The 923667-nt window shown below is 39.7% G+C and overlaps 5 protein-coding genes, 3 long non-coding RNA genes, 1 other non-coding gene and 1 pseudogene across 20 annotated transcripts; 6 read left to right on the top strand and 4 right to left on the bottom strand.

The window, feature by feature from the left end:
- Positions 1 to 1439: 1439 nt before the first annotated feature.
- On the top strand, positions 1440 to 71167 carry ZNF143 (zinc finger protein 143). 4 transcript variants are annotated; one of them, XM_049890344.1, is made up of 16 exons: positions 1440 to 1521; positions 14190 to 14308; positions 14634 to 14726; positions 15565 to 15648; positions 16182 to 16265; positions 17817 to 18013; positions 18604 to 18678; positions 41331 to 41450; positions 42906 to 42981; positions 43555 to 43680; positions 46794 to 46973; positions 53010 to 53237; positions 55832 to 55980; positions 60453 to 60614; positions 68505 to 68651; positions 70183 to 71167. In XM_049890344.1, exons 2-16 carry the CDS (start codon positions 14197 to 14199, stop codon positions 70264 to 70266), a joined length of 1917 nt encoding a protein of 638 aa, XP_049746301.1. In that variant the 5' UTR covers positions 1440 to 1521; positions 14190 to 14196; the 3' UTR covers positions 70267 to 71167. The 4 variants fall into 4 exon arrangements, with proteins under 4 accessions (XP_049746301.1, XP_049746298.1, XP_049746300.1 ...); XM_049890341.1 differs by having other exon boundaries at positions 1441 to 1521; positions 14194 to 14308; XM_049890343.1 differs by having other exon boundaries at positions 1441 to 1521; positions 14194 to 14308; positions 16185 to 16265.
- Positions 71168 to 72598: 1431 nt separating this feature from the next.
- LOC126079376 (uncharacterized) lies at positions 72599 to 88075 on the bottom strand. Its single transcript, XR_007518204.1, has 3 exons — positions 87888 to 88075; positions 86735 to 86866; positions 72599 to 72828 (listed from the first exon to the last, which is right to left on the bottom strand). It is a non-coding gene; the product is annotated as an uncharacterized LOC126079376 (long non-coding RNA).
- Positions 88076 to 90408: 2333 nt separating this feature from the next.
- WEE1 (WEE1 G2 checkpoint kinase) lies at positions 90409 to 105061 on the top strand. The gene is made up of 11 exons (XM_049890346.1): positions 90409 to 91320; positions 92722 to 92927; positions 93403 to 93466; positions 93652 to 93824; positions 94278 to 94399; positions 98120 to 98266; positions 100641 to 100736; positions 100826 to 100911; positions 101787 to 101957; positions 102055 to 102200; positions 103691 to 105061. Exons 1-11 carry the CDS (start codon positions 90745 to 90747, stop codon positions 103842 to 103844), a joined length of 1941 nt encoding a protein of 646 aa, XP_049746303.1. The 5' UTR covers positions 90409 to 90744; the 3' UTR covers positions 103845 to 105061.
- Positions 102041 to 132821, bottom strand: LOC126079374 (uncharacterized). Its single transcript, XR_007518203.1, has 3 exons — positions 132473 to 132821; positions 131598 to 131694; positions 102041 to 102130 (listed from the first exon to the last, which is right to left on the bottom strand). It is a non-coding gene; the product is annotated as an uncharacterized LOC126079374 (long non-coding RNA).
- Positions 132822 to 165894: 33073 nt separating this feature from the next.
- On the top strand, positions 165895 to 250848 carry SWAP70 (switching B cell complex subunit SWAP70). Of its 2 annotated transcripts, XM_049890347.1 has the most exons (12): positions 165895 to 166074; positions 188967 to 189107; positions 216076 to 216249; positions 226066 to 226293; positions 229239 to 229385; positions 230694 to 230802; positions 233101 to 233282; positions 235017 to 235124; positions 236815 to 236981; positions 245747 to 245945; positions 247658 to 247754; positions 248116 to 250848. In XM_049890347.1, exons 1-12 carry the CDS (start codon positions 165976 to 165978, stop codon positions 248220 to 248222), a joined length of 1758 nt encoding a protein of 585 aa, XP_049746304.1. In that variant the 5' UTR covers positions 165895 to 165975; the 3' UTR covers positions 248223 to 250848. The 2 variants fall into 2 exon arrangements, with proteins under 2 accessions (XP_049746304.1, XP_049746305.1); XM_049890348.1 differs by lacking the exons at positions 165895 to 166074; positions 188967 to 189107 and adding an exon at positions 206858 to 215845.
- Positions 250849 to 265958: 15110 nt separating this feature from the next.
- Positions 265959 to 785614, bottom strand: SBF2 (SET binding factor 2). 7 transcript variants are annotated; one of them, XM_049890355.1, is made up of 45 exons: positions 785070 to 785614; positions 734936 to 735295; positions 732560 to 732640; positions 729043 to 729188; positions 686790 to 686875; positions 549593 to 549711; positions 548529 to 548666; positions 531538 to 531660; positions 530252 to 530362; positions 527937 to 528042; positions 512658 to 512790; positions 511246 to 511354; positions 508990 to 509103; positions 505573 to 505650; positions 504338 to 504451; positions 503740 to 503868; positions 500042 to 500140; positions 480737 to 480941; positions 474106 to 474215; positions 472595 to 472744; positions 422147 to 422215; positions 361195 to 361365; positions 358812 to 359074; positions 356244 to 356416; positions 355949 to 356022; positions 353884 to 354079; positions 349127 to 349254; positions 347519 to 347694; positions 339726 to 339871; positions 337160 to 337358; positions 323223 to 323419; positions 321003 to 321143; positions 320005 to 320100; positions 313185 to 313369; positions 308095 to 308271; positions 304677 to 304778; positions 302982 to 303167; positions 288439 to 288565; positions 282811 to 282938; positions 280738 to 280971; positions 279563 to 279667; positions 277976 to 278169; positions 277150 to 277237; positions 272383 to 272514; positions 265959 to 271127 (listed from the first exon to the last, which is right to left on the bottom strand). In XM_049890355.1, exons 6-45 carry the CDS (start codon positions 549650 to 549652, stop codon positions 271029 to 271031), a joined length of 5565 nt encoding a protein of 1854 aa, XP_049746312.1. In that variant the 5' UTR covers positions 549653 to 549711; positions 686790 to 686875; positions 729043 to 729188; positions 732560 to 732640; positions 734936 to 735295; positions 785070 to 785614; the 3' UTR covers positions 265959 to 271028. The 7 variants fall into 7 exon arrangements, with proteins under 7 accessions (XP_049746312.1, XP_049746313.1, XP_049746314.1 ...); XM_049890356.1 differs by lacking the exons at positions 729043 to 729188; positions 732560 to 732640; XM_049890357.1 differs by lacking the exons at positions 729043 to 729188; positions 732560 to 732640; positions 734936 to 735295 and adding an exon at positions 776129 to 776239.
- LOC126081302 (U6 spliceosomal RNA) lies at positions 471807 to 471913 on the bottom strand. Its single transcript, XR_007518349.1, has one exon. It is a non-coding gene; the product is annotated as a U6 spliceosomal RNA (small nuclear RNA).
- A 23197-nt stretch (positions 785615 to 808811) lies between the features above and the next one.
- ADM (adrenomedullin) lies at positions 808812 to 811082 on the top strand. The gene is made up of 4 exons (XM_049890908.1): positions 808812 to 808954; positions 809374 to 809492; positions 809688 to 809837; positions 810044 to 811082. Exons 2-4 carry the CDS (start codon positions 809395 to 809397, stop codon positions 810360 to 810362), a joined length of 567 nt encoding a protein of 188 aa, XP_049746865.1. The 5' UTR covers positions 808812 to 808954; positions 809374 to 809394; the 3' UTR covers positions 810363 to 811082.
- Positions 811083 to 835466: 24384 nt separating this feature from the next.
- LOC126079385 (uncharacterized) lies at positions 835467 to 906082 on the top strand. Of its 2 annotated transcripts, none has more exons than XR_007518205.1 (3): positions 835467 to 835696; positions 894605 to 894795; positions 904539 to 906082. It is a non-coding gene; the product is annotated as an uncharacterized LOC126079385 (long non-coding RNA). The 2 variants fall into 2 exon arrangements; XR_007518206.1 differs by lacking the exon at positions 835467 to 835696 and adding an exon at positions 865257 to 865458.
- On the top strand, positions 842628 to 842728 carry LOC126081334 (uncharacterized; annotated as a pseudogene).
- Positions 906083 to 923667: the final 17585 nt, after the last annotated feature.

Consider the following 923667-nt stretch of genomic DNA (forward strand, 5'->3'; position numbering starts at 1 on the left):
AAATGGCGTTTAGGCACCAACTATGAAACCACACCTTGGTTAATGTCGCTAGCTCCCTCCACCTCCACCCCAAAAAGGCAGCGTTGTAATGTCCCACTAGACTCAAGAGTAAATCAAAACATTTTAATTATCCTCACTTAGAGGGGTATCTTTAAAAAAAAATCCTGGGACAGTCCATAATCACCTGAAATGCCAAAGATACTACATCAAACATCATCAAGCTCTGTACTGTTTTTAAAAGTACACAAATCTGTTACAGCCGACCTTCTTCCTCATTCTTTTGGTTAGCTCCTCAATTCTACACCTTAAATTTCCGATTTGACAAACCATGAGTGTGGCAACCTTATCTCATCTTTACTACTCATCCTGGGTGCCAATGCAAATTAATATATTCTAAATTCCTCCTGAGAATGACTAGTATCTCCGATAGTTTAGAAAAGGTTTGGGTTGAGAGGTGCAACAACATTCACCTAAACCACAATTAATTTGCACCTATTCTTAATGGGTTAGAGGGAGCTCGATTCAAAGCGATTTCCACCTTTTGACTTTCCTTTAATTCGAAATAAACAAAAGGGAACGCTTTCAAAAGTTAACAGCTCAAAGAACATAGCGACAACATTTCAGACAACTTCAAAATTTGAACAGAAACTACACGAAAGCACGAAAGCGTCCGCAGTGTCTCCCAGCTGCGTCCAAGACCACCAACCAGTCGCCAAGCTCCGCTGGGGCTTCAGCAGGAGCGGGAGGCCCATCCTCCCACCGTATGGTGATGCCCCGGTGAACGGAGAAGCGCAGGCGGGGGCTTGCTAGCCAGCGACAAGCATACAGCTACTCTCAGGAAGGAAGAGCCCTCCTCGCCCAAGACCAAGACCAAGGGCCTCAGCCGGCCCCGACAGCCCCCAGGGAGCGGTCGGGCTTCCCATCTCTTGCTAGTTCTCCCTTCCACTTCCTTCGCATCGGGACGACCCTCGGCAAGCGCTAGACAAGGCTCATCAAGTCTCCAAAACGCGATCCAGCAAGCCCACTAAGAGAGGAAAAGCCGCCTCCTCGCCCCTGTGGGGAAAATGGCGCCCGTCACCCCTTCTCCCTCCCGGGTAATCACAAGGACCAGCCTCCCTCCCCTGCTACAAAATGGCGCCTCACGCTGGGGCCCCTGAATCAGCATAATTCACTCGCCAGTGAGGCGGTCTCGGACTGGGATGAACAGCTCTACCAACCAGTCAAACACAGGAGCTTTGATGCCGTACTTTCCATGAGCCACTCAGGCACGAGCTGTAAGTCTAGGCGACGCTGACATCACGAGAAGGGGGCGTGGCTAAAGCGGTTTCCTTTCGCGTCGGCTAAATTTGGGCCAATGGCAAGCAGGAAGCCGCTGGTAAGTGGCGTAGTGCCAGTCCAATGGAGGCTGGGGGCGGGCCTCAGACAGTCTATGCGGGTTGCGGGGCCCGGGTGCCGGGCGGCTGTTTCCTGTCCTGGTGCATGGTGGTCGGACGAAGGAATTGTTGGAAAATTTTCTCGGAGGTTCGTATATAAATGTGTTTTTACCCAGTGTGCATTATTCTCCGCCCGGCCGCCGCCCTCAGCGCGGCGGCGCGGGCCCAGTTGGGCCCGGGCTCCGGCCGTGGCTGCTCAGTCTTCGCTGCAGGCCCTGCCTATCCTACGGCCGGCCGCGGTAGAGGCGGCTGGGCAGAAGCGGAGTTTATTAATAACCCGCGGCCGCCACTCTGGGGCGGCGGAGCTTTTCTTGCTGAGGACGCAACCCCCGCCCCCCCGGTTTCTGCCCGCTGTTCCCCGCCTGTTCCCCTCAGGGGACCGCTGAGGGGAGGGAGGAACAAAGGGGAGGGTGGAGCCCTCGGGAGCCCGGCGGCGCTTCTCGGTTTGACCTCCGCGCGGAGCGAGTCCCCAGGCGCCAGGCGGCTGCCTAGGCAAGCTCCTCCGGCGAGGACGCCGGGCCCACGGTCCGCCCCAGTCCCCAGCTGGGGCGCTGGCGGCAGGGCTGGACAAGGGCCCGCTCGGGACCCCAGTCTGCAGATCGCACCCAGAATTTTCTCCTCCCCGGATCGTGCACAGATTTGTTTCCCTGACTTGCCTTTTTTTAGGCCCTTGAGACCCGACACTGAATATTAATAATTGGCAGTTTTATCATTTTGGCTAAATAGTGAATGAATACTTATAGATGTTTTGTAACATTTCATTGTGGAATGTAAACCAATTTTTATTCTCCTTTTGCTTTTTAGCATTAATTTTTTTTCCCCCACATTAACAAGTCAGAAATGTAAGAAAGGAGTACCATAGCTAAATGTATTATTTGTTTAAAATCAACTTAAGGCTTTGTTTTGGAAGTGTCTGACGAGCTGGTATAATTAAAAGGTGTAAAATAAGGGATGTGGTGAGAAATTGTAGGTTTGAGGTTGTGGTCAGCTTTGTCCTGAATCTTACTAGAAGATACTTGTGTTGTGCTATGGTTGACAAAAACCTATGCAATATTTAGTATTTCTTACTGAGTGCTATCTTAAGTTTATCTTTTTTTTTTTTCCTTTTTTATACTTATATAAAGGTTCACAGAGCAAATTAGTTTGTTATTAAACAATACACATATTGTTTCCTGACACTGGTTGCCAACCCCATGACATGTCAACACTCTCCCCACCCTCCCCTTCTTGACCTTGGGTTCCCGATTACCAGCTTTCCTGTCCCCTCCTGCCTTCTTGTCCTTGCCCCTGGGCTGGTGTGTGCATTTAGTCTCTAGTCTCATTTTGTGTGCCTGCCTGTCCAGTCTTTGGCTGAAGGGTGAACCTCGGGATCTTCAGTTTAAGTGTTTAGGAAAAGAATATGTGATGAGGAGATCACCCAAAAGCCGCGTAATATGCATAATTTTATCCTGGGATATTTTAACTAATTTGGAAATTACTTAAATAGTTCAGGTATGAGTGGCTATTTTGCCCGTAGCCTTTTTTAAAGAAAATAAGAGTTTTATTGCGATACAATTCACATACCTTATAATTCATGCATCTAAAGTATAGAATTAGATGGTCTCTAATATATTCACAGAGTTGTACAACTCTCAGCACAATTTTAGAACGTTTTCGTCACCCCCAAAAGGAACCCTGTACCCATTAGCAGTCACTCCTGGTATCCCCTCAGCCCCCCACACCACTCCCAGCCCTTGGCAATGACTCATCTACTTTCTCACTAAATGGATTTGTCTATTGTGGACATTACTTATACATGAGATCATACTTTATGTGGTCTTTTGTGACTTTTTTCACTCAGCATAACGTTTTCAAGATTCAGTTATGTTGCATATATCAGTATTTCATTTCTTTTTATTTCATGATATTTGTTTCAAGTAATATTTCATTGTAGGGATATACCACATTTTATTTCTCCAACAGTTGATGGACATTTGAATTGTTTTCTCTTTTTGGCTATTATAAATAGTGTCGCTGTGAACATTTGTGTACAAGTTTTTGTGTAGATGTAAGTTTGCTAGGTCGTATGGTAACTCTTCTTGGGGAAACACCGAACTGTTTTCCAAAGCAGCTGCACAATTTTATATTCCCATCAGCAGTGCACACAGCTTCCAATTTCTCCACATTTTTGCCAGCACTTGTTATCACTCTTTTTGATTATATCATCTAGGTGGGTGTGACATGGTATCTCTTGTGGATTGGTTGTTTTTTTCCCCCTCTTAATTGGGTAAATATATAGGTACCAAAACATTTGCCATTTCAACAGTTTTCATTTGTACTCTTCGGTGACGTTACTTAGGTTCACCGTGTTGTTCAACCATCACCGTGAAACCATTCCCAAATTTTTCCATCACCCTTAAGAGCAGCTCATTTCCACAAAGTGTTGTTTAACGTTTTCAAGGTTATCCACGTTGTAGCGTGTATCAGGACTTCGTTTCTCTTTATGGCTGAGTAACATATTCTATTGTGTATATACGTGTATACACACACAGACGCCACACGTTTTGTTTATCCATTCATCTGTTGATGGACGGAAATCCTGGTGGCGTAGTGGTTAAGTGCTACAGCTGTTAACCAAAGGGTCGGCAGTTCGAATCTTCCAGGTGCTCCTTGGAAACTCTACGGGGCAGTTCTACTCTCTCCTATAGAGTCGCTATGAGTCGGAATCGACTCGACGGCACTGGGTTTGGGTTTGGGTTTTTGTCAATGGACAATTAGGCTGTTCATACCTTTCGGCTATTGTAAACAGTGCTGCAGTGAACATTGGTGTACAAGTATCTGCGTTCTTGCTTTTAATTCTTTTGGGTATATACCTAGGAGTGGAATAGCTTGATCATATGGTAATCGTGTTTAACCTCTTGAGAAATTTTCAAACTGTTTTCCACAGCAGCTGTACCATTTTACAATCCAGTCAGCAATGGATGAGAGTTTCTGTTATCCACATCCTGGCCAGCACCTGTTGTTTTCGTTTTTTTTAATCGTAGTCTTCCTAGTGGATGTGAAGTTTTGATTGTAGTTTTGATTTGCATTTCCCTGATGGCTAATGATGTTGAGCATTTTTCATGTATGTATTGGCCATTTGTATATCTTTTTTGGAGAGATGTCTAATCAGAGATCCTTCGTGTATTTTTTTATTGGATTATTTGTCATTTTATTATTAAGTTGAAGAGTTCTTTATATGTTCTAGACACATGTCCTCTATCAGATATATGATTTGCAAAATGTCCATACCCCGTACTTTGCACTGGGATACTGCTTTGAAGTCAGGATTCATCATATTCTTCAAGTAAAGATGACCTAGCTTCATTGGGGAATTGTGCCTCTACTGTTTAGCTGTTATTGTTTATAATGCACATGTAGTTTATGGTGAAGTGAGGAGAATTTTTCTGAGTATTGAGGTGTTCATAATTTCTTAGTTTTATGGTTTTTATCTAAACTTTAAAATCTGAGTTTTTATTTAGGTCTGAGTCTATGAGCTCTTGACTTTATTTCAGGACATAATGATTTTTGAAAGATGTGTTGCTCCCTTCTGTGCTTAATGTGCATTTTAAGGGTTGGCCTTCATAAAATAACATTTTAAGCTTTATCGTACTGTCAATCAAGATGATTTTGTTTTTAGGTGGATTTAGACTGGGAGATCCACTCTCATAGAAAACAATGATATGCTTTTCTCCACCTTTTTCCATACTTATTATCCTGTCTTAAAACTCTGCTGCAATGGGAGCTCCTCACCTTGTAGAAGTATTTGTACATTAATATGTAGACACAGGCATTTAACTCCAGACTACATTTTTTGTATTTAAAATTCCACTCCCATTTACCCGAATTTAACTCTGGCTAAGCACTGAGTGGAAACCCTGGTAGCGTAGTGGTTAAGAGGTACAGCTGCTAACCAAAAGGCTAGCAGTTCGAATCCACCAGGCACTCCTTGGAAACCCTAATGGGGCAGTTCTGCTCTGTCCTGTAGGGTCGCTAGGAGTCGAAACCAACTCAATGGCAATGTTTTTTTTTGTTTGTTTGTTTGTTTTTTAAGGCACTGAGTTATGACCCCTGTTGGTGGAGTGGTTAAGTGTTTGGCTACTAACCAAAAGGTCCACGGTTCAAACCCACCAGCCATTCCACAGGAGAAAGATGTGTGGTGGTCTGTTTCCGTAAAGATTTACAGTCTTGGTTTAAAAACAAGAAGAAAAAAACACTGCTGTTGAGTCGATTCCAACTCATAGTGACCCTATAGGACAGAGTAGAACTATAAGTCGGAATTGACTCAACAGCAATAGGTTTTGTTGGTTTTAGAGGCACTGAGTTAAATAGTTTGTTGAGTGCTTTACATATATACATAAATTCATAATTCTCACTAGAAACCTAAGGCAAGTACTATTGTTATTTTGCAGATGTGTCAACTAAAGTATAGAGTAACTTGTCCAACTATCCTGTGACAAAGCTGGGCTTGAACCTATGACTGACTCAAAAGCCCAGTCTCTTAATCTACTCAGCAACATACAAAGTACCCTCTTTATTTTCATTGTGCTTTCAGTGAAAGTTTACAGCTCAAGTTAATTTCTCGTACAAAAATTTATACACATACTGTTTTGTGACATTAGTTGCAATCCCCACAATGTGACAGCACAATTTCCCTTTCCACCTTGGGTTCCCTGAGCCTGTTCAACTAGTCCTGTCCCCTCCTGCCTTTTCATCCTGCCTCCGGACAGGAACCACCCATTTGGTCTTGTGTACCTGATTGAGCTAAGAAGCACACTCCTCATGTGTACTGTTTTTTGTTTTATAGTCCTGTCTAATCTTTGTCTGAAGAGCGGGCTTCGGGAATTGTTTTAGTTCTAGGCTAACAGAGCATCTGGGGGCCAGAATTTCGGGGGTTCCTGCAGTCCCTGTCAGACCATTAAGTCTGATCTTTTTACTTTTGAGTTCTGTCCTGCACTTAGTACCCTCCTCTTTAACTTTAAAAAAGTGAGACGTCTGTAGTTCTTAGAATGATGTAGTGTTTTGAATAAAAAATATATATATAAAATGCTATTGCGTGCGTGTTATCATGTTGTTTATATACATCTTTGAGTTAAATAATGATGAATGCATTTGACCTTGTATTGAAAGTACAGAAATTTATATAGTATGGAGGTAATGGTTACAAGAAGTTACAGTCATTTAAGTTAGTGGCAGTTAATACGTGATATATACCCACATACAGCAACGTATTGTAAAAACTAAGGCACGGTGAAAAGAGCGTTAGAATAAAAGAAAGTCTAATATTTAATCCTATCTCAAGGAATTAACTAGTCACACTCTGGTACCAATTGGTTATCAAATATTTAGTAAGCATCTACCATATGCAAAAAAAAAAAAAAAAAAACCCATTACTGTGAAGTCAATTCCCAATCACGGTAACCCTATAGGACAGCTTAGGGCTGCCCTGCCAGACTCTTAACCACTGCGCCCCCAGGGCTCCTACTTTGAGCCAGGAATTCTTATGTTGTTGTTAAATGCCCTCGAGTTGGTTCTGACTCATAGCAGCCCTATGTACAACAGAACAAAACAATGCCCGGTCCTGTACCATCCTTGGAATTGTTGCTGTGTTTGAGCCCATTGTTGCAGCCACTGTATCAGTCCATCTCCTTAAGGATCTCCCTCTTTTTCACTCAACTTTACCAAGCACGATGTCCTTCACCAGGAACTGGTCCCTCTTGAGAACATGTCAAAGTACATGACGTGAAGTCTCGCCATCCTCGTCTCTAAGTAGCATTCTGGCTGTACCTCTTCCAAGACAGACTTATTCATTCTTCTGGCAGGTCATGTTATGTTCAGTATTCTTCACCAACACTATACTTCAAAGGCATTAATTCTTCTTCGTCCTTCCTTTCTTCTTAAGTCTTCCTTTTTCATTGTGCAGTTGTCATATGCGTATGAGGTGATTGAAAACACCACGGCTTGGATCTGGTGAACCTTAGTCCTCAAAGTGACGTCTTTGTTTTTTATCCCTATAAAGAGGTCTTTTACAACAGATTTGCAATATCTCATTTGATTTCTTGACTGCTGCCTCTGTGAGCATTGTTTATGGATCCAAGTAAAATGAAATCCTTAGACAACTTCAATATTTTCTCCATTTATCATGGTGTTGCTTATTGGTTCAGCTGTGAGGATTTTTGTTTTATGTTGAGGTGTAATCCATACTGAAGGTTGTAGCCTTGAGTCATCATCAGTAAGTGCTTCAGGTCCCTTTGGCTTTCAGCAAGCAAGGTTGTGTCATCTGCATATCACAGGTTGTTAATAAGTCTTCCACCAATTCTGATGCCACATTCTTCTTCATATAGTCCAGCTTCTTGGATTATTTGGTCAGCATACAGATTGAATAAGTATAGTGAAAGGATACAACCCTGACGCAAACCTTTCTTGATTTTAAACCACACAGTATGCCCTTGCCCTGTTCAAACGACTGCGTCTTGGTCTATCTATAGGTTCCTCATGAGTACAATTAAGTGTTCTGGAATTTCCATTTTTCGCAGTGTTATCCATAATTTGTCGTGATCCACACAGTCGAATGCCATTGCATAGTCAATGAAACACAGGTAAACATCTTTCTGGTATTCTCTGCATTTCAGCCAAGATCCATCTGACGTCAGCAGTGATATCCCTTCATAGACACTGAGAACTCAGTGGTGAACAGGAAAGACAGGGCCTCTGCCATCATGGATCTTAGAATTCACTTACGAATTCTGATAAGTGCTATGAAGAAGATATAGAAAGTGCTGTGATAGAGAATAGGATAATGGTAGAATGGGACTGGGGCCCTGGTGGCACAGTGGTTAAAGTGCGTGGTTGCTAACTGAAGGGTCAGTGGTTCAAACTCACCAGCCGCTCCATGGGAGAAAGATGTGGCAGTTGGCCTCTGTAAAGATGACAGCCTTGGAAACCCTATGGGGCAGTTCTCTGTCCTGTAGGGTTGCTGAGTTGAATCAACTTGACAGCAGCGAGTTTGGTTTGGTTGGTAGAATGGGATAGGACCTATTTTAGATAGAAGGTGATACCTGACTCTGCTGCTGTTGTTGTTAGGTGCTGTTGAGTCAATTCCAACTCACAGCGATCCTAAAGGACAGAGTAAAGCTGCCCAATAGGGTTTCCAAGGCCGTAATCTTTACGGAAGCAGAGTGCCACGTCTTTCTCTTGTGGAGCAACTGGTGGTTTCGAACTGCCAACCTTTCAGTTAGCAACTAAGCTCTTCAACGGTGCACCACCAGGGCTCCTTGGCTCTCTGCTAGAGAGGGAAATAGTATTCCCGTCAGAATAAACTATGTGCAGAAGCCCTGAGGCAGGAAAAGTTAAGTGTGTTCTAGGAACTAAAAGATCAGTATTGCTGGATATATGTAATGAAGGAGAGCAATTGTAAAGCACTCTGCAAACATGAGTTGTGTTAAACTCATTAGGTATTTATGAAACATGTAATCATGGGTGTCAAAAATCCAAATCTGCGTAAGATGCTGTACCTACTTTTGAAGGCTTAAAGTCTAATTCGGCAGACTGGAAGCAAGTGTTTAAGGACTGATAAAAGGAGAGAAAAGCACTAAATTTCAGGAGCCAGAAGCCTTGTAGCTGAAAACAAGGTTCTGTAAGCTTCACTTTCCAAACCTGAAAAAAAAAAAAAGAAACGTGTTGAGTACTTCCTGAGTGTTAGGGACTTTCTATACATTATTTCCCTTAATCCTTACCAACAGCCCTATCAGGTTCGTAAGGAGCCCTGGTGGTGCAACAGTTAAGGTGGTGGTTTGAACTCACCCAGCAGCTCCAAGGGAGAAGACTGGCGATCTGCTAACGTAAAGATTACAGCCTAGAAAACCCTACTCTGTCATATGGGGTCTCTGTGAGTCAGCATCAGCGCACTGGCATCTGACAACAACAACATCACGTGTGTGCTTTCCCATTTTTTAAAGAGGAAACTGAATGAAGCTCTGCAGCAGGTAAACTGCCCAGGAGCCAAGCAGGATTCAAATACATAGCTGTCCCACAAATTATACAACCATGTACAGATGAAAGCTATGATGATCAAAACATGACTAGCAATTCAGAGTGGCCTGAGCTACAAGCCAAATGCTGTAGGATTCAGATAATAACTGAAATCTGGATAGTGCGGGAGAGGCACCTCGAGTCAGGCTCTTCCCTGTGCCTGGACTGCCCTTGCTGCTTCTCCGCACCTAGGAATTGTTATCTTTTTAGGTCCACATTCACGTTATTTTTGTTGTATCTGTGAGGCAAAGGTAATGCTTCTGGTGTAAAAAAAGTTACTAGTTTTATTTTAAAAACTGTGAAAATAATACCTGGCTAAAATTTATTTTTTTAACTTATAAAATGTATATGATCTGGAGGGGAGATGAGAGGGCAGAGGGGATTAGAAGCTGGCGGCATGGACATGAGAGTAGAGGGAAGGAGCGGGCCGTCTCATTAGGGGGAGAGCAGCTAGGAGTATATACACCCACCCAGAGCCATCTGGAGTATATAGCAAGGTGTATATAAATTTTTATATGAGAGACTGACTTGATTTGTAAACTTTCACTTAAAGCACAATTAAAAAAAAAAAAAGTATATGTCCCTGGAACCTCCTTGATAAACCTCCTGGTAAATGAAGACAGTTGTTCATTCTACTAAAGGAATTAGTAGAGTTCAGATCGTGAAATTTGGACTGTACTGGGAAAATGGAAAACTTAAAGATTTTGTAATAGAGGCATGCTGTGGATTTTGGAGCACTTGAACTGTGCTGTGGAGATTAGATGGGAGGAGAGTAGGAGTGGATTTTCAGAAATTGATAGAATCAAGTAGATAATGGTCTGTCCCATTGCTATTGAGTCGATTCCCACTCATGGCGACCCTGTGCGTTACAGAGTATACTACTCCATAGGGTTTTCTCTGCTGTAATCTTTGTGGAAGCAGATTGCCAGGCCTCTCTTCATGGTGCCACAGGGTGGGTTTGAACCACCCACCAACCTTTAGGCTAGCAACCGATTGAACAGTTGTGCCACCCGTGAATGATGGTACTCTGAATTAAGACAGTCTGAGAGAATTGAATGGATTTGAAAGATAATTAGGTCTTAACAATATATAGCATTATTTACTTGATTTTAAATTTCGTATGATGGTATATGTTGTTATTTTCTACCTCTTTTAGAAATTATTTAAGTTAAACACATACTTTATTTCAGTACATATTCACTGTAAGGAAATAATTGCAGAAGCGGTATCCTTAAGAAGACAAGAGGAGACATATAAAAAAAAATTAACCTTGACCTAAGTTTCCCCCTTATACAAAAATTAACTTAAAATGGATCAAAGGCTTAAATGTAAAGCAAACTATAAAACTTTTAGGTAAAAACATAGTACTAGAGTTTGCAAAATGTTATCATGGAGGAAACTGAGCAACGGTCACAAGGAATCTGCGTTATTTCTTATAACTGCATGTGAATATATAATTACCACAAAATAAAAAGTTTAATTAAAAAATTCTTAAGTAGACAGGCGAAGATAGAGTCTAGTACACAAGTAGGTAAACCAACGAGTCATCAAAGGTACCTTCCCTTCTTTTGCTTATTCCCGGGAGACATGTGAAGAATTCAGTGAAGCAACGTAAGAATTATTTAGTCTGAGTTACAATCCATTTTCAATTCCATTTAACATTTTAGCCCCAGTTGCTTAGCAGTCTGTTTGCTAAATATTTCATGTTTGCCTGCTGCAAAATCATATAGCACTTGCCACGTTTCTGTAGAGTTTCTTTTTTTTTTCCTTATGCTGACACACACCGTCATCTTCCAAAAGGGCAAGAGCTTTATCATACGCATCATTTCTACCTTGGTGACTCCGACAGTGCTCCATGACAGCCAGCTCTGTGTGTGATTGTGGCCCATAAGTTCATTATTAAAGGAAATGAAATTGACTACCTTTCATAAGGTGACCCTTCCCGAAGATGTCAAGTTCATCTTATACAGTCATTTCCACACCACCTGAGAATGTTGGTGACGGAAGTGATCAAGACTTGCTGATGGATGTGGTATGAGCGACTGTAGGGTGATCTTTGGCTTGTTGGGACCTTTTCTTCACCATCATATTTTCATCTTGTAATTGTTTTCTTAACAAAGGGCAGTAACTGTATCACAGAGTCTTTTGAAAACTTTGAAAATAAAATGAGCTGTACACCTGCCATCATTTATCACCTCTGGTAATTACAGTTTTCATCTGAGCTCTTCTGAGTTCTTTCTCCCATCACTACACCATGTATTTGCTGGAAGTTTGTGTCTAGTAAACAGTCATCTGTGGATCTTTCAGTTCCATTGGATTTTTTTCATCAGGATGAGAACCATAGTTATTGAAACTTTCCTAAAGAAATTTAACCATTATCAGCTTTCAAAAAAGGGAATTTTTACTTAACTGCAGTTATCATGTCAGTTACCTGTTAATGCTTCATGTTGTTCTAGTTATTTGGAGATTTAGGAGTATTCAAATGAAAAAGACAAATGCTATTTAGCCTGAGTTAAAGTTAAACCACAGACATTTCTTAACATTATGACGCCAGTGACTTTGTAATCTGCCTTTTCAGAGTTCATCTCCTGGATAAATACTGCACAGATCACACAGCCTTTCCCCCTTGCGTTTCCTTACCTTATTTCTGTAATGTAGTGATGACACTTGCTCTGAAATCAGTCTGTCCCAATCCTATCCTTATCAGAGGTGTTAAGAGCCGGGTACCAGTGTTACTTTGAGGCTTCTGTGGCCGTCTTTGGAGGTGGCAAGCAAGTGTTAATCCTCTTCATTAGTTTGTAGATGTTTCATCGTGCTCTGCCAGCTGTTAGAGAATGTGGACCTTTCAGGAATCCCTGAAAAGTCAGCCTCTGACTGACTTACCGCAGCACTGATAACCTTTCCGTGAGTCTGAACTACAGTCCCTCAGTACAGCTTTGGTCCAAAGAGGGTACAGCTTACAGTATTTCTAAAACAAAAATCTTTAAACGGTCTTAAATATAATTGCAAATTATTACTACTGTCTGCATATTGGAGTCCTGGTGGCGTAGAGGTTAAGAGTTTGGCTGCTAACCGAAAGGTTGACAGTTCGAATCTACCAGCCACTCCTTGGAAACCCTATGGGGCAGTTCTACTCTGTCCTATAGGGTCGCTATGAATCAACTCAATGGCATTGGGTTTGGTTTTGGGTTTTTGGTATCTGCCTGTTGCTATTTAAAATATTGACACTAAAATCAGATATTTTATAGGCACTAGAGTCAGCAGTGAGCAAACAAAAACCTGTGTCCATTCTAGAGGATGGGGAAACATAATTAACAAACAAAATAAGTAAATATATGTGACATGTCAAATAATAAGGACTATGCAAAAATATAAAGAGGGGAAGGGGAAGAGGGGCAGGGCATGCCATAGTTGAGAGGGTTAGGAGGTGCAGTTTGAAGGAGGTACAGGGTTGGGTAGATAGGGAAGCACTCGTTGAGGTGACATTTGAACAAAGACCTGAAGGTAAAGGGATGGACCATGAAGATACGCGAGAAGTCCATTTCAGGTGGAAGGATCAACAAGTGTAAAGGTCCTGAGGCAACAAAATGCCTAGCATGTTTAAGGAAAAGCAAGGATGTCAGTGTGGCTGAAGTGGAATAAATGAAACAGAATGATAGGAAATGAGAGGCAAGATCATTGACGTTAAAGGCCAATGTAAGGACTATTAGCCTTTGTTCTGAGGAGAAGTCATCGAGGGCATTGAGGACATGAGAGATATAACTTTTTTCTTCCAAAGGGCACTCTGCTGTGTTGAGAGGATATTGTCGGGAGGCCAGTGTAGAAGCAGGGAGACCAGTTAGGATGCTTTTGCAGTAACGGAGGTGACAGATGGTGGCTTGGATCAGGGAAGTAATGGGGAAGGTTGTAAGAAGTGGCCAGGATAAGGATAAATTTATGAAGATTGAGTCAACATGATCTGCTGATGGATAGTATGTTTTCAGTCACATCATATGCATGCGAAAGCTGGACAGTGAATAAGGAAGACCGAAGAGGAATTGACGCCTTTGAATTGTGGTGTTGGCAAGGAATATTGAATATACCATGGACTGCCAAAAGAATGAACAGATCTGTCTTAGAAGTACAACCAGAATGCTCCTTAGAAGCAAGCATGGCGAGACTGTGTCTTACATACTTTGGACATGTTGTCAGGAGGGATCAGTCCTTGGAGAAGGACATCACGCTTGGCAGAGTGCAGGGTCAGCGGAAAAGAGGAAGACCATTAACGAGGTGGATCGACACAGTGGCTGCAACGATGAGTTCAGGCATAACAACAATTCTAAGAATGGTGCAGGACCGGGCAGTGTTTCGTTCTGTTGTGATAGGGTCGCTATGAGTCAGAACCAGCTCAATGGCATCTAACAACAACAACAACAGTATGTGGAGATCTTAAACCATGTTAAACCCAAAGAACTGTAATTGTGGGAATTTTAGACAAAACTGATAGGCAAGATTTATCAGTGTGCACAGTAGTTTCCTACTGAATTATGAAAAGCAGGCCTTGGAGTTTAAATTAATACTGTTAACTTTGTATACTAAGTGAAATTTTGGTTAATTTCAGGTACTGCTTACTTCCCTAGCAGTTTTTTGTGGTTCATAAATATTCTTTATTGCTTTTATTTCCTATGCGTTATTCTTTGTCCTCAAGCACATATATTTTTCTTCAAGGTAGAAAATGTTGTTAGCCCAGATAAATCGAGATTCTCAGGGAATGACAGAGTTTCCTGGAGGAGGAATGGAGGCTCAACACGTTACCCTGTGCCTGACAGAGGCAGTAACCGTGGCAGGTGAGCAATCTTGCTTAAAGTGATCGTATGGGTCTGGAAATACCACTTATCTCAAGGGAAAAATGATACGTTACAACACTGTCTTTATTTCACAGTTCCTAATTTAACATAAACCTAAGCATTTCTGTGAGCATTTTTACCTTGCTGTGGATGCTGAGTACAATAGGGCAGGGAAATATATGTTTTTTAATACTAAAATTCCATTTGCTTCTAAGTTAGGCTCTATGCCTTTTTGTCTAGTTCTCATTTTAAAAAATGTATTTAAAATAGTTTAATCAGCACGCACGTATAATGGCTATCTAAAGGAAATAATTTTTTTTAATAGATGGTGACAATTTAGAAAATATGGAAGGTGTAAGCTTGCAAGCAGTAACACTTGCAGATGGTTCTACCGCTTACATACAACACAATTCTAAAGGTATGTGCCTCATATACAGCTGATTGGTTAATACCAGTGATTTATAACCTCAGAGTTGGAGTACCTATCAAGTATATCCCCCTTCCAATCCCTTCTAAAAATGCTTTATAGCATGGTAATTTTAAATCATTTCGATTTAACGTAAATTTTGTTTCAATAATTTGGAGACACCCTTTGAGATATTTGAAGAGTATCAAAATTAACTGGGGTCCAGGTTTGGGCGGAGGGGTGTCCCTAACCTACTTCTGCTAGGGCCTTTCTTGCTTCTTTACTTCAGGTTATTATTTATAAAAACATATAAAATATGCCTGAATAAAGACCTTTGATTTTGCTTTTATAACATTATCTGTGAGTCAGTGTTTACTTTGCTCCAAGAAACAGCCCAGTTTTCAAACTTTTTGATTTTTCTGAAAACCTACTGAGCACATGTGTACACAGACAAGGGTGTTGTACCCCCAGGGGGTGAGAATGACAGTTGGCCTCCATATCTGTCTATCTTCCCAGCTTCTGCTTCCCCATGGTCAGGGTCACTGTTCCTCAGGGACTTTGAAAATTATGTAGCGTTTCCACTCATATAGCCTGCTGTGGTGAGCCACTCTTCCTCTTGAACTCATCTAAGAGAAAACTGGAAGGGAGGAAGGATGGCTGAGGGAGGATTTTCTGCTTTCTGTAGGATCACTGGATGTGTTATTGAATTGCCTCAGAACATTGAGGGAAGAATCAAGATGAACATGATCTTAAGTAGTGTATGTTTTTATAGTTGATATCATTTTGAAATTGTATAAAGTTTAAAATTTTTTGTTTGTGTTTATTTATTGGTTTGAATCTTGTGTTTCAGATGGAAAACTCATAGATGGCCAAGTCATTCAGTTGGAGGATGGCTCTGCTGCCTATGTTCAACACGTACCTATACCGAAAAGTAGTAAGTATTTAAGATACAGCACAGGAAACCATCCTTATTGTCATACTTCGGTATCTGCTGTCTCCAATTCTTTTGTCCTATTTAAACTTGGTTCTGATTGCTAATCCTCCTTCTGAAAGAATAGATCAATGGATGTCAAAGAGAGGCGCTAAAGACCGTCTTAACACAATCAAAATTTCCTCTCGAAGATAATGGAAAAGAAGTTACTGGATTGCACTCTGGAGATAAATGGGCAAGAGTCCTTAGCAAGTTTTCCTAATATTTGAGCCAAATCCTGCATTTCTTTCATTTTCTTCTTCTTTCAACTCTCATTACCCCCTGTTATATATTCCTAAAATAAGCATTCTAGTATTTTTTTTTAACCTTTAAACACTCAGATCAGTTTTATTGAAAATATTTAAATATCCGAGAACCAGTAAGAGTCAGTATAAGTTGTTAAAATGTGTTTAATGATTTATTGACTCTGTTGTTAAGTGAATTCATTAGAGTATGCTTAGAAAACATGGGATCTAAATGTAAGCATTCTTTTTGAGCAGGGGACAGTTTGCGGCTAGAGGATGGTCAAGCAGTGCAGTTAGAAGATGGAACTACTGCATTTATTCACCATACCTCCAAAGGTAAAAATGACTTTGGAAATAGGAAATAAAAACTAAAGGAGAAGTAGAAGTGTGGGAGAAATGAGACCTACCTTTAGCTGCTGAAGTGCTGTCATGTAAAAGAACAACTGTACTTATTCTCTGAAGTACAAGGTGGCAGATTTTGGCACGGTTTAAGGAAAAACTTTTAACAATTTGAGCTGTCCGATAAGAGGCTGGAACAGAAAACCTCTGATTCCTGGAAGACTTCAAGTAGAGGCTGCTTTCAAAACATGAAATTAGACATTTAAGAATTAAATTATTAAAAAAAAAAGAATTTGAAAATCGAGATTACAGTTGCTGAAATAAGTTAAATGGTATTTTTCTTCCAGCCCCGTCTCCAAAAAAGAAAAAGTTAAATTGTTGATTTTTTTTCTTCCTCTTAATTATCATTTCTTTAGTAAGGTCCTTTGCCTGCTGTGTTTGTCTTTACTTTAAATTAAATCTTAAAAAAATCTGAAGCAAATATAGCAAAATGTTAATGTTTATTAACCTTGTGTGGGGAGAATCAGGGATTTGAGGTGGATTGCATAGGAATGGGAAGCCTAGCTCTGTAGCCAAGTCACCTGGGGTCAAATTCTGGGTCAGCCACTTGTTAGCTGTGTGACCTTGAGCAAGTTACTTAACCTCCGTGTACTTTAGTTTCATCATCTATAAATGAGGATTATAATAAGTATCTACATCAGAGGGTTGTTGTGAGGACAGAACATGAAACACATGTGAAGCCCTTACAACAGCTTGTCACATAGTAAATGCTCAGTAAATGTTAGCTAGCATTACTTTTGGCATCTACTTGATGGCAACAGGTTTGGTTTTTTGGGGTCGGGTTATTATTTTTAAAATATTTTATTATAGAATGACTTAACAAGTTTTAGAAACATTTTATGTAAACCATGAACTTTTTTTTTTTTTTGTAGTTAGAATTAATCATAAAAATTAATCATACTCATTGTAATTGGCTAGATTTATTACTTCACAGTGCTGTTTTATAGCATTTATACTCATACAGAAACCCTGGTGGCGTAGTGGTTAAGTGCTATGGCTGCTAACCAAGAGGTCGGCAGTTCAAAATCCGCCAGGCTCTCCTTGGAAACTCTGTGGGGCAGTTCTGCTCTGTCCTATAGGATTGCTATGAGTTGGAATCGACTCGACGGCAGTGGATTATACTATTATACTATAACTATTGGTATAGTTATTTAGAGGAAATAAAACCCTGAATTTTGGAGTCATTGACCTGAGTTGAAACCCTGGTTTCTGTACATACTGATTCTAATTGTTAATTGTTAGCTTTTTAAATTTCTTGTTACTAAGGAAAATGACTTAACTTCTGCAAACCTTAGTGTCTCTATTTGTACAATCGGGGTAAATATACCCACCTCACAGAATTGTTGTGTGGTTTAAATGAAATAATAGCATAAAGCATGTCGCCCAATGCTCATAGTAAGTGTTCTGTAAAATTTATTCACCTCTTCCTTTAAATATGTAGTCATTTATCAGACTTTAACTTAATGCCCATCTCTTTCATTCCCTCAGATAGTTATGACCAGAGCGCATTACAAGCGGTTCAGCTGGAAGATGGCACCACAGCTTACATTCACCACGCAGTGCAAGTCCCACAGTCTGACACCATCTTGGCAATTCAGGCTGATGGGACAGTGGCAGGTCTGCACACTGGGGATGCAACAATTGACCCTGATACCATCAGTGCTTTGGAACAGTATGCAGCAAAGGTAAGGTATTTTATGAAGTCAAGAATGTCCCAAATGCACCTTCTTTATTTTTCATTAAGAGAAAAGAAAAGAAAAAAAAAAAGCCCACTTTAACAAATAAGAAACTAGCAATTCAAGGTCAAAACCAGACAGCGTCAAGGAGTGGATCAGCATTTCTGTTAAAAAAACTGAAATGTAGAAAAAAAATTTGGAAGAAAAGCAAGGGAATGGGGTAGGGGCTTACATCCAATAAATGAATGGCGTAACCCACAAAAAGAAATATTCAGTGAGTGCCATAAACGGACGGGTGAAGTATAGATGGAACTGCTTATGAATTAAGAAGTAGAAATTAGAGACTGGAAAAGGTAAAGTCTCAATTAAGTTTTACATCCCAAGGGCTGATTTTTTTTTTTTTTCTTTTCTGCTTTGAACGTGTATCTTATATAATTTAAAAGGATTTTTTTGTTTTTATTTTTACTTTTTTTTATAGGAATTTTCTAATGTGCACAAAAATAAGATGGTAATGATAGTCCATGTACTCATCACTCAGCCTAAACAGTTATCAAAATGTAAAACTTTTTTTAAGCTTTATTTTATTCCCATGTTTCTAGGTGTCCATTGATGGAAGTGAAAGTGTAACAGGCACTGGAATGATAGGAGAAAATGAGCAAGAGAAAAAAATGCAGGTATATAAAGCTAATTTTTTATATAATAACTCCTTTCTGTTACCATTTCTAGGCCCTTCTGTGGATGAAAGCAAGAATAGGGAATCACTGCCACTCTAGGAAAATCTCAATTCAGAAAAAAACGTGTATGTGTTAGGCAGCAGCCTTCTCAGACTGTCTCATATCACAGGGTTTGTTATATGGATGAAAGTGGCACTAAAGGGAATAGAAATATCACGGAGATCCAGGAATAGCCTGGTTTCTGGAATCCAAGGCAGCTTTGGAGACCAAGTAATCTTTTTCCGACCACCCCAACCCATGGCAGTTCGTGGGTTCTTTTTCTGGGGCTCTGCCATTACTGGGATTAACCCCTCTCCTGCTACTTCATCTCTCTTTTTTTTTTTTTTTTTTATTGCTACTTCTCTTTTTCTGTCTTTTTATTTCTTCTGTTTCTAATTGCCTCTGTATTTTCCTGTTTAAATGCTATAGAGCAGATCCAGCCTAGCTAATTATCGTTGTTCCTACTGGGCAAAGCTTTTTGTACTTTTTGTACCAGGATGCTTCCTGGGCTGCAGATGGCCTATGAGGTAGCTGCCCTTGATTCAAATGCTCACCCTGGAACCAGTCATTGGCTACCCCTTATCCAGGTGACAGTCTAGAGCAGCAGTGGTTCTAAATGTTGTGCAGTAGTTACAAAGAAGTCACAAATGGATCCTTGGAGATGTCCCATACTTCAAAAATTCAAAACTTGCATAATTTAAGACAAATTTCAGTGGTGCTCTTTATTTTCTTCTCAGCAATTATCTTTAATATTTTGCTGAGTGCTTGCTCATTCTTCACAGAGTTTTATCATATTTAACTCCCATTCTTAAGTTAATGCTTTGGACACATTTTTCAACTTGGTCATTAGTAACACCACTTAATGATATTGAGTCACACTATTATTTATCAAGATGATAATAATAATAGTAAATGATAAAATAACAAGAATCACCAAAATCAGTGGTAGTTTGATGCTTATCAACACTGCTAAATAGCCAATATTTCTCTTCACGAGTTGAAGTGGTGCCATGAAGTGGCAATAGTATAAACACTATTTGCAATTCACTAACCCCATCGGCTTTGAAATTATATGATTCTTGGCAAAATTTTCAATTCTTTGGCTTCACATTACTTCACATTTTGTGAATAAAGTGAAACTAATATTTTTTACAGTGCACTGTAGGGTTGCTATGAGCCGGAATTGACGGCAACGGGTTTGGTTTTTTTTTTTAATGTCAAATTCACCTAAGTCACACGCTAATAAAATGCAAACACAGTGTAAATACATGCAAGAGATGTAGGTCAGTGGCTTGAGGTGGCCCATTAAAAGTTCTCTGTTTCTAATTAGTGACTAAAAATGAGAATTATTTAAAAAGAATATTTTTAAAGAAAGGCAGTTGTAACTACACTTGGAATAAACTAATATAGAATGGGTCTTACCAAAAAAATGAATGAATTTACCACTGGGCCATGCAATGTTATAATATACTATTATGATAAAACCCAATTCACATGCAAAAATTAATTTCTGAGCCCCAAAACAACTAGAAATTCCCAGAAGTGCTGAGGCAAAATGTTGTAAAAAGTTCTATTACTGTTCATCTACAGACATGTAGTCATTTGGTGTTGGTGTCAATAGACAAGAAATAGGAAACAGTTAAATAGGACTCATTGTTGACTGTAGCTTTTTCACCTTTGCCCTTTGTACTCGTGATGGTTAAGGTTGTGTGTCAGCTTGGCTGGTTTGGCAGTTATGTAATGATGTAATCACCTCCATGATAAGATCTGATATAATGTGGTCACCTCCAAGATGACATCTGCTGTGAGCAGCTAATCAGCTGAAAGGGAGTTTCCATGGGGTGTGGCCTACATCCAATATATATGGACTTTCTGGCAAAGCTTGCTGACCTCCAGTTCTTGAGACTTGAGCCAGTAGCTTTTCATGTTGCCTGCTGATCTTGGAATTGACTGGCCTCCACAGCAAGTGACAGGTATCCTGCTGTCTGACCTGCCAGTCTTGGGTTTGTCAGCCCCCGTGGCTATGTAAGTCAGGAGAAGCCTCCAGCCCGATGCCTGACTCACAGACTTTGGACTTTTCAGCCTCTACAACCATGTAAGCCATTTCCTTGATACAAATATCTTTCTCTCTCTCTATATATGTGTATACATACATATACACACTTAACTGGCTTTGTTTCTCTAGAGCACCCAGACTAAGACATTTGGTACTGAGAGTGGCTCTAGAGAAACAAAGTTGTTAAGGGTGAGCTTTCTAAATTGGTTATGAAGTCTGGTAAGTCTTAAAGATATTGATGTCTCTGCTTCCATTAGTAAAGGGGGCACTGCTAATCCATGGTTTGAGGTGGCAGTAGAACTCACTGCCATTGAGTCAATTCCAACTCATAGTGACCATATAGGACAGAGTAGAATTGCCCCATAGGGTTTCTAAGGCTATAAACCATTACAGAAGCAGACTATCAAATCTTTCTCCTGTGGAGTGGTTAGTTCAAACCACTGACCTTTCGGTTAGCAGCCAAGCACTTTAACCACCGTGCCGCCAGGGCCCCTTGAGTTGGCAATAGAAATACTCAAAATATCACCACCAATCGATAAAATGAGACTAATATTTTTTTATACTGCACTGTGTCACACCCGCCTAAGTCAATCTCTAACAAAATGCAACCACAGTTTAAATATGTGCGAGTATTGGTGAAAGATGAGTCTCCAGGTAATCGCACATTTGATACTTTTCTACAATTTTGTCAATGAGAAGTATAAAGAAGCTAGTTGGTTTGGCCCCACTTTCCCTAGACAAACTGATGAAAGAAAGAGATGAACTCAGAGCTTCAAAGTCACAGCTCCAGCACCACATGAATGACCTCAAAGTTGCCACTTGTGCCTTTAAAGAAAGTCTTATTTCTTATAATAACAGAGCTGATATTGCTGAAAACAAAACCAAAAGTCTTATTGTGAGAGTGGCTGAATTACAATGCCAGTTGAATTCCCAACCTCAAATGGTATCTGAAGTAAAAGTGAGGGTGCTGATTGAGAATAAATGGGATCCTGAAACTTGGGATGGGGACGTATGGGCAGATAATCAGGAAGCTGGGGACACTGAGCCCCTAAATTCTGTTGAATCACTCCTACCAACAAAACCATTAGGCCCTTCACCCCCATCTGTTGAGTTTAACCCAGCTGTGTCTTTGAAGAGCCTTTGTCTGAGTCATCACCTGGGGAGATGCCTTAAAGGCATTGCTGAACGTTCTCAAAACACATCTCCAGTACCCATGTTTGCTTCTAGATCTATAACCAGACTTAAGTCTCTGCAAGCCTGAAAAGGTGAAGTACAAAATGTGATCCAGGAGGAGGTATACTACATTCCAAAAGAACTGCTTGAGTTTTCTAATATGGAGAAACAGAAACCTGGGGAATTTTTGTAGAAATGACTGTTAAGGGTGTGGGGTAATGGTGCAAGGAACATAAAGTTGAATCAGTCTGAGTTTATTGATGTGGGTCCACTAAGCACAGATTCTTCATTCAGTGTTTCACCTCAGGAGGTTAGGAAAGGATGTAATAGTTCATTTGCTTGGGTTGTCAAAATGTAGTTTACACAGTGGCCTACACTAAATCTAATTGAAGTACCAGAACTGCTTTGATATACTGTAGAAGAAGGTATCCAAAGGCTTAGGGAAATTGGCATGTTGGAGTAGATTTATCAGGTTAGACCCACAGACCCACACATGGAGTGCCTAGATGACACTACTTTTACCACAACGGTAAGGAACAAAGTTGTGAAGGTAGCCCCAGCATCCTTGAAGACTGCTGTGATTGCTTTTTTATATAAGTCAGATTTGACAGTGGGAACTGCTGTAACTAAATTTAGATACCTAACTACAGTGGGGCTGATTGGAGCCCGTAGTGGTAGGGGCCAAGTGGCAGCACTCAGTTGACAGAGACCAGGTGGATGTGGTTACCATAATGGACAGTGGAGTCAAAGCAGTCTGACGTGTATGGATTTATGGCATTGGCTCCTTAGGGTGTTCCTAGGGGTGAACTAGATGAGAAATTTGCAAAATATTTACTTGAGCTGTACAAGTGGAAGAATTCTAGGTCAAGGGAACAGCAGTCTAACTGAAATTGCCAGAACAGAGAATCCGGACCCTCAATTCCCAGACTTGTGCCAGTTTACACACCCACAACTCATTGAATGAAGGGGAGGCTGGGTCTCCTTGAGGAAAAACCCCACTACACTACCAAAAATTTGTACTGTTAATCTTTTTCCCAACTTCCCCAAAGGGATCTATAGCCTTCTATGAGAGTGACTGTTTATTGGGGAACAGGAAATAATCAGACTATTCAGGGATTACTGGACACTGGCTCTGAACTGACACTAATTCCAGGAGACCCAAAAGGTCGCTGTGGCCCACCAGTCAGAGTGGGAGCATATGAAGGCCAGGTTAATGGAGTCTTAGCTCAGGTTTGGCTCACAGTAAGACCCTGAACCCATTATGTAGTGATTTCTCCAGTTCCAGAATGCATAATTGGAATAGATATACTCAGCAACTGGCAGAATGCCTATATTGGATCCCTGACAAGTGGAGTAAGGGCTATTATGTTAGGAAAAACCAAGAGGAAGCCATTAGAACTGCCCCTATGTAGGAAAATAGTAAACCAAAAGTAATACTGCATTCCAGAGGGATTGCAGAGGTTACTGCCACCACCAAGGACTTGAAGGATGCAGTGGCATTGATTCCCACCACAGCCCCCGTTCAACTTGCCTATTTGGCCTGTGCAAAAAAAAGACAGTTGGATTTTGAAGAAAGACAGTGGATTATTGTAAACCTAACCGGGTGGTGACTCCAGTTGCAGCTGCTCTTGCAGATGTGGTTTTATTGCTTGAACAAATTAATTTATCTTCTGGTACCTCATTTACATCTATTGACCTGACCAGTGCCTTTTTCTCAAGGCTAGCAATACACCTTCAGTATCCTACCTCAGAGCTACATGAATTCTTCAGCCATATGTCATAAGTTAGTCTGCAGGGACCTTGATCACCTTTCCCTTCCACAAGATGTCACACTGCTCAATTACATTGATAACATTATGCTGATTGGACCTAGTAAGGAAGACGTGTCAATGAGTCTGGACTTACTGGTAAAACATTTGTGCGCTAGAGGGTGGGAAATTAATCCAGCAAAAATTCAGGTGCCTTCCATCTCAGTGAAATTTCTAGGCATCCAGTGATATGGGACATGTCGAGATATTCCTTCTAAAGTGAAGGATAAGTTATTTCATCTGGTGCCTCCCACAACTAAAAAGGAGAAACAATGCTGGTGGGCCTTTTTGGATTTTGGAAGCTACATATCCCTCATTTGGATTTGCTACTCCAGCCTATTTATCTAGTGACTCGAAAAGCTGTTAGTTTTGAATGGGGCCCAGAACAAGAGAAAACTGCAACAGATTCAGGCTGCCATGCAAGTCACTCAGCTACTTGAACCATATGATCTAGCTGATCCAATGGTGCTTGAAGTATCAGTGGCAGATAGAAATGCTGTTTGGAGTCTTTGGCAGACCCCTATTGATGAATCACAGCACAGACATAGGATTTTGGAGCAAAGTCCTGCTATTCTCTGCAAATAACTCTTCTTTTGAAAAACAGCTTTTGGCTTGTTACTGGACCTTAGTAGACACTGAATGCTTAACCATGGGCCACCACATCACCATGCAGCCTAAGCTGCCCATCATGAACTAGTTGTCTGACCCACAGAGCCATAAAGTTGAATGTGCATAGCAGCAATTTGTCATTAAATGGAAGTGGTGTGTACGAGATTGGGCCCAAGCAGGACCTAAAGGCACAAGTAAGTTACATGAGAAACTGGCCCAAAATCCCATGGTCTCCGCTCCTGTCACATTACCTTTTTGTCTTCCAGTCTGCACCTATGGGGCTCATGGGTAGTTCCTTATGATCAATTGACTGTGGAAGAGAAAGCTTGTGCCTAGTTTACAGATGGTTCTGCACAATATGCAGGCACCACTCAGAAGTGGCCAGTGACAGCACTGTAACTCCTTTCTGGGACCTCCTTGAAGGACAGTGGAGAAGGAAGACCCTCCCAATGAGCAGAACTTAGAGCAGTGTATCTGGTTCTTCACTTTGCTTGGAAGAAGAAATGGCCAGATTGTGATTATATACTGATTCATGGGCGGTAGCCAGTGATTTGCCTGAAGGGTCAGGGACTTGGAAGGAACATGATTGGAAAATTGTGGACAAGGAGGTATGGGGAAGTGGTATGTGGATAGACCTCTCTGAATGAGCCAAAGAAGTGAAGATATTTGTGTCTCATGTGAATGCTAACAAAGGTTGACCTTGGCAGAGGAGGAATTTAACCATCAAGTGGATAGAATAATGTTTTCTGTGGAAACCAGTCATCCTCTTTCTCCAGCCACACCCATCACTGCCCAATGGGCTCATGGGCTCATAAACTAACAGGCCATGATGGTAGGGATGGAGGTTATGGATGGCTCAGCAACATGGAATTCCACTCACCAAGGCCAACTTTGCTACAGCCACTGCTGAGTGCCCAATCTGCCAGCAGCACAGAACAACACTGAATCAGTCCCCAATATCACACCATTCCTTGGAGTGATCAGCCAGCAATCTGGTGGCAGGTTGATTACATTGGACCGCTTCCATCATGGAAAGGGCAGGGTTTTATTCTTACTGGGCAGAAACTTACTCTGGATGTGGATTTGGCTTGCTGCATGCAATATTTCTGCCACAACTACCATCCCCGGACTCGCAGAATGTCTTATCCGTGGTCATTGTATCCCGCACTGCATTGTTTCGAATCACGAGACTCACTTGACAGCAAATGAAGTGTGACAGTGGGCTCATGCTCATGGAATTCACTGGTCTTACCATAGTCTCCAGTGAGCAACATCATGATAAATAGAAAAGATTGAAGTTGTCAAGGGTTTCATTTTACTTGGATCCACAATCAATGCCCATGGAAGCAGCAGTCAAGAAATCAAATGACGCATTGCATTGGGCATATTTGCTGCAAAAGACCTCTTTTTAAAGTGTTAAAAAGTAAAGATGGCACTTTAAGGACTAAGGTGCGCCTGACCTAAGCCGTGGTGTTTTCAATTGCTTCATATGTTTGCGAAAGCTAGGCAATGAATATAGAAGAGAGAAGAAGAGCTGATGCCTTTGAATTAGGGTATTGGTGAAGAATATTGGATATACCATGGACAGCCAGAAGAACAAACAAATCTGTGTTGGAAGAAGTACAGCCAGGAATGCTCCTTAGAAGAAGGATGGGGAGACTTTGTCTCACATACTTTGGACATGTTATCAGGAGGGCCCAGTTCCTTAAAAAGGATATCAAGCTTGGTAAAGTAGAGAGTAAGTGATAAAGAGGAAGACGCTCAATGAGATGGATCAACACAGTAGCTTTCGATCCATGGGTTCAATGGGTTCAAGCCTAACAACAATTGTGAGGATGGCACAGGACTGGGCAGTGTTTCATTCTGTTGTATATACGGTCAGTATGAGTCAGAACCCACTCCACGGCACCTAACAACAACGACCGTGTTCCACATCATCCTGAAACAGCTGGCTTGATAGAACATCAGAATGGCCTTCTAAAGACACAATTATGTTGCCATCTTGGTAGCCATACCTTGCAGGATTGGGGCAGTGTTCCCCAGGAGGCTGTTTATGCTGTAAACTAGCATCCAGTATATGGTGCTGTTTCTGCCATAGCCAAGATTCATAGGTCCCAAAATCAAGGGGTAGTATTAGGAGTAGTACCACTCACTGTTTCCCTAGCAACCCACTCACAAATTTTTGCTTCCTTTCCCAGTGAGCCTATGCTCTGCTGGTCTAGAGATCTTAGTTCCAGTGTGAGGAATACATTGATTCCATCGAATTGGAAGTGAAGAATGTGACCCAGCCACTTTGGGCTCCGCATGCCTTTGGATCAACAGGCAAAGAAGGGAGTTACTGTATTAGCTAGTATGATTGATCCAGATTACCAAGAGGAAATCACATTGATATTATATAATAGAGTGTCATGGATTGAATTATGTCCCCCCAAAAATGTGTTTATCAACTTGGTTAGGCCATGATTCCCAGTATTGTGTGGTTGTCCTCCATTTTGTGATTGTAATTTTATGTTGAGAGAGTTAGGGTGGGATTATACCACCACCCTTACTCAGGCCATCTTCCTGATCCAAGGTAAAGGGATTTTCCCTGAGGTGGGGCCTGCACCACCTTTTATCGCTCAAGAGATGAAAGAGAAGCAAGCAGAGAGTTGGGGACCTCATAGCACCAAGAAAGCAGCACTGGGAGCAGAGCACGTCCTTTACACCTGGTGTCCCTGTGTCTGAGAAGCTCCTCGAACATGGGAAGATTGAGGACAAGGACCTTCCTCCAAAGCCAACAAAGAGAGAAAGCCTTCCCTTGGAGCTGACACCCTGAATTTGGACTTGTAACCTAGTAGACTGTGAGAGAATGAATTTCTCTTTGTTAAAGCCATCTACTTGTGGTATTTCTGTTATAGCAGTACTAGATGACTATGACACAGAGGTAAAGAAGACTATGTCTGGAACACAGGAGATCCATTAGAACGTCTCTTAGTACTACTGTGGCACCATGCCCTGTGATTAAAGTCAGTGGAAAATTACAACAGCACAATTCTGACATGACTACTATTGGCTCAGATTCTTCAAGAATGAAGGTCTGGGTCACCCCACCAGCAAAAGACTATGACCAGCTGAGGCAAAGGGAATATGGAATGGGTGATGCAAGAAGGTAGTTCTGAATACTAGCTACAACCACGTGATCAGTTGTAGAAACTGTTATGAGTATCTCTTCCTCATATGTATGCATCAAATATTTTTGTTTTCTCATAAAACTTAAAATGTAAACAGGGCTGGTGCGTTTTCAGTTGTACATATTGTTGTATCATGTTAGGTGCAAGTATGACCTTATAGTTGTCTTTATTTAGAGATTACGTATGGCTTAAGGAGATCTGTACAGGTGCCAGGTTGACAAGGGATGAACTCTGGTGGTTAAGGTTATGTGTCAACTTGGTGGGCCATGATTCTCTGATTTGGCAGTTAATGTGTAGTCTGGCAGTTAAGTAATGATGTAATCACCTCCATGATGAGATCTGCCATGAACAGCCAGTCAGCTGAAAGGGAATTTCCTTGGGAGTGTGGCCTGCATCCAGTGTATATGGACTTTATAGCAAAACTCGCTGGCTTTTGCTTGCCTTGGATCCTGCATCCAGCTCCTCATCATCTGACCTCTGGTTGGTAGGACTTGAGCCAGCAGCTTGCCATGTTGCCTGCCGATCTTGGGATTCATTGGCCTCTGCAGCCTGTGAGCTAGCAGCCTGATGTCCTATCTGCTGACCTTGGGTTCATCAGCTCCTGTGGCTACTTTAAGTCAGGAGAAGCCTCCAGCTTGACACCTGACCCACAGTAGCCACATATGAAATATGGCTTTTTAAAAAAATTTTTATTGTGCTTTAAGTGAAAGTTTACAAATCAAGTCAGTCTCTCATACAAAAACTTATATATACCTTGCTATATACTCCTAGTTGCCCTCTCCGTAATGAGACAGCACACTCCTCTACACCCTGTATTTCTCTGTCCATTCAACCAGCTTCTGTCCTCCTTGGCCTTCACATCTCCCCTCCAGACAGGAGCAGCCCACATACTCTCATGTGCCTGCTTGATCCAAGAGGCTGACTCCTTACCAGTATCATTTTCTATCTTATACTCCAGTCCACTCCCTGTCCGAAGACTTGGCTTTGGGAATGGTTCCTGTCTTGGGCTAACAGAAGGTCTGGGACCATGACCTCTGGGGTCCTTCTAGTTTCAGTCAGGCCATTAAGTCTGGTCTTTTTAGGAAAATTTGAGGTCTGCCTCCCACTGTTCTCCTGCTCCTTCAGGGATTCTCTGTTATGTTCCCTGTCATGACAGTCATTGGTTATAGCCAGGCACCATCTAGTTCTTCTGGTCTCAGGCTGATGTACTTTCTGATTTATGTGGCTGTTTCTGTCTGTTGGACTAATAATTACCTTGTGTCTTTGGTGCTCTTCATTATCCTTTGAGACTAACTGATGCATCTTAGATGGCTGCTTGCTAGCATCTAAGACCTCAGATGCCACTCTCCAAAATGGGATGCGGAATGTTTTCTTAATAGATTTTATTATGCCAGTTGACCCAGATGTCCCCTAAAATCATCGTCCCCAAACCCCCACCCCTGCTACACTGGCCTTCGAAGTGTTCACTTTATTCAGGAAACTGCTTTGCTTTTGGTTTAGTCCAGTTGTGCTGACCTCTCCTGTATTGTGGTGTGTTGTCTTTCCCTTCACCTAAATTAGTTCTTGTCTCCTATCTAATTAGTGAACCCCCCTCCTCTCCTTCCCCCCCATCTCGTAACCATCAAAAAAATATTTTCTTCTCTGTTTAAACTATTTCTTGAGTTCTTATAATAGTGGTCTCATACAATATTTGTCTTTTTGCAACTGACTAATTTTAGTTGAGTTAATTTCACTCAGGTTAATGCCTTCCAGATTCCTCCATGTTATGAAATGTTTCACAGATTCATTGTTGTTCTTTTCGATGCATAGTATTCCATTGTGTGAATATACCATAATTTTATTTATCCACTCATCCGTTAATGGGCACCTTGCTTGCTTCCGTCTTTTTGCTATTGTAAACAGTGCTACAGTGAACATGGGTGTGCATATATCTGTTCATGTAAAGGCTCTTATTTCTCTAGGATATATTCCAAGGAGTGGGATTGCTGGATTGTATGGTAGTTCTATTTCTGGCTTCTTAAGGAAGGCCCAAATCGATTTCCAAAGTGGTTGTACCATTTTACATTCCCACCAGCAGTGTATAAGTGTTCCAGTCTCTCCACAACCTCTCCGACATTTATTATTTTGTGTTTTTTAGTTTAATGCCACCTTGTTGGAGTGAGATGGAATCTCATTGTGGTTTGTTTTTTTTTTTTGTGTGTGTGTGCTTTAAGTGATAGTTTACAAATCAAGTCAATCTCTCACACAAAAACTTATATACACACCTTGCTACATCCTGCCGCTTGCTCTCCCCCTAATGAGACACATCCTTCCCTCCACTCTCTTTTCATGTCCATTTCGCCATTTACTAACCCCCTCTACCCTCTCATCTCTCCTCCAGGGAGGAGATGCCAACGTAGTCTCAAGTGTCCACCAGATCCAAGAAGCTCACTCCTCACCAGCATCCCTCTCCAACCCATTGTCCAGTCCAATCCCTGTCTGAAGAGTTGGCTTTGGGAATGGTTGCTGTCCTGGGCCAACAGAAGGTCTGGGGGCTGTGACCACCGGGGTCCTTCTAGTCTCAGTCACACCGTTAAGTCTGGTCTTTTTATGAGAATTTGGGGGGTCTGCATCCTGCTGCTCTCCTGCCCCCTCAGGGTTTCTCTGTTGTGTTCCCTCTCAAGGCAGTCATCAGTTATAGCCGGGCACCATCTAGCTCTTCTGGTCTCAGGATGCTGTAGTCTCTGGTTTATGTGGTCCTTTCTGTCTCTTGGGCTTGTAATTACCTTGTGTCCTTGGTGTTCTTCGTTCTTCTTTGATTCAGGTGGGTTGAGACCAATTGATGCATCTTAGATGGCCACTTGCTAACATTTAAGACCCCAGACACCTCTCTCCAAGGTGGGATGCAGAATGTTTTCTTAATAGATTTTGTTATGCCAATTGACTTAGATGTCCCCTGAAACCATGGTCCCCAAACCCCCGCCCCTGCTACACTGCCCTTCGAAGCATTCAGTTTATTCCGGAAACTTCTTTGCTTTTCTTTTAGTCTAGTTGTGCTGACCTCACCTGTATTGTGTGTTATCTTTCCCGTCACCTAAAGTAGTTCTTACCTACTGTCTAATTAGTGAATACCCTTCTCCCACTCTCCTTCCCTCCCCCGTCTCGTAACCATCAAAGAATATTTTCTTCTCTGTTTAAACTATTTCTTGAGTTCTTATAATAGTGGTCTTATACAATATTTGTCCTTTTGCAGCTGACTAATTTCACTCAGCATAATGCCTTCCAGATTCCTCCATGTTATGAAATGTTTCACAGATTCATGACTCTTCTTTATCGATGTGTAGTATTCCATTGTGTGAATATACCATGATTTATTTATCCATTCATCCATTGATGGGCACCTTGGTTGCTTCCATCTTTTCGCTATTGTAAACAGTGCTGCAGTGAACATGGGTGTGCATGTATCTGTTCATGTAAAGGCTCTTATTTCTCTAGGATATATTCCAAGGAGTGGGATTGCTGGATTGTATGGTAGTTCTATTTCTAGTTTTTCAAGGAAGCACCAAATCGATTTCCAAAGTGGTTGTACCATTTTACATTCCCACCAGCAGTGTATAAGTGTTCCAGTCTCTCCACAGCCTCTCCAACATTTAATGTTTTGTGTTTTTTGGATTAATGCCAGCCTCGTTGGAGTGAGATGAAATCTCATTGTAGTTTTGATTTGCATTTCTCTAATGGCTAATGATTGTGAGCATTTCCTCATGTATCTTATTAGCTACCTGAATGTCTTCTTCAGTGAAGTGTCTGTTCATATCTTTTGCCCATTTTTTAATTGGGTTATTTGTCTTTTTGCAGTTGAGTTTTTGTAGTATCATGTAGATTTTAGAGATCAGGTGCCAACCGGAAATGTCATAGCTAAAAACTTTTTCCCAGTCTGTAGTAGTCTTTTTACTCTTTTGGTGAAGTCTTTGGATGACCGTAGGTATTTGATTTTTAGGAGCTCCCAGTTATCTAGTTTTTCTTCTGCATTTTTAGTAATGTTTTACATACTGTTTATGCCATGTATTAGGGCTCCTAATGTTGTCCCTATTTTTTCTTCCATGATCTTTATCATTTTAGATTTTATATTTGGGGCTTTGATCCATTTTGAGTTAGTTTTTGTGCATGGTGTGAGGTACGGGTCTTGTTTTATTTTTTTTGCAGATGGATATCCAGTTATGCCAGCACCATTTGTTAAAGCGACTTTCTTTTCCCCACTTAACAGGCTTTAGGCCTTTGTCAAATATTAGCTGCTCATATGTGGATGGATTTATGTCTGGATTCTCAATTCTGTTCCATTGGTCTATGTATCTGTTGTTGTACCAGTTCCAGGCTGTTTTGACTACTGTGGTGGTATAATATGTTCTAAAATCAGGTAGTGTGAGGCCTCCCACTTTGTTTTTCTTTTTCAGTAATGCTTTACTTATCTAGGCCCTCTTTCCCTTCCATATGAAGTTGGTGATTTGTTCCTCTGTTGCATTAAAAAAATGTCACTGGTATTTGGATCAGGATTGCATTGTATCTATAGATTGCTTTGGGCAGAATAGACATTTTTACAATGTTGAATCTTCCTGTCCACGAGCAAGGTATGTTTTTCCACTTACGTAGGTCTCTTTTGGTTTCTTGCAGTAGTGTCTTATAGTTTTCTTTGTGTAGGTCTTCTACGTCTCTGGTTGCAAATATTGCTTTTGAGTACTTGGAATGTGGCTAGTCTGAATTGCGATGTGTTGTAAGTTTAAAACACACACTGGATTTTGATAATTTAGTATGGAAGAAATAATGTAAAATACATCAAGTATAATTTTTACATTATTACAAGTTTAAATGGTAGTATTTTGGGCATATTTGTTTAAAAATATATTATTAATTTCACCTGTTCACTTTTTAAATGTGCCTAACAAAAAAACCAAACCCCTTGCCATTGAGTCAACTGTGACTCATAGCGACCCTGTAGGACAGAGTACAGCTGCCCCATACAGTTTCCAAGGAGCACCTGGTGGCTTTGAACTGCCAACCTTTCGGATAGCAGCCATAGCTCTTAACCACTACACCACCAGGCTTTCTATGTGGCTAATGGAAAACTTTTAATTACATATGTGGCTCACATTTGTGACACATTGTATTTCTCTTCAGTAGTGCTGTACAAGAACATAATGAATTCTCCATCCTCTAAAACAATTAATTACCGTATTTGAGGTTGAGGTCCCAATACATGTTATTGAAAGGTTAGAATAACCCAAAAGAAATATGACAAATAAGCAGAATCTGTAACTTCTGGGCTTGTCTCTTGGTGCTGTTAAACAGCCTGTAATGCACAGGACAGTCCCCCACAATAAAAAATTATCCGGCTAAAAATGTCAGTAGTGCCAGATTTGAGAAACCTTGATCTAAAAGTGATCTTTTTTAAAATTTGAGAAACCTTGATCTAAAAGTGATCTTTTTTAAAGTGTTTTTTTTTTTTTAAAGTTCAGTTGTAAGAACTATAAGGATATGATGGTGTGTTTGTGTTTGAGGGAGACTATGACTACTGTCATTGCCTTCTTGCAACACTACCCTTAATTACATTAAAAAAACAGCATCATACTAAAGTTGCATGTAATTTGTAATCAGAAGATCTGGGTTGCATCTCTACTTTGCTATATATAAACCAAAAAACCAAACCCAGTGCCATCGAGTCAATTCCGACTCATAGCGACCCTATAGGACAGAGTAAAACTGCTCCATAGAGTTTCCAGGGAGCGCCTGGCAGATTTGAATTGCTGACCTTTTGTTTAGCAGCCGTAGCACTAAACCACTGCACCACCAGGGTTTCCCTGCTATATATAGTAGGTGTGTAGCTTTGGGTAAGTTATGTAATTTCTCTGAATCTGAGAGTTCTCATCTGTTAAATGAGAATAATAATAATCTTTGCCTTACCCACCTATGGGGTCATATAAACCAAATGAAATTTTCATTTTATGTAATATTTTAGGTCATACATGAGAACATAAGTTGTAAATTAGTACACACCATACAGATTTCAATCATCGTTGATGCTTTACGTGCTGTGCTCTGTTGGTATACCAGGTCTTTCATCGTGGTTTTCCAAGACTTGACTAATTTCAAAACTAATTGCATTTACATTGGAGATCAAAGTTATTTGGTTTGGTATAGGTTTAATCAGGGCTCTAATAGTTGGAAGGCACAGAAAGTTAGTCAAGCTAAGTTTAAGAAAAGAGATATAAGGATACAGCAGAGCTTACCAGAACCCAAGAGTAGGAACTGCTGAACAGCTGGGCTTGACAGGAACTAGAATTGCAAAAGAGTCAGGAATGGAAGTTGATCTCCTTTTTTCCCCCTTCTACCCCTTCAGGGAGCCATGGTGGTTAAGAGTACAGCTGCTAACCAAAAAGTCAGCAGCTCGCATCCACCAGCTGCTCCTTGGCAACTCTGTGGGGCAGTTCTACTGTCCTTTTATAGGGTCACTAGGAGTTAAATCGACATGACGGCAACTGGTTTATTTTACCCCCTCAGGGGCTGCAATGGGTCTCTTCCACCTCTGTTGCTTCTTTTCTTTGCAGACAGGCTTCCTCTGCATCTTCATTGAGTTTGTACGTGCTTTTTTCAGTTTTACCACCCACGACCATGTCATGATTTTCCTGTATGTCTTAGGTCAAATTCCAGAGAAGAATTTGTGGATTCAGCTTGAATTTTTAAGCCAGGCCACAAAAGCCATAGGTCACTGGCCAGCCTATAGATGTACCACCTTGTTTGGTCAGCAGGATCCAAGGCTGGGGTGGCAGATTCTCTGAGAACATGGGTTGGACAGTTACCCCAAAATCTGTTTAGTATAGGCAGTTTGAATATAAATCATACTTTATCTTCTGTACTTCCATCTAGCTTTGTGATCTTGAGCAAGTGAACTTTGCTTTTTAAGCCTCATTTTTTCATCTGTAAAAGAAAAGTATTAGATCAGTGTTTGTTAATCAGGGACAAAGAAGAGATTGAGCTATGGAGTTTTTAAAAAATACCCATGACTGAGATCCACTTCCAGAGATTCCGATATACTAGGGATGGAGCCCAGGAATTTTTTTTAATAGTATTTTTTTAGTGGGGTTTATATTTTTGTTTTTAATCTTCCTGGTGATGCTTATATGCCGATGGTTCCCAAAAAGTCCCTTTGGTGCCACACTTCTATAATTAATTCCTTTCTTCAAAGAGAACATATTTTTTAAAATTCTTCAGGTTGCTTTCATTTTCTGCTGCCCCAAGAATATAAATCATTTAAATTATAATATACACGTTTATACACATCAGATAACAAAAATTATATCTATCATGTGCTTTATCATGTGCATCAGACCATTGTAATAAGTAGAATTTTAAGTACTTAACTGGTAAAAAGCAGCGGTCATCCTCAAGCCTGCCGGGTCTCTCACGGTATTGTTGTTAGGTGCTGTCGAGTCAATTCTGACTCATAGCAACCCCATGTACAGTAGAACAAAACTCTGCCCAATCCTGCACCATCCTCACGATTATTATGCCTTGGCCCATTGTTGCAGCTACTGTGTCAATCCATCTCGTTGAGGGTCTTCCTCTTTTTTGCTGACCCTGTACTTTACCAAGCATGATGTTCTTCTCCAGAGACTGGCCTCTCCTGATAACATGTCCAAAATATGTGAGATGAAGTCTTACCATCCTTGCTTCTAAGGAGCACCCTGGTTGTACTTCTTCTAAGACAGATTTGTTCGTTCTTCTGGCAGTCCATGGTATATTCCGTATTCTTCACCAACACCATAATTCAAAGCACCAATTCTTCTTTGATCCTCCTTGTTCATTGTCCAGCTTTTGGATGCATATGAGGCAATTCAAACACCATGGGTTGGGTCAGGCACAATTTAGTACTCAAAATGCCATCTTTGTTTTTTAACACTTCAAAGAGGTCTTTTGCAGAGATCTGCTCAGTGCAGTACATCGTTGAATTTTTTGACTGCTGCTTCCATGAGTGTTGATTCTGAATCTAAGTAAAATGAAATCCTTGACAATTTCAATCTTTTTCCATTTATTATGATGTTGCTTATTGTTCCATTTGTGAGGGTTTTTGTTTTCTTTTTGTTGAGGTATAATGCATACTGAAGGCTGTGGTCTTTGATCTTCATCAGTAAGTGCTTCAAGTCCGCTTCACTTTCAGCAAGCAAGGTTCTGTCGTCTGCATATTGCAGGTTGTTAATGAGTCTTCCTCCAATCCTGATGCCCTGTTCTTCATATAGTCCAACTTCTCCAATTATTTGCTCGGTATTATCGAATACTGTTCAGCTGCTGTTCACAAGGTTTTTACTGGCAAATTTTTTTTCAGAAGTAGACTGTCAGGTCCTTCTTCCTAGTCTGTCTCGGTCTACAGCACTTTCGCAGTAGAGTGCTGTGTGAGATTTCATCTGGCAAGGGAGTGTGACTCCTAAAAAAGAGGCTTAAAAAAAAAAAAAACCCACTGATTAGTACAATATGTTCATTGTATAGATGGGCACAGGGTCCGTATGACTTGCACAAGGTCACATGGTGAATTTACGGCAGAGAAAGGGCTCCTTCTTTCTTTTCAGAAGATACATTAAGCATAAATAATAATAAAGTGTCTTTCTGTAATGGCGAGCCCTGGTTGTACAGTGGTTAAAAGTGCTCAACTGCTAACTAAAAGGTCAGCAATTATGGAACTCAACACTTCTCTGGGAGAGAAAGTTGTGGCAGTCTGCTTGGTTTTGGAATCTGATGATTATCTCACTGATGTTATCTTCTATATTGTCCCTGAGACTTTTTCTTTGTGATATTATATCAGGTTGCTTTTGCAAAGACTGCATATATCTGGCACTTCGCCATCTAAATTACCTGTTATAACATTAGCCTGTTAATTTAGCTTTTGAATTTTGGGTTTTGTCCATTTTCGCCACTAAATTGTCCTTAGAATCATCTGTTGCCTTCTATTCCGTAGTCATTGTCCTAGGCTGATTTTCATTGCTTCTTTCCTGCATAGTTATGATTATGTAAACTTTTGGTTTCCCTTTCTCTACTGTCTTTTTATTCTGCTCTATACCATCACCAGGGTTCTCTTTCTAAAACACAGAGGCCTTGACCAACCCCTACTTTAAAATTTTAATGGCTTCCTTTTGCTTTTAGTATCAAGGCTCACGCATCAGATTGGCACCTAAAGGTCCTTCCAAATGCAGTCTTAAACTTTCTTTTCATTTTCATGTTATTCGTTCTATTATGTAGACACAGTACTCTCATATTAAGTCTTCATTTCTTCCAGACACACTTCTGTATCTTTGGTCATGCTATTCCTTCTGCCTCACCCCTCTTCTTCAGCCTTCAAATTTCACCTCTAGGCAGCTTGCCATTTCCCACAGCTCCTCCCACTTTCTCATTTTGTCTCCAATAGAACTTTGCACGGGCCCTGTGACAGCACCTGTCACATTCTACTATAATCCTTCATTAATATGACGGTTCCGATAGCTAGAATGAGAGCCTAACTAAGGCAGGGACTGTATTTATCATTACATGAAGTGGGTACTTAACCAATCATTTGGCAAACATTTATTATTTCAAAATGTCTGCTGTGATGGGGCAGAGGGAGAAGGAGAGGTTAAGTTAAAAGTGGGATAAAAGGAAGGTAGTAGACACAGAGTATATTCTAAGTAGAATAAAACAGGTTATTTGGGAACTGAGAAGAAGAGAGATTGGGAGATAAAGGGCTCCATAAGGAAATACTTTCAGTACTAGGGGGAGAGGATCCCATTCTCTCAAACATTTTATGTATTGAAATAAAAGCCAAATTGGCTTTTTGACTTTGTCTCCCTTGGCGTCCTCGAGATTTTCCCAGGTACTGTATGCTATAGGGTATTAGTGTTGCAGTGGTTTTCTTTCAAGAGGTTTCTTTTGCTAGTTGAATGTTGCTACAGGTACTCATCCTACTATGAGTTATGAGAGCACCTTTACGTTAAGTCCATTTTGGGTAATTAGAACCTTAGGGGAAACAGTTCTGTTGCAAACATCGCATACTAATAATTCTCACGGGCATGCCAAATGCTAAGGACTTCACCTGTTGTTACCACCCCACCTTCCCACAGACACACCTGTGGAGGCCTCAATAGTGCTTACTAGACTGGAACTTCTGACCCTTACGTTACCAGCATGAGCTCTTGAAGCCTTCACTGTAGACATTAGAATGAGAGCAGAAACAAGTACATTAAAAAAGTTTTTTTTCAATCCTTGTCACAGGTTAGGAATTCAATATTGTCTTGCTTAATTAAATTAAATGCCCAAACTCTTGATATATATTTCATACCAGAATTGAAGTTTCTGATACATTGATCGGAGCCCTGGTGGTACAGTGGTTAAGAGCTACATTGAGCTACGGTTGCTCACCAAAAGGTCAGCAGTTAAAATGCACCACCTGCTCCTTGGAAACCCTATGGGGCAGTTCACTCTGTTCTGTAGGGTCACCATGAGCCGGAATCGACTTAACAGCAATGGGTTTTGGGTGGGTGGGTGGATAAATTGATACATTGAAAGCCTAAACAACCAACCAACCAGCCAACCAACCAACCCATTGCTGTCGAGTCTATTCCAACTCATTGCGACCCTGAAGGGCAGAGTAGAACTGCTTCATAAGGTTTCCAAGGAGCGCCTGGCAGATTTGAACTGTCGAGCTTTTGGTTAGCAGCCGTAGCTCTTAACTACTGTACCACCAGGCTTTCCAATTGAGTGCCTAGGAGGTAGTAACACAGCAACAGAAAAGATTCAGGTGTGGGCCGTCCCAGGATAATTTGCTATTACCTGATCTGAAAGCAGCCTTGCTGACACAGTGGTTAAGCACTAAAGACCTGGCAGTTTGTCCCTGTAAAGATTCACAAAACCTATCGTAGTGACTCCAACTCATAGTGACCCTATAGGACAGAGTAGAACTGTCCCATTGGATTTCCAAGGCTGTAATCATTATGGAAGCAGACTGCCATATCTTTCTCCTGCTGAGCGGCTGGTGAATTCAAACCGCCAACCTTTCAGTTAGCAGCTGAGCGCTTAACCACTGTCCCACCAAGGCTCGTTCCCGTAAAGTTTACAGCCTAGGAAATTCTATGGGGCAGTTCTACTTTTTCTTATAGGGTTGCCAGGAGTCAGAATTGACTCAAGGGCACACAACAACACCACCTGGTCTGAAGGGTTTAATTATCAGACTTGTGGAGGTGGTAAGCACACTAACTTCCATAGTGCTTGTAGAGAAGATGAAAGACTAAGAAGAGGAACTTTTTTCTCTTGATCTGAGACTCATTATCACTTATAATCTCCCTTTAGAGTTTATATAAAGCCTAATTCCAATTTTGCTAAATTAAATTCTATGCATTAAATTAAAATATGTACATTTTAAAATATTGAAGAGAAACACATCAAGATGTTAACAGTGCTTTTCTCTGGATGTGGAATTACAGCTGATGAACTTTTTCTTGTGTTCTTCGCTATGGGATCCAGATTCTTCTAATGCTCATATATTACTTTTATAACACTATTATAGAATATTGCTGTTATATAAACTTTGCTATTATGAAATGTAATTTATAATACTATTGCAAAATCAGTCATAATTTTCTTAATAATAGTTAATTTTTCCAGGATTCATAAAGCTTCTGACTCTTAAGAAATAAAAACTTTCTTATTCCAATTATTTTTATAGCTTTCTTGAAATGTATTTCACATACCAAAAAATTGACCCATTTGAAGTGTACGTTCAGTGGTTTTTATTTTAATTTTAGAGTTTTTTTCATCAGCCCAAAAAGTCTTTTATCTCATTTTAATACTGTTCATATATTTTTAGTGCGTTAATTTATAAATCTTGCAGCATTTTTGGTGTATATCTAGCACCGTGAGGCATGAAGGCTTAATAAGACACAGTCCTTGACTTCAGTGAGTTGTTAGACTAATAGAGGAGAGAAGAAAATACAGGTATCTTTAATACAGTTGGTTGAAGGGCTGTGCCAGTGACATAAGCTAGACATTACAGGGTTGCTGAGGAATTGAAGAATTAGCTCTGTTTGGACTGATGAGAGCTGGACTCCAGGAGGTAGGGAGAAGAAAGAGAATTATGTCTTTCTTTGTATACATTTCTCAGTCTGTAAGCATTTCCCTGTTTCCACTGGAATTGTTCAGGTTTTTATTTAAATATTTTATCGACATAAGCTTACCTTTATTCAGAAAATTGCATCTGCAACACTTGATGGGTACCACCGCAGTACATGAACATGACTAAATTAATAGCTTGTAATTTAGTGGTTACATTGAGATGTGCTACTTGTTTTTAAGTTTATTTAACAATTAGGGAAGAAAAGCCTAAGGCAGATTCTGTACAGCTGTTAGTGTTCCTGTTGAGCACGCTGAACCATCATCTTCAGTATTGTTAGCATCTACTGCAGGGTGCCTCTCAATTCCCTCACCCTCATTGTAGCCTCTGTAACTCCTTCACTCCCTCCCCTCACTGTTTAAACAGGTGTTTTACTGTAGTGGATCATTACCTAGAGTGGTGAGGACCTGACCCATCCGTTTAGGTAACTTTCTTATAAAAGAGCAAAATGATTTTTAAAAAGATGTTTTGTCACATGCAGAATGGTAAGTAAGAAATTTTTAAGGTGTATCTACCCTAAATCATTTTTATTTTATATAAATATGTCATATAAATAAATTAAATGTATTAAGTCATAATTTTGTGCAGATTGAAAATATCCAGGCTTACTGAAAGTGAGGGGGACGCACATTATTTAAAAACCTATAATAATTAAAAATCAAATTTTCCATATCAATCTCACAGCAGCAATCAGATTCTGCAAAGCGCAGATTCATTTCCGTAAGAATGGGCGATAAAAAGCATCAGGCAATTAAAGATATGTTTGTGAAATTTTTATTTACCAGGAAATTCTTATTGATCCTCAAGTTGTGGAGTGGGCGGAATCTTTTTAACAGAAACCAGAGAGATTTTAACATCTCCTCAGAAAAGAGCCATCAGCGTCATCTGCTTAATTACGTTACACCTTTTTAGATTTCTCTTTAGTAAGGATCTTCTCGGTTACAATGATCTTTGCTTCATTAGTTCAAAATTTTTACAATTTAAAAATCCTCCCACAGATTGATTTTTGAGGTATCTGATAATCTGCACAGATTGCAACACTATCACCTCACGGCTCACAGAATAGAAAGTCGTTCTTCAGTGTTTATGGGATCTTAATTTCTAAAATAGGTGGTCATCTTTAAAAAGGTGTTAACATCAGTGCTGTTGTTTAAATGTTTGTGGTGTTAGATCCCAGAAAAATTATCTTCAACTGAACACAGATTAGTGTCATATGGATGGCATTGTCTTCTGCAAGTGACTCAAATGACCACCACCCCTTGTGTTTGCCTGATGGGAAAAAAGCTTTCGACATTGTTTTTAGGACACGTGTCCTAAAACATATTCTTTGAGTATGTCAAGGAGTACCCATATCAGTAGAGATGTGACTAGGTTTGGTTTTTCTGGAATGAGGCTAGATCTGTGGGCTCCAGCTGTGCACACTCTCTTGGATCTCCTTTTGCTGACTTCCAGAGCCGCCGGCCTCAGCCTTGGAACAGACTTAAGCCAACTGACTCAGTGATAGAATCTTAGTAAAGTGATGGACGGAGCCTGAAAAACCACATTGCAGCCTTATCCCTTTTTATTCTGAAAATAGTAATTTCATCTATTTTATTTCTATGTCAGTAAGTCTTAATAGTACTTTTTGTTTTGTCTAGATTGTCTTACAAGGACATGCAACAAGAGTAACTGCTAAATCTCAACAAAGTGGAGAGAAAGCATTTCGATGTGAATATGATGGATGTGGAAAATTATATACAACAGCTCATCATCTTAAGGTATATATAAAAGAAGTGCTGTATCTAGTTATGAGAATACCTAGGGCATAAAATATTAACATGATACACTTGTGTCGTTCAAAGTCCACTGCAAAATCTCCATAATTAAAAACCTTAAATGGTCCGTTTTTTCACACTTAACAAGATACAGCACACATGCTCACACAGAAGCCTGTACAGACTTTGTGTTGTCGTGTGCTATCAAGTCAGTTCCAACTCATAGCAACCCTATACGACAGTTTAGGCTTTCCTAAACTGTAATCTTTACAGGAGCAAATTGCCAGGTCTTTTCCCCTGCAGAGCCACGGGTAGGTTCGAACCGCTCATCTTTCTGTTAGTAGCCCAGTGCTTAACTCAACCATTGTACCACCAGGGCTCTTTATACAGACTTTAGAAACTGTCAGCCTTTGAGAGCTTGGACTATGTTTTCTTTATCTCTGTATCCCCAGTGTCTAACATACTACCTGACATAGGGTAGTAGGTACTTTATATATTTGAACTCTTTTTTTAGTCAAATGTAAAATTTATGTAATCACAATGACGTGTGTGTGAAACCACTCTGTTAACAGCGATTCATTAGAACCCAGCAAAAGTTGGTGTTAATTTGTCTTGTCTTTCGAATATTTGGGTATTTTTATTTTGATTACAGCTAAACATGGCATACCATGAATCATAGTTATAACAGATAACATTTATTAACTTCAGAACTTACAGTGTGTCAGGAAGTGTGCATTTACCCTATTTGGAGTCATGGTCCCAGAGCTCATCTCTACTACTTCCTATTGTGTTCCTTAATGTGTTCCTTGACCTCTTTGACCTCATTTTCATCATCTATAAAATGGATGATAAAAGTACCTCCTTCATAGGATTGTTGTAAGGATTGAATAAGTTAATGCTGTACGTGTGAAGTACTGACGAGTAGCCTGTTACATGGGAAGGGGTCAGTAGGTGTTGTCCATTGTCATTATTAATTTCTCACAGCAACCCTCTAAGGTAGATACTCTTAAGTCCCCGCTTTACAGAAAGGACTTGGAGGCTTAGAGAAGGTAAGTTCCTGTGGCCACACTGCAAGTCAGTAGTTAAGCCATGGCTCAAATCTAGGCCCCTCTCACGGCAGCCTCCACACTCTTAGCCCATACTGTAGCCTCTGCCTATGCTCTGCTCCTGCTTCTCATCATGCCAATATTTCATACCAACACCTTTGACCACTTCAGAAAAACTTAAACTTCAGATGTTCCTGTTCCTTATTTAAAGTGATATTTCTTCATATATAACATTTAGATCTATATTGAGCATTGCTGGGTTGTAGGTTTTGTGAAAAGCTAATTCTTGTGTTTTAAAGATACAAACAACAAAATAACTCAGCAGTGAGAGGGAAAAAAAAAGGTCTGTGCTGAAACACGTACCCGAGGGATACGTAAAGAAACTACAGTCATGTCTCTGTTTTAACAACAGGTCCATGAGAGGTCACACACAGGGGACCGGCCTTATCAGTGTGAGCATTCTGGCTGTGGGAAAGCATTTGCAACAGGTAAAAACATGAATTGTCTTTGTTTCTTGGTTCTGCTTAGGGTCTGAGTGGAGACGGGCCAGAGGCAGGAACTAACTAACCCTTGCTTTGTCTGACTCAGAAACACATGATCAGTTTTTCAGTCTCTCCATTACCTGCCTTGTCCTGCTTTGCTCTAATCCTCTCTCTCTATTCTCATTTTTCTCCTGAGACCTATTTCCGCCTACTTTGTTGCTTTTCACTCCACACTCTGCCTTCTTAGGGACAGATTTTAGGGAACCATGGGAACCTGGGACTTAGCATGGGATGGGCTTGTCCAAATACACATCCAGCAGAGCCAGGACTGGTACCAGGCCTCCTGACTTCTGTCCCATTCCTTATTCTATGTCTTGATTCTACTTTAAGCTTTTTCAAGTCTTCCATGAGTTGTAAACAATGTCTATAGTAGTTATTCCGTTGTATGCCTAGTGTTATATCCTTGGTGTTTACTATATTTTTCAAAATATTGTTATATAGTAAATACCTTAGTTAAAATGTGCATGTTTAGAGGGATAAATTAAATGGAATTAAATTTCTTTTAAAATTTTCTTAAAGGTTATGGATTAAAAAGTCATGTCAGAACTCATACAGGAGAAAAGCCATATCGGTGTTCAGAAGATAATTGTACTAAATCTTTCAAAACTTCAGGAGATCTACAGAAACATATCAGAACTCATACAGGTACTGGTGTAAACAGAGGACCACGTGAAGGCCAGGAGCTCTTAATTTGAAGGAAGAGGATTGGGGAGGTAGTCTCTGGAAAAGTTTTCGGGGGTCACAATCAGCGTGTCTCTTAAACTCCTGAAAATGTCTTGCACTTGGCTGTGTGTGCATACATGCTTCTTTGCAGGGCAAGGGTCTGGTTTTGTTAGATTCTCAAAAGGGTCCACATCCCAGAAAAGATTAGGAACAATGACTCTAGGCTGTCAACTCTCAGTTTTTAGGAATTGTTTGAGCAACAAGGTTATTTACCTAGGATTACACATCTAATTAGGAGCTGAACTAAGACCACAATGTGTAAGGCACCGAATTCCTTCCCAGTTTAGTATTGCTTCTTCTGTGTCAGGCAGCTGCTAAAGAAAGTATCTGAACCCCTAACAGCCCCACAGAAAGAAAGATTTGTTGTTTCTTTGTGATCACCTCTTCTCCCCTTTAAATTGCCTTGTCTCCCTCTCCATCTCTTCCTTCCCTTTCTCTTCCCCTCTCCCCCTAATATTTGATTATTTGTGGGATTGATATTAGAAAGGTAATTATTTGCTTTGGATCAAACTTTGGAGAATTTCAGAAAATTTTGATAAGATGTGCTATTATACATTGTTGACTGAGTAATATAGCATAAGATAATATAGTTTGGGGTTTTGATACAGATGTTTTTAAACATGGTATGTTAACTTTGCCCTCAAATGCTGTACTGATAAGTATTCTGAAATAGTTTAGCAAATTTCCGTGGGAGGTTCTTTCCGCCATTTTAACCGTTAGTTCAGATGTGATCCCAAATTGGCTTTGCTTTACAGTGTTCAGGAACAAAATTGTCTCTGCCTCCATTTCACCCACATACATATTTTTTTCCATCTTATCAGCAACAGATGTTTTCAGACGCCTTTGAATTCTATTTGGATCTGTTACATAAAGCCAACTTGTTATATAAAATCTATATAAAACCAATAATCTTAGTATCATTAATATTTTATCAAAAATGTTAGAATTGTGATTTGTTTGATGGCACTCACTCAGCAAACCACATGTTCATATATCAATTTTTAAATCATGGGTATTTTCTTTGGTGTAATGTTGGATTGAGTAAAGGGTTTCTATTACAAACACAGGTGATTTCAGTGTAAAAACAAAGCAAAGTGCTACAGTCAGATTAGTACAATTTATAGTACAATGAAAATTGTTAGAATTATTGATTCCTTGTAGTATGTCAGGGCTGGGAAGACTAGAACTCATCTAGACCCAGAGAGGAGATGAGACTTTTCTTAGGTTGGCCTATTGACCAATGTTCTGACAAGGAAAGCATCAAAGATTCCTGCTCATTTTTTAATGATTTTATACCTGAGGGCAGAAATCTTTCAGAATGGTTTCCACCAACAGGAAAATAATAACGTCACTTGGCCAAAAGAAAAAATAACAAACCTCAAACTTATTTGTAGGTAAATATATCTGTTGAGAGAGAGATTTTTTTTTTCTGTCCCAGAAATTTTTTGTAAATTTAAGCACATTTTAGAAAAGTGCACATGGAAAAAAAAAGCAGAGGCCACTTCCTTCCAGTTTAACAGCCTCTTGGGTCCTGAGGTTATGTGAAGCAAATATAAAGGAAGGACTGTGGTAGGCACAGTAGACTTTTTCATAAGCTTAGGTTATAAGAAAGGTAATATATTCAGCAAGTATTTTTGATGTACATTATAGCCTAGACACTAGATTAAAAAAAGGCCAAAAATTATTTTTCTTCAAGGTATTATAGAGTAAATAAGTAGGAGATAAGCTTTTAGGGGATTCTGGGGTTGTTCTAAAAAGGTCCTTGGGTGGTGCAAATGGTGTGTGCTTGCCTGTTAACCAAAAGATTGGCAATTCTAACCCACCCAGTGGTGCTACAGAAGAAAGACCTGGTGATCTGCTTCCGTAAAGATTATTGCCAAGAAAACCCTGTGGAGCAGTTCTGCTCTAACACATGGGGTGGCCATGAGTTGAAGTCAACTTAATGGCAATGGGTTTGGTTTTAGTTAGAGTTGTTCTAACTTAATTCTTATTCTTTACTCTATTTTTAATTTATATTCCTTTCATGTATATTTTTTCAATTTTATTTATTTTATTGTTGAAATATACACAGAAAAACATACACCAGTTCAAGGGTTTCTACATGTACCATTTAGTGACATTGATTACATTCTTCAAGTTGCATAACCATTCTCACCCCCCTTTTCTGAGTTGTTCATCCCACGTTAACATAAATTCACTTGCCCTCTATAGGGTCGCAGTGAGTTGGTGGACTAGATGGAAGTGGGTTTGGTTTGGTTTTAAGGTTCTTATCCAATCTTTTGAGTTGCTGTTGTCAGTTTGATCCCATAATAGATAGTTCTTAAAAGAGCATAATGCTCAAGGCATTTTTACTAGTTAAGTTAAACTGTTATTTGGTTTTAAGAAGACTTCAGGGGATATTTTTGGTTTAAGTTTTAAAGATTATCTCAGGGAAATATTTGCAGAGATTGATTCAACCTTCATGGCTCTAGGAAGTCTGGAGTCCAAGAGAATTTGAAATTCTGTTTTGTATTTTCCCCCTTTTGATCACGATTCTTCTGTGGAATCTTTGATCAAAATGTTCAGTAATGGTAGCTGGGCACCATCCAGTTCTTCTGGTCTCCTGGCAAAGGAAGCAGCTGTTCATGGAGGCAGTTAGCCACACATCCCGTGTCCTCCTCCTATTGTTGACTCTCCTTCTTCCTCTGTTTTTCCAGGCAAAAAGAGATCAGTTGTTGTGCTTGGATGGCTGCTTGAAAGCTTTTTTTCCCTATATTTCTTTCTCTGCTTTTCTCAGCTCATTTTTTTATATGCCCATCTGGATAATTCCATCTTTAAGATTCATATAATCAAGCGATGACTTTTGAGTACCATTTAGGTTTTCCTATGTCAATTTTAAGTTTGGAATGGAGGATGCTGTTTATGGGGGAGGAGGAGAACATCTTGAAAGGGAAGCTAGAGTCTTGAGCATAATCCTAGGGAGAATTGAAGGATAAGACATTTTAATTTTCAGTGTATTTTTGTACAGTCTAATTTATTTCCCTTTGTGTTTTCAGGAGAAAGGCCCTTTAAATGTCCCTTTGAAGGCTGTGGTCGATCCTTTACAACATCAAATATCAGGAAAGTGCATATTAGGACACATACAGGAGAAAGACCTTATTACTGCACAGAGCCAGGATGTGGGAGAGCATTTGCCAGTGCAACCAATTATAAAAACCATGTGCGAATACACACAGGTAATAGTCCCTGATTTCTGATGTTCGTCTTCTGTCTGTCATGGTTTAGTTTAACTCTTGCCTCTTTCTCTAACTTTTTCCTGCTAATCTCTTTCCTCTTCCTATCACTTGGCATGGTGGAGAAGAACCAAACAACTTAAAAAATTTTACCTTAGTATTCATGCATCGTTTTCTCCCCAAACAGTTATTGACCATCTACTGCCAGGAATCAGAGATATAGAGATGGATAAGACATTGTCAAGGGCATTGTAACTGGGGAGAGAGATAGCAGACACACAGTTGCTGCAGAGTATCCCCCGTTACATGAACAAGCTGCTGTGGGAGCAGAGAGGGGAGCAGCCATCTCTAGGGAATGGAAGAAGCATTCAGGGAAGACTCTACAAAGGAATTTGACTTTTAGATTGAGTTCTGAAGATTGCTAGGTAGACGGAAGGGATTATTTGGCAGGGGGAATGTTACAGTTAAAAGCACAAAGGTATGAAAAACATGACTTATGAGGAGAACAGTGGGTGGTTCCATGTGACTGGAGCGTGGAACACAGGTCGAAGGGTGGTATGAAGTGAAGTTGGAGGATTAGGCAGGGGCCATGTTGGTGCACTAAGGATGTTTCATAAACCAGGTGCTGTGGAGCCTGTTGGGCAGAGTGGGAGGAGTGGTCTGTGGATGTAGAAAGGGGGATGGTGGAAGGGTAGGGCAGAATGTACATGAGTTTTACAATAATTTTTTTTTAATTTATTTATTGTGCCTTAGGTGAAAGTTTACAAATCAAGTCAGTCTCTCATACAAAAAGCCGTACCCGCCCCACCATGCACTCCCAGCTGCTCTCCCCTTAATGAGACAGCACATTCCTCCTCTCCAACCTGCATTCCTCGTGTCCATTCACCCAGCTCCTGTACCCCTCTTCCTTCTCGTCTCGCCACCAGGCAGGAGTCGCCCACATAGTCTCATGTGTCTACTTGAGCCACGAAGTTACAAGCATTTTTTTTAATATATTGTTTTTCTTACTGGTGTTAAGAGTGGTGATAGTTCACAAATGAATGACATTTTCCCAGAATGGGACTTCAGCTACTTAAGTCAGTGTTTCGCAGGCTGCATTCCACAACAGACCCCTGGGGGAATCTTTGGAATATTTTCAGAGACCTGCAACAATCCCTTTCTTTTGAAAAGAGTACATTAACAAGTTTGAGATCTGCTGTGGCCAGAGGAGAAGCTTTAAGAGGATTTAAAGCAAATTTGTAGTTTTAGAAAATCACTCAGCCAATAAGAACATAGAAAGGTTAAAGAGACCAGTTACAGGTTGTTAGAATATTTAAGGGGAGTGAGATGGAGAAGAATACAAATGAAAGGCATTAAAGAGGTATTGACAAGGATCTTGTGACCAAGTTAATCATTGGGAATAAAGAGGAGGGATTCTAGCTTGAATGATAGGTTGGGTGATAGTGGTCAGTTGGGGATAAGCAGGTTGGAAAGGGAAGATACAGATGTCCGGGCATCACCTCACCATCTGAACTATTATTATCTGTGTGTTTGCTATAATGATTTGGGAAATTTTTACTCAATATTTGTGATGCAAATTGAAAGCCCACTATAATGAATTCACATGTGCATGCATTTTTCCATGCAAGGAAAAAATGGTAAGTTATTTGTAAGTCTGAGCGAAAGGACATAGAAGGCACCAAAGTCATATTTGTGATACAGCTATATCGTGCTTACATTGTATAAGTGTATTACACATTATCGTTAACGTCTTCCCTATATTATTAAGTTAAAGTGTCTTCTAAGAAAGTGGAAAAGGCTTTGAAAACCTAAGAGGGCTAGAAAAGACCATAGATTAGAAGAAAAAATTATATTTTGCTATTAAAACTTGTATTCATTTTGTATCTTTAAGATATTTCATTTTTTAATTATAGTATGTTTGGAGTGTAGAAAGAAAACAATTCCTATTCAATACTCTACAGTATCACTGTGTATTGCATACAAACATATAGCCACTAATGAGTTAATTGGATATTAAATAATTAGGTAATTGTGTTTGAAGTGGTTTGTATTATACAGACAAACTTGGATCATAACACTGGTGCTTAAGAGCCTTTTTGTGATATTTGGAGAAATTGGCTGGGGTTTTTAGATGGACTAGGGAAATATTATTTTTCTCACTTAAAGTAATGGAATTAGGTTCATTATCTGAGAGTTTACCATTCAACATGTTGTACAGGGCAAATTAGAGTCCAGTAAGAAGGATGCCTACATTAAGTTTGGCCATACTGATGTCTGTGGGACATCCAGGTAGAGCAGTGTTCTCAAATATGACTGCATATTTTAAAATACACCAACTCCCAAGAATCTGCAAAGATTCTGACATAATTGGCCTGGAGTAAGGCTTGGGAATAGTATATATTAAAAATTCCCCAGGTATTTTATATATAGATGTGGTTGAGAATCATTGATATTGGGACAGTAAACCTGTTGCTGTCAAGTCAATTCCAACTCATGGTGACCCTGTAGAACAGAGTAGAATTGCCCCATAGGGTTTCCAAGGCTGTAATTTTTATGGAAGCAGACTTCCACATCTTTCTCCCCTAGAGCAGCTGGTGGAATCAAACTGCTGACCTTTGGGTTAGCAGCCAAGCATTTAACCACTGTACCACCAGGGCTCCTTATAGAGAGACAGCCGGTAGTTATAAATGTTGGTCTGACCCAAGAAGTAGATCTTGTTGTTGTTAGGTGCCATCGAGTCAGTTCTGAATCATAGTGACCCTGTGTACAATAGAACGAAACACTGCCAGGTCCTGCGCCATCCTCACAATAGTTGTTATGCTTAAGTCCATCGTTGCAGCCACTGTGTCAATCCACCTCATTGAGGGTCTTCCTCTTTTCTGCTGACCCTCTATTTTACCAAGTATGATGTCCTTCTCCAGGGACTGATTCCTCCTGACAACATGTCCAAGGTTTGTGAGACAGTCTCGCCATCCTTGCTTCTCAGGAGCATTCTGGTTGTACTTCTCCCAAGACAGATTTGTTCATTATTTTGGCAGTCCATGGTATATTCAGTATTCTTCTGTAACACCACAGTTCAAAGGCGTCAATTCTTCGATCTTTATTCATCATCAATAGGAGGCAATTGAAAACAACATGGATTGGGTCAGGTGCACCTTAGTCTTCAAGGTGACATCTTTGCTTTTCAACGCTTTAAAGAGGTCTTTGCAGCAGATTTGCCCAATGCAATGCGTCTTTTGATTTCTTTTTTTTAATTTTTATTGCGCTTTAAGTGAAAGTTTACAACTCAGTCTCTCATACAAAAAGTTATATACACCTTGCTATGTACTCCTAGTTGCTCTCACCTCTTTTGATTTCTTGACTGCTGCTTCCATGCGTGTTGATTACGGTTCCAAGTAAAATGAAATCTTTGACAACTTCGATCTTTTCCCGTAGATCTTGGCTAGAAGAAAAGACTGGTTAATGATCATCAAGTAGATGATACAGTAAATGCCCACTGTAATGCTATAGGTGGTGTCCAAAGATTCAGCAATGTAAAATACAGTCCATTCTTGTGAGGTTAATCAAACGCCCCGGGTAAGGCTATGCAGCTAGCCAGCAGGCAGCTCAAAAGCACAATCCAAATCCATTCATGTATTGACGGTGGTTTGGTGCCACCTGGTGGTGGTTGTCTGCCCTGGCCTAAATATCAATGGAGACGATTTTCTGAGTTAACATTGCCTGACAACCCTGCCTGGACTTGCCCTCACCACATCTCCCCTAGAACCATCCACATTATCCTGCCCTGCTCCGAGCGAGAATGGGAACTAGGCAGCGGTAGCGTCACTAGGGTTGATGTCACCCAGCGCAGTAACTCATGGTGTCACCCCCCATGGTAATTACAATATTGTAGCTAAAAACACCAGAATATTTGACAAAATCAGTAACTGCAAACCGGCAGCAGTGAAAACAACAATGTGCTTGTAGCACGTGCAGACAAAACCATGTGATTCAAAGCATCATTGCAATTGGGTAGTAATGACAGCTCTGACCAGACCACCGATAAAAAAAACCCAAACCCATTGCTGATGAGTCGATTCCGACTCATAGCGACCCTGTAGGACAACGTAGAACTGCCCCACAGGGTTTCCAAGGTGTGTCTGCTGGATTCGAACTGGCGACTCTTAACGACCGCACCGCCAGTTTTCCCAGACCACATTAGAAGGTTCAAAAAGTAAAATTAGCGTAGAGTTTTAGCCTTGTAGGTATATTGATACATGTAAACTGGGCTTATGAAAAATTTTTTGGTTGTGAAAACTACCTACAAGGATATTTTTATAGAAAATAATTTATGCTGAAACACTGTACAAAAATTTTCTAGGCAATCATTTTGGTGTCAGCCGCTCTGACAGTGTCATCAGGTGTGGTCCACACCCCCTGCACTTCACTAGTGACGCCACTGCTGGCAGGGGAACAAGAAGCAATCTCCAATTACTGTATATACAAATATGTACATTTCAGGTTACATTAGCAGGACGTTTTGCTTTTTGTCAGTGGTTTTACTGTGTTTGGAACCATGAGAAAAGATGGAATTACCCAAGGAAGGCTTAGAATGAGAATAAACTAAGACATAAAATGCATACACATATTTTAGAAATCATGACTTCACACAATACCTCTAATTCCAGGCCATCCCCACAGGGTTCTTTGTTTCTTCCCCCATTCCATGTTTGTATTATCTCATCTTCCACATTGAGACTTCTGACTTCTAACAGCATTGACATATTTACTCATTTGCTCAATCTTTTATTACATCTAAAATAGTTTTCAGAATTGCTTCACTCATATTACTTCAATAAACAAACCTACTAAAAAGAATTGAAGACTTGTTTTTAATTCTTCACCCCACACACCTCTCACCTTGGCCAAGACTTGAGGACATTATTCAGGTACTGTGTACATGAGTCACTTGTTCTTTCTCCCCACTCCATCCCCATGTGGTTAACAGTATTCATTTAAACTACAGTTACGTTCATTCTTTCCAGGTTCATTCTTTCCAGGTTCATTCTTTCCAGTTCATATTCGGGTCTAGGTCCCCCTCCTCCCTCAACACACTTATTAACATTTTGTCTAGATATTTCGTGATATTAAGTCCTTATTGTTAATTTTGTTTACATTCTGTTTTTTAAAAATCCATCTTTCAGATATACAATCTGAAATATTTACAGATAAAATGGAATGCTGTCTGGAGCTGTTTCAGAATAGGCCAGGGTAGGGGGACGGGAGAAATGTGTAGTTAAGAAATGAAACAAGATTGCCTATGAATCGATCTTTGTTGAAGTTTGGTGATTGGAACATGAGAGTGTATTACATTATTTCTCTACACTTCCATATGTGTTTGAAATTTTCAATAATAAAAAGTTCTAAAAAAATGTATGTACTGCCTATATTGTTTCTCAAGTTGTTTCATGGAAAGAAAGAGTTTTCACTTCCCTCTGTATTGCCCAGTCGTTTTTAGTGGATACTCAATAGCTTTTGATTGGATGCAAGAAGTGAGGTTAATATGAAACGTGTATATCCTTTTAGATATATCAAAGTGTCCAGTTATATCTGATAGGCTTTTTAGAAAAGTCTTTTATTATACTTCTAAAATCCTTAGGTTAAGTTACATTAGTTATAGTAATAATCGCATGTATTATTGTCCTTATTAGCATAATATCATTAATGATATCTTAATTATATAGTTACAGGAAACAAGAAATTATAGACTCATCAAAGCTTACACTGTGCAACATCTCTGTCCTTAAACTTTTCTCATCCCTTGAAATTAAGGGAAAAGTGATAACTTGGATCACAGGGACAACCGTCAGGATACAGACTACCTTTTGAGCCAAGTCAAAATCATAGTTAGGAAGTCTTTTCTTGTGTGCTACCTCATGCCGGAGGGAAGGGATTTGGCAACTATTTACTTTTACCATTAGAAGGGGGCAGGGGTGTATATGGAATGATTATGGCCTTCATATTAAAAGTTGATTTTTGTGGGTGCTGTTCTTTACTTAGGGGAAAAGCCATATGTTTGCACAGTCCCTGGGTGTGACAAAAGGTTTACAGAATATTCCAGTCTGTACAAACACCACGTTGTCCACACTCACTCCAAACCATACAACTGTAACCACTGCGGGAAGACGTACAAGCAGATCTCCACGCTGGCTATGCACAAGCGGACGGCCCACAACGACACCGAGCCCATTGAGGAGGAGCAGGAAGCCTTCTTTGAGCCTCCCCCAGGTGAGGGTTCTGCCCAGTGTCTGTCTCTCTGTTTTTGTGAGTCAGCAGTTATGAACACATTTTATGATTCATGGCATTTTCTCAAGTCATAAAGTTTTACTTTAAGAATATTTTGAACTGATGCTTTCAGATACTGCTTTTTGCCCCACCCCCCATTTTTTTTAATATGGTAATAAAACATTTGACATTTCACATGTACAGTTCAGTAACAGTTAATGTTCATCATGTTGTTCAGCCATCACCCTTACCCAGTCCCATATTATACCGTCATCCCTAACAGAAGGTCGGTGTGTAGCCCCTTCTAGCTGACTCTTCATTCCCCCTTTCTCCGTCTTTCCTTCCCTCCTATTCTTCCTTTCCCTTCCTCTCTCTTTCTTCCTTTTTTTTTTTTTTTCTTTTTCTCTCTCTTTCACTCTCATTCATTCACTTACAAATATGTATTTAGCACCTTTGTTCCAGGCATGAGTAAAGCAGACTTTGTCTCTCCCCTCAAGGAGTTTATGGTAATCACATAATCAGGCAAACGTGTTATTTACATCTGGGGTAAATGCTGTCAAGGAAAGGTATGGGTCCTCTGGGATGCAGAAGAAGTAACCTTAATTTACACTGGGAAGTCAGAGGAGGCTTTGCTGAGGAAGTGATTTTTGAACAGAAATCTAGAGGGTGAATGGGGTTAACTAGGTGAAGAAACAGGTGACAGGCGTGGGGGGTCAGGAACAGGGAACAAAGACAAGAGAACATTCCAAACAGAGGGAATGGCACATGCAAAAAGCCTGAGGGTGGAGAGAGCAAAGTAATTTGGAGGGACTGAAAGAAACCTAGCCAATGGCCATGGGACTGCCAGTAAGAGTGGTGTGAAATGTGGCTAGAGAGCAAGGCAGGGGCCAGCCAGACTATTCAGGGCCTCAGAGCTGGGTTAAGCGGATTGGTCTTAAATCACGAGAGCTGCGAAGTACTCTCAAATATGCTTTGTTGATTCAGGTGCTATCAGTAGTGTCGTAGGAGTTAAAAGCATTCATTTCAATGGAAATAAACACTTCGAAAAATATTTAGGGAATTACATTCTGTGATTTCAGTAAAATAACTCAGCATCTTGAACAGAAAATCAATAGCTAAAGTAAAAAGATTTTTCTTAAAAAACAGAAAACGACATGCTGTCTTATAGTTTCATTGAGTACTTCCATAATGAAGTAATTTTAACAATTAAAAGAAAACATCTTTTCTCATTTTTAACAACTGATATTGAAGCTTTGAAAATCATTTAGGGGAAAAAGTTGGTTGGAGAAGAATGGAAAGAACAGATCACTACCTGCTCAAATGATTCCCTATACAATAGTCCTAATTTGTCTTTTCAGGAGTTGGTCATGTGATAGTAAGAAAATAGGAATTCCTTCAGCCTTGAGTGCTATATTATTTTCTAGCCAAAACACTGGAAACGTATTGTTAAAACTGCTGAATCTTTTCAGTTAGAATGTAGGCTTTATCGATGTCAAACGTAAGTGGTAAGTCTTTTCCCTTTTTAAGCTTCCCCAGCCTCTTTCTTAAATGTTGTTTTTTTGTCAGAATTTTTTATATTTTAGAAAATACACATTTAAAAAAAAAAAAGCTAAACTAAGTAGGGAAAATAGGGATGGATTTGTGTTCTTTTTCTCTCATATGATCCCCTGCCTTTTGTAATCTATTAGAATAATGGTACATAAATAGCTGTGGAACAGAACAAAAAGAAATGAAGTAATGACCATTGTGGAAATTACACCATGAGGACCATAGCCATATGAGTGCATGTTTCAGCCACTGGCTTTGAGAAATACTCGAATTAGCATATTAAGTCCTTTGGTGGGGGGGGAAATTACCCTCTTCTGGCTTCATAGGAGGTAGAAAGTGATGAAAGAAAGGAAGGACCATAATCTTCCTGGTTGTCAAATGTAGCAGTAATAGACCATGAAATTGCTGTTTACTTGCTGGTTCTTTATAAAATAAAGAAGCGGATGGAAGTTTCTGTTCTGTTGCTTGTTAAATGATTAACCTTGCTCCAGATAACATGCCATTACATTGTCTTTGCACAGTGGTGTCACTGTGAACTGACGACTTGCTATTGCTTGTGTGAAAGACTAAGTATTTTAGTATCCATAGGTTGTGTTTACAAACCATTCAGGTTTTGTGGTTAATGTTTATAAAGAATATCACTTTTAGCATCTCCTTAAATAAATGCAAGACCTTAGTACATACTTATCTTTTGGGGTAGGCTATTTGCCAGTCAGTCTTCTGGTATAGTTCCTCCCCTCCCTGGCTGCAACACACATCACAGTATCGCCCAGTCACTCCAACTGAGAGGACAAAAGAGGTGCGCCAAAATTAGAACACTTTAATTTGATGGTGGAAAGGTTTGGTTTGGTCTGCTTGGATTTGATTTGGCTTTGCAAAAGTAGAGATGGGGGAACTGGAAAGAAGTGCTGGGAGCCATTTTCATGATTTAGAATATAATATGAATACCTTTTAGTTTCTATAGTTTTGTCTTTAATATTAAAAATGCCATCTGTTTTCTAAACAGCTTAGTTGATTGATCAAATAAATGATTCATTTGTTTTAAACAGGTCAAGGCGAAGACGTCCTTAAAGGGCCCCAGATTACCTATGTTACAGGTGTAGAAGGAGAGGATGTTGTGTCTGCACAAGTAGCCACAGTAACCCAATCTGGGTTGAGTCAACAAGTTACACTCATATCCCAGGATGGGACTCAGCATGTAAGTATCCACCCAAAGCCAAACAAGTTAAAAGAACCTGGACTTGAAAGACAGGTTGGGTCCCAATTTAAGAAAAGCCTTGAATGTCAGATCATCACACAGTTTGATTTCAGCCTGCAGGCAGTGGCAGGTCCCCTGACGGTTTTTCAGTAGTGTGCTAAAGAGACCACAAGCAGCGAGATTAGTCAAGAGAGAATATATATGGCTCTTTTTTTGTAGAAGTTAGATGGTATCATTGGTGTAGCTCAGGTGTGAGGTGCTGAAGATCAGAACCACAGTGTGACTGAGGATTTGAAAAGTAATGGATCTATATGAGACATATTCCAAGAAGGGGTAGGATTTGGTGGCTAATTAGATCCAGGAGGTAAGATTAGAAATCAGGGCCTTGGCTGACATGGTGCGAATACGGCAGCATCATTAAAAGATCCTGGGACATTGGTGGTGGGTAAGCCTGTAAAGTTTCCAAAATGTGGCTCTCACACTTCCAGGAGCTGTGAGAGCTCACTTATTGGGCTTCACGGTGTTGGTGGAACAGGTATTTTGATTTCTCTAAGGAAACCACTCTCTGATAGTCAAATTTGTTGTTTTTCTAGATGCCACTAGCCTAAAATAATTCAGACTTGATTCCATTGTTAAACTCTATCCATGTTTGTCTTAGTACCTGGTGGAGATAGGCACGTGGGGTGTGTGCTTCTTTACCCTCGGATATCAGCCTCTTTCACAGAGAACTTTCTCCTTACCTGCCTCACTTAGAGCTTGACCTTTCATGATTAATCTGCCCTTTATTTTGGTAACTGTCAACATGCCGATGTTATATAGGAGGCAGAACATCTTCAGGATTAGAAAATACAATGCACCTGCACCATCCCATTCATTCCTCCCCAGCCCACTTTTTACTTCACTAATTGTACACAGTGCTCTTTGTCCATTGACTGGCATACAAGATCAAACATATTTATTAATCAAGTTTTAATTCAGCATTAGCCCTTAATGCTTTTTCTTGAATTAGATCATCATAGGCACATTCCCTCTAGGGGTCATTTGGTCTGACCTCCCTCCCTCCCTATGCAGGCGTTCCTTGTATAGCAGCCCTGAAACAACCTCTGCTGAGATACCCCAGACAGTGAGGCCATTTCTCTCTTAAGAGGCAGCCTGTTTCATTGTTGGATAATTCTGCTGTTTACCAGACTAGAACCTACCTCTATATCATTCACTTATGGTTTCTCCCTGACCATACAGAAAGAGCCTGATTCCTCTTCATGTATTCCAAAACAGCTGTCTTCCCCATCTCAATGTTATAGTTTCTCTAAACTTAACCTTCTCATTTCCTTCAGGAATTAAATTTCCATTCCAATCATTTAAGCAGTTAAACCAACAAACATTTATTGACGCATCCACCTCATGCCAGACATTTGATTGATAAGACTGGGGAGAGTACAGGGAGGGGGAATCTCACAGTCTAATAGAGAGACATTTCTAAATGATAATTTTTCATAATGAGAGGTATAAAATTGAGGGGTATATAAAGTACTGTGGCAGCCCAGGGGAGGGAGTAAATGATTCTTACTGAAGGAGTCTTGGAGGCTGTCATAGAAAATGGGTCTTGACGGATTTTCATGGGGTAACCTGGCAGAGAGTGAACAGAAGGGCAAAGTCATTGTTATGGATTGAATTGTGTCCCCCAAACACATGACTTGGAAATTCTAACCTCTGTGCCTGTGGTTATAATCTTAATTGGGAATGGATTGTCTTTGTTATATTAATGAGGCAGGATTGCCGTATTGTTACACAAACAATTCACACCTTTCTAAGTTTGTTTGCCAACTGCTCCCTCTCCCCGGAGGTATTTTTGTAATCACAGTATGCTAATTTTTTTTACAGCAGCATGTAAAAAAAAAAATTGGCATATTCTGCTTACTTGGGGGTGGGAGGAAGTGGTTGGCAAACAAACTGGAGAAGATGCATGTTATTTGCTTGAAAATACAGTAGTGTAGTGTGTATCTCAAGTCGATCTTTTCTGAGATATAAAAGAGATTAAACAAACAAACATAGTAGAGGTGGGGTAAAAGAGATGCCAAGACACATGGAGATCTCCAAGGAATCAGGAAGCAGAAGCTAAAGGGACAAGGACCTTCCTCCAGAGCCAACAGAGAGAGAGAAAGCCTTTCCCTAAAGCTGGTGCTCTGAATTCAAACTTCTAATCTCCTAAACTTAAAATGAACTGTGCAAAATAAAAATGGAACTTAAAGATTTGGAAAATTTTGTTGTACAAATTAAGGATATGTGTCCTAAAATCTCACCAAGGATGTGGCTGTACAATCTTTTGTTAAAGAGATTAAGCCTGTGACTTATGGATCTAACCAGTTACCACAGCAGAAAACCCATCACCTTAGACTGAAGGAGATAGAGGAAAAATCAAAGGAAAGAACAGTGGAATTCTATAGGCAGGAAACAGGTCAAAGTAGCAACATCTGTTATTCTCCAAGAAAAGAAAAGGACTATCCCTGGAACAGCTCAGAGATCAGCAGAACTGTTGAAAGGAGCACAGGAAGCAAGGCTTTCTCAGTTTCAATGGGTGGGGCCATGGTCTCCTGGATCTCAAAGGGTAGGGCCAGAGCCTCCTAGATCTTTGCCAACTTGGTTCCAGAGTGTGGGACTGCCATTAAAGTGTGCCAGGGGATTGGGGTTGCCATGCCCAAGGGCCAGAAGAACGGGGCCTCCTGAAGCTGAAGGGATGGGGTCGCCACTCAGATGGATTAGAAGAATGGGGCCACCTAAAGCCAAGGGAGCAGAGTTGCTGTCCAGAGGGCCTGGAAGGTGGAGCTGGAGCTCAGGGCTGAGGGGCCTCCACCCAGGACCCAAAGGGCGTGGCCAACACCCAGAGTCTGGAGGGCAAGGCCATTCTCTGGTCTCAGAGAACAGAGGATTATTTTCAAGTCTTGAGAACTAAGGTAATTTGTTCTGCTGGATTTTGAACTTGCTTGGCACCTGTTATCCCTTCTTTTCCTCTAATTTCTTCCATTTGTAATGGAAATATTTGTCTTGTGCCCGTTCCACCGTTGTACTTTGGAAACAGATAACTTGTAGTGTAAATTTCACAGGTTCACAGATGAAAAGGAATTTTGCCCCAGGGTTGAATATACTTAAAGTCTCACCCATATTTGATTAATGATTCAGAAGATGAGACTTTGGACTTGGAGTTGATTTAAGACTTTTGGTATGATGTGATGGGGTGAATTGTTCTGCATGTGGCAAAGATATGGTTTTGAGGGGCCAAAGGGAGAAATGTTATGGATTGAATTGCAATAAAATTTTGTTTGAAATAAAACAAATTAAAAAAAAACCCAAACCACTGCTGTCGAGTCAATTCTGACTCATAGTGACCCTGTAGGACAGAGCAGAACTACCCATAGGGTTTCCAAAGCTGTAATCTTTACCAAAGCAGACTACTGCATCTTTCTCCCACAGAACAGCTGGTGGGTTCAAACTACCGACCTTTCAGTTAGCAGCTGAGTGCTTTTAACCACTATGCCACCAGTGCACCTTTCCCAAAAAATATGTGTTGTAAATCCTAACCTCTATGCCTGTGCTTATAATTATAATCCCTTTTGGGAATGGGTTGTCTTTGTTATGTTAATGAGTCAGGATTAGTGTAGGGTATGTCTTGAGTCAATCGCTTGAGAGATAAAACAGATTAAATGCAAGCTAGAAGCAGAGAAGGGGGAAGACAGAAGCCAAGCCACATGAAGATTGCCCAGGAGCAGAAGCTCAAAAGAGACAAGGACCTTTCTCCAGAGCTGAGAGAGAGAGAAAGCCTTCCCCTAGAGCCAAGGCTCTGAATTTGGACTTCCAGCCTCCTAAACTGTTAGAAAATAAAGCCATCTACTTGTGGTATTTCTGTTATAGCAGCACCAGGTAACTGAGACAGTCATGAAGCTGTAACAGGATATGACACTCTCTGGGACTGCAAGAGACTGGTTGTGGCTGGAGTGCCAAATGCTGGTTTGGAAACAGTGGAAGATGAGTCTAGAGAAATTGGTAGAGGCCAGATCATGAAAAAAATAATAATATGTAAGAAGTCTGAACTCTAGGTGATAGGGTGCCAATGGAAATTTAGCCAGGGAACATAATGGGATTTGTTTGGTTGTGTGTGTGTACGTATTTAAGACAGTTGGCAAGGTAGAGTGATGGTAAGGGAGGGGGTAGACTGGATAACTGGAGAGCAGTTGGATTACTGCAGAAATTCAGGTGACAGAAAAATAAAGGCCTAAGTTAGCAGTAAGGACGGAAAGGAGGAGATGCATTTAAGAAATATCCAATTTTTCTGAGGATCTGAAAGAGTTTATGCCATTCTGAAAGACTTATTTGTTCCTACAGAGTAAACATATACAAGGATTAGGCCCAGTCCTTAATAAAGATTGCCAAGTATAACAAGAGACATTGACAGACTTGTAAAATGCATTATATTGCAGGTCAACATATCTCAAGCAGACATGCAAGCCATTGGCAATACCATCACAATGGTAACGCAGGATGGCACACCCATCACAGTCCCTGCTCATGATGCAGTCATCTCCTCAGCAGGAACACATTCTGTTGCCATGGTTACCGCCGAGGGTACGGAAGGGCAGCAGGTAACTGCATTTTTCCATTATATCAATCAATGCATACATCAGTATCAAAACTGTTACGTAGATATACCGTGTGGCATAGTGGTTAAGTACATGACTGTCAGATTATATTCCAGTTTTGCAACTTCTTAGTTACTAATCCCTCTGAGCCTGCATTTTTCCTCATCTATAAATTAGGAGTGATAATTGCATCCACCCCATAAGGTTGATATAAGGATTGAATGAGATAACGCATATGAAATACTTAGCCTAGGTACATATTAAGTGTTCAGTAATAGTAGCCATTCCTGTCATCATCATCATCATCATCATCATCCTCCTCAGATACTTAGGAAATAAATTCATTTGCAAAACTTACTTTATTTAATTTTTGAATATGTAATACATTCACATGGTATGTAGTGAAAAGTCTTCATCCCACTCCTACTCCACCAACCTGCTTCTTATCCCCGTAAACATATACAAGCAAATAAAGTACATAGTCATCTTATTCACCCCCTATTTTAATAGTAGCGAACTATACTCTTCTACACCTTATCTGTTTGTTCTTTTGACCTTAACAATACAGTAGAAAATCTTTCAATGTCAATATATAAAGAGCTTCCTCATTCTTTTTTAAAGCTGCATCATATTCCACTGTATGGATGTGACATAATTTATTCAAACAGTTTTTTGCTGCTTCAAATAATGTATAGCCTTGTGCACATGCGATTTGGCATGAGTCTCTATATATCTGCCAGTTAAATCCCTAGAGTAGGATTGCTGGGTAAAAAGATACATGCATTTGTAATTTTGATAAATGTTGCCAGACTTCCCTCTTAGGGTTGTGCCAGTCTACATTCCCACCTGCAGTGTTTGAGGGTGTCTCTTCCCTTCAGCATAGCCAGCCTAGTGGCGTCAAACTTTTGGATGTTTGCCAATCTGATGTATCTCTTTGTAGTTTTCATTTTCATTTCCTTTAAAATGGTGTTGATTAATACATTTAAAACTGTTCTTGTACTGTGCTGAAGGCAGGGTTGAGTCTCACTGTACCTCACCTGATTCAATGAAAGAATCTATCAAAATTAGTAGTTCTCATTCTTTCTAATTTCATTTATAGATTCAATACTATCACAGTCACAATTCCAGCAAGCTTTTTTGAAGCCATAGATAAGCTGACTGTAAAATCTATGTGGAAATGCAAAGGACCTAGAATAGATAAACCAGTGTTGAAAAAAGAATGAAGATGGACATCTTCTACACCTCGAAATGTAGAATTTCACAAAACTTCAAAGAAAACGGAAGAGAATATTTTTCAACCTTAGGGTAAAGATATCTTGGACAAGATATAAAATGCACTAACAATGAAAGAAAAAAATTCATAACTTAGACTTCATGAAAATTAATTCTGCTCAGCAAAAAACACAATTAAGAGAAAGATTAGACAAGCCCAGACTGGGAAAAGATATTCACATTGTGTATACCTGACAAAGGACTTGTATTGAGAATATATAACAAACTTCTACAAATCAACAATAAAAAGACGGACAGCCCAATTTAAAAATGAGCAAAAATATTTTTTATAATGAGCATATCATTTGACTTTGCTCATTTGAACAAAGCTCTCACAAAAGAAGATCCATGAAGAAGCCAATAACACATGAAAGGTATTCAACATCTTTAGTTGTAAAAGAAATGCAAATTAAAATCAGGGTGAGACACCATTTGCTGTTGACCTTAGATGCCATTGAATTGGTTCTGACTCATAGCCACCCTGCACCATCCTCACAATCGTTAGACTTCAGCCCATCATTGCAGCCACTGTGTCAGTCCATCTCATTGAGGGTCTTGCTCTCTTTTGCGGACCCTCTACTTTACCCAGCATGATGTCCTTTTTCAAGGACTGATCCCTCCTGGTAACATGTCCAAAGTACTTAAGAAGTCTCACCATCTTCCCTTCTAAGGAACACTCTGGCTGTACTTCCTCCAAGACAGATTTGTTCATTCTTCTGGCAATTCATTGTATATTCAATATTCTTCACCAACACCATAATTCAAAGGTGTCTGTTCTTCTTTGGTCTTCTTTATTCATCGTCCAGCTTTCGCATACATTTGAGGCAATTGGAAATACAATGACTTTGGTCAGGTACACCTTATTCCTTAGTGACATCTTTGTTTTTTTAACACTTTAAAGGGGTCTTTTGTAGCAGATTTCCCAATGCAATATGTTGTTTGATTTCTCGACTGCTGTTTCCATGGGTGTTGATTGCGGATCCAAATAAAATAAAATCCTTGACAACTGCAGTCCTTTCTCCATTATCATGATGTTACTTATTGGTCCAGGGTTGTGAGGATTTTTGTTTTCCTTATGTTGAAGCATAATCCATACTGGAAGCTGTAGTCTTTGACCTTCATTATTCATTAGTAAGTGCTTCAAGTCCTTTTCGCTTTCTACAAGCAAGGTTGTGCCATCTGCATATCACAGGTTGTTAATGAGTCTTCCTCCAATCCTGATGCCACACTGTTCTTCATATAGCCAGCTTCTTTGATTATTTGCTTAGCAGAGAGACTGAATACGTAGGTGAGTGGATACAACCCTGAGTGCACACCTTTCCTGATTTTAAACCACACAGTATACCCTCGCTCTGAACGACTGCCTCTTGATCTAGGTTCCATAGGAGCACGATTAAGTGTTCTGGAATTCTCATTCTTTGTAATGTTATCCATAATTTGTTATAATCCACACAGTAGAATGCCTTTGCATAGTCAATAAAACACAGGTTAAGCATCTTTCTGGTATTTTCTGCTTTTAGCCAAGATCCTTGTGACATCAGCAATGATGTCCCTCATCCCACATCCTCTTCTGAATCTTGCTTGAATTTCTGGCAGTTGCCTGTCAATGTAGTGCTGTAACCGTTTTTTAATTATCTTTAGCAAAATTATACTTGCATGTGATATTAATAATATTATTCAAAAAATTTCCTCATTCTGTTGGATCACCCTTCTTTGGAATGGGCACAAATATGTATCTCTTCCAGTTGGTTGGCCAGGTAGCTGTCTTCCAAATTTCTTGGCATAGATGAGTAAGCGCCTCCAGTGCTGCATCCGTTTGTTGAAACATCTTAATTGGTATTCCATCAATTCTTGGAGCCTTGTTTTTTGCCAGTGTCTTTGGTGCAGCTTGAACTTCTTCCTTCAGTACCATTAATTCTTGATTATATGCTACCTCCTGAAATGGTTGAACGTCAACTAATTCTTTTTGGTATAATGACTCTGTGTATTCCTTCCACCTTCTTTTGATGATGCTTTTGTCATTCACTATTTTGCCCGTAGAATTCTTCAGTATTGCAACTTGAGGCTTTAATTTTTTCTTCAATTTTTTCATTTTGAGAAATGCCAAGCGTGTTCTTCCTTTTCGGTTTTCTAACTCCAGTTCGTTGCACATGTCATTATAATACTTTGTCTTCTTGAGCTGCCCTTTGAGATCTTCTATTCAGCTCTTTTACTTCATCATTTCTTCATTTGCTTTAGTTTCTCTACATTCATGATCGAGATACGATTTAGATCTAGGAAGACAACTAAAATTTAAAAAAATGAAAATGTTGGCAAGGATGTGAAGCAACTGGAACATTTATATACTGCTGGTAGGAGTGTAAAATGATAAAACCAGTTTGGAGAATTGTTTCTTATAAAGTCAAACGTGCCTCTACCATGTGATCCAACAAATCCACTAAAGTACATACTATATGATTCCATTTATATGAAGTCCAAGGACAGAAAAAGCTAATTCATGCTGTTAGAAATTAGGAAGTGCTGCTTGGCAGAGTGAGAGAGATTGACCAGGATGAAATATGAGGGAACTTTTGGCATGATGGAGATGTTCTAGATCTTGTTTTGGGTTGTGGTTTCCAAGATGTATACAACTGTTAAAACTCAACACCTATGATTCATTCATTCGCTTTTATTGTATGCTAATTATATCTTAATTTTTTTATAAAAGTATAAAAAATGAAAAAGAAACCAATCCTTCCAGCTTTCAGGCTGTCTTATGAAATGATCCCACCTAATTAGTTTGCAGACATTTCCATGGCTCTAGGATTCCAGGATTTAGCCTATTTAGTCCAGCCTGGGTAAATAGGCCTTGAAACAGTTGTAGTTGCAGACCTGGATGGATAGTGACCCCAGAGCAGGCATTTTTATGTAGCTTGTCTGTAGCTTCTGGACCAGGAATATTCTCAGTAGATAAGGCTTTGAGGTTGGGAATAAAGCCAGGTAGTTTCTAGCAACTGGGGCTGTCAGAACAGGAATAGGGGTTTCACTTGAGGACCAGCTACTCCTGCTCCTTCTGCCCCTGTAGGCCATTGGGCCTTAACTGCAGTTCACAAATTTTGATAATATTATAATTTTTTCTTAATTTGAAATATTAGTTCTAATTTCTCTTGTCATCTTTTCTTTGACCCATGGATTATTTAGACAGATGTTGCTTAATTTCTGAGATATTTTTAGATATCTCATTGTTACCATTTCTAATTTAATTTTGTTGTGGTCAGAGAGTATTCTGCGATTGTGGATTTGTATCATTTCTGTTTTTTAGTTCTGTTAGCTTTTGCTTCAGGTCTTTTAAAGCTCTGTTATTAGGTACATACACATAAGATTCTTATGTCTGCCTGATAAATCGATCCTTTTATCATGAAATGTCCTTTATCTCTGGTAATATTCCTTATCTTGAAGTCTACTCTGTCTTTTATCCCCACTTCCCTTCCTTTTTCTGGGTTAATAAAATATTTTATTTACTTTTAATTCCTCTAATGACTTTTGTGTTATTTTTTAGTAGTTGCTCTAGGGATTATGTATCTTGAAGTTATCACTGTTTAATTAGATTTAATATTGTACTATATTACATAAAGTCTAAGAACCTTGAAACAGTATATTTTCATTTATGTCCCCATTCTTAATGCTGTTGTCATATATTTTATACCTATGTTATAACTCTCGCAATACAGTATTATATTTTTGCATTATATAGTTTAAGTTAAGCTAGAAGAAAGAAAACATAATATTTTGTATTTGTGCACTAATTTATCATTTTCATTACCTTTCATTCCTTCCTGTAGATTCAGGTTTCAATCTGGAATCATATCCCTTTGGCCTGGAGAATATGCTTTATTATTATTTATAGTGTAAACTTAAACTAAAACCCCCAAACTCATTGCAGTCAAGTTGATTTCAACTCATAGCAACCCTATAGGACAAAGTAGAACTGCTCCATAGGGTCTCCAAGGCTATAAATCTTGACAAAAGCAGATTGCCACATCTTTCTTCTCCAAAGGAGTGGCTGGTGGGTTCGAACTGTGGACCTTTTGGTTAGCAGCCAAGCACTTAACTACTGCGCCACCAGGGTTCCTCCCTAGCATAGGCATACAGATGACAGATTCTCTATCTTTATTGATCTGAAAATATATTTTAAGTGAAAACATATTATTTCACCTTTGTATTGAAAAATTTTTTTTATTGTCTTTAAGTGGAAGTTTACAGTTCGTTAGTTTCTCATACAAAAATTTATACACATTATTATATGATCCTGTTGCTCTCCCTTTAATGTAACAGCACACTCCTCCTTTCCACCCCAGATTTCCCATGTCCATTCACCCAGCTCCTGTCCCTTTTCACCTTCTCATCTTGCCTCCAGACAGGAGCTGCCCGTTTAGTCTCACGTATCTACTTGAGCTAAGAAGCATTCTATTCATGAGTATTATTTCATGTTCTATAGTCCAGTCTAGTCTTTGTCTGAAGAGTTGGCTTCAGGAATGGTTTCAGTTCTGGGCTAACAGAGAGATGGGGCGGGGGTGAGGGAGAGGAGGACATGTCTCTCTCCAGTCTCAGTCAGACCATTAAGTCTGGTCTTTTTACTAGAATTTGAGTTCTGTACCCCATTTTTCTTCTGTTCCTGAAGAATATTTTTGTTTATCTTTTTTTCTGTCTGTTCTTCAAATGGATAATTTATACTAACCTGTCTTTGAGTTCACTGACACATTCTTTTACCATCATCAGTCTTCTGTTATGCCGATTCAAATAATTTTTAATTTCAGATATTGTAATTTTCAGTTGCAGAATTTTCATTTTTTAAGTAGTTTTTACTTGTCTGCTGAGAGTCCCCATGAGTGCATTCATTGTGACCATGTTTTCCTTTAAGCCCTTTGGATGTATTTATAATAGCTGCTTTAAAGCCCTTGTCTACTAATTCTAACATTTTGGTCATCTCAAGGTCTGTTTCTGTTGACTACATTTTCTCTTGACTACGGGTCACATTTTCTTCTCATGTCTCTCTCTTTTTTTTAATATTCTGGACATAGTGGATAATACATTGTAGAGATTCTGCATTCTATTATCTTCCTCTGAAGAATATTGAGTTTTGTTCTATCAGTCTGTTAAATTGCTTGTGGATGTTGGGTTTTATATTTTGTTAAGGCAGATTTGTTTCAGTTGTTGCCATTTAGCCTTAGGGTGGATCTTTTAATCCTAGGACATAATTTTTACTCCTAATGCATGGCCTTTTCAATGGAAAATCTGAGGTATTTACCAAACCCCTCTAACTTGGTGGAATTCAAACTCTAAATTCTGTATCTCTTGTATCTCTTGTGGTGAGTGAAAAAAAAAAAGGGGGGTGAGTAGCAGCTAAAATCTCTGCTCAGCTTCTTAGCCTTGTAGTTGTTGCTTTCTGCCAGGCTCTGGAACCTCCCACACACATTTGCAGTTCAGAGGTCCTAAGTATTTGGGAGTTTCCTTCACTGTGGTTCTCTCCTCTTTTGGATATCCCTCTCAATTTACAGCCATTCTGGTAGCCCTAGACTCCATTATCTGACACCTTAAGTTGCCTTGGGCTGCTCAGACTGAGAGTGTCCTCAGTTGAAGAGCTATTTAAATATAGATATAAACCAATGTGGTTCCCTTCTCTCAGTAATTCCCTCCAGTTCTTTCTTGCTTTTGGTTACTCTCCAGTGCCTTCAAATAGTTGATTTTTCATATTTTTGTCCAGAGTTTATCATTGTTTGGTACAGGAGGGTTACTCTAATATAAGCTACTCCACCATTGCTATATTGAAATATATCTTTGTTATTAGATTATGGAACATAACTGAGATTGGCTCACATTAAATATCTATTAACTTAAAAATCTAGCATTTTTAGTGAATTAATGGCCAAGGAAAGCAGCAACTTTAGTTTTTAACCTATCCTTCCTGTGAGTTTGGGTAAATAAAATCTTAAAATGTCATAAAGTAGTTGATACCATTTCATATTAGAAAAAGGAACATTTGTGGCTTACGAACCATAAAAGCTCTTTTCACCACTCTGGGTAGATGCTTCAGAAAGACTATGGGAAGATTTCACGGAATCTAAACTGAGTATTAGTATAAGAGATGTTGCTTTGTCAGTAATGCTACTTAATGGTCTTTTCCATTTTCTAGTTAATAGGAGATCCAGCCTTAAATGCAACAGGTTTATACAGGAGAAAATAGTATATTATCCACCACTGGGAATAAATAGACAGTTAAGATGTGAGTTAGTTCACATGTTTAACTGCCCACCCAGACACTTAGAGGTACTGGAACCTAGGTACAGCCAAGTGTCCCCTGGCTAATGGAGCCTGGTGTAGCACATTTACTTCCCCAGTGACCTCTTCCGTGTCCCTTTTCTCTGAACTTCAGTTGCCATCAAATAAGAGTCCAGACTAGACATTATACATGGTCTCGTCTGACTTTGAGCTTCTACTATTCTATAGTCAGAAAAGAGTTCTTGTTGTTTGTGTATTCTTTTTAATTTGAATACAATTCCCTTGCATTTCATGGATTTTAATCTATTTAAATTGTATACTTAATTCTTCATGTGTGTTTTTTGTTGTTTTGTTTTGCCTAAGGTTGCAATTGTGGCTCAGGACTTGGCAGCATTCCATACTGCCTCCTCAGAAATAGGACACCAGCAGCACAGCCATCACTTAGTAACCACAGAAACCAGACCTCTGACCTTAGTGGCAACATCCAATGGCACCCAGATTGCAGTACAGGTGAGTACAAGGGCAGTGTCCTCAGTTGACTCCAGTGCTACTCGTAGTTTTCAGCCTCATACAGCATGTTTTATGTACTACCTGTACAGGCAGCGGGACACAGAATAATAATCTGTGTCACCTAGCCTGCATTAAGGAAATTACTGTATTTGAGGTTTGACTCAAAGAGACCAGGACTAAAAGAGACCAACAATTTTTTTGTACATTCTAGGGGAATTTACAGCAAGAGAAAAAAGCTTCAGGTATGCATTCTGTGTGTACCCCGTCAGCCATATTTACTCTTAAAAGTCTAATGATGGCAGGATTTGATAAAGCACTTCAGAGCCAACTCTTTGGGAAAAAAACTAGTGTAAACATAAAACCAAACCTGTTGCCATCAAGTTGATTCCGACTCATGGTGACCCTATAGGACAGAGTAGAACTGCCCCATAGGGTTGCCAAGGCTGTAAATCTTTAGGGAAGCAGACTGCCACATCTTTGTCCTGGAGAGCAGCTGGTAGGTTCGAACCGCCAACCTTTTGGTCAGCAGCCGAGCGCTTAACCATTGCACCACCAGGGCTCCTTTCAGTGTAAACATAGACCCTAAATTAGTCCTCTGAAAATCTGTGAACAGCCCAGTTTTACAGTAGGGAATGTCAGGACACTAGAAGGAGCCATTCTCTGGGAAGAGTCCATGAAGTCAAGCAGAAACTCAGAATTCCAGATGCTAGGTCCAGATTACTTATAGGCACTTAAGATTACCTGTCCTTGGGGTGATCTGTTTTTTCGTGTGTTTACTTGAAAAGGGGGTTAAAATATACTCAGGAAAATGCCAGCTGTTGGTTTTATTTAGTTTATGAGTATAGATGCTAAACGCTCAGGAAGCGCTCCAAATATCTATCACCATTGGCCAAAGTGAGTGTTATGGATTGATTGTGTCCCCCAGAAATATGTGTTGTAATTCCTAACCTCTATGCCTGTGGTTATAATCCCATTTGGGAATGGGTTTTCTTTGTTACATTAATGAGGTAGGATTAGTGTAGGGTGTGTCTTGAGTCAATCTCTTGAGATACAAAAGATATTAAATGCAAGCTAGAAGCAGAGAAGGGGGAAGAGAGATGCCAAGCCACATGAAGATTGCCCAGGAACAGAAGCTCAGATGAGACAAGGAGCTTCCTCCAGAGCTGACAGAAAGCCTTCCCCTAGACCTAGCACCCTGCATTCAGACTTCTAACCTCCTGAACTGTGAGAAAATAAATTTCTGTTTGTTAAAGCCACCCATTTGTGGTATTTCTTTTATAGCAGCACTAGGTAACTAAAGACAGTGAGTATCATTTGTCTCTTGCATGTATGAAGAGTTTATCAAAATCCTCTTACTCTCCTCTGCAGGAATTTGTTTTTGTGCTCCTAATGATTTTATCAGTAGTAGCGTTTTAACAAACCCAAGTGTCAGAATTACTGGGAGAAATCACCAGAAGCTTACCGAGAATATTTCTTTGGCACCATCTTCACTGTGGCTTTTGTGTTTGACTTGTTTCTGTTCCTGTTTCAGCTTGGAGAACAGCCATCTCTGGAAGAAGCCATCAGAATAGCATCCAGGATCCAACAAGGAGAAACGCCAGGGCTGGATGATTAATCCTCAGAATAACAGAGCAATAAAGCAGGAGGAGCCTGTCATCTTCTGGCAGCAGGGACCCATGAAGCCCGGGCCCAGGAAAATCAGAAGTTTTCCATTCCCTGATACACTGTACACACTTTTATGCAAGAGTGGAGAACATTTTATTCTTGACACTTTTGTGTATATAACCCTTTGACTAGATTCCCAAACTGATTAATTGTGTACGGGAAGTATGAAATTAGGGCACTACAGTAGATGTTCATGTTTCTTCTATCAGATCGCAGACTCCTGGAGTCTACATGCAAGACCACTGATGTCTTAGGGAGTCATATGATGGATTTTTAACTTACTGTGAAAAAAAAAATAAAGGCTGTATCTAAAATGTCAAAGGTTATTATATGCCAAACAATCATAACTCCAAAAGCCATCATGGATAATAACGAATGTAAAGCCTTCACATATTTCCCCCAGTTAGTAGAGTGTCTACAGGTTTTGTTCTACTGTATACTTGTCCATTTTTATTTGTATCTCATGGTTTGAAGACTATGCATTTATAGTTTCCCATTCCTGTTAAATACCAACTTTTCAAGATGAAATGCTAATTATATTAGCATTACATTGGATTATGTATAAAATTACAAGGTTTGTTAATTTAAAATTAAAAAGTTAAATCCAGTGCTTTGGTTTTGTTAAAGATTTTACTTAGTGTTCAGTTTTTTTGTTACTGTTTTTTAAAATAATGAACTATCAAAGTTCGACTACAGGCTGGTGCCCTGGATAACAGTGCTGTAATTGGAAATGGCTTTACTCTTAAATTAGGTTAGCGGGTTGGTGTAAATTATTTATTTTTGCCTATGTACTTTTGTTTTAAAGCTTATTTACCCTAAAGTTTATTATTAATTTTGAATACAGCAATTTTTTAAATGTTACCTTTATATTTGTTTTATTACGTTGGTGTGGGGTGGGGGAAATGGTGCAGAAATACCACAAAAGTAATACAGATTATAACCCAGCACACGTATATTGAGAGTATATTATGTTTCAAGCACAAAGTACTTTTGCATACATTTTTATGTAGACCTCAGAACAATTTTGTGAGATATATGGATTTACTATCCCCATTTTATACATAAGGAAATTGAGGGTTCAGAGAGGTTCAGTGTCTTACCCAGGCCTCACAGCTACGAAAAGCAAAGACGAGAAACCAGACTCTCTGACTCCAAGTCTGGTGTGTTTTTTCACTGCTCCGCTCCACAGCTACCTGCGCAGATGATGGTTTGTGGCAGAGATTATCAAGATGAGCTTTGGCGATTTCTGACTGCCCGATGAGCTGAGCACTTGAAAGACCATCCTCTAAGGTCCCAAGTTTAGAGTAGGGGCCACCAAGGTGGTTCAGATGAAGGGCTCTCCAACAGCAGTCACCCCACCCTGTTATTCCCCGTGCTTGGTTTACATAACCAGCTGAAGTCTGGCTGTTTTTCTTTCAAGCTTTACGGTAAAAAGGAAAGAAACATTGTCCTGTCTTATTTAATATTATCTTTGATCAGGTTCTTTGAAGTCTTGCTGAAAAGGAATATGACTTAGTCATTTGCAATGGACACCCTTCAGGGTTGGTCAGGGATTGGTTGTTTTTCCTTCAAAGCCTTTCGTAGATATCTAACATCAGAAAGAGGCTTTGTCACCCCACAGATCGGGTCTTCATTCTTGACAGAGCCATTTAAACAGGGAGAACTCCCAGCTGAGGCCCGCCGAGAGTCAGAAAGGGGCTGGCAAGGTGGGTGGAGCAAGAGCAGAATCTGCTCCAGCCTCCTGATCCAGGTCTGGGCTGCCACAGGGAGCTCCTCACACAGGCCCAGCCTCCAGTGGGCTCAGCCAGGTCTGCTGTGCTTTCCAGGACCCAAATCCAAGCTATCCTCTGCCCTTGACCGTTTTTATTTGCTCATTTCCAGGGTTTTTCTTCCTTCTCTCCCCCACTTTACAGACTGGGTTGGATGGAGCTCAGCTGGACCCTTCTGGTGGGCCTAATTATCCCTTAGCCAAAAGAAAATGCCTTCTTCTTGGCACCCAGAGAATAGGGCACAGGGGCACTCCAGGTGTCCTCTACCTGTTGTCCTAGGAATGGGACCGCAGGAGATAGGGAGGTGGTGTATCGTGCTAGAGGAGACTGCAGCCAGTATGCTGATGGTGGCCATAATAGCACTGGGCTAGTAAAGCTGGTTTGGGATCTCGCAGTACAGGATCAGGTAGGAGCCCGCCAAAGTTGCAAAGTCCCCAAAAGTTGCCAACTCCTGTTGATGAAACAGGAGTGCACTTTAGCAAATGGAGCCATTTGGAGCACAGTCCTCTGCAATATGGTCCAGACAATGCTCAAGGCAAACCTTTCAGTCCAAGAAAAAGATCTTTACTCTATCCCAGGCACAACCTGAGGCCACGACAAAGAAAAAAAAGTGCATTGCCTACAGTCTGTGCTCCTTACAAGAACTTACGAAATGAAGAGAACTTGGCGTCCTTAATTCTCGACAGCTGCCAGACATCCCACGCTCACCCCAGGCCATCAGGGGCATTTGGACAGTCTGACATCTAGGCAAATAACATGGGAAACCATGAACACAACACTGAGATTGACTGGATTCCATTTATCAGCCCAAGGAACTTACAATTCAGTATTTCCTGGCTCAGATAAGACTGCAGATCAGTCAACTATTAGCAGACCCAACAGTGAGCTGGCAGAAGGAGGACGAAAGGGAAAGGGGCACAGCTGAAGTCTATGGCCAGGGAGGGGAAGGGAGCACATGGGTACCAGGAACGCTGCCTCAGCCTCCTCCTTCTATACTTAGGTTTCCTTTGGGGATGGGGGTCTGTCTACCAAAATACATCTCATCTCAGCCAAATAACCTTTTTTCTTTTGCCTGAGGAACAGGGTCATCTTCAAGGGCAAGTGACCAATGCAGTTGCATAGGGCCCTGCATTCAGAAGGGCCTTGCGTGTGAGATTTAATTCTTAAATTTGTCTTAATTCTGTGTTGTGCAAGTGAAGTCCAATGGAACGATGGAGCAGGCTCTGGGATTTGGAACCTCAGTTCATGCAGTCCCACTACTTGCTGCCTCCCTGGATGGGTTCTCGATGGTACTCTCCTGCTCTCCCCCTGCAGCCCCAGGCCCCACCTGGCCTCTCACTCTTCTCCCATCACTGCTGCTGCTGCCCTCTGCCTTTGTGCAGGGAGGGCTGGTGTCGGGTTGCATGTGCCCTGTGGCATCTTGGGGCAGGGCATGGTGGTGGCCATCCCTGACCTGGGCTGGTGGCACCACAGTGCCCCTGGTGGTCAGCCAGCTTTAGCCCCGTCTTGGTCTTGCAAGCCCCCGTCCATTCCAGTACTGAACACATCCCAGTGCTGAGTTTTAAAGATACTTGGGGGTCTCCCATTTGCTGTGGGCTGGGGTGGAAGGCCTGTGGAAGGGGAGGAGCCTGGTTTTGCCTCCCTGGACTGGTGGCAGGAAGAACCTTACAGCTGTAGACCCAAGAGAGCCCCTGCCACCCAGCTTCAAAGGCGGGACCCCCACGCACCTATGAAAGTCTGCACTAATTCTGGGAGTATCCTAGCCCTGAAGGGCTCTGTCAACAGACTCTGTGCCTGAGAGCACCTGCTTTTCTTCCTTCCAAACTTCCTGAGTCTGACTAGTTTGTCTCTTCTGGCCAGCTCCAGGGACCCTACTGGTATGAGCCCTGACATCCAAGTTGTGCAATTTCAGTGATTCTGCTTATGAAGTACATGCTGTGATATTTATTTTTAAAATTGCCATTGTATAATATAACGATGAACAGTAAAATTCATGGGAATCCTTTAAAATTTTGTTTTTAGAATGACATTAAATAGCAAATAAAAAACACAAGTCAAGAGACAGTCCTTGAAAGAAATCTTATGGGTACCTTTAACGGCATTTTCCCATTTTTTTGACCAAAGGGCTGTGTGTTTTCACTTCGCTCTGAGCCCTGCAGATTGTGTAGCTGGCCCGGCTGAGGAAATCTCTTCGATTATCCCTTCTCTTTTTCTGTAGAACAGTGTTTGTGTTTGGGAAATATATTATCTGCTTCTCCTTTTAGATTACAGGCCGGGGCCTCTTAGGACCACTGGGAGCTTAACTTCCCTGTAACTCTGGAGGCCAGAGCAGCAGGTCACCTCTAGCTGTTCCCTCCAACTCAAACTCTCCTGGCTTGAGGTGAACAGGGAGGCTGCTCAGTTCTCTGTGCAGGAATTTCATTTTGTTTCCAGGGCATCGCTAAAATTGAAGGATAGAGTGAAGAATGGTCAAAATTCAGGATCATTGCATTAATAGTTAAAATGACAACTGGCACAAGCTCTTGCTGCTCACTTTTCTGTGTGCAGGTGAAAGAAAACGGGAGTCCTGCTCTCATGTCAACTAAAGAACCTGACTCATAAACCAAACCCATTGCCATCAAGCCGATTCCAACTGACAGCAACCCTAAAGGACAGAGTAAAACTGCCCCATAGGTTTTCCAAGGCTGTCATTTTTATGGAAGCAGACTGCCACATCCTTCTCCTCTGGAGCCCCTGGTGGGTTCGAACCACCGACCTTCTAGTTTGCAGCTGAGCGGAGCACTTAACAACTGTGCCACCAAACCAAACCAAACCCATTGCTGTCCAGTCAATTTTGACTCATAGTGACCCTACAGGACAGAGTAGAATTGCCCCATAGGGCTTCTAAGGAGTGGCTGGTGGATCCAAACTGCCAACCTTTTGGTTAGCTGCTGAGCTCTTAACACTGCACCACCAGGGCTCCTTAATGTCAACTTAACAAAGTTTAATTAAACAATAAATTATGGGCATAAGGGAACTTTGTGGGGGTGATGGAAATGTTCTAAAACTGGAAACCATTGAATTGTATATGTACAATAGGTGAATTTTATGGTATATAAATTTAATAAAGCTGTTTAAAAAGAAACATTTAAAAAAAAAAAGTATGGTTCATCCAGCCAGTGAAATATTATGCAGCCTTTAAAAATAATGAGGCAGTTCTATATGCATTAATATGAAACAATCTCCAAGAAATATTAAGTAAAAAGCAAGGTGCAGAACAATATGTAGAGTATGCTATAATTTCTTATAAAGTATTTACATGACTACATACATTTCGATAGACTATTTCTGAAAGGATATAAAAAGAAATCAGCAGTGTTTTCTGTCTTTGGGGACTAGACTGGAAGCTGGGATGAGAGGGAGATCTCACTGTACATGTTTTTGTGCTTTTCAAATTTTGTATTATAAGCTCTTATTATCTATTTAAAAATAAATAAAATTGTTATTAATTTTAAAGAAAGAATCTCAGTGATAAGCCCTTCACCTCAAGCAAACAGTACTTTGTAAAAAGATTTTCTATCTTTAGTTAACAAACTTTCTCGAAAGTCACTGAGCTATAGGCCTTAAATATAAAGCGGACTTGTCTGCCTTGAGCATTATGCTCTTTTAAGATCTATCTATATGAGATCGAATTGATCGTAGCAACTTGAAAAATTAGATAGGAGCTTTAAGGGGCAGTGAGTTTATGTTACTGGGGGAGGAACAACTCAGAAAAGGAGGGTAAGACTGGTTGCACAACTCAAAGAAAGTAATCAATGTCACTGAATTGGACATGTAGAAACTGTTGAATTGATCTATGTTCTGCTGTGTATATTCTCAACAACAAAAAAATATAATGAATTACAAAAAATAATATAAAGCTGACTGATGCAAATTAACTAGTATAGTTCGAATTTAGGCTCTGCAGTGCTACTACGTGTGCTGCTGAAGGGACAGTGTTGGCAAAGCCCACCTTCATCACTAACTGCATGGTAAGAATCAGTGTGAATCCAATTCCCAGCTGGACATGGATCCAGGCTTCACCTTCCCACATTTCCCTATCTCCTCGCCAGCCACTTCAGCGGCGATTCTTGATTCTTTTCTCTCCGACCCTAACCACCCAGAGTTAGATCAGTCTTCATTCCCAGCCACCCTCAGCCAGGTCAGAACATCCCCGCCGTCCTGGGCCAGGTCATTAAGGACCAGCTGCAGGCTCAGGAGTCTACACAATTCCTGGCACATCACATCGGCTGATCTCTCTCTTAGTCCCTTGGAACAAGGTCACAGGCTAGAAGGACTGTATCCTTCTTCATGGACTTTCTGTGCTGTCTTTCCCTTTCACCCAGCACCCAGAGCTGGTTCCCATGAGTTAGGACTCTGCCTTATGACTGCCTGCACAGCCCTTCTCTGAATTAGCCAATCGAAGCTAAGTCAGAGTCTGAGGTTTAAAACGTAAAAGCATGATTGGCTTTTAGCAATGTATTCTTTAAGGATAGGTGGGATACCTGTTTGGGCTGCCCATTCCCTGAACACTTAACCATTCTTAATGTCAGGACTATACCCAGCTGCTCCATAAATGGAAAGGGCCCACTGGTCACTCCTCCAGGATAACCTGAGGTAATAGACACAGACAAGGACCTCGCCCCTGTTAAGATCCACTGATTAGAAATGTTTCATCTCCCTGACATGACAAAAAAAGAACCCAATTTCCCCCCAGTTTCCTTGGGAACTCACGGGCTGACAAAACAACTTCAGTCCCTTTGTCTAATCAGCATACGTTACTACTCCTTGCCTGTTGTTATTAGGTGATGTTTGAGTCGATTCTGACTCATATTGGCCCGTTAGAACAAAGTAGAACTGTCCCATGGGCTTTCTAGGGCTGTAATCTTTACAGAAGCAAACTGCTACATCTTTTGCCTACAGAGCAGCTGGTGGCTTTGAACTGCAGACCTTTTGGTTAGCAGCCAAGCACTTAACCATTGTGTCACCAGGGCTGGTTTCTATGAGTAAAGACCTACTCATTCAGAGGAAAAAGAACCTGCCTCTACCTCCACCTCTGGAACAAGGAAGTTAGCCTTTAGTCAGCCTAAAGCACTCAACCAACTGGAAAAAAATTTCAATTTCTCCTAAACAACTCTTCAATCAGTGACAAAACCGAAGCTGAAATATAGACTATTTTTAACTAGATAGCAATGACAATGTATGATCGTCAACTACACGTTAAAGTGTGCATGAACCTCGTAATGTTGAGCAAAAGAAGTCAAACACAAAACAGTAGAGGCAAAACTATTCTCTGCTATTTGAAATCAGGTTAGTGGTTACCCTTGGGGAGCTAGGGGTAGAGGTTAGAATGGAAAAGAGCATGAACGGGGCATCTGGAGAGTTGGCAGGGTCAGTTTCATGGGTGTGCAAACTGTGCAGTCACACAGGGCTCTGTACTTAGGAAGACCCTGCACTGGGCTTACTGTTCTGCTGTCATCATCTAAAAGGTTCTTAATAAAATTTCCACAAGGAGCCATGCATTTCCATTTTGCCCTGGGCCATCCCCTTAGGTAGCTGGCTCTGGCTGTTGGTAACATTCTGTTTCTTAACCTGGGTGCTGAACTTGTGAATATTCACCAAACTATACACTTTTTTTAGTATGTTTGCTCTTTCGTATGTGTTTTATACCTCATTAAAAAGTTTTTAAAAACAGAATTATAGACTATTCGAAAAACAACTCAGTGAAACACTGCTTATAGAATGCAGCCAAAGCAGTACTCCAGAAAATGCATGTCCTTAAACACTTTTACTACTGAAAGAGAAAAAATAAAAGTTCATTAACAAGGCAGACAGCACAAGAAATTAGAAGAAAAGTCACAGCAAAGCAAAATCTAGAGAGAACAAAAGGAAGAAATTAATAAAGATAAAAGCAAAATGAATTATTTCAAAATCAGAAAAACAATACAGTTGACTAGTAAGTCTAAGATCTGGTTCTCTTGGGTGGGAGGAAGCAAATAATAAAGCTGATAGATAAATCATTATTGAACATAATTAAAAGAGAAAGAAAAAACTTAAGTACTATACGAAATTAGGAATGAGAGTTTATATTTATGGCACGAGAATTACAAGGGAATACTTTGCCCAATTTTATGCTAACCACATTTAAAATTTGAATGAAACAGATAATACTCAAGGAAATATAAATATAAATTACCAATACAGACTCAAAAGAGTTAGAAAACCTAAACAGATAAATAATCACAGAAGAAAGTTGTGGGACAAAGAACTAAATTTGGCTTTTTGTCTGTTTTTTTTTTTTTTTTTTTTAATATTGTCGTTAGATGCCATGGAGTCATCCCCGATTCACAGAGACCCTATGTATAACAGAATGACACACTGCCCTGTCTTGTGGTATCCTCACAGTCATTGCTATGTTTGAGCCCATTATTGAAGCCACTGTGTCAATCCATCTTGTTGAGGGTCTTCCTCTTTTTTGGTGACCCTCTATTTTACCAACCCCGGGAAACCCTGGTGGCATAGTGGATAAGTGTTACGGCTGCTAACCAAGAGGTCGGCAGTTCGAATCTGCCAGGCACTCCGTGGAAAGTCTATGTGGCAGTTCTACTCTGTCCTATAGGGTTGCTGTGAGTCAGAATCGATTCAAGGGCAGTGGCTTTGGTTTGTTTTTTTTTTTACCAAACATGATGTCCTTCTCCAAGGATTGGTCTCTCCTGATAGCATGTCCACAGTAAGCAAGACTTCTAAGGAGCATTGTGGCTGTACTTCCTCCAAGACAGATTTGTTTGCTCTTTTGTCAGTCTGTGGTATATTCGATATTCTTCCCCAACACCATGATTCAAATATGTCAATTCTTCTTCGGTCCTCCTTTCTCATTGTCCAGCTTTTGCATGCAGACAGGCAATTGAAAAGACCAAGGCTTGGTCTTTTTGAAAATAGCCTGAGCAATTAAGGTGCTCTTTGTCTTTCTAAAATAGCCAGTCCACACTTATACATTTGTAAATTAGTGTGGGGCGATGACCGGCTCCACCCCGGCACTAGGCCTCAGGAAGGGAGGGGCATGATGCAGTCAATCATGCATATTTATTGAGGCCACAAGAACTAAATGGCTCTTTCCGGGCTTTCAGGACTGGCGAGAACACACGTGCCTGGAGAGGATACCACACATCCCTGGGAAAAACCAAAGTCTTGTGGTGCAGGGACCGCTTCCAGAGCTTGCCGGATGCACTCTTTGATTGTCTCCTTTCTGATTGTAAGAAACGGGTAACTATAAGTACAGGTAATGGTCTCCATGAGTTCTATGAGTCATTCTAGGTAGTTATCAAACCCACTGCTGGTAGTGAGAACCAGCAGAGAGGCTGGCGTTTGCCTAATTGGCAGGGGCCGGAAGGACAGAGTCCTAACTTGTGGAGACCCAACTCTGGGTGGTAAAGGTCAGAGAAACAAAGTGCCATGTGGGTAGCTGGTGTCAGAATGATGAAGTGCGAAAGTGAGGATATGAGTTATATTCACATTTGGGAAATTAGCTTTATGTAGGCTATTATTCATATGGAAACCCCCGTGGTGTAGTGGTTAAGTGTTATGCCTGCTAACCAAAAGGTCAGCAGTTCAAATCCACCAGGTGCTTCTTGGAAACTCTATGGGGCTGTTCTAGTCTGTCCTATAGGGCTATGAGTTGGGATTGACTGGATGCCAACAGGTATTATTCATACAGCTGTCAAAAGCTATTGTTAGGTGCTGCAGAAAATCCCTGAGGGAGCAGGAGATCAGGGGGATGCAGACCCCAAATTCTCATAAAAAGACCAGACTTAATGGTCTGACTGAGACTAGAGGAATCCCGGCGGTCATGGTCCCCAAACCTTCTGTTGGCCCACGACAGGAACCATTCCCGAAGACAACTCATCAGACATGGAAGGGACTGGACAATGAGTAGGAGAGAGATGATGATGAAGAGTGAGCTACTTGTATCAGGTGGACACTTGAGACTGTGTTGGCATCTCCTGTCTGGAGGGGAGATAGGAGGGTAGAGAGGATTAGAAACTGGCAAAATTGTCACGAAAGGAGAGACTGGAAGGGCTGACTCATTAGGGGGAGAGTAAGTGGGAGTATGGAGTAAGGTGTATATAAGCTTATATGTGACAGACTGAATTTGATTTGTAAACGTTCACTTAAAGCTCAATAAAAATTATTATATATATTAAAAAAAAGCTATTGTTAGGTGCTGGCAAGTTGGCTCTGTCTTACAGCAACGCTGTAACAGAACAAAACGATGCCCAGTCTTGAGCCATTCTCACAATCAATAGGTATGTTTGAACCCAGTGTCGCAGACACTGTCAATCCAACTAATTGAGAGTCTTCTTTTTCACCAACCCTCTACTTTATGACCTACTACATCATGAACGGAAACCCTGGTGGCATAGTGCTTAAAAGCTACAGCTGCTAACCAAGAGGTTGGCAGTTCGAATCCACCAGGTGCTCCTTGGAAACCGTACAGGGCAGTCCTGTGGGGTAGCTATGAGTCAGAATAGACTTGATGACAATGGATTTGGGTTTTTTTTTGTTTGTTTACATCATGAACAGAAATAGGTTAAAGAGCAATTTCCTTCAAAATTTGGGGGCATTAATCATTCTTATGCCATTAAAACTATCCCAAAGGAGAGAGAAAGAAGAAAACATCCTAGTATTTCACGAAGCCAAAACCTTATAAAGACTATACAATAAAAAAACTACAGTCTTATTTATGAATGAGATGTAAAACACCTAAACAAAATATACAAGCATAATTGCAGTATATTTTGAAGACAACTTGAATAAGTATAGTTTATTTCAGGAAAAGAAGAGTGGTAAAATAGTAGGAAATCCATTGATCTAATTCACCATATAAATAAGGAAAAACAGTAATCAAAAGAAATGCTAAAAATTTTTATATAATTTTAATATTCCTGATAAATATTCTGAAAGATAAAAAGAATAGAATGCTTCTTTAAAAGAGTAATACAAGTACATATCCCATGCATGTACACACATACACATATACACACACACTTACACATACACATATATACACACACATATACACATCACTAAAATCAAGAGCAAGATAAGGAAGATCCTCCCTCTCCTATTACTACTGTTCTGGAATTGTTAATGAAATTAGACAACAGAACAAAATTACAGTCATAAAGAGGAGAAAATTATTATGAACTATGATTTTCTAACTAGAAATCCAAAATAACCAAACAAATAATTGTTTGAAACAAGAGCATGGATTTTTTTTTTTTTTTTTTGGTATATTTATTTTACATGCATTTATTTTTGGCTGGTCATTTTTCTGTGCTCTTGTGTTGTTTCTAACAATTGGTTGACAAGCAGGGAAGGGATACACAGGGCTCCGGATGGAAGTCAGGGGAGCTTGTAAGGCTTGTCTGCTTCAACAACCTGGAAGGGAAGGCAGCTGATCTGCTCAGCATTGGGAGGAGTGTGTGTGAACAATCATGAGCCCCAAACTGAGCTTCAGGCTTAGATCACATTCTGAAGGTGGTAACCAGCGAGCGACAAAGCCTTTTATTCTGCACTTCGCAGTGTGGCTGTAATAAACCAGAGGGATCCGGAAGTCCTCTTATCAGCTCCTTTCCAGACTGCAGCCTGAGTACAAATCTTTAAGTTGGCTGATGGTCTGAGACTGGCAGGAAGGCCAGTCCCCTTGGAGTATCCAGGCTGAGGAAACATAAGCACAGGCTCCTTTCCCAAGAGAAAAGCCGGAGGAGGGAAATAGGAGTGCGGGGAAGCAAGAAAAGGGGAGAAAGGCTCAGGCAGAAGCCACCTCAAAGAGGAGAGCTCCAAGAACTTTGGAAAAGGTGAGGCTACAGGTCTCTAGGGCTTGTGTCACAATTCTGTCAGCCCCATCCCATTTCAGAGACAGACAAAGCTCTCTCCTGGCTCTCGCTTTAGTAGGCACCTAGGCACTCTGACTTATTGTTCTCTCATTCAGTCCACGCAACAACCCTTAGAAGTTAGATTTTTTGACAGTTTTGTGTATTTCTCCAGATGTTTTTCCTGTGGTGAATGTATTCTTAAAAAACGGACTCATTGTACAGCTTTGAAACTTTTTCATTATGTCTTAGACATCTTCTCATTGTGTACATACAGCTCTAGCTTATTATCTTGCAAAGTCTCATTAATTTGTATTTGGTGGACATTTGGGAAGTTTCCAATGTTTAATATTATAAACAATACATAGATTATATCTCCCTGAAATCTCTATTTGGCTGATTTCTTCACTTCATTCAGGTTCCTGCTCGAATGCCACCTCCTCAGAGGGTCCCTCCTTAATAACACTATTTAAAACAGCACTTCCCTCTTAATAAAAAACATTTTTTTTTGGTCTGTGGAATTGATTCTGACTCATGGCAACCCCACGTATGTCAGAGTAGAACTGTGCTCCGCAGGGTTTTCAATGGCTGATTTTTCAGAAGTAGACTGCCAGGCCTTTCTTCTGAGGTGCCTCCGGGTAGTCTGTAACTGCCAACCTTTTTGTTAGCGAGTGCATTAACCTTTTGCACCAGGGGCAGTCCTCCAACCCTCTACCACTTCCTAATCCTTTAACCCCCCCCTTTTTTTTTTGCACATATCACGACTTGACATTTATTGCACATGTATTTGCTTGTTTATGTATTGTCTGTCCCCATCATAGGCTTCAAGTTTCATGAAAGCAAGGACTTTGTTTTGTTTCTCTGCTGTGTTCCCAGTTCCCAGAAGAGTGCCAGGCCCACAGAGGATTCTCAATAAGTATTTACTGAGTGAAGTAATACAGCAATAAGCATTGTTTCATACATTTTTGTACATCTGTATAAATGTTTCAGTAGGATTGTTCGGTCAAAGAGTATGAATATTTGAATTGTAACACAAATCATCAATATAATCTTTTAAAAATGGTACCAATTTACTCCTATCCCAATTGTGAATAAGAAAGCGTTTCTCCACACCTGCCGCAATGCTGGGTAATATCAATCTTTGTAACCTTTCCACTTGATTTTAGAATTTAAAATACAAGTGGGTTTTATGATAAAACAAAAAAGCAAAGGTGCAAGTCTGCCTCTGGATCCTACTTCCCTCATTCACATCATACAAGCGGAGATGCCTGCTGTGTGCCCTGATGTCCAGATGACTCTAGACATCATATTGCTCAGTGAGTCTGCCCACCGGTGGGATCCATTGTCTCCCCCACCTCCTCAGTTCCAGCCTTTAACAAGTCTCCCAATTAGTTCTCACTCTTCACCTTACCCCCTTTCTTGCTGGAGTAGAGTCAGTCTTTGAACTCAGAGCTAATAGTAACACTAGCTCTATGACTGTATGACATGATTGCTTTTAAAACTCTGGGTTTCATTTAAGGAGCCCTTGGTGGCTCAGTGGTTAAGCACTTGGGGGCCAACGAAAGGCTGGAGGTTTGAACCCACCAGCTGCTCCACAGGAGAAAGATGTGGCAGTTTGCTTCCATAAGGATTACAGCCTTGGAAACCCTATGGGACAGTTCTACTCTGTCCTATAGGGTCACTATGGGTCAGAATCCACAGCAGTGAGTTTCCTTTGTTTGTTTTGATCTCTAAAACGTGAATGAGAATACCTCTGTTAGAGGGTTCCTGTGAAGATGAAGTAAGATAAAAATACATAAAGCATCTGGATCAGTGCCTTCCATATAAAAAACCCAAACCATTGCTGTCCAGTTGATTCAGACTCATAGTGACCCTATAGGACACAGGAGAACTGTTCCACAGGGTTTTCAAGGAGTGGCTGGTGGATTCAAACTGCTGACCTTTTGGTTAGCAGCTGTAGCTCTTAACCACTGGGACACCTCACCAGGGCTCCGCCTCCCATATAGCTGACACTTAAACCTTACTTCCCTTTCCCGGCTCCCTCAAAACCACCTCAGCTCTTTGTAGCTCTTGGAATATTTCTCATATTCTGACCTGTTTTAAGGTAACCTGGGCACTTGGTAGGACAAGGATGATGCTTGAACACGGTAGTCAGGCAATAGATAACCGCCACATAGTTGATTTCTGCATTTAGGAGCTAGTTCATTCTTGCAGGTATGTTGCTTTGTGTGCACCACCAATCAGCTGATGGTATTACACACTACGGGCTCCTTTCTGCCCAACCAGCTACTGGATGAGTTCAGCTCTCAGTCCTGTCTGAGCTGAATCAGGCCTTTTACAGAACTTTAAAATTGACTCACTCCTGAGTCATCAAAATAGCAAGACCCAAACACACTCTTGTTGCTACACAAAAGACCAGCATGGGATGTCTGCCCTATCTCCTTTCCTTCCCCTGATGAGACAGGGCGACTCACTGCAGAAGAGTCATCAGTTCTTTAGTGCTGCAGTAATCTGAAGACAGCTGGTTTAAATAATCACAATGTGGCCAGCAAACCACTAGCCATCCTCATGGTCATCCAGGTCATTTCCTGTGTATGCCACTAACCCAAGAGGAGAGAGGCAATTACCCAAATGTTTCTTGAGTGTCTGCATTCTGTTGGGCAGTCACTTATGGTTTCTCCTGTTTATGACATTTCTGTGAAGTGGCCTTTTCAGTTATTGAAACTCATTAAAAACCAGAGCTTTGAGCCCATTTGTTCCAGTTCAGACCCCTGCTGAGAATTAACATTTCTACCCACAGACATACTGAATCAGAATCTTCATTTCAACAAGATCCCCCAGCTGATTCTTAAGTATAACTTCTTCAGAATTTGTTAGAAATATATACAGGTTAAAAATATATACAGGTTATACAGGTTCTGATTGTCGTGTTGCTAAGCAACTTTTGCAGAACTACACACTTGTGGTAATGTTTTAATAAATGAGTAAAAATCTTGCCTCTAGCTGTTGGGAGGACAAACCAAAACCTGTTTATCCCCTTTAGACAATGACTTATCAAGTAAAAGACTTTTAATTCCACAATTGTCAGACCATTCACCTTCCTTAGCAGCAAGGCAAGCAAGAGTTCTGCTGTGAAGATTTATACTTGAGATTCCTAAGTTACCCTCTCAAAATACTTTTTATATACACAGCACGTGAATACATGTGCATGTTCTTATTAATACAAGGCTTGCACTTTTGGATGAAAGATCCTTCAGAACGAAGAACTGTTTTTTCTCAGTGATGCAGATCCTGTTGAAAGTATATACAGGTTGTTCCCAGTTTACGAGGGAATGAGATCCATTCATAAATCTCTTTAAGTCGAATTTGTAGGTAAGTCGGAACAGGTACATACAGTTCTTACGTCTCATTTAGCGTCAGTCAAATGATTGTAGCGGACAGCAAATATTTTACCTTTCTATGCATAAAAAGGAAACCCTGGTGGCATAATGGTTAAGTGCTACGGCTGCTAACCAAAAGGTGGGTAGTTTGAATCTACCAGGCGCTCCTTGGAAACTCTATGGGGTAGTTCTACCTTGTCCTATAGGGCTGCTATGAGTCGGAATCGACTCAACGGCAATGGGTTTGGTTTTGGTTTTTGGTCCTTAAGTACAAGTTGTCCATAAGTCTGACATTTGTAACCCAGGACTGCGTATAGAAAAAAGCAGCCCTTTCTGCCTCAGTCAAGAAAAAAAAAAAAAATGGAGAAAATAGGATTACTCAGTTCCATGCCAGTAGAAAGGAGTTATAAAATAGCAAATTGGAAGCATGATGTTTTGGCAAAGTGATTCAGAGAGCTCTAGTTTTAAATATGTTTGTTGAGAACAGCTCTCTTATCTAGGAACTATGGTCAGTGGTCATTATTTTCTCTTAAGCAAAGTCTTGCAGTTAGTATCATTGCCACAGGCCTGAGTGATTACAGTGGTAAAGCAAGTCTGACAAGACCAGGGGCCTGTGTAAAAGCTGAAGGCAGCTGAGATGACCTGGAGAAGACCTGAGGGCACCTTTCACTAAGAAGGCTGGGGACAGTCAAGGTTTTGTGCATGCACAGACATAACTTCTAAGTACCCTAGCCAGGTCTCTCAGAGCTGAAGACCCTGGGCAAAAACTGAATGAGAATCTTAAATCTTCAAATATTTTGTACATAATTTGTGCAACTGGTATATGCATACCAAAAGGGGGTAATGAAATTTGCCCTTGATCTACCTTACATAAATGTTAGAAGGATAAATGGAAATATTATATTAGTTGTCATTAAAGACTAACTAGTCATGACAAAAATTATGTTTATTTCATAAAAATACACATTCTTAACTGGTAACTTCTGGAGTTACCCTTCTCAAGTTCTTACTCCATTGATACTACCCCTGCTCTGATTTGATTATCCTAGCTGATTGTACACAAACCCATACTAAGCAATCTTACTCTTGGGGCATCAGGAGTCACATGTTGACTTATTGACTATAAAGCCGTTAACAAATGTGGATTAGTCTTCAACAACATTGCTATAACTAAAAGCACACGTACAACATTTATTGAACACTGAGTATTTGCAAGGGACGGTGCTAGGCTCATATTTAAACCGGTGAATAGGAAAGAATTGGACTTGATAATACTGTTCTCTCGGGGTGAGCTGATAAACTTTGGTGAAACGGTCAAATAACCATACCCATCAGGGGGTGTTAAGGCAAGAGACAGAGTAGAAAAATCTAAACTATACCTGAGAAGTCAAATAGGAGCAGTGCCAGCAGTTACCACATTCTAGACTGAGATCTGGATTCCTGGAGCCAACTGGCAGTTGCTAACAGTTAGAGCTGGGTTGAAGTGAGGTGAGATTTGCTGAGAGAACAAGCTGAAGGGGAAAGGGAATGGTATCAGTGAAGATGAAGAAAGACAGTTCAAGTTTTTGAGCATATTATTTGGTTTTTAACTAGGAAATAGATTTGACTAACATGGCTTTCCTTTTTTTTTTCTTTTTGAGAAATCAGAGTAGGCTCTTGTTTAGAGAAAAGTGCTTATTTCTCCAGAATCAAAAGTGTAAAGCTGGCTAGTCTTAGGAAACATTCCTATAGACTCTACCATCACTGAGAAAAAATAGTTCTTTGTTCTAAAGGATCTTTCATCCAAAAGTGCAAGCCTCGTGTTAATAAGAATATGCACATGTATTCACGTGCTGTATATATAAAAAGTATTTTGAGAGGGTAACTTAGGAATCTCAAGTGTAAATCTTCAGGGCAGAAATCCTTGTTGCTCTGCTGCTAAGGAAGGTGAATGGTCTGACAATTGTGGAATTAAAAGTCTTTTACTTGATAAGTCATTGTCTAAAGGGGATAAACAGTTTTGGTTTGTCCTCCCAACAGCTAGAGGCAAGATTTTTACTCAGTTATTATTACCACAACTGTGTGGATTCTGCAAAAGTTGCTTAGCAACATTACAGGCAGAAACAACAGTGGGTGGGGAAAGGAACTGGAAATTTGAATTAGAGATGCTCTGGGGGAGGTGGGTGTAACCCATCTCCCCACTACAGTGTGTGTTGTCCTTGAGCCTGACCTTTAAAAAATCAGGACAGTCATTTAAAGGTTTCAGTTAGAACACTGCTGCAGTTAAATCATAACATTGTGTGCCATTTTCTCAGTTACAGAAGGCGGGGCCTGGGTTTCTTACTCATTCTGGTCACTAGATTTTCATTCAATTATTCTAGAAACATTAAGCACCTTCTCAGGGACCAAGGCACAGGGCTAGTGGCAGGAGCTCTAGGCAAAACTTGGTCCCAACCCTGGGCGGGAGGAAAGCAAGACAAGTAAACAAAGAAAGGGTGTTAAGTAGCACATATCGGGTATGGTGGAAAGTCTGGAGCAGAATATATATTTTACCTGGAAGTGGAGAAAGTCAAGGAAAGCCTGTATAGAGGAAGTAGCTTTAGCACTGGGTCTTTTTTCTTCTTTTCTTTTATTCGTTCTTTCTCCCAGTCATTCCATACACTTGCTGAGAATTTACCTCTCCCATTCTGTGTGAGGACCTGGGTGCCAAGAATTCAAAGTTCTGGGGCTGCAGACCTGACTCGTCCCTTCCCATCCAGAACCCAGGCCCTTTTGCTCTAGTCTACCTTAAGGACTTTCCAGTTTAGGGAAGCACACAGGTGGCAAAGTTAAAGTTGAACCAAAAAAAAAAAAAAAAGGCTGTGGAGAGTGTTTACCTCAGGGGAAAGGAATTTGGACTGGGCGGTGAGGAGGGGGAGGGGGAGGGGGATGTGGGAAACTGGTACCATTTGAATTGAGAGAAAAAGATAATTTTAAAAAGACTGTGGAGGAAAAAAGTGATAATGTGTGCTAATCTCTACAAACTTTTGTTGAATAGCATGGTCATTTTCTGTTCAAAATCTTAAACAGGCAAATTTATCTGCAAACGTGTCAATTTAGGAAGCAAATAAATCAATATTCAAGTAGGGACTCTATTCACCATTCAACAGATACTGAACACCTAAGACTCCTCAGAATACCGTAATAACAAGATAGAAATGTTCCCTACCCTCAGGGACCTTGTTTCCTAAAAAGGGGTAATAATAAGTAAACAATGGACATATTTTTACACATAAGCCTGTTGAAGAAATAAAGCAGGTTGTTGTGAAAGAGTGAATGGGGGAGGAAACTATGTGAGATTGCGGGGTTAGTAATAGAGGATCCAGAATTTCTACACAGCAGCAATCTAGTTGGGGCGAGGTGACTAAGGGACCATAAAAAGTCCAGGTTTACCTAGGAAGCATACTAGTTGTACATACCACTCATGTTACAGATCAATAAAAAAATAAGTCTCCTAAAGTTATTTTTCTTTACACCTCACATAAAATTGAGAAAATGTCAACTCTCCTTATCAAAGAATAATATTTGTCATCAGGACTAACAGAAAGGGAGGTGTTGGAGGGAGAGTGCTAAAAGCCACTCCCTGGTTTTGGCCACTGTGCTGTGGATGAGAGAAATTCTTTTCTTGAAACAAAAGTGCAGAGTTCTTGTCCTCCAACAGCTAAAAATCAATTTGGAATAATACACAAAAAGGACACAATTATAAACCAGCAAATGATAAGACAGCTGTCAATGGTTCACCATGTCTTCAGTGAAGAATTCCCCATGTGAGAAATGTTAAGTACTGAGCTGTGTTCCCTTGAAAAAATCAAGTTTGAGTTAAGCCTTTGAACAATGCTAGTACAACATACATGACAAAGTTAACATCTATAAAGTACTACAATTAGAAAAAGAGACAACAGAAATAAAGGTAAATGGTCATTAAGCCCATTAATACTGTCCAATAATATAAATCAGAATTATATTAATAAACATTAAAAAAAATACCCACTAATGTCCAGAATTCACCAAGAACACAGTCTAATCCACTGGCTGGTGAGACGTAATTTTTTATTTCTGAAGGGCAGTTTGACAGTTTATATCCTTTGACCAAATAATTCGCACTTCTAGGAATTTATTTTAAAGGTCAAAAAAAAAGGGAGAAAATATGCAGAAGGAAGAATGTTCATCATGGTGTTAATTATAATTGAAAAACTGGAAGAAAACTGCGACAATAGGGATTGATTAAATCATAGTTTGATGGGAGTACTAGAGGGATTTTCTCCAGTTGCGTTTAAATTTGCAGTGAGCTGTGCCAATCGGTTTTGCCAACACTTGCCCACGTGCTGACAAACAAATATAAACACTGTGGTCGCGTGGTGGGCACTTGGCTTTGTGTCAGGGCCGACAGTGGTGTTTATATTTACTGTGGACACGCCTGGAGTGGGCCGCAGAGGCGAAGACAGACTGGGGGAGCTCACCTATCTGCACACACACTGGACCGAAACAGCCAACCTGGGGGGAAACTGAGGCTCAGAAGCCGCCCCTATGGCCCGTGTCCCTGCCTTGATAAACTGGGTGTCCTCACTCTTGTTGATTTCGGCTAACCATACCAGTTCACACAGTTTAGAAAAGCCCTGAGTCACCATTCCCGGCTCGGACCTCGACCCCGGAGCGTGACTGCCTGTGGCCACGCCCACAACGCCCCTCCGTCCGCATTGAGGAGCCGGACACAACGCTGGTCTGCCAGGAGCAGCGCCGCCTGCCCCTCCTCAGCCTCATAGGCCCCGGCGGAGCGGCAAGGAAGCCACATCTAGTCCCACGCTCGGCCCGTCCAGGGCAAGCGAGACTCTCTCTGCCCCTCCTAGAAGGCTGTCTCCACTCCACGCCCGACCCGGCCCCCGGCCACCTGGGCTCGTTCATAGGCCAGCGGCGCCGCGGCCTGCCCGCGCCTCGCCCCGCGGCGGGAGGGGGCGGAGCCAGCAGATTCGCGCCAAAATCGCGTAGCTAGTCCCGCCCCCGCGCGCTACGTCGCGCCCTCCTTTTTTTTCAAACTCGGGACTGGGCGGGGATTGGTGGGCTGGGCACTCACGTGGTTAACGGTCGCGGGAAGCCGCGGAGCCCGAACCTGAGACTGGACCTGCGGAGACCCCAGCCTTGGCGCCTGGGCCGCCCCGCCTCTGCTGGACAGTCCGCGCCGCCACCACCACCACCACCGCCGCCGCCCGCAGCCCCGAGCGCCCCGGAGCCGCAGCCCGCCGCAGCCTAGGCCCGCAGCCGCGGCGGCCGGGCGCGCCCAGTCGCACGTGGCGGACCCGCCCCCTGTGCTGACCGTGTCCTGGACTCCGTGGGCCCCGGCTCTCCGACCCGCAGCCCCGGCCCCGAGGCCAACATGAGCTTTCTGAGCCGGCAGCAGCCGCCGCCGCCCCGCCGCGCCGGGGCCTCCTGCACGTTGCGGCAGAAGCTGATCTTCTCTCCCTGCAGCGACTGTGAGGAAGAGGAGGAAGAGGAGGAGGAGGAGGGCAGCGGCCACAGCACCGGGGAGGACTCGGCCTTTCAGGAGCCCGACTCGCCGCTGCCGCCCGCACGGAGCCCCACGGAGCCCGGGCCCGAGTGTCGCCGCTCGCCCGGCCCTGCCCCGGGCAGCCCTGGGGAGCTGGAGGACGACATTCTGTTGCGGGGCGCCTGCCCGGGCGCCAACGGGGCTGGCGGCGGGGCCGAGGGCGACTCGTGGGAGGAGGAGGGCTTCGGCTCCTCGTCGCCGGTCAAGTCGCCGGCCGCAGCCTACTTTCTGGGCAGCTCGTTCTCGCCCGTGCGTTGCGGCGGCCCGGGGGACGCTTCCCCGCGGGGCTGCGGGGCGCGCCGGGCCGGCGAGGGCGCCTGCTCGCCGCTCCCCGACTACCCGGGCACCCCGCCGCACAAGACCTTCCGTAAGCTGCGGCTTTTCGACACGCCGCACACCCCTAAGGTGAGAGGACGTGCGGGCAGGTGCTGGCGTCCCCCGGGTCTCGCTCCTTGGGCCCCGAGCCCGCGCCGGCCGAGCCTTTTAAAAAGGCCGCGGTGCCCGGAGCCGAGCGAGCCCCCGCTGCCCGGGTTCGGTTACATAACCGCCGGGCCGCACCCCCGCTCGCTTTCCTGCGCCGCAACCCGGAGTTGGCAGTCCCTCTTTTTGGCCCTGCCCAGAGGTTGTCCGTTAAGATTATGTAACTGAACAGTGAGCCTCGTCTAGAACTTCTTCATCTTTCCAAGGGGCTGATCGGCGCCGTCCAGGTGGCCGGTGATTTCACACCCTTTGAGTCGGGGCCTCCCCGAGTGTGGCACCGAGAACCTGGTTTGGAAGGATGCTGGAGTGGGGCTGGCCTCGCCACCTGACACTCCCAGGCGCCGCAGCCATATGGTGCCTTTTAAACGCAGTGGTCGGTCTTGTAACTTGGGCGGTGCACGCAGAAGGGATTCGGTTTGAAAAAATAATGCGCTGATAGTTTTATGTTGTATGGTGATATAGGGGAAGTTTTGCCCCTTAGGAGAAAAGGCCGACCTTCTAAGCACTTGCAGTTCTAAAGGCTCATAGATAGCCCCAAGGAGCGTTTAAGCTTCTTTCTGGACCTAGTATTGGGTAAGCGTTTGTTGATCCCCTTGGGTAGTGCCCAAGTTTGGTCGTCATAAGCGTAATGATTAACATGCAAGCACTAAAAGCCCACGTTAGTATTGTTGCTTGGATCCTTTATCCTTTTGTATTACTGAGGGTGTATCTTGTAGGTGTTGAGCACCCATTTGCTGAATGGCGAGGGAGTATGCAGATTACCGTTTCTAGAACTTTAGAAGTAATAGGTCTTAAAACCGAAATAAAGACGAGAATCGAATTAATAGGAAAATGTACCATTTATTGTCGATGTACCGTTATTCATAAACCTCAGGAATACGTTTACTTTTGAGCTTTACTGTTCATCAGAGGATTTGGCCAAGGCAAAACCCTCTAGAGGTGGAGAGAGTCCAGTGGAGGTGGTTTTCAAAGCCTTATTTAGATGGATGGGGGAGGGGCACTCTTATGGGCCTTGCTGACTGCTTTCTATTTTTAGATGTATTTAAAGGATGGGGTTTGTTAACTGTTAGCCACTATAAAGAATTTATTAAAAATAATTTTTTTTTTAGGGTTGGAAACCGATTTTACTTGGCTATCCTCTTCAGAAAAGGTGGTTAGTGTATAATTTCAGACTCCTTAGCCATTTATTTTCCTTGAAATACAACAGAGACTTGTGTATTGCTTTAACCTAGCATTTAGCCACGTGAAAGGCTTGTTGAATGTTAGGTTGAGAAGACTGAGTGTCTGTAGGACTTGGATCCTAAAAAAACTCTTTTTCTTCCCTAGAGTTTGCTTTCCAAAGCTCGAGGAATCGATTCCAGCTCTGTTAAACTCCGGGGTGGTTCTCTATTCATGAATTCAGAAAAATCGGGAAAAAGGGAATTTGACATGCGACAGACGCCACAAGTAAATATTAATCCTTTCACTCCGGATTCTGTGTTGCTTCATTCCTCAGGACAGTGTCGTCGAAGAAAAAGAACTTATTGGAATGAGTAAGTCATTATTCAACAATTTGGATCCCTGAATCACTCAAGATTGGTTTCATAGACTTAAAAAAATTTAGTTTTGTCTGAACAGCATGGAAGTTTGTGCTCTGAAAGTTTTTCTGCTACTAGCTCCTAATTCTCAGGAGATAGGTGGGGAGTAATCAGCTTTGGAAAAAAAGGAATAAAAAGTCTAGACAGCTTGCGGGAAATCTGTCAAAAATGAGGAGGCGATGAGAGTGTGTGCCTAGAAAGGCTTTAACTGTGGTGTGTGTGATGCTGTTGGTTAGTGGACTTATCTCAACAGTGACATTTTCATCAGCTCGACTTAATTTTGTGATTGCAAATTTAACAATGCTTTTTTGTTTTTATCTCATTGCTAATCCATTTTGCTGCACATTTATCAGACAAAGTTTTGCATGCTTACTTGATAAATATGTCAGATACGTTGATGGAAAAGTACTTTTTTTTTTTTTTCCCTCAGTTCCTGTGGTGAAGACATGGAAGCCAGTGATTATGAGTTCGAAGATGAAACAAGACCTGCTAAAGTAAATGGCTAGTTTTTTTCCTTAAATTTGATTTTCTACCTCTTAACAAGTTACTATGTAGAAGCCTTAAATAAGCATTAGAACATGAGGTGCAGTTTTTTTTTTATTTCACATGTAATCCTACCATAGCAAAAAATGATTTTCATATCTTTATAATATGTATATGGATACACTTTTTGTTACAGAGAATTACAATTACTGAAAGCAACATGAAGTCTCGGTATACAACAGAATTTCATGAGCTAGAGAAAATTGGCTCTGGAGAATTTGGTTCTGTGTTTAAGTGTGTAAAGAGACTGGATGGATGCATTTATGCCATTAAACGGTCAAAGAAGCCATTGGCCGGCTCTGTCGATGAGTATGTATTAAAAATTTTATTTTTTGCTCTTTTGTCCTTTTTGGTGTTACAAAAATTAAAGTTTTAGGTGAACAAACACTGAATTTAATTCTCTTTAACTTTTGAGAAATGGTAATGATTTAATCATATCCTTTTCATTTTGTACCAGTGGTTCTTACTAAACTGGATAAAATAATTAGTCTGATTTTAGAGCCTAACTTCAGTGATTTCTAATCAGCATCCATGAATTCACAGTAAAAAGGATCGAATCTTTTCTGAGTTCTGTAGCCAGCAAGACTCCTTCATTCTAACATTCAGCCTTTGGGAAGGTCTCGTTGAGTCCCTCCTTCCCTCTGAAGCAAGTTGTTATTCAGCGTAACTTCTACAGAAGTCACATTTATTTTACAGAGTTTCAGATAAATTCAGTTTATGTAAAAATGATTTACTATTGTATTAATCTCAGATTTCTCTCAGGCAGAACGCTTTGAGAGAAGTATATGCTCATGCAGTGCTTGGACAGCATTTTCATGTGGTTCGCTATTTCTCTGCATGGGCAGAAGATGATCATATGCTCATACAGAATGAATATTGTAATGGTAAGTAATGTAATGAAACCGGCCTCTGGTAAACTTGTGAGCTTGAGAAAATGGACACCGAGGAAGTATGCATTGTTATCTAAAGTCTTGTTCTTTTTTCTCTTAAATTCAAGAGATCAGATGACTAATATGATTTTAGATACAAATAATACCTACCTGTATGTTTAAAGATTGAAAACCCTGTCCCTCCTGAAGCACCTTGTATATACCTTGGTAGACGACGCATATCATTTGTGTGCCTGTCACTCAAATTAAATCGGATTTTTGAGAGGACAGGGCCTAAGTATCCTCTATGAAGTAAGTTATGCTCTTTAGTAACCCTGCCCAGTCTGTCCCCCAAAATCAAATAAAACAAGCATGTTACAAGTTTAGCTTTCCAGCTCTGTCTGGCTTTCAATTTCAACAAGCCCTTAGAGTGCCAACTCATGTCCCCTCTTTTCCATTAAACCTTTACCAAAATCCCAGTCCAAATTCTGATACTTTCAGAGATCTGTTGTTACAATCGTATACACAGATCTTTGCTTTATATATAATGGATTTTTATTTCTGTATACCTTCTGTAAATATTAGAGAATTTAGAATTTAATGAACCCTTGAGAAGAGACAGCAAAGGTTTAATTTTATTGTGTCTCATATTTTCCTTAGATAAACAAAACCAACCAACTCATACCATGTGAATAAATAAGGGGTGTAGGTAGTAGATTTCAAGTTTTCCATATTTAAAAAAAAAATGAACGAAGCAGAAGTAAAAGATCCATTTCTTAAACCTGACTCCTTATTAAGTTGTCATTTTATTAGTTCTCTGCACTTGAAAGAACGTCAGTATACAGCATTGCTGCTAGTTTGTTTCATACAGGTCTTGAAATGTTTCCATTCATACCATCACAATATTTATGTAGCTATCTTCCGTGACCTTGTGGACTAGTCTGTTTCTTAACCTTCATTTTTAGGTTAATATAAAACAATTTGACCATATAATGTCTTCTCCATTCCATATTTGCTAAAAACCTCTGGCAGTTGAGTTGATTCCGACTCATAGTGACCGTATAGGGCAGAGTAGAACTGCCCTTAGGGTCTCCAAGGAGTGGCTGGTGGATTCGAACTGCCCGCCTTTTGGTTAGCAGCCAAGCACTTAACCACCGCGCCACCAGGGCTCCCATATCTACTTGTAGTTGCATTCTCTCTCTCTCTCTCACTTTGTTGATTTGGCTGTTAACTATCAGTATTTCAGTAGGTGTCCAGGGATCACAAGTTTGTAATGACCTACCAAATACATGACTGTGTGATTCAGATAATTTTGAGAAACTGCCCTTGGGCGTAGCAGGTGGGGAGGAGTGAATGGTCTTTGTACCGTCTCACATTACAAAGACTTTGTCCTGTAGTATAGATTACAAAAATAATCCTTTGGAAATAACTTATTAATTCGGAGCAGTAGAAAACAAAACAAAAAAAAAATCCCATAAAGATAACTTTAATATGTTAAAGGTATTCTCATAATATGTGATTAGAAGTTTTTTTATATATAATTTTTATTGTGCTTAAGTGAAAGTTTACAAATCAAGTCAGTCTCTCACATAAAAACTTATATACACCTTGCTACATACTCCCAATTACTCTCCCCCTAATGAGGCAGCCCGCTCTCTCCCTCCACTCTCTTTTCGTATCCATTTCACAAGCTTGTGATTAGAAGTTTTTAAAGAATCCTCTAGAAAAAAAGCTTCTTTATGAGGAAATTGGTCTTCAAAAAACAAAAAGATGTGTTCGAAACAGGGCAATTGCTTGCTTTGTTCCTGCTTATTAGATAAAGGAAAATAAGGCTATCTAGACAGTCCTGAGATAGTCCTTATCTTATGTTTTGTTTTCCTTTTCCACCATTCCTCTATTTCCCTGAGTTCTTTTCCACAGTATCATAGGGAAAGGGTTCTGTTATCAATGATTTGTACTGTGGATTAACTGATTAACCTTTATTGCAACTAAATTTCTTTATTCAAACAGTTACCTGTATTTTAAGCCTTTTATCTTGGTTTGGTGAAATTTCTGTATTTCTAGCCTGGATAAAGAAGTGTAGAAAAATGATGATGGGGGAAGAGAATCTGAAATGTCAGATAAGTGTTTTGCTTTTCCCACCCCTCCTCCGTTCCAGCAACTCATAGAAGGAATTGACTTAGCTATAGTTGTTGGACCCACTAAAAAGGGAAAGTAGCCATATCCTTTCATACCAAACTAGATCTAAGACTTGATCTAAGCCTGCATCGTTTAAGGATAGGCTTTTTGTCCTGCTCCCATCTAGGGCCCTCTTTTCTTCCAGTTCAAGGTTTGTATAAGTTATGTATGGAGAACATACTTAAGCTTAAGATAGTCAGGAGTGTGTTTTTATTTTTTAAACATAATTGAAGTTTTGATATTCGTTCTTGCTCAAATTCTAGAAGCTCTTCCTAATTTAATATCATTGATCTTCTTGATTTTATTACCCTGCTGACTCTGATTTTATTATTCTTAAGCTTTAAGCAGAACTTTTTTGTTTTCCAGTAAAAATTCATTACTTCTGAGATAAAGTATAAAGCTTTATAATGTGTAAACAGGTTAGCTGATTGGTTTGGCTATTTCTATAAGAGCAGGTTGATGTTCTCACTCATGGTACCCAAAAACCAAGTTTTTATAAAGCTTTATAATGTGTAAACAAGTTAGCTGATTGGTTTGGCTAATTCTATAAGAGCAGGTTGATGTTCTCACTCATGGTACCCAAAAACCAACCAAACCCAATGCCGTCGAGTCAATTCCGACTCATAGTGACCCTGTGGGACAGAGTAGAACTGCCCCAAAGAGTTTCCAAGGAGCACCTGGCGGATTCAAACTGCCGACCCTTTGGTTAGCAGCCATAGCACTTAACCACTACAGCACCAGGGTTTCCCACTTGTGGAAAAAAAAAAAAAAGAGTAGTATAAATTACAACTACTACGATACTAGTTTTTAGCTCTAAAATTTGTAGGTTGTTGTCAAGGGGGTGGGGAAGCAGGTATTCTCATACACTGATGGTACAAGTATAAATTGGTATAGCTTTCTCTGGGAGACAGTGCGTATGTGTACACACACATACGTATGCAGATATTACAAGTACTCCTGCCCCTTTGTCCGGCACTTCCATGTCTAGCGGATACTAAATGTCTGAAATGACCAATGTATAAGGTTATTCATTAGACCATAATATATACTAAGCAAACGATTGAAAATAATTTTAAAATGTCCATCTTTAGGGGATTGATTAATGTGTGTTATCATCCAATTATATAGTGGAGTTCTATGGAGACACAAGAAAGAAGGGTAGTTTTTATATATTGGTACAGAATTATCTACAAGATAATGAAAATATACTATCATTTGTGTAAAACGGAGTTGAAAAGAATATCTAAGACATAGACAACATAGGTTTACTGTGGTTCTCTTTCCCAGAGTAAGCCTGTGTTGTCAGTGGTCTTAGATCTTTTCACCTCCTTTTTTACACAAATGAAAGAGACTTTAAATTGTATCTTGTACCATCTGAGTTTATTAATCCAGTGAAAGAAGAAATAAAATTTTGATTTCACAAGTAGGTTGAAGGGGGAAGGTCCTATAAAATGTGACTTTCTTAGCTGAATCTATGGTTATTCACTAAAGGTGGAAGGAAGAAAAATAAGAATATTTCAAAAAGAAGAAAAGGCTAACCTTTTCTGTCTTTGTAAGGCGGAAGTTTGGCTGATGCCATAAGTGAAAACTACAGAAGCATGAGTTACTTTAAAGAAGCAGAGTTGAAGGATCTCCTTTTGCAAGTTGGTCGAGGCTTGAAGTATATTCATTCAATGTCTTTGGTTCACATGGATATAAAACCTAGTAAGTATTACAGATCCTCTGACCTATTTTGGGGGGTTATAGAAAATAAATTACTTTATTAGAACAATATGAAAACATTTATATATCCTGTTATGTTTTTCATTTTTAGCTTTAAAAGGCCTTTGAACCACTTACTAGTATTGTTTTATGATCTCTATTTACCTTTTCCATCGTTCCCCCAAAAGATTTGAGGTAATAAACTAATTTTTATTAAAAGCTGGAAAAAATTTGTTGCATCCTATAAGAACCCATTCTCAGGGGGACTCAATGGGGAGACTAAGAACCTGTACTTAAAGCCTCACTCTTCTGCTCTGCTATAGAAGCATAATTATAAAATTAACGCTGGTGTTGCTAACAGGATTACTGTGATAAAATGAGAGATGTGAAAATGTTTTGAAAACTTAAGTGCTATACATATGTAGATTTCTAGTCCATAAAAGAAATATTGATGTTGTTATTGTAGGACTCAGAAAATGAAATGGCACATGTGTTACCATTATAACTGCATAAACAAGATTGGAAGTGAATTAGGGCTACAGAGTATAGGAATATAGTCGTTTTTTTTTTTTCCTTTACTGTTCATATATCATTTTTCGGCTAAAAAATTACTGATTGGTTTTTATATATAAATACATAAGTAGTGTCAGTAGACTGACCATACAGTGGCTCAGAACAACCTCAGAGTATTCTTTCTTAAGCCTTATAAAGAGCTTAGGACACAAAGGAACAGTGGTACTATCAAGGTGTAGGCCTATGTAATTTTAGGTTAAGTGGAAACAAAAATTTGTTACAGAAGCAGTTAAAAAAAATAATTAAATCCCCATTTTCTATTAAACTTTGGAACTACGATTATAAAATAATGCCCGTGCTGCCAACAGGGTTACTAGACCATCCTGAAATGCGAAAATGCTTTGAAAATGTAAATGTTGTACAAACATAGTGGTTTATCAAACCTATAAAAGGTAGTAAAAATGTTCCTGTATTATTCATAAAACAAAATGGCACATACATTTATAATTATAACTGCATTTTTAAAAGGATGTGGGTGAATTCTACAGTAATATTTTAGTGAAAATCGTTTTCATTTTATCAGAATGATGTACATACTATCTTACTACCTCTTTTTTTTAGTCAGCTATCTCTATCTTCCCTTTTCAGTACATTTTCATCTCATCTAATAACCAGAGCATAGCAAAATTTTTTCCAGTTGACCCACATTCTTGACAGTCAATTTGTCCAAACTAGTATCCAGTTTAGCACTGTGCATTGCATCCGGTTATATCTATTTTTCTTTTTTAGGTTTCACCCTTCATCTGCTTTTTTAAAATGGTAAAGACTTGTCTTGTATAATGTCCTTTCTTCTGAATTTGACTGGTTGCTTCCTTGCTTGTTCCTTTCTTCCCTATTTTTTCCAATAAATAACAAGTTATGACTGAAAGGTTGACAGACTCAAATATGGGGCTAGATGTTTGTAGGCTGAACTTAAGGAGTTTTTTTTAAATCTATCAAAATGTGTGTTGATCCATAGGATTTTAAGTCATTTTACTCAATTTATCTTAATTTTATGGTTTATGTAAAGAATTTCTTATCTGTATGTACCTTAACAACTCACTAAAATTTTTATTTTCAAAAAGGAAAAGATTTGAACTGATGATAGTAAATGTGAATGTACTCAGATCTTGTATTAAGTGTCAGCAAATATAGTAGACCCTTCCTTGTAAGATATAAAATTTAAAAATATTAAGAGATACGAAGTTTCAAAGTCTTCAAATTTATAAATGTCACCATAAAATAAATTGCTCCGTAAGTACAGTATAAGCAGAAGTAGGACTTCCATAAATGTAAATTTAGTACTATATTGATAAAACTATTAAAATGAATCTGCCAGTAAAACTTAACGTTAATCATGAGCTTGTCTGAGTTTGAAAGAAAAAGATGGTGTATGTAGTATGTGTACAGTAGGAACCACAAAGCCCTATCAGGATGTAATGCAGTATGGCCAGCTAAACCACTAGTTAAATGCCTGGTTCTTTTTCACATCAGTCTTGCAGCATTAGATTAAAATTTGTGCTTTAGCAGCATCACAAATTACTGTATTTGTGGCCTTTTTATCGTTCATAAGTAATTAAAACTGCTGAAGATCAGTATGCGAATGATAAGGGTCTAATTCAGTGGGCTCTAAGTGTTCAGGTATCAGAGCTACTCTAGAAAATGTATTCCTAGAAAATATAGCCCTGGTCCCCAGTTGGGCTTGGGGTAGAACAGGAGAACCTGTATTTTTAAAACCTTTGCAGATGATTCCGATGTATAGTCTTGTTTGTGAACTCTGGTTATGCTATCGTTAGTGTGACTTACATAATTAACTGTTTGATAGGTAACATCTTCATATCTCGAACCTCAATCCCAAATGCTGCCTCTGAAGAAGGAGATGAAGATGACTGGGCATCCAACAAGGTTATGTTTAAAATAGGTAGGAAAGATAACTAGAGTATTACCTTACAATAAAAAGAGAAGGTTGTTTTGTTTTTAACTTGTCCATAATTTTTTCAACACTTATAGGTGATCTTGGGCATGTAACAAGAATATCTAGTCCACAAGTCGAAGAGGGTGATAGTCGTTTTCTTGCAAATGAAGTTTTGCAGGAGGTAATTTTTCTCTTTCAGTAATACCATTTTTTGATAGAAGAATATCGATTCAGATATATTAAAGTTTTAAGTTAATAACTGGTAGAATGGTGACAGAAAATATAAACAATCAGAGCTGAGGGTATTTAGCAAGAGTCAAGAACGACAAAGATTTATAGTATTCCGAAGTGGTAGAGTTGTGGTAAAATAGATGCTTTCATACACTACAGGTGGAAATTTAAAATGGCATAACATTTTTGGAGATCAAAGAGTATCAAGATTTTAAAATCACATACTCTTGACTCAATTTCCACTTCTAGGTTTCTCTCCTACAAAAATGTTTATATACTCACACAAACTGAAAACGGTAAATAAGAATTTACTAACAAGGGATAGATTAATTTAAAAAAGAGTGACACGTCATCTCAAGATAGAGTTTTGACTGAAAATGGAACTAGTAGAACAATCTAAATGGTATGCCCTCGTTGCTGTTTTGATATGTATATTTGCCTGTTTTATTATGTATATGTATATTTGTTACTTGTTAGCATGCATATGTTTTGTGTTTGCATGTGACTATCCCTAGAGGGATAGCAGTTTCTTCTGAGAATTGGATTGGGCTAGTGAGAGAATAAAAGGCTTTCACTTTTAGATACATTTTTAAATCCTCCCCCCACCCCCAGGGTGCATATTACTTAGTAATTAAAATATAAACCTCCCCCAAAATGTGTTACTTTGAAACCTTTGAATAGATGTTAAATCTAGATAGACATGGCCTTGGAATGTTTTAATTTGATCTTATTTCTCAACTAAATTCTCATCGAAGTGTGATACAACTTTATTTTGATCATCTTTACGTTCTCTTAAAAAAAGAAATTTTTTTTTTTTTCCCACAGAACTATACCCATCTACCAAAAGCGGATATTTTTGCCCTTGCCCTCACGGTAGTATGTGCTGCTGGTGCTGAACCTCTTCCCAGAAATGGAGACCAGTGGCATGAAATCAGACAGGGTAGATTACCTCGGATACCACAAGTGCTTTCCCAAGAATTTACAGAATTGCTAAAAGTGAGCATTTTATTAGGAAGCATTTTACTTAACGAGATTTAATATTTTATTTCATTAAATTGCATGTTTTTACCTTAATTTTACTTCTTTTTATAAGGTTATGATTCACCCAGATCCAGAGAGAAGACCTTCAGCAATGGCACTGGTGAAGCATTCGGTATTGCTGTCTGCTTCTAGAAAGAGTGCAGAACAATTACGGATAGAATTAAATGCTGAAAAGTTCAAAAATTCACTTTTGCAGAAGTAAGTGAGGGTTGATTTGTTTTGCTTTTACTTTCTCATTCTCTGATTTTATTGAGAGACAGGCTTTCTTTCAGCTAAGGATGTAGTGGTTTGGCATGTTATACAGTGAAAGTTGAGGGATTCTTAAGTTTTGACCTATTTGTGTTTTTTCTAAGTTTTGAAATTTTAAACTTAAAAAAGTTTTAAGACTAGCTTATGTTTGCAAGTGGTGATAGTCCCCAAGCCCTAAATCATACCAGAAACTAAGTGAGCCTTTACCAGCCGCCCCCATCAGCACAAATTAACATTTTTCTTGCAACATTCTATTCTACTTGTTTTTATGAAAGGGTGAAATTAATATCAATTAAAAAAAAAAAAAAAACCAAACCCGTTGCCGCTGAGTTATGAAAGGGTGAAATTAATATCAATTAAAAAAAACCCCGTTGCCGCTGAGTCAATTCTGACCCAGAGTGATCCTATAGCACTGAGCAGGGTTTCCAGGGAGTGGCTGGTGGATTCGAACTGCCAGCCTTTTGGTTAGCAGCCAAATGCTTAACCACTACGCCACCAGGGCCCCAGTGTCAGTTTGATTAGATGATTCTCGTATTTGATCTGAATAACCTTTGACATTAGGGGGAAGCTGGTTTGGAATGATAAAGTTTATCAAAAGGGGAATAATATTGGAGGGTATTAAGTAACCACAGATGACATTTCTAATTCTTTTGCTTTATTGTTACCATTTTGATTCTAACCTAATGAAACTGACTTGAAATATTAAAAGGTAAAATTGACACTAATGTGACATCCATCTTGTTCATACAAATAAATAAATTTTTCCTTTTTTTTAATATAATCTAACCCTGGTGGTGTAGTGGTTAAGTACTTACTACAGCTGCTTACCAAGAGGTCAGCAGCTTGAATCTGCCAGGCGCTCCTTGGAAACTGTATGGGGCAGTTCTGCTCTGTCCTATAGGGTCGCTATGAGTCAGAATCAACTCGGCGGTAGTGGGTTTGGTTTTTGGTTTTGGTTTATTTTATTTTAGTTTTTTTTGTTGTTGAGAATATATACAGCACAATATACACCAATTTACCAGTTTCTACACATACAATTCAGTGACATTGATTACATTCTTCAAGTTGTATAACCATCATCTCTATTATATAAAGACAAATTGACAGTATGAATTGGAGTTTAATTTGAAATTTTTTTTATTAAGACTCATAGTCAGTACTTGATTCTTTATTACATGTGTCGTTGTACTCAAGTATATTTTAATCCTAAAAGCACAAAGTAAAATAATTTCATAAAGTAAAATAATTTCATAAATTTAAGTTGTTTGAACAGAAGCTAATATTTCCTGTTATGTTTTCCTTTCCTCATTTGCATTTTAGAGTAGTGATGGCATACGAAGATATCCTGTGTGGTAATTCAATCTGTTGGCCTCTTAGGATTCTTTCTTAGGATTAATACAATAAGTGAAAAGTCTTATTTCCTGTTTTTATGTTCTTAGAGAACTCAAGAAAGCCCAGATGGCAAAAGCTGCAGCTGAGGAAAGAGCACTCTTCACTGACCGAATGGCCACTAGGTCCACCACCCAGAGTAATAGAACATCTCGACTTATTGGAAAGAAAATGAATCGCTCTGTCAGCCTTACTATATACTGAACTACTCATTTCCCACCTCCCCCTCCAGAAAACTGTGATGAGAGGAAGCTAGGTTGAAATCACTGCTAGAATCCAGCGGGCGATTAACTTACTGAATTGGTGTCGTTAGTTTTACTGAAATGCCTTTGAGGACTTTTATTTGTGAATTACAGTTGAAAGCTATATTTTGACCATTGTTTATCAGGCTTTCTCCTAGTCTTATCAGTCTGTCTTCTGTAGGTTGTCAGTCACTGTTGGATGTTACACCGGCCTTCCCAGGGTTAACCACTGTGGTGGTGTGCTGCTTATAGTTCGCTGTTGCGTTGTAATAAAAGGTATCTTTCCCTGTAGTGACCTGTAAAAAGGACTCAAGGGCTTTATTACAAATATATTCTCCCTTTGAAAAGGGAAATGCTAAGAGACCCAGTACTATTCAGCCTTCAGTGTACCTATGTGTCAGTCTTACATTTCATTTCTTTTTTTTACTTGTGAATTTTACTTGTATATCCAACTGGGAGCACTTTGTAGGCATTGCATGAACCATGGAATAATTCCGTGGAAGTATGCCTTGTGAATTTGCTGCTATTTTAGTTTTGTCTTTGCTGTAAAATTGTAGCATTAAACAATCATTGTTGTTAATAGGCTTTCTTTTGGAACAATTATGTGAAATATATAAGCTGCTCTTGATGAAAAGCAGCAATTTCCCTTTTTTTTTCCTTTGAACTTTGAAGCTAGTGCATTGGAAAAATGCACCTTCCCCCCCCTTTGGAACGCTGTATTAATGTAGTATAATTATTACTGGTTTTGTAATTTTTTCCTGGTAATGTCCTTCCCTGACTTTTTAAAAATGTCTCCTCCCTTTCCCCAGGTTTTGTACTTGATTGTATTATTACTCTGTTTTTAAATGTTTTGCTTGGTTTCTCTTCAATATTTGTGTACATAAACTAGTACTGTATATAGCTGTTTGAAGTGCCAGAATGACTTCTGACTATTCCAAGTTTTTCGCAAAATATATTTTATCTGTGATTAGCCATTTGACTAATAAATACTGGCTAACAGATGTTGAAAAAAAAAATAGAATTTGACTATTGCTTGTTTCCTTGTTAATTTTGGTTCAAGACATCTTTGCCACTTGTCTGTTTGACTTGCGTTTTAATTAACATTAATTGGCATATTAAAAGTCACTCTGTGCTTACCTTAATTGTCTTGATCTTTGTGGTGCCTGTTATGATTTTTTCCTCCATTATTGCTACATTATAAAATGTAGGGTATAATGTATATAAAGTGCTGAGAGCAGTGGGCACTTTTTTGATACATGTGAAACTTACTGACTGTGAAGGATGGGCTTTAGTCCACCTTAGTTACATTTTGGCACTCAAGAAAAATTTTTCCAGCAAACTCAGAGTGTTTTTTATTTGCCATTATAAACATTTAATATTTTTATATCTCATTGCATATTATGCATCTGACTTGCTAGAAATGTGGTATAATTTAAAATAGCTTTAAATTAAGAGTGAATATAATAGAAGGACCCTTTATAATTTGGACTGACCCACAGAAGAGATCTTTAGATTCAGGAGAGTTTTAACTCTTGATAAACTAGACTGGGTTTGAAGAATTAGGGTGCAGGTTGAAGAGATACAGTGCCAATTCTTCCGTGACATCTTTACAGAGAGTGAACAGTAAAGGCCTTAGAGCATAAAACATGAATGCCACAAGATTCTTGTGCTTTGATCATGGCTACTTCATTGGCTTGTGATTGGAATCTTATTTTTTCCTGCTATAAACATTTTTAACAAACTCGATCATTTTAGCCTTTAAGTCTGTGGCATCTTAAGACAATTTAGAGGAATGAGAGGAATTGGCATAGATGCATAAATTAGATATAAAAGCTGGTGGGTGTAGGTGATAAAAAACCTCAAAAGCTGCATGGACTGGAGCAGGTAAGTCTTACACATTTTAGTAGCCACTGGAGACAGCTATAAAAAGATTATTATAATTGACACTTATTATGATCACCCCAGGTTATTAATTTGCATTTTTCAGTTCACTAGCTTCAAAGAAAAGTTCAGGTGTTTTTTATCAAAATTTGCAGTAAATTTGTCACATACTGGCTAAGAATAGTTCCTGGTGTTCAAAGAGGGAATTCTTAAAGCTATCTGAAAGCTGATTTTTAAGAGTTCAGCTCATAATCAACACAGCATACTTAACCATCAATGCCTTCTATGTGGTAGACCAAAGACCAGCAACAAGTAGTCTTTGCCTGCTAGGGACTTTGATAAAAAAGAAGAGACCTATGTAAACAAATAACTATAAAATGATAAGTTGGAGAGATTGTATAAAGTAGAATGATGGCTCAAAGAATAATTACATGTTTTGAGAAGATACTGGTAGATGGGAGAAAGCATCCAGTGAATTTTGTCGAGACTTGTTTTAAGGCCGTTGTAATAGTTCAGCTTAAGAGTAAGGAGGCCCTGAACTAGGACCCTGCTGTGGGTGGAAACAAGGGATCTTGAGAACACTGCGTGGTTTCTGTTTGTATTTATAAAGAAGAATGAGAACACATTGTAAGAATAACAATAGCGGAGGGACTACAAGTGCTAATACTGAGGCATTGAAAATTTTTCCAGAAAGTTTAAAATGTAGAGACCTGTTTGAGGCAGGTATTTTAATATTGATAAAATTACTTTTTTTTGAAAGCTGATTTTGTTAGGAAGAAAAATTTTAAATATCGACTATGTGGTTGGGAAGTGGGGATCACACATTACAGCTGACTGCAAATCGAAATTTCCTTAGTTTTATACCACCAAGAATCCAAGAGCAGCCCCTTTTACCTAATGAACTAATGTTTATTGAAGAGGAAGTTCTCAGGCTTTGATTTTTACTCATTTTGTTTCAGAGGTCAAGAAATGATGTTATTTAAAAAATTCATAACAGCCAGGTTGGGTAATGTTCCAGGCTACTCCCAGTTCTTCAGCAGAGGCATCCTGACATTACGCTAGTTTTTCTTTCTCCCCAATTCATCTGCACAAAGCATCTCCTTGACTAGTCAACACATCGAATAAGTTATTGCATCCCTTAAGGTCTTTTTATTTGTGAAAATTTCAAAAACCAATTAAAGCAATCAACAAGGAAGGTAGATCAACAGAGAATTTTGGAACTGTTTTGGATATTGTGAAAATCATCACTGAAGCCTGGAACTAAGAATTTGGAGGAAACAGCCTCATTTAGCATTTCAAAGGCATTTATATAACTAAAGAGCATCACTGAAACTGACACTGCAGAGTGAGTGAATCTAGAAGATTCTTCTGCAAATTTAGTTGCATCGTTACAATTTCTCAAGGTAAAGCAAAGTAGATCTTTATAAATATGGAAGAGTGAGACATCTCGAAACTGTCCTTCTTCCAACATTTATCTTTCAAAAACTGAGAGGCATCCATCAGAACATTTTTGAGTGAGTGCATGTGTGTGTGCGAGTGTGTGTGTGATGACCCTAATTTTCAATGGAGTTCAAAGGTTTCTGGAGTAAGGAAAAATATCTATGTATGCTGTATACTCCAGGAAGATTTATCAGGAAAAGACGGCACGTTCTATCCAAACTTCATTAAATGATGAAACAGAAAAACACCTCAAAGGAATATTTATGTCATAGTTCATATTGTTTTATATAGTTAATAAATATTTTGAAGAACATGTATTTGTTTTGAATTTTGACATTTTATGGTATGAAATGAGTTTCTAGGCCTGAAGTTCCAATTTCTGCATAATCCATTACGCCTATGGGAAATAGATATACAATGACTGAATTTAGGAGGATTATCCATGAGGGGAGCCACCTCTCCATAAGTGAGAATATGGAGGGTTAAATAAAGAACTCAGTATGTAGCATAGCCAGGATTCCAACTCAGATCTCATGACAAAGAACCATACTTTTTCCAGACACATGAAAGTGGAGGATGAATACTATAATTAAAGGACAGACAGAGTGCAGGCAGCAAAGGAAAGAGCAGCCAGAGAATTGGGACAATTTGGAAGAGTCTGGTATCATTGAAACCAAGAGAAAAACGTGAAGGAGGATCTGATTAACAGTGACCAACACAGAAAAGAGTAAGAAATAAAGTTCTGTGAAGGCATCTAGTGTTTATTAGGAGATCTTTGCTGAGCAGTGTCAGTAGAGAGAGGACAAAAGCCAGGTTACATTGGGTGGGGCTGTAAATGGGAGATGAGGAAATAGAGGCAGCAAGTATAAATAATTTTCAAGAAACATGACTGAAAAAGGGAAAGGAGGAGAGAGCTATTGCTAGTGGGGAATCTTCATCATGTTTTGTTTTTGCTGTCACTTATTAGTCACCTATTATGTGTTGTGGTAGTTAAGGTTGTATGTCAGCTTGGCTAGGCTATGAGTCTCAGTGGTTTGGCAGTTATGATATGGTTTGGCAGCTATGTAATAGATGTAATTACCACCATGATGAGATCTGCTATGAGCAGCCAATCAGTTGAAAGGGAGTCTCCTTGGGAGTGTGGTCTGCTTGCTAGCTTTTGGTCACTCTGGATCCTCATGTGACCTCCAGTTCTCGGGACTTGAGCTAGCAGCTCACCTACCATTTCATGTTTTGTGAGCCTCTGCAGCCTGTGAGCCACTGGCCTCTCAATTTACCTGCCAATCTTGGGGTTCGCTGGCCTCTGCAGGCAGTGAGCCAGAGGTCCGCTGTCTGATCTTGGGTTTGCCAGCTCCTGCAGCTATGTGAGTCAGGAGAAGCCTCTAGTCTGACCCACAGACTTGGGACTTTCCAGCCTCTACAACCGTGTGAGCCATTTCCTTGATATAAATTGCTCTTTTTCTCTCTCTCTACATATATATATGCATATATATATATGCTTCACTGGTTTTGCTTCTCTAGAGAACCCAGCCTAAGACATGTGCTGTTTCACAAAGCATAAAGGTATTTAATCTTCCTAAGAATTCTATGATAAAAATCCCCATTTAACACATGTTATTTAGAAAGATAAAACAAGTTGCCCAGGTTAAACAACTACAATGTGTCAGAATTCAAACCTGAAGTGTTTGGCTGAACTACTAGTCAAATTTGAAAGGCCTGAGCCAGTTCACTGAGCCTGCAGCAGAACAGGGGAAAAGGAGTATAGAGGAGACAAGTTTGTAGGTGTTTTGGCGGATGCAGAAAATGGGTCCGGGAGCAGGGAATTGCAGTCTGATGGCCTCTTCTCTGAAGTTGGAACTGAGTCCTGTGAACTGAAAGCGCTGCAGAGGCTGGAGAACAGATGCACATGTATGGGAAAAACTGCTCTCTCCTGCTGAATGAGGTGGTAAAAAAATCTTTAGAGTATACTATATAGCCATCTAAAACAATATTTCGACGAGTTTTTTTTTTATGATTTGGAGAAATGCATGTATTATAATGTGAAAATGAAAAAATCAGGAAGTAAAATTATATACATGGGATTTGTTTTTAAAGTAGTAAACAAAAGAATGGAAGGCTGACAATGATTGTCATTTGAGGGGTGGGCTACAGGAGATACTCCCCTTTTTTCTTTCTGAGCCCTCTATGTTTTCTCTAAGGTGTCTTTATTTTGTCATCAGAGAAAATAAACTTTTAAAATATTTGAAGTTACTAACATATGAGTCAAAACAAATTGGGCAAGTCACATGACTTGCAAAGGTTTTTCCAGTGATCGTGCCTGTGCTCTCCCACAAATTTCCAATAACTCCGCCCCTTGAATACAGGGGCACCTGTATGACATGAGCTGGGCCAAATGGAGTTTTTCCTGGAACCCTGTGGACGCTCTAATCCCTAAGATGGCAAAGGTAAAGAAGCCAGTCTTCCCACTGCTTGGAATCAAGCCCATTTGCAGGAGAAGAGAATAAACCAATAAAAAAAAAAAAAATTGAGAAACGAAGAGAGCAAGATCTGAAAGTGTCTCAGTTCCCGAAGTCACCCTCAGCTCCGTCACATGAGCCTATATATAGTCCTCTATTTGGCCTAAGCTATTTTGAGGTGTATTTCTGTCACTTGCAATTAAAAGAACTTGACATCCAATATATTTATCTAAACTGGCAGCCATGAATTAAATATTCCAGATACTGTTTAAGGAGCCCTGGAGGCACAGTGGTCAAGTGCTTGGCTGTCAGCCCACCAGCCACTCGGCAGGAGAAAAGACCTGGTGATCTGCTCCCATAAAGATTACCCATTGCTGTCTAGTTGATTCCAACTCATAGCAACCCTGTAAAACAAAATAGAACTGCCTCATAAAGTTTCCTAGGCTGTCATCTTTACACGAGCAGATGGGCCAGGTCTTTCTCTCTTTGAGTGGCTGGGGGGTTCAAACCATTGACCTTTCAGTTAGTGGCCAAGTGCTTAACCACTGCTCCACCAAGACTCTTTCCATAAAAGATGAGGGCTCCTGGATGAATCCCTTTGGTGAGACTTGTCTTAGGCTGAGTTCTCTGGAGAAACAAAACCAGTAAAACGTATAAAAATATATATACAGAGATTTATATCAAGGAAGTGGCTCACATGGTTGTAGGGGCTGGAATGTCCCCAGTCCATGGGTCAGGCTGGAGGCTTCCCCTGATTCATGTAGCCAAAGAGTCTGGCAAACCCAAGATTGCCAGGTGAGACAGCAGGGCTCTTGCTCACAGGCTATGAAGACCGAAGAATTCCAAGATCAGCAGGCAAGACAGAAGGTAACCTGCTAGCTCACATCCTAAGGACTGGAGGTCAGATGAACAGGAGCCAGCTGCAAGATCCATAGAAAGCAAAATCCTGGAAGCCTTGCAAGAAAGTCCACTTATATTTTATGCAGGCCACCCCCCCCCAAGGAAATTCCCTTTCAACTGATTATCTACTCACAGCAGATTACATCATGAAGGTGATCAGATTATATCAAATCTCATCATGGAAGTGATCATATCATCATATGACTGCCAAACTACATCATAACTGCCAAACCACTGAGAATCATGGCCCAGCCAAGTTGACACAAAACCATAACAATCATAGTCCACCCCTTGTCAACTTGGCACCCGTACACATATCCTTAAACCATATGTAATCTCTGAATGAAAACAATTATGAAGTCATACTTGCACCTAATATGATACAACTAACACACATACAACTGAAAATGCACTAGCCCTGTTTACATCTTATAATTTTTAAGTGAAGAAAACAAAAATATGCACACACACAAGGCAGAAATACTCATAAAAATTACAGTTCTTATTTCTGCAAACTTGTCATGTGGTCATAACTGGTATTTAGAACTACCTCCTTATACCACCCATCCAGTATTCCCTTTGCCCTCAGCAAGCACCTCAGATGGTCATGGTTCTTTGCTTGGTGGAATGACCCAAACGTTCGTTCCTGAAGGGTCTGGGCCATTAGTAGTCATGTTATAGTTGGGTTGCTATAGTTTTCCATTGACTTTAATCACAGGGCATGGTAGTACTAAGAGACACCCTAAGGGATCGCCTGCATTCCAGACATACTCTTCTTTACTGCCATTATGTAATATCAGTCCAATTCCCTCTTGGTAATCAGGATCAATCACGCCAGCCAATACGGTAAGTCCCTTCTTTGTTGATCCAGAGGCATAAGGAGCCTAAAATGGCCAGGTGGCATTCTTAGTTTCCAGTTCAATGGAATCAGTGATGTGTCTCCAGGTGGATGCATTTCTGCCTTTGGAACCAAGGCCTCTAAATCTGCAGAGCATAAGGTCCAGGGACCGGAGCAAAAATTTTGCCTGTGGGCCACTAAGGGTAATAATGAGTAGTGCCACTCACATTTCTACCCCTCAATTCCTGGACCCATGAATCCCAGCTATGGGAAAAAGAGCACCATACACTGGATGCTGGTTTAGAGCGTATACAGTCTCCTGGAGAACATTGCCCCAACCCTGTAAGGTATTGCCAGGTAGTTGGTGCCATAATTGTGTCTTTAGAAGGCCGTTCCATCATTCTATCAAGACAGTTGCTTCAGGATGATGGGGAACATGGGAAGACCAGTGAATTCCATGAGCATGGGCCCACTGCTGCACCTCATTTGCTGTGAAGTGAGTCCCTGGATCTGAGGCGATGCTGTGTGGAATACCAGGATCTAGAATAAGGCATTCTGTAAGTCCATGGATGATGGTTTTGGCAGAAGCATTGTGTGCAGGGAAGGCAAATCTGTATCTAGAGTCAGTGCCTATTCCAGTAAGACCAAAACACTGTCCTTTCCATGATGGAAGTGGTCCAATGTAATCAACTTCCACCAGGTTGCTGACTGGTCACCTTGAGGGATGGTGCCATACTGGGGATTCAGTGATGGTCTCTGCTGCTGGCAGATTGAGCACTGAGCAGTAGCTGTGGCCAAGTCTGCCTTGGTGAGTGGAAGTTCATGTTGCTGAGGCCATGCATAACCTCCATCCATGCCACCATGGCCACTTTGTTGATGAACCCATTCAGCAATGATGGGAGTGGCTGGAGAAAGAAGATGACTGGTTTCCAGAGAATGTGTCATCCTATCCACTTGATTGTTAAAATCCTCCTATGCTGAAATCACCTCTTGGTGAGCATTCACATGGGATACAAGTATCTTCACTTCTTTGGCCCATTCCGAGAGGTCTAGCCACATACCTCTTCCCCATACAGCTGTGTCCTCCACTTTCCAATCACGTTCCTTCCAAGTTTCTGACCATTCAGCAAAACCATTGGCCACAGCCCATGAACCAGTATACAACTGCACATCTAGCCATTTCTCCTTCCAAGCAAAGTGAACAGCCAGGTGCACTGCTCAAATTTCTGCTCATTGGGAGGATTTCCCTTCACCATTGTCCTTGAAGGAGGTCCCAGAAAAGGGCTGTAGTGCTGCCGCTGTCCACTTTCAAGTGGTACCTGCATATCGTGCAGAGCCATCTGTAAACCAAGCAGGAGCTTTCTCTTCCTCAGTCAACTGATCATAAGGAACTCCCCATGAGGCTATTGATTAAGACTGGGAGATGGACGGTAATGTGACAGGAGTGGAGGCCATGGGAATTTGGGCCACTTCCTCATGCAACTTATTTGTGCCTTCAGGTCCTGCTGGGCCCAATCTTGTATATATCAGTTCCATTTAATGATGGAGTGCTGCTGTGCACATCCAACTCTATGGCTCTGTGGGTCAGACAACCCCTAGTTCATCATGGGCAGCTCAGGACCTATGGTGACTTGGTTGCCCATGGTTAAGCGTTCAGTGTCTACTAAGACCCAATAACAAGCCAAAAGTTATTCCTTAGAAGAAGAGTAGTCATCTGCAGAGGATGGAAGGGCTTTACCCCAAAATCCTAAGGGTCAGTACTGTGATTCACCATAGGGGCCTACCAAAGACTCCACACAGGATCTCTATCTGCCACTGACATTTGAAGCACCATTGAATCAGCCAAATCATATGACCCAAGTGCCAGAACCACTTGCAAGGCAGCCTGAACCTGTTGCATAGCCTTCTCTTGTTCTGGGCCCCACTCAAAACTAACAGCTTTTTTTTTTTATTCTTTTTTTATTAACTTTTATTAAGCTTCAAGTGAATGTTTACAAATCAAGTCAAACTGTCACATATAAGTTTATATACACCTTACTCCGTTCTCCCACTTGCTCTCCCCCTAATGAGTCAGCCCTTCTAGTCTCTCCTTTCGTGACAATTTTGCCAGCTTCCAACTCTCTCTATCCTCCCATCCCCCCTCCAGACAGGAGATGCCAACACAGTCTCAAGTGTCCACCTGATACAAATAGCTCACTCTTCATCAGCATCTCTCCTCTACCCACTGTCCAGTCCCTTCCATGTCTGATGAGTTGTCTTCAGGAATGGTTCCTGTCCTGGGCCAACAGAAGGTTTGGGGACCATGACTGCCAGGATTCCTCTAGTCTCAGTCAGACCATTAAGCATGGTCCTTTTGTGAGAATTTGGGGTCTGCACTGATCTCCTGCTCCCTCAGAGGTTCTCTGTTGTGCTCCCTGTCAGGGCAGTCATCGGTTGTGGCTGGGCACCATCTAGTTCTTCTGGTCTCAGGATGATGTAAGTCTCTGGTTCATGTGGCCCTTTCTGTCTCTTGGGCTCTTAGTTATCGTGTGACCTTGGTGTTCTTCATTCTCCTTTGATCCAGGTGGGTTGAGACCAATTGATGCATCTTAGATGGCTGCTTGTTAGCATTTAAGACCCCAGACGCCACATTTCAAAGTAGGATGCAGAATGTTTTCATAATAGAATTATTTTGCCAATTGACTTAGAAGTCCCCTTAAACCATGGTCCCCAAACCCCCGCCCTTGCTCCGCTGACCTTTGAAGCATTCAGTTTATCCCGGAAACTTCTTTGCTTTTGGTCCAGTCCAACTGAGCTGACCTTCCATGTATTGAGTGTTGTCCTTCCCTTCACCTAGAGCAGTTCTTATCTACTAACTAATCAGTAAAAAACCCTCTCCCACCCTCCCTCCCTCCCCGCCTCGTAACCACAAAAGTATGTGTCCTTCTCAGTTTATACTATTTCTCAAGATCTTATAATAGTGGTCTTATACAATATTTGTCCTTTTGCCTCTAATTTCACTCAGCATAATGCCTTCCAGGTTCCTCCATATTATGAAATGTTTCACAGATTTGTCACTGTTCTTTAGCGATGCGTACTATTCCATTGTGTGAATATACCACAATTTATTTATCCATTCGTCCATTGATGGACACCTTGGTTGCTTCCAGCTTTTTGCTATTGTAAACAGAGCTGCAATAAACATGGGTGTGCATATATCTGTTTGTGTGAAGGCTCTTATTTCTCTAGGGTATATTCCGAGGAGTGGGATTTCTGGGTTGTATGGTAGTTCTATTTCTAACTGTTTAAGATAACACCAGATAGATTTCCAAAGTGGTTGTACCATTTTACATTCCCACCAGCAGTGTATAAGAGCTTCAATCTCTCCGCAGCCGCTCCAACATTTATTATTTTGTGTTTTTTGGATTAATGCCAGCCTTGTTGGAGTGAGATGGAATCTCATTGTAGTTTTAATTTGCATTTCTCTAATGGCTAATGATCGTGAACATTTCCTCACGTATCTGTTAGCTGCCTGAATATCTTCTTTAGTGAAGTGTGTGTTCACATCCTTTGCCCACTTCTTGATTGGGTTGTTTGTCTTTTTGTGGCTGAGTTTTGACAGAATCATATAGATTTTAGAGATCAGGCACTGGTCGGAGATGTCATAGCTGAAAATTCTTTCCCAGTCTGTAGGTGGTCTTTTTACTCTTTTGGTGAAGTCTTTAGATGAGCATAGGTGTTTGATTTTTAGGAGCTCCCAGTTATCTGGTTTCTCTTCGTCATTTTTGGTAATGTTTTGTATTCTGTTTATGCCTTGTATTAGGGCTCCTAAGGTTGTCCCTATTTTTTCTTCCATGATCTTTATCGTTTTAGTCTTTATGTTTAGGTCTTTGATCCACTTGGAGTTAGTTTTTGTGCATGGTGTGAGGTATGGGTCCTGTTTCATTTTTTTGCAAATGGATATCCAGTTATGCCAGCACCATTTGTTAAAAAGACTATCTTTTCCCCAATTAACTGACACTGGGCCTTTGTCAAATATCAGCTGCTCATATGTGGATGGATTTATATCTGGGTTCTCAATTCTGTTCCATTGGTCTATGTGTCTGTTGTTGTACCAGTACAAGATTGTTTTGACTACTGTGGCTGTATAACAGGTTCCGAAATCAGGTAAAGTGAGGCCTCCCACTTTCTTCTTCTTTTTCAGTAATGCTTTGCTTATCCGAGGCTTCTTTCCCTTCCATATGAAGTTGGTGATTTGTTTCTCTATCACATTAAAAAATGACATTGGAATTTGGATCGGAAGTGCATTGTATGTATAGATGGCTTTTGGTAGAATAGACATTTTTGCTGTGTTAAGTCTTCCTATCCATGAGCAAGGTATGTTTTTCCACTTAAGTATGTCCTTTTGAATTTCTTGTAGTAGTACTTTGTAGTTTTCTTTGTGTAGGTCTTTTACATCTTTGGTAAGATTTATTCCTAAGTATTTTATCTTCTTGGGGGCTACTGTGAATGGTATTGATTTGGTTATTTCCTCTTCGATGTTCTTTTTGTTGATGTAGAGGAATCCAAGTGATTTTTGTGTGTTTATCTTGTAACCTGAGACTCTGCCAAACTCTTGTATTAGTTTCAGTAGTTTTCTGGAGGATTCCTTAGGGTTTTCTGTGTATAAGATCATGTCATCTGCAAATAGAGATAATTTTACTTCCTTCTTGCCAATCCGGTTGCCCTTTATTTCTTTGTCTAGCCTAATTTCTCTGGCTAGGAATTCTAGCACAATGTTGAATAAGAGTGGTGATAAAGGCCATCCTTGTCTGGTTCCCGTTCTCAAGGGAAATGCTTTCAGGCTCTCTCCATTTAGAGTGATGTTGGCTGTTAGCTTTGTATAAAAAAAACAATATTATGTTGAGGAATTTTCCTTCAATTCCTATTTTGGTGAGAGTTTTTATCAATGGGTGCTGGACTTTGTCAAATGCCTTTTCTGCATCAATTGATAAGATCATGTGGTTTTTGTCTTTTGTTTTATTTATATGGTGGATTACATTAATGGTTTTTCTTATATTAAACCAGCCTTGCATACCTGGTATAAATCCCACTTGATCAGGGTGGATTAATTTTTTGATATGTTGTTGAATTCTATTGGCTAGAATTTTATTGAGGATTTTTGCATCTATGTTCATGAGAGATATAGGTCTGTAATTTTCTTTTTTGGTGGTGTCTTTACCTGGTTTTGGTATCAGGGAGATGGTGGCTTCATAGAATGAGTTAGGTAGTATTCCGTCATTTTCAATACTTTGAAATACCTTTAGTAGTAGTGGTGTTAACTCTTCTCTGAAAGTTTGGTAGAACTCTGCAGTAAAGCTATCCGGGCCAGGGCTTTTTTTTGTTGGGAGTTTTTTGATTACCATTTCAATCTCTTTTTTTGTTATGGGTCTATTTAGTTGTTCTACTTCTGATTGTGTTAGTTTAGGTAGGTAGTGTTTTTCCAGGAATTCATCCATTTCTTCTAGGTTTGCAAATTTGTTAAGAGTACAATTTTTCATAATAATCTGATATGATTCTTTTAATTTCAGTTGGGTCTGTTGTGATGTGGCCCATCTCGTTTCTTATTTGGGTTTATTTGTTTCCTTTCCTGTATATCTTTAGTCAGTCTGGCCAATGGTTTATCAATTTTGTTAATTTTTTTGAAGAACCAGCTTTTGGCTTTGTTAATTCTTTCAATTGTTTTTCTGTTCTCTAATTGATTTAATTCAGCTCTAATTTTTATTATTTGTTTTCTTCTGGTGCCTGATGGATTCTTTTTTTGCTCACTTTCTATTTGTTCAAGTTGTAGGGACAGTTCTCTGATTTTGGCTCTTTCTTCTTTTTGTATGTGTGCATTTATCAATATAAATTGGCCTCTGTGCACTGCTTTTGCTATGTCCCAGAGGTTTTGATAGGAAGTATTTTCATTCTCCTTGCATTCTATGAATTTCCTTATTCCCTCCTTAATGTCTACTATAAAAAAAAAAAAAAAATTTTTATATACTATAACCCAGTCTTTTTTCCAGAGGGTTTTGTTCAGTTTCCAAGTATTTGATTTCTTTTCCCTAATTTTTCTGTTATTGATTTCCACTTTTATGGCCTTGTGGTCTGAGAAGATGCTTTGTAATATTTTGATGTTTTGGATTCTGCAAAGGTTTGTTTTATGACCTAATATGTGGTCTATTCTAGAGAATGTTCCATGTGCGCTAGACTAACAGCTTTTTGAGTCACCTAATAAATAGGCTGGAGTAGTACACCCAAATGAGGAATAGGTTGCCTCCAAAATCCAAACAGGCCCACTAGGCATTGTGCCTCCTTTTCAGTTGTGAGAGGGGCGAGATGCCATAACTTATTTTTCACTTTAGAAGGGATATCTCTACATGGCCCACATCACTGAGCCCCTAGAAATTTCTCTGAAGTCGAGGTCACCTGAATTTTTGTAGGATTAATTTCCTACCCTCTAACATGCAAATGTTTCACCAGTAAGTTCAGAGTCATTGACATTTTTTCCTTAGTAGGTTCAATCAGCATAATGTCATCAATGTAACGGGCCAGTGTGACCTCTTGTGGAAGGGAAAGGCAATCAAGGTTCCTATGGACTAAATTATGACATAGGGCTGGACAGTTGATACACCCCTGCGGAAGGACCGTGAAGGTGTACTGTTTCAGCTGAAGGCAAACAGCTTCTGGCGGTCCTTTAAAACAGGTCTGGAGAAAAAGGCATTAGCCAGATCAATAGCTGCATTCCAAGTACGAGGAGAGGTATTAATTTGCTCAAGCCATGAAACCACATCTGTAACAGTAACTGCAGTTGGAGTCACCACCTGGTTAAGTTTTTGATAATCCACTGTCATTCTCCAAGATCCATCCTTTTTTTGCACAGGCCAAATAGGAGAGTTGAATGGGGGTGTGATTGGAATCACCACCCCCGCATCCTTCAAGTCCTTAATGGTGGCAGTAATCTCTGCAAATCCCTCCAGGAATGCCGTATTGCTTTTGGTTAACTATTTTCCTAGGTACTGGCAGTTCTAATGGCTTCCACTAGGCTTTTCCTACTAAAATAGCCCTTACTTCATTTTTCAGGGATCCAATGTGGGGGTTCTGCCAATTGTTGAGTATGTCTATTCCAATTATGCATTCTGCAGCTGGGGAAATCACTACAGGATGGGTTTGGAGACTCACTGGACCTAATGTGAGATGGACATGAGCTAAGACTCCATTAATAACCTGACCTCCATATGCCCACACTCTGCCTGGTGGGACACAGTGACATTTTGGGTCTCCTGGAATTAGTGTCGGTTCAGAGGCATTATCCAGTAACCCCCAAAAGTCTGATTATTTCTTTTTCCCCAATGAGCTATCACACTCATAAAAGACTGTAGATCCCTTTGGGGAAGACTGGGAGAAAGATTAGCAATCTAAATTTTTGACAATGTAGTAAAATCCTTCCTCAAGGGGACTCAGCTTCCCCTTCATTCAAGGAATTGTGGTTCTTTAAACTTGCTCAAGTCTGGGAATTGATTAAGGGGCCAGACTCTCTATTCTGGTGATTTGAGTTAGACTGCTGTTCGCTTTCCCCATATGTCTGTCAGTTTGTCATACTATGGGGGCTTGCGTGTTGCTGCGATGCTGGATGCTATGCCACTGGTATTCAAATACCAGCAGGGTCGCCCATGAAGGACAGGTTTCAGCTGAGCTTCCAGACTAAGACTAGGAAGAAGGACTCAGCAGTCTACTTCTGAAAAGCACTAGCCAGTGAAAACCTTATGAATAGCAGCAGAAGATTGTCTGATATAGTACTGGAAGTTGAGCCCCCCAGGTTGGAAGGCACTCAGAAGATGACCGGGGAAGAGCTACCTTCTCAAAGTAGAGTCGACCTTAATGACGTGGATGGAGTAAAGCTTTCGGGACCTTCATTTGCTGATGTGGCATGACCCAAAATGAGAAGAAACAGCTGCAAACATCCATTAATAATTGTAACCTGGAATGTATGAAGTATGAATCTAGGAAAACTGGAAATTGTCAAAAATGAAATGGAACACATAAACATCGATATCCTAGGCATTAGTGAGCTGAAATGGACTGGTATTGGCCATTTTGGATTGGACAATCATATAGTCTACTATGCTGGGAATGACAACTTGAAGAGGAATGGTGTTGCATTCATCGTCAAAAAGAACTTTTCAAGATCTATCCTGAAGTACTATGCTGTCAGTGATAAGATAACATTCATACGTCTAAAAGGAAGACCAGTTAATACGACCATTATTCGAATTTATGTACCAACCAATAGGGCCAAAGATGAAGAAATAGAAGATTTTCATCAGCTGCTGCAGTCTGAAATTGATCGAACATGCAATCAAGTTGCATTGATAATTACTGGCGATTGGAATGCGAAAGTTGGGAACAGAGAAGAAGGATCAGTAGTTGGAAAATATGGCCTTGGTGATAGAAACAATGCCAGAGATTGAAAGAAGAATTTTGCAAGACCAGCGACTTCTTCATTGCAAATACCTTCTTTCACCAACATAAACGATGACTATACACATGGACCTTGCCAGATGGAACACACAGAAATCAAATTGACTACATCTGTGGAAAGAGATGATGGAAAAGCTCAATATCATCAGTCAGAACAAGGCCAAGGGCCGACTGTGGAACAGACCATCAATTGCTCATATGCAAGTTCAAGCTGAAACTGAAGAAAATCAGAGCAAGTCCATGAGAGCTAAAATATGACCTTGAGTATACCCCACCTGAATTTAGAGACCATCTCAAGAATAGATTTGACACATTGAACACTAGTGACCGAAGACCAGACGAGTTGTGGAATGACATCAAGGACATCCTCCATGAAGAAAGCAAGAGGTCACTGAAAAGACAGGAAAGAAAGAAAAGACCAAGATGGATGTCAGAGGAGACTCTGAAACTTGCTCTCGAACATCGAGCAGCTAAAGCAAAAGGAAGAAATGATGAAGTCAAAGAACTGAACAGAAGATTTCAAAGGGCATCTTGAGAAGACAAAGTAAAGTATTATAATGACATGTACAAAGAGCTGGAGATGGAAAACCAAAAGGGAAGAACACACTTGGCGTTTCTCAAGCTGAAAGAACTGAAGAAAAAATTCAAGCCCTGAGTTGTAATAGTGAAGGATTCTATGGGGAAAATATTAAATCATGCAGGAACCATCAAAAGTAGATGGAAGGAATACACAGAGTCATTATATCAAAAAGAATTAGTCGATGTTCAACCATTTCAAGAGGGGGCATAGGATCAGGAACCGATGGTACTGAAGGAAGAAGTCCAAGCTGCTCTGAAGGCATTGGTGAAAAACAAGGCTCCAGGAATTGATGGAATATCAATTGAGATGTTTCAACAGACAGATGCAGCGCTGGAGGTGCTCACTCGTCTGTGCCAAGAAATATGGAAGACAGCTTCCTGGCCAACTGACTGGAAAAGATCCATATTTATGCCTATTCCCAAGAAAGGTGATCCAACTGAATGTGCAAATTATAGAACAATATCATTAATATCACACACAAGCATACTTCTGCTGAAGATCATTCAAAAATGGCTGCAGCAGTATATTGACAGGGAACTGCCAGAAATTCAGGCAGGTTTCAGAAGAGGACATGGAACCAAGGATATCATTGCTGATGTCAGATGGATCCTGGCTGAAAGCAGAGAATACCAGAAGGATGTTTACCTGTGTTTTATTGATTATGCAAAGGCATTCGACTGTCTGGATCATAACAAATTATGGATAACACTGCGAAGAATAAGAATTCCAGAACACTTAATTGTGGTCATGAGGAAACTTTACATAGATCAAGAGGTGGTCGTTCGGACAGAACAAGGGGATACTGATTGGTTGAAAGTCAGGAAAGGTGTGCATCAGAGTTGTATTCTTTCACCATACCTATTCAATCTGCATGCTGAGCAAATAATCCGAGAAGCTGGACTATATGAAGAAGAACGGGGCATCAGGATTGGAGGAAGACTCATTAACAATCTGCGTTATGCAGATGACACAACCTTGCTTGCTGGAAGTGAAGAGGACTTGAAGCACTTACTAATGAAGATCAGAGACCACAGCCTTCAGTATGGATTGCATCTCAACATTAAAAAAAAACAAAAATCCTCACAACTGGACCAATGAGCAACATCATGATAAAGGGAGAAAAGATTGAAGTTGTCAAGGATTTCATTTTACTTGGATCTGAGATCAACACCCATGGAAGCAGGAGTGAAGAAATCAAGAGTTGCATTGCATTGGGTAAATCTTCTGCAAAGGACCCCTTTAAAGTGTTGAAGAGCAAAGATGTCCCCTTGAAGACTAAGGTGCGCCTGATCCAAGCCATGGTATTTTCAATCGCATCATATGCATGTGAAAGCTGGACAATGAATAAGGAAGACCAAAGAAGAATTGATGCCTTTGAATTGTGGTTAAATATTGAATATACCATGGACTGCCAAAAGAATGAACAAATCTGTCTTCGAAGAAGTACAGCCAGAATTCTCCTTAGAGGCAAGGATGGCGAGACAGCGTCTTTCATGCTTTGGACACGTTGTCAGGAGGGATCAGTCCCTGAAGAAGGACGTCATGCTTGGCAGAGTACAGGGTCAGCGGAAAAGAGGAAGACCCTCAACGAGGTGGATTGACACAGTGGCTGCAACAATGAGCTCAAGCATAACAACGATTGTAAGGATGGCTCAGGACCGGGCAGTGTTCTGTTCTGTTGTGCATAGGGTCGCTATGAGTCGGAACGAACTTGACGGCACCTAACAACAACAAGAACAACAACAGCTGTTCGCTTGACCTGTAGTTCTTCCAATTATACAGATGAAGTAAATATTTAGTAGGTTTTTTGTCTATTTCACTCCTAGGGACACAATGACTAAGTAACCAATGCTGTAAGTCTGTGGGAGTCAGTTACTGCTTTGACTTCACTGTTCTTTATTAACCAGACTCACCAGGTCTTTATCTATCGAGTGCGGCTACTTGGCCTCTACCTCCATGGAGTCCAGTCAGCTCCATTTGTAGTTAGGTGTCTTAACTCAGTTAGGGCAGTTCCCACTGTCAACTTTGACTTACATAAAATAGCAATCACAGTAGTCTTCAAAGATGCTGAGGCTCCCTTCACAAATTTGTTCCTCACCATTGTGGTAAAAGGTGTGTCTTCTGGGCACACCTGAGAAATCCACTCTAACATGGCAATTTCCCTAAGCCCTTGGATACCTTCTTCTACAGAACACTAAGACAGGTCTGATACTTCACCTTGATTTAGTGTAGGCTGCAGCATAGTCCATGCTTCAGTGACCCAAGCAAATGAACTATTAGATCCTTACCTAATCTCTTGAGCTGAAACATTGAATGAAGAATCTGTGTTTAGTGGCCCCATATCAATAAACTCAGACTGATCCATCTTTATGTTCTTTGTACCATTATCCCACACCCTTAATAGCCATCCCCACACGTATTTCCCAGGTTTCTATTTGTATATGTTAGAAATTTCAAGCAGTTCTTTTGCAATGTAGTATACCTCCTCCTGGGTCACACTTTGTATTTTACCTTTTGGTGCTCACTGGGACTTAAGTCTAGTTATAGGTCTGGAAGCCAAAATTGATGGTTGGGGTGTGTTTTTGAACTTTCAGCATGATCTTTATGGCATCTGCCTCCGGTGATGCCCCAGGCAATGACTCAGACAAAGGCTCTTCAAACACAGCTAGGTTAATCTCATCAGATGGGGGTGGAAAAGCTAATGGTTTTGCTGGGGAGTATGGCTTAGCAGACAAAGATGGAGTAATCCCTTCAGATGGGTGTGAGAGCACTGGTTCTGTTCACAGGAGTGACTGAAAGGAATTTAGTGGCTCAATGTCCCCAGCTTCCTGATTATCTGTTTCTATGTCCTCATTCCAAGTTTTAGGGTCCCATTCCTTCCCAATTAAAGCCCTCACTTTAACTTCAGACACACTTGAGGTTGGGAATTGAGTTAGTGTTGTAATTCAGCCGCTCTCACGACAATATTTTGGGTTTGGTTTTTGGCCATATAAGCTCTGTTACTAGAAGAAATAAGGCTTTCTTTCAAGGCACAAATGGAAACTTTGAGGTTGTTTATGTGACATTTGAGCTTTGACTCTGAGACCCTGAGCTTATCTCTTTCTTTCACCACTTTGTCTAGTGAAATTAGGACCAATCAAAAAGCTTCCTTATACTTCTCATTAAGACAAAATTGTAGAAAGATACCAAACATGTAATCTCCCTGAGCCTTGCTTCTCACCAACACCTGATCTACTGGTGGTGATATTTTGCATATATGTATTGCCAGCTCACACCATGGATTACCAGTGCCCTCTTTACTGCTGGAAGTAGAGTCATCAACATCTTTAAGACTAACCACATTCAAGAACCAATATAGAAAACTCAGCCTTTCAATTTTGTTTCTCTAGAACCACTCTCTGTACCAAACGCCTTAGGCTAGGTTCTCTAGAGAAGCAAAACCGGTAAAGGGTATAAATATATAGAGAGAGAGATTTAAATCAAGGGAATGGCTCACATAATTGTAGAGGCTGGAACATCCCCAGTCTGTGGATCAGGCTGGAGACTTCTGATTCATGTAGCCACAGGGGCTGGCGAACCCAAGATTGGCAGGTCAGAGAGCAGGGCTCTTTCTCACAGGCTGTGAAGACCGACAAACCCCAAGATTGGCAGGCAAGACAGCAGGTAAGCTGCTAGCTCAAGTCCCAAAAACGAGGTCAAATAAACAGGAGCCAGCTGCAGGATCCATAGCAAGAAAAAGCCCATGAACCTTGTAAGAAAGTCCACTTATATTTGATGCAGGCCATACCCCCAAGGAAACTCCCTTTCAACTATTGGCTACTCACAGCAGATCCCATCATGGAGGTAATCACATTATATCAAATCTCATCACGGAAGTGATCATATCATCATACCACTGCCAAACTACATCATAACTGTCAAACCACTGAGAATCATGCCTTAATGATCACAAGGCACCTGCTGTGTTAAGACTGGTGTGTCATAGCAGCTGACTCCACAACATCATTTTCCTGGTTACATGTGTTACAGCATCGATTTTTCAGTGGCAACTCTGTGCCACACAGCAGTTCCAGAAAGAATTCTACCAATAGACCTTGAGCTCTGATGAGCAGGATTAGGCACACGCAGTTCCACTAACAGCTAAATTTAGAGACTTACACAGTCAGGTGATTTGGACAATAAAATATACAATTTGTTTTCTTGTCTGCCCCATATTACTGCTATGAGTATCAAAGATGCTATACTTGAAGAAAGAAGCTGGAGATAAAAACCGGTGAGTATTCTTGAATTTGTACTTAACATATGAATTTGGAGAAAGGTAGTATTTCAAGCCTTCTCACTCTGAGGGATGGAGCAAATACTGAAATTGGGGAAGACAGAGGCTCTACCACATGCTTCCCAAACAGATTCCTGGCCCCAGCAGTGAATGGACTGAATTACAGAGTGGAAGTGTATCCATATTTACTTTTTTGATTGCATTCTTTGGTTCATTTTCAATCATTTATTTTGAGTACTTGCACTGTCCTCGGTATTTAGGTGTGAAGAAATGATGAAGGAAAAGAACTGAACAGAAATTTTCAGTGTGGCTTAAAAAGACAAAGTAAAATATTATAATGAAATGTGCAAAAACCTGATGCTTAGCATTTCTTAAGCTGAAAGAACTGAAAAAAAAATTCAAGACTTGAGTTGCAATATTGAGAGATTCCATGGGAAAAATAGTGAATGACTCAGGAAACATAAAAGGAGATGAACGGAATGCAGGGTCACTGTACCAAAAAGAATTGGTTGATGTTCAACAATTTCAGGAGGTAGTGTATGTTCAAGAACTGTTGGTATTGAAGGAAAAAGTCCAAGCTGCACTGAAGGCATTGGCAAAAAACAAGGCTCCAGGAACTGATGAAATACCAACTGAGAAGTTTCAATAAACGAATGCAACTCTGGAAGGGCTCACTTTCTACGCCAAGAAATTTGGAAGACAGCCACCTGACCAACCTACTGGAAGAGATCCATATTTGAGCCCATTCCACAGAAAGGTGATCCAACAGAATGCAGAAATTATCAAGCAATATTATACACAAGTAAAATTTTGCTGAAGATAATTCAAAAGCTGTTGCAGCAGTACATTGACAGGGAACTGCCAGAAATTCAAGTGGAATTCTGAAGAGGATTTGGAGCATCGTCGCTGATGTCAGATAGATCCTGGCTGAAAGCAGAGAATACCAGAAAGATGTTTACCTGTGTTTTATTGGCTATGCAAAGGCATTCAACTCTGTGGATTGTAACAAATTATGGATAACATTGTGAAGAATGGGAATTCAAGTACACTTAGTTGTGTCCATGAGGAACCTGTAACATTGACCAAGAGGCAGTCATTTGAACAGAACAAGGGAACAGTGCATGGTTTAAAATCAGGGAAGGTGTGCATCAGGGTTACATCCTTTCACTATACTTATTCAATCTGTATGCGGAACAAATAATCAGAGAAGCTGGACTATATGAAGAAGGACATGGCATCAGGATTGGTGGAAGACTCATTAACAACCTGCAATATGCAGATGACACAACCTTTCTTGCTGAAGAGGTCTGGAAGCACTCACTGATGAAGACCAAAGACTACAGCCTTCAGTACGGATTACACCACAACATAAAGAAAACAAAAATCCTCACAACTGGACCAATAAGCAACATCATGATAAATGGAAAAAATATTGAAGTTGTCAAGGATTTCATTTTACTTGGATCTACAGTCAACGCCCATGGAAGCAGCAGTCAAGAGATCAAAGGAGGTATTGCATTGGGGAAATCTGCTGCAAAAGACCTCTTTAAAGTGTTAAAAAGCAAAGATACCACTTTGAGGACTAAGGTGTGCCTGACTCAAGTCATGGTATTTTTGGTCACCCCCTATGCATGCGAAAACTAGCCAATGAATAAGGAGGATCAAGGAAGAATTGATGCATTTGAATTATGGGGTTGGTAAGAATACTGAATATACCATGGACTTCTGGAAGAGTGAACAAATCTGTCTTCGAAGAAGTACAGCCAGAATGCTTCCTAGAAGCGAAGATGGCAAGACTTTGTCTCACATACTTTGGACATGCTGTCAGGAGGGACCAGTCCCTGGAGAAAGACATCATGCTTGGTAAAGCAAAGGGTCAGCGAAAAAGAGGAAGACCCTCAACAAGATGGATTGACACAGTGGCTGCAAGACTGAGCTCAAACAAAGCAAAAATTGTGAGGATGGTGCAGGACTGGGCAGTGTTTCATTCTGTTGTACATAGGGTTGCTATAAGTCGGAACCATCTGGACGGCACCTAACAACAACAAGGTATTATACAAGGCACTGAGATACAAATGTAAACATGATAATCCTCCCACCTTCTCCATTGTACACAGTTTGGTGGAGGTACTGAACAGAAACAATTAACTATAATACAGTAAAATAAGTGCCCTTATGTGGTCACTATTGAGATGAAATGATAATTAATGCAGTAGATAGAGGGAGGTTCCCAGAAGAGGAGACGTTTCTTCTGGATCTTGAAAGATGAGTAGAACTGGTCAAGAGGATAAGGTAGAAGGGTTTCTTATGTAGAGGGATCAGCATGAACACGGCACAGAGGAATGAAGCTGCATGGGGTATCAGCATGGCAAAACACAAGGTGTGGGGTAAAGAGGAGGGAAGCAAGCTGGTTTTTCCAGCCTCACTTTGCCTAATTCATGTTTTCCATTTCTGGGTTTCAATCCTGCAGTAACTAAAAACTGATGAGAAATACAAATTTTTGTTTATTCTTGTTCAGAGAAAAGTTGAAAATAATGAATGAGCAAATGAAAGAAACATATACAAGAGGGCCTCAGCCTTTTCAGTCAAGAAACATAAGTCACAGCCATCCTGGGAGGAAAAGGAGAGAAGAGCTTCTATCATTATTGCAACCTCAGTTCTTCCGAGTCCCATCTTCTCCTGGGCAGGGGCCCGGGGACACTGCTTCTGCTATAGCATCCGTCCCTCTGTCTGCTCCCTCAGCAGCCCAGTTCCAAGCACTGTCCCCTGTACCCTCCTCTTTCCCCAGTAGTGGCCAGTGTTCCTGGTGCTGCCGCCTCTGTGCCCAGGCCCCTGTGTCTGAGCCTTGGGTGCTGACACCACCCTGCCACATCCTAGCTCCTGGTCCCTGGACCCTTAGCAGCCCCAGCAGAGGCAGGGCTGGGGGGCTGTACTTTGGTGCTAAACATCTCTTCCCCTTTTGCAGGAGCAGCTGCTTCTCTACCTTTCTCACTCTTTGGTGCCCATAAAGGACCCAGAAGAATCTAGCGCCTCCACCATGAAAAGTAATACGCATACCTGGTGTTGAGCTCAGAAAGTAATATGCATATCTGCTGTTGAGCTGAGATTGCATGGCAGTCCTGAGCTTGGCTGGAGGGCTTGCTCAGCAGGCTGGGTTTAGGTTTCAATGTGAAGGTGGAAATTAGCCTGAATGATCCTGACCAAAGTGGCCAGAGGGTGAGTAAGAATTAATGTCTTAGAGAGCAACAAGGGCCAGGGCAGGAAAGTAAATTCGGTTGAAAGCCAGAGGCAGAGAAAAAGGCTTGGATCACGGCTTGGATGGGGAATGAGTGAAAGAGGCTGAGACAGTCACCCTCATTTGCCCTCAGCTGCTTCACTAGTTGTCAGTTGTGTGCCATTGGTGTGTCATATTGGCTCACACATGAAGCGCTGGTCCTCCCCCTTCTCGGGGGAGCCAGAGACTGCCCTGACTTTGCCCAAGGAGAGACCCATTTAGTGAGACACAAATGCTCCTTCCCTTCCCTTCGCCCTTTCCTCAGCACCAGGTCTTACAAGGAAAACCTTCCTCAACCAAGAGGCTCCTAGTGTGAAACAGAAGCTTTTGCAATTTACATCTGTATTTTACCCTCCCTTAGCCCTTAGCCAGGAGATGTGACTTCAAGCCTGCTGTGAGTAGACAGTTTCACAGGCAACTTGGGAGAGATGAGAGGGGTTGAGGCCTTAGCAGAGGAAGAGAGTAGAGGGGGCTGAGAGGGAGGAACGGAGCTAGGAGAGAGAAGTCAGCTTTGGCACATGAACTTAGAATGGACATCATGCTAAGGCTATTTCACCGTGTTTTGGGGCAGTATTGAAAAAATATTTACTTAGCTATGATGTAGTCGTCTCCACTAGGGGTGGTTTTAATACTTCCTCCTATATTGGAAATTGCCCTTGTTACACTGGGGTAGGGTCCCAATGGCCAGGTCTGTACTATGTGACTCTGTCCCCATGGCTGTAGCCATTCTTGGTCTATGGCAGACACCTGACTCAAGAGGGCTAATTAAATCTCTTCACAGCTCAACCACCAGTGATTGGTATAGGAATCAGCCTCTGACCCAAGCCAGGCCAGAGCCCCTGCTCAGAGCAGAGAGAAATATGCCAATCCCTCTCTGTGGTGGCAGGTGGGTCGTGAGTGAGGCCAGGAAGCTATGTTTTCAGCCACAACAAGTAGTCCAGTCTGCAGTGGGGAAAGTTGACGCCAGCATGCAGAAAGAGCCAGAGAAGCAGACACTGAATCCTGGTTTCAGCTGTAGCCGACTGAGGCCCATTCTCAGGGTTTCCCTCCCATTCTTCCAGGTTAGTTTTTTTTTGAAATACTCAATTATACTTCTAATTAACTTCCCCCTCCTGCTTTTCTTTCTTGAAGTAATTGGTTTGTTTTCTGTTTCTTGCACCATGTACTAAGCCTTCTCACTTACACAGATGACCAACTGAGTAGGTTAAATTAATGTGATCCAAAGCTTTGTTCATCCTGAGGCCTCCAATTACTCTGAAACCTTGCATCACAGTGGTACCCAAGAGAAGTCGTGTCAATAGGGACTGTTTTGCCCCCAGCCCCGAAGGGAAGCTCCTTTACCAAAACCGGAATCTCCTTTTCCAGGGAAATCTCAGTCCATTTATGCAAAACTCAGTATGTGTCTCTAGGAATCCATCGTTCAAGGGAGCGTATGAGACCCAGAATCCTAGGCATTTTCCTGGAGTGTCTTTGGAGAACATCTATTTTTAGATTCTGCACATGACCTAGTGTCTTCCTGTAGTAATCTTAATACCTGCAATAAAGCAAAACCCACTTCTAAACATGCAGACAAGGACACTGCAGCCGCCTACCTAGACTACTCCATACTCCTTGACTCATGTCAACTCTTCCAAGATGGGCAGCTGGCCAGGGCTCAGCATTTCCTCCTGAAATCCTCTTTGTAGGAGGAGAACTCATGGTTAAGCAACTATGGACATTAAAGGGAAAATAGGATTATAAATGCTTTTACTTTTGCCAACTTGTTGAATAAAAGGAATGTTTGGAACATTTTAATGCATCTTTTAATAATAATGAGTGCCGTTCAAGTTTCTTTTTCTATCCAGGGGAGAGGCAGCATCTGCTGGACTTAATATAGATGCTGCCATTTCACATAGGGTATGGTGCTTTAGTGAAGGGAGAGCGCAGGTTAGGGTATAGGAAGTTCAATTTTGGACGTGCTGTGGTTAAAGGTCCCTGGGGTCACACTGGTGGCAATACTCAGTGGGCAATCAGCTGTACGTCAAACAAATTTGACATTTGGGTGTTTGTTGAAACCTGGGGTGTGAATGAGAATTTGTAAAATAAGAGAAGTAAGCTCAGTATAGAACCCTGGGAGAGATGGAGGAAAAGGAAGTAGTGAGGCAGAGGGAGAAAGAGCATCCAAGGAGATAGAAGAAAATGAGGGCTGCCTGGTGTCTTGGCAGCCCCAGAAGTTAATTTCAAGAATGAGGAAGTGGTCAACGTAGAGAAAAGGACTAATAAGGACTGAAGTGCCTCCCTAGTTTAGCAACAAGGAAGTCTCTGGAGACATTGGCAAGAGTATTTTAGGCATAGTTACATAGTGTTGCTCTAACACAAATACAGCACACTGTGAGAAAATAAGTTTTCTTACAGTTTGTTGTATGTGTTACAGCAGCAGAAGTCTAAATTTAAGGAGTGACTCTGGGGGAGGTCCGTCTTTGTCTATTTCAGCTTCTAGTAGCTGCCAGAAATCCTTGACATTCCTGGGTTTGTCTATTCATCTGCCACCGTCATGGTCAGATAGAGCCTGTCTTCAATCCTGTGTCTAATCTGCACTTTTATACCTCAGAAGTGATTATGTTTAGGACATACCCTACACTAATATGCCCTTATTAACACAACAAAGAAAATCCTATTTCCAAACAGGATGACATCCACAGGTATAGGAGTTAAGATTCCAACACATATTTTGGGGGGACACAATTCAATCCATAACAAGCGATGTAACAGAGAAAGACTCCAGATGCCAAGAGGTTGAAGTTGGAGACCTTGGTGCCAGTTCACAGAGGAATGGGATCCCCTATTTCCCTGACTCCCTGCACCAACTGCTCACTGGCATGTGATGAAAAGAAGGTGGAAGGATAATGGGGCAAAGGACCATGGAGATATAAAAGGGAGAGCTGCAAGAACAGGGGTACATTTGGAGAATGGATTTTGTTAGAGTGGAGCAGTTCTATGTGGAGACACGGCCCAGAGTGTGGCCAACGGGATGGGGGACCAAGTGGTGAGAAAGGTAAAGGTCATTGGAGACAATGGGGGTCAAGAGTTGTCAAATGTGTTATCCACAGGGACATTAATTCACTCAGAATGGTGGAAATATTTCCCCTGGGACGCCTGTGAGTCAGGGGCCAAAGTCTTCAGTGAATCTTGGGGAGGTGGGAAGACAGCGGTACCAAAGAGCTTAAAAGAAGAATGATGGTCCAGAAGAAGTAGTGGCAGGTGGAAGGGTGCTGACCACCCTCCTTGTGGAAGGTGGTCTATGGGAATGAGTTGGCTTCGCTCAAGAGGTCAGCAATTGAAGCAATGCCTTCAGCTAGATTTCAGTCAAGCTAGAAGGTGGAGAAGGAGCCTTGGTGGGGCAATGGTTAAGTGCTAGGCTGTTAACCTTAAGGGTTGGTGGTCTGAACTCAGCAGCAGCTCTGCGGGAGAAAAGACCTGGTGATCCGCTCCTATAAAGATTACAGCCTAAAAAGGGGCTGTTTTACTGTGTCATAACTATGGTGCTATGAGTCAGAACTGACTGGAAGGCAGTGTTCTTTTTGGGACATATATATATATATATACTCACACGCAGTGGTTAAGAACTTCCACGGCTAACCAAAGGGTGGGCAGTCCGAATCCATGAGCTGCTCCTTGGAAGCCCTGTGGGGCAGTTCTCCTCTGTCCTGTAGGGTCGCAATGAGTCAGAATCAACTCGAGGGCAACTTTAAAAAATATATATATATGTACATTCAGAGGGAAAAAGAGAGTGGGGAGAGGGGAGGGAGACAGAAGGAGAGTTAGCTCTGTTCAGTCTCATTTCCTTTTGATGATCTCAGTTTTTATTTTTGGCTCCGGTCTAAGCCCCAGCCCAACAGTGAGCACTGAACAGCTTGACCCCTGCAGGCGGCCGCCGTTTCTCGGGACCAGGGAAGCCTCCAGCAGGGCTGCGGGTCCTCGCCCACCGTGGCACGGTGGACTTGCCCCTCTGCCAGCAGTGCCGGACGGGAAAGCTGGGGATTCGGGCCCCCCTCTGCCCGGCCTCCTTCTGTTCAGGTCTCCAGCTTCCTGGGCCCCACGTCGCTAGCACCCGGTAGAGCCTGGCCTGTACTCTGCCAAGGAATGGGGTCTGCCCCATCCGGCTCTGCCTTTCACCAGCCGGGTCCCGGGGCAGCGGCCCCACCACGCTGCCTGTCCAGCGCTGCTGCCTCAGCGGCCCTCGGTTCCGGACATCTGAGCGCAATTCCGCTGATAGGCTCTGAGCGCTGATTTTCCAACTAAGCCAGAAACTGTCTCTGGGCCCGCATATTTTTCCCTGCACCCCCCGCACCTGTTCCCTGCCCTCTCAGCACGTCACTCCACTGTATCCCCTCCGAACAAGGGGCTCACTGTTGAATGTGCCTTTAAAGCAGACAGGGTTCAAACAAGAAAAATATTTTGTTTATTCAACAGATATTCACATACCTACTGTGTGCCAGATACTGTTGTCTGATGAGTCGCGGACTGAGCCAGCCTGGGCGCTAGAACTGGGTCTGGTTGCCCAAGTCGTTATCAGGTTAAGAGCATCTTGGGGTGGGGGAGAGGAGAGGGCAGAGGGTACCGTTCCGGAGACGTCAGTGCTGGGGGCCAAATCGGCTGGGCTATGCGCCCCTCCCCTCGCTATCTCCCCATTAATCTGCGGGCCATGGGGCCGAAGTTACCCAGGGGCGCACAGCCTTGTGTCCGGCCCGGCCACGGCGGCCCGGCACTGCGCGCCCCTCAGGCTCAGGAAGCCGGTGACTTTCCCCCAGGCAGAGCCATGCACACTGGTGGGGCCCGGCGCGCCCAGGAGAGGGAGCTCACGGGCAGGGCATTTCGCGGGGGTTGCCGCCGAGGGTGACCCGGCCACCACGCCTGGGCCTCTCCGGGCCCCACCCAGGGGCGCTTACCCGGAGCGACCTCAATGGGTGCGCCTCGCACTACAGCACACGCTCTTGGCTTTTTGGAAACGCTTTGTGAATTTGCGTCTGGAAAACCCCGACAAAATTAGAGACTAAAACTTAAATACACGTGAGGCAAGCAGCGGCTGCAGCGTTTCCGTGAAAAAACCCCGAAAAGCCGGGGCTCCGGCGGGGTCTCGGAGAGTCAGAAGTCGCAATCCGAAGTCGCGCTCCCTCTAGTGGCTGGATCCTCGGGCAGGGCGCTGTCCACTGGGGCAGTTAGTGGCTCAGGCGGCCCTGTGCCTCCTGCTGGCCTCCCGCGGGGCTGAGGACCCTGCGCAGCAGAAGCCGACAGGGCCCAGCCTCGGGCACTTGGAAGACAGCCTCACCCAGCATGGAAGAGAAAGCCACAGGCATAGAGGACCCCAGGGAGATTAAAAACAAGAACTAATGCCGTCGAGTCGATTCCGACTCATAGCGACCCTATGGGACAGAGTAGAACTGCCCCATAGAGTTTCCAAGGAGCGCTTTAGACCCCTTTTAATACTATCCTTGGACCTCTACAGGTATTTTCTATCCCTCTAGGGAGACATACGTAACGGCAACAAAAAAGTCTGTGAATTCTGTATTCTTTCAAACGATTTGTACTTATTTACCACAATTCTATCAACCCGTTGACCCGTTGCCGTCAAGTCGATCCCAACTCATAGCGACCCTATAGGGCAGGGTAGAACTGCCCCATAGGGTTTCCAAGGAGCGCCTGGTGGGTTCAAACTGCTGTCTTTTGGTTAGCAACTGTAGCTCTTAAACTCTACACCGCCGGGGTCTCCAGCCTATCAACACACTTGAAAAATTACGTACACATCGTCTACACGTTATGCAAGGCGTATTTTTTTCAGGCCCAGCAGGGATTCTTACTTAATAGGGGTTAGCTGCACAACTGGGAGTGGGTAGGATTACGGAGTTCCATGAAACTTAAGACAATTTTTCAAATTTTGGGGCTTATATGAATTTGGGGGGAAGTTCTGTAGCTTTTATGATTACCAAAGAGTTCATAACCTTAGTGTGATTAAGAAATGCTGGTCTAAAGACAACATTGAGTGGTGTGTTTATAGATTCAGAACCCATTGCACTAACACTGAGGCCCCCTGAAGACCCAAAGCCCACGGATCTGGACCCCTGCCGGAGAGTATGGCTCTCCAGTGAGGGCGACTAGAGTCTAGGCTTGACTCTCCCTCTTTACAGAAGATTCCCACCACCCCACCAGAACTCCAGGAGCACTGACTGGTTTCGTTTTAGAGTCAAGTTAGGTTCAAGTAGGTTTACTTCTGCATTTCTCTTTGAGCTTAAATAGAAATAACTCTGGTGGGTTTTCCCCCCAGGTTAGTCATGCAAGCTCTCTATGCTTCAGGTACCACTGGGTTTCAGCCTCTGGGGCAGCCCTTCTGCACAGGCCTGGCCCGGGACCCCTCAGCCATCCGTTTGGAGTCTTTGGGGAAATTTGGGTGCTGACTTCAAGGGCTGGGATTTTCCTCGGCCACTGTGCCCAGGGAATTAAAAAGTGTTCCTTTTAAGGGGAAACCCTGATGGCATGGTGGTTAAGGGCTAGGTCGCTAGCCAAAAGGACGGCAGTTTGAATCCACCAGGTGCTCCTTGGAAACTCTGGGGCAGCTCTACTCTAGGGTCACTCTAGGGTCCTCTAGGGTCACTGTGAGTCTGAATAGACTCGAAGGGTTTGGGTTTTTGGGTTTCCCTTTTAAGGTGGGGGCGGGGGGGGAGTGGGAAGAACACAAGATTTTTTTTAATTGTGAAGAAAATTTTTTAAAAAGACTACAAATTCTTTGATCTCATTGATAGGCCTAAACGAATGAATTTTGCTCTTAATACCAGCTCTCCTATGTTTATGTATTTTGCATTGTAGCAGTACAGTAATTATATAATAAAAACTGTTCTATTTTACAATCTACTACTTTTCCTTAACATATCATAAGCATTTTACTGTCTTTTTAATGAGTGTTTTTAATGGAGCATACTTTCTACCCTACAGGCAGGCTTCATCATTTCTCTTTGTTGGACGTTTGCATGGTTGTCAGGTGATTGTTGTATGTGTGTGTTGTTGTGCCTTGAGCATTGTGTTCAGAGAGTTCCACGCTGAGGTCTCTTTGCTCCAGCCACTTCCTGGTGTCATAATGAACCCTTAAGCTCTAGAGAAGCTACACTTCATTCGTTCAGCAAATGTTTAATGGATGCCTATTCTTTATTTATTTTTTTAATTACATGCTAGCCACTTGCCTGGGCAGTGAAGATACAGAGTAAACAAAGCAAGATATCCGCTACCATGGAGCTTATATTCTAGTTGAGGAAGACAATGAGCAAACAAATATCTGTTATAACGTCAGGTAATGATAAATACAATGGAGAGAAATAAGGCAATGTATGGGAGATTGCGTGTACTATTTTTTGTAGTGTGGTCAGGGAAGACATTTTTCGATAAGGAGGTATTTGAGCAGAGACATGAAGGAAGTGAAGGAGCAATCCTTTTGCAAATCTGGGGAAAGGGATTTCTAGGCGGAGGAAACACAAACGCATAGGCCCTTTGGCAGGAGTGGGCTTGGCACATTAAAAACCCAGTGCCGTTGAGTCGATTCCGACTCATAGCGACCCTATAGAACAGAGTAGAACTGCCTCATAGAGTTTCCAAGGAGCGCCTGGCGGATTTGAACTGTGGACCCCTCGGTTTTGGCACTTGGAGGAGACTAATGTGATGCGAGTGGAATGGCTAAGAGGAATGAAAGAAGATGCAAATAGAGAGGTGAGTTGTGCATGGTGAGGATCATGTCCCATGGGGCCTGCAGACTTCTACTCTGAGATGGGGAGCCATTAGAGAATTTTGAGCAGAGGAGTAAGCTAGTCTGACTTAACTTTTAAAAGATTCAATTTGGTTGTTGTGGAGAACAGACTTATAGAGTTAGGAGGCTGTTACAACAATCCAGGCAAGAGCTGACATGTGCCTTGGACCAGGGTGCAGTGGGGAAGGTGGAGAGGATAGGCTGAGAGTGGACCCAACAGGATTTGTTGATGGACTGAATGTGAAGTTTGAAAGGGAAGAATCAAAGATGACTTACAGGTTTGGAAAGAATGGAATTGCTGTTGAAATTTTTTTTGTTTGTTCATTTGTTTGTGTTTTATGGAGGGAGGCAAAGAATTAGGAATTTAGTTTTGGACATGTTAAATTTGAGATATCTAAAAAAAAAAGTTTTTTTTTTTTTTTTTTTAATTAAAAACTAGGAGCCCTGGTGGCACAATGGTTAAGCATTCGGCTGCTAACCGAAAGGTTGGCAGTTCGAATCCACCAGCCACTCCTTGGAAACCGAACGGGGCAGTTCTAATCTGACTCTACTATGACTCAAAATCAATTTGATGGCAACAGGCTTCGTTAGAAACTAAGCGGACAAGTTAAAGTAAGCAATTGAATATAACAGCTTGCAGTTTAGAGGAGAAATTGGAGTTGATTTTGAAGATAAAATGAACAGATGGTATTTAAAGCACTATCTGGGATCCAGCCGAGACCTTTCTCTCTAATCACTTACACAGGTGTCTACTTGATATCTCCACTTGGATGTCTAAAAGACAACCCAAGGTCAACATGTCCAAAACCCAACATGCGGTCTTACTCCCCCAGCTACTCCACCCACAACCTCCCCCACCTCAGTTGGCAGCGCCTTTCTTCCATTGCTCAGACTAAAACCTGAGAGTCGAAATATTTTTCCTCTCACCTACCACATCCAATCTGTCAGAAAATCCTGTTGGCTCTGCCTTCAAAATATACCCTGAATCTAATCCAAACACTTCTCACCTCCTCTACTCTGAGTGTGTGAACAACTTTCACATTACTTTAGACCTTCAGGGCAAGCAAAGATCTGATCTAGGCCAGGGTGACACAGGAGCCTAGCCCCCACCTTTTGACCCATCTCCATTCTAGCTACCCTCTGCCCTCTCACATTTGGGAGGTCTGGTATCATAAAAGATCATCCCATTTTTTAACTATGGTTGAAGCAGGGAAATGAGATGGGTGGGACAAGGAGGCTAACTTTTCACTTTTTACACTTTGATATTATCTGAATTTTTAAGATGAGCAGGAGTTATTCTTGTTGTTAAAGAATTGGTGGTGGATGGGGAGTGGAATAAAACCACTCTGTTTCAAGGAGGCCCTGCCTTCAGTATATAGACTTCAGAGACTTTCAGCAAGTTCATCTTATTTTTTAAAAAGAAACGTGGGATAAAAGCACAGACGTACATATAAAGCCAGCAGGAGGCAACATTGCTGGCATCTGTCTCCTCATTCTCACCCCAATACTACTGCCTGGGTTTAGGCTTCATGACCTTTCTCCAGGCCTGTAAACTCCATGAAGCCAGGGTCATGGTCACTATTTTGTCTTTGGTACATGGCACAGTTCTTGACGCGGAGTGGTCAGTCCACCAGTAAATACTAAAACATGAATGGACTATGGTAACAACCTCCTATTGGTCTCTCTGCCTCTAGTTTTATACTTGTTGCTAATTGAATTCAGAAAAAATTCATTGATGCACCTACTATAAGCCAGGATTTCTGGCTATCGTCTTTAAGCAACAGTCTTCAAACTTTTATGCTCTTGTACCCCCCAAAATAATTTTAAAATTTTGTATTATAAATTTAAATAATTGCAAAGAATGTAATTTCTGGCTTGTTGCATATATTGCCATTTAAAACTGTTGCAACATCTTTTTTTTAACATTTAAAAAATAGTGGAAAATACATATAATATAAAATTTGTCATTTTAACCCTTTTCAAGTGTATAATTCAGTGAGATTAATTATATTCATAATTTTGTGTAACCATCACCACTATTCGTTTCTAAAAATTTTTTTTTACAGTGTTTTTTTAAATTGTATTTTAGATGAAGGTTTACAGAGCAAACAAGTTTTTCATTAAACAATTAATACACATATTGTTTTGTGACATGGATCGCCAATCCTACGACACGTCAACACTCTCCCTGTCTCAACTGTGGGTTCCCCATGACCAGCTTTCCTGTCCCCTCCTGCCTTTCCGAAACTTTTATATCACTCCAAAGAGAAACTGAACCCATTAAGCATTTACTCCCCTTCTCCTCTTCCCCTCTCACCCCCAGCCCATAGTGACCACTAATCTACTTTCTGTCTCTGTGCATTTGCCTATTCTAGATATTTCATGTAAGTGGGATCATACAGTATTTGTCCTTTTGCATCTGGCTTATTTCACTTAGCCTAATGTTTTCAGAGTTCATCCATGTCATAGGAAGTATTAGAACTTTATTCCCTTTTATGGTTGAATAATACTCCATTGTATGGATATGCCACATTTTGTGGATCCATTCATCTGTTGATGGGCACTTGGGTTGTGTCCATCTTTTGGCTACGGTGAATAATGCTACAACGAACTCTGATATACAAGTATCTGTTTGAGCCCCTGCTTTCAAATACAATATGCTTTCAGAATCCACTTGACCACAGCTAACAACAATAGCATCTAAACACCATGGCAATTTGTTACCCACCATCATCCATTAAAAAAAAAAAAAGAGAGACAAATGAGCTCTTCTTTAAAACTGGAATTTTGTCTTGTTCTTTTTCTTCTTGAATTTGTAAAATCTGTTGCATTGCTCCCCTTAGAGCCTTATCCCGATGTAATATATTTTTATTTTTGAAAGTCTTTTATTGATGACTTAGTCTTTTCTGCAACAAAAATAGGGAAATGAATTGAAATTTAGAAATTTAATTCCTATGTTTACCAGATTATAGGTCTTAAATTTCTTCTGGGCTGAATCGTCATTATAATGATTATTAGTACACAACTGATGAAAACAGTATAAAAACATTTTAGATTATGACAATTTAAAAAAATTTTTTATTGTGCTTTAGTGAAAGTTTACAAATCAAGTCAGTCTGTCACACAAAAACTTATATACACCTTGCTAAAAATGCTCCTAATTGCTCTCCCCCTAATGAGACAGTCTGCTCTCTCCCTCTACTCTCTCTTTTTGAGTCCACTTCACCAGCTTCTAACCCCCTCTACCCTCTCATCTCCCCTCCAGGCAGGAGATGCCAACATAGTCTCGAGCGTCCACCTGATCCAAGAAGCTCACTCCTCACCAGCATCCCTCTCCAACCCAATGTCCAGTACAATCCCCGTCTGAAGAGTTGGCTTTGGGAATGGTTCCTGTCCTGGGCAACAGAAGGTCTGGGGGCCATGACCACCGGGGTCCTTCTAGTCTCAGCCAGACCATTAAGTCTGGTCTTTTTATGAGAATTTGAGGTCTGCATCCCACTGCTCTCCTGCTCCCTCAGGGGTTCTCTGTTGTGTTCCCTGTCAGGGCAGTCATCAGTTGTAGCCAGGCGCCATCTAGTTCTTCTGGTCTCAGGCTGATGTAGTCTCTGGTTTATGTGGCTGTTTCTGTCTCTTGGGCTCCTAATTGCCTTGTGTCCTTGGTGTTCTTCATTCTCCTTTCATCCAGATGGGTTGAGACTCATTGATGCACCTTATATGGCCACTTCCTAGCATTTAAGACCCCAGATGCCACTCACCAAATAGGGATGCAGAATATTTTCTTAATAAGTTTTATTATGCCAATTGACTTAGATGTCCCCTGAAACCATGGTCCCCAAACTCCCACCTCTGCTACACTGGCCTTTGAAGCATTCAGTTTATTCTGGAAACTTCTTTGCTTTTGGTTTAGTCTAGTTGTGCTGACCTCCCCTGTATTGTGTGTTGTCTTTTCCGTCACCTAAAGTAGTTCTTATGTGCTATCTAATTAGTGAATACCCCCTCCAGCACTCCCTCCCACATCTCGTAACCATGAAAGAATATTCTCTTCCCTGTTTAAACTATTTCTCAATTTCTTATAATAGTTGTCTTATACAATATTTGTCCTTTTGCAACTAACTCCACTCAGCATAATGCCTTCCAGATTCCTCCATGTTATGAAATGTTTCACAGATTTATCACTGTTCTTTATCGATCCGTAGTATTCCATCGTGTGAATATACCGTAATTTATCCATTCATCTGTTGATGGGCACCTTGGTTGCTTCCATCTTTTTGCTATTGTAAACAGTGCTGCAATGAACATGGATGTGCATATATCTGTTCATGTAAAGGCTCTTATTTCTCTAGGATATATTCCAAGGAGTGGGATTGCTGGATTGTATGGTAGTTCTATTTTCAGCTTTTGAAGGAAGCGCCAAATTGATTTCCAAAGGGCTTGTACCATTTTACATTTCCACCAGCAGTGTAGAAGTGTTCCAATCTCTCCACAGTCTCTCCAGCATTTACTGTTTTGTGTTTTTTGGATTAATGCCAGCCTTGTTGGAGTGAGATGAAATCTCATTGTAGTTTTGATTTGCATTTCTCTAATGGCTAATGATCGTGAGCATTTCCTCATGTATCTGTTAGCTACCTGAATGTCTTCTTTAGTCAAGTGTCTGTTCATATCTTTTGCCCATTTTTTAACTGGGTTATTTGCCTTTTTGCAGTTGAGTTTTTGCAGTATCACGTAGGTTTTAGAGATCAGACGCTGATCAGAAATGTCATAGCTAAAACTTTTTCCCAGTCTGTAGGTAGTCTTTTTACTCTTTTGGTGAAGTCTTTGAATGAGCATAGGTGTTTGATTTTTGGGAGCTCCCAGTTATCTAGTTTTTCTTCTGCATTTTTAGTAATATTTTGTATACTGTTTATGCCATGTATTAGGGCTCCTAATGTTGTCGCTATTTGTTCTTCCATGATCTTTATCGTTTTAGATTTTATATTTAGGTCTTTGATCCATTTTGAGCTCATTTTTGTGCACAGAGTGAGGTATGGGTCTTGTTTCATTTTTTTGCAGATGGATATCCAGTTATGCCAGCACCATTTATTAAAAAAGACTATCTTTTCCCCCATTTAACTGTTCTGGGGACTTTATCAAATATCAGCTGCTCATATGTGGATAGATTTATGTCTGGATTCTCGATTCTGTTCCATTGGTCTATGTCTCTGTCGTTGTACCAGTACCAGGCTGTTTTGACTCCTGTGGCGATATAATAGGTTCTAAAATCAGGTGAAGTAAGGCCTCCCAGTTTGTTCCTCTTTTTCAGTAATGCTTTACTTATCTGGGGCCTTTTTCTTTTCTATATGAAGTTGGTGATTTGTTTCTCCATCTCATTAAAGAATGTCCTTGGAATTTGGATCGGAATTGCATTAAATGTATAGATCGCTTTCGGTAGAATAGACATTTTTATAATGTTAAGTCTTCCTATCTATGAGCAAGGCATGTTTTTCCACTTATGTACGTCTCTTTTGGTTTCTTGCAGAAATGTTTTGTAGTTTTCTTTGTATAAGTCTTTTACATCTCTGGTAAGATTTATTCCGAAGTATTTTATCTTCTTGAGGATGACTGTAAACGGTATTAATTTGGTGATTTCCTCTTTGATGTTCTTTTTATTGGTGTAGAGGAATCCAACTGATTTTTGTATATTTATCTTGTATCCCAATACTCTGCTGAACTCTTCTATTAGTTTCAGTAGTTTTCTTGAAGATTCCTCAGGGTGATTATGATAGTTTTTAAATATGAAAAATAAAATCGTATTAGAAATGCCTCTCTTAATGAGATGGATGGGTGTGTGTTTTTACTCTTCTATGCATTAGTGGATAAATATTATCTTGCTCATAGAAATGAAGATGAGAACAGAAGGACTATTGTTATTGCAGACTTTCTCAATTATTTGAACCCCAAAATCACATAGCGATCTATTATAAAAAAATTACTTTAAATAACCTATCAGCTGACTGTTCATTTTCAGTTTTGTGGAAAGCAAAAGAATTGGAAACCACCTGACTTTCAAAGGGATTTATTACTCAGTCTTTAGACTCATTCGCTTTTCAAATTCTGGGGCCCCCATGCAGCTAAAAACAATATAGGCGAAAAGCCTAGGTGTAGAGGTGGTTTCAGGCATGGGTGAGTTCAAGGCTCAAATGCTATCATCAGGGCTCTATATCTCTCCTTTTATTAGCTCTGTCGCCTCAGGCTCAGGTTCAAAGAGTGGCAAGATGACTGACAGCAGGTCCAGTCTTTCTGTTTCAAGTTCAGTAGACAAACTTGAGACCCTTTTTCTTAGAATTCCCAACTAAATTCTCGCTGGCTCTCGTTAGGTTACGTGCCTGTCCATGAGGGAGCCACTATGGCCAGAAGAATTTGATGCATGCATTGGCTGGGACCCAGAGCTGAAATGTACTCCTGGTGGTACCACCTGGGCTAAGAGTAGGTGGGGTTGTCCAGGGAGAAGTTAGGGTCATTTACCAGAATAATAAAAAGATGCTGAGAGAAAATAACTGCAGATGGCCACCAGGAGCATGCTGAGGATCAAATGAGATAATATGAACAAAATGACCTCACAAAGTCCTATTTAAATATAAGTGATGATGATTATTGTTTATATTTCTCTTGTGGCAATTAGCACTTTCTTCCTTGTATCCGTAGTTATTTAGTTCATATTGTAATCTCCCCTACTAGACCCTGGGATGCCCTGGGTGGCACAAATGGCTAAGTGCTTGGCTACTAACCAAAAGGTTAGTGGTTTGAATACACCCAGAGGTACCTCAGAAAGAAGGCCTGGTGATCCAAGTTCAAAAAATCAGCCACTGAAAACCTTATGGAGCACGGTTCTACCCTGACACACATGGGGTCTCAGTGAGTCAGAATTGACTTGCTGGCAACTGTTTTTTTTTTTTTTTTTTTGTAGATCCTGAGGTCCTTGAGAGAAGACTCTGTGTTCGAGTTAATCTTGGAGCTCCATCATTTCTAACTCAGCACCTAGAAAATAGAAGATACACAATAAATGATTGTGGAACAACTAAACGAATTTTAAATCTAGAGATTTCCTAGGGTTTCCCCTTCTAATAAAAGTCCAGAGTTCTGTTAATCCCCAGACTGAAGTCTCAGAGGGCCTCAGAGAATTTTAACCTTTCAATGGAGTCTTCAGTAAGTCAGCTCTGACTTTTTTCATAGTGGTTGGAAGTGGGAGTGCGATAAATAATGCAGGAAGAGAGTCCTTGCATTGTTTTGTTGAACTGGTCAAGTTAAGGCCATACAGAGAAAGAAAAGTCCTTCTGTTTTGTTTGTTTGCTCATTTATGTATTTATTCTTAATTTCTGGTTTATTTTTCAACACTTCCTCTCCTCGGTATGGGAGATGGGCTTCAGGAAAGCTAACAACAACAACAACAAAAAACCCAAAAAACCCAGTTCTATCGAAAGCTAAGGCAGAATGAAATAACTTACTAAAGGCCCTAACCTGCAAAGCAGGATTGGGGATCACTCGTGTTCCTTGAGGCCTAAGCTTCCAGGAAGCTTTGAGTTTAGGTAAAGGTGGTAGACGTGGGTTCTAATCAAACAGCTGGGAAGCCCAGTTCAGTGAGTCTGTTCTGTGTCTCTGTGGTTGTGTTTATTTTCTTAGATTTCGTATCAGAACACAGAGTCTGGAGCTGAGTGAGCTAGCTGATGGAGTGTGGGAAATAGAGTTGTTAAAGTTACCCAAGGGGAAGGAGAGAGTGCATGACCCAGATCACCTCTCCAAATAGTCTAAATGTGGCCCCTGGTGCAGATGTGCCCTGAGCTGCTTTATGGCTTATTTGCAATAGAATCACTAACTTTTTGGCCAGAAGTGTTAAGTAGGAAAGACAATGTGGCTACATTTGTAATATACGGGTGGTTGGGACCTGCTAGTTTTCAACCTGTTCTGTTTTATGTCCCAGCGATCATGCTGCTCCACAAACCTGGGCCCAACTAGTTGCGTCCAGTCAATTCTAATTCGTGGTGATCCCATGTGTGTCAGAGTAGAACTGTGCTCCATAGGGTTTTCGACAGCTGATTTTTCGGAAGTAGATCACACTTACTGTTTGCACCACCCAAGCACTCCACCTGGGCCCAACCAGGGCAGAAACAAGGGGGCCCCTTTTTTAGAAAAGGAAAGTCACATGTTTACAGGTACAGTATTCTGAAGGCGGACTGTGTCTTTTAAGCACATAACTAAATTGCAGAGTCACTGTTGGAAACAGTGTTTCAGTTCTTAAACAGCAAAAGCAATTGCTGGTGGTGGGGGAGTGGAAATTAGAACTGTTCAAGGCCATCGTTAGCAGGTCAGAGGTCAACAAAGGGAAAACGGAGCTGGGCGGGTCAGCAGTACCCAGGCTGTAAAAGGAGCTTTCTCTCTTCACCGATGTCACTTCCTGGACTGCCCAAGTCACTCCAAACTCATTTCTGGAAGGATATTCCTTGACTTCCAGGTTCTGTGCTTGCATCCCTTCATGTCTCTGTCTCTTCCCTAGCTGGCATCTCATCTGTCTTCCTGACACTGGCTTCCTCCTTGGGTCTCCGTGAGGCTTTCACAAACTTCTTTGGGTAATGTTCCCCTTGTCTGACCCTAGCCCTTTGGTCTCTTTTCCCTACATTCAGCTATAGGTGCTTCGCCCAGAGAAAGAGCCTGGACTTGGAAGCTTCACAGATGTGGGCTCTAATCCTGACCCCACCATTTATTAACAGGGTAAACTTGGAACATTATCCCATCTTTGAGGTTCGATTTCCTCATCTGTAAAATGGGAATAGTTTATCTTACTGGGTTTCTATGAGAATTTGATAAGATAAGGCTCCTAGGACAGGGAGCATGTTGACCCTTTGTAAATGGTGGCTGTTATTAAGAGTGAAGAGCAGGCTGGGGCAGACATATCACACAAACACCACCTTCCCACCTTACCAGTGAAAGCATCTGCGTAGACGGGGGCTTCACTTCCTCATTTGTAACCTGCTGTAATGTTTCACAATCTGTAGAGTCAGGAAATTGTTCTTAATATCTAACCTAAGTTCCTCCCGCTACCATGTGTCATAGCATACTTCTTTTAAAATAATGTGCAACTCAACGCATGAAAATGAGCAGATTTTTCTGTGAGTCAGAGGCATTCACTTGCCCTGGGTTTGCTCATTTATTTCCAATCCATTACTCTTACTTCTATGCTTATCCAATAAAGAAACCAGTGAATATTTGTTCTGTGACTACTGCCGCCCAGGGCTGTGCTGGGCTATACTGGATATCTCCAGAGAAGTGTGAGCAGATTCCAGCTTTCCTGGGATTATGTGCTGTTAGGACTAGCAGTCGAAGTCTCTGTCTTAATTTTTACTTTCAAATGAATGATCGATCCTAATTTATGAAGCCTAGGAATACAGCAAAGGAGTTTAGTGGGGCTGACCACATTGGTGGCTAATCACTGACCAGAAAGATAATGTGGCTCCAGCAAGAATTAAAAGGAAAATTGTTTCAGTCCTTAACATTTAAGCAGAGAACACTAAACAGCTCCACGCAACAGGTCATTTCATTCAGCACGTTGGTGCATTTTGCCACTAATTCTTCCTGCTAGCCAATTAGTATGAACCACTTCTAAGCCATGGGCCCCCAGAATCTAGGCACCTGAGAAAGCTCTTGCAGGAAGGAAATGTTTGCCCTGTCTGGCAGCACAGGGCAGATCTTTCAACTTTCACAAATATCCACTCTGACCCCAACTCTATCTATGCCAATGGGCTGAGGTTGCAAACTGGCAGCCTGTGGACCACAAATAGCCGAGGGATATTTTGTTTGACCCCACAGTAGGCTTTTTATTTTTTTTGAGTTGAATTGGTTGCCCAAATCTAAAAATTGATAGATTCACATAATCCAGGTCTCTGGCTTTTCTTGAAAAATGGGAAGATCTGGCAATGCTGAGGAGCCCTGGTGGTACAGTGTTGACAGCTTGGCGGCTAACCAAAAGGTCAGCAGTTCCAATCCACCAGCTGCTCCTTGGAAACCCTATGGGGCAGTTCTACTCTGTCCTATAGGGTAACTATGAGTCGGAATTGACTCAACAGTGATGGGTTTGGTTTGGTTTTGGAAACACTGAAGCTTCATTTCCTCACGGTAATGGTAGCTGATCTGCGTGGAGACGCTCTCTTCAGGTAGGACCAGTATTTCCAGTGATTCACTTCCAGCCATCTTCACTCCTGTGTGGAACCTGCCTGGCTCCTGAAGGCATTTGAATTTGGGACTCTTGCCCTTTGAAGTCCCCTTTGTTCGTTGATAGAGAGCATGGCTGTTAGTGGTCTGTTCCTCTGGGTTCTCTGACCTCTCCTTCACAGGAAACAACATCAACAGAAATCAGTGTTTGTGAATCCTGCAGATAAGTCTTCCCTGAGTTTATATTTAATGCCACAGTTAAAAATATTTTGCCACAGTGGAAGACATTTCTCCTGCTACCAGTAGGTCCACGTACGAGGATCCAGGGGATGAGTTCTTTTTTGAAATTTGTCTTTCCACACTGTTTCTAGGTTCTTTAAAGACCAAGGAGCTTCTGATTGTGCAAAGGAACACCCTCTACAACGTCCAGTGTGATTAATACTTAAATTGTCAAATCCACATGCCAATAAATAAAACTTACAAAGTGAAATTTTCTTTTTTTATGTTTAAAATTATTTGTGATTCCATAAGCTTCAATGAGCCAGTGTTTCCAGAAGCCTGAAGAACAGTCCAATCATTTGCTTTAAGCAGATGTGAATTAGCTTTATGCAGTAAAAATTACATTGACCAAATTTAAAAGTTAACTAAATCCTTAGATGAGTACCCTTTGTGGCCCAATATGTGAAAGTGGGATGCTATCTGAGAAAATAAAATTTTCTTAAACTAAGTTTTAACATTTAAAACCTGATTACAAATTGTATTTCTTTTGGGTTAAAGTAATAGAAAACTCTGACTCAACCTGGTTTAAACAATAAGGAAATTTATTCTCTCAAATAACTTGAAGCCCAGCGGTGGGGTGGGCCAGCACGTCTGCGCTCCCGCTTTACTTCCTTGTGATTCTCTTGGTTCTGCCCTTCTCCACGTACTGGCATCATCCTCAGGCAGGGGCTATGTGGCTACCGTAGTGCCAACATCATATCCAGGCACAACAATTCAGAGAAGGAAGTGGGACTCTTAGCCTGTCCCTTTCTTGGGATAGTGGGAAATTTTCCCAGTCGCTCCACAGCAGGCTTTTTCTCACACCTCATCGGCCAAATCACTGATAAGGAGAATGGGATTGCCAGTTGACTTTTATTAATTATCCCAGAGCGAAATGAGTGTTGGAAATCCATCATAGATCACTACACAAACTTAATTGGATTCCCTTAAACAATCCAAATTACAGCCATAAATCCAATAAAATTGATTCTGTAAACATTTCAAATATCCTAACATATCAGATAGTAGACAAAAATATAGTAAATATGAAAGTTATAACTACACTATAAGTTCGAAATGTCAAAATCATGGGTTTAATTCATTTTTCATTACTGCTATACTTATAAGTAATATTTGTTTTGATACTTTTCTAGGGTAACAGTAAGGTTACAAAAAAAAATCTCAAACCCATTGCTGTCAATTCGATTCCGACTCACAGTGACCCTATAGGACAGAGTAGAACTGCCCCGTAGGGTTTCCAAGGGGCACCTGGTGGATTCGAACTGCTGATCTTTTGGTTAGCAGCCGTAGCTCTTAAACACCATGCCACCAGGGTTTCCCCAGTAAGATTACTAGAACCTCAAATTAAAGTAACAATCATCTCCTATTTTATTGGCCAAATTTGTAGGCTTGGTGTTATTTATGCCTGAATCTTGGCTACAGCAGGAAACTTGGTGGCACCTTCCAAATGTGAGCTGGTATGCATCAGTCTGGCCTCCTTTTTTTAAAATAATAGTTTTATTAAGATACAAGTCATATACCATACAATTCACTCAAAATACACATTCAGTGGTTTTTAGTATATTCACAGGGTTGTGCAGCCATTATCACTATCAATTTTAAACCAGGCTCATCACTACAAAAAGAAACCCTGAGCCTATTAGCAGTCACTCCTCATTCCTCCCTCCTCCCAGCCTCTGATAACCACTTTCTGTCTCTATGAATTTGCCTATTTTGGATATTTCATACAAATGGAATCATACAATATGGAGGCTAGGTTTCTTTAAAGCATCAAACTTTACTTACTCCACCAATGGTACTTGTCATGTCTATGCTTTTAATAGGAAATTTCCTGAAATTGTGTATTGTTAAAGTTTTGCTTACTTAAACAAAAACCAAACCCATTGCTGTTGAGTTGATTCCAACTCATAGCACCCTATGGAACAAAGTAGAACTGCCCCATAAGATTTTCAAGGCTGTAAATCTCCAAAACAAAATTTTTTTATTGTGCTTTAGGTGAAAGTTTAGAGAGCAAACTAGTTTCTCATTAAACAATTAATACACATATTGCTTTGCGACATTGGTTGCCACCCCTGCAATTTGTCAGCATTTTCCCCTTCTCCACCTCGGGTTCCCCATTTCCATTTGTCCAGTTTTCCTATCCCTTTCTGCCTTCTCGTCTTTGCTTTTGGACTGCTGTAGCCATTTAATCTCTTATACATGACTGAGCTATGTAGCACGTTCCTCGCATGTGTTATTGTTTGTTTTATAGACCCATCTACTCTTTGGCTGAAGGGTGAACTTCAGGAGCAACTTCAGTACTAGGTTAAAAGAGTGCCTGGGAGCCATACTCTCAGGGTTTCTCGAGTCTCTGTCAGACCAGTAATTCTGGTTTATTTATTTATTTTGTGAATTTGAATTTTGTTCTACATTTTTCTCTTGCTCTGTTGGGGACCCTCTATCATGATTCCTGTCAGAGCAGTCAGTAGTGATGGCTGAGAACTATCTAGTTGTTCTGGGCTTAGTCTGGTGGAGGCTGTGGTAGTTGTGGTCCATTAGTCCTTTGAAGTAATCTTTACCTTGTATCTTTGGTTTTCTTCATTCTCTTATGCTCCAGATGGGGTGGGACTAGGAGATGCATCTTAGGTGGTTGCTCGCAGGCTTTTAAGACTCCAGATGCTACTCACCACAGTGGAATGTAGAACATTTTCTCTATAAACCATGTTATGCCATTTAGAGCTAGATGTCCCCTGAGACTGTGGTCCCCAGCCCTCAGCTCAATAACTTGGTCCCTCAGGGTGTTTGTGAAGCTTCTATGGCTTTGGCCTGGTCAAGTTGTACTGAATTCCCCAGTATTGTGTACTATCTTATCCGTCACCAAAGTTACTACTTATCCACTATCTAGTTAGTATTTTTCCCTCTCCGCCCCTCCTCTCCCTTATAACCATCAAAGGTTGTTTCTTTCTGTGTGTAAACCTTTTCTTGTATTTTTTACAATAGTGACCTCATACAGTATTTATCCTTTTGCGATTGACTTACTTCACTTAGCATAATGCCCTCCAGGTTCATCCATGTTGTGAGATGTTTCACAGATTCATCTTTGTTCTTTATCTTTGCATAGTATTCCATCGTGTGCATGTACCATAGTTTGTTTATCCATTCATCTGTTGATGGGCATCTAGGTTGTTTCCATCTTTCTGCTGCTATTGTGAACAATGCTGCAATGAACATGGGTGTGCATATGTCTGTTTACGTGACAGCTCTTATTTCTCTAGGATATATTCCAGGAGCGGAATTGCTGGATCGTATGGTATTTCTATTTCTAATTTTTTAAAGGAAGCACCATATCATTTTCCAAAGTGGTTGTACCGTTTTGCATTCTCACCAGCAGTGCATAAGAGTTCCAATCTCCCCACAGCTTCCCCAACATTTGTTATTTTCTTTTTTTTGGATTTGTACCAGTAGTGCCAGGGTGAGATGGCATCTCACTGTAGCTCTGATTTGCATTTCCCGAGCAGTTCATCATGCCTGTTAGCTGCCTGAAGGTCTCTTTTGATAAAGTGTCTGTTCATATCCTTTGCCCATTTTTTTATTGGATTATTTGTCTTTTTACTATAGAGGTGCTAGATTTTCTTATAAGCTTTAGAAATTAGGCTTTGTCAGATATGTCACAGCCAAAATTTTTTTCCCTAGTCTGTAGGTTCTCTTTTCACTCTTTTGGTGAAAGTCTTTTGATGAGCAAAAGTGTTTAATTTTTAGAAGATTCCATTTATCTAGTTTATCTTCTGGTATTTGTGTATTGTTTGTATTCTATTTATGCCATATATTAGGGTCCCTACCGTCAACCCTATTTTTTCTTCCATGATCTTTATAGTTTTTGGTCTTATGTTTAGATCTTTGATCCATTTTCCGTTAGTTTTTGTGTATGGTGTGAGGTATGGGTTCTGTTTCATTTTTTTATGGATGGTCATCCAGTTTTGCCAGCATCATTTGTTGAAAAGACTGTCTTTTCCCCATTTAATGGACTTTGGGCCTTTGTCAAAGATCAGTGACCCTAGGTGGATGGATTTACATTTGAGTTCTCGATTCTGTTCCATTGGTTGATGTGCCTGTCATTGTATCAGTACCAGGCTGTTTTGACTACCATAGTTGTATAGTAGGTTCTGTGGTCAGGTAGTGTGAGTCGTCCTACTCAAAGCTGTCAATCTTTACAGAAGTAGACTGCCAGGTTCAAGGAGCCAAACTTTTGATTAGCAGCTAAGCACTTAACCACTGAGCCTCCAGAGCTCCTCTTTACTTGTTTAACATTATGTAATTGTGTGTTCTGCCTTTGTTATATATTGACCCAATTGGTTGGAATGGTTGCAAACATATCTTATATATTAGGCATTCACTCCCTTCCTTTCTTCATTCTTTCCTTTCTTCTTTTCCTCCTTCCACAAATATGTATTGGGCATCTTCTCTGTATTAGGTATTGTGCCAGGCATTGGGAATCCGACTATGAACATGCAGGCATGTCTCTTCCCTCATGAAATTACTGTTTGGTGGAGGTTCAGTCCAGGAGCAGATTAACCAGTAAGCATGATATGCACTGGCTTGCACTGAGCTAGGTACACACTGGCTTAATTGTATTTACTTGCTAATCTGTGGTGAATAATTTCACCTGGGTTTTACCACATTTCGACGTGGTGGGGGCGGGTGAAATTGTGCACTGCAATTGATGGGAAGGTATATTTTGGGCCTGTGCATACCTTGTTTATTGGGTAATCTGGCCCTGTTCCAGTCCCTTTTGTTGATGATTTGAGAAGGCCATGCACACGGATCCTGCTTTGTTGCCATTCCAGAATCACTCAAAAGGCCCTCAGAGTAGCTTCCTCCTCCTTCCTACGTTTCCCATCTTTCCCACCATCTAACCCTTGATATACTATCTTTAACTCAACAACTCATGAAATATGTGTTAGATTTGTTATCAAGTTTCATTTGATTACAACCCTAAACTGTTCATTTATTTGGTACTTATTCTTATATTCCTCTGAAGAAAAGATTAAAATTAAAGAAGAACACAAGTCATTTATAAATAGCAAGAAATAGATGTTAACAGCTAATTGAAAGAATCTACTTTCTTAAAGTTGAACACTAAATTTATTTTGACCAAAAAAAAAAAAAAAAAAGCAAATTTGCCTCAATGAAGAGACTTCAGGATGGTGATGGATGATTCAAATAAAGATTATAAAAGAGGTTATGATCATAGATTTGGTGAGGGGTTAAAAATTGAGGAAGTATGCTGTGAAGACTACTTCAATTTTTATATTAGAACAAAAATAGTACAGAGCTGAATAAAAATATAAAGCTTGAATGCAAACTAATGGCCTTAAAAAGAAAAATATTTGCAGGTCTATTACCTGGAGACAATGACTTTCTATTTACTACCAAATTGATTTGCACACCCAACATACAGATTTTGGCTTCTACTAAGTTTCTTCAAAAAAAAAAAACCTCACATGAAGCAAAAGGTCATTAAAAAGACAGAAAAGTTGTTTTTTTAAAAAAAAGATCAAAATGGATGTCAGAAGAGACTTTGAAACTTTCTCTTGCTCGTACAGTAGCTCAAGTGAATGGAAAAAATGACGAAGTAAAAGAGTTGAGCAGATTTCAAAGGGCAGCTCAAGAAGACAAAGTAAAGTATTATAATGAAATGTACAAAGACCTGGAGTTAGAAAATCAAAAGGGAAGAACACATTTGGCATTTCTCAAGATGAAAGAACTGAAAAGAAAATTCAAGCCTCGACTTGCAATTTTGAAGGATTTTAAGGGCAAAATATCGAACAATGCAGGAAGAATCAGAAGAAGACAGAATTAATTCAGAGTCACTGCACCAAAAAGAATTGGTCAACGTTCAAACATTTCAGGAGGCAGTATAGGATCAAGAACCTATGGTATTGAAGGAACAATGCAAGCTGCATTGGACACATTGATTAAAAAAACAGGGCTCCAGGAATTGACAGAATACCAATTGAGAGGTTTCAACAAATGGATGCAACTCTGGAAGCGCTCATGCGTTTACTGCCGACCTTTCGGTTAGCAGTCCATTGCTTTAAACACTGTACCACCAGGGCTTCCCAAAAGGTCCATTAGTCAAAGCAAAAAGTTTTTAAAAAGCACATAAAAGATAATTATAATACAAAAGAAGGAAACTAGAATATATTAAATTCTCAATAATTTTAAAAGTAGGTGCTAATATTTTTAATTTTTCTCTCCTGTTAAGAATGTTTTATCTACAAAGTATGGCTATATATTTGTCTCTGTGTAATGAGGGAGAGAGTGTATATAGGGAACTATGAGTAAACCAAAGAGTTGTGTTAAAAGCAGGAATTATACCAAGAACAGGAAAAACTGATTAACCCTGACAGTCTCATACAACAGCCAGGTAAAAAGAAGGTCTCATAATGTATTAAAAGATGATATACTGATCAAATATAAAAAAAGCGAGCTGACTCTGCAGACTTAACCCTTTTCTCCCTGAAAGATAAAACCTTTGGCTGCCTTTACTAATATATTAACGGTTAGATAGTAGGAGAGATAGGGAGGAGCAGGAAGCTACTCTGAGGGTCCCCTGAATAATTCTGGAATGGCCACTCAGCAAGATCCACAAGCACAATCTCCTCAAGTCATCAGCAGAAGAGACAGGACCTCCACCAAACAGTAAATCCTCTAGGGAAGGGCTGTATCTATATGTTCATTGTTGGATCCCCAGTGCCTGGCACAATACCTAATACGGAGAAGATGCTCAATACGTACCTACGGAAGGAGGGAAGGAAGGAAGGAAGAAAAGAAGGGAGTAACAAATGGTAGAAAAGATGTTTGATGCTTCTTCTAGAGGGAGAAGATGGATGGAAAGAGATGACCTCTTTTCTTCTCTCTCCCATCAGTGTCCTGTGTGAAGTCTTTGAGGCCTGTGTTTTCCTCTTGTTGTTGAGAGTCAGTAAAGGGGAAGGAGGATATTCAGTCTGAAGCTAAGCTGAACCTAGGACATCAGCATTTGCCCTGTCATAGATCCCCGTAGCTCTAGCCTGTCAGAGGCTTTCCGTAGATTTAAACCATGGGAGACCCCCTTAGAGTAAGGTGGTGGGAGAGAGGAACCTCTGAATTAAGACTTCAGAGGAACTTTTTAGCTACTTCCAACTCTCCTCTGCTTTCTAAGCTGTCAATATCAATGGGCAGGGTAAGCCAAGGTAAGCCTTCCATACCATCCCCAGGTCAAATAGCCTGAAATTTCATCCATCAGAGGTTAGTTTCCAATTATAGGTTAATACCATTGGAATGGTTCAAGTAAGCATTTGTTATTCAAACCTGAAAGTGGATTGCTTTAACTCAGATGGCTTTCCTACTCTTAGGAGAATGGGAGTTATGACAGAGTGGGTGGAGGGGAAGCATCAAGAATTACTCAGAAATAAGAGGTACTTTGAAGTGGAGTGGGGCTCAGAAGCCAGCAGCTGGAGAGATGTTGGGTCTCTCTGGCTGTACTTTCTTAGTCTCTTTCATGGGTTTCTCTTTAATCCACTCCTTAAATATTGATGTTGCCTGGGATTCTGTTCTAGATCCTTGTCTCATCTTACTTTCTACTCTGTTTGGCTGATCTCATCCACTCATCTATTTGTTTGACACACCTGGGCTGAACATTACCCAGAAGCCCTCAGGTCACACCCTTGCCTTTGACCACAGGAACCATGCACAAATCTTGGGCACTTCTTCAGGCTCTGCCTCCCACTCTTGGCTTTGGTTTGGTCTCCCTGATTTCTGTGATACTCATTTTATACCCGATTCTCTTCCTCTCTCTCTAGTCCTTCCAGATTTCACCACTCGTTTGGAGGGCCTTACTGGCTTTTGGATTTAGCTTCTCCTAGAGGTACTGTCTCTTGGATCAGCTTTCTGGCTGCAAAAGCCAAAGAGTCTTAGCCAAAACACCATTCTCCATTCCTTCTTCTCCTTCCTTTCCCATACGCTTTTTTTTTTTTTTTTTTTTAACTTCCATACTTCTGCACAGGCAGCTACCCCTTTCTGGAGTGCCTGTCCTTCCCCTCTACAGCTGCCTGTGAGCTCTTATTAATTCTCAAGACTCAACTTGCACCTCTGAGAAGTGTCTTCTGACTCTGTTCTCACCCCTGTCCCTAATGGGTCAGGCAGTCATGGATTTTCATGGTATCCATGAGGCACTTGTTTTTAATGGCAGATCATTAAAATCAAGATTTTCCACAGAACGCTGGGCTCAGCCTAAATGCCAGCTAGTGATACCTGAGAAGTTTTTCAGAATTAGTCCTGTCACATAGTTCTTTTAATTAAAAGATCAGATCATGCTGCTTTTGCTTCTTGGGCAAACCACCCAACCCTAAGACCTCAGAGGTCTTTGTCCTTGTTGGCATCAGAACTCTATTGTTATACTCTTTCCTATTTGCACTATTACCCCTCCCATTTGGTTGGGCGTTAGCGATTACACAGTGCTTTCACAGTTGTTATTTTACTTGTTCCTCATAATAACCCATGAAGCAAACAGGCTGTTGTTTCCCTCCAGCTGAGGAAACTGCAAGTTCACCTGACTTTCTAAGGCTCCCCCCCAAATCCCGGGTCAGGCTTATGAAACTTCCCACAGAACCAGAAGCCTCGTCTCCTCCAGGAAAGTTGTGGGATAATAGCAGTAATGAAGATGCCATCAGCTGCCGTCCAGTGGCCAGGAGATAGACACTAACTTCAGTCATAGTCTTTCAGCATTTCTAGCTTCCTCCTGCCAGATTGTGTCCACTGATTACAGGGCATTTGGGGCCTTTGGGGAAGATAAGAGCTCTACAGAGCTAACGGACAGGGCTGGTCTCCTGGCCTATTCAACCTCAGATGCCAACCTCTCCAATTTCTCCTCTCATCTCGGTGCTCTCCCCACTGTTTTCCATAATTCACTCACACGGGCCTCCACTCAGGGGCATGACTAAAGCTCCTTCCAGACTTTTCTTTCTATCTGAAAGGCTCATTCCCCACTTTTTGTCCAGTTAACTGCAACCCCTCCTTTGGGTCTCAGATTCATTGTAACTTCTCATTGAAACCTTCCCTGTTCCCAGCAGATCAGTATTCTCACCTGTAAACACTTTCATATCAACCCATACTTTTCCTATGTAGCATTTAGCTGGAAAAGTAGGGTGGTCTGGAACCCAGCCCAAGGGGGGGGAATGCTCATTTATATATAACACTTAAAAAGCCATGAGTAAGTGGTAGCCATCACTAAGCTAGTCCTGAAGAAAAGAAAGTAGTCCATGTGGTCAAAATTAATTTCAAAATATTGAATATAATTTATTTGTACTTTTCAAACACTATGGGGATACATAGTCTCCCCATGATACTGCTGGGTCTCCTCCTTTTCTGGGTCTCCTTTCCCATTCACTGTCTTCACACACTGCAGCTGCTTCTCCTTTCTTCTCAAGAACTGCTTCCCCACAAAAACACTTACATTGTAGTCTTCCCTTCTTCCTTCCTTCCTAAATCTCTGTTATAAAAAACAGCTGAAGACCTGGCCTGGGAAGGTAGGAGCTTCCTTGGAAGGCAGGAGAACGGAACGGTCTGAGTTGGCCAAACCAGAATCCTCTTCGTTGGGTAGGGGGAAGAAATTTGTCACTGTTGTTCTGGTTATCCAATGGTATGTATTATGGATTAAATTATGCCCCCCCCCAAATATGTGGTGGAATCCTAATCCCTATACCTGTGGATATAATCCTGTTTGGAAATAAGGTTTTCTTATGTTAATTAAATCATACCCAAGTAGAATTGGTTCTAAATTATTTTTGAGTTATAAAAAGAGCAGATTAAACAAAGAGATATGCACACACAGGGGAAGACAAATGTCATGTGAGGATTGCCAAGGACCTAAGGAATACCCAGGGCTACTGACAAGCAAGGAATCGACATAGCTGAGACCTTGATTTGGACTTCTAGCCTCCAGAACTGTGAGAAAATAAACTTCTGTTCTTTAAAGTCACCCACTTGTGGTGTTTTTTTGTTTTTTGTTTTTTTACAGCAGCACTAGGAAACAAAGATGGCATATAGCAAACCACTCCAAAACTTAGCAATGCAGAACAATAACCATTTTAGTATGCTCACGATTCAGTGGATCAGAAGTTTGGGCAGGGCACAGCGGGGACGGCTTGTCTTTGTTTTCCAATGTCTGGGGTCTCAGGTAGGCTGGCTCAAATGGATGGTGATGGTTAGAATAGCTTGACTGGGACCATATGTCTAGGTCTTTGGTTTTTCTTCCTGTACTGTCTTCTAGGACTATAATGTCCAAGATGGCAGCTTCAATCATATGCCTGGTGCCTGGGCTGGTGTGCTTGAAACAGCTGGAAGCTGGCCAGCATTGTTCTCGTGTGATTTTAGCTTCTTTCAGCATGGCGGTGATGTTCTGAGATGGTGAGTGAGAATTCTAAGAAATCTGGGCATGAGCTGTAAGGCTTTTTATGACTAGCCTCAGAAATCTCAAGCTGTCACTTCTGCCACATCCTATTAGGCAAAGTTCAGATCTAAGAGGGGGAGAATTAGACTTTACCTCCTGATATGAGGAGCAGTGTGCATCTATAGGGAAGGGCAGAATTAATGACAGCCATCTTGGAGACCACTCGTCACAGTCCCCGTCATCCCTCAGCCACCACAATCCATGTTCCTTTCATGGAATCAGCTTGAAGTCCATAATCTCATCTAAATTTGATTCAGGTGTGGATGGCATTCCTTGATCTCTTCTTGATCTGAAGAATTGTGAACCAAAGAGCCAAGTTATTTGCCTCATCCCTGCTTTTGTTGGGAACCCCCAAGACTACCCCCAGGTTTGATGATTTGTTAGGAGGACCTCACAGGACTCGGCATATAGTTGTACTTGTAGCTAAGATTTATTACATTGAAAGAATATGCAGCAAAATTAGTATAGGGAAAATGTACATGGGGCAAATCCCAAAGGAAACCAAGCACAAGCTTCCAGAGTCCTCTCCCAGTGGAGTTACACACACACAAAAAAACCCAAACCCGTTGCCAACGAGTTGATTCAGACTCATAGCGACCATATAGGACAGAGTAGAACTGCCCAGTAGAGTTTCCAAGGAGCACCTGGTAGATTTGAACAGCTGTGGCTCTTAACCACTATGCCACCAGTGTCCCCCAGCAATGAGTTGTGACAACATATGTAAAATGTTGCCAACAAGGGAGGCTCATTTCAGTGCCTAGCCTTTTCTGTGGGGGGAAAGAGCCCTGGTGGCACAGTGGTTAAGTGCTTGGCTGCTAACTGAAAGATGAGTGGTTTGAACTCAACCACTCTGTGGGAGCAAGATGTGGCAGTCTGCTTTGGTAAAGATTTACAGCCTTGAGAACCCTGTGGGGCAGTTCTACTCTGTTCTGTAGGATTGCTATGAGTCAGAATCGACTCAATGGCAATGAATTTTAGTCATGTAGGAGGAGTCCTTGGGTGGTACAAATGGTTAAGCACTTGACTGTAGCTGAAAAGTTGACGATTTGAAACCACCCAGAGTCACCTTGCAAGACAGACCTGGCGATCTCCTTCTGAAAGGTCATTGTCTTGAAAACCCTATGGAGCAGTTCTACTCTGCACACATGGGGTCACCATGAGTTGGAATTGACTCAATGGTAACTAACAACACCAGTGCATTACACTGGGCACATCTGCTGCAAAAGACTTCTTTCAAGTGTTGAAAAGCAAAGATGTCACTTTGAGGACTAAGGTGTGCCTGACCCAAGCCATGATGTTTTCGATTGCCTCATGCATGCAAAAGCTGGACAATGAATAAGGAAGACTGAAAAAGAATTGGTGCCTTGGAAGTATGGTGTTGGCAAAGAATATTGAATCTACCATAGACTGCTAGAACAGATAGGTCTGTCTTGGGAAGAAGTACAGGCAGAGTGCTCCTTGGAAGCAAGGATGGTGAGGCTTTGTACTTTGGACATATTATCTGGAGTGATCCGTTGCTGGAGAAGGACATCATGCTCGGTAGTGTGGATGGTCAGCAAAAAAGAGAAAGACTCTCAATGAGATGATTGATAATACAGTGTTTGCAACAATGGGTTAAAAACCAGGAATGATTGTGAGGATGCACAGGACTGGGCAGTGTTTTGTTCTGTTGTACATAGGTTTGCTACGAGTTGGAACTGACTCGATGGCATCTAACAACAACAGCAATAGTCACGTAGATAGCTTCTGCCTGGCACATACCCAAATTCCAGAATCCCAGATGAAAGTAGGTATTCAGCATAGCATAAGCAGGCCTTTCTAAAGAGAAGTCATGGGCCTGCTTCGTTAACTCTTTTTCTGTACACCATCTAACATGTAATGGTGATATAGGGACAGGATAACTACAATAAACACGTCCATTCAAAGAGGTGGGATGAGAGACATGTAACAGTCACTGGTCCATATAAATTCTGAAACCTAGCCAGGCACATGTTTCCAGCTCTTTAATTAAGGCCCAGACCTCTCCATGGGAGTGATTCTCCGTGATTCTTGCCTCTGCCTTCTGGGCTCTTGGTTCTGCGCTTAGTTGTTTTTCCTTTTCCATAAGAAATAGCCTGTGACTGCTGATGAGTTACTTTCTCAGCCTGCATTCTGTCCACGTAAAGTTGGAGGGCCCCAAGGCCTCTTTTCATTTTGAACTATCTCTGGATTTTCTATTGTGTTGAGGTTCACTCTATTAGACAAAAGCCACATTCTAAAATTTCTTCCTGACACTTCCTTTTCTGCCTTGGGCTGAGAATTCAGAATTCAGGTACTCTGAGATAATGCTGATAAAATTCTTAGAGTGTTTGTCTAGAAGGAATTGTCTATGAAGTATGTCCTTCAATCTTACAGCTGTTCTCTTGAGATGGTTTTTTTACCCAGAGGCTAGACTTTCCTTGGAGTGTGCTAGATTTAGTCTTTTTTATGAGGCCCTTGGTTGTTTTGAGAGTCTTTTGCTGAAAGAGACTGGGGATTAGAAACAGCTTTATTCTTGAAACTAGCAAGTTTTGGCTCCTCTACATTTCTTCTAAATTCTGCTTGAAAATTAAACAATTCCTTCTTTAGTTCAACTTTCTCCTTGCATTTGTCATCGACAAATAGAAGAAGCCAGTTGACAGTTAAAACTTTCTGCCTGGATATCTCCTTAGACAAATCCACAAGGTCATTAAGTAACTTTTCTGTTTTCCACCTTACCTCAGGCAACAGTGTTGCTAAACTATCTGCCACAAGGTAGCAGCGGTCATCATTTTTTCCAAACCTCTAAAATGATTCCTCACTATCTTTTAAACCTTCACTTAAGGCCATTTTAGCTTCTGCCCACCCCCTGTCCAAAGGCAGTGTCACCTTTTAGGTTTCTTGTTACAATGTCAGCATCAGGGTTTGATCAGGGAAACAGCACCACCATGGAATTCAGAATTTATTGTAGGGATTAGACATAACACAATTGTGGGACAAGCTAGGGAAGAAAGGGTCTAAAAGGAGACGGTTGGAGGATCAGAGAGAAGTCACGAACCAGGGACCACAAAGGGAAGCTGGTGAATCAGCCCATGGAAGGCTGTTGCCTCTGCATCTGGTAATGAGTCTCAAGTTGTTAGGTCAGCAGGCCTAGCAGTCAGGAAGAAAAGTTGATGTGAAGTGGAGGAGAGTGAGAACAATCTAGAACCCATGAGGATAAAATGGAACCCACAACTATCTCTCACCTTGATGTGCCTTACCCAGGGCTCAAAGAATTTGAAATAGGAGATCTGGAGGGAGCTGGAGGAGCTGTGGGCTGGCTTCTGCGCTGCACCAACGAAGTGTGCCAATAGGTGAATAAGTATATGATTTGCAGCAGCGCCTAACACCCTACATCATTCTCCAGAGCAATGACTGCTACTTCACTTCTTCCAATTCTTACACAAATTTTTCTTGTGGCCAATCCTAAGCTGGAACTATACTGGCAAGGGAAATTTGGGGAACTAAATTCCAGCTTAGCTAATTTGGCACAGTATAAAACTACCACATGAGCCAAACATCAACAGTTGCAAGATACATGATACTGGGTCTCATACAGACTAGTCTCTCCTTTAAGCCTAACACCAGTCTCGTAAGATAAATATTAGCATCTCCATTTACTCATAGGTAATAAGCAAATAGGGGTGTAGTTTCTGCCCCATATCTGTGTGGTAGCCAGTTTCCAAGATGGCCCCCAGTGATTCTTGTCTCCTGGTATTCATGCCCTTGAGTAGTTATTCTTTCACATTAAGTAAGTCTGACCTGAGTAATCAATAGATTATTGCAGAAATGAAGGTGAGTGACTTTTTTTTGGTATAGTAAATATACTGCATATATGTTTTCTTGTTGTAAATATATATGTAACAAAACATTTGTCATTTCAATATTCTTCACATGTACAGTTTAGTGACTAGTTTATTATGTTTTTCAACTATCTCCGTTATCTGTTTCCAAATTTTCCATCACCTTTAACAGAAAATCAGTGTCCCCTAAGCAGTGAGTCCTCCTATAAAAGTGGCATGGGGTGGGGGTGGGGCAGCATCTGACCTCCTCTAACTTCACAAGGGGGGAGGGGAATCAAGATCAACAGCCCAAGGCTGATTCCTCTGAGGTGGAGGTCAGACATGCGTCCTCTCTCTGCCATCTTTTCCAATTCTGACACCAACCATTCATCCCAAGGCACTCTCTATTTCTCTGCTGGGTTCAATAATTTGTTACAATGGCCGCACAGAACTCACAGACAATACTCACAATTACAGAGTTTATTACGGAAGTGTCTTATTTATCTAGTGCACTGTAATAGAAATATCACAAGTAGATGGCTTTAACAAAGAGAAATTTATTCTCTCACAGTTTGGGAGGCTAGAAGTCCAAATTCAGGGTGCCAGCTCTAGGGGAAGGCTTTCTCTCTTTGTCGACTCTGGAGGAAGGTCCTTGTCATCATCAATCTTCCCCAGCTGAGGAGCTTCTCAGCATAGGAACCCCAGGTCCAAAGGATGTGCTCTTCACCTGGCTCCTGTTTCTTGGTGGTATGAGGTCCCCATGCACATCTGCTTGCTTCTCTCTTTTATATCTCAAAAGAGATTGACTTAAAACACAATCTAATTTTGTAGATTGAGTCCTGCTTCATTACATAACTGCCTTGAATCCTGCCTCATTGATAGCACAGAGGTAGGATTTATAACACATACGAAAATCACATCAGATGACAAAATGGTGGACAATCACACAACACTGGGAATCATGGCCTAGCCAAGTTGACACACATTTTTGGGGGGACACAATTCAATCCATAACAGGAAGTCAGAGGTTACAATTCAGGTTGAGGAATACTCAGGATACAGTTTTTCCATCAGGACAACCTCTTCTCAGCCACACTCACAGGCATGCCTCTCTCTGGCCCCTTGGTCTCTGCCCTGCTCAGGCAAGTGTTATAAGTCTCTTTTAGCTCTACCAATAAGTACCCTGAGGGACCCCACTCTGCCAGTAATTCTTAGCCCTAAGGTACTCAGCTCTAGCTCTGTGGGCAGGCAAACCTAGCTCCACCAAGTGCCATGAGGCATCCTACTCTGCCAGCAAGCCTCCTGCTGGAAGATACTCGGCTTTCTTGCTCCCTGGGCCAGGAAGCCCACTGTGCCATCTCCTGCTGGTATCTCCTGTCACTGCTTCTCACCATCTTCAGTGTTACAGCTCTCTCTTTCTCTAGGAGCTTCTCAGCACAGGGATCCTGTGTCTAAAGACATGTTCTGCCCTTCTTCCTTGGTGCTGGTGAGATCCTCTCTTTCCTGCCTCTGGAATGGCTCATTTTAAACCTACTGGGATGGCAAACCTGACCAACCTCTTGTTAGGGTTCCATTTTTTGGGGGATGGCAAACCTGACCAACCCCTTGTTAGGGTTCCATATACCTTATTAGCATGGTCCCATCTAATTATTTGGTGGGAGTTACAAAGACTATGGTTAGCAGGGCCGTACTGAGTAATTCATTGCACTGCACTACCTCTTCCCCTCCCTTCCACCTGCCCCTGGCAACTACCGATAAACTTTGGTCTCTATACATTTGTCTATCCTAGATAGTTCATATAAGTGGAATCATGCAGTATTTGTTTTTTTAGGACTGACTCGCTTTACTCCACATAATGTTTTCAAGGTTCAACCATGTTGTAGCATGTATCAGGACTTCATTTTTCTTTATGGCTGAGTAATGATCCATCATATATATGTACATTTCGTTTATCTATTCATCTTGCTGATGGACGCTTAGGCTGTTTCAATGCTGGTGAGTGATTTTTGAGGCTAGATTATAAAAGATGTTGCAGTGTCTACCTTTCTCTTTCTTGGATCAATTGCTGTGGGTAAAGCCATTTACCGTGTTGCTGAGGACACTCAAGCAGCCTGTGGGTAGGATCATGTGGGGAGGAGCTGAGACCTTTTGTGAATAACCAGTACTATGCTGTTGAACCACCTTGGAAGTGAATCCTCCAGCCCCAGCCAAGCCATAGATGACTACTGCCCTACAACTTGACTGCAAGCTCTTGAGAGGCCTGAAGGCAGAACTATATAGCTAAGCAGCTTCTAAATTCCTGACCCACATAAAATAAAAGGTAATGTTTATCATTGTTTTAAGCTGCTAAATTTTGGGGTTATTGGCTACACTGCAACAGAGAACTAATAAAATTTGTTAGATCTCAAAGCACAGCTCTTTTCTATGACATCATGATGCTTTAAAATTTGTTTGAATTGTAAGAGTGGGAATGTGGAAGAGTGGAAATTTGGAAGCCTGGGATATCATTCTGTTCATGTCCTTAAAAAAAAAAAAAAGAAAAAAAAAAAAGGGCTTTGAATCTGTTTGGTGCTTCCAGATCAGATACATTGAGAGAAGGAGTGTTATCTGGTGGTTAAGCTGAACCTTGAGAGTTAGGGGGGTTTTGTTTTTGTCACTACCCAGGGAAAGCTGAGTTGGCATGAAAAAATTAGAGGTTCAAATTACGCATTTTTGCTGACTGGCAAGGTGGATTCTGGCAGAGCAAGAGAAGTCCTGAGAAATGGTGGTGAAGTGGAGTGGAGCCTCCAAAGCCCTCATGGTGAGGGACTGACATGACAGTCCCTTTCTTATGCCCTTTCCCTTCAGGCAGGCCGTCCTCTCCTCTGCCCCCAAATCCTCTGCCCCAAGCAGGTTCCTATTTGACCTCATGCTCATTGAAGCAGCTTTCCTTTTTCTGCTCTTTCCAAATTCCTCTTCCATATCATGATTTTTTCCTTCCTTAATAAGGTACATCTGTGTGCATTAAAGAACATAAAAGGTACATAAAACCAAACTTTTTCTGAAAGCCATCTCGTTTTGAAAATTCCTGGCATTTGTTCTCTAAATATTGTCCAGATTCAGTCTTGGGCTGGAGAGGCAAGGCACTGTGCCTGATGACTTAATCAGATTAGAGTGTGCCAACGATAATTATTATCCTAGAATGCCAGCACTGGAAGAATCTTTCTAGAATATCTGGTTCAGTCGTGCTCATTTTATATGCGGAGTATTTAAGGTCCAAAGAGCTCAAGTGACCAGTTAAGCTCCAGAGATTAACTGGACATATACAATGTGGAGGATGCTGTTCTAGGTTTGGATAAGTGTGTTTAACAGTCCACCCATTCTTATGAGTAAGATGGGTGGAGTGATATAATGGGGTCCTTGGGGATCTCTGGTTATGCAAGCTCAGAAACAACAGCATTGCCCGGGTCAAACCCTTCATAAGGTGTGAACTGACCCTCAAAAGTTGGAGGTTAGAGAGAAAAGGTTACCTGGTTACCTGAACCTCTGCTTTCTACAACCACCTTGTCCCTGACAGATATTTTTGGGGGACACAATTCAATCCATGACATTCCACCCTTTGGCCCCCCAAAATTCATGTTCTTGCCACATGTAAAACATATTCACCCCATCATATCGTAGCAGAAGTCTTAAATCAATTCCAAGTCCCAAATCCAAAAATTCTTCTTCATCTGTGAAATCTAGAATACATGTCACCTGCTTCCAAAGCACAATGGCAGAACAGGCACAAACTAGACATTTCCATTATAAATGGGAGAAATTGGAGGGAAAGAAGGTATAACAGGCACCAAGCAAGTCAGCAGAACACATTACATTAGCCCCCAAGGTTTGAAAATAATTCTCTGTTCTCTGAGCCTATTCACATAATGGCCCTGCCCTCCAGACTGTAGGTATTTCCCACAATCTCTAGATTCTGAGTGGAGACCCCTAGGTTCTGGGCTTCAGCTTTGCCTTCAGGCCCACTGGGATGGCAACTCTGCTCACTCGGCTTTAGATGCACCAATCTCCTCATCCATCTGAGTGGCAACTCCACCCTTCGAAACACCAGAGGCCATGGTTCCACCCTTTGAAACCCCAGAGGTCCTGGCCATACCTTTTGAGACTCAGGCTTCCTGGTTCCTTGGCCTCTCTGCCCTCGGGGCTCACACCTGCATCTGCCCTGCTGGGTCAAGCATTCCAAAGCTCAGTAGCTTCACCAAAAAGTTCCTGGAGGCACCCCAGTGTAACAAATTCTTAGTCATCTAGTGCTGCTATAACAGAAAGACCACAAGTGGATGGCTTCAACAAAGAGACATTTATTCTCTTCTGGTCTAGTAGGCTAGAAGGACAAATTCAGGGCATCGGCTCCAGGGGAAGGCTTTCTCTTCTCGGCTCTGGAAGAAGTTCCTTGTCACCAATCTTCCCTGGTTAAGGAGCTTCTCAGTCAGTGCAGGGACCCTGGGTACAAAGGACGTGAACTCTTGCTCTTCATTCTTGGTGGTAGGAGGTCCCCATGTCTCTCTGCTTGCCCCTCTCTTTTATAAAAAGAGATTGGCTTAAGACACTATCTAATCTTCCAAATCTCATCAACATAACTGCCACTAATCCATCTCTTTACATCATAGTGATAGGATTTACAACACATAGGGAAATCACATCAGATGACAAAATGGTAGACAATCACACAATACTGGGAATCATGACCTAGCCAAGTTGACAGGTATTTTGGGGGACACAATTCAATTAATGACCCCAAATCCCCAGTGCCGTCGAATGACACATCTTAAATCTTGATTCTTGCCCTCACAGCACACTACAGAGTAAACCAAAAAAAAAGGCACCAATAAACGTTTGCTGAATGAATGAAGCGCCTCCCCAGAGGCCCTTTCACGCCTTCCGTCACCCTCCACATTCTCTCCTACTTGGGGGACTGCTCTAGCATTTGAGACTCTGCCCAGGGACTTTTCGGGGTTTTCACTACTCTCCTCAGACAGCGACTCAGTCTCCGGCACAGGGCCTGGGTTCCCTTTCTTACGGTGGGGCATCCACCGGAGCCAGGCAGGCAGCTCACCCAGTCTGGGATGGGGGCGCTTATTTGGGGTGTAAGCGGGCACGGAAAATGGTCCGAGCTTGTCTGGGGAACATTCGGAGGATTGGGGTGGTATCTGCCGTCCTAGCCGGGGCAGAAGGCCGGGCATTCCTACCGGCAGGGGTGGGCCGCCCCCAAAACCCCAAGCTGCCGGTGCGCCGTGCTCTGGCCCCGGGCGAGCGTCGAGTGGGCGGGTCCAGGCGGGACCTGGTCCGGGGAGGCCGGGTCCAGGCGGGGGCGGGGCCTGCCGCGGTCAGGTGACCGCGCGGCGGGCGGTGTCCGCCGAGGCCACCAAGCGGCAGAGGCGCCGAGGGGCTGCGGGACAGGCGGGCCAGCAAAGCCGCGGCCATGGGGGGCTTGAAGGAAGAGCTGCTCAAGGCCATCTGGCACGCTTTCACCGCGCTGGACCTGGACCACAGCGGCAAGGTCTCCAAGTCCCAGCTCAAGGTGGGCGTCCCCGGCTCCCGCTCCACTTCGCCCGGGTGCAAACCCGACCGGGCCGGCGGGGGAGGGGGCCGGAATGCGGCCCGGCTGCCTGCTCGGGGCGGAGGGCCAGAGACCGGGATTTGGCATTTTTTGCCTTCCCCTTGCCTGCAGGCGGTGCCGTCGGGCCAGAGTTTTCGTTCCTCGGGGCCTGCCTTGAGGGGGAAAGTTGAGAGGTGGGGGTCTGTGAGGGGCCAGCCGGGCTCCCTCTTGGCGCGGGGGCCCAGGATCTTTTGCACTCGGAGAGGTAGGTGGGAAGCTCCCTTACGGAACCTCCAGTAGAGTTTCCTCCTTACGCAGAGGGAGAGGAAGGCACGTGCCCAAGGAAGGTCACAGGGCAGAACCTTCTATAGTCCACAGTCCCACATCAAGACCTCAAAACGGCCAGCCGCCCCCTGAGCACGGGGGGATTCAGTGTAGAGAGAAATGCCCCAGAGCTCGGATTTCAGTGGACTCCTCCTGTGGAGACTTTTGGCTGTGGGGAAAGCTTTCTGGCTTGAGAAAACCTCCGCCTGGCGTCTTCAAGGTATGGAACTGGAGGTTGAACTGTGTCCCGCCAGGCACCTTAGTTACGGGTGAGAAGCACTGCTTTTCTAAAAAAAAAAAAAAATTCTAGCACCCTGCAAAATGCACCGTCTATATCGTCGCCGCCAAAGACTCCACCGCTAAGTGAGCGTATAAAAAAAATAAAACAAAAACCAAACCCAGTGCCGTCGAGTCGAAAAGTTTTGACTGTAAATTAACCCCAAACAGGGATAGTGGCGCTCAGCCAGGAGAAATTGGCAGCTTCTTGAAAGTATAAAATATGGAAACAGACAAGAGGAGCCCTTCATAGGCATTTTAAAATACACACGTTTTGAATCTGAATGACTGATTTTCTTAGCCTCTTCTGGAAAAGAATTTTTAAAGATTGGGTTGCTTTATATGTTTTGTGCAGTAATCAAGGGGCTCTTGTGAGCACTGGTTTTTATGCTGGTAGGACTTAGAACTCCCTCTGGTCTTCCTTTCCTCCCCTCTCTTTTTTTCATAGTCTGGAAGGGTCCACAGAGATCATCCCTTTACGTTTTATTATACTTTATTTTTTAAATTAACATAGAGTAAAATAGACTTTTTGGAGCCCTGGTGGCACAGTGATTAAGACTTGGCTGCTAACCTTTTGGTTATCAGTTTGAATCCACCAGCTACTCCTTGGAAACCCTATGGGGCAGTTCCACTCTGCCTTATATGGTCGTTATGAGTTGGAGTTGACTAGGAGGCAGTGGGGTTTTTTTTTGGTTTAAAATAGACTTTTTAGGTGTACAAAACCAGAAGAAAAAAAAAACCAAACCCAGTGCCGTTGAGTCGATTCTGACTCATAGCAACCCTATGGGACAGGGTAGAACTGCCCCACAGAGTTTCCAAGGAGTGCCTGGCGGACTCGAACTGCCGACCTTAGCACTTAACCACTACACCACCAGGGTTTCCTTTTAGGTGTACAGTTCTGAGTTTTAGCTTATGACCCATGTATACCAAAAACAAAAAACAAACAAACAAAAAAACCCCAAAACAAACAAAAAACCCAAAACTCCCCACGTACACCAGAGTAGAACTGCACTTCGTAGGTTTTTCAAGGCTGTGACCTCTTGGAAGCAGATTGCCAGGGCTTTCTTCCTAGGTTCCTCTGGGTGGATTCAAACCACTAACCTTTTGTTATAGTGCAGGTGCTTAACTGTGCCTTACTCATGTATAGATTCATGTAACTGCCACATGTTCAGGGTATGGAAAGTTTCCATCACCCCAGAAAGCTCTGTCATGCTGTCCTTTGTAGTAACATTCCACCCTCCACTCCTAATCACTGGCAACCACTTATCCGTTCTTAATCCCTATACTTTAGCCTTTTCCAGAATGTCATATAAATGGAATTATACAGTATATAGCCTTTTGAGATTGGCTTTACTGAGCATGATGTCTTAGAGATTCATCTGTGTTGTGTATCAATAATTCTTTCCTTTTTAATGCTAAGCAACAATCCATTGTATGGATATACAATAGTTTATCCATCACCTTCAAAGAATGTGTTATTTCCAGTTTTTGGTGATTTTGAGTGGAGTTGCAATACTTTTAACTTACCTATATGAGTATATTTAAAGTGTGTTTCTTGCAGACAACATGTCTTTTTTTTTAGACCATTTACATTTAATGTAATTATTGATGTTGTTGGATATAGGGCTACCACTTTATTATTTCATTTGCTTGTTTTCTCTGGTTTTTTTGTTCCTTTTTCTCTTTTCTTGCTGTCTTGTGGATTATTGAATATATTTCATATTCTACTTTAATATTGAGTTCTGAGCTGTATTTCTGTAATAGTTGTTTCAGTGGTTGCTCTATATAATATAGAAAGCTAATTTTTTACAGTCTACTTAGAATTAATATTTTACTACTTTAAGAGGAATGTAGAAACCGTATCACCACACAGGTCCTTTCTTTCTTTTTGTTTTAGTTGTCATATTTCTTAATTTACCACATACCTTGAAAACCCCATGAGACAGGTAAAATCTTGTTTTCAACCATCATGCATATTTTAGAGGTCTTAAGAGAAGAATAGTTTATTCTATATTCAGATATTTACTCCTTAATTTTATAGGCGAGACAGATGAGTTTTTTGAAATTTTAGTGATTTACCCAACCTCACAGTTGTAAGCCGTAGCTAAGTCTAGTACTAAGATTTTAAAACTTTAGAGCCAATGCTTTCTTCATTTCCTTTCTTCCAATTGGTGGTGTGAATGAGATGTTCCCCTATTACTTTTGTCGCATTCCATTAAAAACTTTTTTTTTTTTTTTGATAACATACTCAAGTGGCTGCTTATAGGAAAAGTGTCCAGAGGATTTTTGACAGCAGGCTTGGCAAGAAGTATTAAATGCCAGTTCATAGTTTTCACCCTTGAGATGTTAATAATGCAACTGTGCAATTATATTTTGTCTCTCCTTTTTCTACTTAAGTGAAAAACTTTGGGCTTGATTCAGTTCTGTTCCTCCTGCTAGTGGAAAATATTTTAAAATTTCTATTTAGTTCTTTTCTTTTCAGTATTTGACTCTGAAGTTTGATGTTTATTGATCCGTTGGCCAGGAGTAGAATTTTTTCCCATAATTTACTATTTATTCATTAGTTCATACAATATCCTTTTGTTTGTGTACTGTGTGTAAGGTACTGTGCTAATTTCATAAAAAGGTTAGTATTTTTAGGATCTTAGAGGTTAATATCTCCTTGACAGAAATGTCATATAATTGGTTTATTAAATAACAAACTAAAAATTACATCTCCAAAATAAGGGCTAAAAATGATTGTTGCAGAAGTGTATATGTGTATTCTAAAATATTTTTGCATTTGTCTTTTTGAATTCACAACTTTTGACACAGTGAACTTTTGACACATGCATTAAATATGTAATGAATACTTCATATGTTATACACTGTGCCGTATGCAAATAGGCATGGATATGGCAATGAAAATGAAAAAGAAACAAATATGAAATCTTTGTCTTCAAAGAGTTTAAATTTTGGTGAGCAAATGAGAATAAGCAACCATTAGAGAAGGCATTCTATATATAGATTATATTAAGCAGACAATTATCCTATTCTTAAAAAATGAAAAGTCTGGAGGTAGAGATAAGAACTTTAGACATATGGAAATATTGGGTAAAGATGTTGAATGTGATAAAAGATAAGAAGCCATGAGATTTTAGAGGAAGAGGCGATTATGTCCTACTGGTAAGATTACTTCATGAAAAAAGTTTCTTCAAAATGAACTCTGAAGGAAGCTAGGGTGTCATTAGGTAGAAATAAGTGAAGATTAAGCCAATTCCATTCATTCATTTGTTATTTATTGACTGCTGTTAGCTGTAGGGAATCCTGCGAGCTGTTGCAGGAGACAGAAATTAATCAGGCATTTATCAGGACTTCTATATAACTTATTTTGATTGGAGCATGGAACATTTTTGTGCATGGAGAGAGAGGGGTATTGCTGGTGATAAAGCTGTAGAAATAGGTTGGGGTCAATGCATAGAATGCTTTGAGTGCCAGGCTAGTTATGTAGATGCCAGGAGGTCTCAAAGATTTCTGAGAGGTAATGGGCCCTGATCGGTATTGCACGTTAGGAAGTCCCTTGGACAGTAGTGTATGTGCTGGGCCAGAGTGGATTGGGCAGATTGGAGTTAGGAAATGATTGCAATAGCTCAGATGTGAGATAACGGGGGCCAGAGGCAGTAGGATGGACAAGGAGGGTGATGCGTAGAGAGACTTTGCTGTTCAAAGGTCTTGACCCATGATTGATGAGGGGGAAAAAGAAAAGAACAGTTAAAAAAGTCTCATACTTCAACCATCGTTGACCAAATGGATAGCAGTGACTTTGAACAGAAATGAGAAAGTTATGAGAAGCAGGTGTTTAGAGGAGAAATGATGGTCAGTTTTGAACATGTAGAATTTTTGTAGTTTTTCTTTTAGGTCTTTGGTGGGTGGATATTCAGCTGGAGATGATGTCCTTGGAAAGTATGGGGCTGTTGGTACAGGATCTGATAGTTGAAGCTCAGAGAGAAGAGAGCTATAGACAGACAGCCTTGGGGAATGGCTAGAATAGGTGTTGAAAGGGAGAAGCCAGGGAATTAGAAATCAGAGATAAGAACCACTTTGAGGCAGCATTGGAGCTGAAGGGAGGACATGATCTCTTATTTTGAGTGTTATTTTTATTATTGTTACTATTACTATTATATACACATTTTTGAAATTATGAAGTAATGAGATTGATTCTTCCCTCCCATAGCTCATGAACTGTATATTTCTTCTCTAAAGAAGTAAATACATGTATTTACTTCTTAAGGAGTTTACAGTGCAGGACTCATTTAGATAAATGTATTTGCATCACTGCTATAATTAGTAAATATTGGCCCTGAGGGCCCCCAGTACAATACACAAAAAAGCCTATTTTTAATACATAATTTTCATTATTAACTAATAAATGGGTAAAACAAAAATTGCTTTATAAATAAATTTTGAAACTTAAAACCCAAAGCTTGGATTGACAACATAATAAAGATAGTATTTTGTCATTGCAAACTTAGACATTCATCAAACTTATGAATAAAGTAAAAATATAGAACACAGATTTTAAAAACCACTTGTGACTTACATAAGCTACCACAGAAGCAGATGTTCTACGGTTGTCTAGTCACAGTGAAGTTTGCTTGTTAAAACAAGTAGGCATAAGGTCATTGTAGGTCAATATCTTCTTGAATCTCACCCTACTCCCACAGAACCAGCTCTGCTTCACTTTCCTTACCTTGCCTATCTCTCATTCTTCCTCCTGTTATCTCTCTGTTCTCTGCTTGGGCCTTTTCTGGGCAATCTGTGCACCTGCTGCAGGGGCCAACTGTCTCCATCTGTGACATTTCTGGCTCTGCACCTGAGTTGAAATTGCTCAGGTCTTCACCCTCCTCCCCAGCCTTTGCTCCACTACAGAATTCATCAACACTTTCAGCTTAATTTGGACTTGGAGTGTCGGATGGCAATTCATTATTTTATTGCCATGTTGATTTGGTGTTAATCTGTTTTTCAGGCTGGAATACAGAGGGGCACTATACCAAGTGATTTGTTAAGTTAAGCCTTTTCTGAATTGGTAGGTCTACTTTCAGTTGCTAAAGTAGATATGAATAGGCTAATAGCGGGGAAGGAAACCTCCAGAAACGTATCTCTGCTTGTTTTTAAACTTCTATTTGTGAATAGTCCTTTCTTAGACAAACTGTATCATTTAAGTGTTTACCTCTTAAATATAGCAAAATCTAGTGATATTTTTGCAACCTCTATGATAACTTAAAAAAATTTTTTTTTTTTTATGATAACTTTACTTTGCAATTATGCTTGTGGTGTGAATTATAGTCAGTGTTGGAAATGTCCTTAAGTAAATTTAGTGGCTCTACATGTTTATCCTGTTGTTTTTAGAAACACAGTTTGTTTTAATTTTGCCTTTTTGAAGTAAAAGAGCTTACAACTCTAGTGAGGGTCTAAATGAAAAAAAAAATTGAGGACCAAGATGTAGGATAGTTTGAATCCTTATTATTTTCTCAGTGATAGATTTTTAACTAAACACTTTCTGCTCTTTGCAGTGCAGTTGGTTGGAGTATCTTGTGAATGATAACCTGTTGCCATTGAGTTGATACTGACTCCTAGTGACCTTTTAAGAGAGAGTAGAACTGCCCTCTAGAGTTTCCAAGGAGCGGCTGGCGGATTCAAACTGCTGACCTTTTGGTTAGCAGCCGAGCTCTTAACCACTGAGCCACCAGGTCTTCTATGAATAATAGTGTGTTTTATTCCCATGCAGGCATTTAGCCTTAAAAAATTTTAACTTTGATAGCTACAAGAGAGGAGCCCTGATGGCACAGTGGTTAAGCACTTGGCTGCTAAACAAAAGATTGGCAGTTCAAACCCACCTAGTGGCTTTGGGGAAGAAAAGACCTGGTGATCTGCTCCTGTAAAGATACCAAACCAAAAAATCCACTGCTGTTCAGTCAATTCTGACTCACAGCAACCCTGTAGGACAGAGTAGAACTGCCCTGTAGGGTTTCCAAGGCTATAAATCTTTACAGAAGCAGATTGCCCCTTCTTTCTCCCACAGAGCAGCTGGTGGGTTTGAACTGCCAACCTTTCGGTTAACAGCTGAGTACTTTAATCTCCATGCCACCAGCGTTCCTTCCTGTAAGGGTTACAGCCTAGGAAAGCATATGGGGCAGTTCTGCTCTGTCCTATGGGGTCGCTATGAGTTGGAATCTACTCAATGGCACACGACAGATTACAAGAGTAGTTAAGCCAGGTCAAGTAGCAGATATAAAGGACCCAAGTTGCAGTAAAAGACTTTTATTGTGTGAAACACAATGTACAAAGATATGATTAATTTTTTTCAGTTTGTTACATACAGTATTCTTTGCCTAATCTTTAGGGTTATGTTTCTGATAACCCCTGTGGTAAAAGTTGTTTCTGTTAAGGAACTAAAAGTGTAATTTAAAAAAGTAGGATTAGGGGATCAAAGTCATGAGTGACCCTATAAAAGTCTTTATAAATATTTTTTATATTTCACCAAAATAAAACAACAGAGACAGCTCTTTAAATAAAGAGAATATCAGACATTTTTTAAATCACTAAATGGTGAGAATGAGTTCTGGATTATTTCTGTTTTCCATTCCTTACTTGCTAGAAACTTTTTAGTGAGATAATTAGGAAATTTTTGTTTTTTGGAATATCTATAAACTTGCTTTATTGAAGGTAATATGCAAGCCGTGAGGCACTTTTTTTTTTTTTTTTTTTTTGCTTCTGGCCCTCCTCGTTAATGGCTAGTACATTTCTGGTCTTATGACTCAGAGCCCTTAACCTTCCTGATCCCCATTACATATTTCCTTTGGGATCTCACCACAATCCCAGAGGTGCATAGCAACTGGAAGCTTTTCTTGTGTACTCAGTTTGCCATCACTCAGTAGGTATTTTTCATTCCCTCCCAACAAAAGGACTTTTTATTGAACCGTGGCCTCTCTCCCCGCCACATCAGTGATAACTAGCCTCCCGCCAGTGTACATCAGCACTTGATAGAGCACTCCTGGCTTGCCTCCTCAGTCCCTCTTTCTCTTGTCCCTGCTCCCTTCCGCCAACGTAAGCCCAAGATTCATTTATCTTCCCCAAGGCTATATTTCATAAAACACTTTTCCTGCTCTACCCTCTGTTTTATTTCCTTCTCCTCGCCCCACTTCCAAGTTCCTTTTTTTTTTTTAACTCAAAGTCTGTGTCTACTGGAAACTGCAGTTTTTAGCAATTGAGGGAAGGGATTTAGGAATAAATCCACACATAGTTGATATGCATATAAAAAGATCTGTAATTAGGGAGGGATTTCCATAATATTGAAAAAACTAAAATTTTCATCTTAGGAGTCTTCTGTGCTTTATCCTATCTTTTCGTCCCTCATCTCCTGATACCCGCCCGTCTCCCCATGCTTCCCTTTCCACAGCATGGAAATTCTGTGCTGTCGAAATGGAAACAGCACCTACTGCTTTGTTTTATCCTGTTTAGGAATAATTATCATTACAACTAAGTCTGATTTGGACCAGGAGAGTGGTATATTTGGTCATGGTATTCTAGCCAGAATAAGAGATGCTAGTTAGGATAAAGAGGGTATTGGTTGTTCAGTGGTGGATTCTCTCCTTCCATGTGGGAGGCCAGGGCCCAATTCCTGGCCAGTGCACCTCATGTGCAGCCCTATCTGTCAGTGGAGGTTTGCATATCGCTATGCTGCTGCACAGGTTTAGGGAAACTTCCGGACTAAAATGGACTAGGAAGAAAGGCCTGGCAATGTACTTCTGAAAATCAGGCAATGAAAACCCTATGGATCCTAACCGTCCAATCCAAAACCCATCACCCACAGCCTAGCATGGGGATGGTGCAGCACCAGGCAGCATTTCATTCCGTCCTGCAGGGGGTTGCCACGAGTTGGGGAACCGACTTGATGGCAGCTAAGAACAACAGTTAGGATAAAGCTTTTTCGGAGGTATTGTATTTTACTGGGTAGGCAGCTCTGGGAAGATGGGGCACTACCTGCCTTGTCAGACCCTACAGCCCGTCAGTTCTTCCTGGCCACAGGGTGATGATGTCAGCAGATTGCTATCATGCTGAAGTTGAGCAGGAAATGTGGCAGTCGACTCAAGTCCCAGTGACCTTCTTGGTCATCACAGGCGATGATTTGAGAAACACTGTCATGTAATGAGCCACCTGACTGGAGTAGATTGGACTAGATTAGAATTCTGAGGTTTCTTACTTGGGTTACTTTGGGAACTTTGCTTTGCTTCTCGTACTTTAAGATTATTTGTTAAATGGGAATAATAAGACATAACAACATGCATGCTTGAATAGAGGGAGTGCACAACCTTTATGTATGACTACAGAAACATCTACTAGCTACTCATTCATTCATTCATTCTTTGCTTTTTTTCTCTGTGAAGGTATTTTCTTTCTTTTATGTAATTCTTTTTTCCTTTTTTATTGTGCTTTAAATGAAGGTTTACAGAGCAAATTAGTTTCTCATTAAACAGTTAATACACATACTGTTTTGTGACATTGGTTGCCAACCCCATGACGTGTCAACAGTCTCCCCTTCCCTACCTTGGGTTCCCTATTACCAGCCTTCCTGTCCCCTCCTGCCTTCTCATTCTTGCCACTGGGCTGGTGTGCCCAGTTAGTCTCATTTTGTTTTATGGGCCTGTCTAATCTTTGGCTGAAGGGTGAACCTCAGGTATGACTTCAGTACTGAGTTAAAATGGTGTCTGGGGGCTCTTTCTTTTTTTTAATGAGCACTAGGATTTATTGTGTGTTCTGCCTGCACGTCCCCTTGAAGCTCTTCACGTGCAGTCTCATTTCATCTTTGCCATGACACCCTGAGAGTCTACAGGTGCCACTCAATTACAGAAAAGGTAGCTCTGGTCCAGAGAGATGGGAGACTTGACCAGTATCCCACAATTGTCAGTGTTGGAGCCAGGATTTGAATCCAGGAGTCTCATGAACATTTTACAATATTTCCCTCCTCTGTTAGATACAAATCTCGGTCATTAAGACAGACCAAAACTTTAAAAACAAGACATAACAAAAGCCACAAGTGCATGCTAGCCATTTCTTCCACTTGAGAATGGGAATGACCACGCTGACTCTTGCTGTAGAGATGATAACCTAGTAAAGCACCTGGCCTGTTGTCTTAGGTCCTGAATTCCTCCACCAAACAGGGCCTCTTTTAATAGTTTACTTCAAAATGGCTCCTGTTTCAAAGGTACGCTCATGTTCTTTCACCTGTACATATGTAACCTTTAGTTTGTGCTTACGGGATAAAACTAAAAAACCAAACCTGTTGCTGTCGAGTCGTCTCTGACCCATAGTGACCCTGTAGGACAGAGCTAGAACTATCCCACAGGGTTTCTAAGGTTGTAGTTGTGGGGCAGGGACTAAACGCTCCAATACCAACTGAAAGGTCAGTGGTTTAAATCCACCAGCCACTGTGTGTAAAAAAGATGTGGCAGTCTGCCTCCATAAAAATTATAGCCCTGGAAACCCTATGGGCAGTTCCACTCTGTCCCATAGGGTTGGCATGAGTTTGAATTGACTCCATTGCCATGGATTTGTAAAATTATTTCTTAATCTTTTTTTAAATAATACTTTATTGTGTTTTAAGTGAAAGTTTACGTAGAAATTAGGTTTCCGTTTAACAATTTTTACAAATTGTTCGTGCCATTGGTTATGATTTTTACAATGTGTAAGCATTCTCATTATTTCCTTTCTGTTCTGTTTCCATTGATTTAGAGAGCTTCCCTTCCCATCCTTGCCTTCTCATCTTTGCTTTTCAGTAAATGTTGACCATTTGGCCTCATATAGTTAATTGTTTGAGGGAGCACGTTACTCATGGGTGATATTGTTTATCTTACAAGCCAATCTATTATTTGGCTGAAATGTGACCTGCAGAAATAGCGTAAAATACAGGTTCAAAGATCTTCTTAGGGCAATACTCTCGGGAGTTCCTCTAGTCTCTAAAAGTCCAGTAGGCCTGGCCTTTTTTAGGAATTTGAATTTTGTTCTACATTTTTCTCCCATTTTATCTGGGACTAGCCACTTATTTCTTAACAGACTCTGATGTTAAAGAAAATTAATCTAAAAACATTATATGAATTTGACGGTTTTAATTCAGTGTCTACTGAATACCTTTGTTAGGCACTCTGAGAAAGAAAAAATAACTTTGTCCCTTACCTTGAAGAGTGTATGTTTTAGTAAAGAATACATAATACATGAAATGACTACAAAAGGCAACATATACCCAAGTTCTAGAGAGTGTGTAAAATGAGTGCTCTAGACCTGTGTTATCCAATATGGTAGCCATTTGTCACTTGTGGATGTTGAGCTCTTGAAGAGTGACCAGTCCAAACTGAGATGCTCTTTAAATATACACACTGGATTTCAGAGTCTTAGTATGAAAGAAAGAATGTAAGGTGTCTGCTCAGTAATTTCTACACATTGATTACATATTGAAATGATAATATTTTGGATACATTATTAAAATTAATTTCATTAAAAAATTTTTTTAACATGGCTATTAGAAATTTAAAATTCCATGTGTGGTTCACATTATGTTTCTAATGGACAGAGCTACTGTAAAAGTTCAAAGGAAATAGAAAGAAAGGAGTCAGACAGTGGTAGAAAAGGAAACTTTGATGGGGCAGGAGAACTTCAGCTGCTTCCTGAAGGAATGGGACAGATCTTGTCCAGTATAATCACAGAAAGGTAGCAAGTAAGGTAGTAACATTTTAGGTGAGATCAAGAGCCTGAACTTGGAGTATTGGTGAGCAGTAAGAAAATACTCTGGATTTAGTAGAATGTTTGTTTTGAGGTATAGTGGAAATTTAGAATTTAAAGGGTGGTGGAGCTAAATTTTAGATGTCTTTGAATGTCCTTGTACAGAATAGGTGGTTAATATATATATTGGCTGATTGACCGATTAGTTCAGAACTGATCCTGTAAAGAGTGGGAAATCATTAAAAGTTTTTGGGTAGGTATCTGACAAAGGCATGGTTTTAAGATTATTCAGATGATGTGGTGTGATAAGCTAGAGGGGAGAGGCTGGAGATGAGGAAACCATGTAGAGGGCTGCAATGAAATCTGTGTAAGTTGGTGAGTGCTCGACTGGGGTGGTGACAGTGGGAATCAAAACAGATACAGTCCCTACTTTTACAGAGCTTAAAGTCGTATGAGTGATACGAGAAATTCAAATACAGTGAGATAAGGGAAGTACACAGTGCTGTGGGAGCATAGAGGAGGGGAACCTACCTAATCTGAGGTGAAGATTGGGAGAGTTAGGTCAGAGAACACTTCCTAGAGGAAGAGATATTTGTACTGACCTGAAAGGATTTGTGAAATCTCTCTGTAGCAACAATGTGAAAAATTTGGAAAGTAAGACCCTTGCCGGAACAGGAAAAAAGTGTCAGGAGAGAGAGAGAGGAGACAGAGCACTGGCTCGGGAGCCCGGAGACCTGTCTCTGCTCCGTTACTTGTGTGGCCATGGGAAGCCACTGGAGCTTCGGTTTCCTCATTGTAAAATGTGGGGGTAGCGGCTGAGATTCTTTGAGGTTTAGCCTTCTAGCTTAACCTAGTTAGCTTGATATTTTTACCAAAGTCATGTAATGGGGAGTGGTTGCTGTGTAGCAACCTTTTGTTAGGGCCTCGGAAGGGAGAATGGGACCTACTACTGAGGGCAAGGAGCTCTTGTGTCCCTCAGCCTCACACTTTCTGATTAGATTTAAGCTGACAGAACAGCTTACTCAGGAGAGTTGGCATTGGCTTGGGCTGAATTAAGATCCAGAAAGAGGACAAACTATAAGAAAAAGGGACACACACACACAAAAAAGTTGACTTCATAGTTTTGTTGTTAAGCAAATGGTGGTACCAAAATCAAAATCAAAGTGGAAAACCTATATTTGGTGAGAAAGGTGACAAGTCTTCCTTTGGATCTTAGGCAACTTTCAAGTTAGTGATATAAACCAGAACTCAGCAGAGAGGTCAAGATCGAACTCAGCGGAGAGGTCAAGATGACAGCGAGCTCTGAAAATCGTTAGAATAGAAGTGACTTGAAGTTGTCAGAACAGGAGGAGAATATTAAGAGAGAAAAGAACTCAGGGCTGAGAATTGGGCTTTGGGAAATGCCAGGGTTGGAAGAATGGAGAAATGGGGAGGTGAGAGAGAGGTCACCTCATAAAGGCACCTTCCTAGAGGAGGGAGAAGAACTTAGAAAATAGCGTGTTAATATGGGATGAAAAAAGTCCAAGAGGAGGGGTGATATGAAGTGCCAAGTGCCAAAGACTTGGGTAAGTGACTTAGAGGAAGGTATCTGTCCCAGGTTGAGTTCTCCAGGAAGCAGACACCTGGACAGAGCTAGGAGTACAAAAGGTTTACTGGGGAGAAACAAACGTCTGTGAAAAGAAAAGGACAGTAAGCAAAGCTGTCAAACCATCATATAGAATGACAAAACTGGGAGCTCTGGAGCAAAGATTGCCTGGTAGAGGACTCTTGGTTGGGCAGAAATGGTACCATCGCCTTTCTTAGCCATCGTTCTGGGAACTGGCCTGAGAAGAGAGTGACTATGGCTGCTGCTACCACCTTGCTCAGTCATTGGTTGAGGTGGACCTTGAAAGTGTTAACAGTTGGAGACTGTCAGCTAACCACAATTCCTTGTAGCTGGGCAGCAATTCTTTTCTTCAGGAAGAATCTGAGGGGTGCATCTCTGTGTCTGCCTCAGAATCCACCTAAAAAATAATTTCAGGAGATAAGTATAGAAGGCATATTATAGGGACAATAAGCGGGCCAGGATGGTTTGAAGACAGAGCAGCAGAGGTAAACCTCAGATTTGTGAACCTTATCATCACCTTTCTGCAATCACTCCCAGCATTCCTTACGTATGCCCTGTGGCTCCAGAGCTTTTCTTAGAGAAAAATGTACTAAATTAAGTTACCTTAACTTCTCTTTCTCCTGCTATAGATTTCTCATCCCACTTGTTGAATTCTTACTGAGCCCTTTCCTCAGAAGTTTGTACTTGAATTCTGAGGAACTGGCTTGCTTTGTTAGATCTCAGGCCGCATGAGCCATGCCTGACTAGTTCTAGTGGGGTTAAAAACTAATGGAGGCATTGTTTTTGACCCTGAAAGTGGTCTGAATTAGAGATTCCAGTTAAACCAAAATGCTTTCCAGGAATATGGCAGCATAGGGAAATAAATTCAAAGGGTCAGACCTAGATAAAGATGACAGAGAAGAAGCAAACTAAACTAAATGAAGAAAATCAATACATAAATGAAATGGGAATTCTAGAGAACTCCTAAGTGGACCTCATTTAGTGAACATTTATTGAAAAGCTGTCTTGTCAGGTACGTTATTAGGTTTTGTCATTACATAGATGGCTAAAATACAGATCCTACCTTTAAAGATCTTATAGGGTAACAGGAGAACAGGGTAACAGGGTAACGCAGAAGCTACTGGAGATGAATCTTCTTCAAAATGATTTGTCTTCATGAAGACATTTTTTTGTGCTATATTCCAGTGGGAGGCTGGCATCTAAGGAGGCTGTCCCAGATTGGAGGACTTTGTTGCTCATAGCATGACTTCTGCAAAAGGCATGGCAAAGCATAGTTCTCTGTGGATGAATCAAATAATTAATTTCATCAACTTTATAGTCCTACAAGGATCTGCTCACATTTTGTAAGTTCGTTAGTGTTCTCTAGCTGGAATCTCCAACTCTATTTTACTTTGTTTTTATTTTTCAGAACCATAAAATATATGTTTTTTTTCCAGTTATAAAGATAATACATAGACTATTCAAACAGTACATTGAACTATAAAGGCAAAAGTAAAAACACCCGAAATTCCACCACCAAAGGCAGATGCGGTTAACTTTGCAGTGAATATCTTTTCTGACATCTCTCCACACACAATATGCACATACTTGCACATATTGCCTATGCACACATACATGTATATCCTTTTGTATAGAGGCATATTTCCTATGCTTTTGTAACTTACTTTCCTAAACATTGTTATTAGGGTCATCTTTCAATATCAGTGTGTATAGAATGCAGACACTATGAACTATCATCTCACTGTGTTGCTTCGTCGTGCTTTATTTAACCACTTTCCTATTCATGAATATTTGAGACGTTTTCAGCTTTATTAACTCTGTAGTGAATATCATTGAACATACATCTTTGTATACCTGATTTATTATCTTCTTGGGATAAATTCCTGGGAGTGTCACTGATGGGTCAAAGAGTATGCATATTTAAAAGTTTGACACATATTGCCAGGTTGCCCTCACAAAAGGTCATGTCAGTTTATGCCAGTGATTGTCTCTCTATACCAGTGGCTCCCCAACCTGAGGTGATTTTGCTTTTAAGGGGACATTCGGCAAGGTCAGGAGCCTTGGGGCTTGTGGTTATGAGCTATGGCTGCTAACCAAAAGGTGGGCAGTTCAAATCCACCAGCTGCTCCTTGGAAACCCTATGGGGCAGTTCTACTTTGTCCTATAAAGCCGCTTTGAGTCGAAATCAACTCGACAGCAATGAGTTTTTTTTTTTATTAACTTTTATTGAGCTTCAAGTGAACGTTTACAAATCAAGTCAGACTGTCACATATAAGTTTATATACATCTTACTCCGTACTCCCACTTGCTCTCCCCCTAATGAGTCAGCCCTTCCAGTCTCTCCTTTTGTGACAATTTTGCCAGCTTCCAACTCTCTCTATCCTCCCATCCCCCCTCCAGACAGGGGATGCCAACACAGTCTCAAGTGTCCACCTGATATAATTAGCTCACTCTTCATCAGCATCTCTTTCCTACCCACTGTCCAGTCCCTTTCATGTCTGATGAGTTGTCTTCGGGGATGGTTCCTGTCCTGTGCCAACAGAAGGTTTGGGGACCATGACTGCCAGGATTCCTCCAGTCTCAGTCAGACCATTAAGTATGGTCTTTTTATGAGAATTTGGGGTCTGCATCCCACTGAAGCAATGAGTTTTTTAACGAGAGACATTTTTAGTTGCAAATGAAGAGACACTACTGGCATCTAGTATGTAGAGGCCAGGGATGCTCTGAAACACCCTATAATGCACAGGACCCCCTTCACCTCTAACCGCCACAACGAAGAATGGACCAGTTCTAGAAAACCTACTCTGTACCCTTCCTAGGTTGAGTACTGGCAATCTTAACTCTCCCATATCTACTCAAACACCAGGTACTGTTATTCAGACAAAAAGTAATAGGCCTTTTAATTTGCATTCTTTTGGTTACTAGTGAGGTTGGGCATATTTTCCGATATTTATTAGTCACTAGTTTTGTTGTGTCAGTTTTCTATTCATGTTGCCTATTTTTCTACTGGGTGTTCCTCTTTTTTTCTTATTTATTTCTAAGAGTGATTTGAATGTTGAAGCCTTTTTTTTTTTTGTTTGCAGTGTTCCTTTTTAAAGAGAAATTTTTTATGTGGTCATATTTATCAATATTTTCTGTTTGGTTTCTGAAGAGGGCTAAATTGATGAATTACCCAAAACAACTTATTAAAGGTGGTTAAGTTAGCATGAGATGCAGTGATGTGTATTCTATGGATGGCATCACAACAGGTGAGTTTTGAGCTAGATATCCTGCGTTAATAAGTCTGTAGGTATTATGTTCCTCCTCAGCCACCCCCCCGCCCCCAGCCTACACTAGTCACTGTGAAGGATACAGAAGAAATATTTGGCAGTTTCCTCCCTTATAAAGGTGCATTAGGTAATTGGAGATATCACTAACATGTGAATAGGAGTTCAGCAGACAGGGAGGCCAGTGACGACTTCCTCGAGTTTATGAAGAATGACCCAGTCTTGTAGGATGTGATTAGGCAGAAGAGGATGTTTCCAGCACAAGGGATCATTGTGGGACAGGTAATTGGGAGACTTGGATTCTAGTCTGTGTTTTGTTACTAATCAGTCTATGACTTAGGCCAAGTCCCGGGCCCCTGTCATTTTATCTGTGAAATGAAGAGATAGGACTAGGATATTCTCTAAGATTATGTCAGTATTAAAGTATTATAGGACTACTGTTAAAAGAGAAATTTTAGAAAGTCTTCTGAATTCCAGACAGCATGCTACGTGTTATGGGGATTCAAGGATGGATAAGACATGGGCCTTTCCTTCAAAAATTTAGTCTTGTGGGAGAGAAAAATCACACCTGATAGTGTAAGAGAAGAGGTCCAGGGTGCTCAGGAAATGCAGAGACCATCTTGAGTTAGGGCTGGTGAAGGCTTCAGAAATATATGGCATTTACGTTAGTTGTAAATGGAGGTAGATGGCTTGAGCTAAGCCCTGGAGGAGGAAGAAGGGTGGTGCAGGGCTTGTTTCGGGGTATAGTGAGTAAGCTTGTTTGGCCGGATTTGTATAGTTTATGCAAAAGAGTAGGAAAAAATAAGGCTAGAAAGGCAAGTGGGGCTGGCAAGTGGCAGCATTTTAAGATAAATTTGTCTTAATCGTTGACAGAAGTGTCTGTGATGGTGATCGATTGCACTCAGGGCCTAATAGAGAGGGCACTGTCAATGATGACTTTGAGATTTTTTAGATTGAGCAGAACAAGGATAATTTAAGAGAAAGCAAGCGAGACTTAAGCAGTGACCAGCAGAATGAAAGCATATTGTCAGGAAGGGGAAAATGACTCCAAGTGGTAAGGGCAGGACCTCGAGCAAGACAATACTCTTAAGGCAGGGCATAGCTGTGGTAGGAAACTGGTCATTCTGGTTCATTGTTAGAAAGAATTTTCTGGTAATTTGCCATCAACTTGAGAATTTATATATCAGACTTAGAGATTTTCATGCATTAAAAAAAAAAGATTGCTCATTATGAGTTATAATTCTATAATTGTGTAGGTTCAGATAAGTCTGTTGGAAGAGAGATCCCCACCCACCCCCTTTTTTTTCAGTGTTGAATGTTTCCCATTACGCACATCCTGTAGAGGGAAGCAGTGTGTGATGGGGGCGGAGCATGTTTCAGAGAACCGTTTAGAATCTCTGCATCTTTGGGAGGGAGGTGGGTGAACATTATGCACTTGTGTGTTAAAACACGGTTTAGTCGTTTATCATCCTTGATTTAACTTTCGTGATAAAAATGCTTAAAAAGCTACTGAACAGGAACAGACTATACTGGCAAGGCCTTGTGCCATTAATTAGTCATCTCTCAGCAGCCAAGGTCCTGCAGACACAATAGCAGACAGGAATGAAAGAACTGGAGAGTTGGGTTTCTGGCATGGGTATGGATCTTTGATTGTGGCGACAATAGTTTATTCTTCAAATCGGGAGTGGGAACAAAGTTGCTTAGCAATCATGTGAACGCTAACAGAATAGCCTTTGGGACAGTAGGCATTTGAAGTGGGATAAATTCACATTTTCTAAGAAACTTGCAAACACCCTGATTAGAGTGATCTGGGGGCGGTCCTTTTATAAATCAAGAATAATAGTCCTCTTTCCTCCTGTCCTCAATCTGCTCTTCAGCTTCCTCACCTGGAGAGGTGGCTGATGCCTCTTGGAATAGTTCCCCCACAGGCGGGTGCTGGGAAATGGAAGCTCCAAAGAGAATGGTCCCAGATTTCTAGGTGAGGTTCTTTGCCACTGGATCTAGCTTGGCTCTGCTAACTAGAGCCAGCCATCTTGCTGGGTCCTGGGGAACTGACTGAGAGAGTGGGGCTGCAGTAGCACTGGGCCACCCCTGACCTTAGAAACAACGTGCATGTCCACAGAGTCATCTTTGCACAGGCAGGGCTGTTTGCCTTTCCAGAAAGAGAGGGAAGGCAGCACAGTGTGGAAAGGACTCCAGAGTGAAAGGCTTAGATTCTGGTCCCTGCCTAACTTTACCCATAAAGCTCTGTGATTGGGGCACATCTAATCCTTCTCTGATTTAGCCTCTTCATCTGTAAAATAGCAATAATATCTACTCTCCCCAGGGAGAGACTCAGACAAATTAATGGATGATGTGAGTGTCCTCTAAAAAGCATAAATTGCTATATAAGCATGTGGAGCTATATAAGCATATATTTACTAGTTTATAGTCTGTCAATCAAAATTTTGATTTCTGTATTCATTTTATTTTCTATTTAAAAAAAAACTTGTAGATACTCTTAGCCTTTTGAAAAAAATTGCTGATAATAAAAATTTTAAAGATGTAGAACACAGCTTCTTTTCCTTCTTTTAATGACAAAAGTTTTTCATGTATTATTTGTTGTTGTTAGATGCTGTCTAGTCAGTTCCGACCCATAGCGGCCCTGTGTACAACAGAAATGAAACACTGCCTGGTCCTGTGCCATCCTCACAGTGGTTGTTACGCTTGAGTTCATTGTTGCAGCCACCGTGTCAATCCATCTTGTTGAAGGTCTTCCTCTTTTTCACTGACCCTCTACTTTACCAAGCATGATGTCCTTCTCCAGGGACTGTCCCCTCCTGATAACATGTCCAAAGTATGTGAGACGTAATCTTGCCATCCTTGCCTCTAAGGAGCATTCTGGCTGTATTATTTATTTAGTTATTTGTTCTTTTGTTTGAAGACTTTCCTTTTCTAGGCCTTGATGTTGTTAGGTGGCCTTGAGTTGATTTTTGACTCACAGTGACCCAATGTGACAGAGTAGAACTGCTCCACAGGGTTTTCTAAGCTGTAAACTTCAGTTTAGGAGCAGATAGCCAGATTTTTCTCCGGTGGAGCTGCTGAGTAGGTTTGAATTGCTAACCTTTCCGTTAGCAGCCCAAACGCTTAACCGCTGAGCCACCAATGATCCTTTTTTAGGCCTTACTAATGATGAAAATAGCTACAGCAAAGCTGAATTTCTCATTAAATTATAGTTCTCTTTGCTGAATTCATGAAATGAATTCATGTTAAAGGGTTGGGTTTCATGTTAACTCTTAGTAAGGGTTTTTTTTTTTTTTATTATTTTAGAAACAAGTCTACCTTTTTATTTTACAGTTGAGGTTACTGAAGTCAGGTGAGTAAGTAGCAGAACCAGGACTGGAACTCGGATCTCCTCATACAGAGTCTTTGTCGCTATAATGTGCTGCCTCCCTCACAGTTTGCTTAACTAAGAAAATTATCACTGAATTCAGCTATCCTTGTATTTAACAAAAGTGTCATCTGATTGTCCGAGGCTGAAGGCTAGAGTGGAAATCCAAATCTTCTACAGTGGGATCACTACCAAGCACTTATATATACAAAGAGCATTGTTGATGACTTTAGAGAACCGAAAACACAATGCTTCTTATACCTAGAGAGTTTTGGAGCAGGGATTACAAAACCTGAGTTCTGGTCTCAGTTTTGCTCAGTGACCTTAGTCTAGAAAGACAAAGTTAATCTCTTTGAGTCAGTACGCTCCATCTATAAAATGAGAGGGATGACAATGTGGTTGGTGGCGAAGGCTCCTGCCAGGGTTTTAGTTAGAGGAGCCTTAGGAAACCCAAAGGTGGAGGTTGGGAGAGATTGGTCTTTTTTTTTTTGTGCTCTGAGGACTTTACAGTAATCAACTAACTTTTCTCATGTTATTCCTCTGTCTGAAGAGTCTTCCTTTTGCCTCTATTCCTATCCAAAAATCTATCCTTGTTTTAAGGCCTAGGTCACATTTTGCTTCCTCTCTGAAGTCACTAGGACCCTGAGTGGTGCAAACAGTTTGCGCTTGACTACTAACCTAAAGGTTGGTGGTTCGAGCCCATCCAGAGGTGCTGCAGAAGAAAAGCCTGAAGATCTTCTGTAAAGATCACACCCAAAAAACCCTATGAAGGAGTTCTACTCTGTAGCACATGGGGTCGCCAAGAGCTGGCATAGACTTGACGGCAACAGGTTTGGGGATTTTGGTTTACGAAGTCACTGTAATACACACCAAGAAAACCAAACCTGTTGCGATGGAGTGAATTCCAACTCATAGTGACCCTATAGGACAGAGTAGAACTGCCCCATAAGGTTTCCAAGGTTGAAAATCTTTATGGAAGCAGACTGCCACATCTTTGTCCCAAGGAGCGGCTGGTGGGTTTGAATTGCCGACTTTTTGGTTAGCAGCCCAGTGCTTAACCACTGTACCACCAGGGCTCCTCATGAAGTCATTATGGCACATACTATTTCTCCTTTTCTGAACACACTTTGCCCTTACATTTCACTCATCCATGAAGCGTGGCACGTTGCTTTAGAACATGTCTTCCTTTTATACCTCATCTCTAGGGAGTAGGTTAATGTAGAAGAAAAAGGACTGACTTTGAAGATAAATAGACCTACCTGTGTGATCTGAGGCTGGGCACTATTTTTTTTTTTTAACATTTGATTTTTTAAATAGGTAGTGCATTTTTGAATAGGTAATTAAAAAAAAAATGAAAAGGAAGTACAGTAAAGAGTCTTCTACTTTTGTCTCTTATCAAACTAGTCTTCCCCCACTGTTAATAGTTTCTTATATATCCTTCCAGAGTTTATTTTTTCCTCTTTTTTTAACATAAAAGATAGCGTACTATACATGCTTAAAGGCATCTTATTTTTTTCACTTATCTTGGAAATCTTTTGGTATTAGCACGTAGCGATCTTCCTCATTGTTCTTAACATTTTATGGATGTACCATAATTTAGCCAGTGGTTGGGAGTTTTTACTTGGGTAAAGTCCCAAATGGTTTTTAAATTTAAATGACCTTTTTGAGCTATGTGTGAGAAATATGGCTTTTGTTTTTTCTAAAATTTATATGTCCATTGTACTTTACAGTTTATAAGCTCTTTCACATACATTCTTGAATTTAATACTCACAAAACCTCTTTGGAGTAGGTAGGTTTTGCTACGTAAATAGAGAAAGGAAATATCTCTTTAGGATTTTGCTGAAGTGTGGTGCAACATTCTTCAATAACAGCTCCGCCGTGCTCTTTTCATGAGCCCTACTGGTAAATAGAGGGTTTGCTTGAGAAACACAGCCTGCTTTGTAGGGGCTGATAAAGGTCTTCATTACTGTGTTTATAACCATTTGTGAATTTACTTCCTTTACTTACTTCCTTAAAACCAGCAGAGCGTGTAGAAAAGGATCTCCACATAAATGAAGCTTTGAGAAATAAAAGTAGAGAGAAGATGTGTAAATGCTCTTTGTATAGATTACAATTTTTAAATCTTAAAATAATCCTAACTGAAAATATGTTTATGTAGAAAAAAAAAAACAAAAAACAAATGACCTGTTTAATGGAATTCAAAGTGTTCTTTGGGATGCATGTGACTCCTTAAATGGTTCAGTGGTTAGGGCTCAGAAGAACAGGGACTATTTTAACCTGGGATTTGATATCTAAGATTCTCTGTTAAACGAAGTACAGCCTTTTTTAGCTCTGTTAAATTACAGCACAGCCTAGCATTTGACCCGTTCGGAATGTACGAATGAAATGGAAGGGATTTAAGGATTTATTTGTTAAGTTTCACTTAATGTCAGACAAGGTTACTAGCACCGAGATAGCCCAAATTGTTCAACTACCTGAATATTAAAGTGTGTACTTAGGCTATTGCAAGAGCAGCAGCAGCCTTTTGCATACATGCTATGGAATGCATACATTTTCTACAAAATATTTTTAACCATTTGGTGACTCCTGAGATGTTTTTGCTATTGATTTTTCTTCTATTTTAAATCGGGCTCTTTCTTTTTTTTTTTTTTATACTTTGACTCTTCATACCTTTGCTGAAAACTTAGCATAAGAGTCATAGAATTTTAGAGTTGACTGGACTCTTAGAGATGACCTAATTAATATTTGGCAAATGTATATACCAATTTGGTCTTTTCTATTGAACAGATGAGAAAACTGAAGCCCAGAAAGGTTGTGATTTTGCCTAGGTCAACCACCGTTTCCGGAACGCTGGGCTCCAGCTGCCTAGTACCAGGCTCTTTCTCTGACAGCTCTAATTAGCTGACCCTGCTCCACTGGGGAGTTTAATTTTGAACACATTCTCTTGCTCTTTTCCCTTTTCTTTTTTTCCTAATGTGGGCCAATTAATAAAAGACAACAAGGAGCATTATGTTCACAGGTCTTGTATGGAGCTTGGCTCATAGTATGCTTGTGTTAGAGACTTGTTTGAAGTGAACTAGAACTGGGGAGGGAATGAGAGCGAATTGGGGGTAACAAGTAGGGAGCTGTCAGCTGAGCAACACCCACCCTGTGTTTGCTAGTTTATTCTCCATCTTTTTATAATTAGGGCAAGGAGTAGTGGGTTGGGTTCAGACAGTGATGCTGTCGTGTGTTGGTTAGTGGGTACCTTTAAACGACTCTCTTCCTTCCCCATAGGTCCTTTCCCATAACCTGTGCACGGTGCTGAAGGTTCCACATGACCCTGTTGCCCTTGAAGAGCACTTCAGGGATGATGATGAGGGGCCTGTCTCCAATCAGGGCTACATGCCGTATTTAAACAAGTTCATTTTGGAAAAGGTATGATTCTGACCTTTTCTCGCTTCCAGTGTTGCCTGATTTGTCCAGCATTTCTCCATGGGCGGCAGAGCCCCTTGTTGGTGAGTTGACGAGGCAGTTCAGGTGTGAGGCATCAAAAGACCGATCAGAACGGAAAGAGTGAGAGACACTGATTGTGCTTCTTATTCCTTCTTCTCCTCCACTCTCCTCGAAAAGTTGGTTTGATGTTTTTCCAAGTTGGTTCATTCTTTGAAATTAAGAACTGTGTTTTGTATTAATCTGTATATATCCTCTTTCACAGTGTTTTTTTTTTTTTTTTTAAATTCTAGTTTCGTATGTGCAGGTGACCGTGGTCTAAGGATGGGTGTGATGGAGTAAAATGTGAATATTAATTATTGTTGTTTTTGAGTATTAATTATTTTAAAGATATTATATAGCATACTTTTTTCATCCTAGACTTTTCAGGGTACCTCTTGGCTGCTTTTCTCTGGGGTATGTTCTGAGTAAGGATGTTACAAAAACCTGTCACTTGTTTGGAAGCCAAATATAACCTATTGGTATTCCCTGCCATGTTGAGATTCCTCCTTGATTTGGATAATTAAAAATCAGCACAAGAAAGTACTGACATTAAATGCACGGAAAGAAGAAAATAATCTAAACTGATGAGTAAGCACAGTTAACAGTTTGGTGAAAATCTTTATAGACCTTTTTTAACATACATGTAAATACACACACATACCCTCACACACCCACCCCTACTATCTCTACGCAATACGTTGAGTTTTGTTTCTATACAAATAGGATCCAAGTATACATGCAGTTGTGCAATTTACTGTGTTTTTTTTTTTTTACTGAATAATGTATTCATTTAATCCTTTCATATCATGTGTGTTTAGATAGGAAAGTAATCATGCATTCACATCAGAAGTTTGGGAGGGCTTTTGCCTATTTATAGCAGCAAGCTTGAAATTTTTAGATCTATTTCAAAAACGCCTCTCAAAAAGTGATAATACTGATACTATTAAAAATAAAATACATTTAAAAACTGTATTTTAATCACCTGAATACCACAATGATTTGCATATTTTCTCTGGCTTCTGATTTTTATTACTGTTTGTATGTATAAATTTTTTATATCGTAGAGCTTTTTTTTTTAATTGCAACATACAGTAATTAACATTTTTAATAATCGCTTGAGGTAGTAGTTTGGAAAAAGCCAAAATGTGATTTCAAAATTCATAGGCAGGTACATTATATTTTTTAGAAAATTTGCAGCAAAGATTGTCAAACTTAGTGTGGTGTTGTTTAAGTGGATAAGCCTGAATCACCTGGAGAATTCACTTCTCTGTCACTAGCCTTCTTGTGACAATGGCTCTGAGTTGTCACTTCTCAAAGTGTGTGTCAAGACCACCAGCATCAGCTTTTAAAAGTGTAGACTCTCAGGCCCTAGCCCATACCTGCCGAATCAGAACCTGCATTTAGAGGATCCTCAGGTGATTCATGTACACGGCAAAGTTTGAGAAGCACTGGTCTAGATTATTTGTTTAAACACCATTGGCTAGATGACCAATTTACCTAAAAGCCAGTTCTCACTTAAAAAAAAAAAAAAAAAAAAGCTTATATTTGTATTACATACTTGAAAATTCAAAGAGTACTAAAGGGCTTACACAAAAGTAGTAGCTTCTGCCTTCATTCCTACCCCTTTCCATTTTCCCAAAGCAACCACTTTGAACTCTTGGTTATTTCTTCTAGTGTTTATCATCATATTGTAGATAATGTGGCTATACTACCATGTCTTGATTCTCCAATTTCATGGATTACTTATTGACTTTTTATTTTGGCAGATGCGTACTTACATCTACCCAATAAACTTATTTCACAATTTTTATTAATGTTCAAGGTTTATATTTGTATAAGTATATAAAAACCAAATCAAACCCACTGCCGTCGAATCGATTCCAACTCATAGCGACCCTATAGAACAGAGTAGTACCATCCCATAGAGTTTCCAAGGAGTGCCTGGCGGATATGAACTGCTGACCTTTTGCTTAGCAGCTGTAGCACTTAACCACTACGCCACCAGGGTTTCCGGGTATAAGTATATATGTGTTTTAAATGGAGTTAATTGTTGCCTTGTTTTTACTTCATTTGCATAGTATTTTTCGAGCCTGTATCTGTTACTCCATTATCAGTCTCACAATCCAATTTTCTCATCTTTGTGTGTGTGTGTGTATACATATATAGCATTGCCTTAATCATGCTTTAATTAGGAAAAAAGAGAGAAACCACACCCTTCTTTCATGATAATAAAATGTAAGATTTAATCAAACTAATAAAGGACCACATATTGTATGATTTTATTTATAGGAAATGTCCAAAATAGGCAAATTCATGGAGATACAAAGTAGATTAGTCGTTGCCAGGGGCTAGGGGAGATGGGAATGGTGAGTGATTGCTAAGGGATATGGGTTTCTTTTCTTAAGGTGATGAAAATATTCTGAATTAGATAGAGATGATCATTGCACAATCTTGTAAATATACTAAAAACCACTGAATTGTACACATTAAACTGGTGAATTTTATGCTACGTGAATTGTATCTCAATAAAAAGGATTTAATAAAACTAAAGAAACAGATCTCAAAAAAATTTAAAACAATTTTCATATAATTTTATTTATTTTGTTAAGAATATACACAGCAAAACATACACCAATTCAACAGTTTCTGTATGTACCATTTAGTGACATTGATTACATTCTTCGAGTTGTGTGACCATTCTTACCCTCCTTTCTGAGTTGTTTCTCCTCCATTAACATAAATTCACTGCCCCCCTAAGGTTCCTATCTGATCTTTTGAGTTGCTGTTGTCACATTGATCTTATATAGATAGTTCTTAAAAGGGCATAATGGTCAAGGCCGGCATTTTTTCCCAGCTAAGCTAAACTATTGTTTGATTTTAAGAAGACTTCTGGGAATATTTTTGGTTTAAGGTTTAAAGATTATCCCAGGGCAGTTGTTTCAGGGGTTCATTCAGTCTTCATGGCTCTGGAAGTCTGCAGTCCGTGAGAATTTGAAATTCTGTTCTGCATTTTCCCACTTTTGATCAGGATTCTTCTCTGGTTCTTGGATCAAAATGTTCAGGAATGGTAGCTGGGCATCATTCAGTTTTTCTGGTCTCATGGTAAAGGAGGCAGTTGTTCATGGAGGCAATCAGCCACACAGTCCATATCTTCCTCCTACTCCTGACTCTTCTTGTGCCTTGGATGGCCACTTGCAAGCTTTTAAGACCCCAGGCACTACGCATCAAACTAGGAGGTAGAACAGAGGCACTAACCAGGTTATTAGGCCAATAAACTGGGATGTCCCGTGAAACCACGACCCTAAACCTCCAAACCAAGAAACCAAATCCCATGAGGTGTTTGGTTGTACATAAACAGCCTCAGCAGCTACTCTTTTGTTTGTCATTGTTGTAAATATAACTGTCACACAACTTTTGCCAGTTTAGCTTTTTAGAGGGGTACAACTTATTGACAGCCATTGCAATAATCGGCTGGGTAATATACGCTTAATCAACGTAATATTTCCATCACTGTTAACCTCCTCTTTCCCCGTACCTGCCACCCCTGGTAGTCACTAATAAACTTTGTTCTCTATACAGTTGCCTTTTCTTGTCTTTTTATATAAGTGAGGTCATACAATATTTGTTCTTTTGTGATTAGCTTATTTCACTCAGCGTAATGTCTCCACCTTCATCCATATTATAGCATGTATCGTTTTTCCTACTGGCAGAGTAGTATTCCATTGTATGTATGTGCCATATTTTATTTATCCATTCATCTGTCGATGGGCATTTAGGTTGTTTCCACCTTTCGGCTATAGTGAATAGTGCTGCAAAGATCTCAAAACCTCACAGTATGATATTATTACTATTTTCTGGAACACTTTGCTGCCATTCTGGTCAGGTAGCTCATTTGTGTTCTATATCAAAAGTTGCATTGCATTGGGCAAATCAGCTGCAAAAGACCTCTTTAAAGTGTTGAAAAGCAGAGATGTCACCTTGAGGACTAAGGTGCACTTGACCCAAGCCATGGTGTTTTCAGTCGCCTCATGTGCATGCAAAAGCTGGACAAAGAATAAGGAAGACGGAAGAATTGGCACCTTTGAATTGTGGTGTTGGCAAAGAATATTGAATAGACCATGAACTGCCAAAAGAACAAACAAATCTGTCTTGGAAGAAGTACGGCCAGAATGCTCCTTAGAAGCAAGGATGGCGAGACTGCATCTCACATACTTTGGACATGTTATCAGGAGGGATCAGTCCCTGGAGGAGGACATCATGCTTGGTAAAGTAGAGGGCCAGCAAAAAAGAGGAAGACCCTCAACGAGATGGATTGACACAGTGGCTGCAACAGTGGGCTCGAGCATGGCAACAATTGTGAGGATGGCACAGGATTGGGCAATATTTCATTCAGTTGTGCATAGGGTCACTATGAGTTGGAATTGACTTGACAGCACTTAACAATAGTTGTATTATAAGTTGAATATATCTTATATTCGGCAAACATTTGACAACCTACTGTGTGCATGTGACTGTGTTTAATCTTTTTTTTTTTAAGTTTTTATTGTGCTTTAAGTGAAAGTTTGCAAATTTGTATACACCTTGCTATATACTGCTAGTTGCTCTCCCCCTAATGAGACAGCGCATTTCTTCTCTCTACCCGCTATTTCCATGTCCATTCAACCAGCTTCTGTGCCCCTCTGCCTTCTTATCTTCCTTCCAGACAGGAGCTGTCCACATAGTCTCGTGTGTCTACTTGAGCCAGGAAGCTTACTCCTCACCAGTATCATTTTATATCTTATTGTCCAGTCCAATCCCCATCTGAAGAGTTGGCTTTGGGAATGGTTCCTGTCTCAGGCTAACAGAAGGTCTGGGGACCATGACCTCTGGGGTCCTGGTCTCAGTCAGACCATTAAGTCTGGTCTTTTTATGAGAATTTGAGGTCTGCATCTCACTGCTCTTCTGTTCCTCAGGGGTTCTCTGTTATGTTCCCTGTCAGGTCAGTCATCGGTTATACCTGGGCACCATCTAGTTCTTTTGGTCTCAGGCTGATGTATGTGTTTAATCTTAAGGTTATTAAAGATACATATTATATACTCAAGGTTTGTTGGAAGTTAGCTACTTTGGTAAATAATGGAAGTTGACTTTTTCTCTCTCTCCTCCATTTTTAACAGAAAAAATCTTTCTTTGGCCCCAAGTGGTAAAGTAAGAGCTGTGGGAAGAGAGTCTGACTCTGGGCAAGTCATACAGGGCATGCTTTAGGTTTGGGGTGAGGTAGAGGAAGAACAGTGTCTTTAATTCAGATTTTGCCTCCTACTTTCTCCTTTTTGGCATTCTTCACATCAGGGACATGGCTGCTGCTGCCCAGAATCACCTGGGATAATGTCCCTATCTCTTTAAAGGTCTTTTTTCCTTTAGAAGCTGATGAATAAATTAAAGTTAAAGTTTTAGCTTAGAAAACATGCTCATAAAATAAATGTGGGCACACTGCCATGATGACATTTCCTAAATGACCACATTTGGATGTTGTCTGACAATGGGTTTTTAAAATTACCTCTGGGAGTGAGATACAGTCAGGGTGATGGAGTTTAGATGCTGCAGTATTAGAATTCATGGGCCATCTTGTAGATTTACTAGGGCAGCAGGGTTGGATGCTTGAACTTAGTACTGCCCTAGAAAATTCAAGGAATATATACAAAGAAACTGTGGCAATTATATTTTTATTTAAATGTTATAAACAGAATTATGTCTATTATTAAAATATTATAGAGCATACTGAGAAATTCTCAGAAATCTGGAAATTGCTTCCTTTGTCAGTGCTAGAATTTGGGTGGACTGGGCCAGTGGATAGAGAAATATGGTTTTATATCTTGAAGTGCTGTATCCTAAGGCTGCATTTTCTTCTCCTTGGTGTAAGGCTCTTTTGCCATATTGAATTTCAAGTTTTAAAGTGTCGTTTTATTATTTAGATATTTTAGAGTTTCGTAACTGGTGGAGAAAATATAACAGTATTTAAGAAATCCAAAATTAGTCACCAAATTTGGAGAAAAACTTATTCACAGAAGGAGTGAGGATGTTATGAAACAGCCCTTGTTTATTATTGCTTAGCCACCTGGAGTGGAATTTTGCCAACCCTGCAATCCAAGTAAAGCGGCCAGGGTTTCCATGGTGTGGGTTTAAATTGAGCAAAGATTAGTGCCTTGTTTTGAAACTTGGTTAAAAAAAAATGCCAATAGTTACTGAAGATGTTAACACAAAACCTAAGGTTGTCAGTTATTCAAAGAAAATATGAAGTAATGACTGAACATTTGCAAGGTGTACTTGTGTACATACACCCTATCTCATTTGATCCTCGTGTTAATCGTGTGAGTTAGGCAGACCTGGAATTATTATCCCCATTTTACTCAGGAGGAACCAAAACCTAAGGTCACTCGCTGTTGTTGCTGTTATGTGCCGTCAAGTTGATTCCTACTCACAGTGACTTTATAGGACAGAGTAGAACTGTCCCTAGGGTTTGCTAGGCTGTAATCTTTATGTGAGCAGATTGCCAGATCTTTTTTCCCATGGAGCTACTGGGTAGGTTTGAGCTGGTGAAAATAGATTTTGAACCTAAGCTGTTTAAATTCTAGACCAATGTTCTATTAACTGTACTATCGAGGTATTAATCACTCCCTTTTAGAATTATTATGTTTATCTTTCAATGATTTGAATGCATGGGGGAAATATTGGTCAAAGGCAGGGGTAGGGTGACTTAAAAGCCATAATGATCATCTCAAACTATCCCTTGGGTTCTTAAGTGCTTTAGGAAGTTCTCCTCTTTATTAGTGTCTGATGTTCCTTAGTGTTCTTTCTGGTCAGTTTTTACCAAGGCTGTTTTAGAGATTTTCTGCCTTTACCTGGGAGAATTATTCTGGGGTTTGGATCAAGAGAGAAATTATATTGAAACTTGCTTTTCAAAAAGTGGTTTTTCCGTTTGGTTTCTATATTTGCTTCTTTATAGGTAATAATTCCTATTGTTCTTTATATTCATAGAATTTATTTTTAGCTTTCATGGGACTTCAAATGATTAACATGTCTGTTGTTTTTGTAACAAATATTTTGCCTCTCCTGAGTTTTGGCTTCTGTTTTATTAAATTTCTTCTTTAGTAAAAAAAAATGAAATTTTGTAAGAATCCAGGAGGAAGACTTTGTGGACTTTTTCTCTTTTTTGGCAGAGAGACCCTATATTTGGATTATCTGACAGTAAATAGTTGAAGAAAGTGGTAATGTTGTTAACTTTTGAAGATTTAGTCCCAATAAACTGCCTCAAAAACTAGTTCTGCCTCAGCATGTTTATGAAGCAGTCTTAATTCTCCCATAAAATTTAATGGCCGATTAGACTTTTGATCCGAACCATTGTCAGTTCTGTTCTCTAATTCTACGTGTTATAGCTTGGTCCAAGCTATGTGATTAAAGCCAACAACCTGTTGGCAATATGCCGGGTCCTACTTGGGGAATCTGCTGCTTTCCAACATAATCCTTTTTGTTTGTTTATTTTTGTTTTTGGAAACATGCACACTCAAAAAAGAAAAAAAACACAGAGAAACATTGCAGCTCAATATGTTGTCCCTTCTCTAGAGGCTAGCAGCCTCTGCGTGCTATTTTTTCAGTCTGACATTTATGCTTTTTTCCCTGGCGTGCTTTCTTCCCAGATGTTTGCTGTTTATGTGACAGTTCTTGCATAAAATGTGGTTTCCACTTTCTTCTTCTGTAGTTGAATAAATATACCTTTAGCACTCAAAATGTCTTCAAATGTGTCTCTAATGACCATCATTTAATAGAAGTGATTCCTCTCTTAAATACCGAAATCCATGCTTTTGCATGGTTCTTTCTTTTTTCCAAAAGAAACTTTATCCTTTAAAGGGCGAAAGACAGATGAAACGTTGTGAACTGTTGACTTAGACACGTGGGAAGATGTTCTTTGTGTTGCTCTGAATGCCAGAAGTAGGACCCACCTAGGTGGGAAGCTCAGAATAAGAGGGAGCTTTCTAAACTTTTTTTTTTTTTTTTTAAAAAGCTTTCCCTTGGTACCTCACTTAGGCATCTCATGTAATCTTTTTTTTATTATGCTTTAAATGAAAGTTTACAAATCAAGTCAGTCCCTCATACAAAAACTTATACACACATTGCTATGTTCTCGTAGCTGCTCTCCCCATAATAAGACAGCACTCTCCTTCTTTCCACCCTGTATTCCCCGTGTCCATTCAACCAGCTTCCGTACCCCTCTGGCCTTCCATCTCACTTCCAGACAGGAGCTGCCCACATAGTCTCATGCGTGTACTTGAGCCAAGAAGCTCACTCCTCACCAGTATCGTTTTCTGTCTTATAGTCCAGTCCAGTCCAGTCCAGTCCAGTCCAGTCCAGTCTCTGTCAGTAGAGCTGGCTTCAGGAATGGTTCTAGTCCTAGGCTAACAGAGGGTTAGGGGGTCCACGGACCATGAACCCTGGGGTCCCTCTAGTCTCATTCAGACCACCAAGTCTGGTCTCTTTATGGAAATTTGAGATCTGCATCCCACTGTTCTGCTCCATCAGGGATTCACTGTTGTGTTCCCTTTCAGGGCAGTCATTGGTGGTAGCGAGGCACCATCTAGTTCTTCCAGTCTCAGCCTGATGTAATCTCTGGTTTGTGCAACATTTTCTGTCTTTTGGGGTCATCTTTGCCTATGCCTTTGGTGTTCTTCATTCTCCTGTGCTCCAGGTGAGTTGAGACCAATTGATGCGTCTTAGATGGCCGCTTGCTAGCGTCAAAGACCCCAGATGCCACTCACCAAAGTGGGATGCAGAATGTTTTCTTAATACATTTTCTTATGCCAGTTGACCTAGATGTCCCTGAAACCATGGTCCCCAGACCCCTGTCCCTGCTACTCTGGCCTTCGAAGTGTTCAGTTGTATTCAGGAAGCTTCTTGGCATTTGGTCTAGTCCAGTTGTGCTGACCTTTCCTGTATTGTGTGTTGTCTTTCCCTTCACCTAAAATATATTTTGTCTACTATCTAGTTAGTATGCACGGTTCTTTCTTACTGCCCTTTAGCTTATGTTTCAAAGTTACATCATTTTAATTTGGCACAATGGCCAAGTTGGACTCTACATTGTCAACATGTTTTCGTCATATAAACTTCTGAGTAAATAAAGAGGCTTCATGCCAAGAATTGTGGATAACTTTATGCTGCTGAACACTTTGGCCATCCATATAAATGTAAGAGGGATGTAGTATAAAGAAATGTATATTTTTAATAACAGCTTTGATAAGATATAATTCACATACCATGCAATTCACCTGTTTAAATTGTACAATTCAGTAGTTTTTAGTATATTCACAGAATTGTGCAACCATCACCACAATCAATTGTAGAACATTTTTACCACCCCCTGCAAAAAACAAAACAAAATAAAACCAAAAACCATACCCATTAGCAGTCACTCCCCCTCCCCCTAGTCCTGGGCAACCAGTAATCTACTTTCTGTCTCTAGGGATTTGCCTTTTCTGGATATTTCATATAAATGGAATCACACAATATGTGGCCTTTCGTGACTGACTTTTTTCACTTCGCATGTGTTCAAGGTTCGTCGTAGCATGTAACAGTATTTTATTCTTTCTTATTACTGAATAATAGTCCATTGTATGGCTATACTACATTTTGTTTATCCATTTATCTGTTGATTGACACTGGGATGTTGTCCACTTTTTGGCTGTTATGAATAATGCTGTGTGGACCTGTGTTTTCAGTTCTCTTGGGTATCTAGGAGCGGAATTGCTGGATCATATGGTAACTCTGTTTATTTTATTTTATTTTTTTTTGAGGAAATGCCAAATAGTTTTCCAAAGCAGCCGCACTATTTACATTTTTACCTGTAGCGTATGAGGGTTCCAATCTTTCCATATCCCTGCTAACACTTGTTATTATCTGTCTTTTTCATTGTAGCCATCCTAGTGGGTGCACAGTAGTATCTTACTGTGTTCCGATTTGCATTTCCCTGATGGCTAGTGAAAACTACTATTTTTCAAGTTTTTTTTATTATTATAAAAGTAATAAAGCTCATTGTTGGAAATTAAGAAAATGAAAGAACTTGAACTAAAAAGTGTGTATATCACCCATAACCTTGCCATCTAGAGGCAGCCACTGTTAATATTTTAGTTTGTTTCCTTTGGGTATTTTAAAAAATATATATATCTTTATGTATTATTTTTTAAGTTTGGATCCTATGGATCACATTTAACATTAGTATTATTTCTCATGTCATTAAATTTTTTTCAAAAGCATAAATATAAAGATAAAAATGGTAATATATATTTAGAGTCTACTGTGTACCAGACACTATGCCAAGTGCTTTAAGCAAGTGATCTAATTAAGTCTTTATATGAACTCGATGAGTTAAGTACCATTCTTACCACCATTTTATGGATGAAGAGACTGAGCCTTGGGTAAATGGCTTGCCTAAGGCCTCTCAGCTACTAAGTGGTGTTCAGTGACCATATAATCATAGTTTTGTACCATGACTTTTATAACCATTCCCTTTTTGGTGGACTTATATCTTATTTTTATTTTTTTCTACTCTTATAAATAATAGTGACTATCCAGGTAAATTATCTGACTCTAATTCTCTTCTTAGGATAGATTCTTTGAAGTAGAATTATTGGACAAAGAACATGCATTTCTTAAAAAAACCTAGATACTTCTAAAATTTCCTGAAAAATGAATTCTACAACCAATTTCTAAAGCATCAAATTGCTGATTTTGCTGTCCGCTGAGAACTGTCTCTGCCACGATAAGTCTTCAGCTGGTTTGAATGAAATTTCTAGTTTAGAGAACATGTGAGTTTAGTTTTGCAAATATTTTTAGTGCTTTGATTGAGTCAGAATTGAGGTCTATAAATAGCATTACTACCTTAGTCTTCATATTCGTGGATTTGAGTGAAAAGCAAATACAGGTTAAAATGGGAACAACTTTAAACACTTCTTTCTAGGAGATTCTCTTTCATTTGGACACCTTGAAACCACTGGCAGCTGTTGTTAGCTTTCTTAAAGATGTGAGATTATTGATTTAATATGTGTGACACAAATTGGGATTTTATAGCACAGTTTGTAATCTTAAATGATACGGAGTATGAGATCATAGATTTCTAGCCCTTTAAGAGTTAGAAGACATCTTAGGCAGTCTCAATTTAAAGATTGCTTTTAATATAGCAAACATTAAATACTGAACACATTTCAATGATTTGCCATTGTTTTCAGGAAAAGTCCAAAATCCTTATTATGGCATACAGGGCCATATTCATCTTGACTCCTGTTGACCTCCCTCCAGCCTCCTCTTCTTCTACCCCCACCCCCGCCTTGTTCTCTTTAGCACAACCGCATTGGCAGTCTCTCTGTTCCTCAAATTACCAGGTCCCTTCCTCCCTCAGAGCCTTCAGACATGCTGCTTCCTCTGCTGTAAGGCCTCTTTCACCCCAAAATGCAGCCAATTCTTGTTCATCCTTTAGATCTCAGCTTGATTGTCACTTCCTCAGGGAGATTTCTCAGGCACCACCCCTCCTGCCAGTGGGGTTAAAAAAAAAATTAGTTCTCCTATAATGTGTTCTCGCAGTGTCTTGTGTTTTTCCATCATAGCACTTACAACAGTTTTAATCTAGTGGTTGTGTTATTCTGTATTTGTTTATGTCTGCTCTCTCCTCTAGGCCATAAGTTCTGTGATAATGAGGACCCCGCCACCATTGTCCAGCTCTTAACACTTTAAGCAACTATTAACTCTTACAACAATTTGAGTGAATGAATGAACAAAAGAACACTACATACTAGGCAATGGATGCAAAGATGGGTAAAATATGGCCTTTGATTTCAAAGAGTTGATGGTTTTGTGTGAGCCATGAAGTACTGGACTGGGACTTAGTAAAGAAGCTTGAGGTTAAAAATGTACATGTGGGCATAGAAGAGCCCACTCCTTTTCTTTTCTCCATTTTCTTGGCTCTTGTGCTTTTGTTCTGGTTTAAATGGTTTTATGAAACTGTGAATTGTTTTTATTGAGATAAAATTCACATAACATACAATTTACCATTTTAAAGTGTACAATTAAGTGGTTTTAGTGTGTTCACTATGTTGTATAAGTGTCATCAGTATCTAATTTCATTACCCCCAAAAGAACCCCCATACCTATTAGCAGTTGATCTCAATTTCCCCTTCCCCCCATCCTCTGGCAACCAGTAATCTACTTTGTGTCTTTGTGGATTTACCTATTCTGCACATTTCAAGTAAGTGGAATTATAGAATATGTTGCCTTTTGTGTCTGGGTTCTTTCACTTAGCAGAATGTATTCAGGGTTCATCTATGTTACAGCATGTGACAGTACTTCATTCCTTTTTATGGCTACATAATATTCTATTGTATGACTATACCACATTTTGTTTATCCATTCATCAGTTGGTGGACTTAAGGGTTACTTCCACTTTTTGGCTATTATGAATAATACTGCTATGAACATTCATGTACAAGTTTTTATGTGAACATATATTTTCAATTCTCTTGGGTGTATGTCTAGAAATAGAATTCCTGGGTCAAATGGTAATTGTGTGTTTAACATTTTGAGGAACTGCCAGACTGTTTTCCACGGCTGCAGCCCCATTTTACAATCCCACCAGCAGTCTATGAAGGTTTCGGTTTCTCCACATCCTGGCCAACACTACCGGAGTTAAACATGAACTGTACTCAGTCTCCATCCCCACAATCTGCGTTAGGTTCCATAGCACCTGTACTCCCCATTATTGTTGTGTTTGTATATAACATTGACTTCTTTCTCTTTGTACCAGATTTCTAGAGACTAGAAATTCCTTGAAGTAGAGACCATGTCTTATTTGATGTGGGACCTCCAATACCAAGTGTACTGACTAGCCTATAGTGTGTCGTTAGGTGTCATTAGGTCGGTTCTGACTCACAGCAACCGTGTGTACAACAGAACGAAACACTGCCTGGTCCTGCACCATCCTCACAATTGTTGCTATGCTTGAGCCTGTTGTTGCAGCCACTGTGTCAGTCCATCTCATTGAGGGTCTTCCTCTTTTTTGTTGACCCTCTGCTTTACCAAGCATGATGTCCTTCTCTAGGGACTGATCCCTCCTGATAACATGTCCAAAGTATGTGAGATGTAATCTTGCCATCCTTGCTTCTAAGGAGCATTCTGGTTGTACTTCTTCCAAGACAGATTTGTTCATGGGGGAAACCTATAGTATATATATAATAAATATTTGCATATCTTCAGTTATACCATAAAAGACAGTATCTAGAATAAGGGTCTTAAGCCGTAGTTCAGCTCAAAGGCAGATTTTTTTTTTATTGTGTTTTAGGTCAAAGTTTACAGAGCAAATCAGTTTCTCATTAAACAGTTAAAGCATAAATTGTTTTTGTGACATTGGTTGCCAACCCTGCAATGTATCAATGCTCTCCCCTTCTCCACCCTGGGTTCCCTGTTTCCATTTGCCCAGTTTTCCTATCCCGTCGTGCCTTCTCATCTTCGCTTCTGGGCTGGTGTGCTCATTAGTCTTGTATGGAGGCCGTACTCTCAGGATTTTTCCAGTCTCTCTCAGACCAGCAAGCCTGGTCTTTGTGTGTATGTGTGAATTTGAATTTTTTTCTACATTTTTCTCCTGCTCTGTGTGGGATCTTCTGTTGTGACCCCTACCAGAGAATTGGTGGTTGTAAGCAGGCACCATCTAGTTGTTCTGGGCTTAGTCTGGTAGAGGTTGTGATAGTTGTGGTCCATTAATGCTTTGGATTAATCCTTCCACTGTGTCTTTGGTTTTCTTCATTTTCCTTTGCTCCGGCTGGGATGGGATGGGATATTTTATAAGGCCACTCGGAGGCTTCTAAGACCTCAGCCGCTATTCACCACAGTCAGATGTAGAAAATTTTCTTTATAGACTATGTTATGCCACTTGAGCTAGATATCCCCCAGAGACCATGGTCCCCAGCCCTCAGCCTAGTAGTTCGGTCCTCAGGGTGTTTGGATGTGTCCGTGAAGCTTCTTTGACTTTGCCCTGGTCAAGTTGTGCTGACTTCCCCAGTATTGTGTACTGTCTTACCCTTCACCAAAGTTACCACGTATCTGTTGTCTATTTAGTGTTTATCCATCCCCACCCTTCTCCTCCTGTCATGAATTGTGTCCCCTGCAAAATGTCCATCAACTTGGGTAGGTCATGATTCCCAGTATTGTTTGATTGTCTACCATTTTGTCATCTGATGTGATTTCCCTGTGTGGTATAAATCTTATCACTCTGATATAATTAGATGGATTAGTGGCAGTTATATTGATGAGATCTACAAGATTAGATAGTGTCTTAAGCCAATCTCTTCTGAGATGTAAAAGAGAGAAGTGAGCAGAGGCATGGAGACCTCATACCACCAAAAAAGTACAGAGTGCATACTTTGGACCTGAGGTTCCTACGTAGAGAAGTTCCTCGACCAGGGTAAGACAGATGACAAGGACCTTCCTCTAGAGCTGACAAAGAGAGAAAACTTTTTCCTGGAGCTGATGCCCTGAATTTGGACTTGTAGCTGACTAGACTGAGAGAGAATAAATTTCTCTTTGTTAAAGCCATCCACTTGTGGTATTTCTGTTGTAGCAGCACTATATGACCAAGATACTTCCCTCATAACCACCAAAGGTTGTTTCTTTTTGTGCGTAAACCTTTTCATGAGTTTCTATAGTAGTGGCCTCATATAATATTTGTCGTGTTGTGCTTGACTTATTTCACTCAGCATAATGCCCTCCAGATTCATCCATGGTGTGAGATGCTTCTCAGATTCATCTTTGTCCTGTATTATTGCATTGTGTGTATGTACCATAGTTTGTTTATCCATTCATCTGTTGTTGGGCATCTAAGGTTGTTCCCATCTTTTTGCTATTGTGAACAATGCTACAGTGAACATGGGTGTGCATATGTCTAGTCATGTGATGGCTCTTATTTCTCTAGGATATATTCCTGGGAGTGGGATTGCTGGATCACATGGTATTTCTATTTCTGGCTTTCTAAGGAAGTGCTGTATCATTTTCCAAAGTTGTTGTACTATTTTGCATTCCCACCAGCAGTGCATAAGAGTTCCAATCTCCCCACAGCCTCTCCAACATTTGTTATTTTCTATTTTTTTGATTTGTGCCAATAACATTGGGGTGAGATGGTATCTTACTGTAGTTGTGATTTGCATTTCTTTAACGGCTGGTGATTGGGAGCATTTCATCACGTGTTTGTTAACTGCCTAAATGTCTTCTTTGGTAAAGTGTCTATTCATATCCTTTGCCTATTTTTTAATTGGATTATTTGTCTTTTTATTGTAGGGCTGTTGGATTTTTCTATAGATTTTAGAGATTAGACCTTTGTCGGGTATGTCGTAACCAAAAATTTTTTCCGAGTCTGAAGTTTCTCTTTTTACTCTTTTGGTGAAGTCTTTTGATGAGCATAAGTGTTTAATTTCCAGAAGATCCAATTTATCTAGCTTATCTTCTGGTGTTTGTATATTGTTATGGTTTGTATGCTGTTTATGCTGTATATTAAGGCCTCTAGTGTTTTCTTCCATGATCTTTATAGTTTTTTTGTTTTATATTTAGGTCTCCAATCCATTTTGAATTAATTTTTGTGTATGGTGTGAGGCATAGGTTTTGTTTCATTTTTTTGCAGATGGACACCCAGTTTTACAAGAACTATTTGTTAAAAAGACTGTCTTTTCCCTACTTAATGGACTTTGGGTCTTTGTCAAACATCAGGTGGCTGTAGGTAGATGGGTTTACATCTGGGTCCTCGATTCTGCTCCATTGGTCAGTGTGTCTTCTGTTGTACGAGTACCAGGTGTTTTGACTACTGTAGCTGTATACTGGGTTCTGAGGTCAAAGACAGGTATTGATATCAATAGATAGTGCTATACTTTATACAAGCAGCAAAGATTCTCTCTTCTTCCTCTCTTTCTATACAAATGATAGCATTCTATATACACTCTGATCAGACCTTGATTTTTTCTTTTCCTTTATTTTTGGAATATGGTAAGTACAAAAATATGTAAAATGTATGTAAATTGTAAAGCATAAGAATGAAGTGAACATCTGTTAATCCACCACTCATCTCGGGAACTAGAATATTGTTAATATTGTTCCATCTACCTCTGTGCTCTTCCCTTGTCTCATCTCCCTGCCTCCCCCCAAGAGGATGCCACTATCCTGAATTTTATGTGTATTTCTCCTTACATTAAAAAATTTTTTTATCATATATGTACATCTTAATGTATGATTAATTTTAAATGGAATTGCACCATATTTATTTTTTTGGAACTTGCTTTTTTCACTGGATGTTGTAAAATTCATCAGTGTTCTACTTTGCTTAATGTTTTTATATCTTGTGATTGTTTTATATTAGTACATAAAGAACTTGTTCTGTCTTTTTCCTGTTATAGTTCTGTATATGCTCATTATCATATAATTTAATAATGTCTTTCGTAACATTTTTTTTTTTATTTAGAAAGATTCTTTTACATATATTTCTTTATTCCTGTTCTTTAACCTTGAAAACCATCCATTTTTGTATGTGGCATATGAAATTCTGGAACTCCAAAATTGACTTTCCTTAGCTTGTTTGGCATTCTACCTCGTGTGAAAACACTTGAATACTCATGCTTTATGTACTATGTACACACTTTATGTTGAAAACATAGGAATATTGTACTTTGAAAAGGTGTAAATACACCCACTCCTCACTTATCAATATGGTTTGGTTCCAAAGACCAGGTCGTTATGCGAAAATTGGCATTATGTGAAAAAGGAGGATGATCACATCAGATTGCAAAAATGGAAGATGGCTGTCATTACATAACTGCCCAATTACATCATTATATAACTACCAAACCACTGAGAATCATGGCCCAGCTAAGTTGACACATAATCTTTACCATCATGGCCAGTGCTACCCTTGCGTCTCACCTTAGCGTTCGTTTTTGCCAGATCTACATCGTTACTGTGCAAAATAGTTGGATAGTAGATTTTTTTGCTGTTATCATGAATGTGAAATGTTGGATAAGGAGACAGTTGATAAATGAGGAGTGAGCGTACTATCATTTAATACACTTGTACCTTTAAACGTGATTAAACTAAAGCAGTGGATTAGATTTCAGAGAAGGAATGAGCCAATCAGACAACTTATTAAAATTAAGTAAGATACAGTGAACTTGGATCAAAAAGCTACTACTTATTTCCTGGGTAAACTAATTCATAGGAAATTTGCTTGGTGTCTGACCCTGTTGCAATCTTTTACCTAAACTTTTCGGGTGTCTTTAAGGTAACTAGTGACCACTGATATGTAAAACCCAGTCATCTTTTCTATCTACCATCTTCTTGAACTTCCTATAGCATTTGGCACTATTGATCAAACCTTCTTCATAACTGTTTCCTTGCTCAGTTTCCATGTCTTTGTGGTTCTCCTACCACTTCGACTGCTCTTTCAGTTATCATAATTCCTCTCCCTCCTCCTGCCTTGTAAATGTGGATACCCCCTCAGGTCCTGTTTTTGGTCCTATCTCTTTTCTCCTTTTATGTTCTCTCTCAGTGATCTCATTCTGTCATCAGTGGTATGCAGTTGATTCACAAATCTACTTCTCTCTTAGGTTGTAGCTCCATTTCTTTGATTGTCTTTGGACACTTTCATCTAAAAGTCTTTGGACAAATTGAAGATGCCTTTATAGCTCAACACGTTACTTTCCCTTCTGTCTTGTTTATGCCCCCCATTTATCCTGTGAATACAGTGATCCAAGCATTTAGTCCCAGATATCTCGTCTGTTTTGTATATATCACTTCTATTCATTCTTACCAAGATGACCACTTGGCTTTGGCCCTTAATACCTTTTGTCTGGTATTATTGCCATAATCTTTTGGTCTCCTTCTGCCCATCCCCCTCCTATCTATTGAAACCTACCTTAGATAATTCTGTGAGTATAATTTTCCAAAAACACAGTCCTAATTGTTGCTCCTTACTCGAAAAGCTTTGCTGGTTTCCACTGCTATTCAGAATAGAATCAATTCCCAAGTATAGCATAATCTGACTTCGGCTTCCCTCTTGGCATTTGATCTGTACCCATATATCAGCCAAACTTGGCTGTTCACCATTCCTCAGACATGGTTGGTGGGGTGCTGCCTCCATGCCTTTGCTCATGCCATTTCTTTTCCTGTCCCTTGGTGCAATCTTCATTGTACCTCAAGGTCACCTCAGATACCATCTTTTCTACTCTGTAGAAAGAGTACTAATCAGTACTGACCTGCTTGTTTCTGTGCTGTAAAAAAAAAAAAAATTTTTTTTTTTTAAAACCCTTCAATTGAGGTTTGCCTACAGACTGTTCCTTAAAATTATCTCTTTGTGCTTTACTTCCTTTTCTAGGCATATATCTAGCCACCCCCCATCAGGAGCCCTGTGATTCACTACACAGCCCACATAGAATCACTTGTTCCTCAGAACAGGCTATATGCTTTTGTGCACATGTCATTTCCCCCATGTGGCATATCTTCCACTTACTTTTTTGGGGGGCGCAGGTAGATAGAGTTGGTGGTGGTGGCCTTTGAAACCTAGTCCTCAAGTACATAGAAGTCCTCTATCACATAGACATCCTCCGTCACATAGATATCCGACAGCTACTGAGTTCCACAAGCAGCTTGGTATAGTGGAAAGAGTCAGCATTTAGACTTTGGTTTTAAACTCTGGTTTTGATGTTTACTAGTTATGTGAATTTGGTAAAAGTACTTGATTTTTATAAACTTATATTTCCTGATCTGTAAATAGGGGCAATATTTAACCTTACAGGGTTAATACGAGGTTTAAGTGAGAAACTGCATATAAAATGCCAAGCATCTAGTAGGTCCTTGTTATGGATTGAATTGTGTCCCCCAAAATATGTATTGTAAATCCTAACCTCTATGCCTGTGTTTAGAATCCCATTTGGGAATGCGTTGCCTTTGTTATGTGAATGAGATAGAATTAGTGTAGGGTATGTCATAAGTGAATTTCTTTTGAGATATAAAAGAGAAAGCAAAAGAAGCAGAGATGGGGGAAGAGAGATGCCAAGCCACATGAAGACTGTACAGGAGCAGAAGCTCAGAAGAGGCAAGGACCTTCCTCCAGAGCCAACAGAGAGAGAAAGCCTTCCCTTAGAGCTGGCACCCTGAATTTGAGCTCCTAGCCTCCTAGAAATGAGACTAAGATGAAACAGCTGTAAACATCCATTAATAATTGGAATGTGAAATGTACAAAGTGTGAATGTAGGAAAATTGGAAATTGTCAAAAATGAAATTGAAAGCATAAAGATAGATCATCCTAGGCATTAAGTGAGCAGAAATGGACTGATACTGATCATTTTGAAATGGACAGTCATGGTCTAGTATGCCGGGAATGACAAACTGAAGAGGAATAATGTTGCATTCATCATCAAAAAGAACATCTCAAGATCCATCCTCAAGTGCAATGCTTTCAGTGATAGGATAATATCCATACCACCATAACTATAGTTAATATGACTATTATTCAAATTTACACATCAAACACTAATGCCAAAGATGAAGAAATTGAAGATTTTACCAACTTCTGCAGTCTAAAATTGATCAAACATGCAATTAAGATGCATTGATAATTACTGGTGATTGGAAGACAGAAGTTGGAAGCAGAGAAGAAAGATTGGTAGTTGGAAAATAAGATTTTGGTGATAGAAATGACACTGGAGATTGCATGATAGAATTTTGCAAGGCCAATAACTTATTCATTGCAAATACATTTTTCAGCAGCAAAAATGGTGGTTATACATGTGGACCTTACCAGATGGAATACACAGGAATCAAATTGACTACATCTGTGGAAAGAGACAATGGAAAAACTCAGAGTCAGAATAAGGCCAGGGCTGACTATGGAACAGACCATCAATTGCTCATATTTATTCATCAATTGCTCATCAGTTGCTTTGAGTTGAAGCTGAAGAAAATGAAAAGTGCAAGCTAAAGTATGACCTTAAGTTATTTCACCGGAATTTAGAGACCACCTCAAGAATACATTTCACGCATTGAACACCAATGACTGAAGACTAGACAAGTTATGGAAAGACATCAAGAACATCATAAATGAAGGAAGCAGAAGGTCATTAAAAAAAAGACAGGAAAGAAAGAAAAGACCAAAATCAATGTCAGAAGAGACTGTGAAACTTGCTTTTGAACATAGAATAGCTTAAGCGAGTGGAAGAAATGACGTAAAAGAGTGGAACAGGATATTTCAAAGGGCAGCTGCAGAATACTAGGTAAAGTATTATAAAGAAATGTGCAAAGACCTGGAGTTAGAAAACCAAAAGGGAAGAACATGCTCATTTCTCAACCTGAAAGAACTGAAGAAAAAATTCAAGCCCCAAGTTGCAGTATTGAAGGATTCAACGGGGGAAATACTGAACGACGCAGGAAGCATCAAAAGAAGATGGAAGGAATACACATAGTCACTGTACCAAAAAGAATTGGTTGTGTTCAACCATTTCCGGAGGTAAATATAATGAAGAATTAATGGTATTGAAGGAAGGTGTCTAAGTTGCACTGAAGGCATTGGTGAAAAACAAAGCTCAAGGAACTGATGAAATACCAACGGAGAAATTTGGAAGATAGCTACCTGGCCAGCCAACTGAAAGAGATCCATATTTGTGCCCATTCCAAAGAAAGGTGATCCAACAGAATGTGGAAATTATCAAACAATATCATTAATATTGTATACAAGTAAAATTTTGCTGAATTTTTGCAGCAGTACATCGACAGTGAACTGCCAGAAATTCAACCTGGATTCAGAAGAGGATGTGGAATGAGGGATATCATTGCTGTTGTCATATGGATCTTGGCTGAAAGCAGAGAACACCAGAAAGATGCTTACCTGTGTTTTATTGACTATGCAAAGGCATTCGACTATGTGGATCATAACAAATTATGGATAACATTGTGAAAAATGGAAATTCCAGAACACTTAATTGTGCTCATGGGGAACCTGTACATATACCAAGAGACAGTTGTTAGAGCAGAACAAGGGGATACTGCATGGTTTAAAATCAGGAGAGGTATGCATCAGGATTGTATTCTTTCGCCATATTTATTCAATCCGTATGCTGAACAAATAATTGGAGAGCTGGACTATATGAAGAGCGTGGCACCAGGATTGGAGGAAGACTCATTAACAATCTGTGACATGCAGATGACTCAACCTTGCTTGTTGAAAGTGAAGAGGACTTAAACTTACTGATGAAGATCAAAGACTACAGCCTTCAGTGTGGACTACACCTCCACATAAAGAAAACAAAAATCCTCATAACTGGACCAATAAGCAACATCATGATAAACAGAGAAAATATTGAAGTTGTCAAGGATTTCATTTTACTTGGATCCACAGTCAACACCTATGGAAGCAGGAGGCAAGAAATCAAATGACATATTGCATCAGACAAATCTGCAAAAAACATCTTTAAAGTGTTAAAAAGCAAAGATGTCATTTTGAAGACTAAGGTGCACCTGACCCAAAGACCCACTGCCATTGAGTCAATTCCAAGTCATAGCAATGCTATAGGACAGAGTAGAACTACTCCATAGAATTTCCAAGGCTGTAAAACCTTATGGAAGCAGACTGCCACACCTTTCTCCTGCGGAGTGGCTGGTGGGTTCCAACCACCAACTTTTCAGTTTGCGGCCCATCACTTAATCACTGCACCACCAGGGCCCTTAAGGTGTGCCTGACCCAAGCCATGGGTCAGTCTTGGAAGAAGCACAGCCTTCTTTTGAAGCGAGGATGGCAAGACTTTGTCTCACGTACTTTGGACATGTTATCAGGAGGGACTGGTCCCTGGAGAAAGACATCATGCTTGGTAAAGCAGAGGGTCATCAAAAAAGAGGAAGACCCTCTACGAGGTGGATTGACACAATGCCTTCAACAGTGGGCTCAAAAATAGCAACGATTGTGAAGATGGTATAGGAACGGATAGTGTTTTTGTTCTTTTGTACACAGGGTCACTGTGAGACGGCACCGACTTGATGGCACTTAACAGCAACAGCAGCCTTCTAAGCTGTGAGCAAATAAATTTAAGTTTGTTAAAACTATCCACTTGGAGTATTTCTGTTCTAGTAGCACTAGATAAGTCCTCAATAAATAGTTGTTGTTAGCTGCCGTCAAGTCAGTTCCGACTCATAGCGACCCTATGCACAATAGAACGAAACATTGCCCGGTCCTGCGCCATCCTTATGGTCATTGTTATGCATGAGCTCATTGTTGCAGCCACTGTGTCAATCCACCTCATTGAGGGTCTGCCTCTTTTCCACTGACCCTGTACTCTACCAAGCATAATGTCCTTCTCTAGGGGCTGATCCCTCCTGACAACATGTCCAAAGTATGTAAGACGCGGTCTCACTATCCTTGCCTCTAAGGAGCATTCTGGCCGCACTTCTTCTAAGACAGATTTGTTAGTTCTTTTGGCAGTCCATGGCATATTCAATATTCTTCGCCAACACCACAATTCAAAGGCGTCAACCCTTCTTCGGTCTTCCTTATTCATTGCCCAGCTTTCACATGCATATGATGTGATTGAAAATACCATGGCTTGGAGAGGTCTTTTGCAGCAGATTTGCCCAATGCAATGTGTCTTTTGATTTCTTGACTCCTGCTTCCATGGCTGTTGATTGTGGATCCAAGTAAAATGAAATCCTTGACAACTTTAATCTTTTCTCCCTTTATCATGATGTTGCTCATTGGTCCAGTTGTGAAGACTTTTGTTTTCTTTATGTTGAGGTGTAATCCATACTGAAGGCTGTAGTCTTTGATCTTCATTAGTAAGTGCTTCAAGTTCTCTTCACTTTCAGCAGGCAAGGTTGTGTCATCTGCATAACACACGTTGTTAATGAGTCTTCCTCCAATCCTGATGCCCTGTTCTTCATATAGTCCAGCTTCTCGGATTATTTGTTCAGCATACAGATTGAATAGGTATGGTGAAAGAATACAACCCTGATGCACATCTTTCCTGACTTTAAACCAATCAGTATCCCCTTGTTCTGTCTGAACAACTGCCTCTTGATCTATGTAAAGGTTCCTCATGAGCACAATTAAGTGTTCTGGAATTCCCATTCTTCGCAGTGTTATCCGTAATTTGTTATGATCCACACAGTCGAATGCCTTTGCATAGTCAATAAAACACAGGTAAACATCCTTCTGGTATTCTCTGCTTTCAGCCAGGATCCATCTGACAGCAGCAATGATATCCCTGGTTCCACGTCCTCTTCTGAATCTGGCCTGAATTTCTGGCAGTTCCCTGTCAATATACTGCTGCAGCCGTTTTTGAATGATCTTCAGCAGAATTTTGCTTGTGTGTGATATTAATGATACTGTTGTATAATTTCCACATTTGGTTGGATCACCTTTCTTGGGAATAGGCGTAAATATGGATCTCTTCCAGTCAGTTGGCCAGGAAGCTGTCTTCCATATTTCTTGGCATAGACGAGTGAGCACCTCCAGTGCTGCATGTGTTTGTTGAAACATCTCAATTGATATTCCATCAATTCCTGGAGCCTTGTTTTTCGCCAGTGCCTTCAGAGCAGCTTGGACGTCTTCCTTCAGTACCATCGGTTCCTGATCATATGCTACCTCTTAAAATGGTTGAATATTGACTAATTCCTTTTGGTATAGTGACTCTGTGTATTCCTTCCATCTTCTTTTAATGCTTCCTGTGTCGTTTAATATTTTCCCCATGGAATCCTTCACTGTTGCAACTTGAGGCTTGAATTTTTTCTTCAGTTCTTTCAGCTTGAGAAATGCCGAGCATGTTCTTCCCTTTTGGTTTTCCATCTCCGGCTCTTTGCACGTGTCATTATAATACTTTACTTTGTCTTCTTGAGAGGCCCTTTGAAATCTTCTGTTCAGTTCCTTTGCTTCATCAATTCTTCCTTTTGCTTTAGCTGCTCGATGCTCAAGAGCGAGTTTCAGAGTCTCCTCTGACATCCATCTTCGTCTTTTCTTTCTTTCCTGTCTTTTCAGTGACCTCTTGCTTTCTTCATGGATGATGTCCTTGATGTCATTCCACAACTTGTCTGTTCTTCGGTCACTAGTGTTCAGTGCGTCAAATCTATTCTTGAGATGGTCTGTAAATTCAGGTGGGATATACTCAGGGTCATGTTTTGGCTCTCGTGCACTTGCTCTGATTTTCTTCAGTTTCAGCTTGAACTTGCATATGAGCAATTGATGGTCTGTTCCACAGTTGGCCCCTGGCCTTGTTCTGAGTGATGACATTGAGCTTTTCCATTGTCTCTTTCCCCAGGTGTAGTCAATTTGATTTCTGTGTGTTCCATCTGGCGAAGTCCATGTGTATAGTCGCCGTTTATGTTGGTGAAAGAAGGTATTTGCAATGAAGAAGTTGTTGATCTTGCAAAATTCTATCATTAAATAGTATCAATAAATAGTTTTAAAGTGAAAAAAAAAAAAAGAAAAAATTTTCCCTCCATGGGAGTAATTATATGTGATGGGGGCATGGACAGTGGTGACAGACTAAACCAGGGTGCTGAAAGCAGAGGTTCCTAGTCCTAAAGACTGGCTTTCCAGGCATAAATTCTAGTTAGAGATCAGGAGACACTTCTTCCTGCAGTTAGCTGGTGACTTCTTCCTTACAGTACACATGTCACTTTGTTCATACCTCTCCAAAAAGAAATGCTTTTTTCATACTGTTTTTCTGCCTTCCCGAGTCATGTTTCATGTAGTTCCAGGATATAGCTTCTAAAATGCAGATTGGATATGTTGTTCTCTTCAGCTCTTTCAGTACAGGTTAAGTCCGGTTCCTTAACATGAATTGTAAGGTTTTTCATGATCTGGTCTTCACCTAACTTTCTAGCCTCATCTTTCCCCGTGCCTCATGCAGTGGATTTTTGTCATTTTTCTGTGTGCCCAGTATCTGAACTCTTTTCTTATGTTTGGGAAATTCCACAGGGTCTTGGTGCAGGATGAGACCAGTCTCATACCTCTGAAACTAAAAAGTTGGGATACTCCTGGCCTTCCTGGAAGCTAGCGCATGGAAGTGTGTCCCAGGCTCAGCCAGTGGGACTGTGAATCTGTAATGAGTGAAACAAAAGGTCAAGGACAGGGTCAGTGGTAGCAGTGATACTAGTGGTAGTGCCCTTGTGTTTCATTAGCAGTGGTGTCTCCACCAGACTGTTCCTGTAAGTGGCTTTGGCGGTGGTACTGACTTGCTAGCCTGCTTGGTACCTGCCCATTTTCAGAGCCTAGATTCTCCAGACCTTCTGTTGAATCTGTGAGGTTACCCAGTGTTGTTTCTTTTTTGTTTGAAGGAACCCAGGGAGGTTGCTGTTACTTGCAGAATCCTAACTCATACCACCTAGTGCCTCATTTGCATTAAACTTTATATAGTTCTCCCAAACTGACCGCGGTTGTCTCCACCTCTGGGCTTTCTCACATGCTCTTCTATCTGGAACACCCTTTACTCCATTCTTCATCTGTTGGTCTCTTGATGGTTCTTCATGACTCAGCTCTGTTGTCATGTTACTTTTTCTATAAATCTCAAGGTCAGGCTTGCTTCTCAGTGTTCCAGCAGAATCCTCTGCTTACCTCATACTGTATTATAATTGTCTCTATGTTATGTATCTTTGCATAGTCCCTGGCAGTTAATAATTACCATCTAAATTTTATTTGTTGAATGAGTGAGAAACTCTGTTGAATTAGTGTTATATAAAAATCCATCTATTTGCATATCTGTTTTCCCGCATTAAGCTGTGAGTTTTCTAAGAGCAGAGACCAAGTTCTTCTTCATCTTTATAATCTTAATTTATAGCTCAGACTCATAGTACATGCTGAGGGAATTCTGAGTGAATGAACAAGTGAGTGAATGGCAGGACTGTCTTTTTAGAATTTCAGGTAAACAGATTCTACGCCAAAGAAAGTATCTTTTTGACCTTATGGGTGAAGACGAGGTATCTACATATGCGTCATATTGAGTAACTGACATCCTCAGCTCCTTCTTTGTACCAGGAGTCGGTAGTCTATTTGGAAAGATGATGTATACACATAAAAAAAAAAAAAAACAAAAAACTAGGTTACAAGCCAGTATTTTATGTGCCAGTTGAGTGACATGGACAGATGCAGCTTAAATGTCAGGCTAAGTATAACATTATTACTTGAGCCATTGAAAGTGTGGTACTGTCATGGATTGGATTGTGTCCCCCAAAAATATTTGTCAACTTGGCAAGGCCATGATTCCCAGTATTGTGTGGTTGTCTTCCATTTTGTGATCTGATGTAATTGTCCTACCCAGACCCTTGTCCTGTGTGTTGGAAATCTGATATAAAGGGAGTTTCCCTGTGGTGTGGCCTGCATTGCCTTTTATCTTACAAGAAATTAAAGGAGAGAGAAGCCAGCAGAGAGAGAGGGACCTACTATCACCAAGAAAGAATAGCTGGGAGTGGAGCATGTCCTTTGGACTTGGAGTTGCTGTGCTGAGAATCTCCTAGACCCAGGGGAAGATTGATGCCAAGCCACATGGAGATTCCCAAGGAATGGTGGGCCCATAGATGTTGAAAGGAGACAAGGACCTTAGAGAGAGAGAGCCTTCTCCTAGAGCTGGTGCTCTGAGTTTGAACTTCTGTCCTCCTAAACGGTGAGAAAATAAATTTCTGTTTATTAAAGCCAACCACTGGTGGTATTTCTGTTATAGCAGCACTAGATAGCTAAGACAGGTACCTAGAGCACATACTTTGGAAATGGTTCTTGATTAATTGGATTGATTAAAATGGAAGCCTCTAGTAGCCTTTGTTTTTGTTTTGTTTCGCTTATATACAGCTTATTTTGGACTAGTTCATTGTGTTTTTCCCTCATTGTTTTTTTTAGGTCCAAGACAACTTTGACAAAATTGAATTCAACAGGATGTGTTGGACCCTCTGTGTCAAAAAAAACCTCACAAAGAGCCCCCTGCTTATTACCGAAGAAGATGCATTTAAAGTATGGGTTATTTTCAACTTTTTATCTGAGGACAAGTATCCATTAATTATTGTGCCGGAAGAGGTAAGGTGTGGCTTCGGGAAGTTTTTAAATGGCTATTTTAACATTTTCTAGACCCTAGTTTGGAAGTATTTGTGCTGATTCAGTATAGACATGGAAGGAAATCCTGGACTAGTGTTTTTTGAATCAGAGGCAAAACAGCCTGAATCCAAAAAAGTCTAAAACTTAGTAATTTTGAGGCATGTAATGGCCTTGAAGATTTTCAGGTTGGGTGGAACTCTTCCTCTCTGAATTGCTATAATTATAGATGAATCCATCTTCATGTCCAAAGAGTCTTTTTTCATAAAAGTCACAACATAATTTCCTGTCTCCTTGTATCTTGTCAAAACCGTAATAATTGGCCAAGTGATGCTATATGGGAAATACAGGATCCAGAATGTAATTCCCAAGGCTGTTTTATGCGAGTGAATACCACTCTTGTTTCAGAGTCTAGGCTGATGACTTCTTACTGTACTTTTCTAAGTAAATGAAAAAGGACATGTGCTTGGTTTATTCTGGATTATTTTTCCTGAGCCTTCCAAAGGCGGGGGAAGCCCACAGGAGTAAGGTTTTCCATTCTATCGTATAGGCATGCCTCATTAAAGCAGAAAGGAGCTCTTGTGTATCAGTGGTTAAGTGCTTTGCTGCTAACCGAAAGGTCAGTGGTTTGAACCCACCAGCAGCTCTGTGGGAGAAAGATGTGGCAGCCTGCTTTCATAAAGAGTACAGCCTTGGAAACCCTATAGGGCAGCTCTATTCTGTCCTGTAGTGTTGCTATGAGTTGGAATCGACTCGACGGCAACGGGTTTGGGTTTTTTGGTATTATGGTAGAACATTTAAAAAAGACTAATAATATGCAAAATTAAAATCAGCCATAGTCCTTCCATTTAAAAAAGTCATCTGTAATCCATTAACCGTGGACAAATTATATAACCTCTTTAATTCTTAATTTTCATGCTTATAAAATAGGGCTAATAATAGTGCTTACTCTGAGGATTATGAGGTCGTTTGCTTAGTTCAGTGCCTGACACGGAATATGCACTTAGTGTGTTAACTCCTACCAGTACTGTTAGCGCACACATTTTTTGCACACTAGTCTGCTTATTCCCTTAGGATAAATTTCCAGCTGCGGAATTCTGAGTCTTAAGAAATGTACACTATCAAGATGTTTGATGAACAAGGCAAACTTGCCTTTCAGAAAGGCTGTACCAGTCTATGTGTCTGCCAGTAGTGGTTAAGGGTGCCCGTTCTTATCCATCCTACCAATACTGAGTCTAGTCTCTGATTTTCTGGCTCATATTCATGTTAGGAGAATGCCTGACATCTGTTTAAAAGTTCACACTACAATATTTTGTTTAAAATCAGCAGGCATTTATTGACTCAATGGCAGCAGGCTTTTTTTTTTCTTTCTTTTTTTGGTATCCTTGTAGTGCTGTCCTGTAGTCACCTAGAAGTGTACATCTGGAGCTTGTGAGAGGCCAGGGCTGGGGACAGAGGGGAAGCCATGGGAATATGTTGCTCAGGGAGGACGAGAATGTAGTGGGAGAAGAGAGGGCTAAGGACAGAACCTCGAGACTGTTTCAGCAGCAGAAGGAGGAAGTAGGTTTGGTTAAAGGAAGCTGAATTGAACAGTCTATGAGGTTGAAAAAGAACCCAGGAGAGTCATGGGCCCCAAAGAAAGAAAAAGTTCTAAGAAACAGAAAAAATAGTTACTGTGGCATTAGATGTTGCAGAAAATTGAGAGGGTGGTGAGTGAGAAGTTGCCTTTGGATTTAGCAGTTAGGTGGCCATCAGTTATCAGGGAGAGAGCAGCTTCATAATAGAGGTGGGAACAGTATCTTACTGATTAATAACAACGATGATGCAATTAATAACGATGATATCATTGTGCATGTGTGGGAAATGAGAACTTAAATGTGCTATAGAATTTTTGTCTAAGAAAACTGCCTAGCTTAATACAGAGACATGTAGAAAGGAATGGAATGTCAGTAGGTGTAGAAAAGGTCCACCAATGGTATTTTTAAAACCCAGAGGCTGCTGGGAAGAATTATGCTAAATAAAATCTCTGGTATTTCTTTTATGACGCTTCATGGTTACACTCAGCGTTCCAAATTTATTTGTGCTTTCTTTGGAACTGGGGATGTGGGAGTGGATCTCTTACCCTTGAAATTTTAGTTCTTTTCCATGATGGACTTGAAAAAGTAACCTTATCCTCATTTCAGAATTAGAAATTTAGTGAGTAAGGAGATTGATCTTATTCCCTGAGGCAGCACTTGCTCGATGTGAAAGACTTGTCGTTGGCTTTGCATTATCACTGAACTACAGGCTGTGAAGAGGGCCAGTCAGCCTCAGCTTTGTGACTGCTCTGCCTAAGAAACTCAAAAGATTATTGCTCCAGGTTGACTGAAGAACTGGGACCCACGTTAAGCCTCGATTGTGTGCCATAACTCTATCCTTTCTGCAGCCTGGAACCCAGCTAAGACTCCTCAGCATACTTAATTTCATTTTTGCAGACTGACAGGGATGTCTTGGTGCTCTTTCAAAGAAGTCAGTCTCATTTGAAAAGAGAACATCTCTCTTAGGCTTGTTGGAATAGTCAGGCAGCATACTTCATCATGCTGTTGTCTGGGCTTCCTCTATGTCTTTCACCCCCTTAGCATTTGTTCTTGTTAGAAGCAGAATTAGATCTAGGGTTTTTTTTTTTTTTAATTATTTTTTATTGTGGTAAAATATACATAACATGAAATTTGCCATTTTAACTATTTTTGAGTGTACAATTCAGTAGAGTTAAGTACATTCACAACGTTGTGCAGCTATCACTACTGTGTTTCCAGAACTTTTTTTTCTCATTCCAAACAGAAACTTAATAAACCATTAAACAATGACTTCCCATTTACCCTATTCCCCCCAGCCCTTGGTAACCTCTATTATCTGTCTCTATGAATTTGCCTTTTCTAAGTACCTTGTATAACTGGAATCATACAGTATTTGTCCTTTTATGTTTGATTTTTTTACTGCATAATGTTTTCAAGGTTCATCCACATTGTAGCATGTATCAGAACTTCATTCCCTTTTATGACTGCGTAATGTTCTATTTTACATATATACCACATGTTGTTTGTCCATACATCTCTTGATGGACATCTGGGCTTTCATCTTTTTGGCTATTGTGAGTAAGATTTAGTTTTACCGATTATCCCTCAGTGGCCAGGAGCACTTGTGTGGGAAAAGAAGGGACCATTTGAGATAGACTTATATGCAGTTGCATTGTCTGGATGCTGAACCAACCTCTTGAGGTTTAAGACATGGGCATTTTTTGTCCTGTATTTATTAAGCTCTTAACATATATCCTGACCTTTGACCAAGTACTGTAAACTCAAGGTCACTCTATATTAAGGGAAACATCAGTCATAATATTTCTCAAGGTAGCCATTCTCTGTTAGAATTTGCTTCCCTCTTAAACATTTTAACAACACTCTAAAAACTTCATTTGAAATAATTTTAGCCTTACAGATTTTCATAAAATTTAACATGAAAACAGATACATTTTAGAGATAAATTTTAAAGCATAATATCTTAATTTGTCATGGGTGTAGACCTGAGTTTAATTTGCAATCTTACTGACCGCTTATAGGCTTTATAAATTTAAAGTAATTTTTATGGTGTCAATAATCTACCTATCATAATGATCATTTGCATTTTAAGTTCAGAGTGTATTTTAAGAAAGTCTCTCCCCCGCCAGCTTCTATCAATACTGTGCGAGATAGAAATAATAATGGCAGTTGAATGAGTAACATAACTGGTATAAATAACAAGTTTGCTTTTGACTCAGTTTTCCATCACCCAGAAAGTAGTCTCAAGAATGTTAAACATGTAAGTGACTTACATGGTAAGGTTAAGGTGTTTCTACCACACAGAACTAAAAATAATAGTGTATCTCCATTTGAGATGGTGCCATAATTTTTATCAAATGATATTCCTGGAAATGTGTGCCTGTAAAGTGTAGTTTTTACATTAGTATTCATTTCCCACTGAGCCAAGAACAAAACAGGATGTGTCTGCTATGAGCTTATTAGGAAGAATTGCCTTGACGTGATTAAAAATCAAATCTGAAATAGTTTTAAGAGACCCTAAATGCAATAAAAACTGAATTGTCATTAAGCTGATAAATGCCCCTTTTAATGATGACAGGGAAAGAACTTGTAACAAAATAAATTTTAGAGCTGGGGGCCTCGAAAATCACATGCAGCTTTAAAGTTTATTCTTTGTTATTTTTGGTGAAACTTGCCTGGGAGGAGGAAGTAAGCTGCTTCCTGAAACTGAATGAGCTCTTAGAATTGATGCAGGCCACTAACATGACAGCACGTGATTTATTGTTTAGTGTAATTGAATAGTAGAGAATAGGAATGTTTGTCTCTCCTTGGACCAGTGTAATGAATCCAAAGGTCCTCGAGTTATTTGGTTATGATAAGTATATGATTGTGTTTGGAGTTAACAGAAAATGAAGCTAGCTTAGTTGTCTGGTGCCGTCCCTGGGAATGCTGAGCAGATGCTAGGCGCTGATGACCGCTTCTGAAGGGCTTGGGAGGGCGCTTTCAGAAAGGTTCAGGGTGACTGGAAGGCTGCCTCTAGAGTTGAGTTTGCTACTCACAGGCACTTCCTGAGTTACAAATATTATAAAAGATTAGCCAGTACGCGAGAGGAAACAACCTCAGGGACTCTTGAGTGTGAGGGGCTTGGATTCACTCACACTGCTGGTGAGAAAGTGCTCAGGAGGGTTTCCTACCTTGTGGTACAAATGGTCAGCAGGCTATACCATCTTGTCACGCCCACTGTTAACCATCCTGCACATGTACATGGCTGTACATGCATGCTTCCTTTGGCTTTCCTGCTGAAACTTCTAGTTGTACCTGCACTGCCTTTACCCCAAGTTGTAGTCAGGCAGCCTGGGTCCTTCTTTTTGTTTAGAGATATTGAGCATGTGAAAGAGAGAGATGAACTTAGGGCTTTAGAGTCATAGCTCAAGCACCACATAAAAGATCTCAAAGTTGCCACTTGTGCCTTGAAAGAAAGCCTTATTTATTGTATAATAGAGCTGATATTGCCGAAAACCAAACCTAGAGCCTTATCGGAAGAGTGGCTAATTATCAATGCCATCTGAATTCCCAATCTTGAATGGTGTCTCAAGTTAAAGTGAGGGCACCGAATGGGAAGAAATGGGATCCTGAAACTTGGGATGGGGACATATGGGCAGATGGTCAGGAAGCTATAGGGACATTGAGCTCCTAAATTCCATTGATTCACTCCTGCCAACAGAACTCTTAGTCTTCATCTGAAGAGATTACTCCATCTTTGTCTAAGCCACACCCTGCCCCCAGTAAAACCATTATACTTTCCACCCCCACCTGATAAGATTAACCTAGCTGTGTATGAAGAGCTTTTGTCTGAGATATTGTCTGGGGGAGCCTTTGAGTCATTGCCTGGGGCATCACCTGGGGCAAATGCCTTACAAGAGATTGCCAAATGTCCCCAGGACTCACCCCTACCATCTGTTTTTGCTTCTAGACCTATTTATTATTACATTATTAGACACCATTAGGTCGGTTCCGACTATATCGACCAGAATGAAACATTGCCTGGTTCTGCGCCATCCTGACAATTGTTGGCTATGTTTGAGCCCATTGTTGTAGCCACTGCATCAGTTCTATCTTGTTGAGGGTCTTCCTCTTTTTTGCTGACTCTCTGCTTTACCAAGCATAATATCCTTCTCCAGGGACTGTTCCCTCTTGATAACATGTCCAAAGTATGTGAGATGAAGTCTCGCCATGTTCACTTCTGAGGTGCATTCTATCTATACATCTTCCAAGACATATTTGTTCGTCTTTCTGGCAGTCCATGGTATGTTCAGTATTCTTTGCCAACACCATAGTTCAAATAAATTAATTTTCCTCTGGCTGTCTTTACTCATTGTCCAGCTTTTGCACACATATGAGTTGATTGAAAACACAATGGCTTGGATCAGGCACACCTTGGTCCTCAAAGTGACGTCTTTGCTTTTGAACACTTTAAAGACGTCTTTTTCTGCAAATTTGCCCAGTTCAATAAGTCATTTAATTTCTTGACTGCTGCTTCCATTCGTGTTGATTGAGGATCCAAGTAAAATGAAATCCTTGACAGCTTTGCTATTTTCTCCATTTATTATGATGTTACTTATTGGCCTAGCTGTGAGGCTTGTAACTAGACTTAAGTCCCAGTGAGCCCGAGAAGATGAAGTACATACAAAGTGTGACCCAGGAGGAGGTATACTACACTCCAAAAGAACTGCTTGACTTTTTTAATATATACAGACAAAAACCTGGGGAATATGTGTATGAATGGCTATTAAAGGTGTGGGATAATGGTGCAAAGAACGTAAGGTTGGATCAATCTGAGTTTATTGATATGGGCCCACTAACCACAGACCCTTCATTCAGTGTTTCAGTTCAAGAAGTTAGAAAAGGATCTAATAGTTTATTTGGTTGGTTCACTGAATCATGGATTAAGCCTATACTAAATCCTGTTGAAGTACCAGACCTGCCTTGGTGTACTATAGAAGAAAGTATCCAAAACATAGGGACATTGGCATGCTAGAGTAGATTTATCAGGTTAGACCCACAGATCACACATGGAATGCCCAGAGGACACACCTTTTACCACAATAGTGAGAAACATATTTGTGAAGGGAGCGCCAGCATCCTTGAAGACTGCTGTGGTTGCTTTTTCACATAAGTCAGATTCAACAGTGGGAACTGCCCTAACTGAATTAAGACACCTAACTGCAGTGGGGCTGATTGGACCCTGTGGTGGTAGTGGCCCAGTGGTGGTGCTCAATTGACAAAGACAAGATGGGTGTAGTTACCATAATGGACAGCGGAGTCAAAGCAGTAATCAGAATAGCACGACTCCTGTGGACTTACGGCGTTGGCTACTTAGTCATGGTATCCCTAGGAGTGAAATAGATGGGAAATCTACTAAATATTGGCTTTATCTGTACAAGTGGAAGAATTCTGTTTTTGGGTCTCTGGTGGGTTCTAAGGGTCTTACTTCTAACAAGATCCTAGGTGATGCCAGTGCTGCTGGTCCACATACCTCACTTTGAGTAGGAAGATCCTAGAGGATGTAAGACTTGAGCAAATACCAGTTAGGCAGGTAGAGAGGTGGGGAAAGATATTCTAGACGGAGGGGACGGTATAAGGAAAGGCACAGAAACATGAAAAAAATATAAGTGAGTGTCTCAGTCATCTAGTGCTGCTATAACAGAAATACCACAAGTGGATGACTTTAACAAAGAGAAATTTATTCTCTCACAGTCTAGTAGGTTACAAGTCCAAATTCAGGGCATGAGCTCCAGAGGAAGTCTTTCTCTCTCTGTTTGCTCTGGAGGAAGGTCCCTGTCATCCGTCTTCCCTCGGTCTGGGAGCATCTCAGCGCAGGAACCTCAAGTCCAAAGGACGCGCTCTGCTCCCAGCTCTGCTTTCTTGGTGGTATGAGGTCCCCAACTCTCTGCTTGCTTCTCTTTCCTTTTATCTCTTGAGAGATAAAAGGTGGTGCAGGCCACACCCCAGGAAAAATCCCTTTACTTTGGATCAGGGATGTGGCCTGAGCAAGGATGTTACATCCCACCCTAATCCTCTATAACCACAGGCAAAAATTATGATTTATAACACATAGGAAAATCACAAAATGGAGGACAACCACACATGGCCTAACCAAGTTGACACATATTTTTGGGGGACACAATTCAATCCATTACAGTGAGTAAACTACTTATAATCTATGGCAAGGGTTGGCAAACTATAGCTTGTCTGCGAAGCCCAGCCTGAGGCCTGCTTTGGTGCAGCCCATGTGCTAAGAGTAGTTTTTACATTTTTAAAGGGCTGTAAAGAAAATAAAGGAGCCCTGGTGATGCAGTGGTTAAGCTCTCAGCTGCTAACTGAAAGGTTGGCAGTTCAAATTTACCAGCTGCTCCGTGGGAGAAAGACCTGGCACTCTGCTCCTGTAAAGATTAAAGCCTAAAAAAACCCTGTGGGGCAGTTCTCCTCCTTCCTATCAGGTTGCTATGAGTTGGAATCGACTCGACTGCACACAACAACAACAACAAACAGCACAAGAAAACGAAGAACAAGTATCATAGATACACAAACCCTAAAATATCTACTATCCAGCTTTTACGGAAAAAGTTTGCCAACCACCGAACCATGGTATTGGTGGTGTTGATGGAGTATAAGATCCAAGGTGGGATATAATGGCAGACGTATTAGAGAAGGTGGGCAGGGGTATGATCACAAAGGGTGCAGAGGAGCTTGGCCTTTATCTTTGAGGTGAAAGGGAGCCATGGAAGTGTTTAAACAGGGGAGTGAGATGCTCAGGTTTTTGTTTTGGAAAAATCCCTCTGGTAGAATATAAATACAAGGAGCATCACTGGAGGCAAGGATACTGACAAGGAGGCCAGAGTGAAGGCAAATGTAGAAGGAAGGGATGGATTCAAGAACTGTCTGGGACAGAGTTTTTCATTCTCTTTTGACTGCAACCCATAGGAAGATATGCATTTCATATCATGACCCAGCACACACAGATATACACATGCAGCAGAACATTTCACCAAATAATACTTGTCCTTATTGTAGGTGAACTCAAGCAATTTTCATTTCATTCAAAAATTGTTGGCTCCAAAAAACCAAACCCATTACTACCCATGAATTGATCTCATAGTGGGTCATAACTCACAGTTTGAAAAACACTGATCTGGGGATGTAAAACTAGAATTTTGTGACTGATTTGATGTGAGGGGGTGGAGAACAAGGATCCTGGCATGGGTGAATGTGTGAATGGTGTTGCTCCTAACTGAAACTGATGATAGTGGGGGGAAGCTATTTGGAAGGTAGAGATGATTAGTTCGTTTTTGGACATGTTGAGTTTGAGAGCACTATAGGATACCCAGAAACCCTGGTGGTGCAGTGGTTAAAAGTTTGGCTGTTAACCAAAACGTCAGCAGTTCGAATCCACCACATGCTCCTTGGAAACCCTGTGGGGTAGTTCTCCTCTGTCTTATAGGGTCGCTATGAGTCAGAATCAACTTGATGGCAGTGGGTTTGGTTTTTTTGATAGGATACCCAGGCTTTCCAGAAGATAAGAGATATCAATTTCTATTCAGTATTACTACCTCACTGTTTTGTTTAACTGGTGCTATTTCAAAGCAGCATTTTCTATTTTTCTACACAAAACTGTGATGTTTCAGGATTTAGTAAGCTTTTCCAGCCCAGGTTGGGAGTTCAGCCACCATTTACAACATCGTCAGTGTTCTAATGGGAGGAAGCTGCATGAATTTCAAATAACTGACATACATGGAAAATTTGTAAATTGGAGACAAGTACATACTAATTTGAGATGCTTATTCAGTTTAGTGCTTGTATGTTAGTTCAGTAAGGTTAATGTAATGACATACTAAAATACACAACGGAAAGTATGTAATCAGGTCAGATTAATTAGTGTATAGTGGTGTGTGTGCAATTTACTTTAGTTTTGTATGCAAATATACTACTAGAGGGTTATCAATTTTTTTAATTCCCTTACTTACTTACCCTAGGCTAATACAGAACCCGTAGCATTTTCTTCATACCCTTCTCCCCATAGTACCACGATTCTTTAAAGACACACACATTTGGTCTCTAAAAGAATTTTTACTGAGAAGGATTTTTCCTAAATTGGTTATATTAGTGTAAACAACATAGATACATACCTGTGTTAAAAAAGTTATTTATTTTAAACTAGGAAATAACATTTTTTTTATTCTTTATGTAGATTGAATACCTGCTTAAGAAACTTACAGAAGCTATGGGAGGAGGTTGGCAGCAAGAACAATTTGAGGATTATAAACTCAACTTTGATGACAGTAAGGACGGGCTTTCAGCGTGGGAACTAATTGAACTTATTGGGAATGGACACTTTAGCAAAGGCATGGATCGGCAGACGGTGTCTATGGCGATTAGCGAAGTCTTTAGTGAGCTTATATTAGATGTGTTGAAACAGGTAAGAGTCCTATAACACTGTATTTTCCCTCCTCTTTAGAATTTGACATGTTTCAAATAAATAAAATTTTCATCACAAAAATGATTATAAGTCACTTATGCTCTTACATACATTTAGAGTAGGAGTAAAATCTCTTCTTTTCCCAGTCTTGTATTAGGCTTTGTTTTAAAGAATTACGGATTCAACTTTGAAGTACAGTTAAGAATTTGGAAATTACTATTTTGAAAAAAACTTAAAAAAAATCATGTTTTCAAACTTTTTAGAGTGTCTTTAGATCATGTTTCTCTCTATACACATTGATCTGAAAAGATTCCGTGATGTTATTGCTCAGTGCACAAAGCAGGTTGCTGGACAGCAGGTGTCTTGTGATACCTTTCATCCAATGTGGTCTACGTGTGTACAGCCATCTGGAAGGATGCTCACCAAAATGATTTAACAGCGGTCACCTCTGCATTGTGGGATTTTGGTGAATTTTATTTTTACCTTTATTTCTTTTTGTATTATTGGACTTTATACATGATTATGTATTATTTTTATAAAATGAAAAAAAAAAACAAAACCCTTCCTTTTGGGGGAAAAAACTTTTATATAGTAGAGTTACTACATAATAACAAATAGTCTTATTACACTATTGTCTTTGGCTTCTCATCACCCAGCATTATATCTGATATACATGTGGGAAGCTTGAGATTTGTTAAAATAGAATTTATATTTTTTTGGTGGATCTTTCAAACTTTTTATTACATAGAATAATAACGCCAGTTTGGGATTCCTTGCCATACTCCTTTCTTTGCTCAGTAGGTGATACTGTTATTGTACCTCTTTTTTCCTAATGGAAACATCAATAAACATTTAAAAAAAAATGAGGCTTAATTTATATAGGTTTCTGGTGCTAAAAAGTGGTATGAGACATTGTTTCTGTCTATAGAGGACTTCTAGACCCATTAAAAAACAAAAAAAAACTTGTTGCTGTCAAGTCGATTCTTACCGATTCTAATTCATAGTGACTCTATGGGACAGAGTAAAACTGCCCCATAGGGTTTCCAAGGAGCAGGAGGTGGATTCTAACTGCTGATATTTTGGTTAGCAGCTGAGCTCTTAACCACTGTGCCACCAAAGCTCCTCTAGACCCATTAGGGTAGCAGAAAATATGACTACAGTTGAATTGCAGTACAGATAGCTTTTGGTAAATGTCTGTTGGTTAGGAAGCTAAACAAGCAATCTGATTGGAATTCAATGTAGTAATCAAATGAAACTTATAGCCAAGTTAATATCATATATTTAATGGTATGTGTAGTCTTAACCGTAGGCTGTCAGTGCCTGTGAATTTAATGTTAAAAACTTCAGTTATTCTTGAACAGTTTGTAGGACTTTGGTCCATCATAATGTGTAATTTTGCTGAAGTAAAAATTTTAAATTACACATCTTTGAGGCTGATTTGTGGGAAGGAAGCACAGGGCTAGTCAGTATGAGTTCGGAAGCCAGTATCCTAACTCCTGGTCTAGTGCTTTTTTTCTGCTCATCTGGAACAGAATTTGAGAAGCCCTGATGGTGTAGTGGTTAAAGCGCTCAGCTGCTAACTGAAAGGTCGGCGGTTCAAACTCCTCGAGAGAAAGATGTGGCAGCCTGCTTCCGTAAAGATTACAGCCTTGGAAACTCTGTGCGGCAGTTCTACCCTGTCCTATGTGGTCGCTATGAGTCGGAATTGACTTGACAGCAGTGGGTTTTGGTTTTGGCTTTGGACAGAATTAATCTTCTAAGATAGTGACAGGTCAGGTGGAAAGGTAAGTTGGTACAAAAAAAAAAAAAACCAAACCCGTTGCCATCAAGTCGATTCCAACTTACAGTGACCTTATAAGACAGAGTAGGACTGCCTCATAGGGCTTCCAAGGAGCAGTTGGTGGATTCAAACTGCCAGCCTTTTGGTTGGCAGCGGAGTTCTTAAGCACTGTGCCAACAGGGCTCCAAGTTAGTGGAAATTCTCAAACATATGGTTGAGAAGATAATACTTGGCCAAGTTGACACCTTTGAGCATTTCCATCGATCAAGGTCAATTTACTGAGAATCACTGTTAGGATTTTTTTGCTGTTAAAATTTTTTTTTAATTGGGAGAATATTGAGCATACACAGAAGGAGAGAGAATAAACAGGCTAGTATAATGAACTTCCACAAATCCATCACCCAGCCCCAACAACCACCAACACATGGTTAATCCTACTCCATCTACCCACCCACCCCCACTTACTCCTGTATTTTGAAGCAAATCCCAGACATTTAATTCCATCTATAAATATTTCAATGTTGTTAAGTGTCTTCGAGTGGGTTCCAAATCATAGCAACCCTATCTACGTACAACAGAATGAAACACTGCCCTGTTTTGTACTATCCTCACCATTTTTGTTATGTTTCAGCCCATTATTGCAGCCACTGTTGTCAACCCATCCAATTGAGGGTCTTCCTCTTTTTTGATGATTCTCTGCTTTACCAAGCATGATGTCCCTCTCCAGAGACTGGTCCCTCCCGATAACATGTCCAAAGTACATGAGATGGAGCCTCGTCTTCCTCACTTTTAAGGAACATTCTGGCTGTACTTCTTCCAAGACAAATTGGAAGATATTTCAGTAGATGTCTCTAAAAGATAAAGACTTAAAAAAAATACTGTTAACTTAGGAGTTCTTAATCTATGATCTTACAGAGCTGGGGCGGGGGGAGAGGGAGAATCTCTGGAGTGTCTGAAATTATATGCGAACTTTTGCCTGCATGTGCTTGCATGAATTTTAACTTGACCTTCATAGATTGTCAAAAGGCCCATACTCTACAAAGGAGATATTCCGGACCATGTATTAGATCATGGAGTAGGCAAGATTGTCTTATAAATAAAAGGATAATTAAAAGCTATTGTAAATACATGAATAAGCGTTTATATCAGATTTGATCTTTTATAGGGTTACATGATGAAAAAAGGCCATAGACGGAAAAACTGGACCGAACGCTGGTTTGTGCTAAAACCCAACATAATCTCTTATTATGTGAGTGAGGATCTGAAGGACAAGAAAGGAGATATTCTCTTGGATGAAAATTGCTGTGTAGAGGTAATTCTCCTGTTACTTCTTTGCATGATTTACTTGGTGCTGCCCCCTGCTGCTGAAGTAGTTTCTCATCTTCCATCTTCTAGACCTGTAGCTGTGCAATCCCGACTCATAGCAGCACTATAGGGCAGAGTAAGACTACCCCGTAGGGCTTCCAAGGCTGTAATCTTTACAGAAGCTGACTGCCACACCTTTTCTCACTGAACAACTGGTGAATTTGAACCACCGAATTTTCAGTTAGCGGCCGAGTGCTCAACCACTGTGCCACCAGGGCTCCTTTTTCTAGACCCTGGAGCCTTAAAATAATCCCAAGTTTTACATTTCTAAAACAATAAAGGTATACAGTATCATATTCTGAACCAAAATTAGATAGTTGACAAAAATTTTTTTTCTCATGTGACGATCTCCTATCTTTTACTCACGAAGTATAGGGATTAAATCTCATTTGTACTTTTAATAAATCATTTAGTAAACAAAATGGAGTCATAAAAAAGAAATGAATAAAAAACCCCAACTGTTTATGAGGACAGTGCTTGAAATCATGAATATATCAGATAATCTGGGACATTTTGAGTGCAATAAATAAAACAGAAGAAGATGTAAGCATTACCTTTGAATACTTTGGGGGACTCAGGATACTTCATTCATAGTTACTAATTCTATAAAGAAGTGAAGTCCTCAAGATCATAATTTTTTGAGTTTTACTTTATGTGCAAACTGTCACCCTGCTTGTTTCTGTCAAAGAATACTTAAAATATCTAGGATCTCACTATAATCTACTTTGATGAATGAAATGGTATAGATATGTTAATGACTTGAGGTGTGCAATGCCCACTAAGCGGTCTTCTTAGATTCAACAAAATGTGGAGACTCCCAAGACTATCATAGGCCACACAACCCTACTGATAAGGACATAGGGCAGAGTAAGTTTGCCAGCAACAACAGCCCAGGTGCGAGGAGAGGAGAGCCACATCAGGCGGGTGTGGGAGTCATCCTGGCTTTAAAAGCCAGTACCTTTTGTAACGCCTTCATGGGTATACTTTCCTGGGCCTCTGCAGGGGACATGCTCTGGTACAAGAGTGGCTGCGCTCAAAAGAGCCCAGAGCATGACATTCCCATCAGATGGTTATAGTTCTTTCACCCTAGATGTAGTACAGCAGTCAGGGGTCATAAGTATTTGTAAATCAGTAATAGGCATTTATTGCTATTTTTCATTGACATTGAGTTTTGGCCAGATTAGTAAAATAATTTAAGATTAAATTAAATGCTTAAACATTAACTTTAAATCACCAATTTTACTTGCTGTTTTAGTCCTTGCCTGACAAAGATGGAAAGAAATGTCTTTTTCTCATTAAATGTTTTGATAAGACCTTTGAAATCAGTGCCTCGGATAAGAAGAAGAAACAGGAGTGGATTCAAGGTAAGGTAATTTTTATTATCTCCCATGACTTAACTTGAGAGTTTCCATTTTTGACTCTCATTAAAAAGCCTAAGGCACTACTGTTTTCTCATTGTCTGTAGTAATTTCTGTATATGACATAGTAGTTGAACTAAAAACAAGATAAGCTGACAAATTTTTATCAATATCATCTTAATAATGGCCTTAGTGGCAAATTATAAACTGGAGAGAAGTTTTTAACTATTTAAAGAGTATGGGATTTCCCCCTTTGAGGACTATGAAGAATTTTAAAGTGGTCATCTTGAGTTTTTGGTAATATGTAAAGCAGAAGAGGAATTATGCAATAGGTTTTGACTATGCTTTTAAGGTCTATTATTTTGACAAGAAATCACTAGTTTCAAATAATAATTTTAAGATTACAAACTTTTAAACCCCAGAAGACACGGCCCCTGGACTCTCTAGGAGAGCCTCTAAGAACGAAAACCATTCCCGAAGCCAACTCTTCAGACATAGACTGGACTATAAACTGTAAAATAATACCCCTGAAGGGTGTGCTTCTTAGTTCAAGTAGATACATGAGAGTAGATGGCCAGCTCCCGTCCAGAGGTGGGATGGCAAGGCAGAAAGGGATAGGAGTTGGTTGAACGGACATGGGAAACCCGGGGTGGAAAGGGGGATGGTGCTGTCATATGATAGGGATTGCAACTAGGGTCACCTAACAGTATGTGTATAAATTTTTATATGAGAAATTAACTTGAACTGTAAACTTTCACCTAAAGCACAATTAAAAAAAAAAAAAAAATTACCCAAGCTCCAATGGGAAACCCTGGTGGCATAGTGGTTAAGTGCTATGGCTGCTAATCACAATGTCAGCAGTTCGAGTCCGCCAGGTGTTCCTTGGAAACTCTGTGGGGCAGTTCTACTCTGTCCTGTGGGGTCGTTATGAGTCGAAATCGACTCGACGGCAGTGGGTTTGGTTTTTTTTAAGCTCCAATGACAAGAAAAAAAAGAGTACAAACTTTTTAAATTAATATCTTTTCAAACCAAAGTATTACATTATTCCAGAATTGTAACGAATGAAACATGAAGGGGGATTCTGAATATCACGCTCTTGGATATAGGTAAAATATTGTTTTATCGAAAACTGTGGTCATTTTTGTAGGAGTTTAAGAGTTAGAGGAAAGTACACCTGGGTTTGAATCCTCTTTCCTGTGTCCTCGGGTTGAGTTATTAATTCTGTAGGTGCTTACCTCTTCTGTAAGACGGGGATAATGATAGTACCTTTCTCTCAGGGTTGTTGTGAAGATTAAACATTAGATAATGACAGATACACTTGTACATTTTCAAAATGATGTAAATCATTGCGGCAATGTTTGTGCTAGAAAGGATCGCGAACAATCTAAATGTTAGTTGGGAAACGGTGGAATAAATTGTGGTACAACTACACAATGGAGTACTGTGCAGTAGTAAAAATAACGGGGAAGCTAGGTACTGATATGGAAAACTCTGAGATAAATTTATATGAAAAAAGCAAAGGCCAGAAGAGTGTGTTACACTACTGCTTGTGTCAGCAGAAGGTGAGGACATATATACATATCTATTCGTAGATGCTGAAAATATTTTAGGAGAGATGCACAAAAAACTGTTAGCATTGGAGCCCAATGTTTGAGGAATAGACATAAGAGGGAGATTTTCCTGTATGTCCTTTTATGCTTTTTGAGTTTGAATAATGTGACGGTATTAGCTATTCAAAAATTAAATTTAAATAATTAAAACAATGAGGGAAAAATCAAATTTCATATAAAAATGAGATAATGCATATACAGGGCATCTGTAGTAAGTATTCAATAAATGGTGGCTACTATTATCATTGTAGAAAGGGAGTGTATAGGGAGATGGTTTCATGAGGCAAAGATAAGGGACAGACAGAACACACCAGGTAGCAAAATAGATCATCAGGAACTTTGAATCTCAGCCCTTGCTGTGTCTTATTTGGCTTTTTGAGAAGTATAGAGAAGGGAGTTGAAAGTGTTGTCGTAAATTCCCAAATCGCGTATCTCCTTAAGCCCGGATATACAGTTATGGAATTTTGGAGCTGGGAGGGACTTTACACATTCTCTCCCTCAGTTTAGAAATGAGGAAACTAATGCTGCAATTGGTTACGTGACTGCTAAAGGTTACACCACCCCTCAGTGGCAGAATCAGAATCCATGGTGGGTCTTCTAACTCCACATGGTTTTCTTCCCACTGTACCATTCACATGTCAGACTTACAAAGAGTAAAGAGTGTCTTCCCTTTTTTCTCCTACACCTTTTACAGCCATTCATTCTACTATTCATCTGTTGAAGCTTGGCAGCCCCCCACCACACAAAGAAGCCCGCCAGCGTCGGAAAGAACTCCGGAAGAAGCTGCTGGCTGAGCAGGAGGAGCTGGAGCGACAGATGAAGGAGCTCCAGGCTGCCAACGAAAACAAGCAGCAGGAGCTGGAGACTGTGAGAAAGGTGGGACTAGGTGCTGGAGCTGGGTGACGGGGCTGGGGGAGGGAGTGCCTCTACATTTCATTGCAGAAGCCTCGGCAACCTTATTTACGAACTTTGGTTCTACCAAGACTAGGTTATTGCAGTTTTAGGGAGGTGTTTTTGATGAACCGTGTTCTCAGGAAGTGTATCCAGACCATTGAACTGAGACTTCTTGGCTTTGCCAGCCTGAAAGTCTTGGGGTCTCGGGGCAGCAAAACCACTTAAATGACTGGAAAGGCGTATTATAAGAATAATGAACACAGGTGAATTTTGTCAGACATGGAAAATTTCATTCCTCTGAGGATGTCAAGGAAACCCTGGTGGCATAGTGGTTAAGAGCTATGGCTGCTAACCAAAAGGTCGGCAGTTCGAATCCACCAGGCGCTCCTTGGAAATGGTATGGGCAGTTCTACTCTGTCCTATAGGGTCGTTATGAGTTGGAATCAACTTGATGGCAATGATTTGGGTTTTGGAGGATGTCAAGGCCATTTCTGGGCAGCAACTGTTGCTTTAAGAAAAATTTCCCCTTAACTTCAGTCTTCATTCATGAGTACCTTAAAGACCCTAGCAGTAGAATTCTGGGTTTTACATTTACTATTTAGTGTCAAAGGTACAGCCTTATCCTGACAGGGGATACAACAGAGAATCCCTGATGGAGTAGGAGAACAGTGGGATGCGGACCTCAAATTCTAGTAAAAAGACTAGACTTAATGGTCTGACTGAGACTAGAAGGACCCCAGAGGTCATGGTCCCCGGACCTTCTGTTAGCCCAAGACTGGAACCATTCCCAAAGCCAACTCTTTAGACAAGGATTGGACTGGACTATGGGATAGAAAATGATACTGGTAAGGAGTGAGCTTCTTGGCTCCAGGAGAACACATGGAGACTATGTGGGCAGCTCCTGTCTGGAGGGGAGATGAGAAGGCAGAGGGGGTCAGAAGCTGGCTGAATAGACACAGGGAATACAGGGTGAGGAGGAGGAGTGTGCTGTCTCATTAGGAGGAGAGCAACTAGGAGTACATAGCAAGGTGTATGTAAATTTTTATATGAGAGACTGACTGGATTTGTAAACTTTCACTTAAAGCACAATTAAAAAAAAAAAAAAAAGATACAGCCTGGTGGTGGTGGGTGGGGGGAGGGGTACATTTTGGCTCAAATGCCATAGACTCTGTACTTAACTGAGATTTTTAATAGATTTTGTTGAATTAATGTTTTTCTATTTGTTGTATGCTCTTTGGAGTATTTCCAGAGATTTTAATTTTTTTTGTAATAGTTTTCACTGGTTATGATTGTTTCACTGGGGCAAGCGTCTGCAGGGCTGTTCGTGCCTTCATTACCGAAGTCGAGAATTTGAGCTCTGATACAGTCTTAAGGAATAACATGTAAGATGACAAGACTGTACAGAAGGGGCTCAAGAAATACATCTTAAATCTCATGAATGCATTTGCGGGTGAATTTAACTCAATGACTGTACCTTTTTTTTTTTCCGCATAATGTTGTTCAGACTTATCAATAGTCATTCATTTACCCAATACGCTTTGAATGCTGACAAGGGAAAATTGTCAAAATGGAATTCCAGTGGCTCTAAAAGCTTTTATTCGATCTTATTGAATGTTAAGAATGGTTGGCCTTTCCCGTGTTTAAGTGTGACATCTCTCTCCAAACGCACTCCCACTGTAACAACTCCTGCTTTCCTGTGGATGGGTCTTTGGGTAGAAACTGGAAGAAGCAGCATCTCGTGCAGCAGAAGAAGAAAAGAAACGCCTTCAGACTCAAGTGGAACTGCAGGCCAGGTTCAGCACAGAACTGGAGCGGGAGAAGCATGTGAGTGCCATGTGGCTGGGGAAGCTGCTGTGTTAGTGGACAGAGCCAGCTTGGGATGGTGGAAATGGGAGGGCTGCGAGGCTGGAGCTGAGGCTCTCTCATTAGCTTGGCTCTGCTACTGACTTGCAGTGGGAGATTGGGGGAAGTTATATGTTTATTCATTCATCTACTCTCCATTTATCGAGCACCTTCTGTATGCTAGGTACTGGTGCAGTGGTTACAGACCTGCTGCCACCAGCCGCTCCTTGGAAACCATATGGTGCAGTTCTACTCTGTCCTATAGGGTTGCTATGAGTCGGAATCGACTCCATGGCAATGGGTTTGGTTTTCTTTCTTTCTTTTTTTTGGTGCCAAGGATACAAAGATAGAAAGCCATGTGCCTTGCTTCCAAGACACCTAAGTAGAAATTTATGGACTGGAATGATGAATGCTGTGGGTATGTCCTGGTTTGCCTGGGACAATCTGTCATCCCGGTATAAGTGTTAATAGCATCCCTTTTCATTCTCGAAAGGGTCCTGGTTTGGATAACAAAAAGCTGTGGAAAAAGTAAGCATAGGTTCTGTGACATTTCTTCTCTGTAGTGAGCAAAGTGGGGGCTTCAGAAATCATGAGACTATCTGAATTCTGATCTGCTGCTGTTGGCCACTCTAATTATTCCTGGAGCCTCCCATTCCCCAGAGACTTAAGAGACAGGCTGCTTTAAGTTGTTAGCTGGTCGATTAGAACACAGGCCTTCTCACAGTGAGTTGTAATGGGTGGGATGTTGCTGAGTCAAGTGCCTGAATAGATGCTCATTACATTCACTTTAGCAAATTTTTGTTGCTTAGAGTTGAACGAGATGGTGATCATGTTTGTGTTATGAGAGGAACGTATGCAGAGGAACACAGGTGTGACGTAACAGAAAGTGCCACACTCACAGCCAGAAGATGTGGATTTGTTTCCTCTCTGCCTTTTCTCACTGAGCATTAGTATTTCTCTTTAAATTAGGAGATTATCTTATGATCTCTCAAGACAGCTGTGAGTATGAAGTGAGCTAATACAGGTGAAAATATTTTATAAATTGCAGAGACATCTGCCAATAGGTATAGTACTGTATTTAGGATGTCCTTGTCTTTCATCTTTTAACGTAGAGAGATTCAAAACTCTTAAATCCAGAAGGGAAAAACCATAGATCTGCTGAGGCACTCTTTTAACTGCTTGAGTTCCAAGGTGGAGTGTGAGGTAACCGGTGAGCACAGAAGTTGGTACTGATTAATTTTTCCTTTCCCCTTTATTTCAACACTTTTGGCTTCTCTGGCTGGGAAAGACTCATTGCTTTTAGAATAAACCATTCGCCAAGAGGTTGCAGCCTTAAGACAAAGGAATTTCAAGATAAATTATATAGGGAAACTTTTTTTTTTCTTGGTTTGGTTCTTAAAATGTGGATTGGAAGAGGTGAAAAATATATCAGGGTAAGAAAACAGCATTTGGGTTGTAGCTGGTTTTCCTGGGACTCTTTTAATGTTGCTATTGGGTGTGTTGCTCCCATCTCCTCCATCTTTAGTTCAAGGACTGAAGGACAGGGCCCTGCCCACCCTGATGGGCTGCAGCTGTGGACTGTGAGCAATCCCTGAGGGTGGAGGTGGAGTAGGGGGCTTTCTCTGAGGGAAAAGTTAATCTGCTTTTAAACATGACCCGTTCATACCACCAGATCAGACAGCAGATGGAAGAAGAGGTTGCCCAAAAATCCTCGGAACTGGAACAGTATTTGCAGCGAGTACGGGAGCTGGAAGACATGTACCTAAAGCTGCAGGAGGCTCTTGAGGATGAGAGACAGGCCCGGCAAGATGAAGAGACTGTGAGGAAGCTTCAGGCCAGGTGCCAGATCACCTTGTGTACTTTGCCTTTATGTGCTTTGCTTGGGCTAATACAGTTTCTAGGAAATGTCTGACGCCCTGGTGGAGAGGGAGGGATATCTCTGCTCTGGATAACTGAGCTTGAGGTGCAGGTCCAGATTGGAGAGACTGCAGGAGACATGGCTGGCTGGGTTATTCTCAATCTGGGGCAGCGGAAGACCTTGCTTCTGGGGCCTAAGAAGGGCCTTATCACTATTTTAGAGCAGTCTGGTGGGGTACCTTTATAGTCATATTCTAGAATGATCCCAGGATCAGCTCTAATGAGAACCTGGCTTTTTAGATATGTCCCAGGCCAGAAAGGGCCCGGTGCTGCCTTAGTGTGGTGGCTGGGGTCTGCTTCAGGCCAGACCTACAGCTGCTTTTGGGGGAGAAGGACGAAATAGGCAGTTTTCATTGGGTCATTCAGGATTAGTGACATTCCTTAAATAATTACTTCTTGAAATCCTAGTTTTAAAAGTTCTTGAAAACTAAATTTTTCACCCCTTAGAGGTTTAAGGTCAGGTTTGCTATTTATGATAGTCCTGTTCTCAGATGACAACTCTAAATTTTGTGCTTTCGTAGTAGCAGGGAGGAGAAGGTACAATGAAGATCCCAAAGGGGAAAAAATCGAGCTATCTATACTCTTTTCTTCCAGTTTCTAACTTGCTGCCCCATTTGCATTCTTTAAGATGTCTTGTCAGGGAGTGTAAATATTACTGAAAAATATTTCTGAAAAATGTGACTGAAACCTATTTATCCTAGGAGCAGCCACTGGTCAGTGAGGTGTGCCTTAGGCTTTGAGCCGCGAGTGCTCTGTTTCTGGAAGCAGCTGCGAGATGAATTGGGGTTGATTTTCCATGGCTGTCATCCCACACATGGAGTAGTAAAGATGTTCATTTAATCTCTAGATAGGAAGAGAGAAAAAAAGGAAGTTCGTTGTTGTATGCTTTGCCAAAAATAACTTCAACCCTTAATCAGATTTTGAAAATCTTGATTCTACTAAAGGAAAAATTATTTTCTAAATAGAAAATTAAATGCTTAGCATATTACCTGGCATTTATGGGCCCACAAGTGTGTGTTCACTGTACTGTGGGATTAAGCTAGATTCTTAGAACCACCTTCTAGTTGCCACTGGGTAGTAATGTTAGAAGGTCCACTGCATGGGAAGGCTTGAGCCCCCTGTGGCTTCCAAATAGAGGCATTCTAACTTTCTCTGATATTTTTTGAGCCACTTCATAATTCATGCTGCCCTGGAAGTTTATAGATCTTCTGCAGAGAGTTCACAGATAAGATAGGCTGTATGTATTACGCACTTAACGGGAGTTTTGACAGAGGTTGCTTATGACACAATAGGGATTAGATCACAAAGGGAATCATATAACTCTAGGGATTTAGTACAATATTAATTGCTTAGTGTTTATGGAATGAATGATGCTTTGAGTAAGGGACCAAAACCAACCCAAACCCAGTGCCGTCGAGTCGATTCTGACTCATAGTGACCCCATAGGACAGAGTAGAACTGCCTCATAGAGTTTCCAAGGAGCACCTGGCAGATTTGAACTGCTTTGGTTAGCAGTCGTAGCACTTAACCACTACGCCACCAGGGTTTCCGGACAGTTGTGAATAATTGAAGCTAGTGGTTGGTGGTATGTATAACACACTCTGCTGCTAACCGAAAGATTGGAGGCTCAGAATCAGCCAATGGAACCGTATGGAGCACAGTTCTACTCTGACACATACGGGGTTGTCATGAGTAGAAATCAACTTCATGGTAGCTGGCATGGTGGTGGTAGGTATCAGAATCACGTATAGAGCTTTCTGAAACACATAGATATGGGGCCTGTGACAAGTTTAATGAATCAGAGTATCTGTGGATAAGAGCTGGGCATGAGGGGTTTTCTTAAATTATGATAAATATATATGTAACAGAACATTTGCCGTTTCAACATTCTTCACGTGTTAAATTCAGTGACATTATATTTGTCATGTTGTTCAACCATCCCCGTTATCCGTTTCCAATTTTTTTCATTACCCTTAATAGGAGCTTGCTATTGCCATCCAGTTGATTTCAGCTCATAGTGATCCTTTAGGACAGTGTAGAACTGCTCCATAGGGTTTCCAAGGAGTGGCTGGTGGATTTGAACTGCCATTGTTAGCAGCCAGAGCTCTTAACCATTGTGCCATCAGGGCTCCAACTAAGTTAACAGGAGCTTGTTGTTGTTAGGCGCCATCGAGTTGGCTCCAACTCATAGCGACCCTCCCCTAAAGCATTTTTTTTTTTAAGTTTTGACTTGCCTCCTCACCCCCCCCCCAAAAAAAGTTCTGGCGAATTCTTTTGCACGCTTTGATTTAAGCAATTTGCCAAATGGTTTCATCTTTCTGGATGCAAATATAACTATGATGTAACTGCTGTGCTCAATTAGCTAAAAGTACTGCACAAAATTGAGCTTTTTCTTGGTGTGCAAAGGCCATTTTATGAATCTAATTATTGTACTATTCTAAATTATTTTTCTTCCAGCTAAGTTTTTGAAATTTGAAATGAACGGCTCTGCCCCCTCTAGTGGTCATTTTTATTTTCCCCAGTGGTCATTTTGAAGTAAGGTGATCCTCTGTCTTTTCCGATGTTACTGAAAGCTGAGCCTAATTCACAGACACATTCTGTCAGAGGGGTTTTCTCCTTGCTTCCATGCCTCAGGATAGGCCTTTCTGGGCAGAACAAGCAAGGGAGTCACCACAGGGTTGGGTTAGAAATATTTATGTGTGGCACTAATTGAAATGAAGCAGAATCTTAGGCCAGGGTGGACAGAAAGGGCTTTTTAGTTAGTCCTCCCTTGTCCTTTCTTTCTTTAATTGTACCTTAGATGAAGGTTTACAGAACAAACTAGCTTCTCGTTAAACAGTTAGTACACATATTGTTTTGTGACATTGGTTGCCAACCCCACGACATGTCAACACTCTTCCCTTCTCAACCTTGGGTTCCCTATTACCAGCTTTCCTGTCCCCTCTTGCCTTCTCGTCCTTGCCCCTGGGCTGGTGTGCCCATTTAGTCTTGTTTTGTTTTATGGGCCTGTCTAATTTTTGCTGAAGGGTGAGACGCAGGAGTGACTTCATGAGCTAAAAGGGTGTCTGGGGGCCATATTCTCAGGGTCTCTCCAGTCTCTGTAAGACCAGTAAGTCCGGTGGGTTTTTTTGTGTGTGTGTGTGTGAGTTTGAATTTTGTTCTACATTTTTATTCAGCTCTGTCCAGGACCCTCTGTTACGATCCCTGTCAGAGCAGTTGGTGGTGGCAACCAGGTACCATCTAGTTGCGCTGGACTCAGTCTGGTGGAGGCTGTAGTACTTGTGGTTCATCAGTCATTTGAACTAATGTTTTCCTTGTGTCTTTGGTTTTCTTCATTCTCCCTTGCTCCAGGTGGGGTGAGACCAGTGGTGTATCTTAGATGGCCACTCATAAGCTTTTAAGACCCCAAGTGCTCCCCTGTCCTTTCTTAAAGCGATAGCAGACTGGTTATTCTTGGAATATTTGGCATCTCATTGTTGTGATGGATGCCCCTTTCTCTGTCGGTGCCATAAGTTTCCTCAGAGATTACTTAAACACAAAAACTTTGGCTTGAGCCATTTGAGTCTTGTAGTTATTATTATTTTACTTATTTAATAACATTTTAGTGTGTTTTTGGTGAAGGTTTACACAGCAGTTAGGTTCCCATTCAACAATTTCTACACAAGTTGTTCAGTGACATTGGCTACATTCTTCACAATGCATGAGCATTCTCGTTATTTCTGTTCTGGTTGTTCATTTCCGTTAATCTAGTTTCCCAGCACCCTTAAATTCTCATCTTTATTTTAAAGTCATTGTTGACCGTTTGGTTTCATATAGGTGATTTTTTAAAGGAGCACAGTACTTATGGGTGATATTCATTATTTTTTGAGCCAATTTGTTATTTAGCTACAAGATAACCTCAGGAGTTATTTTCAGTTCAAGGTTCGATGAGTATCTCAGGGCAGTAGTCTCAGGGAGTTCTCCAGTCTCAACGAGTTGAGTAGGTCTGTTTTTTTTAGTAATTTTAGGCTGTATTTCACATTTTTCTGTCATTCTATCAGGGTCCATCTATTGTGGCCCTGTTTGGAATGGTTGGTAGTGATAGTGGGCACCATCTAGTTCCTCTGGTCTCAGTTAGATGAAGCTCTGGTTCATGTAGACTACTTGTCCTGTAGACTAGTTTCTTGTTTGAGTCTTTGGTTTCCTTCTTTGTCTTTTTTTCTGGATGAGTGGAGACCAATAGTTGTATTTTAGATGGCCACTCACAAGCTTTTAAGACCCCACACACTACTCGCCGAACTAGGATGTAGAACATATATTATTATTTTCTTTAAAATTGAAGCTCATTTCTTGATGTATAATACTGAAGGGAGGTTATCTAGCCTCTTCATAATGGAAACTCAGAAAGCTGCTAATTTGACATTTGCACAACTCAAGTTACTGAAAATTTCTTGATACTGAGCCATAACTTGTCCCTTCATAATAGTCATTGCTAAATTTTTGGATCCGTAACGTCTAGGAGCATATCTTAGTCACGTCTGTATTCCTAACAACTAGAGCAGTACCTGGTATACAATAAGTGCCTAAGGAACATTTTTCGAATGAATGAATGGATCCAAGTTCTATCCATAGGGCCATGTAGAACACCAGCAGTCTCTCTTCCATATGATAATACTTTTTATGTATTTAAAGGCAGTTTGGGATAGTGGGGAAAACATGGGCTCTGGAGTGAGGTCTGAGTTTGAATCCCAGCTCTGGTTCTTTCCAGCTGTGTAATTTTGGAGACGTTACTTCACTACTTTGAGCCTCAATTCCTCATTCTATAAAATAAGGATAATTACTAGCTGTCATGGATTGAATGGGTCCACCTAAAATATCTGTCAACTTCGCTAGGTCATGATTCCCAGTATTGTATGATTGTCTATCATTTTATCATCTGATGTGATTTCCCTATGTGTTGTAAATTCTATGACTATAATGAGATGAATTAGTGACACTTATATTGATCAAATCTCCAAGATGAGATAGTGTTTTAAGCCAGTATCTTCTGAGATGTAAAAGAAGTGAGCAGAGAGATTTAGGGACCTCATACCATCAAGACAGCAGCATTGGGAGTGGAGTGCCTCCTTTGGTTCCTGTGCAGAGAGGCTCCTAGTCCACGGGAAGACTGATGACAAGGACCTTCCTCCAGAGTCGACAGAGAGTTAAAGCCTTCCCCAGGAGCTGGCGCCCTGAATTTGGACTTCCAGCCTACTGGACTGTGAGAGAATAAACATCTGTTTATTAAGGCATCTACTTGTGGTGTTTCTGTTATAGCAGCACTAGATGACTAGTAGACACCAGCCACGTAGGGCTGTCATGAAGATTAAATGAGGTAATGCATGAAGTGTTTAGTGTAATGTCTGGCATTTGGTAGTCATACAGTGTGTTCTTGTTCCTTTATAACATTTGCAGGTGGAAAAGATATATAATGTATAGAATGTCAAAATAAACCTTTAAAAAAGAAGTTGACAGGCCAGAATGGTGGTTTTAGACCAAGAAAATAGTTCAAAATATCAACAGAACAAGTATAGAATCCAGTAGACTTGGGGTAATGGCAATTCATTTGAAAAGATTTAGGGTTTTAATTCCCTGTGATGTGGTTGCTAAAACCTCATGTACTCTTATGAAACCTCAATGAACATGAAGTGTGCACAGCAAATAAGAGAGTTAGTCCCATTGTAATAATATGAGCTAATATTTAATCAGCACTTACCACGTGGTAGACAGTGTTCTAAGTACTTTGCATACGTTACCACATTTAATACATCAATAAACCTTTGATGGTAGATATTGTTTCTGTTTCCTTGTTATAAATGAGGAAGCTGAGGCACAGAAAAGTTTAAGTCTCTAGTCAGGGCTCTTGTTTGCAGATCACAGAAACCAACTCAAGTTAGCTGAAAGGAATATATTGGAAGGATCTTGAATGGCTTACTAATTCCATGGGAAGCCAGATGACCAGGCCTTGAGCACAAGCAGGAACCAAAGGAAGCTGAGCAGCCAAAACCACAGCCCAACCTAGGCCATGGGAAGAGTCCAGTGAGGTTGCCATTCACACCAACATTGGTGTTAAGTGTCGGAAGTCACCATTGCTCCTTCTGTCACTTGACATTGGATGTTGCTGCCACCAGCAAGATAAATTTTTCACTGTCTGCTTTTTTGTGTCAGTTGCTTCAGAGGCAAAGTTCCAGAAGGGGCATATGATTAGTTAAGCACAGCTCATGCTTCCACTGTGCCCTGGCTTCCAAGGGGCAGGAGGGCAGGGGTCTGGCCTTAGACTTTATTGTGGCAGGTGGGGCCTGCCTTCCACGAGGACTCACACTGTGGCACATTCCCCTAGACATGAAGGGGGTTCAGATGCAGGGCAGCCTGAACAACTGCAAATACCCATTCCCTGTATTTTCACTACCAGGACGAAAAAATGGGGCCTCTCTGTCTTGTTCACTGTTGTATCCCTAGTGCCTAGAAAAGCATATTGTTGTTGTTAGTTGCTGTCGAGTTGATTCTGACTCATGGCGACCCCATGTGTGCAGAGTAGAACTGCTCCACAGGGTTTTTAAGACTGTTCCTTTGGAAACAGATTGTCCAGCCTGACTTCCAAGACACCTCTGGGTGGGTTCGAAAGCATATACCAAACCCAAATCCATTGCCGTCCAGTTGATTCTGACTCATAGCGACCCTCTAGGACAAAGTAGAACTGCCCCATAGGGTTTCCAAGGAGTACCTTGTGGATTTGAACTCCTGACCTTTTTCGTTAGCAGCCAAACTCTTAACCACTACACCACAAGGGTTTCCTCAAAGCATATAGAAGGTGCTTAATAAATACTTGCTAAATGAGTGAATAAACCCTGCGCTGGTCAGAGCACATTTCCAGCATTGTGTTCAGTTGTGGAATGTCACACTCCAAGAGACACTAAAGAGCTGGAGTGCATCTCAAGAAGGATCTTGAGCCTGGAAACTGTGCCCCAACAGCTAAAGCTAGGACGGTCCACGTGGAGAAGGGCATTCTTAGCAGGAAGCCAGAGCTGCCTTCCAGTTGCTGAAGGGCTGTAACAGGGCGAGGGAGCAGATTGGTTCTTTGTGGAACTAGAGATAGTGGATGGGAGAGCTCATTGTAGTCTAAGAAAGAATTTTCTAAGGATTGAGGCTGCCCATAAGTAAACTGGCCTTGTTTGTGAGGCAGTGAGTGGCTTATCACCCAGAGTATTGAGCAGAGATAGACAACGGCCTTGTGGGATGTTGGAGAGGGAATTCTTCAGAGTTGGCGTAGGTGGGGGCTGAGGGTTGGAGTTAGGAGATTAGCATAGCCTGTTACTTTGTTTCTTTTATTGTTGATTTCAGAAGAGCAAGCGCTCTTCCATAGTGGTAACTGGTCTGCCATGTGACTTGGCTTTGTGTGGCTCCTTACCATAATACTGATGGTCAAGACACTAGAGATGTGTCCCATGCTTAGGGTGGCAGCTAACCACATTGTCCGTACTGGCAACACAGATTTGGGCTGTTCATTAACTTATTTATTATTTATTTAAACACCTACAGAGCTGGATGTTCTCGGGTGGATTGTCTGGCATATTGAAAAACGACATTTTAGAGTCACACAGACCTAGGTTGAAATCCCATTATTACCTTGCACAACATACTTTTAAACCCCTTGATCTTCAATTGCTTCATCTGTAATGCAGGGACAGCAGTACTTTGCAGAATTGTTGGGGGATTAGCAATAATGAATGTAAAGTTCCTGGCAGGTAGGAGTTGCTCAGTAAATGGTGTCTATTATCATTCTCAGTTTTCTTAGCTTCTTCTTTCTTCACCTCCTCATTAGTTTAATTATCAGATTTTTCCTTGGTAATATATTTTCACTAGACAAAAAATGTTTTCATGCTATAGTAACCAGGCAAAAAAAAAAAAAAATTTTTTTTTATTGTGCTATAAGTGAATGTTTACAAATCAAGTCAGTCTCTCATACAAAAATTTATATACACCTTGCTATATGCTCCTAATTGCTTTCCCCCAATGAGGCAGCCCGCTCCTTCCCTCCGCTCTCTTCGTGTTCATTCCACCAGCTTCTGACCCCCTCTGCCCTCTCATCTCCCCTCCAGATAGGAGATGCCAACATAATCTCAAGTATCTACTTAATCCAAGAAGCTCTTTCTTCACCAGCATCTTTTTCTATCCCATAGTCCAGTCCAATCCTTGTCTGAAGAGTTGGCTTTGGGAATGGTTCCTGTCCTGGGCTAACAGAAGGTCTGGGGGCCATGACCACGGCGGTCCTTCTAGTCTTAGACCATTAAGTCGCAACCAGGCAAATTTTAAAACTTGTGGTGGATGACCTAGTACAGGGCACTTACCTTTGTGCCTCACTGTCTTTATCTCTAAAGTGTAAATAACAATAGCACCCAAGTTTACTCTGAGGATTAATTGAGATAATAGATTTAACTCCTAGCTCAGTTCCTGGCACACATTACATCCTCAGTAAATGTTAATCTTTTTCAAAAAAGAGTAAAGCTGTGAGAGCTTGGAGCAGGACACCTGGCAGCTTTGTGAATATGGGCCTCTTGGGCCCCCAGTTTCCTCCTTGTAAAATGGAGATGATCTCAGAACCTCTCTTCTGCTGAGTCGTGTGTGTGACCGTGGTGGGGTTTGACCTGAGCTCTTTCTCCACGTTGTAGGTTGCTGGAAGAAGAGTCTTCCAAAAGGGCTGAACTAGAAAAGTGGCACCTGGAGCAGCAGCAGACCATTCAGACGACTGAAGCAGAGAAGCAGGAACTGGAGAACCAGCGCATTATGAAAGAGCAAGCCCTGCAGGAAGCCATGAAGCAGCTGGAACAGCTCGAGTTAGAGCGGAAACAAGCACTTGAGCAGTATGAGGTAATTAGACTCGTCCCTGCAAACTTTAGTTTATTTAAATTTCTAAAAGTGAACATTTTTCAGTAATGGAATTTGTGTTTAGTGCTAAATTTGAATCGACTTGATGGCATCGGGTTTGGTTTTTGCTAAGTATGGGCAGCTAAGAAGAAGAAAGAGAGGAAGCCTTTACAGGAGATAAGGCGTATCAGTCAGAGTCTAATCAGAAACCATATAGTTATTTGAACAAGGAAAGTTTAGCATAAAAATTATGAATTATAACAGGGCATTACCTACTGGAGGGTAAAGAAAGCTCTTAAGAATATGGGAATGGCAGATACAAGGAGCAGCACTGCCTCTAGTACTGAGGCGGAATACCCAGGGAAGGAGCAGATTGCCTCTCCCTCCCCTCCCAGTGCTGGATCTGCCTGCTTGGAGAGGGCGTGGCCTTGACCCAATGGGTGGCAGAAACATTTGCTGTGGTGCTGTGCCAATAAAACTCACTGGGAGCTGCCCACAGGCAGGGGCCACTAAAACCCACGGGAGGGAAGTACTATGGGTGTCCCGTGTACCACAGAGGCAGACCAGGAAGAGCACAGTGGAACCTGGAAGAAATGCCCTGTCCTATTCTAGAAGGCCCTCAGCATCCTCTACTGCCAACGCTTAAATGGTGCCCACTGACGAGGGAGAGTTGTTCAGGCATCACAAGGAGGACAATGAAGGGTGGATCTGGATCTGAGAAAAGGCCAGATGAAGGCATGTGAGGGCCCTAAGCATTGATAATCTGTGGTGCCCCCTCCTCTGCTTACTGACACATTCAAACAGGATATGCCCGTTATATTTATACGTGTATATATATATATTATATTATATTTATATTTATATATTGCTAGCTCTTGGAGTTGCTGGATCAGTGGACATGGATAAACAAGACGGTTCTCTTGAAGTAGATCAGAGGCCTGTTATCTATTGATATAATCTGTCCCTGCCCAGGACTCACGGCGGATCCAGTTGCATATTGGGTGACGGTAGTAAGAGTTAGACTCGACAGCCCACCTCTACCTCTTGTTTATTAGAAAGAAATAGTATACTCCCAAGAGACCCATCAAGATAAGGAATTTCAGCTACAGAAGAGGGGACTGTAAGAGACAGATGTCAACGAAGTGGTAGGGACCTCACAGCTTAAACAACCTTGTATGTGGACACCCTTGTGACCCTGTGTGAACCTTATTTCCAGCGAGCACATTCTCACGCACTGGAGCTGGTATCAGTTTAATTCAGTGCCACTTCCCTTCCTTCACTGTGGCGCTCGCTTTTCCTTGTGTCCTATCTGCTTGGCATCTATAGGTCTTTGCTTTGGAAAACTGGTGCCCCTGTCTTGTTGATGCCCTAAGCACGTACTTACCTTGCTTATCGGATAGTCTGTCCTGATCTGAGAGGCAAGGATCTTATATATTCATCTATCACTAGTGTGAATATAGTGGAAGGAGCATAGGGCTTTTGAATCAGGCAGCCTGGCTCTACTGCTTCATCTGTGTGACTCCAGGCAGGCTACTTAACCTTTCTGAACTCTAGTTCCTCATCTGTAAAATCAGGTAATAATAGTTCCTACTTCTCAGAGAGGCTGTGAGGATTTAATGAGATAACCCACGAGCATATATTAAGTGCCCAGGCATTGTTATTTTGTTCTTATATTACCTGTGTGTCCACACAGTCCAAAATCTACTTTGTTCCAGGGAGTTAAAAAGAAGCTGGAGATGGCAACGAGTAAGACCAAGAGCTGGAAGGACAAAGTGGCCCAACATGAAGGATTAATTCGGTTGATAGAACCAGGTAACAGACTCTTTGAAATAATCATATATTTATTTGATTAATTTTTCTGGTTTGTGTATTTGAATTGTGCTCATCCCCCCCCCCCCAATTTTTTTTGCCCAAATGTACAGAAACCAAGCTATTAAGGGTCAATTTCTCTTGAATAACTTGCCCTTTAATAGGTAAGAGGGCCCAGTTAATCCCCTTTGTATGTATCTCCCAGTCGTTTTGGCTGGTATAGCATACCATCCGTACACATTTATGGATGTTTCTTAGAGAGGAAATAAAGCAGAAAAGGTACTGTTTTTGTCTGTGGGGAAGCGTGATAATGTGCATTGAAGACCATAATGTTTCAGGTATTTATAGCATGTTTGTCTCCTAGGTTCAAAAAACCCTCACCTGATCACTAACTGGGGACCTGCAGCTTTCACCCAGGCAGAACTTGAAGAGAGAGAGAAGAACTGGAAAGAAAAAAAGACCACCGACTAACTGAGCACGGCAGGAGGAGCATCAGTCGTGTAGATGCCAAGTGTAGCTGGAAAGCTTTATGCTAAACGCAAAAAAAGAAATGGCTTTGCTGCTTTTAGCTTTTCTTCCTTCAGTGCCTCCAACTGGGTGAATATACTAAGGAAGCCTTCTTATTTATCTTCTTGCAAAAAGGACCTTATGTGGGGGGCAGGGGAGTCAATATTGTCAAGCTCTTTACTCTTTCTTTGAAAACTCAGCTTCTGAAAATTACCTTTCAGACAGCTCTCACCGATTCTTTTTGGAATGAGGCAGCATGGGAACCCCACAGCCCACTCCCATTCTGTGCTCTGTGGAGGGGCTGGGGGATAAGTTCTCCATATCGCTGACTAATGGGAACCTCTTTAGACGGGATGTCAGTTATTTCCTTTGGCAGCATGTTTCCTTCTCCAAATGTGTGTTTTTAAACTGGAGTGTCTGCCATTCCATGCCATTTGCCGGACTGCTGTTGGCATTGGTGCTCTGGAAGAGAAGTCACGGAGTCACTACCATTTCCTGGCTTCCCTTCTGGGATGTGATCTGGTTAGTGAAGGTTTTCTAGCTCTTACGACATTTCTTTTGTAAGCCATCATACATGTAGCGGGTATCATTTCCATCTCCTTTCCTTTCACCTCAAAGAAAAACGTCCATTTGGCTCATACTTTCAACCTAATTCTCTCTCTTTAGTGTGAGAGGCATGTACCGTCGTTGCCTAAGTACATGCTGGTAGTGAGAGGATTATGTTGAGTAGTTGTTGTCAGCTAGTTAGTGGCCTATCATCATATTAGCCAAGTTATGATGTTAGCTTTTGTTAGGTGGGCAGCTTTTCTGCTTTTTCTATCTTCTATGGGTGGTGGTGGAGGAAATAGCTAGTAAAAACAAGTTTAACAGGGAGTTTGGGACAGGGCTTCGAACTGGTTCATTCTGGGATGAACAAGTTCAGAGCCGTGGTATGTGATCATAGTTTCTACGCATCTGACTTGAAAGGCATCTTGGGGGAGGTTTTTCTGGTCTGTCTTGGGATTGAAAATAATTTTTATGAAATCAAGCCTTCCAACAGTGATTATAATTTATAAACAGCAGTAACTGCATGGGTTCTGATGCAGTGATGCTTAAAATTGTAAATAAATATGGTGATGATTCAGTTGTTGCAAAAAGGAAAGAATTCAGTGGGAGGGTTGACGTCCCTCTCTCTCTACAAGTATCAAATGAGGACAGAAGAACCTCCTGCGTTCTTACTGTAATGCTTGCAGTGATCTCAAGAAGATGTACACATCTAGAATAATACTGTTTTGGAAATTTCAGTGTATGTATTTATTTACAAGAGAGGAAGTTACAACATAATACCATAAATTATCACCTTTTATGATGGGAAAATATTTGCCAATGAAATGACCTTTAGGAATTTGTCTTAAGGTTTTTGGCTTTTTAATAAAAATGTAATTTTTATTTAATGATCTCTTAGAGGTACCTTTATAAAATGTAGGTTATTATTACCTGAAATATCTTTGTATCATGTGCCTTGGAAATTTCTCAGCTAATTTAGAGGTTAGCCACTTAGCAGCATTATCCTTCTATTCAGTAGCTGTCAGTAGACCAGTGAGACCTTGATGAGGAATGGAACCCTCCCTGTGTTGGTTATGCATCACAGCGGGGACTCCAGTATCCCTCATAAAGAATGAGGAGAGGATACTTTACAAAGATGGAGCTGAAACAGTGTGGGCTGGGGAGCCCAAGCACCGGTGTCTGGGGGAAGAGTGGTGTCTGGGGGAACAGCCATGGTGGGATATGTGTATTTCTTCTTGTGGGAAGTGGTATAGTAGGCCATGCGCCTTTGCAGATTCCCCTCCTTAAACCTGGCATGTCCTACAGCTACATCTGAAAACAGGAGCTGGGCTTAGCTGTTCCACCCTCGGCTCCACGGACCACTCTGCCTGGGCTGGGGCTGCCAGCCTGAGGACGACCTGCTTTCCAGCCACATTTGGACCTTGACCAAGTACATACAATATATGGATGTGGTTGTGTAGAAGATTTCTGTGTAATGCAGAGCATTACCAATTTATATCCTGGCTTCAGTAGCACAAACTCAAGGAGGCAAAAATCCTTTCAAACAATGTTCTGGTTCGGATAGATACTTACCATCAAAGACAGCACAGACATCCGATTTGGAATGATGTTTTGATACTAACTGAATTCTCCTAATGTTTGAAATAGTTTCAGCTGGTATCAGCTGTCAAAATGCTGACAGAGCCCTCGGTTTTGCTTTTGTAATTACTGTACAGGAATGTGTGAACATCCTAATCGGGCTTTTTCCTTCATAAGTAGGGATATGATCATTTATAGGAATTATACATAAAAAAAAGTTGGAAATGTATTTTTGTGATGTGCTGTGTTGAGAAGAAACAATGTATTTATAAGCTTCAAACCTACTTATCTAAACATTGTACAATGTAATATGCTCAACTTTAATTTTTTGCTAATTTTTCTAAGACATATTAAAAATGTTTTGTATTTTTTTTTTTTTTAAGTAAAACGCACCTAGTAAGAAAATAAAAAATACCAGAACAACATACATTTTAAACTGTCTGGTTTAATAAAGCAACGAGGTAAAGTTGTGTGTCTTTATGTGTATTTGCATATAATGCAGTGGGCTCTGGGTTAGGGATACTTCCTGAAAACACTGGGTTGGAGTTTGAACCCCTAAACCAATGCTGTCAAAAAGTGAGCTGTGGCCTTCTGTTTGGTGTTTGAGTCATGAATGTGGGGAAACCCTGGCGGATGTGTCAGCTCGCAAACGGGAACTTAGAAAAATGTTTTCTTCCTCGTTGTTGCTCCTACCTCCAAACCCTCCTACCTCTGCTTTCCCGAGCTTTCTTTTTATGCCTTTCCGTTTCTCTTTCACTAGAGTAAACAGTGTGGTTTTACATGATTGCCAAGATCAAAATGCCTATTGTGGGCTAGGCAGGCCCACTAAATCCAGCGTGATTTTGTCTTGGGAAGCTGATCTTTCTCTTTTACAGGGAGAGAGAGAACACATGGTGGGGTTTTTCAAGGATTCTTTCTCTATGGTACTGGGGTAGTGGTTCTCAACTGGGGAAGATTTTGCTCCCCCACCTCAAGGGACATTTGGCAATGTCTGGAGACATTTTTGGTTGTCACCACTGGAGGAGGTGTTACTGGCATCTAGTAGGTAGAGACCAGGGATGCTGCTAAATATCCTGCCATGCACAGAACAGCCCCCATCACAAAGAATTATCTGGTCCAAAATGACAGTCGTGCCAAGGTTGAGAAAGACTGCTCTACAGAAAGGTCCAGAACACAGCAGGCTCTTAGAGTCAGGGTTTTACTTCAAACAGCTGACCTCTTTGGTGTAAATGGTGCCCAGTGGAAGCGAGAGTCTGTCTGCTCTGGGAGTTGGAGAAGAGCAGAGGGCCGGGGCTCTGGCACACCCAGTGCAGAGCATTGGGCTTCGGAAACTCACTTTTCCACATAGGTCCAGAGGGAATTGCTTTGGCTATGTTTTAAAGTCTGTCTGTGATTCAGGTTGCTGGGCCGTGAAATGTAAAAGCTGCCTTACCTTGCTTTCCTCCCCTGAGTGGGAACACAGGGTGGGTGTGTCAGAACCACTCGACAGCTGGTGAAGAATGAGCTTTCAGACTTAACGCCCAGGTGGTGATGTGTCCTGTGCAGCACTGGTGCTTGTCCCAACTGGCAAAGCCATAATCATACCTGGGGGGTAGTGCCAGCAAGGCACGGGAACCCCAGTGAAGCGAGGGCCTTTGAGGATCAGGTTAGGAAGTGGGGCCACGTGGTATGACGAGCAGGACTTGCAGTGTGGAAGAGGAGCCCCTACCTTTACCAGCTCAGAGTAGGTGCTCAGAATTGATTGAAAGAATGTCTTGGGACTAGTTTAAGGAGTATCTGTCTACTTTCTTTGCTCTCTTTACCCCTCTACTTCTTTATACATTCATTTTGATACTTGTGAAAATTGCCCCTCAGCTTTGGAAAATTTATTTGGCATTACCTACAAAAGCTAAAGACAACACCCACCCTATGGCCCAGCAGTTCACCTCCCCAGGGAAGTGAAACCTGTGTCCACCAAAAGACTTATACAAGAAAGCTTTGTTCTTACTGATCCCAGACTGGAAACAACCCACATAACCATCGATGGCGACTAGATCAATGAACTATTGATCTATTGGAACGCTCAACAAAGGAATACTACGATAAAAAAACAAAAAGAGGTTATCAAGAGATGCGACAACATGGATGAACCTCACAGACATCATGTTGCACAAAGAAGCCAAACGTAAAAAGTGCATAGAGTATGATTCCATTTACAGTAATTTCCAGAACAGGCAACGCTAATCTATGGTTTAGAAGTCAGGATGGTGGTTATCTGGGGGTGGGAGGGAGTGGTTATTGGCTGGGAAGGGGCACAAGTGGACCTTCTGTGATGCTGGAAATGGGTGGTGGTTACATATGTAAGCATTTACTAACTTTACACTCAAGATTTGTGCAGCTTACTGTTTGTGGAATATCAAAATTGAAAAATAAAACAGATACCCCTCAACCACTGCCTCTAGAATGCTAGAACAGGCTATTCCCTAGAGATCAGCTGGTCTGAACCCCTCACTTTGTAGAGAAGGGCCTGGAGGATATGCCAAATCCATAAGGGAACTCTTGACCCTCTTCCCGAATGCTGTCAGTTACACTACCTGGTTCATCTGGAGTCCTTTAGATAGATTTTGGTGTCAAACATTTTATTTCTCCGCATGTGTCTATCCCCCATCACCCAGCTAGTTGCCATGTCCACGCTTCCCCCCTACCCTTCTAGTCCGGTGTTTCGCTCCCATCGCCCTTTCTGAGGTTGCTGAGTCTTTCGCCCTGGGTAGTGGGTAAATCTGTGGTGGACACTAAACTCCAACTGGGGGTAGACTCAGATTCCTCTTCCTGACCTTACCACAACAAACCGCAGTGACACGGTCACTGTTGTGCACCACAAGAATGCAGGCCTTCAACCAGTGGACTTTAGGAGTGGGTAGAGGAAAGCTTTGTCTAGTAACCCTGTTTTCTTCACCAAGCCCAGCAGCCTACCCCTCCTCCCTGATCCTGAGAAGCCCTCATTTCCTGTCCTGTTTCACCCTGCCTCTCTTAGTCAAGCAGCAACTTCTGCTTTGACCAGCACCCCCTCGGGCAGGGGCAGATTATCTAATAAGCAAGGTAAGCACGGTGCTTACCTTGCTTACCAGATATCTGTAGTGACCAATTTCACATGTTTTCACCAAAACAAAGATTCTGCTTCTAGGTGTGGGTGGCATCTATCTCTCTCCCAACCCCACAGCACCTTCCTACAGCATCAGAGCCTCCTCAAATTTACCATCTCTGAAAGGGGCAGATGACTCAGTAAGCAGGGTAAGCACGGGCTTATTTGTGCCTACTTACTAATCTGTAATGAGCAATTTCACAAGGGTTTGATGTGAAACCCATGTGAAATTGTTCACTACAGATTAGTAAGTAAGCACAAGTATGCCTGTGGGCCCGACTTTCTACATTCTTCCTCCTCTGTTCTCAGGTTTCCTGTTCTTCTCCCAACAGGTCAGCCCTCACCGTCCAGGGCCGGCTCCCCCTGGAAGACGTACTGCTGCCCCTCCAACTTGTCCTCCCACTCCCCGTGGGAGCCCGGGCACAGTCCTCCTCCCCTGCAACATTGGTGAGCAGCGTCACTGAACTCTGCCAACTGGGCTCTCTGTGTTCTCACTCAGAGGGCATTTGCTTACGAAATGTTGGTTTACAAGGAACACGCAGGCTATCCTAAAAAGGGCAGAGATGGAAGATCATCCCAGAGGCCCAAGGCCCTCTGCTTGTCACTGCACAGATCCGGAAGATGGAAAGAAACAGTGAATGGGTTTCTTTCTAGAGTGGCTGCCCTCTAGACTGGTCAGTGCTTGAAACACCCCCACCCCCAATCCAGCCTTCAGAAGTACTGAGTTGGAAGAGCGTGGGCTTTAGACTCAAACAGACCTGGGTTCTACTCGTGGTTCTATTCCCTGTGTCCCCCTGGGTGAGTTAGACTCAGGTTGTGCAATTCTCAGATGGACTAATGCACAGGTGATGGGTCCTTCTCGGGGTCATGCCTGGAGGGCTGTTGCCCCAAAACACCCCCACTTCCCCAGTCACACCAACCCTTTGGAGGACCCCAAAAGGCTGTGGGCTGGATCTCAATGGCCTGTGACTGCCACCTCCCACTAGATCCCCAAGGACAACCCCCTCTGCTTTCCCCTCAGGGATCCCATGGAGTCCTTGGTGGCTATTACAGCCTTTCTCCTGCTAGTGGCTAAGCTTTTCTCCACTCCCCCTCCCAGGGCCTCAAACAGCAGCTGAGGCTTCCACGGCCACCTTGGACGTTCTTCATTCTGTCTCAGCATCAGTGGGGTGAGGCTCCTCACTGGTGCTTCAGCTCTGATCAAAGACAGGCCCAGTGCTGCTGAGAGGCAAGGAAGGCATTCTTATCCCTGTATCTCCAGCACACCACATGGCACTTAGAAGGTTCTTAGTAAATGCTTGGCTTTTTTAATGACTCCTTCTGAAATAAATCCCTTGACCTCAAATGTCTGAATATAGGCCCCTCATCAGAGTCCTGAGTGGTGTACACTGTTAACCCACTTGGCTGCTAACTGAAAGATTAGAGGTTCAAGTCTACCCAGAGAACTCAAAAGAAAGGCCTGGCAACCTACTACCAAAAAATCAGCCATTGAAAACTCTATGGGGCACACAGTTCAACGCTGACACACGTGGGGTCGCCATGAATTGGAGTTGACTCCATGACAACTTTTTTGGGGGGGGGTGGGGGGACAGATTAGAGCTTGAATGAGACAACAGTGATTGACCAGCACTTCCACTCTCCTCTAAGTTTCTGGTCTATATGAAGCATCTACCCCTATCAGGCAAACCCTGGTGGTGTAGTGGTTAAGTGCCATGGCTGCTAACCAAAGGGTCGACAGTTGGAATCCACCAGGCGCTTCTTGGAAACTCTGTGGGGCAGTTCTACTCTGTCCTATAGGGTCGCTGTAAGTCAGAACCGACTCAACAGCACTGGATTACCCCTATCGGAGTCCTGGTGGCACAAGGGTTAAGAACTCGGCTGCTAACCAAAAGGTCGGCAGTTAAATCCACCAGCTGCTCCTTGGAAACCCTATGGGGCAGTTCTACTCTGTCTTATACGGTCATTATGAGTCAGACTCGATGGCAACAGGCACCACACCCTGTTCTGAGATGAGGGGACACTTTTTTCTTTCTTTCTTCTAAAGAAAGTGTTATGGATTGAATTGTGTCCCCCCAAAATATGTATTGTAAATCCCAACTTCTATGCCTGTAGTTATAATCCCACTTGGGAATGGGTTGTCTTTGTTACATTAATGAGACGGAATTAGTGTAGGGCGTGTCTTATATCAATCTTTTTGAGACATAAAAGAGATTAAACAAGCAAGCAAGAGAAGCAGAAATGGGGAAAGAGAGGTGCCAAATCACATGAAGATTGCCCAGGAGCAGATGCTCAGGAGAGGCAAGGACTTTCCTCCAGAGCTGACAGAGATAAAGACTTCCCCTGGAGCTGGCACCCTGAATTTGGACTTACAGCCTCCTAGACTGTGAGAAAATAAATTTCTGTTTGCTAAAGCCATCCACTTGTGGTATTTCTGTTAAATAGCAGCACTAGATAACTAAGGAAATTAATCCCAGCACATGGGAAGGATGGACCATCAACCCCAGTGCCTCAAGCGCTACTCTCCCTTCTCAGGGAGCTTGGGAATTTTCATTTAAATATAGATACTAGACCACAAAAACTTCCAGAATTCCCTTGATGGACAAGCTGATTAGGCCCTTTTGTTATTTAGGCTAATCAAAGAAAAACAGCAATTTCACAAAATTTACTTAATGTCTGAATAATACTTTCCTAATTGATCTCTCTTTTTTAAACTCACCCAGGTACATAATTTTTCTGATTAAATTCTAACTCTGCAGCTCTATCTGGTGATCCAGATAGTTGAGGAATTGGATACCCAAAACAAACCCACTGACATCGAGTTAAATTAACTATGTGACTATTACACCCTGGTGGCGCAGTAGCTAAGAGGGCTCAAATGCTAATCAAAAGGTTTTGGTTTTTGGTTCTCCCTCTCCATATGAATTTTCTTTTAAAAGTAACTTTTTTTTTGTCCTCTGTTCACAAAGTAATACGTGCCCAATGGGGAAAACTGAGAAAAAGCAGATAGGTGAATAGAATAAAATAATATACTCTTACCCTCCGGAGACCATCTATTAGAATTTCGGTGGGCAGCTTTCCAGGCCACCATTTAGGCTTGTCTGAAATGTCGTATGACTGGCTTGTCTTCTAGCCTGTTCCTCACCTGTCCTCGCACCCACATGGGACAATCCCATCATTCAGACCCTCCCTGGCAGATTCTGAAATGGCCCCAGACCCAAGGACAGTGAAATGTTGACGTGTTTGGGGAGTAAATGACCTTGTGCCCCAGCCGCGCGTGGCCGATATCGAGCTCACGAGGTGGGGCTCCCAGGGACTCCTAGGCTTTCCGAGGCCCCTTGGTGGGGAGTCCTGCGCACGCGCACGACGGGGCTGTCCCGCTGCGAACCGCCGAGGTAAGGGTGGGCAGGCCCGTGCGCCCGCGGGGTGGGCCGGCGGTGAGGCCGCCGGCAGCCACCAGGTGGCAGGCGTGCGCCGCGGCGCAGCGAGGCTACGGGAGGCCGCCAGGTGGCAGGCGTGCGCCGCGCGGCCGCTCCCGATCCGGGCGAGGCACCGCGAGCGTGCGCAGCGCCCCCGACTCTCCTGCGCGGGTCGGGCATCTTGGTCGGGGTCGAGCGGCGATCAAAGCCGCTCTCTCTTCAGGAAGGAGGGCCGGTGGTGGGAGGCCTGGAGGGAGGCGGGTCGCAGCCTTCTGCTCCCCCATGGCGCAGCCCGGTCGTCTGTGGAGGTCCTGCGGAGGGGGAAGGTCACCTAGAGGGGCTAAGCATCTTCTGGAACCAGCTATGACGGGGTCTCATTTTATCTTCCACCGGCCCAGGAAGCGGGCGCTATTTTCCTATTTTACAGATGGGGAAAGCGAGGCTCAGAGAGTTAGGCAATTGCCCAGGAGACACAGGTAACGAAGGATCTGGGGCAAAACCAAGGTGCCCTGACTACAGGCTGTCTCCCAGCCATTCCTCCCGGGTACTGTGGGTAGGCTAGTGCAAGGCTTCCTGAGAGCTAAGGAGGGGAGACGGTGGCGGTAGCGTCCCTGGTTTCCCCTTCCCCCCAGGCCTGTGAGGGGTTCCCCTTGGGAAACTGAGGAGGGCCCTGCTAGCACGTGAGACATCTTTGGTCATGATTCAAATGCCGCTCCTTCCCCTCATTTCCCCCTCCCCACCCCCAACCTCGTGCCTTGTTTCTGGAAATTTAGGAAAGGGACAGCCTTCTCCCCTCAGAGTCTTCTACAGATGGGGGTTGGAGGCTGGAGGCAGGCGGGGTTGGGATGAGAGTGGGTGAGGAGGGAGGGAGGAGCAGCCAACAAGCAGGGGCCTGTTTCCTGACTGGTTTGACCCTGGCTGTCCCTGACAGGCCTGAGCAAACCGAGCAAGGTCATCTAGGGCGAAATTCCAGCCTGAGCCCTGAGCAGCAACTTCAGTTTTCTGATAAGACTGGAGAAGGGACACGGAGTGTCCTCCCCACACCCACACTCTGTCAGCACCTCCACTCTTCTGAAGCCTCTGCTGCAGACAGCGTGGCTCTGAGAAGAGACAAAGATAGACACTTGGACAGATAAGGACAGAGACAGCCAGGGGAAGAGAGAGAAAGAAGCACAGAGGTAGAAGATGGGGCAGAGATGGATGGGGAGGGACAGGCAGGGTCAGTGCCTGCAGTTGAGGCAGTAGGTGTGGAGGCCCAGAAGAGTCAGAACTGTTCCTGGATTGTGCTTGCCAAGGCCAGGACTGGGGCTCCGATGTTAGAGAAAGACTCAATCATGAGGCTGAAACAAAAGGGCTTTTTGGTGTGGTAGAAAAGTGGATTGGGCTGGCAGCATGAAGACCACAGTTCTGTCCCTCTAGGGCTGCTTCCTTATGATCTGGGACTGGTGGGTGAGGGGTGATGGTGGAGGCAATATAGAGTATGGCTTTGGAGCCCCCAGGAAGGCATGACAGGAGATGCTGAGAGAGGCAGCGTGGGGCCCCCTGGAGGGTTATGCCTGTGATGAGTTGGCAGGCAGGGTCCTAAACTTCTGAATCTCTTGGCTCAGTGTGCATTTCGTGCACACTCTATGATAGAATATTTGCACCCAACAATGGCTGTTTGGCTTGGCAAGTGAGCAAGGCCATAAAGCCACAGCTGGCCTGTGGGCTCCTAGTCACCATGTGCAGCTGAGTCACAACCACTTCCCCACCCCCTGGGAAGCAAAAGCCTGTGCTTGTGTTTGCACACACAGACATATATTCACACAGGTACGTACAGACGCCTTGTGCAGCTGAGTCATAGCTACCTCCTCAGCACGTGCCTGCACAAACATACACACGGATACCCACAGACGCCACATACACCTGATGCTGAGTCACAGTCACCATGGAACCCTGAGGGAGGGCACCAGCCTGTTTAGACACAGATACCCATATATACACACAGATATGTACGTGCCCAGCATACATCTTATTGTGCCTGGCACATCATACTAGGCAATTGCTAAATATTTGCGGAAGGATTAAATGAGTGGACAAAAGAAAGAACGAATAAACAAATGAAAATGTGAATGACGGCCACGCTGCTTGGAAACTTGGTAAAATTGATTGGGGCAGAGTTGCAGGGTGGGTCCCAAGCTCTGTGTCTGTAGGGAGTTGTCTTGCTCCAAATATAGCCTCCGTAGGCGGGCAGGGAGCCAGGGCTGCCTCCCAGACCGTGACTTCACTGGGCCTGAGGCCCAGCCTCTGAGGAATTGAAGAAAATTAACAGAGAAGAGGCCCCAGCTTTCTGTAGCCAGGGCTAAGCTGTAGGACTGGAGTTGGTGGGTTACTAAATGTCCTTTGCTCAGGGGCTTGAGCTATAGAACAGAAGGGTCTGCAAATGGACCCATGAAGGACTAGCTCTGAGCTGGGTCTCCTGGAAACTCCCTGCCCTGGACGTCTTGGGCCAAATGTGCAGAAGGCATGGCCCCACTTAGGAGCTAGGGCAGACACAGTGGCTTAGCCGGCCCTTTGGTTACACAACCAGAACCCTTGTTAGACACCTGAGCAGGGCCCTTCCTTGTGGCCTGGGCTTGCTCCCAGGGCTGCTTCTCTATGCATTCCTTAAATCCTCTTTTCTCTAGCCCTGGAGCCTCTGCCTTAATTCATCATCTGGCTTATTGCAATATTAGCCCAACTTGTCTTCCTGCCTTTAGACCTACACCCCCTCTAATCCATCTTGGTCACAGCTGCCAGTTAATTTTCTAAAATACAGATCTGATTGTCATTTTTCTGTTCAGAATCCTTCAGTAGCTCCCCACTGCCTAGAGGATAAAGGGGAATTGTTTTCATCTGATAGACAAGACTCTTGGTAATCTGGCTCCACTCTACTTGGAGGTTTTGAAGGGCTGGTGTAGTTGTTTGGTTATATGAATTGACAGGTGGAATCTAGGATGGTGGATGCTTTCAATGATGAATGGATTAGTGAATTGTTTGATTTGTAGACTGCCGACTAGGTGCATAAACGATTGGGAAACTAACGCTGGGGTAGAGAGATGGGTGGATGGATGGATGGATGGTGTTCAAGTCAAGGGTATTTTGGTTGCAAAACCAAAAAAACCAAACCCCCTGCAGTCGAGACAATTCTAACTCCGAGCGACCCTATAGGACAGAGTAGAACTGCCCCACAGGATTTCCAAGGAGCTCCTGGGGGATTCGAACTGCCGACCTTTTGGTTAGCAGCCGTAGCTCTTAACCACTATGCCACCAGGGTTTCCATTTTGGTTACAAGGAACAACAACAACAACAAAAAACCAAGTATTTTCAGGAAAGGGGGGGTTGTGAAAACATGGTGGGTAATCTTGAAGACAGCACTGACACTAATGCCTCGGAAGGACTGGAACTGGAAGGTCGGGCACTGCAGCTATTTTCTCCATCTCATAAGAACCTCACGGTCTCATCTCTGCTTTTCTGTGTGTATGCTCTTTTCCTCTCTCGACTGGCTTCCTCTGCTTAGTTTTCCTCCTCATAAATGTAGCCCACCTCTTAGCCCCTCTTGTGCAAGGCTCCACAGCCTCCCAGTCTCCGTGCCCAGGAAACTGCTGGAAGCCACTGTTACCTTTTTTAATCTCAGCATCTCAGAGAAGTTCCTCCTCTCAGGCTAGAACAGGATGGAGTGACTCTTGGGGCTGGTCCCTGCTCCTTTGGGGGTGGCAATGAGGTGCAGTGACTATCTCATGGAGCTTGTAGGCTGTGGAGCCTCCCTCTAGCCTCAGCTACTGACTGCTGCTGAGTGGTCGTGAAGCCCTGGGTGGATCTCCGGGTTTCAGCAGCTCCCAAGCTCCAGCGAGGGAGGAAGTGGGCAGGCTCTCCATTTTGCCTGCATCCTGAATTTCTCCGGGGACACCTCTTCGAGTTCCCTTGCCTGACTTGGTGAAGGCATGGAGAGGTTGGAAAAGTTGGAGCACCATTCACCAAGGATTTCCTATTTCAATGAATTTCCCATTTGAATTGGCTTCTAATCTTTTTTTTTTTTTTAATATCATCCGGTGATGGTTGCGGGACCTCTGTGGCCACTTCTTAAATTCTGTGTCAAGCAGCTCTTCTCAGGTCCTCCTGCCATCTCAGAAACATTTTTCTATAGCTATCCCTGCGTTCTCACATATCCTCCACCTCTTTTCTCAGCTGTATCCTTCTCATAACATTTAAACAGACTCAAGTCTCACAAACACACACACACACACACACACATACACACATACACACCCTTCCTTCAACTCCACATCGCCCGTCCACTGCTGCCTCACATCTTTCCTCAGATTCACAGTAAAATTGCTCCAGCGGGTTCGTGGACTCTATGCCTTGTTTCTACTTGCTCAACTCTCACCTGCCTCTCACGCCACTACAGTCTGGCTTCCCCCCTCCATGTTCCACTAAAGCAGCACCCCTAAAGTTACTGGTGACCTTCAGGTGACTAAGTCCAAAGTACATTTCCCAGTCCTCCTCTTTCTGGATTCAACATTCAACATTACTGAACACACCCTTGCTTCTCAAAACGCTCTTCTCCACTGCTTCTATGACACAGCATTCTTCTGGTTCTTTCTACGCCTCTGGCTCCTCCTCTATCTCCTTCATGCCACCTCTACCTCCTCTACCTGGCCATTAAACATTAGTGTCCTTAAGGTGCAGGCTGGGCTCTGTTTTTACATCACTCTCTCTCCCTTGGAAATTTTATCCAGGTCCTCAGCTTTAATTACAGTCTCTACTTTGTATGCTCCTTAGAAGCAAGGATGGTGAGACTGTGTCTCACATACTTTGGACGTGTTGTCAAGAGGGATCAGTCCCTGGAGAAGGACATCATGCTTGGTAAAGTAGAGGGTCAGCGGAAAAGAGGAAGACCCTCAACGAGATGGATTGACACAGTGGCTGCAATGATGGGCTCAAGCATAGCAACAATTAGGAGGATGGTGCAGTGTGTCGCTCTGTTGTGCACAGGGTCGCTATGAGTCAGAACTGACTCCATGGCACCTAACAACAACAACACTTTTGTGTATCTTCAGTTCATTGCTCTCTGGAAACTCAAATACTCAGCCTCTTCACTAGGGCATCTGTAAGGCAGCTCAGACTCTATGTGTCCAGGACAAAACTTATGCTCTCTTCCCCTTCCCCACGCCAGCCCTGGTCATCCTTGGTGTTCACCATCTCAGAGGAAGGCACCACCGTCCATCCAGGTGTGCAGCACAGGAAACCAGGAGGCCCCCTTGACACCTCTCTACCTCAGCCCCTGTGGCCAAACCATCACCAGTCTCCATTTTATTTCCTAAACATTTCCATTTATTTTCTAAATAATCTTTGGACTCTGTACACGTCTCCACATCTTCACTGTCCCATTCTAGTCCAAACTACCCATCTCCTTCTTGGACTATTGCAATATCTCTTAAGAGGTCTCTCCACCTCCCCTCTTGGGTCCCTCCAGCCCATTTTCCAAGTTGCAGCTGCTCTGCACATGGGTTCAGCCTTGCAGCTCAGAGAAGAGGAGACTAATGGGCCGAAGAGGGGTAGGACCTGCTTAAGGTCACAGCGGGGGCAGGAACCCAGGCTTCCCAGTTCCAGTCTCTGCTGGAGTCCTTTCCAGGGCAGGAAAGCAGACCTGCACGTAGGCTGGAGGCCCCTTTAGACACAGCGCTCAGCCAGGCCTCCTTGGGAATGGAGAAGAGGCTCTGAAATTTGCAGTGTCAAGTTTCGAAAAACACAGGGTCAGGGTCAGCAGAGCAGCTGGTAATGGGGAAGGCCAGGCCCGGCTAATTTCCTGTCAGAATGGCCCAGAGGCCCCAGCCACTCTCCGGGCTGGCCACAGGGGAGGAGATGCCGGGAATGGCTCACATTCCTCTGGCTGAGGCTGCTGAACCTCGGGGGACCTGCGAGGAGTGAGGAGGTGGATCTGCTGAGGCCAGAGTGGGAAGCTCTCCACAGGAACCAGGCGTCTGCTGTCCAACCCTTAGGCTGGGATGGGGCCAGGAGTGCAGAGAAGACCCAGAAAGCCCATCACAGCTGCTGCAACTTTAGGATAAATAAGCCTAACTTCTCATCTTACAGACGTGGAAACAGGCTCAGACAGAGCAAGGGCCTCACCAGGATCGCACAGCGTCCTGGTCTTAAGCCCTGAGTTCTGTGTTTCTTCTTGCCCAGGCCTGGGTTTCCTGGAAGGTCCAGCTTTGTCCTGAGCTGTGTTCTGGTGGGGGACAGGCTGGGCCAGGTGAGGCCTGCTCTTCTTGGAAAGGAGGCAAGAACACTCCCCTCCAGACTAGGTTAATCTCTCTCTGCGGGGTGGGTGGCCACAGTGTGAAGAAGGTGTGAGAGGGACAAGTCAGCTGTGGGGCCCCTCTGCCCTCTCTCTGGAGGGTGCAAGCTTGTTCCACCCCTAGGAGGGTGAGGCCATGGATGTATGCTCCTGGCCTTGAATGGCCCCTGTAAGTGGCCTGGGCAGACTGGAGGTGAGGCAGAGGCCGCAGGTCCCCTTACATATGATCCTCTGCAGTCAAGCCTGGCCGGCCTGATGGATCATGGCTGGGGAGGAGAGTACACAGGATGCAAACAGAGAAGCCTGGGTGCAATCCCAGCCCCATCAGTGTGACCTTGGACAGGTTCATTTAACCTCTGAACTGTGGATTCTGCATCTCTAACGTGGGGAGAGGCTGCTTCATTTTGTTTTTTCCACCAAGATGTATGATGGGTCTGTGACGTGGGCAGGGGTCTCCTGCCTGACACTGTGGCACAGCCCTCCCAGAGCCAGGATGAGCTTCACTCTCTCCAGCACCTCCCTCCCAAGGAACACACGCAGCAGCCAAGGCTGCTGCTCACAAAGTCAGCCCGGAGCCAGGCTGTTCTCTGCCTGGCTGTCTTTTCCCTCATCCCTGGCACTTGACTCTGAGGCTGGGGTCATTTTCAGGTGCCTCAGGCATCAATCTGACAGTCTCTCCATACCTGCCCCCCCTGCAGGTAAGGCCCTAAAATCCCGCAGAAGCTGCCTTAGGCTTGTCTCTGGAATGCTCTCACTTCTACCTGCCCGCTGTCTGCGCAAGTCCACGCTGCTTGTCTGGACAACTACACCAGATCCCAACCGGCCTCCCTTCCCCCCAGCCTCCCCTCTGCATTCTTCTCCAGGGAGATCATTCCAAAATATACCTCACAACCTGGCTCACCTTCCTCTCCTTGCCCCACCTCCATTTCACCTTTGCCCAGCTATCACCTTCTTATCCTTTAAGACCCAGCTTAAATGCCATTTACTCAGAGCCATCTTCTCTGACCCTGGGGGGCTGGACTACAATCTCCACCCGTATTTCTACAGGCCCTTACCTGTTCTCACCCTGCCACAGTGCTGATCAACTAGACATCGTACCTTGTGGGCTTATTTTATTTGGGTTGTCATTTTGCGTCCCCAAAGCCCATTGCCATCGAGTCAATTCTGACTCTTAGTGTCCCCAAAAAGGTATGTTGAAGTCCTAACCTCCGGTACAGATGTATGTGACCTTGTTTGGAAATAAGAGTCTTTGCAGACATTGTCTGTTAAGTTAGCATGAGGTCATACTGTAGTAGAAACTTCCAAAAAACCCAATTCTTTTGACATTGAGCTGATTCCGATTCACGGCAACCCCATTTGTGGCAGAGTAGACCTGTGCTCCATAGAGTTATCAAGGCTGTGACCTTTCAGAGGCAAAACTGCCAGGCCTTTCTTCCAAAGTGCTTCCAGGTGTGTTTGAACAGCCAACCTTCAAGTTAGCAGCTGAGCACTTAACTGTTTGCACCACACAGCTACTGTAGTAGGGTGGGTCCTACTCCTGTATGAGTGGTGTCCTTATAAAAGAAAAGAGACCCAGAAACAAGAGACCCAGAGGGAACACAGCCATGTGAAGATGAAAGCAGAGACTGGGATGATGCAGCTACAGGCCACGGAAAGCCTGGGGTTACTAGGAGCTGAGGGAGAAAAGAAAGGAGCTTCCCCTAGAGACTTCAGAGAGCATGGCCTTGCCAATACCTTGAATCCAGACTTTTAGGCTCTAGAACTCTGAGACAATACATTTCTGTTCTTATAAGGCACCCAGTTTGTGGTGATTTGTTATGGTAGCCCTAGAGACTAATACAGGGTCCCAAGTGCCCAGAACAGGGGCTAGTACAGAGCACATGTCAGTAAGTGTATGCTAACGAGTGATGAACAGATAAATGTATGGAAGGATGGGCACACTATGGTTTTGGGTGAACACATGCATAGTCAGGGCTTACCCTGGGCAGTGAAGCCATTTCCAGCTGCCTCCTACTAGTGAGGCTCAGGGTCCCACTATCCTCCCTGCCCAGGTCACGGCTAGTGATGGCAGCTGAAGGGGCCATAGCCCCACCTGCTGAACTCAACTGCCGCAGGAAATACGGATGTTAATAAGCCTGTTGCCATAGAGTTGATTCCAACTCACAGTGATCCTACAGGACAGAGCAGAACTGCCCCATAGGCTTTCCAAGTAGCAGCTGGTGAATTTGAACTTCTGGCATTCTGGTTAGCAGCCAAGTGCTTAACCACTGCACCACTGGGGCTCCATGGATGTTAAATAGACGGTACCAAAGACAGGCAGAATCCAGGCACTGGGGGTGGGCCTGCTTCTGAGTGTGTGTATAAATGCCTGTGTCACTGGAGTGGGCATATGTGCATGTTTACATGTGTGTACATGCATGCCTTGTCTGTGTATTTGTGTGAGCATAGGACTGTGTACTTGCAGGTGCGTATCTTCCCTCAAATCCTTGCAGCAGCTCCCTGCCCAGCTCAGCTCCATCAGCCCTCACCTCCCATAGCACCTCTGTCCCCTTGCCTCCTTCGTGCCCCTTCTGGGACATGCCACAGCCAGCCTCCTTGTCCTGGGCTCCTGCGTCCTGTACATTGCATATATCACACTGTAGCTCATTCGTATAATACTGTAACAGTTCCCTATTACTGCTATAACACATTACTACAAACTCAGTTGCTTAAAACAACTCAAATTTATTATCTTACATTTCTGGAGGTCAGAAAGTCTGACGTGGGTCTAAAAAATCCAGGTGTTGGCAGGCGTCTGAGTCATCTAGTGCTGCTATAACAGAAATACCACAAGTGGTTGGCTTCAACAAAGAGAAGTTTATTCTCTCATAGTCCCGTAGGCTAGAAGTCAGAATTCAAGGTGCCGGCTCCAGGGGAGGGCTCTCTTTGCTAACTCTGGAGGAAGGTCCTTGTCATCAGTCTTCCCTTGGTCTGGAGGCATCTCAGCACAGGAACCTCAGGTCTGAAGGACGCGCTCTGCTCCGGGCATTGCTTTCTCAGTGGTACGAGTTCCCCAACTCTGCTTGCTTCCCTTTCCTTTGGATTAGGAATGTGACCTGGGTAAAGGTGTTACAATCCCATCCTCTATAACATAAAATTACAATCACAAAATAGAGGACAACCACACAATACTGGACATCATGGCCCAGCCAAATCGATACACACATTTTTTGGGGGACATAATTCAATCCATGACAGCAGGGCTGTGTTCTTTTCTGGAGATTCTAGGGGCGTCTGTTTTCCTGCCTTTTCCAGCTTCTACAGGCTGGCTACATTCCTCGGCTCGTGGATCCCTTTCATCCTCAAAGCCAGCAATAACTAGTCTAGTCTTTCTCACATTGCATCACTGACCTCCTTCCTCCTTCTTCCACTTATAAGGTCCCTTGTGGTGACACTGGGGCCACCTGGATAATGCAAGGTAATCTCGCCACCTCAGGGTCAGTTGATCGGCAACTTTAATTTCATCTGCAACCTAATTCTCCTTGAATGTAACAGAACACATTCACAAATTCCAAGGGTTGGGTTGTGGACATCTTTGGGGAGCCATTATTTTGCCTACCACAAATGATCTGTCTCTGCTTTAGGCTGTGAGCTTTTGGGTCTTAAACTGTATTTTACTCACTGAGAGACTCCTTGGAATCAGTACAATGCTCAGCATGCATTAGGGTTTATTACATATTTATTGAATAAATCTGATTCAACCAACAAGTTATTGAGAATCCGTTTTTTGCTGGGTACCTTCATATGTATCATCTCATTCCTTACCCCAATATTATAGGTGAAGAAATGAGACTCAGAGAAGTTAGGAACCACCTGAGGGCAGGAAGCTAGTAAGTGACAGAGCCAGAAGTCACCATGTACATTGGTCTCAGGTAGAAAATGCTAACATCTCTGACCTTTGAGTCTAGAACTCCAAAAAAGATACAAACCCCCTAGACCTTTGGTGGTGGCCATAAAAAGGTACCTCTCAGACTGTAGGGACAGTAAATGACTGATGGTCCCAGCTGCTGTGATAACCAGTACAGTGTTTTTGTGAAGGCCCATGGCTGTTCCCAGCCAATGAGTAAAGCAGGTCCATTCTTGGGCAATGCAGAATCCCCGACAGGCAATTTTGGCACGTGGAATCCACACTGGTCTTGCCAAACTTTCTTAGATCTGTACTGCAGTCCTCTTCCCACCAAACCTTCATTCCTTCCCTCTGTCCTTCACAGGGGTCAGACCTGCATCATGGTCTGACAGCCCTTGCAGCCTATCATAGCTCCCATCCCATTTTCCTCATAGGTGTTTCCCCTATACATTTCCTGCATATCTAATCTTGTCTTGGTGCTTACTTCTTGAAGGACCGGAAATAACTAATGGTACTGACTGTGGTCTGAGGAAACAAGCGGAACGATGGGGATGTGGGACTGTCTCAGAGAAGGCAGGTGAGGAAGGTGCCTCCTGGCTGATGGTGGGTCACAGTCCAGGCACAAAATAGCAGCTCAAATGCTAAATATTGCTCTGGTGGTGACCTGGGAAAATTTATTTGAAGAGGATGCTGTGACAGGTGTGACAATTCAGGCATTTGCACAGTATGGAGGAAATAATGCCTACGAAGAGTTGGTTAGTGCTAAATTGTATTGAAGCCTTGCAGAGGGATAATGAGAGACTGAGAGCCATTAACAGGGAGTTAATGGCTAAATAGCTTACAAAGAGCCCTTATCTCTTGCAGTGGAAGAACAGATGTAACTGAGTGGCAGGCTTAACATCTAATGGTTAGAGGGGCAGAGGTCCAGCGATGTTTGCATGCTCAGTAAGGCAGTTGTGTGAAGTCCAGGGTCCTGGTGGGGGAAAATCTGGAACCCTGAAACATGAGATAGAGCCACCAGGATAGATATCCCTGAGGATGTTGGTACTGCTGCCTCCTTGACTCCCTGGGCTTGCAGAGATGGCCCACCCTTCCCAGTAAGAGCTACTACCTCTGCTGTGCTGAATGACGCTACAGAGGCCTCACCCATGCAAGGCAACGGGTCCTCCCCCACCCCTCCCTTCTTCTTTCCTGACTGCAGGATGATATTGGGTTGAATTCCAGAATAATCTGGCTGAGGACATACTGGGCCTGATAAAGGAGAAAACAGACTATACCCCTAAAGAATGGTAAGATTTAACCATTATGTATTCTGGTAGGAGCCAGGGGCCAGGGCAGTACTCCTGGGACTGGGCTTTAAGAGTGCTTAATTAGGGGGGCTGGAATGTAAGATTAGGTAAGGGAGGACTCATTGAGTTGGGGGCACTTTCTTGGGACACAAGATTTAATGCTCCAGCTAGCACATCAGGGAACGGGGCAGACTCTGCTGGGGTGGCTCTTCAAAATCTGGAATAAGTGATGGCCAACTGTCGGCAAAGTGTAAATACCTGAGCTTTTCTGGCGATGGTAGAGGGAGAAGTTAAAAAAAGCTGATGAAAATGAACATGCTGGAATGGATATATTATATAAGGCCAGTAATGACTGGCAGGGTCAGAGGGTGAGCCAACGGGGCTCGACCCACAGAAAGTTGTGGAGATGGCTAACAGACTGAGGAAACCTGAAGGCTCAAGGAGGGGTGGTGTCACTGACCTCACCTTGAGTTTCAGTGGCTCTTGGGGGCCCTCCTATGTGGCTCAGAGAGGGCTCCTGGATGTCAAAGGATTTAGAGATTCAGCCCTGAGATGAAGACTCAGATTCACTGTTGTCTACACAACTTGACGTGGCCAAAGTTCCCGAGGTAAACTCCAAGGGCTTAACTAGAGGAAGTGTCATCCAGAACTGAAATCACCGATTGTTCCTTTGTGCTATTAACAATTCCCTGAGGCAGAAAAATCTGAAACCCAACCAGAGTTCACCTTCTCATGACTAAAATTTTCACAAATTGCCACATACCGAAGTGGTGAAACTACGACCCAGAAGAGGTAAGGGACTTAGCCAATCTCGCAGGGCTTAGCAGAGGCAGAGGGTGGGCCTGGTGGCAGGAACCAGGAGCTTGGGCGCAGGTCCCCTAAGTAAACTCCGTAGCGGTGTGTGTAGTACCTAACCCACGCGGCCCTCCTGAGCGCCGTGCACTGTAGAAGGAACCTCACTGCACAGTAAGTGAGGGACGCTTTTCTTAAGGAATAAATTTAATTCACGGTGGTTAGTGAAGGCATGTAACGCCTCTACGAACATTAAAAGAATCCAGTTACAAAAGAAGCACTGTGTTTGTGCCGTCTCAAATAGCTGAAGGTACAATGGGCTCCGTATTTTACAAAATACAAAAAAATTATTTCATATACAAAGAAAAATACAAATAATGTGCAAAAACTATTTTCACAGGTGGCAATTTATAAAATGAAAACGATAGAAAAGTCCTTCATTCTTATCTCCCAATTTCTTATATATTAACACAGTCCTATTTCCTAGTGTGTGGATAATTTTAAATTTAAAAATCTGATTTATTTTTAATCTAAAAAGACAAAGTGGTTTTTTATTTTTAAAAAAGGGAATAGTTTTGTTACTGAAGTCTTATGAACCGGCTTAGTTAATTTTATATTAAATTATAAGCAGGCTGAAAAACAAGGATATAGAAATCATATATACACATTTTTGAAATATTAGTTTGATATTTAACATATTAACATTTCAAAAGAAATGCAGTGATCTAGCTACAATGACTCCAGCTGGCGCCAGTGGCTATAGCAGAGGTGCTGTTTCTGTTCACTGTGAGCAAACACCATCCCTCAGATCCTAAGCTAAACGAACACAAGGTTATCAAAAGTAAAGAAAATCTAAAAGCAATTCTTACTTTTCTTGTGCAGAATAGTGTTTCGGTGTCCAATCATACCACAGTCTGACTAGTCTACACAGCCCTGCTGCAGGTGTCATGTAGTCACAAATAGCTGGCCTCTGTCTTCCCTTCATTTGAAGTTCAGTGCAAGTGTTTGTTTCATGAGTTAGTGCATTCAGCTTTTTGCATGTTATTTTGTATAGGAAGCTGACAGGGAGCAGAAGAAAACACTGGAGCACAAGGCCCTGCATCCTCAGAGCACCTCGGGTCTAGAGAATGTAGTGTTCTGGAAGCAGCATCGGCCTGGTCACTGATTGCAGCATCACTCCCTGGACCACCTTTTCCATCAGGATAGTCCTGTGCTCTCCCTCTGCCTGCCACGGAGCACCGAGGCCTCTCGCTGTGAACCCCAGGGGAACAGCAGGGATTATGGAAGCAAGTTTTGGCAGCACCAGAGAACTGAGCATCTCTAAGGTCAGGCAGTAAGGGTAGGTGCCTCTGATGGGAAACCCATTCTGTGTAGAATGTAGGGTGATCTTGGAGGGTTTTTATTTTTGTTTGCCAAAAAACTCCCCAACGAAATCATAATCTTGGAGAATAAAAAGGATCTAGTGTTCATGAAGAAGGACCCAAGTGAGTGGTAGTGATTTTGCCTAGAGGATGGATGACAAGTGGCTCAGGAGGCATTCTTCTGATCCCTAATCACTAAGACCCTGTTAGAACAATTTAGTGCAAGATACAGGGAGTGCCTAGGGCGCAAGACCAGACCTGTGTAACACACCCATGCAGGTTAAGTAGACTCAGCTACAGCTGAAAGAGGGGAACTGGGTAAGACTGGGCAGGAGAGCCTCAGGCCCTGGGATGATTCATCAGAACCCAAAGGAAGCTGTCTGCTCCACGAGAATTCGTGTTCCTCTTTTCTATCTGGCAGCATAAGTCTCTCTCTTCTGCTTGGATTGACTACGGGCATCAGGCATCAGAGATACAGCTCTGGATCCTGTCCATCCATTGCTGGGCACTTTGTCCATCCTGGGCACAGAAGTTATACACACGTTTGCTGGTCTTGAGCTACAAAATGAAATGACAGAGATACCACAGATGAAGGGCAGGGTTGTTTTATGACTTTGGACAGTATGCACATCAATCCCTCTGGTCTTCCCTTTCTGTACTGCCCCAGAATCTATCTTTTCTCTCGCCTCCATTGCCATACTGTTACTGCCTTCACAGTCACTCGACTTTTCTAGCTCCAAAGTCACAGAGAATGTTAAAAGAAGGGTTCTGGCAGAGAAAGGAGACACACTCGGAGAGCCTTACTCTGTATCTTACTCTTGACTAAGGAGGAAGGAGAGTCAGGAATGGCCATAGCTAAAGCCTCTGGCTACTCCTACACTCCCTTCCCTGTGCTCCAAGGAGAAGGCTGAGATTCACCCATGCTGTGGTGAAAATGGCCTTTGTGTCCCCTTTCTATCCCTTTCTCTAGTCTTCAGTTGGGACCACGATGAAAGCCCGAGTCGGGGAAATGGATTCATGGACTGAGCAGAGCCCTAGGTGACCTCTGCCTCTTACGAAGCGCTGCTTCTTCTCTGGTTCTCCAGAGCACTGCTTGGCTACCGGGACTAGACAGGTCTTCCTCTGTTGTGTAGCCCATAAAAATTCCCCAGGGCCCACCTAAAGGCTGCTGAAGATGTTAAGGTGGACAGTTAGCATGTGTGACCATCTTTCTTTTTTTTTTTTAATTTTTATTGCGCTTTAATTTTAAAAATCAAGTCAGTCTCTCATATAAAAATTTATATACACCTTGCTATATACTCCTAGTTGCTCTCCCCCTAATGAGACGGCACGCTCCTTCTTTCCACCCTCTATGTCTGTGTCCATTCAGCCAGCTGCTGTTCCCCTCTGCCTTTTCACCTCCCCTCCAGACAGGAGCTGCCCACACAGTCTCATGGACCACCTTCCTTTTGATGATGGCCAAGCAAGACCACTGGATACAGAGGGAAGTAGCATTTGTTCTTGAAAGTAGGTGGTGACTGACATTAACAAGGATTTCATCTGCTTCCACATATGGCTGGACTCCTTTTGAAGGAATTCTTTGTGCAAAGCAGTGTGCAGACTGTCTGAGACATCTGGGGCACTAGGAGAGGTGAGGTTTGCAGATCAAGAGTGCTGAGCTCAAGTTCTGTAGCAATTCCCATCATCAGAGGCTCTCTGACCTATTTGCAGTCACCACCAATTGCTCTGAGGTCCCCAGAATTCTTGGAGGTGGATGGATTGTAAGGAATCAAGTGCAGGTAGAGCCAGGAAAGGAGAAGTAAGATGCACTTACATCAAAGAAAGCCTTGTCACTCGCGTGCTTTGGAGCTCCCATGCTGGGGCCAGCAGGGATGACCATTTCCACTTCAGCCAGATCAATGTGGCCTTTACAGCTTGTGTCCTCGCCCGAGTCATAGTAACGCAGCTGGAACCAAAAGGATACAGGTGGGATGTTAGACACAGAAAGAGAAAACAGCATGGCTTTTCAAACTGTACTCGGATACTTGCCTCTATATCTACACAAGGATATAAGTGTGTATGTGTGTGTGTGTGTATGCAGGGGGGTTATGCCAGGCTACAGTCGGGAGAGCACTGTACCTGAGTCAGGCTGAGTAGTTTTCAAGTTTGAAAGTACTAGCAACATGTTGTTGTTGTTGGGTGTGTCGAGTTGACTCTGACTCATAAAGATCCCATGTGACAAAGTAAAACTGCCCCATAGGGTTTTCTTGGCTATAATCTTTACAGAAGGAGATAGGTCTTTCTCCCGTGGAGCAACTGAGTGGGTTCAAACTGTCAACCTTTCGATTAGCAGCCAAGTGCTTAACTGTTGCACCATCAGGGTTCCGTGGGAGAGCACTGGATTGAGAGGATTGCACTCTGTCTCTGAGCTCCCACTGTCTAACTCTTATACCAGATTGGGACCTGTCAAGGGCAGATAGTTATCTCATTCATCTCTGGTCCCAAAACTGAATACAAGAGTAGACAATAAATGTTGTAAATGAATTCACTCTGAATTATCCAGGGCAAGTCCCTTCTTCTCTCTGGGGCTTAACTGTAAAGGGAGAAGGATCTAGGTCGAGGAGAGCCTTTCACGCCCTGACAGTCTGTGAGTCTGACTGTCTCCATCTAGAAGGTGAGGTCAGAGCCACGACCTGTCTACTTTGAAGGTAGCAACACTGCTAGCAATTTTCACAAGAAGCAAAAACAACTTGTGTTTGATTCTGCGAGAACCAGGCTTTTATCTGAGCTAGAGGAGGCACAGCATGGATCGTGATGAGGGGGAGGTGGAAGAAGGGTTAAGAAAGAGAATCATGGCTTGAGCCTAAGCTAGGCCGTGTATTATTTTTTGAAGATTCAGACCAAGCCCACCAACAGAAAGGATGGTGGTGACTTATGTCTAGGATTTATCTAAAACCCCTTTTGTCAGACATAAAATCTACAAGCCCAGAGTAGGAAGAAAAATTCAAGTCTGGGAAACTAGTCAAGTTATTCGAAGTGCTGCTTAGCAGAGGCAGATGATAAACCAGCAGCATCCACACTCAAAATACGTGACATCAGGTCAGTCAGATGCCTTAAACATAGAGCTGGTTAAATAAGAATAAAATTGAAGTTCCCCACAAGCCAGGCAGAGAGATTTGTTAAGGGACTGGCAGAGAAAAAGTCTGAATATAGGTTATCGTTAGACAGATTTCTGAAAGAAATCAGAGACCTTTTTTGGAGAGAGTTATAGAATGTTAACTGGTTACATTCCTGGTGATTTGTAGCCTAGACAATCTGAAAATTCTGCTAGAAGTGCTGGATAAAATACATAAAACATTTTTTAAGTGCATAGCTCAGGGGATGGCCTTCTAGTCAACTGCCTGTAAAGTTTATTGGTAACGGCCACGCCCATTTGTTTACATATTGTCTACAGTGGCAGAGTTGAGTAGCTGTGACAGAGACCATAAGGTCCACAAGCCTAAAATATTTACTCTCTGGCCCTTTTAAAGAAACTTTGCCAACTTCTGACATAGCTACATCCCCAAGAAAATCATAAAACGCCTAAAAATAGCACATACGAACTAGCAAGCTCTTTACGTTCTGATATGAACCACCTTTCTATCATATACTTTTGAATAAAATAAATCAACAAGAACAACAAAATGCAGAATACTTCAAAGCACGCTGTCATTTGTGTAAAGGTGGGGTAACAAATATTTATATACGTTTGCCTGATTGTACAGTGGTTAAGAGCTCAGCTGCTAATCAAAAGGTCAGCAGTTTGAATCCACCAGCTGCTCCTTGGAAACCCTGCGGGCCAGTTCTACTCTGTCCTATAGGGTCACTGTGAGTCGGAACTGACTCAATGGCAATGGGTGTTGTATATGAAAAACTCTGTCTGCAATAACACACAAGAAATTGGTAACACTGGTTGCCTTTAGGGAGGAGAAAGGGGTGGAAAAAAGACATATTTTTTTGAAATTTAAACAAATATCTATTACCTAATAAAATTAGTTACTCACAACTGTAAAAAATTTGTAACATACATAAAAAGGGAGTTATTGTTTGGAAAGCAGTCCTGGGTGGTACAAATGGCTAAGCACTGGCCTAGTAACTAAAAGGTTGGCAGTTTGAACCCACACAGAGCACCTCAGAAGAAAGGCCTGGCAATCGGCTGCTGAAAGGTCACAGCTACAAAAACACCATGGAGTGGATTTCCACTGTGCACACATGGGGTCACTAATGAGTTGGAATTGACTCAACAGCAACTTAAAAAAAAAAAAAGTTTGGACTACATAAAGAGTTCCTAGAAATGGATAAGAAAGAGATAAACAATCTAGTAGAAAATCTGTCAAAGGCTTTCAACAGACAAGTCACAGAAGAAATACAAATGACCTACTAATATATAAAAAGATGATCAAGCCTCACTGATCAAAGAAAAGTAAAATGAAGTCAAATGAGATTTCACTTCTCACCATGAGATTGACAAATATTAAAAATGGTTAATAATATCCCAGTTGATTAGAATGTAAGGCACCAGATACTTTCAAATATTGTTAATGGCTCAGAATCTCTTTGGAGAACAATTTGGCAATATCAACTAAAATTTAAAATGTTTATGACTACTAATCATCTTTCCCAATTCCCGACATTTATCCTACAGAAACACTCCCACAAGCATGCAAAGATACATGTGTAAAGACAGTTCCTTCAGCGCTGTTCTCATCAGCCAAAAATGGGAAAAGATGTACTCGTCTTTCAATGGGGCATTATTAGTTAATTCAATGACACCACACCAATACTACGGAATACTATATGGCTTTTAAAAAAGCACATGGAACATCTATATGAATTGGTAGGAAAAATTGTTCAACATAAGTTACTGGTAAAAAATCATGTTGCTAAACAGCATGTAGGTATAATGTGATTTGTGCAAAATGTAATAGCTTTGACTGAATGGTTACCATGTGCCAGCACTGTTCTAACTGCTTTATATATGTAACTAATTTAACCCTCAGAGCAATAAACACATACATGCATACATTATTTAGGGCAATCTGTACCAAAGTGTTAACAGTGGTTATTTCTGAGGGTTGGGAGTACAGGGTACTTTTACATCTTTATGAAATGTTTGAATTTGGATAATAAACATGTATTATTCTTGGAATAAGAAAAATTAGAAAAATATTTTTTAAAATTAAAGAGATTGCTTGTGAAAAAGCCTAATTGGTACATAATCTGTGGATTTTCCTCTTTGATGTACATGGCGGGAATGTGCCTGGTGCCTCTGTCATTGTGGTTCTGGCCTCAGACTTTTCTGTCTCTCCCATCAGGCATGGTATAAACAGAGTTAACTGGAAAAACTGAATACCTTTCGTGTTAAAGAAATCCAAAAGACCAGCAAGAATGCAAGTATAATTTGATGTAATTGTAAATTACAGAAAAATTATGACATTCTCCTATGTTATATTTAGTGGTTTAATGGAACTTTTCTACACAGTGTAGGCTCTATGATTTCAGAGACATTGTTATTTTAAAGTACAACCCCCTAAAAAGGGCTTCTATTTGTATATTTGAAAATAATTTCTCTATACTCTCCCACAAAGACTCGTGTCTTCTAGATGCAGGTCCCACTGGAGCACATATAGGGCTAAGAGTTCATGTCTTTCTCCATGAGTTCTTTTTACAAATGAATAAAATGAGAATCAAAATGTGTAATCCTCTGCCTCCAGGCCGACTGGGCAGTTCCAAGGTGGAGGGAAGCCTGTAGTCAGAACACAGGCCACGCAACTCTCACTAGTGAAGGGTGCAGAGGGGCTGGAGGTTTGGGTAAAGATCAGGCTCCTCTGAGATCACTGGAGCAAAAATGACGACACTAAGGATTGTGGGAGCTGCTAGAGCAATAGTTAAGAACCTGACAATGGGCAAAAGATTTCCTGACATGGTCAGTGAGGTCCAATCTAATATCTGCCCACTGTGAATCCCAAGTTTGGACAGGTATATCCCTTTCTGCCTGTTTTGGGACCGCTTCCCTTTGCTACCATCTTTGAGGGATAACAATGCCTTGTTTAGTAACCAGTACAGTGATAGGCATAGAAAAAAAGAGGAGGTGTTAAATAATGTTTGTTTATAAATTAATGCCCATAGTTTTAACTGGATCCTTTATGTGGAAAGGACAAAGGTAACCTGTTTTCTGGAGAGGACTCACAGGCCCAGGTTCTATGTACACATGTGGGTGTACCAGGCTGAAAACCTCAGGTCCTCTCTGATGGGGGCTGTAAGAGTAGGCAGCAGGAGGGATCTGGGCATTAAAAAGAAGAGTTCTATGGCCCTTAAAGGTCTGGGCCCAACTGTTGCTGCCTCAAGTACTCCAGGCAGAGCTACTCTGGACCTTCCCTCAGAAGGCTACCACTCTGGCTCAGGAATATTCTGGGGCTCTAGAGGAGCCCCCCAGGGTATATGTGAGAGGCCCTAGAAAGGCAGTTTGCGCATGAGGAATGTATATGTCTGCTGAGGGCCACAAAGCTGGGGACTGGTATTAGCCTAGAGAGAAGTAATTTCTTCTGGTTTTGACAATTACCTGATGTTTTGTTACGTCCAAAACGAACCAACGGGGTTTCCAACCTTTCAGCAAAGCTCCTCTTTTGTAAAGAGTTCCCTCAAAGGACCTAGAATAAATGAGATGATGACAGGACAGTTAATTTTGTTTTTTCATTTTAAAAGTGCCATAAAAGGGATGTCTGCTGTGTCTGTCAAGTCCCTATTTCCTCTAGGTGATACAAGAAAACCAATCAGCGATCTCTCTGGGATTTTTCTACTGGAATTCTGGGAAAAAGACTACCTCCTTCTGCTAAGATGACTAAACTTGTGAGATTTGGAGCTATCAACAGCCATCTGTTGTGCTAAATTGGGATTTAAGCAACATATAGGGGAAAGCAGACTAGGAAAAAGACAGAAGCCTCAAGAAACTCTGTGAGTCCCCTGATCCAGAAGTATTTCAAACCAGCATGCTGTTGGCCTTCCTAGTTTATGTCAGTAAATTCCTTTTTGCTTCAGCTAGCATGTGCGGGATTTCTGATGTTTGCAAAAAAAGTGCTGACTAACACACATCTCCTCAAAGATCTGGCAGACGTGAGATAATGACAATCAGGACTGTTAACCAAAAACAACTACAACCTCTTGGCATTATTTTTAATTGTAATTTTGATTTTTTCTCCTCAAAGAACCATCTAAAGCAGTAAAAACTAAAAAGAAACAAATGCCACCCCCCAAAATAAAAACCAAAAAAGAAACTGAAAGCAAACCCATTTCAAGTTTGCAAAAGGCCGAAGTACACAGGCCTGCAGCTTAGCCTGAGGCAGGGTGGCAGGGCCTTTTCAGCACACCCAGCAGGGCTCAACTGTTACCTGTTTTCATCATTCTTGGACGTGTACTGGATGTACAGTGTGGCTGCTCTCCGGTCCACTCCGTTGGATGGCGGGATGCTGGCGTTCTGCTCCTCCCCCATGCTGCTGTCTGGGAGGTGCAGCAGAGACTGCTTCTGATAGGAAGGTAGGTTGGTAGACACAATTCCTGGGGAGCCCGAAGTGTGTCTCTGGGGCTGGAAAAGAGAACAGGAGCTAGGGGAGCTGTACAACGACTTTAAGAAACTGACTCAATAATCTCATTTCTAGAAGCTTATCTCAAGGGAAAACCTGGACCAAGAGCAAAGATGTATGTACGAAGATGTTTATTATAAAAAAAATCCGGAAGCTTAAATGTCCATCATTAGAAATAATAAATAGGACTGGTAAAAAGGATTACGGTATTCCATACAATGGAATTCTAGGCAGCCATTAAAAATGCTTCTGATTTATACAAGTGACAAGAGGAAGAGCATGTCTGCCAAGTGTTAAATAAAAGAAAGCAGATTTAAAAACAGTATATATACTAAATCCCTTCTATGTAAAATTGTATGTGTGTATAGAATGATAAACAGCACTGGGCTGGGTTATAGAATGATAAAACAAGTTCGACAGCATAGGTTATACATTGTGGGTGATTTTCACCTTCTATTTTATAACTTTTTGTGTATTGTCTTATTTAAACAAATTAAGTATACGTCACTTTTACAATCAGAAAAAAAATCAATAAATGATTTTATTTTTCCGAGAAAAAAAGCACTGAGGCATCGCCCACCTATGGCCTGTCTGACTATAGCTTCTGAATTGCCATTTGAAGGAAAGAGGCAGAGCCCCCAGGCTCTCTTCTTACCAAGTCAAAGGCTTTCTTCTTCACCCCATTCTCCTTGACCTCCCTGTGACATCTGTCACTGCTCACACCTCTCCTTCTTCCTCACTAGCTATTCAGAACACTCATCAGTCTAAATTTCCCTTTTGTTTCCTTTGGAGCCGATGTGACGTGGATTTGAATGGGGGCTCTACCAATTACCAGCTGTGTGATCTCTCTGTACCTCTTCCCCCACATATACGATAGGAAAACACTCTCTCACTGGAAATTAAATAGGATGCTAATGTGTGTATGTATAAGCATAGTCTCCCGTATATATATGTGCTTGATAAATGTTTCTTAAATCATTAACAGACAAAGGGGTGTGAGCAACAGAAAGCACCTTTGTCCTTTTAAAATATTTTCATTTCCTTGCTTATTTCTCTGAAGCAAACACTGTTCTGTATTCCCCTCCTCCCTCGTATGGCAGAAGACCAGCTGAAACCACAGAGGGCACTGAGATAGAAAAGAACCCAGTAATTTCCCTGGATACGGGACCCTGAAACATAAGTATTATGTCACTGTGGTAGTGAAACACTCAGGAAATATTCAGTCATTTTGAACTTTCTGCTCTGGCCCCCCAGGGCATGACCTCTCTCTCCCCTTCCACCCTACCCTTTGGGCTTAAGTCCCCTGGGTCCTGTCATCTGTGGCAGTGGGCCCCACCTGACCTATCACCCTCAAAAAGCTCAGAGGTAGCTCTTCAAGGGGCTTTGCCAACTCACATGGTCTGCTCTTGGTTCTTCTTTCAGGTCCACTTTTACCCTTTCCCACAGCTGCTGCCACTTCTCAGGGGTTTGGTTCAATTTATGTTCCAGTCTTTCAATTTCCTGCAAAATAAAGGAAAGGAGTTTTCTGACAGATGGGTATGTCAGAGAAATCAGGATGTGCCCCAGAGCCACAGCTCCTCTGTACTAGGCCCAGATAAGCAGCATGGCCAGAGAGCAGCTAACGAAATGCGAAAAATGGCGCCTCAGGGGTCCCCCAAGCCATGCTATCGTGGGCGCTCTAGCTGGTGTGATGCACTGTGGCAACAGTGATCTTCTAGGACCTGTAACCCTGCCTTTTCTCACAGAATGACTTAAATAGTAAGAGATAAAATATGTACCCCAAACATGCTCACCTTCACGCAGCCCCTGGGAAAACTGATGGCCACTGAAGAGAGCGCTGGGGCCCATGTCCAACCCCTAACAACTGAGGTAGAGATAAGAAATCTGTCCCTGACAGAGGAACCCTTCAACTCTGGTGACTCAAACCAGATGTGGAAAGAATGTACTAAGAAATGCCCAAGGAAATGGATTTTCCTTCTGACAGGAAAGGTGGCAATCTAAGAGTGAACGCTGATACTCCTCGTAGTCAGAAAATCAGAGGGAGAAGACTCTTCAGGACTGTCTGGACCATATTGGGGCTCAAACTCTTTCCTCAGGGCTGCTGCTTTCATCAGGGTGGCAACTGCCAGGAGTGGTTTCACTTCAGAATATTCTTTGCAGAAGAGGGTTGGCAGTGTTCCCATCAGCTACCCATACTTCTGACCTGAGGAAGTAAAGCACCCGCAAAAGCCATAACCCAGGCCTGACTCAGGCTGCTTGGGCAGCTAAATAGCTTGGAAGTTGCCTGAAGTTATAAATTATTCCAGGTGCTTGGTTGCTCCCTTATTATGATGGGAACTTACTTTTATTGAACCTCTTTTCTAATAGTTGAGCCCTGCCCCCCACTGACATCAGGGAGCAAAGTTGGTTTCCTCATACTCCAGGAGTGTACCTATAATGCTAGCTCAGAGTAAGGAGAGACACATTCCGAAGTCTGTGAGCCAGTCTTAGCTTAGTCTGGTTCTGGAGGTCTCATGTGCCCCCAGAGCCCACGGTGCCCCTAGGTGTGCATCTCCACATGGTTGACTTACACTGAAAAGGCTGGTGAGAGCATCGGGCTGAGTACAGCTGACGTCATCATAGCATGGCCACACTGTTCTCCTCTGACTCTGGGGCCTAGCTCCTCTGGCCAGTTCAGTGTCCTCAGAGGGGAAGTGCTTAGGGGTCTGCATCATCCAGTCATATGAAGGTCCTGTGGACAGGGTCTCCTCTATATAGTAATCCCACTTCTTGAGGCTGGAGACATTTACATTGGGCTTCAGGGCCTGTTTAAAGAAAAATCTGAAATATAAGTTCATCTGTATGACTAAGCAAAGTACCCTAGGCTTACTGGCAGGCCAGCCCCTAATGCTGGCAGGGTCCACAGGGCAAGAGTACACATGGAGGTTCAAATACCATATGTCAAAATATTTAAATGTTACACACTAAGATAAACTACTAAATAGAGTATGTTCTTCCTATCTTGACAAATATAACTTCCTAATGACCTGGAAAGTCGGATTCAAATAAAATTCGTGGACTCCTCACAGTTTTATACCAGAAAGTTTTGGCACTGGGACAACTGACCCTACCTTCCAGTCTTTGGCCTACCCTCCTTTTCTCCCCACCCTGCTCTGTCCTATACCATGAGGGTCTTGTGTGAATGTGTGTGAATACCCTAGCCCACAGAACTAAACTCTGTATACTCCTTCACAATCAGCTACTTCTTGGCCACCTTTTGGCCCTATGGGTATACCCACTGGCTTGGGAACAGGGTTTCAAACCAGTTCATTCTGGTTTGACCCCCTGCTGAGAATTTAAATTTCCATCCCAGATATACTGAATCAGAGTGTACATTTTAACAAGATCCCTAGGTGATTCTTAGGTATACATAAGAATTCAAACAAGATCTCCAGGTGATTCTTATCCTCTATTTCATGATATAATGTAATCGCTTCCATGATCTGATGTGATTAGCCAATCAGTTGTGAGGGGAGTTTCCTCCCAGGCACGGCCTGTATCCAATATATATGGACGTTCTGGCAAAGCTCACTGGCTTTTGTTTGCTCTGGATCCTGCATCTGGCTCATCATCATTTGATCTCCAGTTCTTGGGACTTGAGCCAGCAGCCTGCTGTATTGCTGGCCGATCTTGGGATTCATCAGTCTCCACAGCCTGTGAGCCAGCAGCCTGCCATCTGACCTGCTGATCTAGGGTCCATCAGCCCCTTCTGCTACGTGAATCATGGACTTGGGGCTTGCTGGCCTCTACAGCCATGTGAGCCATTTCCTTGAGATAAATCTCTCTCTATATACATTTGCTTCATTGTTTTTGCTCTTCTAAGGAACCCAGCCCAAGACATGTATATATAAGAATCACCTGGGAATCTTGTTAAAATGTACATTTTGATTCAGTACACCTGGAGTGGAAAGGCAACTTCCCAGCAAGGGGTCGAACCATAATGAACCAGTTCAAAACCCTGCTTGAGAGACAGATTTGGAGAAGCAGCCTAGTACGTGTTGCTGTTGAATTGATTCTGATCCAGTAACCCTAAATTTGAGCCTGGTAAATGAGCTCAAATTTAGGCAAGGAATTTCAAGATATCCAGAGCATGATTTAGATGAGGGGGCTCTGGGTGAGTATGGTGCCTTGGCTTCCCAGACTCTTGGCCCCATGAGGAGGAGTGTGGTGGGAGGAGGCCCAGGGCAGGGGTGGTGCTGCTTATGAGAACCAGTCTGTTCCATCTAAGAGCCTACTTCATTTGGAGGCTCATGGTGGAGCATGGTTGCCCCTGAGATGTCATCCTTTTTTGGGCTGTGCTCCAAACATCCCCTTCCCCTAGGGTCCTTCCATGGCTTTGGCCCAAATTGATTTGAGGAAATCTTTCCTAAAGTATTTTAGATTTTTCAGATTATACCAACTGTCAAGGCTTAAGCTCCCTTAGTTCTTTCTGGGGAAAGTTGCTTTGATTTTTAGTCTCCATTCCATCACAACCCAAACCCAGTATCTCAAACTTTTAAATAGCCTTTGGTATGGAACCTAGTCAAAAAGCTATACACTAAAACAAAGGAAAATTTTAATAGAAAATATTCAGAAAATAAAACATAAATGATTTCTTACTGTACCTCTATTTCCATTGGTGAATATAAATAATTAAAGAAAACAGGACTCCTCTTATGCATTCTATCAATACACTCCCAGATACAAATCCCTTTTTTGGCATGCTTGTCTCCTTTATCATCAAATAAAGTTCCTACAAAAAAAAAACCAAAAAGTTCAACAAAATAAAGTCAGATAAAAATTTTGCCTGATAATATGATACACATACTAAATGAAAAAGTAGAAAATTTCTTATGGCTCTAGAAATGGCAACACGCGTGCAGAAACCTTAGAAGACAACTGCAAAGCTAACGATAGGAACAAGCTTCACAGCTATAGGAAAACAAATCCAAATGGAAGGAAACATCTGATAAGGTTTTTTAAGTTTTTAGCAGTGTATCCTAACTCTCTTCTAGTCTCCATCTTCCACGTATCTGTCTAGATTCACAGAAGACTCTTGTCAGGAGACATTCTACACATTTTAAAAGAGAAAATGGAAGGAGTTAGAGTTGATTTGATGAAACACTAAAAACATAATTTCATGTTTCTTTTTTAAGTTGCTGGTTATGCATTATATAGCCATTTAAAGTGTTTTCTTGTTTAGAAGTTTATATATACCGCAAATCATGGGCACAAAGACGTTGGATGACAGAAGGGTGTGGACTGTATCCTTGGGTGACTTAACAACAAAAGTATTTAGGGAGGCACTTCAGGAATTTTCTGATGCTCCCTTTGTACCCTTCAAATAATCTATTATCGGTACTCACATGTACCCATTTTGTTTTTAATAGGGAGGGAGATGTGTCAGAGTAAGGCAGGAGGAATTTCTTCAAAAGGCTCCGTAGGGTACCTTTCTTAGCAGTGCTGGCTTGCTTTGAATGAAACGGCTCAGTCAAAAGTCAACAAGGATTTTTCTAAATGGAATGTCTTAAGCCCAAGGTTGCATAAAATCTAGACTAAATGTTTTCTTCTCTATTTTTAAATTATAAGATCTAGTGCAGTGGTTCTCAACCTTGGCTGCTTATTGGAAACCTAGGGCTTAAAAAACTCCGATGCCCAGGTCTCATCTCAGACCAATTAAATCAGAATCTCTGGGGATGGGACTCAGAGATTTGTAATTTTTAGTTTCCCAAGTGATTGCAGTGTGCAAAGTTAAGAATGATCTAGGGATTGAACGGACTTTTAATGTCATCCATTTATCCCTCCACTGGGGCCCTGAGGTGTGGATTACACTTAAGGGCTGTGTGGAAGTCAGCCCCAACTAAAAAAGGCTCTGGGCACTTTTCACAGGAGAATAAGCTGAAGCTGGAAGAGATGATGCAATCATTGGCCTTCCATGCCTTAGGGCAAGTCTCTCTCTCTCTCTCTGTGCAATAATACCTGGTGATCGCCACCAAGTTTAGGGGAGTTTTCTTACAATACATGCCTGGCTTAGGACAACACTGTTGTTGTTAGATGCCGTCAAGTCAGTTCTGACTCATTGTGACCCTATGTACCACAGAACAAAACACTGCCCAGTCCTGTGCCATATTCATGATTCTTGTTATGCTTGAGCCCATTGTTGTAGCCACTGTGACAATCTATCTCATTGAGGGTCTTCCTCTTTTCCCCTGACCCTCTACTTTACCAAGCATGATGTCCTCCAGGAACTGATCCCTCCTGACAACATGTCCAAAGTATGTAAGACAAAGTCTTGCCATCCTTGCTTCTAAGGAGCATTCTGGTTGTACTTCTTCCAAGACAGATTTGTTCATTCTTTTGGCAGTCCATGGTATATTCAATATTCTTCATCAACACCACAATTCAAAGGCGTCAATTCTTTGGTCTTCCTTATTCATTGTCCAGCTTTCACATGCATATGATGTGATTAAAAATACCAAGTCTTGGGTCAGGCGTACCTTAGTCTTCAAGGTGAATTCTTTGCTTTTTAACACTTTAAACAGGTCCTTGGCAGCAGATTTGCCCAATGCAGAGCATCTTTTGATTTCTTGACTGCTGTTTCCATGGGTGTTGATTGTGGATCCAGGCAAAATGAAATCCTTGACAACTTCAATCTTTTCTCCGTTTATCATGATGTTGCTCATTGGTCCAGTTGTGACGATTTTGGTTTTCTTAACTGAGATATTGAGGTGTAATCCATACTGAAGGCTGTGGTCTTTGATCTTCATCAGTAAGTACTTCAAGTCCTCTTCACTTTCAGCAAGCGAGGTTGTGTCATCTGCATAATGCAGGTTGTTGAGTCTTCCTTCAATCCTGATGCCCCATTTTGCATACAGTCCAGCTTCTTGGATTATTTGCTCAGCATACAGATTGAATAGGTATGGTGAAAGGATATAACCCTGATGCACACCTTTCCTGACTTTAAACCAAGCAGTATCCTCTTGTTCTGTCCAAACAACTGCCTATTGATCTATGTACAGGTTCTCATGAGCACAATTAAGTGTTCTGGAATTCCCATTCTTTGCAATGTTATCCATATTTATGATCCACAGAGTCGAATGCCTTTGCACAGTCAATAAAACACAGGTAAACATCCTTCTGGTATTCTCTGCTTTCAGCCAGGATCCATCTGACATCAGCAATGAAATTCCTGGTTCCATATGCTCTTCTGAATCCGGCCTGAATTTCTGGCAGTTCCCTGTTGACATGCTGCTGCAGCCGCTTTTGAATGATCTTGAGCAAAATTTTGCTTGTGTGTGATATTAATATTTGATAATTTCTGCATTTAGCTGGATCACCTTTCTTGGGAATAGGCATAAATATGGATCTCTTCCAGTCAGTTGGCCAGGAAGCTGTCTTCCATATTTCTTGGCATAGATGAGTGAGCACCTCCAGCGCTGCATCTGTTTGTTGAAACATCTCAATTGATATTCCATCAATTCCTGGAGCCTCGTTTTTCACCAATGCCTTCAGGAGCAGCTTGGACTTCTTCCTTCAGTACCATCTGTTCCTGATCATATGCTACGTCTTGAAATGGTTGAATGTCAACCAATTCTTTTTGGTATAATGACTCTGTATATTTCTTCCACCTTCTTTTAATACTTCCTGAGTCATTTAATATTTTTCCCAGAGAATTCTTCACTTTTGCAACTTGAGGCTTGATTTTTTTCTTCTCTTCTTTCAGCTTGAGAAACGCCAAGTGTGTTCTTGCTTTTTGGTTTTCTACCTCCAGCTTTTTGCACATGTCGTTATAATACTTTGTCTTCTTGAGCTGCCCTTTGAAATCTTCTGTTCGGTTCTTTGACTTCATCATTTCTTCCTTTTGCTTTAGCTGTTCCACATTGAAGAGCAAATTTCACAGTCTCTTCTGACATCCATTTTGGTCTTTTCTTTCTTTCCTGTCTTTTTAATGACCTCTTTTTTTTTTTTTTAGGACAACACAAAAAACCAAAAAACAAAACCCACTGCCATTGAGTTGATTCCGACTCATGGCGACCCTGTAAGACAGAGCAGAACTGCCCGACAGAGTTCCCAAGGAGCACTTGGTGGATTCAAACTGCCGACCTCTTGGTTAGCAGCCGTAGCACTTAACCACTATGCCACCAAGGTTTCCAGGACAACATATTATACACCTTAAAAAACAGAATCATCGGATACCTAGTTTAAGTACTGTCAGATCACAACTCTTTAATTCAGTATGTAATAATCTTCAGTATGTAATATTAGTCTTCAAGGACACAGGGGAGTTAATTGTGTGTAGGCTTTTCCGAAGAAACCTTAAAAACTACGACTGACGAATTCCACCAGCAGTGGTTGAAAGTCCTTATTCTCCAATTTTTTTTTTTTAAATTGATTGTACTTTAAGTGAAAGTTTGCAAATCAAGTCAGTCTCTCATACAAAAACTTATATACACTTTGCTATATACTCCTAGTTTCTCTCTCCCTAATGAGACACCTTCTGTCTACCCTCTATTTCCGTGTCTATGTAGCCAGCTTCTGTCCCCCTTGGCCTTCACAAGCCAGTTCAGATGAACTGGCCTGGGGGTGTTGGTTGGACACTGGGAGTTTTAAAAGCTTCCCAGGTGATTATAACGTTTAGTCAAGGTTGGGAACCACTGCGCTAGGCTTTGTTGCTTCACTAGCAAAGATAGCCATTATCTGCTGCAGAGGAAACCTTGATCTTTGGTCATATCTGCATGCTGCTAAGATGATCTGCTTATTAGTTTAAATCAGTAAAATTGCTCTACCAAAATAATGAAAGTACTATTCCAGGGAAAAAAAAAATTGTACTTCTCTCAGGCTAATATTGTCCACATATGCTGTTCCTTTCAGTGGTAAAGCTGAGTGACATGGTGACCCCTTAGTCACCGTGCAAGATCAGGCCTGAGACAGCTGTAACCAGCTCTACTTAATGCTTTCCCAAGACATGGGTGCTTAAGAAATTAAGGTTTCTGATTATGATGTGTGGAATGACAATTCTATGAGTCAACAAAGGGTTGGGATAATAAGCAGGATGGGAAGTTGTCTCACCAGCACTGTCTCCCTTACCAAAAATATGAAACGTTTTACGAGACAACTGCACTAGCATGCACTGGGAAGCAGCATTTCCTGAATCTGGATTTTAAACACAACGTCAGTTAAATGTTTTGTTGCCACTAAAAGAGTCCTCTCTAAATACTGAGGTACATAAAACGTACCTGGTTTTTGTTTGCTTGTCTTAACAAAAATAGTTACGTTTATTCTCATCCCCACCCCAAAAAAAAACCCAACAACAAAAATAGACATGTAAAATCCCTTTGGAGAATGTTTTCATAGGGACAGACTGACTTTTAGAACCTACTCTTTAAAATTACTACTGCTAGATACATGAGACTAAATGGGCAGCTCCTGTCTGGAAGTGAGATGAGAAGGCAGAGTGGGGACAGGAGCTGGCTGAATGGACATGGGAAATCTGGGGTGGAAAGGGGGAGTGTGCTGTCACATTATGGGGAGAGCAACTAGGGTCACATAACGGTGTGTGTGTAAGTTTTTGGTATGAGAAAGTGACTTGTTTGAGCTGTAAACTTTCACTCAAAGCACAATTTAAAAAAATTACTACTGCTATTAAAAATTATAATAATGATGTCTAAATTTTATTGAGTGCTTAACTCCATGCTAACAACTGTGCTAAGAAATTTACAAACATATCCCTATGTGATCATGATGGCCCTAAGAGATGGGGGCTACTATTGTCCACATTTTGCAGGTGAAGAAAACGAGGCTCAGAGAGGTGCCTACTTACCCAAAGTACTCAGTTGGTGACTGACTGGCAGTGCTAGGATTTAATCTTGTTCTATTTGATCTAGAGTCCATGGCCTTAACTGCTATGCACACTGCCTTCAAAGGCAGGCATGCTTTCTATAAGAGTGTATCAGGGATGGAAAAACTATGAGTCAAAAATTCTTGCTAAAAAAGTGATACCACTTGGAATATTCAAAATAGTTAACAGATTTAATTTTGTAAAAGAAGTACAGGAGTGACCACTTCCCTTCCCTAAGAACTAACACAAACATATACTCTCAGAATCTGAGCGCTCATTCATATCTACTCCACATTTATAGTTCAGGGCAAAACCTAAAATGTCCCTGCCACACCTGGGATAGTTATTTTATTAAAGCGTTCATTAAAAGTACATAAAACTAACAAAGATGAATCAAACGCATAAAAACACGTACCGTGCTCTAATCTATCATAGTCTGAATCCAGAAGAAATGTTTTAAAGCGATTAGACACATAGTGGAAAGCCAAGAACTTCAAGTAATATAGATTGAATTCAAACTCAGTTGGATACTGGTTGTGAACCTGAAACACACAAAGCAAAAAAAAGTGAGAAAAGATCAAACAAAAGGTGGAATGTTATGACACTGAATGCCAACCTGAAATATACATGAGACCATTTGGTCACTCATTCAACAAATACTTGAATCCCTCCCATGAGCTGAGAAAGGAAAGGAGCTAGCCTTTTTGAACATCTACTATGTGCCTGATACCGTGTTGCTGTGTGCTGTCAAGTCAATTTCAACTCACAGGGACCCTATAGGACACAGCAGAACTGCCCATATGGTTTCCTAGGCAGAAATCTTTACGGGTGCAGATCGCCAGGTTTTTTCTCCCGTGGAGCCCCTAGTGGATTCGAACTGCAGACCTTTCAATTAGCAGCTGAGCACTTACCCACTGCGCCACCAGGACTCCTTGCCAGATACCATGCTAGGTGTTTTATAAAACATTTTGTTTAATTTCCACAACAACACTGCAAGATAGGTATTATTATCCCCACTTTACAACTAAGAAACAGCAAGATTAAGTAATTTACCCAAGGTCATCCAACAGTAACTTGTGAGCTCAAATTTGAATACTGACTTGTTGGGCTCCAAGATCTGTGGCCCACTTATTACATCCCACTGTGCTGGGCATTTGACATAAATCAATGTAAGTTGTGGTTTCTACTTTCCAGGAGTTTGTGGTATAATAAAACCCAGTACCAGTGCTGTCGAGTTGATTCCGACTCATAGTAGTGTGGAATAAAGAAAAACAAAAAAAAAGCCCGTTGCCATCAAGTTGATACGACTCATGGCGACCCCATATGTAACAGAAGGTTTTCTTGGCTGTAATCTTTACAGAAGCAAATTGGTTAACAGTCGAGTACAAATCATTTGCGCCACCCAGGGACCTAATGCGAAATACAACAAGGAAAACTGTACTTAAAGAAGTTTGGAGTGAAAGGAATGGGAAGAGAAGACGATGGCTTAAGGGCACAGCTGGAGACATTTTTCTGGACAATAGAAATGTGTGTATATCTGCAGGCAATGCAGGAGGGAGCCAATAAAGAGAAAAGAACATTTTGGAGAAAGAGCTGATAACTAAGAGCACCAAAGGGGAAAAAAAAAAAAAAAAAAGTGAAGACCCAAAACCCATTGCTGTCAAGTTGATTCCGACTTATAGCGATCCTACAGGACAGAGTAGAACTGCCCCACTGGGTTTCCAAGTAGCAGCTGGTGGATTTGAACTGCTGACCTTTTGGTTAGCAGCTGAGCTCTTAACCACTGTGCCACCAGGGCTCCAACTAAGAGCATAAGGCCCTGGAAAAACAAGAATGAATGAGGCTAAGGGTTAGGGGATAGCCTTGGAAATACAAAGGGACAGAGGAGTTAAGTAAAGATATTCTCAAGTGCCATGGAAAGGGAGAAGAGTTTATGCCTTTTAACCTTAATTTTTTTCCTCAGTAAATCAGGCAGAGAGGTCTCCAGATATAGGCATAAGGAGAAGAGAACGATATGGGAAGGAGGGGCCAGAGTGAAGCTTGGAACAGTACTGAGCTATGAGCATACTTTTAGGCAAGCTGTACGCAGGCTCTATGGAGTCATCTTACCTTGTGAGAAGGCAGGCTGATGACTTTGTGATAGACTCTTCAGTCTACCTAGTAATTCCACCTCTATACTGCTCAAACAATCTCTCATGACCAGTTAGGGCATTTTTGTTTGGCTGAGACAAGTTCCAATCATTAATTGTACTAGTTTAAAAGCTGTTTCAAATGAGCACTGCAGGCAGGCTGTGTGTAATCAGCTTTCCTCTCCAAGTTTGATTTGGCAAAGTGGGCCATACTTGGGATGTGTATTATGTTCATTGCCCAATGGACCAATGGGAATTAAAAGTCATGATCTGGATATCATTGATTTATCAAACTTTATCATCTGATTAGAAACCTAGTTTTCTGTAATGATTAAAGGTTTTTCCTCCTACATTTTCTTATTGGCTTTTTAATGGAACTAAAATTTCAGCTCATAAGCAGTACAAAGTAAAATGGATCTTGGGAAGACACAGTAAAAGAGAGTGACTCCCATGCAGTGGGCCTGCATACTGTGGAGCTGCTTCTCTCATCCGAGCCACTGCCTTTTCTGTTGCATCAGGTCACAGGACAGAAGAGCTCTCCATGGGACACTGTGACATGGCTCTCAGGAAGTACGCAGTGTGCCGTATATGTATTATCTGAATTTTCTCATTAGTGAAAATAAGGGGATTAGACAACATGGGTTTCTATGATGATGTTATATGAGCAAATAATTATAAGGGCTAAGCATACTTGAAGAGTTTATAGTTATAATTAAGTAAAACTTAAGTCAACTTGTCACATATTAGGAATCAACAGTTATTATTTTGCAGCATAATAATCGGGCATAAAAATAAGCAGTTCTCCTTTAAAAAATTATCTGTATGAGACCGAACGGTCAATGCTTACTCTAAAGCAAAGATGAGAAGGTATGGGGCAGGGAAGCTAGATTACTGGAAATGGAACATCCAGAGCAGAAATACTGAGCAAGTTGACACACTGTGTAAAATGGAACCAGTATCATTGAACAAACTGTGTACAAATTGTTAAATGGCAACCTAACTTGCTGTGTAAACTTTCACAGAAAAAAAACAATAAAATACTATCAAAAGATAGTAAACAGTTCATGAAAGTGGTTATTATAACTAGTAATACTTTTTTCCAACTCTATAACGGAAAATACAATGATTAAAGAAACAATGCTTTTCTTTCCTTGGTTTATTAGCCCCCTATGTCTTAGTCTCAGCTGTCAACCGTGTCTCCCAATGTGGTAGTCCTCATTCACTCACCTCATTGATACATATGCAGTTGTTTTGTTTCAACAGGTTTATTGATATACTTGACCTAAAATAAACTGCATGTTTAAAGTGTACAATGACTTTTGATATATGCACACACCTATGAAATGATCACTACAATCAAGATAATGAACATATCCATAACCCCCCAAAGTTTTCTTGTGCTTCTTTATAAGCCCTCTCTTTGTCTTCACCTCTTTCCCCAATTATAGATCTGCTGTCACTATGGATTAATTTACTAGACTTTTAGATAAATGAAATCATAAGTATGTGAACTTCTTCTTTTTTAACTCTTTACTTGTTTAACCGATGGCTACCCTATTTGACAACCGTCTATCTCTCAGTTTATCGTACTGTGGTGGCTTGCATGTTGCTATGATGCCGGAAGCTATGCCACTGTTATTTCAAATACCAGCAGGGTCACCCATGGTAGAGAGGTTTAAGTGGAGCTTCTAGATTAAGACAGACAATGAAGAAGGACCTGGTGACTTATTTCTAAAAAAATCAGCTAGCAAAAATCTTATGAGTAGCAGCGGAACACTGTCTTATATAGTGCCGGAAGATGAGCCCCTCAGGTTGGAAGGCACTCAAAATATGACTGGGGAAGAGCTGCCTCCTCAAAGTAGTCGACCTTGATGTGGACTGAGTAAAGATTTCGAGACCTTCATTTGCTGATGTGGCACAACTCAAAAAGAAAAGAAACAGCTGCAAATATCCATTATTAATTGGAATGTGAAATGTAAGAAGTGTGAATCTAGGAAAACTGGGAGTCATCAAAAATGAAATGGAACACATAAAGATCAATATCCTAGGAATTAGTAAGCTGAAATAGAGTGGTATTGGCCATTTTGAATCAGATAATCCTATGATCTCCTATGTCAGGAACGACAAATGGAAGAGGAATGGTATCACATTCATCGTCAAAAAGAACATTTCAAGATCTATCCTGAAGTACAACACTGTCAGTGATAGGATAATATCCATACACCTATAAGGAAGCCCAGTTAATATGACTATTATTCAAATTCAATATGACTATTATTCAAATTTATGCACCAACCACTAATGCCAAAGATGAAGAAATTAAAGGTATTTACTAACTTCTGTAATCTAATATTAATCAAAAATGCAATTAAGATGCATTGACAATTACTGATGATTGGAATACAAAAGTTGGCAACAAAGAAGGACTAGAAGTTGGAAAATATAGCCTTGGTGGCAGAAATAATGTCAGAGACCGCATAATAGAATTTTGCAAGACCAATGACTTCTTCATTGCAAATACCTTTTTTCAACAACATAAATGGCGACTATACCTGTGGATTTCACCATGCAGAATACACAGAAATGAAATCGACTACATCCTTGGAAAGATGATGAAGAAACTTAAAATCATCAGTCAGAACAAGGCCAAGGGCTGATTGTGTAACAGACTATCAATTGCTCATATGCAAGTTCACGTTGAACCTGAAGAAAATCAAAACAAGTCAATAAAAGCCAAAGTATGACCATAAGTATGTCCCACCTGAAATTACAATCTCAAGAATAGATTTGATGCATTGAACACTAATGACTGAAGACCAGATGAGCTGTGGGATGACATCAAGTATATCATACATGAAGAAAGCAAAAGGTAATTAAAAAGAAAAGACCAAAATGGATGGCAGAATATACTCTGAAACTTGCTCTTCAATGTACAGTAGCTAAAGGGAATGGAAGAAATGATGGTGTAAAAGACTGAACACAAGGTTTCAAAGGGTGACTCGAGAAAACAAAGTCAAATATTATAATGAAATGTGCAAAAACCTGGAGTGAGAAAACCAAACGGGAAGAACACGCTCAGCTTTTCTCAAGCTGAAAGAACTGAAGAAAAATTCAAGTCTCAAGTTGCAATATTGAAGGATTCTATGGGGAAAATATTGAATGACACAGGAAGCATCAAAAGAAGATGGGAAGAATACAGAGTCACTGTAGCAATAAGAACTGGTTGATCTTCAACCATTTCAGGAGGTAGCATATGATTAAGAACTGATGGCACTGAAGGAAGAAATCCAAGCTGCATTGGAAGCACTGGTGAAAAACAAGGCTTCAGGAATTGACAGAATACCAACTGAGATGTTTCAACAAACAGATGCAGCGCTGAAGTGCTCCCTTGTCTATGCCAAGAAATTTGGAAGACAGCTATATGGGCAACTGACTGGAAGAGATCCGTATTTGTGCCCATTCCAAAGAAAGGTGATCCAACAGAATGTGGAAATTTTCAAACAGCATCACTAATGTCACATGCAAGTAAAATTTTGCTGAAGATCATTCATATGCAGTTGCAGCAGTATATCAACAGGGAATGTCAGAAATTCCAGCCGGATTCAGAAGAGGACGTGAAATGAAGGATATCATTGCTGATGTCAGATGGATCTTGGCTGAAAGCAGAGAATACCAGAAGGATGTTTACCTGTGTTTTATTGACTATGCAAAGGCATTCGACTGTGTGGGTCATAACAAATTATGGGTAACATTGCAAAGAATGGGAATTCCAGAACACATAATTATGCTCATGAGGAATCTATGCATAGACCAAGAGGCAGTCGTTCGAACAGAACAAGGGTATGCTCTGTGGTTTAAAATCAGGAATGGTGTGCATCATGTTGCATCCTTTCACCATACTTATTCAACCTGTATGCTGAGCAAATAATCCGAGAGGTGGACTATATGAAGAAGAATGAGGCATCCAGATTGGAGGAAGATTCATTAACAACTTGCGATAGGCACATGACACAACCTTGCTTGCTGAAAGTAAAGACAACTTGAAGTATTTACTGATGAAAATCAAAGACTACAGCCTACAGTATGGATTACATCTCAACATAAAGTAAACAAAAATCCTCACAACTGTACTAATAGGCAACATCATGATAAATGGAGAAAAGATTGAAGTTGTCAAGGATTTAATTTTACTTGGATCCATAATCACTGCCCATGGAAACAGCAGTCAAGAAATCAGCGACATACTGCATTGGGCAAATCTGCTACAAAAGACCTCTTTAAAGTGTTAAAAAACAAAGATGTCACTTTGAGGACTAAGGTGCACTTGACCCAAGCTATGGTATTTTCAATTACCTCACATGCATGCGGGAGCTGGACAATGAATAAGGAAGACTAAAGAAGAATTGATGCCTTTGAATTATGGCGTTGACGAAGAATATTAAATATACCACAGGCTGCCAGAAGAACGAACAATTTGACTTACAAGGAGTACAGCCAGAATACTCCTTGGGCGTGAGGAAGGTGAGACTTCATCTCATACTTTGGAGATGTTTTCGGGAGGGACCAATCCCTGGAGAAAGACATCATGCTTTGTAAGGTAGAGGGTTAGTGAAACAGAACGAAAAAGAGGAAGGTACTTGTTTTAGTCATCTACTGTTGCTATAAAAGAAATACTCCAAGTGAGTGGCTTTGGCAAAGAGAAATTTATTCTCTCACAGTCTAGTAGGCTAGAAGTCCAAATTCAGGGTGCTAGCTCCAGGGGAAGGCTTTCTCTTTTTGTTGCCTCTGGAGGAAGGTCCTTGTCATCAATCTTCCCCAGCTGAGGGGCTTTTAAGCACAGGGACTCCATGACCAAAGGACACACTATTCTTCTGGCTCTTGTTTCTTGGTGGTATAAGGTCCCCATGTCTCTCTGCTCACTTCTCTCTTTTATGTCTCAAAAGAGATTGACTTAAGACACAACCTAATCTTGTAGATTGAGTTCTGCCTCATTAATATAACTGCCACTAATCCCACCTCAATATCATCACAGAGATAGGATTTACAACACATAGGAAAATCACACTGGATGACAAAATGGTGGATAATCACACAATACTGAAAGTCAGGGACTAGGCAAGTTGACACATATTTTTGGGGGATACAATTCAACCTATGACAACCCACAAGGAGACGGACTGACACAGTGGCTGCAACAATGGCTCAAACATAGCAATGATTGTGAGGATGGTGCAAGACAAGACAGTGTTTTGTTCTGCTGTACACGGGGTTGCTATGAGTCAGAACTGACTTGATGGCACCCAACAACAAAAACAACACAATATGGGTTGTTTGTGTCTTTCAAGGAATTTGTCCGTTTCATCTAAATTGTGATTTTATTGGCACAAAGTTGTTCATAACATTCCCTTATGTTCCTTCTTATATCTGTAGAATATGCAGCAATGTCTCTTTTTCATTAATGATATTAATAATTTGCCTCTTCTTTTTTTCCCTTGATCAGTCTGGCTAGAGGTTCATCAATTTTAATGATCTTCTCAAGAACCTACTTTTGTGTCATTAATTTTCCCTACTGTTAGCCGCAATATTTTTTGGCCCTAAAGGCAAGTCTGCCTCAAATAAATTTAGTCATATTATGTAGAATTAGAAATGATAGGCATCTCAGCCAACAAATCAATTCTATATGAGCATTTCCCTAAATATCCTGACGAATACAGTTTCTGGCCTCTCGCAGCCACTATCTGGATTTTGCTGTTCAAAATAATTTTGTATTTATCTTGCTGAAGATAAAAAATACACAAACTCAAAAGACAAAGTGAAATGTGTGAAGCATTTTAGTTTTGTTTTCCATTACTGAGTGGAACCTGCCAATTTCACTTATTTATAAGAAAAGACTCTGAAATGGAACTTGGAGAAACATAACTTTATAGGGTCTTATTATTTTGCCCATGTGCCATTAAACACTTTTTCAAATTTAAAGGCCCATAAAAGTAAGCTATGACTTAAATCCCAGGAAATCTCAACATTTTGGGAATAAAATGTAATACATTAAAATGGGATTCTGCTTTTAGGAATTACAAATATTAAACTACAAGTGACCCTCTATAAAATGGTATCCACATTTGACAAATCATGGGTATGGTTTTATCATCTTAGACATACTCTAGCAAAATAAGGACTTACTGTTAGTTTCTGCTATTTCACCAGTCAAGATTTAACAAACATTAATTGTGTACCTTTGAAGTGCCTTATGCTGTGCTAGTCACTTTACGTAAGTTTTTAAATCCTTCTATACCACACGGATGAAGAAACTGAAGCACAGAGAGGTTAAACACTTTGTTCATGATCACAAAGTCAGCAAATGGGATTGATATGCAAATTCAGATTTTACAAGTTCAAATATTAAAAGTCTGAATGCAAAATTGCTTAGTTATAAAACAACAAAACTTTAGTCAACTTTTGGAGTTTTTAGTTGCAGATATCAGAAACTTAGATATATCATGAATCCATTCACTGCAGCTATTTTGCCAGTATTAACGGGTAAATTTCAGAGTAACAAACCTGTGTGGGGCCGCTTAGCTACTCACACACATGCTCACAAAAAAGGTTCATATCTTCAAAAAGCAAATAGCTTTTCTTTTTGGAATAGGGCCTAGCATAGTGCTGGCATATGGTAACTGTGAGGAGAATCAAACCACAAAGCCAGACTGGAGTGAGTCAATTTATAATTTGAATAAACTTCGAAGGCAAAGTTACAACTGTTACTTGTTTTCCTCAATGTTCTGAGATGCTTGCAAAGATGTACTGTAACGCTGAAATAAAGGGGATGCTTTCTTATACTTTGTTTTCATTGATGTTGTACATTTTTTCCTTTAGTATATTTAAAAAGAAATTTTAGGTAAAAATTTCATCTTTGTATTTTGGATGAGTTTTCCTTTTGAATTTGACTCAACTATTTTAAGAAAAGGAAGCGTCCTGTAATGGTATCATTTGAGCTGAGCCAATTTCTTTAGAGCAACAAAAAATCTGCCAGATGTCGCTATTATGAAGCAGTGATTTAGCATTTATAGTTCATCTGACACCTGGATAAACTGGCGTAAACAATGGCTTTTTATATGATGAGGCAGTTCTAATTTAAGATCACTGCTTCATCTGTTTTCTTTGTAAGGTTATTAGTACTAATGGGCAAGTCTAGGCATATTTCCAAGGACTGCCTTTTGGCATTCAGCTTGTTAGAAATGGTTAATAAGCAGGGAATACATTCCCTAATCTTGCTGCTGTGTAATTCTGAACTTATCTTTCTAATGTTTTTGGGCCTGGCTCTGTTTTGGGCTCCTGAGTGATTGAAGACAGCACTAATTCGAATTGTCTGCTCAAAGCCAGAGTCATGTAAAGGACTAGTGTTCACTTGAAAGGTATTCAAAGAAGGCATTTTCTAATGCCTAAAACCAGTATGTAGGAGATGATGAAACACTACCTAATAATTAAGTCAGCAAGAGTCAGAAGCACTATTTGTTAACTACAGTCTTTTCGGACTCCCGTTTTTGAATGAATAAACAATCCCTTTTCAGCACAAAATAATTTGCTTCACCAAAGCTGATACCTATCATAGCTAAGCATCCTTTAAATGCTGCAATTAAGGTCATATGCTCAGTTTGCCATGACTTGTCGGCATTCAAGTTATATTATGTATGAGGTACTAAGTTGAAGAAGGATTCAGGCAATTTTTTTTTAAATTGTGCTTTAAGTGAAAATTTACAATTCAAGTCAATTTCTCATACAAAAAGTTATAGGCACATTGTTATATGACCCTAGTTGCTCTCCCTATAATGTGATAGCACACTCCACCTTTCCACCCTGGATTTCCTGTGTCCATTCAACCAGCTCCTGTCCCCCTCTGCCTTCTCATCTCACCTCCAGACAGGAACTACCCACTTAGTCTCCTGTGTCTACTTGAGCTAAGAAGCACACTCCTTACCAGTATCATTTTATGTCTTGTGGTCCAGACTAATCTTTGAAGAGTTGGCCTTGGGTATGGTTTAAGTTGTGGACTAATAGAGAGTCTGGGGGCCATGTCCTTTGGGGTCCCTCCAGTCTCAGTCAGACCATTAAGTCTGGTCTTTTTACTAGAATTTGAGTTCTGCATTCCACTTTTCTCCTGCTCCACCAGGGACTCTATGTTGTGTTCCCTCTCAGTGCAGTCATCAGTGGTAGCTGGGCACCATCTAGTTCTGGTCTCAGGCTGATGTAGTCTCTAACTTATATGGCCCTTTCTGTTTCTTGGGCTAATATTTTCTTTGTGTCTTTGGTGTTCTTCATTTTCCTTTGCTCCAGGTGGGTTGAGACCAATTGATGCATCCTAGCTGGCCACTTGCTAGCTTTTAAGACCCCAGATGTCAGGAAAATTAAAAAAAAAATTATATTTTAATTAAAAAAAAATTTAAATGTGGTACAGATTTGAAATCATCCTAAAGAAATCTTTAGACTCTGAACAGTATTACTTTCTACAGTTTGTGAAGCATTCACCTACAAACTGAGCCGTCATTAGAAGTCAACTTGTTTTCCATTTTAGAACCAAGTGGTTTGTAACAGAACATTTGAACTCTAACTCCTTTAAAATAAAGTTACCAAAAATGCAACATATACCACAAGTTGCTTTATATAACTTAGCATTATGTTGTCTAAGCATCTATTGTAATATGTCCTCATGGTAACAGGAATGTAATTTAAACCTCGTTTTAGTTTAAGTTGCTTTGTTCACAACACTTAAGGGATACTCATAGAATACAGGTTACCCTTCAACAGTCTAGACTCCTTACTCTCCCGCCTCACTCCTGACAATAAAATACAAGCATTATATTCCAAACAGTGATTACTGTACTTGGGACACAATGATGTTACCATCCATGATGACAGTATGTCTTATATGAGAACATCTCATCTCTTACTGATTCTGAGTGAATTCTTTTGCTGACTCTAATGTTTAGGTATGCAGAAGTCTGCAAGTTGAACACAGAAGTTTAAGACATTGAGTGGTGCTTTTAACTTAAGCCAGAGACAGCTACACTAGCTCAACCCCCCTCCTTAACCCTCCCCATGTTAAAAAGTATATATTTTCTCTCCTTCTAAAATTTCAGAAAGGAATTTTTAAAAGGCAAGAAAATCCACAAGTAGGTGGGGAGAGTATGATCAGAGACAGTAGCAGGCCAAGAAACTTCAGTAAATTTTGGAAGATGGAAAATGGAAGGAAGAATACCAGCAAGCTACAGAAGAGCAGGAACTGCATTAGGATGGCTACAGGAGAAAACCATTTGAAAAGGTACCTGTTTGCCCTGTAAACCCGGAAAGGCTCAGAACTCACAAGCCCAAGCTGAGTGATATGGGAATAAAATAGGGGCTGAAAATGGAGACTAGTTGGAAGTCTATAGAGGCAGTAGTTAGACCTCCAGAGCTCTTTCCTACCCCATTAGCCATGTGATTAGCCTCTCCTGAGCAAGTGGCTAGAAGTTTGCTCTCTGGAAAAACTGAACTAGATAAACTCTGGTCTTGGGGATGCTAGGCACAGCTGGGTTACTGGTGAGGGTAGGGATTGAAAATAGCATGGATGTAAGTACAAGTTTGCATATGTGATATCCCTGAACCCATTTTCTGTCCTGATTCCAGGAAGCAAGCAGCCAGGCTTATAAGTGCTCTCTGGGCAACAGACCGACAAATTTTTCTCTGGAGAAACGAGATAGCCACTGTTTTCTTTTCTGGAACTCCAGAGACTGAGATGTTGGACTTACTAACTAAAACTTTCTATTGAAGTATAATTTACCTACAATAAACTTTCCCTATTTTAAGCATGTCATTTGATTAGTTTTGGTAATTGTACATGGTTGTGTAACCACCACCACAATTAAGATACAGAACAGTTCCCTCATCTCAGAAAGTTTGTTCATGTTCTTTTGTGGTTGATCCCCTTCCTGACCACTGGTCCCAGACAACCACTGATCTGCTTTCCGTCATTATAGTTTTTGTCTTTTCTAGATTTTCTATAAATGGAATCATACAGTGTGTAGTCTTTTTTTTTTTTTTTTGGCCTGGCTTCTTTCCCCTGAGCTTAATGATTGTAAGATTCATCCATGTTGTTGTGTATATTAATATTTTGTTTCACTTTGCTGAGTAGAATTTCACTGGATGGATATACCAAAATTTGTTCATCTATTTACTATTTCATAAGTATTTGGGGGTATTTCTCATGTTACCTATTTATAGTCATATCCATTTCCCTTCCCTCCTGATCTTTAAACCGTAACAACCAAAATTTTGTTCTCTTAACTCCATAGTTTTTTCATCTTAAGAATGGAATCGTACGGTATGTGACATTTTCAGATTGGCTTTTTTTTTTTTTCCACTTAGCATATTGTTTTTGAGATTCATTCGAATTGTTGCATGCATCAACAGTTCATTTCTTTTTATTTCTGAGTAGTTTCCATCGTATGGATGACCATAGTTTATTTAGCCATTCTTAGTCTGGGATATAGAGGCAAAAAGAAAACTCTATATCCCACACTACGAGTGGCTAAATGCGAGCGTCCACTGGTGCTAAAGACAGGTGGTGGCTGTGTACGAAGTACACTGGCCAGGAATCAAACAAGGCCTCCCATATAAAAGGTGAGAATTCTACCACTAAGCCACCACTGCCCTCTGAAGGGCAGTAAACCAAACCAAACAAACAAAACAAAAAACCAAACCCATTGCTGTGGAGTTGATTCCGACTCCCAGCAACACTATAGGACAGAGTACAACTGCCCCATGGGGTTTCCAAGGCTGTAAATCTTTATGGAAATAGGCTGCCACATCTTTCTCCCGTGGAGCAGCTGGTGGGTTTCAACTGTTGATTTTTTGGTTAGCGGCTAAGCGCTTACCCACTTGCCACCAGGGCTCTCAGGAAACCCTGGTGGTGTAGTGGTTAAGAGCTACAGCTGCTAACCAAAAGGTCCGCAGTTCAAATTCGCCAGGTGCTCCTTGGAAACTCGACGGGGCAGTTCTACTCTGTCCTATAGGGTCTCTATGATTTGGAATTGACTCAATGGCAACAGGTACGGGTACCAAGGCTCTGGAGAGCAATAAACCCAGAGGGCAATAGACATACATAAATAAATACACTGTAGTATTATAGATACTACCAGAGAAGTCTATACATGGCTAAGTAGGAATTCAAATGAGGGGGTCAGGAAAAAGGCTGAAAGAAGTTTATTAGGAAAGAATTGTGAAATAATATATATAATAGTTAGAATGCTGTCTATCACATAAGCAGTCAATACATATTAGTAATTTTTGTTAATAGTGGTATATAGGTATGGGGGCAGGGAATATACATTTGGCAAGCGTAACATGACAATAAGCCAGACAATATGTGTGTTTTCATGAAGAACTCACTATCTAGAAGTGAGAAAAGATGCTTGCTCCTTTACTTTGGCCTCAGTTAAGCCTTCTGTTTCAGAAACAGTGGTCTCCAAACTTTCCCTTAATCTATTTGCCTAAAAAGAGTGTGAATAAAAAGCCTAATATTCAAACAGAAAAATACACCATTTGCTGCAAAGATTTTAAAACTACAAGCATAACCAGGTCACCAGCTTCTCTACATGCTTTTTGAACAGAATCAGCTGGAATTACTTAATAGGGTTTTTCTTTAAGAAGCTTATTGGAGCACTCAAAAACATAAATGGTGGGTTGGGAAATGGAAAGTCAGTGCTAACGGGTCTGGAGTTTCTTTTTCGGGTGATGAAAATGCTCCAAAATTGATTATAGTGATGGTCGTACAACTTTGTGAATATATTAAAAACCACTGAATTGTACAGTTTAAATGGGTGAACTGTATGGTATATGAATATATCTCAAAAAAGCCGTTATTTAAAACAAATGTATAGTGAGCTGATAAAGCTGATCAAGTGACTGACAGAATAAAATAAAATATAACCCACATACTCATCTCGCCTCTTCAGAAGACCTAGTTCCAATTCTGGTTCTTAAAAATATTTCCACCTTCTCTTTCGACAAATACTTGAGACCAATGTATTTCAAAGAAGTCCACTTTTCTGACAAACCCTTCCGATATGCCATAACCCATTCATTTACTTTGGGGTTGTGGTAAAGATGAAACAAGGCTGAAATTGTCAACCTGTTTTTCTTAGGCCAATTTAGCCACTGGTGCCAATGCCTTCAGTTGCAATCCCAGAACCACACAAGTCTCAAGCGGATCGTGACCGAGGCCCCATGAAGAGGTCTGTATCTGATGTACCTGAAGAGGAGGGAGCCTAGAGCACTCACATCTCCCCCTTTCCCCTCCCCCAGGTTTGCCTGGATCATATACCCGGGTTTCTGCCTGGTCTCTTGATTAGCCCTGATTAGGTGACCCAGTAGAACTGAGCTGATACTCTCAACCCTATGGGCTGCCTGACTGGACCCTGATTCTTTCTCTGGGGGTTGAGCTCTATCGCCTATGAGCCTAGGCACAAGCTAGGGTCCTCTTACACTGGGCAGACCATGTACTGGATTTCAGACCCTGGCATTACCTAGAGATTTTTGCTGTCCTACCTTAGGTCAAATCTTCTTGGAGAACAAGTCCAAGTTTGCTCCTCTTCTCTGGAGATGACAACTTAGAATGCTGGCCACCTCACTTGTGATTAAGCCCAGTAGGCAGCTCAGCTGTTCTAGTTTGAGAACTAGAACTGGCTAAATTCATCAGTTATGGCATGAAGGTACCCAGCATGGCACTGGAATGTTCAGTAAATTCTAGTTCTTTTCTTTCCTTCAGATCAAGTCAATTGAGGCTTGCTCTACTTACCTGGTGTACACAGTCTAAGAACTGCAAGAAGACTGGAGCAAAACCACTACCCTGAGAGCTGAGGGTCAAGCTGCTCCGCTGACTGAATTTATGACCAAAAGACAGCCACTCTTTTTCAACCAACATCCGGAAGCCTTGAAGTGTCCTATAAAAGGGATCACTGAGTAACTGAGCCAGGGATGTCACCTAGGGTACAAGCAGGATGGATATTTCATTATTTTCAGTCCTGAAAAAGTCCTGTTGGTAAAACGCAAGGACTCCTTTTTTTTTAAAAAATTTTTATTGTGCTTTAAGTGAAAGTTTACAAATCAAGTCAGTCTCTCATACAAAATTTGTATACACCTTGCTATATACTAATTGCTCTTCCCCTAATGAGACAGCATACTCCTTCCCTCCACTCTCTCTTTTTGTGTCCATTCTGCTCGCTTCTGACCCCCTCTGCCCTCTCATCCCTCCTCCAGACAGAAGAAGCCAACATAGTCCCTATGTGTTTACTTGATCCAAGAAGCTCATTCTTCACCAGTATCATTTTCTATCCCATTGTCCAGTCCAATCCCTGTCTAAAGAGTTGGCTTTGGGAACGGTTCCTGTCTCAGTCAGATCATTAAGTCTGGTCTTTTTACGTGAATTTGGGGTCTGCATCCCACTGCTCTCCTGATCCCTTGGGAGCTCTCTGTTGCGTTCCCTGTCAGGGCAGTCATGGGTTGTAGCCAGGCACCATCTAGTTCTTCTGGTCACAGGCTGATGTAGTCTCTGGCTTATGTGGCTCCTTCTGTCTCTTGGGCTCATAATTACCTTGTGTCTTTGGTGTTCTTCATTCTCCTTTGGTCCAGGTGGGTTGAGACCAATTGATGCATCTTAGATGGCTGCTTGCTAGCGTTTAAGATCCCAGATGCCACTCTCCAAAGTGGGATGCAGAATGTTTTCTTAATAGATTTTATTATGCCAATTGACTTAGATGTCCCCTGAGACCATGGTCCCCAAACCCCTATCCCTGCTACGCTGGCCTTTGAAGCATTCAGTCTATTCGGGAAACTTCTTTGCTTTTGGTTTAGTCCAGCTGGCAAGCACTTCTTTTTGATGGTACCTAATTCATAAGTAAAATTACCTGGATACCAAATTTGTTCACTAACTTTTCCAGGATAGCCAATCAAATTAATTCTGCAAACTTTCCAGTAAAAACTGAAACTCAAAATTTCATTTTGGCTGCAGTTTTATTTCAGGGTCTCAAGATCTGAGAACTTTACTGGCAAACTTGCTGACTGTGGCCTTCTCATAGGTTAATCAATGAGTCCAGAAGTTGAGTTCAAATCTGTATCTATATATTTTTTGCAGCTGTAGATTAATAATCTTAATGTAGTTTGTACTCATAATTTTCCTTTACTCTGCAAGGAGTAAAGGAGGGACTTACGGACAGCCAGAAAAATGACTGACAAAACCCAAAAAGGATGGTCCACATCCCACACTACTGGGTCAAATGCTCCATCTGCACGCTCACACAGAGCATCTGGGGTGTGGGAGCCTGAGGCCCTGGCCACAGAGCTTCCTGATGAATACCACCTGGTGTTTAACATGGGACTTTCTCTTCCATAAAGCCATTAGTCATTATACAAAACAATCATCTGCTGATTTTAAAAGCAACTAAAGTGAAACACAAATATAAATTAAACATCGAAAATATGTTTTCATATTTACTTGTGCAGTGATATCCCAGCCTTCTTCCAAACAGACCAAAACTGAGGAACCATTCTCAAGTACTTCTGATATAACCACAGCCAGCTGCATTATCTTGTGAAGCTAAGAGATAGAAAAGGAGGACGCAATTAGCTCAAGTGCTTTCTGAGCACAAAGGACAGACTTTCTATCAACTTTACAGAATCAAACAAGTCAGAGTAAAGGCTAATGTATTTGCATAAAAGAAGCACATAATGTTTTAAATACGTAAAGCTCTTTTGCAAAATCAAGATTAAACAATGACACATTGAAAAAGTAGACCCATTTCAAAACGTGTTCAAGTGATACAAAATGAAATCAACTGACCTTACCTGAATTCCCAAACACAGAATAAGAGCTGTAATTCCACAGAACAAAAAAGACAGACATTATATGTGGGCCTCCCAACATAAGTCATTGGACTTAAAGATGGTTTTTTTCTAATGTTTGTTGTTGTTGTCAGGTGCCGTCAAGTAGGTTCCAACTCACAGCGACCCTACGTACAACAAAACGAAACACTGCCTGGTCCTGAGCCACCCTCACTAATTGTTCTGTTTGTTGTTCTCTGATGTAGTAAGTTCTATTTCAGATAGTCCTAATTTTTCTGGAATTTGATAGTGACAATGGTTGCACAACTTCGTGAAGATACTAAAAACCACTGAATTGTATACTTTAAAAGGGTGAATTTTCTGCTAAGTGAATTATATCTCAAAAGAAAAAGATACTTCTAATTTGTCTGTACTGTGTAATAAATGGGAAGAAAACTTACACCGATGCTCTGCTTCTTAAGCCAAGCCAACTGACACAAAGTCCTTAATGAATAATTAGGACATTGAGCATAGCACATAGATTTCAAAACCAAATGAGTAACATTCTAGTTTTAAAAAATATTTTACATACCACACGATGTAATTTATAGTATGAATCCAATTCTGAACTTTAACATATTTTAAACAGAAGCTATTTTAAACACAGGAACAACGCATGCGTTCTATGTAGCAATGTAAGCTCTTTACTCACTTCACCTTTATCACAGCTATCACCAGGCCTGACATCTCTTGGGGTCAGCATTTACTCTAGGAGCTAACTTTTAAAATGCTAGTATCCCAAGTGGGGCAATATATATATACATTTTAAGTTTTATTGTAGTGAAAATATACATAACAAAATATACGCCATCTCAACAATTTCTGCACGTATATAATTCAGTGACATTGATTACATTCTTCAAGTTGAGCAACCATTTTAGGTATCCGTTTCCATATCATCCCACCAGCACTAACATAAACTCAATAGCCGCTAACCCAAATCTCCTCCTTTTCTCCTCCCTCCCACCCTGGTACCAAAACCAAACCTGTTGCCGTGGAGTTGATTTCGACTCATAGAGACCCTATAGGACAGAAGAGAGCTGCCCCGTACGGTTTCCAAGGAGTGCCTGGTGGATTTGAACTGCTGACCTTTTGGTCAGCAGCTGTAGCACTTAACCATTATACCACCAGGGTTTCCCCACCCCTGGATCACTAATAGTCTTTGGTTTCTATATATTTGTTTATTTCATATAAGTGAGATCATACAATATTTGCCCTTTTACTACTGACATTTTGTTCAGCGTGATGTTTTCAAGGTTCATCCATGTAGTGCCATGCATCAGGACTTCATTTCTCTTCATGGCTAAGTAGTATTTCATTGTGTGTATATACCACATTTGCGAGCCAGTATTTTAAACTATCTTTAGTCACTAACTAAATCCTGATAAGGATCCACTTTTGCACAGGGAGCAGGGCATAGCATGTAGCAGAAACATAGATAGGTTGGGTAGAGGGGCTTATAGCTTGGGAATGGCAAGGGGTACTCATCAACTTCTTCCATGGGTACCAATACCCTGAATTGCTTTAATAGCAATTAACATACCCTGATATATATTTATAGCTAATTATATACACGGCTAAGTTTCTTTACAGTTTAAGTTCCTTGATAATAGTCATTGCCCCTGGGTTCTCATACAATTTCCTGGTTTTCTTGTTAGTCCAATGTACTGTGAGAAACAACCCTTTTTTCCTCCTAAAGGCTGAAGAGCAAGTTAGCTTGGAGGTGGATGGAGCAAGGGGCAGAGGGGCTGGGAACTCCTGCGGGGAGAGAAGGAACAATGGACATGCCATCAGGCTCCTAAAGACAGGGCGTGATGGTTAAAGTTGTGTGTCAACTTGGCTTGGCCATGATTCTCAGTGGATTGGCAGTTATGATGTAGTCTGGCAGTTATATAATGATGTAGTCACCTCCATGATGAGATCTGATATGATGTAATCATCTCTGTGACAAGATCTGCTATGAGCTGCCAATCAGTTGAAAGGGAGTTTCCTTGGGGGTATGACCTGCATCCAATATACCTGGACTTTTGGGCAAAATTCACCGGCTTTTGCTTTGCTCTGGGTCCTGCATTTGGCTCATCATCATCTGACCTCTGGTTCTTGGCGCTTGAGCCAGCTGCCTGCCATCTTACCTGCCAATCTCAGGTTTGTCAGGCCCTGCAGCTACGTGAGTAAGGAGAAGCCTCCAACCTGACACCTAACCCACAGACTTGGGACTTTCCAGCCTCTACAACCACATAAGCCATTTCCTTAATATAAATCAATCTCTCTCTCTCTTTATATATATATATATATATATATACATATGTGTGTGTGTGTGTATATATATATACATACACATATATATTCATAAACACATCTACTCATGCTTCACTGGTTTCGCTTCCCTAGAGAATCCAGCCTAAGACACAGGGCTTCTGTGCATTGGAAGAAATGTGGGTTTGTATGTGTTAGCACACATATTTCTCCTAAGTTCTCAATAAAAATTTAATTAGAAATAGTCCAAACTTGACTTAGCTGAAGGAAGGATTTGTGGTTTTCTCTAAACCTTAGGCAGTCTCCAGGGCATATCATGTGACTTTGGTGGCTGGTTTGAGTGTGAATCTAAAATCTAGAGACATGGAATGAGCACGGTCAAATGGGAAACAAGATACTAGAAAGGAAAGGCTCTTGGATTTATGCAGAAATCACACTCTTTCCTGGATTCTCACTATGTTGACAATAAATATTTGCTGATTAAATTTGTTGTACATCAAAAAGTTTCCATCTAAAAGCAATTATCTCTTCTTTAGCATCCTACTGAGACCAAGCCATCAACTATACACAGATAAGAACTTAGGGATCAAGAATTTTACCTTCTCATCTCCTATATCACACAGTTTCCTAGAAATGAAAGGCCATTAGAGGGCACATGATAAAAGGGAGAATGTGGGGTAGTGGAGGAATGAAATACTTTTCTCAAATATCAGTTCTGCCTATCTACCTAGGCCTCTCTTTCCTTGAATTATAAGACAAGCTGCTCCAGACATTACCTGTGGGAACCACTCAGAGTCTCCAAGGGCTTTCAGGAAGGTCACTTCCGAGTCAGTAGGGATGGTACTTGGTATACAAGCCCTCATTAGTTTTTTAAAGCTGGCTTTCACTTGTCGGATGTCATGAAATTCAACAGGAACAAACTCACAATTTAACGCAAATTCTAACCTGAAGTTCTGTGGATGAAGATGCACACAGTTAGGCAGATGAAGTGCTATGGCTAAAAGAGCAATGTTCCTAATAGGGCAGTGCTTAAAGAACATATAGGCAGCTGAGGCCAAATAGCTGCAGAGGCTACAACGGATAAAGAAAGTCAACATCGTGTAGCTAGTGTGTCAGTACTGGAAGAAGATCCATTCAGTAAGGTTTTTTTCCCCCTTTAAATCCTGTGGAGCACTAATTATGTATTTTAGGTCTTTCCCAACTTTTTTTTAAATTAATGGATTTATCGTACTTAAGTTGAAGGTTTACAAAACAAACTAGTTTCTCATTGAACAGTTAGTACACATATTGCTTTATGACATTGGTTAACAACCCCACAACATGTCAACACTCTCCCTTCTCAACCCTGGAGTCCCTATTACCAGCTCTCCTGTCCCCTCCTGCCTTCTCATCCTTGCCCCCGGACTGGTGTGCCCCTTTTATCTCGTTTTGTTTTATGGGCCTGTCCAATCTTTGGCTGAAAGGTGAACCTCAGGAGTGACTTCATTATTGAGCTGCAAGGGTATCCAGGGGCCACACTCTCAGAGTTTCTCCCGTGTCTGTCAGGCGAGCAAGTCTGGTCTTTCTTTTTGAGTTAGAATTTTGTTCTACATTTTTCTCCAGCTCTGTCCAGGGCCCTCTATTGTAATCCCTGTCAGAGTAGTCAGTGGTGGTAGCTGGGCACCATTTAGTTGTACTGGACTCAGTCTGGTGGAGGCCGTGGTAGATGTGGTCCATTAGTCCTTCAGTAAGGTTTTGAGGTTTGCCTGGAATAGGAGGTCTGCTCCTTTCTGGAGGTAGACTATGTAGCTTAAAAATGTTGTCATTCCGAGAACCTTAACAGACTACTGATAGGCTACAACTTGATGGAGTTTATTACACCAAATATAAGCCAATTATAAAACTGTGAACCTGGAAGTTTAAAGAGGAATCAGTGACACATCGACAGCATGGTTAATCCAACAGTACAAATTAAGTTTCCCCAAGATGCACATTGTAATTGAAATGTAATATACTCTTGGGGTTCTAGGACTCTACAAATTAGAGTTTGTAAAAATACAAATATTTGTTTCTTACTATGTAAATAAAACATATTCATTGTTAAAATGAAAAAAGCAGCCCTGGTGGCATGGCAGTATAAAAATAAAAAAAATGTAGAGATAAACATTAAAAAGGAAATAAAAATCACTGTCTCACTGTCCCAAAGCTAATAACATTGTGATTACTCTCATAAAGTCAGTAATAAAGAGTAAAAAGTGAAAGGTTTTATTGATTCCTAGCATTGGGACTTTTTTTTTTTTTAAACAATACCTGGCACACAGTATATGCTCTATACGTGTCAACCAGTTTTTTTTTTTTTTTTGGTTTTTAATAACTTTGGGCATTTAAAAAAAAATTGTGCTTAAAATGAAGGTTTACAGAGCAAATTAGTTTCTCATTAAACAATTAACACACGTATTGTTTTGTGACATTGGTTGCCAACCCCACGATGTGTCAATATTCAATATTCTTCCCTTCTCGACTTTGGGTTCCCCATTACCAGCTTTCCTGTCCCCTCCTGCCTTCTTGTGGGACAATATTTTTTAACACAAAGTGACACCCATATCAACCTGTCTTTTATTTGAGTACTTTTATCATTTACATCTTTAATCTATACAGAAATCATTCTGTGTGAGATGCAGTTGCAATTAAAGAATGCGATACTGATGGCCCATTGGTGTATTTTATATTATTTTTATAATCTGGTTGCTTAAAAGTCCTCTAACTTCTTATGCCAAAGAATGAATTTTCTCGGCTCCTTTCTACTTTTTAAAAAAATACTGCTCGAATCACTCTATTGGGTCATAAGAGTAAAAATTCTGGCAAGGAGTTATATACAGGGTCTGTTTAATATTTTATGTTGGTTGTTTTAGAGTTTATTAAAAGGTCTATTAAAGTTTTAAAACAAAAAGCAAAATTTTCCAAGTTTTTGTTTTTAACAGCATTTCCAATATGCATCCATAAACAAAAATGTTTATGTTTTTTGTCTTAGTAATTCCACTAATAATCTGAATTATATTAAAAAAACTAGTAAATTGTAACTGAAAAAGACACTACATGCTCAATAATGTAGCTGTAATTTTATACATAGACTGTCAAGAAATAAAACTAAACATACAACAATATGAGATGTTATACAGTGATTAAAATAATTATGAAGACTATTATACAACATGGAAACATGATGTTATTGCTTAAGAAAAAGAACTTAGCAGTATATACGAATTCCTTGTCTATTAGTTTTTTTTTTTTAAATAAGACCTAGGCTGCTAATCAACAGGTCGGCAGTTTGAATCTACCAGGATTTGATTGACTGGTTTATAATAAATCAAAGGTATCTTAGTTTTCAGGAAAACTAGACTGCTTTCCATTTCCCAAATATACATGAGCTAAGGATACCTGTCTTAAAAACCAAGAGTTATCAACCATAGAGGTGAAGCACACTGTAAGTCATAAGAAATGTGCTAGTAAAAGCAGTTAAGTACGTGAATTTAAAAAAGGTACCAAACCAAAAAACTCACTGCCATTGAGTAGATTCCAACTCATAGTGATCCTACAGGACAGAACTGTCCCATGGATTCCCAGGCTGTAATCTTTACAGAAGCAGACTGCCAAATTATTCTCCTAAGGAGTGGCTGGTGGGTTTGAACCACCAACGTTTCGGTTAGCAGCCGAGCACTAAACCACTGCACCACCAGGCCTCCTTAAAAAGGCAAATAAGGCCAAATTCAAGATTATTTTTAGAATAAGTCACTCTCACTCACTGGCATTTTTCTATGTTTCCTTTGTTGGGAGAAAAAGTGGAGCTGCAACTAGACAGCACTGTGCGAGCAATAGTATGGGGTGCATCAGATACAGACCCACACTCTAGAGGCACAACTGAATTAATAAAAAACAAAACTTTGAATGGAATATACAAAAATGCAAACAATTATTGTGCCAGGATGGTAGAATTATATTTTCTAAATATAATAATTTATTAACTAGAGGAAAAAAGGGACAAGAAAAAAAAAAAAAAGGGGGAAGAGAGAAAGAAAGGAAGAGTTCCAAGTGGTTAGTCTTGCTTACTTATTTAGGCATGATCACATAGCCACTCTGAGGACTGAAGTGCAAAGGGGAGCATTCAGGGGACAGACCTTGGGGTGTGATGCAGATTGTGAGAAAGTGGTATGCTGAAGTGTAGAAAGTCTGTGCTTTAGAAAAGATGCTGGTGCCAAGGAGGCTGTGCAGGGAACCTTGGATTGCTGCTGAAAATATCACAACTATTTCTGGACATAAAATTACCTGCTGTATCAGACAACGTTTATACAAATTTAAAAACTGTGCAGTACCCAGTTAGCTCAAAGGTTGGTGACAAGGTAATCGCAGCAGTCCAGGCAGAGGGAGAAGCTATGGCAAAGCCAGTCAGCTACAGAAGAAATGACTCTGTCACTGGCATCTCAGGGGCCAAGCATGTGGGATCCTGCTGAGGAGGCAGAGGAACCAGAGCACCCTGTTCACGGCTCTGCTCCTTGACTCAGCCAAAGGTCTGTCTGGATTGTCCAGTGTAGACTGGAGTACTGGAAAAAACTTTGTGGAGATCTCTGAATTTACAAATATTTTAATCTCTTAGATAAAACCTGTCAATAGGAATGCAATTTATTTTGTAATCTGTAAATTATGAAAATATTAAACCCTAGCAATTATCACTGCTTTTGGAGGTAAAGTCTCTATAATTTATGGATCCTTAGCATATAGTCAAGCTCTTTAGCACAGTAATTTAATAATGAGAATAAAGCTGATTATAATCTAATAGTATGACTATCCCTACTCTCAGGAATTAGGACATGTGTCTTTGTATTAACGGTCTTACAAAGTTTCAAAAAACATTGCTTAGAATACATACTCTTGGCCTTCTTTTGGAAACCCTAATGGCGTAGTGGTTAAGAGTTCGGCTGCTAACCAAAAGTTGGCAGTTCGAATCTACTAGGTGCTCCTTGGAAACCCTATGAGACAGTTCTGCTCTGTCCTATAGGCTCGCTATAAGTCGGAATTGACTTGATGGCAATGGGCTTTTTATTTTTATGGCCTTCTCTTGTCTCTATATGCGATGCCATAATCTTCCTTTCTACACCTTTCTCTTTACCTTCCTATAGCTTTCTTTATCAATATGGTCATAAGAACAAAACCATTTATTTTGCTGTGGGCAGAGATTCCTGTGGAAGTTGAATCAAGATAGTGGAAAGCAGCCTAAAGAAGCTTTATTTATTTATTTATTTTAATATGCTCACTTCCTAATATTCCAAAGGCTTATGCTGATTTTTAGCATGATGAGTAAAATCAACCAGTTGCTGTGGAGTTGATTTTGACTCATGGTGACCTCATGTGTGTCAGAGTAGAATAGTGCTCCATATGGTTTTCAATGGGCTTTTTCAGAAGTAGATTGCCAGGCATTTCTTCTAAAGCACTGTGAATAAGTCCTTATCTTCATGGGTAACAGACATGCATGTACATATATGCATATGTATCTATATACAAAACTCACTGCCGTCGAGTCAATTCCAACTCACAGTGACCTTACAGGACAGAGCAGAACTGCCCCATAGGGTTTCCAAGGAGCGGCTGGTGGATTCGAACTACCAACCTTTTGGTTAGCAGCCAAGCTCTTAACCACTGTGCCACCAGGGGTGCATCTATATACAAGTATACAATATACAAACAGATAGCTTAAAATTTTTGAGATTGATCTTTTCTCCAGATTAAGAATCCTTGCTACAAAAAATGTTTAGGAAAGCTGGTTTGTGAGATAAGTTTTATGAGCTACCTTAGTGCATTTATAAAATTTCTAAGTGAGAAAAAGAAATCTTACCCTTAGTTGTGACTTTTCACCAAATATGTAAAGGGCTGCTTGGCGTTTCAAGAGCTGGTTTTGTAGGTAGGTGCTGTTACTAAAGGAGGTCGGGTGATCCTTGCCTGCCAGCCGGGCGCCAACATCAATGAAGGATGTTGGAGAGCTGATCAAGCGAGTGCTAGACCGAAAACTTGCCCACACACCTTCACAAAAGCCAAAAGAGTTGAGTGAGATGATCTGATGTGGGAACGCCACTGAATACAGAGATAAATGCATGTTCACAAGGTACAGTTTGAGTGGTAATAGCCTACGTTCATTAGTCTAGTAATGATGGACCATTGCTATCATTTGCAATTTACTTTTACAACATCTAAGCATTATTCAAACAGCATTTTCAAATCACACAATCTTAGGGTTGGCAGAGCCTTGGCAGTCACCAAGCCAATCCTATTTTGATATTTTAATACACATTTACCATTTTAAGTAAGTATTGGAATCATAGAGTGCACTGACTAAAAACAACAACAAAAAAATGTAGGCGGGGGCAATAACGAAGTCTAGGGAGAAGAAAGCTGAGTAAATCAATTTCTTACGTCCTCATGAAAGAAGTAGGGAACATTCACCTACTTTATACAGTCAATTCAACAAGAAATCTAAATTAAGAAATAAACTCCAAATTTACTGAACCTACTTCAATCTGAGGCTGGCTTTGGAATTCACATTTGTGTATCATAACAAAATGATATAATTCTAAGTTAGCAGAGACATATTATGGCCTTTTTTCTCTCAATCTCCATGAAAAATAGTAAGCAGTTATAAATTTAGTAATGTGCGCAGAATCTTAGAAGGATTAAAATGTACAGTCAGAAGCAGACGTTTTCTAAGAGAAAGGTCAAGCTAATTTGTTAGAAGAATCTGTTATACTAATTCAAAAAATCAAGAATTTCTATATGAAAATGAGACTGTTAAGTAATAAATAGCCAAATACAATGGTAAATACTAATTTACAAATTTGAATAACACTGTAGCACCTTCAAAGCAAGAGTTCCTTATACCTATCACTGTGGTGTTCATCTCAGTAGTGGGGTGACAGGGGTATAATACGTTGTTACTGCTCCCCTAAAATGGATTTTCTTCTCTAGATTTTGAAATGCTCTTCACTCTTTGACAAATGTTACATCAAGCCATGTTTCTAGATGACTATATGCCACCATGATAATGTCACATCTGCCTCTCTCCTTATAAGCATTTATGGGGTCAGAAGATCAGTTTCAAGAAAAAGTTTTCTAGGTGATTTTTTAAGTTTTTTATTTTTTTAGGTGATTTCTGGTTAACATGGATGGATCTTTTTATATAACCCATGAGATTTGCTTAGGTATTATGTCAAGTGTTGATTTTTTAAAGCTTCTATAAATGGAATCACAGAGGAAAGTCAGAATGTGGATGACCATAAAGGATATAATTTGACAAACAAATGTGGAAAAAATCACTTACAACATGTACGCTTTCATATGAAGATGGTTAAAAACAAAGTCATACATCAGGACAGATAATACAGTACCTTGATCATGGACTCTTCCCTTAGCTGAAGGTTTGGGATTTGACTGAGTAAAACATTTATCTCTGTACTCAAGCACTGGCAGGTAAGATTAAAGACAGAGGAGCAATGAAATGTATACAGCAGCAAACATCAGAACAGATTGAATAAGGGAAGAAATAGGTTATTTAATTTTTAAATTAAATTAACAGAAGGGAACTCATAAAGATAGAAGATTCAATTAACAAAAAAAAAGCTGCAGTCACACACACCAAAAAGATGAATTGAGTGCCTGTTAATGAAATTTCAGCACCTGTTTATAAATACTAAAAGCACAATGAAATCGGCAGCACAGCAGAAGGTGCTATTAAAAACTTATACCAAATGGAATAAGCTTTTGGAGATTTTAAATGAGTTGGAATCAAATTTATACAATAAAACTAATGAATGTGGGGGGTGTAAATGCTAGGAATACATTGGCCCTAGGGTTTCAGGAAGTTGACTGATTGGCAAATGCTACCTGTTGGATAACACATTTGTTCTTTGAGCAAGGTTATCATACCAGGAAACGATGAAAGCTCTAGCAACCATTTGGAATAACTAAGGGCATGTTTTTGCAATAGAGCATTATTAAGCTTTGCCACACAATCTTCCTTCTCTTTTTTAATCTGACAGTTAGTTATGATAACTAGTAGATAGTTATAAGCAGCAAAGTCATGACCTTGTGACAATACCCAATACCACTAGTACTACAGCTTATTATGACTGAAGTAATGGCTTCTCCTAAAATTCCTACTTGCACCAAAATGATAAGCAGTAATTAGAGATACTTTTGTAATTTGAGTCATCTATCTATCTATTTTTTTCTCAACAAAAAGAAAGTGCTTCTTGACTAGGGCAAAATTTACCTGGCAATAACAAAACTGGTTAGCAGTAAGTTACAGTCAAATTATTTCCTGAGCAAAGGAATTGCTCAAGTCAATTAAGGAAAATGACTTCTTATTTATTCAGGATGTCAGACTTCAACAGCAGTATTACTGAACTGTAGACTGCAAAATTGCACAGTAATTTGATAAAAGAAAAACCATTAAAAGTGATTTTTCACTCTTGCTTCACTCTTGTGAAGGCAGGAAATAAAGGGCATTGACCGCTTTAGGCCATGAGTGGCCAAAGGAGGTCTGAAAGCTACAGTCTGTAGGGGCACTGACTGACGGCACGCAGATAACGTTACCGCAGGACAGAACAAAGACCTGGACAGCATGGCAAAGGCACAAAGCCTCCGTGTGCTAGTCAACTGTTCTCCTTTCTGACACAGTTCTGTTTTCTTATTGGAATATGGGTATAGTCAATCTTCAGCAGTTCCTGATTAGGTAATACTGTTCTCTGAACATGTCACACTTTCTCATGCTAGTTCCTCTGCCTGGGATGATTTTAGCCATTCTTTACCTGACAAGCTCCTATCCCTTAAGATCCAGGTATAATGCAAAATCCGAATGTCCGCCAACAATGTTGTAGGGAGCTCTATTTGCACTCTTACCACACTGCATTGTGATTGTTTGCACATTCTTTTACTCAACTAGATTGTGTGCTCTCAAGGGCAGAGACCTAATCATTTTTATTCTTATATCCACCCTGCTATATAGTTAAGAGTCTGATACATGCCCCCAAACATTTGTTGATTATTTTCTTTTTGCAAATTAATACATTGTGAGCTGTGGTATCCCTCTACTATAGCTTCAGCTCAATTATTTGCACTGAAAGAGTGAAAGAGGGGTATTAAATATAAAAGATTAAGCATTTCCCTAAATAGAAGCTCATTAATGAAAAACTGCCAAGTACTTATCACTTAGCAGAAAGTCAGCAATGAGAAAATGCCAATATTGATATGGGACCAGCAAAGGGCTTTGACAATTATAATTCTATCTGGAAGGCAGGTTAACCAAAGGAATTGCACTACTGCATTGCTGGCAGTGAGGTATACTTAGATTTTCTGACTGACTAGGTATAAGTATTTGTCCTGAGCATAGTATACCTATTAAGGGTCTAGAGTAGTATTTTCTAAACTGCAGGATCCCCCTTGACGGATTGTTAAACCATTTTAGTAGGTCAAACCAATATTTTTAAAAACTAAACAGAATTAAAAATATGTGCACTGCATGTGATGTAGATGAATATTGTTTCATAAAACTTTTGTTTTAGCATATATACATTTAGCACTGTGACTTAGTACTACCTGAATTGTGATATGAATATGTGTGCATACATTTAGGATGCAAAATGTATTTCTTACTGTGGGTCATGATCAAGAGAGTTTGAAAATTATTGGCCTAGACCTAGACCATATACCATTTATCTTCCTGCCTCTTAGGCCAGTGAGGAACATCCTGGCTCAAGGCACTCTAAATGCAAATATAAACTTTGCCCCTACTTCAGCAGAGTGTTAGTTAACAGTAACGGTAAACACCACCACCATAATAATGACAAGTAATGTTAACTGAGCTCCTACTATTAGCCAGTTGCTAATATATTAAATGTTTGCAAGTGAAGAGTTAAGAAATGGGGTAAAAGAATGGGATTTGTGTTTCTGCATCCTAGAGCTTGAAATACCAGAAAAATGGGCACCAGGTTAGGAGAAAACACCCATCACAAGGAAACACACTAAGTCAACTGTACTTTTCAGCAGAAAATACTTGGGAAGAGTGTCAGAAACAAAAATTATATCCAAAGATATACATAGAATGGATAATAAATTAAATAGGAGCTCTTAACCCAAAGAGGTAAATATAGACTTCCAGGTACCTTTGAGATTAGCAAAGAATGGATTCATGATTAGAATATAATCATTAGCTATGAGCCATTTTTTTTATGCGCCTGAGGCCAATATAAACGTAGAGAAATACTGTTGTTGAAAAAACTAGGTGAAAAATCCATAAGCCTTAGGTATCAACATAAAAGGACATTTTTGAAGCTAAATGGAGGAATGAATAACGTTTCCAGTGAAGTTTACAAAGGCAAAACACAACAGCAAACCGTGAGGTGGGAGGGCTTCAACTAACCAGACATCTGCTGGAAGCTGCACTCTACTAAAAGTAGAACGGAAAATTACTGACTTAACTTGCTGACAATATAAACTTTCAGATGGTAAATAAAGCAATAAGGGGAGCTGTAACCTTGAACCAAATTCTGACAAGAAAATAGAGTTCTTAGCACTAGAAGTAACAGGAACCTTAGGAGACTAAGAAAGAAATGATGAGAAGAAGGAAGTTTGTATCTTAAATTTTAAAACAACGGTATATTAAAAAATTCACAAAAAGCTATATATGATCCTATGGTTTCACACATTAATTAGGAGGATGACTCAAGAAGATCAAGAAAGCTCTTAGGAAACCCTGCAATGGCAGAAGGTTCTGATGAGGAAGAAAATAAACATCCAAAAGGAAATAAATTGGAAAATAAACATCCAAAAATAAATAAATTAGAAAATAAAGTACCCAAAGAACCAACATGACTGTCAGGAGATGAGCAGGTAGTCCTGGATTTCAAGAGCAAAAAAAGTGGATTTTATAAAATAGAGCTTTTATGTTGATCCTAAACCAAATTCTAGACTGGATTACTAATGGCCTATTTTTTAGTACTCAGGAAAAAGCACTAGTTCCTGTAATAAATCATGCCAAACTAACCATATAATCTTCTGTGATACAGTTAACAGGCTGAAAGATTGGCAAATATTGAATTAAAAAAACTGGCAGAGATTTAAAAATGCGAGCCAGGTGAGAGTTTTACGAGGAGTGTGCATAGTCATTATAGATTAACAGATGGATGTCTTTCTTCAGGGAGGCTTTTACTTTATGTATGCTGCAGGCCTTTGTCCCTAGCTCTAGCTTGTTCAACATATTCTTAACAAATCACAGGAGAACAGTGATCAAATCTACGAGATAACAAGAGGCTTGGGAAAACAGCTAATGCACTGGTAGACAGAATCCAAAGGTCTAAAATAATAGTACATATCCAAGAATATGAAATTTTATAAGTATAGTACAGAGTACACTTAGGTCCAAAAGCTACCTCTCAAAGCCAGGATGTTGTTAAGGTAACAGTGAAACAAACATAGGATTTCAAATAATATTATCTCCATATGGGTCAACCTAGTGATGGGGCTGTCCCCATAGCTAACGGAATCTCAGGCTGCATGCACCTAGAGTGCTGGGCTCAATTCTGTGAAGAGACCACAGAATGACAAGGATGGTGAGTGAACTACGATCATGTGAATAAGGGATGTTTAGAGTTAACTAAAGAAGAGAGAAAACATGAGAATGATCTTCAAATCAGAAGCGCTACAGTTGGGAGATCAGACTTATTTTGTAATTTACGAAGGCAGAGCTAGGGCCAATGTGTAAAAGTTACATGGTGGCAGATTTTAAGATCAATATGAGAAAGAATTTTCTAACAAATAAACAAACAAACTAAACCAGTTGCTGACTAGTCATTTCCAACTCATGGTGACTCCATGTGTGTCAGAGAAGAACTGCTCCATAGGGTTTTCAAGGCTGTGATCTTACGGGAACAGATTGCCAGGCCTGTCTTCTGAGTTGCCTCTGGATGGGTTCGAACCACCAACCTTTCAGTTAGTAGTTGAGCACTTAACCATCTGTACCACCCAGGGACTCCTTCTAACAAATAGAGCTGCTTAAAACACAGTGGGCTACTTGTAGGAAGAAATGAGTTTCCTATTACTAACGATGTTCAAGCAGAACCAAGAACACTAATTTGGTATGTTTTCAAGGGGATTTGGAATTGTATGGGAGTGAGAGGAAGAGTCCAGGATTCTGTGACTTCACTGTGAAGCAGGAGAATGTTACAATCAAGAATATCATTCTATCTTATCCTTTAAACTAGCATTTCAGAAGTCAGGAGTAAAATAACAGGCATAGGAGACACAGCCCTTGGGTCTGCTACCACTTCTCCCTAGCTGTCTATACTTCTGTGATCAGTCTTTCTACCCTGCAAACCTGGAACACCATGGCATCCTCCCAGGGTGGACTTGTCATTCAGATGTGCGCCCTTCATCTCCAGAAGCTTCACAAACTCATTAATATGTAAGACATCAGCAATTGTTACACCTCTGGTCCTATGAAGTTAAACTCATCTGTCACTACACTAGTAATGAATTTGGTCATTCATTTGGAAAACGGTAATTAAGAACAATTGGAACAATAATTAGTATCTACTATCTGGAACAATTAATGTTTTCTGTTTTTAAGCTTATTATCAGTGCTCAGTCATAAAATCAATCTTACTAACCTCCTCGAGCAAAGCTATTGGATGGGTTTACATCCAAATGTCCTGGCACTACCTGCTTAAGCACAGTGGACATTCTTGAAGTTCTCCTTTCAGTCCCTAAAGTCAGCCAAAAAGAAGAACAAAAACCATGTCGTTCAGGTTAACATTACTCAAATGACAAAAAGTTATCTTCATGTGTAGCATGTCTAATTGGTGCCAAACATTGTACTTTTTAAGTACCCAAAGCTTTATTAGAGATAACAAGGCAATGTTATTACTTCATCTGAGATAACACACATTTGCAAGATTATAGAGAGTTAGGTTTGGCAAAAGCAATCAGAGAATTTAATGATAAATGAAGCAGGGCATGCATGGTGTTACTTTACAAGAAAAGCCACTTTCTGCTTATGCTGAGCTAATTCAAATAGCTGATTAAGCCAAGAAGACCAGCTTTTCAAGTCACATGCTCCTGTGTCTAACACATTAGGGTTACCTCTACATGAACCCTTTGGGGTTCCATCACATGATAACTGAAACAGAATATTAGTACAAGTCTTAATGGCTTCATTCAAATCTAGTGAAAACAAACTGTACGGTGAATCATAAAAGGCTGCAGAAATTTGAGGAATTTCAAACTTATACATGATGATTTCAGTGGATATGTATCTAATAAACATATGTTTAACTTATACATTCAACTTCTTAATAATATATTAAAGTTTATATAAAACAGATCTGGGGGAAAAACCCTGGTGATTTTATTTATGTTTCCCACCTCCTCTCTTTCTTTTACTGTTTTAAAAAGGAAATAACTGAGTCTCTAAATTTGGTTACCATTTACTAGATATTAATAGTGGTACCCTGACTTCTCAACATAAGGAATTAAAATTATACAGCCCTGTAGGTAAAACTTCAAGGGGTCATGTTAAAGGAACAGGGCAAATAATTAAAGAGATTAACTCTAGAACAGATCTGACCCTTTCATAGTTGTCAAGAAAAAAATTATTACCAAATCTTACCTGGAGATAGAGCAAGTGCTGGCTTGACAGTAAGGGTGTTGTTACCATTGAGTTTCTGATGGACTGAAACTGCACTCAGTAAGGCTTGCAAGTACTTTTCTTGTTCTATGCTACTGAAAGATTCTAAAGAAGAGGTAGGAGCTATAAAAGGAAAAGATATTGAATAAAATAAACCGTCTCTATGTCAACAAAACAAGCATATATATACATATATATAGTTATTTGGGCTTATTCTTTGCCTATACATTCTTCAAGTTACCACACCCAAATGTAGAAACCAGTCCCGCTTAAACGTCCAATCTATTAGGTGGCTAATCCTCCTATGATGCTGGTTTCACCACACCTACTTCTTGACTGCCTCAAACTTCTCCCAGAAAGAGCCCAGGGTCTGGAAAACAAGCACAGGGCTGTCCTTCCAAGCACAGGTGTATAGTTTCTCATTATCCAAGCAACTAAAAATGAAGACTTATAAAAGAAAATGACCCTGTATCTTCTTCCTTAACCATCCTGCCCATCTACTGTTCGGGAGCAGAGGATGGAAGGGGTTCCCTTGGCATCCCAGAAAGGGAAGAGGTAAGATTTTCCAATACCAGTAGCTTTATACAAATTCTGCTACACAGGCCTAACAGGTGACATACACTTGTAGGAATTTGTTAAGGGGAGGGTAGAAGATAGTCGAGAGAAGATAGGAGCAACTACTGCTAGGTGCTCTGGTGCTTCTAAAAGAGGGAAAATAAATATACACAGATGGAAACAAATGTGGTGCAATTTTAGGCTTTGAGGGCATATGAGTCTGGTTTGCATGGAGCAAAAGGCAATCACTGAAGTTGGCCCATGCAATTGGGGATAGGCTCACTAAGACAATAGAGAGTAACAAATTTTCTTGCAACCTAAACAGGAAATAAATAATTAACATTATTATATTTTATCAAGATGCCATCGGTGATAAGATCACAGTTATTTTATGTACTAAGAAGAGAAAAACACTCTGCCAATAAAACTATGACACAATTCTTTCTTGTCACATCAAGTGTAAGAAGCACCCCAGTTCCAAAGATAGTAAAATGTGAACAAATGCGTGAGCTGAAATATATAAAATACGGTAAGTTTATATTAAATTAAAAAAAAATCAGAAACCAGTGAAATAAAATAGTTTGAATTTCTTCTAACCAAAGGCTCAGTGATATGCTCATCCCTGCTCCTGAAATAATTTGTTCCATTATGTAACTTACATATACTTGCACTCTATTACTCCCAACATGTGGTTTGGGAGGATTCCTCTCGGAGGAAACGGTTGAAAGCCAACTGCCTTTATTTACATCTGGGTTGAGACTCCAAGCCCAGGGGGATAACAGAGTTACCTGGGTGCTGATCTCCTCAGCTGACTGATCAAAGACATATGGAGGGAAATGGAGGAGAATAAGGAAGAAAGATCAAAGAGCATATGGTTCTACCTGCTGAAACCATAGAACTTGATTTATCTCATTTCTAAAAGGGAAAGAACATAGACATCCCCTAAATTGGATCTGATATCTTAGTGGTCAACTGTTTAATTTTATTCAGCTTCTATTATGAACTACTAGTTATGGGAAAGATCAGCACAACATAGCTCCTTACTTCAAAGACCTCAGAATATTCCACTACTAAAAATATCTTCAGAAAAAAGGATAACAGCATTTATCTCTGCTTTCTTAAATTGGACATGCCTTAACTCCCTAAAAACTTCTTTGCTTGAGAGCTCCTAAAACAGCATTTTGGTTACCAGTTTGCTGCCTTGTTTTGTTGGTTTCTTCGTTTTTTTTTTCCTTTTTTTGTGACTTGTAGAAATGAGACAGGATATCTCGTATCACATGGAGTAGAATCTCTACTTGCCTCTGAAGCTGTCAGATATATTTGGATGCTTACCAGAAGAAAGGAAAAAAGACTGGTATATAATCTAGTTTTCACCTATGAAGACAGTCTAACACCAAAGACTTTATTATTTTACTTTTGATTAAAATCCAAAGATTGAAAATAGTAAAGAAGATATGAGATTCAAGGTAGAGCTCTACATTGTCAAGTATGATTCTGTACATGTTCTATATTGCACAGTGGAAAAGTCTACATGTGAGAGAAGGCTTAATGAAAGGATATAACTGGTATTCCCAGATTGTATTTCCTTTATTCTTAGGAATGCTCTGAAGTACAAGGATTTTAATTGTGCTGTAGAGAGATGCTTACCTGCCTGAGGAGAGTTCTGAGATTTGAAAAGACCAACTACTCCCTTCCCATGGAATCCTCCAGATCGGAGAAGCAGGGTGCTGCTTCTTGAGTTCTTCCAACATACGACAGGCAGGCGATTGTGTCGATAGCAGCGGGCTACTCTTGGTAAACTACTGTCTTGTACAGCTTGAGGTACGACTAGAAGGCCAGGATAGCTTCAGTTACATGGAAAAGAGAAAGGAAAAGATTTAGGAGTAGGGTTGGTGGATGAGAGGAAGAGGGGACAGAAGGGGTAGGGACAGAGAGAGAACATAAGAATATGAGTATCATAATATTATAGTAATTTTCTAAGACTTGCAGAAACATTTTCACTGAGGGGTAAAACATATATTTCAAACATGGAACTTAGTTTCAAGTCCTTCTCTACTCTTCAGGGGTTGAGAAAAAAAGGCCTAGATGGTGAAAATAACTAACTGAACCACTGATCTGTAGTCTTTTCTTGAAATGGGCCCCTTTCAGTAGTACTAAAGGTTTTTGGTGAATAACTTAACCTTAGAAAAGAAAAGTGTTATGTAAAATTATTAAAAAGATCTCTGTTGAACTGAATAATTTCTCTTGCCTTATACTTTTCCTCAGCTTGAAATTAAGACTGTAAAATTAATGGATTAATGTCCAACTTTATGAGAATGACAAGTTATCAACAACATGTTAGATCACTGAAATGACAACAGAGAATAAAAAAAGGATGCTAAAATTTGACTGCCTGAGATGGTGAAAGGATTAAAAGTCAAAACCAAATGATTTCTGGTATGAAAACAGTATGTTCAAGTTTCAAAATGAGTTTAAATATTTTATTAACACTATATGTTGACATTTACTTAAAAAACAGGTTAGCCAAAAAGTTACAGGATACGATGTTGGGAAAATAAAACGTAGACTAGAAAACCTTGTTTTATAGATTAGTAAATGCAAGAAGATAGGCAGATTTCAAACAGTCAGTCCTTTAGTTTGTTTTGAAATATTACACTAAACAAATTTTATATTTACAATGTCCCAACCTCAAATCCCTTATCTTGATATAATCCAGGGCTGAGAGGAGGGAGAGGAAATCCAGTTTATGGTCATGTAAATCATAACCTTCTACTATTTCACTGAATGCCAAATTAACTTTCCATACTTAACCAATGATATCTTGTAAATGTTCTGAAAGGCTAGTACTTTGGTGCTTTAGGATGTCTAGGCTGTGTTTTTCTAGTAACACAAACTCTAATACCACAAACTGATGAAAAGACCAAGCTGTAGAAATAATCATTCATGAAGAATGGAAAAGCAGTTCTATTATTAGGGCCCTCTGTTGCTATCACCAGCCACTCCACAGAACAAAGATGTGGCAGTCTTCTTCCATAAAGATTACAGCCTAGGAAACCCTACTCTGTCCTATAGGGTTGCTATGAGTTGGAATTGACTCGATGGCAATGGGTTGGGTTGGTTGAATTGATTGCTAACACAGCTTCAATATAGTATCTGTTTTTTTCCCCTGCTTGCTTCTAGGTACAATGACTATATGCATTAGATAAGGGAATAATGCTTAATGGCTTCAGGAGCTGCTTCAAAAACTCATACAGAACTAGCATTTGCCCTTCATCCCTCCTCCAGTTGGCTGCCCCCTCCTTCCACTGAATATGAGCACTATACACCATGTTCTCCTGTACACAGGATCTGAGGCTCTCTTGCTTCCCAGACAATGGCTTGAATGAGAGCTGGAGAGCCCCTGGTGCTGGGGCAAATAGTGTTGAGCTTGAAGATTGGTAGAGGCTATGTTCAGCTCCAGTCTCATTTAGCAATGAAAGACACATCCATTCACTCTTCTACCCATCCTAACCCACTGCCTACAGCCTTCAGCCCAGGGCTCCAGAGTAAGCTTCAAGAGGTAGACAGATAAACTGGGCTTCAGGAGCTGCTATGAAACTTTTTAATCAAAGAATAAAAAAACATACAAACAAATGCTCAAAACAAATGAATTATCACAAAAAGAAATTCATGTCACTAACCACCTAGGCCAAGAAATGGATCATCACCAATACTGGAGAGGATACCTTGTGTCTCTTACAATCCTGATTCCTCCCTCCTCCTTAAAGGTTACCACTGTCCTGAGCGCTAACAAAATGATTGAGTTTTGCTTACTTTTGAATTTTAGATAAAAGGAATCAACAGAATGTATTCTTTTGTGTTGGTTTCTTTTGTTCGACATTGTGAGGTCAATTCATGCTATCATAAAAAAAAAATCATATGTAGCTGTAATTTGTTAATTTCCATTGCTGTATATTATTCTACCACATGATTATATCACAGTTTACCTAATTTCCTGTTGATGGAATTTGAGTAGTGTTAGTTTTGTGATTACTAAGAATAATTTTGTTCCATTGGTCTGCTATCCCTCTGCCAATCCCACATTGCCTTAATTACTGAGCTTTATAAAAAGTCTTCATATCTGGTAGTACTATTCTACAAGAATAATACTTGACTACTCTTAGCCTTTTCATAGAACTCTTAGAATCATCTTTTCAATTTCCATAATTTTTTTTTCTGGCGTTTTGACTGGTATTACCTGGAATCTGTAGATCAATTTTGGGAGAAATTAGTTTCAGAATATTGAATCTTCTAATCCAAGAACATGATGTATCTATTTATTTAGATTTTTAATTATTCTCAATACTGTTTTAAGCATTCCATGTAGAGATCTTGTACATATTTCATCAGATTTATTCTTAAGTATTTGAGGTTGTCATTTTAATGAAATATTTGATTCCTAAGTATTTGACCAAGTGGCAGTCATTTCAACAAGGGGATACTGCACAGTCTAAAATCAGGAAAGGTGTGTGTCAGGGTTGTATCCTTTCACCATACTTATTCAATCTGTATGCTGAGCAAATAATGAAAGAACTCGAACTATATGAAGAAGAACACCGCATCCGGACTGGGAGGAAGACTCATTTGTAACTTCCAGTATGCAGATGACATAACCTTGCTTGCTGAAAGTGAAGAGGGCTTGAAGCACTTACTGATGCAGATCAAAACTACATCATTTAGATAACGAAAATTCTCACAACTGGACCAATAAGCAACATCATGATAAACGGAGAAAAGACTGAAATTGCCAAGAATTTCATCTTCTTGGATCCACAATCACTGTTCTTTATCGATGCATAGTATTCCATTGTGTGAATATAAAATCTATTCCTATAATTTATCCATTCATCTGTTGATGGGCGCCTTGGTTGCTTCCATCTTTTTGTAAAAAGTGCAGCAATGAACATGGGTGTGCATGTATCTGTTTGTGTAAAGGCTCTTATTTCTCTAGGATATATTCCAAGGAGAGGGATTGCTGGCTCATATGGTAGTTCTATTTCTAGCTTTTTAAGGAAGCGCCAAATCGATTTCCAAAGTGGTTGTACCATTTTACATTCCCACCAGCAGTGTATAAGTGTTCCAATCTCTCCACAGCCTCTCTAACATGTATTATTTTGTGTTTTTGGATTAACGTCAGCCTTGTTGGAGTGAGATGAAATCTCACGTAGTTTTGATTTACATTTCTCTAATGGCTAATGATCGTGAGCGTTTCCTCACGTATCTGTTAGCTACCTGAATGTCTTCTTTAGTGAAGTGTCTGTTCATATCTTTTGCCCATTTTTTAATTGGGTTATTTGCCTTTTTGTGGTTGAGTTTTTGCAGTATCATGTAGATTTTAGAGATCAGACACTGATCAGAAATGTCATAGCTAAAAACTTTTTCCCAGTCTGTAGGTAGTCTTTTTATTCTTTTGGTGAAGTCTTTGGATGAACATAGCTGTTTGATTTTTAGGAGCTCCAGGTTATCTAGTTCTTCTTCTGCATTCTTCATAACGTTTAGGTTATCTAGTTTTTCTTCTGCATTCTTAATAATGTTTTGTATACTGTTTATGCCATGTATTAGGGCTCTTAACGTTGTCCCTATTTTTTCTTCCATCATCTTTATTGTTTTAGATTTTATATTTAGGTCTTTGATCTGTTTTGAGTTAGTTTTTGTACCTGGAGTGAGGTATGGGCCTTGTTTCATTTTTTTGCAGATGGGTATCCAGTTACGCCAGCACCATTTGTTAAAAAGACTGTCTTTTCTCCGTTTAACTGTTTTGGGGCCTTTGTCAAATATCAACGGCTTATATGTGGATGGATTTATGTTTGGATTCTCAATTCTGTTCCATTGGTCTATGTATCTGTTGTACCAGTATCAGGCTGTTTTGACTACTGTGGCAGTATAACAGGTCCTAAAATCAGGTAAAGTAAGGACTCCCACTTTGTTCTTGCTTTTCAGTAATGCTTTGTTTATCTGGGGCCTCTTTCCCTTCCATAAGAAGTTGGCGATTTGTTCCTCCAACTCATTAAAGAATGTCTTTGGAATGTGGATCAGAATTGCATTAAATGTATAGATTACTTTTGGTAGAATAGACATTTTTATAATGTTAAGTCTTCCTATCCATGAGCAAGGCATGTTTTTCCACTTATGTAGGTCTCTTTTGTTTTCTTGCAGAAGTGTATTATAGTTTTCTTTGCATAAGTCTTTTACATCTCTGGTAAAATCTATTCCTAAGTATTTTATCTTCTTGGGGGCTACTGTAAATGGCATTCACTGATTTAGTGATTTCCTCTTCGATGTTCCTTTTTTGTTGGTGTAGAGGAATCCAACTGATTTTTGTATGTTTATCTTGTATCCTGATACTCTGCTGAACTCTTCTATTAGTTTCAGTAGTTTTCTTGAGGATTCCTTAGGGTTTTCTGTGTATAAGATCATGTCATCTGCAAATAGAGATACTTTTACTTCTTCCTTGCCAATCTGGATGCCCTTTGTTTCTTTGTCTAGCCTAATTGCTCTGGCTAGGACCTCCAGCACAATGTTGAATAAGAGTGGTGATAAAGGGCATCCTTGTCTGGTACCTTTTCTCAAGTGGAATGCTTTCAGGGTGTCTCCATTTAGAATGATGTTGGCTGTTGGCTTTGTATAAATGTCCTTTATTATGTTGAGGAATTTTCCTTCTATTCCTATTTTGCTGAGAGTTTTTATCATGAATGAGTGTTGAACTTTTTCAAATGCCTTCTCTGCATGAATTGATAAAATCATGTGATTCTTGTCTTTTGTTTTTTTTTGTGATGGATTACATTAATTGTTTTTCTATCGTTGTACCATCCCTGCATACCTGGCATGAATCCCACTTGGTCATGGTGAATTCTTTTTTGGATATGTTGTTGAATTCTATTGGCTAGAATTTTGTTGAGGATTTTTGCATCTATGTTCATGAGGGATATAGGTCTGTAATTTTCTTTTTTTGTGGTGTCTTTACCTGGTTTTGGTATCAGGGACATGCTAGCTTTATAGAATGAGTTTGGGAGTATTGCGTCCTTTTCTATGCTCTGAAATACCTTTAGTAGTAGTGGTGTTAACTCTTCTCTGAAAGTTTGGTAGAACTCTGCAGTGAAGCTGTCTGGGCCAGGGCTTTTTTTTGTTGGGAGTTTTTTTTTTTTTATTACCTTTTCAATCTCTTCTTTGTTATGGGTCTATTTAGTTGTTCTACCTCTGTTTGTGTTAGTTTAGGTAGGTAGTGTATTTCTAGGAAATCGTCCATTTCTTCTAGGCTTTCAAATTTGTTTGAGTATAGTTTTTCATAGTAATCTGATACGATTCTTTTAATTTCAGTTGGGTCTGTTGTAATATCGCCCCTCTCATTTCTTCTTTGGGTTATCTGCTTCGTCTCCTGTTTTTCTTTAGTCAGTTTGGCGAGTGGTTTCTCAATTTTGTTGATTTTTTCCAAAAAACCAGCTTTTGGTCTTGTTAATTCTTTCAATTGTTTTTCTGTTTTCTATTTCATTCAGTTCTGCTCTAATTTTTATTATTTGTTTTCTTCTGGTGCCTGTGGGTTTCTTTTGTTGCTCTCTTTCTATTTGTTCAAGTTGTAGGGATAATTCTTTGATTTTGGCCCTTTCTTCTTCTTGGATGTGTGCACTGATTGATATAAATTGGCCTCTGAGCACCGCTTTTGCTGTGTCCCAAAGGTTCTGATAGGAAGTGTTTTCATTCTCATTGGATTCTATGAATTTCTTTATTCCATACTTAATGTCTTCCATGATCCAGTCTTTTTTGAACAGGGTATTGTTCAGTTTCCAAGTGTTTGATTTCTTTTCCCTGCTTTTCCTGTTATTGATTTCCACTTTTATGGCCTTATGGTCAGAGAAGATGCTTTGAAATATTTCAATGTTTTGGATTCTGGTAATGCTCGCTTTATGACCTAACATGTGGTCTATTCTAGAGAATGTTCCATGTGCACTAGAAAAGAAAGTATACTTGGTTGCTGTTGAGTGGAGTGTTCTGTATATGTCTATGAGGTCAAGTTGTTTGACTGTGGCATTTATATCTTCCATGTCTTTATTGAGCTTCTTTCTGGATGTCCCATCCTTCACCGAAAGTGGTGTGTTGAAGTCTCCTACTATTATTGTGGGGCTGTCTATCTCACTTTTCAGTGCTGATAGAGTTTGTTTTATGTATCTTGCAGCCCTGTCATTGGGTGCATAAACATTTAATATGGTTATATCTTCTTGGTATATTGTCCCTTTAAGCATGATATAGTGTCCTTCCTTATCCTTTCTGACGGATTTAACTTTAAAGTCTATTTTGTCAGAAATTAATATTGCTACTCCTGCTGTTTTTTGATTGTTGTTTGCTTGATATGTTTTTTTCCATCCTTTGAGTTTTAGTTTGTGTCTCTAAGTCTAAGGTATGTCTCTTGTAGGCAACATATAGACAGGTCTTGTTTTTTAATCCATTCTGCCACTCTCTGTCTCTTTATTGGTGCATTTAGTCCATTTACATTCAGGGTAATTACGGATAGGTATGAATTTAGTGATATCATTTTGATGTCTTTTTTTGTGTGAAGTTGAAAGTTTCTTTTTCCCACTTAATTTTTGTTGAGTAGATTATCTTTATATATTGTCCTTTCCTCATATTCATTGTTGTTGATTTTGTTTCTGCTGAGTCTTTCTTTCTTGTATTTTATTTTGATGAGTAGGATAGTTTGTCTCCTTTGTGGTTAACTTATTATTTACCACTATTTTTCTAAATTGAAACCTAACTCTTATTTCTTTGTATCGCCATATCTTCCTCTCCATATGGAAGTGCTATGATTATATTTCTTAGTCCCTCTTTATTGTTTTAATGTTGTCTTCTTTTATATAATAACATTGCTGTTGCCCTGTTTTGAGCTTTTTTTTTTTTTTTTAAATCTTGCTTTTTTTTTTGATTTCCCTGTCTGGGTTGACTTCTGATTGCTCTGCCCAGTGTTCTAGTTTTGGGTTGATACCTGATATTATTGATTTCCTAACCGAAGAACACCCTTTAGTATTTCTTATTTTTTTCTTTGGTTTTTACGAATTCCCTAAACTTCTGTTTATCTGGAAATGTTCTAATTTCACCTTCATATTTAAGAGACAGTTTCGATGGATATATGACTTTTGGCAGGCAATTTTTTTTCTTCAGTTTTTTAAATATGTTATCCCATTGCCTTCTTGCTGGCATGGTTTCTGCCGAGTAGCCCGAGCTTATTCTTACTGGCTCTCCTTTGTAGGTGACATTTCCTTTACCTCTAGCTTCTCTTAAAATTCTCTATCTTTGGTTTTGGCAAGTTTGATTATAATATGTCTTGGTGACTTTCTTTTAACATCTACCTTATTTTATTTTATTTTTTTTTATGTGGATTTCGATAAGCATCTTGGATAGATATCTTCTCATCTTTCACGATATCAGGGAAGTTTTCTGCCAACAAATCTTCAACAATTCTCTCCATATTTTCTGTTATCCCTCCCTGTTCTGGTACTCCAATCACACGTAGGTTATTTCTCTTGATAGAGTCCCACAAGATTCTTAAGGTTTCTTCATTTATTTTAATTCTTTTATCTGATTTTTCTTCAAGTATGGTAGTGCTAAGTGATTTATCTTCGAGTTCGGAAATTCTAGCTTTTACTTGCTCAATTCTGCTCCTCTGACCTTCTCCTGAGTTGTTTACTTCTGTAATTTTATTGTTAATCTTCTGAATTTCTGATTGCTGTCTATGGATTTTTCCAGCTTATTGAATTTTTCATTATGTTTCTGGATAATCTTTCTAATTTCTTCAATTGCTTTATGTGTGTGTTCCTTAGCTTGTTCTGCTTATTGCCTCATTTCTTTCCTGATGTCTTGAAGGGTTCTGTATATTAATCTTCTGTATTCTGGCTCTGGTAATTCCAGGAATGTACTTTCATCTAGAAGACCCCTGGATTCTTTGTTTTGAGAGCTTGCTGAGGTGATTATGGTCTGTTTCTTTATGTGACTCAATATTGACTGTTGTCTTTGAGCCATCTGTAAGTTATTATATTAGTTTATGCTTGCTTACTGTGTCTTAGCTTCTTGATTTGTTCTGTTTTGATATACCCAAGTGGGTTGCCTGAGTGAGCTAGTTTGATTATTTTCACCTTTGGAGCTCTGATGTCCTGTCCCCAGATGGCTAGAGCTGTTATCAGGTATATCAGTCTAGGAGTTCATTCACTTTTCTTGTATGAATTCAGATCAAGTGTCCAGGTAGCTGATCATCAAGTGTGTGGAACAGGCTCTGTCCTACAGTCTTAGAGGGGCAGGGTTGGTTAGTGTACGTACTGGTATCTGATTGCAGCAGGGGGTCACACTCTGAACAAGGCAGGGGGTTGAGATCCAACCTGAGTGTCTCTGAGAAAAGTGCGTCTCTGTTCCCTAGAGTGTGCAGGTGGGTGGGTTCTGCAGACAGACCATGGGTACCCAAAGTTTTCAGTTGTAAGGATTGGGAGGTACCAGTTATCCCTGGAGCCCTGTCGTGGGTGGCTGGGTGACCTGAGTGGAGCTACCAGTCCTTAGGTTCCTGATGTGGGTAGGTGAGGACCTTGTTTAATAGGTAAAGCAACGTCAACCATCAAACACCCACCTCTCTACTGCACAGCTGGAATGGTTGGAGTTTGCCAACAAGGGCCCATTCTCCTGAAATAGGCCCACACAGGTCCGTGCAGAAGGGAAAGGTGCTCAAAGTCCATGGACCGTTTATGCCTGGGCAGGAGCAGCTTCTGTCCTGAGCTCCCCCAGTTAGTGGAGCTGGCAAATTATCTGTTCCCCCAAATGCAAATTTTTTCCTTCTCCAAGGCTGGGAGGATGGTTCTAGGTGCTCCACAGGGCCTTTCTCAGGCCCAGGGAATTCAGCCACTGAAACTGGCTTGGGGATGGGGGAGGTGCTGTAAAATATACGCAAGTACTTAGCTTTTGTCAAGAGCGCTGTTCTTCTCAGGTTCCGGAGTTGTGAGCTGGCTGTGTGGCTAGCTGCTTCTCCCTGAGGAAACTGCTGCCGAACGCTAGTACCAGCCTTCTGCCGCTGCTCCAGGAATGGTGCCTGAGGGCTCCCCGCCATTGAGGTCCAGTAACTCCTCTCTGCTTCTGAACAGTCTCTTCCTCCCCCTCCCCGGCAGTTCATTTTCTAGGCTTGCCTTTGAAGCTCAGGGCTCCCAGGTTGTCACAAGCATATTCGTTTCACTTTTTTTTTTCAGGTCTTTGTTGTAAAGAGGGCTCACTGGAAGCTTCTGCCTATTCTGCCATCTTGGCTCCCCATTTGATGTTTTTTAGTGTTATTGTAGCACTGGGATCATTAAGGTTGTGTGTCAGCTTGGCTGGGTTTCTCAGTGGCTTGGCAGTTATGATGTAGTTTGGAAGCTGTATGATGATGCGATCACTTCCATGATGAGATTTGATATAATGTAATAACCTTCAAAGTGGGATCAGCTGTGAGTAGCCAGTCAGTTGAAAGGGAGTTTCCTTGGGGGCGTGGCGTGCGTGGAATATAAGTGGACTTTCTGGCAAGGCTCCTGGGCTTTTGTTCACTCTAGATCTTGCAGCTGGCTCCTGTTTGTCTGACCTCCAGTTTTTGGGACTTGAGCTTGCAGCTTGCCTGGCCATCTTGGGATCTGTCCATCTTTGTAGCCTATGCACAAGAGCCTTGCAGATCTTGGGTCTGCCAGCCCCTGAGGCTATGTGAAATCAGGAGAGGCCTCTATCCTGACTCATGGACTTGGGATGCTCCAGCCTCTATAGTCGTGTGTGCCATTTCCTTAATCCAAATCTCTTTATATATTTATATGCTTTACTGGTTTTGCTTCTCTAGAGAAGCCAGCCTAAGACAAGTACCCAAATAGTATCATTACAAAAAGGTTCAGTTTCTAATTTTTTGTTTAATTTCTGTATAATGGCTTTGTCATGGATTGAATTATGTTCCCCCCAAAATGTGTATATCAATTGGGCTGGACCACGATTCCTGGTATTATGTGATTTTCCTACATGTTGTAAATCCTGCCTCTATGATGTTAATGGGGAAGGATGGGTGGCAGCTGTGTTAGTGAGGCAGGACTCAATCTAAAGACTGGATTGTGTTTTGAGGCAATCTCTTGAAATATAAAAGAAAGAAGTGAGCAGAGAGACAGGGAACATCATACCACCAAGAAAGCAGTGCCAGGAGCAGAGTACTTTCTTTTGACCTAGGGTTCCTGAGCAAAAAAGCTCCTAGTCTGGGATGAGATTGATGAGAAGGCTGACAGAAAGAAAGCCTTCCCCTGGAGCAGATACCCTGAATTTGGACTTTTAGCCTACTTTACTGTGAGGCAATAAATTTCTCTTTGTTAAAGCCATCCACTTGTGGTATTTCTGTTATAGCAGCACTAGATGACTAAGATAGCCTTGTATTAGTGACCTTCTAAACTTATTATTTTTAAATAATTATCTGTAGTTTCTTTGAGATTTTGTATGTACACAATCAGGTCATCTACGAATAATGACAATTTTATTTCTTCCTTTAGAATCTTTATATCTTTTAGTATTTATTTTTCTAGACTTTTTGCACTGTCTAGGACCTCTACTACAACACTGAATAGAAGTGGTAGTAGTGGGCATCCTTATCTTCTCCTGATCTAAGAGGAAAAGATTTCTATATTTTACCATTAAATATTTTTGCCATAGAATTTTTTTAGATACCTAGCACTAGATTAAGAAGCTTCCTTTCTATTTTCAACTTGTTAAGAGTCCTTTTTAAAATCATAAATATGTTAAATTTTATAAAATGGTTTTCTGTATATAATGAATTATTATATATTTTTCATCTCATTTTGTTAATGTAAATTATGCTGATTGATTTTCAAATATCAAGTCAGTTCTGTATTCCTTTAATAAACTTCACTTGGTCATAATAAATTATCTTTTGTGAAATGAATCTTTTATCATTATGAAGTGTCCTTCATTTTCTCTAGTAATGGCTTTTCACTTTTTAAATCTACTTTAATATAGTGACAATATCTACTTTTAAGGTAGTTTTGCATGGTATATTTTTCCCATTCTTTTACTTTTAAACTTTTTGTACTCTTATATTTTATATATATCCTTTAAAAGCAGCACGAAGCTTTTTAAAAAATACATTCTGATAATCTTTGTCTTTTATTTGGTGCATTTAGTCCATCTACAATTGATATATAATTACTGATATATCTGAATTTAAATCCATCATCTTACTACTTTCTGTCTGTCCCATCTGTCCTATGTTCCCTTTCCTCTTCTTGCCTTCTTTTAGTTTGTTCTTTATTATTCCATTTCCTTCCCTCTAATGGAAACCCTGGTAACGCAGTGGTTAAGTGCTACAGCTGCTAACCAACAGGTTGGCAGTTCAAATCTGCCAGGTGCTCCTTGGAAACTCTATGGGGCAATTCTACTCTGTCCTATAGGGTCGCTGTGAGTCAGAATTGACTCAGCGGCAGTGGGTTTGGTTTTGGTTTTGGTTCCCTCTAATAGCTTGATGGATATATATTATTCTGTTGTTGCTGGGTGCCATTGGGTCGGTTCTGACTCACAGTGATCCTTATGTACAAGATGAAATACTGCCCAGTCCTGTGCCATCCTCACAACTGTTGCTATGTTGAGACCATTGTCACAGCCACTGTGTCAATCCATCTCGTTGAGGGTTTTCTTTTTTGCTGACCCTCTACTTTACCAAGCAGGATGTCCTTCTCCACAGACTGCTCCCTCCTGATATCATGTCCAAAGTACATAAGACGTAGTCTTGCCATGTTTGCTTCTAAGGAGCATTCTGGCTGTACTCCATCTAAGACAGATTTTTTTTTTTTTGGCAGTCCATGGCATATTCAATATTCTTTGCCAACACCATAATTTAAAGGCATCAATTCTTCCATCTTTCTTATTCATCTTCAGCTTTTGCATGTATATAAAGCAACTGAAAATACCATGGCTTGGGTCAGGCACACCTTAGGCCTCAAGTTAATACCTTCACTTTTTAACATTTTAATGAGGTCTTTGCAGCAGGTCTGTCTAATGCAGTATGTTGATTTCCTGATTGCTGCTTCCATGGATGTTGACTGTGGATCCAAGTAAGTGAAGTCATGGACAACTTCAACATTTTCTCCCTTTATCATGAATATTATTATTTTATACCACCACAAATGATTTACAACAAGTATTTTTATAAGGGATCTATTAAAATTTTGTTGTGCTTCTGCCAGACTGAAATGATAAGTGAGGTCTGTCCTCTTCCTGGCAGCCATGACTCTGATAGCAAGTTTTCCAAACACAGCAGGACATCACACCCCAACAACACCATTTATGCTTATCTACAAAGACAATTTAGTTAGAATGACAGAATCCCAGAAAAATTACTATATACTCAACAGAGCCTCTTTCAGTATTTAATACAAAATGTTTATTTGGCTACATTCTCAAACTACATTCCCACTTGTAACTCAAGTTTCACAATGGTATTTGTAAATTTAAATCATCATTTAAAATGAAATATCTACAGTTCTTCAAGAATAGAGGGGTTGAAACAAACAGTAACATTACGGTAACTTTCTAAAAATGTGTATAAGGCTTGCAATTTACCAAGTACTTTCATGCCACTGGAAACGCTGGTGGTGTAGTAGTTTAAGTGCTACGGCTGCTAACCAGAAGGTCGGCAGTTCAAATTCGCCAGGTGCTCCTTGGAAACTCTATGGGGCAGTTCTACTCTGTCTGATAGGGTCGCTGTGAGTCAGAATCGACTTGACGGTGGTAGGTTTGGTTTTTTTGGGTTTTTTTCATGCCATTGTTCTATTTAATCAAAGTGTGAATTTATAAATGTAAAGAAACCAACTTACTTGGAGAGGAAAATGACTAAACTTGTGGGTGGTAGAAATGTAGTTTTAAAATATATATATATTTACATATGATAAAGCATGAGCTACGGCTTAATAGATTTGAAAAACAATGAGAGATAAGAATAGAAAAAAGAATTTTCTTTAAGTAATATTCTCTTGAAAATATTCTAGTTAGATAGCATATGAAAATGCTGCCTACCTCTGGATCAGCAAATTACAGTCTATGGACCAAATCTGGCCATGCCCATTCGTTTACTTACTGTCTATTGCTGCTTTTGTAGCAGAGTTGAGTAGTTGTAACAGAGACCTTAAATATTTATTATCTGGACCTTTACAGAAAAGTTTGCAGACCCCTGGGCTATACCAGACTGTCCTATTTGCCTGGCCAAATCCTGTTCTTTCATCAAGGTAGCATTTGGCATGCTAGCCAAAGGGGAATTTATATAGGGGATAAGAACTTTACCTTCTGCTTTCTGCCCTAACAGGCACTGTTCAATGATGTACTTTTCAGAACCCCAATGAGATGTTTACTCGTGCTGCATAAAAAGTGTCTCTTAAACACACATACTCCTGGAATCTTGCTCCTATCTTCTGGCATTTTTATCTATCTTTGGGCTATGGATACAAATAGCCCATTCAAGATGCAAATGAAGAAAGGAAAGTGGGTGTCTTTTTAGAGCCCACTGACAGACTCACCTCCGGCAGAGTGAATACATCCTGTTGGAGGCAGTGATTCGAAAATACTCCGGTTTTGTGCGGGAAGAGCTGCCACTTATGGTTCCCAAACCTAATCGTTGATAGTCTCTGAAACAAGCTTTTTCCACTAACTGTTCCATTGTAGACTTCTCAGAAGCCTTCAGGGTGGTACTTGCGGGGAGTTCACTGTCATCTGAAACTGTGATGAGAGAAGCCAATTTGATGGAATGATTTAGCTAAAAGTAAAGGATTAAAAACTTCCTTTTGTAGAGGACTCTTAAACCAGGAGAGTTTTATATACATAGGTACTGTGTATATCACAAATGAAATAATGTAATTTCTATGAAGAATCATTTTACTCAAACATAATTAAAACAGTAATGGACAGTCAAGAAATAAAATATAAGGGGCTCAATTTGTTAACTAAAAATATCAAGGAAACAACACAATTTAAATAATTTCTAAAAACAATACAATTTTGAATTAATTACCCCTACTCTTCTGTTTCAATCAGGCTTGCTTGTTAAGGCCAAATTGTAGAGACTTCTATTTAGGACTGTATAAAATTCCCAAACTTTGTCTGAGGCTAACCTGTCAGTAAAATTAATCTTTAATATCATTTCAGCCAGGTTTCAGTTAACTTTTCAGAGCTCAAACTTCTAACCTATTCAGAAGTTCACTGTTGGGAAAAGACCTTTCTTTCCTTACAGAGGTATGAAGAAGTTATACTTTTTTTCTGGAATTTTTTTTTTTTCAGAGGATGTGGTATACATGGAAAACTCCCTCACGGTTTTGCAATCACACTTTACAGAATCCTTTAAGATTTTAGATGTGGGAAAAATTTACCCAATAATCGAGTATTTTAGGGAGGATTAAAAAATACATTCCTGATTGGTACTGCATGTTCTAACTAAAAAAAATTCCATGTTAAAAACTGTCCTAATTTACTTTTACATTTATTTTTAAAGCAAGAGAAGTCAAACGAAGTTTTCAAAGTCTTTGGAAATGTGCTCAAAGTACTAATCTGAAGGGAAAGATTAGGCTATCTTCTATTAAAAAAAAAAAAACTACCCCAATAGTATGGCCCCGAGATGTCCTTTTAGCTCAGTACTGAAGTCATTACTGAGGTTTACCCTTCAGTCAAGGATTAGACAGGCCCATAAAACAAAATGAGACTAAATGAGCACACCAGCCCAGGGGCAAGGACTAGAAGGCAGGAGGGGACAGGTAAGCTGGTAATAGGGAACCCAAGGTAGAGCAGGGAGAGTGTTGACATGTCGTGGTGTTGGTAACCAATGTCACAAAACAATATGTGTACTAATTGTTTAATGAAAAGCTAGTTTGTTCTGTAAACCTTCATCTAAAGTACAATAATAAGAAAAGACTAAAACTATCAGTTTATTCCTATAAATACAAGACTCTGCATTTACATCTGTGAACTTCACAATGCAATGCAATCAGGTTATTAGTTTTGTGTTATTTTCAGAGGAGCACAGAAAATTGTATACTTTGGTCTTTTTATGGAATAACTATCAGAGGATGATAGTTGTTGTTCCATGAAATCACTAAAACTTTGAATTAGAAGAGTTGATAATGGTGGGAAGCAGTGATTCTTTTGTGGCTTTCCATATGTCTGTGAGGTAACCAGGGCTCCAACACGTAGTCGTTTCAGTAATATAGTGGTGGGTCTTTAACTGTCCCCAGAGGTAAGCTTGTACATACACGCATTGACACAGGCGTGCGTGCATACACATAAAATGAGACGCACGTTCTTTATTCCAGCTACTGGAAATGGAGACCTTTTAGCCAGTGATATCTATAGAATTGAGGTTTCTTTTTTTAAAACGTTTTCTTGTTATTATTAGTAGTACCTTTGAAAACACTGGTGATCAATTCTAAGATCCTCAGAGGAAAAATGGTGCAGTAGCATTCATTCTTCCTCCTATTAGATCTGATTCTCCCTAGTATTCACTCCACAAGTACATTAGCTACTGGGTTAAGAATAGGGAACAATCATTAAATAAGACATTTTGCTGTTGCTTTCAGCCTCTATTTTCCCATTTGAGAGGCATCTCAGCTTCACAAATCCTGTCCTTTTAAATATTTAGTGGACATTTTTTTCCTATCACCTAGGAATTCCTTCATTTCAGGTCCCCCATATTGATTAAATGCACCCATGATGTTCTTACTAAAACCCAAATCTTCAGTATAAGAATATTCAATATCCTTATTCCAATTCCATAAGAATAAGGTACAGAGGACTACCCTATAGCTACATTTCTTAAGCAGTGGAGTTTCCTTGTTTTTCCCTTTAATGAGACCCACAAAAAATGGTCAAACAGCTCTATGGATTTAGTAAAGAATTAAAATTTAACAAAATCTTAGGCGAGAAACGGAACATTGGGAAAATAATGTCTTTTTTTCACTTCTGAGAAGCTGGTAAGCATGTCAAATTTTCTTATGAGATCTAGGTTTTTGTGTTAAGTTTCAGTGCAACTTTACAAGCTTCAGTCTCTTATTCCTATAAGAAGAAAGAATAAAGATAGAAAAAAAGGTTCTTACATACCAGATATATCATCTTCTTCATTCCATCCAGGACGATTCACTCTCTCTTCTACAATTGTCCCTGTCCTTCTCCTCAATAAATACTGACGCCCAATTTTCATTTTCCCTGCTCGTTTGGCACCTTTCACAATTGTTTTTGAGAAGGTGCTACAAGTTAAAAAAAAAAAAAGAATGCCAATGTAATATGAAGGTACCATTTACAATTTTTTGATACTTACACAGCTCAAGTTGTTTCTTCTCCATTTCTGCAGCTGCTAGTATTATTTAGACCTTCATGAAGTCTCTCCTTCATTAGATCAAATTTTATATGGCTTTCAAACTAATTTTCTATAAAACACCACTGACACCAAGACACTGCTTTGGGCAAAAAAGTGCAAGACCCTAGAGTGGAACACAGACTACTTATCATCCCAAATCTAAACACCTCAGTTTGGCTTTTTGGTAAACCATGCCTGACCCCACCCAGGTTATCCACGCCATATGCCTCCACCACAATTCCCACAAACCTTGCTGTGATAGTCTTCTTGCATGGAAAGCTGGCCTGCCTCCCTTGCCACTGATTCAAACTCTTTTCCACTAGCACACAGGCCTTTCTTTGGCATTGTATGGCAATTATAGTTGGCAACACCTTTATTTTTTTCTTAAATATTGTCTTGCCTCTAATTAGCTAAATATCTGAGGTATGGAAAAGAATAATATTATTTCCCTTTCTGAAGTGATAAAACTAAGAAATTTAGCACCCTTTTGAGAATCATATTTAATTAAAGGAAAACTAGGATGCAAATCAATTAGACTAAAAGTACTTTATTCACTCAAATAGTTTACTTTTCTTGCTGATAAAAAATCTGGGTACAGAGTATTTATAGCCCAGAGAACTAAACAAAGAAGCTATTTCCTGAGTAATGAGCTTGAAGTGAAGATTTCGAGTAAGATTATTTTTGATTATTCTTTTATTGTCAAATAGTTTTATCAGACCCTTTCTTTAGTCATCTGAAATGTAAACCTGGGGGTTATGAAAGATGTTTTAGATAACTGTTAGAAATCGTAAAATGCTGATATTTCCAAAATTAAGCCTGTTGTAAATCACTTCAGGTGTAACTTAAAATAAACTAAGTGGGATTTCTGAAAAAAATTTCCCAGCTAGAGCTAAGCCCTTTGATTCATAAACTCAAGGCAATTCGACAATGTTTTAAATTTTAAAATTGCTGTACCCTCTTTTGCAGCTGGATGCTACAGGCCTGATTATGCGTGTGTGTATAATATGTATGTACGTATTTATTTCTGACAGTTTCTAAATTTAAAACACCATACAAACAAAGCTTTACTTCTTCCACAGAGAACAGAAATAACAAATATTTTAGGCTTCTCTGTGACTCTATAGTACTAAGAAAAATGCTTGGCTCACTGTTATAAACACCTAGGAGGCCCTTCGTGCCTATACCTGGATATTCTCCTTTGCTTACAAGGTAACAGTGGTACAGGTGGCCAGCTACAGAATTGAGAAATGACACATTGTCTAGAACCTGAAATCTTCTATAATCCCCAATCTGCCCCACAAAGACAAGGAAAAGGTTCTTTCCCCAAAGTCTGCAAAGCTCTCCCTAATATTTAATTTGTACTGGGCGATGCCCAAATTCCAGGCGATTAGTTAATGATGAAAATGAACAGAAGCTTGAGCCCCTATATTATAATCACTGATTGAAGAGAATTTTAAAATAACTGTCATTTTATAATAACTAAAATCCAAAAATTTCAACATAAATTTCCAAAAGCCTTCATCAGAAAGAAAGAAAGAAAGAAAAAAAAAGTAGCTATAAAGGACATCATTGGGATCATTAAAAAAATTGAATATGAACTCTGTGTTGGATAAAAGTATTATATCAATTACGTTTCTTGGTCTTGATTACGTACTGTGTTTATGTAAGATAAAGTCTTTGTCTTAGGAAATATTCATTGACGTATTTAAGGACAAAGAGGCATTATTGGAAAGAGGAAAAAATGTGTAAGAGAGAGAATGATGAAGCAAATGGAACAAAATATAAACAAATGGTGAATCTGGGTAAAGGATATACAGGAATTCTTTCTACCACTGTAACTTTTTTATAAGTTTGAAGTTGTATTAAAAAAAAAAAAAATAAGGGCTCCCATCTCTGGATCAAAGCCAAACTGTACACGAGCCCGGATATTTATGAAAGTGTAAGGGATTACGTAACAGAAGAAGGGAAAACAGGAGGCAGAGGCAACGTGGTGCTAGCAGAAGGACCAGCACTCCCTCTACAGCAATGACCTGAAAAACTAAGTAAAACAGATACAAACATCAGTCTTGGAACCTAAGTGTCAAATGAAGGGATAAAGAACTCAACCAAGCACCACATGGAATACACAAGACAGCATCAGCCAGATACCAACCTAGGTAATGAACTCTCAAGCATAAAACAAAACTAAAAGATTTAAAACAGGGAACCAGAGAAGTCAATCTGTAAATGACAACAATGTGAGAATAACAAAAGAGGCAATAAATGGTGTAGGTATAGAACTATCGAATGGAGAGGAAGTCAGGGTGATATCAAATAATAAAAGAATGGTTCAAACTCAGGAAGAAAGAAGTACATTTCAAGGTATCCACAAAGAAAGTTCACAAACCTACTCATCAAAATAAAGAAGAAAAACATAAAGTCACAGTAAACACAAAATCTACAAAAATGAAAAACAAACAAAAAATCTACAAACAAAAGGTAAAGCACAGGAGAGTAAGAGGGACAAAGAAAATGTCAGCACCACAAAAAAAAAGCACACACACAAAAATGACAGTAATAAATGCACACCTATAAGCAATCACACTGAACGTAAATGGCTTAAATGCACCCATAAAGAGAGAGGGAGTGACAGAATGAATTAAAAAACACGACCCATCAATATCCTGTCTACAAGAAACACACCTCAGAAACAAAGACATAAATACATTAAAAATCAAAGGATGGAAAAAAATGTACCAAGCAAACAGCGACCAAAAAAGAGATGGAGTGAGAACACTAATTTCAGATAAAATGTATTTTAAAACACAAGCCACCATAAAAGACAAAGAAGGGCATTATATAATGATTAAAGGGACAATCCACCATGAAGATATAACCATAATAAATATCTATGCTCCCAATGACAGGGCTCCAAAATACATAAAACAAACTCTAACAGCACTGAAAACAGAAAATGACAATTCCACAATAATAGTAGGAGAATTCAACACACCACTCTTGCCAAAGGACAGAACATCTAGAAAGAAATTCAACAAAGATGAAGAACATGCAAAGGCCACAATCAGCCTACCTGATGTCATAGACATATACAGAACACTCCACCCAACAGCAGCAAAGTACACATTCTTCTCAACACACACAGAATGTTTTCCAGAATAGACTACATCTTAGGCCACAAAGCAACCCTCAATAAAATCCAAAACACTGAGATAATAAAAGTATCTTCTCTGATCACAATGCCACCAAAGTAGAAACTAATAACAGGAAGGGCAAGGAAAAAAATCAAATACATGGAAACTCAATTAACACCTTGCTTAAAAACCACCGTGTAATAGAAGAAACCAAAGATGGAATCAAAAAATTCCTAGAATCGAACGAGAATGAAAACACATCACACCAAAGCCTTTGGGAAACAGCAAAGGGACAAAATCAAAACATTAGCTACACAGCTTGAGCAAATAGAAAGAGAACAGCAAAAGAAGCCCATAGGTGCCAGAAGAAAGGAAATAATAATGATCAGAGCAGAAATAAATGAAATAGAGAAAAGAAAAACAATAGAAGCAAACCCAAAAGTTGGTTCTTTGGAAGAATCAACAACATTGACAAACTAATGGCCAAACTGACAAAAGAAAAACAGCTGAGGATGCAAATAACCCAAATAAGAAATGAAATGGAGGACATTACAACAGACCTAACTGAAAAAAAAAAAAAAAGGATAATAACAGAGTACTAAGAAAAACTATACTCCAACAAATTTGAAAACCTAGAGGAAATGGATAAATTTCTAGAAACACACTACCTACCCAAACTAACACAAACTGAAGTTGAAATTCTGAACAGGCCCGTAACAAGAGAAGAGACTGAAAAGGCAATAAAAAAACTTCCAACGAAAAAAAAAAGCCCTGGTCTAGGTAGCTTCACTGAAGAATTCTACCAAATTATTCAGAGAAGAGCTTACACCATTACTAATCAAACTATTTCAGAACATAGAAAAGGAAGGGATACTTCTGAATTCATTCTATGAAGCCAACAAAACCCTGATACTCAAACGAGGCGCCACAAAATAAGAAAATTACAGACCTATCTCTCTCATGAATATAGATGCAAAAATTCTCAACAAAATTCTAGCCAACAGATTTCAACATCATAGCAAAAAATAATACACCATGACCAAGTGGGATTCATACGAGGTATGCAAGGATGGGTCAATATTAGAAAATCAATCAACATGATCCACCACATGAATAAAATAGAAGAATCACATGATCATCTCAATCGATGCAGAAAAGGTATTTGACAAAGTCCAACACCCATTCCTGATAAAAATTCTCAATCAAATAGGTATAGAAGGGAAATTCCTCAAGTTAAGAAATGGTATCTATACAAAAGCAACAGCCAACATCATTCTTAATGGAGAGAGGCTGAAATCATTCCCCTTGAGAACAGGAACAAGACAAGGATGCCCATTATCACCTCTCCTATTTAACACTGTGCTGGAAGTCCTACCTAGAGCAATAAGGCAAGAAAAGGAAATAAAGAGCATACAAATTGGTAATGAAGAAGTAAAACTGTCCCTATTTGCAGATGATATGATACTATACATAAAAAACCCAAAAGACTCCATAAGAAAACTACTGGAACTAACAGAAAGATTCAGCAGAGAGACAGGATACAAGATAAACACACAAAAGTCAGTTGGATTGCTATACACCAATAAAGAGAACTACAAAAAGGAAATCAGGAAAGCAATACCATTTATAATAGCCCCTAAAAAAATAAAATACTTAGGAATAAATCTAACCAAGGATGTAAAAGACCTGTACGAAGAAAACTACAAAACACTACTGCAAGAAACCAAAAGAGACCTACATAAATGGAAAAACATACCATGCTCCTAGATAGGTAGACTCAACATTGTGAAAATGTCACTGTACCCAAAACAATCTACAAATACAATGCAATTCTGATCCAAATACCAACATCATTATTTGAAGAGATGGAAAAACTAATCATTAACTTTATATGCAAAGGAAAGGGGCCCCAGAGACAAGTAAAGCACTACTGAAGAAGAATAAAGTGGGAGGACTCACACTACCTAACCTCAGAAACTATTATACAGCTACCTTAGTCAAAACACCCTGGTACTTGTACAAGGACAGACACATTGACCAATGGAACGGAATCGAGAAACCAGATGTAAATCCATCCACCCAAGGTCACCTCATCTTCAACAAAAGGCCCAAAGCCCATTAAATGGGGAAAAGACAGTCTTTTTAACAAATGGTGCTGGCAAAACTGGATGTCCATCTGCAAAAAAATGACTATGGTACACATACCTCACACCATACACAAAAACTAACTCAAGATGGATCAAAGACCTAAATATAAAACCAAAAACTATAAATACCACAAGAAAAAAAAATAGGATCAACTCTAGAGGCCCTAATACACGGCATTAACAGGATACAAACCATAAATAACAATACACAAACTCTAGAAGATAAGCAAGATAACTGGAATCTTCTAAAAATTAAACACCTATGCTCATCAAAAGATTTCACCAAATGAGTAAAAAGAGAACCTACAGACTGGGAAAAAATTTTTGGCTATGACAAATCTGAAAAAGGTCTAATCTCTAAAATCTATAGGAAAATTCAACACCTCTACAACAAAAAGAGAAATAGTCCAGTTAAAAAATGGACAAAGGATATGAACAGACACTTCACCAAAGAAGACATTTAAGTGGCTAACAGACACATGGTGAAATGCTCCCCATCATGAGCCATTAGAGAAATGCAAATCAAAACCACAATGAGATACCATCTCACATTGACATTACTGGCACGAGTCAAAAAAACAGAAAGTAACAAATGTTGGAGAAGCTGCAGGGAGCTTGGAACTTATACACTGCTGGTGGGAATGTAAAATGGTATGACCATTTTGGAAAACGATATGACACTTCCTTAAAACGCTAGAAATAGAAATACCATATGATCCATCAATCCCACTCCTAAGAATATATCCTAGAGAAATAAGAGCCGTCACATGAACAGACATATGCATACCCATGTTCACTGCAGCATTGTTTACAATAGCAAAAAGATGGAAACAACCTAGATGCCCATCAACAGATGAATGGATAAACAAACTATGGTACATACACACAATGGAGTACTACACAATGATAAAGAACAATGATGAATCTGTGAAGCATCTCATAACATGGATGAATCTAGAGGGCATTATGCTGAGTGAAATAAGTCAATCACAAAAGGACAAATATTGTATGACAGCACTACAGTAAAAACTCATGAAAAGGTTTACAAGCCAAATGAAACAATCTTTATGGTTTTGAGGGAGGGGAGAAATGGGGATGGAAAAACACTCAATAGACAATAGGTAAATGGTGGGTTTTTAAGCGGTAACTTTGGTGAAGGGAAGACAGTAGACAATACTGGGGAAGCTGACACAACTTGACCAGGGCAAGGTTATGGAAGCTCCATAGGCACATCCAAACTCCCTGAGGGACCAAATTATTGGGCTGAGGGCTCTGGGGACCATGGTCCTGGGCAACATCTAGCTCAACTGGCATAACATACTTTATAAAGAAAATCTTCTGTGTCCTACTTTGGTGAGTAGTGTGTGAGGTCTGTAAAGCCTGTGAGCAGCCATCCATGATACTCCACTGGTCTTACCCCTTTGGGAGCAAGGGAGAATGAAGAAAACTAAAGACACAGGGAAAGATTAGTCCAAAGGACTAATGGACCACAACTGCCACAGCTTCCACCAGACTGAGTTCCGTACAACTAGATGGTGCCTGGCTACTACCACCGAATGCTCCGACAGGGATCAAAATAGAGGGTACGGTACAGAGCTGGAGAAAAATGTAGAAAAAAATACAAACTCAAAAAAAAAAAAGAAGAAAAGAAAAAAAAGACCAGACTTACTGATCTGACAGAGACTGGAGAAATCCTGAGAGTGTGGCCCCCAGACATACTTTTAGTTCAGTACCGAAGTCACTCCTGAGGTTCACCCTTCAGCCAAAGATTAGACAGGCCCATAAGACAAAATAAGATTAAATGGGCACACCAGTCCAGGGGCAAGGATGAGAAGGCAGGAGGAGACAGGAAAGCTGGTAATGGGGAACCCAAGGTTGAGAAGCAGAGAGTGTTCACATGTCTTGGGGTCGGCAATCAGTGTTACCAAACAAAATGTGTATTGATTGTTTAATGAGAAACTAGTTTGCTCTGTAAACCTTCACGTAAAGTACAATAAAAAAAAAACAAAAAACAGAAGTTCACATTCTGAATATGCACCATGAGTAATGGACATGACAGTCAAAGCCTCTCACAGTTTTTGAAACTTGTTACATACATCAATGCTTTTGTGCCATAACTTTATGAACTTGGCCCAAAGGGCTTGAAAGAATGGCAAACAAAAACAGCAATCACTTACATACTGATAAAAAGAATGGGTCACATTCCCCAGACAGTCAAACATGGGAGAGTTGAAATTAAGAGGCTTTCTTTCCTCTTACCGAAAGGAGGTATTCTTTTCCTTCTGTTTGGGTAAAATTATCTGTGGGGTAGTTTGTCCAGCAGCAAAAGCAAAGGTGCTGAAAATGGACTGAGGATACCGGAACTTCATCAGCTGTTTCTTAAAGATCTCTACTACTTCTGGGCTCACTTCTTCATCAAATGTTACTTTAATCAACTAGAGACAAAAGAGATTAAATACATCAGAAGCATCAAGGATTTCCAGAGAACTTGTGCCCAAATCACTGAAATAACAGAAAATAACAATACTAAATGGAAGACTTTGGAACTTGAGGGACCCTGGAAATTACTCAACACGATCTTTTGTTTTTAAAAATAAAAAAAAGTGAGGCTCAGAAAGGTCTACTTGCCATAGATGGTTGGTTGGCAAGATGAATCATGTATCTTGAAGGTGGGTTTCTCTAAGACTATCTCTTCTAAGAAAGGATGGAGAAATTAACTTGTGGTGGCTGAAGCAGCAAACATGCCCTTCTCATTTCTCGGCTGTTGGTTCTAGATGGGGAATTTGGCCTAATAAGGTCTCCTTCTACCTGGAGATACTATAAATCTAAGAAGAAAATAATTCAATTCAACTAGAATCCTAACCAATATAGCTGTGCATCGTTGTAATTTAGAGCTCTTTGGCAGTTGGAACAGTGAGGAAATTCCTAGGGGATGACTGCCCTGAGGTGGTGGGAGAAGGTCTGGAGCCTAAAGATCATCACCTCACGTTTCACACAATTAGCACAGGGAGCTACTAGTGAGACCGTGACCGGAGGGAATGAGCCAAGAATTGGAGTCCTTGGAAATTTGAGAAGACAGAGACAAATCATGAAGAATAGGAAAAGCAAAATATCACAGAATGAAAAATTTTTTAAAAAGTAAAAACTAAGAAAAGATTACTTCTTCTAGTGTCTGGTTTGCATAAGTAAAGCCACAAATTCTGATATGTTCACAAGCCTCTGGAAAAAACCTTGTTTTATCGGGGGTTATTCAGTTAGTGAGTCCGAGTGGTGTAAATGGTTAATGAGCTCTGCTGCTAACTGAAAGGTTGGTGGTTTGAGTCTACCTAGAGGCACCCCAAAAGAAAGGCCTGGTGATCTACTTCTGAAAAATCGGCCACTGAAAACCCTATGGAGCACAGTTCTAATCTGACATACAGTTCTACTGAGAATCAACTGGATGGCAACTGGTTGGTTTGGATTCAGTTAGTACCAATAGTACTTTAGCCTGTACATGCTTCTCAGAGTTTTCTCTCTTCCACAGAAGAGCCAAAGGTCATTTCCTTCTGATACAGATGCCAAAAGAGTTGCTTTTTATCTAAGGTCTTTATCTGTCTATTTGACAGAGAACAAAAGCCAATTGTGTGTGTTTGAGTTCCTAAGATAACTAGAGAATGACAGTTTGTTGGTACCTGGAATTGGCTAAAAGGCTCAGGAAATGAGGGACTAAACCCAAGACTATTCTTGAGTTTACTCAGCTGAAGATTACCCTCCCAGATCCTTTGGTCCTTCTCATCCTCATACTCTAACTTCTAACCAAAGAAAATGGCCACAACATTAAATCTTTGACAATCTTTCAATAGAAGAATGGCTCCCTTTCTTAAGTACCTGAAAAGATGCTGATGTGATCTGCAGTCCTTCTTGCATATTCTGCTGTACCTGGTTCTGCATTGTGATCTTCTTCTCCTTGGTGACGGAGGCAATGGGAAAGCTCCGCACAACTGTCTGCTCACCAACTGGAGGAAGACAAGACTGACTCAACAACAGCACTGTTAAAGTCGCTCTACTGCTCACTCTGTCCATCTTTGACGAAGAAAGGTATCTGGAAAGGGCAATGCCCGAGAATGCAGTGAAAGAAAATGGCATGATTCTAGAATATCATTCATTAATTTTATTCATGACAATTCCTTCCTGAGACACAATCCTTTCCCAGAGTGAAAGAGCTGTCATAGCCTGCCTGTCTTTATTCTTTCCACCTCCCCAACCTATTATATACCACAAAAGATCACCTGGTTTAAGGCAATCTTACAGGAAGGGCAGGTTTCATGCAGAAAAAAGAAGTATCCTCAAATATTGAAGACATCCAATACATTTAATGTAAGAATAAAGCAAAAGAGGAAAGGTTTTAAAATATGTATGTGGTAAAAGTTGCCTGCCTTAGTTATCTAGTGTTCCTCTAACAGAAATACCACAAGTGGATGGCTTTAACACATAGAAATTTATTCTCTCATAGTCTAGGAGGCTAGAAGTCCAAATTCAAGGTGCCAGCTCCAGGGGAAAGCTTTCTCTCTCTGTGGGCTCTGGGGGAAGGTCCTTGTCATCAATCTTGCCCTGGTCAAGGAGCTTCTCAGCATAGGGACCCTGGGTACAAAGGATGCGCTATGCTCCTGGTGCTTCTTTCTTGGTGGTATGAGGTATGAGGGGTCCCCTGTCTGTCTGCTTGCTTCTCTCTTTTATATCTCAAAAGAAATTGGCTTAAAACAAAATCTGATCTTGTAGACTGAGTCCTGCCTCATTACCATAACTGCTGCTAATCCTACCTCATTAACATCAAAGAGATAGCATTTACAGCACACAGGAAAATCACATCAGATGACAAAATGGTAGACAATGCACACAATAATGGGAATCATGGCCCAGCCAAGTTGACACACATTTTTGGGGGACACAATTCAATCCATGATAGTATTGATATATATCCTGATGTTATGAAGGTAAGAGTCTAGAAAAGTAGCAGCATGCACAGAACCTTCCTTGGAGAGATTACAGTTCCTCATGGGAGAGGAGAGTCATATTAAGAATATAACATATAAATAGCTCCTATGCTTGAGGGACCAAACTACAAGGGTTTGAATATTTCAGAAAAGAAGATCTCTGCATGCTAGATGGGTAGAGAATGATTTCTGGAAAAGTGAGAGGGAAGGTGAGCTTTGGAGAGGTTTTATGACTTGGATTTGCAGAGGGGAAAAGAAAGGACACTTCAGGCGGCAGTGTGAGTAAAAGCACAGGAGCAACAATGAGCCAGGCCCCTCAGCTAGCAGGCCAGAGAGGTGAGATTTGAACTCACGTTTACCTGACTTAAGGGCCTGTATATTTATCTACTTATTATCATCAGGATTCTTCATTCCTTTGACCTACAAATCTCTAACCTAGACAATTCTGACTATTCTCTTATGTCAGGCCCATACCCAGAGGTCAAGCAAAGTCAGGATGTACACAAGATTTAAATTCTAGGATTTATTAAACAACGTAAACTTATATAATATAGGTAAAATTAACAGATTTCTCAGTGGTATTAAAGGAGAAATTTTAAACTCGATATTTAAAAAGACAAATAAAAAGCAAGATTTCACACTACGTATAGCTTTCATTTCTTTAAGAGAAATAAATTACAGCAATTTAAACAACCACTCAAGTATCTCATATTTACATGCCTCAAATGTATGTTTGTGGCCACTGATCTCACAAAAGTCCTTGTATAAAAAATTATAAGTACTGTATATTTAGTTTTTTTTTTTAAAGTACTCTTGCTTTCAAATACAAATGTAATTTATGCATGGTAATATGAGGAGGCTGAGAAATGTTGCAGTTTTTCACTCTTTCAAAATAAGTATTTTCTGAACTATTCCTATGGATTGATTTTTTTGTTGTTGAATTTAATAAACTTTTTGTTTATTATATGGTATTCCAAGCAAATCCACTGCTGTTGATTCGATTCCAACTCATAGAGACCCTAAGGTGCAGAGAAGAACTACCCCACACAGTTTTCAAGGCTGTAAATCTTTTCAAAAGCAGACTGCCACATCTTTCTCCCACTGAGTGGCTGGTGGGTTTAAATCACTGACCTTTCAGGTAGCAGCTGAGCGCTTTACCAACTGCGCCACCAGGCATCCTTACATTCTATCCAACCAAGGGATTACGCAACTTTGAACTTTTAAAGAAGATACATTTTATTCATCTGAAATTCACTGCCTAACACAATGCATGGATTCCTGGGTGGCGCAAATGACTAACTAGCCAAAAGGCTGGTGGTTTGAATCCACCCACAGGGACCTTGAAGACAGGCTGGGCAATCTGCCTCTGAAAGGTTACAGCCTTGAAAAGCCCACAGAACAGTTCTACTTTGTACACACTTGGGCTGCCATGAGTCGGAACTGACTCAACACCAACCACCACCACCACTGCCACCACCCCATGCCAATGCATAGTTCATAGTGCACACTCATCAAATCTTACTGAATGAGTAATGTTAGAGCAGGAAGGCACTTTACTAACCACCTGGCCCAGTGGTTCTCAGTCCTCAGTAGGCATCACAATCAACTGTGGAACTGAAGAAACAGACAGATACCTGGGTCTCCCATTCCTCTCTCTCCAGATTCTAATTCAAATGTTTGAGGGTTGGGACCAGAAATTGGTATTTCTTTTTTAAATCATCCCAGATAATTCAAAATATGTAGCCAAGGTTGAAAGCCACTGAATTACCACCAATCAAGCCTAATTTCCTAATTTTATAAAAGAGGAAACTGAAGTCCAGAGAGGCTAGGTGATTTATTTAAGCTATCCAGATTGTTCAATAGCACTATCAGGGTCCAAATTTAAGCTTCTTGACCTGGAGTCCAATAGTTTCACCCAAAACCTTATACTGCCCTGCCCATCAACCAGAATATTTTATTTAGAGACTATAGTAATTTTTCCATCACCTGTCTGTCAGATTGTTGTATTGTGGTAGCTTGTGTGTTGCTATGATGTTGGAAGTTATGCCACTGGTTTTCAAATACAGCAGGGTCATCAATGGTAGATAGGTTTCGGTGGAGCTTCCAGACTAAGACAGACCAGGAAAAAAGGCCTGGCAATTGACTTCTCAAAATCAGCCAATGGAAATCCTATGGTACAGACTCCGACTCGTTTACTTTGGATGTGTCATCAGAAGGGACTGACCACTGGGGAAGGACATCATTGTTTGGTAAAGTGGGGGCCAGCAAAGGTGAAGGAAACCCTCAGGGAGATGGACTGACACAATGGCCACAAAATGGACTCAAATACATCATGAAGACAGTGCAGGGCCGGGCACCATTTCATTTTATTATACATGGGGTCGCTATGTGTTTGAGACGGCAACAAACAACACCACCAGTGACTGTAAAAAGATTATGAAGATTACTTCTCGATAGGGCATGCTATTTCTTTCTAATATAAAAAAACAAACCAAATTCGTTGGTGTCGAGTCGATTCCAACTCACAGAGACCCTATAGGACAGAGTAGAACTGGCCCATAGAATTTCTAAGCAGTGCCTGGTGGATTCTAACTGCCAACCTTTTGGTTAGCAGCCATAGCTCTTAACCACTACGCCACTAGGGTTTCGTCTTTCTAATATAGGAGGTTGAATACAGTAATAGGAAATAGGCAGAAATAAAAGTTGAGGGGTTTAGTGTCCGGCTACCACCAATGACAGCCCTGGCAGGGAACACGACACAGAGTCCCTGATGGAGCAGGAGAAAAGTGGGGTACAGAACTCAAATTCTAGTAATAAGACCAGACTTAATGGTCTGACTGTGACTGGAGGGACCCCAGAAGACATGGCCCCTGGACGCTCTGTTAGCCCAAAACTAAAACCCTTTCTGAGGCCAACTCTTCAGACAAAGATCAGACTGAACTATAAGATATAAGATGATACTTGTGAAGAGTGTGCTTTTTAGTTCAAGTAGATAACATGAGACTAACTGGGCAGCTCCTGTCTGGAGATGAGATGAGAAGGGCAGAAGCTGGCTGAATGGACATGGGAAACACAGGGTGGAAAGAAGTGTGCCGTCATATTATAGCAAGAGCAACTAGGGTCACATAACAATATGTGCATAAATTTTTGTACGAGAAACTAACGCAAACTGTAAACTTCCACTTAAAACACAATTAAAAAATAAGCCAAGGGGGTTTAGTAAGTAGGAAGTTGTCTGCTAAGAAACTGTGTTGCACAACCTTTGATTCTTCTTACATTCTTCCACAAAAGGGATCACGCATGTGGAAGACCTTAGCTTTACAGTTAACTGCAGAACTTAGAAACCTGGGGCAACCCAGCAGCTGGATACTGTTAATATGCCTAGTTCATAGTATGCTGCCTCATGAAATTATGATTGTTTCAGCTAACAAATCCTCGATTTACTATTTAGAAGATACCTCTGGTTCTTCCAGTAAAAACCTGCGATCCAAGTATCATTAGCTATTGCCAGATAAAAGTATTCTGAAAGAACTTGTTGGCAAAAGGCTTATTTAGAATCTGAATGATCTATAAATCACTGCCCACAGACCAAATCAAAACCTCATGTACCACAGAGATATCCCTGTACTGACGGCATATCATTAGCCATACCTAGCTGATCATGGGGAGTTCCCCTGAACAGAATTCTGTATGTGGTGAGGAACAAGGCTCCTTCTGCTGGCAGGAGCTGAGGGCCTCCAAGAAGGCCTCCAGTGGCTTCTTCTCTTCCATCAGGATCCAGCAGGACTCGAAGACCTTCACAAACAATTTCTTCTCCTGGCAGCAGTGCAGGTCTAAGAATCTTGGGCTAACAACAGGGAAAAAATTTTAAACACAATTTCTATCTGGCTTCTAACACTTAAATGAAGGTGATCTTTTCAGTTCCAGACCCAAAAATCTTCAGTCAGAATTTCCAAATTTTCCATTTGCCAAAATGACAAAACAGATTTGGAAAGACAGAGAAATGAAGGTTTCCTCACCCAGGTGTGAAAAGGTTCTTTGCAGCATTGCTTTTTAACAGTAAAATCATTGAAATAGCCTAAGTCTTTGAAACATCTATTCCATAGAACATGTCATAACCATTAAAAAAATGAGGCAGATCTACTAGTGTTGATATAGAAAGATACCCAGAATACAAAAGAAGTTGCAAGCCATTATGTATAATTGATCTCATTTTTGAAAAAAGAGAGAAAAAAAAAAAATCGTGAGAATTTGAACCACACTGTTACAGGTAGTGATATCTTAGGTAAGGGTGGAGGAGAAGGTGAGGGTAGGGAGGGCCATGGAGGACTTTTACTTTATACAATGTGTATTTCTTTAATACATGACTTTTATACAAAGAGCTTTCATAAAGTAAAAAAAAAAAACAAATACTTTAAAAATGAATGACCTGGAGGCCATGGTCCCCAGACCTTCTGTTAGCCTAAGACAGGAACCATTCCCAAAGCCAATTCTTCAGACAGGGATTGGACTGGAACATGGGATGGAAAATGATACTGGTGAAGAATGAGCTTCTCGGATCAAGTAGACACATGAGACTATGTGGGCAGCTCCTGTCTGGAGGGGAGATGAGAGGGCAGAGGGGGCCAGAAGCTGCCCGAATGGACATGAGGAGAGAGAGTAGAGGGAAGGACTGTGCTGTCTCATTAGGGGAGAGCAATTAGGAGTGTATAGCAAGGGGTATGTAAATTTTTGTATGAGAGACTGACCCGATTTGTAAACTTTTGCTTGAACCACAATAAAAATTAATTGGAAAAAAAAAAAAAAAAAAGCCTGGCCTTCCAGGCATTTATTGAGAATTAACACAATAAATTGCCAAGTAATGAGTATTTAAGCATCTTAGGAAATCCTGACTCATTATCCTTCACGTCATGAACCACATGGTACACTCTTCTGAAGAGTTCAGTGCTAGGAAAAAATTCTCTCCTGAAGATCTAATATGTTTTTTTTTTTTAACTAAGCAATAAAAAGCATAATTCAGCATTATTCTTTTTGTTGGCTCTTGGAAGCTCAGAACTAAATTTAAGGCCAAAGTATAATGATCATTGTATCTCAGATTTCTCACAGAATTACCTTTCTAACATCTGACTTGTGATCTCTCCTTTGAATTTATTTTTCATAGTTCTGTTCTATAGGTAAGGGGTCGTGAACTCTATTTCACAGACTGGTGGCAGCCTAGCTGCAAAATAATCATCTTACAGGCTTGTCAAAATACAGATTTCCAGGCCATGTCCCAGGGTATTCCAATTCAGGAGGCAGGGTCGGGTTTGGGAGTCTGAATTTTTAAAATACTCCAAGATACTTGTGATGTACAACCAGATTCAGGAACCTGGCATTTTCATGGTACGTGCCTTAAATCCTTTTATGGAAGTAGGCAGGGCATAACATCTTGGGTCGAGTTTGGAAGTTAGAACTGTACATAATTTATACCCTGCCTATAAAAGTAGACTCAACAGAGGCTATTATTGCTCCTCTGTTGAATCCACTGTTCCTATTTCAGTACCTTTTTATAAGGATCTACAAGACAAACTCCTCTGAAAGTTTAAAGTATCATTTAAACTAGAGCTGCTCTCTGAAAAAAGGTAAAGGAAGGCATTTTCTGGGGCACAACAGTCTATTGTTGCTGTTTTTAAGAAGAGATGCTATCCGCTGAAAGCGTGACGTCTGGGATGATTACCTTCTGTATTGGCGGAAGTCTTCTGCTCTCTCGATGCACTGCTTCTAGGGTTTCAATGTGCATAGCTACAATTCCTAGGATGAATCAGAGCATTGAAAATGAAAAAGCACAACACAAATAAAATAAAAACAAATTGTAAATAATTTAGAATTAAAAACTAATCAAAACATAAATAAACAGCATGGCTAAACTACATGGAAGACAAGTATTACAGGTCGTTAGCTGGAAACACTAGACCCACAAGTAAAGCTCTCACTCAATTATTCTGAGTCTCTAATATCTGCAAAGTGATTACCTGGTATCATGCAATGAAGGCTCTTGATGTGATCCTGGGTAACTCCACTCTCCGTACAAACCTTGTCAATAAATCGGGTAATGAAACGCACAACAGAATTGGCAATGTCATTATTCTCTGAATCTTCAAATCCACTTTCTGTATCATAGCTCTCAGCTACACTTCCTGCAATACTAAGAAAGTCAAGGAAAGAAATCACAGTCATCCTGTAAATGCAACAAATGACTCCTTTATCTTAGTTAATTTACACAGCAATTTAAACTTGCTCAAAGAGATGTATACTCAAGTAGGGGGCTCACTTAATTCCACGGCTGCTTTATAATGATAGTCATGAAACATGATGCTATATTTACCCATATTTGGAAGCTACTGTTAGGAATTGTCCTTTGGACCCTGATTTGTTTTTGGAAGGAATACCTCTGTCACTCTCCCAAAACAAACTGAGGAACCATGGAAAAGAAAGTCAAAGGGGATACTAATTAATTATCTAAACCTTCTAAAAAAACTTGCACTCCCAAATTAATTACCACACAGAGCCAGACAAAGTAATATGGCTATCTTTGGCAGCTGGAAAAAAATTCCCTGGTAGGCAAAGTAAAAGCACTTTTTTCAGCAAATAGCATATTCTTTCAAATGAAAGGACAAAAGTATCCTATAAACCCTCTTCTTGGCCAATATTTATCTCTCTCTCTGAGTGAATCAATCTTTTTGGCCACTATGAAGCTATCATTATTCTGTAGGTGATAAAATCATACCAGAGAAGTAAGCAAATTTGCTGCCCTTACTACTTAATTCAACTCCCAGTATTCAACAAATACTCCTGGCTCCTAAGCCTTCTGTTAGGCTGCTATCATGAAAAAAAAATCCTTTGCCCGTTCTAACCTACTCAGTTCTCTTTACTTCAAATCCAACCACACAACCAAGTCAGTGTTAAAGCTAAGCAGCAAATTTGGCCATCACATCATCCCCAAACCTCACAGAGCTTAGTTAGGTGCCTTCGCTACTCACTACGTAGCCTGAAAGAACTGGATCATCTATAATGACAACTTTAAAAGGAAAGGAAGATACAGTTATTCATGGTCATAATGGGGATCAACTTGACTGCCAGTGGGAGACAGGCTGGGGAGGGAGAGTGGGGATAGAGTATGTAATATTTTAAGAATCAAGCAAATGACGAAACGGGGTCTCATGAGCAGCAAAGAAATGTGAAGGAAACATCATTTCAGGAAGATTCTTGCGGCAGTAAGGGCAGAATAAACTAGAGGCAGGTGAGAGAGGAATTAAAAAAAAAACAAACTCCAGCTGAGAGACTGATATAATAGTCTGGTTTGAAGTGAGGAGGGCCTGGGCTATATTGTCCGCATAAAATAATGGAGGAATTAGAAACCTTGACCACGAAGAAATAAGAGCTCTGTGCAGTTGACTGTATGGTGCAAAATGCTGACTCCAAGTTGTCTAGCCTGGAAGACCAGAAAGCGCTGAGGTGTTGTTGACAAAAATGAAGTGCTTGGGAGAGGGAGATTGAGAGGTCGAGGCCAGAGTTGTAAGCCTGTAGATGAACTCTGTGTGAGAGTATGAACAGCATGGCAGAGCGACTGAGAATGGCAAGAGAAGAGGAACTGCCTGAAATGGCCTGAGAAGAACTACCAGAATGATATAACATCACTGAAAACCTAAAAGGATAGAATTTCATTACTGCTGGGGTGATAAGTTCATTTATTCATTCATTTAATTATTTGTTTAACCAAATATTTATTGAGTGCCTACTATGTACAAAGATGCTAGGCATACAGCAGTGAACAAAACAAAGAAGACAGAGAATAAGCTAACAGATAAAAATGGAAAACGTCATGAAAGAAAAATAATGCAACGTAGGGGATGGAGGTGCTATTTAAGTCAGGGATGGCATTCGAACAGAAACCTAAATGCAGCGAGGCAGTGATTCTTATGACAATTTAGGGAAAGGGTATTCCAGAGGGAAGGAACAGCAAGTACAAGGTAGTGGAGTGTTTGAACATTAGCAGAGATACCAGTCTGGCTGACAGAAAAGTGACCAGAAATAAGGTCAGATCAGTAGCCAAAGCCTGCGGGGCTTTGTAGACCATGCTAAAGACTTTGGGTTTTATTTTTCAGTGGTATGGAAAGTCATTGGAGGGTTCAGAGCAAGTTATGGTTGAGGACATGATTACAGGCAAATACAACAGATAAGCTCAGAAAAAGGAGGGCTCAGAAACAATCATTCTGGTAAGAAGGAACTGACCCGTAATTTTTCAGTGCACTTTCTCTAATGTGCTATGGCAGAAGGTGATTGAAAGCTGGATCAGTGGTGGGTGAGAAATTTGAAAAAATGGGCCACGAAAGAGAAGACAGTTTGGGAAAGGTGATTACGAATAGTAGGATGAGGTGAAGGTCTTTTAATAGAAAAGAGACAAGTAAGTCTGAAGGTAGGAAAAAATGGGCAATTTTTTAAATAGGTAGGGCAGTATTTTCTCTAAACGCTTTATATCCTCTCCTAAGCTCAGACTAGCCCCCGAAAAGGTGGGTCTGTGTGTGTCCACAGTTTAGTACCTGTTTGTGACAATGCTGTTGCTTCCACTTTCCCAGTCACCTGGGGCCGATGTTCTTAGGAGCTTGTTTTTACTTGTGTCTAGTGGAACCAGTAGGTTGACCATGAGGTTTGCAAAGTGAATGGCCTGACAGAAGACAGTGCTTTCCTCACGCTGAACCAACTCCTGCTGTGTTGACTTGCTAAGAGTAGGCCAAAGGCGGAGCTGCTCGGCTGCAAGGTCCATTGCTGTCTTTTCCTGAAATTGGTCATCGGGAAGCTTATCCTAAAAAACAAAGCAACATAATCCAAGGGAGAACATCCAGCAGTTCACATGAGCTTAAAAAACACGGCAAATGTTTTAATAATTCTTCTATTAAATACCTGTATCAGGAAAAATGAAAACATACAAACAAACATAACAACAACAAAACAAAACTCAGCCTTCTGTTTCTATATCCAGTTGGTGTCAAGTGGAACCACCTGACAAACCAATGGAAGCAGAAACAAAGCACAGATGGATTTGTTTCTCATTTCTAACATCTCACTGTGTCTATTATCTCCATGGCTTCATCCCTTTCGAGCTACCAGTTACAACAATTGTTGATTTAAAGTTCCTACAAATGCTCAGGTCTGAATGGAGTATCATTCACTAATATTCTGATATGCTTCTTTTCTTCTGCCCTTTGGGAGGAGATGGAATGACCAAAGTCAGAAAAACTACAGCTAGATTCCTTTGTAAATGTGGGAGTCAAACATTATTGTCCACTTGGATATGTAGGGGATAATGGGAATTTTAAAAGAGTTGTCCTGGTATGCTGAAGAGTTAACAATAAAGTAACCCACACCTGCATAGCACTTTATAGCTTGCGACAAGCTGGTACATCTATGGACTCGCTTGTATTTAACTTAGGGCTAGAGACAGACTTACTTAGACGGGAGGATACAGAAACAGTAACGTGTTCGCTCTACAAATGCTTTTGAGATATACCAATGTCAGCATCACTGGTGTTCTGTGCTGTTGAGTTGATGCTGATTCATAACGATCATATAGGACAGAGTAGAACTGTCCTGTAGGGTTTCCTAGGCTGTAATCTTTATAGGAGCAGATCACCAGGTCTTTTCTGCTGTGGAGCCACTGGTGGGTTTGAACCTCTGACCTTTTGGTTAGCAGCCAAGTGCTTAACCATTGCACTACCAGGGCTCCTTAATGTCAGCATTATAGATGCTTAAAAAACTATCAAAAGCACCCCACGAGCCCAATTATTTCTGGAGCAATGACTCCAAACTAACAGTCTCTGCATCTGTTACAAGCTACCCCTTAACCACGTACATTTGGTGCTTTAAAAGAAAAAAATTGGGTTTTAAATTATATTAAGCAAACAATTCATACTAACAGTACACAAAAATAGTTTGGAACATCATGTTAGACAGTGCTATCTGTTATTAAGGTTTTGTTTCTTATCATACTCAATAACAGTACAGTAATGTTTAAAATTACATGAAGTATAGAAATATTTGAATTCTACAGGGAAGTTTCTGTTAGATATCTAGGTTCATTTACCTCACATAACATAAGGCCAATTTAAATGGAGAATGATGGAAAGAGTCAGCAACAATGTATTAGCCCAGCATGGGAAAATAAAAATTACTCTGAAGGGAATCAACATTGATAAACAGCCTTCAAGGCTGCTTGAAGTTCAATTCATGAGGATGATAATTTCTAACATTTAGTATTTACTATGTGTCAGATACTCTTTACACGTATTAGACATTAAAATCTTAAAATAATCATATCTAGTCATTTTGCCAGTGAGGGAACTAAAAAGCACAGAGACAACATGACTTGCCCAAGTTCAGACAGCTAATAAATAACATTTTAAAATTTCGTAATATTTCAAATGACTCTTTCAAATTAAAAATAATTTTCTTGTTTATATGCTGATAAAATATACACGACTATACAGAATGTTACTAAAAGAAGACCTAGATTTTATTGCTGACAAATATTTTGAGCAAAACGACTGAATTTTACATTTATTTTAGATTCAATTAACTTTAATTGGACATTTATTAAAGGAAGTTAATTGCACAGAGACAATGCATAGGTATTTTAGGTGTGCTCTTTCTGTTCAACTTCCTATAGTTGTTTCTAGTGAATTTCTATTTGTTCAAACACAATAAAACAATCCGAGCGCTAAAGAACTATATTAAAAAATTATTGTGGAAGAATGTAATGACAAAAATCAACAGAAGGAAGCAGCTCACCACAGGGCTCCCTAAAGTAAACCCCAAATATACTGGTAGGAAAAGGCTAGATTTCCTCTTGCCCTGGGGATATCTGCATGAGCTTTCCGGAAAGCCACAATTCTAACTCCATACAAAACCTTCCTTCTCTTATCTTACCTTTTGCTTCAGATGTGGAGCGTGATTGTCTTCCTTGGCAGAGAGACACAGGGAGCGAACCTGTTCCTGTACAGCATTGTAAAAGGTTGTCTCCCAAAACTGCTGATTAGTCCAAATGGGGTGGTCCTGTACACAGGTGTAAGCAAACTGGCTGACTCCAGGGGCAAGTTTCTGTGAGAACACACAACATACATCACCACAGGGCTGACAGAGTTCACAGTTCAGAAGGTCACAGAGGCTACAGTTAACCATAAATGTGATCAATGGATTTCTCTAAAAAGTATCTTATGGTAGTATAGGCTTGGCAATCAGCCACTTACTCGTTTTTAATTGGTAATGTTGGGCTTGCGAACAAATCCTTTAGGGTATCAGTTACTTTATTAAAATGGTCATAACAACACCTAAAAATCAAAGTTGCTATATGAATAAGAGAATATATGAAAGTATCTAGCACTGTATTGGGCACAGAGTAGGCACTGTAGAGTTGGTAGCTGTTATCAGTATTAGGACATATAATAAAATCCATCACAATCTAAACATAAAACTCCAGATGATTCAAAATTTCCTCTACTTGGTTTCAGAGTGTATTTTTGGGCAGTAAACGAAATGTCCACAGCTTGGCCTTACAAACAGAATGAGGGCATACCACGCATTTCAGACTCAGGAGGACTTATACCCTTCCTACTGCTCAATCTAGCCTACTACCAAGGCTGCTGCCTGACTCACAAACTCTCTAGAAAACTGTCCTGGGCTTCAAGGGCATTTTCTGGTAACCAAATCCGGGCCTGGGAAGGTAACCTCAAACCAAATGTCCTTCCTTTCCAGGACTCCCTGCTGGGCTTCAGAGTAAGAGTAAACCCAAGAAGTGATTAACCAGGAAGGGATGGAAAACAAACTCTGCAGACACTTGGTGGGCACTTTAAATACTCAGTGGCAACTAACAACAGCAATAATGTAATACTAAGAATCTTTCTTATAAGATGTTCATTATTATCCCTAATTTAAGGAAGATAAAACAGAAGTTATGAGGCAAAAGGTAGTTCATTTCTTAGGGATTCATAACATGTATAAGACACCTGGCAAAATTTATATGCTTAATACATGCTAATTTCCTTCTTAGTCTAGATCAGACTAAACCTAGAGCTGGCAGAGGCGTGATGCATACCATGAAATGTGGCACTGGCATCAACGGAGGCAGGCTGGCTGTGATTTTGCCTGTGAGAATCTCTGTGTAATTCTGCATCCCACATGTAAGTCTCTTTCAAGATAGACCTATACACTGCTGTTGAGGTAATCTGCTATAAGCCCAGAACAATTCTCCCTAAGAGGTGGCTATAGGCTGGGGCTGACCGTGAAGTAAAAGGAGTTTTCCAAAAGGAAGCTGTACAAGGATCATTGATGGTCTTCACAATGCCTGTCTGGCTCATTTAAGACAGAGCTACTGTACCTGTGGAAAATCATGAACAAAATGTGTGGTTCTATACGTGCGTAAGCAGAAGCGACATAGTGTACGACATGTTCCTTCTATACTCTGCATAAAGATACTTGGGACTTGAGTTACATTTTTTTTTTTTTTTGGCCCCTAAGGACTTTGGATGGAAACCCTGGTGGTATAGCAGTTAAGAGCTATATCTGCTAACCAAGAGGTTGGCAGTTTGCATCCACCAGGTGCTCCCTGGAAACCCTATGAGGCAGTTCAACTCTGTCCTACAGGGTCGCTATGAGTTGGAATCGACTTGATGCCAATGGGTTTGGTTTTTGGTTTTATAAGGACTTTGAGGACTAACAATTACCTCGACAGCAGTACACAGGCCTATTTTGAAAGAGATTTTAAAGGATGAAATTTTAGTAAAAGTGTAATATTCAATGGCCTTTCCCATGAGTATAGTTAGAGGTAGTACTATCTCTTAAAAATGCAATAAGTTCTCACACACTTTTAAGATCAACACTCCAAAAAAGTTATTACTAATTACAAAGCTCTTATTGAAACTTGACAGAGCTTTATAGGAATCTGAGAGTGTAATGAAACCCTGCCTTCCTCCTTCAGCCTTTTCGTCACTGATGTACATTCACTTTCCTTGGCACGTATCAATTGATGTTATCTTCCTAGTTATCCACAAACTAAAAGTGAATATGCAAAAACTGTAAATGCTCCCAGATAGAAATATGGAGCAAAACAGAGTGAAAGTATCTCAAAGGGTCAGAACCCACAGTCTGTGTACTAGGTGAAAATTTATAGGGTAAAGTGATTAGAGAATAAACACTTTTGGTGGCAAGATGGTCATAAGTGGCTATGGCATCTGATGTGTGCATAAGAAATAATTAATTCTCAAATAATTCTATTATTATTATTTGCCAAACATAAAATCTGCCTTTCCGTGTCATTTCTTGCTGTCTTCTTAACTGCAAGCAAGAGTGTACTGTACAGTGTCCATCACTGTAAGGATGGGCAGGGCCACTGCACTGATGTACAGGTGTGTTCTCAGGAACAGCAGAGGGCAGTAACATCTTATTCTGCCTAGACTCCATTATAGCATGAGAGTGTTCTTGTTAGCTGATGTTGCTTGCTGCCATAGGGCCCTGACTTATGGCAACCACATGCAACAACAGAATGAAACTGTGCCTGGTCCTGTGCCATCCCCGTAATTGATTGTAGACTGAACCATTATGATCCACAGGCTGATTTTCAGAAGTAGATCACTAGGCCTTTCTTCCTAGTTCATCTTAGACTAGACGCTCTATCGAAATCTATTCGGCATCATAGCAACACATGATCTACCACTGGCAGGCAAGTGTGATAGGCAACTGCAAAAATGGAGCTCTGTAGTCTGACTGGGCTAGAAAGTGAGTAGTAAGTTGAATACTGTGTGTTCACTATACATTTGACAGATCCTATAAAAAAAAATTTTTTTTTTTTTTATAAAGAAAATCTCAGCTGTCAGTTTGTCATACTGAGGTGGCTTGTATGTTGCTGTGATGCTGGAAGGTATGCCCCCAGTACTGAAGTTGTCAAGGATTTCATTTCACTTGGATCCACAATCAATGCCCACGGAAGTAGCGATCAAGAAATCAAACGACATATTACATTGGACAAATCTGCTGCAAAAGACCTCTTAAAGTGTTAAAAAAACAAAGATGTGACTTTGAGGACTAAGGTGAGCCTGACTCTAAGCCATGGTATTTTTAATCGCCTCACACACACATGAAAGCTGGACAATGAGTAAAGAAGATGAAGAATAATTAATGCATTTGAATTATCGTGTTGGCAGAGGATACTGAATATACCATGGACTGTCAAAAAATGAATGAATCTGTCTTGGAAGAAGTACAGCCAGAATGCTCCTTAAAAGAGGATGGCGAGACTTCCTCTCACATACTTTGAACATGTTATCGGGAGGAACCAGTCCCTGGAGAAGGACATCATGCTTGGTAAAGGGTCAACAAAAGAGATGAAGACCCTCAACGAGATGGACTGACACAGTGGCTGCAACAATGGGCTCAAACACAGCAAGGACTCTGAGGATGGCAAAAACTCAGCAGTGTTTCGTTCTGTTGTGCATAGATAGGGTCGCTATGAGTTGGAATTGACTTGAAGGCACCTAACAACAACATAAAGAAAATGGATTTGCCCAAGGTCACACAACAAGTTGGGTAGGAGAAAAGGGAACAGAAATGAAGCTTTCTATTATTCGTCAATATTTCTGTAAGATACAAAAATCATGGTATTTTACAAAACAAAGCTATAATTATCTAGAGAAAGATGTAAGGAGATTTTTTTTAGGACTTCAGATTCAGTATATTTTATGATTGTAGCAACAGACTCAATCCACTCTGGGTGTGAGATGGTGGTGGTGGATGGTGGTAGAGAATACTGTTGTTAAATGACACTTCTCTTTTTCCCTTTGATTCTGGCAACAATATTTACTTTACATTTCATAATAATTCTTATGATTCTGTCCTAGAGAAACAAGTGATGTTTTGCCATGTAATTTCATGAGATGTTTAAGAATGTGTTGATTTCCTTCCTTATCTGGAAAAAATATCCCTGAAAGTACTAGATTAAGCAATGCCATTCATTTTCCACAAAGCTTTTAAAGGAAACCCAGCATGGGACAGGATATGAAGAATAAACTCACAGGGCTCACCAACCAGCAGGTCAAACTCAAATCCAAATAAATGGACACATTATCTGAGAGATGAGTTGGCCAAAAGAAAGGTTAAGATGTTAGTATGAGGGGCCTAAGGCCTGTCTGGTTAGACAAGTTTGCGCCCTAGGCCTAAGGCTCCAATTAGGAAGTTCAGAGGTAAACCAGATTTCAGGAGAGAAAGCTGGCTGACAGCACTGATCCTATAAACATATAAAAGTCTTCAAAGAATAATGCAGAATGCAGAGGCTTCCATCCAGTTCTGCTCCCTCTAAACAGTCCAACTCTCTCATTGTACAGTTTAGGGATGGTGCTAGCAAGTCCTGCTATGATTCTATACTGGCCTGAATGAACAAATTAGTCTTAGGAGAAATATAACCAGAATGTTCCTTAGAAGTAAGGATGACGAGACTTTGACTCACTTATTTTGGGTGTGTTTTTTCATCAGGAAAGACCAATTGCTAGAAAAGGACATCACGATTGGTTGTTAGGTACCCTTGAGTTGTTGTTAGGTGCCATCGAGTCATTTTCACTCAGCGACACCACCTGACAGAGCAGAATTCCCCCATTGGGTTTTCTTGGCTTTAATCCTTCTGGGAGCAGATTGCCAGGTTTTTCTCCCACAGAGATGCTGGGTGGGTTTGAACTGCCAATCCTTTCATTAACAGCTGAGTGCTTAACTGTAAGACAGATTCCCCAGGCTGTGGAAAATTCCACTATCTCTGGCAGCTTTGCATCAGAATCCTGCTTTCTTTGCTTAGCCTGCCTGGCAGCTTTTGCATGAGAATCCTGTTTCCTTTGGTTGGCTTCCTTCCCCACAGCTTTATATTAGAATTTTGCTTTCTTTGCTTGGAAGTTATATGTAAAGCCAATTGCGCCTGCGTAGTATGATTAAGAATCTTGCTGATGTAACTTGTAGGAACTCCCTACTTGTAAATCCCTTAAAAGTGACTTTTCCCCTCACCCTCGGGGAGCAGTCTTGGCAGCAGCAGCTCCAGCTGACTACTTTCCTTGTGCAATGAAATAAAGGTGCCTTTCCTGCTCTCCCACCTGGGTCTCTCATTTATTGGGCAATTCGAGTCATGCTGAGCAGAACCTGGGGTTTCCACTCAGTAACATTTCTGGAGAACCAGCCAGGAGTCATTCACTCAGTTCCTGAGGTGGATTGGATAACAGATCAGCCCTGATGTCTGGCACCACCAGAAGATTTCTCCTCGAGACCTTCCTTGGAGCAGCTCTGGAAGCCAATCCACCTTGGACCAATGGTGGATCCTTAGTGGGAGGCATGAAATACGCCTAGGTTATTTGGTAAGTCCTAGGTAAGGCCTTAGAAGAGTCCCAAGAAGCAGAAGGAACTGACTGGTGAGGGCATAAAAAGCTCTAGGTACCTGTTAGGTTGGTGCACCAGATTAGGTTGTGTGAGTGTGTAAGTGTGTGAATGTAGAGAATGGGGAATGTTCAAGGGATCTCGGAATGCAGCCCTATAGGATGCATCCTTAAGAACTGGGAACTCATACAGATATGGCTCTGGCAGCCTGCTTTGTCTGTTTCCTACTTTGCCTCTTTAAATATATGTCAAATAAAACTTTTCTTTTCCCTTTACTAAACTTTGTGGTGTTTTTACCCTAGAATGGTGTAGTTGCTGCAGGGATTCTAAAATCACGAATCTAGTTGACCTCGAGGAGACCTGGACTGAGGAGCAGAAGCTGGCAAAGACAGATCCTGTCTTCTGGACCCATTAGTTTGTACTCCATGTCCCTCTGACACCAATGAAGTGAGTGCTCTTGGAAAACAAGTCTTTGCTCATTCTTTTTGTTCTCTTTCTCATGTTTTCTTAAGTTTTGTTTTGAAAATCAGTTGTTTGACTAAGGAGAATCTTTCTCAGATTTTTGCTTGATTGTTTGGTTAAGAGTAAGAGTGACAGTTACTAACTCTTCTGTTGAACTGCAGTTTAGTGTCTGGAGTCAGGCACTTGAGACATTAAAGAGGTAATTCTATATCCAAAGAGTTCTGTGTCACTATAAGTCGCAAAACTCAGGCACAGGTCAACCAGTAAAAGCCACTAGGGTGGTTGCTGGTGCCCATGATGAGTGTTAAAGACTTCCATGAGAGGATAAGCTGGTTGTGAGACAGGCTAGGGCACTAGGCTCCTGCTACCCAAAAGCATACTTGAGTGACAGAGGTACACTTTGGTCCAAGCAAAACACTGTCCAAACCCCACAGTGTTCCTCATTAAAGAGTTCTTTTTTGTGACTCAGAGAAAACCTTGGAAATAGTGCTTTGTTTTGCCAAATTTGCAGGGGGAGATGATAGCACCTGACTTGTTTTATGAAATTTGCAGGGAGAAGTGGTAGCTCCAGACCGCTTATGATATAGTTTGTCAATAAACAATCACAATGTTAAAATTAAAATCATCGGTAGCTACTTTAAAATATTTTCCAGTTGAAGGAACTAGTACATTTAAGGTCCAAAATAAGAGGCTAGGTCTCTAGCCAGCTGAATGAATTAAGTTCAAAAGAAAGAAAACCAAAGCTTGAACCTTAGAGCTTAACAGTTTTGATAAATGAGCCTGGATTCCAATCCACCCCCTGCCCCCCCCCACGCCCGCAACTACTGAGACACTGGTTTAGGGTTCATATTTAAGAATACTATAAATTGAATATACTAGAAGAAATTTGGAATTTCAAGTGGCCACTTTGGGAAAATGAGCTTCCATTTGTATTGTCCTGTCTTTTCCTTTTTGGGAAACTTTTGCTTGGTCCTCAGGTTTTGTCAAAAGATCTAATATTCCTCCATCTAAGGTTCTGGCAAGTTAATAAGTTTTGTCCAGAACCTGCTTTTTTCTGTGAATTAAGTCAAGACAGTGAGGTCAGTGCAGGATCAGGCCTTCCCAGCCCCTAGTCTCTGAAGTCATATAGCTCCACGGAAGCTTTATAAAGACCCTTTCAACTAAGTGGAGACTTTTTAAGACAAAAGAAAAAAAAAATGCTGCTTTACTATAGTTACCAAAATTTAGGTAGATTTCAATCATAAAAGAACTGTAAACAAGTTCTCTCTATTGTAGGGGAACTCTAAGAAGCCAAAAAAAGGGAAAAAAGAAATCACAATGAGACACACCTGAAACAGCCTGGAAAAATGTTTCCAAACCTAGCCAGAGACTTAAGGTTACATCTGTATCAATGAATTCGTCAATTGTACAGAGACTTTGTGATTTCCAAAGTAAGTTAATAAAATCCTTGAGGCCTAAATTTAGACTGGGAAAATACGGGAAATAGTAAAAGTTGAATACAAACTTGGAATATATCATCTGGCGCTGCTACAACCGAAATACCACAAAGGGATGGCTTTAACAAAAAGCCATTTATTCTCTCGCAGTCTGGTAGGCTACAAGCCTAAATTCAGGGTGTCGGCTTCAGGTGAAGGCTTTCTCTATCGGCTCTGGAGGAAGGTCCTTGTCATCAGTCTTCCCTTGGTCTGGATGCTCCTCCGTGCAGGAACCCTGGGTCCAAAGGATGTGCTCTGCTCCCAGCACTGCTTTCTTGGTGGTATGAGGTCCCCAGCTCTCTGCTTGCTTCTCCTTCCTTTTATCTCTTGTAAGATAAAAGGTGATACTGGCCACAGCTTGGGGAAACTCCCTTTACATTGGATCAGGGATGTGACCTTAGTAAGGGTGTTGCAATCCTACCCTAATCCTCTTAATATAAAATTACAATCACAAAATGGAGGATAACCACACAATACTGGGAATCATGGCTCAGCCAAATTGATACACACATTTTTGTGGGTACACACAGTTTTGGGGGGACATACAAGTTTAAAATAATTTTCAAGACCTTTTAGGTAACTTAGAGATGTTAAATTGAACAGATATTCATCATAATTTAAGTTTATATACTTTTGCTTTTTATGGCACAAAGAAAGGATATATATATATATAAACCCAAAATCCAGTGCCCTCGAGTCGATTCCGACTCATAGCGACCCAATATATATGTACATATATATACATATACTTGGGTCTGCCTATGAGTGTGTTCATTTTTGCCATTTTAAAAGAATGTACTATAAGAGTTATGGAACAAAGACAACATTTAAGAGGTGTAGTAAAAGAAAATTTACTTGATATGGTCAAGAGTTTTATCTGTCTGACTAAAGTTTAATGGTTTAATTTAAGAGATTTTTGGGAGCTTTAACGTTGAATAATATATGAAACAAAGAAATGGGTTTCTCACTGTTAAAATAACAAAATTCTGTTTGATTTCTGAGTTGAAAGGTTAATTTATTCTTTGTGTAATCTGCCTTGAAGACAAAGGTTCAGCCTCTCATTAGAATAAAATTCCTGAGTCAAAAACCAAGTCACATGGCTTGAGAAAGAAAAAAGAGAGAGAGAAAAAAAAAAAAGCTAAGGTTTTTACCTTTAATATCTTTGGTTAAACAATTTACGTAAACTCCTGACAACTTTGAAAGCTTCATGGAAAGCCACCAAAAAAAAAAAAAAAAAGAATTTAATCAAGGAAAAGTGTTAAAGAGATTTATTTAATATGTTATAAATTACATGGAATGTGTTGTCAAAATCAAGAGGAGCACCTGATTCTCTTTGGGTTAAAATTTATATGTATTTCCTCTTAAGTTTTTGCCTAATATTAGACAGCAAATGCATAATATTATGTCATAATTTTATTAATAATTACTAGCTTGGTCAAAACTTTATTTTTTTGAATCTAGCATCAAAGCCAGTGGTTTGACTGGGGAATTCACATTGTTTACCTATGAAGTCTTTTTTTTTGAAATTACTATTTGGGTATTCAGAGACTTCATAATCTCGGTATATCCTGGCTATATGGTATTATGTCTAAAAATTATTATGTAATGTATTATATCTGAAGCTCTTTGAAAATAAGGTTAATCATTATATTTAGAAATATTTTTGTCTAAAGTTTTTTTTTAAACTGACTTTATTTGGCTTTGAATTTCCATAATTAAGAGTAAATGTTTTTAAATTAATCACGGCCATATTAAGATTTGTCATCTGCAGATAAGTTTTTACTTTGCTGATTTGCTCAAGACGTTTGACCAAAATATCTCAACAGAGAGACTATAAAGAACTTATGAAAAGGATTGTGACTAGGCTGAATCAAGATTTCCAGAACTCCTATGTTTCTCCTATCAAGATATCAGCAACAGAATGTTGCTGATCCAGAATCAAGTGGAACAGAAATTAACTACGTAAGACTGAGTAGAGTAATACTATGGGTTTTATGTGGGAATACTGCTGATGTTTTAAGATCCTACTTTCTGGATATAAGAAACCATTTTCCTTTCTCCTAAAGTATCTGCTAATGGGTTTAGACATTGTAACTCTTGAATTAGAAGTTCTTATTTGTAAATTTAGCAAAGCTGTAAATATTATAACCAGAGAAGTGTCTGAAATTTGTTTGAGCTATGATTTTACAAAATAGAATAACATAAGATTTCCTATTAGTTCTCTCAAAGAACAGTTTTGTGCCACTTCTGCTTCTGAGAAAGTGACCCATGACTGTTAATATGTAAACCAAAGAAGAGCAGCTTGCTCTCGGGAAGAACACTTAGTATGCTTTAAACAGATTAACTGAAGACCTTCAACAGAAGAGGTCCATTCTGTATTACCTTGCTAATCATTTATTCTCTAATGGAAACTTGGTCATTACATGCAAATTCTTCTATACCTTCTGTTTCCTGTAGACAACCTTTGAGTGCTCCTTACGGATGTATGTTTTTGTGTGGTGGATCTAACTATATTAGTTTAGACATCCCTTTCCACCTGATGGCAAGTTTATGTGGGCAATCTCTTGTTTAGATTCCTGGTGAATGCATGGGCAACACACTTTGAGAATTTTAGGATTACCTTTAGAAATTCATAGTAATGGTGCTAGTAAGTATTGAAAAGGTAATCATAAATTGTTACAAATTATAAAATGAAAGTCAAAAAGAAATCCATTGGTCCAATACTCATGGTGGGTCTGGTAGCTTTAATTCCTATTATGGTATAGTTGAATTGGAGAAATCTTTAAGAAATCTGTCGATCATTCTAGGACAAATAGTAGATGATGTTGCTAATGGGATGGAACCACAACAGTGATCTCTGACTTCATTAGCCAAGGTGACATGAGTTAACAAAATAGCCTTAGATTTTTTTATTAGCCCAAGACAGTGCAATCTGTACTGTGCCAAATACCTCTTGTTGTATTCAGATACATAACACAGGAAAAGTAAAACAGGATATACTTAGAATTAGAGAACAAGCTACTTGGTTACACCCTGTAACACCCCTACAAACACCAGATTTATTTGGTTAGTTATCATCAGGAATAAACACATGAGCTAAATCACTATTGCAAGGGATAGTAATATTCTTAGTCTGCATCCTGATAGTATGAGGCATAATAAAACTTCTATTGTCTTACACACTTAAGAAAGCCTCAGGCTCACATGCTGATGTACACTGAGTCTGCACACTTCAGCAATGGGATTGATGAGAATGTTCCTCTTACTTAAGATCCAGGTGAAGAATCAGATGGTATCCAGTGGAAAACCAGCACCATGAGTTTAAAGAGCCTGCCATGGCTACCATCTAGAGGCTGGACTAAGTCCATGTATTAATAATCAATGTGTTATCTCCAGTCTCGGATCAAAAGAAAAGAATGATTTAGGAGATAATACTGGAGCCATCATTCCTTGTCCTTGAGCATGAAGAATGTGACCTATCTGGAGCTGGACTTACAAAGACTCATAAAGACACATCAGCTGGAACTTAAGATATAAAGACAATAGCTACGGCAATCTTGGAAAACATCTTTTAGGAAAACATTCACATAAACAGGGCATAAAAGCCACTCTTTTCTTTTTATTTTAGCAGTTAGTGAATAGTCAGTTGTAAACCATACTGCATAGGCAAGAATTACCCATAATCACTGCACCTGCTCATCCAACTTATTGGCTAAAAGAAAATGGGAAAGCAATTCCTAGGTCCAATATTTGTCCCCTACCCAAGAACATGCCAAATAATTCCTAGCCGGGCTATAGTTCAAAATGGACAGTGGTCCTGAATGACCAGTGTGCAAAAACAAAAGGAGGGAATAAGACAGATTCCCAGATTGTGGAAAATTCCACTACCTCAAACAGCTTTGCTTAGCTGGTTTCTTTGCTTAGCTCCCCAGGTAGCTTTTGCATTAGAATCCTTTTTCCTTTGCTTGGCTTCCTCCCTCACAGCCTTGCATTTGAATTCTGCTTTTGCTTAGAAGACCCACTGCTCCTGTACAGTATGATGAAGAATGTTGCTAACCTAACTTGTATGAACCCCCGATTTGTAAACTGCTTAAAAGTAACTCCCCTCAGAGGAATCCCGGAGGCAATGCTCCCCAGACCTTCTGATGGCACAGGACAGGAACCATCCCCAGAGACAAATCATCAGGCATGAAAAGGACTGGTCAGCGGGGCGGGGGGGGGGGGGGGGGGAGATGCTGATGAAGAGTGAGCTAATTAAATCAGGTGGACACTGGAGAGTGTGTTGGCAACTCTTGACTGGAGGGGGGATGGGAAGATAGAGAGAGAGGGAAGATGGCAAATTGGCACGAAACGAGAGACTGAAAGGGCTGACTCAATAGGGGGAGAGCAAGTGGGAGAAGGGAGTAAGATGTATGTAAACTTACATGTGACAGACTGATTGGAATGGTAAATGTTCACCTGAAGCTTAATAAAAATTAATTAAAAAAAAAAAGTAACTCCCCTCACTCTCAGGGAGCAGTCTTGTTGGCAGCAGCTCCAACTGACTCCTTTCCTTGTAGAACAAAATAAATACATATTTCCTGCTCTTCCACCTCAGTGTCTCGTTTATGGGCCAATTCGCGTCATGCCAAGCAAAACCTGGGGTTTCCACCTGGTAACATTTGTGCCACCAGGGATCCTTTTTTTAAATTTTTATTGTGCTTTAATTGAAAGTTTACAAATCAAGTCAGTCTCTCACACAAAAACCCATATACACCTTGCTACACATTCCCAATTACTCTCTCCCTCCGCTCTCTCTTTTCCTGTCCATTTCACCAGCTTCTAACCCCCTCCACCCTCTCATCTACCCTCCAGGCAGGAGATGCAAACATAGTCTCAAGTGTCCACCTAATTCAAGAAGCATCCCTCTCCAACCCATTGTCCAGTCCAATCCATGTCTGAAGAGTTGGGTTCGGGAATGGTTCCTGTCCTGTGCCGATTGAAGGTCTGGGGGCCATGACCACCGGGGTCCTTCCACTCTCTCAGACCATTAAGTCTGGTCTTATGAGAATTTGGGGTCTGCATCCCACTGCTCTCCTGTTCCCTCAGGGGTTCTCTGTTCTGTTCCCTGTCAGGGCAGTCATCAGTTGTAGCCAGGCACCATCTAGTTCTTCTGGTCTCAGGATGATGTAGACTCTGGTTCATGTAGCCCTTTCTGTCTCTTGGGCTCCTAATTGCCTTCTGTCCCTGGTGTTCTTTATTCTCCTTTGATCCAGGTGGGTTGAGACCAATTGATGCATCTTAGATGGCTGCCTGCTGGCTTTAAGACCTCAGACGGCACTCTTCAAAGTGGGATACAGAATGTTTTCTTAATAGATTTTATTATGCCAATTGACTTAGATGTCCCCTGAAACCATCGTCCCCAGGCCCCTGCCCCGCTACATTGACCATTGAAGCATTCAGTTTATTCAGGAAACTTCCTTGCTTTGGTTTAGTCCAATTGTGCTGACCTCCCCTAAATTGTGTGCTGTCTTTCCCTTTACCTAAAGTAGTTCTTATCTACTATCTAATTAGTGATGCCCCTCTCCCACCCTCCCTCCTTCCCCTCTATCGTAACCACAAAAGAATGTTTTCTTCTCAGTTTAAACTATTTCTCAAGTTCTTATAATAGTGATCTTATACAATATTTGTCCTTTTGCAACTGACTAATTTCACTCAGCATAATGCCTTCCAGGTTCTTCCATGTTATGAAATGTTTCACAGATTCCTCACTGTTCTTTATCGATGCGTAGTATTCCATTGTGTGAATATACCATAATTTGTTTATCCATTCATCCCGTTGATGGGCACCTTGGTTGCTTCCATCTTTTTGCTATTGTAAACAGTGCTGCAATAAACATGGGTGTGCATATATCTGTTCATGTAAAGGCTCTTATTTCTCTAGGATTTATTCCAAGGAGAGGGATTGCTGGATCATATGGTAGTTCTATTTCTAGCTTTTTAAGGAAGCGCCAAATCGATTTCCAAAGCAGTTGTACCACTTTACGTTACCATCAGCAGTGTATAAGTGTTCCAATCTCTCCACAGCCTCTCCAACATTTATTATTTTGTGTTTTTTGGATTAACGCCAGCCTTGTTGGAGTGAGACGAAATCTCGTTGTAGTTTTAATCTGCATTTCTCTAATGGCTAATGATCGTGAACATTTCCACATATATCTGTTAGCTACCTGAATGTCTTCTTTAGTGAAGTGTCTATTCATATCTTTTGCCCATTTTTTAATTATTTGTCTTTTTGTGGTTGAGTTTTTGCAGTATCATGTAGATTTTAGACATCAGGCGCTGATGGGAAATGTCATAGCTAAAACCTTTTTCCCAGTCTGTAGGTAGTCTTTTTACTCTTTTGATGAACACTTTGGATGAGCATAGATGTTTGATTTTTAGGAGCTCCCAGTTATCTAGTTTTTCTTCTACATTCCTTATAATGTTTTGTATATACTGTTTATGCCATGTATTAGGGCTCCAAACGTCCCTATTTTTTCTTCCATGATCTTTATCGTTTTAGATTTTATATTTAGGTCTTTGATCCGTTTTGAGTTGGTTTTTGCGCATGGAGCGAGGTATGGGTATTGTTTCATTTTTTTGCAGATGGATATCCAGTTATGCCAGTACCATTTGTTAAAAAGACTGTCTTTTCCCCATTTAACTGTTTTGGGGCCTTTGTCAAATATCAACAGCTCATATGTGGATGGATTTATGTCTGGATTCTCAATTCTCTTCCATTGGTCCATGTATCTGTTGTTGTACCAGTACCAGGCTGTTTTGACTACTGTGGCAGTATAACAGGTTCTAAAATCAGGTAAAGTAAGGCCTCCCACTTTGTTCCTTTTTTTCAAGAATGCCTTATTTATCCAGGGCCTCTTTCCCTTGCATATGAAGTTGGTGATTTGTTTTTCCATCTCATTAAGGAATGTCGTTGGGATTTGGATAGGAATTGCATTAAATGTATAGATTGCTTTTGGTAGAATAGACATTTTTATAATGTTAAGTCTTCCTATCCACGAGCAAGGTATGTTCTTCCACTTATGTAGGTCTTTTTTGGTTTCTTGCAGAAGTGTACTGTAGTTTTCTTTGTATAAGTCTTTTACATCTCTGGTAAGATTTATTCCTAAGTATTTTATCTTCTTGGGGGCTACTGTAAATGGCATTGATTTGGTGATTTCCTCTTCGATGTTCTTTTTGTTGGTGTAGAGGAATCCAACTGATTTTTGTATGTTTATTTTGTAACCCGATACTCTGCTGAACTCTTCTATTAGTTTTGGTAGTTTTCTGGAGGATTCCTTAGGGTTTTCTGTGTATAAGATCATGTTGTCTGCAAATAGAGATACTTTTACTTCTTCCTTGCCAATCTGGATGCCCTTTATTTCTTTATCTAGCCTAATTGCTCTGGCTAGGACTTCCAGCACAATGTTGAATAAGAGTGGTGATAAAGGGCATACTTGTCCGGTTCCTGATCTCAGTGGGAATGTTTTCAGGCTCTCTCCATTTAGGGTGATGTTGGCTGTTGGCTTTGTATAAACGTCCTTCATCATGCTGAAGAATTTTCCTTCTATTCCTATTTTGCTGAGAGTTTTTATCATGAATGAGTGTTGAACTCTGTCAAATGCCTTTTCTGCATCAGTTGATAAAATCATGTGATTCTTGTCTTTTGTTTTATTTATGTGGTGGATTACATTAATTGTTTTTCTAATGTTGAACCATCCCTGCATACCTGGTATGAATCCCACTTGGTCATGGTGAATTATTTTTTGGATATGTTGTTGAATTCTATTGGCTAGAATTTTGCTGAGGATTTTTGCATCTACATTCATGAGGGATATAGGTCTGTAATTTTCTTTTCTTGTGGTGTCTTTATCTGGTTTTGGTATCAGGGATATGGTGGCTTCATAGAATGAGTTTGGTAATATTCCGTCCTTTTCTATGCTCTGAAATACCTTTAGTAGTAGTGGTGTTAACTCTTCTCTGAAAGTTTGGTAGAACTCTGCAGTGAAGCCGTCTGGACCAGGGTTTTTTTTGTTGGGAGTTTTTTGATTACCTTATCAATCTCTTCTTTTGTTATGGGTCTATTCAGTTGTTCTACCTCTATTTGTGCTAGTTTAGGTAGGTAGTGTGTTTCTAGGAATTCATCCATTTCTTCTAGGTTTTCAAATTTGTTTGAGTATAGTTTTTCATGGTAATCTGATACGATTCTTTTAATTTCAGTTGGGTCTGTTGTAATATCGCCCCTCTCATTTCTTCTTTGGGTTATTTGCTTCCTCTCCTGGTTTTCTTTTGTCAGTTTGGCCAGTGGTTTATGAATTTTGTTGATTTTTTCCAAAAAACCAGCTTTTGGTCTTGTTAATTCTTTCAATTGTTTTTCTGTTTTCATTTTTATTATTTGTTTTCTTCTGGTGCCTGTGGGTTTCTTTTGTTGCTCTCTTTCTATTTGTTCAAGTTGTAGGGATAATTCTTTCATTTGGGCCCTTTCTTCTTCTTAGATGTGTGCACTGATTGATATAAATTGGCCTCTGAGCACCACTTTTGCTGTGTCCCAAAGGTTCTGATAGGAAGTGTTTTCATTCTCATTGGATTCTATGAATTTCTTTATTCCATACTTAATGTCTTCCATTATCCAGTCTCTTTTGAACAGGGTATTGTTCAGTTTCCAAGTGTTTGATTTCTTTTCCCTGCTTTTCCTGTTATTGATTTCCACTTTTATGGCCTTATGGTCAGAGAAGATGCTTTGAAATATTTCAGTGTTTTGGATTCTGCTAAGGCTTGCTTTATGACCTAATACGTGGTCTATCCTAGAGAATGTTCCATGTTCACTAGAAAGGAAAGTATACTTGGTTGCTGTTGGGTGGAGTGTTCTGTACATGTGTACAAGGTCACGTCGGTTGATTGTGGCATTTAGATCTTCTGTGTCTCTATTGAGCTTCTTTCTGGATGTCCTGTCCTTCACCAAAAGTGGTGTGTTGAAGTCTCCTACTATTATTGTGTAGCTGTCTATCTCACTTTTCAATGCTGATAGAGTTTGTTTTATGTATCTTGGAGTCCTGTCATTGGGTGCATAAATATTTAATATGGTTATATCTTCTTGGTGTATTGTCCCTTCAATCATTATATAGTGTCCTTCCTTACCCTTTCTGATGGATTTAACTTTAAAGTCTATTTTGTCAGAAATTAATATTGCCACTCCTGTTGTTTTTTGATTGCTGTTTGCTTGATATATTTTTTTCCATCCTTTGAGTTTTAGTTTGTTTGTGTCTCTAAGTCTAAGGTGTGTCTCTTGGAGGCAGCATGTAGATGGATCTTGTTTTTTAATCCATTCTGCCACTCTCTGTCTCTTTATTGGTGCATTTAGTCCATTTACATTCAGGGTAATTATGGATAGGTATGAATTTAGTGCTATTATTTTCATGTCTTTTCTTGTGTGTTGACAGTTTCTTTTTCCCACTTGATTTTATGTGCTGAGTAGATTTTCTTTATATACTGTCCTTTCCTCATATTTATTGTTGTTGATTTTGTTCCTGCTGAGTCTATATTTTTCCCTTGTATTTTATTTTGTTGAGTAGGATAGTTTGTCTCCTTTGTGGTTACCTTATTATTTACCCCTATTTTTCTAAATTTAAACTTAGCTTTTATTTCTTTTGTATTGCCGTATCTTCCTCTCCATATGGAAGGTGTATGATTACATTTCTTAGTCCCTCTTTATTATTTTAATGTCTTCTTTTATATAATAACATTGCTGTTGCCCTGTTTTGGGCTTTTTTTTTTTTTTTTTAAATAATCTTGCTTTGTTTTTTTGGATTTCCCTGTCTGGGTTGACTTCTGGTTGCTCTGCCCAGTGTTCTAGTCTTGGGTTAATAGCTGATGTTATTGATTTTCTAACCAAAGAACTCCCTTTAGTATTTCTTGTAGTTTTGGTTTGCTTTTTATGACTTCCCTCAACTTTTGTTTATCTGGAAATATCTTAATTTCACCTTCATATTTAAGAGACAGTTTTGATGGATATATGATTCTTGGCAGGCAATTTTTTAAAAATATGTCATCCCATTGCCTTCTTGTGTGCATGGTTTCTGCTGAGTAGCCGGAGCTTATTCTTATTGGCTCTCCTTTGTAGGTGACTTTTCGTTTATCCCTCACGGCTCTTATAATTCTTTCTTTATCTTTGGTTTTGGCAAGCTTGATTATAATATGTCTTGGTGACTTTCGTCTAAGGTCTACCTAATGTGGAGTTCGATGAGCATCTTGGATAGATATCTTCTCATCTTTCACAATATCAGGGCAGTTTTCTGCCAAGAAATCTTCAACAATTTTTGTATTTTCTGTTATCCCTCCCTGTTCTGGTACTCCAATCACTCGTAGATTATTTCTCTTGATAGAGTTCCACATTATTCTTAAGGTTTCTTCATTTTTTAAAATTCTTTTATATGATTTTTCTTCAAATATATTAGTGCCAAGTGAGTTATCTTTGAGTTCAGAAATTCTAGCTTCCACTTGCTCAATTCTGCTCCTCTGACTTTCTACTGAGTTTTCTAATTCTGTAATTTTATTGTTAATCTTCTGAATTTCTGATTGCTGTCTGTCTATGGACTTTTCCAGCTTATTAAACTTTTCATTATGTTCCTGAATAATGTTTCTAATTTCTCCATTGCTTTATCTGTGTGTTCCTTGGCTTGTTCTGCTTATTGCCTCACTTCCTTCCTGATGTCTTGAAGGGTTCTGTATATTAAACTTTTGTATTCTGCATCTGGTAATTCCAGGAATGCACTTTCATCTAGAATATCCCTGGATTCTTTGTTTTGAGAGTCTGTTGAGGTGAGCATTGTCTGTTTCTTTATGTGACTTGATATTGACTGTTGTCTCCGAGCCATCCATAAGTTATTGTATTTTGTTTATGCTTGCTTACTGTGTCGTAGCTTCTTGCTTTGTTTTGTTTTGGTATACCTCTTTGGTTTGCCTGAGTGAGCTAGCTTGATTATTTTCGCCTTTGGAGCTCTGGTGTCCTGTTCCCAGATGGCTAGAGCTGTTATCAGGTATATCAGTCTAGGAGTGCATTCAGTTTTCTTGTATGAATGCAGCTCAGGTTTCCAGGTAGCTGATATCAAGTGTGTGGTACAGGTTCTGTCCTGCAGTCTTAGAGGGGCAGGGGTGATTGGCGTATATACTGGTATCTGATTGCAGTAGGGAGTCACGCTCTGAACGAGGCAGGGGGCTAAGAACTGACCCCCAGGTGTCTCTGAGGAAAACGCGTTTCTGTTCCCTAGAGCGTGCTGGTGGGTGGGTTCTGCAGAGGGACCATGGGCACCCAAAGTTTTTCGTTGCAAGGACTGGGAGGTACCAGTTATCCTTGGACCCCTGCTGCGGGTGGCTTGGTGACCTAAGTGGAGCTACCAGTCCTTAGGTCCCTGATGTGGGTAGGTGAGGACCTTGTTTAATAGGCAAAGCAATGTCAAACGTCAAACACCCACCTCTTCACCACACAACTGAAATGGTTGGAGTTTGCCAACAAGGGCCTATTCTCCTGAAATAGGCCCACACAGGTCCATGGAGAAGGGAAAGGTGCTTAAGGTCCATGGACGGTTTATGCCTGGACAGGAGCTGCTTCTGTCCTGAGTTCCCCCGGTTAATGGAGCTAGCAAATTATCCTTTCCCTCCAATTGCAAATTTTTTCCTTCCCCAAAGCTGGGAGGATGGTTGTACGTACTCACCAGGGTCTATCTCAGGCCAGGGATTCAGCCGCTGAAGCTGGCTTGTGGGTCGGGGGGCACGGTAAAATATACGCAAGTACTTAGCTTTTGCCGAGAGCTCCGTTCTCCTCAGGTTTCAGAGGTATGAGTAGGCTGCGTGGCTGGCTGCTTCTGCCTGAGGAAACTGCGGCCTAATGCTAGTCCCAGTCTGCCGCCGCTGCTGCCACTCAGGAAATGGTGCCTAAGGGCTCCCCTTGATTCAGGTCTGGTAACTCCTCTCCACTTCTGGACGGCCTCTTCCTCCCCCTGCCCCTCAGTTCGTTGTGCAAGCTTGCCTTTGATGTTCAGGGCTCCCAGCTTGTCACAAATATACTTGTTTCACTTGTTTTTTCAGTTCTTTGTTGTAAAGAGGGCTCGAAAGAAGCGTCTGTGTATCCACCATCTTGGCTCTGTCCCCTACCCCCAGGGCTCCTTTTGGTAAAGTAGAGGGCCAACAAAAATGATGGAAACCCTCAGTGAGATGGATTAACACAATAACTATAACAAGGGACTCAAACACACTGACTATTGTGAAGATGGCACAGAATTGGGCAACGCTTCAGTGTATTATACATACGGTGGGCATGAGTCAGAGCCAACTCAATAGCAACTAACAACAACATACTGGCCTGACCAACTCCATCTATTAAGTCACTTTAAGAATAAATTTCATAGTATTTTCTAATGAACTTTGGAAATGCTTAGCCTTGACAGACAAATAAAAGATAAAAATAGGAAAAGTATATATCCAATATCTAGCTTTATCAAATCTTAACCATATTTGCCTTGTGCATTTTCTTCTCTCTCTCGCTCCGTTTCTCTTTTCAAAAATAGCATCTACAACATTATAGATTTGGTTGAAACTCAGTACGTTCCTCTTCTTGATCCCATTTTTCTTTTATCCTGGGGGTAATACCTATCCTTAATTAGGTATATGTCATTATCATTTATTTTTTATACTTATATATCATATACCCATAAACAATATACAGGATTATACTGCACATTTTATTTTATCCTTCACTGATGCTTTTCAAAGCATACAACTCATATTTCATCTATTTGTATAATATTTAACTAAACTATGTAATTTTTATGTAATTAATTGGGACAAAGCACAACTGGCTCTTTGTAAACATACAGTTCTATTAGTATGGGCAGAAGTGAGTGGCCTAAAAGCAATGAGTTGTAGGATATTGTGTTCATTAGTCAGTGGGATTTACAGAATTGTGAGTAATCCAGTTAGTTAAATGTAGCTGATTTCGAGCATTTACTATAGTTTTTTCTGTTTTATTATCTGATACTCTGAGCTTAAATAGCACAAGTAGGCTCAGATTCAGAATGGTCTAAATCTCTTCTGGGTTGTTCAGAAGATCTAGGCACACAATTTCTGCACAAGAAGTATATTCTCTCACAAGCATTGTGCATTATTCATTTAATGGTAAGTACACGGATATCCACTGGAAAAATTTTTTTCCATTTTTCTATATGTTTGAAAATTTTCATAATAAAATGTCATGAAAAAATGAGAGCATCAGTCCAGGAGTTAGTATCCAAGTAATAGGAGTTCCAGAAAGAGAAAGAAAAAATTGAGAAGAGAAAATAAGAATATTTTAATATTTCTTAGAACCAGAGTATGGATTTTCAGATTGGAACAGCCATGTAATGTCTAGCGCAATGAATAAAAGAAGACCCACATCAAGACATATCATCATGAACACATTACCCTTAAAGGGGAAGCCCTACAAGGTAGGTAGCAGAGAGAGAAAAATGGACCAAATACAAGGCATCAGAAATCAGAATGGTCTTCTTAACAGGTGGGGGTGTGTATGTGTGTGGAAGGCAAAGAGGGGAGAAAGGAGAGAAAGGGGAAAACAGACTGTCAGAGACTATTTTGATGACAAAGAGAATTTGGAGAAATCTAGATGGAAAATACAATTAGTAAGCTCTGATTTTAAGTGATTTTTAACTGGAATTTTTATTACCAATAATACTGAATCTAAGAAAAATGAATTTTTATCTATTTTTGTACTTCTTACTAGATGAAGGCAGACACTATAGTACTATTGAATTATAATTTTGTTGTACATCTTTTTCTTCCTTATTTTCCATCTACTTAACTTTTTTAGAGACCAATAAATAAATAAATAAAAATTTATTAACAGGGTTATGAAAAGCAAAGTAATCCTTGAAAGCATTTCTTATAAATGACAAACATCTTGGGGCCCAAATTTCCAAATTTCACCAAAGTTTTTGACTCAATAACGTAAGACTCTTGTCAATGACCAAATAAAGACTTAAATTGTAGGTTGTACCCACCAACCACTCTGCGGGAGAAAGATGTGACAGTCTGTTTTCATAAAGACTACAGCCTTGGAAATCCTACAGGACAGTTCCACTCCGAGTAGGGACTGACTTGATGGCAGTGAATTTGGTTTTGCTTTGGATCCATGGTATAGTCAACTGTGGGTACATTTAAACTGCAACTGTTACTTCAGGGTCTATATTTTCTAAGGGTTTTATTTTGAAACTGTGATCTTCAGAGAGGGAGTGAGGGACAGTTACTGTGATTCACTGAGGTTGTATCCACAAAAAGTGGAGGTCACAGAGAGGTAAATACTGTGATTGGACCTTGAATGGTTCCTGATTTATAGAATATTCTCAGATGGAGTCACCTATAGCTCAAGTTAATTACGATGATAACACTTTCTTGACTTGATGTGCAATCTGACAGAGGTAGACCAACTTATTTTGAAACTTAGTATCATAAGCTCACTATATACGATGAAGGAAGAAATTTTATTTCTTGAGCAGAAATATGCCCCCTTTAGTTCTGCTGGAAACCCTGGTGGTGTAAGCGGTTAAAGCCTACGGCTGCTAACCAAAAGGTCGGCAGTTCAAATACACCAGGCACTCCTTGGAAACTCTATGGGGCAGTTCTACTCTGTCCTACGGGGTCTCTATGAGTCGGAATTGACTCGACAGCAATGGGTTTGGGTTTGGTTTAGTTCTGTTGCTTATTTATTTTCCTTCTTAAAAATTTTTGTTTAATTGTGCTTTAGGTGAAAGGAAACTCTGGTGGCATAGCTGTTGAGAGCTACAGCTGCTAACCAAAAGGTCCACAGTTTGAATCCACCAGGTGCTCCTCGGAACCTCTATGGGGCAGTTCTACTCCGTCCTATAGGGTTGCTATGAGTCAGAATTGGCTCAATGGCAATGGAGTTTTTTTTTTTTTTTGGCATTAGGTGAAGGTTTATAGCACAAATTACCTTGTTTATTTTGGAACAATTCATTGAAACTGAGTCTCTAGAACCTAAGAATAGGGTTGCTATGAGTTGGAATCGACTTGACAGCACTGGGTTTGGTTTTTGTTTTTTTATGGTAGCTATTTTTTTTTAATTATTATTACTTTTTTTAATTACAGCTGAGACAACCCTGCAGCAATAGTACTAACAAACAATATTTTATGAATGGATGGTGGGTAGATATACACACCAAGAGGTGTGGGAGGATATATGGGAACATACCCACTGGCAAATATAGGTTTGGTGGTAGATATTTCTACATACATGATTGTTAGGCGCGGCTCATATATAGCGCACAAGGGGGTAAAGTCAGGCAAACCTCTTAGACGTAATCAAACACCTCGTGGGATGAATTTCCTAGGTTAGAAGACAAAGGACCTCAGACTTGGACATCTATGTCAATTGGCACAATATAGAACATAAAGTCAATGTTCTGCATTTTACTTTGGTGAGTAGTGTATGGGGCCTTAAAATCTTTCGAGTGGCCATCTAAGATACAACTATGGGTCTCTTCTCCTCTGGAGACAGGGAGAGTGAAAGAGACCAAAGACTCAAGGAAGTAATGAGTCCAAAGGACTAAACAGACCATATGAACCACAGACTACACAATCCTGAGACCAGAAGAACTAGATGGTTTCCAGCTACCAACTGTTCTGACCGGGATCACAGCAGAGGGTTCTGGACAGTGCCGGGGAAAATTATAGAACAAAAAAATCAAATTCACAAAAAAGACTGGGCTTGCTTGTCTGACAAAGACTAGAGGAACCCCGAGACTATGGCCCTAAGATACCCTTCTGAACTGGAAATGAAGCTGTTCCCGGGGACTACCTCCCAGCCAAACAGTAGACAAGCACATAAGATAAAGAATAACACCCGAGAGGAACATACTCCTTAGAACAATCAATTATAAGACGAGACAGCAGGAAGGAGTAGATAATCAGGACAAAAGAAAATGGGAAAACCAAGGCAGAAATGGGGAGAGTGCTGATACATTGTGGGAAATGAAATCAAGGTCATGAAACACTTTATATACAAACTACTGAATGGGAGACTAATTTGCTCTGTAAACTTTTGCCTAAAGCACAATTAAAAAACAAACAAACACACTGAGCCTGAGCCTCTAGATTGAAGAACAAGCTGTTGGCTTGGTAATCACTTCCCAGGAAAAATTATCTCATTGAAACATACAGACTGAGTCACAGTTATCAAAATGTCTGCATGAGTGCCAACAACTACAGCTAGAATTCTAGAAAAAAAAAAAAATGGTAGCAATTAGCTGGCTAAAAATAGTCAAGACAGGTCTAATGCTAAGAATAAATAGTTATAAAGATATATTAAACTATTCTAGGACTGGAGATTGTCTTCAAGTTCCAGGGAATCATTTCCCACTTCCAAGCTTTCAGGAACACCATAAAACTCATCCCCCAACTTCTTCACACTCCTCCACCCCCCAATTCCTTGCAGTCCTCTCTGCTCAGCTATTAATGTCCAAAATTTTACTAATGCTGTTTCCTTCTTACAGTTTAAGGTCTAATTCTTACTAAAAAGTAGATATTCCTGCAGGTTGGGGGATACCTTTACCCAGTTGGCCACAATTAAATACAAAAGAAGGCTTTGAGATTAGATTTTCATAACCAGGTGGAAAGAGGAGTCATGAGGGAATTGGAAGGCTAAAGAAGGAGAAAAGAAGAGGACCAGTGAAGTTGGCAAAGGATGTGGAACAAGGCTGGGGAAGTCATATGTTTTCCTAATTTGCCTGGTCAACCTTCCCTAGGAGGTCTGGTTTCGATACTTGGAATGCGCTGCAAAGGGTTCCCGACTCATGAAGGAATGAGAAGCATTCAAATTTAGCCTACGAGATTTTTCTGCCTATCATCAAATGCTTGCAGAAGCAGGTACATCTGCTGGTGTGAGTGCACAGGTGTGAGAGTATACAGGCACACAGAAAATATAACATTATATTTACATCACTTGCTTTGAAGTACAGACACAGTTTAATTTTTTCATTTTCACATGGGTATGCTGAGACTGAAGTAAAAGGACAAAACCAAGGTCACACAGCTAGCTAGCATTGAAACCAGAAAGTGGCATTTTGTAATTGTGTAATGTCCTAGGAAACCCTGGTGGTGTAGTGGTTAAGTGCTACGGCTGCTAACCAAAGGGTCGGCAGTTCGAATCCACCAGGTGCTCCTTGTAAACTCTATGGGGCAGTTCTACTCTGTCCCATAGGGTCTGTAGGGTCGCTATGGGTCTGAATTGACTCGACGGCACTGGGTTTGGTTTTTTTTGGTTATAATGTCCTAAATAATGTCACACCTTCCCTTTCTTGACTTCCTGAGTACTACTCCATCCTGTAGGTTTTATTCCTGCAGATGAAAGTAATGTTCTGTGTTCTGAACAAGTTACTGCTTTCTCACTGCCATGATAGAGGCTAGGCTGTTTCCTCCACTTGGAAGCCCTTTTTCCAATCTCTAATGGCTAAAATACTACCCATTCTCCAAGGGCCTATTTAAATGCTCCAAAAAAAATCCAGTGCCATCGAGTGGATTCCGACTCATAGCAACCCTATAGGACAATTTAAATGCTACCTCTTTCAAAATGCCTTCCTTGGTTGTTTCCTCTTTATTTCCTGTCTTATGCAGAGCTTTGTTTATACTTCCCTAACAATTATTTCATTCCGTTTTGTATTACATATAGATAGGGCTACTTTTGCACAAGAATGTGCTGAAATGCCATGTCAGAACCTCCCCCAGAATTGCAGGATAGAACAGCATTCTAAAACCTTGTCTTAAAAAGATTTTTGTTGCCAATGCAGTAAAAGGTAATAACAATAAAGAGTATTAGTATGCTGAATAAAAAAAATGACCACGGTATAAAGAATTTTATAAATAGTACTGTTTTATAAGAAAACATATTGTACAAAATCAATTCCTATATTGTTATTTTCTGCATGCACACTTAGAGATGATAATAAGTTTTTGTTAAAATGCCAACAATTCTTTAGGTTTTCAAAACTAAACATTAAACTATTAATCAAGTAAGTGTAAGTAATTTAAAATACTTGTGTATATAGAGTCCATGTCTGGTATATCTTGGCATCAACTCAAATGCCTAGTTAAAATATCTTAAATATACATATTGGAGGTATGCAAAATGCTAAAAGATTAATTACATATTTTCCGGAGGTTTGCTTCTAAGATTACAATTCTAATTCTAATTTTATTAGCTGGAAACCTTACCTGAGAGTATAATAAAACCAGCTAATTCCTCAAAGTCACTCCAGGCAGTTCTCTGACTTATTTCTGGTAATCCCCCGCCATCAATACTGACACATCCCTATCACTGAGGGTTCCCCCCAGCTTTCATTTTCCTAACGTTTAAACCTCGCTCTGAAAACAAACTCTGTGCTCGTAACATCATGTAAAAATCTATCAGTGACAAATGGGGGCAACTGCAAAGCTGCAGAAATTAAAAACAGACCTCATGGGTTAGGTACAAAATGTTTGCACTTTGGACCTAAAGGGAATTTGCTGAGTCACTGAGTCAAGTATTTATAGCACCACATAATTTATTTTCTGCTGCAATAATTCTGTAATTCAGCAGCTCCCCCACAAATCCCCATCAAATCTACGACTTCTCAAAAATGCTAACAATGCTGACTAATGAGAAGGAAACAGTGCTACCTAAGCGAAATTAAACTGGAAGAGTAACCTATTTATAAAGTTCTCTTTAGGGACAAGTTGTTAATAAAATCTTTGCTTTTGCTACCCACAGAGTCATGAGTTTGACATTTTCCATTCTTCTCTCAATTATGTTATTAAGCTGTACTTCACCAAAAGTTTTCTAGTTCCCATTCTAAGGTCAGAGAGTCCTTGCCCTAAACGAAAACAGTAAGGTCCACTGAAAACCAACATAATCAAGTATGCCCTGTGACTTCCAGAGCAGCAGACCAGAACCCTCCAGGGGCCCTGAGGAGGTAGAGGAGCTCTCTGCTGATCTGGGTTAAAATGCCCAGCATTGTGAAGGGTACTAATCTTTGCTGCTGGCTATCACATATGCATTGTTAGTATATAAAAAGCCATTTAACACAGATCAAGCTAAGCAGAAAGCTCACATATTAAGGTTTTACTTATACCTCACCTGGTGTGAGAGCTACTAAATGGAAGACTTTTGCTTCCAGCTCTATCTGGGACACAGATAGCATGCGGGAGGGGATATAATGTAAGTAATGGGCAGTACAGGATAGCCGTTGAGAATGCTGACATGGGTTGAAATCCTGGCCCTGCCACTAAACTCTGTAAGCAAAGGAATTGTCTCTTTGAAGCAGGTATTCAACTACTATTGAATCCATGTCTTATTTTTCATTCAACGAATATTGTGTACTTACTATGTTCCAGGCACTATGCTATAAAAAATAGGTGCTTTATATTTATCATCTCACTCATCCTTAGTTATTTTCTCCATTTTACAGAAGAAATATCAAAGTTCATAGGGTTTAAATATTTGTTTAGGATATCTCTGGATAGGCCAACATTCAAATACCGATCATTTTGGCCCCAAAGTTCAGGACTTTTTTGTACTATACTACACATTAAGAAGAAGCTAAAGGCTAGAGGGTGCGAAGCTGTCATTCTATTGGTTGTACCTGGCTGTAGTGTGTTTTGTTCTGGCTGTCTAGGGTTTTTAAAAACTTGAGTCACCATTTAAAAATGAAGAGATATTATATAAAATCTAAACTTGCAACTTCTCTTTAAAAACTGAAAGATATGGTAACAACGTTCCTGCATGACAACAACTAGGGGAGCTAAGTAGTGTCTGCCTGCTAAGGGCATGTCCTCTTAAAAAAAAAAAAAATTTTTTTTTTTTTTAGGCCTGCTTAATTCACTTACATTATTTATTTGGCCTCTACAGGCATTTGGCTTGTAACCCCTGCTAAAAGCAAACCATGCCATAGATAATTCTCCATGTGGATCTCTTCCTAAGTGAGCTCATCAACACTTGCAGGCTAAGCCAGCCTCCTACGGTCTCCATTCCCACACTGCTGAAAGTTTCTCAAACACAATCATGTCATATTCCATAGTGATTAGAGAATACTATTAGTCTAAAAGCCTTAACATTCTATGCATTCTATGATTTGATTCCACATTATCTTTCCAGTCACATTCTCCACACTTAATGACTAAGTGGGTTGATGCTACTCTAAAAGGAAGTGTCAGGTGGCCTGCTGTGAAGTTGTGCCCCTTTTTGATAATTTAATCAACTGCCTGGATAACGAGAAGCATGGCTTTCAAATGTAAGTATGAGGAGAATAGGGAATATTTATAATTTATTTACAACCATCCATTCAAGGGACATGTGTACCTTGATCCTTTTGCTGCCAACAGAAGCCTTTGGCAAGTGCTCATCATGGGAAGCAAACAGACCTGGGCTCAATGGTGGTTTTAAGATTATATAAATGTCAGTCATAAAAATAAAGGTACTAACACTGCTTTGCCTTTTTACAGCAAAGTAAGCATTCCTAAAGCAGTTTTGGATATAGAATCTCTCTTTTCTTAAGATCAAGAAGAAAAACAATGGCAGATAAAAGATAGGAATGAATTAAAGCAATGTTTACAATTTGGACAGAAGACTGCACAGCACAGGCACGTAAGGATAAATTATACTATAAGCACTGTTTTCACAGCACCAAAGATGTGTTCGGCATTTTTCTGCGGGCGGGGATGGTAACTCTAAAATATACTGTCACATATAAGATTTAAAGCAACTGAAAGTAAAGAGCATACAGTTGTGCTAGGAAGAACAAATAACTGCTAATTGTGACACAGCACCCCACTATGCATTTTTATTAAAAAAAAAAATCTTTTTTATGGCTGTTAATTTCAAATAAGATGATATAGTCCAGATAAGTGTTTTTTCCCCTCAACCGTTCTAAAGGATTCAAATTCCACTTGTGAACTGATTTTTCATGATAACACTTTGGCATGTGGCATGCCCAGATGTCAGCTGCAATGCACTTCCCAGAAGTCATGTCAGCTTCAATTAACTTCCTTCGATGGAAAAGATTACAGATTTTAGCTTTGGCCAAGCAGAGTTTCTGCAACTACTGTCTAGCCCTCCCCCCTCCTTAAATGAATATATTTGTTTCTGTAGCTTTGTTTTGCAGCTTTTCCATAGCTTTCCTGTAACACCACAGATCTGTATAACATAATAAGTCAAGTCATCAAACATGCAATTGCAAAACCAATGACAGCAAATGGACAATTCCAGTCCAATACAAATGTCCCCTTAACTTGAACGACTGCAAAAATGCAAATGACTTGGCAGAGAACATTTCAGAAAAAGCATTCTAGGGATTGCCTGAGTAAAAACAAATCTCTTGATTATTAATCTCTCGGAATTCTGAATCAGTTCCTTCATTGTTATTTTATTTAAAATATCTTACAAAATTCACAGGTACTGGGATGAAGCTAGTGAAGTTTTGACTGTATGCATGAAGAACAATAATTGTTAATGGAAACACAATACCCTGAATCACAGAGGCAACAGCAAACTTTGGCAGCTATTTGTAATATATGCAGTAATTTAGCATGGGACCATTGATTCCATATATGGTGTTTTATTTTGGTGAAGCTTCTAATAATAAATTAAAACAAACAAATACGTTGCCTTCGAGTTGATTACAACTCATGGCAACTTCTTGTGTTACAGAGTAGAGCTGCTCCATAGGGTTTTCTTGGCTGTTATATTTATAGAAGCAGTTTGCCAGGCCTTTCTTCAGTGGAGCAGCTGGGTGGGTTTGGACTGCCAACCTTCTGGTTAGCAGCAGATCACAAACCACTTGTGCCATCCAGCCTCCTGAAACCTCTAATACAGTGCTTAAAAATATCTTCTCTTACACTAATAGATACTTATTTAAATAAAAAGATGTAATTTTTTTGCATGCTCCACTACAAAGTCAGTAAGATATTGCATAATTCATGTTGGTTCCCTCCTCCCAGCACCGACAACAGCGCTGGAGTTCACAAAGATCTACAAAATAATAATAGTAGCAAATACTTTCATAGTACCTACTCTGTAGCAGTGTTTCTGTTACCTGTTGCTGCTTCAAAAAACATCCCAAAACTTAGGGCTTAAAACAATCATTTTATTATTTCTCATTAGGTCTGGGGACTGACTGATGTTTAGAAGAATGGCTTTAAATTCAGACTAAACTCCACTGCCATCCAGTCAATTCCAACTCATAGCGACCCCATAAGACAGCAGAACTGCCCCATAGAGTTTCCAAGGCTGTAATCTTTATGGAAGTCAACTGTCACATCTTTCTCCCATGGATGCTGGTGGTTCCAACTGCTGACCTTTTGGTTAACAGCTGAGCACTTGACCACTGTGCCACAAAGGCTCCTCCTGGACTCAGACTACCTAGTTTAAATCCCTTGGGTAAGTTACTTAATCTTTCTATGCTTTAGTTCTCTTATCTGTAAAATGAAGGCAAAAGGAGAATTTTTATCTCCTAACCTCTCAAAGTTATGATTAAGAGGATTAAGTATCATGATACATGTAGACTGCTTAGTGTAGTGTCTGGCACTCAGGAAATGTTAAATCAATGTCAGGTATTATTGTATTATTGCCATTTTATGAGTTCTTTTTCCCCAACTCAGTTACAATAAATCAGAAGTTCCTCAAAGGCAGGGGCTAGACCTTTTCTGTTTAGGCTCCTCATTCAGTCCACCACAGGTCCTGGCCACAAAGAAACTGCTAAAGAAATTTCTATTTCAATCAATAGCTGCAGGAAAATAAAATAGGTATTCTTTATTTTTTCATGAGCCTGCCTTAGAATTTTGAGTTTATAGATTTGACAAAATAGTACACTAAGTTATTTTTCAGGCCCTAAAATCTCAAAGTCCTCCTCTCACCTCCAGCCTGGAGAGTTGTGTCTTTACAACCAGTGTCTACTGGTGAAGCATGCCACTAAGCTATATTAGACATCATGAGCATTTACACACCACTGAATGACAGATCTCAGGGTTTCCAGAACCTTAAAGACTTCAGAGTCCAACAACTGCGAAGCTTTTAAGACACTGATATTCAGGCCCCAGCTCCAGAGATTTGGTTTCAATTGGCTTTGGGTGGGGGCATTGCATCTATTGCCTTTAAAAACACTCCGGGTAATTCTAACGTGCATCAGGGCAAAGGATTAGCGCTCATAGTGAGCAATAAATGATCTGAAATAAGGAGACCTGGACTCTTGTGTTGATCCTTAGATAATCAATACAACTCTACAAATGTTTTTGTAACATGTTCTGTGATAGATACCAAAAAATACAAGGAATGAAGAGCTAACAATCTTAGTTTTTGACCATTTGAAGATGAAAATGGTTTCAATCTTTCTAAATGTAGCTTTAGGCTTTCTTCAGATGAAATCTTATTTTAAGTTCAATATGTAAAAGAAACAAAAGTGGGACTGATTCGGATGAAGTACGTTGGGAGTAGGAATTTATACTATGTTGCCTTAGCCTTCCCACTGTTCTTTTCAGTGGGAAGGTGACTCTAAGCCTGCGCTTTCTTCCTATAGTTTTGGTGATGTTCTTGCTCCTGACCCCAATGTTACAGTGAAATTTCACCTTTCCAGGAGCACAGTGGAAGAGAGGCCAAGCATTTATGGCATAGCTGTGCGTCCACAAAATGTCTGCTCACAAGAACCCTGCCCTGTATAAACCTGTGGCAGGCACCACAGACTGCCCAGTTTCTGATTTCCCACTTAAAACTCTGACATGTATTTCCTGAGCTAAATCAAGAATTAACAACTTTTCTCCAATTGTTCTAGGTAATACTCTGGGAAAAGAAAATTTTAACAAAATACGTTATGTATTTAATCATGTTAACATATTCTGAATATTTCATGGAAACACCCTAAGACAGTAAACCCATAAATCAAACCTTTTGGAAAACCAAGATATTCAAATAGTATAATCACCTCCTACTACAAAACATGTCAATAATCTTTTTGTTTCTGTATTTCTTTTTTATACTGTAGATGAACGTTTACAGAACAAATTAGCTTCTCATTAAACAGCTATACACATATTGTTTTTTAACATTGGTTAACAACCCCAGGACATGTCAACACTCCCTTCTTGACCTTGGGTTCCCTATTAACACCTGGGCTGGTGTGCCCCTTTAGTTTTATGGGCCTGTCTAATCTTTGGCTGAAGGGAGAACTTCATTATGTGACTTCATTACTGAGCTAAAAGGCTCTCTAGGCGCCATACTCTCAGGGTTTCTCCAGTCTCTGTCAGATCAGTAAGTTTGGTCTTTTTTGTGAGTTAGAATTTTGCTGTACATTTTTCTTCATCTCTGTCCGGGACCCTCTCTTGTGATTCTGTCAGAGCAGTCAGTGGTGGTAGACGGGCACCATTTAGTTTTACTGGACTCAGTCTGGTGGAGGCTGTGGTAGTTGTGGTCCATTAGTCCTTTGGACTAATCTTTCCCTTGTGTCTTTAGTTTGCTTCATTCTCCCTTGCTCCCAAAGGGGTAAGACCAGTGGATTATCTTAGATGGCCATTCATGGGCTTTTAAGACCCTAGACACTACTCATCAAAGTAGAACGCAGAACATTTTCTTTATAATCTATGTTATGCCAAGTGAGCTAGATGTTCCCCAAGACCATGGTCCCCGGAGCCCTCAGCCCAGTAATTTGGTCCCTCAGGGAGTTTGGATGTGCCTATGGAGCTTCCATGACCTTGCCCTGGTCAAGTTGTGCTAGCTTCCTCAGTATTGTGTACTGTCTTACCCTTCACCAAACTTACCACTTACCTATTGTCTATTGAGTGTTTTTCCATCCCACCCCTCCCTTCTCATAACCATCAAAGATTTTTTTTGCGTGTAAATCTTTTCACGAGTTTTTACAGTAGTGGTCTCATACAATATGTGTCCTTTTGTGATTGGTCTGTTTCACTCAGCATAATGCCCTCCAGATTTATCCATGTTATGAGATGCTTCACAGAGTCATCATTGTTCTTTGTTCTTTATTGTTGAGTAGTACTCTGTTGTGTGTATGTACTATATAGTTTGTTTATCCATTTATCTGCTGATGGGCATCTAGATTGTTTCCATCTTTTTGCTATTGTGAACAATGTTGTGATGAACATGGGTGTACATATGTCTATTCGTGTGACAACTCTTATTTCTCTAGGATATATTCCTAGGAGTGGGATTGCTGCATCATATGGTATTTCTATTTCTGCTTTCTAAGGAACTGTTTTCCAAAATTTGAATGATCCTTTTGAGGTTCATTTCCTAGGCTGGTATCTGGCTGGTGCAATCTTGCGTCCTAGATTCAGACAGTTATCCGAGTTGTTTATTCTCAAGCCAAAGGACTCTCTTTAATAATTCTTGTAAGTTTGGTTTGGTTTTTGCATATTCCCTTAATTTCTGTTTATCTGGAAATGTCCTAATTTCACCATCATATTTGAATGAGAGTTTTGCGGGATACATTATTCTCCATTGGTGATTTTTTCCTTTCAAGGTTATATATATGTCATCCCATTGCCTTTTTGCCTGCATGGCTTCTGCTGAATAATCAGAGCTTAGTCTTACTGTTTCCCCTCTGTATGTGACTGTTCATTTTTCTTGAGCTGCTCTCAGGATTCTTTGTCTTTGATTTTAGTGAGTACGATCATGATATGCCTTGGTGATTTTCATTTGGGGTCTATCCTATATGGAGTTCACTGAGCTTCCTGGATGGTCAGTTTTTTATCTTTCATGATATTAGGGAAGTTTTCTGTCAGCAACTCTTCAATGATCTTGTGTTTTCCATTTTATCCCCTTGTTCTGGAACTCCAATCACTCACAATTTTTTGCTTTTGATTGTATTCTACATCATTCTCAGGGTTTCTTCATTCTTTTTTCTGATTTTTCCACAAAGTGGTATCCAAGTATTTGTCTTCAATTTTGCTGATCCTGTCTTCCATTGTTTCAAACCTGCTCGTCAGACCTTCTATGACACTGTCCATTTCTGAAATCATGTCATCCTTTGAATTTCTAATTGTTATTTGTCTATGATTTCTACTCGTGGATTTATTTTGCCATTTTCTTCCTGTATTTTTCTGAATTCTTCCATTGTTTTGTCTGTATTCTCCATGAATTTATCTGCCTTTTCTATGGATTTGTGTATTTTTTCCTCATTTTTGTCTGCTTTTTGCTTCAAGTCTTAGATAGCTCTGCATATTAGAGATTTGAATTCCCTATCTGGTAGTTCCAGTGCCTTTTGTTTTACTGGGAAGTCATCTGGTATTTTATTTTGGGCGCTTACTGGAAAGATCCTGTCCTTTTTATTCAATTATTAATTGTAGATTTGTTTGTTTTGTCCTGCTTTTTTGTTTTATTTGGTTATGTCTGAGCAGGCGGGCTATGTGTTCTTTGTTGTTTGCTTGATGTAGGCTGGGTATTTTTCACCTCCTTGTCCAATAACCAGGCCCAGTTGCTCAGCTATGGTGCAGCAGGGTAGGTGCAGCTGAAGGGAAGGGGCTGGGATGGGTTGTTTGTGGCATGTACTGGGAATGAAAGGGCAGGCTGGGGGGTCAGTGCAGGGCAGGGTCTTGTACGCTGTGCCTGTGCTGCTCGGGGGTACAATATTCAGTGCAAGGTGCAGATAGGCAGGAGGGAGGTTTTGATGTGTGGAGCTAAGATGTGTATGAGAAAGAAGAGAGAGAGGAGAAACAAGAGCTAAAAAAAAAAAAAAAAAAAAAGTGCTTAGGGAGCCTACCGTTGGAGTGAAGAGAAACAGGGAAATGAAGAAAAACAAAAAGGAAAAAAGAAGAAGAACAAAAATAAAAATAAAAAAAAAAATGTCCCCAGGGATCCCACCAGTGACCAGAGAAGTGGTTCCCAGGCCTTGGGGCACAGCCTGTCTAGAAGGGGCGGACATGGCACACAGTGCCAGGTATTCAGGAAAGAGGAAAAGAAGGAAAGTAGAGAGAGATGAGAAACTGAGAAAAGAAGAAAGACAAAAATGAAAAAAGAAGAAGGAAAAAGTAATAAGAAAGAAAGAAACACCCAAGGGATTCTACCAGCACGGCTGTGCAGACCGGGAAAGTGGCTCTCAAGCCATACAGTACAGCCCAATTAGAAGGGGCGGAGATGGCACACAGCGCCAGGTATTCAGGAGACAGGAAAAGAAGGTAAATAGAGAGAGATGAGAAACTGAGATGAAGAAAAACAAATAAGGAAAAAAGAAAACCAACAAAAAGGCCCCAAAGATCACACCAGCATGGCGGCATGGACTGGGAAAGCAGTTCCCCAGCTGAGTGGCGCTTCACGGCATGTTATAAAGAAGCAAAGATGGCATACACAGCCAGGTGCTCGAGAAAAAGGGGGCGGGGCGGGTAAAAGGCAGCGAAGAAACCAAAAGAAGCTGAAAAAAGCAACATCAGCAACAAAGAAATGGCACTGAAGGAGCTGGCTGGTGTGCGTCAGGCGAAATCCAAGGAGCACGGAGCCAGCACCTCCTGGTCAAGTGATAGCAGCCAGCTGGGAAGCAGCCGAGGCAGAGCAGGGGAGAAAGTATAGGGGGTGGAAAAGCGTGTATCATTGGATTCTGGGTGCTCTGTCTCTTGCTGGGAGCTCCATGAAGTTGCTTTCCTGTACTCACTTTCTGCCGATCTCCAACAGGAGTCCGGGATGGCCAATCTAGTGCAGTGTTAGCTGAGAGGGGACCTTCACTTGTATCTCTCCTCGCTCTCTGTTCTCTGTCAGTTTCTTATTCCATTCGGTACTTGATTGAGTTCTTTCTCTCTTCATTTGATGCTTAGGGTTCCACAATCGATGTTTGTGTCTGTTTTACTTAGTTTTTTGGGTCTTTGCTGTGGAGGGACGGTGTGGTGGGTGCATCTATCTATAAGGTGATGTTGGCTCCGCTCCTGATGTCAATATTCTTGAGTAGCTCATGTACTTTAAAATACATCATTTAAAAATTTTAAGTATTCTTTAAATAATTTAAAATCTAGTTTTTCTAGCCCTCCTGTTCCCATGAATAAAACCCTGACTAATCTAGGCCTACATACATCACGATCATCTCTCTCTTATTTTTTTAAATAAAGTTTTATAATAGGAGGGACAGTGGGTAGAAATACAGAGACCTTACTGGTTCAGAGAAAAACCACAGGTGACATTAACGCTAGCTAGTTCCTTTTTCAGTGTGGAGGACATAAACGTTTTCTATTGTATTCTATACTTCATGTTTTGATTAAGTTATTGCTAAAAGAGTTTATTTTTTAATCTGTTTCTGGAATTATGTAACTGCCTTGGAATCAACCTGAAGCAAGATCCAGGATGCCAGGCGTACTAAGGCTGAGGCAGAATCAGAATCAGAGTCATCCAGGACAACTTCTGCAGCATTGCCCCCTTTGCTTCTGCATGACTTTCCAGTGGATAGGATGCCTCCTTCCTTCAATACCACCTTTGCCCTCACCTCCTACTGCTTCAGAATTAGGGAAGAGAGGGCATTGTTCCTTTTGTCAAAAACATCGTCCATTCATCTGTCTGTTGAAGGTAACATAATTTTCTAAAAAGGCAAATGTAGTTGGAGAGGGCAACAGACTATATCAAATCCCATTCTACTGTAAAATAAATTACAGCCTGACTTCAGTTCATAATTATATTTCTTTTTGTCACTGTTTCTTTTTCTTTTATTGAAGGTTTATCGCTCAAGTTAGTTTCTCATGCAAAAATTTATGCATATATTTTTATGACCCTAGTTGCTCTCCCTATAATGTGACAACATACTGCTCCTTTCCACTCTGGATTTCCCATGTCCATTCAGCCAGCTCTTATCTATCTCTTTCTGCCTTCTCACCTCACCTCCGGACAGGAGCTTTCCATTTAGTCTTGTGTATCTACTTGAACTAAGAAGCACACTCTTCATGAATATCATTTTATATCTTATTGTCCAGTCTGTTCTTTGTCTGAAGAGTTGGCTTCAGGAACGGTTTTAGTTCTAGGTTAACAGAGTCTGGGGGCCATGTATTCTGGGGCTCCTCCAGTCTCAGTGAGACTATTAAGTCTGGTCTTTTTACTATGAGTTCTGCACCCCATTTTTCTCCTCCTCCTTCAGGGACTCTCTGTTGTGTTCCCTGTGAAGGTGGTCACTAGTGGTAGCCAGGTACCATCTACTTCTTCTGGTCTCAGGCTGATAGTCTCTGGTTTATGGGCTCCCTTTTGTCTCTTGGGTTAATAGTTTCCTTGTCTCTTTGGTAGTCTTCATTCTCCTTTGCTCCAGGTGGGTTGGGACCAATCGATGCATCTTAGATGGCCGCTCACTAGCTTTTAAGACCCCAGACGCCACTCACCACAGCGGGATACAGAACATTTTCTTAAACTTTGTTATGCCAATTGACCTAGATGTCTCCTGAAACCATGGTCCCCATAACCCCACCCCTGCTACACTGCACCTCGAAGTGTTTGGTTATGTTCAGGAAACTTCCTAGCTTTTGGTTTAGTCCAGTTGTGCTGACTTTCCCTGTATTGTGTGTTGTCCTTCCATTCACCTAAGATAATTCTTATCTACTATCTAGTTACTGAAATCCCCTCTTGTTCCCTGCCCCCGCTCGTAATCATCAAAGAATATTTTCTTCTGTGTTTAAACCTTTTCTTGAGTTCTTGTAATAGTGGTCTCATACAATATTTGTCCTTTTGCACTTGCCTAATTTTACTCAGCATAATGCCTTCCAGATTCATCCACGTTATGAGATGTTTCATGGATTTGCTATTGTTCTTTATTGTTGCATAGTATCCCATTGTGTGAATATACCATAATTTGTTTATCCACTCGTCCATTGGTGGGCACCTGGGTTATTCCCATCTTTTTGCTATTGTGAAAAGTGCTGCAATGAACATGGGTGAGCATATATCTATTCGTGTGATGGCTCTTATTTCTCTAGGATATATTCCAAGGAGTGGGATTGCTGGACCCTAAGATGCTCCTATTTCTAGCTTTTCAAGAAAGTGGCAAATCGATTTCCAAAGTGGTAGTACCATTTTGCATTCCCACTAGCAGTGTATAAGTGTTCCAGTCTCTCCACAACTTCTGCAACATTTTTTTTAGATTAATACTAGCCTTGTTGGGTAAGATGGTATCTCATTGTAGTTTTGATTTGCATTTCTCTAATGGCCAATGATCATGAGCATTTCCTCATGTATCTGGTAGCTACCTGAATGTCTTCTTTGTTCTCACTGTTTCATACAAAAAATAAATGATCAGTTGATTTTTAATGACCCTACCTAGAATGAAGAAATTGAGGATTTTTACCAACTTCTGCAGTCTGAAATTGATCAAACATGCAAACAACATGCATTGATAATTAATGGTGATTGGAATGTGAAAGCTGGAAACAAAGAAGGTAGTTTGAAAATATAGCCTTGATGATAGAAACTATGCAAGAAATTGCATGATAGAATTTTGCAAGGCCAATGACTTCTTCACTGCAAATACATTTTTTCAACAACATAAACAGCAACTATACACATGGACCTAAAAAAAAAAAAAAAAACCTAGCCAGATGGAATACACAGAAACCAAAGTGGCTACATCTGTGGAAAGGGATGACGGAGAGGCTCAACATCATCATTCAGAAAAAGGCCCATGGCTGACCACGCAACAGACCATCGGTTGATCATATGCAAGTTCAAGCTGAAGCTGAAGAAAATTAAAACAAGTCCACGAGAGTCAAAGTACAACCCTGAGCATATCCCACCTGAATTTAGGGATTATCTCAAGAATAGAGTTAACGCTTCAAACATTAATGACAGAAGACCAGACCAGTTGTGGGATGACATCAAGGACATCATAGGTGAAGAAAGCAAAAGGTCATTAAAAAAGACAGGAAAGAAAGAAAAGGCCAAAACGGATGGCAGAAGAGACTCTGAAACCTGTTCTTGAACAGAGAGCAGGTAAAGTGAATGGAGGAAATGATGAGGTAAAAGAGCTGAACAGATTTCAAAGGGCGGCTTGAGAAGACAAAGTAAAGTATTATAATGAAACGTGCAAAGACCTGGAGTTAGAAAACCAAAAAGGAAGAACATGCTTGGCATTTCTCAAGCTAAAGGAACTGAAGAAGAAATTCAAGTCTTGAGTCGCAATACTGAAGGGTTCTATGGGCAAAATATTGAACGATTCAGGAAGCATCAAAATAAGGTGGAAGGATGACGCTGAGCCCACTACAACTAGATGGTGCCCGGCCACCACCACCACCAACTGCTCTGACAGGGATCACAACAGAGGGTCCATACAGAGCTCAAAAAAAGTGTAGAGCAAAACTCAAACTCAGAAAAAAAGACCAGACCTATTAGTATGACAGAGACTGGAGAAACTGAGAGTATGGCCTCTGGCCACCCATTTAGTTCAGTACAGAAGTCACTCCTGAGGTTCACCCTTTAGCCAACAACTAGACAGACTCACAAAACAAACAAAAATACACTTAACTCAACCGTGTATATGAGACTAAATGGGCACAGCTGCCCAGGGGCAAGGACGAGAAGGCAGGAGGCCACAGGAAAGCTGGATGAACGGAAATGGGGAACCCAAGGTCAAGAAGGGGAGTGTTGACATGTCAAGAGTTGGGCAAATAATGTCACAAAACTATATGTGTATTAACTGTTTAATGAGAAACTAATTTGCTCTGTAAACCTTCATCTTAAGCACAATTAAAAAAAAAAAAAAAAGAAGAAGAAAAAAAGATAAAAGGAACACACAGAATCACTAAACCAAAAAGAATTGGTTGACATTCAACTATTTCGGGAGGTAGCATATGATCAAGAACCAATGGTACTGAAGGAAGAAGTCCGAGCTGCACTGAAGGCACTGGTGAGAAACAAGGCTCCAGGAATTGATGGAACACCAAATGAGATGTTTCAACAAACAGATGCAGTGCTGGAGGCACTTATTCGTCTATGCCAAGAAATTTGGAAGACAACTTCTTGGCCAACCAACTGGAAGAGATCCATATTTGTGCCCATCCCAAAGAAAGGTGATTCAACAGAATCCAGAAATTATTGAACAATATCATTGATACCATATGCAAGTAAAATTTTGCTGATGATTATTCAAAGGCAGTTGCAGAAGTAAACCAACAGGGAACTGTCAGAAATTCAAGCCAGATTCAGAGGAGGACGTGGAATGAGGGATATCATTGATAATGTCAGATGGATCTTGGCTGCAAGCAAAGAATACCAGAAAGATGTTTACCTGTGTTTTATTAACTACGCAAAGACACTTGATTGTGTGGATCACACAAATTATGGATTACATTGGGAAGAATGAGAATTTCAGAACACTTAATTGTGTTCATGAGGAACCAGCACATAGACCAAGAGGCAGTGTGGTTTAAAATCAGGAAAGGTGAGCGTGAGGGTTGTATGCTTTCACCAGTATCGTGATAAATGGAGAAAAGACTGAAGCTGTCAAGGATTTCATTTCACTTGGATCCACAATCAAAGCCCATTGAAGCAATAGTCAAGAACTCAAACAACATACTGCACTAGGCAAATCTGCTGCGAAAGACCTTTTTAAAGTGTTAAAAGCTAAGATGTCACTTTGACTACTAAGCTGTGCCTGACCCAAGCCACGGTATTTTCAATCACTTTCATATGCATGAGAAAGCTGGGCAATGAATGATGAAGACTGAAGAATTGATGCCTTTGAACTATGATGTTGGTGAACAATATTGAATATACCATGAACTGCCAGAAGAACGAACAAATCTGTCTTCGAAGAAGTATAGTCATAATACTCCTTAGAAGCAAGGATGGCGAGACTTTGTTTCACATGGTATTAGGAGGGGCCAGTCCCTGGAGAAGGACATCATGCTTTGTAAAGCAGAAGGTCCGCACAAGTGACAAAAACCCTCAAGGATATGGACTGACACAGTGGCTGCAACGATGGGCTCAAGCCATGGCAACAACTGTGAGGATGGTGCAGGATCCAGCACTGTTTTGTTCTGTTGTACCTAGGGTCGCTATGATTCAGAATCGACTCAATGACACCTAACAACAACAACAATGTGATTCCAGTGTTCACTCTCTAAATAGTAAGCCTCATAAAGGTAAAAGAAAGCTGTATTTTGGAAGCTGTGTATTGTGTAGTGGCTGAAGGCATAGCTTCTGGAGTTAAACATGAGACAGGGATGTGAATCTAGTTATCAGTCTTTGCATAAAACAAGTACTGGTTTTGTTCATCCTTTGAACTGTATTTTTGTTTTCTCATTTCATTAATTTCCTTTATTCATTATTAAGCATGAATTATATACCAGGCATGATCTAGGTGAAGAGGATACCCCCGTGAACAAAAAATTTTCTGCCCCATGGAGCCCATATTCTAGTGGCAAAACACAGAAAATAAATAAGGTAATACATGTAAGGTTAAAAAAAAAAAAAACAGAGTAAGCGGGTGTAAGAGTGCTGGAGAAGGCTGGGTGAATTTTAAACAGGGCTGTCAGGATAGGGGTTACGGAGAACCTGGTCTTAAAGCCATTCTCCCCAGTTCAGTCATAGACGATGAAGTGAAACAGGGACCGATAACGAATTTTTAAAATGTGGGCAATTGGAAGGGGAAAAATTATGGGTCAAAGCTCTGTTAGAAACTTAATCTCCCTTTTAGAAAACATGGGCAGCGTGGGCATTGTATAGCAACCAAAACCTTTTTCTGGCAGAGCTGGGAACAGTGGTCCCTAGCTTAAAGATGGGGCTGACCATGCTGCTTTGAATGTGTGTTGTCCTCCACAGCCCTGGCAATAATCCAGTCTCCCATTATCAGGCTCCTGAAAGGGCTTACTACACCTCTTCTGAGTCTTCCATTCCAGAGCTTCGATTGCTAATTTTTCCCATTCTGGTTATCATTCCACTTCACCCAAATTTTAAAGATTCCAGTCTGTCCCAGTTTCGCTTCATTGGCCATGACTGAACTGGTTCAAGGCCTTGCTGTGAATGTGACATTTAAGCAAGGAAATGAAGAAACTAAAGGACAAAATCATGCAGTTTACTTAGGAAACTGAGTGAGCTGAGAAGCAACTGGGGGGTTCTGAGTAGAAAAATGACATGATTTGACTTATGTTTTAAAACTATAACTCTGACAGGTATAGTAATGGCTGTAAAACACAGAGCTAAAATGACAGCTCTGGCAGTCCCTTCATAGTCTGGCTGTCTTGGAAGAAGTATAGTCAGAACGCTCCTTAGAAAAGAGGATAGTGAGAACTATGTCTCACATCCTTTAGACGTGTTATTGGGAGGGACCAGTCCCTGGAGAAGAACATCATGCTTGGTAGAAAGAGTGTCGGCAAAAAAGAGGAAGACTCTAAATGAGATGGATTGACACAATGGCTGCAACGATAGGCTCATAGCAATAATTGTGAGGATGGAACAGGACTGGGCAGTGTTTTGCTCTGTTGTACACAGGGTCACTGTGGGTTGGAACCAACTCAGCACCTATCAAGAAGAAGAACAACAACATCACTATCATCATCATCATCACTATTCCTGCAGCATCTGATATAAAGCAGGTTCTCAATAAATGACTGCTGAAGTGATCGGTTGTTGTTCCTGTTAGGTGCCGTTGAGTCGGTTCCGACTCATAGCAACCCTATGCACAACAGAACAAAACACCGCCCAGTCCTGAGCCATCCTTACAATTGTTGTTATACTTGAGATCATTGTTGCAGCCACTGCGTCAATTCACCTCGCTGAGTGTCTTCCTCTTTTCCGCTGACCCTGTACTCTACCAAGCATGATGTCCTTCTCCAGGGACTCATCCCTCCTGACAACATATGTAAAGTATGTAAGACGCAGTCTCCCCATCCTTGCTTCTAAGGAGCATTCTGGTTGTACTTCTTCTAAGGCAGATTTGTTCGTTCTTTTGGCAGTCCATGGTATATTCAATACTCCTCGTGAACACCACAATTCAAAGGTGTCAATATTGAAGTGATCTACTGACAATGAATTACAAATGGCTGTGTGTTCAGTGGGAATGATGTGTGGCTGGGTTGTCTCTAAGTATATATCACCAGAACCAATTACATAAAAATGTTATAAGGAGAGGTCTTGCTATGCAATGTACTCCACTCCCCTTTTATTTCTTAAATGAATAGGTTGTTGTTGAGTGCTGTGGAGTCATTTTCAACTCATAGTGACCTCATATGACAGGGTAGAATTGCCTGACAGTCATAATCTTTGCAGAAGCAGATTACGAGGTCATTTTCTCCTGCTGAGGCAGCTGGGTGGGTTGAAACCATCAACCTTTCAGTTAGCAACCGAGGGCTCAACAGTTTGTGCCACTGAGCTACTTAAAATGAATAATTAAGTCTCCTTAATCATTGGCACAGTCCCTATTCAGTCTTAAAATTTACCTTTGTTTCCTTTTATTTTGCTTTTTTTTTTTCTTCCATGTTTGTCTATTAACTAATGGATATCAGAAACCATGTCTTATGTATCACAACAAACCATACAATGCCTAGGACAGTTTTACACAAGGAAAATGTCTGAAGCTTTGTTGAAATAAAATTTTGTAACAAGGTGGTTAAAGCAATTTTAGATTTATATTTAACTGTGTTCCTTCAAATCTTGTTTATTTAATCTTGCTATTTAATCAACGCTTTTTTTTTTAATCATGAGAATGTAGAAGTAAAATCCTTATTAGTTTATATTAAAAAAATACCCACACTAAAATTCCATAATATGGCACATAAGGCCCTTCATAATCTGGCCACAGTCTTTTTCTTCTGCATCTATCTCTAGTCACAGTCTTCTAAGTATGTGATTCACAGTGTTTTCTCTGCATGTTAAATTTATGCTTTTCCTCCTCACCCATTCGTCACCTCATCCCCACATGTAAATGCTCATTTATCTTTTGAGGGCACAAATGTTACAATTTCTTTGTAGGGTTCCTTCCTGCACCAGGAATTAATGTATTCTTATAGTATTAGATTATATCTGTTTTAGAATGCTTATATGTTTTAAAAAATTTTACTAATCTATCTGTCTTTTCTGAAGGAGCCCTGGTGGTACAGTGGTTAAGCACTAGGCTGCTAACCAAAAGGTCTGGGATTCAAACTTACCAGTTGATTTGCGGGAGAAAGATGTGGCAGTTGGCTTCCGTAAAAGTTACAGCTTTGGGAACCCTGTGGGGCAGTTCTACTCTATCCTATAGGGTCGTAATGAGTCAGAATCCACTCAACGGCAATGGGATCTTCTGTGTAAGTATGAACATTCCTCAAGGACAAAGATCTTGATGTGTCCACCTTTGCATTCCTAACACTTGGGACATGGTGGTAGTTCAGTGTCTATTGAATTGACTTGTACTAAATTTCTTTTGAAATAGAAAGAGCCAGAATTCCAGTAGGCTGCCTTACCTTCTGCAGAATGAACAAAAGGGCCACAAACCTTTAACTACCATATGAAAGAAGTCAACAAGTCCAGAAAGTTATCCCACAAATACTTATTAATTGCTTATTGAAAGACATATTAATGAGAGTCAGAATTGACTTGATGGCAATGGGCTGGTTAGTTAGTTGGTTAGAGCTTTTGAGTAAATTACACCACACTGTTGTTGTTGTTAGGTGCTGTCGAGCTGGTTCCGACTCATACTGACCCTATACAACAGATCAGAGCTGCCCCATAGGGTTTCCAAGGAGTGGCTTGTGGATTTAAACTGCCAACTTTTAGTTTAGCAGATGAGCTCTTAACCACTACCCCACCAGGGCCCCAAATCATACCATAGTTAACTTATACTACCAGTTTAAATGGTGAATATAAATATAATAAATATAATTTAATGTTGCTGTTAGGTGTCACCCAATCACTTCTGACTCATAGTGACCCTATGTACAACAGAACAAAAGACTGCCCGGTTCTTCACGGTTCTCACAAATGCTGTTAAGCTTGAGCTCATCGTTGCAGCCACATTGTCAATCCATCACGTTGAGGGTCCTCCTTTCTTTCGCTGACCCTCTATGTTGCTAAACATGATATCCTTCTCCAGGGACTGGACCCTTCTGATAACATGTCCAAAGTACGTGAGACAAAGTCTCACCATCATCCTTTCTAAGGAGCATTCTGGCTTTACTTCTTCCAGACACATTTGTTTGTTCTTCTGGCAGTCTGTGATATATTCAATATTCTTCACCAACACCATACTTCAAAGGTATCAGTTCTTCTTCAGTCTTCCCTATTCATTGTCCAGCCTTCTCACGCATATGAGGTGATGGAAGGTACCACGGCCTGGGTCAGGCACACTTTAGTCCTCAGTGTGACATCTTTGCTTTTCAGCACTTTTTTAAAGAGGTCTTTTGCAGCAGATTTGTCCAATGCAATAAATCATTTGATTTCTTGACTACTGCTTCCATGGGCACTGATTGTGGATCCAAATAAAAGGAATTATTTGACAACTTCAATCTTTTCTCTGTTTATCATGATGTTGCTTATTGATCCAGTTGTGAGGATTTTTATTTTCTTTGTGTTGAGGTGCAATCCACACTGAAGGCAGTGGTCTTTGATCTTCATCAGTAATTGCTTCAAGTCCTCCTTACTTTTTGTAAGCAAGGATGTGCCATCTGCATATTGCAGTTTGTTAATAAGTCTTCCTGCAATCCTAATGTGGCTTTCTTCTTCATGTAGTATAGTTTCTTGGGATTATTTGCTCAGCATACACATTGAATAAGTATGCTGAAAAGATACAACCCTGGCACATAACCTTCCTGATGTGAAACCATGCTGTAACCCCTGTTCTTTTCAAATGACTGCCTCTTGGTTTATGTACAGGTCTATGTATGAGGACAATTAAGTGTTCCTGGATTCCCATTCTTTGCAATGTCATCCACAATTTGCTAAGATCCACAAATAGAATGTCTTTGCATAGTCAATAAAACACAAGTAAACATCTTTCTGATATTCTCTGCTTTCAGCAATGATCTATTTGACATCAGCAATGATATCCCTTGTTCCATGCCCTCTTCTAAATCTGCCTTGAATTTCTGGCAGTTCCCTATTGATGTACTGTTGCAACCGCTTTTGAATGATTTTCAATAAAATTGTACTTGCATGTGGTATTAACGATATTGTTTGATAATTTCCGTATACTGCTGGATCACCTTTCTTTGGAACAGGCCCCAATATGGATCTCTTTCAGCAGGCTGGCCATTGTCTTAGTCATCTAGTGCTGCTATAACAGAAACAGCACAAGTAGATGGCTTTAACAAAGAGAAATTTATTGCTTCACAGTAAAGTAGGCTAAAAGTCCAAATTCAGGGTGTCAGCTTCAGGATAAGGCTTTCTCTCTCTGTTGGCTCTGGAGGAAGGTCCTTGTCATCAATCTTCCCCTGGACTAGGAGCTTCTCCACACAGGAACCCTGGGTCCACAGGACGTGCTCTGCTCCTGGCACTGCTTTCTTGGTGGAATGAGGCCCCCACTCTCTCCTGACTTCCCTTTCCTTTTATCTCTTGTAAGATAAAAGGTAGTACAGGCCACATCCCAGGGGAAACTACGTTTTAATTGGATTAGGGATGTGACCTGAGCAAGGGTGTTACATCTCACTGTAATCCTCTTTAACCACAGGCAGAGATTATAACACATAGGAAAATCACAAAATGGAGGACAATCACACAATACTGGGAATCATGGCTTAACCAAGTTGACACATATTTTGGGGGAACACAAGTCAAGCCCTGGCAGCCAGGAAGCTGTCTTTCAAATTTCTTGACCTAGATGAATAAGCACCTCCAATGCTGCATCCTTTTGTTGAAACATCTCAACTGATATTCTGTCAATTACTGGAGCTTTTTTTTTTCCGTCATTCCCTTCAACACAGGTTGGACTTCTTCCTTCAGTACCATCGGTTCTTGATCATATGCTACCTCCTGAAATGACTGAACATCAACCAATTCTTTTTGTTAGAGTTATTCTGTTTTATTTGTTCCATCTTCTTTTGATACATTCTGCGTCGTTCAATAATTTCCCTGTAGAATCCTTCAATGGTGTAACTTAAGGCTTGAATCTTTTCTTCAGTTCTTTCAGCTTGAGAAGTGTCTAGTTCCTCCCCTTTGCTTTCTAACTCCAGGTCTTTGCACATTTCATTATAATACTTTGTCTTCTTGAGTCACACTCTGAAATCTTCTATTCAGCTCTTCAACTTCATCATTTCTTCCTTTTGCTTTAGCTACTCTATGTTCATGAGCAAGTTTCAGAGTCTCTTATGACATCCATCTTGGTCTTTTCTTTCTTTCCCGTCTTTTTAATGACTTTTCACTGTCTTCATGTATGATGTGCTTGACGTCATTCCACAACTTGTCTGGTCTTCAGTCAGTAATGTTCAATGCATCAAATCTATTCTTGAGATGGTCTTGAAATTCGGGTGTAATATACTCAAGGTTGTATTTTGGTCTCATGGACTTGCTCTAATTTTTAACTTCAACATGAACTTGCATATGAGCAACTGAAGATCTATTGCACCGTCAGCCCCTAGCCTTGTTCTAACTAATGATATTGAGCTTCTCCATTGTCTTTTTCCACAGATGTAGCTGATTTGATTCCTGTGTATTCCATCCAGCCAGGTCCATGTGCATAGTTGTCATTCGTTGTTGTTGTCAGGTGCCATCAAGTTGGTTCTGACTCATAGTGACCCTATGTACCACAGAACAAAACACTGCCCGGTCCTTTGCCATGCTCACAATTGTTGTTATGCTTAAGCATAACTGTGTTGCAGCCACTGTGTCAATCCATCTCATTAAGGGTCTTCCTCTTTTTTGCTGACCCTGTACTCTGTCAAGCATGATGTACTTCTCCAGGGACTGATTCCTCCCGATAACATGTCCAAAGTATGTAAGACGCAGTCTTGCCATCCTTGCTTCTAAGGAGTGTTCTGGTTGTTTATTTCTTCCAAGACAGATTTGTTTGTTCTTTTGGCAGTCCATGGTATATTTAATATTCTTCGATAACACTGCAACTCAAAGGCGTCAGTTCTACTTTGGTCTTCCTTATTCATTGTCCAGGTTTCAAATGCATAAATGTGACTGAAAATACCATGTGTGATTTAAGATTGTGTGAGAACTTCTCAGTGTTTATATGTGATCGCTCCCATAATTGAATTTGCTGTGAGTAGCCCATCAGTTGAAAGGGAGTTTCCTTGGGGGTATGGCCTGCATCCAAATATAAGCAGATGTTCTAGCTTCTTTGTTCATTCTGGATCCTGTGCTGCCTCCTGTTTGTCTGACTTCCAGCTCTTGGGACTTAAGCTATCAGCTTATCTGCAGATCTTGGGATTCGGATCCTGTGGCTGCCTCCTGTTCATCCGACCTCCAGCTCTTGGGGCTTGAGCTATCAACTTATCTGCAGATCTTGGAATTCGTAAGATCTTCACAGCTGGAGAACAGGACTCCACTCTCCGACCTGCCAATCTCAGGTTTGCCAGCCCCTGCGACTAGGTGAATAGAGAGAAGCCTCCATCCTGATACATGGACTTGGGATGTTTCGGCCTCTACAATCACATGAGCCATTTCCTTGATATAAATCTCTCTCTCTACATATACTTACATGCTTTACTGGTTTTGTTTCTCTAGAAAACCCAGCCTAAGACATCATGGCTTGGGTCAGGTGCACCTTAGTCTTCAAGGTGACAACTCTGCTTTTCAACATTTTAATAAGGTCTTTCACAACAGAGTTGCCCAATGTGACATGTCTCTTGACTTCTCGACTGCTGCTTCCATGGGTGTTGATTGTGGATGCAAGTAAAATGAAATCCTTGACAACTTCAATCTTTTCTCCATTTATCATGATGTTGCTTATCGGTCCAGTTGTGAGGATTTCTGTTTTCTTTATGTTGAGGTGTAATCCATACTGAAGGCTATAGTCTTTGATCTTCATCAGTAAGTGCTTCAAGTTCTTTTCACTTTCAGCAAGCAAGTTTGTGTCATCTGCATAACGTAGGTTGTTAATGAGTCTTCCTCCAATCCTGACACCCCGTTTTTCTTCATACAGTCCATTCTCTCGGGTTATCGGCTCAGCATACATACTGAACAGGTATGGCGGAAAGATACAACCCTGATGCACACCCTTCCAGAATTCCCTCGTTCTGTTCTAACAACTTCCTCTTGATCTGTGTACAGATTCCTCATGAGCACAGTTAAGTGTTCTAGAATTTCTGTTCTTCGCAATGTTATCCATAATTTGTTACGATTCACACAGTTGAATGCCTTTGTATAGTCAATAAGACACAGGTAAGCATCTTTCTGGTATTCTCTGCTTTCAGCCAGGATCCATCTAACATCAGCAACGATATCCCTGGTTACAGTTGCTGTTTATGTTGTTGAAAAAAGGTATTTGTAATGAAGAAGTCGTTAGTCTTGCAAAATTCTATCGTGCGATTTCCAGTGTTGTTTCTATCATCAAGGCCATATTTTCTTACTACCGATCCTTCTTCGTTCCCTACTTTTGCATTCCAATCGCCAATAATTATCAGTGCATCTTGATTACGTGTTTGATCAATTTCAGATTGTAGAAATTGGTAAAAATCTTCAATTTTCTCATCTTTGGCATTAGAGGTTGGTTCATAAATTTGAATAATAGGTTTATTAACTGGTCTTTCTTATAGGCGTATGGATACTATCCTATCACTGACAGTGGTGTATTCAGGATAGAACTTGAAATGTTTTCGACAACGAGTGAGACACCATTCCTCTTCAATCTGTCATTCCTGGCATAGGCCATATGATTGTCCAATTCAAAATGGCTAATACCAGTGCATTTCAGCTCACTAATGCCTAGAATATCAATCTTCATGTTTTCCATTTCATTCTGAATGATTTCCAATTTTCCCAGATTCATACTCTGTATTTCCATATTCATGGATGTTTGCAGTTGTTTCTTCTCATTTTGAGTCGTGCCACCTTTAGCAAAAGAAGGTCCTGAAAGCTTGACTCAATCCATGTCATTAAGGTCGACTCTAATTTGAAGAGGCAGCTCTTTGTCAGTTGTTGTCTGAGTGCCTTCCAATCTGAGAGGTCATCTTCCAACACTGTACTAGACAATGTCCCACTGCTATTCATAAGGTTTTCACTGGCCAATTTTTTCAGAAGTAGATCACCAGATCCTCCTTCTTAGTCTGTTTTAGTCTGGGAGCTTCGCTGAAACCTGTCCACCATGGTTGACCCTGCTAGTATTTGAAATACCAGCAACATAGCTTTCAGCATCCCAGCAACCCAGAAGCCACCACAGTACAACAAACTGACAGATGTGTGGGCGGATAATAATACAATAAAGAATAGTGAATCCAAACTAATTATAACAATTCACAGTTCTCAGAAGCAGAGGTTTTCCAGGAGGACTAGGGAAAAAGAGCAGTCCTCCGAAACTTGGAAAAAAAAGTGAGAGAAGCAAGGAGAGGTTGTACTGAGAGGGAGGAGAAGGAAGGAATGCTAAATCAGCCTAAAGGAAAGAAGAAAACAAAGGGAGGAAACAAAAGCAATACACTAATTCTCTGGCCATTCTAAAATTCTGCTGTGCTGGAGGCATCTGCTGTAATAAACACATTCGTATCTTTTCCAAGCTATATTTGGATTCTGCCCAGCAGTGATGCTTTAGGCCTGTCTTCACTCTCAGAAACGTTCTTCTGCTGAACTAACTTATTTTTAAGATTAATACTTCTTTTTACAGCAGAAAAAATACCCTTCATCACCCCTCCCTCTGTTTCTTTTTTGCCAAAAATGTAATCCTTTGAGACCTGTTGTAGGAAATGCAATGTATCCAGATCATGAAGTCTGAGCAAAACAAAATTCTTTTCCTAGTTTGCAGATTTTTTAGAACTTCTTTTGTCATTTACCAATGAAAAAATAAGATCTGAAGAAGTACGTTTTATTTTTCATATTTCCATAAGATTTTTTCTCTAGCAACAGTCTTAATACAATGAAAGTGGGTTTATTTGCATTCTATCAGAACTATCTGCAAACTGTCGTATCTGTAGTCTATAGCTAACATTTACATTAATCGTAAGAGTTATTCAAGTAACTTCTGATGTATCAAAGAAATACAAAAGTGCATTTGGTATGGTTTTTAGTATTAAGTATGCTTTATATAGTAAAACTTGCAAAAGCTGGAACCTGTGTAAGGCAGAAACCTGTCAAGAAGGAAAACCAAAATATTTTTCACTAAATAGCTATAGAAAAGTGGTGACTGTACCCTCAAAGGCAGAAAACTTGTGAGACTAGAAAATAATGCAGTACCGTCGAGTTCCAGCTCTCACAGGTTTCATTGTACTAGAAATTTTCAGAAGTCGGAGATTTATAAATAATATGTGAAAATTATTTATTAACCGTAACTCAACATTATAGTTAAGAAAACATGAACTTTGGATCCAGACGAAACTGAGTTGGAGTCTTGGCTCTGCCACTTGCAAGCTAAGTGGTATAAATCCTCTATAAGCCATATTTCCTTCACCTAAAAATGAGAATAATACTTCATTGACTTGGATTGGGCACTGCAAGGCAAATAGAGCATCTTGCACACAGTAAGAATTTAATAAATATTAACTATCATTGTTGTTGACTGCCTTCAAGTTGATTCTGACTCATAGCAACCCTATATGACAGAGTAGAGCTGCTTCATAGGGTTTCCTAGGCTGTAATCTTTATGGGAGCAGATTGCCAGGTCTTTTCTCCCTTGGAGTGGCTGATGGGTTCGAACCTTCGACCTTCTGGTTAGCAGAGGAGGACTTAACCATTGCTCCTTTAACTATCATTATTACTCCTATAACCTTCCTCTGGACTCTAGTTCTTCACCATGTTCTATTCAGTACCTAGGCTTATACAAGAAATATCAAGCTTGGACATGAAGGGCCCAGATAATAATTTTAAATTACTTGTTTTGGGGAAGAAGGGATTGGGGGCAGAGCTACTGTTAAGAGTCTGGTGGCAGGAGAGTCACAGCTCAGAGACAGCTCAGGAAATTCTATAGTTCTCCATTCTTTAATGTTCACTTTGTGCATCTCTGACTGGCTAGGTAAGTTAAGTTTATACAAATGGCTATTTTCGGGTAGTGTCCAACATATTTTCCTATTAGGTCACCCTGAATTTACTTGCCTTGGGCTTTTACATTTTGAAATTGGAAATAACAACTAGGTCTTCAATTTTATTTACAGTTAGATAAGGTAGGAGACGTTCACTTAGAATGTATAAGCCAAAGTTGGAATCTAGGAAAATTGGAAGTCGTCAAAAATTAAATGAAACACATAAACATTGACACCTTAGGCATTAGTGAGCTGAAATGGAGTGATATTGGCCATTTTGAATCATAAAATCATATGGTCTACTATGTCAGGAATGACAAATTGAAGAGGTATGACATCACATTCATCATCAAAAACAACATTTTAAGATGCATCCTGAAGTACAATGCTGTCAGTGATAGGATAATATCCATACATTTACCAGGAAGACCAGTTAATATGACTATTAATCAAATTTACGCATCAACTACTAATGCCAAAGGTGAAGAAACTGAAGATATTTACCAACTTCTGCAGTCTGAAATTGATCAAACATGTAATCAAGATGCATTGATAATTACTGGTGATTAAAATGCAAAAAATTGGAAACAAAGAAGGATTGGTAGTTGGAAAATATGGCCTTGGTGACAGAAACGCTGCTGGAGATTACATGACAAAATTTTGCAAGACCAATGACTTCTTCATTGCAAATACCTTTTTTCAACAATATAAATGGCAAGTATACACGTGGGCCTCACCAGGTGAAATAGACAAGAATCAAACTGACCATATCTGTGGAAAGAGACAATGGAAAAACTCGATTCATCAGTCAGAATAAGGCCAGGGGCCGACTATGGAACATACCATCACTTGCTCATATGCAAGTTCATGCTGAAGTTGAAGAAAATTAGAAAAAGTTCATGAGAGCCAAAATACAATCTTGAGTATATCCCACCTGAATTTAGAGACCAGCTCAACAATAGATCTGATGCATTAAACACTGATGATCGAAGTCCAGACGAGTTGTGGAAAGACATTGAGGACGTCATATATGAAGAAAGCGAAGAGGTAACTAAAAAGACAGGGAAGAAAGAAAAGACCAAAATGGATGTCAGAAGAAACTCCAAAAGTTGCTCTTGAATGGAGAGTAGTTAAAGTGAAAGGAAGAAATGCTGAAGTAAAAGAGCTGAACAGAAGACAAAGTAAAGTATTATAACGAAATGTGCAAAGACCTGGAGTTAGAAAATCAAAAGAGAAGAACACGCTTGGCAGTTCTCAAGCTGAAAGAACTGAAGAAAAAATTCAAGCCTCAAGTTGCAATATTGAAGGACTCTATGGGGAAATCGCTGAATGACACAGGAAGCATCAAAAGAAGACGGAAGGAATACACAGAGGCACTGTACCAAAAAGAACTGATCGATATTCAACCATTTCAGGATGAAGCATTATGATCAAGAATTGACGGCACTGAAGGCAGTGTTCCAAGCTGCACTGAAGGCACTGATGAAAAACAAGGCTCCAGGAATTGACAGAATACCAAATGAGACGTTTCAACAAATGGATGCAGCACGGGAAGTCCTCACTCGTCTATGCCAAGAAATTGTTAGCTACCTGGCCAATCAACTGGAAGGAATCCATATTTGTGCTCATTCCAATGAAAGGTGATCCAACAGAATGCAGAAATCACTTAACAGTATCACTAATATTACACACAAGTAAAATTTTGCTAAAGATCATTCAAAGACGGTTGTAATAGCACATCCACGGTGAACTGCCAGAAATTCGGGCCAAATTCAGAAGAGGACATGGAACGAGGGCTATCACTGCTAATGTCAGATAGATCTTGGTTAAAGTAGAGAATTTCAGAAAGATTTTTACCTGTGTTGTATTGACTATGCAAAGGCATTTGACTATGTGGATCATAATAAATTATGGATAACATTGTGAAGAACTAAGATTCCAGAACCCTTAAGTGTGTTCACCAGAACCTTTACATAGACCAAGAGGCAGTCGTTTGAACACAACAAGAGGATATTGCGTGGTTTAAAGTCAGGAACGGTGTGCCTCAGGGTTGTATCCTTTCACCATACTTATTTAATCTGTATGCTGAGCAAATAATCCGAGAAGCTGGACTATATGAAGAAGAACTAGGCATCAGGATTGGGGGAATACTCATAAACAGCCTGCAAAACGCAGATGACACAACCTTGCTTGCGGAAAGCAAAGAGGACTTGAAGCACTTACTGATGAAGATCAAAGACTATAACTTTCAGTATGGATTACATCTCAACGTAAAGAAAACAAATATCCTCAAAACTGGACCAATAAACAACATCATGATAAACGGAGAAAAGACTGAAGTTGTCAAGGATTTCATTTTACTTGGATACATAATCAACACCCATGAAAGCAACAGTCAATAAATCAAAGGATGTACTGCATTGGACAAATGTGCTGCAAAAGACCTCTTTAAAGTATTAAAAAGCAAAGATGTCACTTTGAGGGCTAAGGTGCACCTGACCTAAGCCATGGTACTTTTCATTGCCTCATACACATGCAAAGCTGGACAATGAGTAAGGAAAACCAAAGAATTGATGCCTGTGAATTATGGTGTTGGCAAAGAATACTGAATATACCATGGGCTCCCAGAAGAACAAACAAATTTGTCTTATAAGAAGTACAGCCAGAATGCTCCTTGGAAATGAGGATGGTGAAGGCTTTGTCTCATGTACTTTGGACGTATTATGAGAAGGGACTAGTTCCTGGAGTACAGCATCATGCTTGGTAAAGTAGAGGGTCATCAAAAAAGAGGATGACCCTCAAGGAGATGGACTAACACAGTGGCTGCAACAATGGGCTCAAGCATAACAACGATTGTGAGGATGGCACAGGATGGGCAGTGTTTTGCTCTGTGGTACGTAGGGTCGCTATGAGTCAGAACTGACTCGACAGCACCAAAAAACAACAACCAACAGATGTGACTCAAATAGGTATTAGGGAGGGATTCATCATATTTGGATTGATTTCAAGACACTTTACAGGTTATTTCAGTTGTTAAGAATGACATCATGGTGACCCTTTGATACAAAGGTCACTGAGGAGAGGACATCAAATGGTAGGCTGCGGTGAAGGGGTTCATGGCCTTCATTCTTAGTCACTGCTATTGTTGGAATATCCTATTTTGGTTCTACTTCTGCTTCGACTATTGAGTTTTATTTTACTCTTTAATTTTTTTTCTTCCAAAAATGTACCAGCTAGACAAGAACCCCTGGTTTAAACTTCTGAGTATACATTCTGGCTTTTAATTTAACAAACAAGATCTTTGAATAAAAAGCACCTAAGTAAACAGTAAACAAAGAGTAGCCCAAAGTTATTCATCAACTTTGAAATGATTCCTCTGCTGTCACAGCTGAGTAATTGATACAAAAGTCCATTAGGCAGTATGTTTCTTGAAGGTAAGGAACAACTTACTCATCTGCGACTCTTTAACAGGGCTTGGCACACCTAATAAATGTTTGCTGAATGGAGAATGAAAATACCATAGAAACAATGAAACATAATATAAATGTAAAAGATTACATTATTTTTCACAGTAAAAATAAACCTAACTTAAACCTGGCTGTTAAGGTACCACTTCGAGAATGGTTTTGTCAGATGTATGCACATCCATGTTCATTGCAGCTCTTTACAATAGCAAAAAGCTGGAAGCAACCAAGGTGCCCATCAATGGATGAATGGATAAATTATGGTATATTCACACAATGGAATATTACACGTCATTAAAGAACAATGATGAATCTGTGAAACATTTCATAACATGGAGGAATCTGGAAGTTTTGCTGAGTGAAATAAGTCAGCTGCAAAAGGACAAATATTGTATAAGACCACTATTATAAGAACTAGAGAAATAGTTTAAACAGAGAAGAGAATATTCTTTGACGGTTACAAGGCGGGGAGGGAGGGAAGGAGGGAGGGAAAGGGGTTTTCACAAATTAGACAGTAGATAAGAACTATTTTAGGTGAAGGGAAAGACAACACACAATACAGTTGACATCAGAACAACTGGACTAAACCAAAAGCAAAGAAGTTTCCTGAATAAACTGAATGCTTTGAAGGTCAGCGTAGCAGGGGCAGAGGTTTGGGGACCATGGTTTCAGGGGACATCTAAGTCAATTGGCATAAGAAAATCTATTAAGAAAACATTCTGCATCCCATTTTGGAGAGTGGTGTCTGGGGTCTTAAATGCTAGCAAGCAGCTGACTAAGATGCATCAATTGGTCTCAACCCACTTGGAGCAAAGGAGAATGAAGAACACCAAAGACACAAGGTGATTACGAGCCCAAGAGACAGAAAGGGCCACATAAACCAGAGACTACATCAGCCTGAGACCAGAAGAACTAGATGATGCCTGGCTACAACCGATGACTGCCCTGACAGGGAACAGAACAGAGAACCCCTGAGGGAACAGGAGAGCAGTGGGATGCAGACCCCAAATTCTCGTAAAAAGACCAGACTTAATGGTCTGATTGAGACTAGAAGGACCCCAGAGGTCATGGTCCCCAGACCTTCTGTTAGCTCAAGACAGGAACCATTCCTAAAGCTAACTCTTCAGACAGGGATTGGACTAGACTATGGGACAGGCAATGATACTGGTCAAGAATGAGCTTCTTGGATCAAGTAAACACATGAGACTATGTTGGCATCTCCTGTCTGAAGGGGAGATGAGAGGGTAGACAGGGTCAGAAGCTGATGGAATGGACACAAAAAGAAACAGAGGAGGGAAGGAGTGTGCTGTCTCATTAGGGGGAGGGCAATTAGGAGTATATAAAAAAAATTTTTTTTTTTTTGGGTATATAGCCAGGTGTTTATAAATTTTTGTATGAGAGTCCAACTTGATGTGTAAACTTTCACTTGAAGTGCAATGAAAATAAAAAAAAGAAAGGCTTCGTAATTTAAAGAAGCATGAATTACATACATACAAAGTGAGAAGGAACTATTAAGTTTCTAATCTGGGGTGGGGGAACCTTAAATCTGTGGTGGCTGTGGCATAACAAATTGCCAAGGAGCTAATGTTAAAAGTGGAAAATCTTGGATAGATTTACAGTAAGTAAAGCTGTAAAAGAAAAGCATCACTTTTATCTGGGCAAATGAAATATCCTGCTCTTTTTTTTTTTTTTTAGGAGAATGGTAAGTATACAGAACATCTTTTTATAAGAAAAGAAATACACATTCAGTCCTTAAAAATAATGAGGTATTTTTGTTATTACAGAAGGATTTCCAAGAAGTACTAGTAAATGAAAACATCAAAGTGCGAAAACTGTGAATGGTTTGATACCTTTTGCAAAAATACAAATAAAAATGAGAATTTTATGATTTTTTGCCCCTTAGGAAGGAACCAACTGTTCAGAGGAAAGGAGGTGGAGGTGGGAAGGGGAGCTTTTACTTTGCATTTTTTATCTTTCTGTACTATTTACATTTTCTAACCATGTATGTGTATTACTTTTATCTAAAAGAAAAATGTTCATCTAATTGATGGAACTGTGGCCAATCTGACTTTTTATTTATTGTTTGCTTCATTAGAAAGAGTACTTTAAACTCCTAGGGGCCATGTCAATGTTTTATTCCTTTTGCTGCCCATGATGTTGCCTTTGTATGCTGAGATGCTCAATAAGTTTTTATTGCATTGAAAGAAAGAAAGAAAAAGGCTAATAAATGCTATTAAAAATTTTTAAAAACTAAGTATAAACAAGCCAAACAGCTGTGTCCACTTTCTGAAGCAATGCTGAGCAAGGTCCAGGAGTTTATACCGGCTGAACAGTATGAAGATAGCTCATCTGCAATTTGTGGCTAGAATAATGCAATTTACATCTACAGAATTTTCCTGAATTAACAAATCCACTATGCACCAGAAATAATTTCCCATAAGACAGAGATTTAGAAAGTGTCCAAGAGTCAGTGTGATCCTTCCTCCCTAACTCCCCCTTGTCAATTATTAATTCATTGCTTCTTTGCTCCAAATTCATCTTGTTTTGTTCTGCTTTGTGATTGTGGAATTGGACCTTATAAACATTTCACCTTTTCTAGCTAGTACAACTTTAAGGTTGGTTAATGAAGGGTGCTGAAGGGATACTGCAGGAGGAAGTAGCTTCTCTTCCTGGGCTGGTATGCTTTTTCCTTCTTGCTCCTGTGGCATATGCCTGCTAGTGGTGTGAGTTTGGAACACCCAGAGATTATACAAATTTCAGCGTCACCCCAGATGGTGGCTTTCTATCAAGTTTCAATGGCACCCTAGAGAGCTTCACTGGAACCCTATTCCAGAAAATCTTGTCAGAACCCCAGTGGGTGGTTTCCTGCTCCCCAGCCCTGGTCTGCGACACCTCAGCAAGCTTCTGTGTCATCCAGTGGCCACAGCAACATCCCCTCCAACAAGATCTGAATCTCAGCCTTGGTGGGAAGGGACCCTCTTCCAAGTTTGCTCCTTCCCTGGGTGCTCTAAGCCCTAGAGGTAGTACTCGCTTCCTAATTTGCTATTCCTGTATTCCTTAGAGTCTTCCTTACCTCTTAGTAGTTAATCCCGTTTTTTTTTTAAAACAGTTGCTGTAGAGTCGATTCTGACCCATGGTAACCCCATGTGCGTCAGAGTAGAACTGTGCTTCACAGGGTTTTCAATTTTTTGGGAAGCAGATCATCAGTCCTTTCTTTTGAGGCACCCTTGGGTGGACTCAAACCTCCAAACTTTTCAGTAGCACCTGAGCACATTAGCCATTTCACCACCCAGGGACTAATCCTCTGTTACTACTTAATAATTCTGTATATTAAATTTTTTCCATTCTTATTACTGGTATGGTATCTGGCTCCTCACTAGACCTTAACAGATTTATAACCAAACCAAGCCAACAATAAAGAATTAAATCCATAAATTCAACTGTAAAACATAAATCTGTATTATTACATTTGATAACAAAGAGAAACAGTATGGCATTTAAGAGAACTTGTTAACTTACTGCATTTAAAAAAACCTCACAAAACTAAAAAGACTACACAGTGTTTTTCTAACGTATAAATTAAGCTAAGCTAGAACTACATTTCTTCGAATTCCCTTCCCTGTGTGATTCCTGGTTAGAGTTGGCCACAAGAGAAATTAGCCTTAGATATGAAAGGAAAAAGGAAGCAGCAGCAGTAGGCTTTGAATGTCAGTATATAGGGTTGCTATGAGTCGGAACCGACACCACGGCAGCTGACAACAACAGGGGCTGGGCGCCGCACTGCTCATGCACGTTATCACTAATCTGCTGGCTCATCTTGTTGATGTGGGACTGGAGTTGGGCCCATAATTCCTCCAGTTCCTGCTGGATCACTTCCTACCATTTCTCCTAGTTCAGGGCCAGGCACATGTGTAGCTCCACGGCCAAAAGTGCTTTTGCTTTTACAGGTCACCTGCATTGTTGAAGTTGGAGGCAGTAAGAGATAGAAAGGATTCCAGTTTATCCTTGTTCCTTCCTGTTTCATGTCCAGCTCTTCTTCCTAACCATTGGCCCTGATGACCTAAAGCAACTTCAGGCCCTCAAGCAGACTCCAAATCAACAGCCTTCTATAAACTTCTTCCCAGTTTCCACAACTGTGTAAGGTCTGGTCCCTATAATAATTCCCTTATTATACATGGTGGTTCTGCAATGATCAAACCCTCAATGACACACAACATAAAATAAACCAGCTTATAAAAAAGCCAATCATAATTGGCTTGAGGTGCTTGAGCAATTTTCTGTTGTCAGTTCTTATTTTCTCTTTCTTCTTATTTATTTCCACATGATTTCTAAGTTTAAAAAGTATCTTAGATGTTTAAAGTGGGAAAAATTCGAAATGCCATTTTCTTTAACAAATGCCCATGTGAAAGATCTAGTTTTCTAGCTACTCCGAGATATGGAGACAAGTTTCCTAGGTAGCTTAGGACTCAGGAGAGTCTGGTCTATTATTATAGTAGTGTTCTCCACACTGGCAGGAGAACGAGATAAAGAACTAAGGAGTTCAGGGAAGAAGGCTAGTATGTACAGGATAAAGGAAATCTGGAGTGGGCCTGGAGCTGGGTCTCAGCTGGGGAGGGAAGAACAAAAGGTGATACCCAAGATCCAGTCAGTTGTCCTGAGTGTCTTTACCCAAAATTCATTTGTTCAGGATTTTTGAGATTTGCCCTTGTTTCCTGAGCTTGCTCAGTATTATTTGCCAGTTCTCTGAAGCATAAACCTCAAATTGCACTTTTAGTTTTAGAAGAGCATGAGATGGGAAGTAGGAAGAGACAGAGATGAGCAGTGACTCAGCAGCAGAGAAAGAGCTCCTGATTATGGAGAACCTTTGAGTTACACCTTTAACTCAGGGACTGTGAACAGATTATTTGAAGTAGATTTAAAAAGAAAACTGAACTTATACATAAATATTCACCGGGTACCTACTAAATGCAGAAAGGTAGCTAGCTAGGCTTTACCAGTTAGGAATGGTGGATGAAACAAAAAGGCTGGGCAGAACAAAAACAGTAAGAGTATATTGTTAGCGTCTAAAGGCATGATTACTTTATAGCTAGGATTCTACCTGAGGCCCATCATTTGGTACCAAGTTCCCTACTAAAACTGATCTGGGAATAATTAATGAGCTCTCCTGACTCAGAACCCATGAAGTATGTAGTAGCTCAAGCCAGGAGTCTTTCATTACCACTTCCTTGAAGTCCTGGGCCCCCTGAAACTGACTGTGCATGTTGCTGAACAGTGAGTGAGCCTGACTGCCACGGGTTTATTGTTTCCTATTGCACATTTCAGAAGGACATAGCAAACGTGCTGTTCAGAGTGTGGTTTTCTAATTCCTTGCATGTCTCTCACAACAAAAGAGAGGATAAGAAGAATCCGCTAGATTCCTTTGCCAAAAGAACCATCTATAAAAAGGAAGGGATAGGAGAACTGTAATAAATGACAGAACTCAAAAAATCATTTTGAACATTCCAGGGAATTCTCAGAAGGTTTGTAGAAATTCCCAGTGAAATTAACCTCTTACAAATACAGTATATCTAATGTCTGCCCCCATTGAGTCAATTCATTCATGCAATAAACATCCACCAAGTGGCACTGGGATATAGCAGTGAATAAGACAGATAAGCTCTCAGGCCATGGAATTTACTTTCTGATGCAGGGGGTGGGGAGAACAGTCAAACATATAAATTAATCAACATGTAATATAATTTCAGATGGTGTAATGTGTTATAAAGGAAAATAAAGCAGGGAATAAATGGGTGAGGGTGTTATTTTAGGAGATGATTTAATGTTCTATATTATATTTCCTACACATAGCATGCAGTACAGCAAATGGTATAAAAATATAACCACATATGTGTCTTAAATATGCTAAGGGACAGAATTCATGTACTCTCATGATAAATAAACTGAATACATTTATATAAATCATGATGAGCTTATATGTAAACTGAGGAAACTTACCCTATAGAAAGCACTGGTCAAAGGGAGTAATGCTGCAGCAATGTTATATTCTTCTAAACTTGAACAATCCTTAAAGAAAACAAAGACAAATGAGCATTATGAGGACCTTTATCAGAAATCACATATATATAGAAACCAAAACCTGGAATTCATTATTTACTGTCCCGTGGGATTTTTACTTTTATTCCAAATTGTCACTAAGGTATAGTTCAGTAAGTTTGAAGACAAGAATACTGTTCTTGCAGAACATTCTTTGGGAAATGAGGTAAAATACATTTGGGAAATATATTTTTATCGTACACTATTGGTGAGTAGCTATCTTTACTTCTCTGCTCTATAAAGATGGAGTTAAAAGCTGTGTAATTCATACAAATCTTTTTTTTTTTTGAGGCGGTTTAGCATATTTAACAACTGCATTTCATTGAGTCTAAGATATACAATATCTCTGAAAATGGGAAGCATCATCTGATGGCACCCTAAAATTATGACTGGCAGTATTTTTTCTTTCTCAGTGGTACATAAAAGGGCATCTTGTTATTTATGGTGTTTTAGATTTAGGCAAGAAATATCACTGATGCTAAAACCATTGAGTGAAGTGTTGGGGAATAGATCAGTCAGAAAATCTCAAAGTATCACTCACAGACTACCATTAATCACGAAGGGAAAAAATATCTTTATAAAGAGATCTGGTGGTCACCACCTTAACCAAGTGGTTAACACAGTATCACCAATAGTGAGACAATCTGACATCATATGCTTTTGATGTGATGCAAATAAGAAAAGCATATCATTGCCTATGTAATATTCTTGGCCAAAACATCTAACCTCAGTCTTACCCTGAGAAAACAATGTGGGATATTCTACAAAAAATTGGCCTAAAAGTCTGTGCCATGAAAAACAAACAAAAAAATCGTGAAGAGACAGTTCTAGATTAAGAGAATAAAAAGATATAGCAACCAAATGCAATGTGTAAATGTTGATTGGACCTTGGTCCCCAAACAAATAAATGCACAATATCTCTTCTGGATATTTGGATATAGTTCTATTAACAGTCCTTCCTGTCCAGTTGTTCTAGTAACCAGTCCTTCCTGTTTGGCAACGGTGCACAATATGAGCCACAGGGAGGCCAGAACTGGAACACTCCCTAAGGCCAGTGAAAGCTGCAACAGACACCCCTTCCTAGAAGGCAGGTATAGTGATTATAGCTCTAGAGCTGGGATCCCTCCCCCACTGCCAGATTAGTCAATGTAGGCATCTCCGTCAATATACAAATTCCTTAGTCATCAGTTACTCATGGTTATATGAATGGATTTTAAATTCACGTAGCTGGGATCTTAGCTATCAATTGTTCTAGTGTAATTTCCCCATTTTCCAGATGAGAGCAAATAACCCTAGAAGTTAGCTATAGAGCTAGGACTGGAATCTAGATTTATCTACCTATCAGTGTGGTGCTTTTCCCTCTAGATGCTGCCTTTTGTACTTGATTGTTTTCCTCCTATTCTTGAGGAAGGATATGAGTTTTCTGAACTTCCAGCACCACTACTGAAGTGGGGGGGTGGGGAGTTGCGGGGAGGAACAGGCCTGAATAGGAGAGGAGTAGGAGGCTTACAGCTGTATGAGTTGCCAAAGATAAGGGCTTTAGAAAATAAGAGGAAGAGTCAGAAGACAAAGGGAACACAACCTTGGCCTATTTCAAAACACTGCTGAGGCTTGCTACCACTCATCTGTAATGTAACTATGTTGTGGAATGTACGAAGTATGAATCTAGGAAAATTGGATGTCATCAAAAATGAAATGGAGTGCATAAAGATCGATATTCTAGGCATTAGTGAGCTGAAATAGACTGATATTGGCCATTTTGAATCAGACAATCATATGATTTACTATGCTGAGAATGACAAATTGAAGAGGAATGGTATTACATTCATCATCAAAAAACATTTCAAGACTTATCCTGAAGTACAACACTGTCAGCGACAGGATAACATCCATATACCTACAAGGAAGACCAGTTAATATGACTATTATTCAAATTTATGCACCAACCACTAATGCTAAAGATGAAGAAATTGACAAAAACTGAGGCTTGGGAAGGGGATAGGTAAGTGCTGCCCTGAGGAAAAAAGGAGGAAACTTTCACATGTCATAGCCCAGAGGTGGCCATCCACTCTGAAGCTAGTCTTGTCTAGCATAAGTACATCTGGTACTAGGTGATCTGCTGAAAGAATTCTCAACTGAAATCTTATACATTGTCATCTCTGAAAAACAGCTGTAGAATGCAATGAGTGTTCAATTCCAATTAGTATTGAAACTATAAAACAACACAAGTCATATCCACTCCACTGAGAATTAAATTTCTCAACTCACCCTAATATCTATTGATAGGTCATTTGATAAGCATGGAGTTGACCACATGCTAAAATCAATTCAAATTAATAAAGATATAGAACATGAAAGGCACAGTACTTGGCTGATTTACTTTTTGGCAGGAGAAAAATACGTAATTTTTTTTTCATTCCATAAAGCTGTATTTATATAAGATTACATCATTCCAATTTCTCAAACAAATACTCTACTATCAACAACGTCTAAAAAGAAGTTAAAGTGGACTGCTATAAGTATTCTGAGGAAAATCCTTCTAAGGGAACCAAGGTAGGGGGTTAGGACAGTACGGAAAACAGATGAACTTGCTGTTATGTCTGGCCTGCTTTTTGCAAGTTACACTGCTCCCTATCTTGCCCCAAAGACTTATTAGAGAGACATTTCTTAGATAAAGGTCACTTCTGTCTTGTTAGCAATTCCGTCCTACTGTAGAAAATGGATGAATTCCTGGGACAGGATGCTAAAGTATTCCTTTAGGCAAGAGAGCATGCTAGAAGAGAAATTTTCTCCGTGCTACTAGTACTCACTTTTTTATTTAATCCTAAGTAGAAAAGTAAACTGTCTCTTAAAATTTAGGACATAAAAGCATTTAATAATGAGTTACAATGTGATAAGTATCATAATATCTGAGAAAATACTGAGTTTTCCAAGTGTCAGAAATAGGTCAAAGGCACTTTAAAGGGAGAACACAATCTAAATGAGGCAAGGCAGTGCAGTTTTGGACTGATTGTCCTGTAAGTCACTGAAATGAGCAGAATTCTGAAACTTAACTCAGCCCTTCAGGATCTAATCATTAAGAAGTCATTCCAACTTGTTTATCATGAGTGAAAGCCACCACCAGCAGTTAATTTTATGTCATATATTCCAGGAATAAAAATCTAAAGGCACTGGGAGGATTTCTGGGCAACTTGAAGAAACAAATTTTATTTTCCTTTTCTAACAGAAATAGTCTAGAAAATACAAACATACAAAAGATCTGTATTAGCTCTATAAGCTCAGGAAGAGAAAGAGTCAAATATTAAAATAACAAGAAATCTCACTGCATTTAGGACAAGATTAAAGAGGGACACCTAGAACTATGTTGCAAATCACTCCCTAAAGAAATGATGTAGATTCCAGACAACTAGAGGAAATCTCTGGTCCCACAAATACTTCCAGGATTCAGAATAAGAGATGGAAGAGTGAGAGACCTATGCAAAGCAGGCTTCATTTGGACCCTTTCGACAGATGCATATTAATGAAATTTCAGTACAATTGCTGTTATGAGGATTTAGGGATCTGGTGAGCAAAAGACTGTGGGCGTTGCTATAAAAAGGTATCTTTTTGAGGTGGCATTTAGTGAGCAGCTGCCATTATGAAACTGAGCCTGAAGGCCCAGCAGTGGGAGTGTTATTAAACAGTGGGCTACAGGCGAGGTTGCATCATTGGTTACAGCTGTGGAAGAGCCTTTATAAACAGAAGTGATTCTTCATTGAAAACCCAGAGCCACGAGTGGCTATCCCAAGGATCAAGCCAGCAATGGTGGGTAATGTTATGTTTGTGTGTGTTTCCCTCAAGGGAACAGGGCTTTTCTTGTATTCTGCTATATTTGGTTAAGTGGCTGACACAGTGACCTTGCCCAAAGCTGGATGAAAACTGTTGAGAGAAGAAACTTCCTGTACATGGAAGGCAGAATAAGTAAGTTGAATGTACGTCTAACTGGAATTTCAGTAAAAGAGAATATAAAGGACTGGCAAGAGGCAGTATTTAAGAATACAATGTATAAGAATTTTCCAGAATTAACAAAAGGCATGAGTCCTTAGACTGAAGAAACACAATGGGTCTTAAGCACAATAAAATTAAAATTAAGCACAATAATATTAAAATAAAATCCCTAGACACATCATAGTATAACTGTGTAATAATATTAAAGGCAAAGAAAAAAATCTTAAAGAAAACAAGAGCGAAGAGACCAATTACTTACAATGTGGAAACAACAGACTGATAAGATTTCTCATAACAGCAACAATAGCGAGCAGAAGACAACGGCATAATAACCTTAATACAATTATTCATGTATGACAGCAAAATAAAGACTATTCAGATAAACAAAGACTGAAAAAGCTTACAATTCAGAGATCCTTGCTGAAAAAAGCCCTTAATGGTTTTACTTGAGTAAAAAGGAAACTGAACCCAGAAAGAAAGAGAATTCAGGAAACAGCAGTGAGCACGAAAGTGTTAAACATATGGTTTATTCCAAATACACACTGCCTGGAAAAACAGGTGTTTTTTTTTTAAAAAGGTGGAATAAAAATACTAAATAAGAGTGACAAGAAAGATGTGGTATGGGTGATGGTAACTGGAGTTAAATTGTTCTTAGGTCCTTGTATGTCTCAGGAGAAGGATGGGAATGTTGATGATTTTGTTTGTTAAAGCCAAGTATATACGTAAAGATTAAATGAATGGAAATGGAACACAGAACTTTTTAACAAATAAAAGAAAACCTCAATCAAATAGAATGGAAGAAAGGGGAAAAAGCCAAATTAAAACATGATGTCATAGATTGAATTGTGTCCCCCCAAAACATGTGTCGACTTCGTTAGGCCATGATTCCCAGTACTGTGTGGTTGTCCTCCATTTTGTGATCTTCCTATGTTTTGTAAATCATAACTTCTGCTTGTGGTTAAAGAGGATTAGGGTGGATATAACACCCTTGCTCTGGTCACATCCCTGATCCAAAGGGAGTTTTCCTAGGGTGTGGCCTGCATCACCTGTTATCTTACATGAGGTAAAAGGAAAGGGAAGCAAGCAGAGAGTTGGGGGATCTCATACCACCAAGAAAGCAGCACTGGGAGCAGAGTGCGTCCTTTGGACCCTGGGTCCCTGTGCCTGAGAAGCTTCTCAAGCAGGGGAAGATTGATAACAAGGACCTTCCTTCAGAGCAGACAGAGAAAGCCTTCTCCTGGGGCTGATGCCCTGAATTTGGACTTGTAGCCTACTAGCCTGTGAAAGAATAAATTTCTTTTTGTTACAGCCAGCCACTTCTGGTATTTCTGTTACAGTAGCACTAGATGACTAAGACACATAGAAAATAAAAAATAAGACAGTAGAAGTATATCTAAATATATGGTTCATCACATTAACAGTAAATGGATTAAACTCCTTTAAAGTTAAAAACACAGGGACAAAAAAAAAAAAAAAAACAGGCAAAAGCTAGACAAAGGAAAAATAACCAAAACCCATTGCTGTCGAGATAATTCCAACTGGTAGCGACCCCACAGGACAGAACAGAACTGCCCCATAGGGTTTCCAAGGTTGTAATCTTTAAGGAAGCAAAATGCTGCATCTTTCTCCAGCAGAGCACCTGATGCATTCGAACCACTGTTCTTTTGGTTAGTAGCCAAGTGCTTAAGCACTGTGCCACCAGGGTTCCTCCCAAAGGGAAAAAAGAATAGCAGTAATAAGTCAGACAAAGCTAAGTTTAAAAGCAAAGAGTATGATTAGGGACAAACAGATTCATCATTTAATAATAAAAGATAGATATAAGAACTCTGAATTTATATGTACAACAAAACAACCTCAAATACATGAAACAAACATTAAAAAAATATATAGACAAACCTAGAGCCATAATGGCAGATTTTTAACATGCTGCTCTTAGAAACAAATCAAATTGATAAAAATTAGTAAGGATAGAGAATATCTGAGGGACAAAATTAGCAAATTTTATATAATGGACATACCTAGAATTCTGTACCAAATAAAGAACAGATTAAAAAAAAATATATATATATGGAACATTTTTTTAAAAAGATCAACTTTTGGGAGATCCTAGGATCACACATCTACACTGTCTTTCCTATAATAACTACATCTCTGGCTAACTATACTGTTGATGAGAGGAAGCTCCTCTTTATGGAAGTATTTTGTTACTAAACAAAACAGAATTAGAATATGATCATTATAGATTCTCTAACAAATTAACGGATCTATGCACATTACATAAGTAGAGAGACAACATAAAATGCTTCCCAACAAAGTACAGGTAGTCCTTGACTTATGATGGGGTTCTAGTCCCACAACTCCACTGTAAGTCGGTTCTAACATAAGCTGAATACCTCTTTTTTTTTTTTAGTTTTCATTATTATTGCCTTTTACTATCAGTATCTTTATAAATCCGATCTTTGAACATCTGCAAGTGAACATCTGAGAATGATAATATCACCAGATTGTGTGCTACAACACTGTATGTAGTACACATTACTAACTATACCAAGCCAAAACCAAACCCATTGCTGTTGAGTTAATTCTGACTCATAGCGATCCCATAGGACACAGCAGAGCTGCCCCCTAGGGTTTCCAAGGAGTGCCTTGTGGATGTGAACTGCCGACCTTTTGGTTAGCAGCCACAGTTCTTAACCACTATGCCGCCAGGGTTTCCTTAAAAAAGGATTGTTCTAAGTATGGTTCATTGTAACTCAAATATGTCATAAGTTGGGGACGACCTGTACATACAACCACCTATGAAGTAGTATACCTGTCAAAAAATAAAATCTGAATCTGATCAAGCTCTTAGATTGAACTACCAATTTACAGGAAACATAGGTAACAGATGAATATGTTAATCAGACCACGGGGATTCAATAAGCAAAATACAGACTGTGATATATTTGATAGGGCAAACAACTCCTGAGCCCTCAACAAATAAACTGCAAGGGGAAAAACAAAATGGATGGGAAACGTACAGATTAAAAGGGACATAAGACACATATCAACTAAGTATAATATATAGCCCTTATTTAGATCCTGATTCAAACAAACTAACAAAATATAAAAATATAACAAAATATTATTTGATGATACTGAAGCTTTTTTTTAATTTGGGGGAATGATAATGCTATTGTGGTTATGTTAATAAAGAATCTTTATATTTTAGAAATATACAATGAAAACTCTATGAACAAAATGATAAAATATCTGAGATTTACTTCAAAATAATCTGAGGTGGGGGCAATGAGGGGAGATGTAGATGGAAAGCTTGGCTATGAGTTGGTAACTGCTGAAACTGAGTGATGGGTACATTGGGATTCATTATAGTATTATCTTCAGGAACTAGAAGTTAGGTGAGAAGATTTCCTCAGGATTTTCTATATAGAATGATAAAGGAAAGGGAAATAGCCAAGACAGTTAAAAAAAAAAATTTTTTTTTTTTCCTAGAGCTATACAAGTAAAAGAAAGAAAGAATAGGGCAAAGGCAATATCTGAAGAAATGATGGTTGAAAATTTTCAAGAACAGATGAAAAAGCCAATTAATAGACTCAAGAGGGTCAGGGAATTCCAAGCAGGATAAATAAAAAGAAATTCACATTACAGTTAGACTGCTGAAAACCAAAGACCAATAGAAGATCTTAAAAGCAGCCAGAAAGAAAGGAAAAATTACCTTCAAAGGAGTGATAATCAGACTGACACTGATTTCTCAAAATGGAAAAGAGAAAGCTGAAATAGCCGTTGACATCTGTCAACCTAAAATTCTACATATTCAAACTAACAAAACTGAACAGAATTTTACCAATAACCGACCTTGTTGTAGGGAACACTAAAGTATGTAATTCAGAAAATAGACACCAAATGGAAAGTCTGAGGATGTAAGAAGGTTACTGAGTAAAGAAAGTGATAAATATGTGCATAAATCTAAACATACAGTGATAATAATATCTTTGGGTACAAAGGAAAATTAAGACACAACTAAAATATACAACCACAGTAGCACAGAGATTAGGAGGGGTAGGCTGAAGTTGAATTTTGATAAATTCGGTAAGCATTTAAAGCTTCTATGATATCATTAATGGAACAGAAATAGTTATAATTTCCAAACTTGTAGACAAAAAAACTGAATGAGAAAACAGAAACAAAAAACTCAGCCCAAAAGAAAATAAGAAGAGGAAAAGCAACTCAGAAAAAGAGAAACAATCAGAAAAGCAGAGAATAAGATGGTAGAAATAAATACAAATAGCACAAAAGGACCAAATATTCTGATTAAAAAGACAAAGCCTGTCACTGAATCAAAACCCAGAACTCAAGTATTTGTCATTGACAAAGACATATCTACAACTTAAAAAAAAAAAAGGAGAAAAGTTAAAAGAATAGAAAAAGATACACTAGGAAAATACCAAAAGAAGTTGGGGTAGCTATATTAAGAAACAAAATAATCTTTGGCAAAAAGCATTAATAGAGATAAGAAGGAAACCCTGGTGGCATAGTGGCTAAGTGCTACTGCTGCTAACCAAAAGGTCGGCAGTTTGAATCCACCGAGCACTACTTGGAAACCATACGGGGCAGTTCTACTCTGTCCTGTAAGGTCGCTATGAGTCAGAATTGACTTGATGGCAATGGGTTAATGGGTTCAGAGATAAGAAACACTATATAATGGTAAGTAGCTCAACATACCAAAAAGATGTAACAACTTTAAATGTGTAGAAACTAATAACTTATCTTCAAAACACATAAAGCAAAAATTGACAAATATAAAGCAAAATAGTAAATTCACAATCGTAGCAAGATATTTTAATATACCTCATTCAGTAATTGATGATCAAACAGGTGGAAAAATCAGTAACCTATAGAAGAGTTATAAGGCGTACTTCAAAAGCTAGAGGAGTGGATATATACATAGAACACTGTATACAAAAACCCTGCTCGCTGGAAGTGAAGAGGACTTGAAGCACTTACCCATGTGAAAGCTGGATAATGAATAAGGAAGGCCAAAGAAGAACTGACACCTTTGAACTGCGGTGTTGGCAAAAAATATTGACTATACCGTGGACTGCCAAAAGAACAAGCAAATCTATCTTGGAAGAAGTACAACCAGAATGTTCCTTAGAAGTAAGGAGGGCGAGGCTATGTCTCACATACTTTGGACCTGTTGTCAGGAGAGATCAGTCCCTGGAGAAGGGCATCATGCCTGGTAAAGCAGAGGGTCAGCGGAAAAGAGGAGGGCCCTCAACAAGATAGACTGACACAGTGGGTGCAACGATGGGCTCAAGCATAGCAAGGATTGCAAGGATGGCGCAGGACTGAGCAGTGTTTCGTTCTGTGGTACACAGGGTTGCTAAGAGTTGGAACTGATTCGACGGCAGCTAACAACAACAACAACATACAAAAACCCACTTGATTTAATGGACACTTTTTTCTAGTACTGTAGCACTATACGTACAACTCTTCATATGGATTTAGAAAAACTGACCATATACAGGGCCATGAAATTAAGTCTCAGCAAATTTCAAAAGATTAATATCATACAGACATGACTGTCAGACCACAATGCAATTAAGTTTGAAATCAATAATGCTTGTAAAATACTTAAAACTACCTGGAACATAATAAGCACTCAGTAAATATTATTGTTAGTATCTCCAAGGCAAGAAAATGCTTAGCGTATCACACTGCATTATAATTACCTACTTACTTGTGTTTTCTCTAGTAAAATTTAAGATCTTTAAGGGCAAGGACCACATGTCATTTGTAGCACTGAGTAAGAAGCAATATCAATGTTTATGGAAAGCTGTTGAATGATTTATGCCTTTTAGGTCTTAGATTTCCAGAATGAGCACTGAGAATAATTAAAAGGATAAGACTCCTTTGAATAATAATTTTCATTTATTCACCAAGTATTTATTGAATACCTACTATGTGCCAGGTATTTTCTAGCTAATGAACTCAGGAAACTCCTTATCCCGGCCAAGAAAAAAGACGATAAACAAGAACACAAAAATGTGTGGCTGAATGAAACACATCCTTAAATTTGAGGGACAATCATGCTCCTTCGTGGTATGTTTCTGGGACCTCTATTGGAGTCGGGTCGCTGGAAGCAATCTTTCATTTTGAATTCAAGAACATGAGTTTTAGATATAAAAATGTGACTATTAGAACTACCTCAGTAATGTCTCTCCCAAGGTAACACCTATAGAGATGAAGATGTGTGTGTGTGTGTGTGTGCGCACACGCGTGCACGTGTTAGAAAGCCAGAAAAAAATGATATGAATGAGAATTCCCTTCAAAGAGATTGGTAACATCGCCTGAGAGATGACTGTGAAGAGAGTCATTACCTTGGAGTCACATTTAGTTTTGTATTTTAAAATATACCGAGGCCATGTAAATGTCACTTTTTTTCTTATGTGGTATCACTGCATGGTCTCCATCATCTCCCAAAATTTTATAAAATAATCCCAGAACACTGCAGAAGTGTGAATCATCTTTTTCTTCTTGACTTATTCCTCACCCCCTTGCTTAGGACATTGTTATGCACAAGAATGCCATCCCCTGTGTCCTAGCACATCTGAGTTTCTTTAACAGAAATGCCTTGCATGTTTCTGAAGACTGTCATGAGGCCCAAGGCAATAAAGTTCAACAGGCTTGAGCTGTAATCTTCTCCCAAGGAAATGGTTGGGATGCCAAGATGCCTTTTGATTTTGATTTCACAGCAGGGCTTCATTTGTAATGATGCTGTCCAAACTTTAAATGACACCAGCTGTGATATGGAGCCACACACTCTCATTTATAAAAATTTCCCACTAGCTAAAAAAATTAAACAATGGGGAGTTTCAATCCATGACCAATTAGCAGGGGACAGGCAATCATAAAACATTTAAACTAGAAGAAGCTATTTATTATCTTACAAAATGTTTACACATTGTAGTGCAATGTCTCAAACCTGTGTGCCAGTCAAATGCTGATTGCAAAATATAAATATAAAATTCTTTGCAAATCACGTTAGAGACATTCTAAGTTAATTAGGTTGGAAAATGGAAAAATTTTATAACAATAATCCTATGACTATTGACATAGCAATAGCATTCCGGAATAATGCAGTTATCTATTGGGGAAATCAGTCTGTAAATACACATCCTGAAGTCCCCTGTGCTTGGCCACATAATAGCACTACAGTTACAAACATACCAGACAGTTTATAAACTTGCAAGGACTTGAATACTTACCCACTTGAATACTTATACATGCTTTATTCTGAACTTTGCTATGTAGTTTAACTTTCCTGCTCCAACTGAAGAGAGAGCCCTGCAATCTTAAATTCCCATTATCCTTAATCACTTCATATTTTTAACCTATGTACGTTTAAAGTCATGACCAGCGTTCTTATTTTATAAAACTTTGGAATTTCTCAATGCTATATTTAAACAAACAAACAAAAAAGAATGAGATTGAAAGGCACAATGTCTTACAGAACTGACTTTCCTTTAGAGTTTGGGTTAAACATAGCTCAGGAAAAAAAATTTTTAATTAACCAAAACACTGAAAACATTTGCATCTTCAAACATACAGGGACAAAATAAGAAATGCAAAACCCAAACAACCTCTTTATATCATACTACTTGCCTGCTCAAAAATCTCAGCTATGCTCTGACCATTGCAGGATAAAAACCAAACTCTCTCAGGCTCGTAAACTCTCCATGGTATGGACCCATCTTTATGCCCACTTGACCATATTGTTCCCTGTCTGCTATAAATCACAGCTCTGGTCAGCCTGCTTTATTTATTGTCCTCTGTCCCACAGCACACTTATTTCTATCGCACCTAATATCCCTAAGGAAACCATCCATGCCTTGTCATTTACACTCTTTCTCCCTGGTACCTCCACATGCATGCCCCCATATTTCTTCGCCCTTTCCAAGTACAATGCCAAGCACAAAATAGGCAAAAGGACTCTTCCTACGTTTTCAGCCTCAGGTTATATTTGAACACCAAAACAATTTATACAACCACAGTAATGTATCACAATTTTGAACACTATGGTTATTTAATATGTACCATGGCTCCCACTGAGACAGAATGTGAATGCTGGGTTTACAAATAATATCAAGCTTTGCTTTAAGTTATTTGAGTGAGTGGACCAAGTCTGTTTCAAATTTGTATGTCTGGAAACTAGAATAATGTAGCTGGCATAGAGTAATAACAGCTAACACTTACTGAGTGCTTACTAAGTAGCAGACATGTGCTAAGCATGAATTACATGAATTTGACAGAATCACCTCATTTAATCTGCACAACATCTCTATGAAGTAGATATTGTAACCATGTCCATTTGTTGATGAAAGAAGTGATCCTCTCAAAGATTAAATGATTTGCTGAGACTACATGGCTACAAATGGCAGAGCCAAAATTTGAACCCAGGTAGTCTTACTCCAGTACTTGTGCTTGAAAGCACTATGTTCTCTTGCCTCTCAAATGCAATAAGGTATTAAACTGAACCTAAAAATCAAATCTGTGGAAACATATAATTCAGGTAACAGGGGGAATCTTCCAATAAATTATAAGCAATATCCTTAAGAGTGTTTTGAAACTATATTACGCCTATGAAAAAGAAGCAATTGAAATTTTAAAATGTGATTGCTAAAATGAAAGTGCAAAGGAAAGACTGGAAGGTATTTCTTTTCATGGCTTCCTTTTAATCCATGTCTGTGTTTAGGAATTTTTAAAAACTAATAAATACAGAGGATAAAGTAAAAACTTCTGAAGTATGTCTAACAGGAGTGCTGGAAATAGAGAACAGAAAAAGTAGATGGAAGGAAGTTAAAAAATAAATAAATAAATTAGTATTCAGATGCAGAACCCAGTATCAAACAGAACAAGGATAAAGGAAAATTCTAAAAACTAGAATCAGGTTAAAAAAAATGCTCAACAATGCTGGCTGCTTGTAAACAACTGAGAGCAATGCTTTCAGAGTTATGACAGAAAATACTTAAAATTTTTATTTTATATTTTAAAAACATACAGTAAAATTGATTTTTTATGCTTGTACAGTTTTATGAATTTTAACATCTATGTAACCACCATCCGAAATCAGGATACAGAACAAACAGTTCTAAAGCCCCCCCGCAACCCCGCCAAAACTCCTTACTGCTATCCTTTTATAGTGTACGCCCTCTTCCCATTCTTAATCCCTGGTAACTCCTGGTCTCTTCTCTGTCACTATGGTTTTGTCTTTTTGAGAATGTCATATAAATGGAATCATATAATCTGTAACTTTTCGAGACTGGTTCTTTTACTCAGCACAATATTCTTGAAATTCATCTGTGCTGCTGTGTCACATTTCATTTTTATTGTTGGGTGGTATTCCACTGTACGGATGTACTACAGTTTGTTTTTTCATTCACCTGCTGAAGGACATTTGGGTTGTTTCCAGGTTTTTGCAATTAATACAGCTCCTATAAACATTCACGTACAGGTTTCTGTGTGAACATAGCTTTCCATTTTTCTAGGGTAAAAGTGGGATTGCCAGGTCATTTGGTATGTGTATGTTTAACTGCCAAAGTGTTTTCCAGAATGGCTATACTGTTTTGAGAGTACTGGTAGCTCTGCATCCTTGCCAGTACTTGGTATTGTTAGTGTTATACATATTAGACATTATAATAGGTGTATAGTGGTATCTCATTATTTAATTTGCATTTCCCTAATGGCCAAAGAAACTGAACATGCCTTCATGAGCTTATTTGCCATCCACATATCTTGTTTGATGAAGTGTCAATTCAAATCACTTGCCCATTTTAAAAATCCAGTGGTGTGTTTTACAGAGTTGCAAGAGTTCTTTACATATTTTGGACACAGTCTTTTATCAGATATGTTTGCCAATTCTTTTTTCCTTGTATGTGGCTTTGCATTTTAATTTTCAGCACTACCTTTTTTAAAGCAAATATTTTTAATTTTGATGAAGTCCAAATTATCATTTTTTTCTTTTATGATTCGTGCTTTTTGGGTTCTAAGAAATCTATGCCTTATGCCAAAGTGGTAAAGATTTCCTCTATGTTTTCTTCAAGAAAGTTTTATAGTATAAGATCTTACATTTAGGTCTATGATCCATTTACTTTTTGTAATGAGCTAAGGGTTGAGGTTCATCTTTATCCCCCTATATGGATATCCTGTTGCTCAAGCATCATTTGTCAAAAAGACTATCTTTTCCTTATCGAATTACCATGGCACCTTCGTCGAAAATCAATTATCTAATTAGATAGTGGATCTATGTCTAGATTCTCAATTCATCTATTTGTCTATTCTTATGCAAACACCACAATGCCTTGATTACTGAAGCTTTGAAACAAGTTTTGAAACCAGGTAGTTTTCCAATTTTGTTATTTTTCAATAATTGTTTTGGCTATTATAGGTTCTTTGCATTCCATATGATTTTAGAATTAGCTCATCAATTTCTACAAAAAAACCTGCTTGATTTTTTACTGGGATTACACTGTATCTGTATGTCAATTTGTAGAGCAGTGAACTCTTAACAATTTTGAGTCTTCTAATCCATGAACATGGTGTATCTCTCCATTTATTTAAGTCTCTTTAACTTGTCTCAACAATGTTTTGTAGTTTTTATTGTATAGGTCTTGCATGTAAACCATCCCTAAGTATTTAATATTTTTTGATGCTATTGTAAATGGTATTTTTAAAACTTGCAATTGTTTATTGCTGGAATTAAGAAATACAACTGATTCTTGTATTTGACCTTACGCTTTGCGACCTTGTTAAACTCACTTATTAGTTCTAGTAGCTTTTATTTTGTGGATGCCTTAGGATTTTTTTTATATACATGGTTGTATCATATGTGAATAAAGACAGTGCTACTTCTTCCTTCCCAATCTTTATCCATGTTACTTCTTTTTATTGCCTTATTGCACTGGCTACGAACACCATTAATAATGTTGAATAGAAATAGTGAGAGTAGACATCCTTGTTTCACAATCTCAGAGGAAAAGCATCCAGTTTTTTTCCATTAGATGTGGTATTAGCTGTATGCAGATTCTTTTGCGTATTTCATTTATCAGATTGAAAAAGTTCCCTTCTAATTCTGTTCTAGTGAACACTTTTTTCTTCTCCATCACAAATGGGATGTGAATTTGTCATACGCTTTTTTTTTTTTTTTATGTCTATTGAGATGATCATACGCCTTCCATTTCTTAGTCTGTTAATATGGTAAAATGATTTTCAATTGTTAAACTAAACTTACAATCCTTAGATACACCCCAGTGGATCATGATGTTATCACTCCTTCCTTCAGTATTTAATACAATTCACCAATATCATATTCATTGTATAATATTCACTATACACAGCATCATTTACTTGATTTGCTCAATTATCTGGAACAATAAATAAAACTAATTTCACTTTATAAGATATACAGCACAATTTATGAACTTGTTCCAAAATCTCATCTCATTAATGATTCAAAGAACTGATCTGGGTCACCAAAGAAAATGTTAATTCTTAATTCCTGGTAGAACATACTAAAAAAAAATCTGTACAAAAAGATTTCAGAAAGCCATCAAGTATGTTCTCAAATAGCATGAAAACAGCATCAATGAAAGTATTTTTAGAATGTGAGTCCAAATACACTGTCACATTGGGACTTGTTGGAAACCAGAGTTCACATTTCTACATTTTGCACAGTGGTAGATGTCCTATTCATGTGTACCAAATCACTGAGAGCAGAACATCCTTCACAGCTCCTTCCTAATATATAAATGACCAGGTTTCCTAATAAGTAGTTTTCCTATCATATTTTAAAGTTTTCCTAAATTAATACATATTAATACATTTTTGTAGTCATCTACATATCGATATTTTCATGGAAGTTTCTCCAGTAGGTGACAGGGGGCTATTAAGTTGAGGTATAACTACGTTAGATTTATTTTTCAGAAAGATCATTCTGACAACAGAGTGAAGAGTCAGTGTGGAGGACAGATTCAACCATTCAGTAAAGACTGAGCTCCTACTATACACAAAACACTCTTTCAGGTGCTAGATACATGACCCCCTACTCGTCTGTCAATTTGTTGTACTGTGGGGGCTTGTGTATTGCTGTGATGCTGAAAGCTATGTCACCAGTATTCACATACCAGCAGGGTAACCCATGGGGGACAGGTTTCAGCTGAGTTTCCAGACTAAGACAGACTAGGAAGAAGCACCTGGAGGTTTACTTCTGAAAAGAATTAGCCAGTGAAAACCTTACGAATAGCAGCAGAACACTGTCTGATATAATGCCAAAAGTTGAGCCCCTCAGGTTGGAAGGCACTCAAAATGCAACTGGGGAAGAGCTGCCCCACAAAATAGTATTGACCTTAATGACATGAATGGAGTCAAGCTTCTGAGACCTTCCATTGCTGATGTGACATGACTCAGAATGAGAAGAAACAGCTGCAAACATCCAACAATAATAGAACCTGGAATGTATGAAGTATGAATTTAGGAAAATTGGAAATTGTCAAAAATGAAATTGAATGCACAAACATTGATATCCTAGGCATTAGTGAGCTGAAATGAACTAGTATTGGCCATTTGAATTGGACAATCATATGGTCTACTATGCCAGGAACGACAACTTGAAGAGGAGTGGCATTGTGTTCATCATCAAAAGAACATTTCAAGATCTATCCTGAAGTACAATGTTGTCAGTGATAGGATAATATCCATATGCCTACACGGAAGATCAGCTAATACGACTTTATTCAAATTTACGCATCAGCCATTAAGGCCAAAGATGAAGAAATTGAAGATTTTTACCAACTTCTGCAGTCTGAAATTGATCAAACATGCAATTAGGATGCACCGATAATTACTGGTGATAGGAGTGTAAAAGTTGGAAACGAAGAAGGGCGGGTAGTTGGAAAATATGGCTTTGGTGATAGAAATGATGTTGGAGACAGCATGACTGAATTTTCCAAGACCAATGACTTCTTCACTGCAAGTACCTTTTTTCACCAACATAAACAGTCACTATACATGTAGACCTTGCCAGATGGAATACAAAGGAATCAAACTGACTACATCTGTGGATAGAGGCAATGGAAATACTCAATGTCATCAGTCAGAACAAGGCCAGGGGCTGACTGTGGATCAGATCATCAATCACTCATACGCAAGTTCAAGTTGAAACTGAAGACAATTAGAACAAGTACGCAAGAGCCAAAGCACAACCTTAAATATATCCCATGTGAATTCAGAGGCCATCTCAAGAATAGAATTGACTTGACGCGTTGAACACTAATGACCAAAGACCAGATGAGTCGTGGAAGGACATTTTACGGACTGAAAGCAGAGAATACCAGAATGTATCAATTTAGCTGGACCACAATTCATGGTATTGTGTGATTTTCCTATATATTGTAAATCCTACCTCTGTGATGTTAATGCGGGTGGTGAGTGGCAGCTATGTTAGTGAGGCTGGACTTAATCTACAAGATTGGATTGTGTCTTGAGGCACTCTCTTGAGATAAAAAACAGAGAAGCGTCCCTGCGCAGAGAAGCTCCTAGTCTAGGGAAAGATTGATGAGAAGGCCAACAGAGAGAGAAAGCCTTCCCCTGGAGCTGATACCCTGAATTTAGACTTTTAGCCTATTTACTGTGAGGAAATAAACTTATCTTTGTTAAAGCTATCCACTTGCGGTATTTCTGTTATAGCAGCACTAGATAACTAAGAAAGAATTCATACGTGAAAAAAGCAAGAGGTCATTAAAAGGACAGAAGAGAAAGAAAAGACCTAAATGGATGTCAGAAGAGACTCTGAAACTCGCTCTTGAGCGTCAAGTAGCTAAAGCAAAAGGGAAAATGATGAAGCAAGAGAGCTAAACAGAAGATTTCAAAGGGTGGCTCAAGAAGATGAAGTATTATGATGACATGTGCAAAGACCTGGAGATAGAAAACCAAAAGGGAAGAACACACCCGGCATTTCTCAAATTTAAAGAACTGAAGAAAAAATTCAAGCCTTGAGTTGCAATACTGAAGGATTCTACAGGATTAAATGATGCAGGAAGCATCAAAAGATGGAAGGAATACGCAGAGTCACTAAGCCAAAAGAACCGGACAACATTTAACCATTTCAGGAGGTAATAACACATGATCAGGAACTGATGGTACTGAAGGAAGAAGTCCAAGCTACACAGAAGGCACTGGCGAAAAACAAGGCTCTAGGACTCGACAAAATATCAACTGAGATATTTCAACAGGCACGGAGCTGAAGGTGCTCACTCGTCTATGCCAAGAAATTTGGAAGACAGCTACCTGGCCAACTGACTGGAAGAGATCAGTATTTATGCAAAGAAAGGTGATCCAACTGAACGTGGAAATTATCGAAAAATATCATTAATGTCACATGCATGCAAAATTTTGCTGAAGATCATTCAAAAACAGCTGCAACAGTATATCAACAGGAAACTGCCAGAAATTCAAGCCAGATTTAGGAGGGGATGTGGAACCAGGGATATCACTGCTGATGTCAGATGGATCCTGGCTGAAAGCAGAGAATACCAGAAAGATGTTTACCTGTATTTTATTGACTATGCTAAGACACTGGACTGTGTGGATCATAACAAATTATGGATAACACTGTGGAGAATGGGAATTCTGGAACATTTAATTGTGCTCACGAGGAATCTGTACATAGATCAAGAGGCAGTCAGTCAAACAGAACAAGGGGATACTGCATGGTTTAAAGTCAGGAAAGGTGTGCATCAGGGATGTATCCTTTCACCATACCTATTCAATCTGTATGCTGAGCAAATAATCCAAGAAGCTGGACTATATGAACAGGAATGGGGCATAAGGATTGGAGGAAGACTCATTAACAACCTGCCTTATGCAGATGACACAACCTTGTTTACTGAAAGTGAAGAGGACTTGAAGCACTTACTGATGAAGATCAAAGACCACCGCCTTCAGTAGGGACTACACTCAACATAAAAAAAAAAAAATATCCTCACAGCTGGACCAATAAGCAACATCATGATAAATGGAGAGGACACTGAGGTTGTCAAGGATTTCATTTTACTTGGATTCACAATCAACACCCACAGAAGCAGCGGTCAAAAAAATCAAAGACGCACTGCATTGGGCAAATCAGCTCTTTAAAGTGTTGAAAAGCAAGGGTGTCACCTTGACAACTAAGGTGTGCCTGACCCAAGCCATGGTGTTTTCAACTGCCTCATATGCATGCGAAAGCTGGACAATGAATAATGAAGCCTGAAAGAGAAATGACGCTTTTGAATTGTGGTGCTGGCAAAAAATACTGAATATACTACAGAGTGCCAAAAGAACAAACAAATCTGTCTTAGAAGAAGTACAACCAGAATGTTCCTTACAAGCAAGGATGGCGAGACTATATCTCACATACCTTGGACGTGTTGTCAGGAGGGATCAGTCCCTGGAGAAGGACATCATGCCTGGTAAAGTAGAGGGTCAGCGAAAAAGAAGAAGACCCTCAACGAGGTGGACTGACACAGTGGCTGCAACAATGGGTTCAAGCATAGCTACAATTGTGAGGATGGCACAGGACTGGGCAGTGTTTTGTTCTGTTGTACACAGGGTAGCTGTAAGTCAGAACCAACTTGACGGCACCTAACAACAACAACAAGATACATGACAGTGAACAAATCAAAAGTCCCTCTCTGTAGAGTTTACATTCTGCACTGGAGAGATACTGGACGGAAATATGCTTTTCTAACTCTGTATTGTTCAGATTTTTCCCTCTGTTAGAAATGCCCTCTCCTCTGTCTCTCAATACTCAAAACCTATCTTTGTAATTTTAATTCCCAGTCCAAATGCCATTTCTTCATAATCTCAAGCCTCTTACTGCCCTTTACTATGTATTAAAATTATATATATTGTACATATTCCCTAATAAGCTACAAGTTCTTTGGAATTTATGGCTGTGTATACATAGTAGATGCTCAATGAATACTACTAAATAAAAGAATTACTCTAAAAATGAAAAGTAAAGCTATTTTATAAAATATAGTTAAAATAGAAAATAAAGTGTTAGTCTAGTGATTTTTTTTTCAAGAGATCACCTCTAAAGTATATATGATTTTCGTGCTAAGGAACTTATTACAACTTTACTATTTATTTTGGAGGGCTCTTGTTTTCTTTTCCGTTGGTGTTATATTTTTCCCCATTCTTTCTCTTTTTTATCCCCTCAACCTTTAAAGGGCAGCAATAAAACTTGCCATATATTATATGGTACCTTGGGGCCTCTGTGGAAAAAACACCAAAATTTTACAGAAAGGTTAAGCTGTAAACACATGTACTCTGTGGTTTCTCTTTCAGAAACTACAGCAGTTATATCTCGAATCTACATTAATTATTGGCATAATGTCTGGGCCTAGAATTTCCCACTGAAAAATACTGCTATTCCTTACAGAAGTAGCACAACACATCAGAGGAAATGATACACATTTTAATAAGTAATGTTTGAATATACATTAAAAGAAAAAAGAAATTGGATTCCTGCCTAAAACTACATATAAAAATCAATTCCAGGGTCCACCTGAACCACAGCCTCTTCTAACCTGAGACCAGAAGAACTAGATGGTGCCTGGCTATCACTACCAACCATTCTGACCTGGGATACAACAGAAGGTCCCAGTTAGAATGAGAGAAAAACATAGAACAAAACTCATATTCATAAAAAAGGCCAGAATTACAGGACTGATAGAGACTAAAGGAACCCCCACCTAAGACTATCGCCCTAAAATATCCCTTTAACCTGGAACTGCAGCCACTCCCAGAGGTCACCTTTCAGCCAAATAATAGATTGGTCTATAAAATAAACAATAACACCAGTGAGGAATGTGCTCTTTTAAACAATCAATTATACAAGATCAAATGGTCAATGTTTACCCAAAAGCAAACATGAGAAGGGAAAAGAGGGCAGGGAAACTGGATGGATGGAAATGGGGGCAGGCAGGGGAGAAATGCTGTGAGTGCTGACACACTGTGGGAGTAGCAACCGATGTCATGGAATAATTGGTGTATGAAATCTTGAATGAGAATCTAACGTGTTGTGTAAACTTTCACCTAAAATACAATATTAAAAAAAGTCAATTTCAGGTGGGTTAAAGACAGATGATAACATAGAAGAATGTGTTCATAACCTCAGCTGGGGGAATATATTTATTTTTTCTTTAAATTTTATTTTGTTGTTGTTGAGAATATACATACCAAAACATACACCAGTTCAACAATTTCTATATGTACTATTTAGTGACACTGATTACATTCTTGAGTTGTGTAACCATTCTCATCCTCCTTTTCTAAGTTGTTTCTCCCCTATTAACATAAATTCACTGCCCTCTAAGGTTCCTGTCTAATTTTTTGAGCTGCTGTTGTCACTCTGATCCCATATATATAGTTCTTAAAATAGCATAATACTCAAGGCAGATTTTTTTTTTTTTTACTAGTTAAGCTAGATATTGTATGGTTTTAAGAAGACTTCAGGAGTATTTTTGGTTTAAGGTTTAAACATTATCCCAGGGCAGTAGATTCAGGGGTTCATCTAATCTTCATGGCTCCAGGAAGTCTGGAGTCCACGTGAATCTGAAATTCTGCTCTGCATTTTCCCCACTTTTGATCAGGATTCTTCTATGGAATCTTTGATCAAAATGTTCAGGAATGATAGCTGGGCATCATCTAGTTCTTCTGGTCTCATGGTAGAGGAGGCACTTGTTCGTGGAGGCAATTAGCTTTCATAGAGACGCTACAGGACAGAGTACAACTGCCCCATAAAGTTTCCAAGGAGTGCCTGGTGGATTCCAACTGCCAACCTTTTGGTTAGCAGCTGTAGCTCTGAACCACTTTGCCACCAGCGTTTCCAAACATTCCATATCCTCCTCCTATTCCTGAATCTCCTTCTTCCTCTGTTGTTCCAGGTGAACAGAGATCAATGGTTGTGCCTTGGATGGCCACTGGCAAGCTTTTAAGACCTCAGGCACTATCCATCAAACTAGGAGGTAGAATAGAGGCACTAAATAGTTTATTAGGTCAATTAACTGGGATGTCCCATGAAACCATGACACTAAAATCTCCAAACCAAGGAATCAAATAGCAGCCTCAGTAGCTACTATTTTTCTGTTGTTGTTGTAAATATATCTGTCACACAACTTCTGGCAATTCAACTTTTTACAGGTGTACAACTTAACTGATACAATGATAATCATCAGCTGTGCAACCTTACCTTTAATCAATGTGGTTTTTCCATCCCCGTTAACTCCCCTTTTCACCTCCCTTCCCGCCCCTAGTAACCACTAATAAACTTTGGTCTCTATACATTTGACTTTTCTTGTTTTATATAAGTGAGGTCTTAAAACATCTGCCCTTTTGTGGTTGGTTTATTTCGCTCAGCATAACGTCTTCAAGCTCCCAACCATACTGTAGCACATATTAAGACTTCATTTCTCCTACTGGCTGAGTAGTATTCCATTGTACATATGTTCCACATTTTGTTTATCCATTCATCTGTTGATGGGCATTTAGGTTGTTTCCGCCCTTGGCTAATGTGAATAGAGCTGCAGTGAATATCGGTGTATGCGTCTCTTTTTGAGTCTCTGCTTTCAAGTCTTTGGGGTATATACCTAGGAGTGGAATTGCTGAATCACATGGTAGTTCTATTTTTTAGTTTTTCTGAGGAACTGCCAGTTTTCCACAACAGCTGTGCCATTTTGCAATTCCACCGGCAATAGATAAGGGTTCCATTCCCATATTCCAGCCAACATTTGTTATTTTGTTATTTATTTTTTTTTAATCTTAGCCACCCTAGTGGGAGTGAAATCATATTTCATTGTGGTTTTGATTTGCATCTCTCTGATAGCTAACGATGCTGAGCATCTTTTCCTGTCTTGGGTGGCGATTTGAATGTCCTCTTTGTGAAATGTCTATTCAAGTCCTTTGCGTATTTTATGATTGGGTTATTTCCCTCTTTGTTAAGTTGTTGAAGTTTCACATATACTTTGGTTATTAGATTGTCAGATATATTGTGTCAGATACATTCTCCCACTTGGTAGCTTTTCTTCTCACTTTTTTTGTAAAGTCTTTTGGTGGACAAACGCTTTTAATTTTTATGAGGTCCCACTTATTTGTCTTTTGCTGTTTGTGCTTTTGTTATTGTATTAGATAACCCACTGTTGAAAGCTAGGCCTGACAGCACTGCCCCTTCTTGTTCTTCTAAGAATTTGATGGTTTTACTTTGCACATTTAGATCCTTAATTCATTTTAAATTTGTTTTTGTGTATGGTGTGAGGCATGGGTCTTGTTTCATTTTTCTGCATGTGGAAATTCAATTTTCCCAGCACCAATTTCCCTCATTGAATGAACTTAGCACCGTTTTCAAAAATTAGTTGACCAAAGATGTGTGTGTCTATTCCTGGACTCTCAATTCTATCCATTGGTCTATGTGTCTATTGTTATACCAGTACCTGATTACTGTACCTGTGTAGAAGGTTTTAAAATCAGGAATTTTGAGTCCTCCTACTTTGTTCTTCTTTTTCAACATTGTTTTAGCTATTCAAGGCCTCTTGCCATTTCATATAAAATTGAGGATTAGTTTTTCTGTTTATGTAAAGAAGGTTGCTGGAATTTTGATTGGGATTGTGTTGAATCTATAGATTGCTTTGGGTAATATTGGCAACTTAAAATATTAAGTTTCAAATCCATGAACATGGAACATCTTTCCATTTATTTAAGTCTTCTTTTATCTCTTTCAGCAGTATTTTATAGTTTTCATTGTATAAGCTGTTCACATCCCCAGTTAGATTTATTCCTAGGTATTTTATTCGTTTAGATGCTATTGTTAATGGAATTATTTCCCTAATTTCCCTTTCAGATTTGTCATTGCTGGTGAACAAAAATCCATCTGATTTTTATTTGTTGACCTTGTACCCTGCAGCTTTGCTAAATTCCTCTACTAGCTCTAGAAATTTTCTTACAGGGTCTTTTGATTTTTCTATGTATAGGATCATGTTTTCCATGAATAGAGATAATTTTACTTCTTTTCCAATCTGGATACTGTGATGGGTTAATTATTTTTGTGTGTGGCCTTTCGAGCCATGGTCTTGTAACTCCCACCCAGATGATGGGGGGAGAGGGGGCTCTGTGATAGGGTAAGTGTGGCCTACCAAGGGGACTGGTCAGTAATGCCTTAAAAGAGGGCCTGCCAACATCAAAGGAGAACAGCCAGGTGAGGAGAACACATCTTTTGAACCTGGGATCCCTGTGCTGAGAAACTCCTGGAAGCAGGAAGTGGAGAGAGAGAGAGACACCCCAAAACAATTACAATTGTAACATCAAAGATCACTGATCACAGAACACCAAAACAGATATAATAATGAAAAAGTTTGAAATATTACAAGAATTACCAAAATGTGACACAGAAACAGGAAGTGAGCACATGCTGTTGGAAAAATGGTGCCGATAAACTTGCTCGATGCAGGGTTGCCACAAAACTTCAATTTGTAAAAAATGCAGTATCAGCAAAGCACAATAAAAGGAGGTATGCCTGTACGTTGGAAGGATGAACAGGAGATATGGATATAGAGATTTGGGGAAAGCATTCCAAGCAGAGGAAATTATTATGTGTCAGTTAGCTGGAGGAAGCATGAGCAAGATGAGGCCGGAGAGGAGCCAGCGTATTGGTGGCCCTGTTGGTCATGTTAATACATTTTGCCTTTATCCCAAGAGTTACAGAAAGGTATCAAAGTGACACTATCAGATTTTATAGTAGACATCTCTTATGTGCTGTTTCAGATCCTCCCGGTCTCACTTTCCTTTAGGACTTCTGGTCATTTTTTTCCAGTCCCAGCTGCCCCAGTGGTGACCTAGTCTACGTAGATTTCAACCAACTTCCATGAAGACACAATGTGACAGTGTTCTGATCCATGTCCATGCCATGAACCTCTTGTCTTTATTTTTTTCAACCAGTAAATATGGGTCAATGCCTACAAAGTGAAAACTTGTATGCAGTACTTACCATAGGAGTTACTCTGTCTTCAAAGGGCTTACAAGCTAGTGGAATTTAGGTAGGCCTAGTGAGAACTAATGTGAATCAATGTGTTCAGCACACCACAGTAGAAGTTAAAAAAGTTTCTAAGGGAGTATAGAAGAGGAAGTGAATCCATCATAGCAATCACAAAAGGTGTTTGAAGGAGGGCTATCTGAGCTGGACTTGAGATGAAAAGGCTATCTGAACTCACTTCTCTTCTTTCATATCTCTTATATGCCATTAGTTAATGGCTGTTATTTTGCAAATGCTTTTTGTTGCAGTGTTTTAAAAATGTATAAAGCTTAAAAATGACAACTAATACATATATATGGATAATCTTTTCTGGTACACATTAATCACTAAGGTATTTTTAAGCTATGATCATAATTTACATCAGCTTTTATACACATATTCTATATTAGAAATAAGGCCCACTGATTTTCATTTTAAGTATTGTGTTCCCTCAACAGAAGTTTCCAAAATTGTTTATTTAACTGAATTAAAAAAATTCCTTTAAATAAATTAAAAAATATATTATTATTGTTTAAAGACCACGTGGGAAACCCTGGTGGCGTAGTGGTTAAGTGCTAAGGCTGCTAACCAAAGGATCGCCAGTTTGAATCCACCAGGTGCTCCTTGGAAACTCACGGGGCAGTTCTACCCTGTCCTATACGGTCGCTATGAGTTGGAATCAAATCAACGGCACTGGGTTTGGTTTTTTGGGTAAAGACCATGTGTAATATATTTAAAAAAGCATAGGACTAGACATCATTAAGATCTATATTCTAATCCCTAGTATGTCACTAAGGAGCCCTGGTGGTGCAGTGATTAAAGTGCTTGGCTGCGAACCAGTATGTTGGCAGTTCGAACCCAGCAGTTGTTCCACGGGAGAAAGATGTGGCAGTCTGCTTTCATAAAGATTACAGCCTTGGAAACCCCATGGAGCAGTTCTGATCTGTCCTATAGGGTCGCTATGAGTTGGAATCGACTCGATGGCAACATGTGTAGTATCACACCATCTGGTGCAGTGATTGAGAAAATCACTTCACTTCCATGGACCTTAGTTTCCTCATCTAGAAAAGGGTTTGGAATCAATGATCTTAATAACCTTTATGTTTTATTTCTTTCTGTCTAAATTCTCTTATTTTTTTTCCATTTATGATTTCAACTGGCTCAATTATTAAAATATCAAGAAACGGAATGACGCTTTTTGTGGCCATCTAGGAAAAAACCTTCTACAAATACTTTGGTCACAAGGGTGGATTCCAGAAACTAGTCATATGAAGTTTGCAGAACACTATGTTAGGCTCAATATGTGCTCATGACAGACCACATTGAGAAAGAGTGTCCTAAAATTACATCATCTTTAAAGAGTTATGTCTCAAGAGGCCATGTCAGTGGTCAAAACCTTGGCTGAACTTCTTTTTGATGCATTACTGACAGAAAAGTCATTACTCCTCAAACTGTAAAATGAGATCTGAGACATACCCTAATTAACAACAATAACAGCAAAACATACAAGGCCAGAGGTGCATTTCACAATGGAGAGATTAAGTGATTTAAATCTAGTAGAATAATTTTTGGCTACAGTGAGACAGACTTGAGGGGGACATGAAACTCTCTGAAAACACAGAGTATTTCAGTCCAAATTTAATTCTTAGTGCACAGGAACATAATGACAATTGTTTACTATGGTTGTGAAATCCGAATCTGTCAAAAATTGTTTGAACAAATAACCTTAAAGAATGAAAAGTTATATAAAAAGGGACATATTTTTTCTTGAATTAAAACAGGCTGTTTTTTGTACACTGAAGACAGTGACAGGCCCAGAAGCAACCCAGCGGCAAAGCTGACAGTGCTGGGTGGCAGGGCCGAGAGGAGGCCTGCATGACTGAGAGGGGCTGAGAGAGCTGTCCTGCACTGAAGAAGGGAGACTTTGCCTACATGCTTCATGATCCCGACCCTGAGTTGTAGCCTGTTGATCCTGATCCCAAGTTGTACCCTGTTCCTTAATAAACCACTTAACTCTAATAAATACATAAAACAGGTTGTTGAGATTTTTACCATTTTCTAGCCAGACTCCTCTTGGCATATGGAGTGAAGGAGGATCAGTATCGTTGGGTGAGATCTGGGTGTAGGATTCTACAGTAATGATGCCCAAGAGAAATATAATGTAAGCCATATATGTAATTTTAAGCTTTCTAGTAGCCACATTAAAAAAAGTAAAAAGAAACTAGTAAAATTAAATATAGTAACATCTTTTAATTAACCCAATACATCCAAAATACAATAATTTCTAATTGTAATCAATATAAAAATCACTATGAGCTATTCTGCATCCCTTTTTCATACCAAGTCTTCAAAACCTGGTCTGTATTTTACACTTACAGCACATCTCTGTTTGTACTCGCTACATTTCCAGTGCTCAGCAGCGAGTTCTGCACAGCAGCTGAAGTAACCTGAGTCCTGTAGCCCAAAGTTATGGGAACTATGAGCTTTACTCTCTTTTCTTCCTTCAACTGCCCTTTCCTTGGGCTTTTGGTCGCCATTTTTGGAAGATTATTTAGAAGATTCATGGCAGAGGGCATCAACCTAGGACGCTAACCTTCTTGTAGAGCAAGTAAAATCTGTCAACCACTACAGGCTAAAGAACAGAGAAGGTCTGAAACCAGGTAATGCAGTAAAGTGTTTTTCATAAAATCAGTCACAGATAAGACAGAAGGGTTCAATGTGAACTTCAAAGGGTATTAAAGCGAAGCAGATTCAAAGAGTAGCGTGGATCTTTTCCCTTTGGCCTTGTTATTAAACTAAGTTGTCTATGTTGTAAACTATAGATAATCTGGCCCAAGTTGTACCGATAAAAAATGTTTCACCCCCTTGTTTTCCCCCTTTTTCACATTACCTATTTCTTTGCTGAATAAACCTAAAAATCCAAACCCACTGCCATTGAGTCAATTCTGACTCACAGCGGTGAATAAAGAGAAAGATATTTGGGACAAATTGTATTTGATTTTATTGTCTTTGTTGGAGACTTGTAAACTTCTTTTGTTATTGGTGACCATTCAAAATTGAGAAGAATTGAAAATCAGGAAACTCTTGCTTTAAAAAAATTTTTTAAAACAAATTATGACTAGAAAAATTTAAGATCTTATGTAGGAAAAAAAAAAAAAGAGGGATGACCCTCCTTAAAATTTCACTATAAGTACCTATCTAGATTCTTATATTAGAAATCTGAGATTCTGTAATACCGCAAGTAGGCCTTGCTAAAAAGGAAAACTAATGCATGCAAAAGCCATACATAGAACCCATATTACATTAATACTTATATTTTGGGGCATATAGCAAAATATAGCATGGATTTTACCTTAACTAAAAATATAATTTTTCCTTTGGTGGAAAAAATGGAAATGTCAACTTGTCAGACGCCTTAATTAAAACATTATCTAAAGTTAAACAGAACATGAGATAATATTCCAGTTATTGTACATCATGTATAAACACGTTTTGTACACTATGAAAATTAAATTCCTTTATAAACTGAGGAGTAGAGAATAGAGCTAAGTGTTTTGCTGTTGTTAGGTGCTGCAGAGTCAGTTCCAACTCAAAGTGACTCTATGGACAAGAGAACAAAACACTACCTGGTACTGCGTCATCCTCACAATCGCTGCTATGTCTGAGTCCATCATTGCAGCCACTGTGTCAACCCATCTCACTGAGGGTCTTCCTTTTTCTCACGGACCCCTACTTTACCAAGCATGATGTCCTTCTCCAGAGACTGGTCCCTTCTGATAACATGTCCAAAGTCTGTGGGGCAAAGACTTGCCATCCTTGCTTCAAATAAACATTCTGGCTGTACTTCCTCTAAGACAGATTTGTTCATTCTTCTGGAAGTCCACGGTATATTCAACATTCTTTGCCAACACCATAATTCCAAGGCATCAATCCTTCTTTGGTCTTCCTTATTCATTCTCTAGCTTGGCACACCTTAGTTCTAAAGTGTTTTGGCTTTGACAAATGTTTGCCTTGCATGTGTCTGGCACTTTACAGGGTACTTGTTATTATGAGATTAATAAGTAAGACACTGTTTCTGCTGTCATGCATCTTACAGTTGAGGCAGGAACAGGCATGTAAAACTAATATATTGTTCAGTGCTTACATGTAACAGGTATACTCACTAAATTTTTGGTGAATAAAGTATTATCAGGGGACTTATGCTTCTGGTCAAGGTAGAGTAACAGGTACTGGATTTACTCTCCTGCTTGAACTCCTCTCCCCACCCAAACTGACAAAATAGATGAAACAATTGTTTTCAAAATACTGGACATCAGGCAATGAAGGAAAGTAATCCCAGAAAGGTGAAAACAGACAGAGTAAGTCATACAATTGCCCCAACTTACTGCCATGAGAAAGTTTCCTAGCACTGGCACAGGAAGGGGGGCGCAGGCGAAGTCTGGCAGATTTTCTGAGTTGATGAGATGGAGCTGACAGTAAAGAAAGGCCAAGGCAGCTAGAGTTCATACTGCAGAGTACTGGAGAGGAGAGACAGCTCCACAGAGAAAGAACCATGGAGATCTGGAGAGGGTCTCCTTCATATATTCAGTTCAGTACTGATTAGTACACAACTACTCAGCTGAATACATGCAATACGTATAAAGGCAAGAAAACTACCTAAGGCTGCAGAAATAACGACCTGGAAGGCTTACAGGTTACAGTGCATTACCTCTATTAGCATTCACACAGGGCTAGGAATACTGTCAGTTCCCACCAATAGGACTAAAATACCTCATGATTCACAGTTATTGGGTAGAATACACAGAATGTTCTTACCTTAGTAAGTTAGTGAGGAATAATTAGCCTGACTGAGCACTACTCTGGACTTGTTTAACAAAACTTACAAGCAAAACTCAAAAGGATCAAACTGTTCCTAAGCAACTTAACTGCATCTCCCCCCAAAAAGCTCAAGAATATTTATTAAAAAACCAACCAATCCTATTGCCACTGAGTCGATTCCAACTCATAGTGACCCTATAGGACAGTTTCCGAGGAGCATCTGGTGGATTCAAACTACTGACTTTTTAGTTAGCAACAGAAACTCTTAACCACTATGTCACCAGGGTTTCCAGAATATCTACAGGAATGCAAAAATATCCATCATCCAACTAGGTAAAATTCACAATATCTGGCATCCAATAAAAAAAGCACCAGGCATGCAAAAAAGCAAAAACCACCACTACCAATAATGAAGAGAAAAATGAATCCCTGAAACAGACTTAGAACTGACACAGCTGTTACGATTAGCAGACAAGCACATGAAAATAGTTATTATGACCATATTTCATATAGTAAAAAAGTTAAGACACATGGAAGGTACATAAAGGACCCATGTTGAACTTTAGAGATGAAAACTACAACGTCTTAGATGAAAAGCACTTGATGGGATTAATGGCAAATTAACACACAGCAATAGAAACTGGCCAAAATGAAAAATAAAAAGAATAAAAAAATTGGAAAGAGCACTAATGAACTAGGGGACAATTTCAAGTGTCCTAATACATGTAATGGTTTTTTGGTTTTTTTTAATACATGTAATTGGCATCCCTGAAGAAGAGGGAGGTTAGAAAAAATATTTGAGGCAATGATGGTTGAAGATATTCAAATTTGATAAAAAGAAATTTAGATAAAAACTATAAATCAAGAACCAAGAAGTTCAATGAACCCTGTCTTAGTTATCTTTGTTGTTGTTGCTAGTTGCCATCGAGTCGGTTCTGATTCATAGCGACCCTATCACAACAGAATGAAACACTGCCCGGTCCTGTGCCATCCTCACAATCGTTGTTATGCTTAACTCATTGCTGCAGCCACTGTTGTCAATCCACCTCGTTGAGCGTCCTCCTTTTTTCCACTAACCCTGTACTTTGCCAAGCATGATGTCCTTCTCCAGGGACTAGTCCCTCCTGACAACATACCCAAAGCATGTAAGAAGCAAGCCATCCTTCCTTCTAAGGAACATTCTGGTTCTACCTCTTCCAAGACAGATTTGTTACTTCTCGTGGCAGTCCATGGTATATTCAATATTCTTCTCCAACACCACAATCCAAAGGCATCAATTCTTCTTTGGTCTTCCTTTTTCAGTGTCCAGCTTTCACATGCATATAACGCAACTGAAAATACCATTGCTTGGGTCAGACACACCTTAATCTTTGAGGTGACATCTTTGCTTTTCAACACTTAAAAGAGGTACTTTGCAGCAGATTTTCCCAATACAATGTGTCATTTGATTTCTTTTTAAAATAATTTTTATTGTGCTTTAAGTGGAAGTTTACAGATCAAGTAGTCTCTCATATAAAAACCCATATACACCTTGCTACACACTCTTGATTACTCTCCCCCTAATGAGACAATTTTATTTTTTTTAATGAGACAGCCTGCTCTCTCCCTCCACTCTCTCTATTCGTGTCCATTTCACCAGCTTCTAAACCCCTCCACCCTCTCATCTCCCTTCCAGGCAGGAGATGCCAACATAGTCTCTTGGATCATGGACACCTGATCCAGGAAGCTCACTCCTCACCAGCATCCCTCTCCAACCCATTGTTCAGTCCAATCCATGTCTGAAGAGGAGGCTTCGAGAATAGTTCCTGTCCTGGGCTGATTGAAGGTCTAGGGGCCATGACCACTGAGGTCCTTCTAGTCTCAGTCAGACCATTAAGTCTGGTCTTTTTATGAGAATTTGGGGTCTGCATCCCACTGCTCTCCTGCTCCTTCAGGGGTTCTCTGTTGTGTTCCCTGTCAAGGCAGTCATCAGTTGTAGCCAGGCAACATCTAGTTCTTCTGGTCTCAAGATGATGCAGTCTCTGGTACATGTGGCCCTTTCTGTTTCTTGGGCTCATAATTGCCTTGTGTCCTTGGTGTTCTTCATTCTCCCTTGATCCAGGTGGGTTGAGACCAATTGACGCATCCCAGATGGCTGCTTGCTAGCGTTTAAGACCCCAGACGCCACCCTTCAAAGTGGGATGCAGAATGTTTTCTTAATAGATTTTATTATGCCAATTGACTTAGCTGTCCCCTGAGACCATGGTCCCCAGGCCCCTGCCCCTGCTATGATGGCCTTCGAAGCACTCAGTTTATTCAGGAAACTTCCTTGCTTTGGTTTAGTCCAGTTGTGCTGACCTCCCCTATATTGTGTGCTCTTTCAATTCACCTAAAGTAGTTCTTATCTACTACCTAATTAGTGAGTGCCCCTCTCCCACCCTTCCTCCCTCCCCCTCTCGTGACCACAAAAGAATGTTTTTCTCAGTTTAAACTATTTCTCAAGTTCTTATAATAGTGGTCTTATACAATATTTGCCCTTTTGCAACTAATTTCACTCAGCATAATGCCTTCCAGGTTCCTCCACGTCATGAAATGTTTCACAGATTCCTCACTGTTCTTTATCCATGTGTAGTATTCCATTGTGTGAATATACCATAATTTATCCATTCACCCGTTGATGGGCACCTTGGTTGCTTGCATCTTTTTGCTATTGTAAACAGTGCTGCAATAAACATGGGTGTGCATATATGTGTTCGTGTAAAGGCTCTTATTTCTCTAGATATATAGGAGTGGGATTGCTGGATCGTATGGTAGTTCTATTTCTAGCTTTTTAAGGAAGCGCCAAATCGATTTCCAAAGTGGTTGCATCATTTGACATTACCACCAGCAGTGCAGAAGTGTTCCAATCTCTCCATAGCCTCTCCAACATTTATTATTTTGTGTTTTTTTGGATTAATGCCAGCCTTGTTGGAGTGAGATGAAATCTCATTGTAGTTTTGATCTGCATTTCTCTAATGGCTAATGATCGTGAACATTTCCTCATATATCTGTTCCCTACCTGAATGTCTTCTTTAGTGAAGTGTCTGTTCATATCTTTTGCCCATTTTTTAATTGGGTTATTTGTCTTTTTGTAGTTGAGTTTTTGCAGTATCATGTAGATTTTAGAGATCAGACGCTGATCAGAAATGTCATAGCTAAAAACTTTTTCCCAGTCTGTAGGTAGTCTTTTTACTCTTTTGGTGAAGTCTTTGGATGAGCATAGGTGTTTGATTTTTAGGAACTCCCAGTTATCTAGTTTTTCTTCTCCATTCTTAATAATGTTTTATATATTGTTTCTGCCATGTATTAGGGCTCCTAACGTTGTCCATATTTTTTCTTCCATGATCTTTACCGTTTTAAATTTTATATTGAGGTCTTTGATCCATTTTGAGTTAGTTTTTGTGCATGGAGTGAGGTATGTCTCTTGTTTTATTTTTTTGCAGCTGGATATCCAGTTATGCCAGCACCATTTGTTAAAAAGACTGTCTTTTCCCCATTTAACTGTTTTGGGGCCTTTGTCAAATATCAACTGCTCATATGTGGATGGATTTATGTCTGAATTCTCAATTCTCTTCCATTGGTCCACGTATCTGTTGTTGTACCAGTACCAGGCTGTTCTGACTGCTATGGCGGTATAACAGGTTCTAAAATCAGGTAAAGTAAGGACTCCCACTTTGTTCTTCTTCTTCATTAATGTCTTATTTATCCAGGGCCTCTTTCCCTTCCATATGACGTTGGTGATTTGTTTCTCCACCTCATTAAAGAATGTCAGTGGGATTTGGATCCGAATTGCATTAAATGTATAGATAGCTTTTGGTAGAATAGACATTTTTATAATGTTAACTCTTCCTATCCCCGAGCAAGGTATGTTCTTCCACTTGGGTAAGGCTCTTTTGGTTTCTTGCAGAAGTGTATTGTAGTTTCTTTGTATAAGTCTTTTACATCTCTGGTAAGATTTATTCCTGAGTATTTTATCTTCTTGGGAGTTACTGTAAATGGCATTGATTTGGTGATTTCCTCTTCGATGTTCTTTTCGTTGGTGTAGAGGAATCCAACTGATTTTTGTATGTTTATCTTGTAACCCAATACTCTGCTGAACTCTTTTATTAGTTTCAGTAGTTTTCTGGAGGATTCCTTAGGGTTTTCTGTGTATAAGATCATGTTGTCTGCAAATAGAGATACTTTTACTTCTTCCTTGCCAATCTGGATGCCCTTTATTTCTTTATCTAGCCTAATTGCTCTGGCTAGGACTTCCAGCACAATGTTGAATAAGAGTGGTGATAAAGGGCATCCTTGTCTGGTTCCCGATCTCAATGGGAATGTTTTCAGGCTCTCTCCATTTACGGTGATGTTGGCTGTTGGCTTTGTATAAATGCCCTTTATTATGTTGAGGAATTTTCCTTCTATGTCTATTTTGCTGACAGTGTTTATCATGAATGAGTGTTGAACTTTCTCAAATGCCTTTTCTGCATCAATTGATAAAATCATGTGATTCTTGTCTTTTGTTTTATTTATGTGGTGGATTACATTAATTGTTTTTCTAATGTTGAACCCTCCCTGCATACCTGATATGAATCCCACTTGGTCATGGTGAATTATTTTTTGGATATGTTGTTGAATTCTATTGGCTAGAATTTTGTTGAGGATTTTTGCATCTATGTTCATAGGTCTATAATTTTCTTTTTTTGTGGTGTCTTTACCTGGTTTTGGTATCAAGGATATGGTGGCTTCATAGAATGGGTTTGGTAGTATTTGGTCCTTTTCTGTGCTCTGAAATACCTTTAGTCCTAGTGGTGTTAACTCTTCTCTGAAAGTTTGGTAGAGCTGTGCAGTGAAGCCGTCTGGACCAGGGCTTTTTTTGTTGGGAGTTTGTGGATTACCTTTTCAATCTCTTCTTATGCTATGGGTCTATTTAGTTGGTCTACCTCTGTTTCTGTTAGTTTAGGTACATAGTGTGTTTCTAGGAATTCATTTCTTCTAGGTTTTCAAATTTGTTTGAGTATAGTTTTTCATAGTATTCTGATATGATTCTTTTAATTGCATTTGGGTCTGTTGTAATATCCATCTTATTTCTTATTCGGGTTATTTGCTTCCTCCCCTGTTTTCCTTTTGTCAGTTTGGCCAGTGGTTTATCAATTTGGTTGATTTTTTCAAAAAACCAGCTTTTGGTCTTGTTAATTCTTTCAATTGTTTTCCTGTTTTCTATTTCATTTAGTTCAGCTCTAAGTTTTACTATTTGTTTTCTTCTGGTGCCTGTGGGTTTCTTTTGTTGCTCTCTATTTGTTCAAGTTGTAGGGATAATTCTATGATTTTGGCCCTTTCTTCTTTTTGGATGTGTGCACTTATTGATATAAATTGGCCTCTGAGCACTGCTTTTGCTGTGTCCCAAAGGTTCTGATAGGAAGTGTTTTCATTCTCATTGGATTCTCTGAATTTCTTTATTCCATACTTAATGTCTTCTATAATCCAGTCTCTTTTGAGCAGGGTATTGTTCAGTTTCCAAGTGCTTGATTTCTTTTCCCTGCTTTTCCTGTTATTGATTTCTACTTTTATGGCCTTACGGTCAGAGAAGATGCTTTGAAATATTTCAATGTTTTGGATTCTGCTAAGGCTTGCTTTATGACCTAATATGTGGTCTATCCTAGAGAATGTTCCATGTGCACTAGAAAGGAAAGTATACATGGTTGCTGTTGGGTGGAGTGTTCTGTACATGTCTACAAGGTCAAGTTGGTTGATTGTCACATTAAGATCTTCCATGTCTTTATTGAGCTTCTTTCTGGATGTCCTGTCCTTCACCAAAAGTGGTGTGTTGAACTCTCCTACTATTATTGTGGAGTTGCCTATCTCACTTTTCAATGCTCACAGACTTTGTTTTATGTATCTTGGAGTCCTGTCATTGGGTGCATAAATATTTAATATGGTTATATCTTCTCGGTATATTGTCCCTTCCATCATTATATAGTGTCCTTCCTTATCTTTTCTGATGGATTTAACTTTAAAGTCTATTTTGTCAGAAATTAATATTGCCACTCCTGCTGTTTTTTGATTGTCGTTTGCTTGATATATTTTTTTCCAGCCTTTGAGTTTTAGTTTGTTTGTGTCTCTAAGTCTAAGGTGTGTCTCTTGGAGGCAGCGTGTTTTTTAATCCATTCTGTTTTCTTTTTTAATCCATTCTGCCACTCTCTGTCTCTTTATTGGTGCGTTTAGTCCATTCAGGTTAATTATGGATAGGTACGAATTTAGTGCCATCATTTTGATGTCTTTTTTGGTGTGTTGTTGACAGTTTCTTTTTCCCACTTGATTTTATGTGCCGAGTAGGTTTTCTTTATATATTGTCCTTTCCTCATATTTGTTGTTGTTTTGTTTCTGCTGAGCCTGTATTTTTCCCTCGTATTTTATTTTGATGAGTAGGATAGTTTGTCTCCTTTGTGATTACCTTATTATTTACCCCTATTTTTCTAAATTTAAGCCTAGCTTTTATTTCTTTCTATTGCTGTATCTTCCTCTCCATATGGAAGGTGTATGATTACATTTCTTAGTCACTCTTTATTATTTTAATGTTGTCTCCTTTTATATAATAACATCGCTGTTACCCTGTTTTGGGCTTTTTTTTTTTTTTGGATTTCCCTGTCTGGGTTGACTTCTTATTGCTCTGCCCAGTGTTCTAGTCTTGGGTTGATACCTGATATTATTGATTTTCTAACGAAAGAACTCCCTTTAGTATTTCTTTTAGTTTTGGTTTGCTTTTTACGAATTCCCTCAACTTGTGTTTATCTGGAAATATCTTAATTTCACCTTCATATTTAAGAGACAGTTTTGATGGATATATGATTCTTGGCAGGCAGTTTTTTTCCTTCAATTTTTAAAATATGTCATCCCATTGCCTTCTTGCCTGTATGGTTTCTGTCGAATAGTCCGAGCTTATTCTTATTGGCTCTCCTTTGTAGGTGACTTTTCGTTTATCCCTCACTGCTCTTATAATTCTCTATCTTTGGTTTTCGCAAGTTTGATTATGATATGTCTTGGTGACTTTCTTTTCAGATGTACCTTATGTGGAGTTCGATCAGCATTTTGGATAGATATCTTCTCACCTTTCAGAACATCAGGGAAGTTTTCTGCCAACAAATCTTCAATAATTTTCTTTGTATTTTCTGTTATCCCTCCCTGTTCTGGTACTCCAATCACTCGTAGGTTATTTCTCTTGATAGAGTCCCACATGATTCTTAAGGTTTCTTCGTTTTTTAAAAATTCTTTTATCTGATTTTTCTGCAAATGTATTAATGCCAAGTGACTTATCTTCGAATTCAGAAATTCTAGCTTCCACTTGCTCAATTCTGCTCCTCCTTCTATTGAGTTGTCTAATTCTGTAATTTTATTGTTAATCTTCTGAATTTCTGATTGCTGTCTATGGATTTTTCCAGCTTATTAAACTTTTCATTATGTTCCTGAATAATCTTTCTAATTTCTTCAGTTGCTTTACCTGTGTGTTCCTTGGCTTGTTCTGCATATTGCCTTATTTCCTTCCTGATGTCTTGAAGGGTTCTGTATATTAAACTTTTGTATTCTGCATCTGGTAATTCCAGGAATGCACTGTCATCTAGAAGATCCCTGGATTCTTTGTTTTGAAAGTTTGTTCAGGTGATCATGGTCCTTCTTTATGTGACTTGATATTGGCTGTTGTCTTTGAGCCATCTATAAGTTAATGTATTAGTTTATGCTTGCTTACTGTGTCGTAGCTTCTTGCTTTGTTTTGTTTTGGTATACCCCTATGGGTTGCTTAAGTGAGCTAGATTGATTACTTTCGCCTTTGGAGCTCTGGTGTCCTGTCCCCAGCTGGCTAAAGCTGTTATCAGGTATATCAGTCTAGCAGTCCATTCAGTTTTCTTGTATGAATGCAGCTCAGGTTTCCAGGTAGCTGATCATCAAGTGTGTGGTATAGGTTCTGTCCTACAGTCTTAGAGGGGCAGGGGTGATTGGTGCATATACCCGTATCTGATTGCAGCAGGGGGTCACGCTCTGAACAAGGCAGGGGGCTGAGAACTGACCCCTGGGTGTCTCTGAGGAAGATGCCTCCCTGTTCCCTAGAGCGTGCTGGTGGGTGGGTTCTGCAGAGGGACCATGGGCACCCAAAGTTTTTGGTTGCAAGGACTGGGAGGTACCAGTTATCTTTGGACCTCTGTCGCAGGTGGGTGGGTCACCTGAGTGGAGCTACCAGTCCTTAGGTCCCTGATGCGGGTAGGTGAGGACCTTGTTTAATAGGCAATGTCAAACGTCAAACACCCACCTCGCCACCACACAGCTGAAACAGTTGGAGTTTGCCAACAACGGCCTATTCTCCCGAAATAGGCCCACACAGGTCCGTGCAGAAGGGAAAGGTGCTCAAGGTCCACGGACGGTTTATGCCTGGACAAGAGCTGCTTCTGTCCTGAGCTCCCCCAGTTAATAGACCTAGCAAATTATCTTTTATCCCAATTGCAATTTTTTTCCTTCCCCACGGCTCGGAGGATGGTTAGGTGCTCAACAGGGCCTATCAGAGGCCCAGGGATTCAGGTGCTGAAGCTGGCTTGGGGGTGGGGGGGGGGGGCGCGGGAAAAGATATGCAAATACTTAGCTTTTGCCAAGAGCGCCGTTCTTCTCAGGTTCCAGAGGTGTGAGTAGGCTGTGCGGCTGGCTGCTTCTCTCTGAGGGAACTGCAGCTGAACGCTAGTACCAGCCTGCTGCCGCCACTGCTGCTCCAGGAACGGTGCTTGAGGGCTCCCCTCGATTCAGGTCCAGTAACTCCTCTCCACTTCTGAAAGGTCTCTTCCCCTCCCGGCCCTCGGTTCATTTTCTAAGCTTGCCTTTGATGTTCAAGGCTCCCAGCTTGTCACAAATATACTCATTTCACTTGTTTGTTCACGTCTTTGTTGTAAAGTAGGCTCACCAGAAGCGTCTGTCTATTCTGCCATCTTGGCTCCGCCTCCTCGTTTGATTTCTTGATTGCTGCTTCCATGGGTGTTGATTGTGGATCCCAGTAAAATTAAATTCTTGACAACTTCAATCGTTTCTCTGTTTATCATGATGTTGCTCATTGGTCCAGTTATCTAGTGCTGCTATATAGAAATATCACAAGTGGATGGCATCAAGAAACAGAACTTTATCTTCTCACAGTCTAGTAGGCTGGAAGTCCAAATTCAGGGCATCAGCCCCAGGGAAAGGCTTTCTCTCTCTGTCGGCTTAGGAGGAAAGTCATTCTCATCAATCTTGCCCTTGACCAGGAGCTTCTCCATGCAAGAGCCCCAGATCCAAAGGACACGCTCTGCCCCCAGCGCTGCTTTCTTGGTGGTATCAGGTTCCCATGTCTTTGCTTGCTTCTCTCTTTTGTATCTCAAAAGAGATTGGCTTAAGACAAAACCTAATCCTATAAATTGAGTCCTGCCTCATTAACATAACTGCCGATAATCCCACTGCCTTAATATCATAGAGATAGGATTTACAACACATAGTGAAATCAAATCAGATGAAAAAATATTGGACAATCACACAATACTGGGAATCATGGCCTAGCCAAGTTGACAGATATTTTTTGGAGACACAATTCAATCCATGACAAACCCCAAGCACAAGAAACATGAAGAAAGACAGTAAGAAGCATCATAATCAAACTGCTGAAAATCGGTGGTAAAGAGAAAACCTTAAAAGCGGCCAGAGAAAATGAAACACTAAGTACAGAGAAATAAAGGATAAAACAAGGTTTCTCAATGAAAACAATACAAGCACGACAGTGAAAAATATCTTTAGAGTACCAAAAGAAATAAGCTATGAACCTAGTATTCTATACCTGGCAAAAAGTATTTTTCAAAAATAAAGTCGTTCTGGCATACTAAAGCTAAATGTCGTCCTCTGAGGTAGTCTGCAGGGAACTGCCTATCCACCTCGGGATTTACTCCCGACACCTCTCCTTGGTTTTAGAACTGTAACCAGACTATAAGGGATTAGTACAAAGTGGGATCCATGAACAGGTTCCAAACACACCAAAAAATTACAACATTTTGCCGATTTATTTTGACATAAATCTGGAGAATATGTATGTGAAATGATCTTAAAGGTGCTGGATCAGGGTGGAAGGAATATCATGTTGGATTAGGCTAAATTTAATGATATGGGTGTACTAAGCAGCAAGTCTGGATACAATGTACTAGTGGCTCTGAAATTGGTTGGTTAACTGGTGTCTGAAAGCAAAAGTGGACTACAGTAAATAAAACTAAAATGTGGAACTTTCTTGCTATACTGTAGAGGAAGATATCCAAAGGCTTAGTGACATAAAAATGCTACAATACATTTATTATGTAAGACCTGCCCACCCACTCTCTCTTTCCTGGGAAGGTCCAGAGGGATACCTCCTTCATGAAGGCTACAAGAAATACACTGGTGAGAAGAGTCTGGCATCCATAAAATGTTCTCTGACGACTGCTTTCTGCAGGCCATGAATCATAGTGCTATCAAGCTGATCTTCCTGACTTCAGTGAGGATAATAGATTTTAGGGTGACAGTGGAAAAATGGTAGCACTTAACTGCTAGAGAAAAGATGGGCAGGGTTCTTAAGTGGATATTTGTTACTTGATCATAATGTGCCTAGGACTGAAATAGCCTACTAAAGTCATATTTGATTTGTATTAGTAGAAATATTGTCTGGTAAACAATAGCAGGATTTGAGTTACTACAATAGAGCATCAGAGCCCCTCTGTCAATTCCTAGACTTGAACTAGTTCGTAGACCCAGGGCCATTCCCGTGAAGACAAGGCTGGGTCTCCTTAAGGACTCTGGTACACAGACAAAAATTATACTCTCAATCTACCTCCTAGCCTTCCCCAATGAGTGTATGGACATTTACTAGAATTTGCTATGACTACTATGCATTGGGGAAGGGAATTTGGGGGGTCGGGGGGTTCTGTATACAGGTTCTGAAATGACACTAATTCATGGAGGTCCCAAACACCACTATGATCTACCAGCCAGTGTAGAGTTTTCGCTTGGATCCTTCTTACTGTATCCCTTGTTGTGTGTCACCACTGAAGTCTCTGCTTCCTTAGCTTGTGTTCAGTTAAGTGTTTTGACAAGAGATTTTCTTGAACGACAGGATTCAGTGTTTGCTTGGTTGTTGTAAACCTTTGACTTTTGAGAATTCTGACAAAGTTAGCTCTGACAGCTTTTGTTTGGTTTTTGATTATTTCTTTGGAGGGGCAGGAGTTTGGAACTGCCTCATCTGTCATTTTTGACCTCACTACAGCAGAAACGTTTTGGAGCAAAACTATGCCGTCCTCTACAGATTACTAGTCTCCTTTGAGAAACAGCTTCTGGATTCCTACGGAACCTAGTAAAGAACAACAGACTCAGGGCCACGAAGTTAGCATGTAACCTGAGCTACCTATCATGGAACAGATGTCCATGAAACAGTGGCCATAGCACAATGGTTAAGCGATCAGCTGCTAAACAAAAGGTTTGAACCTACCCAGTGGTTCCAAGGGAGAAAGACCTGGTGGCTTGCTCCCATAAAGACTATAGCTTAGAAAATCCTAAAATTACAGCTTAGAGAACCCTATGGGGCACCTGGGGTTTTTATGAGTCGAAAACTGACCTGAAGGCACCTAACAACAAGCTATAAAGTTAAATGTACACAAAAGCACTCCAGTATCAAGCAGAAGTGGAATACACAAAATCAGGCCCAAACAAGCTCTAAAGGCACAAGTTGTAACAGCAAATGTCCTAAATACCTATGGCCAATACTCCTGCCACACTTCCTCCTTTCTCTCAATTCATCCTAGGTCTGTGAAGAGTGCTCTTCCAGCTGATTAAAGAAGGAAAATTTGGGCCTTGTTTACATATATCTCTGCATGATATGATGACAGTACCTAAAAGCAGACAGTTACAGAACTATAGCTCCACTCTTGGGTGGCTATGAAGGACAATAATGAAAGAAACCCCATTAGTGGGCAGAACTTTGAGCACTGTATTGGATTGTTAATTTTGCCTGGAAGGGGAGATGGCCAGAGGTATGACTGCATCTAATTTATGGGCAGTGGCTAATGGTTTAACTGGATGGCCAGAGACCTGGAAAAAAACACTGGAGATTAACAAGGAGGTCTGGGGAGAAGGTATGTGGATAGTCCTCTATGAATGATCACATAGTATGAAAATGTTTATATTCCACATGAACGCTTACCAAAGAGGAAACTCAGTGGAGGAATATTTTAATAATTAGGTGGACACTTTCAGTGTGAGTCAGCTTCCCTCCATAGCAACACTGTCCTTTCACAAGGGGTCCATGAATAAGTGGCCATGGTGGCAAGGTATGGAGGTTATGCATGGGTAACACAGACTTCCACTTACTAAAATGGATGTGACAACAGCTACTATTTAGTGACCAAAACCAAGCCCCAGTGTAGCCCAATTTCCTGGGGAGACCCAGCCAACCACACAAGGTGATTACACTGTACCATTTCCATCATTGAAGGGGTAGCACTTTGTTCTTATTGGAACAGATACCTACTCTAGATAGAGATTTGTTTCTCCTATCCACAATTCTGCTAAAACTATCATCTGTGGACACACGGAACATTTTGTTGATTGTCATGATATTTAATACAGCATTGCTGGAATGCTGATTGAGATTGCATTTAATCTACAGATCAATTTGTGGAGAACTGATATCCTAACTATACTGAATCTTCCACTTTGAGTTTTTATTATTGTGTAAATGAACCTGGCCATTTTTGTTAGTGTCTTGGTATTTGTTCATTCTGTATTTACTCATCTATTTATTTCAATATTTTAATTATCATATGTTCAAACTGGATAATTATATAAGTTTTTGGAAGGGCCAAAATCTGTTTTGATTGTTTCTGTTGACAGTAATTCATACTGGCTCATTTCCTTGTATGTTAGATCTTTTTTTAATTCTGAGTTCATACTTCATTGAATTTAACCTGTGGGAATTCTGACTGCCTATATTGGGAATGCGTTACTCCAGAAAGAACTTGGAGTCAAGGGTGGGGACCATGCTACTGGGTAGGGATTATTCCTTTTCCAGTGTCCAATTCTAATTCAAAAATCTCAGGTTCAGCTAGCTCTCCTTACTTGGGCCAAGGCTCAATTGTGGTTACAAACTCCCAATTGTTATTTACTCAGGGCTCTGGTTTCGTCTATTTGTTCTTTTCTCAAGTAGCGGGGAGGGGGCGAGCATATTAGAGATTTTCTTTTCTTCTTGGGAAATATCAACATAACTAAAATTATTTTTTTTGAAATTTTCTAAAACCCATTCTATATTGGTGAGAAAGTCTTTCATAGCACGTGGTCTAGTAAAACGCTGGTAATGGAGACCTTCACTGGATTTCTAAATTAAAAAAAAAAAAAGATAATTTATTGTTTAAAAATATTAGCTAAAAAAAGAAATTAGCTAAAATCTTGACAGATAAAAGGTTTTAATCCTATATCTGCTGAAATGGAAAGTGTTAAGGCCATGTTTTGTTTTGGTTTTTGTTGATAGATTTTTAGTAATCTCAGTTACAAAAAAATACTAAAATATGATTACTTCTTTGAAATGAGATGGTATGTTGGAATAATCTATAACCTCTGTAAAGCACTGCTTTGAAAAATTATCTTGGCATTGAAAGAACCTGATAAACAAAATAGCCCCTTGGCAGTACTCACATTCTATTTAATTTTCCCTTGAGAAGAGGAAAGAAATAATAACGTCTAGGTCACGAAAAGCAAAAGTCACTGAAGTTTTGAATCACCATCTAAAAATTAGTTCATTTCATTAATGTTTCTTTCTTAAAACATCAACACAGATGTTTGGCCTCTCTGTCTCGAAACTCTATGTTTTTCTAAAAAATGTTCAGAATGTCATGTTAAATCCCCACAAGTACATTGGTGTAACAAGAACGTAAGTATTAATAAATCCCAAGTTGGCAATAAATAACGCATTAAAATAAGAACATGACATCTGAGTCCATTTATAACTGAGAAGAACCTCTATATAATGTGCTGGAATGAAGCACAGGATCTATTTTTATATATATAAAGAGAATCGGGGAATTATCTAACTTTAGGGCTTCTACAGACCTTGATCTGTTAAGCCTACTCCTTCATTTTCTAGAACAAGAAAGTAACAAAAGACACGTGGCTTTTCTTAGGATATATTTACGATGTTTTATTCTTCTTATAAGAGTTTTCATTAACCTTCTACAAAAATGAGAATCTTTATTATAAAAATAATATATGCTTGTTATATATTTTATAAAATTTAAAAGTTTAAATTATAAGTAAAAATTTTTTCTAATCCTATTTTTCCAGAGAAAAACACTGCAAAGGATTTTGTGTAAATATTCTTCCAGATTTTTACTTTATTTTTATACATACACATATCTCACACACATACATACATGTAATTTTAGGTAAAAAATAGAATCATATTGTACTTACATAACTTCCTTCTTGTTGAACTTGTAATACATAATGGAAGTTTTTCCAGGTACTTCTTTCTTTTTAGTAGATGAACAGTATGCCAAAGAAGAGCCGTGCCACAATTATTTTAACAAACATCCAAATGGTAAACATTTAGGTTGCTTTCCATTTTTGGTACAATAAAATATTATAGCTAGTCTCTTAACTGCTACAGAATGTAATTCCAGTAAAAGTGAATCATTTCTTATCTTGTCAATTCCCTATGCAACCTAAAAACTGCTTGTTATTACATTTTTGATGCTAGATTGAATCACTGCAGATATTAAGCTAGAATTTCTGAGAAAGATACTCTGAAGTTGATTTTGAGAAGGTAAATGTGCCTTGTAAAAAGATTTAATTGCAGTACCCTAAGACATTCTCAGATAACAAGACAGTCTGTAAGTGAGGAGTAGGTATATACTGTAATTGAATTGCTCCCCTGCCTTATTTTTTGGCACTGCTGCAGTTCATCCATTTTCTCTGCCTAATTGTATTGTAAGAAAAAAAAGTATTGTAAGAAGACACCATAATTTATCTACCTATTCTATTGCCGATTCCATCACTCATCTGTCAGTCTGTCATACTGTGGTGGCTTACATGTTGCTGTGATACTGGAAGCTATGCCACCAGTATTTCAAATAACAGTAGGGTCACCCATGGTGGACAGGTTTCAACACAGCTTCCAGACTAAGAAATTCAAGCCAGATTCAGAAGAGGATGTGGAATGAGGGATATTATTGCTGATGTCTGATGGATCTTGGCTGAAAGCAGCAAATACCAGAAAGATGTTTACCTATGTTTTATTGACTATACAAAGGCATTCGACTGTGTGGATCATAACAAATTATGGATAACATTGCAAAGAATGGGAATTCCAGAACACTTGTGTTCATACGGAATCTGTATGTAGATCAAAAGGCAGTTGTTTGAACAGAACAAGGGGATACTGCACGGTTTAAAATCAGAAAACGTGTATGTCGGTTGTATCCTTTTACCATACTTGCTCAATCTGTACGTTGAATTACGGTGTTGGCAAGGAATACTGAATATACCATGGAATGCCAGAAGAACAAACAAATCTGTCTTGGAAGAAGTATGGCCAGAATGCTTCTCAGAAGCGAACATGGTGAGACTTTGTCTCATGTACTTTGGATATGTTATCAGGAAAGACCAGTCCCTGGAGAAGGACATCGTGCTTGGTAAAGTGGAGGATTAGCAAATAAAGGCAACCCTCAACAAACTAGATTAACACAGTGGCTGCAACAGTGGTCTCAAACAGCAAGGATTCTGAGAATGGTGCAGGGCTGGGCAGTATTTTGTTCTGTTGTATACAGGGTTGCTACAAATCGGAATCGACTAAACACACCTAACAACATCATTGTGGGTAAGCATGTTAGTTGTTTTCAATTTTCTTTATTTCAGACAACGCTGCTATGAACATTTTTGTACATGTTTCCTGGTGTATGCGGGAGCTCCTCTAGGATTGGAATCACTGGGTCACAGAGTATGTTCATATTCAGCTATATAAGCTAATGGCAAAATCTTTTCCGAAGTGGTTATATAATTTAAACTCTCATCAGCACTGTTTACATACTCCATTTGTTACAAATTTTTGGCAACACTTGTTGTTAAATCAGCTTTTTAAATCCTTGCCAAATAATGGGTGCAAAATGCTATTTCATTGTGGTTTTAATTTGTATTTATCGATACATTTCTTCTTTATTTTTTACGTCATCTTTTTATACATTTATTGTCCAAGTGAGTTTCCTTTTCTCTGAGATACTTTTACCCATTTTAAAACTGTGTTGTTTGTCTTTTCTTATTGATTTGTAGTTCTTTACAATCTGGGTACTAATTTGTCGGTAGTTACAAGCTCTGCAAGGATCTGTCCCTCTGAGGTTTGCATTTTACCCTCTTTAGGTTATCTTTGATGAACAGAAGTTCTTAATTTTCATGCAATCAAATGTGTCAATCTTTTTTTTATAGTTGGCATTATTTATGACTTAACAAATCTTTTCCTACCTTGAAGTCATAACGATATTCCTTGCGTTGTTGTGTTCTAAAAGTTCTAAAATTTGGCTTTTCATATTTAAGGCTTTAATCCATGTGGAAGTGATTTTTGTGTGTGACGTGAGATATCTGCACATTTTTTGTGTACAAGTTAATACACAGTAACCCAATTGTCTCAGTTCCACTTATGGAATCACCCATGTTTTTGCCATTGATGTGAAATGGCAACTCCGTCATAAATCAAGTTTTCCTATATGTGTGAGTCTGTTTCTGGGCTCTCTATTATGTTCTATTGGTCAACCTGTTTATGAATGTGCCAGTACCACCCTGTCTTAATTACTATAATCTTAAATTAATTTTGATATCTGAAAATGCAAATTTATACACTTTTTTTTTTTTTTTTTTTAGGAGTATGCTGACAATTCTTGGGTTTTTCTCTACCAAATTTATTACTTATACCCGGTAAATTTTGTTTTCTAATTTGCCAGTATTTAACATGCATTTTGTTTATTTTCTCGGGGGTTACAAAAATGGCTTTTGAAATCTTGTGGTGTCTTCACCTGGTTTTGGTATCAGGGTTTTGCTGGCTTCATAGAATGAGTTTTGGGAATATTCCATCCTTTTCTGTGCTCTGAAATACCTCTAGTAGTAGTGTTGTTAACTCTTCTCTGAAAGTTTGGTAGAATTCTCCAGTGAAGCTGTCAGGACCAGGGCTTTTTTTTTTGGTTGGGATTTTTTTAAAATCACTTTTTCAATCTCTTCTTTTGTTATAGGTTTATTTAGTTGTTTTACCTCTGTTGTGTTAGTTTAGGTAGGTAGATGTTTCTAGAAATTTGTCCATTCCTCTAGGTTTTTTAATTTGTTAGAGTGTAATTTTTCATAGTATTCTGTTACGATTCTTTTAATTTCAGTTGGGTCTGTTGTGATATCGTCCATCTCATTTCTTATTTAGGTTTTTTGCTTCCACTTCTGTTTTTCTTTTGTCAGTTTGGCCGATGGTTTATCAATTTTGTTGATCTTTTCAAAGAACCAACTTTTGGTCTTGCTAACTCTTTCAATTTTTCTATTCTCTATTACATTTAATTCTGCTCTTATTTTTATTATTTCCTTTCTTCTGGTGCCCAAGGGCTTCTTTTGCTGCTATTTGTGCAAATTGTAGTGTTAATTCTTTGATTTTGGCCCTTTCTTCTTTTTGGATGTGTTCATTTATTGCTATACACTGACCTCTGAGCACTGCTTTTGCTGTGTCCCAAAGGTTCTGGTAGAATGTGTTTTCATTCTCATTTGATTCTATGAAATTCTTTATTCTGTACTTAATTTCTTCTATAACCCACTAGTTTTTGAGCAAGGTGTTGTTCAGTTTCCGTGCATTCGATTTTTTTTCCTTGCTTTTTCTGTTACTGATTTCTACTTTTATGGCTTTATGGTCAGAAAAGATGCTTTGTAATATTTCCATGCTTTAGATCCTGCTAAGGCTTGCTTTATGGCCTAATACATAGTCTATCCTGGAGAATGTTCCATGCGCGGTGGAAAAGAAAGTATACTTGGCTGCTGTTGGATGAAGTGTTCTGTATATGTCTGTGAGGTCAAGTTGATGGATTGTGGCATTTAGATCTTCTGTGTCTTTATTGAGCTTCTTTTTGGATGTTCTGTTCTTCACCGAAAGTGGTGTTTCAAAGTCGTCTAATATCGTGGAGCTGTCTCTCCTTTCAATGCTCTTAGAGTTTGTTTTTTATGTATTTTGGAGCCCTGTCGTTGGGTTCATAAATACTTATTATGGTTATATCCTCCTGGTGTATTGACCCTTTAATCATTATATAGTGTCCTTTCTTATCCTTTGTGGTGGATTTTAAAGTCTATTTTGTCAGAAATTAATACTGCCACTCCTGCTCTTTTTCGATTGTTGTTTGCTTGCTGTATTTTTTTCCATCCTTTGAGTTTTAATTTGTTTGTGTCTCTAAGTCTAAGGTGTGTCTCTTGTAGGCAGCATATAGATGGATCATGTTTTTTAATCCATTCTGCCACTCTGTCTCTTATTGGTGCATTTAGTCCATTTACATTCAGCATAATTATGGATAAGTATGAATTTAGTGCTAACATTTTGATGTCTTTTTTTGTGTGTTTTTGCCAGTTTCTTTGTTGCACTTAATTTTCTGTGCTCAGTTGTTTTTCTTTATATATTTTCTTTTTCTCATTGTTGTTGATTTTGTATTTGCTGAGTCTTTATGTTCTTCTTGCTTTTTATTTTGATGTGCAGGATTGTTAGTTTCCTTTTTGGTTACCTTAATATTTACCCCTATTTTTATGAGCTTAAACCAATCTTTTATTTCTATCACCTTGACCTCCTCTCCATACAAAAGATCTATGACTATTATTTTTTAGTCCCTCTTTTTTGTTTTAATGTTGTCATCATCTACATAATGATGTCTCTGTTACCCTTTTTTGAGTGTTTTAGCATTATTTTTGTGATTTCCTATCTGTGTTGATATCTGGTTGCTCTGTCTTATGTTCTAGTCTTGGGTTGTTATCGGATGTTATTAATTTTCTAACTGGAGGACTCTCTTTAGTATTTCTTATAATTTTGGTTTGGTTTTTGCAAATTCCCTTAACTTCTGTTTATCTGTAAATGTCCTAATTTCACCATTATATTTGAGAGACACTTTTGCTGGATATATAATTCTTGGTTGGCAATTTTTTTCCTTCAAGGCTTTATATATGTCATCCCATTGCCTTCTTGCCTGCGTGGTTTCTGCAGAGCAGTCTGAGCTTAGTCTTAGTGACTCTCCTTTGTAGGTGACTTTTCGTTTATCCCTAGCTTCTCTTAAAATTCTCTCTTTATCTTTGGTTTTGGCAAGTTTGATTATGTCTCGGTGACTTTCTTTTTGGGTCTACCTTGTGTGGGGTTCGAGGAACATTTTGGATAGATATCTTCTCATCTTTCACAATATCAGGGAAGTTTTCTGATAACAAATTTTCAATAATTCTCTCTCTGTATTTCCTGTTATTCCCCCCCCCCATTCTGGTACTCTAATCACTCGTAGGTTATTCCTCTTGATAAGAGTCCCACGTAATTCTTAAGGTTTCTTCATTTTTTTAAACTTTTTCATCTGATTTTTCCTCCAATATGTTGGTGTCAGGTACTTTAAAAATACGGAATGCTTCATGAATCTGCATGTCATCCTTGTGCAGGGGCTATGCTAATCTTCTCTGTATCCTTACAATTTCAGTATATGTGCTGCCGAAGTGAGCACAGTTTTTGAAATCTTAATATTTAATTACACTTTCTCCTTGTGCAATAGGTTTGAGAAGAATTTTTGCATTAACTGTAAAGAATATGCTTCCAGTGTCATAGACTATCTAACAAAGAGACTAGGATGGGGAAACCAGATTATTTGCTTCTCCTAAATTGGGTCTTCGTTATTTTGGGAGAAGTTTATTTCTGTAAGATCATAAACATATTCTGAAGTCAAATGGAAATAACTTTTTGTATTTTACAGACACAAAGTATTTAGTAAATAATTCAGTAATTGATTTATCATTTAGATTGTTCACCATTCAGTGCCTGTTTCTTTAATGGTACAATTGAAAACTGACTGAAAAGGGCTGATGCGAGCATAGACATTAAGAGAATGTCTTATCTTCACTTACATATCTGGATAAGTGAACATTTTAAAAATGACTTTCCATTTTTACAGTTTGCATACAGAAATAGTGAAATAACCTAGTATTTTTCAAGAGAAAACAAAGAATGAATGAAAACCTCTTAAAATTTATGCCAAGTAATGACAGAAATGTTATGGCTATTGGCTCTTCGTCTTATTAGCTGTGGAAGGCTCAAGAACGTCATAGACTTGTAATTACTGAATCTCTGGGGCAGGGGGTGGGGAAGTATTCTCAAATAAAAGCAATAATCTGAAAGAAGTAAACATTACCTGTAGAGTACAGTTCATCATCTTTATTATGTAGTCAAACTGTTGATGGTCTAATATTGCCCGGTTTTGCTGGACATGTAAACCCAATTCATCTGTAAGACACTGTCTTGCTGCCTTTCCTTTCAGGGCTCTTAGGGCAGCAGGAAGTGTCTGAGGACAAGAGAGGTATAAGTGATTACAAGGTCCACTGGAAGAAAATAACTTTTAAAAAATCATGTTGAAAATTCAAATGCATCCTACAAGCTATTTAACAATATTATTAGTAGAAATAAACTACTAAAGAAGAGTTGATTTGATATTAAGAATAATTATAAAGTAGATAAATTTGCAGTTTTTTTATTTGTCACCCAGCATGAAAAATAAACAGAATTAGTTATGTGGCACATTGAAAAAGCACTAAATTTACTTTTTTAAAAACTCATCAAAACTTTGTATCTTCTTTATATGACTGGTCACTTCATCATGGCAAGAACAGAAGGAAAATTAAAAATGACAAGAAACACTGATTTCATACTTTAAAAGTGGTTGGCCATTTAATGACTAAGTTTTAATTTATAACCAAAAAGTTCTATAATCTCTTCTCATTTCAATATTATAATAAAGAAATAAAAAGGACTAGAGCAATAAAAATGAAGATCTCTAGGTTTAGGTATTAAACTCTTTTACTTTATCATGAGAACACTCACATGAAAACTTCCTTTAGTTCACCATTTATGGCCTATTTAATTTACTTGAATACAATAATAAGTTTATTTAAATTGAAAAAACTAAAAAAGCAGAACTAAAGAACAAGTGAGAAGGAGGGCAGAAGGCTGAGAGTGGGAGACTAGAAGAGTGTTATAGGCAGGTACAAGAAACAGAATGTGAAAGCTAAAAGCAAAGAAAGCAAAAAAAAAAAAATCTATAATCTATCACTTCAATCGTAAGAGAAAATGAAAAAAAAAATCAGACAAATAAATAAAAAAACACCCTCAAAACATAATGAGGTCTGGGGTCATTTAGTATAAGGGTAGAAACTTGTACATGCTTTACCAGCCCCTTGTAATAGATGTTCTGAACTACAACAATGAGTCACCAAGAAACGTTTACATTATGTTCAGCATGTTGTATTGAAAGAGGCAAAAAAAAAAAAAAAAAAGTGCTTTAAGGAGGCACATTTAAATTGAATACTACGGTTTCTACAATTTATCATATATTCTGACTAGATTCTTTGTAACAAATCAAATTATATTTAAAATATGAAATTTCGTAGTAATATACCAAATTAGGGTTCAAAGAATAATGCTTAAGAGTTTAAGGAAAATGAAAAAAAAAAAAAAATTACTACCAATATTTCTCTGGCAGCTATCTAAATAAGCCTGGCTTACAGTTTTAAATCTTAGACACCATTCATTTAAAATTATCAAAACAATGAAAGGCCATTTTATAAGGAAGGGAGAGAATTTAAGGAGAGCTCAGGTGGCAACCTAACATGTAAATCTGAAAGGGAAATAAGAAATGCATTTTATTACCTTTTCAGTCTCCAAAGTTTTATTTTCAAATATAAATGAGATGCAGTTTCTAACAACTTCCAGTCTCTGCGCACTGTTGAAAACTGTCATCACCTTATCCGTTATCGAAACTAGTAAAGGAATATAATGAAAACACAAATAAATTAAACTCCTCTGACAATTACAAAAGCAAGGGGAATATTATTTTAAGACTGTTTTTACATGATCAACACTTAGAGTTTATTTTTTCCCTTGTTACATGGCACTGAAGGTATTCCATTTCACTATTCTGATTCCATTTGAAGTGTCAGGCTAGTCAATAGCTTTTTGAGAATAATTTCACAGGATGGATTCTAAAAACACAACTCTCTCAGGCAAATTAATTCAAAGTAAAATTATATTAAGCATAGGTAAACATCTGTTTTAAACATTAATGATAAACAAACTGACAGGAAATGTTTGGGGGTACAGGACCGTGATAAAATAAGCTAACACTCATAATAAGCAAGAGGACTACTGACAGGAAAAGAAATGGATACTTCTGAGGTATTTGGAAAAAAAAAAAAAAAACCTACACAGCATAAAAAATTATATATTGCAAATTTGGGTAGAGGGAACTTGAAGTGAAGAAGCAGTGTAAAAAAAAAAAAAGAGAGAGAAATGATCATGGCCAAAAGATTGCTATATTGGCTTAGTAAAGTCATTTTTCAGTCCTGTGAACTTATATTAGCATCTTTTATCATAAAGCACTGGATAATTCTAGTCTATTATATTGGTTAAAATTACTTAAATTTATTAAAAGAATGCTGTTGTTGTGTGCTGTCAAGTTGATTCTCACTCACAGCGACACTACAGGACAGCGCAGAACTGCCTCATCGGGTTTTCAAGGCTATAATCTTTACGGGAGCAGATTGCCAGGTCTTTTCTCCTGCATAGCTGCTGGTGGATTCAAACTCCCGACCTTTCAGCTACCAGTCGAGAACTTAACCATTATGCCACTAAAAAACTAGGGCTCCTTTAAAGAATATTTTGGTTAGCAGCAGTAGATTGCTGTAGCTCTTAACCACTATGCTATCAGGGCTCCTAAAAGAATATTAAAAACCGAGGATATAAATGAAAGTAGTATCTGCAAAAAACAAGCAAAAAAAAAAAACAGTATAATTTACAAAGAACTATATGATTTGTACAAAAGAGGTAGTATCAATCATTTAAGCCAAAAAGAAACACTACTTATATTTAATGGCTGCTCTTGGGAATCTAAGGGTACTGTCCCTTCACCTCTTTCCATACCTAACAAGAAAGACTACCATATGTTACTCATTATGCCCCATTTGTTTCTTCAATACAAAACCTTATGTCCTTAAGTCATTTTAAAAACTTTATTTTGAAAAAACTATAGGCCCAGAAGTTGCAAAAACAGTACAGTGATGTCCCGTGTACCCATTACCCAGCTCCCCTCAATGGTGGGTAACATCTTATATAACTATACTGCTTAAACAGAATCAGGAAATTAATTAGAAGAACACAATTAATTAGACTACAGTCCTCACTTGAATTTTACAGTTTTTCTCAAAACATTTTTAATCATATAACTAATTTTCTGCATAATCATGACGGCTAAGTTGCTTATTTCACATGGCTCTTCTGCCTGAAATGCTCATTCTTAACTTTGGGCTCTCGGTGCCTCCCACAAAACCAGGAGTGGTCAGTGCCATAGGCTGAAATAGAAATCTATTTTTAGAGTACAAGACTTCTCAGAGTCTCCAAACAATACCATATAATTTATTGAGAAAGGAACATCTTTAAGTTAGGTTTATAAACTCTTAATTCTAAGTCTCTTTAAAAAAAAAAAAAACAAAGTCTCTTTAGTGGTATTTTAAATTTTCTTTCGTCTGAACCATTAGAATACCCACTTTTAAATAATGAGTCTGTTGACCATTGGGGAATTATTATTTTCCTTTGCAGAGTACAACTTCGTTCACTCCCAGAAGAAAGTTCTTCATTTGGAGCTACTGATTCCTCGGGGATTGGCCAGATCCTCAGTTGTGGCATTCTAATACTAGCTTTCTAATATTTGATAGCAACCCTGGTTTCTGGGCACTTCACTTCCCAGGACTTCCTTTCTAAAGCTTTGGCTTTCAAATGCTAGTTCCAGCCAATCACAAGTCCTCTGGTCCCTCCAGGGAATAGGTAGAAGCTAATTAACATGTAAAATTCTGAATGCCTCTTTTAAGTGACAGAGGAATTCTATACACATATTAAGTGGGCATTACATAAAATAAGCCCTGATGGTTTAGTGGTTAACAGCTTCGCTGCTAACCAAATGGTCGGCAGTTCAAATCCACCAGCCTTTGCTCCTTGGAAACCCTGCTGGGCAGTTCTACTCTGCCCTGTATAGTCGCTATGAGCCGGAATAGACTGGATGGCAACAGGTTTGTTTATTTATTTTTTTATGTGAAATGAAACATTCACACTTGTTATTTTCAGCACAAGGGAAACTCTGACTGATTCTGATCAACCCAGACAAGCCAAAAAGTTGGACAGAAGCTCCTGCTTTTGGTTGTTGTCGTTGTTTTTATTGCTGGTTTTATAGGAAGTGCCAGAAAGGCCAGATACTGAGTCATGTGTGCCTCTCTCCCTGCTTCCAGTGCATCTAAAAAAGAATTTGATCTGGATTGAAAATACTGAAATTAAAAAGATTACATAAAGATAGTGTAGGGACAACTAAAGCTCAAATAACATAATTCAAGCAAAATAAATTTTAAACAAGGTTCTGATCTGTCCATGTGGATATTTAAAGAAAGTACTTAACCAGTGTATGAATATTAAAATTACATGACCAGCCCTTTCAAAAAAGTAACTACTTATTCTAAGAGGTCTTCCTTTTCTATGTGAATATCCAGTCAACACTAAAGGTAAGCTGTTAAATTCTTAGGAAAATAATGGCAAATTAATATTATCAGTTACCAGCTTCCATAAAGTCAATTGCAACTCATGGCGACCCCCTGAGCGTCAGAGTAGAATTGTGCTCCATAGGGTTTTCAATGGCTGATTTTTCAAAAGTAGATTGCTAGGGTTTTCCTCCAAGGCACTTCTTGAATGCCAACCTTTCAGTTAGCAGCTGAGCATGTTAACCATTTTGTACTACCCAGGAAATCCAAATTAACATTACTACATAAATAATATCTTGCTATCCATTAATAAGAAAATCATGCTGACTTTCATTTCCAGGTATGATATAACAATCTGTAGCAAACTAAAACCCCTTCCAGGAGCAATTATCAAAGTCAGGGAAAATACAAAAACCATGTATTTAAAGATATCAGAGAGTTACAGAAGTACAAAGTACAAAGATTCCCTAGAGGACCTATAATTCCAGAGAGAGGAAAAGACTGGAGAAGTGAGTTAAGAACACACAGCCACACTAATTAGATAGTAGATAAGAACTACTTTAGGTGAAGGGAAAGACAGCAAACAGTACAGGGGAGGTCAGCACAATTGGACTAAACCAAAAGCAAAGAAGTTTCCTAAATAAACTGAATGCTTCAAAGGCCAGCGTAGCAGGGGCAGGGGTCTGGGGACCATGGTTTCAGGGGACATCTAAGTCAATTGGCATAATAAAATCTATTAAGAAAACATTCTGCATCCCACTTTGAAGGGTGGCGTCTGGGGTCTTAAACGCTAGCAAGCAGCCATCTAAGATGCATCAATTGGTCTCAGCCCACCTGGATCAAAGGAGAATGAAGAACACCAAGGACACAAGGTGATTACCAGCCCAAGAGACAGAAAGGGCCACATGAACCAGAGACCTACATCATCCTGAGACCAGAAGAACTAGATGGTGCCTGGCTACAACTGATGACTGCCCGGACAGGGAACATAACAGAGAACCCCTGAGGAAGCAGGAGAGCAGTGGGATGCAGACCCCAAATTCTCATAAAAAGACCAGACTTAATGGTCTGACTGAGACTAGAAGGACCCCGGTGGTCATGGACCCCAGACCTTCTCTTGCCCCAGAACAGGAAGCATTCCCAAAGCCAACTCTTCAGACATGGATTGGAATGAACAATGGGTTGGAGAAGGATGCTGGTGAGGAGTGAGCTTCTTGGATCAGGTGGACACTTGAGACTATTTTGGCACCCCCTGCCTGGAGGGGAGATGAGAGGGTGGAGGGGGTTAGAAGCTGGAGAAAAGGACACAGAAAGAGAGAATGGAGGGAGAGAGTAGCCTGTCTCATTAGGGGGAGAGTAATTGGGAGTGTGTAGCAAGGTGTATATGGGTTTTTGTGTGAGAGACTAACTTGATTTGTAAACTTTCATTTAAGCACAATAAAAATTATTTAAAAAAAAAAAAAAAACAAAAAAACCACACACATGCAGCCACTTTTTCCCTAGGGGATTTGTCAATATTGGGTACAGGCAAAAGGCTGAGAATCTTGGCTTGATTCTGGTAGATGGCTAGGCTGACTGGCAAAGTTTTTGGTGGTCATGTGGAGCTTAACTGACCAAAGAGGATGCATGCTGTAGTCTCTAAGTAAAACTCTAAGAAAAAGAGTAAACAAGTGAAAAGAACAATAAACAAATGTATAACTAACAAGTCAACAGAGATAAATTATGGAATAAAAAAAACTTTATTAATCTAAAAGAAAGCAGAGGAAAAATATACAACAGGAGGATCAAATGGAAAAAACAGTGAACTACATTAAAGCTAGATCAGAAATATCATTAAATAAATAGAAGTAACATACTAAGATTGTCAGACTGGTTAAAACAAAACAAAAAACCCCACAACCCTATCATACACTGCTTACAAAAAGCACAACTTAAACATAAGGACTCAGAGAGTTTGAAAATAAAAGGACAGAAAAATATAACTACACAAATACTAACCAAAAGAAAGCTGGTGTAGCTATATAAACATCAAAGTAAACTTTAAGGCAAGAAGCATTATTAGAGACAAAGAAGGACATTTCATAATGATAAAGGAATCAATCATCAGTATATCATTTGTAAATATATATGCATCCAATAAGTTAGCATCAAAACATATAAAGAAAATAATTGAAAGAACTAAAATGAAAAATAAGCAAATTCATTATTATAACAGGAGACTTTAACACATCTCTCTCAATGGCTGGAAAAAAAATTAGTAAAGAAAGATAACCCACAGAATGGGAGAAAATATTTACAAATCATGTAACTGATAAGGGACTTAAGACCAAAATATATAGAAAACTCTTACAACTCAATAATAAAAATACAAAAAACCCAATTTAAAAATGGGCAAAGAATCTAAAAAGGCATTTCTCCAAAGGAGATGTTTTTGTTAGTTGCCACCAAGTCGGCTCCAACTCATGGCAACCTTATATATACAGCAGAATGAAATACTGCCCAGTCCTGTGTCACCTTCATGATCATTGCTGTTTGAGTTTACTGCTGTGGCTACCAAAGAACATACACGAATGGACAATAAGCACATGAAAGGATATTCAACATGATTAGTGGATGTGGAGAAATTGGAACCCTCATATGTTTCTGGTGGGAATGTAAAATGGTGAAGCTACTTTGGAAAACATCTGGCAGTTTCTCAAAATGCTAAACATAGTTACCACATGACCCATCAGTTTCATTCCCAGATACATGCCCAATAGAACTGAAAACATGTCCACACAAACCCTGTACACAAATGTTCATGGCAGCATTATTCATAATAGTCAAAAAGTACAAACAACCCAAAAGTTCATCAACTGATAAATGGATAAGAAGATGTGCCTGTGGTATATATCCAAACAATGGAATATTATTGAGCCATAAAAGGAATGAAGTACTGATACATGCTACAATGTGGATCAACCTTGAAAACACTACGCTAAGTGAAAGAAGCCAGTCACAAAAGACCACGTATTGTATGATTCTATTTACATGAAACGTCCATAGTTTCAAATCCATAGAGGCAGAAAGTAAACTACTGCTTGACTAGGGCTGGGAAGGGGGTGGTTTGGGGGAAAGTAGGGTGTGACTGCTCATGGGTACAGGGCTACTTTTTGGGGTACTTAAAATGTTCTGAAATTAGACAGTGGTAGTGGTAATGGCTGATAGGAGTTCCTGGGTGGTACAAACATTCACGTGCTTGGCTGCTGACCCAGAGGTTCAAAGTTCAAAGTCACCCAGAGGTGATCAGAAGAAAAGCCTGGCAATTCACTGCCCCCCAGAAAGAAAAATCAGCCATTGAAAACCCAACGGAGCACAGTTCTACTCTGACTCAGATGGGGTCACCGTAAGTCAGAGTTGGCTCAACAGCAATCGGTTGGTTGATTAACTGTGAATATATTAAAAATCATTGAATTATACACTTTAAAAGAGTGGATTTCAGGGTATGTGAACTGTATCTCAATCAATTTACCAGAAAAAAGATACTTCAGCACAGAGTCTGAGTTAATGGTTATTCTTTGTAGGGGACTGGGGACAGAACAAGTTTTCAGGGTGTTGATAATATTCTGATTCTCGATCTGAGCTAGTTACATGAGCTAGTTCGCTTTATGAAAATTCATCAAGATGTTCACTTTATGTTATGTGCACTTTATTTTTTGTGTCTTATTATCTTGATAAAAGGTTAACTTTTAAAACAAACAGACAGACAGACAAATACATACCAACAGGTGGACCTGCTGGCACAACACATTTCTTTTCCACTCGTGTAGCAGGTGGTGCATTCTGGTTCTTAGCAAGACTTTCCTGTATTAATTCCTGAACCCGGGCTTCATTAATCTTTGGGAAGGGAAGAATATGAACTCGCAAGTGGGATCCTTCTGTTGGGCGTGGCACTTTCTGGAATGCCATGTGAGGGTTTGGATTCTCCTACAATATTAGACATAGGTAAAATTATTCAAGAATTAAAATAACAATGATAGAGTGTCAGGAAGGGAGTGGGAGCTCAGAGGGACACAAACTGAAATCAAGACTTATGAGTGACTATACATACATTCATATACATGCCATAAGATAACGGTACCAGAATCTTACTTGTTCTTACATGGCCTATCAGTGGAATCTGATATAGCTGACTACTCTTCTTTCTCTTCCATGAACACTTTCTTTATTAGATCTTCTTGCTGTAACTCTGTTGTTTTCTCATCTCTTTAATCTCTTAACTATCTGAATGAATCCCCATAGCCCAGTTCTTGGACTTGTTATCTATTTACACTTACTTGCTTCATGATCACATCCAGTCTCACATCTTTAAACCATAAAAAGACCAATGATTCACAAATGTATATCTCCAATCAGGCTCTTTCCTGAACTCTAACACCAAACCGGTTGCTATCAGTCGATTCCGACTCATGGCAACCTCATGTGTGGTGACTAGTGTGTCAGAGTAGAACTGTGTTCCATATGGTTTATAATGGCTAAATTTTTGGAACTAGAATTGCCAGGCTTTTCTTCCAACGTGCCTATGGTTAGACTCGAACCACCAACCTTTCAGTTAGCAGTCAAGTGCTTAACCATTTGTACCACCCAGGGACTCCTCTTGAACCTCAGACTCATGTATTAAACTGCCTTCACATAGTATTTCCATTTAAATTTAAAATAATATCTTAAACTTATATCCAAAATGGAGCTCATAGTTTCACCCACCTCCAAACCTGTTCTTTCTATCGTCTTCCCCATTTTGGTAAATTGCATATTTATTTTTCTAATTGCTGAGGTGAAAAGTCATTTTTAATGCCTTTGTCTAACACCCAGTTATCCATTCCTCTGAAAACCTGTGGACTTTACTGCTAAAATATGTTTATAATCTGACAAATTTTCATCATCAACACCTCTCATATTACTAAAATACCAGTGTCTCCTAACTGGCCTCCCTGTTTCCACACTTTCTCCAGAGTAAAATTCTAAGTCCTTACAATAACTTGCAAGGCCCTACACGATGTGGTGTTTCTACCTGACCTTGTATCATACAACTGTTTCCTTCATTCATTCTGTTCCAGTCACACAAGCCTTGTTGTTTCTGCCTGAGGGCCTCTGCACTTACTGCTCGCTGCCTGGAGTGCCCATAATCCCATGAATTTGTACAGCATCCTCCCTCCCCTCTTGCACTGCGTTACTCAGATGCTACTTTTTTCACCTTTCCTGGCCACCCTATCTAAAATTGTGTTCCCCCAATATACCCCTTACCTCCCTTATTATATTTTTCTCCTTAGCACTTATCACCCACACACATATGCATATTTTTTAAAACATGTCTATTGTCTATCCTCCCACTAAACTGAAGCTCCATGAAGGCAGCTATTTCAGTCTATTTAAAAAAATATATTTTTTGTCCTTTGCTGTATGCATCTAGAAACTGTCTGACACATAGTAAACATGCTAAACTACTTCCTACTGCATCCTAATGAGTGGGACACAAGTTTGGGCGTATGCTAAGATTGTAATAACTGAATGAAAGGTGTCAGCTAATACATTTATGACTCCTAGGGCTGGCAGGGACTTTCTTCCAGTCATCTAGTTAAGCAGGATTATATTTCAAATACTACAGGCAGAGTGGAATCTATCCTCTTTATAAAGCTCTCTAGGGAAGGCTGCTTTACAACCATTCTTAGACCAATTCTAGCATTTATTATCCTTTGCAACAAGAAAATTCCTTTATCTCACTGAGCCCACATTATTTGATGTTGTAGATTAAGCTCAGTACTACCCCATACATCCTTGAGACAGTTAAAAATAGCCACTGTCATCACCTATTGGAGCTGCTCTCCACAATTCTTTTTGGTTATGTGGCCCAAACCTAGGAAAAGGAAAGAATGGTCTAAGGCAGATGATATAGGTAGCACACCTCAGCAATATAATGGAAAGATCATTGCTTTAAGGGTCAAAAAGCCTGGGTTCTAGTTCTTGCTGTGTTTCTTCTTATGTGATGCTGGACAATAACTTAGCCTAAGGTATATACTTATGCTTATCTGACACAGTTCCTGAGAAGGTGAAATTAGATTAAAACCTAGTCTTGCCAAAGTAATCTTTATACACAGTTTATATTTTCCCCCTATGTCATTAGCAAAGAAAGAGAAAAATAAATAAGTAAATCCTATACCAAGTCTTCATGATCACTACTTTCTAAACCATCTATTGAAAAAAGTGTTCTAACTGGCCTCCCTGGGATTAACATGAACATCACTGGTCTATAGTTTCTGAAAGTGTTTGCTCTTTTCTGTTCTTCAGGTACCACTCCTATTCACATCTTGTCTTCTCAAAAATTATAACTATAAAATCTCTAAAACACACTGGGCGGGTTTCTTTTTTAGGCTGGGGAGGTAATTCACACACATCCTAAGATGTGAATCATTTAAAGTACATTCTTCACTACTTCTGTTTCTACTTACACTTATTTTCTTTTCTTTGTAATGAAGTTAAAATTTAAGTATAGAGGGACCCCGGAGGTCACGGTCCCCGGACCCTTTGTTAGCCCAAGACTGAGACCATTCCCAAAGCCAACTCTTCAGACAGGGATTGGACTGGACCATAAGACAGAAAATGATACTGGTGAGTAGTTAGCTTCTTGGCTCAAGTGGAAACATGAGACTATGTGGGTAACTCCTGTCTGGAGGCAAGATGAGAGGGCAGAGGGGAACAGGAGCTGGATGAATGGGCACATGGAATACAGGGTAGAGAGGAGGAGTGTGCTGTCTTGTTAGGGGGAGTGCAGCTAAGAGTACATAGCAAGGTGGATGTAAGTTTTTGTATGACAGATTGATTTGATTTGTAAACTTTCACTTAAAGCACAATTTAAAAAAATTTCTTTTAAAGAATACATCATGGATTGAATTATGTCTCCCCCAAAATATGTGTATCAATTTGGCTGGGCCGTGATTCCCAGTATTGTGTGGTTTTCCTATATGTTGTAAATCCTGACTCTACATTAATGAGGGAGGATGGGCAGCAGTTGTGTTAGTGAGGCAGGACTCAATCTAAAGATTGGATTGTGTCTTGAAGCAATCTCTTGATATATAAAAGATATGAGCAGAGAGACAGGGGGACCTCATACCACCAAGAAAGCAGCACCAGGAACAGAGCGTGTCCTTTGGACCCGGGGTCCCTGCACCTGAAAAGCTCCTCTACCGTGGGAAGATTGAGGACAAGGACCTTTCTCCAAAGCCGAAAGACAGAGAAAGCCTTCCCCTGGAGCTGACGCCTTTAATTTGGAGATTTAGCTTACTTTACTGTGAGGAAATAAATTTCTCTTTGTTAAAGCCATCCACTTGTGATGTTTCTGTTATAGCAGCACTAGATGACTAACACGGTATATTTTCCATGATGGAAATATATTCGTTATAACAAATTTTAAAACATGGAAAAATAAACGAAATCTTAATGATGACAGTTTATCCTCTCTAATTATATTTTATCTATCTCCCTTACTATATGTCCATCTTCCGTCTTGTTCCAAAAATGATTTAAGTTGGTTTACAAAAATAAAGATGCATATATTACTTCCAGTCAAAATTCCACAAATTTATCCTGGAGTGCAACAAGTTCATCCAAAATTTATAAAGTATACAGAGAACTGAAAAGAGTTGAAGCAATTCTGAAGAAAAGTCAGACAGTCAGGCTTTCCAGGTAACAAAACTTATAGAAACCTTTAATATTAATATGGTATGGCAATTAGAATTGGTAGCGAAATAAATAGGCTAATGGAATAGAATAGAGAACCCAGAAACAATATTATGTTCGAAAATGTGATATACACAGGTCACTTTAGAGTTCGGGGGGAAAGGCTGCACAGTTCAATGAGAGAGGTAGTATAAGGAAGAGTTTTATGGCATGGTCTGTGCCGTCAGACTGGATCTGTCTGGATTCAAAACTCAGCTTGGCCACCTCCTAGTAGTGTGACCTGCTACAAAGTCAACTCACTTACTTCTTTTTGTATTAGTTTCGTCACCTGCAAGGAGGATAATAATATAGTACCTACTTCATATGGCTATTCTGAGGACTGAATGAGCTGTTATAACAAAGTCCTTAGAACAGTACGTAGCAGATAGTGAACATATCGTGTTAGCTAGTATTAAAAAACTAGTTGCCGTCGAGTTAATTCCGACTCATAGCAACCCTACAGGACAGAGCAGAACTGCCCCCACAGGGTTTCCAAGGAGTAGCTGGGCGATTCGAATTGCCACCTTTTGGGTTAGTAGCCGTAGCTCTTAACCACTGCACCATCCGGGCTCCTAGCTAGTATTAGCACCACTGATTTTCCATGTGGGATAAACAAATAGCATAAACTTAAAGGAAATATTGATAAATCTGATTATATTAAACAAAAAACTCTGAACAGTAAAAATACCATAAAGAAAAAGATAAGCCATAAACTGGGAGAAGATACCAGAAATGCATATCAACAACAAAAGATTGGTGTCTAGAATAAATTTCCAAAAAGAAAAAAAAGTACACAATCAGTAGAAAAGACAGGTTAATCCAAGAATGGACAAAGGATTCAGAAAAAGAAAACCAATCTGTCCTAGAAACATTATCAACATCATTAATAATCAAGGAAATGCAAATTAAAACCAAAAGGAGATACCATACACTCATCAGGGTAGTAGAAATTAGTAAATCTGACAATTCCAAGTATTGGTCAGAACATGGAACAGTGGGAACACTGGCACAACTGCCTAAGAGCGTGAATTTACAACCACTTTGGAGGGTCATTTTTTTTTTTTTTTTTTTGGAGGGTCATTAATCAAATTTAATAAAGGCGGAGATGCATACCATTTCATCCAAAATCCATGTCACGTTATTTTTCTCAGAAAATTAAGCACATGTGTGCCTGGAAACATATGAGAATGTTCTGAACAGCACTGTTTGTAACAGCAAAAAACTGAAAACAAATATCTGCTAATAGGACAATGAATGAATAAGTTATGGTAAATTCACAATAGAAAATTACAGAGCAGTTAAAATGAATGAACTAGCAGTACATGAATTAATATGGATAAATCTCAAAATCATGTTGAGTCAAGTTTAAACAAATGCAAAACAACTATGGACTGTTAGGTAATAGACACATATGTAGTGACATTATAAAAATCAGACATGGGAATGAACGATAAGACCATGTTCAGGAGAATGGCTATCTATAGGAAGAGAGAGAAATAAGAAATCAGGGAAGTTTACACGGGGCACTTCAAACCAAGCTATGTTATTTCTTTAACAAAAAGAATCTCAAGTAAATAAAAAATGTAAAGATCTAATAACCCTGAGGGGTGAGCACACAGAAGCTTTTTATTTTTCTTTCTGCTTATATTTTAAAATTTTATTAAAATACATATAAAACCTAGCAATATAAGGAGAAGTAAGTAAAGTTAAAACATTGGGAAAAACCAAGCAATACTGAAAATCATTCCTACTGAAATGAACAATTGTACCTGTTTTTTCCCAAGCAGTGACTCTCTCACTGTCTTTGTTCATCTTCCTTTCCATTCATTTTGGATTTTTACCTTCCTAACAGTACCTTTGAAGTTTGTGTATTTATTTGTCCCTGGTTATTATCTTTTTTTTTAATGTTGTTTTAAATCTAAGTTCACAAGGAACTCACCAAAACAGTGATTTTAATGTATTTATCCACTTTCCCTTTTCCTTCACATATTTATTGCGACCAAGCCCTGGTGGTGTAACAGTTAAGTGCTACGACTGCTAACCAAAGGGTCAGCAGTTTGAATCCGCCAGGTGCTTCTTGGAAACTCTATGGGGCAGTTCTACTCTGTCCTATAAGGTCCCTATGAGTCGGAATCGATTTGATGGCACTGGGTTTGGTTTTGGTTTTGGTTTTGGTTATGTACCCCTTACCATCTCCATCCCCCATCCCAACTTCCTGGAATAAATCTAAAGGCTGTTTTCCAAAGTCTTTTGTGTTGTTTGCTGCTGCTGCTAAGTTGCCCTGACTCATGGCAACCCCATGCCCAAAGGAATGAAACGATGCCTGGTCCTGTGCCATCCCCATGATCAGTTACAGATAGGGCTGTTGTGATACACAGGGTTTTCATTGGCTGATTTTCAGAAGCAGATCACCAGACTTTTCTTTCTAGTTTTAGTCTGGAAGCTACACTGAAACCTGTTCAGCATCATGGGCAATACACACGTCACTACAGATAGACAAGTGGTAATTGTGTATGAGGTACATTGGCCAGGAATCAAACCGGGTCTCCTACATGAAAGGTCGGAATTCAACCACTGAACTACCACGGCCCACTCCAAAAGTCTAGGATATATTCATCTGAAAAGTATTTATTCATTACATGTTCTATGGCATGGTATCACGCCTCTAAATCTAAAAACCAATTCTTTCTCTCAAGATTCCTATCACATATCACCAACTACTTACATTTTCCTAATGTTAATATTAGTAACAGTACTACTCAATAAGGGTGTAAATACAAATCACTTATTAAAGAAAAGACTTTGCTATTAGTTATTAATAGAAGTTTTCTTCTGATAAACAATTTGAAACACTGTAAACCAAATTCTTACACAATTTTGAATAAGGCATTTTTTTATCCTGTCGAGGTCATTCCATAGTTATATAGATACTCTACACCAAAATGAAGACTATGGTTTAAAGTGACTAAATTCTTATACAGTCAATTATGTTTAGAAGGGCTCACTCCCCAGAATCTAATATTTGGTTTTCTGGCTGCTGTGTCTGTGCACTGCTGCCCTCTAATGGGCAGTACAGTAAACGTAAAGGACATTCACCACCTTCAGCCCAGTTTGCTCACATAATGACTTTTGATACGGCAAAGGTAACCAGTGGGATGTTTAAGGCTCACTGTATTATGGATATTCCTAGAAACATCTGCCTTTACTCATAACTCCAAATGCATCTGAATTGGTCATTTGAAGGTCACTGAGCTCATTAAAAACTGCAGCCCAATTCTGTTGTTGAATTATTTTCCAACAGAACAAAGCGGCAGCCAAATTTTCCTGTTTGATTCCACAGGAATGCAAATATAAAGTAATAACCAAGGATTTAGATAACTAAACACAGTGAACATGGCAACAGTTTTGTCCAAGGCAACCAAAATAAACTGCCTAAGAAAGCTGTCAAAATGTAATATCTTTTGGAGAGAATTCTGAATATAGATAATGATTTTCAAGGAATGGCCTCTGTAATCTTGGAGGTATGACGATTTTTTCAGACTTAAAAAAGATATACACACCATCTGGTCTAAAAACATGGATTTTTTTTGTGGTTTGGGGGGCAGGCTACGTAAGAATAACCCTAGGGTTTAAGGAAATCAAGGCTGAGAACGTACTTCAAATAAGAAAAAAACAAAACAAAACCTAAACCCCACAGTAAATTCAAAGTAGGCAACAGCCACATTGAAAAAAAAAGTTCCTACACAGTCACAGCACTGAATGACAGACCAATGTGATCTTCTTTTCAAGTAATATTTTACTGTGTTTAAGGTGAAAGTTTACACAGGAAATTAGGTTCCTATTTCTACACAACTTATTCAGTGATATTGGTTACATTTGTCACAACGTGTCATCATTCTCATTCATTTCATTCTAGTTGTACCATTTCCAGTACTCTAGTTTCCCTGCACCCTTACCTTCTCATCTTTGCTTTACCGTATTTTTGACCATTTGGTCTCATACAGACGATTTTTTAAAGAAGCTCATTACTCATGGGTGATATTCTTTATTTTATGAGCCAATCTGTTATTAAAAGATTATCAAGGGATAATTTTGGAAGTCTGGACTTTTTACGAATTTGAGCTCTGTTCCACATTTTTCTCCCATTCTATCAGGATCCATCTATTATGAACCTGATCAGAACAGTCAGTAGTGGTAGCTGGGTATCATCTAGTTCTTCTGGTCTCAGGGTAGATGAGGTCTATATTATGCCAATAAGCTGAGTTGTCCCACAAGACGATGGTCTTAAGCCTTCAAATCCAGACAACCAATCTTGTACTTGGTTATGTCTAAGAAGCATCAGTAACTGCGACCCCCATGCGGCTTATTATATCTGTGAATATACATCCATGCACACACACACGTTTATATACATATGCCTACAGATACATCTATCTGTACGTGCATATACCACATATTCATAAAAAACATACAAATGCCTATATATCTATTTGCGCACATCCACGTGTATTTTTTGGTTGTTGTTAGTGTTGCTGCAAAATTGTATTGTCATATCCTTTACCAAAAACATCCCTTCCTCTTGTGCATTTCTTACTGACATCATTTACCGTGGTGAAGCTGTATGCACTTCACCCACATTCAACACCACCTTTTCCATTACCAAAAATAGCAAGTATTTACTACTCTCCACGCCCCCCAGTCCATCCCTCGTAACCACCAATAAGCACTGGTCTCTGCGTATATATCTATTCTTGTCTTCTTATCAAAATATGATCATGTAATATTTGCCTTTTGTGATTGACTTATTTCACTTGGTATAATGTCCTCCGGATTCATCCACGTTGTGTTTCAAGGGTTCATTCTTTATGGTCAATGTGATCTTGTTAGAGGCTACTGAGTTCCCAGATTAATTTAGGTAAGTCATGGATTGAATTGTATTCCCCAAAAATATGTGTATCAATTTGGCTAGGCCATGATTCCCAGTATCGAATGACTGTCTACCATTTTGTCATCTGATGCAATTTTCCCATGTGTTGTAAATACTGCCTCTATGATGGAAATCCTGGTGGCATAGTGGTTAAGAGCTACGGCTGCCAACCAAAAGGTTGGCAGATCGAATCCACCCCGGCATTCTTTGGAAACTGTATGGGGCAGTTCTACTCTGTCGTATAGGGTCGCTATGAGTAGGAGTCCATTCGAGGACTACAACAGATAAGGTGTTTTTTTTTTTTTAAGTATGTTAATGAGGGTGGAGAGGCAGCAGTGATGTTAATGAGGCAGGATTCAATCTAAAAGATTGGATTGTGTCTTGAGCCAATCTCTTTTGAGACACAGAGAAGTGAGCAGAGAGACAGGGGGACCTCCTGACACCAAGAAAGCTGCACCAGGAGCGGAGTGCGTCCTTTGGATCTGGGGTTCCTGTGTGGAGAAGCTCCTAGTCCAGAGGAAGATTCATGATAAGGACTTTCCTCCAGAGCTGACAGAGAAAGACCTTCCCTGGAGCTGATGCCCTGAATTTGGACTTCTAGCCTACTTTACTATGAGAAAATAAATTTCTCTTTGTGAAAGCCATCTACTTGTGATATTTTTGTTATAGCAGCACTAGAAAACTAAGACAAGGTATTTAATAATTATCTAATGTGAACTAATTATACCTACAGCTGGTATGAGAGAGCAAGTTGCACAAATCCTTTCAAACATAGCAGAAGACAGTCTCACTATTACATGCTCAAAATATAAATGTACTCTCCAGAGTTGCCTGGCTGTATACATAATATTCAGTAAGTGAAAGATCCTTAATTTTTCATCCTCACAAGCATTTCATTGCTCACCCAACTGAATTAGCGCACTTAATAAAAATACATTTGTTGGACAACTTTAATTTCTGATGTGCACATTACCCTAATCGAGGCTTTTCAACTTTGACACAAAAGACATTTTGAGTCAGATAATTCTTTGTTGTGGGGGATTGTCCGTGTATTGCAGGATGTTTAGAAGCATCTCTGCCTCTACCCACAAGACAACAGTAGCGTACCAGCTCCAACTGTGACAACCAAAAATGTCTCCAGACATTGCAAATGTGCGAGGGGTGGGGTGGGGCAAAATCTGTCCCTGTTGAGAATCAATGCCATAATCTATAAATCCCGATGGAGGCTTCATACCCAAGATAAGTACTCTTTTCACAAGTACCAAGGGAGCATACAGAGACTAGCTAAGAGACCTACACTCTCATTTATCTGCTGAAATGCAAATAAAAAACACAACACATTTATTAGAATAATAAACCATCAAAACTAAAAAGCAAAAAAAAAAAAACAAAAAAACCCTGATTAATATGAGGTGTGAGGATATGGAACAACTAGAACTTACCTATATAGCTAGAAGAAATGCAAAATGGTACAGCTGTTTTAGAAAATAGTTTGGCAGATTCTTGTAAGTTAAACATTTAGTTACCATCTATCCCAGCACCCTACTCCTAAGTATTTACCTTTACCCAAGAAAAATAAGAACACATGTTCACACAAAAGCCTGTACACGATTACGGCCAAGATGGCGGACTAGGCAGACGCTACCTCGGATCCCTCTTACAACAAAGACACGGAAAAACAAGTGAATCGATCACATACATAACAATCTACGAACCCTGAACAACAAACACAGATTTAGAGACGGAGAACGAACTAATACGGGGAAGCAGCGATTGTTTCCAGAGCCTGGAGCCAGCGTACCAGTCAGGTACGGCACAAGCACAGAGACCTGCTCCACCCCCCTGAACTAACCCCGGGAGGGGGACCAGCCGGTTCCACGGGCGGCGTGGGACGCAGCCGGTAGGAGAAGTCCCCGGGAGGTAGTGACTGATCTTGGAGCAGAAAGAGCAGCATCCGAGCCGGGGAACCGTCCCGCAGGGATTTGGACTGGACGCAGGTACGCCATAAACACGGAGAGTTGCTCCACCCCCCTGAACTAACCCCGGGAAGGGGACCAGCCGGGTCGTGCGGGCGGCGAGGGACTCAGCCGGTAGGAGAAGTCCCCGGGAGGCAGCGACTGGTATTGGAGCGGGGAGAACAGCGTCCCAGCCGGGACACTCAGTCACGGCACAAGCATGGGGAGCTACTCCACCCATCTGAACTAACCCCGGGAGGAGGCCCAACTGGTTCTCGGGGGCGGCACGGCCACGTGGCTGGAGGGACGAGAAGTCCCCGGGAGGCAGCAACTGATTTTGGAGTCGAGAGTGCACCATCCCAGTAGGGGAGCCTTGACGCTGGGCGTGGGGCTGGAAGCGGAGGATCTGACCGTGACTCCAGAGGGCCAGACCCCCCGGGGGCAATCTCCACACAGACAGCACACATAGGCGACGCGCCCGCGGGAATCTCAGATATAATAGTCATTCCAAGCAAGACAAGCAACTCTGGCTATATTCTGAGGTGCTACTCTCCTATCTCTCTGTTCCCTCCCCCACCCTCCCCAGGTGGCTTCATTAACATCTGAATAGCCTGAGCCAGAGGGAGAACTCTGATAGGGATCTGACTGCAGTTTTTTTTTAGCGGATTTTCTGGAAAAACTAGTTTCCCAGTGATGGCTCGGAGACAACAATCCATATCAAACCACTTAAAGAAGCAGACCGTGACAGCTTCTCCAACCCCCCAAACAAAAGAATCAAAATCTTTCCCAAATGAAGATACAATCTTGGAATTATCAGATACAGAATATAAAAAACTAATTTACAGAATGCTTAATGATATCACAAATGAAATTAGGATATCTGCAGAAAAAGCCAAGGAACACACTGATAAAACTGTTGAAGAACTCAAAAAGATTATTCAAGAACATACTCGAAAAATTAATAAGTTGCAAGAATCCATAGACAACATGTAGAAATCCAAAAGATTAACAATAAAATAACAGAATTAGACAACACACTAGGAAGTCAGAGGAGCAGACTCGAGCAATTAGAATGCAGACTGGGACATCTGGAGGACCAGGGAATCAACACCAACATAGCTGAAAAAAAATCAGATAAAAGAATTAAAAAAAATGAAGAAACCCTAAGAATTATGTGGGACTCTATCAAGAAGGATAACCTGCGGGTGATTGGAGTCCCAGAACAGGGAGCGGGGACAGAAAACACAGAGAAAATAGTTGAAGAACTCCTGACAGAAAACTTCCCTGACATCATGAAAGACGAAAGGATAGCTATCCAAGATGCTCATCGAACCCCATTTAAGATTGATACAAAAAGAAAAACACCAAGACATATTATCATCAAACTCACCAAAACCAAAGATAAACAGAAAATTTTAAAAGCAGCCAGGGAGAAAAGAAAGGTTTCCTTCAAGGGAGAATCAATAAGAATATGTTCTGACTACTCAGCAGAAACCATGCAGGCAAGAAGGGAATGGGACGACATATACAGAACACTGAAGGAGAAAAACTGCCAACCAAGGATCATATATCCAGCAAAACTCTCTCTGAAATATGAAGGCGAAATTAAGATATTTACAGACAAACACAAGTTTAGAGAATTTGCAAAAACCAAACCAAAGCTACAAGAAATACTAAAGGATATTGTTTGGTCAGAGAACCAATAATATCAGATATCAGCACAACACAAGGTCACAAAACAGATCGTCCTGATATCAACTCAAATAGGGAAATCACAAAAACAAACAAATTAAGATTAATTAAAAAAAAAAAAAAAAGCCTGTACACACATATTTAGAGTGGTTTTATTCATAATTGCCAAAACTGTCCTTCAGGAGATCAACATATAAATAAAACTTTGGTACATCTATACAATGGAATACTACCCAGCAATAAAAAGGAAGAAATGAATTATGCTAAATGAAAGAAGGCAGACTCAAAAAACTACATACCGGTAGTGTGGAAAAGGTAAAACTGTACAGGCAGAAAACAGATCAGTGGTTGACAAGAGTCTGAGATGGTGGGAGGATGTGACTACAAAGGGGGATTTAGGGATTTTGGGGGGTGATTAAAATATTCTACATCATTATTGTGGTAGAAGTGGGTTGTAGGACTACATACATTTGTCAAAACCCATAAAACTGTGCACTATAAAAGATGAATTTTACTATATGTAAAGTATAACACAATAAACTTCACTTAAAAAAGAATTAATGAATTAAAAATGATGGAATGGGAGTGGGTATTTGATTTGGAGTCTATCCTTTTGAGTCAGTAGCCTCACTTCATTATAGTGATCTAAATATATTCTTTTTTGTCTTAATTTTCTAAGACTAAACACAATATTTCAATTCCTTCCTACAATGAAAAAAAATTCCCTGTATTCATGGTTTGCAAAGAGTACAAATATCACAGTGTGCATTAAAGTTGCCTGAAATTAATTTTCTGCAGAAATTTAAATGGTATAGATCCCGTTTGATTTAGGGTGTAGCTGTGAGCTAGGATCAACTTGACGATTTTTTTTTTTTTGGTATGTTGAACTTTGTTCTCCTTTTTGGATATTAACATGTATTGGTTTAATGCATACACGCATAAAGCACAATTAGAGATCTCATACATATTATTTTGTAAGAAAGTTAATGTCTTGTCAATTTTCCTTTGACGTCTAAGAAATTTGTCAGAGAGCCATTGTCAGACAGCCATTGTGTCAATCCATCTCGTCGAGGGTCTTCCTGTTTTTCACTGATCCTCTACCTTACCAAGCATTACTGTCCTTCTTGGTAAGGCAGAGGGTCAGTTATGTATTACTGTAGATGCATTTAATTGTGCTCCGGCAGAACCTGTACAAAGACCAAAAGGTAGTCGTTTGAACAGAACAAAAGGATACTGAGTGGTTTAAAATCACTATTCATTCAATCTGTATGCTGAGCGGGTTGCTATGAGTCGGAATCGACTCGATGGCACTAGGTTTTGTTTTTTTTTTCTAGGTATGCTGAGCAAATAATCTGAGAAGCTGGACTATATCAGGACTGGAGGAAGACCTGCAACATACAGATGACAAAACCCTGGTTGCTGAAAGCGAAGAGGACCTAAGCACTCACTGACGCAGATCAAAGACTATATCCTTCAGTATGGATTATACCTCAATATAAAGAAAACAAAAATCCTCACAACTGGACCAACAAGCAACCTCATGATAAACAGAGAAAATACTGAAGTTGTCAAGGATTTCATTTTACTGTACTTGGATCCACAATCAAAGCCCATGGGAGCAGCAGTCAAGAAATCAAACAACATATTGCATTAGGCAAATCTACTGCAAAAGATCTCTCTAAGGTGTTAAAAAGCAAAGATGTCACTTTGAAGACTAAGGTGCGCCTGACCCAAGCCATGGTATTTTCAATCACCTCATTTTTTTTCATATGCATGTGAAAGTTGGACAATTAATAAGGAAGACTGAAAAAGAATTAATTGCCTTTGAATTATGGTACTGGTGAAGAATACTGAATATACCATGGACTGCCAGAGAATGAACAAATCTGTTTTGGAAGAAGTACAGCCAGAACGCTCCTTACAAGCAAGGATGGCAATACTTTACCTCATGGACTTTGGACATGTTATCAGGAGAGACCAATCCCTGGAGAAGGATTATTATGCTTGGTAATGTAGAGGGTTAGCAAAAAAGAAGACGACCCTCAATGAGATGGGCTGACACAGCGCCTGCAACAATGAACTCAAATATAGCAACAACTGTGAGAATGGTGCAGGACCAGGCAGTGTTTTGTTTTGCTGCGCACAGAGTCACTATGAGTCAGAACTGACTCGACAGCACCTAACAACAATTGTAGATGCAAAATAAATCGAAAAACTGTACTATGTGAAACAGTAAAAGAGACACTCAATGGAGGTTTTATAAGGTTCTCATCTTGGCTTAATGTATTAGTTGCCTAGGATTGCCACAGCAAAGTACCACAAACTGAATGGCTTAAAAACAACAGAAATTTACTCTCTCAGTTCTGGAGGCTAGAGGAGACCACATATGTACAGGCATTCCTTGGCCTGTGGCAGCATAACTGTAATTTCTGCCTCAGTTTTCGCATGGCCGTCTTCCATGGCCGTCTTCCTTCTGTGTCTGTCTTCATGTGGCATTATCTTTCTCTTAAAGGATAAGAGTCACATTGGATTAGGGTTCATCCTACTCCAGTATGATCTCATGTTAACTAATTACATCTGCAACAACCCTATTTCCAAGTAAGATCACATGCTGAGGTTCCAAGGGTTAGGACTTCAACAAATCTTTTTGGGGGACACAAATAAGCCCATAGCAGCCTATCTTAATGTTCTCATTTTTTTGTGTAGTTAGTGGTCCTTTATGTCAAGAATCACAGGGATAGGGAAGATAAACAGTTAAATGTGCTCTCATACAAACGTTAAAGACTCTAAATGCCAAAGTGGACAAACCCCAGTATTATCTATTAGGAATGGAAAGAATAGCTATATAAATGTGCTACCAATAATCTTCAGGGTGTAAATCCTGCCAATATTTACACAATTTGTCTCTAATGGATTCAGTCCTTACTCCTCCTTGATTCGACCTTTCTATTCCCCTCCTCTACCAAGGTCACCAAATGCATTTTTTTTTTTTTAAGTTATCTAGGCAGTCCAGAAAGAAGAGCAGCTAAAGTCAATTACAATTCACCCTATTCATTTTTCTAAAACCTCACTACAAAGCAATATAAAGGAGTGGTGATAAGAGGCTGAAAATTAAGGTAGGTTTTGAGGTACTTTAAAGAGTAGTAAAGAAAAGAAGCTAAATACAATTCCACACATCAGTGTAATAAAGTATTTACAAACATCTGAATGGAATCACCAGGTCTCAAGTATAATCCAATAATAAGGAAACAGCCAAATCATATGGTTGGTTCTTGCTTAACAAAAGGGAATTTTAGAAATGTGATAAAATAACTGACTAGTTAAAAATAGAACCATCTGAAATATTTTCCTTGATTGACGCCATCTCTCTCTCTCCCCAACTTCCTGAATGGCCCAAGAAAGTAACTTTACCGTCATGTCCTGCTCTTTAACTCTGCAAAGTATTTACTTCAGGAATGTTGGTACTAATGCAGACTTTAGAATCTTAGAACAAGAAGGAGTCTCAGAAAGTCTGACGACAATCCATTGGGGTATTCTCAAATTCTTTCAGGTCATATATGTGTACCCTCTTCTCAAGAATATTAAGGAGACTCATGGACCTAGAAAATGCCCAGCCCTAGTAGGTGCTTAAGGAGCCCTGCTGGCACAATGGTAAATTGCTTGGCTGCTAACCAAAAGGTTGGTGGTTCAAACCCACCAGTCACTCCTCAGGAGAAAGATGTGGCAGTCTGCTTCCGTAAGAATTACAGCCTAGGAAACCCTGTTGGGCAGTTCTACTCTGTCCTATAAAATCATTATGAGTCAGAATCGACTCGACATCCAGGGGTTTGGTTGTGGGAGTAGGTGCTTAATAAATACACATGGAAAGAATGGAATTGATTGAATTAAATGAAATAGAATTGGATTGCAGGAAAAAAAAAAAAAAAAAAAGGTCCAACAAAGGCTCAAGAAATGCAGAGTAGATTTGAAGGGTTATTTCCATCTCTTACCTAGCAATATAATCCCTCATCATAATCACTTTAAAAATGTCATTTTAAATGGACAGAGGTTGCTTGTGTTTTACATTTACCTTTAAGAATGTATAATTACTAGATTTTTTTTTTTTTTGGCAGTGTTGTCAGTTCTGTGTTGGTTTAGTTTGAGCTATGCATCATAAAATTTAAATTATAGGATGGTAAGAAAGGAATTGGTTACATCGTCTTCACATTAAAGAGCTTGGCACAGATCCTTGCATACACTGGATGCTCGGTCATGTAATACAAACTTGTATCAGAAGCCCAGCTCTGGTCACTAACTGGCTATGAAATTTTAGCTTGCAGTGCTGAGACTGTCTTGTAAAGACCTAGGAAATAAACATTCAGTTGTTAGAGGGATCAGTCCCAGAGTCTCAAATGCTGACTCCTATTTGAGGTTTTGTTTTTCCTTGAAATCCATCGATAAATCTATCCTACTAGGCGAGGAAAAAACTTTCTAATCTTTGGCTTCCTCACATATAAACACCTGTCCTATCTCAGAAGGTTGTTTCCATGATCAAATAAGAAAGTACAATAAAGTGCTTTATAAAGAACAAAGTGTAACCTCAACCATTGGAAACATCACTATTTTTCCAATCAGAAATGAGCCAGCCTAATGGAGTGAATGAAACTGGATAGATGAAAATTCTTGGACTTAAAATCTGGATTCCATCACTTAATAGCCATATGATCCTAAGCCAATTATCCCCAGTAAAATGGGGATAATGACATCTACCTTACATTGTTAGTGGGAGAATTACGGATAATGTATGTAAGGCTGAACCCCATACCTGGTATGTTGTGCTAAACACTCAATATTTCTTATTAATGCCATAGTTTAACAGAAATTTCTCATGTGCTCATGCTGTACGTAAGTTCTACACAGCCACCATAAATGGCAAAGACCAGCACAGAACATGTGGCTTCCAACAGAATTTTTTTTGTTTCAGCATATTAATCAAAAAATATATTTATCATATTGGACACAGTCATACGTAGAATTTACAGTATTAGTCAAAAAGATTTTAAAATAACTTAAAATGTGGTCAGTCAATAAATGAAATAGAGATCCTGGCACGCAAGTAACTGGAAATCATTTATTATACTTTTGCTAGGCCAAAATGTCATGATTTAGAATGTGATATACTTAGGAATACGAAACTGCTTGTCAGTATAAGAACTAATAACCTACACTTAACAGTCAAAGTACCACTTGTGTTAAGTAATTTAAGATAGAAACTAAATTCATCTTTTGATAGGCACACGAATGCTATGGCTAACGATTTCTGCATGTGCTAGCCAATTATTGTTCCATTTACACAACAGTCAAAGCATATATATATACACACACACACACACACACACGGAGTAAAACCTGCGAAAGTTGGAACTTGTGTAAGGCGGAAACCAGTGAGAGAAGGAAAACTCAAATATTTTCCACTGAAAAGAGTGATTAGAAAAGTGGTAACACTATACCCTGTCAAAGGCAGAAAACTTGTAAGACCAAGAAAAAAAAAGGCATTTCTGTAGAGTTTCAGTTCTCACAGGTTTCACTGTATTTCCAGAATTTGTAATAAACCACTTGTAATTGATAAAACAGTACAAGTTAAGAATCTTCAAATTATTTACCAGCATTTACATGAGCACAATTTTAAAAACTGTATTTTGTTTGTTCTCCCACGGAATCCTTGAACTTTGCTTTGTTTTTTTTCAAAAAACAATTCTTTCCCCCAAAGAAAAATCACACACCAAATATAAAACTTAAAACTCAGAAATAACTGAATAAAATGAAACAAAGAAACATATTTTAGTATTCCTGGTTTTATCCAATTGGTTCTGAGATTACAAATGGGTATGACAAAGCACTAATGACTCAATGTCCAAAAATACTGACCTATTCAGAATAACTCAGTTAAAGAATACTTAGTGGGGCTATGATACTGACCCCAATTTCCATCCCCACCCTTCTTAACTCTATTTCCTTAAAAATAGGTCTCTCTCTGTTTTCTCCTGGAAGACCATAATTCCCACCTGCTCAACTCTAAAAAACTTCACAAGCAGGAGGAATGACCGGTGCTCCTTAGCCAAAACCCATTTTTCCGCATGTACATAATCTCTCTTCTTTAGGCTCTCCTAGGTTCTCTTCTTTCCTGATAATCAAATAATTATTTTGCACTTTACCACATTCCAATCCTTTTAATTTATTCCATTTTCTCTTTCCAGGGCTGGCTATCGCCCTAGAGTTTCTGAAGTTGCCTGACAACTTGTTTATTAAAATGGTCCAGCTTTTTATTCCCTGTCTGTTCAAAACAATGCAATTCAACAATTTCCGTGACCCAGCTGACAATCCCTGTTCCACGTTGAAGCAGAGTATAGTGGTCAGCTGTGAGGTGCTTCTGGTATCCACTTGAGCCCAATCTTTGTCTTAACTATGGTCAATATGCTCTTAAGAACAGAGAGACCCAAATGAAATTCATAATGAAGGCAAGTGACTAACCGGAGAATGGTGACTAAGATGTTTTCATAATGCAGTGATTGACAAGAAAGTTACTTTGAAAAATATGATCTATTTTCATGTACACTACCAACTATATTATCTTATAACTTGCAGTCCCAAAAATTTTAAGAGCAAAAATTTCACGAGAAAGAAGCTTTTCAGTTTTGCACATAAAACGTGTCTTAATACTTTTAAAATTAATGACTGTCTAAATAAATATATTTACTTACATTTTTGAATAGTTGCTCAGCAAGTTCTCTGACATGCTTTATCATCTTCAATGGGTTATTTTCTTCTACTTTAATTCGCTCTACTTCAAAGGCTACCAACTTGGAAAAAGAATCAAATGGCAAAATATCAACTCCAAAATATGCTGAATTAGAAAAATGTGTGATAATTTCATACAATTTGTAAGCCAAAAAATATCCAAGACATATACTATTATTAAAACAAAATACTTTATATTTTTACTGGGTGCTACTTCTCTTCTGGGGTTGCAGGGTCAATTGAGTCCTTCGATGGTCTGATGGTCTCTCCCCTGATGATTTATGGCCCTATTTCTTCTTGGGAAGTCATTTCTGGAATTCAGAGGGGCCTTTTCATCACCCAGTCTCACTCAGAGAATTCTCTCACTCAGAGAATTTCAGAAAGTCTCCCAATATTTCCCTAACTCACAAAATATGAGGCAAATGTGCACTATAATGAGCAAGTCAGGTTGCTGAGATTCTCATCCTAGTCTACAGACAATGTGATCTGGGACAAGGAACCTAAATTCCTGGGTTTCAGTTTCCTTGTCTCAAAAATAAGATGGAAGAACAAGATGACCTCTAGGCTTCTTCCAGTTCTCAGATTCTATAAATTTTAGTCCATTTCCCTATTAATGAATTTACTGGGAGAACTATGTGAGTATGTGTATGAAAACTTGGGGTGGGTAAAAGAGTGTTAACAGGAAACAAAATTGGGGAGGAAATTGATGGATGATTAAAAAAAAGTATAATAAGAGATTCTTTTAGGAGCTAATAGGTTCACTGGAGCATGTTTAAAACAAAAACCCATTGTCTTCAAGTAGATTCCAATTCATAAGGATTCTACGGAACAGTGTAAAACTGCCTCATAGGGTTTCCAAGGCTGTAATCTTTATGGGAGCAGACTGCCACATCTTTATCCCACTGCGTGGCTGGTGGTTTCAAGCTGCCAACCTTTTGGTTAGCAGCCAAGCTTTTTAACCACCATACCACCAGGACTCCTAGAGCATATAGTCATATAAAATTAGGACTTGCCCTATTCTAGGCCAGCATTCAGAAAGACTGTCAAACAAAGGCAAACAATTCTTTTCTTCTAGCATGTCTATTTGATGGGAGTATGGGGATAAAGCAACACACAATTGCCTCTCAAAGCTCCATTAGCCTCCCTACCCCTCAGTGTGGTAGGCTGCCTTTGTCTAAGTGAAAATGAGGATGCCTTTCCAAGGAGCAAATGTAATTTTCCTACAAAAGTACATTCCTATATAAACCAATTAAATGGCTACAGAGGATAGAAGGAGAAATTACTTAGGCCTGGTGCCTCTTTCCTCTTAGACCCTTGCCTGATGTATACATACAAACGACTCTCTCTCAAGTAACAACATCAATAAGCCAAAACCAAACCCACTGCTGTCAAGTCAATTCTGACTCATAGCGACCCTGTAGTACAGAGCATAACTGCCCATCGGGTTCCCAAGGCTGTAACCTTTACAGAAGCAGGCTGCCACATCTTTCTCCCATGGAGCAGCTGGTGGGTTCGAACTGCTGACTTTTTGGTTACCAACTGAGTGCTTTTAACCACTGTACCACAAGATCAATAAACAACACAACAAAAAAATCAATAAGACACCAAAAATCACCACTAAAGGAGAAACAAAGAAACTAGATGGACAATAAGGGGAGGCCCAATAGGAATCTTGGATAGACTTTTTGCCTTATCATTGTTTCCAATCTAGATGATACACATGTATAAAATATACAATAAAAAACAAGTTACCATATAGAGACATAAAATAAATCTTAAGGCAGACTAGTGGCTCTCACACTCATCTACTCTGAGAAAATTTGGAGGAGGTTGTGAAATAAGAGCAGAGCATGAAGAATAGAAGGTCATGGTTAGGCTGAGAGGTAAAGGGAGGGCACCAGGCAGGGGGAAGGACCTACGAAAATAATCAGAGGCTGAGGCAAGCAAGTTTTCCAGAAGTAATCAATCTGACTTTTTAGTTGTGATGAAGCTGCCAGAGGGAGTTACTTAGGGAACTTGGGATAGAAAGAGATTACACAAACCAATTCTGAACTGAATTGGTTACTATTCAGGAATTCTAACTTAGCCTCATAAGACATTATACACTGAGTACTTAGTTTAGGATCTAAAGCTGATATATATGCTAGTATTAGATAATCAATGATTAATAAATGATTATTGATTAGAAGGAACTGCCTGTCTAAGGACAATCTCTTCTAAATCACATTATAATTAACTAAAGCATTTGGTGCAGATCTCCATACTAATAACTAAAACATGTGCTGTTTATTTAATTCTTACTTGTGAATCATGAACTATCTCTACAGAGCATAAATGATCCTTCTCCGCTAAACCAAGGATCTTTAAGACCTTGATTCCTATCTTCTTTATACTAAATAAAACCACCCAGCATCAAACTATGACTACTATCCTCCACTATCTTGTTGGCTAGGGCTGTTTTTCTTTTTTAGACTTCAAGTAACTTTTAGATTTGTTAGTTCCAGTATACGCAGTGCTCTTTCAGAAATTGTAATGGAAATAATATTCATTGTTTTATCCACCAGAATGGGCTGCTGTGAACAGAGTTAAATGAAGATGCTTTAGAAAAAAGAGAAAGCACAACAAATGCAAAAGAGCATCTTTACTTTGAGTCACATCTGTCCTATTTCTTCCTTTATGTGGCCAGTTCTTAAAGACAGAGACTAAATCTGTCATCCACATATTTAATATCTCCCCCAAAAAAAAAAAAAAAAAAAAAAATTTTTTTTTTTTTTTTTTTTTTTAAGAGAGCTAAACTCACAGTGACCCTATAAGACAGAGTAGAACGGCCCCGTAGAGCTTCCAAGGAGCAGCTAGTAGATTCAAACTGCCGATCTTTCGGTTAGCAGCAAAGCTGTTAACCACTGACTGCACCACCAGGTCTCCAGGGTTTCTATGAGGTGGAATCGACTCAACTGCAATGGGTTTTTTTTAAGTAAGCTAAAAGGAGCCCTAGTGGTGCAGTGGTTAAAGTGTTCACCTGCAAAAGTTCGACAGTTTGAAGCCATCAGTCACTCCATGGGAGAAAGATGTGGCAGTCTATTTCCATAAAGATTACAACCTCGGAAACACTATGGGGCAGTTCTACTCTGTACTATACGGTTGTTATGAGCCAGAATCAACTTGATGGCAATGGGTTTTCTTTGGTCTGGAAGGGAGTTAGATGAGTGTCGATTATTGATCAGGAAGAGTGCCACTAAGCTAACTATGACTCAGTAGCACTGACAGACTAAATCTAACTGCAGTTTGAAGTCACATATCTGTATATCGAAATTAGACCTTTCTCCCTATGTACTGATAATCACTGCATTATTGCCTTTAAAAATAAGAGTTCTATATATATAGAATAAAATCATGTAAAAATTCTTAAAGGATTTTAATAAATTGTTTAAAAATTCAGCTAAAGATTTTTATGTACTTCTGACACCCTGTAATTCTATTTCTTCCTAAACTGCATTATACTGAGATATGACACACATATAGAAGATAATATTTAGATTTTATACTCACTTTATAATATATTCATGATTTTGATTAAGTATTTTAAAATAATACTTCCCTACTTTTAACTACTGATCTATTTTTGCCTGTAAATAATGCACTGATTTTATAAGAACGATACCTCATCAAAGAGATCACAGGATCTATAAGGAGGACCTCTTTCTGAAACAAAACCTGCAAATGCCATTCCATTGAGTACTTTAGTGAGGAAATCATTCTCAACCAAACCACGCTGCCCCAAGAAAGCTGTCTGTAAAGACAGAAAAGGAAAATGAATAGATTAATTTATCATTTAGTAGTGAATAAGATGATCAAAACAAAAATATAAAACAAAGATTAAATCAAGTATAAATGCCTTCATGCATAAATATGCAGTTATGAAATGTATTTCCCTTGGAAAGGGGTTTTTGCTCTGACCTGAAATATTACACATTTTGGAAAGAATAAAAATAAATCTGTCCATAAGGCGGGGGAGAAATCAGAAATTAATACTCAACTTTAAAAGAAAATCAATTTAAGTTAACAAACTCTAAAGGAAAGTATTACGTCAGTTCTATAGTATTACTAACAATTCCCACGTAACCCCACCAAGCAGAGATCTTAAATAACCACATTTGATAAATTAAGGTCAAAATGCATGGCTAGAAAGAGACAATTATGTAGTTTTATTAAATTAGAGTCCACTTTTTGGACAGATACAATATAATACCATATCTTACCTTGTGAAAATGTATTACTGGTTCTGCATGAATTCTTATAAGTTGTAGGCATGACCTATATCCTTGGAAAAGCTGTGCAAATAATCTAAGGAAAACTGCTCGTACTTCTTTATCCTGAAAATATTAAGAAGAAATATGTTAGGTAATTTAATTTCTTAAAACACAAAAGAAATATCATCAAGTCATCAAGTTGGGAAGAACCTGAGCAATTATGTACTAAGTCTGTCTGTGCTTCCTAAATAAAAGTCTCATTTGTAGCAACCCTGAGTGGTGAGTATCTTGTCTATCCTATTGTTGGGCAGCCTAAAATCTATTAAATAATTCTTTATATTGAACCAAACAAAACTTGCCTCCAGTATTTGCAATTTTCATCTTAGGGGAAACAAAAGTCACAGAGTCTCCCCCTTTACTATGTTAAAAAGGGTATATTTCCCAAGTCCTATGATTTTTATATCCAAAAAAGAATTACAGTCATAAATATAAAAGGAAAAAGAAAGCCAAAGGATTGGATTTAAAAAGCTATAAAGTTCTTCTGAAGTTTATACACTTATAAAAACGTATTCTTACACTAATGTGTTATGAGAAAAATCTATTTTAATAATCCAGGTTTTAATATAATCTCGATTTTAGAACTGTAAGGAAACTTACAGATTTATTTAGTGAATATTTAATTGATGAGAAAATGAAGGTCAAGATGCTTAAGGAACCTGTCAAAGGAGTTCAGCTCTATGAGTCTCCTTACTGGCCATAAAGCTTACCTCTAAGAAATGCACTGGGCAGAATGAAAAAGGGACATTTTTAGTAACACATTCACCCTTTTATGGCTTGTACTCAGAACTGTTCTTATCCTCTTATTCCTCAAATTTGATCTATCTTGTTATCAATGTTCTTTGTTTCCATTTTTGTAAATGTCCCTTTTTCATTCTTGCTTGGCTCTTTTAAGTTGATACTTGGAACAGTTTTCTAGGCTATAACTTAGGTTCTGATTTTTTGTCCTATACTTCCTCAAATTTTCTCAGGGCAACAGTATTAGCCCTACTCCCCTCCTGGCCCATGCATAGCCCTGTGACTTCTCCCTGAGCAGGATACAAGGTTAGTGGTAATTCTCCTAATTTCTAATTCGGTACATTTTTTATGTTACTGCCCATCTAACTCTCACTTCACTCAGCTTCTCTAACAAGCTTACAAATATAGCTCTCTTAAAAAGCATGAAACTTAAATATTAAACTTCTTACCAGCATTTTTGAGTGGGATAAAGCTGTTCGTGCAGGGGGAAAAGCATGATCTGCTACTTCCAAATCTGGGTGTAAAATCTAAAGCAAAGAAGTTTCATTATGTAAAATATCTTAATATCCATAAAATTTATTCTTTAATCCACTTGTAGTATTAAGACGAAAAAGTATTCGTATGTGAATTGTCATATATCCTATCTATGAAATGCAATGCAGTTAGCTGAGGTAGCACTGTATGTACTAGGAAAGATATCCAAGATAAAATATTTAGTGAAAAAACATGTTCTAGGAAAATACACATAGCATGGTCTCATTTATTTGAAAAACAAAATCAACCCTACATCTGTATGTGTATGTGCATATATACAAAAATCTAAAATTCTGAAGGAATACATACTAAATTACAAAATAGTAGTTACTTCTGGGAAAGGAATGGGTTGGGGTGGAGCTATTTGTCTATATAGTTGAATTTTTTAAACAACCATTTGTTTTTATGTTTCTTAGTATAATTAAAAATTAGCTAATTAATTAACTAATTGAAATACTGGAAAGAAAAAGCATAAGCTTATGAATCTCACAGTCCAGAGAAGGAAAAAGTATACTACAAAGTGATTAAAAAAAAAAAAACCCAACCCGTTGCCTCAAGTCAATTACAATTCATAGAAACCATATAGGACAGAGTAGAACTGGAGTAGAACTGCCCCCTAGGATTTCCAAGGAATGGCTGGTAGATTCGAACTACTGATCTTTTGTTAGCAGCCGAGCTCTTAACCACTGTGCCACCAGGGCTCCAACAATGTGATAGGTGCTATAAATATACAAAAATGTGAAGTATAAAGTATGATGAATTCAACATAGGGAAAGCTAAGAAAAAGAAAGTAACATTTGAGTTAGGCTTTGAAGGAAAGTAGGTTGAGAAGCAAGAGTGAAAGAATGATACGTGCAGCAGTTAACACTGAGAAAAGGATGAAACTGTATTAATATGTAGCAAGTATCTGTCTTTGTAGAATCATTCTGATATAGACCAAAGACTGAAAACAAAACTTAAAAACAACACTAAAATATCAGCCAGAATTACAACCCAATCACTACTACAGTGTAATAATGTCTTGGTGCCTGTGAGATCATTCATGATTATTACACCGTTCCATGTACTGTGTTGCCATTTGATTACAATTATTTATTGTACTTGTATGTCAAATCTCCTATGCACACCATCAAATATAATCTCTTTTTGGTCCTAGTTTGACAATATACTATACTCTTATCTCTTATTTGTAGTACTACACTGTAGCACATAAATCGCTATTATGTTTGACCACTATAAAAAAATGCATACTCAGTTTTACCAGAAATGAATTTTCATTGATCAGCATTTGGTAGCACAGGTGTTACAGGTTAAGTTGTATCACTGTACAGCAGGACAGCTGCTAAAATCTTTAACTCTGTTAATTTTGGTATTTAATCCTTGAACAATTATTAATACCAATATTAAGTAATTATTATTACTTATTTATTAAGTATGTATTATTAATAACAATTATTAATACCAATATTAAGTAACCACATACTTAATAATATAATAGATTTCTAAAAATATTATACCTTTCTTCAATCACTCAAATATTATCTTCTCAGCTTTTGCTATATTCATATACCACCTGTGCAATTATTTAATGTTTTTCTTTAAACTGTCTTTAAATCAACTCACCTCGTATTTTCCTAGGTGATATCTGTGAGATCACAGGTTTTATATGCTATTTTAATACACAGTATTAAAAATACATAATTATTAAAAAAAAAAGTTGCCCACATACCACCCAAAATCATCTCCATGCTTTACTTTGGTAAAGAGTGCCCTAGTCATCTTATGGATAAAACATTCATTCTATAATAAAGACCAGGAAGCCAGGGTCTAGAGATGGGATGGGATTTGCTCAATAAACACCAAGTGGCAGGAGGAAGACTGGAATTCAGGTCTCCTGAGTCCTATACCAGCGTTATTTCCACTCTATCACACCTTGTATCCTGGTTACAAACTAACTACATTAGGAAAAGTCAGTCTTCTCTAAATGTTCCCACCCTATAAATACCACTGTAACAATATAAAGACTAATGTAAGTCTGAAAGTTTTCTGAGAATTATATCCCTCTGGGTAAACCAAAACCTCTGAATTTCTGTTTAAGGAAAACAGTTTAAGCAGGCCAGACTAGAATATTATTAAAGAATAGTATGAAGGTCTCAGTTCTAGTAATGGCTTGAAAAGGAATGCAGAATTTCTAAGGTTCAATTTTCTGATGATAGATAAATGGGCACGTAAAAGGTGGCAGTAAAATAAAAAGTTCCATTTTTAAAAGTCAACTAAGGTAAAATAACTACAAAACAAAATTAAATGTGTTTCATGAGAAAATTTCAGGTCACAAGACATTTAAAAACATTACTGCAGGTAATGCTAAATATTTCGTCAGGAAGTTACACCTCCTATAATGATTTTAAAACGTTGGCAAAACAGTATCACACTGCTTTGCAAGTAGCACATCTACCAAAGAGGAATGAGATGCTCTACTCTAACAAAAGATTAGCTCTAAGAGGGCATAGGAGCTGACTTCTAATGGGAAATGGGAGGAGAACCAGGGATTTTGAGGCAGAACCTTATCTTGTTTCTGCAAGTATGTTCCCAATATATAAAACCCAAAACCAAACCCAGTGCCGCTGGGTCAATTCCAACTCATAGCGACCCTACAGGACAGAGTAGAACTGCCTGATAGAGTTTCCAAGGAGCGCCTGGAGGATTCGAACTGCTGACCCTTTGGTTAGCAGCCGTAGCACTTAACCACTAGGCCACCAGGGTTTCCTCCCAATATGTAGTAGCTGGTATATAGCGTTACTAAATAAATATGCTGGGTGAAAGAATGAATATAGAACAAAATATTCAGTTAAGGTTCAAAGTATGTTCTTTACATTAAAAAAAAAAAACCCGTTGCCGCTGAGTCGATTTCAACTCATAGTAACCCTATAGGATAGAGTAGAACTGCCTCATAGGGTTTCCAAGGAATGCCTCGTAGATTTGAACTGCAAACGTTCTGATTAGCAGCCAAGCTAACCACTAGACCACCAGACTATCTAGTAAATAGAGAATACTACCCTAAATACTATATTCACCTATTCATGTTTCAAGAACATACACCTCTCATTTTTAAATAATTACACTGACAGTGATACTTAATTTCAATTACCTTACTTTAAGATTTAAATTATTAAAATAAAAAAGGTTGCCCACATACCACCCCAAATCATCTCCATGCTTCACTTTGGTAAACAAGTAGCCTAGTCATCTTATGGGTAAAACATTTATTCTATAATAAAAACCAGAAAACAGAGGCCTAAGAAAAAAACTGTTATTAAAAAAACATGTCATACCAAAGAAAGAGCTGCTTGGGTCTGATGTAGAAGTGGTTCTGGGAGGGAGGAGAGGTGAATACATTCAGGAATTTTAATAGTGCCTCCATCCAAATCTGCTATGATTACATCTAACTGAAATAGATTAAAAAAAAAAAAAATTATAATTAACAAGATATATTTGTTGTTAAACAAATTAATCTGGCCTTTGTTAATTCAAAAAGAGAACCATATATGGGAAAGACTGTTGGCTATCCATAGTAATAAAATTATTGCTGGGTTCATGGCTTCTGAAGTACCTATATTTCCCAGCATCCTTTGAAAGAAGTATGACCCTGTGATTAAGTTTCTGGCAATGGAATGTAAGAAGTGATGTGATGAGCACTTTCAGGCCTTCCAGACAGGAGGTATGTAAGGAAGGAAAGAGTATGTTCCCTTTCCCCCTGCTATAGGCTAAAACTATGAACTGTTAGCAGCACAGCCTTGAGCACTCAGATGATGACAATGCTGAAGGGATTCTGGATTGTGAATGACTTCACAGAGCAAAATGGTTTATGAACTGATGCACAAGTGTTCAACAAAATATTACTTTGTTTGAGCCATTGCATTTTGTATGCTTTATTACAGTAGTGTAGCCATATCCTAAATAGCATAATAATCATTACACAGGAATCCTGGAAGAGCAATTAGTATACATCAAAAAGGTACTTGCCTAGGTACTTAAGAAAAAGCTGATTTTTAGGATTTTACAAGTCTATTTAAAAATAAGTTACATAAAAATGTAATAGAGAAACTAGCCAAGATTATTAAAGTTGTTATATTGATAATATCATTATGATTCATCCTAATCTGTTCATTAAAAATTAAGAAACCTACTTTGGAAACACTTGGTTTGTCCTAACTTCAGTGACTGTTTATACTTAGTGGTAATAAAATTACCTACAAACCATATGAGTATGCTTTCAATCAGTACTAATTAGTTTTACTGAATATGCTTATTGATTTATATCTATTTTTATATGGTAATATCAAAGTTAAGTAGAAACTAGGTATCCACATATAAGGTTAGGAAGAATGATTAATATCTGAATCAGGGTCCTGTTTATAATTACAATGTTGAATAGTCTTTTTGTTGGTTTAAATGGCACCTCTCATTTGATTACAACTATAATTACTGGATATGTACCACAGAGCTTACCTCTTTGCTGGCATTTAAAACTGCAACAGAAGCAGAATTATAAATCTTAAGGCCACTGTGGGTCACAGATATCATGTAGCCCAATTTCTCAATAAAGAATTTTTCTTAAAATCCCTGAAAGCATCATGTAATTCCTTCTATTCTATTCACAGTGCTTGGGAGTTCACTCCTCGCAGAAGGAAACCCATTCCATCACTGGGAATCTAGTAGTTGGAAAATCTTATATTGAACAGAAATCTGTTTCTATCTAAATACCCACTGGGCTATTTCAGTCATTTAGAGTCTTTATGCTGTATGAGTTTTAGATTGTCCACATTTAGAAATTATCGATAATACTGTCACAGTTGTTAATACTGTATTTTTTAAATGAAAGATTAAATACTTGCCTTTAGCTATCAAATAGTATCATAAAATTACCTGAGAAAATTTCCCTAGGGCCTCATAAGATACAGTTTCTCACCTCTTGACAATCCTGGATGTCGTTCTCGAAGTGCTTTATTTTGTTACAGTCCCTCTTAAAGTACGAACTGAACACATTATTCCAAAACTGACTTGAGTGTAGAATATTAGCTCCCCTCTTTGGTATTTCTATTCATATGGCATTCAGAATACAAGAATTTGGTAGGGGTTCATAGAGGTTGTGTTCTATTAAAACCCCTCAGACTTTTGCAAATGCTTTTTCCTTTGTTAGTTACCAGTCATTAAGTATTAATATGGGCCTCATTTTAAAGTATGAATAAATTAAGCACTAATAACAAAAGTATAAAAAGAATACTAATTAATGGATTATTTTATCTTCTTTCTCATATATAAGATGAGGAATATAGAATGATACACTTGTATGTCAAGGGCGGGGCATTTTAAAATATAAATAAATTCATTTTTAAAATCACCCATACTTGCTATAAAGCAAAATTAATATAGGAAAACTTTTCAATGACACTTTTCTTCTAACCAGCTTTTTCTATTGGGAATGCAACAGACTTGAAAAGAGTAATTAATTGAAATGCTATAGGACTACAAGAAATATGGTAGAACTGTAGCCTCAATAACTGGCAATTTTAAAAGTGAATACTTACAAGTTCATGGACATCAGTTTTAAAGATAGAATGTACTCCAATAATGAAAGGCGTTGGGGAACTCAGAACCTCCAATAGCTGAGCCGGGAGAATGGGAATATAAGGATAACTGAAAATAATAAAAATATGTATCAAATATATTTGTTTTTCCAAAATATAAATGTATTTTTTTCTTTATGCTGTATGAGTTTTAAATTGTCCACATTTAGAAATTATTGATAATACTGTCACAGTCGTTAATATTGTATTTTTTAAAGGAAAGATTAAAAAAAAAAAAACTTCACATGAAAGATATGATCAGATATAACAAGATGTAAAGTAACTGGAACCCAGTCCAGTTTCTAATCCTTATCCTTCCTGGGCAAGCAAAGTTCCCTTAGGTATCCTAATCTTGTTTCAGAAATTTTTTTCTTACACAGAAATATGACATTAGACTATAACATTGACTCCCTGATGGGGCTCCCCTTCCCAATACTGGGCAATGATTTGTTTATATAAAACAATCATTTAATTCCATTTTCTATACCTGATTTTTTGCATTCAATAACAATAGCAAAGTAAAAAATTAAGGTTTAGAATGTTCTAACTTATCTAGTAGGTTAAGAAAAGCACATAGTTAAAAAAATTTTTTTTAAATAAATTCTGGACAGTCTAAGATAATGTTTCCCCCCCGCCCAGTTTGTCTGAACTTAAGTATCCTAAAACAAACAAAAAAAGTATCTTAGATTTTATAATTATCAAACTGAATAATCAGTATTTTGGAATATAATATTCCACTTAGAGCACTATCAGGCATCGCTGGTTTGTTTTGTTTTTTTACTTATTATGGCACATTTTTAACATAACCCTCCAAAAATAAATGGAAAGAGAAAAAGTATAATGAAGCCCCACATAGCCAGTCCAACTCTGATATTTAGCCATGCATGGCCACATATATATTGCCATCTTCTTTTGTTCTCTTCTTTACTGCATTATTTTGAAGCAAACTTCAGACATCATATTATTTACTATATACAAATACTTCAGTAGGTATCTAAAAAAAAGGAGACTCTTGTTTTTATTAGAACCGTAGTACCATTATTACACTTAAAAATAATAATCCCTTAATACCAAGTAATCAGTCAGCACTAACTTGCTAAGACTTTCATCACCAACTATATTCAAAGAATGAAATGTTATTGACAATCATAAATATTCTTTTCATTAAATTAATCAAAACTCAGTAATGGACAATGTGAAAAAGTCTCCAATTTTAGCCTAGATTTCTGTCAGAATCATCAATCTGGTTAGCGATGTAACTTTGTAAAATATGTCTATGTGGTTTAAAACCACTGTTTTATAACATTTTGACTGATGCCCAATAAGTAATGCATGATTTGAAAGTAAATAAAAGTACAAGTAAAAAGCCTCACCTATACTTAAGAGGAAACATTAAAGATTCCAGGGCTCTACACGCATCACTAAGTCTCTGGAAACTTGCAGAATGGAAAAGAACTTTATTTTCTGTGAGGACTGCACAAAAGAGGCTGAGGACATTTTGAATTCCTGAAAACACAAGAGCAAAGACTTATAAAAAACAATTTTATATGTGTTGTCAAAAAACAGGACATAGACTTGGAATGCTATGGAAAGAAAAAGCCAATATCTTTGGAATCTCTGAAAGAAAGTATTTAAACTGTAAATTCCATATAACCTATGAGTATTTGTTTTCCTAAACTTTCAGTTTTGTCTCTCTTTTTCGAATCAGTTTAACAGTCTCTGAACATACTGTTTGGAAATATACTACCTTCTTCATCTTCACAGTCTGTTCTTAAACTCCTGTTTCAGATGCTGGCATTGTTCTAGTACTTTTTATTCCTCTTAAAGTCTTTTTAAAAATCTATGTTAATATAAGCATACCAGCTTTGTTGTTGTTGTTGAAATTTGTCTGGCATGTATTTTTCCACATTTTAACTTTAACCTTTTTTTTTTTTTTTAAACTTCTTGTAAATAGCATAAAGTTGTTTTTTAACGCAGTCTGACAACCTTTATATTTTAACTATATTAGGTATTTAATCACCTTTTATTTATTGTATCTTATTTTGTGCTTCTTATTTGCTCTACCTCTTCTTTTTCTTTCCTTATGATTTGTATTTATCCCATCTCTTCTTTTATCCCCTCTCTTAATGTGGAATTTATAAGTTTTGTTGCTATTTTTTTTGTGTTAATTCTAGAAAATGCAACGTGCATACTTATTAAAGTTAAATAAGTATATTGTTTCTTCTTTTTTATTTCTGACTCAAAACATTTTATATCAATTCAACCTTAATCACATGCACCCATTAAATCAAGAGTCTCCATTAGTTTTCTCAAAGTAAAATACTTCCTATATATCCCCCCGGAAACCCTGGTGACATAGTGGTTAAGTGCTACAGCTGCTAACCAAAAGGTGAGCAGATGGAATCCACCAGGTGCTCCTTGGAAACTCTATGAGGGGCAGTTCTACTCTGCCCTATAGGGTCACTATGAGTCAGAGTTGACTCAACGGCCATGGCTTTGGTATTTTGGCTTTATATATCCCTTTACTGGTGCTTGTTTCATCAAGTGACACATGTAAATTTCTTCTCAGTCCATCCTTAATTGCTACCCCCTTTTTTTATTCCCTACCTACCCCACATGATATATCAGAACCTGTAGTTCAGGTTTTTAATCTTATTTGACCTGGAATAATGCAATAGTTTCATAACTGGTTTCCCTAATCCAGTCCTTATTCTTTTCCTATCTATCCTCCAGTTTGCAGAAGGATGGACATACAGCACAAATCTGGTTATACCGCTTTTATGCCTCAAATCCTTCAATATCTCCCCCATCCTTTGGACAGTGATGCCAAATGTATTCTGTTCTACAGAAGTGTAATAGCAAAAGAAACTTTACTTGTTTTATATATTAATATTTATATACTAATCTCTCGGAGCCTCAGTGGGTAAAATGAGGATAATATCAAAATCTACCTTGTAGTGCTGTTATTAATAAATGAGATAACGTATGGAGTGCTCAGCATAGTACCATGGTAAATAATCAATATATATTAGCTGATACTGTTTACTACTATTTAATCGTTGTGGTTGTTACTATTAATTTCCTTTAAAGTTAGGATTCTGATGTTAGCAATATTTGAAAACATCTGACCTACAAGATTAAGGCTGAGCTCCATATCAAAATTCCTCCATGATCTAACCCCATCTTTCTAACCCCTTTGCCATCACCTATTACTATGTGATCAATACTGAACTCATTGAGCCATCAGAACACTTCCTTCAGTTTCATATCTCTGCCTTTCCGCTCATGTTCTCTGCCTAATGTTCCCTTCATTAAAATGTGAGTTCCTCAAAGACTACACTGGGCTTTATTCGCTGCAGTATTCTTCCTGCCTAGCACAGTACCTAGTATACAGTAACCCCCTCAAGAAACAAAACAAAAACCCACTGCTGTTGAGTTGATTCCAACTCAAAGCAACCCTATAGGACAAAGTAGAACTGTTCCATAGGGTTTCCAAGGCTGTATTCTTTTCTATTTTTTTAAACTGTTAAAAAGCAAAGATATCACTTTGCGGGCTAAGGTGCACTTGACCCAAGCCACAGTCTTTTCAATTGCCTTATATGCATGTGAAAGCTGGACAATGAATAAGGAAGACCAAAGAAGAATTGATGTCTTTCAAGTACGGTATTGGTGAAGAATATTGAACATACCACGGACTGCCACAAGAACTAACAAATCTGTCTTGGAATAAGTACACCCAGAATGCTACTGAGAAATGAGGATGGTGAGACTTTGTCTCATGTATTTTGGACATGTTATCAGGAGGGACCAATCCCTGGAGAAGGACATCATGCTCGGTAGAGAGTCAACAAAAAAGAGTAAGACCCTCAATAAGATGGACTGACACAGTGGCTGCAACAATGGGCTAAACATAGCAATGACTACGAGGATGGTGCAGGACTGGGCAGTGTTTCATTCTGTCGTGCACATGGTCGTTGTGAGTTGGAACCCACTCTATGGCACCTAACAACAACAATTCTTCACAGAGGCAGGCTGCCACATTTTTCTCCCTCAGAGTAGCTGGTGGATTCGAACCACCAATGTTTAGGTTAGCAGCTGAGTATTTAACTGCTGCACCACCAGGGCTCCATTAGTATACATGAGGCATTCAAAAATGTTTCACTGAACAGATAAGTGCTCTATGGGACACGAGTCCCCATTAAAAAACTTTAAAACTTTCATTAAAAGATGTAGAATAAAATCTTTATACCCCACAGAGGGAAAGCGTAAAATACACAAATCATAAAAGATTAACAAAGTAAATTATTTTAAATTAAAAGTTTGTGTCAAAACATAACACAAAAAAGTGAAGACAAGTGTCAGACTAACAGAAAATACCTAAAAAGTATATAAATGGAATAAGTTCCCCAAATATGTTTTTTTAAAAAAACAAACTACAAAATCAATTAAAAAAAAAAACATTAGAGAATAATATGAACTTATAATGTACAGAAGAAACCAAAATGGGTTCCTCGAAAACATATGAAAAGATACTGCAAACTCTCTAGGAATCAGAAAAATTCACACCACTAACACAATGAGATAGCATTCCATACCCATCAGAATAGCCAAAATTTCAGTCTGACACAATTTTAAGTTTTGACAAGGATGGGGAGGAAAAGAAACGACCATACATACTGCTGTGGGGAATAAAGATGCATGTACTCTATGATATAGTCATTACAGTGATTTGAGTAATTCTGTGTACAGTTATTTACTCTAGGAACTCTCTCACATGTGCCCAAGAAGACAAGCAGAGGAAGGTACATTGTTGCAGTATTTGAAATAATGAAAAATAGTAGAAACATCTTAAATGTGAGAATGGATGAATAAATTATGGTAAAACCATACTACTATTTTACTTCCTCTGACTGAAATAGAAAATTAAAAAAAAAAAAAACAATGTATTCAAAATTCACAAAACTATGTAAGTACTAAAGAAATCTAAGTAAAACTTTGAAGTGATACGCACGTTTTGGTAAGTTCGTGGAATTTATATTTGTGAATTTATTACAGCTTAAAATGAATGAGCTAGAGCTAAGTATTTGTCAACATGAATAACTCTCCCGAATATACCACTGAGAAAAAGTTCATAATAGTTATAGTATGACAGCATTTATGTAATGTTTAAACCAAACAAAACAGTACTGTATATTGCTTAAAAACCCAATACCGTCCAGTCGATTCTGACTCATAGAGACCCTACAGGACAGAGTAGAATTGCTCCATAGGATTTCCAACAGTGGATTCAAACTGCTGAACTTGTGGTTGGCCAAGCTCTTAAGCACTAAGCCACCAGGGCCCCACATATAAATAGGGAGTCAACATATAAACATACATCTGGGACTGTCGTTAGTTGCCACCAAGTTGAGTTTTGACTCATATCGAACCCATGTGACAAAGGAGAACTGCCCCATTGGGTCTTCTATGCCTAGATCTTCAAGTCTTTCTTCTGCAAAGCCGCTGGGTGGGTTTGCACCTCAACCAAGTGATTAACTGTTGTACCATGAGAAGAGGAAAAAACAAAATGGCTTACTATGCATATTAAACATGATATATGGTTTATTACGTCTGGGACTAATAAACACCAAATTTGGGATATTGTTTATCTCTGCAAAGAGTAGGTATGTGCAGGGTGTTTGAACTATAGTTATGGTATATTTTTTAAGCTGGATCATGGTACATGGAATATTTTTTTTAACTTTTGTTTGGAAATAATTTAAAACTTACAGAAAAGTTGCAAGAACAGTATATAGGACTTCGCCAGCCAGCATTTGACATTCTGCAGTAAGCAATACCCTCCCTTCGCTGCTCTCATTTACTTTTTTTTTTTTTAATTCTTCCTTTGCTTATTTATTCATTGTCACTACAGACTCATGGATTTCTAATTTTTTTTCCAACAGTTTGTAAGTCATTACTACCCTTAATTTTCTGGTGCGAAACATATCCCAGATTTACGCAGTGGGGGCCCCTTTAAGCCAGTATTTGTGTCCTTCTAACACAAACCCATCTTTTTTTTTTTTTTAAGTTCCTTCTTACTTTATGATTTAACAAAATCATCTAGGCTCATATTGTACCCACCCTGCCCCAGCCCTAAAGTCAGCCATTTCTCTAAGGTGTCTTGTTTCTTTTTGGAAAATAATGGTATGAGACCAAGATTCTGGGTGTTAGGGTATATACTAGATCATTGCTACTGGGGTATGTGATTCTAGGCTATTTCTCCAGATCAAGAATGGAAATAGATGCATGTATATACACAAATATGTGGTACACATACATACACACAGTGAACATATATACACACAAACATACAGACACATAAATTCATTCATATTTGAGAAATCCTGAGTTCACACCATTACTTTCAATACCAATTTACCCCCATAGGATTCCCCCTCCTCCCACCCCCATTTCATATTTTATGTTTGTGATGGTTAGGGTTGTGTGTCAACTTGGCTGGGCCATGATTCTCAGTGGTTTGGCAGTTATGTAATGGTGTGGTTATGTAACGACTATAAAACTGAAGTTATATAGTCAAACACTGTGTTTGTAAGTTACTTTGATTAGTTTTTTTCCCTTCAATGTGGTTATGTTATTCATTTGAAATACAGCAGCATTTGTTTCCACTTGCTTTTAGTTTTAAGATTTTCTTTCTTCCCATTCTTATTGACCTAATTTTTCTGAATATGTAAGAGATTAACATACTTCCAGAAGTCATGATTCAAGATGGTATACTTAGAGAAGTGTCACTCCATTCCTGAATGAACACTATTACAGCAATGTTAATTTCCTGGTTTTTATAATGTACTATGATTATATAAAACAGTATCATCTGGGAAGCCGAATAATACCTACAAGTGGCCTCTCTACTAACTTTGCAACTTCTTATGAATCTTAAGCTACTTAAAATAAAAATATTTATATTAAAAAAAAAGCCTGTGGCTGTATTAGTTTCCTCGGCTGCAGTAACAAATGACCATAAACTTCCAGACTTAAATCAACATAAATTTATTATCTTATAGTTCCGGAAATCAGAAGCCTAAAATGGGTCTCATTAAGCTAAAATCAACGTGTCAGAGAGCTGTACTCCTTGCTGGAGGCTCTAGGGGAAAAACCATTCTCTTGCCATTTCCAGCTTTTAGCAACTGCTAGCATTCCTTGGCTTGTGCCCCCATCCATCTTCAAAGCCGGCAATGACCACTCAAGTCTTTCTCACACAGTATCACTCTGACTCTTTTGCTTCCCTCTTCCATCTTTCAAGGACCCTTGTAATTACACTGGGTCCACTCAGGGTAGGAGCTTCCTAAAGGAACTGAGTTCAATTTTGAATGATGGGCAGAAGTTGGTTAAGGAGACAAGAAGACCAAAGCATTCAAAGATGATAGAAGACCACACACAAAGAAAGTAGAGGACAGATGGAGCAAGAAGCAATACATCTACAAGTAGCTCTGCCAAGAGCCAGATCATGAAGAATTTGTATGCCAAGAGGAGGAGTCCAACCTTTTTTTCCTGAAGACTCGGAAAAGAACTTACCCTTCTCTGCTCCTGTCTGAATCCTCTGCCCTACTCCACAAAAAAGATAACCCATTCACAAATAGTCCATCACAGTCAGCATCATTTAGTGTCAAAGAAATTGTGAAGAAAAGGGCATGCAGTTGTGAGGGACACTCCCCTACCAAACTCAGTAAAAGGAATCAATTCATGATATCAAAGGGGAACACATTACACTCTTCTTACTAAGGCAGGATATATGTCTCATATTTTAGAAATGAGTTAGAGAAATTATTCTAGTGCTTAAGGAGTAAGATTTTCATTATCCAATTATACAGAATAATACAGAACAATTTGCCTGTATCTAACTAAGGTGTAACTTGAATTTTGTATTCTTAAATATTACGTGCTTTCTTAAGTTTAGATAATTAACAATCTTAAGTATTTTAAGAAATTTAAATTATAAGTTTATTCCTAACTAGCAATGTTTGCTGCTGTGTTCACAGCCACGTACTTATTTAGAAATTCCATTTCTTTCAAGTAAAAGTCATAATCCGTTTTCAGCATAACCCTGAATTGTTTTCTAGGCTTCTGCAGCCCAATATTTGTCCAATGCTGTACAACCGCAGTAGAGGAGACAATATAAAAACAAACAGTCCAGTGATAATTACTACTGATTTCATTACAATAGTACATACACATCCTGTTGATTATTCAAATAGTAAAACATTCTGAAAAATTACTTCCTGATCTTAACTTTTCTTGAGGGGTTAAAGTTCTAAAATTTATAATACCAAATATCAACATATTTTTTTTCCTGTTTTGAAAAGAAAACCTTTCTCTGGGGTCCTCCCCTTCTCTGAGTAATAATGATATGTTGCACAAATAGAACACTGCCTCAGCTTTCCAGTGTATACAGTGAGGAATTGAACACCATGCTTTCAAGACAGGATATATTTCAGAAAAGCTTTGTAATCCAATACAGTTCTTTCTGGTCATCAGTCAACAACAGAGAAAACAATATAGTCCTGGTCATGGCTTAATATGAGCCATAAAAAGGGAGATTTCTCATTCTTTCAACCTATATTTATTGAGTATCTACTATGCTTCTGGCACTGGGAATACAGCAATAAGCAAAAACAAGACCCCCACCTTCACAGATTAACTGTAGTTTTTGTAACTATCACTTAGAAGTAGTATTAGTATTTGTTACAAATTTAGCATATTATTTCCAAATAGGTTAGCTATAACAAAGCTTCTAAGTAAAAAAAAAATAAGAATATGGCTGAACTGTGCAACTGAAAAGGATATAGTTTTGAGGTTAGGAACATAGGCTTATCCCCTTGAATAAAGTACATTTTATGCATTAATTAGTAGGGATTAGCAATTTGGGAACTTAACACACTGACCACAAAGCATTCAATCTAAAACTGTATATCCCGAATAGCAACCATAAAAGGACAACTCAACCAAAACTTAGTATAAAAAGGTACAACACATTTTCTTTCTTCTTTAACACTGTAACTGGTTTGTGGGTCTAGGGTAATCACTTCAGATTATTCCAAGCCTAAATCGTCCAGATTCCTCATCTGTGCCTATTCTGATCTATCAGTTTCTTATCTACTTTTAATTCTAAATTTAAGAAGCAGGAAGCAAAAGAAGCCTGTGAAATAGAGTAGCAGACAATACCAAAACCAAACCCCCTTTCAATGATTCCTATTCATAGCAACCCTATACAACTGAGTAGAACTGCCCCATAGGGTTTCCAAGGAACTGTTGGTGCATTCAAACTACCAAGCTTTTGGCAGTCAAGCTTTTAACCACTACACCACCAGGGCTCCTAGCAGACAATGGATAAATAGTCAGTAATTGGAGAATTAAAGCCAGGAATCAACGAGGAGGAATTACATTGGCAAAAAAGACACTAATAGAAACACCTTTCTTCTTCCTTCACCTCTTTTCCTCCACTATTAAACCTTTACAGTGATGCTAGTATATGTCAGAAGCTGTTAAACTCTAGGGCTGGGTACAAAGAAAATTAAGGCATGCTTTTAGGAGCTCACAGTTCAGTGAAGATGACAAGATTGATCAATAAACATTTAAAACACAACAAAATAGAGATATGTACAAAGTGCTACAGAGCACAGAAAAGAGGGCAATTTGTTCTGCCACCATTTGGAAGCTAAACAGTGGAGTGGCCACATTTTAGAAAAAAATTAGTATCTGAGGTGTCTGGGGTCTTAAACACTAACAAGCAGCCATCTAAGATGCATCGATTGGTCTCAACCCACCTAGGTCAAAGAACGAATACCAAGAACTCAGTTATTATGACCCCAAGAGACAGAAAGCACCACATAAATCAGAGACTATATCAGCCTGAGACCAGAAGAGCTAGATGGTGCCTGGCTATAACCGATGACTGCCCTGACAGGGAACACAACAGAGAACCCCCTGAGGGAGCAGGAGAGCAGTGGGATGCAGACCCCAAATTCTCATAAAAAGACCAGACTTAATGGTATGACTGAGACTAGAAGGACCCCAGTAGTCATGGCCCCCAGACTTTCTGTTAGCCCAGGACAGGAACCATTCCCAAAGCCAACTCTTCAGACAGGGATTGGACTGGACAATGGGTTGGAGAGGGATGCTGGTGAGGAGTGAGCTTCTTGGATCAGGTGGACACTTGACACTACGTTGGCATCTCCTCCCTGGAGAGGAGATGAGAGGGTAGAGGGGGTTGGAAGCTGATGAAATGGACACGAAAAGCAGAGTGGGAGGGAGGAAGCAGGCTGTCTTATGAGGGGGAGAGTAATTGGGAGTATGTAGCAAGGTGTATATAAGTTTTTGTGTGAGAGACTGACTTGATTTGTAAACTTTCACTTACAACACGATAAAAATTTTAAAAAAAGATATGGTAAAAAAAAAATTAATCTCTGAAGTGCTCAAAGAGCAAACTGAAATTTCTGACAAGAGAACTGTGTGACAGTGAAAAAACACACTTAATGGCTTTCTTAATTCAGATTATTTGTATTAAATGAAGGGAGATGCTGCAATGCAAAGATAGAGCTATTGGATAACAGAGTTTGAGCACCATAAAAGAACAATGGGGAAGACAGTTTTGGATCAGGATCCTTCTGAACTGTGATCAGATATCAAATAGTAACCATGTACTTTATTTATGTGTAATTCTAGCAAGTGTAGTATACCAGTCAGCAAGGATCCAATTGGTCAATAACTGTATTTTGTATTTTAAAAATGGTTTTCTTTACAGTCTTTAATTTTGAAAACAAAAGCAATCACTTCCCTAATAATATCCTGACTACCAGTACCAGTAGCTGCCATCAAGCTGATTCTACCTCGTGGCAACCCCATGCGTGTCAGATTACAACTGTGCTCCACAGGGTTTTAGATGGCAGATTTTTCAGAAGTATATCACTAGGCCTTTCTTCTGAAGATCTCTGGATGAACCTGAACCTCCAACCTTTTGGATAGCAACTGAGCACATTAGCTGCTTGCACCACTCAAGGACTACTCCCTACAGTCCTGTAAAAAACAGCATGGGGGAGGTGTCTGACTTCCTTCAACCCCATAGGGGCGAAGGAGAACCAAGGTCAACAGCCCAAGGCTGATTCCTATAAGGTGGAGGTCAGATACGCCTCCTCTCTCTACCACCTTTACCAATTCTGATACCAACCATCCCTCACACAGCACTCTCTACTTCTCTGCTGGGTTCGATAATTCATTGCAATGGCCACACAGAACTCACAGACCATACTCACAATTATGAGGTTTATTAGGAAAGTAACAGTTACAATTCAGGTTCAAGAACACTCAAGATACAGTTTTTCCATCAGGATAGCCTCTTCCCACCCATGCTCACAGTCTCAGCCTCTGCCCAAAGGCACTCAGCTTTCTCTCTCCGTGGGCTGGGAACCCCACTGCACAGTCTCCTGCTGCTGGGTCTCTCCTTCCTTGGTGGTGGTGGGCTCCTCCTCCCTGCTCTGGAATTGGCTCTCTTTTAAGGCAAAACTGACCAATCCCCGTGGTGGGCCACAATTACCCCATCACACAACCACCTGGGTGGGAGTTACAAGCACATTGCTAGAAAGGCCACACACAAAAATAATTAACTGCACAGCAAACATATGCTCAGGTTTCAAAAATATCTTACTATTTCATAAGGTCTTCCTTTCGTGACTCTACTGTTACATATGCTCTACCTTTTGCTGGGAATGTCCCTAAAGAGAACAGCTGATATTCAAAATTGTAAAAATAAATAAATAAATCATATAGATAGTTGTACTAGAACACCAAATATCCTATTTCTTCCTTTCCCACCTAGGGCACAATATGCTGTTCATAGTAATATATCTACTCCTCACTTATTGACTATTCCATTATCTGACATTTCACATTTACAACAATAGTAAAAAATCTACTACCCAACAGTGTTATGCATTAACGACATACATCTGACAGAAGCAAACACTACGGTGCAGGGCGAGAGTAGCACTGACTGTCATGGTTAAGGTTATGTGTCAACTTGACTGGTCCATGAGTCTCAGTGGTTTGGCAGTTACATAATGGTGTAATTTGGCAGTTATGTAATGATTCAATCTGGCCGTTATATAATGATGTAGTCATTCTCCATTTTCACATAATGACCTGGTCTCCAGAACTTAACCATGTTGATAAGTGAAGAGTAGGTATAGTCCAAACTCTGTGTACTCAAAATCTCCAACTATCTTTTTAACCTCATATTCTGAGAAAGAAAATGGCTACTTCATTTTTCCCAATTATAACTGAGACTAAGACTAAGGCATGTAATAACACTATATGAGTAAGATACATTTCCCATTGACTACAACAGAAAACTTTGAGTAAAGACAGAAACATGATCCAAGGCACTGGATTTTGATCATTTATGGAAAAAGCACAAAAATCATTCAATAATCAGGTGGTTCACAAATTCATCAATTTACTAATCATCATATTCTTCTTAAAAGTGCTGCCTTTAAAGAGAACAATTCACACTTCCTAAACCTTCATTCTTTCCTCTGGCATCTTTTCACCTTTCTATTTCGGAACATAAATTATTTTTAATACTCCTGCAAAAGTTAGTATCACTTTAAGAATAACTATATAGAATTACAGATATAAGCTTTTCCAGGTAAAGGCAAAAGAAAGACACTAAAGGGTTTCCACTAAAACATTTAAAAACAAAAAGACCTGAATAAAAAGTTATGGCTATAATCAACATTTTAAGGATTTTTATGTGTCAAATAAAAAGAGTGTGTGTAAGGTAAACGGAAAAAGAAAAAAAACTATAGTTGTTTTAATAATTTTTTAAAAAATCTATATTTAATATCAAAGAGAATCAATGCAGAAATACTGATCTAATAGTAGCTAATGAAAAACTGGCTAAAGTTAAATATGGGGAAACAAAAAGAAAGTATGCACACAAAAGTATAAATATGGGGAAACAAAAAGAAAGTATGCACACGAAAGTATAAACACAGGATAGTACAGACTAATGGACTAACGTGGTTTAACTATGGAAACAGAGTGACAATAAGCTTAAGGTCAATGATCATTTTAGTCTGTGGTTTGAAAAATGTCTAATAACAAGTATCCTTTGAAAACTGGGGAATAAGTATTCTAAAACCAGTGTGTTTTCAATTAAATTCCAAACTACGGGTGAAGAGACATGACAAAAAGATGTCACGAGAATTTTCCAAGTTAAATCAAAGTAATTAGCTGCAAAAGACAGCTTATATCCTGTAAATACAATCTTATTACCACAAAAAAAAAAAACAAACACCATTGCTTACCACATTTAAAACAAAAATCTTCAGGTAAACAAAAATACTTCCCATAGACTGCAAGGAGAAACAAATAAAAAAGATGGCAAGCAAGAGATGAAGGTGATTGACAGGAAATCATGGGGGGTGATAGGAGGAGATGGCAGAAGTCCACATAATTATCTCAGGCAAACACAGAGGGCTCTCCAACTGTGAAAAACAAATTCATTATCGTAACAATCCTTAGAAAAACCAGGGAAATGCTATCATTACATTTAGACCTTTCACAGGAAAACTAGTCAAGGCTACAAAAGAAGCTTATAGTCTTATCTGCTTCCTGTCTGTGCTTTGTAAAATCCACTATGACCATTCTGCCCCCAACCCAGGTAGTGAACTCTGATAACGGTCTAATACTGGCCTTCAGCAACAGTCCAACCAAAATGACTGCTGATAAGAGCATGCCTTTGGACACAATTATCACCACCACATGCTTTGGAAAACACAACTCTGCACACAGCACTGTTTTTTAGATGCATCTCTTTCTTTGTCCTTCCTTATCTTTTCACTATTCTTTCTCTGAAAAAGTGAATCTAGAATATGTGAGCAAAAAATAATTATGTTCAACATAGGAGAGAGTAAAATAATAAAATCTGATTTTCAAATGACTTATCATGTATTCTGGCATACTTCATGTATCCACAGAACTTCTAATGAGATATAACTGCCATTTTCTTCATGTCAAGTGTGTTTATTCATTTATTCAACAAACACTGATGCCTCTGTGCCCTAGGCACTGTAAAAAAAAAAAAAAAAAAGCACTGTACCAGATAAAAAACCAAAAAACACAAACCCATTGCCATTGAGCTGATTCTGACTCATAGTGACCCTATAAGAAAGAGTAGAACTGCCCCATAGGGTTTCCAAGGAATGGTTGGTGGATTTGAACTGCTGACCTTTTGGTTAGCAGCTGAGCTCTTAACCACTGCGCCACCAGGGCTCCTTGCCAGATAGAGGGGACACAAAGAATAATAAGACAAGGCAGTTCTTGGAAGCTTGTAGTCTGGTAAGGGAAAATTACCTATAGATAAACAAGAGAAAAAGCATAGGATAGAATTTCCATGCTGTCCTGAAGACACTGCAGAACCACTATATTAACTCCGGACTGCCTACCTCTAGACTTTTTGCTGTATGAGAAAAAAAAAAGTCTCTGATTTGTTTAAGCCATTGTCCTCTTTTTATTCTTATGGTTTTATTATGCTTTTAATAGAAGTTAGGTACGTACATAAAAAAATTAAATAGTTTTACAAGTTTAAAAAATCTTTTTTTGAAAAAATAAAACATAGATATAAATATAAAAATATATATATACACACAAATCAAATGTACGGCTTAATGAATTATCACACAAACACCACCCATGATGTCAAGAAAGAAAACTCTGCCAGCAACCCTAGACACCCCTTCCATGTGCTCCTAACTACAACCCCCTCTCTCTCCACTGCCACAAATAATCATTACCCTGGGCTTTATATTAATAATCACTTTCCTGATTTTTCTGCAGGCAGTTTTATCACCCAAAAATGCAGATATTATACTTTAGTCTCACTCTATTAAAAATCAGATGTCTTTTGAAAATCTCTTTTGATCTAGTAATTCCTCCTCCATTCTTTTCCTTACAACAATTTATTAAACAACCTGGGACATTTGACCTATAGAGTTTCTGACAGTCTGGAATTTTGATAACTGCATTCTCTTGGTGTAGATCAATGTGTTCTTCTGTCTTCTGTACTTCCTGCAGTCAGACTCAAGTTTAATCCTGTTGGCAAGACTATCATTAGTGTTTGGCAAGACCAGGCACATAAGATCTGGTTGTTTTTGTGGTAATAGCTGTTGATGTTTACTCTATATATTTTCACTTGTTGGGTGTTGTAAAAGGATGATATTTTATTTCCTTTCCATTTATTAATTAGAATATTTTTAAAGAGAGAAAATTCTCATCATCTACTATCAAGTTACCCTGTACTATCATTCCATAAACGCAAAGCAGAATAAATACTTGATTCTTTTCCTTTATTGATAAGTTTTAATTACATTAAGGTTTAGTTGAGATGACCCAGTGAGTAGAAATTTTCACTGTGTAAAGAGAAGGAAGATGTTATTTTTTAGTTGGAACTTCTGGAGGAAGGCAGATTTGATGGGGGAAAATTATTACTTTGGGATTGGTATAACCATTCATCGTAATTAGGATATTAGAAGACTCAACTTTCATTTATGCTAATTTCTTCTAAGGCCTTCTAAATTTGACTGATTGAAGCCAAAGCAAAAGAAAAAGGATGGGGCCATTAATGCAAAAAGCATTATAAGCTACAGAGCTGTGCAAGGAGTAAAATTCAACCTGAGATCAGAGGGAAACAAGAGGGCAGAATTTTTATGCAAGTAACTAGGAATTCCACGCAAAGGCAAAATATGGGCGCCAGTGAAGATAAGGCTTCAACATAGCCAGAAAAAGACAATCACAGATGGAGAACAATGACAAAGACTGGCACAAAAAGAACTGGACACTCGTAGGGAAGCACAGGAAAAGGATGAGTAACAGATAAAGTAAATAGCAATCTTTCTGGGCAGCCCTGGCCAGAAACCACCTCAGTTTTAAGTTGTTATGTTACTCCTTAAATGTAGTACAAGCTGCTCAATCTGTGATGGGTACTTTCTAGTGTACTACTCTCAATTCTTCATCCTGGCCATTGCTGGAAAATGACAGATGAAGTCCAGAGACACACAGTAGGATGAGGGAAGGGGACTTTTAGCTCCATCTAACAAGGTTTCTACAAAAGCAATTCATATAAGGAAAAGCAAAATATACTATCTATTCATCTTTTAAAGCATAAAAAAAAAAGGCCACTTTCCAAAAGTCTAATTAAACTGAGCAAAAGGGGCCTAAGTTAAAAAAACAAAAGCAAACAAACAAACACACACACCCAAGAGGGAACACTAGGTTAGGTTACAGTCGTCACTGACTCTATTTCAGCTCACGGTGACCCCACACGTGTCAGGGTACAGCTGTGCTCCACAGGGTTTTCCGTGGCTGATTTTAGAAGTAGATCACCAGGCCTTTCTTCCGAGGCACCTCCCGGTGCAGCCAAACCTCCAACCGTTTGGTTAGCAGCCAAGCATGTTAATCATTAGTACTACCCAGGGAGTGCTAGGTTATATTACAACCCACAAACTATTTCTTAATCTATGATAGGTGATGCAAGTTTACAACAAGTCTTTGTTTTTCATAGGCTTCTGCGAAAGGACACTGGGAATGGGAAAAAGACATACCCAACTGCTGGAACAGAAGAGCCACACTAGCGCCTGTGACAGGAAGACTATCATGTAAAGGAGTCTGGATCAGTTGTCTATCTCCTGCACCCAAGGAAAAGAGCTTCTACAGGATGGGGAGAAAAACACACAAACACATACACATAAATTATTTCTTTTCAGATATTTTCTTTTGTCTTCTTAAGATAAAATACATAGTTTTCCACATTATGGGCTCTGTGAATGTGTTTCTGTGGTAACACCTACTGGCATTTTAGTCTTTAATATTTCCGGTCAACATGTTTGATGAAGAATTGAGATAACTTCAGAATAATGAATGGAAAATAAACAAATTAAGCTCTTATGGCCTCTATTTTTCAGCTTAGTCACTCAAACTGATGCCACAGGGGATGGGCCTTTAACAAACAATAAAAATCCATCTTAAGTTCAAATTTAGACGAGATGGCCATATAAAATCAAATTAAGAGATGAAAAAGACAACATATCCCAGTTAGTTTGTATCCATGTCATATCCAAATGAAAATGATATAGGAATATTCAGTAGTTCAAAGCTGAAAATTTAATAGAGATAAGTCATAAAAATCATTGACAATTATACTTGATTTAAAAAAACAATAAAATGTAAAGTCGGCAAAAAATTCCATCATAGTAAAGGCTCATAAACAGTTCTGCTTCTTTAAAGTTTAGGTCCAACACTGACCAAACTCACATTTGATATTCTGCTGTTGGAGCAGGAGTAGGAGAGTGAGGGAGGAGAGAATGGGGGCGGGGGGGGGATAAAAATGTAAGACTAACAAAAGACACTGGGGAAGACAGAACATAGTTAAAAAGGCAAAGGGCAATGAAAAAGGATGCCAATTTCACTATAAGTAACACCTTTGTCAGAGTAAGGGGAAACAATGTGATTTTTAAAGGGCTGTTCTCAATCATATATAAGAACCAAACCAAAAACCCGTTGCTGTCAAGTTGATTTCGACTCATAGCAACCCTATAGGACAGAGTAGAACTACCCCGCAGGTTTCCAAGGAGGGCCTGGTGGATTCGAACTGCCGACCTTTTGGTTAGTAGCCATAGCTCTTAACCACTATGTCATGAGGGTTTCCATATATAAGAACAAGCAAAATAAATTATTGACTAATCATTTTTAGAGTTTAAGAGTATTTTAAATATGGTGGCCCTAACCATAAACCAAACAAGTTGCCATCAAGTCGATCCCAACTGATAGCAACACTATAGGGCAGAGTAGGACAGGGCTCCATGGTGGCCCTACAGACACTAAATAACCATAGCAGCTGAGGTTCTTACTTTTCTACTTCAGAGACAACTAAATAGGTAAATCTCAAGGTATAAAGAAGATGAAGAACATGTGACTACTTTGAGAAAGTTTTATTTCAGTAAAAGAGTTTAATTCCTCATTTATCAATCTCAATTAAGCTATGACAAAATCCTTGGGAAATTTTAAGGTATGGATTATACTTTCCAGTTAAGATTTGTAATTTTGGACAATGGTCAACATTACTGTTACTAAAGGTAGCAGACTGAAAAAAGAAAAATAAGCCCTCCTTTCAAAGCTTAACTGCAAACTATTTTATTAAAATTTAAATACACATACCAAAAATGGTTTCAGAATCAGGTGTAGTGCTGTTACCCAGGGAAATTAATAAAGAAATGAATCTATTCAGAAGTAGTTGTAATGTTATAAAAAGTTGTGTTGAAGGTTTTCTTAAAGTTATGTTCTAATTTTTATCACTCAAATTTTTTTTATTTAATAAAAATTAAGTGCAACTATATAGAGGAGGGAAACCCTGGTGGCGTAGTGGTTAAGTGCTACGGCTGCTAACCAAAAGGTCAGCAGTTCGAATCCACCAGGCACTCCCTGGAAACTCTATGGGGCAGCTCTACTCTGTCCTATAGGGTCGCTATGAGTCGGAATCAACTCGACAGCAGTGGGTTTGCTTTTTTTTTTTTTTTTTGATATAGAGGAGTAAGAGAGATAGTGCACATTTTAAAAGTTGTTTTAAAAAGTATATTTCAAAAAATGCAAATTACAGTTCAAGTTACATAAAATATGACTTCTACTTATGCTACGTGAAAGGTGAACCATGTGCTAAAATTAACCTCATGACCTATGAAAATTATGGAATCTCGGGTCTCTAGAGGGCAGACCATAGAGACGATGCTTAACTAAACCAGGATCCTCTTTAAAACAAAAATATGTAAAGGATTCTTTCTTTCCTTTTCTTCACAAATTAAATTAGATGGGGGTCGGGGGAAATGGAATACTCTCTCTCCATCTCCCTTTCTGTTCTATTTACCTGAGACCCTCCAGCCGTGGGGACAAGGCATGCACAAAGGTTTGCAATGAGGCTTTCTAAGGGGACATTCAGACTGTCCACATATACAGTATAGATCAAACCCAGGCAAGCCTGCAAAGAAAAAGATTCATGTAATTACTTCATGGAAAAAGTAAACACTAAAAATAAATTGTTGTGACATCTGCTCCTAGGAAAATTTTTCTTTGAACACAGTAAAGTATATTCTACAGTGAACACAGAATAAATTTTAAGTAGCAAATGTTATTAAGTTTATTAAATTTTCCTCTAGAACCAGAAGCTCTAAATGAGCTTCTGAGATAAGTTTATAGAGAGCAGAAATACATAATTTGTAAAACAGGTGCTTGTGCTCAGATAACCACTTTAGCAAATCTGTAGAGCTAAAAAACTCTTTTGCCTCAACATACTTTAGAAAACCCAAATTTGAAGATAAGAATTTAGAAAGTTTGTTTTGAGACTTACTAAATTCAGAACATTTATTCCACAGAATACTTTAACTTATGTGAATTATTACAAAGGACAGCAAAATAGATAAATTAGAACACAAGGTATAATAAAATTACGTTTAAGCTTAGAAGAAGGTAGGTGGTAAAATGGAACATGAAATACAATCTTTGTAAATATTTCAGTTTACTGCAATTCGTGACTCCAAAAAATTAGTATTTGTTAGGAGTTACCCATTGTCACTGAAATCTTGACATTAATTTTTTCCACAACATATATAATCTCAACAATACATAAAAGTTTTCCAGAAATTACATATTAGTACAAATGTTTATAAATAAAATTGTTTCTTATATTTGAAAATTCTGAGTGTCTGGAAAAAGAAAATACCTGGTATTAAATGTTATTTTAAAGCTATGTTGGCAGTAGTATAATCAGAATAATTTAAAACCTCAAATAGCCATCCTATTCACTCAGAAGAATGTGGATAAACATACACTAAGTTTTATACTAATAATATATTTTAAATTTGCTATAGGCAATCAAGTTATTTCTTTAGGATTCATAAATTTAGGATTCCATAAACATGGAACATATTTTCAACAAACACTATATCCTTAGAAGTTTAAATAGTTATATTAACTTCTTCAGGTTGTCATGTAATCCATTACAAATTTTTGTTCTGCTCATACTAATTTTATTTTATTGATGAATTCCTAAATTGATCTAAAGATATCTTAAATATAAAGAACTCATCACCATGGTTCACCCAAAACAGATTCACATAATAATACAAACAATAATGACAACTATGAGTTCTTTACCCTAAAAATTTCTGGATAATCTAATCTGGATACCAACACCAGACTTTTAGGAGCAAACACTTCTGCAGGCTGAATTAAACCAGACACTTCCTCTTCACCTTCAATCTCTTCCTTCTTTGTTCCCTAGAAAAAGAGATGCTGTAATGAATAGAATTTCCTAAGTTGGTAACTCGTAAAAGACAGACATACTAAAACACCTTCAAACAATATAATTTACAAAATATCCAACTAAAAATAAAGAATATACTCTGAGAAGACTCTAAGAGACAAGTAGACAAATTATAAAGCACAGAATACTTACTCATTTTTGAAAAGCTCCTTAAGCTCCAGAGGTTTATGGTGTGAGGTACAAGTAATCAAAGGTAAATAATACATGTTCGAATTATTTTAAACAGTGACCCAAACAATTAAAAATGACACTCACACTTATAGAAAGTCAGTTTTCAAGAGAAGAAAAATCTGTTTTAGAAATAAGACACTAATTTTCAGTTCTGTGTTTCTGCCTGTCCCAATCTTTCAAACAAAACTGACAATCATTTCAGATTCTAAGGTTGGCAGAATGCTCAGTGCTCATGGAGGAGGCGCAATCAACTCTAAATTCCTTTTGCTCATAAGCCACAATGTTGTTATTTTGAGAAGAGAGAATTTTTACACACAAAACTAAGTTTCAATGATTAAATGCTCGTTAACGAAATAAACTTTGAAAAAGGTGATTCTCATTTATGAGTTAACAATTTCCTGGGTACCTACTTTTCCCATAATACTATTATCATGCAATGTCAAGTTTTAAAACATGGTAAGGTAATAAAGCATGCAGGTTTCTTTCTAGATGATATTCTAAAACTGCAAGACATTTCGCCTGACAAGAATCTCCCTTTCTCTTTCTTTTCCACTAATTACAGACTGAGCTTAAAGTTTATCTTCCTCACAAATGCCTTTCCTTGCCTGATTTTTCTTTTTCTTACTTCCCAGCACTGGCCACCAACAAATTAATTTACTTTTACTTATTTCTCCTCCCAAACCTCTCCCCCAAGGTGCCACACTTGAATATCCAGCTGTGTGCTTGACATCTCCACTTAGATGAATAACCATCATCTCAAACGTGCCCAAAATGGCTCTAGTCTTTCTCCCCAAGCCCCAGTCCTCCTGTGGTACACAGTCCCTTATCTCAGTCAATGACAATCCTATCCTTCCACTGAGGGCCTATGTACTTCCTTGTTTTTCCCTTTCCTGGAATACTCTTTCCACAGATATCCTAATGGCTAATTCCCTCATCTTCGCTAGGTATTTATTAAAGTGTTATCTGCTCTGTTAGGTTTTCACTGTCCCCCCTACCTTTTTTTAAAAAATGAAACAAAACTTATGTGTAAAAACAGGACCTGTTATATAAAATGGCATGGCCACTCTTCTTGAAATCGCAATGCCCTAATATTCCCTAATCCCTTTCCCAGATTTATTTTTCTCTATAGCACTTGTCATCATCCAACATATTATCTGTTTTACTTACCTTGTTTTTGTTTGTCTCCCCAACGAGAATACACTGTATAAAGGCCAGGATTTCTGCCTTTTTTGTTCACTGGTGATCTCTCAGTTCCTATAACAAGGGCTAGGTGCATTAAAAAAATCCAGTGCTGTTGAGTCAATTCTGACTCATAGTGACCCTACAGGGCAGAGCAGAACTGCCCCATAGAGTTTCGAAGAAGAGCCTGGAGGATTTGAACTGCTTACCCTTTGGTTAGCAGCCGTAGTACTTAACCACTATGCCACCAGCATTTCCATGGTAAATACTTAATATTTGATTAATGCATACATGCAAAGACAAATTTTCTTGGAATGGTTTTCTGGGTATTTCACCAAGGAAGTCTTTCCTCCCTTTTCATGGAGACCAAGAACTGTATTTTCTATCTCCTTTAGAGCCCATATAGTTTCTAGTACAGTGCAATATAACCAAGTACTAGATGTCTGTGGAATGCAGAGGTATATCCAAAGGGAACTGTCTGTTTACTTTTAATATGTGCAATAAGGCCCATATGCTCTTGAAAGATTTTCATTTGTTACAAAGAAAAAGCTAAAATTAGGTTGGTTGGTTTCTGGAATCCTTAGAAATAATAAAAAAGTGATGACTATGAATCTACCAAAGATTTCCACACTTAATGAATCATATTCTTCATAGATTACTAGCAAATTCAAAATGACAAAAGAATGACTGAAATTCCTGGAAGAGATAAAGCTATTCACATTTTTATGAGATTGTGATAAATACCCTAGAGTGCCATTAGAAGTCAGCTTGAGTAAGTAGATAAACATTGCAAATAAATGACTATTAACCTACTTTGACTGAAACAAAAAATAGAATGTTTTGGTCATTTCTTAAGACTTTTTAAATTAAACACTTACTAAATGGAACAGTTATTAACAACAACAAAAAAGGTCCAACACAATGCAAATCAATGTCAAGTAAAAACAATTCCATTTTTATTTACATCACTTTTTATTACAGATGCTGACTCTTACAGTATAAATGTGCTATAAATCATAAGATGTTATGCTTAACTCCAATAGCTCTTACAGAGTTCAATGTCTCAAGTTTACAGCAAAATTCATACTCCCCTTTTTAGAGTAAAATATACTAATATGATTTTAAAAAATGCAAAAACTGTACACTATTACATAATATAGTTTTTGTTCTAAGAGACAGTATTAATGGTGTGTTTGGATTTTTGTATAAATGCTCAAGTTATCACACAAGAGGAATACTGATTATTCTATGTAACTGCTACAGGATCTTTTGTATAATAATTATATAATGATTCTGGCTTTGTGTTTTACAGTAACAGATTTTCACATATGTGAAAAGATGTGGGAAACCTGAAAATGAGCAGGAAATTCCAAACAGGCTACGAATGTAAAAAATGTTACAATAACACTTAGAAATTTAATATTTTGTGGTATGAAATATTTTCACTAGTTTTTATCTCATTTGCAAACCTTCTTCTAAGCTAATAAGATTACTCCTTTAAAAAAAATTTTTTTTTTTTTTAGGTCCTATTAAAGATACAAACTTACCTTAAACACCATTTACTAAATTGTCTCACACTGACTTACAGTGTACCTCATCTTTTATACACATTATAATCATATAGTACAACTTGCCCATTTGTCAATTCTTCATCTGCCTATTATTACTATGGACCACGTCTGCTGGGGGGATTCCCAGCTTCTGTGTAGCTCACATTCCCTAGAACAGCACCTAGAACAGTACCTGGGCTTCAATAATATGGAATAAATTAGTTTTTTTAACCATATCAATCTATGCTGAAAACTTTACAGCCCTCCAAAGATATCCTGAGACAAAAATGCTAAGATTACTAGACTGCTGATTTTACAGGATGATGCTATATATAAAATAAGTTTAAATTTTAAGAAGTTTTTCCTATCCATCACTCAACCTCATCTTTGTTGCATTCCTGACTCTTGGTTCCCACATCAAACCAACTGTCAAGTCCTGTCACTTCTACCCCGCTAAAAGTTGTTGTACCCAACATCTACTGTGTGCTGTTGACTTTCAATAACATCATTTTCACACTAAAAATCTCCCTACAAAATTTCTAAGCAGTTTAAAAAGGAAAATACATGTAATTATGCAAGTAAAAAATTTTCAATTCTGCATTTCCTTTTTGAAATGCAAGTAATTTACTCTAATGGATCATTATATAGAGTTGACTCACTTAAGCAATTTAAAAACTTTAAAACTTTCCAGAATTGGAAATAAAGGAGTCTAAGTCATTGCAAAATTCCGTAAGGATTAAAATTCCCCCAAAAAGCTTCCTCATTTCTTGCCAAATAATTTGTTAATCATATTATACACATTATAAAATCCAGTTCATTTTTGCATTGTTCTGGACAATAATGAATACATGAGAAATACACATTTTAGAATGGCAAGCCTTCAGAAAAATCAAATCACTAGTCTTTAGTTCACAAATCACTAGTCTTTCAGTTTACCTCTAGCAAAAAGAATACCTGCAGATTTTCGCTTTCAATAGCTCCTGGGCTCTACAGTATTTCTGAAGGTAGGACAAATTCGACTGTAGGGCTATTATATATTCAACCAGAAGGTCTCCTATTTTAGTGGCAAATGCTCTGGAAGTTGTTTTTAAAAAATGTAGTCAAGAAATGGCATTTTCCATAATGCTTTCTGCTAGAAGCTAATACATGTTCCTTAGAAAAAGGGTCTCCTAATCAAAGAATCTTAACACAATAAGTTAAATCAAGTTAAAAAGGTTTCTTTACTGTCGTATAAAAATGGCGTGGGGGCAGCGTCGGACCTCCTCCAACCCCACAAGAAAAAAAGAGAACCAAGATCAACAGCGCAAGGCTGACTCCCATGAGGCAGAGGACAGACAAACCTCCTCCCTTAGCCATCTCTACTAATTCTATGTGTAGCCAATCAGTTGAAAGGGAGTTTTCTTAGGGGTGTAGCCTGCATCCAACATTAGTCAACTTTCTGGCAAGGCTCACGGGCTTTTGCTCGCATTGGACCCTGCAGTTGACTCCTGTTCATCTGACCTCCAGTTCTTGGGACTTGAGCTAGCAGCTTACCTGCCATCTTGCCTGCCGATCTTGGGATTCGTTGGTCTTGCAGCCTGTGAGCCAGAGCCCTGCTGTCTGACTTACCAATCTTGGTAAGCCTGTGGCTATGTGAATGAAGAAAAGCCTCCAGCCTGACCCAAGGACTTGAGACATTCCAGCCTCTACAATAGCATGAGCCATTTCCTTAATATAAATCTCTCTTTATATGTATTTATACGCTTTACTGGTTTTGCTTCTCTAGAGAACCCAGCCTAAGACATCTTAGATTAAAGAAGTATCAATCATATGCAATGTTTGGACTCTGAATTCTGGTTTGAATAAACTAAAACATTTTTGAGACAATAAAAAAACTGAGTAAAGACTGAACATTATATGAAATTAAGGAATTATCAAAAATTAAATTTTGTTAAATATTACAATGGCAAAGTGGTAATGTTAAAAAAAATCCTTTTCAGTTAGAGATACATACTGAACATACTTATAAGTGAAATGATATAGTGTTTAGGGTTTGCTTTACAATGTCCCACTCCCCAAAAGAAAGCAGAGATTTAGATTTTAAGACATCAACAAAATGTTGGTAATATTTAAAGCTGAGTAACACATGGGTCGCCATTAGTTGGAATAACTTTGACGGCAACTAACAACAACAGTATGTAATGGGTTCATTATACCACTCTCTTTACTTTTCTATATGCTTGAGAATTTCCATAATAAAACTAAAAGGAATAAAAACCTTTATTGAGCACCTACTATGTGTCAGGCATTGTACTAGGTGATGCAGATTCAGCAGCAAACCAAAGAGATAAAGTCCCTGTCCTAATATTCCTTTTTTTTTTTTTAATTGCGTTTTAAGTGAAAGTTTACAAATCAAGACTGTCTCTCATACAAAAACACACACACCTTGCTATGTAATCCTAGCTGCTCTCCCCCTAATGTGACAGCACAGCCAGCTCCTGCCCCCCTCTGCCTTCTCATCTCACGTCCAGACAGGGAGCTGCCCACATAGTCTCATGTGTCTACTTGAGCCAAGCAGCTCACTCCTCGCCAGTATCATTTTCTATCCCACAGTCCAGTCCAATGCCTGTCTCAAGAGTTGGCTTTGGGAGTGGTTCCAGTCTTGGGCTAACAGAGGGTGCGGGGGCCATGACCTCTGGGGTCCCTCCAGTCTCAATCAGACCATTAAGTCTGATCTTTTTATGAGAATGTGAGGTCTACATCCCACTGTTCTTCCGCTTCATCAGGGATTCTCTGTTGTGTTCTCTGTAAAGGCAGTCATCAGTTGTAGCTGGGCACCATCTCGTTCTTCTAATTTCAGGGTGATGGAGCATCTGGTTTATGTGGTCCTTTCTGTCTCTTAGGTTCATATTTATTTTGTGTCTTTGGTGTTCTTAATTCTCCTTTGCTCCAGGTGGGTTGAGCTCAATTGGTGCACCTTAGATGGCTGCTCACTAGCGTTTAAGACCCCAGATGCCACTCACCAAAGTGGGATGCAGAAAGTTCTCTTAATACATTTTGTTATACCAATTGACCTAGATGTCCCCTGAAACCATGGTCCCCAGACCCCCAACCCTGTTACTCTGGCCTTTGAAGCGTTTGGTTATATTTAGGAAACTTCTTTGCTTTTGGTTTAGCCCAGCTGTGCTGACCTCCCCTGTATTGTGCTGTCTTTCCCTTCACCTAAAATAGTTCTTGTCTACTAATTATACCCTTCTCCCTCCCTACCCTGGTAACCATGAAAGAATATTTTCTTTTGTGTTTAAACTTTTTCTTGAGTTCTTATAATAGTGGTTTCATATAATATTTGTCCTTTTGCAACTGACTAATTTCATTCAGCATAATGCCTTCCAGATTCCTTCATGTTATGAAATGTTTCACGGATTCATCATTGTTCTTAATCATTGCATAGTATTCCATTATGTGAATATACCATAATTTGATGGGCACCTTGGTTGCCTCCATCTTTTTGCTGTTATAAACAGTGCTGCAATGAACATGGGTGTGCATATATCTGTTCGTGTGAGGGTTCTTATTTCTCTAGGATATATTCAAAGGAGTGGGATTGCTGGATCATATGGTAGTTCAATTTCTAGCCTTTTAAGGAAGTGACAAATCCATTTCCAAAGTAGTTGTACCATTTCACATTCCCACCAGCAATGTATAAGTGTTCCAATCTCTCTACAACCTCTCCAACATTTATTTTTTTGTGTGTTTTGGACTAAGTCCTGTCCTAATATTCTTGTTGATGTAAGTGCATTATCTCGTCATATCCTTCCAGCAATGCTATGAAGTAGGTACTATTATTATGACCTTTTTTTTTTATGGGGGGGGGACCAGTTTGTGCTCAACTACTAACCTAAAGGTTGGCAGTTCAAACCCACTCAGCGGTACTGCAGATAAAGGCCTGGCGATATGCTTCCATTAAGACTGCAGCCCAGAAAACCCTATGGGTTGGCTCTACTCTGTAACACATGAGAGCACCATGAGTCAGAAATGACTCAATGGCAACAGCAATGGAATAGAGGGGTGACAGTGGTAGAACTCTCCTTCCACGTGAGAAACCCAGGTTCAATTCTCAGCTAACGCACCTCACATACAGCCAATACTCATCTTGCCAGTGGAGGCTCGTATGTTATGGTGCTGAATAGGATTCAGCAGAACTTCCAGACTAAGACAGACTAAGAGGAAAGGACTGGTGATCTCCTTCCGAAAATTAGCCAGTGAAAACCCCATGAATGGCAATTATCTGATCGACAACCAAACATGGGACAGGGCTGGGCAGTGTTTTGTTCCACTGTGTATGAGGTTCGCTATGAGTTGGGGGCCAATTCCACGGGAATTAAGAACAACAAAAGTCTATAGAGAAGAAAACTGAAGTACCAAGAGGTTAAGTAATTTGCCCACTGCTGGTAAATTATAAAACTAAGGTATGAGTCCAGAGTCTGACTCTGTTAAAACTAAAAGGGACTTTAGAAAAAATCTAATTCAACCTTTTCATTTGCTAAACAAGCAAAATGAGGTCCAGAGAGATTACAAGGTTGGCGTATAAACTATAAAAGATGATTGATATTTTTGTTCATTTAACATATATTTATTGGGCACCTACTAGGTGCTAGGCACTAAGGCTACAATGGTGACCTAAAACATACATTCTGGTGGGAGAGACCAAATGAAAAGAGGAGGAAACAAATGAGAAAAATCATGTGTTTGTGATAAGTCCTATGGGGACAGACAAGATGAACATAGAGTGACTGTGGGGAGGTGACTAATAAAACCTGGGCAAAGAAGTTCTCTCAGAGAAGGTGATACTGGAGCTGACATCTGAAAGACAAAAAGCAGCTAGTCTTCTGAATATTTAAGGGCAGAACATTCCAGAAAAAGGCACAGGCAAATGCAAAGAACCTAAGACAGGAACGAGATGGTATATATTAAGAAATAAATAGCCAGAATGCATGAAATCTAAGTAGGGGGGGGGGGCTATAGCAGAGGGAATTGGCCAAGTAGGTAGGGACTACATTGTCTAGACCCTTGAGGGCAAGATTTAGATTTTTATCCTAAATGCCAGGGGAAGCAATGGAGAGCAATCTCATTTACGTTTATAAAAGATCACTCTGACGCAGTATGGTGAACAGCATGTAAGCAGACAACAGCAGAAACAGGAAGGCAAATTAAAACTATATTTGGTAGATCATGCAAGATATATGGTGGAGTGGTAGTAGGGGAGACAAAGAAGTCAACTGAGAATTTATTTTGAAAGCAGAGTAGATGTGATTTGCTGATGGCTGGGGTGTGAAAGAAAGATGAAAGAAACGGAGGAGAAAGGATAAATACAGGTTTTTTGTTTGAACACCTGTGTGGGTGGGAGAAAGGAAAGGGAAGGAATGTGCCTGATACATATTAAAGGCTCCATAAATGTGAGTTCCATTCCCCTTTCAACCAGTATTTTTCCTATTATATAAAAACAGGGCAGCAAGAAGCTCAAAAGTGCCCGGTCCGTTCAAGGTCTGTTTAGAAATAATGGCTATTAAAACAATTTTTAAATTATCATAAATATATTGAGATGTGAGAATATATCAATATACAAACAAAACAAATTTAATGAGTATTAAATAGTATAATTCTTTTCATGCTAATTTTCAATACAGAGGAGAAGAAGTCTGGAACATTATGTTTCAAAAGGTTAGCAGTTGCTTCTGGGTCATGGGATTATAGTTGATATATATGCACATAAAAATACACACATGGAGAGAAAAAATTTTCGAGAATGTTCATATTTTTATTACATAGTCTTAAAAAGCAAATAGTAATATAACCAAACCCACTGCCATTGAATCAATTCCAACTCATAGTGACCTATAGGACAGAGTAGAACTACTCCATAGGGTTTCCAAGGCTGTAATCTTCACAGAAGCGTACTGTCACATATTCTTCTGCAAGGAGTCAGTGGGTTTGAACCACCAATCTTTTGCTTAGCAGTCAAGCACTTTAACCACTGTGCCATCAGGGCTCTTAGTAATGTACCAGTAGGTGCTTAGTTCTTAAACATTTACTACTTGGTTGGCCATGTAGTGGATGTAACAGAAGGAAAGGGTACTGCCCCTTCTGTCAGGAAATGTACAATCTAACTTAAGTGCTAAGACCAACACAGGTGAAATAATAGCAATCAGTGCAAAACAATACTGCAGCATTTTCTAACTCATATTTAAAATGCTTTATGAACTCTGAGAAATCAGTGAGGTCCATGGCAGTGGACCGGGCCTTAAAGGATACACAGAACAGTGAGAAGATAAAGGTGAAGCAAAAAGGAGAAATTCAACAGTAAGGGAAGTCAAGGCATCCAAAGAGTTCGAGCTTAGAAAAAAGCAGTATGCTTTGGACTGTGACCAACTTGAATGTAATATATACCTACTTTCACATTTAATCTTACTAATTTTAGCTATTTTGTACCTTTAAACAAAATGCAGAGGTATATTCTTATTTTTAATGCTAGCTAGTTATATTGAACCAAAATTTCCTGCCTATTTTGATATTAGGTGATAAATTAATATGCAATACATTTTAATATTAGAAGGATATGATAATAGTAATTTATTGATCCTTTTAAATTTTGGTATATTTTATTTCAATAATTCTTACTATATACCTTCTTTAACGCATCTTTTATATTCCAAATATAATTCCAAATAAATCAGGCTAACTTAATCATCATAAACCGACAAATATATGCTAAGATCACTAGCACTGAGATATATTCCTGCTCATCACTTATCCCTGAAACATAATAAATTCAAGTGCTAGATAGTAATCAAGATTCTTTGGCATATCTTATAAAATTATTAAAAGCATTTAGCGACCAACTTAAAATGTCAAAATTATGAGAAATACTATTATGCTAATCCTTATCTCTTGAGGAAAAGACATGAGTACAAACTTTCGTGTGAGGCTGGGAAATGGCAGATAAACTTCATGTTTGTTTTCTTCCTAACAAGGTTGTTGTTGTTAGGTGCCATCGAGTCGATTCCAACTCATAGTGACCCTATGTACAACAGAACGAAACACTGTCCGGTTCTGCGCCACCCTCACAATCATTGCTATGTTTGAGCCCATTGTTGCAGCCACTGTGTCAGTCTATCACGTCGAGGGTCTTCCTCTTTTTCGCTGACCCTCTACTTTACCAAGCATGATGTCCTTCTCCAGGGACTGGTTGCTCCTGATAACATGTCCAAAGTATGTGAGATGAGGTCTTGTCATCCTTGCTTCTGAGGAGCATTCTGGTTATACTTCTTCCAAGACAAATTTGTTCGTTCTTCTGGGAGTCCATGGTTAACTACCTCAAAATTGTTGTTGTTGTTGTTAGCTGCTGTACAGTCAGCCCCTGGCTCATGGCATCTCCATGCACAATGGAATGAAATGCTGCCCAGGCCTGCACCATCTCCATAATTGGTTTCAGACCAGACCACTGCAATCCATAGAGTTTTCCTTGGCTAATTTTTTAGAAGTAGGTTATTTGACCTTTCTTTCTATCCATTTTAGTCTGAAAGCTCCAATGAAACCTATTCAGTATCATATCAATACGCAAGTCACCATGACACATGGGTGGTAGCTTCATATGAGTATCATCTGCCAAGAATCGAACCCGGGATTCCCTCATGGAAGGCACTGAACCACCACCACTGCCCCACAAATAAAATACATCTCCTTGGAATTCCTGATGGGGAAGTTTATGTACTGGTCACAAAGATCAGATTTCAGTTTTATTTTCTTATGGAATGTCTAAACGTTTAATGATCACGTAATGCGGCATATTCAAATATCTTTGAATTTCCATAAAGAAACAGAACATCTGGTTACAAACAAATATCATGGAATAAATCCTAGAGATGCACATTCATCTAAAGTGTCCCTAATTTAGAAGATGACTCAGAACAGTATTCTGTGAATCATAATTTGGGTAAAAAAATTTAAATATACCTAATATGAGCAATATTAAAATATATCTTTAAAATCAGATTTCATTAAAATGATAGAATCATAAAAATAATACTTACAGTATTAGAAGGTACTTTAAATCTACTCTTATCTACTTCATTATACAAAATGGCAATCTCATGCCCAGAGAGATGAAATGACTTGACAAGGTTATACAACTCATTAGAGGCATAATGGGTTACCATAAGAGAATCATATGTGGATATCTGCACGTGTTGCAAAGTATCAAACTATAAAGTAAACTCAGAGTATACAAGTTCCCCCATTTTTTTTCTCTCAATTATGTTACTTATGCTAGTTTTCAGAAACCTTGGTGGTGTAGTGGTTAAGAGCTGCAGCTGCTAACCAAAAGGTCAGCAGTTTGAATCCGCCAGGCACTCCTTGGAAACTGTGGGGCAGTTCTACTCTGTCCCATAGGGTTGCTATGAGTCGGAATCGACTGACAGCAACGGGTTTGGGTTTTTTTTTTTAATGCTAGTTTTCAACAGACTTTTGTTAACTGAGGATTAGTCTCTAGAATATACTGAAGTATACAGTCGCTCTTTGGAAACACTATGGGGCAGTTCTACTCTGTCCTACAGTGTCGCTATGAGTTGGAATCAACTCTACAGCAACGGGTTTGGTTTAATGTTGTTTACATTAGTGGAAAGTCCACTTTCCACATTTCTTCTCTATTCCCAATTTCTACTTTAAAGTAGATTATCACTGATCAAACCTTCCTCAAGAAAACCAAGCTTTTTCCAACAAAATATTCATCATATTGATACCCATAAGACTGACAAATTGGGAAGTAAATGCCCATTAGGAAATTGATTAAATATATTTAGATTCATATATACATTCACATATTTAGTATTTGGCCATTAGTTATATTTATACAGAGTTTAGTGCAAAATATTCCTTATTGTTAGGAGAAAATGTGTCAAGCTATTATTTTTTCTATTCTCTTTCTCTTCTCCCAATATATTCTAAATTTTCTTTATTAAGCACAATGTTAACTTTGATGACCAGAAGGGTAAAAAGAAACAAAGAAAAAATGAGTAGACTGCTCTTCAGTTAAATTTATCAAATGTTCTGTATGTGATTTTCTCCACTGATCCAAGTTTTTCCATCTAGAAATCTGTTTAGAAATCCATTTTTATTAGTTTTTTTCTTGTAATTGCTTAATCATTTGGAGTTAATTGTTGTATAATGTTACAAGTATTTAAACTTATTTTGTTTTCCAAAGCTGCTCAACAACTATTTAATAACATTTGCTGAAATATACAAGTAGTGGTTACATGTTCAGGTACACTAGGGTCTGCTTCTGTTCCCAAATTTGTCTTATTCTTACTCTTAAACCAGTAACACACTGACGTAATTTTTACCACCTTGTAATGCATGTTTTAGTCTTTGGAGACAGATCCAAATTCTTTGACTTAATATTGGTATTTCTCTGAACAAGCCATTTACCATCATCTGTAAATGAGAAGGATAATACCTACTGAATTGTGTTCTTGTGAGAATAAAAATAAACTGCGTGTATATCAAGTAAAGTGAATAAAGTCTGTATAAAACTTTCAGTATAGTGCCTGGAACATCATAAGCAGTAAAGTCTTTTTCCCTATTTGTAAGCTTTTTTTCTGGATTGCCCCTTCTTTTCCCTGTACTCTAAATCTCTGATTTTCTTTCCTTTTTTTAAATGTCTACTGAGTCCTTTAACCTCTCTGAGACTTATTCCACCTGTCCAGTCTTCAATAACTAATTATTTCATTGAATTGGTACTTGGTTTATGGTACCTTGGCATTTTTTTTGTACTAAAATTTGGTTCTGCCTCCCAAGCTAGATTTTAAGCATACTGAGATGAAGAGGCATTATCTTATACTTTCTATGATTCTCCCTCCTTATTGTTCATCCTACCTCCCAAATTATCCTCATTCTATTCCTCTTTCCTTGATGAAATTTTGTTTCCTGGCATACCAAGTATCTCTACAGTGAACTACACAATTATCACTGTTTTAGACACAGGTTTATAAGCACATTAAAAGACTAAAAATATTGTGCTTGTAAACCTTCATCTAAATACAAAAAAAAAGACTTTAAAAATAAAAAATTATAGGAAAAATTCGTCTTTTTTTTTTTTCAGATAAGACTATAAAAAGCAGTATCATATCTATCGTATTTTACTGATTACGTAAAAAAAAAAAAAAAACTAGGATCACATTGCCTAGTTGAATAATTCTGGAAACATGGTATCAAAAGTTTAAAGCCAAAGTTTTGCTTGTGATTACTGATAGTGTTACTGTATCTTGGGAAGATAACAAAGCCAATATTTTTAAAGTTGCACAATTATACTTTGGATGGTGTGTGTCCCTAGGTTCTTCTTCTTCAGGCTTCCAAATAATGTGTCATAGTATGTTTGGTATGAAGTAATTCACCCCAAATGAGAGTTAAAATATCTATTTTTGAACTGATGACATGATCCAAAAATAAAAGAAAAACACATTTTTTAAAAAAGCACATAGTGAAACAGTTTATGCCACGAATGTGAACCACCTTACTGATGACCTAGAAAAAAAAAACTACTGGGTTTTATTTATTTGTTTATTTTTTCCAAATTCTACTTCATTGTTAGTGCCCTCTTTAGGACCAAGCACCTGGACATTAATAGCTTTCTGTTTCCAGCACAGAAAATCTGCTTTACCAATTTTGACCAGTATCTAGCACCTAACTGCAATTACATGAGAGCCAGAATTCTTACAACCTACTTCCATTTTCAGAACCTTGAAAAAAAAATCATATGAAGCACTGTAAACTATTGTTAAGTTTATTGTAAAAGCTAAATAAATTATAATTTTTGTCTATTTAAAACAGGAAATGGGGATAAATATCTGAGCTAAAAAGAAAAATCTCATTTCTAAACATTGATTCAAAATATACAGAAACCCAGGTCTTGGCTTCTAAATATTTTACCAACTCAAAGGAGCCAAGTTTCCTTGGAGAAAAAGCTGATTTCAAGGCTGAGGCAGGGAAGGTACAAGATGAGTCTGGATCTTCTTGTGATAACAGAAAGTAAAAAAGAGCTAAGGCGGGGCGGCGGGGCGGGGAGGGGGGGAGGGACAGGTAACAACTACAGAGTGAACTATAGAGTGGAGAAACCTGACGAGGTTACCAAAAGTCACATCATCAGTAAAAAGCAGATGAACATTAGTACTCCCACATGCATGCCCTAGAAGGACACCTTTGGAACTAAATAAAAAACATCCTATTCAAAGGAAGGACTCCATTATTTAAAATGTCAATGTCATAAAAGACAAAGAAAGGGTGAGATGAAGGAGAAAAAAGAGAAATGAAAATTAAATGCAATACATGATCCTAGACTGGATTCTGTACTGGGGGGCGGGGCGGGGGGAGGGCAGACTATAAAGGACATTTTTAGGTCAACTGACAAAAGTGCAATATGGATGACAGATTACATAAAAGTATCATATAAACGTTAAATTTTTTGAGGTTGATAACTACTGTTTATGTAACAGAAGGTGGGAAATACACAATGAAGAGTTTAGGATAAAGGGAGATAATGAATACAACTTTCCTTTAAATGGTTCAAAAAGTAAGTTGTAATAAATAAAGCAAATGGGGAAAAATGGGAAAGCAACATGGGTAAAGTATATATGCATGTTCTTTGTACTATTATCATAATTTTTCTGTAAGTTTGAAATTATTTCCAAATAAAAAGTTTGAAAAAATACCCAAGAATTCCTAGAATCTCTTTATGCATAGGTGGCATAGTAGTTAAGTGCTATGGCTGCTAACCAAAAGGTCAGCAGTTCGAATCCCCCAGGCGCTCCCTGGAAACTCTATGGGGCAGTTCTACTCTGCCCTATAGGGTTGCTGTGAGTCGGAATTGACTCAACAGCAGCGGGTTTGGTTTGGTTTTTTTTTTTTTTGGCTATACTGTTGTGGAAACCCTGGTGGCGTAGTGGTTAAGAGTTTGGCTGCTAACAAAAAGGTCTGCAGTTCGAATCCATCAGGCACTCCTTGGTAACCCTATGAGACAGTTCTACTCTGTCCTATAGGGTCACTATAAGTAGGAATCGAATCCATGCCAACAGATTCGGTTTTATCCTATCTTAATGCATTATTTTTCTATCAGTTTTATTTCGGGGGGTGGGTGGGAAGTGAAGCAGAGGTGGGGAGAACCTAGATAGTCACAGTTAGTTTCATCAAACAATTCTTGGGAGTTATGAAGAGGTACTCCCAGAAATATGGAAATTAGAGAAAATACTACATTACCCAGCATTAACTTAAAACTCTGAAGATCAACACGTAATGAAAGGCCACCTAAATGAGACAGAGTGACTCTCAGGCTGGAAAACGATCTTTAACTTATTTAGACTGAATTGATCGAAATGAGGATTTGGCAAGCCATTTGTTGGCAATTCTACCCAAGCACTGCCCAAAGCAAAGAAAACTATAGTCAGAGACTTCTAGTTTTCTGTTTCAATTGACAATATAATCTCTAACTTCAAACAGAAGCAATAGGCCATGTTGGTCTGATAGTCATTAAACATTTGACATCAATTATTCCTTAGTTTGATTCCATGACAAGATCCTTATGATTTTTACACGGCTTCCCACACAAGATCAGACAATAAAAAAGAAAATGTTCTGATAATGCATATTTTGATCTATGTAACCTTTTTACATATCATTATGATTAATAAGTTAGCTTGCTAGTTTTAACACATCACCCTAATGAAGTTGGATAACGTGAATTTACATCATGAAAGGTGATTTGTCTCCTCTTATGTTGACAAAATCAGATTTCTGTATCCAGAAAATTCCAATCTCGGAGTTCAATAAAAAACAAACAAATAAATAAATAAAACAAAAGTAAATGCTCTTTTATGAGGCCATTTCAGAAAGCCAGCCAATTCTTTTCCCCAGTGGTGAGACCCATTCATCAGCATGTAGCAGAGACACTGCAGATCAGCTTACTCAGCATCCTCCCAATCCCTTCTTGTACTACAGAGTCGAGAAAGCAAAAACCAAAAAAAAACCCCACCACATCTTTCTAACCACCTTGTAGCGGGGTAGGTTCTGCATGTAACCTGACTTTCACCAAGAAAACAACCATTGTAAGATTTAACACCAGAACTCAGCAGTTTGAAACAGTGGCCTCACATGGGAGATCAGAGTTTTCTAAGGCAACTACGGGCAAGGCTATACTGTTTGGAATCCAGCACCATAAGTGTCAAGGGGTAGAAGGTAGACAAAGCGAGGTTTCTACTAGTACAGCCCCAAGCTGAGTTGTTCCTAGTTTCCAAAATTGGTTCCCTCCCCACTCCTGCCCTGAAATTCAGTAACTTGTTCACAAATCCTTTCCTGTTTAAATTAGATGAAGCAGATCCAATTGTCTGAGACTAAAAATCCCAACCAATACCGCTCTGAAAGAGCAAGTGTTTTTAATTTCTATATTTCTAATCTATGAATTTTGTTCTGATCATGTTAATAATACTACCACTAATAATAATGAGTTAATATTTATTTGGGTTATAAACAATACAGTGAAGCATTATGACAGTGATTTATATACATTCTGATTAAATGCTCTATGCTGTGAAAGATCCCGTGGGGAAAGGGCAGGGAAAAATCATACATTCACAACAAGAGGAAACCAATTTTCTTAATAAACTCAAATCAAATAAATACTCAGATTATGATAAATATTTTAAAAGGGGACAATTAAGCCTGGACAGTAACCTCACCTGGTGGCCCTCCTTTCCAACATTATAATATTTCACACTTTGTAAAGTAGTCCATAAAACTCAAACCTGCAGTTCTAACAAAAAACAAATACAGCATTAAAAACAAAAAGATTCCTAAATGTTGTCCCTTTGACTGTACTTAGGCTAGAAAAGTAGTCGTACCTGGAGATTGATCTCTGCCTCATAGAAGGTTAGGCATGAGCAGTAATGACGATCCGAGTCAATATCTGTCAGGACTACCACAAAGAACGTTGGCTGCTTCCTCTCTCTGGACAGCTGCCACCCGCCAGGCTGACAAAACTAAGTGGAATAGGAAAAAAACAAAAAAAAATTATCATGTATTGGAAGTATAATCAAAATTCATTATTCATTTATCTCTGAAAAATGTTAAATATTCCATTAAAAAAAAATTCCAGTTGATGTGGTACACTACTTCAGTCAACATTAAAAAAAAAAAAAAATTCACGTAGAAATTCCTGAAGCCAAGCACTTTCAATGATGTGCATATACGGTTTATGAGGACAGTTGAGATTCTCCACAGATGCCACTCATTCTGAGACTTAGGTTGTCATACAAAGGAACATAGCACCAAAACGAAGGACTTCTCCTCTCACAAGGAGAACAAATCATGATATGAAATAGGTTGAAGATAAAATGCAAGGTTATCTATCACCTGATGGAAAACAGAATTGTTTAAAATATTCCTTATGAATCTAAGAATCTTCATCAGTGCAATAAAAAAGATACCCTGATTCGCAGTATTGCGCAGAGAAATAGAACAGAAATAGAAACGCGCTCACCAATATAGCAGCCCTCTATGCCAAATTACCTTCTGCTACCCTGCTTAATGGAAACCCTGGTGGTGTAGTGGTTAAGTGCTATGACTGCTAATCGAGAGGTCAACAGTTCGAATGCACCAGGCGCTCCTTGGAAACTCTATGGGGAAGTTCTACTCTGTCCTATAGTGTCACTATGAGTCGGAATCGACTCGACGGCACTGGGTTTGGTTTGGTTGTGGTTTACCCTGCTTAATAACTGTAATCCTAAGTAATTTATTTAGCTCCTAGTGCCTCTGTTTCCTCAGGTATAAAAAGGAGAATATTAGTACCTATCTGATAGTAGGGACAGCTTATCAGGGAAGCTTATATATGCTAATACATGCAAAGTGCTCAAAACAGCCCTTGGCACATAGTTGTCTGCAAATGTTAGCTATTATGATTACTAACCCTTTCAATCCAGCTGAGGTATCTATCACCATCTCTTTTACACTTGCTTTTCCCTTCCATATCAACCTTTTCGAAAACCTGTCCCTTCTTTCATTGCCTCATTTCCCCCTTATGTCAGCCTAGAGAGACATCAGAAAAGATCTGGATGTTAGTTACGTTCACAGCTTCTCTACAAACTTGACAAATTCTTCCAGATGCATTTCCTTAAGACATCATAAGAAATACATGAAGAAATAACATGAAAAATTTAGACACCTTATTTGGTAAATGAAAACATTTCTACTAGATTTTTGTTTTACAATAGTAATTTATTCAACAAATATTTATTGATCACTTAAGTGCTCATTTATCCTATGAAGCCACTCTCAAACTCACTGGTTTCTCTATCCCCTCCAAACCAAAGAAACAGGTAGTTCCCCTCCTGTGCTCCAAAACAACTGTTACATATTTTTACTACAATAAGTGAACAAAATAATAATAATCTCTTCCTCCTACATACTTCCTTGGAACTTCTTATCTAATCTACTAATCTGATACAGAAAAGCTGACTTGTATTTCTTTCTCTTCAGGTGTACATTTCTGTTTTAACAATCCATTTTATATACTAAGTTTCATGGCATTATGACTTAGGCATATTTGTGACCACCATAAGCTCCCCCAGCCCCCTCCAGAACTGCGCAGAATCACGGCAGTCCTCAGGTCAAAACTTTTTTGATAATAATACTCAGACATTAGTTGACGTTTTCATTTTGTGAACATTTACACTGATTTACATTGATGGCTATGGTGGGTAAAGCTGCTGGTGTCTTAAAGGGAATCAAAGCAGTAGGTCCAAACCAGTAGTAGCTGTGCTCTCCAAAGCTGTGCATTTGCAGTTCAATTTTTTAAAGTCAGTTTCACTTAAGAAGGCTCTTGATGAAGCAATAAACATTAACTTGACCCTCAAGTACAGAATCTTGTTTAAATAATCTGTGTTTCAAAATAGTAACGACATATAAAGCACTTTTATTGCATGTGGAAATATGATGGTTGCCTTGAGGAAGACACTTGTGCAATTGTTTAAACTGTGAGCTGAACTATTTGCTTTTTTTCAAAGAACATCATTTTTTACTTCGAAGAATAACTGACAAACAAAATATACAGACTTATGTATCTGGCAGGCATTTTTCAAAATAAGTATCATTTCGAGATAAAGATCTTAGAGTATTTGTTACCAATGATAAAATTTGAGCTTTCAAGCACCACTATGAGCCTGATGGCTTTGCAATATTTCATGATTTTCTGATGAGCAATATGGTAATGTTAACTAATGTGATTTTTTTTTTAATATTACATAATAAAATATGCCGACATTTATTAAGGTCTGCATAAATCATTGAACCTATAGTTGCCAAATGGCCAATGAACGATAATTGAAATTATGCATAGATAAAAGATCCATTCAAAGTGCAAAGTAAAACAATAGATTTCAATGTAACAGAGTATGAAAAGTTCACTGACACGGTTACAGATTCCACATTGCAACTAACCTTTAAGAACAAGTATTTGTCAAGTGTTGGTGTAGTTTCCACGATTACCTGAAAAGGCTTTTAAAATACTCTTTCCTGTTCCAACAACATATTTGTGAGACCTGATTTTCTTCATATGCTTCAACCAAAACAACGTATTTCAAGAGACTGAATGCTGAAGCAGATATGAGAATCCAGCCACCTTCTATTAAGGCAAATATCAACAGTATTTTTATAAAAATGTAAAACAATACCAATCTTTTCTTTGTTTTTTATTTTGGAAAATAGTTATTTTTTATAAAAATATGTTATTTAAGGTAGCCTGTTCACTGTTATTTTAAATAAATATTTTTGAAATTTTAGTTTAATTTCTAATATGTAAATCAATAGATAAAACCACATAAAACGCTTTGAGGGCCTCAAAAATTTGTATGAGTATAAAGGGTACTGAGACTCAAAAGTGTAAGAAAGAACTGCTATTCTCATGAGAATGAATATTAACATATAACCAGTCTTGGCTTAAGCTACTTGGATAACAAAAGGTATAATCTTTGGTAGTATCAAGGAGTTTTATCAGGTTACAACACTTAAATGTATCTCTCAAAATACACTTACTCTCTTTTAACAAATTTCTTTCCTGAATTAGGCTAGGTATCAAAAAAAAAAAAAAATGCTGTTGAGTCAATTCTGATCAAGGCAACCCCATGTGTTACAGAGTAGCACTGCTACATAGGGTTTTCTTTGCTGTCATCTTTTTTTGTGTGCGGGGGGGGGGGGTTCTATTTTTTTCCTTTTTTTTTTTAATTGTACTTTAGATGAAGGTTTACAGAAAAAAACTAGTTTCTCATCAGACAGTGCACACATTGTTCTATGACACTGGTTAACAACCCCATGACATGTCAGCACACTCCCTCCTCAACCCTGGGTTCCTTATTACCAGCTTTCCTGTTCCCTCTTGCCTTCCAGTCCCTGCCCCAAGGCTGGTGGACCCCTTTAGTCTTGTTTTGTTCTATGGGTCTGTTCAGTCTTTGGCTGAAGGGTGACCCTCAGGAGTGACCTCATTACTGAGCTGAAAGGGTGCCCCGAGGCCATATTCTCAGAGTTTCTCTGGTCTCTGTCAGGCCACCAAGTCTGGTCTTTCTTTTTGAGTTAGAATTTTGTTCTATATTTTTCTCCAGCTCTGTCCAGAACCCTCTATTGTGATCCCTGTCACAGCAGTCAGTGGTGGTAGCCAGCCACTGTCCAGCTGTACTGGACTCAGTCTGGTGGAGGCCGTGGTAGATGTGGTCCATTAGTCCTTTGGATTAACCTTTTCCTTGTATCTTTAGTTTTCTTCCTTGCTCCCGAAAGGGTGAAACCAGTAGAGTATCCTAGATGGCCACTCACAGCCTTTTAAGACCCCAGACGCTACTCACAAAAGTAGAATGTAGAACATATTCTTTATAAACTATGTTATGCCAATTGAGCTAGATGTTCCCCAAGACCATGGTCCCCACATCCCTCAGCCCAGCAATTCGGTCCCTCAGGGAGTTCAGATGTGTCTATGGAGCTACCATGGCCTTGCCTTGTATAGGCTGTGCTGGCTTCCCCAGTATTGTGTACGGTCTTACTCTTCACCAAAGTTTTCACTTATCTATTAAGTGTTTTTCCATCCTTACCCCTCCCCTCCCTCATAACCATCAAAGATTATTTCTTTTTGTATGTAAACCTTTTCAGGAGTTTTTACAGTAGTGGTCTCATAACATATCTTTCCTTTTGTGATTGACTTATTTAACTCAGCACAATGGCCTCCAGATTCATCCATGTTACGAGATCCTTCAAAGAGTCATCATTGTTCTTTATCATTGTGAAATAGTTTGCCAGGCCTTTCTTCCACAAAACTGCTGGGTGAGTTCAAACCACCAACCTTTAGGTTAGCAGCAGATTGCAAACCACTTGCGCCACCCTGGTATATCATTTTCTAAAATGAGTTTTAAAATCAGGAAAGAGGTGTCTGAGTTAAAGTTATAATAATAGAGCCAGTATCGCCAGTTCAACAAATTGCACTTCTGATATAAAGGGAATCAATCCTGAGAATACCAAATAATCCCCTTCTCATAAGGAGCCCTGGTGGTACAATGGTTAAACACTGGGTTACTACCTGAAAGGTTGGCAGTTTGAACTCATCAGTGGTTCTCTGGGAGAAATGAGCTGGTGATCTGTTCTTGTAAAGATTACAGCCTAGGAAACCCTATGGTGCAGTTCTTCTTTGTCCTATAGAGCCACTGTGAGTCAGAACTGACTCTACGGCACGGAACGACGACGACAATCCCCTTTTCTCACAGAGGTCTATCACTCATGTATAAGCTGATTATTAAGCTTGGTAAAAGCTACACACCACAGGACGATGACTATTATGTTTTCACAAAATTTTAAACTAAACTGCAGGTTTTCAGTAAGGATTAAACTAAATCTCTTTATATTAGTTCCAATTCTATCAAATATACTGACTTCTCAAATGGAAGTTACCTGTCATAGAGTGGAGCCTTGGTGATACAGTGGTTAAAAGCCTGGCTGCTAACCAAACGTCCAAAACCAAAACCAAACCTAGTGCCCTTGAGTTGATTCTGACTCATAGCGACCCCACAGTGACCCTATAGGACAGAAAAGAACTGCCGCACAGAGTTTCCAAGGAGCGCCTGGCGGATTCGAACTGCCAATCCTTTGGTTAGCAGCTGTAGCACTTAACCACTATGCCACCAGGGTTTCCAACCAAATGTCAGCAGCTCAAATATACCAGCTGCTCCTTGGAAATCCTACTGGACAATTCTACTCAGTCTAATAGGGTTGCTATGAGTTGGAATCAACTCGACGGCTAACAGATTTTGGTTTTGTCATACAGCAGAGTCCATAAATAAGAAGTAACCTTTTATAAGCAGATAGATGTGTTAATGAAATGAGCCATCAGATACTTTGCTGCTTAAAACTAGAAAAAGCAGTTTTTAATGTGCCTACTTTTTTCAAATATTTTTCACATACACATAATAAGAGAAAAATATAGAATAGCCATAAATGTCTATAGCATTACTGTGACTAATTTGAATAATCCCCGAAAGGTGAAATATTGACGAAGGTCCCTTGGATGACAGTCACTCTAAACATTTCTCAAGAACTTCATCACACCCATAAATTTACAGCTCAATGCATCGTGTTTTATAGTGCAATCTTTATACAGAAAAATAAGTGTCCTTTTTTTCTCTTGGAGTCTATAATAAAATTCCTTCTTCCAATGGAAAGTTACAGACACACAGCATCAAGAAGGAGATTATGAGAATTTAGATAGTAAGACTGTTACTTCTAAGTAAGTTACTTCAATGGTCTCATTTTCCTTAGTTTACATTGTAACAGTAATTCTGTAATAAAGTATTAACAATAAAGCTTTTGGGAAATCCCGAAGAACATTTTGCAGGTACCATAAGTAATTTTTCAAAACTAAGTTTAAACGTGGCCATAACTGAAAGAGTAATGGTAATTTTTGGTAGGCCTAGCTGGACATTTTTTCTAGGCTGTTGGAGAGTCAATTATACACTGGTTACACATGGGATCCCCTGCTTCACACATAAATAAATGCTATAAAAAGGAATTCTTTCATACTATAAATTTTAAAATATCATTAGGCTCATACTCAATAGTAAAATTTGAATTCTACATTCTTAAAATGAAATACATCATTATACAAATATTCAGAAAATAAACAATTTAACAGCTCACACAATTGAGTATACAAAAATATTTTTTTCAAAAGATGAAATGGGCCTAATCTGCAGCTAAATGTCTATTTATCAAATTCATTGTATCTTATGTATCTTTAAAAAAAAAAAAAATGATAATTTTTTTTTTAAGTATCTATTCATAAAAAAAATTCATAGGATTAAGAAATAGAGATCTGGGGGTAACACAAGATGATCCCACTATTTAATGAGGAGAACTTCTCATAAGATTTGAATCTGAAATTTAACAATGCTAACTGGTTCGGCCATTTCAAAGCTTTACTCAAAGTGTGTTGAGGAAGTAATAAATGATGAGGGAGTGAACACTACAATTCTTGAACCTGAGCACAAAATCACATTTCTGACAGGAATGTGAGAGGATGTTTAGACAGCTGGATACAGAATAGTCACTAAAAGACAGTAAGCAAAATGATAAGCAGTGAAAAAACAGGATAAGATCAAGATTTTACTCACCCTGTTGTCTTTATTGGCAAACAGGAAAAAAAAAATGCTACCACAGGTGCAAAACCTAAAATGTTCAGAATTGACTGTTATAACTGATTTGGCCTACATTTTGCCCTCCCTTTTTCAAGTTGCTGAGAAAACAACATCTATTTGGCGTGACGTTCAATGAACATGCCACACAAGCTGTAAAATAATAATTGTTCTAATATATACATGATTGTAAATATACACACCACTTATGTTTTTGACTACTCCCTAATCATTTCCCACTGACTAGGGGGATTCCTTTTCAGGATGTTATCAGTCTTTGTTCAGCTCCAGTTTCCTTTAAGACCTTGGCATAACCTGGAAACAAATAATACTTCAAGGTCACAAGGTTAGATTTGTTAGACATTGCTAGAATTTACACATTAATGTATTACAGACACTAACTTTATTTATTTGCTTGTTTATTTCATGACCCAAATGTATGAAGTAGATCATTTACAAATAGGCTACTCATCAGCAAACACAGTAAAAATCTAATAATCCCTCACATCTGTAAAATACTTTATATATAACTGTATCTTATAAGACTCATTCACAATGAAACCAAGGCTATAAGATGTTGAGGTTATACAGCTTGTGCATGTTACTGAGGCACAACTCAAATCTAAGTCTCTGAACCCTTTCACTGCAGAATTATCTTTATAAATCATCTTACAGATATTATTTTTTAATAGAAATGCATGGTAGAAAAAATAAAATGAAAAAGAACTGTACTTTGTAACATACAATACTTTCCTTATAATCATTTATCTCTGAATGGGGGTGTATGTGTATTTTTATATATAATGGGGCATACTGTATATACAGTTATGAATCCTGTTTTCCCCTACTTACTAAAACACATGCATTTTCAGAAGAACATATTTTTAAGGAAATCATATTTAATGACTGAATATTATACCATCATATAAATATACATCAAATAACTTAACCAACGCCCTATTGTTGGTTATTTAAAGTATCTACAATTTTTTTTTTTATAAATAATCCTGAGATAAATATAGTATTACATAAATCTTTCAAGGCACACCTCATTATTTTCTAAGGGAAAGACAACTGGTTTTGTAGACTATGAACAAGTTGAGTGCAAAAATGCTTAATTACCCTCGAATACCTTTTGAAAGGTTAGGTGACCCCAAGATTATTTTGTTTTGCTGATAGATTTCTAAAGAGGAAAAGAACTAATAACAAAGAACTGTTATTATGAACTGTATTCTGACCAAAAAGGAACAGATTTGTGAAATCACAGTTTAATGTAAACTTTAGCAGGCTGAACTTCATGTCTAGCCAGGCAACGGCAGTGTCAGAAGTGTGTTCTATATTTCAGATTGACATTCCTCAAAAGCTCAGAAAAAACACAGTGGGCATTAAGACTTTGGAAGAGGAGCTGATTTAAGATCTTGAGAAACTCTCAAATGTTTTGTTATTATACCGTAATGGATATCAAATATGTGTGCTTAATTTTAAAGGGCAGCTTTTGATGAAGTGTGCTTAAAAGGGTCTATTCAAAACAACGTGCTTAAAATGAAGCTTAATTTAAATGGGTCACCTATATTGGTTTTAATAAAAATTTACATTCAGATGTTACTACTACACAGTGTTGCACTGTCCTCATCAGTATAATAAAACCTCTATAATATATAAGATAATAAGATTATCTGCCTAGAGAATGCAAATTGATTACACACTGTTTGAATTGATAAAAGTACGTAGGCAGACATCAGAACGTAGAAAAATCATGTTTTCTTTGACACCAACAATATGCAATTACAAAAAAGACCCCATTCATAATCTTAACATGTTCTCGAAATTACAGGAGGAACTGATCTAACCTCTCAGTTTTGAATATTTTGGTAAATCAGTCTCATGAACAGCCCTGCAGATATGGCTTTAAATGTGTTAATTTCAAGAAGCAAACTCCGAAGGGAAAATGAACATTTGGAGTCGTTCCTAACTTCCAAGGTTTGAAGAAAATACAACTGCACATCAATTACAATTTTTAAAAAATCCCAAGATGACGAGCATAAAAGAAAAGTTATTAATGACTTCTGGTTAAGCATGGCAAATGAAACAAATGCGTTTATTTCTAAGACCTCCTGAAAATCTACCAAAATTACAATAAAAATACAAACAACAAAGAAATGGGAAAGGATGTAACAACAGATTTAAAACGTTAACAAGATTTTGGAAGCCAGAAAACTAATTTACATCACAAATTCCTAGAACAGACAGGGAGTGGGAAGTATCAGGTATGTATCAAGGGAAGGCCAAAAAAGGGAACTCAGTGGCCACAAAGACAAGACAGGGAGAAGAAAACTTCAGACACCTGAGAATGAATAAGAAATCACAAGTATTGAGAAGAAGAAAGAGATTATATATCAGAGAGTACTCACAGAATAATAAAGATGTAATAAAAAAGCAAACAACATCCCAGTAGGTGTGCAAAAGAAACGGAAAATGAGAGATAGAAAGTAAGAAACTAAAATCACTGCAGGAGTTCTAACTTTCAGTACGAGAAAATTCCGATCAGAAAGAGTGCATACAGAGGAGGAACAGTTACAAAGAAATAAAAAATTAAAAATTCCATATACCTAAGATAATAAATTAATTAAAAAAAACTTATCACACATCATCATGAAATTTCAGAAAATTAAAAGATAAAGTGAAAATCCAAAAAACTTCCAGAATGAAACAAGTATGTATTTTGCAATGGATCAAAAATCATAATAATAACAGGAATCTACCAATATAGTTAATAACATTAATAAATCTAATCAGAAAAAAATAATGAAATCAACTTCACAATGCAAAAAAATGACAAAATTCAATACCCATTCTAAATTAACACAATGAGGTCCATTATCACTAATACTGTTTACTAGACTTATTAACCAGAGCTATGTGGGTTTTGTTTTTTTATTACACAAGAAAAATACACAAAAATTGGAAGGTGAAATTATCACCATTTGCCAATGATATGCCTAGAAAATATAGCCTAGAAAAAGGAAGAGGATCAACTGAAAGAACTACTATGAACAGTAAAAGAATACAATAAGATAATAAGATATAAAATTAATATATAGAGGTAACTTCCACGTTGGGCCAAGATGGAGTAACAGGAACTGAATTTACACTGCAGACTGAAACACCTGAAAAAGCTGGGCAAAAATAATGGTTTGCAAGACACTGGATATTGCCTACAGAAAGTTTAAAGGCCACAGTGCAGGAAGGGGGAACAGAGGCAGAGCCTGGAGGACATACTTAGATGAGGGACCAAGCTGAGGCTGCTAGACAAACACAACTAGAGTTCATAAAATAGAGTGCCAGAGAGAAATATGCTGCACAAGAACCTGGCAAAATCTGCAGAGGATTCCTCTGGAGAATCCAGCACATGCTTATGGAAAACCACCTGAGGCTGGGAAAGAATCATCAGAAAGGGCTAGAGAAAACAGTGTCTGTTGCTTATACAGGTTTGGGGAAAGTGCTTATTCCCACCAGAAAAACTGGAAAAGTTCGTAATTATGCCATCCGAGTCTTGGGCTCACCTGGCAGTTTGAAAGGCTGAATCCTTTAACTTGTGAACTCTGATCTAGCTCCAGGTGGCTAGGATCTGAGGCAGAAATACTGCATGAGCAGCTGATATCAGAACTGAACAGAGACGGAAAGAGTGAGGATTTGTTACATCGTCATAGTTGGTATACAAAAACGCTGATTTGATTTGAATTTAACCACACCGGTAGTGTGTGATAAGTTAAAGATACCATAGCTTAAAAATGTAAAAAAATGTAAGATCCTACAAAAAAAACTAAACTTTAAATATAAAAACCCAAAGAAGTTAAGGGAAAAAAAGATATGCTATGCCAACATTGACCACGAAGAAAGCTACAGCAGCTATATTACTATCAGTGTCAATTTCAGAGCAAAGAATGTTAACAGGAACAAAGAAGTATTTTAAAATGATACATGGGCCAACCTGTTAAAAGGGCATAAAATCCTAACCATTTGTGTACCTAATAAACGCCCCCAAAAAACCCACTGCCATCGAGTTGATTCTGACTCATAATAACCCGATTAAGGCAGAGGAGAACTGCCCCATAGGGTTTCCAAGGCTGTAAATCTTTATAGAAGGAGACTGCCACATTTCTGCCCTACTAAGTGGCTGGTAGGTTCAAACTGCTGACCTTTTGGTTAGCAGCTAAGCGCATAACCACTTTGCCATGATAAACCGCAAGAAGAAAGAGATAAACTCTCTATTTTACTCAAAGATTTCACAATCCCTCTTTAACTTATAAATAAGTGATAGAACAAGTAGACATAAAACCAGTAAGGATATAGAAGATTTGAACAATACTATCAACCAACTTGACCTAACTGACATTTATAGAACACTCTTCCTAACAGTAGCAGAACATACACACTTCTCAAGCACACCTGGCCCAGATCATATTCTGAGCCATAAAATGAGATGCAATAGACATAAAGGATTCAAGTTATAAAAACTATGTTCACAGACAAGGAAATTAAATAGAAATCAAAAACAAGAATATCGCTGGAAAATTCACAATATGTGGAAACTATGTAACCTATGAGTCAAAGACGAAATCAAAAGGAAAATTTGAAAATATTTTTAACTAAATCAACATGTCAGAATTTGTAAGATGTCACTAAAGCAGTACGTAAGGGGGCATTTGTAGCACTAAATACTTAAAATAGAAAAGAAGAAAGATTTAATCAATGACTTCAGCTTCCACCTTAAGAAACTAGAGGAAGTCTGTGATGGTTAATGTTGTATGTCAACTTGGCTGGGTCATGATTCTTAGTGATTTTGCAGTTATGTAATGATGTAATCAACTCCACAATGAATCAGTCTGCCTGTCTTTCTCTTTACGTGTGTGTGTATGTATGTATACACTTCACTGGTTTTTGTTTCTCTAGAAAACCCAGCCTAAGACAAAGACTAAATTAAAATTCAAAGTAAGCAGAAAAATGGAAATAATAGAAATCAAAACAGAATTCCGTGAAATAGAAAACAGAGAAGCAACATCGAAAATCAACGAAAGCAAAAGTTGGTTCTTTGAGAAGATCAAAAAAACCTGATAAACTCTAGCCAGACTGATCACGAAAAAGAGAGAGAGAAGGAACAAATTGCTAATATCAGGGATGAGAGAGGGAAAATCACCAGAGATTCCACAGATATTAAAAGGATTATAAGGGAATATTACGAACAACCTTACGCAAATACATTTGACAACTTAGATGAGATTCTTTGAAAGACACATAGTACCAAGCTTACTCATGAAAAAATGGATAACCTAAACATCCCTATGTATATTAAAGAAATTGATATTTTTTTAAAAACCTCTCCACAAAGGAACTACAGTCCCAAATGGCTTTAGTGGTAAATTCTATTAAACATTTAAGGAAGAAATAATAGCAATTATATATACATTCTCCCCGAAAACTGAAGAGAACAGAATACTTCCAAACCTATTTTATAAGGCCAGAGTTACCCTGATACCAAAACCAGACAAAGACATTATAAGAAAACTATAGTCCAATACCCCTCATGAATACAGTTAGAAAAATTCTAAAACAAATTTTAGCAAACTGAATCCAACAATCTATTAAAAACCTAATCCATGACCAAGTAGGGTTTATCCCTGGAATGAAGGGTTGGTTTACATTTGAAAATCAATCAATGGAAATTTTTACATATTTACATAAGAACTGCAACATACGAAAAAAGAAAGATGATACGGCCATTTCAATAGAGGAAGAAAAAGCATATGACAAAAATTCAACATTCATTTCTATTAACAAATGGAAGCAATCCAAATGTTCTTCAATATATATGCTGATATATGCAACAACTTTGATGAATCTCAAAGACATTATACTGATTTTGAAAGAAACCCGGACCAAAAGGTTACATACTATAAGATTCCATTTATACAACATTCTTAAAAAGGTGAAATTACAGTAATAGAAAATGTATCCGTGATTGCCAAGGATTACAGGTGGTGGGAGGCTGTGACTATAAATGGATAGCATGAGGGAGTTTTTTGGAGTGATGGAATTGTTCTGTATCCTGATGACAACCCATTGCAGTCAACTCTAACTCATAGTACCCCTATAGAACAGAGCAGAACTGCCCATAGGGGTTCTAGGGCTGTAATCTTTAAGGAAGCAGGCTGCCACGTCTTTTTTCCCCCAGAGTGGCTGGTAGGTTTGAACCTCCAACCTTACCATTAGCAGCCAAGTGCTAACTACTGCATAACCAGGGCTCCATATCCTGATGACCAAACTCGTTGCCACTGAGTCAATTCCAATCTATAGTGACCCCACAGGACAGAGCAGAACTGCTCCATAGGGTTTCCAAGGAGCAGCTGGTGGATTTGAACTGCTGACCTTTGGGTTGGCAGCCAAGCTCTTAACTACTGTGCCACCAGGGCTCCTATCCTGATAGTGGTGGTTAAACAGATTTCAAGCATATTATTAAACTCATAAAACTGTACACTAAACAAAATAAAGTCAATCTCACTGTACAGTATTTAAACAAAAAAAAATTTTTTTAAGAACAATAGACATAATTATAGTATTTACTTCTTATGAAAAGTAAAAAATCACACATGGCCAAATTAGAGTAAGGCCAAATAAACCGGATTTTTCCCAAGGGTCTCTAAAATAGGGCCTGGGCTCTGTCACAACTGATGTTGTCATTTCCCTAGAAGCAGACCCTGAGTAAGGATTCAAGAGCAAGTAATTTATTTATGAAGTGATCCCATGAAACTCGGGTAGGGGAGTAAGGAAGTGTGACTGGGGAGAGAAGGCAGCCAATACAGTGTACGTTAATGAGCAAGCTACCTCTATGGGCAACTGGAGCTCAATTCTGATAGGGAACTCTGAGAGACAAGGTAGAACATACATTAGCATTACCCTACTCAGGGGTAAGGGAGCTAGACGTTTTTTTCCCTCATGTTACTCATCAATTAAAGGCCGATCCTTGCAGACATTAATTCCCCCCCAGTACTTCTAACCTGCCAATGTGTAAGGGAGTGGGGAGTAGGGAGGCAGAGCAGGTTCCAGGGGACAAAGACCTCAGGCTAAAAATCATAGGTGCTGGCAGTCAGAAGTCAGAACAATTTGCAAAGAAATGGAAGGTGCTGAGGAAAAATGAGCAGGGCACTGACAATATTTGCTCAAGATGGATATAAACATGCATACTTGGATATGAAGAGATTTATCTCTGAAATAAAACCCAAGAAGCTGCCTCTATTGGGTCAGAATAGGAAGGATATGTCGCTTCTTATTGTTTGGATATTTTCGCCACAAGCACAATATGGTGAAGGCTACTGCAGTCATCCAGGAGAGAGATGATGGCAGCTGAGATTGTGCTCATAGTGTTGGTGATAAAGAAAAATTGATGGATTATTTTGAAGGTACAGTTTGTAAGTTAGACATGGGATGTAAGGGGAATAGAAGGATCCAGAATGAGGTTTAGGACTTTGGGGTCTGAACAACTGAGTGATTACTGTAAGATGGAGTGAATAATACTGCCTTCTTCATAGGGTTGTTGTGAACATCAGAGTGCTTAAAACAGTGCCCACCAGGTAGTAAGTTAGGTGCTCAATAAAGGTTACCTTAAAAAAAAAAAAAGTAGGCTTTTATTTATATTTGTATATGTTTTTAATATTCCTCATGATAGTGAAATAAAATTATTTAAATTACCATTTTTGTTTTTAAATTATTAAAGTCCTTACTACATTGAAATTAAGGGACAGCTGTTTCTTTAACAAATGAATTACAAGGAAACTCAAAGGAAGGAGGAAACTATAGAGTAAGATAGATTTCAGAGACCTATTAACCAAATATAGTATCTGGATTCTGTCTGGATGATGATTAAAACAAACCAACTGTTAAGAAAATAAAGTGAAAGAGTGACACGGGCACACACAGATGGGGGAATATGAAGACTGCCAAATATCTGGTGATATTAAAGAATTACTGTTAATGTTTTAGGTATGATAATGCCATTGTGGTTGTAAAAAAAACCAAAAAGTTTTACCTTTTAGAAAGACATACTAAAATATTTATGAATGAAATGGCATTAAGTTGAATAAAATGAAATTATGGTAATTTTTCCATAATTTTTTTCAAATAAAAACAAAACTGAGGGAGGAACCCCACCTTATATAATGGTATATTGCCCAATGCTTATTAGCATTCTATATGACACATTGTTGTGTGCCATGGAGTCAATTTGACTCATAGATACCTTATATGACAGAAAAGGACTGCCCCACAGGGTTTCCTAGGCTGTAATCTTTATGGGAGCAGTTCAACAGGTCTTTTCTCTCGCAGAGATGAGTTCTAACCACCAACCTTTCAGTTACTAGTCAACCACTTACCCATTACGCTACAGGGCTCCTTATATGCCACATACCAAAAAAACCTGTTGCCTTCTAGCAGATTCGGACTCACAGTGACCCAGTAGGACAGAGCAGAACTGCCCCTTAGGGTTTCCAAAGAGCAGCTGATGGATTCAAACTGTAGATTCGAACTGCTGACCTTTTGGTTAGCAGTTGAGCTCTTAACCACTGTGCCACGAGGGCTCCAATATGACACATCAAAAGAAAAAAAAAAAAACCCATTGCCATCAAGTCGATTCTAATTCATTGTGACACACAGTAGATATCTGAAACATATATACTGAAAAAATGTCTAAATCATTCTTCTTAGAAAGTCCATCTGTAAGAAATGATAGGCTAACAAAAACATAGCCAACTTGACAAATAGGAACAATGAACAACCTGGAGGGGACTTAAACAAACAAGCTAGTAAGAATGGCAAAATAAGACAAAAATTAAAACAAAACGCTCTTCAATTTTTATAAAACTCTCACATATGACTTTTCACGACGTGGCACAGTGGTTATGTGCGACGCGGCTGCTAACCAAAAGGTCCACAGTTCGAATCCACCAGGTGCTCCTTGGAAACTCTCTGGGGCAGTTCTACTTTGTCCTATAGCGTCACTATGAGTCAGAATTGACTCGATGGCAATGGGTATTTTTGGTTTTGTCATTCTACAGATTTTACTACTCTTTAAGTTTGCAAGAGCTACATGCAGGTATGTATAAGGAATCCTGGAGGTGCAATGGTTGAGTCGTTGGCTAACTGAAAGATTGGTGGTTTGAACCGATGCAGCCACTCTGCAGGAGAAAGACCTGGTAATCTGCTTCCATAAAGATCACAGACAAGAAAACTCTATCACATGAGGTCACTATGAATCAGAATCGACTTAAAGGCAAACAACAACGTATGTATGTATACAATCCCATTCACCTACTTTTACTTAGTATTTTATCTAATTTCATTTAGGCTAGTTAAAAAAAAAAAAACATTTTAACTTAATTCTATTACCTGTTACTAGATATACGTATAATTATAGACCAGATACAGAGTTTTAAAAATTTAAAATATGCCCATTAAGCTCTTTAGATGACACAGGACCACGCAATGTTTTGTTCTATATGTAAGGCTGGTATGAGTCAGAGCCGACTCAACAACAAGCTCCTTAGATTTCCCCACCTTTTTTTTCCCTCTATAACGCACACACAGTTTCAAACACAAACTTACTTACCTGAAAAGAGATTTCTTGCTTACAGCCAGGCAAATGTTGTTTATACATATAACGTATATTAAATAGAATGTGTTAAATATAGCCACTTGAAATAGAGTCATTTCATCCTGGAGATTTCTGGCAGCTTTGTTAAGACATAATAGTTGAGAAGTTACAGGAAATATATCAATATTTCCTTAATATTAGGAAGAATCATTAATAATTACAGTCTAGCAGTGGAATTAAGTGTCTTCTAGAGAATGAGAACCCCTTTGCTGGACATTAAACTATCAGATATACTGAAAAAGTCATCATGGAGAAAACTAAACTTGATAATCTCATAGCCTTTGGCACCAGAAAAACAAGAACTGAGTCCTGATTCTGCCCCATGTTATGATTTTGTTATGATTTTGGTAAAGTTACCTAATTTCTCTGAGCTGTAGTTTTTCTCCAAGATAAAATATCTCATATTCTGCTGTTAAGATTAAGTGATACAATGCATATAGACATAGTGATTAATAAACACTATTTTAATAACCTTTGACATACCACACAGCTAGTACTTAAAAATACTAGCAATCAACATCATCTTCATTGTTACTGCTACTGCTATTATTATATAAGGAAATAGTAGGTCATTGATGAATGAACAGAGGAAATCTCTAGTCTGAGACATAAAGGATGGAATAACAGAGGGAACAGAAGGCCATTTGTTAGAGAACAGGATCCAGGTCTTATGTGTCAGTATGTATATGAGCAGTGGGAGTACTGATGGTGATGTCAGAGCTGATGGTAATTAATTCAACAATTAATTTACTGAACAACTATTATATGCCAAGCACTGTTCTATAAACTGGAAATAGACTAAGAAAGATAAAATCTCTACCCTGTAGAAGTTTACCTTCTGGTGATTCTGATGATGCATGGTTGTTTACGGAAGCAAGGTAATTCGAGAAAACACCCGAATCTGAAATATGTATATAGTAGCCAACTGACTCTTCTGTGGACCCAGACAAGAGTGTTAGAAATGGCTACATCCCTTAGACTACTGGTGCTGAAGTCTGCAAAGGAAATGACACTTCAAATTACAGTGGTTCCTGATAAAGAAACCACCAAATATTTGCGTAAATCTCACAAAACACCTGTAATTAAATCTTCATTTGGTAGCCAAGGATTTAAGTATGTTTTCAAGTATCAATTCAATCTGTGGCTAAGAGTTCAACGGCAAAAACAAAATAAGATTTACTGTACATGCTGACTGAGTGGAATACTCCACAACAGCTACCACTCTTCAAAACACAGGATACAGTATAACTTGTGATTTGGAAATAAATCAAAATATATGTCAAATAAACACTAATGAAATATGATTTAATCAGTTCAAAATTTATTATTTTTAGCTCTCATGAGCTTTATAAAAATATGTTTGGTATGAAATACTAACACTGTTTCTGATAAGATCTGTCTAACCAAGATGAGTATTATTTACCAAAACAGAAAAACAATGTTTTAGCCTGATAGGACACTTGGCTAGCTTTAAATTCTATCATCAATCAGTCATCCAAAATATTTACTGATTGTTTACTTAATGCAGCCTTTCTGAGAAAGGCACTTGCAGAATATTCACTGGCTGCTAAATATTATTGTTAGAAGCAGCAACCAGAGATGGGTATCTGTTTAAGCTGTTTATCTTTGGCTATTAAAAAAAAATGAGAGCAAATAGAACAAAATGTTCTACCATAAAAGCTCAGTCTAACTGTATCTGGATAATAGCAAAATGGGTGTTTCCTTGGAAATTCAGAGTCTTTGAAAAGGCGGCCTGGAGGCAATAATTGTATTATCAAAAATTAAAACACATTAAAAACTTTTCCCTTGGGGAAAAGAAAAAAAAAAAAAAAACACAAAAATCAGTCATTCACAGAAGAGAAAAAGACTGACTGCCACACAATAAGAGTACGCCTAGAGCCAGGGATCAGGACAAGTAAGAGTAAAGACTTAATAGTAAGGTCGAACCTACACATAAAAAAGAAAAAAAGGAACAGAAGAAATAGCCAAGTGGTTTCCAGTCAGATTAGCTTGTGGTAAAACGTTTGACATATAAAACAGAACAACATTACATCTGTGTTTATATAGCACCTTGGCATTTACACAGGGCTTTAAACCCTATGGGGCAGTTCTACTCAGTCCTGTATGGTTCCTATGAGTTGGAATCGACTCCAAAGGCAACAGGTTTAAATCAGAGACCGGCTCCTCGGTGAAGCCTTGGCTCACTGCCTCAAGTCAAAACAGCTCCTTTTTCTGGATTCTCATAATTCTTTGTTTATGCTTGTATTTGAGCATTTATCACAGTAGACCTTATTATAAGAGGGCAGTGCTAGTTCAGTCTTAAATTTCTCACCCTCCATGTGGGAGACCTGGGTTCGATTCCCAGATAATGCATGCAGCTGATGCACAGTCACCACCTGTCTATCAGTTGAGGCTTACAGGTAGTTATGATGCTGAACAGGTTTCAGTGCTGCTTCCAGACTAAGACGGGCTAGGAAGAAAGGCCTGGCAACCTTCAAAAATTAGTCAATGAAAACCCTGTAGATCACAACAGTCCAATCCTGTTGTGCACATGGGGTCAGCATGAATCACAGGTCAACTGGACAGCAGCTAACAATACCACCTTTACTACAACTGATTATAAACAGACTGTCTTCCCCACTATATTATAAATAACAAAAGCACTATGTTTTATTCCATTTTTATTTCCCTAGAATCTAGAAATACATATCTCTCCAAGCAGGTACACAGTAAACTTTGCTTATTTAACTCCATTATCTTCTCTAATGTCCACAACAATTCCATGAAACAACAGAAGTCAATATTCTTATGGATTAAGCTTTGTCACCTAAAAGGATATGCTGAATTCCTAGTCCCTGCACCAGTGAATGTGACCTTGTTTATGGAAAAAGGGTTTTTCTTTGCAGATGTTATTAGCTAATGAATTCATACTTGAGTAGGCTGAGTCTTCATCCTCATCCGGTCTGAGTGGCATTTTACAAAAGAGAAGGACGGTCACATACAGAGGAAAAACAGCATGTGACAATCTCTCTACAAGCCAAGGAACATCAAGAAACATTCCAGGCTACAGAAACTAAAGAAAACAAGGAAGAATCATCCCCTAGAGCCAATAGAGAGATAGCATAGCCTTGCTAACACCCTAAATTTGAACTTCCAGCCTTGAGAACTGTGGGAAAATAAATTCCTATTTTTAAATCAACCCCATTTATAGTATTTTGTTATGGCAGCCCCAAGAAATGACAACAGATATTAAACCTGTTTTATAAAGGAGGAAACTAAGGTACCAAAGGTTAAATGGCATGCCCAGATTCACATAGCTAGACTCTAAAGCCATAGACTGCTAAGATAATAACTTTAATTTGATTGGACCACAGTGCTTACGAGATCTGGGTAGCAGGACTTCATTGAGAATTCACGTACATAATTTGAGATGAAATCTATGCAAAAATATGCATATTCTTTCAAGATACTGGTTAACAACCCCACAGCATGTCAACACACTCCCTTCTCAACCTTGGGTTCGCTATTACAACCTTTCTAGTCCCCTTCTGCCTTCTAGTCCTTGCCCCTGGGCCAGTGTGCCCCTTTAGTTTCATTTTGTTTTATGGGCCTGTTTAACCTTTGGCTGAAGGGTGAACCTGAGGAGTGACTTCATTACTGAGCTAAAAGGCTGTCCATGGGCCATACTCTCCAGGTTTCTCCAGTCTCTGTCAAGCCAATAAGTCTGGTCTTTTTTTGTTAGTTAGGAATTTTGTTCAACGTTTTTCTCCAGCTCTGTTGTGATCCCTGTCAGAGCAGTCAGGGGTAGTAGCCAAGCACCATCTACTGTACTGGACTCAGTCTGGTGGAGACCGTGGTACTTGTGGTCCATAAGTCCTTTGGACTAACCTTCCCCTTGTGCCTTAGTCTTCTTCATTCTCCCTTGCTCCCAAAGAGGTGAGACCAGTGGAATATCTTAAATGGCCGTTCACAGGCTTGTAAGACCACAGAAGCTACACATCAAAGTAGGATGTAGAACATTTTCTTTATAAACTATGTTATGCCAATTGAGTTAGATGTTCCCCAGGACCATGGTCCCCACACCCCTGAGCCCAGTAATTTGGTCCCTCAGGGAGTTTGGATGAGTCTATGGAGCTTCCATGATCTTGCATTATACACGTTGTGCCAACTTCCCCAGTACTGTGTACTGTCTAACCCTTCACCAGAGGTACAACTTATCTATTATTTAGTGTTTTTCCATTCCCACTCTTTCCCTCCCTCATAACCATCAAAGATTGTTCCTTTTTGTGTGTAAACCTTTTCATGAGTTTTTATAGTAGTGTTCTATTACAGTATTTGCCCTTTTCTGATTGACTTATTTCACTCAGTATAATGCCTTCCAGGTTCATCCATGTTGTGAGATGCTTCGCAGAGTCATCATTGTTCTTTATCATAGCACAGTACTCTGTTGTGTGTATATACCATAGTTTGTTTACCCATTCATCTGCTGATGGGCATCTACGTTGTTTCCATCTTTTTGCTATTGTGAACAATGCTGCACTGAACATGGGTGTGCATATGCCTGTTCCTATGATGGTTATTATTTGTCTAGGATATATTCTTAGGAGTGGGATTGCTGGATCATATGGTATTTCAATTTTTAGCTTTCTGGGGAAGCGCAGTATCATTTTCAAAATGGTTATACCATTTTGCATTCCCACCAGCAGTGCACAAGAGTTACAATCTCCCCATGGCTTCTCCAACATTTTTTTTTTTTTTTCAACTGATGCCAGTAATGCCGGGGTGACACGGTATCTCACTGTAGTTTTGATTTCCATCACTCTAATGGCTAGTGATCCCAAGCATTTCCTTATGCGTCTGTTAGCCACTTGAATGTCTTCTTTGGCGAAGTGTTTATTCATTTCCCTTGCTCATATTTAACTGGACTATTTGTCTCTTTGTTGTAGAGGTGTTAGGTTTTCCTGCAGACTTTAGAGATTAGAACTTTGTCCGATTTGTAATACCTGTCTTAGTCATCTAGTACTGCTATATGAGAAATACCACAAGTGGGTGGCTTTAACAAAGAGGAATTTATTTTCTTACATTCCAGTAGGCTAGAAGTCCGAATTCAGGGCACCGGCTCCAGGAAAAGGTTTCCCCTCTCTGTCAGCTCTAGAAGAAGGTCCTTGTGATGTATCAGTCTTCCATTGGTCTGGGAGTATCTCCAGCAAAGGAACATCAGGTCCATAGAATGCATTCTGCTCCTGGAACTGCTTTCTTGGTGGTATGAGGTCCCCATGTTTCTCTCTTTTATATCTCAAAAGAGAATGGCTTAAGACACTACCTAATCTTTTAGACCTCATCAATGTAACTGTCACTAGTCCATCTTCTTACATCTCAGTGATAGGATTTACAACATATAGGAAAATCACATAAAACGGTGGACAGTCACATAAAATGGTGGACAATCACATAAAATGGTAGACAATCATACAATACTGAGAATCATGGCCCAGCTAAGTTGACAGATATTTTTAGGAGATACAATTCAATCCATGACAATACCAATTTTTTTTTTCCCAGTCTGTAGGTTCTCTTTTTACTCTTTTGGTGAAGTTTTTGATGAGCACAAGTGTTTCATTTTTAGAAGATCCCAGTGATATAGCTTGTCTTCTGGAGTTTGTGTGTTGTCAGTTATGGTTTGTATCTAATAAATGCCATGTATTAGGGCCTCGAGCATTGGTCCTATTTTTCTTCTATAATCTTTACAGCTTTTGGTTTTATATTTAGGCCTTTGATCCATTTTGAATTTGTTTTTGTATATGGTGTGAGGTATAGGTGCTGTTTCATTTTTTTGCAGATAGGCATCCAGTTTTGCCAGCACCATTTGCTAAAAAGGCTGTCTTTACCCCATGTGATGGACTTTGGGCCCATGCTGAAGATCAGGTGATGTAAGGTATATGGATTTACATCTCGGTTCTCAATTCTGTTCCACTGGTCAATGTATCTGTTGTTGTATCACTACTAGGCGATTTTGACTACTGTAGCTGTATAGTAGGATCTGAGGTCGGGAAGTATGAGTCGTCCTACTTTATTTTTCTTTTTCAATAGTGCTTTACTTATTCAGGGCCCCTTCCCTTTCTGTATAATGTTAATGATTAGTTTTTCCATCTCTTCAAAGAAAGTTATTGGTATTTGGATCAGTATTGCACTGTATTTGTAAAATGCTTTGGGTAGAACTGTCATTTTCGGAATGTTGAGTCTCCCTATCCATGAACATAGCATGTTTCTCTGTAGATCTCTTCTGGTTTCTTGCAATTGTGTTTTGTAGTTTTCTTTGTTTAGGTCTTTTACATCCCTGGATAGATTTATTCCTAAGTATTTTATTGGGGGGGGGGGTGTTTATAAATGCTATTGTTTTCCTGATTTTCTTTTCGTCATTCTCTTTACTGGTGTTTTTTTGTTTATCGTGTATCCTGCACTCTGATGAACCTTTCTACTAGTTCCACTAGTTTTATCGTGAAGTCTTTTGGGTTTTGTATGTATAGTATTATATCATCCGCATACGGGGACAGTTTTACTTCTTCCTTACCAATTAGGATGTGCTTTATTTCTTTTTCTTGCCTTATTGCTCTAGCTAGGACTTTCATCACAATGTTGAATAGCAGTGGTGATGAAGGGCATCCACATTTTGTTCCTGTTCTCAAGGAGAATGTTTTTAGCATCTCTCCGTTAAGAATGATGTTGGCTGTTGGTTTTATACAGATGCCCTTTATTACATTGAGGAATTCCCCTTCTATACCTATCCTATTGAGAGTGTTTATCAGGAATGGGTGCTGGACTTTGTCAAATGCATTTTGTGTCAATTAAGATGATCATGTGATTCTTTCCTTTTATTTATGTGGTGGATTAGACTGATTGATTTTAGAATGTTCATCCATCCTCCCACACCTGGTATGTATCCTATCTGGTGTATTAATTTTTTGATATGATGCTGAATTCTATTGGCTAAAATTTTGTTGCGAATTCTTGCATCTATATCCATGAGAGATATTGGTCTGTAATTTTCTTTTTTTGTGGTGTCTTTTTTTTTGCCTAGTATTGGTATCAGGGTTATGCTGGCTTCATGGAATGAATTCAGAAGTATCCCTTCCTTTTCTATGTTCTGAAATAGGTTGAGTAAGCTCTTCTCTGAATGCTTGGTAGAATTCTCCAGTGACGCCATCTGGGTGAGGGCTTTATTTTCTTGGAGTTTTTTTGTTTTTGTTTTACCTTCTCAATTTCTTCTCTTGTGGAATCTGTTCAGGTTTTCACCATCATTTTGTGTTAGTTTGGGTGGGTACTGTGTTTCTAGAAATTTGTCCATTTCCTCTAGGATTTCAAGTTTATTATAGGTTTTGATAGTACTGTTATGACCCTTTTTATTTCAGTTGGGTCTGTTGTAATGTCACTCATTTCAATTCTTCTTTGGCTTATTTGCATCCTTTCCTGTTTTTCTTTTGTCAATATGGCCAATGGTTTGTCAATTTTGTTGATAGTCTCAAAGTACCAACTTTTCGTTTTGTTGATTCTTTCTATTGTTTTTCTCTTCTCTATTTCATTTATTTCTGCTCTGATCTTTATTATTTCCTTTCTTTTGGTGGCTATGGGCTTCTTTTACTATTCTCTATTTACTCGTGTTGTGTGGGTAATGTTTTGATTTTCTCCCTTTCTTTTATAATGTGTTCATCTACTGCTACAAATTGACCTCTGAGCACTGCCTCTGCTATGGCCCACAAGTTTTGATATGATGTGCTTTCATTCTCGTTTGATTCTAGGAATTTTTTTATTCCATCTTTGATTTCTTCTATTACCCAGTGGTTTTTAAGCAGGGTTATTATTCAGTTTCAATGTAATTGGTTTTTTTTTTTTTCCTTGTCTTCCTGTTGTTAATTTCTACTTTGATGGAGTTGTGATCAGAGAAGATACTTTGTATTTCCTCAATGTTTTCAATTTTGTTGAGGGTTGCTTTGTGGCCTAAGATGTGGTCTATTCTGGAGAACATTCCATGTGCGTTGGAAAAGAATATGTACTTTGCTGCTGTTGGATGGAGTATTCTACATATGCACGTGAGGTTAAGGTGCTTGATTGTGTCCTGTATATTTGTTGAGTTTCTTTCTAGCTGTTCTGTTCTTTACCAAAAGTGGTGTGGAACTGTCAATTCCTCTTTTCAGTGCTGTCAGAGTTTGTTTTACGTATTTTGGAGCCCTACCATTGGCTGCATAGATACTTATTATGGTTATGTCTTCATGATGAATCATCCATTTTACCATTATATAGTGCACTTTTTTGTCTTTTTTGGTGGATTTTTTTTTTAATATATTTTATCTGATATTAGTATTGCCACTCCTGCCCTTTATTGGTAGCTGTTTGCTTGATACATATTTTTCCATCCTTTGATTTTTAATAAATTTACGTCTTTGTTTCTAAGGTGTGTCTCTTGTAGACAGCATATTGATGGGTCCTGCTTTTTTACCCATTCTGTCACTTTCTGTCACAGGTGCATTTAGGCCATTCATATTCAGTGTAATTATTGATAGGTATGAGTTTATTACTGTCATTTTGTGGTGCTGATGTTTTCTTTGTTCCTATTATTCTCACGTGCTGGACTGCTTTTGTTTGTGGATTTTTTTTTTTTTGTTCATTTCTTTTGTTTTTGTAGATTTTGTGTTTACTGAGACTTCATGATTTTCTCCTTAGTTTAATAAGTTTGTTAACATTTTTGTGGTTCCCTTGAAATTTATCTTTATCTTCCTAGGTTTGAACCAGTCTATCATTATTTGGTATCACCTTGCTTTCCTCTCCATTAGAAAGTTCCATACCGACACCACTTATTCCCTCTTTTATTGTTCTGACATTGTTTTTATTAACAGGTTAACCTCTCTTGTTTCCTTTTGTAAATCTTTTGGTTTTGAAGAGTTCTTGAGAATTCACTTCCTAGGCTGTTATCTGGCTGGTGCGATCTTACGTCCTAGATTCAGGCTGTGGTCTGATGTTATTTTTCTCAAACTGAAGGACTCCCTTTAATATTTCTTGTAAGTTTGGCTGGGTTTTTACACATTCCCTTAATTTCTGTTTATCTGGAAATATCCTAATTTCACCATCATTATCTGAATGTGAGTTCTGCAGAATATATTATTCTTAGTTGGCATTTTTTTCTTTCAAGATTTTATATATATCATCCCATTGCCTTATTGTCTGCATGGCTTCTGCCAAGTGATCAGAGCTTAGTCTTATTGTTCCCCCTCTGTATATGATTTTTGGTTTTATTTGGCTATACCTGAGCAGGAGGACTGTGCATTCTTTGTTGTTAGCTCATCTATGGGTACAATACCTTTCACATTCTCGTCCAATGGGCAGGGCCATTTGCTCAGCTGTGGTGCAGCAGGGTGGGTCTAGCTGACAGGGAACGGCTGGAATGGGTTATTTGTGGCACACACTGTGGCCAATAAGGCAGGCTAGGGGTCAGTGCAGGGCAGGTTCTAGTAGGTCACCCTTGGTGCTGCTCGGGGGTATGACGTTCAGTGCACAGACCAGACAGGCAAGAAGGAGGAGGAGCTATGGGTATGGGTATGGGAAAGAAGAGAGAGAGAAGAGAGAAACAGGAGCTCCCCCAAAAAACTGCTGATGGAGTCTGTCACTGGAGTAGAGAGACAGGAAACCAAGGAATTTTTTAAAAAAAGGAAAAAAGAAAGAGAAAAAATAAATAAATAAAAATTAAATTTAAAAAAGAAATGCCCCCAGGATGCCAACAGCAAAGGGGTAGTGGCCCCAAGCCTTAGGGCACAGCCTGTCTAGAACGGGTGGAGATGGCACACAGCACCAGGTATCCAGGACACAAGAAAAGAAGGAAAGTAGAAAGAGACAAGAAACTGAGACATGAAGAAAAAGAAAAAACGAAAAAAAACAGCGACAAAAAATAAAATTAAAATAGAGAAAATAAAGGCCTTCAAGAATTCCACTGGTGCAGCTGCGCAGACCAGGGTAGTGGCTGCAACACCATGCACTACAGCCGGGTAGAAGGGGTGGAAATGGCACACAGTGCCGGGTATTCAGGAGATAAGAAGGTAAGTAGAAACGAGTAACTGAGAAATGAAGAAAGACAAAAAGAAAAAGAAAATAAAATAGATATAAATAAATAAAAGAAAGAAAGAGGTGTCCCCAGGGATCCCAACTGGCACTGGCAGTACAGATCATGGAAGTGGCTCTCAAGTCACTCAGTATGCCCTGGCAAGAAGAGGCAGGGATGGAACACAGCATCAAGTATTCAGAGGACAGGAAAAGAAGGTAAGTAGAAAGGAATGAAATACCAAGAAATAATGAAAACCAAAATGGAAAAGTGAAAGCGAAGAATAAAAAAGCCCCAAGGGATCCCACCAGCATGGCTGCACAGATTGAGGGAGCAGCTCTCCAGCTAAGCAGTGCATCACAGCCTGTGGAGAAGCAAAGATGGCACATGGAGCCAGGTATCCAAAACAAAGGAGGAGAGGAGGGGAGAACCAGGGAAGAAACCAAAAGAAGCTGAAAAAAGCAACACCAGCAACAAAAACATGACACTGAAGGAGCTGGCCGGTGTGGGTGGGGTGAATCCAAGTGACACAGAGCTGGCACCTCCTGGCTGAGCAACTGTGGCTGGCTAGGAAGTAGTGGAGGCCAAGCAAGGGGAAGTAGGGTGAGTGGTGGGAAAGCATCTATTGCTTGTTACCAGGTGCTCTGTCTCCTGCTGGGAGCTCCATGAAGCTGCTTTCCTGTACGCCCTGTCTGCCGATCTCCAACAGAAATCCAAGACAATCTGTGCTGTTTTAGCTGACGGGGACATATCTCTCCTTGCTCTCTGTTCTCTCTCAATTCCTTATTGCACTGGGTGCTTGGTTGAATTCTTCATCTCTTCATTTGATGCTTAGCGTTCCAGGATTGACATTTGTCTCTGTTTTACTTAGTTTTTCCAATATTTGCTGTGAAGGGATGGCGTGGTGCTTCTGTCTATAGCGCCATGTTGGATCTTCCTGAGCCAGATATATCCTGAAATCTACTAACCTAGATCCAAAAAAAAAAAAAAAAACTCACTGCTATCTAGTCGATTCTGACTCATAGTGACCCTAGATACTTGACTGCAAATCAGGGTGGCATAATAATGAACCTATGATCACTGACTGTGCTCCCAAAAACATGGAAAGGACATACAAAATATTTAAACAGATTAAAAAAAAAAAAAAAATCCAAGTTCAAAAACAAGGCTGACATCTCTAATAGCCAGTAACAAACAAAAATAGTTAAAAAGTTTAACTTGACTAAAGGCTCAGGCGTCCTGAATCACAGATTCTAAACAAGAGTGACAGAGTTCAGTACCACACTAGTGCTTCCTTTAAAACAATGAGCTGGTTTAACAGAGGTCGCTAGTACACACACATACATGCACACACACACACAAGGGCCAACCTTCACCTAGGGCTTTCAGAAAACTGCCTACCTATGGAGAAAGGGAGAGAGGGGAGCATACACATAACCTACTAAACAGAAACTGAACCAAAAGTACCTATTGTTTCTATGAAAGGATCTTCCATGTTGCCAATATAACTGATGATATAATCACTGAAATTCTGTAATAAAACTTGGTTTTGGGTTGGGGACCAGTAGGGTCAAAGTGAAAGGTAACCAAATACTTAAAGATAGACAGGTATATGCGGGGAGGGGGAGGTGGAAGAGAAAAACAGTAAGAACGAAAAATAACCCCCACTCAAAATAAGTCAGTAAACCAATATTCAAAATCATATGAAGAAATTTAATGCTAAGAATTACAGCCAGAAAGATAAACAATCAGAACAGGAATCTGGGGAAAAGACTTGTTTTGTTTTCTTTTGTTTTGTTTCACAAATGGTGCTGGCAAAACTGGGCGCTCATCTGCAAATAAATGAAACAGGACCCATAGATCACACCATACACAAATACTAATTAAAAATGAATCAAAGACCTAAATATAAAACCAAAAACTATAATGATCATAGAAGAAAAAATGGGATCAATGCTAGAAGTCCTAATACACGGCATTAACAGTATACAAACCATAACTAACAACACACAGCTCCAGAAGATAAGCTAGATAATTGAGATCTTCAAAAAATTAAACACTTACGCTCATCAAAAGACTTCACCAAAAGAGTAAAAAGAGAACCTACAGACTGGGGAAAAAAAATTTGGCTATTTTTTTTTAACAAATCCAATAAAGGGTCTAATCTCTAAAATCTACAGGAAAATCCGACACCTCTTCAACAAAAAGAGAAATAATCCAATTACAAAAGTAAATGAACATACACTTCACCAGAGAAAACATTCAAGCAGCTAAGAGACACATGAGGAAGTGCTCTTGATCACCAGCCATTAGAGAAATGCAACTCAAAACTACAATGCGATACCATCTCATCCTGGCATTACTGGCACGAATAAAAACAAAACAACAAATGTCAGAGAGGCTGTGGGGAGGCTGGAACACTTATGCACTGCTGGTGGGAATGCAAAATTATAACAACCATCTTGGAGAACGATATGCTGCTTCCTTAGAAAGCTAGAAAGAGATATACCATATGATCTAAAAAACCCACTTCTAGGAATATATCCTAGAGAAGTAAGAGCCGTCAATGAAGAGACATATGCACACCTATGTTCCTTGCAGCATTGTTCGCAATAGCAAAAAGATGGAAACAACCTAGGTGCCCATCAACAGATGAATGGATAAACAAACTACGGTACATACACACAATAGAGTACTACACAATGATGAAGAATGCTGAATCTACAAAGCATCTCACAATATCGATGAATCTTGAGGGCATTATGCTGAGTGAAATAAGTCAGTCACAAAAGGACAAATATTGTAACAGAACGCTACTATAAAAACTCATGAAAAGGTACACACAAAAAGAAACAATCTTTGATGGTTACAAGAGAAGGGAAGCGTAGGAATGGGAAAACACTAGACAGTAGATAAGTGGTAACTTCAGTGAAGGGTAAGACAGTACACAATACTGGGGAAGCCAGCACAACATGTACAAGGCAAGGTCTGGGAATCTCCATGGACACACCCAAACTTCCTGAGGGACCGAATTACTGGGCAGAGGGGTGTTGGGACCATGGTCTTGGGAAACATCTAGCTCAATTAGCATAACATAGTTTATAAAGAAAATGTTCTACGTCCTACTTTGGTGAGTAGTGTCTGGGGTCTTAAAAGCCTGTGAGTGGCCATGTAAGATATTCTACTGGTCTTACCTCTTCGGGAGCAAAGGAGAATGAAGAGAACTAAAGACACAAGGGGAAGATTAGTCCAAAAGACTAATGGGGCACAACTACCACAGCCGCCACCAAACTGAGTCCAGCACAACTACATGGTGCCTGGCTACCACCACTGACTGGTCTGACAAAGACCATGACAAAGCTGGAGAAAAATGTAGAAAAAAGTTTCTAACTCACAAAAAAAGACCAGACTTACTGGCCTGACAGAGATTGCAGAAACCCCCAGAGTATGGCCCCTGGACACCCTTTTAGCTCAGTAATAAAGTCACTCCTGAGGTTCACCCTTCAGCCAAAGATTAGACAGGCCCATAAAACAACATGAGACTGAAGGGACAAACCTGCCTAGGGGCATGGACTAGAAAGCAGGAGGGGGCAGGAAAGCTGGTAATAAGGAGTTAAAGTTCAAGACAGTAGAGTAAAAAAGAAAAAAAAAAGAACACGAAACTGTTCAGTATGAAGTTAATTTTTTAAATAATTTTACTGTGGTAAAATATACATATAATAAAAACTTTCCATTTTAACCATTTTTAAGTGTACAATTCAATGACATTAATTATATACATATTGTTGTGCAACCACCAGTTCTATCCATTTCCAAAAGTTTTTCATCACCCCTAACAGAAACACAGTACCCTTTAAACAGCAACTCCCTAATTCTCTCCCACAAACCTCTGGCAACCACGAATAAACTTTTGTCTCTATGCATTTTGCCTATTCTAGATATTTCAAATGAGTGGGTCGCACAATAAAAATTACTTCACATAATATAATGTTTTGAAGGCTCACCCAGCTGTAGCATGGATCAGAACTTCGTTATGAAATTAACTTTATATTAATAAGTAACAAAAACTTTCACACCAATAATATAACAAAAACATTCATACAGAATGTTCAAAGAGATAAATGAAGTCAAAACTTAAAGTGAAAAGAAGAAATGATGAAAACAAAAGCAGGGGGAGAAATGTATGCACAAACAGAACCCAACGAGAAAACATGAAAATGAAAAATCACAGAAACAAAAATTCAGCTGATGAAATAAACTCCTGCAAAGCTGAAGACAGAATTCTTGAACTATAAGACTCTGATGTGTCAAAATGAAAAATGAGATCATGCAGGGTTGTAGCTCTTAGCAAATCATTGAGATTACCCAGTGACGAGGCCGCAAGCTTTATTATCTACACGGCAATTAGGACAAAGAGGAATAAGGAAACAGTGTCATGGGTCCATCTTCCTCAAACCCTCATTCCAGGGTGAGATGACAAAGGAAACCTCTTCCACACACAACTTGTGATGCGCCATAGGTCAAAGATGAAGGGACAAAAGGACTGTGAGCTTATAAAACTTAAACCAGAAGGGTATACGTGATGGACTGCACAAGGAAATGGGTAAGAGGACGATGCCTTTGTTCAGGCACAGCTGGCCTGGCCATCTTGTTACCAAGAAGGTGTCTTTGTTCACGTGTTAAACAGCATAGCCATCTTGTGACCAGGTTGCATAACCATAAAGAACATTCCTTCCCCTCTGGTTACAAGATTAATTTTGTTAGCCTGCATTTACAGTTTAATAATAAGTTGGGTTAAAATTCACCAGGAGAAACTGCTTCCCCTGGGGTGCATACTTAGTACAAATAAGTAATCATGGAGACAATGACAAGTGAAAGACACTGGGAAAGCAACTACCCAAAAAAAATCCCAAACCCAGTTCCTTCAAATCCAATGCTGATACATTCACCAAATCTCAACACAGAGAGTCAGAAAAAAATTTTAATTGAAAGCAGAGCTAAAAGACATATAACGTGGACTGAGAGGCTTCAAAATTAATGTAACATGCATTTCAGGAAAAGGGACCAAAATAAATGGTAAAGAAACAATAATTGTTGAAATTTTTTTAGAACAAAAGAAAACCAAATCTTCAGATTCAGCAAAAGAACAATGTAACTAGATATGTGGAGTCAACATCAAGAAAAAAATTTTGAGATTCTTATCTTTGATTTTCCCATTGCTTTCTATCCGTCCCCCACATCCTTCCAGTCTCTCAAATTTACACATTCTTATAAAAACTAAAACACTAAGTGTTGGGTGAGCTGATATCTAGTGGGGTCAGGAGAGTAGTTTCAGTAATCCAGCTGTAAGGGCTAGGGTTGTCAGATGGGAGTGGAACATGAAAATTCTATTACTAGGGTTCCAGAGAAAGTTCATTTACAAGTAGGAACAGTGTAGTCAGATGGCAGCTTTCTTCTTTCTCTTTATCTTCCACTTCCATCCAGTTCAAGTAAATTCAAGCAGTAAGCAAAGTTCAAAATAAGCACCCACTCAGTACAAGGCAGTGTACCAGATACTATAAAAGGTACAAGAATTGTCTGTAGTTCAAGAGTTTATCCTTTAGATAAGCAGACAAGATAAAAAATTAAAAATGAAGTAATATCAAATGTCCACTTCCAGCTAGGACGGAGTAACAGGTAGTGGGGTTTAATCTCCCACATGAAACTGATTAAAAATTGGACAAAATAAGGAGTCGGGGCCAAGATGGCAGAGTAGTCAGACACTTTGGGTGGTCATTCTTACAGCAAAACCCTGAAAAAACAAGTGAATCGATTACATACGGCAATCAAGAGCCCTGAACATCAAAGGCAAAGTTGAAAAATCAAACTGAGCAGTAGGAGGGAGAGATGGTTCAGAAGCAGCGAGGAGGTGCTAGAACTGACCCGGCAGGAAACACCACCACTCAGGAAGGACCCACTGGCACGAGCGCCGTGACGCAAGCTGTGGTGTTTGGGACAAGTTTTCCACATCAGGAGAGAGCAAGTGGACTCTAGAATTAGAGAAAGTGGTGCTCTCGGCAAAAGATAAATACTTTTATCTAATCCACTGCACAGTCCAAAAAAACCCCCTTTGTAAAGAACTCTCTTCCATTTAACTGATCCCTCCCCGCTCTACGCTGAGTCCCAAGTGGACTACTGTGACAGCTGCTTTCTGTGAGCTGGAAGGGGGACCTGCCGCACACCCTGAGCTATCCTCCTGGCCTTGGAGGGGGGAGAAATTAATAAAAAGGGGAAAAATAATCTGCCAGCTCCTCAAAGCTGGGAAATAAGGGCAGAAACAGCTCCTATGCCTAGGCACAGGCGTAAGTAGTCCACGGACTCTGAATGCCTTTCACCCCTGCACAGACCTTTGTGGGCCTATTTCAACAGCACAGACCCTCATTAGCACAGTAAAACAGGATCTATACCAGAAGTCTAACTTCAACTATTCCCGCTATATGATAGAGAGGCAGATTCGTGATGTTTAACACCGCTCTGCTTATTCAACATGGTCTTCGCCTACCCACATCAGAGGCCTAAGTACTGGTGGCTTCACCCACCCAACTAACTAACCCTCAACAGTGGTCCAAGAATAAGCGGTGCCTCCCAGTCCTTACGCTCAACAGCATTGGGTGCCCACAGTCCAGCTGCAAAATCTACCCACATACACACTCTAGGGAAGAGGGACACACTTTCCTAACAGACACTCAGGGGCAGTTGTCAGTCCCCTCCCTTGTTCAGCGTGTAACCCCCTACTGCAGCCAGATACCTGTGCTTACACCAATCACACTAGCTCGTCTAAGACTGTAGCCGAGGGCTTACAGCACACATTTGGTGACTGACAACCTGGACACCCAAGCTGAATCCCTACAAGAAAAGTAAATGGATTCCTGGGCTAATATACCTAGTATCAGCTCTAACCACCTGGTGATAGGACGTTAGAGCCCCAAAGGCACCAATAATCAAACTAGCTCACTCGAGCACCCTATTCAGCCATATGAAAACAAAACAAGACGTCAGGACACAGTCAGCAACCATAAAATAAATACAATAACTTATTGATGGTTTGGAGACAACAGTCAACATCAAATCACATAAGGTGGCAGACCATGATGGCTGCAGTAAGTTCCCAAAACAAAGAGTTCAGAAATCTTCCGGATGGAGAGAACTTTCTGGAACTACCAGAGGTAGAATGCAAAAGATTAATATACAGAAACCTTCAAGAGATCAAACAAAATGCATAAGAAGCCACGGAACACACAGACATGGCACTGGAGGAACGTAAGAAGATTAGAGAAGAGTATAATGAAAAATGTAATAAGCTGCAAGAATCGATAGAGAGACAGCATACAGAAATTTATAAGATTAAGAATTAAATTTCATAACTAGACAACTCAAAAGAAAGTCAAAGGAGCAGAATTGAGGCAATGGAATTCAGAATTACTGAGGTGAAGACAAAGCACCTGACACCAGCATATTTGATGAAAAATCAGATAAAGGAATTTTTTTTTTTAATGAAGAAACCCTAAGAATTATGTGGGACTCTATCAAAAGAAATAACCTACGACTGATTGGAGGACCAAAACAGGGAGGGATAACAGAAAACACAGAGAGAAATGTTGAAGATTTAATGGCAGAAAACTTCCCTGATATCATGAAAGATGAGGCGATATCTATCCAAGATGCTTACCAAACCCCTTAAAAGGTAGATCTCAAAAGAAAGTTACTAAGATATACCATAAACTTGCCAAAACCAAAGATATAGAACTGTAAGAGCAGCCAGGGATAAATGAAATGTTACCAAAAAAGGAGAAGTCAATAGGACTAAGCTCCGACCTACTCAGCACAAACCATGCAGGCAAAAAAGCAATGGGATGACATATATGAAAGGTTCAAGGAAGAAAATTGCCAGCCAAGAATTATACATCCATTAAAACTGCCTCTCAAATATAAATGCAAAATTAGGACATTTCCAGATAAACAGAAGTTTAGGGAATTTACAAAAATCAAACTAAAACTACAAGAAATACTAAAGGGAGTCCTCCAGTCAGAAAATCAATAACATCACATAATCCAAGACCAGAACACAGGACAGAGCAATGAAATATCAATTCAGATAGGGAAGTCACAAAACTAAATCAAAGCCAAAACGTTCAAAACAGACACCGTTATGCAAAAAGAGCAGCAAAAGAAGCCCTTTGGCACCAGAAGAAAGCAAATAATAAACATTGCAGCCCAACCCAGTAACCCAGAGCCGTCGAGTTGATTCTGACATTACTACAGCAGAATAGAAAAATAATTCAAAGAGTTAACAAGACCAAAAGCTGATTCTTTGAAAAGATCAAGAAAACTGATGAACCACTGGCCACATGACAAAAGAAAAACAGAAGAGGAAACAAATAACCCCAGTAAGAAATGAGATGGGCGATATCACAACAGACCCAACTAAAATTAACAGAATCGTAACAGAATGCTTTGAAAAATTGTACTCTAACAAATTTGAAAACCTAGAAGAAATGGACAAATTCCTAACTAACACAAACAGAGGTAGAACAACTAAATAGAACTGTAACAAGAGACTGAAAAAGTAATTTAAAAACTCCAAACAAACAAACAAAAAAGCCCTGGCCGTCTGGCATCTTAAAGGCTACAAAGCAGCCATCTAAGATGCATCAATTGGTCTCAACCCACCTGGAGCAAAGGTAAATAAAGAACATCAAAGACAACAAGGTAATTACGAGCCCAAGAGACAGAAGGGACCGCATAAATCAGAGACTACATCAGCCTAAGACCAGAAGAACTAGATGGTGCCGGCTATGACTGCCGATGACTGCCCTGACAGGGAACACAACAGAGAATCCCTGATAGAGCAGGAAAGAAGTAGAATTCAGACCTCAAATTCTCATAAAAAGACCAGACTTAATGGTCTGACTGAGACAAGAAGGACCCCAGAGGTCGTGGTCCCCAGACCTTCTGTTAGCCCAAGACAAGAACCATTCCCAAAGTCAATTCTTCAGGCAAGGATTGGACAGGACTATAACACAGAAAATGATACTGGTAAGAAGTGAGCTTCTTGGCTCAATTAGACACATGAGACTATGTGGGCAGCTCCTGTCTGAAGGGACGATGAGAAAGCAGAGGGGGACAGAAGCTGGCTGAATAGACACGGGAATACAGGATGGAAAGAAGGAGTGTGCTGACTCATTAGTCGGAGAGCAGCTAGGGGTACACAGCAAGTTGTCTATATATCTTTGCATGAGAGACTGACTTGATTTTTAAACTTTCACTTAAAGCACAATAAAAATTAAAATCAAAAAGCCTTGGCCCTGACAGCTTCACTGGAGAATTCTACCAAACCAAAGGTATTTCAGAGCATAGAAAAGGGTGGCATACTCCCAAACTCATTCTATGAAGCCAGCATAACCCTGATAAAACCAGGTAAAGACACCAACAAAAGGAAAATTACACACCAATATCCTTGATAAACTTGGACACAAAAATCCTCAACAAAATTCTAGCCAATAGAATTCAATAACATATCAAAAAAAAATAATTCACCATGACCAAGTAGGATTCATACCAGGTATGCAGGGATGGTTTAACATTAGAAAGACAATCAAGGTAATCCATCACAAAAATAAAACAAAAGACAAGAACCACATGATCTTATCAATCCATGCAGAAAAGGCATGTGACAAAGTCCAAATCCAATTCATGATAAAAACTCTCAGCAAAATAGGAATAGAAGGAAAATTCCTCAACATAATAAAGGGCATTTATACAAAGCCAACAGCCAACATCATCCTAAAAGGACAGAGCTTGAAAGCATTCCTCTTGAGAATGGGAACCAGACAAGGATGCCCTTTATCAACACTCTTATTCAACATTGTGCTGGAGGTCCTAGCCAGAGCAATTAGGCTAGAAAAAGTAATAAAGCACACCTAAATTGGTAAGGAAGAAGTGAAAGTATCTCTGTTTGCAGACGATATGATCGTATACACTGACAACCCCAAAGAATCCACCAGAAAGCTACTGGAACTAATAGAAGAGTTCAACAAAGTATCATGATACAAGTTAAACATACAAAAACCAGTTGGATTCCTCTACATCAACAAACAGAACTCTGAAGAGCAAATCGCTAAATCAATACCATTTACAATAGCCCCCAAGAAGATAAAATACTTAGGGCTAAATCTAACCAGAGAAGAAAAAGACCTACACAAAGAAAACTACATGACACTACTGCAAGAAACCAAAGGAGACCTACATAAGTGGAAAAATACACCTTTCTCATAGATAGGAAGACTCGACATTGTGAAAACGTCTATTCTACCAAAAGTGATCTATAGATACAATGCAATCCTGACCCTAATTCCAGTGGCATTTTTTAATGAGATGGAGAAACAAATCAACTTCATATGGAAAGGGGAGAGGCCCCGGATAAGTAAGCATTACTGAAAAAGAAGAACAAAGTGGGAGGCCTCACTCTACCTGATTTTAGAACATATTATACCACCACAGTAGTCAAAACGGCCTGGTACTGGTACAACAACAGATACATAGACCAGTGGAACAGAACTGAGAATCCAGACACAAATTCATCTACCTCTGAGCTGCTGATTGTTTGTCAAAGTCCGTTAAATGGGAAAAAGACAGTCTCTTTAACACATGTTGCTGCATACCTAGATATCTATCTGCAAAAAAATGAAACATGACCCATACTTCACACCATGGACAAAAAATAATTCAAAATGGATCAAAGACCCAAATATAAAATCTAAAACGATAAAGATCATGGGAGAAAAAATAGTGACAATGCTAGGAGCCCTAATACATGGCATAAACAGTATACAAAACATTACTAACAATGCAGAAGAAAAACCAGATAACTGGGAGCTCCTAAAAATCAAACACCTATGCTCATTCAAAGGCTTCACCAAAAGAGTAAAAAGATTACCTACAGACTGGGGAAAAGTTTTTAGTTATGGCATTTCTGATCAGCACCTGATCTCTACAATCTACACGATACTACAAAAACTCAACTACAAAAAGACAAATAACCCAATTTAAAAATGGGCAAAAGATATGAACAGATACTTCACTAAAGAAGACATTTAGGTAGCTAACAGATACATGAGGAAATGCTCTCGATCATTAGCCTTAGAGAAACGGAAATCAAAACTACAATAAGACTCCATCTCACTCCAACAAGGCTGGCATTAATCCAAAAAACACAAAATAATAAATGTTGGAGAGGCTGTGGAGAGACTGGAACACTTCTACACTGCTGGTGGGAATGTCAAATGGTACAACCACTTTGGAAATCAATTTGGCGCTTCCTTAAAAAGCTAGAAATAGAACTACCATAGGATCCAGCAATCCCACTCCTTGGAATATATCCTAGAGAAAGAAGAGCCTTTACACAAACAGATATGTGCACACCCATGTTTATTGTAGCACTGTTTACAATAGCAAAAAGATGGAAGCAACCAAGGTGCCCATCAATGGATGCATGGATAAATAAATTATGGTATATTCACACAATGGAACACTAGGCATTGATAAAGAACAGTGAGGAATCTGTGAAACATTTCATAACATGGAGGAGCCTGGAAGGCATTATGCTCAGTGAAATTAGTCAGTTGCAAAAGGACAAATATTGTATAAGACCACTATTATAAGAACTTGAGAAATAGTTTAAACTGAGAAGTAAATATTCTTTGATGGTTAAGAGAGGGGAGAGCGAGGGAGAGTGGGAGAGGGGTATTCACGTGACAGGAAAGACAACACACAATACAGGCAAGGTCAGCACACCTGGACTAAACCAAAAGCAAAGAAGTTTCCTGAATAAACTGAACGCTTTGAAGGCCAGCATAGCAGGGGTAGGGGTCTGGGGACCATGGTTTCAGGGGACATCTAAGTCAATTGGCATAAGAAAATCTATTAAGAAAACATTCTGCATCCCACTTTGGAGAGTGGCGTCTGGGGTCTTAAATGCTAGCAAGCAGCCATCTAAGATGCATCAACTGGTCTCAACCCACCTGGACCAAGGACACAAGGTAATTACAAGCCCAAGGGACAGAAAGGGCCACATAAACCAGAAACTACGTCAACCTGAGACCAGAAGAACTAGATGGTGCCCGGCTAAACCTGATGACTGCTCTGACAGGGAACACAACAGAGAACCCCTGAGGGAGCAGGAGAGCAGTGGGATGCAGACCCCAAATTCTTGTAAAAAGACCAGACTTAATGGTCTGACTGAGACTGGAAGGGACCCAGTGGTCATGGCCCCCAGGCCTTCTGCTGGCTCAGGACAGGAACCATTCCCGAGGCCAACTCTTCAGACATGGATTGGACTGGACAATGGGTTGGAGAGGGATGCTGGTGAGGAGTGAGCTAGTTGGACCAGGTGGACACTTGAGACTACGTTGGTATGTCCTGCCTGGAGGGCAGATGAGAGGGTGGAGGGGGTTAGAAGCTGGCGGAATGGACAGGAAAAGAGAAAGTGGAGGGAGGGAGTGGGCTGTCTCATTAGAGGGACAGCAATTGGGAGTATGTAGCAAGGTGTGTATAAGTTTTTGTGTGAGAGACTAACTTGATTTCAAACTTTCACTTATAGCACAATAAAAATTCTTAAAAAATGAAGGATACATCTACCATAGAATTCAGTCATTCAACTTTTAGGAATTTACCCAAGAGAAGTGAAATCATGTGTAAACACAAAGCCTTTACATGAAAGTTCTTAGCAGCTTCATAATGGCAAAAAATGGAAACAATTCAATGTCCATCAACATGTGAATGGATAAACAAATTATGGCATATACACAATGTAATACTACTTGGCAACAAACGATATGAATTATTGATACACACAACAAAAACAACTGTGCATCTCAAAATAATTATGCTAAAAGAATACCAAAAATATATACTGCATGATTTTATTTATATTAAATATTCTAGAAAATGCACTCTAATCAATAGTGACAAAAAGCCTGGGGATGAGAGACAGAGGATGGGGAGAGGTAACTTCTGGGGGCGATGGATATACATTCATTTTCTTGATTTTATAAAGATTTTATGGGTGTACACATGTCAAAACTCAAATTCTACACTGTAAACATGTACCTCAATGAAAAAAAAGATGTAAATTAATGTCTCTACTAAGTTTGAATACTTGAAATACTTGATCCTCTTAAGTAGTGAAAGTCCATGATTTTGTATATATTATGTGACTGATCAATTTTTAATAACTTTCTCCCAATTAAATTTTAATCTAAACTCTACCAAAATCATGGTAATAGAAAGTTTTTTTTTCAAAAATGAATTAACTACCTGTTTTCTGTTCATCTGAAAATGCTACTCATAAATCTTTTAAGGAATTAGCTTCAAGAATTTACAGGAAAAAAAATCTACTCAAAAGAGTGAAGCTCTTGAAAGCAAAAACGGTATTTTACTCATCTATTTATCATCATAGCCTAGGAGAATGCCTACAACAGAGTAAATTAAATGCTTACTCCGTGTATGAGTTAATTAATATGTCCAAATCACTTCTGCTCCTGTTCCTTCCTTAGTTACTCATTGGCAAGGTCTAATGTTCAGATTCATTATCATTTAGAATTGTCTCACTTCTAGGACTTTAAACTCTGAACCTCTACAGTCCCCGAGCCCACATTCACATCTTCTCACAATCTCTTACTCTTCCTTAAACTATAAATCCATTGCATAGTGTCTGCTAGTCTTCAGCCACTCTTTGCCTCACTAACCTTACTACTCATGTTAGATCACAAAGTAACAAGAATAAAAGAAACCAAATTTCTTTGTTCAACATTCAAAACCTTCTATAACCTGGCCCCTAAAAACTATGTGCTGATAAAACTTGCACTGTTTTGAAAGCATACCTGGGCCTTTCTTGGTTCTGGATCTTTTGGAGTTGAAAAACGTTGCTTCTTTGAATGTCAGTCTCATCCTCTATCTGTTCATCAAAGTACTATGTATCTTTCAAGCCTTAGCTCCATCTCACTTCCTCTATAAACATGGCTCTGATTTACCTTAATTAAAATAATTCTAACTCCTCCCTAAGGAGCCCTGTTGGCATAACAGTTAAGTACTAGGCTGTTAACCTAAAGGTTGGTAGTCTGAACCCATCCAGCAGCTCCACAGGAGAAAGACCTGGTGATCTGCTCCTGTAAAAACCACAGCCTAGAAAATCCTACGGGGCAGTTCTACTCTGTCACATGAGATCACTATGAGTTGAAAATCAACTCGGCAGCACGTAACAACAACATATAGGTAATTTCCATAAAGACCTGATGAACTAAAGTGAATGTTTCCAAATGAGTTAATAAGCACTCAGGCATACTGCCCCAGTGTACAGACTGAATGCAAAGTTATTTACTATCTAATGTTTATAACGCAGATATTTTTGGGTGGGCGCAGAGAGGAGGGGCTATATCTCCTGTTTTTCCCCCTTAAAAAGTATTAGTATTACCGACTAACAGGCATCCAACAATTACTTGCTGAAAAGTGCTTTCATTTCAGGATAATTCTATACTTTCTAAGTGATCCAGTGCATTTTGTATATGTGTGGTTTGTTGCAAAAAGAGACCTATTTAATGAAAGGTGAAACGGTCTAAAGCCAAGAAAACTGTAGATGATGAAATTTCAGTTCTTAGTAGATTTTTAGGGAGTTTTTAGGCTTTGCTTCTATGTTTCTCTTACTTGGAAAAGGTCCAGAGAGTATCAGTCCAATCTGGAGTAGTCTAAGTGGAAAAAAAAAAAAAAAATTTTTTTTTTAAGTAAAAGCTTACCTTGAATTATTTGTACTGTAAAATTTAATCACCCTAAAACAATTCTAATACGTGCCTAATATGATTTGAAAAAATACAGGAAATAACTTTTCCAATGACACACAAAAGTTAGTAATTTTAAGAAACAGAAATTAAAATAGCAAATCCCAAAAGAACAGTAAGGACCTAGGGCCCTAGAAAGATCTATCACTTGGCAATCAAAATTATGACTAACACCCTACTTTTTCTGGAGATAATATATGCTAAGTGATTTTATTCCTTCCTGGAACATAGGTAATTTTTATTGTTATATTTCGTTTTATAACGCCTTACTCTACAATGTAGAGATTTGCAAGTATAAAGCCTAGGTTGCCATTTTCCCCCAGGAGTCTGGATCACTACGATTGGGTAACATAGGAGGTTATAAGTGAAAAACTTTGGCCTGCTCTAAAATAGAGTCTAACTTTCCCCTACGATCATCAGAAAGAGGTATGTCCTGAGTCATTTCCTTCCCTTTGCTACCACGTAATCACATAACTCTATTATATTATTTATCACAGATCTGTTTTCTCTAATGTTCTGGAAGTAGAAAATTAATTCTGGCAGTTTTGAGTCAACTTGCTATATGTATAGAAGCCATGATTTCTTTCTATAATAGGAATCAGAGGGACTAGTAGAGGAAAAGAACAAAAAGACTCAAACAGGGAATGGTACAGATACATGCATTTATATTATAGGAATTAAACTAAATAAGCTTGGCCAACAACAAAGTGGGAAAAAAAAAAAAACACCATGAATGTAGTGTAGGCAATTCTACCTGATATTCCACTCAATGATCTGATACCCCAGAAGGAGCAATGAGAAATAAAAACCTGTTTTTATTTTATCTCAGGTCAGGCATGACTTTTAGGGGAAAAAATAATAATATCTTTGCAGTGTGTATGATTCAAGTATTTTAGACATAATTCAAAATTTTCAATCAATATCAACTCTAATAACACTAACAACTTCATCTAGTGTTTGACTGGAAAAACAAAACATAATTTCTTCCAAAATTGAAAAAAAACAACTGCTTTGGTCATAGGATTTAGTTTTAAATTATCTCTGCACTATACAGATAATTCATAATATTTCATTAGATTATCTTGACAATACAATATTTTTGCCTGATGTGCTAACTTTAGAACCTGATTCTCACATATGATTCTTTGGTATGCTGTAGCACTACGTATAATATTTAGTATAAGCTAAATTTTTTTTTCCAGTGTTATTTTTAAACCCAATAAATAATAGCTATGAAATTTCTATTTTTTCACTAAATTATAATGGTTTAACTGTTTGAGAAATAGTTACTTTTGAATATGTTCTTTTTTTTTTTTGGTAAGTAGAAAAAAGTACACAAAATACCTTTGAATACTCAGGAAATGCTAACATAATAGCTTGTAGTAGAAAAAAGTACACAAAATACCTTTGAATACTCAGGAAATGCTAACATAGTAGCTTGTAGTAGAGTGAAATCTTGAAAAACTATAGGGTAGTAAGTAAATAATACCAATATTCTTGTCACAAATAAATTAGAAATTACATACAGTAGCTAAACAGATGCAGGTATAAGTAAGACTAATTGGTCAAGCATACATTTCTGAAGGCACTTCTTAGAGCTACTTAAAAATTCCTATACATATTTTAACTTTTTATTCAAAATAAAACTTAAAATTTCTCATTTTGATTTAGAATCGCTCTCACTATATAAGTATGTGTTTGTAACAGTCACACCCAAGGGCATATGAAACTATGGGTGTGTAGCTGCACAGATTAAAATTTTTTTCCATAATACCAATGTATACAGATTATATTTGTATCATTACCAAATGATTTTTTGAGGAGGGTAGAGGCTAGCCCCATTAACAAGCTTTCTTAGACTCATGAACCATCAAAAAAAAAAAAAAAAAGTGTGCCTATTACAAGTTGCTGTATACTAGATCTGCCTATACACTCCCATTTTTAAGCAGCATAGCTATGGCCTTGCTAAGAAATAAAGAGAACTGCAACAGTCAAAACTATTATATTTGGTTTTTAAGTAGTGACAATATTATCACCCTTAAGTTATTATGTACATTTAAATGGCAAGAAAGAATTATTAACAATAAAACAATAGAATGTTGTCTGTACCAGCACTAAAATGACAATTTCTGAAATAAGATGTGAATGCTAGACATGCGCAGAGAATGTTAGATACTGTCTGCAGGTGAACTTAAAATCTAAAACATAGAAATAGTTTAATGAAAGCAGATATTAACCCCTAACCACTACCACAACACTATAAATTCTTCCTCCAAAGAAAAGAAATGTCACTAAACTACACAAGCTTATTTTTAAAAACTCAACTGCTGCTAGGTTCAATAAAATAAGAAAACCAAAGCACATGGTTGGTATATTTCATAAAAGTCATGTTCTATACCAACAAAGATTTAAGACGGAATTATCATTTGTAAAAGATGTTCACGGTCAGAAGAGGAAATACATTCTTGGCTTAGGAATTCAGCCATGGCCACAGACTGGCGGGGTGGGGTGGGGGTGGGGAGTAGTGTTATCTGATATTTGATTTAAAGTACAGTCTTACACAGTTGAACAAAATGTCTCAACTAAAACAGCTATGCGGGGGGGGGGGGTGTTAATCATGCTAGAATCAGAAGCACATACCTGAACAAATAAATGTTATCTTTATTTCAACCTGCCTCTCGTTATTCTTTAAGCTACTTTAAATAATGAACTACCTCAAAAGTAAATTGAACCAGGAACCACAGAATGTCCTTACGGTAGTTAGCTGCCATGTGTTGTCACGATTCATGGAGACCCCATGAGCAACATAACAGAACGCTACCCAGTCCTAGTACCATTCTCATGAACAGTTATGGATGGACCGTTGTGATCCATAGGGTTTTCACTGGCTCATTTTTAGAAGCAGATCACCAGGCCTTTCTTCCTAGTCTATCTTAGCCTAGAAGCTCTGCTGAAACCTCTTCAACATCATAGCAATACGCAAGCCACAACTGACACTGGTGGCTGTGCATGGGGTGCGCTGGCGGGAAATCTAACCTGGTGTCCTGTGTAGAAGGCAAGACTTCTACCACCGAGACACCAATACCTCACATAGAATTTCCTAACTAATTACAAATAAACCACACCACACTGATTCAACAAAAAGGAGGTTTCTATGAAGCAATCTCTTACACTTTTTAAGCATTTGGCTAAATATATTCTGTAGGCTTTCTAAAACCAGATAATTATTTTTTTTAATGCCAGCTAATTAATCACTAAATCTTAGGTATTAGTCTATAAGCAAAGGTTTAAAGCCAAAATTACTTCATGTTAATAAAAACTGCAAGTTGGAATTTTCCTTTTTCAATATAACATTTAGTATATATTTCCTCTTGAAACACACATTTACAATTATTTAGCAGCATTAGTCTTGTAATTCAAAGTTCTATAAGCACAGCAATGGAATTGAGCAAAAAGGTCTTTCATAGTTATATCTTTATCAACAGGGTAACCTTGAAAATGTCATCAGGAATCAGTCATTCAAATCTAAATTACTTGCCCTCAATTCCACAAGGCATTTTAAAACAATGCTATTATGACCATATATCTCACAAGCTTTATGATACTTAAAGTCATTATGCAAGTACAAAATAACGAAACTGTTCAAAACTTGGGACAAAGCATTCAAAGAATCTCATACAAGAGATGAGTATTGCTTTTCTGTTAGAATCTAAAGGCAGTTCAGCTGCACATTGTTGACAGTCATGCTGAATGTTTTCAACACCTACCAATGTAGGTCATTATTTTTTCTCATAATGCTTTAGGTAGAGAAGAAAATGTTCATAAAGTAAAAAAGAATTTGCTTTCCAAAATACAGAGTTTAAGATTCTCCCCCATCCGCCCCCCACCATCCCAGCCCTGCACTATTGTAGCCAGTACCTATAGAAACTGGGAGAAAATTGGACATCTATATAAAAAGAAGCCCATAGAATGTAAAAAGAGGAACTAAATTTCAAAAAATTTACAACATTCAGTCACATGGCCCCTCTAGAAACTATTAGTCTGATCTAATTTGGTTCTAGATTAAACAAAAACTAAGCAGTAAAATGGCATTCCTTTCCAGGCAACTACATGTTTATTCAGGCAGAGATCACAAAACAAATAAACAATTCCTATGAGTCGGAATTGAATTGACGGCAACAGGGTTTTTTTAAGCCCACAAAAGAAGAAGTTAGTAGAAAAGAAATCCTCACAACATTTTCTGGTAAGAAAATTAAGAATTAGAGAAAGTAACTTGCCCAAATTCTCATTAGTATTTCATGCAAAGTCTACTGTATCTGACTTTCCCATCATTAACTTACTCTTTAAAAAAAAAAAAAAAACCATTGTCATTGAGTCGATTCCAACACATAGTGACCCTATAGGACAGAGCAGAACTGTCCCACAGGGCTTCCAAGGAGCACCTGGTAGATTCGAACTGCTGACCTTTTGGTTAGCAGCCAAACTCTTAACCAATGTGCCAGTAGGGTTTCTATACAGAAAATAATGGTGCTTTTAAAAACAGGTGCATCTTAGACTCAATACAATACAGTAGTGATGGACAGATTGAAATAAACTTACTCTTTTAGTAAAATTTAATAGGGTTTACCACTTGGTTCTCTTGTTTCTTCTCTAGCCTTGTTTGACACCATACTCACCTGATCTGCATTTCTCACTGGCAGTTCCTTCTTTGGCTCATTGTCCCAAAACTCTAAACGCTGGAGTTCACCAGAACTGGGTGAGTTCAAAGTTCTCTACTCTTCTCTATGAAGACTCACTTCTTAAATAAAATCATGCAGTTCCAAGGCTTGAAGATTATATTTATATACATAGTGAAGAATCTTAAATATGCATCTCTATTAGCAAGAGAGATTAGCACGGGCTCATAAATCCAATTACTATTTAACATTTGCACTTGGAGGTCTACCAGGTATTTCAACTCAATATGGTCCAATCAAAATGATTGATTTTTTTTTTTACCCTCAATCATTCTCTCAGGTCCAAAAACCTAGAAGTCATCAAAGATGCCTCTGTTTCTCTCAAATGTGACATCAAGTACACAAGGCCAAGTGCTACTGGTTCCCTTTTTAGAAGATGAAATATATATCCGAGCTCAACTCAACACCTATGACATCTCTACAACTTTCATTCAGGGTATCAACATGTTTTAGGTGAATACTCCAAAAACCACCTAACTGGTAACACAGCTTCCAACCCTTGCCACAATACAATTCTTCCACAAAGCCAATGTAACCTGTTCAAACCAGAAAGCAGATCTGATCATTGTAACACTCAAACATTTTAAATGGCTTTCCCAAAATCACTCAGTAGACTTGCTTTTACTTCTCATTGGACAGAAATGAAATCAATATAAAGCACAATTTCAAGAGTAGGTAGGAAAGCAGCAATGAGGCAAAACAAGGGAAACTACCAAAACTTAATCAATCTCTTAATGATATCTTTAGAAGATGAGATTACCTAAATTTTAGGGAACTCTTTCACTTCTCTTCCTTTATGGTATAATCTGGGTCCTATTTTAAATTATGAAAATATTCTCCTATGTTATATTCTAGAAATTTGTTTTGCTTTTCACAATTAAAATTTAAGATCCATTTGGAATCAACGTTTTTGTCAGTTATGGTGTGAAGGAAAACCTGTGCATGTGTGTGCGCATGCTGCTGTCCCGCGAGAGCTTAACACAGTATTTGACAATTTAATACATATTTGATGAAATTGGTGAATATCCCCTAGGAGTAGGGTCCCACAAAACATGCTTTGTAAAACTATGTGATTAAAAAAAAAAAAATCACACCATAAGCAGCATAATACAGTGGGTCAGAATATGGATCCTGAAATCAGATGGATATATATATACATCTGCCAACACTACTGCAATAATACTTTTATAGTGAATATGTATACGTACGATTGTTTCTGGTCTCTCTATTCTCTTTCATTCATCTATTTGCCTATTCCTGTGCCAATACCAAAATATTCATTCTCAATTAAAAGAAACATAACAAAGGCTTCATATCCAGTAGTTTAAATCCTCGAATGTTGTATTTCTTCATGTGTATACTGGATTATCCTTGGCCCTCTGCATAGCTGTAAAAATTTTAAAATCAGCTTGTTAATTTCCCCAAAAGTGCTGGTATTTTAATTGTGATTAAATCTACCGATCTATTTGGGGAAAACTGACAATATGAGAATATTGAGTGAATTCAATCATGGGAACAGGTCTTCATGGTCTCTAGTCAAAGTATTAGGGTTTTCAGGTTGAGGTCTTGCATTAGATTTATTCCTAGGTAACTGGGTTTTTTTTAAATGTATAATGTGTACAACAACAAAAACCACAAATTAAGTGCTCCTTAAGTAATAAATCCTTATTTCCCCCTCCTCCTGGCCCTTGGCAACTACTAAAAAACCTCTGTCTCTATACATTTGCCTATTCTAAATATTTCATATGAGTGAGGTCATACAGTTTTTGTCCTTTTGTGTCTAACGTATTTTGCTCAGCATAATGTTTTCAAGGTTTTATTCATGTCACTGTTGTTAGGTGCCATCAAGTCAGTTTCAACTCATGGCAACCCTATATACAACAAAATGAAACACTGCCCGGCCCTACACTATCCTCACAATCATTGTTATGTTTGAACCCATTGTTGCAGCCACTCTGTCAATCCATCTCGTTGAGGGTCTTCCACTTTTTCACTGACCCTCTGCTTTACCAAGCATGATGCCCATCTCCAAGGACTGATGCCTCCTGATAACATGTCCAAATTATGTGAGACAAAGTCGCACCATCGTCACTTCTAAGGAGTGTTCTGGCTGTACTTCCTACAAGACAGATTTGTTCATTCTTTCTGGCAGTCCATGGTATATTAAGTATTATTCGCCAACATCATAATTCAAAGGCATTCATGTCATAGCTGTATCAAAACTTCATTACTGATTATGGCTGAATAATATTTGATTTTAAGGATATACTACATTTCATTTATCCACTTGCTGATGAACACTTGGGTTGTTTCCACCTTTTGGCTGCTGTGAACAATGCTGTTATGAACGTCGTTGTACATGTTTGAGTCCCTGCTTTGAAGTCTGTTGAGTATATACCCAGGAATAAATTAGCGGATAATATGGTAAGTCTACATTTAACTTTTCTGAGGAACTGTCAAATTGTTTTAGAAAGCGATTACAGCATTTTATATTCTTTCTAGCAATTCTACACATGGTTTTAATTTCGCCACATTGCTTCCAATACTTGTTATTTTCCATTTTTCTGATATTAGTCATCCTAGTGAGTGTGAAGTGGTATTTCATTATGATTTTGATTTATATTTCCCTAATAATTAATAACCTTGGGCATAATTTCATATTCTTATTGGCCAACTGAAAAACTGGAAGTCATCAAAAATGAAATGGACAACACAAAGACTAATATCCTAGGAATCAAGGGCGCTAAAATGGACTGGTGGTGACCATTTTGAATTGAACAATCATGGCCTACTATACAGAGACTGACAAAATGAAGAGGAATAGTGTCACATTCGTCAAAAAAAAAAAAAAAAAAAATTTTTTTTTTTTTTTTTTTCCAAAATCTATCCTGAGGTATGGTGCTCAGTGATAGGATAATATCCATATGCCTACAAAGAAGGCGAGTTTCTATAACTATTAGTCAAATTCAGGCACCAATCGCTAATGCCAAAGATAAGATTTTTACCAATTTCTGCAGTCTAAAATTGATCAAACAAGCAATCAAGATGCACCGGTAATTACCAGTTATTCGAATGTGAAAGTTGGAAAAAGAAGGACTGGTAGTTGAATTATATACTCTTGGTAATAGAAATGACACCAGAGATCACAGGATAGAACTTTGGGAGACCAACAACTTCTTCATTGCAAATAACTTTTTCAACAATGTAAACAGCGGCTACACATGTGGACCTCACCAGGTGGTGAGGAATACACAGGAATCAAACTGACTGCATCTGTGGAAAGAGAAGATGGAGAGGCTCAATATCATCAGTCAGAAGAAGGCCAGGGGCCGACTGAGGAACCAACCATCAACTGCTCATATGCGAAGCTGAAGAAAATTTGAGCAAGTCCACCAGAGTCAGAATATGACCTTCAGTATATTCCACCTGAATTTAGAGACCATCTCAAGAATAATTTTGGTGCCATGAACACCAAGGACCGAAGGCCAGATGAGCTGTGGAATGACATCAAGACATCATACATGAAGAAAAGTAAAAAGGCAGGAAAGAAAGAGAAGACCAAAATGGATATCAGAGGAAACTCTGAAACTTGGTCTTGAACATGGAGTAAATTAGGCAAACGGAAGAAATGATGAAGTAGAAGAGCTAAACAGAAGATTTCAAAGGGCAGCTTGAGAAGACAACATGAAGTATTATAATGAAATGTGCAAAGACCTGGAGTTAGAAAACCCAAAGGGAAGAACACACTCAGCATCTCTCAAGCTGAAAGAACTGAAGAAAAAATTCAAACCCTGAGTTGCTATACTGAAGGATTCCACGGGGAAAATATAGGAACAACACAGAAAGCATCAAGAGAAGATGGAAGGAATACACAGAGTCATTATACCAAAAAGAATTGGTTGTTGTTCAACCATTTCAGAAGGTAGAATATGATCAAGAACCAGTGGTACTGAAAGAAAATCCAAGCTCCACTGAAGGGAATGGCAAAAGACAAGGCTCCAGGAATTAATGGAATACCAATTGAGATGTTTCAACAAAATGATGCAGCACTGGAGGTGATCACCCGTCTATGTCAAGAAATTTGGAAGATAGCTTCCTGGCCAACCTACTGGAAGAGATTCATATTTGTGACCATTCCAAAGAAAGGCTATCAAACAGAAATTAGCGAACAATATCATTAATATTACATGCAAGTAAAATCTAACTGAAGATCATTCAAAAGCAACTGCAACAATACATGGACAGGGAACCACCAGAAGCTCAAGCCACATTCAGAAAAGGATGTGGAACAAGGATTGTCACTGTTGATGTCAGATGGATCCTGGCTGAAAGCAGAGAATACCAGAAAGGTGTTTGACTGTGTTTTATTGACTACGCAAAAGCATTTGACTGTGTGGATCATAACAAAGTATGTATAACATTGTGAAGAATGGGAATTCCAGAACACTTAATTGTCCTTGTGAAGAACCTACACATAGATCGAGAGGCAGTCGTTCGAACAGAACAAGGGGACACTGTGTAAAGTCAGGAAAGGTGTGCATCAAGGCTGTATCCTTTCACAATACCTATTAAATCTGTGGAGCCCTGGTGATGTAATGGTTAAGACTTTGGCTGCTAATCAAAAGGTTGGCAGTTCAAATCCACCAGCCACTCCTTGGAAACCCTATGGAGCAGTTCTACAGGGTCACTATGAGTCAGAACAACTCAACAGCACTTAACAATAACAATATTCAATCTGTATGAACAGTTCTTTTTCAAGATTGCTTTGGCTATTCAGGGCCACTTGCAATTCCATATGAATTTGAGAAGTAGCTTTAACACTTGTACAAATAAAGAAGGCTGTTACAACTTATTTATTTATTGTATTTTACATAAAGGTTTACAGAACAAACTAGTTTCTCATTAAAGTCAGTACACATACTGTTTTATGACAATGGTTAACAACCCCATGACATGTCAATACTCTCCCTTCTTCACCCTGGGTTCCCTATTAACAGTTTTCCTGTTCCCTCCTGCCTTTTAGTCCTTGCCCCTGGGCTGGTGTGCCCCTTTAGTCTTATTTTGTTTTATGGGCCTGTCTCATCTTTGGCTGAAGGGTGAACCTCAGGAGTGACTTCATTACTGAGTTGAAAGGGTGTCCAGGGGCCATACTCTCAGGGTTTCTCCAGTTTCTGTCAGGCCAGCAAGTCTGGTCTTTCTTTTTGAGTTAGAATTTTGTTGTACATTCTTCTCCAGCTTTGTCCAGAACCCTCTATCGTGATCCCTGTCAGGGCAGCCAGTGGTGGTTGCCAGGCACCATCTATTTGTACTGGACTCAGCCTGGTGGAGGCTGTGGTAGATGTGGTCTGTTAGTCCTTTGGACTAATCTCTCCCTTGTATCTTTAGTTTTCTTCATTTTTCCCTGCTCCCAAAGGGGTGCTGTTATAATTTTGATAGTTGTGTTGAATCTACAGGTTGCTTTGGGTAGTTCTGACATCTTATTGCTGTTGTTGTTAGGTGCTGTTGAGTTGGTTTTGACTAATAGCAACCCTATGTACAACAGAATGAAGCACTGCCCAGTCCTGTGCCATCTTCATAATCATTGCTATGCTTGAGTCCATCATTTTAGCCACTGTGTCAATTCACCTTAAGTGTCTTCCTCTCTTTCACTGACCCTCTACCTTACCAAACATGGTATCCTTCTTCAGTGACTCCCCCTTCCTGATAACATGCCCAAAGTACATGAGACGAAGTCTCACCATCCTCGCTTCTAAGGAGTGCTCTGGCTGTATTTCTTCCAGGACAGATTTGTTCATCCTTCTGGCAGTTCACGGTATATTCAATATTCTTCCCCAACACCATAATCCAAAGGTGGCAATTCTTCTTCTGTCTTCCTTATTCATTGTCTAGCTCTCGCATGCATACAAGGTGACTGAAAATACCACGGCTTGGGTCAGGCACACCTTAGTCTTCAAAGTGACATCTTCGCTTTTTGACTTTTAAAGAGGTCTTTTGACTAGCAAATAGCCATCTAAGACGTATCAGTTGGTCTCAACCTAACTGGAACAAAGCAGAATGAAGAACACCAAAGATAAAAGGAAAATATGAGCCCAAGAGACAGAAAGGGCCACATAAACCAGAGATTCCATCAGCCTGAGACCAGAAGAACTAGATGGTGCCTGGCTACCACCAACGACTGCCCTGACAGGGAACACAACAGAAAATCCCTGATGAGCAGGAGAAAAGTGGGATGCAGACCTCAAATTCTAGTAAAAACACCAGACTTAATGGTCTGACTGAGACTGGAGGGACTCCAGAGGTCATGGCTCCCAGACTCTTTGGTAGCCCCAAACTAAAACCATTCCCAAAGCCAACTCTTCAGACAAAGATTAGACTGGAGTATAAAACATTAAATGATACTGGGAAAGACTGTGCTTCTTAGCTCAAGTATGCGCATGAGACTATGTGGGCAGCTCCTGTCTGGAGGCGAGATGAGAAAGCAGAGGAAGACAGGAGCTGGTGGAATAGCATGGGAAATACAGGGTGGAGAGAAGGAGTGTGCTGTCACATTGTAGGGAGAGCAACTAGGGTCACAGAACAATGCATGTATAAATTTTTTATGAGAAACTGACTTGAATTTTAAACTTTCACTTAAAGCGCAAGAGAAAATAAATGAAACGATAAAGAGATCTTCTGAGGCAGATTTGTACAATGCAGTATGTCATTTAATTTCTTGACTGCTGCTTCCATGGACGTTAATTGTAGATCCAAGTAAAACGAAATCCTTGACAACGTCAATACTTTCTTTGTTTATCATGATGTTGCTTATTAGTCCAGTTGTGAGGATTTTTGTCTTCTTTATGCTGAGGCGTAATCCATACTGAAGGCTGTATTCCTTGATCTTCATCAGTAAGCGCTTCATGTCTTCTTCACTTTCAGCAAGGAAGGTTGTGTCACCTGCATACGACAGATTGTTATATAATGCCTCATTCTTCGTCATATATTCTGTCTTCTCAGATTATCTGCTCAGCATACAGACTGAATAATTATGATGAAAAGATACAAGCCTGACGCACCCCTTTCCTGACTTTAAACCACACAATGCCCCCTTGTTCTGTTCAAACGACTGCCTCTTGGTCCATGTACAGGCTTTGCATGAGCACAATTTAGTGTTCTGGAATTCCCACTCCACAAGCAGAGGATGTCTTTCTAAAAAAAACTTATTTAGGTCTTCTTTAATCCCTCTCAGCAATGTTTTATAGTTTTCAGTGAACAAGTTAAATTTATTCCTAAATATTTTATTCTTTTGGATAGTATTTACAGTGGATGGTGTTACGGATTAAATTGTAGCCCTGAAAAATGGGTGTTGTAACTCCTAACCCCTATACCTGTGGTTATAACCCCATTTGGGAGTGGGTTTTCTTAGTTACGTTAGGAGGCCTTATGAGTGTACAGTGTGTTTTAAGCCAATCACCTCTGAGATATAAAAAGAGCAGATTAGACATAGATCATTGAGCAGAGATGGATGCCACACAACATGAAGATCACCAGGAAACCAAAGAACAAGAACCTTCCCCTAGAGATGATGGGGAAGAAAGCCTTCCCCTGGAGCCAGTGTCCTGAATTTGGATTCTAGCCTCTTAAATTGTCAGAAAATAAATTTCTGTGGTTAAAGCTACCTATTTGTGATATTTCTGTTATGGCAGCACTAGGTAACTGAGAAGCTGGTATTGCTTTCTGAATTTGTTTTTCAGATTGTTCACTGTTGGTGCATCAAAAGGAAACTGTTTTTATGTGATCTTGTACCTGCAACTTCACTGAATTCATTTTTAGCTCTAATAGCTTTCTTGTGGATTCTTTGGGATTTTCTATATAAAGGATCGTGCCATCTGCAAATAGAAATAGTTTTACTTCTTCCTTTCTAATTTGAATCTCTTTTATTTTTTTGTGAGTCTTATACCTTTTTTGCCCTTCGTTTATAGTGTACTGTCTTTTTTTGTGTTTCACTGATTTTCTCCTTTTCATTAATACATATTTTTTTAGATACTTTCTTTGTGGTGACCGTGGGTTTCATTTAACATTTTAAATTATAACAACCTAGTTTAAATTGATACCAACTTAACTTCAATAACATACAATAAATATTCCCATACTGTTCCTCACCCTTCCCTATTTATGACCACTGCAGCCATCCTGTGTCTTCTGCCTCATACTATGATAAGAACACCATTATTTCTCATGTCTGAGTCTCAAAACATAATTTCTAAATGGTACTGAAGAAAGTGAACAACCACAAATTCAAAGCAAGATAGAAGAAATAAGGTTAAGAAAGGATGTGGAATTGAGAAAGAATAGTAGAACAAACTGAGCTGTAAATTTAACAAATGACAGAAGTTAAGGAAGGAGTTCCATTGCCCTGAAAGAAAAGTAAATCAGAAAGCTTAAAATTAGTACCCTGAACAACGTCTGGCACATAGACTCTCATTAAATACTCATGGGAAGATCAATGAATTAATAAAGCACTGACTCACAGAGCTACCTCATAGCAATTTTCAGGTGGTATTTACAGGCCAAGAAAAGTCTGGTACTGAGCTGGAATAAAGTAGGGAACAAAGAACCTCGAAGAAGGTTTCAAAAGCAAATGGCAATAAGTAACTTTTTTAAGTGACCGTATGTACCAATATAGCAAATCAGCTTTTCTGTAATAACACTAACATGTACATAAAATCAAATAAATAAATGTTTTCACCTTAACTCTCACACAGCAAGAACAAAAAATTTTACATGTCAATGAGAGAAAAAGTAGGGGAGGGAAGAAAGACTAAGAAAAGAGAAGAAGTAGTAACCCTCAAAGTTTGGCCCCATCCAAGACTCTTCCAAAATCTACAGTTCGGTCATATACTGGAAAATCCGCTGAAACACAAACATTCTTGCTATATTGTTTAAAAAAAAAAAAAATTTTTTTTTTTTTTTTTTTAGAAACCACTAAATTAGACACACATGGAAAATGCACTTTTTCTACTCCATGGAAAGTTCAAAGTAAAAAAATATGTATAGACAAGCAAATAGCTGTATATTTATCTACAAATAAACTTTGTTGTTATTATATAAAAAAAAAATCACATGTTAAAGAACCAAAATACAATACTTGAAAAAAATCAAACATCTTCTTTAATGAGTGGGATTTACTAAGCAACACCCTTTTGTTTCAGTGTATCAGGTTTAATTCCCATGACTAGCAGCTTGGTTTGGCAGTCTCAATGCAAAAGGCAAATAATTCATAAAAGTTTGACAATATTATTTTTAGTTCACATGTTTCTTGGATTGACTCCACAAATGCTTCTACTTTATGCTACTCTAGAGACTCCATTCAGACACAAATACATTTGTTAGCCATTGTGAGGCTGAAGGACACAGCCAGTATATATACCAACATATTCTGAGAATCTAAATTGATACATCTCATTTAGGCAGACATTTAGAAAACAATTTTAAAATGATTGTTGTTGCTTCTAAATCGAGTCAATGAAGTGTGCCAGTATAATTCAGACTACACAACACTATCTACCAGAAGTCTGTTTCTAATAATGATTAGGGAAGTCTTCAATGATCATGACCTGATAAATTTAACAATTTAATTGAGCTCTCTTACATAAAACAGTGTTTGAGAATGGTCACTTAAAACATCTTGCAAACAGTGTGAAGCACAAAACATTTTTATTTTTAATGAGGGAGAAATATATCTAAAGTTAGAACTTAACACAAACATCTGAATCAATTGTTTTCCCAACTACTTCTAAACAAAATATTTCAAATTCCACACAAGGTTCTATAAACCCATGAGTACTTGCTCTAATCTTGACACTGAATTTGGATCATCTCCATGGAGGAAATTCATGAACCAGATGTGAATTTATTCTTCCAGATGCATTTTTTATGCATGAAGAAAAAAATAAAACATTTCTTTACTGCCTTTATTTGAAGTCACTTAAAAATACTCTAAGATATAGAAAAAAAAAAAATCTTACAAATCCTGAATCTCCCATTACCATAATCATTCATTTACTGTACTATTATTAAATTAACTAAACTACATATACAGTTGATACATTATCAATGAACATTAAGGTAACTAGTAAACCAGTATTAGTTCACCTTTATGATCCACCATTTTTCTAAGTATTCAGTAGCCACACTAATAACATAAATTGTTTAAAACAATTTTCGTTTTGCCATTTTATGGAAATTAAAGAGGAAAAAAACATTTCTCAATTTTAACTAAAATGTTACAACTTCAAAATTTAAGATAAATTACTACACACAAGGAAAAAATGGATCTATACAAATGAGTAAATCACAGCAAAATCTAATTAATAATATGCCTGGATCCAATTGTATAAGTTTTTAACTATTTTATAATACCAACAACAAAATTAAAAAATTTAATAGCACAAAACCCAACCTGAATGATACTAAGAGCACAACTAACTAGAAACAAACAAACGTAGCTGGTTCCTTTGGTACATACATTTTTTCTGCCTTTCTGCTTAAAGTCAAATCAAGAATATGGATAATTTTATTAAGATAGTTAATTTAATCCAGGAAAAAGGATGAGCACGCATGTTAAATAGTTACAATAGTTGTAAGCAGGCATAACTTTAATAAATACTAATCTTGTATAAAAATTGCTTAGCATGCTAAAAAAAGCAACCAGTCACGCCTCAATGCAAATTATACAAGTATAAATACATACACACAAACACATTAAAGTGAGTTAAATTTTGTCCATCTTTTGTTTTTAATGATTTAATAAAAATACTAAACAATGATATCCTGGCAAAGAATGAATATTTTATTTTAAATTTAATGTTATTTTTGTTAGGTGCTGTCAAGGTGGTTCTGACTCACAGCAACCCTATGTATAATAGAACAAAACACTGCTGGTCCTGTGCCACCTTCACAATCGTTGTTAGGCTTCAGACCATTGTTGCAGCCACTGTATCAATTCGTCTCATTGAAGGTCTTTCTCTTTTTCTCTGACCCCCTAATTTATCAAGCACGATGTCCTTCTCCAGGGACTGGTTCCTCCTAATAACATGTCCAAAGTACGTGAGACGAAGTCTCACCATTCTCACTTCTTCCAAGGCAGATTTGTTCATTCTTCTGGCAGTGAATGGTACATTCAATATTCTTCGCCAACACCACAGTTCAAAGGTTATCAATTCTTCTTCAATCTTCCTTATTCACTGTCCAACTTTCACATGCATATGAGGCAAATGAAAATACCATGGCTTAAGTCAGGAGCACCTTAGTTCTCACAGTGACATCTTTGCTTTTTTAACACTTGAAAAAGGTTTTTGGCAGCAGATTTGCCCAATGCAGTAAGTCGTTTGATTTCTTGTCTGCTGCTTCCATGAGCATTGATTGTGGATCCAAGTAAAATGAAGTCCTTGACAATTTCAATCTTTGCTTTGCTTATCATGATGTTGTTTATTGGTCCAGTTGTGAGGATTTCTATTTTCCTTATATTGAGGTACAATCCTCTTTGATCTGTACTTGCTGATCTACATCAGGAAATGTACTCTTTGATCTACATCAGTAAACACTTCAAGTCCTCTTCAATTTCAGCAAGCAAGGTTGTGTTATCTGCTTACCGTAGGTTATTAATGAGTCTTCCTACAATCCAGATGCCACATTCTTCTTCATATAGTTCAGCTTCTCGGGTTATCTGCTCAGCATACAGATTAAATAAGTATGGTGAAAGGATACAACCCTGACACACACCTTTCTTGACTTTGAACTACGCAGAATCCCCTTGTTCTGTTTGAACAACTACCTCTTGGTCTATGTACAGGTTTTGCATGAGAACAATTAAGAGTTCTGAGATTTCCATTCTTGGGAATGTTATTCATAATTTGTTAGGATCCACACCATTGAAGGCCTTTGCATAGTCAATAAAACACAGGTAAACATATTTCTGGTATTCTCTATTTTCAGCCATGATCCATCTGGTATCAGCAATCATGTCCCTGATTCCACATCGTTTTCTGAATCCAGTTTGAATTTCTGGCAGTTCCCAGTCAATATACTCCTGCAACCGCTTTTTATGGTTTTCAGCATTATTTTTTTTTATGATTTTCAGCATAATTTTACTTGTGCATGACATTAATGATATTGTTTGATAATTTCCACGTTCTACCGGATCACCTTTCTTTGGAATGCACACAAATATGGATCTCTTCTAGTCAGCTGGTCAGGCAGCTGTCCTCCAAATTTCTTGGCTAAGTCAAGTGAGCACTTCCAGCATTTTATCCTTTTGTTGAATTATCTCAATAGGTATTCTGTAAATTTCTGCAGTCTTTTTTTCACCAATGCCTTCGGTGCAGCTTGGACTTCTTCCTTTAGTACCTACTGGTTCTCGATCATATGCTACCTCCTGAAATGGCTGAATGTCGACCAATTCTTTTAGGTAGAGTGACTCTGTAGATATCTTCCATCTTCTTTTGAAGCACCCTGCATCATACAATATTTTCTCCATAGAATCCTTCAATAGTCCAATTCAAGGCTTGAATTTTTTCTCAGTTCTTTCAGCTGGAGAAACGCCAAGCTTGTTCTGCCCTTTTTTTCTAATTTCAGGTCTTTGCAGATGTCATTATAATACTTTGTCTTCTTGAGCTGCCCTTTGAAATGTTCTGTTCAGCCCTTTTACTTCCACATTTCTTCCATTTGCTTTAGCTACTCGATATTCAAGAGCAAGTTTCAGAGTTTCTTCTGACATCCATTTTGGTCTTTATTTTCTGTCTTTTCAACGACCTCTTCCTTTCTTCGTATACAGTGCCCTTGACGTCATTCCACAACTTGCCTGGTCTTGTCATTAGTGTTCAAACATCAAATCTATTCCTGAGACTGTCATTAAATTCAGGTAGGATATACTCAAGGTCATACTTTGGCTCTTGTGGACTTGTTCTAATTTTCTTCAACTTAAACTTGCGTATGAGCAATTGATGGTCTGTTCCACAGTCGGCCCCTGGCCTTGTTCTGACTGATGATATTGAGTTTTTCCAACTTCTCTTTCCACAGATGTAGTCGATTTGATTTCTGTGTATTCAATCCAGTCAGGTCCCTGTGTGTAGTTACCATTTATGTTGGTGAAAAAAGGTATTTGCAACGAACTAGTTGTTGGTCTTGCAAAATTCTTATCATGCACTCTCTGGTGTTGCTTCTATCACCAAGGCCATATTTTCCAACTACTGACCCTACTTCTTTGTTTCCAACTTTCGCATTCCAATCACCAGTAATTATCAATGTATTTTGATTGCATGTTTGATCGATTTCAGACTCCAGAAGTTGGTAAAAAAAACCTTGAGTTTCTTCACCTCTGGCCTTAGTGGTTGGTAAGCAAATTTGAATAACAGTCATATGAACTGGTCTTCCTTGTAGGCATATGGATATTATCCTAATACTGACAGTGTTGTACTTCAGGTTAGATCTTGAAATGTTCTTTCTGACAATGAATGTGACACTATTCCTCTTTAATTTGTCATTTCCGGAATAGGAGACATATGATTGTCCAATTCAACATGGCCAATACCAGTCCATTTCAGCTCACTAACGCCTAGGATATTGCTCTTAATGTGGTCCATTTCATTTTTGACAACTGCCAATTTTCCTATATCCATAATTTGACATTCCACGTTCCGATTATTAATGGATGTCTGCAGCTGTTTCTTTTCATTCTGAGTTGTGCCACATCAGCAACTGAAGGTCTCAAAAGCTTGCCTCCCCCCACATCATTAAGGTCGACTCTAATTTGAGGAGGCAGCTCTTCCCTAGTTGTATTTTGAGTGCCTGCCAACCTGAGGGGCTCATCTTCCAGCACTGTATCAGACAATGTTCCACTGCTATCATGAATAGGTTTTCATTGGCCAATTTTATCAGAAGTAGACCTCCAGATCCTTCTTCCTAGTCTGAGTCTGGAAGCTCTGATGAAACCTGCCCACCAATGGTGACCCTGCTGGTATTTGAATTATACCGGTGGCAAAGCTTCCAGTATCACAGCAACACGCAAGCCACCACTGTACAATAAAATGACAGAACTGTGGTGGTTAAATTTAGTAACACGTTAATTTTCATAAAAATAGAATTATAAATGATTTCACAGAAATAGTCCTTGATTAAATGTAGAACACAACTCAAATTTCTGAAAAAGGCCAGACCTACTGGACCAATAGAAACTAGAGGAATCCCTGTGGTATTGCCTTATGATACCCTTTGAATTTGGTACTGAAGCCACTCCTGGAGGTCACCTTTCAGCCAAATAATAGATTGCCTTATAAAACAGATAATATCACCTGAGAGTAGTGGGTCCCTTAATCGACTATATGAGACCAAATGGTCAACATTTACCCAAAAGCAAAGGTGAGAAGGCAAGGAGGGGAAGGGAGGCTAGATTGATGGAAACAGAACAAACAGAATGGAAATAATGAGAATGCTGACACACTGTGATAATTGTAATCAATGCCAAGGAACAATCTGAATAAAAACTACTAAACTTACTATGTAAACTTTCAGTAAAAAACACAATTAAACAAAAAGAAACAGATTATGGTTACTCCAAGAACTCATATTCTAAATTAAGATCTAAATATTTTCCTAGGTATGAAATATTTTTAAAGTAATTACTTTTTAATTTAAGGAGTATAAACGATTCTATATACATATCAGAAATAAGTGTCAAGTAGTAAATAAGAATATATATGCTTTGGGATTCAGTAAAACTGCAGAAGCACTCAAATAACAGAAACAGTTCTTCTTTTCTAATATGATAAATTATGAGAAATAGATTATTTTACACCAAAACACACTTAACACTTACCAGTGTTATTCCAAGAACTCTTCAGCTTCTCTAAGAAATCCTCTCTGGAAATAAGTAACTGCGGTTGGATTTTAGACACAAATAAATTAAGGATAAAAATTTAACTTAAAACTGTTTAAAGAATATTTTCTACAAATTCTATCAAGGGCAAAATCTACTCATTTGAGAAGAAACCACTTAAAAGTTTCATTTCGACTTCAAATTTGAATGAAATAAATGTTACCCTGAAGCACAGAAAGATGAAAAGTGTCTAACTGAAGAAATAAAATATCAGTGAGACTAGCCATGAACTATAAAATGCCATATTCCATACATGATCAGATTGAACCACTGATTTCTAAAACACATCTCGCTCTTTCCCTTATTTAAACTCATGAAAGAAAAACAAAAAAATCCAAGAGTAAATCTGGCATATACCATCAGATAATGATAACTCTAACCTTTAATAAATCAATTAGCAAGCACATCTCCGGGGAGAAGAAATTAGTAGGGTGAAAAAACAGAATATACAACTAAAAAGAGTAAAACCAAAGAACTAAGATTAAAGAAAGCAAAATCATTTAAATCTGACATATCTCTTTAAATAATAAAGTGCATGAAAAAAAATGAGCATTTCTGTATTAATTGGGTCAATGCTGAAAACAGGCTGAAGAATAAATAAGTAAAAACTACATTCAATTTGTATACTTACAACGCAGATCACAGAAGACTTTTTTGTGTTATCTTTTCCTCTTTTTTTTTTAAAGTATTTTAAAAATAATTTGTATTGTGCTTTAAGTCAAACTTTACAAATCAAGTCAGTCTGTCACATAAAAACCCATACACAACTTGCTACATATTCCCAATTACTTTCCCACCATGAGACAGCCCGCTCCCTCCTTCCACTGTCTCTTTTCATGACCATTTTGCCAGCTTCTAAGCCCCTCCACCCTCCCATCTGCCCTCCAGGAAGGAGATGCCAACACCATCTCAAGTGTCCACCTGAACCAAGCACCTCATGCCTCACCAGCATCCCTCTCCAACCCATCGTCCAGTCCAATCCATGTCTGACGAGCTGGTTCAGGGATGGTTCCTGCAGTAGGTCAACAGAAGGTCTGGGGGCCAAGATCACCGGGGTCCTTCTAGTCTCAGTCAGACCATTAAGTCTGGTCTTTTTATGAGAATTTGGGATCTGCATCCCACTGTTCTCCAGCTCCCTCAAGGGTTCTCTGTTGTGTTCCCTGTCAGGGCAGTCATCGGTTGTGGCTGGGCACCATCTAGTTCTTCTGGTATCAGGATGATGTAGTCTCTGGTTCATGTAGCCCTTTCTGTGTCTTGGGCTCGTTATTATCTTGCTTTCTTGGTGTTCTTCATTCTCCTTTGATCCAGGTGGGTTGAGACTCACTGACGCATCTTAGATGGCCGCTTGCTAGCATTTAAGACACCAGATGCCACTCTTCAAAGTGGAATGCAGAATGTATTCTTAATAGATTTTATTATGCCAATTGACGTAGATGTCCCCTGAAACCATGGTGCCCAAACCCCTGCCCCTGCTTTGCTGACCTTCAAAGCATTCAGTTTATTCAGGAAACTGCTTTGCTTTGGTTTAGTCCAGCTGTGCTGACCTCCACTGTGTTGAGTGATGTCCTTCCCTTCACCCAAAGTAGTTCTTGTCTACTATCTATTCAGTAAATACCCCTCTTCCACCATCCCTCGCTCCCCCCTCTCGTAACCACAAAAGAGCGTGTTCTCAGTTTAAACTATTTCTCAAGATCTTATAATAGTGGTCTTATACAATATTTGTCCTTTTGCAACTGACTAATTTCACTCAGCATAATGCCTTCCAGGCTCCTCCATGTTATGAAATGTTTCACAGATTCCTCACTGTTCTTTATCAATCTGTAGTATTCCATTTTGTGAATATACCATAATTTATTTATCCATTCATCCGTTGATGGGCACTTTGGTTGCTTCCACCTTTTTGCTATTGTAAACAGTGCTGCAATAAACATGGGTGTGAATATATCTGCTCGTGCAAAGGCTTTTATTTTTCTAGGATATATTCCGAGGCATGGGATTCCTGGGTCGTAATGGGATTGCTGGGTCGTATGGTAGTTCTATTTCTAGCTGTTTACAGAAGGACCAAATAGATTTCCAAAGTGGTTGTACCATTTTACATTCCCACCAGCTGTGTAGAAGTGTTCGAATCTCTCCACAGCCTCTCCAACATTTATTATTTTGTGTTTTTTGGATTACTGCCAGCCCTGCTGGAGTGAGATGGAATCTCATTGTAGTTTTGATTTGCATTTCTCTAATGGCTAATGAGCGAGAGAAATGTTAGCCACCTGAATGTCTTCTTTAGTGAAGTGCCTGTTCATATCCTTTGCCCATTTTTTAATTGGGTTGTTTGTCTTTTTGTGGTTGAGTTTTAGCAGAGTCATGTAGATTTTAGAGATCAGGCGCTGGTCGAAGATCTCGTAGCTGAAAATTTTCTCCCAGTCTGTAGGTGGTCTTTTTACTCTTTTGGTGAAGTCTTTAAATGAGCATAGGTGTTTGATTTTTAGGAGCTCCCAGTTATCTGGTTTCTCTTCAGCATTTTTAGTAATGTTTTGCATTCTCTTTAGGCCATGTATTAGGGCTTCTAACGTTGTCCCTATTTTTCTTCCAAGATCTTTATCGTTTTAGATTTTATGCTTAGGTCTTTGATCCACTTGGAGTTAGTTTTTGTGCATGGTATGAGGTATGGGTCCTGTTTCATTTTTTTGCAAATGAATATCCAGTTATGCCAGCACTATTTGTTAAAAAGACTATCTTTTCCCAATTAACTGACACTGGGCCTTTGTCAAATATCAGCTGCTCATATGTGGATGGATTTATGTCTGGGTTCTCAATTCTGTTCCATTGGTCTATGTGTCTGTTGTTGCACCAGTACCAGGGTGTTCTGACTACTGTGGCAGTATAACAGGTTCTAAAATCAGGTAGAGTGACTCCTCCCACTTTGTTCTTCTTTTTTAGTAATGCTTTACTTATCCGGGGTCTCTTTCCCTTCCACATGAAATTGACAATTTGTTTCTCCATCTCATTAAAAAATGTCATTGGAATTTGGATCAGAAGTGCACTGTATATATATAGATAGCTTTTGGTAGAATACACATTTTTATAATGTTAAGTCTTCCTATCCATGAGCAAGGTATGTTCTTCCACTTATGTACGTCTTTTTTGGTTTCTTGCAGAAGTGTACTATAGTTTTCTTTGTATAGGTCTTTTACATCTTCGGTAAGATTTATTCCTAAGTATTTTATCTTCTTGGGTGCTACTGTAAGCAGTATTGATTTGGTGATTTCCTCTTCGATGATCTTTTTGTTGATGTAGAGGAATCCAACTGATTTTTGTATGTTTATCTTCTAACCTGATACACTGCTGAACTCTTCTATTAGTTCCAGTAGTTTTCTGGAGGATTCCTTAGGGTTTTCTGTGTATAAGATCATGTTGTCTGCAAATAGAGATACTTTTACTTCTTTCTTCCCAATCTGGATGCCCTTTATTTCTTTATCTAGCCTAACTGCTCTGGCTAGGACTTCCAGCACAATGTTGAATAAGAGTGGTGATAAACTGCATCCTTGTTTGGTTCCCTTTCTCAAGGGAAATGCTTTCACACTCTCTCCATTTAGAATGATGTTGGCTGTTGGCTTTGTATAAATGCCCTTTATTATGTTGAGGAATTTTCCTTTTATTCCTATTTTGCTGAGAGTTTTTATCACGAATAGGTGTTGAATTTTGTCAAATGCCTTTTCTGTGTCAATTGATAAAATCATGTGTTTTTTGTCTTTTGTTTTATTTATATGGTAGATTACATTAATTGTTTTTCTAATATTGAACCATCCTTGCATACCTGGTATAAATCCCACTTAGTCGTGGTCAATTATTTTTTTGATATGTTGTTGAATTCTATCGGCTAGAACTTTGTTGAGGATTTTTGCATCTATGTTCATGAGGGATATAGGTCTGTAATTTTCTTTTTTTGTGGTGTCTTTAGCTGGTTTTGGTATCAGGGTTATTATACTAGCTTCACAGAATGAGTTAGAGAGTATTCTGTCCTTGTCTATGCTTTGAAATACCTTCAGTAGCGGTGGTGTTAACTCTTCTCTGAATGTTTGGTAGAACTCTGCAGTGAAGCTGTCCGGGCCAGGGCTTTTTTTGTTGTTGTTGGAAGTTTTATGATTACCTTTTCAATCTCTTCTTTTGTTATGGGTCTATTTAGTTGTTCTACTTCTGTTTGTGTTAGTTTAGGTAGGTAGTGTGTTTCTAGGAATTCATCCGTTTCTTCTAGGTTTTCAAATTTGTTAGAGTACAATTTTTTGTAGGAATCTCATATGATTCTTTTAATTTCAGTTGGATCTGTTGTGATATGGCCCAGCTCACTTCTTATTCGGGTTCTTTGTTTCTTTTCCTGTATTTCTTTAGTCAGTCTGGCCAATGGTTTATCAATTTTGTTAATTTTTTCAAAGAACCAGCTTTTGGGCTTGCTAACTCTTTTAATTGTTTTTCTGTTCTCTAATTCATTTAATTCTGCTCTAATTTTTATTATCTGCTTACTTCTGGTACCTGACAGTTTCTTTTGTTGCTCTCTATTTGTTCAAGTTGTAGGGACAGTTCTTTGATTTTGGCTCTTTCTTCTTTATGTATGAGTGCATTTATTGATATAAATTGACCTCTGAGCACTGCTTTCGCTGTGTCCCAAAGGTTTTGATAGGAAGTGTTTTCATCCTCATTCGATTCTATGAAATTCTTTATTCCCTCCTTAATGTCTTCTATAACCCAGTCTTTTTTGAAGAGGGTATTGTTCAGTTTCCAAGTATTTGATTTCTTTTCCCTGGTTTTTGTGTTATTGATTTTTACTTTTATGGCCTTATTCTACCAAGTTATTTTTAAGAAATAACGAAGCACTGTTGTGGCTGCCTGAGATTATTCTTTGATAACAATGGACATGTTTAAAATGGTATGCTTTGTAAATCTTATGTATTTTTATTCTTTATAAAATATTTGCAGAGAATAAATTGTAAAACATCAACAAATAAACAAACTTGTTTCAACTGATGTATCTCTATAGGAATTATGATAGGTCAAATAGGAGAATAAAATTCCAAAACTTTTCTAAAAGTTTTAAAACATTAGTTAGAATATTACTACATTTATTCATCAATGAAATATTTATTGTAAGCCTACCACATGCCAGGTTTTTCACTAAGCGCTAGAGATGCATTTGGAAAACAAGTGAGACATGATCCTTGCCCTCATGTAGGTTTCATTCTAGAGGGGCAGTGAGACACAAATTAGTTACAACTGGGATGAGTACAACTGAAGAAAAGTTTCAATTTTCCATCTTCTGGAATATTTTATATAAGACAGAGTTGATTTATTATTTGATATTTTGGTAAAATTCATAGGTGAAATAACTGGAACTACTGCTCCTCTTAGTTTTTTTTTTTTTTTAACTAATGAGTATATTTGTATAACGGTTATAGTTCTTTTCAGATTTTCTATTTTTCAGTCAACTTTTGTAATTTACGTTTTTCTAGAAAACTAAAACTTCTAAATTTAATTCTAAATTTTCATATTTTTAGAATAAAGCTGTTCCAAGTTGCTATTATAATTTTTAAAATCTCAACATGTGCTCTCTGCATTCCTAATATCGTTAGTGTGTACTTCTTTTGTTTCGTGATTAATTTTGCCAAGGGGATCGTCCGAGTTCAAATACTGCCTCCACCATTTACTAAGTTATGTGGTCTAAGGTAAATCATTCAACTTCTCTGGGGCTCACTTTCTTCCATTTTGAAAAAGGAATATAAATACTACCACCTTCAAAGGATTATTGAAGGGAGTAAAGGAGATAATACATGTTAAGTACTTAGAACATACTTGGCATGTAAGTGTTAATGAATATTAGCTATTTTTACTAAGTTTGGATTTATATTTATGCATCTTGTTTGGAACTTAGGACACGTCTCAAATTGCAGATTTCATGTTTTTCTTTAATTCTGGAAAATTTATAGTCACTATCTTCCTTTTAGTTATTGTCTCTTATCTATTCTATTCATTCTTTCTTTCTGAAACTCCTATTAGACATAAGCTGGACCCTCTCATTCTATCTTCCAGGTTCTGACGCCCCTTACTTTTTTTTTTTTTTTTAATCTATCTCTGTGCTGTTTTCTGGATGATAAATCACTCTTTCAATTAACCAATCCCCTCTTCAAATGATTATACTCTGCTCACCCCTCAGCCAAAGATAACACAGGCCCATAAAACAAAATGAGACTAAATGGGCACACGAGCCCATGGACAAGGTCTCGAAGGCAAAGGGGACAGGAAAACTGGTAACGGGAAACCCAATGTCAAGAAGGGGAAAGTGCTGACGTGTATTAGGGTTGGCGACTAAAATCACAAAACAATATGTGCATTAATTATTTGATGAGAAACTAATTTTCTCTGTAAATCTTCATCTAAACCAAAAAAAAAAAAAAACCCATTGTGTCGAGTCAATTTCGACTCATAGCAACCCTACAGGACACAGTAGAACGGCCCCACAGAGTTTCCAAGGAGCTCCTGGTGGATTTGAACCGCTGACCTTTTGGTTAGGAGCCATAGCACTTAACCACTATGCCACCAGATGTTTCCAAACATTCACCTAAAGTACAATAAATAAATTTGGGGAGGGGAATGATTTTTGTCAAGCAGAATACTGGTGGCAGCTCATGAAAGTGGCTGTGGGCACACAAGGCATAGGATGTTAAAGGTCAGTGACAAGGAAAATGTGTGCCAAAGAAAACTGCCCAGCTTGCCATCTTTGCTCTGTTTACTAGAGCTGGGGGAAGAATCTGAATATGTTGTTTCAAGTAATATTTACTGAGCACTGAATGTGGTCCAGACCAATGGGGATCTCAAGGAGGTTCTAGTTTAGCAAGATAAAAAGTATGTTATGGATTGAATTGTGTCCCCCAAAATTGTGTGTCAACTTAGGTAGGCCATGACTCCCAGTATTGTGTGATTGTCCACCATTTTGTCATCTGATGTGATTTTCCTATGTGTCGTAAATCCTACCTCTATGACGTTAATGAGGCAGGATTCAATCTAGAAGATCAGGTTGTATCTTGAGTCATTCTCTTTTATGATATAAAAGAGAGAAGTGAGCTGAGAGACAGAGGGGCCTCATTACCACCAAGCAAGAAGAGCCAGGAGTGCATGCATCCTTTGAACCCTGGGTCCCTGCACTGAGAAGCTACTAGACCAGGGAAGACCGATGACAAGGACCTTCCCGAGAGCCAATGCAGAGAGAAAGCCTTCCCCTTGGAGCTGGAACCCTGAATTTGGAATTGTAGCCTCCTAAACTGTGAGAGAATAAACTTCTGTTTGTTAAAGCAAAAATAAATAAAGTTTTTTTTTTTTTTTTTTAATGATTATATTCTGCTGTTTCACATACTGAGAATTATGACATGGCACAGAAAACAACACAAAGGTTTGTTAAATCAAAGCATAAATCTATCCACTCACACTTTAAGTTTTTTCCATTTCTAAGAACTGTTTGTTCTATTAAATCTTCCTGTTTCTCTTTCATATTGCACACATTTCCCATTATGGCTCCTATTTCTTCTTTCACCTCTAATCATTTTAAACAAACTTGTTTTATAGTCTCTTCGAGATTTTTCCATTCTATTCGGTTCTTATTGTGCGTATTTTGTTGCTTATTGTGTCTGTCTTCTGCATGGTAGTTTGTTTCCTTTTATGGTTTATAATGTCTATAAACTTAAACAGAGGTTGTTTTATTCTATGGGAGCCTTATTCTTTCTGAGCTATGGAAATATACCTATAGGACAAGTTGTTGAGCGTTTGGTTTGGCCAGGACCCCAGCCACTGGAATGGTCCCAAATCAGGGAGATGGGAAAGGCATTCATCCACACCTGAGTTTGTATGAACTATTTACATATATGGAGCCCTGGCGGCCCAGTGGTTAAGAGACTGGATGCTAACCAAAAGACGGGTAGTTCAAATCCACCAGACACTCCTTGGAAATCCTATGGGGCAATTCTGCTCTGTCCTATAGGGTCACTATGAGTTTGAATCAACTCGACAACAACAGGTTTGGTTTTACGGGCATTTACATATATAGAGTTTTTTGGGGTTTTTTAATGTTACTCTAACTATGATATGGGTGATATTAATCATTTTTAATGAAATTCCTGGATTCAATGAGCAAATAAATATATGCCTCACAATCACTCTGGGAAAGAAATGGGGCAGAAATAGCTACCCCATTTTAAACATGAAGTTCTGAGGTTCAAAGCCGTTGGCTCTTATGCATACATAGAAATATACTACACTCTCACTTACTATTCTTTCACAGTACATACGTATCTGATTTCCTCTTATTGGTAACCATCTTTTTGGTTTCCTGCTAATTTTGGATATTAAATCCTATCACTCTCCCACCTTTTTTACTGCTTTAATTGTTAGTATACAATATTAATTGAGAATCCTAATCTACTAGACATATAACACTGCTATAAGCATTATGAAAATACCATATATTCTCAATTCTAAGACGTATTCTTCACACCTTAGTGTTTCTACAATCAGGATGGATCTTCCAACTAATGTCAAAAGAAATCTGCTGGCAATGATGCAGAAAATTAACTTATAATGCTACTGCAAACATGTTTGTGCACATAAAATATCTGTTTCATCTATGTATCACCTTATTATTTATAGATTCAAGTATGATTGAACTTTAATTCAAATTTGAATCCCTCCTTGTCTCTGAAATTTTTAAATAAGATCATAGTGTGATGTTTGCTCTGAAGCAGAAAGTAAGAATATACATTATAAAGCTGATTATCACATACCAGGTAAGACAAATACAGTCAAAAATGAGAAATCTCTAAGATTTTTTAATTTCAGTGCCAGGAGAAGATTTATGTACCAGAAAAAACTCAGATATTCTCTTGCAAATCTTCCAATAGATTAATTTTCTAAAACATTGCTTTTGTCACATTACGCCACCTTCATTCAAGAATTTATTATACCTTCTTGTTGCTCCTAATTCAAATACAAACTTATCTACACAACTTTCAAGGACTCCATTATCTGATTCCATATGTTTATGCAATTTTTGTTCCAATTTTTCCCCACTGCTAAGCCCTGAGTTCACTACTGCAGTCAGGTCAGTCTCTTTAAGCGAGTCTCTTTCTTAAAATCCTGTCTTGGTCCATTCAGTTCCCAGGTCCTGCTTCACAGCTAAAAAAACCCTCTTCACCCTTCAGGCTCAATTCAAGTTCTAATGTACTTCATTGTTGAGTTTTTTGTTTGTTTTTATTAGGAATATAAGGTTGCCATGTGTTGGAGTAGATATGATGGCAGCTAGCCACTATTTGCCAGGGACTGTGAGGCACTGGGTATTCGGCATCAAACAAGATAAACATGGCCCCTGCCTCCTGGAATTTACATTCTAGTCAGGGGAGACAGGTTAGTAAACACACAAATAAAAGATGGTCCGGCCTGTGGTGATGCCATGGAGAAACTAAAACAAGGTGATTAAGTTATAGATAAGGGTGGGGGCTCCTCTCAATGGTATGGCCTAGGGAGGCCTCCCTCAGGACATGGCATTTGAGCTGAGGCCTGAATCATACATAATAAAGTGTCAATGTGTCTTTTTTGTAGTAGATCCTTAGTATTTAATGAGGATAAAAGAATATTAAAACTAAATATGAATGGAACAACCATACCAGAAATAATAAGACTATTCATGCATTGTGAAGAACGTAACCAACGTCACTGAACAACTTATGTACAAACCGTTAAACGGGAACCCAAACTGCTGTGCAAACCTTCATCAAAAATACAATAAAACATTATTTTAAAAATTAAAAAAAAAAGCTATTATAGATTCTTGAATGAAGGCATAATGTGACAAAATCAGTGTTAAGAAAATTAACCTATGACTGGAAAGTCTGGAAGAAAATATCTGAGTTTTTCCTGATGCATAAATCCTCTCCTGGCACTGGAGACAGAAGGAGCCTTGGTGGGTGGCGCAGTAGTTAAAGCACTCGGCTGCTAGCTGAAAGGTCAGCAGTTTGAACTCACCAGCCGTGCTCCACAGGAGAAAGATGTGGCAGTCTGCTTGCATAAAGATTATAGGCTTGGAAACCCTATGGGGCAGTTCTGCTCTGTCCCTATAAGATCATTGTGAACCAGAACTCAAGGACAATGATTTTGTTTGGTTTTTACTGTAGCTAGAGACACTATTATGTAAGTTACTAATGGCACTTACCTATTTATTTGTTTCTAAACTATTTTTCCTTCCTAAAATGGGTTTTTTGGTTAACTTAGATCTTAAGAGCCTTGAGAAAATGGAAAATATCCATTATCCTCTAATAGAGGAGAGAAATTCTATTAGGAAAAAAAAGAAGGGTTTCAAAGATAGGAAACTAAATCTCAGAGAAATTAAATGAAGTGTCCATATCAGAGAGCTAAACAGCTCAACCTGGTCAAAAATCCAGTTTACTGATCCTTTCCCTTTAACAGTGCTGACACATGAAATAAGAAGCAAAACAAAAGATATATATCAAACCGCAGGTCCTATTTTGCATTTTAGCTTAATATAAAAAATAAAACCACAAACCGGATCCATTATATACTTCTGTTTCTTGCATGTTAACCCACTGCTATTCTTCTTTCCCAATCAGACTAAAAATTTATGAACTTTGTTGGAAAGCCTGGTGGTGTAGTGGTTAAGTGCTACAGCTGCTAACCAAAAGGTCAGCAGTTCAAACCCACCAGGCGCTCCTTGGAAACTCTATGAAGGGCAGTTCTACTGTGTTCTATAGGATCACTGTGAGTCAAAATCAACTTGAGGGCAAGGGCTTTGATGTTTTTTGGGGTTTTGATGCAAAGTGCCAATACAAATTAGGTGTGATTACTGGGAGAGGGAAGGACTTGCTTAGAGACACAAAGTTGTATTTAAACTTGGTAAAGCAGTCTTGGGACTCTCTCTTGGGCGCTATTTACACCTCCCCCCCGCCCCATTACAACTGTGCAATATGATTCCATTTGGGATTTCAAGTAAAGCTGGAATGCTGTATTCCCTGAAGAATGAATAGTGTTTAGTTTTAAAAAAAATATAAGGAGTGTGATACTTCTGGTCAAAAGTTCTCTTTCTGGAATTCATGACAAATGAAAAGAATTTTGGCAGTTCTTATAATGTCATTCTGCATCTCACAGGCAACGTGCAATTCCTCATGTCACTGTATCTTCGTTATTCACTGAAACAAGTGACATTATTACAAAGCAAGCTGGGGAAACAAACAAAGCCTCTCTCAGTTCCTGCCTTGATTCATTATTAGAATTCACCTTTTTTTCACCTTACCCACAATCCCAAATATTGAATGCCAAATGTTAGTCTCACTGAAAGACAATTTAAACATCAGCAAAATTGAATTCAGCCATCCTTAGTCATTGACTGATGACTCTACCCCATTCGTACATTTTTAAAGCAATACTTATGTCCTTCCCGGAAGTTCTTGCATTCCAGAGTACAACAAGGACTGGAGTACAACAAAGGAAAAATGCAAAAAGCCAAGTGTCAGGACAAGAGTTAGAAGCAAACACATACGTAGGTAAATCTGGGTCAACTTCCACCTCCCAATCACCCACATAGTAATATTTATAAGTAACTTTAAAGAAATATTATCTAATTTAAAGAAATTTAATTCTGGCTTAATATCAAACCTTAAAATGTGACAAAAATTGTGCCTCCTAACATATTTACAGAAAAGGCATTTATAAGGCAGTTTTACTAATTTTAATTCTGTAAAACATAATATTTAGTTGTACCATATATCCTGTTTTTCTAACGTCATATGATCATTGGTTTAAAAAAAAAGTTAACATCAATTTTTCATCCCCCATTTTAGAAAAAAAGTTAAATGTATCTGTTACCCCCAAAAATCAGAGATGATATGAACACTATTAAGTCACAAACACTACTAAACAGTTGTATACCCTCTATTTCTAAATTAACCGGAGTTCATTTAACAAATGACTCTTCTCTGTACTCCTACTGCTGATTACCTGCTGGAGCACAAATAAACAAAAAATAACATCTTCCTCTGTTAAAGTCACATCTGCAGGAAAAAGACTACTAAAAAAAGAACAGCTGCTGTTCCAAGTTAATATCCTGCCGGTTGATATTTTGCAACGCTCAGGGCTGAACAATGTTTTAAAGAAATAGTTTGAAATTCTCATATATTTATATGGAAATTCCTGGCTCCAACCATTTTTAACTAATGTAATTTACTGAATAAGACTTCCACTTTTTCTGAATTCCCAGGTTGAGCTATATTTTCTAAAACTCTATTAAAAATTTTTTTCAGTATTCCCTGCTCCCCTTTCTTTTGCATCACATATATTTACCATTTATGATTCTAATGTGTAAATATTAGTATCAACAACTAGAGACAAATTTCATTTAGAAAAATCCAGAAAAAAGTGATAATCTGGATACATGTACAGATAAAAAAGATGGAGGCATAAGAAATGATAACCATAATTGTACTTGACCTGTACTTAATCTTTCAAATAAACCAAAAAAAAAAAAAGATTAGGTTAAATAAATGTTTGTGCAACTTTATGTACGCCACTGGTAAGTTAAAGGAGATTTACAAATCCTTTATCAAATGATGTGTTGTTACCTTGTACGCACTGGTGAAAACCATTCATAGTAAAACTTGATATGTGTACTTCTAAAAATTTCTTCAATTATCTATTAAAAGCCTTCTCTAATTTCAAGTTTGAAAGCTGAACTAATGAATTATTGACAATTAAATTAGAGTTTAACAATATGGAAATAAAAAAACATTTAATCTCTTGGAATGAAATTATTTCCAGGATGTAAAATCACCTATCCAGTACCCTGCCTTTTAATTTCTTATGTCCTTTTGCTTACTTAGTGGCTCTTGACCTTGACTATACTATGGAATCACATGAGAGGCTTATTAAACTTTCAATGCCACAGCTGCATCCCAAATCACATAAATCAGAATCTCTTGGTAGGCAGGCATGAGTATCGATATGGTTTAAGCAACTTCCCAGGTGACTTTAATATACCACACCAAGGTAAAGAATCATTGTTTTAATTGTATACCAATTTCAATTTACATAGTACTTTCATTTTAATCCCCTAGACAGTCCTTTGAAAATAGATGAGTCAATGAGATTCATCATTTTACAAGAGAGTTGAACACGGACAGAGACCAAAAACAATTTGCCAAAGGTCACTCTGTAGTTGAGCATTACAGCTGGAACTCAATTCCACGTTTCACAACACCAAGTATGACAACACTTGTGTCCACCATAATAAGACTCTTTCCATCCCATGTATATACCCTAGTTATAAATTATTCTTATCTCTTCAAGAATAAACCCTTAAAGATCCCAAAAGAACCTAGCTTCATTCTTTTAGATCCTTCTTCTCTTGCATTCTTTAATAAAGGTTCTCAAACACATGCAGCCTAACAGATTTTGGGTAGATTAATAAAGGTCTGAAAATAAAATACATAAATTTAAATTCCAGTAGTCCAAAATGATGACAAATATATGAAATATGATATCAGATCTTGCCGTCAATTGCGGGGGTACTGTCCAGCCCAACCCCGTTGCTGTCTAGGCGCTTCCAACTCATAGCAACCCTATAGGACACACTAGAACTGCACCACAGGGTTTCCAAGGAGAGGCTGTAGATTCGAACTGCTGACCTTTCAGTTAGCAGGCAAGTTCTTAACCACTGTACCACCAGGGCTTCAAGGGGTACTGCCCACAAAAAGTTTATTCTAAACAATATTTCTGGCATTTAAGCTGAAATAAAGTCCACAGAATGATTTTTCTATTAAAACTGACATATTTTAAATACAACCATACATCAACCTGCATATTGCATTGGACAAATGTGCTGCAAAAGACCTCTTTAAAGTGTTAAAAAGTAAGGATGTCACTTTGAGGACCAGAATGCGCCTCACCCGAGCCATGGTATTTTCAAACACCTCATATACATACAAAAGCTGGACAATGAATAAGGAAGACCAAAGAACTGATGTCTTTGAATTATAGTGTTAGCAATGAATATTGAATATACCATGGACAGAAAGACGAACAAACAAATCTGTGTTGGAAGAAGTACAGCCAGAAAGCTCCTTAGAAGCGAGGATGACAAGACTTCATCTCATGTACTTTAGACATGTTATCAGGAGGGATCAATCCCTGGAAAAGGACATCATGCTTGGTAAAGCAGAGGGTCAGAAAAAAGATGAAGACCCTTAACAAGACGGAGTGACACAGTGGCTACAACTATGGGCTCCAACATAGCAACGACTGTGAGGATGGCACAGGATGGGACCGTATTTCGTTCTGTTGTACACAGGGTCACTAAAAGTCAAAACTGACTCAACAGCACCTAACAACAACATACTTTATTTTGAGGTTAAGAAAGCAAGGAGAAAAAAGCCAATATAAAGTTCCAATAAGATTATGTTGTAGAAAAATAACCCAATTTGTGTATTTGATATCTTCATTTAATAGTCTGTACAAAAATATGTTAAGTTATAATACACTTAGTAAGTCAACAAACATTTCTTAAACTTCTGGGTACTGTAAAGCGCACCTGGTATTAGGCTACAAGGAAAAGACATTTACAAATAGAAACATGTAGGAGGAAGACCCAGTTTGAAAGGTAAGATGAATTTTAGATAGAGTGCATTTGAGGTAAAGAAAACATCCAAGTAATAATGTCCAGTTAGAGGCAGGAATTGGCACTGAGAAGAAAAGATAATCATGCATAGAGAGGTAATGGCTGTAAGAAGATTAGGTAATAGACAAAACTTCCAGATAAGACTGAGTTAATTCTTCCATTCCAGACTCAGGGCTGCTTCTTTCCTAGAACCCTCCCCGATCTGTCCTTTTTCTGTAAGTACTACCTCTCCCTAACCAATTGTTTTTAAGAAAGGATCTAATACGAATTTTGAAGGTTTAAGATTTCTCCTGGAGACATTTACATATAAAGCTTTAACACTGTTCAGATATAGAAATATTTTTTTCATGTAATAAGGAGGGAGAAAAATCAGCTTAAGCTTCAGCTATAAGACAAAAGAGGTACAAAGGGGCTGGTACTCTCACAGAACTAATGAGCGAAGACCAGACATGTTGTGGGATGACATCAAGGACATCATACCTGAAGAAAGCAAGAGGTCATTAAAAAGACAGGAAAAAAAGAAAAGATCAAAATGGATGTCAGAAGAGACTCTGAAACTTGCTCATGAGCATAGCACAGCTAAAGTGAACAGAAGAAATAATGAAGTAAAAGCTGATCAGAAGATTTCGAAAGACGGCTCAAGAACACAAAGTATTATAATAAAATGTGCAAATACCTACAGTTAGAAAACCAAAAAGTAAAACACGCTTGGCATTTTTCAAGCTGAAATAACAGAAGAAAAACTTCAAGCCTCAAGTTGCAATACTGAAGGATTCTACAGGAAAAATATTGAACGACACAGGAAGGATCAAAAGAAGATGAAAGGAATACACAGAGTCACTGTACCAAAAAGAATTGGTAGACATTCAACCATTTCAGGAGGTAATATATGATCAAGAACCGATGGTACTGAAGGACGAAGTCCAAGTTACAATGAAAATACTGGTTAAAAATAATAATAATAATAAGGCTTCAGGAAGTGGTGGAATCCCAACTGAGATGTTTCAACAAACTACTGCAACGCTGGAAGCGCTCACTCGTCTATGCCAAGAAATGTGGAAGACAACTACCTGGCCAACCAAATGGAAGAGATCCGTATTTATGCCTATTCCAAAGAAAGGTGACCCAACCAAATTTGGAAATTATCAAACAATATCATTAATATCACATGCAAGTAAAATTTTGCTGATGATCATTCAAAAGTGATTTCAGCATTATACTGACAGGGAACTGCCAAAAGTTCAAGCCAGATTCAGGACAGAACATGGAACAAAGGATATCACTGCTGATGTCAGATGGATCTCGACTAAAAGCAGAGAATACCAGAAAGATGTTTACCTGTGTTTATCGACCATGCAGAGGCGTTCAACTGTGTGGATCATAACAAATTATAGATAACATTTCAAAGAATGGAAATTCCACAACGCTTAATTGTGCTCATGAGGAACCTGTACAAGAGGCAGTCCTTTGAACAGGACAAGGGAATGCTGGATGCTTTCAAGTCAGGAAGGGTGTGTGTCAGGGTTGTATCCTTTTGCCATACTTCTTCAATCTGTATGACTGAACAAACAATCCAAGCAGCTGAACTATACGAAGAAGAACATGTCATCAGGACTGGAGGAACACTCATTAACAACCTGCGTTATGCGATGACACAATCTTGTTTGCTCAAAGTGAAGGACTTGAAGCACTTACTGATGAAGATCGATGACTACAGCCTTTGGTGTAGATTACATCTCAACAGAAGAAAACAAAAATCCTCACAATTGGACAAATAAGCAAAATCATGAAAAATGGAGACAAGATTGAAGTTGTCGAAGATTTCATTTTACTTGGATCCACAATCAACACCCATGAAAGCAGCAGTCAAGAATAAAACCACCTATTGCTTTGGGCAAATTTACTGCACAAGACCCCTTTAAAGTGTTAAAAAGCAAAGATGTCACCTTGAGGGCTAAGGTGTGCCTGATCCATGGTATTTTCAATCACCTCATATACATATACACAAAAGCTGGACAATAAATAAGGAACACTGAAGAAGACTTGATGCCTTTGGATTACGGTATTGGTGAAGAAGATAGAATATACCATGGGCTGCCAGAAGAACAAACAAATCTGTCTTGGAAGAAGTACAGCCAGAACGCTCCTTTGAAGTGAGGATGGTGAGACTTCATCTCACATACTTTGGACATGTTATCAGGAAGGGCCAGTTCCTAGAGAAGGACATCATGCTTGGTAGAGGGCCAACGAAAAAGAGTAATACTCTCAATAAAATGGACTGACACAGAGGCTGCAATGATGGGCTCAAACACAGTAACAATTTTGTGGATGACACAGAACCAGGCAGTGTTTCTGTTCTGTTGTATACAAGGTCACTATGAGTCACAAGCGACTCGGCAGCACCTAACAACAAATGCATTTACATCAAGGATGAAAACAAATGCATTTACATCGAGGATGAAGATGGAGACACGAAGTCTCAACAAGCAGAGTAGTGTAGGTCAGACCTTCATACCTACACATTTGCATATTACTTGCAGGCCTCATTTATTTCAATATATGATGAAATCAATATTCATACTGAGTAGCCTTAGTCATCTAAAGAAGGTACATTACTTTAGCACTCTTAAAAATGTACATAGCTCCTAAGGAATACTTTTGCAGCTACACACATGCATGGACGCGCGCGTGCACACACACACACACTACACCTTGTCTGTAACTTTTTTTCTTATTTTTGCCAGCAGCTAATCAAACTTTGACTCCTTCACGAGTCACCACATAAGCAGCTCATTCTATTTGGCTTCATTCCTTCCTGCCTAGTCTTACCACTCCAGCCACCTGACTCACCTTTAGCAAACCCTCCCTACTTTCCCTACTGGCAGTGAAGAATGACTCAGGGTTAGAGTGTCACAATATAATACAAAACTGAATCCATGTATGTTCATCTTTAAAAAGACAACAAGGAAAGGTGGGTTTTGAGGAAAAGAGATGAGAATATGAAGGGAGACATGGGGTCTAGCTTACCAATATTTGCCATTTATTTAAGTAAAAAATACTCATTTCTCCTCTCTTAGTTTTTTTATGGCATATATTGTCAGGATATTATATACTATTATTACCTGTTCTGCTTTCTCCCTCTGTAATATCAATAGGGAAAACTGAAGGGTTTCCCTATTATCTGGGTCATTTGATAAAACCCCACGATAGGAAATCTTCTAAGAAAATGTGATATTTAAGTTTTTGTATTTGTATTTTTTTAAATCTATTTAAAAATTTACAAAAGAATTAAAACCACCTGTCCTCACTTAAAAAAAAAGATGTAACTTTTCTTCACTTAAGTAAACAAATGTTAATAGTGTGGTACATACCCTTTGCAAATGTCTCCTATATTGTTCAGGCCTAAGTATAATTACATATATGTAATCGCTTTTTAAATAACAATGTTATATTCATCTACATCTTGCTTTTCTCACTTTTCAGTATCATGGAAAGCATTCCAGACAGATCTACCTCATTCATTTCCATAGCTAAATACGGTGTATTTCCCTAAACCCGAGGCTATTCAGAAGGTTTTAAGTATTTTGCAATTACAAGAAACACCAAGAACATCCTTATTAGAAATGTCACCATTAATGTGTGAATATGCGTGCATAGTCATCGACACTTAAGTTTTAGACCTTTTATAGTTTGGCCAATCTGATAGCCAAAATCTTCAATCGTTGTTTTAATTTGCATTTTAAAAATTATAACCGAGGTTGAAAGCAGCTTTTTATAGTTACAGTAACATGTATTTCTTCTTCAACGGACAGTTTTTATTCTTTAACCATTGTTCTATTTGGTTTTATTATTAATTTCTAGGTGCTCTTTGAGAATATCAACCTTTTCTGTCTTTTAATTTGTTTTACAATGTCTACTACAGTACACTAGTGTCAAGAAAATTTGGAAATGAAAAGTTTAAGCCCATTCTTTCAATGTAATATTGGAGAACAGCTTCAACAAGGTCACCAAAGGATTATTTAATTCTGCAGGAAAATATACCTGTGCTTGACTTTGCTATTTACTATTTGATTAGAGCCCAGACACTGTTAAATTCCATAGAACTTGTAGATTTCTATCCTGGAGAAATAAACCCAAAGGTTTATTCATTATAGTGAACCATGCTTATGTTTCTAGAATAAAACCTATATAGTCATAGAATATTACCTTCTCAACACACTACTAGATTTGATTTGCTAATACTTTGTTTAGGATTTTCGCAGCTGTATTTTCTCTTTTGTGCCATTTTCATTAGGCTTTCTGTATTTCATCAGTTTTTCCACTATTTTTTTTTTCTGTTTGAGGATAACACATTGAATTTAGTGTAATAACTCCTTAGTTTCCTCCAATCCATGACAGCTTCTCAGTCATTTGTTGTTTTCTTTCCACAAACTTGACCATTTTAAAGAGTACTGACCAGGTATTTTGTGGAATGTCCCACAATTTGGGTTTGTTTGATGTATTTTCATGACTAGACTGGGGTTATGGGCTTGGGGGAAGAGTACCACAGAAGAGAGGTACACTTCTTATGACATCAGGGGTTACTAATATGATGTATTAGTGGTGATGTTACTGGTGATGTCCATCTTGATCATTTGGTTGTTAACAACTTTTTTCACTTTATCAATTGTCTTAGTTACCTAGTTGCCACAACAAACATTACTACAAGTAAGTGGCTTAAAGAACAGAAATGCATTGTCTCACAGCTTTGGAGACTAGAAATCCAAATGAGGGCATCGGCTCTAGGGGAGGGTCCTTCCTTATCAACAGCCCCAGGAGTTCCCTAGCTTTCCTTGGCATCACCCCCTTGTGCCTGTCTCTGTGTATGTTCTCTTTTTATAAGACACCACTTACAAGTGATTAGTTTAGAACCAACCCTATTCTGATATGACCTCATTAACATAAAACCTTTAGTTCCAAACATGATCATATTTACAGGTACAGGGATTAGGAATTAAACACATATTTTGGGAGGGAAACAATTCAATCCATAACACATTGTTATCAGTCTGTTCAGGTTTTGTGCCTCTTCTTGAGTTTCACTGTGATAATTTATATTTTGTTTTAAAAAAAATCACCTGTCTCATCTAGATTTAGAAAACTGTATTTGTTTAAAACAGTACAAAATATTTTACTCATTATTTTTATGTCCTCTAAATCTGCAATTACACTGCCTTTCTCGATCCTAATGTATTTTACTGTTTTCTTTTTTTCATTTAGGCTCTTTTGAGGCTTGCCAATTTTACTCATCTTTAGTTTTGAGTTTTATTATCGGGTATACTTCTGTTTTTCTAATTTACTGCCAACTTTAACTCCATTATTTACCAGAGAAGCAGTACCATATTTTCATACAATTAACGTGCACCTTCTACGTTTGTTTGCCAACTGCTCCATCCCCACACGAAGTAGTTTCACAAGAGTGCTGAGCTAATTTTTTTTACAGCAACATGTAAAAAAAAATTGGCATAGCAGTGTTTACGAAAATACCTCGCAGGGAGAGGAAGTGGTTGGCAAACATAGAAGGTGCGTGTTATTTACGTTAAAAAAAATATGGTATTTGGATCTTCACAGCTGGTCAGCGTTTTAACAGATCAAGAAGTGAAGAAGAAGAAGACAAAGAGAATGAGGCAAATGAGTAAAGCAACAGAGGATTGAAAAACATGGAAAATGTAATCTGGCCTAGCTACAATATATAATACATGTGGAGTGGAATAAGAAGAACAGATGTAAGCAACGTTGTACAGGTGGGAATATAATATTATATTCAATAAACAGATCCCTACTACCAGAAATTAAAGGTCATTCATAACTAGTTCAAAATGTTTATTACTTATTATCTCCCACCACAATCTGACAAAGTGTCTGGCTCTCAAAAAAAAGTTTAAAGAATGAATGGGCAAACCATCTCCCGTCACATTAGTCTTGTCCTCACAATCTTCTGAAAAAGCCCTGCTAATTCCCCCAAAATGCTTGCCCCTTTTTCTCATGCTGTTTTCTCTCTGAAAATGCCTCTTCCACTGCCTCTGCACTCAGTCTCTCCATTTCAATCTTATCCATCCTCCAAGGATCAGTTCTCCTTCATGACGTTTTTGCCATAATTGCATGTCATAGTTCTCTCTCTACTTTCTGTCCAAATATCCTTTTGTGCCAAAGTATGTCACCTGACTATAATCAATTTAAAGCATCTTATTTATTAACATAATCTGTTGTTGTTGTTGTTGGATGCTGTCGAGTCGGTTCCGACTCATAGCGACCCTATACACGACAGAACGAAACACTGCCCGGTCCTGTTCCATCCTTACAATCGTTGTTATGCTTGAGCTCACTGTTGCAGCCACTGTGTCAATCCACCTCGTTGAGGGTCTTCCTCTTTTCCGCTGACCCTGTACTCTGCCAAGCATGATGTCCTTCTCCAGGGACTGATCCCTCCTGACAACATGTCCAAAGTATGTAAGACACAATCTCGCCATCCTTGCCTCTAAGGAACATTCTGGCCGCACTTCTTCCAAGACAGATTTGTTCGTTCTTTTGGCAGTCCATGGTATATTCAATATTCTTCCCCAACACCACAATTCAAAGGCGTCAATTCTTCTTCGGTCTTCCTTATTCATTGTTTGGCTTTCACATGCATATGATGCGATTGAAAATACCAGGCCTTGGGTCAGGCGCACCTTAGTCTTCAGGGTGACATCATTGCTCTTCAACACTTTGAAGAGGTTCTTTGCAGCAGATTTGCCCAATGTAATGCGTCTTTTGATTTCTTGACTGCTGCTTCCATGGCTATTGATTGTGGATCCAAGTAAAATGAAAAAGCTTGAAAACACCTTAAGAGGTAGGGATTTATATCATGTTCCTTTTATATCCCAACATGGCCTAGTACAGTGTAAGTAACAGGAAACAGAAAGAAAAATATTTAGGAGTTCAAGCTTTGCTGTCACTAACTCAAAAACCAGTTCTACCACTTAATAGCTCATATGATGCTAGTAAAGTTATTTAATATCTCTAAGCCTCAGTTTTCTCATTCGTAAATCTGAAAGAGTAAAAGTATCTATACTTTATAACATTATGTGAAGATTAAATAAAATAATGAATGTAAAAAGAACATTGCTGTTTTAAGCTCCCATCGAGTCAGTCCCTACGTACAACAGGATAGGACCACTGTGATACATAGGCTTTTCACTGGCTGATTTTTTGAAGTAGATCACTAAGACTTTCTTCCTAGCCCATCTTAGTCTGGAAACTCCACTGACATCTGTTCAGCATCGTAACAATTAGCACTCAACAAAGGTTAGCTTTTAGTATTACTATTACAAAGTTCCTGATGTTATTCGGTATAACTGGTGTTCAGCAAGTTTCTAATAAATTAAATCATAAATAAAACTTTCAAACTATGGTAATTCTACAGCACATTGATTCTAAATGTTAGAAAACAGCAGGAGAAACATACTTGTTTGTTTCCTACTCCATTATCTTCCTAACTAGACTAGCTACATAAGATCAGGGATTATGTCTATCTAAAGTACTACCATATCGAAAGCACCTACCAGAGATCACGGGAGAAACACACTGTGCACAAATTGGGCATCCAAGTAACTGCTGAATAAATTAGTGAAATAACTAATATTTTATAAAGTCCAAAGAGTTTACACAGATGTTTACATCACTAACACCAGCTGCTTCACCCTTTCCCCTATCCACCCCCCCAAAAAAAACCTCAGCCTACGGAAAACATAAAAATGCTTAATTTCCTATTACCAAATACAGACTTAAATCTGCATCTATGAATAAAAGAAAATGACCCAAATAATGGCTGCAGTATTAAGTTCTGCATTCAGAAGTTTATTATAGTGTTTTCAGGTACCCAGGAAAGACCAGAAAGCTAGGTATTATAAGTCACAAAGGACACTACAGCCTCTAATTGAGTGCAGGCGGTGCTCTTGACAGGGATATTTACAGAAACAACAAACTTAAAGAAGGTGGCAAGAGACAATCTCTTTCAGTTTCAAGCACTGCTTTTTGTGCTTGCTGGTTCCCTTTCACACTTGTCTCTCTTTCTCTGTGTGTGTGTGTGCGCGTGTGCGTCTGTAAGGGATTTCAAATACCCAATGATTTTGAAAAAAGAAAGGTATCTGGTTCCCTTAGCTTATGCAACAATTATACTAATCTGCAAGAAATCCAGAAATTATTTTTCAATAAAAACATTAAAATTTTATCATTAAAACAAATCATCAAAATTGTAGCTTTACACTGAGCTTCTAAGGTGCTGCTCCTGTTGATAAAATACTAGACATCTTTCTTGTCTTGAGTACGTATCATAGTTTCATAGCTGTCCTCACAAATACCTGTAAGTACAGGGCTAGAAATCTCATCATACAGAAAATCAAATAAAGCATCTATCCACCTCTCCTTCATCAGATAGCTGATATGCCATCTCAAAAATAACCTTAAAAACAGTCACCACCAACCTTATACAAGACTTGCATTCAACAAGAAACCGTGCCATATCCCCTGAAGTCTTCTTAAAACCAAAAAACCGTTTAGCTTAACTAGTAATAAAAAAAAAAAGTCTGCCTTGAGCATTATACTCTTTTAAGAACTATCTATATGGGATCAAATCGACAACAGCAACTTATACAGGTTAGAAAGAACAGAAGTGGAAATTATCCATCCTTTTTAAGCTCTTAAATTTTAAGATTTGCAGTTTAACACCATTCCTTAGAAACACCACTCACCCCTTCCCCCTAGATTTCTGCCTATTTTTTTTTTTTCCTTGCTAATACTGAAATTCTCATATGGACGCAAATACTGAAGTCATCCTCATTAGCAGAGGAATAACCTAAGTCACAGGCATAAATTGCACAGTTTCTGAGCATTTTAGACATTTCTCATAGCAAAAAGCTCGATCAGGAGAGTCAATTTTATAACCTAAAATACTGGACAAGGCTTTATATTTATTATCAAGCACCTGCCATTTAGATGTAAATTACTTTTCTTACCTTCTACAGAGATTTTGGAATACATTTTGGCTTTGCATTTTTTCAATATTTAAGGGGACTATGTTGTCAAGGGAGCCCTGGTGGTGCAGTGGTTAAGAGCTTGGCTGCTAACCAAAAGGCTGACAGTTCAAATCCACCAGCTGCTCACTGGAAGCACTATGGGGCAGTCTTACTCTGTCCTATAGGGTCACTATAAGTTGGAACAGTGGTATGTTGTCAAGTGCTCCTGCAGACTGAAAGGAGAACAAACCCTGACACTGAAACTAATCTAAAAACAAGGGTCATAGAAGAAAAACTCTTACATCAAAAAAAGCTACAATTTCTAAGAACAGCAACCTTGCTTTTCAAGATTAGTTATTTTGGGTCAAAATATTTTTTCTTGCGATTTAACCAAATTCCAGAGCACTGGGGGTGCAGTGGTTAAGAGTTCGGTTGCTAAAATAGCTGCTCCTTAGAAACCCTAATTGGCAGTTCTACTCTGTCCTATTCGGTCACTATGAGTCGGAATCGACTCAACATCAACTGGTATTCTAGTACCTGAATTACAAAAGTTATATTATGCTGTTTCTTAAAGAAAAAAGCTTCTTGTATAACTATCATGAAATCACTATTCACTAAAGAAACAACTTCTGAAATGTGAATATCATAAATGACAGAATAAAATGCTATAAACCATTGACTACTTGGCCTTAATGATATTTATATCTGTACATAAAGCACTAAACATTGTGATGGTTATGTGCATACATTTAAGCTTTTCCTACCACATTCATGTTCTGCATGTTCAATATAACTACTTAATGCTCTAGAACAAGGGATATGTGTGACAAATGTTTTCTGAGTTAACACATATAAGTATAAATAAACTTTAAACACATTCCAGGAAGTTAGGATGATGTGAAAGAGAAAAAGTTCCATAGCCATTCCACAGTTATATAGAAAATGAACATAATCATTTTCTATACATTCTTCTATGCTTAAAAAATATTTATGGTCTCGAGGCAGAGCCAACATGGCACTATAGACAAAAGTGCTATGCCGTCCTTTTACAGCAAAGACACGAAAAACTATGCGAAACAGATACAAACGTCAATCCTGTAACCCTAAGTACCAAATGAAGGAAGAAAGAACTCAATCAAGCACCGAATGGACATGGAAAAAATAAGACTAAAAAATTTACAACAGGGAACAAGAGACGTCAATCTGTAAATGATAACGTCAGAACAATAAAAGAGGCAATAAATTTTCAAATGGAGAGGAAATCAAGGCATTATCAAGTAATAAAAGACTGGGTTAAACTTAGAAAGACAGGGGTAAATTTCCAGGTAACCAAAGTTTACAAACCTAGTCATCAAAATAAAGAAGAAAAACAAAGTCTCAGTAAATACAAAATCTACAAAAATGAAAGAAACAAACAAAAAAAGCATAAAAAAAGGAATTCAGCACAGAAGAGTAAGAGAAAAAAAGAAAACACCACCACAAGAAAAAGCACTTGAAAATGACAGGAATAAACTCACACTGATCAATAATCATACTGAACATAAATGGCTTAAACGCACCCATAAAGAGACAGAGAGTGACAGAATGGATAAAAAAAAACAGGACTCATAAATATGGTGTCTACAACAGACACATCTTAGAAACAAAGACATAAATTTATGAAAAATCAAAAAGATAGAAAAAACATATCAAGCAAAGAGCTGCCAAAAAGAGCAGGAGTGGCAATACTAATGTCAGATAAAGTAACCATAAAAGACAAGGAAGGGTATTATATAATAATTAAAGGGACAATCCACCATAAAGACATAACCATAATAAACATCTACATACCCAATGACAGGGCTACAAAACACATGAAACAAACTCTTAACGGCACTGAAAAAAGAAGCTGACAGTTCCACAATAATAGTAGGAGACTTCAACATACCATTCTCAGTAAAGGACACAACATCTAGAAACTCAGTGAAGATACTGAAGATCTAAAGGCCACAATCAACCACCTCAACCTCGTACACATATGTAGAATACTCCACCCAAGAGTAGCAACGTAGAAATTAGTAACAGGAAGAGCAAGGAAAAAATCAAATACACGGAAACTGAATAACACCCTTCTTAAAAACCACTGGGTGACAGAAGAAATCAAAGATGGAATAAAACCCAAAGACAACTCATCAGACATGGAAGGGACTGGAGAGTGGGTAGGAGACAGATGCTGATGAAGCTATTTGTATCAGGTGGACACTTGAGACTGTGTTGGCATCTCCTGTCTGAAAGGGGGATGGGAGGATAGAGAGAGTTGGAAGCTGGCAAAATTGTCACGAAAGGAGAGACTGGAAGGGCTGACTCATTAGGGGGAGAGCAAGTGGGAGTACGGAGTAAGATGTATATAAACTTATATGTGACAGTCTGACTTGATTTGTAAACGTTCACTTGAAGCTCAATAAAAGTTAATTAAAAAAAAAAAAAAGAATGATGAGAACGTATGATACAAAGCTCTTCATCCCGGTTGAACAAATAGAAAGAGAACAGCAAAAGAAGCCCACAGGCACTAGAAGAAAGGAAATAATAAAGATCAGAGCAGAAACAAATGAAATAGAGAAAACAATGAAAGAATCAACAAAATCGAAAGTTGATTCTTTGAAAGGATCAACAAAATTGACAAGCCTTTGGTCAAAGGGACAAAAGAAAAGCAGGAGAGGATGCAAATAACCCAAATAAGAAATGAAATGAGGGACATTACAACAGATGCAACTGATATTATTAAAAGGATCATAAAAGAGTACTCTGAAAACTATACTCCAACGAACTTGAAAACCTAGAGGAAATAGACAAATTTCTAGAAACAAACTACCTACCCAAACTAACACAAACTGAGGTTGAAAATATGAACACACTCATAATAAGAGAAGAGATTGAAAAGGTAATTTAAAAAAATTTCCAAGAAAAAGTAGCCCTGGCCCAGATGGATTCACTGGAGAATTCTACCAAATATTCAGGGAAGAACTTACACAGTAACTACTCAACCTATTTCATAACAAAGAAAAGGAAGGAATACTTCCAAATTCATTGTATGAAGCCAGCATAACCCAGATACCAAAACCAGGGAATGACACCACAAAAAAAGAAAGTTACAGACCAATATCTCTCATGAATATAGATGCAAAAATTCTCAACAAAATTCTAGCCAATAGAATTCAGCATCATATCAAAAAAATAATACACCAGGACCAAGTGAGATTCATGCCAGGTATACAAGCATGCTCTTTGTTATCAAGTTTATTCCAACTCATAATAACCCTAAAGGGAGCAGAACTGCCCCCACAGAGTTTCAAAAGAGCAGCTGGTAGGTTCGAACTGCCAACCTTTTGGCTAGCAGCTGAGTTCTTAACCACATCACCACCACTGCAAACCCTGGTGGTATAGTGGTTAAGTACTATGGCTGCTAACCAAAACGTCAGCAGTTCGAATTCACCAGACACTCCTTGGAAAACTCTATGGGGCGGTTCTACTCTTTGCTATAGGTTCACTATGAGTTGGAATCAACTCAACGGCAACAGTTTTGATTTTTGGATACAAGGATGGTTCAACATTAGAAAACCAATCAACATAATCCACCACATAAATAAAAGGATCACATGATCATCTCAATAGACACAGAAAAGGCATTCAACAAAGTCCAACACCCGTTCCTAATAAAAACTCTCAATAAAATAGGTATAGAAGGGAAAGTCTTCAACATAACAAAGGGCATCTATACAAAACCAACAGCAAACATTCTTAATGGAGAGAGGATGAAAACATTCCTCTTGAGAACAGGAACAAGACAAGGGTACCTTTTATCACTACTTCTATTCAACACTGGGCTGGAAGTCCTAGCTAGAGCAAGAAGGCAAGAAAAAGAAATGAAGGGCATTCAAATTAGTAAGAAAGAAGTAAAACTGTCCCAATCTGTGAATGATATGATACTATACACAGAAAACACAAAAGACTCACCTAATCTTCAACAAAGACCAGAAGTCCATCAAATGGGGAAGAGACAGTCTTTTTAACAAATGGTACTGGCAAAACTGGATGTCCATATGCAAATAAATGAAATAGGACCCATACCTCACACCGTATACAAAAACTAATTCAAAATGGATCAAAGGCCTAAACATAAAACCAAGAACTATAAAGATCATAGAAGAAAAACAGCGTGAACACTAGGGCCCTAATACAAGGCATTAAAAGGATACAAACCATAACTAACAATACATAAACACCAGAAGATAAGCCAGATAACTGGGATCTTCTAAACCTTAAATGCTCATGTACATCAAAATACTTCACCAAAAGAGTAAAAAGAGAACCTACACACTGGGAAAAAATTTTTAGCTGTGACAAATCCAACAAAGGTCTTATCTCTAAAATCTATTGGAAAATCCAGCACCTTTACAACAAAAAGACAAATAATACAAGTAAAGAATGGGCAAAGGATATGAACAGTCACTTCACCAAAGAAGACATTCAAGCAGCTAACAGACACATGAGGAAATGCTTGCAATCACAAGCCATTAGAGAAATGAAAAACAAAACCACAATATGATCTCACCCCAACAAGGCTAGCACTAATCCAAAAACACAAAATAATAAATGTTGGAAAGGTTGTGGAAAGACTGGAACACTTATGCACTGCTGGTGCGAATGTAAAATGGTACAACCACTTTGGAAAACACTTTGGGCTTACTTAAAAAGCTAGAAATAGAAATACCATAAGATGCAGCAATTCCACTCCTAGGAATATACCCTAGAGAAATAAGAACTGTCACAAGAAAACACATGTGCACACCCATGTTAACTGCAGCATTGTTCACAATAGCAAAAATATGGAAACAACCTAGGTGCCCATCAACAGATGAATGGATAAAAAAAGTTATGGTACATACATACAATGGAATATTATGCAACGATAAAGAACAATGATGAATCCGCAAAACATCTCACAACATGGATGAATCTGGAGGGCATTATGCTGGGTGAAATTAGTCAGTCACAAAAGGACAAATATTGTATGAGACCACTCTTATAAGAACTCAAGAAAATGTTTAAACACAGAAAAAAGCATTCTTTGATGGTTATGGGGGAGGGGAAGAAAATTCACTAACTAGATAGTAGAAAAGGATCAACTTCAGTGAAGGGAAGGACAACACATAATACAGGGGAAGTCAGAACAATTGGACCAAAGCAAAAGCTAAGAAGTTCCCTGGAAACATCCAAACACTTTGAGGGACAGAGGAGCTGAGGCCTGGGGAACCACAGTTTCAGGGGACATCTAGGTCAACTGGCAATAACAAAGTTTATTAAGAAAATGTTCTGCATCCCACTTTGGTGAATGGCATCTGGGGTCTTAAAAGCTTGCAAGCAGCCATCTAAGATGCGTCAATTGGTCCCATTGCACTTGAAGCAAAGGAGGAAGAAGAAAACTGAAGACACAAGGAAAATACTAGCCCGACAGACTAAAGGACCAGCCTGAGAACAGAAGAACTAGATGGTGCCCGGCTACCACCAATGACCACTCTGACAGGGAACACAACAGAGAGTCCTGGGCGGAGCATGAGAAAAGTGTGGAGCAGAACTCAAATTCACCTAAAAAGACCAGACTTAATGGTCTCACAGAGACTGGAGGAACCCATGAAAACTACGGCCCCTGGAATATCTGTTAACCCTGGACTGAAACCATTCCTGAAAGCCTACTCTTCAGACAAAGATTAGATAGGACTATAAAACAGAAAATAATACTCGTGAGTGTGCATCTTAGTTCAATCAGATATACGAGACTAAACGGCGGTTCCTGCCTGGAGGCAGGATGAGAAGGCAGGAAGAGACAGAAGCCGGTCTAAAGGACACCAGGAACCCAGGGTGGAAAGGGCGAATCCGCTGTCACTTTGTGGGGATTGCAATTAATGTCACAAAATAATATGTGTATAAATTTTTGTATGAGAAGTTGACTTGAGCTGTAAACTTTCACCTAAAGCACAATTAAAAAAAAAAAAAAAACGACGCATTGTATTAGGCAAATCTGCTGCACAAGGCCTGTTTAAAGTGTTAAAAAGCAAAGATATCACTTTAAGGATTAAGGTGTGCCTGACTCAAGCCATAGTATTTTCAGTCACCTCATATGCACTCGCCAGCTGGATAATGAATAAGGAAGACCGAAGAATTAATGCCTTTGAATTACGGTGTTGGTGAAGAATATTGAATATACCATGGACTGCCAAAAGAAGGGAAACGCTGGTGGTGTAGTGTTTAAGTGCTACGGCTGCTAACCAAAGGGTTGGCAGTTCAAATCCGCCAGGCGCTCCTTGGAAACTCTATGGGGCAGTTCTACTCTGTCCTATAGGGTCGCTATGAGTTGGAATCGACTCGACAGCACTGGGTTTGGTTTTTTTTTGGTTTTGGCCAAACGAAGGAACAAATCTGTCTTGGAAGAAATACAGCCAGAATGCTCCTTAGAAGCGAGGATGGCAAGACTTCTCACTTACTTTGGACATGTTATCAGGAGGGACCAGTCCCTGGAGAAGGACACCATGCTTAGCAAAGTAGTGGGTCAGCAAAAAAGAGGAAGGTCTTCAACAAAACGGACTGACACAGTGGCTGCAACATTTGGCTCAAACATACCAAAGACTGTGAGGATGGTACAGGACCTAGGAGTGTTTCATTCTGTTGTACGAAGGGTTGCTATGAGTCGGAACCAACAGGACAGCACTTCACAACAACCAGAAGTTTTAATTTACAGTATTAATTCTGGCATAACTATATGGACTTGATTATACTCTAAAACAAAAATTTTAAAAACAGTCTTCATGAAAGACAGAGTTCTCTCCTGCAGAGTGAAAACTTAGGACAGAAAACTCTTAGTGTCTTTTCAGGAACAGAACACCATTTTCATTCCCTGACCAAATATCCAAATAGAAGGAATTCAATAGGTTAAGATTAGTTATTTCTAGAGAGTGGAATTACTGATTACTTCCACTTTCAACTTTATATATTTCCTTATACTTTGAGCTTTATAGGAAAGAACGTACAATTAAAAAAAGGTGTTTTCAATTTAATGAAAAAGAAATAACTGATCAAAACAAATAACAAAATTTTAATAGCTAATAAAAATTCATACAAATTTACATGATCAAAAATACAGATAAATAGGCAAAGGAAATGAGATGATTCACAGAAAGAACTATAGTTAGAAAGTTGAAAAGATATTTAATCTAAAAATATTCAAGGATATCATTTACATTTTATAATGAAAATTCCTAATAAAGGAACCATGGTGAAATTTATGTAACAAACTTAAATAACACTTTTATTCATTGCAACCGTTTAGAAATGTCAACTATATAGCCAGTTCTAGGCACTTTACATAGCATTTATAAGCTCATGTAATCCTAACCACAATTCCCCTAATAAAAGTATGATCCCTGTTTAACAGATGAGAAACACTGAAGGTCAAACATGTTAATTAGCTCAAATAAATTATATCACGTAGCTAGAAAGTTGGAAACCTATCTGATGCCAAAATCTATGTGCTTTCACTCCATTACAACGCAACCTCTTTAAAGATAAATGCAAATTATTGCCATTTTAGGATTTTTCTTTTTAAATTTTAACTTAACATTTTTATAAAATAATTTCTAAAATTGAAAAATATTACTACCTCTTTGCCACATACAGATTTTTACAAAATTATCATATAGTACATGCTATTTTATAATCTGCCTTTTCACTCAAATACATTGTAAATACCTTTCCAAAATATTTATCTATAGCATCCTTCTTAACGGTTGTTTAGTATTCCAGTGTATACCAGTATCATAATTTTTTGTTATTTTTAGTTTTTTCTCTATGTCAGTTTTTTTTTTATTAAAGTACTTTTTAACAAATGTCCATCATTAAAAATCGTTACTTATTTGTGTATGTATGTAGGTAGGTAAGTATGTATGCTGTGGATAAACATAAAAAAAAAATTGTTTTAAATACTAAAATTAGAATAACAATATCTAAATATAATCAACAATATACTCTCAAAATCTAAAATTACTGAGTAATTCAATTGATCTTTCTGAGACTTAATTCCCTGATTTATAAAATGGCAATAATATCTCTCCTACCTAATTAACATGGGAGTTCAGAGCAGTCATTTGCAACATGCACTGCCTGTACCCATTAGGGCAAGAGAAGAAATTTCATTTGCATTTTTATTTAACCCTGTTTAATATCTATTTTCTTATTTTATAATATATACTCTATATTAGTATAGCACCAAAAACCAAACCCATTGGCATCGAGTTAACTCTGACTCACAGCAACCCTGTAGCACAACATACGTACATAAATAAATCACACATTACGGGGGATATATCTCAAATATTTTACTGACAGAGTATTTAAACAAAAACATTTAGAAATCATTGATTTAAAGAAGAGGTATGCAATCTACAGCCCACAAGCCCAATACAGTTTTTGTAAATTAAGTTTTATTGGAACATAGCCACATTCATTTGTTTATATATTTTCAATGGCTGCTTTTGTGCAACAACAGCTAAATTGAGTAGTTGTGACAGAGACCATATGGCCCACAAAGCCTACAATATTTACTATCTGGTCTTTTAAAGAAAAAAATTTGAAAACCTATGGTTTAGAGGAGCACATAAAATAACTTTTGGTGAACATACTATGCAAACTGTAAAACAATAATATACTGGGCACATGGCTACAAAATGCTGGCCAAGCTTACAGCCTCCTTCTAAAGCATTCCCTTCCACAATGATATCATGTGACCCCCTCACTACTCCAGCCACTACTTACTAGGTTCCCAATAAAAAGCCAGCCATTTTATAGGTGACCAGTAGACTAAGAAGTAGTCTGAAAAGTAAAGTCTGCTCAGCAGAGACAACAGTTGACAAATTAGACCAGACGCTCTCTCCTGGAGAGTTTAAACCTGACACAAGAAATGTCAAGCACCTTGCAGCAGCAGGTATAAGCCACAGTAGCAAAAGCTAATAGGGAGGGTAGAGAAAAGCTGGTTGGTAGTAATATAACCAGTAGTACCAAAGATTTATTATCAACGCTAGGAGCCTTATTACATGGCATAAACAAACTATAAACCAAGACACACATAAACACCATAAACGTGAATACACACCAGAAGATAAACTAAATAACTGGGAGCTCCTAAAAATTAACCACTCATGCTCATCAAAAGAGTAAAAAGAGAACCTACAGACTGGGAAATAATTTTTGGCTATGACATATTCAACAAGAGACTGATCTCTAAAATCTAGAGAATACTTTAATACCTCAACAACAAAAAGACAAATAATTCAATTAAAAAATGGATATGAACATATACTTCACTAAAGAAGACATTCAGGTAGCTAACAGACAAATGAAGACATGCTCGCTATCATTAGCCACTTGATGTTGTGGTTAGGTGCCATCAAGTCAATTCCAACTCATAGCGACCCTATGCATAACTGAACGAAACACTGCCTGGTCCTGTGCCAGTCTCACAATTGCTGCTATGCTTAAGCCCACTGTTGCAGCCATTGTGTCAAATCCATGTCCTTGAGAGTCTTCTTCTTTTTAGCTGACCCTTTACTTTACCAAGCATGATGTCCTTCTCCAGGGACTGATCTCTCCTGATAACATGTCCAAAGTATGTGAGACACAGTCTCGCCATCCTTGCTTCTAAGAGGCATTCTGGTTGTACTTCTTCCAAGACAGGTCTGTTCTTTTGGCAGTCCATGGTATATTCAATATTGCAAGTCAAAACTATAATGAAATAACATCTCATCCCAACATTACTGGCACTAATCAAAAAACAGAAAATGACAAATGTTGGAGAGGCTGCAGGGAGACTGGAACTCTTAGGTACTGCTAGTGGGAATGTAAAATGGTATAACCACTTTGGAAAATTATATGGCACCTCCTTAAGAAGCTGGAAATAGAAATATCATCTGATCCAACAATCCCACTCCTAGGAATATATCCTAGAGAAGTAAGAGCTGTAACATAAATAGACATAGCAAACCCACGTTCACTGCAGCATTATTCACAATAGCAAAAAGATGTAAACAATCAAAGTGCCCATCAACAGATGAATGGATAAACAAATTAAGGTACATACATACAATGGAATACTACCCAATGATAAAGAACAATGATAAATTAGAAAAACATTTCAAAACATGGGCGAATCTGGAGGGCATTATGCTGAGTGAAATCAGTCAATCCCAAAGGACAAATATTGTACGAGACCACTATTATAAAAAGCCAAGAAAAGGTTTACACACAGAAAAAACCAATCCTTAATGGTTATGAGAGAGGAGACGGGTGGGGAGGGAAAACCATTAACAAGATAGTAGACAAGTGTTAACTTTGGTGAAAGGATAAACAACACACAATATAGGGTAAGAGAGCACAACTTGACCAAAGCAAAGTCATAGAAGCTTCCTAGACACATCCCAACACCCTGAGGGACCGAGTTACTGGGGCTGAGGGCTGGAGACCATGGGCTTTGGGGACATCTAAGTCAACTGGCATAACATAGTTCATAAAGAAAACATTTTACATCCAACTTTGGTGAGTAGCGTCTGGGGTCTTAAAAGCCTGCGAGCAGCCATCTAAATACAGCTATTGGTCCCATCCTGGCTAGGGCAAGGGAGAATGAAGAAGAACAAAGGCAGAAGAAAAAAATTAGTACAAAAGACTAATATGCCATACGAACCACAGCCTCTAATGGCCTGAGCCCAGAGAAACTACATGATGCCTGGCTACCACCACCGACCATTCTGACAGGGATCACAGTAGAGGGTCCCTGACAGAGCAGGAGAAAAATGTAGAACAAAATCCAAATTCACAAAAAAAGAACAGACTTACTAGTCTGACAGAGGCTGGAGGAGTCCCCAAGACTACGGCCCCTGGACACCCTGTTAACTCAGAACTGAAGCCACTCCCAAAGTCCACCTTTCAGCCAAAGATTAGACAGGCCTATAAAATAAACAATAACACACGTGAGGAACGTGCTTCTTAGTTCAATCAAGTATACAAGACCAAATGGGCAACACCTGCCCAAAAGCAAAGCTGAGAAGGCAGGAAGGGGCAGGAAAACTGGACGAATGAACATGGGGAACCCACACGGAATGCTGACACATTACAAGGATCACAACCAATGTCACAAAACAATTTGTGTGTAAATTTTTTAATGAGAAACTAATTTGTTCTGTAAATGTTCACCTCAAGCATGATAAAAGTGAAAAAAAAATTTTTTAGTATCAAATATACCATTAGTGGCAAAGCCTTAATAAATGTTTCCTGCTTAAGGGAATAATGGAAAAACCCAGGCACTAAAACTATGTGATATCACAAATTAATGGTCAGTTCCCAAACTAATTCTTTGAGAAGGCTAACTGAATAGCTTTTTATAGGCTTATATGAAATTGATCTTTGACTATTTCTGAATTCTCATGACACCTGTCTACTGAAATTCCCTTCTTCCTTATTTCCACATGTATCATCCCCATTAAGCCCCATTACCTAAGGTAACTTGATTCTTCTGCTCCTGTCAAACAGGACATCCTAATCAAATCATACAAATATAAACTATAAAGTACATTGATTCATTATAAAGTATCACTCCCTGCAACAATAACTTATAAAACAAAAATAATAGATTTCTGGGTTGAGAATTAAATAACCTTGTACTTGAGGATGAGGTTTGATGGACACAAATAAGTAATTTAAATACCAGAACTTACTCCCAACCCACTGCTGTCAAGTCAATTCCGACTCCCAGCGACTCTACAGGACAGAATAGAACTGCCCCATTGGGTCTCCAAGGCGGTAATTCTGTAAGGAAGCAGACTGCCACATCCTTCTCCCGCAGACTGCCTGGTGGGTTCAAACCACCAACCTCTTGGTTTGTGTCCAAGTGCTTTAACCACTAAGCTACCACGGCTGCTGCTGAAATTACCAGGTATACTGACATCTAGTTCAACAACTACAGATGCAATTCTTTTGCCCCCTGAATTAATTCATTCTAAATTGAAAAATCAGTTGAGAAATAAAAAGGGAAAGAAAAAAGCTTGTATTTCCTTTCCATACTATAGAAACAGAGAAAAGAAGAGGGAATGTACTGAAGCGCACATTTAATAAATTATCATTAAAATTTATTATAAGTGGGCTGAAATGGCCTAAAATCTATTTTAAAACATAAATATAAGTTTTAACTACATGGATAGTCCTTGTTTAAATACTTAAATTTATTTCATTGAATAAGACGATCTAGGCTACAAAAACTGTTTTTCAGCTGTTGAATTAAAAATATGTCATATTGAAATAATTACCTTTTAATTCTATCTTAAAACAAATGTCTTGAATTTTGCACCTGAACAAAACAGTTCAAACTTCACAAAAACTCCAAAGAAAAACATTCTCTAAATATGGCAGGTATGAGATGTTTTCAGTCCCCTGCCCTGGCCCCCAGGTCTGTATAAAAAGGTTAACTGCTAAGTAAAATGAAGAACATGCATGAAATGGGAGGATGAATGACCAAATAAGGATAAAGGCATAACTGGAGCAATTACCTAATGTATTATTAAATTCACAATCAAACATGACTTACACCTTCTGGAATTGGGGTGAAACCATTATAGAAACGCCAGTCAGCATTTCTTGGATGACTCCTAGATAACTAAAGGGTTCCTCCCAACTTCTTATGCGAAAGGTTGATATGCATCTCCTTTGGAGAAGAACATATTTATATGTTATCACTGAATCTTATATTCCATGATCTGTAACTTCCAAGGAATATAATGCTAGATGAAACTTTTTCAGAGAGATAATTTATACCTGGATCATGAAAGGACTTTTCTTCCACAATAAGGAGAACGAATTTCATTCTGCAGATAGTAGGATGTCACTGGAACTTTTGGAGAAAGGGAAGAATGACAGAATCAGATTGGTGTTTAAATATTATACCTGTGGCAACAGTGAAATGGAAGCAGTGATAAACTAAGGGAAGTAAGACTAGTTGGGAAACTGTTATAAATCATCAAGAAGAAGGATAACAAGAGTCTCAAACGTTAGTTGTAGAAGCCGAAGTAGATCAAATTCTGGTCATGAAGAAAGGATTCAATAAATTTAAAACTACTGAAATCAGACAAACGGTATCCTCTGACTACAACAGAGTTAAATTAAAAATATAATAAAAGAAAGTTATCTACAAAATCCCAAAATACTAGGGAGCTACCTAACACAATTCCAAATAACCCGTGGTCAAGAAATAATTCAAAGGGAAAATTGTGAAGTATTTTAAACTGAATGAAAATGAAAAGACAACTTATCAAAGCTTTTGAGATGCAGTTAAAACAGTATCTTCAGGATAATTTACATCACTAAAGAATAAAGATCTCAAGTGGAAGACCTCAGCTTCCACTGTAAGAAATCAAAAGAGAGCAAATTAAATCCAAATTAGGAAAAAGAAAAAAAAACACAGATGAGAATGAAAATAAATGAAATGGATAACAGAAAAAAATCAATGAACCAAAACCTCATTGAAAAGATCACAATAAAATAGATGGATCAGGAAAAACAGAGAGAAAGAAAGCATTCGGTTTTATAGTTTTAGATTTTACATTTAGGTCCACGGTCCATTTTGAGTTTATTTTTTAATATACTGCTGATACGGGTCAAAATTTCATTTTTTTAATATGGCTATTCAATTAGTTCGGCACCATATTGTTGACAAGCCTACCCACCTTCGTTAAAAAAAAAAAAATCGTTTTTCTATATATGTAGGGGTCTATGTCTATACTTTCTATTCTGTTCCACTGATGGAATTTTGTAATGTTGTCTATCTTGACACCAATGTTATATTATCTTGATTGCTATAACTTTATATTACACTTATAAATCAGCTAGTGTACATTCTCCACTTTGTTCCTGCTTTTCAAAGTTCTTTTATCTATTATAGGTTTTCACATGAATTTTCACAAGAATTTAAATTCCAACTATTCACTGTTGAAATGTAGAAATACATTTTTGTATATTAATCTTGTGCTGAGAGGCAGTCATTTGAACAGAACAAGGAGATACTATGTAGTTTAAAGTCAGGAAAGATGTGCATCAAAGTTATATTCTTTCACCATACTTATTCAAACTGTATGCTGAGCAAATAATCCGAGAAGCTGGGCTATATGAAGAAGAATGGTGCATCAGGATTGGAGGAAGACTCGTTAACAACCTGTGATAAGCAAATGACACAACCTTGCTTGCTGAACGTGAAGAGGACTTGAAGAACTTACTGATGAAGATCAGAGACTACAGCATTCAGTATGGATTGCACCTCAATATTAAGGAACCAAAAATCCTCACAACTGGACCAATAAGTAACATTACGACAAAGGAAAGATTGAAGTTGCCAAGGATTTCATTTTACTTGAATCCGCAATCAACGCCCACAGAAGCAGCAGTCAAGAACTCAAACAACGTTATTGCATCAGGCAAATCTGCTGCACAAGATCTCTTCAAACTGTTAAAAAGCAAAGATGTCACTTTGGGGACTAAGGTATGTTTGAACCAAGCCATGGTATTTTCAATTGCCTCATATGTGTTTGAAAGTCACACGATGAATAAAGAAGACCAAAGAAGAACTAACTCCTTTGAATTATGGTATTGGCAAAAAATACTGAATACACCATGGACTGCCAGAAGAACGAACAAATCTGTCCTGGAGGAAGTACAGCCATAATGCTCCTTAGAAGTGAGGATGAGAGACTTCATATCATGTACTTTGGACACGTTATCAGGAGGGACCATTCCCTGGAGAAGGACATCATGCTTGGTAAAGGGTCAGCAAAAAACAGGTAGACCCTCAGTGAGATGGACTGACCCAGTGGCTGCAACAATGGTCTCAAGCATGGCAACAATTATAAGGATGGCGCAGGACTGGGCAGTGTTGGTTCTGTCGTGCATATGAGTTGGAACCGACTCGACAGTATCTAACAACTATTTTGTATTCTGCAACTCCCCTAAATTCATTTATTAGTTCTACTACTTCTTCTGTAGATTCTTTAGAATGTTTCATTTACACATGTTCACGTTATTTACTGTTTTCTGTATTTTTTATTCTATTTTTCTCACCATGAAATACTTTCGATATTTCCTTCTGACCTATCTTCTAGTTCATTGATTCTCTCTTCAGCAATGCCTAACATGCTGCTAAACCAATCCTCTGAGTGACTCATTTCAGTTACTGTATTTTTCTTTTAAGTTTTATGATTTATTTGTTTATTTAGTCTTCAGTTCTCTGCCAAATACTAAATCTTTTTATTCCCTTAAACATATCAAGCACAGCCATGTCTGATAACGCCATTACTTAATGCTCTGTGAGTCTGCTTTTACTGTTACTTCTCTTAATTTTTTGTCACATTATCTTGTTTCCTCAAATGCCTCATCACTTTGGACTGAATGCTGAGCACTGTATATTTTTTAAAATGGGGAAATAATTTGAGAATTTGAATGATGTTACCTTCCTCAAAAGTAAGTTTATATTTTCTTTTGGCAGGCAGCTAGCCAAAAGGACTTAGAAATTGCAGATCACCTTAGTCTGGTGAAATTATTCAAGGCTAGGTTTCAGGCCTGATGAGAGTTGATCAATTTCCAGTTCATTCATATACCTACAATGTAGCCTATTAAGATAGTAACACTTCAACTAAATCCAGAAACTTAAGTAAGTTAAAAGAATAGAAGTTACCCAGCTTCTGATGCCATCTAAATCACAAAATTCTGACTATTTTGTTATTGAAAGCTCTCTTGAAAACTGAATATTCCTATGGAAACCCTGGTGGCGCAGTGGTTAAGAGCTATGGCTGCTAATCCAAAGGTCAGGAGTTCATATCCACCAGGCGCTCCTTGGAAACTCTGTGGGGCAGTTCTACTCTGTCCTATAGGATCGCTATGAGTCAGAATTGACTCACCAGCAATGGGTTTACTACATATATTCTGCTTTTGTGTTTATCTCTAACTATCTACACTTTCCTTTTAATTGTAATGAAAAGTAAAGTCATTTACAGTGATACACAATCTTGGTTAACCGGAAAGAAAATAACACTAGGCAACAACACCTTTTGGTAAGAGCTGTAAGTCAGTAACTGTTGCACTATAACTCAGAAATGCTTCATACACAGACCACATTTAATCCACAATTTAAAATTATTTTCCCTTGCAATAAAATATCGAAATGTAAGAGAAATACAAAAGCCATTTCTAGAGACATTAAATTTTGTAATATTTGCATTACAAATATTTGGAATACTTGTTTTACTTGGATCCACAATGAATGCCTATAGAAGCAGCAGTCAAGACATCATATCCAATGCAATCAAATGACATACTGCATTGGGCAAATATGGGCAAAAGACCTCTTTAAAATGTTGAAAAGCAAAGATGTCACTTTGAGGACTAAGGTGCGCCTGACCTAATCTGTGGTGTTTTCAGTCTCCTCATATGCATGTGAAAGCTAGACAGCAAATAAGGAAGACTGAAGAAGAATTGATGCCTTTGGATTATGGTGTTGGCAAAGAACATCCAATATACTATAGGCTGCCGGAGGAACAATCAAATCTGTCTTGGAAGACTTACTCCAGAATGCTCGTCCAGAGCGAAGACGGCGCTAGTCTGTCTCACTTACTTTGGACATATTATCAGGAGGGACCAGTCCCTAGAGACGGACATCATGCTTGGTAAAATAGGTAGTTAGTGAAAAAGAGGAAAATTGTGAACAAGATGGATTGACACAGTAGCTTCAACAATGAGCTCAAACAAAGCAATGATTGGGAGAATGGTGCAGGACCCAGCTGTGTTTCATTCTCTTGTACAGAGGATTGTTATGAGTAGGAACTGACTTGACAGCACCTAACAACAACCAACTACAATGACATGTTCTTCAGACAGATAATATTAAAGTGAAATAAATAAACTTACAGAGTTTGAAAGTATGTGTTATGAGTTGAACTGTGTCCCCCAAAAATGTGTGTCAACTTGGCTAGGCCATGATTCCAAGTATTGTGCGGCTGTTCTCCATTTTGTGATCTGATAAACCTATGTACTGTAAATTCTAACCTCTATGATATTAATTAGGCAGAATTAGAGGCAGTTATGCTAATGAGGCAGGACACAATCTAGGGAATTAGGTTGTTTATCTGGAGTCAAATGGTTTTGAGATATAAAAGAGAAATGCGAGCAGAGAAAAGAGGGACCTTATTCCACCAAGAAAGAAAGGCGTGGAGCGGACCATGGTATTTGGATCTGGGGTACTTGCACTGATGAGTTCCTAGACCAGGGGAAGACTGACGGCAATGACCTTCTCCCAGGACCAACAGAGAGATGATGCCTTTCCCTGGGGCTGGTGCCCTGAATTTGAACATTTAGTCTCCTAGACTGTGAGGGCATAAATTTCTGGTTGTTCAAGCCGGCCGCACGTGGTACTGCCGTCATAGCGTACTGGGTAACAGCGTGTACCGTGTTCTTGGTTCAAGATGAGCAAACCTTGCATGCAAAAAGATATATTGTCCATATTTTTTTTAAGGGCGATATAAAATGAGAGTTACAGGTAATGCAAAACTAAGTAACTCTACTAGTTCTCTGTTAAAATTTTCCATCTCCTTTTTCCCTACTTCAGAGACTATTTAAAAAGAAAAATCACATGCAGGGTTATATAGCTAAACAACTTCTATTATTTCTGACAATTTTGCACTCCATCTTGTCATTCTAAAACAAATGAACTTTTTAGATTTCTCCATAAATTCTCTTTTTTCCATGCCTACTGGTGTTTATACACTATAGGAATATTTACAAACACTAATTTCCCAAGAGTTTTATACTATTGATATCTTTTAAAAACATCGAATTTGTTAAGCTACATTTGCTTTACCAAAAATAACTGAATATCAGTTATATAGATAAAACTCATTTCTAGACAGAGTAACTCTTCCAATTGCCAAAAATGAAAAAATGCTAAACTAGTATGAATGGAAGTGATTCATAGTATCCTAAACTAGTAAGATTGGAAGAGATCCATATTTATGTCTATTCCAAAGAAAGATGATCCAACAGAATGCAGAAATTATCGAACAATATCACTAATATCAAACGCCAAGTTCTGCTGAAGATTTTTCGAAGGCAGCTGCAGTAGTATGTTGACAAGGAACTGTCAGAAATTCAAGCCGAATTCAGAAGAGGACATAGAACAAGGGATATTATTGCTGATGTCACATGGATCCTCACTGAAAGCAGAGAATACCAGAAAGATGTTTACCCGTGTTTCATTGGCTATAAAAAGGCATTTGACTGTGTGGGTCATAACAAATTATGGATAACATTGAGAAGAATGAGAATTCCAGAACACTTAATTGTGCTCATAAAGAACCTGTACTTAGGCCGAGAAGCAGTCGTTCGGACGGAACAAGGGGATACTACCTGCTTCAAAGTCAGGAAAGGTGTGAGTCAGGTCTGTATTCTTTCATCATTCCTATTCTTTCTACAAGCTGAGCAAATAATTCGAGAAGCTGGCTACATGAAGAAGAAAGCGGCATCAGGATTGGAGGAAGGCTCATTAACAACCTGCATTATGCAGATGACACAACTTGCTTGCTGAAAATGAAGAGATTTGAAGCACTTACTGATGAAGATCAAGGACCACAGTCTTCAGTATGGATTATGCCTCAACATAATGAAAACAACAATCCTCACAACTGGACCAATAAGCAACATCATGACACAAGCAGGAAAGACTGAAGTTGTCCAGGATTTCATTTTACTTGGATCTACAATCAACACCCCATGGAAGCAACAGTCATCTACTGCAAAAGACCTCTTTAAAGTGTTAAAAGGCAAAGATGTCACTTTAGGACTAAGGTGAGCCTGACCCAAGCTGTGGTGTTTTCAACATCTCATATTCATGCAAAAGCTGGACAATGAGTAAGAAAGACTGAGGAAGAATTGATGCCTTTGAACTATGGTGTTGGTGAAGAATATTCAACACACCATGGACTGCCAAAAGAACAAAGCAAATCTGTCTTGGAAGAAGTACAGCCAGAACGCTCCTTTGCAGCAAGGATGGTGAGACTTCATCTCACATACTTTGGACATGTTATGGGAGGGACCAGTCCCTGGAGAAGGACATTATGCTTGGTAAAGTAGAGGGCCAGCGAAAGAGAGGAAGACCCTCAATGAGCTGGACTGACACAGTGGCTGGAGCAATGAGCTCAAGCATAACAATGATTATGAGGATGGCACAGGACTGGGTGGTATTTTGTTCTGTGGTACATGAGGTTGCTGTGAGTCCAAGCTGACTCAACAGCACCTAACAACAACAGTATCATTAGAAAGCAGACTCTTCTAATGTTAAAAGCTTTCCTTTTCACAGAAAACAGTATTTCCTATATTCACCTAAATATTTTTAGATACAACATGTCTAAATTTTCATATAAATGTAGGTTCTTTTGAGGTATAACTGCAAACTACCACTCATTCACAACCACGCCACTACACTTCTTTTTTAAAAATAAACAACAAAAAGCAAAAAAACAAATCAAATTCCTTTATCTGATTTGATCTGTTAACACTCGTAAGTAAAAATGATTTAAAGGCCTTCTCACATTGTCTTTTTAGACATTCCATTTTGGATAAAATGGACTCCGATACAAGTCCATTCTGCGACAAAGATCCAATGTCCAAGAGCATTTAGAAGCAGAAACACTGGTGAGTCTGCATATATTTTGAGCTCTTTCTGGAAACTCCCTTTGCTCTCAGACTTCTTCCACAATGACAAGGAAAAGCAAAATGGCTAGATACAACAGAATTATGAACTTCAAATAAATTATAAATACTGTAAAATCAGTCAACTCAATGGCAGTAAGTTATATAAGGTCAACATTTTGGTTTTAAAAAAATCAATTGCAGAAATATATTATTGGGAAGATATATATTGGTAACCAATCATCTAAACAAAAACTCAAGGGGGAGTGGTGACTACAAGGCCAATATGTGTGCTAGGGCAACAAGGCATAAAACCAAAACCAAACTCATCACCACTGAGTCATTTCTGAGTCTCAGCGGCCCTATGGACATAACAGAACTGCCCCATAGGGTTTCCAAGACTGTAATCTTTACAGAAGTAGACCGTCACATCTTTCTCCCGTGGAGCAGCTGGTGAGTTTGAAATGCCGAACTTTTGGTTAGCAGCTGAGCGCTTAACCGCTGTGCAACCAGGGCTCCTTACAATAAGTTACAGTTTTTTTTTTTTTTAAAGGCAATACTGTAATGCAATCTTTGTTACATTAATGAAAGCAGCATCCACGGCAACGGAGGAACATACGTTAGCCATAAAAAAAATTATGTAAGATACAGTTTAAAATAATAGTCCAAAGTAAAGATTCCCAGAGACAAGCAGCTAGGAAACAAGGCATACTCACATCACATCATCGCAGAAGATTTGTCTGAGGACATAAGAAACATTAATTCTCATGACCTTAACATCTTCCTATGTGATAACTTCCAAATCTATATCCCCAGGGCTGACCTTAGAAACGCTGGTGACGTAGTGGTTACGAGCTACAGCTGCTAGCCAAAAGGTCAGCAGTTCGATTCCACCATGCAATCCTTGGAAATCGTACAGGGCAGTTCTACTCTGTTCTATAGGGTCACTATGAGCTGGAATCAACTCCATGGCAATGGGGTTTTTCTGGACCTGGTCCCTGGGCTTCAAATGCATATCCACCTGCCTACTGTGAATACTAAACAAACCTTAGTGATTTTGCTCTGAAGTTAAGGAACATGTATCTAAGAGAATATATAGACATTACCATGCTTGGCAAGGTTAGGGACTCTGAATTAGGAGTGTGATTAAACTACTTAAAGACAGCAGTTCTCAATCTTATTATTTTGACTACCACAGACATGGACATATCCAGAGTCATGCATTCTTTCCACAGCAAGCTAAATACCCCTAATGACCACAGCATGAAGCCTCAAAGTACTTACCATTACATTAACCTTTCTTAGAGAAACAAGCAAAAAGCAGTTGTTTATCAATTGGATTATGTGGTTCAAAATGTAAATCCTAACCTCTATGCCTATTGTTGTAATCCCCTTTGGGACTGGGTTGTCTTTGTCATGTTAATGAGACAGGATTAGTGTAAGGTATATCTTGCATCAATCCCTTTTGAGATATAAAAGAGATCAAACAGGCAAGTGAAAGCAGGGATGCAGGAAGAGAGATCCCAAGCCACACCAAGATCACCCAGAAGCAGAAGCTCAAAGAGACAAGGACTGTCCTCCAAAGCCGACAGAGACGGAAAGCCTTCCCCTAAAGCCAGCACCCTGAATTCTGATTTCTAGTCTTCTAATCTGTGAGAGAATATATTTGTTTGTTTAAGCCATCCACTTGTGGTATTTCTGTTACAACAGCGCTAAATAACTAAGAAAGAGAATGACATTTCCTGGGATTGCTACAAATGATAGAAATTCTTTTTATGTTCACAGGTTTTATAGCGAAGTCACAGCATTAGTTGGGAAATGACAATAACAATTAACACAGTGTTTATTGTGTACTAGGCACGATTCTAAGCTCTTTATGTATATTAATTCATATATACCTTCATAATGAGCCTATGAGGTAGGTACTATTTTTATCCCTTTTCAGCTCATAAAAAGAGGCACAGGGCCTTTAAGTAATTTGCCCAAGGTCAAGAGTTACAAAGTAGTGAAGCCAGAATAAAAACCCAGGTAGTGTGACCCTGAAGTTCATCCTCTAGTCACTTTACCAAAGTATCTTTCTTGTTTTTACACCTTACATTCATTTGGAAAAGCCAACCTGAACAAAGCTAAAATTATTTCTACCTTATCATTATTCAACGTATTGTTACTGTCTCAGTCACCCAAATTCAAAACTGTGAGATACCTTCTGGTCCATCAGTGAATTTCATATTCAATTAGTCATCCAACCAAATCCTATCAATTAGATACTCCATTTTCACACATACTGTCATCATTCTGGCTATTCTACAGCTGAAAACTACATTAGCTTTTCAAGAAGCTAATAGCTCATCTACCCCATGTGTCTGTCAGTTTATCGTACTGTGGGGGCTTGTGTGTTGCTGTGATGCTGGAAGCCGTGCCACCGATACTCAGATACCAGCAGGGTCACCCATGGAGGACAGGTTTCAGCTGAGTTTCCAGACTAAGACAGACTAGGAAGAACGACCCGGCAGTCTACTTCTGAAATGCATTGGCCAGTGAAAACCTTACGAATAGCAGCAGAACATTGTGCGATATAGTCCTGGAAGATGAGCCCCCCAGGTTGGAAGGCACTCAAAAGGTGACTAGGGGAGAGCTGCCTCCTCAAAGTAGAGTCGACCTTAATGACGTGGATGGAGTAAAGCTTTCAGGATCTTCATTTGCTGATGTGGCACGACTCAAAACGAGAAGAAACAGCTGCAAACATCCATTAATAATCAGAACCTGGAATGTACAAAGTATGAATCTAGGAAAACTGGACATCGTCAAAAATGAAATGGAATGCGTAAACATTGATATTCTAGGCATTAGTGAGCAAATGGACTGGCACTGGCCATTTTGAATTGGACAATCATATAGTCTACTATGCTGGGAATGACAACTCGAAGAGGAATGGTGTTGCATTCATCGTCAAAAAGAATGTTTCAAGAGCTATCCTGAAGTACAACACTGTCAGTGATAGGATAATATCCATACCCCTACAAGGAAGACCAGTTAATACAACTATTATTCAAATTTACGCACCAACCACTAGGGCCAAAGGTGAAGAAATAGAAGATTTTTATCAGCTGCTGAGTCTGAAATTGATCGAGCATGCAATCAAGATGAATTGATAATTACTGGTGCTTGGAATGCAAAAGCTAGAAACAAAGAAGAAGGCTCAGTAGTTGGAAAATATGGCCTTGGTGATAGAAACAATGCCAGAGATCGAATGATAGAGTTTTGCAAGACCAACAACTTCTTCGTTGCAAATACCTTCTTTCACCAACATAAACAGCGACTATACACATTTTTTTTTTTTTTTATACACATGGACCTCGCCAGATGGAACACACAGAAATCAAATTGACTACATCTGTGAAAAGAGACGATGGAAAAGCACAATATCATCAGTCAGAACAAGGCCAGGGGCCAACTGTAGAACAGACCAACAACTGTTCATATGCAAGTTCAAGCTGAAACTGAAGAAAATCAGAGCAAGTCCATGAAAGCCAAAATAGGACCTTGAGTATATCCCACCTGAATTTAGAGACCATCTCAAGAATAGATTTGACGCACTGAACACTAGTGACCGAAGACCAGACGAGTTGTGGAAGGACATCATCCATGAAGAAAAAAAGAGGTCACTGAAAAGACAGGAAAGAAAGAAAAGACCAAGATGGATGCCAGAGGAGACTCTGAAACTTGCTCTTGAACGTTGAGCAGCTAAATCAAAAGGAAGAATTGATGAAGTGAAAGAACTGAACAGAAGATTTCAAAGGGCCTCTCGGAAAGACAAAGTAAAGTATTATAATAACATGTGCAAACAGCTGGAGATGGAAAACCAAAAGGGAAGAACACGCTCGGCGTTTCTCAAGCTGAAAGAACTGAAGAAAAAATTCAAGCCTCAAGTTGCAATAGTGAAGGATTCCATGCGGAGAATATTAAATGACGCAGGAAGCATCAAAAGAAGATGGAAGGAATACACAGACTCATTATACCAAAAAGAATTAGTCGATATTCAATCATTTCAAGAGGTGGCATATCATCAGGAACCGATGGTACTGAAGGAAGAAGTCCAAGCTGCTCTGAAGGCACTGGCGAAACACAAGGCTCCAGGAATTAATGGAATATCAATTGAGATGTTTCAACAAACAGACGCAGCACTGGAGGTGCTCACTCGTCTATGCCAAGACATATGGAAGACAGTTTCCTGGCCAACTGACTGGAAGAGATCCATATTTATGCCTATTCCCAAGAAAGGTGATCCAACCAAATGTGGAAATTATACAACAATATCGTTAATATCACACGCAAGCAAAATTTTGCTGAAGATCATTCAAAAATGGCTGCAGCAGTATATCCACAGGGAACTGCCAGAAATTCAGGCTGGTTTCAGAAGAGGACGTGGAACCAGGGATATCATTGCTGATGTCAGATGGATCCTGCCTGAAAGCAGAGAATACCAGAAGGATGTTTACCTGTCTTTTATTGACTATGCGAAAGCATTCGACTGTGTGGATCATAACAAACTATGGATAACACTGCAAAGAATGGGAATTCCAGAACACTTAATTGTGCTCATGAGAAACCTTTACATGGATCAAGAGGCAGTTGTTCAGACAGAACAAGGGGATACTGATTGGTTTAAAGTCAGGAAAGGTGTGTGTCAGGGTTGTATTCTTTCACCATACCTATTTAATCTGTATGCTGAACAAATAATACGAGAAGCTGGACTATATGAAGAACAACCGGCCATCAGGATTGGAGGAAGACTCATTAACAACCTGCATTATGCAGATGATACAACCTTGCTTGCTGAAAGTGAAGAGGACTTGAAGCACTTACTAATGAAGATCAAAGACCACAGCCTTCAGTATGGATTACGCCTCAACATAAAGAAAACAAAAATCCTCACAACTGGACCAATGAGCAACGTCATGATAACCGGAGAAAAGACTGAAGTTGTCGAGGATTTCATTTTACTTGGATCCACAATCAACACCCATGGAAGCAGCAGTCAAGAAATCAAAAGATGCATTGCATTGGGCAAATCTGCTGCAAAGGACCTCTTCAAAGTGTTGAAAAGCAAAGATGTCACCCTGAAGACTAAGGTGGGCCTAACCCAAGCCATGGTATTTTCAATCATATCACATACATGTGAAAGCTGGACAATGAATAAGGAAGACCGGAGAAGAATTGACGCCTTTGAATTGTGGTGTTGGCGAAGAATATTGAATATACCACGGACTGCCAAAAGAACAAACAAATCTGTCTTGGAAGAAGTGTGGCCAGAATGCTCCTTAGAGGCAAGGATGGCAAGACTGCGCCTTACATACTTTGGACATGTTGTCAGGAGGGATCAGTCCCTGGAGAAGGACATCATGCTTGGCAGAGTACAGGGTCAGCGGAAAAAAGGAAGACCCTCAACGAGGTGGATTGACACAGTGGCTGCAACAATGAGCTAAAGCATAACGATCGTAAGGATGGCACAGGACCGGGCAGTGTTTCGTTCTGTTGTGCACAGGGTCGCTATGAGTCGGAACCGACTCAACAGCACCTAACAACAGCAATAGCTCATCTCATACAACATTATTAATAAAACACTCAGGTCTTTTTCACATGAACTGCATGCAGGTCTCTAACATCATAATTTTATGGAACATAATTTTAATAAAATGTTACGTTTCCCCATGAACGTCTACTTTATTAATTCAAGTACATCATCTCAGCCTATATATTAACTATCCCTTCCCAATATATACCAAACACAAATTGGGTAAGCAAAAGTTTAAAGTAAGCTGAAAAGGAATCACAATACTAATGGAGAACTGACTTGAAGGCAATGGGTTTAGGGGTTTGTCGGGGGGGGGCTTAAAAACAGTTCACAGAATACAATATATCACAGCACTCTTCAACCTTTTTCATCTCATGCAACATAGAAGATGATATTTACACAGCATAGCATAGTAAACAATAAGACTGCTCACAGTCAGCAGCAACTAGCCACAGGGCAATAGCTGTGACTGCTCCAAAGGCTGACTGAACTCAACATTCCAGCACACTTAGGGCCCTGCCTTGGCAAGTTTCACACTCTGCTACCATAGCTTCTCTACTTTCTCATTCTAACTTATTCCAAGCCAGAGAGTCCTCCAAAGTCCTGAAACAACCCTGAAGGTCTCTCATATGGATTCCTTGCTTCCCAGATCCCTCTGAGCCAAGAAAGTGCTATCTTCTATCCTTTCTCTTGAGAGACAGAAAGAAATAGCTAATTCTGAACTACACTTTGGGCCCTCCTACTTTATTTCTTTTTTTTTTTTACTTTATTTCTGTTTTTAATCTGAAAGAAATGCCTCTTCTAGCTGATCGGTCACTGATAACATGAATGACTTTAGTCTTTACGTGAGCTCTTACACTCACATACACTCATACTACCTGAATCAAAGGGCTACGGTCACGAGATTATAAAACATACTGCTATTGGTACTTGAAACTTGTCACAGATACTAATCAAGTATGATATGGAGTTAATTGACTTTACATTACTTGATATATTGCAATGTTTTCATATCCTTAAGGTACTGGAACCAACACCCTGAAAAATGTTTGCCAAAACAGTAGCAAGAATTCATGGCTCCACTAGCAAAACAGCTGGCACTAGACCCGAGTCTACAATATGATCTGTTGCGAAGCTAGCCAAAAATAATTTCCAAAGACTTGCCAGAGCTGGAAATTCCTTTTGAAAGGCAGAAGGGAGCTTAATAAAGATACTAAAAGTACAATGCCACAATATAACATCCAGCACTAAACAGAACCAGATCCCCATCTTAGTCACTTCGAGTAGATCATGTTAGGTGTCCAGAATCTCACCTTTGGCATAATGTAACTAAATGGGATGATAAGACTACATATTACGCCCTGCATATGCTCTAGAAAATCCCATTTTATTACGTTGAGAGACCTATATATGTAACTTAGTGACATATTCGAACATTTTAGGACCACCAACTCCTGAAAAAGGAATTTGAATATGCATACACTTTAATATAAATTTAGTAAATACGCTTTTCAGAAGAAAAAAAACCTCATGGTATTTCTAAGTACAGTAATAACTGGACGTTTAGCATACACCAGATTAATACTCTTATAAAATTGTGGAAAAGAGCAAGATTTGTGAAGATGATGTGTATAAGACTATGAAGGTATGAATACATACAAGAGAAAGTTCACAATCACTGCAAATATACACATAGGCTAAGCTCTATGAGGGCAAGGGCCACTGTATTCCCAGCACCCAACACATTGTCTACCAATATACTACGCACGAAGAAAATACATAAGGATGAAAGAATCACTAGAGGTATTTAAAGGCTAAATGACCACTTGGCAAGGGCGTTACATTACAGAACGATTTACGCATCAGAAGGGACACGGGAGTTTGGCCAGGAAAACTTTAAAGTCTCATCCAAACTCTGAATGCCCATAATTTTCATCATTACCCCACTGATGACTTTAAATGGCAACTATACATACGAACCTCACCGGACTGAATTAATAGGAATCAAATTGATTACATATGTGGAAAGAGGCAATGGAAAAAGCCCAATATGATCAGTCAGGAGCTGACTACAGACTAGACCATCAATTGCTCATATGCAAGTTGAAGCTGAAGGTGAAGAAAATTAGAACAAGTCCACATGAGCCGAAGTACAACTCTGAGTGTATCCCACCTGAATTTAGAGACCATCTCAAGAATATATTTGACAAACAGCATTAATGATTGAAGACCAGAGGATTTGTGGAATGACATCAAGGACGTCATAAGTGAAGAAGGCGAGAGGTCATTAAAAAGACAGGAGACAAAAGGCCAAAATGGATGTCAGAAGAGACTCTAAAACTTGCTACTGAATATCAATTAGCTAAAGCAAATGGAAGAAATGATGAAGTAAAAGAGCTCAACAGAAGATTTCAAAGGGCAGCTCAAGAAGCCAAAGTAAAGTATTATAATGACATGTGCACAGACCTGGAGTTAGAAAAACAAAAGGGAAAAACACACTCAACATTTCTCAACCTGAAAAAACTGAAGAAAATATTCAAGCCTCGAGTTGCAATAGTGAAGGACTCTAAGATTAAAACACTAAGAGACGCAGGAAGATTCAAAAAAAGATAGAAGGAATATACGGAGTAACAGTATCAATAAGATTTGGTCAACGTTCAGCCGTTTCAGGAGGTAGCATATGATCAAGAACTGACAGTATTGAAAGAAGTCCAAACTACGCTGAAGACACAGGCGAAAAAAAATGCTCCAGGAACTGACTGAATACCAATTGAGATGTTTCGGCAAACAAATGCAGCGCTGCATGTGCTCGCTCATCTATGCCAAGAAATTTGGAAAAAAACTACCTGGCCAACCAAGTGGATGAGATCTACATTTATGTGTATTCCAAAGAAAGGTGATCCAACAGAATGTGGAAATTAATGAACAATATCATTAATATCACACACAAGTAAAATTTTGATGAAGATCATTCAAAAGTCGCTGCAGCAGTACATCAACAGGGAACTGCAGAAAATTCAAGGCAGATTCAGAAGAGGATATGGAATGAGGGATACCGCTACCGATGTCAGCGGGATCTTGGCTGAAAGCAGAGAATACCAGGAAGATGCTTACCTGTGTTTCATTGACTATGCAAAGGCATTTGACTGTGTGGATCGTAACAAATTATGCATAACATTGCGAAGGATAGGAATTCCAGAACACTTAATAGTGCTCGTGAGGAACCTGTACATAGATCAAGAGACAGACGGTCGAACAGAACAAGGGGGTGCTGTGTGGTTTAAAGTCAGGAAAGGTGTCAGTCAGGGTTGTATCCTTTCACCATACTTATTAAATCTATATGCTGAGCAAATAATCTGAGAGGCTAGACTATATGAAAAAGAACGTGGCATCAGGATTAAAGGAAGACTCATTGACAACCTATGATATGCAGATGACACAACCTTGCTTGCTGAAGGTAAGGAGGACTTGAAGGACTTACTGATAAAGATCAAAGACCACAGCCTTCAGTATGGATTACACCTCAACATAACCCAAAAACCTACTGCCGTCGAGTCGATTCTGACTTATAGCGACCCTATAGGACAGAGTAGAACTGCCGGATAGAGTTTCCAAGAAGCGCCTGGTGGATTCGAACTGCTGACCTCTTGGTTAGCAGCCGTAGCACTTAACCACTACGCCATCAGGGTGTCCACACCTCAACATAAAGAAAACAAAAATCCTCACAACTGGACCAATAAGCAACATCATGAAAAATGAAGAAAAGATTGAGGTTGTCAAGGATTTCATTTTTCTTGGATACACAATCAACACCCATGGAAGCAGCAGTCAAGAAATCAAACACACAAAATAATAAATGTTGGACAGGTTATGGAGAGACTAGAACACTTATGCACTGCTAGTGGGAATGTAAAATGGTACAACCACTTTGGAAATCTATCTGGCACTTCCTTAAAAAGCTAGAAATAGAACTACCATACGACCCAGCAATTCCACTCCTTGGAATATACCCTAAAGAAATAAGAGCCTTTACACGAACAGATACATGCACACCCATGCTCAATGCAGCACTGTTTACAATAGCAAAAACATGGAAGCAACCAAGATGCCTATCAACGGATGAATGGATAAATAAATGATGGTATATTCACACAATGGAATACTATGCAACGATTAAGAACAACGATGAATCTGTGAAACATTTCATAACATGGAGGAGTCTGGAAGACATTATGTTGAGTGAAACTAGTCAGTTGCAAAAGGACAAATATTGTATGAGACCACTATTACAGAACTCTAGATAAAGTTTAAACACAGAAGAAAATATTCTTTGATGGTTACGAGGGTGGGGAGGGAGGGAGAGGGATATTCGCTAACTAGATAGTAGACAAAAAATTATTTTAGGTGAAGGGAAGGGCAACACACGACACAGGGGTAGTCAGTACAACTGGACTAAACCAAAAGCAAAGCAGTATCTGAATACAACCAAACGCTTCTAAGGCCAGGGTAGCAGGGACAGGGTTCTGGGGACCATGGTTTCAGGGAACATCTAGGTCAACTGGCATAACAAAACGTATTAAGAAAACATTCTGCATCCCACTTTGGTGAGAGGCGTCTGGGGTCTTAAACATTAGCAAGCAGCCATCTAAGATGCATCAATTGGTCTCAACCTACCTAGAGCAAAAGAGAATGAAGAACACCAAAGACATATGGTAAAGAGGAGCCCAAGAAACAGAAAGGGCCACATAAACCAGAGACCACATCAACCTGAGACCGGAAGAACTAGATGGTGCCCAGATACCACATATCACTGCCCTGACAGGGAACACAACAGAGAATTCCTGATGGAGCAGGAGAACAGTGGGATGCAGATCTCAAACTCTCATAAAAAGACCAGGCAGATCTCAAATTCTCATTAAAAGACCAGGCTTAATGGTCTGACTGAGACTGGAGGGACCCTGACAGTCATGGTCCCCGGACCCTTTGTTAGTCCAAGATTGGAATCATTCCCAAAGCCAACTCTATAGACAGGGATTGGACTGAACTGTAAGATAGAGAATGATACTGGTGATGAGTGAGCTTCTTGGCTCGGGTGGACACTTGAGTCTTTGCAGGCAACTCCTGTCTGGTGCCGAGATGAGAACAAAGGGGTTAGGAACTGGTTGAATGGACACAGGGAACACAGGTTGGAGAGGAGCAATGTGCTTTCTGATTAGGAGGAGAGCAGCTGGGAGTGCATAGCAAGGTGTGTATAACTTTTTGTATGAAAGACTGGCTTGATATGTAAACTTTCACGCAAAGCACAATAAATAATAAAAAAAAAAACTAAAGGTATGGCAAAGAAAGAAAATAAACAAAAGAAATCAAACAACACATTGCATTGGGCAAATATGCTGCAAAAGACCTCTTTAAAATGTTAAAAAGCAAAGATGTCACTTTAAGGACTAAGGTGCGCCTGACCCAAGCCATGGTGTTTTCAGTTGCCTCATATACATGTGAAAGCTGGACAATGAATAAGGAAGACCGAAGAAGAATTGATGCCTTTGAATTATGGTGTTGATGAAGAATACTGAACATACCATGGAGTACCAGAGGAATGAACAAATCTGTCTTGGAAGAAGTACAGTTAAAGGAATGCTCCTTAGAAGCAAGGATGGCGAGACTTCATTTCACATACTCTGGATGTGTTATCAGGAGGGACCATTCCTGGAGAAGCACATCATGCTTGGTAAAGTAGAGCATCAGCAAAAAAGAGGAAGACCCTCAACAAGATGGGCTGACACAGTGGCTGCAACAATGGGCTCAAGCCTAACAACAATCATGAGGATGGCAGAGGACTGAGCTGTGTTTCATTCTGTTGTACACATGGTCGCTATGGGTCAGAACCAACTCAACAGCACCTAACAATGACAACAACAACAACAGCTACTAGTCAGCCTTTCTACACAAATCCTTGTCAAGAAGGAAAAAGAACCCCTGCTATATTGGTGATCTTAAAGAAGAAAATTAGCCTTATTTATATATTTCTATGTTTAGAAACTATAAATTATAAAAATATTCCTCTAAAAAGAACGACTAGGTCTATGAATTGTAAGAATAAATTCCAAAATGCTGAATTACATATTATTATGGATTGAATGGAGTCCCTCAAAAATGTGTATCAACTTGGCTTAGCCCATGATTCCCAGTATTGTGTGACTGTCTACCATTTTGTCATCTGATGTGATTTTCCTATGTTTGTAAATTCTGCCTCTATGATGTTACTGAGGCTGAATTAGAGGCAGTTGTGTTAATGTGGCAAGGCTCAATCTACAAGAATAGGCTGTATCTTCAGTCAAACTCTTTTGAGATATAAAAAAGAAGCGAGCGCAGACAGACGGGGACCTCACATCACCAAAAGTAGTACCAGGAACAGAGTGCATCCTTTGAACCCAGGGCCTCTGTGCTGAGAAACTCCTAAACCAAGGGAAGATTGACGACAAGGACCTTCCCCCAGAACCGACAAAGAGAGATTTTCCCCGGGAGCTGGCACCCTAAATTTGGACTTCTAGCCTTCTAGACTGTGAGAGAACGAAATTCTGTTTGTTAAAGTCATCCACTGGTGGTATTTCTGTTACAGCAGCACTAGAAAGCTAAGACACACATGCTAACTAATAATTAGGAAGCAAAGTCCCTGGTATCAAAAGTATATAGAATTACGTTTCCCTTACAAGCCCCAAACTGAAAAGTTCAGTATCAGTTAAGAAACTGCCCAGTTACAGATTACTTTTGAGAGACATAAGCATTCTTATACTTACATTTAACTTGCTTTAATACACTGCAAATATGACTCTGTATCTCTTTACCCTTTTTTCTTTCCTTTTAGGAAATATAAATGTTTTTGAAAGTTTTGTATTACATACAAATAGGTGGCTTATTAAATGTGTGACCTATTTGATTATGGAAAATCATAATCATAGTCATGCAGAATTCACATATCAGAATAATTTTTGGCTGATTTAAACCAATAAATTAATATCTATCACTACTTTGTATTAAAGATATCTTCTGTAAACTTTCATATGGTTAAAAGTATATAGTTACAATCTGCTTGGTAATATTAAAAACTTGGAAAACTGATGAAAGCTATCTAATCTAGCTCATTTGTTTTCCTTAGACACTGTCTGGCAAGCAAAGACTGGTAACTTGTTGCCTTGATTGTTCACAAACTAACGGATCATAACTACGCTTGAAGAAACTGCGTTTTTACTTTTCCATAGTATTTATTATTTTCATGTACCATGTAATTTACTTACTTATGATGGTTACTGCCAGGGTGCTACCTCATCTTCATCAGATCTCAGAATTTTCCTTTAATGCAGCCACTACCAGGAGATAGCACCAAAGAAAACCAAACCCCTTGCAGTCCAGTTGTTTCCGACTCATAGTGACCCTGGGGGAAAGAGCAGAACTGCCCCATGGCGTTTCCAAGGAGTGGCTGGTGGATTCAAACTGCCTATCTTTTGGTTGGCAGCTGAACTCTTAACTGCTGCATCACCAGAGCTCTGGGGATAGCACAGGGAACATTCAACATTGGAAACCACAGTTAATTCATAAATTGACAGCATTTCACATCCAAGTTTTATAGCAACTTATTCCTCTTTCCAAAGTAAGTACATAGTACTGAGTAGGAAAAAAATACTGATTTGAAAATCAAGCTACCTTTAATGAAACCTTTCAATCAATTATGAACTCAATAGCAGAATCTAACTTTTTCATTAGAAGACTATGGCCATTATAATCAAAACTTTTCCTAACTCCACAGATACTACAGGTGTTTCTTGTACATATGGTCCATCTTTTAGAAGAAATAAAAAAGCTGCCAACACCTTAAGGACCAAGGATTCGTTTCATCAAACTCTTCTGATTTTAATATTAAAACACTTTTCTATAAGTGTCTTTCCAATACCAGTTAAGCCTTCCTAATTAGAATAAGACTTTTCCTATTAATTTTTAATTTGCAAAAGTAGTGGGGAAAAAAAGCTTTTAAAAAGAATCAGCTTGCCCTATATAATGCAAAAATATTTTTATTTCAGTTTAAACAAGCTTTAGAAGAGAGTTAAAAGACTAGGGTTTTATTATAATATCAGCCACTATTAAAAAGATGTATAACCATGGGCAAGTCATTAAATCTCTCTAGATTCTAATTTCCTAATTTTTAAAATGAATGGAGATAAATTTTAACGTTGAAAATTTTAAATCATTTAACTCAAAAACTGTCATTTTTCTTTCTTTAGTTCCCCAAATACTGACTTTATACAAATTTTCCCAAACTTTTGAGATGGTATGTCTAAATTTCCACATATATTTAGGTGTCTGGATAATTCCTGGCCTTACTAACTTAAAGTATCTTTCTTAAGCTAGTCAGAATTAGCTGTTTAAAGAAATAAACTTGACCAAGGATTAATTATCTTCATGATCAACTTATAAAATATTGGCTCTACTATTACCTTTTATTATATTTAAAAAATATATTTAAGGAGATGCCAAAAATCATTCCTATCATCCTATTTCATGGGCATATTTCAGTGTAATGCAACAGTAAACTGTTAGTGAACATAGACAACGTACATAGAAACACTACGTAAATGTAAGTATAGAATTACAAGGTGTGTTTAAAGGTAAAGAAAGTGTAGTGATGATAACAATTTGCTATAATACTAGATACCCTCCACATAACTGTAAGATTTATAATTGACTAATAAATTTTTAGTCTGCAAAGACTAAAAAACTTTTCTTCAGTAAATATACATATCTGTGTTATTCTGTCATCTTAATAAGTCTCTTAGCCTAAAATTTTGTATACTGAAGATATTGATATTAGTGACTTTTTCTAGACACACAAGTACCACTAGAGGCCACCAAATACTTCATTTTTAAAAACTGATGCCTTTGCAACTTATAAAAAGGAGACGACCATGCACAGTAATATTTATAACTGGGTAAAGTTCCACATGAATCCTCAGAGCACAATATAAACCCAAGCCAAAAGACCTGAACATACTTCATATAGGATATCTGGATCACTAAAAAAAAAAAAAACTAGATTAGACCAAGAATCTGGGTAGGGAAAGTGGTATAAATACTCATTCTTTAAATACCTTTGAAAATAGATTAAGTGACCTAAACAGTTGATGCTCTTTCTAAATAGCTACTGCCTTTTATAATCAAATTAAATATCTACGTACAGTTAATATGGAGATATATAAAGTCCCAGACCTGTCTTACACAAAGTCTTCCACTGATAATTTTTTGTTAATATCTAAAGTTGGCTACTGTCTACAGCAATCAAACCTTAAAGAAGTCCTGTTGACAAAGTCATTCCACAGACTTGAATATACCCAAAATTCTGGCTTGAAAAAGAAAATCTGTCATCAGGAAGAATAGATAACACCTGGGAAAACTTTGCTCTGAGTTCCTAAGTGAATTGCTCCTATATTTTACCAAGTCCCCTTATTTTTCCCAGGTTTTCCTACTTATTAAAGATGAACATCAAAAAATAGAAGGCCCTAAAATGGTACAACCACTTTGGAAATCGATTTGGCACTTCCTTAAAAAGCTAGAAATAGAACTACCACACGATCCAACAATCCCACTCCTTGGAATATATCCTAGAGAAATAAGAGCCTTTACACAAACAGATATATACACACCCATGTTCATCGCAGCATTGTTTACAATAGCAAAATGTTGGAAGCAACCAAGATGTCCATCAACAGATGAATGGATAAATAAATTATGGTATATTCACACAATGGAAAACTACACATCAATAAAGAACAATGATGAATCTGTGAAACATTTCATAACATGGAGGAATCTGGAAGGCATTATGCTGAGTGAAATTAGTCAGTTGCAAAAGGACACATATTTTATGAGACCACTATTATAAGAACTAGAGAAATAGTTTAAACAGAGAAGAAAATATTCTTTGATGGTTATGAGAGTGGGGAGGGAGGGGAAGAGAGGTCTTCACTAATTAGATAGTAGATAAGAACTACTTTAGGTGAAGGGAAAGACAACACAAAATACAGGAGCAGTCACCACAACTGGACTAAACCAAAAGCAAAGAAATTTCCTAAATAAACTGAACGCTTCGAAGGCCAGCGAAGCAGAGGCGGCGGTCCGGGGACCATGGTTTCAGAGGACATCTAAGTCAATAGGCATAAGAAAATCTATTAAGAAAATATTCTGCATCCCATTTTGCAGAGTGGTGTCTGGGGTCTTAAACGCTAGCAAGTGGCCATCTAAGATGCATCAATTGGTCTCAACCCACCTGGAGCAAAAGAGAATGAAGAACACCAAAGACACAAGGTAATTATGAGCCCAAGAGACAGAAAGGGCCACATAAACCAGAGACTACATCAGCCTGAAACCCAAAGAACTAGATGGTGGCCAGCTACAACCGATGACTGCCCTGAGAGGGAACACAATAGAGAACCCCTGAGGGAGCAGGGGAGTAGTGGAATGCAGACTCCAAATTCTTGTAAAAAGACCATACTGAATGGTCTGACTGAGACTAGAAGGACCCCAGAATTCATGGTCCCCAGACCTTCTGTTAGCCCAAGACAGGAACCGTTCCCAAAGCCAACTCTTCAGGGATTGGACTGGACTACGGGACAGAAAATGATACTAGTGAAGAGTGAGCTTCTTGGATCAATTAGACACATGAGACTATGTGGGCAGCTCCTTTCTGGACAGGAGATGAGAGGGCAGAGGGGGTCAGAAGCTGGCCAAATGGACACAAAAATAGAGAGTGGAGGGAAGGAGTGCTGTCTCATTAGAGGGAGAGCGACTAGGAGTAAATAAGCAAGGTGTACATAAGTTTTTGCATGAGAGGCTGACTTGGTTTAAAACTTTCACTTAAAGCACAATAAAAATTAAAAAAAAAAAAAAAAGAAGGCCCAAGTGGCATTCAGAGATTTTGCAGATCCAAGGTAAACATATGAAACAAAATAGGGTTTCTTGCTATCTCATAACCTACTGTTTTGCACAGTGGTGCACTATTTTTCAAGGGTTTCTAGGTACTCCAGAAAAATTTTAGTCGTGTTTTTGGTGGTGTATGTAAAAAAATTTTTACTTAACCAATGCTCACAAAGATGTTCTGCTACATTTTCTTTTTTGAAGTTTTAGCTTTTACATTTAGTCTATATCCATTTCAAGTTAATTTTTGTGTATGGTATGAGGTAGGGTCAAAGACGATTTTTTTTTTACCCCATATGGATATCTAGTCTAGCATCATTTGCTGAAAATCCTATCCTTTCCATGACCTTGGCCACTCTGCTGAAAATCAATTTATCATGTATGTGTAGGTTTGCATCTAGTAGAACAATCCAAAGATTGTTCCATGGATCTAAATGTCTATCCTTAAGCCAATACCATATTGTTCTGACTACTGAGCTTTACAGTAAGCCTTGAAATCAGGTAGTGTAAGTCTGCTAACTTTGCTCATTCTTTCTAAAACTGTTTTGGCTACTTGCTATACAAATAATGTGTCTTGGGAGATCTACGCATGTCAGTACATAAAGTTCTATCTCATACTTTTTAACAGTCACATTATAGTCCACTGAATGGATGTGGTATCATTAATTCAACCAGTCCCCTCCTAACAGACATTTAAATAGTGTCCAATCTTCTGCCATGAATATATGCATTTGTATAGGCAATCATACAAATCAGTTTTTCCAGGAGAGTCTCACTTTATGCCTGTTTTCCCAATTCACCTACTTTCACTCTCAAAAGCATTCTGGTTTGAATAATATGTTACATAGTTACTCTAATGTCAGTTTACCTATAGGACAAATTAGTATAAGTGAAATTAGGCAAGAACTAACTTTGATTCAACTTCTCAGACTATTTGTTACAAGAACATATTCCATGTTAGAAACCAAAATATGGGATACCTCTACTTCGAGACTTGTAGGTTATAGGTTATAAGAATTGCAGTATAATCAAATACATGATTAGGATCTGTCTTGGTTATCTAGTGCTGCTATAACAGAAATACCACAAATGGATGCCTTTAACAAACAGAAATTTATTTTCTCACAGTCTAGGAGGCTAGAAGTACAAATGCAGGGTACCAGCTCCAGGAGAAGGATTCTCTTTGATGATTCTGGGGGAAAGGCCCTGTCATCAATTTTCGCCCAGGTCTAGCAGTTTCTCAGCACAGGAACCCGAGGTTCAAACGACGCATTCCACTTCTGTTTTCTTCTTGCTTGATGGTAATGAGGTCCCTCTCCTCTGTTTACTTCTCTCTTTTATATCTCAAAAGAAACTGACTCAAGATACAACCTAATCCTGTTGACTGTGTCTCCCTCGTTACATAACTGCCTCTAATCCTGCCTCATTAACATAACAGAGGTTAGGATTTACAATACATAGGATCACAAAATGGAAGACAACCACACAATCACACAACACTGGGAATCATGGCCTACACAAGTTGACACATATTTTGGGGGGGCACAACTCAATCTATGACATTCCACCCTTAGGCCCCCAAATATTTATGTCCTTGACACATGTAAAACACTTTCGCCCCATTATATCATCCCAAAAATCTTAAATCAACTCCAAAGCCAAATTCCACCCTGGGACAAAATTCCTCTTCATCTATGAAATCTACAAGTTATCTGCTTCCAGAGCACAATGGTGTGACAGGCAGAAAGTAGACATTTCTATTACAAATGGGTGAATTTGGAGGGGAAAAAAATACACACACTAAGTCAGAGTCGACTTGATGGCGGCGGGTTTGGTGTTTTTTTGTTTTTTAAGCAAGTCAAAAATTCAGCAGAACAATTTACATTAGCTCTCAAGTTTTGAAAATAATCATCTATTCTCTGAGACCATCTAGGCATTGGCCCTGGCCTTCAGACTCTGTGTGTTAGCCATGCTCTCTAGATTTTGGACAGAGGCCTCTCAGCCCTGGGCTTAAGCTCCGCCTTCCAGGCCCAGTGAAACAACAACTCTGCTCCCTCAGCTCTGGGCAACCCCATTGTCCCAGTACATCTGAGTGGCAACCCTACCCCCTTGGCCCTGGCAGGCCCCATTCTTCTGTCCCTTGGGCATGGTAGCCCCGCGCCCTCAGCTTCAGGCAGCCCCATTCTGCTGATACTCATGAAAGGCAGTCCCACACTTCAGAACCAAGCTGGTAAAGATCTGACTCTCTGAAACCTAGGAAGCTATGGCCCCACCTTTTGAGACCGCAGGGGTTGTAGCCACACATCTGAGACTGAGGTAGCTCTGCTTCCTGTGCCTCTCATCTATTCAGCTTCTGCTTTCTAGTCCCTTGGCCCCTCGGGCCTCTTGGGCCAGCCTGGCCTCCGCCCTGCTCAGACAAGTGTTTTAAAGCTCTTTAGCTCTATCGATAGGTGCCTGGAGGTACCGCACTCTGTCAGTAAACCTCAGCTGGAAGGCACTTAGCCCTCTCGCCCCATGGGTTGTTAAGCCTAGCTTCACCAATAAGTACCAAGGGGCACCCAACTCTGCCAGAAAGCCTCCTGTCCAAAGGCACTTGGCTCTCTTGCTCCATGGGTCAGCTCCCATTCCATCTCACACCAGTCTTCTGGTTCTGCTGCTGCTGCTTCTTGCTGTCTGGCCATCTCCAGTATTACAGCTCTTCTGACTTCCTTCTGAGCTCTCACTAGAATTGTCTTTCATGTCCATAATTCCACCAACAGTCTCTTCAAGGCAATCTAGGCTTTTACTATTAGGCATTTTAAAACGCCTCCAGCTCTACCCATTCCTCAATTCCAAAATCGCTTCCACACTGCAGGTATCTATTAGAGCAGCACCCCACTCTTGGTACCAAATTCTGTCTTAGTTATCTAGTGCTGGTATAACAAATATAACAAGTGTTTAACAAACAGAAATCTATTCTCTCACAGGCTAGGATGCCAGAAGTCCAACTCCAGGGCACCAGCTCCAGGAGGTGGCTTATTCTCTCTGTAGACTCTGGGTGAAGGTCCTTGTCATTAATCTCCCCCTGGGTATAGAAGTTTTGAATAACCCATAGGTATAATATGGCTGACAATTACATGAGAGATAAGCAGCAGTATTCCATGTGGTAATGAAGGACAGGATGTTTGCAAACGACATGAATTTGCAGTGGGTCAGGATATTGTACTTCTGCATCTTCCTTAGAATGTTCATTATGGCCTCAAAGCTTCAAAAGTGGCATAAACCCAGAATGGCAAGAAAATCTTGTATAAGGTGGTTCTGACAGCAGTGCTAAAGTAGTTGACCATAGAGACTGGGTAGGGGAAAGGTTCCTTAGCACAACTGAGATCAATGCACTAGTGAGATGAGCAGAATTGTAACTGAAAGTCTAGTACAAGATAACAAATCATTTAAGTGAATATAAAGAATACAAGAAGAGTAACACCAAGGTTGATAGAAAATGCTGTCCCATACCTATCCTCTTGCTCAAAGAGCTTTAAAGATTCTAATGCCTCAGATGTACCCTCTAGGCTCCATCAGGTTCTCTGACATGTGGTTTTACTACTTCAGCAAGGCAAAAGTGGGAAACAAAAATGTGAGCAAAAATCATCAACTTTTCAGCTTAAATCCCATTGATATTCACTTGCTTTGTTCTGAACTTAACTTAAAAAGTCCTTTTTGTAGTCCTTAGCATATTTTAAAAGCCATGTTTTAATACCTCATAGCAATATTCTTATGTTTTCAAGCCTCACCTTTATGCAAAATCAGACTGTTTCCATACATTTTTTACACCAAGTTCTGCATCATCTTTAAATCTGAATTCATCACCAAGTGCCCTACCCCAGCACAGTGGCTTTAGATTCTACCTCTAGTACTTTTCATTTGCACCTTTTATAATTATGTATATGTTTACTTTTAGCTGGCTTCTTGAATTTTTCAAATCTCTCTGGCTGGCATATTTTCCAACTTACCTTTATTCTAAATTACATATACAGCTGGCTTTTTATACCTACATGCAGGAGCCTATATTTTTACCTACTATATTTCGTCTTCTTAGATAAAGCGTCCATAAATCCAGCCTTTTAAGATCTTTGTGAACAATGATTCTGTCATCCAATATATTCACTCATGTTCTCTCATTCTCCCTTCATGCATATTTTTATATAAAGAGGGGAGACAATTATCTTCCAACCTTTCTAAACTCAGTTCCATGACCAAACAATATTAATACTAGGTCAGGTGGATAAGTGTTAACCCATATATTCACTGTATTTTAAACAGTTTAAAGAATTAAAGCATCAAGGCCGAGGACAGAAGCTGGCTGAATGGACAGGGAAACACAGGGAGGAGAGAAGGAATGTGCTGTCTCATTAGGCGGAGAGCAACTAGGAGTACCTAGCAAGGTGTATATAAGGTTCTGTACGAGAGACTAACTTGATTTGTAAACTTTCACTTAAAAAAAGAAAAATAAAAGAATTAAAGCATCAAATGATACTTATACTTACTTATCTTCCATCAACTATGGTCCCGTACTAAGGCACATCTACAGAATGCTAAGTACAAGATTTTTTTTCTTTTCTCCTCAATTTATACTTAATTTACAGGAGACAAAATTCATATTGAAGGTACTTAAATCACTAGTCTTTAAATTAAGAACTGAAATAATGGCTTAAGAGTCTCAAATTTAGAAATTCTAATGTAATGTCTATTTCTCTTTTACTCAAGCCACAAAATTATTTAACACAGTACTTTAGTCTTCTAAGAAAACCTAGGAAGATCTACAAATGCCTCAGTACTGGCATTCCCTAGTGCAGATTAAGGCATATTTTCTGAATTGTTATATAAAAAGATATATTCCAGAGACAGAGCATCTTTAAAAAGGAGCTAGTGCCAAACAATGCTATTTTTCTAATGTCCGAGACCTAGCCAATGAAAACACATGCTCCCATAATCAGAAATAGATTGTCAACCATAGAATGCCTCAGCAAAACAATTCTTTAATGTTCTTTGAAATACTGTCACTAAAATTAACTGAAACTTTATTTATATGACTGTCTGTGGTTTCCCTGTATGCTTAAAAAGCACAAGAAAAGAATAAAAATATCCTAGAATTGGAAAAGTAGTAATTATGTTTGGTTAAACTTATTTTTAAAATTCTTCCAAATTGAAGTTCACCATTTCTCAATAGAGGAAAAGAAGAAAAGACAAAGGCGGCAATTTCCTTATTTAAAAGAGTAAGTTCAGCCATCCTCTAAATTAAAATTTGGATTTGGTTTGTTAGTGAATAGATGTTCAAAATTCTTTTCTCTAAGTCTTAAAATTTAGTCTACAGGCTGAACACAATTACATTTTGTTTAGAATTTAAATATATCAAATACGTGCTGCCTAGGGGAGAGAGGTGGCAAGAGAAAATAATTTCAATATAATACTATTCTCTGAACTCAGATTTCTCATCAGATGAAATAAATAAGTAAAGTTGGTCTCTATTCAAAGGAGTCCTGGTGGCACGGTATTTAAGCACACTGCTGCTAGACAAAAGATTGGCAGTTTGAAACCACCAGCCGCTCCAGTAGAAAAGGATAGAGCAGTCAGCTTTTGTTAAAATTTACAGACTTGGAAACCCTGTGGGGCAGTTCTACTCTATGCTGCAGGGTTGCTATGAGTTGGCATCGACTCATCAGCAGTGGGTTTAGTTTTGGTTTTGGTGGCCTCTATTCAATAACTCAGTATTCTCTTAGTAGTTCTCAACCTCAGTTCTTCCAAATTACAGAAACCTATTTTCAGGTTCTGCATGTACACTAAAATACAAATGCCAACTATTGCTTAAAGTGTCACTTCCAGAATACTCAAATCTAGGCTAAGAGTAAGAGTCAAAAGACGTGAGTTTGAATCCCAGTTCTGCTACATCCTACCTGTCAGACTTTGGTGAAATCTAAACTTTCTAAGCTTCAGTTTCCCTATCTGTTTTAATACCTATCACCTAATTTATTGGAGTTAATCTTAGCCTATCATTTTTATATAACTGTTAGGTATTAATATTAATGTTATATGCTAAGTTTTTCAAACACCTTGACAGGGGTAAGATTTTGTTTTCTGTCAATCACTGGAAAAGGATCACTACCAGCCTAGAATAAAATCAGTAAGGGACTGAGCCAGGCCACCTTCAAATAAACTAAAACTTAATTATGTCCATCACTGGTCTTAAAGCTACAAGACTTACTCAATATTTCAAGGTATATCACAGTTATTCATGCTATTGGCTATTCATATGCAGAAACATTGCGTATTTCTAATACGTGCAATAATAACACAAGGCAATAAATAAGAAAAAAACAAAAAATTTACAGTAAATGATTCTACTTTGTTAAAAATGGACTTTGACAGCTATAAGATAAAGTACTTCTGTACTTCATAAGGCATAACAGATGTTAAGGAATCAGAATTGGTATTAATTATGGAAAAGTTAAAAGAAAAAAAATCCAACATAATTCAGTAGGTCTTTGGAATTCTTTAAAAATTAATCCAATTGAAAAAAAATCTTTGAAATGCTAAGATTTGGTCAAGAAGTGATCAAGGAAAACCTTAGAGAAGGAAAAGTTCTACCTATGCCTTATCACTTCTATTTCACCAACTCCACCAGCACATGACTCTACTTCTTACTGGAGAGACACTAACAAAACCCCAGGAGAGACACTAACAAAACCCCAGTGGAGAGACACTAACAGCACTTCAATAGGCCAAATCTTCATACAAAGAAAAGAGCTATCCATTTACTAACTAGTAAAATCAATATGTGTCTCTTCCTCACTACTACAAAAACATCAGTAGCATTGCAAGTATCTATTCCTTTGGATTTCAAAACACAAAAATTATCCTTTCTCAGACCTAGCTAAATAGCTGGTGGCAAGCCATTATCTTCCTCTCTCTGCATCCCATAATGTCTGTTCTTACTGAAATTTATGTGGTATTCACTGTTCATATTGTCAAACTGATGCCGTTTATCCTGCCGCATTTTTTTGTTATTGTGCTTTAAATGAAAGCTTACAGCTCAAATTAGTTTCTCATACAAAAATTTATACACACATTGTTAAGCGACCCTAGTTGCTCTCTCCACAATATGACAGTACACTCCTCCTTTCCACTGCAGATTTCCCGTATCCATTCAACCAGCTCCTGTCCCTTTCTGCCTTCTCATTTCACCTCCAGACAAGAGCTGCCCATTTAGTCTCATGTATCTATGTAAACTAAGAAGCACACTCTTCACGAGTATCATTTTATGTCTTATAGTCCAGTCTACTCTTTGTCTGAAGAGTTGGCTTCGGGAATGGTTTTAGTTCTGGGTTAACAGAGACCGGGGCTATGTCTTCTGAGGGTTCCTCCAGTCTCACGCATATTATTAAGTCTGATCTTTTCACTAGAATTTGAGTTCTGCACCCCACTTCTCTCCTGCTGTCATGGACTCTGTTGTGCTTCCTGTCAGGGCGGTCACTGGTGGTAGCCAGGCATCATTTAGTTCCTCTGGTCTCAGGCTGATGGAGTCTCTGTTTTATGTGACCCTTTCTGTCTCTTGGGCTCATATTTTCCTTGTGTCTTCATTCTTCTTTGCTCCAGGTGGGCTGGAACCAATTGATGCATCTTAAATGGTCGCTCATTAGCTTATTAAGACTACAGATGTCACCCACCAAAGTGACTAATTTCACTCAGCATAATGTTTTCCAGATTCATCCATGTTATGAGATATTGCACGAATTCATCATTGTTCTTTATCAGTGCATAGTATTCCATTGTGTGAATACACCATAATTCGTTTATCCATTCGTCAATTGATGGGCACCTTGGTTGTTTCCACCTTTCTGCTATTATGAAGAGTGCTGCAATGGACATGGGTGAGCACGTATCTACTCATTTGATGACTCTTATTTCTCTAGCATACATTCCAAAGAGTGGGACTGCTGGATCCTATGGTACTTCAATTTCTAGCTTTTTAAGGAAGTACCAAATTGATTTCCAAAGTGGTTGTACCATTTTACATTTCCACCAGCAGAATATAAGTGTTCCAATCTCTCCACAACCTCTCCAACATTTACTATTTTGTGTTTTTTGGGTTAAAGCCAGCCTTGTTGGGGTGAGTCGGTATCTCATTACAGTGTTGATGCGCATTTCTCTAAAGGCTAATAATTGTGAGCATTTCTTCATGTATCTGTTAGCTGCCTGAATGTCTTCTTTGGTGAAGTGCTTGTTCATATCCTTTGCCCGTTTTTTAATTGGGTTATTTCTCTCTTTGCTGTTGAGGTTTTGCAGTATCTTGTAGATTTTAAAAATTAGACTCCGATCAGATACGTCATAGCCAAAAATTTTTTCCCAGCCTGCAGGTTGTCTTTTTACTTTTTTGGTGAAGTCTTTGGATGAGCATAAGTGTTTGATTTTTAGGAGCTCCCAGTTATCTAGTTTCTCTTCTGGTGTTTGTTCACTGTTAGTAACATTTTGTAGTCTGTTTATGCCCTGTATTAGGGTTCCTAGCATTGTCTCTAGTTTTACTTCCATGATCTTTATCGTTTTAGATTTTATATTTAGGTCTTTATCCATTTTAAGTTAGTTTTTGTGCATGGTGTGAGGTAAGAGTCTTGTGTCATTTTTTTGCAGATAGATATCCAGGTATGCCAGCAACATTTGTTGAAGGGACTAACTTTTCCCCAGTTAACGAACTTTGGGCCTTTGTCAAATACCAGCTGCTCATAAGTGGATGAATTTATGTCTGGATTCTCAATTCTGTTCCATTGGTCTATGTATCTGTTGTTGTACCAGTAACGGGCTGTTACGACTACCATGACGGTAAAATAGTTTCTAAAATCAGGTAGTGTGAGGGTTACTACTTTTTCAGTAATGCTTTACTTACCGAGGACCTCTCCCCTTTCCATATGAAGTTGGTGATGTTTTCCTCCATCTCATTAAAAAATGCCATTGGAATTTGGATCAAATTGCATTGTATCTGGAGATCACTTTGGGTAGGACTGACATTTTCACAATGTTGAGTCTTCCTACCCATGAAGAAGGTATGTTTTTCCATTTATGTAGGTCTCTTCATTTGTTGCAGTAGCATCTTGTAGTTTTCCCTGTATAGGTCTTTTATGTCTCTGGTTAGATTTATTCCTAAGTATTTTGTCTTCTTGGGGGCTACTGTAAATGGCATTGATTTGGTGATTTCCTCTTCAAAGTTCTCTTTGTTGATGTAGAAGAATCCAACTGATTTTTGTATGTTTATCTTGTATCCTGAGACTTTGCTGAAATCTTCTATTAGTTCCAGTAGTTTTCTTGTGGATTCTTTGGGGTTTTCTGTGTATAAGATCATATCATCTGCAAATAGAGATACTCTGAATTTTTCCTTACAAACTTGGATGCCCTTTATTTCTTTTTCTGCCCTAATTGCTCCGGCTAGGACCTCCATCACAATGTTCAGTAAGAATGGTGACAGAGGGCATTCTTGTCTGGTTCCCATTCTCAGGGGAAACAATTTCAGACTCTCTCCATTTAGAATGATGCTGGCTGTTGGCTTTGTGTAAATGCCCCTTATTGTGTTGAGGAATTTCCCTTCTATTCCTATTTTGCTGACAGTTTTTATCATGAATGGCTGTTGGGACTTTGTCAAATGCCTTTTCTGCATGGATTAATAAGATCACGTGGTTCCTGTCTTTTAATTATGTGATGGATTACATTAATTGTTTTTCTAATGTTGAACCATCCCTGCATATCTGGTATGAATCCCACTTGGTCGTGGTGAATTATTTTTTTGACATGTTGTTGAATTCTGTTGGCTAGAATTTTGTCGAGGATTTTTGCATCTATGTTCATGAGGGATACTGGTCTGTAATTTTCTTTTTCTGTGGTATCATGTCCTGGTTTGGTATCAGGGTTACGCTGGCTTCACAGAATGAGTCTGGGAATATTCCATCTTTTTCTGTGCTCTGAAATACCTTAAGTAGTAGTGGTGTTAACTCTTCTCTGAAAGTTTGGTAGAATTCTCCAGTGAAGCTGTCAGGTCCAGCGCTTTTTGTTGTTGTTGGAAATTTTTTAATTACCTTTTCAATATCTTCTTTTGTTATAGGTTTGTTTAGTTGTTCTACCTCTGTTTGTGTTAGTTTAGGTAAGAAATATGTTTCTAGAAATTTGTCCAATTCCTCTAGGATTTCAAATGTTAGAATACAATTTTTCATAGCATTTCGTTATGACTCTTTTAATTTCAGTTGGATCTGTTGTGATATTGCCCATCACATTTCTTATTCAGGTTATTTGCTTCCACTCCTATTTTTCTTTTTTTCAGTTTGCACAATGGTTTATCAATTTTGTTGATCTTTTCAAAGAACCAGTTTTTGGTTTTGTTAACTTTTTCAAATGCTTTTCTATTCTTTACTCCATTTAACTCTGCTCTAATTCTTATTACTTGCTTTCTTCTGGTGCCTGAGGCTTCTTTTGCTGCTCTGATTCTATTTGTTCAAGTTGTAAAGTTACTACTTTGACTTTGGTCCCTTTCTTCTTTTTGGATGTGTGCACTGACTGCTATAAAATTGACCTCTGACCACTGCTTTTGCTGCGTCCCAAAGGTTCTGGTAGGATGTGTTAACATTATCATTTGATTCTACAAATTTCTTTATGCCATCCTTAATTTCTTCTATAACACAGTAGTTTTTCAAGCAAGGTGTTGTTCAGTTTCCACGTGTTTGATTTTTTTCCTTGCTTTTTCTGTTACTGATTTCTACTTTTATGGCTTTATGGTCAGAAAAGATGCTTTGTAGTATATTCTGATGCTTTGGATTCTATTAAGGCTTGCTTTATGACCTAATATACGGTCTATTGTGGAGAATGTTCCACATGCATTGGAAAAGAAAGTATACTTGGCTGCTGTTGGGTGGAGTGTTCTGTATATGTCTATGAGATCAAGTTGGTTATGGCATTTAGATCTTCCATATCTTTATTGAGCTTCTTTCTGGATGTTCTGTACTTTACCAAAAGTGGTGAGTTGAAGTCTCCTACTATTATTGTACAGCTGTCTATTTCTCCTTTTAATGCTGTTAAGAGTTTGTTTTTTAATGTATTTTGGGGCACTGTCATTGGGTGTATAGATACATATTATGGCTGTGTCCTCCTGGTGTTGACTCTTTAATCATTATATAGTGTCCTTTCTTCTGTATCCTTTGGGTGGCTTTTACTTCAAAGTCTACTTTGTCAGAGATTAATATTGCCACTCCTGCTCTTTTTTTGATTGTTGTTTGATTGATATATTTTTTTCCATCCTTTGAGTTTTAGTTTGTGTCTTTAAGTCTAAGTCTTTAAGCCGGCAGCATACAGATGGACTGTGTTTTTTTAATCCATTCTGCCACTCTCTTTCTCTTTATTGGAGCATTTAGTCCATTCACATTCAGTGTAATTATTGATAGGTATGACTTTAGTGCTGTTATTTTGATGTATTTTTTGTGGGCATGTGTTTTGACAGTTTCTTTGTTCCACTTAATTTTCTGTCCTGAGTTGTTTTTCTTTATGTATTTTCTGTTCATCCTTTTCATTGTTGTTGATTTTGTATGTGCTGAGTCTTTGTTTTTCTTGTTTTTTATTTGGATGTGTAGGATTGTTAGTTTCCTTTGTGGTTACGTTAATATTTACCTCTATTTTTCTAAGTTTAAATCAATCTTTATTTCTTTATATCGCCTTTACTTCCTCTACATATGTAAGATCTATGACTACATTATTTATTACCTCTTCTTTGTTTTAATGCTGTCACTTTTACATATTGACGTCTCTGTTTCCCCATTTTCAGTGTTTTAGCTTTGATTTATTTTTGTGACTTCCCTGCCTGGGTTGATATCTGGTTGTTCTGTCCTGTGTTCTAGTCTTAGGTTGTTACCTGATGTTACTGATTTTCTAACCGGAGGGCTCTCTTTAGTATTTCTTGTAGTTTTGGTTTGGTTTTTGCAAATTCCCTAAGCTTCTGTTTATCTGGAAATGCCCTAATTTCGCCATCATATTTAAGAGTCAGTTTTACTGGATGTATAATTCTCAGTTGGCAATTTTTTATATATAATTCTTGGCTGGCAATTTTTTTCCTTCAAGGCTCTATATATGTCATCTCATTGCCTTCTTGCCTGCATGGTTTCTACTGAGTAGTCAGAGCTTAGTCTTACTGACTATCCTTTGTAGACGACTTTTCATTTATCCCTAGTCACTCTTAAAATTTTCTCTTTATCTTTGGTTTTGGCAAGTTTGATTATGCCTTGGTGACTTTCTTTTGGGATATACCTTGCATGAGGTTCAATGAGCTTCTTGGACAGATATTTTTTCATCTCTCACAGTATCAAGGAAGTTTTCTGCCAACAATTCTTCAACAATTTTCTCTGTATTTTCTGTTATCCCCCCCTGTTCTGGTACTCCAATCACTTGTAAGTTATTCCTCTTGATAGAGTTCCACATAATTCTTAGGGTTTCTTTATTTTTTTTTTAATTCTTTTGTCTGATTTTTCCTCATATAAGTTGGTGTCAAGGGCTTTATCTTCAATCTCACTAATTCTGACTTTCATTGCCTCAATTCTGCTCCTACGATTTTCTATTAAGAGCTGTCTAATTATGCAATTTTATTGTTAATCTTCTGAATTTCTGTTTGCTGTCTCTCTATGGATTCTTGCGGCCTGTTAAATTTGTCCTTATGCTCTTGTATAACCTTCTTAAGTTCCTCTATTGCTTTGTCTGTGTGTTCCTTGGCTTGTTCTGCATTTTGTCTGATCTCCTTCCTGATCTCTTGTACAGCTCTGTTTTTTAGTCTTTTTATTTCCCAGAAATTATCTTCCTCCAGAAGGTTTCTTGATTCTCTGTTTTGGTTGTTTGCTGAAGCCATCGTGATCTGCCTCTTTATGTGATATGATATTGACTGTTGTCTCTGAGGAAACCCTGGTGGCGTAGTGGTTAAGAGCTATGGCTGCTAACCAGTAAAGGTCTGCAGTTCGAATCCACCAGATGCTCCTTTGAAACCCTGTGGGACAGTTCTACTGTGTCCTTTAGGGTCATTATGAGTCAGAATCAACTCTATGGCAATGAGTTTGGTTTGGGTGGTTAGTCATCTCTGAGCCACCGATAAATTATATTTATTTTATGTTCCCTTACTATTTCCTAGCTTGTTTTGTTTTGTTTTGTTTTGATATGCCCAAATAGGCTAGTCGTGTCAGTTTATTTGATTTTTGCCATCTTTGAATCTCTCACATCCTGTCACCAGGTGGTTAGAGCTGTTACTAGGTCTGTAAGCCCAGGAGTCCGTTTACATTTCTTTATGGATTCAGCTCAGGTGTCCAGGTAGTCAGTCACCAAGTGTGTAGTGCAGGCTCTCACCTATAGTCCTAGATAGGCAGGACTGATTGGAGTAGCCACAGGTATCTGGCTGCAGTAGGGGGTCATGCACTGAACAAGGCTAATGGCTGCCCCTAAGTGTTTGGGAGGAAAGCGTGTCCCTGTTTGCTAGAGTGTGTAGGTGGGTGGGTTTTGCAGCCAGACTATGGGCATCCAACGCTGTTGGCTGTAAGGGTTGGGAGACACCACTTATTCTTGGACTCCTGTTGCAGGTGGCTAGGTGGCATGGGTGGCGCCACCAGTCCTCAGGCCCCTGATGTGGGTAGGTGAGGACCCTGCTTAACAGGCAGAGCAATGTCAAATGTCACATATCTGCCACTCCACCTTATAGCTCATATACACTTGAAAACAGGTTTCAGGTATACACCCTGTTGTACTGTGCTACTGATGGCCTTTGGTGTTGAAATGGGCCCACACGGGTCTATGCAGGGGTAAAAGGCATTCAAAGTCTATGGACTCCTTATGCCTGTGCCTAGGCAAAGGGGCTGTGCCTGCCCTGAGCTCCCGACTTACCGGAGCTAGTGGATTATTTTTCCCGTTTGTTAATTTGTTCCCTCTCCCATGCCAGGACAATGGCTCAGAATATGCAATGGGTCCTATTTCCAGCCCAGTGGACACAGCAATCACTGAAGCAGGCCTGGGACTTGGTGCAGAGCAGGGAGGGGACAAGTAAATGGGAGAGAGGTTCTTTCCAAAGGGGATGTTTTTTAATCCACACGGTAGCTCAGAACCATGTACTTATCTTTTGCCAACTGAGCACCACTTTTCACTGGTTCTGGAGGCTTGAGTATACTCTCCACCACTCAGTATTTACCAATGTGGAAAACGCATCCCAAGTGCCACTGCTTGCCTCACCACACACGCCAGGTAATCCAGCCTACAGGGTGCCCGTTCCTGCTGGGTCAGGTCCGGCAACTTGTCATTGCCTCTGAAACATCTCTTCCTCCCCCACCACTCAGTTTGATTCCTCAACTTTGCCTTTGATGTTCAGGGGTCCTATATTGTCATATATAATCAATTCACTTGTTTTGGGGGGTCTTTGTTGTAAGAAGGACCACAGGAGTCATCTGGCTACTCCACCATCTCGGCCTCACATTTTGATGTGAGGGGAGGCAAGGGCTCACAAAAAATTCTAAAAATTCCCCAGCACCAAAATTTTCCCCTCTCAGTTATCACTGAAAAGGATGTTGAAACAGATGTTTAAGAGCTTTTATAGTACAAATACCTGGTTATTCACACCCTAAGACCAAGGCAGTAAGGGAAGAGAAGGAATACAAGGGGCTTTCCAAAAAGTTACATACCCTTGAATCCTCATATTTTTTCCCCATTTTTAATGCCAAAATTCAAGATTTACCATCTTTGTGGGCCTGTGGAACCCACAACCTTCTTTACACAACTGGGTTACACAATCAAAACTAAGCATTCGATGATGCATCTTTTATTTTCAGTTTAGCAGAACTAGGTAGAATGAGAAAATTCTCAATTTTCAATATCAGCTTTATTCTAATAGATACTTCTGATCCATGCTAACAAGAGAATGAACAATTCTTCCTCTGAGGGAGAGGCTGTGAGATGTCAAATAAACAGCAACAAGGATAACAATAAAAAAACCAGCTAGCTCATTTACTGAATGCTTATTTTATGCAAGACTTTGTTCTAAGCATTTTATATATATTCATGTGCATTTTTTCCCCATTTTTATCTTCACAACAATTCTATGAGATTAAACCCCTTTCCTTCGAGACATTTCCAACTTAAAAAGGCCCCATGCATTATAGAGTAGAACTGTTCCACTTAGTTTTCTTGGCTATAATCTTTTACAGAAGCCATTCTTCCGTCACGCCATGTGGTGAGTTCAAACTACCAAACTTTAGGTTAGTAGTGCAGCACAAACCATTTGCACCACCCAGGGACCTTCCCTATGAGATCAGTACAATCATTCTCCTCGTTTTATAGTTGAGGACTCTAATGCTCAAAGCGGTTAAGTAACTTGCCAAAAGTCACACAGTGTAGCTGGGATTTCAACCCAGATGGTCTGCTCCAGAGCTTGCGCTCTTAACTATCATTTTATACCAAATGTTCTCTCATCAAGAATGCTTGGAAGATACCATTCATACATATATACTTACAAGTGTGTGTGTGTATATACACATGATGTATAAATAAATAAATATACACAGACACACACTCCAGTATTTTTGGAGAACCAAACTTTATAGTCATATTATGAAACACTTTACTGATCATCTTTCCACACCCTCATTTTACCACCACGAATCTGCCACCAGATATTGTGCCCTGGGCATCATAAATTATGTTCAACATTTTAAATTCCTTAAACATGGCTGACAAAAAAAAGTTAAATTTCTCTACGATAAAGCAACCTACAGATTCCGTAGTTAAGAAGGAAAGAATTCAGATTTGTGATTTCGAGACCAAACTCAAATCCTGACCAATCACCATTAAACCAACCTCTAGTTATTTGTGTTTTTTGTTTTGTTTTCACTAAAAGAAAAAAAAAAAAAAAACTGGAAATTTCAGAAAAAATATAATGAATATTTGCTTAGTAATACACTAGCACTGAAGCTACTAGGCTAAGATTTTGACTGAAGAAACAGAGGGATTTTTCAGCATCCAAGTACATAAAGATCATCAATTTCATCTTTAATATTAGTAAGAAGTTTAAATGGGAAAAAGAAGAGCAAAACAGGCATTCTAAAATCAATATACTCAAAGATTATTGTACATTGGGGTTAGAGGAAAGAGAAGTATTCCTAATAATATCTTGCGGCTAAATAATCAAATTATTTAACAATAAATATAAACTGGCATAACATAGTTCATAAAGATAATGTTCTACATCCTAGTTTGGTAAGTAGCACCTGGGGTCTTAAAAGCTTGCAAGTGGCCATCTAAGATACAACTATTGATCTCTTCCCATTTGAAGCAAAGGAAAGTGAAGGAAACTAAATACTTAAGGAAGTAATCTGCCCACAGGACTAATGGCCTGCATGAACCACAGCCTCCTCTAGCCTAGACCAGAAGAACTAGATGGTGCCCGGCTACCATTACTGACCACTTTGACCAGGGTCACAATAGAAGGTCTGGGTTAGGATGGGAGAAAAACGTAGAACAAAACACAAATTCATAAAAAAGACCAGACTTACTGGACTGATAGAGACTGGAGGAACCCCAGAGACTAGCACCCTAAGATACCCTTTTAACTTGGAATTGAAGCCACTCCCAGAGGTCACCTTTCAGCCAAATAATAGACTGGCATATAAAATAAACAGTAACACCTGTGAGAAACGTGCTCCTTAGAACATTCAACCATACGAGACCAAATAGGCAACATTTGCGTAAAAGCAAAGATGAGAAGGCAAGGAGGGGTAGGGAAACTGGAGCGATGGAAATGGGGAAGGTAGGGTAGACAGGCGAAGAGCACTGACACATTGAGGGGACAGCAACCAATGTCACAGAAAAATTTGTGTATGAATTGCTGAATGGGAAACTAATTTGCTATGGAAACTTTCACCTAAAATGCAATAAAATGTTTAAAAATAAATAAATAAATGCAACATAAAAAGACACCTGAAAATACGGAACAAGAAATGCATAATTATAAAAGTGCAATAATGCAACACAGATTTACCAATTCAATTCCCTGTGGAAAAGGTGTATCATCCCAGTCCTTCTGTGGAAATCTCTGGATTATTTTCCCCAGACCTTCTCCTGATCCTGTTAATAAAATGCAAGTGAATTAGTTACAGGGCAGTAAAAAATCCGAAAACTCATTATATTAATACTTACTTCTAAACAAATATTTATTGAATAAATTGATATACTGTCTAATCCTCTTCAACTTTAAAACAGCTGAAAGTCTTTACCTTCTAAACATAATACTAAAATGGCAGGCAATCTCCATCCTATAAACAAAAAAACAAACCCAATGCTGTCCACTGTCTAGGTAGGATTTCTCAGCTTAGTATTATTGACATTTTGGGCTAGATAATTATTTGTTGTGGGCAGCTGTCTGGTACACTGCAGGATGTTCAGCATCATTCCTAGCCTCACCCCACTAGATGCCAGTAGCACCCTTCCCCTCAGTATCTAACAACCAAAAATGTCTCCAGACATGGCCAAATGTCCCATTGCCCCCATTTGAGAACTTTGGCCTAGAGCACTGTTATTACAAAATTATCCCATGACACCAAAGAGTGGGTCAACTTGTAACGCAACTTTGGGGACATAATACGTAAGTAGCTTGGGGATGGAAAATATATGTCAGAGCTAAATTGCTTTTTCCTATACTTTTTAAAGAGCTTCACATGATTTCACACTCTATCTACATGTTGTCCCAGCTTGCTCTGAAGTAATACCAACAACACTTCTCTTTTTAGATCCTATGTCTTTTACTCATTGTATTTAGTATATTTCTCACTTTCTGTTTTGTTTTGTTAGTGTATAAACCAAAAACCAAACCCGATGCTGTCGAGTCGATTCTGACTCATAATGACCCTATACGACAGAGTAGAACTGCCCCATAGAGTTTCCAAGGAGCGCCTGACGGATTCGAACTGCTGACCTTTTCGACAGCAGCCGTAGCACTTAACCACTACACCACCAGGGTTTCCTTGTTAGTGTATACATACCATAAAATGCAACCATTTTAGATTAACAGTTTGATGGGCATTTATAAGCTCTCAGTGAAAACAATTTCAGTAAAATTTTTTAAAACTGAAAAATGGAAATTAGTCAATTGTGTTATATTTTTTTAAATGTTCAAGGAGTTTCCTCCAGAAAAGATTTTCAAAAAAAACTTCAACAATATTGGCATAGTCTGATTAATTTTTTTTTTTTTCCTCAACTGGAGTCAAAACTTCCAAAGTCAAAAAAGTCTTGGTCAAAACACGCTATATACACCTCACTGACACACTGGCACTAGTCATTCTATTCCATTCTATCCTAAAACAACCTGCTTGGAAAGTCAACATTGTGCCTAGTGGATGTTCTTCCCTCCTTCACCTCAGAAGAATATCATCCCAGAGAAAAGCATGAAACAAAAGCACAATGCTAGGAAATCAGAACTTCTGGCCTTCCAGGTACACATAATTAAGGCGTTCTTCTTAACAGGGTAGAAGCTGCTCAACCAAAATTTAACTTTACCATAGGAATAGTAGGCCATATTCATCTTGCAGGTCCCAAGTTTCCCATCCTTAATTTATAAAATCTGGTTTTTAACAAATGACTTTTTTTTTTTAATGCTGTTTTATCTTTCCCCTGAAAACTAGTATTACAATAATCAAACAAAAACAATCAACCAAAAATTCAAAGTTCACCAAAATAAGTAGATCTAATTATGCCAATACAGACCAACTTTCAAAGAATAAGGAAAATAAAAGCTGTTCATTCAGTGAAAAGAAAGCACACAGGAAATCATTTTACAAAAGGCTTTCATATTTGATCCATTTAGAAGTTAATGAGAGAAGTCTGTTTATTTCAACTGAAACAAGCCTTTTTGTGGTTATTCAAAAATTTAGGTAGGAATGCAATGTGATTTTCCAATTTTCCAGTAAAATCTCTTATTATTCAAAAGGTTTATTTGGAACACAAACTATTTCTTTCCAGAGTTAAACTTAGCAAAGAGCCCAAAGGCTTTCAGAGAAATGAAAAAGAATGTATTTTAAAATTGAGCAGAATACATAAAGAACAAATATACCACTAAAAACAATAAATTAAAGAGACTCAAACACTTGAATACCAATGTTCATAGCAGCATTATTCATAATAGCTAAAAGGTAGAAACAATCCAAGTGTCCATCAACTAAAAAAAAAAAAATCAAGAGATGACTATAAAAGCAAAATGTGGTTTATATACATACAATGGAATGTTATTTAGCCATTAAAATACTGAATACATGCTACAACATAGATGAACCATGAAAATATTTTGCTAACTGTTAAATAAACAAGATTCAAAATGGTCAAATATTGTATGATCCTTCTTATATGAAGTATTTAGAATAGGCAAATTCCATAAAGTCTTTACTGTCCTCCATCCACCAGAAAAACTCCTGAACCTTGAAGGCCTGCTTGAGGCATTTTCTCAAATACGTTTGTTGTTGTTGGGTGTCATATTCAATTTTGACTCAAAGCAACTCCATGTGACAGAACAGAATTGCCCCACAGGAGTTTTCCTGGCTGTAATCTTTACAGAAGCAGATCACCAGATCTTTCTCCTGGGTGGGTTTGAACCGCCAACCTTTACGTTAGCTGCTAAGCACTTAACCATTTATGCCACCAGGGCTCCTTCAAACATGTTACCCCTCTCATATAATTGACAAATCCTTCGTGTAAGCCCTCATTATGCCTGGTATTCCCATAGCACCTAGATATTATAAATTAAATACAAAAAAGAAAACCAAACCCATTGCTGTGGAGTTCATTTCCAACTTACAGTAATCCTATAGGACAGAGCGGAACTGTCCCAAGAGGTTTCCAAGGAGCGGCTTGTGGATTCAAGCTGCCAACCCTTTGTTTAGCACCCCAGTGCTTAACCACTCAAAAAGATGTGTTGGCCCACTTAACCAGACTAATAATGTGTTTAGTCTTCTGTTCTACTTCCTAGTTTGTTGCACAGTGCCTGAGGCCTTAAAAGCTGGCAAGTGGTCATCTAAGGCACAACCGTTAATTTCTATTCCCCTGAAGCAAAAGAGGAACAGAAAGAATCAGGAGTAAGAGGAGGATATGGAATGCAGAACAGAATTTCAAACTCTCATGAAACCCAAATTTTCTAGTATCATGAGGGCTAGATGAACCCTTGAAACTATTACCCTGAGATAATTCTTAAACCAAAAATATCCCCTGAAGTCTTATAACCAAACAATAGTTTACCTTAACTAGTAAAGAATGTCAGCCCTGAGCATTATGCTTTTTTAAGAGCTATCTATTTAAGATCATACTGACAAGAGCAACTCGAAAGATTAGATAGGAACCTTGGGGGCCAGTGAGATTATGTTAATGGGGGAGAAACAAATCAGAAAAGGGAGGTGAGAATGTTTGCACATCTAGAAAAATATAACCAACGTGACTTGAACTATACATGTAGAAACTGTTGAATTGGTGTATGTTCTGCTGCATATATTCTCAGCAAAAACAAAAATAAATAAATGAATGAATGACTAAATAAATATGTTAGAATCCTAACCCCTATACCTGTGGGGAGGTGCCCTGGTGGAGCAATGGTTAAGCACTCAGCTGTTAACCGAAAGGCTGCGGCCAGCCTTTCAAACCCACCAGCTGCTCTTCAGGAGAAAAAATCTAGTGATCTACCTAGGGAACCCTATGGGGCAATTCTACTCTGTCCTATAGGGTCACTATGAGTCAGAATTGACTCGGCACACATCAGCATACCTGTGGGTGTAGTCCCATTTAGGAACTGGGTATTCTTTGTTATATTAATGCCCCATTTCAGTGTAGAGTGTGTCTTAAGCCTAATCACATTTAAGATACAAAAAAAAATAAAATAACAGATTGGGAACAGAGAAAAACCAGCACAAATTAGGGAACACAGAAACACATGTGGGGATGGCAAAGACCTCAGAAACACCGAGTTTACAGAGGCTAAGACAAGAATCTTCTATCACTTAAAGCACAATAAAAATTAAAAAAAAAAAAAACCTTCTCCTAGGATAAACAAACAGAAGCTTTTTCCCAGAGCTTCTGGTTGTTGTTAGGCGCCCTTGATTCAGTTCTAACTCATAGCGACCCTATAGGTACAATGCCCAGTCCTGCACCATCGTCACAATCGTTGCTACGTTTGAGCCCACTATTGTAGCCACTGTGTCAATCCTCCTCATTGAGGGTCTTCCTCTTTTGGGCTGAACCTCTACTTTACCAAGCATGATATCCTTCTCCAGAGAATGATCCCTCCTAATAACATGTCCAAAGTACGTGAGAGGAAGGCTCGCCATCCTTGCTTCTAAGGATTCTGGCTGTACTTCTTCCAAGACAGATTTCTTTGTTCCTCTGGCACTCCATGGTATATTCAATATTCTTCACCAACACCATAACTGAAAGGCATCAATTCTTCAGTCTTCCTTATTCATTTTCCAGTTTCCTCATGTATATGAGACAACTGAAAATACCATGGCTTCGGTGAGGCGCACCTTAGTCCTCAAAGTGACATCTTTGCTTTTCAGCACTTTAAAGAGATCTTTTGCAGCAGTTCTGTCCAATGCAATACATACATCATTTGATTTCCTGACTACTGCTTCTATCAGTGTTAACTGTAGATTCAAGTAAAATAAAATCCTTAACAATGTCAAACTTTCCTCCATTTATCATGAAGTTCTTACTTATTGGTCCGCTTGTGAGGATTTTTATTTTCTTTATGTTGAGGTGCAATCCATACTGAAGGCTGTGGTCTTTGATCTTCATTAGTAAGTGCTTCAAGTCCTCTTCACTTTCAGCAAGCAAGGTTGTGTCCTCTGCATAACGCAGGTTATTAATGAGTCTTCCTCCAATCCTGATGCCCTGTTCTTCTTCATATAGTCCAGCTTCTCGGATTATTTGTTCAGCATACTGGGTATACAGACTGAATCACTATGGTGAAAGGATACAACTCTGAAGCAAACCTTTACTGATTTTAAAGCACACAGTATCCCCTTGCTCTGTTCGAGTGCCTGTGTCTTGGTCTATCTACAGGTTCCACATGAGCACAGCTGCAAACATTCATTAATAATCAGAATGTGGAATGAAAAAGATATGATTCTAGAAAAACTGGAAATTGTCAAAAATGAAATGGAACACTTGAACATAGATATCCTAGGGACTAGTGAGCTGAAATGGGCCAGGTTTAGATGTTTTGTATCAGACAATCATATGGTCTACCAAGCTGGGAATGACAAATTCAAGAGGATTGAAGTTGTCAAGGATTTCATTTTACTTGGATCCACGATCAACAGCCATGGAAGCAGCAGTCAAGAAATCAAAAGACGCATTGCAATGGGCAAATCTGCGGCAAAACACCTGTTCAAAGTGTTGAAGAGCAAAGATGTCACCCTGAAGACTAAGGTGCGCCTGACCCAAGCCATGGTATTTTCAATCACATCATATGCATGTGAAAGCTGGACAATGAAGAAGGAAGACCAAAGAAGACCTGACGCCTTTGAATTGTGGTGTTGGCGAAGAATATTGAATATACCATGGACTGCCAAAAGAACAAACAAATCTGTCTTGGAAGTGCAGCCAGAATGCTCCTTAGAGGCAAGGATGGCAAGACTGCGCCTTACATACTTTGGACATGTTGTCAGGAGGGATCAGTCCCTGGAGAAGGACATCATGCTTGGCAGAGTACAGGGTCGGCGGAAAAGAGGAAGACCCTCGATGAGGTGGACTGACACAGTGGCTGCAACAATGAGCTCAAGCATAACAAAAACTGTAAGGACGGCGCAGGACCCGGCAGTGTTCCGTTCTGTTGTGCATAGGGTCCCTATGAATCGGAACCGACTCGACAGCACCTAACAACAACAACAACATCCTGAAATACGATGCTGTCAGTGATAATATCCATAGACCTACAAGACCAGTTATTAGACTACTGTTCAAATTTATGCACCAACCACTAATGCCAAAGAAGAAGAAACTGAAGATTTTTACCAACTTCTGTAGTCTGAACTGATCCCTAGAGCTAGCACCCTGAATTCAGAATTCTAGCCTCCTAAACTGTGAGAAAATTAATTTCTGTTCATTAAAGCCACCCACTTGTGGTATTTCTGTTACAGTAATAGCACTAGCAAACTAAGACATTAACACAAAGCAATTATTTGTTTTATGCTTGATGCTCAATCACTATGCCCTTTTGAAAGCAGGGCCCGTATTTAATTCATTTCTGAATTGCCAAGAACTAGTTTTTTTTTTTTAGTGTTGACATTTTAGAACCAAGCAATTCATAAACCAAATTTAAATATAAATTAATCTTTTGTATACTATATAAATACTATAATAGCTAAGATTTTCTCAGTCCCTATAAAAAAAATAATCATTTTAAGATAAAAATCTCTCTGTCCTATAACGTAAAAGTCATAAACATAAAAGTTGGAAATAAGCCACTAAGATACACCTAAGGAAAAAAAGGGGAATGTGTCTTTACATGAAGGAAGGGAACGCTAGTCCCCAAATCTCAAGGTTATGATGGAAATATAGGGGTTATTTGCCTCACATTCCAATTCAATGTTTGAATAGTTTCTCCAGTACCCTCCAAACAGTTGTTCATCTGCTGCCTTAACATCTTCAAGTGAAAATGAAATCACTACTTCCCAAATTATTACAAAATTCTTCTATATGTGGAAATTGCACTTCAGAATCCAAGTCTCCCAAGGAATGAGGTTTTGTTTTTGCTCAGGTCAGTCGCCCTCAGATCCAGATCCATCCAACATTTATCCTGCAGTTACTATGCATACGGCATTTAATCCTAAGAACCTTTGAAACAGAAACATTAATCTCCATTTCATACATAAAGAAAACTCTGATATCAGGTAATGTTCCAAAAGTTGTATTATTTAAGTAACTGGTAGACCATGAATGTGAATTTACGTCATCTTGAATCCAGTACATACTAATGCTTCTCAACTCCAGTCCAGTGGCTGGTGTCCTGATGTCAACTGACTCTAAGCCTCTTCACGGGCAATATTCTCAATCCTCCATCCTTATTCCAACAACTTTTGGGATGGCATGGGACTTCTGATTTGCAAGCTTTAGTTACTGTACCATGGAAGATGTGTGGGACTGCTGCAATTAACCCTCTTTCAACACAGAACTTAATCTGGGTATGCCTCTAATAGACGGGGGTCTAGTTCTAGGATCCTGGCTCTCTCCTATTCCTCCTATTCTACCAAGAGAAACTAGACCATCTCAGGGAAAACTCAGAGATACAATAATTAATATGTGATGTTCTCACTGTAGCAACAAGCTAAAACCCTCTCCCACAAGAAGTCTTTTAACTGCTTAAAAGTATGATTTCTATTTCCCTTCCTATCTTGTTCAAAGATTTTTTATTTCTCAGATCACCACTACATTAAAGACATCAACAATTATTGATAAATGGAAATAACCCAAAATATGAATATCTTCCCACAGCTGATAGCTTCAAATCAATCCAAGAAAGTCTTTAAAGATATACACCACTGTATCATGTTCTGAAAAAAAATCAAAAAAAAAAAACAAACCCCGAACCCATTGCTGTTGAGTAGATTTAGATTCATACACACGCTACAGGACAGGGTAGAGCTGCCCCATAGAGTTTCCACAGGGTGGCTGGTGGATTCAAACCACCGACCTTTCGGTTAGCAACGGAGCTCTTCTTAACCACTGTGCCACCAGGGCTCTATGAAAAGAATACTACATTGCTAATCAGGAAATCTTAGGCTTGTCTTAGGTCTGTCTCTAACTAGTTCAGTCATCTTCAGCAAATTCTCTAACATCTCTGGGCCTCAGTCTCCCACGTATAATGTGATCTTAAGTCACTTTTGGCTCTAAAATTCTATTCATCGTAAATAAGGCACCAGAAAATGTGAAATGCGTGTATCTACCACTACATGGCTTAAAATTATGGTTGCTGACTAAAATCTCCTCCAGATAGTTTACATAGCTAGGAAAACCGTACCAATTAAAACTAAGCCTCAATAACTTGAATGCTGACAAAGAACTCCAGACTACCACCTAAACACTCTTCTTTTGTATGATGAAGAATAACATCTCTTTCCGGACTTTTCAAGTTATCTTACACCAAACTGAATATCACAAAGACATGCTTATTGTATAATAATGAGAAATCAACAACCTTAGAAATGAAGAAGGAGTTGAGGAGATGGGGAGAAAAAGAACATAGAATAATGGGAAAGGAGAAGGGGAGAAGAAGAGAAAAAGGAGCTTTTTCTTTGGAAATTTCTTCAGTATCTGTGCATTTCAAGGTATCATAGGAATGTATTACCATTATATCACATAATATTTAGCCCTGTGGATAATACCGCAGAAAAAATTTCCATATTAAAACTTCAGACAATTTTTTTTTAGGAGTAGCTTAATAAACACTGATATTCTGATAGTATCTATAAGACACAGATACTTTTAGAATAAAGGGAGAACTGCAAATTTAAAACACAATTCCTCTCTACTGTGACTTCGTATATTATTTTTGCTATGTTATTTAAGTTTCCTTCAGTTAAAGATAAGGTTATTAAGTGGCATGTGCTAAGCATAAGAATTTTAAAGTACTGAGGATGAAAGTTTTTGATTAAACAACAGCAAAAGCTATCATGTTTATCTTCTTTAAACAAGAGATTCACATTAGTCTTACAACGCAACCAACTCATGCAACTCATTCAACAGGTAACTATCAAAGGATCCCCTAACCATACGTCAATAAAGGGGAAGGCAGAAATACCCCTAAGTTCTTAAAGGATCTTCAGCGACCTGTGCCTTGCAAATCAATCAGCCCTCTCCCTTTAAAGAAATTAAGATGACAAATTTCTATTCTTCCCGAACAGATTTTAAACATGTCCTCTACCTTCAATGATCTCCTCTCCACAAATACATATTCTTTCCCATTTCCAACTCCCTGTTTCTAACTCAAGGTTCACCGTTGAGTACAACTACAGCACAAATAATCCAACCCTTATGTTTTCAGTTCATCTCTTTTCAAAAATCAAACTTTCCACCCTACAAAAAATAAATAAAAGTTGTTTAAATGGCTAAACAAGTTATAAGGCTGGTTAAAATATATTTTACTACAGATTGTTTTCCTTGAGGTTTCACTATCCTGAAAACATTGTGTTCTCTTAACAGACAAAACAATCTTTTTCAAGCTCCTAATGCCATATACACACCCTACTGAACATTTCCACAAGCACAGCAAGTTAACCACAACCAAAATGATTTGCCATAATTTCTACAAAATCTTTATCTCCTCCCCCTTCATTCCTTATCTCAGAGACTGACACCCTATCCATCCACACATTCTGGGTCTCAGTTAGGATTCGGTTTACCTGTATGTGACAGAAAACCTAAAATGTCAGTAGCTTAAGAAGTTTATTTCCTTTCATATAAAAGAAGTCTAGAAGCAAAAGTCCAGGACTGATGGCAGATCTGTGGTCTCAGGGATCCAGCTTCTCAGGTTCATTGTTTACTATCTACAGGGCCTGGCCCTTGTTCTCATAGTTTAATATGGCTGCTGGAGCTCCAAACATGACAACCATGTTTCAGGCATAAGTTGAGAAGAAGAAAGAAGGGCACAGTCTACTTAAGCAGAATTCCTGAATGAACAATTTCATTTATATACCACTGGCCAAAACTTAGTCATGTAACCATGCCCAACAGCAAGAGTCTCTTAGTTAAGTAACAACTGAGCTGCTAAAATTTTTTTTGTCTCTACAAAAAGAACAGATATTAGAAGCAACGGATAGTTTCTACCAGAGTCTGCCCCTTAGTCTGACAAGCGTCAACACATTGGGCAGAGCTCTCTCTTAACCGTGAACATCGGGAAGTCCCCAGGTATAAAGACAGGGCGGAGGGTTATGGGAGGGATAACAGTATAAAAGCTCTCTTGCTTATGCAATTCATATGTGGTTTCAGGACCTGCTTGTGCCCAATTCCAGAGATATCACTTCTATTCGACGGCACTGGGTTTTATTCAATGATAGGATGCTGCTAGGCATGCCCTCCATCGTGGGGACAAGTATCTCATGTCGCTAGTAGCCAGTGGTTGGGCTTTCATTCTCTATCAGATCTAACAGCAAGCCAGCAGCTTCTATCTTAAGTAGAATATTTACCTGCCAAAGAGGATATAGCTTAGTTCAAAACCAAGGGCCCTCACTGTGTTTCTCCTATGAGGACCTGACACAAATTCCACAGGGCAACCTAATGGTAGTGAAGCAGGCAGTCATGAAAGGGATATTAAGGGTTATTAACCACAATAATAGTTGTTTTTCAGAAAAGTCTCCTCTTGCTACATTTTTGTTACAATTTTTACAGCACTTCACCATGATTTGTAGAATCCCCAGGGTTCTTGTCTTCTCCTGAGGCCGAGACACAAGCTCACTGACTCCGAATCTACCCGCTATATGACCTTCCTGGGGTGGCAGCAGCGAACCGTTGCCATGTTTTCAGGGCTGTGCGCAGTATTTTTAGAGCCGTGCACAAAAACCCATTCACTAAAATTATGCAGACTGCACGTGCATCACAAGACTGAAGATCCTCCCCTCACTGTTCGTGCGTATGTACGTCACTCCCTATAGAAGGAGCAAATCTGCCCTGGTTCAGGAAGCTGGCAGCCTTAGGTCATGAGACCCTGCCTGTCTCCAGTTTGCAAACTGTGAATAAACCTTTCTGCTCTTCGAAACCTGTGTCTGGCTGACTTCAATTCACTAGTCTGCTTGACAGGAACCTATTAGTTGCCGGCTTCATTTGGCACCCCAGATGGGACTCAGTGGAGACTCTGGCTTGGAGTAAGTTAGGTCCTGAAACTTCCTCCAAAGGGTGCCGTTGACCCTCCATTGGGTCCAACCCCAAAGCAGAAAACCTGTGAGTACCTGGTTGGAGAACAGAACCGTTCTGACAGCCCCACGAAACAGCTACCTATTTTAAGTTTCATTTTGGAGTAGCTACCAGGTGGTGGATTGTGTCCTCGGAAATGGGTGTTATTAGGCCTTGTGGTGATCTCACTGTGTCCTGGGGCTGTGTCTCCACCTACATGAGGGCACAGATCTCCATCTGGTCTTTTGTCTCGACCCCTGCATGTCTTTTTGGTCGGGATCTGGTTACTGGATCTGGTTAATTGTCTTTGTATCTTGGGACCCCTGTTTGTCTTGTGTGTTAGCTATGAAGACTCGACTGGCTCAGGTCCAGGACCCTCCCCACACAGGACAGTTTTATCTCCCTGTCTCTTCTGAGGAGTATACCGAAACATTCTTTCTAATTTTAGATACTGATTCATGTATAAGACCCTAACTTAGTTGCAACAAAATATACCCCTTACAAATACTGGCTCTGGAAGGTGTGGTATTTGAATTGCGTTGCCTGAGATTATTTATCAAGGTAACCGAGCTCTGCACCTCCGTATAGCCAGGCCCTCTCGAATACTGGCCAACTAATTAGAAGGGATAAGATCTATAAACAAGTTGGGCGCCAGTCAGTCCACCCCTAAACCGCCCCCCCTTAGAGTGCATCTTGACCCACTGGAATTTTTTTTTTAACTGGTGACACCAAGAAGAAGCATTTGGGGTTCCTCTGTGGCACAGCTTGGCCTGAATACAGCTTAGAAGATCAGGAGAAGTGGCCGGCAGAGCAAAGTCTGAATTATAATACCATTTTGCAATTAGATTTGTTTTGTAAGAAAACCCCTACGTGAGATGAAGTACCTTATGTTCAAATGTTCATGACTCTGTATTATAATCAGGGATTACAACAGCAACGAAAATTAATGGTTCAGATTAATCAGAAGTCCAAACAAGTTCTCAAGACACAAGAGTCTGAGGTTGTGGTGGGACTGCCACCCCCATATAACCCTATTTACCCTCAGATTCCCCAAGTGGTTCCCACCAACCCCGGCCCTGGGGCCTCAGGAGCAGCCCCTGCCGATCCTGGGATGTCAACTACCACAGCCTCCACCAGGCAGAATCCAACACAACTAGATGGTGCCCAGCTACCGCCACAACTGTCCGACAGGGATCACGGTACAGTGTCCCAGCCAGAGCTGGAGAAAACTGTAGAACAAAATTCTAACTCACAAAAAAAAAAAAAAAAAGACCAGACTTACTGGTCTGACAGAGACTGAAGAAATCCTGAGAGTATGGATCCTACTAGATACCCTTTTAGCTCCGTAATGAAGTCACTCCTGAGTTTTACCCTTCAGCCAAAGATTAGACAGGCCCATAAAACAAAACGACACTGAGTGGGCACACCAGCCCAGGGACAAGGACCAGAAGGCAGGAGGAGACAGGAAAGCTGGTAATGGGGAACCTAAGGTAGAGAAGGGGAGAGTGTTGACATGTCGTGAGGTTGGCAACCAGTGTCAAAAAATAATATGTGCATTAATTGTTTAATGAGAAACTTGTTTGCTCTGTAAACCTTCACCTAAAATACAATTTAAAAAAAATTTTTTTAATAAAAAAAAATAAATGTCTCCAGATATTGCTAAATATCCCCTGTGGGGCAAAATCATCCCAGGTTGAGAGGCAAGGCTTTAACCCCTGCAATAAAGTTAAAAAATAGCCACTCCTCCCATAATTTTTATATTCTTTTGTCTCCTAATATGCAGCACCACTGAGTCCAACCAAAGCCTTGCTTTCAACAGGTACTTCATTCCAGGTGACCACAAGCAACAACTTAAGTAACTTTCACCACTAGGTGCCACGGACTAATTACCAATGACCCTTCCATATTCCTGTGTCCTTGAAGATCTGTTACCTATAACACTTTTGGTACCAATTACTGTATTGGTCCAAGATCAGACCTCAGAATCCACTCACTATAGATAGTTTAAGCAAATAAGAATTTAATACAAGGATCAGATGCTCACAAAATCTTTAGGAAAAGTGGAGAGACAAGTCGTGGAAACAAGTCCTTGCCCACAGAACCACTGTGCTTCAACCACAATCTGGAGAGATACCACCATCATTGCAGGAAGATGGCAAACAGAAGTTGCAGTAGAAGCTGCAGAATTAGAAAGCCACCTGCTAAATCAGGAAGTTGCCACACAAGCTGCTAGCTCAGAACCATTTTACCTCTCTCACAATCCATGCCAGCAAAATCCAAGCCCACAGTCTACCTCTCTTCCCATGTGATTCCATTCCAAATCAAAGTGCATCTGAAGGGTAGAACTTAAATCATGCCCAGAAACAAAGTAGCCTACAGGGGAAAAAATGAGTTGGTCAGGAAGACAATTAAGCACTCCCATTTTGGAAGTTGCATTTCTCACTGTAATTTTGGATACCGAATTTCTCCAAGAAACACACTGAGTTTTAACCTATCAGTAATATTGTTTCCTGAACCTCAACTGATGTAAACAACCATATTTCTCACAAATCACATGCCAACGTAAATAACACACCCATACATATACCGCACATGGCGTGGTAGGAAAATAATGCAGGAGGGAATCATGAGGTTGTCAAAAGGCACATAATGCACACATTATTTCTGTAAAAGTACAGTCGATTCTAGACCAAGGTAAATGACACCTTGTAGAAATCTGTGTAAACATCTGGCCTTCCCTAAAGGGGGATCCCCTACATCAATAACAACCATGTGCCTCTTACGATTTTGAACTGCAATATTACCCCACACTCACTGCCAACAGTTTCGTTTTGGGGTACTCATCGTTTCTTTCATGGACTACCACAATTGCTTCCTAAGTATTCTGAAAAAACTCCCTAATTATTCTAACTACTCGGAAGCTCTTCCTGACTTCACTGTTGCCCGCTCCAAACCATTTTCCTCAGCGCTGCCAAAATTTGTACAGCATGGTACTCCAGTTAGCTAACTTCTCAGCACATTCAGGATAATGATCGAATTCCTAGTAATCTAAACTTAAGCTAACTCACACCTATGTCCTTATAAGCATTCTAGTTTCAAAACTTGATTATAGCTCTCACCTATCTGCCTTTGAACAAATTGTCCCGTCTGCCTGAAATGCTCCTCTTCAACCACATCCCACTTCCCCCATCACCAGGTTAACTCTCATTCATTTTACGGTATTCAGTTCAAGTATCATCTTATAAAAATGTTTCCTGACACCTAGTACCCCAAGACTAAGCCATCATATTTCTATGCTCCTTTTTGTACTTCCATAATATCTTATATACACTCCGACTAAAATCTTTAAGGGAAGAAATTCACAGAGGTATGTCATCTTCTCCAACAGGATTTAGCAGCTCTAAATTGAATCATTAGGCTCATTCAAGGTTAAGATCATTAGACTGAAATAATCAGGAGAACAAGAAAGGTGGATAAGATAAATTAAAATGAATCACTCTGGAATTCTAACTAGGGAAGGAAGAAAATGATGCTAAGAGAGGGCTGAGGGATTATTTCATTCCATTGTTGGAAAAATTTAAATTCTTTTAACACTTTGTTTTTCTTTACAGTGAGTTAAAATCTTTTTTAAACATTCTCACCAATTGATGTCACCTGCAATAACAGAGACTATGTCTATTCTTTAAAACAACAGCTTTCCAGCTTTCAGAAGACAACAATCATAACTTTCTCATTCCCATCCCACCTATTTCCTCTAATGAAACGGAGTAATTTTCCCATTACAGATTGCTTAAATCCTTCTTACACGCTGTCCAGGTACAGCTACACAACTTAAGAAATATGGAAGAATAGCTCACAATAAACATTTCTAAAAGGATTTAAAAAAAAAAAGTAGAAAGAAATGAGAGACAAAATGAAAAGGCGATTATTTAAATTATGTAAATAAATCGACATCTAAATTAGTATTTTTTAAAATCACAATGAATAATATATGAGAAAGATAGGCAGGAATTATAAGTATACAAGTCATTCTTGACTTATGACAGGGTAACGTTCCAACAGCTCTCTTTTAAGTCAGTTCTGACTTAAGTCAAATACTTCATGGTTTTTGCTTCCCCCGCCCCGTCCCGCCCCATTGTTATTGGCTTTTATTATCAGTACTTTTAAAAACCTGATCTTTGGCTTTCACCTTGAGAGTAAGCACAAGGATGATAACATCAGCAAATTATGCGCTGCAACACTGTATGTAGTAAAAAACATAAAATGGAAAAAAAAAAAAAAAGGATAAATCTAAGTGTGGGTTCCCTGTAAATCAAACACATTGTAAGTTGGGGACTACCTATACTAATTACCTGATCTTTCACATTAAGGAGTCAGCAAACACTATTCACTTGATAATTCAAGAAACAGAATTTTAATAATATAACTTAAAATAATAAAGTACCTTCTGTTGTTCTTCTTAGGTGCCTTAGAGCTGGTTCCAACTCACAGCGACCCTATGGCACAAGAAAACAAAACACTGCCTGGTCCTGTGCCATTCTCACAACTAGTGATATGCTTGAGCCAGTGTCAACCCATCTCATGAGGGTCTTCCTCTTTTTTGCTGACCCTCTATTTTACCAAGCATGATGTCCTTCTCTAAGGACTGATACCTTCTGATAACATGTCCCAAGTATGTGAGATGTAGTCTCGCCACACTTGCCTCTAAGGAACATTCTGGTTGTACTTCCAAAACACATTTGTTTCTTCTTTTGGCAGTCCATGGTATATTCAATATTCTTCCTTATTCACTGTCCAGTTTTCACATGCATATGAGGCAACTGAAAACACCATGGCTTGGGTCAGGCTTAGCTTAGTCTGCAAGGTGACATGTTTGCTTCTCAACACTTTAAAGAAGTCCTTTGCAGCAGATTTGCCCAATGCAATGCATCTTTTGATTTCTTGACTGCTACTTCCATGAGTGTTGACTGTGGATCCAAGTAAAATGAAATCCTTGACAACTTCAATCTTTTCTCCATTTATCATGATGTTGCCTATTGATCCAGTTGTGAGGATTTTTGTTTTCTTTATGTTGAAGTGTAATCCATGCTGAAGGCTGTGGTCTTTGATCTTCATCAGGAAGTGCTTCAAGTCGTCTTTACTTTCAGCAAGCAAGGTTGTGTCATCTGCATAACACAGGTTGCTAATGAGTCTTCCTACAATCCTGATGCTGCGTTCTTCTTCATATAGTCCAGCTTCTCGGATTATTTGCTCAGCATACAGACTGAATAGGTATGCTGAAAGGATACAACCCTGACGCACACCTTTCCCGACTTTAAACCATGCACTATTCCATTATTCTGTTCAAACGACTGCCTCTCGATCCATATACAGATTCCTCATGACAGTAATTAAGTGTTCCGGAATTTCCATTCCCCACAATGTTATACATGATTTGTTATGATCCACACAGTCCAATGCCTTTGCACAGTAAATAAAACACAGGTAAACGTCTTTCTGGTATTCTCTGCTTTTAGCCAGTATCCATCTGGCATCCCTGGTTCCACGTCCTCTTCTAAATACAGCTTGAATTTCTGGCAGTTACCTGTGGAAATACTGCTGCAGCCACTTTTCAATGATCTTCAGCAAAATTTTGCTTGCATGTGATATTAATGATATTGTTCAATAATTTCCACACTCAGATCACCTTTCTTTGGAATAGTCATAAATCTGAATCTCTTCCAGTCGGCTGGCCAGTAGCTCTCTTCCAAATTTCTTGGTACACACAAGTGAGCACTTCCAGCACTGCTTCTGTTTGTTGAAACGTCTCCATTGGTATTTCATGAATTCTCGGACCCTTGTTTTTCGTCAATGCTTTCAGTGCAACTTGGACTTCTTCCTTCAGTACTATCAGTTCCTGATTATATGTTACCTTCTGAAATGACTGAATCAATTCTTTTTGGTATAGTGACTCTGTGTGTTCCTTCCAACCTCTCTTGATGCTTCCTACATCGTTTAATATTTTCTCCGTAGAATCCCTCACTACTGCAACTCGAGGCTTGAAATTTTTCTTCAGTTCTTTCAGCTTGAGAAATGCTGAGTATATTCTTCCCTTTCAGTTTTCTATCTCCAGGTCTTTGCACATGTCATCATAATACTTTGTCTTCTCAAGTTGCCCTCTGAAATCTTCTCTTCAGCTGTTATACTTCATCATTCTTTCCTTTTGCTTTAGCTACTCTACATTCAAGAGCAAGTTTCAGAGTCTCTCCTGACATCTATTTAGGTGTCTTCTCTCCTGACTTTTTGATGATCTCTTGGTTACTTCATTTATGATATTCTTGATGTCATTCCACAATTTGTCTGGTCTTCAGTCATTAGTGCTCAACGCATCAAATCTATTTTTGAGATGGTCTCTAAATGCAGATGGGATATATACTCAAAGTCCTACTTTGGCTCTCATCAACTTGTTCTAATTTTCTTCAGTTTCAACTTAAACTTGCACATAAGTAATTGGTGGTCTAATCCACAGTTGGCCCCTGGCCTTGCTCTGACTGATGATATTGAGCGTTTCCATCGTTCTCTTTCCACAGATGTAGTAAATTTGATTCCTTTGCATTTCATCTGGCGAGGCCATGTGTAAACTCACCGTTTATGTTGTTGAAGAAAGGTATTTGCAATGAAGAAGTCTTTCGTCTTGCAAAATTCAATCATGCGATCTCTAGCATCGCTTCCATCACCAAGGCCATATTTTCCAACTAACCGATCCTTATTCTTTGCTTCCAACTTTCGCGTTCCAATCACGTAACTATTAGTGCATCCTGATTGCATGTTCAATCAATTTCAGACTGCTGAAGTTGGTAAAAATCTTCAAATTTCTTCATCATTGGCCTTAGTGGTTAGTATGAAAATTTGAATAATAGTCGTATTAACTGGTCTCCCTTGTAGGCGTTGTACTTCAGGATAGATCTTGAAATGTTCTTTTTGACGATGAATGTAACGTCATTCTTCTTCAAGTTGTCCTTCCTGACATAGTAGACCATATGACTGATCGATTCAAAATGACCAATACCAGTCTACTGCAGCTCATTAATGCCTAGGATAATGAAGTTTATGTGTTCCATTTCATTTTTGACGATTTCCAATTTTCCTAGATTCATACTTTGTACATTCCAAGTTCCGATTATTAATGGATATTTGCAGCTGCTTCTTCTCATTTTGAGTTGTGCCACGTCAGCAAACAAAGGTCCCAAAAGCTTGACTCCATCCATGTTATTAAGGTCAACTCTACCTTGCGGAGGTAGCTCTTCCCCAGTCATATTTTGAGTGCCTTCCAACCTGAGGGGCTCATCTTGTAACCTGACAACATTAATATAGCAAACAAAATCCAGAAAGTAGAGAGAGAAGAATGACTAGTTATAAATTTACTAAATTCCCATCTTCCATATTGGAGAACCATTTAAGTACTCTCTAGAGTTGTTCAAAATATTAATTCTTCCATTACATGTCTACTGACATTAAAAAAACTGAAATCTTACTTTGAGGAAGTAAGACTAAAGTAGGCAACAGACAGAATACCTTATATTTTATGTTTTTCTGTCCTGTTCAAACCCTTTGTAGCTAAAAATGAAACTTACTGTACATATGTTGTTGTTGCTGTCATTAGGTGCCATCAAGTCAATTCCAACTCATAAGACCCCACGTACAACAGAACAAAATGCTGCCCAATCTTCATAATTCTTGCTTTGTTTGAGTCCACTGATGTAGCCACTGTGCCAATCCATGTTGCTGAAGGTCTTCCTCTTTTTCACTGACCCTCTACTTTATTAAACATGATATACTTCTCCAGGGACTGGTCCCTCCTATTAACATGTCCAAAGTACGTGAGATAAAGTCTCACCATCCTCACTTCTAGGGAACATTCTGGCTGTACTTCTTCCCTTCTGGCTGTACTTCTTCCAAGACAGATCTGTTTACTCTCCTGGCACTCCACAGTATATTCAATATTCGTCATCGACACCATAATGCAAATGCATCAATTTTTCTTTGGTCTTCCTTATTCATTGTCCAACTTTTGCACACATATGAGGCAACTGAGAATACCATGCCTCGGGTCAGGCGCACCTTAGTCCTCAAAGTGACATCTTTGCTTTTTAACGCTTTAAAGAGATCTTTTGCAGCAAATTTGCCCTATGCAATACGTACTTTGAGTTCTGGACTGCTGCTGCCATGGGCACTGACTGTGGATCGACGTAAAACAAAATTCTTGATAACTTCAATCTTTTCTCTGTTTATCATGATGTTGCTTATTGGTCCAGTTGTGAGGATTTTTGTTTTCTTTATGTTGAAGTATGATCCATTCTGATGGTGGCAGTCTTTGATCTTCATCAGTAAGTGCTTAAAGTTCTCTTCACCTTCAGCAAGCAAGCTTGTGTCATCCGCATAACACAGGTTGTTAATGAGTCTTCCTCCAATCCTGATGCCACGTTCTTCGTCATATAGCGCTGCTTCTTGAATTACATGCTCAGCATATAAACTGAATAAGTATGGTAAAAGGATACAACCCCGATGCACACCTTTTCTGATTTTAAACCATGCACTATCCCCCTGTTCTTTTGAAACGACTGCCTCTTGGTCTATGTACAGGTTCCACACGTGCACAATTAAGTGTTCTGGAATTCCCACTCTTTGCAACATTATTCATAATTTCTTATAATCCACACAATGGATGCATTTGCACTGTCAATAAAATACAAGTAAACATCTTTCTGGTATTCTCTGCTTTCAGCCAAGGTCCATTTCACATCAGTAATGATATCCTTCATTCCACGTCCTCTTCTGAATCTGGACTGAATTTCTGGCAGTTACCTGTCAGTGTACTGCTGCAACCATTTTTTGAATTATCTTCAGCAAAATTTACTTGCATGTGATATTGATGATATTGTTCAATAATTTATACATTCCATTCGACCACCTTTCTTTTTTTTTTTTATTTTGTACTTTAGATGAAGGTTTACAGAACTAGCTTCTCATTAAACAATTAGTATACATATCGTTGTGACATTGGTTACCAATTCCACGACATGTCAACACTCTCCCTTCTCAACCTTGAGTACTCTATTACCAGCTTTCCAGTCCCCTCCTGCCTTCCAGTCCTTGCCCCTGGGCTGGTATGCCCCTTTAGTCTCATTTTGTTTCATGCGCCTGTCTAATCTTTGGTGAAGGGTGAACCTCAGGAGTAACTTCATTACTGAGCTATGAGGGTGTCAAGTGGCCATACTCTGAGGGTTTCTCCCTTCTTTATCAGGTAAGTCTGGTCTTTTTGTGTGAGTTAAAATTTTGTTCTACATTTTTCTCCGGCTCTGTCCAGGACCCTCTATTGTGATCTCTCTCAGGGCTGTCAGTGGTGGTAGCAGGGCACCACCTAGTTGCGCTTGACTCAGTCTGGTGGAGGCTGTGGTAGTTGTGGGCCATTAGCCCTTTGGACAAATCTTTCCCTTGGGTTTGTTTTTATTCATTCTCCTTTGCTTCCAACAGGGTGAAACCAGTGGAGTATCTTAGACGGCTGCTCAGAAGCTTTTAAGACCCCAAATACTTTCACCAAAGCAGAATGGAGAACATTTTCTTTATAATTATGTTATGCCAATTAAGACAGATGTTCCCCAAGATCACGGTCCCCAAAGCCATCAGCCTAGTAATTCGATCCCTCAGGGAGTTTGGATGTTACTACAGATGTATCACCTTGCTCTGGAATGGGCACAAATACGGATCTCTTCCAGTCAGTTGGCCAGATAGCTGTCTTCCACATTTCATGGCATAGATGGGTGAGCACTTTCAGCATTGCATCCATTTGTCAAAACACCTCAACTGGTATTCTGTTGATTCCTGAATAACAGTCATATTAACTGTTCTTCCTTGTAGGTGTATGAATATTATCCTATCACTGACAGTGTTGTACTTGAGTATACATCTTGAAATGCTCTTTTTGACGATGAATGCAACACCATTCCTCTTCAATTTGTCATTCCCGGCATGGTAGACCATATGATTGTCTGATTCAAAATGGCCAACACCAGTCCATTTCAGCTCACTAATGCCTAGAATATCAATCTTTATGTGTTCAATTTCATTCTTAATGACTTCAAATTTTTCTAGTTTCATAGTTCGTATATTTCACATTCCAACTGTTAATGGATGATTAATGGATCTTTGTAGCTGTTTCTTCTCATTTTAAGTAGTGCCACATCAGCAAATGAAGGTCCTGAAAACTTTATTCAGGTCATTAAGGTCAACTCAACTCTGAGGAGGTAGCTCTTCCCCAGTCATAGTTTGAGTGCCTTCCAACCTGAGGGGCTCATCTTCTGGCACTACCATCAGTGTTCCACTGCTACCCATAAGGTTTTCACTGGCCAATTTTTTTCAGAAGTAGATCGCCAGGTCCTTCTTCCCAGTCTGTCCTAGTCTGGAAGCTCTGCTGAAATCTGTCCACCATGGGTGACTCTGCTGGTATTTGCAATATCAGTGGCATAGCTTCCAGCATCATAGCAACTTACAAGCCACTGCAGTAAAACAAACTGACAAACAAGTAGTGGAATGCATATAATACGGAAGAAAATAAGTAGTAAAATCTATGATTACATACTCAAGAAAATAAAAAGCAAATGAAATGACCACTGATAACTTTAGATAGTTTCCTCTATTAGCCCTAATGTATTATGCTATGAAATCACAACATGCGCACTGCTACAACTCAGAGATAGTGATACCTCTACCATAGGAGAGTATGTCCTGCTGCTTCCTGGTAATATTTATGAAGGAAAAAATTCTGAGCCCTAGAGACACGTGACTCCATTTCATAATAATAATCTCTGAGAGGAAGGATAACTTCCAATCATTCTAGACTTCTCCTGTTCATTAACCCTACCCACACATAAAACAAATTTGTTAACCAGACCTGCTGCTTCTACCTCTAAATTCTCACTCAAATTCAACCACTCTTCTCTATGACCACTTCCTTAACCAGGTAACCAGTTGCTATCAAGTCTATTTCAGCTCATGACAACTCCATGTGTTGTTGAGTAGAACTAGGCTCCATAGGATTTTCATGGCTATGACCTTTCAGAAACAGAGCACCAGAACTTCCTTCCAAGGTGCCTCTGGGTGGGTTCGAACTGCCAACCTTGAGGATACCAGCCAACCATTTAACCACTGCACCACCAGGGCTCCTTTGAGTTTCCCTTAGGACTTCATAATTTCTGGCCTGAATTGGCACCCCCACCTCCAATTTCTCCCCCTTCTTTACATTGCTACCAAAATAATCATTCTAACATGCAAATTTGATTATGTGATTGATAGAAAAATGCCCTCAAGTCAACTCAGACTCATGGCAACCTATGTACAACAACAAAACGTTGCCTGGTCCTAGTCATTGTGATGGCTAAGATTGTATGTCAACTTGCCTGGACCATGATTCTGAGTGTTAATATGTGATCACTCCCCATGATGGGATCTGCTGTGAGTGGCCAATCTGTTCAAAGGGAGTTTCCTGGGGTGTGCGGCCTGCACCCGAGTATAAGCAGACGTCCTGGCTTTTTGCTTGCTCTGGATCCTGAAGCTGGCTCTTGTTTGTCTGACCTCCAGTTCTTGGGACTTGAGCTAGCAGCTTACCTGCTGAACTTGAGATTCGTTGATCTTCACAGACTGTGAGCAAGAGCCCTGCTCTCCAACTTACCAATCCTGGGTTCAACCTATCAGCTATGTGAATCAGGAGAAGCCTCTACCCTGATACACAGACTTGGGATGTTCCAGTCTCTACAACCATGTAAGCCTTTTCCTTGATATACACATATATATACATATACGTATACATATACATATACATGTACATATACATGTTTTTGCATTTCTAGAGAACCCAGCCTATGATAGTCATACTCACAATCGCCTTCATGGTCTAGTGCATTGTTGCAGCCACTGTGCCAATCCAGCTCACTGAGGGTCTCCCTTACCCTTGCTGGCCCTCTACTTCACCAAAAACGACATCCTCCTCCAGCATTTGATCCCTCCTTGTGATGTGTTCAAAGCAAGTGAGTCAAATAATGTTCTGTGGTGATCCATAATGTTTTCACTGGCTAATTTTCAGAAGTAGATCACCAGGCCTTTCTTCCTAGTCTGTCTTCATCTAGAAGCTCCACTGAAACCTTCTCACTATGGGTGACCCTGTTGGTATCTGAAATACCAGTGGCACAGCTTCCAGCATCACAGCAACACAAAAACTACCACAGTAAAACAAACTGACAAATGAATGGTGGGATTATGTGATGTCCACATTTAAAACATATCAGTGGCTTTCCACTACTTATACCTTAAAGTCCAAACTCCTTGGAATAACGTTCAAAGCACTTAATGATCTGGCTTCAGCCCAATCTCCCTGGCCTCATACTCTGGCACTTCTCCATATACACAGTATGTTCTAGCACACCAAACTACTTGCAATTCTTCTAAAGGGTCATCCATTCTTAGACCCCACATATTTATTTATGCTCTCCTCTCTTCTTCCTGGGAGGTCCTTTATTCTGTTCTTCACTTGGCATACCCTTATTTCTCATAGATACAACACAGAAATTACCTCCACAGAACGTCTCCTTGTGTCTCCTGAGAGCAGGTTCTGCTAGCGTCATAGGGGGTGGCTAACACTCCAGTATAAACCCTACAGTCTTACTAGCTTAAACAACCAGAGGACAGAGTTCAGTAAGCCACAGATCCTGGAAAGTGAAAGAGGAATCTCAGAAAGAATGAAGCCAGAAAGGAAGAGACACAAAATCCATGCACAAACTGCACAAATTTCTGCTTGACCCCTGAACCACACATGCAAGGGGTAGACTATAAGCAGCCAGCTAAGGATAAAAGAACTGAACTGTGAGCTACCATCAAAGAGACAGAGCTTGCAGTCTGAGTCCAATTATGATAACTGCCTGCTAAACAAAACCATTAATATTCTTTATATAGAAGAATCCAGAGTCTCTATGACTTAATAGTTGCAATGTCCAGGATACAATCCAAAATTCCTTGACACACATAAAATCAGGAAAAGATGGCCCGTTTTCAAGAGAAAAGATAACCAATAGAGACTAACTCCAAAATGATATAACTGTTGGAATTAGCAGTCAAAGATTTTAAGCAATTATCATGGGTATGCTCAATGACATAGGAAAAAATGTGATTATAATAAGTGAAAAGATAGGAAGTCTTAACAGAGCAACAGAAACAAAAAATAGTAATAATAACCAAAGAGAAAAAAATATCTGAAATAAATTCACTGGATGGTCTCAATAGCAAAATAAAGATGACAAGTACATCAATATAATTATCAAATTTGAAGAACAGAAAATAGATTTCAAGAACAGAAAAACTATTTAGGAGGAAGAAGGAAAAAAAGAGAGAGGAACAGAACCTCAGAACCAGCAGACCTGCACATAAAATGCTAACGGAAATTCTTTAGGCTGGAGGGAAATGATACTAAATAGAAACTCAGGTATTCAGAAAGAATAAAAAGAGTGTCGGAAGTATCCTGAAATACAGGTGTGCCTTCATTAATTCAACAAATATTTATTATGTACCTAGGATAGTCAATGTCCCTTAGGCAATAAATGTGTTTCATTAACCTTGTATATAAATCACTTTCATGACTTTATGCTATATTTTCAGGGACATTTTCTTTATCAGTAGTTCTCTATACTCTTCTCAAACTGGGTATTTAAAAGTTTTATTTATTTTATGAAATCAAGAGTCCAAATAAAGAGAACAGAGTAGACATACAATGTTTAGTAAATATTTTTATTTTCTCGCTGCCTACAAAATGTGAGAAGCTGGAAACACTAGCACAGATTATGTTTCCTCCTTGTCCTATATTCACTTTTTCAATAAACCCTGTCATTCCTATCTCCGAAACAGATCTTGAATCCATGCACTTCTCTCAATCTCTAATGTCTGTACTCTAGATCAAGCCACCATCACTGCTTACTTGGATTACTGGTCTCCCCTACTCCCCATCCATTATTCTTACAACAGTCAGAACAAACTGGATCATGTCACTCCCCTTCACTGGCTTCCCACTGCACTTTGAATAAAAATCTAAACTTACTAAGCTTACAAAATCTGTATGATCTAGTACGTGTCTACCTCCACCTCACTCATCTCATCCTAGTCTCATCTTAACTCACTGTACGCCAGCTATCAAGGCCTCCTTTCAATTCCTTGAACGTGCCATGCTCTTTTATACCTAAAGTTCTTTGTACATAGTATTCCTTCGAAGTGGTTCATTCCCTCTACCTTGCCCCCGACCCAGCTATTCACATGGCTGAGTCCTGCTAATCCTTCGTGTCTCATTTTATATATTGCGTACTTCGGAGTGCCTATCCTGATCATCTTGTTGGAAATACGTCTTCCCTAAAGGGGTGCACCAGCCCTGGGGCAGGGACTGGAAGGCAGGAAGGAGCTGGTAATAGGGAACCCAGGGTTGAGAAGGGAGAGTGTTGACATGTCCTGGGGTTGTTAATCAGTGTCACAGAACAACACTTGTACTGTTTGATGAGAAACTAGTTTGTTTTATAAACCTTCATCTAAAGTACAACACAGATAGATTAGATAGATAGATTAGACAGACAGTACATAGATAAAAAATATTAAAAAAAAAAGAGGAGGAGGACCCAGTAGTCTACTTCTGAAAAAAATTAGCCAGTGAAAACCTTATGAATAGTAGCAGAGCATTATATATAAGTGCTTTAAAAATCCTAATTATTCAAAGTATGGATTTAGTAGGTAATGACATGCTGCCCAATTTGCAAATTGACTGCATAGCAATCTTTTAATGGTGTTCTGGGCTATTTATTTTTGACAGAAATGCTCTCCCTGCATGCATACAGAATGACTGCCTGGAATAAACCCTACATTTAAAAAAAAAAAAATAGGTCTTCCCATTATTCTCTAACATTGCGCTTTTTTTTTCCTTTACAGCACTTGTCATGAACTGCAATTATGTATTGTTTTTTTCTTGTCTGAGATTCCTACAGGACTATAACTCCAGAAAGCAAGGCAAAGTCTGCATAGTCTACCAGAATGCCTGATAGCCAGTACAAGAATACCAAAAAAAAAAAACCACTGCCACTGAGTTAATTCCAATCGATGGCAACTGCATATGTTACAGAATAGAACTGCTCCATAGGGCTCTCTTGACTGTAGTTTTTTTATGGAAGCAGTTCACCAGGATTTTCTTTAGCAGAGCCACTGGGTGGACTCAGACCGCCAACCTTCAGGTTAGCAGCCAATCACAAAACACTTGTGCCACCAAGGGACCTTCAACAAGAATACACAGGGCACTCACTTTTTTTTTTCTTTTATCATGTTAATTGGAAACCTGAACTGGGCTCAGATTTTCACACATCTCAAATATTGTTTCATTTTAAATCATTCATCAGCGATCTTAGTTTACTATCTTTGTGGGAGTAAGGAGACTAACTTGACAAATATATGCTCATACAGAATTTTTTATTAAAAATGCAGCATACCATCATTTCCTTTATTGTCCCTAAGAATCTATGTTACTCAAAATTAAGATGAAAAACACTTGTTAGCTGCCATCATGACAGCCCCTGATTCATGGAGATCCCATGTAAAACAAAACAAAACGCTGCCCAGTCCTGTGCCATCCCCCCAGTCAGACCACTGTGATCCAACAGTATCTTCACTGCCTGATTTTCGGAAGTACATCACCAGGCCCTTCTTCCTAGTCCACCTTAGTCTGGAAGTTTCACTGAAACCTGTTCAGCATCATAGCAACACACAAGCCTTTACTGACAGACAGTTGGTAGCTGTACATGAGATGCGTTGCCCAGGAACTAAACCAGGTATCCTGCACGGGAGGCAAGAATTCTACCACTACTGCTCCTGCAAAACACTTAAACTTAAATAAATTAAACGACTGTCAATCTTCCAAACTAACCCCCAACAGAAGTCTATCTTAAAATATACTAAACTGAACATATTACTGATTCTTCAACAATTTTAACAAAAACTAAAACATTTCTACTTCTATAAGAAACACCCAAATAGAATATTAAATTATGCCAGATAAATTAAAATTACCTTTTTATTAGATGCATTTATTTTGAAAACCCAATTCCATATCAAAAAAGCAGTTGTCTAAGTGATATAAGAATGTTCTTAAGAAAACGGTAAACATCTAAATCCTAGACAAGGAGTACTGTCTGCCCCTCCCTAAAGACTAGTCATAAAGGTTACATTTGTGCTATTATAAATAGAAACTTATTTCCTAATAATTGTTCTATTTTTATTTCCTTTATTATCTCTACAAGTGCTCCAGATGACAATGACTATATCATTTTTTTAAAAAATAGCTGTTTTGTTTTCATTTCTTTAATTCTACCGAAGGCAGTCTTCAATGAATCCATTCTGCTATGTAAGTTCTTAAAATAACATTCTGTTCAGTGAGTGTACTTCTATCTAACTACCCCAAGGGAAACTATTTCCACTACTTCCCAGAAACATTTCATCATTCTAGATTCAAACATTTTTAGTAAATTAAAATTTACTATGAGGCTGACAGATGATAATGCCTGATAATGATCAGACTGATAATACCCAGAGCTGATGAGGTGATTTTAAAACACAAAAAAAACACAACACCAACTATACCCTGCTGCTAGAAATGTAAACTGATAAAATTTTACCAGTACATTTCAGAAGCTTTAAAATACACATGTCTCTTGAACCACAATTTTTATTCTTAAAATTTTATCCTAAGAAAATAAGCAGTCAGGAGAGATGCATAAGCTTGTTTGCTACAACACTGTTTTAGAATATTAAAAAAATTTAAATGACCTACAAGTCATTTGGTTATTTGACACTGGCAATTGGTCCAGGTCCAGTCATAATAGACAGAAATCATTTTTTAAAAAAGACAGCATATAGCTGCTAAAAATAGGATATATCTTGCTGTGTATATTCTCAAAATATAATTTTTTTAATTTATCATACATATTTATTAGCATAGGAAAATGTCCGAAACATAGTAAATGGGGGGGGGGAGGGGTGCAATCACAAAACAGCATTATAGTGTGAGTCAATATTTAAGAAAGAAAACATGTTTTCTGTGTATCCGGTACACATTAATTTTTAAAAATCTGGGAAGTATATACACCAAAATGTTAATAGAATTACCTGTAAGTGGCAGGATTTCTTATTTATATTTTTATATTGTCTGAATTTTTTACAATTTTTCATAATGAACATCTTCTATTTTTATTAGAGGGGGAAAAAAAAAGATGATTTCATTTGGAGTAAGTTTATTTCCCAACTATCACACGCACTTTGAATTTTCCTAAGTACTGGTGACTGGAATGCAAAAGTTGGAAACAAAGAAGAAGGACTGGTATTTGGAAAATATGGCCTTGGTGATAGAAACAACACTGGAGATCACATGCCAGAATTCTGAAAGAGGATGTGTATCATGGACTGAATTATGTCCCCCAAAAAAGGTGTGTATCAATTTGGCTGGACTATGATTCCCCTATTGTATGGTTGTCCTCCATTCTGTGATTGTAATTTTATGTTAAAGAGGATTAGGGTGGGATTTTAACACCACCCTTACGCAGGTCACATTCCTGATCCAATGTAAAGGGAGTTTCCCTGGGGTGTGGCCTGCACCACGTTCTATCTTGCAACAGATAAAAGGGAAGCAAGCAGAGAGTTGGGAACTTCAAACCACCAAGAAAGCAGCTCCAGGAGCAGAACAAGTCCTTTAGACCTGAGGTTCCTGAGCTCCATGCTCCCAGACCAAGGGAAGACTGATGACAAGGACCTTCCTCCAGAGCTGACAGAGAAAGAAAGCCTTTCCTTGGAGCTGGCATTCTAAATGCGGACTTCCAGCCAGCTGGACTGTGAAAGAATAAACTTCTCTTTGTGAAAGCCATCCGCTTTTGGTATTTCTGTTATAGTAGCCCTAGATAACTAAGACAACGTGGAACAAGGGATATCACAGCTGATGTCAGATGGATCTTCTTCATTACAAATACTTTTTTTCAACAACATAAATAGTGACTATATAGGTGAACCTTGCCAGATGGAATACACAGGAATCAAATCAACTGTATCTGTGGAAAGAGATGATCGAAAAGCTCGATATCATCAGTCAGAAAAAGGCCAGAGGCTGACTGTGGGGCAGATCATCAACTGCACATATGCAAGTTCAAGCTGAAGTTGAAGAAAATTAGAACAAGTCCACGAGAACCAAAGTATGACCTTGCGTATATCCCACCTGAATTTAAAGACCATCTCAAGAACAGCTTTGAACACTAGTGACCGAAGACCAGACGAGTTGTGGAATGACATCAAGGACATCATAAATGAAGAAACCAAGAGGTCATTAAAAAAACAAGACAGAAAGAAAAGACCAAAATGGATGTCAGCAGAGACTCTGAAACTTGCTCTTGAACGTAGAGTAGCTAAAGCAAAAGAAAGAAATGATGAAGTAAAACAGCTGAACAGAAGATTTCAAAGGCCAGCTCGAGAAGACAAAGTATTATAATGAAATGTGCAAAGACTCGGAGTTAGAATATCAAAAGGGAAGCACACATTCAGCATTTCTCAAACTAAAAGAACTAAAGAAACAATTCAAACCTCAAGTTGCAATATCGAAGGATTCTACAGCAAAAACATTAAACGATGCAGGAAGTATCAAAAGAAGATGGAAGGAATACACAGAGTCAGTATACCAAAAAGAACCGGTCAACATTCAACCATTTCAGGAGGTGGCATAGGATCAAGAACTGATGATACTGAAAGAAGAGGTTCAAGCTGCACTGAAGGCGCTGGCAAAAAAACAAGGCTCCAGGAACTGACAGAATACCAGTTGAGATGTTCAACAAATGAATGCAGTACTGGAGGTGCTCACTTGTCTATGCCAAGAAATTTGGAAGACCGCTACCTGGCCAATCAACCGGAAAAGATCCATATCTGTACCCATTCCAAAGAGTAGTCTAACAAGATGTGGAAATTATCAAACAATATCATTAATATGATACACAAGTAAAGTTTTACTGAAGATCATTCAAAAATAGTTGCAGCAGTACATTGACAGGGAACTGCCAGAATTTCCAGCCAGATTCAGAAGAGGATGTGGAACGAGGAATAGCAATGCTAATGTGAGATGGATCCTGGCTGAAAGCAGAGAATACCAGAAAGATGTTTACCTGTGTTTTATTGACTGTGCAAAGGCATTCAACTGTGCGGATCATAACAAATTATAGATAACATTGCAAAGAATGGGAATTCCAGAACACTTAATTGTGCTCACACAGAACCTGTACATAGACCAAGAGGCAGTCATCCTAACAGTACAAGGGTATGTCGCATGGTTTAAAGTTGAAAGGCGTGAATACTTATTCAGTCTTTATCCTGGGCAAATAATCTAAGAAGCTGAATTATATGAAAAAGAACATGGCCTGAGGATTGGAAGAAGACTCATTAAGACCCTGCAATATGCAGATGACACAACCTTGCTTCCTGAAAATGAAGGGGACTTGAAGCACTTAATGATACAGATCAAAGACCATAGCCTTTAGTATGGATTACATCTCAACGTAAAGAAAATAAAAATCCTCACAACTGGACCAATAAACAACATCATGGTAAATGGAGAAAAGATTCAAGTTGTCAAGAATTTCATTTTACCTGGATCCACAATAAACACCCACAGAAGCAGCAGTTAAGACATCAAATGATGCGTTGCATTGGGCAAATCTGCTGCAAAAGATCTCTTTAAAGTGTTAAAAAGCAAAGATGTCATTTTATGGACTGAGGTGCGCTTGACTCAAGACATGGTATTTTTAATCTCCTCATATTATGTGAAACCTGGACAATGAATGAGGAAGGTCAAAGAAGAATCAATGCTTTAGAATTATGGTGTTGGGGAAGAATACTGAATATACCATGGACTGCCAGAACGAACAAATCTGTCTTGGAAGAAGTACAGCCAGAATGCTCCTTAGAAACGAGAATGGTGAGAGTTTGTCTCACATACTTTGGAGATGTTATCAGGAAGGACCAGTCCCTGGACAAGGACATCTTGCTTGGTATAGAGGAGGGTCAGCTGAAGAGAGGAAGACCCTTAACAAGATGGACTGACACAGTAGCTACAACAATGAGATCAAGCATAACAACGACTGTGAGGACGGCACAGGACTGGGCAGTGTTTCACTGTGTTGCACACAGGGCCACTGTGAGTCGGACAATGTCCTGCTCCTATTCATAAGGTTTTCACTGACTAATTCTTTTCAGAAGTAGACTGCTGAGTCCTTCTTCCCAGTCTGTCTTAGTCTGAAAGCTCAGCTGAAACCTGTCCTCTATGGGTGACCCTGCTAGTATCTGAATACCGCTGGCATACCTTCCAGCATCTCAGCAACACTCAAGCCCCCACAGTACCACAAACTGACAGACAATTGTGCTCACGAGGAACCTTTACATAGATCAAGAGGCAGTTGTTCCGACAGAACAAGGGGATACTGAGTAGTTTAACGTCAGGAAAAGTGTGCATCAGGGTTGTATCCTTTCACCATACCTATTCAATCTGTATGCTGAGCAAATAATCTGAGAAGCTGGACTATATGAAGAAGAATGGGGCATCAGAATTGCAGGAAGACTCATTAACAACCTGCGTTATGCAGATTTACACAACCTTGCTTGCTGAAAGTGAAAAAGACTTCAAGCACAGCCTTCAGTATGGATTGCACCTCAACATAAAGAAAACAAAAATCGTCACAAATGGACCAATGAGCAACATCATGATAAATGAAGAAAAGACTGAGGTTGTCAAGGATTTCATTTTACTTCGTTCTACAATCAACAGCCATGGAAGCAGCAGTCAAGAAATCAAACAACACATTGCATTGGGCAAATCTGCTGCAAAGGACCTCTTTAAAGTGTTGAAAAGCAAAGATGTCACCTTGAAGACTAAGGTGTGCCTGGCCCAAGCCATGGTATTTTCAATCACATCATATGCATGTGAAAGCTGGACAATGAATAAGGAAGACCAAAGAAGAGCTGTTGCCTTTGAATTGTGGTGTTGGCGAAGAATATTGAATATACCATGGACTGCCAAAAGAACAAACAAATCTGTCTTGGAAGAATTACAACCAGAATGTTCCTTAGAAGCAAGGATGGCGAGACTGTGTCTTACATACTTTGGACATGTTGTCAGGAGGGATCACTCTCTGGAGAAGGACATCATGCTTGGCAAAGCACAGGGTCAGCGGAAAAGAGGAAGACCCTCAACGAGGTGGACTGACACAGTGGCTGCAACAATAAGGTCAAGCACAACAATTGTAAGGATGGCACAGGACTGGGCAGTGTTTCATTTCTGTTGTGCATAGGGTCGCTATGAGCCGGAACCGACTCAACGGCACCTAACAACAACAACATGAGTCGGAACCAACTCTACAGCACCTAACAACAACAATAACAAGTCCTTTTACTTCTGTAACAATATAAAGTCCTTCAGGCAAGGCATCTTCTTTGTGCCTGTAAGCTGTTTTCTCTGGTAGGCAGCGATGAGGTTGTGTTGTTTTATTCACATTCCAGCCCCAAGGTGATCAAGAGTATGCATTTGAGATCTAGGTAGCCTCAGTTACTTGAAGTTAGGAGTACAGTCTATGACACAAAATACTTAAAATATATATGGTCCCCCACAGTCCCTTTAAGTAAATATCTTCAACCAAAGGAGCTAACTGGTCATATACAAAGACCTATTTTTAGTACCGATTAAAGGAAACAGGATAGGGTAAGGAAAGTCTCCTCACCATGATGCAGATCTGACAAAGTTTCAGCCAGCCCAACATAGAGCTCTAGAGAAAAACTGCCTGTAGAGGAGTTCCATGTTGGGCAGAAATGGCAAGGTCCTAGTACTCAAGCTGTGATCAGTCCTTACTGGGGGATGCTTGGGAAGATTGTGGTCCTAACTAGAAAGCTGAGGCACAACCTAAAGTCTCTTAACACCAATTACCCTCCCTACAGCTGAATTCTAAGCTCTTTTTGAAAGAAAATATAACTCCCATCTCAGCTTCTTCCCAAAGGACCCAAGAGACAAATTATTTAATACTGAATATCAACATTATTCATCACAGGTCCAAATCTAAAACTGTACCTCAATACAAACACTGATTTATCTCATTTATATACTTCCTTGGGTTCTTCCATAGGTACTCACAGGGTGACATTTAGAAAATACTAAGATTTTTAAAAAACAGGTATGCAGAAGAATTTTACTGTTTTTACTTAGGATGGCAGTGGAAGTTGTTGTTTTTACCGCTACTTTGATCTTACAAATGTTTTACCCTGATCCCAAAGATGCATTTTTTTTTCCTGAACCAATTGCACTAAGTCAGTGACCTAACTTGATCAACTTTATGTACTGCAGAATTTTTTTTTTTTTGCGGAATTTAAGGCTAGACGGATTTTTTATCATGTTCGTTCTATAATAATGATGTAAGTTTATTTTATATCCATATCAAATTTTAGAAATGTTAGCTTCTATCATGATGATTTTTTTTATTTTTCCTCGCTTTCTGTCATAATAGGTTCCCTTTACTTAACCAAGTCTATTTTTTCCAGGTCAAAATTTAGATATAAATGTTGCCAGAGGAGTTTATTTCTACCAGATTTTCATCAACAACAAAAATTTTGCGTGTGCAGTTATAGCTAATTAGACTTTGTTTTACTTCTACCCTATCAAATGGTAGGATCAAAAATTATTTGGTATCAAAATCCCCTACTTCTTAATTCTTTTCATTCATATTCAGGTCACAACTCAAACGTCATCTCAAACAGATCATTCTTTATTTTTTTTTATGAAAAGGATGTGAGCATTCAAAGCATAAAGAACAATGGGAATAAGGTTGGTGTTCTGGATGAACACAAAGAAAACTAGTGTGGCTACAGTTGAGTAAAAGAGGGAATAAAAGCGGAACAACCTCAGCCCAGATGTGACGTATCAGTTTCTTCATGTTTCAGTGGCTAAAATTAGTTACATGGTCCTTCATATGTGCAAGGAGGGCTACAAAGGTAGTATTTCTGCGTGCCAAGGAAGGAGAAACAGATACGGATGAGCACTGGTCATCTCTACTACAAATACCTTAGACTACTTATAAAGACTAAAACCAGTAACCATTATAAAGACTAGATGAGGTAATATCAAGTACGTGGCTCATTCTCAACACGTGTGAGTACTGAATAAATGACAACTATTTTTTTGTTTGTTTTTCATGAATACACGCTAACTGTTGTTATCAGTTGCCACAGAGCCAGCGCCAATTTATGGTGATTCCGTGAACAACACAACTAAACATTGGTCAGTCCTGTACCATCTTCACAATTGTTGGCATGCTTGAGTCCACTGTCGCAGTCACTGCATTTTCTGTGTACCTTACAACTTAAGGGGCTCAATCTTCCAGTGCTGTATCAGAGAACATTCTGTTGTGATCCACAGGATTTTCACTGGCTAATTTTTGGAAGTAGATTTCCAGGCTTTTCTTTCTAGTTGAGACAGTTAGGGTTAACTGTGCTGGTGGAACAAAAGAGCTGTTAAAAGATTACCATCTAGAAGTTGAGTAAACAGGAACCACATCCTGTCAACATGAGACAAGACTGAAACTTCTCAGTGTTTTTCTAGTCCCCTCCCCCTTTACAGGCTCCCACATGTGCAGAAGAACAAAGTGTGACCACTGTTTAACCTTCCTTAGCCCTCCAAAGATGGCGATATAGTGCCAAAGATCAGCACGCTTGCACTATATCCTATAATAAGTGATGCGAAGGGCTGCCAAGAAGACTCCATCTTGAATACCAGCAGGTTCCATCTTGGATTCTAGATGCACACGCAACCTAATTAACATGAATCACTGCTCTAAGAAGTACCCGCCCCTTGAAAGAACCCCACTAAATATTCATTACTGTTTCCACCGAACCCACATAAGCCCTAGCCTTGCTCCCCTTTTTGAGTCAGCCTTTTGGAGAGGCTTAGTCTCCTGCTGACTCCTTTTGCTTGACTCAAGCAAAATAAAGCTTGCTGAAGATAAAGTTTGTCTTTCATGTGTATTCTTACTTGGGAAAAGACAAGGACTCTTTGTGTCAGATTGGTTATTAGTAACAAAATCTGTCTTAATCTGGAAGCTGCACTGAAACCTGACCACCATGGGTGACTCTGCTGGTATTTAAAACACTGATGATATAGATTCCAGCATCCTAGCAACACTTAAGCCACTGAAGAACAACAAGCTGACAGACAGGTGGTAGACATGGTAATCACACTTCCTTTTTCAGGTGAACATGAGGCATGTTTTAAAATCCAGTGAGAACCTGACCAACAGTAACACCAAGCTATAGTTATCAAACTTCTTCCCTTTTTTGAAAACTGAGAAAACACTTCTCCAGTTCTTCACAACTCCACAACCATCACTGACCAATTCTAGAACTATCATTGACAATGCCCCAGAATTTTATAAACCCATAACAGGAAATCTGAATCATTACTGGATCTAGATATTCATCATCCAACATGGATGCATCTAGATATTCATCTAGATATTCATCATCCTTATAAAATAATGGTTCTCACATGACTACAAAGAGTACAAAAGAATAAATTAAAATGCCAACAAACATTTGACAAAATATTTCATTTAAAAAGTGTAACTCTTACTTCTACTAATATATATTCAGTAATTTGAAGCAACTTTCATGATGTAAACAATCAGAAAAGCTGGACAAAACATTAAAATTGACTGATTAAAGGCTTTAAAAAGCAAGCAATGCAAAAAAAAAAAATTACACAGCACAGATCCAAGAGGAAAAGAAGGAAACCCAGAGGTAAGACCAGTATTTTGGGCCAGTTTTTCCTTAGGGCATCTGGCTACTCTGCAAAGACAGCTGAAGGTTATGAAGATAAGCAGAGCTTTTGACAAGCTCATAGAGAGAGTGACCCTTTGCCGCTGAGTACATTCCGATTGATAGTGACCCTATAAGACAGAGTAGAATCACCTCACAGGGCTTCCAAGGAGTGGCTGGTGACGTCAAACTGCCAACCTTTTGGTTAGCAGCTGAGCTCTTAACCATTGTGCCACCAGGGTGCCATAGAGAGGAAAAAGCCAAAACCAAACCCACTGCAGTCAAGTCAATTCCGACTCATAGCGATCCTAAAGGACAGAGTAGAACTGCCCCATTGGGTTTCCAAGGAATGCCTGGTGGATTCAAACTGCCAACCTTTTAGTTAGCAGCCTAGCTCTTAACTACTACACCACCAGGTTTCTGATAGAAAAGGAAGCTTTGCTAAATACTCCATGCTTGGAGTCCATACCCTTAAGGGCTATTCCCTAAGAAGGAGTAAACTATGTCTAGGATTGAAGCCTAGCCTCAAATCACTTCAGTCCTTAAAACGGGGTTAAGGTGGCTAAGCATCACTGGAGTCCTAAGGTGGCGCCAACAGTTAAACACCTGACTACTAACTAAAAGGCTGGCAGTCCAAACCTACCCAGAGGCATCTCGGAAGGCAGGTCTAGTGATCTACTTCTGAAAGGTCACAGCCTTGAAAACCTTATGGCACAGTTCTACCCTGTACACAAGGTCACCAGGAGTCAGAATCAACTGGATGGACACTAACAACAACAAATTATAAAAGCAAATATGAATCCTCATCATAAACCTTAGGTTATTTCTACAACTTCCCTATGTACAATGTCCAACACTCAATCAAATATGATCAGACATAGAAGGAGAGATTACCAAAAAAAAAAAAAACAAGATTCACAGGGATCCAGACAATAGTTATCAGAAGGAGACTTCAAAATAACGGTGCCTTATGTCCATGTAAGACTTACACAAGAATGTTCCTAGCAGCTTTACTTCTAACAGCCAAAAACTGCAAACAACCCAATGTCCTTCAATAGGTGAACAGATACAACAAATCGATCTATAACCATACCTCTAGAACTGTGACCATGTTAATAACAAAAGAAGAGGTATATGGAAAATGTTGTCATTCTTAGGTGTTATCAAGTCGATTTCAACTCACAGTGCCCCATGTGACAGAGAACTGCCCCATAGGGTTTTCTCAACTATAATTTTTTACCAAACCAGATCCCCAGATCTTTCTCCCACAGAGCCACTGGGTGAGTTTATACTACCAACCTTTCAGTTAGCAGCTGAGCACTTAACCACTGCACCACTAGGGCTCCTTACGTAGAAAATACATATATGTAGTTACTTCTCTATGTATAGAATATCTGTGGGAAAATACACAGGAAACTATTTGCTCCCCAAAAGGAAACTGGGTAAATTTGATACTTAAAACCCCACCCAGTGCCTTCGAGTCGATTCCGACTCACAGCGACCCTATAGTATCTAAGTAAATTTGATACTTAGATATTATGAAATTGTTGAAATTTTAATTACATTTTCAGTGTCCAAAAGGAAACTGGGTAGCTGGGAGGCAGGGATAAGACAGTTCTCACTGTCTAACTTGGGAACCTTTTGAACTCATGAGGCTTCATTATCCATTCAAACTAAATTATTTTAAAACATATGTATGCAATTACCACCACCTTTAAGGTAAATGTCAAACAAAAAATTTCCATTGATACAATATTGAGTTATTTCAGCTTTGGGGATTAAAATCTGAAATGATGATTCTTGTTCTTTGCCACCAAGTCGATCTGGACTCATGGCAACCCCATGTTTTTTGGAGTACAACTGTGATCCATAGAGTTTTCAAGGCTGTGGCCTTTCAGAAGCAGACTGTCAGGCCTTTCTTTCCCAGTGCCACGGAGTACGTTCAAACCGTCAAGCTTTTGCTTAGTACTAAGCAGCTAGTATTGAGCGCTTAACCATCTGTACCACCGAGACTCCTTTAAATTAACGATTGTTTTTGTGTTGTGCTGTTGTTGGGGAGCCATCAGGTCAATTCCTACTTATAGCAACCCCTTGTGACAGAGGAGAACTGTCCCCATAAGGTTTTCTTGGCTGTAATCTTTACTAAAGCTGATCGCCAGGTCTTCTCCCTCAGAGCCACTGGGTGAGTTCCAGTCGCCAACCTTTAGGTTAACAGCCATGCACTTAAATGCTGCATTACCAGTGCTCCTTGAATTGATGACTAGACCTGTGCTATTTAAAGTGTGGTCCTCAGATGCATCACCTGGAACTTGTTAAAAATGTTCAATTTTTACGGTAGTTGTTACAAGGATATATCTTTTTTATTTATATATACATACATATTTATATTGTATATAATATATATTTGATAAAAATTGTTGCTTGAGCCATCTAAGATGTATCAATTGGTCTCAGCCCACCTGGATCAAAAAAGAATGAAGAACACCAAGGACACAAGGTGATTACGAGCCCAAGAGACAGAAAGGGCCACATGAACCAGAGACTACATCATCCTGAGACCAGAAGAACTAGATGGTACCCGGCTACAACCAATGACTGCCCTGACAGGGAACACAACAGAGAATCCCTGAGGGAGCAGGAGAGCAGTGGGATGCAGACCCCAAATTCTCATAAGACCAGACTTAATGGTCTGACTGAGACTAGGAAGACCCCGGTGGTCATGGCCCCTAGACCTTCTGTTGGCCCAGGACAGGAAGCATTCCTGAAGCCAACTCTTCAGACATGGATTGGACTGGACAATGGGTTGGAGAGGGATGCTGGTGAGGAGTGAGCTTCTTGGATCAGGTGGACACCTGAGGCTATGTTGGCATCTCCTGCCTGGAGGGGAGATGAGAGGGTGGAGGGGCTTAGAAGCTGGCGAAATGGACACGAAAAGACAGCGTAGAGGGAAAGAGCAGGCTGCCTCATTAAGGGGAGGGTAATTGGGAGTGTGTAGCAAGGTGTATATGGGTTTTTGTGTGAGAGACTGACTTGATCTGTAAACTTTCACTTAAAGCACAATAAAACTTATTTTTTAAAAAAATTGTTGCTTGTACACTTAAAAGTGTGAATTTTATCATATGTAATTTATACCTAAATAAAGTTAATTATTTTTTTTAAAGAAAGAAATGCAGAATCTCAGGCCCACCCCAGACTTATTGAATCATGATCTATATTTTCGACAACCCCAGGTGACTCACATGCACATTAAAATTTGAGAAGCATACTGTTTTGGAGTATTGTAAACATTAACATAGTTTTTCATGGTAGGCAACGGTCATTCAAGACCTTTTTTTTTTTGGTATGTCTCTCTAAGAGACTATAAACTCTGTAAGGACAGGGGATCATGTTCGTTTTGTACACCACTGTCACATAACAGGCACTCAAATATTTCCTGAGTGAAAGAAAAAATGTCTCACATTTCTTTACGATTATTAGTAAATTTTCTCTTACTATTTTTACCTGAATCTATTTCTCTTCCAGTTTAATATCTACCCGTCTTACTCAAAGGGTAGGGCTGAGAGCTTATAGGGAAAAAATTCAGAGCATATCATGTTGTTATGACAATGAAAAAAAAGAAGAAAAACAGTATAAGCTCTACCCGATAAAGCAAAGAGTACAAATTGTTCAGACTCTTTACTTTAAGATATGTTATCTTAATCTTAAAAATACCTTTCTAGAGTTGACTTGCCTTATTTACAAAGCAAATAAATCTGGCAAAATAATTAACACTCAGAAAATTCTGAAATTTAAAAACAATTCTGAAGAAATTTGATTGTGTCTTATAGTCAATAAACAAAATAAAACTACTATATCTCAAAATTTTTTGTTTCAAAAGTTTTAAAATAAAGAAGAGATGCCATCAAAGAAACAATAATTAGCAATGCAAACAGAGAAAGGAAAAACCAGTAGAGGGTAAAACAACACAAGATTGGAAGTTGAAAAGCAGATGGACAAGTTTAGATGGACTAGCTCAACTCAGAACACTAAATCCTAAACCATCAGCAGGGGAAGACAAGAAGGTACGAGATTTACACTTCATAACCCTCTACAGGCTCTGCATTGGCAGTACCAGATACTTCTGGAAATAGACGGTGAGTGAGACCTATCTGAAAGCCTGTTTAAAAAGCAGAGTGACTGTCCCTCCTCCATCCTAGCAGAAGACTGGAAGCTTGCCATCAAGAAGCAATAAAGTAAAAGATAACTGGCCTAGGGGAATACTTGGCAATTGAAAATAGCACTATCATGCTGAGAGGAGGAAGAATTATGTAAAAGGTCATGCGCTGAGTGCTGAAATCCCAAGCAATTTTCTCCTCCTTGGCTCCCAAAATTCTGGTAACCAGACCTATTCCTCCCAGGGAAAAAATGGGAAAACCCTTCTCTGGAAGATGTGACCAACTCAAGATAAAACACCAGGGAGGTCATCATATGAAATAGTCCAGCAAGATCACCCAATAGTTAAGTCCATAGTTTAAAGACTCACAATGGGTACAAGATGAGACAGCTAAGAAAAGCCTCTAACACAGAAGATCAAAACCAAAACAAATAGGGAAAAGAAAAAAAGGAGGGAATTAAAAGGATTATTCAAGGAAACAAAAACATTAAAAAAAAAAAAAAAAAGTAATATCCTTAGAGAGATAACAGAAGACATTTCATCTATAAAAAGCAAGGACAAAATGTTACAAAAAGAAACATTCAGAGACAAAAAGAGCTATTTAACTAAAAAATGACAGTACAAATGAAAGCGTCAATAAAAGAAAAAGGGGAAGTAAAGATAGATAAACAACAACAATCAGTCCAGGAGGTCCAACATCCTAATAACAGGAGTTGCAGAAAGAGAGAGTACAGATCATGGAAAATGGAAAAACATAAATTCATAGGCTTCCCGTTTGGAAGAGACTACTGCATGCCCAGAATAAGAATACAAAAAGATTTAACTCAAGGGATGAAACTGTAGGAAATCAGGATAAATAAAAGATCCCAAAAACTAAGGGGAACCTGAGTACCATACAAAGGACTGAGAATCAGAGTAGCACTGGATTCCTCAGCAACCTTAGAATCTAAAAGACAAGTGAATCAGGAACTTCAAAACTTCTGAGGAGAAATTATTTCTAGCCAACCCAAACTATCAATAAGAATAAAAACAATTCGAACTAAAAATGCACAAACTCCAGAAGATAAACTAGATAACTGGGACCGCCTAAAAATCAAAGACTTATGCTCATCAAAAGACTCTTCCAGTAGCTAGGTGTATATAAGTTTTTGTGTGAGAGACTGACTTGATTTGTAAGCTTTCACTTAAAGCACAATAAAAATTTTTAAAAAAAGACTTTTCCAAGAGAGTAAAGAGAGAGAGAACCTACAGACTGGGGAAAAAAATTCTTGACAATGACATATCTGATAAAGGTTTAATCTCTAAAATATATAGAATACTTCAACAACTCAACAATAAAAAGACAAACAACCCAAACAGAAATGCCTTCACCAAAGAAGGCATTCAGGCAGCCAATAAACACATGAAAAGATGCTCATGATCATTAGCCATTAGAGATGCAAATCAAAACCACGATAAGATACCATCTCACCTCTGCAAGAATGGCACTGATCAAAAATTCACAAAACAATAAATGCTGGTGAGTCTGTGAGATTGGAACTCTCATACACTGCTGGTGGGAATGTAAAACAGTACAATGACTATGGAAAACAATATGGCACCTCCTTAAAGAGAAATACTATACAATCCAGCAATCACAGGCCTAGGAATTTATCCTAGAGAAACAAGAGCTGTCACATGAATAGACATGCAAATCTATGTTCACTGCAGCATTATTCACAATAGCAATAAGATGGAAACAACCTAAGTGCCCATCAACGGATGAATGCATAAACAAAATTATGGTACATATATACACAGTGGAATACTACCCAATGATATAGAACAATGATGAATCTGCAAAACACCTCACCACATGGATGAATCTCCATTATGCTGAGTGAACTAAGTCAATCACAAAAGGATAAATATAAGACCACAATCATAAAAACCAAGAAAAGGTTTATATACAGAAATGAATAATCTTTGATGGTTAGGAGGGAGAGGAGGGGTACGGAGGGGAATCCACTAACTAGATAGTTAACTTTGGTGAAGGGTAAGACAATATACTACATAGGGAAGTCAGCACAACCTGCCCAAGGCAAAGAAAGACACTCAAAGGAAGACAAGAAGAAAAAAAAACCAGGCAACCACCATAAACACTACAGCATATACATCCCTACAACAACAGTAAAACAAATAATAACTTACAAGCAGATACATACATAGGTATATATACTGAATAGGGGAAGGAGGGTATATAGGAGTATACTGACATACATGTACAGGTTAGGCTGTGAATATTTTTACATACCTATTTATACGTACAGCATGTATATACATATATATAATAGTGCACAAAGGGGACACAGTCATAGAAGCTTCCTAGACACATCCAAACATCTTCGAAGGACCGAGTTACTGGGGCTGACGGCTGGGAAACACGGTCTTGAAGGACATCTAGGAAAAAGGCATAATATAACTCATAAAGTCAATATTCTACATCCTACTTTGATAAGTAGCATCTAGGGTCTTAAAAGCTTGAGAGTGGCCATCTAAGGTACATCTATTGGTCCCATCCTGTATGGAGCAAAAGAAAATGAAGAAAAGCAAAGTATTACTCCAAGAGACTAATACACTACATGAACCACAACTTCCACCAGCCTAAGCCCAGAAGAACTACCACCACCAACCACTCTGACAGGGATCACAACAGAGGGTCCCAGACAGAGCAGGAGAAAAGGCAGAATAAAATTTAAATTCACCAAAAAAATCAGATTTACTAGTCTGAAAGAGACTGCAGGAACCCCCAAGACTATGGCCCCCAGACACTCTGCTAACTCAGAACTGAAGTGACTCTTGAAGCCTACCTTTCAGCCAAAGATTAGACAGGCTTATAAAACGAAAAATAACACATGGGAGGAACACGCGTCTTAGATCGATCGAGGCCAAATGGGCAACACCTGCCAAAAAGCAAAGATGAGAAGGCAGGAAGGGACAGGAAAACTAGACAAATGGAAACGGGGACCCCAGGGTGAAAAGGGGGAGACAGCTGATACATTGCGGGGATTGTAGCCAATGTCACAAAACAATTTGTGTATAAATTTTTGGAAGAGAAACTAACTTGCACTGTAAACTTCCACCTAAAGCACAATTTAAAAAAAAAGAAAGAATAATATTTCAGATACTCAAAGAAAGCAGGAACACAAACAGAAACCTGTACACCAGCGTTCATTGCAGCAAAAGGTGGAAACAAGTAAAATGTCTATCAACAGATAAATGGATAAGCAAAATGTGGAATATACATACAATAGAATATTACTCAGTCAAACAGAAATGAAGTCTTGATACATGCTACAACATGGGTGAACCCTGAAAACATTATGCTGAGTGAAATAAGTCAGTCACAAAAAGACAAATATATGAGACCACTATCATAAAGAAACAAGAAAAGGTTTACACACAGGAAAGAAAAAAAAATTCTTTGATGGTTACCAGAGATGGGAGGGGGAGAGTGGAAAAATGACCAAATGGATAAACCTGTTGCCATCGAGTGGATTTCGACTCATAGTGACCCTACAGGACAGAGTAGAACTGTCCCATAGAGTTTCCAAGGAGTGCCTGGTGGATTCAAACTGCTGATCTTTTGGTTAGCAGCCATACCTCCTAACCACTACACCACCAGGGTTTCTGAATAGACAGGAGACACATGTTAATAATGATGAAGGAAAAGGCAATACACAATATGTGGGAAGTCAGTAAAACATGACCAAGGGCAGAACACTGAGAGGAATGAAAGGACAAAGAGCAACGATGATTAACTACTACAGCATAGACAATCCTGCAACAATAATATTAACAAACAGTAATTTATGAATGGATACCTTGGCAGGTAGAAATGCCAAGAGGTATGGGAGGATGTTAGGGAACATACCCACCTGCAGATATAGGTTCGGTGGTGGCTATTTCTACATACCTAACTCTAGGTGCTGCTTATATATTAATACAGACAATAGAGCACACAAGGGCAACTTCTTAGACATAACAACTCACAGGACCAAAATTCTGAGGCTCAAAGGTGAAGGACCTTAGACTCAGGGAACATCTACATCAATTGGCACAACATAGTTCATAAAGACAATGTTCTATATCCGACTTCGGTGAGTAGCATCTGGGGTCTTAAAGGCTTGCAAATGGCTATGTAAGATACAACTATTGGTCTCTTCCAGTCTGGAGCAAAGGAGAGTGAAAAAAAACCAAAGACTCAAGGGAGCAGATCAGTCCAAAGGACTAATGGACCGCATGAACCACAGCCTACAGGACCCCGAGACCACAAGAAATAGATAGTGCCTGGCTACCACTACCGACCACTCATACTGGGATCACAAAGGAAGAGTCCTGGACAGGGTCACAGAAAAACGTAGAACAAAAAACCAAATTCACAAAAAATATCAGACTTACTGTTCTGACAAAGACTGGAGGAACCCCCAAGACTAAGACACCCTCCTGAGCTGGAACTGAAGCCATTCCTGGAGACCACCTTTCAGCCAAACCATAGACAGGGCCATAAAATAAACAATAACACCCGAGAGGAACGTGCTCCTTAGAACAATCAATTACATGAGATCAAAAGGGCAACAACTGCCCAAAAGCATAGATGAGAAGGCAGGAAGGGGTAGAAAATCAGGAAGAAATGGGAAACTTAGGATGGAAATGGGGAGAGTGCTGACACATTGTGGGGAATGAAACCAATGTCACAGAACACTTTATGTACAAACTTTAAATGGGAACCTAATCTGCTCTTGAACTTTCACCTAATCCACAATAAAAAACAAAAAGTCAAATATTGTATGATCCCACTTACATAAAATAGGCAAATGTATGGAGACCAAAGTCTATTAGTGGTTACCAGAGGTGGGACAGAGGAGGTAAGTGGAAATCACTGCTTAAGGAGGCATTGAGTTTCTGTTAACGGTGGTAGAATAACTTGGAAAAAGGATAGCGGTAATAATGGTTATGCAACATGATGAACGCAATCAATGTCACAAATAGTGCATGTAAAAACTGTTGAATTGGCAAACGGAGGAAAATATAGAACAAAACTCAAATTTTTAAAAAGTCTAGATTCACTGACCAGTTCAGACTAGACGACCTCTCAAAACTATTGTCTGAACTTAACTTTGAACTTAAACTACTCCCAGAGGTCACCTTTCAGCTAAATAACAGATTGGCTCATAAAATAAAGAATATCATCCATGAGTACTGTGCTACTTTTAAAAATCACCTATATGAGACCAAACAATCAACATTTACTCTGAAGCAAAGATGAGAAGGTAATGGGGGCGTGGGTGGCAGGGAAACTAGATTAATGGAAACAGAACAACCAGAATGGAAATGAGAATGTTGACACATCACGAAAAATATAATCAATGTCAATGAACAATCTGTACAGAAATTGTTCAATGGGAATCTAATTTGCTGTGTAAACTTCCACCAAAAATATTGTTTTTTAAAAACTGTTGAACTGGCAAATGTTTGGTTATACATATTTTTACCACAATTAAAAAATAAAAAGGCCATGTCCATGCCTCTAAAAAGAATATGAAGGTTAAAGCATATCCAGGGTGTTTCCTTTTCAATAATGGAAGCCTTGAAATTCAGACTTTAAAAAAAAAGTAATACAAAATTTATTTAGTGACATGGATGTATATTAGTTAAGATTAAATTGGGCTGTGACTGTAAACCTCAAGCAACCATAGCTAATAATTTAAATTATTTCTCCTCCATATAAATTAAGAAATCCAGGGCAGGTATGCAAGATCCAAAATTACCTTTTCATTCTATAATTTTCAACACACAGCTTTCACTTCCTGGTCCAAGATGGCTGCTCAGGTTCCAGCTATTGCATCCACCTTCCAACCAGCAGAAAAGAGGGCAATGAAAGTTGTGTCTCTTCCTTTTAAAAAGACGTCATAGAAGTCACATGTGACCTTATACTTGTCATGTTATTTAATACTCAAATACATCACACCAACTAGTTGCATGAAAATTGGGACATGTCTTTATTTCAGGTAGCCATCTACCCAGCTATAAACCAAAGGTAGAAATAGATACTGCAGGAGAAGTAGCAGTTCCTGCTACAGGAAGCAAATACCAAAAGAATCAGTTTTAAAAGTTGCCAGAGTTTACCTATGGGGAAGAGAAAAACGGTAGGAGAGATGAGAGAGGAGTGGTAAGGAATACTGTTTTTTTATAAGAAACTTTATAGAACTATTTGACTTTTTAAAACTTGTACATACATAATTTGACAAAAATAAAATCTTAGGAAAAAGACAATGATGGGAGAAAAGGAGTGGAAATAAAGTCGCAACTTTTCTTTCTGAAAGTCTGTCTTTTTCTTTTGGGAATGATGGTGCAAGAACTGTAAAAGATCAGAAGTAAATCCTATCCGCATATTAGTACGTGGTCTTTAAGGCAGTGATCTTGACTGCTTAGAATTTTTTTTTTTTTTAACTTCTTTTTGTTCCTGGCTCTGTGAGGAAAAACAATTTTATGGTAAAGAATCTCTGAATCACACAATCTTTTAATACTTAAGTGAAAAAAAAAGTACTAATCTACAAATACAAAAAGCCCAATGAGTACTTCAGAGAAGTCTGCAATAGTTTTTGCTAAAAGGAGGACTTTCTCTTATAAGGGTAAGAATCACCATTGACCTAAGATATTACTGCATTAATTCAGTCTGTCAGTGATTTAAGAGAATTCACAGATCAAGATGCTCCAGCAGAAAAAAGAGATTTGGTCTTTTGTCCCCCTTATCAAGTTGACTCTAGATAAAAAGCCTAGGTAAGCACTAGCTGAAAAATCTACCTGTTTATCAAGTTCTTTAGAGGAAATAATTATAAATATTTCGATGGCACTGGGTTTTTTTGTTTGTTTGTTTTTATTTGAAATACAAATAAAGGAGAAAAACAGGAACACATGGCAGTAAAATTAGATAAGTTAATGTATTACCCTGCAGGCATTCCTTTCTCATAAACAGGGTAAGGCTGAATACTATTAGACTTTCCTAGTTTAGGGGCAACAATATTTTAATGTTTACTTAGATTGACCACATATTTCCTCTCTCATTTTTTAGATTTATTGTCATCTCTAACCATTTCTAAATGCTTATGAACAATGATGATCAATTTCGATAAAAGCCTCCCTTTTAGACAAAAAACAGTTGGACTAATTCAAAGTATAGAAACAAAACCATGGTCTAAGAACTTAAGAGGGTTATCTGAAATCATGCATAGCTCATGGGTGACAGAGCCATAAACTCTGGTCTCCTCAGCCCAATACTGTACTCTACCATATTATGAGGCAACTAACTATGTCAAAGGAAACCCTGGTGGCGTAGTGGTTAAGTGCAACGGCTGCTAACCAAAAGGTCAGCAGTTCGAATCTGCCAGGCGCTCCTTGGAAACTCTATGGGGCAGTTCTACTCTGTCCTCTAGGGTCACTATGAGTCGGAATCGACTCGACGGCAATGGGTTTTAACAATGTCAAAACAAGAAAGTGGCAGGATTTCAATCAAGTTCTCTGATCGATAATGCCAGAAGCAAACTACCTGATCCTCCCACCTGTCTTAAGCCCCCTTCACATCAAGTAGGTGAAATACTGTGCTTTACTTAAAGGATATGGGTAAAAGCATCACGCAAAATGGGCTTTTTTTGGCTTCCTAAACTACATGCAGGTTCATTCAAGTCACTTCACAATGAGAGTTTCGTGTAAGAACATGTGGAAAGTGTGACAGCACAAGAAAAGTCTCCACAATCAGGCTTGACTGAGAACTGAAACACTCCTGAGGATAAAATAAAGTTGGGATCCCATTAGGAGCTATAGTTGATCATTGTCATAATAATTCAGTTTCCTGACTCTGCTTCTACTATAACTCTGGTTATGCCTATTCTTCCTCTCCACTACGACTGCTCTCTCTACTATGTGGTTTCTACTCTCCTGCAGCTTCTGCTTACTGCCTTGTCTAGCTATCTCATGTTCAAATTTCCTGAGGAAAAGGATGAGACTGAGTCAATTTGTCATTTTTTACTACAGAATTAATTAACACAGTTCTTGGGCCAGGCCAATTTATAAGCCACCAGCCTACCTATACATCACTAATACCAAGCCCTAGCCCAGTTAATTACGGCAGTGTGGAAAGGACTCACCTCTCAGGTGTTACTGTTTATTTTATGCGCTTGTCTATTGTTTGGCTGGAAGGTGGTCTCCAGGAATGGCTTCAGCTCCAGGTCAGAAGGCTATCTTGAGGCCATAGTCTTGGGGGTTCCTCCAGTCTTTGTCAGAACAGTAAGTCTGGTCTTTTTTGTGAATTTGATTTTTTGTTCTACATTTTTCTCCCACTCCGTCCGGAACCACCTGTTGTGTTCCCAGTCAGAGCAGTCAGTAGTGGCATATAGGCACCATCTAGTTCTTCTGGTCTTGGATGCTGTGGTTCATGTGGTCCATTAGTCCTTTGGAATAACTGCTCCCTTGAGTCTTTGGTTTCTTTCACCCTCCTTTGCTCCAGACTGGAAGAGACCAATAGTTGTACCTTATATAGCCACTCGCAAGCTTTGAAGACCCCAAATGCTACTCATCAAAGTAGGATGTAGAGCATTCTTTATGAACTATGCCGTGCCAGTTGACATAAAAGTCCCCCAAGTCTATGGTCCTCTGCCTTCAAACTTAGGAACTTCATTCTGCAAGGTGTTTGGTTATGTCTAAGAGGCTTCCCTGACTCCGCCACTTGTGTGCCCCATTGTCTATATTAATATATGAGGAGCACCTGCAGTCATGTATTTAGAAATATCCATCAACCAACCCTGTATCTGCTGGTGGGTCTGCTCCCTTACACCCTCCCTCACCTCTTGGCATATCTATCTACCTGTGTATCCATTCATAAATTACTGCTTGTTAAAACTATTGTTGCAGAATTCACTATTCTATAGTAGTTACCGTAGTTGCCCTTTATTGCTGCATTTCTCTCAGTATCCTCTCTTGCCTTGGTCATGTTATGCTGACATCTCCCATATTATGTATTGCCTTTCCTTCTGCCAACATTAACACATGTCATTCCATCTTCTTTTGATGCTTCCTGCATCATTCAATTTTTTGCCCATAGAATCCTTCAATATTGCAACTCAAGGCTTGAATTTTTTCTTCAGTTTTTTCAACTTGAGAAATGCCAAATGTGCTCCTCCCTTTTGGTTTTCTAATGCCAAATCTTTGCACATTTCACTACAATACTTACTTTGCCTTCTAAGAGCCATTCTCTGAAATCTTCTGTTCACTTTACCTACTCTATGTTCAAAAGGAAGTTTCAGAGTCTCTTCCGGCATTCACGACAAATGGAGAAAATGCTGAAGTTGTCAAGGATTTCATTTTACTTGGATCCACAATCAACACACATGGAAGTTGCAGTGAAGAAATAAAACAATGTATTGCATTGGACAAATCTGCTTCAAAAGACCTCTTTAAAGTGCTAAAAAGCAAAGACGTCACCTTGAAAACTAAGGTGCACCTGATCCAAGCTATGGTATCCTCAATTGCCTCATATGAATGCAAAAGGTTGACAATGAATAAGGAAGACGGAAGAAGAACTGATGCATTTGAGTTGTGGTGTTGGTGAAGAATATTGAATATTCCATAGACTGCCAGAAGAATGAACATATCTGTCTTGGAAGAAGTACAGCCAGAATGCTCCCTAGAAGGAAGCATGGTGAGACCTCGCCTCATGTACTCTGGACACATTACCAGGAGGAACCAGTCCCTGGAGAAGGACATCACATCTGGTAAAACAGAGGGTCAGCGAAAAAGAGGAAGACCCTCAACAAGATGGACTGACACAGTGGCTTCAACAATGGGCTCAAACATAGCAATGATTGTGAGTATGGCGCAGATCTGGGCAACATTTCATTCTGTTGTATACAGGGTCGCTATGAGTCAGAACCAACTCGATAGCACCTACCAGCAACACATAATGTAATAACGTCCTATTACAGAAGAATAATTGCCCTGACACCCAAATATTTTCTAGTAGAAACACAGGTAATTTTACAGGTCACCATTCATTATTTACTATGTTAGATACTGGGCTAAGTACTTGATAGGGAGTATCACAGATAAGCAAACTGAGGCCCAGAAAGCTTAGGTTCTTCTCTAAGGTGACATCCAATAAATCTGATGCCAAAGCCCATGTTTTTAACCATCCTCTTATACTGTCAGTGACTGCCAGGTAGAATCACTAATAGCATTTTATAACGTTAATGAATTCTACCCTCCAAAAAGAAAATATTAAACTGTTAACGAAATGCTTCCCAAAACACTGTTGAACAAGACTACATGCAAGGAGAGTTCTGTGATCAATTAAGTACGGGAAACGTTATATTAAAAAGAGATAATCAAACTTCCATATTGCAGGACTTCTCAGAATTTTTGTATGTCAGTCCACACTGTGAATCTCCAAGAAGTAAATACATTAAGCAGTGTCCCATATATAATTAGCCAAAGTTACAAGTTTCACAGGCCATTTTCTGGAACTAATGTTTTGTGGAATGCACCTTAAAAAATGCTTATGTAGATACGGGACAATACGAGTTAGGTTTTTACTTAGAAAAAAAGGGGTAAATATTAAGGTAACCACAAAGAGGTATAATAACTCCATAACTCAAAATAAAAACCAACAAAAACGTAACGACTCAGCAAACATAAAGTCAAATACTATGAAAATGAGGATCACACAGTTTACAAAGAAAAACGTCTCAGCACAAAAAAGTAAGTGGAAAAATGAAACTGTCAACAACACACATAAAAAGGCATCAAAATGACAACACTAAACACTTATCTATAATTACACTGAATGCAAATGGACTAAATGCATGAATAAAGAGACAGAGAGTCTCACACTGGATAAAGAAACACGATGGGTCTATATGCTGCCTACAGGAGACACACCTTAGACTTAGAGACACAAACAACCTCAAACTCAAAGGATGGAAAAAAATATATCAAGCAAACAATAAGCAAAAAAGAAGAGGAGTAGCAATATTAATTTCTGACAAAATAGACTTTAAACTTAAATGCACCACAAAGGATAAAGAAGGACACTACATAACGATAAAAGGGACAATTGACCAGGAAGATATAACCATATTAAATATTTACGCACCCAGTGACAGGGCTGCAAGATACAGAAATCAAATTTTAACAGAACTGAAAAGTGAGACAGACACCTCCACAATTATAGTAGGAGACTTCAACACACCACTTTCGGAGAAGGACAGGACATCCAGTAAGAAGCTCAATAGAGACAGGGAAGAACTAATTACAACAATCAACCAATTTGACCTCATTGACTTATACAGAACTCTCCACCCAACTGCTGCAAAGTGTATTTTTTTTTCTAGCGCACATAGAACATTCTCTAGAATAGACCACATATTAGGTCATAAAACAAACCTGTGCAGAATCCAAAACATCGAAATATTACAAAGCATCTTCTCAGACCACAAGGCAATAAAACTAGAAATCAATAACAGAAAAACTGGGAAAAGAAATCAAATACTTGGAAACTGAACAATACCCTCCTGAAAAAAGACTGGGTTAGAGAAGACATCAAGGAGGGAATAAGGAAATTCATAGAATGCAACGAGAATGAAAATACTTCCTATCAAAACCTCTGGGACGCAGCAAAAGCAGTGCTCAGAGGCCAATTTATATCGATAAATGCACACATACAAAAAGAAGAAAGAGCCAAAATCAGAGAACTGTTCCTACAACTTGAACAAATAGAAAGTGAGCAACAAAAGAATCCATCAGGCACCAGAAGAAAACAAATAATAAAAATTAGAGCTGAACTAAATGAATTAGAAAACAGAAAAACAATTGAAAGAATTAACAAAGCCAAAAGCTGATTCTTTGAAAAAATTGATAAACCATTGGCTAGACTGACTACAGAAATACAGGAAACAAATAACCCGAATAAGAAACGAGAAGGACCACATCACAACAGACCCAACTGAAATTAAAAGAATCATATCAGATTATTACAATAAATTGTACTCTAACAAATTTGAAAACCTAGAAGAAATGGATGAATTCCTGGAAAAACACTACCTACCTAAACTAACACAATCAGAAGTAGAAAAACTAAATAGACCCATAACAAAAAAAGAGATTGAAACGGTAATCAAAAAACTCCCAACAAAAAAAAGCCCTGGCCCGGACGGCTTCACTGCAGAGTTCTACCAAACTTTCAGAGAAGAGTTAACACCACTACTACTAAAGGTATTTCAAAGCATACAAAATGACAGAATACTACCCAACTCATTCTATGAAGCCACCATATCCCTGATACCAAAACCAGGTAAAGACATTACAAAAAAAGAAAATTACAGACCTATATCCCTCATGAACATAGATGCAAAAACCCTCAACAAAATTCTAGCCAATAGAATTCAACAATATATCAAAAAAATAATTCACCACGACCAAGTGGGATTTATACCAGGTATGCAAGGCTGGTTTAATATTAGAAAAACCATTAATGTAATCCACCACATAAATGAAACAAAAGACAAAAACCACATGATCTTATCAATTGATGCAGAAAAGGCATTTGACAAAGTCCAACACCCATTTATGATAAAAACTCTCAACAAAATAGGAAGTGAAGGAAAATTCCTCAACATAATAAAGGGCATCTATGCAAAGCCAACAGCCAACATCACTCTAAATGGAGAGAACCTGAAAGCATTTCCCTTGAGAAAGGGAACCAGACAAGGATGCCTTTTATCACCGCTCTTATTCAACATTGTGCTAGAAGTCCTAGCCAGAGCAATTAGGCTAGACAAATAAAGGGCATCCGGATTGGCAAGGAGGAAGTAAAATTATCTCTATTTGCAGATGACATGATCTTATACACAGAAAACCCTAAGGAATCCTCCAGAAAACTACTGAAACTAATAGAAGAGTTTGGCAGAGTCTCAGGATATAAGATAAACATACAAAAATCACTTGGATTCCTCTACATCAACAAAGAGAACATCGAAGAGAAAATAACCAAATCAATATCATTCACAGTAGCCCCCAAGAAGATGAAATACTTAGGAATAAATCTTACCAAGGATGTAAAAGACCTATACAAAGAAAACTACAAAGCTCCACTACAAGAAATTAAAAAGGACATACTTAAGTGGAAAAACATACCTTGCTCGTGGATAGGAAGACTTAACATAGTAAAAATGTCTATTCTACCAAAAGCCATCTATACATACAATGCACTTCCGATCCAAATTCCAACGTCATTTTTTAAGGTGATAGAGAAACAAATCACCAACTTCATATGGAAGGGAAAGAAGCCTCGGATAAGCAAAGCATTACTGAAAAAGAAGAAGAAAGTGGGAGGCCTCACTCCACCTGATTTCAGAACCTATTATACAGCCACAGTAGTCAAAACAGGCTGGTATTGGTACAACAGGCACATAGACCAGTGGAACAGAATTGAGAACCCAGATATAAATCCATCCACATATGAGCAGCTGATATTTGACAAAGGCCCAGTGTCAGTTAATTGGGGAAAAGATAGTCTTTTTAACAAATGGTGCTGGCATAACTGGATATCCATTTGCAAAAAAATGAAACAGGACCCATACCTCACACCATGCACAAAAACTAACTCCAAGTGGATCTAAGACCTAAACATAAAGACTAAAACGATAAAGATCATGGAAGAAAAAATAGGGACAACCTTAGGAGCCCTAATACAAGGCATAAACAGAATACAAAACATTACCCAAAATGATGAAGAGAAACCAGATAACTGGGAGCTCCTAAAAATCAAACACCTATGCTCATCTAAAGACTTCACCAAAAGAGTAAAAAGACCACCTACAGACTGGGAAAGAATTTTCAGTTATGACATCTCCGACCAGCGCCTGATCTCTAAAATCTATATGATTCTGTCAAAACTCAACCACAAAAAGACAAACAACCCAATCAAGAAGTGGGCAAAGGATATGAACACACACTTCACTAAAGAAGATATTCAGAGAGATAACAGATACATGAGAAAATGCTCTCGATCATTAGCCATTAGAGAAATGCAAATTAAAACCACGATGAGATTCCATCTCACTCCAACAAGGCTGGCATTAATCCTAAAAACACAAATAATAAATGTTGGAGAGGCTGTGGAGAGATTGGAACTCTTATACACTGCTGGTGGGAATGTAAAATGGTACAACCACTTTGGAAATCTATCTGGCGTTATCTTAAACAGTTAGAAACAGAACTACCATACAACCCAGAAATCCCACTCCTCAGAATATACCCTAGAGAAATAAGAGCCCTCACACAAACAGATATATGCACACCCATGTTTACTGCAGCTCTGTTTACAATAGCAAAAAGCTGGAAGCAACCAAGGTGTCCATCAATGGAGGAATGGTTAAATAAATTGTGGTATATTCACACAATGGAATACTATGCATCGCTAAAGAACAGTGACGAATCTGTGAAACATTTCATAACATGGAGGAACCTGGAAGGCATTATGCTGAGTGAAATTAGTCAGAGGCAAAAGGACAAATATTGTATAAGACCACTATTATAAGATCTTGAGAAACAGTATAAACTGAGAAGAACACATACTTTTGTGGTTACGAGGCGGGGAGGGAGGGAGGGTGGGAGAGGGTTTTTTACTGATTAATTAGTAGATAAGAACTGCTTTAAGTAAAGGGAAGGACAATACTCAATACATGGAAGGTCAGCTCCACTAGACTGGACCAAAAGCAAAGAAGTTTCCGGGATAAAATGAATGCTTCAAAGGTTAGCGGAGCAAGGGCGGGGGTTTGGGGACCATGGTTTAAGGGGACTTCTAAGTCAATTGGCAAAATAATTGTATTATGAAAACACTCTGCGTCCCACTTTGAAATGTGGCGTCTGGGGTCTTAAATGCTAACAAGCAGCCATCTAAGATGCATCAATTGGTCTCAACCCACCTGGAGCAAAGGAGAATGAAGAACACCAAGGTCACACGACAACTAAGAGCCCAAGAGACAGAAAGGGCCACATGAACCAGAGACCTACATCATCCTGAGACCAGAAGAACTAGTTGGTGCCCGGCCACAACCAATGACTGCCCTGACAGGGAGCACAACAGAGAACCCCTCAGGGAGCAGGAGATCAGTGGGATGTAGACCCCAAATTCTCACAGAAAGACCATACTTAATGGTCTGACTGAGACTAGAGGAATCCCGGCGGTCATGGTCCCCAAACCTTCCATTGGCACAGGACAGGAACCATTCCCGAAGACAACTCATCAGACATGAAAGGGACTGGACAGTGGGTAGGAGGGAGATGCTGATGAAGAGTGAGCTAATTATATCAGGTGGACACTTGAGACTGTGTTGGCATCTCCTTTCTGGAGGGGGGATGGGAGGATAGAGAGAGTTGGAAGCTGGCAAAATTGTCACGAAAGGAGAGACTGGAAGGGCTGACTCATTAGGGGGAGAGCAAGTGGGAGTACAGAGTAAGGTGTATATAAACTGATACGTGACAGTCTGACTTGATTTGTAAACGTTCACTTGAAGCTCAATAAAAAAAAAAGGAAAAAAATGCTTATGTAGTAAAATATTTCACATGACCACCTTTTTCTTTGGTAATTTGACTTAAACTAAGTCATCCAGCGGCTCCATGGGAGAAAGACCTGGGGATCTGCTTCTGTAAAGATTACAGCATAGAAAATCCTATCAGGCAGTTCTACTGTGTCACATGGGCTCGCTATAAGTCATAATCGAGTTGATGGCAACTAACGACAACAGGACAATCTTCCAAAATCTGACAACCCATAGCCCACTTCTAGGTGAAAATGCCATGGCCATGTTAAGGGCCAGTGGCCATGTTTTGGGTCATGTGACTTCACTCTTGTTCAGAGATGAACAGACAGGATAGACACCAAAGGACAACCCATTCACTAATGTGATCTGCCTCTGAAAGATTAGCTGGGGCAGTAAGATTTATCTCAAAAAATGGGAAACAAAAAATAAAGCAGAAGGGCCAGGAGAACCACATAGTGGCAAGAATGCAAACGAAATCATAAAGGAGTAGGAAACTAGTAGTGAACAAAGGAACTGGCCAAGAGAAAAAAGAGATTTGGGGGAGAGCGCAGACATACAAAAATAAGCAAGAGAAAGACTATGTGTCTGCATTTAGGACTAGTTCTAAAAAAAACTGTAAATTGAGCCCTTGAAATTGCTATGAGATCCCTGTTGTGCCCTTATAGTAAATCCCATTTGATTGAGCTAGCTCGAGTAGCTCTTTTCCTTGCAACAACTCTGTTTAAATTTAAACTATAAAAGTTTAATTCATTTCACTGAAACAGTATAGGTCAGTTGTTAAGATTATAGATTCTACAGTTGGAACGTCTGGGATTGAATCCCAGATCCACTACTTACAAAATGTAAAACTTTGGGCAAGTTACCTAACCTGTCATGGATTGAATTATGTCCCCCCAAAAACGTGTCTATCAACTTGGTTAGGCCATGATTCCCAGTATTGTGTGGTTGTCCTCCATTTTTGTGATTGTACTTTTATGTTAAAGAGGATTAAGGTGGGATTGTACCACCTTAATCAGGTCACATCCCTGATCCAATGTAAAAGGAGTTTGCCTGTTGTGTGGTCTGTACTACCTTTTATCTTACAGGAGATAAAAGGAAAGGGAAGCAAGCAGAGAGTTGGAAACCTCATACCACCAAGAAAGCAGCGCTAGGAGCAGAAGCATCATTTGGACCTGAGGTTCCTGCGCTGAGATGCTCCCAGATCAAGGGAAGGCTGATGACAAGGACCTTCCTCCAGAGTCAACAGAGAGACAAAGCCTTCCCCTGGAGCTGGCATCCTGAATTCGGACTTCTAGCCTACTGGACTGTGAAAAAATAAATCTCTTTGTTAAAGTCATCCACTTATGGTATTTCTGTTATGGCAGCACTAGATGACTAAGACATTATCTAAAGCCTCCAATTCCCATCCATAATCTGGAAATAAAAAGGGTTATCCCAACTCAGTAAGACTGTAAGAATTAAATGAGATGTTTATAAAGTGCTCAGCGCAGTGCTTTGTACACTGTTGTAATTAACTATGACTCCGACTCATGGCAACTCCATGTAAAACAGAACAAAACACTGCCCAGTCCTGCATCATTCATACAACTGCCAGCAAGTTCAAGTCCATGTTGTAGCCACTGTGCCAATCCACTCCACCAAAAGTCTCTCTCACCCTCCTTGGCCCTCTACTTCACCAAACATGATGTCCTACTCTTGCGATTGATCCCTCCGAATGACCCGTTCGAAGCAAACAAGTCAACAATGGTCTGTTGTGATCCATAAGGTTTCCATTAGCTAATTTCTGGAAACAGATCATTAGGCTTTTCTTTTGGAAACAGATCACCAGACCTTTCTTCATAGTCTGCCTTAGTCTGGAAGCTCTGCTGAAACCAGTCCATTATGGATGACTCTTTTAGTATCTGAAATGCAGTTGGCATAGCTTCTGATATCACAGCAACAAGCAAGCCGTAACAGCACAACTAACTGACAGGTGGTGGGCTTTGTGGAAAGAAAGCACTGAATAAATGCTAATTAACACTCTTATTAATTCACGCACAGTTTTTCTCTACCTCAACATGAAAACCTTGTCTTTGGAACATAACAAAGAAAGAAGAAAAAAATCCTTATTTCTGGATATAAAAACCTGGTAAATATTGTTTTAAAAAAATTTACTAGTATACTGTAGCCACAACACCTTAGCTCTAGGGAATCTCTCACCCTTTGTACTTTTTGTAGAATAATAACAAATACTTTGAAAATATTTTTGATTTTAATGAAATAATTTTTCCACAACAGGGTGAAAAATGTTACATCAATGCCAGATACACCCTATCTAAAGCATCAACATAACAATTTTTAAAGACAACAAAATAAACCTATTTTATAAAATAACAATTTCTTTTTTTTCTAAGATTATTATACCTGGACTGAATATACAGACCTGCTGTAATAACATGAAATACAAAAGGAACAAATACACAGCAATTTCTATTGATGTCTTTCAATAACAATCTCGAATCCAAAGATAAGGCATCTTATTGCCATTTGCTAACTGAGTTTTCAGGCCTACTAATGTATGAATCATTTTAAATTCACCCCATATATTCAAGTAGTTGTAGTCCCTTGGTGGTACAAATGGTTAGGTGCTCAACTGTTAGTCCAACGGTTGGTGGTTCGAACCCACCCAGAGGCACCTCAGAAGGCAGGCCTGGAGATCTGCTTCCCAAAGGTAACAACCTTAAAATTCCTATGGAGCAGTTCTACCTGCACGCATGGGGTTGTCATGAGTCATAACCAAGTTGACAGCAACTAACGACAACAACATTCAAATAGTTATTTGGTATAATTCATTATTTTAAATTTCCCTTATTTTAAAAATCATTTATCTATATCATTCTCCTCTGATTCAAATAATTTGGGTTCTCCTGCTTAACAGCAAAGAAATTAGATCAACCTCAGAAATTATATCAAAATTTTAAAAACCCACAATGTTTTGTTTTGAATTAGTTTGCCCCTCCACGATGTATTGTTAATAAAATAAAAAATCAATATTATTTTCATTTCAAGAAGATTAACTAGTATTCATCTTTAACAAGTAATTGAATCTGTGTCCACTAAGGGCGCAATTCACTATAAGAAAAATACTTTTGCACTACTATATATGAAGTGGAAGTCTGGTAGCGTAGTGGTTAAGAGCCACAGCTGCTAGCCAAAAGGTCGGCAGTTTGAATCCACTAGGCGCTCCCTGGAAACCCTATGCGGCAGTTCTACTCTGTCCTACAGGGTCGCTATGAGTCGGGAATTGACTCGACGGCAACGGGTATATATGAAGTAACAAAAAGTAATAATTTAGGCACATTTATGCAGTAGTCTTACAATGTGGCCATAACGACAGCATTATATAAAGTCTGTACTATTACATTATTTAAAGGTGATGTGAACGTTTAATGTATCATTCTGTAAAATATTTTATGAAATCTATACAGAGCTAAAAGATATATTTAAATAGACCTGAGAAAAAGCATCTTCGTCATTTCAATCTTTCTTAAAAAAAATAATATTCAACAGCTAAGATACACAGAGGGCCTACACTAAAGCTTTTAAAAAGAGAAATTATATTAAAACTTTTCAGGGCCTAAAAGGTTTTTTTCCTGAAAGAAACTTTCAAATTAACAGGAATATTGCCTTCAAAGGTCTACAAAATATCTGACTGACAAAACAAACATTAAACATGTAGCCTAATTTTTTAGCAACCAACCAGACATGTTCACATGGATTATCCATTGTTACCAACCTTATCATCTTTTCACAAAAAGCATCCCATTCTAGACTTGAATAAGTAAAGGGACATAACACACACAAGCCTTAACATTGTACTCTACATTCCCAATGAGCTGACTTACTTTCTGTCCTCTGAACTTTTTTTTTTTAAAAAGGGCTGCTGTCAAGTCAATTCTGATACATGGCAACCCCATATGTGTCAGAACAGGACTGTGTTCCATAGGGTTCCTCAATGGCTGTTTTTTGGAAGTAGATTGCCAGGCCTCTCTTCCAAAGCACCTCTGTGTGAACTCGAGCCTTCAACCTTTCTGTTAGCAGCCAACCACATTAACTTTTTGTATCACCTTGATCCATTTTTCTTTTCCCATTTGTGTCCAGTTCTACTTCTGGGATAGCTGAGTAAGCTATTGGATCTGATCTTCTCACAGATAACAGCTATAAATGCTGCATAAAATCTTAAAAAGTTAACAACATAAGCCTACTGGAGAATGAACATAAGCAGGCAGATTCTGGAGGGGAATCAACACTTACAAGAAGGGACCGACACAGGATGAGTGGTGTGTTTACAGCTACGTTAGCCTGAGAAGTGGCTAACGTAGGCACTTGTAGAACTAAAAGACCACAGAAAACCCAGTCTTTCTGCCCAAAAGACAGACTTCAGAACGACTACAATTCCTGTAAAGTAAAAGGGAAATCCCGAAAAGGAGAGACCCAAAAAGAGGAGCCACAAATTCTCCAAATAAATTCTACCCAAAATCTCTGACTAACCCCTGAACGACGAATATACAGGGCAGACTCAAAGCTGTTCAGATACACAGAAAAGACATAAACTGAAAAATGAGCTGCGGCCCAAGAACATATTTGTAATTTGAATCCAATCAAGTTATAAGGCCACTAAAATAAAAATATCAATATTCATCAGACAAATAGAATTCACAGTCTCTACAACATTTTTTTTTTTTACAACATAACATCCAAAATGTGCAGAATACAATTCAAAAATTACTTGGTGTGATGGTTAAGGTTGTGCGTCAACTTGGCTAGGCCAGCATTTGCAGTGATGTTGTGATCACTTCTATGATGAGATTTGATATGATCTTATCACCTCCATGATGGAATCTGCTGTGAGTAGCCAATCAGCTGAAAGGGAGTTCCTTTGGGTATGTGGCCTCTACTGTATATAAGTGGGTATTCTGGCAAGGCTCATGGCCTTTGCTCATTCTGGATCCTGCAGCTGACTCCTGTTCATCTGACCTCCAGTTCTTGGGACTTGAGCTAGCAGCTTACCTGCCACCTTGCCTGCCAATCTCGGGATGTGTCAATCTCCGCAGCCTGTGAGCAGGAGCCCTACTCTCCAACCCGCAGATCTTGGGTTTGCCAGTCCCTGCAGCTACATGAAATCAGGAGAAGCCTCTATCCTGCCCCACGGACTTTGGACATTCCAGCCTCTACAACCACGTGAGCCATTTCCTTGATATAAATCACTCTGTGTGTGTGTGTGTGTGTGTGTGTGTGCGCGTGCGTGCACTTTACTGATTTTGCTTCTCTAGAGAACCCGGCCTAAGACACATGGCATACAAAGAACGAAGAAAATGTGACCCAATCTCATGAGAAAAGAAAATTAACTTTCAGAGATGACATAAATGTTGAAATTAGCAGAAAATGACTTTAAATCAGCTATTACCACTAAGATCAGCGACATATAGGAAAACATGCTCACCATAAATGAAATATAAGAAATATCATCAGAGAAGTAAAAACTGTGCAAAAGAACCAAATGGAAATTTTAGAACTGAAAAATACAACATCTAAAACAAAAAATCCATTGTATGGGCTTAGAAGAATGGAGATGACAGAGCAAGAAACAAACCAATGAGCTTGCTTCTTGGATAGAAAGTATCCTCAAAAAAGATGAAAGAAAAAGATTAAAGGGGAAAAAAATGAATGGAGCCTCAGGGATCTGTGGTACAATATCAAAAGGTCTTACAAATGTTTAATTGGAGAGGAAAGAAAATGTGGCGGAAAAAGTATTTCAAGATATATAATGGTCCAACCTAAACCAAATCCACTGCCATCAAGTCAATTACGACTCATAGCAACATTATGGGGTTTCCAAGGCTGTAAATCTTTATAGAAGGAGACTGCCACACCTTTCTCCTGCAGTGCAGCTGGTGGGTTCAAACTGCCAACCTTCTGGTTAGCAGCTGATCACTTTAACCACTGCGCCACCAGGACTCCTTATATAATGGTCAGACATCTGCTTTTGCACAAAATCAAGTAATAGGGATCAGGTTTACCCATCCACCAGAAACTAACAACTCAGAGAACAAAGAAGAAATGGAAAAAAATAAGAGAAACAACAGTTTTCAGACACTGGACAACAGGCAGCAGAAGACACTGAGCCCTGTGAAACAAAGGAAGTGAGCCCAGGACTGCTGCCTGAAGAAAGCTGAACTGCAACAGCAGAGCTGGGAGCCTAGGGAGTCTAAAGCAGTGGGGTTCACAACACAAGGTACTAGAGAAGAAAGTGCTGTAGGGACAAAGAGCTAACTCGGGAGATCCAGGCACTTCAGATGAGTACCAGTAAGCACACATGTGTAAGGAAAAACCTCAGGCTAGAGAAAGAACCACTCAACAGGAGGAGTGAAAACAATCCTCAGGATTCCCAAAGAGCCAGAGTGAAACACCTTGTAATCCACATGCCATCAGGTAGAATACTCAGCAGTAGGGTGAAACCAGCCTCTAATAACAGTGTTGTGGTCTTGCCTGTTGTTGTTGGCTGCTCGCGAGACGGCCTCTGACTCGGTAGCCCCAGGCACAACAGGGTTGGACGACTGTGATCCACAGGGTTCTCACTGGCTGATTTTCAGAAGTAGATCTCCAGGACTTTCTTCCTAGTCCTTCTTAGTCTGGAAGCTCTGCTGAAACCTATTCAGCATCACAGCAACGTGCAGGCCTCCACTGACAGATGGGAGGTGGCTGCGCTTCAGGAGCACTGGCCAGGAATCAAACCCAGGTCTCCCACATGGTAGGAAAGAATTCTACCACTGAATCACCACTGATCCCATCTGGTCTCACCTAACAAGTCTTAAAAATAAGCCACAAAAGGACAAAGTATTTACAAATAGCTGTTTCCCGGAACGAATTTCAAGAATATTTCTAGGACAAACTCAACTATAAATGCATGAGCAGCAGAAGAAAAATTAGATTACTGCAACCTCTTAAAAATTAAACACGTATGCTCATCAAAAGACTTCATTGCAAAAGTAAAAGACAACCTACAGACTGAGAAAAAATATTTGGGGTGTCTAATCTCTAAAATGTACAGAAAACTTCAACAACTCAACAAAAAGACAAACATCCCAATTAGAAAAATGGGCAATGACCATGATCAGACGCTTCATCAAAGACAACATTCAAGCAGCCAATAAAACATGAAAAGATGCTCAAGATCATTAGCCATTAAAAACCCACTGCCGTCGAGTTGATTCCAACTCATAGTGACCCTACATGACAGAGTAGAATTGCCAGATTAGCCATTAAAACCAAAAAAAAAAAAAAAAAACCCGTTGCCATCAAGTTGATTCCAACTCATAGTGACCCTACAGATGCAAATCAAAACTACAATAAGATACCATCTCACCCTTGCTAAAACGGCACTGATAAAAAAAACAGCAAACGCTGGCCAGGAGGTAGCAAGATTGGAACACTAATCCACTGCTGGTAGGATTACAAAATGGTACAACCACTACTGAAAATGGTATGGTACTTCCTAAAAAACTAGAAACAAAACTATCTTATGATCCAGCAATCCCACTCCTAGGTATAGACCATAGGGATCTAATAGAAGAGACAGGGACAGACATATGCACACCCATGTTCACTGCAGCACTATTCACAATAGCAAAAAAAATGGGACAACCTAAGCACCCAAAATGTGGATGGAATACTACGCAACCATAAAGAATGATGAGTTCTTGAAACATATAACATGGACGAATCTGGAGGACATTATGCTGAGTGAAATAAGCCAATCACAAAAGGACTAATATTGCACAATCTCATTTTTATAAAAACACAATATGTACACATACAGAAAACAAGGTTCACTTGTGGTTACCAAGGATGGGAGGGAGAGGGAGAAGGAGGCGGAATCATTCTCTAGGTAATAGACACTTATTATTTTTGGTGATGGGAAAAGGAACGCTGAATATGGGTAAAGTGTGTACAGCCTGACCAAGATAAATAATGTCACTAAGAAGTACACAAGAATAAGAGATGTTTTGTTAAATGCTATAACATACACAATTTTATGACAACAACCAAAAAACATATGTATGGTTACATATGTAAGTATGTATTCATACATGTATATAGGTAGGTATATGTGTATATATGTGTGTGCATATACGTGTTATGTGTGAACATGCATATATATTCATATACATAATAAAGCACATAAGGGACACAGTCACGGATACTTCTTAGATACAACCAAACACAGAAGCGGTTTACTGGGTTTGAAGGCTTAGCACCATAGTCTCATGAGATAACTGAGTCAACTGGCATAATTTAGTTCATAAAGTCTATGTCCTACATCCTAATTTGATAGGCAGCATCTGGGGTCTTAAAAGCTTGCGAACGTCCATCTAAGGTACAACTATTGGTCTCTATTCATGCAGCAAGAGAGAAAAAAGGAAATCAAAGACTCAGAGAAGAAATTAGTCTACACGGCCAACAGCCTACATGAAACATGGCCTCATCTACCCTGAGATCAGAAGAACTGGATGGTGTCCAGTTACCACTGCCAACCGTTCTAATCAGGACCACAGTAGATAGATCCTGGTAGAATGGGGAAAAAATGTGGAACAAAACACAAATTCTTAAAAATGCCGGACTTACTGAACCAGTTAAGACTAGACAGTCCTCCTGAAACTATTACCCTGAGATACCTTTTAAATTTTGAACCAATATGAACAGATGAGTGGATAAACAAATTATGGTATATTCACACAATGGAATACTACACGATAAAGAACAACAGTGAATCTGCGAAACATCTCATAACATGGATGAATCTAGAAGACATTATGCTAAGTGAAATTAGCTGCAAATGGACAAATATTGTACGAGACCATTATGATAAGAACTCAAGAAAATGTTTAAACACAGAAGAAAACATTCTTTGACGGTTACAAAGGTAGGGAGGGAGGGAGAAGGATATTCACTAATTAGACAGTAAGACAAGAATTATTTTAGGTGAAGGGGAGGGCAACACACAATACAGGGGAGTCAGCACAACTAGACTAAACCAAAAGCTAAGAAGTTTCCCAAATACAACCAAACACTTCAAGTGACAGAGTAGCAGAGGTGTGGGCCTGGGGACCACAGTTTCAGGGGACATCTAGGTCAACTGGCTTAACAAGACATTCAAGAAAATGTTCTGCATTCCATTTTGGTGAGTGGCAACTGGGGTCTTAAAAGCTAGCGATGGCCATCTAAGATACATCAGTTGGTCCCAACCCACCTGGACCAAAGGAGAACAAAGAACCCCAAAGACACAAGTATTAGCCCAAGAAACAGAAAGGACCACATAAACCAGAGACTCCATCAGCCTGAGACCAGAAGAACTAGATGGTGCCCAGCTACCACCAATGACAGCCCTGATAGGGAGCACAACAGAGAGCCCTGACAGAACGGAGCAGGAGAAAAGTGGGGAGCAGAACTCAAATTCTAGTAAACAGACCAGGCTTAATGGTCTGACTGAGACTGGAGGGTCCTCAGAACACACGGCCCCTGGACTCTGTTAGCCCAGAACGGAAACCATTCCCAAAGCCAACTCTGCAGACTAGCTTTGATACTGGTCAGGAGTGTGCTTCTTAGCTCAAGTAGATACATGAGGCTCAATGGGCGGCTCCTGTCTAGTGACAAGATGAGAAGGCAAAAAGGTATACAAGAGCTGGCTGAATGGACATGGGAAATCTGGGATGGAAAGGAGGAGTGTGCTGTCACATCATAGGGAGAGCAACTAGGGTCACCTAACAATGTGTATATAAAGCTTTCTATGACAAACTGCCTTCCATAAAACAAAACAAGACTAAAAGGGGACACCACCCCAGGGTTAAGGACTAGAAAGCAGCAGGAGACAGAAAAGCTGGCAATCAGAAACCCAAGGTAGAGAAGGGAGAGTGTTGACACTTCGTGGGGTTGTAAACCAATGTCATAAAACAATACGTGTACTAACCTTTCACTGGGAAGCTAGTTTGTTCTGTAAACCTTCACCTAAAGTAAAATTTAAAAAAAAAAAAGTATGCCTTGAGCATTGTGCTCTTTCAAGATCTCTCTACATGGGATCAAACTGACAATAGCAACTTGAAAGATTAAATAGGAAACTCAGGGTGTAATAACTTCATGCTAACGGAGAACAACTCAGTAAAGGAAGGTGAGAATGTTTTGCACAATTCAAAGAATATAATCAATGTCACTGAATGGCAGGAACTGTTGAACTGGAGTATGTTTTGGTGTATACATTCTTAACAAGAATAAAATAAATTTAAAAAAATTTTAAAGGGTCACATGAAAACTTTTGGGGGTGATAGAGTTGTTCATTATCTTGAGTGTGGTAAAGGTTTCACAAAGCTATACATATGTCAAAACTTATCAAACTATATACTCTTTAACTGTACAGTTTACTGTAGTCCAAGTATTTCTCAATAAAGTTTTTCTAAAATAGACCAACAGAACAGAATTGAAAACCAAAACAGAAACCCACACTTACACGATCATTTGATTTTTTACAAAACTGACAAAATAATCAAATGGGGTAAGTAAAGTCTTTTCAGCAAAAAAGAATATCTGTATTTTAAAAATTAGCCTCAACCTTCACCTCATAAAAAAAAAAAAATTTTTTTCATACCATGTACAAAATACAAACTTAAGACAGTAATGTACTTACACAACGTATCAAGATTTTAAAGGAAAACAGAGAATATCTTTGTGACTTGGGGCAGGCAAAGGTTTCTTATACGACTCACAGAAAGCAAAATCCAAAAAATAAACAAATAAATAGATTTCATCGCAATTTAAAATGTCTACTTACATTAAAGGAGCCCTAGTGGTACAGTTGTTAAAGTGCTCAGCTGCTAACTGATGGTGGTACAAACACACCAGATGCTCCATGAGAAAAAGATGGGGCAGTCAGCTTCCTAAAGATTGTTGCTGTTGTTGCTAGGTGCCACTGAGTCCCTTCCAACTCTTAACAACCTTATATGTACAACAGAACAACACTGACCACACCTTGCACCATCCTCACAATTGTTGCTATGCTTTAGCCCATTGTTGCAGCCACTGTGTCAATCCATCTCATCAAAGAACTTCCTCTTTTTTGCTGACTTTCTACTTTATCAAGCACAATGTCCTTTTCCAGGGACTGATCCCTCCTGATAACACGTCCAAAGTACATGAGACAAGTCTCGCCATCGTTGCTCCTAAGGAGCATTCCGGCTATACTTCTTCCAAGATAGATTTGTTGGTTCTTTTGGCAGTCCATGGTATATTCAATATTTTTCGCCAACACCACAATTCAAAGGCGTCAATTCTTCTTCCATCTTCCTTATTCATCGTCCAGCTTTCGCATGCATATGAGGCAATTGAAAACACCATGGCTTGGGTCAAACACACCTTAGTCTTCAGGGTGACATCTTTGCTTTTCAGCACTTTAAAGAGGTCTTTTGCAGCTGATTTTCCCAATGCAATGTGTCTTTTGATTTCTTGACTGCTGCTTCCATGGCTGTTGATTGTGGATCCAAGTAAAATGAAATCCTTGACAACCTCAGTCTTTTCTCCATTTATCATGATGCTGCTTACTGGCCCAGTCATGAGGATTCTGGTTTTCTTTATGCTGAGGTGTAATCCATACTGAAGGTTGTGGTCTTTGATCTTCATCAGTAAGTGCTTCAAGTTCTCTTCACTTTCAGCAAGCAAGGTCATAACATCTGCATAACACAGGTTCTTAATGAGTCTTCCTCCAATCCTGATGCCGCATTCTTCATATAGTCCAACTTCTCAGGTTATCTTCTCAGCATACGGACTGAATAAGCATGGTGAAAGGATACAACCCTGACGCATACTTTCTCTGAATTGAAACCATGCAGTATTCCCTTCTTCTTTTCAAAGGACTGCCTTTTGATCTATGTAGAGGTTCCTCATGAGTACAAGTAAGTGTTCTGGAATTCCCACTCTTCCCAATGTTATCCATAATTTGTTATGATCCACACAGTCAAATGCCTTTGCATAATCAATAAAACACAGGTAAACATCTTTTGGTATTCTCTGCTTTCAGCCAGGATCCATCTGACATCAGCAATAATATACCTCGTTCCATGTCCTCTTCTGAATCTGGCTTGAATTTCTGGCAGTTCCCTGTCGACATACTGCTGCAGCCGCTTTTAAATGATCTTCGGCAAAATTTTACTTGTGTGTGACATAGTGATATTGTTCGATAATTTCCGCATTCGATCGGATCACCTTTTTTTAGAATACGCATAAATATGGATCCCTTTCCAGTCAGTTGGACAGGTAGCTGTCTTCCAAATTTCTTGGCATAGATGAGTAAGCACTTGCAACGCTGCATCCATTTGTTGAAACATCTCAATTGGAGTTCAGTTCCTGGAGCCTTGTTTTTTCCCAATGCCTTCAGCGCAGCTTGGGCCTCTTCTTTCAGTACCGTCAGATCCTGATCATATGTTACATTACGAAGTGCTTGAACGATGACCAATTCTTTTTGGTATTCCTGAAGATTACAGCCTTGGAAACCCTATGGGGCAGTTCTACTCCATCCTATGAGGTTCCTATTAGTCAGAATCTACTCCACAGCAATGGGTTTGGTTTTTTTGGCTACTTACCATCAAAACAGCATCACTGAAAAGATAAAAAGGCAAGCCACAGACCTGCGAAAATATTCACATCTGGCAAAGGACTGGTATTCAGGGTGTATAAAGAACTCCTGCAACTCAATAATAAATTGACAAATAACCCAATTTTTAAAATGAGCAAATGATTTGAGCAGACACTTCACCAATAAGCACCCCAAAAAAAGAAAAATGACCAACATCTTTAATCATCAGAGAAATCTAAAAATTAAAACCACAATGAGATACCACTAGAATGGCTAAAATCAATATGACTGACACCACCAAATACTGATGAGATTGTAGAGTAACTGGAGCTCTCATACATTGTCGATGGGGATGGAAGTCAGCACAACCACTTCTGGAACAGGTCTGCCAGTTTCTTATGAAGCTAAACATACACCCAGAAATTCAACTGCTAGGTATCTACACAACAGAAATGAAAAAGATATTTTCACAAAAACATTCATGTAAGAATGTTTATAGCAATTTTATTCATTATAAGCGAACAATGAAAACCATCTAGATGCCTCTCAACAGAATGGATAAACAAACTGTTAGATATTCACACAGTGGTTATCTACTCAGCACAAAAAAAAGGAACAAATTTCTGATATACACACAATGTGCATGTATCTCAAAAATATTATGCTTAGTGAAAGAAGCTTTACATAAAGGAATACGTGCAGTATGATTTCACTTATATGAAGCTCCAGAACAGGCAGAACTAATTTATGGCGGAAAACTATCAGAACAGGGATTGCCTCTGATAGGGTGGGGATGGGAATTCACTGGGAAGGGACATAAGAGAACATTCTGGGGTGATGGTAATGTATCATATCATCATAGGGCGTTGCATTACACAGATACATGTATTTATCAAAATTTCAGGAACATAAAGATTTCATTACATGTAAATTTTCCATAAAAAAAAAAATTTAATTGACCTCTAGTTAATGATACACATGCCAAAGCAGTGGGGAGTATAATGATACCAACAACACACTTTGAAATGCATCAAAAAAAGATGGACAAAGGAATGAATAGATGCACTAATACATAATAAAACAAGTATACTAAAATGTTAGGTAGTGGGTATATAAGTGTTCACTGTAAACTTCTTTCAACTTTGTTGCAGGTTTGAAAATTTTCATAATCAAATGTTTTTGAGGGTAAAAAAAATAAAGAAAGCCTACTCAATCTTCAAGGTTCAACTCAAAATCAAGTATTTTCATGAGCCCTTTCCTGTCACCCTCAGCCTGATGCCTTTGTCTACTCTAGTCTCACTGCCTATAGCACGTATCTGGCAACTTTGTATTAGTTATCTTTCCACTTACTTGTCTTGTATTTTCAAAATAGACTATAAGCCTCTTGGGAGCTGCCCCCCAATAGTGGGGATAAAAAAAGAGTTTAGTAATCTGTTGATTATACTTTCTGTATAAGCATAAATTCATTTGTGAGCTATAATCTCCAAAAGACAATCTGTCAGTCAATTAAAGTATAAACATACAGCTATAAGCACGCATACATATGAATGTCAATAAACATTTCTCAAATAAATAAATGCCTAAATAATATATCTGAGGATCCCCCAATTCCAATAAAGGCTTTGTGACACAGTAGTAGGAACACAAGTCTTGGACTAAAACACACCAGGATTCAGATACTGACACCACCAACCAAAAACCAAGCCAAACCTGTTGCCATCAAGTCAATTCCAACTTATAGTGACGCTATAGTTTTTATTTATTTATTTATTTATTTTTATAGGACAGAGTAGAATTGCCACATAGAGTTTCCAAGGGGTGGCTGGTGGATTCAAACTGCTGACCTTATGGTTAGCAGCTAATCTCTTAACCACTGCACCACCAGGGCTCCACTGTAACCACTATACAACCTTGAGCAAATCAGTTAATGTTTTCAACTCATGGTACCTTCACCTACCTTACACGGCTGTAGTAAGAAATTAATGAAATTAAGACAAATACAGTCCAGCACATTGTAAGTGTTTGGTAAATGGTAAACATTATCAGCAGAAATTACACATCCCATCCTTCAAGGAATTAAAAAAGACCAGAAACTATTATCATATAATCTTCTCCTACTTCATATGACAACTTTAAAAAATGCCACATACTTTTCAAATTTTCTTCATTCTTCTACAACCAAATTCCCCAAACACATAACCTGAACAGTAGCAAGAAAATGAATTTTCTTTTTATAACACAGTTTTTGGGTAATACAACTAACTTGTATTTTTAAAAATCTTCAGTATTTTACCATCCTAAATGAATTTACTCTTCTGTTCCCTCACATTTTTTTCCTCATTAAAAAAAATGAGTTTTATTAACTAACTCTAATCCTGTGTGGATTTTGGTTTACTCAAGCTAGAATTGTTTGGTAAAACATCTGTCTTAAAAGAAAAACAAGTAACATTCTTTTCATATTCCCCAGGACCGCACGAGACAATTATATAAAGCATTTGTAAAATTCACTCCAGTCCCAACTGCTACTTTCCACTGCAAATTAATTTCCATATTATTATTTTCCAAGTTTGTACCAACACCTGATTTCTCTAAAATGTTACTAGGCTTAGTTTAAGTTGGAAAAAATAAAGAACATACTTGGACCTACAAGCAGATGTCATTAACTATAAACAGATTTTTTTTCACTTAAAACTTGCCCCCAAATTAGTTATTTTCTTTAAACAAGAATCTCCAATCTTGAGTTTTTAAATCTTATATTCTGAATGAATTATAACCACAGAATATCTGCTTGCAGGAGAAAATAACCTGAGATGTCAAGTTCCCAAACAACTGTTTGCTTCAAATCACAGTGCTAGATGACCCTGTAAAATAATACACAAAGAGCTACAATGGATCAAGGGAAAGTTGACATCTACAGAATGGTCTCATTGATGGAAAAATGGGCCTTTCCAGGGAAGACATGAATTCTTTCTCCCAACTTAGTCTGTTAGGGAAATCACTGAAAAGAAAGTCCTACAAATCTGTCTACTGGAGAAATAGTAAATAACTGTTTATCCTTGCCGCTGTTTGTGTTTAATATTCAAACAGGCTCTTTAAACACAGCAGGGAAAATACACACTGGTAGCCTCAATTTAGTCACAATTTCCTACCTCAGTCATCCCAGGTTGTATAATGCTCCTTAGAAGCAAGGACGGTGAGGCTATGTCTCACATACTTTGGACATGTTATCAGGAGGGATCAGTCTCTGGAAAAGGACATCAGGCTTGGTAAAGGGTCAGCGAAAAAGAGGAAAACCCTTGTCTTAGTCATCTAGTGCTACTGTAACAGAAATACCACAAGCGAATGGCTTCAACAAACAGTTTATTCTCTCAGTCTAGTAAGCTAGAAGTCCAAATTCAGGGCATCAGCTCCAGGTAAAAGCTTTCTCTGTCGACTCTGGAGGAAGGTCCTTGTCATCAATCTTCCCCTGGACTACGAGTTTCTCTGCGTGGGAACTCTGGGTCCAAAACACACACTGCTCCTGGTGCTTTCTTGGTGGTATAAGGTCTCCCTGTCTCTCTGATTGCTTCTCTCTTTTATATCTCAAAACAGATGCCTCAAAACACAATCCAGTCTTGTAAATTGAGTCCTGCCTCACTAACACAACTGCCACCTATCCCACCTCATTAACATCACAGAGATTTACAACACATAGGAAAAGCACATCAGATGACAAAATGTTGGACAATCACACAATACCGGGATTCATGGCCTAGCCAAACTAATACACATATTTTCTGGGGGACACAATTCAATCCATGACAACCCTCAACGAGATGGATTGACACAATGGCTGCAACAATGGGCTCAAGCATAACAATGATTGTGAGGGATATGCAGCACCGAGGAGTGTTTCATTCTGCTGTACACAGGGTCACTATGCATCGGAACTGAGTTGACGGCACCTAACGACAACAGTCATTCCAGTGGAAAGAGACAGACTTTCTTATTAGTTCCAAAATAAAAGACCCAGAGATGACTCTAATTGGTCCAGCTTGGAACAGGGTGTGGGAGCAACTATGATTGACGCTCTCCCTGGGACAACACTAAATAGAAGACATGATTCCTAAAGGAAGAGATATTGGACAGAAAATTAACATATGTTCAAATAAACATACATATCCTTTGGTCTAGCAATTCTACTTCTAGGAATTAAAACTTGCACTATTATAGTGTGCCAGACCATATTTTAAGTACTTTACGAGAATTAATTTAATCTTCATAACAGCTCAATGAGATCAAAACCCACTCCTGTTGAATCGATTCCAACCCACAGCGCCCCTATGGGACACAGCAGAACTGCCCCATAGGGTTTCCAAAGAGCTGCTGGTGGATTCGAACTGCCAACCTTTTGGTTAGCAGCCAAGCTCTTAACCACTGCACCACCAGGTAGATACTACTATTTACAATTATTCCTTTTTTTTTTTTTTAATGGATGCAGAAACTGAGACACAACAAAATTAAGTAACTTGTCTAAGGCCAGAACTACTAAGAGGCAAAACCAGGAATCAAACCCAGACCATCTGACTCCATCCCACATTTTTAACTACTCAACTTTACTACCTCTGTTTTATCTACTTATCCCAAGAAATTAAACTTAGAATAACCAAAATGTCTACTCATAAGAGATTAGCTGCTAAAAGTATCACATATACATTAAATTTCATATTGAAATGATAAAACACTTTATAATAAAAATTAATGTTATATATGTATTTAGAATGTTGGAAAACACCAATAACATATAGTTAAGTTTTAAAAACTCAGCATAAATAAAACAGATGCTATGAACTTGTTTTGTAAAAAGTGTAATAATAATGACACATACACAGGTACACAGATGCACACTTCTGTGATTTTTACCCCTGGGAAGATGTATGTTAAACTGCTGACAGCACACCACCTCACACCCACTGTTCTTGTTTTGTGCCACAGAGTCAATTCCAACTCATAGTGACTCTATTTGACAGAGGAGGCCTGCCCCATAGGGTCACTATGAGTCGGAACTGAAATCCAACTAGGCTGAAATCTTTACAGGAATACATCACCAGATTTTTTCTCCCATGGGACAGCTGGTGGGTTCAAAGGCCGACCTTTTGGTTAGCAGCCTAGCGCTTAATCATTGCACTATCAGCACTCTTTTCACATTCACCAGGATGGCTATAATCAAAAAGATAATAGCAAATGTTGGCAAGGTGTGGACAAATTGGAACCCTCAGACATTGCTGGTGGAAATGTAAAATGGTGTAGCAACTTTGAAAACAGTCTGGCAGTTCCTGAAATGGCCAGACATAGAGTTATTAGTGTTATTGTTGTTGTCGTTAGTTGCCATCGAGCCAGCTGCAACTCACAGTGACCTTACGTATAACAGAACGAAATACTGCGCAGTCCTGTGCCATCTTCATAATCTTCAGTATGTCTGAGTCCATTGTTGTGGCTACTATGTCAATCCATCTCACTAAGGGTTTCCCTCATTTCACTGACCCTCTACCAAACACGATGCCCTTTTCTACATGGTGTGTCCAAAGTAAGCAAGCTGAAGTCTCATCGTCCTCACATCAATTTGGTTGTATTTCATCTAAGACTGATTTTTTCATTCTTCTGGCAGTCCACAGAATATTCACTACTCTTCTCCAATACCACAATTCAGATGCATAAATTCTTCTTGTCTTCCTTTTTCACTGTTCAGCTTTCTCATGCATTAGGCAAATGAAAAGACTATGGCTTGGGTAAGGTGCACCTTAGTTATCAAAGTGACATCTTTGCTTTTTAAAATTTTAAAGAGGTCTTTACGACCCAGCAATTCCTAGGTATCTACCCAAAAAACCAAAACCCACTGCTGTTGAGTCGATTTTAGCTCATACCGACCCTACAGGACAGAGTAGAACTGCCCCATAGAGTTTCCAAGGAGCACCTGGTGGATTCGAACTGCCGACCTTTTGGTTAGCAGCCATAGCACTTAACCACTACGCCACCAGGGTTTCCGATATCTACCCAAGAGAAATAAAAACATACATCCACACAAAAACTTGTATACAAATGTTTATAGCAACATTATTGATAATGGCCAAACGTGGAAACAATCCAAATGCCCATCGACTCATGAACAGATAAACAAAATATGGTACAGCCATACAGCAGAATATTATTCAGCAATAATAAAGGTAAATATACTAAAAACCACTGAATAGTATATTTTAAATGGGTAAATTGATAGGACATGAATTACATCTCAATAAAGTTGCTTTAAAAAAAAACGTTACCAGTATCTCAAGTGATATGAGTAATGAGACTAATGGTGATTCTTTTTCTCGTTATCTATAATTTTTCTAATATGAAAATGAATTACTGTATAGCATAAAAAAGCTTTATATTCCCAAAGAAAACCAAGTGATGTGCTGTGATATAAGACAAGATTCACAGGTCTTAAAGAGCTCCAAAGAAAAGGGATCCAACAGAATGCAGAAATTATCAAACAGTATCATTAATATCACATGCAAGTAAAATTCTGATGAAGATAATTCAAAAGCAGCTACAGCAGTACATCAACACGGAACTGCCAGAAATTCAAGCCGGATTCAGAAGAGGACGTGAAATAAAGGATACCATTGCTGATATCAGGTGGATGTTGGCTGAAAACAGAGAATACCAGGAAGATGTTTACCTGTGTTTTACTGACTACGCAAAGGCATTTGATTGTGTGGATCATAGCAAATTATGAGTAACACTGTGAAGGATGAGAATTCCAGAACATTTAATTGTGCTTTTGAGGAACCTGTACGTAGACCAAGAGGCAGTCACTCGAACAGAACAAGGGGATACCACACGGCTTAAAGTCAAGAAAGATGTGTGTCAGAGTCGCATCCTTTCACCACACTTAGTCTGTATGCTGAGCAAATAATTCGAGAAGCTGGACTATATGAAGAAGAACGGGGCATCAGGACTGGAGAAAGACTCATTAGCAATCTGCGATATGCAGGTATCACAACCTTGCTTGCTGAAAGTGAAGAGGACTTGAAGCACTTACTGATGAAGATCAGAGACCACAGCCTTCAGCATGGGTTACACCTCAACATAAAACAAAAATCCTCACAACTGGATCAATAAGCAACATCATGATAAACGGAGAGAAGATCGAAGTTGTAAAGAATTTCATCTTACTTGGATCCACAATCAACGCCCATGGAAGCAGTCAAGAAATTAAACAATGCATTGCACTGGGCAAATCTGCCGCAGAAGGCCTCTTTCGAAGTGTTAAAAAGCAAAGATGTCACTTTAAAGACTAAGGTGTACCTAACCCAAGCCATGGTGTTTTCAATCGCCTCATATGCATGTGAAAGCTGGACAACAAATAAGGAAGATCGATGAGTTGATGTCTTTGAGTTATGGTGTTGATGAAGAATACTGAATATGCCATGAACTCCCAGAAGAACAAACAAATCTGTCTTGGAAGAAGTACAGCCAGGATGCTCCTAAGAAGCAAGGATGGCAAGACTTCATCTCACGTACTTTGGATGTTATCAGGAGGGACCAGTCCCTGGAGAAGGACATCATGCTTGGTAAAATAGAGGGTCAGCAAAAAAGAGGAAGACCCCCAACAAGATGGACTGACACAGTGGCTGCAACAATGGGCTCAAGCATAAAAACGATTGTGAGAATGGCGCAGGACTGGGCAGTGTTTCATTCTGTTGTACACAGGGTCACTATGAGTCGGAACCGACCCAAAGGCACCTAACAACAACCTCTAAAAAGTTCTCAGACAAAAAAAAAAAAATTTTATAGGGAAAATCCTATCCTATTCTGGTATATGCAAATTCAAAAATCAATTAAAATGCCGTATATAAAGTGTTCTGATAGAGAAATGCACGGAATGCTAGGGAAGCACATAGAAGCACCGTGTTTAGAAGAATAAAAGGAAAGAAGGGGAGAAGAAAGAAATGGTCAGAGAAGGTTTCCTGAAGGAGATGACATCTGAGCTTAATAATTAAGGAGAAACAAAGAAGATCAATCTAGACCAAGGGAGCAGCAATTGAAAAATCAAGGAGAGCAATTTTGATTCCTCAGAAGAATGGCAAGTAGCTTACTATAGCTAAGGCTTACTTATTTGCCAATTATCAGCTACTCACACAATTTCCTTAAGTCTTAGGAATTTCTAATTTCTCCAACAGCTTCAAGCCTCATGACCCACAAGTATAAATAACCCCTGGCAAACATACTGACTTTTTAAAAATTATTCATTAAAAATAAACAATTCCTAGTGAGCCTCTGGTTCCATGGAGGGTGCAAACAGTTAAGTGCTGGACTACTAGCCAAAAGGCTGGCAGTTCAAACACACTCAGAAGTGACTTGGAAGAAATCTTCTGACCTGGAGATAGCCTTATGAAAGGTCACAGCCTTGAAACTCTATGGAACATCCTTGTACTCTGCAACACATGGGGTCACCATAAGTCGGAATCGACCCGACAGCAACTGGCTTTGTTTTTGGTTTTTAGTGAGCATCTGTGTAACATGTACAAAGAAAGAAAGACCAGTTACACTGTTTTGTTTTGGCTTTTGAATTAGATGCTTTGATAACTGTTATGGATGGATTGAACTGTGCTCCCACAAAATACATGTTAGAATCCTCATCCCTATCCCTGTAATGTAATGTAATATAACCACTGATTATAATGCAATCTAATGCAATGTAATCAACCAATCAGTTGAGGCCATACCAGTGTAGGTTGGATCCTAAACGTAACCACTTCTAAGTTATGTAAAGAGCAGAACAGACACAGAGACAGCACACATATACTGGGGAAGGTAGATGTCATGTGAGGATCGCCAAGAACCAAGGGATGGCCAGGCTAGCAACAAGGATGAAATCGACATGGTCGAGCCCCTGATTTGGACTGTTAGCCTCCAGAACTGTGAGAAAATTAATTTCTGTACTTTAAAGTATTTGTGTTACAGCAGCACTAGGAAACTAAGATAGCAACTAATTATTCTCTTTAATCATTAGTAATAGAAAAACAGACCTCATATACAACGGAGTAAAAAGAAAGGGATAGGACAGTTTCAGAAATCATAACTTCGATTTAATGGTACAAATTAAATCAGTCCAGGATTTACATGTTTTTGGACTCAAGCTACTATTTTTTTAAAACTGCTTCAACTAACATTCATGCTCACTGAGTAATAAAAATGGTATCATTATTTTTTCAGATTAAAATCAAACAGGAAAGATTACAAACTACGAATTAAAAACAAATATCAGCACATGGTTATACAGAACTTATTTTTCTTTTAAAAGTAACAGGAAAGAACACACGATGCTTATTTAGCTGTGCTTTGATCTGTACATTAATGTATCATGACCACATTTCTAGGTAACATCAGAGTTTTGTCAAGGCTGGGACCATGCGTAGCAAACAGGTACAAATACAAATGCATGTGCATACCTCTTCTTGGGCTGCATTCTAATATAGCAGACCAACTGGGACTGCAGTTTAAGGCTGTAAAATCGGTGTGGGGGCAGTGTCTGACCTCTTTTAACTTCACAAGGGGGAAGGAACATCAAGATCTAAAACCCAAGGCTGATTCCTGTGAGGCGGAGGTCGACATGCCTCCTCTCTCTCCACTATCTTTACCAACTCTGACACCAATCGTCCTTCCCACCGCACTCTCTACTCTGCTGGGTTCAATAATTCATTGCAATGGTCACACAGAACTCACAGACAATACTCCTATTATGGGGTTTATTAGGGAAGTAACAGTTACCATTCAGGCTCAGGAACACTCAAGATACAGTTCTTCCATCAGGACAGCCTCTAGCCAGCCATGCTCACAGGCATGCCTCTCCCTGGCCCTAGGCCTCTGCCCAAAGGCACTCAGTTTTCTCTCTCTGTGGGTCCGGAAGCCCAGCACCATCTCCTGCTGCCTGGTCTCTGCTGCCAGGTCTCTCCTGCCACTGCTTCTCACCATCTTCAGGGTTATAGCTCACTCACTTCTCTCAGTCTCCTATTTCCAGAAGCTTCTCAGTGCAGAGATCCTGGGTCCAAAGGACATGCTGGCTCCTGGTCGTTCTTCCTTGATGTTAGTGAGATCTCTTTCCCGCCTCTGTGGTGGCTCATTTCAAACCCAGCAGGATGGCAAAACTAACTAATTCCTTTGGTGGGCCACAATTACACTATCACATAGCCCAAGTGATTGGGTGGGAGTGACAAGACCATGGCTAGAAAGGCCACACAAAAGTGATCCATCACACCACAAAAGCCTATTGGTAAGGAATGGAATATCTCCTGAAGCACAGCCTGGTGTCGATCATCCAGGAAAGAGATCCTTGAACAGAAAACTAAAACCAGCAAATGTATCTGACAGGAATGCATTGCTGTTTGGCCCCCATCTAGGGCCTAAGCTTACAGAAGACATGTTAAAAGGAAAGATAATCTTCATAATACGACAGCAAGCCAGAAACCAGGCAGGAAGGTATCCCTTTGGTATCCCTTTAGGATATAGGTATACCTTGCAAACCAGGCGACCAACTTAAAAGTTACTCTTTTGTTTCATTACCCTTTTATTTGTTTTAAGCCTTTAGAAAAGTCTTATTTCCATGTTTCATCCCTCTTCCTGTGTCTCAGCAAATAATGGGAAAACGATTTGGTAGAAGGAAGTTATATATCTGCCAGCATATTTTTGAAAAGGGCATTTCACAAGATCACTGAAGAGATGGACAAGTTGGAGCTCTGAGGTCAAGTCAACCCAAAGTGGAGGCTTTCCTTCCACTGCCAACCCGGGAGGGTTGGGTTTTGTCTTAAGAGAACTATAAAGTTTCTATACAGGTTCTTGGAACCAAATTAACTGTGACAAGGTGTGAAGAGATAGGTAGTACAGTCAAGAGTCAATAAGTTTCTGTAATGTTTGAAATTTCCATAATAAGTATATATTACTACATTAAGCAAGATATAAAACAGTTTAGCAACAGACAGGTCAAAGCAGGAATAAACTGATACAACACTACCAGGACAGTTATGAGTCAAAACTGTATAGAAAGACATGAAGCGTTTCTAAATCAACTGCAGAGAAGAATTAATTCAAGAGCCAAGCAGAAAGGATCAGAAAGCAGGTCTACAAGGAGGTAAAATAAAGATGTGAGTAAAACAGGAAGCACAATTTTTTTTTAATATTTTATTTATTTTGTTGCTGTTGAGAATACATACAGCAAAACATACAACAATCCAACAGTTTCTACATGTACAATTCAGTGACACTGATTACATTCTTCAAGTTGTACAACCATTCTCACCCTCTTTTTCTGAGTTGTTCTTCCCCCATTAACATAAATTTACTGCACCCTAAGGTTCCTATTTAATCTTTCAAGTTGCTGTTGTCAATTTTTTTTTGTATGTTGTTTTTGTTGTATTTTAGATGAGGGTTTACACAGCAAATTAGTTTCTCATTAAACAATACCCACATTGTTTTGTGACATTGGTTGCTCCACCCCCACAACATGTCAACACTGTCCCCTTCTCAACTTTGAGTTCCCCGTTACCAGTTTTCCTGTCCCCTCCTGCCTTCTCGTCCTTGCCCCTGGGCTGGTGTGCCCATTTAGTCTCGTTTTGTTTTGTGGCTCTGTCTCATATTTGGCTGAAGTGTGAACTTCAGGAGTGACTTCAGTACTGAGTGAAAAGCGAGTCCAGGGGCCGTACTCTCAAGGTTTCTCCTGTCTCTGTCAGACCAGTAAGTCTGGTCTTTTTGTGTGTGTGTGTGTGTGTGTGTGTGTGTGTGTGAGTTAGAATTTTATTCTACATTTTTTCCAGCTCTGTCCAGGTCCCTCTCTTGCAATCCCTGTCAGAGCAGTCAGTGGTGGTAGCTAGGTACCACCAAGTTGTGCTGAACTCAGTCTAGTGGAGGCTGTGGTAGCTGAGGTCTATTAGACCTTTGGACTAATTTTTCCCTTGTGTCTTTGGTTTTCTTCATTCTCTCTTGCTCCGGATGAGAGTACTACCAGTGCAGTATCTTAGACGGCTGCTAGCAAGTTTTTAAGACCCAAGATGCTACTCGCCAAAGTAGGATGTAGAACATTTTCTTTATAACATACATTATACCAATTGAGCTAGATGTTCCCTTGAGACCATGGTCCCTAGGCCTCACCCCAGTAATTAGGCCCCTCAGGGAGTTTGGATGAATCTCTGGAGCTTCCATGACCTTGCCTTGGTCAAGCTGAGTAAGCACCATTTGTAGACAAAGGAGACCAGTTACCAGTCTCAAACCAAAGGTAATTTACCTGCTTCCTATGAAAGTGGGCACTTGTCCAAAGGTGTTATCCTCATTTACGCCTGCAGTTATGAAAACACAAGATGGCTTTATGTGTCTTTAGCAGCAAAGCCTAGATCCTAAGACCGAAAAAAAAGGTATTTTATTCCTTAAGAGCCTAATTCTTTGGTGGGGCATCTCAGTGGGCAGGTTACCCATCCCCATGACTTCCTACCACACAATATAAAACTAAAATACTTTATTTGTTGGAAATATTGAATGTTGTTTTAATTTCCATGTTCTTACTTTCTAAGACAAAGTACATGCCTTTATTAAACTAAAATTACTTTTTATTTATATGACTTTTCATTAGCTTTTATTCTGATTTAATGGCCATTCAAAAAAAAAAAAAAAGTCTCCAATCTTCCTCAGTTAAAAGGCTGCAACAGAAACTTAAAACCTAATACATTAGAAGAGGTTAAACAAAAGTTGATTTCTTGGGCAGTGTGTAACATTTTAACAATTCACTGTTTTCAAAATAATCCTTTAACATAAAATGAAATTGTATAGGCTCTATCTATTTTTTATTGTATCTATCTGCGAAGGTCCACTAAGTCACGCCTTAAAGCAACATTTAAAAGAGTGTGAATGGCAACAATGTGAGACTTCATTGTTACCTCTGCATTTATGTGGTATTCATAATACTACGTGTCCCCGGGTGCCACAAATGGCTAAGTACTCAGCTATTAACCAAAATTTTTGCAGTTTGAATCTACCCAAGGCCACCTCAGAAGAAAGGCCTGGCAATTTACTTCTAAAATATCACAGTCATTGAAACCCTATGGAGTTCAGTTCTGCTCTGAAACACAAGGGGTTGCCATGAGTCAGAACCAACTCAAGAGCAACTAGCTCGGGGGGGGGTTTGTTTCATAATACTGCAGATTACAACTGGCTATAACTTTTCAAAACTTGAAAATTCTCTTCAAGTTTTAATTATGTTCTTGGCTTTGTTAGGTGCTGTCAAGTTGGTTCCAACTCACAGCAACCCTATGTACAACAAAATGTGTCATTCTCACAATTACTGCTATGTTTGAGCCCACTGTCACAGCCACTGTCAATCCATTTTGTTGAGGGTCTTGCTTTTTTCACTAACCCTCTATTTTACCAAGCATGATGTTCTTTTCCAGGGTTATAGTTATAATCAAATAAAGTATTAAATTTAAGAAGCTTAAGAAGTAGCAACTTTTTTTTCTTGAGAGTATAGCTTAAGAGCTTTTAAACAGTTACCAATTCACATAGTTTAACTCTTACTTTGCACAAAAGACTTTGCTGATAAGAGGGAAAATATTTTTTTGCCAAAAAAAAAGCAGCTATATTTTCCAATAGAATAATGTTTTCAAAAGCAGGTTCATCTTCCTGAATGCCAAAGTTCTCCTATGGACACACGTTTGTACGTTCCTAGGTAGCAGGCCTTTTAGTTTTGTTTTGTTTATTTATATTGATTTCCCATGGCTGGCTACTAAAGTATCAAGTATTTCAACTCCAGAGATGAAGTGTAGAAGGGCAACAAAAAAAAAGTGACTGGCCTAGGAAAATAGTTGAAAAGAAATCTATTTACCTGTTCTAATATAATCTTCATTTATTACTTATCAAACCTCCTTTTCTGGTCCCAATATTCCAACCAAATTGAGGATGTCTCATTGTTTATCAGTTTTAATGATGATATTCATTACCTTGGGTACAACAACCTGTAACACAAATTAACCTACAACTGGAAAACAAAATTGCTGCTCAAAAAGTTACCTCAAGAGGTTTATTAAGTTTCTTAGGGAATCATTATTTAGATACTAGTACCTACACTTGAAAAGCTTATCCTGAAACTCTTTCACTCACCACCACTATCTTTTTTCCACTACCTCCCTGTCCATCCATGTCAAGTTCACCTGTAGACTTCTGCTTCTGTAACATGCCTAGGCGACTTGTCACTTCCCACAAAGCTCCAACAGCTGATCAGGAACATGTCTTGATGTACACCACTACAGAATATCTCCAAGATTAATGAAATGCCAACTTTATTTTCCAAAGAGCACTATCTTTAGAAGACAGAAGTCAGAACTGGGCTGATGTATTTGTATCCTGTATACCTGTCACTTGAGATCCAAAGTCCTAAGGAACTTTAGTCCCATACCTATCCCCTTCTTCTCCAGTATGAATTGCTCTCATTGTATTGGTTTCCACTTTTCTGCCTTCATGTATACTCAGATCTGTCCTACACACTTCTTTTAAACTCTCATTAGACCTATTTCTGCAATTCAGTTCAACAGACACCTCTTACTGAATACTAACAAGCCAGACATCTCTGGGATACAAAAAATATTTTTACTCAGAAGAAAAGCATTCAGTTTTCCAACCAGACATTCTTACCTCTCAAAATCAGTTTACTCAAACACATGGTCTTCATCTGCTGCCTCTATTTCTTATCCTTTCTCCTGCTTAAAGTTCTGCAATTCTATTTACGACACAGCATTCCAGCTAAAACAACTCTGGGGTAAGGCCATCCTGAATAAAAGGTTAGGAAACATGGGTTCTAATCCACGACTTGCCATTCAACAGTTGTGTAACCATTTGCAAGTTAACAATTGGGGGGTGAGGGCACAATGGTTCCCTTATCCATAAATTTGGTTAAATTAGATAATCTGTACAGTAGCTTTAAAATTTCACAAAATGCAAAGCTCTTCATTAACTCTGCATCTCCCTGATCTCTATCTGCCACACCTGACTCTGAGAAATATTCTCTCATTTTCTATGACTCTAGATTTTGAATCTCTCTTACCTCTGTGTATCAGTATTAACATTAGCTACATGCAACAGACAACCCAGATTTATAGTGGTTTAAATATACAACGCTGTAGTCTGCCATGTTAAGAAAAAAAAAAAAATCCAGAGGGCAGCTTTAATGTATGTTTTGAAATCAGGGAGAACTCATACATCCCTGACTCCAAACATACTATAAAGCTACAGTAATCAAAATTACTGCCGCCTATTATTGGTATAATGATAGACATATAGAACGATGAAATAAAATTGAGAGTCCAGGAATAAACCCATACATATATGGTCAACTGATTTTCAACAAGGAGGCTACGTCCATTCAATGGGGAAAGAATGTTCTCTTCTAGTCTCATGCCTCAACACCACATAAGAAAATTAACTCAAAATGTACTCAAACCATAAAACTCTTAGAAGAAAACATAAGGTTAATGCTTCAGACCTAGTTTTTAACAATGAATTCTTAGATATGACACCAAAAGCAAGAGTAACAAAAGGCAAAATAGATAAAGTAGACTTCATCAAAATTAATAACATCTGTGTATCAAAAGACTTTATTAACAAAGTGAAAGACACAACCTACAGATTGGGAAGTAAATTTGGGGGAACCATATATTTGATAAGGGTTTAATTTCCAGAATATATAAAGAACTCATACAATAATAAAAAAAAAAATGAGCAAAAGACTTGAATAGACATTCCATCAAAGAAGATACATAAATGGCCAACAAGCTCATGAAAAGATGCTCAATGTCATTAGTCATTTAAGAAAAAAAAAAAAACCTGCTGCCATCTAGTCAATTTCAACTCACAGGGACCCTACAGCACAGAGCAGAACTGCCCTATGGGGTTTCCAAGGAGCAGCGTTAGGGAGATGCAAATCAAAATCACAGTGAGATACCACTTCACTCCCACTAGGATGGCTATGATCAAAAAAAACAGAAAACAACAAGTCTTGGCAAGTATGTGGAGAAACTGGAACCATCACCCACTGCTGGTGGGAATATAAAATACTACAGACTCTGTGGAAAATATCTGGCAGTTCCTCGAAAAGTTTAGCACAGAACTACCATACGACCTAGCAATCCCAATCCAAGGCATATAGCCAAAAGAATTAAAAGCAAGAATGAAAACAGAAACTAGTTGTACAGCGATATTCACTGCAGCACTGTTCACAATATTCACAATAGCCAAAAGGTGGAAACTACCTAAATGTCTATCAAAACATAAATGGATAAACATACGCACACACACATACACACACGTGTGTGTGTGTGTATGAATATCACTCAGCCATAAAGAGAAATGAAGTCCTGATACCTGCTACAACATGGATGAACCCTGAAAACATTATGTTGAGTGAAATAAGGCAGATACAAATGGACAAATATTGTATGATCTCATTTATATGAAATATCTAGCAAAGGCAAATGCATAATGACAAAAGTTATTAATGGTTACAAAGAGTGGGAAGGAAAGGGTAGGGGAAGCCACTGCTTAAGGGGTGCTGAGTTTCTGTTAATGGTGGTGGAAACAGTGGTGACGGCTGCACAACAGGATGAACACAATCAATGTCACTGAAATGCACATATAAACCACGTTGAACTGGCAAATGTTTTGTCATACATCTTTACTACAATAAAAAACCTTTTTTTAAAAATGAAGGGTCCTATTACCCCCAAAGAGAGGAATGGTTACTGTGGAAAACCAAAAGTCTCTCCCAAGCTCTCCAACCACTTCTTCTATGGCTCCTTTTCTTTTCCATCCCCTTAACAACGATGTTCCCTAAACTGGTCCTGTATTTTTCTGTCTCTATGCCCACTTCCTGATGGTACCCACAAAATGTCATAGCTCCATCTACTCTAATGATTCTCGAGTCTTTGTGTCCAGTCCCTACCTGTCTCATCTTCCAAAGTCTCCACTTGGGTGGCTATAAAACAAAACCCATTATCTTCCAAACCGACAAAAAGGTAAGTAATTTTAAAATAAAAACATTTTTAATCATCCTATTGAAGTTGTATCCCAGACCCTCAGGTTTGTAATTCTGAAGTCACTTCCAACTCCTCTTTCTACTTTCCAGAAGCCACGACTTGAAGTTTATATTGAGCTTAAAAAAAAAAAAAGAAATGAAATAAATTGGACTACATTAGGTTTATACAGCATATGACCTAGAACATGCATTCATCAAACTGGCTTTGGCCCCCACAACTCTACTATAATGTTCTAAAGTCATTATCCTAATTATCAAATCCACGAGTCTATTCTTAGTCCTCATTATATAAGACTCTTCAGAGCATTTGACATTTATTCACCAGTCCCTCCTCCATAAAATTCTCTACACCCTGTGTTTCCATGGTACCACACTATCTTAATTCTATCGCCACACCTGTGACCACTCCTCTTCAGTCTCCTGGCTGTTACTGCTCTATCTCTGGAATATTGATCACCCCCACCAGCTCCATTCTTAGGCCACTCTTCTTTTCACTCCATACACATTTCCTGAGCCATCTCATTCTTTTCTTCATATCCAACAATCAGATGAACATTAGTAATTGCCAGATAAAATCTTTAATCTTCACTTTTCTCCTTGGCTCCTGACCTACATACCTAAACACCTCAATGACATCTCTCCCTTGATTAAAGACAGGCACTTTTAATTTAACATGTCCTAAACTAAGCTCAGCTCAGCATTTCTTTCCCTCATCCAAATAAATTTCTTCTTCTGAAGTTTCTGTTTGAAATTCACAGAATCATCACCCGCCAATGACCCAGAGTAGAAATTTTGTTATCCTCAACTACTCTTTCTCTTTTACCCCCCACATTCATTCATACCAATTTTTGATAATTTGGGCTTCCAATTTTCCCTAGAATCCATACCTTCCTTTCCATTTCCACGGTAAAAGCTGTTGAGTTGTCTCACACTGTTGTTTCTTCCTCCGATCCACTGCCATCTGAGCCTTATCGACATTGTTTCTTTCATTTTGAGAACACCCCACCCCATTTTCAACATACACCAATGTCTGCAGGGTCAAGGCTACCCCACAGTCCACAGGGGCAAGGCTAAATTCCACAGCCTGATAGAGCTTTTCACACTTTCAAGCTCACTCAAAAGCAACCTGTTGAATACAGAATTGGGGGGAAGGGGAACCTGAGCTAACCATGAATTACAATAGTTCAATAATGACCAATTATCAATTTTTTAAATATGTGAAACTGTGATATTTCAGGAATTATCCACGAATTTGTTTTTTAGCTTATCTCATTTATAGTGTATTGCTTAAATAAACTGATGAAATACCTAGGAAACATTTCAAATGCTTTCTCTAATATATTTACACATGTTAATAAGAACAAAGACTACAGGAGCCTCAAATTATAAGGATACTTGATTCCAGGTTAAATACCATCTAGATAAAAGGATTAAAGTCTAAATGTATTAACGGGCAGAAGACATAAACAAAAAGAAAAAATTAGAAGCACGTCAGGAGACTAATCCAAGTGATCACCATCATTTTTCCTTGAACAAATCTCAGTAAAAGAATAAGAAAGTAGAAACAATAAGGAAAGTAAAGATAGTTGGCTAAATAACTTCACCCTTAGAAACAAATGATATTTCCCAAATATTATGGCAGAATACATATGTGAAGTCAGGAAAATAAGCAAGTTTTAATTGCAAATTATCAAAATCATCAATTAAAAAATGGGCAAAGGATATGAACAGACACTTCACCGAAGAATACATTCAGGTGCCTAACAGACACAAGGAAATGTTCATGATCATTAGCCATTAAAGAAACACAAATCAAAACTACAGTGAAGTCCAACATCCATCCCAGATAAAAGATTCCAATAAAATAGGAATAGATGGGAAATTTCTCGACATAATAAAGGGCATCTATACAAAACCAACAACCAACATCATTCTCAATGGAGAGGGGCTGAAAGCATTCCCCCTAAATATAAAACCTAAAACAAAAAAGATCATGGAAAAATAGGGACAATGCTAGGGGCCCTAATTAAGCCATAAACAGAACAATGAACCATAACTAACAATGCACAAACACCAGAAGATAAACTAGATAACTGGGAGCTCCTAAAAATTAAACTCTTATGCTCATCAAAATAGTAAAAAGAGATGCTAGAGACTGGGAAAAAATTTTTTGGATACAAGATACCCAATAAGGATCTAATCTCTAAAATTGATAGACTACTTCAATACCTCACCATCGAAAAGACAAATAATTCAATCAAAAAGTGGGCAAAGGATATGAACAGATACTTCACCAAAGAAGACATTCATGTAGCTACCTGACACATGAGGAAATGTTCATCATCATTAGCCATTAGAGAAATGCAAATCAAATCTACAATGAGATACCGTCTCATCCCGACATTGCTGACACTAATCAAAAAAAATGGAAAGCATTCTGTTAGCCCAAGACTGGAACAACTCCCAAAGCCAAAACTTCAGACAGGGATTGGACTGGACTATCAGATAGAAAATGATACTGGTGAGGTGTGGGCTTCTTAGTTCAAGTAGGCACAGGAGACTATGTGGGCAGCTCCTGTCTCAGGGGGAGATGAGAGTGCAGAGCGGGACAGAAGCTGGCTGAATGGACATGGAAATACAGGATGGAGAGGAAGAGTGTACTGTCTTATTAGGGGGAGAGCAACTAGGAGTATACAGCCAAGGTGTATACAAAGTTTTGTATGAGAGGCTGACATGGTTTGTAAACTTTCACTTAAAGCACAACAGAAAAAAATGGAAAATAACAAATGTTGGAGAGGTTTCAGGAAGACTGGAACTCTTATGCACTGCCTGTAGGAATGTAAAATGGTGTAACCTCTATGGAAAACAATATGGTTAAAAAGCTAAAAAGTAGAAATACAATTCAATCCAGTAATCCCACTCCTAGGAATACATCATAGAGAAATAAGAGCCATCACATGAATAAAAAAAAACCAAACTCCTTGCTGTCGAGTCGATTCCAACTCATAGCAACCCTACAGGACAGAGCAGAACTGCCCCAGAGGGTTTCCAAGGAGTGTCCGGTGGCTTTGAACTGACAACCTTTTGGTTGGCAAGAGAACTCTGAACCACTGCATCACCAGGGCTCACACAAATAGACATATATGCAAATCCATGTTCACTGCAGCATTATTCACAATAGCAAAAAGATGGGAACAACCTAAGTGCCCATCAACCAATGAATGGATAAACAAACCATGGGACATACACACAATGGAATACTACACCACAATAAAGGACAGTAACAAATCTGAAAATCATTCACAACATGGATGAACCTGGAGGGCTTTAAGCTGAGTGAGATAAGTCAAGCAGAAAAGGATGAACAGTGTATGAGACCACTATTATAAAAACCCAAGAAAAGGTTTACAGCATAAAGAAACAATCTTTGATGGTTACAAAGGAGGAGAATAGGGAGGGAAAATCACTAATTAGATAGCAGACAAATGTGAACTTTCGTGGAGAGAAAAACACACAACACGGGGGAAGTCCGCACAACTTGACCAAGACAAAGTCATAGAAGTTTCCTAGACACATCCACACACCTTGAGGAACTGAGTTACTAGGACTGAGGGCTGGCAACCATGGTCTCAGGGAACATCTAGGTCAATTGATATAACACAGTTAATAAAGAAAATGTTCTACACCTTACTTTGGTGAGTAGCATCTGGGATCTTAAAAGCTTGCGAGCAGCCATCTAAGATATATCTCTTGGTTCCATCCCATACAGCGCAAAGGAGAATGAAGAAAACCAAACACACAAGGAAAACACTAGTCCAAAGGACTAATGGACCACATGAACCACAGCCTCCACCAGCCTAAGCCCAGAAAAAACTAGATGGTGCCCAGCTACTACCAACAACTGCTCTGACAGGGATCACAATAGAAGGTCCCGGACAGAGTGGGAGAAAAATGCAGAACAAAATTCAAATTAATGAAAAAAGACCAGACTTACTAGTCTGACAGAGACTGGAGGAACCCCTGAGACTACGGTTCCAGGACAACCTGCTAACTCAGAACTGCGGCCAATCTCAAAGTCCACCTTTCAGCCAAAGATGAGTCAGGCCTGTAAAACAAACAACACAGGCGAGAACATGTTTGAATCAAGTACACGAGACCAAATGGGCAATACCTGCCCAAAAGCAAAGACAAAAAGGAAGGAAGGGACAGGAAAACTGGATGAATGGACCCAGGCAACTGGGGTAGAAATGGGGAGAAGGCTGACACATTGCAGGGAGTGCAACCAATGTCACAAAACAATTTGTGTATAAATTTTTGAATGGGAAACTAATCTGCGCTGTAATCTTTCACCTAAAGCACAATAAAAATTTTTTTTTTTTTTTTTAAGTATCAAAATCAAACTGTCATAACAACCAGTGATTTTCCTTAGAGGAAATGCCTGGTAATCTACTTCTGAAAAATCACAGCCTTCAAAACCCTGTGGAGCACAGCTCTACTCTGCAACACATGAGATCACCATGACACAGAATCAACTCACTGGTTTGGCTTTATATACTGGTAACAATTTCAATTTAGTAGAAGAATATGAAAATTACAAATTATACACATTGATGAACCTTCAAATATATAAAGCAAAACTTGACAGAACTACACTGAATAACTGATAAATTTCCATTACAATAGATGATTTTAATATCTTCCTGACATAAATGACAGACGGGGTGGGGGTGGGGGGAAGGGACAATGAAGTTACAAAAGATTTAAACAACATCATGTGGACATTTTAACAAGGCTACATTTTTACACAAGAGTACAAATTTGTTAGAAACATCTTCCACTCCTAGGTATACATCCATATGACTTAAAAGCAGAGGCTCAAACAGAGACTTGCACACCAGTGTTCACTGCAGCACTATTCACAACAGCCAAAAGGTGGAAACGACCTAAATGCCCATCAACAGATGAGTGGATAAACAAAATACGGTACATGCATACAACAGAATACTACTCAGAAAGTCAGAGAAATAAAGTCTTAGTACACGCTACAGTATGGATGGAGCTTGAAGACATTACGCTGAGTGAAAAAGTCAATCACAAAGGGACAAATATTATATGACCTCACTTACATAAAAAAATAAGAAAAAGCAAATGTATAGGGAGCAAACTTTATTAGTTGTTACCAGGGGCAGGAGTGAGGGGAAAACGGGGATTTACGGTAATAGAAAAATGGCATTGATTAAGGGTAGTGTTGCACAGCCAATTACTGCAACTGCTGTCAGTAAGTTGTACACCTGTAAAAAGTTGAATTGGCAAAGGTTGTGTGATAGATGTACTTACAACAATGACAAAAAAAAATGAGCTGCTGAGGCTGCTTGTGTACAATGAAAAACTTCATGGGATTTGGTTCCTTAGTTTGGAGGATTAGGGTCATGGTTTCATGGGACATAGAGTTAACTGGCCTAAGATCATGCTTAGTATTTCTGTTCTACCTCCTAGTTCATCGCATAGTACCTGGGGTCTTAAAAGCTTGCAAGTGGCCATCCAAGGCACAACAATTGGTCTTTATTCACTTGGAGCATGGAGGAAGAATGAGAGTCAGGAGTTAGAGGAAGATATGGAATGTATGGCTAACTGCCTCCATGAATAGCTGCTTCCTTTGCCATGAAACCAAAAGAACCGGATGGTGCCCGGCTACCATTGCTGAACATTTTGATCAAAGATTCTACAGAAGAATTCTGATCGAAGGGGGAAAATACAGAACAGAATTTCAAACTCTCACAGAATCTAGACTTCCTGGAGCCATGGAGGCTGGGTGAACCCCCGAAACTACTGCCCTCTGTGATTTTCTTTAAACCTTAAACCAAAAGTATCCCATGAAGTCTTCTTAAAACCAAACATTAGTTTAGCTTCAGTAGTAAAGAATTTCTGCCTTGAACACCGTGCTCTTTCAAGATCTACCTATATAGGATCATACCGACAATAGCAACTCAAAAGATCGGACAGGAAACTTTAGGGGTAGTGAGTTTATGTTAATGGGGGAGGAACAACTCAGAGAAGGGGTGTGAGAATGGCTGTAATCAATGCCACTGAATTGTACATGCAGAAACTGTTGAAATGGTGTATGCTTTGCTACATATGTTCTCAACAAGAAAATAAAAAAATATCTGCAAAGAAAAAAAAAAAATCACTGGTTTTCAAACTATGTTCTCCTCACCAAAACAGTATTATAAAAAAAAAAAAGAAAAATTTTTCTTTTTTTAAAGAACACAAAATTGAAAACAAGTTAAATACCCAATAATAAAGCAACTGATTAAGTTAAATTGATATATTCATAAAATGTAGTAAGTTAGCCACTGTTGATGATATTTTCTTAAATTTTATAGAATAACTTTTCCTTATGTTATTAGTGTTAAAAAGAAATAATAGTATAGGCATCTTCTTATCTTCCATATAGTTTTTTTTAATTAAACTTTTCATTTCGAGATAATTACAGGTTCACATGCAGTTGTAAGAAACAATACAGAGAGATTCCAATACACTCTTTACCCAGTTTTCTCCAGTGGTAACACCTTGTGGAATTATAGTACAGTATCACCGAACACTGATACAGTCTACCGATCTCATTCACATTTTCCCACTTCTACGTGTACTCATTTGTGTATGTGTATATATTCAGTACTACGCAACTTTACCATACATACAGGTTCATACATTCACCACCCAGTCAAGACACTAAACAGTTCTAACACCCCAAAGATCCCTCCTATTGCCCTTTTATAACCATACTCATTTCTCATCCCTATTTCCTTATAGCTTTTTTGTATTTTCCATATTTTAAACAATTGTGTGTTCATTCAATGCATCTTTATTACATCTAAACCAAAACAAACTCACTGCCAACAAGCCGACTCTGACTCACAGCAACCCTGCAGGACAGAGCAGAACTGCTCCACAGGATTTCCAAAGAGCAGCTGGTGGATTCGAACTACTGAGCTTTCGGTTAATAGCCGAGCTCTCAACCACTTTGCCACCAGGGCTCTTTTTATTACACTTCTACTGCAAAAGACCACTCTAAAATCTTAAAAAGCTAAGATGTCATTTTGATGATTAAGGTGCACCTGACCCAAGCTATGGTATTTTCAATCACCTCACACGCATGCAAAAGCTGGACAACGAAAAATACCAGTAAATAAATTAAAAAGAAAAAGGAAGCCCAAAGAAGAACTGATACATTTGAATTATGGTGTTGGCCAAAAATATTGAATATACCATGGACTGCCAGAAGAACAAACAAAACTGTCCTCGAAGAAGTACAGCCGGAATGCTCCTTACAAGTGAGGATAGCAAGACTTCGTCTTACTTGCTTTGGACATGTTATCAGGAGGGTTCAATCCCTGCAGAAGGACATCATGCATGGTAGAGGGTCGGAGAAAAGAGGAAGACCCTCAAAGAGATGGACAGAGTGGCTGCAACAATGGGCTCAAACAGCTACTATTGTGAGGATGGCACAGGACCGGGCGGCATTTCATTCTGTTATACATAGGGTCACTATGAGTCAGAGCAGATTCAACAGCACCTAACAATATCAACAAGTGCCAGGCCCTCTTCTTTGTATGCAATTCAAACAGCATGTATTAACTATATTTTCCAGTTTGTAGAAGTAATTTTTTAAGAGATAAGGTTTTTTTTTTCTTTTAACCCAATTTTAAAATAGAAATATGGAAAAACTCAACTAAAAGTATTACTAATTACAAACACACTTTAGGAACAAAAATAATGTGTGGTTTGAATAATTCCAAAAAAATTCCGGTATTAAACACAGAACATTTCAGTAGCATATTGTCATAATATGATTAGCTTTCAGATAAATTTAGATAATAAAATCACACTAACTTCTGAAGAAAGCTTAATAATAAAGGTTTATACTCTTCACTTATAATTCAAACAAGTAAAAGGATTTAGTGGATTTTCTTCCAATAAGTTTTTACATAGGGTTTTATGCAAAAAGGCTACTCTACAGATACAACTCAAGACAATGAGGTATTCAGACAATTAATTGAACAAATGTCTACGAAGTATCCACATTAAAAAGTCTGTTCTTCAAAAGACATTATTAAGAAAACGAAAAGACAAGGCACAGATTGGGAGAAGATATTTGCAAAACACCAGATAAAGACCTGTATCTAGAATTAAAAACAAAACAAACAAAAAACTCCAACTCAATATGAATTCAAACAACTCACTAAAAGAAGAGCAAAAAATTGATAAGCACCTTACAAAAGATATACAAATGGCCAATAAATACATAAAAAGGTGCTCAACATCATTATCCACCAGGAAAGTGCAAATTGAAACCACATGAGATACCACTACACACCTACTAAGCCAAGCCAGCTGCCATGAGGTGGATTCGGATTCATGGCGACCCCACGTGTGTCAGAGTAGAACTGTGCTCCATAAGGTTTTTGATGGCTGATTTTTAGGAAGTATAAAACCAGGTCTTTCTTCCAAGGAGCCTCTGGGTGGACTCAAACCTCTAACCTTTTGGTTTGCACCAGAGCATGTTAACAATTTGCACCACCTAGGAACTCCTTAAACCCTCTTACATAGCTAAAATAAAGCAGTTTTTAATAAGATAAAGATTAACAATACAAAGTGCAGGCAAGACTGTGGAGCAACCACAACTGTCACACGCTGCTGGAAGAATGCAAAATGGTACCTCTAGTCTGGAAAACAATTTGGCAATTTCTTGCAAAGTTAAACAGAACACTTATGGTACAGATGATAAATATAACCTAGCAATTCTTCTCCTACATATTTACCCAAAATAAATTAAATCATCTGAATGCTCAAAGACCTGTATGCAAATATTCAGCACAGTTTTGTTCATAATAGCCAAAAACTGAGAACTCAAATGTCCACCAACTGGTGAACGAATAAACAAATTCTATTATATGCTGCAATGAAAAGGAACAACTGCCAATACGTGCAATACGGATAGATCCCAAAAGCATTACACAAAGTGAAAAAAGCCAGACATAAAAAAATGACAGAATTCTACTTACATGACATTCTGGAAAAGAGAAAACCATAAGAACAGAACTCAGATCAGTAGTTGCCAGAGGCTAGGGGAGAAATGACTACAAAGGGACATGAAGAAATTTTTTGGAGGGAAAGAAACATTCTATATCTTGTGCTAGTGGCTACACAAATGTACACATTTGTCAGAACTCATCGAACTGTTCACTTAAAAGGGTGAAATTTTATTGTATGTATTGTATGTAAATTATACCTCAATAAACATAACTCAAAAAAAATTATCCAAAGTAAAAACAGTGATACATTTCACTATCAAGATTCTACCCCTTACACAAGCTTCTGGATTTTCTAACTGGGGAAAAAAAAAAAAAAAACTTCCCATTCCCTGATGTAGTTGTGGGAAGGGGAGACCAGGGCCCAAGTGAGCTGAGGAGGGAGTCCATGTGATAGGTAAACAGCCAAAGGTGTTGAGTCTGAGCCCAAGCACTGTGAGGAGGGTGTCAAAACAGAGGGGCAACCTGGCATGGGGCATCAGAATGCAAATAGAGTGAGGAGGATGTCTTCCTCCTCATATGGAGGCAGCCCACTATGGGATGTCAGAGCCTGAGTCCGGTGAGAAATGTGTCCACAAACAGTGGGGAGGCCGACACGGGGAGTCAGAGCCAGAGCAGGCGGGGCAGGGGGGTGTCCCTGTATTGGGGGCATCCTGGTATGGGCTATTAAATCCTGCATTTTAAAATGGGTGAGGTACTGGCGGCAGGGAGCAGAATGCGGAATCTGTGCCCCAGCAGGGAGAAGAGGAACCCAGGGATAGGAGGGGGTGGTGGTAGAGACGAAAGATTGATAAATACATTAAGGATAATGGAAGCCAGATTCCTCACCATCAGAGGAAAAAAAAAAGTCAAGTCTGACCAATGGCAGCCCCATGTGTTGCAGAGCAGAACTGCTCCATGTGGTTTTTTTGGCTGTAATCTTTACAGAAGCCAATTGCCAGGCCTTTCTTCTGTGGCACAGCTGGGTGGGTTCAAACCACCAATCTTTAGCAACAACTATCTGCATCACAGAAAATTACAAACATAAAAAGGACACTAGAGTGTCAGACAGAAAACACAGGTATTGGTGTGAACTTTAGTTTTTCAATATACAGACATCCCAAATGCCAAATCCATTGCTACTGAGTCAATTCCAACTCATAACCCGTTATCTATTGCAGTCAAGTGGGTTCCAATTCATAGCAACCCTATAGGACAGACTCAAACCGCCCCACAGGATTTCCAAGGTTTGGTGGGTTAATCTTTAGGCAAGCAGACTGTCATATCTTTCTCACGCAGAGCGGCTGGTAGGTTTGAACAACTGACCTCTCAGTTAGCAGACAAGTGCTTAACCACCACGCCACCAGGGCTCCTTAATATATATACCTCCATAAACAAATAAAGATAAGTAGATGTAAACGTGCATATATGTGTTAGAGTGTGTGTGTGTATATGTATATATGTATATACATATACACACACACACATACATACCCCAGCACTGTCCATTAAGAATGCCTGGTTGGTAGCAGTAACAACTCAACATCAATGAACACCTAACACTGGAATCTTAACTTCTCAATGTTATCCTCCACTAAAAGGAACCAGGGCTCCCTAGAGAAATGGCTGATTCCAGGCTCAGTATAGAAAAAGTACAAGCCCAGAACATTGCTGTGCCAAAAAAAGGCTGTGCCAAAAAAGGGCATGCTCAACGAATGATGGGGACATGTCATAAGGACACAGGAGCTGGCTGAGTGGACTCTCACAGGCCAAATCCAAATAAATAGTAACAAAATTATCAACTGAAAAAACAGAAAGCCAAGAATCCATACAGACATTAATGAATAAATGCATACACTATAAGTTTGATGAGGAACAAGGTATTTACATAGGTTCAAAGTACTCCTCCCAAAAACTATGTATTAATTGTTGTTGTTGTTGTTGCTAGCTGCCGTGGAGTTGATTTCTACTCATGGAGTCAATCTCCACTCGTATAGATAGAAAAATAGTTTTGTTTTGTTTTGTTTTGTTTTCTATCTATACGCAACTATTAAATGTTAATGGACAGGCTGAAATTGCGCATCATCTGGAAAGACGCAATGAGAGTACGGCATCACTTCCGTGATATTCCTGCCCAAATGCAAAACTTGTATCTAATTCTGAAGGAACAGATGATCCCAAACTGAGGGTCATTCTACAAAATAACTCATCTGTAATCTTCAAAAGTGAAAGGTCATAAAGTCAAGAGAAGATGAAGGAACTGTTTCAGATTGAAAAAGACTAAAAAGACACGACAAATAAAGGCCACATGAAATTCTGAGCTGGACCCTCCAGTAGAGATTAATGGCAAAATCAACAAAACTTGAAGCGATCTGAGAATTAGATGGAGCACGGTATCAGTGTTAATTTCCTGATTTTGACGATCACATTGTGATTATGTAGGAGAATACCTTGTTTGTAGAAAATGCACATTATGGGATGACAGGGCATCTGGTCAACAACTTACTCTCAAGCGCTTTAAGGGAAAAAAGTTCTCTGTACTGTACTTTCAACTCTTCTGCAAGTTTGTGATTAGCATTGCAAATTTTTTTTAAAGTAGAGGGAAATAACGTAACTAAACACTAAACAAGTGTGGTCATTTAGCTAAAAGCTAAATAGTGTGGTTCTCCACACTGTTAATCTCAGTAGGAAAGACACCATGCTATGCAAAATTACTAGAAAATAATTTGAAATTTTGAAGCCAAAAATTATAGTCAACCCCTTCTCTTAAAATATGACCCCAGTCAGGTCATGAGGGAAGATGAAAGAATGTAAAGGTTCCCAGTGAATAAAGTTATTAAGGAGAGACCAGAACAATGGTATTCTGGCACTACTAATGGCTGTAACCATCAGCAAAACAAAATCTCAGCATCTCCTCTGAAAAATGAAAGGACTGTATGGCTGGTATTTAAAATTCCTTGTAAATGTGAGACTAGGATTACCCAGAAATAAAAGTGCTTCCCTAGCTCAACTTGTTATTATATTACGCTTCTCTACATACAAATACAAAAATAAACGTGCATGAACCCTGTGGAAGTCCAGCGATTAAAGTGTAAACTGCAATACATTTGCCAAATTGTTCCTTATGAAAAAAAAAATTTTGTGACACTGCTCCACGAATGAGCGAAACACACTAAAGTGAAACAAGATCACTCTCAGGGGTCAGCTGGCTGTCCTTACTTAAAAGATAGTGTTCAGACTCGTTCTGAAATGACCATCACTTTTGTCCTAAAAGAACTTCCTAGAAACGTTTAGAAGTGGACGGTTCCTCTCCCATTCCCAGGCATCAACCGTTCACTGGGGCGGTTACTAGGCCCCGGACAGAGCAGGGATGAGTTAGCACGGGACTCTCAGCACTTCCTTTTGGAGAGGACAGCCCCCTACGTCACTCGTTACTCGGGATGCAGGACAGAAGTTTATCCCCGAGCAACTTAGCACAGTTGGCTCCCTGTAGTGGGGTTAGACTCCCAGGCCCATTCCCGCCCGCACCAGGGCGCTGCCCCTGGTACCAGGCCCCCTCCACAGAGAAGGTCGCGGCCCCAGACTCGCCCCTAGCTGGCCCAGCTGGTCCGCCCCGGCCCGGGTGGACACGGCCCCGGCCCCTCCCCCTCCCCTCCCCCTCCGCCCTCCCCCTCCCCTCGTGCCGGTCCTCACGCCCACCGAGAGGCTCAGCCCCGCCGACAAGGCCGACGCCGACAGAGCGCTCCGCCGCGGCCGGGCCCGGCCCTCTCCGCCTCCCGTTCGGGACGCCCGGCCCCGCAGAGCCCACTGGACAGCTGTCGGGGGGCGGGGAGGCCGGGGGCGGCGCCCGCCCCACACCCTTACCTGGCTTCTCATGGTCGTAGCCTACCACGATGAAGTAGTCGGCCAGCCGGGCCATGGCCGCCGCCGCCGCTCCCGGGAAGCGGGTCCCCGTCGCCGCCCACGCCGCCGCCGCCCATCCGGCCCGGGAGGGCTCAGCATTTTCCCTGCAGCTGCAGTAGCGGCAGCAGCGGCACTTCAGCCATGTTTGACAACCGAGGCGCGCTCTGCGCCTGCGCCGCGCCGCGCGCCCGCTCCTCCCCGCCCCCACGCGGGCTGGCCCGGTGGCCCCGAGCCGGGGCGGTGAGCCCACCCCTGCCGTCTGCAGGCCGCTGGGAGCGCGGGGCTCGGGGAGTGGGCGGCCGGGCGTGTCCCGCCGCGCGCTGCCACCGCAGCTGCCAGAGGTGGTGTACTTGGAGGCCTGGCTGCCGCTTCACGACCCACCTCCCCTCCCCTATTTTTCCTAAAACAGGGGGTTCTTCCTCTTGTAGCCTTTCTGTTTGGATCTGCGAAGAAGGGACGGGGAGGGTTGGGGGACCCCTTGTAAAGTTTGCCTCTTCCTCTACCCCCCCTCCCCAAAAAGAAGATTCTCCCGCCCTCAGCTGGAAGTATGGAATTTGCCCCGCCCGGGCTTTCGCTGCACGTTTCCTGTTTATGTTGTGTGGATGGGAATTTTAGGAACATGCCACGGAGCAGGCTGGGGGAAGGGGGAGACTTTGGCGCAATCTTCACGGGCGCCGCGGCTGCAGTGGTGGGTGGGTAGGAGGCGGTCGGCATGGGCTTCCCCCTGAGCGCCTGGGGGAGCTGGATTCCACTCAGCAAGGCGGCATCCCCGGGATCCTCCTGGGCTGGTCCTCCGGAGGCCGAGGGAGGAGGCCTGTCTTCCCCGGGGAACCCCGCCCGTCTCGGCTTTCTCTCCTAGCAGCGGTCCTAGGGCTCTGGCACACGGAGCAGGTGGTGACTTCCAACTTCGCCGATCAAACACGCAATAAAATGAATTAATGGTTCTCGTCTAGGTCGCTTAGTTTCCTTCCTGCACCTCTTATCGATCATTTTGCTTTTGCCTAGATGGACACCATGAGCTTGCTTTGCCATTTGTTAGTACTGTTAAAAATAAAATCATGTATTAATTCAAAAGACTAACAAAATATTTGATTGTTAATAAACAATTTACAAATTGGAGAAACCTTATTCACGCAAAAGAAACCAATTCCAGAGAATGGAGAGTTCACAGAGACTTAAATAACTTTTGCTTGAAGAATACAGGTTTCCATGATGATGTATTTAATGGCTACTGAGTTAACATTAAAAAGGTAATTTCATGGAAGAAATACCCCTCCACCCACCTGCAGTCCCGAGACCTCCAGAAATTGAAATTAAAGAATCCAGAGTCTTTCTCATTTAATCACAGGTTAATGGTTATATTATGGTCTGCTCGTTGAAGAGCCATTTTGAGTGAGAAAGAAAAAACTGCTGGCAGATCCATAGTGGGTCAGGAATTTTTACGTTCCTGCATAAGAAAAGCCCTCTTGAAATAAAAGTAAAATACCTGTTTTTAATATAAATTTGATTTTGCAGTACCTTACGAACTTTTAGTAGCAGAGTGTTACAGGTAAGTGATAGACTAAAGTTTGAGGAATCTTTATCGGTTAAAGTGTGATTATCTTCGTGGTGGCTTATCACTAAACCAAAAAACCAAACCTGTTGCCGTGGAGTTGATTCTGACTCAAAACGACCCTAAAGGGGGTTTAGACTCATAACATTTACATGTAAGAGCTCTTGCAAAGCATGGTGAACGTTTAAAAAAAAAAAAAAAATACCTTAGAGTAGAATCCAATACATGGTGACCACCATGTATGTTAGCGTGGAACTGTACTCCTGGGGTTTTCAATGGCTGAGTTTCAGAAGTAGATTTCCAGGCCTTTCTTCCAAGGTGCTTCTGGGTGGACTCCTACCTTTGCACTACCCAGAGACTCCTTCCTTATATTGTAGGTGCTTAATAATTTTAATGAGTGAATATGCAGTTTTCCCCCAACTACTATCAGGAAGCTGCCTTAGCTGGAACTCTGGACTGGAGTCCAGAGATTGGTACCTCTGTTGCTGCAGGATTTCTCTGATTGACCATTTCCCCCTCCCTGTGCCATACTTTCTTCATCTACAGATTAAGAGGGTTTGGCTGAAAATACACAAAAGGAAGACTTTAACTCCTGGAGCTCATTTGTAAATTGCTAATGGTCAAAATGAACTACCCTGGTGGCAGACGTGAAAGGAGAATAGATTGATCTTGACAATAATTAAAATTAAAAAAAAAAAAATCACACTTCCTTATAGAAATCATCTCTATAACTTTCCTGAATGCTCATCATCCAACTTGATCACTTTCGGTAAAGAGTAAACTTACTTCCTTGGGAGGCAGCCCGTTCTACTGCTTAACAGCTCTGTTGTTAGAAAGCTCTTCCTTATTATGTCGTAGTTGTCCTCCTGTAACTTCCCCTGACTCGGCTCTCTGAAACTACCCACAGAACATAGAATCTATCTTTGTATGAGAGTCCTTCAGATTTTTAAGACAGCTCTCATGTTCCTTCTCCCTTTTACTTCTTTTTTTGATTGAGGTGAAATTCACATATAAAATTAACCATTTTAAAGTGTGCAATTCAGTGGCATTTAGTATATTCACAGTGTTGTACAATCAGTACTTCTGCCTAGTTCCAAAACATTTCCATCACCCCAGAAGAAAACCCTGCACCCATTAAGCAGTCACTCTCCATCCTCCCTTCCCCCAGCCCCTGGCAACAACCGATTTGCTTTCTGTCACTGTGGATTTACCTATTCTTGATGTTACATATAAATGAAATCATACAATATGTAACCTTTTGTGCCTGGTGTGTTTCACTTAGTATAATGTGTTAAAGATTTATTCATGTTGTAGTGTGTATGAGTATTGTATTCCTTTTTATGGCTGAATGGAAACCCTGGTGGCATAGTGATTAAGTGCTACAGCTGCTAACCAAAAGGTTGGCAGTTCGAATCCACCAGGTGCTCCTTGGGAGCTCTATGGGGCAGTTCTACTCTGTCCTACGGGTGGCTATGAGTCGGAATCAACTTGACAGCAATGCGTTTTTTGGTTACGGCTGAATAATATTCCATTGTATGTATATACCCATTGCCAGCAAGTCAATTCTGACTCATAGCAACCTTATGGGACAGAGTAGAACTGCCCCATAAGGTTTCCAAGGAGCAGCTGGTGAATTTGAACTGCCGATCTTTTGGTTAGCAGCCAATCTCTTCACCACTGCACCACCAGGGTTCCTGTATGCATATGGCATATGCTTATCCATTCATCTCTTGATAGACATTTGGGTCATTCCCACCTTTTAGCTACTATGAGTAGTGCTACAACGACCATTCCCATACAAGTATTTGCTTGAGTACCTGTTTTCAGTTCTTTGGAGTATATATATACTAGTGGGAATTTCTGGTCATATGAAAATTCTATGTTTAACTTCTTGAGGAACCACCAAACTGTTTTCCACAGCAGCTGCACCATTTTACACTCCCACCAGTAATGCATAACGATTCTAATCTCTCCACATCCTTACCAACACTTGTTCTTTTCTAGGTTATTATTATTACTGCCATCTTAGGAGTCCCTGGGTGGTGCAAACGATTAAAGCACTCAGCTGCTAACCGGGAGCTTGGACATTAGAGTCCACCCAGAGGCACCTCAGAAGAAAGGCCTGGTGATCTACTTCTGAAAAATCAGCCATTGAAAACCCTATGGAGCACAGTTCTACTCTGACGCATGTTGGTGGTGATGGTGGTGGCGGGTGGTGGTGGGTGGTGGTGGGTGGTGGTGGTGGTGGGTGGCGGCGGCGGCGGTGGCGGTGGGTGGTGGGTGGTGGGGGCGGTGGGTGGTGGGTGGTGGGGGCGGTGGTGGTGGTGGCGGTGGGTGGCGGTGGGTGGTGGTGGCGGTGGGTGGCAGTGGGTGGTGGTGGCGGTGGGTGGCGGCAGCGGCGGTGGCGGTGGGTGGTGGGTGGTGGTGGCGGTGGGTGACGGTGGTGGCGGTGGGTGGTGGGGGGGGTGGGGGTGGTGGGGGGTGGTGGTGGTGGTAGAGGAGGATGTGTAAAGGCATCCACTGCATCTGTGCTTTGCTTTTCAGGCAACAGCTGCCAGGCTGCCAAAATTGATAAGCCCTAACAAGGCAGCCTGATTACTGAGGCCGGCTGAAGGCCAGACCATCCCCTGAGATAACCACCATCACCTTTCACCAAAGAGTGAGGGAGTAAAGCTACCCCAGATTTGTTTCACTGAAGGCTGGCAGGAGCAGAAAGGGAGGAAGAGAATGCAACACTATGGTGATGTATACACAGCAGATTTTTTCTTTTTTTGCTTTAGAAGACAAAATGGAGCTGATTACCAGTGAGCATGGCTTATCAGCCCGTAGTTCCTGCATCAAACCTGTCTTGGGGGTAGTGGTTGATCTGTATAGTCATTTCAAGTGCTTCCTGTGGTTAGCCACTACAGTTGAGAGAGGCAATATGAGATTTGACCAAATGTTCACAGACACATCTGGGCCTCTTCAAATTGTCTCTACTAACCCATACCAAGTGAAAGTGAAGAGGACTTGAAGCACTTACTGATGAAGATCAGAGACTACAGCCTTCAGTATGGATTACACCTCAACAGACCCATTGCTGTGGAGTTGATTCTGACTCATAGCAACCCTACAGGACGGAGTAGAACTGCCACATAGCGTTCCCAGGGAGCTACTGGTGGATTTGAACTGCTGGCTTTTCCTTCCTGATACCATGTCCAAACTACATAAGACAAAGTCTCACCATCCTTGCTTCTAAGGAGCATTCTGGCCATACTTCTTCCAAGACAGGTTTGTTAGTTCTTCTGGCGGTCCATGGTATATTCAATGTTCTTCATCAATACCACAATTCAAAGGCATCAATTCTTCTTCAGTCTTCCTTACTCACTGTGAGGATTTTTATTTTGTTTATCCTCACAATTGGACCAGTAAGCAACATCATGAGAAGCAGAAAAAATAGTGAAGTTGTTAGGGATTTCATTTTACTTCGATCCACGATCAATACCCATGGAAGCACCAGTCAAGAAATCAAATGACATATTGCATTGGGCAAATCTGCTGCAAAAGACCTCTTTAAAGTGTTGAAAAGCAAAGATGTCAGTCACTTTGAGGACTAAGATGTGCCTGACCCAAGCCTTAATATTTTCAATCACCTCATGTGGTTGGGAAAGCTGGACAGTGAATAAGGAAGACAGAGGAAGCATTGATACCTTTGAATTATGGTGGTGGGAAAGAATTTTGAATATACTGTGGACTGAGAGAAGAACAAACAAATCTGTCTTGGAAGAAGTACTTCCAGAGTGTTCCTAAGAAGCAAGGATGGCGAGTCTTCGTCTCATGTACTTTGGACATATTAGAGGAGGGACCAGTCCCTGGAAAAGGACATCATGCTTGGTTAAGCAGAGGGTCAGCAAAAGAGAGGAATACCCTCAAGGAGATGGACTGATAAAGGCACTGCAACAATGGGCTCAAGCATAACAACAACTATGAGAATGGTGCAGCTGGGCAGTGTTTTGTGCTATTGTACAACGGGTCACTATGACTCAACAGCACCTAACAACAACAACAACCTATAACAAAGGAAAATGAGTAGATGTGGTGGGAAACTTCCTGATCAGTTGCAGGATCTCCATCCACTCAGTTCCTTAAGCAAAAAATGTGATAATTGTTACCCTTGACACCTTCTTCTCTCTCAGCTCCACATTCATCACTCAGTCCTATTGATCCTACTTCCTAAATATGTTCACTTCTCTCTACTCTCATTGCTACCACATTAGTCTGAGATGCTATCACCCCCCGCGCCCCCCCCCGCCACTTGACTATTGCAGTAGCTTCTTAACTGCTTCATTGGTAGTTTCACACTTTTTATATAGGTAGAATTTAAGGACGAGATTCTGATTTAATAGGCTAGTCGCCTTGTCCTAAAATTAAACTTGTAGAACAAACATACTATTTCTACCTTGAGTATGTATTTGGGGTGTGGGGATGAGGCTTCAGGGGTGAATGTTGGACATTGTCCTGCAGTTGCCTTCACATATGTGATGAGAGGAATGATTGAATCTCGATACTCATTCGAGGTACCCCCTGACATTAGCAGCTATGGTATATTTGGGTGCTGCGAGAGTTTACAGGCTGCTTTTACTATGATTGCATGTTTACTTGGTGAGTAGGACCAGCTACATCATTTGTTGGGTCCAATGCAAAATGAAAATATAGGACCCTCTGCCCCTGTTCAAAAATTAATAAGAATTCCAAAACAGCGACAGCAGGACATAAATCCAAGTACAGGGCCTTTCCGAGCAATGGCCTTGTGGGACTGAACAGATTGCATGTTCATGAAACCAGCTCTGTTCATGCAGTTTAGGGTGGAGTAGAGGAAGGAAGGGGAGGGTGTTAAGGATTATGGGCAGACTATGTTCTCTCCAAGGAGCCCTGATGGTGCAGTAGTTAAGCTCTCAGCTGCTAACCAAAAAGATCAGCTGTTTGAACCCACTGGCCGCTCCTGGGTAGAAAGATAATTGCATCTGCTTCTGTAAAGATTACAACATTGGAAACCCTATGGGGCAGTTCTAATCTGTCCTGTAGTGTCACTAGGAGTCGGAATAGACTCGATGGCAATGGTTTTAGGTCCTCTCCACTCGTTCCAGGGTGTCCCCACTGAGTTGCTTCCCTTCTTGCATTTTTCTAATCACCTACCATATATGTATCATTTAAATATATATATGATTATGTCTCTCCCATCTTCAAACCTTTCAATAGCTTCCCATGTCACCATGAATAAAATGCAAAATCTTTAACATGGCTCAAATGGTCCTACTTACTCTGACCCCAATGACTGCTTTAATCTCATCTCATGCCACTCTTCTCCCTCACCCAATAGATTTCAGCTCCAGTGAAATTGGCCTCCTTTCGTTTCCTTTAATGTACTAAGTTCTTTCCCAGCTCTGAGACTTTTGCACATGCTGTTTCCTCCATTTGGAACATTAAACCAAAAACCAACTACCTTCAAGTCAATTCCAACACATAGCGACCCTATAGGACAGTAGAACTGCCCGATAGGGCTTCCAAGGCTGTATGTAATCTTTACAAAAGCAGGCCACCATGTCTCTCTTCTGTGGAGCTGCTGGTGGATTTGAACCACCAATCTTTGGGTTAGCAGCTGAGCACTTAACCACTGTGCAACCAGGGTTCCTTATCTGGAACATTAGGTTCCCCTAATGGAGCCCTGGAGCCCTGGTGACACAGTAGTTAAGAGCTTGTCTGCTAACCAAAAGGTTGGCAGTTTGAATCTACCAGCTGCTCCTCTGAAACCATATGGGGCACTTCTACTCTGTCCTATAGGGTTGTTATGAGTTGGAATTGACTTGACAGCAAAAGGTTTAATGGAGCCCTGGTGGAGCAGTGGCTAAGCGCTCAGCTGCTAAGTGAAGGGTCACTGGTTCGAACGCACCAGCCACTCCGCAGGAGAAAGATGTCGCAGTCTGCTTTCATAGAGATCACAGCCTTGGAAACCCTATAGGGAAGTTCTACTCTGTCCTATAGGGTCCTTATGAGTCAGAATCGACTTCACAGCAACAGGAGTCTTACCACAGAATCTTACTACTGTTTGTATTTATTCCTATGAGGATTTGTTTATGTCTGGCTACCGCCACCGGACTGGGAGCAAGAACAGTGTTTACACCGATAGGCAAACAGATTATATGCCCTGCACCTAGCACAGCGCTGGGCATGTAATACTTTATTTCTTGTTAAAGGAATGAATGAATTTTCAAATCATGCATAGGAATTGGTTCATTACAATTGTTCTCATCTGATTGTGCAGGATACCCACCAGAAGGCAGTTAGCATGATAGTTGCTATTATTAACACCATTCTCTGTTCCTAGGGATGATCCCAAATGGTCTCTTGTTGTTAGGTGCCCTCAAGTCCATTCCAACTCATAGAGACCCTATGTACAACAGAATGAAAAACTGCCTGTCCTGCACCATCCTTACACTAGTTGCTGTTTGAGCTGATGGTGCAGCCGCTGTGTCATCCCATCTCCTGGAGGGTTTTCCTCTTTTTAAATTTTTTTTGTTGTACTTTAGATGAAGGTTTGCAGAGCAAACTAGTTTCTCATTAAACAGTTAGTACCCATATTGTTTTATGACATTGATTAACCACCCCATGGTGTGTCAACACTCTCCCTTCTCAACCTTAGGTTCCCTACTACCAGCTTTCCTGTCCCCTCCTGCCTTCTAGGCCTTGCCCCAGGGCTGCTGTTCCCCTTTATTCTCATTATTTTTTATGGGCCTGTCCAATCTTCAGCTGAAGGGTGAACCTCAGGAGTGACTTCACTACTGAGCTAACAGGGTGTCGGGGGCCATACTCTCAGCGTTTCTCCAGTCTCTGTCAGGCCAGCAAGTCTGGTCTTTCTTTTTGAGTTAGAATTTTTTTTTTTTTTAATTTGTATTGTGCTTTAAGTGAAAGTTTACAAATCAAGTCAGTCTCTCATACAAAAATTTATAGATACCTTGCTATATACTCCGAATTGCTCTCCCCTCAATGAGACAGCACACTCCTTTTCTCCATCCTGTATTTCCATGTCCGTTCAGCCAGCTTCTGTCCCCCTCTGCCTTCTCATCTCCCCTCCAAACGGGAGCTGCCCACATAGTCTCCTGTATCTACTTGATCCAAGAAGCTCACTCCTCACCAGTATCATTTTCTATCTTATACTCCAGTCCAATCGCTGTCTGAAGGGAATGGTTCCTGTCTTGAACTAACAGAAGGTCTAGGGACCATGACCTCTAGTCCTTCTAGTCTCAGTCAGACCATTAAGTCTGGTCTTTTTATGAGAATTTGAGGTCTGCATCCCACTTCTTTCCTGCTCCCTCGGGGGTTCTCTGTTGTGTTCCCTGTCAGGGCAGTCATCCGTTGTAGCCGGGCACCATCTAGTTCTTCTCGTCTCAAGCTGATGTAGTCTCTGATTTATGTGGCCCTTTCTGTCTCTTGGAAACCCTGGTGATGTAGTGGTTAAGAGCTAAAGCTGCTAATCAAGAGGTCGGCAGTTCAAATCCACCAGGCAATCCTTGGAAACTCTATGGCGGAGTTCTACTCTGTCCTGTAGGGTAGCTATGAGTTGGTAATCTACTTGACGCAGTGAGTTTGGTTTGGTTTTTGGTTTCTGTCTCTTGGGCTCATAATTACTTTGTATCTTTGGTGTTCTTCATTCTCCTTTGCTCCAAGTGGGTTGAGACAAATTAATGCATCTTAGATGGCCGCTTGCTAGTGTTTAACACCTCAGATACCACTGAGTTACAATTTCATTCTGCATTTTTCCCCAGCTCTGTCCGGAACCGTCTATTGTGATCCCTGTCAGAGCAGTCAGTGGTGGTACCTGGGCACCATCTAGTTGTACTGGGCTCAGTCTGGCAAGGCCGTGGTAGATGTGGTCCATTAGTCCTTTGGACTAATCTTTCCTTTGTATCTTTAGTTTTCTTCATTATTCCTTACTCCCGAAGGGGTGAGACCAGTGGAATATCCTCGATGGCCACTCACAAGCTTTTAAGACCCTAGATGTTACTCGCCACAGTAGAATGTAGAACATTTCCTTTATAAACTGTTATGCCAGTTGAGCTAGATGTTCTCCGAGACCATGGTCCCCACAGCCCTCAGCCCACCAATTCAGTCCCTCAGGGAGTTTGGACGTATCTACAGAGATTCCATGACCTTGCCTTGTACAAGTTATGCTGACTTCCCCAGTGTTGTGTATTGTCTTACCCTTCACCAAAGTTACCACTTATGTATTGTCTAGTTAGTGTTTTTCCAAGTTTTTTTCCAATTCCAACCCCTCCCCTCCCTTGAAACCATAAAAGATTGTTTCTTTTTGTGTGTAAATCTTTTCATGAGTTTTTACAGTAGTGGTCTCATACAATATTTGCCATTTTGTGATTGACTTATTTCACTCAGCATAATGCCCTCCAGATTCATCCACATTATGAGATGCTTCACATATTCATCACTGTTGTTTATCGTTGCTTAATACACCCTTGTCTGTATGTGCTACAGTTTATCCAATCATCTGTTCATGGGCATCTAGGTTGTTTCCATCTTTTTGCTATTGTGAACAACGCTGCAATGAACATGGGTGTGCATATGTCTATTTGTGTGACAACTCTTATTTCCCTAGGCTATATTCCAAGGAGTGGGATTGCTGGATCATATGGTATTTCTATTTCTGGTGTTCTAAGGAAGGGCTGCATCGTCTTCCAAATTGGTTGTATCATTTTGCAGTCCCACCAACAGTGCATAAGAGTTCCAATCTCCCCGCAGCCTCTGCAACATTTGTTATTTCCTGTTTTTTTTTTTTTATTTATGCCAGTAATGAAGGGGTGAGATGGTATCTCATTGTGGTTTTGATTTGCATTCCTCTAAAGGCTTTGACTTTTAAAGGCTAGTGATCAAGAGCATTTCCTCATGTGTCTGTTGGCTGCTTGAATGTCTTCTTTGGTGAAGTGTCTATTCATTTCCTTTGCCCAATTTTTAATTGTATTATTTGTCTTTTTGTTGTAGAGGTGTTGGATTTTCTTGCAGATTTTAGAGATTAGACCTTTGTCTGATTCGTAATAGCCAAAATTTTTTTCCCAGTCTCTGGGTTCTCTTTTTACTCTTTTGGTGAAGTCTTTTGATGAGTGTGGTTTTTATCCTGTTAATGCCGTGTCTTACGGCCTTTAGTGTTGATCCTATTTTTTCTTCTATGAACTTTATAGTTTTTGGCTTTATATTTAGGTCTTCGATACATTTTGAATTAGTTTTTGTATATGGTGTGAGGTATGAGACTTGTGTCCTTTTTTTGCAGATGAACATCCAGTTTTGCCAGTACCATTTGTTAAAAAGATTGTCTTTTCCCAATTTGATGGACTTTGGGCTGTTGTCGAAGATCAGGTGACCACAGGTGGATGAATTTACATCTTGGTTCTCAATTCTGTTCCATTGGTCAATGTATCTGTCATTGTACCAGTACCAGTCTGCTTTGACTAGTGTAGCTGTATAGTAGGTTCTGAGGTCAGGTAGTACAATTCCTCCTACTTTATTCTTCTTCAGTAGTGCTTTACTTCTCCGGGGCTTCTTCCCTTTCCATATAAAGTTAATGACAAATTTTTCTGTCTCTTTAAAGAATGTTTTTGGTATTTAGGTGGGGATTGCGTTGTATTTGTGGATTACTTTGGGTAGAATTGTCGTTTTCACAATATTGAGTCTACCTATTCATGAGCATAATATGTTTTTCCATTTATATAGATCTCTTTTGGTTTCTTCCAGTAGTACTTTGTACTTTTCTCTGTATAGGTCTTTAACATCCCTGGATAGATTTATCTCTAGGTACTTTCTTTGTTTAGGGGCTATTATAAATGGTATCATTTTCCTGATTTCTTTTTCATCATTCTCTTTATTGATGTATAGGAATCCAACTGATTTTTGTATGTTTATCTTGTATCCTGTCTCTCTGCTGAATCTTTCTATTAGTTCCAGTAGTTTTCTCATGGATTCTTTTGGATTTTCTATGCATAGTATCATATCATCTGCAAATAGGGACAGTTTAACTTCTTCATTACCAATTTAGATGCCCTTTATTTCCTTTTCTTGCCTTATTGCTCTAGCTAGGACTTCCAGCACAATGTTCAACAGGGGTGGTGATAAAGGGCATCCTTGTCTCTTTCCTGTTCTCAAGGGGAATGTTTTCAGCCTCTCTCCGTTAAGAAGATGTTGGTCATTGGTTTTGCATAGATGCCTTTTGTTATGTTGAGAAATTTTCCTTCTATACTTATTTTATTGAGAGTTTTTATCAGGAATGGGTGTTGGACTTCGTTGAATGCCTTTTCTGTGTCAATAGAGATGGTCATGTGATTCTTTTCTTTCCTTTTATTTATGTGGTGGATTACGTTGATTGATTTTCTAATGTTGAACCATCCTTGCATACCTGGTATGAATAGTATTTGGTTGTGGTATATCATTTTTTTTTTATATGGTGCTGAATTCTATTGGCTAGAGTTTTATTGATAATTTTTGCATCTATATTCATGACAGATATTGGTCTATAATTTTCTTTTTTTGTGGTGTCTTTGCCCGGTTTTGGTATCAGGGCTCTGCTGGTTTCATAGAATGAATTTGGAAGTATCACTTCCTTTTCCATGTTCTGAAATATTTTGAGTAGTACTGGCATAAGCTGTTCTCTGAATGTTTAGTAAAATTCTCCAGTGAAGCCATCTGGGTAAGGGTTTTTTTTTGGGGGGGGTTGGGATTTTTTAAATTATCTTTTCAATCTCTTCTCTTGTTGTGAGTCTATTCAGATTTTCAACATCATTTTGTGTTAGTTTGGATAGGTAGTGTGTTTCTAGAAATTTGTCAATTTCCTCTAGGTTTTCAAATTTGTTGAAGTACAGTTTTTCGTAATAATTTGTTATGATCCTTTTTATTTCAGCTGAGTCTGTTGTAATATTCCCCATTTCATTTCTTATTTGGGTTAATTGCATCCCCTCCTGTTTTTCTTTTGTCAGTTTGGCCAATGGTTTGTCTATTCTGTTGATCCTTTCAAAGAACCAACTTTTGGTTTTATTGATTCTTTCTATTGTTTTTCTATTCTATATTTCATTTATCTCTGCTCTGTTTTTTATTGTTTCCTTTCTTCTTGTGGCTGTGGGCTTCTTTTCCTCTTCTCTTTCTATTTGTTCAAATTGTGTTGCTAAAGTTTTGATTTTGTACCTTTCTTCTTTTTTGATGTGTGCATCTGTTGCTATAAATTGACCTCTGAGGGCTGTCTTTGCTGTGTCCAGAAGGTTTTGGTATGATGTGCTTTCATTCTTGTTTGATTCTAGTTTTTTTTTTTTTTTCCATTTCTGATTTCTTCTATTACCCAGTGGTTTTTAAGCAAGGTGTTACTCAGTTTCCATGTAATGGATTTTCTTTTCCTTGCTCTTCCTCTTGTTAATTTCTACTTTGATGGCTTTGTGGTTGGAGAAGATACTTAGTATTACTTCAGTGTTTTGGATTTTGTTGAGGGTTGCTCTGTGACCTACAATGTGGTCTATTCTGGAGAGCGCTCCATGTGCTTTGGAAATGAATGTGTACTTTATAGCTGGTGGATGAAGTATTCTATATATGTCTATGAGGTTAAGTTGGCTGATCGTGCCCTTTAGATCTTCTATACCTTTGTTGAGTTTCTTCCTAGATGCTCTGTCCTTTATTGAGAGTGGTGTGTTGAGGTCTCCTACTATTATTGTGGAACTGTCGATTTCTCTTTTCTGCGCTGTTAGAGTTTGTTTTATGTATTTTGGAGCCCTGTCATTGGGTGCACGGATGTTTATTATGGTTAAGTCTTCATGATGGATCATCCCTTTAATCATTATGTTTGTCTTTTATGGCGGATTTTGTCTTAAAGTCTATTTCGTCTGAGATTAGTATTGCCACTTCTGCTCTTTTTTGGTAGCTGTTTGCTTGATTTTTTTTTTTTTTTCCATCCTTTGATTTTTAGTACATTTACGTCTTTGTTTCTAGGGGGTGTCTCTTGTAGAGAGCATATTGATGTATCCTGTTTTTTTTGTTTGTTCGTTTGTTTTGTTTTTTAATCCCTTCTGTCACTCTGTCTCTTTATGGGTGCATTTAGGCCATTTACATTCAGTGTAATTATTAATAGATGTGAGATTATTGCTGTCCTTTTGCAGTGCTTTTTTTTTTTTTTTTGTGGTGCTGACATTTTCTTTGTTCCTCTTACTCTCCTGTGCTGAATTCCTTCTGTTTGTGAATTTCTTTTTCATTTCTTTTTTCTAGATTTTGTTTTTATTGAGACTTTATGTTTTTCTTCTTTATTTTGATGAGTAGGTTTGTTAACTTTCTTTGTGGTTACCTTAAAATTTACCTTTATCTTCCTGGGTTTGAACCAGTCTGTTATTACTTGGTGTCACATTGCCTTCCTCTCCACTAGAAAGTTCTATATTTACACCATTTATTCCCTCTTTTATTGTTCTGACATTGTTGTCATTTACAGATTAACCTCTCTGGTTTCCTGTTTTGTTTTGTTTTGTTTTTTTCCGGATAGTCCATGAGAGTTAATTTCCTATGTTGGTATCTGGCTGGTACAATCTCGCATCCTAGATTCAGGCTGTGGTCTGATGTCGTTTGTTCTCAGACCAATGGACTCCCTTTAATAATTCTTGTAAGTCTGTTTCGGTTTTTACATATTCCCTTCACTTCGGTTTATCTGGAAATGACCTAATTCCACCATCATATTTGAGCGAGAGTTTTACGGAATATATTACTCTTGGTTGGCAATTTTTTTCTATCAAGTTTTTATATATGTCATCCCATTGCCTTTTTGCCGGCGTGGTTTCTGCTGAGTAACCAGTAAACCAGAGCTTAGTCTTATTGTTTCTCCTCTGTATGCGACTTTTTGTTTTTCTTGAGCTGCTCTCAGGATTTTTTGTCTTCAGTTTTAGTGACTATGACTCTGACATGCCTTCGTGGTTTTTCTTTTGGGGCCTATCCTATATGGGGTTCATTGAGTTCTTGGATGGTCAGCTTTTTATCTTTCATGATTTTAGGGAAGTTTTCTGTCAGCAATTCTCCAATGATCCTCTCTGTGTTTTCTGTTTTCTCTCCCTGATCTGTAACTCCAATCACTTAAAAATTTTTTCTTTTGTTTGTATCCTACAAAATTCTCAGGGTTTCTTCATTTTTCTTTGTTCTTTTTTCTGATTTTTCTGCAAACATATTTGTATCGAAGTATTTGTCTTCAATTTCACTGATCCTGTCTGCCATCATTTCAAACCTGCTGGTCAGCCTTTTTCTATGACAGTCCATTTCTGAAATCTTGTTGTTTATCTTTTGAATTTCTAATTGTTGTTTTGTATGCTTTCTAGTTGTGAGTTTATTTTGGCATTTTGTTCCTGTATTATTTTCCTGAATTCTTCCATTTTTTTGTCTGTATTTTCCACGAATTTGTCTATTTTTTCCTTATTTTTGTTGCTTTTGGCTTTTACTCTTGGATAGCTCTGAATATTAGACATTTGAATTCCCTGTCAGGCAGTTCTAGTGACTTTCCTTCTACTGGAAAGTCATCTGGTGTCTTATTTTGGACGCCTACTGGAACCATCCTGTCCTTTTTTTTTTGTATGTTTTGGTATTGTCTGCTGTCTTCAGGACATTCAGTAGTTATTTTCTTCATTTATTGGTTGTAGATCTGTTTGTTTCATCCTGTTTTTTTGTTTTATTTGGTTATGTCTGAGCAAGTGGGCTGTGCATTCTTTGTTGGTTGTTCATCTGTGGTCACAATACTTTTCACCTCCTTGTCCAGTGGGCAGGTCCAGTCACTCAGCTATGGTGCAGCAGGGCATGTCCAGTTGAAGGGGATGGGCTGGGATGGGTTGTTTGTGGTATGTACTAGGACCAACAGGGTTGGCTAGGAATCAGTGCTGGGCAAGTTCCTGTAGGTGGTGCCTGTGCTACGTGGGGTGTGAAAAGAGTATATCTTTTGTTACCAGGTGCCCTGTCACCTCCTGGGAACTTTGTGAAGCATATTTCCTGTCCGCCAGTCTCCAATGTAGGTGGGGTGAATCTAAGCAGCCCAGATGCTGCACTTCCCGGCTGGCAGAGCCACCGCTGCCAGTCAGGAAGAGCAGAGGTAGAGCAGAAGGGTGAGGATGGTGGGCTGGGAAAGCATGTGTCACTGGTTACCAGGTGCTCTGTCTCCTCCTGGGAGCTCCATGAAGCTGCTTTCCCATGTTCCCTGTCTGCCAATCTCCAATAGGAGCCCAAGATGGCAGACCCGTGCCACATTAGCTATTAGGGAACCTCCACTCATATCTCTCCTTGCCCTCTGTCTCTGTCAGTTTCTTATTCTGTTCGGTGCTTGGCTGAGTTCTTTACGTCATCATTTGACACTTTGGGCTCAGAGCAATGTTTGTCTCTGTTTTATCTAGTTTTTTGGGTCTTTGCTGCGGAGGGACAGAGTGGTGCTTCTGTCTATAGCACCATGTTGGCCATAAGTCCTCCCTCTTCCTTTTTTTCACGGACCCTCCACTTTACTAAGCACAATGTCCTTCTCAAGAGATTGGTCCCTCCTGATAACATGTCTAAAATATGTGATATGAAGTCTAACCGTCTTCAATTCTAAAGAGCATTCTGGCAGTACTTCCTCCAAGACAGATTTGTTTGTTCTTCTGGCAGTCCACAGTATACTCAATATTCTTCCCCAACACCATAATCGAAAGACATCAATTTTTCTTCAGTCTTTATTATGGATTGTCCAGCTTTCTCATGCATGTGAGGTAATTGAAAACACCATGGCTTGAATCAGGCATACCTTAGTTCTCAAAGTGACATCTTTGCTATTTATCACTTTAAAGAGGTCTTCTGCTGCAGACTTGTGCAATGCCAATGATTTCTTGACTGCTGCTTCCATGGGCATTGATCGTAGATGCAAATAAAATAAAATCCTTGACAAATTCCAGCTTTTCTCCATTTATCAAGATGTTGCTTATTGGTCCAGTTGTGAGGATTTTTGTTTTCTTTATGTTGAGGTTTAATCCACATTGAATGCTGTAGTATTTGATCTTCATTAGAAAGTGCTTCAAGTGGTCTTCACTTTCAGCAGGCAAGACTGTGTCACCTGCATATCGCAGGTTTTTAATGAGTCTTCCTCCAACCCTGATGCCCCGTTCTTCTTCACATAATCCAGCTTCTCTGATTATTTGGTCAGCATGCAGATTGAGTAAGTACGGTGAGAGTATACAACCCTGATGCACGCCTTTTCTGATTTTAAACCACGTGATATCCCCTTGTTCTGTCTGAGTGATTGCCTCTTGGTCTAAGTACAGGTTCTATATGAGCAGAATTAAGTGTTCTGGAATTCCCATTCTTTGCAGTGTTATCCATAATTTGTTTTGATTCACAGAGTCAAATGCCTTTCCATCGTCAATAAAACACAAGTAAACATCTTTCTGGTGTACTCTGCTTTCAGCCAAGATTCATCTGATATCAGCAACGATAACACTGGTTTTATGTCCTCTTCTGAATCTGGCTTAAATTTCTGGCAGTTCCCTGTCAATGTACTTGCTGCAAACATTTTTGAATTATCTTCATCAAAATTTTACTTGTGTTTGATATTAATGATATTATTCAATAATTTCTGCCATGTAGCTGTCTACCCAATTTCCTGGCATAGATGAGTGAGCACTTCCAGTGTTGCATCAATTTATTGAAACATCTCATTTGGTATTCCATCAATTCCTGGAGCCTTGTTTTTTGCCAATGCTTTCAGTGCAGCTTGGGCTTCTTCCTTCAATACCATCAGTTCTTGATCATATGCTACCTCCTGTAATGGTTGAATGTTGGTACAGTGACTCTGTGGATTCTTTCCATATTCTTTTGATGCTTCCTACATCATTCAATATCTTGCCTATAGAATCCTCCAATGGTACAACTTGAGGACTGAATTTTCTCTTCAGCTCCTTCAGCTCGAGAGATGTTGAGCATGTTCTTCCCTTTTGGTTTTATATCTTCAGGTCTTTGTGCATTTCATTATAATACTTTGTCTTCTGAAGCTGCCCTTTGAAATCGCTTCAGCTCTTTCACTTCATCAAATCTTCCATTCGTTTTAGCTACTAAGCATTCAAGAGCAAGTTTCAGAGTCTCTTCTGACATCCACTTTTCTCTTATCTTTTTAATGACCTTTTGCTTTCTTCATGTATGATGCTTTGATATCACCCCACAACTCATCTGGTCTTCAGCTATTCCATGTTCCAATTATCAGTAGATGTTTGCAGCTGTTTCTTCTCATTTTGAGTCTTGCCACATTAGCAAATGAAGTTCTCAAAAGCTTTACTCCATCCATGTCATTAAGGTCAACTCGACTTTGAGGAGGCGGCTCTTCCCCAGTCATATTTTGAGTGTTTCCCAACCTGAGGGGCTCATCTTCTAGCACTATATCAGTCAAATCTATTTTTGAGATGGTCTCTGAATTCAGTTGGGATATACTCAAGGTCATAATTTGGCTTCCGCAGACTTGTTTTAATTTTCTTCAGTTTCAACTTGAATTTGCATGAGTAATTGATGGTCTGTTTTGTATTCGGCCCCTAGCCTTGTTCTTACTGATGATACTGAGCTTCTCCATCATTGCTTTCCACGGATGTAGTGATTTGATTCCTGTGTACTCTTTCTGTCAAGGTACATATGTATAGTTGCCATTTATGTTGTTGAATAAAGGTATTCACAAAATTCTATCATGCTGTCTCCAGCATCATTTCTCTCAGCAAGGCCATACTTTCCAACTTCTGATCCTTCTTCATTTCCAGCTTTCGCATTCTAATACCAGAAAACGAAACCCATTGGCGTTGAGTTGATTCCGACTCATAGTGACCCTATAGGACAGGGTAGAACTGCCCTGTAGGGTTTCCAAGGAGCGCCTGGTGGATTCGAACTGCTGACATTTTGGCTAGCAGTTGTAGCTCTTAACCACCCCACCGCAGGTTTCCTTCGCATTCCAACCACCAGTAATTATCAATGCATCTTGATTGCGTGTTTGATCAATTTCATTTCTGGCATTAGCGGCTGGTGTGTAAACTTGAATAATAGTCTTATTAATTGGTCTTTTCAGGCCTATGGATATTATTCTATCACTGACAGTGTTGTACTTCAGGATAGCTCTTGAAATATTCTTTTAGACAATGAATGCAATCCATTCCTCTTCATTTTGTTATTCCCTGCACAGTAGACCATATAATTGTCTGATTCAAAACAGCCAATACCAGTCCATTTCAACTCACTAATGCCTAGGATATCGATCTTTAGGTGCTCCATTTCATTTTTGTTGACTTCAAATTTTCCCAGATTCGTATTTTGTACATTCCACATTCCAATTATTAATGGGTGTTTGCAGCTGTTTCTTCTCATTTTGAGTCATGCCACATCAGCAAATGAAGGTCTCAAATCCATGTAATTAAGATTGACTCTACTTTGAGGAGGCAGCTCTTCCCCAGTCGTATTTTGAGTGTTTCCAACCTGAGGAGCTCATCTTCTGGCACTATATCAGACAATGTTCCACAGCTATCATAAGGTTTCCAATGACCAATATTTTTAGTAGATTACCAGGTCCTTCTTCCTAGTCTGTCCTAGTCTCAAAGCTCCGCTGAAACCTGTCTGCCATAGTGACCCTGCTAGTATTTGAAATACCAGTGGCATATCTTTCAGCATCACAAATCCATCCCAGCACGACAAACTGACAGATGAGTGGTGGCCAAATGGTGTAATCATTTCTTTTATCATCCATTCACTAATGGTAATCATTGTGCCATTGGTGGTAAATTTCTCTGTATGTCATTTCATCTTGTTCTGTTATAGCTGTTAGTGTAACAAACTTCTCTACTTTTTCCACCTTGTCTGTGTTCTCTTTCATTTGTCCTGCAGCTACTTATCTTTAAGTTTCAGGGAGGTCTGTCTTATGGCTTTATCATGTACAAAGACTGACCGTTTCTGTATGTCTGCTTTCTGCATGAGCACAATAACAAGGCAGAAAAGCATTACTTTTCCTCAGGCTGACATCCTGGAAAATATCATGCCCTAAAGAGAGAGGCTATGTCCCTGGGTGGTGCAAGTGGTTTGCACTTGACTACTAACCTAAAGGTTGGCAGTTCGAACCTACCTAGCAGTGGTGTGGAAGAAAGGCCTGGCAATCTTCTTTCCTAAGGATTACAGCAAAGAAAGCCCTATGGAGCAGTTTTACTACCAGGGCTCACCATGAATCAGAATCAACTCCACCACAAAGGGTTTGGTTTAACGAGAGAAGCTAATAGTCCTGCCTAACCCCATCTCTCCAAGCAAAATAGGAATTGAAGATATAAAATCAAAGCTTTTTCATCTTTACGAGAAATTCTCAACTTGGCCAGCCCCCTGAAATTGCATGCCTGCTTTATACTTAAATTGGTTTATGCATTTTTCTGGAAATGATCAGTATTTTTATTAGCTCCTTAGAGAAGCCAGGGTTTTTTTTTTTTTAAAGTGCTCTGAGCCTTGTACCCTCTTCCCTGTGTGAGTGACCATATCCAAAAGGCTGATTGTGTCCTTTCTATAAACCACTTTGTGTTCTGACTCCAGGAGGCTTCTTGAACCTTGTTTTCAAATGAACTCTATAAACCAACCCTCTGCTTAACAAAGGCATTTTGAAATACATGAATAATAAATACATCATAAAAATCCCTGTTTGAATAAAGAAGCATCAGAGAAGTTATGCAGTTCACTTAGCCACTGTTTTAGTTACTTTTATTAATATCATTAATGTTACTTATTGTTTCTTATTACTTTTCTAAATGACCTGAGTGCGGTCTCACAGGCTTTAGGGACCTTGCTTATGTGTTAAGTGAAAAAACAGTACACAAATGTTCTTTAACTCCAAACATTATTAAGGGTGAAGATTGAATTTAAGGCCTAAAAGTAATTCAATTGGAATGTGAAAAAACAGACACCATTACGTAACAAGCCCTTAGCATATTTGTACTTATGTCTGTATACATGATGTCAGCATACATACATTTATTACAGTGCTTTGGGCTTGGTTTATTTACCAACTGGCCTCTTAAAATTCTTGGGCGCACACACAAAAAATGGATCTTCATTAACCAGGATTTTTTTTTCTGGCCAGCGAGATTTTAAAGATGTTTTTTCCTTCGCTTCCTTCCTTCCTTCCTTGTAGTGTCCACGGTTAATGTGAATCTACAATCACTGCAATTTAGATGGATGCAACTCCATTTTAACAAATCACCAGGAGAATAACTCCCAGTGCAGAGTTTTCCTTCTAGATCTGATCATTGAACCAAAAACGCATTCCCGTGATGTTCTTGGTCTTTAATCATGATTAAGTAAGCGAACCGGAGATTTCACAAGGTGGGGGAGGGGCGAAGGGCGAATAGATCCCAAGATTTGGCAAATTCTTTATATTTTTTCCGACTTAAACCTCTGACCCTTTGGAGAGTACTGGCATCCCTGCAGTCCACCCACGCAAACGCGCGCGCTCACGCGCGCGCGCACAAACACGCTTTCGAATTTAAAGGTGTTCTAGCAAAATCCTCTGAGTTGCCAGTCTGAGACTTTACTTAGATAAAGAATTGGCGGGTTCTCAAGTTTCAGGTCTCTAGGTGCCAGAGCGACAAAGCGCACCAGCGCTGATAGGGCGCGTGCCAAGGCTCTCAGGTGGGAATTCGTGGCACTGCGAAGCGGTCGCTGGCGTAGGCACTAGAGCCAGGTGCAGCAGGGCCGAAATTCCACTCTTGGGTTCTCTTGCCCTGAAGCCGCCAGCAGCACAAAGCCAAGTTTGTTCCAAGAACACGCTTTTCCGCGCTTCTGCAGCCAGAGCAAGAGCTCGATTTCCCGGACAGATCCAGGGGCTTTCCTGAAGGATTCAGAGAGGAGGCAACCAGACACAACCCCAGCGTCCTCTGTAGATCCAACTCCCTACGGCTGGTGGGGACTGGAAGGAACGAGTCCAGATCACGGGACCTTCCCTGGTTGTGAGCCAGCGCCCAGCTGTCCTTGACCTCCTCTGCAGCCAGGGGCGCGAGCCGGAGAAATGAAAGTAAAACCTGTCCTGGCCCGGACCCAACTGGAAGCTGGAGACAAGTAGGACGCAGCCCGGGATAGACGGCCCATCCAGGGCCTGTGCGAAGAGCCCGACCTGCAGAGGAAGAAGTGAAAGGAAGAGATGGGAAATGGGGGACGAGTGAGAAAAACAGGCCACAGGCCCCCAACAGAGTAATAGCGCAGTGCAGACACCCACCGCCCCACCCGCTCTGCTGCGGAAATTGCCCTGCGGCCAGACAGGCGGCCTGAGCCGGGTGGAGTCGCCACGCTGCGCCTGCATCGCTCCTGGTGCCCCAAGCTCTTATCAAAACCAGAGCCAGGAATCTGTTCCTGGCCTTTAACTGGAACGCAGGTCCCTTCAGGGGACTCCCTCAGGGAAGAGTCAGAATAAATAACCCCGGCGCCGCCATTCCTTCCCTAGGTGCAATGTCCACGGCTCAGTCCTGAGAGCCAGAAGGCGGCTGAGCTAGCAGCGCACGGCCCAGGCCGCGCTGTGGCCAAGGTCCGGGCCGCCTAGCGCCCAGGCTCCTTTGCACTGGGTCTGAGAACCAGTATGGAAGAATGGGCAGGAAACTTAGAGATATGCTGGGGGCAAGTTTGGAGATGGGGAAACCGGAGAGAGACATGACTCGCCCACATTCACACAGCGAATTGTCCTAAGAATGAGGACTAGAAGTTGGTCAGCAGCGCCCGGTGGTCTCATGCCCTAGGCTTCTCAGTCTGGGTGTTAGAGTTTAGGACCTGAGGCTGACTGAGGTAGTAGGTGATATGACACTAGAGACCTGCATGCAAGAAGTAGGGAGCCCTTCGAGGCTGAGCCTTCAGTTTGGTCCCCAGATGGGAAGTATGAAAGTGAAGTCTAGAAGCAGCCATGGGAGAGTACAGGTGACAAACGTGTTTGGGGTGATTCATCATGAACAGGCACAAATCTTTGGGCGAGGGCTGGTATTCTCCTCTCCCCTTTGGCGAAGCGATGACCCCAGCCTAGAAGAATTCACACAGTGCCCCAGTCTTCAGTGCTTGCTTGAGGACCGAGTGAGATCTCTATTGCTTACTAGCTCTAATGTGACTTTGGGCAAGATGCTTCCCTTCTCTGAACTTCAATTTTCAACTTAGTGAAATGGGAAAAGTAATGTTACCTTCCTTGCTTAACTCAAGGGTTGGTATGGGGATCAGAGAGGATGAGAATGTGGCAGTGCTTTGTAAACTGTGGCGGTTAACATGCGTGAAGCATTAGTGTGCTCCCTGGCAGTCAATCCTCACGTTTACAGTGGGTGAGTGAAGGCTCCGAGGGCAGCCGGCCAAACTCTCAGGTTGTAACCTTATAAGGCATAATTGGATTCCAAAGGGGGGGCGGTGGTGGAATGAAACGACATCTTCTTCATTTTGGTCATTCCTATATTTCCAAATAGGCATGTAAAATCTGAAACTTAAGATATTGCCCCCCTCCAAATTCCAATTCTCGAATCAGCCTTTCAAAGCCTTGACCCTACTGCGAAATCTTACTAGCCCATCCCCGAATCCTGGAGTCTCCGCAGTTCTCAGGGGGCTGGCGAGCCCCGCTCCTCTTGGCTCTGCTCTGTGTCCTGCCCCTGCAGCTCTGAGCGAATTTGGGGTCGCAACCAGGTCAGAAGCCAAGCCGGCAGGGGGCGCGGTCCCACTCGAGACCACAGGTCCCCAAGTCTGAGGCTCCGACCACCGCGTGGTTACCCCGGCTGGCTCCTGCAGCACCAATCCAAAAGCCCTGCACTCTGGGCTGCATAGGTCCTTGTTAGGGACCTCAAGAGGTTGTATTGGCCCTACTTCTCCTGGTCTTGAGCCCTGAACCCTATCTCAGAGAGTCAGAGTTATGACAGTTCTTACACTAATCTCCTGGATCCCATCTCTGAGCCCTCGGGCACGCTCGGGCACGAGGGACCCCCAAACCCCATTCTCACTTGCAAGCAATGCGCGCGCCAGAATGCAAGAGCGCGCGCGCCCGAGCAAAAAAAGGGAGGGCGCGTGGGCAGCCCAGGCCCCGCCCCCGCGCTCTTATAAAGCGGAGGCAAGAGAGCTGGCCACTCAGTGGTTTCTTGGTGACACCAGGCAGAAGAGCTCGAGCCTTGCGACCTCTTGCTTCTCACCGCAACCAGACTTGGACGTTGAGGTTTTGCCACTGCCAGAGCGACGTCTCGGACTTTCTCCTCCCTATTTTTGGCAGATCCTCCCTTAGCAGGTAGGTGCCGTAAGCCCCGCGCGTTAACGGGGTCCCTTGCTGAGGCCGGAGGTTGGGAGCGCTGGGTAAGGGGTAAAACGCCCTTTGGAGGGTCTTCTGAGGGGTACACCCCAGTTTCGGGGCCAGCTCCAGCGCACAGCGATTCAGTTCCCTTTACTCCGTCAGCCAAGTCCCGGGAAGTTGAGCAGGAAACCTCTGGGAGCCTGGCGCTGTGCAGCGGCCTCCCCCGCGGGTCTGTCACTCGCCGGCTGGTGCAAACGCCGCTGGCGCTTTTCTGCGCCCCAGGGAGATAAGCGTCCGATTGCCAAGCCAAGCGCGAGCTGAGTCCGCCCGCGCCGGGGCCCCCACCCTCCCTTCGTGTCCCTCCGTGGCAACGCGACTGGCCCGGGTGCTCACACTCCACTTCTCTCTCTCCTCAGGGTCTACGCATCGTCGCCGGGATGAAGCTGGTGCCGGTAGCCCTGATGTACTTGGGCTTGCTAGCTTTCCTAGGCGCCGACACTACGCGGCTCGACGTGGCGTCGGAGTTCGGCAAGAAGTGAGTTCCGGGCAGCGCCTTCCGCAGTCCTAGTACCTGGCGGACAAGGGAAACTGGCCATTGGTCCCAAGGGGTTAGAAGTGATCCAGGGCAGGGATCCGTCGCCGGGGTCGGCCGCTCCGTCCGGCGCCGGGCAGGGTGCGGGCCAGGACGTCGCCCGTACGCGTGCGAATCTGGTTTGCTTGTGTTTTCTAGATGGAATAAGTGGGTTCTAAGTCGTGGAAAGAGGGACCTACGGGTGTCCAGCAGCTACTCCACCGGTCTCGCTGACGTGAAGGCCGGGCCTGCCCAGAGTCTCATTCGGCCCCAGGACGTGAAGGGAGCCTCTCGAAGCCCCCAGACCAGGTAACTTTGCTGGGAGCCGCCTGGGGGTGGGGATACGTGGGCCGGGAGACCTCTTGGTCCTGGGGATAGTCAGGGCTGGATGGCAGATCAGAGGGCGGGAGCCGTTTTCAGCAGTTTTCTTGGGTCCTAGAACGCTCCCATTCTTGGCAGCTTGGGCCAAAGTCCTACTTGATGGGGTCTCACGTTGCCCTTCTACCCCTCCACAGCAATCCGGACACCGCCCGCATCCGAGTCAAGCGCTACCGCCAGACCATGAACAACTTCCAGGGCCTGCGAGGCTTCGGCTGTCGCTTCGGGACGTGCACTGTGCAGAAACTGGCGCACCAGATCTACCAGTTCACGGACAAGGACAAAGACGACGTCGCCCCCAGAAACAAGATCAGCCCCCAGGGCTACGGTCGCCGGCGCCGGCGCTCCCTTCCCGAAGGAGACGGGCGCTGGACTCTGCTGTCGCTGGAGCCACAGGCGCGCGGAGCTTCAGCCTCCCGTGCGCACCGAGTGCTCACCGCCCTACTCAGGATTTAAGTGCCTGTGGCAGCAGTGAACAGCCGCGCAAGCATCCCGCGGGATCGGGCTGAGACAGTCTTGCAAAGACCCCCGAGTGGAGGAGGCACAGTCTGGCGAGTCCTGGCTTTGCAGGGGTCCCTCCTCCTCGCGGGGCAGCACTCCCTTCGCCCGGATCCGGCCCAGGTGCCCCAGGGGGGCAGAGGAATTGCAGGGAGTGTCTCTCAGGCTCGTGGAGAGGAGAAACAGAAATAAATGCTGAGACTCCCGGGGCAGGGGTCTGAGCCACTGCCGTGCCCGCCCACAAACTGATTTCTCACGGGGTGTCACCCCACCGGGGCGCAAGCCTCACGATTACTTGAACTTTCCAAAACCTAGAGAGGAAAAGTGCAATGCGTGTTGTACATACAGAGGTAACTATCAATATTTAAGTTTGTTGATGTCAAGATTTGTTTTGTAACTTCAAATATAGAGATATTTTTGTACGTTATATATTGTATTAAGGGCATTTTAAAGCAATTGCATTATTCTCCCGCCCCTTTATTTTAATACGAGAATGTCTCAGCGAGGTGTAACGTTGTTTGCTGTGTGGATTGTATGTGTGTGTGAAAGAGAGAGACTGATTACCCCCTGGGGAAGAAGGAAACACAATGTCTCTGTATAATCTATTAACATAAAATGGGTGATATGCAAAATAGCGAACCAATAAACTGTCTCAATGATGATTCATTCTCGGCTCAAGCGTCTTGGGAAGGGTGGGTGTCCCTTGTCCGGACCGGCTCCGGAGCCGTAGGGTCCCTCCGCCTGGTTTCAAAAAATACGACGGCCGCGCACGACGAGTGCTGGCCCCTCTGCCGTGCTGAAACCGCGCGGAATGAACTGTCACCAGCTCGGCTGTCCGTGTGGGGCACGCGGAGCGCGTGCCCTGGACGCGGGTCAGGACGTCGTGGGAACGCCCGAGGTCACCGCCTCGCGTGGTGGCTGGACCAGGAGGGGTGGGGTGAGCCCTAATGTAGAGGCGAACGAGGACTCTTCGGTTGCGCAACAGAGTCCCAGATTTACGGAGTTGCTCAAGGAACCCAGCGCAAAAAGGGCCTGTGGGAGTTGGGGTGGTCTCCAAGGCCTTCTAAGTGAGGGGTTTCCCCAGGCTGCAGCGGGGTGTTAAAGTTAGAAGCTCCCCCAGCAAAGTGTCGGGACGCCTCCGGGGAAACCACAGCTGGACCTGGTCAATAACCCCAGTCTTCTCTGGCCGGAGAGCCCAGGGGGCCAGCGAGCTCATAAGCGAGGCTGCAGCGCCCCCTACCGGCCGCCGCGCAACGGGCCCACGAACCTTCAGGCAGTACGTGCGATTTAATAGATCCTTTTTTTTTTCCTACGTGGGAGTCAGCACACAGCCTTAATAACAGAGTTAAAAAAAAAAGAAGTTCGCAGATGCCAACCAGGGCCGGCCCCCTCCCGCCCCCCGCCAGACCTGCACGGCGGCTCCGTGTTCTGGGACAGTGACTCAGCGCCCACACGCTGCGCAGCGTGCAGCTGCTGGCCGGAGGCGGGCGGGACGGACGTGCCGCCGGAACCGTGCGCCTCCGACGGCCTGAGACCTTCATTGTTCCGCCTTCCCTCGCTGCTCTCCTCTTCCTTCCTCCTTCCCAAGCTTTTTTCATTTTTTTTCTCCACTTCTCTCTCACCTTCCTTTCGCCTCCTTGCTTTATGCTTTGTTATGTTAGAAGGTTGATCCCAGTTCTGGTGATAGAAGCTGAACACCAAGACCTCACTGTATGACTAGAAAGGACAGGGGTGTAGTGGAACGGTTAATACAGAAGGAAGAGAGGTGGTAGAGGGAGGCGAGATACCTGCCTATGGAAGAGGCACCCCTGTTTTTTTATTTCCTTGCCCCATTTGTCTCATCCAGTATCCTGAAGACCCAGGATGGAGATCAAATGCTTGCCCTTTCCAGACCCAATGCTTGTCCTTTCCAGAAAGTTTGCCTGGTCTCTCCATTGCAAACCGTGGCTGGAATGTTGGTGCTTCTAGTGATCTCAGAAACCTTCCTCACTAAGAAAAGCTTGAAGGTGAGTTTGGAGAATGGAAATGTTTCTGGCAACAGCCCCCTCCTGGGCCTTTTGCTTCTATTGCATATCACAGGACTCCCTCAAAGGGGCTGGGATGGTGAGTTCCTTTAATGCACACTGAAAGGAGTGGGCCCTAGGTCTGAGGTCCTGAGACAACAGGATTATGAAGCAGTTTAAATTGAAAAGAAAGTAGACCCTGGCACATGGAATTTCCCTAGGGCCATGCAAGGCCTCAATTTTGGGCACTTAGCTGTTGACAGTGTCAATCCTCAAATAGTTCATTTCCCTGATTGATCTTAACAATAATTTTGTGAAATTCACCGCAATTAAGGGGATACAAATGAAGCAAAAGATCATTGGTGTCCTCAAGGGCCTTTTTACAAATATTCACTTGGATTGCTGGGCCAGGCACTGCATAAGGTACAAGGCATGTATGAATGAAAGAGTGAATAAAAATTCCATTCGTGGAATTTCTGTGCCAGTGTGTGGTTCCGGGTGGTCTAAAGGGGCTACAGAAACTACAGAGAGCCGCAAACACTTGCACCTCCCAGACAGTGGCTCATGATTAAACCATAGCCGCAGAGCTCTCCAGCCAAACCTCACTCTGGCTGGGCTTCAGGCTGCAGACAAAACTGCCAAAGGCCAGTTGGGCACTAGCTTAGGGCTGTTTTGAGCAGGGGACGGGCATCTAGCCTCCTGCTGAGGGAGTCTTATGACTTCAGGGAATCCAAAGCAAGTGAAGGAGATGGTTCAGCTCTGAGATAAAGGGGCAGCTGCTCAGCTGGAGTCCTTCCCAACTGGAAATCCTGTGACTGGACACATGTCTGAGGAGACAGAGACCCTCCTGAGAACAGTCTTGTTTGAGTTCAGGATTGACTAAAGGTCACCATCAAACCCTGGGGCCCTTCACTGGAGGAGTTCAACTTAACTTCTAGAGTTTTTTTGTTTGTTTGTTTTGTTTTGTTTTTTAATTAGGTGCGGAAACCTAGCAGGATTGGGCTCCCTGATGCCGACAACGCATCATATATCAACAGTGATGAGTCACTTGTGAGCTGATTTGACCTGTCCGAAACTGAGAAGTTGTCACAGCTTTTTATCTTTAGCTACTGTTCCTGGCTGTGGGAATGGTACCATCCATTTGTAATCAGACACGCAGTACCAGGCGATTTCTTGAAAAGCCAACACCTTGGCTGAACAGCTAAGGGTGGAGGGCAGTGATGAGGAGGGGTGAAAATGGATTCTTTCCTTAGCACCTCCTTTGTGTCAGACCTTCTCCTAGCCACTTTGTATACCTTATCTCCTCTGGTCCTTACAGCAGCCTTGTAAAGTAGGTGTTGTTATCTCTGCTTGTAGACAAGGAAATTGAACTTCAGAGACATAAAGTAACTTAGCCAAGGTTACACAGTGAGTAATAAGTGGTGGAGTCTGGATTTGCACCCAAGTGCTGTGGGCTATTTTAATGCTATGAAGACATACGGAGTAAAGTAGGATAATTTTAACATCTGGATTCTCAAGCCAGATGTCCCCAAATGCCCTCTAATATAGGGATGGCTTAGGTAGGTGATTTACACCTGTGGTTGTGAAACATTTACATGAGGGCTGGCAGGCTGGGAAGGAGAGCTGCTTCAGCTGTGAGCTCCAGTGAGTGCAAAATAAATAAATGAAGTGAGTTTTAATATTTCTTGGTCCCGGTTTGAAGCAGGGATTATAAATCAGGAATAGCCATTTTTTTCCCGCCTGAGTTAAGCCACTGACCTCTTTGGTTTTCATTGCTAAATATAGTTAGAACATACACTGAAGGCCTCAAGAGCTAGCTTCTAAGGAAAGGCCTTCTGAGCTATTCCTGGCCAAACTCGGTCCAACACTAGGTCTTGAGTCGCCTGGAAGAACACCTGTGTCCACAAGGTTACAAATAGTGTTTCCACCCTTGAGGTGGAACCTTTTGTCTTTGGCTCAAGGAATCTTTTCAGAGGGTGTTTTGAGCTGATTCTAAGAGTTATGAGTGCTGCCCCTCCTTCCTCAAGCCCTGAAGGAGAGGGCCTCCTTATCCTTGTTCCCACAGAGGTTTCTGCCAAAGTCAGATTGGAGGCTTGGTCTTCATTTGCATGGAAAGAAGGGTGAGGCTAGATAGCTATCTGGTGGTCCCACTGGCCTTATTCCAGAGCTATTTTGGAACATTCTGGAAAAACAATAAAATGACTGTGGCCACACAGGCAGCTGACTTTAGTAGGTTATTGTACATTTATTTAACAGCAGAAAGAAGCTCTGAGTAGTAAGATGAATTTTTAAAACATAAAAAAATGCATTTTACTAATTATACAATGTTTTTTCAGTATAGAAAAAAAGAAATAAGACCTTTCATACCACTTCAGAGATAACCACTATTAATATTTTAGAATACATCCTTTTAAATGTTTTTATACATTATATGTGTACACATATAAACTTTTTTTTTCTTTAAATTGACCTCAGGTGCAGAGAGCTGAATCAAACATGCTCCTCAGTTTAAGGCAAGTTGTCACTATCAGTCTGTGCAAGTCCTCTTACTTGTTTTATTTACATTATATTTTCTCAATTCAGTGTCCCTTCCCATCCTTCATAGGGATCCTCTTTGACATGCTTTATATACAGTAAAACCTGTGAAAGCTGGAACCTGTGTAAAGCAAGAGCCTGTAAGAGAAGGAAGACTCAAATATTTTCCACTAAAATGAGTGATACAAAAGTGGTAAGTCTGCACGCTGTCAAAGACGGAAAACTTACATGACCTGGAAAAACAAGGCAGTCCTGGTGCATTTCCAGCTGTCACAGGTTTTGCTGTACTTATATACATAAACTCTTGTAAAATCTCTTGTTTTGTGACTATGTGTTTTTAATATACAAATATATTGTTTTAAAACTTTTGTTGTTCCCTACTTTATTTACTCAATTCTTTAAAAAAAATCTGTCCCTGTACATTGTTTCTTCTTATTACCACATAACACTCTGTAGTATGCACCTACCACATTTTACTGTTGTCCCTTAATGAGGAACGGTTAGGTTGCCTCCAGCACCCCTCTGCCAAAAATAATGTAATGAACATCCCTTTTCATGCCCCCCTATGGATCGGAATAAGAATTTCTTGGGAACATATGTCCAGGAATGGCATCACTTGGTCCAAAGGCTTCTACATACCAATTATGCTGAATTCTGTGAGATTGCTTTCCAGAGTATCTATGCCAGTTTGTATTCCCACCAGCTATGTGTGTGAGTTTCCATCTCCCCATACCCTTGTCAGGAATCCATTTTTCTGATCTTTGTCATCCTGATAGGTATGTTACCAATCGCCAATCTAATACAAAGAGTCCTTGTCTTTCCTGAGTAAGAATACATGCAAAAGACAAACTTTATCTTCAGCAAGGTTTATTTTGCTGGAGTCAAGCAAAAAGAGTCAGCGGGGAACTAAGCCTCTCCAAAAGGCTGACTCAAAAAGGGAAGCAAGGCTAGGCTTATATGAGTTCTGTGGAGACAATAGAGTAATGAATAGTTAGTGGGCTTCTTTCAAGGGGCGGGTACTTCTCAGAATGGTGGTGCATTTTAATAGGTTGCACAGGCATCTGGAAGCTAAGATGGAACCCCCTGATATTCAAGATGGAGTCCTCTCGGCAGCCCTTGGCATCACTTATTATGGGATATAGTGCAAGTGCGCTGATTTTTGGCACTACATCCTCATCTTTGGAGGGCTAAGGAAGGTTAAACAGCCGTCACACTTTGTTCTTCTGTGCATGGGAGAGCCTATAAAGCAGGGAGGAACTAGAAAAACACTAAGAAGGAGATAGTAATTCATGGGTTGTTTTAACCTTATCTCATGTTGACAGGGTGTGGTTCCTGTTTACCCAACTTCTAGATGGTTATCTTTTAACAGCTCTTTTGTTCCACCAGCACAGTTAACCCTATCTGTCTCAGGTATAAAGTAGTATGGCACTATGGTTTTAATTTCCATTACTCTGGTTACTAGTGAATTTTAGCATATCTTCATTTATTTGTTGATCATTTGGACTTTCTCTAAGGGGCCATGCATTAAAAAAAAAAAAAAAAGGTGGAATCATGTTGGTCTGTAACTCTTTTCCCCCACATGGTATATTTTGGGCATCTTTCCATATCAATAAATATGTCTCTACCACATCATTTTTATTATCTGTACAGTATTTCATCATATGAAGATATAATTTGTTTAACCAGTCCACTGCTGTTGGACATTAAGATTATTCTCTCTAAGTTTTTACCATTAAAAAAATTCCCCAATATCTTAAACGCTAGCAAGCAGCCATCTAAGATGCATCAATTGGTCTCAACCCACCTGGCTCAAAGGAGAATGAAGAACACCAAGGACACAAGGCGATTACGAGCCCAAGAAACAGAAAGGCCCACAAGAACCAGAGACTACGTCATTCTGAGACCAGAAGAACTAGATGGTGCCCGGCTACAACCAATGACTGCCCTGACAGGGAACACAACAGAGAATCCCTGAGGGAGCAGGAGAGCAGGGGGATGCAGACCCTAAATTCTCATTAGACCAGACTTAATGGTCTGACTGAGACTAGAAGGACCCTGGTGGTCATGGCCCCTAGACCTTCTGTTGGCCCAGGACAGGAAGCATTCCCGAAGCCAACTCCTCAGACATGGATTGGACTGGACAATGGGTTGGAGAGGGATGCTGGTGAGGAGTGAGCTTCTTGGATCAGGTGGACACTTGAGACTATTTTGGCATCTCCTGCCTGGAGGGGAGATGAGAGGGTAGAAGGAGTTAGAAGCTGGCGAAATGGACACGAAAAGAGAGAGTGGAGGGAGAGAGCGGGCTGTCTCATTGGGGGAGAGTAATTGGGAGTGTGTAGCAAGGTGTATATGGGCTTTTATGTGAGAGACTGACTTGATTTGTAAACTTTCACTTAGAGCACAATAAAAATTACTAAAAAAAAAATTCCCCAGTAAACATCTTGTGTGTTCATCTTCGGGCAAGTTTCTGACTATTTTTTGGGATAAATTCTTATAGAAGCAAAATTACTGAGTCAATGGGTGTTTTAGTCATCTAGTGCTGCTATAACAGAAATACCACAAGTCTATAGCTTTAACAAAGAAAAATTATTTTCTCACAGCCTAGTAGGCTGTAAGTCCAAATTCAGGTGTCAGTTCCAGAGGAAGGCTTTGGTTCTCTGTCATCTCCGGAGGTAGGTCCTTCTCATCGGTCTTCCCTGGGACTAGGAGCTTCTCCATGAATGAACCCCAGGTCCAAAGTATGTGCTCTGCTCCCGGTGTTTCTTTCTTGGTGGTATGAGGTCCCTAACTCTCTGCTTGCTTCCTTTTTTATCTCTCCTAAGGTAAAAGGTGGTACAGGGCACACCCCAGGGAAACTCCCTTTACATTAGATCTGGGACATGACCTTAGGAAGGGTGTTACAATTCCAACCTAATCCTCTTAACATAAAATTACAATTGCAAAACGGAGGACAACCACAGAATACTGGGAATCATGGCCTAACCAAGTTGTCATATATTTTGGGGGGACACAATTCAATCCATGACAATAGGTATGCACTTTTTGTTGTTGTTGTTAAGGATTTGATACATATTGCCAAATCGCCCTCTGGAAAGATCAATTTGTACTTCTACTGACAGTCTGTAAATGTCAAAAAAAAAAAAAAGCTAACATTAATAATAATTTTGTTGTATCATTTTATAACCAGTCCCTGAAAAAAAAACAAAAACCAGAAAACTGTAGCCTTTGGAGGGTTCTGAATTTATTTGAGTGTCTCAGTTCCTTTTCTTCTGTCCCTAAGCAAGCCTCTTTGTTGCTAAGAAGAGGAAAATCCTCCCCAAGGCTCGGCAACTGCTTTTCAGGTCAAGCTTTCCATTCTGGTTTTTAGTTTAGTTACCTTGGTTTGGTCTTCTGTGAATTTCCCATGTTTTCTTGGGAGTTCAGCTATGCATTTAAAAAGATGTTAATTATATTTTATCTAGCATTTCTAGATGCTTTATTTATTTTTTTTTATTGCAGGACGATTTTCAGTTTAGTCTGTCATAATGTCAGACATAGAAGTCAGCATCAGCTGTTCTCATTATTATTTTAATATAGGTCGTTGATCACTAGTGAGATTAAATATTTTTCATGACTTTTTTTTATTATTTAGATCTGTTATATATTGTTTTTTGAAGTTATTGATCCTTTTTTTTCTGTTGGGCCATTTATCTTTTTTCCTATTGATTTGAAGTAGTTCCTTACTGATTAAAAATATTAAAGTTTTGTCATGTACATACATAACATTCTTTTTTTTTTCCTTTTTTTGTGGAGTGTGGTTTATTTTTTGCCATCTAAAAATTGTAAATATTAATCAAACATCAAGTTTTTTAGTTTCTGCTTTTGTTGGCTTGCTTAGGAAGTCCTTCTCAGCCTCAATATTTTTAGAATATTCATCCCTATTTTTTCTATTACTTTTATGGTTTCACTTTTTAGTTTAGATGTTTCCATGCAACTGGAATTTATTTCAGTATATGATGTGAGGTAGGGGTTTAACAATTTTTTTCCTTTGTTGTCCAACACAAAAACTGAGTAATGCATCTTTCCTTCAGGATTCAAGATGATTCCTCCATCATATGCTGCAGAGGTTTTCAAGTTGTATTCTGCAGAGTCACAGAGTTCCCCTGTTACTTCTGCAGTTTCCTAGGGAGACAAGGGGAAAAAGCCAAAGAGCTAGACTCTCCAGCTCCTGGTGGAGCAGCTTTACTCTTTTGTTTCTTTGTTTGTTTTATATGTTGGGGCTCCATGTTAGATTTTATTTGAAGAAAGAGTTCATCTACCTGCAAACCAGTAATATAATAAATTCTTAAACAGTAAGTATTTATTCTGTTTCAGGTCCTTCTTTTCTCTTCCATTGCTCAGTCTGTCTCTTCCTGCACCAGTTTAACAATTAAAAAATTATTATGAAAATTTCCAAACTTCCACAAAGATAAAGATATTAATATAAAGAATCCCTGTATGCCCATCATTAAAATCCAACAATTATCAAGCTTTTCCACACTTGCTTTTCCTATCCCTTCTCCTTTTGTGGTGTTTGTTTTTGTTTCTTGGCAAAGTATTTGTTTTCTTTTTCTTTATTTCTCCTTTTTCTTTCCTAGACATAATATCATTGCACCCAAACACACTTCAGTATGCATCTGTTAAAAAAAAAAAATGAATTAATTAAAAAAAGAATGTTTTAAACTCTATCAGCATTGAAAAGTGAGATAGACAGCTCCACAATTATAGTAGGAGACTTCAACGCACCACTTTCGGTGAAGGACAGGACACCTAGAAAGAAGCTCAATAAAGACACCGAAGATCTAAATGCCACAATCAACCAACTTGGCCTCGTAGACATTTACAGAACACTCCACCCAACAGCAACCAAGTATATGTTCTTCTCTAGTGCACATGGAACATTCTCTAGAAGAGACCACATATTAGGTCATAAAGCAAGCCTTAGCAGAATCTAAAACACTGAAATATTACAAAACATCTTCTCTGACCATAAGGCCATAAAAGTGGAAATCAATAACAGGAAAAGCAGGGAAAAGAAATCAAACACTTGGAAACTGAACAATACCCTGCTCAAAAGAGACTGGATTATAGAAGACATTAAGAATGGAATAAAGAAATTCAGAGAATCCAATGAGAATGAAAACACTTCCTATCAGAACCTTTGGAACACAGCAAAAGCAGTGCTCAGAGGTCAATTTATATCAATCAATGCACACATCCAAAAAGAAGAACGGGCCAAAATCAAAGAACTATCCCTACAACTTAAACAAATAGAAAGAGAGCAACAAAAGAAACCCACAGGCATCAGAAGAAAACAAATAATATAAATTAGAGCTGAACTAAATGAAATAGAAAACAGAAAAACAATTGAAAGAATTAACAAGACCAAAAGCTGCTTTTTGAAAAAATCAACAAAATTGATAAACCACTGGCCAAACTGACAAAAGAAAAACAGGAGAGGAAGCAAATAGCCCAAATAAGAAATGAGAGGGGCGATAATACAACAGACCCAACTGAAATTAAAATATACTATGAAAAACTATACTCAAACAAATTTGAAAACCTAGAAGAAATGGATGAATTCCTAGAAACACACTACCTACCTAAACTAACACAAACAGAGGTAGAATAACTGAATAGACCCATAACAAAAGAAGAGATTCATAAGGTAATCAAAAAACTCCCAACAGAAAAAAAGCCCTGGTCTGGACGGCTTTGCTGCAGAGTTCTACCAAACTTTCAGAGAAGAGTTAACACCACTGCTATTTAAGGTATTTCAGAGCATAGAAAAGGACGGAATACTACCAAACTCATTCTATGAAACCACCATATCCCTGATACCAAAACCAGGCAAAGACACTGCAAGAAAAGAAAATTACAGACCTATATCCCTCATGAATGTAGATGCAAAAATCCTCAACAAAATTCCAGCCAATAGAATTAAACAACATATCCAAAAAATAATTCACCATGACCAAGTGGGATTCATACCAGGTATGCAGGGATGGTTCAACATTAGAAAAACAATTAATGTAATCCACCACATAAATAAAACAAAAGAATCACATGATTTTATCAATTGATGCAGAAAAGGCATTTGACAAAGTTCAACACTCATTCATGATAAAAACTCTCAGCAAAACAGGAATAGAAGGAAAATTCCTCAACATAATAAAGGGCATTTATACAAAGCCAACAGCCAACATCACCGTAAATGGAGAGAGCCTGAAAACATTCCCACTGAGATTGGGAACTAGACAAGGATGCCCCTTATCACCGCTCTTATTCAACATTGTGCTGGAAGTCCTAGCCAGAGCAATTAGGATAGATAAAGAAATAAAGGGCATCCAGGTTGGCAAGGAAGAAGTAAAAGTATCTCTAAAATCTACATGATTTGCGGATGCCATGATCTTATACACAGAAAACCCTAAGAAATCCTCCAGAAAACTACTGAAACTAATAGAAGAGTTCAGCAGAGTATCGGGATACAAGATAAACATACAAAAATCAGTTGGATTCCTCTACACCAACAAAAAGAACATCGAAGAGGAAATCACCAAATCAATGCCATTTACAGTAGCCCCCAAGAAGATAAAATACTTAGGAATAAATCTTACCAGAGCTGTAAAAGACTTATACAAAGAAAACTACAATACACTTCTGCAAGAAAACAAAAGAGACCTACATAAGTGGAAAAAAGTGCCTTGCTCGTGGATAGGAAGACCTAACACTATAAAAATGTCTGTTCTACCAAAAGCGATCTATACATTTAATGCAATTCTGATCCACATTCCAAAGACATTTTTTAATGAGTCGGAGGAACAAATCACCAATTTCATATGGAAGGGAAAGAGTCCCCGGATAAACAAGGCATTATTGAAAAAGAAGAACAAAGTGGAAGGCCTTACTTTACCTGATTTTGGAACCTATTATACCGCCACAGTAGTCAAAACAGCGTGGTGCTGGTACAACAACAGATACATGGACCAGTGGAAGAGAATTGAGAATCCAGACATAAATCCACCCACATGTGAGCAGTTGATATTTGACAAAGGCCCCAAACAGTTAAATGGGGAAAAGACAGTCTTTTTAACAAATGGTGCTGGCATAACTGGATATCCATCTGCAAAAAAATGAAACAAGACCCATACCTCACTCCATGCACAAAAACTAACTCAAAATGGATCAAAGACCTAAATATAAAATCTAAAACGATAAAGATCATGGAAGAAAAAATAGGGACAATGTTAGGAGCCCTAATACATGGCATAAACAGTATACAAAACATTATTAAGAATGCAGAAGAAAAACTAGATAACTGGGAGCTCCTAAAAATCAAACACCTATGCTCATCCAAAGACTTCACCAAAAGAGTAAAAAGACTACCTACAGACTGGGAAAAAGTTTTTAGCTATGACATTTCTGATCAGCGCCTGATCTCTAAAATCTACATGATACTGCAAACACTCAGCTGCAAAAAGCCAAATACCCAATTAATAAATGGGCAAAAGATATGAATAGACACTTCACTAAGAAGACATTCAGGTAGCTAACAGACATATGAGGAAATGTTCACAATCATTAGCCACTAGAGAAATGCAGATCAAAACTACAATGAGATTTCATCTCACTCCAACAAGGCTGGCATTAATCCAAAAAACACAAAATAGTAAATGTTGGAGAGGCTGTGGAGAGATTGGAACACTTCTACACTGCTGGTAGGAATGTCAAATGGTACAAACACTTTGGAAATCAATTTGGCGCTTCCTTAAAAAGTTAGAAATAGAAGTACCATAGGATCCAGCAATCCCACTCCTTGGAATATATCCTAGAGAAATAAGAGCCTTTACATGAACAGATATATGCACACCCATGTTTATTGCAGCACTGTTTACAATAGCAAAAAGATGGAAGCAACCAAGGTGCCCATTAGTGGATGAATGGATAAATAAATTATGGTATATTCACACAATGGAATACTATGCATCGATAAAGAACAGTGAGGAATCTGTGAAACATTTCATAATATAGAGGAACCTGGAAGGCATTATGCTGAGTGAAATTAGTCAGTTGCAAAAGGACAAATATTGTATAAGACCACTATCATAAGAACTTGAGAAATAGTTTAAACTGAGAAGAAAACGTTCTTTTGCTGTTACAGGGGGTGGGGGGGTGGGAGGGGGCATTCACTCATTAGATAGTAGATAGGAACTACTTTAGGTGAAGGGAAAGGCAGCACACAACACAGGGGAGGTCAGCATAATTGGACTAAACCAAAAGCAAAGAAGTTTCCTGAATAAACTGAATGTTTCAAAGGCTAGTGTAGCAGGGGCAGGGGTCTGGGGACCATGGTTTCAGGGGACATCTAAGTCAATTGGCATAATAAAATCTATTAAGAAAACATTCTGCATCCCACTTTGAAGAGTGGCATCTGGGGTCTTAAACGCTAACAAGCAGCCATCTAAGATGCATCAATTGGTCTCAACCCAGCTGGATCAAAGGAGAATGAAGAATACCAGGGACACAAGGCGATTAGGAGCCCAAGAGACAGAAAAGACCACATGAACCAGAGACTACATCATCCTGAGACCAGAAGAACTAGATGATGCCCGGCTACAACCTATGACTGCCCTGACAAGTAGCACAACAGAGAACCCCTGAGGGAGCAGGAGATCAGTGGGATACAGACCCCAAATTCTTATAAGACCAGACTTAATGGTCTGACTGAGACTAGAAGGACCCTGGTGGTCATGGCCCCCAGACCTTCTGTTGCCCCAGGACAGGAACCATTCCCACAGCCAACTCTTCAGACATGGATTGGACTGGACAATGGGTTGGAGAGGGATGCTGGTGAGGAGTGAGCTTCTTGGATCAGGTGGACACTTGAGACTATGTTGGCATCTCCTGCCTGGAGGGGAGATAAGAGGCTGGAGGGGTTAGAAGCTGGCGAAATGGACATGAAAAGAGAGAGTAGAGGGAGAGAGCGGGCTGTCTCATTAGGGGGAGAGTAACTGGGAGTGAGTAGCAAGGTGTATATGGGTTTTTGTGTGAGAGACTGCCTTGATCTGTAAACTTTCACTTAAAGCACAATAAAAATTATAAAAAAAGAGAATGTTTTCTTACATAACAAAAATATTATTATATATTATTGCAGTTAACATTAATTCTGTGGTATCTTTTCATAATCAAATTTACCTGTTTCAAAATGGCTTTTTACAGTGATTTGTTCAAAACAGGCTCCAAACATGGTTGTTACATATCTAAAGTTACTTTTATCTAGAACAATTTCTCTCCCTTTGGTTTCCATATTATTGACTTGTTGAAGAAAACAATGTTTTAATAATTGTCATTTAGAACTTTTACGATCCAGATAAATCTGGATTCTCCACTCCGCCTGTGTAGGCTTAGCCAGAACACCCTGACCTGCTTTACTTGGAGTGGTCAATGTTGCAGTATTTCTTACATAAAGAGAGGACAATCTTAAAACGTTAATCTTCCTGCTTTTCTTTGGTACACTTTTTCCACTTGACCTTTTCTGTAGTAAGTCAGAGGCGTTGCCTCGAGGACAATTAGGATTGGTACAACCGGAATACGAAGACAAAGAAACAGAATAAAACGGTCAATATTCAGTTTTCTGACTTTTAAAATACCCTCTTGAAGTTCACATCAAAAACAATAGTTTTGAAAGCCAAAACTTTTTATTTGCAGAGAGCCAGGCTTTGTTGAGCGGAGAAAAGCCTCTTGAGAATCAAAAGGGAAGACTAGGAATCATCAGAGATTGAGTTTTACCCTAAGAACATATTGGAAAGAGACTAGAGGGAGAGCCAGACTAAGCCCCCTTCACCCCAGGGACCTCTAGGCTGGGGAGAGCAGGGGCCTACAAGGAGATTGATGGGAGGCCTGAGGGGGAGGAGTCCCACAGAGAGGAGGATGTGTGAGCGGAGATACTGCTGATCAGCCGCAGGAACCCCGTGGAGGCCAATCAAATGCCTGGAGCTCATCTCCTGCCCTTTGAGCAAGTCCCACTGTTGCCTGAGCTGAAGGGCCATGCTAGCTGTTCTTTCCATACTGCTTGGTGGTCTTTCATCCACAACAGTCTGCAGATCACCCTTAGATGGCCCAGCAGAAGTGACACTTGCCTTTGCCCAGAGCCATTGCTAAGCCCTATCCAGGTTGCCCCACATGGCAACCAGAGGACATTAATAAACCAACCTGCCCTCTGCTTCTTGGATCAAAAGAGGGGCATTTATAACACCAATGGGGTGATAAAGCTGAACAGATAGCCACTCACCACTGTATATGGGTAGGTTTGGACACTGGGAATGAGTCCCTGGGTGGCACAAGTGGTTGAGCACTGGACTTCTAACTGTAAGATTGGCAGTTTGAACCCACCCAGAGGTGCCTCAGAAGAAAGGCCTGGTGAACTGCTACTGAAAGATCATAGCCTTGAAAAGCCTATAAGGTGCAGTTTTACTCTGCGCATGTGGGGTCATCATAAGCTGGAACCAACTCAAGAGCAGCTGGTTGGTTTGTTTGCTTTTGAACACTGAGAAGACTCATTCCATTACATTCACAAGTCACATATGGAATGGGATCTCCCAGCCTGGTTTTGCTTCAGTGTTCTGAACTAACCTGTTGTCTTCACCTGATGGGTTTGTTCCACCAGTTAGAGCAGTCATCTTTAACCTCTTCTGCATGTTAAAATCACTGGGACCCTATCCCAAACCAATTGAATTAGACTTTCTGTGGGTGGGGCATAAGACCATTGTGTGATTGTGGCTACAGTTTTATCTTTGTGAGGCCACTTAACTGTTCAGTCCAGGCATTATCACTCTTCAACTGTGTAAAAATTGCAACCCAGTGGTCCTAACAACTAATAAGAGTTCATTTTTTTGTTTTAGATTGGGGGTTGTATCCAGTAACAAAGCCAGAGATAGAAGGATTAACTGCAATCAGAAGAGGCAGGTGTTTGGAGAAGAGAACAGCTGCAGGTGATGGGAAGAAGGCCAGCCAGGGTGAGGTAACAGGCAACAGGTGGCTGTTCTGTAAGGAGTTGGCATTAAGGAGGAATAGGAGGCAGTCAGAGGGCATCAAGAATGCAGAGGGCCCTGCAGTGGGTGGCCTAGGAGCAAACTACAGAAAGGGTCTAGGGAGGCCCAGCTGTAGGAAGCAGAGGACTTCAATTACTGTTGTGGAAGACACTAGCAAGAACAGGCAGGACCATAGTCCTAGAGACACAGTGTCATGCCGGGTCTAAGCACCAGGCACAAAACAAGGGTTGGGGAATCAGGACTGGGCCACTGATTCAGGGCAAGCTGGATTTCATTCATTCATTGAATCAATCAACAATATTTTATTGAGTTTCTACTTAGTGTTTGCCGTGTTTCCTGGCCTGTATATTCTGGTAATGCTGTGGTCCAGATGAGAGAGATATTGGCTCAGATTAGGAGAGTAGCATTGAAAAGCAATTTAATCCTGAAACAACCCAACATGGAGGTGATACTCCTTAAATCTCCTTGACCAGGCATGTACCTACTTGTTGAGGGTTCCAGAGACTTCGTTTTCAGAGAGAGGGAACTGTGGGAGTAGGGAACAGGCAGGTTATTTATAACTAACCCAGGTGTATGATTTTTCTCTGCAGGAGAAAGCAAAATTTCAGTTTATACAAAGTTTTCACTGGCACCTAGGTTGACAAACTTAGGTGTTTCATTTGAATGTCTCCATCTCACGTTCTTTAACGTGTAACATTCCAATGTTATCTTAACTTTATTGGTTTTTCTAGAACAACAAAGATTCTTTCCCAAACTATCTTTCAATGGAAAACTCAAGCGTTTCCAGGCAATTAACTCCAACATCTGTGCCACTGTAGACAACCGTCAGATAAACTTCCCTAATCCGTATCACCTCTGCTCTCCCCACCCTGTATGACCTTGAACACGGAACAAAACAAAAACAAAAACCTTCTGAATTATTTTTCCCGAAATAAGCATCCCTTCCAAATTTCCCTGACTGATTTTCCACTAAATGAAAGACAAATCGTCAACACTGAGTCAGCCACCTCTTATTAAGTCTTTCGAAAGCTTTCAGAGTAAATTGTCCTGTTAAACATCTTGATAAGTAGATAATGGGAAATATTTGCACCTATATGGCCCCTGTTGATCTCTTTGCAAATTCTGATAAGTGGGGACTGCTTGGACACAGGCATCCAGGGGTGGATGACCCAATAAGCTAGGTAAGCACAAGTAAGCCTGTGCTTACCTAGCTTACTAGGTCATCCACCCCCTTCAAGGATTGTAAATTTGAAAAGAGGCTTTGATTCTGTAGGAAGATGCTGTAGGGTTGGGAGAGATACAGATGCCAGCCATACTCCTAGAAGCAGAGTCTTTGATGTGGTGGAAAATGCGAAGCTGTTCACTACAGATTAGTAAGTAAGCACAAGTAAGCCTGTGCTTACCTTGCTTATTGGATAATTGGCCCCTGCAGGCATCCCTGTCTTTATTACTGTAGAAGACTCTTTCCTCATAGCATTGTTTGAAAAATTAAAATGACACAAGAGACCAAGATGTCCTAGTTGATTTACACTCTGGCGTTGTTTTCTTTGGCAGGCAGCATGGGGGAATAGTAAAGGACACAGGCTCTAAAGTCAGAAAGCCTTGAGTTTGCACAAGACTCTCTCTCCTCCTACCCCTGTCATCGTGGGCAGTTCACTTAGCCTGTTGAGTCTCAGTTTCATTGGTTATAAAACGGGGACAATAATATTCACCTTATAGGCTTGCTGTGAGGATTAATGAGACAGCGTACAGGAAAGCATCAATCCAGCACCTGGCAGGGTATAAAATGCTCATTAAATGGCAACTCTTTTTAATAATAACTATAAAAAAAAGCACCTGCTCTTTCTTCACGCCATAACGTAAAGTTGAAGCAGTGGATTAATCATCTGTTTGTGTGTGCGTGTGAATTTTTATTTTCATTTTAAACAAATGGTTTATGGTCATATAAACATAACTTAAAATTTTTATTTTATTATTATTTTTAAGTAATATTGTGTTTTCAGTAAAAGTTTACACGACAAGTTAGGTTTCCGTTTAAACAATTACTACGTATTATTCAGAGACACTGGCTACATTTTTCACAATGTTTAACATTCTCATTAATTCCCTTCTGGATGTTTTGCTTCCAGTACTCTGGTTTCCCTGCCCGTATCCTTCCATCTTTGCTTTAGAGTAATCGTTGACCACTTGGTCTCATACAGATGATTTTTAAAGGTGCACAGTACTCGCTGGTAATAGTCTTTGTTTTATGTGCCAATCTGTTATTAAACATTTTTAAAAGGAGGCGACTGAATCCAGAATCTCTGCTCCTCTCTAATATTCTAAGATTATATTCAGGAAGAAATGAACATTGAAGAGCAGAAGAAATTAAACCACCTTTTCTGACTAGTTCCTCTGGAAACTCAAGCTGTGCTTCACTAGTCCTTCCAGTTCCAAAGCTTATAGGATCATGTCTGTTAAGAAAGCAGGGTTTGGAGGAGGAGGCCTAGGCAGAGAAAAAAAAAAAAATTTTTTTTTTTTAAATTCAAGGCTGCAAAAACAGTTCTTTCTTTAGGGTAATATAATGAGAATGAAGGGACTTTTGACTTTTTCAAGATGTTTTTTAATGCAAAATACAAGGTATGGACCCAATCTTGTTTTCTGATGGATTCTTAAAAAAATCTGGCATATTAATGACTTCACTTAAAAGCACTGAAGATGGGAGCCAGAAGGAAAGTTTTTCTTTCTGAACAATGACTGAGAAGGGAATTCTAACGAATATTTTGGCACACATATCTCATTTTCTGGCTGTTTTAGGACCCAAGAGCCAGTAGGTCACAATTGAAGCCAATAATGGCAACTCCAGACAGTTACCCAAATATTTTCCTGGTGCTGTCAATTCTCTGCATTAAATGATTTAACATCGTCTTTGGGGACTGTAGAACATACACACAGAGGAAGAATTAAATGTTGATATGAATTCTGGAACATTTGTTGCAAGTTGCCCCAAAAGATGTTTATGACATTCAAACAAATTATAGAATGTTTTCCTTGGTGAATAATTTTAAAGTACCCTTTCTGTGCAGAGAACTCTGAAGTTTGTCTTTAAGCACTCAGAACAGGATCACATTTTCCATAGGAAAGAAAAAGATCATGTGTTTGGGGCTGAAGCCCCATGTTTTTGTGAATAAATGACCTTCTCCTACCCCCACTGCACCTTTCAGGGACATTCTCTTTGATCGCTAGGAGCTGCTAAAGTAGCAGATACAGTTATATAACTTATGAAAGGCCAAAATCTTCTAGGTCAGTGCCACTTCCAAAAAGAGAACCCACAAATATATCTGCTTTCAAGATCTGTTTAGGATCTTGGAAATGAGGTCTTCAGTTTTGTCTTTTTTTCCTTAATGAGTTTTGTACTCTGCAAAATCCTTCAGTGCCACCTCCCTCATCAACTCCAAATTTAAGCAGTAAGAGTTTCCTCCTGGTTGGAAATTAAGCAGCTCAGTCTAAAGTGTATCTGAGAGTGTTTTAGAGCACCATTTTGGAATGAAATAAACTGACCAATAAACTTCACTTCTTAAAGGTAAAACTAAATTTGCTCTGCAAAAAAATTCAGCAAAGCTTGGGTTCCAAACTCAAAGGCTGTACTGTGCTGTGGCAATGGAAACTTTCCAGCCACAACTTGGAAGCTGGGAGCCAAACACAATACTAAGGCAAGGAATACATTTGAGGCCAAACCAGACAGTGGTCTTGGCACTGCCTGCTCTGAAGCTCAGTTACAACAGCTGTGGGGTGGTGGTGTAGTCTTCAGGGGTCTCTAAGTCTCTAGGTGTACCAGACACCAGATCCAAAACTAAACCAAACCCACTGCGGTCGTGTCGATTCCGATGCAAAGCAACCCTATAGGACAGAGTAGAACTGCCCCATAGGGTTTCCAAGGCTGTAAATCTTTACGGAAGCAGACTGCTACATCTTTTTCCTGCAGAGTGGTTAATGAGTTCGAACTGCCCTTTCAGTTAACAGCTGAGTGCTTTAAACCACCGCACCACCAGGGCTCCAGGGACTAGATCCCATAGCCCTTTTCCATCGAGTCAATTCTGACTCATAGTGACCCTACGGGACAGAGTAGAACAGCCTCATAGGGTTTCCAAGGAGCGCCTGGTGGATTTGAACTGCTGACCTTTTGGTTAGCAGCCAAACTCTTAACCAGTATGCCACCAGGGTTTCTCCAGAGACTAGATAGATGGTAAAAATGCTGGTATACTCAATTTTTAGGCATTGGTATTGTTGTTAGTTGCTGCCGAGTCAATCCAACTCATGGTGACCCCATGAGTTCAGAAGGAACTGGTCCACAGGGTTTTCAAGGCTGGGACCTTTCAGAAGCAGATTGCCAGGCCTTTCTTCTGAAGTGTCTCTGGGTGAGTTTGAACCATCAACCTTTAGGTTAGTAGTCGAGCACTTAACCATTTGTGCCACCCAGTGACTCCATTCTTAGTTATACTTCCTTTTTATCATGGACAGATTTCTTTGACGGTCTGATCATTGTGAACGAGCAACTCCCTGACATTGAGCAAGTGACTATGAGACTCCCACCCACAACCTCTGCCGCTGTGATCAGGTCATCCTGTGACAGGCACCTTCTGCCTGACCTACAGAACCAGGCAGGGCTCTGGCTTGGGGAAGGGAACTTTTTTGGGTTCTCTCGTCAAAAACCCCAGAGCCCACCCAAAAGGACTCTCTACTCTGCACATTTTAAGATGGCAGTGCGCCCGTTTCTGGGCCAGCTGACTGACTCAGAGATGAAGAGATTATTCCATGACATTTTGTTTTCATTCTAGTCCAAAGGGTAAAAAATATAAAACTTTGCTGCCACCTGCTGTTTTTTTAGGGATAAATTCTTAAAATGATTCTAGGATGGTTGTGTGCTGGTTTATTTTAGCAAAGTGCCTTGAGGAATTTGGGGGATTTTGGAACATTAGTTTATATAGTTGAGTACCAACTGGACTGCCATTTCCTAGGATGGACTGTGGGGCCACATGGGTGATCTTTTTTCAGGTCAATAAGTCCTTCCTGCTCCATTCTTTGGTATGAGCTTGCTGGGGCTTAGGAGGGAAGGATAAACTCCCTGACCCCAGACAACCTCCCAAAGGAGCTCATGCAGGGCTCTGTCCAGTGACATTCCTAAGGATAGCCTGGGGTTCCTGTAGGCTTGGACGTTATTTCTTCATGGATGTCAATGACGTCATGAAAGCCATAGATGCAGACAAATTCTCTGAGCCCAGACTGTTCACCAATGGGTGTGTCAGGGAGTAGTGCTAGCCGGAAGTGTTCTCAGCAGATGTGGTTGTAAACTGTGGGCTGAGGATCATTTGTGGTGTCTGCAAAGATTTCACCTTTTTATTTCTTGGGGAAACTGAGGCACAATACTAAGCACAACACTATGTTCCTAAGGAAGAGGGTCCCCAGACTAGCGATGGCTAGCCCAGTTTGAATCATTCCCACCTGAAAATACTTGAGCTGGAGTTAGATGATGAGAGGAGGGAGGGAAATATGGCTCCTTGCCGCAGAGGTAAAAAGCATGGGGAGAGTTAATAGTCATAAGTTTACATTGACCTGATAAAAGCCCTTAGTCATTTTATTGGAGGTGCCCAGAGGATAGAGACTTTGTCTTGTAGTAGCTTGTTGTTGCTCCAAATCAGAAAGTGGGATTTTCCCATTTGCTGTCTCCGGGAAGATCGATTTGTATGTAAATGAGTTCCCTTCTATTGCTGTCTTTTGAGAATTCTTTCGAACAAGATCTTTTTATTGGCAGAGATTAATGAGTCTACCAAGTGTGCCTTCAGGTACTTTTAAATGCCCCCTTTTTTTAATGCAAGATCTGGGACTTTTTAGATGGTGTCTCAGTTATCTAGTGCTGCTATAACATTATCATGTGGCTTGGAAGCTCTCTTCCCCATCTCTGCTTGCTCGCATCTTGTTTAATCTCTTATATCTCAAAAGAGATTGACTCAAGATATACCCTACACTAATGGTGCCTCGTCAACATAACAAGGAGAACCCATTCCCAAATGGGATTATAACCGCAGGCATAGAGGTTAGGATTTACAACACATGTTTTGGGGGGACATAATTCAATCCATAACAGATGGACACGGAATGAATTAGGAAACAACCTTGATCTTTCCCCATCAAAGAGAAACTGTGCTGAGTGGTACTGACGAGCATTGAAGGTATGCGAGGGCCTATCAGTCAGTACCTGGCATTACAACTGGCACATAGTAGCACATTTGTTGAATGAATGAGGAAACTTATCATCCATTTTCCCTCCCAGAAGTTCTGTAAGACCAATAGGTGAGGAATGGGGGTAGAAAGGAGCAGAAGAAAGAGTCTCGGAGTTAATAAAGTGGGAAGCCTCTGGGTAGAGTGAACTGTGGGAGCCAAATGGCTACTGTAGGACCAAATCCAATTCTGTATGAGCTTCAAAATATATGTGTATTAGTTACAAAGTAAACACAATTCTTGGAAAATAATCAAACAAGAAGGTTATAGCATACAAAATTCCTTCTCTTCCATTCTCTAAATATTACCATTGTTAATATATTACACAAGCTCGACTGTGTTTATACCTCATGTATTGTTTATGTCCCTGTTGTTTTCCCTTGAATTTTGTAACTGCTTTGGGAAGGTTCCAGCCTGTCTCAACTGTATGAAGAAGAGCTCAAGGAAGGGGTTTGTATAGCACACACTAAAAAAGTATCAGGATCTCCCTGCAATAGTGGTGGGGGTGGGGGGCTAATGCAATAGTGGCAATGGGAAGTGACGTGGGAGACCTTGGGCAGGAAGAAAAATTCTAGGAGACGGGGTTGGAGTAGCAGTTTCAGCCTCCTTTCCCTCCTGGAGATTCTCTTGACAGTTTTCAGGCCTTGAAGTTTCTAGTTTTTAGTTTAGGAAGGGAAGAATTTCTCAAAAAAATTATGAAGTTGGTGCTTACTTGTATCTTGAACCCCCCCCGACCCCTACATCTATTATCTATAGATTCCTTGTTTTTTCTAGAAACCCAGTCTTAGCTCAAAAGTCAGAGTTAGAAAACTCAAATGGATTCTGTACTTTGGGGTGGGGAAGAGTATAGTAATTGTAGAGAGGACTGAAAATGGCCATAAGACAGGTCAGATGACCAGGACTTTGAACCGGTTCTTCCCGGTTCAGTCATGACTGAGGAAGTGAAACTTAAACAGACCAGAATTTTAAAAATTTGGGTGAACTGGAACAATAACTGGAACAGGAAAAAATTATGAGTTGAAGCCCTGCTAGAAACCTAATCTCCCTCTTAGAGAACCAGGGCAATGTAGGCGTTGCATAGCAACCAAATCTCTTGCCCATCAGATTTTGAGCGGAGTTGGAAACAGCAGTGCACTGCTCAAAGATGGTGGCCAACTGTGCTACTTTGAATGTGTGTGTTTTCCACAGCTCTGGCAATAATCCGATCTCAAGGATCCGGCTCCCAAAAGGTCTCACTATGCCTCTTCTGAGTCTCCCATTCCAGGGCTTAGACCCCTAATTTTTCCTATTCTAGTTATTGTTTCTGATCATCCAAATTGTAAAAATTTAGGAATGTTCTGGTTTCACTTAACTGGCCATGAGTGAATTGGTTCTAACTAGTTTGAAGCCCTTTAGGTGACTGGTAAACTCCGCCCTTTACAAGGCTATCAGAGCTCTATCCTGACAAGTGTTATTTTGTAAGGGTATTAGGCTCCTGGTCACTAGAATAGGAGCCCTTGTGGCACAGCGGTTAAGTGCTGCTCAGCTGTTAACCAAAAAGTTTATGGTTTGAATTCATCAGCTACTCTGTGGGAGATATGCTTCTGTGAAGATTACAGCCTTGGAAATCCTATGGGGCAGTTCTATTCTGTTCTATAGGGTCGATAGAAGTCAGTGTTGACTTGATGGTCATGTATTTTTTGGTTTTTGGTCGCTAGATAGGGGGCAATGCACCTCAAGTGCAGTTACCACTCATTTGTCAGTGGAGCTTTTGTGTTGTTATTATGTTAAACAGGTTTTAGTGAAGCTTCCAGTTTCCAGACTAAGGCAGATTAGGAAGAAAGGTTTGGTGATCTACTTCTGAAAATCAGCCAGTGAAAACCTTGTGGATCAGACAGGTTTGATCTGCAACTGATCATGGGGGTGGTGCAGGCCCAGGCAGCATTTCTTTCTGTTGTGTACAGGGTTGTCATGAGCTGGGGGCTGACTGGATGGTAGCTAACAACGACAACTGGTCATTAGCTGAAAAGAACAACCACATTTCGCAAACCTGTCCTCTGATGAACACACATACTCCTGCTGGATGGTGTCAAGGCATCTTTGTTTCTTGAGTGTTTTAGATACCAATTCTTGCCCTTTCTGTTGTGCCTAGTAACTAAGATGCTGTCAAGAAAATACAGCAGGGCTTCTACGAGCTTAGAAAGAGCATTTTAAAATATTGCATTAGCCTTTTGTCCCTTCAGTCTGTTTTTCCTAGAACAAATGTAATCTTAGTCGCTACAAATTCTGTTTAAAACAGCTTTTCTGGTGAGTCACCTAGAGTTAAGCTGCAGATATGGTATTGTTTTAACCATGTCAAGCTGGAACTGTTAGCCAAGTTCTAGTAACTACTCACTGGGGGGAGTTGGTGGTGTGCTCTCACATGTGTTTTAAGGAGGATTCTAAACTGGCCAGAGAGAAAGAAATGCCTCAGATGAGCAGGTCGGGGTTATGAGAAAGGCCTGAAAGAGCTTCGGAAATGTGACGCGTGGTCTCTGCAGCCTCCGTGTTCCTTATAACCTGAGACACATGAGGGTGCTGCCCTTCAACCACACCCTCCTGCTGAAGTGGACAGAAACTTAGGAAACTCTTCAGGAAGCCATGCAGAAGGGTCGAAGGACCCTGCAGATGCTCTGAGGAAGAAATTAAAGCTTTAAACAGAGCACCTTGCCATGACTTGAAAGGTCATTATCTAGTTCACACTTACATCAGACTCTAAATATTGTCAGAAAACGGATATATTTGCCAGGGCTGCGAACAGTAAAATTACTCAAAATAGACCACAGAAATCTTCAAGGCCGGTGCAGCCAAGGCAGGTCACGGTATTCAAACCCGATGCTGCTTTGTGAGAGACCTCTACGGGAATGACAAACAGCAGCTGCTTATAGGAAAATTTATACTCACGGGCCCTCCAAAATTGCAAAAACCTTTCAAGTCACATGAATGGATGCAATCTTGTCTCTCCCCCTTCCACCAAGTGGAAGTGGGGCTGAAAGGGGGAAGCTCCTTCTCCTCAGTCAGACACCAGCTGTACTTTGACCTCTGAATGCTCTGCCCTTCCCCCTCTCCATGATGCAGCTTGGTGGCTCCTTAGCACTGAGCAGCAACTATCAGCTTTGCCCTCCTGCTGGTCCCACCCTCTGCTGGCTAAGGCCAGGTCACCTCCTGCCAGGCAGCTGCTGGGTGAAAGTCCAGAGCAGCTCTCCCGAATAAACAAGTCAAACAAAGGCAGTTCCCAGCACTGGATGGGGCTGTACTCCAGAAGACTATTTGCAAATTTGTCATTTGGAACTCGGAAGACATTCCCCAGGAGGAGAAATGTTATGCATGTGGCAAGGTTCCCAGGTTAGCCCAGAAAACTGATTTAACCCAGAATGGACTTGGAAAAAGTGCTCTCGAGTGGTAACAGGTATGTAGTCTCTTCCCTTTCATTTATAGGCATTTGCTGACCTAGGCATGGTGCCAGTTACTGTGGAGGATTCAAAGATGCCTCAGTTTTGTGGGGTGAGTTGATTTAGCAGCTCCTGGGCACCAACACTGTGGCTGAGACCTTCCCAGCTTTATGAAACCCCCGCTCTGCTTTCCCACCTAGATGCTTTAGGCTGAGGGTGATGGGTTGACAACTCAGGCTTTTCTTTAGCTAGATTCTTCCAGATAGCCTGGGGTAGAGCCAGACAGGCTTAGGTGAGAATTCTAGCTCTACCACTTACACAGATGTATAGCCTCTCTGAGCTTCAGTTTTGCCTCTACAAAATTGGGATAATGTATGCTTTTTATGCTTAAGAGGGTCCTGGGTTTGTCTTCCAGAATCTATTCTCCTTCTCTTGGTAACTACCATGACTTTTGTTAGGGTTTCCATATCTTCTCACAACAGACCACTCCACTCCTACAGACTTCCAAAAAAACCAAACCCTTTGCCATCAAGTCAATCCTGACTCATAGTGACCAAATAGGACAGAGTAGAACTGCCCCATAGGGTTTCCAAGGAATGGCTGGTGGATTTGAAATGCTGACCTTCTGGTTAGCAACCCAACTCTTAACCACTGCACCACCAGGGATCACCTAGAGGCTTAGGCCTACTACAATCCTATTTCCAGGCCATCATTGTAGACCCAATGGTAAGAGCTGGGCTAATTCAGGTCAACGAGCTTGCTGAAGTTTGCTGGTTATTTCCAGAAAAAATAATGTTCCCTTTCTCCTGCTGGGTAAGAATGGGAACATATTTGGTTCCAGTAACCACTGAAAGCTGCTCTGAGACTATGATGGGAGCCAGCCCTAGATGGATGGAAGAGTAGAGAGATAGAAGACAAAGAGAGAACGACTTGATGAAGTTGTTGAGCTGCTGAATAGACCTACCCTGAGCCTACTGCTGAATTGACCTACCCTGAGTTCTACTTCTGTTGTTCCAAGTGTGAGCCAAAAATGTCTCTCATTGTACTATTTTGAGCTGAGCTTCCTGTTTCTTGCAATGGAAAGCATCCTAACTGATACACTACAACACAGTCTTTACCACGGGTATTAAATGAGTTAGAATACAGTATTTAGCCCACAGCCTGATTTATAGATATACTTCCCCCTTCAGCCCAAGAGCATTAGTGGAATAGATCACAGTTTCTCAGGCTTTGGTTGGGGGTTGCGAAGAACTGGGTCTGGCTCTGTAGACCCCCATCAGATCTTAGCCTGGCTTGGGAGCTTAGATATCTTGCCTGGGCTGGGAGGTGTCCTTGGTGGGCTGGCTCTAGTTTTAGAATCAGTCCCTTTGGAGGGAGTAGGCCTTGTAAACCTGAAGCTTTCCTCACCTCTGGGCAGGTATATATATACAATGAGGGGTGTGGTGCAATGGATCACTTTTATGTGGCCTTTCTCATCATGGCCTTGTAATTCCCACTCAAGCTATTGGGTTAAACCTCCCCTCCAAAAAAAAAAAAAAAGACACTGCCTTAAGTCGATTCCGACTCATAGTGACCCTACAGGACAGAATAGAACTGCCCCGTAGATTTTCCAAGGAGTGCCTGGCAGATTCGAACTGCCGACCTTTTGGTTAGCAGCCGTAGCACTTAACTGCTATGCCACATGCCACCAGGGTTTCCAGCAATTGGGTAGGACTGTGTAAAGAAGGTAATTGTGGTCCACCAAGGGGATTGGCCAATTTTGCCATCCCCCTGGGCTTGAAAAGAGCCATCGCAGACATAGGAAGGAGAAAACCCCACCACCACCAAGGAAGAACAGCCAGGAGCGGAAAGCAGGTCCTTTGGACCTGGGATCCCTGTGCTGAGAAGCTCCTGGACCCAGGAGACAGAGTTGTAACACTGAAGACAACGAAAAGTGGTGGCAGAGAAATGGCAGCAGGAGAGACCAGCAGGAGAGACTGGTAAGAGAGACCGGCAGGAGACGGCACAGTGGGGTTCCCAGCCCACAGAGAAAGAAAGCTGAGTGCCTTTGGGCTGAGGCTTACTGGCAGAGTGGGGTGCCTCTGGGCGCTTTTCGGCAGAGCTAAAAGAGCTTTGTAATACTTGCCTGAGCATGGGAGTGGCCGAATGCCAGAGAGAGGTATGCTGGCAGCCTGGCTGGGAAGAGGCTGTCCTTATAGAACAGCTGTATCCTGAATGTCCCTGAGCCTGAATTGTAACCCATTACTTCCCTAATAAACCCCATAATTGTATGGTCTGTAAGTTCTGTGTGGCCATTGCAGTGAATTACCGAACCCAGCACAGAAACAGAGAGTGCCATGGGAGGGACTGTTCATATCAGAATTGGTAAAGATGGTAGAGAGAGGAGGTATGTCTGACCTCTCCCTCATAAGAATCAGCCTTGGGCTTTAGATCTTTATTCTCCCTCCTCCTTGTGAATTTAGAGGAAGTCAGACACAAATTCCAAGCCATTTTTACAGGACAGTTGGGTGACAAAGAGGGAAGGAAGTAGAGAATCTTTATTTGCTAAGGAAATAAGGAAAAGATCTTTTGGATCAGGGTTAATTCTTACTTCCGTTTCCTCCTCTCTTCTTTACACTTCTCACTTCCTATTTTCACTAGAGGTGGAGAAGAATGGTAAGTCAGAGTTAGCAGAGATACCAGTTTTCAAACTAAAATGTGAATTTAGACTCTTATAGGAGGTTGGCAAGTCTGGTCTCTTGGAGTCTTTGCATGAAGAATAGGAAGTCTAGGTGGGGAATCCTGGGTCAAGGACAATGAGTTGTGTTGTGACTGTGGCTGGAGGGAAGGAGTCATCTTGGGTCACACAGTGGCTGTAAGTCGGATTTCCTGTCAATCTATCACCCCCAGATTTAGGTCCAAGTCCCTAGGGAGAAGAGCATGCAAGAAAAGAGTAAGTTAACAAAAAGCTGGCCCATTGAAATCTCTGTAAGAAACCTGGTTCACATGACATTACTGCTTTGTATTCTTGGTATATAAGAAGGGTACAGTTTATTTGACCCATTTTAGCATACCGCTTTTGAGATTATGCTAGGACATAGAACGGAGAAAGTGTAACAAAACATTACTTCACAAAAACAGGTCAGAGGGTACCATATTCCAACAGTGAAATGGAAGACTAGAAGTGAAAATAAAACTCCAGTGTGATTTGACTAGAATAGGATCCAACTGCCACCCCCTTATCTGGACACTGGATTTATGACTGCGGTCAAGGATTGCCCTCGCCTTTGTTTTTGTCAGTCGCATTCCACTAAAGCCTCATAATGAATTCATGGTCAATTAAAAGCCCAGTTTTTTTTTACATGAACTGCTGCCAAACCAGGAATCCCCGTGAATTTGTATTACTGATTTTTTAAAGAAAATACAGAATTTTACTATGATTCTTGTTGAATTCCATGTTGTTCAGATTGTTTCCTATTTTGTTTCTTTCATTGATTAGCCATTACTCTAAACTTTGTGTAACTTCTTCTTCATTCAAGTCATATATAAAAATGTTGACTAGGGCAGGGTACAAGAGGGGTTCCTGTGACTCTGTGTGGATATCTTCCTACCAGGGACACCCAGTTATTAGTCAACCCTCTATATTTATAGCTATTTAGTCATCTGCAAAGCTGTCTAACAACACTTTCATACCACTCACACTCCCCGCCTTATCCATCACAGGTTCATGAGAGCTATGCCCAATGTTTTACTGAAATCAAGTTACCCTGTCTTGGGCATTTCGGCCCCTAGCAGTCTAGCACTGGCACAATACCTCTCATTAATGTTTATAGAATTAAGGTCAGTTCCCCTGATTCATCAGCCTGATAACCATATATTAAAAAATGGAGTCCTTCCACTATTATAAGAACCCTAGAAAAAGAGCCAAAATGCGACCTTGAGTATATCCCACCTAAATTTAGGAACCATCTCAAGAATAGATTTGACATGTTGGACACTACTGACCAAAGACCAGATGAGTTGTGGAATGACATCAAGGACATCATACACGAAGAAAGCAAGAGGTCATTGAAAAGACAGGAAAGAAAGAAAAGACCAAGATAGATGTCAGGGGAGACTCTGAAACTTGCTCTCAAACATCGAGCAGCTAAAGCCAAAGGAAGAAATGATGAAATCAAAGAAGTGAACAGAAGATTCGAAAGGGCAGCTTGAGAAGACAAAGTATTATAATGACATGTGCAAAGAGCTGGAGATAGCAAACCAAAAGGGAAGAACACGCTCGGCCTTTCTCAAGCTGAAAGAACTAAAGAAAAAACTCAAGCCTCGAGTTGCAATAGTAAAGGATTCTATGGAGAAAATATTAAATGACGCAGGAAGCATCAAAAGAAGATGGAAAGAATACGCAGAGTCATTATACCAAAAAGAATTAGTTGAATTAGTTGACGTTCAGCCATTTCAAGAGGTAGCATATGATCAGGAACTGATGGTACTGAAGGAAGAGGTCCAAGCTGCACTGAAGGCATTGGCAAAAAACAAGGCTCCAGGAATTGATGGAATACCAACTGAGATGTTTCAACAAACAGATGCAGTGCTGGAAGTGCTCACTCATCTATGTCAAGTATATGGAAGAGAGCTTCTTGGCCAACTGACTGGAAGAAATCCATATTTATGCCTATTCCCAAGAAAGGTGATCCAACCGAATGTGGAAATTATAGAACAATATCATTAATAACACGTAAGCAAAATTTTGCTAAAGATCATTCAAAAGCGGCTGCAGCAGTATATTGACAGGGAATTGCCAGAAATACAGGCTGGAACCAGAGATATCACTGCTGATGTCAGATGGATACTGGCTGAAAGCAGAGAATACCAGAAGGATGTTTACCTGTGTTTTATTGGCTAGGCAAAGGCATTCAACTGTGTGGATCATAACAAATTATGGATAACATTGTGAAGAATGGGAATTCCAGGAGACTTAATTGTGCTCATGAGGAACCTGTACATAGATCAAGAGGCAGTTGTTTGGACAGAACAAGGGATACCGAGTGGTTTAAAGTCAGGAAAGATGTGCATCAGGATTGTATCCTTTCACCATACCTATTCAATCTGTATGCTCAACAAATAATCCGAGAAGCCAGACTATATGAAGAAGAATAGGGCATCAGTATTGGAGGAAGACTCATTAACAACCTGTGTTATGTGGATAACACAACCTTGCTTGCTGAAAGTGAAGAGGACGTGAAGCACTTACTAATGAAGATCAAAGACCACAGCCTTCAGTATGGATTGCACCTCAACATAAAGAAAACAAAAGTCCTCACAACTTGACCAATAAGCAAGGTCATGATAAATGGAGAAAAGGTTGAAGTTGTCAAGGATTTCATTTTATTTGGATCCACAATCAACACCCACGGAAGCAGCAGACCAGAAATCAAACGACTCATTGCATTGGGCAAATCTGCTGCAAAGGATCTCTTTTAAGTGTTGAAAAGCAAAGACGTCACCTTGAAGACTAAGGTGTGCCTGACCCAAGCCAATCATATCACGTGCATGTGAAAGCTGGACAATGAATAAGGAAGACCAAAGAACTGACACCTTTGAATTGTGGTGTTGGGGAAGAATATTAGATATGCCAGGGACTGCCAAAAGAACGAAAAAATCTGTCTTAGAAGAAGTGCAACCAGAATTCTCCTTAGAAGCAAGGATGGCGAGACTGCATCTTACATACTTTGGACATACTGTCAGGAGGGATCAGTCCCTGGAGAAGGACATCATGCTTGGTAAAGTACAGGGTCAGCAGAAAAGAGGAAGACCCTCAACGAGGTGGATTGACACAGTAGCTGCAACAGTGAGCTCAAGCATAACAACGATTGAAAGGATGGTGCAGGACCGGGCAGCGTTTCGTTCTGTTGTGCATAGGGTCGCTATGAGTCGGAACTGACTCGACAGCACCTAACAACAACAACAGCAGAAAAAGTTTAAACATAGAAGAAAATATTCTTTGATGGTTATGAGGGTAGGGAGAGAGGGAGAGGGGTATTCATCGATTAGATAGTAGACTAGAACTATTTTAGGTGAGGAGAAAGACAACACACAATACAGAAGAGGTCAGCACAAGTGGACTAAACAAAAAGCAAAGAATTTTCCTGAATTCAGCTGAATGTTTCCAAGTCCAGAGTAGCAGGGATGGGGGTTTGGGGGCCATGGTTTCAGGGGACATCTAGGTCAATCGGCATAACAAAATTATTAAGAAAATGTTCTGCATCCCACTTCGGTGCGAGGCATCTGGGGCCTTAAATGCTAGAAAGTGGCCATCTAAGATGCATCAATTGGTCTCAACCCACCTGGAGCAAAGGAGCATGAAGAACACCAAAGACATACGGTAAACATGAGCCCAAGAGACAGAAAGGGCCACATAAATCAAAGACTACATCAGCCTGAGAATGGGAGAACTATGTGGTGCCCGGTTACCATAGAGCACTGCCCTGACAGGGAACACAACAGAGAATCTGTGATGGAGCAGGAGAGCAGTGGGACGTAGATCTCAAATTCTTGTAAAACGACCAGGCTTAATGGTCTGACTGAGACTAGAGAGACCCTGGAGGTCATAATCCCCCGACCCTTTGTTAGTCCAAGATTGGAATCATTCCCAAAGCCAACTCTTCAGGCAGGGATTGGACTGAACCATAAGATAGGTAATGATACTGGTTAGAGTGACCTTCTTGGCTCAAGTAGACACAGGAGACTATGTGGTCAACTCCTATCTGCAGGCAAGATGAGGGGGACAGGAGCTGGTTGAATGGACATAGGGAATACAGGGTGGAGAGAATGAATGTGCTGTCTCATTAGGGGGAAAGCAGCCAGGAGTACATAGCAAGGTGTGTATAAGTTTTTGTATGAGAGACTGACTTGATTTGTAAACTTTCACTTAAAGCATAATAAATAAATAAATATAATTAAAAAAAATGAGTCCTTGCAGCGGCAGCACATGTACTAAAATTGGAATGATACAGAGAAGATTAGCATAGCCCCTGTGCAATCTGCACAAGGATGACATTGAGACCACTACTGTAGAAACCTGAGAAAATGTGTACACACAGAAAGAAACAATCTTTGATGGTTATGAGGGAGAGTAGCTGTGGGGAGGGGAAATCACTAAGTAGATGGTAGACAAGTATTAACTTTGGTGAAGGGAAAGACAACACACAATACAGGGGAAGCCAGTACAACTTGACTAAGGTAAAGCCATAGAAGGTTCCTAGACAGGTTCAAATACCTTGAGTGACCAGGTAACTGGGGCTGGAGGCTGGGGAACATAGTCTCGGGGGACTTCTAGGTCAATTGGCATAACATAATTCATAAAGAAAATGTTCTACATCCTACTGTGGTGAGTGGCGTCTGGGGTCTTAAAGCTTGCGCATAGCCATCTAAGATGCATCTATTGGTCCCATCCCACCCAGAGCAAAGGGGAATGAAGAAAACAAAAGAAGCAAGGAAAATATTAGCCCAAAGGACTAATGGACCACATCTACCACAGCCTTGGCCAGCCTGAGCCCAGAAGAACTAGATGGTGCCTGGCTACCACCACCGACTGCTCCAACAGGGATCACAGTACAGAAGGGATGGCAATAGAGGATCTCGGATGGAGCTGGAGAAAAATGTAGAACAAAATTCAAATTCACAAAAAAACCAGACTTACTGGTCTGACAGAGACTGGAGGAACACCCGAGACTATGGCCCTCAGGCACTCTGCTAACTCAGAAGTGAAGCCACTCCCAAAATCCATCTTTGAGCCAAAGATTAGACAGGCGTATAAAACAAACAACGCATGTGAGGAACATTCTTCTTAGTTTAATCAAGTATACGAGACCAAATGGGCAACATCTTCCCAAAAGCAAAGACAAGAAGGCAGGAAGGGACAGGAAAACTAGACGAATGGACATGGGGAATCTGAGGTGGAAGAGGGGAAAGTGCTGACACATTGTGGGGATTGCAACCAATGTTACAAAACAATTTGTGTACATATTTTTGAAAGAGAAACTAATTTGCGCTGTAAGCTTTCAACTAAAGCGCAATAAAAAAAAAGAATACATGGCAAGGTTAATTGATGAGTCACTTGGGTACTTTGTGTTCTTTCCATTCCTTTTATCTGTTTTTGATAAAAATGTAAAAATGGCACACATTACAGAAAAATAAAATGTAGGTTATGACTAATAATACTCATTTTTCCAATTATCATTTTTCTTTTATAAAAAACAGTAATTTGCCACTTCGTGTTTTTAAATCTATTTTGACCACCTTCTATGACTGTTTAGAATTCAGTTGTATGAACCTCATTCTTTTCTAAGTGCTGACAAATTGTGTGTTTAATTATTTTAGACTTTGACAACACAGTCATTTGTCTTTAAGTTATAAAATTCATCCATTTCTTCAAAATTGTATTGAGCACCTGCAATATGCCAGATCTTGGGTCAACACAGTGAGGAGTTAAAGGAGAAATTGTGGAAGGTACTGGCCCTTCAGGTACAGGCCATTCAGAGGCTTGGCATCTAATAGGAGTCACAGAACCAACATAAAAATAGTGACAGAGCAAGGCTCCATGTATTAGGGCTGCTGCTGAGGAGTGTGCCATGTGCTCTGGGGCCTTGGTTAAATGCAGAGAAAGATAATTCTGGAAGTGGAGGGATGGTTGTGGTGGTGGTGGTATCCTTGGAGCTTGGATCAGCAGCCAAACGATGTCCAGACACCTAAGGCTCCCATTACAGCTTGAGTCCTTCTGCTGACCTTTGAGTTAGGACAGCTTAAACTGATTGACTCTCTGCCTTCAAACAATGGTCAGTTTTTTTCTGGAAGAGGTACTTTCTCTGGGTAAGGACTTCATGTCCCTTCCCTATTTCTGTGGTCATTGGAAAGGCACAGGGTCTTGGTCACAGAGACCCTAACAGAGGAAGGAAGAGGAAAAAGCCAATAAAGGAGAAGCCAACTGTGGCAAACAGACTCTTAAGGTGGTCTTCATGATCCTTGCCTCTGGTATTCACACCTTCATATAACCCCCTCTTCTTGAGTATGGCCATGACCTGTGACTTGCTTCTAACCGGTAGAACATAGCAAAGGTGACGGGATATAGGTGATTATGTCATTATGTTGCATAAGATCATAGTCCTATGTGACTACCTTACATAGTCTCTTGGTCCCTTGTTAGTTATGAGGAGGCAAATGGCCATGTTAGGGAACTATGCCAAGGAACCGTGAGCAGTCTCTAAGAGCTGAAAGTCTCTGGCTGACAGATACCAAGAAACTAAAGCCATTTAATCCTATAATCACAAGGAACTGAATTCTGTCAGCTGAGTTCTGAGTGAGCTTGAAAGCAGATCTTTCTCCATTCCAGCCTCAGGTGAGACCACAGCCCTGGCCAACACCTCGATTGCAGATTTGTGAGATCCTAAGTGGAGGATCCAAGAAGTTTGGAAGAAAGCTACCTGGCCAACTGACTGGAAGAGATCTATATTTATGACTATTCCAAAGAAAGACGATTCAACCGAATGTGGAAAATGCAGATTATCATTAATACCACAGGGAAGTAAAATTTTGCTGAAGATCATTTAAAAGTGGCTGCAGCAGTACATTGACAGGGAACTTCCAGAAATTCAAGCCAGATTCAGAAGAAGATGTGGAACCAGGGATATCTTTACTGATATCAGATGGATCCTGGCTGAAAGCAGAGAATAACAGAAAGATGTTTACCTGTGTTTTATTGACTATGCAAAGGCATTCACCTTTGTGGGTCATAACAAATTATGCAAATGGGAAAAGAATGGGAATTCCAGAACATTTCATTGTCCTCATGAGGAACCTGTACATAGATCAAGAGGCAGTTGTTCAAATAGAACAAGGGGATACCGTGTGGTTTAAAGTCAGGAAAGGTGTGGATCAGGGTTTCATCCTTTTCACCATGCTTATTCAATCTCTATGCTGAGCAAATAATCAGAGAAGTTGGTCTACATGAAGAAGAACATGATATCAGGATTGGAGGAAGATTCATTAACAGATGACACAACATTGATTGCTGAAAGCTAAGAGGATTCGAAGCACTTACTGATGAAGATCAAAGACTACGGCCTTCGGTATGGATTACACCTCAACATAGAGAAAATAAAAATCTTCACAACTGGACCAATCAGCAACATCCTGATAAATGGAGAAAAGACTGAAGTTGTTAAGGATTTCATTCTACTTGGATCCACAATCAACACCCATGGAAGCAGCAGTCAAGAAATAAAACGACATATTGCATTGCGCAAATCTGCTGCAAAAGACCTCTTCAAAGCGTTAAAAAGCAAAGATGTCACCTTGAAGACTAAGGTGCGCCTCACCCAAGCCATGGTGTTTTCAATCACATCATACGCATGTGGAAGCTGGACAATGAATAAGGAAGAAGAACTGATGCCTTTGAATTATGGTGTTGGCAAAGAATATTGAATATAGCAAGGACTGCCAAAAGAATGAACAAATCTGTCTTGGAAGAAGTACAGCCAGAGTGTTCCTTAGAAGCAAGGATGGCAAGACTATGTCTCACATACTGTAGATATGTTATCAGGAGGAACCAGTCCCTGGAGAAGGACATCATGCTTGGTAAACTACACGGTCAGAGAAAGAGGAAGACCCTCAACAAGATGGATTGACATAGTGGCTGCAACAATGGACTCAAGCACAACAACAATCGTGAGGATGGTGCAGAACCAGGCAGTATTTTTTTCTGTTGTATGTAGGGTCGCTATGAGTCGAATCTGACTTGATGGAACCTAACAACAACAAGTGGAGGATCCAGCTAAGCCATGGCTGAATTCCAACCCAAAGAAACTGTGAGACAATAAATGTGTGTTGTTTTAAGCAGCTAAATTTGTGATAATATTTTTACATAGCAATAAATGACTAATATACCACTGGCTGTTCTCTTTTGCCTTCTGTAAAGTCTACAGGAGAAAAAAAGGCAAGAGGGGAGAGTTTGGAGGGGAGTCTCAGCAGTCTCAATGAAAAGAAGTGACTAGACAATGGACTTCTGTGTGAAGCTCTACCATGTTCATTCATTTGCTAAAGGATGTTGAATTGGATGTGTGGACAAACACATCAAGATATATGTAGGAGCCAGGTTTCAGGGATGGATTTGGAAACCACCTTAGATATGTTAAGCAGAGAAGGGTTTAATGTAGGGAGTTAGGTACTTTCAAAATCATTGGAAGAGCTGGAGTAGCTGGAGTCTGAGATTGCTGCCAATTCCTTCAAGAATACACTGCTGTAGCGTGATCTTGGGACCAGGAAGTTGATGCCTCTTCTGTTGTCTCTGCCATGGCCACCACAGTTGCCTTTCAACATCCAGGAAGGTGGTGACCAGTCATTGAAAAGTTGAGATCAGCTGCCTATTTGACTTTCTATACCAATGACTTTGATTGCTGGAAGAAAATGGCTCAAGAAGATGCCCTCTGTTCCACTTATGCCTTCCAAATTTCACAGCTGCAAGGGAGCTGTGGTTTTTTCTTTCCAGCCTCTGTAACACCGGAAGGCACAGAGAAGGGATGCTGAGGACTGTAGGTATATTCAGCACAATATGCTAGATATCAGATACCAAAACATGTGCCAAGACAAATCAACCTGTAGGTATTCAAAGCAGATACCTAAAACTGATAATATAATTCATTAAACTTTTTACCCACATTAAAGGTATAAAATTCATGGGAAAGAGAGAATTTGTAAAGAGAATTTCTTGGAAAAGTTTCACAGTGAGTTTTATAGACATCTATCCCAAGGAATTTCAAGAATCAGAATAGGCTCGATGGCAACTAGACAACATCCCAAGGAATAGGGCTGAGCGCTTCTCTCATCACCTCAGGTCAAGAGAGAAGGAATTCAACAGGATTACTCTGACCCTTGATATATATCCCGTTGCCAGTGTGGGGATGGACTTCCATCTGACTTTTGCCTAGAAAATTTAAAAGATAGAGAGGGTTTGGCTAGCTGCTCAGGCCTTGAGAGTGAAGAAGAGATAGGTGGTTGATTTGGGCAGCTTACTTTTCTAGACTGTGTTGTGGCAGAGAATGTGTGAGCATTTCAAGAGCTGTAGAATGTCACAGGAGGAACAGTCAATTGGGAGAGTTTAGAGAGGCACTCGAGTTGAATCGCTGAAGAGTTAGCTAAGCTGAGAAGGGCAGAGTATGGCATTACAGGCAGAAGAGAGAGCATGTGCAAAGGCTCAGAGGCACAAAAGGGCCTGGGATGTATAGGGAAAAGCAAAATGTTCAATGTGGCTGGGGTGTAATTTAGGGGACAGGGAGCACAAGAAATTGGCTTGGAAAATGCTCTAAGTACAAGCTGTGAAGGGCTTGGTATGCTGTGCTTTAGGGTTTAGTCTTTATCCTTTAGGAACTAGGGAATTACTATAGGGTTTTGTTTATTATGAATAGATTTTATTTTTTAGAACAATTTTAGATTTACAGAAATCTTTGCACTGTATGCTCAGTTTTTTTCTATAAATCTAAAACTGTTCTAAAAAACATCCTCCCAAGAGTTTCTCCATTATCGTACATCAGTATGGGACATTATTTACAATTAATGAACGAATATTGATACATTATTATTAATTAAAGTCCATCTCTTATTCAGATTTAATTTTTACTTAATGTCTTTTTTCTAGGAGCTCATCAAGGATACCACATTACATTTAGTTGTCTTACTATCACAATTATAAAAAATACATAACTCCTTAATATGGCTTACACAGCCCAACAGGATCTGGACCACAGGGCACTCTCTGCCCTCATCTCCTGACACTCTCCTCCTTGTTCTTTATGCCCCAGTCCCATTGGCTTTTGTTTTCATTTCTTGAAGGCACAATGTTTGCTCCCCCTCAGAACAATTTGGTAGGTTTTGCTTTATAGGCCAAGTAGCGGATGAGTTGAGCCTAAACTGAAGGAAGAGGAGAAGGTTAGAGAGATATATATGTAGTAGAGTTGACAAGGTTTTTGGCTGATTGGCTATATGGAATAACAAAAAGGGAAGATTTGAGGACAGTTTGGAGATTTGTAATTGAATGACTTGTACCATTCATGGAGATGGGGAATACAAGAATTTGGAGGGGGAGGATCATGAGATCATGATGACATACTAAGTTTGATTAGTCTCTGGGACACTGAGGTGTTCTTGTCCAGCAGGCAGTTGGAAATCATGAGTCTTTAGTTCAGGAGGAAAGTTGGAATGAGAGTAACTGCCAGACGAGAGATTATGATGGGGGCTCTGATTATTAATTCAACTGGGATAAACCCAAGGGACATATTTGCAGTAATTCAAACCCTTGGCAGTAAATAGTTTAATGTGAACTTCAGGTCAGCAGAAAAATTAAATTTATTTTGGAGACTCTCAGGCAAAAGGAGGCCAGGACTTTTGGGAGGATTTTGTGGTGATTCCACTCGCCAGGCCTAAGCTAATGACTGTTTTTTTTCTACTGGAGTGAAATTTTGGGACTTGAAAAGCTGCTTATTAACTAATTAATATAGCCTCAGAAAAAGTAGCAGAGAGGTTTGGGGTTTGGAAATTACAGAAGTAGAACATTCATGACAGACATTTTTGGTTGGCTCACTCAGCCATTTCAACCACCTTCTTCCTTGCCGCCTTCTACTACGGAGGCAGGAAAGCAGCTTACACAAATTCTCAGACTTCCTTACAACCTAATGTGGCCATGTAATATAGTTTGGGTTAATGAGAAGTCCCTGAGGTGGGCTTCCATTTCTAATATAAGGCAATGAGTTGTGAAGAGAAGCCTTTTGCCTTTCTGCCTTCTTTCATCAAGGAGCTAAGATTCAATGCCTGGAGGCAGTGGCCATTTTGTTACCAAAACAATGAAAGCTGAAAACTAAGAATGGTAGAATAGAAGGATAGAAGGAGCCTGATTCCTTAATGACATCTTGTAGCAACTATACTGGTCCTAGTCCCACTTCTGGATTTTGTATAACATGAGAAAAACTCTTTACTCCTTTAAACCAGTAAACCGGCTCTCAAATTTAGCTGCTTATTGGAATCAACTCCTAATGTTTAGGTCACACTGTATACCACTAATTGGATAGGAATCTCTGGTGGTGGGATCTAAACCTTAGTAGTTTTTAAAACTCCCCAGTGAAGGGTCCTGGTCAAATAAAGAACTAGTGTCTGAAAATTAGCCAGTGAAAACCCTATGGATCACAACAGAATATTGTCTGATACAGTGCTGGAAGATGAGCTCCCTAGGTTGGAAGACACTAAAATACACAGTAGCCACAATGATGAACTCAAGAATACCAATGATTGTGAAGATTGTGTAGGACCTAGTAACATTTTGTTCTGTTGTATATAGAATCACCATGAGTCAAAGCCAACTCGATGGCTACTAACAGCAACAACATTGTTGGACTATTGTTTCAACACATGACTAAATTACAATTGTGTTTAACTAAGAATAACAAAAAAACCATCAAACATTGTTTTAAACCACTGGTTTTCAAACTTGGTTACGATATATATATTTGTTTAGGCCTACTTTTTTTTTTTTTTTTTTTACTTAGATGGTGCAAGACTGGGCAATGTTTCATTCTGTTATGCATAAGGCCGCTATGAGTCAGAGCTGACCTGATGGCAACCAGCAACAATGATCACTTTTAGCGAGCCTGTTTCTCTGATCGAACTCTGACTAAGATATCGTGACCTCTCTATGTTGAAACTCCTGTCCATTATCTAAAAGCTGTTGGTAAAATCTAATATAACATAGAAGTGGCTAAGTGGAGACTAGGAAAGAAGAGAGGGGGCTTTGCCTATGTTTTTGATGAGATGATTTCAGGAGAGGAGATAATCCAGTACAGTGAAGGCAATATGGTCAAAAGAGATTGAGAAAAAATCCAGAAGGAGAAACACGGAGCAAGAGGAAATGGGTGACAACCGGGGAATGCATGCAGCAATTTCTTGTCCTCCCTCTCCCCAAATATTCACAAGTATTCTGGAGGGAACCAAATATCCTGTAGATATATGCTGGGTAGTGAACTTTGTAGTTGACTCCTCTAAACCTATTCTGTTCCTGCTCCAGAGACGGGCCCTATTTTGACTAAGCCCGTTTGTAGCAATCCAATTTCCCTGACTAGTGATTGGTTCAGGCATAGGCTGGGCTAAGCCAATTTAGACCAAGACGAATTTTACTGGGGGCTTTTGGGAAATAAATATTCCCACTTCTGGAAGAGCCATGGGAAGTCACTTTCTCCTGATGAACCTAAATAAGGAGTTATATAGCGCTAATTGTATGACCGCTAGGGGAATAGTCTCTGTATGAAGCCAACAGTATGGACAGGAGAGCAGAGACGTGGAAGAACCTGGATCTTTGATGACACAATTGAGCCTCTAGATCAATCAATCTACAGCCTGGGACCTTGAGGTTCAATGCCCTGGAGAAACAAAGAGAAGAGCCTTGAAAGCTGATTCCAAATATCTAGAATTTCTCAGATCAGAAAAGAATATCATTCATTCTATATGGATCTAGGGGACAGAGTTATAACTGAAGGAAAGAAGGAAGGAAAATGAGACTTTTGAGTACCTACTATATCCCTAGTACTGAGCTGTCTCTTATAGAAGTAACAAGAAGCACTAACAGTAAGAGTCCTGCCAGAATGGGATAGCTTTTCTTGGGAGGACCGAGATCCCAAGAGCTAGACGTGTTCAAACTATCAAGGTCTGGAGGTAACCTTGATAATTATCTTTGTCAAATCCGCTCCTGGCCTCAGAAAAATTCAAGGTTCTGTAAAAAGAAAAACCCAGTGAGGAGAACCCACTCGAAGCCTAGGGTAAGACCCAAACTTGCTCAGAGGACATTTTACAGTCCATTGACTTAGGCAGTGAGAGGCTCTGGTGAGATAAAGAGCTTGCTTTCTACTCTAGGAATATTCCTTCCTTATACATAATTCAAAATGAGAAGAAATCATATGGCAGGCCATGCATCTTAATTTTTGATCCAGAAACCATGGCCACTGTTTTCTAGTGTCTGTTTCTCTAGTGTCTCCTTTCCTTCAAGGAGTCTATTCAACTGATAGACTTTCTTACTTATCATTGTGGAGTTGCCTTTCATTAGCAGATGTGTATGTCTTATGGGGCTACCCAAGATAGGAGGGTTAGAAAGGACCAATACATTATCAGAAGATAGAAAACTATAGCAACTTTGAAGTCCTTCTTGGTACAGGAAATCAACTATATTACTATCTTCCTCTTTTCCCATCTGTGTCTTTTCATCAATTTAGAAGTGATTCTTCTTATGCACACTTCTGGCAGTCTCAGGCTGTACCTACTTATGGTTAGTTCAGAAGCACGGGGGGATGAAATTAAGCCACAGTCTCTTTACAGCATCTGGAGGCCCAGCCTTAATGACTGGCATCCCATGTAACCCTCCAGGTACCCTTTGCTTCAGTAGGACCCAACAGTCAAAGCCTCAGAGAGGACTCCTGGAGGCTGGTGTGACTCATTCATCAAGACCAAGTCTGCTGGATTAGACCTGTATTTAGTAAGGGTCTTATTAGTTGAAAGGAATTGTTGTTGTTAGGTGCTCTCAAGTCGGTTCCAACTTGTAGCGATCCTGTGTACAACAGAATGAAACACAGCCCAGTCCTGCGCCAACCTCACAATCATTGCTATGTTTGAGCTCATTGCTGTAGCCACTGTGTCAATCCATCTCATTGAGGGTCTTCCTCTTTTTCGCTGACACTTTAGTTTACCAAGCATGGTGTGCTTCTCCAGGGACTGGTCCCTCCTGATAAAAGTAAGTGAGACGGAGTCTAACCATACTCGCTTCTAAGGAGCATCCTGGCTGTACTTCTTCCATTCTGGCTGTATTTCTTCTATCCTGGCTGTTACTTCTTTCATTCTGACTGTACTTCTTCCAAGACAGATTTGTTTTTTCTTTCAGCAGTCCATGGTATATTCTATATTCTTTGCCAACATTGTAATTCAAAGGCATCAAATCTTCAGTCTTCCTTATTCATTGACCGGCTTTCGCATGCATATGAGGCAATTGAAAATACCATGACTTGGGTCAGGCATAACTTAGTCCTCAAAGTGACATCTTTGTTTTTTTAACACTTTAAAGAGGTCCTTTGCAGCAGATTTGCCCAATGCAATACTCATTTGATTTTTTGACTTCTGCTTCTATGGGCATTGATTGTGAGTCCAAGTAAAATGAAATCCTTGATAATTTCAATCTTTTCTCCATTTATCATGATGTTGCTTACTGGTCCAGTTGTGAGGATTTTTGTTTTCTTTATGCTGAAGTGTAATCCATACTGAAGACTGTAGTGTTTGATCTTCATTAGTAAGTGCTTCAAGTCCTCTTTACTTTCAGCAAGTAAGGTGGTGTCATCTGCGTAACGCAGGTTGTTAATGAGTCTTCCTCTGATCCTGATGCCCCGTTCTTCTTCATATAGTCCAGCTTCTTGGATTATTTATTTGCTCAGCATACAGATTGATCCTTTCACGTTAGCTAGTCTATATTCAAGAGCAAGTTTCAGAGTCTCTTCTGATATCCATTTTGGTCTTTTCTTTTTTTAACTATTGTTCAAATTTTTTGTGTCTTTTAAGTGAAAGTTTCATTTAAAATTTTTATATACAAATTGTTTTAGGACACTAGTTGCAATCCTGGCAATGTGTCAGCACTCTCCACCTTATCCTTTGCACCCTGGATTATCAGTGTCCATTCACTCAGTTTTCCTGTCCCTTGCTGCTTTCTCATCTTTGGTTTTGAGCTGGTGTTGCCCATTTGGTCTTGTATACTTGATTGAACTAAGGATCATGTTCCTTACCTGTATTACTAGTTGCTTTATACGCCTGCCTAATCTTTGGCTGAAAGGTGGCGTTCAAGAGTGGCTTCAGTTCTTTTTTTTTCTTTTTTTTCAAATGTGTCTTAAGCAAAGTTCGCAGTTCAAGTCAGTTTCTCATACAAAAATTTATACACACATTGTTACGTGACCCTAGTTGCTCTCCCTATAAGGTGACAACACATCCCTCCTTTCCACACTGTATTTTCCGTGTCCATTTAACCAGCTCTTGTCCTCCTCTGCCTTCTTACTTTGCCTCCGGACAGGAGCTGCCCATTTAGTCTCATGTGTCTTCTTGAGCTAAGAAGCACACTCTTCATAAGTATCATTTTATGTCTTATAGTTCAGAGTTGGCTTCAGGAATGGTTTTAGTTTTGGGCTAACAGAGAGTCTGGGGGCCGTGTTTTCTGGGGTCTCTCCAGTCTCAGTGAGACCATTAAGTCTGGTCTTTTTACTAGAATTTGAGGTCTGCACTCCACTTTTCTCCTGCTCCATCAGGGACCGTCTGTTGTGTTCCCTGTCACGGTGGTCATTGGTGTTAGCCAGGTACCATCTAGTTCTCCTGGTCTCAGGCTGATGGAGTCTCTGGTTTATGTGGTCCTTTCTGTCTCTTGGGCTCCTATTTTCCTTGTGTCTTTGGTGTTCTTCATTTTCCTTTGTTCCAGGTGGGTAGGGACCAATTGATTCACTTTAGATGGCCACTTGCTAGTTTTTAAGACCCCAGACGACGAGTGGCTTCAGTTCTGAGTTAGCAGGGTGCCCAGGGGCCAAAGCCTTGGGTGTTCCTCCAGTTACCATCAGACCAGGAGGTCTTTTCTTTCTTTCCTGTCTTTTTAATAACCTTCATGTATGATGTCCTTTATGTCATCCCACAACTCATCTGGTTTTCGGTCATTAGTGTTCAGTGTGTCTAATCGATTCTTCAGATGGTCTCCAAATTCAGGCGGGATATACTCAGTGTCGTGCTTTGGCTTTTATGGACTTGTTCTACTTTTCTTCAGCTTCAACTTGAACTTGCAGATGAGCAATTGATGGTCTGTTCCACAGTCAGCCCCTGGGCTTGTTCTGACTGATGATACTGAGCTTCTCCATCATTTCTTTCCACAGATGCAGTCGATTTGATTTCTCTGTCATCTGTCTGGGGAGGTCCACAAGTATAGTCACTGTTTTTTGTTGTTGAAAAAAGTTATTTGCAGTAAATAAGTCATTGGGTTTGCAAAATTCTATCACGTGATCTCTGGCATTGTTACTATCGCCAAGGCTGTATTTTCCAACTACCAATCCTTCTTTATTTCCAACTTTCACATTCCAATCACCAGTAATTATTAGTGCATCTTGATTGCATTTTTGATCAATTTCAGACTGCAAAAGTTGGTAAAAATCTTCAATTTCTTGATCTTTGGCCTTTGCGGTTAGAGTGTAAATTTAAATAATAGTCATATTAACAAGTCTTCCTTGTAGGTGTATGGGTATTATCCTATCACTGATAGTGTTGTACTTCAGGATAGATGTTGAAATGTTCCTTTTCACGACAAATGCAACGCCATTCCTCTTCAATTTGTCATTCTGGCATAGTAAACCATATGATTGTCTGATTCACAATGGCCAATACCAGTCCATTTCAGTTTCCTCATGCCTAGGTATTCATCTTTATGTGTTCCGTTTCATTTTGGATGATTTCCAATTTTCCTAGATTCATACTTTGTACATCTCATGTTCTGATTATTAATGGATGTTTGCAGATGTTTCTTCTCATTGTGAGTCGTGCCACATCATGAAATGAAGGTCCCCAGAGGTTTGTTTACTCTGTCCATGTCATTAAAGTCAACTCTACTTTGAGGAGGCAGCTCTCCCCGGTCATGCTTTGAATGCCTTCCAACCTGAGGGGCTCATTTTCTGGCACTATATCCGATAATGTTGCCCTGCTGTTTATAAAGTTTTCATTGGCTAATTTTTTTTAGAAGTGGACAGCCAGGTCCTTCTTCCTACTCTGTCTTAGCCTGGAAGCTCTGCTGAAACCTGTCCACCATGGGTGACACTGCTGGTATTTGAAATACCAGTGGCATAACTTCCAGCATCACAGCAACATGCAAGCCACCACAGTATGACAATCTGACAGATGAGTGGTAGAAGAAATTAAAAAAAAAAAAAGAACCCAAACCCGTTGCTGTCAAGTCGATTCTGAGTCATAGTGACCCTATAGGACAAAGTAGAATTGCCCTATAGGGTTTCCAAGGAGTGGCTAGTGAATTAGAACTGCTGACCTTTTGGTTAGCAGCTGAGCTCTTAACCACTGCACCACCGGGGCTCCTGTAGATGGAATGGTACCCCAAATAAAGCCAGACTTAAAAAATAAACAAACAAGAAATACACATACAGAAGTGTCTCCTAGAACTCAAGGACATGATTGCAGTAGGCCCTCAGGAATGAAGTGGAACCAGGCCCTCAAATGCTGACCCAACTCTCCATATCCTATCTCTGCTACTCTCTGCACAACAATTTCATTCTTTATTCTTATTTCAGAGTGATCTCCTCTGGTCCAGAATTCATGTGGCTGAAAACATGGCCGGTAGTGCTTACATACAGCTTTAGCTACCTGGAGAGAGACTGACTCTATTTCCTGTTCCAGTGGCAAACTTTTTGGGGAAGGATTCTGATTAGTTAGCTTGGTTCAAGTGCTTGGGAGAGAGGTCATATTGTGAAAGCATTATGGATAGGTTGGGGATGGGTGGGGAGGTAATTGTGAGAAGGTTTTTTTCCAGAAGAAGGGGTCTAGGTTGATAAATTATGGAGGTCTACTAAATAGACCAATTTTTCTGTCTGATCATAATCATAATAACAAAAGTAAATTTAAAAATAAATAATAACTAATATTTATAGAGCTTACTATGTTCTGGAATATATATGTGTTTACACACACACGTATATATGTATATATGTATTTTTTCAGTTAGTCCTCACAGTAACCTGTGAAGTAGGTAATACTTAAAAAGAGAAAACTGAGAGAAGGCGTTCATAATAATAATAGAATAACAGGTAATACTAACTGATCACTGCGTACTATGTGCTAATTGCTTGTGTTAAGCCATTTTGATACATTGTTATTTAATCCTACCACAGCTGTATGAGGTAAATCTAATCTTTTTTTTCAATTTTACAAATGAGAAAACTGAGACTTAGTGTTAAGTACTAGTACAAGTAAGTAGCTGAGCTGGAACTTGAACCCAAGCTACCTGTTCCCAGAGTGTGTTTTTGCAGCATGACGCCTGAGTCCTTTTCCCTAGTTCTCCAGGCCTCTGCTTTATTCACTAAACATCACCACAAACCCAGGGTGCTGGTTGGGGCCTTGAAACTTTGCATAGGTCATGCTGGCTGCTTTTTCTGAACTGGATTTTGTCCTGGTTTTCATGCGTCTGACTCTGTGGGATCAATTGGCCCTAGGCCTCAGTTTTCTTATATGCAAAAATGAGTTACTATTAGAATTACGGAAGTTCTATATTTTGTCTATCATGTTCACTCGTAATCCCCTGCACCTGAAACAGTCCTGGGTACTTGACAACTATTCGTTAAATGAATGGGAGGAACTGAGACTCACAAAGGTCCTGCAACTATTAGGTTTTTGTGGAGGGTTAGGCAAGTGACAGGGGTGATGCAGAAGGGCTTTTCAGAAGCTGTGTATATGGGGGAGAAAGAGAGAGAGCATGTGCAAACTCAGTCACAAGACAGTTAAAGAGAGGAGAGAGGAAGGAACAAATAGGGGAGTTTGTTTAAGATTTACCAGTGGTCTGCAATGTAAATGTCTACTGTCTGTCCTCATGGAATTGGCAATAAAATCTATATTACTCATCATTGCTTTTAGCAGTGGATCTATCGAGCCCTAATCCCGGCTTCAAGGTAAATCCAGTGAATGGTGTGGGGCTGGGCACACATGGGTTACAGTTAAATGAGATAAAGTAAGTGAAATCTCTGGCCCAGCACTCGGCGCATAGAAGGCACTCGGAAAATGTCTGTTTCCCTGGGAGCCCATGACCTTGACTGACCTCCTGTGTCTCCCTCACCACAGCACAGGGTTTGGCATACAGAGAATTCTCAGAATGTTTGCCTCCCTGCCAAGTGGGTTTTCCAAGACTTCTGCATGATCCCATCAGAAAACACTGAGGTAAGGAGACTTATGTGCCACTTCACTCTATGCAGAATTTCTTCATGCCATGTGAAGTGGGAGTGCAGCTGACACACATACAAACACGCTCACACACTCACAAGAGAAAACACTCTTTAGCCTGGTTGAGAGACTCCTGGGTAAGCACTGATGTCATTTGTTTTCACAGAAACTGTAACAGGCTTCCGAGTTAAGCATTTGCTCAGCTGGCCTATGCTAATGATGATGGTTGCTTTGTGTCATTGCCTGTTGATGATGGTCATAGTCACACAGTGTACCATGAATGCCAAAACATTCCTGGGTAAAATGATTTTGTTGGAGTGAGCTGCTACAGAGGTCTGGCGGGGTCATGCTGGTTGCCCCACAAACACTGGCTCCGGGGATTCTACTCCAGGTGTAGTAGCAGGGGTTGTCATTATTAGTTGCCGTCGACTCAGTTCCTAGTCATGGCGACCCCATGTATATAGAGTAGAATTGCTCGATAGGGCAGATCACTGAGCCTTCTAAAAATCCCCTCCACATCTTCCCTATAGCTTGCTTAGCAACCACCTCCCTTCAAAAAAAATAAAAAAAACCTACCCAGTTATCCAAAAGGCAAGAATACCCTATTATTCTGAGGCACCTCTGGGTAGGTTCGAACTGCCAACCTTCAGCTGAGCACTTAACCATTTGTGCCACCCAGGGACTCCTGTAGAGGGGTAGAACAAAGGAAATGGCAACTAGTTTAGGCCCCCACCACAGATGCTCTCAGAGTTACCATAGATATTTTAATCAGGATGTCCCTTTCACTTGAATCAGAGCAATGCAATTTCTATATTTACTTGTTTGTGCTTTCTACCAGACTGTGCAACCTAGGAGGGCGGAGCTTGGACTTGTTCATCATTATATGTCTGTTGCTTAGTACAAAGCCAGGGCACAAAAGAGGCACTCAGCTCAAGCGTGGGGAACGGAAAAATGACTATGGCATCCTTCTCTGAGTCTTCTATTTCCAGGTTTTTTTTTTTTCTTTATACCCTTTCTTTGGCATGGGTCCCTGTTCACTGCAGGTGTCTCCTAAGAACTTGTGTCCCTATGTTTCCTTCTCATCCTGGAAACGGAAGTTTGTTTTGAAGGCTGCACTATTGTTTGTCCTGCTCGTAATTCCGAGCTGAATGGACTGATTTGTTGTGTGCTTGGCTGGTCTTCACACGGCATGTTTTTGTGATACGTAACACTTCCTTTCAGGTCAAATGTGGCCTGGTGAAGTAGCAGGCACGAGAGCACTTAGTGCAGCTGGTGTTCTAATTTCAAACTTCTCACTTTCTAATAGTATGAATTCAGGCAAATTACTGAATTCCATGGGACCTCAGTTTCCTCTGTCCATAAAGTGGGTATAACAAGGTGAATTTGGCCGGGATTGGGCCCAAAGATGTTTAGGTCTTGCAATAAACAGAAACTGAAAGAGAACTGTCATTTAAAAGTTGCAGGCAGGTTTGTGCCTTCTAAAAGACGGAATTTTTAGGAAAATGACTCCTATGGGCATTATGCAAATGTACAGCAAAGATCGTACTCTGGAATGGGGAAGGTTTGAGACTCTGTGGCACCAAGAAATGAAAATGTTGGGCAAAATTGTGTAAAACGTTGTCATCATATTAGGTGGAATCGAGCTCTCCAAATGATTTCCTTTGGAGCAATGTTTACTTCCTAAGTATGTATTTAGACTGCCATCTGTCTCTTTTATTATTGCTTGCACTTAGAAAATGGATGAGCCATTTTTTAAGTAGTCAATCGTAGAAGCTCAGTCACCGAAACATTGAAGATGGCTGTATTACCCTGGTCATAAGCTCATGTCAGAGAAAAGAATGTGAAAAAGAACTTAACTGGGCTTTGTGGGGCTCGGCATATGGGGCTGTCAGTATCATACACACTGTGTTCTATGATCAGATGGTTTTCCGATATTGTCTAGAAGCTGGAGTTTTCTGTGAAAGGGACACCTCGATTCTCAGGACTCTTGGAACAAGGTCAATCCTAAAGCAGGAAATAAAGACTCAGGAGATGAGCCTTAGATTGGAGCATGGAGAAGTAATTGCCTCCTTTATTCGGACCTTGAGGATTTAGAGAATCAAGAATGTCCCACTCTGGGGAGGTAGGTTGGCCCTTGTCCCATAGCAGCATCAGAGAGGAGTCAAGGAGTCCAACCTGGGGCCTGGGGCATCTCAGCAAAAATACTGGATTTTAAGTTTCTCTTTGTTGTAATCCTCTTTTCTTATCTCATGTCTTTATTAAAATCTTGTTAAAAGTTTCAGCCTAGTCATCTGTGTTATCACAATGGGGGTGTAGGGGAAGGGTCTGTACAGCCCATGCTGGGGTGAGCAGTGGGCTTAGGGAAGTTGTACCTAAGGGAAGCAGGTATTCAGACACAGGAGTCCCCCATGGTGAGCCAGGCAGCTGGCTCAGGTAAAAAGTACAGAAGAAATATATGCACTCCCTATGGATTGTCAGAAATAACTTTGGAGGTTAGCTCAATAAAAGCCTGGGTTTCTTAAATCAAGTAAGATGGGGGCTCAGCAAGCTACAGTGATTGGGGCATTAAATAGGTGCATTAGTTTACCAGCTGGTGAAATTTGACATATTTGAATTACATCAGGATACTAGTACCTACTTCATTCAGGTCTAAAGGGTCTGGTATTACAGTTCGGTCTCACTGAATGTAGCTATTATCATCCCTAGCAGGTTGAGTTGATCAGTCTCTGAGATACCTTCCTACTCAGAAGTTCTAAGAGTCTATGGGGTGTTAGAAGCACCACTGGAGTCTGCCTGGCTTGAGTGTCCATTGGTTCTTCCCACCACATCCTCCTCATTCACTCTCCTGTTTCCCTTCTGCTTGCATGAAGTATGAGACAACGCTGGACTGTTTCAGAAGGTGCACCCAATGCAACGTTGCAATTCATTAGGAGTCATCCTCAAGTGGAGAGACGCTTATACTTCAGATAGTCAGTCACATTCTTGGAAATCATTGTTCTGAACTAGCCTTTGTTGAAGGAGGGCCAGCTCCCATATATCTTGTAACATGCTGAGATATGGTTTGAACATTTCTTAAAAGACATGAAGGAGGAGTGCAAACAAAACCTTACTTCAAAACAGCAAAACAGTATAAATCAATAAAGGGCATCCAGATTGGCAAGGAAGAAGTCAAAGTACCTCTATTTGCAGATGACATGATCTTATACACAGAAAACCCAAAGGAATCCTCCAGAAAACTGCTGAAACTAATAGAAGAGTTCAGCAGAGTATCGGGATACAAGATAAACATACAAAAATCAGTGGATTCCTCTATACCAACAAAAAGAACATCGAAGAGGAAATCACCAAATCAATGCCCTTTACAGTAGCCCCCAAGAAGATAAAATACTTAGGAATAAATCTTACCAGAGATATAGAAGACTTATACAAAGAAAACTACAGTACACTTCTGCAAGAAACCAAAAGAGACTTACATAAGTGGAAGAACATACCTTGCTCACAGATAGGAAGACTTAATATTACAAAAATGTCTATTCTACAAAAGCGATCTATACATTTAATGCAATTCCAATCCAAATCCCAAGGACATTCTTTAATGAGATGGAGAAACAAATCACCAACTTCATATGGAAGGGAAAGAGGCCCTGAATAAATAAGGCATTACTGAAAAGGAAGAACAAAGTGGGAGGCCTTACTTTACCTGATTTTAGAACCGATTATACCGCCGCAGGAGTCAAAACAGCCTGGTGCTGGTACAACAACAGATACATGGACCAATGGAAGAGAATTAAGAATCCAGACATAAATCCATCCACATATGAGCAGTTGATATTTGACAAAGGCCCCAAACAGTTAAATGGGGAAAAGACAGTCTTTTTAACAAATGGTGCTGGCATAACTGGATATCCATCTGCAAAAAAATGAAACAAGACCCATACCTCACTCCATGCACAAAAACTAACTCAAAATGGATCAAAGACCTAAATATAAAATCTAAAACAATAAAGATCACGGAAGAAAAAATAGGGACAATGTTAGGAGCCTTAATACATGGCATAAACAGTATAGAAAACATTATACAGAACATAGAAGAAAAACTAGGTAACTGGGAGCTCCTAAAAATCAAACACCTATGCTCATCCAAAGACTTCACCAAAAGAGTAAAAAGACTACCTACAGACTGGGAAAAAGTTTTTAGCTATGACATTTCTGATCAGCGCCTGATCTCTAAAATCTACACGATACTGCAAAAACTCCACCACAAAAAGACAAAAAACCCAATTAAAAAATGGGCAAAAGATATGAATAGACACTGCACTAAAGAAGACATTCAGGTAGCTAACAGATATATGAGGAAATGTTCATGATCATTAGCCATTAGAGAAATGCAGATCAAAACTACAATAAGATTTCATCTCACTCCAACAAGGCTGGCATTAATCCAAAAAACACAAAATAATAAATGTTGGAGAGGCTGTGGAGAGATTGGAACACTTCTACACTGCTGGTAGGAATGTCAAATGGTACAACTACTTTGGAAATTGATTTGGTGCTTCCTTAAAAAGTTAGAAATAGAAGTACCATAGGATCCAGCAATCCCACTCCTTGGAATATATCCTAGAGAAAGAAGAGCCTTTACACAAACAGATATATGCACACCCATGTTTATTGCAGCACTGTTTACAATAGCAAAAAGATGGAAGCAACCAAGGTGCCCATTAGTGGATGCATGGATAAATAAATTATGGTATATTCACACAATGGAATACTATGCATCGATAAAGAACAGTGAGGAATCTGTGAAACATTTCATAATATAGAGGAACGTGGAAGGCATTATGCTGAGTGAAATTAGTCAGTTGCAAAAGGACAAATATTGTATAAGACCACTATTATAAGAACTTGAGAAATAGTTTAAACTGAGAAGAAAACATTCTTTTGTGGTTACAAGATGGGAGAGGGGGGTGGGAGAGGGACATTCACTCATTAGGTAGTAGATAAGAACTACTTTAGGTGAAGGGAAAGACAGCACACTATACAGGGGAGGTCAGCACAACTGGGCTAAACCAAAAGCAAAGAAGTTTCCTGAATAAACTGAATGCTTCAAAGGCCAGCATAGCAGGGGCAGGGGTCTGGGGACCATGGTTTCAGGGGACATCTAAGTCAATTGGCATAATAAAATCTATTAAGAAAACATTCTGCATCCCACTTTGAAGAGTGGCATCTGGGGTCTTAAACGCTAGCAAGCAGCCATCTAAGATGTATCAATTGGTCTCAACCCACCTGGATCAAAGGAGAATGAAGAACACCAAGGATGCAAGGTAATTACGAGCCCAAGAGACAGAAAGGACCACATAAACCAGAGACTACATCAGCCTGAGACCAGAAGAACTAGATGGTGTCCAGCTACAACAGATGACTGCTGTAACAGGGAACACAACAGAGAACCCCTGAGGGAGCAGGAGAGCAGGGGGATGCAGACCCCAAATTCTCGTTAGGCCAGACTTAATCAATCTGACTGAGACTGGAAGGACCAGTGGTCATGGCCCCCAGACCTTTTGTTGCCCCAGGACAGGAACCATTCCCGAAGCCAACTCTTCAGACATGGATTGGACTGGACAATGGGTTGGAGAGGGATGCTGGCGAGGAGTGAGCTTCTTGGATCACGTGGACACATGAGACTATGTTGGCATCTCCTGCCTGGAGGGGAGATGAGAAGGTGGAGGGGGTTAGGAGCTGGTGAAAAGGACACGAAAAGAGAGAGTGGAGGGAGAGTGCGGGCTGTCTCATTAGGGGGAGAGTAATTGGGAGTGTTTTTTTTTTTTTTTTTTTAGCAAGGTGTACATGGGTTTTTGTGTGAGAGACTGACTTGATTTTTAAAGTTTCACTTAAAGTACAATAAAAATTATTAAAAAAAAAAAACAGTATAAATCTTTCTTGAAATTCACACATGAGCAGATCAGGCCATGCTATGGGACAAGGCTAAAGAGCCATGTGCAGATTGTATTTTCCCAATATGTCTGGCCAGAACAACATCTCTTCTCTCATGGACTCTTCCTATGATGACACTTTGACCCTCTTTCTTTTGAGAGATGGGGGTCTATGTTCCATCTCCTTGAATATGAGTAGGCTTGTGACTTGGGTGGAAGTAATGTTATGTGACTTCTGAGTCTGTGTCATAAATGATAATATAGTTCCTGCTTGATTTTATGGGATGCTCACTCTTAGAACCTGTATTAGTTATCTATTGCTACATAACAAATCACTCCCAAATTTAGCAGTTTAAAACACACACATTTATTATTTAACTCACAGTTTCTGTGAGTCAGGAATTCAATTGTGGCTTAGCTGGATCCTCCAGTTCAGGGTGTCTCACAAGGCTACAATCAAGGTTTCAGCCAAGGCTGGGGTCTTATCCAAAGGCTCAAATGGGGAAGGATCTGCTTACAAGGGCACTTGTGTGGTCATTGCAGAATTCAGTTCTTTGAGGGCTCTTGGACTGAAGCTCTCAGTTCCTTACTGGCTGTTGGCCAGGGGCACCCTCAATTTCTTGCCATGTGTGTCTTTCCAACATGGCAACTTGTTTCATCAACGCTGGCTAATAAGACAGAAGTCACAATTTTTTGTAAACTAATCATGGAAGAAATATTCTCTCAACATTGCTTTACACTATTGGTTAGATGCAAGATACTCAAGGGGAGGGGACTACACAAGTCCATGAATACCAGGAGGTAGGAATTATTGGGGGCCATCTTAATGGCTTCTAACCACAGAACCTAACCACTATGCTATGAGAAAGCCCAGTGGGAAGGCCACATGTAGATATTCCAGCTGACAGTCTTAGCTGAACTTCCAGCTGACAGCAAACATCAAACAGCAGACACACGAGTGAAAGAGCATTCAGATAATTCCAGCACTTAGTTATTGAGTAACTCTCAGCCTTTGAGATTTCCCAGCTGAGGCTCCAGACATAGCTGTCCCTGCTATGCCCTTTCTGAATTCACCAACAATCTGGTTGTTGTTTTATACCACTAAGTAGTAATTGGAATAAAACGCATGTCTTAAAGCTTCATTGCTTACCTCGTCACCTGATTTGACCATGTGAAATGTCCATATTGCACAAGTTTTGCAACTGGATTGGTATCACATTTCGGCTCAAAATTTGTAACCTGAGAATAATACCCTAAGGGTCCACACAGTTTTAAAAACCTTGAAACTTCCTGGTTGCCATAGACTCTACTTTCTTACTGGCTCATCTAATAAGAGCAGCACCCACTTTGGATGGATTTCCTGTAGCAGAAGTTTATAACCTACCTTCAAAGGGCAAAAACACTCGAGTTTTCCCAGGCTCAGTTCTGGGATACAGCTCAACTGTCATGGCCAAGGGCATACTCCTGAAGCAGACAGGATGTTCTAAACTTTCTCATCAGTCCATTTTGAATAGGATAATTATAGTGGTTGGTCTGGCATGAACCATGCATCAAAATAATTCTGCATACTTTTGGTTTGCAGATGAGTGTTGAGGTGGAAAAAATTTTGAATTATCTTAACATCTGGCACTAGAATTCCTCTATGAGAAGAGAGTGTATTTATTTGGAAAAAGTTTGATAGAGAAGCAGTAGTGATAGAAAAATGCTGCCCTGCCCCCCCAACACAGCCTCCAAGCATAAGGAAAGGAATTTTTTTCTGACTTTGGAGAGAGAGAGAGAAGAGGAAACAACAGAGGAGAGGAAAGGGAGAGGAGACAAAGAAAGCAGAGGAGTATGTGAAGGTAGGTGCAGTGAGGGTAGGTATAGTTTTGGGGCTAATAGAGGAAACCAATCATAAGCAGGTGGCCAAAATGGACCAAAGAGAGTGGGAATGTCCCATGAGGATTTTTAGATTGTCTGTTTTACAATGAGGAAACCCTGGTGGCGTAGAGGTTAAGTGCTACGGCTGCTAACCAAAAGGCTGGCAGTTCGAGTCCGCCAGGTGCTCCTTGGAAACTCTATGGGGCAGTTCTACTCTGTCCTATAGGGTTGCTATGAGTCAGAATAGACTCGATGGCAGTGGGTTTGGGTTTGCGTTTGGGGTTGTACAATGAGTGATGGAACGCCCTTCCTGTGATCCTCAGCATTTTCAGCAAAGTAGACTAATCTTACACATGGCTTGTATAAGGTTTTTTTTTTTTGGTTTTTGTTTTGCCACTGAAAGGACTAAATTTTGTGTCTGGACTGATGTGTATACCAGAGCTTTGAACTGGTTTGTTCTGATTCAAACCTCTGCTGAAAATTTGCATTTCTAACAAGCTCCCAGGTGATGTTAATACTGCCGGTTAGGAAACAATTCTGAGAACCACTGGTAGAGACCAAAACCAAACAAAACCCACTGCTGTTGAGTCGAATCCGACTCATGGCGACCCTATAGAGCAGAGTAGAACTGCCCCATAGAGTTTCCAAGGAACACCTGGCAGATTCGAACTGCTGACCTCTTGGTTAGCAGCCACAGCACTTAATCACTACACCACCAGGGTTTCCACTGGTAGAGAAGTGACTCTCAAAATTTACTACACATAAAGATCACCTGGGATCTTGTTAAACTGTAGGTTCTGATTCAGTATACCTGGGGATGGAAATGCAAATTCTCAGTAGGGGTTCGAACGGGAATGAACTGGTTCAAAGCTCTGATATGTACAAGAAAGATATACTCAAAGAATATTAGTCCCTGAGCTATATCAGGACATGAGAATATAAGTGCCCAGGGTATACACAGAAATTTTAGAGAAAGCTTTGGACTTCCATAGGCTGTGGTGGGTGTGGGTTTTGAGCATATGTTACCCGACCTTTATGATACAGGGAGGTTCAAGCTGACATGTGGGCTACTTGAGCATCTACATGTGTCAGGCCCAGCCTAGTTCCTGGTCCTGTGTCATTCCACCATTTTCTATGCCTGATCCTGCTCCAGGACCCTGGGCCGCTCTGGAGAGACAAGAGGCATTTAACTAGATCCAACCTGATGGTCTGGGGGTTCCACATAAAGTCAGCTTTGCTGCTCATACTTCATACTTTCCTGAAATCATGCCCCAGTCAAACACTGGAATCCATCTTATTCTCAAATCCTGGGACTTTCTCTTCTTTCCGATCCTGGGAACCCCAGGACCTCTGCCTTAGAATCTATCCCTAAATTTCTTCTCTGGTGTTCTACCCACTAGTTTCCTACCAGGATTAAGGAATGATGCAAACTTGTTGTTTGAACTTTGAGAGGTCATTTTTACTCTCCGGCCCTTGGTTTCCTCACATGTAAAACATTGTGATTAGGAAGATGATTATTAACTCAAGCAGGCTTGGACACGAGTTATACTGGCTCCTGAGCAACATGGACTAGACGGGATGGGTTCCAGGAGCCAAGTGGTCCTGGCAGGGGCTATAAAGTGTGTGGTGATTTCTAATCAGGCTGAGGCAGTGGTTGAAATCTCAGGACTCCATCAAGTGTCAGGGTGGAGTCATGCAGCATAAAGTAGACACAAGCATAGTATCTTGACTTTCAATACTCAGGCCACTGAACACACAAACTCAACCAGTGTCTGTGGACTGTGGAGCAGGATCCAGCCCCACTGGAGGAGGATGCTGACCAGGCTGGGAAGGGACTTAGAACGACAACTATGACACAAATAATGAGCAAGGCTCAGTTTCCAGGGGGCAATGGAAAGAAGGGGACAGGGAAACTGAGGCTGAAATTCAGGCATATGGTCTGAATCAATATAACTGGCAGGTTATGACTAGTACACCATGGAGGTTATTTTTGGCTTACCGGTTTGTAGGTTTAAAGGAAACAAGATTATTCCTTGACCCTTTTATCAGTTGTTACAGTTGAGATTTCCTAGGGCCTCCCTTTTCTACTCAAGGCTGCCCCAGAGACCTTTACCTGAATGAGGATAAACCTGCCTATGAAGAGGGATAGATTTCTGATATCAGATTCCTCCAGGCAAAAGGTTCTAGGGTTCCACAAACAATCTCAGACGTGTCGGGGGGGGTCAAGAAACATCCTGGTGAGGACAAGCTGTGGCATCCTTGGCACTCCTCAGAGAGTACAGGCCAGCGCACGTCTGGTTACACCCTTTACATCATGTGTTTTGGATCAGTTCTTGAGCACACATATTTGTGGGGTTCACTTCAGGGTGGGGAATAGGAGCCACAGTGCTTGACACATAGTAGGGCTTCAATAAGTGTTGGTTAAATGAATGAAAAATGGAAGCTGAATAAAACAAATATGAAAGACTGATGGCGGGAAGAAAGGAGAGAATAACACTGATCCTGGGAAATAGTCTGATTTCCCTTGTGTGAGCCTTACCATCAACAACTCAGTGTCAACCTTTCCCCCATAATAAGAAAAATAATTCTCAAAACACATTTTCACTTTATAGATTGCCAGGGCTAAGGAGATGTTCCTACCCTTGACCCAGTAATCCCACTCTTGGGATTCTATCATAGGAAAATAATTCAACAAAAACAAAAAGCCAAGCACACAAAGGTACTTATGACAGCATCATCTAAGACAGCAGAAAAATGAAAACAGTCCATGTGTCCAACGATAAGGCACAGGCTGAGTAAATTTTGGTCCATATACTCAGAGGGACATTCTGTAGTCATTAAAATGATCATTGTGAAGATTATGCACCAAACATGGAAAAGGCATAAAAAATAATTTTATAAAAGAGAAGTATACAAAATGCCACATATGTTATTAGTACAAATGTGTTAGCGTTCTCCCTTGTCTTAACCAGTTTGATTTTGTCAGGTTCCTATCACCGTGGTTAAGTTCTAAAAGGAAGACAAAAGATTTCAAATATCTAAAGTTCCCCACCCTTTCTCTGATTGTAAAAACGATACATACTAGAATTCTGGGGAAATGGTGGCAGTGAGGCAGTACAGGTTTTGGGTCTTCCTGAATCACCACGTAAAAGACAGACAACTAGTCAGCAAAACTAAAAACCTAGGAACAACATTTATAACAAAATGAAGTGACAAAATGCAAGCACCAACAGCCACAGATGTGTTATGGGCGTCTGTATGAGAGAAAGCAGAGGGAAGCAACAGGCATCTGATGCACTGAGAAATTTTGAGAAAACATCAGATGTGAGGGAAAGCATGGAGGGTTAATTTGAGAGCAACAGGTAAAACTGGAAGGAATGTTGCCCATTCCAATAATACCCACCACCCAGTGCCGTGTCAAAAGGCTTGTGGTAAGGCCTGAATAGGCAGGACTGGAGTACCCTAGGTCCCATGAGCATGAATTCTTGAAACTGAAGAGCCAGTATGCCATTCAAAGACAGGGCCCTACACTAAGGGAAACTTCTAGGAGAGGAATAAATATTGAATAAATTCAGGACAAAAGAGAAGGTTTAGATAAAAGTAGGGAAGGAGAAAAGAGCCATTAAATTTCAGAAAGAAAACTATAATTAAAAAAAAAATAAACTTTTTGTCTTAGAATGCAAGCTGCTATTTTTTGACCCTACATGAAAACAACAAAAGAAGTAGCTCTGTGAATTTGGAAAGCTATTTAAACCAGAATACAGGAAAACTAAATTCACACTGACATGACCAACAGGAAAGTATCTAGGTTAAAATACTATGAGAAAAAGGAATAAGCATCATAATGTCATCCCTAACAGGCGCTGAGAATGTGCCAGAGAGACATACTCAAAAAGCAGATCAAAATATAATATTCTATTTCAAAACAAGAGACTAAAGAACAGCATAGAGAGGAATTAGAAATTCAAAAATGAGATGATAGAACTAAAGAATTAGAAATAACATAAAAATTATTAAAAAAATCAAGATGAAATACAACAAATAAAGGCTTAAGAGAAATAGACTGAGAAAAGAGGAAGATTTTCTTTAAATAAACTTTTTATTTTGGAATAGTTTTAAATTCATAGAAAATTGTAAAGATAGTACAGAAAGTTCCTATATACCCTTCGCCTAGCCTACCTAATGTTACTATAACCGTGGTGCATTTGTCAAAATTAAGAAATTAACATTGGTACAATATTATTAACTAAACTACAAACTTTATTTGGATTTTTCACTAATGTTTTTGCACTAATGTCCTGTTTCAGGATTCAAAGTTACTTACTTTGGAAAGCAAATATATACAAACATTTACAACATAAAATTCATAATGCCTAGCATTTAGAACATTATCAGTTGTGAGAAGAAGTAGGAAAGTGTGACCCATAAGGAAAAGAACCAGTTGATCGAAACAGATGTAAGTATTAAAGAAATAATGGAATTGTCAGAAAAGAACATTACAACTGTTACAAATATGCTGAAGTATTTAAATAAAAATATGAACATAGGAAAGAAATGATAGATATAAAAAAGAATGAAATGGAAATTTCAGAGCTGACAATTATAATGTATAAAATGAAAAATCCACTGGATAAGTTTCAGATTAGACACTGAAGAGAAGATCAATGAACTTGAAGACAGAGCAATAGAAACTATACAAACTGAAATAGAGAGAGAGAAAGAGAGTGAGAAGACTAAAAATGATAAAGAGGACTTGAGTAATCTATGGGACAATAACAAGCGGAATAATGTGTGTGTAATTGGAGTTCCAAAAAAAGAAAGGGGATAAATAACGGTAGAAAAAGTTTCCAAATTTGAAGAAAACTGTAAGCCCACAGACCCAAGAAGTTCAACAAACCTCAAGCAGGAAAAGCATAAAGTAAACAACATCAAGACACAATGCAATCAAATTGCCGAAAGCCATTGACAAAGAAAAAAAAAAAACAAAAAACCTTTAAACTCAGAGAAAAAGAGGCACAGTTTACATACAGAGGAACAAAGATAAGAATGACTTTGTAAACAAGCCATTGTTTTTAACAACATCTTCAAAGTACCGAAAGAAAAATGTCAACCAAAAAATTCTACGTCCAGGAAACATATCCTTTAAAAATGAAGGTAAAATAAAGACTTCTTCAGACAAACAAAAAGCTTAGAGAATTTGTGGCTATCACCTGCACTGCAAAAATGTTAAAAATGTTAACGGAATTTCTTAAGACTAAAGAAATATGATACCACATGGAAATTTGGATCTACGTAAAGGAAAATAAAAAAAATAGAGTGGAGAAAATAGTAAATATGTGAGTATTTATAAAAGAATTTTTTCCCATATTAAAATTTTATTAAAAGATAATTCACTGTTTTAAAAATAATAACGATGTTTTATGGTTTTAATGACATACATAGAAGTAAAATATAAAAACCATAGCCACAGATGGGAAGAGGAAATAGAAGCACATTTTTGAAAGGTTTTATATTATACATGAAGTGGTATAATATTATTCCAAGGTAGACTGTGATAGGTTAAATATGCATATGGAAAAATGAAACAAACTAGAAGGCAATATAAGACAAAAGGCAAAACAATGACAACAGTAAATGACATTCCAAATAACTATAGCTAACAATCCTAAAGTATTTTTTTTTTGTTTTTAACAATTCTAAAGTAGAGATAAAATAGCAGACTACAAAGCACTCAAGTAATCCACGAGAAGTCAGGAAAAGAATACAAAACAACAGCAAAGAACAAATGGGACAAGTAGAAAACAAATAGCAAGATAATAAACTTAAATCCAAGCATACAGATATTTACATTAAATATAAATGGTCCAGATGCCCCAGTTAAACACAGAGACCCAACTTTGTGTACACAGAAGGATTAAAATGAAAAAGGATAAAAAAAATACCTTGTAAATACTTAAAAAAAAACAACTTATAAGAAAACTGGAGGGGCTATATTAATATCAAACAAAGCAGATTTCAGGGCAAGAAATATTACCTAGGACAACAAGGGACATTTCATAATGATGAAAAAGTTCAATTCATCAAGAAGAGATAACAATTCTAAATGTGTACATATCCAATAACAGAGATTCAAAATATATGAAGCAAAAACTGACAAAGGTAAATGGAGAAATCAACAAATCCAAAATTACAGTTGGAGACATCAATACTCTTCTCTCAGTAACTGATAGAATAGACAGATAATCTGTGAAGATAAAGAAGACTTGAATACCATCTACCAACTTGACCTAGCTGACATTTATAGAAACAGTAACACCCAACAATAGCAGAGCACATATTCTTTCCAAGTGCACATGGAATTTTCACCAAGCTAGAACACATTATGGGCCTTAAATAAGTATCAATAAATCTAAAAGAATTGAAATAACATAGAGTATGTTCTGTTCTCTGACTAGAAATGAATGAAATTAGAAATCAATAACCAAAGATATCTGGAAACCCCACAAATAATTGAAATTAAATGACACGCTTCTAAATAACCTTCGAGTGAAAGAGGAAAGTACAAGGGAAATTGTATTTTGAACTGAATGATAATAAAAACACAACAAATCAAAATTGGCGGTATGCAGCTAAAGAAGAGCTTTCAAATAAATTTCAGCTTTAAATGTTTATATTAGAAAAGAAAGAGCTAAGCTTCCAACCTAAAAAAGAAAATTGAACATAAAATAAGTAGTTGAAAGGGAATAATTGGTAGTGGAAATCAGGAAAGAGAAAACAAGAAATAACAGAGAAAGTCAATAAAACACATATCTTGTTCTTTGAAAAGATCAGTAAAATTGATAAACCTCTAACTAGACTAACGAGAAAGAGAGACAAATTGCCAATATCCGGAATGAAAGCAGGGACATCACTTATAAATCCTACAGATATTAAAAAGAAAAAAAAAAAGCCAATTCATGTCTATAAATTAGACAACTTAGATGAAATGGACAAAAATTATCAAAATACAAAAATTATCAAGTTTGACATAAGAAGAAATAGAAAATCTAAATACCCGTATTTCCATTAAAGATACTGAATTTGTTATCAAAAATCTTTCTGTAAAGGAAATGCCAAACTCTGATGGCTTAACAGGTGAGTTCTGTTACATATGTAGAAAGAAAGAATATCAGTTCTATGTAAATTCTATGTAAATTATTTAAAAAATAAAGGAGGTACACTATTCAACTCATTTTAGGAGGTCAGCATTATCCCTCTACCAAAACCGAACAAAAATGTTACAAGAGAATTACCATATTTTTAAGCAAATAATGTGTGCCTTCTTTGTTTGCTGACCGTGCCCTCCCCCCATGAGGTATTTTCATGAGCACTGGTATGCTAATTTTTTTACAACTACATGTTTTACATGTAAAAAAATTAGCATAGTGCCCTTACGAAAATACCTTGCAGGGGGAGGGCATGCTTGCAAACAAATGTAGAAGGCACATGTTATTTGCATAAAAATAGGTACAGACCAATATCGCTCGTGAATATAGATGTAAAAATTATTACTATTTTAGCAAATGGAACCTAATAGTATATAAAAAAGATAATATATCATGACTGAGTGGGATTTTTCCCCAGCAGTGGAAGGTTGATAACATCTGAAATAAAAAATACATTAATATCTGAAGATCAATTAACTGTTCACACATACTTCTCCTAGTTTTTGTATAGTTTTGTTTTGCATTTACATTTTTAAATAATCTGGAATTTACTTAGGGGTACGTTGCCAGGTGAATATAACTTTTTTGGAAAGAGTTATTATTTTCAACACTGTTTGTTGCATCAGTTGACATTTTTTCATTGATTTCTGATGTTTCCTAAATCATGTATTAAGTTACCAGTTTGCATGTTTGTTAGAACTTGTGCCAGCATTATAATTTCATAATGTTTAACAACAGTAATTTAAAAGTACATTTTGTATCTGGCAAAGTAAAAAGTCTCTTCAATATTTAGGTTGATTTATATGTTTATATATTAAATATTTATATTTAATTCACATCTAATTATGAATTTGTTTTTGTTTCTGCTTTTTTTAAAGCTCTTTTTGCTTATTATTTTTTTTCTAGAAATTTTCTTGGAATTGTAAGACATAGCATTGATAAATAATGACCTGTTCCTGCTTTCTTTATTTCATTGGCCTTAGCTAGCTTCTAAAACGATATTAAATAGTAATGACGAAATTGAGTATTCATTCTTCGTTACTGATTTTATTGAAACAGTCTATAGTATTTCAATTTTAAGTAAGATATTGCTACTCTTCATTATGTTAAAAGTTATCCTACTGTTTCTAAATTTTTTAAGGTTAAAAAAAGGACCAGAAACGGATATTCAGTTTTTTCAGAATATATGTTTAGGTGATTTATTTTTCTTATTGAATATTCAGTATATAATAATATATTTTCTTATTTAATATTCAATTGGCTATATAATATGCATAATATTAATACATTTCCTAATGTCAGACCTGAATTCAAATATACCAAGGATCATGAAGATGGCACAGGGCCAGGCAATAGTTCTTTCTGTTATACGTAAGGCTGCCATGAGTAGGAGGTGACTCAACATCAGCTAACAATAACGACAACGTAATATTAATACAGTTCCTAGTATCAAACCCTCCTTACATTGCTAAACTAAACCTTGCTTGCCTATTAGGGATGATTTTTTTAATGCGCTTTAATTCAATTTTTTAAAGAATTTTCTGACAGTATTCAAAAGCAAGACTGATCTGTGGTTTCTTTTTGTGTATGAACTGCTCTTGATGGGTTTTGATATCAGGGTTACGATGACCTCATAAAGTGAACTGGGCAGCTTCTCTTATTTGCTTCTTTGCCCAAATTCCTCTCCGCTTTCTAGGCCCCAGGAGATCAGGGCTGGCCAGTGTTCAGACCTGCTCCAGGGCCCTGATGACCTCCAGCATGTCCTCAGCTCTCTTCTTGACTCTTGCTGGTGTTGTCTCTGGCACCTCTCGGCATCTCTGGTCTAACTTTCCAAAGTGCTCCCTGAAGCACTACTGCCCCCACGCTTCAACCTAAACTGGCCTCTGCATGACCCCAAGGGAGGGGATTTCCTTGGCCGATGGAGATTCCCCACGTGCCCCTCCCACTTCCTCCAGGAGCTCTCCCAGCTGCAGTCATTAGCTCTCTTCTGGGCTCTGCCTGCAGCTCTCTGCTGCCCTCGCCTGCCCTCTGATCACCACATCTATCCCTGTTGTGGCTTTCTGAGCCAGACCACTGAGAATGGGACTCAGTTCCAAGGCTTCAGTGCTTGGAGATGTCTTGAAGCCGAGGGGGGTTCTCTAGAGCAATTAGTTTGAAGGGGCTGCTGCAACGAGATAGTTGTTCTGGCTGTGTCTGAAGAAGGGAGTGCCAGAATACACCCAAAGCCTGGGCCCTGCCTTTAGTGGGGAGACATGAATCACATATCCGCCAAAGGGCAACCCCGTGCTGCCTTTTTCTGATCTTGAGAAGCCCTGGTATGGTCTGGCTGGGCGGGTCTGTGAGCCCCACAGTGGGGAGAGGATAGCATTCAGTCTAGAACTTTGTCCAACATGAATATGGTGTCTCCAGAGAGAGCTGTGGCACCAGGAGATGTCTATACACTCACACACACTTCTGCCCTTCTCCTCCCCATGTTACTTTTCTCTCTTTTCCTGCCCCATGAGATAATTGGTATTTCCAGACTTTCCATTCACTTGTCCCCTGCGAATGACACCAAATGGAGAGGCCTGAGCCATGTAGTGCAATATCTGGCTCAGGCAGATCACTTTTCCTGTCACTCCTCACCCCTACCCTAGCACCATCTAAGACCATGGGGAGACACTTTTGTAATACATAGTTCTTCACTACTTAGTCCCATCTAGTATTTAAGGAGGGAGTCCTGTTTGTGCAGTGGTTAAGGCACTTGGCTGCTAACCAAACGGCTGGTGGTTTGAACCTACGAGCCACTATGTGGGAGAAAGATGTGACAATCTGCTTCTGCCCCTATAGGGCAGCTCTAGTCTGTTCTATAGGGTCCCTATGAGTTGGAATGGACTTGACAGCGGTGGGTCTTTTTTTTTTTTTTTTTTTAGTGTTTAGGAAAGGAGCCCTTGTGGCACAGCGGTTAAACACTTGGTTGCATTTAACCACTTCTAAGATCCATTTATAGATCTACTCTGTCCTATAGGGTCGCTATGAGTTGTAATCTACTCGACAGCACTGGGTTTTTTTTCACTGGGTAAGATTAGATTGTAAGATTGCAGTTTCCATCTTGGTCGTTCTTTTTCTCTCTTGGATAATTCTCTCTGGGGAAAGCCATGTTGTGAGCGGCTCTATGGAGAGGCCCATGTGGGAAGGAACAAAAGCCTCTTGCCAACAGCCCCATGAGTGAGCCTGAAAGCAGATTGTCCAGACCCAGTCAAGCCTCAGGTGGCTGCAGCCTCGGCTGACTCCTTAACTGCAGCCTCATGAGAGACCTTGTCTTAGTCATCTAGTGCTGCTATAACAGAAATACCACAAGTGGATGGCTTTAACAAAGAGAAATTTATTTCCTCACAGTCCAGTAGATTAGAAGTCCAAATTCAGGGTATCAGTTCCAGGGGAAGGCTTTCTCTCTCTGTCAGTTCTGGAGGAAGGTCTTTCTTGTCAGCCTTCCCCTGGACTAGGAGTTTCTCTGTGTAGGAATCCTGGGTCTAAAGGACTTGCTCTGCTCCTTCCTTCTTTCTTTGTGGCATGAGATCCCCAACTCTCTGCTTGCTTCTCTTTCCTTTTATTTCTCAAGAGATAAAAGGCAGTGCAGGCCACACCCCAGGAAAACTCCCTTTACATTGGCTCAGAAAGGTGACCTGAATAGGGGTGGTGTTACAATCCCACCCTAATCCTCTTAACATAAAATTATAATCCCAAATGGAGGACAGCCACAAAGTACTGGGAATCATGGCCTAGCCAAGCTGATACATTTTTGGGGGGACATAATTCAATCCATGACAGACTAGAAAGCCCTACTAAGCCACTCCTGAATGCCTGACCCCATAATAAATGTTTGCTGTTTTAAACTACTAAGCCTGGAGTAATTTATTATTTACTTACTTTTATTGAACTTTAGATGAAGGTTTACAGAACTAGCCTCTCATTAAACAATTAGTACACATATTGTTTTGTGACATTGTTTTGTGTCGTGCTAACCCCATGACATGTCAACACTCTCCCTTCTCGACCTCGGGTTCTCTGTTACCAGCTTTCCTGTCACCTCCTGCCTTCTAGTCCTGGCCCCTGGGCTGGCGTGCCCCTTCAGTCTCATTTTGTTTTATGGGCTTGTTTAATCTTTGGCTGAAGGGTGAAACTCAGGAATGACTTCAGTACTGACCTAGAAGAGTGTCTGGGGGCCGTACTCTCAGGGTTTCTCCAGTCTCTGTCAGGCTAGTAAGTCTGGCCTTTTTTTGTGAGTTAGAATTTTGTTGTACATTTTTCTCCAGTTCTGTCCAGGACCCTCTATTGTGTTCCCTATCAGAGCAGTTAGTGGTGGTAGCTGGGTACCATCTGGTTGTACTGGACTCAGTCTGGTGGAGGCTGTGGTAGTTGTGGTCCATTAGTCCTTTGGACTAATATTTCCCTGTGTCTTTAATTTTCTTCATTCTCCCTTGCTCCCAAAGAGGTAACACCATTATAATATCTTAGATGGCCGCTCATAGGCTTTTAAGACCCCAGACGCTACTCACCAAAGTAGGATGTAGAACATTTTCTTTATAAACTATGTTATGCCAATTAAACTAGATGTCCCCCGAGACCATGGTTCCCACAGCCCTCAGGCAAGTAATTTGGTCCGTTAGGGAGTTTGGATATGTCTGTAGCACTTCCATGACCTTGCCTTGTACAAGCTGTGCTGGCTTCCCCAGTATTGTGTACTGTCTTACCCTTCACCAAAGTTACCACTTGTCTATTATCTATTTAGTGTTTTTCCATCCCCATCCCACCCCTCCCTCTTAACCATCAAAGATTGTTTCTTTTTGTGTGTAAACTTTTTCATGAGTTTTTATAGTGGTGGTCTCATGCAATATTTGTCCTTTTGTGATTGACATATTTCACTCAGTGTAATGCCCTCCAGAGTCATCCATGTTCTTTATAGTTTCATAGTACTCCATTGTGTGTATGTACCATAATTTGTTTATCCATTTACCTGTTGATGGGCTGGAGTAATTTATTATGCAACAAGAAATAACTAATACAGGGCAGGTACTAGGGAGATTGTGTTTGGGATGTCAAAGCCCGAGATGATAATGATGATGGATCTCTGATTAGCCTAGGCTGTGTCTCTGCTCTGGGGTGGACTTGTTGCTTTGGCTGGTGATCTGAAGGGTCAGGCTTCCGAGATGCCTTTGAGCATGGTTGCTGAGGGGACTCCCTGGACAGCACTCCACCTAGGAAGAAGGAGCTATCAGATATAAATATAGTTGGTATCTATCCCTTAGAAATGCCCCTTGACTCAGTGTCAAGAGACTCATTCAGGCCTGAAGCTTGTGATGGACGGGGAGTTCTAAGTAAAAACTGAAACTATTTTGCAAAGAATATAACGTGTTGGTGTACCAGCCACAGTCTTTGAAAATACCTTTGTGGATGAGACCCCAGGGAGAGAGTCTGCATGATGCGGTGAGAATTCCAGTACATCTGTGGTGGCATAGGTGTGAACAGCAGCAACAAAATCTAGGGCGCTATAGTGCAGCAGATGCTTCAGATACAGGTTTGCTTGTGAGCAAAAATACCTCTTGTAAGACACATTCTCCAGAAGTGCGGTCCTAAGTTATGTAAGGGGGAGCAATAAGCTGATGAAATCAGAATTACTACTGTCTAAGCATAAGCATCTTCAGTCATGCTTGTAGTCTTGGGGGGCTGGGGAGATCTGGGTCTAATAATAGTAGCAACAACATATATTGTTCTACTTATTAAGTATTTATCGTATGTCTGACTCTAAACTCAACAATTCAAGTACATTGTATTTTTTAATTAATAAATTTTATTTTGTTGTTAAGAATACACACAGCAGGACATGTACCAGTTCAACAATTTCTACATGTACAATTCAGTGACACTGATTACATTCTTCAAGTTGTACAGCCATTCTTACTCTTCTTTTCCAAATTGTTCCTACTCCATTAGCATAAACTCAGTTTCCTATGTAACCTTTCAAGTTGCTGTTGTCAATTTGATCCCATATAGATAGTTCTTAAAAGAGCACAATGCTCTAGGCAGACATTCTTTACTAGTTAAGCTAAACTATTATTTGGCTTTAAGAGGATTTGGGGGGATATTTTTGGTTTAAGGTTTAAAGATTACCTCATGGAAATAGTTTTGAGGGTTCATCTAGTCCTCATGGCTCCAGAAATTCTGGAGTCTGAGAATTTAAAATTGTGTTCTGCATTTTCTCCCTTTTAATAAGGATTCTTCTATAGAATCTTGGATCAAAATGTTCAGTAGTGGTAGCCAGATGCCATCCAGTTCTTTTCATCTGGTGGCAGTGGAGGCAGGTGTTCATGGAGGCAATTAGCCACACATTCCATTTCCTCCTCCCATCCTTGACTCTCCTTCTTTCTTTGTTGCTCAAGCTAAATAGAGACCACTTGATGTGAGTTGAATGGCTGCTTGCAAGCTTTTAAGACCCCAGGCCCTACGGAATGAACTAGGAGGTAGAACACAAGCACTAAACACATGATTAGGCCAATTAACTGAGATGTTCTGTGAAACTATGACCCTAAACCTCCAAACCAAAGAACCAAATCCCTTGAGGTTTTTGCTTGTACATAGCAGCCTCAGCCTACTCTTTTTTTGTTGTTGTAAATGTATCTGTCACACAACTTCTGCCAGTTCGACTTTTTCCAGGTGTACAACTTACGGACAGTAATTACATCAATCAGCTGTGCAACCCTACCCTGAATCAATGCTACTTTTCCATCACCATAAACCAAAACTCAGTGGTCCATATGCAATAACCCTCTCTTCCCCTTTCCCTCCCACCCCTGGTAACCACTGACACACTTTAGTCTCTATACATTTGCCTGTTCTTGTCTTTTTATATAAGTGAGGTCATACAATATTTGCCCTTTTTTGATTGACTTACTTTACTCAGCATAATATCTTCAAGCTCTGTCCGTATTGTAGCATATATCAAGTTTTCATTTCTCTTTCTGGCTGAGTAGTAGTAAGTACATTATATTTTTAAAGGTTTGAAGTAACTTGTAAGGTAGGTATTATTCCCATTTTACAAATGAGAAAACTGACATTACATAACCTGGTTCCAGCAATGGCTTCCTTCAAAAGATGAACCCCACATCACACAGGAAGGCACTACCACTCTTAAAGGCACAGTTCTCTGGTCCCCCCCACCCATGAGACATGGAGCACCCAACTCCAGTTGTACTCTAAGCACATGGAGATCTGGCTCCTTTGAGAGACAGTTCCCCTGGAAGAGAGCCCATGGCTTGGCCCAGCCCAAGGCTCTTGGCTGCAGGGAGCTGACCTGCTTTTACCTACTGAGTCAGCAAACTGTGCAGATAATTTATAATAGTCATTAGCAGAGTGCACTGGAGGTGAAGCATGAACCTCCTGCACTTCAGCTCTGCACAGATCTGTGCAGGAGCAAATAAGGGTCTCATTCCTGAAAGCAATCTAATTAACATGAATTAGGGCCCTGCCACTTCAAAATGGAGTTTTAGGCAATTGCAAAAGGAGAAATGGGGAATCGTCATCAGTTAAAATGGGACCTGATGGAAGGAAGTGACTGATCTAATGAGGTTTATTGTGGGTCTGTGCAGAATGTGAATCATCAGGATGGAGAAGTGGGTGAGCAGATGATACACAATCAGGTCAGGGCAGAGGATGGCCACCAGATAAGGCTGTCACAGAAACTCTACCTGTGGCCACTTCTAGTGAAGTGAGATCGGTGGCCAATGTAGCCATGACTGTACTTTATCCACAGTCTCTGCATGTATATGTATATCCACCACCCACGAGTCACTGTCAAGTCGACTTCAACTCGTGGGGACCCCGTGTGTGTCAGAGCAGAGTTATGCTCCATAGGGTTTTCAATGGTTAATTTTTTGGGAGGTAGATCACCAGGATTTTCTTCTGAGGTGCCTCTGGGTATACTTGAAACTCCAATCTTCTGGTTAGCAGCTGGGTGTGTTAACTGTTTGCACCACTCAGGGACTCTCTCTCTGTGTCTCTCTCTCTACACACACCAACACACACACACACACACACACACGATTAATAAAGAGCAGTATATAGTTGGTGACACATTGGTGGTTCAGAGGTAGGATTCTTGCCTTCCGTACAGGAGAGCCAGGTTCAACTCCTGGCCAATGCAGTTCATGCATAGCCACCACCCAACTGTCAGAGGAGGCTTGTGTGCTGCTATAATGCTGGATAGGTTTCAGCAGAGTTTCCAGACTAAGATGGACTAGGAAGAAAGGTCTAGCGATCTGCTTCCAAAAGTCAGCCAGTGAAAACCCTGTGGATCACAATAGTCTGATCTGCAACTGATCATGCGGATGGCTCAGGACAAGCCAGCGTTTCATTCCATTGTGCGTGGGGTTGCAAAGAGTTTGGGGCTGACTCAACAGCAGCTAACAACAACGGTATATAGTTAATAATGTAGGCTTGATTCAGGTCTTTCAAACGATCCTTTTTGTCATCTCTACAACATCCTGGGTCACAGAGCCCATTCAGGTTTGTTCAGGAGGGAGGCCTAAATGGGTAGATCCACCAACATTGTAGTCGTCATTCCAGAGCTAAGTGAAAATCCCAGATGAGCTGCCTTGATTCCTGTCTGTCTGGGTCTACACGTTAGACCTGCAGCCCAGCACAGAAAGCCAGCAGGGCAGAAATGGCCCTGGGTTCCTGATGTCCTGGTGGGAAAATCCAGACTCTCTTTGCTCCTGACCAGATCAGCTGCAGATTCCCTGAGAGCCTGGGAGCCTGGGACCCTGACCTGGCTCTCAGAGAGAAGCCCTTCCAGTGACAAGGTTGTGACGAGTTTGGGAATGAGTTTGGGAATATTGACTTCTTCTGAAGGGTGTGAGGCCTTGGAGCTGGGGAGTGGAGCCATGGAACCTACTTTTTGCTCACTGAGAAAGGAAAGATCTTTAGAGCAACAGAGCTTGCCTTAGAGGTGAGAAACTCAAGGAATATCTGATCCCCAGACTCTTTTGGAGGTTTCTAATTTTCTCCAAGGCTCTGGTGTGGTATTTAAGAGTATCCCTTCTGCCTAGATCGCTTTCCTGCCCCCAGACCGGGGAGAATTCTCTACCTCTGATCATGTCACGCCTTACGCAGATTTAAAAGTGGTTCCTGTTATATCCCATGGCGAGTACAAGCAGCCTTCCCCCATTTCCCTTCTTTCCTTCCTTACCTCAGCTCCCTGAATACAGCTGCCTCTGTCCCTAGATTATAATTCCCTAGGAGGGCAGACTCCATGTCTCATTCATTTTAGGAGCTTCTACACTTCTCTTTGCCTTGGCCTCTCCATTTGCCTTGCATATAATACAGGATGCCACCAAGCGTTTGTTAAAAAACCCCTGTCCCCAAAGCTCCTCCTGGCAGCACTATCTTCTCCTCTTTGTCCTACAAACCAATTGCTGTGGTTTTATGACTTTGCACTGTCAGCCAAGGATTCTTAAACTGCAGTTTATCTTAGTATGTGGTCTCCAAATTCTTGTTTGATTCGTCTCTCTCTGGAAATCTCCCAGATAAATCACAGCCAGTCATATCCGCACTACACCTCACCCAGAATAGCCAGCATGAGGGCAGAGTTAGAAAGGCCTTGGGAGAGCATCCAGGAAGCCCTTGTATTATAGATGGGAAAGCAAAACTCCTGAGAGAGAAGGGACTTGCCCAAGGTCATGGTTCTGAATTGGGGCCAGAAGTCAGCTCTCGTGCCTCCCAGGGCTTGCAGGGCTCTGCATGTTGGACTGGTGGCCTCCTCCTACATGCTGCCTGAGGTTTTAAAAAGAGCCTTTCTCTGGCCCTTGCCTTTCAGGCCATCAAATTCAAAAAGGCAGTTTGATAGCTCAGCCAAAAGGGTCTGGTTCAGGGGAGGAGTGTTCGGGACTTAAGAGAGCTGGCCCAAGGGAAGTGGAGACAGTAACTAACTGTCCTCTTGATATTGCCCCTATGCAATGACTTCTACTGTTTAATCCGATGTATAAATAGTGTTTTGCTGGAATTCACCCTGAACATGAACTTGGTGAAGGGTTCACGGCCATTGGAACTCACCACCCACCACATCTAACAGTCTTCTGGCAGAAGGACTGTTCTGTTTCTGTGGCCTCTCGGTAATGTTTTTCTCATCAGCAGAGGCTGATTCCTGCCAGTGTCCTGACCGAGGCCTCCGGCCACATGCCATACAGAGTGCTGGAGGGGAAGGAGGTAATAACGCTGCTCTTTTCTAGACGCTGCTCACTTGATCCTCAGTGAAGCTCTGGGTGGCAGGCACGGAAGTCCTTATTAGTCCCGAGTTTACAGGAGAAGACACGATAGACCAGAGAGGATGAGTGACTTACCTAAGGCCACACAGCTAGTGAGTTACTGTGATCAGGGAGACAGTGGTTTAGTGCCTGTGTTCAAATTCCACTTCTGCTGCTTACTCTGAAGGCCATGTAATCCAGGCTTCCCTACTTGCTAGTTTTGGGACTTCGAGTAAGTTACTTAACAACTCTGTGCCTCAGTTTAATCACCTTTTAAAATTAAGAATATAGCCTGTCTCTCTTTGGAATGTTGGGGGATTAAATGAGACAATATATGTAAAGTTTTTAACCCTGTGCCCAGCAGGGATTAAGTGCTCAGTAGGGTTAGAAATTGTTACCATTATCAAGTCTGGCTTAGCTATGAGACATGTGCCCTCCAAGCTCACATGGGGATCCTTCCTAGGGATCTCTAGGAAAATGAATTTCAAAAGTCATAGTGTTGCAAAAGCCTTAGAGATTATCCAATTTGTCCGCTTATTCAATTTTATTATTATTATTTTTTAAATCTGACATTTGAAGGTCGTCGTACATAATCACTATTGGGATGCATAGTAATTAGGCACACAAGGTCAACAGTTCACATAAATGGTTGAAATTATTATTATGTCTATGTAGCCAAATAAAAATTTTAATTTCTCTTTTTTTGTTATTTTTTGTGTCTATGATAGACATCCATATCATGACATTTCTGTTACACACACCATTTAATCCTGATCACATGCATTGACAATAACTCGCATTAAGAAACAAAAAATAGAAAAAAAAAGTATTACTTGTAATATTCAGGAAGTGGAGGAGGGGAGGTGAGAGGAAGCATAAAAGTGCTAATTTCCTTCTCTTTCATAGCAGCCAGTAAGTGCGTACTGCCTAAAATGGAAGCATGTAAAATAAAGAAAAAAGACTCCAGCCTCTTAATGTTTTTCATGACATATTTTCTTACCCTTGGAAGTATCACTGTATCTCTTGTGGAGAATAAACACACATATGAAGTTCAGCGATCCCATTAGCTTTACTTTAGTGTCTTTGCATCCTGTTAAATTCATGTAGAATAAAATTTTATAACTTTTATTAATAAATAGTGTATAAAGCATAATTCCTTTTTAATAAGTTATTTCTCTATATCCATTCATCCACCTAATTTGCCTTCTTAGTTTCCTGCCTACTTATTCTCCTTTCTGTGTGTATAAAGCTAGAGAGGGAGCTGCAGTGATGTTCACTTATGTGAATTAACTGGGGTTATTTTGGAGTGGAGGGATCTTCAAGGTTTTTAAAAATATCTTTATGTTTGTCTACATGGTTTGAGTTCTTTAAAATAAGCATGTGTCATTAAAAAAAATATATATTTTAAATAGGCAGCTCCTGTCCAAAAGCAGGATGAGAAGGAAGGAAGGGACAGGAACTGGTTGAATGGACGCAGGGAACCTGGGGTGGAAAGGGGGAATGTGCTGTCATATTGTGGGGATTGCAACCAGTGTCACAAAACAATGTCTATAATATATTTTTAAATAATTTTTATTGAGCTTTAAGTGAACGTTTACAAATCAAGTCAGTCTGTCACATATAAGCTTATATACACCTTACTCCATACTCCCACTTACTCTCCCCCTAATGAGTCAGCTCTTCCAGTCTCTCCTTTTGTGACAATTTTGCCAGTGTCTATAAATTTTTGAATGAGAAATTAACTTGAGTTGTAAGCTTTCACCTAATGCTAAATTAAAAAAAGAAGGAAAAAATATTATTTTTTAAAAAGAGAGAAAGGCAATGATCCTGGATTTCCCCCCAACATTTGGGGTTTCCTTGCTCTTTCCGCTCTACCCCACCCCATATACTCCAGAACCAAGGCTTCCAGGATCATCCAATACCCATGGTGCTCCCACCCCAGGCTCCTACTCCCAGAGCTTAAGTCAGGGTCCTTAGTGCTGGAGCACTTGAGAGGCAGAAACTCAAGGAGGCTATGGATGACCTGGCATGGAAGTATACAACTGAGAGAAAGAGGGACGACGGCTTGGAGGACAAGAGGATAGGACTCTCTAATCTCAGGCATTTCTTCGTCTTACATATGAGAAGACCAAATCTAGAGTAAAAAAGTGACTTGTCCAGAGTCACGTAGTCTGCTACAAGCATCCTCCCTTCAAATGTAACCAATATTTTTCTCCAAACCCTATGGATAAGGAGAGGTGGTAGGGCCTTAGGCCCTTACTCTTGGTGTGGAAATGGGAGAAGAGAAGGGCATGTCAAGACACGGGAGAGGGATTGGGGCTACAACCTTTCCCTCTCCAGCAACTAGTTCTCTGTTTTCCTATTAGGTCAGCCAGAGTTGGCATCTGTAGAAACAGCAGGAAAACCTGGAGGCAGCTACAGCATCCATGCATAGAATGTTCAGAATCAGAGAAAAGAAGTCCTGGGCAGATATTGTGTCTGGATTTGAGTGAAGTGGAGAAGATTTGAAAGAGCCTGGTAGCCAATACTTGTCTTCCCAGCAGCATCTGGGGGACATGGCCTATGTTTCTGTAAATTATCAAAGTGATTTACATTTCTTTGAGGTTAGAGGTGGCAGTGGGGGTGGGGAGGGAATACTCACCATTCTTGAGGGCAGCCCCTGTCCAACTCCATGAAATTGTCAGCACCTTTCTGGTGGACAGCTCCATATTAACCATCAGAATCTTCTTCCCATCTCAATGGGGCCATTAGGCCATTGGTATTCTGTGACTGATGACTTGTCCTTTTCTATTTCTTTTTTTTCTCTCTCTTTTAAAACCATGTTTCTTAAAAAATTCACTGTGTTGTAAAGGAGTTTCAATTCAAAGGTATTTATTCTTTAAGACACACAAAGCAATGTATAAAAAGGAATATTGAATTGGTAGGAATAAAGACTCCTTTATGTAATAGCCTGAGTGATTGAGTTAGAAACCGCTTGGGGATGTATGTGTCATAGCTCAGGAATCTTCTAACTGGTGACTGGATTTTCAGAACCAAACCAACATCGAGAACACATCATCTTACAAGAATTGTTTTGGTCTATTTCCCAACGTTAATGCAATATGGGAGAGGTTAGTTGGACACTAGAATCTCAGAATTTCATGGATAGTTTAATAGTTTAAGACTGAAGTTGGGAATAATTTCTGTCCCAGAGAGTCAAGAATTGTGATAATCATTCCCATAACCAGCAATCTAAATGACTCAGGTAGAAGAGACAAGCCTAACAGGAAATGGAGGCCCTGGAATTGTAAGCAGCCAGGAAACTGAAGTGCTTGAATGTACACAAAGACTTTCCTACTAAGAGTGAGCAGGAAGGTTTGGAAAAGTGCAAAGTTATCTATTACTTCCCTTAATAGAAGTGGAGCAAAGACCACGTCACATGCGGGCAGGAGAGGCTGGTTGACTTCCATTAGTCTTCTTATGAAGCAGCCTTTACCTGGGAAAGTCACCTTGGCCCAGAGTCTGGTCCTCAGGTTGGCAGACTTGGAAATACAGTTTTGTTAGTACGGAGAGTGGCTACATCTGGAGCAGGACAGGGTTTCACTGTTCAAACTCAAAAGAAGTTGATGTGTAAACTACACATTGCCAGTTTTTTCACTGGCATTGAGAAACAGAATTGCCTGGGGAGTGGACATTTTCTGCCTCTAGTCAGTATCCCCTCTTCCTATAGGAAAATCATCTGCGCAGCCAGGTCATTATTATGAGGTTGCTTGGTGAGCTTGGAATCAGAATTAGGTCAGTTAGTTTTATGACAGTGGTGTTTGATGACAACAGGTTTTGATCAGCTAGCTCCCATGCGTCTTTGATCAGACGCTGGGTTGGGTCAGGTTTAGTTCCTCCAAAAACAGATCTTGAAGCAGGGATTTGAGTGCAAATAGTTTATTTCAAAGTAGTCCCAGGAAACACTGGTAGTGGAGTAGGGAAGTGAAATAGGGAAGGGAAGGAAGTCAATACAAGGTGTGTTATTAAACAAGTTACCACCATGAACAACTGGGGCTCACTGGGGACTCTGGGAGACTGTATAGTATGCATCTTAGTGTTATCCTGCCCTAGGGGGCAAGTGATCTGGGCTATTTATCCAACAACTCTCGTAAGCCACTGGTTGAGGGATACTCCTGGTCAGAGGGTGGAGTGGGTGGTTAATTTGCGGACATATCCTGCCTGCTACATATGTGAGCAGAATGAACCCTGGTGAGCACAGAAAGCCTTCAGGTCAAGAGACATAGGTTCTGACAGAAGTCAGGTCAATGGACACAGAAATGGACAGTGCTGAGGGCATATAAGTGGGAGTACTGATAATATCTACTATACCCCCTGCCCATCTCCACACTGTGGTCACTCAGAAATTGGGCACTGTTTCTGCTTCCTTTCACACTCATCCTTTTTCCCTGTACTTTTATCTCTGACCAACATCCTTTATGATTGGTCCATTCTTTTTTTTTTATATATTTGGTTTTGCTCTTCCTATTCCTGTGACCCCATGAACTGTCTGTCTAGTTTTATTTATAATGTGGGGATTTTAATAGTTCAATTTTGAGAATTTTGGGAGTGCCTTGCTGATGACCACATGAACTGCTTAAAGAAGGAGGGGTTGGGGGAAGACAGATCAGTGATTAGAAAAGGAGGAACATTTAGAAAAAAAGAATTTATTTTGAAATTTTTATGAAACTTGATAGCTGATCTTGAGTTCAACTGGAAGAGAAAATGCACAAACCAAGCCAAGAACATTTTGAAAAAGAACAATGCTGAAGAATTTGCCCTATCAGATATCAAAATATACTCTAAAGCTACAGTGATTAAAACATTGTGGGATTGGCACAGGAACAGACACTCCAATGGAATGGAATAGAGAGTCCAGAAACAGACTCATCTGTATGTGGGTGTCTTGTTTGTAATAGTGCTGCTATAACAGAAATACCACAAGTGGATGGCTTTAACAAAGAAAAATTTGTTCTCTCACAGTCTAGGAGGCTAGAAGTCCGAATTCAGGGTCCCAGTTTCATGGAAGGCTTTCTCTGTCGACTCTGGGGGAAGATCCTTGTCATCAGTCTTCTCTGGTCGAGCAGCCTCTTAGATGCAGGGGTCCCGGGTCCAAAGGATGTACTCTGCTCTCGGCGCTGCTTTCTTTTTTTTTTTTTTAATTAATTTTTATTAAGCTCCAAGTGAACATTTACCATTCCAATCAGTCTGTCACATGTAGGTTTACATACATCTTACTCCCTTCTCCCACTTGCTCTCCCCCTATTGAGTCAGCCCTTTCAGTCTCTTGTTTCGTGCCAATTTTGCCATCTTCCCTCTCTCTCTATCTTCCCATCCCCCCTCCAGTCAAGAGTTGCCAACACACTCTCCAGTGTCCACCTGATTTAATTAGCTCACTCTTCATCAGCATCTCTCTCCCCCCCACTGACCAGTCCTTTTCATGCCTGATGATTTGTCTTCGGGGATGGTTCCTGTCCTGTGCCAACAGAAGTTCTGGGGAGCATTGTCTCTGGGATTCCTCTAGTCGCAGTCATACCATTAGGTATGGTCTTTTCATGAGAATTTGGGGACTGTATCCCATTGGTCTCCTGCTCCCTCAGGAGTTGTCTGTTGTGTTCCCTGTCAGGGCAGACATCGATTGTGGCCGGGCACCAACTAGTTCTTCTGGTCTCAGGATAATGTAGGTCTCTGGTTCACGTGGCCCTTTCTGTCTCTTGGGTTCTTAGTTGTCGTGTGACCTTGGTGTTCTTCCTTTGCCTTTGCTCCAGGTGGGTTGAGACCAATTCATGTATCTTAGATGGCTGCTTGTTGGCTCGGCGCTGCTTTCTTGACGGTATGAGGTCCTCTTGTCTCTCTTTTATATCTCAAAAGATATTGATTTAAGATACAACCTAATCTTGAAGATAGCGTCCTGCCTCATTAACATAACTGCCTATAACCCTGCCTCATTAACATCATAGAGGTAGGATTTACAACACATAGGGAAATCACATCAGATGACAAAATGTTAGACAATCGCACAATACTGGAAATCATGGCCTAGCCAAGTTGGCACACATTTTTGGGGGAATCAATTCAATTCATAACAGTGGGAATTTAGTATATGATGAATATAGTATTTCAAATGAGTGGCTAGGGGGAGGAGAATAAGTATGAATGGAGTCTCTATGTGGAATACACAGTTAACACTCTTGGCTGCTAACTGAAAGGTTGGCAGTGTGAGTCCACTCAGAGGTGCCTGGGAAGAAAGAAAGATCTACTTCCAAAGAATAAATCATTGAAAACTCTATAGAGCACAGTTCTACTTTGACACACACGGAGTTGCCATGAATTTGAATCAGCTTCATAGCAACTGATGATGCTGGTTATGATACATTAAATAGTGTTACTAGATGTTCATTTGGAAAGAATTAAGTTATATTCTTATCCCACACATGTACAAAATTAAATTTCAAATGGATTATACAACTAATACTAAAGAACAAAACCAAAGCATTTCAGGAAAAAAAGAGAATATTTTTATAATATTAGGATGAGGAAGGCCATTCTATGCAAGATCCAAAATTTAGAAGCCTTACTAAGAAAAAGATGGGCAGATTTGACTATATAATGTTGAAAAGCTTTGTGCAAGTAAAGACACTATAACACAGTTAAAAGCACAAAATAAACTCTGAATTTCTCCCCACCTCTCTCTAGTTTCTGTCTTCCTTTACAGATCTATGGATCTCTCCACCGCCCAGTCCTTGTCTGTCTCCAAATCTTGGCTCCCTCTTTCTGAATCTCTGATCTTCCCTCTTTGGGTTTCTCCCCACCTCATCTCTGTACCGCCCACTTTGGGTCCACATCAGGCAAATCTGCTGCAAAAGACCCCCTTTAAAGTGTTAAAAAGTAAAGACGTCACTTTGAGGACTAAGGTGTGCCTGACTCAAGCCATGGTGTTTTCAATCATGTCATATGTATGTGAAAGCTGGGCAATGAATTAGGAAGATCAAAGAAGAATTGACGCCTTTGAGTTATGGTGTTGGCGAAGAATGTTGTATATACTACGGACTGCCAAAAGAACAAACCAATCTGTCCTAGAAGAAGTACAACCAGAATGCTACTTAGAAGCATGGATGGCGAGACTTCATCTCACATACTTTGGACATGTTACAAGAAGGGACTAGTCCCTGGAGAAAGACATCATGCTTGGTAAAGTAGAGCATCAGGGAAAAAGAGGAAGACCCTCAATAAGATAGAGTGACACAGTGGCTTCAACAATGGGCTCAAACATAGCAATGATTGTGAGGATGGTGCAGGACCAAGCAGTGTTTTGTTCTGTTGTACATAGGGCCACTATGAGCCGGAACTGACTTCACAGCCTCTAACAGCAACGACAACATTTTTTTGCTCATAAGATTGGCAAAAATTTAAAAGATGATAACATCCAGAGTTGCTGAAATAGATGCTCTTGTACATTATTGACAGGAGGGTTAATTAGTACAGACTTTTTGAAGGGCAATTTGAAACATCTACCAACATTTAATGGATCCCTGTGTGTTTTTTTTTTTTTGTGTGGTACAGTCAAGTGCTTGACTGCTAGCCGAAAAGTTGGTGGTTCAAGACACATGAAGAAATGCTCGAGATCACTAGCCATTAGAGAAATGCAAATCAAAACCGCAATGAGATACCATCTCACCCTGGCATTACTGGCACAAATAATAATAATAAAAAAAAATGACAAATGTTGGAGAGGCTGCAGGGAGATCGGAACTGTTACGCACTGCTGGTGGGAATGCAAAATGATACAACCATTTTGGAAAATGAAATGGCACTTCCTTAGAAAGCTAGAAATAGAAATACCATATGATCCAGCAATCCCATTCCTAGGAATATATCCTAGAGAAATAAGAGTCTTCACACGAATAGACATATGCACACCCATGTTTATTGCAGCACTGTTCACAATAGCAAAAAGATGAAAACAACCTAGGTGCCTATCAACAGATGAATGGATAAACAAACTATGGTACCTATACACAATGGAGTACTAAACCAAAACTACACAAAAATAAAGAACAATGGTGAATCTGTGAAGCATCTCAGGATGTGGATGAATCTGGAGGGCATTATACTGAGTGAAATAAGTCAACCACAAAAGGATGAGTATTGCATGAGGCCACTGCTATAAAAATTCATGAAAAGGTTTACACATAAAAAGAAACAATCTTTGATGGTTATGAGGCAGGGGAGGGGTGGGAATGGAAAAACACTAAATAGACAATAGATAAGTGGTAACTTTGGTGAAGGGTAAGACAGTACACAATACTGGGGAAGCCAGCACAACTTGTACAAGGCCAGGTCATGGAAGCTCCATAGACACATCCAAACTCCCTGAGGGACCGAATTGCTGGGCTGAGGGCTGTGGGAACCATGGTCTCGGGGAATATCTAGCTCAATTGGCATAACATAGTTTGTAAAGAAAATGTTCTACATTCTGCTTTGGTGAGTAGTGTCTGGGGTCTTAAAAGCTTGTGAGTGGCCATCTAAGATGCTCCATTGATCTCACCCTTTCAGGAGCAAGGGAGAATGAAAAAAACTAAAGATACAAGGGAAATATCAGTCCAAAGGACTAATGGACCACATCCACCATGGCCTTCACCAGACTGAGTCCAGTACAACTAGATGGTGTCCGGCTACCACCACTGACTTCTCTGACAGGGATCACGATAGAGGGTCCTGGGCAGAGCTGGAGAAAAATGTAGAACAAAATTCTAACTCCCCCAAAAAAGACCGGGCTTACCAGTCTGACAGAGACAGTAGAAATCCTGAGAGCGTGGCCCCTAGACACCCTTTTAGCTCAGTACTGAAGTCACTCCTGAGGTTCACCCTTCAGTCAAAGATTAGACAGGCCCATAAAACTGAAAGAGACTAAAGGGGCATACCAGCCCAGAGGCAAGGACTAGAAGGCAGGAAGAGACAGGAAAGCTGGTAATAGGGAACCCAAGGTCAAGAAGGGAGAGTGTTGACAAGTCATGGGGTTGTTAACCAATGTCATAAAACAACATGTGAACTAACTGCTTAATAAGAAACTAGTTTGTTCTGTAAACCTTCATCTAAGGTACAATTAAAAAAAAGAAAAGTTGGTGGTTCAAACCTACCCAGAGGTACTTCAGTAGACAGGACTGGCAATCTGCTTCTGAAAGGTCACAGCCTTGAAAACCTTACGGAGCAGTTCTATTCTGCACACATGGGATGGCCATGAGTCTAATCAAATTGACAGCAACTAACAACACCACCACCTACAATATTTAAAATGTGCATATCCAGCATGTCTCCTTCTAGGATGCTGGCTTACAATATACTTCATTATGCACAGGTAGATAGTTAAGATATTCATTACAACCCTCTCTCTGTGAAAGAAAGGTGCCAAAACACACATCCATGCAGGTGTGTATCTTCAAGATACATGCAAACTCATAATTGTAGTGACAGCTAGGGAGGAGTAGGATTTACATGAAGGTGTGAAGCAACTTTTTACTTTATGTGCTTTTATGTTGTTTTAAACTATTATAGCAAAAATAATAAAAAATAAACCTTATATGCTAGTATTATCTTTATCAATTTAATATAAAAATATTAAAGACACTCAACGTTAAAATATTGCTTTCTATATATTTTTTGGATGCTGTGGTAGGTCTGTAAATATTTTGCAATGCACAGATCTAACGTGATAGTTTATACATTTAAATATATAAATTTTAATAACCAAGAAGTAATGGAAGCCTCTGAAGAGTCAGCCTTACAGGTAAAGTCCTTTGAAATAATTACTTCTAATTTAAGATTGGGATGAATCTGCACTGGAAGTTAGCGTATTACGATGGTTTTAGATTCAAGTAACAGAAAACCCCAATTCAGCTGGCATATACCTTTTTAGGGTTTATGATCTCATAAAGTGACAAGTCTGGAGGTAGACGAGTTGTTCATTGGTTCAGCATGGTATCAAGGATTCAGATTCCTTCCATCTTCTTACTTTCCCAATCAGAATATCAGTTTTATCCCTTGAACTAGCTCCTGATGGCTGTTGCAGGTTCGGCATCGCATGGAGCTCTGTGAACTTCCAGATGAAAAAGGAAATTGTTTATTTCTGTATATTTCACTTTAGAGCAAAAAAACCTTTCCCAGAAGTCTCTTAATAGACTTCTTTATGTTTTGTTGGCCAGAGCTGGCTCCAATGCCTACTCCTAAACCAATCCTCATGCCATGATTGGCTACATTAAATCTTAAATTAAGATTTAGTCACATGGGGGGAGGTCTAACACCTGAAAAAGACTCAACCAGGAAGAATTTATAAAGAAGCTTGTGAAAAAAATGATAAGTTTTGCTTTATGAAAACAGAGAGTTCTTTTATCCATAACGCTAAAGGCCATCTAATTAAATGTTAGAAACCTACGTGCTGTGTAATTATACAGCTATAGATAATTTTTCAGGCATAGCTATAGGCATAGCTATACCCACTAAAAAAACCCACTGCCGTCAAGTCAATTCTGACTCATAGCGACCCTATAGGACAGAGTAGAACTGCCCCATAGAGTTTCCAAGGAGCGTCTGGTGGGGCATAGCTATGTGCATGAAAAATTAGTGTTATGGATAAGAGAACTCTCTGTTTTCATAAAACAAAACTTACCATTTTATTTCACAAGCTTTATAATGCCTATAGCTATGCCACCAACCGTGGTGGTGTAGTGGTTAAGTGCTATGGCTGCTAACCAGAGGGTCAGCAGTTTGAATCTGCCAGGCGCTCCTTGGAAACTCTACGGGGCAGTTCTACTCTGTCCTATAGGGTCTCTATGAGTCGGAATCGACTCGTCGGCACTGGGTTTTTTTTTTTTTTTTATAGCTATGCCTTGAACTATAACTTTTAGAAGCAGCTTGTCTTGTTTTATGTAATTTTATCTATTTAGGTGATTAGGCTCACTGAAGCACTTGAAACTTATTCTTTCAGAAAGCAATCAAAGATTAATGAACATGTACTATTTCTAAGACTTCAGAGGTCTTGCAACCGTGGCTCACTGATCTTGTGATTGTCTTAGCAAGGTTTCCATTCTTCATAATGCTATCTTGCAAGATTTATGTATGCTGATATAATCATCAACCACTCAAAATTTTTTTGTTCAAAGTTCTTGGTGAAATTATATATAAAAATCTTAATTAATTAGGTAATGATTTACTGTGCTGCTCAACTTTAAAACTGCCTATTAAACCTGCATAGCAATCTGTTCACGGTGTTTTGAGTTGTTTATTTTTGATAAGCTCTTCCACTAAACACTATCTGTAATACTGCTCTATTATATTTGAGTTATTTATTCAGAACGAAAGGAAATTCTGCCATTCGTGTTAGAGCAGTCACACAGAAACCTGAAATACTCTAAACGGTGTCTTTGTTGTTTATAAACAAAAATGGTTTTCACAGTTACCACCCTAATAATTATGCCAATTTCCTAAGTGTAATCTACACCGGTCTATTTAATTTAAACACTTAATCCTCTTCCCACATAAAAAAGTGAATTACCTAATTTGTATTTACGTAGATTACATTTTGTTGTCTAAATCGAGCCTTTTTGTTTGTTTGTTTGCTTTTCTGTCAGCCGTTGAGGACACTGAGAAAACTGCTCTGCCCTCCCTGTTCTCCTTGACTGAGATCTGACCTCTGTGTCTGGGCTATCGTCATGATACTTCCTTCAGCACCTGTGCACTAGAAGGAGGACACAGCTGAAGGGTTCTTTGGGATCTGACTGTCCTCAGAACACTGCGGAAATGCCACTTGGCCTGGAGCAGAGTAAGTGAGCTGGTCAAAGGGAAATGTCCCCGTCAACAACAGCTGGCATTCTAATTGTGATTTCTCTGGCAGCTCTGTGAATCCATGTGCTCCCACTCACCTTCCCCTCCCCCATGCACAATGTGATAGGCTCTTCAGTGCCCACCACCTGGAGCAAGTGAGGTCCAGAGAGGCCAAGGATATAAGCAAGGAGGATAATGGCAGGACTTAAAATCAAGTGTCAGTCTCCACACATTCCCAAAATGGTCCTCCCTCAAGCCTCAATGAGGCCATTGCTTCCCTGGAAAGCCCCTCCCCCCACCCACCCTGCATGTTCCTACAGCCCTTGTATATTCCCAGTTATGCCAGGTTGGAAGAGTCTCTGTAACTCCTTAGCTATTCTGGTAATGCCTGTAACACCATCAGAAACAATTCTTACTGTCAGGAGTCCAGGAACACCTGTGGAGTCCAGAGGACGCAGTGAAACATTTATTTAATTTTCTCATCAAATAATTTATTGGTCAATAGAGAAGTCGCCCTGGATAGACAAATGAACCTTCCCTTTGCTTGCAAGTCTCCCTCCCTCTTTACCTCCCCAGCAATCACTCCATTCTAGGATAATGGCATCTTATTCAGAGATCTCCAGTAGAGAACAAAGCTCCGTTCCTCACTGCAAGGAGCTTACCAGTTACTCTGGAGGAACAGACAAACTAAACAATCCTAGAACTGTCTGGTTGCTGCTTGGATAGGCTGACACAGGGCATGGTGGGAGCTCAGAGGAAGGATCTCAATCCAGACTGGGGCATCAGGGAAGGCTTGAAGTTCTTTCTAGAAGCTGTGAAGCCCCTGGCCAGAGAGAGGGAGAGGGCAAGAGGAGCTGGCCTATGGTGGGGCCAAAAAAAATCTTGGCTATTTTCACCAGCACCTAGCCGTTAAGGGGAATGAGAAGCCTCAGTTGTAGCTCTGACACTGTTTTTCTTTCTTCTGGAGAGCTGCCACGTGCCGCCACAGAAAGCATTTCACGGGTAGATGCGTATTATTGCAATGTGTTTATCTAGGAAACCGGAGCCCAGCTCTAGCATCTGGTTTTCAGCACAATCCTGAGTGAAGTCCAATTTTCCAGTTGGGTTAATAAAAATAAAATGTGGGAAGTTGTGAGCTGGCCACATTAGGGGTTGAGCCCTGGGCTCATGCAGGGTCATGATCACAGAGCCGGAAGGGCTTGGACAGGTCATGGATTCCTTGTGGACTAGCCATGAGGCCAGCACCAAACACAGCCTTGCACAGGGTGGGAGGAGTTGCCCAGCCTGTCTCCAAAGAGCACGCCTCATGGAGGAATGGATATCTTTGGATTCTGTTTCAACCTGACGCAAGCTGACTGAGCACCCATTGTGGGCAAAGCACTGGGGTGGGTGGAGGAGTGGGGGCAGGGGGGTGCAGATGTGAACTCATGCCTGACCCTGGCCTCAGGCCAGTGGGGGAGAGAGGACTGACCAGACCAGCACAACACAGTCAGCCCAAGGAGCAGGACCCAGGACAGCCCTGTCAGCTCTCACCACTTGGAAGCTGTCAGGTGACCTGGGGTCAGAGAAGGACGCATGTTTTAAAAGTTAACTTAAAAAAGATAGCAGCCAGGTTTCAGAGAGACCTGAAACACAGAACTAAAAGTCCACACAGGCTTGCTCTGCCTCTCATTCCTATCAATCTTGCATGTTTGTTTATTTTTCTCTTTGCAAATTGAGTTTCTCTGCTCTCCCGGACACGTGGCAGAAAACACGCGTGTCCCATAGCTCCTGAGTTCACACAAATCTTTTTCTTTCCCAATTCCAAACTCCCTGGGAAAAGGTGTTAACTGGCCCTGGTGGGTGACAGGCTCACTGGTTGGTGACAGGTTTACTCTTGGTAAAATCAGCTACGACAAGGAGTCAGTGACAACTGCAAATGTGGCTAAGGGAGTCCTATCCTGAGATTCCGTGCCTGGGGCTCTTATTTGTGTAAAGTCCTTTATAGTTAAATACAAATCACAGACAGCTTCTACTTTGACCTCATCTCTATACCTTTGTGAAGGAGGCAGGGCAGGGAAATGGAGGCTAGCCCATTGACTAGCTAGTGTCTGAGGCAGGGCTGGACCCAAGGCTCCTGACTCGTAGCCCAGTGCTCTTTCCACTACACCCTGTTTTTCTGGCCCTGTTGTGAGGTCAGCAATTGTGAAATAGACTGTGCCTATGCCGTTTCCCTTGGGAGCAGCTTCAGAGTGAGCAGTACTGATTAAAAAGAATTTTCTTGGCAGCCCTTGGAGTGCACTGGGAGCCAAGCACCAGTGGGGTGGCTAATTGCAACCTTGGGGAAGCTAATAGAAGGTGTGTGTCATAGGTCCAGGACAGGGCGAGCTCTCACAGGGATGCAAGGATCCTGGGGAAGGAAAGCCCTTTACACTGTTTTTTTTTTTTTTTTTTTTTACCTGGAGGCTGCTTCACAAGACAATGTAGGGAAGCCCAATGCAGGGCAGGGAAGAGGTGCCTCTCTCTCCCGAGTCCCAGGTCAAACTAGGGCTTCAGACCCATAATCAACCCATTGCCATCAGAGAGTCAGAAAATGGTCTTTGGTGAAGAGGATTTTTCTCAGGATCAGAGAGGTGGCCCTGAAGCCAGGCCAGAGAAGTTCCTAATGGATCTCAAGAAGAAGGAAATTTGGTGTCTCTTGGATCATCCTTTAAACCTACTGGGCAATGACATTTTGCTCTCACTCTTCGTGTGGAAAGTGATGCTAATGCTGTCCAGGGAGCTGGCAGTTTTGTCTCTGCCTTGCTGCCCCCTGCTTCTATTTCTCTAGAAACCTCACAACTGGAGTCACTGATGCTCTTACCTTTAGGCCAGAGCCCATCCCAGGCCCTGAGCCAATCCTGACAGAAGCCTCAGTTCCCATTCCATGTGGCTTGGACTCAAATCTATTACTGGTAGACCTGGTGTGGGGAGCACAAGGTTGGAGCCCTGTGTGGGGCCTTCCTGCCTTGCTGTGTTGGTACATCCATTGGACTGGGCTACTTCCTTGGCCTTTTCTTCCTACTTTGCTTAATTATACTGCCTGAAACTCGGCCTGCCTGGGGGGGTCTATACCCACTTGAAATCTATGGGCCTGCTGCCCGTTCCTGCAGTCACTGATGAAGGGAATCCTGGACATCATGATGCAACTTCATCTCATCCGCCATCATCTCTGCCTACTGGACTGGCTATCTCTAACATTGATGCCAACCAGAAATGTCCTCTGGACAGTCTGCTGGGCTGGACCCCTGGGATTAGGGTTAGTGAAAATGCACTCTGTTTTTTCTTACTCCTTCTTGGCCCTGCATACTTCTTCTGTGAGCTCATTTAAATAACACTTGATATGGGCTGTGCTTTCTGTCCCACTGGGCTCTGCCCAGGAGTCTTCTCCCCTTTCCATTGTCTCTTCTGTTAGTTGCAAGGGGGTTAGGAGTCCATGGGCAGCAGCCTTCCCCCAGGGAATTGGTCCCCCCCGTGTACCAACAAGGGATGTTGACATTTCAGAACCAAGTCTGTCATGTAGACCTTTCCCAAAGTCTTATGAGTTTTCCTGCATTAACTCATCAACACATGAGATTAACCTGAGTCCAAGCAGCTCTGCCTAAGGTGAAGGAGACTATATCCCTCACTCCTTCTGATTTTAATTTTCTGTCCTATAAGGTGGGCAAATGTCACTCAAGTACAGTCAAGGCTGACCTTTCCTAATTTCTTTCTCACTCCAGATGCTGAAATGATATTGTCTACATCTCTAAACTTGGGTCTATAAAGTTCCTACATTTGCAGAATCTATTTTGTCTAATCATCTCCCCTCTCTAGGACATGGTTTCAACTGTCTTTTGTCTGAGGCTGAAATTCCATCCACCAATCCATTCATCCACCCATCCATCCAGCCACCCACCCACCGACCCATCCACCCGCCCACCCACCCACCCGTCCACCCGTCCGTCCGTCCGTCCATCCATCCATATCCAGTCATTCAATAAATACTTCTGTCAGGTTGTGTGCTAAGTAGTGAGAACACAGGATCAAACAACTCAGAAGTGGCTTCTTCCTTCCAGGAGCCTTGTAGCCCCTCCTCTATTTTCCCAGCACCTCTCCATTGGAGTCACTGACATGCCCACCTCCAAGCCTGGGCTTGTCCTTGTGGGGATGATGGGAAATAGTGGGGATGCTAACAATAATCATATAAACATATACATAACTGCTAACTGGCTAAATGGGACAGCAAAAGAAAATGAGAACGAATTTTGGGGGACCTATTTAGAAAGGCGGAAAGCCTGGTGGCATAGTGGTTAAGAGCTATGGCTGCTAACCAAAAGGCTGGCAGTTTGAATCCACCAGGTACTCCTTAGAAACCCTATAGGGCAGTTCTACTCTGTCCTATAGGGTCACTTTAGTTGGAATAGACTCAACGGCAATGGGTAGTAGTAAGTAGTGGTATTTAGAAAGGATGTTAGGAGTAGCTTTCTAAAGAGGTGAACTTTAAAACTGAGATCTGAAGGACACAGTGGAGCGCCGAAAACGTACAGACAGCAGGAAACAAAAAATGCTAAGGCCCTGAGGTGGGAAAGAAAATATGGTCCAAGGACTGAAAGAAGCTCAGTGGGCTGAAATACAGTGAAGGAGAAAGTGGCACAAAATGATATCAAGAAGGCAGGCAGGAAACGTTAACGCACAGTGTTTGGCCTTGGAGAGGAAGTTGGAAAGGGAGGAGGACTTAAACAGGGAGTGACACGATCTGATTTACCATATTTTTAAAAGATTACTGTAGATGCTATGTGGAAAATGGAGTGGAAAGGGGCCATGTGGAAAGAAAGAGACCAACCAAGAACTATTATAATTGTTCAGGTGAGAGGTGATGGTGGCTTAATCTAACGTGATGGCCCTGAAGACATATTTTGGATACAGAACAAACAAATTGGCAAGAAAAGCTCAATATATGACCCCCATGTTTCTGGTTTGAGAGAACCAGAGTTAACAGTAGTGCCCTTAACTGAGATCAGGATACTGGAATAGAAGCAAGTTTGAGGGAGGAAATCAAGAGTTCAGATTTGGGCACGTTCAATTTGAGATCTCCTTTAGACATCCGAGTGAGTCAAGCAGGCAGTTGGATAAATGAGACTGCAGTTCAGAGAAGAGGTTTGGGCTGGAGTTAAGTAAATCTGAGTTGTCAGCACATGGGGACAGATGAGGTGGGAGGGATACTCTTGCATCAGTTCCCCAGGGAACTCTGCATTAGAGCTAAGGTCTTTCATGCAGTTTTGAGTAAAGAAGTCAGTGGTGGGGGCCCTAGGATACCTTTTTAATATTAGGGCCCTTGGGTCCTGTAGGGCCAAGACTGTGCTCAAGAAGTGATATAACCATTGCAGGAGAACTTTCTCTTCTCCTCCATGACCAGCCTTTCCTAGGATCGTATTAAATTCCAGGGATTATTCTTTGCTTTGCCTTGCAAACAACTACTTTCTATGTAAGCCCTCTCAGAAAGTGACAGATCACGGAAAAATTCTCCTGCATTTGGATACAGCAAAGGCAGAGACAGCACATCGTGCTCTGGGCTGTGGAGGCCATCCCTGGGGATGCACCACAGGCAAAAGAGCTGGAAAATGGATGCAGGTAGCCAGGCTGAGTCATCGCAATTTTTCACTCCTGGGAAACCCACGCATAGCTTCACGCGATGTGGAGGGAAGGCAGGGAGTGCACTTGGATGTGTCTGATACTCAAGGCAGAAAGGGAAGAATTGGAAAAGGAGGAGAAGATGTCATTTCTGTGGGGAAGGAGAACACTGGCTGCTTCTCTGGCTTCCAGGAGGAATGTTTCCTGCCTAGGGCTCTGAACTCCCCCTGTGGCTGAGCTATCTGGAATAGAGGGCTATAACTTGATCCCAGGGAATCCCTAGGAGAGGTTCCTGCTGTCACCATTTTTGGCTTTAGAGGACACACTTAAGGAAGCAGGGTTCTTTCTGATTAAACCCTTGCTCCTGTTCCCCACGTGCAGGGTTTTCTGAACTTCTTCAGGGATGAAGTACCTTAACTTTCTCCTCTTGTTTCTGCTCCTAATTTGCTTGATTTACTTCTCTCTCTGCTTGGGCTTTGTCATATCTTTGTTTCTGGACTTTCCCCCACTCAGTGGAATGAAATTGTGAGTAGAGGGTGACAGTTTGGTCTTTAGTTGTAGATGTCGATGGTGTAATGCATGAAGTTAGTGAGGAAGGAGCAGAGAAGCTTACAAGTGCATTGACCCCAGAAGGTATTTCTTCAAAGGGGGGACTACAGTGGTGATGGGCAGCCTGGAGGATAAGGAGAAAAGGAGCAGCTGTCTTCATGGGGACATTTGTTAAAAGACAATTTTCAAAGTGGTATGTTGACATGACAGTGGTTAAGATCATAATGAAAAAAAAAAAATTAATGGGAGCAATGTTGAAAGCATAACCAAGTGTTTTCCCCTAAGGTTAAAATCAGTTCCACCTCTGGGTGTTGAGACAGTGTCACTAGGATGCAAGCTAGCAATTGTTGAAAATTCAGTCATGGAGGCCTTTCTAGGGGCAGATTTGTGGCCCACCAGTGGCTGACAAAGAGACTCTGAGCATTAGAAACCATCCCACCTGGAGTTGGCTCAACGGGAACGGGTTTGGGTTTTTTGCTTTCTCATGAGTTTTAGAAAACTACTATGTCTCCTCTGCACAAAAACTCTAATGGCTTCCCATCTTTCTCAGAGTAAAATCCAAAGTTCTTATCATGGACTTAAGACCCTACATAACTTGATCTCCCACTACTTCTGCTACCATACTTTGCCTTGTTTGCTCACTCTATTCCAGCCACACTGGCCTCCTTGCTGTTCCTTGAACATGCCAGGATGTCGTGTCTCAGGGTCCTGTACTTGCTATCCCTCTGATTGGAATGTTCTTCTCTTGTTCAAGTGTTACTTTATCAAAGAGGCTTCCTCTAAACATCCTTACATAAATAAGATACCTCCCTCATTTGCCTCCTTACTATCCAATTCCTTTTACTCTTCTTTCATTTTCTTCATAGTTCTTAATTACCACATACCATCTATCTGTTTATTGTTTATTGTCTGTCTCTACACACTTGTATGTAAATATTTTGTTTGCTTCTGTGTTCCTAAAGCCTAGAACAGTATCTGGCACATGTAGGCATTCAATAAATATTTGTTGAGTGAGTGAATTAATGAACAAATGTGGTGAGGGTAAATGTTTGGTGACTCTTTAGCCCTGCTATGTAATCTGCAGAGAGAATGTCATGCTGACCAATGCTTTCTTTAAATTAGATAATTGTCTGATAATCTTGTCTCATCAGTGCAGAGAACCTCCTGGGTGTTGGGCCATGAGCCAGCCTATTCCTGGAAGGATTGCTAGGAGCAGGGACAGGCCAGCAGGGTGATGCTCAAGTTGGTAACTTGGGCAGTTGTTGTCTGAGAAGAGGGCTACACAAAACCTGGGGCTTCCACAATTATCTCACACCTATTTGATTTCCCTCAGAATGAAGCTCAGGCTGCTTCCTTCTCTGTGGAAGAAGTAGAGGAAAGGGGACCCACCGTAGCAGCAACATACACACTGGTAGACCAATGCAGTATCTTAGAACTGGAAGAGGTTTCCAAGGTGGCCTTATGCTCTTTCTCTCCTCAGTCTCAATTCTTCTGTAGCATGTTATACCATTGAGCATTGGGGTCCCAACAAATGGGGTTAAAAAGGGGTGCCAGAGCCCTGCTTCTACCCTGGTCTGGTCCTCTCCTAGTTTGGTCCTCACTCTATACCCACAGCTCTGGGGCCTTGACTCATTGTCTAGCTTTTCCCCTTCCTTCCTTCCTTCCTTCGCTCATTCTGAGCTCCAGGGGTAAAAAGAGAGACATAAAATCTCTGCTGTCATGGAGCTTACATTCAGTGGGAAGTCTGTCAATAAACATGTATCATTAAATGTTTAAAAATTGAGACTCTGGTAAGTACTATGAAGAAAATAAAACAGGATCACTGGATTTGTAGTGATGGGGTCTGTTGTTGTTAGGTGCTGTTGAGTCAGTTCTGACTCATAGCAACCCTATGCACCACAGAATGAAACACTGCCCAGTCCTGTGCCATGCTCACAATCGTTGTTATGCTTGAGCCCATTGTTGCCGCCACTGTGTCAATCCATCTCATTGAGGGTCTTCCTCTTTTCTGCTGACCCTGTACTTTACCAAGCATGATGTCCTTCTCCAGGAACTGATCCTTCCTGACAACATGTCCAAAGTATGTAAGACGCAGTCTTTGCCATCCTTGCCTCTAAGGAGCATTCTGGCCTCACTTCTTCCAAGACAGATTTGTTTGTTCTTTTGGCAGTCCATGGTATAGTCAATATTCTTCGCCAACACCACAATTCAAAGGCGTCAATGCTTCTTCGGTCTTCCTTATTCATTTTCCAGCTTTCACATGCATATGATGTGATTGAAAATACCATGGCTTGGGTCAGGCACACCTTAGTCTTCAGGGTGACATCTTTGTTCTTCAACACTTTGAAGAGGTCCTTTGCAGCAGATTTGCCCAATGCAATGCGTCTTTTGAGTTCTTGACTGCTGCATCCATGGCTGTTGATTGTGGATCCAAGTAAAATGAAATCCTTGACAACTTCAATCTTTTCTCCGTTTGTCATGATGTTGCTCATTGATCCAGTTGTGAGGATTTTTGTCTTCTTAAGAGCCTTTCTGAGGAGGTGCCTTTGAACTGAGAATGTGTGATGAGAAGCAGTCAGTCAGACAAAGATCTAGGAAGGAATCTCTCAGACAGATCAGCAAGTCCGAAGGCCCTGAGTGGGAGCATGCTTGGCTTACTGGGAGCATGCTTGGCTTACTGGAGGATCAGAAAGAAGACCACTTTGCTAGGAGCTTGGTGGAAGAGGGAGATAGTGATATGAGATGGTGTCAGACAGAAAGATAAGGGCCAGGTCATAGGGGTCTTGCAGGCTGTAGTTAGGATCCAGGACTTTATTCTAATTTCATGGAAGCTGTTGGAAAGTCTCAAGTGGTGGTATGGTATAACCTTATTTACATTTTACAACATGTCACTCTGGCGACTGTGTAGAGAATGTACCAGGCAGGGCAAAAGTGGAAGCAGGATGACTGTTAGGGGTTTTGCAGCCATGTGGCCAGAGATGATGGTGGCTTGGACCACTGCAACAACAGTGGAGATAACAGAAAGACAAATTTGGAGCGTTTTTGGAGTGTAGAAATGAGAGGTCCTGTCATGGATTGGATGCGGGCAAACAGAAGAGTGGAGGATTTTCTTGTTTTTTTGCTAAGCTAAAAAAAAAAAAAAAAATTTTTTTTTTTTTTTTTATTGGTCCAGCCACAAGTTTTCTCCTCCTCCCACCTCTCAAGCTGAAACAGTCACTTCCTCCTCTCTCTCTCACAGGGCCTGAACTCGCCGTATCATAGCACTTTGTCTGCTCACCCCCGCCCTCAGGAGACCATCTCTGGGTCCTTGGCACAGCTCCTGGTGGCAGCTCCTGTGGGTGTTGAATAACTATCTCCCGGAGTGGGGCTCTCCTGCCAGTGGGTTTACAAAGGGACCCTTTCAAGGCGTGTGGTGCCGGGGACCCCAGCGAAGAGTATAAGGGGAGGGAGTCGTGGTGAGAGGCTGGCTGGGTGTCTCTTCTCCGCCTTTTCTTTCCTGCCCGCCCGCCCTCTCATCTAAACTCAAAAGTCCCCTCCGGCTCTCTCATTCTCTGCTTCCAGGAAAAGGTGATAGATAGCTCCAAACCAGATGGTGGCCTCAGACGGCGAGGCGCAAGAAGCCCCCAGACGCCCATTGTAGTTGCGGGGAAACCGATACAGCAGCATATTCAAGCTCGGACCAGCTAGCCAGCAGGGTGCAGCCGGGGGACCGCAGTCTTTCCAGTCTGGCGGAGCTTCGCCGCGGGCGAGTGGCGGCGGCGAAGGGCGGGCTGCGCAGCGCCGAGGCAGCGGCCGGGGACAGCAGAGGGCGCCTGAGGACTTGCAGCGAGGCGTCCAACCCTGCCCCTCCCTCCCTGTGCCTCAATGCATCAGATGTGCGAACAGGCGCAGAGAGGGGAAAGAAGTAGTTTATGGTTCCAAAGCGAGTTCCCGGGATGTTGGGTTTGCGCTGTCACTTTCCAGCTGTGTGATACAGTGTCAGTCCCAATCTTAGCTTTTACATTTCTAAAACGTGGATTAAAAAAAAAAAGTGGATAATAATAGGAGAATCAAATGTGAAAATGTTCTGAAAAATGTGACTAGCTATCCCCCCCCCCTTTTTTTTTGGTCCACATCTATCACTGCTAGAGGCTGGGCTATCTCTAAGACTTCAGTTTCCTGATTTCTAGCCTCATATCCATCAAACATGTTCCACAGAGCTAAGAATGAAATGCTCTATTTGGATGGTAAATACTCAACCACCCACTGTAAATATGATTGCTTTGACTCCTACTGGGCTTTTTTACTGTATGACCAGGGTGCAGTAGAGAGTAGGCTGGAGACAATAAAGAGGAATGAAAAATTTCTCTCCCCCAACCCTCAGGAAGAGTCCATGACTTATTTAACAAATATTTACTGAGCGCCTATTTCTGTCAGGCTGTGTTCCAGGCTCAGGGACTACAGTGGTGAGCCAGACAGAAACTCCCAATCTTTCTTTCACCTTTGATGTCCTGAGTTGTTCTGGCCTAAATTAGTTTCAGGTCACCCTCAACCAGGAGTGAGAAGGCCTCTCTTCTCCACCCTCAATCCCAGTCCCTGCCCTTAGTTAATTACGGGAGGGAGCCTGGTGCCTTGGGACAAAATGCCAGGCTAGGCAGTGCTACAGCTGAGGCCTTCAGAGGCCCAGGGGCAACACCTCCCCTTGTCACTTCCTCACATCTTCCTCAAGAGTTGCAGTCCCCTGCCCCTGAGTTCTGGGCTTTTTCAGGGGTGGGCTGTCCTCAGAGTCTGGCTGGACTCACCCAGAACACAGAGCAATTTAGCTTTAGATTGGCTCCCTCTGCCCTTCTCTACCTCCTTCTCAGAGAATTCGCTGTCACTAAAATTCCTCAGACTAAATTTAAGGTGCCAGCTTGAGCCTCTCTGAAATTTCCCAATTGCCTGTTCTAACTGATTGTGTCCCAGTTTCTAATCCTCAGGTCCTTGCTTTTTTTTGAGCCCAGGAACCCTTGCCTGGAGTCTCTGAGAAGCGGAGCTATGTCTGATAATCTCTGCAGCATCAGACAAGGACTGGGCTTGTGCCGGGGCCCCACAATGGGAAGTTTGGTCCTGCTTCTGCTACTCACTTGCTGTGTGATCTGGGACAAGTCTTTCCCTCTTTGGGCTCAGTTTACTTGTCCATCCATGCATCCATCTATCCATGCATCCATCTATCCATGCATCCACCCACCCACCCACCCACCCATCCATCCATCCATCCACTTATCCATCCATCCCTCCAACAAGCCTTATGTCTACTCCTCATCTTCTGTTGGATAAAGTCTCAGCCCCTTAGCGTGGCATTTAGGTCTTTCACCATCTGAGCCATCTAGGAAGCAGCTGGATGACAGAGTTTGGCTTCCTGAACTGCTCTTTTTCTGCCTCCTGCCTTAGCAGCCTTTCTTCCACATGCCACACCTGGAGCTGCAGCTTGTCTCCTGTGCCAGGCAGGAGGAGTACAGTCAGGGCACCTTAGCACAGAGAAGTTCTCTCTTCCTGGGAATTCTGGCTGCTAAAAGGCTCCAAGGGTTTTAGAAGAGTGTTACCTAGTCCCTGAGTTCAAGGCTAAACTTGGGAGTAAGGGAGGAACCATGGAGAGGCAAATTATAATAAGAACCAGGGAGGGCCAGCTGGCCTGGACAGTCTCAGGATGGTAGACCTCTGGGTCAACAGCCCAGGGAAGAGAAGGAAAGGCAACGGGCAAAACTTCCCTATAAACTGAGACAAGGAGAGACCTGAATATGACCATGGGTAGATTGGTTTGACTCAGGAATGGGGACTTGAGGTTGCTGCTGTCTTGGTGGCTAGACTTTAGGGGAGACCACAGCCTGGACATATTGGGCACGTGTCCTGTTCCATCACTATAGCCACAGTGATTGGTTCCATGATTGGCACGTGACCCAAGAGAAGTCTATCAGAGTGGATTCCAGAGCTTGATCAGGAACTTTGGGGAAGAAACCTGTTCTTTTCCCATTAGACTTATATCTGGGACCATGAAGGCTTGGAGTTGCTAGTAGTTATTTTTCCTGAGATATAAACCCTGAGATTGAAGCCAAAAGGGAGCAGAGCACAGGCAGATCTAGGCGGGGTGATGACATTATTTGAGCACTGTATCAAGTGCTTTGCTTGAAGCTAGAGGTGTCTGGGCCTTTTTAGATTCATGGGCCCTTTTTTTTGCTTAAAGGATCTCTGGTGGCATAATGGTTAAGTGCTCAGTTGCTAACCCAAAGGTCGGCGATTTGAACCCACCAGCCACTCTGCAGGAGAAAGATGTGGTAGTCTGCTTCCATAAAGATTTACAGTCTTGTAAGGTTATGGAAGCTTCACAGACACATCCAAACTCTTCAAGGAACTGAATTACTGGGCCGAGGGCGGGGTACCGTGATCTTGGGAGATATCAGGCTCAACTGATATAACATAGTTTATAAAGAAAATGTTCTACATCCTACTTTGGTGAGTATTGTCTGGGGTCTTAAAAGCTCGTGAATGGCCATCTAAAGTACTCCACTGGTCTCACCCCATCTGGAGCAAGGGAGAATGAAGAAAACCAAAGACAAAAGGGAAAGATTAGTCAAAGGACTAATGGACCACAACTACCACAGCCTCCACCAGACTGAGTCCAGCCCAACTGGATGGTGTCACAATAGTCCCAGACAGAGTGGAGAAAAATGTAGAATGAAATTCTAACTCACACACACACACAAGACCAGACTTACTAGTCTGACAGTGACTGAAGAAATCCTGAGAGTATGGTCCTGTCAGAGCAGTCAGTGGTAGTAGGAAAAAATGACCAAGTAAAAGAGCAGAGAAGAAGGTTTTAAAGGGTGGCTTGAGAAGAAAAAATAAAGTATTATGATGACGTGTGCAAAGACCTGGAGATAGAAAACTAAAAGAGAAGCACGTGCTCCGCATTTGTGAAGCTGAAAGAACTGAAGAAAAAAATCAAGCCTCGAGTTGCAATACTGAAGGATTCTACAGGGAAAATATTAAAACAACACAGGAAACATCAAAAGAAGATGGAAGGAATACACAGAGTCACTATACTAAAAAGAATTGGCCAACGTTCAACCATTTCAGGAGGTAGCGTATGATCAGGAACTGATGGTACTGAAAGAAGTCCAAGCTGTGCTGAAGGCATAGGCGAAAAACAAGGCCCCAGGAATTGACAGAATACCAATTAAGATGTTTCAACAAATGGATGCAGCCCTGGAAGGGCTCACTTTGCCTATGCCAAGAAGTTTGGAAGACAGCTACCTGGCCAACTGACTGGAAGAGATCCATATTTATACATATTCCCAAGAAAGGTGATCCAACTGAATTCAGAAATTATTGAACGATATCATTAATATCACACACAAGCAAAATTTTGCTGAAGATTATTCAAAAGGACCTGCAGCCGTACATCAATAGGGAACTGCCAGAAATTCAAGCCAGATTTAGAAGAGGACATGGAACCGTGGATATCATTGCTGATGTCAGATGGATCCTGGCTGAAAGCAAAGAATACCAGAAAGATATTTACCTGTGCTTTATCGACTATGCTAAGGCATTTGACTGGGTGGATCTTAACAAATTATGGATAACATAGCAGAGAATGGGAATTCCCAAACACTTAATTGTGCTCATGAGGAATCTGTACATGGATCAAGAGGCAGTTGTTCAAACAGAACAAGAGGATACTGCATGGTTTAAAGTCAGGAAAGGCGTGTGTCAGGATTGTATCCTTTCACCATACCTATTCAATCCATATGATGAGCAAATAATCCAAGAATCTGGACTATATGAAGAAGAATGCAGCATCAGTGTTGGAGGAAGACTCATTAACAACCTGCATTATGCAAATAACACAACCTTGTTTCCTGAAAAAGAAGAGGACTTGAAGCACTTACTGATGAAGATTAAACACCATAGCCTTCAGTATGGATTACACCTCAACATAAAGAAAACAAAAATCCTCACAACTGGACCAATAAACAACATCATGATAAATGGAGAAAAGATTGAAGTTGTCAAGGATTTCATTTTACTTGGATCCACAATCAACAGCTACGGAAGCAGCCGTCAAGAAATCAAAAGACGCATTGCATTGGGCAAATTGGCTGCGCGAGATCTCTTTAAAGTGTTAAAAAGGAAAGATATCACTGTCATGGATTGAATTATGTCCCCCCCAAAATGTGTGTATCAATTTGACTGGACCATGATTCCTGGTATTGTGTGATTTTCCTATATGTTGTAAATCCTGCCTCTATGACGTTAATGAGGGAGGATGGGCAGCACTTGAGTTAGTGAGGCAGGACTCCATCTATGAGATTGGATTCTGTCTTGAGGCAATCTCCTGGGATATAAAAGAGAAGCGAGCAGAGAGGCAGGGGGACCTCATACCACCAAGAAAGAAGCACTGGGACCAGAGTGCATCCTTTGGACCCAGGGTTCCTGCACAGAGAAGCTCCTAGTCTAGGGGAACATTGCTGAGAAGTCCAACAGAGAGAGAATGCCTTTGCCCTGGAACTGACTTCCTGAATTTGGACTTTTAGCCTACTTTACTGTGAGGAAATAAATTTCTCTTTGTTAAAGCCATCTATTTGTGGTATTTCTGTTATAGCAGCAGTTGATGACTAAGATAGTCACTTTGAGGACCTGATTCAAGCAATGGTGCTTCCAATCGCCTCACATGCATGTGAAAGCTGGACAATGAATAAGGAAGATCGAAGAAGAGTTGATGCCGTTGAATTATGTTTGTTGGGGAAGAATTTGAATATACCATGGAATGCCAAAAGAATGAGTAAATCTGTCTGGGAAGAGGTACAACCAAAATGCTCGTTGGAATCAAGGATGACGAGACTGTGTCTTACATACCTTGGACACGCTGTCAGGACGGATCAGTCCCTGAAGAAGGACACCATGCTTGGTAAAGCAGAGGGTCAGCAAAAAAGAGGAAGACTCTCAATGAGATGGATTGACATGGTGGCTGCAACAATGGTCTTAAGCATAACAACAATTGTAAGGATGGCACTGGACCAGGCAGTGTTTCATTCTGTTGTGCACAGTGAGTTGGAACCAACTTGATGGTACATAACAACAACAAGAACAATTTTTACAGGAGCAGATCACGAATTGGCTGGTGGTTTCAGACCTCTGACCTTTCAGTTAGCAGCTAGGCTCCTTAATTCATTGTTTTTCCTCTGAGACTCAGCTACAAAGATTATCACTAGAGGGCAGGAGAGATCTCTTTAGCAGACAGGCCACTGTTGCTCCCACAGCCCAGGCTACTGCTGCTCCCACAGTTTGGGGCAGTGCTGCCCAATCTTTTCCCTATCACAGCACACATAGAAAATGAGGATATGTGTACGGCACACTAGGGTAAACTGGAGGGGATTTAGGAATAGTACATAGGATTTTGGAATCCGCGGGTGGTGTAAATGGTTAACGAGCTTGGCTGCTAACTGAAAGGTTAGAAGTTTGAGTCCACTCAGAGTTGAAAAGAAAGGGCTGGCAATATACTTCTGAAAAGTCAGCCATTGAAAATCCCATGGATCACAGCTCTACTCTGACACACAGGGTTGCCATAAATAGGAATCAATTAATGGCAACTGACTATTGGTTATATGGGACTTAATGAAAAAATTCACATTTTTAATGTTATATAATTATAATAAACTACAAAGTAAAGGGGAAAATTAAATATTGAATTTATATAAAATTCTACATAAAAGCTTGTCATACATTTTATCTGTAAATATGAGCTTGCTTCCATGAATGTCATGGATTGAATTGTGTCTCCCAAAAATATGTGTCATCTTGGCTAGGTTGCGATTCCCAGTATTGTGATTGTCCACCATTTTGTCATCCGATATGATTTCCTATGTGTTGTAAATACTACCTCTGTGATGTTAATGAGGCAGGATTAGAGGCAGTTATATTAATGAGGCAGGACTCAATCTATAGGATTAGGTTGTGTTTTAAGTCAATCTCTTTTGAGATATAAAAGACAGAAGTGAGCAGAGAGACAGGTGGACCTCATACTACCAAGAAACTGGAGCCAGGAGAATAATGCATCCTTTGGACCCCGGGTTCCTGCAGGTGAAAAGCTCCTTGACCGGGAAAGATTGATGACAAGGACCTTCCCCCAGAGCCGACAGAGAAAGAGACCCTTCCCCTGGAGCTGGCACCCTGAATTCAGACTTCTAGCCTCCTGGGCTGTGAGAGAATAAATTTCTGTTTGTTAAAGCCATCCACTTTTAGTATTTCTGTCATAGCAGCGCTAGATGACTAAGACAATGAACATATCTTTTCATATCTAATTTTAGGCTTGAAATGGAAACATGAAATTTCTGATAAAAAAATCTGGTCAGAATTCTGATCATTTTGAATAATTACTTCAAATTCTCCATAATTATCATTGACAAGGAATTTGGTTTTCATAAAATGGTGATAAAAATTTTTAAATAACTTTATTCAAAAACTTATAGCAGTTGGAATTATATTTAAAAAATTTAACAGAAGTGGAGCCAAGATGGTGGACTAGTCATATGCACCAAGCCAACCCTCTGCAACAAAGACCCAAGAAAACCAAGTAGAACAGATGCAGACATAAATCCAGAAACCCTGAACTTCTAATGAAAGGAGAAAGTATTAGATCAGAAGCCACTGAGAAGAAGAAACCGATTAAAGACAACGACCAGCAGAGATATGTAGTGGGGGTTCCCTGCTGACCAGCACAGCACAGTGCAACCATCTTGAGATAAAGCCCAAAACCCCACACAAAGAACACAGAAAGGCACCTTCATGGAGCTCCCAATAGAAGACACAGGAATGGTGCGGACACACCCAGAGTGAACTAAGGTCCCATTTGCTGGCTGCAGCTCAAGAAAATGCCCAGACACTCTCACATGGTAACCAGAGGAGCATGTTCCTACAACTCCCACCTTTCTTTTGAGTAGTGGCAAGAACCGCTTCATCCCAGCAACCCCAACTGCCGGGGACCACAGTAGAAATACTGCCTATCTTTCCCCCTCTATCTAGACCCATTGGCCCCTTCTTTAGCTCACTCTCCCACCTTCTACCTCTCTCTTCCCACGGTCCACACCCTGCTGTGCTGCAGCCTAGTGACCCAGCTCTACACACCTGCCTCCCCGCTGGCCAGTCTGACTGAATCACAGCAGAGCAACCTGGACCTGCACCCCCTTCCCCCCACCAGCTCCCAGAGCAGCAGTGCAGCCAGGCAATCCAACTCCATGCCTACTCCCCCCCATTCCAGCTGGCTCCACCCTGCTGCCCTGCAGCTATGCACCCCATGCCCACACCCCTCCCTCTCTACTGGCTCTGCCCTGCTACACTGCAGCTGAGCAATCTGGACCCATGCTCTTCCCCCCGCCCCCAGCTCCACCCTGCTGTGTTGGAGCCAGGCGACCCAGCCCCACATCCCTCCCTTCCTGCTGGCCCTGTACAGATGCCCCACAGCTGAGTGTCCTGGCCCCATGTCCTCCTTACCTGCTGGCCCCACCCTGCTGCATCACAGTGGAGCAACTTGCCCTGCCCATCTGGACAAAGTGGTGAGAGCTATCATGCCCAAAGAGGAACAAGCAACAAAACATGCCCAGCCCATCTGCCCAAACATACCAAAATGAAACAAAAAAGCAGGACAAAACAAACATACAATCAATAAACAAAGAAAAATAATACCTGAATGTCTTAGAGACAGCAGACAATATCAAAACATAAAAAAACAGGACAAAACAGCTCCAACAAATGACCTAAATAATCAGATGACCTTCCAGTAGAAGAAAAGACAGTGGAACTACCTGATATGGAATTCAACAGACTAATATTTAGGGCTCTCCAAGAGATTAGGAAAGACATCAAGGAAAACACAGACAAAACTGAGGAAAAAATAGGCAAAATCATGGAAAACACAGACGAAACCAGGGAAAACACAGTCAAAATCAAGGAAAACACAGACAAAGCAATAGAATAATTCAGGAAAATAATATAAGAACAAAATGTCAAAATAAGCAAACAATTAGAAATCATACAAAAACAGCAACTAGAAATCCAAGAGGTAAACAACAAAATTTCAGAAACGGACAACTCAATAGCAGGTTTTAGGAGCAAATCTGAAAACTATGGAAAACAGAATCAGCAAGATTGAAGACAAATCCACGGTTGCCACTTTGAGGAAAAATCAGAGAAAAGAATGAAAACCTAAGAATCATGTGGGACACAATCAAAAGCAAAAATTTGCATGTGATTGGATTTCCAGAACAAGGGGAGAAAATGGAAAACAGGATTGTTGAAGATCTGCTCGCAGAAAACTTCCCTAATATCATGAAAGACAAAAAGCTGACCGTCCAAGAAGCTTAATGAACCCTATATAGGACAGACCCCAAAAGAAATTCACCAAGATATATCATAATCACACTTGCCAAAACCGAAGATGAAGAAAGAATCCTGAGAGCAGCTAAAGAAAAAAGAAAAGTCACTTATAGGGGAGACAATAAGACTAAAGGCCGATTACTTGGCAGAAACTATTCAAGCAAGAAGGCAATGGAATGACATATGTAAAACCTTGAAAGAAAAAAACTGCTTACTAAGAATGACATATTCTGCAAAACTCTTGCTCAAACACAACGGTGAAATTAGGACTTTTCCAGATAAACGAGAATTAAGGGAATTTGTAAAAACCAAACCAAATTTACAAGAATATTAGAGGGTGTGCTTTGATTAGAGAACCAACAACAACAGACAATAACCTGAGGCTAGGACAAAGGACAGCATCAGCCAGATACCAACCTAGGTCAAGAACTCCCAATAACAAAACAGAACTAAAAGATATAAAACAGGGAGCCAGAGACGTCAATCTGTAAATGATGACAATGTCAAAGCAATAAAAGGGGAATAAACAACGTAGGTATAGAACTTTCAAATGGAGAGGAAATCAAGGTGATATCAACTAATAAGTGACTGGTTTAAACTTAGGAAGGTAAGTGTAAATGTCAACACAACCACAAAGATAGTTAACAAACCTCCTCATCAAAATAAAAAGAAGAAAAACATAATGGCTCAATAAACACAAAATGTATAATTATGAAAGAAATGAAAAGAAATTCCACAAACAAAGGGAACTCAGCACAGGAAAGTAAGGGGAACGAAGAAAATGTCAGCACCACAACAAAATGACAGCAGTAAGCTCACACCTCTTGATAATCACACTGAACGTAAATGGCTTAAATGCACCCATAAAGAGACACAGAGTGACAGAATGGATAAAAAAAACATGGCCTATCAATGTGCTGTTTACAAGAGACATACCTTAGACACAAAGGCATAAATACATTAAAAAATCAAAAGATGGGAAAAAAAAAAACATATCAAGCAAATACCCAAAACCCAACCAGTGCCATCAAGTCGATCCGATTCATAGCTACCCTATAGGACAGAGTAGAACTGCCCTGTAGAGTTTCCAAGGAGCGCCTGGCAGATTCAAATTTGCAAATAGCAACCAAAAAATAGCAAGAGTAGCAATACTGATCTCAGATAAAATAGACTTTAAGGCAAAATCCACCATAAAAGACAAGGAAGGACATTATATAGTGATTAAAGGGACAATCCTCCAAGAAGACATAACCTTAATGAACATCTATGCACCCAGTGACAGGGCTCCAAAACACATAAACTCTAACAGAACTGAAAAAAGTAATAGACAGTTGCACAAAAATAGTAGGAGACTTCAACACACTGCTCAGGTTAAAGGACAGAACATCTAGAAAAAAGCTCAACAAAGATACAGAAGATCTAAAGGCCACAAGCCATCAACTTGACCTCATAGGCATATACTCCACCTAACAGCAGCAAAGTAGATATTCTTTTCCTACACACGTGGAATATTCTCCAGAGTAGGCCATATTTTAGGCCACAAAGCAACCCTCAATAAAATCCAAACTATTGAAATAATACAAAGCATCTTCTCTGATCACAATGCCATAAAAGTAGAAATTAATAACAGGAAGAGCAAAAAAAAAAAAAAAAAAACTGGGAAACTGAATAACACCTTGCTTAAAAACTACTGGGCAATAGAAGAAATCAAAGATGGAATAAAAAATTCCTAGAATCAAATAATAATGAAAACACATCATACCAAAACCTTTGGGACAGAGCAAAGGCAGTGCTCGCAGTCAATTTATAGCAATAAACACACACATCAAAAAAGATGAAAGGGCTAAAATCAAACCTACAATTGGAACAAATAGAAAGAGAACAGCAAAAGAAGCCCACAGCCACCAGAAGAAAGGAAATAATAATGATCAGAGCAGAAATAAACGAAGTAGAGAACATTAAAAACAATAGAATCAACAAGACCAAAAGCCGTTTCTTTGCAAAGATGAAAAAAAAAAAAAAAAATCAGCAAACCATTGGCCAAACTGATAAAAGAAAAACAGGAGAGGAAGCAAATAACCCAATAAGAAATGAGATAGGGAACATTACAACAGATCCAGCTGAAATAAAAAGGATCATTACAGAGTATTATAAAAAGCTATAATCTAAAAAAAAAAAAGTTTTTTTTTTTTTTTTTTTAACAAACTTGAAAACCTAGAGGAAATGGACAAATTTCTAGAAACACACCACTTACCTTAACTAACACAAACTGAGGTGGAAAATCTGAACAGACCCATAACAAGAGAAGAGATTAAAAAGGTAATTAAAAAAAAAAAAAAGCCTAGTCCAGATGGCTTCACTAGGGAATTCTACCAAATATTCAGAGAAGAGCTCACACTAGCACTACTCAAACTATTTTAGAGCATAGAAAAAGAAGGCATAGTCCCAAATTTATTCTATGAAGCCAGCATAATCCTGATACGAAAACACCACAAAAAAGCAGAGACACCACAAAAAAGAGAAAATTACAGACCAATATCTCTCATAAAAATAGATACAGAAATTCTGGATAAAATTCTAGCCAATAGAACTCAGCGTTGTATCAAAAATATAATACACTATGACAAAATGGGATTCATACCAGGTGTGCAAGAAGGTTCAACATTAGAAAATCGACCAACATAAGCCACCTTATAAATAAAACAAAAGGAAATCAAATAATCATCTCAATCGATGCAGAAAAGGCATTTGCTGAAGTCCAACACCCATTACTGGTAAAAACTCTCAATAAAATAGGAATAGAAGGGAAATTCCTCAACATAATAAAGGGCATCTATACAAAACCAAAACAAATTTTTTTATACAAAACCAATGCCCAACATCATTCTCAATGGAGGGAGGCTGAAAGCATTCCCCACCCCCTGCCCACCCTCCGCGGAGAACAGGAACAAGACAAAGATGCCCTTTATCACTACTCCTATTTAACATTGTGCTGGAATTCCTAGCTAGAGCACTAAGGCAAGAAAAAGAAATACAGAACATCCAAACTGGTAAGGAAGAAGTAAAACTGTCCCTATTTGCAGACGATATGATACTATACAATAGAGAACTCTAAAGATTACAAAAGAAAACTACTGGAACTAATAGAAAGATTCATCAGAGTAGCGGTATACAAGACCAACATACAAAAATCAGTTGGATTCCTATACACCAACAAAGAACTACAAAAAGAAAATCAAGGAAAAAATACCTTTTATAAAAGAACCTAATAAAATAAAATACTTAGGAATAAATCTAACCAGGGACATAAAAGACCTATAGAAAGAAAATTACAAAACACTACTGCAAGAAACCAAATGAAAAAAAAAAAATGAGACCTACATAAATGGAAAAACATACCATGCTAATGAATGGGAAGACTCAACATTGTAAAAATATCAATCCTACCCAAAGCAATTTACGGATATAAGCAATCCCAATCCAAATACCAACAGCATTCTTTAACTTTATATGGAAAAGAAAGAAGCCCCAGGTAAGTAAAGCCTTACTGAAAAAGAACAAAGTAGGAGGGAGGCCTCACACACCCGATCTCAGAACCTAGTATACAGCCATGGTAGGCAAAACAGCCTGGTACTGGTACAATGGCATTGAGAACCCAAAAGTAAATCCATCCACCAATGGTCAGCTGATCTTTGACAAAGGCCCAGAGTCCATTAAATGGGGGAAGAGACAGTCTTTTATTATTTTTAAAAAATATTTTATTGAGCTTTAAGTGAAAGTTTACAAATCAAGTCAGTCTCTCAGACAAAAACTTATATACACCTTGGTATATACTCCTAGTTGCTCTCCCTATAATGAGACAGCACACTCCTTCCCTCCACTCTTTCTCCTGGTGTCCATTTGGCCAGCTTCTGACCCCCTCTGCCCTCTCATCTCCTCTCCAGGCAGGAGCTGCCCACACAGTCTCGTGTGTCTACTTGATCCAAGAAGCTCACTCTTCACCAATATCATTTTCTATCCCATAAAGAGACAGTCTTTTTAATAAATGATGCTAGCAAAACTGGATGCCTACCTGTAAAATAATGGAACAGGACACATACCTCACACCACACACAAACACTAATTCAAAATGAGTCAAAGACCTAAATATAAAACCTAAAACTACAAAGATCATGGGAGAAAAAATAGGGACAAAACTAGGGCCCTGATATATGGCACAAATAGGATACAAACCATAACTAACAATGCACAAATACCAGAAGATAAACTAAATAAGCAGGAGAGTCTAAAAATGAAACACTTAAGCGTATCAAAAGATTTCACTAAAAGAGTAAAAAGAGAACCTACAGAAAAGGAAAAAAATTTTGGCCATGACATATTCAACAAGGGTCTAATCTCTAAAATCTATAAGGTTACTGCAACACTGTAACAACAACAACAAAAAAATCCAATTAAAAAAATGGGCAAAGGATATGAATATACACTTCACCAAAGAAGACATTCAGGCGGCTAACAGACACATGAGGAAATGCTCGAGATCATTAGGCATTAGAGAAATGTAAATCAAAATTACAATGAGATACAATCTTACCCCGACATTACTGGCAATAATAATAATAAAAAAAAAAACCCAGAAAATAACAGATGTTGGAGAGGTTGTGGGGAGATCGGAACTCTTACGCACTGCTGGTGGAAATGTAAAGTGGTATAACCCCTATGGAAAATGATACGATGATTCCTTAAGAAACTAGAAATAGAAATACCGTATGTTCCAGAAATCCTGCTCTTAGGAACATACCCTAAAGAAATAAGAGCCATCACACAATAGACATATGCACACCCATGTTCACTGCAGCATTATTTGTAACAGCAAAAAGATGGAAACAACCTAAGAGTCCTTCAACAGATGAATGGATAAACAAATTATGGTACATACACGCAATGGAATACTATGCGATGATAAAGAACAATGACGAATCTGCAAAACATCTGACAACATGGATAAATCTGGAAGGCATTGTGCTGAGTGAAATAAGTCAATCACAAAGGGACAAAACTGTATGAGACCACTATTACAGAAATTTAAGAAAAGGTATACACACGGAAAGAAACAATCTTTGATGGTTACAACGGAGGGGAAAGGTGAGGAGGAGAAATTACCAACTAGATAGTAGTTAAGTGGTAACTTTGGTGAAGGGAAAGACAGTACACAGGGGAAGTCAGCACAACTTGACTAAGGCAAAGACAGAAATTTCATAGACGCATCCAAACACGCTGAGGGATTGAGTTACTGAGCTGAGCGCTGGGGACCCATAGTCTCGGGGGGCATCTAGATCAATTGACGAAACCATAGTTCATAAAGAAAATGTTCTACATCTGACTTTGATAAGTAGCTTCTGGGGTCTTAAAAGTTTGCAAACGGCCATCTAAGATACATCTACTGGTTCTGTCCCATTCCATCTGGAGCAAAGGAGAATGAAGAAAACCAAACACACATGGGAAATGTTATGGACCACAAGTATTGAAGCCTCCACTGGCCTGATCCCAGAACTAGTTGGGGCCTGGCTACCTCCATCTACAGCTCTGACAGGGATCACAATAGACAGAGTGGGAGAAAAATGTAGAACAAAACTCAAATTCACAAAAAAATACCAGACTTACTAGTCTGACAGAGACTGGAGGAGCCCCAAGACTAGGCCCCCAGACACCCCTTTAACTCAGAACTGAAGTCACTCCTGAAGTTCACCCTTCAAACACAGATTACACAGTTGTATAAAACAAACAATAGCGCACATGAGGAACGTGCTTCTTATTCTTAGCTCAGTTACGTGAATGAGACCAAATGGGCACACCAGCCCAAAAGCAAAGACAAGAAGGCGGGAAGGGGCAGGAAAATGGGACAAATGGAAAGGGGGAACCCAGGGTGGAGAAGGGGAGAGTGTTGACACATCACGGGGATTGCAACCAATGCCACAAAACAATTTGTGTATAAATTGTTGAAAGAGAAACTAATTTGCTCTGTAACTTTCACCTAAAGCTCAATACAAATAGTGTTGGAACAATTTACTAAATTGAAAAAAGGTTTTAAAAATGATTATAATCATATCTTACTCCACACAAAAGAAATAATCCCAGTTTATTAAGATCTAAATGTGAAAAGCAAAACTTTGAAATGTTTTCATATTAGACCTGCTGTGGATTGAATTGTGTCCCCCCAAAATGTGTGCTGTAAATCCTAACCTCTGCCTGTAGTTATGGTCCATTTTGTGAATGAGTTGTCTTTGTTATGTTAATGAGGCAGCATTAAGGTGCATCTTGAGTCAGTCTCTTTTGGGATATAAAAGAGATTAAACAAGCAAGTGCCAGAAGCCGAGATGGTGGAAGAGAGATAACGAGCCACACCCAGGCTGTCCAAGAGCAAAAGCTCAAAGAGAGAAGGACCTTCCTTCCTGAGTTGACAGAAAGAGCAAGCCTTCCCCTACAGTGGGCACCCTGAATTCAGATTTCTAGCCTCCTAAACTGTGAGAAAATAAAAATCTGTTTGTTGAAGCCAAAAAAAAAAAAAAAAAAAGAGAGAGAGAGAGAATATAATAGCCTTTTCTCTTCTTTCATTGACATGCAGCATTGAAATTTCTTGCGATGAGGCATTGGATTTAGCATTCATCAGATCTTTTCAGTTCAAATGTTTCAAAATAATGATGAGGCTCTCATTTGCAGGATACACATACATTTTTAGAACAGTCACCCTGCAGCCAGCTTGACTAAAAGGGCTCAGCTGTTGCAAATGATAAAAACAAACAGATAAAAACAGACCATATACATAGAGTTTCCATTGTCCTGACTTGTCCTGAAGGGTTCTGATTTATGCCTCCGGGCTCTGACTTGACTTGACTATTCATAGCACCTCCTTTGGTGGTGGTGGTGGGGTGGGTGTACCAGTTTGGTGTTGCTCCATACAACACAGATAAACCTCAAAAACGTTATCCCGAGTGAAAGAAGCCAGACATAAAAAAGCACATGCCGCATGATTCCATTTATTTGAAATGCTAAACCAGGCAAAACTAATTTGTAGTGACTGAAAGCAGATGAACAGTTGCCTGGGGCAGTGGGAAGGAGAGGGGAGAGGGTGGGAGAGGATGACTGCAAAGTGGCACGTGGGAACTTTCCGGAGTAAAGGCAAGGTTTTCTATCTTGATTGTGGTAGTAGTCACACTGGTGGATCACCTGCGTATATATTTGTCAAAACTCGTAGTACTGTGCATTTAAAATGGGTACGTTTTATTGTATGTAAGTTACATCTCAATAAAGTTGATTTAAAAAGAAGAAAACAAAGTGTGCCAATTCAGACAATAAATAATATGGTCGTGTGAAGAAAGAGATTCAGAGCTGCCATCTGGTACTGTGCCCAGTAGGAGCTCCCTCCTGATCCTCTTGCTATTGTCTCTGACCCTGTGATCTATGCTCCCTGGGCACCTGGAACACAAATTCCTCCAGCAGCTCCCCTGACCTTGTCCACAATGGGCAGCAGCACACAATGCAGCTGGTTGTCTAGGGACATGTCCAGGTAGTGGTGGCCTCCCTCACGTCTTGGAGGAAGAGTGGTATCTGTTGTTGATTACTGTGCTTGCTATCTTTGGGAGCCGGCTCTCCGTTCCCAGTCCTATAAAGTTGCCATGACACCAATTCTGGCCGGAGGAAAGGAGCAAAGAGATTAGCACTCAGGTCAGCTAGAATGCCTTCAGCTGTAATGAACAAGAAAAGAGGCTAAGGTTGGCCTTAACAATAAGGAAATATCTTGGCTCCCATAACTGGAAATCAGAGGTACAGGAAGTTCCTGGACTGGTGGATTTGGAGGATCAACTCTGTCATCAAATATCCAAAGACTTTCTGTCTCTGGTGGACACCAAATACTCACCGACCCAATTTCTCTTTTGCCAGAGCACACGACTAGAGTGCATTTCCCCAGAGGCTACCAGCCCAAGCACTCTAGCTGCGCTCTCACTTGAGGGCCTTGGGCATTTTGCTATAGACCTCTGCCCCATTGGGGGTACTCCCACTGGGAAACTGGCTTAGGCAAGGTACCCTTGCCTGTCCCTTAGGCTTATTCATGAGACTGGAGTCAGAAAGGGGGAGGATCTGATGTAGGGGAACTAAAGGCAGGCCCATTTCTTTGTCCCAGGGGATTGTGGGAGGAAGAAGAGAGGGAGAGACAGAGAAAGGGGAGAGAGTGAATGAGAGAAAAGTGAGAGCGGTCAGACTTTGCAGGCTTTGGTCTAGAGCTGGCCTCGACTTTTCTGTGAAAGGCTAGACAGTAAATATTTTAGGTTTGCAGGTCATATGGTCTCCAACTACTTAGGTCTGCCACTGTAGCATGAAAACAGCTACAGATGAAACATGAGTGAATGAATGTGGCAATGTTCCAATAAAACTTTATTTTTGAACACTAAAATTTGAATTCATGTAATTTTCATGTGTCACAAAACAGCATTCTTCTTTTGATTTTTTCCCCAACCATTTCAGAATGTAAAATGTAAAAATGTGACAATGTGAAAAACCATTCTTAGCTCACATGCCTTGCAAAACAGGTGATACACTGGACTTGGCCAGAGGGCCATAGTTTGCTGATTCCTCTTCTAGAGAAGCATGTTAAGTATGAGGGAATGGGAGGCTGGAGGGCTTCTGGACAGGGATGGCCCATAGATTTCTGGGTTTCAGCATAGTTAAAGAAGCCACAGCCTTTATCTTTTCTCAGTTTCTGTGTGTTTTAGATGGAACCCAAAAGTTCCCTCGGCCCCTGAGGGAGCTAATATATTTTATCTTTCTTATGGCAATTCCCAACTGTAATATACAAATACATTGTTTGACTTCCAGTCATTTGAATTTGACTTTCATATAAATTTTCAGAAATCATTAGGCATGGCACAAATAAAGTAATAAAAATAGGCCATAAATGGACCAATGATAGAAGTGTGTTAGGAACCAAGGATTATTAGTAATCCAATTCTGTGTCTTTGAGGTCTAAAGAAAAGGTGTGTGTGGGGTGACTACCTGAATAAAATTCCAGGCTAGAGCCCCTCCAAGTACCATTATAAGGGGCTAATTCGACAGTGGACCTAGGGTCCGTTGCAGTCACTTTCCCTGGTACCCAGAACAGGCAGGTCAGGTACACAGTACCCCTGGGGGAGGGCTGGAATAGGACCTGGCTCTGTGCACACATGTTGCTTACACCTGGATACCTTTAGCTCATACTGCATTTCACAGATACCCACAGCCAACTGGGCCCTTTGCTTCTTTTCTTCTCCCCCTGGACCCCACTTCTTTTTCTTGTTCTGTATACTTATTCTTGCTTTCTTTATTCCCTTCTCTTCCTCCTTGTCAAAAACACAGTCCTTTTGGTCTTGCTCTTGGGGATTTCTGTTGAAATCAGAGATGGTAATATTGGACAGCTCCTGATCTTCTCACCTGGGACAGTTGAGGGGGCTCTGCTGGGCCCACTGTTAGTGAATTGAGTGGGGGAATAGCAGTTTGGCTCATGAATAGCTAAGCTTAGATGACAGCCTGGTTGCCCAGGCAACTCTTCTTGCTAACTGTCCTGTTAAAATTCCTATCTCGAGCTAGCCTTCAAGGTCCTGCTGCTGGGATAGTATGGCCATTGGAAAGCTGATGGCCCTGATTTCTTCCCTGCTCTCTTCCCTCCCTCCCTCTGCTCTTCCGCATTCACTAGGCACCTTTCCTGCGTAGGCAACAGACTGTAATTATGTTTCTCAGGCTTGCCTCCCCTTAGGGGCTGGGCTGTTCTGTGTGCGTTCTTCGCAGGTATCCCTCCTGGGCCTAGTGCAGGATCAGGCCCAGTGTGGGCCTTGATAATATCTGTGGGCCATAATTGAATCAGCAGTTCACTAGTGGGATCAGCCCCAGGTCTGGCTGGAAGCTGGGAGTTGTAGCCAGCCCCTGCTGCCATGTCCTCTATTGCCCTGGGAGGCTGCTTGTCACTGTACTCCAAAACACTGTTGTATTTACTAACATAGCTGCAAGTGGGGTGAGGGTAAAGGAGGGAATCCCTGTAATGCCACAGGGCAGAGAGAGATGGAATATGATGGGACAAGGTCAGGTTGAGAGAAAGGGACATTTGGCAGGGACGGGCAGAAATGTTGACACGGGGCAGAAGCAGAAAGAGCAGGAAGCAGAGTGCAGGAGGAGAAGGAGATCTGTGGCTCAGCCTTGGCGCTGGGTTTCCTGCTGATGACTCCACAGCTGGGACACATGAGGGCCCTCCTTTGTCAAGGGAGGCTGAGAGATG

The sequence above is a fragment of the Elephas maximus genome, chromosome 7 (assembly GCF_024166365.1).
Source record: "Elephas maximus indicus isolate mEleMax1 chromosome 7, mEleMax1 primary haplotype, whole genome shotgun sequence".
NCBI classification, from domain to species: Eukaryota; Metazoa; Chordata; class Mammalia; order Proboscidea; family Elephantidae; genus Elephas; species Elephas maximus.

What these genes read in the sequence shown, in the direction of transcription:
- ZNF143 (XM_049890341.1), top strand. Translation starts at nt 1,480, where the DNA reads ATGGTGGTCGGACGAAGGAATTGTTGGAAAATTTTCTCGGAG. An exon ending in TGGGAAAGCATTTGCAACAG is followed by an intron (nt 42,982 to 43,554) that starts GTAAAAACATGA and finishes ATTTTCTTAAAG; the next exon opens with GTTATGGATTAAAAAGTCAT. An exon ending in CTTCTTTGAGCCTCCCCCAG is followed by an intron (nt 53,238 to 55,831) that starts GTGAGGGTTCTG and finishes TGTTTTAAACAG; the next exon opens with GTCAAGGCGAAGACGTCCTT.
- WEE1 (XM_049890346.1), top strand. Translation starts at nt 90,745, where the DNA reads ATGAGCTTTCTGAGCCGGCAGCAGCCGCCGCCGCCCCGCCGCGCCGGG. An exon ending in TTGGCCGGCTCTGTCGATGA is followed by an intron (nt 93,825 to 94,277) that starts GTATGTATTAAA and finishes GATTTCTCTCAG; the next exon opens with GCAGAACGCTTTGAGAGAAG. An exon ending in CAAGGTTATGTTTAAAATAG is followed by an intron (nt 100,737 to 100,825) that starts GTAGGAAAGATA and finishes CAACACTTATAG; the next exon opens with GTGATCTTGGGCATGTAACA.
- SBF2 (XM_049890354.1), bottom strand. Translation starts at nt 785,124, where the DNA reads ATGGCCCGGCTGGCCGACTACTTCATCGTGGTAGGCTACGACCATGAG. An exon ending in ATGTTTCCTCTTAAGTATAG is followed by an intron (nt 511,355 to 512,657) that starts GTGAGGCTTTTT and finishes TATTATTTTCAG; the next exon opens with TTATCCTTATATTCCCATTC. An exon ending in CAATAGCTTTGCTCGAGGAG is followed by an intron (nt 313,370 to 320,004) that starts GTTAGTAAGATT and finishes GCTTTTGTGAAG; the next exon opens with GTGTGTGGGCAAGTTTTCGG.
- SWAP70 (XM_049890347.1), top strand. Translation starts at nt 165,976, where the DNA reads ATGGGGGGCTTGAAGGAAGAGCTGCTCAAGGCCATCTGGCACGCTTTC. An exon ending in GTGAGGAAGCTTCAGGCCAG is followed by an intron (nt 236,982 to 245,746) that starts GTGCCAGATCAC and finishes TCCACGTTGTAG; the next exon opens with GTTGCTGGAAGAAGAGTCTT. An exon ending in AATTCGGTTGATAGAACCAG is followed by an intron (nt 247,755 to 248,115) that starts GTAACAGACTCT and finishes TTTGTCTCCTAG; the next exon opens with GTTCAAAAAACCCTCACCTG.
- ADM (XM_049890908.1), top strand. Translation starts at nt 809,395, where the DNA reads ATGAAGCTGGTGCCGGTAGCCCTGATGTACTTGGGCTTGCTAGCTTTC. An exon ending in GCGTCGGAGTTCGGCAAGAA is followed by an intron (nt 809,493 to 809,687) that starts GTGAGTTCCGGG and finishes TGTGTTTTCTAG; the next exon opens with ATGGAATAAGTGGGTTCTAA. An exon ending in TCTCGAAGCCCCCAGACCAG is followed by an intron (nt 809,838 to 810,043) that starts GTAACTTTGCTG and finishes ACCCCTCCACAG; the next exon opens with CAATCCGGACACCGCCCGCA.